The 1,153,433-nt window shown below is 34.5% G+C and overlaps 31 protein-coding genes, 1 long non-coding RNA gene and 1 pseudogene across 61 annotated transcripts; 15 read left to right on the forward strand and 18 right to left on the reverse strand.

The window, feature by feature from the left end:
- Positions 1-26,760: 26,760 nt before the first annotated feature.
- Positions 26,761-365,962, reverse strand: LOC118282010 (small conductance calcium-activated potassium channel protein). Of its 13 annotated transcripts, none has more exons than XM_050707802.1 (19): positions 365,833-365,962; positions 225,418-225,463; positions 163,913-164,656; positions 162,747-162,848; positions 134,832-134,864; positions 43,327-43,532; positions 38,562-38,691; positions 38,383-38,478; positions 37,782-37,955; positions 37,354-37,377; positions 36,585-36,727; positions 36,157-36,261; positions 34,055-34,190; positions 32,395-32,505; positions 31,892-32,019; positions 31,638-31,707; positions 30,961-31,080; positions 30,669-30,811; positions 26,761-30,519 (listed from the first exon to the last, which is right to left on the reverse strand). In XM_050707802.1, the coding sequence occupies exons 3-19, from the start codon at positions 164,648-164,650 to the stop codon at positions 30,354-30,356; spliced, it is 2,625 nt and encodes an 874-aa protein (XP_050563759.1). In that variant the 5' UTR covers positions 164,651-164,656; positions 225,418-225,463; positions 365,833-365,962; the 3' UTR covers positions 26,761-30,353. The 13 variants fall into 13 exon arrangements, with proteins under 13 accessions (XP_050563759.1, XP_050563757.1, XP_050563762.1 ...); XM_050707800.1 differs by lacking the exon at positions 365,833-365,962 and adding an exon at positions 271,225-271,822; XM_050707805.1 differs by lacking the exons at positions 32,395-32,505; positions 365,833-365,962 and adding exons at positions 32,560-32,670; positions 271,225-271,822 and having other exon boundaries at positions 30,961-31,062.
- On the forward strand, positions 284,563-289,491 carry LOC126912923 (uncharacterized). The gene has a single exon (XM_050707433.1). It carries the CDS (start codon positions 284,563-284,565, stop codon positions 289,489-289,491), a length of 4,929 nt encoding a protein of 1,642 aa, XP_050563390.1.
- A 1,861-nt stretch (positions 365,963-367,823) lies between the features above and the next one.
- LOC118273901 (uncharacterized) lies at positions 367,824-588,232 on the reverse strand. 2 transcript variants are annotated; one of them, XM_050707832.1, is made up of 8 exons: positions 587,405-588,232; positions 583,177-583,312; positions 410,901-410,996; positions 376,696-377,128; positions 371,577-373,640; positions 370,942-371,086; positions 370,730-370,849; positions 367,824-370,573 (listed from the first exon to the last, which is right to left on the reverse strand). In XM_050707832.1, exons 1-8 carry the CDS (start codon positions 587,806-587,808, stop codon positions 370,387-370,389), a joined length of 3,585 nt encoding a protein of 1,194 aa, XP_050563789.1. In that variant the 5' UTR covers positions 587,809-588,232; the 3' UTR covers positions 367,824-370,386. The 2 variants fall into 2 exon arrangements, with proteins under 2 accessions (XP_050563789.1, XP_035446988.1); XM_035591095.2 differs by lacking the exons at positions 410,901-410,996; positions 583,177-583,312; positions 587,405-588,232 and adding an exon at positions 381,903-382,284.
- Positions 556,039-563,281, forward strand: LOC118274215 (adhesive plaque matrix protein). The gene is made up of 4 exons (XM_035591648.2): positions 556,039-556,195; positions 557,025-557,374; positions 559,244-559,441; positions 562,469-563,281. The coding sequence occupies exons 1-4, from the start codon at positions 556,187-556,189 to the stop codon at positions 562,740-562,742; spliced, it is 831 nt and encodes a 276-aa protein (XP_035447541.2). The 5' UTR covers positions 556,039-556,186; the 3' UTR covers positions 562,743-563,281.
- On the forward strand, positions 564,146-567,755 carry LOC118274290 (uncharacterized). Its single transcript, XM_035591752.2, has 4 exons — positions 564,146-564,546; positions 564,646-565,337; positions 565,410-565,622; positions 565,733-567,755. Exons 1-4 carry the CDS (start codon positions 564,538-564,540, stop codon positions 567,630-567,632), a joined length of 2,814 nt encoding a protein of 937 aa, XP_035447645.2. The 5' UTR covers positions 564,146-564,537; the 3' UTR covers positions 567,633-567,755.
- A 1,938-nt stretch (positions 588,233-590,170) lies between the features above and the next one.
- On the forward strand, positions 590,171-591,650 carry LOC126913065 (transcription factor Adf-1-like). Its single transcript, XM_050707790.1, has 2 exons — positions 590,171-590,478; positions 590,856-591,650. Exons 1-2 carry the CDS (start codon positions 590,337-590,339, stop codon positions 591,428-591,430), a joined length of 717 nt encoding a protein of 238 aa, XP_050563747.1. The 5' UTR covers positions 590,171-590,336; the 3' UTR covers positions 591,431-591,650.
- Positions 591,651-591,671: 21 nt separating this feature from the next.
- Positions 591,672-593,852, reverse strand: LOC126913064 (tyrosine--tRNA ligase, cytoplasmic). Its single transcript, XM_050707789.1, has 2 exons — positions 593,512-593,852; positions 591,672-593,403 (listed from the first exon to the last, which is right to left on the reverse strand). The coding sequence occupies exon 2, from the start codon at positions 593,381-593,383 to the stop codon at positions 591,812-591,814; it is 1,572 nt and encodes a 523-aa protein (XP_050563746.1). The 5' UTR covers positions 593,384-593,403; positions 593,512-593,852; the 3' UTR covers positions 591,672-591,811.
- An 88-nt stretch (positions 593,853-593,940) lies between these two features.
- On the forward strand, positions 593,941-641,408 carry LOC118274248 (RNA polymerase II elongation factor ELL). 2 transcript variants are annotated; one of them, XM_035591684.2, is made up of 14 exons: positions 593,943-594,294; positions 606,220-606,267; positions 623,259-623,357; positions 626,211-626,362; positions 626,864-627,307; positions 628,628-628,698; positions 628,782-628,938; positions 629,667-629,968; positions 630,769-630,897; positions 631,413-631,503; positions 631,740-631,757; positions 632,324-632,495; positions 633,697-633,834; positions 635,246-641,408. In XM_035591684.2, exons 1-14 carry the CDS (start codon positions 594,160-594,162, stop codon positions 635,297-635,299), a joined length of 2,010 nt encoding a protein of 669 aa, XP_035447577.2. In that variant the 5' UTR covers positions 593,943-594,159; the 3' UTR covers positions 635,300-641,408. The 2 variants fall into 2 exon arrangements, with proteins under 2 accessions (XP_035447578.2, XP_035447577.2); XM_035591685.2 differs by lacking the exon at positions 631,740-631,757 and having other exon boundaries at positions 593,941-594,294.
- A 1,188-nt stretch (positions 641,409-642,596) lies between these two features.
- LOC118274237 (arginine-glutamic acid dipeptide repeats protein) lies at positions 642,597-658,157 on the forward strand. Its single transcript, XM_035591667.2, has 13 exons — positions 642,597-642,899; positions 645,056-645,319; positions 645,399-646,453; positions 647,468-647,585; positions 647,837-648,025; positions 648,643-648,827; positions 649,332-649,498; positions 649,998-650,104; positions 651,451-651,561; positions 652,026-652,114; positions 653,678-653,762; positions 654,833-654,962; positions 656,672-658,157. The coding sequence occupies exons 1-13, from the start codon at positions 642,736-642,738 to the stop codon at positions 656,696-656,698; spliced, it is 2,691 nt and encodes an 896-aa protein (XP_035447560.2). The 5' UTR covers positions 642,597-642,735; the 3' UTR covers positions 656,699-658,157.
- An 878-nt stretch (positions 658,158-659,035) lies between these two features.
- LOC118274238 (GRAM domain-containing protein 2A) lies at positions 659,036-732,178 on the forward strand. 4 transcript variants are annotated; one of them, XM_035591668.2, is made up of 12 exons: positions 659,036-659,212; positions 663,591-663,715; positions 665,064-665,163; positions 672,793-672,903; positions 709,413-709,526; positions 723,366-723,532; positions 727,392-727,495; positions 728,737-728,934; positions 729,298-729,433; positions 729,871-730,037; positions 730,556-730,696; positions 731,129-732,178. In XM_035591668.2, exons 1-12 carry the CDS (start codon positions 659,046-659,048, stop codon positions 731,246-731,248), a joined length of 1,650 nt encoding a protein of 549 aa, XP_035447561.2. In that variant the 5' UTR covers positions 659,036-659,045; the 3' UTR covers positions 731,249-732,178. The 4 variants fall into 4 exon arrangements, with proteins under 4 accessions (XP_035447561.2, XP_035447562.2, XP_035447564.2 ...); XM_035591669.2 differs by having other exon boundaries at positions 730,556-730,684; XM_035591671.2 differs by lacking the exons at positions 659,036-659,212; positions 663,591-663,715; positions 665,064-665,163; positions 672,793-672,903 and adding an exon at positions 674,730-674,963.
- On the reverse strand, positions 704,336-705,397 carry LOC118274239 (uncharacterized). Of its 2 annotated transcripts, none has more exons than XM_035591673.2 (5): positions 705,290-705,397; positions 704,978-705,175; positions 704,811-704,892; positions 704,611-704,728; positions 704,336-704,503 (listed from the first exon to the last, which is right to left on the reverse strand). In XM_035591673.2, the coding sequence occupies exons 1-5, from the start codon at positions 705,302-705,304 to the stop codon at positions 704,464-704,466; spliced, it is 453 nt and encodes a 150-aa protein (XP_035447566.1). In that variant the 5' UTR covers positions 705,305-705,397; the 3' UTR covers positions 704,336-704,463. The 2 variants fall into 2 exon arrangements, with proteins under 2 accessions (XP_035447566.1, XP_035447565.1); XM_035591672.2 differs by having other exon boundaries at positions 705,248-705,388.
- Positions 732,179-736,331: 4,153 nt separating the features above from the next.
- On the reverse strand, positions 736,332-860,293 carry LOC118273875 (elongation factor-like GTPase 1). The gene is made up of 11 exons (XM_050706054.1): positions 859,775-860,293; positions 858,895-859,134; positions 858,171-858,357; positions 857,088-857,934; positions 856,562-856,635; positions 855,661-855,816; positions 855,105-855,222; positions 854,117-854,841; positions 853,452-853,565; positions 738,906-739,090; positions 736,332-738,390 (listed from the first exon to the last, which is right to left on the reverse strand). Exons 1-11 carry the CDS (start codon positions 860,120-860,122, stop codon positions 738,202-738,204), a joined length of 3,183 nt encoding a protein of 1,060 aa, XP_050562011.1. The 5' UTR covers positions 860,123-860,293; the 3' UTR covers positions 736,332-738,201.
- LOC118273891 (protein giant-lens) lies at positions 760,255-773,961 on the forward strand. The gene is made up of 4 exons (XM_035591067.2): positions 760,255-760,659; positions 770,680-770,804; positions 772,101-772,368; positions 772,603-773,961. The coding sequence occupies exons 1-4, from the start codon at positions 760,468-760,470 to the stop codon at positions 772,849-772,851; spliced, it is 834 nt and encodes a 277-aa protein (XP_035446960.1). The 5' UTR covers positions 760,255-760,467; the 3' UTR covers positions 772,852-773,961.
- On the forward strand, positions 792,816-853,166 carry LOC118273878 (mucin-3A). Its single transcript, XM_035591052.2, has 6 exons — positions 792,816-793,691; positions 849,379-849,489; positions 850,013-850,153; positions 850,530-850,692; positions 851,688-851,786; positions 851,867-853,166. The coding sequence occupies exons 1-6, from the start codon at positions 792,879-792,881 to the stop codon at positions 852,115-852,117; spliced, it is 1,578 nt and encodes a 525-aa protein (XP_035446945.1). The 5' UTR covers positions 792,816-792,878; the 3' UTR covers positions 852,118-853,166.
- A 249-nt stretch (positions 860,294-860,542) lies between the features above and the next one.
- LOC118273889 (39S ribosomal protein L2, mitochondrial) lies at positions 860,543-862,438 on the forward strand. Its single transcript, XM_035591064.2, has 6 exons — positions 860,543-860,837; positions 860,932-861,044; positions 861,136-861,271; positions 861,352-861,432; positions 861,735-861,866; positions 862,191-862,438. The coding sequence occupies exons 1-6, from the start codon at positions 860,618-860,620 to the stop codon at positions 862,394-862,396; spliced, it is 888 nt and encodes a 295-aa protein (XP_035446957.1). The 5' UTR covers positions 860,543-860,617; the 3' UTR covers positions 862,397-862,438.
- LOC118273876 (ubiquitin-like modifier-activating enzyme ATG7) lies at positions 862,422-867,727 on the reverse strand. Its single transcript, XM_050706060.1, has 11 exons — positions 867,399-867,727; positions 866,821-867,016; positions 865,919-866,371; positions 865,735-865,841; positions 865,359-865,503; positions 864,884-865,042; positions 864,455-864,643; positions 863,929-864,087; positions 863,518-863,633; positions 862,915-863,206; positions 862,422-862,698 (listed from the first exon to the last, which is right to left on the reverse strand). Exons 1-11 carry the CDS (start codon positions 867,599-867,601, stop codon positions 862,666-862,668), a joined length of 2,052 nt encoding a protein of 683 aa, XP_050562017.1. The 5' UTR covers positions 867,602-867,727; the 3' UTR covers positions 862,422-862,665.
- A 360-nt stretch (positions 867,728-868,087) lies between these two features.
- LOC118273873 (uncharacterized) lies at positions 868,088-873,994 on the forward strand. Of its 3 annotated transcripts, XM_035591046.2 has the most exons (8): positions 868,089-868,273; positions 868,559-869,437; positions 869,513-870,078; positions 870,249-871,193; positions 871,267-872,669; positions 872,757-872,957; positions 873,457-873,540; positions 873,700-873,994. In XM_035591046.2, the coding sequence occupies exons 2-8, from the start codon at positions 868,608-868,610 to the stop codon at positions 873,847-873,849; spliced, it is 4,179 nt and encodes a 1,392-aa protein (XP_035446939.2). In that variant the 5' UTR covers positions 868,089-868,273; positions 868,559-868,607; the 3' UTR covers positions 873,850-873,994. The 3 variants fall into 3 exon arrangements, with proteins under 3 accessions (XP_050562010.1, XP_035446939.2, XP_050562008.1); XM_050706051.1 differs by lacking the exon at positions 873,457-873,540; XM_050706053.1 differs by lacking the exons at positions 873,457-873,540; positions 873,700-873,994 and having other exon boundaries at positions 868,088-868,273; positions 871,267-872,673; positions 872,757-872,921.
- Positions 873,995-874,533: 539 nt separating this feature from the next.
- LOC118263108 (uncharacterized) lies at positions 874,534-877,161 on the forward strand. The gene is made up of 2 exons (XR_007707348.1): positions 874,534-875,042; positions 876,339-877,161. It is a non-coding gene; the product is annotated as an uncharacterized LOC118263108 (long non-coding RNA).
- On the reverse strand, positions 874,767-876,339 carry LOC126912699 (uncharacterized). Its single transcript, XM_050706079.1, has one exon. The coding sequence runs from the start codon at positions 876,187-876,189 to the stop codon at positions 875,818-875,820; it is 372 nt and encodes a 123-aa protein (XP_050562036.1). The 5' UTR covers positions 876,190-876,339; the 3' UTR covers positions 874,767-875,817.
- Positions 877,162-880,830: 3,669 nt separating the features above from the next.
- On the reverse strand, positions 880,831-883,980 carry LOC118273894 (40S ribosomal protein S6). Its single transcript, XM_035591080.2, has 6 exons — positions 883,840-883,980; positions 883,310-883,514; positions 882,886-883,031; positions 882,143-882,313; positions 881,305-881,451; positions 880,831-880,952 (listed from the first exon to the last, which is right to left on the reverse strand). The coding sequence occupies exons 1-6, from the start codon at positions 883,843-883,845 to the stop codon at positions 880,866-880,868; spliced, it is 762 nt and encodes a 253-aa protein (XP_035446973.1). The 5' UTR covers positions 883,846-883,980; the 3' UTR covers positions 880,831-880,865.
- Positions 883,981-887,295: 3,315 nt separating this feature from the next.
- Positions 887,296-902,481, forward strand: LOC118273880 (geranylgeranyl transferase type-1 subunit beta). The gene is made up of 5 exons (XM_035591053.2): positions 887,296-887,643; positions 889,522-889,649; positions 895,085-895,258; positions 896,688-896,851; positions 897,780-902,481. The coding sequence occupies exons 1-5, from the start codon at positions 887,537-887,539 to the stop codon at positions 898,272-898,274; spliced, it is 1,068 nt and encodes a 355-aa protein (XP_035446946.2). The 5' UTR covers positions 887,296-887,536; the 3' UTR covers positions 898,275-902,481.
- Positions 902,482-1,028,245: 125,764 nt separating this feature from the next.
- On the forward strand, positions 1,028,246-1,029,956 carry LOC118273892 (uncharacterized). Of its 5 annotated transcripts, none has more exons than XM_035591069.2 (3): positions 1,028,246-1,028,394; positions 1,028,498-1,028,702; positions 1,028,926-1,029,956. In XM_035591069.2, exons 2-3 carry the CDS (start codon positions 1,028,642-1,028,644, stop codon positions 1,029,669-1,029,671), a joined length of 807 nt encoding a protein of 268 aa, XP_035446962.2. In that variant the 5' UTR covers positions 1,028,246-1,028,394; positions 1,028,498-1,028,641; the 3' UTR covers positions 1,029,672-1,029,956. The 5 variants fall into 5 exon arrangements, with proteins under 5 accessions (XP_035446962.2, XP_035446966.2, XP_035446968.2 ...); XM_035591073.2 differs by having other exon boundaries at positions 1,028,261-1,028,390; XM_035591075.2 differs by having other exon boundaries at positions 1,028,271-1,028,394; positions 1,028,501-1,028,702.
- An 18,455-nt stretch (positions 1,029,957-1,048,411) lies between these two features.
- On the forward strand, positions 1,048,412-1,052,630 carry LOC118273886 (pancreatic lipase-related protein 2-like). Its single transcript, XM_035591062.2, has 6 exons — positions 1,048,412-1,048,586; positions 1,049,418-1,049,601; positions 1,050,596-1,050,744; positions 1,051,511-1,051,756; positions 1,052,065-1,052,407; positions 1,052,537-1,052,630. Exons 1-6 carry the CDS (start codon positions 1,048,550-1,048,552, stop codon positions 1,052,580-1,052,582), a joined length of 1,005 nt encoding a protein of 334 aa, XP_035446955.2. The 5' UTR covers positions 1,048,412-1,048,549; the 3' UTR covers positions 1,052,583-1,052,630.
- A 965-nt stretch (positions 1,052,631-1,053,595) lies between these two features.
- LOC118273883 (pancreatic triacylglycerol lipase-like) lies at positions 1,053,596-1,055,624 on the reverse strand. Of its 2 annotated transcripts, XM_050706152.1 has the most exons (6): positions 1,055,457-1,055,624; positions 1,055,124-1,055,310; positions 1,054,719-1,054,867; positions 1,054,385-1,054,630; positions 1,053,923-1,054,265; positions 1,053,596-1,053,695 (listed from the first exon to the last, which is right to left on the reverse strand). In XM_050706152.1, exons 1-6 carry the CDS (start codon positions 1,055,491-1,055,493, stop codon positions 1,053,650-1,053,652), a joined length of 1,008 nt encoding a protein of 335 aa, XP_050562109.1. In that variant the 5' UTR covers positions 1,055,494-1,055,624; the 3' UTR covers positions 1,053,596-1,053,649. The 2 variants fall into 2 exon arrangements, with proteins under 2 accessions (XP_050562109.1, XP_050562107.1); XM_050706150.1 differs by lacking the exon at positions 1,055,457-1,055,624 and having other exon boundaries at positions 1,055,124-1,055,368.
- A 2,176-nt stretch (positions 1,055,625-1,057,800) lies between these two features.
- On the reverse strand, positions 1,057,801-1,060,024 carry LOC118274200 (pancreatic triacylglycerol lipase-like). Its single transcript, XM_035591633.2, has 6 exons — positions 1,059,912-1,060,024; positions 1,059,388-1,059,574; positions 1,059,022-1,059,170; positions 1,058,680-1,058,925; positions 1,058,258-1,058,600; positions 1,057,801-1,057,955 (listed from the first exon to the last, which is right to left on the reverse strand). The coding sequence occupies exons 1-6, from the start codon at positions 1,059,946-1,059,948 to the stop codon at positions 1,057,910-1,057,912; spliced, it is 1,008 nt and encodes a 335-aa protein (XP_035447526.2). The 5' UTR covers positions 1,059,949-1,060,024; the 3' UTR covers positions 1,057,801-1,057,909.
- A 1,463-nt stretch (positions 1,060,025-1,061,487) lies between these two features.
- LOC118273890 (pancreatic lipase-related protein 2-like) lies at positions 1,061,488-1,066,501 on the reverse strand. 2 transcript variants are annotated; one of them, XM_035591066.2, is made up of 6 exons: positions 1,066,368-1,066,501; positions 1,065,871-1,066,045; positions 1,062,947-1,063,095; positions 1,062,265-1,062,510; positions 1,061,717-1,061,995; positions 1,061,488-1,061,627 (listed from the first exon to the last, which is right to left on the reverse strand). In XM_035591066.2, exons 1-5 carry the CDS (start codon positions 1,066,402-1,066,404, stop codon positions 1,061,745-1,061,747), a joined length of 858 nt encoding a protein of 285 aa, XP_035446959.2. In that variant the 5' UTR covers positions 1,066,405-1,066,501; the 3' UTR covers positions 1,061,488-1,061,627; positions 1,061,717-1,061,744. The 2 variants fall into 2 exon arrangements, with proteins under 2 accessions (XP_035446959.2, XP_035446958.2); XM_035591065.2 differs by having other exon boundaries at positions 1,061,703-1,061,995.
- Positions 1,066,502-1,068,711: 2,210 nt separating this feature from the next.
- On the reverse strand, positions 1,068,712-1,071,463 carry LOC118274199 (pancreatic triacylglycerol lipase-like). Its single transcript, XM_035591632.2, has 6 exons — positions 1,071,303-1,071,463; positions 1,070,761-1,070,947; positions 1,070,534-1,070,682; positions 1,069,942-1,070,187; positions 1,069,170-1,069,512; positions 1,068,712-1,068,852 (listed from the first exon to the last, which is right to left on the reverse strand). Exons 1-6 carry the CDS (start codon positions 1,071,337-1,071,339, stop codon positions 1,068,807-1,068,809), a joined length of 1,008 nt encoding a protein of 335 aa, XP_035447525.2. The 5' UTR covers positions 1,071,340-1,071,463; the 3' UTR covers positions 1,068,712-1,068,806.
- Positions 1,071,464-1,073,745: 2,282 nt separating this feature from the next.
- Positions 1,073,746-1,076,764, reverse strand: LOC118274292 (pancreatic triacylglycerol lipase). The gene is made up of 6 exons (XM_035591755.2): positions 1,076,612-1,076,764; positions 1,076,096-1,076,282; positions 1,075,508-1,075,656; positions 1,074,516-1,074,761; positions 1,074,092-1,074,434; positions 1,073,746-1,073,892 (listed from the first exon to the last, which is right to left on the reverse strand). Exons 1-6 carry the CDS (start codon positions 1,076,643-1,076,645, stop codon positions 1,073,847-1,073,849), a joined length of 1,005 nt encoding a protein of 334 aa, XP_035447648.1. The 5' UTR covers positions 1,076,646-1,076,764; the 3' UTR covers positions 1,073,746-1,073,846.
- Positions 1,076,765-1,088,070: 11,306 nt separating this feature from the next.
- LOC118274193 (odorant receptor 67c-like) lies at positions 1,088,071-1,093,562 on the reverse strand. The gene is made up of 7 exons (XM_050706134.1): positions 1,092,977-1,093,562; positions 1,092,548-1,092,713; positions 1,090,751-1,090,847; positions 1,090,228-1,090,329; positions 1,090,065-1,090,153; positions 1,089,460-1,089,526; positions 1,088,071-1,088,337 (listed from the first exon to the last, which is right to left on the reverse strand). The coding sequence occupies exons 1-7, from the start codon at positions 1,093,539-1,093,541 to the stop codon at positions 1,088,260-1,088,262; spliced, it is 1,164 nt and encodes a 387-aa protein (XP_050562091.1). The 5' UTR covers positions 1,093,542-1,093,562; the 3' UTR covers positions 1,088,071-1,088,259.
- A 5,923-nt stretch (positions 1,093,563-1,099,485) lies between these two features.
- On the reverse strand, positions 1,099,486-1,107,132 carry LOC118274190 (uncharacterized; annotated as a pseudogene). The gene is made up of 5 exons (XR_007707517.1): positions 1,106,994-1,107,132; positions 1,105,410-1,106,818; positions 1,102,768-1,102,867; positions 1,101,771-1,101,840; positions 1,099,486-1,101,248 (listed from the first exon to the last, which is right to left on the reverse strand). The product of XR_007707517.1 is annotated as an uncharacterized LOC118274190 (transcript).
- On the reverse strand, positions 1,105,226-1,111,940 carry LOC126912701 (chondroitin proteoglycan 2-like). Of its 3 annotated transcripts, none has more exons than XR_007707356.1 (3): positions 1,111,801-1,111,848; positions 1,110,227-1,111,535; positions 1,105,226-1,105,494 (listed from the first exon to the last, which is right to left on the reverse strand). XR_007707356.1 is itself a non-coding variant. In XM_050706114.1 (2 exons), exons 1-2 carry the CDS (start codon positions 1,111,805-1,111,807, stop codon positions 1,110,301-1,110,303), a joined length of 1,242 nt encoding a protein of 413 aa, XP_050562071.1. In that variant the 5' UTR covers positions 1,111,808-1,111,940; the 3' UTR covers positions 1,109,919-1,110,300. The 3 variants fall into 3 exon arrangements, 1 of the variants encoding a protein (XP_050562071.1); XR_007707355.1 differs by having other exon boundaries at positions 1,105,226-1,105,289; positions 1,110,022-1,111,535; XM_050706114.1 differs by lacking the exon at positions 1,105,226-1,105,494 and having other exon boundaries at positions 1,109,919-1,111,535; positions 1,111,801-1,111,940.
- A 4,537-nt stretch (positions 1,111,941-1,116,477) lies between these two features.
- On the reverse strand, positions 1,116,478-1,126,169 carry LOC118274192 (chondroitin proteoglycan 2-like). The gene is made up of 4 exons (XM_050707447.1): positions 1,126,039-1,126,169; positions 1,124,109-1,125,350; positions 1,120,340-1,120,825; positions 1,116,478-1,117,080 (listed from the first exon to the last, which is right to left on the reverse strand). Exons 1-4 carry the CDS (start codon positions 1,126,043-1,126,045, stop codon positions 1,116,605-1,116,607), a joined length of 2,211 nt encoding a protein of 736 aa, XP_050563404.1. The 5' UTR covers positions 1,126,046-1,126,169; the 3' UTR covers positions 1,116,478-1,116,604.
- A 1,134-nt stretch (positions 1,126,170-1,127,303) lies between these two features.
- LOC118274069 (chondroitin proteoglycan 2) lies at positions 1,127,304-1,130,318 on the reverse strand. Its single transcript, XM_035591425.2, has 2 exons — positions 1,129,884-1,130,318; positions 1,127,304-1,129,478 (listed from the first exon to the last, which is right to left on the reverse strand). The coding sequence occupies exons 1-2, from the start codon at positions 1,129,936-1,129,938 to the stop codon at positions 1,127,665-1,127,667; spliced, it is 1,869 nt and encodes a 622-aa protein (XP_035447318.2). The 5' UTR covers positions 1,129,939-1,130,318; the 3' UTR covers positions 1,127,304-1,127,664.
- Between the last annotated feature and the right edge of the window lie 23,115 nt (positions 1,130,319-1,153,433).

Genomic DNA, 1,153,433 nt, shown 5'->3' on the forward strand with positions numbered 1-1,153,433 from the left:
TGCCACCTCGTACAACCGCCGCTCGCGCCGCCATATTGAAAAAATGGCGCCCAAAAACTGTTTTTTATTAATATCTCCGTTCCGACGCATTTTACGAAAAAATATTTATCTACAAAATTAAACTAGAAAAAATTTCCTACAATTTATGTATTGATAACTTTTTCATAAAATCAATAGTTTTTGGCGTACGAGTGCCGCAAAGTATTATTAGTCCAGTCAAATTAGGATTTTACCTCGGAATTTGAGATACCCAGCTGTAATTTTGTATATACTTGTATATTGACTGCCTGAAACTTGTCTCAAAACCTACATATGGTAGGGTGTAAGCAACTATTAAATTTTAAGGTCCAAAGGTCCCAAAAAACGATTTTTTGTGCTTTTTGGAAATACCTCATTTCCTATGGGTTTTCGGTATTTGCATTTAATATCAATATTGTAGAATACAAAATTCTCTACAACTTTTGTATAAAGCTTTTTTTTATACGGTGCACCGTTTCCGAGATAAAGGGGGGAGAGCGCGCGGTCACTGCACCTCTTCAAAAAATTTTTTTTCGTCTAACCTATCCGTGATGGTTGTCTATGGATAGGCCATTAAAAATACGTCATGGTTCCTAAAACCATTTTTCGTCAAAATCAATTGTTTGAAAGATAGACACTTCCAAAGTGGAAAAATGAGGTCTATCGAATGTGTCCTGCCCTCTAACTTTTAAAATAAGTGAATAAGAAAACTAAAAAAAATATATGCTGTAGATTTTAATGGAAACTTTCAAAGAAAATGGGTTTGAACGAGATATCATAATTAGGTTTTAAGAATTGATACATTTAAAAAAAACACATTGTTTGTACACGTGGTGGTGCAGATGAATAATACTTTGCGGCGCTCGTACGCCAAAAACTATTGATTTTATGAAAAAGTTATCAATACATAAATTGTAGGAAATTTTTTCTAGTTTAATTTTGTAAATAAATATTTTTTTCGTAAAATGCGTCGGAAAGGAGATATTAATAAAAAACCGTTTACAAACAATGTGTGTTGTACAAACAGGGGAGTTTCGGTAGGTTCCTGTTTCTGATGTTATATGTGTTATGTTATATGTTCCACCTTGTCCTCCGAGCGGTCTTCGCAGTGATGACACCCGGGCGTTTCCTCCCTCCCAATCAAAAACAGGATCCTACCGAAACTCCTGTGTCCGGTAAGCACCTGCGTCAGGCGGTAGGTGAGGACGCCATGGCGCCTCTCTAGCCACTCCTCAAACAGGGGACTTACTTCTGCAATGACAGCGAGCCCAGCCCTCGGTTGCGAAAGTCGTTGCTGCACAACACACATTGTTTGTACACGTGGTGGTGCAGATGAATAATACTTTGCGGCGCTCGTACGCCAAAAACTACTGATTTTAAAAAGTTATCAATACATAAATTGTAGGAATTTTTTTCTAGTTTAATTTCGTAAATAAATATTTTTTCGTAAAATGCGTCGGAACGGAGATATTAACGTTGTACGAGGTGGCAAAGTTGAAATTCGAAAAGAGCATACCCAAATATATAAATTCACCAATTTTCAAAACTCCCGGAAAACTTTCCAGGTAAAACTACCAAATGACTGGACTATAAGTTCGAAGATGCAATTAATGATAACCTTTTTAGTGAACTATTTATGTAGTGGACAATGGTTTTAATTGTGCCTTAATAGATGTTGCACAGTGGGAGTTCTAAAGTTATTTAAAGAACTTGGTGTACCCGGTGATCCCATTATAACCACTAACGGTGACCACAGAGTAGTTTTAGTAAAGTACCTAATTATCTTGCACTCTCTAAGTTTTATACTCAAGAGCTACGTGATTGATATAGGCTTAAATCCATTAACAAAACAAAAAAAGGTTGAAGCTTTAAAATAGTGAATGCAAGATCTTCAATTCGATCATGCAAAGATTGGAAGGATTAGATTGGGAGAAAACTGAAAAGGGTACCAAGAAAAAGTAATACTATGTCAGTAGTAAACATAGTTTAGTACATTTATTAGAGAAGTAGTATATCATAAAAACTTTCAGATGCTCCTACTAATCACAAGTTATAATGACCTTGTACGATAAACTTTGTTTGGAACGACATCAGATATTGTTTACGGAAAATAGTTCATAACAGAACTGAGATAAAATCAGAATGTGCTATAACTCTATGAATAAAATGATGAATCAGCATTTTTGTTCCACTTAACTTAAATTACTTAAGATAATATGGATGTAAACCTAAAAAATATTTATCGTCTTGTATATTCTTTTTACTAATAAGATGTTATTAGATATTAAAGATAAACATTTGATTGATTGGTTATTTTTGCACTGTATAGACACTTTATGTTGGTCATCTTTGAAACGTTTTCTTTTTAGGGAGTATAAATTACTTTTTACCCAAATATTTTACTTTAATATACGTAACGGTCATTGAGCTCTTAATAGGAGTTAAATAACACGTAGGACAGTGTATTTAGTTTCAATAAACATTGGCATTATTTTAAAAATATATTCCTAAGTTTTTATTTAATAACATAATTATGTATATTTGTAAAAGGATATTGTATGTATTTTTTTGGACAACACCTGTGAACATGCGTGTCATTGTGTTATTTTGGGTTAGTAAAACATTGCGCTGCAAATACTTATATACAAAAAAAAAACGATAAATGGTGCATTTTTTAGGTCTGTAGAATACTCTATGAGTGTGATAATCAATACACACACAATACGTAACCAATGTGTAAACAAAAACAAATAATTCCATAGAAAATATAAGTACAATACACTATATAATTACAAATCCAGGGAAAGCAATTGATTCGACAGCTATACACTTTACGAGTCCATTGATCAAAGAATCTTGAAATAAATAGAACAATTATAATCATTGTGACAATATAATTGTATCCACGCATTCAATGTTAATGTGTATTAGTAACAATGTTGGATTACAACGTGTTGAGTAAGAAACTTAGAGGAAAAAGTAAAAATAGATCAAAGTGTTTGTGATGTTGACACGTGATGGGAATTGTGGTGGTATTGTGTTATTAGGTTGTATTGAGAATTGAATTGTTTTTAACTAAACTGTGGTACGAGTATACAGCAAAACAATACATGTTTAGAAATTGATAGAAATCTTTGAAGAACAATCCTCTGCTAGTATCGATAACCATTGACCACGTGAAGGATTAGGTAACTAAAAGCTTAGGTATATTAGAGTAGTGTGGCGAAATGACGCCCATTTAAAAAAATTAAAAGTTTTGTTTCAATCATCAGAACTGTCAGTACATTCAATATAGTTTTGATTTTTTTATAGAAACATTTAAAATATTTCAGCATTTTTTTAATCCTGCGATATGGCAATCTGTTACTTGGTGACAATGATTCAAAATGATGGCTGACGACGAATTATGATGTGATTATATTTTTATGTTTAATGCTTGGAGTTTATTTTTGTAATGTGTGACTGCTCCAATGTATGTACCTGCCCATGGATATAACGTGATATAAAAAAATATTTCGGTCAAACTTTTGTTTATCTCGCCTTTATAAGAATGTCGAAAATTTTATGAAACCACGGGCCTAAGCCACGTGAGTTCCATACAGTGAGTTTTTTATGTCACTTTAAATCATAACTTTATTTGTAGGTACCAACTAAAATAACTAAAGAAACCATTTAGGATTTGAGTTACAATAAATTGAATCACCCACGTTACTATTATAACAATAAAATACAAAATAGGTCATATAATAAATCCTAATTTGAGTTCTAAATTGAAGAATTGTAATTTTGACAGACAATTTTGATTTGAAATACCTACCTACATTGAAATGTGGGTGAGGTAATCAAGTCTAGAATGTATTTTGTACCGAATTTATTTGTTATATTTTTATAACATCCTGAATGACAGTCATATGAGTATATTACTTTACACCCACTCAACCTATTTCCAAATATTTAAATTCAAAGAGAAGGATCACAATCCATACAAAATGACATAACAACGTGATATAACTATCTAAAAAAACTTAAATTCTTTACACCTTCATATGAAAAAACTGTTATGAAATTAAAATAGTTCAGGCGCTTTTTTGAAAAAATTGTCTCTATGAGTATTTATGGACCGATTATTATAAATTTGTTTTAACTACTGGACTTAAGCCTTTCCGAAAGTAGACTGCCATAAGCCTACAATTAGTTAAACAAGTATATTAACAAAAAAAATAAACTATTTTTGATAGAATAATAATATCATTGACATAGTATCTGCTCAAAAAATTGCCGATTTAGATAAATTAATCATCTAATCAATGTTGATCTCACTTAAGATATAAATAAGCAGCAGAATTAGAAAACAATCGTTCATTCGAAAAACCTACGCGATATTTAAAGTTCAATCTTTAATGAAAACGAACGACATCATTAACATAATGTCAAATGAATTGATATTAATGTTTTGATTGATATGTCTCAATCACAAGGGTCATTAACCCACACCTACTTGATTCACGATACCAGACAATAAATTGGATATATTTATTTAGTTTGAATCTAATGTTACATATTTTTTCTCACCGTTTTCTGATTCATAGAATAAGGTATAGGTATATTTTTTAGTAATTAACTTCACACTTTTTGTGATGGTTTTCTTAGTATTTTGAAACTAAATTAATGTTGTTATACACAGGTGTTAGTTTTATATGCTGATGCTTTTGATAAACCACTGAACTGGTTTTGAGATAGGCCTTGAATCCGGTTAATAGGATACTATGTTTATACTTCATTTTAGTTTTCGTGTGATAGCTCTAGGACTATAAGATAAGGAACAAGAAAAGCTTACAACAATGAAATAAACATAATTGACGTGTATTGGTCTAGAATAATAATAAACGTCGGAACTTTGAAGGTGATTTCTCAGACAACACAAATTTAATTTAATCCTTTCAATTTTGGAATCATTAATTTCATAAATAGAACCGTGATCAATGTTTCGCAATAAGGTTTCATTTGATTACAATGAGAATTTGAAACAAGCGCCTTTTAATGGGAGGGGGGGGGATTATCCAATGACTTCCCTCGCCCTGGGCGAGGCGAGAGGGAGCGTCAGACTCTTACTCACTAAAACCACCCCGTTCCTACTCCTGTTTTTCGAGTAAACCCGCTAAGTAGTCCGCAGCTCCAGGAAACAATCGCCTTACAACCTTTATGACAATACCAGATCTAATGACAAACAAAACAATTCAACATCAGTTTGCTCCAACGCCAATCATTCAAACCACAATGTCTGTGATTGATAGCAACCATGAGACAAAGTAATTCGATACCATTCATATCACTTACTACTATGTATTAGTAACACGTAACTTTGGTAACAAAAGAATTACTTAGACTCGCCCAAGGGACTTGCGAATTGATACGAACTAACTTTCTAACAGAATGGGATTGTTTGAATAAGTTTCAAAGTAGAAGTCTAGTTTTTGTTTTGAAAAATGAAAGTTTATAAGTTTTGTTGGACATCAAATAGACACTAAAGTGTGATATTTTAAATGATTTAATTTTGTTAATTTAGTAATTGTTGGTAATTCATACGTTCCGGGAATTTCAAATATAAAGTTTATCTTAGAGTTTTTACTTAATTCGTTGATTGCATGTTTGTAATCACTTGCCGTATTTTTTTATAATAACCGAAAACCGAATATTAACACAAAGTCGCTATAAAAATATGGTACAAAACTGCTGCATTTTTTTGCCTAGAAATACTTGCGGTGTTGCGTATAAAATTGATATTTAATTCTCTTGTAGAATCAGATTATTGTATCGGACAGAATAGGCGGAATATTTTACTGTAACACAGGTAGCACCTGACTCATAAAATGTAAATTTTATTATCATTTTTACAGAAAAAATGCTCTTCCTTCTAACATTTTATATTTCGTATCTATGACATTTACACCATGGGGGGGAAATTCATCCAATGACTTCTCCCACCTTGGGCAAACCAAGAGGGAGTGTTAGACTCTTACTGATTAAAAATCACCCCAGTTCCTACTTCTGCTTTTCGAGCCAGAGCCTCGGTTACTCGCTAGGCAGTCCGCAGCTTCGGGGATATTTACACCTAGTGCTTACATTTTATATCATAGACTATTTAAGTATGTTTTTAGACTCGTTATATTCACGTGGTCGTGTTATTTATTTATCCATACTCGTCCCACTGCAAGAACGTTTGTTTTATGATTTGTATAAAAAATAAATAATGGGATAGACCAATTAAAATAGAAAAATATATTTCTTGTTGACGTACTAACGTAAATGTCTATATAATGATTGAAATTTTTACCCTTACAGTACTTAGGTCCATTGCAAAAAATGTTCGTACACACCCGTGCGTGAACATAATTCAAAGGGTCAGTCCCTTTTGACGTGTCTACGCATTTTTGTTCCTGTTCATCCTCATTTTTCAGAAACGATCAATTTTCACAAGTTACTGTTTTAAAATCTACCTTGCATCATCGAGAGGAATCTTCTCTTATTATTATACTTCTGAACTCTGAACAAAACGACACCAGCAATTTATACTACGCTAACTCGAAATTTGGAAAAAACTTTTTTTATGCCAAGTTGCTTAAAATGTGTGTTTACATACGTCATAAAAAAATTGAGAAGAAATATGCAAAAATAAGAAAGTTACAAATCTTATAAAACGCTAAGTAAAGGTACTTTTTGAAATCACTCGATTTATATTACGCCAACTATTATTAGCGGAGTGTGCGCGCGGATCACTTTGGTCAAAGTCCGTGCAACACTGCACTAACTCATAGTTAGCGTAGTTTAGTGCGTTCGTGTGTATAATTGTTTGTTTGTAAAATGAACGACTTAGCGACTTTTACATAAATACTTATGTGTTAACGTATTAATTAGTTTATTAATGGTACATTGACTATATTCTTTTTGTAAGTAAGTACATGTTCTTTATAAAATATTGAAATATGCATCAGATGATTGATCATGCACTACGACCTCCCATACTACACTACGCTAACGTTAGTTAGACGTGTATAAGATGTAACATTTTTTTATGAATTACGTTTATATACGGCTAACTTGCGCTAAATCAAAAAATAGAAATAATTAAGGAAATATAAATATGAGATATTACAATAAATAAATTAAATATTAAGCATACCAAATTTCAAAAAAGTATCTTAATTAATGTAAAAGTTATCACGTTTTTCCCTTTAAACGCCTCTACTGTAAAGTACGCTTTTTGAGTTAGCGCAGTATAAATTGCTGGTGTCGAAAAGTCTTTATACTCACTTATACTTGACAAATCGCAAAACTTAAAACTCAACAACATTTAATCTGATGGAGATTAAGGCTCAATCATTACTAAAGGTAAAGGTAAAGCAAAAGCATTCATTGGACCAAATTAAATGTTGCCATTAAAGAAGTAAGACGGCATAAAATCACAATATTTTAATGCAAGTACTAGGCGTATGTATGTAAATGCGAAAATAATGTGAGAATGGACAGAGATACATTATAGTCTGAAATAACAGAAGAGAACACAAGAGTAGGTCGCGGGTGAAGCTGCTGGCATAAGCTAGTGTTATAATAAAGATGCATATATTTACAAGTTACAAACGATCGCTATATTATCACTTCGTTGAGCACAAGATCAAACATTTACAGGAACGGTACATTACACTGTATCATTTTTTAAATGAACATGAGCTTGAAACGTGTGCATGTTCGAATGATATTATGTCATATGGAAATGTTTATTTTTATCACCAGTTCTACATTATGTATGTGTTTATTTTCCTTGAAGGGGTTGGCAGTGGTGCATAATTCTTTCATTTTTTATTAGTTACCCTTTTGACCTATTTCGGTAGTGTTTGTCTGCTCGACATAAAATGAATCGTTACGCTATTGTTGAGTGTTGCACTTACGTAATATAACATAGCAATGATATATGTTGCATATTTTCCTGCAACAGTGTTTTGTCTTTAGTAATGAAGTACCCACTAAGTACTTTACTTTTCTGTTTTTTACTGGTAGGCGCTTGCGATGATGCGGCATATGATGGAGCTCCTATTCACTAGAGGTTTGAAAATACCCAGGTTGAAAACACCTTTCAGGAAACACATAACAGGATCAGAGTCTGTGTTTTTGCTTTTCGCTTTTATGTGTTTTTGCTCCTTTGCTGTTCATACAAAAATACACTTGAAGCGAAACGCTTTGTTCGGGCGGCTGGAACTTCTACCATACAACGGTGACGTTTTTCTGTTTTGTCTGTTAGTGCGATGAATGACTTGCCTATCATTACTCATTGTTTTTATTTTGTTCTTAAACTAAGATTAATTACGTTAGTTGATTGATTTATTGATCATTGAACTATCAAGATAATCATTATTACAAACTTGATAGAACAAAACGCTTCAGAGACAATAATAAAATATCCAGATTTGGCGTCTGTAGGCACTAAAATACCTCTGCTAACATTGAATTCCTAAAACTGAGGCCAATATTCCAGAATAGTATTCAGATATCTGGTATTCTAAATTTATAGAAAATCAAATTTGATATCTGTATAAATTTAAAGTTATTTCAAAGGTTTGGCTCAATGTTTGCCAGAAAACGGGTATATTATATTACTTCGTACTAAAGTTACATTCCTTTCATGTTAATAAAACCTGACCTTTAGATTGGAATTGATAATTTCATTAAGATAAAGATAACACATGCTTAATCGTATTTATTTGGATGAAGTTGTTAATACAAGTACGGTCTCGTGCCGAAATAATTGACTCGTCTGAAGATCGCATTCGCACATAAGTGTGAGACAAAACAGTAGGATTGTATTAAACCAAAAAGAGCCCAACAACCGTTACTTTTAACGCCTCTGGTATGTCGGGAGTCCAATGGCGGCGGTGATTGCCAACCATCAGGTGATCTGCTTGCTCGTTTATCGGCTTATACGATAAAAAGAGCTTGATGGTTACTTTCTTCTTCCCCTGACTATGGAACTCTATAGAAATTTTCAAGGCGAACTTGGTAATAAACAGTTCAACAGTTATGACCCAAGTTTTGTTTTGATGATATGATGGTCAACTAATTTTCAAATTCCGAAAATCATAATACCTAATAACAGTTTTGTTTGCATTGAGAATGAAATGGCTGAAACAACAAACAACTATAAATTGGCAAACAATATTAAAATTTAATATAAAACCTAACTATTACGTCCTTAAAGTCGTAAATTCGTTGCCAAAAGATGTTGACCTCCACAGATATTGATACGAATCTGTCTACTATATTTAATTCGATAATTTGCGATAGTTATTGCTTTGGTATTTTATAAGTGAGTGTTGATTACTACTCTCAATCAAGTTGACTGTTTCCTGTACAATTATTCCATTGTTGTTCAAAGGTTTTTTTAATGTGGTGTAATATTTTCTTATTGGTCGTTATTGCTAAATATGTAACTATAGTCTCTAATTTAATTCTATTGTTATTTTTTACGTTTGCACACTGTACAGTTGTACACCTATGCGTATTAAATTATTAAAGATGGGTTTTAAAGAGCCGAGATAGACACAAAATTGTGTTTGTGAAATAAAAAAAGAAAAATACTTACAACGGCTCCTCATTAAATAGAACGACTAGATAATTGTGACAAAATTAATGAAACCTCAATTATCAATTGCCAAGACAAACGTATTAACGGTCAGACGAATCTCGAACAAAAAGAAGGCTGATTATGCACTCGACATGCCTTTTATATTGATCTAAATCTTCTTCTTAGACTCCAACAGTAGTAAAGATATAATTATTACCCTTAACAGATCAATGATATACTGAAAAAATATACATATATAATCACGCTTGCTTAATTATCGGAATAACATACACAGCTAGTATAATGAAATTGAACATATTCCAGTGCCCTCACAATATTCGATACTCGTAATATGAATAGGTACCTAGATAAAAAAATAAGTACTAAGTCAGTATAAATCATATTACACTCCTACATAGCTAGTCGTTCCCAGAGCTACGATAGGAGATGATTACAAAATGTAGGTAACATTCCTTTTAAGAACATAATAAACCTGAGCGAGAAACTTGTGGAATTTTTCCATATTAATATTGTAATATAATTTTTTACTCATATACTGTGTTAGATATTAAATAGGTAGAGTTCTAGAAAAAATATAAGTGACTATATATTTTTCTAATATGCTATAAATATTAATAAATAGATATTTGTATTTGTTGGTTTTTTCTAATACCTATGTTACCTCATTTTTTGTATTTTCATTATATAAAAAAATATCTATTTTACATTTATATAACATTTTAATAAATTTCTTGCGACCTCATTTTAGTCGTGTCTCACTATTATTGAATGGGTATTTTAATAATAAAATATAATAATTATTAGACAATAACAATAAAATTCTATCAAATAAACTGCACTTCATAATTGCAGTTTTTAGTAACCTTCGAGTTTTCAATTAACAAAACAGGTTCGTTCCTATTTACAAAAAAACATAAAATCGTTTAACATTCAAATGACCCTGTCCAAAATTATATTCGCTATAATCTATTTATGAACAAAAAAAGTTATATATCAATTCTATTATATATAGTAAATATGCTGAATGCATGGTTAGCGCAGTGGTTCGGTAACCAGCTGCTGTACAACGTGTCGTGGGTTGATTCTCGCGCCGTCCACAAAGTGATAGCGGCAATTTCTAAGTAAAATGACCATTTATTAGCCCGGAGTCAGGAAATTTGGCGGTGTTTCACGCTCGTGCGTCGGAAAGCACGTAAAGCCTGCGTCTGTGTGACCGACACGGTCGTAGGGAGGTCCCTACGACCATGTCGGTATGCCTTCACATCGGGTTTAGACTTTAGAGAGTGAGGAAAGAGAGAGTGCACCTGTGTTTGCGCACACACTTGTGTACTATAATATCTCCTGAGTAGTGGACTAGTCTAGTTAGATATACTGATTGCCATTTTTGAAATCAATCAGATTAACTAAACATGTATTCATAAAATTTAAATAAAACGAAATATTTTAAATAATGTAAGAATGCGATGTAAATATAACAAAAACGGCAGTAGCTATGAGTACAACGTAAATTTCAATTTGAATACATTTTCATACAACGGTATATATTACAATACATACTTTACTTTAAAAATAACAACGATGCTATGAAACAATAAGAGGCACAGAAATATAAGTACAAGGTAACACTTCAATGACTTTTGTCTTAAAAACACCTGTTACCGAACCTCTCTTCAGCATTGAACAAAATTAAGAAATAAAGGAAACGACTGTACTTATTAACATAATATAACATGTAAATATCATAATATCACGCTTACTATTCTCAAAATGGGTTAGCAGAATTTTTAGATAGTTAGTTTCTTCCCATCCGACTGCACAGTTGACGCTATGACTGGGTAACTAGCTGTCGCGCAACGTGTAGCTAGTTCGATTCTCGTACAAAGCAACTCTTTATGTAATCCAAAAATTATTGTTTCGGATGTGGGAGTTTTTACCCCGAGCAGAACGGACCCATTAATGCCTTCGTTATACTTGTAAGCGCAAACTGCATTGTCATGGCCATCCGTATAATCCGTGGATATCGCACGATCTCCGGGGAGGCGGCGAACCTCCTTGCCGGATTATCGCCGTGGGATTTGGAGGCGAAAGAGTCGAGGTATTAACAAAAAAGGTACCGTCATCACCACGTGACTTAAAAATATACCTACTACACTTTAAAAATAAACTCACACTAAATATAATTAATTTATGACACTCGTTGAAAGAACGAACAATTGAAAACGTTTAGGAAGTCAAAAGGGCAATGTGCTGGTGATTTCTAAACAATGTGTTATTAATATGAACCTAAAGTACTTCATTACTAGGCTCACGTTGCCTTGGAAGTATTTTTGTCTTTTCGTTAATGTGCTTGACTTACTTATGTCTGCTTAAAATATTTCTTTTGTGAAGATAATGTCATTATACCTAGTAAATTTGTACGGAAAAATGTCACCTGTATTATCTATACTAATTATATTATAAAGCTGATGTTTAATTTTGTTTACCGGTCCCATTTAAATCTTTATTTTTGTGTTGGATAGTACATTTATTGAGGAATATATAAGGTTATTTAACAACACGTTACGACTAATAGGAGACGAGCGGTGGGTGAAATATTAGGTAAATACGAAAGTAACTCACGTCTCTATCTCTTTTTTACGCTTAAATCACTGTAGCGCTTTGAATATTTATTTTTGTGTTAGATAGTCCATTTGTTGAGGAAGATTGTAGGTTATATAATATTACTCTACGATCAGAAGAAGTGAAGCAAAGTAGGTGAAATCGCGTGGAAGTAACTAGTGTCAGTAATACACCTAAAAATGCTGAAGTGTTCTACACTCCAATATAAATCCTTATTCTTTTTGCATTACTCAAGTCAAGGAAGATGCATTTTCCACACAGGTACGAGTATAATTAATTAAAAAGAGAAAACAGTGTATTAATTGTTATTACATCAACAATTATCTCTTTTGAAATCAATTGAAATTATCTTGCTTGTTTTATCATATAGAGTAAAGCTAAACTTATCATACCATCGTATCCTATACCCAAAAATAAGCTCTCATACAAGTATCATAAAGACTGTAACAAATAAGTCAAGGACATTTTGTTTATCAAAACATGAAAGCGAGTACTCCATATAGGTATATACAGATACCTATTAGTCGTATTCCTTTGAATTCCTCAGTTAAGACATGCCTTGCTTGCTGCCTTTGATCGTTTCAATAAGACCTATAAAGCATGTAGACTGAATGAAAGCATATCTGTTTGCTCGTTACGATTGATACCCAAAATAGCCAGATTAGGCAGTCTGAGACCTTCTGAAAGAGGTCAATGCAAATGATGACTTAAAATAACTACAATAAGCGTGTGTTTCAATTAACATGACGTATGTTCTAATACAGTCTTTGAGGTACAAAGAACTGATTTGCAAAGAACGGTCACGATCACGTATCCCCGAATTTTATACGGTTTTATGCGAGGCAAAATTAATTCAATAGCTATAGCACTTAAGTCTGTTTTGCCGAAATTCATTCAAAAATCTGGTTTTACTTGTTATTTATTAGGTTGTACAAGTTTTCGAATTATGCTTAGTGTTGAATGAAGTAGTGTAATAGGCTTAAAATTATGCAAATCAAAGAATAATAATGACTAGGAAATTATCATACATTATAAACTGCTATATTATAGATAGCAAAGGTCTATAAACTGTATGCATATTCTTAATATTGGCTTTAAAAAATCAATGTCACTTAAATCTTTGTAAATATTTGCCAATCCTATTAACACAATTTACTTACTAGACAAACTCTTGTAATGTAATGTTATTAAAAACCAAATTAGTCTCAGTGACGAATGGACATGAATACAAACTTTCGACTTTATTCATTTTCCGTATTGCCAAATATTTTTACTACCCTAACTACTTCAAGGAATACAAGTTGATATTAATGTGACTAGACTGCCTAATAGCGTGGAAAATTAGGTGTAGAATCATGTCTAGTGCTTGTTTATAGTCCATTACTAAATTGAAACCAAACAACTAGAGCAATTAGGGGTTTATAGTATAAAGGAAATTACCGGTTAATGACCTGATGGGACAAATAAGTAAACGACATTTTATTTATATTTATTTTTTTGGCAAAAACCGAATAAGAAAGACGGTAGACCAATATTTGTCTCATATAAACATCCACCCAATAGTACTGAAATATAAGGAACTCATAAAAAATATTAAACATCTGCCGATGTCCCGTTTCAATGATATTGACATTTTATTTAAAAGTAAATACTTTATGTAGATAAACTGAAAAGCGAACGAATGATTTCGCCAAATGATCAAAATAAATAAAATAATAATGAAAAGAAACTTTACCTTATTTATTTTATTCCACAAACCATGTAAAAATCACAGTGTCTTGTTTTTCTCTCAATAAATATCACTCATACATCACTATAATTTGACAGAACTGGATTTTTTTTTGTTAAAATAAACAAACACACGTACTAGTCAATTATAACACAATTACAACACATTATTAATTGTTTATTTATTACGGTAATAAATTAATTTAATACGGTTCCTGACCACACTTGTGTAACCTTAGAATAACAAAACTACACTGAATCACCGTGTCTATAGAGCTGTGATTGGAGAATAAAAAACAGTGCATCGTAATGTATGTGAATTCCAATATTACTATTTTTTCTGTATAAACAAAACACTTATGTTTTTGTTGAGGTAATACTTACGCTTAATGAGTAGGAGAACAAATTGTTTTGTAAATATATTAAGAAAAAATGGCTTACAGCGGTATTTAGAGTAATTTAATGGTCACTTAACCCAATCCTCAGCAATTGTTTTCGATACAAAATAAGGAATAGTTTAAGTAATCAGTACATATCTCTAAGTGCGGCAGTTCTATGGTTAAACTTATAAAAAAAAAAACAGTAATCGGATAAATAAATAAAAGGTCAATGTATATAATTGACTCTAACATTTGACAAATTACGCGAAAACTAATTGTTTTCTATTCTCTCGTTTAACAAGCGTGAAAATGTCATGTAATTTGGTATATTTATTCTAATAATATATCGTAACATAGTATGTACCAAAATGAATATAATACTATCATTAGAACTTAAGACGGAATATTTACTATGTTTATTTATGTAGATATAGGAGTTTCTGATGTTTCGGCACTGTTGCAAGCGCCATGATCACTAATAAACTATCCCGTCTTAAGTTCTAATCATAGTGTTAGTGAATTTATGTCAGTTTAAAAACTTATATGGATATAATAATAAAAAGTGTTCAATATAACAACCTTCGTTAAGACCTTTCATAATTTCTTGTACTTACGTGTCAAGTGACGTAGACATTATAATATTATGTATTAGCCACCACAACGTAAACTGTCATATTAAATTTCCTGCAAACCTTCATCTGAATAAATTCACGTGTGCCAGAAATTTCGGTTTACTTTTAAATATTTAATAACAATTGCATTTTTCGATGTTTTCTATTATTTCATAGTAGGTAATAGTACCGGCCTATCTAGTAATTATCAGGGAAGGCCTATGTTCCGCAGTAGACGTCTTATGGCTGATATGATGATGATGAAGATGAATAGTACCTACAGGACTCTAGGGCAATGACCTATTACCATATACAATAGGTCTTATTATATGGGACTCATGTTGTCTATAAATATATAGATATATATTATATTTTCTATAGTAATCTATGATACATACAAAAAAGACAGAGAATGATATCTGTACATATTTTGTAAGAATATTATTATTATTTGCAACCCATTTTTCGAATAGCAACGACGCAATCCGTCAGATTTTTGGGTCGTTTGATCTCGACCCGGAATAGAGATTACAATATTATATGTCTGCATACCGGGAGTATAAAAATGTGATCATAAATATTTGATCATCAATTAACATAGCATTACACTTCTTATCTGATCTGTAATCAGATGTGGATGTGAATCAAGGACGATGAGCACGTGATTAATCTACTGTTTTTCCATATAAAATGACATTTTTTATGCTGATATCGAATATCGAGGAATAAATTTTGTATGGGATAAGCAACAAACAAAACAATCAGCGAAGCGCTACCACTTCATGGTAGATGTCCCACTCGCACGAAGCGCTTCGCTTGAAGCTTTCTTGTGCAAACTACTAAGGAGTGGAATTTTTTGCCGGAGTCTGTGCTTCATGATGGATATAACCTGGGTGTCTTCAAGGCCCGAGTGAATAGGTTGCTCATGGCCAGACGTGCTCCATCACTAACCACCAGGTGAGATAGCGACCAAACATCGACCCATCGTATATTAAAAAAAAACGAATACACAGATCACCTGATGGAATGTGCTGCTCGTGGACACATGCTACATTAAAGAAATTGCAACTGCGAAACAAATTGACGTCACAAACTCAACATGAGTGTTTAAAATCCAGATCGAACTCGAGACCTACTTAACAACTGGACTCAAGACAAGATTAATGAGGTAGTCCTCCGAATGTGTGTGAGAATGTATGAAAATAGATTATATAACCAATATTTATTACATAAGCAATTGATGTCTTTTGACACCAGAGGAATTACAACTGCGAAACAAATTGACGTCACAAACTCAACATGAGTGTTTAAAATCCAGATCGATCTCGAGACCTACTCTATAATTACATTCACGACAAGATTAACGATATAGTCCTCTGAATGTATGTGAGAATGTATGAAAAAAGATTACATACCCAATATTTATTACATAAGCAATTGATGTCTATTGTATGTACCTGTCCATTATGTGTAATTAAAACTTTGGAACAATAATGACTCGTTTGAATTGAATTAGTTTTTTTTTTGGTCATAATCATTAAATTTTAGATGGGTACTGTGACTAGTGGCTATAAACTTTATACGAAAAAAGAAACAAAAAATAAATGACACTTTTTCTTGCGATACCTTAAAATAGCGTGTTAACGATAATGTTAGAGTTACTCACTGATGATAAAATACGACTCTTTAAAGGCCTAGAGAAGAACACGTGCAAATCGTGACGCAGGTTCAGTCTCCGCTTAGAACTATATATTTTGTAAGTTGTTCCAAGTCTAGAGGTTATATGCTTCGGAGCTGCGGACTACCTAGCGGGCTTACCAGGGCTCTGACTCGAGAATTAAAACTAAGAACGAGGTCGTTTTTAGTCACTAAGAGTCTGTCAAAGGACAATTTTTCCCCTCGAAAAATGGGCTTATATGCATGTGAAATTACTTATGCTGTGCTTGTAAACGAAGATAAATGATATTTTTAAGATAAAATTCAAATCACACTATGTTTGATTTCGATAATGAAATCATGATTCCTTCTCGTTCTCTTCGTTCTCCACAATCTAATATCACATTTGATGTCATGTGCAAACGTTAATTTTACTAAGGTAATGTATGCAGATATAATAATCAAACATTAGCAAAACACCTGAATGACTTTTACACATTCTCTTGTAGAGGTCATCTATTAAACCTAAATGTAAATACTAAAGCCTAACATTATTAGTAACAACGAGCAATTATTCCTACACTTAAGTGTATTGTGCTAGGTGGGGTCAATGACCGTAATAAAGGTAGGTAGGTAGTAACTACTGTAATTAATTCTTATTACTTGCTGTTTTTTGTACGAAACACGTGTTCAAATAATGTAATAGAACGTATGCTAAGAACTTTCTTCGCTAACTCTCTTTGTTTCACCTTTAACAATATGTATTCAATTCGTCATAACGTATTTTGTTGTTTTCTATTCAAAGTCAAAGTCAAAAGCATTTATTTCAATTAAACCATAAATGGTACTTTTGAAACGTCATTGTATTACATTTGACTGTTGATAAGTACTTGATAAGATAAGATAAAAATTGGGGTAGATTTCTATCAACACAATTATTTTTCTTTTCGATGGAAAATTTTTAATTACGTCAAAAGGAGAAGTTGTTAAAGTCACTAAGACAGCAAAAGTTTCCACGACTGTGTTGAATATCCACTGAACAATATGTCCGATTTATTTACCAAGTCTAACTCTTCATTTTAATTGAAACCATTCCCAATAAGTCAATGGAAAGTATTAGGAGTATTCTAGGAAAATCGTTCAAGGATTTTCGTATTGACAAACATTAAATTGCGCATTGTAGAAGTGGAATTTCCATTCACACGACTTCAGTTCACGGATGTTTGTTTCATATCTGATTGTTTGCATGTGAACTCGAATGTGAAGGGCCAACTTACATACGTATAAAACTCTATATATAGAAGATCGATTTGATTGGACACAAGTAAAATTGGATGAGAATCTTTATTTTTGTGGTTTCTTTTAGTTCTGAATTTGAAACAGTTTTTTTTTTACATTTAATAGGTCGACGTTTGGCCGCTATCTCACCTGATGGTAAGTGATGATGCGGCCTACGGTGGAGCACGTCTGCCCATAAGCAACCTATTCACTCGGGCCTTGAAGACACCCAGGTTATACCCATCAGGAAACACAGACTCTGGCAAGGAGTTCCACTCCCTAGCAGTAAATAACTTGTGTATTCAGATCTATAATGGAATTAAATAATTATACAAAGTAAAAATATCGTTAGAATAAAAGAAGAAAAAAAAAACAAAACCTAGATTTTCAGGGTCTTACGTTTCATAGGTCATTTACTTTTATTGCCTCAATTAATTTAGTAAAACCAAAAAAAGGTTGTAAGATAGTGTAGGTTGAAAGTAGTAAAGTGTAAAGATCTGTAAAAATTCACCATTAAAAAAGCCAGGTATTACTATTTATTATCCGAATTAAAATAAGTACGGTATGTAGTCGTCTCTCTATTTTATTCTTTGTATTTAAAAATACAGAAAACTAAATTTGATCTGCGATAACGCAACCCAAACATTTGTTTGCTAACAGAATTCTTCACAAATGGCTAAAGAGACTCAAAATTACTTTTTCATCTAACCTTGTTAAAAACGAAGGCACGGGTAAACCAGAGTCAAAGTAAAAGTAAATGAGAAAACGTTATATTGTTTTAGAAAACAACATAATAGAAAAGTTTGGTAAGAGAGCTTGTATTGAAAATTCCAGATTTTCAATAGAAGAATGTAATCAATATTGGAGGTGTAACAATGGATCCACCGTCCTTTATAATAATAGCAAACTGTTTGAATTGGTATCTAATTGTAATGAAAAGTAAGTTTTACTTGCCTATTACTTCTACTTATTGACTACGTCTAAAAATACCCCATTGTTTTAGACTTAGTTGCCCAATATTTGCCAATGCCCAATGCCTAATTTTTTTACACAATATTAAAGCGGCCCAGAACTGTTTAAAGATCGACTTTGATTCATCTACAACCCGTGACAGTCCACTGCTTATCTATGAGCCTCCTCAACATTAGGGAATTTGCCATTATCTCCACATTAAACAGGCTTAGGGAACAAAGAGTAATGTTCCCTAAGAGGAGGAGGATCCTCCGACCATGGGACATTATCTTGCAGGCTTTCTAACAATTATTCGTTGGGATTTTCTATCTATGTTTATTCGCATGTTAACTTCACATATGCGATGAAGGATTTATGACGTTTTCCGTTTGGTCAATCGTCTATGTGTGATTTCTGTCTCTTTTCACACGCTGTAAAATGACTCCCAAAAATAAATTATTTTTCCATTTTAATACACGTGCCAAAATAAAACGAGGAATATAATCCTTTATCAAATCCAGCAAACAAAAGCTTGTTTTGACAAACAATTTCTGATCATGTCAATGAATAAGTGATATCGTTGAGCACCACATCCGACCGGAGCTATCATGAAATATGGATGCGACAGTACTTCTTTCCTTTATCAAACACATTAGCATTCAAACTGGAACGACTATTAATGCCAGATCGAGACAAACCACAGTGAAACACTGCAAGTTTCCTCTGGATATGCAATTTATGGTAATTCGTAATACCATTGCATAACTAGGTGTATTTTAATTGCCTTTGTAAAAGAAAAAACAGGGCTTTAAGCATTCGCTTTGAATTATGTACCTTGGAACTAAAAAATAAAGAAATTACATGGTAAAGTTGCAATTAAATGGAGTATAAATCTTAATACTTTTATCCTCAGCTTAATTAGGTAGGCTGGGTATTAAAATAAACTTTTTTTGAAGGAAGAAAATCATTCAATGACTTCTCTCGCCATTGGCAAGACGAGAGAGAGAGTGTCAGATTCTTATTGACTAATAATCGCCGGAGCCGAAGCCCGGTAAACCCGCTAGGTAATCCGCAGCTCCGGATCTTATTAAAATAAACTGGACTGCTTCGAGTAAAACCACTGAAACATACAGAATCTTTGCCAAATCTTCACCGGTTAATAATTTGAGTTCATTGATCTTAAAATTCTGTTGTACAATTTACAATAAATAATAATGGTGAACACAATTGATGAAAACGTATCTTTATGATTTTTGAGATTGTATATCAAAGGCAGAACGATCTAAGGATGGTGCTAAAATGATTAATACACATCATTATTTTGAGCGTCCAATTAGATTCTTAAAGTAAAAGTTCCAATTATTACTTCAATTTTGGATTGAGCATATTAACAACTGCATTGAAGAATATTTTTTTAAGCTGACCTTTAATTCTTATATATACGAAATACGACTATTGTTTTTACTTAAAGTTCGATTTAGAAAATTACACTATTCTCAAGAGAATTCGACCTTTATCAAAAAGTTTAAAGCACTATTTCGAAATGTATCTTTTTGCAAAAAGTTTGCAGACAATTGTCGCTCCATTGAAGAAGTTTTTGTGTCAAACCCACACGATACTCAACTAAATCTAAAAACAACATAATATAATGAACGTGTGGGCGTCAAATTGTTTTCTGTATCTTTTATCTTACATTTTGTATGTTTTAATTATGTTAAAACAAGCAGCACATAATAAAATACATATTATCCCCGAAGAATATACTAATAATGTACTAAAATCAGTTTTTAGGAGCTTTAATAGATATGTTTTTAGTAGGAAAAATAATCCAATGCCTTTTTCCGCCTAGGGTGAGTCGAGATGGAGTGTCAGACTTTTACTGACTTAAAACCATACCGTTACTTCTCCTGTTTTAACCGGTAACCCGCTAGGCTGTCTTCAGCTTCGGGTTTATTAAACCCTTGGCAGACATGTAAATAAAATAAAATAAGCCTTTATTACTGAGTTACAATTCATTCTCTATTATTATGTATTATGCATCGGTACTTTTATCCCTAGCTTGTCCTTCTACGTAGATCTCCTCTAACTAGACAGACGCCTGTCTGTCCTATAATACTAACCCAAATACAAATGTTTTATGTAACAACTACTGCTAGACATTGGTACTAATTTGATGGAAAAAATATACAGCTTAACTCAAGTAAACTACTAAAAAAAACACGGGCCGCAACGGGACTCATTATGAAGTGTATGAGCAGTGGAGTTCGGTGCGTAATTATGTTTGGAATAATTTTCATGTTACTGTCTTATGATGATTGTATTATCATAGTTTTACCCCCAGAGGGCAGTGCTTTTAAAGTAAATTCGAGAAGTATTTTCTTTTTTGCTGAGGTGCACATTACGGTACTTATGCCGCTGTACAATGTACGCCCACTTTTCACCATTTGTGTTATAAGTCCCATGTAATAGGGGGTGAGCCTATTGCCATATACCGGGCACAGTTCCAGACTCCTTGCTACCACTGAGAAATTTTTGAAATACCGAAAAAAGCCCAGTAATATTTTGCCCGACCCGGGAATCGAACCCGAGACACCCTGTCCGCCAGTCGTAATTGCGATCACTCGACCGACGAGGCAGTCTTTTCTTATTATTTTCTTTTTTTATAAAACTACACGTTGCAGTGCTCTTTTTGTTCCTTACCTCTATCTACTAAACTAATATAACAAAAACGCTTGTTTAACAACGATTCTGATTTACAAGAAGAAGCAATATTCTTTTTGCCCTTTTAAACGGAATGAGAAAAAAAAAGTTGAATCAAGAACACGATTAATTCATAATCAAGTTTAGACAAGATTCACCGCCCTAATTTTTAATTTTATCTCAAACTTGTTTTTTGACGACCTTTGTAGATTTATTAATAGCTACCAGTCTTAACACAATTACACCACTTGTCTTAATTACTTTAGGGAATTGGTTGATCAAGTATAAAATACGCTTCATTTATTTATAGTAAAGAACTTCGTAAATTCTCATCTAAACAAACTTAATTATTATCTAAAATATCGACATTTTATATTTTAAGACCAAGGTAGGTCTTGTGTAAACCAATATTGTTTCAATAAATATTGAGCTGGATTTACATTGAGAGCGCGTAGTTTATTAATTACGAAATATAAATAAACACGTCTATTTTTGTTCAATTTACCTTTTTGTTCAAGTGATCACAAGTTTGACTGTCGAGCAACGAGCGACTGTTTCAAAAATAATTGAAGATTTTTCGAAAGATTTTCAGTAATAGTACTTGTATTATAATTGTGTTCAGTGTATTTATTTTAAATAAAACATGTATAAATGAAAATTGTTTATCAAACAATATGCTGCTTTGTAAAAATCGATGCTTCTAAATAGAAGCATCGATTTTTGAAGAGATAAGTCCCTACTGTAAATTCGTACTTATCTCTTCACACGATCATTTATCGTACAAGTGATTAAAAACAACTTACATAGAAATCTCAAATATAAAGTTTTATTGACATATTAATAATTTAGGTACCAAATTGGCGACAACATGCAATAGTCTGGTCTTTAACCTTTCGTTACAAAAAAAGGTAAATGTAGACAATGCACATTTAGCTAGTGGTTTGCTAAATTAGCTGTTTCACAAAATTGCTCGGTTTAGTGGAATTACAAAGCGAAATCTATACATATAATAAAATCGTAGAAAAGTGCTGTCTGTACATTGAAAATAAAAATAAAAAAAATAGCAGGGGTTATTGTTATGTCGATGTCGAACCCAAAAATGTAATTAACTTTTTTTTTGTCTGTTTGTCTGTTTGTCTGTTCGTCTGTGCGCGCTAATCTCAGAAACGGCTGATCCGAGTTGGATGCGGTTTTCACGAATATATTGTGGGATGCTTAAATTTACATTTAGTGTTTGTTTCATGTCAATCGGTTCATAAATAAAAAAGTTATGTCAAATTATAGAATCACGTCGAACATTCTATGCTTATACCATTAATCTCCGCAACTATTTGACGGATTTGGTTGAAATTTGGTACAGATATAGTTTAGAACCTTAGAAAGGACATAGATATATTTTTATTTCAAAAATCAAAAAATAAAAATAAGAAATAAATTATTTATAAATATTTCTATGTCGATCGTTACACGACTTCGGTTCATGTTATTGTTTTAATTTATCGAAAAAAGTAAATAAATAGTAAAAAGGTATGAAAAAAATAATATCAATATAATAAAACATTTAGTACAAAGAAAATGCTCTAACGGAGTATAGATAATTCTATGTCGATCGTTACACGACTTCGGTTCATGTTATTGTTTTAATTCATCGAAAAAAGTAAATAAATAGTAAAAAGGTATGAAAAAAATAATATCAATATAATTAAACTTTTAGTACAAAGAAAATGCCCGAACGGAGTATAAATAAATAATCCAAGTTGTCTTTATCCTCGATAGATGGCGTTGGGATCGAAATAGATCGCGCTATGGTTTCGTTACATTCATTTGGTTGGGTATCGGCCGAGCGCTTCGGTACTATCGTAGAAAAAGTGTATTATCAGTCGTATGATTATTTGTCTGTAGTGGTCCTGCTGTTTCGTATATTCTAAATTGGTTTCGTTGTATTTGTCAATTAATAAGTTTATTTGTTGGGTTTTCCTGGTTTTTTGGTTAAACTATTTAACGTAGGTTTAGTTTGATATCGATTATTAGTAGTTACTGTAGTTAGTTTTTTTAATAAAATTGTAAGTCTAATTTATAAATTAATTAGATTAGATTTAAGTCGTTTCTTTTAAATTATTTAGTTTAAGCTTGGTTATTATAGCATAGAGGATAGGTTGTAATATAGTTTCTTTTTTAATTGTTATAAATTCGTAATTCGTAGCTTTCTTTAGTTTTAAGTTAGTTTAAGTCCGTTTTTAAACTATTTTTTCAATGCCCTAAGTGAGTATACATCTATTAAATTCAAACGCAAAGCTCATTATGTTGATTTTTGAAGAGTTCCCTGGAATATCTTCCACATCTCATTTTTGAAGAGATCCCGCGAGATCGGGAACTATGTGGTTAAAACCAAAAATTTGCCGGAAGTCACTATTCCACGCGAACGAAGTCGCGGGCAAAAGCTAGTACTATAATAAAACTAAAGAAGTGTTAATTCTGTACATTGAAATGATATAAAAAAAAAACAGTATTACTAGGTATCTACCCTAAAAAAAAAATTGGGTTTGACAGATGCCAAAAACTGAATAAAAATGCCCGGAAAAGGTACACACAATACACACTAAATACAAAATTAATTGTACGGTTCGATCCCACAAGCAAAAGCTTGTATAGAATTAAAAAAAAATATCTCCATCCACTCTCGAACAATACCATGTGCCTCCTGCAATCACTTCCAGATCAGCCAGTTTGAAGCAACCGGTATGTGATTTACTTTACCTTATCTAAAAATATTGCCTGGACAAGCATCATCTAAAATTATGTTCACCTCCAGTAAAACCAACTATTTAAAATTGGAATCTATTTCTACGAACAACTAATTCTAAAGAGTCTGTCTACAACCTCATTAAAAGATATCTTCGAATATGAAGAAAAAAATATTAATAAATAATCGAAAGAAAATTTTGTGAAAACTTCAGAAAGTAATTGGCAATTTGATACAGATTGTAGGCACTGAAACGGTGTGAGACGTCCTTTCAGTAGATATTAAGGAACTTGTAATATTGGCTACTAAAAATGCCATTTTGTAAAGCACTTGAGAGGTTTTAACTAGTGTCATTATCGTGTTCAAATTGTTGGCCTTGAAGGAAATAAGATGTCAATGTAAAATATTATTATCAAAAATGAAAAATGTCCGAATGGCCTCGAAGTGTCAAGTTAAGATGAATTAAAATTTAACTTGTGTTAGGTAAGACATGACTGTGTAGTACTTAGGACTTAAGCGAGGTCGTCTAAAATTTTGATTTATCTACTTTCCAATATATATATATATTCTACCTATATATAGCGGTATAGCTTCTTAGGCATATTTGTTTTATATGCCTTTGTATGATCTTTTAATAACAATTCAAACTCTTAGATTTTTTTATATCGAGATATTAATAATAAAGTAGGTTGAAACTTGTTTTAGTAAATTAATAATAATAATTTCTTTTAAAATTGATATCCAGTAAAGACAAACTATTCCTTAATATCGAAAACAATTGCTAAAGACTGGGTTAAGTAACCATTAAATGACTCTGCGTATGGCGGTAAAAGTCTTAACTTAAACTAAAACTATTAAAAATTAAATGTCAGTTAGACGATTTACATTTAAAATTAATTACGTACTCATTGGAGTAAGTACTTAAGTACCTATTAAGTTAAGTAGACAACTTGAACCTAACCTACATTTGTAATATCTTTACTTAAGACTCTGGAAATATTATTCTTTTAAAGAAATCTTCGGTGTAGGAACTTTTTAACAATTAATTAACTTGTGATACTTTCGAGCAGGCACTTACAGTAGTTATGGGTATTAACTTATTAAAAAGCTTGTAAGTTGAGTAAAGTTGATTCGCTTAACTGTAGCATGTATGGACTCATAGAAGATGCCTATCACATATCATATGAATCTAGTCGGTCTTTGCCAAAAAGACGGTCATCTTTTGGGGACAAAATTGTTGATGTTCGTTTTTATAATAGTGTTCTGTCTTGTCCATTACTTGATGATTTTAAGAAGATGCTTATCTAATTATTAAAGGCTTTAGGTTGAAGATAGGCTAGATTTATAAGGATGACATATTCGCTATTGAAAAAAACTCCCCATATTAAAGATGTCATAACGAAAACAAATAAATAACAGAGAAGGAAAAATAAACTTCAAATATTACGTCACGAACTAAAGAAATATACGAGGTTACCCTTTGAAAAATGAAAGTAGAACTTTATCAGAAACATCAAAATCGAATTTGTTCTCTAAGTCTCAACATGAGTAATACTCCTCATCCTTCATAGTGGGTGCTACATTAGTTAAGTGCACGTACTTAGGTCCTTACTGAAGTTATTTATGTCCCAAACGTGGAAATGAACTCAGTTGGGAACGTGCGCTTCGTCCACGCCCACGTTTCGTGGACAGATAATAGAATACTGCAAATTGCATTGAGGGGAAACTAGCTAAGTCGCGAAAATGCTTGTGTGAAAATTCTTGTCCAGTTTCGTATTTTCTTTGCTGTTAATAATAGAATTTTTAAAACTTTATCTCTAAAAGAATTTTTGTTTTTAAAATGTAGCGAACTTGCATCAGAAAAAGGGATTGAAAGAGTTTTGGTGATAGTACCTAAATAAAACTGTTGTCTATTAAGAATAAGATGACTTTTCTTTAAAATTGAGATGTTTTGTAATTTAATTCAAGTTATCTGTAAAATCCAAACATTCCAGTAGGTACGTGCTCCAAATGATTTAGATATCACTTCGTAGGTGACATGAAATTTTATCGACCCTTACCTATTTTGTATTGAATTATTTGAAATTATTAAAATCTAATTAAAATTTTCTAATTTCGAAGTAAGATACAGCACTCATTTTATTTTAATCAACATCCACACTTTGAAATGAGTAGTTCTTCCACTAATTATGATATTCGTAAACATAGTTCAGCGACATCTCGCTTCCATTCAAGATATTTTTTAAGAAAGAGTTATGTATAATAGTTGCTCAGACGTCTGATAGATGGCGCTGTAAGAAAGATATTTAAAATATCTGGCTAGCAACATGTCTGAGTATTTTTGGTTTTATTTTGTTTATGTTATTCATAGGATTTATCTATACAAGGGACTTAGTTCTCTATTGACATGTTGCGTTGGAAATAATTTCGTACACCAGATTATTTTATCGAGTTTATTTTCAACTTCAGGCATAGGGTGTAAATAAAAATCAATTTAAAAAATACTACAGCTCATATAATCGAAGTTACACTTTCATTTCATCAACAATGATCACAAAAGTTTCATATCTTTTGTTTACGCACCGCATAGAACATTCCGTTGGCATACAACTTAAAATTTCATTATACAATTGAACGTATTATTTAAAAATAATTTTACTGGAACCGTATTTTTATTATTTTTTACTTTATTTACATTAAAATTCGCAAATACAACTGGTATTTACATTATTAATTTATACATAATGTCTTACTGATTTTTCGCTTATTATTTACAAATTCTACGTTTCTTAAACAACATTTTGGTCAATTCTTATTTATAAATAAATAGTTTTTTTATTTTTATTTTGAAATTTAGCTAAAATTGGGACTCACTCGCAAAAGTGTTCGTTAGGTATAATTATATTTTTAAATATTTTGGAAAGGTACAAATTATACACTAGGATAAGTCGGTAGGAATAGACGAGAATTGATAAAATATAATAATTTATTTAGTGCAAACACTTTTGTGAACAACTGTCCTAGACAAAACAGACTATAAAGCAATTATACTTAGTGACTAGATTTTTAAAATTCTTCATAATGGGGACAATTCGTTAGGCTACTGTTAAGTAAAGACCGATAATGTAAATACCTAGTTTCACTAAAATGCCACTTTTATTAATTATTGTGCGTTTTGAATTTAGAACTTTGCTAGGAAAAGAAAACGAGAAAATAATAGGACAAGAGAAATAAATGATTTTAGGAACGATTATATTTAATTATTTAATAATGATATAGTTGGAAGGTAAGAGAAAATAAATGTATAATTAAAAGCAAGATTATATATATTAAGTGGCAGTAACTAGAAAACAGTAGGTAATTATGTATGACGTGTAAAAAGGTCGAGGTAGTTAACACTAGGGAATATAGAAAGTATTTTTTTAAAACACTGTTTATGAAAAATTTTAGGAAAAGTTTTAATAAGATGGGTAAGATTATTATTTTAATAATAAATATAATAATGCAGGAAATATTTTTTTTTAATAATTTCTACACTAATCTGTCGTATATCTAAGTATACTAGTTGGTGTTTTTTTGTATAATTATTACGAACAATTATTTTTATAGGATTATTTATTACCCTAGCTACTTACAGATTTTAAGTTAAAAAAAAGAATAAAAATATGGTTCGGTATGAAATTCTCTCGACGCATAGGCAACCAAACAGTGTATTTAATTTAATTATTTGTTTTGGAAATTTCATGTTATCCAAATATCAACCTTATTGCTTGTCTGAAAGCCGAAATAGCAAAGAAAATATAAAAACACAACTAAGAATCAAACTTAATGAATATTTCTTATGTAAAATTCTCTCAAACCATTTTTACAATTATTCGGTTGATATTTTATTTCTGTTGTGTATTAAAATAAAACTTTAATTTCCTTTTTTTTAAGTATGGATTCCTGCATTACCAAGATGTTTTTTGACAAGTTGTACCTTCAATTGGGCCTTTATTTTTTATTTGCAATCGTTGAATATACTCATAGTAATGTAAATATTTTTAAATCTATTTGGATTCAATCTATTTCTATATTAATTACAGAAATTGGTCTATTCTATTTAAGTGTTACTCGTACATGCGTGCCAATATAACTGCTATTTTACAATCGGGACTTGAAAAATCAGTGCAGACTTATTTGAGCAAAATCCTCATCGGTTTTGATACTTATGTTAATGCGATATCCGATTTTCCATTAGTCTTTCAAGTAAGTGTAACAAACCAAACATGAAGAAGGAAAAATTTTAAAACTAAAATGTACAAACAAATTGATCCCATCATACAACACGTACAGCTACAAAATTCAGATATTTACTAAATATTACGCTCTCAAATTTTAGAATACCTATTTACATTCATAAGTTATTAAGATAATAAAACTGAATTATCGAAATTTCGTAGTGTTTTAGGCACTATTTAGACAGCCATCAATCTTATGTCTTATACAAAGCTTTACTTAATCTAACTCTTAGAAAAAATTGTTTACAATCTACATGTCAATAGGCAGGTAGTAACAATTCAATTTACCTAATTATATATCTAAAAGTGTGTATACAGGTTTCAGAATATGTGCAAGTGTCACATTTCGATAGTTTTCGAACAACACAAATGGAAACACACTTAGCTTACGTCAAGCCACGTCATACGTAGCCATAATCTGATCTCAAAATTTATTACTTAATTTTTTTCCGATTTCTCTGTAAAACATAGTTCACTTACGGATTACCTCAATAAAACTTTGTTTTAGAGAGTTTTATGTATTTAAAATATATTGCAAATAATGTGATCAGATTATTGTTCTATATTATTATTTATGTATAAAATATATTTCAATTTTTGTTCGAATACTATCGAAGGTGACATTTACAATTCTAAAGTAGATGGAGTAACGTATAGTTTTTATTTCATAGCTAAGTCTGGCATTGTGATATAATTATTCCAAATCGTGTTACTTTCCATACGTTAAATACTTATACAATGAACCGAAACCAATGTATAGTGACTACGATGTGTACTTTACAGTAATGCCTATACAGTCAGTTTATTTATTGACTGCAAAATATAAATGCAAATCTATGTGTTATATAACTATTTCATTAGTCACTATATTAATTTTTACTGCTATGTGTCTGTACATTAAGAAATCTATGAAAGTGACTACTCTTAAATTCGTTTCCAAAGACTTCTCAATGTCATAATATCGGTGGCGTTCACAAAAACCTTAGTAAAAACACACTCAGCTTATAAAACAGTGTTATTGGTTCCTCGAACATCAGATAAAACGTGAACAGACGTGTTGGTAATAACTATCTATACTAATTCCGATAATGTATTCAAAATATCGTCTAACGTAATTAGCTAAAGCGTCTATCGATAAAGCATTTGTATAATCACAACAGCAAGTCCGTACCGCCTCATTTCTTTTCACTATCTAAACAATATCACTAGAAAACAGTCTGGCACATCCGAAACTTTGGGGAACAGCGAAGAAAACTACGGCTGACCTTGTCTCGCACCGCGGCGTGGTCCTTCGGTATGCCGAGAAAATCGTTTCACTTTTTCCGTTCGTCACCCAACGTAAGATAAAGATGTCGAAAATAGTTTCAATAAACGGATTTGTTTCATGACGGTATAAAAATACAAATCTTCACATAGTAAATGTTCGTTTTGATTTGCAGTTTTATGGAGGAAACATGAGATAAAATGGCAATATGAAAAGTCAGTAGATTCTTATTCAAATCGCGTGCTATTAGTGAGATTAATATTGTAAATCAATAGCAAATTCTGCGTAATGTTTGATTGATATCGGGAAAGAACTTAATAGTTTTCGTGCAAAGCGTTCATTGAACTAGTATCTTCAAATCTCTGTCTTCCATTGTAAAACAACTTCCCCGACAACCTCTTTCGGGCGTAGTCATGAAGGGGGGGTCAGAGGACGGGCGCCGAGTTTCGTCGAGTTCAGCACAGGAGTTCGGAGTTGGAAGGCGGTACTCAGCTGGGTAGAGGAGGCCGAGACGCATGTGGAGCGGGGCTAGAAGGCTGCGGCTGCGCTGGTGAAGGCGTATGCGTTGTTGTGCTCTCTGGAGCTGAATGCGTTCGCCCCGCCGGCTGCAGCACCGGGCTTGGTGGCCAGGGATGTGACGCTGTCGCCAGCGTCCTGGAAACATTAAAAGAAAGTTTCAGAATAAAGGATAGTGTTCATTCCAAGGTGATATTTGAAACATAAGTCAATCATGTTGGTTAACTGTATGTATACTTAATAATTGAAGATATTTTGCATTACCATATAAATAATAGCATTTATACCTGGTGTAAGGCGTAATAGTAGATGAGGGCGGAGTAGGCACAGCAGCAGTGTCGGGATGCAGGAAATTTCTTCTCTGCTCCGCCCGTTCCCAACACTGCTGTAGACACCGAGCCATTACATCTGGTAAATTATTTACTTGTTCCTGAAACATACGGAAAATGTTTATGAGAGATAAAGTCAGCATATATGACGTTAAGTAAATTACCTTTTTTTTAAGAATGGATGTTAAAAAATTTTTCATGTTTAAGCCAGAAAAGAGAAAAGTCCAAATATTTGTTTTATGACCATTACCTGTAATGAAGTAAGTTTTTCTTCTAAACTAGTCAGCCTCTCTTCAATGGTGTCTTGTCTCGTACTCATGTCCGAAACAATCTCGTAGACTGTATTCTGGGTCTGTAAGAGAAAGGGGTCCTAATATCAATCGCTTTGCAGTTCATTATTTACTGCAGTTGCTAATAACTAGTTTGTGTTAGTGTATTAGATTTGTGTTACTGTATGATTGTCTGTCTCGTGTGTGTGATGATGTGTTGATCGAATGTCAATAGATATATTGTGCATGTTATCAAAATATATTTTAGAAAAGATTGTGATTTCTAAATCTAAAACATGCACATTCTTGGCGAGGGTTTGTTTGATATAAAAATTTGAGCAAAATAATTTTGGTCTAATCGATGCATGCGCTAAGCAAAATGGCCAAATGGGTTTTGAACAGATTTTTAGCATGCCATGATTTAAATTTTAATGCGAGTTGGGATTAAAATCAAGTAAAGTTAGTTTAAAAGTCTAGCGACTAAAGGATATTTAGATTGTTTCCGTAAGGGCACTACGTATCACAAAAGAGTTTCATATAGATCTTCTACCTCTAAATCTATTTCTTGCATTCCTAAAGTGCTTACTAGGGTACTACCTCTAAATGAGTGTATGAGTGTAGCAATAGCGGTAAATATATTTTTTAGAAATCAACGTACCTTTGCCATATCTGTTATAGTATTGGCGTTGTCCATCAGCTTTCTCTGATCCATCTTTACTTTTCGTAACCTATGAATTGGATTGTAATTTTAATCAAAATTTAGCAGTACAGAGTACAAAATACATTTTATATAAATGTAGACTGATTATATCGTCTATATCAAATGGTTAAGACCTATTTTCCAATACCATGACTTTCAGTAAATTACCTTAGATGATGTTATACCAATAAAATAGAAACACACATACTCACGCATAAATAGCTAATAAAAATTTTCTTTGATGCGTTCTCACTCTTCCAGGATGGACTCGTTTGACAAGCCTCGTGTGTTTGTATATTAACCACGTCTCCCGAAGCACGTTGGCAGCGGCATTTTTCAGCTGTAAGTATCCATGAATTCAATCAGATAATTAGTATGTCTTTTATCCACCTTTAACACATGACATCACATGGTGTCCAATGTTTCTTAAGCTTATTGTGAACGAAGCTATTTACCTTAAAACTGTTTTGAACATTATTATTAATTTTATCATGTTTCTTTTATTTAGTTTCTAGCAAAGTGTCATCACTATTGTGTATTCTGGCAATTCCATTAACTTCATCTAGTGTGTGTTACTCATTGTGTCAAGCATTAATTTTAAGCAGATTTTTATTATTATCATTTAAATTATCTTAATCATCATTAGCATAACCTAGCTTATAAGTCTTACCTTCATCGTGTCCTTCGACTGTTAGTCGAGTAACAGTCACCTTACCTTTTTTGTTAGCTGGGTTTCCATCATGAAGTTATGGACATGTTTCTCCGCTCTAGTTAACTCTAATTTTCTCGAAGCAACGGTCACTAATAATGCTGTACATCCCGCCCCCTGTTAATTAGATTAACAATAATTGTGATGAACTTATATCACAGCAATACTTACTCTTTTAGTAAGCTGTGTGTCCATCATGAAGTTATGAACGTGCTTCTCGGCTCTAGTTAATTCTAATTTTCTTGAAACAACCGCGACTAATAACGCTGTGCATCCAGCTCCCTGTTAAGTGAATACCTTAATGTAAAATGCAAGCGAACGTGTAGAAGCATTCAAGAATTTGTCATTCCAATAACGCAAGTTTGAAGGCTAAAAATCAAAAATAAAACTATAAATTTTTCAGCTATGTGCTATCTTTTTGATTAGTTAATATTATTATTATAAAATAAAATTTAGTAAGGACAACAGATACAATACTAATAAATGACTTTTTAGAGCGATCTGAGAATCATATCGCCCAGTATTGTATGAATTATCCCCTTTGATAGCATGGATAATTTAAAAATTACTATTTAAATCTGGGTTGATATTATTTAATTCACTTATAATTATTAAAACCTTTTGTGCTAAAATGCAGAACACTATGCAAATAGAATAAAAGAAGGAAATGTCTTACCTACGAAATGGTTTACACGAAAATGTAATGAAAGCACTGGTTTCCTTCTTTTATTGAAAGTTTCATGTTGTTAGAACGATAGACAGTTTCTCATCAAACACGACAGTTATTGTTAGTGCATATCCATCTAATAAGTGCACAAAACTGATTCAGTTCAACGTTTACTTCCATTTTAACATTAAGAACATCTAATATCTCATTTAACTTTATCAACATTTACACAAACACTATTTTAGGTGCAATAAGATTTATTGTACACTTCTGTATTAAAATAATTTTAGGAAAAGTGAGCCATTTTAAAAACAAACGTATTGTGCAATCCAGTGAAATATTTAAGTGAAGAGAGAGCTAGAAATAGTTAGGAGAAATGAAGCATTCCATACTACAAATTATATAATTTCTAATAGCTGGCTTTAACAGGGAAATGGACGTAAGTTTATTCAAAAAATATTTAAACCGTACTTATATTATTTATATAGGTATTCCAAAATATGCTGTTGCCTGCAAGAACTACGAATAAAATATTACGATAGTAACCCTATATTCAAAATATATTGTGTATTGATTGTGAGTTACAGAAGTGGTGACATAATACAGGTGTGTAAACATAGATATAATACTGCATTCACAATTTTAACATATACATTTCGTGTTACAGATATCTGTGAACATCAATATACTTTATAAATATTTATAACATCGAATACACCGACAAATAGTTGTGATTCAGCGTAAGTTCTCGAGAGTGAAGCATTTAGTGTGGTGTGTGAATTGTTTGGTACATTGAAACATTAGTGTTGACTGACTTCCACATCAAACGAATTGAAAGCGTTGGTATAAGAGCGAAAGCATTCCAACATTGCTGTTGGCGTGATTTTGCACACATCGACATTCATATATAATTATTATGAGACTTTTCTTTGGAAGGAAATTGGTTAAATTGTGTCAGTCAACACATACAGTCATAAAGTTTGTTTGTAAGGAACTTACCATAATGCCGGTGCTAACAGCAATACCTCTGCCGCAATATGTGTTTGGCACTATGTCACCAAAACCGACGGAGAGAAAGGTAATCGCAATAAGCCACATCGCATTCAGTAGGTTAGCGTGTTCTTCATCGTGAAACCTGAATGGTTAATAAATTTCAACTATTTACTAATGGACCTGTCTACCCTAAACTCGAAACGACCGATAAAGAAGTGTTCATTCACAAACCCTATCCTGTGACTCGTCATACGCAAGGCGATACCTACAGGCGTAGTGGATTAGATGTAAAAAAGGAATGAAACGAAAGAAGAAAGAGAGGGAATCCGTGTGGAATTGAAGAGTTTGACTTTGATTAAAAATTGAACTGTGAAATTGCTTCAAACATCGTGACGTTATTAACAACACATAAAATGGCTCACCTTTACCGACCTATTATAGTATCACCTAGACAAAGCAAGCTTTTTTATTTAACCAGTTTTAAAAGAGTCGCAAATCTTGCGATGCCTAGTACGATTCACTCCTAGCCACACAAAACGTATGAAAGATGTATAAATTTTCAAACCAACCCAAAGTATCCTACTATGATTTTATACATACCACCATACCGCAGGTGAGGGTAATGCCACGGCCGCAGTAAGTGTTGGGGACTATATCACCGTAGCCAACACAGAGGAACGTTATAGCTGTCAGCCACATTGAGTTTAGCAAATTGGCATGGTCTTCATCGTGGAACCTGAGAGCCAAAATGCCCGACAAGAACCACAGATAACCGGTTGTTTCTACTAAAGTCAACATAAGTTCAACTTTAAGGTGGGTATAAAAAATTTAGATTTTCAACAGGGACTTTTAAGCAAAGTTTTGTGGCAAAATCGTTGGAAAAGACATGTCAGTTTAAATTTAAGGAATCAATTTTAAAATTTGATAAACATTCATGTGATACAGTACTCCTAAACACAAAAGAAAATTTTGTCATGCCTATGGAAAAACAAAACTTTCTTACTACACAGACATTGTACGTTCTAATATCGAATATAAAGATTCTTAAATACAACGTGCATTCTAAACATATATCTGGGTTGAATACCAAATTATACTTGTAGCCATGCGTGATATAATTTTAAACCTTAGGTGAAGGTTATGATAACACAGATAAACATTTAGTAGATAGATTGGCGAGAAGAGAGAAGGTAAAACACGTAAAAGTGACAGAGTTACAAGCAACTTGCTTCGAACGGGAAGAAGAGGTAACTTGTTTGATGCATGATCATGAAGGGTGCAATGGTTCTGTGCATGTTGATGGTAAGTCAGAAGCTTCATCTAACATTTAGTGTGTTGTTACCTAGAGCCATTTTGTGCGTGACTTAACTTTTATTATTCGTTAAATGTATCTTTGTGAATACTTGCAACATCATTTATTGTGGTAAGCCGTGCTGTGATTACTTTTGCTCCTTTATCTTAGATTTGATATAGTTCCACGGTACCTATATCAATATTTTTATTGTGCAGTTACAGTGCCAACACATTTGTTTCAATATTTAGTTCTACTATCACAACAAGCATCCTCTTTCTTTACAACGGTTTTATCCGCTACATCTAACACATAAACTAATAATTACAGCTCTTGTGTTCTCAATACATCTTACAAAAGCTACATTTCAAGAAAATAGTCAAAGTCAAACTCTTGTATCATTTGTGATGATTATGAACCTAGCTTCACTACATTATCTCCGTAAATTTTAAACGTAGACATTGATAAATAAAAAAAAATCACAGTGGGTTTAAAAAGCAAAAACAAACATATTTACAACGCCACAGTACAAAAGCAATAGCATGCCCACATAGGCAAAACACCGGTGATCTTCAAAACTTAATAATTTGAGTGTCAAACATAGAATGTGGACATCGAACTAAACGATGGAAGCGAAGATACTGACAGATAATTAGGAACGACTTTTAATGAGAAAGTAAAATATCTGAACAAATCGAATGAGCAAATCAACTTCCCAAATACTGATACAGGTTTGGAATACCCCACCCAAGATTTTGAACACAATTATTACGCAAATTAAGATATATCACCAACAACACATAACAACGATACCAACCTTTCACACTGCCGAAGAGTCCAGCTCGCGATTATCCAAAGAGATACCATAAAAACTAGTAACACGGTGCCGGGGCAAATTGTCATAAGTGTCTTCAAGACAAATCTGTGAACAGTTAATAAGCAATTATTAATACTAAACAAGGAAAATGTCAATAAATTTTCTATTACTTTGATAAATTAATATAATTACACTGTTGGCAAGAGAGGAGCAAACAATCTAAATTCAAATTCAATTATGAATTATGGAGTCAACAACACGCGTTCTCTTTATAGGGAAGTCATGCACAACGCGTATGATATTACATTTTGAAGGGAAGTTACTCAAGATAAAGTATAAAAATAAATATCATCGATTAATAAACAGAAAAAAATGTTTCGGGAACAATGGTAATTACATCTAAAATATTAATTAAAATAATACATTACCTAGTGTTAAAATTAATTCTGTTTAAAGCTCCTATACTTCTGGACGAAGCATCTGTGAATAATTTACTGTGAAGTAACATGACCCTGCATATTAAATAGAGTCGAAAGAACATCGGCAGAGACAGCGTGACATCATAAGGAACCTGGAATGTGAAAAGCAATCACTTAGTCTTAATACATTTTGTAGAAGGTGTACGAATATTATCTCGAAAAGGCAACCTTAAGGCACGCGACATTAGAACGAAAATTTACGACAATATTATATTTTCAAGTGATGTCAGTTATACATTTAGTGAAGCAAAAACTAAATGTGCTTTGTGCTACAGTGATTTTTTAATTAAATCCTTCTGCCATTGAAATAGAACACATTATTATTATTTCAGTTATTCTGTATGAAATCTTTACTCAAAAATCATTTAATTTGTCATTTTAAGATATGTTTAGAAGCTAATGTTACATTTACACTCTTTAAAATTGTATAATAACTACAAGTATCGTGTAGTTCTTGGTTAAATACAAAATCACCCAAAATTATCGACTAAACTTATCATCTAACGTTTCCTACATGCATACAATTAAAACAAGACCGAACAGGTATTAACGCTACACGAAAAAAAAAATCAGTGACATACATTATGTCTATATCACATTATCAAATTCACATACACAAAACAAGAGCTTTTTTCGTACATAAATTGGACACATGCTCAAGACGAGGACTCTAACATCACTTAAAACTCGGAAACACTTCAACTCAATGAATACAGACCTGAATTTGCTTATACATCGTGCCCTAAGGAGAGAATTGAAAAAAAATGAACGTCAGTTAGCAAATAAAGTACAAAATGAAAGTAAACAATAGAAAATTAATATTATCGGACGCTAAAATGTTAACTACTAAATAGACAGTACTGAAGTCTGTAGGTACTTGTCTTGTAAAGAAGTGAAATCACAAAATAAAATACAAAGAAAACTTCATTAAACTACAGACGACATTTAGAAAATTGACATCAAGAATTTCAAAAACTATAACATCGTTTATAAGTAAGCAACGTCAATCTTGACATGGTTCTTCTAGTAACAAACTTTTATCAAGTATCTGTTGCCAGACGACATAAAGAGGCCCAAAATGCTTTGTATGACAATGATAACTACATACTTAAAACTATTAATATGAAGTTTATTACTGGTACTTACTACTTCAACGCCTATAACTCCGCCTTTGTTTGCAAGTTTTGTGGTCCAGGTAAAGGTATATTGACCGGGAATAGGATGAACGGCACAGATAGCAAGCTCGAGGCCAATTTGAGCTATCCGCTGCCACGTCATTGCTATCCGCCAGTCGTCAGCGCAGTTGTCTATCATAAATAACTGGAACGTGATGAATCAGAGTTTTAGTCACACAGACAAGTTGAATTGCAAATGTTTGATAGAAAGAAATATGTAGTAAATAATATAGCCATAGATAGAGAAATAGTGAATAGAGTCCGATAAAAAGTATTTGAAAAATAATATAAATGAGAACAGAATACAAAATTAATGCCCATGGAATATACTACAACATTCTGCTATACTTAATGATGTGGTTGCAAAAGTTAGGCAATATTAAAAAAATCTGGTTAAACAAAATTTTATGGACGCATATGTTCAAACTTCGAAACTTTCTTAATAAAAATCAAAGTCTCGTTTACAAGGAGCGCCAGGGTAATTGCTTTATTGATGCGCTGCATTAAAGAGACGGAAATTAATTAAGAAAGTTTCCCGACTAACAATCTTTAAGAAGAAAAGTTGTCTGTACCTGGACTTCTAAAGCGTGGTACGCGACGATTAGGCCAAGTAAAATCACAGTCGACATTGATATAAGCGTCTTCAACGCCTGCGAATATATTGACGCCTGAAATGTGAAAAAAAAACAGGTTATTGTAATTTGAACTCTAAAAGCACGTATGTACAATCTAGATAAACATGATACTTTACCTTAGTATATACACCAGCACTTGAAAGTTCATTTTCTATAACCATAATTATAATACCAAACATTCCCATTACTAAAGCGTAGTCACTTATTCGTTTCCTTTTTTCGAATAACGCCTTTCTTCTACCTAACCTGGAAAAATGGACGGAGAATTTATTAGTAAGTTCCATTTATTAATAAGGCACTTTATTTCTCTACGGCATTTCATGTCAAATTTCAGAGGGACTTCGAAATTTACGAGGGAGCCTAAACTAGGTCTCGATCGGCTCAGATCAAAGTTTTCGTGCCGACGTCCAGTATCGCGGGATTACTCTTTATTGATGAGGGCCCGTCGTCATTGATTGGTAGTTCGCAATCTTAGTGAGTAATTTATCAGTAAATTGGTATTTAAAAGGATTCATTTTGGAACAAAATTCGACGTAGAACAAATGTATAGTTTTTCATTACTGCTTTACTAATCCTTGTTTAAAGTCATGTATACACATTTTTACACCAAGCAAAATTGTACCATATCAACTTGAATTAAAGTAGTATTTAGTATTTGTGAACCCAGTGACCTTCAAACGCGGTACGATATTGGAATACGTGATTCCAACAATGGAAATGCTTCTCACGTTACCGTTTGGCGTTTTGATTACTTCATAATGGGAAATGTCGTAAAGAAATCCTTATATTTTTTGTTTAGACGTCGTACTTATTTCTTATTATACATTAAATTTGACATAGTAATAACAGCACTATCAAGCCTTGAATGTTTCTTAGAAGTAACATGGGTTGACGTCAACTGTCCCGTTTAATAAAATATGGGAAAATTAATAGTGATAACTTCTATACTGCACTTAAATAATTCCGAAGACAAACAAAATCGATGCGACCCTGATGCAAGTTATTTCCGTTCATTCAAGGCTGATAGGCATTATTAAAACGCTTCTAGCTTGTATTCGCTTTATTAAGCGTGTTTTCGTGTGATTTATTGATTACCGAATTTCAACCAAATCCGTCAAATAGTTGCGGAGATTAATGGTATAAGCATAGAATGTTCGACGTGATTCTTTAATTTGACATAACTTTTTTATTTATGAACCGATTGACATGAAACAAACACTAAATGTAAATTTAAGCATCCCACAATATATTCGTGAAAACCGCATCTAACTCGGATCAGCCGTTTCTGAGATTAGCGCGCACAGACGAACAGACAAACAGACAAACAGACAAACAGACAAACAGACAAATTTTCAACTAACCAATTAGATTGATTTTTTTGGGATTTTACTCTATTGTTACTGTTTTGCTGTTTGAAAGGTTGAAGCTTCTCTATATAAATATTAGAAAAGGGTCGTTTTCTATTATGATTGTGGTGGTATTTAATAGACATTTTTTCAAAATACAAAATCCTTACAACCAATAGATCGTTCGTCCAATGTTAAAACATAATTCGGTGCTGCTATTGTAATTTTAATGTCACATTCATAGAAAAATTCCCTCGAACAAATATGTATGTACAAACTGGACCATGTCTCCAGAATTCCGTAAAACATTTTGCTATGACTTTTTATGGTTCAAAAAACATGGTACAACACATTTTGGCTCGAAGACGGAGAAATTCGTTAAGATCATTTACAATCTCAAGGTGAAATCGGTCGTGTGAAAAGCACTTTAAATATTATATTCCCTTGTATTTTCCAGAGGTCCTAAAAACGTGGGCGGGCTGATACAAAGCTGATAGGAGCACGCTCCAAATCCATAAACTACTCATATAATGTGCTAGGAAGCATTTTAGAAGTGTTTCTTCTATATTTTATAGTAGAAATGTCGTATTTTTTTATGTAAAACACTTTTTTTAATATAACACTATTTGTTGTATTGACTTTCCTGTGTTTCTTGATTACTTACTTGGTTCGGAAACCATTAATTTTAGCTTAACCAAAAATGAGACAGGTAATTAAAATTTTGATAGTAAAATACAGATTTATGGCGATTGAAAAGTTTTACTTTTATTCAAATCAAAGCCCTTTACACAATACAAGCAAAATAAATATTAAAATTTATATTCTATTTTTCAAATTGGTTAGAAAATAGAAAAAAAAAATAAGGGTTCGTCTTTCTCAGCTTTCTTTCAGTAATCTTTATTATTTGTGTAGTGTATGTAATTTGCCGCAAAAAATTATTTTCTTTCTTCTTCTTTTTACTTTCAAAATGACAACAATCAGCCAGCATTTTTACACCACGTTACCATAGTCCACCTCAGGTAGCACTCCATATATCCATATTGACCGGTAAAGGGATATACACGTTATTCATAGAACAGTGCATTCGCTCACCTACTAAACTCTCAAGAGAATAAACTCGTCGGTTTTCGGCCAACAATTGACCCCAGTTTTATTACACTGCTTATTGGTTTTATATAGCCCAAGAGACTTAATGAAAATAGTACGAACCGGTATCGGAAAAACAATGAACTACGCTATAATAATGATATGTTGTATTAACCACGGTTTTATTGGTCACATTTTACGAATGGCACAAGGATTCCCTTTATATGTATCGTAAAAGTTTTTTTGACAGGTTATGTGTACTGAAGAATTTATACTGATGTACTTATTCTTGTTCTTGCATTGCGCAAGCGTGGTGATTAATGCTCACACCTTCTTCACATGAGAAGAGGCCTTTGGCCAGCAGTGGCCACTTATAGGCTGATAATGTGATGTGACCTGTAGGTACTTGTAGTGTTATTATGAAATAATGATACGTCTATTTCGATTTTGCTCACGGGAATTTGCCTAAAGCCAAATAAAGAGATGCTGCATTAAATACTTTGGTCCATAGGTAAATTATGTGCCAGTACAGGTGCACTCTCTGTACCTTAAGGCTCATAATCCGATAGAAAGGTAATGTGTATAGTACGCACGAAAATAGAATAAGTATTATAATGCCTTCTATAGATGATGATCTTCATAGATGATATTCTTAAATAATACAATACAGGCTTGTTAGAACCACAGAGCCTGTAGAAAATGTTTGGATCAAATTTAAATTGGTGACTGTCTAAACCATTACCTGCTATCTGATATTCATAATAATGCATTAAATCCCAGTGAATATACGTTCTCTGTTCAATGGAAATTTGTATTGGAATCGGATCAAAATTGTGGACAAATAAATTTTAGCCAGGATTTGTGGTTTGAAATCGTGGTGGATCAGATAGTGCATGACGGTGAACTATTTGCATAGTAAAATCAAACTCTAAAACATAGGAGCAAAAAATAATATGTACTACAACTCTCTTAGAGTTAAAAAATATTTGTGCCTTTTTTGTTTGTAAACGTTGCCCCATACTAACTGTTTTATCTCGTGTAGTTTCAAGTTTATAATAGAGTTGATTGCTTTAGCGATTATAAGCATCTACAAAAATTCAATATGGTTTTGATAAACAATGTTAGTATTTACTTCAAAATGAAGCTACTTGATAAAAACTATACTTTTGACAATAATAGATTATCAAGCATCGGCCATCAGCATAAGATTTAAAACTCAATGCTGTTATTTAGAAACAGAAACAAAAGAAAAAAACGTATCGCAATAAAAGTAAACAAATTCAAATAAAGAACCATTAAAATCTTTCCTCGGTTACCGAAGCTATCATGTAACATACTGGCACATTCAAAACAAATGAGCTGTGAATGTCTTCCTTTTTCGAATTCGATAAAAAAAGAAACAAAAAGAGAATGCGAAACGTGCGGTTGTGAACAGCTCGCGACAAAGCAAAATTGGATTTTTAAATTATGACCGTTGCTTTATGTTTTACAGTGTATTGGAAAAACTAAACGGTGTTAATTTGTATTTTAAATTAATTTGACTTGAAGTGTTTATCTGCCTTGTCGATTAAGGATAAGTTAGATATAAAATTGAGTTGGATTCTCGAATCGGGCTTTGTATTATTGGGGTATTATTGTACTCCTTTTCAGTTAACAGCAGCAGGTATAGTTTCCAGTATATGAAAATAGCAATTAATTTCTGATTACTTTCTGATAACATAATTTCATCATTAGGTGGTTTGGTTATAATGTATTTTGTTATCTTGCTTTTTATAGAATGCTATGGTAGATAAGTATGATTATTGTAATATAAAAATTAAATATTTAAGGGTCCTTCTTAGAACTCGTAATAAGTGAAACATCTTTTTGTTAGCTCCCAAAGTAAACATGGATTCACATGATAGAATGAAAGTCTCAGCATTGTGTGATCTCACAAAGACGCTCTCCAATTATGCTGAAGTGCTAACTTTGTCGTCTTCATTATCATTTCATTGATCGACTTTCGAAAAAGTCTCACTGGCTTCAAAACTTCTCGATTTAAAAACCTTTCTTTAAATTATTTCGAGTTTAAGATTTATTAGTTGGGACATCTTGTTGAATATTTTATTTGTAAGATAAACTTTTAAGTTGTATTCTTTAATGATGTTAAACATTTATTTTGAACTCGCCATCTAAAGTCAGCGACCTTTTAATGAGCACTTAGTTGTGCTTGTAAATTTGTTTACATAATTATATCTCAAATAAAGCCTTTATGATAATTTCATACTTCTAAAATTCCAAACGTACATGATACATAAAGGAATTCAAAATAATCTTCAAAAGGATAACACAATAAAATCCCTTAAATGCCTCCGTACCGACTGAACATTTGATCTCAGGTACAATTTAACTCAATATAAAAACATCACGCACATCCACTCCAATTACAGGCAGAACATTGGACACTAACCTATATCCTATATTGGGTTTGTGCTTAGCTGTCCCCCCGCCCTTGTACGTGCCGCCGCCAAGCGCTCGTTCTTCGCCGAAGCGCGGGTACTCGCTGTGCACGCCGACTAGAGCGACGCCTGCTTCCTCGCCTCCCGCGTCCCTCCCGCCACCCGAGTACGCCTTCATCGCGCCCGGGATCGAGAGCGTCGACACCGGCTTCCGCAGCTGAAATACACCGAAATACACTGTCAGCGAATTGTTACAAATACGAAAATTGAGATTTCAATCCGAAATGAATACTGTCACATGTTACATTGAAATCGTACTGATGCGTTCCGAGTCTGTCACTAAAATCAGTTCCACGATATTACTGTTTTGATTCAGCTCTATATTTAACGAAGTTATTTCAATCCTCGGTGTCTCATCTTATATTAATAAATGTGAAGTTCATTCAAATTCAGATAAAAATATTATGCTGTGAAAATTTTCGCACGAGACTGTAGTATAAAATCCTTAAAGTCATAACCGTTTACCCTTCTTAACATAACAATGTCCGTTATCCTCCGAAATGTACGGCTACCCTCGAGGAAATACCATCGTATCCTTGACCCTAGATTAATAAAATGGCGCTTTATGGAAATAGCGAAAAACCGTCAATGAACAAGATGCTCCACAAAAAACATTCGCATTCTAACTTACAGAAGATGCATTTGGCAGACCAAGGACTAATGCGTAACATATTTCAGCTGCGCAATTATTTCGTGGCTAATGAGAAATACTTACTAAACTTCTAGAGCTCCAATTAAGTGGAGCACAAAAACATTTTCGAGATATTAAGCAAATAAAATTACGTGCCCAACTCAACTCTTAGTTGGTAAGACATGTTTGTGCGTAATTAAAATTTTCTGGATACTTGAGTGTGCCCAAGGCAACGGTGGGCGAAGCAAGGACGGAACTGTGACGTGCTACAATTTGCTAAATAGCCCTTTTGACCAAAACGTTTCTGCCGCGAGCTAATTAGATTTATATCTACGCGTATGCATCGTGTTACTCGCTGCGAGGCTATAATAATGTTTTGCTGTTCTCCATTAACTTAATCTAGTTGGGGTTTTGTTATCTATAGAAGTGTATCTCATAAAGCTGTTATTTTGTTTATCTTATGTTTATTTGTCATCAACATTTGATCTTTAGAGTACAGTATAGTTTATGTTACAGTTGATACACAACTTGTACCATTTGTAAAGCTTCTATTAAGTTATTTAAGAGCATTTCTGCATTAAAGGGATGGTGACAGTATCCTCAAATTAGCCAATCGTTCATGCGTCTAGACGACCAAATCGACCAAGCGTGACGTCGATGTGCAGTGGCCTTAAATTAATCTTGTTGTAACACGATAAACCTGGATCATTGCGTGTAAACCATTGCTTAATTAAACTTTATGAACTTGTATGCTGTATTCAAAATACGTCTAACAACGTCTGGTATGAATATTTTAATTAAAACGCTGTCCCGTGAACTGTAGCTTTATACAACATGCAACATCGGCCGGTTACTGTGCTTAAGTGAAAACCCTGAAAGCGAAATTTATAGTGAATTAGCTTTGAGCTCTAACCTAAGAGTTTTAATTTTAAACGTTCTTTTTTGTTTACTTTGCGAGAATATTCACGTCAGTACCTGACACTGTAATTTTTTTTAATTATAACTTTTTTAATATGAGAACCACTTTTTTGTTTGCCAATTTCATACAGCTATTGTTATGTATTTAAAGATTTGAAAATCTTAAAGGAGGTTATCTGAAGTTATAGTAAGGCTAAGAATAATAATATTAATCCCCTTGTACTCGTATCCCATCAAGACCATTTTCCTATTAATACGTTTAAATTATTTAGTGGTCTTCGATTACGCATGTACATTACGTGTATCGAGCAATTAGCGTCCTGGAAAATATAGGGCAAGCAATTATATGCTTAATGACTTATTTACACACAGCAGTTAATTGCTTACGTAAGAATATTCACTTCCCAGTACCAGTACTTGTCGGAAAATGAATACTTATAAGTAATTCTTGGAAATACGTTCGTTGGGCCAACGCTAATACCGAATAGATTTGCGGTATCACGTCGCCAATTCGGTTAAAGTTGGGTGATCCGAACGTAATAGTACCATTCGTATAAACTGTCCTCACTGAAACTACCCGTTTACTCTTCCCTTGTTGAAATATTGAGGTAAATGAAGATGAGAAACTAGGTAAAAATGTTATCTCGCTTTTTATTACCACCGCGTTAAACAAAGTACTGTACATTATTATTTGATTTTGGTGTCATTTACAAGGCAATACCGATTTATATTGTGCCACAAAGTCGAACCTACGTAGATACACCAATAAACAGAACAATTTTGTTCTTAACTATACTCGTTTGGTAAAACGATTTTACTCAAACTAGCGGCCAACTCTAAATGAATTTTCGCAAACAAACAAAACAAAATTAGGGACGTACGAGCATAAACTGACCGCGAAAATTTTTGTCTTTATTTTTAGAGTAAGCACATTCATTCACTCGCTAGCTCATTCAACATTCATAACACATAACAAAACTTTTTCGTTTCCCGTCAAAAGTTTCGAGTCAGAAACTTTATTTTTTTTGTGCACATAAAATATTTTACATTAACGCTGGCGCCCGCATTGTGGAGACAATAATTTTGCATTGTCCACGCGTTAAATGTGAATAATGTTATTATAATGATTTAGTGGTTAAAAATGTGTTCGAATTAAATTTTATTTTATTTTGACACCAGAATTTATGAAACTGAGAACTATAATAATTTTGCTTTGTGGAAAAAAATTAAATTGAACATCACAATAATATGTTACCATCTTTTTTTTAAAAAAAATATCATGACGATGACTAACATAATATTTATTTATTGCCATCGAACCTTAACAATAAACACTAATTAGCTAACTTACGACATCTATACTGAAAGCTGAAATAAATTGCTTCTGAAAGATATACCCAGAAATGTATTTCACTTGCGTCCAAGTAAGGTAAAGTTACTCACCCTAGTCAAGTGACGACATATTGGGGATTGGAGTAAGATTGGAATACAAATGGGTGAGATAGGAAATGCTGACATCTACGATAGGTGTTGGTAAACACTGATGAGTTTCGATCCTTAAGTGATAAGCGTGAATTTACGACAGTTTCGCTGTTTCTGTGTTTGTGCATTTACGGGATTTTGTGATAGTAAATTGGCTTTAATCAAACGTTGACGATAAAGACAGTCCAGTCCAGTTTTGGTTTAAATTTTTGAGTGAACAAGAAACTACTCGTTTTACTGTGGATATATAAAAAAAATATTGTAGTATGAACATTTTTATTTACTTACATATTATTTTAATGAATAACATTTTCAATACTAATTTACTCTCCATTCAATACGTCGAAAGAAAAAAGTGTTTTCTTTCTTTTGCTGTCCTGAGTTTTCACTCAGGACAATTTTATATCTTGATACTTCTTGTGATGGTTCACTTGCTACATTTAAGTATTAAGATCATATTAATATCAGAACAACCCAATACACTCCTCATCCATTCTTGTACTCAAAACAAGAATCCATTTAATTTATTTCTTTATACTTTTATCTGGAAAGGTATCAGCCGTACCTCAAGCTATGAGCAAATGTTGTGGAAAATTATGACAGTTATAAAAAAGACAATTTCAACTCTCACCGTTAGACCGAGGGTTCAAAATGATTATTGTCAATGCTTTTCACTGTCGAAACGGTCACAGGCAGTATTTGTACAGCAAATTGAACTTGTAATTGCATGGAAAACAGACTGTGATTAATTACTGTCATAATTTCGGGATGTAATTAATGCTGTAATGGTTTTAGTGCATAAATTCTAGCTGGAAAGGAAAATAGACAAATGCGTTTGTGTAACAGCATGGGGGCGATTCGGGATGATTTATTGTATGTTCGATTTTAGCAAAGACTAGAAGTGTAGGGGTATGGGTAATATTCACGAGGTAAGGATTAAAATGGTGGCCATTGTCACTTTCTCTTTTGCTTAAATTGTTTGATTGTGATTATAGACTTATTCCATTGTATATTAAGTCACAATTCATTTCATGTAGTTTAGTTTAGTGACTCTTAAAAATATTTTGCCCACATTTCCATGGTATAAAAATCCTATCACCCAAGGTAAGTCATATCCTATCTGTATATCAAATTTCAGCAAAACCCGTTCAAAAACTTCAGCGTGGAAAAACATCCAAACAAACAAACATAAAAATATATAATATAAATGTGTTGGTTACTTTTTTATTAATCGAAAGAATAGTCCAGTCATTTGGTAAATAAAAAGGGGGTTACTTTCTCCTGGAATGTTTTCCGGGAGTTTTGAAAATTGGTGAATTTATAGATTTGGGTATGCTCTTTTCGAATTTCAACTTTGCCACCTCGTAAAACCGCCGCTAGCGCCGCCATATTGCAAAAATAGCGCCTAAAAACGGTTTTTTATTAATATCTCCGTTTCGACGCATTTTACGAAAAAATATTTATCTACAAAATTAAACTAGAGAAAATTTCCTACAATTTATGTATTGATAACTTTTTCGTAAAATCAATAGTTTGTGGCGTACGAGCGCCGCAAAGTATTATTCATGCACCACCACGTGTACAAACAATGTGTGTTGTGCAGCAACGACTGTCGCAACCGAGGGCTGGGCTCGCTGTCATTGCAGAGGTAAGTCCCCTGTTTGAGGAGTGGCTAGAGAGGCGCCATGGCGTCCTCACCTACCGCCTGACGCAGGTGCTTACCGGACACAGGAGTTTCGGTAGGATCCTGTTCTTGATTGGGCGGGAGGAAACGCCCGGGTGTCCTCACTGCGAAGACCGCCCGGAGGACACGGTGGAACATATAACATAACACATATAACATCAGAAACAGGAACCTAACGAACCAACACACATTGTTTGTACACGTGGTGGCGCAGATGAATAATACTTTGCGGCGCTCGTACGCCAAAAACTATTATACATAAATTGTAGGAAATTTTTTTTTTTTCGTAAAATGCGTCGGAACGGAGATATTATAAAAAACCGTTTACAAACAATGTGTGTTGTACAAACATTGTTTGTACGTAAGTTTCGGTAGGTTCCTGTTTCTGATGTTATATGTGTTATGTTATATGTTCCGCCGTGTCCTCCGGGCGGTCTTCGCAGTGAGGACACCCGGGCGTTTCCTCCCGCCCAATCAAGAACAGGATCCTACCGAAACTCCTGTGTCCGGTAAGCACCTGCGTCAGGCGGTAGGTGAAGACGCCATGGCGCCTCTCTAGCCACTCCTCAAACAGGGGACTTGCAATGACAGCGAGCCCAGCCCTCGGTTGCGACAGTCGTTGCTCACAACACACATTGTTTGTACACGTGGTGGTGCAGATGAATAATACTTTGCGGCGCTCGTACGCCACAAACTATTGATTTTACGAAAAAGTTATCAATACATAAATTGTAGGAAATTTTCTCTAGTTTAATTTTGTAGATAAATATTTTTTCGTAAAATGCGTCGAAACGGAGATATTAATAAAAAACCATTTTTAGGCGCCATTTTTTCAATATGGCGGCGCGAGCGGCGGTTGTACGAGGTGGCAAAGTTGAAATTCGAAAAGAGCATACCCAAATCTATAAATTCACCAATTTTCAACACTCCCGGAAAACTTTCCAGGTAAAACTACCAAATGACTGGACTAGAAATGCAGTACGATTACGATGTGTCACGATTAATTCATGAAGAAACTTCACTTGTCGCTATAAATGTCTCATAAACGACGGAAACCATTTAACAAAACATTGGCCTTGTCTGCTAATAAAAAATCCTTGAAGTACAGTCGAGGATAAGTCTTGTTCATGTAGTGTTTAAACTGCAATAAAGATTTCTGACGACAGGTAGTTGGCTCAACGCCCAGCAGCAGTGATAAGTCTGATTTTAAAAGCATTTAAAGCTGTTTAAATCAAGTATACTCCAAATAAATATGCCATTTTGGTTGATAAAGAAGATATATTGGACTAAATTGCTACTTTGTGCTAGATAATGTACGACAGCTAAAAACTAAGTGCCTAGGGTTATACTAAACAATGAGTAAATAATAGGAAATGTTGTTCTACTCGTTACATTTTAGATAACTTTTATTAGCTACATTCTACGTTATACATATAAGTATGTATATTATATACGTATATTATAATGTTAGAAATATTTTAATGGCTAAATTGTCTATACATAGCTATTTAGTCAAGGAGCTATTGATTTTTATAAGATTGTATCATCCCATCAGACACTAAATTTTCAAACTAACAGTGTAAAAACTACAGCTAAAATGTACTAATTACCGTAATTATAAAACAATTTTATATATTAAGGTGTCAATAACAAATATAAGTACATAATACGCAACACAGTTTTAATATCCCATTACAATGATTGAAGGAGTCCATGTTTATGTTTTTCAAAGCCCTACTTCATGGTTGGCGATAAAAATAAATACATGTAAAGCATTCTAAAGTTAGATTTATCAGGTTCAATCCAATGGAGGTTGCGTGAATATGTTACTACGCTGTTGTTGACTGTTTCAAGGCATTTACAGTTACAAACGATATTAATATCCTAGGGTTTGTAGAGAATTAAGTTACATTGGCTTTTCTTGGAAAATAGGTACTTAGTGGAAACCTTTTGTTATATCTGGCTCTCAATATTTAAGTACTGCTGGACTTATGTGCCTTTTATATATCAACAAATATAACTAAATAAAGGCACTGAGTAGTTTCAATATTACTATACTCAAAGCACATACATTTTAAATTCTTCTCAATTTTTTTTATCAAATTATCTTTCAAAATGGAAGTTTAATTTTTAATATAATAAAAGTTCTTAGTTTGACCTTGAAATTGGTCCCGAGATTTATTATAATAAACCATGGAAAACCTCGGGAAAAAATAAACATAACATACATAAAAAAGAGAAATATATATACGGAAATGTTTACGCACCGCACACTCGACATGGGTCGCTGCGCATCAATCATTTATCAATCAAGAGAAGATTTATTTATGGAAATTGCATATTTAATTCCATTCTCTCCTCAAACCTCAAATCTATTATTAGAACGTTGAATCTCAACGTTCGTTTCGAGGTTTTGAAATGTTTTTTTATCTGTGATTGCCTCATTGTTCGAGTGGTCACAAGTGCGATTGCCGGACAAAAAGTCTCTCTCTTTTTTCGGTTTTTCAAAAAAAATGTCAGTAGCACGAAGTCTGGAATTGTACCAAGGCAATAGGCTTACCCCCTATTACATGGGACTTTATAACACAAATGGTGAAAAGTGGGTCTACATTGTACAGTGGCATTAAGTGCCGTAATGTGCAAGTGCTCCTCTGCCTACCCCTTCGGGGATAAAAGGCGTGACGTTACTTACTTTCATTAACTCTGTGATATCAAGATTATACTAACGACTTTTTTATATTAAAAACATTATCTTAGTGTTTGTACTATCTCCTAGTACCTATTAATGTTACACTTACATAATTTAGCTTATCTAGGTTTTAAAACAGAACAGCTCCACATTATTCTAAAATATTACAAGCTTATTTTGCATGTAAAATAATAATATGTCACTTTACACAATATGGTAAAGTTAATAACTATGCCACTAATTTAGACGCTGCATTGTTCGTTCATATTAAACGCTTTGTTTCATTAAAATTGGTTTCATATTTCTAAAGCTATGTCCGCAACAACGTAGCACATTACATTTTTATGTACGGAGTACATGTTTACGTTTTTATACAACCTTCAACTGCTACATTGTATTTAAAATTTAAAGATGTTAGAATGGACTGAAAAGAAATAATAGGAATCCATTTTGGTTTACCTGCCACATTCAGAGATATTTAATGATTACCTAAACTATTTTTTAGTGAAGATTTTGTACTGAATACAATTGCTAAGCTTTGATTTGAGTAACCATTAAATCACAGATATGCGGTATAAGTCCCAGTGTTTCAAATACAGAAATAATACTTTTTTTTTACGTTTTTATGAACAATATAATTTTTTTTTTTTCATATTAGAACCAATACTACAATACTAGTCTAGAAATGAAACTAAACAGAGCTGTCTTGAAGAAGTATTTATCCAGGGAATCGAAAATAAATGATGTACGATAAAACATAACATATTACATCAACAAGAAATTTTCTTCAATAAATCAAATATAAAATAAAAATGTGTCTTAAACGTAGGTAAGAAGTAAAAGTTCAAATTAAAATGCGCGATACGTAACATCGCTCTATCCTATTTCTACTGTAATACATCACACCTTAGATTAGGATCACAAGTAGTGGGTAGGCTATCTATGTTAATACGTGTTCTGTGTATAAATGGTCAAATGATTTACGTTTTCAATTATCATTTAAATGGGTATCAATGAGAAACGGTCTTACCTAAGAATGAGTTTGTCTTGTTCAAATTGAGATTGAGTTAAAGGTTGATAATCGTATCTAGTTTTGTTGTATTTAGGCAGTCTCTTACTTTACCCATTTTTGGGATTTTTGTGGGGGGAAAATCATCCACTTCTCCCGGCTTGGGCAAGGCCAGAGAGTGTCAGATTTTTACTGATTAAAAACCACCCTGTTTCTATTTCTGTTTTTTGAGCCGGACCCCGGTAAACCCGTTAGGTAGTTCACAGCTCTGGGTCAATCAATAATAATAATAAGATTGAGAATTTTATTATGAAAAATAATAAGAATTATAACAATTTTTGAGTGTATTCCCCCATCCTTATTTCATGAGAATTAAAATATAACTGACTAAAATTAGGCTTAGAAGATTTATATGTCCTACAAATTATTTAAAATATTTTTATTACTATTGTTTATACAACTGCACTTTACTTTACAAGTTACAAACTACCTTATTCAATGTTCATTATAAGTGTGTAAATACAAGTTCTAGAAGAGAATTGTGGAGTAACTTGGCCAGAAATTACTACTTCCGACTACCGTAGCTAATTCGGCTGGCAAGCGAAGTCGCTGTGTTCCAATTTTCTCATTCCCCTTAAGGGTGCCGTTTTAATTAGAGACATAAGCATTCAGCTATTTTGACTTTCTCTCTGAAAATGAACGATGTTTTCCAAAGTAGTATAAGGATTTGCCCATGAAAAATGAAGTTATTAATGTTCATTATTAACTACCAACTACAACGTATTTGTGAAAAAATCTAATGAATGACCAAAAATATTTGTAGAAACGTCAAAGTTTCGGTAGTTCAAGTAATATTACACAATAATAATAGGTACAAAGAAACAATCAACGAACAACAACAGCAAAAGCCACCAAACCAACAAAAGAACACGAGGCTCGATTACAATACATGGCAGCGAACGCCTAATTGATGGTACCTACCATTACAATAAATAAATACGTTTATAACACAAATGCCAAAGGAAACGGGTAATTACGTATTACTTTTTTATGAAGCTCGCTTCGAGTTCGATGTGATCGATACTCATGAAAATAGGCTGATTTAATAATACTGAAAATTGGACTGCAAATGTCACGTGGTTGCCTATTAGTTCATTATTGCAGGTGGCATAACACGTGAACCTCGCCAAATGCATTCCTATCCGTAATTCAGTTCTATTTCAGCTATGAATGCCCAGGTATGTAAGTACATATGTGGGTGGGCTCTGAAATTATTAGTGTAGGTAGGGTATGTGGTTAGATTATACGGGAGTCGGGTATATGAGACATGCTCGGATACAAACATATTTAGACACAATTGTGGGTGGACTTACATTGGCAGTGTATTAGCGATTCAGGGATCGGCATTAATATGTATACTGACGAAACTCGGGCTTGAATTTAATGGTATTTGAGTACCTAATTAGACCAAACCTAATCTAAAATTAACACTGAGTATGATCGGAAAACTAGGTAGGTTTCTCTGTTTTATTTTAAATCAAAGAAATGTCATGTTCCTTAACTTTGACTGCTTCGGTTTGGGTCGTAAACGCGACTGTAGAACAAGTGGTCGTGAAAAGTTTTATTTGTTTTTGAGATTTTCAAATCTTCAGTGCACAGTTCAACATTCTATATAAGTAGTCTGATATCAATCTTCTATTATAAAATTTTAGATAACATGAACAAAGTTTTTCATATAAACCGACCATAATATTGTCTTGTTTTATTTCTCTATTCCTAAAGTACGATTGTTTATCAGAATATATTCTCATAAATACCTTTCGATTTCATATGAATGATCAGGACAAATGGAATGCAGTTTCAAAGGATTAATACGGACAATTTGTATCGGAAAATTTCCTCATCGAAATTTCGGTGCAACGTGGAATATGAATTGGATGGAGCCTATAACCATAAGAGCTTGCGCGACTAACGTTCTGTGTTCGACATTCTCTCAAAATGGAACTCGATCGCATAATTGCTTACACACACGCGTGTGGTACGAGTATTTTCGTTTCAAATGAAGTTGAACGCTCACTTCGCTTTGTTTTTTTTTTGTAATCTGATTTTTCTGTAGTTTTTATTAGTTGTTTTACTTCTTATAACCAAGTAATATACAAAATGTATTGTGAAATAATAGCAGTATCAAAATTAATTCACATCAAAATATTAGTATTGAAATGGAAACAACATTTTCAACCCATTTTTTAAGCCCACAAAACTTTCCGCGTTTAAATAAATTATGAATCCATCTATTACTTCAATTCTTGAACAGACCAATTATTTTCTGAAAGAAATATGACCAATACCCCGTTCATTTATAATTGGCGTTGGGTAATTGAGTACGCGAAGTTTCAAGGTCGTCGATGTTACTAGGTTGTATATAAATATTTTACGTATATAATGTAGTTATATATACCAGTTTTTGATACAAAAAGTTATAAGGAAAAGAGGTTGTTTACGAAACCTTAATTATGGTTGATGCCATCCATCCTTGTCTGATTTTAGTCAACATTGATCATAGTAGCACTCTGAGTCCCAAGTGTATGATGGATGGGTAAATTTCGTACTATAGTAAGTCTAGTACGCAAAAGGTTGTGGACTTTTGAAGTATCTGAAGAAAGATGGTTTCTGGAGAATCTATTCATATTATGATTCAGTGAGTGAGTGAAGGAACTGTCTGGATCTACACAATGCCATTTTTATAAATGGATTTATTTTTGTTGCGTTCTTTGTAAGTTGAAAAGTAAAGGCAAGATTTTTAGTTTAACAATTTTTTTATAAATTTTAATATATCTAAATATACTTTTAAGTTGCATTTGAAATAAAAAAGGTGGAGCAAAAACAAAGAAATGAACATAGCTTATTATGACGGGTAACGCATTTTCTATTAATAAAGCGAAAGAGGTATGTGAGATTTGGCTTTCCATTGTCTCAGCCGACCCCCATGGAAGACTGGCGTGGGGCTATGTATGTATGCATTTTCCTAATACAAAAAATGACTTTTTATCCACAAGTAAGGACATTATAAATTAAACTGGAAGAGAGTATTTAGGGATCGAAGCAAAGACATTAAAAATGTACGTCCGTGTTCACATCACCCTCGTGTTTGTGGTTGTTTAAAAATAAATGGCATATTTAAATGCAATCGATACACCGCATATTACAAAAGTACATAATATTATTAGTTCTTTTTTTATAAAATGAGATCTTAAAATGAAGACATTATTTATTTCGATCGAAAACAGTTCTTAATTTTAATTTAATCAGCACATTTTAAACACAGTGAATACAAAGAATTGCATTAAAACACTTCTTATAAAACTGTGCCAAGTAGGAACTAAAGAGTTTAACTAGGAATTAAAAATGTAAGCCCTTTCGCATTAGGTACTTTAATTTTAAAATAGTAAAATTTTTATGCAAGTTTCTTACCTAAATAAATATATTGCAGTAAATGACAATGCCAGAATCTCTATAGAGCTTTGCCCCACCAAAAAATATATTGTACAGGCATGCCAAATGTAACATTATATTGCTGCTCTATTAGTGATAACTAAAACCACGATTAAAAGCCTTTAGACCTTGCGGTTTCTTTATAAATCTAAGAACAAAATATTACATTTAGGTTAGGTACCAGTTTAGATTAATTGCAGTTATAATGGTAGAAATATTTAAATTAAGTGCTTTATATTATTAATGCTATTATAGGGTGTTTAGCTATGAAAGGCAGGAATGTCATCACCAATATCACCTTTAGTAATCCTACTTTTAATTCTTAGTCATAACGAAACAACAATGTAAACAGAACAGACAGAGCGAATGTCAAATAATGACTTTTTGGACATAACTGACACACGCACGCCAATGACGTTTCGTTACAAGTAAACACTAACGTTCAAACACGAAATAATAATTAGAATATGCATTCATTATAATATATATTATAAAAAAAAACTAACAGTATGTATCTATACCAAATTCATATTAAAATCCGTACACATTACATGAATAAATCTTTTTTTATCGTATGACTCGTTTTGTTCCTTGTGCAAGCGTACTAAGAAACGCAGATGGTCGTGATAAATACAGGAAATAGGCCTTGGGTTTTTAAAATTCTTTTTATTTCCTAATTTTTATCCGCAACTTTATCAGAATAATAATTAAGTATCCAAGGGTCTTATTTTCATTGCATAATTTTGATTAATTTACATTTCTTGTACATTGATGAAATTAAGTGGGGCAGGATCTGGCATTGTCATTTGCTAGAATGATAGATCAGTGTTGACAAAATAAATGAACGGAAAACAACAAATTTGTCAGTCGACAGTTTTATTGTTCTGTTTACAGTATGTTAAATTGTTTGAAGTGCTAAAGTATTTTATTGATTTATTTTAACTTCTTTCTCTTACTTAATTCCTAATGAACCCTAACCCATATTAAACTTAAATACAAAAGCAAGAATGATTACTACCTTTAAAGAATTATTTGAGTAGTTAAAACGTAAAGACGTTTTATCCATTTAAACGTAAATACGTTTTAGCCATTTCACCACGAAGACAGCCGCAGGTAAAAGCTAGTATAGCTACATATTTTATTGCTAACCACGACGACCAAAACTTAACCCTACAAAACATAATTAAATAAACACTCGAAGCTGGACTTAAGCCTACCCCATGACCACAATGACCAACCTTCCGGTGCCCGCATCCTCGCGGATTGGTACGACCTTCAGCTAATCCTCGGTTCACCTAAAGGGAACCTATCGATGACTGAGTAAATAATGAATTAAGGAGGGCATTAGGGATCGCCCGCTTTTTGGATTATGTTGTGCTTACCGCGACCGATTTAAGAGAGACCAGTGGAAAAGTCTTTTGTGTTTTGAATCTGATCTAAAACTAGACATTTTTTTCCAAGAATGTTCTATGTAAATAAGTCTAATTCAAATAATTTATTTGGGTAAAATATATATAGATATTTAGTTTTGCCAGTGAGTGATTATCGATACAGTAAAAAACAACCAGCTTTGCGTATCTTAAAATTAAATCATGAAAGTAGATAACAAAAAAGTAATCTCGATTGTTTAAATCTCATTAATGCTTCAAGAAAAATATCCTTCTTAAATAGACAGGAAAAAACTAGAAGAAAGATTGTTACATTGGCTCAATGTAATCAATGAATAAAAATATATTTTTTTAGCCCGTCTACGTCTTTAAGGACCATTCATCCGTCAACGTCACGCCTACGATTGGAACTAAACTAATGAATGGTAATGAGATTTTTATTCGATCTTGTATCTAATAATTACGTAAATTTATTGTTTTGTTATTTAATGATACGATGCCATCTGTTTATCTATGAATATGTTAAAGAAAATGTATTTAATAGCCATTTTACTAAATAGTGTTAAAAATTGTTAAGATTTTCTTAGTCAATAATTATAAGAAGAATATAATATAGAAAAAGGCATAAATTTAAGTTTTAATTTTCTAAATGCCTGATTTATTAGTTCCGCTTATTTTTTCCATAGTTTGTGTCACAATTATAGTTAAGAATCCTGAGCTACGGACAACCTAGATGTTTTACCGGTACCAGTAGTAGGAACGTACCGGTTTTAGTCAGTAAGAGTCAGACACTCCCTCTCGCCTCACTCAAGGTGGGAAAAGGTAAGAAGCAACACTATTTCAGAAATATACACACATACCGCCAAACTAAACTGCTCAGTAGATATAAATCAAAATGAACATCGTATCTACCCACTCAAGTCAATGTTACAACTGTCAGTAATCCACATACCTCTTATTACCAAATTGACACCAAAAAGCATTTTGAATCTCCAAATACGAGGCAGTAAAACACCTCGATCCCAACCCTATTATTTATCAACAAAGGTCCGTTGTATATTTAGGTGTATCAATACGGGCCACAGGAGCAAATATCATAAATCACTACAAATAATGTCCGATAGCGTCCAGCCGAGTAACACCCAGATAACTCGTAAACTAGGATACAGTCACAAAATATGTCGGAATGGACCATTTACAGTTGTACCGTTTTTACCCCCGAAATACAGAAAGAGGATATCATGACATAAATTTTATTTTTACTCCACCTGGGAGTCGTGGTCTGATATCAAATAAAGGATTGATAATTGGGGTTTTAGGCCGGTAGATAAGGGTGAAGGGAATGAGAAAATAGATCTGGAAATGATAAGACGAAAGTAGGTCAGACAAATGATAAGGTTAGGTAAGATAGGAAAGTAAAGGTTTTTAGCAATTCGTTTCCAACACAACGAATTCAAAGATGACTTGTTTTATAATATTTATTTGATTACAAAGATTTTTTCTCTATATAGTCACATTACAAAGAAATTTTCCTCAATATTTGATTCACAAGAAGATGGATGCATTTATCATCGATTTCCCAAATTTTTCACACCATTTCCAACATTCTACGGATGAATCAGGTCCTTGCTGTATGAAAACTGAATATTTGGCAGTAAACAAAGTTATAAATCACATCAACGACGCCAGGGATCTGTGCAACACAGCAAAAAATGGAAAGCTAGTGAGCCGGTAGATTACATACTACCTTTCTTGTTAGCAATGATAGTCCATGGAAGATAAATGGTGAGGACAATCGTTGGTAATAGATTGGAAGTCCTGGAAAGAAGTAGCTGGCAATAAAGTCTCCGTTTCTGAATAAGAAAAACATTCTATAGAGATTTGTTTTAAGCATTTTTTTTCTAATTTATATTAAAAATTTGATTGAAATGGTATTTATTGTCACTCATAGCATTGCGAATCTGAGGACCACAAAAATTATGTTCAGTAGTAATAAAACAGCAATTAATTAACTGAAATATTCTGGACAATTGCCAGTTTTATAAAACTGTCCCATAAGACGAAATAATAAAAAAGTTAAAATTCAATTTTCTGCTCCAGTTATGATGCACTACAGAGAGAATTCTTAAAAAATTTAACTACTTCATAAAGTCTATCACTAAAGATTTGAATTAAGCATTTTCTGTATTTAATTATTTATTATTCGTTTATGTGTAAAACAAAAATAAAATACAGAAAACGAATTAAAGACGAATTGTTTTTTTACACTACACGAGTAAAAGTTAACGGTGAATAGTGTCTTAGTTAATCAAGGGTAATATTTTAATAGTTATATTTTATTTCATCAAATCAATTTTGTTTTATTTGCCAATCAATTGTGTGACCATGAACCGTGTTGTTATTGATATTAGTTACATGTTATTTATATATTTGATTTTTTAATATTAATTTTACAACTTTTCTAAACATAATACTGTTATTACGCCTTTGCATCGATACAGTGTCTACTTCATTTTTGATTTATATGTTCGTGGAAAGTTCTTCTACATATATCTTATCTGATTGGTACCTTCCTATGTTTAATTTCAAGTTTGCCACCAACGCCAGCTTAAAATTTCGAAAAGCAATCAAACTTTCTTGGCTCGGAATAAATTATTGCGAAAGTTTTTTTTTTCTTGTACCAATTTATAATAAATAATATTTCATTTTTATGTAGTTTGCTAGGACTCATTCATTTAGGTAAAAAGTTTTTACCTTTATTTGAATATCCTGTCACTACTAAAACAAAGCTAAATTGCTCATATAGAATTTTTACTTAAGTAATTCGACGATTAATTAATTTAAAAGTAAATAAATTAAAATATACTTAACCAAGCTGTAAGCATTAATTATTTTCATTGACACTATCAACTTACTCGGATTACATAAATCATTCGAAAAAACAATTTAGGTTTTAAATTATTACTGTTGCTTTTGAGTATTACAAAATTTTAACGCGTAGTTTGGTTCTTAACTCACGAATCCGTAGACCTATTTTAAATAGGTAACGCGAATCAACAGTTACGAATAAATTCCAAAACTGATAGTACCTTATAAATAGAAATCTTCGTTGGTAACGTTGTTAGATCGAATAAACCAAACCCTTTAGACCAAACACTCGTTTTGAAAAGCACTTAAAAAGTTACTTTTCGTTGCTTATGAAACTAATACCGTGTTATGCAGCTGTAAGTTGTAAAAATAACTCATGAAGGGCAAATTTTTGTTATAAATTGTGATAATTATTTAAAAGGCAATTTTAGAGGCAGCTTGGACTTTTAATCTTAACGTTAACATAATGCAATCCCCTTGGCATGTCTCGTATTTCAAAGCAAACTCGTAATAAAACAGCACACAGAAAGGAGATTCTCCAAAACAAACAAAAATCTTTCTCGGTCCAATTTTTCACAAAAGCTTTGGAATGTTAGCATTTAATCAAACTGCATTAAAAGCGTTGAGCACTAAGTTTTTCTGCCAACACTGTTTGTCTGGTTTAACGAGGGCTGACTGTGGCCATAACAATGTAAGGCTTTCTGTCTTCCAAGGCATTATCTTTCCTTTTTGCTTTTCAAGTCTTATTATTAAAGTGCTATGCTACTTTTTATTTTACTCAGATGGCTTACGAGTTAGTTTTACCTATACAATATTACATCAGTATATTTTTTATTTTGCTACAAGAAGGAAAAGACTTTGCCCAAAATAGGGGAACCGTATCTGAATTACCACTTGGTTGAGCTACAACCGTGCGAATGAACGGTAACGTCGCTGTGCCGCGCCAAGGTTCGGTAACACGCGTTGTAAATTACCTATAAACTGGTACATTATTTTCTACTACTCGCTGAAAACCTTTTGAAAATCCTTCAACAAATTCCTGTGTAAAACGTGTCTTTGAACCAGGAAATGGGTCTATTGAATTTTATACGATGACCGATATATTTCAAATGAGAATGTCATTCTTAATGTTACTTGGCTACTTGTGTCCGAAAGTACCCAACTTCCAATAAGTCGTTGGTCCGTTTTGTACCAGGTGCGTTTTATGCCGGTTTTAGTTCTTCTTAGTCCTACAGTTGGTAAGTTTTCGCCCCTATTGACGTGACTTTTTAGAGATTATTTTGGGGTTAATGAAACTTTTGTCAGACTTAGCCTTGGTTTTGATGCCTAGAGCTGAAGCCAAAAGATAAGGTAAAGAAGAAAAACAAGACAATATTTACCCAAAATCTATCAAAAACTGAAATATATTTCACAAATTTTTAGGTTACCTTGGCCACAACAAAGCTGTTTAATTTTATGTTGAACGCTTTTCATTCGTCATGGAAAATAAATTGTCAGCAATGAGTTCATTCTCATCTCAGCGTATTTAATATACAGAACTTTCATAATTGATTGTTGACTTAATTATGCCCAGTTTGTACTTCGATTGTTAAGTTTACCAGCGCACGAACTATGCAAGTATCAAGTTTGGAACGTAAACTTAGCATTTATATATAAATTGACTCTCCAAACTCATGTTTGTGTTTACTCAAATTTAGCTTTTCTCTGCAAAGAAAATACGAGCATTGCTAAATGTACCTAATGATATCAAAATTTTGCTTTTGTCTTGTTAACTGAAATAGAAATTTTGTTAGATCACTGGTTTCACGATTTCGTTTGATTAATAACAAAAATAACTTTATATCAAACACAAATCCTGACTTGCGAAGAAATACATACATAGTTAGATACGACTATCAAAATAACAATAATCATTATTATGTTATTCACAAACTATTCAATTTAGAACACTAAGCTGGAACACTATAATTGCAAGCAATACAAAGTTTGCAGACTAGCCAAACTTGCTACTTATACTGTTGGTGAATTCTCTTACTCAAACACAAGTTAAATGATTTGCGATTTGCTTTACTGTTGCAAGTATATCATTTTATGGCCCATACTTTGGTCAAAGCATTTATCACAACTACCTATTGGCCATAAAGTAGGTGAATTTATATGCATACTTATAATAATATTTCACAAACTTTAACTTCCTAGTTGGTTCACAATAAATTGCTATCATAAATCTATGAAAGTGTGAGAACTGCATTTTTTTTTCATAGCGAGTGTCAGGGAGGGATTATGTATCATCGAAAAGTAAAGGTGAATTCAGCTCTTATATGGCTTCAATTCGGAAGCTATCAATGTCCTGTCACAGTTTTGAAAACTTCCGATCACACCGTTTTTCAACAAACACGTTTTTGGTGCGGTCGAAGCACGCTAACATTTAAATCGAACGTCAGTTCGGATCCTAAATCCAATACGTTACTACTGCATGTCATCGAGCGGTTTCTATTTTTGGTAACTCGCCAAGCCTGTATCTTTTTTTGGCTAGTGTTCGTTTTCCTTGCTACGAAAAATATACTAGCTATATTTTCCTATCTGTTACCTAATACAGAAACGGTATGGAAACGAGAAGTATGAAACCTAGAGCCATAAGTTATGGACTTAATTCAATCTCTTATATTAAGCGTAAAAAATATCGTTTGTTATTTTCTTTGAAGATAAATAGAGGTGTATTTATAGTAAGAGAAAGAGAGAGATTCGAATCTATATATTTTTCGAAAACAGGTCTGTTAGTAGTATAATGTCGAAATTACAAAATGGCGTGTATGACCTTGAAGACTGCTAACGTTTACACTCTCTCTTAAGTAATGAAGTAGGTATTCCAGTTACAATTAAGATTTGCCTTATGAATAGAATAATGAAATCCGGCATAATAATTGAGATTAAGCAACTTCAGCAATGTTCATAAATCCATATTCATCTAAATATTACAAGCTTAATTTTATACTGAACATTTGACAATGAATATGTTAATTATGGCCTGCATAAGAGCCGTTTTGACCTAATTTCGTTTATGGCATTTTCTACCTGGCGGATTTGGGTTTTCGGGGCAGGAATCAAATCGTCGCCAATTAACAAATTTGTTTGGTTTATTTTTTTGGAAATTTGGTCACCTTGCCGTACTTTTACAGAAATTTTAAGCAGAAATTTTATTTAAGTATTATTTTGTAGGTACTTAATAAAATGATTTCATTAAAAACGTTGCATATTATGCCCATCTTTAAATTGAAGTTTGAATCACTGATCAGATCGTTTTAAAGACTATAAATAGGTACAGACTTCAGAAAAATACGAAAATGGACCTATGCTAGGCACCAATCCCATCCGAGACATAACAACTTTTTAATAAAGTTACGCCTAACAATCTATGAGAATTAGATTAAAATCCAATTTACTGTTTTATTTCAAACGCTATCCTTTCTCATCTCTGCAGTAGACGTATTACTTTGTGTCTGCATTTCAATGATTAAAAAATAACCTTCTCTATAAAATGAACTTTACAGTTTTTAATTAAATTCTGTTGACCTTACTGGCTGGAACCTCGGTAATGGAATTCGGAAAACGTATACATACGTTTGTAGATACAAATGTTCATATATTCATGTCTACTGTGCCCGATCCTTATCATTATAATATGAAATACGTTTTAGTAGATTTTGGGTGTAGGAAGTTTATGTTTGTGGACACTTTTATTTCATGTTGGTTTTTGTGTTATGCATTTATGCGTGATTTACTTTTTAGAATTGTAAGCTTAGCATTGTTCTATTTGTTATAAATGTTAGTGTTCAATACATTTATGTTCATAACGTTATCAGATTTTTCAAAATTGATATTGTCAATATCGGTATAGTTTGAAATAACATCTCTTTTGATTGCAACATGACATTATCCAATGACTTCTCCCGCCTTGGGCGAGACAAGAGGGAGTGTCAGGCTCTTACTGACTAAAAACCACCCCGTTACTATTTCTACCCTTCGAGCCGGATCCCCGGTAAACCCGCTAGGTAGTCCGCAATTCCGATTGCAACATGACTTACATCATAAATAAATAACCCTACCATTCCACGTGTAGCTACAATTACTACCTTTGCTCACCCCTACAGAATGATAGACGTAATGTTTAAAATTCTAGTACCAACCAAGGTTTTTTAAAAATAAAACACGTGTAACAGAGCATGCTACATATACTGTAACTTGGCTTTAATGTCGGTACTACATTTTTAAGCATCATTGATTTTCTTTTCTAGGATAGCTAGATAATTTCAGTCACGCGACGATTTCGTGTTTTGGATCTAAAGTTCGGACAGTACTTTTTTACATCCAAAACCAAATATATAGTCTATTTTCCAGACGTATTTTTTTAAAAACTGAGAACATTAAACAATTTTATTAGTTTAGTAAACATAATTATTTACGTTTATACGAAAACTTTACCCGTTATTTAGAACAAATTTTTTTTAATTTATGAAACTTTTATGTAAAGGGTGTTCGACATAGATACCTATTAATGAAATTACAACTGCCTTAAATCACAATTTATTTTGGCCTGTTATCTTCGTTCGTAATTACTGCAGCGAGGTCATTGGCTTAGAAACATGCCTGTACAAAAATAGCTTTTATTTAGCTAGAGATATGGTTTAATTTTGTTTTTATGTTTTATGTTGTGCGTGACTAGAAAACGCCCATGTCATTTTTGTCATGGGTGCGGACCACTCTAACGATGAGACCTGAATACAATGGAGATTGTGAATTTTAACAGTGGAAATGGACGTAAATATTATATTATTATATAGGATTTATAAACCTCTTGATTACCCTTATACAGACACATAAAGGATAGTCATCTAAAAAAGGACTATTATGTTGTATGTAGTGTATTTGAAAAAATAATTAAGATTAAGTACTCGCTCAAAACACTCATTTAAATTTTGAGTAAATAAAGAAATGCTTTTAAAAGAAATTTTGGTTTTTCTCAGTTCTTCAAAGTTTCTTAGAACGTTTTATAATTGTACTTTTTCAATGGTCCAAAATGTTGTTCTAAGAAATTAATGTAGGTTCAATTTTAAAAGAGGTTTTTAGTACTTTATCGTTCACTTGTAAAAATAATTTCTGCTAGCGGCTCCACTCGCGTTTTCGTAGGATAAAAAGTCAGCCTTGTCTGTATACCGAATTGAGCAGTTTTAGCGTGATTGACGGACAAACATTCAAACAAACACATTTAAAATATTAGTGTGATAAAGTGACTATCGTTTAAATTTCGAATAAAAAAAAGTTTTGGAAAGCTTCACCTAATATTTTAATGGTCTTAGATTAATATAATGCAAATATGTGTTTGTATATGTCTTTCCTTTACGTGCCTACAGAAATATTTTATGTTGTGATTTGTGTATTTGGAGTTATTTAAAAGGTTAGATATAGAGTCCTTTTTTCTTTGAACACGCGAACTAAGCCGTGGGCGAATAGCTAATATCATTATATAGTTAAGCTTTGTCTTATAACATACAAAAATGAAACTAAAACCTTTCTTATCCTTCCATAGTCTCACTGACCTACTATTATTATCTCGCGTTCAATCCCCAACTGATTTCTAACTCTCGATGAATGCAATTCCTTAGTCGCATCATACGACTCTCAAGGGAAATCGCAGAGAATCCTGTTACTTACTCATTCATAGGCATATAAGACTAAAATTACACGGTAAGAAAGGGGAACAATGATGGTAATGTCATTGTATGAGAATTGAATATCCAATGTTCAAAGTTACTTTTGGACGTTAGGAGTAACAAGGGGAATGGAATGATTGGTTCCAATTTTGCTTTGTTATCAGAAATGTGTTAAATATTTCTTTGAAGAAATTTTAGTGCTGAAAGGCCTAGTATCGTAAAGTTTTAGATACACTAGAATATGTCATCTCTCTGGGACCTGTCGGACTTCAGTGATCCGGTATTTTTTATGGTTAAATCTACTGTAGATCCTGATTTACAGAAGTTGTAGCAGTTTTGGTAGGTTATGGCACGCTTGTTCCATTAAAAACAATACACTAGAATACGAATTCTTATACAGAAATATTACAATTATTTCGGCCTATCGATCAACACAAAATGGACTCCAGTTAATATAATCAATTTAAAATTAAAACACAAAACATACATAAAAAACAACGAACAGTAACACATTCTGACCTACATTAATCTGTCTAAAACACTACTCATTGGCAGTCACATGCATATTTAATAAGTAAGCGCCTTTTGAAATATGTATCTGTGCATGAAATAACTACGAACAAATCAATACTTCCTTTAGGATTGTCGCCTATTCAACGTCACGACATGTGACATGATAGTGACGTCACACTGTTGACTTATTAATGGCAAAGACTATGAATAGTAAGTTTTCATGTTATGACAGTTGTTTGATAAGGAAAAGCTTTGGAATGAATTTGTTTGTAGTTGGGATTTATTTGTTAGCGTTGTATGGTACGTATGATTTACTTTTCACGCTTAATTTCATTGTCTTTAATATTAAAGTAATTATTTTTAATCACTATATTGTCAGTCATATAACGTCATTAAAAGTAGGTAAGGTAAGTCATGAGTTAAAAATGATGTGAAATGTGATATCTAATGCTGGCTGTAGTAGTAGAATATGCATATTTTAAGTCTTAATAATCTTACAAAATTACTTTGATAAAGAATAGCAAGATTTGATTTCGCAATTTTAATAGCATTTTTCATACCTGAACACCAAAATTTAAAAACAAGCACTAAGTTTTGTAAATTAAATTTTGCACACATCCCCTTTTCCTTTCTCAGATTTTAAAGGCAAAATGACACCGCAAAAATTTGGTTAACCTGAAGCTTGTGGAATTTGGGCTACACAAAACGTGGGACCAAAATATGACAGGTTTAAAAGAGGTAGGCTAAGCTTACGTGGTTCTTTGAGGCGAGTTAGTATTTGATATTAAAATAGGTGATGTAGGAATTTTAAAGTATGTGAACCTTTAGCCGATGATTATTAATTTAAAAAGAGCTAAGAATTATAATGTAATAATTAAGAAAAAGGAACCAGATGACGAATTAGATCACCTATGTGCTGGACTGATCAAGTCAAATCTGCTACGGAAAATCGTGTTTAGAAAAGGTAGAGAAGAGAATCTCTTCTCTTGTATGTAATAATTGCTGGGTTGATTTCATTTCCAATGATAACTTTTCATTATTAAATTTTATTTAAACCTAGCATTAAAATGTACTGTGAAAAGCATCGAGATAAAATATTTTATAGCATTAAAGATCAAATCTTCCAATATTATTTTAATAAACAAAAACAATATCAGTATACAGATACAATACTGCTAAATATTCAAAGTTAACTTGTCAAGAAATTGGGTCAAAGACTCTCAACTTATTATGTAAGGACTTGACTTCGGGGGTATTGCCGGTCACAGTTATAACATTCTCATTGTGTCATCAAAGAAGTTTTAATTATTTCGAATGTTTTATATGAAATTTTAACTGAATATTCTTACTATGTTTCGAGACTAAATGAGGCTTAGGTATGCTTAAATATTCTGGGAGAGATATGTCACTTGTCGAGTAAAAAATAAAGGTACACCTCCCACAAAATTACAACTATTTATCATTTTCTAGAACTTTCATGACAAATTACACATGTAGTATATTGAATGTATTACTCATAATTTAAAGGCAATAGAAATTGTTCCCTAGTTTTTACCATCTTATGTTACTTATTCAGATGAGCAAACCGATTCATCCTGACCCGACTACATAATTATAGTATGACATTTACGCTTGTCCATCATGCACGATATTTTTTCACCAAATGCTAGTCAAAATTCACCATCTGTTAATATAATAAGATAGTAAATTTCAGTTCAAGTTCAGTAAAACTAAATTGACACTATTGCCATATATTATTCTTGTTACGACTCGACAGCTGACGCGACGATTGGTTCGAACAGAAGCCTGACAAATCCCTTACCTATATTGAAACTAAAGTATTGAACATTACGAGAAAAACTGATATTATTTACTACATGAGATTTATAACCTGTCTGATCTTCTATGATCCTTAGATTAGGTATCATTTGTATGTATTTGTGTGTTTTGAGTTTGTGTAATTCATAATTTGATTTGTATTGACATAAATAATATTTGTTTCTTGCTTTCTATACCATGGGAACAGATACAGACAGTTTATGGCAAACAATAATTACACAAAAGTTTCTTCAAACTATTCTAACCAAATAATCTCCCAATCAACCAATAGAACCAATTCAAAACAAACAAACAGATTTACGACGAAGGATTGGCAAGAGAACTCAAAATTAATTACACTTTAAACGATACAAAACATCCATCTCGTGAAATAAATGACCTCATTGTATAGTTCCCTAATTGCACAAACATTTTACACTACGCATAAATCTTTACAAAAGCCTTCTTCCCCGTTTTTGCTGCCGAACTAAAATGGGACAGGCTACGGTCACCCTAATTAGTATCAAATTATAACATTGAATTGAGGACTGCTAAATGCGGTTTGTGCGACGAAGAGAGTTAAATTATTTCATATTAATGTAGGATTGTAAACAATTATTGTAGTAGTTAACATGCAAAAAGTGAGGTTAGAACTCGAGGTTTCTAGCTAATTTGGTTTTTTTTTACTTGTGGTTGCAAATATTAGTTGTATAGGTAAGATATTATATTACTAAGCAGATACATAATGAAGTGTTAGTTTCGGTATCATTGATTGTATTTTGGCTTGAATACTAAAAAATAATACTTACAAAGGATAATTGCAATTAGTTTCATGAAAACTAATAATATAAAGTTATGTAATAAATTTTCAACGAAATAAATAAAATACATTTTGCAATAAAGTAAAATAAATTTGTACAAAACGAAATACCGTTCCGTTTCGAATGCGAAATATTTGTTGAAATTAAAATATTTCCAACATAATTTTCTGGGAACCATTTAATTTATTCATCAAATATTTCGCTAGGACAGTTCCATTGCGAATCCGAAACCAATTCCCATTTATTCGTGAGCATAGTCACAAGATTTTTGAAATATTACTAAAGGTATTAAATGCCATCAATCACTGGCTTCTCTTCCAGACAAAATTAATTCCATGGAGTGGTAAATTCATTGCGACAAGCTCATTTGGGTTGGCGTGAGTGAAAATGTACCGGTGGAAAATTATCTTCCATTATATTGCTGTTGTTCAACAATTTAATATGTATATTGACTGCGAGGTAAATAATGGCATGGCCTGATGACTGTATTTTCAATTTTCATTGTTGTTCAATCAACAGCTTTATGAAGTCTTGCAACTTAAATATTTGTACGTTCAATTCTTCAATATCCAATAATTAAGGTAATTTATTTTATTACATTTTTGTAAATATTTATTTAAAGAAATGGTGCAGTCAAGAGTGTAGTATAATATTTTTGTACACATTCCAATGTCTTTTTCAATAATGCAATATTGCGATAGAAAACGAAAATTGAATGTCTAAAATATTAAAGTTCTTAGAATTTAATGCCAGAAAAAAGACCAAATTGTTTTGAGTAAACATAGTTTACACAATATTATTCCTTTCAATGATCATTTAATTTCGAATTGTAATTTCTGTACTGACCAATATTTTACCACTCACGGTTTCCGGATGCTGAAAATGAAAGAACAAAATTGAACGACAAAATTAATGCACTTAACATTGCCGGTCCATTAAAACTGAGAAGTCAGGACTAGTATTTTCACTTTGAAATACTGAATGTTAATTCGAAATCGGACTAATCCCTCGTTTAATTTAAACTCTGAAGCGTAGTCCAGTTTACACCAAAAGCGGGACTGCAAACAGATTTTCACTTTTTCACTTAAGATCAAGTTGATAACGGGCCGTTTAATAAAACCGCCTCGGTGGCTCTCCACACTGAAAAGTTTTGACTAGACAAAGTAGGTTGCTGAAGTAGAGCTCGCCGAGAATGCTAAGTGGGAATTCACCCACTGATCCTCACTCACTTGTTCACTTAGTAAAACACTGTTCTATTTTCTCCGTGTTATGTAAAAATTCATCTTATCTCCAAACAGATTTGTCATTCCTTTCAATTTTTTACCAACATTTACAGAGATAAGATTCTGCTGACGTGGCATAATGGAATTAATTCTCTTGTCAGATTTAAAAAAGGTATTTGCATGGATTAAGGTTTTGTTTTAAGAAGTGACATTGAAAAAGGTTCGTTGGATCGAGGTTAAGTCTGAGCTGTCGTCGAACTCTTGTACGGCCTATAAATGATAATGTTGCCTTCACTGCTCGATCCTTCGATATCAATGGAATAACTTGGAAACTATTGAGTTAGTAACAGTCCAGTTTGGAGAGCGCAGTTTGATCAAGTTATTTAAGCATAAGTCCAGGTTAATTTAATCGTCTATTGAATACGGAGGTGAGCATTGAGCAATTTGTAGGTGTTCTAAAAGTTTATTAAACTGTCGGGTTCAGCTGCTGTTCTCCAAAGGGTTACTGATCGATAAAATGGAGCAAAGGTCTCTAGGTGGCGTTTTAACCCTTGCCCAGGTAGACACAATTTAGTTTAGACGTTAAAAGCTTTGAGATTTTTGGAACTAAAATTGTTCCTTGCCGACCGTTTGTATTGTTACGTTTATATTAAATTTTCATTTCGTTTTTGTCACGTAGTATTTTTAGTTCACTTAAATAAGTACATTTAGATATTGGTGTGAATTGATTTTAATGTGTATGCATATTATAGGGATTGAATTAGATCCTCATTGCTTTTGACGTACACCTTTCATACTTTACAAATTAAGTAAAACTACTAGTTATAAGCACTCAGATATTCTTTCGAAGCTATTTTCTTAAAGTAAACGAACACCCGCTTTGTTCTTTACTCCCTTTCACGTGTAAGTTATTCGAGACTTCATTATTCGTGCTTATATTCCTGCTATATTAGAACAAAGGAGATACTGCTTTTATCTTGTTCGTAACACCATGAATTACAAAATATTTTACTCTTATTTAAGATAACCTGCTCATTCGTAACAAATACTTCAATGAGTTACAATTTTGCTATCTAGAATTCAACAAAGGGGTAGTTTATTTTGTAAATAGAATTTATTTGATAGAATCAACAATAGTATCAAATAGATCTTCAATAGAAAATTGCTGTAGTGTATTGTAGCATAACAGATAAATGTTCGTCTTGTACAATTTACTACAAGAAAAAGGCGACGTAGAACAAATTCACAGTACATTGAACTGTAACGCCAATATTACGTCACGCGGTCAGTAATAAAGAAAATGAACTATCGTGTAATAAATTAAATTTTCTCTTAGTTGGTACAGAAAGCAATAACAATAAATACGTTGTAACGTCCATAGGCCATGTTTACAAAGAAATAGTGAGTAAGGAAATAAAAGACAAAAGTTGGTAAGACATTCGATCCCATTCTATCTACTGCCATCAGAATAACTCCCACAAGAATGACATATCGCATCAGAGAGGAAAGTTGTTCGGTAGATAAACATATAGATAGTATCAAAACAGTTTAATAAAGCAGAGGTCTTACTTTAGCAAAGTTTCCAACTGTGTTGAAGTTTCATGCCGCGGTTTCGATCAACGATGCATTGCTAAGCCAAAGAACGTGATAGTGAAACCTCATTACGCTTCATATAATCTAACTAGAGTTGTGGATCTTTGAGAACAATTTTAACATATGAATGGTTAATTTTGTACGAAATTCTTTTTACTATTCTTATACGAAGCAATGAGCATCATAAGCTCTATTTTTTTTCACGATAAAAAATATGGTTACGTTCAACATTCAGTGTTGTAAATAGTAAGTATTTCTTGGCTCCATATTCTTATCTTACTAGCAAACGTAGTCTTGGCGTGTGAAGCAAAAATGCACATTCATGGCAAACATATTTGAAGAAATGCCAGCCTTATATTTTTTAAACTAACTGAGTATAAAAGTCCAAGTTATGACAGGCCTAGTTTTCTTGAAACACGATCGCGTTTCTTTGCTCAATAGCCAAAGACTACAAGTATACATGGTGTATTTAATTTCAGAACATTAACATAACTAAAAACCTTTTAGGTATTTCATTATAACTCTATCGTAAAACAAAACATTTTATGTTCTTACAACCTCCTACGTAAGTAACGGTAACTATGCTATTTAATAAACATTGTAATTATTCGGTATTGTGGGCTATTTGTTATTCATTCTATGTACATTTCAACGATACATCGCCAATCGAAATCATAACCCAAAAAACTTTGAAAGAAACTCCAAACACCGACAAAGTTCGTTACAAAAAATAATATTATCTTAGGTAAAAAACAACTCTAAGTCGAAATGGAGATAGTTGAAAATCGCTTCCACTTCCATTTCAAGTTATAAAAGTGCTATTTTACTCCCTATCTGAGTCGCTATTTCTCTTTCTGTACAATGACAGAAGACAAAGGATTTGATTTTATCTACTGCACCGAGCAAAAGTGGTTAAGATCTTGCGGAATTAGAGCGTCAACCTGAATTCATCTTCCGTATTGGATTTGAACTGTTCTCGAGTAAGGGGCATTTTCCTTTGAAGTACATTTTAGATTTATGTATATAGTGGTTGTACAAAGGTGAGTCTTGAATGTCCTCGAGATATGCACAGGACATTTTGGAATGGTATTCAATTAAAATTTGAAATCTTTAGCAATAAACTAAACTGTATCAAAACATGACGGTATGACGGCCTCTTAAGTTCTTTCTATAGTAAACAGTGCAAAATTCTTATAGTCTTTATTCACTGAATCATTTTATGCCTAATTAAATTTTGATACGCTTTACATAATTGTTTGTTCAATAGAATTATCACAACGTATACATGTAAAGCGTATACACACACGAACCTTAATTTGGTACACCCTTCCTATACCAAAATAACCCATGCACCTATCTATAGGTAAGGTATACCGTCGGTTGTAAGCACAACAATTTTCATAGTCGATTGAATAATCATATGAAATCGATGTAATCGGCGATTCGAACAAAAGGTAGTGTAGCATAAAAAGATACCTCTAATTATATAATGTCTATCGAAGGGGTGGATCGAACTATGAATGAATGGGTAGGTATTGGAAAAAATGCATTTATTACTGCAATAATTAGATGGGCGTCGATCTTCGAAGAACCGATTAATTAATTGTATACATAATGAAACTATAATGGCAATAAATACATACCTAACTTGAGGTAAAATATTAACAAATCAATAAATTTTGATCAAAAGATTTGCTAATTTTTTACTAGGTAAAAGTATCTATTCATTGTTTTATGTCTCTTAGTTAATTGCATTATTTAATACTGATCTGTACTGGGTCCTATAAGTTATATTATTTGCGTTTATAAAACAACAATATTAAAGTCAAGGCTTTTTCTTATTCGTTTAAACAATTCGGATTTGCAAAAGTAAGTGAATAAAACAGTGTGCCGTTTTATAATAGCCAGCAAATCTGCTAGATAGGAAAAAATGCAAGGCAAGCCGCTCTGAAATGACCGTAATTTAATTTAATGTCTTTGCAAGCTCCAGGCTATTATTTTGCAAGAGTTTTAAAACTATAAGGAGATAATCCAATTATTTGGCTTACTTTAAGTAACACGTTCTTTAAAATAGAATTTCAAATTGTTTAAGTGATTCTCAGTTATAAATAACTTCTTTAAAATATCTAAATATAGGTAAAAGCTTATAAAATTTAACTTTTGTCGACATGCCCTGGTTTTGAAATGGAATAATTTACACGTTCGTAAAATAAAATTTAATGAACATTCTTTTACGATGTTTTTACACCTACGTGTTTGAGACCGCGAAAGGTGTTGACCTATTTTTACTCGATCTTAAAATTTACATGTGAAAGTATGTGATAAGAATATTACCTTATTGTCATTTTGATTTTCATTGAGTTTTAACAGGCAATATTAACAAAGCCAGAATATTTTTTTTAAAAAAGGTATGCTGTACTATCAGTTAATTACATGTTTTTATTATAAGAAAACTTATTGTGGTTAACGTAGGAAACTCTACAGAAAAATTATAATACTTTGTCCATGTCCATATACAACAAGTTTTAGCACATCAGAGGTACGAAGAATCAACACGAACTAGAGAATCATAGCTATGAGATCTAAGTAAAAAGCCTTAAGCACTATTTTCGGACATCTCAAAGTGCCCATCACACTGAGAACGACCATAAAGTTGTAAACAAGTACGTAGTACGTCCAGTTCATCTGATGCGGGTAAATGGTGAAGAAAGTCGCCTTTCATCCTTGGGAAACGTGCCTCGGGTAACAAGCTGCATGTAGTATATGATTTTCCATTACTTTGCCCCGAAAGCCGACGCCATCCAACTTTGTCTTTTGTAGCGGCCAACTTCCATTGTGCCGGCAAACGAGCTTAATGACCTATTTTGATTCGTGTATTGTCAATTAAATGATCGATTGTTAGGTTTGTAACAGAAAATATTTTATAGTGATGACTGCACGATTGGCGCTGTGGCTCTTGTACAATGCGAAGCGGGTTCCATCCTCGCACAGAGCAACACTTTGTGTGATCCACATATTGTTGTTTCAGGTCTGGGTGTCATGGGTTATGTAAAATTATATGTTTGTCAACGCAACGCAAAAAATAAAAAAAATAAAAGATACGTAATTAGTATGAATTGAATTGAATTATAAGATAAAAAATATAATATCAAGTCGTGTTACCCATTCTTTCTTTTCAAAATAGGCTAGGCAACCATACATTAAAGGCTTCAAAGCAATTTCTAAACTGAAGAGAATTTCCAATATATTTTATTGTTACTAAATTCTTGTTTATGGCTTTGTTCAAGTTATAAAACTTCTTTGAAAAGGCACTTGCAGTTACGGTTTGATGTTACTGCCACTATTTTTAGAATCACTTTGCTCCGCGTTATAAAAGAAAATGTATGGGTTCTCAACACAACAAAATGAGAATTGGTAAAGGCAACCTAGAGGTATTGATTGCGTCTTAAAAGGCTTTGAAACCAGGTAGCACTTTAGAGCTATTTAATAGGTACTCTACAGAGAATTTATTGAAAGGAAGTATTACAAAAGACATCAATTGCAATTGAATCATTCATATACCTCATTCACGTACCTTCTCATCAAATTTCAACCGTTTTGTTCGAACACGGCAAACAATCAAGCTTTATAATTGCTTCAGTTGATTGGAATGCCAAGAAATGTAAATAAGGCCTCGTCAATTCCATACAATAGCTTCAAAGGTCTTAGTCACATTGCATGTGGAAACATCACAAAGATTTCTTGATTAGGGCTTAAGTGAACACCAATTTTCCATAGAACCATGCAACAAAGGACGTGAGTTATCAATCGTTGAATTTAACTGCGATTATGTCGGAACACGCAAGTCTAATGACGATCAATCGTATCGTCTGGTCAGCCAATTTTGTGCATTATTTATTCTCACAATGTTCTTGGAATTAATTGCACTTTATTGAAGTAGAATAACTATATTTTTCTTTCTTTGATGTAGTTAGTTGTTTGTTTTACTGTACTATTAACATGTGAGTTCTTATTTATGTATTCAAGCCTTGCCAAACCAAATTTCTTGATACCGAAAGTGTAATGAAGTACAAAATCCATAATTATTTCGATTATATTCAGTTGATATTCAACCGTAATATCAATGCTAATATGAAATTGACAACAAAGCACAAAATACCGTGAAAAGCAAGGAAAGAAAATGTTTTCAAACACACGAATTGTTCTCAACTGTACAGTCTAACAAAGATCCTGTTTCTATGAACAGTTCATGTACTATTTACTCTATCAGTACATGACGTACAATGGCTTCACTAACAATGGTCAATGCAAGTTGGTTCGAAGTAAGAATTAATGAATTTATAACCAGTTCTGTGAAGGAAGTCTTATGTGTTTGGCAGTATGAAAAGATTGTTATGAAATACAAAGAAACCAACAGAAACTTTTCTAGTTGCTTTTCATACTTTCTTTATAGTTTTCACGACGAAAAGCTGATTTGAGAATCACACTAATATTATAAATGTGAAAGTTTGTTTGTTTGCATGTTTGGATGTTATTGTCAATCACGCTGAAATTACTGAACGAACGAGCTGACTTAGGTGATAGGATACTGTTTATCCCACGGGAACACAAAACCGCTAGCAGAAGCTAGTACATAATATTTTTCATTCAAAGATTTGCACGTGTATTTTTATCCTTTATTAACCGCCATAAAGAAATTTTACTCAAACATTCACTTCCCAATCCATAGTCGTGTCTACGTACCATTACATTATACAAACATTATTTTGCTAAACTAATAACCCGAAGTCGTTTGCTTCATAAAACCATCAACCTATTTACTTAACGGTCAGATAAAGTCATAGCACGATTAGGCCCAAGTTGTGCCTATGCAAATTTGATTAAGTTACTTAAACTAGGCTAAAGATACCTACAACCTTCCTGTCTGTGCTTGGACAATATTCGGGCAGGTTGCCAGGTCAGTTTTTAGACTACTGAATGTCAATGGGACCAGGTTTCCTTTATTCCTTATGTTTCTTTAAAGTTTCGTGTGTAAACATACTCTAAGGCTATGTTTCTTGGCAAGAAGTATTTTGGAGTTATTTTCAAGTAAAGGACTTTAGATGGTGTATTGTATTTTATCTTTATTTATTTCATAAATCTAACATTTAATATTAATTTGTGAAAATATGTTGATTACTAAACATTTTAATCTAAAATATAAATTATGTGAGGTTAATAGCTTCTCATGTATGCACGCGAAAGCAGCAGTTAAAAGTAATTTAAACACTTATTGCAATTTCATAAGTGCAAAGTACAATTAGAACTAGCAAACGGTTAAGTGCAAATGAAAATTACAAATAGGAAATTATTGCCACCATTCCATTCTTAGAAACTAACAAAACACCCGTACTCACTTCGTTTCACGTCAAAAACTTTTTAAACTTCCACAAAACATTTCGTGCAGAATTGCATTCTTAGTACGAGCGAACCATTTCACAGTAAAACAGGGCAGAGCTCATTAAAAACTTAAACTTCGATAAACACAAACGTACGCGTTAAAGTTTACTCATAAATAAAATTGTAAGTGTCTACGGCCATTAACGCATTAGCAAGAGCTTAGTTTGAAGGTGTGTGAACCCTGACACATGAGACCTTTATTCCGATAGATGTTTGTGTAAGTTAGCTTGAGTTGTGTTTCTAGTTTTGACAGCCCTGTCGATTGGTTGAGTTGAGAACAGTAACTGACAAAGAGAATATTCCATTCTGAATCAGCCTATCACGGCAGGCAGACATTGCAATCGGATTACTCATTCACATCCGTCTTCTGGAGGTGTGAACTTTTGTTGACGTTGTGCTTCCTCATTATTTATTTTGATTGTTTCGTTTCTTGCTTTTGATTTAGTCATTTTTTTAATTAATTGCATATTGAAGTTTGTCTAATTATATTTTTATAACTAGGTTTGCGTTCACCAATGGTCTTTACCAATGGTATTTTGGTCCTTATGGTGACGACGATGAAATGAAATATCTTTGGGTGAAACATTAGTTTTCTGACTAATAAATATTTACACGCTCTGAAATAGTCTAGCTTAGTTCAAAATTTGCTTGAACTACAAACTAAGACGTACAAATCGATAAAGTCTACACAAAACTCGTACAACATGTCTAAGGCTTCTTCAATTTGTATTTCTAACTGGGACACTTACTTACACAGCTCGGTAAAGTATGCAGCTGATTTACGCTCCACTACTCGTAGTCGACAGTGGACACTTTAGGAACTGCTAAGTCCTGCTTGCAATGCAAGTGACGTGAACTAATTTTGCTTTGTACAGTTCAAAATTACTGTCGGTGCTACTGTTTCGTTAAGTTTCACAAAATTAGAAAGGAGTGAGTTTTTGTTTGGTGTTAAAATTGAGTACCAGTTTATTTGTTTGAAAATATGAAAACGTTACACTTTAATACCATATAGATACGCAACCAATAATTTTATTTCAAATTCTCAGAATAGTAGTTATTAATTTTTTATGGTACTAATTTTAACTATACGTATTATTTAATATAAAATACTATCAAAAATTACGTATCTTTTTTTAAATACTTTATTCCCGAATTTTGTCTGACTTTCTCTGAAGCAATTAACTTTTTGTATGTACCTACATTTTCACTGATCAACAGAATGAGTTGTGCAAAAAGTTCGACAAACAAAACGACGTAAGTTTTCTTTCCTCAGTATCACGATGACTGGTCAAACATTTCAAAGAATAACCAAAGAGTCATTTATGGTCTACTGAATATTTAGACGCCAATATGTTGGTAAAAAACATATATTTGTTCATTTATAAAACTACAATATGACATAACCCTGAAAATCTATCCCATTGATTAAGCTATTTCATCTTCCAAAGGTTTACTCTAAACATCAATCACCATTTGAGTTCAACCCCAAAACTTTCAACAGCATTGATTGCATTCAATCAGTTAAAACAATCCGGTCTTAAACATTCCCCCGATAACTGTTATTCCTGGCCTACAAAGAGACCAATACTTAGCAATAAGACGTTTACAACCGAATATAAAACCTCTCACTCCCTTTATAGATCTCCAAGAAAGTATAAAAGTTTTATTCTAAAAAGATGCTAAAGCAATCATCTTGTCCGAAAAAGTTTTGACGCAACAACACCCAAAGGACTCAACGGCCCAATCTACCCAACTTTAATTACCAATTTAAAATAGCAGAGAACTAAACGTTATAAAAAAACAATGGAGGGATAATAAATGAATCCGTCTGTCTGTATGTGGAACGAGAAAAAATAGAACTGGTCACGGCAGAATTGTCTTTGTTCTGTTGATTGAATGGAAACCTTTGAGTTGGGGAAAAAAGGCTCTGCTTTAAATGAGAGTAACAGTAGTACTGTCATAACATATTTGTCTATGTTTGACCAAGTATTGTGGCCAAATGTTTGTATAGCTTCATTTGTTTGCTAAAAGGCGTCAAGGGTTGCTGAAGAGTTTGATAAGGTCCCAAAACATGCTTGTATTTGTTTTGTATAAACACGTATGGAGGGTAAAATTGTGTATTGTGTATTTTGTTAGTATTTCTTCGTACAATTTATTTCTGAATACTTAAATACTATGATGCCTCTTCCAATTTTAAGGCACAGTTAACATTACGAGCATCTCTCTTACTTTAAAGTGTATTACATAAAGATAAATGAACGTTTTAAAGCGAATGGCGTTTGTGTTTCGAGTTAATGTATATTGTGAATTGAAGGTCATTATTTTAAATTTAGCTGTTAAATAATACTGAAGATTTTAAACAAAATTTTAACCTGAACCGGTAAAGGAGCTGGTTGCTATAAATATTTCATTATTTTTTTTATAAGGGTAAAGTCTATTATCATGCGTCAACCTTTTACTAGATCTTGGCATTTTTTCTTTAGTCTTCTTTTATCTGAAATAGAGCAGCTGCCATCTGAATTCTTCATCATTTTAAGGGTAATAAATCTGATATCAGACTTTATGAATGGTAAAACAATGATAAATAATAATTGAACCCAGAATACCCTGCAGTGGACTCAAGAGGACTATTTATAAATATTGCGCTTTCCTCAATTTACTGCTTGCTTAGTACAGCAAAAAATAATTGCAACCTGAATTTTACATGGCACAGGACAAAAACTCAATATGATGTAACGTTAAAATAAGTACAAAAGTAGTTTCACAAAAGCCTCTTTTGTTTTCTTTCTGTCCGCTACTCTATCGACTAAATGCCTAAGAGACTTTGCCCCCAATAAAAAAATACTAAAATCCTCATTACCCACTGAGCGTAACTCCAATCAATCTAGGTTATACCCAAAATTCCTATTTCACTTAAACGTTATTATTGCCTGACTAAAAGAAAAGAAAAATCTACTTCAAAAGGAAATCAACTTCATTACTTCTAACGTATGCCTTAAAAGTGGTTGACACCCAAAATCTATAGATGCTAATTCCGAACATGAATGGCCAAAGTAAGTAAGATGAAAAAGGTCCCATCGATTTTTTCCCAGGCTCAAACGTTGCACAGGGAAATTAAAATTGACGTCTTAATACGGCAAGCGACGATTGTGAGTCGAATAATTCATCGTTTGGCGTAGATTTGGGTCACGCTATAAAGTATTGACGAAACGAAGACGGGTGTCTTGACACCTCGCCAACACCCTGTTTGAATTTCGACCTTATTCAATTTTAGTTTAGAGTTTTTTTTTTGGTTAGAATAATTCATTATTTATTTTTTAATTTTTAAAATTAAATGTACATGATTGATGGTCTACTAACACTCGTACTATGTTATACACATTGCAATATTTCTAAATTAAAAACTAAAAATAAAAATGTCACCCGTATCACAGTAAACAAAATAGATGAAACCGCAAAAAACATATTTTTGAAAAGGCGAAATGCACTGTCAACCATATAAATCCCTTTTCACGCTTATCCGAACATCCCACATGTCATGTTATGAAACAACAAAAACATTCCCATAAGACCAGTTCCGAAACAGATGTGAAACATAGTATATGACGTTTTATAGTCGTTATGTTTCCATCGTTATGAGAGATGATCGTAATATGAACCCTTTTGACTGACAGTTTATAACGTTGTTATTTTACAGGGTCAGCTACTTCTTAAGTTTAAAATAACTATATTATCGTCCATTTTAAACATACCAATTCTCCATGATATAGGAACATCCTAATAATGTAACTTATTATTCTAAGATAACACAATCTACCCAGTACCCTTAGTATGAGTTTGCATTACGTTGAACGAAATCTAACGAGACCGCGTTCGGCGCTCTGATTGGTTGGTTCATTCGCATCGGCCAATCACAGCGCCGAACGCGCTCTCGTTTCGTTATCGTTCAACATAAAGCAAACTCTTACTAAAGATACTGAACTTAAATCATCCTTATTAGCCACATATGACATTATGTCCATTTTCCAGATCGGCCGATTGAAAGCAACCCACACAGAACTTAAATTACCAAAATACCAAACGAACAAAATGACAGCTAATTTTGCAAAGTAAATATGTATGTGTATCTACATTATATAGGCATGTATTATCTTCCAGCACATTGCATTGGAACCGCTGATGAAGGGATTATAATATCAAGGAGGATTTCCTTGTCAATTGACGGTAGCAGCCATGTGTTTAATAAGATTATGCTGTAATTATTATGCCTGCCAAGCGTGCTGATTGCACCAGTGGTTTGAATATTGTTATTACGTAGATACTGCAGTGGTAAAGCCTGTCTAATTTGTGGATTTATAAGATTAGGACAATATTAGTACAAAGGTATTGGTGATACATTGAAATATTTGATTTAAGTGAAACAAGAAAATGATACATTTTGGATTTTTTGCTTTTGTTTTGTTATGTTCTATGCTAAATGCTCATTGTCGACTTAGACAAAATGTTAATATGTCCAGTATAATAAGTATAATTTATCAGATTGTAATCTAAATTATACCATTTACAATATTTACTGCCAAATAGAAACAATTTTACAATGTACAAAAATAATAGAGCTGTCATTCGTATGATTCACTTAATCTTTAAAAATAATGTCTACCTTGACTTTCAATTTTTCAAGTCAAACGAGGAAACTTTAAACACAATTATCCTTAATCATACACTTCTAATACCAAAACCTATAAATGGATCGTAATAACTAGTAATAAGTGTTAAATTAACCTAATTATAGACGAGGTTTCAATACCAACGTAATTTATTTTCAAACTGTTCGAAAAAGTTCCCTCCAGTCGGTTTCAGTATAATCAATATTTTAGAGAATAATTAGAAATAGATAGCTTTATAGAGAAGTGACCTGATTTTCATCGGCACAAACCAAAATACTAAAGCAATAAAGACCAAAATTGGATAGCAGATTAAATATTAATTTGAAATATTCGTATAATGGCGGTCTCTATAATGTTAAATACATTTGCGACCTATATGAAGTTGGCCATTTATTAAACTTTCTAGCACTAACGCTATTTTGAACGGTGCTAACGTAATTACTGTTGGTATCACTCGAAGTTACACTGTACTCAGGGGATTTCCTGCAGCTGTGAACAAAGATAATACTTCAAATTTTGATAGATTAGAAGCACATTGTCTTTATACGTTTTAGATATTTTTGTATGTGAAAATATGACGTAAGATATTAAGAAAAATGTTAATAATATTTATTTTTGAAAATAAAATTAATATTCAACAATGAATTTCAAATACGTTTTACTGTCAATAATAATAAAAAAAAAAAAACACAAATCCTAAAATCTCTGAATCACAAAAAATAACTAAAGATAGAATTTGGCTGTCGCATTTGCATCCAAAATGCATTAAACACTCAATGTTAATTATAGCATAAAGTTTTCCAATACACTTCGTGGAAACTTCTTTATGCAAATCGGAAGACAGTTTCCTAGTTAATAAAATAAGTGGTTCCCAGTAACGTTGGCCATAAAACATTGGTAGTATGGATATATGGATTTTATGAGTTAACGACATGTTGTGGTAACGATTTGTGTTAAAGTACACATTAATTTCTAAACAACAAGAAACTCAATTACTAGGTATTAAGGTCTACAGTTTAAGTGTACGAAGAAATTTGACAATGTTTCGTAGAAATTATTGGCCTTACGATGAAACCAACTGAGCACAATAATAGCTACAAAAACGGATCGTATTCTAGAAATCCGTATTTTTACCTAGTAACAGCCTTGTGCTCACTGTGTAGAACAAAACATAAATATCAAAATGTGACACTAGATCTCGTCCCACGCTTATTATGTCTCTTGACTTTTTCAGTGTTATTGTGGTACCTACTAAGGGTACATTGACCTCGAAAAATCAATAAAAATTATAGTCAGTCTACAACATAGAGATAGAGGTGATTATATTGTACGAAATCTTTTCATACTGGATCTTTTGAAGAAATCTGCGAAAAACATAATAAGCGTGGGATCAAATCACGGATGGCGTTTCACCCCTAACAAATTATGATTGATAGGTTAAAATAATGGGTATTGTATTTTCTTAGTACTAATTTTAACTTGATCTAAGAGGTCAATAGCCTGGCTTAAAGCAAATAAATACAATCTTAGAGAATCTATCCTTATATCTGATCAATACGAAACTCCTTCTTCGACATTTTTGGCTTCTTGCCAGGATATGCTTTGATAAAAGAAACGATTTGTGAGCTCATTAGCAGCCATAGTACTAGTTACTTCATTTTTATTGAAGAGACTTTTTGTTTTTGTGGAGAACATTTCTCTTGACCTCGAGAGCTGGGACTTACTCTATCTTTAATTGCCTTTATATCAGTAATGAAATAGTATAATTATCTTCTTATTGGAAGACTAATGACTGGTCTGATAATTTTAATAGATGCTGGTCATGATTATACTTCTGGTATTGTGATAAGTTTTCAAATAGAACATAATATAGGCACTGCAAAAAATTATGAACAGTTTTATTGTTATTAGGTGTCAATGCCATTTTTCTATCCAAGTCACTGTGTCAAAATCTTTAACAATGCACCTAATAATATCTGTGTCAAAATCTTTTCGCTCGCATGAATATTTTACTCCATACTTCCACGATTAGATATTCAGAGGTTAAACTTATTTGAAGGACAAAAAGATGTCAACAGCTCCACCCGCAAAAAGGGTGAATCAGAAATGAGATAAATCCCACCGGACTAGGCGACACAAAATATTTTGTTAGAGAAAAAAATACGTGGCATTAGTGCGGTGACATTTTGAAAGCTTAATCTTCCGAGATTATATTTACAAATTAATCTGGCTATCGACCCTGAGGTCGAAAAATAAATAAAATTCAACAAAGACAAAGGACTTCGTCATTCCTTTTTCGCCTTTCTTGGTATTTTTAAAGGTAACAATTCTTCGGTGTGAATATTTTGAAGTATCATTAAATGTAGAGCGGGAAAATAAAACGTTGAGAGTGGTTCGGTCTTTGTTTGAGGACCCTTGCCTTTACAATTCGGCTGATATAGTTATTGTAAAATAAAACGTTTGTAACAAAATATTATTTGTGCTGTGTCACTACACTAGCGCCTTACATAACCGTCAACTCTATACCCAAACAGGATAAAGTAAAATCTTTCTTTTTTCTCTTTTCATCCGACAATTTTCGATTCGTACAGTACGAAGACTTTTGAATTTCTTACATTTTCTGCACAAGTAATGCAAGGAATCTACTGAAAGTGGTTACAAAAAGTCGAGGATTACCTCCTGGATACATTTTATCTTTGCAAATTTTAGAGGTGTATGCTAAAGTCAGATACTTTAGAAGCGTCTGGGGTAATATCGATTTCACACACAAACCTATAGGGAGATCGGTGACTAATCAGACGTGACCTGTTTCAAGTAATCTGTTGGTTTGTGTAAATTACTTATGTGTTGTTTCGTCCCATCGGAGTAATTGGTAAGAGATATTGGAGAGAATTTCATTATCTCGGCAAAGGAATGTTTATTTATGAGTCAGGGAAAATCTTTAGTAATTATGTAACTGGGAAATTTATTCGGAGCTGTGCCTCGATATTTTTTATTAAGTATTTTTGTGTAAATATCCTTAAAATGAATGTTAAAAATGTGATTGATATTGTTAATCGAGCAAAAAATTAACATTCTCAGCATTGATTAATAATATTACCGTAAGTATCCAATTCGAATTAACGTAATACAGAATCACAATACAATCCTCCAAACAACTTCTCTTAACAGCCTTGCTTTAATCATTAGACAAAATTAAACCACCATCAATCAACATTTGACTCAAGCAGCCATTTTGACGCTAATAATTACAGGGCAATAACAAAGGCCATTAGATAATCTGACATCAACGTCTTCTTAACAGAGGACATCAATCACGAAACTGCATCTGTTACATGTCAATACCACGTTTGCCATCAAATTCTATTAACTAGTAATGTAGACGTCTTATCTTAGTCATCAGTCATCATTGGTTGAATCGATAATATTAATAGGTTTGTCTTATGCAAATGTGTTCATTTGTATCAATCTCATGCTAGTTATTCCTCTTAGGCCTTCTTTTTAAGGGGGGAAATTCATCCAAATCCTTCTCTTGCCTTGGGCGAGGGGAGAGGGAATGTCAGACTGTTACTGACTAAAAACATCCCGTTCCTATACCGGAGCCCCAGTATGCCCGCTAGATAGTCCGCAACTGTGGTGGTCTGATGGCTCTTTGATTTCAACGTGCCGTAGAACGCGACGCGCCGTACCTCTTAGGCTTTAGGAGAATATACTTAATAGCAATTTTTCCACAAGAACAAAATGACTGAATTTAGAAGCCCTATGCATTTTAAATGTAAATGGAAATTGAACGTATCAATAAAGAAATACATATTTGTATTAATCCACTGTAATAAATCAACCAAAGGATAAATATCTAGTAAATTGGACACGTCTTGCACATACGAACAAAAGTTATAGAGTAACAAAATTGCTGTGCACTAAATTGCTACAACTGTATTACAGGGCACACAAAATGATGTAGTAGATGCTCGTGTTAGCAGAACTTTCCAGTAAAGTATGAGATCGTATATCTCAGTGTATTAATTAAATTTTTGTCTCTTTCTTTATCTCTTGGTCTTTTCTTCTATTTGGATTGGGGTAAGCTTTACTACATAATATTAAACAAAGTCGCTTTCTCTGTCCCTATATCCCTTTGTACACTTAAATGCTTAAAACTACTCAATTGATTTTGATGCGGTTTTTTTTTCAATAGATAGAGTAATGTAAGAGACAATATTTATTTGTGTAATAATGTAAACAATGTTTTTCAAAACTAATAATAATTTATTTTCAATAAATTTCCTCTGAAGAATAGAGCAATCTTAAGCTGTGTAGAATTCTCATTCAATATCTCGATTGCGGCTTATATCTATGCGTGATTTAATCGTGTTAGCGGTTACAACTTATCTGTATTCGATAAATTCATAGTTTAATTAAAGTTAACGCCACACGATATAGTTATCGCAAGCTGTCGGGAACTATCGGACAGGGTGTGAAGTATATGAAACAGATTCGTTATGATATCCAGTGCCAAGTTTCCACGAGAGGCTATAAAATTCAACATAAAATATTTTATGAAATTTGAATCTTAATGTCATATTCCTATATTCAGTCTTATGTTTATGAAGTTTTGGGAAAACTCGTTTGAGAATCCGACATTTATACATTTGAGATTATTAGTCCATAGATTTAAGTAAAATTTTTAATCTAGCACTATTTCAAATTATTTGATCAACTTTTTTTATGACACCATTAACTTGACATAATATGTAGGTATGTATGTGGACTGCCATTGGCATTTCACGTCCCTCAAATGGACTATACAAATATGTTATGTCCAGTCGACTAAACATTTAAGGTAGTGAATCAAGTTGTAGTACCTTTTGAAACTGACATATAACTCAACCCAAGAGCCATTATTGCTCATAAAATGTGACTAAACAATGACACTTTTGAATCAGAAAAGGACACAAAAATATACCCGGATTTACATAGAATTTGAACAAAAGGACTAAAGGTTAGACTTTTAATGTTCTGTATAGTGTAGCTGTAAATCAAATTGAAGTGCCTTTTAAAATCATATAACTCAATTCAAGAAGTATTTTTTTAAGCCATTAAGTACCAACTCTACGTCAGTACTCTCAGCACGACGAGAGCGAGCGAAACAAGAGCGTTTTCGGCGCTTTGATTGGTCGGCTCGAATTAACCAACCAATCAGAGCGCCGAACGCGCTGTCGTTTTGATATCTTTAAACGTAAAGCAAAATAATAATAGTATTATTTTGGGTACAATTAACATACGTATGGATATTTTTGTTATTTAAGGTTAAAATTGTTTTTTTTTTGCAAAGAAATTCAATCAAATATTTTTCTTAGGTAATAAGCAATTCGAGATTTTTATAGCAAAGACTTATCTTCATCGATAAAATTATAGTTCTGTATTATTGTGAAACAAACCAACAACGAATATCAAACTTTCCATACAAACAATTCGAATAAAAATCAATAGTGAATTTGATTGCACCAGTACCAATTTGCAATAATAATAATGTTGACACTATAAACAAGAAAAGCAGATAGGTACTAAACATTTATTAAGATCACACTTCCACTGAAGCACAAGATTCAGGTAATAACATGCCTACCTTACTATTATTATAAATGCGACATTTTATGTGTATGTTTATTACTTTTACGTCAAAACAACTGAAACGATCGAGATGAAATTCAAAACAGAATCCAGAATAACACATAGGTTTTTTATTCCACGAACAAACCCGCTGGCATAAGCTAGTGACAAATATTCTTTTTTTAAACTTTACACCATACTAGTGCTTTTTCCTGTGTCATGGATGCGTTTACTAACATACAAGTTCACATACACATCAACAAAGATGTTACTCCATGCGTGAATTAAACCCGCTACACGTTACACGGCAGCCAGTTGCCCAGCAATCGCACTAACCCTCCAGTCAAAATTCGGTATATTCCACCTTCGATACAATTACATTGTCCTACCAAAGCCCTTTCAAAGATGACTAAGATAAATATACGTCGTTGCGAAGCGAGCCAATATTTGCCTACTTACATTCCCTTCCGATTGTGGGTAGTCATTTCCCGTCGTAAGTGAGCTCTTGGGAGGGACAGACGTAAAAGGTGAAAGTTTCCCATGACTTAATGTAAGTGTAATTGCGAGTCAGGGAGAGAGTGGAAGGCATCTAGTTCTGTGGTGGGTTTCAATGTGATGAAAGTGTCTTTGTAATGAAATGCTTTGGCTTTTATTTTGAGTGGATAGTTTCGTTTTTGGCGACCATGTTTGATAGATTATATTATAATTATTGATTCAAGTCATATAGGTATACTAAAAATATTTTGTGTGAACACAATTTTAAATTCGACATCTTTACGAAACAATCTTTGAGCTGTATTTAGTACTATGAAATATTTATATAATTTCCTTATCAATCTCTCTTATATTTCTGTTACCTATTAGAGCGAACACGAACTTTTCATCCATGATAATAGCATTAGTAGCACGTAATACCTCTAGACAACAAACGTTGAAACAAATGCTTTTTAAAAGCCCATCCTACGCAGACCTACGTGCAGACAATTAACCTTTACCACATACGTACAACCTTAAAAACCAATATAACTAAGTATATGTCTATATGATATCACATGCGAGAATAATATAATTCATAACCTACCTCTCTCCTTACCACTCACTACCTTACACACTCACTAAGCATTTCTAGATCATTTAAAAAATCCATCCAAAGGTTGTCTGGAAAAAATCGCCGTGGTGATAAAATTATTATTATAATGAAAACGTATTAGTAAGATTAAAAGAGATAGCCTCTTTGTATCTGGCAGTCAATCATGCAGGCAGAGGCTATCAAATAAACCTCCACAATCGTTCCACATTCAAAAATCAAAAAAATAAAAACAAGAACACAAAACCCGTAGAAAGAGTGCAAACATTTTTCGTACATCGACGCGATAGGTACTCAAACGCTACCGGTAGGCACGCATGTTAAGCTTTTGCCTTGTAACAGAACAAAAAAAAAAACAAACCTCTGTATTAATTTGGTAGTATTGAGTTTCTCGTTTCACAGGCGGCTTCGTTAGTTCCATGAACCTTTAGACTGGACAAACATAAATGTTTGCATGCAAATGGATCGTACACAAAATAGACCACATTCCGATCCCTATTAAAAGTTAATTTATAGTTCTGAACTCGGAATCACGGGATCCTCATTAAAAGTTCGAGAGTAAAAGCATAGGGATTACTCGTGTAAGTAACATTAATAAAATGCTTCTCTATTATTTTGGTATCGTGTAAAACATTTATATGGATTACGTAGAAATGTCAAATTGTTTTCTCATTTGTTAGTGTTACTTACGAGGCTTCTGCTTGTGTTCACACAGATAGAGAGTAATATTGTTTGGATTCAGGTTAGCTACTTCGTAATTTATAATTAGAAAGTGGACAAGGGTACACAACCCTTGTAGATTAGACTGATATCAATTTGAAAAAACCGCACCGATCTAGATAATTGTAATTTACTCATTGTAATCTCAAATTGTAGTAACCCAGGTTAACCTAGGGTAACCTAGGTTATTACAAATTGAGATGAAGATTATCTTCCATTATCTGCCTCTTTGGTCCAGTGGTCACAAAGGTTCGGGTTCGATTCCCGGGTCGGTCAAAGAATTACTGGGCTTTTTTCGGTTTTTCAAGAATTTCTCAGTAGTAGCACGGAGTCTGAAATTGTGCCGAGTATATGACAATAGGCTCTCCCCCTATTACATGGGACTTATATATAACACAAATGGTGAAAAGAGGGTGTACATTATACTGTGACATTACGTGCCGTAATGTGCACCTCTATCTACTCCTTCGAGGATAAAATAGCGTTGTCGTATTATATTCCATGATATTTTTTTGCAATGTCTTTTTTATTTCAGTTGATTATCAGGATTAAAACCATAGAATAAGTTTTTTCAAAGAGCTTATTGATATTTAATACTATTGAGTTTGTTCGCCCCAACTTAGGTCAATGAACTCAAGGATTAGAAATAAGAAAACAACTGCTTATTTCCACAAATGTATACTTACAACTTTAATATTCTCTCAGTGTGACCCAGATAGACTGATATTAACATTCGATATCCATTAGTGTTGCCCCCAAAATAATCTTCTTGGGTTTGAGAAACTTGGACGACTACAAGTACTTCAGTATACTAACTAAACTAATACAATTTTCATCAAATGGGCAAGAGTTGGGCAAACTCGGTACATCACTGCTCAGCAATGTATGGGTCTGCAATGCACCACATCTCAAAAATACACCAGAAAATTTTGAAGCTACGGCTCTCGTAAAAATGTTCCTAAATAGAATTTACCTACAAAAAGTTGACGGTAATATTTTGAAGAGTAACATTTGAAGTAAAAAAATCTTTCCTACGCGAGTTTGCCGAGATACTAAACCAAATTCGAGTTGGAAGCATTTGCATACAATTTTCATACGAGCGAAGATATTATCATAAAACTATACACGGCGCAGAGATTTCGAGCAACGTCTTTCCAGACTTATTTATTGTTTTATTTTTCGTCTTTCAGTTTTATGTTTTCTGGAATCAATGTTCTGCATCAAAAGGCTTAGGTATATCTCACTCGTTTTAGCTTATAGCTTATGCAATGCTCTAAGGATTTTGTGTATATTTTATACCCACGCAGATGCACCAAGCAAGGTAACATGTTGAACGTGTTACAGTAAATATCACGTTTGGGAATAAACCGTTACTTGTACACTACCTGTTATATTATTCACTGGATGCGGTGGGCACGAATAACAAAAAGTAGGTACTGTACGTTTGTTTTTGTGGGAACGAGAAACACGTAATGAAGGCTGTCTGTCACACCAGAATTTGTCACTAGTGTGGCACTAGAGTGTAGTTAAAGTCGCACATTCACTACTTTCATTTGTAGGTTGTTTATTTACCTGACTTCAAAAAAAGGAAGTACTTTAAAAAGTACGCATGTTTGTATGTATGTGCGCGATTATCTCGCGTTTGCGATTGCGACTTTGATGCGGTTTTTATCATACATTTTCAGACTTAGAAGATTTTAGGGATATTACTTGACTTTAAAAAAAGGAGGCGGTAAAAAGAACTTTAGTATTATTTCGTTATTTAACTTTTTCACGGTTCAGTCTGTAGCTTAATTCATTAGAGACTCGCTAGTTATAATTATAGAGAGCTCAAAAACATTTCAGAGTATTTGAGCTCTTATTTAATTGTTTTTTATCATCATCAGTAAAAGTATCACAATTCGCTGTGAGATTTAATAAAACTGTCATCCCTTACGTAAACCCAAGAAGTCAATCAACGTGAATGAAATGCAAATTATATACTGATTATATTGGCTGAACTTATTAGCTTCATTAGCCGTGCCCAATAAAATGAAGAAAGGTCAGGAGCAAGAACACAACAACATAATAACAACATGAACGCTGTTTTTCTTGTAAGGCGTATTGAGTCATTATTCAACGCGTAAAAAGCAGTAATTTCACACATAACTTGACATCAATACATTTTGTATAGCAGTTGCTCAAGAACTAACAAGACACATAATAACTTTTATCAAACAGCAAAGCAGAAAACATTTCCAGCTCATTTTCACACTCACACAAAATCCACAGAAGATATAAAAGGAACAAGCAAATGTGACATCTTTCTTCATACAATATTACATAGAAAACTGAAGGCGAGGCGTGGCGAAGCACCCATAACACTTTGATAGATGCACGATATATTGTAACCTTTGCAAAAATGACTACCATTATTCATCTTTTTTCATATCACACAAGCCATTACTTCGATTTGAATTGAAACCGTCGTGATAAAGATCAGCCTATCTATACTGACAAATATGTTGTGTCATAGTAGAAATCGATAGAAATTTTCCATGTTAATGTAAAGGTAGGATAATCGGATTTCATTCATACAAAAATTAACCCTTCGTGTGCTGGAACCCATACGAGACACAATGTGTTTTCTATTGCTGTCTTATATACGGCATACGAGAGGTTAAACAGCCTGGTGAGATTATAGAAACATTTTAAGAATTTTAAAATGTTTAAATAGATGGCTACATGTATAAACGTTCTAGAATACAAAGAACGGAAATATGAAAGCAAAATATTCAAGTATGCAATATAAACTCATTTTTAATCAAATTCCAATAAAGGATATTGAATTCACTAAACAATATCTGCGGCTCACATCTTGCTTCTTATAGAAAAATCGATATTTTAATAAACTCCCACACAGAAGGTTCTCCACTTTGTTCCTCATAAAATTACGAAACTTCAGATGCAGTTTTAATTTTGTATACTTCGCGTAAATGTGGGGAGTGCACTTAAGTATGCATCGCTTCCATATTTTGCGTAGAGCTGCTCTTGGCAGCTTGAGGCTTCGTATGGTAAAGACGGTGAAGTTTTTCAAGTTTTTGGATATAAACCAGTAGTTAATTCACCTTGCTTTATTCTTTTCTGAGAGATTGAATGAGAAAAGGCATTTGAATTTTAATGCTAATTAACGGACGGTAAGTTAACTATGATACGTTTATCTTAAATATATAACTCAAAGGTGACTGACAGACATAGTGATCTATTAATGCATAACCCAAACCACTGGATGGAGCGGGCCGAAATTTGGCATGCAGGTAGATGTTGCGACGTAGGCATCCGCTAAAAAAGGATTTTGATCAATTCTGCCAATAAAAAGATAAAATAGGGGATGAAAGTTTGTAAGGAACCTGATCAAATTTTAAATCGATCGTGCTGAGACTTTCCATACATAAAGCTACTATGTACATACTAAATTCCGTTAATATTAATACTTCTAAACGCAAGGAAGCCACGGGCAAAAGTGGTGTCTTGTAAAAGTGCGATACAATAGTCTGTAAAGTCTCGTGTGAGTAAGTGTATTTTCATTACGCTTGTTCCACCCCACGTATATTATTAATTTAACATTTTACTATACAGACAATCATTAAAAATTTCATTTTTATAAGTGGCCAAAATTCACTCCCCATTTTATTTTAAATGTCGCCAGCACTTGCGAGTCCACGAGGTGGAGGCACGTGGAACAACAGGTTGCTTCCCAATGAATTACTAATATTTAGTACGGCTACGTAAGTGTTAAGGCCGTGCAATATAAATAAGGTAATCCTCCTGACTCATCACTCAGGGACGGTTTGATAAATTATTTACAATAGGAGAAATCAATGTACGCCTTTTTTTGGTGATCGATGACTAGGTAAATTTTGCACGTATATGTATAGGGTACTATGTTGATCTACCAAGGAAAAGAGAAGAGACTTCAAATTAGTTACAGCTCTTATTTTTATATAATGTACTTGTAAAATGCTTATTGAAATGATAACTATAATACAAGAAGAAACTAGTATATAGAAGAGAAAGAAAGAAGAATTAGCCTCTAAGTTATGGAATATTAATAATGTTTGCCTAGCATTAGGCTAGGCCTAAGTTAGTTATTACATTATTAGTGTACTGATGCGAGAGTCTATATCGGGGTATTAACACATCATGGTGGATACATCTAATGGATAGCGGCTAATAATGCACTGGAATCAATATATAATAATGTTTCATATTCATGAGCTTAGCAGATTATAAGGTTTGATTGGATATTTCGCGAATAGCTGCTAGTTAGTGGTAGTAACTGTAAGTCATTACTTTTGTCAAATAGCTACATAAAATTAACCAATCCTATATATAAATTCTTTAAACAACGTGATCTTACAATTTTCTGGTTTGACAAAGTCTTTTTGAATAGAAAGTCAACTAAAGATGGTCTTGAATGTATCCAAGGTCGTTTGTATAATATCACCTTTGTATTAAAATTTTACAAGTATTGACTTGAGGATCCATTTCCGAACAGATTGTAAAGGTGGCACACACGGTGATTGTAAAGGCACACATTTACAGAATGACTTTATTCAATCGCACAGAATTTGCTATACGGCTATTGTTATTTGAGAATATCTCTCTGAAACAGCCTGCTTCAATGACACTAAGACAGTATTGAACCAAACTGTATCTGTAGTAAATCCGATTCCGAGAAGCACCTGGTAGACAATGGCATAGAAACCAATATTCATTTCACCTCTTGGCTTGAAGTGAAGATAGTAACAGCTATTCTAAGAAATAAACCTATTGCTAGTGAATAGCCCGGTAGCTAGAAAATAACATTCAAAGAAAACGCCTGTATGGTTTTCAATATTGATTGTTGTGGTTTGCAGACCGTTAGATTTCTAGTTTGCGCAATTATTGTCAAGGGATTCTTGTTTATTTTTTTACTTTACACGTATTTTTTGTTATTATTTTTATTCGTTATAGGTATAACAATGATAGGAATCTAGGTACTTATTGTCGAACACGTATTATTACTTTTGCTACTTTCTAGTTTAATAATGGAATTCCATAAAAATCAGCAATGCTTTGTGTGGTCTAAGTCTGGTCAGATTTAGGATTTTGACAAATACTGAATCTAAATAGGAAATGATACTATTATATGGATCAAAGGGAACCCTTTTCTATTTGCAAAAAAAAATATGTGATAGCGGTCACAAAGTTGCGAGCAATTATAAAATCGATTTTCCGAAACGAATTTTATCTTTTGTGAAAACTTAGGCTGTAATTTATTTGATAGAAATTCGGTCCCGAACGAACGAACAGTTTAACGGTATTAGTTGGACAAATTCTTTTTCAAAAAGACTTATCAGATTATTTGTTAAATCTATGGATTACAAATCGATCTAGAATTTTGTGAAATGATGGTTTTAAGAAATGACAGTACAGGTGATGCCTATTATACCGGCCGCGCTAACATTTCTCGGGAAAACGTCATCCGAAGCCGAAACAGACTTGTGTCAGAAATCGAGACTTCTTTGCAGAGAATCTCAGATTGGGGTGAACTTAATCTGGTCCAGTTTAACCCTACTAAGACACAGGTCTGCGTGTTTACCGCTAAGAAACTACCGTTGGTCGTCTCACCTCAGTTTCAAAGTACCCCTCTGACTGCCTCAGCCGGTATTGGAATACTTGGCATCAACATTTCGAGCGACGTCCAGTTCCGTGGTCATCTGGAGGATAAGGCTAAATTAGCCTCGAAAAAGCTTGGTGTGCTCAACAGATCGAGGCAGTATTTCACTCCAGCCCATCGCCTGCTTCTATATAAGGCGCAAGTTCGGCCCCATATGGAATACTGCTCTCATCTTTGGGCGGGGGCACCCCAGTACCAGCTTCATCCTCTGGACCGCGTTCAGCGGCGTGCGGTTCGGATTGTTGAGTGTCAGGAAGTTTCAAACCGACTTGACACTTTGGCAATGCGTAGAGATGTAGCTTCATTGTGCATTTTCTATCGCTTATACCACGGGGAGTGCTCTGAGGAATTGTTTGGTCTTATTCCTGCCGCTTCTTTTCGCCATCGACCCACACGACAGCATTTCCATCCCCACCATATAGATGGTTGGCAGGCCACAACTGTGCGCTTCTCGCGCAACTTTCTGCCTCGCACAGCAAAACTGTGGAATGAGCTGTCGTCGGCGGTATTTCCGAACCGATACGACCTTCAAACCTTCAAGAAAAGAGCATACTCCTTTTTAAAAAACAAAGGCCGGCAACGCACCTGTGACTCCTCTGGTGTTGCGGATGTCCATGGGCGGCGCTGATCGCTTACCATCAGGTGACTCGTTTGCTCGTTTGCCTCCTATTCCAGACTTAACAGAAGGGGTGAACTCAATATGGTTCCAATGGGAGAGAAACAAGTATTACAAAATTAGGATATACCCTTCCCTCTGAAGGTATTATGCTTATTTATAAATGCGCCCACTTCACGTTTTGGTTTGGCATTTCGTAGGCGGTTCTATAAAAACATCAATATATTCCAAGCTGATAAACAGACGTTTTCTGTTAAAAAGAAACGAACACAAATATGGACTTTATTAAAGCACCAGAAATCATATTTTCCTAAATAACCAAGTCATTTCCATTACTCAAGTGAATAAATTGCAATAAAAACAGACACAAAAAGTAATTCCGTTATAAAACTAGTGCAAAACCGGAAAGCAAAGACATTTGTAAAACACGTTACTCGGTTCACGCTCGGGATTCAGCTAACAAACAAAGCAAATACAATTTTGCCAAAAAGCGATGCAATATGTGGTCTCCACATTGTACAATGTACATAGAACAATCTTGTTTTTATTAAAGTAAAAAAGTAAACTTTTGCTAGTTCACACAATTGGGACAAAAACGACGGGCTTACTACCTGCATTTATTATTTTACTTTGCATAACATACACACACCGTGTGCCATTTTTATTTTTTAAACAGCTGCACAGTTTTGGAAATATTGTTTCAATATTTGGTTTTTGTTTTATAAGATATTTGTTATTAAGTTGCATTTTACTATAAATCGTATTTTTTGCCGTTGCGCGGGTATACGAATCACTTCTTGATTTCTAATAGGAGACATACTCGTACCTTTTTTTAAGGGGGGAAAATCATCCAATTCATCCCCGCCTTAGGCGAGGCGAGAGGAAATGTCAGATTCTAACTGACTAAAAACCACAATCATACTTCTGCCCTTCAGGAACCCCGGTAAACCTGCTAGGTAGTCCGCAGCTCCGAATCAGGCATCAGCCCTACTGGGCCCATCTGTGTCTGGGTCTGGTGGCTCTTTAAGGTGCGCGCACAACGAGACGCGCCGCACGCAACGTATTGTTGTTTTACATTAATGCTATGATGATCAAAAGAAAAAACCTATTTGAAAGAAAGTACAAAGTTTCTAGGTATCAAATTTTTCATTAGTTTGACGACACGACATTATGAATAAATAACAATTTGTTTTAAAACATTCAATGTATGACAGTGTAATTACCTTGCTATACAAATTCAACAGTTTAATTTAACTTCAATAGCACCACATGTTGCCTCAATGTTCATTCACAAATTAATAGCTGATAATCCAAACTTTGTTGCCATTTGGTCGTTTATTCCCTTGGCTATAACGAACTGATCCCGCAACGTTTCATTATTTAATTTATTCATTATATCTCGCAAGCACTGAGTTAACAAATTAAATCGTTTTAATGGCCATACTTTAGTAATGCTGTTATGCCGCAAAAACGATGGTTCGCTCGCAAAGATTCGCTCATGCTGATTTATTTAGAAGCTCCCTAATAACTTAGCTTGTTTAATATAAACGAAATGTGTGGGCGATGCTTATTATGTGCTGTGCTTCGGAGTGGTATAATGCAAATTTTGTGTAACTTTAGTACAATATAACTTAGAATCGTGCCATTTTTTTCGTTAAGGTGTGTCAAATACAATGTTAACTAATTATTATTTTAGTTTTAGAAACTGTAAATTGTGTATGACGTTATTTTGTGGAACTGTAAATCTTTGGAAATGAAAATAACGCAAGTGAATAACAGCAAATGACCCGAAAGCGACGTCTCCCATTTATTCCCACCAGTTTAGCACTACGTGTGACACTCCCAAATTGCTCTGCGGAGTTCAGAAAAAGTTTGTTCACTCAGCACACGAGGATTTTGGCCAAAAGCCGGGCAAGAATCAGTTGAACCTTAACAAATGGCCAACCATAAAAATAAATAAAACTTTGAGCGTAGCTCGATTTTTATCAGGCCCTTTTGAAGGCGGCAAAGGGGAAATTCAGGGGTCAAATAGCCCAGAACCTCTTCTAGTTACATTTTCACCCGATAATAGATCTTGCGTGAAATAAGGATCGTGCCGAATTAGGATATTAAGTACCTTATTTTCGCTTTAAGACTAAGCTTAGACAGTGTTGGTTTCCGGCTCAATAGATAGATAAGAATGTCATGTTATTTTTCGATTCATTGGTCGGTGTATTCAAGGAGAGAATTATAATTAAGCTGGTTCACTACGCCTGCCCTTTTTCGTATAAGTTTTGTTTCATAGTTGAGGTATTAAGAATTGAGTTCAAGCAGAATAAGTAAAAAGGGAAAATGCCCAAACTATTTGAAGTGAGAAAATGTTAAGCAATTTACGAAAATAATAATTTACAATTTACAAACTAATACACAATTTTCTTAAACGAACAGTTCGAACTTGTTAATAATTGGCTTTAGGCTTAATAATTCTTCAGACTCACAATAAAGAAACTCATAATTAATAAGCAAACTTCAATACACAATTATTAATAATTTCTTTAATTAATTCCTAAAAGCGTTCCGTTCAAACACATTTTTTTAATTAGCAAAATTACAGTTTCGCTAAGTCACAACACACTTGAATTTATTTCTCTTTTAAGAACAACTTTATGTAAAATTGAAGCAGGTTTTGCAGACAATTATGACACTAAATAAACAGTGCTAAGTTAAGGCGTGTATATTTGAATATTCAGGAGAAGGCTTCGAGCCATTTACAAGAAGAATGAATTTGAATTCGACAGTGAAGTCTTGTTGGAATTGCCTTCAATTAATCTGAACGGGAGTACCTTCTAATTTTCCCACTGAGTTAGAGAAATGGTAGTCTCGAGGAACCTCTTTTAATGGTACTGGAAAAGACAAACGAAATCAATTTCGAAAGTGAATTATACGATTACATGCTTGGGTAAGTTCAAGACAAATAATGAGACATTGGCTAACCTGGTACGTATAAATACATATTTAGGTTCTCTAAGATAGGAAAAGAAAAAACGTTTAAAAACTGTTCATTTAAATACAAATTACCTTTACAATCAACATCGAAAGACGAATAAGGAAAAGAATAAGCCGTAATTATTTTCTTCTCACAAAAAAAAGGAAAAAACAAAATAAATAAAAACAAGAACCGTAAAAAGGAAATTTCGTTTGATTGAAAACCAATACAAATACTCGTACATTGTTTAATAGAACGTAAATAACAGAAACAATATCTGCGAAATTTCTAAGGATTGTTGATTACAATAAAAAGAAAAGAAGAAAGGGAACAATAAAGTCACCTAATTTAGGCTTAACGATCGCAAATAACGTGGTTTGTTCCTAGTGGTTGAATCAATCAACGGTTTACAGGAAAACGAAGACAAAACTGATTAGCTCAACCTTTCAAGGGGATTTAGTCTTATATAGTTGATGGCAGTTTTGTATATATTGTTTGTCTTATAAATTAGATTTACCACATTGATCAGATAGTAACGTAAACGTAAAGAAACATACAAGAATTTCAAATACAAAACAACATACCACAGAAATCTCAAACATTACTACATACACAATAAAATAAACCTCCTTTAAATAGCTAGCCATTACTTTAACTTACTTCAAAACTCAGTCTACTTATGCTCATAATATATCTTGGAAAATACACGCATCATTCTGTATTATACGCAATTCTCTCGTACAATTTGTTCCTTGCCAAAATATTACGTCAAAAGCAACTTATTTAATCTCGTGATACACAAAATAAAACTTTATTATTGAAATACTTAGGTTTAAACTTCATGCAGAGGGAACCCAATGGCCTCGGGAACTATTTGCTTCCGTTCAACTATTTTAATACACATTTTTTTTCGCATTCTATCGTAATAATAAAATTTCCGCATTGCTACAACAACTATGTTTTAGGTAATGATTGTTTTGAAAACTAAAGTAATAAATCATAAAAAGTATATTTTATCCTTCTCACATAAGTGAGAATAGAGCTTAGGTATTACCTGTGTTGGCCATTGAAACGTTTTTCGTCACAATTTTTACTTAAAAAGTGATAACTGGAAGATTTGCTATCCAAAATTATTTATTGCAAGGATTACCCATTTCTTATAAAGATAAATGTAAGTTGAAAAGTTTCCTGTTTATACGCAAATAAGCGTTGAAGTTTTGCTTAAAAAGTGTCGTAAAGATTTAGCTTGTAGGCTGTAAGAGTTCAAAATAAGTTAAGACGTAACCTTGTCTCAGGTTAAGTGGTAGCTAGATTCAAGAAGATTTTTGGGTTAGCTGTAAAAAAGTATTTTGCATTAAGAAATTATTAATGAAAGCAGAGGTTGGGCTGTGGAGTTTCCTTGCTTGTGTAAAAACAAAAATGTACTTTATCAATACAAATAGTAACATAATCCATTAGATAATTTAACTAGCATCAGTTTTTAGTAATAACATTGTAGATTCAATATAAATAACAAGATAAAATATTAAACAATCTGTCACAATTACAACCCACTGAGAGAAGCCACAGTGAATACGTAATCTTCCTGTAAACCTCAAAGGTACGATTTCAGATATCTCTTACTAAGCGAATGGACACTTTAGCAAAGTGAAGGAGGCAGTTAATTTCGACAGTAGAACCTTAATATTGACTGGCGGCATACAGACGAAAACAAAGCAATAATTTCATAGCAAAGACATATTTGGGGAGAAAGTCCTGTTATTTATACAAAATAAGATAGCGTAGTGACGAAAATAAGGTCCGGGATATCCATCTAGAGGAAATTTGCTCGAGCCCTGATATGTAGATATGGCCTATCTGGCCTATATCGCCGTGCCTTGAGAAAGGGTAGATATTGTTGACTTTGTTGGACCCATTTTGACAAGTTGTGATATAGGTTAATGTATGAAAGTTCAGTGTCGCCGAAAAAAGTGGGATTATAGAGAAATATTGGTTTATAGTTAGGTGCTTGAGTGTTATGTCGTTAGAATCTGCGATCTTCGTAAGTATGCGTAGTGAAAAAAGTACTCTAATATTTGTACGGGTATTTCTTGTCTTTTTAGTTTCTAAACAAGATTGGGAAGCCTCGCTTTTGTTATTTATTGAGTTCCTTCCTCTCTCTAACATTGTTAGTATACAGTACATAGCTTAAAGTTTCTAAAGCTAGCCATTGTCACTAACACCTCACTGTTCGTGTCCTTTGACAAACTCTGGCGTTGTTGTTCCCTGTTATCTTATTTCCTCCCAGTGAAAGTATTAGTCCGTGTTTATTTTCTCTCCCACCCTCGCCAGTAGGGATATATTTCTCTTTGTTCAAAATTGCTTCAACCGATTCATTTCTTACGTCTTTTGTTTCATTTTTTGTACAATATTTTTGAAGGCTATCGCTGTCAGAAAAGTTTAGTGACTCCTTTTTACGGTTAGATATTTGATGGCCTACTAAAAATTTTAACTCAATTACGACTCTGACAATATTGACTGGCCTTGACAAAACGTTGAATGATTAGACGGCACAAGTTTTATTACGTTATAAATTTTCACCGACTCATTGTCTCAAAACTCCTTTTAATTTCATCCGATAGGATCTTAATTTATATCATATGCGATGTTAATTGCAATGGCGACTCTTCATCATTTTTATTGCAGATGAAACTTCAATTTAGTGTCTTGATGCATGCTTTAGCCTGATATATTGGAATGGGAAGATAAAAATGTTGGCTCGTAGAGTCGTTACGATACGTGGTTGGCGAACCGATTACTAAAAACTAACGGGAGCTCAGACTATGATAAAATACTCTAGTAAATAACGCGTTTTTGGCGTTCTATCTCTGAAACATATTCTCTCTGATTCTGACGTTTGAAGATAGACAAAGCCGCTTTAAATAGATGGATGGTAGTTTTTGCTCTCATACAAAAAATGCCATATTTTTTTCTATGTTACGGTTATGTTACCAGTTACATAAAAAAGACGTTTCCTTTATAAACGTTTAAAATATGTTGCATAGGTAAACACATTGCCGCAAAGGAATAACAACATACGTTACATTCTACGAATCAACTTCAAAACATGGACATATTAATTACAGAATAATAAAAGAACACCATCAACTATTCGTATTATTCCATTTTGAACCGTGATATTAGTGACATTAGTGCGCAAGTCCATTTGACCGACTTTTGTTATTTAGTTAATAATTCCACCTTCCAACTAAATGAATACATCACGTGTCAGGTTTATTTACGTAACCGTAACACGCAGGCAACACACCGGATATTCCCTTTTCACCCTTTCACTTGGTTCTAGAGGGAAATATTTTAGTTTGTTTTCCCTACATTTACCTTATGCAGGCAAACGTGCATTTATTACGACGGCTAAACATAAGTAGGGGTTTAACGTAGCAACTTTCAAGGTGCTATGTGCTGTATACTTGTGTGGATGTGTAGTGTAGTAATTTAGGCAGTTTAGTTCCTACTAATACCTAATATGGTTATAGAAGTAATTTCATTTCGGTTGCAAGATGTTTGCGATATAAGCTTGTTCACTGTCAGGCAGTCCTTTTGCAATGTGTACTTTGTGCGAAACCATTGGTGGTTTTCCTCCAATCTGGCTGTCACCGGTGACTGTTCTCGCGCACCTTTATTGTAGACTTTATTATGTACTGTAAAGTTCTAACTTTTACTATAAACGGGTTATTGAATCAAATGGGAAATTGTAATCAAACTATAAAATTTCGAGTATCGTAAAAATTATGTTTTTCTTTAGGTACAAATATAAATATCGTAAAGAAAAATATTGTGTAGGTATATATTTATTGTTAGATAGACGAAACGAGAATTTTTAAATCCATACCATAGAGTCAAAAGTCTCAAAAAAGCATATTAAGTATATTCTATTTTTCAACATGGCTCTTTAACACAGCTTTGTATGTTTCCAAACAAATATTTTAGAAAGAATTTATGACTCTCTAGAAATAATGACAACTTCTTTGAAATCGTAACCTAAAAGAACTCAGGTTTGCGTGCAAACATCACATTATAATAACACGATAACTCTTTCGACTCCCAATATAACCACTCAGAACTAATGCGTATTGAAGATAGCCTAATTTATTACTTAGCTCTTAAACTAGAAGTTTGATAGCTTAGCTTTTAACAATTTGAAGTTTGTAAACCAATCTTAAGTTGTAACGATATTTAGATTTACTAATTAACTTGTAATTGACTGGTTAAAATTGTACCTAAATTTAAAACTGTAGTTATCTCTATGAAATAATCTTTCGATTTAAGATTAAAAATGTGTAGTTGTATTTTTTTTGCCTTTTTATGCCTTCTATACTGTCTGAGTAGGTTACATTTAATTCAACATTTGAACTACGATTCACATTTTTTTAAGTCGCGTAATAAACTTAAAACCTTCTCCTAAGTCTGAAAATACTATACTGAAAACCGCATCAAAATCGGTTCCGCCACGAGATAATTGCGTACAAGCATACACACATACATACATACGAGTCAAACAGAGAACCTCCTCGTATTTGAAGTCGGTTAAAAATACAGACTATAGATTTCCTAAACATAAATATTTATTTATAGAACCACTGACATTGACATCTTTATCAAAATAAATGGCAGTACAGAGCCTGCTCGTAAACGGCGAGTAATAAACTTTACAGCATGACTGTCCTTTTAATATGAATCTGGTTTAAGCGCTTTAGTTTAACGCCTTCATTCTAAGCAATTTCATTGGGCTTAGGTATTGAATGGATCCTAAGTTATTTTTTCCAAATCACTTACTTTCCAGTTTATGCTCACTGTAATTTGAGAGATTGATACCAGCACCAGAATAATAAATTTAAAGAATAGAATCAGGCGTTACTTTACGGAAATCAATGCTACACTAACCATACATTAGATTTTTAGTTTTAATTCCGCTTATAGATGTATTTTTGACATGCGGTGTGCAGCATCACCCTCCTGCCCGCAATTAAAAGCTCATGCAGCAGACGTGCCACATAAAAACATTAATCATTTCCCAGCGTATTTACTTTAATAATTTTAATAAATTTAAGCCAAGTTTGTTATAGTTCAAAATTGTTATTCGTACCATAATTTATTTAAAAGTAAAACCCTTGCAAATGCCTCAGCTTCGTAATAATAGCGGAACAACTTAACAGCTCCCAAAAAAATATCCTTAAGACATTTCAACACAAGTACACAACGCAACGGCTCAGAAGATAAATTAAAAACAAAACTACGGATAAAAGGAAGGAACATAACGAATTGTTCTCTTTGTCTCTAGTGGATTCGTGGATGAACACTAAGAATTGAATTGCTGCCTTCGTACAAATTGCATGGGATATTACAAGCAGACAATCAGCAAATGGTACAATAACATTAGCATTTATCGAGCAACAGTTAAGTATAGCGTTTAGGTGATTATTTGTTTTGTTAAATGAGTTTTGTTTGAAAAAAGAGTTGTTTAGTTTAGTAGTACTTTTTTGTCGATAATTTTTTGCTAATATTATAAATGTGTAATTTTGTGATTAGTCATCGCACACACAGTATACACCACATAACAGAGTAATTTCGTGATATCTTTTTGGTGTGATGATAGTTTAAAGTGATACCAGCAATATTTTTTCTCCTGACTACAGGGGAAATCCGTAGATAACACCAGTCTTTTGATTAATACATGTTTATAGATGCTTGATAAACTAAATCAATGACTATGCAAAAACAATGCACTTCAAAAATAAAACGAAGGTATATAGTATTTACTACTAAATAAACAAGCACCAACATCAATTTAATTAACGTTTACCTTCAAAATAATACCTTAAACTAATTACAGTAAGGTCTAGAAGACATTGAAAACTTAGACAATACTCTTTAATTGTTTATTAATAAACAACACGGGAGTCACGAACGATACTTGAAGCTCTTACAGCTTACCCCTCGAGAGCCTAGGAAAGACGGTTACCGCTTTTTCAAGAGTACACTTGCTTTAATGAAGCAGGTAATGAGTCTCCAAGAGTCAACAGCAAACAAGTTGAGTGTTACGACTAAATGGGACCTCTTAAAAAGCATCAAAGTTTTTTTTTTCGTCATGTGTAATAATTGTAATAGTAGCAAAATATTTAGGCAAAAAGTGGAGGCTTGTAAGTTTTATTGGTTAAGTACATATTATGTTATTTATTAAAACATTGTAATGGAACATACATTTTTATGAAATAACGAGACTCTAAATTGGATAATACATATAAAAATTTATTATATTATAACTAATTAATGGATATCCATTTATGATTTCTTAACGTAAGTTGATAATAAACTCAAATCAATAAATTCCTTTGAGATTAATCTTCAGTATAATAACATTCTTCTATCTTATTAAATATCTAGTCTAATGGAACTATTTTTACAAAAGCTTGCATTTTTCCGTACTGTTTTAATAACGTTCAACAATTTATCTCCAACATAAGTTATTTAAGAGAAGCGTAGCAATCCGCGCTATCATTTAGATAAAATTTAAATTGTACTAGGATACTTGGAAACAAATTAGTGCTGGAAATTCCGTCCAAGCGGAAAATAAGTCGTTTTGCACTCATTTTTAATAAATTAGTCTCAGCGAAATGAACTAGAAAAATGATGTCACCGCGGAGTGTAGCAACGCAATTTTGAGCTCTCCTCCTTTCGGACGCGACGGCAATTTATCATTTCTTAACAAAATGAGTGACGTATTGCTTGTGATGCCTTTCACTAAAGTATCTCAGGCGCCACCGGAATTTCGGGTCCAAGCAAAACCTAAATGAAGATCGCATATTTCATCTCAGAGTAAACAGTTAATAAATTCTTTGACTTTTTAAATGAAGTCATCCTACAGAAAACGTTTATTGAGCGCAAAATGTTTCCTTTCAGTTATTACGGTGGCATTAATGACGTCATTACAAGAATATTTTAATATTTTAAACTCTCCACATTCACGCACGCGATACAGCTGTTTGTCACTGGCCTTTACACGGGGTAACAGGGGATTCGTCCTCAAAAACAAACTGCGGAACGGGTGTCCTCGGAACTTCCTGCTTAATTAAATGCCTGTTTGTTCAGGCAGACAGACGTTTTCTATGTTGCGAGGAGTTATTATGCAAAAATGGTTTAATTTCACATGGTTTTCCTTTCCAAGATGCGAGTATTAACAGAGACACGTGTTTCTGTTTGCTTCAAAACCTTAATCGAATCATAATATATTTACACAAATATGCAAATTACTGTTATATACGAACAAAAGCTTCATTTCCATGGCTCAGTACTATGCTTGCTTGTTAAGTCACTCGTAAAGTTTTTATGTAGTAATTTACTCAAATCTTCTTGAAGAAAAATACGTATTAAGTCTAGGACCGTTTAAGTGAGGCCAAGTTAAAGCAAAACCCAGATCGTTAGGTTGTTTCCGAGGAGTCGTGAATCCCTTTTCATGATTTTCTCGAGTTTTCCTTTTGAGGCGCTTTAAAAGCGATGAAGCGTGAAGCTCAAACCAAGATGGAACAAAATATCTGGAAAATTTCAAGGAACCTATAGCTTTATTCCAAGCTGATAGAATTGAATGAAAAACGGTGAGTGGATCAAATGTCATTTTGTTTCCTTTTACTTCTAAAATAAACCTTTTTTACCCGTTTCGCTAGTATTGTTTAAAAAGAAGCAAAGTTATACTATACCGTGTACCTACCCAACGTGACAATTTACCCATAACAGTGGTAAAAACTTGTCATGGTTTGTGTCTGAACATAATGTTTGTCTTCAAATATTCAAGATGGGGTAGCTACACGCATGTTGACCAGTAATTTAGAAATGGTTTGGACATGAACAACACGCGATGATGCCCAAATAAAAATGTTCCTTATTTTTTACAACTTGTGTTGTTAACATCAAATATTTACTCCGTATTGCAGTGGGCAGCTGAAGGTCAAAAACATCGATGTTGGTTTTCTTTTGTTGTAGGTATTTTTGAATGTGAAATATTTAACATGAAAAACATACAACGCCTGTAGGGTTTTTGTTTATAACGGAGTAGGGAACACGTTTTGTTTTACGCCGTCTATTGATACGTGTTTATTATATTTCATGGAGTATTGTATATGTACAGTTAGACCCAAACGTTTGAGTTTCCGGTAATATTGTACCGTTTCTAACATAAATTCTATACACAACGCAAACTGGAACTAAATCATTCCAAACCCAGAAACCTTTCACATAAATCCTTACGCAAACGACCGAAAAATATTGTTAATAAAACAAATGAATATTTTTATACAAAGTGTCACTTCGACAAATTGGAAAATTGAAATATGAATAATGAAATGTTTTTCCCGATAGCAATCTCACGACAAGCTCGTATTAATATTATAGACAAAGGAATATTAATGTTGTACTGCGGCGTTGAGATATTTCTTTTAGAAATGTTTGAGACTTGCCTAGATAGGTATGATCATAGATCTAATAAATGGTTCACCTTGAACAAACATCCATTCATCATGTTGTCACGGCAGTACGGGGATATATTCTTTGGGTGAGAAATGTGCCGCAGAATCAAGTCTATTACCGTAAAGAACCCACTTTAAATATCATTCTTACTTTTCCTTTTACGTACTTTTGAGATAAACATACCATTTTTCAAGTTTGGCTACATCACATATATTTGGTTGTTTATAGGGAGACTGGTTTTAATAATGTAATATTATGCTAATACTTTACTTTTGGAAGATTAGAAATTATAATATTTGTTGATATATAACTGAATAGTATTAATTCAATTCACTTGGTTATAGAAACAAATTCAGAGCATAATCCAAGGTATCCCCAATATACAGATTTTATGTCACCTTAGTCAATCTGAAAACCGTATACCACATGACCGCTCACATCGTGTGTAACGAAGAACTCCCACGAACCGATACGTATAATTTAGAAATGTGAAATTTACGACCAAATGTTTCATATTTGAATATTTTATTTGTAAATCATCGCTGATTCTGCGGCGAAACGTAATAAAAACATGATACCCTTCATCGTTAGTCAACGAATATTTGACCTTGAATTCTTGAGCATTAATATGGGTCGACTGTTCCAGGAAGAAGGCTCGTTTACGATGCTGATATCTGAATATTTATGTAGCTATTGGGATAGCTAAAGAAAGGTATCGGGACTACAATAGCCGATCCGGGCAAGGTTGTACTTTCTATATGGATATTTTCATATATTTGGGTCATTTACTGACTGTAATTACGGTATATGAAGAGCTCAGATGCCCTAATTAAAGTCGGTTTTGTATAGACAATATTGTTAGGTTTTATCATATTTCCGAGAATTCAAGGTCAAACATATTCATCTCATTATCAGAGTGAATCTGTTCTCAAGCTGTATTTCACTCCTACACGGAGAGACCTAAATTTTTATGTCCATAAATTCAAACGGCAAGAAACTTTCCCCTTTGAGAAGTTGCGTAAGAAAGGGCATATAAATTACGACGCAAATACTTTGCCTCTCGGGGTTTCCCTTACTAATGAAAAACAACATCGTCACAATTCGGAAAGTACTAAAACGAAAAAGTTTTGACGGTTCGAGTAATAAACACATAGGTAATGAAAGAGCGTCGACTTAAAGGAATTTAATTTGTATTTATCAGCTTCAACATTTTGCGCTTGAGTGTACCCTTTGACGAAAAATTAATTTTGGATTTCTCGCTTTTGATCCAGATTTTAGGAGTGGATACGAGTATTCGCGGTATTTTTATTAGAAAGAAAATGAAAATAGATTTTTACCCAATTCAAAGGCATTTTAATTTATCACTTTTGACAGGAATTTTAGGACGACATTTTCACAAAAGTTATGAAATCGCAAGTAAATAAATCAAATTTTAACATTTTAAGAGTAAGATTTTCTTTTTAAATTTGGTAAAGACGTTGCTAAATCAGCATTTTTAAGTAACACCAGAAATGCTTACCTCCTTTTACTGTTATCTTTTGAACAAAACTCAGGCGGCTGAGGTGAAACGACCGGCCTATTATTTTGATGATGGGACAAAGCTTTGAATATGACTTGACTCTTTTACAAGACTTTTGGTGTTATGCCGTATCATCATTTGCCTATTGTTACAATTGTTCCTGTTATATTTTCATTTGTCAGGTCGAAGTCACTTTTAGCATCATTGTATTGGGAAGTCGCATTTTTCCTGAAGCCGGTAATAGGAGTTTTTAGTCTCTATCCCGTGTTTTTGTTGAAGTCATCAATTTTTGTTTCGCTTCCGAAAAAGATTACCAATAAAAAAGTTTAGTTTACGGTGTTCCCAACATTTTTAAATAGAACATACTTAGCTACTGCTACAAAACTACCCTTACAACTACGGAATACAAATAACTAAAACATACCTGAAACGACGAGAGTTCAGCGACAAAGCAGACTATCATCGACAGAGATATATCGCTGCATCAGCTAGATGTATAAATAAGTCGGCGATGGCGTCGACAGGGCATGTTCCGGTTGTGTCGAGAATGTTGCATTGATCTTGGACCCCTTCACCTCGCTTCCTTCATTATTCTCGATTATCGATAAACTTATCGTCAGCTTTCGATTGTACATAGTCTACGTGCACTTCACTATTGAGCACTAGATTTAGGTCACTGTTTTGTTAGGCTTTGTGGTTTTTAACTCATGATTCCATTTTTTATCTGTTGTTTTACGAATTATTTAACTAAACTGTATGTATAAACGATCTGTCAAAATGCGGCAAAGAAAAATATTATAACATCAATTAATATTAAGTTGGCTCTAAGTCCACCCTTTTATAAGGGTTCAAAATATACAACGTTGCTAAGTTAAAGTATAATTTTTATTTTTAATTGTAATATAAGCACAAACGTAAAACATTATATGCCTTCATTACTGTAAATAACTTTCCTAAAAGGCTCTGTAGGCCAGATGTTAGCTATAAAAATCTTGTTTTTATTATAAGCCTAGAACATATTCAGGCGTTGTCCGAACATTCAGTTAGTTAACAGGCTCCATTGAGCCAGGCCACTGTCGACAGCTGGTAGCTGTACAAAGAGCATCGATCAAGTTGGTGGCTACAGGCTACGAGACTACGAGACTACGACAAAATGTATTATGTCTAAGGGCTGTGCTACGACGTAGCAGCTGACCGATTTTGGAATATAGATATTGCTGTATTGCGTTCCATTGGACCGTTTTGTTATTTTTAGACTACAAATGAAAGCTGCACGAATATCAAGATTTAATTGAAATATTTGGTTAAAGCATTTTTTTAACTCATTTGTATAATATTATGACGTAAGTTCAGACGTCACATGGTCACTACTATATTTTTTTCTGCTCAACCTACAAAATTACTCGTTTCGGTCTGGTGACGAATGTGGAAAACGACTAGTATAAAAATAGAAAATAATCTTACATACCTAATGAAAATGTACTACCGTACTATAATATTCATTCTAACCTATAAGGGAGAAATTGCCTACAATAGAAAACCCAAATACCCCAATTCTGACATATCTCTTTAGCTACATATTATTTACAATTTTTCCTCGTTAATCTCCATACACATTCGTCAATTTATGACTGTTGCTAATACGTAACAGTGCTCAGAATCGACGTCTTACATTTTTAACTTAATTGGATCCCTAGGCCAATAGGCCTACCCTGATTTGGATCAAGGGCACTCATAAAACTTCTTCGGTATTGAAGAAATGTGTATACATATACCAAGTAGATTTTGTATAGGCCTTCTGTTAAACTAGGTTAGTAACAGGCCAATTTGGAAATGTGTTTTGACAGTCAGGTTGGCTTAGAGATGATCTCGTAAGTGATATTCTCTTGGGTTTGTTTGTTTCTTAGGTTGATTCAGAGTATTCAGCTGTATGTGGTGGAACTTTGAACCATTTCTTTTTATGTCTCATTTAAGTTAGTGTGTGTTTGAGCTCTGGTCGTTGTTGTCTGGTCTAGTAGTGTTTGGTTCAAGTTGATTATTTGTATATCAAAAATGATTAGTAATATCATAATGCCTTGCACTTTTAAAGTGAAGGCACATTCAAATGTGTACAAATACATTACAACGATCATTTTTCACCATATGCGGTTTGATCAAAAATAAAATTCGAATAATCTAATTTCTTTTTCACGTCATTGGCATTCTGTATTCACCAAATTTTCTTACAATTTTTGAATTGTTAAGTAACAATACTGATTTTATTATTCATCAAACAGTATACAATAGTAACTGAGATGAATTCTAAAGACCTCGTTTAACATTTTATCTCAAGTCCCAATTTCCATTGATCTATCTACCTTAATTTTCATTACCATTAATTTACTCTACGCTCGGCTACAGGGGAATCGATTGTCTTGGTGGAATTTGTCTAATCAAGCTTATATTTTAGTCTTTAATCTTTACTCACTAATTATGTTTCAAAAATTAAGTATTATTATAAAACGTTCTTTTATTTCTGTAAGAGTTTATTTGTCGATTTTAGAACAGGTTGTTTTAATTTTAATGGAATGGGTTTTATCCATTACTTTAAGTAACATAATATTTCTGTTTAGGCAGTGTCCAAATAGGATTTCATACTGAATTTTGGATTCATATCAGGAAGTAAACCAAATATGATTTATTAGACATTGCTATTGTATTCCGTGCCAGCTAGTTCGGGAAAGCCTTTTGGACTGAAATTTATTACGTACACTACAATTAAAGGCTAATAGCCGGAAATGTAAGTATCAACTAAATAGCCACTGTTTTCTCAAAATTTAGGTACAAATTCAGTATTATATTTTTGTTAAGGTTTATTTTCAATTTTCATCATAAGAGTAATTAAAGTATCTTCTAGTAAAACACCTTTCGAACTTAACTGTATTAATAGTGCACCTAATTGCAAATTTAACACAATGGAAGTGCAGTTTCTACCCATAAAAGTGCTATGAAAATTTTATAGCACTCTCATTATCCAAGTCGATAAATGTCCGCGCGCGCATTTGAAACACCCTGATATTTTTATCGTACCCTTTTAATTAAGAACGAATGAACAGCGAAATAAACCCGTTAATTTTGATTACTTACAAAACTCTGTTCATAAACTGAGCAAGTTTAATTTGGCCTTCAAAAGGCCTAGAATTTTGAATGTTGATTCTGTTGGCAAGAAGTTTGCCGTCAAGTGTTACTCGTTAGATTTCGACAAAGGTTTCAAGCAACTTACTGTAGTCGATTGTTTCAGCATTGTTGCTGTATCGTACCTGAGTGCTATAGAAGTAATAGAATTTGTTTACTCATATGAAATTTGTATCTCGAAGACATAGGAATTTGGGAATGAGACCTATTTGTGAGTTTTGAGACGATACGTTGTAATAGTTAAATAATGGAATTTTATTATAAATTTATAGCACAATATAAATTTCATACAGAGAGACATTGCCAAACATAAATAATGATTTATAATACGACACTTGCGGCAAACATTTTATGTTACTAATCTCATAAAAATGGATAATAACAGTTAAACTAAGACGTTTTGGAGTTCACTAGCCTTTAACAAGAAAAGAGAAGAAAAATCGATATTATTGTCTACCCGAATATACACAATAGAAAACTTTACCAAGGGAGGAGGGAGGTGGAAACATCAAATAAAAACTTTGGGAGATTTTTATTCATTAGACTTGTTATTATGACGTTCGTGAACAAGTCTTCGCTGTGTTACGTACCAAGCCCTTAAAAGCAAAGTGTGATTTAATTTAAGTTTTGGACCCAATCCGGATCTTAGCGCTCAATCTGGACATCTTCAGCGTAAAGTTAGAAGAAGTTGGGATTGTTTGGATGTAAACAGATAACGCTACGGTTCCTAACAATGCGGTTTTCCTAATGAAAACACGTTTCTGAAAATATACTGAGAATCGTCGCGGAGGCAAATTTTCTCCTTGAATGTTTATAGCAGTAAGTAACAACTCTGAATTTGTTTTTGGGTCTCGGAGTCTTTTAGTTCACTTACATAGATCTTTGTTTACTTGTAGCAGAAATAAAACGAAATTGCTTCAAGTACCATAAATTGTGACTCAACAACACTCCTAAAAATATCGTATATCTTGAAAACAAATATACGTTCAAGTAAGTAGGGCTGCTTGTAGCCTTCCACATATGCGTGCTACAAAAGTGCTGAAGAATTGAGAAAGCAAAACAGTAGACGCCACAGAAACTGAGATTTATAATCGCATAAAGGGGAAGTTGGAGGCAAAAGTTAATACATTTTGTAGCCACGTCATTGGTGCCGGAGAAGACATTTGCAGCAGGATATGAAGTGGAAATAAAATTGTGATGACAATCGTATAAATCCCCAGCACTTTAGGCCTATGAACTTTTTACGTTTGTTGAGGAAAAATACAAAAGTAAAACGCGATACAGCTGTCATACCAAGCCAATTTAATGTCAGTACGGAACGTGTTAGCACGTAGTCGTTACCAAACAAATTTATCTGTGCCCTCACTCGATTTGCTTACTCGTACTTCGATGGCGCCAACCTTTTATTATCCTCATAGAATAAACACACGCAGACAGTTGTTCGAATCAAATTACCCAAACAAATGTAACGGCAATTTGGAATGAACTTTTTTCGATTTAATGTTTATTCATTGTAAAAACATTGATAAATTTAAAAAGTTTGGCTTATTAATGTAAAAGTGTTTACGCAATTCAAATATACTCGTATTAACTATTACAAGACTAAATCCAGCCATTTCAAAAAAGAGTTCTTAAAAAAATGTTTCACTTCAATACTTCAACTATGGAATTGTAAATTTTTAAATTTTCAAAATACCCTTGCAGGTAATCCAATGTCTAAAATACTAATCTTCTCCAACCTTTAACACCATTTTTTCATCTGATGGACATAAAAATGAATTGCATGTCTGTTAGTTCGTAATTTATGTATTTACTGTAGCCATCCAAGATTGCGGGAGACTCGACGGCGTCGGTCGGCGGTCGATGCACGCGTCACAATAAAACCTTTAGCGACGTTCGCCACATTTCCTCGACCCCAATGCCTTCGAGATATTATTCTAGAGAATAATTAAGGAACTTGTGATATATTTTTTTCGGTTCTCCGTTTGTAATTAAATTAGTTTTTTCTGTTTTAATGCACTACTTCTTTTTTAAATTTAATTGTTTGTTTTTTTGTTTCATTTGTAGTGTGTACGTTATAGATATTAGGTAGTTGCGGTACGGTTCCCTATTTAACACTTACTATGATTTTATCGTTTATATTTTTAAAAGTATGTATATGAGATAGAGATAAAAACAGAGAAAGAAAGGAGACAATGAGTGAGAAAGAGACGGAAGAAGATATAGATAAAGATGGAAAGAATACAGAGAGAGAGAGAGAGAGAGAGAGAGATACAGAAAGAATATTTATTAAACATATATTACTTTTATAGCTTTAAAAACAATATTAATTGTAATAATTATATCGATGGAAGTAGTTAATTTTATACCATCTATTTTATACTATATTTAATGTAAGGCGATTTTATTTTGTACTCCAATCACCTCATGTTAAAAACATTTCATATAAAGTATGCATAGTTCTCAAATCGACACAGAAAATGAACTATTAACCGCGTATTCAATAGAACGGAATATTGTTATTATAGACAACGCTATACCGAATAAAATCATCTTTATTTTGAACATGATTAAGTTCATTTTAGTCCTAGAATGAATTTAGTAAAACAAATTGATTGATTTTGATATTTTGTTGAAATAACTTGCGTATAAATATATTTTATCATACAATCTATCAAAATGTAAATTAGAAACAGTGACTGGCCATTTTAAAATTAATTTTCTAGTATTGATATTCAAAATATACGATACTGAGTATTGTAAGGGTTGTAAGCATCATTATTGGAGAAAAACAATTTATCATATTTCTGTTATAACGAATGATTGATTCTCTCCTTTCACAATATCCATTGTATAATAAAATATAGGTCAACGATTTCCATCTTAGAGCCAAGTTTTAGAATTTCTACGAACATTTACTACCTATCAGATAAAATATTTCCGAAGAATTTAACTATCGTACCGATACCCTTATCATTGAGGCAATAAGTCTTAAAGATATATTTTCTCTAAATTTTTAGGAAAAGGTCATTTTTGTGTGTTATAAACGGGCAATTTTCTTGGTAAAAAAATGACCATTATTATTTATGAGTTCACTAGTTCAATGTTTGTAATCATTATATCATTTATGAAGGTTGTATCTACTTCTATGGTTATAAGCGTTCGAATGGGCCGCCCTGTCTGACCTTTATACTTGTCAGTATTGTGTAAACTTATAAATAATAACAGATTTATAACCTTAGTCTGATAGTATCTTAATGTGTTCTGAAATATTGAATTAAAACTTCAGGTAATTTATTTTAAAAACTTTAAACGATTTTTCTTCTTACTTCACATTAGTATAATTTTTAAATACGAAGTGGCTTAAAATTCTTATTGCTGTGATTAATATCTCAATCTGAGAAGCTGTACACAGATTTATTCATTATAAGAACTATTTATCATCATAGTATTATGTATTCATTAATATATTAAAATTACAAATGTATACAACAAATGTAAATAACTTAAGACAACTATTTATTAGTTTTCGTAAACATTTTAATAAAACATGAACACCTTGTGTTGAAATAAAATATAAGATGTCATTTGCAGTAGCACTCAGACGTTTGAATTACCTATGTCTGGCCCACTTTGAAATATTTTTTTACTTTCATTTATAAAATACGTTAAGAAATCCATTTCAACGAGAAATAGACAAATTATGTGTATGGATATTCCAATTCAACCAAAGAATAGGACAAAATATAAAGTTAAAATAATTGTGTTAAAAATACAACCCGTGAAAAATACGACGAATGTAACATAATTTTGAACCTAAAATAAGGGTACGTCAATAAATTCAGAAGCCTCCCTTGATACCTAATTATATCTCTTGCAGTATTTTTAAAGAGTATTTCCAGTATACTTTATTATATTTTTAAATACGTACTAAATATATTGTTTCTACTTTCGGTATACAAACATGACACAATTTCGAAAATATGCGTACTTAATAAGGTAGCGGATAAAATAATTTGAGCACCCTTGAATTGTTTGTATTGTTTCGAAATACATTCTGAGCCCATAGTTTCCAAAACATTTTTTCCATCCCTTTCGAAACATTTGCGCATTTTTTTTTTGCTCCTGGCATCCTTCTGTATATTTATTTTATGTCTCATTCCATTGTACAACAATTTTACGAGAAAAACTTCAGGTATTCTACGGGTCGTGTTGAGCTTGAAATATTTTTTACCTTTTTAGATTAGTCATAGCAGTACTGTTTCGCTGTTTCTACCTGATTTCTCTTTTCATTTCTACGTTTGGAAAGATTGGTAGGAAATTGGAACATCAGATATAATCTTGGTTGTGTAAGATACGAACATTTTCATTGTTGACAATACAATCAAATAGGATTTTTTTTCCTTTACACGTAATATAATTGTTTTCATAGTCACTAAATATTCTGAGTATATTTTCAATCATTTTATTTAAAGGAATTTAAAATTACGACTCCTTGATTTTTTTATTAATACAATGTGAGAATGCTCGGAAATAATAAACGTATTTTAAGTAAAAAGATATAACTCTGTGCCCTTGTGTTTTCTAATTTCAAACGTTTCATAGGTTTGCTTAAAAAATGAACGAAGCAAACAATTACGTTGCTTTACAAATGAATATCCAATTCACTTGTAATTCCTTTAAAATGTAGGTTAAATTCATATATACGTAGAACACAATACATGGCGAGTCAACTTTTATGATCAGTTAAGAGAACGAAACTAATTGGAGACTGATGGACTATAAAATAACGTGACGTCGAATTAAACAGTTTCTAGCAACACGAGTGTAAAGCATAGAAAATGTCACTTAAACTCAACGTTCACGAATTCTAGCTCCGTATAATATATTCAATAATTTAATAATTACACAGCTGAATAAACAACTACCTATTAAACGTTCCACTCACGGCAGGTGTACCTATATTATACACAAAGCAAATTTAATTAACAATTTAATTATATAAATGGAACTGTTTGCAGTAAAATTTGCTCGAAATAGTGGCCTTATTTAGAAAATAATATACAGTATGTGCGTTATAATCAAAACGTCACAGTAAAATGGGTGTGAATTTTAGTATAAAGTTCAAAATTGCTTGGTCTTAGTTGGTGGGTAAATATAAAATCGTGTATATTTAAATTGGTATTGAAAAATATTTTAAATCTTAAAGCACTTGTAGGAACAAAACACAAAACAAAGAAAAGCCGATTTTGCCAATCGTGTCTACAAAAAGCCTTAGAAGCAAAAAAGAAAATGTTTTTTCTGTAAATTTTTATACCCAGCGACGAAGGTTTATATCACAGCCATTACAGATGCACTTCGGCATTAGGTATATCCATATATTGTTTTTGTTGTCAACCGATCACTTTTAAAGAACCTAATTTTAATTTTTACTTCAACTTTTTTAGAACGAACAACAAAACAACACCTTTAAATTTAAACAAAAAATAACACTAACAAATCAGTCTAATTTATTATTTTACTCTCGTTTTTTTATTTAAACAACAACGTGTAGACGACCGAACGACACGTATTTGATTTCAATGATTCTGACAGCCGGCGTCCGAAACGTTAAACCGAGAATATTATATTTTAAATGTTTTTTTAAATACAAATAACACTGACATTCTAAACAACTGTCTCCCTGGATGGATTGAGAGGTGTCATCTCGGAAGGTTTTGATCAGTGATTATGTATCGACAGGGGCACGAGCGCGATACTACCCCTTATGCGGCGAGTTTCCAACTGAATCACCCCCGATTCGATGCCTCCGCCCAACATAGAGCGCTTGCTCGCCGCGCCGCCGGATCAATTTTGAACCTCCAAATACTCAGTACAAGGTCCAAATTAGCTCGTTATACCGTTTGTGGTGAAGAAGATTCGTGCTTCGGTTCGTATAAGCGGCCAATACGCATGTCCACGACAATGTATATAAATTCATATAGAGGGCATAGTTTCCTTATACATTTGGAATTTCTCGAGTTCAAGGACTTTGCGTTATCTGTTTGAGTTTTTAGACGTCGAATCTCTATTATCATGTTACATTGGATATTGATATGACAATTTCTGATTTCAATTTTCAGTGTAAACAATCTTGTTTATTTTTGTACAATGAAACTCTAGATTAATGTGCATGACCTCTGGACGAGAATAAATGTATATTACAGTTTATTTTTCTTTGTACCTGTACGTTCTAATTTTAAAGGTTTTAATTTATATTCAGTATAATGGTTAACAGTGATGTTAAATTAATTATTTATTGAGTACCAACAAGCTTCAAGACGAAATAATTTACGAACAGGGGCATCAAGCGCCCCGACTTCAATGGAAACGCTAATTACATTAATTTAACAAAAACACTCGTAGTCGTAAAACGTGTAAAATATTAATTAACATTTGCTTCCGCGGGTGAAAATAAAGGAAAATGTTTTGAAGAGAAAAAAATATATTGTTCAAGGTCAACTCCAAGGGTTTCTACATCTGCGAACTGAACAAGGCCACAGCGTGATTCACTTGATCAATATTAATGCATAGCACCCCTGAATAAGCATTATAATGGTAAGAACCTTTCACTGTAATGAATATTTCCCAGCTATGTGGGAAAGTTACTTAGTTCTTTTATTTTTATTCGCTCAGTCTACTGCGTTCGCATGTATTGTATGAGTGAAATACGGCCTGGATTTTCTAAGCCACGGCCTGAAGTCTTAAGAAGATGTGCCTGTCACGTTGATAGAGAAAGGAAATCATTATTACGTAAACCCCGGTCGTGCGGCATAATTTTGTTTTTTTTTATTTTAATGAATACGGGTTTGGATTTATTGGGGCGAATATTTGTCGCTGCTGCGCAATAAATTGAGCTGTTATTGTTATGTTCTGTTTATGTATTGTAATGATAATTACGGTAGTATTGTCATTTATATGCTGGTCAATTAAACAGCGAGGAAACTCTTAAACATCATTTTACTATACTATTATAATACAATACAAATATTGTGTTGTATTGTGAACTTTATATAGATTTCAAAATATACTTTAAGTAATTCTTAACATACCGTATAAAGAATGTAACAACATGAATTTAAACTAACTATCCACTTGCTAGTTCTAGCCAAAACTATTGTACAACTATACAACCAAACAAAATACATCCACATTAAATCACCGTTGAATAAATTGAATGAGATTTTGTTTTCGGCAAAACTAATGAAGCGTATTACCGTATTACTTTCGAACTATGTTAAAGTTAGTAAAAAGCTGGCAAAAGCAAAAGGCATCAATTTTCCTGAACCCCGTTATTTTGTACCCCGCCTAATATGATGATTGGGATAATATGATGTGGTCACACCCTTTCCCCCATTTGCTACCCTTTTGTTTCGCTTTACAACTTGCATATTTTACGCGAAATTATGTTTTTCGTGTGTTGTGAGTGAATTTTGACGGTGACTACGAGTGTAAACAAATTACTGAGACGTAAATTAATTTCGATGTGGTTTTGTTTTGTGACATTACTTGTGAATTTCTGGTAAAGGTATTTTTGTTTAACAAGGATTCATGAAAATCATTTGTGTGTGATGATAATATGAAATGATAGGTAGAATAAACTTCACGTACCTTCCTACACAGGAGAGATATTTTTAGTGTTGGAGAGGACCTGGTTTTGAATTATTGCGGATTGATATACGGAACATTTTTGACGCATGACATATAGAACAATAAACAACGACAAAAATAATCCTATAGCTAACTTTTAATCGTCAACAGATATTTTAGTAAAGAAATTGCCTACTTTATCTTAATTTTAACCATCATATCTGGGGTATCACGCTTCACGCTTCTGTTTATACAATAATAGTTCCTCTCACGATTTTATCTAAGATTAATTTTATTTCCTAATCTGTTTACTGTGCTAGCTTATACAAAAATCAATTTATTTGATACAGACGATTAATATCGAAGCATCTCAGGGGAAATGAAACCAATTTACGCTTTTTTCTGCAAAGCATGATCCATCAATATCCATTGCGTCTTGATTTTATTATCTCCTAGTACACTTTATTATACTTTGCAGCATTTATTTTCGTTACAAGTAATTGCTTTATACGTGAAAATAGCTTCTAAAAGCAGTTTCGCCTTCGTTCCCGCGGGTTAAAAATTAGTCTATATGCTTCTTTAATCTACGCCTGTTCCAAATTTCATCATGAATTCCTTGAGCCGTTTTAATGAAAGTAATAAATATAAACACATTTGTGTGTATGTCACAGAAACTCACAAACTTTCGCATTTATAATGTTACTACGCAACGTTACGCATTTTATTCCCAAATGGGCGGAGGTGAACTTGCACATTAAGGCACTTAATGCCACTGTACAATGTACACCCACTTTTCACCATATATATTATAAGTCCCATGTAGTGGGAGGTGAGCCTATTGCCACATACTAAGCACAATTCCAGACTCTGTGCTATTACTGAAAATTTTTGAAAAACCGAATTAGGCCCAGGACTACTTTGTCCGACAACATCGAACTCAAGACACCTTATCCAGCAATTGCACTTGTGACCACTCTACCGAGGCATAATGTTAGTAAGATAAATTTATAATGCTTTAAGATATTATATGATATATTCGAGTGACGGGTTTAATTCCCTTAAGCACGCATGTCTGCTAGACAGTTTCCTATTTGTGCAATTTACAGACGAAGGAATAGTACTTTGGAAAGCTTTTGTAGGAATTTAAATTTAAATGCACATTTACTGTGTCATTTTAATGTGGGTTTTAGTTTCTTGTTTATTTAATATTTATTAATGTAGAATTCAAGATTTGTAGAATTCAAGAGAATTCACACATAGAAATAAGTAAAGAAAGAAAATTTATACTAACATAGACATTAAATTATATGAACTAACAATTAAATAGATCATAAGAATTGTAAACTTTAAGTACGGTACTGGAAATTAAAGGTTTTTTTATTTTATTTTATTTAACGTAGAATTCCGTTACCTATCTTTTGTTTAAGAAATATACATGAAACAAAATTAAACTTGCAAGAAACAATAAATTGATTTTTCTATATTTTCTTCGGAAAACTAATAAAGTAAACGAAATAGCACTATTTCTTACTCTGTCCTTTTCTCTATGTAAATCTTGAAACCGAAGCGAAAGCGTAAATGCAAAGAGCGGTTACACTATTATCCGTTATTTCCCAGAGCGGGATGAAAATTAATACAAATAAACAAATGGTACAAGAGGGACATGTAAGAAATAAAATAGCAATCTTATCTCAGTGCAGCAACAGTCATTTTTACAAAAGATAATGCAAAAAGAACACAGGCAACACATCAAGTTAAGAATAACCAGTTTATCGTGACCTCGTGGTGTATGATCTTTTCTCACATTCAAAGTCCAGTTTATATTGGTTGTTCATAACGTGATGTAAAGCTATGTACACAATAGCTGAAGTTACTGCATCTGATACCATTGAAACCATCTCATTACTCTACACCTGATTGCGAAGCACCGCATGCATTATGCACCAACCTTTTGTTACTAAGGTCCATTTTCTAGCTTTATGACATGAAATTCTTTAACCAACAACGATGAAAGACGGTTATTTATTGTGTCATAAAATTTTATTGCAAACACTCAAGTAGAAATTTTCATTCACATTCTGTTAAAGTTTCTTATTGCTTTTTATCATTATGTGATTGTACTTTGCTGAATGTATGTGATTGATTTCAGTACTTATTATTCAGTTTACGATACAATGTACTTTATTTATGAAATAAATGTTGATAGTACGAGTATTGCGTGGGTACTTTTTTCACCTTTGTAAATGTTTAATTAATTTACATAAATTACGATAAAAGTCTATTGGACTAACCATTTTAGTAATTAGCTAGGCATACTCGTTTACTTTAATTATTACTTAATGGCCAATATAATGTATTAAAATTAAACCTAATTTAAAATAATAACACTTAAAATTGTGTACTGATAAATTGATCCCCGAATTGAATACAAAAAGCTATAAATCATGTTTTAATTTTTGCATTTGACAAAATATTTTTCTAGACAATTACTCTTCAAAAACCAGACTAGCAGCGTCAGACATCAGTACAAAAAGTTTCAATTAAAATGACCGTAACGCATTTTGTTAGCCCATTTAATATTTTTGAAAGCTCCAAACCTCTATTTAATTTTTTGCGTCTAATACTGGCCGTATAAAACGAAAAAGGTCGTTAATCTCACAGAGTGTATTTGCGTAGTGGGAAAAAAATTAAAATACGAAATTGTCAGTACCCGTTGTGGTATGCCAACTGGCTTTGGCGCAAAAAACTCGCTTAAAGTCGGGAACATCCTGATTCCGAAGCCAGGCTTGCGGTGGCTCTGGCAGGACTCGAGCGGCCTAGATTTCAATCCGAGAAACTAATTTCCATTTTATGCCATCCCTTATATGGTTTCTCAGTGAAAAATGTTTGGTTTAGAACCGGTTCAAGTGATTAGTTGGTTTTAGATTTCTGATTGCGCAGACTTTTAGTTTGAGAATGTCAATTTCTAGGTTGTTTACAGGGTACAGCTAATGAGATGTAATTTATGACTATATTTTTTTGTATTGTAGTTGTATGTATATCTCACGATAGTCATTATAAAAATATATTTTGTCGCTAAAAAATCGCTTAATCAGTTGTAGTTTTTGATCGCCGAAATTAAAATTAATACTTTTACCGTATTTTGTAACGTAACACCCAATATTTTCTCAAAGCCTTTAACTATAAAAGTAAAGCGAGCTGGTAAAGTGAAACTCTACCCTAAAACATTAGCCTAATACTATCGAAACTTGGGCACATTATGCACGTTCGCCCACATAAACAAATACAAGAAACAAAGCTAAAACTTTAACAAAGTACGTGCCCCTTTTTATACAGTGGAACTTTGATCGAATCCCCTATCCATCTCCCTGTATGCCCTTGTATTTATACGTTCATCCCTTCACATCCGCAACTCTGTCAATAACATTTTATTTAAGCCTTCTCTATCGGATATGTATAGGAAATACACGAAATTTATGACGAAATTCCTTCCGTGTTTTGTGATTTTCTGATTGCCTCCATATTTGTGTGTGATGAAAAGCATATTACCCCATCTTTTAGCATGGTATAATGTATTATTGTATTCAAAAAGTTACCATGGTGGTTTACCCGATAACCTACTAGGGAATCTTCGGGTTGAAACGAGTAAGAAAGCTTTAATTTACGTTGTTGATATTCAAAGATAATGTAGAGGAGTTTGCTCCTTTAAAACACTACTTGAAAGATATCAAATCTCAACCATATTTGCACGGCTATAGGTTTCAATTTTATTCGTTAGCCACAGTGCAATAATGCTTTGATAAATCAAGTATCAATAAAGTGAATATTCAGGTTTCTATGAATGACATATGCGACGTAAAGTCAACAAATCCAATCCAGAGTTTTTTAGATCCGAAATGGAAGCGCGTTCGTTACTGTTTGTCTTTTTTTATTAGAATTTTGTTTAACTGGGATTTTTGACATACTATCTGTATGTGAGCAAACAAAAATTGCAGTAGCTGAAGTGAAATTTTATTAAAACGTTTTATTTATTGTGTAAATATTTAAAAAGATCTGACTTTACTGGTATTCATGTTTCTGAAATATTTACTAATATTTTTTTTTTAAATCGTCACGCCTTTTATTCCAGATGGGGTATGCAGATGAGCATATAATTGCACGGCCGATGTACAATCATATTAAATACTAGCTACTTCCGCGCGGTTTCACCCGCACTGCTCGGTTCCTATTGATCGTGGCGTGATGATTTATAGCCTATAACCTTCCTTGATAAATGCGCTATCTAACACAAAAAGAATTATTCAAATCAGACCAGTAGTTCCTGAGATTAGCGCGTTCAAACAAACAAACTCTTCAGCTTTATAATATTATATAGTATAGATTTTTTCCATAAAAGTACGTATAATACTGTGATAAACACAGTATATTTCCAGGTAATATATCAGTATTAAAATAAATAACGAAAATCGTATATTTCAGTATAAAAATACAAGTTTCTTCCACGAAAATTTTGCACTGTGGCATACATTTGAAATCTGAATAAAACAGTTTGAAACATCGGTCTATCCGAACATTCGTAGACAGGTAAAATGGGCTTATCTTCTATTCTGGTAAAGCTTTTAGACTCGAATATTTATAGGTATTCCCTCATGACCCAGAAAATAGAAATTATCGATACTGTTTCCTTATTAGGAGATAGTGATGAATTTGATTATGAGAATTAGGTTAGATCATTAAGATATCTGGGGGACCAAAATTAATTTGTGTATTTGTTTGCTTCTGAACTGTGAGGTACACAGAGATGCTTCTTTTGCCAGGCAATATGATTGCAATATAGAAATGGAACTCAATAAGTCGGTTATGGAAATTACACAATTGATCTTCCACCTGATTTGTAAAACACTATGCAAAATAAACTCCCATATTGTAACACATAAACATTAAGTTGTGTTTACAATAACTACATTAAACCAAACGTATGGGAAGCTAACGAAAATGCCCAAAAATATTCATCAAGGTACCGCCAAATATTCATAGTACGCATAGCTATCGACGTCCAGATACAGGAAAGCATTCGTTTTATTACACAAAAGCCCCACCCAAGTGAAACATTCACCCACTATCCGATATAACAAAAAAATACGACTGACTTCATTCTTAATCAAAACACTCTCCTAACACTGAACATTAGAGTTCGTTTTAGATTGAACTCAAATTGTAGTTAAGACTTTTAGTGAGGCGATAGAGCTATTCAGTAACAAAATGTAAATAAAATGGCATGCATTAATTGCTAGGTTTTCACAGTTCGTTTATCGGCAAGGAAATTTCTTTTTTTGTGTGGTTCATAAATTCGTCGTCGTTATAATGGAATTAGTTTGGAATCAGAAACATCTCGATAGGTTTTATTGGAATAATTATGTCGATTGGACGTGTTTATCTGTTAATAAAGTTACTTTTTGTTTGAATTTACTTTTATTGGATTGCAGTTTATGAACGTATTTCAGTCCTTTTGAAAGTTCACGATAAATGTGTTGGTATTAAAATTTCAAACTATTTTTTTTTCTCTTTTAAATACGTCTACAGATGCATTGAGTTAGAAGAGTAGACAAATACAATCAAACAAATATTTGCATACAAACAAAATGTATTCCAAAAACAAAACATGTTCATTTACGCATTTATGCACAATTTGACATGCTGTTTGTATTCCTTGCAAAAAATTGAATTGATCATTGTTTGTATGAAGCATTTTTCCATTATAAAAAATATAAAGAAGTGTAGAGATGTATATAACCGCATTTCATCTCGTCAGTATTGTACAAAAGGGATAATAACCCGGACTGAAATTTTAAAAGCTTGTCTACATCGTTTATTTCTAACAGACTCGGTTCGATCGGATTTCAGTTCTGATTTCTTTCGAACACTTTAATGCAATATTCATTGGGTTAGAGTAAAGCGATTGCAATATGTATTAAATGTTTTTATTTATAGGTATTGTTGGTTTTGATCATCTTTGATGTATAGAAAAAGAAAAAAGTAGTTTATAATCAAGTCTACAAAACGACTAGTTAAAAACAATTTATAAGGTACTGAATCTATTTTTGCAAGTCATGTTAAGTAAATATGAGCAATTCATACTTATTATCGTATTTTAAACGTTTTGTCCACTTTGTCCAAGTCATTCATAACAAGATATCTACCATGATAATTTTCCTACTTAATAAAACAACTGAATTCTAACAAAAATAATGACTATTAGAGAATACTACTTAGCCATTTAGTCCGTTATCCTATGTTATAAAGAGTGTAAACGGAACGCTCCTAAAAACCGCAAACAGGAGATGGTAAAAACATTATTTTTTAATAGAAGAATTCAATATTTATTTTATGTAATAATAGTTGTAATCAACTACTTAAAGCTGAAATTGCATAAATAATAAGTAAAAACAAAATAAAAATTGTAGTGTTTTTCCGGAGCGTTACGTTTACGCACGAAAAACAAAAGATAGAAATGTAATTACATAAAAAAGAAGAAAAAATACATACGATAATGCTTAGCAATGGGATTATGAAAGGATAAAAGAACAAGTACTAAATAATGTTTCTAAGATCCCCAAAGTAAAGATACGGAAACTTGAAAGTTATCCTTAGAAGCCAAGTATATGAGACCCGACAGGAATTTAAATTTCAGGAATATGAGATTCTCCATATATGCTGCACGGAAACACTTTATTTTATATCACAAAACCCACTAGGGTTTAAGAATTATAATTGCGATTGTACGCTTAAAATAAACTGTTTTAGTATGATTTTGGGACAATTTGGAGTTCTCATGGGAGAAGTTTTATAAAAACAAGTAGTGCATTGCAACTAGGAATAAGAAAATACAATTAAATCCTTTAAAAATTTTAAGCTTCTCAGTTATAATTACTGAAAAATAATACCAAAAAAACATTTTCTTTGATAATATAAAAAAAAACTTTGTTTTCGGTTTTGTTTGGTTTGAAAAAAAAAAAACTGTTGTAACAGCGAGCCTAGAAATGTGCTCAGTTGTGAAAAGTGGGTGTACATTGTACAAAGATAAAATGCGTGACGATTTTTTTTTCCTCTGTTTTAAGAAACGATTGAATGTAAAAAAAATACGAAAACATTTTAACCTGCATCATTATTTCCGTCCATATAATATTAATTTGTAACTTATACTCTAGTTTTCTTCAACCCGAAATAAACCCACTATTTTTCCCTCCTTCCGACATTACCATAGAAATTGGACTTATACGTATAATATACATGTAAATTGCTTTCATTTCTAGTGCAAACCCTTCGACGCGAGTTAGGTGTAAGTGTACGATGGAACAAGTAATTTCATAATACGTAGTTTTATAACCAACCATCCCTCTTTATGGTCCCAACGTTACGTTTGTTTTATGTTTCAATTATTAGCCACTAGAGCATTTTTAGTCTCGTCGTCAGTTTTCTCTTCAATACACGTTACAATGTTGTCAAAAGATTATAACTGTTTTCTAATGGTAACATAACGTGGTATTATATTTTGTCTTACATCATCATCAGCTTATAAGTGGCAACTGCACATGGAGAAGGTATAAGTCATAAACAAAATATTTTAATTTTCAAGTATCAGTTATCAAATTCAAAAGCAAAACTGAATATTTGTAAAAGAAACGCTAAGCAGAAGATTAAAATCTTATGGCACGTCATTAATACAATCTGATGGCTCTTCATCAAACATTTTCGCAAATTACAAAATAATTTTAAACTTTAAAAATCAGAAACAAAACATTGAAGATATTCCCATAACATACAAACTCATCCAATAGCTTTAAGTGCATAGAATGGTCGGTTGTCTTTCTGTCTACTCTTCTACAGCATCAGAAAACGGATATATTCAATGGTGTAATCCCCGAATACCATCAGACATTCAATTCATTTCGTTGAATGCGATTTTCTCATTGGATGCGAGAATCCCAAGATTCTTGCTGAGTCTTTGTCTCAACCCGTTGAGTTACATAACTTTAAATTCTGAATTGGATTTATCGTTCTTTAATTGGACTGCACCAATTCTTTTGAATAATTGTTTCGAGAGTTCATTTGTTTCTTTGGAAAGTACTTTTGAATGAGGAACATTCAAATGTGAAAACTTTATGTACCTGTTTCAAGTGACAGTAAATTTTATCATTTATACTGCTTGTGGTTGAACCAAATAATGGTACATATTTAATATTAAATTTCATTAATACAAAATGTCTCGAATATTACAAATTACGCTACAAATATTTACCCAATTCATATTAGTATCGAATAGCATAGTAAATAACTTAAAGTGGGGATAATATCGCATTACTTTCAATTTATATCACACAAAAACAAATGAGCTAATTATCCCAAAGTGACCCTTGGCCATGCAATTTCGAAAGTTAACTCCTTCCGTGACATAATCACGTACTAAGAAGGAATTTCTCGCACCGCTAACTGGCCAAAAAGGTAAATTTGTTTGTACGAAACCTACATAACGGTGTACTTATGAATAAATAAACTTGAGCAATTATGCAAAGAAACGCCCCATTTGCTCTAATTAAAATTGTTAACGAGCTAAAAAGAGCGAGAATCTAAAATATGTATTTGGAGACCTTTTCAGGCATTGCAAATATACCTGGCTTGTATATTGTTTGCATTGCACAATATTGTAGCAATTATGTGTTTAATTTCTTCAACGACCTTTATTTATTTTGTTTTGAAAGCTCTACGAATAGAAGAGGGGTAGGGAGGCCTTTGCCCTACAGTGGGACGACCATGACTGTAAATAAATAAATAATAACGACCTTTATATGGATTTATGTTATTTTGATTTACAATACTAATCAAAAAATATGTTTCATCTCTTTTATCCGCTACATCAAATAAAAGCGTAAGGAAAGAAGAAACAGCAAAACATTCTAATATCTAAAACTGTACTGAAAAATTCAACCTCAATTTTGCTATTACATTCAGGTAGCAAAACTCAGAAACCAGACGCTGCAAACCTAAGTAGATTGTAATCCTATCATCTACAGTGCAGAAACATATAAATAAATATACATTTCTTTAAAAGGCTCTCGTGTATATTGTATTACAACAAAAGAAAATAAGATTTGTTGGACTTTCTACAACGCTCGGCCACAGGTCGAAAGTTAGTAGTAAGCATTCTTCTACTGTGTGAAATAAATAAATACTACGTACTAAGTTTATTGGGTAGTAAAAAAATGTTTTGTAAATATTTTTTTTTCAACGTTAGATTTTTTTTAAACATTGCTCTACATTAGGATTGTCTCCTGTGTCGTGGGTGCGTTTATAAATATACAAGTTCACATGCCGAGGACGGCCACGCTTCCTTTTCCCCTGGGGATTCCACTCTAATGCTTGTTTAGATGTGGTCGGGGCCCTTCGGAGAATGGCCAATCCATCCCCACTTGCGGCGTTTTATTTGCGATCGATAGGACTTTCGTGGCATTTCTCCAACAGGTCTAAGTTGGAGATGGTCTCGGGCCAGTAAATACCGAGAATGCGACGCAAACATCGGTTAACGTGACCTGGAACGGGAGATGTCCTTCGTTACCTTCCACGTCTCGCACCCGTATAGCAGCACCGATTTGACGTTGGACCCGAAGATCTTAAGCTTGATCCTTCGGGTCAGTTTTCGGGACTGCCAGACCGGTCTCAACTGCGCGAAAGTTGCTCGAGCTTTGGCGATCCGTGAGGCGATGTCCTCCTACTTCCTCCAGAATCCGACACGAATCCCGAGGTATGTGAATACGCGCTCCACTGCCTCTGTGCCAATCAGCAACGGTGAATTATTCTTCACGCCAGATCTTATTTCTTTGGTCTTCCGGGTATTAATTTTGAGCCCTGTTTTTGTGCCTCATGTCGCAAATCGTCCAACTTAGCTTGCATGTCGGCATGGGTGTGACTCAGCAGGCAAAGATTCGGCATAGTCCAGGTCTATCTAATGTGTTGGACAGTCCCCATTCTATCCCGCGGCGCCGTTTATCTGTGATGCGAAGCATAATTCCGTCCAGGACGACCAGAAAAAGCAGAGGTGACAGAAGGCAGCCTTGGCGGACACCCGCGTGCACCGCTATGTCTTCCGAAATGAGACCGTTGTGAGTTACTCTACAGGAGTACTTTCTGTAGATACTTTCCAACAGGCGGACAATCTTCGGTGGCACTCCAATTTCTAGTAGACGAGACCAGATGCTTGGCCACTTCAACGTATCAAAGGCTTTTTCGAAGTCAACAAATGTGAGGTAAATCTCTCTCTGCCATTCTGATGCCTGTTCCAATATGATACGAAGAGTGTTGATCTGGTCCGTACACGAGCGGCTCGATCGGAAGCCAGCCTGTTCCCTGCGGAGGAGAGGGTCCACGGCCGTTGCCAGTCTGTCCAGGATGATCTTGCAGAAAACCTTAGCAGGAATCGAGAGCAATGTGATGCCTCTCCAGTTGTCACACATACTAAGGTCTCCTTTCTTAGGTACAGTGATAACAAGGCCTTTGTTCCAGTCATCCGGTAGCTCCTCCGAAGTCCAAATTTTCTCGATTAGAGGCGTCAGAACATCGACAGCGGAAGGTAAGTCTGCTTGTAGCATCTCCGCAGTGATGAGGTCGAGTCCTGGTGCTTTGCCTGTCTTCAGAGAATGGATTGCATTAGCTACTTCCAAGGCTGAAGGTGGGTCCACATTAATATCGAGCAGCTGTGGTGGTGGGGAATTAAACTGAAGTTCGCCAGGTGTTGATGTCGTAGGTAACCGGAAGACCTCTACAAAGTGTTGATGCCAGCGTGCCAGCTGCCCCTCTGGTGTCACAATGAGTTGTCCATCTTTAGCTTTCAGCGGCTTTTTTCTCCTGGACTTACTGCCACCCGCCAAGGATTGTGTAGCTTTATATAGCTCCTTTAAGTTGCCTGTGTTTGCAGCGTGTTGAGCACGATCTGCAATACCGTCAGCCCACTGCCTTCTATCCTTGCGGGTACTGCGATAGATTTCTTTGCGCTTTTGACGGTATTGCACGTTAAGTTCGGCTCGAACAGCGTCATCATGGGCTTCGAGGCGTCTCAGGTGAAGTCTCCGTCTGTCTTCTATCAGGTCCCATGTACGTTGTGACATCCAGTCCTCCTTTGAGTGAGTGCTCCTACGCCCTAAAACGATGGAGCTGGTCTCTGTATAGGCCACTTTGATCCGATAACAGCCGGCTATACTAGTATTTATACTTTTCCGTGTATTGCTCTCTACTTCTTATATTCGTCTTCTTCTTCTAAATAGAATAATAAATAGTTAACAAACTACACCCAAGAATAATAAATGATTATAAAGAATACCTACATTCAACAATGAAGTTTAAAACTCTACACTAAAGTTTATTATACTTTGAAATGATAATTCTTTCAAGCATGTAGTGTGATCATGTGCATAAAATAACACCAATATTAGCTAACAACATTGCGTTTATCAATTAAGTCGTTGCTTTGGAGGCCGGGATTATAGTATCGTGTCAACACTCCTTTAGTATGACGTAACCGTACCCTATCAGACAGTCGCAAGCATGTCACAATGCTTTCGAAATATACATGGACAGGTCCTGTACTTTACCATTAATATGTTATTTATATTCGCATTTCTAATGAATTTCCTTTAATAAAATGATTACATGACTTACTTTACTAAAATTATCTTTAATTCCTCAATAATTTTCAAAACTAAAGTGTAATGTTTTACCATGTATTATTTTATATTTATAAGCCAAACAAAATATGATAATTATTTTCAAATTTATCAAGACTGACGTATGTACGTAATTTTATGTAGAGAGAGCCAACACGTAGTCAAAAATTGTGGCGGTTTTGAACAACGTCCTCGCTAACTATACTGTACAAACATGAGACTAATGATTGTAACAGCTGGCTTTTCATGTCAGTTTTGTCTTAATTTTCAACAAAAGTAGACAGTGTTGTTGAAAATTGTTCGAATATTTTTTTTCTTGCAAAAGTTATAATATGTAGTAAATGAAGTCATATTTGTAGGTGTGTAATTCCTCATGGCGGAATGGCAGCAACGACTGTCGCAACCGAGGGCTGGGCTCGCTGTCATCGCAGCGGTAAGTCCCCTCTTTGAGGAGTGGCTAGAGAGGCGCCACGGCGTCCTCACCTACCGCCTGACGCAGGTGCTTACCGGACATGGGAGTTTCGGTAGGTTCCTGTTCCTTATTGGGCGGGAGGAAACGCCCGGGTGTCATCACTGTGAGGACCGCCCGGAGGACACGGTAGAACATACGGTGGCGGTGTGCCCTGCGTGGGCTGAGCACCGCCAAGTCCTCAGGGATGTGGTCGGCGACGGCGACCTCTCGCGCCCAGCACTGGTTCAGGCCATGGTGCGGAGCGAGAGGGACTGGGATGCCGTCTCCTCCTTCTGCGAAGCAGTCATGCTAGCTAAGGAGGAGGCGGGGCGCGTGAGAGAACAAACCTCCTCACGCCCCAGCCGTCGCGAGAGACACTCCGGGCGTCGGGGATCGCGAGACGATCTCCGGCCACCGTAAGTGCGGGCCTGCGGACGGCGAGCAAGGGTAGCTCACCGCTCGAACAGAACCAGACCCGTGCGTGCGGCGCGTAGCGTTCCGCGCGCGCCTCAAAGAGCCATCAGACCACCACAGATGGGGCCCAGCAGGGCTGATGCCTGATCCGGAGCTGCGGACTACCTAGCGGGTTTACCGGGGCTCCGGCTCAAAAAGCAGGAGAAGGAACGGGGTGGTTTTTAGTCAGTAAGAGTCTGACACTCCTTCTCGCCTCGCCCAAGGCGGGAAAAGTCATTGGATGATTTTCCCCCCTCAAAAAAAAAAAAAAAAAAGGTGTGTAATTCATTAATTATTTTATTTAGTAAATGAAGTTTTTTTATTGTTTTAAATGTTGAGAATTTGTAGTATGGGCACACTATCGGCAATCGATGTCGCCAGCGTGCCTTGGTCTGAACGATAGTCGACGCTTCGATAGCAAACGAATAATTAATCGGTCAACCGACGTTCACGCTCCATTTTCTGTTAAATGGGGCTGCGTTTTATTTCTTTCGTATTGTTAGTTCAAAGATGAATTATTAGCGAGAGGTTTCCCACAAAAAGGTACTGTTTTTTAAAAAAGAACTTGAGAATAATTTATGCTAAGCCCGTGTGCTTTATTGATGAGGGTGCAGGTGTACTGGTTCGTTAATTTTTAAAAGTGAATATGGCTGCTCTAGGTTTTTAAAAAGAAATTAGATCGATAAAATTTTGTGGAACAAAAATGTGTACTTTTCGCCTATGAATATTGCAGATCAACGACGTTTAACAATTCACGTTACTTGGTTGACTTTTAAAACTTGCACATCTTCTAGTAAAAAACTTTTGTTTTTTAAAATAAAGAAGGAAGATAGGGTATAAACATTGTTAATTTATATTATACTGTACCAATAAGTTACATTCTACTTTCTTGCAAAATGTTGGTGTTAAATACTAAATTGTTATAGCGGTCAAATATGTCCTGCTATTTACTGGATGACTCATATAAGTGCTACATTATTTTTTCCATAGTTCAATTTTCAGTTGAATTATTTTTTTCATACGCATACAGCACGCTTCTTTTTAAATATACAAAATATCCTTCTATAAGAAGACAGTCTCATAACAAAGAACTTAAGATTCCTTCACGCAATTTGGCCTAACATTTTCACGCTTACCTTTTACGAGAAGTTAACAAAAAAGGACAACTGGTTTTTTAATTTTTCAATACTGCAAAATAGATATTGTGTCCTATTGTTAAAGTTTAATTTTGATAAACCCAGAGCCTTTTAATTTTTTAATTAAAGAAAGTCGTATCAACGACAGTAACTGTCTTAAAATCAACTCCGTGAGAATGAAATAACAGCTTATGATTCTTTAAAAGTTCTCTATTTGAAACTGTAAAACTATTTCGATAAATTGTTGTTTGTTCGAAAATCCTAGCGAAGTATTTCGTTACTGGATGTATTGTCGTTGCTGCCAACACCAATTGAGGCTGCTGTACCAGCGTTTTAGGTTTCTGTTTGTTCTATTTCTGTTTGGGTGAGATTTTGGCGCCGATCTCGGGATAATCATCAAGTTGTGTCTTTAACATTTTAGTGCATTTCTACAAAAATGTTAGCCTAGTATGTTTTAGATTTTTTCTTTAAATTCTATGTTTTATAAATTGTGACTTGAGTGGCTCTATTCTGATGATTATTTGCGAATGTTTTGTAAATATAATTTAATTGATTTTTTTACATGTGTGCACGTGTGATTATTCAAATTAATATTCAATATTTATTAAATTCTATGTCTTTTATGACTAGGAATTGCTATGAAGAAACCATTAGAAATGAGTATTATTTCGAAAATCTGATAATTTAATTATGTTCGATACAATTTTTATATCTAAACTACCAACTATATCACTACAAATCACTGAGTTATAAACCAACAAGATATTATTACCAAATACAAATTCTTTAATTATACATGACTGATAGCCCAATAATTACCGTAACTGGAAAACATTCCACAAACTATCATTACATGGCAATCCAAATCGTTCACGAGAAGTACCTAAATGGCAATCATCTAGATTGCCCTTATTTGCAAACAAGATAATAAGTTTGTTTTACCTTCGAAAAGACAGTTTGCATGAATAAAGAAATTTCTAGAACTCGTCAAAACGTTTTATATAAAGCGAATTGTCAAGCTATTCTAAGAATGTCTGGTCTATTCGAAAATAGCTCTTAGTTTGGCCCGAGAGTGAACCTATTTATTATGTAGTCCGAATCTAGGTAGTGTATATTGGACCACTTCGAACTTTCTACAGCCCGTCTGAAATGAGAATTGTTCTAGAACAGTACATTCTACACGTGTATGCATGAGAATTTTACGACCTAATATTTTGTGTTGAGATAGTACTATGTAAAACTTTTTGCATTTTATTTTCACGAAAAATTTGTAATTTTGAACTGTGTTGGTACTTGATCATGGCATAATAAAATGTAGCATTAGTGTATTTAAATGTAGCATTTTTTTATACTTATTTATTCACACGTAGTGTTTTATTAAAATCGGTGCAGTCATTTAGGAGTAGTGACACCACAGACGTACATTGAAATGAAACACATAAAGATGGTATTATAAACACTGAATGAATACTTACGTGATATAAAACATCTTTAAGACAATAAAATATAAAACACTTATAAAAATACACATGCTGTCTATAAAAATAATTCTCATTTATCCCGATTATATATAATTAAGCTAAACTAATCCGCTTACTAGCTTATTAGGAGCACTGTCACATGCGAAGCCCAACAAATATAAGAACAAGATGACGTTAACGTAATACTGTCTATTCGTTTCCGTTCAATCGACCTACATTTGTATACACGCTCCACTGCCTATCCTAGACACAGCCTTCAAGATATCCAATAGAATAAATATTTGTTTACTGATGCAAGGGTTGCCATGCTGGCCTTCAGTATTAACACAGTGAATCAAAACAGGGTTTCTCTAAAATTCAATTCAAAATAGTGCAGGGGTTCACAAGCGAACAATAAACCTTATTACCTGCGCATTCGGTTCCTTTTAGCACGAAAGAAAACGTTTCACACATCCATCAAAATAGAAAGAAAAATAAATTCTTTTCACACACAATTTTAAATTTCAAATTCTACTCACAATTTCATTCAAAGCGATATCAAAAAGCGATATTTAGCACTAAATGCTTTTTCAAAAGCCTCAGACTAAAATAAATAAGCCCATGTTACGTAACCTCGTTTTAGGCTTAATCGTTACTCTGAAGTTTCAACCATCAAATGGTTTGACTCCAGTTTTGAGTAACGCTTGAGTTTTGAGTGAGGTTGAGGTAATAAGGGCCTTAGTATCTCATCTAGTTACCTGTGTCATCTGATCCCGAGGTCCTGTACAGGCCTAAAACAGAATTTAATGATACTTTGTATAATGTTATAGCGATCGATATTTAATTTGGTTTCCGCTCGGAGCAAACATTTTTAGAACGAGCCTTAGAATAAACCTGAATATTGAAAAAGGTAAAGTACACATCATAGTAAAGAGTGTTTTCGTATTGAATTCACAAACAACTATTTTCCCATTGATTAACAATTTGTAGGAAAATTAACGCCATTGTGCGTTTCTGTCGGACTAAAATCTGAATTCAATTATGATGCTTAAATCATTGACCATTTATCAAATGCAAATTTTTCATGCAATTGAAGGGGAATTCCAAAACTATTTTTAGGTATGGTATAACTAGTATATTTATATAAATATTAAACTTTGTATATCATAACATGTAACAAAATATGAAACACTGTATAGAAGTGCTGATTATTTCCAAAACGTAACGTCGAGTACTCAAGACCGAAAATATTTACAAAGTTCAGTATACATAAGTATAGGAAAAATTCTAAAAAAGCAAGAAGCAAGATGAATAAATGAAACAGACACATGAGATGAGACAAATAGGAGACTAAGAAAGGAAAGAATAAAACAAAGAAACAAAATAAAAGAGTTAGTAAAACAAGTTTTATAAAAAGCTTTTGGATTCGCTATAGTTTATTCAGTTATTCAGAAAATCGAGTCACCGCAGTTTTGGTACAGATAGTCGGATGCCAAGCAATAAAATTTTATTGCTTTGGAAAACCAAAAGTGTAAATAGTCCGAATAACTCCGAAATGCACTATTCTACTCATGTTCATACTAAAAACAGAGCACTGGTTTTGGTTTATTGTCCTTTTTCGTTTCGCAGCTATCGTGTGAATTATTTTTGGTTCCATTTTCTTTTTTATAGATAAATATTGCGTCGTTATTTTAAGCTTGAGTTAGATTCCTAAGTCGAGTAGTTGGTTTATTCATAGTTCATACAACGATATTTTGAAAAATATTTTGTGTCTATTAATTCTACTGCATCCATTTTAAATAAAAAGTAGTCAGTTCAGACTTATTTAAATGAAATAAAACGTGGACATAACTTCACACCTTATAAAGTGGTGTCAAGAACCAGGAGTTTCAAAGAAGTTTAGTCGTATAATTGTCATCCACCGCACTAGAAAATGGACGAACTTCTATATGAACTAAATTCCCCGTATATTATGAACCAAGTTCTTCTTCTCTCATTTCAATGTCTATGAAAAAGGCATAATGATTTCTTTTAAAGTAAATTTATTGTTTCGATCTTGAAACTGTGCCTAAGTTTATGAATGTTTAAAAATGTTATGAACTTGTTGCTAAATTAAACGACTTTTTATATTGTTTCAGAAACACGGAGCAATTGACGACCACTCTTCAATCACGCTGATACTCAGTAAATATAGTTATATGTACAACCCAGGATCCAGAATTTTCAAGATAGACAATACCGGAGAAGATACACAGTAATCTACTTTACCGAAGCAGTCTTACATTTCCTTTTAATCCTTTTGTTATTTGAAACTACAAGACACACTACAGGATAATTGGTTTTGAAAAGTTCATAGTCGCGAACAATTCAGTGGCTAGAACAATATGAAAAGTTGAACTTTTAACGTTTGACGCTAAGTGTTTCTGCTCTAATGCACCTTTTGGCTCATCGCCAGGTTTGTTCACAATGGGCGCAGATTTCTGCTATGTCCTAGCTGTTGTAGCTTCTAGGGGATTTATTGCATATATTGGTTAGCTTGGCCAGTCTCTTTTGTGTACCTACGTGTATGTGTTGACCGTCGATCAAATACTCTACACCTGTGTACGATGCAGTTACGTACGAGTAACCTATAGGTTACTCTGATTGTTATCCGATTTGATTGTTGTTAAAGTGAATGATAAATGGTTTGGACGTGGGAAGTCACTGTTGCAACTATTGTGTATAGGAGACTATAGTCTTTTCATGAAGGAATTTGACGCGAGTTATTGTACTATATGCTTAGCTTTTCGGAGCGCTTTGTAAGACTTTATTGTTCTAATAGGTGGTATTTTTATGTACTTTCTTTACACTTTCAAATCTTAAACTGTTTTCATTTCCTTTCAGAATCTGTTATTCGACTTACATTCAACTGACAAAAACTTTCACATCAAACTGCCTATTGTATTTGAACATATTAAAAGTATGAGACCATTTCTATGACCATATACCTGTCTCATAACTTTATGAACGTATTGTTGTAATAAAATTATTTATTGTCCTTTGTCTCTCAATACCTCTTTCAGTTTTATTGTACGTACTTTTATGTTCTGTAAATTATATACGAATCACTTGCGAAGATCCAATAAAAATTGTTTGATCCAACGTGTTACATTTAATTTTGGACTGAAAATGAGTGATTTTCAATAGTGACATATTAATATTTTTATTGTTTCAAACAGCTGTATCAAATCTCATCAATCAACTTTGATCGATTTAATCAGCAAATAATAAAATTATTACTTTCAAATACAATATATATGGCTGACTAGTATAAGGTAAGTCAAACTGAATTAAGTTTGAACCTAATTGTAGAAGTTAAAGTATCACAGTCAATTGTTCCAAGGATAAACGTACATCTCAGTTAATAGGTAGACAATGAACACAGGGGACCGCGAAGCAACAAATTAAAACTGTTCGACACAAAAACGAAGTTACATAACAAGGGGGGAAATTGTTTAATTGTTTCACAATCACTGTCTCGTGCGAATGACAACCGCAACGGTCCGACAGGACAACTTAATGAAATTAATCATCACTTTGTAAACCTCTACAAAAGTAAAATAAAGCGCTTCAAGCGCGTTCGTCGCTTAATGGTTACGTTTGTGAAGCTAAATTCTGGTTTACGGATTATTTTGTTCTACCGCAGAAACCACACGTTATATAAATGTATGGATAAACAAAAATATTAATACTCGGTAATCCTTTTGTATTTATACATAAACACGGGCTCAATTGTGCTTAAAACTGCGGTACAATAATTATTTTCGATGTTAGTATTACAATTAATAGCCGAAATTAATGAACCACTACTAATAGAATTTACTCATTCAAAATAATATAGACACGTGTGGCGTGTTAGTATTTTATAAATCCGTTAAACATGAATTTAGGTATTTTAAATTGTTTAAAAATGCATGCAATAAATAAAGATAAGATATTTTAAAAAGTTAATAATACCTTGTCACATTCAGGAATCCGAATCCTAAACCATCAGAAACTTAGTCGCTTTCTTAACAACCGACTAATCGGCTAGTTCACTGAATCTTTACTTACATTTCTAATTCTTTAATCTTTACAACTTTACTGGAATTTCGATCTTATGCTTTTGGAGATAACATCACTAATCCAATAAAGTTAGAATACGCATTGCTTGCATAGTTTTGATCCTTAGAATTTGCTGCGGTAATGGGAACAATTATAATTTCTACTATTTAACTTTAAATGCAAGTGCTGTTTCGCTGAATCTCCAACGAGAAAACATTTATGCAATTCACGTAATATGCAACTACTATTTTGGTTCCATGTAATTGCCTTTTTGTTCTAACTCTCATTTTTATGTTTCAGGAAATTTTACTCATCGCACTTTTGTGGAAGGAAATGGAAAATTGTAAATATGAAAAGTACAAACGTGTTCTGAATGAACCATGTTTTGTATATTTTTTTGGTAAATATAAAAACATTTTTAATTGTATCTAAATATTTAGATGTTCAAGTATAATCTTAAGCAAAGAACATTTATCACGATTGAACATGTTCAACAGTTCATGAACTGTGCAGAAAAATTATGTACATGAGCTTATGTGAACAAAAACGTATCTACTAGGTACAAAATATCGCCAATCGTTTTTAGTTATTTTCTAAAAGTGGCAAAAGTGACCAGCCGTGCCCAGTTTGTAACGATAAAACAAGTATGATCACCTTTATGACTGACAGCCGATTAATCTAGTATCGAATCGAGTACTTCTATATCGATTAGGCCAGATGCAAAATTTAAAAATAATACGATACGTTGCATATGGACTAAGTATCCGTTATAGGAACTATAGAATATTATAGAAAATAATATTTATGGCTAAATAATTTGTTTTATTTAATTAATAATACAAATTATTCAGCAATCATAAATATTGCAATTCTAAACAATATTGTAGGTTCTATAAATAGATAGACAATGGTCAAATACTATTCTCTATTTCCTGAAAGCAAGACAAAGGTTTGCTGAACCTTCTTTTGTTTAAGATGAAATTCAATAGGAAGTGAATCCTATTGCTATTGTTATTAAGTCAATAACAAACGTTTTGTTTTGACAGAATATTAATACTATGAAATTGACCAACTCCAGCGAATTTACAGTCAAGGTCAAGGCATCTGTTATGTTAAATTCGGTGAGTAGAATTTGTAGTTTGATAATTCTAAAACAAATATAATTAAACAGTAATATTTTGTATTAACCAAAAACAACAGGTTTTACGATTTCATGCTAAATCATTAGTCTGTTATCATCATCTTCGTACCTAGTGACTATAATCCTGTTTCTATCTTCCACTGAACATAAGTATCACATCTCTTGAGAACTTGAAATAACTAAGATTCTGTAGTGTTTCATTACTGTCATGTAATTTCCAAGACAAACTCATATAAAAACTCGGGCACACTAATAAACAAGTAGTAAGTAGAAGTAAATGTGTTTTCTAGCTCTATTCTAGGCAGGTCAGCAATATGAGTGCTTTCCTCAGCTCGAGGCTTTAATATATTGAAGTTCCTGCTACACTCACAAGTACTTTCTGTTGGCAATATTAGGTTTGAAATCAAGTTGGTATGTCGGACTATACTATTAAAGGATTTACTTTGTTTTTGTATTAAATGAAAAAAGTTTTTTTGACATTGCATTTTTAACGTGTTCTGTTTACTAGCAGTAGTAGCAGATATACATATGTAGGTACTCATTAAACGCTATGGCGGACAACATTATACCTTCTATATTTTTATTTCGATTTAATAATACGCTACGTTACTCTAAGATTTTCCTTCAATATATTTTAGTTTCAAAAAAGCTTAATGTTGCTTTGTTAAGTATTAGGGATTCATGAGTTTTAAATTGATCTTACTCTTGAATCCAATCTCGATCGTTCAATATTGATATTGTGAAATTTCATACTCTTGAGTTGCAACACTAGCGCCCATTGCATCTTTTGGAATTGGCTTTATATTCCGTACTCTGAATGTTATTTTAACAGCTACCATTGGGGTTGTATAGTTTTGACATTGAATAACTATTGTGATTTTATTTGATTTAAATTGCATTGACATTAAAATTGGTTTCAAGAGTAAACGCTATGGACAAAGTACTAAAACATATATGTAATTGTAAAGTCACTTATAATATATTGATTTAGAGAAAGCACTATTGTTTAATATCTTTCCATAGTAAATGTCATAGTATACGAATATTATATCTACCTACAACTTTCATCCTCTTAAATAAGAAAGAAAATTTTATTTTCTGCTGACATCGTAAAAAGGACGAACTTCTGAAAAGTTGTAAGACTGAATCAAATACTTTAACACCTTCTTGAAGTTCAAAAGAACTGGTTACTTGTCCCCGTAAGTATGAACTCCTTTGATCATGAATGCTTAATTAGTTAGGAAACTCTTACAAATTGTGATTCTCATCGCTTGGGTTAGATAGCTTGCAGCAGTCGAACTTATTTATGCAGTGAGTAAGTCTTCGTTGCAAATCAGTCAAAGGATTTATGAAAAAAACTTTGTTAGTATAGAAAACTACAATATATTTCAAAAACTCAACCTATTAAATTGGATAATTCAATTGAAAATGAAATTGATCAGGATAAATGTCCAATATTTATACTACAATAGCAATTTATCGTCCACATATTTCATTGAAGTTTCTCTGATACAGTTATCTTCTATTAGAAAACGACATAAGCCAACTGTAACATAAATCTTCTTTGAAAACGTTTCACAGTTCGATAGATAAGAGATAAACTTAAACGCATTCAACATTTCTAAAAGCGAATATATATACAAGACCAAAAAAAAACCTTCAAACAATTCGAATCGAATGAAAATCAATCGTATTAAACACACATTAGTAACGAAACACACTTGCCACACTCGACACGGCTACTAACTCATTGGACGAGGAGTGGAATCGGATCAAAGTGGCCTATACCGAGACCAGCTCCATCGTTTTAGGGCGTAAGAGCACTCACTCAAAGGAGGACTGGATGTCGCAACGTACATGGGACCTGATAGAAGACAGACGGAGACTTCACCTGAGACGCCTCGAAGCCCATGATGACGCTGTTCGAGCCGAACTTAACGTGCAATACCGTCAAAAGCGCAAAGAAATCTATCGTAGTACCCGCAAGGATAGAAGGCAGTGGGCTGACGGTATTGCAGATCGTGCTCAACACGCTGCAAACATGGGCAACTTAAAGGAGCTATATAAAGCTACAAAGTCCTTGGCAGGTGGCAGTAAGTCCAGGAGAAAAAAGCCGCTGAAAGCTAAAGATGGGCAACTCATTGTGACACCAGAGGGGCAGCTGGCACGCTGGCATCAGCACTTTGTAGAGGTCTTCCGGTTACCTACGACTACGACATCAACACCTGGCGAACTTCATTTTAATTCCCCACCACCACAGCTGCTCGATATTAATGTAGACCCACCTTCAGCCTTGGAAGTAGCTAAAGCCATCCATTCTCTGAAGACAGGCAAAGCACCAGGACTCGACCTTATCACTGCGGAGATGCTACAAGCAGACTTACCTTCCGCTGTCGATGTTCTGACGCCTCTAATCGAGAAAATTTGGACTTCGGAGGAGCTACCGGATGACTGGAACAAAGGCCTTGTTATCACTGTACCTAAGAAAGGAGACCTTAGTATGTGTGACAACTGGAGAGGCATCACATTGCTCTCGATTCCTGCTAAGGTTTTCTACAAGATCATCCTGGACAGACTGGCAAGGGCCGTGGACCCTCTCCTCCGCAGGGAACAGGCTGGTTTCCGATCGAGCCGCTCGTGTACGGACCAGATCAACACTCTTCGTATCATATTGGAACAGGCATCAGAATGGCAGAGAGAGATTTACCTCACATTTGTTGACTTCGAAAAAGCCTTTGATACGTTGAAGTGGTCAAGCATCTGGTCTCGTCTACTAGAAATTGGAGTGCCACCGAAGATTGTCCGCCTGTTGGAGAGTATCTACAGAAAGTACTCCTGTAGAGTAACTCACAACGGTCTCATTTCGGAAGACATAGCGGTGCACGCAGGTGTCCGCCAAGGCTGCCTTCTGTCACCTCTGCTTTTTCTGGTCGTCCTAGACGGAATTATGCTTCGCATCACAGGTGAACGGCGCCGCGGGATAGAATGGGGACTGTCCAACACATTAGAAGACCTGGACTATGCCGACGATCTTTGCCTGCTGAGTCACACCCATGCCGACATGCAAGCTAAGTTAGACGATTTGCGACAGGAGGCAGCAAAAAACAGGGCTCAAAATTAATACCCGGAAGACCAAAGAAATAAGATCTGGCGTGAAGAATAATTCACCGTTGCTGATTGGCACAGAGGCAGTGGAGCGCGTCCACAAATTTACATACCTCGGGAGCGTCGTGTCGGAAACTGGAGGAAGTGAGGAGGACATCGCCTCACGGATCGCCAAAGCTCGAGCAACTTTCGCGCAGTTGAGACCGGTCTGGCAGTCCCGAAAACTGACCCGAAGGATCAAGCTTAAGATCTTCGGGTCCAACGTCAAATCGGTACTGCTATACGGGTGCGAGACGTGGAAGGTGACAAAAGACATCTCCCGCCAAATCCAGGTCTTCGTTAACCGATGTTTGCGTCGCATTCTCGGTATTTACTGGCCCGAGACCATCTCCAACTTAGACCTGTTGGAGAAATGCCACGAAAGTCCTATCGATCGCCAAATAAAACGCCGCAAGTGGGGATGGATTGGCCATACTCTCCGAAGAGGCCCCGACCACATTCCTAAACAAGCATTAGAGTGGAATCCCCAGAGAAAAGCGTGGCCGTCCTCGGCAAACCTGGCGACGTACTGTAGTGGCGGAAGCGGCGGGCATCGGCATGACGTGGAGCGAAGTGAAGCGGGAAGCTCAAGACCGATCGAAATGGAGGACCTCTGTCGACGCCCTCTGCCCCATCTAGGGGTCATAGGACCTTAAGTCAAGTAAGTCAAGTAACGAAAATCGATTATCACTTACACTGTTCATACATAATATATGACTCGACCATGTCACCTAGTTCTCAGGGCATATAAACTCAAGCCTTAAAACTAGAACAACGTCATCTCTTGGAAACTATTAATCATGTATTATATCGACGTCAATATCCAAGTCTTCATTACGTAAGGTACTGCTTCCACTCAGTTACCGATTAATAGCTACCTCGTTAACGACAAGCACTCCACAGCGCTTTATGCAGCGCTGAAAGGCTCTCGAATCGAGAGAATATTTTGTTTACGAATGCCGCTGTTTTATTTTTGATGTGGGGTTTTAATTCGTTTGCTTTGATTTTCTTCTCTTCGAATTTCAGATTTGTATTGGAAAAAAATGTTTGGAAAAATCATTTGTTGAGTTACTATCCGAGTTGCTGCATAGTAAACATTGTTATTTAACTAGAAACTTTTTCTACTAAATAGTGTAAAGTATAAAAAAATATATTAGTATAAATTTTTTTATGCAACAAGTGCTTAATAGTATCTTTTATCTCTGAATGTAATATAAACGCACGTTTTTAATAAACGTGCTTAATAAAATAAAAATTATGCTTTTTAATTTATTTTATATTATTTATTGTTTATAAAAATAAACAACAAGCCATTCTTATATTCCACAAAGAACTAGTAAAAAGAATGGATTGGAAATAATATTCTCCTAATTATTTGTGCATTTGAGTATGATGCTAATCATTAAATAATTACAATTATCTTAAATATAAATAGAATATAAAATGACGTAATAAATTGTATAAAATTACGTACATCAAATAATGCCTGGTTAAAATGTAAGCCGATTTTGGGGCTTGGCTTTTACTGGCTTTGTTTTAAATCAGCTTACTGTGGCAATACATCGTTTTTTACTTTACTGCATCAATATTGTATAAAAAGTGAATACTGAAATAAAACTACGTAAAATCAAATGGACGTGAAATATTATATTTATTTGCAATTTTATGTAGAGTTTAAAACATATAGTAGTAAAATATACATTATTAAAATATAACGTTGTAAAATATTTCTTACAATAAATGTTTCGATTTAGTCCCGAAAAAAACTTGTTTGAACCAGAAACACATTCTAAATACAATTAATTCATTATCATAGTTATGTTCAAGAAGTGTTATAGTGTAAAGTATAAAAAAAAAATAGTATGTAGATAAACCCGTGTATCACGGTACTTAGTAATTTAATATCAAAACTAATTCTTAATAGATATTTTTTGTGATTTCTTACTAAAAACTTAACACAATTTAATCACGTTTTATAGTATTATCTTGGCATCTCACTCTCGATGTTAAGGATCGTTATAACACAGAACATTAGTCCACTTAGCCATAAGCCGTCACAAGTTGTTAGCTCGACATCTTACTAACTGCTACTAAAAATGGTTTTTGAAATGAAAAGGATCTCATATATTTAACTATACACATAATATTACCTTATTTAGGTATATAGTTAAGTTTTCAGTAGAGAAAAATCGGTCAGTTATGTTTTTGTCGTATAATACGGTATAATATTGTTTTGTTAATCGTAAGAAGCGTGAATATATTGTTTCTCTTGAAATAAAAATAGTAGTATTTTTCAATTGATACACAATGTATTGCTTTGAATTACTAAAAGAATAACATCATTACGTTGTGGTTAGTATAGTCATATTTTACTCGGTAAAGACCTTCGTCAACATTGTTTGGATTAAATGGATGTTATTTTGGAATACGTAATCGGAAAAGATAAAATAGACTCAAGATTTATTCCATTTGTAGTTATTGAAGGCTGTATTGGAAAAACAATTTGTCTTTGAATATAAACATGTGGATAAACACTTAAACGATGAATTGTATAAAAGCAAATTCAATTCAATGTGTGTTGTTGAACTACGTAGCGTAGACGCTACGAATTTCGTAGCTGTAGGCGTAGCCGTAGCACATGCTACGCTGCATAGCAGGTTTTGCTACAGCTTACAGCTACGAATAATTGAGTGAATCTTGTACAAGGACTGGCTTAGTTATTTATTATAGCTTTTGCCCGCGACTTCGTTCGCGTGGAATAGTGACTTCCGGCAAATTTTTGGTTTTAACCACATAGTTCCCGATCTCGCGGGATCTCTTCAAAAATGAGATGTGGAAGATATTCCAGGGAACTCTTCAAAAATCAACATAATGAGCTCTGCGTTTGAATTTAATAGATGTATACTCACTTAGGGCATTGAAAAAATAGTTTAAAAACGGACTTAAACTAACTTAAAACTGAAAACTACGAATTACGAATTTATAACAATTAAAAAAGAAACTATATTACAACCTATCCTCTATGCTATAATAACCAAGCTTAAACTAAATAATTTAAAAGAAACGACTTAAATCTAATCTAATTAATTTATAAATTAGACTTACAATTTTATTAAAAAAACTAACTACAGTAACTACTAATAATCGATATCAAACTAAACCTACGGTTTAACCAGAAAACCAGGAAAACCCAACAAATAAACTTATTAATTGACAAATACAACGAAACCAATTTAGAATATACGAAACAGCAGGACCACTACAGACAAATAATCATACGACTGATAATACACTTTTTCTACGATAGTGGCCGATACCATCTATCGAGGATAAAGACAACTTGGATTATTTATTTATACTCCGTTCGGGCATTTTCTTTGTACTAAAAGTTTAATTATATTGATATTATTTTTTCATACCTTTTTACTATTTATTTACTTTTTTCGATGAATTAAAACAATAACATGAACCGAAGTCGTGTAACGATCGACATAGAATTATCTATACTCCGTTAGAGCATTTTCTTTGTACTAAATGTTTTATTATATTGATATAATTTTTTTCATACCTTTTTACTATTTATTTACTTTTTTTCGATGAATTAAAACAATAACATGAACCGAAGTCGTGTAACGAAGACATAGAATTATTTATAAATAATTTATTTCTTATTTGTATTTTTATTGATTTTTGAAATAAAAATATATCATCCTTTCTAAGGTTCTAAACTATATCTGTACCAAATTTCAACCAAATCCGTTAGTTGCGGAGATTAATGGTATAAGCATAGAATGTTCGACGTGATTCTTTAATTTGACATAACTTTTTTATTTATGAACCGATTGACATGAAACAAACACTAAATGTAAATTTAAGCATCCCACAATATATTCGTGAAAACCGCATCCAACTCGGATCAGCCGTTTCTGAGATTAGCGCGCACAGACAAACAGACAAACAGACAAAAAAAAAGTTAATTACATTTTTGGGTTCGACATCGACATAACAATAACCCCTGCTATTTTTTTTATTTTTATTTTCAATGTACAGACAGCACTTTTCTACGATTTTATTATATGTATAGATGTTACTGTAGATGTATTTTACTTTAACATTTGTTAATGAGACTATAGTCATTCAAGCATCTTCATTTTGAACTCATCATAGAAATGAGACTCATTTACTTTATAAAGTATATCGTCCTTATTTTTACGAATTGGCACTGGCACATCTGAGTCATCGTCAGAATATTATCATAAATATTCACTGTGGCATACCAACTAACAATCGAACGCTTCCGATGATATTCGTCACGTGTAGCATTAGAATTGCTAATAGACGTCCAGCGTGGAATTAATTACGACATTAGAAGCTTTATTTTAATTTATTTCTATGTATGTATGTTGTACATTTGTAGAAAATTCCTGGCAGTTATTGATGAATAGATCTAGTAATGAATAAAGACTGAGAGTCATTGCTGTGATTTCTTACTTCATTTAATTTACTATTTATAAATAGGTCCACATTCGTAAGCTATGTAAGTAACTGTTTCAGAAATTGTAGTTGGTACTAGTACTCAGTATTTTCAGCTCTAGATTATCTTTAAAAAATCTACACTTGGGAGCAAATAAACGGAGCCACTAGCGTTTATTCTTTTTCATTTCTTGACAAATATTTTCTGATACATGTATTGTCGAAATTGGTTGCTTATGTTGTTCGAAAGGCAATTTAATTACCTTTAAAATGAGAATATTTTGCTGTAAAACGAAAAAATATTTTAAAAGCTAAACAGAGTTCTTCAAAATGAAAAAAACGCTAGAGGCTCCATGTCTTTTCTCCCAAGTGTAGTTTACCTATTTTGCTTACATAAAAAGTTGTTTACACTTATCAACACCCATAAATCTATCAATTATGTTTCCCGTAGATAAAGTGAGAATATTTTACAAGGATATGTAAAAGTAATCTTTAACGTCTTTACGAATAAGGCTGTTTTTTTAGATAAGAAGATCCGACAGCACGTGTAAGATCTTCCGTGTTCCGCACTGAACAAATAAAGTGATCTTAACATCATCTCAATCATGTAGCTGTTCATGGTCATGGGACTTACTCACAATAAGAGCCAGAGACATTAAAATATTCAGGAAATATTTATAGACAACTTGGAGTTTAATAAAGCTATTAGCCATTGGAAGACCAATGTTATTGTCTCTGTACTCTTATTACGAATTTGCTTAAAGTTTATCGAAATCAAAATAAGAGCGCGTTCGGTACGGTACTCTCATTGTCCGGTCCGAATGAACCAACCAATCAGAGCGCTGAACACGTTCTCGTTTTGATCTCGTAAAACATAAAACAAACTCGTACTAAGCTTTCTCTCTGTGTACTGAAATAACCTTTATTTTTTCCCGCATATAAAGTTACAGAGCTAACTCTACATTCAATTTTATATTCATCATTCTTTTCTCAAACCAAAACTAAAACAGGATTATAATTTTAAGGTTCTTGTTAGTCTTCCTATTACTTTATCTCTCATACTTTTACAACATCTTATATTAGAGAACGTCAAAAATGGTAAAACATTTTTCCTGTACGGAATGTAAGATAAAAATTTATGTGGAAACAGAAAATGAGATGAATGCACGCATACCTGATATTTGCGCAAGATGTAAAATGAGGAGAATTAGGAGCTTCGAACTTTAAGCAAACATTTATTTTATATGTTTATTTGTTCTATGACGTTCTTGTATTACAATGTTATGTGAATTATTATGTTATTTAGGACGTGGTTCTTTTTCTTTATCTTCTGCAGTACAATTTTTTGTCTAAAAGATTATCTAGCTCTTTTCTTGAATGATTAAGAACGCGATGCCTTACAATTAGAAACATACACCTCTAAAACAAAAAAAAGAAATCGTGTTTTTAAGATAACTTGCTACTTAGTTTTACATTAACCGAAATGTTAAACTTGTTTGAATAATGTTACTGTTTACCGTACAAAGGACCTTCTTGTGTGTGGAAAATTCGTTTATTATAATTACTTAATTTAAAAAAAAGTTAAAAGTATTTCTCTCAAAACTTGTATTCGCGAAAAACACAAGAAACCTTCTATCGAAACATAATAAGAAAATTAAACCTTTAAATAAATTTTTAGGTTCGACCCAATTGGGAACAAACGAAAATTAATAATTAAGCCCTTAATATCTGGAATGGAAACCACTCACAAATGTACCAATAGCACCATTTTTGTCGATTGAATTTTTTTATTTACCAAAATGTACTGAGGGAGTTCAATATTTTCTAAGAACGTTTTCAAAGTAACTTTCTTAAGTGGCTTGATTTTCACTTTGAAATAGCAGCTCATGTTACTTTGAAGTGAATTGGAAAGAAATTACTTTGAGATTACTTATTTTGGTCGAAATCTAAGTAACCTTAAATTACACTCGACATGAAGTTAGTGTTACCTGGATTTTCATTCGTGCCGGCTTACCTGAAAGATTTATGTTCCGAACGCATATCGTAACACACATTTTGGCCTACCATTCTAATTTATCACAGTAAGTGAAACAACACTAGATAAACTTCTGAATTACGCAGTGCTTTCAGGCCTGAAAATGGAAAAGTCTTATCTGACAAACATTCGTGGCCACAGGATCAACAAGACAGTAATTTCATGATGTAGGTCTAACAGTGAATGGGCATATAGTCAGTGGATTTAATAATGTCTTTTTGTTGGCCTTTTACCAAAGAGATTGGGGTCGGCTCTGAGTTACAACCAGATTTGGCTACACGTCAATATTTACACAAGTGGAGCGCCTGCCATCTGCTCTCCAAAACCCAGTATGGGTATAACATACGTGGTTAGACGATGTTAACAATGGTCATAGACGTTTGTAGGAAAACCAAAACTAACGATAGATTCGCATGCCAGTGTTTAAGAGGCGCAAAAGTGTGTGGAGGTGTCAAAAAAGTAATTATTAGTAATTTAATTGATAATGAATTTCCACTTTTTATGGAATAAGAAACATCGCACACAACAGACTGATCACCAGAGGGTAACCGATTAGCGGCGCCCATAGACAGAAACATCGCAATACCAGATAAGTCACAAGAGTGTTGCAGGCCTTTGACCGGCGATCCTAGACAAATTACAGTAATAAGTCAACCATAATAGTGATTGTTCTACAATATACTTTTTATATTTATGTATTAAAATATTTACTATTCTCACATTACCTGCCAGCCTCCGTATATTCACACTTACCTTCAAACAAATATCGGTCATTAAGGAACATAAAAATAAATTGACGTTCAAAATTCCCAGCATTGTATGCGTTAAAAAAATGTTACTTTGTTTCCGAACAAACATTGAACTCTGTGAAATATTAATATTTTTGTAGAATAAATCGAAACCACATCAATTTCATACTGTAACGAGAAAATATGCATATCAAACTAGTTGTTCAGCTGAAATAGTTTTTATTTAAAACATTTTCAGTAACTCAATATCTATATATTAATACGTGAAGCAAAAACTTTGTAATTCTTTTTACGAAAATTGCGCGGACGTAGGAGCATAAAATTTGGTACACTTATAGTTTATGTGTAGGAGAAGTGCATAGCGCTAATATTTTTCAAAAATAATGCTTATAAAGTACATTAAATCAATAAATAAAACATTACACACACATGCATAGTATCTGATCGTATTTGACAAAACGTCAAAATCGATAGATATTGCGATGATATTCTCACGTCTCATATGAAAAGAGTTTTATAAAAGAGTTTGAGTTAAATAAAAATTATCCTTCAACGTACGTTAAGTGGTATTGTAAATTAAATCATATATGGTCGAATTTCGGCCACTAGGCGACCACTAGTTATAGTACAATACATCAAAGTTTTTGGACTAAAACTAGACAGAGAGGTGAAATCGCTTACATTTTATCAATATTGTGGTTTTGTGAAATTCAAACGATTATCAATAGAAAAATTTAAACCGATAGTTGGAAATGAAAATGTATATTTCAATGCTAGAAAGTGGCTTGTAACTGACAAATAGGTTTGTAAAAATGTAACATACTAATTTTAATAATTACATGACGACTGTTTGTAGTAACCCCTTATTTGACTCGTGAGTGTAATAAGAACCGATTAGCAGACTTTTGACAGAGACAGCGCTCTGTGATAAACATGAAACTTGTAAAATAAAACTGCAATTTTCAAACCTACAAGGCTACAAATGGTGCTGCTGATTAAAAGCCTCTTCTCGCACGGAGAAGGTTTGAACATTACACGCCTGCTGGTTTTGCGTTTTCAAACTTATAATTAGAAATTGTAGGCCCAGGTTTCCTCACGATGTTTTCCTTCATCGTTCGTCTTTGGTGTCTAAATATCAATTATCTTAGAAACTCAAAAAAGTCATATTGGCACTTGCCGTTGATAGGTTTCAATCTAGTGCTCTTGAATATGAATTCTTTTTTGACAATCTCTCTCTTTGTACCCAACAAAGTGAAAATTTCCTTGACTAGAGTACATATCAAGTTTAAATCTTCTTTATGTTTTAAAGTACGATCACTGTCCTCATATATTCTGATCGTACACGCCACGTACTGCAGAGTTTGTTACCGAACTACCAAGAAAATTTGGCAAGCGGTTCTGAAATCAATCCTTGGGCTTAGCAAACAACGTTATAAAGTTTTAGAAGTGAGCTGTCAATTGTTTAAAGTAGAATCGGTAGCAATTTGGCAGATGAAATTCGAAAATTTGGCTTTCTCTACGTTAATGAAGAAAAATATCTTAATATAAGATAATTAAATTAAAGTAGTTCCTTAACATGTTTGGCACAAACCAAATATTTTGAATAATTTGACGAAACACAAGGGAAACTAAAAATCAAGGTTTACTCAGGTACATTAATGGAGAAAAGTTCTACTAGTTTAGGACTGAGTAGGCTACGCGACGCCGCCGCGTCTGCGGACGCTGCTCATAATGAAGAGTCTCTCTGTCACTCGAAACTAGTAGAGCTTTTCTCCATTAATGTAGGTAAGTATACCGTGACTTTTAGGTTATTATAAAGATCTACTAAATTTTAAAGAGAAACATACTGATATCCAATTCTAGCATAGAATAAATAAAACATGTAATATAGTAGTTGGTGTACCAGCAAAATGTTACCGTGATAAATAAAACGTTGTCAAAGATAATACCCCTTAAGGAATTTAATAGGTCAGCCTTAGCTGTAACTCCACAAACTCTTATTGCACTACAATCATCAAAGTTAATACAGGGTGTACAAATAAAGCCTTTAGCTTCCAGCGTCCGTTTGATATTTGTTTTGAACGTCGAGAGCTGCAACTCTATACGCGATTTACGTGCTGCCATGTTTATTAACTTTCTTTATGGCATTTTAATGAGTTTTATTTTGTATGTATTTTGGTTTTGGAAATTAATCAGGTTTCCACCTAGGTAACTAAGGAGGTTCTGTGTAATATAATGAAAATATGTTTGCAGAAAATAATTTATTTAAAGCTTAAACCTTATTATATAAACAATACAATACAAAGATTACAAGACTACCTTGTTAGTCAAATGCAATGTAAGAGACTGGGTCTTCGGTTCAATTTCCGAGTCGAGCAAATTAGATGTTTCGTATTTCTTAAAGTTCTCATAGTAGCTTACAATGTCTTAAATTTTACTTAGTACATTTCAAAAGGCTCATAACATAGCAGGTGAAGACATATAGTAAATTACAGACTTCATTTTCAACGGAAATAATCCTTTTTGCGAAGAATAAGATTTTATGCAGATTGCACTAGCAATTAAACTTACATTGATGTGCCTAGGAACTGTGTTTAAGTACGTACTTTAAGACACAAGTCTGGGTTATAGGGTAATGGTAATGGATTAAATGGGGGTTTGCTAGAATAGTTTTAAGTAGGCAGTAGCTTTTAATCTCCAATTAGTACTCTAGTTGTCTTTACTAACCCTTTCTTAGTAATTGATTAGAACTTCGGTGAGTACTAGAATAATTGTTCTTACGCTAATGGAAAAGTTAAAATGTATGTCTGTTCATAATTAGGTAGAATTAATTACTTGTCTAACACAGACTTATTTATGGATTATCAAAATAGTAATTAGGTAAATCTTGTTAACGAAGTCTTAATTTGTAATAGCTAACTTGTACTTTTTCACACAAGTACTTAGGTGCTTGTAGTTAAATGCGCTCTAGACAATTGTGAAAACTGTTTAAGAAAAAGTACCAAAATATCGGTAGAGTACAAAAGATATAAAACAACTTTAACTGCGCAAAGCAAGGAAACATCTAACATAAATCAAATTAATTTGTCTCTAAGTGAAATTTTATGTTTTAATTTTATTTTAATCTTGAAGTGGTAGAAAATAAAACCACGATTCTACCTAACGAGAAGTTTAATGGTATCTAACTGAAACTAATGTAGGCCATTAGAACTGTACGTGCTCAAGACTACAGTTTGTGGACGTAGATAAAATAAAAATATGTTCACTCCAGTGAATATTATGGCGAACTAGTGTTTGTTTTATGTGGTGTATATGATGAATGTTTGCAACTAACTTCGTTGTAGTTGAGTCTTACTATTACTCTCTGCTATATGTGTACCTAAAGAATACGTAAGATGTTTTTAATATATATTGTTTTATGATATAAGCCGGTAAACGAGCCGACGGATCACCTGAAAGGTCGATTTTCTTTGAGACCGTGGTATCACTCCAGTCAAGCCAGCTCATTCGTGCCGAAGCATGGCCCTTCTACACTTAGACTACGTATAAAACACGCATTGTAACAGAACTATACTATTATTATTCTGATTTGGGCTCTTGGATATCCTGATACGCTCAAACGCTCATCCTTATTAAAGATTAAGTTTGATGTTAACTCTTAAACTATTTCGAAACCTTTTGATTATTAAACTTTCAATAAAAACTTGCGAGTTCAGAAACTGAGCTCGATAAAACCCTATTAAGGCAGGCATTTTTCTGCGCCCTACAAAGTGGGACAAAAATTGTGTTAACTTACAAAAGTTCACCTCTACCTACCCCCTCGGGAACAAAAAGCATTTTCCACACACAACACTATTGTGTACACAAAAACTAATTTACAATGTTTTATGTGTAAAAAGTGACGCAGCGTAAAATACCATTCATCCACACCCTCACCCATTCAAATCCATTTCAGAAAGTATGCTATCACCGTGAAATATATTCAAAGGGCACCATAAATAACTTGGAGTTGCAGGCACCGGCGCTATCGAACGTTGGCGTCCAAATACCGCCCTATCTCATTGACAAAATGGCCTAACAGCCTTGGTTTATATTACGCACAAACTTACGTTGCTTGGCCTTGGGCTTACAACTTTGGCCTTGACTTACTTACCTACACTGTATTTGACTTTGTTGACTTTTCACACTGAATTAAGCTTTTAGAGTTTAAATTTGGGCGGTGCATGGGAGTGTTAACGTTGCTGGATATTGCCGGTGTATTTTCGTAGAACATTTTAGTTAGGTTAAATTGTAGAGGTAGAACGGGTGAAGTTATTACTCCAGTATAATTTTGTGAGGAAAATACATGGTTTGTTAAGGTAATTTTATACAACATGGTGTTTGAAAAACGAACAAAAGAATCATAAATGTTTATTTGCCAATATTACAGCGTTATTAGCTCCATGCCATAAATTAAATATAAAATAATAATCATAATATTATCAATTCGGGGTGCCCCTGAATGTCGTGGTGGCCCGGAGTTTTCTAAGAGTTTGAGAGTGAGGAAACCTGAGCTTATAATATCTAATTATAAGTTCGAAAACGACAACCCGCGTTAATCAAGCGTAGCGATTAATGCTCAAACCTTCTCCGTGTGAGAATAGGTCTTCGGCCAACAGTGACCGCTTATAGGTTGATGATGTGAAAAATGTAATATGTACCGGGTAAATACTACCCGGTAATATGAAATAAAGAAAATCAAATCACAAGATTAGTACGATCTTGCAAAAATAGAGTTCATTTACGTCAAGAACAAATCTGCCAAAGAGAAAACGTAACAATGGGTAAACTGAAAAAGCATATCCATCCATATGTTCCCAAAATTGCCCTAAATGGAACTCAAACCAAATTAGTCCCATATTGAGATCAATGAACTAATTGAGGCAATAGCCCTGCAGTGATCTCGTTATAAATGTGATAACAAACGCCAATCACTTAGGTCGTTAGTGACCGCAACGGCCCTACGATGCTGCCTTGTGACATTCCTACACCAAGCATATTGAACCGTGAAACAAGAAACATTGGGTTCAATTTTCCAAATCAACGACTACTCGTTATTGCTTCACTGTGGATTCATTTCAATTCTCCCATCAGATGTGATAAATTGTTAGCAGAGTTGAAATCTGTGTATTTAGTATGATTTAAATGACGTAGCTGTTTGAATTTCAAACAAAATGCATAATGGAATAATAACAACTTCAGTACTGATCTAAAATAGAATGGAAAGGTGGTTCTTTAGTAGTCTGTGCTAGTATCTAATACATAAACATTATCTTTTAATTAAAATTCTGTTCAGTTAACAACACTAGAATTGTTTCTATTTTCCTATCCCAAAAATAGCTAAGTCATCATATACTGTAACGGCACCGCTTCAACTCAGCTATTCACAGCTATCTTGTCATTTGAATTTGAATATTAAATCTTATGTCATATGATGTAGGTACCCATTTCATAACGTCAATCAGTATGCTTATAGCCTTTTTATATTGTTTCCAAAGCAAAAAACACCGTGCCGGAGCCGTGCCGTTAAAGTGTAATATGACCTTAAGTTTATAGGTATTCCACGGAGAAAAAAGACAAAACGATAATTTGCGTAATCCTAAAAACACTAAAGAGCAGAAACTTAGCTACACAGATGGCTTAGCAAGAAAAAATAATATTGTATAATGTAGGATTCTCAGTAACGATGCTTTGAACATAGGTAAGCATTTTGCACAAACCACCAAAAAAGAGCTCGCATATTGTACTAAACCTGTTAACCATTTTGCATACCAAATGTACAACGACTTTATGGATACATTTTTGCATATTACACATGATATTACGTTTACACTTTATGAGAAACAATAACCTTAATGCGAAGAAAAATATCTTAAGATTTTTCTCAGATTCAGGCTTAAAAAATACATTTCGGTCTATGTTGTAAAAACTGTTAAATATCACGCTGTATAAGCCTAATAAAAATAAATGGACTCCATTACCTGGCTGTCTTATAGTTATAGTTAGCTATGTGTTAAAATGAGTGTTCCATTACAAAAAATAAATAAAATGTAACTGATCTCACTCAGTGGTTATAAAAACAAAAATTAGCGTACATATAAAAAAGGAATCAATTTAAATGAGAAAGAACATAAATTTGATGATAGATAAGAGCCAAATGGAGTCCAAGACACAAATAAGACGTTAGGAGACGCAATGATAACAGCAATAAACGTTGAAAAAGATTTATTCGATCAAATGTCGCCATGTACATTCCAAATCAGAATGGGATAGCAACAAGATGTAATTGTGGGGAGGAACTTGATATAATAATCAATAAAACCCTTACGTAACCAGTTATTGTATCATAAATCAATAGCTTAGTTACACTGTAAACAAACACAAGGGTATCGCGTGTTATGCTTCATCATCACTTCATAATACATCACTGTTATTATTTTTGAAGAGCATTTTTAGTAATTGTATGTCCATTGTAAATAAATGTTGTTCGGTAGTCTGGAATTTTAAACATAATTATTGTCATATACTACATTCATCTGTCTTTTGGAAAGAATAATGTTAGTAGAAAAAAAAATACAAATGAATAATTTCTTAACAATTAAATATGAGTAGTATACAGTATTTATACTAATTTTATAGGAACTTAGTTGTATTATTACCTCCTGATAGGAATACGTCGAGGTACACGTCACTCTGTATTATAACATCAATATAAATTATTTTCATATAAATATTATATGCTATAAAATATCAATTGATATTTAAATGCTTACATTTGCTTACATTACTTAAATGCTTACATTTAAATATCAATTAAAATAATTTCCCAATTCCATTAAACTCCGTACATACACAGAAACGATTAACGCAATAAATTTCAATTTCGAACAGGAATTCTAAAGCCAATCCCAAAGCGGTGTTTGACAAAACAAAACATACAACCGAACTGTTATGTTAACAGATTTGAAATGTTTATGTGTTTGTTTGTTAAAACACTTCTCACCCGTTAAATCGATCATATCACGACCCGATCAGAGCACATTAGTTCAATGTAATGGAACGTATTGTGTGACCGCATCCAGAGCATAATTTATACGGCAAGCCCCTATATGGGGGCCTATTGTGGCGATTTGGAACTATGCCATAGTCATCTCGGATGACCACCGATATTTGGATGCTGAAATAGCATCTGGTACAGACAGCACAGAATGTTAAATAAGCATTTAAATTCATGGTTAATTCTAACAATTCTTGTTCATATTCAAATGAGTTTGCCTAAAAACAGAAAAGGATTCGGTCTAATAGAATAGGAGACTGTATATTAAGTTTTATTGCACCCTAAGGTACGATAATCGACGAGTAGTGTTCCCGACCATTCTGCTACATTAATCTCAACGAGACATTACAGCGACCGCGGTAGTGTCTAAGACAGTGGCTTGCATAATGATCTTTGTATTAATGATCTTTGGATAAGATTCAAGCTCAGTGCCAAATGCTGTTTGTGCTATTATCATAAAGATGTCTGTTCATTTTAATACCATTTGCTCAGAAACAATTGCATCGTGAGAGTAGAATTCTTATTTATGAGTCTCCTTTCTTTTGTTTTCTTTTCACATGTTTTGCTCACACATTCTGATCAAGCATTCAGTGGAGAGTAACATCAATTTATTAGGAGCCGGAAATGCGAAAGGGCCTTTAGTTTTCGATAACAACTACTTTGGCTCAAAATATTCGATCGTAACATATTTTCTTTGGAATGGGAATTACAGTCTTTTCCTTTTTGCCACATGTCTCGTGTATAATACGTTGTAGTCCAAGTGTCATAAGGGAAAAAGAAGCTTGAGATTGGACTCATAAGAGAGCGACTCCTTTAATTTTTTTCTAGGCCAATTAGATAGATCGAACTCCTAAATGCGTAAGATGTATGTATGTTTATTTCTCATTGGTAGCCTAAACAAGGAACTGTTCATTTAATTCAATAGTGTTTACATTTTACCCGTACATCCATAGTCCACTCTACATTGTTACATACTGTAAACAACAGAGCTTAAATACAACACGAGGAGAAAGATAACCCTTTTTTTACAAAAATTACCTTAATACTGCAAAAGAACAAACAAAATATCATGGTCAGCCTAAAATAATATAATTTCGAGAATCCTACACTAAATCCCTTATCTAATTACCTGCTTGAACCAGCCTAAATAAGCACGAAACGTGAAATTTCACGTGTCAAATAAAACCACTTTAGTTCTCAGTGGAGTTTAATATGAACATCGCTGTTCTGTGGCATGGTGTAATTATCTTCATATTGACCACGACACCGCACCGAATGGAGCCAAATTTAATCAGCATACAATCGGTTGCATGCAAAACACATTTGGAGCAATAAACGATGGTCGAATGGTTTTAATACGATTTTCCAGACTATCGCCGTTTTGGTGTAACTAAAATGCATGGGAATATGATTCTAGTTTTTCAATAAAAAAATAATCATATTCTATTTTCTAACGTTTAGTATTCTTATAACAAGTAACGTATCCAATTAATCACAAATTAACTCAAGTCGATTTTATTCCTAGCTCTAATAAAAAACTTTATAAAAAAATACCCTAAAGACTCAGTTGCGTGACACATTTTGAAAATTACGTCATGAATTAAAAACTGGCGAGGAAACGTAATACGACTTTAAACTGCTTTGGAAACCAACTCATAAAAAAGTCCAAACAAAACTCCGTGAGGTCCTTTACCTACACAAGTACAATGAGTACATCAATTGTGCAGAACCGGAAAGTGGCATTAAGGTGGAGGATAATGCAGGGCAGAAGAAAAATTGGTTTATAATTCAAACGTAATGGTAGTACGGATGGTCTTAGAATTTAAAGGTTATATTATTTTTATACGTTATCTCAAATTACTGTCCGTGAATGGGAATTGTGTTGCGGATACATTTTTGTGAGGTGCTCTTATCAAATTATAGTACGTATCTTTGGTTTTTGAGTCTTTATTAATAAAGACTACGAACTCAAAATATCAATCAATTCAGATTGAAAAGATCAATTCCTATCTTTAACTAGATGTTGTGGGTACAGGTGTTTTTCTTTGTAACCGACTTCAAAAAGGAGGTTCTTAATTTGACCTATATGTATGTTTGTACGCGACTATCTTGAGTTTAACTGAATAGATTTTGATGCGGTTTACAGCATAGTATATTTCAGACTGAGGAGAACGTTCAGTTATATTACCCGACAGAAAAAATGGAGGTTCGTACTTAAACATTTAATTAAAAAATTTTGAATTACAACTTGCGAATCATTTATTATGATCAGAGGATAATAGTTATCGTATATGATTGTAATTTTCTGATATAAATTTTCAAGCCTAAAATTTTTATGTCTAAATTTTTACTGACCACGAAAGCAAACTAAAGCTGGTGCATGACATATGAAACCGTTTAAAAAGTTGGACCATAAAATCCCCTAAAGCTAGATAGGGATAGTGCAGAATATATTGCTCTGTTGGGGCTTACAGACAGAACTCGGATCCCAGACGGCCGATTCGATGGAGTCGGGCAGAATTCCAAGAGCTGATTAGGTATAAAACATATTTTATTTTGGATGCATTCCACAAATAAAACATAAACAGTGGAATGACTGTCTTCTTGCATTCAGTGAACTGCTTGCATGGTGAGAGTTAGTGCTCTTACCTAAGACATGAAGATAAACATCGCTTTGACCGATATGTACAGTTTGTTTAGATTACTCGACCTACAACGAATTTTGCAATAAATTACGCAGATCTTACAAAGATAGGATGAGTTCGTAATAATTATAATAGAACATCATGTCTCGTCGATAGACGATAGATAGAGATAGAGATAGAAATAATTGAGAACATAAATTTATTTTCGCGTGAAGTGTCAATCTTCATCGGTAACCTTATATAATTTATTTTATTGCCATGTAGGCTGTGATCCTGTTCATACAGTCAATGACCGAAGTCGACCTCTTCATGTATATGTAAAAAAACAATGAAAATACGCTTCCAAAATTTGTCCTGGAGACAATAAATCATTTTAACTATACTCAGTTTGGCAAGAGATTTTAGCAGTGGTGCCAATTACTGGATCTTGGCTGATATGAAAGGATTGTGTAACTATAAAATAAATGTTCCATTATTTCGACAAACACATTTGAATATATGAGAATGGAACCAGTGTTAGTTTTTTTTCTATTTGGAACATAAAAATCACACTATGTTTTACTTAAAGATGCGTTTTATTAGACGAGGGGTTAATGCAAACGGCTGTATTTTCCAAAAACGAAAGGCATTCATTCACACCAACTGCATTTAGAGCACACAGTGGAAGCACTAAAATTAATTTTACAATGCTCCGACACTTAGATAATAGAGTACTAACAATAGGCACCTCTAACAATGACAATGAAATCCGAGCTTTAAACGCCTAAATGCGCAATAAACCACTATTTTCCACTCGATAATCTTCAAACAAAAATGGAAGAATAAATCGAATGGACAATGAATTTGGTTCTCGATAAGTTATTCTTAGTCTATTTTTCTTTTTGTAGTTTGAGTAATTAATATCAAGAATTTATGTCCCTATCAAGAAACTTTCAAACTTTTTTTCGTCTGTCTCTATGCAAATGCAACAGTAATAACAATGTTTAAGATACTTTATAAACACATTAATTCCTGAACTACTAATTATTTAGAAAATAAACCAGTGTTACAGTACTAAACGCGTTTACTGTCGCAAGCGTGGGTCGGGAGCTTATAAAAGGGCACATAATGATTGCTGAAAAATAAAAGAGTCATAACCTAAGTTATCTTTTATATCGTTACGAGTTATATGCCTACGCACAGTAGGAATTGTAATTGAAGCTTGAACCAATCCACTTGTTAGTCGCTACTTCCACGATAATAGCATCCATTAAGGAAAATGTTAGCATTTTCGTATTTCTACCAAAAAAACCGAGTAACTTGTTGAAAGCATTTCGGTTGTGATAGTTAATCTAGCGCAAAACTTTTAGGTTTCAGTTAATGGTCACAATTTGCATAGGACTTACTTATTTTAGTATTAATAGAGATTTTGCTAAAAATATTTTAATACATAAATCCCAGCCCATATTATTAAATAAGTGCATGATTTCCTAGATCATAAAACATTTTCTAAAAGTTATAAAATTACTAAAACAAAACAACACTTGATACAAGTTTTTGTTGTGAACACAACACATAAAGCAGTGCCCCATTATCTAATACAACTAGTAACAGACAGAGCATTCAGATTTAAGGAAATTATCTAATTACAGAGTCAGGGTACGAGTCTACCTTAGCAGGCAACACATTTTCTGTCCAATTTGCCTCACTTAAGTAATTATATTCACTTAGGCAAAACGTCTGGTCTCCTGCCAAATTGTATCGCAACTGTCCATTATTAAGCACATTAAGGAATATTCAAGTTAATCCATTTACTAAATCTAGTAAAGAGTGTCACGAACCTTGAACTTTGTTGATGATGTCATAAAATTTCTAAAAATATTATGCATGAAACGGCCGGGTGAAAACGAATTTTCCCGCAAGCGTCAGGTGGGAAGGCTTTATGATCCGACAATAAAATTGATGGCGTCTTGATGCAAAATAATCCCCAATATCACGGTGCTTTACTTGCACGTACGAACGACTTTTATTACTTCGGTGTTCGATATCAGTGAATGAACTGGATACCAAACTGTACTACACGAATTAATGAGGATCAAAATTTAACATTGATCCTTTGCGTGTTTTGGTATTTATACTGTTTATTTTAATTTAAGATCACTCTTTAAGTTTATTAAAAAAAAGTTAATATTGTAAATGCTTATTCATATCATGTAGCTTGATTGATAAATAATTGTTTTACCTACCGGCTGAAAAATAAAGTTCAAATTGGATTTTTTTACGCACACGTGAAAAAATACCTAAACTAAACATATTTGATTGTTTAATTTTCTCTAGCTCCTTTGTTTAAAACCTAAAATCGTTAAAATAAATCCACGTATCATAATAAAAATTAAACATCTGAAATAATTATAAACCTTGTCAAAATAATAACGATATAATCTGGAACTGAATGTAAACTACCACTCAGTAGCAACATAAAAGAAAACGTTATCTAAAAATGTTTTGAAAAGCGACATTTCTGTGCAATCTAATCATCGATCTAAAGTGCATAGCGCTACCTATATCCATCAAAACAATGCGAATGAATGGATAGCTAATGATTGTGTAGGTGCTGTGTAGTTTGCCTGAGTAATGGGTTCCCAAAGCGATGACAAAACGTTTTCGTTGACTTCGGAATTCCAAAATGAATACCCAAAACTGCAAATCATGATCGAGGTGTAAAATATAATGATTTTGTAAAGGTATCACCCTTTGTGCCAAGACACTCGATGGTCTAAGTCAATTTGTCGAGTCTCGAATAAAAGTGCTCGATGATATTTTTGCTTGAACAAAGTGATGAACAGAAAACGATTTGTTCGTGACAAGCAATTTTGGTGCCAGGGTAAGATGTCAGGGGCGTGGGGGGAATGGCTAACGGTGGTCATTAGACGAAGCTATAGGGACGACACATTCGCCAACTAACAAATTACTTTGGTGATAAATCCACAGATACCTGCTTTTCGACTGTACAACCTGACGTGGGTCGTGACTAGTGTGGTGTAGGTAATTCTAAAACTAATTCAGTTTAAATGTTTCAGTTTCTTATTTGTGTCGTGGCTTAATTACTAACATGCTATGCCGCTAATTTCAAGTTGCAATCTATTTTAAAATCTAACTGCATAGTGCTTTGCTTTGCTTTGAAAGTTTGTGTCGGCTGTGTAGGTTGTTCTTTGAACGCTAAATTACTGTTATTATCTGAAACAGGTTACTAGAAATTCAATAGGAGGGAAATTGTACAGTCGATAGCGGTATTCGACGGTGCATAATCCAATAGGTTGAAGCCCACCGTTTTAACGTAGTTAACAGTATCCCCCGTGGCTTCAGTGAATGCACGTCTCAGCCGGGCTCGGCGCGTCTGCGACAGGGTTTGTGGACAGAGGAGCAGCCCCTGTAGGTTAAAAACAGAAATCAAATCAAAGGACTAATTTGATTTGATTTAGTTAGATGGGAGAACCCGTCTCAAGACCCGTACACAGCACTTACACGCCATCTGCATCGCGGTTTACTAAGAGCCAGGATAAGACTGTCCAGGAATATATCGCTTTATGGAAATGATTTGGTATGATCCATCAAAATACTGATATTCACACTAAATGATACACCTAGAACACACAATTAGTATTACTACAACACCGATTAACACAGTGTACCATCATACAGTATGATTTGTATTCATCTTGCGAGGCTTTTTGCTAGTTCTAATCTCGAAATTGCCTTGAGAGCTCGAAAGAGTGTTACAACATTGCCAAGTGTCGTAGGAGCGAGTTAAATGGCCGTGAGTTGTAAAGGCAGACATTAAGAAAAGGCTCATCTCGTTGAAATTTCTGCCAAAGAGGCCTTCACAACGGTAGAACTTTCTGTCAATGTCTGATTGCTTGACAAAGTAACGGCTCCTACGTTTTACCTTTTCTTTTTGCATTTCTTTAGGCGCCGAGCGTTACAGCTTTACATAATACTGCGATACAAATATTTTAAAAAGCATTTCTACGACTTTCTAGCTAAGTATGTACAAATTATATAACAATGTCTTTTTTTGTTTAAAGGCAACAATTTTTTTGGTAGATTTAATATTTTAAAGATTGTATTCTGTTATGGAATATTTTTTTATATAAAATTACTTTAATTTAATGTTTATTTTGATTTTTATTTATTTTAATTTGAGCTTATTTATAAAAACAACATCTAAATGTTTGTATAATTCGAAGCAACGGCTGTTTCAATTTGTTCAGTAAACAATGGAAATTTCTTGTTTACCGACTATCCTGTCCCTAATAATTACCGCCGTCGTATGATAACTATGCTAAATCTCTACGCTAACTTGTTAAAAGTCAATTTAAAAGCGCCTACAATTGCATAAACACACTTATATGCTTACGCTAAAAACGAAAAAAATCTACAATGTATGATTCGTTGAATAAAACAGTGGCGCCACCTAACAAAAGGGAAACGTACCTGTTTGAAAGGGCGCATACCCCCGTTGATTCGCAGAGAGTCCGCGGCGATGCCAGCGATGCCGTCTCCTGGTTCTCGCAATTGCCGCAGAGAGGCGCTGGGGTGGTGGTGAGGGTGATGAGGGCAGTGCGCCGCGCATGCGCTAGATTCAGGTTGCGAACTCTGGCGGATTATTCTTGTACTAGTTGTTGGCAACAGTAGCGCCGGGGGTTGTATGACGGGGCACGTACTGACGGCATGGAGCGAACTACAGCCGCAAGGGTAGTGCACGGCCGAGCGAACGCTCTCTCGCGACACAGAGCGCGCTAGTTGTAGCGCTGAAATTGGCGCGGTGGACTGTCGCCGCTCGCAGACGCGACATCTCGAGTATGTTTGCGGAACTAACTGGCAGGCGGTCACTGACCCTCTGTGTGAGCACGTCGCTACGGGAGACACGAGTGTCTGAGGTCGGTCTGCCGGTTCCCGACATTGGAGCTCGATGTCAGGGACACTTCTTGCGGTGCCTTCTTCCATTCTGATAGATGTTGCACTTTCCTCACTGCCAGGCCCGCCTGATAATTGAGGTCGTAGATGAGTGGTACAGTCTTGTCTTTGCAGAACTGGTTTAACTGTTCTGTTTTCTGATGGAACAATGACGGTAACTGAGGGTCCAGTGACGAGTAAGCTCGCAGTCTCATCACTGCTGCCGTAGCCAGAGTTAGTGATGGCTTCTGTGCTGTCAGTTGTTGGAGCCGACATGTTTATCTGAAACAATGAAAATATTCATTAATAACATAATAATTTAACTTGACTCATAATCTCAGTTTATGAATATCCCGCTGTGAAAGGACCATTAATTGCCGAAAATAATAAGTGACAGGCGTCGTTCTGAACTATTATTTATGAACAATATCAGACGGTCTAAATATAATATGAGAGGATTACGTCGTGACGGTCGGCACACCAATAACTCTACTAGTCGTAAAGAATTTATCGTTCCCATATTAACCTAAATGGAGTTAATAAATATTGTAACTATAAATGTTACCGTAATTACATCACTAAAGGGTTTCAATCTTTGATCATAATACCATTACTATTTTTCTATTTTGCTTTATCAAATAATATCTAAGTAATAATTCCTTTTAAACGAATATAAACCGATATATATTAAAAATACCCCTTTACATTGATCTGTTTTAAAAGACATTTTAGAAGTACATCCTTAAAGAATCTATATCGGGAATCGTGTGGGTGAACATTCGATTTCCTTACTCCTTCTCGAGTTTCCACCGAAATCAGATTTACAAATGTCAATCTTGTATTATACCTTGTGTATAACAACATAAGACATACATCATATACATGTATACTTCCCGAAGGCGACTTGTCACTTAGCGGTTCATTTAAGGGCCCTTGGAACCGAAACTTTTCTTTGACTTTCATAAAGAAACTTTCTACTAAGGATACTCAAGTCGTGTGTTATTCGTGTCACTATTTTATAGGTAAGTATCATAGATGGATGTTGTATTGACTTTTATGAGTATTTATGACGCTGAAATATTAAGATAGAAAAAGGATGTCAGATCGAAAGTTATCATCAATATCTACGACTTATCGAACAATTAGTAGTTTAGTATAAATTAACTCAATCATGAGATCTCAAACTTTTGAAGCAACTACTGTTAGGTTTCGGATTTTAAGACTTAAAACCGATGCATAAAATACTAATCAACATTTTATCACTTATACCTACTGAGTAAAATATTTTAACATAGCAATCCTTCGACCTCGTCCCTTAGGCGCCGTAAGATGCATCCACCTACAATGTGCACTTAGGGAACACGAGACGCGATTTACTTCGCCTGCCTCGTAACTACTAACGTTGGACGCCCCGCTAATATACTTAGGATATTTTATTTTTTAAGTAAAATGGTGGAAGGTTACCTAATCAGTATTTAGCAGTGAAGCTATATAAAAAAGTATCTGTAAATAGTATTCTTTCAGTATTCAAATTAGCTCTTTGCTTCTGAAATGGTATTTTTTCATGGTATTTTGATTTGAAATTCTAGCATTTGGATTAATATTATTGAATATCTATAAAATAATATGCATTTTAGATACAAGAGATAAAAATATGAGCTATTTTCAGCTTTAAAATATACTTCCAGATTTATTGAAGCTACGAGAACGTTGAATATCAAGCATTCACGCATCATTTCATACATCGACCTATTTTGAAAGAGGATTTAAATAAAATACGAACGAGATGAATTCTTGATAATCATTTATTTCTCACAAAGGTATTGAATAAAATCTGCATTCAAATGCAGGTTGCCTATGTTCTTTAGAATTTTTAAAATATCCAATGAAGAAATTTAGAAAATCACTTTTCAATAGCTCAATATTTTTTTGTTTCAATACATTAATGTAACTTTACTTTTGAACTATTAAACAGTTCAATTGGCAATGTGTTTGCACGATTTTTGATTTTTTTTTTTATTTTCTTAAATAAATTACGTATGCACATTACACATTTACACCAAAAAATAAATGCAAATTTAATAAGGAGCGTCGTATAAGTGCTCAGGAGAAAGAAGTGTAGCGACCCTAATTCATTTTACATGAAGCGGCAAAGTAATATTATGTCACTAGAGACCTATTTCCGACATCACAGAATAATATCTTTGTACCTTTTAGGGATCACAAGTGTGACGTTTGCCCCTTAAGTCTATAAAACATTAGTATAAAAGGCGCTACTTTATGAGAAAAGAATAAATTGGTGATGACTTAAGTGATTGTAAGTACGGCGTTTTAACTCTTCGTCATAGGTGGTGGGTGACACTTAACAACATTTCAGTTTAAGTAATAGTACAGGTAAGGGGCCAGTTGAGAAGCTCCTTCACGTTAAATAACTTTTAATTAAGATATAGTTTAAGAATATGTAGTTTTTCATAATCACGCTACGATTTATAAAAATAGTATTTTAGAAATAAATTGCAATTATTATTAAATAATAAGACTTCCCAGCGCTGACGGAAAAATTACATGTTAAACATGCATAAATATAAATATATACCATACAACAATTAAGTAGTAAAATGGTTTTTCTCGGAAAATTAATCTCTCTTCGATCTGTGTACAGTTATAATATTTGGATACCTATTGTTTTGTAGGAAAAGCCTTGTTTGTAATAATAAAATAGAGTACCCACAAGATGATATTTTCCCGTTTCTAATACTGGATATTAAATAACAACAATAACTGACAAAGACAAATAAATTTTGGCTCGTGTAAGAATGTTCCCGGTTCAAATATTTTCCTTGTGGAAATAAACTGTAATAATATACGGAATCGTGCTAATTTAATTATAATTTTATAGCAGGTCAATGTCTGCTATGAGAACATTATACAAAATAAAAAACGTTGAATATGTTTTGATAGAAATATATTATCTAAATCGTAAACCGTAAAACCGTATAAAGCAGGTGTTAATAAACCAACAACACGAGGGACCACAAAATGGAACATAAAAACAATTCATGATTCATTTTATGTTACACATTTTCCGAGGCCTCCGTCGGAAGTCCTCGAGAGGATTATGATACCTTTTGGTGTAACCCACAAGGATTTGCCAAGTTGGATAGGATCCCGGATCGAAGTGCTTGTAAAAATAAATTTATTAGACTCACACAAGTCCAGTGGGCTTACAACTGCGGTAATACGGTTTTAACAACGTTATTTGAATGAGAAAATTGTGTGGGAAAAAGATCAGTACAAATAAATAGTACTACTCATGGATCTGGCTTAATAGAAAAAGATATATGTAGGCTTGTAAAGCTTCTGAAGTTTCGGGTGTCCATGGTCGGGGGCAATTGCTTGCCATCAGGTGAACCGTCTGCTTGTTTACCGGCTTATACCATAAAAAAGATGAATTATGATTTTCCGTTAAGAAGTATCTTAGTTAGTGCTACACGTTAGGTTCGATGAAGAAAACACAGCAATATTTGAGAAAATCTACAACAATTACAGTCCATAATAGGATCACTAGCAATTATCGTTTTGTGTAAGAAACTTGGATGAAACTGCAGAAGCTATCCAATTTAAATATTGTGACCAGCTAACCAGTATCACGTATATATTATTTGATTCCAATAACGAAGTTATCGATTGTAACCAAGACAAGAGACAATTTATTTTTATATTGCAGAAAAATAAATTGGCTAGATAATCCCTGAAGGCACGGTCTTGAATATTGGCGGGATGTCTTAAGGGATTATGTTCTAGACATCGTATTTCATTTTCCTATCGGTAAAGCTCACATGTTTATAGGTAATACTAAAAAGAAGATTCAGGGTCATTATTAAAAAAAGTCCAAGAGTAACTACCAGTCTGAAATAAATCTAAGTAATTTTTATAATAACTGTCGTGAGACATGCTTAATTAAATAAAAATCACGGTTTATTCACGTAATTTAATGAAGAAAAGCTTTACAAGTTTAACCTACGTCAAAGCTCATGCTGCATACGCATGCATAAGATCAGCTCATGATGAAGAGTCCCTCTGTGACTCGAAACTAGTAGAGCTTTTCTCCATTAATTTACGTGAGTAAACAGTGTTTTTTTGTTAATTAAAATCCAAGCAATTTTTTTTCTTAAGAAAAGTTAGAACAAAGAAAAAGTTCAATGTAATCATTCAATTTAAAAATCCAAGTCTGCACTGAACAGCTCAGCAAAAGTCCTTACGACAAGTTCCTAAGAATTTGCGACTAACTTTTAAAGTTTTAACACGACAGTAAAATGTAGTGGCAGCATTAACCTTTTAGTACTATCGAAAGGAAACTGCATTTTTATTCAGAGCATGTGGTACTTTAGAAGTCTGGGTGTTAACAAAATTCATGGAGTGGAGAAGAAAGATGTGTAGATCGGATTTACAACATAGTAGTTCGGTGTAAACTAGTGTATTAGAGCTAAAGATGTATCGTGATTGACTTTCGTGAAGGTTTTATATAATTTTAGTCTTTGATTACAAATGCTTTTTTATCGATTTTAGAGGTCTCTTATTATTTACATAACATCATACGTTAATAGCATATGAATGTTAAGAGCCCAATTGAGCCTAAGAGTTTGAAAATTAATCACTGCGTTTATAGTCCAGTCATTTGGTAGTTTTACCTGGAAAATTTACCGGGAGTTTTGAAAATTGGTGAATTTATAGATTTGGGTATGCTCTTTTCGAATTTCAACTTTGCCACCTCGTACAACCGCCGCTCGCGCCGCCATATTGAAAAAATGGCGCCTAAAAACGGTTTTTTATTAATATCTCCGTTCCGGATCATTTTACGAAAAAATATTTATTTACAAAATTAAACTAGAAAAAAATTTCGACAATTTATGTATTGATAACTTTTTCATAAAATCAATAGTTTTGGCGTACGAGCGCCGCAAAGTATTATTCATCTGCACCACCACGTGTACAAACAATGTGTTTTTTTTAAATGTATCAATTCTTAAAAACTAATTATGATATCTCGTTCAAACCAATTTTCTTTGAAAGTTTCCATTAAAATCTACAGCATATATTTTATTTTTAGTTTTCTTACTCACTTATTTTAAAAGTTAGAGGGCAGGACACATTCGATAGACCTCATTTTTCCACTTTGGAAGTGTCTATCTTTCAAACAATTGATTTTGACGAAAAATGGTTTTAGGAACCATGACGTATTTTTAATGGCCTATCCATCGACAACCATCACGGATAGGTTAGACGAAAAAAAATTTTTTTGTAGAGGTGCAGTGACCGCGCGCTCTCCGCCCTCTATCTCGGAAACGGCGCACCGTATAAAAAAAAAGTTTAGACATAAGTTGTAGAGAATTTTGTATTCTACAATATTGGTATTAAATGCAAATACCAAAAACCCACAGGAAATGAGATATTTCCAAAAAAGCGCAAAAAAAACGTTTTTGGGACCTTTGGACCTTAAAATTTAATAGTTACCTTACCATATGTAGGTTTTGAGACAAGTTTCAGGCAGTCAATATACAAGTATATACAAAATTACAGCTGGGTATCTCAAATTCCGAGGTGAAATCCTAATTTGACTGGACTAATAATACTTTGCGGCACTCGTACGCCAAAAACTATTGATTTTATGAAAAAGTTATCAATACATAAATTGTAGGAAATTTTTTCTAGTTTAATTTTGTAAATAAATATTTTTTCGTAAAATGCTTCGGAATGGAGATATTAATAACAAACCGTTTTTAGGCGCCATTTTTTCAATATGGCGGCGCGAGCGGCGGGTGTACGAGGTGGCAAAGTTGAAATTCGAAAAGAGCATACCCAAATCTATAAATTCACCAATTTTCAAAACTCCCGGAAAACTTTTCAGGTAACCCCCTTTTTATCTACCAAATGACTGGACTATTATTCAAGGCTTGGTATTGTGTACATCACATCTTATAAGTATAAACGGTTACCAAAGGCTTCTTCTCACACGGTTTAAGCATTAATCACCACGCTTGCTCAATGCGGGTTGGCGATTTCAGACTTATAATTAGAATTTATAAGCTCAGGATTCCTTAAGATGTTTTCCTTCCCGTGTGTCAGTGGTGTCTAAATAATCTGGTAGGTTTCTGAACTCCGGACCACAATGACCTTATCGTGTACAGTATCTATTAAAATGTGCTTTGAATGTTTGGGCACATTTCTCTAGGAAAAGAATACGATACGATACATATTGGTATCATATTTTTACTATAAAACTGTCCACTATAGCGTTATTTATTCTAGCTGACCTACTAAAGGGACGTTTCGTTTATGTTGTAAACTAGGAAGAATAAGGGTGCTTTTCTACAAGAGATATGCTTTGCTATGTTGCTATGGATGCGTTTGGCTTCCCCCAACCATATTCATTGGTAGTGGAAACGGACTCAGCTAAGCTGTTTTTTGTATGGAAAGATGCGTGCTATGAATGACTTCCGTACTGTCGATTTTTCGAGCTGTCGAGCTGCACATTTTCTCTATAGCACAGCTACATAGCTGATTATCGGTGAAAACGGTCACATAGTTTCACAGTTCACCTACATATTACATCTTCGTAACCTAGCTACATAGCACATCTTTCTTGGAAAAGCACCCTAAGGCCTCAGTATTTATACTACAACAACATCCTTTTTGTCCATAGGGATGTTTTGATATCCATTATTTATTTTCTTTTTCTTCTTAGCTACTATGTTAAGGCTTTTTATAACAAAATTTGTAAAGATGGATAAATGGTCTGCTTTAGTGAAAGAATTTTGTATGATGAAGTTGACAAATTATTAGCAAGTTGATATAAAAAAATAAGACTGACAATAATAAATTAACCTAATAATTGTTATATAAAAATCATTAAAATCGTCAACGAAATGGACATGGATCAACAATGGACCCACCTTTGTTATAAAGGACCACCTTTAAAAAGAGGATGGCAGATAATCACCGCTATTAGTGGATAGCTTTAGAATCGTAGTTGCATCACCAAAATAGATTCAAATTAATTTAAATGTCGAGTCTATTGCCATTAATTAAGTAACCGAGATCGAATCAATCTGCATAGAACTGAAATAAAATTATGATGTCTATAAGTATAAATAAATTAAGGTATTTGTTCCAAAGAAATTTAATTATAGGTTCTTCAGTCAAAATTGGAAACCAATCAAAGAATTGTTAGAGAAAATTGGTTCTCTGAAGTCGGGTTCAGTGATTAATGGCGTTTTAAGGGGCGATTAAAGAACGTCTTCATTTAAGCAAAAGATGTAAAAACTGCGAGAGAAAAATCGCTTAATCGTATATTTTTGGTGATTTATATTTTAAGGAAAAAGGTAAAAAAGCTGATCGATCATTACGTTTTTAACAGACTTCCCAAAAAGGGGAAGGTTCTCTTCAGTTCTGAAATTGCAAAATAGCTTTACTTTCTCATTAATTCTGAAATTGAAAAATATGTAGTTTTACTTAAAGACTAATGCGATATAATAATTTTATATCATCTATCATCTAGGATTTCATATTACCATAACATAGGTGTGTTTATGAAAAACATAAATATGAACGATTTTATTGGCAATAACAAAAACATAAAAATATACCAGAAACCATTTATAAGCTTGCTGCGAACGAATAATATGCATTTTACGAGTAATACGAGTCTACGTTGAAATTCTGGTAATTTTCTAAATATTTTGGTTCTAAACTAGTTATGAAGGAAATGCTATGTATACGTTCTTTTCGCTATAAAAGTTTATATTTTACGTTCAACAAACGAGTTATGGTTATAAGCTTTTGCGAGTTGAATTTAAGTTCTTGAAATAATATTATAATATTTATTTTAAACTGCTGTAGATAACTGAACCTATAACTTTATAAATGTATTATTTTACTTATAAAACTTAATACATAAACATTGTTTTTACCTTAAAAGGTATTTACCAAGAAAGCTAGTTAAAGATCGCTTAAGTCTTTGATTGCCCATAGAAAACTGTTGAAGGCAAATCCTCCGCTAACGTCGGTCAAAGGTGACCACCACGGCGTTTAATGTGTTAAGTAATCGAAGATATCAAATCTTTCTGCAGTGGCTAGTCGCAGTTTAAATACACCATATTATTTAGTATTTCACCTATTGTAATTGGCAAAATCTCCTAATCTACTCGAACAAAATTGGCAAAAAAAATTCACTGAATTAAAAGTTCAAAGAAGATATCTTAATTGTATAAAAGAAAAGTGTCCTACCTAATTATTTAGACAATTAATGCGTACCTACTTAATTAAAATGAGGATTTTAAACTTTGATTGTTCTTAAACTTAATCTCTCTGTTACATAAATACTGAGATAACATAAAATGGAATCAAACGTAATCTTCTAATTTAACTAAGGATTAATGTAATTACGCGTTCAATTTAACCTTTGATGTTGATTGATTTGCTTTAACGTGTGCACATCTTATATTATATTTTAAATTGCTACTCGTTTCCTTAGTCAGTTAGTCAGATGTTTTATCTGTTGCTTAAAATAAAAAACTTTAAAATACACCCAAACGCTTCTTACTTACGAAATATCAATAATATTTAATTCAAGTATTCATATTATTTTATTGAAGCCGTTGACATAATGTATTTTATTTGTGTGACCCGTTTGTTGCAAGAGCAACTGCTTAACATAAGCTCTCGTAATTTGTTTTTGGATGTCCCTATTTAAACAGGCTTATCCTTTCTTATCTATACTTACCTATTGAAAATCCTATGTGAGTTTGTGTTTGAAAACAAAACATGGGTGATAATGATTATGTTTACAAGATAATCTCTCAGAGGATAAATAATACATTCTAGGGTGCTGTTTCAGCAGAGATGTGCTTTGTAGCTATGCTACAAAGATATAATAGCTAAACTGTAAAACTATGTGCCCTTTTTCACTGATACAAAGCATTGTAGCTATGCGAGGAATATGTGATGTATCGATAGTAGGGATCCATCGTAGCAGCCAGCATCGTAGTAGCCATCCATAGCATGCATCCATAGTACACATCTTTCCATATTAAAAACATAGCTTCGCTGAGTCCGTTCTCATTAGTGTTAAACTATGTGTACCAATGAATATGATTGGTGGAAGCCAAACACATTCACAGCAACATAACATAGCACATCTCTGGTAGAAAAGCACCCCAAATTTCCTTTAAAAACGAAGCGTGTCATTATCAAAGATATATCGTTTTAATTCACGAAACCGTCTTCATTTTATTTTTCCCCGATAAACACTTTATTCGACAAGATTCCATTGTCCTTTAATTTTTGCGGAACGAGCGAAATCCCAAGGGGTGGGTGAGTACTCGATTAATATACAATGAGGTATTATGCAAGGTTGATGTTCTATCCCGCGAACGTCATAATAAACACCTTATCTTGGTGGATATAATCCGTCGGTTAGTTTAACGAGCAGTTATACCATGGTATATTCAAACCTTAGTTATGATTTATTCACAAATTAATTTCATTGATGGTATTGAATGGATAATTGAATAAGGCTTTTGAAAATAAAATACATATACTAGTTTAAAGACAATAATAAAAGTAAAAAATTTCATAAAGTAGGTTCAAACTGCTTTATCAAAATTTCGTGGTGATAAAACCTACTACTTTCACCGTGTGGGTATATCATAATGACATTTCATTATATACTATATTCTATTACTATTCTATTCATTAATAACGATAATTAGAAGACAAGATTAATTAAAAATTGTATAAAAACATCTTAATACAAGTATTGTTTGTCAAAGAAACAGGAATTATTATTTAATTGACGATCAGAATGTTGCCGCAAACTTTTTACCGGTAACTAGGTCAATTTTCCTCACTTTGTTCCACCGGCTTTTAGTTTGTAGTCGGAAACTGGAAAATAATTAAATTACAGAGAAAATGTAACTAGTCATGTAACATATTTTCATTTTATTTTTTGCCTTGTAACTTTGAACCTTGGTAATGTGAGGATTTATGTCATAAAATCCTTAAGATATCGACAAAAATGTGCCTTAACTTTAAAATGTGAAAAACGTCTTTACTAAAGTCGGTCAATTTTATTCTTTATTGCAGTAGGCAGATCACAAAAGTCTTATTCAAAAGCTCTATAAGCACTTGAGTATTCTGAGTATCTATTGAAAAATGAACTGTACTTTAAATATGAAAATGGAATGGAAATATTGATACAGCTAATGAATGGAGCTGTGAACATTTCAATGCAGTATAATTATCTCATTTATATGAGAGAGCCCGTTCAATAAAACTTAACTTCTTCATAAGATTTAATTTGGTAAAAATAGAGGATATTTTTTCTTGCATTATTAAATAACATTGGAAATTATGTGACTAGCACTGCGCATGGACACAAACACACACACATACAAAGAAAAGAGATACATGTATACATATTGCTGACCTGTAAAAAAATACCTTCATGTTTTTCTTAAATATCTAAAGTTAAAGTTAAAGTCTTATTAATATGGAAATAGTTGTATTGTTTACAAATAATATGAATACCAAGTCTATTCTGAACAGAACTATTGACAAAGATACTATGAGAACTGGAAACGTCTTTATCTCCTCGTTCCAGACAGATTACTTGAATACTACCCGTAGTACCCGTTCCAGTAACAACGTAGTTTTCACTAACAACGGCAACGACAATGCACAGAGTTGGCCCTTCCTGTTTATCGCACTGTCAACACTAATGCACTTCTAGATTACAGGCTAGGGTTGCTTGGCAAGAAAATATATTGAATAACATATTTTTGTACTATTGTTTAATTAGTGACAGACAAAACTGCCACGTGTTATGGTTTTAGTTTAAACACGGCACAATTCATTGTTTGATCCACCAAATTTTGTTCTAGTCATGTGTATTTTTAAACGCAGCTATCCATTCATTAGCCATGAAAGTTTCTTAACTTAAACCCAACAAAATTTATATGCAATTTTATCCTATCGTCACAAACAATATTATTGTTGTGCTTCTCAAACAGTTAGCTTCTTTTTTTAACAACAGAAAATTGTACAAAACAGGTAAAATTCAGCGGCTATTGAATTATGTAAATTGGCATCAACTTTTAGGACATAATTTTTTACAATGAAAGTCATATTTTCCGAGGAAAGTATAAAATAAAATAGTAACTTCTCAATTTCATTCCATTATCGTTATCATAATGGACATAAATAACTTAACAGGACAGTATAATATGATCGTTGAGTAAGACAGCTTTACTAGATATAGTTTCTAGTTCTGGGTCAGGCAAATACTATTGCAATTCTGATAACGCAAGGCTATAATATTATTTACTAACTATTTACTTTTCTTTAAAATAAGAAAAACCGCAATCCGACTATAGTATTGTCTTGAGAGTCTCTGCCGTATTCCATTTAATGACATCATTAACTTGTTGTATATACTTTGATCAAATAAAAGTACCATACGCTACTACGCTATAAAACCCGATAATTATATGCGAATGCTAAAAGATATCTCGATTTTGCTAACCCTAGGCGGTAGGGAGGGGGGGTGAAAAGAGGGAGGTGTCGTGTTGCCAGGCTATTATCTCATACACCTTACAACGTTGTTAAAGTGAAGTCACATAATGGGAAGTCCTGTTCCAATTTAAACGACTCATTTTTGTTTCACCATTACAAAACGTTGCTTGTTATAAACGTCGTTTTTCGTGCATTTGAAATAAGGTTCATTTTAGGTGTGAAAAGTTGAATCTGTTTTAAAGTCATTAGTAGTAAAATAAAATGTTGTGTTTTAATCGTAATGTTGTCTGGTATTGTGTTAATTACGTATACAAGTATTTTGTAATCGAGTTTTACCTAAACTCGACTATTATGTACGAATAGAACACAAATTCTGACATAAATGTCAGACATTAATGTCTGTGCTTTTCTTTGTTTAAGTGGGATTAACATCCATTGATTTCTCTTGCCTTGGACAAGGCGAGAGGCAGTATCAGACTCTTACTGACATAAAACCACCCCGTGCATACTTCTGCTCTTTGAGACCATGCTTCGGCACACCCGCTATGTAGTCCGCGGTAAACCAGCTAGGTAGGTAGTGTCTGTACTGGACAAACTTACTTCACTTATACGGATGAAAAGACGGTGATGATGCGACACTAATATAATTATCGTGTCACAATACATTTTCCAGTTACAGGACACTCATGTGTACACAGAGACATTCAATTTTTACACTAAATGTATAGTGTATTCTATATTTAGTACCGTAATCTATTCATACCTTAACTAATAAACATATAAAAAAGCTTATTCATAAAACATTTCGTTTTCAACGATGTTCTAAATCTAGACTTTCCAAAATTTTTAAAACACTCGACGCTATGTAAAATATTTGTGCATTCATAGTTCACAACTCGAAACAAACCTTTGAGAGTCGAGCTATTCAAGGCAGAAAGTAGTAAACAAGTCGCATTTAATCACAGGAAATGAGTTCCATTTTGCGTGATTAAATGCAAATGTATGAAGCGCACTTCAAACGTAGCACTCAAAACGTTCTCTTATCTCGCCTAATTTATAAAACCAGTGCTATTTAGAGAAAACTTTGTGCATGCATTTTCATCTTCATAACAGTTGTGATGTAAAATAATATTTTCGCTCAACTGATGATACTGAAGTAATAAGTTCTTTGAAATAATAAGCTAGATTTTTGGCATAATTATCTCAAACCGAATTTGAAAATTTTAAAAAAGATATTTTTTTTTCTAATTACACTGCTTGATTCGCAAATTTAATCTGCGACCCTTGCTGCAATCACATAATATTTAATTTTAACATTTAATTCTTCTGTAAAACTTATAGGTGATACATATAGAATGCAATTGTGCATTATATTGGCTTCGCCTGCGTTCCCGTTGGATAAAGTCAAAGTCAAATGTGTTATTTCAGACCAAAATGTACCCCTGTTTCAAATTACATCTCGATCCCTTCATCTGTTTTGACGTGAAGGAGTAACAAACAAACATACCAAATATCACATCACATATGTTTGTCCGTCAATCACGCTGAAACTACTAAACGGAATTTGATGAAAATTGGTATACTGACCGGGGTATCACCTGACTTGGGTGATAGGATACTTTTTGTCCCATGGAATCGCAGGCAAAGCTGCTGGCAGAAGCTAGTTAGTAATATTAGTAGGATTAGAAGTAACTCCATTATCGTAGTAATTATTTACCCATTTTAATCATGATTAACCCGGCGTCATGGGGGTTGGGTCTAAAGCGACCCACCAAATTTTGCTTGTAGTTCGGTTACTATCGACGTTGCTGCTCTTCTCAATAGCTGGAGCTGTTGAGTTGTCCGAAGTCAAAAGCTACATGTTAAGTCGTGCCACGGCCACAGTGGGAGATAATTCACAAAGTTTATAAAGGTATGTGAGAACAGTCGGGTAATAATTTCGCGCCATTATGCAACAATTGTTACTTAATCTGAGTTTTTATATTATCTTTGATTTTTTATTGTTATTTACAATTGTAGCTGGTTATATATAGTTCAATGTATTTTATTTGTATTTTTTGTAGGTACTTAGTAAAAAATGGACCGTGAAGAGGCTGAACGACTGCGTATTCTGGCAATTTTACAAGAGTCTGACTCTGATACTGAGTTGTCAGACCAGGATGTGTGTGACAAAGAAGATCACTAGAGTGAGCGTAGTATTTCAATTGACACAGAACAGGATATCTCAGAGTCTGATAATGATGATATTCCACTGTCTATTCGATTGCATAGAAATCGTTCGCGAGAAGAGCAATTTACATCCGAATCGTCTAGTTCTTCAAACGTAAACCGTGAGAATTCTTCGGACTTTTATCATGGCAAAGACGGAACAAAGTGGAATAAGAGGCCTTTTGGACAAAATGTCAGAACCAGAACATTTAAGTAGAAGAGAAAATGTTTGTTGATAATTTTAGTTCTTTTTAAAAAAATATATTATATATAATTAAAACATAATATAACATAATATTTGTGTTTTATTTAATCACAAAATACCCAAAAATATAAACACGCATAAAAATAGTCTATGTTATTTATAAATTTATTGAAATAATTTCGACATTATGAAAGGGTCGGTGAGACCCACCCCAACGTCCGTGTAACACTTTTCCACCCCCATGACGCCGGGTTAACATTTCTAAAGGCAAAACGCGGTAATCAGTAAAAGTATTAAGCTGGGTCTACTGCGAAGTCAAAAGACAAGCTTAAGACTTAGCCTTAATTAATTTTATAAAGAGGGAACAGGTATAAGACAGGAACAACGCTACTAAAGAGGTTATTATTTTGTATAGGAAGATAGTATTTACTAAACATCACAAGACTTAGTTTCATTCTTAATGTTAATAGAAACATTATTATGACATTAAGAGCTTGTTTCACCATTCTTGATTACCTAAATATGCAGATAATTTCATGTTATTTCCGTGCTAACACTATGCTAACACTATATTAATAATTAGATATTGTGAATCATTACTATCCTAAATTAATTGTATTATCTTTTGTATATTCTGTCATTAATTATTGTCAAGTATATTTTATAGAATTACCTACAGCTAACCTAGAGCAAACGATCAAAAGGCTAGGATAATGAAATAGACCTTACCAAAATATGCCTAAAGGACTTGTCTCATGACCGTATCAATATATTACATTTTATGTTGGTAAACGCACCAACGACACAGGACAAGATCCTAATGTGGTGTGGAAAAAATTATTACAAAATGGTTATTCCCTACGAATTAGTACAAGAAAAATTTCATTTTGTTCCATAACATCAAGATCGACCTAGTTCTGGATTGACCAATGTATTTTCTCACGTAGCAACTCTTTGTGTGATTTACAAATTTTTGATACGTATCATATGAAATGAAAAATGCAGCTTTCAAATAATATTGAAAGCTGCATTTTTACACTAAGTCAATATTACATTCTAGTGAATGAGAATGTATTTTCCCTCGGACTAATGTTCATAATTTATCATTAAACAATGAATATACTCATTCCCACATAATACAAGTATCTACTTATATAAAGAAACCCATTTAGTAGTTCAGGAATTCTAAGAGCCTTTCACACAAATCTCCAATACCGGAAAGCTTTTCAATTGAAGAAATCCAATTTACCGAACTCGACCATTTTATAGCTACTTATTATTTTAATAAGTTGAAGTACTTAATGATTGGGATTAGGATTCATTTTATTTAAACTTTTTCTTAAGATTATTTCCTATCAAGAAAAGAAAATTTCATTAGCTGGTTAAAGGAAAATTGAGGGCGGCTCTTTAAAATACAATGAAATCCTTTTTCACGGCTCTGCCTCCAATAGAAATAATCTGGTGACTAAATGAATCTGGTAATTTTGGTGGTTAAGCATCGCATCATTAAAGACTTTCTGCCGCACTCAGAGACATTTAATGGTTTCTCAAACTATTGCTTAGTATTGATTTTGTTCCGAAAACAATTACTAAAGACTGTGTTAAGTAATCATTAAATGACTCTGAGTACGGCGGAAAAATATTTTAATGATGTTTCAAATTAATCACTATACAAATGCATCTAATAAATACAGCCGGTAAACATAATGTCTTCCTTAGAGGCCGTTGAAAATTCGTCTCTAAGACCAAATAAATTATTACTAGAGCGCCCAACAAAATTTCTCGGAGCTCGTTGCCAGTTTCTACAGGAATTTCACTCAAGGCGAGATTAATTGTGTGCTAGTGCCGTGCGGGATCCATATAAAGGCAACTCACCACGGAACCAGGCCGTCAAACTGACGAATGTGTCCAATAAAGCTGCTTGGCGGTCATTTTTCATTAAATACTCTACAGCTGGGTTCAGGTTTCATTTGTCAAATATATCATGTTTTGCTTGTGACAGAGTATTAGAGTAGGTAAAGTCATTGTGGAAGGAAAATCCTTTAAATCAATGGATGCGTTAAAATATTTTGAGTATCATAAATACATGACCAAAATTAATTATTAATCAGGTGATAGATCCTTAATACCTAACTTTAATAATACGTTCTGTAAGAGGTCGCGGGCTTGAAACCTACCACCGGCAAGCACCAATGTGCCTCTTATCGAGACATACTTACTTTCTAAGATTAACAAAACTGACAAACGGTGAAGGAAAACATGGTGACACCTGGGCTTAAAGTTTGAAATCACCAACCTGGTTTGAGCAAAGCATGGTAAATGCTCATACCTTCTCCGTGCGAGAATAAGCGTTTGGTCAGCAGTGGCAACTTATAGGCTGTCGAAAAAACTATAATTGTAATTTTTGACACAACAGCACTTAGGAACGCAAAGTATGAATTGATGAATATTGTAACTTGTAACTCCCAATTGTGTAAGAAAAATAAAACAGCTGGTGAAAAACGATTGCCCTACACATGATTATACTAAAACATTTGACTAACCTGACTAACCCTTTGAGACCTCTCTATCTGCACTACGCGTATTTTCTTACAACATATTCAATTTATTTAACAATAAGACCCTTCCACGAAGTCTGCCATCGCTACAAGTAAATTAGAAAAAGCTAATCCCGTCTTATCTTCCTGTTCGTTCGAAAAAAATATGCCAACCAACGACAAAGCCATTACGGTCGACATTTTTATAACTTTGCAAAATAAAAACAATTTTCCCTTGTAGATTCGAGATAATAATTTGGGAACACGCGACGTAACAATAAACACCTCCATTTTTTCTGTAAGTAATCCAAACTTTGAATAGTTCTTTTGATTGAACCAACCTAGTTATTTTAGACCCAAAGGATATTGAAGCAAGGTAGAAAATCCTTTAAAATTCAAATAGGTTCTTTAAAATTGAGGAAGTTACATCTGTTTACTATGTTTTGTTAAAACTTTTAAACAACGTAGGGCTTCGTAAAAGGAAACTTCGGTGGGATTGCGATTGTACGTCAGAAAACATTTGGTAGTAAATGTATTGTGAAATTGATTCGCATTCATTCAAAACAAATGAGAAAAGTTTTTGGTGCGAACCGGAATGACATACGGAAACCATTTTTGTTTATTATTGTTTCGTTCGTGAAAATACGGCTTTATAAAACGAGGAATATAATGCCAATTCATATTTAATTTTGTATTGAAAAGGTTTCGTAAGTTGAGGAAAATAATCCGGGGGATCAAATAACAATAAAAATATTATAGATGGTTTTTATTGTTTGTACATTACCAGTACAATGAGGATATACCAAACTGAGAGTAAACTCATTTTTTTATATAAAAAAATATATATCGCAAACAAACTGGTCGACTCAATTGGTAAATGCTCGACAGATATAAATATGCTACGTTAATCTCTTATATCAATGTTTTTCTATCATTTAGTTTACATCAAAATTTGTATAAACCTAGATATGAGAGAAGCTAGACATAAACAAACATTTTTAGCTAAACTGTTGAATAACATCAAACATGTTATTATAAAACATTACTTAAATATTTATTTTTATCAAGAAACATTATTATTATAACATTTATCTCTAGAAAATTATTCTACACTAGCTTCTGCCCGCGACTCCGTCCGCGCGGATGTCGGTCTTCGCGTGGAAGTTTTATTTCTCCATTTTGAGTAACTGTGAAAATTACATCTTATAAATATCTATTGGACCCAAATACGGCAAGGCCCATAATAATTAAGGAGATCCCTCTATTGAGCTACTGCTGTTGAGCAGAATAAAACTGAAAAATAAAGATTTTTTCTACGTATTTTTCCAGGATAAAAAGTAACCTATTTTATGTCCAGGATAATAAGTTAATTATACCAAGTTTCATCGAAATCAAACCGTTAGTTTTCACGTGATGCCTGAACATATATAGACAGACAGACAAAAAAATTATAATCACATATTTGGGTTTGGTATCGATCCAGTAACACCCTGCTATTTATTTTTTCTATATTTTCAATGAACAGAATTGACCCTTCTACAGGGGCCTAAGTCTGCTATTACAATTGTGTCAGAATGGTCGATCACTGAGCAGTGCGAGAGGGACGGAGCTATGTAGGTTGTATAGCTCCGTCCCTCTCGCACTGCTCAGTGATCGACCATTCTGACACAATTGTAATAGCAGACTAAGGCCCCTGATTTATTATAGCCCGCGACTTCGTTCGTGTGGAATAGTGACTTCCGGCAATTTTTTGGTTTTAACCACATAGTTCCCGATTTCGCGGGATCTCTTCAAAAATGAGATGTGGAAGATATTCTAGGGAACTCCTCAAAAATCAACATAATGAGCTCTGCGTTTGAATTTAATAGATGTATACTCACTTAGGGCATTGAAAAAATAGTTTAAAAACGGACTTAAACTAAAGAAATATTATAATCTTTCCGAACTTAAGATGAAAACTAACTTAAAACTAAAGAATTCAAGAAAGCTACGAATTACGAATTTATAACAATTAAAAAAGAAATTATATTGCAACCTATCCTCAATGCTATAATACCAAGCCAAACCAAGCTTAAACTAAATAATTTAAAAGAAACGACTTAAATCTAATTAACTTATAAATTATAGACTTACAATTTTATTAAACAAACTAACTACAGTAACTACTAATAATCGATATCAAACTAAACCTACGTTAAATAATTTAACCAGGAAAACCCAACAAATAAACTTTTTAATAGACAAATACAACGAAACCAATTTAGAATATACGAAACAGCAGGACCACTGCAGACAAATAATCATACGACTTATAGTACACTATTTCCACAACAGTACCGAAGCGCTCGGCCGATACCCAACAAATACTAATAATAAAAACGATAGAAAACAAAAAAAACTATCTTATGTCCTTTCTAAGGTTCTAAACTATATCTGTACCAAATTTCAACCAAATCCGTCAAATAGTTGCGGAGATTAATGGTATAAGCATAGAATGTTCGACGTGATTCTTTAATTTGACATAACTTTTTTATTTATGAACCGATTGACATGAAACAAACACTAAATGTAAATTTAAGCATCCCACAATATATTCGTGAAAACCGCATCCAACTCGGATCAGCCGTTTCTGAGATTAGCGCGCACAGACGAACAGACAAACAGACAAACAGACAAACAGACAAACAGACAAACAGACAAAAAAAAAGTTAATTACATTTTTGGGTTCGACATCGACATAACAATAACCCCTGCTATTTTTTTTATTTTTATTTTCAATGTACAGACAGCACTTTTCTACGATTTTATTATATGTATAGATTATTTACTAATATGTGTTTGCTATTTCTATTTTTATCACCCAATACTAATGTGATAACAAAAAAGAACAAATAAAGTAATCGCCGGAACCGTGTGTTTATTCACCTCTTAATAAAACGTAATCCGATAAACAATGTCTATTTACGGAAAAATCTTACCTTTTCTTATTTTCTTTCCGCAATCAACACGTGTTCTTCCTTTACAAAAAGTCTATTTAACCAACCTGAAGGAGGGTGGAGTTTCAAGTAACTATTGGTTAGTGACAGTAATTGGCTTATTATTCAAAAAATTAAATACAATTATTTAGATTTAGTCATAAAATTAAATAAAACACCCACACAATTAAATAAATACACCGGTCGCTAGCCAAAACGCAGATCCATGCAAGACAAAATGTATTTTCTATTGTTGTCTTATATACGACATACGAATGGTTCAAATAATCACGAATAAAGTCAACATTTTATCAAGTTCACAGTGGTTCAGATATCCAGTACTGAAAATGTTATTTTTTTTTACTATTGTTCAAGTTTAGCGATTAGATTTTTTATTTTTATCTAGATCTCGGGCTATAAATAACTGTTACTTATAGTTAAAACCTACCACAGTATATACATCAACCCCGAGATGAACAATAAGTCTATATATAACATTTAAGAGTACATAGAAATCATTATAAAGTATCAAAAATTCTACTTTTCGTGTGAAACTCGAGTTGATTTCGTTATTTTATTACAGTACACACTCGAGTGAGTTTCGAATTTCCTGAAACGAAAATGGGTTTCACACGGAAAGTTATCATTACTCGTGTTTAACTCCAAAGTTATATTATGTTTGGAATTATTAACAGCCTTCCAACCGTTCTGTGAGTGCCCCAAAAATAATTAATGTTGAATTAGGTGAAATTACTGGTAACGTAACTGCTCAATTTTGATCTCTAAATGTTTGCGATAACTCCCCTTTAGTACATTAACATTAGTTTTATAGACTGAAAATAGTATTAAATTAACATGTTAACCGCTACGTCGGACACTGGTGACCGACGCTTAGCGGAGGATTTGCCTTTAACAGTTTTATTTCGTCAGTTAATGGTTTAATTTAAATTGTATTGGTCAAAATGTAGAGACATTATTTATTTTTATGTGGGCGACTAAACTCTATTCCAACACTTTAATTTATTAGCCATTAACTCACTTTATATTCCTGTTGTTTTTGGGATTTAATCAATACCTACAACATTTACTTACACCAGTAATTAATGTTAAAATAATAATATTAATTTACTTGACTAGGGTTATTGCAAAATAGACTCACAAAACAAAATACCTAAAAGTCTAAATTGTTATAAAATATTGTTCCAATAAATTAGACAGCATGTAAAAGCACGTTTCGTCTGCCACGACCCATAGATAAATCTCGTGACTTGCCAATAAATCCGTGGATTATCCTTCTTTTTCGGTTATTTCATCGTTTTACACATAATTACATACGAGATGGGGACAATAAGCCTGTCGTGTGTTAAATATTTTTTCTTTTATACTACTAGAGGTGGCAACAAAGCTTTATTCTGATGGTAAACTTGCTTTTTACTTATTTTATTTTTATCAAAAAACGCCAGTTTCTTGTTAAACATTTCCCACCTTTTGTGATACATACTTTTTATACGTAATGTCACATAATAAATGTAAATCCCAGTTTTGGATCAAAAAACATGCAAGGAAGATTTTTTTCTGTTCAACGATCACCATTCAACTTTTTTTCCTTGATTCAGCACTACTATTTTATCACTTTCATATTTGTAAAGTGTCAGACTCCAATAAAGACAATCGTAAACCGAATCCGACACCAGCAGACAATCACCTCACCAGCTCTCTACAGCTGTAAAACATTGTTCTCTTAACGAATGTTATTACACAAACAAACGAGACGATAGCTGTACTCCATTAAATTCTCCCCAGGGACATTATGCTAACTACTCAAAGGAGTCTGCAGAATGTGAGACAATAGTCGACAAACACGTCATTTCCACATGGAAAGATAAACACATTGCGACAATATCTTCAGTGTGGAGCAATCTGTTGTAAGATTAGAACAGACTTGACATCTTTATTCAATAACGTGGACGTTTTGACTTTATTCCTATTTTGTCTGTTACCTATTATTAGAACTAAACTTACCCTTTAAACAATGTTAAGATCATCTTCATGTCAAATATCTTGGATGATTTTATTGTCACTTTCGTGAGACATACAAAATTAATTATTTTGTTATCGGCTTACTCACGTAATCTTGGATGATTATTGAAGATTTTGTCGTCTTCCTAATCCCATATTCATGCAATTGAAACTGTGAATCTTTGACAATCATTAGGACTCGTTGAGCATTGCTAGTGGTTATTGCTATTAACAGTTTTTGCTATTAATAGTTTTTGATATTAACAGTTTATTCCACTTCTTAAACGTGTTTTAAAAAACAACAAATTGCTGAATCATTGTCACCATCGTCACCAGTGTGGACTTTTATTCCCGTATTTTGATCTGCAATAACCCTTATTAAATAATCGTTAATTTTTTTAGGAATCTGGAAGAGTCAAAATCATTCAGAATAATTTTAGCTTAGAACTGAGTTGAACAGACATTATTTGACATTGACATTCAAGCTTTCCGAACAGATTCGAACTTGCAATCGCGGAATAACTTTTCTAACTACTGAAAGATTGAGAGTTAGTTTAAAAGCAATTAAAACAAAGTTTCTTTTTAGTTTTCTACCACTCTATTTAAAATTAAATATAAAAATAAATTGCTTTAATAATAACACCTTGAACAAGCAAACCAAAATGTTGAAGTCTCCAACTTATGGTAACGCAACGTAATTAAATTTGGCTTCCCAACTTATAATTATGATGCGCTTAACCCAACTCCAAACAAGTGATAAAGTGATAACGCAAATGCTTTGCAACCAAAACTAAGAGAAATTGAATAAGCAACTAGTTTGAACTTCATGTACCTAGCTTTAGTTAGGATGACTCCATACGACTTAGTATTAACATATAAAGCGCTGTAGCAAACACTACCACGCTTTATTTAGCGGCTTTAAACAAGATCGTTTGTATTCGCATAGTTTAGTCTTGTATTGTAAACTGTTTCGAATTATTTGTTTTGAGAACTTAGGGTTAAGGGTTGTTATTTGTCGATGTTAATAGTTTTGTTCTCGTTGTGATCATTGTGACAAATTGCTAAACGGAAAAATTTTCCCTTTAACCTTTTTTCATCATCCAAAAACTTCTCCCGCCTTGGGCGAGGCGAGAGGGAGTGTCAGACTCTTACTGACGAAAAACCACCGCGTTCCTTCTCCTGAAATTTTTTCCCTAAGATCATTATTTAGTTTTAATTGTACGTACAAAAATCTAATAGTCTGCTTAATTCTCTCCAGAAAATACTTGATTATTTACTGGTCTACAATGTCGCTACTATGTATACGTAAATAACATAATAATAAACTCCAAAAATATTGCAAAGTTAAGTAAATTTTCTAAAGCTTTTCTTTACAAAACCTTTTTTTCTTCTTAAGAATTTACGAAACTATACTATCAGTATGAAAGCACGTAAAGGCATTCTGTATATTTACACATTTTATAAAAATAGAAATGTTTTAGGGTTAGATAAAGTTTCAAAAACATTTTTAACAAAATCTAGATTTCTTGCAAAAAATATTTTTGTCACTATATCAGTATAGAACCTTTTATACTTAGTGGTGACATCGGGTTCATGGAACGGTTAATCCGCTGATGGGTCAACAAAACCACTCCAACTGCAAAATGGATTCCCATACACGAACGAGTATCTCCCAAACGAAGTAATCGTGCATTGAGCTGCTCGTAGTTTCACAATAGTTAGTTATTGTGATTGGGACTTATATTTTTTCTGGTTTTTATCACACAGCAATTGACGTTTTTTTTTCAAAGTCAAAGGATTTATTTGCTAATGAATACAGTTATATAAAAGGTGTTACAAAATGTGGTGTTACAAAATGATGATTGTTTTTACAATGAGAAAATTCCACATTAGTTGGTTTTTACAACCATATAAATTGGTTATTTTAGCAGTATCAGTTGAATTTCATGATGCGGTTAGACTGTTAGAATCACTGGTGATTCGTTACAATAGAGATAAAAATTAAAAATATAATTAGCCCGTCAATTGGATGATGAAAAAATAAAAGACACGTATTTTTTTATATATAAAATAACAATACTTAGATAAAACTAATCTAGTACTAGATTTCTAGTGTTTGCATTCTACAAGAATCTTTTAACTTTAATTGATATGCAGTGGACGAACTTCCAACAAATTGTCTGTCACTCAGAACAAACATTGTGAACAGTCAAGTTTGGTTGTGTGCAAACATTTGGATATGGAAATCTTGTTTGAACACAAGCAAGCTAGAATTTCGTATGTCTTTGTACTTTTGTGTTTAAACAAAAGGAATATTTATTGAACTTTTTTTGAAAAGTAGTGCAGTCAGTTCATTTGTAATCAATATTTTATCTACATACACGCGCATTTCATAAAAAAATAATATATTACAAAAGAAGTTGATAATAATATGGTTTTAAAGCTGATTAAAAAAGTGAAAGAAAAACAATTGTATTATTTGTTTTAAAATTTTAAAAAGTGATTTTAAACAATAGATAAATCATAATTAAGTTTGACCCAACAAAAGTAACCCAACTCCAAAACAACCAACCTTTTTACAGAACGATTTATCTTAACACGCTCCAGTGAAACCCAGAACACAATAACCATTTAAGGTAGCGACAGCAACAGTCTATTTTTGAAAACAGCTTTATTTTGACGGACCTCAAACAGTCGTGTTTGCCTTCAATTTTCCTGGTAAACCAATATTCTCTAGAGCTGTAGCTCTAGCTGCGTCGCTTATATAATCCGCTTAGTTGAACAAAACCGCTGCAACACTATAGCTGAACCTTACACTCTCGGGGCAATCACGTACGCTCTGCAATGAAACTATGCATAATATTATTGTGAGGTCGATTTAAGCTAGACTAGATAAGTGCTTGCATAACTTAATTGTGTAACGCTGGTGTTATCTTGTAAAATAGTAAGAAATTTTCTATGATATTATTATAATTATTTTTCAAAAATCATTGTCCTATCCTAGATTTCCGTGGTATGAGTGCGTTTCAGTATCTAGTATACCTAATTCTATTTTAATATTAAGATGAAAGAAAACATTTTAACAAGGCATATAGATAATTGTAAAAATTCATCAACACTTTTAAGTTTATTTTAATACAAACTTAGTTAGGTACTGTCTCTATCTATTACCAACTTCCAAGTGATAAAAAAAGGGAGACAAAATAAAGCAGTCTCCTCTTAATTCCTTAAGAAATAAATTTGGACTGCAAACTTCAAAGAAAGGTCAGAGTATTCTTACGTAATGAAGAAAATCTGTCATTATCAAGAAGAACAAAGAAATATAAAAATATCTTTGATTTTAATATAATTTTTGCGATTTGCTTTTAAATTATCTTGATGTCACAAAATCTGATTACGTAAATCTCTTCTACTAAAAATACATTCCTCACATACCAACATAATGTCGTACTTTCTAATCGCTCAAAAAGTACATAGAAAATATATAAGAGGCAATGCAACACCCGCTTTTCACTAGTATTAACTATGTACTTAAAAATATAATTATAATATATTTACAAAAAATCTTAATTTTGCTTAAGAATCCAAACACGGAAATATAAAAGTCAAAGTCAAAGTCAAAGCATTTATTTCAATTAATACTTAGTAAGGCACTTTTGAAACGTCAAAAATTAAGAGTTTTTGATTAACATAAAATATAAAAGGAAGAAATCAAAACATCCCTTTCAATAATATTTCAGTATGTGTACGAACCAAATTATGTATTCGAATGTCAGCTAAAGAAATTGTAAGCGACATTTTAATACGAGAATGCCATACGAGGAGTTCTACTCATGTATTGTAAATGACGCAAATTTTATTTCTGGGAACAAGAACGAACAGGAATAACAACTTGAATGCTCCGTCAATCTAATGTTTGCAAGTGTACTTGACTTGACTTCTTAGAAATGATCCTCGAGTCTTGATACATTAGCATTAATAACTCAACTGACGAAGTGAATAAGCGTATTACAAATTCATCGTCCTTCTTAGCAGGCAGCATAATGTCAACCGATCAAAATCACCTTTATAACCCTTGCTTAGTTCATACTAAGATTTATACTACTAATCTAAACTAAAGAAAAGAATACTATAACAACTAAAGAAGAAAAAACAAAAGAAAAATCATTCAATGACTTTTCCCCCTTGGGAGCGGGAAGGAGTGTCAGACTCTTGATGACTAAAAGTCACCCCGTTCCTATTCCTGTTTTTCAATTTGGAGCCCCGGTAACCCATTAGGCAATCCGCGTAAATCAAATCTACAAACATAATAGAACTCTAAAAATCCTTTGACACATTAACACGAATAAAAATGGTTTAAGTAACTAACGAGCTAGTTTGAAATATAATGAAATATGTATAGAAACGTAAAAATATGAATAAACTAATACTTAAATCAATAAACCACTCGTCAATGTATCAAAATGTTAGTTCTGAAGCTCGTACAATGTAAACTGTGCCGAGGACACACGCGAGGCAGCTATTAATTTGACATAAACTATCATAATGATAACACAAACATTTCTATGTACATATTTGCGGTTTACGCCTTTACAATATCAAAGCTCTTGATGTTTATTGAAAAAATGAATTAACGTACATCGATAAGAAAAAGGTATGAAATAATCGTAGTAATGTGGAACGACAGTTTCTGTCTACCCCCATGGTATATATAGACGTAAAGTTATGTACGTATAACATAAGGTCTTCTACAAAAGAAAGAAATGTTTACAGTTTTTACCAATTCTACTACTCACTTTCAATAAGTGATACATTAGATAATGTTAAACGCTGAGTTTAGATCCAAACATGAATTCAGACCGGCTTGCATCAATTGCGAGCACTCACTAAAGAGGTAATCAAAACCAGTTATTGCACTGTTGTTAAACTATTGCGAAAAACCTCTTCATACATTCACATAAAGAACTCTCTTTATGTGAATGTATGAAGAGGTATTTTAATCATACTCATGATTAAAATACAAACCCGCATCCTACTCAAAACATCAAAACTAATCCCAGTTGCATTAGTTTTCTAATCAACAGAGCCTCTTTGTGTAAAACCCAGTTTCGCCATGCTTTTGAAATAGACGAAACTCGTATATTAAACAGATGTGCGACCCCATTTTTATGCACTTAGATTTGGTATGCAAAAGAAACTATAAAATTAAAATAGAAGTCAAATAATTTCGTTGGAGGAATTTGTCAAAAATGCTGACACAAAGCTCATAACTTATTATTATGAACCAGTTGACGCCAGCACTTTCTTTTCGAAAAAATACTTCTTAGTACATCAGCTCTCAGGCAATAAAAGTTTCATAAAAATCGTTACAGATAAGCCGGAACAAACAGACAGACCGACAGTATTATAACTATGTGTATTTTTATGCATGTAACAAGCGGTTATATAACAATTTTACAGACAGACACTCCGATTTTATATAGTAGTTTAGTAGAAATTAGTTTTAATAGTTTAGGGTTTTGAGAAACTAAAAAAGTTTGAAATAACTGATTGAACTATGGAAACTTTAAATACCCCTGTACTGATCACAAATTAATAATAACTTGTTAATAAAATTGATAGCCATACCACCACAATATTACGAATTCATAGGAAATAATTGTTTCATATTTGTACAACAAATGTGACCACAATTATTAAAATTTTACAAACACTGAAACAAACCGCACATTGAATTAATGACAACCTCAATCAATTTTATTGTTAGATTGTTTGAAATTGCTTTCACATTTAACTTTTAACGGGTTATTTAGTTTGTTGTATGTGTCAATTTCTTATTAATTGTTTAAATATTTTCAAAATTGTAGGTATATGTTTTAGGTATCTGACGGGACGGGCCTGACTGACTGTCTCGATTTCAGTTTTTTGAAAATGTTTCAGTTGTAGCACGGAGTATGGAATTGTGCCCAGTATATGGCAATAGGCTCGGCTCGCCCTCTATTACTTGGGATTTATAAGACAAAAAATGGAGGAAAGTGGGTATACATTGTACCGGGGCATTACGTGCCGTAATGTTTATCTCTGCCTACCTCTTCGGAGATAAAAGGCGTGACAATACGAACAAACGAACGTACGGAACGAAATGTCGATTCAATCAGTACAAAACGTTGAAGTATAATTATAGAGGAAAACCATAATTTTCCTTTATATACTATTTATTTTACGTGTAACAACGAAAATTTCTGTCATGCAGCACGTGTAAAAAGTAACATAGTTCAAAAAACAAAAAAAGGGAAAATACAACAATCTTTTTCAAATCATACAAACGACCATAAATTTCCTTTATATAACTCTTATTGCAATAATAAAAACAACAGATAAGTACTTAGTATACGCGTCTTAATACATTACCCGTTACATTGTGCTATAAAAACCAAGTGTACAGTCGTAAACTGCACTCAGTTTACGAGATCCCGGCAAAATAATAGTATCAATCGTAAAACGTGTCCAGATAGAAAATTTGTTCCGAGAATTTTATGTTCTGGTCGCGAGTGTACAACAACTGCTTTGAAATGCTTTCCATGTTATTAATCTCAATGTACGAAAGATTACGGAGTAAGTAGAGGAATTATTTCCCGTACATATGTTTTGATATATGACTGGCTATTGTTGTGTTGACATAATTCACCACAGAAAAAGAGCCACTATTGTTACCCCCACCTGCTTTGTGTGATAACAACGCAAGATAATATTTTTTCTAATTCAAAACTCGACTTCCTACTTTTTTATCGTGAAAATCGACATGGCATACAAAATCTCTTATCTTTATTCCCATTGACCCTTCATGTATTGTGCATGAATCCACTCGTTAATGTCTATATAATGGGTTTCGTTACCGCGTATGGAATAAGCAAACAGGCCTTTTCAGTACTCAAACAAAAAAATATTCGGTGTTTACATTCGAGTATATAGACAACAAAGGAAGACAGTAATGTAGGATTATTTGAAGGACTTTATTTGGGGAACAAATATGACGAAATGTTAGAAAACGGGTTGACTTTCATTTGCGTTGGTAGGCTGGTCGCAGTAATTTGCTTGCACACAAACAAGCCTGCTGAAATTTGAAATTTGTATACTCGTGGCATACGAAATGTTAGCGTCGTACTGGCATGTTCGTTGATGTCTGTATTATTGAATCATTACTGCGGCTAACAGTAATGCAACAATGGCCTAAAATAGAAAAAAATGTTAAGTAAAATAGACAAGAGATCTTTGTCACGCTTTAAAACAGAATGTGTAGTTTTGTTACTTTTGTTTACAAGTTACATCTTTTATGACAGTATTCCTCAGAACCGGTTAGTAAATAGAAAAGTTTGAGAAAGGTCCTATCAAAATGTTAATGCACAAAGGTTAAATGTTTTACTGTTTCCCGGAAAGAAAAGGTTATTTTTACTAGAAAAACCAAAGTAGTTCACAAAATCCTGGAAATTTTAAACGTTTAAGAAATATAGGCTTTGACAAATCAAAACCTATATTCTCTTAACGTTTTTTATTTTTACTTTGGAGTTATTTATACTAACATTCCTAGACAATTTGTGCTGAACAGTCGCACGGAGTGATCAACGAAGCAATTTTTTTTTTGTATTTTTACTAAAAACAACGGCTTTTGATTGCTTCATTAGTCAAGTAGCCTCAAAGGTTCTAACAATGATTCGGTCTTAAAGCATTTCTGAGACATTTTTATTTTCTAAATTCGCAAAAATAAAACTTCTACTACTTTCTACAGAGTAATGAAACGGCAGTATTTTATTATCACACGTCGCGTCGCCACCGCTCTACTTCATAGTAACTTGACTACTTGACTGGTGCAATGTTTATATGCACCTGTCAAGTAACTGCTAAACAGTCCTTTAACTGTGAGTATAGGAAAAGGAAAGCACGCATGCTTATTAAGATTATAGTTAGGTTTGATTCAATATGTTTTTTAGTTGCACTTGCCAGTTTAATAATACCAAAAAAAAAAAAAACATCTGAAGACCAAAAAGATAAAAAGTACAACAACATAGGCGGATAAAAAATAAAGAATCGAGTCCCCTTCGCTTTAGCCAAACAATATCGGATATATTAGATTGTGAACTCAAGTGGACTCCTTGTGCAGTGCGCTAGGAATTTCCTCTGATCGTATCCGATGTACAGGAAGTACATACTTGTAGTTCATTGAAAAGGCTACGTAGAAATTGCTAACATTTTTAAATTCAACAGTATAGACATTTCACAAATTGGGGAATTTCTGATAATGAATCGACTGCACGGTTGGTGCGGTGGCTAGGCTGCCGCGCAACGTGTAGCGGGTTCGATTCTCGCACGGAGCAACTCATTGTGTGATCTACAAATTGTTGTTTTGGGTCTGAGTGTGATGTGCATGTGAACTTGTATGTTTGTAAAAGCACCGCGACCGCAACGCGACACAGAAGAAAAAAAAGTTGCCCCAACGTATTTTTTTTTCATAACTGATGACAACTTATAATGCTACAAATTTATAAAAAATAGATTTTTCTGTTACATTCAGGCTATTTTAAACTTTTCACCACTAAAAGCATGTCGTTTAAACCACTACGCAAAAAAAAAACATTTTTATGTAAAAACGCTGAATAACTAAAACAAACGAATGCAGCAACCATATTTAAATGAAAAACCAACTATAATATTCCAATTTCTATTCAGTTTTAATCCCGAACTCATTATAATTGTGTACTAAACCTAACAAAGTGACCCAAACAATCTGCACTGCACTTGATTACGCTCCGCGCATTAGATTTGCATTTGAAATGGTCGCTCGATGGCAATGAGTGGGTAATGTTGTCATAAACGCAATCACGTGATAAATTAAATCACTTAAACCAGTCGTTGAGAACGTTTTGAATATCTTGAAACTTGTAACAGTTGTAACTTATATTCAGAAGCTTAAGAAATTTTCTTGTAAAGTACTCTTATCAGTCTGTGTAATAAAGTAAACGGCCTTTATATATTCATATTACTGATCTAATCGAATTACCAATCAATGCATTTTTAAGGGGAGAAGTCATCCAATGCCTTCTCCCGCCTTGCGCGAGGCAAAGGAAGTGTCATATTCTTACTGACTAAAACCACCTCGTTCCTACTCCTGTTTTTCTAGCTGGATCCCTATTGAACCCGCTAAGTAGTCCGCAGCTCCGCACAAGCCTTACGGCCCTATCTGTGGGGTTCTGTAACATTTATGTTCGACCAAATTATTAAGTCCTTTTTTAAAGTGAAGTTTTCTAACTAATAATCCTCTATTTAGTTGTTCAACTGCAAAAAGAAGATAAGTTTACAATATTTTTAAGTGATATATCACTGTCCAACTTAACTTTAAATCAACTAACAGTGTTGATGGATGTTTGTTTAACAAAGAACATTTTAAACTGCATTTTACACTACCCTTATTCTTTCCATCCATCACGAATAAACTATTAGCACAGCACGCTCATGGTTTCACTGGAATGAATTTACTGTCATAATAAACGATGGTAAAATTCCATTACAATCATCTACTAAGTTAAATTTCACTTCAGTTCAATGCTAAGAATTCTAAGTTTTATCTATGCACTATTGAACAAGCCTAACTATAAGGTTCATTCGAAAAGTTTAGCAACAAACTGTAAACTGTACATTATCTGAATATCTAACAATTTCCTCATACAGATTTATCATAAACATAAACGTTGAACATGTTGACAGCAAGTCCGCCATTGTATGTTACTCGTATATACAGAAGTGTAAATAAATAAATGAATAAACATCACTACCATACATTACAAGCTTTGCAAATATAGTGGCATTGTATTACCGAAATCTATACATATAATAAAATCGTAGAAAAGTGCTGTCTGTACATTATCTGAATAAAAAAAATAGCAGGGGTTAACAAAAATGTAATTAACTTTTTTTTTGTCTGTTTGTCTGTTTGTCTGTTTGTCTGTTCGTCTGTGCGCGCTAATACAGAAACGGCTTATCACAAAGCTAAACTTTGAATATGTTGACAGCAAGTCAGCCCTTGTATGTTACTCGTATATACAGAAGTGTAAATAAATAAATGAATAAACAACATCACTACCATACATTACAAGCTTTGCAAATATAGTGACAATATTGTATTACCGAAATGTACAAATAAATTCATGGAATGTAAAAGATGGATAACGTTGTAAACATGACAATAACATAAATGAATTCGATTCGGAGAAATGTGATATCAATTTATTACGTTTTACATATTACACGCGTTACTACATAAATCCTTTCGTTCAAGATTTCCTAGAAAGTCATGGCTTAGGCTTTTATGTTTGCTATTTATTATGTGAAAGGATCGAAACACTATCCATTGTCGATTATTATGTATGGCTTGAGTAATCCATTCTTTGGCATTGACTTTAAAGAAAAATGTCTGAATAATTATGTTACACGCTAGGCCAATGAACTTGCCACTTCTTGTCATCCAAAGCGAAATTAACTACACATAGTTTACACTACTAATGTATGCTTTCATTGGCAACAAGCTCTTACTGCTGTACTCAGAGACATTTAATGATCACTTAAACTATTTCTTAGTAACGATTTTGACGCGAAAACAATTGCTTAGTACTGGGTTAAGTAACCATTAAATACCACTGAGTACGGTGGTTAGTTTTAGAAATAGTTTGAAATCTGCTAATATTTAAGGGTAATACTGACATATAACTTGAAAGTTACTTTAACTTAGCAACTTTCGAACCCGCACCTTCATGCATGAGAAGCGGGGTCTAAAACCTCCGAGCCACCACAACCTTAGAAGTGCTACTTTAAATACCGCAAGATATTGTTAAGGGCGATAAAGGTTTTCCAAAAGACGTTTTAGTAAGAACCGCCTCAAGATAATTTAGTACGTTCATCGATATTCTACGCAGATAATGAAGTGATAGATAAGAGGTCTATAGTCTAGACCAAAGCTTGCATTAAAAGAAAATTTATTTTCAGTCGACTAGATAGTAGATGCTAAATATATTAAGTCACTTATCTTATACAAAATTCCAATGAACCTAGATCGTACCACGATGTAATTTCAAATTTGAAATTGCTTAACATTTTTACTGTTTATCCAATTTTAATGCTGGTAAACTTAGCAGACTTTGCCTTTTAAAAGACCTTAGCTAGCAATTTGCAAATGTAATTTCACTTACAGTTTACGTTCTACACAATTTACATAGCATTACCTACAATACGGACATTTTTTATTTGAGGTATGTACTCGTATAATTAAGTCTGCCTATAGACGATTGGTATTCAGATATTCGAATTACAGATACAATTACATAAAAAATTACTTTCTTAAATTATTCTAATGTAATTACAAGTAAAAGGCCGCGCTAACCAAAGGTTAAAATCAGACATAACACCGAACTTTATCTTCTTATAATAATTTGATATGCCTCCGATTAGGCTTCTCCCAATGACTTAAAAACAGGCTGGTTAGCGACCTGCATCCAGAAACAAAGAATACATATTATAATAAATTATAATGAATGTATTAATTATTATGTTATCGGCTTACTCACGTAACGTTTTGACGAGGAACTCGACTAGTTTCAAGCCATGCTAGAGGCTCATATTCGTCGAGTCGAGTTCCTCGTCAAAACGTTACGTGAGTAAGCCGATAACATAATAATTAATTTAGTATGTCTCACGAAAGTTACAATAAAATTATAATGAATGTATTCTTTAATTTAATCAATCAGTGTAGTAGTGACACTAATTTCTACATTACTATAATATTTCAAACTCAAGTGGCTAATTATAATTGTCCATCAACACTCCCATTCATACATCAGAGTCAATCATAATATTTCAGTTTGGTATAATATGGCATCGAGCCAAAAGATCATTTTACTACTGCTTTGCCCTCGACTACATTCAAGAAAATTCTTGTTCCCGTACAAACTTTCTGAATTACATTCTCAATTCTACAATCTTGACAAAAACTGACAGTAACGCTCTCTGATAATACTGAACTTTTTAAACTGCGTTCTGCCAACGAGCATAAAATGAAAAAATACTCTCTTATGTAGAGGATAAAGTGTATTATTATCTAGCAATAGAATATCATGGACTGTTAATGATGATATCAGACCAATACCAAACTAAGACTATAATAACTACAAGTTTTAATTTCCGTCCAATCATCTCATCCTTTGGTGAACAAGAAAAATATTAGTCTCAAAAATAATATCTGAAATCATTCACTTATCCATAAAATTTATACGAAAATTACATTCGTAATATTATATTAACTTCACTACTAGGCATAGAAAGAACAAACCGACTGATTTAGTTTCATATTACTCGTACATTATTTTAAGGATTAGTTTTCTCTTTAATACCTAACATCTGTACCTAAAGCCATTTATTTTGGGGAATTATTGTACTAATGTTAATTTACGATGTAATGAATTTGTTATCATTTGTATATGTTTTGGTTTTAGATGACATTTTTATAAAAATAAAGATAATTAAATAGTTGCCTTTGTATCGTTCTTTTATTACTCCCAATTGTGTTAAGATGTAAATAATTTAGATACCAAAATTAACGAAGAACATTCAATAAAAGTTAAAGTTTAAACTAATGAATAATCTTACTTTAAAGCTATCTTTACTAGAAGTAAGTAAAATATAACAGACTAAAGCACTGAATAATATTAAAATCGGTTAAAAGAAGCGTAAAATTTCCTTCCACGAAATCTCGTTTAAAATCAGTCATCAACTAGTATAGTCGAGATAAAATATTTCAATTTGCATAAAACTCGAATCTGATTTATTTTCATCGCTACAGTATTTCCACAGCGTAAAAGAAACAGAAGTATCATTAATTATTATTTTGTTTTTTTAAAGATGTGCTTTGATAATTACATAACGTTTAATAAATCTATGCCGGTTTCCGATAATGTTAGGCTGAAACTATGAAACTACAATGCTCTTTTTAGTGTTATCATAACAGAGCTTTCATACTTTTGGAAACCCTGTCCTTATCATGTATAGGTGTGGTCATATCTGTATCCTTAAAATGAGCGCGCGTTTGGTGCTCTGATTGGTTGGTTCATTCGAGCCGGTCAATCAGAGTGCTGAACGCGCTCTAGTTTCGTATACTTTAAACGTAAAGCAAACTCGTACTAAGGGTACTAGGTACGGATAAGGGCCAGACCAGGATCAGGCGTGCTTGTAAATATTGAGAATTATTTATTTAGAAATGTAGACATTTACATCAAATCACATACATTTAGCTGAACTGGTTGCTAACAGTGACTGCTAAGAATAGACCAACTAAATTGAAATGTTTGCACCGAACGGTATTTCTAATTTACCATGCTCTGTGACCGCAGTGTCAATCTCCTGTTTATTTCTGTCTAGCGACACTTTAGAACGGGAACCTATTTCCAATGCAAGTGCGATGCACTTTAAATAAAGGCACGAAACGTCTGACGGACGATGTTAAAAATACATTCATGTAATGAAACCGCGGAAGTTGGTTCTATTTCGGAATTAGTTAGTCAGTGATATACTTGGTTGCTGTGGAATTTAATTACCGGCTGATTCGGAATGATATAAAGTTTTTTTTTTATTATTTCTAGCTGTGCTAACAAAATAGTTTTAGAGTTAGATGTTGTTATTTCTTAGTTTTATGTTAGTTAGAATTCGTGATTAAGATATTTCGACGTTAGGTAAACGGTGACATTTCCATTATTTTCTAAAACCCAGAATAGTGAATACACAGAGTGTCTGTCTTGTCTGATTTTCATATATCTTCACATAGTAAGAGTCACTTGAGTCATCATCATCATCACCATTAGCGACAACACGGACACTGCTAAGGCCTTTTGGTGACTTGGAGATCCGCCAACACCACCTGACAATTAGACAAAAACAATATCCTTTACCACATCTCCATACAGCCCTTGCATTTATTTAACATCTGATAATACACTTATACAATTTAATAGACTGTAAAACGTAAAATAGACGAGATGTTTCATATTTCACCAGTCATTCCGTTGCGACAGCTGTCATCATTTGGAAGAGTATTAAAATTAATTTTGGCTGAAACTGTTTACATGTCGTAACTTTATTTATGAAGGTCGAAAAACCTTGGACCGGGTTTTCTATCCTGTTTAAATTATTTTATGAGTTCAGTCGACAGATGAGTATGAATGAGTTTCATAAATTAAATCTGTTAAGTATGGAAAATTAAAGGGTTGAACGATTATTTGGAAAGTTTCAAAGTTATATTTTGTCGTACAAAACAAGAGAAGTTACGACTTCCATAAATTCGACTTCTCAGTTTGATGAGCAGATATTTTCAAAATAAATTAAATCGGCGTGCTATTCTTGACAATCGAGTAAATTGCGCTCTAAATACTCAACCGACAAACTTTAAGATGCCATTAAAACTATTTCTGTGACCACAATACTCTTAAAAGAGAAGATGACAAACATGAGATGTAGTTTCGATTAAAAATTTTAGTGTTCAAACACACCAAGTACTAGTACTTTTAGTACTTTCAGTGGCAAGAATTTTTAACGTTTCTAAACCGAAAACGATAGCACATTTGGAACTCTCATAAAAGGTGATAGAAAACCAAATTAACTGCATGGTTGGCGCGGTGGCTGGGCAACCAGCTGCCGCATAACGTGTAACGGGTTCGATTCCTGCACGGAGAAAATCTTTGTGAGATCCATAGTGTTGTTTCGGGTCTGGGTGTCATATATGTATGTGAACTTGTACGCACCCACGACACAGGAGAAAATCCTAGTGAGGCTAAGTTTAAAAAAAAAATATTAGGTATACTCGTTTTTGCAACCCTCGATACCACAGAAAAGATAAATCGATACTATTCATGAACAAATGAACATTCAATACATTTTATATATGAAACTGCAGCATTGTTCCACTGCAATATAATAATAACAATCACAATCCATATGCAATGAGGTAATTACGCAGTACAGTTAGCATAGTAAGCTACTACATTCCTAACTATTGCATTACATACTGAATGTGCTATGCAAACACTAGGAAATAGCCGCTTTGAATAATGAACGTGAACTATAGCTGATTGAAAGGTCATACGGTCAAAGTGAACGTTGAACTAGTAGTGTGCTAGAATGGATTGCTTTAGTAATTAGTTTGATAATGTATGTACAGTTTTAAGTTGCTAATTGCCTCTGTTTTAGGAAAAAGTAAAAGATGTCTACAACGTTCAAGTAGAATTGAGTTATAAAAATATATGACCTTCAAACATTCAAGGAAAAGGTCGGCGACATATCTGTGTCACCTCTGTTGTTGCGGGCGTCCATGGGCAACGCTGACCGCTTACTGTCAGATGAACCGTCTGCTGGTTGGCCCCTATTCCATTTTACCAGTTTTCAGGAGATGACTAAGAAGTAAAAAAGAAACATATACTTATATTTTAAAGTTTACTGCACGGTTGGCTCGGTGACTGACAATCAGCTGCCACGCAATGTATAACGGGATCAATTCTCGGACAGAGCAACTACTTGTGTGATCCGCAAATTGTTATTTCGGGTTTGAATGTCATGAGTATATATGGTCTTGTTATGTTTGTAAACGCACCCACGACACAAGAAAAGATCATAGTATGAGGTAACGTTATTTTTACAGAAAATAAGAAGTCTTCCCAATTGTTACACACATTACATAAAAAAAACAAAGATCATATTATTATTAGACCTATTCCTGCCAAGCTCATATAATTGAGAGGTTAATAAGCAGCTGCCAAGCTTTGTGTTACTTTCAGTCCCGTTCAACCGTATAATAAGGTTACACGTAGAAATAAGTAACATTTGCTAATTAGTATGTGCATTCATTACTTACTTATTTCCATTAAACCGCAAAGGTTCGGTTCAGAGTAAAAGTAAGTGAAGGGAATATATTTCTGCTTCGAAAAACATTAATTGATGTTAATTATAAGCTATTCAGCGGTTTGCTATTTATAAACGCAAGATACTTAATTTAGTATTGTTATAATTTTAGCTATAGCTATACAGGCGTGACTTATACAGGAAAGCATAGCCTACGGTGGGTTTATACAGGCATGGCCATCGCCTTTAAACTTGAAAGAAGAATTGCTACTGAAAGTAAGCCAACTTTGAATAGTCTTCTATACAAAATTTCAAACTCTATACTACTAACAAAAATGTCAAACGAATAGAAAAAAAATGTCAAAAGGTGTGATCAACAGTCTCATTTATAACTAGTTACAATGAGCGACAAAATTATACGTTATACGTAGACAATAAAACTCAATTTGCATTAATATGAGTGATCGAATTAAATGAACGAAACCACGCAACTCGATTAACACTAGAACTCACTTTGACATCACCTTTATAAATAATTTTGCATTAAGTGAAGTAACCTTTGTATTATATTTGTACAAGTTTATTGATGACCTCTAACAATAGACGTGAAATATCACAAAGTAAAGACAAACGTAGGTCATTTCTATTGTGACTTACGTTTTGTATTTGTTCTTTTGTCTAAGCACCTTTCAGTTGAAGCCTCAATTACATAACAACTCACGTTTCAATAGTCTCTTAAAGTCGAATTCAAGATGGAAGTTTTGTTGGGATAAACATGTACTATCCTACTTATTCTAGTAACATTATAAATTTAATGCGAAAGTTTGTATGTTAATTTGGTACTCCTTCACGTCAAAACAGCTGAAGGGATAGAGATAAAATTTGGAACAGGTGTACATTATGGGTGAGAATAACATACAGGTCACTTTTCATCCCACGGGAGTGAACGTGGATGTGGTCAGAGGTAGATTTTAGTTTGGAATTAGACATGGGAATTTTTATCCCGCATGAGCGATTGGGCTAGAAGCCATTAAGCTAAAACTTTTTTTAAAAGTTGGAATCTTGATTTATCTAACGATAAGATTTTCATAAATGTTTCGGTGGACTAAAGTATGTCAGTAAGTTAAAAACCTAAAAACCCAACGACATAAAGTATTCGATACTTCGTGCCACATTGACATCAAAAAATACTAAAGGAAAGGTCAAAATACTGCGTAGCTTTACAACTTGGAAACATACCTACAATATGCAGCAAACTTTCGTTTTACGATATTCGGAGAAACAAGAAATTGCTTGGCCTTGAGCGAATCTTTTGTACTTTGGGAATGACCAGCATTTTCTCTTCGTGGGCTATCATCCTTCCGAATTCAAGGGTTTGATTAGATGAAAAAAGGTCAACCCTTCTACAGCACGATTTTATGTTTATTATAGGTTTCAAAGTCAAATAAAATGTTACAATCGGAATTAGTTGTTTAATTTTGGTAGAAACTATGGGCAATGAAATGATTTTCTAAAAAGTGATTCATTAGGTCATTTCATTGCTCAGAAACAAATTAAAGTAGTGACTAGCTTAATAAACCTAGAAAATAAAATAAGTTATTTATTAGACGTTCGGAAAAGTAATGTATTCGAAATCTTAATTCAAATAAAATCTATTTCATTTTTTGATATAATCGAATCGAGTCTTAAATCGATTCATCGACAAGCTACGTACTACTTATCTCTGAAAAACAAATACCTACTACTCTATAAAAACATCTACGTAGTAATAATAATGAGCGAAACATACCTACTAATGATCGTTCATCAGTGAAATAAAATACACACTCAACTATGTAATCAGAATACAATTGATATTTTTTGCTACCATACGTACGGCATGAAATACTCATCAAAAAATCTAACATAAAATTATTATTAGCATTTCATATTGATAAAGGTTTGCTTACAAATGAATAATGTTGTTTAAATTTGCATTCGATTGTTTCTATTATTACCCTCCGGAAACCGGAAAAATCTGGTACCGAAAATAATGCCTCCCATTCCAAGTTCCAATGAGACGGTTGTCTCACCTTTATCAACTTAATACTTAAACTTTACGACTCATTGTCAGCCTCAGTGTGTCAACAACAAAACTTCTTAATAGAAGAACTTTGTTACACATACTCAGAGTATTATTGTTACCAAGTAATTTCGTGGTTTCGAAATGTTTTGTTGGCTGTATCAGTATGGTATGTATGGTGCTATTTATAAGTACATACTTAAGATAAACTCTTTAGATTTTTGTTCTAATTACTAAAAGAAATTGTAACTACTAGAAGAAATTATAACAAATCTATTTTAATTCTGAGAGTTTATCTCAGAATAACATACATTACATACAAAGGTCTAAAGTTTTATTTTAAGTACATATTTAAATTAAAAGTATGTATTTATAAAATAGTTCCATACATACCATACAGGCAAACTAACATTTCTAAATTACAATGTCGAATAACGACTTCAACAAAAAAATACCGCTAACAAGTTAAATACAGAATATTCATTTGATAACAAAATGCTACAAAACTAGTTATCTATCCTTTCATAACAAACAAAACACAACCGTAATTGATAAAACTGACACGTAAAAAAAGTTCAACATAAACCCAATTGGCAATAAAATATTTTAAACAAATATTATTTGCTGTGTAGCTAAAATTACTTGCAATAGCTGTGTTTGCATTAAAACACAGTGTTTGCAAAATCAGTATTCATCAGTTGTTCGTGAATAACAAGGATACAATTTGACACAATAGCTGTTTCTACAAATTGTTATACTTTAATTGACATTTGAGACAAGGCTGTTGATAAGCAGAATTTGAGTAATGTGTTTGTAGATGAGGTTAGATTTCAATAAGATGTTGTTTTAGATACATTACACACTGAGTTCAATAAATAGAATTATACCAGTAGTTGTTAATAAGACTAAAGTCAAAGTCAAAGCATTGATTTCAATGAATCCTTAATTAGGCACTTTTACTTTTTAAACATCAAATTGCATTGTCCGTCAGTGTGTCAGTCAGTGAAGCTAGATGCTTGTTCCAAAGTATAGCTTAACGCTTACTTATATCGTATTATTAACGTTGTAAACGATTTAATACGTAGAGATAATAGTTCATTTAAATTGACCAGAAGAACACAATAAGAAATCTAAAAGCAAAAAAATCTAAAGATACTCTCCCATCCATTGATTAATATTCCAATCATTCATCTACTCCATATCAATTACACAAATATTATGGAGTACCTACACCAGAACACAATCCAACGTTAAAATCACACTTTTTTGTGCCATTTTATATTCACAGCACGAATGCTGAGCAAACTGTTCACTTTGCCCACCGCTTCGATTGATGGCGACGTCCATTTAAAACCAGGATTTGTCCAGAATTCGAATTCGTACATCTCTCTCTACATTTTCCCTGTAACTTCGAAATTTAATTAACAAAGTTCCCGTGCAAAAGGTATTATTCTTTTATTTCGTCGAAATATTTTGTTTTCCATTGTTATTTGGTTATGCTCTTGTGGATTGAAAAGTTTTTCTTTTGTTTTGATTGTTTTTCAACGATTGCATTTCTAAGGAAATTTAAATTGACCGGCGATAATATCTATTTATTTGTCGTTTTTATGTTGTGTTTTTATATATTTCAACGTTTAGTGAATACTAATCATTTATCAAACTTCAATATTTTTGGTATGTTCATTCTCCCAACAACATAAACATATTAGAATTCAGTAAACTCTAGTTTTAAAGCTACAAACTGTTAAAGAGATTCTTTATACTGAAAATACAGTATGTAGATTTACTAACTTCATTTTGGAATTGAATTATTTTCCTAAGTAACAACAATAATACCTAGATTTAAAGTTGTCTAAAAATCAACACTTTTAAGATATAAAAAGTGTGCATTTTAAAACTGAGTAAGAAAAGCATTTGTTTTGTTCTTGAAATACTAACAGTTTCTACAGTATTTCTGAGTAACAGCTGAAGTATTGAAAAACAAAACACAGTTTCCATACAAACGTATAAACGAAGAGAAATATCCAACGTTTGAAAGAAAACAAACAAATGAAGGAAATTAAATTAAAAACTTTTGAAAAACATGCTTTATAGTCAAATAAGTTAAACGTGTATACAAAATTTCAGTTCAATTGGTCAAAGTGAACTGCTTTAAAATTGAGTTACAAGATTTCACTTCACATACACACACACAAACACAAACATACATTGCTACTTAAATAACAACTTGTAAAAAGGAATGAACCTTATATTCTTCATTTGCAAACATTTCAACGTTTTAAGTGGTTTTAAGTACTAAGTTTTTAGCCTCTAAAAGCAATTTAATTGCAACAAGTGGGTTTGCTCCTGACATTTACTTAGTGCGCTCGTACGGGGGAACTACCTCTATGATTTAAACTCTTCACACAGAGCAAAGCTTTTGCTAAGTCAACAGAATTAGAGTGCAGTGTTTTATAAAGATTCTTTACTGTAAACTTTACTGTAAAGAAAAACACATGAATTAATTTTAATTTGTCTCAAATCTCTTTTATGTGCTTTGAGCATATTTTTTTGTTTATCGGAAATTCATACAATGACTTCTCCAGGCGAGAGGGAATGTCAGACTCTTACTGATTAAAAACCACCCCGTTCCTACTCTTGCTTTTTGAGCTGGAGGACCGATAACCCACTTGGCAGTTCGCAGGTCCGGGATGTACTTTGAGGTTTATACCTCAATGTATATACAATGTTTATACATTAAATAATCTTACTTGATTGAATGATGAAAATTTAAAATCTACGATAAAGAATTAATGCCTTACAATAAGAACTTGCAACTTTATCCAGCTATGTGTTTTTTATTTTATGTTTTATAGTTTAAGCCAGTAAACGAGCACACGAATCATTTAATGGTAAGCAATAGCTGCCGCCCGAAACACCAGAGGCGTTAAAAGTGCGTTGCCGGCCTTTTGGGGGGTTAGAAATATTTAAGAAGAAGATTGGGTAGGGTTGTAATTAGGGTTTCGGTAATACAACGAAACACAATGCAAGCGTTGTTTCACGTCGGTTTTCTATGAGGCTGGGGTATCACTACAGTCGAGCCGGCCCATTCGAATCGAATTGTGCATGGCTCTCCCAAAATTATACCAAATAGAAATAGCACTTACAATAAATTAATAAACACAAGTAATTTAACCAAGACAATCTATTTTAGAACAAGTTTGTAATATTCACTTGGCTACCAGAAATTAATGGAACTGCCATTGTAATTATAGCCCTAACATAACGTGGGTATCATTCAATTATTTTAGTTTCGACTTGTTAAGTGTATCCCTGAATACATTAGGATAAGTTTGAAGCTCTGTAATCAATACATACCTACATGCGTCTGTATAACGCAAGAGAAATAGCTGCGTATATACAACCTGCAATTATACGAGTATGTATAAGGGAAATAGTATTCGAAGATAATTAGATATTGTAAAGTTACTTACTCTCAAAAAGCTGGTTCGACAGTAGTACGATATTATTCAATTCAGAACTTTTCAGTAGTTGTAATTACAACAGCAATTGTAACTACAACTGATGAACAACATGATTAATAAGTTTGAAACATAATTCACAGTACCTATTCGAAAATTAAGTAATTGATTAGGTGAGAAGATAATTTTAGTCATCAGTATAGAAGTACCATTTACACAATGGTTTCATTTTCATTGATTTCAATTTTCCTAACTAGAGATAAGATATCTTCGGGAATACGCCATCACAGGACAATAGCCTATCCCTTAAATCTTCATGGATACGTGATTGGGCATTCTGGAGTTTTAAATTGGTTACTTTTATCTCACTGCTTTCATTAACTGACATTAATTAGATTAGTGATTCCTTTTTGGTCATCGTCTTTTCATATTTCGATAGATTGTTTTTGGTAATTTATTAATAATATTTGTCTTTAGAAAGATGAACTATAATATTAACTTCTATACATACAATCGTTTTGATTTTTTTTTCGAAAGAAGATTTGAAAATATTTGAAGTTCCTTAATAAGTGTTGTTAATTTACAACCAACAATGTTAATTTATTAGAATACCTCTAGTACCCAACTACACAAGTGATACAATGATGTATATTAAAACATAACACAATGACAACATTGTTTCACATTATTGACAATCGTAAAAGCCTTTACTATAACACCTAATACCATTAAAATCGCCCGCTTACTACCAAAATATTAAAGTTACTACATAGTAGGTAAGTGGGATAGTCAAAACAAAAGGTGAATTCGTGCCAAGAAGCATTTGCATACTACAGTTTGCTCAAATATTGGGGGTTTTTGTTATTTTTGTTGCAGAAACACTTCGTCGTGCATTGTGCCTCGACGGGCATCGTCTATGTAAAATAAGCAATGAAATGCAAATAACTTCGGTACAATTTTATTTTGATGTGCGATGTGGTGTAATATGCTTTGGGTGTAATAACATTTACTTGGCAAATATTTAGATAAGTATAGTGAAATGAATAATATATTGTGGCTTCATGTGTTATTGTTATTACCGTACTAATTAAAAAGGCTATGTCTTAAAATTGTTGAAAAAATATAGTTGGTCTTTGGAATATTATAGCAAAAAATAAGCTAATGCTCTATCTATTTTAGATTACTTCTGAGACATTTTGTTGAGGTTATTGGATGATGTTTTCCACTCAAAAAAAAATAAAGAAAATTCAAACAATAAAAGGCAACTTAACAAAATATAAAGTTAATTCAATCTCATTGTTCAATACATTAAAGTAACACTAAAACTTTTCAATCTGCATAACATTCAACAATAGTACTCGTGTAAACATAGCATAATGATTTCCAAAAATATGTTAAAATTTTCTGCAGAATTCAGCGCTGCGCCGTGAACTGAATTTCGTTATAGAAAATAACTATGCCGTATAATTTGATAATCTTCCCGCACCACATGCATAGGAAAAGGGTTTTATATTTACATAGCGTACATGGTATTTTATGTAGTTTTATTTTACAAGTTTCCTTATTTTTTGAGACGATTCCTAATCCTATTTCGTTCACTATACATCATTAGGACACAATAATTATTTAGAAAATAAGAAGCTTGAAACTAAATTGGCTTTGAATATTTTAGTGTGGTTTCTGAGCAATAGATCAACTCAAAGTTTGGGTAATTAAGAGTAGTAGGTAAATAAGGTGTTTAGGGTTTTGCTGTGTATGTTAAAATAACTTAACCTTGTATTAAGTAAGCCCAATAAAAACTACTCTAACTGCCGTACTTAGATACATTTAAGGGTTACTTAGAGTAATTATTAGTAAAGATTTTGTTAAGGACTAGGTTAAATAGCCATTAATTGTGTACGGCAGTAAAGTTTATACATTCTAATATTAGCCCTTTTCTAAATAAAGACGGACAATCAATTTCTAACTCAATTTTAAATACTTCAGAGTTTAAAATAACCAGACAGCGTTTCAATAGTCAAGCTTAAGACTGTTATTAGTTAACTCAATTACAGAGAAAATGGCTAGAATAAAATAACTTCAATCACACCAAATGAAGTTTACTTATTAAATTAGCCAGTTTCACTCAGTGCACGGCGGGTGGTTAATAGAACTAAATCAATTTGTTACTGAGATATTTATAGCCACAATAAAATATAGAGAAATAAAATAGAATACTTTTACTAATGGATGCATGCATAGTGATTTATGGTAAAATATAAGTACAACCATATACTTATAATAGTATCTTTCTTAACCTTAAAATGTTGTAGTGGACCGGAGGTTAAAGACTCCTCATGCAGTGGTTTCGAAACCTATCAACGGCAAGTACCAATGTGACTTTTTCCGAGTTATATTTATTTCCTAAGGCGAGAGAAGTAATTGAATGATTTTCACCCCTCAAAAAAAAAAAAGATTATTTAGACACCACTGAAAAATGGTGAAGGGAAACCTCTTGAGGAAAGCTGGGCCTATAATTTCTAATTAAAAGTTTTGAATCGCGTCAAACCTCTATGTGAGAAGAGGTTTTAGTCAGCAGAGGTCACTAATAGGTTGTTGATGAACGTTAAACTTAGAAAGTACAACGCAAATAAATCGAAAGTAATTGATAAAAATACCAGTTATCACCAGATCCATTCATGACAAGATTCACCAAAGAAAATCCCTTTAAACATTATAAATAAACAAAAAAGCTACTAGCTAGAGGTTTGTAAACCAATTTCCACCAACAATAAACGTCGGTATCTACATAGTGGCCCACATCAAAAGCCACCTTTCAACTATCCCTTTCTTCTTTGATCGCCTCCCCTGAATATGTAAATGAAACATTTCCCGACTCGAATATTTCAAGATTCGATCCATAAAGTCCATTGTGGTCGCAAATGTATGTAAATGGACGCCTGTCAAGCTTGAACCTGTTAAATCAGTTAATGGCATTCGAATCAAAATTACGTTTATGAACAAGGTGAAGAAAAATAAATGTGTTATGAATGATGTTTAATGGTTCTGGTTAAATACTGCATTTGATCATGTTTAATTATTTTAAATAATGAAATACGAAATAGTGTAGCGTATTTTTCGTAGAATCCTAAATTAATGGAATAATTAATTCTATGATGTATAATATTGTAACTATAAAAATAATAGCAAAATTCAAAGTATTAAAGCACAACACCAAAGGAATATATATTTTGGAACACTTAAAGTTAGGTAATTTAATAAAATGCAAAGACATTATCCATCAAAAATAATTAAGAAACACGTAAAAATAATTTCAAAAGAACTACTTATTATATATTGCAAACAACACCTCAAAGACCAGACGACAACAAATAAATCCACTTACAAGAGACTAATGCTTCTGTCACTTAATTCAGACATTACAAATTGAATTCGTAAACAAGACTAGAGAAAAACTAATCTAAACTAAACAACATTTTTAATAAAAAGTGTAAAAAATACAGAAAAAATGTGTGAACTTGTATTTAACCTTCCTATACTCGCGTGATTTTTTGTTACAGCTATACTCGCGCGCGGTCTCACAGACCGATAGTTTGAACTGCTGTCATTTATTTTTTTCTATGAAAACCTATAAAGATTATATTTTGTTTTCAAAATAGAAGATATAATGAAACAATCATATCATGTTATAACTTGTTAATTATATCTTTAACTTGACTATCAGTCTCATACAAAACAGCCTTCAAAATTGACATATTTTTCTTATGTACTAAGTAAACAGAACTAAAACATATTTCTTCAAAAAAAAAAACTCAAATAAACTTTATTATTTTAAAAAACAATAGCTATAAGATATGTAAATCACAGATTCACTTGGTTATCAGCTTCACAGTAACAATCTTATACTACTTTTATACTTACGATAAAAGTTACGCCTATACTCGCGTCGGTCTGACGGACCGATTGGCGCCAAACACACCAACATGTGCGTTTCGCACAAACGCACTGCGTGCACTAAAATGAAGTTGGCAACGAATCCGGCAGCTACTAAAAAAATGGAGTCGCTGGGGTTATATAAAACCGCAAAAAAAAAAATTGAAAAAATGTTTCGTCGGTCTCACAGACCAATGCGCGAGTATAGGAAGGTTAACCATAAAAAATATTCTTCGTTAGGCTTCGTTTGTCAACTAATATATTTAGATAAATATACGTATTTATTGTTTAAGAATACCCTTCTGAAATATTTAACACGTATTTTTATTTTCTTACGAAAACAAATACTTTTGACGATATATCGATTATTGATATATTTCGTATGTCGTTAGGTACGTTTTAAATATAGTAGTGACATAGCAATACGTAGTTTTGGTTTATGTAAGTAGTGTTTTTTTATACAAAATAAAAAATACATATGTGTTGAATATTTTTTTATTATCTAACTGACGGACTATGTGTATAGGTACTTAAATATTAAATTTTCATACCCCGTCATCATTCCTATTGATGTTTTATTTCGAAAGTTAAAAATGTATAACACATTACAGCTTTCAATAAATGTAGAGAATGAAAATGACAGTTTCCATTATATTATTGAAACCAGTTCAACCGTTGCGGTCTGAACGCTTTTATAGACGATACTTCAAATCGTTCACATACCTACACAGTTCCAATTTCTTGATACAAGGAGAAAAAGAAAAATTATTGAACGCGATATTTGCCACATCTCAATGAAAAGGTAAAGAAATTGAAATACCTTAAGAAATAACTTAAATAAGTCCACTATGTTTTAATCGTGAGGGTTTTGATTTGGGTGTAGTCTATGTTCAGCAGTAAAGGTTTTGTGATTGATGGTGATTTGCTTGCTACATTAAGTCTTACAATATTAGATGACAATACGGTTCTCTAATGGCGCTCCGATCAATACTCTAACAATTTAGAGCAATTTCTTCACAGACACAACGAAATCGAAAATCTTTACAAATTCTACATAAAAAGTTAATAACACTGAACACTTATATTTATTACCAAAATAAACATACTGCAAAGAAACACAATGAATGTTAAGTACCACATTACTATTTAAATCAAATGCAGTGACGATGTTGTTCCCTTGAGCCATATTGTTGCAATAAAATTTATTCAAATGTTCAATAGCTAACACCTGGGAGATATTCTAAGATTACATTGTAAGCAGCGTTGCACTTAGTTGCTTTGCGTCGCTCGTCTGCTTCGGTAAACAGTTTTGCTTTATATGAATATAGAAAAGATTTTTCGCGATAGTTGTTTGCAATTTTCGCTTTCAAAACATTGACTTGAAATCGGATTTACACTCGCTATTATGCTATGAAACATTCCCACGCCCAGTTTACAATACCTATATAAAACATTGGTTGCAAATTTTTCGATAACCCAATCATTGGCAAAACTGTTTTCGATTAATGCAAAAACTATTTTTATCGTGTTTTTTGTGTGACGCTTTGTTAAAAATAGTTGTTGCAAATATTGGGAAGTGCTATTAGTAAATAAATTGCGTGGAGTATTTTATTCATTTTTTGGTTGAATCCCATTCAATCTGCATTTGGTCATGTACAACATAAATACACATATAAAATTCTAACGTGATATCTACTATCCAGTAGCCTATCATACTAGCCAGAGAAAAAATTATGTGTTTTGTATTTTCTCAATGTTTCGATTAAATGCATGTTTTTTTTTTGTTTTGTGTACAGAATAACAAACATATAAGGCCATCCCTTGATATTATGAATTGTGTATTTTCTTTTGATATTTCAATATTCATTTGTCCCTCCTTAAATTCTCTTTTATGTCCGTATTTGATGTACAGAGTAATCGTTTGTCTATATATGACTGTTCTAATCTTTTCATTGTTTACGTTTTCTTTTGAAACGATCACTGTTCAAGCAAAAATAAATCAAATGCAGAGACTGTTGTTAGAATATTGTGTTTTCATCATGTTGACGTCTTGTTCAATAACAAAGCAGTTAGTTTTATATTTCCTTAATATTTTCTTGCTCGATCAGATTTCACGCGGATCAACCTCGACAAGCTAGACAGAAAAGCCTCCAAAACAGCAACCTTTACAAATTTAATATTATCATTCTACATTGGCACGTGTTACATAAATCCGCTACGCAATTCACAGATTCTTCAAACATCACGCGTCCTTTGAGTGAGATAAGTCTGTGTCCTGTCCAATTTTCCGTTTCGCTGGACTGAAAACAGGGTTACACGTAGGTACTCCTTCATTTTACGATAGTATCGACCGCCCCCAGCGGTTTATACAGATTTCTTTATCGCCCTCTCTTCGTTAGAAACGCTGTGGCGCGATATAATTGTATCGCGGTTGATTAAAGTGAAATAAAATTTAAAGTGTACTAGAATAGTTTTAAACTGGATCTAGATGTCCTTTAGATTCATTTGCTCACTAAGGTAAATTTAATGAAATTGTTTCGCATAAAATAGTATTTCGAAAAATAGATTGTCGTTCTTAACAATATATTTACATTACCATCTTATCTTATTGACGAGGTTCGTCTTATTTCTTAATAGTAGGTACTACATAAATAGGTACTTACGAGAAATTATATGGTCCCGTTATTATTTTGTGTACTTAAAATATTGGTTGCGTCTACTATTAACATACAAAACACAGTAACATACTAAAATACTTTATAAATCTATAAAGAAATAGATTTATCCAAATACACCCGTGTCATTGAACTTAAATGCTTCAATTTCTCTAAATAAAGAATCGCTTCCACCGTGTTCATAAAAATAGTCTCATACATAATCGTAATAAGTCACATTAGAGGAAATAAGGACACAAGAGCGCTGTGAACCAATAATTATGAAGACGCGAAAATAATTGGATCACGGAATATTCCCGTCTTATATGCGAACGGTGGAGTACAAAAATAGAAATTGTATGAATCAAAATAAATCGTACGTGGTATTCAATTGTAGCGTTCAATTCCGTTTATATGCACCTATTTTTACTCCAGTTCATAATATCGTAGCCTTTGCTTATTAGTCAAATCATATTTATATAGGTTTATTATAGATGCACTACTCAAGTATGACTTAGCCACTAGTACGAACGTTAACAGTGGACAAAACTCCAAAACTCGGTTTTACTAAAAAAAGCCATAAAATATTTTAACAACTTTTTTTTAAGTGTTAAAACGTGAGTAATCTACGTTTCATCTACGTACATTTCAATAATTATATACTGCAGTGTAAATAAGTTTCATTAAATAATGGATTTTGCCTACGGCTGTCTGAAATTGAGGAAAAAATGATTTCAATTTTGATTTGAAAAATGTTACGATCAAGAGTTTGCAAACAAAAATGAGGATGGAAGATAATTATGATAATAATAGATTGTACAAATACTTGAATTATCCTTATTTGAACATTTTGTTTATCAAATGATGAGGCGATGCTCAATCGAAGTCAGCAAAATTTCTTTCTTATTTTTTATTTCATCATTTATCTTATAAAAGTGTACAATATTGTAGCCTTAATTCTGAACTTGCCAAACTATTATATTTTGTGTTTATATTTGGTATACAAGACTCTTACAGACTCGATACAACCGATGCAGTTACGAGTATAAAATTAACGCCAAAGCAGAAGCTATACATATGTTCTAACATAGAGAAACCTGAAGATATTAAAAATAATATAATAAAACCTACTTAAGACATTAACAAATTAAATAGTTTCCTCTAAAAAGAAATTGATAGTCATACCCGTGTAACTTAACCACTAAAGTCCTTACACAAAACCAACCATCGTAAAACATTTCTATCAAAAATTTAGAAACATGACATGCAAAACTAAAAGAGAATATCTAAAAATGGATATTTACGGCTCATACAACTATGTATATGAAACAGTAAGATGCAGGCGTTTCCAGCGTGAAATACATTTATTATTTAAAATAGGGACGCTCAACCCCTTTTTAGTCCGCTTTACCAATGCTTAGTAAAGAGACCCAATATTTCTTGAAGCTAAGGGAATTCTATCTCGTAATTTAGTGGAGTTTTCACTAAAGTAGAAAGTGAAATCAGTTCGTTTAAGGATAGGTAATGATAAATGATAAATGATAAATGATAAATGATATTTATTTCTGTAAATAGATTATAAAATAACACTTTTACACGTCAATATTTCAAATAGCTAGATGAGGCCGGCGAATGGAATTATCTTGAATGATCGAGTATCGTGAATCGACTTGGATTTTCAGTGCTTTTGACTGAATGGCCTGGTGGGAGTTTGAATGATTAATTAAGATTGGTAATAAAGATTTAGGTATTTGTGAAGTAAAATTAACTTGTATTTTAAGATTGTGTGCTTTATTTTTGGTACTTTTCTGTTTACTAAAGTTTTCTTTTAGATAGGGAAAAGTGTCTCAATTCAAACATAATTCATAGCAAGGAAAGAGATCAAATAGATTATCTCAATTATTTGAAAGCTAAATTGGGATACACTTTTTTATGGAATAGGTGGCAAACGAGCAATCTTGTCACCTGATGGTAAGCGATCAGCGCCGTCAATGGACACCCACACCACCAAAGGAGTCATAGGTGCGTTGTCAGCCATTTGAAAAGGAGTATACTCTTTTCTCGAAGGTGAAGGTCGTATCGGTTCGAAAATACTTACATACATTTCTGTGACAGACTTGCCAGATTTCTAGAAAATCTGTTCCTTTTTTATGGGTGTAGGTATTTTGTTTAAATAAAAAAAGAAAGCCCTTTTACTTCCCGTTCCTCTGAGAAATGCGGGTCGTAATCCATCACGTAGGCCCAGTGCGGATTGATAGATGTCACATGCTTTCGAGATTTTTTTTTCTAAAATATTCTGATTTGCTTTAGATAGGTGTTATTTATTTGACTGTTTGGTAGTAGAATCTTTGAATTATATCATATAATAGCATATCGATGGCGAAGTACCAATACCTTCTAACTGTATTTTTTTCGAAATTAATCGAAATAGTAACTAATATATGAAAACCCAGGAAATGAAACCTTTTTTCAATTGGTGTAACATTTGGACTTTTATCAGTTAGGAGGTATTGGTACTTCGCCTTCGATGTAAGTAATATAACAGTGGACCGAGGAAATAGAAAAATCAATGTCAGTGTCCATTCCACACATTGGGTTTTCTATTCTCTCGGACAACTAGCGCTGCAAAGCCACTTGGCTTTTAACACCGACCAGGTGGTTAACAAAATCAACATTATCATACATATTTTAAAAGAAAATAATAAAATAAACTAAAAAACCCACACATTTAAATTAATTAAATAACACAATAATTTACGACAAACGTCTTAAATCAAAGAGAACAAATGGTACGTCTCGATGTTTTGTTTGAAACAGGATTTCAGTAACAATAAAGTTTTAATACGTAAACAAACTACTTGGCATTATGTTTATAGCCAACAATGATGTAAATTAGGAAGGAGTTAGCACCGCCGTTGATTCTTACTTTGATTCCAATGTTTCGTTTCATGGAATAAGACGTTTGGACGTTGATTAAGAATTAGAAAATGGTTTGTTTTAGATGGATGACAGACAGTTAAATTTTTCAATGCTGTTATGGTCTATGTTATGGGAAATACTATTTTGAACTGAAAAATAGATTAATAGAATAGAAATCGATGCATGGTATCGTGGTTTAGATTTGTGGTTCATATAACTTATTGAAATAACAAATAACGACCAATTTTCTAACTTTAGATACTATGATGTTAACTACACAAAATTCCGACAAATCCTTTAGTGTTTTCATTTACCCCTTCCTCCAAAATCGGCAACATACATCAACTTTCATTGGTGCTGCTAACATACGCATATAGCTGATCACTTACCATCAGGTGCCACGTTAGCTTTTTGACCCGTATCCCATAAAAAAACATATTCGGTAGTTATATTTGGGACATTCCCTCCAATTACTAAGTGAATACGGCATAAAATTCGATACATAATATAATGTGCCTATATGTACATAGATATAGATTATAGTTACTATAATAGGGTAAAGTCATAATGAATATTGCTATTCGTGGGATTTTTAAGGTGACACTATAACATAATGCAAAGGTAAAGTCAGGTTAGGTTAGATAATTTATTATTAAGGTTTTTGACTCATTGTCTATATTTTTCGGTAATTCCATGAATATACATAATATACATAATATAATATATGTGTGTTGAATAGAATATTCAATTAATTACTTATTTCGTTAAAATAGTTGTTTATTGTATCGAGTATTACTGTTTATATTTATCTTGACGATAATTCATAATATTAAGTTTATTCTAGAAACTAGTTAATTAAATTCTAATCTACTTAGACTTATTGGATAACGATACCTTTATTTGTTAGAAATCTAATCAAAACACAATTTGTAAACTAATTACTGCGTAACATAATATTACTTACTCACGTAACGTAACTAATTAATTTTAGATATTTAATACCAAAGTATTTAATGATTATTTGATTTACTGACTAACTTTATTTTCATCTCTGATTAATTTCAAAGTTGTCTTCTACTTTATTGTATACTTGTAAGTACTTTTTAGATAGAAATAATAATCATGAACTGATGTGCCCACTAAAACCTCCTCAAACTGCTGCTTCTATAAGCCAGGATTAGATAGGAGATACAACCATGAAAATCAAAGGAGCAAAGAAGTCCGGAGCACCCCTTATAAGCATTTGCATATAATATTTAAAATATTTTCTTAAAGCCAGCGAATAGATAAGTTTAAGAGCAAACCCACCATGAAATTTTATAGAAGTTATTAAAACTTTGACCTTTTCTATAATATATATATATATATATAAATATATTTTAATATAATAATGATATGAAATCTCTCTCACCTTCCGTAATTAGAACATTTGAGTTGAATCTATTTTTACATTTTGCCCTTAACTTTCTTATTGATCTACTCCACTCAGTTGAGTGTTCTAGAAAGTTCTATAATAAGTGAACTTTTCAACTGAATTAGTTAGCGAATTAATGATTCATTGAACACTCGAGTGAGTTTATTTTGAAGTGGATTTCAATATTCTTTAATGTCATGCTCATTCATTCCGTAAATGGATAAGTAGGATTTATTCGTAGATTTTATATGTATTTTCCTTTAAAAACTTCATAGGTTTTTCATATAAGCTATTGCGCTGAAATCAATTTCAACCCGAACAACAACTAGACTAGACCGATATTTTACGATCGAGTTATTGTATTAATGACTTCTATTTTGACAACTTGAAATATAAGTAATTGACATATTACAGGCACAACGCCAATATCCCTTGTTATTAAAAGAGTTGTTAAGAAAAGCCACAGAGTTTGAGTCACAGAGGGACTCTTTAGTAACCTACTGCTGTGGGGCATCGCCGCGTCTGCGCACTCTGCTCATAATGAAGAGTCCCTCTGAGACACGAAACTAGTAGAGCTTCTCCCAATATATTTACGTGAATAAACTGTTATTTTTAGTTAATTTAGTATGTGTCACGATAATTGCTATACAAATATATTCACTGTTATTTATATTCCAAAATACGTGAACAGAGATTATAAGTGCTTTTAAATAATAAATGAGGGTCTAAAAGAAGCCAAATATTCCTAATCGTGACTACTAAAATAATTTCAATAAAATCCTAAGTTAATTCCGAACTTAGAATGAAACTCGTAATTCCATTGTCAAGTTCTTAGAATTTAAGAGAATTAAGTTAAAGTTTTAGTTCCATTTGTTGGCTTTTATAATTCAGTATTTTCTTTACGTTTTATGTTTTCTAAGAGAAAGGTTCGTACTAAATGTTTATTCACGTCACATTACTTTATTTTTTTTCTTTTATCAACCTTGATCGTTTCGCTGCACGACAAAGGGATTCTCCTTTGTCTATTAAGATTTCACCTCTTTGTTATAGCAGTATTAACATAAATAGTACAACTAATATTTTAAAATGTCAAGTGCATTAAAAAATTGGTTACTTTGTAAAAAGATAAAAGTTAACAATATCAATAAATAACCTTAAAATTAAATTATTAAAATTATTTGTCCATCACCTACTTTTTACCACCCTGTTCCTACTCCTGCTTTTAGAGCCGGAGTACCGCCATTCCGTTAGGTCTTTTGCAGCTCCGTATTAGGCATCAGACGTTCGACTGAAAAGTTCATCATCATCAGTCTTTCTTCGTCTATTGCTATCAATTAACTCTACAAACAAATGTAATATCCATAATATACTGTTTCAAATTGAAATCTTTGAAGTTGGACAATAGAACAGATGTGTACCAAATAGTATTTTTCTTTATGCAACACTAACACGTCAGGAGCTATTGAATCCACTGACGTCGCATAATATACAGAAATACATTTCTATTCAAGGCAGGAGATTACCCTGTCACAACCTTGCAGGAAAGACTTCCTATTTCTTAGTCCATCCGTGGAGAGCAGAATTGCATCCGTGTGGGTAATAATAACATACAATATGGAACAACATTATGTTTTTTTTATCTCTTTAAGTTTTGTTTATCTACTTATCGTTAACTCATTTTTGTTTACGTTTGATTGTAAATAAAAACGAGTTAGTTGTTACCGGTTTATTTCAGCTAAACGGACAAAGTGACACTTAGCAACAATCTTTTTAAGAAGAATGCTAAAAGGACGCCTTGGTAACAACTTGCTGACTTCAAATATTTTAGCTTCAACATAAGTAATTCTTACTTTGAGCCATTATGACATAATGGTAGCATGACAAATTTTTTTGTCAAAAGGCGGTATTCGTGTGATACCTATTTATTTTTTACGTGAAAATATTTGGGAGTTAGATTTCCTTTTTGGTGTAGAGGCCAAAAGTAATGACTTCTGTACACAAAACATTTTAATACTTCCTGGTTTATCGCATTGACAGTAGCAAATGCACCAAAACGTTAGACTAATCGGATAGTGGTGAAGTGTACGTGCTACCGCGAACTGCTAAGCTTAAAACTAAATTTAATCTAATTCTGACAATATAAATGTTACATTATATTAAAATTTAGTCGGGTAGGAAAAAATACAAGAGAAAAATCCACTTAGCACTAAAATTTGATTTACCTAGTCGTGTCTCTGTCTAATGCTTCCGTGCAATAGGTAGCATAAATACCAATACATTCATTTATTTTTCCTATGTGATCAATCTCTTTAGCCCATTAATACTCTTTTTTGTGTACCATTAGTACCTTTTACTTATTTTTTGTTCTGCTTCATCTTACTCTTATTGCTGGATTACTTTTCCTATAACAAGTTTTTCTATAAAAATATTATATACAATATCTGCATATACATAACAATTTACCTTAATTTAGTTGTACTGGCCTTTGAGTTTAGACATAAAGAAATAAATAACAATAGCAATTAATATAGTTTTCGGCTTATTATCAAACAATCCTAGAAACAATGGTTCAAGGCAAAAGGCCTTGACTTTACCTGAAGAGGCCCTTGTTAGGTAGCTAGGTCAAGGGTTTGGTACTGAAAGTACTTGGACACGACCCGTTGAGAGGTTCTCATCGCAACCCTGACTGCTGGTAACTTGGACTAATTAACTAACTTTACATTTATTAGGTGCTCACTTGAAAACAGTAAGGAGTTTTTGTTGCTTTGGTTCGTTTATGATGGATTTAATTCCAAATCTATATAAATAAGTAGAATTTTCATTTTTGTGCGTTGTGTGTTATTGAACTCTCGTTATCCTTTGGTATATAAGACAACAATAGAAAGTGCATTGTGTCTCGCGAGGATCTGCGTTCCGGCACACAATGGGTTAATAGCAGAAACTGATTAAGTCATTAATTATTATTAACCAATGATATTGCTAACAATACATTTCGGAAACGTCAATCACTATCGTCTTGTGGCTGCGTAATTGCTTACTCAAAATGTTTAAATGTCACTCAAGTTTTCTCACGAACAAAGCGGAGTTATTTTTATCTGGATTTTATATTAAAATGCCCCTTTTATTCTTTATACAATTGAGTAGTTAATTACCGTATTCAATGGTCAACACAATTTAAGCTTAATTTTGAAAAAAATATATATTAAACTGATTCCAAAAACAAACATCGTTTGTTGTGTAAAAAACAAATGTGTTTATGACGCAAATTCTCTTGTATGGCACCCATAAAAAGACTAGGGGCACGAAGAAAAAATATAAGACAATAAATCTTCACAATGAGCTGTAGGTGCTCAAGAAACAGTAAATAAAACAAGTGCTGTAGTATTTCACCCTAAAACACAGAACCAGAAGGAATTGGTATTTTTATACATACATTTTTGATGATGGCACGTTTTGAAGAAAAGAGTGTTTTAAAGCATTTATTTCAATATTTAACATTAAGTTAATTCTTGTCCTTAGTTTAGTATTTATTAAAACTACTATTATGATTTATATGAAGTAAATGAGAGTTGTATGTATATCTTTTCCCCTACTCGTTTCACGGGTGTTATAAGAACTAACTTAGGGACTTAATACCTAAACATTTGACAGAGTCTATGACTTTAAATATTTTAAACTGTGATGTCCTGCCTACCAAGCTTGGCAATTATGGCAATCATGAGATTGTTTCACGTTCATTACAATCACATTTTTGTAATCCAATGCCAGAGATGAGCCTCTTCCATTGGTCTTAAATATTACGTAAATTAAAAATAGGGTCAATGTGGAAAACGATTATCTAAAAATATTTTGTACCATCCCCATCTAGAATAAAAGAAATACTTTCGTAAATGTAACTGGCTAAGTGATCCGTGTAGACATTTCTCGATGCTATTAGATCTAGATTTTATCTTTTGTGATAGTAGTAAAAGAAAACACAACGTGTAACTTAAATAATCAAAGTTCTAAAGAAAAACCACGACTTTCTGACTAAAATCTTCGAAAATATTACTCTTTGTCACTGTATTTATTTTGAAACATATAAAATGGGTCATATCATTTTTGCAGTCATGAATTTTTCACTATGAATCAAACAGATATGTAAGATAGCAGTAGTACGTAAGTAGTACATTTGGGCGGAGGAGAAATCCGATTAAACAAAAGCAATCTCTCTTGAGTTATAAATGGTGTTACCAGCCCAATTCAATACAATAATAATCTGATTATCCGTCTGATTAAATGGACCTGTACCTAAAATATACTCAATAAAAACTATAACAAGGTTCATTTTGCTTTACGTTATTTCATCTTTAGTAAAATTAACAACCATTGATGTAGTTGCCACTACTAATTTAGTAATTTATCACTAATAATGTCACAGAATAACCCAACGATTTCCAATTAGACAAATCTATTCAAAGCAAAACAACAGTGAATTCAATTAGCGAACAAACTAATGTTTCAAATTATGTGTTGTGCTGTGCAATGCTAAATTAAATGTAGTTTGGTATTGCAATGAAAGGTTATTAACTTGTGGCTATTGTACTTGCTTTAGTATCTAATGATTTTAAGCACTTTTTGTATAGATGTAAGAAAAGCTCAAATACATTATTTATACCTAAATTAAATTCGAAGATAAAATGAAATGTTTTTTTTCTCACACTTATAAACAACAACGTAACAAATACAAAATCTTTCTTAGTTGCTGTTTCAGAGTCTGACATGGTCCTGCAATGATGTTTTTAGTTTAAAAGCTACCCAACAACATTGTGTAAAAGTAATAAAATAAAGTATCAAGTAAGTAGTAAGGAGTGTGAAAAGATTTTAGTTTTCATTTTCCTTACAATTTGTTGTAGTACAGGTTATTCTATTATGAAGAAGTAATAGGACTAGTTCTTTTTTCTAACTTACTGGAGCATAATTTAGTTAATGACCTTCCTCAAAAATCGGTTATAACAAAACAGACTCCCAACCTATATTTGTAAATTAAAGTCAACAAAATCTACGTCTTCTTCTTATAACATTGACATAATTATGTTATCAGAAGCGACTAAAGGAACAATTTTACTAATGATGGCGTATCATATCAGTCCAGTAACAGAATCTAAGGGATTATGAAAGTTAAAGTTCGAAATACGAGACTCCTTTGGCTAATATATTATGATCCCTTCAACCTTAAGGAAACTATCGGAAACCCTCTATAAATTCATCCCATGTCCGTCACAGTCAGTTAACTCTAAACATTTATCCTGAGGAGATTCAATTGTTTTGATCCCATGATTACTATACTCGTAGCATTGTAACATCAAACTTGTTTTGTATAGAAATTATAAATTAATATTACATATATAATATGTGAAGATGGTGTTTCTTTACTAAGGTTTTTCCACTCTTAGAGTGTTTGTAGATATAAAGATTGTAAAATGCCACTGGATGCTACATCACTTTCAACAATGATATACGTATCTTTAGATTTTTAACTGTGAATGTTTCAACAAAGTATCATACATATTAGTATATGAAATAGTATATTTTTTATGTTAAACAATTTTAATGTTTAGGTATGGTCATCAAGAATAATAGTTTGTACCAAACATCATTACAATCTATCGTCAGGAAGAGAGAGAAATTCAAATTACCAAATTTGACCCAAACAAACAAGCAGGTCAAGCTAAATAAAACCGTTTAAGAAATTATAAACTTAGTTGTTATATTAATAGCATTTTAGGAAAATGAGTTTAAGTTATTCGCCATAAAGTATATTTTTAAGCCTCTTTTCGCTTTGAAGCGTATTGAAATATAAAGGTTAAGTAACATTTTCAATGAAATAATTTATCAACGTCACAGCTCGACATTATAACATAATTTATACGTCTTAATAACTACATTTCACACATGGTACCTTAAATTACAGGCACCGTTAGCAGCTAATTAGTTTCAAAGCAAAATTATTCTTGAAGCCTTACTTTGTAAACTACCTTTCGATGAAGAGTTAATTTTATATGAAACGTCACACCTGTTCGCGTGGTACTAAGTTTGCTAACATTTTGCAAAATATTTCCGTATGAAAATTTCGAATAATGTAACATAAGTAACTCGTTAAATATATATACGTAGCTGCTAAATTAAATTTGAAGCAAACAATGCAAATGTGTTAATTGACTGAGCAAACATTCTCTGGAACTGAAATTAGGAACGTTGAGTTATTTCAAAATTCAACGAAAGTTTATAGTACATGTGTGGGAAACTGGTTAAAGGTTTGTTTTTGAAACAGTTCATGTTCTGCTCGCTAGATTAGCAGTCAATAAACACGTGAACTCTAAGAAAATGTAAATAATAAATCATATCAATTTGATTGTTTCACATCAACAGCCTATAGGTGGCCACTGCGGACCATAGGCCTCTTCTCACATGTAGAAAGTTTGAGCATTAATCACCACGATTCCACAATGCGATTTGATTGCATAGATCTTTCGGATATGATGCGATTGGGATGAATTTGTCGTTAAACTTATCGCATTTTATTTTATTTTATCGCATTTTACATTTTTATTTATTTAAAACCTATTTACAACAAATAAAATCCGTTTTTCATTCAGACTTAAATCCAAAAGCCAAAGCCGAAATGCGTGTATACTGCTTATACTAAACCACCAATAGGACCGCACAGAAACGTATTTACAACAGCTTTGCGGTTGACTGGCACTGTGAAACCGCTCACAAAGCTCTAACTAACCCCTTTAATGCAGAACTAGGCTTAGAACTTACCTAACGATAGGGGATCAATAACTTTACTGAGTTCATAGATTAACATTATCCGTTTAGATTTATAGTGACCTGGTTTAACTTTGTGTTTTGGAAAAAAAAGGTGTAAACTAAACATTATTTTTGTTATAATTTTACACGCCTCCTTCCTCACGTCGCGTGTCAAGCAAATCAAACGTCGATCCTTTGATTCAAAGTTGTCAATCTACCCCATGATTCCGCTTCTTTACAGAAATCAATGCGTTGAGGCCGTTTCTACGTCACACAATAACTTAACTTAAAATAACTACCACAACATAAATGGTAGTCATGAAATTAAATTACAGAAAAAAATACATTTCTGTAGAAGCTCACCGTATTTACTCAACAGCTGCTCACGTCTATCAATTGACTCGCGTTTCTGGAACAAAGAAAAAATATATCAATAAAAAGTGATGGATATCCTAGGATATAATCAAAATGAGTACGGTACGGTACTAGAACTATTACTAAAGAACACAGGCTTTCACTGAAATTGATATAGATATGAAATAAAATAATACAGTAGGTTACTTAGGTTATTGTTCATTTTTGATTCCATTGGTCTATATTATGACAACGTATAGTCTATATTTGTAGATAATCAAAACATAAGCCACCTCTGGACTATGAATCACATCTATATAAGGAGAATTGCCATAATCTCCAGATCCAACAAGTATTGGGTTTAATACCCAGTGTACTGAAAAATACCTAGTTCCCACTAAAATAATTTATAATCATATTTATTTGTGTACAAAACTCTAGTTCTTTCTCTTTTTCTTTAAATTAAACCATATGCATCTCCTTTCAGCTCCTTGTATATTTGTCGACATTAAATGATTTCGCTCAGACTCATACTAGAATACGATAAAACATTCTAAGAATGTTAGCCAACACGACATGTGTGTGAAGACACGTTCCACTAACATTACTTATGTACTACGTATTAAATAATTTATTGCTTTGTCTGGCGATACTGTTCTAGACACGGTCAGTGTCTGTATGAATACCAGCTGACCGAAGTGAAGATCAATATTTTATCAAAAGGATTGTTATGTTTCTTTTTACTAAAACATTGATAGTCAATTCTGACCCTTATTGTTATGTATGTAGGTTATAACTTAGAATAGTTAAAAGTAGGATATTCTTATAAACAGTTTATACAGTACAATAAGTGATCATGGTAATCCAAAATAATTTCTTTATGTGCGCCATAATTCAAAGAATTTGCAATTAACACAGGCAATTATGAAGGAATATTGGAAAAGGAACGCAGTGAGAACAAACGAAAAAGCTTTTCTTTTTAAAACCCAGGACGTTTGTAACGAGATTTTATTCTATACGAGAGCAAAGATTGCAAATTATCGAGTTTCCATTACACTATTTCCACGTTTTATGAAATACGATTTTACATTTTTAATGAATAGCTTTCTTTGTTTTCTGAATTGGCTACGGTAATTAAATTTCAGACACATTTCATTTATAAGCGAATTGCACAGTTTTCTATATCACCAAGTTAATAAATGAATTGTATGTATACTTTTCTATACCACGAAATCATGTTTAACACAAATCTACATTTCATTTACCTCATCACAGATTTTTCCATAGGAAAAATGTTAAACATACATACATATAAATTGATTTACTTTCGGTACATTTTTAGCTCCACCACCTACGTGTATTCCAGTAATAAATTAATGTAACAGACAGCTATATTTAGTCGAATATGTTATACAAATGACTGCTCATAGTCAAGTCACAGAAGTAACGAATCGCTTTTTCCTGGAACTTTCCCGGTTTCCACTTCATCTACTAATTAGACGCATCATACGGTGCTTTGTGGTTCATATGAGTGGAGGAAAGTGGGCGAGGAGTGATTAACCTCTTATGTAATTTAAACCTTGCTTTTGCTTTTTCTGTAATTCCGTTTGATGTGTGTGACTAGGTGCCTTGTGCAGTTTTTTTGTTAACAAAACTGAAGTAGAACCTGAACTTAGGTATTTAGTTCAGATCAATTATGTTATATTTTACATATCTAGTATTAATTTTGATACTCCGTTTTTTCATACTTGTATTCATCGAAACAGTTTATAATAAATATCGTTGATAAATACTTGTCTTCAGTCACATAATAATTACTTGTCGATCGAAGGATATTACAATCCACATTATTTTTTTCTGTTATACGTTTTTAATATTATGGTCTATAAAAATAAGAGTGAGCACAAAAATCTGATCGATATGAAGTCAAGAAGGAGGAAAAAATTCTATGACAAAATTTGACCGAAACAAATAAACAGATGAAGCTAAATAAAACCATTTAACAATACCTACTATAAGGATCTTTTGATTTTTTCACAAGATGATGATGATGAAAATTCCACTACTGCCATCTACGTAATAATCCCAAAACTAACCAATAGAAACTACTTCCAAAGTCAAATATCACTCAAACTTAAACACTGACCTTGAAACTACTTGACAACTGATAACATTATTGTTACATTGTTCTAGTTTTACTTAACATTTGTATTACAACGGAGATCTCATCTTGTTCAAGTCTGTGGTGAGAAGACCTTACTTTGTCAAGACAGCAAGATTATGATCACGCTTAAATTTGCTTGTTTGCAACTTTAGTTTTACTGATACACAATCTTCAACAATGTATTGTTCATCACGAATCACGGTTGTGCAATGGTAGAAAATCACAATAATATTTGTTTTGTTTATATTATAACTTTCGCGGGACATATTAAATTAATTATTTGCCACTGTAGAAACGCAACAGTCGCCGCGTCGTGTGTCGCGGAATGCTGCTTTTAAACATGAGATGAGTTGAGTTCCTCGGCAAATAGTTACGCGATTAAGACGGAAAACATAATAATTAACATCTGTTCTCGGACCGGCAAACATAACATAGTGTTTTAGTTTAAAGTTGGTGTGTTTATAGAAGTTGAGAGACAGGCATAAGGTTATGTGTGTATGTTAGTGTAAGTGCATGTTATGCTAACATCGTATATCAAAATATTTCATACTTTTTGTGCACCTTATCCAAATGTGTTTCTCACATTCATTTGTACACTTAGAACAATACAGTTCTCAGAACTAAAAGTACTGGCTGACCTGGTTGTGAAAATACAAGAACAAAAAGGAAAAAAATGTGAGGAGAAACAAAAAATACAAACGTTCTTACTTGAAGTCCTTATAAAAAAATAAGAGGTCCTTAAGGGTCTTGTTGACGAAAAGGTTAAGAGTGTGCTTTTGCTAAAATGTGAATACACAAGTGAACATTTCGATCAAGATACTTTTGTTTTTGGGAACAAAAATAAATGCTCTTTGATACCGTCTTAATAACCTGGCTTAGGAAGTTTATTGAAGAGAATGTTCTGGTCATCTTCAAAAGTTATAAATTAATATACTTTAGTATTTTTGAATATAAGATTTTCTCTCGATTTTACGATAGGACTTAACGCGTCTTCAAAAATATTCCACAAATCGGCATATTTTTCTAATTTTATTTATTTAATTCAAAAGTTACAACGATATACTATTAGAATAAAACAACTTGGAAATCAACTTGAACGAACTGAAGAACATTTATTAAACCACAGATAAAATATACATGTTACATACTTAGTACTAGATGGAGCTAGGTGTATTCTTATTTTTATATAAACTAACACCCCCACTATATAAAAATAACACAAGTAACTCATTTTTCTACCAAACCAACTGCATTCACAAAGGCTTTATGCTTAATTGAATTTAAACTTTTAGTAAGCAAATCAGCTGGCATATCAGCTGTACATAGGTACTGAACATTTACCAAATTTTGAGCAATAATCTCTTTACAAAAATGAAACCTTATATCTATATGCTTAGACCTATTATGAAAAACAGGATTCAACAGTAATTTTTGTGCACTTTGGTTATCATTGTACAGAATAATAGTATATGAACTGGCAGTTATTTCACATTGTAAGTTTCGCAAATAAATAGCTTCTTTACAGCATTCAGAGATACCTATATACTCTGCCTCTGTACTAGAGAGTGCAACAACCTTTTGTTTCCTGCTTTCCCAAGATATTGCAGCACCTGATAATTGAAACACAAAACCTGTATATGACCTTCTACTAATGACATCACTGCCCCAATCGGCATCAACATAACCAATAATTTCAGAATTAAGTTTTGAGTCATATTTTAAAGCATAATGTTTTGTTTTCTTTAAATATTTCAAAATTCTTTTTGCATGACACCAATGTTCTTTAGTAAAACAATTGTTAAATTGACTCATGTAACTAACTGAGAATGAAATGTCTGGACGAGTTAAGACAGACAAATACATTAAACTACCTATCAGGCGCTGGTATGGTATGCTAACATCACATTTGTTGCCTGTACTAAGGTTCAATTTACATTCCATTGGTGTATTTGAAATATGACAATCCAACATATTAAATTTACCCAACAACTGGTCTATATAACTCTCTTGGTCTAATGTTACAGAATTTTTATTGCACACAACTCGCATACCCAAACATTGTCTTATAGGTCCTAGGTCTTTAATCTTGAAATTGTCTCCTAACGACCTTTTTAACTTTATTACTTCATTACAATCATTGCTAAATATGAAAAAATCATCGACATACAGAGCAATTACAGTTATATATGTCTTGGTTCTCTTAATAAACAAACAAGGTTCATATTTTGATTTTATATAACCAATGTTACATAAACAGTCTTCAACCTTTCTATACCACATTCTTGAAGATTGCTTAAGCCCATAAATGGCCTTTTTTAACTTTAAGACTTTACCATCATTTAAATCATCAAAACAATCTGGCTTTTGCATAAAAATATCTTCCTCAAGATATCCGTTTAAAAAGGCTGTTTTTACATCTAAGTGTGTTGTTTTAAAATCTAATTTTACAGTCAAAGCAAACAATAATCTTAACGTAGAATATCTAACCACAGGAGAGAATGTTTCATTGTAGTCCACACCGTGTCTCTGAGTGAAACCTTTTGCCACTAGACGCGCACGATACAAAACTTTACCATCCACATCACACTTTTTCTTTAAAACCCATTTACATTGAACCACACAATCACTATTATTTGGAGCTTCAACTAACTCCCAAGCTTGATTCTCCTCAAAACATTGAAGTTCTTCTTTTACTGCTTTTTGCCAATATTCTTTCTCATGTCCAGTCAGAGCCTCCTGCAGGGTTAAAACTCCAGCTTCTTGAAGACAGACATTTTGTTGGCTACTGAAACCATATCTATCAGGTTGTTTTCTGTTTCTAGCTTCCTTTGTGGTAGTTACAGTTTCCTCTAAACTTTCTTCATACTCACTGGGTATATACTCAGAATCAGAATCATTTGTAGACTCTTCTTGGGATGTTAGAGTATCAGACAAGCTTTCTTTCATATCCCCCACTGAAGATGCCTGGTCTGTACCTTTAATAGTTTCATTTACACTCTTCTGTTCTACTACTGCTATAGTAGTGTTTTCTTTCTCGACAACTATTACATCACGGCTGGTTATTATCATATTCTTAACTGGATCATACACTCTGTAACCTTTACTCGCATCAGCATAGCCAACTAGAATACCTTTTTGGGCCTTTTTATCCCACTTTTGTCTCTTTTCTTTAGCTATGTGTGTCATTACCGTGCTGCCAAAAACTCTCAGATGACTTATATCTGGCTTCACACCATGCCACAGCTCATAAGGTGTTTTTCCTTGTAACACTGACAAACCTGTGCGATTTTGTAAATATACAGCCGTGTTTGTAGCTTCAGCCCAGAACTTCTTGCTTAACTGTGCATCAAAAAGCATGCACCTTGCTTTCTCGACTAAAGTTCTGTTCATTCGTTCACTTAGTCCATTTTGTTCAGGAGTATATGGACATGTCGTTTGATGAACAATTCCAGTTTTCTTTAAATAATAATTAAACTCAGCATTACAGAATTCTCTTCCATTGTCACTTCTTATAATTTTTATCTTCTTATTTGTTTGATTTTCAACTAACGTTTTGTATTCTATGAAGCTTTTTAAGGCTTCGTTCTTATTTTTCAGAAAATAGATAGCTGTCATTTTACTAAAATCATCCACAAATAGAATGAAGTACTTATAACCTCCAATAGAATTGCACTCCATAGGACCACAGATATCTGTATGAATAATATTCAACACCTCTGTACTTCTCTCACTTACATGAGTAAAAGGTAATCTAGTCTGTTTACCTTCACAGCAAACGGCACAGTTAGATTTTGTGATATCAACTTTTTCTTTCAAGGTTAATCCATCCACTGTATTCTGCATTTTATTTAGACATTCACTGTTTACGTGTCCCAACCTGCGATGCCAGAGCTCACCCGATATAACCGCTGCTGCAAACATGTTTTCTTGAAGTTGCAGCTTATAAACTCCACTTATTAACAATGCGTAAGCCACCAGTGTACCTTTTCGATTATATATTTCACAGGCGTTTGTAGTAAACACAACTTTATTCCCTTTGTGAATTAATTGACTAACTGATAGTAAGTTAGTTGTTAATTTCGGTACACAAAACACATCCTTTATGTCCACATCAAAATTGCAGTCATTAACCTTGGTAGAAATTCTTATATCACCCGAACACTCAATCGGCACTTGTGTTTTGTCAGCAATTGTAATGGTCTGACCTTTCTTTTCATTTAAAATATTCGTGAGCCATTGTTTATTTGCCGTTAAATGCACACTGGCTCCAGAATCAACATACCAATCTTGGTTGTTGAAATTTCCGCTTAGAAAGACGGCACTGAACACATTTGTTTGTTTACGTTCGTTGCCTTTATTATTCGATACTTCAGCCGTGCATTGTGATTTATAATGACCTATTTGTTTGCATCGATAACATTTAATTTCTTTCTTCGTCTTTGTTGACACTGCGCCGCCATTTTGGCCTCCATGATTTTTACTAACCATAGACTTTCTGGCCGTCGATGAGTGTTGCCCACCTTTATAACCGCTAACCAAAGCGCTATTTGATTCATCATTCGTTCCGTTCATTCCGTTTTCCGATTCCATGTCAAGTAACTTACTTTTAATTGCGTCTGTTGTTATTTGAATTCCCGAATGTTCTATGGCCATTATCATGGGGGCATATTTTTCAGGTAGCCCTGCCAATAATAATGAACCAATCCACTCGTCATTTAACTGAAATCCTGTGTTGCACAACTTTTGCCCTGTTTCTATAATTTGTGTCACATAAGCAATCATGGATACACAATTTTCAAGTCTTATAGAAATCAGATTTCGTAGTAAGGTTATTCTTCTTGCAAATCCGGAATCATCAAATAAGGCCTTTAGCTTCTCCCATAAATCCTTTGTAGTAGAAACATTTCTAATGTGCACATATAATGACGAATCAATCGTGAGAATTAGCTTCGCTTTTGTTTTTGCATCATCCTCGGCAAACAATCTTGCATCTTCCTCAGGTTTAATGCATTTCATCATCCCTTCTAGGATCAAGAAGTTTTCCGCTGCAAATTGCCATTCGCTGTAATTTTCTCTTCCTCGTAATTTAGGCACATTGACAATGTAATTTGCCGCCATAATTTTTGCTTCTTGAAAACGAAATGATTTCCTACGCTAGCTACACTAAATATCCTACTGCGAATTATTATCACACTAATTACTGGATAACTTTTAACTTTCGCGATATTTTAGCTAATAAAACTAAGAGCCATATATTTAATTTTCTGGGCCCATAACCTATTAGAATAAAACAACGTGTCTAGGAAATCAACTTGAACGAACTGAAGAACATTTACCACAGATAAAATATACATGTTACATACTTAGTACTAGATGGAGCTAGGTGTATTCTTATTTTTATATAAACTAACATATACAACCAATTAAAGTAACTTACAATAACTTATAATTCAAACAGTTTGCACTTGAGTTACAAATGGCGATAAAAACTTAACTATGTTCACTAGAAAGAATAAAAATGCGTAAGCATATACCTGTTCAAAGAAATCCCTCTCACATTTCATAAGTTTTGATATATTCTAGTTTCAAGTAACAAATAGATTCAATAACATACTAAATGGAAGCATAAACTACACATGCCGACGATTCAGTGGCGAATGTACGGAAATCTCCGTGAAAGGGGTTCTTATGGATTTCCGAATACCGTCACGAACCTCTATCGGGTTCCGAAGAAAATTATTAACAAAGGGTTGAATGGTTTTCTCTCTTCCAACTTTTTTTTTTTTTGTTGGAAGAAAGGTAATATGGATGTTATTAAAAACAAACGCAGTGTAGTGTGTGATATGGTATTTGTGTTCTGATGTTTGTAGTTTTTTGGAGGTAGTAAAGTTGTTTTGTTTGGTAAGTCATAAATAATGGATTTAAATGACACAGGTTCCTACCATTTTGTATTTTACTTAATAGTATTTTAATTGAATTTAAATTAGTAATTTCGTATTTTAACTAATTTCAAAGATAAATTATGAACCAGTATTAACTGGTTTATAATTTATTTTAGAATTTACTTAACAAAATGTAATTGTTATGAAAGTTAGTGATGCATGCCTATAATTAACTAAAAAAATCATGGTTTAGGTACGGAGAAAAGTTTTCGAGTCACAGAGGGACTTTTCATCATATATGTATACGTGAATAAACCATGTTTTTTTTTATTTAAAATAGACAATAGACTACTACGCTTAGATTGTAAAGTAAGTCTCACGATAGTTATTACAAGTCTACAATTATTTCAAACATTTTGATATCAAAGTCATTGAAATCGAATACGTGCTTCAATCTTCGTTTAAATAAACTTATTTACTATTAAGTATCAAAGTACACGTAAATACATTACATTCCCGAAGAATGTTAACATACAAACTTTAATTGGTATTTTCCACACAACTTCAATTCACGCTTGACAGCTTGAGGTAGGTCAGACTCAAAAAGGTCGATTGAGGTAAACGACACTCAGTTTGTCAACCGTCTAGCTTCATTATTATACACATCGAATTTTAATATACATAAACTTTTAAATTCTGTTAGTGTTACACACAAGTTAAATATTCATAAACTAACAAGAGTGCTTATAAATAAAAAATGTTTTAAGTGAATTTATTTTTTAGTCGTCTAAATTTTGGTGTATTCTTTTTGTTATATAATTATTTCTCTTTCATATCTTGTTCAAGGTCACAGGTAAAGGCGATATACATAGATCTTTTTCTATTATACTAGCATACTATAATATGATTTTGTGAATTACTTAACCGCATACTGAATCTAAACATTATAAAATCATTAAATTTCCTAGAAGACTGCCACGTTGGTCGAATGGTCGCAAATGCGACTGCCAGATAAGGGGTCTCGGGTTCAATTCCCGGGTCGGGCAAAGTATTACTGGGCTTTTTTCGGTTTTTCGAAACTTTCTCAGTGATAGCATAAAGTCTGGCATTGTGCCCAGTATATGGCAATAAACTCACCACCAAAGTGGATGTATATTGCGGCATTGCATGCCATAATGTGCACCTCTGCCTACCCATTCGGGGCTAAAAAGGCGTGACGTTGTATGTGTGTATGTAAATTTTCTAGAAGTTACCTCTCTCCTTATCCTCACATCCTAATTCCAGAGCATCACACTCAAAATATCAACTCTTTAGTCCTTTCCAAGAGACTTATAAAATTTTCACAAACACAGGACCTCCCGAAAGGTTACAAAGTCCCAACACGAATGAATAACTAGATCCATTCCTTTAATAGAATGATAATTTACTTCGCAGAACATAAAGTTACACGTAACATGGATCTCTAGAACATTCCCTATGGGATTCTCGTTGTGGTCCCATCCTGCTAATTAGCCACAGAGAAATGAGGACCGGTCTTGTTTGTGTATTTATATGATTGTGTAGCGAACCTTTGGGAGATTCATATAAAGGATTAATGGGAATTTTTCATGATATCCACAAATAGGAAAAGTGTAAATAATAAACACGTTTTTGTAGTCTGACTCCAGTGTCTGTTGAACACGACATTTTCGAATCCTGGGTCGACAAACTGTTTTTTTTTTTTGTCTAGTGATGAATAATCTGTTTCACGCGCAGACTTTAAAAAAGTAATTGATGTTTAGTGTTACTACATTTTACTCACTGCTACCAAAAATCGGAGACTATACATGTAATATAAAAATTACTTAAGTTCCAAAACAAACATTTCAATTTTTATTTGACAACACGCTTAATACTGCTTCCGCACAACATGTAGTGTGTTAGATTCCTGCACGAAGCAACTCTTTATGTGATCCACAAATTGTGGTTTCGGGCCTGGGTGTCATGTGTTTGTAAACTTGTATGATTGTAACCGCACCCACGACACTAGAGAAAATCTTAGTGTAGAGCAACGTTTTAAGAAAAGAAAATCGCAAAAAGTGACTTCTGTAAGCATTTTTATGTGTATCCTAAAATATAGCAAGCGTGCCGCTAGATACGTATTCGGTTGTGCCAAGAAATGTGCTTGAAGCTACAAACATTTTTGTTTTCATTTCAATACTTGTGTATAGTCGGTACACAAAATCTTTTGGTTGCAAAAAGAAAAACATCCACTAGCATTTTAAGTGTAGAACCGTGTAACATAATTTTCTATTTCTATCCCTATGCGAGTTGATGTGATCGCTAGCTACGTAAGTATGTAAAACCAGTGTACTGTAAAAAGCATTTCTATTTTTAAATCAGTGTTAACATTTTATTTTCCTTTCAATGTGGGTTGTAATGAGATAAGCGTTAGCGAGGTCACGCTTCTATTTATGTTCTTGCAGCCATAGTAGTGTTGAAAGACACCTTTTTGTAAAGAAAGTACTATAGAACACCTACGTCTATTCAGTGCCAAGGAACTGTGGTTCGTTTTTTAATGGTATTAGGTTTAATTACTGGCGTTTTTTGTGTGAAAAAGATTTTTTATTCGTACACAAAAGCTATTGTCTTTATTTCAAAATAATGCGTAATATAATTGTTAAATCCAGTATTTAAAGTATATTTGGTCTGTTTTCGTTTTTTTTTCTTATTTCTCAGTATAGTTCGAAGGAGTGGTGATCGGTATACCACAATTTACTCTCCTATATTACTAACATAACATATTGTATGTCTACCTCAAAGATTAAAAAGTTTTATGTTATGTTCACTTCAACTGCAAGGTTGACGCGGTAGCTAGGCAACTGGCTGCCGTGCAACGTATTGCGGGTTGGACTCCCGCACGGAACAGTTCTGTGTGATCCACAAATTATTGTTCCTGGTCTGGGTGTCATGTGTATGTGAAGTTGTATGTTTCTAAACGCACCCACGACACAAGATAAGATACTAGTGTGGGGCAATGGTTTTCAAAAAAATAAAATAAACAATTTAATCTTTCAGAGAAAAATAAAGGTGCCAATTATCACAGAATGACTGACGTTGTATTATTATAGAAATGGAAATTGCTTTGTGATTTAGAACTTCTCAAAATCCACAGCTTCGCTCTTTTTCTCGATAACACTTTGTGATATCGCCTTCCGGAGTCAAGTGTAGGAAGATCAATCACTCTTTAGGGTCCACCAATAGACGCCAATGTTCGTGATAATTTGAAATCTTCTGTGCAGAGAATAAGGATGGAAATTGTGTGATCGTGGATTAATTCAAGGATTTGAAGCCGATGGTAGGGATGTATGGAAGAATTAGATTTAATAGATAACTGACTTTGGTTCAATTATTGGAACAAGAAGTTATGGATACAATACTTCACGTCTGTCTCTCATGGGGGTAGGCAGAGATAATGGAACGCGAATGATCAGTATGGTATTTTAAAACTTTTTATTTATTATTTATACAGTTTTAGGTACACTGTCGGAATATACTGTTTTGAAATTCTTAGCGATGAGTAACACAAAGGCCGAACATAGCTGACGATCCCAAATGCAAATTGACAATCTATAAACGTGCTGTCAATTCTGTTTTTGTACCTTTGTGTTTATTTTTGTAAGAAATAGTATGTTTTATAGATTTTCTATAACACATAGACGTTGCCATCGCGTCGGTATGTAATTTGAGTCATCGCCAATCTTTCATAGAATTTTATAAACATCCATACAATGATTGCATATCGATTGTAAAACAAACGATGAATTCATCGATTGTTCGGAAACCACTCGATTTCTAAATATACCGATACCCGTGTTCGTTTTGTGTTTCATGTGAAATTAATTTAGGCGGTTGTTCTAAATGTGGAATGTAATGACGCTGAAATAACTTTATGTGTTTCAACGAAATGTAACAAACTTTGCTTTCCACATTCAAATGTCACCTGTAATGGTGCCCTATTAAATTATTAATTAGTGACACATTATTCTGTTTTACATACAGTGAACAAAAACAAAATCCTATTTTTAGCCGACTTCCAAAAAGGAAGTTCTCAGTTTGACCTGTATGTATATGTTTGTGCGCGATTATCACGTGTTTGGCTAAACCGATTGATACGGTTTTCAGCATAGCATTTTTCAGACATAGTATGCATAAAAATGTATACTAAGAATTAACAAAAAATGGAGGTTTGTACTGTAACACATGTTTAAACACGTGTATTGAAGTTGGCTTTTTTAAACGTAGTTTCATCTCAGATTATCAGTACTCGTTCTTATCACCACTATGCCAACATTGAGGCTGTATCATTTCAAGCTCCAATTTAGAAACGATGATCTCTTTTTATCTCTCACACTAACTTTCATTAAAACATTTTCAAATTAGCTTCCACCAGGTTTGAAAGTTTGCGATTTCTTCGTTATTCTGGTATACTCAGCGGTAGTTTGAACTACATATACATATAGTTACAATAAACCAATCTAATATTGTAAACATTCATACAATGTCATACTAAAACGACTTTTTTATTACAACATAAGTCATTATAGTTTTCATCAGTGAATTGATCCACACTATGTTATTATTTTCCCCTGCACGGTACTCTTTCTATTAATAATGAAACTTCATTAACCCAAATAATAAAATGCTTTCGAACTATCCCTTTAAACAAAAGTGTGAACAGTAGTACTTCAATATTGTTGAGTGTATTTGAAACTTAGAAATTAAGTGCCATTGTTTAATTGGATAAGGTTCTTTTAGGTATATCACGACTAAGAAATTATTCATAAATCAACGATATAACGTTTTTCCATCTATACGAATTTTGATAACATTTACCAAATAGTCAGCTTTTTTATGCGGTGCCGTTTGGGTAGAGTATTGTTAACAATATACAGCGTGTAACAAAATACCCATATACATGAAGAAGCACTAAAGAATACTGGTTGAATAGAATCTCTACACAAAGTTTCAGCTCAAAATACGTTTAAAAAAATTTGGTACCAAATACTTGGTGTCGCATGGATCTTGATTTTAAATCATACAATCACAACACTACGGGGGTCACTCACTAATATTACGAAACATTTCTTATGTAAATCTGATCGCTTAGTACCAGTATCTACCTAATTATGATGTTCAGTTTCTGGAATTTTATGTATTGGAAAAATTCATAACTTATCGTTCCATGAAAACATGAGTTTAAAAAACCCTTCCCATATCGTTTGTTATGTTATCTAGAAACCGTGCACTTGATATTTATACCCACTTTTTGTTACACCGTGTATAGCCCGATGGCTGTATTTTATTAGTAAAAGCAGAACTTCTAAGTTAAAACTGGTAGGTAATAACTGCATTCTTTCATTCTTCAAGAAAAAATAAACAAGAAAATATCTCTGCTGTTCTTATTTACAAAATTAAATAAAAACGTTATAAACATCTGGCATGTGCCACTCTGCTTCAATAAATCATTGTTTTTCTTCTGAAGTAGAATATTCTAGAAAGTAACTAGGTATAACTTTTGTTTGAGTTACGAGTTTTATTTGTACATACACTCTTTGGGCTTTTTGTATTATTTTTCTTACATTCTTACCGCTGTATCCACTACATATTTTGTATATTTATTAGTCAAACATTCGTTTAATATTTTTTTTAATTACAGTTATCTATATGTTTTTCAAAGGCTACAATAATGTTCAAGAATAAATCTGTGGGAACATATTTGAAAAAATACCTACATACTTAAAACTTGACAATACTTATAAAAGTGTCGTCGTGACGCGTAGGTTTAAGACGATACACGATACCTACCAACAACCAATATGATGTTTTCCGAAATATACATAATATGTAGGCACTTACTAAGCATATTTAGACACCACTGACAAATGACGAAGGAAAACATCGTTAGGAAACCTGATCTTATAATTAATAATTATAAGCTTCAAATCGCGGATCCACATTGAGCAAACGTGTTGATTAATGCTTAAACCTTCTCCGTGCCCGTAGCTACCTATAAGCTGTTGATGTGTATGTGATGTAAGATTTTAGAAAAAGAGATTTTAAAATATAAGTGCAGATATTAGTACTAAAAAAACAAACAACTAGCATGATCTGAACGCGTGCAATATTCACTATCACAAACGTCTGTTTCGAAAATCTTTGCATCGATTAATAACATACTTACTCTATTTCCGAATCAAACTGACGACAATACGGTAAACACTTATCCTCCCTAAAATTAATCACGAATGTTTTTCAACATTGAAACAAAAATGTTATGCACTCAAGGTTATTAAGCCAAACAGTTGGTCTATAAATTGGTTTTATTACGCCGTCTGGTTCGCCTCCACTTTAGAACAATAACCAGTAAAAGCTAATTATAGTTTATTTGTTTAGAGTAGCTACTTTCTAGGACACTTTTCAAGGCTATTGACTTATATAACAATGAATGGTATTTTGATCGGAAGAAATCTCTTTGTTTTCAAATGTAGATTGTGAGTTTTTGCTTACTTCTTGGCTCCACTATTGACTTTTCTCGGTATTACCCAAAGGTTACCTTTATTGATGGTGTCAAATTATATTGCAATAAATATTAGACATGAAGAAGAAAATATTCTGATTTGAGAGCTTTTTAGGATCTCGAAATATAAAGCAAAAATAAATAAAAAATACACAAAAATCCATTCACATTTTAATAAATCCTTGCCATTTCATATTAAATTATTTTAATAAATAAAAAAGTATTTGAATACATTACCAAAATTCAATAAACGAAAAGAGTAAATACATTTATTGAAATCCCCTTTCAAAGTTTATAGACCGATTGTGAAACTGATAAAATACTCATATGTGGTTAGAACTAACATAACTCTAGCATTTGAATTTAAGGGTCCAAACTGAATTCTAATGAGGGTTAAGCGATAAATAAAGTTACAATATAGTAGAGAGTGTCAAATGTAGAAAGTGTGTATTTTAAGTTTGGAATTCTATGCTTCGGCACGAATGGGCCGGGTCGACCGGAGTGCCACGGCTTTGCAGAAAACCGACGTGAAACAACGCTTGCGTTGTGTTTCGTTTAGTGAGTGAAGTTACCAGAGGTCCTATTACGCCCCTTCCCAATCTTCTCAATCCCATTCCCCAACAACCCTTAAATTACCTATTTGTAACAATTCTGGTGTTTCGGGTGTCCGTGGTCATTAGGTAGTTTCGGCAGGTATTGATTACAGTTATCACTCTCAGCAGGTTTGCTTTAAAATGTTTTATGTTAAAATCTTTACTCCGGGGCTAACCAATCATTTAACAACTGCTAGATTTTTAAATTCCATACCAATTCGAAACAATGAATCTTGTTTGAACTTCAGAAGTTAGGTTCACCAACGCTACCAAAATGGCAGCCAACAAAATTCTAGCTATAAATCCAACTTGTCAGCATACACTGCAATCAGTCTTTGACCTAGGAATCAAGTTTCAAAGTGTACCAAACCCTAAAACCGTTCTAATTGAAAAGGTGGAACGCATAACGTGACTGTACGTCGTGCAAACAATATTGATCAAACGACGTGTATCGATTGATTCGACCCTTACAGGCACTTTTAGCCGAATTATGTTGTTCTGTCTGCCTTTGTGAATGCCATATGTGGATTGTTATTGGTAGGAATCACGAAGATTTTTGGTTATGAAAATAGAATATTCAAATTATGTAAGGATACTATGTTCTACTTTTTGTTATGCTCAAGTATCTCCTTGATTCTTACATGGTTGATGAAGAATATGCACTCAACAAATAATTTGTTGAATACATACCAGTTGCTATCAGTCTTTTGTTGTTTATGGAAATACATTTCAATAATGCTGTTTGTATAAAAACTCTAAATTATATACTTAAACGGTTCGCGCCAGCAAGTCAAATTCACATTATTTTGAAGATTAACATTAATTGTGTTATTTCAGGAACGTGGTCAGAAGACAGAATTAGTAGATACTATTAGAAAAAAAATGTTACTTGATTGTTCTTTATCCAAGTCAATATAATAGAAAGCGAGAATAGTAAAATGCCAACTCATAATTCCAAAAACTTCACAGTTACCTCGAACTCAACAAAAAATTGCTAACCCCGGAAATCTCGATAGCAAATAATCGAATATTATTTTCAACGTCGAATCGAATAAAACCGATGGAACTTCACGATTCCAAGACAATATCAAGTGGCAAATGAACGATCCAATTCCTGTTTACGTCCTTATTACGTTCGTAACTTTGCGGGATAAAATTAATTAAAGAAAAGGTCCTGTGGAAATGAATTCTTGAAATTTATTTTCTTCCATTAGTTTCGGACCTTATTTTAGTTGGTAGGCCTATCTGATAAATTGATTCCTTATTTAGTAATGGATTATACATTAGTACATATTTAGCGATGGACCTTTTTCGCTATTCGAGATAAAATGTTTTAGGAGAATTCCTGTTTGGAATTAAGAAGACAATGGTCATCGTAGTATGCTCTAGTTTAGGACTTTTATTTTAAAAGTATTCATAGTAATTTTCAATCACTTTATGTCGCAAATTACCGCACTGTACCGCGTTAATAGTTCATTATTAATTAATCGCATAAAACATTTATTTGACTCATTAATATAAAATGTAACGTTAATGAAGCTAGCCTGAATTGACCTTTAAAGTTGGACGTAGGTATTGGTTCTTAGAATGTCATAGGTCGTCATTAAATATGGCTTTTTTCGATGACTCGTAAAAATGTTTTAGAAAAAAATCTCCTTTGTTTCGGGTAGACCACGCTCGGAGGCTTTCAGATACTATTAAAGCATTATTTCTCAAAAAAATGTCAGTCTTTATGTACGTGTGTTACTTCTTAGGTGTTTTAGAATAAGTAAATCTCTTTTGTTATCAACAAACGCAATTCTCTTTTACTCGCGTTACGTTTTCAAAATAAAAGAGGAAAAGTCCATTCAATACCCGCGCTAACGAGGCAATGGAAATATAAAACCTCCATGCACAATACCTCATGGAAAAGTGGATAAATAAAATGCAGGTTGAAAAATTGATGGTGGAAATCGGATCAACAGATTTATATTGGATTGGAAATGAATTATAAAAAGGTAGTGCTTTTGAGTGGTGTATCTTGATATGAAATATGAAATCATAGTACTTTAATTCTAATGAAGAAACTGTTTTTTCATCTCGTACTTTTCTGGCATCGATTAAGGTCAGTCATAAATATACTGTTTAATATTTTTGTGGCCAAGTTAGTGTTTAATGAATCAATCATTTTTACATTTAGATACTTATTCACAGATCGCATATTCATATCAACAAGGTAGTACGTTTAGTTTTAAGTGAAAAACAAAAAACATCGAATAAAAATTTTCATAACAAACTTTTCAGTATATCCAAAACTAATACCCAAAAGCTACTTCAAAATTATACTGAAATCCTCAACTTGTTGATTTCTCTATAGCCTTGAAAACGAGCCAAATAATAATAATATCAAGTTAAGAAGCCAAAATGCTTCGCATTATAAGCTCATGGCCTCAACAAACCAAGGCCAAATATTAAATACCATTTGAGTGTTGATTTGAAACATAAAATTATGTTTATGATACAATCTTTTGGGGCGGTGCGTTGTTTTGATTTTTTCATTACACTGACCCACTTTTTGGTTGAGCGTTTAGACTTGGGGAAATTGTAAGTATAGACTACTTATTTTGTTGACAAAAAAATCTATTTAAGTATACTTAAGATAATTTTAATAATATTTTCACAACAGTATCCTTAGTACGAGTTTGCTTTACGTTGAACGAAAACGAAATTAGAGCGCGTTCGGTGCTCTGGTTCGTTGTGTCGAATAAACCAACCAATCACAGTGCCGAAATCGGACTCGTTTCGATTAATTTAAACGTAAAACAAATTCATACTAAAGGCACTGTTGTAAAAAGTACTTACTTTCAAACCCGTGTGAGTAAAATTGCAAATGCTGCGATTGCGAGATTTAAACTAACCAAAACCAAAGTTCACCTTCTTCATCTACTTCAATCATTCAGTGGATAATCGAGTAGAAACTACACAAAATACAATTTCATTATTTCCCCAAAAATAACGGTACAATTATGACCCTCAATTTTATTTGTCTTCCTCACATCACAATGTGGCTAGCCAAACTGTCAGTTTAACCATAAATTTTGATTTAAGAAGCGAAGGTGAAGATTACCGGACTATCGATCATAATGACGCGTCAGTCTTGACCGCAAAAACACGCCCCACACTACCCTACCCTTATAACCGGGTTAAATCAAAATAAAACGAAGAAAACAGCTGAACCGTTTAAGAGTGCTTATTTCCACCAGAGAAGTGATAGGCTAGGTATTGGTGGAAACGAATTCAACTAAGCTATGTTTTTTTTTATGGAAAGATGTAGGTATGCTATGGATGCGTGTTATGGATGTGTGCTATGGGTGGCTGCCCTACTATTGATACAACGCATACTTGAGCTACGCATCTTCCTCGCACAGCTACATAGCTTAGTGCAAACGGTCACATAGTTTCACAGCTTATCTATTACATCTTCGTAGCTTAGCTATATAACATATCTCTGGTGGAAAAGCACCCTTATCCTAGCTGCAAGGCAAACGCTTCATTTTATTAAAACTGCTGTTATGAGGAATTAAGTATTGTGGCTTATCCACACAACTCCTGTTTATTTTGTATTAAAAAATAAACAAGGATACAATTTCAATTAAAATGTTCAAACATTCCTTGTTTTCTAAGAATATTTAAAATGCTAAACCAACAAGATTGTAAAAGGTTCCGGCACAGAATCAGCTCAAAATGAATTGATTTGTCTCGTTTATTATGTGTTTTTTTATCTATTGCATCAGATTTATAATGCAATTGTCGAAAAACATTTGTCACAATTTACCATGGGCACCTTTACCTACCAAACTAAAATTAAAACCATGAGATATCTCTCTATACAGATATAATCACAACAGTAAATACCGCGGTTTCAATTATTCAAAGTTCACAATACACAAAGCAATTACTTATTCCCAATTCGATGCGGATAAAATCAAATACGTCATCATACATAGTTCGGTGTTTATATAGAACAGATTTATTAGTCAGTATAATAGAGAATTATTATTTCGAGAATGTAAATAGATAGAATCTGGTTGATAGCCAGCTCAGATAGATTGGTGCAAATAGATATCGATATTGTGCATAAATAAGGATTATTAATGTAGGTTAGGCTTTAAATTCTTTACTGAGAACTCATATGCAGCTAAAGTTAGAAGTCAAATATATTTTGATTTCTACCAAAAAAAAGTTTAGTAAATATTGTATTTGTTCCTGTACAGCAGAATGGCCAACATTTTAAGTACAAGTTCCTTGCTACTAACTTGTATTATCGCGTACACGATTAAGAGTCCCGGTATGGCTCGAAACCAGTCGAGCCTTTTTGAATGGTAACATAAGTAAAAAGTATAGTTTAATCAATTATTATAAGTGATAGTAAGACACATTAATCCAAATTATAATAAAGTTTGTCGTACCATGATATAATGGTAAACTCTGGTATTCAGCGTAACAACAAACATTCTAACTAAACGTCCTTATAAAAGCACAAAAGTAAATAGCAATTTTACTAAACCATTGTTTATTTAAATTTTGTTTGTAGTGACGTCACAGAGGTGTTCATAACTCAACAATGCGGTCAAGTGTCTGAACGACCCTTGTTATAATTCCGGCAGACACTGAAATATCTCAAGTATGCCCAAGAGTTACGAGAGATCCTATGTTCCGGGCGTTTTTATCTTTAAACATATTGTCGGATTACCTCGTAATTTTGTCGGGTAAATGAGTTTTGTTTGGTTTATTAGGAGATTTTTTACGTCGTTTCACATTTGTGACCTCTTTATATTATACACTAGCGATCCGCCCCAGTTTCACATGTGTGCAATGTTGATAATATATTATGCATGGATTATACATATTATAAAACTTTTTCTTGAATCACTCCACACCCATTAAAAAACCGCATCAAAATCCGTTGCGTAGTTTTAAAGATTTAAGCACACAAAGAGACATAGCGTCAGAGAAAGCGACTTTGTTTTATACTATGTAGTGATATAAAGTTTGAAATTAAATACAGTGGCATTCATAATAATTTGTTTCACTACTTAGGTAGCATGTTATATTTCGATATGTAAGCTTCATCTTCAAAGGAAAAGGCAAGTTAAAATATATTGTTCAACTCTATTTGTAAGATATATTTGAACTCACGAGGCTGAGGCCTCATGTCGGTCACAACTCCAGAGTCAGTTCTACTTCTAAGAATTTAATAACTGTAAATAATTATACAATCTTGAATTCCTTTTAACCAAACGACCTAGCAACGTCTAGACCAACAAAACTAAGTATTACTGAAGAAAACTATAAAGTAAATACTAAGAATGTTTATCTTTGAAACTCTATTCATTAGCATTTAATTACTACGGGATTGATCTTTGGACAAGAATATTACAAGATATGACATCATTTTGACGCAAATCTCTATTAGAGTGACGTCATGATCGTCTGTGATAACAATATGAGACGACACTAGTATTACATACCTAGGCTTTCGGAAAATAGTCTCTAATTTTCTCGTGTTCCTTGACTGATTAAAACAGAACCAAAATTGTAACGCTGTAATTCTGAATTAGGAGACAAAATGCAGAAAACAAGAAATGTTCCCTGAAGTTCTTTAGTACTAGGCCGAAATATACAAACTCCATAGACCAACCTTCCCTTCATTACGTAGTTCTCCATTTCTGAGATCTTGAAAGTAATATCATTGCATATTTCACAGTTGTTTACACTTGAGAAACTTTACACTACGCAAGGAAAATAAATTTCAATATTTTCAACCAGCTGCAATTTTTCGACGAAATTTTTAACAATGTCGTTGTCGTTTACGGGCGACACCGACGTGCCATCACAAAAATATTTTACCGTAAAATACAAAGTAATTTACAAGAAAAATAATTAAATTGCATACTCCATTCTTCCTCGGGGAAATGTCCACGTCCAGTAGTGACTAAAATGTCCATAGAGTTTCCTTGACGTAAAATTTTTCCGAGCAAACTTTGAACACCCGCTGTTGTTCCATCGAGACTTGAATTATAAAGTACCCAGTCGACTTTACCGGTTGCATTAATAGTGAGAGAAGATTTTACTTTATGAAGAATTACTTTAGTTCGTGGTTTATTGCAAATGTTTTAGATTTATGTGATACTGAAATAATTTCCTTGAAATATTGAAAATACTGAGGTATGTATGTAAGTATTTGACTAAACTATATAAGTATTGTTAAATACATAAAATCGAATAGAAAAAAAATGTATTTCGACGTGAAAGCTTACAGACGCTTATTAAAATCATATTTCAAAGAATCTATGGTTTCATTAATCTTCACAAAAGATTAAGTCATTACTTCAAGAATCCAAATATATTGTAATTAATTATAGCAAGAGTCTTCAAATAGTTTTCTTTTATCATACAAAGCCGGATATCACATTATGTGCGGGACAGCTATTTCCTATGAGGAAGAAAATATTTTTTATTTCATTTGCCTCATTTTTCTATACTTAATTGACTTATCGTAGTAATTTAATTAAGTATAATTTCTATATAAATCCCTAATTAGAATTTAATTAATTTCAATTTTACTTAAGGAAAGATTTGATAAAAGGTTATTTTTAGTTTTCTTACGTGTAGCTATGTAGCTATGTAATTTTTGTCATCTTACCTTTGTAATTTTTGTTTTGTAGGCTACAACTACTTCACGAATTCAAATAGATACAGAGTGATAAAAAGGTATACATAAATTAAAATGAGTCAACCAATTTTATTTTAATTGAGATTATAAGGTGTTATACATTATAATCTCAATTAAAAATAAAGTTGGTACATGTATAAATTCCGAAACAAATACCATAATTTTTGGTCCCCTATGCAACTCCACTCCTTGTTCTTCCTGAGTCACCTTTGTACACAAACAAAATGTACGTATTTAAGTATAAATTACAACATTCAATTTTAATACAACCTACTTATATTTTCTTCCATTTTATTTTTGGGTTAACGTGAGGCCACAGCTGCGAATCCTGGATTACAGGTATTAGAGTACTGCTGGAAGCGGTAAGCTAACTCCCTTTATTGTCTTGTTATGGCATCCCTTAGCAGAGGCTCTAGATAAGATGGTACTCCAGAAAATGACCTACTAAAATATTTACCTCTGATACCAACATACCAGAATAACTTGACCTGTGAAATTTGTTACTTTGTATGTAACGGTACCTTCTTTGTATGTTTGATGTGGATCAATATGTCTAGTGCAAGTGTCGATAACACGCAGTTGTAAATAACTGGTATCAAGTCCACTCTATAGGGATTTGAATAGATTTGTGACGTCTTTGTATTTTATAACTCTTTCAAGTGATGTGATAGAGACATTGTTTGTTTTGCGACCACTCGTGCATTATTATTTCCGAGAATGCAAGGAAATAATGATAGTTTCCTTTGTGACATAAAAATCGAACGAGTCTCGTTATTGTAGTAAAGTGGGTTAGCATAGGTACTGAGTACAAGAATATATACTGACAGTATTACAATGTGTATAAAAATGCACTTTCTTAAAGTTTGTTGTTGTCCTAAATAGCTAATAACCGCACAATTTCCAACAAACAGTTGCATAATCGCAACTATTTGTTGTGGAAATATTTAAAAATAAATTTTGTCATAAATGATCCAAAGGTAACGAATTGTAATTCGGCTTTTCAATTTACAATTGAATTTGTTCGTAGCATTTCAATATTATATGTCTCAATTCCGTAGCATTTTAGGCACCAAAACCATGAGTCATCAGTCAAACATTGTAAGCAAAAATGCTCCATGGAAATTTCCTATCACACTATACCATGACGTCACGCGTTAATTGAATTTTGTACCGCCTAGCAAAATCAATCAGTCCACCAATCAACCGGCGATGTCCCTATTCTTATCTAGAAACACTTTCAATGACAACAAATATTTTCGGAATAGGTTTTCCTGCCTCTTGAGATTGTCTATAATAAAAACTTAGTCTATCACTCAGAACTTTATCGTTCTGAGGTTTCCCTGATCAATAAGTAAATATTGACTGAAGATTGTTTTGTTTGGTCTTTTTTTGGCTATTTCTGTAACTTCTTAAGGTTGGTTACTGTACTTTCTTAATTATAGAATATATTTAAGGATGCAAAGAAGGAATTAAAGAAATGTCGTAGATTTGAGTTCTCTATAAGTGAAAATAGACGCTATCTTAAATTAATTGAAATTAACGGATTATTCTGAAACTGAACAAGAGTCCCGATTCAAGGTCTATAAAATTTCGTTTTTTTTTTATTTTAATAGAACTCGACAAGTTGACAATGCTAAGCATCCAAAATAACCATCGGAATTTAAATTCACCATTTAATTATGAATGTTTTAAGGACATTATCAAAAAAATTATATAAATAAATCCAGTAAAGTTCTCGTGCCCACCATTAATTTTCATTTTCTAAACAAAACAAACGTGCTTTGTATTCTCTACGTCTCATGTTCTAACGACGATACTCACCTAGTTCCAACGTTTGAAGCATTATGATATTTCATTCATTAACTCGTTTGAGGCGAGCTTCTTTGATCTTTCATCAGATTTTCAGTTTCCATGTACCTCAAAATGAGATTTTGTATCATATTATGAAGTAATGATAACGCGTTCACATAATAATTTTGATAAACTTCCAAGACAGGTATACCTAAGATATAATTAAATACGGTATTTGCGGAATAAACAACTAAACAAGCAGCGATAAGTGTATGAGAAAATACTTTTCTGCATTGTTGGTGACTGGACCACCGACTGCCGCGCAATGTGTAGCGGGTTTGATTCCCGCACGGAACAACTTTTTGTGTAATTCAAAAATTGTTGTTTCGGGTCTGGGCGTCACGTGTATGTAAATTTGTATGTTTGTAAACGCACCCACGACACAAGAATAAATCCTAGTGAAGGGCAACGTTTTTTTAATGAAATTTAGTTTTGATTAGATCATGACGTTATGAGTAATTAAACAACAAAATTTTAGCGTAATATCATCAAATAAACGATTCCTTTTAGCAATTATTCCAAGATTTCAGAACCTCTTATTAATTATCATTGGTTCATGTACCGACAAGAAAACCAGCGAAGCGTAACTCGTTGAATACAATTAGTTATTTCTGATATCAATTTATTAGTCCCTCAATTCTAATTACTGCTACTGACATCGATCATGCGAGAATAAATGGTTTCTGAGTCAAGGCTATTCAATGGCTTCCATTAGCTGTAATTTCGGTTTGATCCCATAGAATAAATGCCTCAAATCCGGTCATTAGTGTTGGGAAGCCAGCGACGTGATCACTTGGCTTACCTCCAGACCATCCGATAAACCACAGACCTCACTTACCGCACTTGAACTTCTGCTCGTAGATAACTAGGTTCGTCTAAGTAGATATGTCAATAGTTCATTAGTGGATTTCGAAATTGTTGAATGTACGAAGCTATGAATTAGATACAATTACTGACTTATACTATTTCAATATTAATTGCAGATACTCTTATTTTTATTTGCGGTATTTTTATAATAACTATCGTGAGAAATACTAAATTAACTAAAAGCTTTTCTCAGTATATTTACATGAGTAAACCGTTAATTTTACTCAATCTTATCTGTGGTCTTTTTTTCTTATGAAACGGCAAGAGAAGCCTATATCTTTATTTGTACTTCCAAGTAGATATAATTAAGATTATGTAAAACAGCAACAACACAAATTGTATAAATAAAGCGTAAATTGGTAACATACAAACTTATGTAGATTCACATATTTTATAATGTTAGTCGTCATGGAAGAGATATAATGTAACCTTTTTGAATGTTGAAATAAAGTGCTTATATCAGGTTGTAGACCTCTTAAAGAGTTCTCAGTATTGTTTTGTGTAGAGCGTTGAGATTCTTGTATGATATAAAGTTTCAGATTTGTATTTACCAAGTGATTTGCTCGCGGCTACGACGGAGTTGTTGGTATACATTAATTTTCTTTTTCAGGAACTTTAACGAAGTAGAATTAGGTATTTTTGTTAGTTTTCACATCACTGAATATTAATAAACAATTTGAAATCGATTTGGAAATCTTAACATTATTATATTATATTTGTTGTCTAGACGGTGACTTTTCGGTTCAATAGACATGACATGAATAAGTATTCAATAAAAATCTGATGCAGACACATAAAAACGTGACATTCATTATAAATTGATTCTCCATAAGTGAAATCCTTTTATTTAGAAGAACCAACAAAAGAATTTACAGTTTCGTACAACCTTCACGAAATCTTCGCGTCTAACTTTCGATTCGCTGATCGTTTCTTTGATTCATTGTGTCTTTGAACTGTTGGTTGAGTAAAGTTGAACGGATTCCCTTTAAAAAGCTTTTAGTCACGCTATCCAACATTCCTCAGTAACTACAATTTGTCTTAAACTTTGTTTCTTAAATGCGAAATCGAAAACTTTTCAAAATGTTGTTTAAAACGCTTGGAACATGGAATATTTGAAGTGTCGTAACAGTTCTATAAAACTGTTTCTACTGCATTTTGATTATAATTATAGTATGATTTAGTAAAAGCATGTAACCTTTCTCGAAAACATCATAAGAATGTCTGCACGATTGGCGCGGTGACTGGGCAACCAACTGCCCCGGAACGTGTAGCGGTTTCGATTCCCGCACGGAACAACCCTTTGTTTGATCCACAAATTATTGTTTCTAGTCTGTGTATCATATTATAAATGTGAAATTGTATATTTGTAAACACACCTATGACACATAAGAAAATCTTAGTTTAGAAAAAAAAAAGTTTCGTAAAAATCTTCCAGGAAAACTCTTAATAACCATAACTCACAATACCGTAGACATCTACACCGATATTGTCATACATTTTATTCTCATAATGTTTAAAAACGCAAAACCATATTCGTATCCAACTTTGCAGTTGTTATCCACGTACCCAGGCATGCAAAGCACAAGCTACCGTGCAATGCCGCAAAAAGTTTTAATTCCCACAAAAATACTGGCGTCACTCAAAGAGAGGAGAGCACAACAGAGTGTTGCTAAAACCCGGTATGCCGAAAAAAAAACAATCGAACGCCATTAAAATGCAGCATTTATAGCCGTATAGAAAGCCGATAAAATGCTGCATTGTGATATTTCGCAGACTTTTATTATAAACAGAAAGTAATTTATAGATGCGCTGATACATTTAGAAGTGCGACTTTAAACATAAAATGAGACGTGCCGACGAATTTAGTGCAGATTTATACAACGTGAACTGGATCGCAGAATGCTATGAAAAGTATGCAACGCAAAGAATGCGGCCATTTTTAATTTATCGTTATTAAAGTGTAATTTGTTTTCATATTTTAAAGTCCAAACAATGTGGCTGTTAACGTAATATTTACACTCTTATGTGAGAATTGACTTTGTTTGTATTTATAAAAGTTTAATTGCAGCATTTTAATAAAAATAAATACAGTTTTAAATATTTAATGTTCCTTTCAAACAATACGTCAACATTTTGCTTATTATTGTCAGAAGAATAATATGTTAAGGTGTTTTTATATTACATGCTGTTTAGTATGTTGTAGAAAGTGCTCAACAAACACTTGGTTTAATTTTAGACTCCAATTTTAGTTACTGAATCAAATCTGTAAAAGAATAAGGACTCAATTAAATTGGGGCGATACATGACGATTGACATATGCCAGAAGTCGCACATAGACGATCAACGAACAAATCAACGGATGACGTCATCAATCCTACATCACACATATGAACTTTACATGCGAATAAACATGGTTAGAAAACCCAACGAACAACAGTTGGGCAGAAAGTCCGCCAGGCATGAACACTTTGCCTGGTCGAAGGATCCCTTTTTTCTTAGGGGACTCTCTGTTTCCTACAAAATATTAGGTCTAAGGCGTTACGCTTGATGGTCGGATTTGGAGCAACTATATAAACCAACTCTTTTCCAGGGTAAAAATATACCTTCAATTCGAGGTGCTAAGAATGGTATCAATTCACCAACGTATTTGAACTTGCATAGCTAACAACCACGGAGGTCTTACAGAGATTACGGAGGGCTTGCCTTCAACATCAGTCAAAGATTTCACCTATCCACCTAAGATCGATCTGACTAGATTAGATATTTATATCTAAGGTACAAGCTCTTTCAATTGTGTTTATCATGTAATCCACAATTAATGTATTAAACCAATACCTTAAGTCTCAATGGATCCTTGTAATAGATTCCTATTTTAGGAAACCACATAGACTTAGCCAGTCTAGCTAATTTAGGCTTCATCTAATATTTAGCTTTGTTTAGTTAAATATAGACTTAGATACAACAGATAGTTTACTGACGTCATAAGCCTCGTAAAGTGGGAATGAGACGGTTACGATTTGATTTCTTGTTCTAAGTATAATTCTGTTGCTACGAGGTTTGTTAGCGTTGATCAAATACTTATAATTATCTTCGGCTGTGGTGTGGATTGGTAGAAATATTTTGTTTTTACTGTTGGATATTTCAAGATTACTTAATTTGAAATATTAATTAGATGGTGGTGTGTCGTTTATAATAACTATAACAACGTATCATCAGGCTATATTTGTATCGTGTTCCTTTCTGCTATCAATCATAAATTATTATAATCTCACATTTTAGCAGCGCAAGCAAAATTGTGCACTGTAAACTAAAAATGCACTTTACGCCAGAGTTTTTCTGCTTTTTTTAGTTCGATGATGGTCGACTTATTGTTTCGGGACCATAAAGTTCTGCAAGCTAATTCAAACCTGATCGTCAATAACATTTTATTCGGGATCACAACTGCATATTCAAAGCACAAAAACTAATAACTCCATCCATTAAACAAGGTAAGATTAGATTGTATCCATAAAGACAAATATCCCCTAAAAATACCAAGAAATAAAATAGCTTCAAGCAAATTCAAACCTAATTAAATAACAGTAATAGCGTCCATAATTCTTAACTCCTTGTTAACACAAATATAATTTGAAGAAACAATAATAATAAATACCTAGAAATACAACAGCTCCATCCAAATTCAAACCTAATTAAATAACAGTAATAGCGTCCATAATTCCTTAACTCCTTGTTAACACAAATATAATTTGGAGAAACAATACGGGCATATATGATTACAAACGATGTTGTTAGCGGACAGGTGTGCCCACGGCTGTGTGTAATCACTTAGTTGATTCTTACGACGCCCTTGGGTAAAGTGCGTGGCTCATTGTTACATTTGTTACGTGCTATAGGAACTATTATTGTTTTATTTAGAAATATGTGCCTATGTGTATTTATTGTATGGTTTGTACTTACTTTATAGTGATTATAAATTAAGCCATTAACTGCCATTATAAAACTGTTGAAAGCAAATCCTCCACTAACGTAGGTCACCGGTAACCTGCTTGGCAGTTAACGCGTTAACTAGCTTCTGCCTGTGACTTCGCCAGCGTCCCCGCGAGATTAAAAGATATCCTATCACCTAAATTTAGGTATGCTCTGTCTGTATACCAAAGTTCATCAAAATCCGTTCAATAGTTTCTACGTGATTGACGGACAAACATCCAAATCTACAAACTTTCACATTTATGATATTAGTGTGATAGTGTAACAATACACATATATTGTAACAATGAAGTAATTGTTTAGTCTAGACCATCTTTGATTCCACAGTAAATGTGATTACTACTTTCTCAGATACGAATGTTAAATATGCGGTGGCTATAAAATGTATTATTTCAAATTTTCAGTATTAGTTCTGGCGTATTTGTGTCATTCATAACGTCATCACACTATATATGTGAAAGTTTGTTGTGATGTTTTTCCGTCAATCACGCTGAAACTACTGAACGGATTTTGATCAAGATATGAGCTGATTTGGGTGAAGAGATACTTATTATTCCACGGAAACGCGGGCGAAGCTGCTGCAAAAGCTAGTTAATTTAATAAAATCGAACTGTGTTTAAATTTGAGAAATAATAAAATTAAGTAGTCTATTTTATACACTACATTGAAATAACCCTTTTCTAATGTTCGTCTCAAAAGACAGTAATTTGGCCTAGAAATCGTATATTTTTGGGATGATACCCGTATTCTTTGATTTGTTACTCTCTCGACCACTATGGGGATAATACAGCCAATCAGAGTAATCAATGTGTGGGAAGATCCTTTCAATTATGTTCTATGATGTTGATAGCATATACAGGCTGTCTCAAAAATCAACGTAAGTTTGGCAATGCTCAATAGACGTATATCAATGGCAGTGGCCTACTCGTATTAATAGACCAATTATCTAAAACTGTTGTAAATACTGTATCCAAAAAATATACTGGGGTTAAAATTAATTTAAAGTGAAAGTATTATTCATATTTTTATTTAACTACCTATACTTCTTATGTAGCCCTTTGTCCTTCTTTTCTAATATCCACGACCATTCGTTGTTCACGTTGATTTTTAGTACAGCCTGTATATTATGTGTGTATTTATATTATGTGGATAGATATATTATGCCGGGGAAGACTGACCTAATTTGCTCTATTATCTGTCTCATATATCATGAATAGAATCTCTGCTTGTACATACAATAGTAGGTATACCTATCTATATATAGACATTAAGCTGGGTACTCACTTAGCCGTGTAGCACGTAACGTATCAGATACAGTATTTAGAGAGTACGTGGGCATGAGCCCGCTTTTTTCAATGAACTTCTTGGCGGAAGGAGCGCAGGCGAGACTCTTAGTGACTCGCAGACTGGTGGTATTACTGACTAAAACACACACACACGTTCCTTACTCCTGCTTTATCCCCGAAGCCGGAGGCAGAGGTGCACGACACGTAAACCCGCTAGGTACAATGTACACGCAGCTTTTTCACGGATTTCAGGCATCAGTCCTATGTAATAGGGGGTGAGCCTATTGCCATATCCTGGACACAATTCCAGACTCCGTACTACTACTGAGAAATTTTCGAAAATCCGAAAAAAGCCCAGCAATACTTTGCCCGACCCGGGTATGGAACCCGAGACCTCTTGTTCGGCGGTCGCACTTGCGACCACTCGACCAACGGGGCAGTGGTGGTACCACTGCGAACACAAATGCGGTTCGTAGCTAGGTACGCTGTCCGGAGCTGCGGACAACGTAAAAGGTTACCGAGGCTCAAGCTCAAAGCAGGAGAAGGAACGGGGTGGTTTTTAGTCAGTAAGAGTCTGACACTCACTACATATCGTATCACTGCGAACACAAATGCGGTTCGTAGCTAGGTACGCTGTGGACTAGCCGTACCCACTTGCAGGTTGATGCTGTATCTGATACGTTACGTGTTACACCGCTAAATGAGTACCCAGCTTTAGATACGTACGTAATATATCCTATATTACAATGTATCAGAAGATAACAATATCTATATTTTTCTATATAGAACCAATTTTGGCTATTGATAGACAAAATTATATTTTAATCACGTAATCCGATCTGAATTTGAAACTAAGTTCGTTTTAATGGAAAAATATTTTTATTTATAAAAACTCTCTTGAACATTATGTAAACACGCTTCTTGTTATTATAATAAAACCTAAAAACCAACCTTGTAATTGGGATCTTATGGATTACTTTCCTTTAAGTATATTTCTGATGTTTAATAAGTTTTCGCAATTAGTTTTAAATATTCGTAAAACTTCGGTCATTATCATTTTACGGTTCATTCGGTTGGTGAAGTAGGGTTGACCTCTTTGGTAGTTAATGTAACTGAATACAGAATCGACTAAAGTATTATCAAATTTCTAAGTAATGGAAATTGGAGAAGAATAAAATAAATGTCGTGAGTCATACAAAAATAATTATTATGTTGTCGGCTTACTCACGACGGCCTCATCTAGTTATTTAAGAGATTGACGTGTAAAAGAGTTACATTGTAACCTATTTGCAAAATAAATATCATTTATCATTTATCACGTATCTGTTAGATGAGGAACTCAACCAGTTTCAAGCCATGCTAGTGGCTCATATTCGTGAGCAGCATTCCGTGACACACGACTCGGCCGCAGCTACTGACAGACAATCGCCGCCACATCAAAATTACTAATTAGTTCTAACAAAGTTTAAAGCAATATTTATTTTAATGCATATCTTAACTTGATATCGTTTTCTTTAAAAAACATCAAAATCTGATCAAATATGTGGGTTGTGTGTGCCACAATTCTTCGCTAAAGTAGTGAAATTTCCACGAGTTTATCGATTCAATGATTTGTGTTGCTCAGTTTTGAAGTAAAAATAGAATTTCAATGTTCTTTTACATGATCATCGTGACGTGTATGTTTTTCGATCGTAGATTTTAAAATGTTCTTGTAGTTGCAATTTGAATTTCGTGTATTCAAATATGAGTTTAAATCCATTAAAATCACTTATATGAAAAATATTGCCCATTCTGAATTGCAGTCAATATATATATTCTTTTTTAATTTGTTACTTTAACACGTTTTATTTTTATCACGTACTAACACTCATTAATTACATAAATCATTGCTGAGTATCTGTGAAGATAAAAAGAGCTGTAAGACTACTACGGTCTTCCTCGGGGACTTTTGCGCCGAAAGAAAACATATAAGAAATTAGAGAAGAAAAACATTCAGCACTGACACACTTATTATTTGATTTCTCAATTAAAGAAAATAAAGTCTGCAAATTCTAAATTAAAACTACGGTACCGTATCTATGAAAATGATCATAATTATAACACACAGTAAACTCCCGTACATTCATTTCTTCACTGCAGTATCTATTTTTGTATCTACATACGAGACCTTGTCGATACCATATGCTTTCAATATTAATAATAGTATGATGTACGACGCTTTTATGTTTCCCACGTTGCATACCGTTAACTAGAAACCGTGCTCAAAGTAATGCATGTTTTCTCAAACTTCGATGCAAAAATATCATCGTCTTCTGGCAATTATGAGTATTTCCAACTAATTTTCCACCCGCGACAGCGTCACGCGCACTTTTTTAAAGAGTTGGGAGCACCAACTTTAGGCATAAAAAAAATTGCAGAATGTTCCACACAAACTTTCACTTTTCTAAAAAGGGTTAGAAAAAGACAAAAATAAAAAAGGTAATTTAAAAAACTAAAAAACCCGACTGCGTTTCTTTATAATATTAAAAGCCAGCCGTATGTGCCCTCACAAAGTCTTTATATTAAGAATGGGTCCCGACTGCTTAAATTTTACGATGACTTTCTTGTTTTAGGGTTTTTTCATTTTAATATTATAAAGAAACGCAGTCGGGTTTTTTAGTTTTTTAAATTACCTTTTTTATTTTATTTTTTTTAGTTTTATGTTTTTTTTTATTTTGATATATCCAGTGTCACTCTCACAGTAAATACGAATCCAACGACACCTCTCAAGTCAAAATCCATCAAGCCGTTTAGGCTAGAGAGTGAGAGATATTCGAATTTGGCGCCAAAAATCCGCCATTTTGTTTTTTTATTATTTTTATATATCTAGTGTCACTCTCACAGTAAATACGAATCCAACGACACCTCTCAAGTCAAAATCCATCAAGCCGTTTAGGCTAGAGAGTGAGAAATATTCGAATTTGGCGCCAAAAATCCGCCATTTTGTTTTTTTATTATTTTGATATATCCAGTGTCACTCTCACAGTAAATACGAATCTAACGACACCTCTCAAGTCAAAATCCATCAAGCCGTTTAGGCTACAGACATACACTCGAAAAACATAACCTCCTTCTGGCGCAGCCCTACACTCTACAGTGCAGGGCTAATTTTTTGTTGGGAGGCTGGAGAGCCTCCCAACTAAAAATGGCTCTCATGGCAAGTAGGGACGGGGTGGCTTTTATTCATTAAGAGTTTGACACTCCCTCTCACCTCGCTCAAAGTGGGAGAAGTCATTGGATGATTTTTCCCCCCTTAAAAAAGCTTCCCAACTAATTTTAACCCAAAAAACATGTCATAAACTCGCTCCGTTGCGATACGTGAAAAAGGACAAACAACTACATTCCCTTGTATAACATTAAGTATAGATTCAAATTCATCTTGTGTTAACACTACTAGTTAATAAGTACAGACATTTATTTGTGTTGTAGATAGACTGAGATTTATTACGGGCATTCGTTGCGTATTTGAGGGGAACCAGTCGGTCTGTTTGAGTATAAAACGCCCACTCTATAGTTTGTTTAACTATTTGTTTTGTATTTATAAACTTAGAAATATAAATAGCCTCCCTATTTACTATACTGGAAAATATTTCGGTTTAAGATTGAATGTCTGATTTTTTTGTTTGCTAGTACACACTATTATTCATCATGAAATAACTTTGCCCCCTAGAACAAAGAATTTTCCAAAGTACATCTTACTCTCATGTCACGGGCTCGCAACCTTTCACAGCCACGCATAATTATAATCTACTATGATTAAATAATGTAATAGGGATGATGCCGGTGTATGAACATTAAAAATCTAATTAGTTCGTCAGTGAGGTAGCCAAAAAATATTAGACACGTATTTTTTATTTTGTTGTACAAGATAAAAATACTTAGATAAAACGAATCAAAGTTTAGGAGTACGAGCTGAAACGTCATTTCTACGTATAAAATGTACCTAGAAGTGACATCACGCAATATTTCAAATCGATAGGTATCTTTTAAAAGTATTTGTTTCTGTAAGAAAATAAAAAATACGTGTCTAATGTTTTAAAATAATCTACGAGAGGGACATTGAAATAAAAAATCTACCATTATTGGCAGTAGAAACAAAGTCCCGATTATCGCGTCAAAGACCTTTATCTATAGACTTGTCTGTAATAGCAAATACTTTAACGACTACATTAAAATAACTTGAAACTTCAAAGTGCAAACTTGCAGAAAATAGGGAAGTTCTAACACTAATAGAATGAGAATATTCGATAGTTCCAACAACATTCTGTAACGATGTAAAATTAGTTTGCTAAAGTACCCCGGTAGCAACTAATTCGATGATGATGCAGTTTCCTCCTAATTAATATTAGAAAATAGCCATTACCCGCCGTTTCATTAACATCCTGGGGCTATTTCGAGAATCGAGTTTAAATGTTACGAAGCTATTTAATTTAAAATCGAATAATATCCCCCTTATAATATGAGCGTCAAAGTATAAATGATTATACTAAAAAATATATTTATCCAATTGAATATACAAACATAGAATCTTCTAATTCAATAAAGCGATGCCCTAATGGCTAACTTATATCTCTTACGACCAGACAGGAAACTTCTTGTTACATTTAGCTAACTTCTACAACCGAAGACTAAAGAATTTGTAGTAGGTATAATTTACAACGAGAAGACAAATAGGGCAGTCAGTCAATTGCCAAAAAAAGGAAATTTTCACTTCCTCGTGAAAGCGACTAATTCATTATTAGGTATTATCGTAAACGCTTAATCTTATGAACGTGAAACGTTTTATAATATAAACACTGACGCTTTTTGTTTAGCATAGAAGTCAAGGTTAACCTTTTTAGCGCTGAAGTTACTTCGCCTATGGGCCTTAAATTATGTCGGTCAACAATGTGCCTACTAGAAGTGACGTATTTTTACTACCCTATTTCTAGGTTATAGTGTTTAATGAAGGTTATCCTTGAATTAGACACGTGTTTGTATATAGATCGAAATAAATATAATGATGTATGTATGGGTTATTATTGAAAAGGTTATGGGCTATGAAGCCCCGCTGCTTAAAACAGGGTTCTCCATAATCAAGATCACGCATGGCAAGAGAAAACTTAGTGTCCAAGCTTATCAGAGTGTGCTGCTGCCTGTTTTCTGTTAAATCTCTGTTAAAACCATGATCATAGCTTGACACAGATGATACATGTTTAGCTTATTTTGAAAATGAAAAACGTATAAATAAATGGTACTCGTATATGTCAGATACCGGATTACGTATTGATATATTACAAATTTTAAATTTATGGACACTTCGTTAGAAAATATCTGCTGATAACCTAATGTGAAGACCTGACCTTTTTTGAGGGGGGAAAGTCATCCCATGCATTGTCTTTTCCCACCTACAGTGTGGCGAGAGAGAGTGTCAGACTTTTACTAACTAAAAACCACCCCGTTCCTACTCCTGCTTTTAAGCCGGAGCCCCGGTAATCCGCTAAGTATACTGAAGCTTGTGTACTATCCATATTTCTATGTCCTCTATCATAAATTTTGGATGCTCAGTGATACGACATCACAGACGTGAATGATTACACCACTCACCTCCTTTATGAGTAGCAATTACAGACTCGGAAAGTTTGCTATATCAATAGGAAACGTGTTCATAAGTACACATTACTTATTTATTTATGTAAAACGTAGTACTCTTCACGACATGTATCTATTTAAAATAACATATTCAGCACCTATGACAGTTAGAAAGAATCATGCTGTTGGACAAAAATCGACTTTAGTTTCTAGTTCATTCTAAAACTATGACATTACCGAAAAATACCTACCAGACAAAAAAAGTAAAAAGTATGACTAAATAAAATAACACATTTCGTCTGTCTCCATTTACTTACTAGGTACTTAACTATCAAATATTTTAAGGGGTATATACCTAACTAAAATCGATCGACAAGCCGCGACCTTCTAACATCGCCTGTCCACATCAAGGTACGAAAAACCAGTATAAACTGACCTTTGGATATGTAGAAAAGTCATACAAAGTGAGACCAAGATAAACTGGTTTGTGGAGCTTTACGTGACTCTGTGTCTACTGTCATTTATTTGTCGGCAGTTAAAGTTCAGTGGAACACTAACTGGTTCAATACTCGTTGTATGTTAACGACTTCTTCGACCCAAGGGCGAACCTTGTCAATGTAAATAGACGGTACTTGAACTATAATTCATAGTATCGTAAAATAAAGAAATGGAATATTTTCTTTATTTGATTTTTATTGATCAAACTGTTACACAAAATTCTAGCAAATATGTACCTAGTAGGTAAATAATGACATCGACTGTTAGTCATATCTACGAATGTCTTTAGTATACAGTCAAATATATTCTTGCATTAATTGAAAGTACGACTGCGACTGTATTGTATAACTCAAGGAACAAGATTCAAACATAACAAACTTTATATATTTCCTATTCAATCTTCCATAATTATTGTAACTGGTGCATTGTATCACAATCGCCCTTCTTTGCAGCCCCTGAAATGCCAATTTGGTGAAAAGAATATATATCACACGCACTCCTCCGTTTACCCCTTCAGAAGAATAAAAGGTGTGATGTAACGATGTAAGAGCGAGAATGAATAGAAACGATAGCAAAGGAAATCCTAAACAAACATGCGTCGACATCGACCTTATTAACACTGTCCTGCCCTGTCCAAAAGGACAAATTAAAAGGACCCACGATTGAGATGCAAGACATGTAGATAAATGTGTAAGTATGGGAGCATATAAATAGATAACTATAGGTATATAAATAACGTAATATTACTTCTTGAAAGGAATGCAGAGATATACACAAACACGCGGGTGATTTTCACGGCTGCGCAAAAAAAAAGTTAACGGCGTCATTATCCTCAACCAAAAGTTAACAATTCTGCCGATTGAAACAAAAAATTGGGTTTCAATAAATTAAGCTGTGACACTGTTATCAACCAATCCAATAAAAATTATGATCATAATAAGCTACCACGATGCTTAATAACATGGGAGAATAATGATTTCTTCAATAAAAGTTAAAGGTTTTTGAAAAATCACCCACGCTCTCTTTGAATGATAAATGATCGCCGTAAGCTTCGACAAAACTTTACCAACCAAAATATCATACACATCAACAGCCTATAAGTGATCACTGCTGACCAAAGAACTGTTCTCATACAGAGAAGGTTTGAGCATTAATCACTACGCTTGCTCAATGCAGGTTGGCGATGTCAAACTTATAATTAGAAATTATAAGCCCAGGTTTCCTCACGATGTTTTCATTTACCGTTTGTCAACGGTGTTTGACTAATCTTAGAAAGTACATATAAGTTGGAAATCCCGAGTTAATACTCTTGGTATTAACCTGAGATTCTACACTAGATAAGTTAACCAACAGTTTTCTAGCATATGACTTTGTGACCTGACCATTATTAGATACGCTTACGTAAACAATTACTAAGTTAAAAACAACCGTTAATTACATACTTTAGTCACATTTAAATTATCATATTGGGAAGGTTGTTAATCAACATGGTCCCTACGGAATTAAAGGCCATTATTTTAAAAGGACATTTGCAAATTTTGTTACGTAAAAATGTTGCGTGATGCTCCAAATTGTGTGTCTCTCTATTAATTGATATTATACAACATCATGCCTTAATTTCCTAATGACTATAGTGTACTCATAATACACACAGTTTTTCCATAATACACACAGTTTTACACACAGATTTTAATGGCATTATCATAGACACGTCCATTGCCTAGTATTTAAACAGATTATTTTGTTAAATAAAAATATTTTTTTATGGAGTAAAAGTCAAATGAGAAGACGAATCACCTGATGGTAAGGCCTCATTAATACTTCTATATCTTAAAAATAAATAATTAACTCTCTAATTAATAAAATTACGTTGTATAAATAAACTTCACATTAAAGTCACAGGAAATATCTAGCAGTCAAACGCATGGCAGTCTGCCATAGTTGCAGCGTTAACTGACAAATCGGTGATCAAAGTATGATGTCAACGTGCGACGTATTGCTTATTAACTAACGTTCCTGTACCCACCAGATTACCACAGGCCAGATGCCAAGTCCTTTAATACTAAGCTCTTTGACTAAGATTGAATGATCATCGTTACTTGAAAAAAATTGTCAAAGTTGCCGTATAAGAGTGAGTCGGATCATAAAATAAAAAGTTTTGAACGGATAGCGTCAAAAGTTCTGGATTAAAAGAAATCTGGCTTGATACGCATTCGAACTTATGTATAGGTATCTGGACGTCTTTATTGTCGGTGATTAACACCTAATAAATCTAGTCATTTAAAAGTAAACTTCTTAGTACTTTAGTGCCCAAAAACTATGAGGGTTTATTGTCTACCAAATAATACTAAAATCCGAAGGCCTGAACAACAATTATTTGTTTAGTTTTTCGTTTTACACAGACACACAGATGACTAGTGATTAAATAAATTACTTGTCGTTTGTGATAATTTTGTAGGTAAAGTTTTTCAGAACACTAACAAAATAACTAAAAGTATTTTACATGAAGGCCATTATCACCATTTGAGGGCAAGAAATGTGTGACCTTGAACTGGGAAAACGTGGAAAAGTTAATGGATAGAGTATTTAGTTACATGACATTTAAAGGAAAAACATTTTTTGGTAGGTGCGTATTAAAAGTTCTTGTAAAGTAATGTAAATAAGACCATAAAATCACATCAGACATGTGTTATGTCTGATGGCTGATGATGTGTCTTCAGCCTATAACTGGCCACTACTGACCAAAAGCCTCTTCTTACACGAAGAAGGTTTGAACATTAACAACCACGATTGCTCAATGCGGGTTGGCAATCAAAAATCAGAACAGTTAAAGGTAAATTGGTTTTCCGTAACTATAAATACATTTATTTTATTCAAGTCTCTATTCAATGAATTCCGGGAAGTTGGAAATAAATTTTCATCGTTCTTGGAAAATTATAGATTCATTATGGTCAAAAGAAACGTGGGAAGACCTATCGCAAGGTTGATCGGTAAGAAAATTAAACTTAATTGGAGAAATGCTGGCTAACTTTAGAACAATGGTAGTAGTTAAAAATAACACAGAAAGGAGGAAGACTTATTTGTCTAAAGTATTACGGAACAAAATTATTAATAAGAATTTATGAAATCTTCAAATTGTTTACGGAGTTTAATTTTAGTATCTTAATATTTTGATATATTTTGTAGAAGTTATACGAATTCTAGATTAACGTAACGAATTTAGAATTTAATAAGATAAGATAAGTAAATTAACCTAATCAGGTTAAGTATACATTTGGATTTTCATAATAAAATTTACAAAAACATGTTTATTGAATCGAATCAGTTAAAACTGACTAGACACTAGAAATGTATTTACTATTCTCTAGCAATCATTAGACACAATAAAATGCCGAAGCTTAAACCTCCATACCATACTTTTAAATGTAACAAAAACTGCAAACAAAATCAAATCAAAAGTTCGAAATTTGTAATCAGTTCTCAAGCTAATAAACATACCTACATATAATATATACAAACACATATCACATGGATTCTCCAAAATCCACACGTCTTGTGTCTCATTGAAGGCACTTCTCTCACGTACGTGTCATAAGAGGCGATTGAAGGATTAATCCCGATGTGTACCTTGTATAGACGTTTACCTGTAGATATTATACAGAACTTTGCTAAATTAATCAGGCTCGGTAAAATTGAGACGCGATTGATGAAGGAAAAATGTTTTAAATTAGAGGCGAGATTGTTAGAGAGGACTTGAAAAATTATGGGCGCGTGATTTTGTGTTTGAGCTTTGAGTGTTTGAAAGTTGATTTTATTTAATCATCTACTTTTTTCATACTTTACGTAAATAGTAGTCTGTTAGCATATTTAAGTAGTGTGTTAATGTTATGTTCGCCTTTACAGTCACATGTATCAGGTCATTATTTAGTATTTTTTATGTATTTAAATGTTACATGTTTGTGATGTGTACCTTTTAGAATAAATAATAGATAAATAAATAAGTAGCGTAACTGTGAAAAAGTTTAATATTTAAATAATGTCAATACATTCATTTTAAAGCTATGTATAATATTTAAAATTATTAAAACTAGATATTAAAACCAGGCCAATATTGATAAGTATACTACACCAATGTGGTAAACTTTACTCCGATATTGAGTTAGACATATTGGTTCTACCTTTGTCATTAACTTCACCCTCTGCCCTTGTCTTTTGCAGAGATTCTATCTACATGTTCGTGGCTTGTCAAGTTGAAATCAATTTAAATTCTTCAAGTCGGATTGCGAACGATAAGCTGAGGTGACATAGGTAAATTGCGTATCTATTTTTTTGTAATAGCTTTGGTGAGACATAGTAAATAACTAAATATCATAGTTTAATCACGTATATTACTGGAGAAAAGTACTGCTAGTTTCGAGTCACAAAGGGACTCTTCATCATGAGCAGCATGCGATGTACCGCACCGCACTGCATCTTACTCACGTTAATGTAATGTTAATATAAGTGACTAAACCGTATTTTTTAGGTAACTACGTACCTCTTGATTCAATTTTTATTAAGTAGGTAATTATTGTGGATGGGGTAAAATCTATGAATAATCACAGTTCATTATATTAGTTATCTGAATATGACTTTATCATCTCCTGGAAATTTTGGATTTATATTAACGATCACGATAAATTTCCTTAAATCCATTCAACAATTAATCCAGAGGGATTATAACTGAAAAATAGACTAAAAAGAAACATGCAAGCAACAATTACATATTTTTATATCATCTACTTACAGCAATCTAAAGCAGGGCAATTAAATTAAGAGATCAGGTACAAATGAAATATGGAAAAAATATACAAGTAAGTAGGTCCATATTGCGCCGACCCTAAATAATTGGGGACAGGGCGAAATTAGGGAAAATAAGGCCTCGGGAAAGATGAATATCGTTTCTTTTTCATTCATATTATATGGTGATCCTTTGGGAGCTGTTGTATGCATGCAGCTGTAGATATATAGAGTTTTACGCTAAGAGGATAGAAAGATAATTAAACGTTGAGTTTTATTTTAAGAAAATGATTTAATATTTCTGAGACTTTGTGATTGTTGCGATTTGAAATTCGTTTAACCTATTTTATAGGAACTGAATTTAAACTTATGAATAGCTTTGAAATTATCAACAAGATATACTACGGTTGGTGCGGTGTCTACGTGTATTGGGTTCGTTTCACCCACGGAGCAACTCTTTGTGAGATCCACAAACTGTTGTTTCAGTTCTAGGTGTCATGTGTATGTGAAATTGTAAGTTTATAAACTTACTCACAATACAAAAAAAATCCTAGTGTGCAAATCAGCATGTCTCCAATTTTCGACAATCTATACTTATAATAAATCTGTAGAGAGGTCAATTCTGTACATGAAATATATTTCCAAAATAACTATCAGCGGGTGATTAGTGATCGATACTGACGCCAAAAATGCAATCAGAAAAATTTTTGTCTGTCTGTCTGTCTGTCTGTCTGTCTGTCTGTCTGTCTGTCTGTCTGTCTGTCTGTCTGTCTGTCTGTCTGTCTGTCTGTCTGTCTGTCTGTCTGTCTGTCTGTATGTTCTTTATAGAAACAAAAACCACTCAACCGATTTCAACGAAACTTGGTACAATTGTTCTTCATACTCCTGGGCAGGTTATAGTATACTTTTCATCACGCTAAGATCAATAGGAGCAGAGCAGTGAAGGGAAATGTTGGGAAAACAGGAGAACTTACTCCATTTTTTAAGCTTCCGTCGCGTGTGCAGCCTTAATGGTTAAAGCTACACAGAAATAATGTATGACGGAAATGTTCTCCTTAAAATTATTAAAAATATATTCCACCACAGCAAATGTCTATCTCTTATGGTTGACTCACAATAACACGTATAACTCCCGATAGCTTAGCAGTTCGGAGCTTTCTGATTATACTAGCGGACCCGACAGACGTCCTGTCTACACGTCTTTACTTTGAAAATTTGTCGGATCCAATGTAAAACATTCCAAAATCAACAACTACTAATAAATTAAAAATTAATTAAAAAAACATTGTACAGCAGACAAAATTGTGAATCTAAACCATTCTTAGATCCTCTTGAACACACACAAAAAAATTCATGAAAATCGGTCCAGTCGTTTAAGAGAAGTTCAGTGACATACACACTTACAGAAGAATTATATATATAAAGATTTGTCTACTCTTACGTTAATAACACTCTCATTCATTCATTCATATTATAATTAATCTGTAGAAGGGTCAATTTTGTACATTGAAAATATTGAAAGAATAAATAGCAGGGGGTGTTACAGGATCGATACCAAGACCCAAATATGTGATTAAATTTTTTTTTGTCTGTCTGTCTATATACATATGTTCAGGCATCACGTGAAAACTAACGGTTCGATTTCGATGAAACTTGGTATAATTATACCTTATTATCCTGGGCATAAAATAGGATACTTTTTATTCTGGAAAACTACGTAGAAAAAAAAACTTTATTTTTCAGTTTTATTCTACAGAACGCGAGCTCAACAACAGTAGCTCAATAGAGGGATCTCCTTAATTATTATGGGCCTCGCCGTATTTGGGTCCAATAGATATTTATAAGATGTCATTGTCAGAGTTACTCAAAATGGAGAAATAAAACATCCACGCGAAGATCGACATCCGCGCGAACGGAGTTGCGGCCGGAAGCTAATTTAATATAAAATAGGTTAATACAGGCATTAATATTTTAAGCCAAACCTAACTTATAATATACGGTACAAACCACACAATACAACCCAATCAAGCTAAAACAATCCCATTTCTAGAACCAATATTTTATCGCTGCACCAATATTATATGGAGCAAAACAGAATCGAAGAGCTTTGCTTAGCAGCGAATGCTGGTTTGAATTAGGTTAGGAGGATATTTGTGCATTTGATTCATGCATCACGTACTGTACTGGCTTTGGTGTGAATGTGTTATCGAACTTACTGACTGAAACGGGTGGAAAATGTTCTAGATATCTTGTGAATTGTGATAGCTTGCGGGTATATGTAACATACATACTGGGAATTTCCCGTAAAACATAAGAAATATGTTATGATTATAAACAAATTGGAACATGCCATTGGTGTTGATTCATATTAGTTTTAATGTTCACCTTCATACTAGTTGTGGATTAAAAATACCATTTGTTATGTTTGAAACAGTAATGCATATACAAATTTTATTAAAACTCGATGTACCATACCACAAAAACGGTTTAATTTTCATAACTTTTGGAAATGTGAATAACCAACCCTTATTAGGGTTTATCTTATCATTGGTCATAGTATTCACAACCAAAAGAAACATCACACATGACTCAAATCTTGGGTTCTAAATCTTCCCCCACTATACCACATGTGTGTTTCGGGTTGTAACAAATGAAGCGGAATAATTCACCGAAATTGTAGACCCACTACTTTTGCACTCGATTTATCTTCATCTCACTGAAACGATTTGGATCTAAAGGATAGCCAACTATTAGTTTTAGACCTTTGTTTTGTTTCATTTTAGAAGTCGTTAGAAAACTACTTATGTTGTGATTAAGCCTACAAGCCAGAAAAACGAAGAAAATGTTGTACAACAATTAAAAAAGTATATCAGTATTTTTTGGAACGAGCACCTAGCTTAGCTAATGGACAGACTGACAGACAATTTATTTCTTTATTTGTCGACATTTATGGTTTAATTTGAATAAATGATTTTGACTTTAATTCTTATTACCAAATAAAATAAAGCAAACTTTCTTCTAATATATTTATTATAGCGATAACAAATAATAAACACAAAAACTAAAAGAAAACATTGAATAACAAAACTTCTGAACAAAATACCGAAATAATATTTCTCTAGTAACATAATACGTTTGGCGGTGTAGCGATAAAAACGTATCAAACTAATACCACCTTCTTAACAACGTAAGTAATGAACAAAACATAATTCGACGAAACACTTCACCTATCACGCGAACATTAATATAAACTCTGTAATAAAGAGGAAACATGTCAAGTGAAACACAGTTTTTTGTTATACATTTTGTTTTTTATTTAATGAACTCTTTTTTTAGTAAAAGGACTTATCTTTCAGATCAATCCTTTTTTTAGAAATGTGTTAAGAGATATTACAGAAAATAAAGAGGGAACCGACTTCAATTTTCTTTACCACCTCGATTATTTAAGCCATATAATATAATTTTAAAGCCTTAAAACCTTCTTCTAAGTCTGAAAAATACTAAGCTGAAATTCGCATCAAAATCGGTTCAAGCAAACGCGAGACAATTGCGCACAAACATACATATGTACGTATATACAAGTCAAACTGAGTACCGTCTTTTTTTGAAGACGATTAAAAAGGAGTGTCGTGTGGTTGGAATATATGATATAGAAGAATAAAAGACGCGTTAATCCGGCTCCAAGTCATATGCGATAAAGACAGGAAAAGAAATATTAATCACAAATACTTTAAACACGCGAACAATCTTTTTTATATACGGCTCTTACTTTACAATAAATATAATCATTAATTTACACGAATACGATAAAAACTTACTACAAACAAAATCATTCAATCAAACCAAAGAACGTGAAGCGTGCAACTGACACGTTACAGCACAGATGTTTCGAGAAAGTTCTTCAAAGCCGTATACATAACCAGCCTAAATTTGTACCAGAAAAGGTTAGGCAAATGCTAACACCGAGCAGAAGCATTTGGCATTTTAGCATAACATCACTAACCTTCATGGTATTTTGAAACGGTCCCTTAGAATGGACGCGAAAATATGGCGCATTTTGTATAATGGATATGGGAATTCAAGGTCGCGTATTAGGTATAACAATTTAGTTTGAAACGTCTATTTTTGCTTATAACCGATCTGGGGTATTCTTTGTAAACATGGGTTTTTACGCTATGTCTTAGAATACAGTCATTAGTATTAATGCATTATGCTTTTTGCTTGTATTTACCTAAAACCCGACGTATGCGTTTTTTATTTCTGACTTCTAATAAAGTCTCTACTTTTATTATAAAACATGTTCTTGACAAAAGAGTAATCCAATCTTATTACATTGAAAGTTAATATTGATCGATATAATTCTATTACAATCTATGTAATATCCCGTATCAAATGCCATACAAGAGGGATTCCTATTCAAAAGACTTGTATTGTTCACCATCTGTATGGAATAAGGATTATTATTCTTATACCTCTAATACGATGTAATATTACATATTCACCTACATGTATAATCCAAGATAATCTAGATAAGCGATTTTGTGCTCTATTGCAAGATCAACGGCCGCGAATAACCTTTGCTTGATTAGAGAACACGGAGACTACAATTGTATTCACCCAAAAATTTCGTACCTATACATGCAAAAAAAGTTATCGACAAAACCCAATTGTCCCTATACATTCTTAACATTCTTAATTCGTCAAGATTTTTTTACTTGTTAATGGATACCCAACGATAGTTAAAATAATACTTAAAAAGAAAATGATATATGTTAAGGGAGGCAAAGTTATGCCTCTTGGAAAGTTCAAACAACATTTTAACAAGAACTATGAATAATGTATAATTTGGCCCAAACTGTCAATTTTCATTAGCTGTAATTTGAAACTTATCCCAAGGAACATACTCGTGGGAGTAATGGTTCACAGAAAAGCCCAACTAAATTTAACATCATATATTTTGTATATTCTATGTAAACAGAGGAACATGTTGTACATTCAATATACATACACATAAATAGTTCTTACCTTGTGTTGGTATGTGAAAAATCAATATCAATTAGTCTTCGTTGTCGTTAACTTCGACAGGAGTACGGACTCACTGCATATGGATATGTTCGCGTTACATATATTTACACAAAGCACTACACTTAATCCTTTAAGTATAATATCCAGAACTTTGGTCCTCGAACCAGATACACAATACTCTTAGAAAATATTTACAATTACAAGATATGAAGGATTGATATCAGCAGTTGCTAATAAGTCACTTTTTTGGACCGAAGGGTAGAGTCTAAAGCGGGAAACTAAGCTATTACTATAATATTTGGCTATGTTTGGAATTAATGCACATACACACGGTTCGGGCGACGAAAATAAACTTTGTACAACGAACAAATCACAAACGCATTCACTTACGATCGAGCGATCGGAATCTAAGTTTAATTTTACCGAACAAAAGTTGGATACTGTTTCTAGAAAAAACGGGGTAACTTTTTAATACACACTCGCAACTTTAATTCAGCAAGCAAAATAAAACGTCCGTACGAAATGCGGTTCAGATATCGCGGCAAGTTGTGGGGCGGCGTGGCTTCACGTCCGCGCGCCCTGCCGCTCAAACGCGGACTGAAAGCTTTCCTGACGTTCCTGAAGCCGGTGCACGATTGAAAAAGCTCACCATATTTTCAATATTCCCATATGTGTGAAAGAGATGATGCTATATTTCTCTGTGTGTTGTCAAACGCCATGCTCGAATAGCGTCTATCAAAAGGAAATATGAAGGTGTTCGTATCAAAATAAACATGCAACGGCTGTCTGGTTTTGGTAGGTCAGACGCGTAGGAAATGTTTGAAGACAATACTTGTGGTGCTAATTTCATAACATTGTGTAATAGTTATACAAATAAACTGATAAGTAACTTGGAAATATTATGAACATTTTGAGTTAGTTGCTACAATTGAGATACCTTGTTTTACATTGAATAATAGCTTTCTGATTTATAACCCAAGTACTAAAGGAATTTTAGGTTCATTGACGATAAATTTTGGTCCTAAAATTTGACAAACTTCGCAAAAAAAGTTCACAATGAAACTAGGGGCAACTACCCAATTGCTAGCACTGCACCAAATTATCAGCACTCTGAATAAATCGACCAATTCTAAGGTTTTCACTTACTAATTTGGGTTTCCACACCTATAAATAAATAAATGTATGTTTTTGGAATCCTGCTATTGGGAAAATCATACTTTGAGACCTCAAATTGATGGAAATTATGTAAACAAACATTTGTGTCTTGCAGTTTCTTCTGTTTTTGCCTTTTTCTTGTGATCGCCGTTAAGGTCACGTGTTTACATTTTATGATATATCGTATCTTTTACAAATTTAATATTGAAACTAATGATTTCTCTGATATTTGAGATAATTTTTGATGATAATCTGAAGAGTAGAATTTGAGGTTTTGGTGATTAATTGGTAAAATAGGTAGTGCTGATAAATGGATCGAATATTTTGTAAATTCTAAATTATCAGCACTGGTGATGATAAATGGAAAAAAGTACATAAATACTAATTTCATATTTTTTAATGTAAATTATGTTTATTTTATGCAAAGAATTGATTTTGCTTTGTAAAACTAGTTTATACCATCAAAATCCAAATGTTAGCATGGTGCTGATAATTGGATCAGAAGCATGCTGATAAATTGGTTTCCCTAGAATATCATCATCTCTTCTTATTTCTTTCTATTTATTTTTTCTCTTCTTATTTTTTGTTTTATTACCAGTATTATTAGCAGAGATTTTGTAGATGGTATGCAAGCTACGACAACTTTAGAGATTATTTTAGTAGTGCGCAATTGGTATGTCTTGATAATCAACAATATTTACTAACACCAGTCAGATTACAGGACATTTTAATTACTGAAAAACCATCTGAACGGAAAGGTGTTAAAAAAAAGAGATTTACTTGGCCATCGTACGTAGGTAATCGTGCAATAGACCATCGTAATTCATTGTCATGAAATAGACTAAACAATTTAATACGAGAAATGTCAACAAAAGTAGGTATACTTGTGTTTTCATGCGATGGCCAAGTCAATCTATTTTATTTAAAACGTAAAATTAATGTAATATTGATATGATAACAATTTACATTATAACTTAAGACAGAAGGTCTCTTAAGTAGGGACTAAATAAAATAACCGACTTGGTATTACTTACATGGATCTCACATTTTTTTACGGTACATAAACTGATGAGGTGCGCGACTTGGATTTTTTTACAGAATGTTTTTGATGGTATCTCACTTCTTTTTGTAGATTCAATTATTTCATTAAACAATAAAATGTAACTGCATCAATAACTTTGTAATCTCATACATTTATATGGGTTTACAAAGTTATTGGTGTGATGAAATTGTAACTGTATCAATAACTTTGTAACCCCATAAATTTTTATAGGATTACAAAGTTATTGATGCAGTTGATGTATCTAAAAAACTGGACTGAATTTACAAAGTATTTGATTTTTCCCCTGATTTAGGTACTAAATACTAATTTTATGCAAACATTTTAAGCTTCTATGTCTGTTAAAAGTGCTTTATACTTTTGATGATCTGTCAGTCAGTGACAAAATTTCGAAACTTTAACATGTTATAATTCTTAAAGTAATGGTTAAAATTTAATAAAAATTCAAATATACCATGTTTGTATAATGCCTGCTTAGTATTTGAAAATTCAGGCTTCTTGTTTTATCCACAATGAAGTTATAGGCGGTCGAAATTGGCCTGAATGGCTTCGAGAAAAGGATGGTACGGCCGAGACGCTTTATTTTGCTCGACTTATACAGATAAAAGTATTATTAGTTTATAAGTAATTATTTTGTTACCTACTTACTAACTATGTAAAAAATAAATTAAAACAGGTTTTAATAATGTAACTAAATTTTTTTAATGCAATTCCTAACAGTGATAGTGAGGTGCTGATAATTGGGTTGCTCTATGCTAGTAATTGGTGGAGATGGTGCCAGTAAATGGTGACAGACCCATTTTTTATTCTTACTTGTCTAAATAATCTTGGATAGAGGTCAATCATGTTTTTCTTTTATTATTGTCTTCCTTATTAAATATTATAACTATAAAATTTACCTTAACGGGTGAAAGCCTTTTTTTCACAATAATAAATTGACTTAAATTAGGACTAACTCTTAAAGTGCTGATAATTGGGTAGTTTACTAATACCAAATAAAATTTGAGGTCAAACCAACAAAGAGACCTAGGTTAATTGGACATGTAACGAAATTGTTATCATTTCAAAGGAATACACGGAAATAATGAAGACAACTAACAGTATTAGTAGATTAATCTTGGCTATCGCATTAAAGAACACGCTAGCCTCAATTTCAAGCGAGTAAACCAATTATAATAAGTAGGCCGTTGCTTACATGTAAACCTACACTATAAATGGATTAAAACGCTTTTGAACATAAATTTTGGGCATTCCTTTAAATTTCCGGAAAGTGGTATATAATAACGCCTCGTTGGTCGAGTCTCCCAAGTTCTAGTGCCAGGCAAGGGGTCTCGGATTCAATTCCCGTTTCGGGAACTTCAATTACTGGACGTTTTCCGTTTTTCGAAAATTTCTGAGTGGCAATACTTATTTTTGCTGTTTGACGGACTTTTAAATAATTACTTAATTATTTACATGTAAACATTGTATTTTTCTTAAATTAATTCGGGTGCATAACTATTACTTAGGGTTGAGTTATTCACCTCTTAGGATTAAATAGAAAAAAATAAGAGAAAAAACCAACAATTCTATTAAAAACATCATCCCTCAAATTTAATAACAAACACAAAATTAATAGCATTATTTTTCAAAAAAGCAACTTCAAATTGAATTATTATTTTGCTGACAATCTATTAAAATTCAACAAAGTTTTTCAATTATTTTCTACCCACAAATCCAACACACGTCACCGTCGTGGAAACCTTTTCATATGAGATTGCGTGATTTCAAAGTTTGTGCTTAAATAATAATGAACTATCACACTTGTCTCGTGAAAGTTTAATTGTTTGGATGTTTGTCCGTCAATGCCGCTGAAGCAACTGAACGAATTTTGATGTTATTTAGTATACAGACCAACCAAGTCTGCTTTGTACCCCATAAGCGGGCGATGTCGCTGGCAGAAGCTAGTGTTTAATAATAAATAATAATGCTTCTTGATTAAGAGATTTTAGAGTGGAAATTGTTTGACTCACTAGTGAACGCGATGAGAACTTTAATCGTACATATATTAAATTTTTACTTTAAGGTTTTGATTTAGACTCAGATTTTTATAAATTTGACTTGAAATAAAATCGGCCTAGATATTAAATGAAAATAAAAATAAATAAATTAAAAGTATTGATGAAATTAAAGAACAATTTTTACTTGTCTATTTAGTTTTTATAATTTAATGCCGCATTTAATGATTACTTAAACTATTCCTTAGTAACAATGAGGAAAGTTGCTAAGGACTCTGTTAAGTAATCATTAAATTACTCTGAGTACGACAGATAGTGTTTAGTTTTTACAGTATCTATTTAAAAACAAAAACGTGTTGAGAGTAAACTCCAGACTCCGCTAGAGAATCACGTGCCGGCTCTACAGGGATTCTGACTAATCATCCTAATGTAAATTCAGATTAAAAGCTTTTAAAACAGGTCTATCTAGATTCTACCCTAGGGATTTAATTCTATCTGAATTTACTGGTTATCAGGTCTTAATTAAAGTTTTAATTACTTTAATTTGTTAAGTTTATTATTAAAACCACAGGTGCGGTTTTCTTTCGTTTAATTTTACAAGATTTTATTGAAACAATTTCTCTTTTAATGCATGTCTATTTTTAAATAAGATTAATCTTCGTACTCAAAAGTAATTATTGTTTGCAGCAAAACATGAAAAGACCGTAATCCTTTTTAAAAGGCTGGCAACGCACCTGTGACTCCTCTCGTGTTGCGGGTGTCAATGGGTGGCGCTGAGCGCTTACCATCAGGTGACCGGTCAGCTCGTTTGCCCTCTATGCCAAAAAAAATTGTTTCCACAAACCTTTGAATCCGAAAATCAAAATCCCGATAGAATTATCACACCTTCATAATAGCTGTACTGAAGTGGAAAACCAATTCAGAATTTTCTTTAATAACAAGACCTGAACTTTTTAGTTGCCAGATTTTTATAACACGCTCAATATTTTTTTATGTGATTACTTCAAGGCTAAAACTGAGGCCAGTCAAAATACATCATTTTAAAACTTCCCGACATCACAGACGGTAACAATAAAAGTCAAAAACTTGCCGTAACAAGCAAAGAGTCTTGCACGTGGTCCGAACTTTTTTCATTTACGTAATAACAACCGTTTAAGACGAGTTTAAGTAATTTGAGTTTTATGATGATACGTATAAAGTTTCGTTTGACTAATTAATTTGCTTTGTCAAACGTTGTGTAATGTAGATAACCCTGGGCAGAGGAAGGTTGACTTTGTCACATTTTACTCCGGTGAGGACAGAACAGATTGACATGACAAAATGGGCCCTTTTTCGGGCCCTTCATTAATAATTAGGTAGTCGGCTAATTTTATCAAGTTGTTTTGTTACGACAATATTAAAACATAAAAAAGTGATTTTAACAGCCGAGAAAATTTACTGGCTTTTCACTTTTCTAGGGGAAAAGTTTGGAGTAATATTTTGATAAGTTCGGAGTTTATTTAACGTTTGAACTTTTTGGGGCAATCCAGTGAAGGTCGAGGGCACTGAATTGAATATCAAATACTTTTATGTTTTGTATTGATTTAGTGGAACAAAATGGACGGTGATTTACTTTTCTACTACTTGGTTTATTTATGAAGATTGTTACGTATTGTTACCTTGCCTTGCCTTAAACGCAAGTAATGTTTGGATGTACTGACCAACTTTAAAATCACGTAAGAGTAACACACCTCTCTTCATTCTGTCACATTCCATAAAAAAATCTGAACCATTTAAAAATATAAACCACCCTATAAACAAAACAATGACTAAGCATTAAGTCGAACATTATACAGCAATAACCGAACAACAAAACAGCTCCAATTTTGTCGCAGTACAAAAATCTTCACACCCATAAAATTCCAGCTAATCTCAGACTACATTTCATTGCGATAAGATCACCACCAGTTGCACCACCAAATAAAGTGCAGACAATTTAAAACTTGGTTTCACCTAACATGCTGTTGGCTGCAAAACGTTTTGGCTCCACTGCCAACATTAAAATGTCACCTTCAGTATAAAGAATTTACAAGTATGACCCTGTAATATGGGGCTTGTTGCAGTCAATTTGAGAATGTCCTTCAGTTTTATAGTCGGTCATAAAGGCTACTTAATTGATACCGCAATTTAGTTTGTTGCTTAACTATGTATTTTTAACCGACTGTTTACATAAGTACTGGCTTTTTGTTTTTTTAGTTAAGATTACCAGTGGTGGTTTTTTAGTTAAGATTACATATATTATGTTTATTACATAAAATCACACGGTATGTAATCTTACAAAATTTCAGAAGAGTAGGTATTTGTTTTGTTCTTTTAGTCCTGCATACTATATACCTAAGATTTCTGAAGACAACAAAACTCCACTAAGTTAGTTACCACAGAAACTGTGAATAAAACCTCGTCTATCTATAATTGTTTAAACCAGCAAAACTTGAATATAATCGACAAACAATAACATTGCTATACCGTTAGCTAACATTCCTTCTTCAATAAATCAACATATTTCATTTAAACAAACGAAATACCTAAATTATAATATCAAATTGAATTCCTGAAAACAACTAATTTGTAATAACAAAGCTATAGAATTAAAATATTAAAGGTGCCAGTTTGAAACTGAGATCAATCAAAATTTTCGTTGAATAAATCTCATCTAAATTCCCAATTTGGAAGATATTAAAAAGTTATCTTTGGATATTGTATTAATATTAGGGTGAGAATTATTTTAATTTGTTTATAGGCCATCAGATTTTAATAATTGAAATATTGTTTTGTACGGCTTGTTTAATCTACATCTACATTATATGTCTATACATCTATTTCTATACATATGTATAAATAAAGCGAAGTGTCAATTTGTGTCTACATATTGTGTGTGAACAACTACGAAAGTCTACATGCATATGAATATACATACATTTTTTTTTCAATTTTTGTCTATCTGTCTTTTTGTTCTGGCTAAATGCAATGGCTAAATCTTATGATTCTTTAAAAACATGTCCAGTTGGATAATAGACATAATGAGTTATCAATGTGAAGTTTTAATGTTAACATACATTGAACATTTGGCTACAGACTGCCTAGAGATAGTGCTTGTAAGACGGTATTTACATCCAACTTCTGTCTTTATTTGCCAAAGTTAACAATACAAAGATTACTGAAAGTTATCGTTAATCACATAATATTAAATCTAAAGGCTAAAAGTATCGAAAGTTTTCACAAGTATACGAATAAAACTATTAAGAGAAACCTCTATATTTTCCAAGTAAATCACAGAGTAACTGTAATCCCCACAACGTATTAATTTACGTAACATTTACTCCAGAATTTAATTTGCGTGTAAATGTTGCATATTTTAATACCGATATACTCGTATTTTTAGAATTTTGTGGCGTAAGGTATATTTTTAAACCGTTCTAATTAAACGGACTTTTAAAATAGCTTACGGGTCTAATTTTATTCTTCTTTCAATTTTAGTCATAGGCAGTTAAAATAATTTTGTGGTTGACTTTAAGTTTTAATTTTAATGAAGTGAACTAGGTTTTTGAACCATACGAGTACTTGATTAAATTTGTTAGCGTTGTTGATAACATGCTTACAATCAATGCGATGCCTACTATAGATTTTTAATCAAATGGATATATTTTTGGATAGCAATACATTGAAAGTTATTTAAAGTAAAAAATTCTTCAAAATTACATAATTATTAACTTCAAATTACTTTTAAATAACGTCCTACCCTATAAATTATAAAATCCAATTTCCTAAAGCACCTTCAGAGACCGTTGACATGAAATTAATAAACTAATTACCAAATTGATGACGTCACAACATGGTGTAATTAAAACTAAATAATTTCGGACACATCCGAGCGTGTTCGTCACGCGATGTTTGGAGCTACGATGTAGGATTAATAAAATCATAAACCCAAGTAGACAGGCCGTTAAATTCATGATGACGTAACGATTAATAAAATGAAGACTAAAATTTGAAGCTGAATTTTCTAAGCGAGATTAAATTTTTAAATAAAATTTTGTTTATAACCTTAAGTGTCAGACCTATGTCAAGTCGTGATCGTTTTTACGAAAAAAATATTATCACGTATTCTATACACTAATAGTTGCAATTAATAGCATATTTTTCCCAACAACCCTTAAAATCCTAACCCCTATTAGGTCGGCAACGCACTTATAATGCCTCTGGTGTTTCAGGTGGCCATCAGCAGCGGCGATTGCTTACCATAATCTCTTATGATGATAGTTTAAAATAACAAATAGGCTAAAATATACAATATACCCAGTTCTTATGCAAAGCTAGTTCTTAAGTACATTTACTACTTTAATAAAACTCATAATATTATCACATTTACTCTTACCTGTCGTCACTTATCGAATGTGATGCTGCAATAAACTACACACGGCGCGGTGGTAAAGTTTCACAGGCTCTTAGACTACTTCTGAAATATTATATTAGGAAGTTGTAGAGGTAATGGCATGAAGTGTCTGGCTCTTAGACTTCGTAAGTAATTGTGACCCTATACGAAGAAGATCGCGGTTATGACAAACTTTGGTATTAGTAATGTAACGTGATTATAATTAAACAATTTGATTTAAACAGAAACACAGTAAAGGTATAAAATTTATTAAATAAACTCATAATTTAGGAGAATTGACGTCATTGTGAACTAGAATAAGTTTAATATTTGTTGCATAAAACGTAATCTCAAAACATACTATCTTACTCTAATGATTTATAACCATTAAAACTAAACATCAGTCACAGGTATATTTTACAGCAACGTGAATGTCAAATACCTGTCTACAATTAGGAAATTTTAAATTAAAACCGAGGACAACAACATACCTCACGCTTTCACTATGTAATTAACCTTTGACCTTGACGATGGTGGTTTAACTTTGACCGGGCGAGAAGATGGTAATATGTATCTTATGGCTATAAACATAACACGCCTATTACACCAGTTTTAGTACGGACAGGTGGACATACCTATACCGTACTATAATGTAACATTAGAAGTAATTGGATGATTTCCCCCCTCAAAAAAAAAACAAAAAAAAATCATATACGTATCCTTTATATCCAAGAAAGCAATGCTAGTTTCATGATATCGATCACTGTAATTTTTTTGAATAATGGACGAGCTCATTGCTGTTGATCCACAAAGCATTCTCCTGCTGAGAATGTCCAAAAAAATAAGAAATACTTGTATACCTGTGCCAGGAATTTACATTTCTTGCTTAACATCACATATGCAAGCAACCACTCCATAAAACAGTCAAATACTACGGAATGACTATAACAAATATTCTCGTGATGCATGTTCTTACATATCTTCGAAAATATTATCAAGGAATACCTGGATGACGTACTAAAATTTTAACTCCACTGTGTTGGTACTTATCCGTAAAAGTTTTGACGTGTACACCTTTCGTTAGCAAGTTTCGAGTTTCGTTCGTAAAGTTTACAACTTTCACAGCCTGCATTTTAAGTAGAAAGACATACATAGGTACTTTTATTGGTATAACATAATGCGTGTAATAATTTTGTCTGACCTAATAAATAAGGCTAGGATGACAGATACCTCTGCGCCTAATGTACCGTGGTCAATGGGGCCCCAACTACTATTGTTTTCCTTTAGAGGTTTTCAAAGCTTTATCTGATTGTGAAAAAAAAAAGTTGTATGAAATTTTTAAACTTCATTGAGATAATAAGCATGTGACATAACCGAAACTAAGAATTACTTGGGTAAAACTAAATCTTAATATAATTCTTTTTATGCGGTTTTTCTAGCTTTTCCCTATAAACATAGGAAAATGATACTTAATACTAATAATAACCAGACACAAAATAATTACTGTCATAAATGTTCATTATAATCCGTGCTCCGACCTTTCCGAGTTCCTCGTGTTCTCCGGGATATTTCAATAGGTCAAGGTCATTTTATTCCATTATATAACCATATAGATTTTTACTTACGTGACACCATGCTTTGAGCATCTATTTAATTTTCAATTAAACAAAAGCAAATATCTGTTATGTCTATCAGTAACCGCTAACAGCTAGCAGCATCGCCTTAGATTTTAGTGTTGTAATGGTTAAAGTTTTGGTTTTAAGACGCCCGCTCTTCATGCGTGAGGGTGCGGGCTCGAAATCTACCAGCAGCAAGTACCAATGTGAATTTTTCCGAGTTATATGTACTTTCTAAGATTATTGAGATACTACTGACAAACGGTGGAGAAAAACGTCGTGAGGAAGCCTGGGTCGAAAGGGCTTATAAGTCTGATATATCTAGCTCACTTTGAGCAAGCATGGTGATTAATGTTCAAACCTTCTCCGTGTGAGAAGAGACCTTTGGTGAACAGTGGTTATGTACAGGCTGAAGATGATGATGAAGCCCCAAGTCACCTGGTAAGTTACTAGTTAGAGGGAAATTATTATTTAGCATCAATTCTTACATCATAAAAATAAGATATGAATTTAGAAGTCAAACTTTTAAACTAATTATATAGCTTTGGTTGGTTGGGCATAAAAATAAACTATTTTAGATAGCAAAAAATTCCAAACCCTCTATAAAATGAAAATAAAATGTTAAAATCATTTCCACCGTCGAACTAACCAGTTTAGTAACAGGAAATGTTGTCTAGATAATATCGTTAGACGCTAAAGCATTTACGGTTGTAAACATCCTGATGATATTGGCAAAAATAACAGTATAGAATTTTGTCGGGAATATGGGTAGTTACGTTATTATTTTGCTGTGCAATGATTTTTACTGAATTTTTGTTTAAACTGGTACAAAAATGTGATTGCAAACCACTAGATACTATTTTAAATTATATTTTTTATATGAAGAACGCAATAAATAAAGCTTATTTAGTCTCAAAATATAATTATTGTTTTACGAGTATATTAGAATTTACTTGGCTTGTAATAAATAAGAATTAAACGTAATTTTGTGGGTGAATACATAATAATAAACATAATTGCGCACCTACACATTACCTACTTTTAATTTAGTGAGATTTATTGGAATAGATTATAAAAATATTTTTTTCCAAATCTTTGAAATATTGTATAAAATAAAATATTTATGACAGAATCTAATAAAGAAATAAAACAACTTAGTCTAAAAATCATTTATCTCATCTAGGTCTCATTATAACAAAGTAAATTCCAGAATATTTTGCTAAGAACCATTCTTTATTTCGAAGCGAAACCTAAGTGAGTGGCAGGTCATTAGTTACTAATATAAGATGCCAGATGAAGTAGGAGACTCGCTTCTTACTGTTTCAAAGCAATTTTCCTTTGGAAATTGCTAACTCAATTGTTGGACAAAAACCACACTGTCTAGTACGGTCTAGTTTTAAAGCTATATAGATTCTTATAGCAGGAATATTTAGAAATCATATTAGCTTTTCTATGAAATGGTACTTACTAAACATAAAGTGGTAAACATAGAGTGGTACTTGTGAGTTTTGTTTTCTTTTTTTACTTTTGAAATTTTCCTTTTGTTAGTGAAGTCTGTTTAGTTTTGGATTATATTATAACACTATTTAAGTTTATTTATGTGATTTTTAAAGTTTATGTGACTTTTAATTTGCAAGTTCTCATTGGAATAAAAAATCAGAGTAATGATTTAATTTATAAATGTTTAATTCATCACATTGCAGTACGATTTTGAAATTACTATTAACTTCACCATCATCGTCATCTTCCAGATCTTACTCCAATTTAGACCAAAAATAGGATTAGTAAAATATCACTTCTATTTTTTCAATTGTTATTTAACAATGATACCCACGCATGAAAAAAAATGTTCTGTTACTAGTTATTTTCAGTTACTGCCAAATAAATCGTATTTTTCTTATCTATATTAAACCTTTTTCATGGAAACAAACGAAACCAGTGATCTCTGAAAAAAAAAAATCCTTTAAACCAAATATAACATTTTGTATTTTATTTATGCAAAACAACATCCCAAGGGGAAAATTACGGTGAGCCAGCCATTACGAGGCAGGCTATGGGTTCCGTAAAACCTCAAAACCAGAGATAGTCGTACAAATCTTGGTCTGTGGGGGTAAAGTTGGGTTTTAACCCTACCATTAGAAAATGTATTACTTAGGCCTTCTGTGTTTATTTTGTTATTTAAAGAAAGAACTGTTACGTTTTTATCTGCTTACTCACTTTATATTTAGAACAGTATCTACCAAATAGGTACATACAGAATGTACCAAATGTATTCTGTACTGTATTCTGTCCTAAATATAAAGAAGCTAGAGCAATATAAGAATAATTTGCCCAAATCTCAATATAAAACCAAAGTACAATGACGCCAGAATTAGACCTCATTGTAACAACACAGTAGGTACTTAAAAACTTTTAAGGTTTTATGAACAAACGAATTAATACTTCACCGAACAAATGTCTTAAAATAAAATGTTCCTACTTGTGTAAGACTCGAGGACTAAATTAAGCCCAATTGTTCTCGTTTCTTGGCACTCAAACAAAATGCCTCACTTACTTGGAATTTTAGAGGGCATCAACTGTAGGTACTTAGCTTTTGTCATAACTTTAGGTACATTGACTTATTTAAAACAATTCTTATACATATAAAAGTTATTTTTAGCTCTAGTACATGGAGACATACGTTAAATAAAATGAGATAAATCTTCTATTAATCTGTAGAAAACATATTTTTTTAATATTTAGTGTACGAGCAAGCTCGACACTTTTGCTGACATCGCAGTCTTTGCGCGATGTCGTTTTATAACATGTATTTTTATTTAGTTTAATAAACACAGCCAACGTGAACGGTTTGTTTTATTGCTCAACCAACAAATCAACAATTGCAAGTGTAGAAGCGACATTGCCCCTACATTTTATGGTCCTTCGAGCCGTTGTGTGATTAGTGATTTTGCTGCAGTAGCGAATCGGTTCAGCTGGTCTCCCACAAGCGGGTCGCCCCAGCTGGATTGAGAAGGCGCATATATTGCAGTGAGACTACGGTCACACAGAACAAACAGCAAACAAACAACATTTTCGGCTGCTGCTCAGAACAGTTTCAACATGGAGGCTCTGCTGCAGCGTCAACACATCATCGCTGAATCAATTCGGAAGATAATTGTGAATTTCAAGAAGGATTCAACAAGCCGTAAAACAGCGGATTATGTCAACAAACGCTTAGAAACCCTCCAGGAACTTTGGAGTGAATTCGAAGCGAATCACAATCTTCTGAAATCTCAAGACAGATCGGATAAGTATTTCACTTCCGATACCTACAACATCGTGAAACAAGAGTATGAATCAATTATGATTGCACTGCGCTCCTTGAACCCATCGACATCTGAAGAGCGGGGTGTGCCATCGAAAACAGATGAACTCATCAGCCAACAGAATACCAATTTTAGAGCGTTCTCTAGGTTGGTTGGAAACATGAACATTGATCAAATGACGGAAAAGTGGGAAATCGAAGACAAGTTGAACATGCTACAAAATCGTTGGAAAACTATTGACGAAATTCATTGGGAAATAGACAACCTCCTTGTGGGATCTAATGTGGATTATGAGCTAGAGTATTCGAAACATGAATCGATCTTTGAATCTACCAAACGACAACTCAATACACAGCTCAATTCTGCGGTCCATCAATATCGATCAGTCCCGAAAATTGAAATCCCTATCTTTTCCGGCAACTACATACAATGGCCTACATTTATGGATTTATACTCAGAAGCAATTCACAAGAATACTCTGCTAACAAAGGGTCAAAAAATGCAGCACCTAAAAGGAAAACTTCGAGGTGAAGCAGAACGACTCGTTCAACATTTAACAGTGTCGGCTGAAAACTATGATACCTGTTGGGATATACTTACCAATCGCTATAATAACATGCAACAGTTATTCACTAAACAAATACAGGTATTTATGAATCAGCCTGCTATGCATTCGCAAAATGCGTATGAACTCAAGAGACTCCATGACATTAGTTTAGAGTCAATACGTGCGATTCATAACTTAGGCGTGAACACATCAACGTGGGATCCCATACTGGTACATATTCTAACCGGGAAGATGGATACCGAAACCTATTCCAACTACATGCAAGTCAGGAAATCCCCAAGGGAACTACCCAACCTTGACGAGCTAATGGAATTCCTGGAAAACAAATTTACTGCTTTGGAACCTGTAAATACAAAAAAACAGAATAACAGACCACAAAGCAGCAACATTCCTGCCAAAGATATATCAGCGAAGCCGCAACCACAGTCTAGTGGGAAATCACAACAATATTTTCATAAAACCTACAATACCAATTTTGGGAGGAGTTGTCCCATCTGTAAAAACAATCATCTTCTTATTCATTGCAAGACGTTTGAAAACATGACTCCTGAAACAAAACTCAAGATTTTAGAACAAAAAAATGTGTGCAAGAATTGTCTATTTTCCCACGATGGCAAACAATGTTATTCCCACAAAACATGCAAGACTTGCAACAAACCGCATCACACCATATTGCATGACGTGATACATGAAACCGGGTGTGCGCAAACAATTGGTCAAACGAAACCGACCAACATGACACCGTCAAATGCAACCTCATCATATCACCATAAAGCAAATCACGCCGTGAGAAACAACGAAGTTTTACTGGCTACTGTACTTCTGAGAATAAGAGCTTCTGATGGGACTTATGTATTACTAAGATGTCTACTTGATCAGGGCTCCCAAATCAATCTTATAACTGAAGCTGCAGCTCAGCGACTTGGACTGCAGAGACGTAAACAAAACGCAACAGTATCTGGGGTCGGGGTATCTGTCAATCAGAGCCACGGCACAGTGCACCTTGTCTGCGAGTCAATTTATGGCGATTACGCATTTTCAACAGAAGCATTGGTTATGACCAAAATACTGGGGAACCTTCCTAACTACACCTTCGAAAAAGAACACTGGCCACATCTGCAAAATATAAATTTAGCTGACCCCGACTATAACATCTCAAGAGAGGTCGATGTCCTTCTTGATGCAGGAACATATGCCGAAATAGTTTTGGACGGCATCTTACGCGGGCCTGCTCAAGCCCCGATTGCCCAACAAACTAAGCTAGGATGGGTATTGCTAGGCAGTTTTAAAACATTTAATTGCTACGCGATACTCAACAACCTGGACGAAATTTCTCAATATTGGGAAATGGAAGAAATAACAAATAACAAACAAGGACTTCTTTCGTCTGAAGAAGAATACTGCGAAAACCTATACAACAACACAACTACAAGACGATCTGATGGACGATATGAAGTTAAAATTCCTATGAAGCCGAATTTTGAGCAAAACCTAGGTACATCCAAACAACAAGCGGTCGCCCAGTTTAAGCAACTCGAAAAACGTCTAAACAAACAACAAGAACTTTCTGAAAGTTACAAAACATTTATTGACGAGTATTTGAACCTTGGACATATGAAGATGTGTACCGTACCGCAAGAACCTAGCTGTTTTCTGCCTCACCATGGTGTTTACAAGCCGGAATCAACAACAACAAAACTGCGAGTAGTCTTCAACGCCTCCGCCAAGACAACAACAGGCTATACTTTGAACCAACTCATGGAATCTGGAGCAAATCTCCAACAAGACCTCCAAACATTGCTGCTGGGATGGAGATCATATCAGTATGTCTATACTGCTGACATCGAAAAATTTTATAGACAGATTTATATCCAGGAAGCTGATCAACATCTTCAAAAAATCGTATGGCGGAAGTCGGACGCAGCTCCCATAAAGGAATACCAGCTGTGCACAGTAACATACGGCACAAAAGCCGCTCCCTTCTTAGCCATGCGAACTATCAAGCAATTGGTCAAGGACGATGGTCAAAACTACCCCCTAGCAGCTGACCTTCTGAACAATCGTATGTACATGGATGACCTTTTGGGAGGAAATAACTCCGTCACTGAAGCACAGCAAGCTCAGCAACAGCTGATCACCCTCCTAGAAGGAGGTGGTTTCAACCTTCGTAAGTGGACGAGTAATTCACCGGAAATACTCGAAAACCTAAGCGAAGATTTAATAAGTCTAAATATGATAGACTTCAAACACGCGGAGTCGAACAAAACCCTCGGAATTTCTTGGAACCCAAGAACAGACCAATTTACATTTCATATAGCAAAAACAGATGACTTACGAACAGTTGTCACTAAGCGGTTATTATTATCAGAGTTATCAAAACTATATGATCCGCTAGGCTGGTTATCTCCTGTAACAACAAAGGGAAAACTCATATTTCAACAAGCATGGATGTCTTCTACCAACTGGGACGACGGCCTTCCTGAAAATATACAAAAGAATTGGGAACGTTTTGAACAAGATAAACAAAAAATTCAAAACATAACAATACCCCGCTGGATGGGAGACACAACGCAGTCCGTAGAATTACATGGATTCTGCGATGCATCCGAAAAGGCGTATGGTTGCGTTATCTATTGTAGATCAAGCAATCAAAAAGGCGAAACCACCATACAACTAGTGGCTGGCAAAACAAAACTTGCGCCACTTAAAAAACCTACATCTCTGCCTAGACTCGAACTTTGTGGTGCCTTGTTGTTATCGCGACTTATGAAAAAGGTTATAGAATCTACAAGGGTACAGACTGTCAAGGTATTTGCATGGACCGACTCAATGGTTGTATTGGGTTGGCTCCAGGGTGATCAAAGTCGATGGAAAACATTTGTAGCTAACAGAATAGCCCAAATAAAGGAAAACATGAAAACAACATGCTGGAAATACGTTAAATCCGAAGAAAATCCTGCGGACTGTGCCAGCAGAGGAATATTCGCTTCACAGCTGCTAACACACACACTTTGGTGGAAAGGCCCACTGTGGCTGAAAGATAACAAGCTACCAGAACAACCAAAACCGCCGGAAACAAAGGAAGACTTGAAAACAGAAAAGGTTGTATGTTTCACGCAGGAAGCGTATGTCCTTGTGGAGGAACTTCTAAACAAACATAGCTCTATGTCTCGAGTAACGCGAGTACTGGCTTGGATACTGCGATTTATAAACAATACAAGGAATAAAACAGATGCCAAACAACTTTCGCACTTAACAACAAGGGACATAGAAAGTGCTCACAACATTATTATTAAATCTACACAACTTCGCGACTTTACTCAAGAAATTGTACTCCTGCAGAAACATAAACCCGTGCATTCAACAAGTAAAGTCTTAACCTTGAACCCCATCTTGGATAAGGATGGTATATTAAAAGTTGGCGGAAGATTAGAACATGCAGCTTTAAGCAGACCGCAAAAACATCCGATTATTCTGTTGAACAACAACCGATTGTGTGAACTGTTAATCAAACAAGCACATGAAACTACACTACATGGTGGCGCTAGATTGACTCTTACACACCTACGAAACAGATATTGGATCCTGGGTGGTATGAACACCGTCAAAAAGCAGCTCATCAAGTGCGTGAGATGCCACCGCTTTAAAACATCAAGAAACAATCAGCTGATGGCCGACTTGCCGAAACCTCGAGTAACCCCGTCACGTCCGTTCACGCACACAGGTGTAGATTTCACCGGCCAGGTAGAAGTGAAAGCTAATAAGGGCCGGGGTATCAAGATAACAAAGGGGTACATCGCCATATTTATATGTTTGGCGACCAAGGCCATACATCTGGAGTTGGTCTCGGATTTAAGTACACCCGCTTTCCTTGCCGCCTTGAAACGATTGTGTGCTCGCCGAGGCACGCCCAAACATTTATATAGTGACAATGGCACCAATTTTATTGGTGCGGCGAAAATATTAACAAAAGAACGCAAGGAAGCTTTACAATACTATGTAAACTGTGAGTTCCTGGACAACATTGCTGAATCTGGCATAGAGTGGCATTTTAACGCTCCTTGCTGGCCAACTGCGGGCGGACTATGGGAGGCCGCAGTTAAAAGTATGAAGCACCATCTGAAACGCGTACTGGGTGAACAAAAGTTAACGTAAGAAGAATTTACTACACTCCTCGTACAAATCGAGGCATGCCTAAATTCGAGGCCGTTAGTGGCATTGACAAGTGATATAGAGGATCTCGAGTGTCTGACGCCAGGACATTTTTTAGTGGGAGGACCTTTATTGTCGCCTCCTTTAGCCGCTGACCTTGACAACAGAAGCGTTACAACAAGATGGAAGCTAACAGAGAAGATGCACCGTGATTTTTGGAAACAGTGGTCAAGGGATTATTTACAAACATTACAAGGACGCGGGAAGTGGAAGTATACAACAAACAACCTTGAAATCGGCGATATTGTACTTGTGAAGGAAGACAACATACCACCTGCAAGGTGGCTTCTTGGGAAGGTCATTGATACTCACCCAGGCACTGATGGTCGAGTACGAGTAGTCACACTAAAAACCAAAAATAACAAGAACTTGAAACGGCCAGTGACTAAACTATCAAAGTTACCTATTGAGTCGGAAACACCAAAAGCGGACTCCAGTGACGTTAAGCAAGACGGCACAAACAACCCAACTAGAAGAGTTAGAAAGGGAAGATCAAAACGAACATTGAACAATTATTTATGCATTATGCTGACGTTTCTAGTTATGGGCATATCGCCATCGACACAACAAATACGAAACATAACTAGTCTGGATTCTGCAAAACTGATTTACTTCGACAAAATAGCTGATTTGCAAATAATTCAAGACCAATGGAAAATGGTGGTTTTTTACAACATGTCCACTTATTGGCAAAGTTTGGCAAACATTGAAAAATATGTCAATTATCTAACAAGCCTCTGTAAAACCGAAGTGTCTCTTTTAACAATTGCATCTCAATTTCAACACGATCTGAACGAGCTAAAACACTACAATGACGTATTACGGTCAGAACATGGAAGACGCATGAAGAGAGGAATTATAGATGGTGTTGGATACGTGGCAAATTATTTGTTTGGTGTCCTTGATGAAAGATTCGCTGAACAATACGACAAGGACATCAAAGCTATTCAGGAAAATGAGAATCATTTACTAACTTTGTACAAACAACACACGTCAATCATAGAAGGTGAATATAACCTTTTAAAACGGAACGAAGAAGTAATGAACAAGCAATTTTTACTTATCAACAATCATTTGAAAGAAACCGAAGCTCGGATAAAACAGAACCATGAAAATATTATGTATATTACTTCCACAGCAATAGCGGCTAATATGGTAATCTCCAATTTGCGTAGAGTACAACAATTACTACTGGACTTAGTCACAGACATAAGAAGTGGTCGAGTTGACACTCATCTGTTGAAGCCAGACGAATTTGAGCGTCAACTGAACATCATATCGGGGCAGATTCCTAAAGGACTATCATTACCATGTGTGAACAGTTACATGTGCATTAGAGAGATGTACAAGTTATCTCGAGTACATGTAAGATTGACGGAGAGTTTTCTTATTTTCGAAGTGAAGATACCACTGATCAACGATGAACAATACGAATTATCCCGAGTGATCCCTATTCGCAAGATAAGCGGGAAAAGCATGATAAACATCATCCCAACATCTGAATACCTCGCAACGAATCTGAAAAAGGACACATTAATGTATCTCCAATCAGAAGATGTGTCATCCTGTATTACTATGAACGAACATCAATTACTTTGTGGCATTAACAAACCGATTCATTACATAAAGGCCGCCGCATCGACGTGTGAGGGACAAATTATAAACAATAGAAACATATCAAGCTGCCGAACGGCGAGGTCCCATTGCTCTGAGGAGTGGATCGGGTTACACAGTCAAGGCGCGTGGCTGTACACCTGTTGTGATAGGTGCACCGTGCGCACATTCTGCGCGACGGAGATAACAACTTACTCATTGCAAGGCACTGGAATTATTTCACTTTCCGAAGGATGTATGTTGAAAGGTGAACAGCTGACCATTCTGTCGCATAGCAAGTTACAGAGTGATTTACTACTAAATGAAGAAGAAACATACATACCAGAGTCTGGTGTAAACAGCATAATAAACAGCAGCGATTTGCTACATTTGCAAATAGAGAGCCACGACGAACAATTTAAGAGTCTGCATAACAAAATTGAGCACGTGAAAGACCAGCAAGCTACATTTCGTCTTCAAGCTAACCACACCGTTGCCCATAATTATGTGATGTATGGATTTATCACTATCTGTGGATTGGCTGTCTGTATCTGGAGTACCATCAAAATATGGCGGCGCCGTCGACGACAAGAACAAAAGGTCCAAATTGTACAGCGGAACCCGAGTCGTCGCAATGAAGACGTCTCTAGTGTTTGTAGTGAGATTAGGGGTGAAATTTGTAAGCCCGTACAAGCTGCACGTTATAGTAAAGTTGATACGGCGACATCGCCCATGGACCATCGCTTAGATGTAACAGTTTAATTTTGTAATAATTTTTCCTTTCTTTTTTATTTTAATTCGGCAGCATGTACGAGCAAGCTCGACACTTTTGCTGACATCGCAGTCTTTGCGCGATGTCGTTTTATAACATGTATTTTTATTTAGTTTAATAAACACAGCCAACGTGAACGGTTTGTTTTATTGCTCAACCAACAAATCAACAATTGCAAGTGTAGAAGCGACATTGCCCCTACATTTAGGTATATTTTTACCTAAACAAGAACCGTAACTGAATACCAACGTCTTATCCTACGTGATTCTTTGTAACAATGGACATAATTATCTTTATCTGTATGGTATAATTAATACAGTTATGCATACACTTTTAATTAACAAAGTCTTTAACAAGTACCATTGTTTTTATTATTTAACCAAATAATAAACAAAGAAATCGGTAAATAAAACTAAAGAAATATAAGGCATACAAATTACTACTGAACCTACCAATATTAAACGTAAACGAATTATTCACGAGAGCTGCAGGCCATGAAACTCATATCGGTAACAAAAGATTTTTAAAACTCAATGGGAGCAAACAGGAAAATTCAATTTCTATAGTGAATAGTGATTGGCGTTCGAAAAAAGTGAACAAGAACTTTCAATGGATACGAAAAAGCCGATCGTGAATTCGTGATACGTTTTTTTTTTTAGTTTCTTGCACAACCAAAAGCAAATACTCGAAGCTTTCCTGACCAAGAGTTACTGTTACACTTCATATATAATATTGTGTATTTTGTTCTCTAAAAGAGTGAAGTGCACATTTAAGATACAAATTGGAAGCGTGTCATGAGAGATGTGTCGCAGCGACACTACTGGTTTTGTCGTATTTCTATGAAATTACCTTCGTAGTTAGCGACGCGTCATCGAGCCGTAGACGACAACGTCACCCGACTATTATAGGTCGAAATCATGACAGGTCGTAACGACGTGTCGTAGCGACATGAAGCGACAACACAAGGAAGCAGTAGCTGCCCCATGTCGCCCGCTTGCAACTTGTACCTTTATAATCACTTATTACCAGCCGTTTCTTAAAATAAAATGGAATGGAATGGAAAATAAATTTTCAATAATATTTAAGTTATTTGGAAATCGATAGGAGTCTAGTTAATTGGTTTACATTAACAATTTGAACTACGTAGTATTAAAGTGGCTTAATTTCGAAATATTCCGTTTCCGTATTTAATCCAAATATAAACTACATTTCATGATTATTTTATATTTATATCTGGTCCTATTTTAGAACGAAATACACGTGCATGATACATATTACATATTCAATTTAATCAACTAAGTTCCATGTCCATCCATTTTGTTTCGGACGCTACTGACCACAACACGTTTCAGTCATCTCGAAATGTTATTAGAAATACCAAAATATTTTAGCAAATTAACGAAATCATCAATATTAAACTTCATATTAATTAGCCAAATTTTCCTAGGAAATTATTATGAAATCAGTGACATTACTAGTATTTGTAACATTATCAAAATTTACTGCTTTGGTTTTACCATCCTAATGATGTTTTTGTGCCAGTACTACATTAGTTTCATCTCTATGTTTTTATTTCTCAGTTTGGAATACTTCCTTAATAGTGTTTTCTTTTTAATAACAGGTCAGAGATACATCCATAAGTATTATGATGCTATTCAAATTAGTGATACTGTCATGGGTATTAAAAATGTTCCCTTAGTTCCTTTTGTTAGTTTTTTGTACTTGCTAATAATTTTTGTATTACGATGCACTGCCATTTATTGCCGAAGTGGGTATATTTCAATTTTTCCTCCTATAGTACTAAAGTTAGTGACGTCAGATTGCAATCATTTTATGGGAAGTATCTTATTTTCCTCTCTATTAGTTCGAATGAAGTTGCTTAGGCAATGTTTTAAAAATATATCTGTCCCCATCAATATTGTTGGACGGGATGAAGTGGATAAAAATGTAAAAATTATAAGAAATTGTTTGAATTATTACAAAAATTTGATGGATTCTTTGCTTCATATTAACAACGAAATACAACTGTTGGTAAGAATATTTTTATTGTTATGGCATGATAGTAATAGTTTGTGTATATTTTTATTTTATCTTCATTGAAGTTACAATTAAATCTGGCGTTTCGACCAACGAGGTCGATAACAGTCATTTTATGTTTACGCAATATATTCTAAAATCAAGAAAATACTAAAATTATGAAAATGTGTGTTCCAGCTATGTATAATGCTAGTTTGCAATGTACCAAGATGGATAATGGCGAGCTACCAGGTCATATATTTTCATTTCATAGAGGTAAGCAATTACATCTCCAAAAAAAAATGTAACTATAATATTATGCTTCTTTTTATTCCTACTAACGTTCGCTAAACTTAGTTTTACAGAAATATTCATGTTTCAAATAATAGTACGAATGTAACCACTAACAATACAATAGATTTTTAGTTTTAATTCCTATTAGGTTTACATGCATTTTTTAACATGCGGTGTTAGTGTAGCATGGATTTCCGCAAAGTAACGCCTGATTCTATTCAATATACGAATGTAACCAATTAGATTTTATAAAACGATGTAATTTCAGGGTTCTTCAAGCAAATTACAATACATTGCTAATTTGTCGGTAATCATCGAAACATTTGTAGCTTCTTGTTCACCGACCATTGTTACGGAATTAATTAAAGTTGAAGTTAATGGTATGAAGTCAATCCTTGCCAGCCATATTGCACGATGTACAGGTAATTATATAAAAAAAAATATTTAGTACCCAGCAATTGCCTGATTTATTGCGTAGTCAAATGGGTGATGAGTTTAAGGGGCTCCAGCTCGAAGCAGGAGTAGGAACGGGGTAGAGTTTAGTCAGCGCAAGTCTGATACTCTCTTCCACCTCACGCAAAACATGAGCAATCATTGGATGATTTTCTTCCCTCAAAAAAAAGTCCTACAAGCCTAATCATTTTTTTACAAAACTGTGTCCCTAACTGCACTGACTGCTGACTGACTGCCTCGTGGGTCAAGTGGTCGCAAGTGCGACTGCCGGACAGGGAGTCTCGGGTAAAAGGGGTCCAAATAAAACCGTTGCGTATCATTTATATAAATGTAAAAATATCATATTTTGTCTAACATATTTCGACAATGTCTGCAATATTAATGTTTTTTCAGATTCTTCAATTCAGCATGAGTTGCAAAGAGCTCTGCGGTATATAACTACGCGCCCCTTCAGACTCTCAGTCACTCAAATTATCGAGTTAGACCTCAAGTTAACACTCTCAATCAGTTGTCTGTGTGTCACTTACATTATAGTTGCCTTTCAATTCACTCATTTCACTGAAACGGTAGCTTAAAGTTTTACTGTTAACTACAAATTAAGGTATAATTTTGTAAAATAAAATTTTAATTATTCAATGACTGATTTATTCTATTTAACCCATTTCTGAGGTACCTTACTTATTGGTGTTCCATGAAATTAGGAATTGAAGAAACTTAGTCAATTTACCGATACATTGCTCGTGAAAAAAGTAAAACAAGTCTTAATTAGTTTATTAAGAAAGCAGACACTAAAATCTTAGACTCTTAAACACTGAAAATTACAAATGAAAACATCGAAAACAACTATTTCGAAAAAAATAAAAATGCACAATATCAGTTTAAGTATGTTCATAAAACTGCAGAAATGGTGGTGTTATTGCTCGAAGTAATTACTTTCCAACCACCATTCGGTGGAAACCGATTGGAAGTATGGCATTTTAAATGTTCGTACTAGCAATAAAAGAAATAAAAAGAACGGAGATTGGATTTTTTAGAACAGCACTCTGAAGTTTTAAGCGTCTATTTGAATGTTACAGGTTCATTATTCTCGTGATAGCTTACACCGTCCTTATCTAAAAGAAAATTGTTATCATCTGCAACAGTCCGTGACAAATTGACAATCTATCGTTGGTTTCCTTTATATAGCTGGTCAAAGTCAAATCATTTATTCCAATTAAACCATAAATAGGTACTTTTAAAATGTCAACAAGACGAATGATGAAACTAGGTGCTCGTTCCTAAGTGTGGCTTCAAATGGAGAAGAACGAGAAAGAAACTCCATTCGTTAGTCTTTTAAAAAATTACATGTTTACAATTTCTCCGATATATTTTGTCGATCAATATGGAACATATATTTGAGAACAATGCAGATACATTGCAACAGGATGGAAATAACCTCCGCGCTTAACAGATGGATCGGAGATCGCAATTTAAAAGATGCAGGTTTATCAAAGAGCGCGGCTGTTCGGTCAAAAAATATTTGACTGTACAGCGATACATGGAAAACAATTTCTTATTTTGGAAACAATTAAATAATTATTTTTTTACTTTATTTATTATTTACAAAAGAATAATACAATCAATAACAAATAGCAACCAAAAAACCACTAAGGTTTGGAACCGTGCTATGGAATCTGCCTTAAATGTTGCAATATGGAGGTATGTACAATAATTATATGAGCCATTGGCAAAAATCATTCTATATCCACCAATTTTCAGAATAGAGTTCAATGTTCTATAAAGGATGGTTTCAGCCAACTTTATTTCCCCTCCCCATCGATAAGCGTATGTTGATCCATATTCTACTCCTTTGCAATATCAATTATAAGTTTGTAGGAACTTCCTACGCCCTTATACTTTTAAAGTTCAGTGTCGTCTTGTCAATTTGAATGTCGAAGTATTAAGTGGGAGTTTTGTTGTGTGGGCGATTTTCTAATACACTGCCACGTTTTATTGTATAGTCATATGTCATGACATTTAATAGTTTCATGTCAATAACTGAACAAATGTGTAATTTTGTGAACATGTTTATTGTATTACGGTTCTATTATTACTCGAAAAAGTTTTTAAAGGTTATAAAAGTTGGTTCTGTGACAGAATATCTCTTTTTCAGGTTCCAGTAGAACCTGCTACCGAAATAAAAGTTATAATGTCGAATCCACTCATCCATAAATATATTTTATAATTTAATTTTAAATTTTTTAATTTTATATTAATCTTTATGAGTATTCGTAAGTTTAAGTAATTAAAGTTTATCTCGCTATTGATATTTAAAAAAATGCGTCTTTTTGTTTTGTTGAGTTTATTCATGTATTTAAAATAGAAAATAACACATTTAAGTAAATAAAACGATTAAGTATAAAATCTAATTTAAATACTGAATATGCCAAGTCTAGCACTTTTTTACATTTTCATACATAAAGCCCCTTATGAATGGGTCCACAAGTTTGCGCCAAGTCGCTCCGGAGGATTCGCGCCAATTTCTTATAATTTATTGCCCACAACGTGCTCCTTTTAATTTATTACGTAATAACCTTACGAAATATTGGGCAAGTTATTTTGTATATTAATAGACGTGTGTAAAAATAAAAAATATGTACGTATAAACACGTTTCTTCTGCTTTGGTTTATTAGTCACAAGTGCAATTTCTGTGTATGGTGTTTTCAAGATACTTTCATTCAGAATTATATTTATTTTTCTTTTCTTCTAATAAAACGTTGCCCCACATTAGGATTTTCTCCTGTGTCGTGAGTGCGTTTACAAACATACAATTTCACATGCACATGACACCCAGACCCGAAACAACAATTTTGTGGATCACACAAAGAGTTGCTCCGTAATAAAATCGAACCCGCAACACGTTTGCACGGCAGCTAGTTACCCAGCCACCGCACCAACCGTGCAGTCAGATATACTAGTATACGTTAGTATTGTTCTTATTATCGTCATAATCATCAATATCTGAAACACGTCCACGGCTGGACAAAGTCCTCGCTCTTAGTCCTGCAAATCGAACGACAGCTCGCCACCGGCACCCATTGGCTGATATTACATCATCAGCCTATAAGTGGCCACACAAATTACAAGCCCAGGTTTTCGGTCACTGTTTGTCAATGGTGTCTAAATAATCTTAGGCAGTACATATAACTCGGGAAAAGTCACATTTGTGGACACATTTGCGGTCGTTAGGTTTCGAATCAGCACTCTCATGCATAGGAAGTGGGCCTTTTGAATCTCTTTGGCAGTATAATTCTTAGTTAATTAATTCTAATTTAACTATTAAAATTGCACTTCTTACCTTGCAATTGACCATTGATGTAACACAAATAATGAAACTCATTTTAGATACTTCCTTACCAAAATCAAGATCTGAAACAAATGTGCCTTAAAATGAAATATCAGAAGAAATGCGTCGAGCAACGACGAACGAATCTTCCTCGAGATTTATAATTTCAGATAATTTTAATGTGAAAATGTATGTCTTCATGATTTCGTGATTCAGTCGCTAAATTTAGAAACGTTATTTTGATTTGAAAGTGATTCAGGTATTAAGTTTCGTAATGCCTCATTGTTGAGAATCATAATGTCAAGATGTCTCTACTAGAAGGTAAATACTTATAGGATTTATTTGTGTTAGATAAAGGTATTCAATTTCAAAAATTTTTAAAAGTCAGAAAAATTAACTGTAGTTATGTTTGACAATTTGACCTTGCCTAGAGCAAATAAATGGTGATTTTAGGTCATTACACACTTAACAAGCACGGCGCCGGTTCGGCTCCGGCATGGTGTTGCTTCAAATTGTGGCTACCGCTAGAACGGGCACCTCAGTTATATCTCAAGAGGACCACGCGCTGTCCACCCGCTGTCGCCTGTTTTGTATTGACGTTAAGAAATATATCATGCAACATACGATTTAAAGTTCGAATTTAAATGCTAAGTTAATTAAAAATTGTGTGTGTGTGTCATGCATTTTACGCTTAAGCCTTCTCCATAGTCAGCAGAGGCCTCTTATAAGCTGTTGAAATAATGTTTGACAATAAGCTAAACCTTCTAATAAATATTTATGGGTTTGCTACGATAAAACACAACGTAATTACAGCTAGACTGCTTTATTAAAACCTGTGGGTTCAATTCCCACGTAAAAAATATTATTTTATTAAGAGCAATGTTTATTTTGTATTTGGTCTCCCCAGATTTTGGATTCAATTCCCATATTAATTCATTACTATGAGCGACTTTTGTGGAATATTATTTCGATCTATGTATGTATAGGGTGTGGGTTCAATGAATTACAAATAACGTAACTGGAAAAAATACCTATTCAAGGAAATTTTACCTTTACTTACTCTTCCGTGAAACAAGAGAAATACCAGACTTTTACTGAACAAACGTGAAATATTTTTCTTATTTATAAACTAAGGAATGTTTGGCGTAATACATATTTGGTAGAAAAATATTCTGAGAAATGCTAACTCGATAAAGAACATATACCTAAGTAATGACTTAAAAATAAACTGTTTACATTTGTTTTATTTTTAGAATTCTAATTTGAATGTTTCTCACATAGTCGCTATGTACATACATGTATGTAACCAAAATGTATAACAAAAAACATTTTATTTATACGTATATTACTTGGTTCTATTATTATGTAATGAATATGTCTGTATTGTCTATAAATACTCTTCTGTAAATAAATCGCTCTTGAAGCACGTGTAAATTACTACTTATGACTCATTGATCTTAAAATTAATATTTTTTCTTTCGTATTTCATTCAATTACTGACGTATACAAAGTACTGCAAATAGGAGTAGTATTTACCTGATTTAAATTATTAAACATAGATAATGAGGTTGGTATTACAAAATATACCCCTAACTGCATTATCACTAACATCCTACTTATAAATACTTAATAACGTTGCCTCACAAACCTCAACAATTATGCCAACACAACAAATGTTCCAGCATTTTATTATTTCATTCAAATCCTAAAGAATTCATACACACAAACTGGTCTTTGGGCATGAGTAAAATACGAGGTCTGAAGCATAAAATTTACACGTGAAACTGGGGCAATACCGTAGGTATGTGCCATTAGCTTAAATAATTACGTGGACCCGGGTAGACAGGTCCACGGGGAAATTACAGACGGACTACAGAGTTGCAGTCTTTACCCTTTACTGACTCAATTGATTCAGTTATAATGATACCACAGCTGTAGTAATTTAAAGCTGATGATACCTTATCACGTTGGAATAAAGTTCTGTTTGCTTAATTCTCGTATGAAAATGTTTGTGCCTGTGCAGTGAAGTGGTTATAATGTGGTGAATATTTGAACATGTAATCTCGTGTTGTAAATTGACGGGGACAAATTTGGATTAGAATAAAATAAGTTCGTGACACGTGTTTAGTTACACAAGTCATTTTGTTTGTAACTAGTTTTTCGTTAGGATTTTGTTCGTGTAGTCCATTTTTAAATAGGTATTACTCAACGAAAAGTAAAGATAAAGGTATACACAATTTAATTTAACATGTGAATCATTCTCCAGTCTGGTCTAGTCACAATCAAGTTGTCCATAGAAAAAACGCAATCAAAATATTTTAACAAAATGAATTCTTCGAAATCCAATATTTTTTATAGCTTTTTTGTAATAAAACTTTAGGGTTGTTTTCACAGCGTAATAAAAAGCTAACTACACTAGTCCATTACCGAATGCTTAGCGACAAGTTAATGGTTCGTTCCAGGTTCTTGACAACGAAAAGTAATTTGCAAACCATTTTTTACTTTATGTTACTTCAAAATAGAGATGAAAATTGATTGAGATTGTGTGCGGTGTACGAATTTCCTAGTTTATGTGTACGGGTAATGCCCAGCCGGGAATTCACAGTCGGATTAGCATGGCATTTTTTTCCAAATTCTTTGAGCGAAACTATCCGTAGTTTGTCGAGTGAAAATTCAACCGAGCTTAAATTTTTATTTTATGCTACTCTCTTGTCGACAACGCTTTGAATGCTGTAGATTTTTTATGCTCGGATCTTGTTTGTGGTCACTATTTGTTCACCGTAAATCCACGTGTTTACTTGCCACTGTATTTTTTTCAAATGCTTTAAGACTATGTGCAAAGGAAAACATTTGCAGACAGGCTTAAAGAATTTGTATATATTGTAACTTTCGTGAGACATACTATAATAGTAGGAGAACGGCAGTCACGTTATGTGTTGCGGAATGCTCTTCATGAATATGAGCCTCTAGCATAGCTTGAAACTAGTCGAGTTCCTTCTCAAACAGTTAAATGAGTAAGCTGAAAAACATAATAATTTATTTGTTTATATTTGAATTAGATTCGAAGTTTACGTAAAAATGTAAACTATAGTTACCGCCACACATTCCATGACTAAAAAGTTATTTCGTAACAGTAAATTTTGCGATACATTATCCAACGACAGCAAGAGTTAACTATACGAGTAATAGGTACTATTGTCAAGAAGTATTCTTCTAACACAGGTTAAGCGCTAGATCATATGCTTCACTGTTACGCTTGCAGTCACACATTACTAAATTCAATATAATATAATACACTGTCATCTACAACTATATTACAACGAAATTATGTTATACAAATACAGATAGGTAAGAACAAAGAATGATCAAAATTCAAAGTGCAGAATCGTGACGAATATCAAATTTTATTGGATTAACGAAGCTTTTAACTTGTCACAGTGACTTTGATATGGATCCAACGGGATTTGGATTAAGCTGTATTAACTATTGAGTTTATAGACCGAAGTTTCGGTTACCGATGCGACTTGGGAGTTGTTCGGTTCTATTCCCGTGTGTACCATTCGTTTCCAAGATTGGAAGATTATTTGAAAGATTGATGAGGTCGTTGTAGATTTGATTAAGTAACTTATTTATAGAATTTCAAGAATTTTGTTAAAGTAATAAAATGGTAAGTTTTTTTATCATAGAATGGGGCCCAGTAGGACTGATGCCTAATCCGGAACTGCGGACTACCTAGCGGATTTACCGCGGCTTCGGCTCGAAAAGCAGGAGTGGTAACAGGGTGGTTTTTGGGCAGTAAAAATCTGACACTTCCTCTCACCTCGCCCAAGACAGGTGAAATCATTCGATGATGATGATGATGATGAAAGTTTTATCATAGAAAACAAGGTAATGAAATGACAATCTAAAATGTCCTAAGTATAACTTTGAATAAAACTCTTTTCACATTGATATCAGTAGATATTTTAGATCTTGAGCTTTACGAAGAAAAGAGTTGCCATCGTTTTATTGTCATTGTGATTAAATTGTAATCAGTCAATTTGCAATCTAACGATGTTAAGTTAGTTAACGATCCGTTTATAATAAATGGCTTTCTAGTTTATTCTACGAGCTTGACTGCGTTCGCAAAACAAATGAATTTTGACAAACAATTATTTGTCACCGTCGTTACCATAGCAACGGGATCAACAATATCACACTCGACTTGCGTTTCGCAATTAGTGATGGTTCACTGAACGTTAATTAAACGTAATGGCTTGATATTTAATCTGCGGAGGCTAAATTGCTCGCTTTATCAAAGATAAACACAGTTTCGGCTGTCAAGGGCGATCGATTCGGCGGCAATACATACTTGAATCCTCATTACATTTTTATACCGACGTTCTTTTATCAGCCATGTTTTTCCAATTCAAAATTCGAATGGTTTTGAACGGTGAAGCCAATTTTGTTTCTTTGATGTTTATTTTTATAGATTCGTTTATAGCAAAAGGAGTTAGTTATTTTTATTCAGTTACGCATACATTTTCGTTGATTAATATGGAATGACATTAAGTATTGGGTATTAGAAATCCAATTTTTCTTTTCATTTCTTTAGGCAACTACATATTGATCAAAAATATCGCTTATACCGCAAATCAAACAAATAGACGTATCAACAACATAAACACAGCCTGACATTAGCTGGGGCTGTGTCGAGAATGTTCTCAATATCGGCATTTGAGGTTCAGTCCGCTGCCAAAGCACGATCGGCGAATGTTGGCATAACCAAAGTAGGCTACACAATACACGACATATTCTGCCATAGGTATTTTGTAGTTAATACTCGAAATTATAAGTATATGCATATGCTTTACCATTAATTAAATTTCTTCGACGCCTAACGAAAGTTTTTATTTTATATATTTATTCTATTATTTTAGTTTTAAGTTAGTTGTTATTCCTTTTTAGGTAGGTATTTTTAAGTTGTAAATAATGTGTAATCATAATAATTTACTTCGCATAAACTTAAAAATTGATAAATAAAAATTACGATTGTATTACTTTCATGTGATCCCGGTTTATTTGTTTCGTAAGAATAAGCTTACTTTGTCAAATGAATAACCGTCATACCCAAAGTCATTTAATGGTTACTTAACCAAGTCCTTAGCAATTGTTTTCGATACAAAATCGTTACTAAAGAATAGTTTAAGTAATCATTAAACGTTTCTGAGAACGGCAGTAAGTATATTTTGATTAAGTCAATTAACCGGTGTCAAATATCTCGTTTCAATTAACAAGCGACAGTAAACAAACCATCTGGTATCAGGTATCGAAGAATGAGTCCGCAGGGACACACTGATTCTAACTCGATCGGACTTCAAGCAACTGCTAACGATGCATTTTATTCCCTAAAGGCATCTTAGAAGAAGTTCTCATTTTCCATCACTATTACTTACGTGTCATATAATAATAATGTGTACGGCAAGATACGTGTCATATTATCATAGTGTAGCACTATAAATTGCCAGGTTACCGGGGCTCCGGCTTGAAAAGCAGGAGTAGGAACGGGGTGGTTTTTAGTCAGTAAGAGTCTGACACTCCCTCTTGCCTCGCCTAAGACGGAAGAAGTCAACGGATTATTTTCCCTCCTCCAGCAAAAAGTACGTCAGCCATATCTAACCTCTTGTCTGTCGGTATATGAGACACAATAGTAAACCCATTTAATACTTAATAGGATGGCGTTTGGCCACCATCTCGCCTGGTGGTAAGCCAAATATAGGTATTGTAGTAAAATACTGAATGCCTTATTACATGCGTAACTTTCAAATTTGGTTTCTAGTCACATTTCTAATATATTGTCTACATACAGGTAAAGTACCTACCGTCGACTATTTTTGGGGGTTTTCAGAAAATTCTCAAGTGGCTTAACGCTAATACATGGGGTGTCAACATTCGTATCTGGAACAAAGTAGGTGTTGCATATTTTACCGTTTGCCCCTCTTACCCTTCTACGTTCGGACGGTGTATTATTTTTGCTATACAAGGAGCTTTCAAAGTATCTGCCACGGGTTTAAAGGGAGGTAGTGTTGTATTTGAAGATAACACTACTGAATACTAATTACTGATTATGAGTATTACTTTTTCATACAAAAAAAAAACTACATATGAGTTTGTTATGAAAAAGCTATCCCTATGTCTCTGTTGACGCACAGTGTCCACAAAGTGGAATCTGAAATACGCATTTCAGATTCCACTTTATACTATATATTCCACTTTATACAGAATAGAGTCATTGTTTATTTAATTTCTTTGTGTTCTCAAATTGATTAACTGGTCCGACGTACGAAATTTCTTTATTATTGTAATCTTCAAACACAACACTATCTCCCATTAAAGCCGTGGCAGATAATTAAAGAACACCTTATATAGTATGTTAACTAACAGAGGGCGTTCCTGTTAACCCGCAATAGTATAGCATCCATACATGCTAAAAAATATATTACCATTTAAAAACAAAACAATTTTATTTTTTTAAATATTAAAATATTCACCAAAAATTTTAAATCGATACGTGAAAGAAATAGTCTGTGCACGCGTAGTTGAAAGAAGGCAACGTTACAATTTATTGCTTATTTTTCTATGCTATGTTTTTATTTTAATCTATTAATGATATAGATTAACTAGTTTAAAGGAACGCCCTCTGTTAGTTAACGTACTGTATAATGTTATTTCGTAGGTAAATATACTAAAATAACTTACAGTCCCAGAAAATACGATCGTTCGCAGTTTAATATAGCCTTTTCCATTAAGTAAGTAATGTCGTACGTTTTTTGCCTGACGCCGATGGATTGATCACTGTAATGATAACTAATGGTAAAACGGTGTAAAATACAAATGTTTTTTAAGCAAATTTATTTACTGTAGTGTACAATTATACTAAGTAGTTGCTTACTTAGCATTTAGCATGCATTTACGAAGAATTATGAAGGTGTTTTAGTTTTAGAAGAAATTTGAGATAGTTTAAAATAGTGACAACTATATTTATTACTAACTTCTGCCAACGGCTTTGCCCACGTTCCAGTGGGATAAAAAGTCTATAAATAAAAATCATTTATATTCTATAACCTAAGTCAGCTCATTCCCTGTCTGTATACCAAATTTCATCAAAATCCGTTCTGTAGTTTCAGCGTGATATACAGACAAACATTCAAACAAACTAACTTTTACATTTATAATGTTGGAATATTTGTTTGCATTACTAGATAATAGATTTAGCTTGTCTATTATGCTTTTATTGAATTTCAGGCAAAATCCGAAATTATTCGTTATATTGTGTTCATATTTTCATCAATCATGTTTCCAATTTTTTCCAAAACAATAACCAACTTAATTTGCAAACATTTCATTATTTCACTTTTCAGACATGTAAACAACAATGAAATTTATAAAAATAATAGACGTTTTCGACGAAAATAACGAAATTAAATTTCGACGCAGACACGCGAGAATGTATTTTAAAGTAAACGAAAATGGAAATTGACAATAAAAATTCAATAAAGATTTATTGTACAAAGTAATTCATTTACATTTTTATTGAAATACTGATAAAAATGTAATCGAATTAGTTACAAGCTAACCTAACCTTCCCTTTCGTCTAAAATGTATTGATTGAATTCAAAAATTACAACGGTAGACAACCAAATAAAGCAACTTACATAGCTAAAACATAATTAAACAGGAATTAACAGCATTCATAAGTTCGCCTCGCAGTACTACTGGCATTCCTACAAAATCAATCATCCACGAACAGATTATTTGTTGGATTAGAATGCGAGGAATGCCACACCGAATAAAATCAAAATACATTAATATATCAAATGCCTTTAAAACGTACCTATCAAAAGTCTTAACATATCATGTCCAGATTTCGAAGCAGCAGCGCGTAAAGTCAACAGCTCAACTCATCATAGTCTGTTATCAAATAATTTTATATTCAGAGCATAAATAAAGAGGTCACACGAGTTCCGTGTCACATCATCTATATTACCGGTTTTTCGGTTTCCAATACTTACGCCCGGTTTCATGAATTATTCACATACGACCCGGGTGTCGGTTATCGATGTTGTCGGCTCGCATGTAGAGTGATTTATGTGAATGCAGGTTCGTCATCGTGTTTCAGGGAAGATGTAAATTGAGGAGATTCTCGTGTCGTCGTCAATATGTTTTAGGTGAAAACACTTTGATGTTGAACTTAACACTTTGAACCTTAAATAACTGGCACTGACTATAAAATTTTGGGTTGTTTACTGTGAAGTTATTAAATGATCAGTGCCCTTTACGAGTTTGTTTTATGTTGAACGAAAACCAAATGAGACCAAGTCTGAGATCAAGTTCTAATAGGTTGGCGCAAATGAACCAACCAATCAAAACACCAAACGTGTTCTCGTTTCGTTTTTGTTCAACGTAAAGTAAACTTGTACTAGGGATACAGTATTCCTCTGGGTATTATTATATTGCATGAAAAATAAAACAGTTGATGATAGGGATTGGTTTAATAAATAAAAGCGCAATCTATAAGTAAGTATTAAAAAACTAAACTGAATAAGCTTTCGGTATTTTTAGTCTAAACACAATATTTCTTATTTGTGTATGGTCAAAAACATGCTTTAGAATAGCTTTCATTACTACAAATCTAAAACAAGTAAAACAACCACAACACAATACCTAAGCACAAATAGTTGATGGGAATGCATCGCGTGTTTCCGTAGCAATACGGTCCAGATTTGCGGGAAACTATTTCAGGAAATATCTCGTGATCTAGACTCGTTGGTGTTGGTTAGGTTAGGCTTTACTCGGTTTTCATTCGAAAATGAGACGCCATTACCGTCGCGTGTTATTTGAAACTTAATGCAGGTTTCCGTAATAAGTTTTAATGCTACAAAATATTATGAGATTTTGTTAAGTAGTTTTATTTATATTATAGGAAGTAGAATTTTGTTGGTGTTCTACATAATGTAATAAGTTAAACACATTCATGTCGTTTTGAATTGAATTTATTATTTATAAATGTTTTAACTTTTTTTACAGCTTTTTTTTTAATTTAACTTCAACAAGATTATTAACTACCCATCACATACACTGACTAGAAGAATAAAACAACATTTTATCTGTAGTTGATAAATCTATAACATCAATCATATTTATTGAAATTATTGTATCAAATACCACACAGATATTTTTTTAGATAAACAAATCCAAGCCTCTCTATTTTGTAATAAATTACCACTTATTATCACTGGAACGAAAACTAACATTCATTTTAGTATACTACAGTTGAAATATAAAACTAAAAATACGAAACGACATTTTACAAGAAGGAAAATCTCTGTAATTTCATAAAGCAACCTTTTCCCTAAGGATATAAAATGCAAGTTCCACAGCTTTCATAATACTATTCCAGCTTGTAGAAACTTTAAAATTCATGCATTAAGAAATCAGTTCAGTTTATAACTGTTTTAACTTTGGATTAAGACTACTGAATATTTCAAGATCTACACTAGTGCAATAAGTTTGTTAATTTACTCTTACGTAAGGAAATGTTTATTTTATTAACAGGTAAGACTGGAAAAGTACTAAAATAAGATGCGGCTACTACTATAGTACTGTACTGTATTGTAGGTACTACTGTAGTTGGCTGCGCGACGTTGCGACGGCTGCGCACGCTGCTAATGATGAAGAGTCCCTCTGTAACTCCAAACTAGTTGAGCTTTTCTCCGTGAGTAAACTGTGATATTTAGTTAATCTTGTAGTATGACTTTCTATTGGTATTTTATTAAAAACAAAATTGAATACCAAGTTGAAAATAATTTAAAGTTTACTATTTTTAGTAGACATTAAATTCTCTATTTTATAAAAAGAGTGAAGTGACATAATTTTACTAGCTATAGCTATGAATGAATGAATAAAATAAATTAAAGTAATGGACGTTTGAAATTCTTCGAATGCCTATAACTGGAACAAAGAGCTGCATTATGTCTCTGGTTTCATAATTATCAATGTGACTTTATTACCAAAGAAAGTATTATAAAATGGGAATGTCAAAGAAAGCACCAATCACGGCTCGCCCTTGAATGGGTAACTCGATTAGTCACTTCAGAATAATTAATTTTCACAATTTTATGTAGGCGTTTTAAATGTGTCAACTAGATTTTTAGATGTCAAGTTAACTTTTAGATATCATTGTTTTTGTATTCTAATGAGATTTTTAGTAAATTATACTGTCCTGCTTACTATAGTCAATTTTATTTTCCACTTATTTCGTGTAATTTGGTTGTGAGTTAGATTGGATTGTAATATTAACAATGGCAGTAAAATAGAAATGAAAACATAACACAACTAAATAAGATCTCTATGTATAAAAAACAATTGCTGTTCGTTAGTCTCGCTAAAACTTGAGAACGGTTGGACCGATTTGGGAATTTTTTGCCTTAAATTATTTGTCCAGGGAAGGTTTAAAAGGTGAGAAAATAATGTTTAAGGCGGTACGAAGTTTGCCGGGCCAGCTAGTGTTAATATAAATCTTATGTTCATCTTACATTAATTTATTCCTTTCTTTCAAATGACAATACTCCTTAATGACTAAAACTCAGGTACCATTTTTGAATAAACCTGTTTCTATCTTGGTATGAACATAAGAGACAGCTTGTCAATACATTTCAACACCCAGTGGAGAAAAGCAAAAATTTCCGTGTTCCCAAAAATAAAACGTGAACCTGTGAAAGGCCTCGAAAGTCAATAGAAAACACAATATACGTGACACGAATGTCAAATAGTTCAGTGATCGTAAACACTGGAGTGACGTCGGTCAATCTAATCCAATCGATGCTGACATTGCTTTGGAAGTACCCAAGGCTTCAAATCATACCATGAATAACCAATATAAACTGACCGTTGAATGAACAGAAAGGTCGGACAAAGCGAGACCATGATAAACTAGTTGTGTAAAGCTTGATGTGTAGCCGTACAGTACATACAAAGGTTCCCATATGTAGTGTTTGTATGTACTAAAGTGACGTACGTGTCTGTACACGAACCTGATTAATTTTCTCTAGTTCTTGTTACTTATGATTGCCTGGTACTTTTTTTGGTGATTCTTTTATCATGTTATATACTATTAAATAGGTTGATAAAATAACCTGCATTCATTATCATATTATTACGTCCTATGACGCAAGATACAAACTAATTTCCTCTAGTTCTTGTTACTTATGATTGCCTGGTACTTTTTTGGTGATTCTTTTATTATGTTATCTACTATTAAATAGGTTGATAAAATAACCTGCATTAATTATCATAATATTATGTTCTATGACGCATGATACAAACCAATGCTACCATCGAATCAATTATTTTGGTACGTTATGTTAATACCACGTCACTCATACATTGACTTTACCCTCCCTCAATCGACATATTATACGTCTTCCTCATAACGTCACACGTTAATATTAAAACCAAATCGTTTTTTCAACTTACCCTTTGAATATAAAATATTTATTACAGCTCCTACGTTAAACTCACTTAGGAACTATATACTTAAGTGTTTAACATTAAATCTATTCTTACATACGCTTTTATTTTTATGATATCATGAAAACGTTTAATACCGACAATATCAATTACGTCCTACGCACTAAGTCGTATGTACTAAGTATGGAATAAGTCATGATCTCACTTTTATATAACACAAAATGGGCACACAAGGAGGCGGAGAACGCCACAAATGAACATACGCTACAGTAAAGAAAATACTAGTGCGTAGCCTTATTAAATCAATACCTGTATGTACATGAAAAAATGTACACATTTTCTGTACATAACCATGATTTTAATTTATACTGTCATGCTATTTTTTTTTCAATTAACTAATTCTGACAAAATCATGTATATGAAACCGTTATATGAAAATATCTTGGACGATATAGGATTATTTAAAGATACATTACTATTTTACACGAACCGAACCACGATCATAAGAAATAGTTGGTGCATGCAATTTTGATCAAATGGCTTTCCAGTGTAAAACTCCAAAAATCTAATGCATTTATTCGATTTTATAGCTTTCTATCAGTAAATTCGATTACAATTGAAAAGATTGAACAGTATTTTGGTTCGTAAGCTTTTTATATGCGGTTGTCGACTTATAATAATTGAAGTCTTGTTTAAGTCATAAAATATAGGTTCAATTCAATGTCTAAAAATATTAAAACAGTGTTTGATGTGATTCAATTTTGTTAATAAAAACTTCAGCATGTCAATCTTGAAATTTCAATGTGGTTCGTTTATAGTAGATGAAACTAATATTTAAAACAAAAGAAATATTGCCAGTTTATTTAAAATCGTCGAATGGGTTGGGGTAGGCAAAGACGAACATTATGACCCGTAATGCCGTAATCTTTTTTTAAAGTTGTAGTAAAATCACAAAAAATATCTGAAATGATTTTTTAAAACTGTAACTTAAAAATACAAAACCAATTTTTTCCTTCGTTATTTTTATACTCGGATTTTTCCAATATCAATATTAGTTTAGCCACTTTGAGCTGCGTCAATCCTTAAACTAAAAATATATTCCGAGCTCTAGAGCGAAATTTTCGATAAAAATTCTGTAGTTTTTGAAGCCATACTTTATGAGTCCATTTTAAAATCGTTGATAAATTATTAATAGAACCATTTTGGATGATAAACCCGTAGAAAAAACGCCTTTCATGCTAGTAAAGCGACTTAGGACTCGATTCTTTTTTTTTGAAGCGTCAACTAGCTATTAATTTGCATGATGGTATATATACCTATAGAGAATATAGAAATAGCGAAATAGAACAGCGAAACGGAATCTTGAATTATGATGGTAATCAAATTGTATGATTACTTCAGAATCCGCCCCAAAGGTCTAATATAAAGCAAGATTAGTTACTGTTCATATTTATTTGGTCGACCGTAAACACAAGCGTATCACTCTTGTCTTAGTGATTCCTAAATATACTAAGAGTGACATAAAAATATATTATTTTGACATAATAACGGTTAATATGATATCGTAATAAGTATTTTGTTATTAATCATTGTTACCACACATGTAGAGGATTTATTCTGTCCCATTAACTAACGTCTAGACGATTTCGTTCTAGTATTTATGAGTGCCGTGTTTGTGTCCTGAATTTTTACGAGTGAATAACATTAATCTTTACTGGTTTGTAGTTGTTCTTGTATATAGTTAGGGCTTTGTTTTAACTTTTGTCAAAACTATTGAAAACACGTAACAGAAAATGTGAAAGAAATGTAAAAAAAAATTAGCTTTCGTCTCTAAATCGCTCACGTAAATACAAAAGATTAAGATAAATTGTCGTTATTTAGAGCATGACTCGACTAAACGACTGCAATTTTTATCTTCGCGTGCAAGGGTGAAATGAAACATCGCCGAAGTGTGTTAACTAATGTTTGTTGTGAATAGCCTTTACAAGATAGGAGAAAATACCAGTAAATAATGCTGAAAGTCAAAAGTTTACCTCAAGTTAAAAATTACTCGAATAACCAAACCATAACTGTTTTGTGAATTAAAAAATAAATAAACGTTTATTAAAAAAAATCAAATACCAATACATTAAATCCTCGAAGGCTTGGACATGTGTGCATTTACAGGTTACAATTTTTACCAAGAGATAAATTTTCTCTTTACCACCATCAATGCCAGTGCCCCACTTAATTTGATCAAACACTAGAAATTAAATTTCAAAATTATGCAATGAAAATAAGAACACTGGTAACTTAAATTATTCTAATAAGGTTGCGGATAAAAAAGAAATAAAAAGAATCTAAAAAATCCAAGGCCTATATTATTGCGACTATCTGCGTCTCTAAATACGCTTGCACAAGGAACAAAACGAGTCATTCAATAAAAAAGATTTATTAATGTAATGTGTACGGATTTTAATATGAATTTGGTATAAATACATACTGTTAGCGACTATATTATAACGACTGCTTATTCTTATTCTTATTTCGTGCAACGGTGATCAAATAACGAAACATCATTGGCGTGCTTGTGTCAGTTATTAAAATCATTATTTGACATTCGCTCTGAATCTGTTCTGTTTACAGATATGGCGATGAAATACCAGTAGGATAACGATGAAAGGTCAAAATTTGATGACATTCCTTCCTTTCATAGTTAAAATTCATTCGATAATTGTAACCAATATAAAGCACTTAATTTAATTATTTCTACCATTATAACTGCAATTAATCTAAACTGGTACCTAACCTAAATGTAATATTTTGTTCTTAGATTTATATAGAAACCGCAAGCTCTAAAGGCTTTTAATCCTGTATTTAGTTATCACTAATAGAGCAGCAATAGAATGCTACATTTGGCATGTCTGTACAATATATTTTTTGGTGGGGCAAAGCTCTATAGAGATTCTGGCATTGTCATTTCTTAATTCAATTAACAATTTATTATTTCTTAGGAAATAAAGTCGAAAATCCAATAAAAAAGTACATATTCGTAGGTGAACCTGCTGGCCACCGTACGGTTTTAACGAGTTCAGAAATATCTTAGTCAAACTAGGCTTGCTATTAGTAGGCTTAGCGTTGGATGTCGGCCATTCACCCTCTTCTATAATTATTAAAATCGATTCAGTCTGCAGTTGCGGTGGCTGCATTTAGATCATAGATACATAATATAATCTCTTGATTTAATTATTTCTTTCACTGGAATACTTAGTAACAACTTAAATGAAGAGTAGGTCTAAAGTCCAGCTGTGTGCTCTTACGCGTTCATATTCACTTATTAACAATTTATTCAAAAGCCACTGTTTAAAAATTACGTTACTTTTATTCAATCCTTAGTGACAAGCACAAAAAGTATGAAATTTTGTCAAGTTAGTTTAGAAAGTTGTAAAATGTGAGTGTAACATATGAAACTTTTTTATGATTTCTTTTTTAGGTTAGTTGTAGGTTATTTTAGTCATATGATTAAAGTTTATAATACCAATTTTAAGTTAATTAATAAATTCCAACTGTATAATGCCTTCCATTTTAAAAATATGTCAACCAAAGCATAACTACCAGAATATTTCAATGTGAATGAAATTTTAATGGCGACAACAAATACACAAACTGTAAAACATTGCAAAAAACCGAAAATAGTGGTGTATTCTAACGTCTATGACCCATTTTTCACTTGACCTAAATTACGGCTCTTAGTAGGCATCACCCAAATTTCCCCTAAAACACATTGACGGATGATTAATAAGGCCATTAGAATAATGTATAAGTAATGGGTTTGAATTTAAGCATTTAACAATAAATTTTATTCATTAAGTAATAGAACATTGTTTTCTCTAATATTTTTGAGAATGTTTTCACTTAAGTTTTGTCTTTAATGGTTTAATTGAATTTTGAAGTCACTCATTTTTGTAGTGTGATGAATCATGAACTTTTGAATATAAGATGATGATGATATTTTGATACGAGATAGCTTCCTAACTGCCGCTATATGACCGCCTACAGAAAATATCTGCATACTGTTTGGTTAGATCTACGTTTCGTTGACTTGTAATTTTTTCTTATCTGTTCTATAAAACTGTTTTTATATTGCGTATGCTGTATGTATTTTTAGAGTTGTTAGACACATAATCGCCTATTCGTGCCTTCTATAAATATTTGAATGTCATGCAAATAGTAAAATTTCACTTCTTGGCTTAACAAAAAGAAGTTCTGTTGTGGAGATCGTCCACGACACTTGTCCCCGTTGTCGGACGACCCACTTCAAGTTTGAAGTAGTAGCAGAACTCGATGTTAAAAATAAAGAGAGAAAAATAATATTTGGAGAAGATATTTTCTTATTTATTTTTGTGATTACAATATTTGTCTGGTAATTTTAATGATGAGATTTTTGATATCTGTCAAGTCATTTGTCAAGTTAAGAAACTATATAGCTGTTGCCTGTTAGATATTTAAATAATTTGTAAAATAATGCCATTATTGTATGTACTTACCAATGACAAGTTCACTAAACGAATTGATTTTTAGTTAAATTCAAGTAAATTGATATTTTAATCGAATAGAATCAGGTGTTATTTTGCGGAAATCCATGACATGATGATAATGATATAAGAAATTAATACTAAAAAATGTATGTTTTATATTATTAAGCTTTATTGGTAGCTTCAATTCCAAAAGCCATTTATTCCACAAGAAAAAGCATATACCTTTCAAAATCGACACATGTTTATAAACTCTTAATACGTCGAAATTATGATGTTTGCTAGGCACGTTTGTTTTGCGAGGCCTTTGTGTCAACAGCGATGATTCATTATGTACGCACACGTTCATTACTGGGTGATGTTTCAAACGATGTTAACGTTTCATAGTCAGTCGAACCGATAATCATGATTGATTTTAGTCAGCCACCCACCACAAAATAGTAATATATTGAAGATTTTTAGTGACAAAATTTAAAATGCTGAAAGACAAAATTGTTGCAAAGAAAATAATTATAATTTGTTAGACGTAATGTTTTATAGTTATTTCTTTGTATAATTACTATAGTTTAATACATTCACGTAAAATATTGAGAAAAGCTTGAGGAAGCACGTCCCGTCCCCACCCGCTGCTCATAATTTTACGTGAGGGAACCGATATTTTTTATTAATTTACTAATCTTTCTGATTATGTTTAGGTATTATGTTAGGAGCCAAGCATATCATGTAAACATTTACATTTATTGTGAAACAACAATGTTTTGTTTGATGATATTGTGAATTAAACGTTGATATTCCAACGTGTTTGCATGTTTCTGCATTATTTACATCAGTCCGTGGACTGTTTTAATAAATTATCAGCTTATGGTGAATAATAAATTAGGCAAATTTTAATAAGCTCGTTCATGTTGAAAAGTATATCATTAATTTCCAATTCATCTTTCAATTAAAACTGTCAAAAGCTTATACTAGCTATCACCAGTTTTCAATAATGAATTTATTATAACAAACAATTTGTTCCTAGCACGATCAAATTATTTTCTGGAATTTGTATCCGAGTACATCCATGAATGAGCATTAAAATGTCCTAAAGATTTATAAACGAGCTCAGACAAAATTATTTGTCGTAAAAGTTTTACGAGATCGTCAAACTCCTATGCCAATAACTTGAAAAAGACCGATCCAGTGAAATGAGATTGATTTGAAAGATTGTGTTGATTTAGATGAATACGGATGAAGATCAAATACATCACTCATCTAGGAAAATGTTCTCATTCGATTGACATGTTAATCGAGTCCCAAATGTGGTTGTTGAATCTGAATCGATTACTACTTGGTTTTCAGAATTTCAGTATTTTTGCTCTAGTGAAAATGTCGTTTGATTTAGGTACCATTGACATAAATGGAAGACGAGGTGGTAACAGTATTTTTTTAGAATAGTTACAGTAACAGTTTCTAAAACTGTTTGAAAATGACTTGAAACTAGTCGAGTTCCTCGTCAAACAGTTACGTGAGTAAGCCGATAACATAATAATCAGTTTTATTTGTCCAAACTCTAATAATCTGTAGAAACCATATTATGAATCAAAGTACCTTTATGATATAATAGGATAACTGTTGCGCCAAGACCTTTACAAATCACCTCAAAATCAATCATCGGCTCTGTGTATTACGTGAATAAATTATAACCGGTCTTATGTTAAGTCAATAAGACATCTAATCGTTAAATTCTGAAATAGGAAATAACATTGGCGGTTGGCACGTGTTCTGTACGATAAAAATCTTCGTTCTTATATTTCCTATCGTATGTGGTTCCTATCGTTCTTTTATAATGAGGTTGTGTGGAAGATATTTCTACTGTGAAGACACGTTCATAGTTTTGTTTAAATATATTCTTTGGCATAAAACTGCAATTCTAGTTTCTTCTAACATTGATCAATTTGTAAGAATTGTGATAATAATTCGTGCTATATATTTGAATAAATCAATAAAACATCGATTTAGGCTGACATCTTTTGACTACAGTGTCTAAATTGTTTCGTATTAAAACCCTTTATCTAAAGATATACCTGATTATTTTTAACATAATTATGCTAATAAATTAAATCGAAACAATGTAACGTAGAATTTTTATTTTTGTGAATCTGAAACAGTAAGCCATGGAGTTTCTTGCTCGTTTTTCTCCATAGGAATCTATACTTTGGAACTAGAGGACTGACCGACAGACAGACATTTTTAATAATATTATATTAGATTTGATGTTCAAAAGTGCCTTCCTGGTCTATTTGAAATAAATAATTCTGACTTTGACTTTGAATACGTTTGTTACAAACACATTTTTAATTTTTTTTTATACAAGCACATTATAAGGCTACATGGAAAATTACTTAACAAAGCTGTGATCATACCCTGCCATGACATACAGTATGACATAATTATGTCTATATGAAATATTCTATTCATTGAAACGCGTTAACCAAGTATATGAATTAAATCTATTACCACGCCAACTGACTACTCAGGTCGTTAATTAATTAAATTACTTCCAGTTCTGAATAATTATTATAAGTGGTGTGTGTTTTAGCTCTTTCATTCAACTTAATTGGAATTTAGTGGGTGTGATCATATTCAGTACGTGGTATACAACCACGTAATTTTATTTATGGGTTATAATTTTTAAACAAAATGAGGGAGTAAGTAACAAATAAGACTTAAACTGTGTGAAGCTACTTAAAAAAATATTTTTTTCACGTCAATCAAATAGATATTGGAGTACAATAAGTAACCGCTATGCACCAGTACATACTGAATTTTCCTTTATTTATAGTCATTGTTAAATTGCATCTGCAAAAACGACCACTAAAAAAAAATCAATTTCAAAGATTTCAATCTCTGCTCAGAAACGCCGCATCAAAATAAATAATTTCATTCATCCATGTGCCGCTCACAACGATGGCTGACGACCGTCAATTTTTAATTGGAGACATTTCCTTTCATTCGGTTTTTAGGTCACGTGCTCGTATCATGGAGGCCCCTAAAATATGTATCGGGGAACTTTTGCTCGACCTCCCATATTGTAAAAGACGTTACTATTGGATACTGTTTTGAAAACTTCTCTTTGTACACTTGCGAGCAAAAGTAGTTGACTTACTTTCGTTTGAACATTAGTTATAATATATTTGAAATATTTTTTTATTATTTCTTTTCTCAAACATGTACAGATAAAAATGTTCATCAATCATGGTGAAATTCTTTCAAAATTATGGATTACTATGAAGAAGAATAAACTCAAATGCAGTTTTATAAAGATAAAAAATCCATTATCGTATTTCTTAAAGACGTATATTCAGTTAGATAAGGAAATATTTACAAACCTCATTAATTACTTTCTAACTATGTATGTTTGTGGAAACAGGAAAATCAAACATTAAACATTTCTATTTACTTAAGTAAACCTACTGATGATGTTTAAGTGAAAACCACAATTTAAATTACATCAGCGTTTTACGCGAAAATTGTCGTTTAAGAAGGGATGTAATTATATTAAAAGGTAACTTAGTTTTAAGCTATATCGTCATTAAATTGGTATGATTTTGACTTAATATGTTTTTAAAATAATAATTAAACTAAAACACGAACTGTTTTACTTTAATTGCTTTAAATTAATATACTAAAAACTTTTTTTTCATTTTATAATCTTTATATATCTTTTAAACCGATTATAACTGTATAAAACTATATATCACACTAATATTATGAAGTTCCTTTGTTTGGATATTTGTCCATCAGTCACACTGCAACTACAAAACGAAAATTGATGAAATTTGGCATGAACTAACTTGAGTGATAGGAAATTTCTATCCTCCACTTTTTATCCTAGACTTTTTATCCATGGGACTGCGGGCGAAGCAGCAGGCAGAAACTGAAATAAGAACGTCCGAAATAAAAACATGGACTTATTGAAGTTGTATTACTTCAACAGCTGCACACATATTTTTGCTCGCAACTGTACGCTTCTAAGTTCAAGGTTTCCTTTGAACAATTGTTTTCTTTTCGTTTGTAGATCTATTGTGGCTTTTATTACGAAATCTGAAGTGTACTTTATGTAGAACTTTGTTAGTGTGTGTTTAGATGAGCATTCGGAGGGTGTAGACTTCTTGAAGTGGATATTTCCAAGTTCTAAGTATTCTGATTCTACACAGAAAGAATTTCGACTTCAAACTTTTGAAGTATGTAATATAATTTCTTATGAATTAGTTTCTTTTTTTTTATTAAACGTTGCCCCACACTTGAAATTACTCTTATGCTCTGTGCGCGTTTACAAACATACAAGTTTACTTAGACATGATACCCAAACCCGAAACAACAATTTGTGGATCACACAAAGAGTTGCTCCGTGGGGGAATTGAACCCTACACTTTACGTGACAGCCGTTTATGTGGCCCAGCCGCCCTGCCAACCGTGCAAAGTCTAGTCGTGCACAAATATTATAATAATAAATCTGAATACACGAAACTATGCTTAAAATAGTTGGTACTTATTTTAGCTACTGCATCGATAATTTATTTTAAATTAAAATGGTAAAATAAAATGACAAACTACAAGCACCGACATTACAGACTACTTTTTGTCTTTTTACTACTAAGAGAAAAACGAAATTAAATATGAATACCACAGCAAGAATTGGGTCAGCTGTACGTTGAAATGCAAATATATTTTATTTGTTGAATAATTTCATATTCCTGAGACACGCTATGTATTTGAAGGTATTTTGTTTCTACATTTACTAAGGGTAGCAGGAGTAAGAAATAAATTATTCCATTTAGACATGAATTTGTAAGGTCAACACGTGAACTTGTGCTCCTTTGTATATAAAGATGAATTTGTAACTGTTGACTTCAACAGACAGTGTAGGGATACATTTTAACATGAAAGTACAAAAACTACCAAAAATATTTCACTAAAAACATAAACACGACAAAGGCCTTACAAAAATCGACTTGAAACAACGCTTGCGTTTTGTTTCTTTGTGTGAGTGAGGTTACTGGAGGCCCAATTAACCTCATTCCTAATCTTTTCAAATCCTGATTCCCCAACACATTCCAAACACCCAAAAGGCCAGTAATGTTCTTGTAACGCCTCTAGTGTTTCGGGTGTCCAAGGGTGACGGTAATTGTTTACCACTAGGTGCCACACTCTTCGATTGTCCGTTAATCTATTTGTCAGTTGAAATTATTTTAATTTTGTGTGGTTTAATAAAACTCATTTACATTTAATTATCTACCATATTCCGCATAAAAACAGGACAAAACCATAAAAACATTAAAGTCAATTAAAATGAATATAAGAACATGTTAGCACGAACATAAACAAGGGTTTAACGCGTCTTTCTTGAGACCTATAAAGCCTTTTATCCCAAAACTTAATATTCAAAAAGGGTCAAACATAAAAATAAAACCTAGGGTCAAGTGTTTAAGTGTTAAAATATAAGGGTTAAGTTATACGTTGTTTTTACTACGGTCTTAAACCATTTTATAAAATGCTTTTTAGTATTAAAAATAATTCATGTTATTATTTTAAGTGAAATAATAAAAAAAGCCTAGAAATATAAAATCAAAAAATATTCCGATATTTTAACATCAACTAAAAATATGTTAAAACATACATTAAAAAAAAATATTAACATAAATAGTTTGGTTAAAATTTTAATATCTATTGAATACACGTCATTGTATTCATAATAAAAAAATGTTGGCTGTATTTAAATACCTAACAAAAACGTTGTATACCTAAGCAAATAACATAAAAAAATGAGTTATCCTTTTCAATTTATACGCATATACATGTTGTATATATATACAAAATGCGTAGATATATTCCCATCCCATACATTAGGAACACCGGTAGTGTTACCATTAATCTTTGTAACACGATGTGAATATCGTCTCATATCCTATTACATTATAATACACCATGATTCTGTGTTATTTGAGAATCTGGTACTCAGTTGTTAAAGTGGTCACAAGTATGAATAAGACTGCACAGTTGGTGCGGTGGCTGGGCAACCAGCTGCCTCTCAACGTGTAGCGGGTTTAATTCCCGCACGGAACAACTCTTTGTGTGATCCACAAATTATTATTCCGGGGCTGGGTGTCATGTGTATGTGAAATTGTAAGTTTGTAAACATACCTGTATGCATAAGTATTCTTGTACCTATTTAACTCATTTGCATGCCAATAATGGTAAATGTGCTGGTCAAATTATATTGTGTGTAACACCTATATTATGTACTACATTTAAGCAAATAAATAAATTTGAATTTGAATACCCAAGTTTAAAAAAATCTTTGGTATACGACTATTACAATAAAACTAGTAAGAAATGCAAGAACATTATGATCACAAATAAACCTCAAACTCTATTCATTCATTTACATTATAACTCTTACAAGAAACCTAGAGTAACAGTCTAATATTTCAGCAATATAAACGTAGAACGTAAGTTACAATAGCAAGATAACAAGCCATAATATAAGATTTATATACCATTGCATAGTAACTCGTATAAATTATACATACAATGCGCAGTAACTATACAATAGTAAAGTACAGTCGAGAACTAACTCCGCAGTGTAATACACTCGAATATTCTACGCCGTCGACTTGTGGGTACAATTCATTATTGCAACTACTGGTCTTATATTTTATTCCTCGAATAGGAATTTGTAGAATTCAACGTTTACATTTCGCCAATTGCTTTGAGATTAACCTAACTTTTGCAGTCTGAATATGGTGGGTTTTGCTTAGTATGTTTTGTAAAATGTATAGTACAAGTGTAACCTTTTTGCAATTTTAGCTACTATGTGATATACAATTTTAATAAAATTACTCCATGATAAGGTACCAATACGTCTTATTGGTATTTTTTTATATACAAAAGCGTTGTATTAATGTTTAGCTGAAAATATATGGTATCTTAAAAGTCACTTAAGTAAAATCTTTGAACGTTCTTATATACGCTAAATAAACGTTATATCTTATTTACCTACGCACTGCAGTCCTCATACAATTTGCAAAAACACTTACCTAAAACAAACGAAAAAGGTTGCAAGATTTTACAACCTTCACACTAAAACTTACTCATTTAACTCTAAAACAATAAATAACAAACCACTTTCATTAAATAAACATAAGTATCATGAATCTAGTAACATCACAAGCGTTTACACAAAGAATTTAAACAAGCAAATAAATGTGTTGTGCGTGTCGTAGCACTTTCGTAGCGCTACGCCGTAGCAAATGATAACATTCACAAACATAAATCGTAGCACTTATAAACACGCACTGAAATCACTTGGCATGAGTTATGGGGACACCTTAGTGTCAGGGTTAATTTTGAATTATAGTTTTATACTTTACTGCAGTTTATTTAAAGTATAATTTTATTTTAAAGTTTTTAACCGATTTCTAAAAAGGAGGTCCTCGGTTTGACCTGTGTATATAATATTATGTATGTTTATGTGTGCGCTATTATCTCGCGTTTGGCTGAACCGATGATGCTTGTCTTGTGATGGTTTTCAGCATAGTACTTTTCAGACTTAGGAGAAGGTTTTAAATTAAAAAGGCGGTTAAAATGTAACAGGTCTGTACTTTTAGTTTTTTGCTTGAACTGTTGATTATTGATGTGTTTATGAACCTAATTGCGAGAAGCAAAAAATCTTATTCAATAAAGTGAGTCCTGTATAACTTTTTATTAAAATATTATTCAAATACCAAAAATAATATTCTATTTAAACAAACCTTACAATGTACAATTAATTAATATTAAATTACAATTCAAATAAAATATCCTGCGGCTGTGTGTGGTTTCGAATGATGTTACCGCACAATATTGACACTTCAAGCTCAGGCTTTGTAAACAGCATATCGAAATATACAAAACCAGTGTATCATGACCCCACTTTATAGAACATTTCCGTGCATTCAACGATCCGATTATACTGGTTTGTGTAGCTTGATAAGTAGCCGTATGTACAAACGACCGCATTTCAAATTATACCTTCCAGTATATAGTGACCTCTCAATACACAAATGTTATATTTGTTGGAAGGCCAGATTATGTTGGTACTACACAGTCGGTTATGCTGACGTTCTGCAAAGTAATTACTACCAGTATTTACTTGGTTCTTGTTTTAATCGAACTAAGGTATAAGGTTATATATCTTAAATAATGCTTTTAGTAAATTGTAGGTTGTATTAAATAAATATTTGGAAATTGATTTAGCGCGAAAAATGTCATAATGTACCTAATTTATAATCCTAGTTTTAGGAATTTGTAGATATACTTATACCTCGTTTTAATCTGAAACATTCATTAGTATATACTACGAAACAGTGATTTATGTACATACATACTCTATTAATAAATAAATAAATAAAATAAGGCATTAATAATATGTTCCTATATAAATATTTTATTTTAACTTTAACTACACATAAAATAATAAGATCCGACAGGCAAACTATATATGTATAGTTTTGTTGGACATTACTCCATTTTATAAGTTATACCATGTACCTTTTACTAAATAATTAAAATAATTCTTCAAAAGTCTACTCGAATTCCACGAATTAAAACTCAGCTACCTAAATCTGGCGCAATTAACACACTCGGCAAATCCTTGACGAATTCAAGTTTTCTCGCATCTCGCCATTTACATACTGCTTAAATGTAAATGAAGGAACAAGAGACATTACATTCGCAAATAAGATTATTAAAATTACTAACTTCACCATCTTCTTGAAGTAACGTTGCTTAAAATTTCATCACAAAATATATGTCAACGGTTTACTCATCCATCCATCTTTTCTCCGCTTAGTAAATCGTAACAATATTATTTAATCTGTATCGTGAAAGGGGCAAAAAGGACTGATATTATTAATAGATGTATGAGTATTTCGGTATTTTTTAGAATGTCAACATTAGGCTACTGAGATTTAAAATTGGTTGTTTAATAAAAAAACTACATACCAAAAATAACAATTATTCATTGTACTGCCTGTATCTACCCACTGATAGTTTAGAAGTCAGTGCCACAAGTACTAAACAAAATTATATTAAATGTTTTTGGGAAGTCATTTTTTTATGGAATAGGAGGTAAACGAGCATACGAGTCACCTGATGGTAAGCGATCAGCGCCGCCCATGGACACCCGCAACACCAGAGGAATCACAGGTGCGTTGCCAGCCTTTTTAAGGAGTATGCTCTTTTCTTGAAGGTTTGAAGGTCGTATCGGTCAAGTCAGGTGACAGTACATTACTGGACTATAGGACATGAGTCTTCTCTACATAAGATGGTTTGCCATAATTTACGCGCTCGTTAAACACTCTTAGCAACCAAATCCCTTCTTTGCATATTTTCTTCTTACTGCGCATGAATGCCCCAAAATATAGCAATGCTTCTAGTGCTGTTAGAACAACAATTAACCTCTAGAGTTCTGACAATATGAAGCGAAATTCCATTGCCAGACTGGCAACACCGCTTGTCTGAGAAAATAATGTACTTACTGCAAGTTTCACACTTCTGTAGTACATTTTACAGTACGGGCCAGTATTCACCAACTTTACAATCTAGCCTCAGACACAAGACCGAGATTTCAGTTCCTTCGTTCCTTAGACTTAACCTAATTCACCAAGATATCATTGAAAATTTATAAAAATTTTCCGACTACTCGTACTAGTCGCCTAATGTGCACCAGCACTTAGCGTTACGTCAGGCTCTATTCTTGCGCGTTCCATTTTGTACACAATACTATTTTCGTACGTGAAAAGCTCGCCTGGACCCAAGTTTCTTTTTATCCAGTTACATCTAGTTTGATCAAGATCTTTTGTGACCGTGCTCTTATTTACGTTTTGAACTTTGTTCGAAAAAGCAAGTTAGTATGAAAGACTTTAATTTAAAAAAGTTTTCACTGAAGATAGTCTTCAGGTACGAACTTTAATCCTGTACTGAATAGAATAATAAATTAAGTAATTAGTTAAACGAAGACGAGATTTTCTTAACTGGAAATATTACGAAACTGCGTTAAAATTTAGAAATAAGTCTTTAGTTTTATTAAATTTTACCTTTTCCTAACTAACTCTACAATAAGATATTGTTATATCAGAATTTATATAAAACTAACTATACTTAGCATACAGAGTGCAAACGCATGCAGTTTTAATTAGAAAGCGAGGAAGAAAATGTGCAGAATCATTTTATTAAATTGACATGAGGCTGGAAACTCATATAATTGATAAATGCAGTACAACACAAAAGGAGACTGGCGTGCAGGCAGTCATATAGAATTAAAAGACAGAAAGAGCATTGGATCGTGAACATCAGTATGTGAGCATTATTTCAATAAGTCGAGCAAATATAGATGAAAAACGTAGTTTAATGAAGACGCTACGTTATTACCAAAAAAATTATAATTGAAATTAAATTAAAGTAAAATAAAACTAACCCTGTACGTAGTAATTAATAAGCTTGAGTTTTTACAATCAACGAACTCAATAATGATGTTCTCATAAAACTTCTCATTTGATAAACATCTAAAATAAGTATTAAAGATTAAATTAATGTCTTCAATCTACAGTTTAGTTGAAAATAATTGGTCATGAGATCAATTAAGTATGCTTACCACCAGGCGAGATAGTCACCGAACGACGACCTATCAAATACCTATATAAAAAAAAAGTTGGTGAACCGAACTAAATTGAATGATGGTTGCACACACAGACGACTGATCTTAGTAACTGATTTCGTCAGTGATATATAGTAAATTACATACCACAATGCACATGGACCATTAGAAGAATTTCTTCGAAATCGAGTACTTAATGGCTTCGAACAATCCACTTTGACATAAGCAAAGTCTTTGACTTTCAAAGACGTTTTAGTTATGCGAATAGGTTAATTTAGAAGTTTGGATTCAATTTTAATATAACCAAACTTCTAACTATTATTATTATAATTTCATTTATGAGCAGCATTACGTAGTTTCAATTTGATTTGTTGTGAGCCTCGTTTTGTAACCAGTATATATATGGAAAATGGTTTAAAGAAGTATATTTAGTTAACAAACCAAAATACAGAGATACTTTGTTAAGTAGCTTGATGTCTCACTTAACAAGGTTTCACTGATATGGTGCATCACTAATCGGTTTCGTGTAGATATTTAAATGACATGGTTTATATAGAAAATTTTACCATTTTCTCAATTAAAAAAAATAACCTAAAAACACATAACACTAAATCGCAGCAGTACCGCATTAAATTTCTTTATCAACAACAATTATTACAAGCCGTAAACCGATACTTCGACTAAGTTATACTAAACAAGCAGAGAATAAATTACCCGTAATTTAAAACAAACGTTTCTAAGAAAATCTTTTAAAAGAATACCGATATTATGGAGTGGAATATCGCCATTCACTTGGAGGATATTTAAGAAGAAATTCGCTGACTTGTTATTGGTTCGAAAGATCAATTTTACTGAAATGCGTGATACATCAAAGGTTGAGACAGACTTAAGTCAAGTGTCATTCTTAAGCTACAAAGTCAGTAGGCACTTGTCATTCATGCTGATTCATCGAATTCCGCGGATTGAAAATGTTATACTAATAAACTTGAAAGCATTTTTCATTGATGTTTGGTTTATTTATTAGGTTTTTTTTATGGTGAGCAGACGGGTCACCTGATGGTAAGCAATCGCTGCCGCCGATAGACACCCGAAACACAAGAGCAATTACAATTGCGTTGTCGGCCTTTTGGAGATTAAGAATTTAAGGGTTATTGGGGAATCGGGTATTGGAAAGGGGGTAATTGGGCTTCCAGTAACCTCACTCACACAACAAAACACAACGGAAGCGTTGTTTCACGTCGGTTTTCTGTGAGGCCGTGGTATCACTCCGGTCGCATGGCTCTCCCACACTTATCATTAATTTGAATTAATTTGTAAAGAACACCCTACAATTCTCATCATAGTATAAGCAACAGAACTTCCACTAAAAGAAAACTGAACTGAACTGAAATAGTTACAATAAATTAGGTAATAATAAGATTGCAATCGCTACAATTTATAATCATAACCATCATTTCGTTTAGCATATTTTGCGAAAACATGTAATTACATTACGTTTAAAAATGAAAAAAAAAAGATTAATTATGTAATAGTAATTACATAAATCATCTAAAATAACATTCTAGTAATTTCTTTAAAACTTTTATTAAGCTACTAATTAATCTAGTAACATTTTTAATCATTACTCTTCGAATAACACCACACAATCATTCCTTACTTAATTCATTCGACGATTAATGTACCAGTCTTGTAATGGTCCCAAAAATGCTTAATTTGCGCCGGTAATAAATGAATCTTCTTTATTGTCTAATTAAAAGGATCTTTAATCATGTTTTATGGAGTAAAACATTCCATTAAAGGAGTAAGTATCTTCATTAAAATGTACCACAATCTATTATGTGAAATAAACTCGAGGATGGTGCTCGATTCCCGTCATTATAATCATAATAACTATTAACTAAGAAAACTAAAAGGTTCATTTAATTTAATTCCGTTTATAATGAGGGTAAAATACACCCATCTATTTTTGTCTTCGCTTTTCATAACAAAAGGAAACATTAGAATAAAATAATGAACTTAAATGTAATATTATAACTTTATTTTATTTTAAATGCTACGTGTTTGTTATCTAAGTGTAAATCTGTGACGTAAGCAATATAATAGTGCATTTTATTTACGCTTGCAAATATAATTAAATGTAGGCATGAATTGTGCGTATAATGTAGTTCAACCCATTTACATAGGCTTGGTCTGAAACAAAAATTAAGAAATAAATAGTTTGATATAATTAAATAATGAGCACAGTTTGAGTTTTTGTTCCATAGCACACATCCATAGCACGCATCTTTCCATATAAAAAAACATAACTTAGTTGAGTCCGTTTTCACAGTGCTAAGCTAAGTCAAGCAACGCATCCACAGCAACGTAGCATAGCACATCTCTGGTGGATAAGCACGCTAACTTTGAATCTAAAAAATGTCCTTGACATTCACCTCCTGCTATTTTATAACGAAGCTAGTAAAACGATACAAAATATACAACGTATAATATTTATATTTCAGTAAAGCAATGACAGTGGCCATTAATATTAGCAAGTTCATTGACACAAAGGACAAAAGATACAATAACAAAGCCTACTTTTTAAAAATAAAACAATTGTAGTAAGAAAACAAGGTGGTGTTGTCGAGACTGTAAATTAGTCGGCTAGACACCACTATCTGGCGGATATCCGTTGTCTATAAATTAAGGAACGCTTGTGTAAAGTCGGTAAGGAAGTAGGAATTTTTGTGTGCTCTGTTTATGAAGTTGTTGTGGAGAGTTTCGTAGAATTTTTACATTGAAATTGAAAGGTGTAAGGCGTAAAATACAGAAATGTTGTCTGATAATTAGTTTTAGTTTTAATTAGAGTTCATCTTATATACATACGTCTTGTGTGAACAGCCAAAACAAAATGTTAACCTGAAACTTATTTTTTTTTAAAGAACGCTTTGGCATATAAGTTTTAATGTGTTCGTTTATAAAGCATTCTAACAGAAATAGTTAGAAAACTACTTAATTTGCTACCCCATATCATTTTGAGTTTCCAAAAAAAAAATGTTATGTAATGTTTTTTTATCTTTTTTATTTAGAGACTTTTGTTGAATGAAATTACAAGTACTTCTATTATTTTTATAGCTTACTAGCTACTTCAATAAAAAAGAAATTATAAACGTCTTGTGAATACAGATAAATATACCGTAAAAATCGAGAGCAAAAGGTAGAAATGATGTATTACGTGAGGCATGAGGCATGAACGTTTCAACTCCTTCGAATTTGGCACAAAAGCCGATCATTGACCGATTCCCAGTACTTTTGGTATTGTCAAGTATATGTAGGTGACACACGTCGAATTATGATGAAGGATAAAGTATTATTATTGAGCTCAACCAGATGTGGATATTCGATATTTTGTTAGGAGTCGCATTTCTTAGTACAAGTGAAATAAATATTTAAAAGTATATTTACTTGATTTGTACCTTATCCACTTTAATTTACAGACACAAATGAATTGGCTTCAGCTCAATTCTCTAAAGTACGACTGCTAAAAATGTTCTTAATTTCTACTGGATAATATATAATTAAAAATTTGACTAAAATTAAGCCATGGATCTTTCTAAACGCTTAATATAATACTTATGAAAAAAATAGACCCACTTTTATTATAAAATTAACAATTTAATTATAACTTTAGTGAGATATACTAAATTAATTATTATGTTATCAGCTAATAAAATAATAATTAAAATTAATAACTTACTAACCTTGTTGTCTATAACTTTAGTATTTACACATAATTCGTCCTATTCAATAATAGTAATAAATAGTTTCTAGTACTAGGTAACTTCATTATGAATTCAAGTCCCTTCGGCCGACACTAAGTCACTACTAGGTATTGTTTACTGAATTCAAGACACGTACGAGAAGGGATCGTAACTCGAATCCGCAGAAATAGTTTGGTCATAGTTAATCAGCGTTCATTAGGCTCATGGCCCTCTAGATACATAGAAGAATAATGTAGAACAAATATAAATATTGCATGTAACTACTTATAATTTTGCTACAGAATAATTGACCTTAAAGTCGATAGTATTTCGGTTGAAATTTAATTTTAGTTTGAAAATAAATATGTGCTAGTATTGTTTTACGCCTAAGAGCTGGTCCTTTACTAGTCATTTAAATACACGTAATATAATATAAGGTTGCTGACAGACGTTATTTTTATCTTCTATAAAAATCCTTCTGATGACTCATTCAAAACACTTGAGTGTATTTCAGAGATTTATGTCTGAAAAGATTTTACGTCAAATTAGGGACATTCTTCGTTAATTATTTGCATTTAAAAAATAAGCAAAACTTCCGCCTTGTCATTCAGCTCAACTACAAATTTTACTTTCCACATTTCGACGTCCTCCAAAAACAGACATTGCAAATATTCCACGAAAATATAACGCTCAACTTGTTATTATTAGTCATTCAAATATCTAAAATCAATTTTAACACCCAAAGCCAAAGGTTGAATTTGTATCTGGCATAAAATACTTCATTGTACGCATGGATGGACGAAATCGACAACCTTTCAAGTGTATAACGCCTCAATGGAACCATAACGTCTAGTTCACGAGGTGTGGATTTGAACCCAAGGAAGCATTCATGAGGATAAACGTCATTCTATGAACATTTATTAACTCTACTGCGATCGGTAATCTTATTGATGACAATATGGTAGATATCTATTTTTTATTTTAATATCCGTCTTGTACATTATTTTAAAATATTAAATATGAAGTATTTTTTATTTTATTACGGAAATAAATAGTTTCTAAGATAAATTGATTTGAAATGTCGTGTGACGTCACATTTTACACGTAGATATGACATATTCGGTCCTTTAACTTCCTTAAACTTTGATTCGTTTTATCTAAGTATTGTATCTTATATATGACAAAGAAACAAATACGTGTCTTATATTTCTGCATTACATAACAGACGTACTAAAAAAAATGTAATTTTCATACCTCGTCATCATCCCTATTGCTATACCTAGTCATAAGCAAAACAAAATAAAACACATTAATTAATTAGCAAAATTCATTATTAAAAATAAGTAGGTAATAACTTCAATTGTAATTAAGTAAAGAGTTTTAAACACGTTCTAAACACATTTTCGGACGTGATGAATTAAAAATATTACTAATTAATTTCGCAATAAAAGAACGTATAATAAGAAAAATGCCCTCTCCAGCCCACATACTTCACACCTCCGGGTCTATGCAGTCTGAGTCGCAATACAGTCGATCACGCAAGAGTTCCTTCACCTTTGACCCGACAAACAAATTCAATCTAAGTCATTATACCTACCCCCATTTTAGTAGGCTGTGGTTGAATGCACTTTGCACCATTACAGGCTTGCATGCCATTCTGTTACTTAAGTTTCGTTTATGCATTATTTTTAATAGAAGAGAGTTTTTGTGGTTTTATGTTTGGTTGATTACATGGCTAGGAAATGGTTTGAGGTGATTTATAGTTTTGTTTTTCATAATAATGTACTTATTTTTGTAAAAATATATAGAGTTTAGAAAGTCTTCATTTAGAGACCAGATTGTCACGCGCCAATTTAAAAGTGCCCTTAACCGACTAGCGTGCATGAAAAGACTGATGACTGTTGATGAAGTAAAAGAGGTATGAGTTATAAGTTATGTATGTAAGTTTTATAAAAAATCTGAGCTTTTACTACTAAAATACTAAAATTATAATGTTGATGTTTCGTCTTGATTTAAGCAATACCTACATAATAAGGAAGACGAATTTCATAACCGTATTTCATAAATACATTAAATAGCGACAAAAGTTATTTTTGGACTACCACTGAATATACGACGACGTCCACTGACGTCGTACCACTGAATATAATATATATTACGAGTCAATATACATTTGTTGACCCCTTTTTATATTGGGAAGGAAGGAATATATTAAAAGGAAATTTAGGAAAATTACCCGAAAAAATATATGAGAAAGAACTTTCGGTCTTTCGGTCAGCTAGCCAGTGGTATATGAATATTCAATTTTGCGTCATCGATGAACAAGAAGATATCCAATGATGGATGATAAGTACCTACGACTGTTGAACATGTACATGCGTAGGCTTCATGCATTCTATATTATTCTATATTCAATTCCAGTGTCAAGAAAGGTGCCTATTACAAGGGATACGTAACAGTTGAAACGTGAGAAGACCTTTGCGGATCACTCCAAGGTACACGGTTAATAATATATCTAACCCTTCCCTGTGGTTTCATCAACCCACATGTACATATTTTTAGGCTCAGTTTCTTGACAGATGAAACAGTGCTGTTTCTAAGCGTAATACTATTTATGTTGTTGAATATCTTATAATGATAAGTAGTGATAAATATTTTTAGAATTGATTTTATAATTCGTATTTATTAGAGAAATCAAAACATCGTTTATTTTCTAATGAAATAAATAACTTAATTTGAATAATACCGTATCCGCTATGATCCAAATTTAAATTATTAATGATCATCAATAATAACGATATTATAACTTTCGTGAGACTAAATTATTATGTTTTTCGGCTTACTCGCGTAATTATTTGACGAGAAACTTGACTACTGAGTAGCAGTGCGACAGTCACCGGCTCTAGCATGGCTTGAAGGTTCCTCATAAAAGAAAAACATAATAATCACTAACATTATTTTCTCCAGAAAAACTTTAAACACAAAACCAAATCCTTAGAACAAACGAACCACATAAAACCGTTAATTCCATACATTACTAAGCACAATAAACTACCCAACGATTAGGTAACACGACACATCGGTGCCTTTCTAATTAACAGCTCTCCGACTATAATGACGTCACAGTTATTAACATGATTAAATCTAACAAGTCGGGTGCTACCCACTAACGTGACCATTTTGAAACGGTTTACCTACATTTTAAGCTGTGAGCAGACGTGTCTAATGGAAAAGTTTGGAATAGAAAAAGCGTTAAAATGAAAATTTTGACTTACTTTACTTGAGTGATCAACTGATCAGATACATAATTATGTTTCATATAAAAGAGATGAAACTTATTTACAATAAAAATAACGATCATAAACATTTCTCCCAATTGAATTGTTGAGTTAATATGTTACGGACAGCGTGGAAGCAAACATTTACTAGTTTTTTGTTCCTGTTACATACTTCTGGCATGCATACACGTAGCCAATCCCCGAAAATAGAAAAAAGGTAAAAACCAAAATAGCAAAAAGGTAGAAAAGTAACACTTTCCAAAAATATGAAAGAATTCCTTCACATCGAACACATTTTTGAGTGACAACCTTTTTGCTCAAATAAGAAAAAAGAGGACATCCTCTGCTAAAAATATAATACATTTGAGCTAACTTAGAATATCTACCTCTTCTGTATCTAGCCTAAAACCGAACCGATAGTTTGTGGACCAATTTGCTTTCGTTTGTGGTGTGAAGTTTCACCTTTGAAGTTTAGAACACTGTTCTCTAGTTCCAAGGACCTATATTGTTCAGGGTATGTACTAAAGGCCACATCATACTATACAAAACCAATATAAGCTGACCGGTGAATGCGTGCACAAATTATACAAAGCAAGATCATAATAAACTGGAACTGTATTGCTTGATGTATAGCTGTTTACTAGTTTCGATATCCCCGACAAAATAATGATAGATTTGACTAGAAAATGGGTTTGGGTGTGAAACTTCGGTCGTTGTTTTGTGATAAATATGTTCACCTTGAGGGCACTCAAAATTAGCCATTAATGCACGATTTATAGTGTCTAGTTTTGCTCTATTGAGAATACGTTTGCCACGTGATTTCACACTTAATGGCTTAAATCTGGTGTAAAAGTTACAAGCGGAAACAACATAAAGTCAACATTTTAATATTTCCTTTTTTTGCATAAGTCAACATTCTAACTGGATCTATGTTCCTTGAACCAAGATTCTTCGAAAGATCATTTGTAGTACCTTCTAAGAAACCTAACTGTTATATTTTTCACCTTTCTTCTTTAAGATACTGAACAATTACCTGTGTGTTCAATAGCATAACTTTTTGCTAGATAGATTTAAAATACTTAATATACTAAAGAAAAAACACCTTAATTTCCAATTACCCAAACAACAAAAATTACCAAACTAATCACTAAAACCGATACCAAACGACGCGATTGTTTCTCCATTGACCTATATCCAAAGTAATAAGCTCCACTGTCCAAGAGAAACTAGGAAACTTATGAACAACCGTTCATTGCTTTGTTTAATAATCCTGGTCGGGACATGTCTTTGTGAACTTGTTCAATTGCCTCGCTTAACTTTTGAGTTTCGTCTATTGTGTTTAAGATTGAAACTTGTGTCTGATTATCCTTTATCTTAATGCAGTATAAGTTTAATTTGATTAAATCGATGGAGTTGTTTGGGATTGTTAAACATCTGTTTTAACTGGGTAGTGGAAAGTTTGGTTGCGAAGATTATTGTAGACAGTCTTTAATGTTTTGTATGTTTTATGTGATTGTGCATTTGTTTTATTGTCGCTTATAGTTTTTCCCTCACATTTTTTCTTCGAGAGTGTCATTGCTTTGAGTTTCCCTTGTAAGAAAGCCAATATTTTATGCAAAAGCGTCAAGTTACTTTCTATTTTTGTGAGAGACTAGTGTCTATTTCTATTCGTCCTTCACCTTTATTTCGAAGTAACAATTCAGAAGTACTTCAAAAGTTAAAGTTAAAAATATCTCTGTGACATTAATTATTATTTTACTCTCATTAAGTTCGGATATAAAGAAGTTTCTTTTTAAGTAATGAAACAAAGTCAACAAAAGTTATGCTAATCTCAAAAACTAACAAAACTCTTCGAAGATTTGCTCAAGAAGTTTACTGTTCAAATTATCTCACTCCTAATTTATTAAAGTTCCAAGGGTATCCAATCAAGCTGTGGTTTAGTTACACATTAACTTTCGTACAGTTGCGTAACTTATTTGGCTTACGGTACATCCTGCAAGAAGAAGCCTTTACTTGTTTAGTATATTTGTACAGAGGCACATCAACATACCCAAAACTAACAATATCCTTCGACTGACTTTCGACTTTATTACAAAGTTTTATAGTTCAAAATGTGTTGTACAATTTAGACTAGGTGGACTATCTAGCCATGTGACTTTGCACGTGGATTGCCTATTTACATTCTGGGCTGTTCTGAGAAACTTTCCTTGAAACTTTACAGCTTCACACTTCACTAAATTGATGACTGTGTGTTAACCTAACATGTAAATGTACCTATATTATTATATTAATGTCTTTAAAGCAAAAGATACTACATTGTTAAATTAATATAATTTTAGAGACAATACATTCCCATACAATCTAATTCCATACTACATTTAATAAAATCTCTAAAATGTCAGAACATGACACTTGACTTAAATATTTTATATTCAAATGACAAAGAATAACACCTAATAAATATCTACCCACATGCAAAACCTACGCTTTGCCCAACAATATCAAATTAAGTTCAACATAATTCTTCGTTTCACAGAGAAAATTTCGGGATATCAGATTAAATATTTCCAGTAAGTCGAAATGTAATATACTTGTAAAAATCAAATGAACAATCTCATCACACCCACAACTGAACAAAAGGACTGATTACTTACTGATTTAGGCCTCAAACACACTTGTAACTTTTTTATAACGATTTATAATTTAACATTTTGAACGAGTAGGTACCCACCTCACTTCGACATCTTTAATTGATTTTGTCTGGACTTTAAAAGAGACTATGACCTCTGAGTTTGTTTCGGCATTTCTTCTCAAAGTAGTCCGATAGGAAATGCCGGCCTCATCTAGTTATTTAAGAGATTGACGAGTAAAAGAGTTACATTGTAACCTATTTGCAAAAATTAATATCATTTATCATTTACCGTTATTTCGGTATCTTTTTGTAATATCTTGTGTTTATGAATTATTTGTTTGTAATGAGCATTGATAATGTACTAAATAATACTTATAAAATGAATCACATGTACACACGTCCAGTCCGGACTCGAACAAAAGCAATCTAACCTACGAGCAGTTTCGCTACAGCCAAAAGTCTTGCAGCTAATGGATAATCAAAGTTTTAATCCTGATACTGACCACGGCTGTACTGCACAGAAAAACACAAAAAAGCCTTAGTCTTAAAAATTTAACAGTCGACTAAAAATTAGCAAGCGAATGTAAACCCTAAAATACTTCTAATTGAATTCATAGTGAAACAATAGCAGGATACAGTAACACGATTTACCTGCGTTATATAAACCAACAGATTATAATATCATTCCTTCCTTTGTAGGTATTAATTAAATTAATCTCGCATGGGATGAACATTTAAGGCCTTCGCATTACATTTATTGCTTTCGTAATAATTCCCACCGTACCGTTCGGGATTTGTGATACAATCAGCTTTATTAGTATTGTAATCTCTTGATGTTATGAAGACATAAGGATTATTGCAAATGGATTAATTATCGTTACAGTATGGCCACTAGTGCAACTACCAAACATGGGGACTCAAAGTCAGTTAATGAATTGAGTAAATATTATTGATATTTTCAATTTTAGATAATGGCGAGAAGGTGACGGGGTATGAAAATTCAAAATCTATTTAGTCCGTCAGTTAGCTAATGAAACAATATTAGACACGTATTTTTTATATGAATAATAAAAAAAAATCATATTTTTTTTATTACAATACTTAGATAAAACGAATAAAAATTTAGGAGTGGGAGAGATATTAAAAAAAAACGTGTTTAATATTTTAAAGTAATCTACAAGACGGACATTAAAATAAAAAAATAGTCATCGAGAATAGGGTTATTCTTCGTAAAGTCATGAAAAGTAGAATAGATATAAAAAATTGGTGTTAATGTAATTATTCCTTCAGGGAATAAAGGCGAGATATTGTATCTATTTCATGTAACTTTTTCTCGCAGAATAAACTAGATCACTAGTGGTCGGAAAATAGACCATTCGTTATTTTTTACATGGCGTAATTACATTTTTACGACCTGTTTAGGCATTTTTATTGTCTACAAAGTTGGCGGACACCACTAACGACATTGCGTTTTGTAATTAGTAGTTTTATAGTTTTAAAAACTACTATAAACCATGCTAAACAATTATAATAATGAAAGATATTAAAATAATTATTGTACTTCTGTAAATCTGTACATTTTATCGTAGATACTATTATACGTACTGTCTATACTATTTTAACTTACAAAAAGCCAAATACTATGACCACGTTTCCGATTCAATATTTTATAGCTCAAATGTGTGCATTGGTCAAATATCTTGACCCGTCTAAACTACGCAACAAGCATATCGTTCTCTCTTTCACACTCTATCTTCTACATATACTTGCATTTCATTCACAAAATAAAGCACCTAACTTCAGAGAGCTCAATATACATTGGACGTTCCAATGACTCGACTCAACAACGGATCTACATGAATAATAATGCTTCGTCAAAAGCTATTAAGTTGTGTATTTAGGTCTACAACTATTTGATATTTCGACACCCGCTAAGTATAAGTATGTATCTGCCAGATACACGAAATGGTTTTTATTGCATTTTTAGCTTCAACGAACCTGTATCTATCCAATAAAAACATATCAAAAAAATTGTAACAGCCGAACATGGTTTTTTTCAGACGCATAAGTATTTATCTGAATTAGCTAGGAAATAAATACAACGTACAAATATGGAAGTTCCAGTTAAATAGTAGTACGCGGGGGGATCGAGACGCGGGGTGCGGGCATCTGCCGCTCGCTCAGTTCTTCGCGGTAACAGCGAGCGGCACGCGCGAGCGGTGCGTTATATTTTATTAATATAGTGAACGCTATAAATTCTTAGTATCGTTAAAGCAAAATGCAATTAAAAGGCGACAGAATCTCACCATGTCACCACCAAATGAGATTTATTCGTCACCTAGACAAGGTAAGTCCTAATGATAATTATTATGGAATTTTAGCCATTCCCGGTGCATAAGTGTGTATCTACGTAGTTACACATTTATACACTGGATTCAATTTTAATTGTAAAATGTATCTAGGCACTTAACTACTTATTCCATGGGTATCGCGTAAAATATTCGATAAATATTCCATTGAAAAAGTGTGGATGTGGCAGTTAGAGTATTTTGATACATTCTAAGACCGGAGTAAAATTATCTATGTGTTATAAAACAAAACCATAAACCTTTACAAACAAAATTTCCTTGTAAACATAAACTGTACTTAATTTTAAACTCAGTTACCAAATTTCAAACCTTAAATCCTTAAAATGACAAAGATATGACAATTTATAATTTTTGCAATCTTAAATTCGCTCTCCTGTAAAATTTAACTTTTTCAGTTACTTACTTATACTTAGGACGTGTCGATTTAATTTAGGTAGATACGGCTACTGTAGTGTTGAGTTTTATAGAGCTACACTTGGGAGCGAAGTAACGGATCCACTAGCGATTTTTCTCATTTGAAAAAAAAATAGTTTTACTACAAAAAATAAATAAAGGTAATTAAATTGCCTTTCATACGGCATACATTACCAATTAATAAAATACTTGTATCAGAAAATATTTATCAAGAAATGAATAAGAAAAAACCCTAGAGGCTCCGTTTCTTTGCTCCCAAGTGTAATTTTCCATGATCCAGCTTTATATGATCATTCCGAACATTCAACGGCCAACTTATACTGGTTTTGCATACCTTGATGTGTGTATAAGGGTGTTACCACACCTATCGATCGATAGTCCATCGATGTCATCAATCGACATTGATCGATTGGTATGGTAGCTTTAATTGATCGACGGATACCGGTCGACTTACCAATCGATCGACTGCCGGTCGATGGCAGCAGTCGGTAGATTTATTATATTCCGGCTGGAATCTATCGATCGACATCGACCAATCCATTCCACCATCGATCGATGGTATCTATCGGCTATCGATCGATTGGTGTAGTAGAAACTATCGATTGACATCGACTAATCCATTCTATCATCAATCGATGCCATCGATCGACGATCGCTCGATTAGTGTGGTAACACCCTAACATAGTTTTGTTGATACTCAGGTATCTCTCGTCGACATAAGTTTAAACTGTTTACATTGTACGTCTGTTTATGCTAATTTCTAAACTAATGATCAGTTTGTGTAGTCATGAACTTTATCTGCGAGAACACGTGTCTGACAGTCTGTTTACAAGAATATTATTTACTTTAAACTTGTCAATCAGCAGATGTTAATTGGTATTTACAAAACGTAGGTTCGAAGTTAGTATTTACATTTGAAGATTAGGATTATAGATATAGCTAAGGGTTACTGATATAATGTTTTACAGTATTATTGTAGCAGACATTCTTTCATTTTAAGTGTGAGAGAGCCATGCTTCGGCACAGGTGATACCACGGTCTCACAGAAAACCGACGTGAAACAACAATTTTTCGTTGTGTAAGTGATGTTACCGGAGGCCCAAATATCTCCCTTCCCAATCCCCAATCCAAAATCATTCTTAAATTCCTAAACACCAAAAGGCCGGCAACGCACTTGTAACGCCTCTGGTGTTTCGGGTGTCAATGTGCGGCGGCGGTTGCTTATCATCAGGTGATCTGTCTGCTCGTTTACTCGCTTAAACCATAAAAAATATTCTTAACTACCTAACAACCAAAAAGGGTTTAAATCTTTTAAAAAATAACATGTTAATTCTCAGGCAAAAAGCATAACAATCCAGCGTAACATATCCACATCTGAAACTTTAATTCGACCTTTATTCCGTATTATCCTTAAAAACATGCAAACTTTTATTTTTCGTGCAAACTTAACAGTCTGAACGAAGCAAAAATCCCAGCTAGATTACCGTTTCACGCTCCAATCTTCATAATACGAAAATCTCATGACCGTGTGTATGTTCACCATGTTTTCATAAAACAATAATGCTTGCTATCACACTTGTGCTCGGGTCGGCAATAAATCCCGCAAGCGCTTTGTTTCACGTCAAATATTTAGAACAATACGTTACTAATCCTCAGCTTTCCGGTAAAAATCTGCCGGTTATATTATTCATGTTGCTTTTTACCGTTTTTTTTTTTTTTTTGTTTTGTGTATAATTCATTCGGAGATTTGGAAGGATGTGGTGAACACGTGTTAATGATATCATTTTGTTGTGCGCATATTTTATTTTTGGAACAAAATATTACGATAGTTTTAAATGTACTCTTTGATCAACTGTTATTATAGTTGATCAAAGTATTTTTTATCTAAAACTAGACAGGCATTTGACCACGATCTCACCTGATGGTAGAAATATGTGTATTGGTAAATTTATTTTATTGAATTATTTAATGCATACAAGTTATTAGCAGTATAAAAATCCTATGATTAGTAATGATGGCACTTCACTGTAAAAATAAACTATGGTAAAGAAAACAATCTTAATAGTTAGTTGAATAATTTAAGTACGGTAATCAGTAGTTAGTACGGAAAACTCTTTTGAAAACGAAATCCTTCCCATTTAAAAGATCACAGTATACAGTTCTAGTATAAAGAGTAACCAAGGCCATCTTCATCATATCATGCACTCTAAAAATTCTTTCATTAAGTGTAATGGCTTAGCTGCACTCGTACTGAAAGCGTCTAGCTCTGAAAATATAATAATATTTCAACTTTATTTTTCTTTTTACTATTTCCTAACAGTTTTACGTCTTTGCTGCTTATGAACTGTAATAACAAAAAAGGAAAAGATTTAAAAAAATATTTTTTCATTTCCATTTCTTGAAATAAATTATTGTGACATCTGTTTTTATCCTAACGTATGTATAATATGATTTTGATTTGAACTTGTCTTAAATTTCATGATAACAGAAATTATAAAAAATCACCGTTTACTAACGTACATTACTGGAGAAAAGCTCTACTATTTCTCAGTAGGCTGCGTAACGTCACCACGTTTGCGCACGCTACTCATGATGAAGAGTCCCTCTATAACTCGAAACTAGTAGAGCTATTCTCCAATAATAGTAAGCGAAAGTAAACCGTTTTTTTTTTAAATAGTGTATATCTAACGATAGTTATTCATAAGAATTTTACTTAATTTTCAATTCAACACCATTTTATTATTATTTTGTACTAAAACTAATAACATGATTTTAAATTCTATCATAACAAAAAAAATATACATTCCCGACTTTGTGAGACTGGTATTAAAAGGTCACTCAGCCATTTCAGGATATAAAACAAAATATTACAGTACTTAGGTAATCCGACAAAATGGATCCTAAATCCCTCTTTACCGTTCCCGGGTTATTACTTGATGGTTATCAAAATAATAACAACTTATTTTTTTTTTATAATACTTGTCAAGTTATACGGGTAATGAGATGTCACATTATACAAAATATTTGTTTTTATTTTGGCATATTTTTTGCATACATTTTTTACAAGTTTTAACCTGAACATAGATAGACGTGTTTGTATTTTTTTGTCAGAATATTAATATTTTAAATGACCTGTAAACAGTCTATTGCTACATCCAATCCATATCCTTTTCTATGACTTCACGGTTGGCGCAGTGGCTGGGCAACTGGCTGCCATGCAACGTGTAGTTTCAGTTCCCGCACGGAGCAATTATTTGTGTGATCCACAAAATTGTTGTTCCCGATCTCATTGTTAAGTGCATGTGACATTTTATGTTTATAAACGCACCTACGACACAAGAAAAACCGTAGTGTGGGTGTGTCTTGTTTAAAAAAATCATAAAGCAATAATATTATTTTCTTTTATTTCACTTACCTACTAATCAAATATCTTAACAAGTCAGATAACTTTTTACATGTCCACAACTAGACTATTTATTTCATCCAACCCATACATACATAAAATGTCTTCTGTCATCAGTTCTACAACATTGTACAAAATGTAAGTATGCAGTAAATAATTCCAACGTTTTTAGTCCTCGTAAATAGAAGAACATTTCTTGCTTACATTTCATGGAACGTTGCGTTTTTCAAGAACTACCTGCCAAGGTGATAACGTATGTGCTACGGTTGAAATTCCGCTTGTCAACGATACAACAGTTAACGAAAATACGAGTAGCTTTACATGGGAATTTATTTTAAACTGGATAAGGTGAACTGAAATGGGAATGGTTTATTGCATTTTAAATAGTAGTGTTTTTTCTTTGATTAATGATCAGTAGTGATGATGCTATTGGTTAGCTGAAGATAGCGATTTTAGTTAATAAGTTGATTAAATACTAATTGTGATAATAGCTGGACTATTTACAAAATAAGAGATTCTAAGTTGAACCCTCTTAGACAAATGACATAAACGCTAAATAATTAACTAAAAACAATAGTTTACTTAATTAAATACGTATACTAGTAAATCGATTAGTTTCGAGTCACAGAGTGACTTTTCATTTATAAACAGCTTGCGCAGACGCGTGTCGTCTCGGCTTTGCTTTTTTCAATATATTTACGTGAGTAAACCATTGCTATTAGTTTATTTTAGAGAGTCATATCACGATAGTTATTATAAAAATATAGTATAAATGCTAGTCAATTCAGATGATTAGGCCAATAGTGTTAATTAGGTTATACAGTATATAGAATAGGCTTTGTTTAATATTTAGTCATTAAGAATTTTTAGTTATTCTACGTCTGACCACTATTATAGAATTTAATTGGCAAAAAGTACATCTCTATTCACCGTCCTCGCGTTGAGTAAAAAACAACAAGCATCATTGTCGGCCTTATCTTTGAACAAAATTATTCATTTGCTTTTTTTAAGTAGGTTATAAAAACGAAACGTGCCCGGGTGCAAACTTAGAGGTAATCCTTCGTTGACACATTACGATTACTGAAGGATAATCCGCTTTGTATTTTTCTGTAATATGAAGAGTAAGTGCTGTGATAAAATATATTTCTTTAAAGATAATTTTAGTGCAGTGACGAGAGTGGATAAAATTATTTTGATTTGTGTGTGAGGTTTTTGTCTGATGTAATGGAATTATTGAATTTCAATTAGATAATTATTTACCTACATTGCTGATTTATCTTTGTTATACTTTGACAAACGTGTATTAAGGCACTATTTTACCTATATATATATTTCTACTCAGCGGTCACAAGGTGTTATGTTAAATAAACTGCTGTTTGTTGCCCTTAATAAAATAAGATGCATAGTAATTTTACAAAGGTTTTTTCAACAGTTTTGTCACTATTCTTCTTTAAACGACGAATGTTTTAACAAAACCCCTCGATGTAAATACTACAATTTCAGGAACACAAGTGGCAAAGAGCTGCCATTCATCCTTGTTTAAGAGAAAAACAAAAATAAATGTCAGAATAGGTCACTTAAATCTGGCAAAGGCAAGGAAGCTTTAAGATAACGAACTTCACGGAGATCTAAAGAAACGCCTCCGGCTACCGGTGTCGCAACTTGAAGGTTTGAATTTATGTGTCTAACACGAAACGCCGGCTTGACAAGGGAATAGGAAGTTAAGATTTTAGGTCATGATCTAATTATTGTGAGACTGTATTCATTTTTGCGTGTCGTGACGATAGACTTCATTTTTTATTTATTTATTTCATTGTAGAGGCTTTTAACTAATATGTTACGTTAGCTAAAGAGATTTATGATCTGTGAGTTTGTTTCGGCATTTTTTCTCAGAATAGTCCGATAAGAAACTGCAATGTACAAACAATCTGCTAAACGTGAAGATTATGTAGGGTGGAAATGGCTCCCTCTTATTATCCCTCTTATGCAGCGGAGACTCTTATCCAGCAGAGAAGCAACCAGCACAGGCTGATGAAGTTGATATTGTGATTGCAAAACATCTCATCAAAAATTCGACACCATCGCTCTCTGTTAAAGCTGCAAGCTGAACTGCGATGTTCAAACATCATGTTGACTAAGCGTGAACAATTATCACAGCAGTTTAAAAAGAATAAAGTTCGCGAGATATGCACCACTTTAAACCTGAATTGTTTGAAGTTTTTTTCTAATTAGGATACTTGTCCAGTTAATGATGCGCAGAGCACGACAGTGTAAGTGGTGTGTCATTGGAGAAGCTTTTGTTTGTAAGATAGTAAAAGTTTTGATAATGGCGATAAATAAATCTTAAAACTATTTAGAAGGCGACCTATTTTAAAGTAAAAAGGTCTGGCCACAATTTTCCTTGGTGGCAATCGATACGACATAATACCTGCCCATTCAATTTTCTAATTTCTAGTGCATACATGAAATTAACCTAGTTTTATTTCAAACATCAACAAAGACTGTAGAGTGTAGTAGCACATGAACAAAAGCTCACAGGCATTGTCTGAAAATGAATGAAGTTCGCGAGATATGCACCACTTTAAACCTGATGTTTTTGATTGTTAAGTTACTTGTGTTTTTTTTTTCTAATTAGGTCAATACTTGTCCTGTTAATGATGCGAAGAGCTAAAGATAGACGACAGTGTGATTCGTGTGTTATTGGAGAAGCGCGTTTTGTTTGTCACCTCGAGTCCCAATAATTGCCGGATAATGATGCATCAAACTACCCATCATTCTTACCAGAATATACTATTGTAGAATGGCGACTGAGAAAGATTAGTATGCATATTTCGCAGATTTTTTCATTTTTCGAGTTCACTGGTATTAGCCACATTTTGGCCTGGTTTCAAACGATAATACGGCTTAACCACACTGCACGTCTGCCCATTAAGAATTTCACAAATTGGACTATAACTGCCAGAGATATGCATTTGTCAAACACAAACAGATTAGGTACCTACATATACATATAAATCAGACAGCACATCAAGCTACCCATCATTCTATACCAGATATGCTACCATCTGTCCTGAATTTTATGGTTACTCAGAAAGATAAGCTAATATACATCACTTAAACTCAAACGCAGAGCACATTCTGTTCATTTTTAAGGAGTTCCCTGGATTATCTTCTATATTTATGGTCAGACTTTAAAAAAAATATATGGGACCACACTGACATCGTACTCTTTCAAACACAAAAAGAATTTCTCAAATCGGTCTATAACTGCCGGAGATATCGATTAACATACATAAAAAAAAAGTTTTTGTTAATTATCTCAAAAAGTGCTGAACCAATTTCGATAAAATTTTAATGGAACAACGTCTGATGTAAGACCTACGAAATACAACAATTATCATCCAAATCAGTTCATAAACGACACAGTTATTCGCGAACAGAAATAGTAAATGTTTGTATTGATATTTGTTTTTGTTAATTATCTCAAAAAGTGCTGAACCAATTTTGATAAAATTTTAATGGGACCACCTCTGGTATAAGACCTACGAAATACAAAAAGAATCATCAAAATCGGTTCATAAACGACAAAGTTATCCGCGAACAAACATAAAAAAAAAGCATATATACGGCCGAATTGAGAACCTCCTCCTTTTTTTGAAGTCGGTTAAAAAGCACAAACGTTTTTCTACATTTGACTTACCAGAAATAGAGACTGTTTTATTGCTAGTTTAAAAAATTACAGATCTAAAGCCATAAAATAAAATAACATAACAATGTGCTTATTTTATCAATGAAACAAAATGGTTTGCGGCAGTGGTGCATTTATGTGTTTATTTTTCATAAAAAAATGTGCGAAATAGAAAGTGTACCTTTTCCTTTTTCTTCTTGAATGGCAACCGGGTCTCCAATAAGGTGAACATCCATGCCATGCCATCCTATAATTAATTAATACTTAGCAAGATTTTAGAATGGAATTCTACGTAATTATGATATTCAGCAATTAAGCGATTAAAATGAACATAATCGTTCTACCAATCAGACAATAACAATATAGGTACGGTACATAAGTAGCTATATATTAATTTATGGATCTATTTACTGTAAGACGTAAATATAAACTCAGTTTAATTAGTAACTGTTTTGTTTATGTTGCTGATTATCGAAGCGGGCGTTTGCGGTCATGAGCAAACTGCGGGTTGATTAGGTAGGGATTATCTTAAGCTTGGGCTAAGCTAAATATATCGATCGCCGTGTCTTATGTAATGTTTAACATTTAGTAGAACGTAATACGTAAGTATTATCACTATGAACCGGTAACGGTTTTTATTTCAACAAAGAGACAATGATTATATTAGGAGACTATAAAAAGAAGACTAAAGATGTAAATCTATTTCTTTGCACGAAAGTTATTAGTTAAATATGAATAACAAGCGAAAAACTTAGTTAACATTAAGGAATTACAATAAAAAGGGAATTGTTTTTTTCGAAACAGTAATAATTTTGGAAATCCTTTTTTACATATTACACATGGACGCTGTAAGCGTGCGGGCTACGTGCTTACTACTCGCCGACAGCAAACCGGCGGCTGTAACCCGCCGCACCCCCCGAAACAACGTCGCATCACTCGCTGTCGGTGCGCCGACAGCAAGCTTGCACCTCGCGGGCAACGCACCGTAAGCACGCTGGCAGCTAGCGGTAGTCACAAGCCGTGCCGAAGCCGTGCTTGTAGAATGTGATTCGACCTCCATGCTTCTCGAGATACTAGTGTACTTTACTATTTGAGGAATTACAATCAGGCGACCCATAATCTTTATTCCTATCTGTTAATAGCATGATAAAATACCTTATGAAAACAATTAATTTCCTTACACGTGTTCCTCTGAATAATTGAAAAATAACTAGTTTAAAAGTGAGAAAATTAAAAGTTTCCACAATTACACCCAGACGAGTTAGCGATAAAAACTTACTTAAGTTCAGTGGAGAATGAAATTAACACTAACTCTGGAAATTGTTAAGATTTTCTGAAGAAAGACAGACTTATGTGTTTTATGTAGTAATTTTTATGTTTTGTTTCTTTCATTTAGGTTTTTTTGTCTTTTATAAGCGATGATCTTTTCAACTTATTAGATTAAAACAAAAATAATATCATTCTTGAATTGGTCCTGATAGTGAGTGTGGTATTGGTCGGCATGATTTTAATTTAAAGCGTTTAAAATTGTCTAGGCCTTTGCCCTGCAGTGGGCCGATCATGGCTGAAAATAAAATAATTAAATAAAAATTGTTCTAAAGCTTGATGTGTGCCATAAACATTATTATTTAGTCAGACGAAAAGTACGCCTTTTCAGAGTGTCTGTCCAAAAAGCGAGTGACTTAATATTTCGTATTCACATATTTCGTGTATAATTCACAGAAATACAGTCTGGTCCTCAATTTGTTCTAAAACATTACTCTAAAGAGGAACGGTCTTGAAATATTCATGACGTACAATATTCATCAAGCAACTATCATTTTATAAATCTAAGCCACTCTTGTACGTAAAGGCTTAATTTCCGTACCGTCTGGTGACTCCGGTCTTGTCTTCATTAAGGTCTGCCAGCGTCTCGGGTTGCGGCCCATTGTGGTTGCCTAGATTTAATATTTAGGTTACACTGCTATACGCTCCAGGTATACGTGGTTTTACCAAAATAGTCTACCTAGATTGTTATGACTGGATTTTGTAACTTTAGAACTTAATGTTTGAAATCCTATGTATTGAAATAATGGTTTAGATTTCTACCGCATGTAATATATTCATATTTATTATTGGTATGTATTTTTTATCCTTTTAGAGTCACTGTTCATGGTTATGGATCCCTGATAGTAGACCTCAGTTACGCGAAAAGGTCTAAACTAAGTAAATATGTCACGTGATAATTATTATAAAAAAATACATTGTTTCATTTCCATCTTTAAAACTGAGGCCGTAACTTTCATTTTCAATCTAATTTAAGAAATATTTTCTTAACTCTGTTCAGAAGCAGTTGAGTCTATGATACTTTGATGTAATAATGGACTATGTAGGAATACCTGAGGTCCTCTACCCGAAACAACAGTACGTGTACCGTGTACCTATACCATTCTATTTCCATTCTCGGTGTGCACTCTCGGAGTTTCGCATTCGCTGTTGTTCGCAAATTGGACTCTAATTAACGTAATTGAGATCTCCACGACGAGTGTCTAACCTCAGCGAGGAAAACTGTGGTGGATGAGCGAAAATGAATAAAGGAAAATAGAAGATAACTGAAATGTAACTAACTATTGTTTTGCATTGATATTCTTTTGTAAAATTAATAATGATTTAGATTAAAATGAATAAAATGAAAACGAAAGAATGTTTCCATGTTAATTCCTAAAATTATTTCTAGTAAAATATTCTATCAATTAGATAAGTTTTTTTTTATTAATAGTTACGAATCTATAATTGACATCTGGATATACTCCGATCCGGAGTAAGTATTGGTACTTAAAGATGGTGAAAAATGCTGCTAGAAAATTCAGAAAGAATTGTCCGAAATAGAAATAAAGAATACGTAAGCCAGACAGGACCTAAAACTTTGCATGCGGGGTAAAGTTTTTTGAAAAGGGATAAACCGAAAAGTTAGTACATTATACTTCTCATAAACAGCTAAGTATTCAGTGAAAGGGTTTCTAGAAGAAAATCAGACTCGTGTGATAGGTTAGTTACAAAGTCCAAGTACAACTTTGAACTACTTACGATTTTCTGGCTATAAATCTGTCTGACTAAATCCTACTTGATCCCGGGATGTGACAGTTCTTTTTGTCATTCTTTGATGCAAGGTTGGCGCCGTGTCTAGGCAACTGGCTGCCGCGCAACGTGTAGCGGGTTCGATGCGGGAATCGGTTCAACTCTTTGTGTTATCCGCAAATTGTTTTTTCGGGTCTGGGTGTCATGTGTATGTGAAATTGTATGTTTGTAAACGCACCTACAACACAGGAGAAAATCCTAGTGGGGGGCAACGTTTTTTAAAGAAAAAAAAATCTTCTTAAAACTTTCCCAACGTGTAACTATGAACTGTCACCTTAAATATGACGACGGACTCATCCATTATGTAAAATATGAATTTTATTATCTTGAATTTACTATAATTCGCGTACAACTGTTCAAGTGTCTACCAAATCACCAATTATACGGTACTCTCAATTTATACACGTCAGTTACAAAGTACCAAATACTATCGAATAATTTGAAAATGAATAGAAAAGAGTATTATTTTAACTTTGAGACACAAATGTGACCCTAGATTATAAGGTCCTTAGTACCCATGTGCTAAATTAACATGTCACACATTACATCTAGAGGAAATTATACTAGGCGTAAATTACCACATTGTTCAGACATTCAAATGTCCTGTGGTGTTCAAACCATTAAGCATGTACAACTGGACCGTTTAGTAACAAAATAAAGGCTACAAAGAGTCCAAATGGGTGTTAAATGTTTGTTAATCGACTTCGTGTAATTTTGTTTATATACTCGTAAATTTCTTAAAATATTATTGCTGTAATAAAAAAAAATAACATTATCCAAATATTATTTTTAAATATTGATAGTCATTTTGTACCACACATAGGATGATGTCGACCCGGAGCTGCAGACTGCCTAGTGGGATAACTAGTTAACGGGGCTCCAGTTCGAAAAGCAGGAGGAGGAACGGGGTAGTTTTTAGGCAATAAGAGTCTGACTTTCCTCGCCCCAGGTGGAAGAAGTCATTTGGGTGATTTTCGCCCCAAAAATAACGAAAAGAAAAAAAAAACTAACTGGAATAACCTGCCAAATACTTTTGCAAACTAAAACCACAGTTACCTGGTAAAATAACATTTTCTTTTACCATCCTTCTTCTAAAATTTCCTCGGTTGAACAAATCAATTTAGAAAAAAGACTTATGAATATTCATTTCAATTTTAACTTTATAAAAATAGTGGGTTGTTCCACTAAACCTCTTTGATATGAACGGAGGAGATTGTGTTTTATAATGACTTGGTGACCGAATTTTGATCACGTCGACCAATCTTGTCGAAACTGCTTCTATACGTACTATCATAGTCTTTTAACTTTCTATATCTCGGATACTAGAGATGAGTTGGAGTTCTGGGCAGAATTCCAATGTGATCTTGAACAGAGATCATGTTCCAGTTAGCTGACAAAATAGTTTTAGCCACAAAGGACATGGCTAAACCAAAGTATGGACGTCGTAACCCGTACAAATAAATATTGAATAAATATGGTACCTAGCAATAAATAAAGTCGCATAATTAAAAATTGATATTTTGTAATTAAGAAAGTCCAGAAACTTGGCATATCTGCGCAATCCTGAAAATAAAGTAGCGTTCCTACGTCAAACAACGTTACAAAAACTTGAAACTACAACACATTGCTGTGAACTTTTACTAAGGCGTTTTGATGTACCTGAGCCGCAAAGTTATTTATATATGAGGTAGATAGGTAAACAATTCTGCTTATACTAGATAATGAACACAAAGTAACAGACACAAAATATATAGTAAGATTGTGCAATCTTATACAAATATATTTTGTGTCGATCAAAACATTTACAATTATTTGGTTTCAGAAAAAAGTCATTATATTACCGTTATTAAAAATTGAAGTTCGTTTAATTATTTCGATTTGATTTTCGGGGAAACTAATGTCTTAATAATAGCTTGCAGTACCTACTTCCGTGTTGTCATGTCAAACCACAACAGAAAAAAATCAATTATGAAACTTATTTTTTGTTAATTTTTGTTCACCAAGTTATAAGAATTAGTTAAACACAAAATAATTCATAAGTGAATATTTAAATGATACGGGTTAGCGTGAAATTCATATTCTTGTTATTATGCCTGGGTCAGTCATTTAGCCATCTCCTTTATTGCTATATATATTATAAAGTACAACATTTATTGAAGTTATTTAGCAATAGCGTATGATACTCGAAATCTTCCATGAACTATGTCCAATTATATTATTTTTACGACTCATATACATTGTATGTTATGGAAATAAGCACATTTAGGTTGCTTTTCCATCAGATATGTGCTATGTAGCTATGCGAGGAAGATGCGTAGCTTAACTATGCGATGTATCAATAGTAGACACACATCCATAGCTCGCATCTTTCCATATAAAATCATAGTTTAGCTAAATCTGTTTCTACCAGTGCTATGAATATGATTGGTGAAAGCCAAACGTATTCACAGCAACGTAGCATAGCACATATCTTTTGGAAAAGCACACTTATAGCACTGAATAAAAATATCATGAAATATCTAGAAAGCAATTATCTAAATACTAATACTAACAAAACAAGTCTAGACCATGAATATTACATCTAAAATCACGATTGTACCCACATCAAGATATGATCGTAAACACAGATGTTTGAAAACAATTAGTAATTCTCCAACACAATACGTTGAGCCTACAATAGAGCCAACACAATGGTAATTGGGAAATGGTTAGCATTCCCAATGGGCTGCTTGTAACTGCTAGATTTAAATAGTATATGAATTTATTTGTGGGATTATAAATTTAAATGTACTTAATATGTCAAAGAATGTATAGTTATTTTAATTTCATTGGTAACTCCACAATTTTGTTACGATACGTTTGTTTACATTGGGTGAATTTCTGTTGCAGCTTTTATTTTTTTTGAGATAATCTTAAGGGTGCGTAGATAATGTAATTAGGGTTTGCACAATTTATGAAAAATTGGTATTTTTTTTATAAGATGCGATAATCCCAGACTGAAACTTAGGATATATTTTCTACTGAATAAATAGTGATTTCCATGTCAAAGAGTACATCTTGAAAAAAAATGTTAACTTGTAAAAAGAACCTTTTAACGTTCTATTAAGAATAAATACAGTTCATATTTATAAAGTAGCTCATAACACAAATTGGAAGATTGCTCGAACATCGAATTTTTCGATAGGAATCCCGACTCCTTCAATATTGGCTCATTGGAATTCAAATCTCGCGTTCTCGGGAATCGCATGTCAGGTAATTTATGAAGTTTGGTAAAATATGGAGTTTTGGGTTTTTATTAAGAGCAAAGGAGTTTGTTTGAGAAAAGTATTTATTTATTACACTTGTTTGATCACAAAATTGTCTGAGTAAAGGTAACAAGTTGTATTTTGATATTGAATATCACATAAACAGCCTATAAGTAGCCACTGCTGACCAAAGGCCTCTTCTCACATAGAGAAGGTTTGAGCATTGATCACCACGCTTGCTCAATGCAGGTTGGCATTACGCAGATTGAATATGCTTTGAGCAAATCTTAGATCTATTCTGAGACCTTAAACTCAGGAGACGTAATCATGACATCTCAAGAAACATGGCAGTGTAAAATAAACTAAGCAAAAACAAACAAATTAAAATGTGAAGGTCCATTTTCTTTAAGGAATTTTCCCATAAAAATAACCCTCAGTAATTGGCTAAATCCTTGAAATTCACAGCATAGCGTCACATTCAGGTTTCTATCAAAAACATTTCCTTCACAAATATTTTACTTTATTTTGACCGAAGCGGAAATTATAGTATTGTATAATAATTTATACTAATTATATACACCGTGGCTTAAAATATATAATGATCTAAGAAACATTAAATTATAAGTTACAGTACTATATACTTAAAATCCTTTCTGTCCTCTTCAAATTAATTATACAAAACGATTTAATTTCCGGAGGTCGAATTTCGTAAATGTTACTCTGTCAATGTTTCAAACTATGAATAATTAAACATCTGGTATTTGATTTAGTGGAAGGGGATGTTTTGAAGGGAAATTTCCGTTTGGTGGATAGTGAAATTATGAAAGCCTCATTACACCAATTTTATATCTATAAACTTGTTAATGGATTCAATGTACCCTTAAAATACCAAAAAATACTCCTACACATACATAAAAGTCATCTAACAATAAGAGTAACTCTTTTAAATTATTTTAAAATATTAGACACGTATTTTGCATTTTCTTACGTTAACAAATACTTTCTTAGATATATCGATGTTTATATCGCGTGACGTCACTTCTACATTTTAAGATGACGTATTTGACTCCTTTAACTTTAATTAGTTGTATGTATAGGTTTGTATGTATGTATTGTTATCTTATACGACAAAATAAAAAATAAAATATGTATCTAATATTTTTTCATTACCTTACTGATGGACTAAATAGATTTTTAATTTTCATACCCCGTCATCATCCCTATTGCTAACGAGTCAAAACAAGACATTTACGATGATTTTTTTTAAATGTACACAAACTAAGGATTTCCTTCCACGACTAGACAAACGATGGACACACAAAACATAAACGTCCAGTTGACGTATAAAAAAGGACGTTCCCAAAATAGACACATTTAACCTGACCCACTTACTTACATCTGATCGATATTCAAGTATTTCGGTCAAACAATTTCCTATTATTTATTAAAACACCCTGTTCCATTTACTCTATAGTAAACAACACGTATGGTTTAAAAAATAATTATAGGTGCTCCTATGTTGAATAAATTCCGTGACATGAAAGTTAAAAGTGGTCTGATTTGTTTTATTGAAAATCGTATTAGGGAATTGGTAGTTTGGGATACGGTATGTTTATTTCTTAATAGACCTAATAGGATAAAATTATAATAATTAATATAAAAATACTAGCACATTATTATAAAAACTATTTTTACCAAATTCCTTTTTTATGGTAGACAGATAATCTGATAGTGAGTGATCAATGCTACTCATGAACACTCGCAACATCACTTTGGGATTTAGTTGGGTCTCCAATAACGTCACTCGAGCATTATATATCACACATGAATTCAGTAAGACTGTGATATGACTCCGTGGGAACGTCTCCATTCATCTTATATTTCGATATTTAAATATCTGTTTTACTTATACAGCATTTGTTTTTATTTCCATTCTCTGCTATACAATAATAATATTTTCTGGCTAACACTCAGTCTATCGTTTTATCACACGAGTGCGTGCAAAGCCTGCTATTGAAATGGATGGCAGTCCGAATTCACACCAGCATAAAACGAAAATGTATTGTGAGTTTTGAATGGAGCGGGCGGCAACGTTTTGTGATTTAAGAGAAAGCGTTTTACCATATCCATGTCCACCAAAGAATTAATAGTATAGAAGGCTAATTTTTTTAGAGACCGATTTTAAATGGTTATATGCAAATAATTCATATTATATATTCTTACTAAAGAAACACTATCTTTTTTTTATTGGGACAAACCCGCCACAGCCTCCCATACCGCTGCAACTGCTGTAAGCCAGGATCTACAGTAGATACAACCATGAAAACACCGGAACACTGAAGTCCGACGCGTCTCAGGGACATGAACGACTGTCTTGGTACCCGCAACGAAATAATTCAGAAGATATAAAGAGGAGAAGAAAAAAAACGATAGTTTGTGAATTTAAAGCAGGAAACAGAATGACTTAAGCCTAGAGACAATGTATTATAATTAGTTCTGGCACAAAATATATAATATTCTGTCAATGAAAATTAAACCTAAAAAGGACTCTAAAAATAACAATTTCCTTTGCCGATTGAAGTCACGTTATCGCTCTTTATCTAAACTTGGAAGCAATACTGTTTCTTTTGTTACCTAAGCTAGTAAATATCATCTAATTTGCGAAAACAACTTCTATTGTCCTTTGTCACCTTTTTACGAGACCTCAAAGGAGGTCTTTGTATCTTTAAGTACTTGAGTTTTGAGACTAACCCTTAGAACTTAAAGATGGACTATAAAAAGTTCATTGTGCTACAGGAAAAATCTATTACAATGTAAAATTTTAAGAGGAAATTTACGATAAAAATCTCCTACCCATTATAAAGGTCATCTTGTTTAAATAAAAAATCAAAGAGGTACTAAATTGAACTATAGAAAGTCATGGAGGCCAAATTATGTTGACCTATTGTATAAAGTGTGTTTGTCTATTTTTCTATGACACATCTTGAATATAATACGTAGGTAACTGATTTTGATAAGTACTTGATTCATTCCAAGAATACTGTTCGAGTACTTTAACATGTTTTTATCATACATGAAATGAACTTAGAACCTTCCTACATCCATAAACTATTTTTATTTATGAAAAAGTTTATTTATTTAGATAACTGAGAGAGAATAATAAGGAAACGAACGTACATAGAGCTGAGAACCACCTACTACGTTTTTCACTCAAGAACCTCTTGTTCTTTAATTCTATACTCTAAAAATAAACAAATTGTTTTTATCGATCCTTCCGAGTACATACAAAATGATTTCAGAATATTAAACTAACAAATGCGTAACGGTAAGCGGTGCTTTGTTCAATTATGTATGACTTTGATACTGTACAGACGGACCACTTTTTAATCGCATTGATGACAACATTGAAATCGTAACAGTAATTTACGTAATGTAGTTTTAATGTGAAATCACTCATTAGTACTTTGGGAATGAATAGTGAGAGTATCCTAAGATACTTTTTAAATATATCTTATGGTCTTGCTTTATTTTGAGATAAAACCAAAAGTACATGTTAAGTACAATGCATGATACAAGCTGATCTATTCAAAAAACTAAAGAACACAAAAGTGGGGATCTGCGTAATTTAGTTAACTTTAAAAAAAACACTAACCTGCATCAGTATTTTCTCCTGTATCATATGTGCGTTAACAAAAATATAAATTCACATACACATCACACCCAGACCCGTAACAACAATTTGTAGTCCACATCACAATTGCTCCGTGCGGGAATCGAACCCGATACACGTTGCGCGGCAGCCGGTTGCCCAGCAATCGCACCAACAAGTTTATAACCTTTTTCTGCAAAAGTTTCACTCTCAATAATCACAAATTAATTATTGTTGCTAACAAGCTAACTTTTTGTAGCGTGAAAGTTGCTAACAAGTTGCTCGTTTGAAAAAGTTCTATACAAACGAAAATTGGGTCACGCATAGAGTGTAACATTAAAACAGTCTTAGAATTTAATTACGAAAATAACATCGGTCAGTTTGGGGGAACTGGATTGATGATCCTTATTAACATTTGCTTAGGACTTAGAAATGGGTACTTATTTATTAGACTTTAATCAGCACTGACTGTTTTTTTTTTTGTTTGATTCAAAGTTTCATCGGATTCTTTCTTTATTGAAATTGTTAGACTACCTAGCAACTGTTTGAAACAATTTCATGTTTCAATTTTTATAATGTAAATGTTTGAAACTTCTTCGCCTTTTTTAAACTTTGTTAAGTTTTTCTTAGTTCGTATGAAATATTCACATCGAATATAACGTCACAGTTATTGAATTATTAGTTCAAATATAACTCCTAATATTGTTATATTGAAAAAATAATTTACAATACTATTTTTCTAAGTTTGAAGAATCTCAAGAGTGTTAAAGTGAATACACGGAGACAAAACTGGTCTCGAAAGATTTAAAACTTTTCTAGAAATAAATTCTAAGTTTAGAATGACTCCCGGGAATCTAGATGTCCTATACTTAGATATAATATGATATCGAAGTTTGATATCAATATATTTGCTCGCGGGACACTCCGATAAATATTTTTCTGTAAAATATGAGAGTATACGCTGTTGGTTTGCAGTCGTTCCATAAATCTGTACCTATTCATGTTGAGGCGTGGTGGAGTTTTCCCGCTATCGGATTTTAATATTTATTTACCGATTGAAATGCTAATTTTATACTCGTTTTCACGATAAGTACTTAAATAAATTAAAATTGATAAATGTATAATTAAAGCTACAATCATTTTTAGGAGCCGAGGATCAGAGAGCTACACCTAAACGTTTAGTACTCATTTTATAAGTACACGACTCTAAATTAAAGTTGGCATATCTACAATACCAAAGTGAAGATGATGAAAAAATGCGAAAGTTTGTATATTTGTTTGCTTGCTGAAAGATCGAGATGAAATTTAGAACCACTGTTCTAAAGTGAATGGCCGAAGTGATTTTTATTAAATTCGAATTAAAAAATCCCACAAAAAAGCAGGCAAAGCCGCAGATCGAATCTAGTAACTAATATATAAGAATGGGACGATTCCTAAAGCACTTACCGGATTTTATTCTACCACTAAAACATTCAATATTAGCTTTAATAACAAGTAAGTATATTCGCATATGTTTGATATAAAACTTCCGTTAGCTCTGGCTGTTTGAAAGTCATAAGGAAATTCAAATGTGAAAATTTTTAAAAGTTTCATAATATTCCAGCTTGAACTTGTGCAGTCTGAAGTCAAATAATGATCTTATGTGCGACTTTAAAACGCAGTTATATTTGAAAAAAAAAAAAAATTTTTTAGCATTAGGTATATCTTTGTTTATATTATAACTTTCGTGAGACATACTAAATTATATATTATGTTTTTCGGTTTGCTCACGAAATCATTTGAGGAGGAACACGACCAGTTTCAAGCCATGCTAGAGGCTCATATTCATGAGCAGCATTCCGCGACACACGACGCGGCAACTGTCGCGTTGCTACTATATGAGTAGCCTCTAGAGCGGCTTGAAACTAGTCGAGTTCCTCGTAATATTTACATAAAACTAATCAAAGTTTAGGGAGTCCCACTCCCTAATCTTTGATTATTAGCATTAAGCTATTTCTACGTATAAAACGTACCTAGAAGTGATGTTACGCGATATTTTAAATCAATATATCTCCGACGGTCTACAAGGCGGACATTAAAATAAAAATTAGTCATTTACCCTGTGTGTAATTATGACAAACTTTGAAATGAAAAACTCAAAATATTATTAAATGTGTCATATTCTTAAGTTTTAAGTAAAAAAACCGCGATAAACCATTTATTATTCGTACGGTACAGTCTAAACAAAGTACCACATTTCAGACTGGATTCCGATTTACTTTTATGGCAGTAGTTTTATATTTACGAGTTTCACTCAGAGTATAGTGCTTGCTTCTACGAATAAAATGTTTTGATAAATGGTCGAGCGACGGTACGATAGGTTTCACCCATGGGTGCGACTGTCGCTGTATTTTAGCTGCAAAGCTCTTTGTGTTATAAAATGCAGGTCAAACATGAATAAAGCATGGCGTTGTTAAAATGCAATTGGTTGCAGGAAATGATAATAAGAGTGTAAAGTTGGTTGGGTATAATATTTTTCTTTTATGTTTTGTCGTTTTCTAAGTTAGTGGCACTGAATTTTTGAATCAGATATGGTACGATTTTAGTATAGTTAAGTAAAGGTATGGCTTTATTTGATGATATGGGTATGAGAACCTTTTTTATACAATGGAAGGCAAATTATAAGACAGATCACCTGATGGCAAGTGATCAGCGCTGCCCTGTGACACCCGCAACACCAGAGTAGTCACAGGTGCGTTGCCGGCATTTTAAAAAGGAATACGCTGTTTACTTGAAGGTTTGAAGGTCCACTTGACACCTACCATTCAATACATTATTTTCACGTATATAGGGTTTATCTAATATGTAGTGCTCATAACCATTTCTTTGGAATGAAAACTGAGACCATAAAATGTTTAAAAAGATAACAACTATGCAAAGGATATAAGCAAACATTGATCACGCTAAAAACTTAATAAGCATTATATAAATATCCTAATACCATTGGCACAAACGTGTATAGTCTAGGGGAATCAATAAAACGCCATCTGTCGGCTGTAGGCTGGCCACTAACGAGACAGGTAACACGCAAAGCTTATATCTGCCAAATTAGACTCGACCGAAATTAGGTTAGGGGGCTGAGTGTTCGTTGTTGCTTTAGAACGGTAGTTTAATAGTATAATTGACAGGAGAACAATCAGTTTATGGAGATTTGGGTCATGAGGTGAAGAATACTTCAGATAACTAGACTTGGCGGTCAAGGTTGCTAGATTTTGTAAGTGGGTTGAATTTCTAATCATAAAATATTTGCTGATGTATTGATTTTACTGTACTAATTTTACCATCAAATTATCAGCCATCATCCCTTCGTTTTGGTTCACTGCTAGACACAAACTTCTTCAATAACTTACCTCTAAGTTCTTCTATCCCACCATTCTTCTTCCCACGTCTACTTTAACGAAGATCGAACTTTGACAAATGTGATAAGCCGATTGCTGTTTCAACTGCCTATGTTGATTTTGTTTGACCCTAGGGTTAAATTTCTTATTGGTTATAGGATTTGGATCAAAGTTACCCAAGCGGGTTAAAATAACCGGAACTTGTCCGGTATAGGAATAAATTAACATATTCCACTTATTAAGTATTCCGGAAGGATTTTTCTTCGACTGTTAAGACGTAAACGTTTTCCAGCCTCACTTCAAGACTACTTCGAGTACATGGAGACAGATAATAAATGGTGACAAGTGGACTATCACTGCCACTATATTCATTAATAACTCAAAAGGACAGGATGTAAATAAAATCTTATTGATAGTAAGAAGGCAATAACCGTCATCAATGATTGTATCATTGAAAATTTATGAAGGTACTGAAGGAAAATGAGCCTTCCTATACATATGTTAGAATTTCAGTGAAGCCAATTCCAGTGGACCTTTCTAAAAGATTGATGGCGAGTATCCATCTTATTTTATATCCGTGACATTACTTTGAGGCAAATGTCAAGCGGTCAGCGACCGTAACATTCGTCTTGTATCAATTTGTATCTTGTATTATCATGTCGAAAATGACAGTTATGTGTAAATTGATATATTTACCTGTCCTCTAATATGGAAAAAGTTTCTTTTTTCTTTCTTTGTTATTTTCTACATAATTTGGTAAAGATCTCTTTACCATAGTATATAGGGCACAGTAACAATACTTATAGTTGTTCTTTACACATTTGTATATGGTTTACACATTGTGTATGGTGGTAAAATAAAAACTACTTATTGAGTTTTTAAGTTCGATTTTACGACTTATAACAAAACGACCGAAAAGCGAGTTCTATGAATAGAACTTGTTATATTTTTCTTTCAGAGTATAAAGCTTCAATAGTTTATAGATCTTTTTAAGGAGGGGGGGATCAGACTCCTATGACTTGCGACGCACCGCACGCACTTCTCCTGCTTTTCGAGCCGGAGCTACCCTTGGTCGCCACCCGCTAGGTAGTCCGCAGCTTCCGGATGGCAGGCATCAGTCGCGCGATCCTCGTCGCCCGGAGTGTCTCTCGCGACGGCTGAGGTGTGAGGTTCGTTCGCTAGTTTCTAGTTTATAGGCTCGTTTCTAGTTTATAGGTCTGTTATACATATTTCGAGCATGATTTTTATAACCATTTAATTTAAAAAAAATGCGTGTCCTAGTTAATTTTTTAAAACTAGCGCCTGCAAAGCCTGTTTTGTGAGCAAATGTTTAATTAGCAAACTTTAATATTTCAAGGAAACTTCAAAGAGGGAAGTGAAACTAATTACCTACCTCTTAATAGGCGTAATGATTACGTTCATTACTAAAGGTCGTATGTGTGATTCTCTCATATATGTTTATAGCCCTTCTTATGTTTACTTTAAGGGTTATTACCGTGTAACACTAAAATGAGGTACTATGATTAAAATCAAAGTAATTTTGGAACCGAATTAAACTTAATGGTTTATAATAAGTTGAATGTTCACTGTAAACGAATGTTTGTCACATACGTATTTGGTTACGTCCTTCATAGAAGAAATAATTATGAAACATTTTACTAACTTAATTTTAGGTTTATATTTTATGTTTGTAAACAAAATATCATTATGCTACAAGTCCAAATTTGGAAAATGCGCCACTTGTGCGCCTATTGAATCAAAATATACCAACTCTACCTCTCCAGCGACTGTTTCAAAGACGAGTCTTACCGATGGAATTAATAGCTAACCAATGATTAAGTTATGATTAAAATATATAAAACAACTTTATATGTAACACCAAAATATTTAAGTGCGTCGTCATATCTTTTATAAAGGTATAAACGACTTCAATATCTTTTATAAAGGTTGCATATTACAGCGCATATTGCTACTATACAATTTACACTTACTTTTCACCATTTGTGTTAAAAATCCCATGTTATAGGAGGTGAGTATATAGCAAAATATTTACAATACAAATACAAATTCTACTAATAAATTTAATATTACGAGCGTATAACAAATTCACAATTACACTCCAATTATGATAAACACACAAACGCAAGAACTTAATATTATGGTTTAAAACATTCACGAATTGAGAATATTATACAATTTCTTCTTGTTACGTTTAAAACGTTTCCTGGATCTTGTAATAACAAAATTGTAGGCTCATTTTAGCAATGAAAATGTTCCCGTGAGATTTTTCCAAGAATCGTAAATGAATATTTGATACACAAAAGCTATGGTAGGGGCCAAAGATGAGTTCGATCATAATAATGTAGGTAGTATTCAGAAGAGGTTCCATATTAGAGTAAGGATCCTTATTGTATGCCATTCTATGTATAAAAATGTGTTATTTGAACTTCAGTTACGGTGCTTTTCCACCAGAGATCTACGTTGCTGTGGATGCGTTTGACTGCCACCAATCATATTTATTGGTACACATAGCTTAGCATTGGTGGAAACGGACTCAGCTAATCTATGTTTTTTATATGGAAAGATGCGTGCTATGGATGTGTGCTATGCGATAAATCGCATATTCGAGCTGCGCATCTTCCTCGCATAGATACATAGCTTAGTATCAATGGAAACATATGTGTGTGTGTGAACTTGTACGTTTGTAAGACAAATAGCATACATATCTCTCAAAAAATGGCTGTATATTTACATGTTTACACAGAAAACAACATGAAGTTATATTGTGTGTTTCGAACCAACATTTCTAGAGGAACTGAATAAACAGAACACAGATCTCTGTATTCTCCATTGAAGAGCCTCAGGGTTGAAATATCACTGGAGTTACTCAACACTTTTCAAAGGAATCTGTTTACCAACGTGCTTGCAAAGCTCTCGTGGTGAGCGTTACTTGTGTGAAGAAATTTGAACCTTAAGAAAATCTTCAGAAAGGTCTGATTGGGGTGTCTAGTGCTTGTATCGTTGAAAGACGTTGCCTTTTTTGTGTTTGTTTGTAAAATTTTGATGGTTTTTGTGTCATAATTCTATGCTTTTAAACACACATAGAAACAATAAACTTAATGAAGTGTAATTCAACTGCTTCTATATTTTACAATTTATTTTTAACTATCATATATACATAACTTCACTCGCCTGTCTCCCTTGTAATAGACAAACTATGAAACGCCAATTGCTATAAATCTTACATACGTCTTTCGTTTCATCAACAGTCTTCAGTCGTAAATGCATGCTCGTTGGTTGAGGATACTTTTAATGTTGTCCTTCTTTAATATACTCGAGCTCGATCAGGAAGTAATGTTGTGAAGTTATTCTAATACTTTGATGGTTAAAGTAAAAATGTGGTACACACTTTTCGTTAGGTGACTCCTATGATATTTAACAATTAAATATTTTACTAATGTCATAAATGAGAAAAACGTTTGTGCTCTTTCATATCACCGAAGCGGAGAGTAGAAGACCCTGTAAAGTAGCGTTAGACTGTACAGTTGAAACAGTTTCACTTATAATGTCCATAGTTCTGCTTTTTATAACCCGAGCGATGAAGAAGATATGTTAAATCATGTATCTGTCTACTAATAGGAAATGTTTTTAGTCCCAGGTGTGATTTTTAAAAGTAGATCAAATTAAAAAATAACTCCGATTTGTTGCAACCGTCCCCATACCAGGGGCGGTTGAAACAGTGAATGGGGTCAGTTGAAACACATGCGAATAATACAAAATATAATATTACAACACGTTTTAGTAATTGTTTATTTTAAATCTAAGAATAATTAAGTAACTCTGTACATTAGTAATCAGTTTCAATATTTATATACTTGAAACGATATTTTTAATCAGCCTTTGTGTTTTAAAGCACACTATTCTAAAATATATATAATCAATCATCAAAAAACTAAGTAACTACAAATTACTTAACATTGATTAAAATTCACGTAAATTACTCAAAATCAACTGTTTGTTTTTTAAACATAGCAAACTAAACAATAATATTTAAAAAAAGTGAAAGAAAACAATTTTTGGCTTTCATTAGTCCAATAAGGATAAGCCAAATTTAAAGACAATTGCACTCTTCACACGTTCACATTAAAAAATTTATATGGTGTAAAAACAAGAAAAAAATAATAAGTACACTATTTCAACCGTACCCAAAAAAAATGTTTCAACCGTCCCCAACTCCTACTTTAGGTAAAATTCAGTTATTAGTCATTGTAACAATAATGGAACGCCAATTCGCCATTCGCCAACGCATTCTGCGCGCGCCCCGCAGGATTGATGCCGACTCGGAACTACGGACTGACTAGCGGGTTATCGGATCGTAAAGCAGGATTAGGAACGGGGTAATGTTTAGTCAATAAGAGTCTGACATTACATCCCGCCTCGCCCAAGGCGGGAGAAGTCAATGGATGATTATCCCCCCTTTTCGTCATCATGTTTTTTATATATTTTTCTGAAGCAGTCACAGCAACATTTAAAGGTAAATATGTAACATATTGTATAAAATGCCCAACAAAATATATATGTATTGTAGAAGCCCTTTTATCACATTAAAAGGTCAATTTATTGATATCTAAGAGAGCGGAACTAAGAAGGATTTGCTTGGCTGACCATATCGGGTTGATCCTATTTTATACGGCTTCAGAAAGACTTATTTATAGTCTAAGACCTAGACTTAAGATTTACGTACCGACATATTTAAAATCTAAGTAGATATATTCTTTATCTATACTGTCCATGTTCAGTTAAGTTACCATTCATCAACAGCCTATAAGTGGCCACTGCTGACCAAAGGCCTCTTCTCACATGGAAAAGAGTTGAGCATTTGTCGCCACGCTTGCTCAATGCAGGTTAACTTCAGAAGTTATCATTGAAATCATGATAATATTTTATAAATAAGTTACAAAATAGCACTTTTATACGTCAATACTTTACAATTACGCTAATATTTAAAAAGAAATAGAAAATTAAATAGATACATTTTAGTCTCTTTTAAGGTCCAGACAAAGTAAAAAATAATTTTGCGACATCGTATGAGTGCTTTTCCACCAAAGATTGAATCTAAAATGATCGTTCTATGAAGATGTAAAAGTTAAGCTGTGAAACTATGTGATGGTTTCCACTGGATATGATTTTTGGAATTCAAACGCATCCACAACAATTTAGCATAGCATCTCTAGTACAAAATCACCCTACCGATGTCATGCAATTTTACTAAAAAAAAATCACATAAAAAGGATTTCAACTATTTCATGATTTTAGAAAATCCACAAAATCTAACGCTTTAACCTTGTTCTACTAACCACCTCATTAGAAACTCAATTTATTTTCACTAGCTAGGTACTAATGAAATCCTGTCATTTTGAAATGGTAAGACTTAGTGGTCTATCTGAGCTGGTACAGACTGATACCAGGGTTTTAATTAGCGCGTGACTTTAGTAATTAAAATACTTTTGGGACTCGAATAGAGCACGCCATCTACTAAATACATCGGAGTAATGACGTCATTTTTGTCCAGCCGCTATAGACAAACGGCTATATTATAGTCAGTGGAGTAGCGTGGTTTGGCTCGTATGAAAAATTGTTTGAGGCTCCTTTTTAGGGTGTGAAAATCGTACAATGTCTGCTCTCGTCCTTGGGTGAGGCGAGATAGAATACAAATAAAAAATATTTTTTTTCTATGATTATAATGCAAGTCGAACGAGTGAATAGAGAGATGCTTAACACATGAGCTTGATGTAATTTTACAATTTTTTTATGATCAAGGGCGGGTTAAACCTATACTATAAATAGTTTAAGAAACGTTTGAAAAAAAGTACTAAACTAATTTCAATATTTTAAATTTAATGAAAACCCCTCGTAACTAGATTATAAACTAGCTCAGCTTTTGGCTTATTTCAAAGTAAATACCAACAGCAAACATTAAGCAAACTAACTCATAAATAACATCTGATCTTCAATGCCCGAAATAAATGACCATAAACAAAATCCATTTACAGATATTTGGAAAGGGTGATTCCTAAGAGTATTGGAAAGTATGAAATTACTTACAACGCATAAACTTTGACATTTTGGCTACGAAACTTTAGTTCCAGTCGTTCGGCAAACCTGAGGGTCTAGTGCGAGTATTTTTGAAGTTATCACGATGAAAATGTTAACGCGTTTAGCCCTCTGATTGGTTGGCCAATTAGAGCTGGCCAATCAGAGCTCTAAACGTTATAAGCGTGTCAATTGCGTTATCGTAAAACAAGTTCGCACTAGGCCTTCAGGTGAACTTAGTAAAACTTTCGTTTTAAGAAACTCTAGTGGACTTTCCTAATCTCTGATTAGTTAAGGATTGCTATTAGGGGAAAATGATTTAGTTCCAAAGTTTGTTTGAAGTTTGATCCCGATATGAATCGTAGTGGCATTTGGATTAACTGTTAATACTTGTAATAGTTTCATGGACAGCCATTTTCACTAGGCCGATATTATAGCCTATCATTAAGCTGATAGCCAGTCATTTCATCAATCTCATGAATTTTTTTCGTATGTAAAAACAATTTTTAGCGAATTTTCAAACGACTAGCTATAATATCGTATGCATATGTTCAGCACAGTAATTACCAAAGATAGCCAAAACATTCACAATTTTTAGGATAATGCGAAATAAACTACAAACTTATCCCTTTTCTAAAAATATCAGCATCATCCAGATTGGACAATACAGAAACTAATAATGTTTAAATAGATACGATAATAGGAAGGAAAATATTTTGTAAAAGGACCCTTATAAACACAAAAGGCTTTGCTGGCATTCCATGACAATGCGATGTTTGTCTATGCATGCAAATTTATATAAATAAGGGCTTAGTAAAGCCCAGCTTCCAACGAAAACGATATTTTCCGGTATTAGATACAAATCGACAATCCAGCTTAACTGGCGATTGCAGCAATAGAGATATTGGATTTTCAAAGCGGGCTAAAAATATACTTTATTTATTTATTTTATATTAGGAGAACCAACAGTTAATATAAAACTGACACAACAATAAGTATAGCTACATGAAACCAAAAGCTCTCACTGATAGACACAGAAGAAGTGATAGAAAACCAAGGAACAAGGAACCTAACCTAACCACCGCACTCAGAGACAATGAATGATTACTTAAACTATTCCTTAGTGACGATTTCTAAGGACTGGGCTAAGTAATCATTAAATGACTCTGAGTACGGCGGTAATAAACATTAGCAAGCACTTACTATAATTATGATAAATTAATAAGAACTGGATCTACTGTATCTGCTATGTAGCTAAGTTGTAAAAATATGTGACTGTTTCCATCGATACTAAGCTATGTAGCTGTGCGAGTAAGATGCGTAGCTCGTGTACGAGATTTATCGTTAGTAGGAAAGCCATCCATAGCACGCATCCACAGCAACGTAGCATAGCACATCTGTGGTGGCAAAAGCACCCTTAATTTAAATAGGCCTATGCATTTTCATGATGATCGATCGTTAACATGTGACAGTATAATTAAGGAATATGTAACAATATTTAATACATCACCATTGTTCATTAATTTAAATAAATGACAACGGAGCATTCACACTGTATGCCAGTGTAATTAATTTGTAGTAAGCACAGATTTATGGACGCTGTGCTATAATTAAAATGTGGTATTTTTTTAAATAAATACTTAATTATAACTGACATGATGTATAATATTAATTTGCGAGATATTGTCATTGCTACTGTTATAAATATACGCCTACATATCAAGTGACGATAATAAGAAACAATATTTTTTTTAATTATAAAAGTAAGCCTTTTATAAAGGGAATCATCATCCAATAATTTAATCCGCCTCGGGCGAGAGGGAGTGTCAGATTCTACCATCCCGTTCCTAAACCTGCTTTTTCAGCCAGAGTCCCAATAAGTCCCGCTAGGCAGTCCGCAGCAAGAAACTAACCCTACTGTAACTTCCTCTAAAAGGCGGGAGAAGTCATTGTATAATTTTCCCCACTCAAAAATTCAACAATCAAAAGTGTAACAATATTTACAGAAGCAGGCAACGTTTTAGTTTTTAAGTACATCCAAGGACACACACAATAAATTCTTGATAATCTCCTGCATTGCAACAATGCGTTTAAAGTAAAATAAACAAAAGTATATGTTTACCAAAACTTAACACCATTCTGGTCCAGTCAGCAACACAAATCACATTCTTACACTTACACTCCACTAAAAACACGACACTTTTCACTAAAAAAAGCAATAAGTACTTTATGCAAAATCTACAACTTTAAAAACTTAAGAAAACTAACAATCACTTTGAACTGCTATGTACCTACTACGGAAACTAATACTGTTATCAATATACATATAACACATAACTAAACGCAACTTCCTTCAAAGATAAATTATTATTTGTCCCTATTTTAATAACGATGTGATTATTTTTTAGTAATAGGTAGAAAGACACTGATAAAATATATAAAATCTCATAAAAAAGTAGTCAACTATTAATATACCTAAATAGAAGTATTTTGCGCATTTCGAGTTCTACTGTGTCCGTAATATTCCAATGACTGGAGTATAAAATATACCTATATTTACATCTACCGCACATTTTTATTGATTACTGATCGATATTTTATAGTACCTATTTCCATGTGACGATAATATCAAAATGTGATACGGCATTTGGAACTCTAATGTGTTGAATAAAAGATGAAACTTGAACAAAAAACGTGAAACAAGTAAAAACTTGGTCATAATTACTTGAAACTTAAATGAGAATTGCAAAAGCGTAACTAAACACTGCCCTTAAATAAAGCCACAAAGCCACGCTACCAGAGACTTTTTAAACCATAATAATATATCTAAATCAGTACTCAACCCGGAAAAGAAAACCCAAGGATTTTCTATGACAATGGTGTTCTAATTTGCAATCAATTTCCATAAAAATGAGTGATGGCCGAATAAAAGAACCATACCTATCATGTAGATATGTACGTAGATACGTTTCCTTTTATAGAAACACTTAGAAAGGCTTAATGGCTTTAGGGTGAAAAACTGACGGAAGCCACCCGAAAGGGTCAAAGGGATGTTTCATTAATTCTGCCCGTTAACACAATGTGTATAGACAGTCTTTCTTTTAAAGAGTATTCTTTCGTTAAAGATTAATCGGTTGCAAATTTGCAATAAAGATACGAAAAAAAAAAACAATCCTTTACATTGACCCAATTTTAGGTATGTATGTATTTACGTACGTTTTTGGGTTTTCATACGTATTTTTTATATTATAATTTACAATATAAAATGTACGTAACAATAAAAATGAATGCATAATTAATATGCCATAATTATCAGATTTACTTTTAATAATGTGCCGTTATTATTTCTTTTTAAGAGCGACATCTATGTATTTTATTAGGGACCTTTTGAGGAACGTTGTAGACACGTTGTACCTCCGTAACAAGTAATATTTACAACAAAACATAGATGGCGCTAGTAATAATTGTAACATCCAGGTTTGTACAGTTTCGTAAGATGATACATAGATGGCGCTAGTAATAATTGTAACATCCAGGTTTGTACAGTTTCGTAAGATGATACATAGATGGCGCTAAATAAAATATTTTCAAACTCAGAACTAGCAGAATGACACTTTACCATTTGTCTACAGAGAAAATAAAAAAGTTAATGTATGGGGATGACACTGATAAGTGTCCCAAACGTCAATCCCATAGAATTTAATTTTCTATCTACAAAGTAGACAAGTGGTAATTAGCTATAGCAGCAGGTGAGATAAAAAATCTGAAGCCACTGTGTGTAATAAAGTGGTAGATTTTATATGATTAATTTAGATTTTTATTATTTTGGAAACCAAATTATTGTAGAAGCAAGAAAAGTTAGGCACCGATTTAACCACTTCCTGATTGTTCTTCTTCTCCTTGATAAGGTCATTATTGCATAATTATCAATACATCATTATCAATACATTGTAAAATAGTGATTATGAAATCATAATAAAATTAAGTACATCAGTTAGGTACTTTTTTTAAAAAGATTAAATTTTTGCACTGTAGTGCCAAATATTAATAGATAAAAATGTTCACTACATTTCGTTTTGGGATTAAGGGAAGATAGGAATAAAAGATATAAAATATTTTTATGGAATTTATTTCATCGTCAATTTTCAAACTACACCTTCAAAATTACACTTGATTATAACTACTATAAGCTATAATTTTTACCTAATTCCGTTTCGGGACCTACATCGCTCATGAAAAAAATTTTGACACGTTTTCAAAACTTCCAAATATAAGAATTTCATCCGTTATCTTTAGCCTACCTTCCATTACGCGTTTACTACATAATCATACATTGTACATAATACATAAGATGGGTGAATAAGAAATTAATTTTTATTCTACAAAATGTAGATGTTAAAAATCGTCAGCGACGATGATTCTGGACCCAAAATGATTTCCCTTCTCATGTAATAAGTACCACTGCTTAATAATAAAACGGTATATTAATTTCTATAATTAAAATTAGTTGCACGCTTGCAAAAGCTGCTCCGCGGTGGTTAAGTAATAACATACAATTATAAATGTCACATACATCCGAAAAATTCGTTCATTCCCATACATTTCTACTTTAATATTATTCTAATGATCACTAAATTAATTAACAAAATAAATCTGTTAAAAACGTAATTAAATTTTAAGTCTCAAACAACGTTTCTCAAAAAATCAGGTACAAATCAATCAAAATTAACACTAGGGTAACTGAATCATCCAAAGGAAGTATTCCATGAGATCTTGTTGTACATTATTAGACATTAATGTGAACATACTTAAGCATGAATATGCGTTACATAATAAATACGATGAACTTAATTTTATAATACACAACATTTTTTTGGCTTTTCTTGTATTAAACACAAAATCACAGAAGAATCTATTAAATATAATAGCTGCTACGCCTTTCATCGAGTACATCACTGGTTGTCAGTATATCGTTGTAAAAGTACCAAGTGACATAAAACTATGAAGGGGGAACTAAATCTATTCATTATTGAGGGCCCCATATCCATCCCGTTATTCTACTTAAATTCTATTATAACAAAAAATATAAATAAGTTATCATGTGAAAGTTACATAACATGTGCAATCTTCATCTATGATCTTAAATTATTCTGTTATGTGCCATTATTCATGATTAGCTTAAAACTTCTATAGAGTATGAAAGCTATATCAAAATTTATTACTATTTAATGTCGTTTCATGTTGGCCAATTCTTGAGCCTCAAGTGTATGTGTTAATTTTATTTACGGAATATTTCAACTGCTTGACGACAATTCATGAACTGCACTGGTGGCAAAAAGTTCCTTTCATTCTTCAAAGTATTTTTCAAATTAACACAGACACTTGAGGTTTAGTTATAAATAAGTAATCTACCGTTTGACATAGTGTATAAAAGTACCAACTGACAACAGGTCTACTCAGTACAATTTTGTACTAAATCGATATTATTTTCGTGTCTATTCGACCCACGTGCTTATGACTCATTTCATTACATGTTCTACTAAACTCAACCTTGTATCTATAGCATCAAGGTTCTATTCAAACATATATACTCGTCAATGTGACAACTTTGCCCACCTATTTCATGTTTGCTACATAAATATTCCACGGTTTGCAATCTGATTTGTTTTTAACCTTGCTGAATACATTTTATAGTTTGCGTAAGCAGTTTACGCGCTTTTAATATAAAGTTGAATGTTTTTATAGTGAGTCACTTATTGTTAAAACGAATTTATATTCAGACTTGATTCTTCACACCTGTATCTACGTGGTCTGTGAATCATGGCAATATAGGTCTAAATACTGACTGCATTGGAGCGCTTTTCTAATACAATAATAAAATTAAGTATCATCATGAGACAGTCATTGTTTTAAATGTAAAGGAATAATCCTCTATTTTCAAACTTACGTAAATAGGTATACGGTTCAAGACGAGAATAATATTATTTCAAAGACTACCGTAAGCTGTGACGTCTATCCACGACAAGACCATTAGCAAATAGGTAATTAGGTTTACTAGTCTATTGCTTAGGCCAAGTTATTGCAAATGTATGTAGAGGTCAGATTAATGCTTAAATGACTCATCGCAAATTGTTTGCAAAACGAATTATCACACAATATAACTACTTAATATCATCGTTTGCGTCAATATCAAACAAACGTACAACATACATATAGTTAACACTGATTAATAAAAGATATACGGTATCAATGCATAAGATAAACGATGAATGAGTAATACGAAGCAATACAACATAAGTACCTATTTCGTTACACATAGTATACAATACATTTAAATGTGAAAATGATTATATGCGAATAAATAATGTATTTTATATGTGGCTGCGATATTCTGGACTAGCATAATTACACTGCTACCTGAGCGTATACAAATAAATGTAAGCCAGTTCGTCAGCAATTGAATTCTAACTCTTTGGTATTATTCACTGGATTCCTAAAGCTATACAAATACGTTAAATAACTCCTTCACTTGTGCTTTCTTCAGCAATCTAAACAAAAAATAATCACACCTTGGATTTCCGATCGCTGTTTATGTACACCTTTCCGAACTTCGAACCGACCGGTCGTCCGATCGAGGTTCACTCAAATTAAAAACCCATCTGTCCGGATGGGATGTTCATAGTAGGACGGCTGGCAGAGGTGTGGACAGTGCCATGTGTTCCGCACCCCGGACTGGAAGCCTCTGGGCAGTGACGTAGTGACGCATCAAAGCCGGCACCGTGGGGAAGGCAGTCGCCGCACCACCCAAAGTGTAGCCGTCAGTACTACGGCATATACGCATGTGCATAAAACCACGTGTTGACCTGCAAAGGAAGGAAAAACACGAAATTAGAACAGCTGTGAAAATATTCCAAAGACGTAGCTCGTTAATGTTGATAGTAAACAAGATGACTCAGTTTAATGATATAATGCAGAAAAAGTATGTGGAAGTTTTGCAGACAGTGTAAGTAGATACTCACTTCAGACTTAGCGAATAGTCGTGTTTTGCTGATTCGCTGTTTCGAACCAAGAAAGCGCCCTCATCCGCATCCCTTAGCAGACTCTCAGCTTCAACGCGCGATAAGGTCCCGTGGTACCACCTATAAAACAATAAAAAATATATATTAGTACTATTCACTCCATTTATAGAAACTTTGAAACATTTTAGAAAAGTTATAAAATAATAACTTACCCTTGTCGGTCAAGTGGAAGAGAAGCATCAACCAAATCTCGAGGCGGAGCTATGGGTCCCAAGTTTAAGTGCAATCCCTTAGAACTGCCAGAACCACCGCTGCCGCTGTCAAAATTCAACTTCAAATTCGGTTTGTGTTTGTTTCCTGAAAGAAAAAGTAAACAAGATTGAGTAAAATTATTCGAGACGATCAACTTTTGGTCTTAGCATTGATTGAATCTAAGATGCCACCACTTATTACGTCAAACCACACGCAATCCTCCGCGATACGAACTCCTAACTCAACTGAACGGTTACAAATTGCTCCCAACATGTACAGGAAAAAGTTCCCTCAAAAAGCACTCAAGCAAATTAAATATTAGATGGGCGTTGGACCAGAGAATTTCGTGTGGAGCAATCCGGAGTCATACGTCTTAATCGGCATAATGTGATGGCGTTCAGTTCGAGTTAGAAAGAACGAACAATTTGAGTCGACAGACCCTTCGAGTATACTTCTTTCTCACAAGATTGACTGGTAAACTATTGTGACATCTTAAAATTTTGAGTGATTGATCAAAAATCTGTTTTGTTTTCTTTTCAATTTGTATTGCAATATCTATGTTAAATATATGTTTACATAAATAAAAAATACTAACCTTGATTTAAGTCTTGCACGCTTTGGCTAGAAGAGGCATTCGAGATGGCCCCTCCAAAGTCGTTATTTAGCTGTAGTGACTGCCCGCGTAATTTGCGACGCAGTTTGGGCATGTCAAATGGCAAGGATCGCAAGTCGGCTTCGGCTTCAGCCCGTCGTCTCCTCAACTTGGGCATGTCGAATGGAAGATCAGACAGATCTACATCTTCATCTTTACGTTCCTCTTCAGTATTACTATTTTTGAAATTGATGAAGGCATTTCGTGAGTCCACGCCTTCTCTAGAGTGAATCGAAATTCCACTGTCGGAGCCTTGAATTTCAGAATCACCAGTTGTTGAGTGTCTAAATGTAAGGTTTAATAGATTCCTGTTTTGTAACGCACGTCGTTTAGGTTTGGCAACAATTTCAACAGTCGTTTGCATCGTCGTATTATTAGCTTCACAGTCTTCAGGTGATACCTTCTGGGAATTATTATTCTTATTGTTATCAGATGTTTCTGAGGCCGGTTCTTGTGATGATTTATCAGAAATAGGGCTAAGTATATGCAACTTAGCTGGATGGTGCCCAAACCCCGATAACTGCATGTGGTGTGATTTTGTGAATGGCACATTTCCCGAATCAGAGCTGTGTGAACTTAGCGAAGATGAATGACGACTTTCTGAACTACTACTACTCCTATCCCCCTCACTATTACTACTTCGGAGTGACTCCATGCTGCCTCCACTACTGCTTGTCGCCATACTTTCCGTGCTAGAATATTTACGACGCGGACGAATTACTCCAGGCCTTCCCTTAAACTCCATTATAGGGCCGACCCCCTTTGGCCCCGTGTACCGATTCAATTCAGGTGTGTCAGAATCGGAAGTGGGCCGGCCCTTAATCTCTAAAAAAATACCGTCTTTTGATTGCCCTCCTTCATCATCACCATCGCGAGATTCGCGACTTGAATCTCTTAGACGTTGTCCAAGATCCAATTCAGTAGATACTGAACCTTTTACGTCAGCCATGCTAGCATCGCTACTTGTAGGAGTATCACGAGCGCGTAATGACTTTACAGGCAACCTTAAGTCTTTGAGACGAGGGTGTGCCGGCTGTGATTGAGGCAAGTTAGGAGCACTTTTGATACTATTCATGGCAGATCCGTCTTTTTGTTGGAATTTTGTTGGCAAAGGGGCTGTTGACGGCGGTGAAGGCGTGTAACCGCGTAGTGGAAGTTGAGACGCTGATGCCGTTCGGCCGTCTTCTTCAATATGAACTTTTTCCAATTCCTCAGACAAGGCACATGCGTTGTTCTCATTCTCCCTCTTTTGGCGGATGGTTGGGATTTTGGAACGGCGAACACTGTCCGTCTTCATAGTCACCTTGCGGCGACCTTTGTAATCGGGTTCGCTGCGTTCAACAGCTTCAAAAGCAGACGACGCGGAAGAAATAACTTTTCGGTCTTCAGCTTGCAGAAGGGCTGGGTGGTTGCTGACTCTGTCAAAGTCATCCAAGTCATCATCCGATCGGGCAATTTTGCAGTCGAAGGCTGTTTCGTAAATCTGTCTGGTGGTCATCTCTTGCGGCCAGCGGGGCAGAGGCGCCGGCACGTAAAAGACGCTGCGAGAAGGACGATGCTCCTCTACATCTTCGGGCGCGGCGCACGCGCAGCCGGCCGCGTCGCGCCCGCGACGCCTCGGCGGCATCCACGCGCTCTCACCAGACGAAGATGATGAGCGCTCTAGCTCACGGAAACCATCTTCAGCAACTGAGAATCTTTTAGGCAGATTGGGTCTGGGAGCAACGTGAGGTGCGTCTAGGCTAGCTGATTTCCTGTAGCGTGGACCACGAGAAGATGAAGTAGTTGAAATAGTTGGGGCAGATGGTGCTGGCGCTTGTTGAGGCGTCTTGAACAAATCGCCGTAGTAATAAGGACTTGGGTTCCTACGTGGCGCGTTAGCGTATCGTGGGTCTGAGCGACCACTGTCTGGGGAATGTAGAGAAGGTGCTGTGGCGAATGGATCAAATTCACCAAATTCGTCTTCCTCTCCTTCTGATGATGTTGAGCGATCCTCTGATGATGATTCTAAAACAAAACAAAAACAATTGTAATTTTTTTAAGAAGCTATATTGGAAGAATAAATGCGCATTCAAGTGAACAAGACTAGCTTTAGTAGATAAACTAAGCTCGGTAACGAGCCAGACGCGGATTTTCAATTTTGCTTCCATTTCTGATATAACTCAGCTTGTCTCAAGTGACGTCGTTTAGACCCCAACGTCCGGATTGTGAATCTACAGCCCCTTAAGAATGCAACCAATTGTTAAGAATTGAAAAGCATTTTTTCAAGAAAGTGGAAGTTTATGAATTATTTTTTATTTGAATGTTCATAAATTCTGGTATTGTGGTAGTAAATAATGCTGTTGTCAAGTAGCAATGGTTATAAATTAGACATCGTTCCCAGTAGTTCTCATTTACTCAAGAAGGGGTGAACACAAAGGGTGATTTGATAAACGGTCTTTGCGCAACGCATTTAAAATATTTAAATTGTCTTTATTTAGAGACAACGCCCAACGCAATCGCTGAGAAATTCAGTCCTTTATCTGCTATTTTGTTGATTGTTTAAACTATCTTGGTATCAAAGTCTTATTACATTACATATCATTGTAATTAATACATTATTAGACATATTTGGTAAGAGTAGGTAATTTATAATTAGCTACACGATACCCACAATCAATGTGCTTGGATTGATTTTTATCTCGAAGTTGAAACAAAGCGTATTATATACACCTCATTTTAAAACTTATTCATTTCCATTTCAATCGAATCTGGAGTACTATTACCTCAGTTAATGAATACGTTTAACCCTCATACACGTGCCTACACGCGAAGCTAATGTTATTTCAAAGGCACGACGAAATACCCTAACGAGTTTTCCTTGCTTCGTATAACAAAGGACTCCTTCTGAATGCATCATGAACATAAAAGTCTGAATTTAAAAAGCCACGACGATAGGAAAGAACTAACGAATCGTAGGCAGTCGTAGTATGCCATTTTATAATAAACTTTTTTTTAAATGCGCTCCCTAGGACAAGGTCTGTGCTTCTTTTGTTTTAATACTGTATTTTCCGTTGCCTCATTTAGATTACTCTTTGGAGCATTTATTCTTTGTAGTTTGCGAAACTTTGTTGTGATTCTCCGTATTTTATTTTTATGCATTGCAATTTACTTGTCATTTAAGAATAAAATATAACTTGAAATCATCCATATTATTCGCTTTATATTGAAACACATTGTAACAAACACAATTGCAAGCGAAATTGCCGCCATCAAATATAAGAGATGTCCCAATACGTTCAACACGTTGCGTCGATTGAACAAAACGACGTCAAAAACTGTGCAAATTGTCTATTAGCGACGTGGAGAGTGTAGATGGGAGGGTAAGTGACGTCATTAGGTGACGTAATTACTTTTCCGCGTGGATGACCAGGCGCCGCGACTCGAAATTTGTTAAATTGCCGCGATTAACGTGTTAAATGTCTTTCTGAAACGTGTTGGCAGTGAAAGGTTAAAGGTAATCGACTCGTACGTATCGCACTTAAATTATTTTCATTCGATTCTAAACTCTATTCACGTTACACAATTTTAAGCCCTCAGAAATGTCTCAATTTAACTTTTCTATTAAAAACATTAATTAGTGATACTATGATAAAAATTTACACCAACCATCTCAAACGTAGTACCTAGTCGCAATAGTAAAAAACCTCCGTTATTATAAAACCCGGACGTTTTTTCAGCCGTGTCTAGACGGACGGACAAACGACAAAAGGGCTGATTAAAACTTGCTATTGTTGCTTCAATACTAGCTGGTATTAGCGAATGAAAGTCCCAGGATGATAAAAAAAGAACTGCAATCGTGTAATTAATGCTTGGTACTTGCATTTACCGATAACATGGACTTACTTTGATGCAAAGGCTTAGTTGCACGCAAACGTTTATAAAGATAAAAAGCAAGAAATAAAAATAGAACAGAATGAATTGATACTACTTTGAGATATAGCAGAATGGTAGGTCTGAGTTAATTACAGACCATTTATACATTAATCATCATTAACCGAAATATTTTCTACCTATTATTTCAATGACGATTACCGCAGTAATTTGCTTATAAATTCTGGAAAGTATCCAACCTGTCAGTTATTTATTATACCTACGTTAGAATCACGTACCAATGTTTGTACCAGATTAAACTGACCTAATTACCAGCATTGTGGAACAAAGATGCCATCTTTAAAATCCGAGGATGTGGTTTTCTCTTTTTTAATAAAGGCATGACTACTATGTATATGCATGTAACCACAGAGAAAACAATGGCCTAACTAGACTCCAGCACAATTGTTGCACTGGAAGAATGGACCCTTTGTCCCATCCTAGACGAGGATGTTCTTAAAAAAGTAAGAGCTTGCACGTAACCGAGAAAATGAAGCGCAAAATTTTGTTGTTTTTAGGAAGCCATCCAGCTACTTAGCGCCGTTTTTGAATACCTAGTGTTTTTACGGTAAGTTTATTTTCAGTCTCACAAATGAAACTCTGCTTTATTGCAGCAAAAGAAAATATCAGAAATGAACCGAGAATCTCGCCTTGAATTCTAAATTTTGTTCTCTAAAGTATGTGGAAGTGAGTTCTTGAGATTACCTACAATTTAAAAAATGTTGTAAGCTAAACATTATGACTTGTACGTATGTTGTTACAAATTGTGTTTTGTTATTTCAAGGATGTTTTCAAATGTTCCAAATTCTTTACTGACATAAGCCCCTATATGATGCAAAAAAGATATTATTCATGTAAACAATTTTTCATAAAAACAGTTCCATTTCGAATTGATTGATATCAATTAATGAACTCATTTCAAAGAATCTTCTTAATCTTATCTCTATTCAATTCATAGGTGTTCAATGCAAAAACATGTATGAACTTATCAGAATGAATTAAAATGATACCTTCTATGAAGAAAGTATTATTGTGTTTGTTATGATTATTCCTTATCGCTTTTTAATATCGGTGTTCATTCTTTTGTTTTAATCGTGAACAATTTATAATACTTTATAGCTATGCTAAACGTATTGGTATATAAACTAACCTGATTCGTAGTATGGTTGAGATCTGTGTCGGGCTTGTCTCTCGTGCCTCAACGGTGCAGATGGTGCTGGTTCTGGTGGAGATTCCACTGAACCCTCAGGGGCACTTTCAGGACTACGCCTTGACACACTGGGTGCCGACAAGTCAAAGTCGGTCCTCCTCGCGGACTCGTAATCCGCTCGTCGTCTTGCTGAGCCCGCGTCAAACTCTGCTCGCCTTCCCGAATCCTCGTCAAAGTCTCTACCGTAGTTATATCTTCGACTCTCGTAGTCGTACGGCCTTCGACAGGAGTCAAAGTCGTAATTTGTTCGGCGGGAGTCGTAACGCCATCTGGTGGCTTCGGGGGAGCGGCGCTGTTCTCTGGAGCGACGGCTGCGTTGTGGGGAGCGGCGGGCTGTGTCGCGAGGTGTGCAGTATGCTTCTATGAATTCAACCTGAAACAATAAAAAGCAGTACGTTAATATCAAGAATATATTTTTGGTTAATAGATAGTTTAACCCGTAAACCCTGGAGTAGGTAGGTATCTTTAAATTGCCCCATAAATTCATACGGAAATTTATTGAACAATTAACGTTATAAAAGCTGGGATCGAGCATATAGGACAATGGGCATCGCATACCGACCGACTATTAGTCGGAAAGAAGCCCTTCATCATGAAGGTCGATTATGTGGCAGAGTAAAGTGGTAATAAAATGCAGCGGTCACATATTCAGCGACCGTAACGGCCGGTTAGACGTCCTCTCTCCCCTCAACGGGGCGTCATTACCACGACCCGTTTCTGTTTATGGGGACGGATATAAAGAATATTATGAGATATTGTGTGCATCGACGATACTATGAGGTGATAACATTTCAGGGGACGCTGCCAAATTTAGTTCGTGTGAAGACAAATTTTTATAGCGCGTTACTGGGATGTTTGTTGCTTTTATTTCATCCGGCCATGTCCGAAAGGGCAACAAAAAATAGCATGTTGCATGCCATGTACAAAACAAATACCACAAACAACACTGATATATGAGATAGGTTCTCCTGCCATCAAAGATAAACAAATCTACGTATAGAACATTCCGCGCCTCATAAAAAGAAACACGCAATTAAAATTCACGTACCATCAAAATAATGGGAGGACAATTCTGAAGGGCTTGCAAATTTTTATTTTTTGAATCTGTTTATAAGTTGATATCTGTTTAAGCCAGGGGTGGTTTCAGGCCATTAGAGACAGTGATGAGTTCCCGCTTCCGCGCCTGCGGACTCGAAAGACCTCTCGTACCAAGTTCTCATTAAGGGTTAAATTAGTAACAGCCCAGATGGATTCCGATTCAAGAGTTGTTTACGTAAACAGTTCACCGTACGCGTCTTACCTTGCGTAATCGGTGTTTACGCAACAGTTTTATGGCAAAATTTGTAATGCCTCATACCATGTAAATGTATAATGCAATACAATACTAATGTGCGCATTTATTAAATGGATCCTTGTCCGAAACTTGGACGACAGTACATCAAAAAGAACAAAAGGGTGATCCGTTTTTGCCCGAGGGGCAGTTCTCTTTTAAACTTTGCCTATAGAAGGGTAGGCTCGGTTCATCTGGCGCATTGTTTAACGATTCCTTGCTATGCATGAAAATTTATTTACATAATTAAACGTCGACCGTGCCACCCTCCAGTTTTGATTTGCGATGTCTACAAAGATTTCTGCGCTTTATTTGAATATTTTGACGATCAATTATAATTTACCATAAATATTATAGCACAAACATATTTTTAAAAGAACAATAGATATTATTTATTCTAGATTCTTGATCTTTGTTTAAAAAAAATGTTATCACTAAAATGTTCTATCTAATCTGCATAACATTTCCGTAGATAAACAATGATGAATAAGATCCAAAAGTATAGTATTGCGAAATGCAATGATTGTTATTATAACCTAGAATAAAAATTTGATATTTTACAAGGCTAGCATCACCCCTCCCTATTTTATTTACTGATTCAAATCAATACCGCCATTCAAGCGAAAGGGTTAGCTCTGAAAGGGATCAAATTGAATTCTGCTCAAGCACACATGTTCGCGTCTGGCCATTCATCAATTGTATCGTATAATGGGGGTAGAGTAGTCAACAGCTCACTTCCTGCTCTCCTACTTCATATAGGTACATGTATACAACGGTAGCATTGACTGTACAATTGTAATTACCTTCCTGCTACATTGTACGACAGATTGTATAACAAAGTAACAAAAATATTTGTACCACAGATTCTATACATTGAAGAAGAAAAAGTAGTCATAACAAAACATGGAAGTAGCAGTACTCCTCGTTCAACTAGATAATAAAACAAATCAAATATTTTATTTAAATAAATCCGGCAACAAGTTTCGCCAATTCCAACTCAAACAGAATGTAAATTAGGGTACAGTAAAGTCTATTTCTCAAAGCTAATAGTAATGTAAGGAAGGAAGTCGAAATAAGATAAACAATTCTAGCCTTGATTGTGATCAAGCTGCGACTCGGACAAAGAGCAAACAAGGAAATAGGTACATGATCTATGCATGATACTTAACAGCATCCATCAAACAAAGATTAACAATTTTATGGGCATAAATGAATTAATTTCTTGGAAACATTGGGTGATGCTTTTGGAATTCAGGATCTAAAATAAATACCTATACAATTCCAAAGCACGTGTGAGTTGACGTCCTTAGTTATGACTCACTGCAACCTTAAAAAATGTTTTGCTGTGAGAATAAAATCTCCTACAGACTTTTTTATATCTGACCGAGATATTGCAGAATGTGTTGGCAGAGGCGGGGATTCCTATTTGTTTGAATTTGCCCACGGTGTTGTATAATTTGTCTTGGACAATCGCGTTAATAATAAACAAGCTCTAGATACCGGCGAAGTCGTCCATATAAACGATTCCGGGTTCACCCAGTATGAGTAATACAAACAGTATGAAGGATGTGGGACAAGACGGAGCTTTCAGACGGCAAGATGACTCACCAGCCCGGCCCGATGTATTAATACCGGAGACACGCCTCCTGGGATCCCGAACTAAAATAGCGCGGTGTCGCGTGACTTCAATATGGTAATGCGCGATTATAGCTATACATTTTTTTTGTGAATTTTTCCGCACCCAAAAATATTTTTAGGTTGTGAATCAATCGCGTCTCAAATATGGATTGAAGTTTTAGTAAACATCTGCCTACAGAGTAATAAAATCGGCTATTTCATATTGTTTAATAGGTAGATACAAATTCACACGAAATCTTGTGTTTACTAAGCCTTCTCAAAAATGAAGTAATTAAGACAATAGCAAATGAACTTTTCTCACATCCTTGCAGTCAAGGATTGCGAATATAGTGACTAATTACCGAAGCTCTTAGCATCTGCGTCTGAAGACAAACGTGAGTCACCATCACAATTACCAGTTTTGTTTACAATAACAAATGATGACGACAAACAACTTACTATCAACGTACAATCTCAGACTCACATAACAATTTTAATAAATTATCTCCTTGTGATGGAACGTGCTGATACGAAATTGAAAACTTAACTAAGAATTTGTGGTATTTGCCCCATGCTTTGCACAGATGTGCAAACAGAACAGATTGCATTGCAATATAAAACAGAACAACATAAGACTTCGTTAGGTGGAATTGCATTTGCCGGCCGGCAATTGGCACGGTCATGCCTAGGCCGCCGCCAGCTACTGTCTGGTCACGTTCAGCAAACCAGAGACCGCAAACAGGTCCCATCTGGTCACGTTCAGCAAACCAGAGACCGCAAACAGGTCCCATACAACTGAATTAAACAGATTGTCTTTTACTCTTTTCACTTTCCTGAGCTTTGACGACGCATTTCAATTTAATATTGGCGCAAAGCCCTGCGTCTGTGACATGTCTAGTCAACGAGTCATAGTATTAATGTTTACTTTGGCACCAATAAAAATTGAGAGATATAAAGTAGTCTCCAAATTGAATTCTAAAATAAGTCGTTTGAATCTGTGTTGTTTTTCTATGCCATTTCTGAGTATGCAATTGTAGTAAGGATTCAAGGAGCGTGTTTGGCTAGACTAAGCATACAATGTTGAAAACGACAAAACAAACGAAGGAAATAAGCTTAATTACTATGTTGCGAGTCCGAGTCACCCAAAGGGCCGGGTGCGAGGGTTTCTTTAAGTAGACCCTTACAAATGTTTCAATGAAGGGAGCAATTATGGAAGAAATTTTCAGCACCACTTCTTAAAGGTCATTGTACCATAAGTTTCTGAAAATCAGTTGCATGAATAAGGAATTCAAGTTGCTTAATGAGATCTGATTAGACTGTTGAATGAATGCCTTAGTTTTCATTTGTCACTCCTTCAATTGCTCTGCTTGCATAAACACAATGAAGATGACAAGTTTTTGTTGAGCCAAAAAAATGGTTGAATAGTCCTTTTATGACCGTCATTGTGAACACAAAAAAGGGACGCAGATCAGATTTAGTTCTTTTGTAAGTGGTGTTCATCTGTCACTGCGTAAGCTTTTGTAAGGCGACAAAATTTTAATATAGCTCATAACGAAGTTCCTGCAAACCGGATACGGAGTGGCGATTTGGTGATAAATCTTTTGTAATTGACAATGGTACCTCGTTAAGAACAATATGGCTCGACCAAACATAGTCGTGATAAATGAGTTTGGATGCTATTTACTTAAGTGCTAGATTTGGTACTTGTCAACAATGGAGAACGCTTTATCCTTTGTGTATTGTCTATTCGTTTTAATCTCGTCCTACCCCAATGTTTCCGCGTTCATACAAGTTTTATAGTATTTTATTAGGATTTTATTTTCGTATTTCAAAAGAGGAAAGATTTTGCCTCTCGTATCGAAGGGCAAACTTTGCTCTTCGAACTTGTAACTGAGTTAAGTCAACCCTCGAGATCACCCGGAGCCTCCTAATCAATATTTACTTACTACTGTCTCGATTTTAGTTTATTCCAAGGCTCTTGAACACTTGAGTAAATTATCTCTCCATAAACAAAACTCAACATTCCATAGTCTAATTGATTTACGCCATCTATTTTATGTTATAGCTTCTACGTTGCTACTTGCTTCCCTTCTAAATCTTGCTATTGTAACAATATGAACGGAATGGCATCTAGTTCATCTTACTCCAAACATTAGATAACATGATGTACCAAAATGAATGAATGGAACGGGGAACTTACCACATGCACAACTAAGATCCACTGTGCGATCTGACGCATTTTTGAAATCAACTTCTTGTTCGACGGCATTTTTAAAACATAAATCCAAGTTATCACAAACAAATCCAATAGTATGTAAGGAATCCACAAATAGCACAGAACGATCACCAACTTTATCGACCGTTTCACTACCGACACGCACACACACAGGTTACAAAACTAGACCTACACTTTCACACAAACTTGTTCTTGTTCTACGTTCACGAAATGTTTGTTACAACAGTAGCTTATCTCGCCAATTATGTTTTAAGTCTAGGCGCTTGGCAGTAAACCCTGCGATATAACGCCTAGGACGGTTCGGTTACTTGACGAGTCCAACTGTAGACTGACAACACTACTCAAACGCTATACGCGAATGTGTAAAACGGTGACTCATCGCCCCGCATACTGTTTACCGAGGCTTGAGTCATCGCAGGCCAAAACGTAACAGCAGCGATGAAGCGCTGTAGTAAAAGAACGATAGCGTGCACGCTAGTAAACCGGCCGGAATTGTACAGCGCTAGAATGCTTTGTTGTAGATAACCAACTCCATTAATACCTCCATTCCGCACGTGTCCCTGATTATAGAAAACGATTATGAACTTTATAGCTTACTACATAAAGCCGAAAATATTTTGAAGATGGTTGGGTAACGAAACGTAAACTTTCGCGTTTAGATTTCGATCCGACTTGAGTTATGTTAGATTACGCTCGACTAGGTCGAATGCCGTTTTGAGGTCGTTTACGCGATAGACATGTTGAACTACCTAAGCAACAGTGACAATAGAGAACTGTACACAGATCAATGTTGTCTTTGGAATGTGGGTTCTGGTACTCGGTACGTAATTAAAATAGATACGAACTAGATTAGAAATAGTTGCAAGCGCTTTCGAAACTAGCGTTGGTACTGTGATACTTCTAATACAAACAGCGATGCCAACAATAAATCAAGTTTAGTGACCAATGGCTCTTTACGTCTGACCGTTAAACGACAGTGTAGCAGTTAGCGAGCAAGTGATAATAAAACTTGTGGAAAAATAGATATAGTTTGAGACGATCTCTGGCTAAGTTTGGCCGTTTGGCATTTATGTGGCGACCTTTTATGGTCATCGGGTTTTTGCGTAAGTTGATGTTAAACGTTAATTATAAACAAATATGGATAGCTGAGCTGTGGATTTTGAGTAAAAAATACAATGAGTTGGTAAGTTTGGTAACAGGTAGCTACAATATAGTTAATTAGGCATGGTTGTTCAAAACAGTGAAACAATGGGTATCTATGTATCTGTTGACTCTCAAATGGTGTTTCTTATGCCAAGGATACACCATTGTTTGCGGTTTACGCCTTTCACAAAAATTCTTTATCTCAGTCATTCGACCTTAGGGCCTTTGTGTTGCCAATAACAATATGGGCTAGTGTTTCCTTTATGCTAAACCAGAATTTCCTGTTTATATGAGTGGGCAAGTCACAATGAACATTGAACACTCACTATTAATACAAGAAATGAACTACATATTATAACAGCATTTTTTTTAAACGTGTGTTATGTATTCATGTCATATTTGGGACAATATTTTCTTAAGTCTTTCTTTTTATTAGTTGCATATCTATAGCTTATTATTTTGTAACGTCTACTAGTACTTTTTGATTCAATAATAAAGTAAGCGTTTCTATCCAATGTTAAAAGGTAACTTCATTGAGAACATTTTTCGTTCCAAATTAAAATCACATCGATTTCTTCATTCATATTTCGTTGGCTATTAAGTAGGTGTAAACATTCCAAATCCAGCCAAACCAAATAAAGAAAAACACTAAATATACATGAGGAAAATATAAGCCAAAATAATACTAAAATATAATCTTATGCAATCTTTTAAAGAATAGGTTATCGTAACAAATCATTTATGTTCTAAAGTAGGTAACAAATTTACGTAGTCGTAAAGGGAAAAATGTGTTATTTTCCCTAAAAACTGTATCTTTTATCTTACATTTAGTTAGATATGGTTGTTCATTGTTTTTCTACATTGATTACTTTAAATTATAAATATGTTTATTAAGAACTAAATTAGCTTCTTAGAGTCTTTTAGTTTTTTTTCTGATCTATTATCTTTTTTATGGTATGTGCCGGTAAACGAGCCGACGGATCACATGATGGCAAGCAATCGGCACCGCTCATAGACACCCGAAACACTATGAGCGTTGCTGGGCTTTTGAAGGTTTGGAATTCAAGGGTTGCTGAGGGAATCGGAAATTGGGGAGGGGGATAATTTGTCCACCAGTAACGCACAACACAAGCGTTGTTTCTCGTCGGATTTCTGTGAGACCGTGGCATGGCTCTCCCACAGTTAAATCTTCATCGCTTTTGTCGTACGTAACAACAGGCGCATCTTTGATAATATTTCATCTATGTATTTTACTATATTTTTCATAACCTTCATCTGAATTATGTAAATCAAAATAAAGCCTTGTGCTCAATGAATACGAATTAATTTATGTTAACACGTCAACACCACAAAAACTCACGAGTTTGGTATCACTATTAACATCACAACATTCAGATTTGTTTACATTGGCCCACACAATCTAAAAACTACTAAACATAATGTGATAATGATGATATTATCCAATGGAGTTTCAAAGCACCATCGTGATGTCATGTTCAATGAAATTTATCGAACCGTTAGGGATGAGCAACAGTGTTAGGAGCGTGGGCGTCGGAAATAAATGTTGAAACAATTTATATCAAAGTTCCTACTATTATTTTATGTGGGAATATAATTAGTTTACTATAGTCCGAAACGTTATTTATGTTGTGTGAGTGTCTAAAGTCACATAATGATTCACTACTCGTTACAGTCGACAACCAGTCTAGCCATGTGCGTCTGAATGTCTGTTTTCACCATCCGTTTATGATGTGTTTTTTGTTGTATTCTAAAATGCTAATATACCTACGGTATTGTTATTGGATTTAGAAATGAGACTTTGTTTTTTGCAAATTATGCAAGTAATACTTCGTATGAATAGATATCGTATGTGGTCATACCTTTTTTTTTAACAATCTTCAAGATTTTCTATCAACAACAAAATTCATTTGTAACGTTTTGATGTACCTACTAATCGTGACATGGCGATATTAGTTAGTAGATGACTAGACAATATCGAATTGTTTCTTGTGTTATATAAATGTAGGTGTGTACACTATAAATTATGTACTTTAATCCTTCTGTTTTGTCTTCAATGAAATACTGGACAGCCCTAATTTTTAAGAGTCCACCTACTCACATTCATCGCGCTAAGTGTGAACTAAAATAAAATAGCGAATACCAGAATGTGACTAATACTTGTTACATATATGAGAATAGAAAAGCTTTGTCTTGTGTTAAAATAGAACGGTTTATTTTATAAAGAAGAATATAATTTATTGGAAACAGCTGAGCAAATAACACACAACGTTGCAACTGTATTTAACTGGTGTGACCTTATCCTAATGTTATAGGTTACCTTGTATCCTTTGTCTGTTGTTCCAAATCCCTGCAATGAACTAGTTGTATCTATGGATACCATTATTTATTACCAAAACTTTGAATATTTTTGTGTAATCAACAGAGTAAATAGCCTCAAATATTAAACACAGATGATTACATGTCACATAGGCATGCTGTAACTGATGTCTGTAGAAGATTTACTTTCAGACTCTTAAGACAATACAAAATGTTTTTCTGAAGAAGTTTACCAGTTCGTAACGCTTGTTACATTATAGGAATAGTTGCAAGAACTAGAACTGTTGCGTCTAGTTCTCGAAACACTTGTCTTGTCCTACCGCAACATTTGTTACGTTCAAGTGAAGAAATAGCTCTGTCTGTTGCTACCGTAATGCTAACTTCAGTTAGTAGTTTTCTTTTAAGATCTTCAGGTTGGGTTATTTGGTATTGCTCAAAGTTTTTGACCAATAGCTGTATTTTTTACAAATTACTTACTAGTTGACGAAAATACTACTAGACTATTAGATTAGACCTGGTTTATGACAAAAGATTTATACCACTTCAGCAATTATACTGATTGTGGTTACACCTGGCCACAGTGTAGTGTATTTTTACAATTGCCATTTATTGCATTTTTACAATCTAATTAACAAAATAAAATTCAATAAAAAGTCTTGAAAAATGCAGTAGCAATCCAAGTCTGGAATCAACAGCTAGCGAGCGGCGATGATCTAAGCCTAAGGTGAATGCACTCGTTCACTCGATGTCGAGCGACCTCTTGCCTCTTATCGATGATATCACCCGCTACTGAATGACAGTTGTTAAGTAACAAAACGTATTTTGTTCATATTTTCATGGTAATTCAAGCTTATATGGAGTTTAAACCGCCGTTTGTCATGTATATGCTATCGTTTAAAGAAGGTCTGGTAAGATTAGGACGGCTTATGTAAATAGTAAGCAATTTGCTTCATGATGGTGAATTGCAACCACTAAGTCTTGAGCCCTGGGTTAGTGTAAAGGTGGTTGCAGCTAATACATTGACGTAGGTACATTTAAAGTGCGCTAAAAATAAATGTATGCCAAAGGAAAATGACATTTATCGTCCTCTAGTAAGAAACTACTCCAAGCATTTGTTACGCATACCATTCTTTGTCAATCGCCAAGAAGGATAGTACTAAGTCGAAGACATTTGTATGCTGATAAAATGAGTCATAGAGTAATCTGTGTCGTGGATGCCAATGCATGCACGAAACACATGAATAAATAATCTTAGTACTATGTAGTATGTAGTATCTTGACGCCATACGAATGTTTTTTCCCCTTACAGAAGTCCCTCTGGTGACCCTGAGTTCAGCTGTACGTATTGATGTGTCATTCAGGTCACCAGTGCCAAGCAGATAATAATTCTGATTACAATTGTCTTTATAAACAATACTTATTAACTGGAACTTACAAAATACGTACAAACTGTTTTGTCCCAACTTGAGACGTAAGCTGGACACTGTAAATGTTTGTTGGTTTGAGTTGTGATGTGACCATCTGACATATGAACTACGTAAGTTAAGCCGTTGCATCATAGTCATGCTGACTGCTGAAAGTTAAGATTATCAGATCATTACTTTGAATACATAATTTTGTAAAATTAGTCTTGTAATTAAAATAACATCATGTCTTTTAATCTCTGATGTACACTCTCCTTTCAATAATTATAGTCATAATTCCCATGTAAGAGATGTTGAGCCTTACACTGGGAACAATTCAAGAATCCATTTTTTTCCAAAACATCCCAAATGATTTTACCCGATCTGACAACCTTACCGCAGTCATACATACGACCACTCGAGTCAATACACAAGCGAGTGAAAACGGTCTTATCGTCATAGAAACAAAAGACTTTAAAATACGTAAGTAGACAAGACGTTTCTTGATTACCTATTTAGGTAATCTCATTGTACATACCAGTGTTAGTCATGCATTACATTTGACTGTATTTGTCGTTATCAGTGAGTCACAGTGGTGGTTCCCAACCTTTCGCCGGGTCACATATGGCACAGTAACCACTCACGTGAATATAATGACTCATTTTGACGCAGGTGTTCTGTTTGACGCTGTCACTGTCACACACAATGAGCGACAAGCGTGTTCCTTATGTTGTAGATTTTTTGGCATTTTTATTCCTTTGTGAATTCGTTATTACTGATTTGGTAAGGTTTAGGTATGAAGTGTCTGATATAAAAATATTATAGGTTGTTCATGAGTTAATGAAATATTCAGTGTTCCTTTTTTCAAACAGTTGCTTAGCGTTTACTTTTCATTTAGGTTTTAGTTAGTTGTTATGTTGTTATTGTTTATGTTAAAAAAATACAAAAAAAATACGTAAAAATCATTTTTTAAAACCTAAACAACAACAACCTACAGCTGTGTGTTTTCAAAATAAATGTTTTTTTTTTCATTTGCTACCAATCCCTATTTACAAACCTTCTTTTGTTTTGATACTAAAATTGTTTTTCTTGAAACAGCTGGCGCACTTTATTCAATTGGAGTCGAAAATAATGAAATTGTATATATTTTAGTATCTTTTAAAATATTTTTTTTTTAAACCATTGCTGCTTTCAAAAGGGAACAGCTTTATTGTGTTTCTGTTCCCACAACTTGGGCCACGGCTCAAACGTCATCTGCTAGGGGTAGCGTTGCATATCGCCCAAAATGTGAACACATTTTAATTCTTATTCAATCGAGATCACTAAGAAAATTGTACACAATAAACGTACAAATAAGGTCTATTTTTGACTATTTCTATTTGCTCACACCTTGATTGCTGTTTAATTTTGTTGCTGTTTACTTTCATTCTGTCTTTAAACAAGGGATTAATTTCAACAATGTAAATATGTACCTATGTACTTCTAAAATTGTGTTTTAAAGTACCTAGGTTGAGTATTTAAGCATTGGCTACTCAAGATAAGGTATGACTAACGAACGATTAACTCCTCAATAAATAATCAAAGAAAATCAATTGTCGATGTAGGTTAAGACACACTTATCAATAAAATGGTGGACAATATAAAGAATTATTATTAGTCAACGAAAGTAAATAAGCTTGTTTGGATAGAGATGCAACATAATGTTATCTGTATGTATCTACTCAGATTATGTTTATGTACACAGTTTTCGCTTTTTATTGCGTGTTTTTCGAGAATATTCTGAAATTATAATCTTATATATTAGGTATGATATGACTAAGTGAAGAAAGTACTAACAAAATTTATATAAAATACCTACATACCTAATATATCTACGTCAATGTAAATGACTAAAAGTCATTATACCTAAACGAAGTACCGACGTAATGATTAAATGAATTCGTTTAATTTACAAATCGTTGAACAATTTTAGGGAATTATTAAAATGACACATCAGTTATTCTCTTTTGGTATAACAAGGTGAAATTTTAACGTAGTTTAAAAAGGTATCCTAAAAGTGATTTTTAATCCATTTGTTACTAGGTCTAAACTGATTGTTTGGAATGTTATGCCCGAATACCGAAATGCTACTATTTTTTAAGTTTTACGTAAATATCGTGCTATCTCTGTCATTTACAAAGATTTTTAGACAGAGAACTAAGTTTGAGGGCGTCTTAAAATTGAGTGACGTGTAAGTATTTGACTAATAGACTACTATTAAGTAAACGCCTCACACTATTAGGTCCGACGGTGTGACTTCGCCCTTAAATTACTGGAATAGTGCTTTCTGTGAAATTATTGCGTCAATCGGCACAGATGGGCGGTATGTCAATGAGTAATAAAAGGACTATTGGATCATTACGAAGTGGCGAGATGAGTCAAAATAATAATGATGAGTTGTCAACTTACTCATAATAATTATTCAACTTAGTCAGTAAAGCGGTTCGAGCTTTTGATGTGTGATTTTGTTTGTTAAGTACCTATAAGGGTGAGTAACTTTGTGATGTACACATAGGGACGCGATAAGATAGTAAGCCCCTGTCCCATCAGTAGTGGTGGTTTAGTTTTGATGTAAGTATCTTGGAAACCCATTAAAAAGGGAAGAAAAATAATACAATACAATATATAACTAGTTTATATGTATTGTAGTATATTGTACCCAATGGTCTGTTGCAACATTTATGAACATACAATGAACATCATGTTATATCCACACTTCTTTAAGTGTTATGAACTTTCTCAGACCATGCACAACTTTAATATGAGCTGGATTAATGACGATGACGATGATCATAATTATGATTAAAACATTCTACTCTCATTACACCAACAATAGTCACTCATCCACTGACAAATCACTTGGTTCTTGTGGCTGCAATTGACCAATGAACGCCTTACAAAGAGTCCCATTCCCAAAAAAGGTACGAACATTATTCATCGTGACAGCTCACTGGTGCACTAGGTATTGACTAAGTATTATGACATAATGTCCTTACATTCATTGCGTGGTCAAAAATAGATATAATTATGAACACTCACTTTTATTAATTTTCATTTGGTACCTATTTACTGTACCTACGAAAAAGCTATATAAAGCAACAAAATACAATGTAAGTGTTGTTTTACGTCAGTTTTCTGTGAGGTCGTGGTGTCACTCCAGTTGAGCCAGCTCGTTCGTGTTGTAGCATGGCTCTTTCAAATTCAAAACCATTTGTTGTCTATCGACTGTCAAAAAGTCAACGAAATAGCAATACAATTAATTTATTTTCTCTTTTTTCCAATTGGGTATATTATTTATGTAATAAGGACTAAGTACTTTTTAGGAAATCTACGAATACATATTTTCTTTACTACGAAGTAACCAACTAGTTTATGGACCGATAGGTAAACTGCCCGGAAACATACAGTGATATGGTACCAATATCTACTGCGTAAACAGTAGTTATCTAAGATAAGGATGTTTAAACAGAATCATTTGACCAAATTACTGGTGAATCATTCATTCATTTATTTGCCTAATTGATAAATTATAACCGTACTAGAAAGAACTGAATAGAATCCAATTTGGAATATCCCAAGTCGCAAAAAGTGTACATAACGCTATATATTATCGCAATTTTTTTTTTTTTTTTCATTCATTATTTACTTAAAAATTAAGGCCTAAAACTTGATAAATTAGGCGTCGAAGTACTCGTCCGCATCGCTACTGGGGAACGTTCCCAGAAACTGGCCGCATTGCCACGTTGTATGCAATGCTTATCTTTTGACCGAAGAAATAGCCAGCCTTCTGGTCACGCGTAGAGTCGAATAGCTTATGTGCAATTTCTTTATATAGAGAATGTGCACCAGGACCCCATGGCCCAAGTGTTTCGACCCCAAACGGCTCAAAACAATAATTGCCAACTAAGTTAGAATATTTGCGCCGCTTGAGGTCCTCTGCCGCGGAAGCAGCCGCACCAGCGCATGCAGCAGTACTTAGAAGGTGAGATGGCGCAAGGGTGTACGTATAACGCTATATGGTTCATCGCTAATATTGTGAAGCACGCTAATTTAGTGCCTGACTTCTAGAATCATGGTGTAGACTCATTTCTCCACAGTAAATAGACGTAAGCACAATTGTAAAAGAAGAAAATTATTTACGTTTATTGATGTGTTCAGATAATCTCAATAGCCAGTAGTATTTCCCCTTTATTTTATCATAAATATTCCAGGTTAACAATATAATATTCTAGAAAAATCCTTGTTTACTTAACATTGATTGACTCAAAACACATTCTTAGAGTCAACACACCTAAAACTTCCCTCTATCCCTATGAAATAACACTTACTAATACAAACCAAATATGTAAACTGAATCAATCATAACAATTACTCATAAATTAACAACTACAGAAAAACAAAGTTCATTAACTCATGTTCAAAGTATTCAGTTTATAGAAAACCCTGTTACTCACGTCAGTTGTATGTGACGTCCCAGCCCAGGCTTACATTGAAGAATACACTGACGTCGGAACACGTCATTCGGAGGTCAGCCGCATCGGGGAAGCTCTAATGATAAATGTATCCGCTCCGTATATGGTTAAATGTACAATACTCTTGAATGTGAAACACAATTCTTAAGGATAATTATGTACATTTACACACAAATTAAATATTATAATTGAATTATGTAGTTTTGTTAACTAAACTGCGTAATTTAATTTAGTGTCTACTGAATTACTAGAATTATACCTAATAATAGTGTCTACTAATAATAATTGGAAATTTCAACTTTTAGAAGCTTCGTAGTTGTATGAAATGGAGGAAGATTTTGTATCGGAAGTCTATTGAAGCATTATAATTATTTAAACTCAAATTATTAAAAAATAAGTGGTTGTTCAACCGTTTAAAAATAAGGAGGAGGTTCTTAATCGGTCCTAATATTATGTTATTTAAACTTGGTGTCGATTTAAATTGAGAATATTTTGATCAAGGAAGGAAGACCACTTCGCTATTTCGATTTTGGAAAACAGACATTTCGTTTTACTTCTTGGAATGGACCTAAATAAACAAAACATGGATATTATTGAAAAAAATAAATATAAATGACGTCTTTTGAGTTAACAATTAAAATGAATAAGGAAAACTGTATATCAACAAACCCACATGCGAACTTCATACCTAAATATTATTAAACCTTGCGTAACAGGATATTATTGTGGCATTTAATTCTATATATTATGTATCTATGTAATATTCTTAGAAATCCGGCTATTCCCTAGTTCCGATGATACGGGTGCAGTTGCAACAGCAATTGTTGTTTCTGCGTAATGAAAAATTCCATTGGATATAAGCGCTATATTTATAATACAAAGTAGATGTATTGGTTTATTTAATAGAAACATGTTATTATATTTTAAGTTAACAAAGCTACATACAACACAAGCAACAAAATTGAACGAGTTTGATAGTAAAATTGCAAATCATTTCATTTAATAAGGTTCATTTGCTACATTCAGCATTAATTTAGATACTATTTAAAAAAGCAGCTGTATATAGTGAACTCAATTCGGCTTATTCCAATTACTTTGGCTTCCACCAATCATATTAACATGTTATTTAAACTTCAGTTACGGTGCTTTTCCACCAGAGATCTACCTTGCTGTGGATGCGTTTGACTGCCACCAATCATATTTATTGGTACACATAGTTTAGCACTGGTGGAAACGGACTCAGCTATGCTATGTTTTTTATAGAGAAATTCGTGCTATAGATGCGTACTATGGACGTGTGCTATGATTGGCTTCCCTACTATCGATAAATCGCATACTCCATTTTTCTTATTTCACCAATGCCACATGATCATGCAGTACGAATTATAAGGCTTACAGTATACCTAGTATATCTATGTATATTATATACTATATGAATATAGACTTTGCACCTTACTGCGTAGACATATAGGTATACAAGAAGTCAATGTATTAATCTTTAATGTAAATAAAAGATGATGCACGGAGCTTAAAATATCCACATCAAACGAACGATACAAAAAATATAGAATATTGAAACGAAACGCGTCACGTCAGGATTTCGAACTAAAGTGATGAGAGATGATCTCATCCTTAGTTTTAAATGGAAATAACCTTACTTCAGGCTATAGGAATAACCACTATCATCATGTAATTAGACGAAATAAAATAATATTAAAACTAAAATGTTATTATGTTTTTTTTTATTGCCTAGCGGTCTAAGAGCCTACAGTTACTATAGTTTGCGAAGTATAATGTCTGAGCCTCTAAGGTATGGGCGCCTAGTGTTGGCGCCCGCCTTAACAAAGCATTTTAGCCTTTCCGAGTCCAAAATTCTGAGCATAGGGGCTCGCTTTGTTATTCATTAAGACAATAAGCTCAACCCTTATTATATCACAATATCCCTTTCGAGAAATAACAGATATGGCACCACCGTACGTCTGGAAAGGTAATGTTCTGCGAATTTTGAGTGAATCAGATAGTTAAGTTAATCTAATTGCTTGACCACCACGATGGGTTTCGCCGTTCCCAGGTGGTAAAAACAAAAGAATAGAAATGTATACATATAAGTAATCCACGTAAACTAGCAACAGGTTGGGACATAAGTGGTGCAACACAAGACAAATCCCCAAATTCCTTGTACGTAACTCTTCTAAAGTCGCGTGTGTCGACGACGATCGTTTACTATCAGGTGATCTGTCTATTCCTTTGGCGCCCTGTAATATAAAAGTCATACCCAATGACTGTAAATAATTAAATATTTGGTCATATCATGAGTTAATTTCAAAACCTAATAGAAGATATTTTACTACCATTCCGAAATAAATCGGAATACGGGATTTTACATAACCCAGTTTCTTAATAGTTACTTAGTAACCAATTAAGCTATCGTATTCGCTAATTAATCTGTACCGGCAAACTAATTTTCGATCAAATTGAGCGTCAATTAATCTGATAGTTCGATTAAGTTGAATCTTCGAGTTGGTATTTATTTTGGTATCGGACTATTACGTAAAACTTAGGAGTTGTTCGTGAGGTTTTGAGATGAAATGATATCCTTTTACGAACGTATGTAATGATAAATTGAATTATGTCTGACAAGTGGAGGACTGTCTCGTTGGTCGAATCGTAAGTGCGGTCTAGCAAAATACTGCTGGGCTTTTATCGGTTTTTCGAAAATCTCTCAGTAGTAACACTGAGTATAGAAATGTGTCCGGTATATACATACAATAGGCTTAACCTCTATTACATGGGACTTACGACAACATACATTGAGGAAACTGATGATGATGATCATGAGATGAAAAGATTTCCCAATGATCAAAAATGTCACTAATTTCCCTGTACCTAAGTCAGATTTCGTTGAATTCTCTGCTACCAGAAAACTTAATATTTATTTTGATTGCCAATTTCCTTCAAGTCATCATAGCATACTGCATAATATAATCATTCCTATTTAAAATTTTCCGCAAATGAATACACAGATTACGTCGGACATCGCTTCATTATATTATTAGTGTCATACTGTATTATATGAAGAGGCATACGATAATATTATTACACAAGTCATAAAACTAAGCAATCATAACTAGTTATACACATAAAAAAATAGTAATCATGCAAAAACTTTTAGCTTATAATGCAAATTCTACGTTGTTTATAAATTATGCCAGATTGACTAAAAACGATCACTAGTTCTGGGTCAAAATAATAATAACAAAAACTAGAGCAAAATTGACAAGTCTAATGACACCGAAAGGACGGATACGCCTCTTGGGGGCGCGACTCAAAATGGAAGTATTCCAAGAAATGAGACATCGCATACGTGTCGATGTCCATTCCCATATGTAGTACATATAGGTAAGCGACTCACTACGCCGTAACAATTACAAGCCACTTAGTCATACGCCAACCAGACGTGTTTAGAAATCGATGATTGTTATGAAATATAAGTATTAATTAGTATAAGTATTCTGATATAACAATAGGTAGTAGTCAAAACAATGACACACCCCCGGTATAAATGGTTACACATCGACCAAGTGAGTAGGGATGGGATAATTGACTCATTTATTGTTCTCTACATTATACAGGGGAATGCCGAAGTACAATTTTTTTCACGTCTAGAATATTCTTTGACTGCACGGTTGGCGCGGTGACGGATCAACGGGCTCCCACGTAACGTGTAGTAACGGCTTCGATTCTCGCACGAAGCAATTCTTTGTGTGATCCAAAAAAATTGTTTCGAGTCTGGGTGTCATTTGTATGTTAACTTGCATGTTTGTAGACGCATCTACGAAACAGGAGAAATTCTTAGTGTGGGGCAACGTTTTAAAAAGATACAAATTCATATACAGATATTTACACTAGCACCGGTTATCCAACCTTTACACCAACCGTAAAGTCAAATTGTTTTAAATAGGTACCTATTAATGCAGGTAGAATGCTACTTCGTTTTAATACCAGGGCGGGTCAATAAGTCCGTGACTTTTTTTATTTCTTGTTATTTAATTAAAAGGGCAACACTGCTCCTGTCGACAGGCATCTATCAGTTGACTTCTGGCAAAATTTGAAGAAGCTGCGGCTTTAGGTTTGTCTTTGAGAGTCATTGATTGAGCAGACTACCGCGTAATTTAAAGAAAATGGAAAGAAGTGATTTTCGTGTGCTCATGAAGCATTATTTTTTGAGAAAAAATCCACCACGCAAACCAAGGCTAAGCTTGATAAATATTGTGGGGACTCTGGACCATCAATTTCAATGGCAAAAAGTGGTTCACAGTATTTCGTTGTGGTCTAAGGAGCACGGAAGATGCTGAACATTCTGGACGCCCAATTGACGTCTCTACACCCGAAATCATTGAAAAAATCCACAATATGGTGTTGGCCGATCGGAGATTGAAAGTGAGAGAGATTGTGGAAGCCATAGGCATCTCATATGGCTCAGTGGTTACAATTTTAAATGATCACTTGGCTATGAGAAAGCATTCCGCAAGATGGGTGCCGCGATTGCTCACAATTGACCACAAACACAAACGTGTGACAACTTCACAAGCGTGTTTGGCGTTGTTCAACCGTAATATGGACGAGTTTTTGCGCCGTTTCATAACCGTGGACAAAACATGGATCCACCACAACACACCACCACCCAAAACAGTGGGTTTCTCGGGGTGAATCGGCCCCGAAGAAGACCAAGGTGGGTTTGTCAGCCAATAAAGTCATGGCGACCGTTTTTTGGGATGCACGCGGCATTATCCACGTGGACTACCTTTAAAAGGGTAAAACAATAAATGGTGAATATATTTCCAACTTATTGGGTCAATTTAATGTGAAAAAAAACGATAACGATAAAAAAACGCCCGCATTTGACCAAGAAGAAAGTTCTTTTTCACAGGACAATGCAAGGGTGCACACTTGTGCAGTTTCCATGTCGAAAATTCAAGAATTGGGCTACGAATTGCTACCTCGCCCACCCTATTCTCTGGATTTAGTCCTAAGTGACCATTTCCTGTTCCCAAACTTAAAGAAGTGGCTTGGTGGAAAGAGAGAGAGAGCTCGTAATTATGATGGAGATATTATGACTAATAAAACAACCTTAGCTGCTGTGTATAATTTTTATATGCAAGTTTTCCTTTAGCTACTTATGTATGGAAATCATACTTATGTTCTTCAAACAATAGCTACAGTTCCAAACTAAGCTCTAATGTGGATTTCACTATGGGAAACCCTACCTAAGTATTTCTGTGTAAGTCAGAAAGCAACCAATACTAATTGACTATTCGCGATAATGTACGGGGAAGTCAGCGACATATGGCAAAAGGTATCATATCAAATATACTGCAACGCTGCTGAATACGAAATATGCATCAGTTTTGATGTTTATAAATACCACTTTAGTCTATATTTTAAGTCAAATTAAAATACCAATTTTTTATGGTTTGATATTTGGCGATATGCGGCCTATGCCAATACCAATGGATTGCGGCTGCCCACAAGCAATAAAGCATATTTTGACTTTGACTAGTCTAAGTGGGTATTATACCTAATGCGCTCTAAGAAGGTGCGGCTGACAGATGCCAGTATGACGTTGACGTCTCTCTTTAGGGATGGACATTAGAAAAATCTTTTTTTATCGCTATCGATACTCGCAGCATACATTTAATTCTCTTGAATTTTTTTATTAAATGTGTGTGTTATTTAGTTGTGCAGTCTAACTACGTGTATATACTTGTCAAAATAAATATTTTATGACCGAGCCCTGAGGTGTTTCAGAGTTACAGTTTTACAGAACCGTGAAGAAAACAAGGATATATTAGTTTGTATATGTTAGATTAAGTACCACCACGCATTATCAATGGCGCCGGAAATGTCTAGAAAAATGCCTAACTACATATTTCTGCTTAGATAATGTCACTGTGGTTTGGGCAGAGAGAGCCGCGTCTACAGTGGATTTACCCACATAATTAAAGGTTTTTTAAGAATGATAATTGAACGACGCACGATTTTCGTTTTTTATTCTAAAAAAACATCGACTACCTATCCATCGTAGCCGTACATCCCATCACTAAACACGACTATGGCTTTACGTTATACGCATAACACTTTACTTTATTTTTCATTTCATTAGATTTTAATTGAATACTAGAACATTCCGGTTGGTTTTAATTTAATTAACTACGCATCCGAATGATTTAACATAATACGAATGTGATACAGCTAAAATATTAAGGCATAATTTTTAAATCGCAGCAACTTTCAAGAGTGATACGAAACGTTACTGAATCTGTCAGCCGCACCTTGTTAGAGCGCATTAGGTATAGCTAACTAAATTATTCCCACTTTAATCTCATTATATCATCCAAGAAAACTGATACGTCTTCTAAATAAGCAATAATTAAGTACAGATGTACTGGAAACGTTTCGCAATGTGATTAGCTTCATAACCTTGAAAGGTCCGGAGTATTTGAACGCATATTAATAAGTAGTTAGTTAGTTAACATGGTGACCTCCACTTGATTGGATTTTAATTAGATGATCGAGAATGGAATGTAATCAAGAACTAACTTAACTCGTTCCTTGTTGGAGTAAAAAATGTATCTTTATAATATCGAGTTTATTGAAAATTATCTTTACGTAGTATGTATTTAATAATTAGGAAGGAACTGTATCTCAATATTTTGACAGTGTTTCAATAAAATAATTATTTCTATTAAGACCAACGATTTGATGAAAGGAGGAGCAGGGAATCACTGGACGCAGATTGTATGGAAGTAGCTCAGCTGTTGAGATGTCTTGAGTCTCGAAGCAAGTATAAAGAGGAGATGCCATTATGGTTGTGCAGTGTGACACAAAATTATAAGTAAAAAGGTTTAAATAAGTTATTAGAACTGAGAAGGCGGTACATTAAAATGTGAATCGATAAATGGAAAATAAAGAGGAGCGAGGATTGTAACGTACCCCGCTCCCTGTAAAATGTATGCATTATTTTAAAAGTAATTACAATTATGACATCTTATCTTGGTATTTATTTCATGGTGATGATATAACTATTAAAGTTTGAAATCATCCAGTCGCTTCCACATATTCAAGTAAGTTTAGATGATCCTTGCTTTTAAAATAAATGCTACAGTTTCACGTAACCAAAAATACCGTCGTACGACACAGAAGTGATAACACCGTTTTGAATTTTGCTCCGTTAAAATATTTAGAAAAGTGGTAAAAAGTTTACAAATCTGGTGGTGCTATATACCAAAGTGAAGCTGAGTTTGCGCACTATCCAATGGTGTTTACATCTCAACAGGACTCCTATCCGTTCGTGAGTAATAAGCAAATTACTTTCAAAAAGTTTTATAACGGCTGCGCCGTCGCTGCGTCCCTGACCTAGGGCAACCCGCAGATCGCTCGCTTCTACGCACACACGCACAGCGCTTACATGCACGCTCGTTTGCCGCTTTGCGCTTCAACGACTTCAAGCTTTATGTTACATACTAATAACGCTTATTTTTGCTTGAAATTATAAACTTGAGTGAAATTTAATATTAGCAAAAAACGGAACAAAATCGTGTTGCTTGCGCTGGGTGTCGGAATAAAATAAAAAACTCGGAATTTCTCGATTGTTGCGAGTGTAAATCGAGAGTTGATATTTTATGTGTAAACATACCAAAAAACAACTTTTATCTCATGGACCAGGATTCTAAGTCCACCTGGATATGCCCTGAATGTTGCTGTAAACAGTTAAAAACTGACAACACTGATACACCTGTCCGCCCGGCTAAAAATACTGTAAACATCAGTCGATCACCAAATAGGAATCCAACATCGAGCCATAAATCTATTCCTAAAATTCGCGATACTTCAAACACTCCACCTGATGCGATGAATGTGACTCTAAGGAAGAAAAGCAGTCAACCCATGTCTACTCCCAGCAATCAAGAAACATTCTTGAATGAAAATAAGCTAAGAGATATTATAAAGGAAGAATTGGCCGCGGCTCTTAAATCGTCTTTCAAAGAGTTACTTACCGAACAACTGAGAAACATAAAAGGAGAATTATCGGAGTTCAAAAATTCGTTCGGATTTTTCAATGAGCAATTTGAAGAATTCAAAAAACGTTTTGACGAAAAAGACGCTATAATCAATCAACTGCGCAACGATAATGCAAACCTCCAACAAAGTGTCAACTACCTTACTACGCGTTTATCTAACGTAGAACAATACACACGTGAAAGCAACGTGGAAATCAGCGGTTTGCCTGAAGACAAGTCTGAAGACCTAGTGAAGACGATACAAACAATCGCGAAAGTAACTAGCTGTGATGTTAACGACAGTGACATTTTACAAGTTACAAGAGTTGCTAAGCTGAATAAGGAGAGCAACCGTCCACGTGCTGTGATTGCTAGACTCAGCAGCCCCCGCCAGCGTGACAACCTTCTGGCTGCTGTTGGATTCTTTAACAAAAAACAACCCTCTGACAAATTGAACTCACGACACTTGGGTATTGCTGGTAACCGAGTACCTATCTTTGTCAGCGAGCACTTATGCCCCACTGGCAAACAACTGCACGCGGCTACACGGAAACTGGCCAAGGAGATGTCGTATAACTTTGTATGGATACGCAACGGTCGAATTTTTGTACGAAAGGATATTCATTCGAAGTCTATCTATATTCGCAATCATGATAGCTTAAAGTTAATAAAAACAAGTGACGTCACAATGTAGGTTTAAGTAGATTATGTTTGTATTGGTTTTTTATATGAATGTTCTTGGCGTTGATTGTATTCGTAATGCTTGATATTTACTATCAAAATGTACGTGGAATGAGGACTAAACTGATGTTTATAAAAATATTTTGCTAACAAACTATGATATCATTCACTGAATCTTGGTTAAACACTAATGTAATTAATGGAGAGTTTATTGACCCGCGGTACATGATACATCGTAGAGACAGATTAAGTTCTAAAATATCCAAAAAAGATGGGGGTGGAGTTATGATTGCAGTCAATAATAAAATTAAATCTACTAGAATGAAAAACTGGGAAAGTGATTTGGAAGATTTATGGTTGTCTGTTGAGTTAAATGTTAACAATTATAATAAAAAATTGCTCTTTGCGTTGTATACATGCCGCCGCCTGTCAGACTGGATTCTCTTCAATGCTTCTTAAATAATGTAAATAATGTGCTAAACATTGTCGATGACGTTGTGATTCTTGGGGATTTTAACCTGGGTTTTATTGACTGGAACAGGAGAGACGATGACCAACATCTCTCACCCTTGAATTATGAAAATTCACTGGGTTACTCGCTCGTGGACTTTTTGTCAATTAATGGACTCCACCAGTTCAATTCCTTTTATAATACCGACCGTAAGATTTTAGACCTTGTAGTAAGTAACATATCAGAATTAACAGTTACTAAGCCTGATGACCTGTTAAGTAAGTTAGACGCCCACCACCCAAACTTGCTTGTATCTGTTCCGATTCCAAACGCGAAACAATTGGTTACAAATTATCGATCCGGTTACAACTTTTTTAGGGCTGACTATGAACAAATTAAAACTCATCTTAAAAATATAAACTGGTATGATACCTTCCATGAGTGTGTCAATGCTAATGAGAGACTTAATGCCTTCTACGTTGTGCTGCAGAGCGTTATAGATAATTTTGTACCCAAATACACAAAGAAAAGGTCTAAGTATCCTGCTTGGTATTCTGATTCACTTATCAGAGCTCTGTCAGAAAAAGAGAAATTTAGACAGAGATACCGCAAGTATAAAAATCCACGTGACAAACTCACCTTCGAGTTGCTCCGTAGTCGCTGCCATACTTTAATAAATAACTGTTATAACGCCTATAAATGTAAGATAGAAAATGATATTCCCAAAAACCCCAAAGCTTTCTGGAGGTACATAAAAGATAAACGCCGCGGAGAATCTTGCATACCAGCTGACATGTATATGAACGATAGGGTAGTTAGCAGTGGTCCAGATATTGCTAACCTTTTTGCTGATCAATTCGTCTCTGTTTTCAGTCAAAACCCAACTACTACTTATAATAATACTTTTAATCGATTCCCTGGTACTGATTCAGTCATAAGCACTATTAAATTTACAGAAAATCAAATTCTTAACAAACTTAAACTAATAGATGCATCAAAGGGTGCTGGGCCAGATTCTATACCACCATTATTTGTAAAACGCTGTTACCGTGAGCTTACCTTACCGTTGCAAATTATCTATAATTCTTCCCTTGCCGAAGGAATATTCCCTGACGCATGGAAATGCGCAAGAATTGTCCCGGTTTTTAAAAAAGGAGATCCTGCAAATGTAAAGAACTACCGCCCTATTTCTATATTACCATGTTTTTCAAAGATCTTTGAGTCTCTTGTTTGTCCAATCATTACTCGTCACATAGATAAAATTATCTCACCAAGTCAACATGGCTTTAAAGCTGGTCGTAGCGTAGAGACAAACCTTGTCGAGTTTGTCTCTGATGTGACGTTAGCTCTTGACAATTGATTGGAAGTGGATGCCGTTTATGCAGACTTTAGCAGCGCATTTGACAAGGTTGACCATTCGTTACTCTCTAAGTTAGAATACAATGGTGTGACTGGTCGATTATTGGTCTGGTTTTCGTCTTATTTATCGCGTAGATCATACATTCTTGTTGATAATGGTTATGAATTCTACCCGTACTACGCTGACTCAGGAGTTCCCCAGGGTTCTCATCTTGCTCCAGTCTTGATTTTACTGTTCATTAATGATATTACTGATCAAATCCATCACTGTAAAAACCTGCTGATTGCTGACGATCTCAAAATCTATTGAACCATTACTTCGCATACTGACGCCACCTTAATTCAGGAGGATTTGGATAGAATTGAGCAGTAGTTTAACCTGAATCACATGAAACTCGACGTACAAAAATGTAGTCATATACGATTTACAAGGAAAAAACAATCTAATAGTATTTCATATAATATAAGGGGACTTTTATTGGAAACTGTAGATGAGGTTCGTGATCTTGGCGTCATCATGGACACTAAAGTTAACTTCAGAAGCCATATCGATAGCATTGTTACAAAGTCGGCACGGCTTCTGGGTTTTCTTAAGAGGAGCACCAGAGGGTTTAGGCTGGTGAGAACAAAGATTGTTTTATATAACGCTTTAGTTCGTAGCCACCTAGAGTTTGCCAGTGTAGTATGGAACCCGCACTACGCAGTACATTCACAAAGAATAGAAAGCGTCCAAAGAGCCTTCACAAAGCATTTAGCATGGACCTTCGGTGATATATCTCCCCGGTGTCCATATGAACAACGTCTTCAATGTTATGGTATGGATACTCTGCGCAACCGTCGACTGACGCAAGATCTTATGTTCTTTTATAAATTGGTAAATAACAAATTGGACTGTGGCAAACTAATTGAACAAATAGGTCTAAGGGTGCCTCATAAGTTGCCCAGATATCCCATAACACATCTGTTCCATAGTCGAGTATCTAATACGAACTTAGGTGTAAATTCACCTCTCAATAGGCTCGTTCGTGAGATTAACTCCTTGACAAAATCCGCCCCAGATGTAGACGTATATCATGACTCTATGAAAGTTTTTAAGGCCCAGGTCCTTGAATCCCGGAGGTCGCAGCTCACAACTTAGTTCACAATAAAATTTTACTGTATTAGTAATTACGCTAAATTAAACTTGTTAATGTTAGGTGATTGATCTCATTTCATTTTTTTCTCTTTATTGTATTAAGTTTATTTTTTTTAATTTTGTTATTGTGATTTAAAGTAGTTTATTTCTAAAAATAATTCATATTCTCTTAGTTTTAAGTTATCACTTAATATTAAATGTTGGTTAACCTATAATTGGCGACTGTATAAGACCAAAACTGATATGTATTTATTACTGTACTTAATATTATGTATACAGAAGCTGTTGGTAAACCTATATTAATAAATAAATAAAATAAAATAAATAAAAATCAAAATTAATCCTTTAGATCTACAAAAACTGCGTCTACTTTTCCTACTGCGTTACTCAGATAGTGGCTATCTTAGGGATGTTAATTACTGACTCACGTTACTCCTGACTCATCAAGGAATCGACAGCCCGCAAATCGATTACATGTTTTATTAATTGGTCATCTGAATCACTTGGCTACCATTTGTAATTTATGAATGAGTGAATGCCTGATAGGAATTTATTATTGGTGTGATTCAAAGACTTAATACATATTGATGGAGGACATTAAAATATCATATTGTGGAGGTAATTAATTGTTCTGTGTACTTGTTTGCTAATTAGTTCATTGTTTTAAGTATAAGTTATGGGATGATTATGAGTAATTAGGTGGAATAATAGGAGTTATTTTAGTCTTAACATAATATCTTGCATTTTTTCTTGTATTAAAGTAGGTATAATTATGAAATGGCAAACTGTTGTTTATTTCTGTGTCATCGAAGATGTGGTTGTTGTCAATTGCTAACGACCGTACCGTGCAGGTAGACAAACGTAGGTAAAACATCAGAAGTATCATTAAATTGAAATACCCAAAACCCAACCCAGAATTGACGCCAATTTGGTACTTATACAGTTAGTAAAAAATACAGCTTACACTTAATTATTATTAAAGTAAAGAAACCGCACCTAGGAACAGCATATTTTTTTAATACAACGATTTAAAAAACCAGATTTAAAAAACTCATACGCACCTAATCAAAGATGGCTGAATAAGCGACAATTTATTCAAATTTCGAAGCAATTACGGTCACTTGTCACATACCTACCTCATTACTTGAATAAACATTCCGTGATCACAACTTAAACTGTTGACTCATCAACTTAAAAAGGATAACTACGTTCGAGTCGAGTGAGCAAGTAGACTGACCGACTAACACTTTAAGTCACTATCCCAAAAACTTGGCACGTTAAGTTTCGGTTACACGGTTTGCAGTACATTGCGTGTTTTCTTCGTCTTATTAGATTTGAGTATCAAAATTGTCTTAGAAATAAGGCAATGGATTGTAAAGAAGAAAACGTTTCGTATCGTAAGTTCGTAGTAGAGTCGCGATGAGAGTTGAATGACTGAATGAGTCATTCTTTCACAACGCTACGTTCTTGAAAAGGTCATCGCGAAGTTTGTTCATTGATTTTTTATTTCTCACGATTGTGTGGGTGTCCGTATCTGTGTGCACTTGTGGGTGAAATTTATTTAAAGCTTGTGACTAAGACGTTACTTTCGTTTGGTATGATATTACTTTTTACCTGTAGGTTGTGACTTATGCTGCTAAATCAATAAAGACAGACCACCACAGATGGGGCCCAGTAGGGCTGATGCCTGATCCGGAGCTGCGGACTACCTAGCGGGCTTACCGGGGTCCGGCTCAAAGCAGGAGAAGGAACGGGGTGGTTTTTAGTCAGTAAGAGTCTAACACTCCCTCCCGCCTCACCCAAGACGGGAGAAGTCATTGAATGATTTTCCCCCCCGCAAAAAAAAAGGTTGTGACTTATGCTGCTAACTGCCGTATTCAGAGTCATTTAATGATTACCTAAACTATTCCTTAGTAAAGAATTAATATGGAAAACCTTTGCTAAGGACTAGGTTAAGTAACCATTAAATGACTCTGAGTATGGCAGTAAGTCAATAAAGAGTCTGTTGCCCAGTGTGTGACCTTTTTCTAAGTAATCTCGTAACTATGTAATGGACGCTATACCTTTGTATATTCTCTACCTAAGTTTTAGTACTTGGTAAGTCTCTGGATTTCATTATGCCTACAAGGATAACCATTTTTGCTTGTCCTACAAGACACTATTAAAAGTAAAACAGGGCTTTGTGACCCAATTTCTTTACATAATTTAATTCAACGTAACACCTGTAATAATAAGAAGTAGCAGCATTAACATTAAATGCTTTTCGCCACTTATTAAATTACATAATATTGAAAATGTATGACATTTCCGACCTCCATATTAATCTGGTTCTTGTACTAGAAATGCTCTAGAAAATAGACCATTTCAAATTAAGTGAAAATTCCCAGTACGTATTTACGTTACCTAACCAAGGTCATATTTGAGATCTATCAGTCCTGCGCTTGGCAATGTTGTTGTAACTATCATCAACCAAAAGGGTCAGTCTTCTTTCCCAAGTTATTCAATTTCCTAAGGTCAGCTGCAGCTGTCTTCCTACCGAGATTGTGGGCGAGGCTAGTCTTGTATCACGGACCTGCCACGGTGCAGGCGTTGGAAAGGGGATGAGTCTTTCGATGATTGTCTATCTATACAAAAAGCTAGTCACTTTTCTTGTAATCAACATTTATTGTATAAGTTTTTTTTTTCAAACATGTATCAAGGATTATTTAGGCACATAAATGTTTTGCTAACTCATAACATCCAACTCATAACCATTTATCAAAACATGCGGTTGGGTTTAGATTAAATTGAATATGTTTTTTGTTTAATAATACAACATCGGTACAATGACCTATATGATGACATAAACACACTGTCATATCCACCTACAGACTTTGAGAAAAGACAAAACAATTTTTGAATACTTATAAAATATGAAAATGGTCTTTACTGCAACGAAACAAAGTCGATCTTTGTTGTGGTCCTAAAAATGACTATTGAGGAAGAGATGAAAGAGATCCAAATCTCAGCTCGGGTCGAGAAAAGATGAAAGAATATTCCCAAAGGTTTCATCAAATATGTAAAGAGTTAGAGCCAATTACCTCCCTTTCCAATCCCCTATTCCCCAACAACCCATAAGTACCTAACCCCAAAAGGCCGGCAACGCGGCGGCGGCGGCGATTGCCTAACATCAGGTGATCCGTCGGCTCGTTTACCGGCTTATACCATAAAGAAAAGAGGTTCATGAAATAGGATGAGTCTATTACCATATACCAGGTGCAATTTTAGATTTACTTACTATAGTTGCTGTTTACTTGTTACCTAAAAAACTTACAATATAAATATAGTACTTAACGTAAATGTACCTAAATACTTAGGCTTATCCGATAAATCAGCGACAGATATATCAAACAACAGGTGTTAGTTGTAGGCAATATTAGTCATATTGATTTACTCATATATTTGCAATACAATACAATATAAGTGTAGGTAAGTATTGCACTATATTATGGACTTGTTGTTTTTCATAAAAATATTTATCTGATCGAAATATCGGATTATAGCTAAAACTATGTAGGTAATGGTAACTGCGTATTTTGTTTTGGAAATCATGTACCTACATAACTGCTTTAGAAACAATATCTTCCAGACTATGGACCTCCTTTACATAATGAGGGTTAACCATCATCTACACGCGAGGTAAGCAGGTTGAAAAAAGAAAGAAAAGACATTTAGTTAGCAGAGAGCAGTTTATAAGGTTAGGCTTTATCAGGGAGTGCAACTTCCCAGTCTCTGTCAATTATACTTTTCTTATATCACGCACGGGAAGAGAATATAATGGAATAGAAAAACTCTTTATTGTACACCATATAAAACACAACAGACGAGAGCGATCTCTTACAGGCCTTTGGATGGATAAGCAGTAAGGTAGAACATGGAGAGCCCGTAGTATCTATATTTCTGCTTGAAATAAATAAAAAATGCAGTATAAATACATAAGATTAGTAGTATATAATTCTCATCTACCATATTCACACGGCACGCTATCGTTTATAAACAAACACGCTACTACTAATAAAAGAACAAAAATGTCTATATTGCTTCTTACTATTTCTATTACCACTGATTCATCAGACTGAAATTAACACAGGGGTATTTCAAGGCCAGCTCTATTCCTCGCACCAAAACACTGAAATAAAAAGGTGACTCCACAAGTTCAATGTCAAAAGGAAACAACACGAACACTTATTTCAGTCGGGTAATATAAATAGCAGAGAAAGTATGAGTCTTTATAAGAATTTTATATTCGCCATTAACATTTTATTGCTCCTTCATCCGATGAGATCACTTCAACAAGTGAGGTTGGATTTTGTTGCATACTTGGATACCTTTTACTGCGTAATAAATTACTAGACTACATTGCTGCCTCGTTGACCAAGTCGTTGCAGGTGCAACTGCTGCGGTTCTGGGTTGGGTAAACTGCTATTGAAGTTTTTCATTTCGAAATTATCATTAACTGTGAATCTGAAGTGATTATTACCAATGCTCTCTTACAATAAAAATTACACACTGAACCTTCAAAGAATATCTGCCATGATGATCACCGATTGGACAAATAAGAATTATGTAACAAATATTTAAGGTTCGTTAAACAAAGCTTCTTGAATTTTCATTACAAAAGGTAATCTTACAAAATGATTAAAGTGTAATCCGAAACAGGATAGTAAAATGTTAAAGGGTTCTTTTATCTTTCAAAAAGTAATAAAACTGGATTGTAGAAATTATTTGCCTTTAAAGGCCGTGTTGAAATTAATCTGGGAATAAATTCAATGTAGTTTTGAAACTGTAAAATTTTGTATAACTAACTAAATTCTGTAAACGTCTACGAATAGTTAGTTATGTAGTTCCGTTATCCACGTATGTTTTATGGTATAGACCGGTAAACGAGCTGATGGATGATGGTAAGCAATCGCCACTGTCCATGAACACCCAAAACACCAGAGGCGTTACACGTCACACAAGTCCGTTGCCTTTTGGGAGTTAGGAATTTAAGGTTTGTTGCGGAATCGGAGATTTGAAGAGGGGTAAATGGGTCACTCACATAACAAAACACAACGCAAGCGTTGTTTCACGTCGGTTTTCTGTGAGGCCGTGGTATCACTCCGGTCGAGCCGGCCTATTCGTGCCGAAGCATGGCTCTCCCACACTCAAACGTCCTATTAGAGATGCCTCTATCCATCAGTGAACCGTAAATACTAGAGATAAGAGAGATTGTCTATAAGACAATAACAAACATTGTTGTCTGTTTCTTTACAAACAGAGATTTTATCAACAGGATTATTACTATTTGATCTTAAAGACGGAGGTGCAAAGATCGTTAGATAATCTATCGATCAAACGGCACATACCAAATTAATCCCTTTAACAAAATATCTAATATCATGTGACTACAAAAAGTAATAATAATAAAATATGATAATAACATTATGTAGACCACTGCAGAACTTTTAAAGTACTTTATCGGTTTGATAAAATACTAACTATGATTCAAGTGTGATAAAGTCCCGCATTGGATGCGTCATGCTCTGTCATGATACAACATAAAATTGCCAATAACATATATAGACAGATAGGGTTCCTTCGTGTCATCGAACCCTTCCTATTTTCTAACGCCCTAGTACTTTGTGCTCTTTTAGGGACACCCTTACATGAAAAGAATTAATTAAACTGTGTCGAATTTGTATTTTGGAATGTTATTCTTTAGTATTGTTGTAAAGTGGGAATGAATAAACAGTAATTTCTAATTGGAACTGTAATTTCGTTTGGTTATAATTACAGAAAACACGTTACAAAGTCTAGAAAAAAAATCAGGCTTAGACAATTTGAAACAGGACGTAGTAAGAGATTACAAACTCAAAAGCAAATGTGTTAACAACTTGCCTAAAAGTGCTAAGGAACCATACATTAGATAAGGACTCACACTTACCTACCTTTTTTCTGATTAGTGAATGGAAGGTATCAACCACTTTCAGATTAGATACGATAGCTCAGTGCAAATGCACTCAAAGAGCCTCTACCAAAAATAATAATGATCTTTTTGTTTGCACAGAGTTATCCACCGATCAATGGGAACATAGCATTATCTTTATCTACATTTGATATCCGTGTTTGTTTAAGCTCACATCATGGGTACGTATTAAGTGGATGAATTGCAGTTTCTATGTAGCTTTTATGAAATGATTTTACCTATACAGTTGTGTACAAAAAAGTTGTAACAAAAAATGTACCTAGTGCTAGTTTGTTTAAGATTAATAATAGAATAGAATAATAATAAGGAAGACCAATAATATTACTGGAGCAAAAAATATTGGAGGATTTGAGGTGTGTCATAAGCATAAGAAGTAAATGCACTGTTCTTTTTTTCCTTTTGTAAAACATATGAAATCTAACAACCCTAATTTACACAGAATCGATTCTGAAATCGATTATCCACTTTGAGAATTAAAAGCTTAGCTTCTTGCATTGAAACAGACAGACAATGTGGACACTGATTGTGAAATATCATAAGAATGAATACTAAAAAAATATATATTGGTGAATCACTATAATAATATCGCTTAACCGTGTTAGATAACAATATAGATCATCTGCAATTTACGCAGACACACGAATTTATCAAACATTTCTTGTAATTTTTGAAGATTACGAATTATATCATAAGCCGAACGCGGAGGTAATCTTTTGATATACTTTGGTGATGAAATTTTCAAGATAATGCAGCCATATTTCATAAACATGTGTGCAGGTCGTCGTCTATCAAATTGTCTCAAAACATTTTCAACTCTGTTACAAAGATAATAAAGTTGATACACTGAGAAATTGAGGACGCTTGATAAGTGGCATCATCGTGGTTATTAAATCATCGATCATTGACAATGCATTATCAATGAATCTAGTCATAAAACATTATTATAATTTCTAAGAAATCATAACGAACAATGTCACCACCTGGTTATCTTTAGAGTGCTAGATTATGTTTATATGTCTGAAATAAAAAAAAAAAGTCTGGTATTCGAAAATTAGGCGCAGTCGCGGCTTAATTTTCATCATTTCTAAAGGAAATCAATGACGAGTGCGGAAACTATATGAGGCTCTGTTTGTAGATGAAAACTTAAACAAATGTAACCAGAACTTTATTTCTGAGCCTTTAAGAGATAATCTGAGATAAAATTATCAAATAAATCTGGTATTGAAGGGTCCCTAATACTATCGTATATCGTACGCTTAGGAAAATTGTTCTCTCAAAAAATTATAACGATTCTAATAATAAAAAAGGCCCCTAGTTTTAGTTATACAATGATTATAAGTCCTCAGAGAAGTCTAGCTGTACCTATCTTTTAATCCGTTTTAAGTCATTTTATTGATACAATCTTTAGTCATCAGTCATTTGAAGTGATAAGTTGAAGAAGTACTTACTTGAGCTAATGTTTATTAAGTCAATTCACACTTAGGAACTGAGATTTAATGGTACGTTCATTACTCATCAATGGTACTTGATGATTTATGTCAATTATTGCATCAACAAAAAGGATCTTATGATTCTTATTGTGTAGTTTTCTATTACATTTTTTTTTTGAAAATAAGTCGTTTCTCCATTCTTTGATTTTCTCCTGTGTCGTTGGGTGGGTGCAACAATTTGTGGATCACACAAAGAGGTGCTCCGTGCGGGAATCGAACCCACTACACGATGCACGGCAGCCAATTGCGCAGCCACCGTGCCAACATTGCAGTAAATTTGATTGCTTATTTGTACTATTTGATCGCGCTATCTATGTGTTTATCTTCAATCTTGCTGAACTGGTGCTTAGAAAGATCGTAAAGCAATGTTCAATTTCAAACTTACTTTGGGTGCTGAGATCTCGTGGAAGGAACTGGGACGAGGCGCTGGTCCTGCTGCTACACAATCCACTGGTACGCTATAATCAGCGCAGAGAGCAGCCTGAAACAAAGAAAATTGAAATTTAAGTAAATGTAATAGAGTCTGTTTTTGTTGTATCAAATTTCAAAAGGAAGGCTGGTTATACTTTTAAAACAGAAACTTTATATTCTAAAGAAAATTTTGGCTGGTTCAGAAAATATAATTTGTTACACCGCTATTTAAAATATACTTTATTAAAATTAAAATGAAGTTTTTACGGTATCATAATATAATAGAGCATAACTATTATTAGTTTAGTTTGTGTGTTTTTGTTAATTAATATTTTTTATTTCTTGTTTGTACTGTAACAATTATTAATTTTGTTTGTATGTATTTTTGGTGCATCGTGCTCGGTGCCGAATAAATTATTTTTCTTTCTTTCTTCTTAACTTTGATACTTGTTTTTTGGGATAAAAATGTTTCACCTATAAAATCTACAGTCTGAGCCTTTACCTAAATGCCACTTTGTCTACAAATAGAGTAGAAAACTAAATTGTATGGCATTGACATAAATTTTGACAGTGTCATTTTCTATTCTCTCGGTAGACAAACGCTAAAGCGGTTTTGGCTACAGGCTCTGGATACATTTCATTTTATTCCATCTTTCTGTGGTATCAAAACTCAAACAGACGAAGTATGAACTTAAAGATTTAGTAGAAGTTACGACTTAAAAATATATGATCAAAACACTACATTATGCCTATAGATCTCAACATTATCTATCACATTTATCGAAACGGAATCCGTTAAACAAAACCCATGATAAAAAGCTTATAAGATGATATGGCCATATAGCAACAAATAATCGTTTTCCATCAATTTAAAAAAAAACCTAACCTTATCAAGATAGATACACAGCTAAATATATGATATTGCTGTTTTCGTACAAAATATGCTATTCATTGTTATATTTTTTATGAGATCATTATTTTCTTATCCATGCTATTAAGACTCTGTGGAGTTATAAATTATAATCTGGTGCCTAGTGACTGATATACAAATATACTTAGTGATAGGTAGTTAGTTACCTACTGAGGTATTTAATATTCGAACTTGAGTTGGTATTTAAGAATCACGACGAGTTGGCTGATGGCCGATTCGGAGCTACGGAGGACCTAAAGGGTTACTGAGGCTCAGGCTCAAAACAGAAGTATTAACGGGATGTTTTTAGTCAGTAAGAGTCTGATACTCTCTCTCTCGCCTCATCCACTCCAGAGCAGAAGAAGTCATTGGGATTCACGATGTTTTCTGCAATGCCGCCATGGTATCTCTCGATCCATTTAAATAGTTCCATCCATCCAATAGTAGTGGTTCTCTCACGTGCAACAAGACTAATTTCAATTCGGACCTGCTTTTAAAAATACACTAAAAGTCGGCCTTAAAATCATGACATTACACAATTTATATAAAATTACATATTAGTTGCATCTCATGTTATGTTACTTATACTCATATTATAGTTGTTATGTGTATTTAATCAAGCAAAGTTTGAATAACAACATTCACGAGATCTTTACACAAGACATTGTATGATATCCGAGTTAGATAAATATTTTAACAAAAACATACGATGTTGACATCCACGATTATTACTACATATATACAGACAGTACATTTGGGATAAGAGAAGAGACACAAACACGACTAATATGTTTGTGGAATATCAGAATCCCAGAGATACTGGTTTATTTTTAACGCAAATTGATACTAATATCTTAAATTGGTTTAATAATATCTTCTATTTAACTGAAAAAAGATTATCTATGGGTTTATTTGATGACGGGGGAAATCTTCAAATCGCGCTAAGCTTTTGTGGAATTTTTACCTCACTAAAACCACCTCGGTGGCCACCGAGGGGCAACGATTCCTCTAAATAGACCTGCTCTGGAGCCCCCACGGTGCAATGCCTGTTATGGCACATCCTTGGGATACAGAATACATCTCCCGTGAGACTCGCTGTGCAAGTTGCACGGCAGCACGTGAGCACGGTCCTATTTCTATCTTATTTTCTGAGTATGAGAACTAACATCAACAGCCAATGGCAATTTTACTGCTGAACTATCCTTCTCTCTATATAAAAGGGTTTGGCGGCAGACTAGAGATCACAATTTAAAAGATTCGTGTTCAACAGACAGCACTGTTGCTCTGTAAAACGTGTAGCCCTTCTCCTCTTACGACACCAGCACAATAATTAGGTGTGGCGACAAATGTAGGTAATCTACTAATATTAAATTGACGTCAAAGATTTGTCACGTTCATGTACAGAGATATACCGCGGCATGAACACGAGACATGTTGTCTTTGCGTCAAACCGACCTCTTGCCAACAAAATTAATTGTGAAATAGATAAGTTATCATTGTCAAAATAATTGCTTATCTCCCTCCAATGTGATCATAAAAACAAAATGTTTTAGAGCGATTTTATCTTTGCATTAGGAATTACTTCTGTCCGTTGTACCTATGTTGCGAGGTTATGTAATACCTATATGAAAAAAAGTTTATAGTTTTATCTGTATGTTAAAGCTATTACTGCAACTAGGTAGATTTCAAATGCTGATTATAGGCGGGGCAATCAAATGCGCAACTTAATCTCATGTAATATTGCTGGTATTTAGGAAAAGATCAAGGAAATTTCATGATTTATTTTCATAGCCAAACGGAATAATACCTAAGTAATAAAAATATTTCCGACCAGATCCAACACAATACCTACAATTCCACACGAACCCTACGAACATTAATTGGTTCCTAAACACAATAGGTACATACCAGAGAACAAAAGAATTCCTCACACATGTACGTAAACGTATAATAGGATCCTTAAATTTGTTAAAACGTCCATTTAGATCCATTGTAACGGGCGGCCAGAGACCGTCCGCTAAAGAAAATTCATTATGTACAGACTGAAAACGTAAAACAAACAAATCGGCCAAACTAAATATCGCTCGGAACCAATAAAAGCGTAGAGGGGACATAAAAGGACCTCACCCTCATTTGCAAGGAGTCGAAATTAATTGGGCGCAATTATCTTTTTGTTTTGCCCCGAAATGAAACCGTCTGTAGCGATTAATTATAACGTTGCGAAACGCCAACTTTAGCAGTTAACAGTATTTCTTCATAATACATTCGTATTCTCTCTCAAAGTTTTATTAAAGAACGATTTAAACACGTTTCAGAATTTCTTCTTATAGTTCGAAATATGGATGTCGGTTTGTTATTAAATGAACCGCAACGAACGAAATTGAATTTAATACAAGAATAATAGAACTGACTTTTCGCTAATTTACTTTACCTTTACTTCGTAGAAAGTAATACTCACTTAAAATTCGCTTCGCTCTACTACAGATTTCAAGTAAATATTTGCTGAGTACTTAATGGAATCGAATATTGTAGATTCAAGAACATTTACAAAGTATTTTTAATCTAAAAATTGTTTTTGAAATATTCGTAAGATAATGATATTTTGTTAAGGTGTGTGCACATTCTTACGTGCTCGTTCGTGAACTGTTCGTTCATTTCTGTAGTCGATCGTTGTTTTCATGAATGTGTACACCCCCTTATGGCTCGTCGACATTATGGTGAAGCGCATAGTTATGTTATTGAGTTATGCAGACTGGATGACAGAGATATTGAACGTCTGGCTATGCCGCCTGATATGTCGATACTTTACCAATAACGTTGCATCACCTTTTAGAAAATTTTAATCGAGAAAATCCAACCTAATGTGAAAAATATTCTCCTTTGCTTTTTTGAGATATCGTTCACAAACATGTAATCATCCTAAATTACGAAAGAAACATGTAATCAATTTGACTAAATACTATTATTACTTTATCTAACATACTTATCTCACTAAAAACCAGTTGGTACAATCTTAATCAATTTACATAATACATTAGATACACACACATACAATTTACATATTACAGTAAGACTATGAGTAATCAAAGTAACTCCCTAAAACTGTGGGGTAGCGATGAAAGTTTGGAGGTAAAAATCAGTGGTAAGGGTCCCCTCAAATCAGATTATTATGAGTCACGACTCAGTAGAGCGAATAGATAAAATTATCAGCGACAAAGGGAGACATTGCCCCGGCTAATAGCTAATTATTTTATCAACTGTCCACAGCGCCGTGACGCGTTCAATTGAAAGGGAAGTTACTTTTAAGGAGAGTGGAAATTTTAATGAGTCGCTGCTAGTACGGTGAGGAGAAAGTATGAATCATGCTTTGCTGAAGGTCTTAAACTGGTTGGGTACTATTGAATACAGGTACAGGTACTTTACTCGTGAATTTGCTAAGAAAAATCTGAAGACGTAGCTCAAATGGAAAGTTTAGATGTATTTGTTTTATAATTTTAAAGTTTTGGCAACAGGAGTCAATAATACTGTGATTAAAACTAATATTAGAACTTTTGCCTTTTAGCAATGACATACCTGAATCACACTAATCCGCTATCATGATAGCCATTAACCTCTTGTATATAAGACACAACAGAAAATACATTGTGTCTCGCGTGGATCCACGTTTCAGCACACGATGGGTTAGTAATATTTTGTCAACAAACCAATATCTGCTTATAGGAACCCATGATTCAATATAATTCCACCCGTCTATCCGTAGACACATAATAATTGGCCATTGCCAGATTATACCAGGTGGGTGGTCAACGCCATCTATGCACATTTATACACGTATGAACTAATACGTTCACTAAGCTATGTGCCTCGTAGTGCGAAACTGATAATTTGGTGTTATTGAAAATGAGAACCAGTCATGCGGCTTAACTACACGACCGAACTGTTGAACCAAAGGATTTTTGGCAGTATGCCATGTTAAAACCGAAAAAGTAAGAATTTTTATCCTTTCTCTTACAAATAGTAATAGTAGTATTTTGACTAAGTATTTGATATGTAAACAAAAAAGAACAAGGAATAAACTGTGAATATAATAATGTATACTATTGATAAAACCAATACTTAATTTCATGTAAAATTCCGAATTCCTATACGTACATAATGATCAAATTTGTTTAACAAACAATTTAAAAAGGTTTTCGATTTATTATCATCCAAAAAATAATGAAAACAACATTTTATTTCGTAATGAAAGCACAAAAAATGTTATAGATATGTTGAAATTTTCTTTTAATCCCAAAATGTCAGGGACGGCCGGTCGTTGGCGGTTCCAAAACCTGCGGTTAGGGGTGTCTGAGTGCAACGAGATTTCTAACCGCGATCTGTTTTTGAAACTCGTGCCGTTCATTATTCGAATGTTATGGGATCAAGGAAAGTTAGATGTTTATGTAGTAAAAGGTACATACATGCAAGATACTTATCGAAGTATTTCAAATATTGTACTGAGTATACGAAGTACGATCTCAAAATTTATTTATTAAAACTGCAACGTGTTTGTACCTACAGACTTATATTGTTATTACCTTTTTTTATACCTGTATAATATACAGATCAACGACGTACAAAAAAAAAATATCCTGCAGATTTATCAGCAGATTTATTATACCTATAATATCTATCGACTGTCTAAGTTTTGAGTCAAAAATTAGCTTCTTCTTTCTTTACTTTTGGCCCTGATTTCCTTAATCACAAAAGAACAATGATAGTCAATGTGTAATGTCATAGGAATGTAAGAACCGTGGTTTCTTCCAATAAAATATTGGTCAGCGTTGAAGGCTGTTTAAAATGGCGGTGAAAGTCCTCAAAACCTGTTATTTCAACCTGTAATCATGGGTTGAACATGTCGACAGAATGTTTGAGCCAAATCGGTAGTTGAGTAAACATGTTTATTTATACAGTACTGGTTACGTGTTATGGACAGAGGTACTCGTAATGGGTGTATTACACCTGCTTTCTTTATTGACATGTAATTCGTACTTGAGCGTTAAGTAAATAGAAAGTATAGTAATATTTCCTTTTTTTGAACAAATGTGGAGGACTAAATCACTTTTATAATGTATCTTTTTTAATTTAGTTTCATTTGCTTGATTGGTGGCACATGCCATTTAACTTCTGCCAGTGTCTTTGCCCGCATTCCCGTTTGATAAAAAGTCCTGTCACCTGTCTGTATGCCAAATTTCATCAAAATTCGTTCAAAAATTTAACACTTATACTATTAGTGTGATGTGTTTTGAAACGCTCCCTCTATCTTTTAACTTCATTAACACAATAAGGCAACACATAGCTAAGCAACAATTAAAAAGTCATTTTATACAAAAGTCATCGCTCTTCCTCGCTTCTTTATTTATGTTAGCCGAACAATTTTTACCTTTAATAGCTACACTTGAATCAACAACATTATTATAGAAATACAATACACGTGTAGATACTAACAATAGACCGTCTACTCCTTTAACCATTTAACAGCAAGTAAATACAAAAATGAACCTTATTGCAAAACAATAAAGCACAATACAAACATTCACATGCAATTCACAGTCCCATCATAAGCACCCTGATTTATTAACCTCTGAATTCGTAGGTTTAATGGTGCGAAATGAACGATAAAGATTAGCCCTCATGAATATTAACTACGTCAAGTTTGTGATCCAAAACGAATCTACATTGATAATGGAGGGTCATTGGTATAAACTTGAAACCGTTGGGCGATTTCGCGATGAATTTCAATGATAAAGGCTTGAAGACTATTGAGAGAGGACTGTTGAGCTGTTATTGGTCGGAACTGTATAGGAATAGTAATTTAGGTGGACGAGTTACACACATTAAGTTCTTTTGAACCGGAGCTGCGGACTGCCTAGCGGTTTACCGAGGCTCCGGCTCGAAAAGCAGGAGTAGGGACGGGGTGGTTTTTAGTCAGTAAGAGTCTGCACTCTGTCGCGTCTCGCCCAAGGCGGGAGAAGTCATTGGATAATTTTCCACCGTTAATTAAGTGTAAGATTTTTTTCAGTTGAAGCAAAGTTACTTTTCCGTAGCATATTATCCAAAAAGTACACAATGAAAGTTAACAGTTTTTACCGCCACGTCGGTCTCTGATGACAAACGCTTTTTTTTCGGCAGTTAATGCTTCAATATACCCTTATTGAAATGTTCGACTTTTTTACATTAATACACTGTTACAATATTTGATCTGTTAAACTATAGATTTGAAACTTTAAACAAAATTCTCATATCAAATTCAAAACACCACTAAATCGCAAATATTTTTACACACCTACTAGGCTCACATAAATACAGAACAATGCATATATCACGCATAAACTGCCCCTCTATAATATAATCCGAGATACACCGTAAGTCATGCTCACGGAACCCGTTACAAAGGATTTGTCTCCATTGCCCAGAACGCCACCTGAGTTACGCACAAACACCAGCACATCAAGCTACCCGAAACTATCGAATTCCTCCAATAGAAATTCAACTTTAACACGAAATAATAGAGTTGAAATTCCATCAAATAAATGCACGATATTGATCTGCTCATAGACCGTAACATGATACAGAGAATCTATCTGTTCTATTGTATTAATTAAGATGCTTGATAGCACTGTGATCCGATTATGATGGTTTATGCATAAGCCGTAGTAGTTACCTATACCTGTATACCTAGTTACATTAAAAAACCTCTGAGTCACTATGAGTAAAAAATAAGGATGTTTAACGACCTTCAATAAATTATTATGTAGATACTACTTGAATAATGCTATAATATTATATTATAATGCAATAATATTACTGAATTTTCTCATTACAATTTAATCCATAATTTTTAATACAAATACCTAAAGATATATGTATAAATAAAGATAAATGTTTAAAAAAACACGATTACTCACGCACACCTGGACGAAATATTAATTTATTTGATAAAATATTCGTAAATCGGAAACGAGCAGCATTATAGTGTGTATTATAATTATTCGATAACAACTAAATTATGGATTATTATGTCTGATATTACACCTATCAACACTTGCATAAAGGTTTTTAAAATAATAAATACAGTTTTAAATACCAACGGTTTTCTTTAAATTATTGATCTCAAATGCACTACTGATTAAATAATTATGTGTTCTAACTATAGCTGGAAGCAGGTATTTTAATTCCCATGAACATAGCTGGAAGCTTCGTTATATTTAAGTGCTATCTAATGTTAGTATCTAACCTAAAGCTGTGCCTAAGACTGTTTTATCGACTATTGCTTTCTACGATATTTACTGTTTGAGAGTGGTGTCTAAATGTATAGTCGTATTTAAAGTTTTTACAAAATTATACTTTATAAGATTGTCACTTAATATCTAAAGCTTAGAAAAAGTCATAATATTACTTGTAAAGTTGCATAAACTTTTTAATAAACATCACAAAATAATCTCCATTTAATATCAAAACAAACAGACAACTTATAGCACATAAACACACATAAGCATGTATCTATACATTACACACATGTCTCATACGCCCTCGGACATTGCTGAAATACTAGACGGTCTGAAATTTAATTAACCTCCCCCAGCGAAACGGTTTACTGCGATCTGCGATGGTTTAGGTAACCGCCTAACAACAGATATGGATTTGCAACCACATAACAATGATCGCTATGCCATCGAACGATGCGAAACTTGTCAATGTGGAGATATTGAATATTCATAGTGTACTTATCTGACGTACAGAATCGATAAGAAAGATTAATTTTGTTGATTGATAAAATTTCTCGTTTGGAAAAAACGACTCAACCCGGAACAGCATAGTGGTTATTTTGAGATGGATTTTCCCAAGACAATGTGGTTTTATTGTAATTATATAAAGTGTTTTAAAATTATCTGCCGTGGCTTTAATGGGAGGTAGTGTAGTGTATGAAGATCGAGTAAATATAAATTATTGATTACGAGTATTTTTTTTTCATCCAAAAAATCTACGTATTTGTTTGTTATGAAAGAGCCATCTCTTTCACTGTCTATGTCGACAATGAAAACAATTGATAGCAATTGTTTTCATGCCATCGTGCGTATTTGTGAACCACTTTATGTAGACTAAAGTCAATGTTTATTTAAGTTCTTTTTATTCACAAATTGAATTAACTGGTCCGAGTACGAAAATTCACTATTGTAATCTTCAAACAAAACACTACCTCCCATTAAAGCCTTGGCAGATAATTTTAGAACACCTTATTTATATATTTTTTCTAGTCCCAGTTGTTTATTTACATTAAATAGTCTCCAAGGCTATCTAGATCTATTTGAAAGTAATGAGAGGCTAACAAAGATCTCTTTTTATTCGAGTAGGACTAATACCTTCCCGAACAAAAGATCTATAAATATTTTACCCAAGCAAAACCGCAGGCATAAAGTTAATACAAGACGGAGTTAATAATATTTATTACAGTAGCTATTTCTAACTGCATTGCTAGTGGAATCGAATGTCAGATTGCAAGACTTAAGATGTCAGGTTCAATCTGAGAGTCAGATAGACTATTATTGGGTTTTGGATCTTGAAATTGTCGGTAGATAATAACATGAAGTCTGTAACCAATGGTTGTAAAAACTTTTATACAACACACTTTTGACCTTTTATCATTAGAATAAACCTATAAATAGTAGGCTCAAATCATTACGCTTACTTTCCTTTTTATGACATTTTTACCGACTTCAAAAAAAGTGGAGGAGGTTATGGTACCGACTACTATCCTATCAGTGGGTGGGTAACCTATCAGTTCTAATTACAGTTACTTTTTGCTTTTTACCTTTTGTTTGTTTTTAGTTTTTGATTTATTGAAGTTTTTTGAAACACAGTTTTATTACTTCTAGTAATAAATAATTGATTGATAAAAACTAAAACCTCCGCTGAATTTAATCCACTAAAAACCTACCCCAATAAATAAACAACAATATTTAACGTATCCATTCTTGGACCACACATTGGACAGCCTATCTAGCATATGAAAGTTTAACTAGAGGCAGAGGACGTCGATTAACTACCTATATGTACATATATCTATGTATAATACATATTGGAAGCTCTGAATCGATTAATACCACATGTTACCGTAGTCTCTAGTTAGTAGGAACTCCGAAAGGGTGGTACCGCTGGAGTTATATTAGCTCTCAAGGTTTAGACGTCAACTTCATTTGTAGAGAATTGTTCGTTCTAGTTGCTTTGTTTGTGGTCTAATTTGCATTTGGATTTTGTCTGTAGAAGTAGATTAGTTTAATTCTGAGGTGAATACATTTTCATTTTGTAAAATATCTTCTCTTGTTGATAAGATTACAATTTACCAATGCAAGATAAATGGCCGAAACTTACTTTTGAAGAAGACTAAATTGACTAAAAATAACGGTTTGCTCACCGCGTCTGCGCACGCTGATGAAGAGTCCTTCTTTGACTCGAAACTAGTAGAGCTTTTCTCCATTAATTTACGTGAGTAAACCGTGATTTTTAGTTAATATAGTATGTCTCACGATAGTTATTATAAAAATTGAAGAAAACTGTATCTGCTTTCTGATTACACATCAAAACAGTCTTACAATTATGCCGTCATATACAAAGTCTATCACATCAATGGCTGTATCTGAAAAGAATATCAACAACCATAAATATTGCAATGTTTATGATAATCCACCACTTAACTGTATACCTAATAATTTGCAAGATAAATACTTTATTACAGTGACCTTTTCTTTTAAGTATGCACTATGTGTCATAGGCAGGTGTATAAAGTTGCACCTTTAATATCTTGGCTATCATAGCTTATTATCTACTACACATAATTAATTCCATCCTGATCATCTTTCCAGCTGCCATTTAAACATGTGTTATGGGACAACAAAGGGAAATAAATTGATAACTTGGTGTTATGCTACTTATAAAACCAGGCATCCAATAAAATTATTTTTAGACAGCAACAAGATAAAACATTTAGTACTAAATTAATTAAAAACTAATAGGTTGCGTGACGTCGCCGCGTCTGCGCACGCTGCTCATGATGAAGAGTCCTTGCTTCATTTGAAACTAGAAGAGCTTTTCTCAGAATATTTACGTGAATAAATCGTTTCACAATAATTGGTACAAACCAATATTGTACCAATTCTAAAATGCTACTGCTTAAAAAAAAACCAGTTACTGGTATAAACTAATGACACTAGAAAGTTCGTCAGTGACAAAATTATCTCTAGATAACAAAGCTATTAAAAGTATAGGCTCACCGCAAATTACACAATTTCACTACTTTTAAAAAAAAGTATATGGTGTAAGCTGTTATCTAATATCTGTACCAATATTGATTTAAAATCCAGGATTTTTATCTAAAGCACTTTTGACAGCTGACATGTCGCGCGAGTTGCACGTACTCTTTTTATCGCCATTTTCATTTCAGTCTGGAAATTACTCTACTGATAGCTAGCTTTTTTAACATCTAAAATGTCAAAAATACCATATAATATTTTTGATTTATGTAAAAAAAAATGTGGACTCAGTCTGACGAAGTTATCATACTAAAACTAAAGAAATCTAACAGGAACTAACCAATTTGAGGTTGCCTTTAATTAATACGCAACGTCAGGCCTTTTATCCCCGAAGGGGTAGGCAGAGGTGCTCATTACGACACGCAATGTTAATACGCTTTACATAAATTAATTTAAATCCGAAGGATTTACACTATATTCAAATAAACTTTCTACTAGAAAATATTTTTATCCAATTTTAGATCTCCTAAACACACTAATTTCATCCTAAAGATACATTGTTGGTTTTAGAATTTAGTAACGCCATGTCCAAACTAATTCAACCAAACAATACAAGTTGCAAACTATTGTGAATTAGTGAACCGATAAGATAAAGCTGACACATGCACTATCGGCCCGGGGGTCACCCGTCAGATTATTGATTAGGTAGTTATCTCTAGATACTGATATACAGATAGATAAATAGATAGTAAAACAATACATTATTGATTGCTGTCAATTTAGTTTGCTAATGAGCTAAAAATGTGGGTGTGTATACCCGGTAATCCTTTAAAGACCCACAGATATGGAGATAAAAGAAAATAAACCGATTAAAAATTATCTCAAATAATAAATTTTAAAATATTTAGTCTTGTGCCATAGTGCGGTTTTGGTGAGGTAAAAATCCCACACGCAATAGTTTTGCTCCCCAAAAACCTAGGCACCTTTTGGAAGGTTTCCATCGCCACTAAAAAAACAACAAAGGTAATAAGTAAAAACCCCTTTAGGTCTATCAGAAAAAGCATAAGACATTAAGGTAAACGCAAAACTTTTTAATCAAAACGCCACAACAAATTAAAATAAATATTCTAGAAAACTTAGTACTGTCCCCTCATTACCAAACTACATACAAAACAATAGAAACAAGCACTAAACACGATTATTACAACCAGACAATTGCTCTCATAAAAACCATTAGCCCCGCCCCCAACCCCTGCACCCTAGACACAAGCATGACCACAGGCTGGGCCTACATTATCTCCGGTGCACTATCAGAAACCGCAAAACAAGGATAGCCCATTTAATTACATGTTTTGGTCTACAAATATCGTCACAATCATGATTTAATAATGGGACAAATGGATTAATCCTGTACCATGGACCATGGTATTAATAATGAAATTGTAGCATCGATTTGAGGGCCTAGTGCGTGTTTTTTAAAACGATACCGTGTTTAGACCTCTGATTGGTTGGTTTACTTGGAGCGGCCAATCAGAGGGCTAAGCGCGGTAACGTTTTGATAGCGTTACGGTAAAAATGTACTCGAACTAGGCCCTTTAGTTTGTGTATGGTGTGTAAATACTCGTTTGGAAAATTAACATGGCGGCGTAGTTCATACTGATTTGTGCCGTGTATTGGATTGTCCATAGTCTATTGGTTTTGATACGTGAAATGTATTTATTTGGACAGAGTTCGTACTCGTAATTTGTTGAAAAATATGTAGGTACAAGGTTTTTGTTTTAGCCGTTACAGTCCCGGATTGAAATGAAAATACCTATGTACAATTGTGTAATCATCAATCATGTTTACGAAAACGTGTTTACGTTTCAGCATTTTATAGTTTTTAAATACACTTTTAGTAATATTACAAAATTCGTATTTATTAATGACACACACTTAATAAACACAAATATAAATTCATGGCCTTATGTTTGATATCCTGTTCAGATATCAAAAACGATTATCTTATTCCTTAATTACAATTAAGCAATCAGAATCATTCGTGAAGTATGAATGATTGTCGAATATTCTCTGAATAGTAATTATAAATAGACCGGAGGTAATTATATTATAATTAGATTACTATATTAAGCCTAAATGTTCGCGAACACATCCTGTCTATATCTAAAGAAAAGTGGGCTTATTTTCATGAAACTTCTAGCTAACACAGTATAAGTACATAGTTATCATTATCAGAACATGTTACAAAGAAATAATAAATATAAAGAAATATAATTCAACTCTTCAGTTGTCATGTGTGATTATTATTCTATCGGCTTATTGACGTGCCGAGGAACCTAATAGTTTAAAGCCATGCTGGATGAATGCCATGTGTATGCTGCTCATGAATGTGAGCCTCTAGCATGTTTTAAAACTAGTCGAGTTGCTCGTCAAATAATTACGTTAGTAAAGCGATAACATAATAATTAATTTAGTATGTCTCACGAAAGTTATAACAAAATTGTCATGTGATTACAGATTAATCTCATAGTAAACCTAAGTATGCAAAAAAAAAATAAGCAAGAGAATTGAAACAAAACTATTTCATATTTTAAAACTGCGACCAGCTATCGACAGATTAGCAAAAGAGTCATAAAAATAAAGAAAAACAGCCCGAAAATAACATGATATTTATATTTTCAATCCGGAAATCAAGTTCCCAACATGTAATCAATAATCACGTTAGTAACTAAACTAAGAATGATGCATACGATTGTAAATTATATCATAATCACTCGCTTGTGCCGGCTCGATTTTATAGTTGATAAGAGTTGACGCAATTAAAAATCGCACCATACGTGATAAAATATGAGATAATCTACATGAAACAGGTACTTTAAATATTCTTTTTATACCCACACCGGAGCTGCGGACGACCTAGCGGGTTTACCGGGGCTCCGGCTCCAAAAGCAGGAGTAGGAATGGGGTGGTTTTCAGTCAGTAAGAGGCTGACACTCTCTCTCACCTCGCCCAAGGCGGGAGAAGTCATTAGATGATATTCTCTAATAAAAAAAAAATAAAAACGTATTATTTTTAGACACCTTACAGTATACCTACGTTTGATAACGAAACAAGAAACAATTCACAATTATATATGCATTAAAATAGGTTAGAAAATCAAGCTATTATCAACTATTATAAATTGACCGTTGAATGTGTGAAAAGATCATACAAAGCGAGGTCGTGATAAACTGGAATATATTGCTTGGTGTGTTGCTGTATAGGTACATAGGCACTATTAATTCATAACGGGGAAAAAGTTAGATGAATTCGTGGAATTGCGTGCAGGCGATTCGATTTTGTTTTTCTTTTTTATTGTTTTCTATTGGAATAACAACTCACAGTTGGTTTAGTTTTAAAATAGAATTGTTTGCCTATTTACAACACAATGCAATTTATTTTATGACGAGTGGAGAAAATGTAACCTTAATTTGAATTGGTATGTATCTTTATATATATAATTCTTCTGTAAGTGTGTATGTCACTGAACTTCTTTTAAACGACTGGACCGATTATGATGAAATTTTTTGTGTGTGTTCAAGGGGATCTGAGAATGGTTTAGATTCACAATATTGTCCGCTGGACAATGTTTTTTTAAATAATTTTTAATTTATTAGTAGTTGTTGATTTTGGAATGTTTTACATTGGATCGGACAGACGGCGCTACCATCGCAGTGTCAAATATTAATGACGTTAGATATTGTCATAACATTTGAATAATAATTTTCATCAAAATGGTCCAGAATGTTTTAGCTTACGAGTATTAAAAAAAGTTGAAAATTTTCAAATTAAAGACGTGTAGACAGGACAACGTCTGTCGGGTCCGCTAGTACTGTATATAATACCTATAATTGTGGAAGAATCCTGCGGAGAAAAATATACTCCATGAATCACAAAATACTTTTTAGCCAAAAAAGCAAATAACCTAAAACCAAAAAATAAACTTCCCAATAACTTTAAAAATCAGCTATCCCGAAATTATAAAAAAACAAACTGAGATACACATTAATCAGACACTAAAAAGCTCAATTTCCGCAAAAAAAAAACTCGTGCAAAAATCTTCGCCATTTAAAAAAAAAACATTTAACTCACGACTCTAGGATATACTCAATACAGATAAATATAGGTAGCAAAAGAGTCATGTCCAAAAGGGTAACAAGTTGAAACAACTTTAATTTCCGGTAAATTAACATTTCGACAATGTTCACAGTCGGAAACGAGACGTGCCCTTTGAATTAATGCGACCCCTTACCATTGGAATGCTAAAACCTTTTTTGGTTCTTACTTAACGTATGTTATGTTATTACTGTCTCTTTGATCATATACTTAAGGTTCTGTTTCGTATATTCTTTTGAGTTTGATTAAGCTTTTTTTTAAGCGGGAAAGTTGTCCAATGGGAATCGTCGTTCTCTCACTTTGGCGAGGCGAGAAGGAGTGTCAGACTCTTACTGACTAAAAACCACCCCGTTCCTTCTCCTGCTTTGAGCCAGAGCCCCGGTAACCCGTTAAGTTGTCCGCGGCATCGGATCGGGCATCAGCCCTACAGCTCCTTGAGGCGCGCGCGGAATGCGACACGATGTACCTACGAATAGATTTAGATTTCAGCCATGATCGTCCCACTGCAGGGCAAAGGCCTCCCTACCCTCCTTCTACTCCTCTCTGTACCTACGCACGAGAAATAAAACGACACCTAACATCAGCAACCGTCAAAGTACAAACACTTCGGTACGTATAAGTAAAAACTATTTTTACCAAGGTTTTCCCTATAGGCTTAATAGTCGCCTCCGAAATCCCAGCTCACCGTATCTACCTATATGATTGGTTCATTGATAAAACGTCCTTATCAATTAACTGAACAAAATCCTTGGAATATTCAGGAAAATATTGCTAAAATTATTTTATCATTCTGAGAAATTACAACGGAATAAGTCAATCTGTTATCTGTAACACTGTAATCCAATTCATAGTGTAAGTGAATGAATCTGATAATGAGTGATTCATTCTTCATATTTTTTGCTTCCTTCTCATGCGGAAAACTTCATTCCTTCATATTATTAAATAACACGTGAAGAAAGTGCAAGTAGTAAATGATATTTATTTATTTAAAGATACACCAAAGTCTTATTCACTAGATTTAACACGTTACAATTATATACAATGCATAACGTTGAACTAAGCGTTAATCGCAAAGTCAACGTCACGCCTTTTATCCCGAAGGGTGCACTTCTGTCTGCACATTACGGCACGTTATGTCGATATACAAGGTACAATCGTGCTTTAAATTATGAGAAAATAATCTCTTTAGTCTTACAAGTAACTTCTATCAAATCTAGGAAATAATCTTAAGACTCGAACAACTATTTCAATCTGTTTCAAGCTATAGGTTTAATATTGTAGATTGCAAATTAAAAAACAAAGAAAAAGTCTAAACGCAACAAATAATTCCCTTCCAATCACGAAAACAATAGCAAACCGCTCAACTGTCAGACTAAAACAAAAGAAAGGATTCAACGAACTATCAATCTCCGTCAGCCTTTTCATTTGCAGGATACAAACAGAATTGTAGTTAATCGTAGCGAGAGACTCTCAACTGTAGTAAATGTCCGGCCCCCCATCCCGCATTGACCACATTCAATCGCCACCGCCCTTTCTCTGACCTCAGACATCGAGAACCCTTCAGGGAATTCCGAGTATCCAAGGATGGTTTTTTAATTCCGCCTCTGTATTGCAGATGCACAATGTACTGAGGAGATAAGAATGAACTCTTTGTTGCATTCCCTTGCCAGTTGATGGATCTCTCCTTATGTAGTGCGCGCGGTGCAGAGGGATCTGTTTCCTACGTGATAGTGTTTTGTAAATTCTTTTCTGGTATATTGGAAGAGGAATTTGTTTGAGCTTGATGTATTGTAGATATTTGTTAAGTTTTTGGTCATTTATTGGTGTATTATTTGGTATCATTGATGAGAATATGGAATTTGAATCCAACGTTTTGAAAGGATACGAATACGGCATCGGTTTCTTCAAGTCGGAGATCGTGTATCATATTTTAGGTCTACATATTTTCAACAGTAGACACGACCTGTGCTTAAATTCTCCGAGATACTTAATATTAAAACCAAATAAAGATAACTTCAACAAAATAAATCAAACTGAAATAAACTTAGTTAAGGCAGCCGATATTTTCTGTCTCGAAGTCGAAATATGATTCGATTGATAGAGGTTCGGATAAAATTTCCAACAAAATAAACCTTCGATCATTGTTCACAAGTCTAGACCGAACTTTTGGAGCTAGACTTCGAGAAATTCAAGTTAATTCCGGATGGAAATCTTGGACCTTGCCGGACTTCGAATACTTGAGATTCCCTAAAGAATCGCAGTGAGATTGGCCTGAACATTGGAATGAATAACGAATATTCTCGATAACATTTCTGTATTTTTATAAATAGACAATTTACTTTTACAGACTATAATCTTATTTGAAAACGTTTTATATTAAAATTGTGAATAGATTATTTGAAAAGAATTTCAACAATGTTTGCGCCGGAAAATCCATTTTTTATCGTCTCCTTAGTCAATAATCTACTTAGGAATTCCAATTATTTCCTTAATTAGCGGTGAAATAAAGACTGACTTTTGATATAAATACAATTTGATTTGAATAAAAAGAATGACTCAAAAATCGGTTCCATTCAATCGAATAATCGGTAACAATGTAATCGATTCGCATTGAATTTAAAATATGTATTACATTTAAAACCTGGTGACAGTCGGAAGGGCACTTCCACCAGACTGTAGCTTTTCTCATTACCATTTAAATGTAGCGATTGAATGTAAATAATAAGTGCGGATTCAACCGTGAACCTGCTTTTATTCGAATGGAGAATACGATTGATTTTTTATTGTGGCCAGTGTATTTTATTGGTTCGTTTTTGTCGAATACATTAAGTTAGATTTAGTGTATGGAAAAATTGAAATAACGAGTCGTCGAATGTTTTAGGTCTGTGAGTAAGTCCTTTATATTATTTTAAACTAAAGTTTCTTTCGATGATTACCTACATATGTATGTCTCACGAGTTGACAAGTCTGGAGACTAGTACAAAAACTGCTTGAGATTAATTCAATCCAAAATAAATTTCATTTACTTTCCAGGTGTATTAAAAACATACAAGTGGAACGTCTTATCGGAGCTCTTTTATAATACTAGACTTACTATCTATTACATTGGATGATACCATCAATATATTAAACAGGTGTGTTATTATATAATGTAGGTATTTTGCAATGAATATTCAAATATTTTTGATAAAGTGATGAAATAGCAATTCAAGTAATACAATTTTATACAGGCTGTAAAAGAAGGTCCTGTTTAAGATACCTTCGTCAAGACTCAAGGGCTCCAAACTAGTATATATCTAGTAGCACATCAATGTATGTATGAGTGAACTTAATGACAACAAAATGATGATCATTATCAACAGCCTATAACTGCTGCTCAAAGGCCTTTTCTCACACAGAGAAGGTTTTAGCATTAATCACCACGCTTACTCTTGCCGTTAGTAGATTTCGAACCTGCACTTTCACGCATGAGAAGCAGGCGTATTAAACCTCGGGCCACGACATATGACACGACAAACGACAACAAGATGATACCTACATAGTTTCGAAAACTGATTCGATTTTATTCTAGAAAATAATATTACAGTAACAACAAAATGTGTCACCTCCATATAAAGAATTTTAGTAGGTACATATCGTATTTCTTACTCGATTGGGCTGAACGTTGAGCTATGATTTATCAGATATCGGCAAAATAATCTGACTCGACTCGTTTAACCTTGCGATACAGACATTTTGACGACATAATATCTCAAGTACCTATATCAATTTAAATATGACTCTTATTACAAGAAAGAGTATATTGAGGTAGTTCTGTCCCTATCATTTAACTTAAGATCTCTTTCGCACATATTCTCTCTTGTAAAAGTATGCCTATTAAAATATTTTTATTTATTTACACTTCTGTATATTATGATATACGATGGCGGACTTGATGCCGGGCATTCTCTAACAGTAAAATAATTGGTTTTTTCAATAATTTACTTCGTCAAGTATTCATATTTGAACAACAAAACTCTTCAAGTTCATGAAAAACCACCAAGACGCACACTTTTGTTATAAACTGTTAAAATGTAAAAGATCGTTTATGTTGATGATCTTTACGGAAACATATAGCAGATACTTTACCTAATGTTCCAACGGATACATAGCCATAGAAATAAAGTATGATAAATAGATGTATAAGTAGCATCTAGAGATAATATATCACCGCCACTTACTCCCATTTACCCCAACACTTAGTCGAAGGAAAAAACCTTATGATAAAACTGTGATAAATTATCTCTATGATAGCATCGACTTAAAGTATGGTGGCTTTATACTTCCCATAAACATCGCTTTCCGAGGGTTCACTATTGCAATGAATAGTGTGCTTTTTACCTTGAATTTTGTGAGGAAATCTAAAGAGTGAATAGAATAATCGAGATGAGTAATTTATAAATTTTGTCATTTGTGATCTTTTCATATAAGTATGTGATTATGATTCATTATGATTAAACCTAGTTTCAACGTAAACTATTTTATTATCTGTATAACTTTTGAATAACAACAATAACTTGTGATCTAACATTTTTATGCATGTAAAAGTGAATGTCATTTAAGCATCTAAAAAAAAAACGCAAAACGGTGACATTTCTAAAAGTCATTTATGCATCAACATTTAAAAAAATAAAGCCTTAAAAAGTAGACCTAATAAAATCCCATTATTGTAAAATGAGACCTACTTTATAAGAAAATAAGTTAAAAAATCCACCGATAAGTCTTAGTTCGTCCTAGATTTTTATTGGCTTTCCGCCAGACACTGGATAACGTAATTGATTGCGCGTTAATTAGTTAATGCAGCATCAGCTGGTTGTGGCCACAATGTTGCAGAGTTCTGATTTTATACATTTTATATAAAAAGACCGCCAATTATATGTACATATTAATAAAAGTCATACATATTCACGACGATAATAAGTTTAAGTTAATTCAACGCAATTGTTTTTGGTATCATAATAATTAGTAAATGCTACTCAACAAAATTGTTATTGAGATTTTAACATGATTTTTATGTTTTGCTAAGATTTTATAACATAATACCTTTTTAATTTAGGAATAAACGAGAAACTGCAAAGAACTGTGACAAGTAGTGGTAATTTCGTTTGCTAAGCTCTAGATCCACACTTAAAAAATTCTTAGGCGACTTTTAGGTAACTTTTCTGAGCAATAAAATTATTTTGTTTGCTTGCTATTACCTTATCAAGTATCTCATATTTCCGTAAAATCCATAGCAACCCTACTACGAAAGTGATCATGGCGTGCATTCATCAACAAGGGAGCTATCGGCACATTTATCTGAACGTCGGAAAACTGAGGCCCTTCTGTAGTTGCTATCCATCGACGTGAAAAATGAAGTTTTATTTTGTACAGTGATGAAACTGATGAGTGGAATCAATCATAAACATTACATAATATAACTTCACGTCTTTTAAGCTCTGAAAGGTTATGCGAAGGGACATGTTCAATATAATGCCAACTTTTCCAGTTTTGATTTAAAAACTATTCGTGTATTTTTTTATAATAATTATCGGTATACCGATTAATAGTAATATATAATAAATACTGACGTAAGTTAATGGAAAAACGCTCTACTAGTTTCGAGTCATAGAGGGACATTTCACCGTGTCTAATGATGAAGAGTCTCTCCGTGACTCGAAACTAGTAGAACTATTCGTGCAGTCCAAGAATAAAATCTAAGCAATATTAAGGCTAAATGTCTTTTAATACATACATACTTCTTCATAAATTTCTTATAGAATTGTCACAAACATTAAAACCATATTATATTAGTTTCGGTGATTCATTCAATTTGGTAATTCATTCAGTCGTTTTTTAAAGAATGAAACTGCTCACTTCATTCGGTACATTTTGATGAATGATATGATACATATTTATGTTCATAACTGACAAAAGATTATATAAGTACAGATAAGGAAAGGAAGATTACGATTACATTGGCACGTGTACTGATAAACCTGATATTGATAATTGTATTTTAAATAAATACACTTAATAAATGATAGATATCACTAATTGTCGTAACATCTTATGAATACACTGGCACTTTATAAAACGAAATACTATCTATTTGCATTATCATTTAATGATAAATTTTCTTTTAAATGATAACTGTAATTATCTAGAGTATTTCGAATACAGAATTTGCAAAGACAATCTGCTAGTTACTGGTATTTAAATTGTCACGGGTACTAAGACCACCTTACTTGACAGGCGCAACTAATAAATTCAGAGTTCTGTTTCTATTTAGCGACGTTATTTACTGGAAAGACTAAGATACAATAATATTAAACTGTTCAGAAAACAACATTTAAAACAGTGGAAATTTAACTTCTATTAGCCTTGTCAACTAGCTCGACATTTGCAAAAGTAAAAAAAAAACAACACTATACTGGAAATAACGAAAAATACCGTTTATTTTAAAACTAAAAAGTCACCCTTTAATTCCACACATACGAAAGTACGAGAGTGGGTCTCTAAAACCAAACCCACGTTCTGTACTAAACAAAACGAGATTCAATAAAAAAAATATACTTGACACGCATGCTTTTATTCAATACATATTACGAGTAAGCAAGAAAAAGAAAATAAAACTTCCCTTTCGCTTTAGAAAACATCACCTGCGTTCGCTTGCGTACTTTTTTTTATTAACCCTGCATATGATGTACCTTTTGCGAACACCCTCTGTTACGCAGCAGACTGTTAACCCTTCGCTGTTTGTCAGCAAATGTGTGTGTAGCGTCGGTGCTTAAAATTAGGGATGTTCAAGAGTTTTATTGTAAACATAACCTAAACATGTTTTCATTGAAGACCGATTTCGTATAGGTATAAAATGTAAAGGATGTTGGTTTGTTTATTGATTTCGGAAGGAGAAATATTTATGGTAATGAGGACCATTTTGGGGATCGGAATGGCTGCGTGAATATTTTGGGTGCCAAATATACACCACAATTGATTTTCATTCAGTGTAAATCTGATATAAATGAAATCACAGTCCTAGGGACTCAATTGTACCGACATCGATAGATAACTTTGTAAAGCACTGTGACTGTGTAACTAAAACTTGTTTCTTTTTTGAGGTTTCCAGACCATAGTAAAAAGAAAAATTCACTTTATCTCTTTCACACGTTTGTGACAGTTCTGTTGTTACTTCGCAGTTGAATAGCAGGGATGATGACGGGGTATACACTATTTAATCCGTCAGTTACGTATTTTTTTTAATTAGTAGTAAAGGAATAAATAAGTGACTTCTCGTGATTTTCGTCATAAAATTATATTCGAAAACATATTGTATCCGTAAAAAAATAAAAAAATACGTGACTAATGTTTTAAAATAATTTATAAGACGGACATTAAAATAAGAATTAGTCATCTACCTTATTCTTAGCCTCTATTCTCTCTGTGAGTACAAAGACCAAAGTAAATATGAAATCTGGTATAGTTACAATACCACAAAGCTTTCTATTTATAATTCATAATAATAAGTACGTAACCAAATTAATCCCTGTCAAACACGGCAGCTCCTAACTAAATGTTCAATGCCCCAAGGCCATTATACAGGTACAATTAATTCGCATGATTTACGATCTACGTGCTTGAATTTGCTCCATTTGTTTTGTGCCAAAATAATGTCACAGTTTTTTTAGTAAAGAAATATGTATAGCCGTGTCATATGAGTAACCGTAAGTCATCGGCTATAGGTGTGATTCTTAAAATAAACATTTACATTATTCCAAAATAAAATTCTGTGTAACAACACTAATCCAGATTCAGATTCCTCTTCGCGTTTGACCACAGAGTCCACAGAATTATGCAGTATACAAAAACCTTGTATATAAACATGGAAATTCAAATTTAAAAGCTCTTACCAAGTTATTTAAATGATTAAACAATCAAAGAACAAACACATAAACAACAGTAAGTCAACAATCAGAGCGGAGTATATTGTGCCAAGTTTGTAGAGCCGTAGATTATTGCGAAGCGCGAAAACAACGTGTCGGCTAACAAAGAAGCGGGGTGTTTGAGCACACTTTGACAAACGCTACGTCATCAAGAACAGTCACATCTGTGGTGCTTACTCTTTGACAACGTTTTTTGATGAATGTTCCTCGAGTATTTTGTGTCATATCCACAGATACCGAATTCCGTACTCCGAAAACTCATTTCGGTAACTTCACGAGTCTCTAAGTAGCTCGAACTTTTGAATTGTTTGAATTTACGTTTTCTATGCCAACAATGCTCCTTGTTCCAAGTTATTCCATTCAAAATCACTTTGGTACTTAAACGTCTAAATGAAATTCTTTTTTCATTGCACGTTAAATATTTTTTGTCGATCGGAGGATGAAGTTAAATCACCAAAAAGTATTTTAAAACTTTTGGCAAGATCATGAATGTTCTTTAAATGTGTTTCAAAACGTTAAAAATAATTCGATCAACATGATTGTGTAGATAGACTACTGATGTTTATTTTGTGATCGAATATATTTGCTTATAACATTAAAAACACCTGTTAAATTATTAAATGTTTGAAGATCGAACGCAGATGATACATGTTTTTAATTTAAATAAAGTATATTAAAAAAATATTACATAACAACTTGTAGAATACCTACCACAACATGCCACTAAAAGTTAAAAAATTGATCATAAACGTACAGAGCTCATGATTTAGGGCTCCAATTTTGCTTGAAACAAATCGGGCATACTCGAAGCGATACCTTCAAATGACCAAACCTTATAAACATTATTTAATTAGGTATATCTTAACACACAAAAACGTCTTACAATAACAAACCCACAACACCTCCCTAAAATAACAGTTATTTTCGGAAACTCTATTTCCTAACCTCTTTACCTGGATTAAGTTTACTTATACCAACGGTTGCCTCTCCTGACTGCATTACATAATAGCCTAGTAACTAATTGAGTCTGTCTAGACGCTACTCAACTGGTAATCGTATTACATCTGCCAGTCAGTTCCATAGTGGGCCTTGATTAACATCATTATCATGAGTTTACATCCTTGATTTTGGATTACCAACTTTGTACTTTAAACTTTAGAGTATATATTTTATTATAGTTTTATTAAGTGAATTTATACCTATAGAGTTTTATAGTATTTTAATATATTTGAATTTTGAACTTTATTAGTAATCTATACCGATAGACTTTATTTAGAAGTTTAAAGTATACGTATTAGTTACTAATTTATACTTTTTGGGTAACTTTATCTCTGAGTAATGATTTGGAACGGAATTGCGTTATCGGTGTGGTTAATGAGTAGTCGTGTGAAGGCCGCGTGGCCTTAGGAAGGATGTTAGTGATTTTGATTAGTAAAGTAATCTATTTGATTTTATTATAAGTGAAAAAGATTATATGGACTTTGATTCACTGACTCATAGATATAGTGTTGACTTTGATATTGAGTCATATTTCCTCATAAGCGACGTTAATCCGATTGATTACCTAAAACCAATCAATTTTAACTGTTTGCTATCAACAGATAGCAAGAAAGAAGGCCGTCTTGTGGTCACCGGTCGTCGTTCAGAATCCTACAACCTTATACAATATCAGAGACGCAATAAAACTAATATTTGTACATATATAGACACATATAAATAGTTCTCAACTCGCCAACCCGCATTGAACAAGCGAGATGATTAATGCTCAAATCTTTTCTATGTGAGATGAGGCCTTTGGTCAACAGTAAAAATACCTTATATGCTGCTGATGTGTGTGAGTTTCTCAATTGACGGACTGCCAATATAAACCTAGCAACAAACCCTTTTCATTGGCGCAAAGAAAAAAAAACATCTTGCTTTTTTTATCACTTTCCAAACAATGGCGTGTCAAAAAACAGCCTATAAATAATAAATCTACCATAAATACATCAATCCCGCTTAGTCATCAAGTGAGCCTATCCCATCCCCCATACATGGCAGGGTCAATGGTTACTCAACAATGTCCATTACAGAATATGAGACACCCTACACGAGGGGCGCTACGTACACCACACTTGAATGGTGCATTGGGAATGGTACTTACTAGTAAACATTATTAATTTGAATGAAATGGGAATGTAGTAATGGATTATCTGAACCCTACGTTTTATAGTATAGAGACATCTTGTTTATGTATTAAAAATAGGACTGATGACAGTCGTACTTCATCCGGCTAACTTTTAAACATGACATTGTGATGTGAAACATGATCAAGATGTAAGATTAATGACTTTTAAAATTTAGTTCGTCTTTAACTTTTTCTCCGAACATAAGGGAATAATTTACCCTATCCAAAGATAGACACTACTTACTTAACATGTTAAACGTCATGAAGAGCACCAGTGACCAGCGTTAGTAATGGATTTGTCTTTAACAGCTTTCAGTCGACAGTCAGACAAACGTTTTCATCGAACATAGAAAAGAACTTTAAAATCACTGGCTTTTCACCCGACTGCAGGAAGCGTATAATTTACTTGATCATCCAATTTCTATGAAACATAATATTGATCATAACAAAAACAATGTTATGTAAATGATTACTACTAATTCTAAGTACACCTCTATAGATACCGAGAAAGTTGTTGTTAACTTCTGTTAAAGCTCGCAGAAATACGGCGAACTCATCTCCGAATTATTCGATTGAATGATTTTGTTAGTAGCAATAAAACGGGCGGACTCGAGTACTTAAGTACTTTCGGGTTTCAAGTACGAGGATGTAGTCTCGTTGAAACACATACAGTACAGTAGAGTTTGCTTTACGTTAAACGAAAACGAAACGAGACCGCGTTCGGCTCTTTCATTGGTTGATTCTTTTGCGCCGGCCAATCAGAGCGCCGAACGCGGTCTCGTTTCATTTTCGTTCAAAGTAAAGCAAACTCGTACTAAGGGTACAGATTAATATTTTTATTAATATTTTCGACCACTTTCGTTCGTTACAGGTTAGCGTTAGATTCTAAAATTATAATCAAATACAATTTCTATTTCATGTTAACCATTTCCTAGGAAACTTTTTATTTTAATAATGTTTATCCCTGGTACTTTTGACACATGTATTTTATAGATGTGTAGTAATTAATTAAGCATCATGTTTGTAACTTTTCAATAAACGCATTCAGTGCATATGATCTTCAATTGTTTTGATTGGTTTCAAATGATCCGATTCAAACGGTTTGCAAAACAATCACAAAATAATTACTAAATGTCGGGGAAGTTTCATTAAAAAGATAGGTAGGTACTATTAAGTTTCTCCTTAACGAAATTTCAGAGGAAATTAATCAATAGAATTCAATTACTACACCTAACACTATGTATTAAGATCTACCGATTAAACGGGCAGAGTCGGATTAGGTGGGAAAAATTCCGTTTTCAATTAACGTTCGCTTGTTACGAAGGGCCAACATAGAAAAGGGAATTGGTGAAATTGCCCAGCACGGCGAGTCGACGACACGGTTGCTAAATTGCTCGAAACTGTTTGCTGAAAAATATATTTTTATTTTCGTGTTGTAATCCAGCCCCGTCGTGTTAACTAGTGCAGACTGCGCCTTTTTGGAAAATGCCGTCGCGTTCCGTCGCCTTAATTCCAGGCTTTTTCGCAATTGATTGTTTGGTTTTTGAGGCTGCTGCTGTTTGGGACTATCTGCAACGTCATGTATATATATACGTGTTGTAAAACTTCGTTCTTGTAAAGAAATGGAGCATATTAAACAACACTTGAAGTTTCACATACAACGCCGCCCCAGATTCCAAAGTTTCGCTCACGAAACGGAGGAAAGCTGAAGTTTACAAACTCATAATTACTTTTCATTGCTGTTAGGCATAGTTTAGTTTCCACAACATAATAACGTAGTTGAAATTAAAATAGCTAACCTAACCTTTACTGCTATAAAAATAAAAATGCACTTATTTTCACTCACAACTTCGAACCCAAAAATAATCACTCAACTTCGCAGTGTAAAAAAGGACATAGAAAGAGCATTATCTCCATACTTGCTAAGTAAAAAGCTCGTATCGAAATCGTCCGGGAACCGTCACGTGGAGAATTGGCACTATGAGTATGTTTCCCTCGCTTCCGACTGAGCTAGGGTTGATAAAAAAAAAGTTTTGAAATGTCAACGACATTCGGCACCAAGAGTTTAACGCTGTCAATTTACGCGGCAAAAGACTTTTTTACGCTTCAAATAAGTTTATTGAATCGTCATAAAGATTGTAAATAGGTAGATATAAAACTTTAAACCAATGCGAATCGATGGGAAATTTATTTTGCCAAAACCACACGTCATAAAATACCAGTTTGGTCATTTAAATGACATCATATTTTAGTTATTTAGTGTCTGTCATGGACTTCTGCGAATTTGCATGGTGCTAACCAAATGAGTGTCTAAATTATGCCGGATATGTGTGAAGTGAATTCTAGGAACCGAAAGCAACAAACTAAAGCTTTACGTTTATTTAATACGTCATATGTTAGTTGTTAATTTTGATTGAATGGAGTGTTTTTTTGTGAAAGAAATCGACACCCTAATAATACCTAGAGTAAATGAGGTTAAAATAGAGGAGTTGTTCTATACTTTTACGGCTTCGTTTCTATAATTACACTTAATGAGTGCTTGGGTGGAATATTATTTTGAAATACAAAACCTAAGAGCCGTATTGAACAACCCTATAGGAAGGTAGTGTAATCGTTTTCCTGCATACCTCTTTTGTACACGGTACTTTTAAATATGGCTGCAGCAGACGCAAAAAGTTTCAATTGCTTTAACGGCCACTTGCATATAATTGTTGCCGGGACGACACTATGCAGAAGTGAAACATAAATCAATTGAAGGTATTGGGTTTCGTATGTTTTTAATGATACGTTGTTTTCTTTTTTGTTGTCGTGTATAAAAACGAACTTTTAAAAGGTTTTTGTTCTTAAGAATATGAGATTTATTTTAAATTTCTATTTCACATCACCTCACGTCTATCTCCCATGGGGTTAGACAGAGACAATGGAACGCCAATTTCACGGAAAATTAATTGCAATAACGCCTTAAAAATATACTTAATGAATGTGGAAAAACGTCTAGAGTTTAGATATACACAGTAAGAATATTTACCAAATACAATTGCAATCGTATTCAAAAACATTATTCTCACAATATTTTACTCCAACCAAAAACGTTACGTCCATTTTAATGATATTTCTGCATTCCCCGAACCCCAAACTTAATGACAATTTCAGTAGTAGCGCTACGTTGCTAGTAAAATTAAAAGTAAATGACGATAATTTGAACCGCTTTAGCAAAGTTTTTGTTCAACAAGTATCCTTATGACACACATTATAGATCGTAAAACGCATTGCTGTAATATGAGTATGGGTTTTTCAAGTTTATGATTCAAAATAGAGGCTTAAGTTTTAAAACAAGGCAATTATTATTTGAGCGATGAGATATTTTGTTTTGAGGTTTTGTTTATTTGGAATATTTTATTTTAGACGAGCATTTTTTATATCTTTGACTTCGTATAAAATACTAACTTAGATAAACAATGTAACGTTATACCTTTTTACTCCCGAAGGGGTAGGCAGTCTGCATGCCACTGTACAATGTACACTCACTTTTCACCATTTACGTTATAAGTCCCATATAATAGGGGGTGAGCCTATTGCCATATTGGGCACAATTTCAGATCCGTGTTACAACAGAGAAATTTTCCAAAATGCCTAGCAGTACTTTGCTTGAGCCGGGAATCGAATCCGATACCGCTTGCCCGGCAGTCACACTTGCGACCACTCGACGGATGAGGCAGTAGATAAACCAAATCTAAGAAAACACTGAATAAACATATTTCACAAATCATACCATCGACCGACAATTTATTTGTGATCTTTCAAACCATTTAATCGACACCATGGTCTGGTATTGGTACCACATGTCGGTCAAACGAATTGTTCCAGTACAAATTGTTTGAGTACAAAAGGCCAATGTTATAGAGTTTATTGGTACATCACATGTGCAACTGCATACAAACACGTGATAGGTGGCAATTTAAATTGTAAAGGTCGATCAATCAATTTACTAACACACAGGAGACACGTGTACTTGTATTTAAAACAATGATTACTTTGTGTGTAGCAACTTATTTAAAGTTTGATTTGATTTAAATAAAATACTACTTTAAGTAAAGTAAATTAGTGTCTCAATTTGACTGAATTATGGTCAAAGGTTGCTAATTAGTTTGCTACTTTTAATTGTCAGAAAGTACCTTTAATGTAAATGGTGAGTACAAAGTTCCTCAGTACTTAAATTACACAACAACGTCACGCCTTTTATCCCCGAAGGGATAGACAGACTTGCATATTACGGCACGTAATGCCGCTATACAATGTTTGTACACCCACTTTCATTTTGAATAGGGCGTGAGCTTATTGCCATATTTGTACTAGGTACAATTCCAGACTCCGTGCTACCACTGAAAAATTTTCGAAAGTCAGAAAAAATCCCAGCATTACTTTGCCCGACACGGAAATCGCTCGACCAACGAGGCAGTCGTACTTAAATTATATAGAACAAAATCCTTCTATGGATCAAACGTTTGATGCGTACATATTTTAACAAAACCTCGATCAAATAATACGCCATTAAATTATACGGAACGCAACCAACATTTATTATGGCCCATCAAAATAATAATCGCCACAAAAGTCTTCGTTAAAATGCGGCATCACGAAAACGAAGCAAAACGCTCACCTAACTCTTGTTTACAGAACAAACATGAAAAACTGTAACAAGGATCCTTCCAACGATCCGTCCCCAATCAAGGACAACTTGTTTATTTGATAAACAAAAAACCTTTTTGGGACAAATAATAATAAAGCAAGTAAGGGAGGTAGGGGAGGGATGGGCACTTTTTCACAATTTTATGCATAAAAAGTCAGATTTTGTAGATAATCAACATTTATTGCCACTTCCTATTGCTCCATACTTTTGGCTAGATATCTTATAAAGAACTTTCTTATAATAATAATCAGTCTCCTAATTAGGAGGTAATTGAAAAATTAAGTCAAAAGTGCCCAAGGCTCCCTATGGTAGGGAGCATTGGGCACACCCTGTGGGAGGCTTGGGCATGGCCTGTAAAACACTTAACATCTATAATAGACTCCAAAAATAAACGTAATAACAACAAAAAAAACATCTTAAATATATCACGACTTATCTTAAACTAGTTATAACCTAAAAAGGCTTATATTTATATTTATCAGATGTTATTTTTGATCCTTTTATACCTCTTCTATGGCTCGTAATATCAAATCTTTGGGAATTTCTCGTCGTAAACCTTTCTTTTTGATTCTTTCTGTAATTAAAAATATTTCAAATAGTTTAATTAAAGCAGATAATTATAATTTTCAAAAGACCTCCTTTACGCAATATAAAGAAGAGAGCATTGGACATGCCCAAACCTCCCTCACATCCGAATGCCCATTGCTCCCTCTGTACACATTTTCAACACAATTTACCGGCATTTTTTTTTTGTTTAGGTATTGAAACGTGAATTTTAGTTTAATTTATTAGTTAGTAAATATACAATAGATATATGATAAAAAATACACATACCTTTCGTTACTTTTCTCTGTATTACGATCCGAATCCACAACAAAATACTTACTTTTACGAGCGCATAATCTTCAAATGTGTTTGTGTTTGATAACTGACGGAAATAACAGATAGTCTATGGATGAACAGTTTTGCCAGACGGTAAAGTAAACTACCAAATTAAGAAAAAAGAAAAAACTATGACAGGATCAGAATAAAAGGGGGGTGCCCATGTCTCCCGACTGCCCATCCCTCCCCTACCTCCCCTACACATGCGAGGTTTTTAGGTGTGGGTTCCAAAAGTATACGAATTACAAATATATGCGAGGTTTTCAGGTGTAGGTCCTTATTCTAATTTGACTAAAATAATAAGTGGTAACCCTGACATAATACTACTCAGCTGTTCATACTGTCCTTATCCCAATTACTTTAGTACAACACCTGTCTTCTTTTTGCGTTCTTCTTTATTTAACGTCATCAAATTATTTTTCGAACAAATCATTCCTCGCACCGTCTATTTAAATCCAACGCACAAAATAAATATTAACAATGATCTCGAGATGGCGAAGTCGAAAGTCTCTTTCTTAACAGTCTCGCTTGTATGCCCTCTACACATGACAAGAATTTTACTCATTAACATACAACAGTTCGAAACCAACCTTACCGTTGGTTATGTAGGTACTGAAAGTGTTACGTCACATACGGATGATCGTAAAATACAACAATACATTATGTATACTAATAAGTCTAAAGCATACAGCCACTTACTTTTACGTTTTTGTTTGTTTAGGCACACACCCACACCAAAACATAACATGTATACTCAAAGACCTTGAGATTACAAAATAAATTTTGTCTAAAGAAGAAAACATTTTTTTAGCAGACAACGAAATTTTTCCTAATAAATATTCTATGATGAAAGTTAAATGAATATTGATCTTAAATTCAGTCGAAATAAGAGTTATAATAGCGTAATTTACTCCTTTCCCATCGACATAATCCGTTGAATAAACAAGTAAGCTTAAGATACGCCTATGTTTACAAGACGCTTGCCAAAACTGTTTACTTAGCAAATTGGTTTATGTGCGTTCTATCTACAGAGGAGAATCCAATCAATATGAACAAAGTCATAACTGGAGATAGTACATACATATCTACAAATCTATATTATCTTTATAGTAATATGACTGTCGTAAACTATGAGGTATGTTGGTACCTTAGCTAAGCAGTTATGTATGAGAAAATAGACATAAGCCACACGTACAAACAATTTGTTATAATGAGTCATCTTGTGGCAATTTAAGTACATATTTTCTTAGAATAAGGGACTTTATTGTGAAGTTTAATGTTATTTCTGCGTTGGTTAATGTCTTTATAGCATCATACCTGTTGTTCACTAGAGTACCACACAGTGTAAAGTATGAACAAAAAGTTTAATTGTAAACAAATTCGGTAATGGAAATTAAAGATTCACAAACACTTGCTTATTCATAAAACTTTATTCCGAGAGTTGATTTAGCGAGGCATTAATAGAGCGTTCGTTAAAACATACAACCTCAGACAAAAATAAAAATGTACCTCATTTTAGCGTCTCCTCTGCGAGCCTCATATTCTTTTAATTTACCTCCTCAAAGTGAAGAAATAAAACAGTTTTATTCTAAAAGAATGTAAAGGCTCACATCCACGGTTAAGTGTTTTCCACCATCCAGACGCACTCGGTAGAAAATTGATATAAACTTGTTGTGGGGCCCCGCTACGTTTGCTCAGGTGACGACGGTGACTTATTTGTTTTATCGTTACCAAACGAATATCATCCTTAACCGTCAAACATTAAAGTCTATATTGCATTGTGTCGTTGAATAATAGAAGCCAGAAAAATGCACCCTGCACACGGCTCGCATAAGTCTTGAGTATAAATGTTGTTCGCGAGAAAACAAGTAGTGTGAAATAGCCCGCTCGCGATGGAGACGGCGTACTCGTTTTAAATATTTGAGTATGTTATGCTTTAGGAATATTTATTCACTGTGACGTCACAATAATCGCACCCTCTTGCCTTGTAAAATGGATTTACTTTCGTTGACCGATAGACATAACACTAAATTAAAGAAGGACGAAGTATTTTATTTAATAATATCTATGCTACGATGTCACGGGTTATCCTTTGTACATTTTTCAAAGATACAATTTTACAGTGATGGGCGAAGAGGTAGCAGATACAAGACGTAAAAAAAAATCATATCTAACATAATAGATCTACATACCTTACAAATATGCCTTATAAAAGAAACATTTTTTTATAAATGTGACTCAACACGCAACAAGTGTGAAAAGTGACAATTTCCTCATACATTTTCTTCGAGCGGCTATAAACGCCCAATTTCCGTCAGTCGCCTTAGAAGAGACAGAAAACTAGTGACAGTGATTTACTCGATATTCCTCAGTAAATTAACAAAGGATGTAAAACAACGGCGAAGGTAGGATAAATGACTGCCATTCAATTACCGAATGAAACCGCAGTGTCCATTAAATTGAATACGGGGATCAAAATTCTGTACGCGCCAACAGATATGTCGAAATAACGAAGACAAATCAAAGTTTCGCTGACCTGACGGCGATCGGACACCCTTCTAAGACACAGGACAGAAAGCCATTAAGTCGAGATAGTGGTATTTATCTTTACTGTCCCCTTCCGAAGTGTCGGATCACTTCGATTAAAGCACTGTAAATAAATTTTACGGCGAAAATTCTTCTGAATAGAGTTCACAATGAGTGAAATTGAAAGTGGTTGGCTGTGCAAAAAGAACGACACTGTTTTGTACTGGGGCGGACGTCAAAAAGGATTGTATGTTTACAACAGTTGAGTAAATACAGTCTGCGTTGATTTTCGCTTCGTTCTTTGTACATATTTGTACCTTTTTTCTCTTTTACAAACGGTGTGAAAATTAAAAGCCGAACAATTTTAAGAATTTAATTTTGCCTTCCTGTGCAGGAACTCACTGCGCTTTAGTATTTACTATAGGACATTTGAAAAAGTTAATAGTGGATTTTAACTCTTTATAACATTAACAGTTGTAATTAAACTTTGGATTGTAATTGTCACTAAAATTATTTTATGAGTAGTCTTTATTAATTTTTGAGTAGTCTTAACGGTTCAGTTTAATTTAATTAACAAGAACACAGATGATGTATACAAACAAAAATCTTAAAAATACTATAGCTAAAAATATTGAAAGTCATCGTAACATGCGTTATTCTAGTATGCATAAATTAAACTTTGCTTTCTTGCGCTTTTAAACATGGCGAATTTTGTATTTTCTATGTGAAAGTTAAAAGTATGTCTATTGCTGTAGGAATCTCATTTGCATGTAAATTATTCCGAGTCTAAGCACGCAATGTAAAAATGTACAAACCTTTCCTGTTTTAAAGAAATTTTATTACGTAGGACTTTTTTGCCTTGGACGCAACTTTAAAAGTAAAAGAAATATTTTCTAACAATATCACTGAGTTTACATGTCCCAATCATCAAGATCAGTTAAACATAGTCGTAGATGGTTTAAAGGAAAGTAAGTAGGTACTATGCATACATGTATGTATATGCGTGATGTTACGTAATTAAGTTAAGTAATAATTACTACAAATAGGCTACTTTTTACTCGAATACCACGAGCGAAGTCACTAGCAGAAGCTAGTTTTCTATAAATTATTAACATGACTATCCTCTATTCGCATTACTTACCAACATTTCATTATTCTAAGTAAGTACATCATATTACCCACTTTCTGATTAAAGCTCATGAAACCGATTGCGTCATCTAATCGTTTCACTGAGTACTACTTGACTAAATGCCTACAGCTAAACGTAATTTATTTCAGGCATGCGTGTTTCAGTTGCGTGCCTGAAGTACCAAGACTCCTAATATATGTAAATAGCCTAGGCAGTTTATTGAAGTACCTAAACGTATGTTTTTATATACAGAAATGGAGAATTGCAGTAGGTAATGTTTATTATATAAATATGTTAATTCCATTAGGCATTGTCGGTTAATTACTATTGTTAAATTAATTTTGCATGTTTAGATTTAATCTCGGTCAAGCTCAGGTTTGCATTTTATTATTATTTTTTTTGTTTTAATTTAAATGAATTATGATGCTTTTGATTTAATTTGCACCTTTGTGGTTATAATGCTGATTTTATGAATTAGTTTTAATTTTTTTGATTCGAAGTACATTTTTCGATTACGTGAATAGATAGTACCTATTTGTTGTGTATGTGTAAGGGATGAAAGAAAGGTTTCTTGAGATATGACGTTATCACATTTATAGACCAAATTCAAGATGGTAGTTTTATGACTTTTCATTGATAATAACATAAAGAACCTGATCGCTACTAAGATACCAAATCTTAAACCTTATTTTAGAAGTCATAAAAATATTTATCGTCATAAAAATAGTTTACACCTACAAACGGAACGTTTTTGCACCGATTTTTATTTAACCGTAAGCTATATAAATCAAGTGGAACCCCATAAATTTGGGCCATATAATTTTTATATCCAGAATACGGAAGTACAGGCTATATCTACATACATTCACATACGAGTATTTATTTTCAAATATATCGATCACCTGTACGAGGTCACAATGGAATATGACCTATATTTCTGTTGTTTTAAATATTAATTTCGGATGTCCATTGTTCTATTATAATAGGGGAGAGCAATGTTTTTAAAAACCTCAATGTTTGTTCGTATAATGAATGGTTTTATAATTCGGATGAAAATATTAATTAATTGTACACAATGCAATTTGAATCTTATGAGGAGAAATTTTAGATTCATATTTTGTTGTTTTTTAGTCTTGCTTAAACGCAATGACTCATTACGACTCGATTACCTACAAATAGTCTGAGTGAGAAGCAATTTAAATGAATTCTGATGAATCTGTATCGATGAATCAATGAAGCCTATAAAACTAAAGATATAACTGACAACAAGGTCCTTAGTCACAATGCTAATGACGACAATATAAAACTATTTCCTGGCGTGACAAATACAATCTGTTAGAACAAATCACATTTAGGTAATTCAACGAAGGAAGTTGGCAAAGGTACATAAACAAATTAGATGAAAAACCCAATTTTCGTTATATTCAAACCTGTTGCTGTGTCATGTCATAAGATCCTATTTTCACACAAGAGACATACCTTATTATATCCTGAATTGTTTTTTAAAACTTAAATAGGGCTCATTATGCTTTGCCGAAACAGTTTAGAGAATGACAAATTTCTTTGTACTTAATCGCGCGCTACAGAGGCGATAAGGTAGGTCTGCCAGTCCTACCTCAACTAAATCACGCAATTCGCGTAAAAATACATTTCCAACTATAACTACTACAATCTAAAAAGTTATCTATGACTCATAGCATAGAGTTCAGGGTCAAACAATAGGTGGGAAAGTTCAACATAATTAAGTGTAATACCATCAAGGACGGCTAACATAGGTGTAGCTTAGTCGGTTGTGGTAATACGCATATTGGTAGACTCTGCCTCTAATTTGAACTTAATGTTCTATTCATAAGGCACAAAATGTGATGTCATAGGGCTAATGATATGCAGTTATTATCGAACTTTTATAATAAGTATTTATTTATACTTAATTCGATTGATAGCTTCATTGAGATAAGAGTTACAAAGAAAATAAAATAGGTACGATTGCAGTGTTGAAATTGATATTCTAGAAGTTTTGAAGGCCAAACAAAACACCTAAACAAACAGCCGTCAAAACATGATCAATCATGATTACGAAGTAGGTAATTGCGATTACAAATCTATTCGATTACAGCAAATTATCATCAAAAGCTTTAGAAATAAGCGTCAACCGATAATTTATTACTCATGTCAATTAGAACTCGATTATCCTTGACATCCTGCGTTACATAGAGCCATTAACCTACCCCAACTGACTCACTGATAAAAATACAAATTTAAATAAAAATAACCGTTACAATCTAAAACCTGTGTATGACTCACATAGTTCAAGGTTCATACAAAAACTAGGTACAACAATAACTGTTATATTAGTATATTTTCTAATATTAGTCACGAACCATTACCCCACCTTGGTACGAATATATCGGTACGTGAGCCATAGAATGAAATGCCCCAATTCCAGGGTGAGTCACCACACAACGGCCTTCGCTGTTACAAACGATGCCTTGTATTTTGCATAATATCGATCGTTCCAGGAAAACGTTATTAATAAGTGTTATTATTATACTGATATCTTTGATTTTTTTTCCTTAGAAGTTCTGTCTGACGTAATGTGGCGCCGCCTCTTTTGTAAACAGTTTAGGAATAATAAATCGACACCAGCAATTTATACTACGCTAACTCGAAATTTGGTTGCCAAGTTGCTTAAAATGTGTGTTTACATACGTCATAAAAAAATTGAGAAGAAATATGCAAAAATAAGAAAGTTACAAATCTTATAAAACGCTAAGTAAAGGTTTTTGAAATCACTCGATTTATATTACGCCAACTATTATTAGCGGAGTGTGCGCGCGGGTCTCTTTGGTCAAAGTCCGTGCAACACTGCACTAACTCATAGTTAGCGTAGTTTAGTGCGTTCGTGTGTATACATGTTCGTTTGTAAAATGAACGACTTAGCGACTTTTACATAGTAAATACTTATGTGTTAACGTATTAATTAGTTTATTAATGGTACGTTGACTATTCTTTTTGTGAGTAAGTACATGTTCTTTATAAAATATTGAAATATGCATCAGATGATTGATCATGCACTACGACGTCCCGTACTACACTACGCTAACATAAGTTAGACGTGTATAAGATGTAATTTTTTTGATGAATTACGTTTATATACGGCTAACGCGCTAAATCAAAAAATAGAAATAATTAATAAAATATAAATATGAGATATTACAATGAATAAATTAAATATTAAGCATACCAAATTTCAAAAAAGTATCTTAATTAATGTAAAAGTTATCACGTTTTTCCCTTTAAACGCCTCTACTGTAAAGTACGCTTTTTGAGTTAGCGCAGTATAAATTGCTGGTGTCGAAATAAAGTGTACGTTCGGCTAATTCCTATTGCGTAAGCTAACAGTAAGCAGTACTGTTTATAATAACATGTTTATACACTTAAACAGCTATATATCCTATTATAATCTATGGTGTTAGGTATACCTTCTTAGTATATTAGGTACCTATAAGTCGTCAAAAATTCGGAGCGGCGGACTACCTCAGAGTTGCGGACTACCTAGCGGGTTTCCGAGGAGTAGGACCGAAGTTGTTTTTAGTCAGTAAGAGTCTGACACTACCTCTCACCTCACTCTAGGCGGGAGAAGTCATTGGATGATTTTCCACCTTCAAAAAAGAACCTCGCACCATAAACTCCTTATACAAAAGTATTCAGTGTACGATTTTTATGAGGGAAATCTATATAAGTACCTACTGTAATAGCAATAAGGTAGGCAAGTAGGTATACGTTTATACAACAGTGGGTTTTCATTATGGTCAATAAAAGAAATTACATCTGGGTTTCTACCTTCCTGTATTCAAGGTATTTGTTAGTCATTCATTGCATTCCATAAGCATATGTCATGGAAATCATTAAACGGCATTAACACACCCTGTGTCCGCAAACTCATCAAAATTACTAGAATTAAATATCATTATATTGTAATTCGGAAACCAGTAACATAAAATGTCGTTTAATCTACACGTGTGATCTGATGGGATCACATCACAGTCACATCACATACTACGTTTGGGTTTGTGGTTGCTTCCGTGACTAGCAAGGGTTGTGCAAAAACCGACCTTAATAAAGAAGAGAATAAATTAACATTTATAACTGACACTGATAAAAAAGTTATAAGTTTGTTAATAACTTAAAACTTTTCAGAACTTTCTTCTCATTTATTTAAAAAAAATGGAGTTTACAAAAATTGGGACCAACATTTAATAACTCTAAAATTACTACTACTTTTACAATGATCTAGTATAATTTTCGGAAACATGTAAAGATTTCTAAAATAAAAATATTACTTAAACGAACCAAAAGAACTCGTCAAAACATAATATCCTGCGCAGGTTTCCACCCAAACTTCTAACAAAAGAACCAAAATACACAGCGACTCATATTTCTGGAACTCACAAGTACCACCGTGCTTTACCAGAAAACTTATAAATAGTTAAACATCAGCGATTCTTCCAACTAATTTAACTCATAAAATTTTCTTCTTAGCAAACTTCGTAGAAGCCCTTTGATTTTTCAAGACTACAAAGTGTAGTAGAGTTAGCAACAAAATTTCGTTTTGTTTTTTATTTGCGTCCATTCCATACAATTTCCATACATTAACATGATTATGTTAATGGCGCGATAATACATTATGTTTGTATGTTAAAACTAGTTTTTTGCACGATAAGGTCGTAAGCGTTGACTTTTGTTGTCATTTACTTGAATGTTTAGAAGATACATTGTTGTTTCCGAGATTTCACATATGTGTGATAATAATAATCAAAGTTTACACTTCCATCATCGATTTGACCTTTTAAGTAGATGCGAAGGTGATTTGGTTAGAAGTTAAAAAAAATATTGCCCATGAGAGTACACATGAATAACTTAACAAATAGTATTATTCAAATTCGAAAATCTCGTACCAGAACTGATAACAAAAACAACTTTTAAGTTCCTAACCCCTAAAGGGCCGGGTGCAAGCGGCAGCGATTGCTTACAATCAGGTGATCCGCCTGATCGTTTACAGGCTTGTGCCATAAAAAAAATTTAACCTTTCTAAAACTACCTGGCACAAAACCTTAAAAAAAAAAACAAACCGTTACTTTAGTTACATCATAATTTTTCTGCTAACCATACATACATCATACAATCCCATACAAAAATTCCCACGTCTAATAGGCTATGATTCAAAAATATACATATAACGAGATTCATTGAAGAAAAATCTGCGTTCGTCCGTTTTCTATGCGTCATACTCAATGTTCCTGGTATGATACATGGTACTTTGAAATGGTCTTTGGACACGTGACATGACTATGTATCTCTCAAGTTAGAGTAATGATTACTGACCATTCTTATTTCTTTAATGGTTGAACCATCCTCGTATTAAAGGTAGACGGTTCTTTCACAAACCACTTTTACTTTGAAGAGCATTTTGGTTGGTTTGTAGGAAGTCTAGTATTTATATAAAGGCCCTGTTACATAATTAGTAAACATTATTTCTGAAAATCTTCTATTTATTACCTCTTGTTACACACTCACGTCTGGCCATTCATATTACCAATTTAGGCCTAGAATTAATTAATTAGTTAAGCATACAAACTACCTAACTCTGGCGGCAATGCAAAGCTCAATGCTTAATACTTAACAACAAAAAAATTTTTTTAAATCCCAGAGATCTTATGAAGATACACCTCAACAATCGGACACTTCCTAATCTAACAGTATAGGCAAAATAATAATAACAATAGGATCACTTTCTCTAGGTTAGCAGTGTACATTAATCAGATATAGGTATCGCAATAACAAAAGTATAGAGAACAAGCCGAAACAACACTGATTAGTCATAACACAATGTCATTCTAGTGCGATTTGCGTCATACTTTCGGTACTTACATCAAATTTATCGGTCATTCAAAATCAATATCAATACATACTAGTTACTAATCTTATCATGACTATTCGTTCCTATGGTTTTATTTTCCATCGCGTGATACAATTTTATTATTTTGATAAAAAAACGCAAGATACAATAGTAGGTATTTTAGAATAGAATATTGTGAAATTTATTTTGTCCTTGATATATTTTACACACCACGTGATTTTAAATAATCATTTCGTAAGCAGTTCCTATATTGCCAACATAAACATTTATTTTCATCAAAGATTCAAAAATCCCCGAAGTTCATACACAGCCTACAATATAAAAAATACGCAAAACAATTCATATAGATTGCCACAATACAAATAATAGAAAAAATATTCTCTACAGCGATACGCATAATTCTCTGCGCTGCGTACTGCGTAGTCTCTAGGGCAGAAATAAATTTTGTAAAAAATACGCATTCATCATCCATGTTGTACCGAGCTGATCTCTAGCAAGGATCAGTGAGATTTATGACGCAAAATGACGTTCTTGATCGCAGGGCGCATATTTGCGTCCCCTTTTGTCTAGGCATTTTTTCCCTATTAGAGTGGATGCCTTGCAGATAAAGGATTATGAATATGAAAATGTAAAATGCTTTTTTTTCCACACTGTTGAGTATATCATACGCTTACCATGCAATATTTGTTTTACAAAGTTTTTACTCAATAAAACCAGTCATACTTTTATGGACACCCGAAACACAAGAGGCGTTACAAGTGCGTTGCCGGCTTTTTGGAGCTTAGGAATTTTGTTGTTGGGGAATCGGAGATTGAGAAGATTAGGAAGGGAGTAATTGGGCTTTTCGTTCACACAAATTTTAAATAACACAACTTTAAGTAACAACGTTATAGATTTTTAAATTAACAAAAGCTTGTTACAACATTGAACAAAATAACAACAATCTCATTTACGAGTCCTTGACTAATTTATTCATACGATAAATAAATTTGTATTACCAACATGCAGCAATTTCAACGCGTATCTTCCTTTAAGAGAAAAAATGAATCATGTCGCAGTGGTAATCCCCAACAGATGACATATAGATATAATCCAATACATACTTCAACTTTACAAGATCAAAGTTTAAAAATACCCGGTGGCAGTCACGAGTTAACTCTGACCCTCATTCATATCAACAATGGATTTACTAACGCCTTTATTACGTTGTAGTAAGGTAGCTTTTCCTACCTCAATGTTTACTACTGAAATGTGTTAGTCAGCAATCTTGTTCCACACAAGTAAGGCTTCGAATGCATGTTCCTCTACTGTTTTGCACGTGACTTTAAGAACCTTGTATGCAAAGATTATCTGTTGACATGATATATGTATGCAAACTTCTTCCAAAATACAAATGGGAATATTTTGGCTATCGATTTGATAAAGAGTTAGATATTAGATTTAGATTTCAGCCATGATCGTCCCACTGCAGGGCAAAGGCCTTACCGACCAAGTTAGAAGTTGGCACTTATAAATATAAAATCAGTATCTACATCTAGTTTTAAAATGTGCTTTAAATAAGTTCTTCTACAGTATCTTTCTTGCTCTTATTGCTTTCGTATTTCGAAGAAGCTATTCCATTTCTTATTTCCGTCGCCCAAAATTCCAAGAGCAATATTAATTTTAATGATTTTGAACAAACATAAAAACAATTTTATTAGAGGACTGGCGTCAAAGAAATTTCCCAAAAGTATTAACTGTGTACTTGGTTCTGCTAAATATAATATGCAAATCACGAACATAAAGTTAGTCAAGTGTTTCTTTTTAGGTCATAGAACCCAGGAGGATAGGAAACTTTATCTTCTGAGATGTTCAAACAAGCGACAAGGCTCACTGGACATCTAGGTAGGACATTATTTCAATCTGGATAGCCTTTGCATAACGTTACTAACTGAACTAGAAAAATCTTTGATGATTCTGATAAAACGAATAGAGAATATTCGTAACATAATAAGTACGATATTAGATAACCGAATCCAAATATATACCAGAAAATATTTTGTAATTTCAGAGTAATTTCACCTACAGGAAAACCTCATGTGTCATTTACACAACAGTACCTACCACCCAAATCAACGGAATGCTGCTGTCAAAGTTTGACAGAACAGAAATACACTTTTTGTAGAATGAATATTCAGAATTTTATTGTAAAGCCAGATGCATAAAAAACATGAAATTCAACTGTTATTCTGAGACCGAAACTTATTTTATGGTATAGGCCAGATAACGAACAGACGGATCATATCCAGGACACCCGAAACAGCAGAGGCGTTACAAATACGTGCTGGCCGGGATAAGGGATGTTGGGGAATCGGAGATTGAATTGGGATTAACCTCACTTATACAATGCAAGCGCTTTTTCACGTCGGTTTTCTGTGAGGCTGTGGTATCACTCCGGTCGAGCCGGCCCATTCGTGCCGAAGATAGGCTCTCCCACACTAAAGCATCTGACACTTAGGCATTGTAAACTAACGGTCAACCGATTTGTTACTATTACTTAATCTTCATTAAATTCCACCTTGAAGTCACATGGGCCTTTCTAATTTAAAGCCACATGATCTCTGCGGTTAGAATCAAATTATTTTTAGACGCAAACCGCAAGTGATTTCTTGTTATTGGACGCGGATTTAAATAGTATGATATTATGAATAGCAAATATTATTCGACAATGTTTGTTATCATTTATTAGGTGCAAACTAGTGATACCATGCGTCGAAAGATTTCTCCATTTTGTGGGTGCGTTTCAAATACCAATCTCTTTGACCTACATAAACAACCGGAACCGGAACAACCATCTATGGGTTGTACAAATATTTGTTCCACGCGAGGCTCGAAACCTTCCAAATACGACCAGGTTTTGCATTATTTTCCTCAAACGATTAGGGAATATGTTTTTGCCATTTTCCTTTTTACTTCTTGTTACTTTTAATTTTACCTTATAGCATGTTTTAAATAATGGACACACTGTAAACAATATTCACATAAAACATTCTACATTTTATTAATATAGATGATATGTTTTCTACTTATATTCTAAAAGAGCTTCTAAAACTCCAAACGTAAAGAGAAACCAACACTCTAACCCGCAACCATTTTAAAAATACAAGCCATTAAACAAACCTAACTACTATTTTTCACGGAGCGGCCCCATGTAGCTCCCTGAGGGAGCCTTTCACCTTAATGACCAAGCCGGATCAATCTGCTCCCATCTGGAACACGAGAGCTTGCGTGTTTCGACACGCAACTCATCCAAGAAGTTAGTCCATCTGAATAATGGCTTCGGAGACAAGCACGCGACCCTTAGAGTGGATACGGTTAAGTGAAACTGATTTTGATTAAAGTGTATACGTATCAAAGGCTAGAGACAAATCAGAAAATATTTTTAACGTTTATTCTGTAAGTTATCAACCATTGTATAAGAAAAGCGAAAAATATCAATTTAAAATATTCTGTTTCTGTCTACATTTTTCTAGCGTAAATGGTTTTCTTTTTCATTTACGTTCAGTTCCACGTATTTTCTCGTTTGTTTTTAGTCTACTTGCATTTAATTTTTGAAATGCGTCCCATGTTCGGATGTTGCATACAAATAGCGCATCGGTTCAGTAATCTCAATTAAAAAAGCGACCAAGATGAAATTTGTACGTGGTACATTGCCATCAGGAGGGTTTTAAGTACGGAATTGAAACCGTTTATGGGTGGAAAAATTAAAATGAGATTTGAATTTCGTATTCTGTGTTCGCCAGCCTGAGTCATAAATGGTAATGCTTTTGGCTTGCAGGATAGTCGTAAAGTATTAAAATATTTAAAGCAGACTGATAAATTCATATGAAGAGGTAACAAAAGGTGTATTTAAGTGAAATCATAAAACTCCACGCTGCAGTATTTGAATGTTTTAGCCAAGTTTAATGGTCTATGTGTTATTTATGAGCATCTAAAAAAATGGTTCCCCTGTTATTGGAAACAATACTAGACTCATTTCAATTGAACTGCCAATGGTAACCGGAAAACATTCACAAGTCATCCAGTCATAACGAACGTTTTCAATTAAAATCTAACCCTCTATACTCTACCAAAAAAGTAATTTCAATACACACGGCCTAGAAAAAACGTCAAGAGGTTTTTTGCGCTCCATTACGGCCGGTTCGGATTACGTCCGACGACGTGGAAAATCTCTATAACGTTAATTGAAAACGAACCGTTTGTGGACAACACATGAAGGAAAAAAATGCAGAAACCTAATTATAAGTCTGTTCTCGATGGATATTTTTGACCGTGTAAATATTAACATATTGATGTAATGGTAGTCTATTAAAATTTGTTTAGACTGTCATGTTAGTTCTTGAAAGACATTTTCGTTATTTACGAAGGTAAATAAGCATTTGATATACACATAGACTCAATAAATAATCGGGAATGACTCCCAAAAACCGCAGACAAAGAATGCGAAAACATTTTTTTAGCATCAGATAATTGAGTCATCGCAAATATTTGGATTGTCTGAATTCCAATATTTATTTCGGCTGGCGCTCAAATTAGCACGGAAAAATCTCACGCCTACTTAATTTTGGAAACGTGTGCTACCACTATTTATAACATATTTTTTTAATAATATATGTATTTAAATGTTTACTTTAAGTACATAGAAACAAATTATACATATAACCGATTATTCATTACTTTCTTTGACGTCAATGTCATATTACACATCGCATTTCGTATAATTTAATGAGTTTAATGTACTCATAGCTTTACATACATGTATATTTATACCACAATAGTCAACTAATTCGAATAATGCATATAGATTCCTTTTTTAGCGTATTACTAAGAACATTGCGGTTTTGTACGTGATTCTTGGTGAAACTACTCACATTCGTTACCTACATAGTAATGCAGCTACTGCTTTTTCCTGGTGGGCATAGTCATAGGTGTTGTGTAAGTCCAGTAGTAAGTTTAACTCATATGACCATTGAGGCCAACTTTTCTGCTTGTAAATATTATAAGCAGGAAAATCGGCTTCAATGGGCTCAGTGGACTCATTGAGGTACAGACTAAAAGACTAACCGCCATACTCTTTAATGGTTACTTGACCCATTCCTTAGCGATTGTTTTCGAAACAAAATCGTTATTTTAAGTAATCATTAAATGTCTCAGAGTGTGGCAATAACGTGGCTTAAAATATGGAAGGTAAAGTGCAGATACAGCTGCATTTGGTTCAAATTTTCAGATCAACAGGTGCAATAATAATACTAGAGGAACAAACAAGCCAATCACTATACATCAAATACGCCCCAAACAACACATCACTATTAGAATCACAAAAAATCTATCACACCAACTCCTAACCACTTAATTCTTCTTCTAAATTACGATCGCGTGTGAAACAAGCATTCGTTCCGTACAATATCCTGCACTTGCACTGTAAGGGGCCGGTCAGAACTGCAAGTTAATCGCCATATATTACGGCGATACATCATTAGGACGACCCCTAAGTAAGTTGTAAGAGGAAATAAATAAAGTAGTCTGTCGGTAAATTAGGCGCCATATTGCTTAGGAATCTGTCCGACGTTAATCATTTTTGACAGTAATAAAATACTTGGTCTTTCATGTTTGGGTTATTACTTTATTACGAGTCTTCTTATACGGTACCTTCGTGCACTTTCAAGGGTCATTAAGATTCGTTAATCCAAATCTAATAGGTTATTTCAATCGAAAAACTACTCAACATTTCACGGAAGCAATAGTAGCAAAAAGTTTGAAAAGATATGTTTGGCACGTGTAGAAATACAAAAGCAATATTCTGTGCATAAATTTAGAAGAAGAACACACATTTTTTCTATGTATATATAAACCGAATACGTTCACATTTAGAATTTTTCCCAAGAAAAAATCTATTGTTATACAAAACAGCAGTCTGACAAGATTTTCATCGAAATACAGTAAATGTAGGAATATTTCTCGTTCGTCATGTAATTCCATCTACATACAATGGTGTCTGAAGCTGGCTACGGCATTTACATAATTAATATTGCGCATAATCACGAATTCTATGTCAATAGTGTTCGCACGATGCGCGCATGCTTACGTCATGAGTTCGTCACGTGACCGCCTGAAGAGTTTTCCAAGCGACGGGTGAGTCATACTAGCCATTGGCTGTGGTACAAGTTATAAGCTATCGCATTTTAATAAGTGTCTAGGCTTAATTCTGGTCCATAGTCATAGTCATGGTATCTAATCATCTTTTGCAGCAATTTAAGTAGGGTACTTACACTTATTTGCGGGGACCGCATTAAAAAAGTAGTTGTTTAATAAAAAGACAATAGCTTTTTAGATGTATGTATGATGACATGACAAGGATACAAGCTCTTTTCAAGGATTCAAACATTGATGAACGCAACTTTCCCTAATAATGACACTCGTCCAATCGTAATACCTAAATGCTTTCTACATAAAAATATAAAAGTGGTAATTCGATACTGAATATTCTGGACCCGTATGTCCTTAAACCGCTATTTCAAATCGCTACCGCTCATACCTCAAACATAGTTTCAGCCTTGAACTCTTTGTATGGAAATTTTATACGTCGTTCGTACTCCGTCGCACCCAGAGGCATTGTAGTCTAGAATAGCCACGACACAACACTAGTCGTTTGACAAATATATGTGCTTGTCTACGTGCTACTCTATTTTTTCGCTTCGTATATTTTTATCCTATTTTGCATAGCTAGTTTGTCTAATAACCGTGATTATTTAGTATGAAGAGAGAATCTTATATCTTTTATTCGTTGTAGGTAGAAGTGTTCTAAGAATAAAGCAGATTTTCGCCAATAACGTTACAAGTCAAAGAAAATTATCTGGGAACTTATTGCTAAGCAATTAACCTAAATCCAAACTCATGATTAACTCATTAGTTTGATTTTCCTAGAAGGCAAACTCTGAACATATGTACCTACATATGTTCGACTATGTACATATACATGCGCGACTGCCTACCTAGGCGCATTTTCGAAGAGTCGTTTAAGGAGTTATATGCTAAGAGAAGACTAGGAGAAGCATCACTCTTCTGAATGCAGTTTTTTAAGAATTCTCTCAAAAGAAGGAACAACAAGACATCATAATAATCCTCTTATCCTAAGTAGGAAGTAATTTACAAGGCGTTAGGCCAAAGAACTACTAATTCTAATTGTCAGGAAGTGACTCATTTACGACTTGGCAACACAAGTAACAATTAGTTTTACATCTTAATTAGAGCGGTAATAATTTCATTATGTCATAAAGCTGATATTATGTCGTATGTGATACATAAAATGTAATTATAGACATGTCATTGAAATAATTTGATTGTGATAATTAATTAAACGTATTAATGAACTGTCTCGCTCGTCTAATGCAGACATTAGCTAGTATTGATGAACATAAATATACCGTTAATACCGTACCGTACCGAATAATACCGTTGAAGTAGAACTACTTCGTCGGTATTCTTTTATAAAATGATCAGGTGAAAAGTCCAAAAATATTCAACTAGATCATGAAATAGAACACTGGTTCAAGGTAAGAAAAAACTAACATTTATCGGACATAATAATAAATTAGACATTTATTTGGAACCTCTGTAGTCAAAATTAAATCACATAAGTTACTGATTGAGGAGTCCTCACACCTTATACTTATAATCCGAGGTTATACAACAAATACCAACATAAACATTATTGTAAGTAACTAAACACCTTCAACAACCCCTTCGGAGTTGAAAGCCGATAATGAATGCTAACACCACACAAGCATTATCTAATAACGATAATTAACAACAATGTTCTTAATATTCGAATGACGTCATTTTCGCATTGTTCTACCGAGGTGGGACATAATTCATTGCCACGACAAGGACACGACACCACAAAAGGATCCACGATCCGACGAACATTTTAATCTATCCGTAGCTCGTAATGTCTATATGTACTTAACTAAATTACTTGCATAAATCATATTTAAACGTGACGAACGCCGGCGCCTACAAAACCCCTCCTACAAAACACCCACAATTATAAACCCAAACACACCGAGATTAGTTTCAAATTCGGTTGAGCTGGCGAAAATCTGCCGGAAAATTCTCGGCGATATTAAAAATGTTATTTATGATGTACAATATAGAGATCAGTTTCGTGTTTTCGGTTAAGATGGTAAGGAAAGCGTTATCTAACAGAGAATTTTTTTGCGAAAATCATTTCGTTTGCAACCGCGTGTCCGTTCAGGGTGAAAGCAATTTTTTACAGCTGTTAGTTTTTCAACTGTAGGATTATACTGATACGTAGTATATTACTTTAACGCTTAGGAATTTATAATATAACGTTCAAAGGTCGTTTGAAATGTTTGCTAGAACAATATTTACATTTTTGTAGACTTTGCTCGCGAGTGGGTAGTAGAGATACATTCTTGGGATTTGGAATTTAGGAAAAATGTTTATCGTGTATTCGATGATAATATCCAGCTTATTCTATCTTCAAGAGAGGGATTGTTTATTATCTTCTGGTGCAAAATAAATATATGCCACGCATGTGTCAGATTATTTTTGGTTTTATACAAACGTGTTGTAATCGGGAATGAGTCAAATAAAAGTTTGTGTGAAATCTTAAGTATATATATTTTTTGTACAAGCATATTACACAATGATTATAGCTATAAATCGTCGTTAATAACTCAAATAAATTATGTTTATTATCGAGCTGTGATCTTAAAACAAAAATATCATAAATTTAATTCAAATTATAACATCTTTAAAGCACTTACAAGTAGTCAAACATTTAACGAAATCGGAAACAATTTGAGAAGTTTCTCGAAATCGTCCATTAATTCTAATTCCCCATTTAAACTGAAACATTTATGACACCTCAAACATTTAGTCCCCATGAAATCGCGATAAAACAGTTTTATTCTTACGAGACTCGCTTGTACAATCTGTTTCTTCCCAGAGGGAAGTTGGTAAAACATTCACTCGATGATTTATTCCATCCCTTATCTAAGGTACAAACCACTTCAAGTTATACAAAACCAGTATAAACTGACCGTTGAATGTGTGAAAAGATTTTACAAAGACGGGTCTCGATAAATTGGTTTTGTACAGCTCTATGTGTAGCCATGGGTACATGTACGTACTCCATTAAGATTAGGTATTCATGTTGCACACCTGATACTTTGAAAGCGTTTGACAACGTGGTAATGTGAGGTCTGTGTATGTGTGTGTTTGAGATAGAAGGTAGAATTTCGATGTTTTGTTTTGCCTATGTGAGTGTTCTTTCAAATACTGACAAAAGGAACAACGGAGTTGTATAACAATGTTGAAATGGTTAGTGCTAATGTACGAGTTGGTTTTGATAAGTAAGTAACTGTAATACCGACCTAGTAACTTCTACGGTCTATCATTTTACTTGAAAAGGCAGGCCCTGTAGTAAAAAAAATCAATACAAATGATGCTTAATATAATTTGTTAAAAACAAAACGCAAATCTTCATTTTAAACTAACCTAAATTCAGTAAACCCCACTGTCTCATTTAAAAATATACAAATAGACAGATCTAAAAACAAACGGTAACAACAGTCCTAATAGCCAAGTTTAACTCAACGACGAACAAATCTTCAATGCAACTCACGTCTCCCAACGAATTCGATACTACGGAATAATTAACAGAGATTCGTAGCAAATTCTGCTTCTCCATACAAAAGGGGAATGCAAGACGTATCGATAGATACTTTCGAAGTGATTATCGAATGCAGTACAAAGTTTGGATTATTTGTCGATATCGATTCTAATTAATTGCTTGTTTTATGATTTGGGATTTAATATTATAACACCTGTATGTCAAGTGAAGACTGTTGAAGATAAATAATTTACCAACGTATGTTGTCAGCAGTAAATAACGCAGTGGTCAAGGTTTTAAAACTTGTGTCTCAACTTGTACAACTCAACTCAACTCTAAACTATTCCTTAGTAACGATTTTGTTCCGAAAACAATTACTAAAGACTGGGTTAAGTAACTATTAAATGACTCTGAGTGCGGCGGTAAGAAAATTATTCTTTAATAATGTTATTTATATTATAAAAATGTGTAGATTAATATTCCCATAGTTAAGTTATAAGAATATATATAGTTATGTAATTAATTAAATAAGACAATATACTTTCCGCTCTATTAACACTACATTGTATGGAGCATGATTTTAATACCGGCTTCCACCAAAATCCTTGGATTGCGTCCAAAAGCTTATTAATTTGTCTGTGGCCTTAACAAAATTAATTAATTTATTAATATATACCTCATTTTGTTAATAAGATATGGTCTAGTACTCTTGGTGATGTTATTGTTTCAAAACAATTAGTTCAACTTAATTAAAAAAATAGCTTGACTTACGGGTTATGTTTGAAAAAGCTAAACAATACTTACTGTATTAGATATTTTTATAATAAAGCTAAAAAAAAACAAACTTATATTCAAACTTAAATAAGTGGTCACTGCTGACCGAAGGTATCCTCACACGGAGAAGATTTGCTTGAATTACCACGCTTGTTTAAACATATAAGTGAGGAAACCTGTAGAAAAAATACAAATTTCCTCACGATGTTTTCTCACCGTTTGTCAGTCTAAGTAATCTTAGAAAAGTACATATAACTTAGAAAAAGTCACATTGATACTTGCCATTAGTAAGTTTTAATACGCATCTTCATGCATGAGAAGCATCATTCTTAAACAAAAATTTTCACCTAAGATACTTTTTTAAATAATAACAAATTTTTGTATTATACTCATCACAAACACTAAATACCATTTCAAAATCTATTTACAAATAGAAACAAATAGAAAGATCACAGTACCATTATCGTTCCTATAAAATTAATAGGGAGGCTTGTCACTAAGTAAGTACAGAGTTTCTTTCCCTCGATTCAATAGTGAACTTGTAAAACTTTGGAAACCTATCCGTTTCCAAAGTTACTCCCTAAATAAGGGTCCAGACCCCTCACGTGACGTCTGTAAAAGGGTTTTCAATGTCGACAGAGTTGAACAGCTCTTAGAATAAATAACTAGGCGTAGGAAGAAACTGCCTAATGTATTATGGTAGATACTGGTTTTATCTGAGTGTCTGTAATTTTGTTGTATGGAGTTTTAGGTGTGTTATGATTGTGATCAGCTGTGAGATTTAATGGTAAAACATAGTTAGCGAGTTAATAAGCTAATTTTTTTATATAATTTTTTTTTTTTGGAGGACAAGTCCGCCACTATCTCCCAAAGGCCCTGCAACTCATGTAAGCTAGGATCTACAGTAGATACACCATGAAAACAGGAACACTAAAGTCCGGCACGTCGCAGGGACAGGAATGAATGTCTTGGATCCGGCAACAAAATAAATCAGAAGATATTATTAGAAGAAAAATAAAATAAAAGTGTTTACTAAACTTGTCATGATTTATTGTTTCTTTTAATAAAGTGATTAAGCAAATCACGAAGCATTGATAGCTACCGACCTGTGGCATACTACAAACTGTATCACTATGACAATAGCACTGATACTTTTTAGAGATAAATAACTGTTACATTATCAAATCGCATAATAAGGCCCTGTTACCACGATAATAAAAACGATAATCCAAAGATAACAAAAACTTTCAATAACAAAATTATCGCTATGAAACATTATGATACTACGGTACTACGGGACTACGGTGCTACGCTACGGCTACAGATTTATGAAGTACGTAGCGACTACGTGCTACGAGCGCTACAGCGGTCGACGTGCTCTGCGGTGTGACGTCACGCGCTGATTTACAGCCTACGATGCTTCGAGTTTATCGACCTCGCGTTTATATGAAATATGCTTTTAGATTTTTAAAATAACACGTAGTACTCATATTTTAACGGTTTCTTAAAGTTAGTATGATCATGGAATGTTTACGTGTGTTTTATTTATTCATAACTAAAGAAATTCAACTTAGATTTGCACTGAGAATGCTCATTACTTAGTAGTAATAACAACTTCATTTAAAAAAAAAACATTTCGATTGACTGAATTTACTATCGGAATTAAAACTTTATACGCTTAGCAATAAAGTGCTTAATAAATTACTCTGTATGCACCCGTCATCCCCATGACTTTACTCGCTAGTCGCTACTATACCTATACCTCTGCTTATACAAAAACAAACAAACAATGCCTGAGGCCTGTCATTAACACGTCGTGACATGTTCAAACAATCGTGAACAGCATACTGATAGATTGTTGTAAAATTGGTACCTACCCAACAACTCAAATCTGATTACAGTAAACAGAAAATACTTGTCTGGAAAATTTTTGATGCTCTGTTTAATTGACGCGTGGATTTCTTTTCAATATCTGTATTTTTTCGTTGTAACATAGTGACTTCAGTGTCATACTTCAAATAACCCTGAACATTTATTTTAACTTCAACTCACTTGCCAAGCGTGCAGATTATGGCAAAATCTTTTATGTAGAAGACGCCTATAGGTAGTAGACTTACTAAGGCTGTTGATGTTGATTACAATCTTGATATAGAATGACACATAATAAAAAATCATTTACGTATTTAATACATCTTATCATTATTAACAACATTAGCTTCTGCCAGCGGCTTTCATCCCAATCCCTGCAGTCGTTTTGACGTGTTTGAGTAACGAACATATACACAAACACATATAAGTACTCACAAACTTTCACATTTATAATTTTTAAGTAAGTAAGTAATGTAAGATTAACAAGCATCACGAATGACTAATTTGTAAATCAATTGCAATTTACAACACTTGAGACATATAAATCATTAGAGATAGTTGATAAAATATTTAAGTCATTAGTCTCCAAAGTTAATCACACGCCACGTAATGCAAGAACCTATGAAATCACTTAGTACTTAGTGACAAGCCTCCCGTCCTCATAAAATATCATATCTCACTTTTCCACGCACCTGGCTAATGCGAACATTATGCACACAGGCGCGCTCTCATGTCTACATTTTTTTTAATATTCCTGATAAACGAGATGCCGCAGAATTTTTATGAGTGTACAAATTGCCCAGTAAAATATCCCGAAACGATAAATGAATGCAGTTCAAAAATTCACATAAAAATGTTTAAAACTTTATAATTATTTATTGGAGTTATAAATACTCGTATATAGGCTGTTACCTGTACGTTATTAATCTAATATTTTAAACCAAACAAAAGGATGTTAGGGCAAGCGTTCACTATGGACAAACTCGCCACAGTTGACCCCATATGTCCCCAACCAATAAATATATTGTCGCAGTTTGAGCCCAGCCTAACAAAAAATTACTGAACATTTTTTGTGTTGAACGAACCGTAAAAGTTTTGCAATCAAGGCTGCAAAAACAAGCGTTATACGTGTTGATGTCGATTTTTTATTTTATTCGAACTTTCGAATTGTTTCGGTTTTATTTTTGTGTTCGATACGGGTTTACTTTTGTACTCAATGGGGTAAATTAAATGTAGGATGGGGTAAGTACAGAAATCTGTCGCATAATCAATGGTCAGTAGAGTTAACTGAATAAATCCCAATTATCATATACGAGTAGGTACCACATTGCCTTCTGGCTGTACATCAACTGCCTCAAAAGAACGTTGTACAATCCTTTTTGTAAAGGTATTTTTAATCTATCACAAATAATATCTATCGAGAGCTCTTCTGCAAGTGTAATTAAAACCAGCAAGTAAAACAAATAAAATACACAATAGACACTCTTGCACAGACACCATTTCAATAATAAAAATAAAATCAAAAAATATATCGATACCGAACAAAAACTCTCATCAGCCCTAGGCTTAAAAGCACAGGTTGGTAAAAAAGAAAAATCTGAACCTCATTGACAAAGGCCGTCTATCTTAAGACGACATTAAACAAAGAGTAGGGGGACCATAATGTGATTTAGGCCCGAGGACAGTCGCGCCACGTTAATCTTTACGTCCACTCCCTAGGGTGTCATTTCTGGAGCCACGACAGGACGTGAAGTCACGTCTTAAAATATTGGCGAATTGATTTCTTGATAGTTCTTGTGGACGTCAAATTGGGTTTATTTCTTTCGTCTTAGAAGTCGTGAAATTGATGTCTGAAGTTCTCAACACAATTTTTGTACGAAACATTTTTAAAAAAGCAACTGTGGTGATTTTTCCTCAATCTTCTTCAAAGTTATTCTTTTTGAACGAATCACTATTTAGAAAAAGAAGACTTATCAGAAAATCTGTTTCGGTAAGGACAGAATGTAATCACAAATTAGCTAAAGCTCCTGATAGTTTCTTCCGAGCAAACAGTCGTCAGAGAGCGTCACCCATCAAAACTGACCAATACCCTTATTCCCGTCTTTACAACCAACTGTGAATATTGGATAACGAACGTAAAACCCCAATCCATTTCCATAAACCTTATAACCTCACACTCATTATTAAAGAACTGAAATAGGATCTGTGCCTAACGACGGGGACCCGAATCTCTAATATATCTCATATATAATTTAAACCCGTCCCTTACCAAATTAATTACTGCGACAAGAGTCATCGATGCCCATCCATCTCTTTCAGCCTTTCATATTAAAATGTATGTTTAATAAATCATACTCGATTGAGGTCACAGGTTATGAAAGGCAAGGCTATTAGACTAAGCACATTTGTGTCTAAAGATCACACTTTATCACATAACCCATAGTACGCCACTTTTTGATCCACGAAAGATTAAAAAATGAAGCACATACACATACAATGTTACATATACTTTTCACTAGTTATGCTATTAGCCCCATGTAATAGGGAGACTACGGAGCAGACGTGGACAACTATACCACACTCCATCATTCTAGACTCGTGCCATTAGTAAGAATTTATTGTAAAACCTAAAAGACCCCTTACTCAAATAGTCCTACTTGCAATCACTGGATCAACGAAGCGATCCTTTTATATCTAAAGTAAACACTGCGTCGTATAAGGTCTAAAAAAATAAAACCGTAGTCGTGACAGTGTTATAACTGGAAAACCCGAAAACGTCTACGGCATACTAAATAATTTATAACCTCTTCTAAAATTTCGCTCGCTTTGTTCGATACGAGAGGTTTATGATTAAATGGCGGTCGTGAAACCGGTTGTAAGCGGATACCTGTCATCTGTGTACGCTGGGTGATGGGCAGTGGTCATCTGATACTATTATTAATTCCGTGGTTAATCACCATTGGTCTATGTAAGGATAGATAGTGATACACGAGGATTGGTCTCAGTGACAAATAATTAGAGTATCACCATGTTGTTGAATGCAGTTATACGCCATATATTCTTGGCTAATCAGTTAAGTTATTTAGTAAACAGGTAAGAAAAAAACATTGATTCAGTACAGAGATAATAGCAATAATTAATGCTAATAACAATGAATGTATTTATCTAAAAATGTTGCACTGTTTAAAAGGCCGTCAAGTCTTAAGCACTATAATAATCCTGTGACCATAATGTGTACACTTAGTTGCAATAAACGGTTTGACATTGACTACTTTTTCTAACGGAGCTATATTTCATTATTCACACTGGTTGAATTAGTGACTTAAAGGCATTCCGTCTATTTTTTTGGTCTTTTAAGAATATTTAAGACCTAAATTTATTCAAAACCACATTGATGTTGCTCTTATTCACCTCCATTACCATCCTTACCACGTACGTTACTCCCTAAAACTTTAAACTGTATTAAAACTACTTTAAAAACGAAACAGTCCACGCGAAAACTGATTCAATTAACCAATGCAGTTTTAAATTTAAATAAAAATCAAATGAACTGCAAGTATAACTTCTGCCTTAACGAAGTTTCACCTGGGTGACGCTGAAGCTGTAGCTGAAAAAAGGAATAATTACTCACCGCAGAGCCAATTGAAAACACCCACCTGAAAAGAACAGACATCTTCATGAATATTCTGAAAAGCTCTTAGTAGAAGTTTATTGAAAAGAAACGAGGGAGACGTTAAGATATTGTTAAGGTTGTGTTACATTGTAGGTTGTCTTCGAAACATTTGTGTGATTTTCGAATTTAATTTATTTTTTTATAGTTTTAAAATAAATTTCGATTTTAGTTTTATTTTTGAATTCAAACTACAATTAACAATGTCGTATATTGCTTTAGAAACTTATTAAAAGTATACTAACAATTTACTTTAACTAGTAACAATAGCAGTAATAACAATTTGTAATCAGAAGTAGTTCTTATGGTAAGAAAAAAATACATATTTCTACTTCATACTTTGGTTCCTAGATAAAACAGAACTAAAACGGATATTACTAAACATTATGATCAAAATAAAATACTTTTATTTCATACTTTGGTTCCTAGATAAAACAGAACTAAAACGGATATTACTAAACGTTACGGTACAAAATAACACCTTATCAATTGAACATAGTATAACACAGTATTTATTCTGAGTCTTTGGTTCAAACAGTGTAAACCACCCCTAACACAAATGAAAGTCTTGCGCTATCGGATTCGTTCGCTCGGCAAAGAACGTCCCTATTAAATAAATATCGACTAAAGTACACGCAAATGTCGGGGAAGTAATTTAAAAGTATTTTCGATGAGCACCTGCATTGTTTTTTCAACAAAGTAGGACTGAAAACCACTTTAATGTATTGTTTTTTGAATTTCGACTTTCGTTCATTAGCATTAAGGTACTTTAGAAAGAATATGCATGAATTCATTTCATTAACATGCAATTAGTTTCGTTTGATTTCTTTAAAAAACGCTTTTGCATATTAAAATCTATGTATGTCGGTTTTTTATGGTATAAGCAATAAATGAGCAGACGAATCACTTGATGGTAAACAATCGCTGCCGCTCATGGACACCCGAAGGACCAAAACGTTACAAGTTCGTTGCCGGCCTTTCGGGGTTTAGGAATTTAAGGGTTGTTGGGAAATTGGGAATTGGAAAGATTGGGAAGAATAATTTGGCATCCGCTAACCTCACTCACATAACGAAACAAAACGCAACCGTTGTGTCACGTCGGTCAAAATAGTCCAGCAGAAGATTATGTGAAGATTTATCTACCATAGTAACAGTCACTATCACAACATGTCGGTGTAATTGACCATATAGAAAGAAAACCTACCAGAAATAAAAAATATAAGCACATTCCCAATTACATTGATATCATTTCATAATAATCGTATTTTCTAAACCAAATACATTGGATATTCTTTATTAATTATGTCTACAAGACACAAGATACTACATTAGTAACGAAATACGCTTATTTCTGTATTTAACCAAAACAAAATCAAGCGGATTACGTTGCTATAATAACCTACATAGTGCTTATCTTTCCACTTCGCTGCGTAATTGTAGCTGTTCCAATATTTGGGGATCTAATGACGTCATAATAGACATTGGCGATTAATATTTTCATTATCTTTGGAGACAGGATGACTGGCAGAATAAAGGCGGTAAGATTGGCACGTCGAACAATCTTGTAGGATGAAATATTATCATGGTTTTAGTAAATTCAACTTAATTTTGACCTGTCTGAAGTTAGATATTCTATTAACAGAAAGTCTCAGTCATCTGTCTGTTAGTTTGGAGAAGTTTTGATATAAACTTGACACAAAAAGTGTTAAAATTTCGTCTTTTGTAGCTCATCTACCTTTGATCATTCTGTCTTTGGATAAAATACCGACAAATACTTAGACATTTATTGAGACTTACCATGAGGGAAAGAGATGCAAACGATAACAAACAGTAACAAATGAGAAGGATGGCAATAGTATGAAACATTTTAGGGACGTCATGCTATGTTAAACACAATGTACCGTACCTGAGAAGTCACATACTTTGGTCTGCAAGGGTTCAAAGTAAGAATTTCAAAAGTTTCGGGACATTTTGAGTTATTTTGGGTTTGTGTTTTGTTGTTTAAATTAACTTTAGTACTTGTAGTGGTGTAATAAATGTAACTAGGTAAATAAAACAGTGTTCGAGATTTTGTATACTCAAACGCAGGATATATTTATTTGGCAGTGAAAAATGAAAAATAAAATATTACAATCGCTACAAATAGCGTGGCTTTTGAATTACTGCTACATAGTGGTTATGTTCATTTTTGTTTATTATTTTGGAAAATAAAAAGAAAACTTCAATTTAAATTGGATTTGCTTTAAGTTTCCCCTTTCGGTGTAGATTACGTATTTGAAAACGAGAGCTAAATTATATAAATTCTACATTTTGCGGTTCAAATAAAAACAAAATTGGCATATTGAGGAAATAGCACAAACCACTGTTGACACAATATAATTCAAAGCAAAACAAATTTATGGCTACCACCATCACCATCTTTGACCAACACAATCATACCCTTTTTCGCAACAAGCGAAAATATCTTTACTAACATAAATTGCTTGAAAGCGAAAATCTTTGACCCAAAACGCGAACTTTTTGCTATCATACAATTCCCATACAAAATATCGAAAAGGAAAAACTTGGTTCACTATAAGGGATCATTCACATCTGTTGCTAAGGGTCTGTTCATACAAATGTTCGTTGAATCCCAAAGCGTGTTCTGATGTATGAAGCAAGTTATTGATACGTGTAAAGATTAAAATATCTGACAGTCATGCTTAGTTGTAGTGGTATTTACGTAGTTGGTATTGTAAGATTGATGGCGTCTCTGGTAATATTAGGTTGTAAGTACTTTGTTGTTTTGAGGCTGGAATTTGTAGAGAGTTTTAGCCAAAGCTAGTTCGCAGATAAAGTAATAAGTTTTATATTAATTCATAGCTTTTGCCCGCGACTTCGTTCGCGTGGAATAGTGACTTCCGGCAAATTTTTGGTTTTAACCACATAGTACCCGATCTCGCGGAATCTCTTCAAAAATGAGATGTAGAAGATATTCCAGGGAACTCTTCAAAAATCAACATAACGAGCTCTGCGTTTGAATTTAATAGATGTATACTCACTTAGGGCATTGAAAAAAATAGTTTAAAAACGGACTTAAACTAAAGAAATATTATAATCTTTCCGAACTTAAGATGAAAACTAACTTAAAACTAAAGAAAGCTACGAATTACGAATTTATAACAATTAAAAAATAAATTATATTACAACCTATCCTCTATGCTATAATAACCAAGCTTAAACTAAATAATTTAAAAGAAACGACTTAAATCTAATCTATCTAATTAATTAATAAATTAGACTTACAATTTTATTAAAAAAACTAACTACAGTAACTACTAATAATCGATATCAAACTAAACCTACGTTAAATAATTTAACCAAAAAACCAGGAAAACCCAACAAATAAACTTATTAATTGACAAATACAACGAAACCAATTTATTTAGAATAGGTATACGAAACAGCAGGACCACTACGGACAAATATACATACGACTGGTAATACACTTCTTTTACGATAGTACCGAAGCGCTCGGCCGATACCCAACCAAATGAATGTAACTATCCTATGTGCTTTCTAAGGTTCTAAACTATATCTGTACCAAATTTCAACCAAATCCGTCAAATAGTTGCGGAGATTAATGGTATAAGCATAGAATAGTGTTCGACATGATTCTTTAATTTGACATAACTTTTTTATTTATGAACCGATTGACATGAAACAAACACTAAATGTAAATTTAAGCATCCCACAATATATTCGTGAAAACCGCATCCAACTCGGATCAGCCGTTTCTGAGATTAGCGCGCACAGACGAACAGACAAACAGACAAACAGACAAACAGACAAACAGACAAACAGACAAACAGACAAACAGACAAAAAAAAAGTTAATTACATTTTCGGGTTCGACATCGACATAACAATAACCCCTGCTATTTTTTTTATTTTTATTTTCAATGTACAGACAGCACTTTTCTACGATTTTATTATATGTATAGATAAACGTTTTTAACACTTTATACGCCACGGGGATCACCGGTGACCGAAGTTAACGGAGGATTTGCTTTCAACAGTTTTCTATTGGCAGTCAAAGACTTAAAAAACTAGAGATTACTCGTAAAAGCAATTTCGTTTTACATAATATGTATAAGCTTAATTACAAGAAGTCTTTAATTATATTATTGTACCTAATGCATATTATTTCTAAGGTCCTATTAATTATGTAAATAAAAAAAGTAATTACAAATAAACAATCTATCAAAAGTGACATCATCCGAACGCATCAAAAAGCGTCCAATATTTTCCCGCGCATGAATGACTAATGTCAAGCCTAACGAGCAACGCCATCTGTCCGCAATTACGGTGTACGTGCTTTGAGAAAAAAATATGGCGTCTAATTGTTTTTATGGCATTATAGCCAGGCCAATACAGGGCTAGGGTAACATGAAGGATATGGTGTTACATGCCAGTAATGATAATTTAATGGGCATTTTCACACCACATGGTACAACCGAATTGCCGCAATACGGACCTTTTTGGTTGTTTAATGTAAATTACATGTGTCTTTTTTTCTCAAAATAAAATGGGGTTTCGTTTTATTTTTACGTATGTAGAAATTGGAGGAAGGGGTTCGTGAATTTTAATATAATTATGTAGAAAAGTAACGTACGATACTTAGGACTTGTTTCACAATGTCTGGATAGCCGCTAGGTATCAGATAACTTTTAAATTAAGAATGTAATTTGAATGCACTAGCTGTCACTTAAGTTTATCGGGTACTTATATGAAGGTGGTGAAACAGGCGCTAAATAAAATTGTTTTTAGATTTAAACGAATTTTATGAACGCAAAAAGAAATACAATTTACTCTCAAATTAAATTCCTTTATACTATTTCAAAACATTCACTAGTCCCATACTACATTAACACCAAAAGGAGCATAATCCAGCAGAATCCGGGTATTTTATATATCTTTATGAAACCACACAAAGGATGACGTCATTGACAACAAAGAGCCAGATTTACCCAAAACTGTCCTTTTTCTCCTTCGTATAATATGCGCATTATTATAAGGACAGCTAGTGCTGTGCTGTCACTATTGGCGGTAAAAAGTGAAGAAGGGGAAAGGGTAAAATTACGAGCATTTTATGTTAAAAATATGTATTTTAGAAGGTATCCAATATCGTAGAGACGTAGGTAAGTTTATATATGTATCTTTATATATATAATTCTTCTGTAAGTGTGTATGTCACTGAACTTCTCTTAAACGACTGGACCGATTTTGATGAAATTTTTTGTGTGTGTTCAAGGGGATCTGAGAATGGTTTAGATTCACAATTTTGTCAGCTGGACAATGATTTTTTGATTAATTTTTAATTTATCAGTAGTTGTTGATTTTGGAATGTTTTACATTGGATCCGACAGACGGCGCTACCAACGCAGTGTCAAATATTAATGACGTTAGATATTGTCATAACATTTCAAAAATAATTTTCATCAAAATGGTCCAGAACGTTTTAGCTTTTTAAAAGAACTTTAAAATTTTCAAATTAAAGATGTGTAGACAGGACAACGTCTGTCGGGTCCGCTAGTATTTAGATAAAAATCTATTACTGTTTGTTAGTGTCGCAAAAACTCGAGAACGTCTGGACCGATTTGGCAAATTTTAGTCTTGAATTATTTCTGGAAGTCCAAGGAAGGTTTAAAACGTGAGAAAAAGGAGACGGTAAGAAGTTTGCCGGCTCAGCTAGTTATTGGATAAATGCAATAATTACAATTATGATTACTTCATAGGTAAAGAAGCAATCAAGAAAAAAAAATATATCGATTTATCATAGCCTAAAACCATAAACCAATGAAAAATCTTCTAACAAACAGACATTACACTTTAAATACAATAAAGACCGTTATACAGGCCAAAATCTAATATCCAACTTTCGTCCTAAAACCTATAACTATAAAACCTACATTTCTAGACTAATAATACCCGAAGTAATATCAGAATTTCGTACCAATAAAACGCAGAAACCTCATTTCTCATTCACTACCCTACTTTATCCGACCGCCGACGAAAACGGTTTTTTTTCTAAATCCGGATTACGTTCTCATCTTGAGCAAAATGTATTCTATTCTATATGTATCGTTGCTGACCGCACGTTTTTGACAATGACCGGTAGATACTTTATTCAACGAAGGATATTGTATTAAATGTTTTTATTTAATATTGTTTTTAATATAAAATTCAGGTTATTGACTGTGACGAGCGTAGGACGTTCACCCGCAAGGTGGACATACGACCTGATTAAAGTCGTAGGGAGCCGCTGGATGCAGGTCGCTTCCAACCGGCCTATCTGGAAGTCATTGACGCGCCGGGGGAGGCCTATGTTTAGCATTGGACGTATTGTGGCTGATATGATGATGATGATGTTGACTGTGATGAGGCTGCTTCATTGATGGACGAATAAAAATCCAGTAGTCTAGTTGAAAATTCCTGATAAATCCCTGTGTCGAAATAAATAAATCTAGAGTTGGACGTAACAAGTTCACCTCTGTATGATGTTAAGCTCCTTATGAAATGTAATTTTTCAGATGGATGGCCGAGATTACTTGAATTCAAATTTGCATTATACTTCTTCAAGTAGAGGTCGGGTAAGTTAATTGGTTGGATGCAGGGGTCACTTTTGCTTACTTGTATTTTTTTTCTTATTATAAGAGCGACTGGAATAAATTAGAATAAATGTGCAGGCTACTGAATAAAATGTATTTACAAATTACAACTACAAAATTAATAATTAACAGAAAACTTAAAAAAAAGGGAACCGAGCTAAATTTTCTTTACCGTGTCAATTTTTTTAATCAAGTAATATCCCTAAAACTAATGCCTAAGTCTGAAAATACTATGCTGAAAACCGTATCAAAATACATATTATGTACTTATAAACAGGTAAATGAAAACCTCCTTTTTAAAGTCTTAGTTCAAAATCAATCTTATTCCAAGCTAAGTTTTCTAAAGCACGTCCAAAGACGTAATGTACTGATTGGTTACACACATACACACATACCTTGGGCCTTAAACAAACAATGGAAACGTGTGACCCCACTACTCACTCACTACTTTATTCCTTACAAAAACATCAAACAAACTTGACAAGTAAGCAAAGCTGAATCTAATATGAACAAACAAAATAACGTTTGATTACAAATTAAATAAACAATGGGAGCAAACGAATCGTACGCCACCGGAAACGCACAGCGCCACCGGAAACGGTGGCCGTCGCGCTATCAGGTGTCGTTCACGCGGCTTTATATTTCCGGTGGGACGTCGCAGGCCATCGACAACGGAGTAATGAATCGATAGTTTTCACTTGAGTAGGGAATTTAGGGGTATTCAGATTTTAGTTACAAAATACGGTTGAATATGACGATTCTGTAAATTAACGTCTTAGTTTTAATACTGAAAAGTTACTTATGTAGAAATAAATTAAGTTCACTGTTACCTTTAAATTCAAGCCCGAATATAATATGAGGTTTTCTCATTCGTATTTTATTTTATACAAGGTGATTTTTACCAAGGTATAATCTTATAAAGAGTAAAACTATATGATTTGACTTGGGAATCTCCTTAACTTAATAAACTACTATTTTAATTAACACATTAAACTCCACCTTCAACAGTTTTCTATTGATAAACACAGACTTACGAGTTAGCTCATATTATTACACAACATAGTGAAACGCATGTCGCATATCTTCAAATCGATATATCTTCAAAAGTAAAACCTTCACGTAAGAAACTAAACCTAAGTCACAACACTACTTATAAAAGAGAATTCTCAAAATAGTTTTCAAGTACTTACAGCACGTAAATTACTAAGATATACAACCAAGTAAGACTAGTACAGAAGCATTAGAGACAACAGCTACCGCTACCAGCGGGGAATATAATAAATAAAAAATAATAAGAAAACTTTCCCCATCAAAGCCGGTAGAACTCATGTTGAGAGAAGGCAATTCACCAATTTCATGCAATCTTCAATCATATTGCAATATCAACCTTCATCTTTCTAGCGTAGAGCGTATTTTCGAATGTAGGGGTGACGGTAATTTTGTCGCCCCATAGGTAAATCATTGAATGCATTAGTGATGCTACTACACATGCCCGAACGATCTTGGTGCTTTATAGTTTACATGGTTTTTGCTTTTTGCCTATATTATTTGCGTCTGTTTTATTCCATAGTTCTTTAAGTCGTAAAGATATTCTATAGTTTCATAAGGTTTTTTTCTTTACTTGGTGTAGTTAAAAAATGCAAATGAGATATGATAATGCAAATGTATATGACGATGCAGTGCAAACAACACAGATCAGATGAGATGTAGGAAATAAATCTGTAACTTTATTACTAATTACCAGTTTTTCATCATCGATTGTAACAGACAAAAACTTCCATAGTTCGTTCTTTCTGTTCTTTCATCGCTGCCTTGTATCTTGTTATGTACTTATACTACTTCTCTTCAGCACTAACGAGCATCAATAAAAAAGCATCAACCACAAAACAAAAGAAAGACGTCCCAGACTGTATAATGCGACTATCACCACAAACTCCCGTCACCATCTTAGCCACCGTTAACATTCACTTCCAGAGAACATTGCCGCAAGAGTTTAGAAAAGGCAATCACTCAATGCGTAATCTCTCAGGATTTGCACCACACGACACCCTTGCACTAGTGTGAGCCTGTCTGTGCCCTTTTTGTTTTTTAAAAAGTCTGCATCTTAAAGATAAGAGGTGTCTCCCCCCTTTCTGACGTCTCCGCATTAAAATCTATCAATGGTGACGCCGTATCTCCAACAAACGGTGGTTCGAAGACTATTTCAATGGATTTGATTGATGTATTTGACGTTTGAAAGCTTGGAAAATCTGTGGATTGAATTTGACTGACAATATCTATCGAAGTTAGTTTTAGTGTCGAAACTTTTCAGACGTTTTGTACACGACGTATATAAATATTTAAAATGAAAGCAATATATGTTATTATCAAACCAAGTGGTTCTAATGAGTATTTTATTAAAACGCTATAAAATATACATATAACATATGCGTGAATAAAATACAATGTAAGTTAAAATTAGAACAGCTTACAATTAAAAGTCCTCTACCAAGCGTATAACTTTAATCACGTTATCATTAATGTTGCTAATACGCATCAGATATCTACGAGACGGTTATAACTATAATCAAATTATAACGATATACACGTACATTGAGGAACCTGAATCACTTATTACTTTAAAACACGAAAATTACTAGGTATCTCTACTTAAACAAATCCCATATCGAACAAGCTTGTCAAAACAATAGACAGCTGTCAATGCTAGAAAAGCATATCAATTTCAATGTTCACAGACAACATCAGGTTTCAAAATGCATTCTACATTCCTACTCCCTTGATGCAAGAACGAAGCGAGTATACTTCACTCTTATTTCAAACATAAAAACAAAAACTGCATTCGCAAAAGGAAAAAAATACAAACGAGCATCACAGTAAAAACTACCACAAACGAATGAGATGTTACGTTTTGTTTGTGAACAAAATTAATTCCGATTACTTGACAGGGGAAAACTAAAATGTAGCAAAACAAAAAGAAAAGCGAAGAACAAAGAAAATTATAGTCTTCAACGGGTAGTATCGACGGCGCGTCAAAGCCATAATATTCACCACTTTTGACGAGTAAAAAACCTTCCCCCTAGTGGTGTTGGCATTTTGTTTTTGACACTTCACTTTAATCACTGTGTGAAAATATAAACAGTGGTTTTCATTTCGAAAAGAGCAGAGTTCCCCACGCGACCGAAGTGCGTGCAGAATATGAGAATATGCAACCCTTTGTGTGTATGAACGGGGAAAATTGCTTTTCTTGCTTTTGAACGTCTTATCGCGTTGCAGAAAAACAATACCGTTTCCAATGTAAAACATTACTGTTGTTTATAGAACTGACTTCTGTTGGAGACTTTGTGCAACTATTCTTGTGTCTAATGCATTTGCAAGAACTTTAAATATTCAGTATCTACTTTTCGGTAGTGTTTCTCGCTTGAACTTCGAGGATAAAAATAAAGTTGTGTCCTGCAGGTCTGTGAAAGCACTCATACCTATAAGTCAACGTTTCACACATTAGGTATTTATGCATATTTAACAAAAGTTGGATATTCATGTACAATATGTTCACATTATACTGTAAGTAAACAAAAAGCATGGACACACTATAACTAAAATGCAATGAAGATTTAACACTGGTTCGCAGTATGGGTATTGTAACTGTCCAGTATTTTTAACACACACGCGGTCGGTACGGCTGCTCACGCAGGTCAGATGGCCCGATAAATAAACTTTCAACTAACCGGATACCATATTTTACATAGTTGACAGAAACAAATGGAAACGATACCGATGCCACATTCAGTTGACACTAGACACCTATTCGATTACATTTCACAAAACAATTGCACCCATTCACATGCATAGACAAAATAAATCATGAGATACGACAACACAGAACCGATTTATTAGCGATTTCCGAATATTAAGAGCGAACATTAAAACGGATGCATTCGATTATCAGTTTTCGAATGGAATAATCGATGTCGTGATTCAATAACGCAAATGAGCGAAATGAATACGTTCGGTGAGCCTTTGTTGTGCTCACGTACACTGTGATTGTGTTGTTTTACGATTTCCGCGCGTCAAGAGCGCTGATTGGCGCTTTAACGAGGCGCATATATTTAACGGTTAACTGCGTCAAATTTGCAGCATTTGTAATGGGGGAGTTATTTAACGAGCCCCCTGACATCCCTAAACAAGAACTGCTTTATTAGTTTAATACTTCAACAGTTTCTATTCAGAAAAGCTTAAGATGTTACGTGAAGGTAACGTCTACCATCAATCCATATTCCTTTCTACCCTCGTCAGGTTAACGGGAGCGCGAACAAAAAGTTGACGGTAACAAATAACTGTAAAAAGTATTGAGTTGCGAGCTTATCGGTGAAATCGACTTACAACCAATCTAAGTTGCCTTTAAGTCCTAAAAAGACTTCAATCTTTTCAATTACAACACAATAGGCGATATTTTTATTCGTTCTTAGAGGACGGTAATATCTCTATACATAAGACCTTATACATAGGCCAGCCAGAGATCTCTATGGATAAACTACAATTTTGATTATATTGCTAAAAATTTAGAATATATGGTAGTTTTGTTACTGTAAACGCCATCTAGTTTTCCTTGAAGAAACTTATTACCACAACCGGTTTCAATCACTGATTTGATTTACTATTCTTGAACCAGAAGCCAAATTGAATTTAAAATCAACCATTCTTATGAATGATATAGGTACATACTCCAGCAACATTATTGCTTCTAAAAATAGCTCACAGCAAATACTTTCTGACACTCAAATATTTATGAAGGGCCACAGGTTTGAACAACGGTCTCAGCCCACTAGCCAACACTTAAAGCGCCTTTACGACCTCGCTCGACTTGCGTAAAGTGAAGTCATCTTAAAACGTTCAAATTAATAATTCCAACACATCCTTCAGTGGGGCTCTTGCACGGGGGATCTTTACAAGATAAAGAGCCATTAGTTAATCCAGGGGTGGTCCCGCAGTAACTCAGCCGGGCAATATTGCTTATAGACCAACCGCTTTAATGAAATAAAATTTGCATATTATCAAGATTTATGTTAGCCCTACCAGGAGGCCATCGGAAAACAATGATGCTTCGGATAATTTTGAATGAGTTTGCTTCTTCCAAGGATAAATTATTAGCTGCCAGACACGCTTACACTGAGTGCAAACTTTTTTCATTACTTTGAGTAACTTAAGAAGAATGCAGGTGCGAATGGACGGTACTCGGGAAAATGATATCGTTACCTTATGCGTTTTATACTCAGTCCTTATTTAGAAGATACACAAAGTCTGAGATGGAAATTTCATCCTATTAATTTAGCAATAAGATTTAGTTTTCATTGCATTTTCTGAATGCTGAATGTACTTGATTATTCTTTGACAAAAACGTTTAAGCAGCAGTCACAATTCCTCTATAAAAAGTTGACAAAGAAATACCCAACAAAGAGCTCCAGGACGTTCTACTTAAACAAGCTTTAGTTCACAATAAAATGAAGTAATTTTTTATCGCAGTAAGCAAAAGAGATTGGGTATTTAAATCTTGAAAGCAGACTTTCTCAACAAATGGACAGGATGGTATTTCTCAACGTTATTCATTGCGCGTCGTACTCATTAGTGAAGACTACCACTAATAAGTCTGAGACTTCAAAGCTACTGTGACTTATGTTCTTGACATACATTTACATACTATATTTCGTTTATTTTTCATGTACCTAGGGCCTAATTGCAAACCTTCTTTATAGGAATATAGGAACAGTCCTCTAAAAACGGATCAAACACTTATCTAATATTACCTGAAAATAAAACTTGCATTAGATTCAACAAGTTCTATAAAGTAAATGAATCAGAATGACGCAATTTAAAATAGTAGAGTCATGACTAGAGCGGAAATTTATCTCTGCGATAGTGATCTATATAAAGTGGCACAAACTTTCTTTTTATCATTTTCATTTCATGCCAGCGGATTCAAATTGTAAAAACTATTTGAAAGCTCGTTTTAAATATTTTTTTGTTAATAAGAATAGTTTTTAGATACTTCAGGACTGTGTGAGAACAATCTTGAAATACCATTCAATACGAAAACTGAAACACTATATTACGGATTGGCTACTGGTGTATAAGAAACAAACTCTCAATTGCACTTGTTTGCTATAAGATCAACGAATCAAATAAAATCCTTCCTTCCCAACTTTTCCAAAATTCACTTACAATATTCACAGAATCAAAAGTCCTGCATTCCTTGGCATCGTTATTTCATGGACGTTGCTTTCAAACAAAGCACGTGGATCTAGATTCTAGATAAATTTGCATTCTATCCGACTTGTAAGTCTATTACTGTCGATCTCATTTGCTCGGTCTAGTGTTCTCGAAATGGAATTGAGCCAATCTTAATCTTAGAGTTAGCTTCTCAGCGCAAGGGAACGAACCGGGCTTAAAATTTGAAGGGCGCCAACGGCATGTGAATGATAGGGGCCCACTGGAATTAATTTTAAGGTATTTCAAGCGTAAAATTATGTGAACATTTCTATAATAATGCGTGGAGGTTTTTAAGCAATTTTGTTTCTAAATGACGACTATTTAGAAACCATTTTCATAAATACATAAAATTGGCTTTATAAAAAAAATCTTTAAAACTTTGCTTTTAACGATCTCCTTACCCTTTAAACATTATAAGACGAAAACTCAAATCTTTTCAACACAAACTTTCAAACCATTACCTTATTTCAATAAAGTTCATACTAAAGGCTTTTTTATTTAAAACCTTTATACACTTTGTAATCTGTAGAGGAATATTAATTTCTTTGAGGTTAAGGGCCTTCATAACTCATTAACCTAAATGCTTTGAACCTGGGTAAATGGGTCTAATGTCTAATCGCGTTTAAGTGCGTAGCACGTTCAAATTCAAATATGTACTAAGGCAGGATAAGTTTGCACGATTTATTACACAACTTGGTCTTTGTTTATTATTGTTCGTTCTTGTACAAGGTTTTAGGATTAACTACTTTTTGTTTGGTGATATTTTTGTCCGAAAAATTACCTTTCTCTAAGCTAGTATCTTCAATAACGTATTTTAAGGATAATTTAAACTCTATAGATTCCAAGGCACTTGGGTAAAGGACAAATCTCTTATCATTCTCTGATGATATAACATTTTAACCACATGCTTAAGGGTAAAAAATACTTAAAATTGACAATACTCACTAATGCGTTAAAGTATCTAAATAGCCATACATTAATTCTTATGTTATCGGCTTACTCTGTACTACGTAACTGTTTCACGAGGAATTCGGCTAGTTTAACATCTAGTTTAAGATTATAATAAATTTAGTATGTCTCAAGAAAGTTTATAATAAAATTATAGTAAAACATTAACATAAAATCTGACGATCAGCTCCTAAAATCCATGCCTTCAGAAACATTCAATACAGTCAGCAATTATAAACCCCAGTAACAGCGCCAATGCGTCTAAAAGGTGCCGATCTAGTGCAATTGTGTGGAAAATCGGAAATTATGAGCGATTCGGTACAGAGAGTGTCCGAAACAGAACTCCGATTTATTGCAGGCTCCCTGAATATGAATATGAATGACAGTTAGACGATTAATTCATCGAATTGGACGCAATTTGTATGAATTTGTACAGTTGACGTTTTAGAGCAAAAAATGTAGATTTGATTTTGTTTTGAATGTGACTTTAACGTAAGGTTTAGATATAAATAATGTTGTTAGAAACATTTATCGAGCGAAATATAAAATATTTGAAAAACATTTGAACACAGAAAGTGACTGAATTTTGATCTGATTCCCCAAAAAGGAGGATTTTTAATTCAGCAGTTATGTTTTTTTTTTTCTATACAACGATTATGTCGAGGTGTATGGACCGATTTGCGTAATACTTTTTTGTTCGACGTGGATTAGCTGATCCCATAAAAAATATTTTAGAAACTAAGAACATTATATCTAAATTTAAACAGGTAAACAGCATTTGCAATAGTAACTGCAACCTTAATTACCAGAATTAAGGCAAACCTAACAATATACGAAAACACAAAGACAACAATTTAACGCGACGAAAATTTTAAGCTCCACATTCCCAGCTCAGACGCTTTGAACTCATACAAACACTTAATTGGGCGATTACACTATTGTTCTACCCCCTTGTCTTCAAGGGGATATGATTCATAGAAGATCCCCCTTTATCTCACGGCGAGATCGGCTTTCATTGAGAATTTAATTTCATTTTCACCCTCTCCTCACCGGTCTTTAAGAAAAGAATGACCGACTGACGTGAGCCTTAAAGGGGACGATACAAGAGGGTGATGCTGTCTCTTTCTACCATTTTTGTAGTCTTTTCTCGCGAATCACGATAATTTGGGATGAAAGAGATTCATTTTAATGAGTATTCTTTATTTAAAAATGAAGTTCGATATCTTTTAAAACAATCAAAAAGTGAGTTTTTTCTAAAAAAAGTATTTTCAAATTACATTTGAGGCCCTTTCTTATTTACGCAACGATATAAATCTACTTAAAGTAGTGATTCTGTGCAACCTCCATGAAATGTAAAATGCAACAAACATAGCACCTATACTTAATTCAACAAAGTACAATATTCTTCAACAAAACACATTAGCTTACTATGAAAATAGAGTCTGTATTTTATTCCCCATAAACAGACGATTCCTATAACACTTTCGCCACCATACCTCGTACATTTTAGTATTTATCTAGTTTTAGTGAGAGTGCGCTTGACAGCACATCGTTTAGCGATTTTATACCTTTTGCAAACTTCGTCTGTGCGGGGCAGAGGGAGCAAGTTTCGTGGCGATATTGCTATGTTATTGTTTACTTAGTATTAGTTGTATTTAGATATATCTAAACAGTTGAGTCAATGAACTGACTTGAAACTTTCCGTATAATGTATGAAAAATAACACCGGTTTTACCCAAATATATATGTGAATGTATCGAAGTACATCTCGCTTTACCTTTTTTATTATAAGTGTACGCCAAATAGTACAATGTTATTAGGGTAGTATTACCGACTCGAATAACAAGATTGTTGTTTTAATCTTTACAAAAGAAAATTATTCTGGCGATTTTTATTTACAAAATTATTCCAAAATTACACCTCAGTAATAATACTTTAAAAAACTACTACGAACCTCTTGCAAACCTTACCTAAACCAACCTAATTACGAATTAGAGTGAGTAATTAAAACTGTTCTCTAAAAGCGTCTATCCTCTGTTTAAGTACCCAAGAATATTAAATTTAAAGAGGCAGACAGTCTGACTTTCACGGTCTCATGCTTTATGTATGAAAACGTCGGTGGGGTAAATTGAACTCACTTCATGCTAAATTCATCTGGAATTCATACCTTTCGGGAGCATAATACCATTACTACGGTAGAATGTTTTATTCTAAATGACATTGCATTGTTTGGCCTCTTTACCAGCCTGCGAGGATGCTGTTGTTCATCTTGGCGTCATTTGGTAAAGTTGTTTGGTACGGTCCAGTGCACGTTTATATTTAAACGTATTCATAAAGTGTAAGTTGGATAAGAGCTCTTGTGAGTAGGGAATGCTTGAGGGATGTCTTGTCTTGCGTATAAATGTATGTGGCTCCTTTTTGTGCATATCAAAATATGCAAAAATTGTGAATATGTCGCATATCTATACGGGCTTCTCATTTACGGTACCTTTCGTATGTCATATGTAAGACAACGACAGAAAATATAGTATGTTTCGCTTGGATCTGCGTTCCAGCACACGACGGGTTAAAGGACCCTATACTGACTACATATTACTACCTATTGTCGAATTACGAATAGAAAATGCAGCTTAAAACAAAATATCGGACAGAAAACTACAAATAAAGTCACACAAACTCGTACCGTTAAAATAAAGACACTTGTTGATACAGTCAAAGTTCAGACGAGACTTTGTTCAGTGCTTATTTAGATATACGAGGCACGCCACAAATAAAGAATCAGCGCAAGCCCATAACTCCTAAAGAACTGCGCTTCGTACATTCATACTCCCCTTAAAAGACCTCAAGTTTAAAATATTCTTCAATCCCACCAAAGATTTGAACTTTAAAAGAAGAAAATGACCTTTTATTTAAATTTTATCGTCGAATCTTACATTTTAGCGGTTGAAATGAAAAGGGAAGACAATAGTAATGGTCCCGCGGAACGAGTGTGGGCCTTTTATTAAACGTCTTGTGCTTACTTCAGGATATTTTCGAACGTAAAAATATAAATGCGCCTATTTTATTTTCTTTAATTTTCATCACAATTGCCTTCCTTTATTAAGTAAGACCAAAATAAAGGAGTATTCAACTTTAGACCTTTTTGAAACGGAATAAGCTTTCTGGCTTTTTATTTATGACAAGGGTCAGCACTTCAGCAGTTTCGTTCTATTTCAGGCGTTCTGTATTTGCATTTAGGTATTTGGATTTCTGTTGTACTCGCCACTCAGGTTTTCGGTTGGAAAAATCTAGAACTTTTTATCCAATCAACCTTTTTCGATCGACCCTTTTCTCATCTCAGTTTTATTCGAACCTTTTTCGATGGAAAAGCTAAAAATGTAAAGAGTTTTTGTAAGTAAAAGCTAAAAATATGACCTGTTTGTTTAGCCTAAACCTTTATCGGGATCATTGCGCTTATATTTTTGCTTCATTCATTTTCTTTTGGGTCTTTTGACTTATAAGAACCAATATAAGAAAGGTCTAAATCCATTTTCGCAATTTTCGTGTTCACCTTACTAGTTAAGAATTTGTGATACAAAACTTCAGTGGAATATTTTTAAGGTAAATAAAATAAATACAAGAAATAAAATAGATACATTTGTCGAATTTAAAGCGCCCACAATGGTAAGGACAAGTTTGGTACACCTAATCTAAAGTATCAACCCTGAAAGTCAATTACCTAGTCGCAGTTCTAGGCAAATTCAGTAAGTGCGTGACTTGCATCCCTATGTTTATCCTTATTAGATTTCAGATCACCCTTGCAATTGCAATGTTCTCCGGGATACGAATACGTAGAGTTTTAAATTACGAAATAAAAAGTATAGGTAATTTTCGGCTTCAAAGACCTTTTAATGTACAAAAAATATTTTTTATTTATTTATTTTATTTATTTATTTATTTCACACCTTACATCTACCATTACAGGATATTTACATTTTAGACTCTCGTACTCGTACTCGTTATTTCCATAGATAACTTTTTTTGCAAAATATAATATTATATAGGTATTTATACGCTTTGTTTAAAAGCACCGATGAAAACTGTTGGTGACAAGCTTCATGTAAAAAGTAATTGAAGTAGGTACGCAATTGTTCATGACCTAAAAATTTTGGTGCTCACAAATTAAATGTATAGAACATTTTGTACGTCTGAAGTACGTGACTAAGATTGAATGTATCCGCCCATAGATTGTAAATTGCGGCAATTTTATATACTTAAGTTACGGTACAAAGAGATCAAGCAAGAGTTTTCCAAAAGAATAAAGACCGATAACTTTCTTTTAGAATAACGCTAGCAAAACCATTGATTGATTCAAACACGTTATTAAAGCAATTGATTCTGAACATAGATCAACAGGGACACTCCGCACTGTATCGTTGATTACTTTCAGTCCCAATACCCGACTGAGCTTCACCAATCTTCGCGATACTAATCCGATCGAACGAACAATGAGATGGTATTGCTGGGAGCGAACATCGCACGTTATTGCCTCTAAATCTTTCAGTCACCGGGATACATAGGGCACAGGGATCTACTAGTGTTGGTGTTGATACGTATTTGGTTTCGGCTAAACGCGAAACCGCTGTCAAGGCCGAATAGTAAACTATTAACTAAAATTATGTGCCAAAATACTAGTTTTGTTATAAAATTGAGAGCTAATAATAGTATGCCGGTATGAAATTAGCTAATAATGTAAGCCTATAATTTACTGTTACTTACTTATACTAAATTTGCTGTGTCCAAATAAGCTCTAAAACTCATATTGAAAGTCAATTGAAAAATTAATCAAAACAAAACAACTAAGACATAAGATTACAAACATTATCACATAAATCAATAAAAATATCCATCTACAACACACTTTTAACATACGATCATTTCATCTAACACGATAAATGTCGAACCCAGTTTCGGCGAAATAAATTTAGTTTCGGCCTCCGTTCGCCGAAACCATCCCTCGTCTTGATCTCTATTCAAGGTGTTTGTAAACCCCCTATAGCTCGCGGCTATTGCACTAGGCCTTTAGTGTTACTTTAGCAATCGATGGGGTTACCTTTTCTGCTAGTTCGGTTCGCTTGTTTCAGTCAATATTGACCGAATCCGAGCTTTAGCGGATACTTTTATTGCGTGTTAACAAACAGAAAGTTGTTTGTTTTATATCTACGTGCTTTAATGTATTGATACTCGGCTTCGGGTTTTTTCATTATGAGTCTCGTATAAAAAAGGTTTGATTATGTTGGTGTAAACAGGCGGATTGTGCTTAGTAGTTATGAACGGATGATTGTGAATGTGGTGCATGTCTATAATTGGCATAAGCACAGGATCTAGTGTCTTCATCTTGTTTTTTATTAATGTTGGTGCTTAATCTGTTGAGGTGACTTAATAGTAATAAATAAATAATTTGTAAAAAAAATATCGCTACAACTACTTTCACGATTAAAAATATAGTTTTAAATTAATTTCACATTTTACAATTTAATATACCTTTAAGATACCTGTCATACATTTTCAGCACCTAATGGCTTATTCTGGCAAATAATATCCCCTATTTTAAAATATAAATACTATATAAAATGCAAGTCACTTCCATAGGGGCTCGTAAAAGTACATTCATATTGACGTACGGTGTACACATTTGGGACTCGAAGCTCAGAGCTCATGCACACGCAATTTATATTTTTGTATTCATACAATTGGCGGCTCGTGTCCGGTTTTAAAACGCGAAGTGCAGTCACTGGCAATTTTTTTTAATTTTCTTTTTTTGTCAATGAAAATACATGCGGTGCGTGAGTTACGTTTTTGTTTATTGTTCTGTATATTTTGATTTTATGGAACATCAGGATTAGAATGGATTTCCAATCACTCGTTTTTCATCACTATTTTAGTTGTAAATATCCTATTTTATATAAAATATAGAAGGTGAGTATTCAAACTTATTAAATATGGTATATGATTCTTTACTCTTATAGAAAATCTCGCAATCGCAGCTCTGTATAAATCTACATTTCCATACAAAAAAAACTAAAAGAAAACAAACTTTGTTTTTACTTATCCTACATAAGCGCTAGAAATATTTTCAGCCAGTTAGTATTGCTTTCACGTGCTACAGAAATTTATTTACGTATTCGGAATGCTACGCTACTTTATCGTCTGTATTCAACAGCAAAAAAAGTTTTTTACAAAGAAAATAGGTCACTCTGAGGATACACTCATTATTTTAATATTTACTACATATCTCTGACAGAGACTGTAAAAAAGTTTTACGTTAAAAATTACGCTACATATTTGAGTTAGCAAAGAAGTTTTTTTATCTTTGTTCAGCAGACGTTAATTTGAGAGTTTTAGAGCTCATATAGGTAAGTCAACTATCGCTACTTTACCTAATTCAAGTATAGGACACAAATGTAAACCCTTTTTTAAGGGGGTAAAATCATCCAATGCCTTCTCCTACCTTTAACGAGGCGAGAGGTTGAAACTCTTACTGACTGAGCCCCATGCCATGCCTACTCCTGGTTATCAAGCCGGAGCCCCGGTAAACCCGCTAGGTATTCCGCAGCTCAAAACGTAAACCTTAGTTTTAGCAGTAACACATATTTATTCATTTGATCCATAAACCATGATAATTTAACCCAGGATTATGTTTTATCAATTATATTCGAATTCGCCCCAAAAACTATTTATAATTAAAACTTCATAATAAGGTATTACTTAAACTATTGTCTCGACGGCAAAGACAATATAACATTTATCATATTAATTTGAAATTCTGGCCAATGAAAACTTAACAAGCCGGTAGAACAGACACTTTTGACCTACTTGTTAACTCTGTGACCCATTCTAGTGGACCAGATGTAACATTATTGAATTATTTCTGTTAATCAAGTCGCCTTCACTCCAGTTACCCCCTTTATGTAAAGCATTATACTGTTAATTATAATTTTGGAGTCTACCTATTGTTTGTTATATCTCTTGCTCGGTTAATTTTCGTATCAACCAACGGAGTTTACTTTGAAGTATTCATAATATTTAGTATTTTGAAGGGTAAAAATATTTGCCTAATGTGTGACTGTGCTCGTTTTAATCCTCATATTTACTGTATATGCAAAAATGTAGAATGTATTTCTTTGATTGTATGGTACCGTCTCCCTTGTGTCTCTTTAAACCTTCTTTAATGTGAAATAATAATTCAAAAATGTTTACGTAAATAAATTAAATTGAATCCTCTATATGTATAAGCTGTTTCTTAACAATTTGGTGCCACTTTTCTAAATGAAAAATGACAAATATTTCCCCACAATTTATGCCCATAAAGAAATTTATACGGCGACGTCTCAATTATTGAAAATCATACGTTATTACATCCTCCTTGCGACCGAGTTCCACCCCTCCTTGATTCCATTCTAATAATATATTCTCGATTTTTATAATTCTCATCAGAAAGTCATCGGTTCGTCCAACCGTAGTAACGACCCAGGTGTCCCGGGATCCGTCAGTGCGGTCCAAAAATAAAATTCTCTACCCGCACTCATTCCAATCACGTACTTCCGAATTTGTCATATTGGATTTTCGAAGCGGACTCCCGTCATACGTCTCCCCTTGCTGTCACAACGCGAAAATGAAAACATGTATCATTTTTTTCTATATTTTCAACAAATCCAACCTTAACTTTGTACGAATAAAGATCAAATTAGAGCAGTAACGTAAATAGGAATAGAGGATTGTAAAAATTTTCTTTAAAAAAAAAATGTCTTGTAATGAAATTTGTTTTTCGTAATATGAATCACAAACTTTGTAGACACTTTTCTGGTTTTGTGTATCGAATAAAATGATTTGGGATTAGGAAACAGACAGATTTGTCTCGTTACGTATGAATTGGAATGCTGAGTGTTACATTCCGAGAAAAAATCCGTTTTTGTCGAAGGGTGACGCACATAAGAGTAAGAATCCTTGCCACAACAGTATTAAAAGAAATGAAAGGAATAAACAAGCTCTCAGCGCTTTTTTTTTCAAATATATTTTCTTCGCTTGATTTACTTTCAGTAGCCATAGGCTGTATGTTTTAGCTAAACACAGTAAACTATTATCGAGATCTCCTAAACACTTACTTTACTAACAACTTTAATATTTTACGAATAAAATTAAAAATATATCACAGTACCTATCTACGTGAAATAAATTGACAATTCAAAATCCCTTTAACACTGACTTGACATAATCCAAATCCGACCGCAGCTTGAATGGGATTTATTTATACTCCCTGATCAATCGGTGTAACCTCCTACCTATTTATATCGCAAGACGTGTAGATGCCAAATTAAGGACGTGGCACAACCCTAAAGCTGACGTAAGCAACATACCACAAAGGCTTGGGCGACGATGACACCTACGATTCCACCCTAAATAAAACACCCTATTTCTCCTTTTTTATAAGTATTCGACCTTCAAAGTGCTGTAAAGAGACTTTTGTGTCCTTTAAAAGGTTGTGTGAATGTAAGTTTTGTTGCGTCTTTTTGCAATAGCAGTACCAATAATTTAGGTATAACTTCTAAACAAGTATGCAAGGTTTAGTTTTTCTCTCATATACTGAGTATAACTCCAGCATTCATGATAATAAAGCGTATTTTTCAATGAAATAAAACGTATCATTACAATAACAAACTCATACAACAATTCAAACGAAACTGATCTCATTCTAACATTCTCACATCACAATCCAAATAAAATACGTATTCACACAGAAAAACAAAAACTAATTAGAAAAGGATAATAAACTCTTCTTTTTATTAGGTACTCCTACATAACACAAACATAACATTAACATAAGTACCTACACACGTAATATGAAAACAAAAAACGTACATACAGTATGTATCTATTCCAAGCTAAAATCCCTTCAAAGGACCTTTCTGAAGTACGGAAACCAACGTAAGCTGCGTGACGTCACACACAATTTGTTATTCCTACACTGTCATCGACAAAACGCTGAAATCGCTTCAGTAAAAACGCAATGGTCTGTATAATAAATAAAAGTCCGGATTTTTTATACTTTTTTACTCTAAACCACGATTTTATACGACACTTTTGTATTGCCTTTTGTTTGACGCAATGTGGTATAAAAGGTATCGCTGACGCTTTGTGAAAGTTCTATTGTGGATATTAAAACTGGTATTATGTGGTGGGCTTAAAAGTGTTTATGAGTCGGTTAGATAGATCTAATGGGCTATAAAGACCATTTTAGTGTAGCTTAATTTTCGCTTCGTAATTTATTCATGTATTTTTTCCGGTACTAGGACACACGTTGTGTTATTTCTCTCTAGGTACTCGTACACATAAGGTGTTAGTATCAAAATATTCTTAAGTTTGGCTAGTTGTGTTGTTGAAAGAATCTTCCAAAAAAATTGTGCATATAATTATTTAGATATTTGCACATGTGAATTAAAAATACCTTTAACCGAAGAGCATGCATAAAAAGACTGATGACTGTTGATGAAGCGAAAGAGGTGTGTAAGAATCGTAGCAATTGACGTTCCATTGTCTGCCTACCTCCATGGGAGACAGGCGTGAGGTTATGTATGTATGTATGTAATTATTTAGATAAAAAACTAACTACATAGTCAAAAAACTCTTCTCACAAAATTATCTATCATGCATAAAATTCTACAATATTCCACCCATTCTAGGCACAAGCCGTAATAATGCAGTAACAAGCCTGCATATAGCTCTAAATAACTTATTCTCTCCAGACTTATAGGCAACAAGATAAGATTATGTAACAAAAATATGTTTTTCCTTGCAAAGTAGGTCGGGATGAAAATGAAACTTTTCATGTAATTTCAAGTGTTTCGTAACAAAATATGATGTTAGGCATCGCTAACAAGACTGTTGAGGAGCATAGTAGGTACTAAATTTCTTCAGTTAGGTACTACCAGCTACATTTTATTTTGTCTTCCTTTTCATACTTTTGTTGGCTTCTCGGCATCATGTTTGGGTTTAATTTGATGAACAAATATTTGTCTCACATAGTTATCAAATAAGGAGTAATAATAATTTTTAAAATAAAATGGTATACTAGCTTCTGCCAGCAGCTTCACTGGCATTCCCGTGATATTAAAGTGTTCAATTTCATCAAAGTCCGTTCATTAATTTTAGCGTGACGTGACGTGACGGAGAAGCATCCAAACAAACTTTCACATAAATAATATTAGTGTGATGTAAAGACATCTTCACAAATCAGAATTATATTTTAAATATATCATATCCTAAATACATAGACGTACCAAGCATTAAGCTTAAAATTCCCATTATTGCTACTGTTCCCCATAATAAGCATAACAAAGAACCTAAAGCCTAAAACAACAAATCGAATAGTACCACTATCCCTAATAAACGTAACAGAATTGATACTTACCTTCATGAATATAGTTTCGCGCATTGAAAGGGTCCGAGTGATCCAAGCATTTTGTTGTGGGCTTTATCAAAATAGCGGGAGGGCATTTTAAACCCAATCAACGGAAAATCAAAACGCGGAAAATGGGAGGGGACTCTAACGGAGGGTTAAATTCGCGTTATCGATTTGTTTTTATGACTTTTGCTGACATTCCGATTCTATAATCGAGAAGCTGAAGATCCGATTGAACATGTTTGGAATCGATTTGCTCGTATGTAGGTGAAAATGGCATTATGGGGCTTATCTGTATCCAACAATTTTGTACGTGTTTTCTGTAAAAGTAATACCAAAACGCTAACTGTGTATTCTCTTCTTGAGTATAGTACTTATACTCGTATTTTGAACTAAAATGGGTTTCTTGAATAATAATAAATAAATATAATAAAAACGCGACAATTCTCTGAATACAAGAAAACGTTGTATAATTTCGCAAACAAAAAGAAATCTACTTTTCTCAGGATTACGTTCGCGACGCTATTCATATTCTCGTGATAAATGGGCTTCATATTTAGGACAGGCTGTGAATATAAAATTATAATACTTAGGCTATAATGCTCTAAACTTTTGTAATTAAAATTAAACTCTAATTTCATCGTACTAGAGTGCTATGTAATAAGGGAGAAGTAAGGCCCAGTAAGCCGGTAAGGGTAAGTAGTGCTGCCAATCATGGAAACAACTCAAGAAGTCCCCAATACTCATTATTACGGTATTTTTTCGCATGCCCTCCCCAGATAAATTCCTGTCGCAAGGGGAGATATGCGAGATAACAGGAACATTATCGAAATACCAATGTCCTCGTATTAAAGCGGGAAAACTGAGAGTTAAATAGCGATTTATTATCCTAAGGGTAAGAGTAAAGAAGAATGTTTGGAATATTTTCAATAAACACAGGCCTTAGGTGCCTATATTGAAAGCCATGTGTGTTGTAAGATATATGTGGACATTGCCAGAAGGTCGATAACCTTCATGACAATGTGAAAAATAATTTAAAGCTATCAGTGTAATATTTTTATTATAAGGTTCTGTAGGCTGAGTGAAGTCGCCGCGTCTACGCACGGTACTCATAATGAAGAGTCCCTCTGTGACTCAAAACCAGTAGAGCTTTTCTCCGTTAATGTACGTGAGTAAAACGTGATTTTTAGTTACTTAAATCAGTGCAAATCAAATAATATTCTTTTTTTTTTAAAATAATTATAAATTCTTTACGGAATGCATTATCATTCTTCGTATACGTCAACATCCTATTTTCCTAAACAACTTGAACTCGCTCCTTTCAAGCGGCTCAAGTTAAGAATGTGGACTCTCCTTACAAAAGTATCTAAACAAGTAACATCTTGTATAAGTACCCAAGTTTATGTGTCACTCGTCCTTTACTCAGACCGTCAAACTGGGACACACTAATGACATTTGAAGCTGCACATAACGCTACCTCGATGTCGTTGTTACGCAAAAAGCATTCGACGAAGATTAAAGTAGAAATGAGTTCCTAATATTGTTGTAGTGCTCTTGTTTTGCAAATCCTTATTTGAAGAAACACGTTAGTTTACAAGAACATACACTTACTCTTAACAACGCAATAAGTATTTAGGTAAGTTTTAAAATGCTTAAAGTTTACTTATTTAGGAATGTTCAAAACACCAAATTTTTGCACCTGAATCTATTGTGAAACTAACAAACAGAGTGACCTGACCGCAATCTCTAAGTCAGTTACCAACCGTAGCGATTGTGAGAAACTCGATTTTCAAAGAGTCCTTGAAGTCAGCAATTGATTCAAACTCAAATCATTTATTGCATTCATGTGTACATTAAGATGATACATAATTAGTGATTGATGTATTATAATGTGATACGATGATAATATTGCATTGTCTGATTAAGTCCATCAATCAATAGACAAGACTTTAATAGACGACATCATTCATTCAAGGTTTGTTATGCGAATGGGAATGTTAAAGATAGTATCTTTAAAGCTCCAATTCGCATAACAAAACTATTTGATTACCCATCACATACTCATCAACAATAGCTATAAAGTCGTTCTCCCATAATTATTGCTAAACAATGTCCCTCATCAGCAAATCATAAAGAATCTGCTAATTACCCTAAAACTCGAAGTAACATCAATACAAGTACTGATAGTCCATCACGATGTTCATAACATTTTTACACTTCATTTTGCAATGATAACTTTTTAATAGGTCTTGTTACGAACTATTTCATCACGAGAGTGCGTCATTACCACATAATCATGATCAGGAATCTTATGACGGTCTCCAATTCGTATTTTACGTTGTTGTCGTAAAAAATCTAGTACTTTGTTACTACATTTTGATGAAGTTATTATATAATGCTGTTTTTCAAGAAGTATTTTGTCTTCAATAATGAGTAGAACAAAGTATACTGAGTTTGGAATTTCTCTTGATGGATAATATAAGTTCACATCTGACGGAACATGCGGAACAGAACAGACAAATGTATAGAAAAACAATTGATTGTTCACAATCAAAAGATGATACGTCAGTACAACCGATGATACGCTCGACGTATTTTACGTCAGATATGAACCGATCCTTAGAGACAGTCTCATAATGTCTGGATAGCTGTTATGTGCCAGATTTTGAATTAAGAACGTAATTTGTATGAACTATCTGTCATATAAGTTTATCGGGTACTTATATGAAGATGGTGAAACAGGGGCTTAATATCTTATATGTATAAGATATTATTTTTAACTATTACTTTTTAAATTACGTAGCTGACGATTTCTTGCGATGTTTAGTCTCGTACGGCTACCATTACAACTGTACAGCCGACCCTCCCAGCGATATTTCTTCCAATTCCTTTATTGAAATTCTGCACGGTCGAAGGACGAAGTTCCGATCAAATAATAGCAAGAGTTACAAGAACAATATTTTAAACCAATTCCAACTTTATTTGCGTCAGCAAAAGATTCATTATGCCTTGACTTGATAACATTTTTTGTATGTCTTTTGTTTTATTTTATAGGCTGTAAAATTGAACGAAAATATTGTAAAATATAAATACCTAGTAAGTAATTACTGAATAAATATTACGTAATTAATATCCATAGTATTAATTATTTAAGCTCTCACACCAGGTATTGTAAGCATTTAATGAACCAATTTAAAAGGTAAACATAAACATTGAATGAAATCCGATTGGACAGTAAACACCAAAATCATTTTTGCACAAGGAACACGGATCATTAGTTAAGCCGAACTAGAAGTGACAACCACGACAAAAGATCTATCTATAAGAGAACATAATAATCAGCCTTATGTCACATACAACAAAGGTTTGACAAATAACGTAGTACAACAATTTCGAGGTGGTCCCGAGAGGTCGTATCAAACAGCCTCACCCTTTATGGGCCGATATTGAAATTCTGTGGCAAGATGTGACTTACCTACATTGTCACTAAGACGTAAAGTAAAAGGGGGGCAACCCTACTATTATTAAAAATGAGAAAGTTTATTGTTGAAGATAGAATACAGATAGTTTGGCGTATCCAGTAACGTTGGCATAGTTCTTTGATAAAAATAAATAATGTTCGATATTCGAATTCAATTAATGGCCAGTATTTTTATGGTTTGTTTGTAAAAAAAAACAATAAACCTTTTTTCACTACACTCATTCGAAGTTTACCTGTATTTTTTGTTTTTGTTCTTAATTCAATTGCATGAATGTAACAAACAAACGTAAAAAAAAAAACATAGGCACTTGTAATAAGAAAAACTTAATGCATTAAATTGTCATTTTCGTAATATCATTTCAATGCGTCATCTAACAAGAATCTCGAGTTATCATTTCTTTAGACAAAAACTTTATTCCCATTTTCCATCAAAACGTTATTGCAACCGTTCTTTGAGTAAATCTTGGGTTGAATATTGAAAAGTCGATATGTCACAAAGTAGGTTGACGCAAGATGGAATGGATAAAAGAATTTCATTGGAAAACTTGGAGGAAATGCGAGCCGAAGTCATTTGTGACAAAGTAAGTCAAGCGAAAATTTACCTTATGATTTAGTGCCACCAAGATCTGCCGAGGATTAACCGCTTTTTCGCCTAGTTTTATCTGCAGGCCGTATATTACAAATTCGTATCTATCTTGAAGAAAACTTTTTTCCAAGTAACCACATAGTTATATCTCTGCAAACGTCTGAATGAACAGTTATTCTTCTTTTCATTTAAATTATTGTGCAACATAACTTTAAATGCAATGTCACGCCCTTTATCCCCGAATGGGTAGGCATGCAATGTACACCCACTTTTCACCATTTGTGTTATAAGTCGCTTGTAATAGGGGGTGAGCCTATTGCCATATACTGGGCACAATTCCAGACTATGTGTTACTACTGAGAAATTTTGCAAAAATCGAAAAAAGCCAGTAATACTTTGCCCGACCCGGTAATCGAACCCGAGACCCCTTGTCCGGTAGTCGCACTTGCGACCACTCGACCATTAACCTTAAATTAAGAGTTATATTCTGGTTAAGAAAAATCACCACTAACCTATCACACTCATATCTTTAACTAGCCTACATATTATTATATTAACCACCCCACAACAAATTAACAAAGCGCATTCAACAATGCAATGAACAATTTTACCAGTTCAAAGCGCAAAGTTCGTTGACCTATCGAGAACAGCTTTAAGGTGAGTACGAGGCTAGGCGTTGAAGGACGTGCCTAGACGCAGGTACTAGGGACAAGGGTGCTCGACCATGCCCTGTCATGGTGAAACTATCGACGGCATCATTATTATGTTAATACTAGAGTTTTATAGAAGGAATTTTAGAAAAATGGTAGAATATGATATTTTTAGATAGTAATAGTTTATGAATCATATATTTAGTTTCTCAAAATCTATCTAATAGAGGGTTTTGTACTAACAATACATTTATTTCGCTCTAGTGGCATAGAAACAAAAGTTATTGTAATTAACATAAAGTTACAGCTAAATGCGACTACATGCATTTGATTGGAAATAACAAGATCAAGAAACAATAATTTGTGTGTAATTATGTGCCTATATGTTTATCTCTGCCTACCCCAATGGCGTAAAGTTCCGTAAAAAAATATAGCGTTTCTGACCCATGACTTGTTGATAACACCTTATACTCATAATTCAATTACCAAATCCAGAAAAATAGGCAATTTGTATTTTATCTACTTGTACATATACAACGTGTAACAAAATACCCATATACATCAAGAAGGGCTGATGAATACAGGTTGAATAGACTCTCTACACGAAGTTTCAGCTTAAAATACGATTAAAAAAAATTGTACCAAATACTTGGTATCGCATGGTACTTGATTTTAAATCATACAAACGTGTCACAACACTACAGGGGTCACTCGCTAATATTACGAAATATTTCTTCTGTCAATCTGATCGCCTAGTACCTGTCTACCTAATTTTGAATCACGCGGCGGCGCGATTTGAAAAATTCATAACTTGGTACCATGAAAAAATGAGTTTAAAAAACCCTTACCATATCGTTTGTTATGTTATCTAGAAGCCGTGCAATTGATATGTATACCCCCTTTTTGTTACACGTTGTATGTATTAACCCCGTCTGTACATCTTACATTTACACTATTTGTATTTGCCAACACTCAAAGAGGTATAAAAGTACCACTCGTGGCGTCCCATGGGACCCGACACACATTATACACCCATTCGGTACCATACGTTTTCCCCATAGTAAGTGACAATTTTAGATCTGTCACCCTCTATTTTGACTCTATCGTGTTTTCAATACAATTTTCTTAGCTTACCCGTGATCGAAAATATTCGTAAAGAAAAAAGAAAAACAAGAACTTTAAGAAAGAAATCCTTTTTCTACATTTTAACTAACACTGTCAAAAAAATAATTAAACTAAAATAAACCTTATTATCAATCAACAAAAATCATTTTACATCGTCAATTAAAAATATCTTAAAATAATTAATATCGCAAAGCTTTTACCAACCCATTATCACAGAACTTAATAAATGGCGAGAACATGAAATATTAAAGTGGGTAGTTTCAATAAAAGACCAACTCTATTGGCGCCCAGCGTGGGACGCAAAGAGATGAAAAATTCATTTTCATATAAAAATATTCAGTTTGTTACAGTGACATATATTTTGATAGTGTAAACTTCGAAACCGATAAACACTATTGTTACAAATAATACAATATTGTTCAAACAGCTTCAGTTTAGACAATTTATTATTATACGAGTATAACTAAACAAAATGCACATGTTTTTATAATATATACATAATATAATATGTCCTTCAATAAACCAAATTGAACTCATCTCTCATCGTGCTATGACGTATTTTCCACGCACATCCACATCCAGTTAATTTTATTAACTACAGGGCCGGTTTAATGAAACTCTAACGAAGCCTTTCATATTCCAAACTTTGGTGATAAATATAACTTTTATGAGTAATAACGTTAAGTAATAAGTTGACGAATATTCTAAAGATGGATTTTATGTTAATAAAGTTTTATAAGATTAAGGTCTTTATTTTATGTCGCCTTGGTAACCTTATTCTTTATGTGGTACCAGTAGATGTAGGTCTGAAGACACTGTAACTATGCTTAATTAAGCATTGATTGAGTATTTCTAATATATGATTTTATGTAGAATAGAATCAGGTGTTATTTTGCGGAAATCCATGCTACACTAACAATATGAAATTTTTAGTTTTTATTCCGCTGTAGATGTATTTTCAGCATGCAGTATGCAGCACCACACTCCCGTCCGCAAATAAATGCTTACGCAGTAGCGGTGCAACACAAAAACACACACACGATTCGCTACAAAACACTCGACTTATTGTTTCGCACCTCCACGGAGCATCTTCAAGAGTTGTTGACTCGACGACCGTTTCGAGATGCAGGCAATGTCGATGCAGCCGAATCGACAACTCCTGATATGATTTTGTTGACCAGAAAAACATACCTAAGTGACGAAAAATGAATTCGCCAATGAGAACGTTCTATTTAACAACTTTATATAAGATAAAAAAGAAAAAACGAACCGATTAATAACTTCTAACAACAATAACAAGAAACAAAGCCTTTCAAATTAACCAATTGAACTACAAAACCCTATTTACCTACATACATATATGTTTAAGTAGTAAAGAAAGGTTATGTGTTAACATACAATTGTTTAAGGCATAAAAATTATGTGATCGTAAAAGTACGTACGACGGTAAAATGAATGAACCTAGTGAGGATTCTTCAATGCCTTTTACCGTATTAGTACGACACTCCGTAAAACCCCGATTATATTGTTGTAAAAGTCATTTTTCGTATACACATAAAAGTATTTGTTACGATTACACGTTTACTTGGGCTTTAATAATGTGTCATTTTGTTCTCTATAATACTCTTTTTGTTAACCTCAAACTACTTTTATTGATTATTTCTTAAGAAGATACATACATGATAATGTATCGACATCTCTATTAAGTATGTATTATCGTATATAAGTACCGTGAATTAAGTTTTGATCATGAATTCACAATTTCGTGCCGTCCGCCGTCGCATCATGTCCCTGACACATCATCTCAGCAACCATGCTAACACAATGGGCTCAACTACATCCCCTTCAGTGACCGAACTAAGCTATTGACTTGAAGATATTATGACGTTGTCATCATTACTTACGACTGCAGCCAATCCAATAGATGTCAGTGTACCTATCGTACTTAAGAACAATAGCAATTCTCCACATGTGCATATATCAGTAAATATCTAAAATAGCAGTCAATAGTAAATTCAACAGATTCTTTCTCCCTTATCTACAGAAACTAATTACAAAGGACAAACTAAACAAATGATATTTAATTTCTGTAACACAATACTAGCAAAAAACAAAATATCCCAACTTCAACAGTATCAAACTACTAAATACTAGGTTCCAATTAAAAACTAAAAATTCATTAACAAGCCGTCCCAATTTCGTGGTGAAATTTTAAATTAAATCTAACGGTTCCCGAAAACGTGCCCGAAGGGAATGTGTCACGAATAGAACACGGGTTTTAATTTTGAATATCGAATTCGATTAAAATCTCCATAATTTGCATTTATTTTAGCGTTCCGTTATGATGTAGATATTAAAATATTTTTCGTGAAATATTTTTTTTTTGTAAGTTTTATGACAAAATGTTTCAATGACACCCAAACACCAGAGGTGTTACAAGTGCGGTGCCGGCCTTTTGATGGTTAGGAATTTAATTTGTTGGGGTGAGGAATTAGGCATTGGGAAGGGGGGTAATTAAATTATAACAAATGTGTAATGCCTGAGTCGGCTCTTAAAGAGAAAAGTAGTGACAAACTATTTTACTCTGCATACAGCCATCGTTTGTCATCTTAATAGGACACACGGCTTAATGGAATCAATTTACTACTTTTAGTTTAATATGAACGTTACACAGTGAGCATCTACAGTAACTTAGACTAGTTTACATACGAGTATTACATAAGTACAGCCCATGTATAAAATATCGACTTTGGAGACTACTCACAAACATTCGTTGCGCTTAGTCAACGAAATTGTGGAACGTTTTAATTAAACTGCTGAATGCAGTTTCAAATTAAATGTGTTTACATGAATTATTTAGATTCCGCCCAAATGTTTAGCTATTGCTCTATAATTACTGCGAAACTAATTGCGTTTACAAATATCTAAATAGATAAGAGTAGGTAGAAACCATTTTTGTGAAAGTAATTAAAACTTTAATAACAGCCAACTTTTGTTTCACATAAACAAGAAATACCTTTCTAATCTAATAAAGATTTTATTAGCTTTGTTATAAGACATATTTTACGATAAAACAAAAGTTATTTTATGAACCGATGAACCTTTTACAGAAACCTTACCTTTTGATTTTTTCTAAATTCTAAATTCAAAATCAGAAAAAAACATTCCCATTAATAAAAACTCTTTACTTCCAAACAAAACAAAGGCGACTCGACGACAGCTACAAACTTTTTGATCTCGTAAAACTGTTCCAAAAAATTCATTAGATATCACTGTCAAGTTAAGTAATTAAAGGGCATTGGAATTCTTTAATCCCCTTCAATTCCAATTCGATTATAAGAGCAAAGTTATTAATCCAAGTTTTATCAAATCGCCGTCGCTTAATAAACGGGTCAATGAATTTTTCAGTTCAGCGAGCTAAACCCGGCACATTAATTTGTAAGCATAAATATTATAGCTCGTCTCTTTCTGGGGTTCTGTTGGATATCTTTTTATTTATTTCGTTGTGTTTTTAAATGATAGTATATCTGGATAGCTTTACTGGGTGTTATTGATATAGGAGCGCTCTAATAAACGAAAGCATGCATCGTAAGCGCAACTGCTAGTCTATTAAACTATTCTTCACTAGTTTTGATGCACTCCGCACAGTCCCAGACTTTGTACAATGTATTTATTTATTTATTAAATCTTTAATGTACACAATACAATAAAATAGTATTACATAGTGGTAATCTATTACTACTAACATTATTATAATTTTGCAAAACAAAAACCTTTTCTGTAGCTTCAAGATCAAACGTTAACCTTGCCCCTGAACAATTTATTACACTTAAGTACACCTATAACCTGAACAGAGAGACTAATAAACCGACATATTATCACCTCAATCAATATACCTAACATGACCCTATAACAATTATTTGTCACTCAGACAGTAAACTGTATCATACACGAACTTCAAAGGCTCGCAAGGTACACATGAGCTAGTAATGAAACCCAATATCCTGTGTTTACAAACAGCCAACTGACTATTGATTTATCTTCACATACAAGTATACTATGTCTCGTATATGTATATGTTCATAGGAGATGTATCAATGTAGCTTTTAGCCATTTGTATTGGACAGGAGGTCGGCTTTGTGTTACCGTGTATCATTTTGTCAAATCATCAACTTATGTATGAGTGTGCGTGGTATGGGATCTGTTACATCTATGGGACACGCGTTTCCTCTCCATTGAACTTTCAATTCTTTGCTCTATTGAATTGATTGATTTTTTGTCAATTTGTTTTTCTTTTAGGTGGTGAAATCATTTAGTGACTTCTCCCGCCTGTGAAATTGAGTGTCAGACGAGGTGAAATTGAGTGTCAGACTCTTACTGACTAAAAACCACCCCGTTCTTATTCCTGTATTTCGAACCTACATTAGAGAAACCTTTGAAAGTCTTAACAAAAAAGTTCAAACACCTTTATAAAACCTTTAACCTTTTCAAACAAAACATCTTAAGAAGCTAAAGTTTCATCCAAAGATTAAACTAAGATACAATCACAAGACTTGCCCCACAGCCTACATAATAGAGGGCTAACTACTGCCAGTGGCCGGTCATGCCCACGACTCTAACAAACTTTGGGATCTTCTAAAATTTCCATCGCGACTCGTGCAACTTTCCCGTTCAGAGCACAACGAACCTTCACGGGGTGATAATGAATAGAGTACAGGCAAGTACAGCTGTAGTTATTGTTGGATAAGGTTTGGAAGCCATTAATGTTGTTAGGAATTTGGGTATTATTCACGTATTATTAATGGTGATTGCTTTCTATTTTAAGCTTTCATTGTTTCTATTTATAATGAAGGCGTTTTGTTTTGTTATGTGTTTTGAACAGAACGCTTGATCGGCTAAGAACTCGTAAGGCATTCTACATTATAACACTATGGCACATATATTATGTTTATGACAAAGGCCGGTAAACCACCACACAAAAACACCCGCAACTCACATTCTATTTATTACATACTTAATAATAAACAATTAAGGATTATGCAAACTGTCGACTAAATATCATCGAAAACTTATAACATTTTTAAACTCAGTCTAGATCGTCTTTAAAAAATCCTGTAGTACCATTAACTCAACTGCAATTCCGAACCACAGTAGTATAAATACTTTATAAATACTGGCAAACGACCACGACGTGTTTGTCCATAACTTAAGTTATAATTAGTTCGCAAACCGTTTAAGTTCAGTCTGTTTATGTAAAATGGACGCTTTAAGTTAGCACCGAGATGGAACTTACGTAAACTACTTGGAAGGTATAGAAAACAGATGTTGTTTGTCAACAATAACTGTTTCGTTTACGTTTTCGTTGTTTCAATACAATATCGATTTAATGCTTATAATAATAGACGGAACAATAAAAGTTACTAGATAAATACTTTTACAAAAATATAAACTTTATTATAAAATGCAACATCAAAATTGTTTAACCGGCGGTAGTTCAAAAATCGTATAAATTGTCCGTGTTTCGAAAACTAACTCTTAACAATGTAGGAGAAACTTCTCACAATGAAAATTCCTTTTCGTGTTGACCAAAAGTGATATAATAAAAGCGTGTTCAGCGGTTTTCTACTAAGGAACCAAAGCATTCAGTAAACTTTTGTATGCAAACCGCATAAACGAACCAAAAGTCCTCGCGCTATTGAAGTTTATTCCCTACAAAGTTACACAGCCCGTCCCTAGGAATAAAATGCAAAACCACATGTTTTCAGCTTGGCTTACCAAAAATGTTGGTAGTTATTTCCATGTTTTTACCTGAAACAGAAAAGAATTTTAGGTCACAACATGTTACAAAGGAAATATGAATTTAATGGGAGAATTTCGGACACAGATTTTTAAACACGTTCAGAGTAGTTTAACTAAAATGTACCTAAAGAGATTCGAAATACAGTCTAAAAATAAACGTCGTATTAAATGGAACAATGGTGGAAACACTCAAAAGGGAAACATAAGCAAGTAAACATCAAAGCCACAATTCATTGCGTTACTAAGATTTCACGGTCAAAACAATTAAAAACAATAGCCTCAAAAACAAATAGGAAGACGACCGTCGGAGGAAATTAGAGCTGCTATTCATGGAAACCCTTAAAACGCGATCCCGGATTGTTCCCGGGGGAAATTATGGACTTAGCACCTGACAAGGCTCAAATTTTAATGTTAGCGCCGTAGCCCCTTCTAGCCACGAATAAATTAACGAGTTTTTGTTGATTTGCTCAGGATTTTTGACAGGCGCTTTTAGTATTAATTTTATCATAAGGTACGTAATAATATGGTTTCTTCCACAGTGTTTGGTTACTTTTGTGAGAGTATAAACAACTTATTTTTATTTGTTACTATTTTACTTTACAATTACAGACAACTCAAGTAAATGAGAAAACTTAGGTAGTTATCTTAGGCTCTTAAGTGATTAAAATCTTACCCGAATCAAGCAAAATTCACTTAAGTACGGCCCTGCTAGAGAATTAAAGTAATTCCAAATTTCCAACCCAGGCAGGTAGTCCTAAGTCCTAAACTGAAATAGTTTAATTTAGGCAAACCTTCTCTTAATTGAACTGAGAATTTCAAGTTCCTCAGCAACCCACACACGTAACAATTCCCAACGTATACGCAGTTTTAGTGAAGGAAAAGTGGGATTAGGTGTAGGAAAGCCTAAAATCTGCCTACTCGAATATATAAACAGACATGTTGAAGTTGGAAATGGTCTTTATACACATCAAGCTACGCAAAACCAGTATAAACTGACCTTTGAATGTAGAGAAGTATCATATAAAGCGAGACCGCGATAAACTGGTCCGGTATACCTTGATGTGCCGTTTGTACGTCCCGACTTAACCTCAGCGGTTTCTTAAGGACTGAATGTGGCAATATTAAAGTTTAACCGCAAACGGACCCTTATCTCGTCCGCCGGCGCCTAACGTTGTTACAAATTACGTTTGGACGTGTTGCCAAGACTATCTGGATAAGTGGTTGTTGAGCTTGTTAATATTACGTTTAAGTAGTCTGTGTTGTTTCAATGAGATTTAGTGAGTGCTGGATAGGCAATAAAACTTTTTTAAAATGCCTCTCTCAAGAAGCCTGCTTCGAATCATTTGTAACCAACGAGATAGCGGCCAAACGTCGACCCATCGAATGTAAAAAAAAACTTTTAATCCAATTTGTCTATTTATACAACTACTTAAAAAGAACATGACAAATAATAATTATGATTAAGTAATAATGTCTATAGGTACATGTGTACAGTTACATTTCTCCAAAACAAAACAATCCTGTAGACAACTGAGATCTACAGTTCTCGTTCAATTTTAGAACCAAAACAACGTGAGCATAAAATAACACAAGATGCTTAAAACCAGAATCTCGCTTTAAGAAATAATGCAGAAAACGTGAACAACAACAATAATAATTGTTTTATGACGCGGTCTTGCTTGACATCGTAAAACGTACGGAACGCCTGCACACTTATGTGCGGCAATAAATGCTCATATCTCGTAACGTCCTACTTTTTTCAACAGGCGCCTTAAGGTTCATTATATGCTGATAGATTGAATGACATCATATACAGAAATAATTGGAATGCGAAGATGATTTGGTATACATTACACTCTTAATTAAAAAGTCTAATGTATCTACCAATCGAGGATTATTCTAGAATACTGCATTTTGCTAACAATCTAACATACTATACATTAAACTATTAAACTTACACTATTTATTTTTATTTATTTATTTTGTGGCCGAAAAATCACTCTATGACTTTTCTCGTCTTGGCCGAGGTGAGATCAGTGCAGACTCTTACTGACTAAAAACCAACCCCGTTCTTTCTCCTAGATTTCGAACCATGCCCGCTAGAAACATACACTATAGACTCTCAACTTACCTATTTCATCAACTATATTTATATATATAATAGCTATATATCTACTTAAACTCCCATACTCTTCTACATCATTAACAAATCTAACCGTAGAACTTGTCTTATAGACGAAACGTTCGTACAAATGACGTCACGTTCTCAGATACAAGTCAACATAACTATAAACAAATGTATATCTATATAGAGTAGTTGGTAGGTATGATATATGTATGCGCTCGTTAGGCAAGCTTGTTGCATGAAAATTGTGAGTAACTTCGTTTATACTGTCTCTTCAAAGTTTTCCGTAAACCTAATGCGTTTCTCTTTGCTAAATTGTGATTTTGCTAGCTTTTGTATGATATTGTAGTTGGTTTAATTTATACTACTATTTTTATCAAATCGTGTACCTATAATTCCTATATCTATTACTATAGACTGCGTTTTGCCTAATACAATAAATAGATTGATAGTTCTCTGAATTTTGACACACTTCTCAACCACAGATTTTATAAATAAAACAAAAAGTATTTTATTCAACCATTGTGATGTCTATATCATGAAGATCTCAAGAGTCATGTTTACTCAAAAAGTATAGAAATAAAAATTTAATGTTCTAATGAGTATATCATTAACTAACAGCCGCACTCTGTCTGTGAAATGTGAAATTTCTTCTTACTAAATATTTACCTTTGAATTTCTCGTCTGTTTTTAAAGGACTTTGTCAGAGTTTCTTTTTATTCTTTTTGATAAAACCCTATGAGTTTAATAATCATTAAATGTCTCTGAGTGTGGTAATAAATTACACATAAAAATATTTTTTAACAGAAATAGCTGTACATTATTCTAATGTTTTGATATACAAGTCTGTCATATAGAATTTATATCACCACAATGTTATTTATGAACAAAAGATTGAAAGCTTTCCAATGTAAATTAGTTTATTATGGGTGTAGACATTTTTATAGGATTTTTGGTAAAATTGATGAAGTTATTTCGCTTTTATATGAAAAATGGTTTTGTATAGTATAAACTACGTGTTTGAATATAGATTGGAATAAACATTTAAATAGAAAAACTACATTATCCTCCGAAAATGAATCAGAATTTTTATAAAAACTAAACAAAAACGCTTTATATATTTGTACAAATATTTTATTACAGTGTATAATGTATTTTACTGTCCTATTATCGCTTTAAAAACGAAATGCAATTTTACTCGATACAACATTTTAAATTATTAAAACAAGAATGTATATTTCATATTCACATTTTTATTTTCTTAATTAGACTAGAATAGAACTAGACTAGAATATAGAAATGGAGATATATCTACGGCATCTTAAAAACGGTATCCTGTCGATATTTATTGATTAAGACAAGTCGTAGGTGGGCAATATATTCAGGTTGCGTTGACAGAATTTACATAAGTAGTCGCCATTACGGTCTCGCTACGATACACAGTAATTTATCAAGGAAACGGCATTTTGGTAACAATTTTATGGTATCTGAGCAGACGAAACATAATATGATGGTAAGCAAACGACACTTGCAACACTAGAAAATGTTAGGTAAATTATCAAGCAATCCGCCATGGTCATCTCTATTTCAGGCTCTATTTCAAATAAATAACTTTGATTTTTAACTATTTTAACACCCCCAACACCAGAGAAGTTACAAGTATATTGTCGGCCTTACAAAATCCTCCCCCGAATTATGTAATTAATCAAGCAAACGGCAATTTGGTAACTTGGAGAGCAGTTTGGAATTCTAAAGTCTTGAATAATGTTCTTGATCTTGTGTTATCATTCCATGGAAGGGTCCGTCCTCACAGTTACTCGTAGTTGCTTCAGTTGGACATGACTTACGAAATTGTTAACAGTTTGAGATGTATTTATAAAGTTAGCCTTAGAGCCTCTTAGACACGATTATGTGCTTACATTCAATTTGATATTAGAAATTGGATAACGTATTTACTGGAGGATTATCTGTTTTATAGTCCCTCATAACATTATATTTTTAATAAAGAGTTAAATAGAAGTGACTTCAAGGTGCTCTTTTTTTTTTTGAGGGGGAGGTAAAATCATTCGATAGCTTTTTTCGTCTTGGGCGAGGAGAGAGGGAGTGTCAGAGTGTAGTGTAAGAATAAAAACTGAAATATCTTTATAATTCTTGACCCGACTCATTGTGGTCTCTCATAAAATCCATAACTCAAAGTTACATGTGTATTGTGCGAACATAGACAGTCAAGTCTCCCCTTCGTCGTCGTAGTCTCCGCGTAGCAACCGCGTAGGCACTGCGTAGCGCTACGTACGTAGTAATTACGTAGGCCCTACGAAGGGAATTAATCTATGAAGACTTTAGAATCAGTCATCATAATGTTGGTAAAGGAATAAAATATGATAATTCTACATTGATATATAACCTAGATATATTCACCGAAGTCGTTATAACGGAACATCGTGTATTTTACCAAATAACACGAAAATACTAACCGTGTGCCATTTAAATGAATTTATTTTTAGTGATTAATGTTTTCCTTTTACTTTTTAATAAGCATCTCTAAAATAAATACCAAGATTTTTTGTAAATTATAATCGTTTTATTAATTAGATCGGTATTTAAATCTTTCGACAGCTTCTGATATATTAACATGCATACTTAATTGTAATTAAATTCTACAAAATTTTGTTCAACAAATAACGACCATAATTCTATATCCAACCCATTTAAAGTATCTCATAAAGTACATAATATAATTAAAATATAAAATTAAAAAGGCTCATCGCCTTGTATTTCTAGGGTAAATACTTAACACTAATTTCAATTTACAACTAAAACAATAGTATCAGTTTCAGAGAATACACTACAGGAAGACACAAACAAAAGCCAGTATCTACCACAAAACAAAGAAAGTAAAACAATACTCTCTAACCAAAAAGCAAATCAAGCTTAAAATACAATTTCTACCCATGAATTGTATTTAACAACGTACCAGTAAACCTGAAATGGTATAACTAAACATTTCTCTAGATAATTAAGTAAAGTAGGACACTTTAATATAGTACTATTTCTGCTCTAAAATGGTACAAAATAAGCCACTGGTTAAACCTTACTAATTTAATACTGCTACTATTTATATTTGTAGCCTTTTTAGTGACTAACGAACTTAGTGCCTTTAAAATTAAGTTAGTTTTTGTTTGCACAACGGCGGTTTACTGCAGGCTGGCTATGCTTTACATACTAACAGTCTTTAGCGGCTCAGAGCTTCTAGCCAAATGCCACTTTAGCGCTTGTCTACCGAGAGAGTAGAAAACTCAATGTATATTGGATGGGATGATACTCACAAGTGTCAAAATTTACGTTGATCCCATACAATTTAGTCGTATACTCTATAGGTAAATGTTATGTATGACTGCACGGTTGGCGTGGTGGCTGTGAAACTGACTGCCGTGCAACGTGTAGCGGGTTCGATTCCCGCACGGAGCAATTCTTTGTGTGATCCACGAATTGTTGTTTCTGGTCTGGGTGTCATGTGCATGTGAAATTGTATGTTTGTAAACGCACCTATGACACAAGAAAAAATACAAGAGTGGGGCAATATTTAAAAAAAAAACGAAAAAAAAAACGATATGTACGCTAAATGGCATTAAGCTACAGGCTTAGATGACAATACATTATTGGAGTCAATTTTCATACTACCTTTGATAATTATGACAAATAATCGTGACTCATAAATTCTGGAGAATGACAACTGTTCATATTGAAACATTGGTAATTTTTACCTTGAGAATGGAGATAGAGAAACAAACACAAGTCGAATCAAAGACAAAACAAGAGCAATTAATATTTTTCTAAACTAAATTTAAAACATTTAATTGAAACGTATTTCCTACCCTTTCTTCCCCAGTAAACAGTAAAGGATAGCTATACCTCTCACTTGATTTTACTCGTGTAAAAAAGTCCCTACTCCAGTTCTACCAGTCGCTTCTTTATGATGCCATGACGTCATGAACTGTGAGTTTAAAAGTCGTTTGGTTTCCCTTTAATTGTACGGCCGGTCATAAACTTCACTAGTGTATGAGGACTTCAAGTAGTCCTGAGTAGCACTAAACTTAAATGATGGTCGTTACTTAAATACCTAGATACTATGTTAGTGTTAGACTATCACGTTTGAACATCTATCTATTTATCTTTAGTCAGCGAAAACTGATTAGTTTTCTGTTTCTAACAGTGGTTACTCCTAAATTTTGATTCGTTTTATCTAAGTATTGTTATTGATATATGACAAAATACTAGACTAAATAGATTTTTAATTTTCATACCATGTCATCATCCTATTACACTTTTTTCAATTTCTGTTTTGCACTCAATAATTCCTATATAATAATATACTCTACAAAAAGCTGCCTACAAACCGAACAATAATTCGATTGACAAAGATTAATTGATTGCTCCTAAAACAAAGCGGTAATAACCTAATAACCAATTAGTGAGTAAAAACTCACAACTTGTACTGCACCAAAATTTTTGGTAATAAAAAAAATAGTAAAACATCTAATATATAAAACTCTAACAACAATACAAACGTCACCCAATCACACCCCTTCCCATCACACCTCACACAGACACACACACATACAAAATCATCGAGCGTTGCACAAAACGCAATCTGCAATGTCCCTGTATGCATGAATAAAATATATTGACACGTGTTCCAACACCAGATTTGTATTATACAAGCCAGAGGCTCTTGCCAAGAAACAGAATGAATTTTCATAACATGATGTTACTGAAGTGTGATGTATGAGTGGTGCAAGGATAGAGATGGAAATTCGATTTAAATAAATATTGCGTTTTTAAAAGGGGATGGAAGGTACTGATGTGATTTGGTTATGATGGGTTTTTACGGATTTGTTTTATGTTCTAAGTCAGAGATGATACGAAAATTACAAACCCTAAAAGACGCAACGTCACGGATTTTATCGTCAAAGGCAGAGGTGCACATGATGGCAAATACCGAAAAAAGTCCAGTAATACTTTGCTCGGGAATCGAACCCGAGACCCGTTGCCCGGCAATCGCACTTGCGACCACTGGACCAACGAGGCAGTCCTAAAAGCCCTAAAAGTCCTAGTATATTTTTTTCTGTCTCAAGCACTAATTCTTCTAGATCGACTCAACAAAAGATAGTCTACACCAAATAAGTAAAAAGCGATAAAAATACTAAAAGCACCAAGAAAATATATTCGTAAAACAGAGAAGCCTATTTTAATTATAGAAACAAAAGCACTACGGGCAACTAATCAACTCTGGACCACACAATACACCGAAATCTCACCGCGCGCTGTTCATAGATTAACTGGCGTTGATTGCGAAACGAATATTGAATACAGTCATATGATGACGAAGCTAGACGGCATCAGCAGGCAGATTACAGAAGCCTTGCCGGTGCAACCGAATTTAATCCATGGATACCATTTCGGGAATATTTCGGACAATTTCTGACCATATTCATGACATAACAACAATGAAAAGATAGAACAAAGAGGATTGATTTTGATTGTTTCGTGATTTGGACATGAAAATAAATGTTATATTTTAAGAACAAATTTTTTATATTGATTTTACTTGTTTTGTATTCTTCACGGTTAATCTTCAAAGGGAATGGCTATTTAAATCGGGCACACGTCAACTTTACGATGAACCCACAAAAAACAGTGAATAAATGCCTCAGTTTTCAAAACAAATCCTGATCTAACACATTCAAAGCAAACAATAGTCGTAAATTGCACCCTCAGACCATAACAGAAAAGTACTAACGACCCATCCATCCCTCACTCGTTTCACAGCTTAAACGGTCATAAAAACTAAAGCATTGTCCAATGCCGAGAGTAATCCACTTAAACCGACTACCTATTGTAGATAGAAAGCTATGTATGATGTACAGTGCAACGACACTCCAAACAAACAATGTACGATGGCTGGATGGAGGATCCGACGGAAAATGCGGACAAGGACCGTTTCATACTGAATAATGATGAGATGACATCGTGTAGATGGCAGCACTCGCGAATTGTGCTTTGAAGTATTCATTTAGCTAACAGATGCTAATGACTGGGATGAGTCTTGTAGTGATCCTACAATCACTAACCAACATAATGATGAGTGGCTTGTCAAGAGGCATTCAGATGAACTGGAGTGGATTAGTAGATTAGGTTCCATTACAGCTTTCGCAGGCTGTCAAAAAGGCCTCGTTTCTGCTCGAGCAATTTCAAGTATGACGATGTAGAGAGGCTATATCTTTGTTACGTTTCATTACGCTTTGGTTACTTGAGATAACTACTTAAATAAATCTGACAAAACATTAATTCACAACAGAGCTCAAACGGTTACTCTAAACGTCTAACAGACGTGATTTCCCGAGGCCTAATTCAACTCACGCATCCGCCAAAACTTGATTATCCACAACAAATAATTATTCAAATTAAACCAAAGCAGTAACACGGTTACCTTTAACAAAATTCACTCTTGTATTTACTTTTAAATCTCTCGAAAGTGTCAATCAATAAATTTAATTAATCTCGGGCAGAAGAGATTCCCCACTAATGCTAGTGATGTATTTAGCTCGGTGGAACCCCTAGTGTTGTACCGTAGGGGTGCGACTGCATTCCTATTAATATTGCATGCGGATACGTGTACTGTTTAAACTAGAGGACCAACATAGGGTCTGCCGTGAAACCCCACTCTTGGATAAGTCGAGAATGTAAAATAATTTTGCTTTGCGAGTGAAATATTCGAGTTTAGTTTGAGTTTAGTCGTGTGCGTTTTGTTTGTTTGTTTCGCGTATGAAGTGGACAGTTTATGATGTAGGAATGTTTATTTGACAAACACATTAAAGCGCTTTTCCATATAAAACATACATATTGAAAATAACTTTTAAAATTTTGATAAATTCATAGGTAGTAATCTAACGCAAAAAATTGCGAGTGATTTGTTTCGTATAACATTTTCAACCGATCAAGTCCTTGAACCAAAAATAAAACCTAAAAGCGCTCAGAAACAAGTATAAACACAAGCAACACAATGTCTACACTTCTTAACACAAATGCGACCTCCTCATTAGAATGTCTGAGAGGTTACCGTCCAAACTCCCAAAACGTTTCTTTGACTACCCTCTTTGAGTTTGTGTTAATGCATAAATATATAAAATGTGTGTTTTGCTTGTACGTACGGCAACAGACTCAAGGGAGACTGTGTGTGTAGTCTGTAAGGAACACAGATAATGTGGTGGTATCTTCTGCTCGTGAATAATCTTCAAAGAAATTTGTTGTAATATAGATCATGTTTATTTTTGTTCAATTGAGGCTATTGAATATGACGCGGTATGAATTTTACATTGAAAGATTTTATTTTAACGTCACAAAATTGATGCACCAGGTATTTTAAGAAACGTAGTTTTAACATCTGTTTGGGTATTCTGGACAAATTTCTTTTAAATTGTAATCAATTGTGAATTATGTTTAAATTGTAATCAGTTCCTCCTAAAAGACTAACGTTTAATCAATGTTATTCTCTGAAAATACCAACAAAAGACATCGTCCATTGTGGTCTAAATTCGACCGGCCAAGATGAAAAACTACAATAATCCGTTAGTATTTGATAAGCATTTTTATAATGGCACCAAAATTGCAGAACCAATAACTTCGGTTTTATTCAAAGCCATTTATTTGTTCAACGAGAATCCAGAAACACAGAATACAATTACAATAATGAAACAGACCGAGACAAACATATAACCGAATAAATTACAGGATACACACAGAACCATAAGCCTGGAAATCCCAAAGTCAATTATGCAGAGTGGTAGATATTTTTAGGCTCTCTACATAAGGCCAGGTGAAAGGGTGCTACGTCCAATAAAAGCAAATCCGTCACGGTATCAGTGTAGACTGGACCTACCCCAGGCCAGCTTTAATCGGATTTTATCCCCCTTTATTACTAACAAATGTGATGAATCAAAGTCTGAGTACGTTTGATATGTTTTGATGCTTGTGTTCTGAGGTGTTGAAATTAGCTTGCTACTGAGTGAAGTTGGGTTATAAGACTAAAAGCTTGTCTACGTTGCATGTTAAAATCATGAATACATCAATTGACGCGATCATTTGTAGGTCGCCCATTGTTTGTGCAGAGTACATGTATTCGTCAAATGACGCAACGTGGACAGTTACCCTAAGTAAACATAATCATAACCGGGGAAAGCTGGATTTTTTTTAACCATTCTGTCAATCAATTCCTAATTTTATTGATGAAGACCTAAAGAGACGAGTTTTGAAATCCTATGTATTGGTCCTTTTATGAACGGTTTATAAGGTCTAAACATGTTTTTTCTAAGGTCTCTCCACTACATGTCCCATTTCCAAGTCCTTTTGACTGCAGTAGATTAGTCTTAGTGTATTCAAAGGTGGATCTTATAATTACAGACTTAAGAGCAGGTTTATGTCTACATTAGGTAGACGGTGACTAAATGCTACTTAGTAGACTTGTTTCTAAGTGGTAGAAGTAGTTAGAAGATGAATGTTAAGAATAATATGGATAATGGTTTTGATATGTGAAAAAGTAATATTCTAAGTAATATTTTTGTGAATATAAGTAAAAATGTGTGCTTATAATATTTTGGAGCAACATTTTAGAAAATAAGCCCGTGCCTATATTTTATGAGGTCATTACACTCGAGTAATTTTGCTATGAAGCCAACTACGACAAAAATCAGCCGCTCCCTAAAAATGAATAGAGGTCTCCATTCTATACAAAAGCCAGCTTATTTGATTTTCACGCTTTTATGGGTCCTAAGTGAAAATTGTATACGCGTAAAAATCTATAGGTAACTATTGTAATGTGAGCTTATGTTATAGTTAGGTTTATACATTAGACTATGGTTTAATTTAGTCTATTGTTTGTTGTTTGTTTAAACATGTATTTCTTTATTAGCGAATACAAAATTATTAACTAAAAACAACAAATATTCTGAGAAAAGCCCTACTAGTTTCAAGTCACAGAGGGTCTCTACAAAATCATTGCCGTTTGTATTTTCTCAGAATTTTTAACGAGTTCGAAAATTTTCCTTTAGAAATATTTTTCACTAGCTTTTGCCCGCGACTTCGTTCGCGTGGAATAGTGACTTCCGGCATATTTTTGGTTTTAACCACATAGTTCCCGATCTCGCGGAATCTCTTCAAAAATGAGATGTAGAAGATATTCCAGGGAACTCTTCAAAAATCAACATAATGAGCTCTGCGTTTGAATTTAATAGATGTATACTCACTTAGGGCATTGAAAAAAATAGTTTAAAAACGGACTTAAACTAAAGAAATATTATAATCTTTCCGAACTTAAGATGAAAACTAACTTAAAACTAAAGAAAGCTACGAATTACGAATTTATAACAATTAAAAAAGAAATTATATTACAACCTATCCTCTATGCTATAATAACCAAGCTTAAACTAAATAATTTAAAAGAAACGACTTAAATCTAATCTATCTAATTAATTAATAAATTAGACTTACAATTTTATTAAAAAAACTAACTAGTAACTACTAATAATCGATATCAAACTAAACCTACGTTAAATAATTTAACCAGAAAACCAGGAAAACCCAACAAATAAACTTATTAATTGACAAATACAACGAAACCAATTTATTTAGAATAGGTATACGAAACAGCAGGACCACTACAGACAATTAATAATCATACGACTGATAATACACTTCTTTTACGATAGTACCGAAGCGCTCGGCCGATACCCAACCAAATGAATGTAACTATCCTATGTCCTTTCTAAGGTTCTAAACTATATCTGTACCAAATTTCAACCAAATCCGTCAAATAGTTGCGGAGATTAATGGTATAAGCATAGAATAGTGTTCGACGTGATTCTTTAATTTGACATAACTTTTTTATTTATGAACCGATTGACATAAAACAAACACTAAATGTAAATTGAAGCATACCACAATATATTCGTGAAACCGCATCCAACTCGGATCAGCCGTTTCTGAGATTAGCGCGCATAGACACACAGACAAACAGACAAAAAAAAAGTTAATTACATTTTTGGGTTCGACATCGACATAACAATAACCCCTGCTATTTTTTTATTTTTATTTTCAATGTACAGACAGCACTTTTCTACGATTTTATTATATGTATAGATTAAATGAAACTCCCTAACATTAAGGTACACACATAGTACTAGAGTAAATCAAAGCCACCTACGTGTTATACAATCTTAATTACACGTAAAGACAATTAATTCGCCACTGCCTCGCCTACGAAATTCGAAAATAATTATCACTAACATCTGCGATGGGTGTCAATCTCGCATTACCCCGCCCCACGTACATCAATGTACCCCATGTTACCCTGGGGCGTACCCATACCCGCCGTTACCCTGTATCGCTTCAGAGCCACTACCAAAATTACGTAAGCTCTGAACGCTACAATTTTTCAATCGCCTATCGCTCGGAGCTAAACCGTTTCGCTCAGAAAATTGAGGATGTTTAGTCATAATTTCAGAGGTGATCGGTCGATGACGTACCTTGTTTGTGGGTAAAGTGACGAAGGACTTAAGATGCGTAAAACACGTGATAAGGAGTAGGAATACTTTCTAATGACTTCGCCTGGTACCTGACAAGGGTAGTGTATCACAGAAAATAGATGGCAACTAGTTTGGATAGGAATTAAGTTACCCAATAAAATAAATAAGCTCAAGATTTTTCTGCCATGAATAGATTTTTCAAAGAAAAAAGGACTCGATTTCATAAAATATAACTAGAGTGAAGCCCTACAATTTTGAGTGAAAGATAACGTTGTTCAAACAAAGACGACATGTAGTTAACTTCACACCAAAATTCATTCCCAAGTGTAAAACCAAACAAATTACTACAGCTAGGCAACCAAATGACAGTTATTACATTACATTTAATTACGCAAAGTGAACGCATTTCCCACCAAAAATTCATTATATAAATGCACCTTTTTATTTATAAACAAATAATAATTTGCATAATGGTCAGCCATTTTTCTTTGTCTTAATTTCCCCGCCCTAACGTCACGTCTTGAGACAAAAGATTGATATATTCTCTCTTTTCATTAACTTAAAACTGATTTATATTTCAACATCCCCCCATTTTTTAACGTTAACGCTAACGTTTGCGTTTAAGTTCGGTTTGGGCAAACTTTTGAATTAGAAGTTCGTTAAGTGTCGCCCTGAGATTTTCGTCAAGGCGTCAATACTTCCGAAGTGGAGTGAAGTTAATTTGATTTGAATTAAGAGGAAAGTTTTTATCACTGCGTCACTTTTAGAACTCATCTCTGCTGAGTAAATAAAGTGAGCGGTTTCATGAGGGATTTTTCTTGTGGCTGTATCTATTTGACTGTCTGCGTATTACATTATTTTATTTTTTGTACCTGTGCCTGGGGACAACTACTACTATTTACCTAACATTAGGATAAAATAATACTATTCTTGCAAATTAAGGTCACTTACTAACGTATTTATGTATATCACATAGAATCAAAACTTGTCATATGTATAATGAGAAAAAAGAACGTGCCTTATTAGTGTATATATGAGCCTAAACAAACTGTTATTCATACCCTATCATTTTTTTTAAACCAACACAATCTCACCCCTATAAAAAGATATCATTGAACATGGATAACTACAGACTGATTACATACAATTAGTAATTGCTACAATCACTAAAGTGACAGGTAACATTTACTCGTGGGACACGAGTGTTCCCCGTCCCCTATGTAAATCACAAATTATGGTTTGTATGGGGACTAGGGGCCATCTGATATTAACTTTACGGTGTAGACATTTACCTGTAGTGTTTGATAGGATTATTGGTGGCAAAGGTGTAGTGAGACCGGTACTTGTATGGTGTTTGATTTTGATGTAGGAAGCTTAAATAGGTTTTGTAAGATAGACGGGGCTAATGTGGGAAAGGATGAGTTTCATATTGTGTTTTTAGGTGTTAAAATTAAGTTTTAGTTCAAATAAAAACACATATAACCTTAATGATGATCAAAATTACTCTTTTATGTTAATACTTTTTTAAGTAAAATGGGTTTTATTTAAAAGAAACGCCAAATAATGTCAATTGAATAATGTGATTTAGCGATCTATCAATAATTATTCGATTAGGGAAAAATATAAAAGATTTCCTGTATATGAATGCAAAATATAACCTAGTTACCTATGTACAATAGTTGAACAAATTCTCACTCTCATTGCTCTACTAAGATAACAATACATGCAAAAGTGGGCCTTCATTCAAAACTGCGACATATCACACTAAACAGTAATTAAACGAAATTATTAGAACAACGCTAATACCATGACGCATCATCCCCTATTTCGGCTAAATAACACGTATGTAATTATAACATCTATGCCATAATAGTCATAGATGTTATATTTGCGTGTTATAATTTCACCGCAGTGTAGTGTTTGCTTGCAATAATTGAAATGTAGTAAGTAAGTGTGTGTTTTCATTATGAATCGATTAATTGAACATACGGTTGTTGAAAGTACATACAAATGAATTAATACTCGTAAAATGTTAATATTTATTTTCGATTTGTTATTATAACGGTTTAAAATATCATTTAACTTAATTATCATATTTCATTTAAAGTACCTAGGTACCTGTATTTACAAGACTGAATAATATTTGTATCGTCTAGAAAAGCATCACATTGTAACTTCTGAAGCTTTACTAGAGACTCTCTCATGTAATATTTACTCATTAACTCCATACGTATAGGTACTAACTCCGTTAAGTGTAAAAAACAATGCTGAGTAAACAATCAGGCTTATAAATAATCAACCTATCCACCACAAACAAAAATGTCTACCGATTACGAAAATCGGTAATTAAGCAAATCACGTAGAAAGGAAACGATATTGTCTCCCCTTTTAGTTAACACGAAAAACCACTTCGCATGTTAGTTTAGTGATGTACCGGTGCCTAATGAGATAATAGTCAACTCGACTGCTCGTGAAGAATCCAAATAATCGAGTAAAAATATCGAACTGGTTTATCTGTGGCATTATTTTGTACGTTTGTTTTGGGTTATTTTGAGATTAAACCGTTTTTTTATAACATGTCACCGTATTACGCATCCTAAAAGTACTTTGGAAATCATCAAAATAGTTTTACTGTGTACTTCATCTATTTAAAATAGATTTTAGAGTTATGAAATATTTAGAGTAAGAATTAAGAGTAAATAAATTAAAAGAAATTCTGGGAAGACACCTTTTCTTAGCAACGAGAATACGTATAATATCTGTAGCAGAAGTATAATTAATCTTGAACTGAGTTATTTATGAATGTATACCAAAACACTTTAAAAATCCAACCTTGCCCAATAACTGTACTGTGTATTATGATAGGTACCTACGGGCAACGGTAAACTATCAACAGTTTAAACGGTTGAGTTAAATAATAATAGTACGGATGTGACTGTGACAAATATTTACCAATTCCGTTACAACCGAGTATTTTAACGTTAAATTAAATTACTCATATTAATTGCTTAACAAGAACGTTAATGTATTAACCGTTATAGAGCTCAGAGAAGGGCCATTTCACCCAAAAAAAAACGCAAAGCAAAACACAATTTAACATAAGTACGCAGTTAATATAAGCTTCAACTCAATACATAAAGTATGTTACGACCTAATAACGTGCCGTCCCTTCAACCGCGTACATTTCCATTCCCAAAGGAATACGTCCTTCACGATCCGACGAAATGATTCCAAGAGCCCGTATTAAGTTCACAACTTCTAAGAACAGGTAGGGACTACCACAACAACGAACGCAGTCGCAAATAGGCCAATCAATACACTAAATTTCCTTTGATAGACCGTAAAACCCTACAAAGTTGGCGAGTAATAGAGTTTTCACGTCGTTGCCAGCTGCCGAGTGCCAATCAAATTAGGAGCGATTATCGAGCGATGCCGATCAGGACTCACTTTGAACGATCGCCACTGAAGCTAATCTATGGATTAAATTCTTTTACTGAATCGCAACAGGGATTTTCTATAATCTCGTCTCATAATTTGAAGAAAAATGCCATTGAATTATTATCAGGAAATTGATTTTGCAACAGAGCTTTTTTCGTTCTTTGAGCGATAAAATTTAGGTCATTCTGTGTAATGGGAATTTGGATTGTGGATAATTTGTCATTTATTTTCGATTGATTCAGTAAATCCCTGTTTTCTTGAAGTCTTTCCAATTAACTCTAACACTTTTATTTTCATCTAGAAAATTAACTTTATTACATATTCTATTAATCTACGAAAATAAAACAAAATTACAACTACCTAGTTATAATTCCACCATTTTACAAAATAAGTCATCTAAATACGTAACAACAACCCCTTTGAAACACAAAATACAAGCCAAACCAGCAATAAATTAAAAGTATTTTCGTAAATAAAGACTATTTTCCCCAGGTTCCATGCTATGGGTGTTTTTACACCATAATCTAATAGCGTTTCCGTATCGTATCGGTGATTAGTTCCAATTATTGGCATTCAACGCACATGCGGCCACCCATTTCAGTAATTGCCTTTATTTCTTCAGCGGATACGAGTACTGGTCTCGCCACCCGTTCTACCCAATTGTTTTATTTTTTGAAAGGATTACAAAAAGAACTTGAGCTGCAAATACAATTTTAGTTTAATAGCATTTATTTATTTGTTGCTTAGCTAGTTTTTATATCATTGTGTGTTTATTTTTAACTTAACAAATCTTGATCAGGATCTTAATTTGTAATAATAAATGATAAGAATAAAAATTACTCCGCTGCTCATGAATATGAGCCTCTAGCATGGCTTGAAACTAGTCGAGTTTCTCGTCAAACAGTTACGTGAGTAAGCCGATAACATAATAATTAATTTAGTATGTCTCAATGAAAGCTATAATAAAACAAAAATACTCTCTCAACGCTCCAAAGCTACCAAAAAAGCCAGTCTCAATAAAACAAACGAACGAACTCAAACAGAAAACTAACTTCTCGTAATAAAAAGCGCTAGCAAACTTGTGACGATTCCATTTCACCTCTCATCTCAGAGAGATCTGGAAGACTTGTAAAATCTTCCGACTAACATATTACTTAGATGAACCCTGGCATCTCCTATGTCGTAAAACGTACGCGGCAACGACGGACAACATCATATTCGAGTTTATATTAAGTCTTCTAAGTTCGGTTTTCATATAAAACGTGTTACTGAAAGTAAGAGTGTTTGGAGACTGTTTATTTAGGAAGTTCTTCGTTCTTCTTAACTTAGTTGTAGAAGAAAAAAAACAGCATTTTGATGTCAAGTTAATTTGTAATATCTCAGCTTGATGGAAAACTTTTATGCTAAAAATCTTTTTACTATTAATTTCACCTTTCAAATTCATCTTTATTGCCACGAACAACTTAGATAAATCTAAATAAGAAACGTTTAAATACACAAAATGTTCGATCTTCCTAACTTTATACTTTTAGCACCCAAAATAAAAACTCATGTCACATTACCCAATGACTAAGCGTATATTGTTACCGTTACCCTTTGATATAAATCATGTTTATCTAGTTTCTAGACCGTAAATCAAGCTGAGATATTCTAGTGCGAATACACAAATCAAATAATGAATTACAGCGACGTAACACCAGTGCCAACTAGTAAAAAAAAAACTTTATACGTAGGTCATGGTCGAAGATTCGAGATCCTTCAAAAATCAGGTCAAGAAATTTTTATCGTTGATTGTCATTAGTAGATTGGAGTGGAAGATTTTAAGGGCATTTTGATTGCTCAGCTCAGGGAAAAGTGGGACCTAAAATTTTGTACAATTTAATAAAATAGCTGAGACAGTGAAATGTGAATCTTTATTAAGTAAGTTAGAATATTTTCATTTTCAATACCAATTATCATGGTACATTAGTTTTCTGATTTTTTTTTTTTTTAATACTTTAATATAAAATACAAAGTAATTTCTGTTTAAACAAACAAGAATATTTTCCATCTATTTTCCTGTTGATAACTTTACCAAGCACAGAAAAACTTAAAAGAATTGGTATTAGTAATAAAACTCGAAATGTGAAGTGTAGCACCACATAACAAATTAACTTAGGCGAGGATCATCCCTCCGGACTCAGGGGTTATTTAAATGACTTTCCCGTTGGAACCAAACTCCATGTCTGTAGCAAAAAAAAACAATTTCGCGACGCAAACTTTACACCGCCAGTTTTGTTCCTTGTAAATATTCAAATAGGATATGAAAGCCCGTAATGGTTGGTTAGATCGGAGATGTATCCGCTGTCGGGAACATTAATTTATGTAAAGTATTAGATTACTTGGTACCACTGCCTACTCAATATCTAAAACGTGATCCCACTGTTGATTTAAATTGACAAAGACTTTGTTGTATGTAACTTGAGTAAATAGGCGGCTTGTAACTCATTATTAAAGGAAAATAAACATTGTTTTAACGTAAATAAAGACAATATTCGGATTTCCTTGGCTATTGTCTGTAAGTTAACAATACATTGTTTTTATTTATTGAATCAAGAATGTATGAGATACATTTTCTAGTTATGCTAACAAACTGTCTTAGTACAACAACAGTCTTAGACATCTTAGTACGATCAAATTGAGAGTAAATCTTAAAACGCTACGCAGCCTCGCACGCACAACAAATAAATACTGAACGATTATTTAGCACCCGATAAATAGTTGTATTTAGAAGGATCGTGATATTTTAAATTCTACAAATCAAAAGCCTATAAAAAAGAACGTACTCATTATTATTCACGCTGCCAAATTAATATGATTGGTAATTTAGCAGTTCCACTCTTAAATATAGTTCCGTGGTCATCCCAAACGACTAAAACCTCATAAAAACTTGTACCCTGTCCAATTTGTTTCATAAACTATACACAACAACACAGAACGTACCTCCTAACACATAACATACACTTGAGAAGAAAACTTTGTACGAAACGATCTTTTATCTCGACGCAAATAGTTTCCTTGTCTTTTCTTATTACTGTCCCACTTGAAACTTTAACGATAACCACATTTATATGTGAGGGAACTCAAAATGTTTTGTGACATAAACAAATAGCCGGCTCGCATGATTTATAGTTTGCGAACCATCACAAACTCATCAGCCGTAAAAATCCACCGGCAAGCGTGTTTAAAATTGTTGCGTTTTCAACAGTTTTCTCCCACATCCACAAAATATGATAAAACACGTCTCACAGACTCATGCATGAGCTAGCATCATTGAGAACACTGACACGGCCAGAAACTGTAAACAACATGAGATAACGTTACCTTTTTCAATGGAGATTCTGCTTCTACGAACAATCTGCGACTAGACACGAGCTAACACTGTTACCAATAACACTATAAACACAATTTATTGTACGATATCACTGTCTCTAACAGATTGTTAATTCAACGATTGTTTTTGTATCACCACTTGGGACACGAGGTGCCCCTACAACCGCTCGGGGGTGACTGTTAGTGTCACTCGGGCCCACGGGTTCACCCCGATGACGTCATCTTAGACCAATAGGGTGAGATTTCGCACGCATGCGCGCCACTCTAGCCGCCGCGGCGCCTCTACTGCTTCCGAAAACGGTCCTGTCGCACAGTCGGTGCACATTGTATACATTGCTGGTTCAGTTGTTTGCGTTAGTGCGGTCCGGGGAACGTGAGCGCCAGTGGATGTTCGGTCGCGCGTTTCTGCCGATTTGGATGTTTACGATCGTAGTGAAGTGTGCTTCTGGGGGTGACAGCTTTGAGAGCACCCCCCGATGGGCTTTTCAAAGGACCAGCGCCACCATTCTTTTTGTAACTGCCTGTGGCATATACCGCGCGTTTGGTATAATTGAGACGCTCGGTATATGATTTAATTTGCCCTTTCGCGGGGCCAAATGTTTAACCGTAAGGGGAGAAAAATATTTTTTATACTTATAAGTAACAAATGGATGGCAGAAGGGGTAAGTCCCTCTGCGGACTAAACGGTAAATATTAATTAATATCTACATTAATTTTAATGAATATTGGTTGACTTAAGTCAAAAAAGTAAGAACGTGACTAAAATTTACCTACTTGAATATTAATTTTCTACAGTAAAATTAAAAATAATAGGTTTAACTTGAAATTTGAGTTTGTAATGTTTGTTTTCCATTAAACTTTCAAACAGTCACAAAATTTACTACTGACTTTATTTACTTATTTACATTACATCACCCATATAAGTACTTCCAATACATAGCTACAAACACTCAAAATAACAAACAAAATCAATCTAAAAACATTTTCTATCACCCACCCCAAAACAAATTACAAATAAGCACAACATCGCACCTAATTTCCAAATCTAAATCGTATCGTCATATGTTATTCGATAAAGCAATCGAATCGCCATCTGAACCGATTTTTCATACTCGATCACTCGCCGGCCGGTGTTTAAATCACCATCCGTCTTGTACTACAGCGAACAGATTTCCCTTCGAGCCTATTTGATCCTAATCTCATTGTAATTGGCTCGAGTGAAACGTTTTCTTGCATTGCATTTATTTATTTATTTTCGTTCTATTTTCACCGTTAGAAGTTTTGGAGTTTCGATGAAAGAATGTTTTTTTTTTGTAATGGGAGAAAATAAGCTGACAGGTAAGCGATAAGCGTTGCCTATGTAACACTATTCTGTCTAGAAGTATTAGATGAAGATAACAATTCTTGTCGCTACTTATGAGAATACTCGTAGTAAAAGAGGCGACCGATCCATCAAATAAGCCTAATTCAGCGTTTAAAAAAAGTTGCGTAAAACAAAGTCATACTAAGGGTACTGATATCGACAACTAGACATTGTGCTCGACAATCGTATGATCACTAAATTAATGAAGAACGCTAAAAGAAATCTCAATATCACAAAAAAAACTCACATTAATTTCAACATACAACTTCATTGATCAAACTCAATACAAACTTTAACATGTAAAATGAAAACTCACATAAAATATTGAAACATTTCGTCCGCACATCACACAGACAAGCCTTCAACAACAAACGAACAGAAATTTACACGACCAACTTTTTAGAACTAACTTCTAGTTCGTTACAAAAGCAAATCCTAGTACTAACTTTCGAGCTAAAACTACGAACACGAATTAGGACTTAGGTTACGAATAACCGTGCGTGCGGCGCGTCGCGTTCGGCTCGTGCCTCAAAGAGCCATCAGACCACCACAGATGGGGCCCAGTAGGGCTGTTGCCTGATCCGGAGCTGCGGACTACCTAGCGGGTTTACCGGGGCTTCGGGTCGAAAAGCAGGAGAAGGAACGGGGTGGTTTTTAGTCAGTAAGAGTCTGACACTCCCTTTCGCCTTGCCCAAGGCGGGAGAAGTCATTGGATGATTTTCCCCCTAAAAAAAAAAAAAAAAAAAAGGTTACGAATAAGGTTTGCAGTGGATTCTCAAAAACGTTTCATTCTTGATACTAAATTGGATTTTCGGCATCGTGTTTAGGACTTGATAACAAGAAGGCGACACCTTTTCTGAGAATAATTGTGTAGGATGCTTATTTTTCTCTATATACTTTCATTAGAACAAAGTTAGACAGATCACAGATGCCTAAAAAAAATCATTATAGGAATGGAATTAAAATCGATATCTCGGAGCAATGCCGCTGATGGTCCGCCAATTTATCCACCACGACTTTTTTTCACTCACCACCTGAAGGTAAGCAATCGCCGCCGCCCATGGACACCCGAAACACACTTACTCACACAACGTAAGCTTTGTTTCACGACGCTTTTCTGTGAGGTCGTGGTATCACTCCGGTCGAGCCGGCCCATTCGTGCCGAAGCATGGCTTTCTCAGATCTAAAGTAAAGTTAGCTAAAAGTGACTATAAAAGTAAAGTTCATTGGAATATTTATGCTATTAGTATTTGTATACTTTACCGACCTCAAAATAGACCAGCAATTTGTTAAATAAGCTAAATTAAGGCTCTATTTATTAGTATATTTTCCTAACTACGGCTGGAAATCTCAAGGAACGTTTTTGTCCACTCCGCATTTAGGCCAAGGTAAAATCAGGGAAGGTCACTCGTATTGAACAATCTCTGGCCAAAAATTGAAGGACGACGCGATTTATGGAATTCGATATTTGAAATGTATTTCATTTTATAGGTATAGAAACATCAAAGAACAACTTAAAATATATTTACACACAAAATAAGAAAAAATGTTAATGTAAGTCCAAGTTTATTATAGACGTTATATTATTATTTAAAGTGTATTAAGAAGAAATGGTCACTTAAACGTTTGTTATCATTGAAAGTAATAAATAGATACTAGAATTACTACGTTTAGGTAATTAGCCACTATCCGACCAGAACAGAAAAATACACAAAATTACTGATACATGAAATAATTATATTATTCATAGAAACTATGAATAGTTTCATATCTTAGGTACTTAATATTATAAATGCGAATGTTTGTGACTTTGTATGTTTGTGTGCATGTTTGTTACTCAATCAAGTCAAAATGGCTGAAGAGATCGGGATGATGAACACAAAGGCCACCTTTTTATCCCACGGGACCGCGGGCGAAACCACTGACAGAAGCTAGTTTAACATAAACCATTGTAACAAACAAGACCACATAAACTTTGGAGACTGAACTTCTCCAAAGTAAATCTTACTACATACATCCTACTCATAACAAGTAGGAGAAAATGAGATACGAACTGCTAAGAAATAAAGAGACGCACGTGTCAAGCTGAACGAGTAATAATGGAAACATATTACATCACATAAAACAATAACACCCCAAGAATATTCTAGATTAAGAAAATCTTTTTCGCGAACAAAAGGCTTCAACCATGTTAGTACTCATATTATTTTTCTGGAGCGTACATGGCAGCCTTCAACTCCAAACGTAAGAAGCTCGTTACCGGTAATGTTGCTCAAGATTGCTCGAAAGTGCCCGAAGAAGCTCTAGCTTGATTTATCGTGAAGATAGCTGACGTTGACGTCATAACTCACACGGCTCGAGCTCTCGAGCACTTGGCAAAAACTCGACGAGACGCTCCGATAAGTAAGACGTAATTGTTGTGACTTTAATATCATCATGTTACTTCGTGTTAACGTCCAAGGAATTAGATTTTTAAAAGAAAAATGTTTTGGTTAACGGTTTGAGCTATTTGCTTGAAAAATTAAGTTAATTTGTTTTGATGCACACAAAGCGACTTTCATTATAAACCACCAATTTTAGACATGAGCTTCAAATCTCTTAATGTTTCCAAAATTATATTTGAAGGTTTTAAAACGTTACATTTCCAAAACGAAATCTATAACTCACACAAACATTGGACACGACACGATAATTATGTCCAATACAGACATTAGTACGCTAGAACAGCCTTCAAACACGAACAATGATCGATTAAGCCATTACGAGATACAGCAGACAATACTCCACCTGTTAGCCACCTACGTCCTATTGTTAAAATACGAATTAATCAACAATCAAATGCAAATAAAATGCTACAAACGACACTCTAGGGGTGTCGATTGAGTCTCGTGGAGGGTGCTAATCCCGGCCCGACAGGTAAGCTACGCTAATTTATCATCCCTAAACAATAGGGTCTAGTACATAGCTCCCTATGTAACGGAATAGAGGGTCCAATAAACAAAGAGTGAATTATTACTCTATTACACAAACGTTACTGTGAATCCTTTATAGTGTTGGTGTGAAAATTGATAACGTAATATCAGACTTGTTGGAAGATATACTATACATAGGTATAGGTAATTTTGTGCTGACGTTTTTGATCGTTACATTATTAATAGCGTGTGTCAATCACACGAATATGAAATAATAAATATGGATAATACAGTTAGTGTTTCGTAACAAAAAAATATGATAACGAAACCTGAACAACACTTTACCTAAGTTGGGAAACGAAAACAATCTTATCTGGTAACTTTATTAACTCAAAAAGACAATTCAGTATTTATATGTAAATAAAATAAAATACAATGTGCGCAGTCAACCGTTCAAATAAAATTACAATATTTTGCTCCGCAGAAAATTTGAGGGTGACCTAAAAGTACCCTTGCTTGTTGACAAGATCGACTGAAAGAAAACAACACCTTCAAAGTTTATGTGAAAACATCAACAAATGTGTTTACAATGTTGACCAGAAGTTATTGGAAAAGCTCTCAAGATTTATTACAGGTAAAGTAAAGAACATTAAAGGGAAGTTTTTCAAAGAAATTTTACACTGAAGAGATTAGAGCAAGCGCCATTTTTCTAGGAAAAAGTGTACGGAATATTATGGACTTAGAAGAAATTGTGGGATGATAATGTTTATAAATGGTTTTAGAACATTTTGTTTGAAATTGAATCTTTGAATTTCGTAGGTTGTTTGTTTTATATTGTACCTGATACCATTGTTATATTTATCTGGCAGCGCTTTACTGAATAACACGAAATTAATGTGTCTTATCCAGGGGGCGAACGAAGGGATCCATGAACGAGACTTCTTGTGTCTGTTCAACTGAACTATGTAAAGAATAACTAATTAATTATAAGGCACCAAAAATAAATCCGTCTTACAGAGTCCATCTCTTTGCGGGCTTCCCCTAGTATATAGTCTATGAAACTCAGTTTAAAACGTTACTAGGGAAAGTTCGAGTAGTTGAATCAGAACCTATATTAAAGCCTAGCTTTAATTAGTAAATTGTAGCCTGTAACATACTAGACGACAATGGGCTTCCTTCTGTCTCTCTCATATATTCTCCCTTCTATTTCTGACATAACTACCATTTATGAAATAGAATGTTTCAATAACAAATTCCCATTCGTTACGTTGTTTCGTTTCTACAACGCGTCCAAATAATTAAAAAGATAATCCTATCTAATACCTGATTGGTTTAATTAAACTATCTGATTAGTTCAACTAATAGAAACACCAAACATGTTAGTAATAATATTTTCTAACAATAACGAAACAGAATAAATAGATGGCTCTTCAATCGATGACAAAAATCGACATGCCTCGCGTATGAACACGATGTACGTTCATTTTTCATTTATTACCGTGCTCGCACACGAATAAAGGTAGCGTAATACGAACACATCGAGTCGGTGTTTCAATTAGTAGATTCACATATGCCGAGTAATCTCCCTATTCATACAGGATTTCAGCTTACCCGAGCATCGAACAACAAAGAGGTTTTTTATCGTTTTTCAATATCTCTATAGATATTGAGCCATTGATTATGAATTTATGGCATAATTATAAGCTGAATGGCAACGTCGCGTCGGTTTTAATTAATTTTTAATTTTATTATGGATAGTGCATTATCCGATTTTTTGTAGTTTGTTTTATGGATTCTGGTGATTGCTGATGTGCTGCTTCGAGTCTAGCGGTGCTAAGTATTGTAAACGAGGTCTTGATATTAGTCATTGTTTTTAGGTATCGAAGTTAAATAGTTTTTACTCTTTGTTGGTTGCATGATCCATCATGTCGACGCTGAATACCTAATGCCAATGACTTAAGAAAAAAAACTGGAAATATATACAAAATTAATGTATTAACAATCTTGTATTTCACGTAATTAATACAGGATAATGAAGGTATCTAATTAAATTATAAAGATAACATTCAATTATGTACCTAAAACAATTATAATTCAATTAAAAGAAGAACCTATACCTTGTTAGAAGGAATCCTACATAATTTATCATCAGTAACAAAGATAAATTAATATTCATCACACGAACCGCATTTTATCTTTATTTTAATAACCACAAAACATGTAACTTGACCCTGCATCGCATACAAAATTATTACATAACAGTAACCAATAATTTATATCTTAAATTGAAAAATATCCCGACATACCTGCCTTTACAATCTCGATACGATTCTTTTGCGTACACCTGTATAAGAGAAATAATAGGACGAAATTCTAAAAATGATATCCATTGCTGCATTGACTTATGAACGGTGTATAAAAGTCTAAAGGCATACGGCAATGGATGTAATTCTTTAGTTTAAATCGATTCATAAAACCGGGATGGTGGTAGCCCTCTCCCAAAATATTTCAAACCGGTTCGAACATTCTGGAACGGGCACGGCCATTTTGCGGTTTTATTAAAAGTAATAAAAGTCGTACGATAAAGTTGAAAAATAATACGTAATGCGTCCTCTGGACGTGCTGAATGCGTTTTGGAATGTAAATCTGCTTGAATATGATAAGTCTTTTCATATAAGATTGTTCTTGTCTCAAAATCATAATATTACTTCATTTATATATTTGAAGAGGAAAAACATAGGTGTAAAAAATTACTCACATTGTGTAATACACAAAACTAATGCGACACGCTATTTCGTATATGTAGATACCATGCTAGCTATATTAATGAGAATATGAATACCTAACTGAAAATATTGCCAGACCTAAAAATCTGATCCAAAGCTTTAAGTTCCTGACCACGTGTTCGAAAACTGTTGACAATATAAGCGCAAAACCATTAATTGCGTTAATAAATTAATTCAAAATCAATCCAGCTCAACGTCTTAAGCTCATATAAGTCAACAGCCTCTCACTCAACAGCTACTGAAAAACAAAACTACTTTATCTCCAAATCATTTTTCCTCATCATTGACGTTAAAAGGGTTCATAAAACGTCACACTTCATTGACAACCAACACAAAAAAATAACCGGATACGATTATCGATACTAAGTTAATCGATTGCAGAATCGTTTGCCACATCACTGTTCAGGTGAATCGAATCGCAAAGGGATTTACTCTCGTCTCAGTAACAAAGGAACCAATCGAATACCAAAAGAAAATAATAAATGATGGCTGAAAGCATTCCTTATTGTTGCAAGGTCACTGATCAATAATAATAATAGTCGCAGTCAGTATTATGAAGATCGACATTTTCTATACTTTCTAGTTTTCCTTGTACGTTTATTGAGTTTGTTTGTAACTTTTGTCTTATAAGGTTATGTTTGTGGATGGTTTTATTTTTATTAATATTATCTTATAACTTCAAAAATTTATTGGAAGCCAAAAATAATAATTCAATTAAGACATCAATATCAATAGGAGTATCTGCTGTATGATTAAACAATTCAGTCCGGTTTTAATCAAGACGATTTTAATCAAAATTAATTTTATTGTCTCATCTTAGTATTTATAATTACTCATTATTTATGATTGATTAAGATTAAAAGATATAAACTCTTATTCAGGTCACAAAGTTGAAGCCTGACAAATGAGTCAAATCTTTTACTATAATACGAAGATTTAGTGCCAGATTTTACTCAAAACAGCTACTTTTAAATAAACATAGCTCTTTCTCGAAATATTATGACATCCATTTGTCTTCGTTAACTACATTACCCACATTGTTACTTATTTATTTTATTTTAAAATACATTGTGTAATTTCATATTTACAAATGTTATTTTAATGTTTAATTATATTATACAAATTTCCATTTATCATATAATTTTCAACTGTTTTTACCTGTCAATAATCAATAATAACCTTAATTTTTATACTAACTAAATATAAATCTGAATATAAATCTATCAATTCATTATTTTATTAACAACAATATTATATAACATTCAATCCAAGACTCCACAAAACTTCACTCCCTATTATATTATCCTTATTCTATTTTAAAAAAACATTTCAAACATAAAAAGACGTTAAAAAATCCCGTCTGCATTGCACAAATCGATGCACAAAACCTTGTTGGCTACACAATTAGTATCCATTACTCTGTACTCACGATATCCATCTCATTAACTATGTCTCTTCGCTGCGAACGTTTCCGTCTTCAACGGAAATAATTAGGGACAAGAAATATGAAAAGATTTACGGTGTATAAAGGCTTTATGTTGTGTCATACGAGCATTTAAATTGTGGTTGGTTGTTGTAAAATGGTTTGGGGAATAGTTAGGTTTTTATACGTATTTGTGAATGTTCGACTTCTACAAATAATTTATTCCAGATATTATCACCCCTTATTACATGGGACTTTTAAGTGTGCTTTAGCACAAATGGTGAAAAATAGGTACATTGTATAATAGTTACGTGCCGTCATATGCACCTCTGCCTAATCAAATCGGAGATAAGAGCGTTAATTTAATAATATTTAATATCAATTTGCAACTCGCTCGCAACAGCAATGTACAACCCTTTATTATAATCAGATAAAAATCAACAACACATCCGATTTTTTACAAACTCCACTAACACTTAATTCGAAGGTCATCTTATCAATCCTAAATCTAGAACAAGTAATTAGTCATCTTTATAAAAACCGTGACGTTCTCAACTAATTAAATTATGATACTTTTGCTAATTGCCGGATTTCCTACACTGACTACAACTTGAACAAAAAACCAGTTTTGTATAAATCAATGTATAAGTTCAACTACAGTCGGTAATGTACAGCCAATAAGCATTTCAACCTGCCAATGACAGGCTCTCGGTCTACATAGGCTAAGAGCCGTCATTGTCATACATTTTCATATTTAATGCCAGACGCTTTAGTTGGCTTTGCACATGTCTGCGAACGGGAATACGAATGTTTTTCAAATCTCAGGATATGTGACGTCAATGTGATCGGTATTCTTCAATAGGTTTTGAAAATATTAGTACGTATGTAGGTATATCACGAAGCCGCGATGGAGACGGTACTGGACTTTTATGGACGCCCTCTACCTCAACTAGGGGAGAAATAGAAAATAAAAAACATGTAAAATTATTACGACAATATAAAAGTCTCTAACACCTAGGTTCACGAGGGACAGACTGACAGACTATTATTTATTTCTTTATTTGTTGACGTTTCAAAAGTACCTAAGTATAATGGTTTAATTGGAATAAATGATTTGACTTTGACTTTCTCCGAATGAAGTGATAATGGATCTTGTGATTCATACAATAATTATTTTAGTAAGACAAGTGCATATAACTAGATAACCATACGAAGTACCTTAAAGTAGCCTAATGGCTACCAATGAATTCTGACTCCAAAACAAGTTAATCATTCATTCCTTATTGCCAGCAGAATTACAATTAGTTAAATGAAGAACCATCTCATTATTTTTAAAAATCAGTACCAATTATGGACTTTCTTAATAGAGCTCTTCGAAGAACGGTTGGATAACGGGAACATTGCCTTATTGGATTTTAAATTGATGAATTCGGTAGCAGAGTCCAACTCCTTTTATATTCACTAAAATGCAATAATCGTTTAAACATTAATCAATGATACAGTGTTTATCGGCATCTACTTAATTGGTTCTTACATATCTTTTATCTAAATTATCTGTTGCTATACTCATTCAGAACACAAATTTTATTAGAAAATAAATTACGCAAATCAACTTTTTTATGAACTTGTAATGATATCTTCTCTCTCACTAAATGAATGAAATCTAATAATAACTCACTAATTTGACACACCTATCACCTATCTTCAAGAAATCATACTAATATTATAGAACTGACAGTTCGTTTGTTTGGAGTTTGTCCGTCAATCACACGGAATCTACTGAACGGATTTTGATGAAACTTGGTATACAGACATTTATCACTGGATCGCGAGCGAAGCTACTGAATATAATAGCTTTAATATCTCATGACTTATTTAATAGAAAAAGCTGTAGAAAACGTAACATCTGCTTGTTATTCCGCACAAGTTATGAATGTCAAATAGGGAAATAAAATCCCAGTACAAGCTGAACATAGCTATGAATCTCGCAGACGTGGTTGAGGACAAAAATATCCTAGTGTATCATAGAACATGTCTATCATATCAAATAGATCTCTCTGACTCACAAAGTTCTAGAGCCAATCAATCTGTATTTCCTTCATTAGTAATGATTTATAAATTATTATTATTTCCCGTAAACGTTCATAAAGAGGATACAACGTATTAGTTATAGATTCTGATATTTCAAACCTGACTCCTGATGTCTTTTCGCAAACCTGGCTGAACGTAAAATATCTACGGGACTGCCCGTGTTACTATACATACATTCTTAAAGAAGAATATCATAACATATGTATCATCATTTTAAAGGGACAATTTTTTTTGTCATGATCGTCGTACTGCATCCACTACTATCCGAGTAAAGCTTTCTGCAGCCTATCCATGTCATAGGTGTCAAGTACTCGACTAGACAATGAGTAAAGATATTAAATTACGACACACAATCAGACATGGTATTAAACATGTGAGTGATGACACAGAAATACAACTATGTGTAACTAAAAATAAAACGTAATACAATTACCGTTACTCATTAATTTAAGAACCGTGTTGACTAGTCATAGAGTTCAAATTACTAAATCAAATAACATGTGTAACTTAATACTCTCGAGGTGAGACAGTAGATTTTAATCAACCATGTAAATTTTAACACTTCCATGATATATTACATATCAAATTACATGCCTATACCTCCAAACAAACAAATCCTGTTAATGCACGCCTCAATAGGTGCCGTTAATTATATTTTATTGCGTACATTTCTAAATTTTGCTAGACTTGCCATATCGTTTTACTAATGAATGACTTTATTGACTTATTTTACAGTTGATAGAACAGCCATAACTGTCAACAGTATAAGGAAATTGTTATCAAGATTGAATCCAAATAATTTGTGAGTTGAAATACATTTTACATGTTAACACGTGTTTAAAGAAGCCCCTACATTAGTTAGTCACGTTCGAACCTCTAGAAATACGGCCAGCACTTCACCGATACTTTAAATCAAATTCAGTAGTTTCTGTGAATAAATTACGGCATTTCGCTAAAAGCTCTCGTGTTCAGAATTTGTTAGAACGGTATCAAAGAGGAAATATCTATAAGAGTCAAGTATCTAAGTTCAATACATTACCTCTAAAAGTATTACAAGTCTAGAACTATTACCTACTACTGCAAAAATCTTAAAAGAAGACCTAAACAAACCGGACAATAAATATTCCAATATATTTAGATGTCTTAGATATTAATCAAATCACCATTATCTTTGACAGGGGCAGAGAAGAAATAATACGCACGCGTAAGCTCGAACAAGTGAATGATAACGATCGATAAAATCTACAACGTCATACAAATATGAGTAAAAAAATATTTTGCTGTTCGAAAAGGCTAGAAGTGACAAGACGCTGACTAAACACAACATTTTCTTTAGAAATGTACTTGAAGGACGCCATACTGGCAATGAATCAAATAATAAAGAAGAAGATAATACTAAAGTTACAGATATACCTTCTTAATATACTGTCTGGTCCATATTATGTGATTTTTTGTCTAATAAAATAAGTTTCAAGGTCAAGGAGACACAAGGACACGCGGTTGATAGAAAAACACGGCCAAACAAAAACAATATCCCGATTCTGATATTAAGTTTCTCTTCAATATTATTTGTAACTTGGCCAAAATCTTTATGATGTCATCTGATTTTATTATGTGTATTCAATAGAAAAATAAGTAAGTCTTGAAGGTTAAGAATGGTAAAAATATTCTCCGTCAAAAAGTGTAAAGAGAACAATTACTTGTGTATTACATAAGAACCTTTCTCTTCAAGTAAATATGTATTACAATTAAAATCAAACCAGTTACAAAAAAAATCATTGTCCAGAACATTCTCACCATAGAACATAATAATATTGAACAGCAATTCTGTTTATATAACAACAAGATAGTACTTTCAAAACCACTGCCATTCTTAACACTTCGGTAAAGTTTTAAAATGGAGACAAAAAAAAATCTTTCTTTCAAACCTTTACCCGCTTTAAGGGTGATTAATTTAATTTTTAGAAGAATTCCTAACTTTTTCGTTCAATAAAGTGTCAAGTACAGTGCTTCTTAACTCTAGGACAGATATCGATGATCAGATCACGGTTCGTTGACAATAGCACCGCCATCATTACGCGGCATTGTGTTCATACAAGGTCAAACCTCTCAGACATCCTGAACTTGGATCTTATGGGAATGAAGAATGTACAAAAACGATCAAACAAACTCGAAACTTATGCTATCATCAATAAAATTCCAATTGCAGTGTCCATTGAAATATTGTAACATTGAACTGTAAGGAATTTTCGGATAAAGGGCCTTATGCAATAAGAAACATTAAAGGCTTATTTTGCATCGTCACTCTTCATTAAAAAACTAACAGTAAGTCAACAAATGCTAACACAAAAGGACCTTGAACACGGTTCAGATATGCATGACTGTTCAAAATTTAATTCAGCGATAAAATTTGGTGCAGATGTTATACCGTCACACTTTGTATGAGCTTATAAAAACTGTATAACATGGAGACAAGTGTCAGGAGGGGCATAACTCGGCATTATGCTGTGTCAACACCCACGTTAGCGTTCAACGTACCTTGAAGTTTTGCCAATTCGCAAATTTTCAAATTGTTACTTTCGGGAGGGACATATTTGCTAGCCATAATTTGGACACGTGTAGAAATGTTCATATATCTTTTTGTTGACTCGTTCTCATATCAAACTTAAAGACAAATATATTTCCATGACAAATAACTCCCTTTTACAACAACGACAGCAAATAAATGATGTTATCATAAAAAGTAAAATCAAGTGTACAGATTCTTTCACTTACAGTTTGGATAAGATCTAGATGCCGTTGATGAATACACAAGAGTAATATGAAGAACATGCAGTAGATAAAGTTAGCCTTGTTTGAACACAACAAACTGCTACTGCAATAAATTTACGAAATCACACATTCTCTACATGGGCACATAATAAAGATACACACACTATAGGAGCGTCTCCAATCCTCAAGGGCATCTATTATCCTGTAAATGCCCACGCAAAGGTTTTTGTCGTTCAAGCACATAACGATGATAATCTAGAATACTTACGTGTCTAGAAATATTAAGAAAGTGAGATAGGTACAATGGTAGTGGATGGTAATCTTGTCACGTCACTATGGAACATTTTAATCTGGTATTTCATTCCTGGGACAAAAGTAAATTGCTGTTGGGTCGATAATTACTATGGAGATTATAGCCATGTCATCGACGAAAGCATTTGCATAATCGATACGCAAGTAGAATTTTAAGGATACACAACAATCTTTCTTTCACCCACATGGTTACTTACTTTAATTTTTTGTACTAAAACTTGGATGACGAATTAATAAAACTTTATTTTGTGTTTTCTAATAAAGTAAACAAGAGTAATTTTATCTATAACCACATTTGTCACTTATGGAGATACTTAGCGTCAACAAAACGAATAGTTTTCTGGAACTAAACATAATTTTCTTTTGCGAGAAAACTTTTCATTATTCCTTCCAGGGACGTCAGTCTAAGTTAGCGTCCACCTTTCTTCCAAAAGTTGAATGAAACCTCTTTCATTTTCTCGTATAACGTCGTGGTTGTCTATTGTGTGGAAGTAGGGATTCATTCAGTTCTCATTCTTTAGAATTGGTATGGTTTTCAATTCTTATACCTTGCCTTTTAATATGTCTCGCTCGATTGAAAACTTTGTTCAGATCTTCTTCTTCAACATTTTTGCATTTGAATTTGTCTAGCCTGTATGATAGTTTGAATTTTGTTATTATTTTTAAGAGTGATATTTTATTTAGTAATGACGCCACTAAGAATCATCTAGGATCACATTTATCAAATAGTCGCAATAAGTTATAAACTAAGAACTTTTCAACTTTTAGCTTAGTAGATCACGATGACTTTAATTGTATCTATCCAACAGGATAGGTATCAAGAACACTTGATACCTATTGACGAGTTCTAAGCTTGTCCTTATTCTACTAATAAATTGGTGTACAATGTTGATCCAAATGTCATGTCATGCTATATGAATATTGTTATCAAGTAACCTACTAGTACAAATACTAGCAGATTCATGGTTGACGGAATACGTGACGTTGGCCTACATTTTGTCTATGCAAATGAACAGGAAACCGTCAGGGCTGGAAGCGGTAAAGTAAACTGTTACAAAGTAAACTATGTTTTTACAGAACTAACAATACACTGGACATGGGACGATAACTTGGAGGCCTACGTGACATTATCGTTTGACAAAAAGTTTGCACTCATCGCTAGCAGATATCAGCTTTATTATTTTGTAATAAGGTGGAAAATCTATTTGAAGCTATGGTTTCTGGTAACTTAACATGCTGACATGGACAGTACTGATAAATATAACGTTCCGAAAATTTTGGGTCGCATCGTACACGCCATAATATCTAGGTAGACAGTATAGTAAAACATTTCGTTAATTTTATTATAGTTATTGTGTGAAATATTAAAGCCACCCCAAAAAAGAAAATAAACCCTAATATTTTAAAAGACACGCAGTATCCAAGATAGACGTAGGTAGCTGGGAAAGCAAAAAATTCAACAATTCTGGTCGATCTGATCCGGTATTGAAGATCATGGCCTTGTACTTATGAGTCACGCTTGGAACTACCACCAAAGAGTAGTCAATCAATTAAATCTTCCGACGCACCCAAACAACCTATTGACCAAATTACCGATTTTACATAACTTGTATGGAATCTAGACAGAAACAATTATCGAAAATAATTTTAAATGAAATCGTAAAAATTCCCAATTTGTAACAGCGACAAAAACTGAAAAATCCTTGAAAACTAAAATTATATCGGTGTGGACAAAAAAATATTTGCATATAGTGAATGATTTAATCGATATAAAAATGCGGATTGATTAGTTATACGCCATATTAAGTCGGTCGTTAAATCGACACTGCATTTAAAAGGCCATTCATAGCGTCGGCAGACTAAACTTAAATTGATTGTTTAAAACACTACCTACGATATAGTCAAATCAAGAGTTTTAAACTGCTTAATTGAGTGTAACAGATAATTTATTACTCATTACCGGCCTTATGGATCTAATAATAGTTTTGAGCACCAATTATAAGGCCTGACCAGAGTGTTAAAAGTGATTTGTTACTCTTGTGAGTCAATTAATAAATTGTATAATTGCTAACACACCTTTTTCTTACACAGCCAAGGAAAAAATCTACTGATCCTTCCGGTATATAGTCCCTTGAAATGGAAACCATGAGAAATTAGCGCCTGTGAAGGAGACCACAGATTGTGATAATAATACGACGAGACACGTTAAGTAACGAGCAAAAAGACTACCTAAAAGCTACTAAAAACATGAATGGAGGATGTTGAAGAAGTCCTACTCCAAAATAGTAAAGAAAAGTCAATGAAGAAAAAGAAGGATTAATATAGAAAGATGGCAGATTACAGTAATTAAATCCGAATAATATACACAGCTATGTAGACATTAATATGTCTCTTCTACTCAAAGGCACCGGTCTAAAAATTCCGCCTTTACGCATTGAGCTATGAATTTTGTGCCACAATATTAGTATCAATTAAAACACGTTTAGCAATGATTAATTAACTCTTTTAACCCAGATGTTATGGTGTTCTAACAAAAACGAATGGCGCAAAAGTAACGGATCTATTAATAAAATTCAGTCCTACTGATGAAAAAGATTTATTAGACAAAACTGTGATTTCATTACTAATGTAGTTCCTTAATAATTTTTGTGGTGACACAAGTGACAGATGATTAAAGTCCCACATAGACGATCGATGAGCAAATCAATGGATGACATAATAAATCTTTTTTTTTTTTTTGAGGAGTGAAAATCATACAAAATGACTTCTCCCGCCTTAGGTGAGGCGAGAGGGAGTGTCAGACTCTTACTGACTAAAAACCACCCCGTTCCTTCTCCTACTTTGAGCCGGAGCCTCGGTAACCTTGTACGTTGTCCGCAGCTCCGGAGATATCATAAATCTTACATCGCATATATTAAGTGTACATGCGACTAAACATGGATAAAAAATCCCAACAAACAAAAGTTGCGCAGAAAGCCCGCCAGCTACAATCGTCTCGCCTGGAGAGGATCCTTCTTGTTTTTAGGAAACTTACTATTTCCTAAACTTTAAGAGGTAAACATTTCGATTTATTGGGTTTTAATTACAAAATATAGGGCATTCACATGATATAACAATTACATATCGTTTAACTTTACTTATCTAACTGAACTCCGAACCTCGTAAACGTTACTAAAACTTGCGGTAACTACATCATTGAAGACGGCAAAAGCTTTATCTTCTTATTTAATAACATCAACTTAATTAACGTCATATGTCACATCTCCTTCATTTAATAACATCAACTTAATTAACGTCATATGTCACATCTTCTAGATTATGGAATTGGACTTTAAATGTACGCGACACAAAAGTTCATTGACCCCACACGACCTTGGTTTGCGGAATCTTTCGAAAGGCCCATTTGGACTTCCTTGCTTTCCGTTTTTTTTTTATCGCATTTCTACATACTTTTCCTTTCTTGTTTTTTCTTTTTTATTATTTGAGACGATTCCTTTTAATTTTGGCGTTTTTTTTTCGTTAAATGTCTTGAGTCTCTTTCGTGAGCGTAATTAATGGCCCTAATTTTTCGTTTCTTACCTTTTATCTCAAACGAACGGGGCGCCAGTTAGAATTCTTTTGAAAGCTAGTTTTATCAACTGTTTCATTAATAAAACTTACATTGAAGGTATTTTATCTATGTAATCAGCCTTACCTGTAACAAACAAATAAGTTTTTAAATACAATATACAATTTAAGCAAGCAATATGAAGATAAGTCAACAACAATACCTATAAAAATTTAAGTAAGTAAACGTATAAAAGTTTTTAATGCAAATCGTATATAAGAAAGCAGTTAGTTTCGCATAATGACATTGCCCCCAAACGGGTCCAAGTCCCATAAATCCCTTGGAGTTAAACAAAAAAATTCAAAAATGACGTCAGCATGACCGCTCGTAACCCAAGACATTGCAAACTTCCTTTTACGAAGCAACCATTACAACTTTTGGTGACCAAAAAAGCTAGCAGATAAGGTAAAAAGTTCGATGTTTGTAAAACATTTCATTAACATCTTTAAAGAAAATGGACAAGTTCAATCACCTCTCAGTTACGTGTACACCTGATTAACAGTAACACGTCATAACAAATGAAATTAGGTGTTATCTAAAACAAATTAATCAAAGGTAATCACATCTGAACCCTGGATTCGTGGAGGTAAAGTAAACAGTCACAGTGAATCACCGCCAGAGGTCACTAACACGGAAACCTGTTACAAAAATGCCATAATTTTAAAACGTGAGGATGTTTTTCGGTTGTTAGTCAAAAATATGGCACTATTCCTGGAAACACCCGCGGGCAGGTTTTAAAATTACTTCTAAACGCAAAAAATAGGACACCGACTCAACGCTTGAAAGGAGATATCACTCACGCTGTCAGCCCTATGTAACCTTTGCAATATAACGTATCTAAAGCAAACGAGAATGTCCAAAATTATCCCAAGCTTAAGCCTAACCGTTGAGTTTGAATACGTGAATATTAAACGACCTAAATAATATTATTCAAGAAAGGGGTTATGATTTTGAAGTACGTTTTGACAGCTGTTAGCCCACATTTTGTTCAAGTTTTGATTCACGAGTTTCCTTGACGGTTCATTCAGTAGTGAGTCGGCAGTTCTGAATTAAACAATTTCTGAACATAATTGCTGCTGACTAACGTTGGCCGAGTAATCGCAGGTGCGACTGCCGGGCAAGGCATCTCGGGTTCGATCGGGTTCAAAGTAATAATGGTTTTTTTTCGCTTTTTCAAAAATTTCTCAATAGTAGCACGGAGTCTGGAATTGTGCCCAGTACCTATAAGCTCACCCTCTATTACATAGAACTTATAACACAAACGGTGAAAAGTGGGTGTACATTATCCAGTGGCATTACATGTCATAATGTGTACCTCTGCCTACCCGTTTAGGGATAAAAGGCGTGACAATACGACGACTGAACATAATAATGAAGGCGGTGGCCACGTAAGGTTGGTCACAAACCGCAAACCGCACCGAGCAAGCCACAATTAAAAGAAATTATCGGTGACGGGTCATATAAATCACGATGCGATTCGGTCCCCAATATTTTTGTTATCGCCGTAGGTTTGGAACGTATTGCTTGTTCGTTTCGGAAACTTAATTACGAAATGATCCTCAGGGATTTACGAGGTGCCAGTTCTTGGTACGCCTTAATAATGTAACGTGCAATTGTAGATATTGGATTTATTGGGAGTTTCGAACTAGTGTTGGAAATACTCTTGTGGTTTTTGGGGAATATTTTCCGCTTTTACCAACAGGTTTAATGTTTTGTATGTTTCAGTGAAATAATAAAACCATTCTTAAAGTTTTTGTCAAGTTAAGTTAGATCTCAAGGAGGCACTACTAAACGCTCGTATGTAAACACTATACATACGTCTATAGACCACTACAAATAGCGGCAAAAAAACAGACAAACAAACTCAAAGCTATCTCGATACCACAGCCTATTTGAATAATATTCTCATCGACACGGGAACTGCAAAAAAATCGACTGATAACACTATACTATGACCAGGTCAAGACGTAACGGTAAATAAATTAGGAGAGGTCTTTACACAAACTTTGTTTGAAACTGTAGTTAATTGAGTAAGCAAGCGTATGCATGGAAGTCTGATACTTGAACCTGGAAAGGTAGGTACTAGAAATCAGAGCCTGTAGCCAAATACCACCTTAGCGCTTGTCTACCGAGAGAGTAGAAAACTCAATATATGCGTATGACACTGACAAGTGTCAAAATTTATATCGTAAGTTTTCTACTCTCTTTATAGACCCAGTTTAGTTTTCAATTTCTTTTTTGGAGACAAATGTTAAATGGCATTTGGCTAAAGGCTATATGGGTTTTTATCCCAGAATTTATGAATTATGCGCTGTAATGCCTATATAATCTCACCCTCTGTTACATAGCATTCATAACACAACTGGCGAAAAGTAGGTACAATATATCTCTTTAGGGATCAAAAGGTACAATGTTTACAACAAACAGTGAGAATAAATTTAAATAAAACATTCTTCACAGCGATATTCCTAATTGAATTTTGATTGTACCAGTGACAGGTCCAGAAGATGCAAAATTTACGAACTGTTACTCATTTATCTAAGTGAATTCATCACTCACTTTGAGCGATATGCCTAATGAACGTTTTATAAATCATTCCAATGAATCTAAAAAAATATTTCTCGACAAAATGATATAATGATGTTTAGACATAAATTAATTTAAACTATTGTACAAGAAATGATTTATCAACAGCATAAAATTATCGAATGTCTGTTTCTTTGAATTTACAGAAACAGTTGTCAGAATTGTACAGTTTTTATTCTCAGATATTTTAGAAATAACCTCAACATTATGTTAATATTTGGATAAAGATATTCAATAAAGACACCTTTGTGGGTTAATCGCACCTACTGAGCTTTCGAGAAACGATATCGATGTTTGGAATTCGACATGCTCAGTTTTAAACAAGAGCTTAGATTTATTTGTTTTCGAAAGGCTTTGAAAGAACTGTTCTGTAATATATCAAAAGTTTGGCTGACACTCGAGTTAAAATTATCTTCTTCGCAGACCGCAGACGTGGGCGCACTTTATTACATATCTCTAAAGGAAAGGGATTGATTATTTATTGATTTAAAGAAAAATTTACACTTTGCATCCACTGAGGAGGTTGACGTCATTGCTAAGGAATTGAAATTAGCATGAGAGTCTTTCGAGTTAGCGACAAACTTTTATTTTTATTAACGTGGAATGTTCGGGATACATCGAAAGGCTTAAGGAAATTAAAAAGAAAGTTATGGAGGAGAGTGAACTGAAGGAGTCAAATAATGAATGTGCATATGAAACTTTTTGTATAAACCTTTCTCGGGGGACATTTAAAGTAGCTTTAATAACGAATTACTTTTTTATAACCGTTACTACATCACATCACATCAACAGCCTATAAGTGACCACTACTGACCAAATGTCTCTTCTCACATGACGAAACTTTAAGCATTAATTACCACGCTTCCTCAATGCGGGTTGAGATTTCAAACTAATAATTAAAAATTATAATCCCAGGTTTCCTAACGATTTCTTCCTTCGCCGTTAGTCAGTGGCTTCTAAATAATCTTAGAAAGTATACAAAACTCTGAATAAGTCACATTGATTTTGGCTATTGTTGGATTCGAACCCACAAGCATGAGAAACCTTAAACCTCCGAGCCACTACAACGTCACTGTTCCTACATAAGTAAGTACGTAATTAATCACTTACGTCTATCATCGTATACCAAAACATTTTGTAACTTTTGTATTAATAGGTTTTAAGAATCTTAGAAGTTTCTAACTGATAACTCTACTCTTCAATACATTTTAAACAAACCCAAACAACTAGAACAATCTCAAAAATGGAAAAGACACTCTCTAAAATTAACTATAAGATCATATCAATAACTTTTCACATAATAAATAACAACTTAGTCCATACTTGAAATTGTTACGAAGGAATAACGGTAACAGCAGATCGTATATCGATATTTACACATAAACGTCACTCCGCAAGTCTGTTTGTCATGGGTTCGGTAATACCGACTCCCGTTTTTGGCAAACAAATCCTTACTGCAACGTTTTTCTTTGTTTTTACAGTACCGTAATCTTGGTTAAAGGTCAGACAGTTAATGTTTTAACTGCTGATCTTACTAACTTACGTTTTATTGTTACTTTTGCTTTTAGGAGTACCAGGCCCAGGTGGGGTTAATGTGGCGGTGAAAAGGAATTAGGCTTCGAATCGGGTAAGGTCACACGAATTAAGCTAGGCTTGTTAGAAGTTATTGGGGTATCTCTTTAAATTACGGTCACTGCTTGTGTCTGTTCTAACAGACCTACTAGAGTAAGTAGTGCTTTGTTTAAAGCGGTATTGATTTGTTTTACAAGAAAATTCAAAGATTTGAGTACTTGTATTTGAAAATTCTGATGACTGTTGATGAAGCGAAAGGGGTGTGTAAGATTCATAGCAATTGGCGTTCCATTGTCTCTGCCTACCCCCATGGGTGACAGGCGTAAGGTAATGTGAGTATATTGCATATTTAACGCATATTTATTAAAATTAAATACAATTGTACTCGTATATCCTAACAACCGTAACAGCCTTTTTAAAGGTACCAAGAAAAGGCACAAATAAGTAATACATCAAACACATTACTCTGGTATTTCCAGGGACATTTTAGCCAAATTCAAAAAGGATAAAATACAAATAAAAACAGACAGAACACATTATTCTGACGTTGAGATAATAACAAGGCGGTTACAATCCTCGCCGCAATCTGAGCGGAGATTTATAAAACTCAATCATAATCTTGGGACCACACGTCGTTTCCTAAAGACCCATATGCTTTATCATATTTGTGTTTGATAATACAAATTTTGCTTTATATTTTTTCATTGCGTAGTAGGTAGGAAGCTCAAGATGGAGCTCAGTGGTTATAATATGTATTGGAAAGGCCTATATTCAGTCATGAAAAAAAAAAGCTGATGATGATGGTAAATCCCAACTAATATTATAAATGCGAAAGTAACTCTGTCTGTCTGTCTGTCTGTTACGCTTTCCCGCTTAAACCTCGCAACCGATTTTGATGAAATTTGGTACAGACAATCTTTAGACCCTGAGACAGAACATAGGCTACTTTTTATTTCGAAAAAAGGGATGAAGGGGTTGAAATAGAGGTTGAAAGTTTGTATGGGATTTCTTAATTTTAAAAGATAAAACCATGAAACTTAATATTTAAGCACTTTATAAGAAATCATTAAACATTTGTTCTAGCATTTTTGAAATTTCGACCAGCTAAGGGGTGAAATAAGGGTTGAAAGTTAGTATGCAAGTTCGTCAAATATCACGTCATAAGAAACAAAAAATCGTTTGTTCTAGCATTTTGAAATTTTTACCAGTTTGGGGGTGAAATAGGGGTTGAATTGAAGATAAGACCATGAATCTTGGTACGTAGGTCTCAAAGGATGTGCAGAATTTTTCTACAAACGGAATTCCCGAAATTCGAACGGAACGGATTCGGAACTGGAACTACAAAGCCAAACTTTTTGTATACGAAATCTTAATCACTGAACCTAGGAACATGTAATTTAGAAGTTTTGGGTGTATCAAGTTACAAAAAAGTTCGTTTTTGAAGTTTAAATTCCTTTTAACGAATAGTCTGCATCGCCGCCGCTGCCGTCGGTCGTCGTCGCGCACATTCGCCGAAGTGTGGCGGCATCTGCGGCAGGCAACGGTGCGGCGCTGTCGTGTGGTGGGGGAGCGCACGAATCTAACTATGCCTACCCGAACGGGCAGACACGTGAGGGCAGACGTCGTTGTCGGACGCATGCGATTAGAGAAATTTGCGCTATAGAGAATTAAATTTTTCGATCCAGTAAAATTATTTTTTTTGTTTCGTATAACTTTTTAAGTGTTTTTTATTAATTAGGTCCTGTAAATTAATTTTGTACATACTTGATATTTCTTTTAGTTCATAGTTAAAAGTAGGTAAGATAGTTTCCGTTACTTTAAAAAAATCCGATTTGCTTTTATTTCCTTTTTTTAATTAATCTAAGAGGTCGTAGTAGGTGTAAAACTAACCTAAGCTACTAACCTCCTACTTTTTTATGCATTGGTTGTAAATAAATATTGATAATTTAATTTCTTAGTTACTTTTTTCCATTTAAACGTGACGGACGATGTGTTTAATTGACATCGCCGTGGGATGAGCGCATCATTTTTACCGAGTAGGTGCTTATTAAAGGTTTTTTTTAATATAATAAATCTTAATCTGTACATCTGTTTTGTTCGATTCATTTCATTTTTGTTTTTCTACGATGCCTCGCAAACGAAAGTCCAATTTAGCTAATAGCTCTAGCAGAGCTCGGGCTGCTAAACTTGCTAGATCACTGGAATCAGAAGAGGATTCACAGATCCGTCGGACTTTAGATGCCGAGCGTCACGCAGCTCAAAGGGCTGCTGAAACTTTTGAGCACACGCAGACCCGTCATAATTTAGACGCTGATCGTCATGCTGCACAAAGGGCTGCAGAGACCCCTCAGCAGACCCAAGCTCGCCAAGTCATTGATGCCGAGCGTCACGCGGCTCAAAGGGCTGCAGAGACCCCTCAGCAGACCCAAGCTCGCCAAGTCATTGATGCCGAGCGTCACGCGGCTCAAAGGGCTGCAGAGACCCCTCAGCAGACCCAAGCTCGCCAGGTCATTGATGCCGAGCGTCACGCGGCTCAAAGAGCTGCTGAGACCCCTCAGCAGACCCAAGCTCGCCAGGTCATTGATGCCGAGCGTCACGCGGCTCAAAGAGCTGCTGAGACCCCTCAGCAGACCCAAGCTCGCCAGGTCATTGATGCCGAGCGTCACGCGGCTCAAAGAGCTGCTGAGACCCTCAGCAGACCCAAGCTCGCCAAGTCATTGATGCCGAGCGTCACGCGGCTCAAAGAGCTGCTGAGACCTCTCAGCAGACCCAAGCTCGCCAGGTCATTGATGCTGAGCGTCAAGCTTCGTACATAGCCGCAGAGACCTCCGAAGAAACACGTAGACGACGTTTAATTAATTCCGAGCGGCAAGCACCGACCAATGAAATCGTGGGAAAGATCAATGAAAGAATGATGTCACATGTGCAAGGCGATGTTGTCGAATATTTGTCAGTAGATATTGTCATGGACAGTGAACAGGTGACGTCTTATCCTACCGAGTTTCTAAACTCTTTAGAGCTGTCAGGAGTGCCGTCTCATAAGCTGAGACTGAAAGTTGGGGTTCCAGTTTTATTAATGAGAAATCTCGAAGCGCCGAGACTATGCAACGGGACTCGATTGCAAATTACGCAGCTAGGACGCAATATTATTGGAGCAATTATAATGACAGGTATAGCTAAAGATGAAGAAGTTTTGATTCCACGCATACCCATGATCCCTACAGATTTACCGTTTCAGTTTAAAAGAATCCAGTTTCCCCTCAAACCAGCCTTCGCAATGACCATTAACAAAGCGCAAGGGCAAACACTTAAAGTAGCAGGTGTCCATTTAGAGAAAAACTGTTTTTCGCATGGCCAACTGTACGTGGCCTGCTCGCGAGTGTCGAGTCCAAACAATCTCCACATTTTAACAAATGATAACAAAACAGCAAACGTTGTGTACAAAAATGTTTTAAATTAGGTCATTTAAAAATATTTTTGTACACAACGTGAGGCTGGCCCCTGTAAGAGTCTCTTAGACATAAAGGACCAGGATTGACAAAAACTAATTTCACGCGGGCGAAGCCGCGGGCGGAAGCTAGTATATTATAAAGCTGACGAGGTTGTTTGTTTGTTTGATTGATTATTTGAACTCGCTAATCTCCGGAACCGCTGGTCCGATTCGAATAATTATTTTTGTGTTTTATTAATGAGGCTTGGGTTATAGGCTATAAATCATCACACTATGATCAGTAGGAGCCGAGCAGAACGGGTGAAACCGCGGAGTCGCCAGTTTTTTATAATTACTATACTTCGTTCGTCATGTCGTCGAATGTGTAATCTATACCGATATGACAACCTGATTTCTAAATTATCAAAACAGCATATAGCACGGTAATGGACCCAGTGTATGACAATCAACTCGGTTTCCATTCAAAGGACTTGGTGCATCTCTATCTGAATTATAATCGTGAAGTTCATTTATTTTGTGAACGTATGTCATATACATATTCGTTCTAGTGAAACACACGAAAAATTAAGATTTTGATCAGCACCTTGGAAGGAGGATTCAGGATGCGAAAGCGTTGTTGTAGATAAAGTGCAAATGTATGACATTGTTCCATCTTAATGGAAGTAGGGCCATCTTATAACCTTTGAAGGTTTACAAACAAGGTTCGAGTGTTTCGTCCGAGTATTTTTTTAAATAAATGTTTCTACATGTGTAAGTATACCACAGAACAATTTGTATTGCTATTATCAATGTAGTTTAGGAGAAACACTTCTTTAAAGATTTGGATTTAGGCTTTGGACACAATTTTTAAATTACTCAAAAAATAGGGTTATGTAAGCATTGAACCACAAATGATTAGGTAGTAGTCAGTTGTCCAGCTAACTGTGCTACCTACAAACCATTCAGTTAAACAGTAGCATTACTAGTCATATAACAAAAAAAGTTGTTATTTGTCTAACCACCAACCAGAATTTTGGATAATTAAATTCTTGAGTCACGAACGACAGTAGTTACCTCATTCGTGTAAATGTAGGACGTCAATGACGCATGGGACTTTATGACAAAATGGGTTCAATTCAAAATGGGCCATAAAAACAACATTTTATTGCCAAAGGTTTAAAGCAACGAACAAAGTGAGCAAAATGATGTGTCAGACCTTGAGCTTTGAATCATCGTATCAGGACCTCAAGTAGAGCATTTCATAAGAAGTGTAAAACCCGGTTAAAGTTCTTAAGTATCCACGTAATCGTTGCAATATGACTTATTCGTAATTACCTTCGAATGATCAAGCTGAAACTGGCCGAGTCATTTCCGTCGGAGAAAATGATTTTTGGAGCAGATGTTGTCTGTATGTTGGAATAATGGAGATTACGTCTTTTTTTGAGGGGGAAAATCATCCAATGACTTCTCTCGCCTTAGGCGAGGCGAGAGGGAGTGTCAGACTCTTACTGACTAAAAACCACCCCGTTCCTACTCCTGCTTTTCGAGCCGGAGCCCCGGTAAACCCGCTAGGTAGTCCGCAGCTCCGGAGGAGATTACGTCTAGGAAAACATAGTGTAGAGCATCGTCCAGCTAGGTGAACAGTGATCCGGAGCTGCGGACTACCTGGTGAGTTTACTAGGACTCCGGCTCGAAAAGCAGGAGTAGGAACAGGGTGGTTTTAGTCAGTAAGATTCTAACTACCTCTCGCCACACCCAAGGCGGGAGTAGACATTGGATGATTTTTCTAGGTAAGTAGTAACGAATCGCAAAAAAAGTGGCTGGCACTGCTAGCAGTGGTTGGATGTGAGAAGATGTTGAAGATTGAGTTCTGTACTATGCTATTAAAAGAGACTTATCCAATGTTCAGTAGTAGACAAACACGAGCGAATGTTGCAGCAACGCTGACTTGTCGCTACATTTCCTGATATGGGCATCTGCCTGCGTCTTCAGGAAAAAATGCTATGTCAAATTAAGTATTTATAACCCATTAGGTAAACATGTATCAAAACAACAGCATCTTTTTCAAGAAGTAGGTAAATCATTTTATTTTCCTCAATTATAAATCGTATTAAGTTTCGTGTAAATTATAGTCGTGCTTAAATAGCATGTATAGGCGACCGGTTATTTCTGCTAGACTAAAACCGCAACCTAAAATGCTGAAACAGGATAAGTAGACAAATTACTATGACTATGAGAACAAGGTAAACTTTACTAACAAATCCCAATTAACATATTAATCGATTCATTGATAAAAATCGGAATAATTCAAACCAAACACCAATTAGGTAAATGACAATTAAGTATCAAACATATAATTGCTCAAAAACCGGAGAAGGAAATGAGATGCCAATATCTGATGCACTACAAAGGTTAAATGGCCAAATAATGAGACTACAATACGTAAAAATAAATAAATAATATAATCAATCACGTCTATGTAATAGGAAGTGACACACACATAAACAGCCTATAGCTGACCAAGCGCTTCTTCTCACATGGAGAAGGTTTGAGCATTAATAACCACACTTGAGATTTCAAACTTATAATTAAAAATTATAAGCCCAGGTCTCCTTACAATATCCGGAACTGCGGACAACGTAAAAGATTACCAGGGCTCCGGCTCAAAGCAGGAGTAGGAACGGGATGGTTTTTAGTCAGTAAGAGTCTGACACTCCCTCCCGCCTCACCCAAGGCGGGCGAAGTCATTGGATGATATCCCCCCTCAAAAAAAAAGTTTTCCTTACAATATGTTCCTTCGCCGTTTGTGTGATCTAATCCTAGAAAGTACTTATAACTCGGGAAAAAGTCACATTGGGACTTGTCGTTGGCAAACTAATGCATGAGAAGCGGGCGTCTTAAACCTCCGGACCACCACGACGTTCCATGCATAATTTTCATTATAAACAAACAGTGGAAAGTTTCTTTGAATGTTTATTTTTAAGAAGCAACCCATGACAAAAGAAAATTAATGTTTTAAGGCTACCCACTGGTTGAAGAAGTTTTAAGTTTAAATCATCGTAGTAATCATTCATTCAAAACATCAATAAATCAGTCATAATTTATGTTCGCAAAAATATTGCAATAATATGTCTGACTCACTAAAGTTAACAAAGTGTCTAACATCTTTACATGACAGGGGAAGTTCAATAATCTAATAAATTAAGTTTATTATTTCTGATATTGATCTGTGTAATAGATGGCCTATGTTAAGCTGTTAATGTCTTGTTCATCGAAATATTACTAGAACAATTAATAAAGTGGTACTTAATTATATGTAGTTGAAATAAGACCTAAGGCATTTGTTACCTCCTTCAAGATCAGTGCGTTTTTTATTTTGCGAACTATTTAAAGAAGTTCTTTCAATATATCCCTCATATTATATCATCTGGTTTTATTTAAATCCTTTGCTTTGACAAGTACACTTGGACGCTAAGGATCGGAGCCACTGGCGTTTTTTCTCTGTCTTTTCTTGATACAAATATTTTATTAATTGGTAATGGATATGTCATATGACAGGCAATTTAAAACGAGACTATTTTCTAGTAAAACATTTTTTTAAGTTATAGAGGAATCTTTAAAATTATAAAAATTGCTAGTCGTCCCGTTTTTGGCTCATAAGTGTATATTATGCTAAATACATATATTACACTTACATAGGAGTATAACAGTTTATTTTTTGTTTAAGAAAACACAGACAAAGATCTATCTATACCTTTCATCAGTTATTAGGCCACTGGAATATAGGGTGAGCCTGTTGCAAGTCAGGCTCAGCCCAATCGAACCCGATACTCCCTAATTGGCTGTCACGATTGCGAGCACTCTACTAACGAAGCAGTCCATTTCCGAATCAAAATACACAAGCCCTTTTGGTTTATAGTTAGTTGGCATGCCATCCCAAAATCGAGAAGAAAAGCATTAAAATTGATATATTCATTGGTGATACGGCCCTTGCTTTATTGTTGAGATATAAATCCACTTAAAGGGAAGATAAAGACAAAATCAAATTATATGCTTCATTACGAAGCATTAGCTGCATGTCATTTCGTGTGACTGACGATTTATTTACATTTTGAGTTAGAAAACTCTTCGTAAAATATTATAATGGAAATGATATTTATTATAATGTAGCTTAAGAGCTAATTTAAAATGTATGAAAATCTTTTTGATCCTCCTTGTTTTGCTGATTGTAAGTGTGTTCAGTGAGGTTCATGGGAGACGCACATCTCCTTAGGGATGTACTGGGACCAGACGTTGCACCGTAGGGGGTCCGGAGTAGGTCTATCTAAGAGGACTTGGTTCCCCTTACAAATGTTGAGGATGGCCACCGGTGAGGTAAAAATAAGAGTCCGACAAAATCGAATCCGTAGGGTGTACCTAGTCTAATATTTCCCCAAAAGCTAAGCGCCGTTTAAAGATCTCGAGTATCTACTGGCTACAAACCCACCTTTCATCAGTTATAATAGTAACTGATGAAAGGTGTACTGTATTCAGTTCAGTTCCTTTTTGCTGGTTGTAAGTGTGTTACGATGTTCCGAATGTTTAACAAGGAGACCTAAAATTTTCTGAAGATGCATGATATATGTATTACAGTTATAATGTGATATATTACAGGTGCACTATGTATCTTAAATAAAAAACACTAAATTAAGGAAGTAAATTAATATAAGGAAAATCACTTAATTAAGGTGTGTGCACAAATCTAGCAATTGTTGACCAGTTTTGTAAAGTCCAAACAAAATTGCTTTTAATTGTTGGGGAGCTTAATATGACCTTTAAATTTTTGTCAAGGTCAAACGTTTTTGGTCAATATAATTTCATCCTACGCATTACACCATATTTTGAAAAACTAAATAAAGGACTTTATCCTTATAGCAATAGGTATGAAATATCTGAATAAAATTCAGTTGTTTTTAAATGAAATAATGACTCTACAGACATCAAACAAACTTTAGCATTTATAATGTTAATAGGATAGAATCAAATCATTATTACGAGTACCTACATGAAATATTTATTCAGTTTGCCCTTCAGATTTTTAATTGCAACCGCTGCACTCCGAAATTTCCGAAATTTTTATTACAACTTTTATTGCCCAAAAAACTCATTTCAAAAAGATAACACTAACCATAAAACCAAAATTACTTGAATACATATTTGATCAAATTTTAATGTTTTCAAAAGAATTTAGCTTACTTTAGCATTTAGCAAATATAAATAAAACCCTACTGTTTTCACACCTCCGACACCTCCGGAGCTGTGGACTACCTAGCGAGTTTACCGGGGCTCCGGCTCGAAAGGCAGGAGTAGGAACGGGGTGGTTTTTAGTCAGTAAGAGTCTGACACTCCCGTTCGTCTCTCCCAGGAAAAGTCATTGGATGATTTGCCTTAAAAAACGGTTTTAACACCAAAAAAATTACTTTAAGTCTAGTATTTCTGGGTGCTTCTCACATCATTTTATAGGACTTTTGTGAAGACTTATATTATAAAACACTGATACGGGCTACGTTCTTTTTAAAAAGAGAAAAAAAGTAAATTAAAACACACAAACTCTTTTATCTTCTTACCGTAATAAGTAATATTTGTTTCACCGTTATATACATTATAAAGGTTTTATGAATCACATTTTTTTGGTATCTCCAATGCCCCATGTAAGGTATGGCAAAATTCTTTTATAATATGTGAACCTTAAATTTGCCTACAGCATTCATGCGTACAAGATTTTGGTTAGATCATTTTCAAGATCAAAGCTTTATAGTGTCTTTTTATATAATTTATAAGAATATCGGGGATTATCTAATGAAATGAGACACTAATTACATACGAATAAAACACATTATAGCGTGACAAAGGGTTTTATTTAGAACATGGTCATCTGAGCCTTTTTGAGAATTATAAAGTTAGTCTTTGTTTCTATGTCTGAATTTATTAAGGTGGTATATAACAAAATTAAAAAAGAAGGGAATAAGTTTGTGTCTAATGTTATATGTAATAGGTAAAATCTCGCATGAAAACTTAGTTATGATCTCTGATTAACGTGAAATTCCCACTCAATATTAAACTTTACCTATTTCTTAATCATAATACCTATGATATATCCTATGTCCACTTTCCTCATCCATTTTACCTTGTATTTCATTTAAAAGAATATGATAACTGTTAAAAAATTCGTTTTTGGGAATTCCCTAGTGAGATCCGTATTTTTTTCATGTAGTCCGTCGTTCGCTGAATGAATGTGGATCAAGATAAGCTTTGTTTATGTATTAAAATTCTTTGAAAAAACGCTTTAGATTTTTTTTCTAATATTAAGGACAAACCTACAAATAATGTAATGCTATATGCTGATAAATACTTTTACCTATACATACGTACAGAAAAGTTCAAGAGAGTCGCAATAAAAATCAGTAGGTTGCTACTTAGTTCCACGTTAAACAATTTCAAATTAAAATAAAACTATTTAAGAACACAAGCAAAACTAAGACAAATACTACGAGTAATGATTCCAGAATTGTCCCCATTCATACATCACATAAAAAGCAACACTGACTCATTATAACGTATGCTAATAACAGATTAACAAACCAAATCCGTATGACATAGGGAATTAAATGGATACAAAACGTCCCTTTTCGGGATTTTCACCGATTCATGACAATTTTAAGTAATAAACATACGATTATGTATGACATGTGTATGGGATGGGCATCTTTATACGCTATACACGTACATTTTGCTCTGCATCAAGTCAAAAATACATAAATATGATGTAGATAAAGTACTAAGGACATTAGTCGGTGACTTTTGTGAATTTTCCTTTAAATTAAATAAAATACATAGTTACGTGTATAACCTTACGTTTAAAGACAAAGGGTGCGCCCACGCTTTGATAAAGTTAATTAGACTTGTTGTAAAATACATGTACGAATACTAAGGCAGGTACAATTGTTTCTGTAGTAATCAAAATTTTGGTCTGCTAATTAGATAAGTAGATATTACATATTTATTTCAGGTTTAAGAGATGGAACAAATTAAATTTTAATTTCGTTCTTTTGACCTACGTCTTTTACCTATTGTTTATTTGGGTTTTTGTTGAAATTGTCCAAGCGTAATTAATAATTATGGTTGCTCGTAGGTTATAGACACCCGCTTCTCATGCATCTGACTTTTCCGAGGTATATGTACTTTATAAGATTATTTAGACACCACTGACAAATGGTGAAGGAAAACAATGGATTATAATTTCTAATAATAAGTTTGAAATCGCTAACCAGTATTGTGATTAATCCGGAGCTGCGGACAACGTAACAGGTTACCGGGGCTCCGGCTCAAATCAGGAAAAGGAACGGGGTGGTTTTTAGTCAGTAAGAGTCTGACACTCCCTCTCGCCTCACCTAAGGCGGGAGAAGTCATTGGATGATTTTCCCCCGCCAAAAAAAATCATTGTGATTAATGGTGATTAATGTTCAAACCTTCTTTCTCCGTTTAAAAAGAGACCTTTGGTCAGCAGTGGCCACTTATAAGCTGTTCATGTGTGATGTATCCAAGCAGTTCATGCCAGTTATGTAGTTTCATGATCCTCGAGTCTAAGAAATTATTAGTTCGTTTTACTTGTTTGATGAAAGATTATAAAACGTCTATAAGTAAAACTCAGTTTAGAAACTATATTCGGAAATATGTTTCAAGATACAACTATTTCAACTTCAAAAATGTTCTAAACATTACAACATCTCGTTCAACAAATACTTATATTTAACAATATAATCAGTTCGACCTTGGGTCCTACACATAGCCTAAAGCAAATACCATGAATCATAGAGATGCAAGCCTTAAAACCAATTAGAACTATTCACGTTACCCTATTTCGGTCAAACGCTAAGTAAATAAGTAAATAGAAGTACTACGCCCACAACTCGTTTGTGAATGAAGCACTTGCTAGTCCATTCATAACTTAAGTAATAGTAAAGTCTGTTAAGTTTTCTTGCAACTCCAACTTAAATAAATTTGAACGATAGTAGTTAGGAGTTGGCTTTAAGAAAAAGTTTACAATAGAAAAATAAATATCTCCGGAATTTCCTCTTTCACATCGTTGGAATGCAATAAAAACAATAAATTTGTCAATAAATCTCATTTTTTAACCGAAAATCGCATTTATTAATCATATGATCTAAGAGCGAGGTCATTGTGCGCAGGCGCGGAGATGTGCGAACGCATGAGGACGCAGGATATTTTGCTATAAAAATGTGGGGCGACCCCTTGTGACCACAGTATCGAACGGGGATCGGAAGGACACAGACATGAAGCTGGTGAGTCCTTGGAAATATAAGTTTAGTGCCAGTGTTTGTGAAAAAATAATATATTTTTAATTTAAAAAAAAAATATCAGTGAAAAAAAATTTAAGTTGGATTTTTTGTGTTTGGTAACGTAAAAACGTTAATGTAATGTGTATAAATTTTGAATACTTTTAAATAAATGTTTTTCCTTAAATTTTCAAACAGTGTAAAAATAAGAATATTTTACAAATTTTAAAGTTCACAATTCATACAGAATCACGGAATAATTTAACTTCCAAAATTATTCAAGATAAATTATTAAAAACTTCTAGACATAAATAACTCGAACAATTAAGAACGAAGAAGCTTTTAATTGAGTGCCATTTCGCGCTAATCATGAATTGGAAAATTAATTTTCTCTCAAACCAAAATCTTGTTTCAAATTAATCTTCGTTTCGAATTCCAACTTAATATTAAAGACTCAAATTAAGAACTAAATATATAATAATATGAAGCTTGAAATAAACGTACAATTTGGTAAAGTTGAAACCACAAAATTGGTCTGTTTACAGTTACATATACCGAATGAAATAAACCATATAAACCATATACATAAAATTTCACGAATTAAAATCAGTTAAAATTTTTTTATTTATAAATATTTTTATTAGAGTTATCACGGTTTTAACTCTGACAAGAGTAAATAAAACTCATATTGAATTTACCAATACGAGTACCTGACAAACTGAAATGTCCTTAATAAAACAATTGATTTATATGTTTTCTAAAAATCTATAAATTCATCATTTACAGAAACTAAATCAATTTTGATTAAAACTAATCGCAATAATATCTTCCACAGCTACTAATCTTCGCCGCCATCTTGGCTTTCTCGCTGGCAGAGGAGAAGAAAAAGGTAGAAGTCGTTAATGACTCAGAAGCCGAAGCATCAGCGACTATCGAGCTCATGAAAGAAGGAGTAGACCTGAACACAGCTGCTAGCTCATACAACTCCTATGTTCCTCCAAGCCAGCGACCTCCTCATTGGAACGTGAAACCTATTCAACCAATCCAGACATCTGTACCAGCCAACGTACAGAATGACTATTATCAATGGAGCACCCCGGTCTACCATCCTCCTACAACCACTACTCCAGTGTCGGTGATCAAGAACGAGCAGTACTATGGTGAAAATGGCCACTACAAATACGAGTAAGTTCTTTTTTTTTTTGGTGAAAGATCAGTACCCTTAGTACGAATTTGCTTTACGAAACGAGAATGCGTTCGGCGCTCTGATTGGTCGGCGTGAATGAACTAACCAATCAGAGTGCCGAATGCGCTCTCATTACGTTTTCGTTCAATGTAAAGCAAACTCATACTAAGGGTACAGAATATTTAAGCTCGTTGTCTTTATTTGGCGGTTAAAGTAAAAAGTCTTCGTCATAACCACTTTTGGTCGACTCTAGGGACATCTTAAATGACTAATCTCTTGGTATAAGTATACCGCGTCACCGTCAGATAACGATGATATAGAAAAGGAGTCACCTTCAGGAAGTTTACCTATCTAATCTATTTCCCAAACATGTCCTTGTAAAGTTCTAAACCACGCCGAAGATTAAAGACATTATTCACTTTAATTCTAGTCTCAAGAGCACAATCTACAAATACAATGCTTCAGTGTAATCTTGACAAAACCGAAGTAATCTGTAACAAGTTGTAAAGCTCCGTAAAGTAATATCGTGGGCCTACATACGCGTAATGGCAATTACTTAAGGCTGTGTTCACAAGATCATTAAACGCCTACATGATGATAAATCTGTCCTAAAATGTTGGAAATCTCCTTATAGATTCTCCTTAATCTTTGTAACCTAATATTAGGTATGTTATTCCCTTAAAGGATAGGTAGATTATGTACCTGAACCTGAAAAACCTTCAAAATTTTTGGTACTAAAGTATGCGTACATATAAATATTTTGTATAAAAGGTCGATCGCGAGGAACATTTAGAAAAAAAGTCGATCGCTAGTACATATACATAAGTTGGCCACCCCTTGTCTATACTGAATGAGCCTTCATTAGATTTTCTATGATTTCGGAATCGCATCTAAGATGCCTCATAGACCGTTGTCTAGCGACTACTCGACTAAAGAGTTAGATTTCGGTCCAGTTATAATCACATTTCCATAATTTAAAACACACAAACCGCAAATATTGAGACCATTGTCCTTGACAATCATAACTGGGGTTCGAAAAGCAAATATTATGTAAAAATCTGTGTTATGATGACACAGTCCCTAACGGTCGGGCGGACCGCTCATACAGGTTTCACAAAATCCCAGGTCATCTTGACCATAACTGTTTCTTGAATGTCATCAGACCTCCAAAAAGGTCCTAATTTTGTGTAGGTTACCCCAATAATAACTGTACCGTCATCGTCAACAGCGTGTAAATATCTTGAGATCTTTTTAAAAATGTACCGTTGTCACATCGATTCGAATTTATTGATCCATAATTTTTATGATGTCTCGTAGTTTTTTTATATTTACTTAAATTCTTTTTCGTAGACATGTAGACTAAATAAGGAATATATTAACGGATCAACCTATTGAACTACTAATATTAACGATGTTTTGGTTCCTCTATTGTCTTGTAGGTAAACTCCTTTTGTGGTCATTTAGGTATAGTCTCAAGCGGATGATATAAGTAGGGTGGATAAAAAACTGCTAAGCACATCCCGCGGTGATAAAAATCTTTATAGTGTGGCAGGCCTTGATAAAAAGTAGCACGCGAACATAAAGGAACATTATCATAGATCATTTTCGTACCTACGACGCGATATAGCTTCCGAATCAAAGTTTCATATGGGAAATATCAACGGTTTGTCATCGGTTAAATCATTGCTAGGATTCGCTTTTGTACCTGTGTTTGTTATAAACAAAATATGCTCTGCTTGCGAAAATTTTATAAACTGACTGTCTTTATGTTTACTCTATGTAATTCCTGACATTTCCATACTCATTAAAGGCGAAAAAAATATGATACAAGGTCCAAATGATTTTAAACCTTAACCCATTCTCCTTAGATACCAGATCGCTGATGGCACTCACGTCGGAGAAGAAGGTTACTTCACTGACCCCAAGCAAACTGAAGAGAGTCTTGTAAAGAAGGGATGGTACTCCTACGTTGGTGCTGATGGCAAGAAGTACACCGTCACCTACTGGGCTGACCATACTGGCTTCCATGCGTATGGTGACCATCTGCCCACCCCTCCTCCTCCATAGTAAGTATATCTTTACTATAAGAAACGTTTCGTAAAGGTTTTGGTAAGTTTTGAAGGAAAACATTATGAGACAACCTGGGCTTAAAATTTCTAATTATTTGTTTGAATTTTCCAACCGACATTGAGCAAGCGTGGTGATTGATGCTCAAACCTTCTCCGTATGAGAAGAGACCTTTGGTCAGCAGTGTCCATTTATATCTGATAAAGGGTTCAAGAACAATTTTCTTGGGAAGTTCGGTTTCATTCAGTGTTTAGTCATATTTTCGTAAAATGTTTCCAATGTCATACTAACAAGCCTTCATTTTAAAACTTAAATCTCTACCAGTTTTGAAGTAGAATAAAATAAAGCAACAGAAACCAGCACTTCGTCCCCAAACCTTAAATCAATATATAATTAGTAAACAAAGTTTAATATTAATAAAATCTCAAAACCAAACGAATAACAACAAAATACTAATCAAACCACGTTAGCGAAACACAATTATTTTTCTCCAAATCGGTTTCCTAGTATTACAATGTAAGACGTGGCCCTTTTCCTGAACAGGAGGGCGGGAGTGCTCTTGAGTGAGTTATAGCCTCAACTTGTTTGTCATAGCCGAAATAAATGGCCACAAATAAAAATAAGGAACAAAATAAAATAAGTTTGTATCGAAAAGAAAGTGTTTACTGACGTTAACAGTATTGTTTATTATATTACATACAAATCGTGACTGCTGTGCAATGAGTTCCAGGTTCGATTTCCGGATGGTTTAAAGTATTGTTACGTACCTAACAGTAATGGCAAAGTCTGTAATTATGTCCAGTGTCTGACTTTTATGAACATAACACAAAAAGATTCACTACAAAAAATTGTGAATTGTGGCACCTCATTAAAACTTGTAAAAGATTAAAAGTGTGATTTTTATGATATGCAGTAGAGTGTGACTCATTTTCTAATGTTTTGGTGTTAGGTATTTACAGTTTGCTACCGTAACCAGTTTCCTATAAAAATATTCGCGAATCTAGTCCATAGGAATATTTTAACTAATAATATATTTGTCGTACCGTTACGAATTCCATTTTTGATGTTTACTAACAAATGGAAAAACTTAATCCGTATAAACCGTTTTATGAAATCCAAATAAGAAAACATATTTTTTTAAGGAGCTGCATTATAAACTAACTAACCGCCGAATGTGGGTTTTCCAATTCTTTTTCTTTCATTCAAGCTTTGTCCAATGACAATAACAACAACATTATCTAATATAGTGTAGTTGTTCGGAAGTAATGACCGAATAAACAATTCAGTGATTCATTTCCATTGAAGATTATATCAAGGTTCCCAAAGCAATAAACTTATTATTAAGCAGAAACAGATTCAACAAAGATTACGAACACATTCTTAAAAAGCCAATTAACACTACGGTTAAATAAAACTAAACAAGCATCTATTATCTCAATTACATATCGAGAAGACAGCGGTCATGTTTAAAAATGGCGGATTTACCGTTATAAAATAACAAATGAGGTACAAGTAAAAGAAGTTCGTAATTTGAACATGGAAACGGCATAAACTGTCCGCCCGCTTGTCACATCAAACTTGTATTTGCATAGAACATAATAGATGGTGGGTCAGCGATGTTAAATAGACATTTAAATGTAGTATAAATCAACTTTAAAGTGTGTAAATACGGTTCTAAATTGGCTAAACATTTAAGAGTATAGATTAGTCTTATTTATTACTACTAGTGGTCGCCTAGTGGTTGAAATTCAACCATATACGATTTAATTTACAATACCACTTAACATACGTTCAAGGATAATTTTTATTTAACTCAAACTCAAACAAACTCTTTTATAAAACTCTATTCATATGAGACGTCAATATCATCGCAATGTCTATCGATTTTGACGTTTTGTCAAATACGATCAGATACTATGCATGTGTGTGTAATGTTTTATTTATTGATTTAATGTACTTTATAAGCATTATTTTTGAAAAATATTAGCGTTCTGAACTTCTCCTACACATAAACTATAAGTGTACCAAATTTTATGCTCCTACGTCCGCGTAATTTTCGTAAAAAGCGGTCCAAAGTTTTTGCATCACGTATTAATATATAGATTCACTTCCAAAAACGCTTTTGTAAAAGTGTGTATAGGTAAATTGTACTTACTGAAATTTCAACCTTAAACATATCATCAGTATGACACTAAAATGGAAAGCAATTATGATAGCTCCCTTTTACACGATATACATAACACAACTGGTATTAAATCGGTGTTTACAAGTAAGACGTGCACTTCTGTTTACTTCGTTAGAGAAGAATGGATATGTAAAGTTTACAAATAATACACGGATGAAATGAATAATTGGCATAATTGTACACAATCCAATATAATCTATTGTTTCCTTACAAAACACAACGACTTCTGAAGATTACATTTCAGTATTTGCTATTGTAAACTCTTTATTGATATAGCGGAACTTATTATTTCATTGAATTTCCTGTTGCAATATTGTTTGTAATTAATATTTTTTTAAATACCGATAAAATTCTTTCCAATGTTTACATACTGTGAAAATTGTTCCGTAACGTAGGAATTAAATCTTCAGATTCTTACTGAAGAAATACTTAATTAGATGCGATAGGAATTTTAACTGCCTAATGTTTAAAAGCGTTTAACAGATAACAGTGTCGAATAATAATAAGAAACAAAACTGTCATCTTATTATGGGACATTCAACATGTATGGCAATTATAAAAGAATAACTATATGAGGTAAATAGATACCATACAGTTTTTTGTTTAAAAAATGTATGGTTATCTCGACCATAAAACGAATGCGTCGTCACTTGATACATTTAAAACAGTTCCTATGACATAATCGTTCAACCTCAAGATGACCGATTTGGGATTTCCTGTGCAAACCTTTAGTTGAATTAAAGACCAGAAAACCTTGTTAGACCTTCACAAAACTAAAATATTTCGTGATTATTTTCTTTAAGGTCATTTTGTAAAACGTTTGTGTCTCTTATTGTTACAGCAAGCCCGTAGTTGAGAACAAGCCTCTTTACGACTACCCAACTCAGACTCAGGCACCAGCAGTCTTCTACCCAACTCAACCAGCTCCAGTGCCCGTGAAACCAATCTACGTGCCACCTCAACCAACCCTACCGCCTGTACAACAGCCAACCTATGCCCCTCAACCTAGCTACCCCCCACAGAACTACATCCCTCCCCAACAGACGTACTACCCTCCTCAACAAACGTACTATCCTCCCCAACAAAATTACTACCCCCAACAAAACCACGTTTAAATCATAAATAGGTAGCGGTATATTTATAATGAAAACAACGACCATAGAGATTATTTTTGTATTAAAAATGAGAACTGTTGTATCCTCTGTACTTTAAACTGCATCGTTTATAAATATTTGATCATCATCGGTTGAAAGTATCGCGATAAAAGTTTTAACTTTCTTGAGCTCTCATAATCGTATTAAGATAATACCATCATGAGACCAAGTTTCGCTTAACGCAGGAACGGTAAAAAGTAATGCGGACCAAAGTATTTCACTCGCTTTACTTTCATATCGATATTTCGTATTTTTCTAATCGAATCGATGAATTTTAATGTACAGATACTTTTAGCTCTATAGGTATACGAATAACATTACCTCTGAACGATTATAGCGATGTAAATCGATGCGATCGATTGAAGTCAGTGATCTTAGTCACGATTATGAATTGTGAATTCGATCACTGATCGAGGTATGACAGGTTTTGTGATAGTATTGTATGTTCAAAGCCTAATATGTGATGTATTGGTAATCAAATAAATAAGTTTTGTATATAATTTGTTGTATCATTCTAAATGTAATCCCTAAACCCTTACATTTTGACGAGATGACAATAAAGAGAAATAGTAATAAGATGAGAAAGATAATATTGATATCGTATTAACGGTCAGTCTCTCACTGTTTTTTCGCATTGGTTTTTACAAAGACGTCAATTTGAAAACTTATTACATAAAATATTTTGCAGAACTCGTAACAATGATATACCTAATTATTATAATAGACATACCTACGAAGTTTCTTTTTCAAGAAACCCATTACGTCATCGTTGAGTCCAATTAGGGTTTGAATATACACAAATAAGCATAAAGCTGCCTTTCAAAGAAATAAATGAGGCGTTGAAATTGCATAAAAAGAAAATAAATACACATATTTGGAAAAAAACACAGTTTGAAACAAGAGTCCCACAATTTTTAACGAGGTAAAAAAATAACCCATTTTAAACCTACTGAGCTGGTAATTTAACCGCGGTAGGTTTTAACCAAAATTCTTGAGAACCGGTTTATAGGCCATTGACTCGACTTTGACCATTACAGAACTTGCATCACTTTACGACACGCGAATTTGGGATGACCGCATAAAACCTTCAATTTATCTTGCAATTTATCGAACGCAGTCTTTTCGCATCCGCCTCAGGGGTTTTTGATCTCTTTAATTAATTAAAATCCATGAATCACTCGTTCTCTCTGTCCTTTTCCTTTTACAAATACATTGTATTACAATCGACTTAGAATGAAAGACAATGCATTCACTATTCCATTGTTTAATATGTTGTTAATCGAATTCCTAAAGCCTAGGCCTATATATTAGTTGGTTTGTCAATAACATCACATTCATCTTGTAAAAATCAAACAAGTTACAAATCAATTCTCATTCTTCAGCTTTAGTAGCGACAGTCATATTTCTGAGGTAATTGTCTTGAACGCTACAGGTATAAAAACGCTGAAGGCAACTAGTATCAACACCCCAATATTAACTAATACTCGAACATCATCCATGGCTGCTTTACTCTGAGGATAATAAGTGTGGCTTGAACTAATGCTGTATTGGACACGGGATAAAAACAACAACGGGGCAAAAAGTGTGCATCAAAGAAGAGAAACGTTAGCCAAACGATCTCTTTCACGAATGCCTGGACACACATCGCGTGTATATAAATATATGCGGAATTCATTTTCATTACCAGTCTATTTTCCACGAGTGCTATAGTGTGACGTGAAAATTGTTATCAGAAACATTGACAGCTTCAAGAAAAATGAAGCTGGTAAGTGAAAAGTGTTTGTGTTTAAGTGAAATCGGATTTTATTTGGATGGTTTGAAACCGTAAGTTAGCCCTTGATTAACACGTAACATTATTTTTCAGATACCACTATTCATTTTGACGATAAGTCTAGCTGTGGACAATATAGCTCACGAACATTTCACTTTTCCACCACAATTTCAATCTAATATGTTTACTTCTGAAAAAAATCCTTACTTACCCCCAGAGGCTCATACGCCACATCCATATTTTCAAATGAATAACATGAACAAATTACAATTCCCATACCTTCCCCCGACCGCAACAAAGGCTCCGATGGGATACCCTTCACCATTCCCTATAATGATGTCTTCAACAATAAGACCTATCAGAATCGAAGACGATGACGATGAAGAAGATAGTAAAGCAACAACGCCGCGGTCGATTTCCATAAGAAGCATATATAATAACACTGGAAAAATGCCTAACCAGATGGCGGAAAGAAGAGAAATGAGACCTGTACCAAAGAATTTTCTACATCCCATTGATAGAATAGATACGAAAATGCCTTTTCAATTTAACACCAACCCCGAATCCTCAACGCAAAATGCACCAACGCAAACGATGACACCACGCAGTGTAAACATAATGGATTTTCATCGAGATCACTCTGCGGATCAGATGAAAGCAGCTAGTTTTCAAGGCCCACAATACGTGCCTCAGCCTGGAGTATTCATTTCTTCTACAACAGAAACTGCGATACCTATTCTACGTTTATCAAACGAAATGGATTTAGATGGGAGCTTTAGTTACGAGTAAGTGTGATTTCTGAGTACTTTTTCATAGATCTAGATTTTGTACAGAACTAATTTCAAATAATATTTTAGGGCTTTAGGAGCAGATCAGACCCATTACGTGCAACACAGTCGCATGGAAAACGCGGGTACTGGCAAAGACGAGCAAATTGTTGAGGGATCATACTCGTATGTGGGAGATAATGGAAAGACATACACGGTTCACTATATTGCGGATGCGAATGGTTTTAGAGCAAGCGGCGATCACTTGCCCGTTGCACCGCCGATTCCTGAAATTATTCAGAGGTTTGTAGTAACTTTAAACGATACTCTTTTCTATAGATTTATTGACATAAAAATATAATTTATTATAACTTAAAAAAAGTTATATTTCAAAACGAATATTATATTTTCAGAGCAATTCAGTACAACTTAGTCGAAGAAGCTAAGAAACCACCGCATTTGAAATCATGGAATGGGGAACAACAAGAAAACGAATTAAGCGAAAGTGAAAAACGACATCAGTTCGCTGTCTCACCGCCGCGCCTTAGCAGTCTATTTACAGGAAAAACTCCCGAATCATTCTCGCATAGTTTTTCACAACAGTCAAGCCCACAAAATAATTTAGTAGCCGCAGCTAGTTCACAGGCTCCGGTTCAAGCGACCATTAACTTTGCCGATCAAATGCAAACTAAACAAAACAGTGGAACAATTTCCCCACAAATAACTTTTCTGGCTTCGCAGGGTGCTCACGTTCCGTCTGTGAACGCACCTGAACCCATAAATAGAATGTTCACAACTGAGAAATCAACAATGCCTCAGTTAGTAAATTACGAAGCGAACATGAAAGACTCCGATCAAGAAAGTAACAAAGCTTTGTGGAGGTGGCAGTACGGTATTAATGCAAATGGTAACCAAAATAATAATATGGAGAAAAATTCCATATCGAGATCATTCGGTACAGATGACATTGTTATCAACTTCAATGACATGACTCACGACCAGTATACCACAATGATAAAGCAACAACTAGAACCAGAAAAAGAAAATATGAAAATGACGCAGAATCCAGATTCAAAAGAAAATAATTATTATTCTGATAACAAAAAACATTCAGAACCCGATTTCAATAATTACTCTAACGAAAATCCAATGGCTGCAAACGCTGTAAATAGTGATGAAAATCAATACTCAACTGAAATAATTTCACCTTCGGTCAATCCAAATAGCTGGCATCAAGAACAAACTGAGACAAGTAAAAGCTATCTCCCAAATTCTGATGATCAAGTTAATCAGTCACATGATGAAGACACCCAAACATCTAGGCCAACAATTATAACGCAACAAAAATTTATTCCTCAAAGTCAAACAATAACGCAAAACTACAATTATATGGACGACAATTTCGAATCTAGGAGAACCAGAATATTAAACACTGGTTCACCCAATCTTCATGAAAATAAATTGACTGTTTTACCTTTAGATTACTATCCAAATTCAGAACGTAAACACAATGTAAAGCATGAAATTAAAAAGGAATCGGAAGCTACTGTCACTCATGAACCACCCACGACTACTGTTAAAATGTTTGACCATTCAACAAAAGGCGGTAACATAAAATTCACTGACTTCATTGTACCTCAAAATGAGAATGATTTCAAACCAGTATTTTCATTTACCGAACCTATAACTGAGCCTCCTACTACTACAACGACTACAGAAATAAACATTGAACATGCGATTGAAGAGAACCTTTTCTTAAAGAATTTATTTAGAAATAATAAAAATGACGCTGATGTTAATAACAAGATAAGAGATGAACATAATAATAAACTAAATCTTCAAGTTAAGCCGATTGAGATGAGAGTCGAGCATCAGCCGAAATATCTATATCAATCTAAGCCCCTCAACGAGGTTAAACCTTTAAAGAAGAAGCCGATGGACTTATCCGATTTATTAAATTACATTGCCAAAAACCAGTTTGAACCTGGTAAATTAAAACCAGCAGCAAAACAACTGCCTAATAACTTGAAACAAAAATCTGAAATGCTTTACTATACACAAGATCATGAGATTGAAGAAGAAATATTAAATCGGCACCAACGTATACTCCCACCGCAAGAAGAGTTACGCGGTGTAATAAGAAATTATAAAGTCCTAAATCGAAACAATAACTACGCTAACGTAGAACGAAATGATGACGATGCTGGGTTAAAAAGGAACTTAAGTCCACCGCCTTTAAGATCTGTAAATCTACCTCCTTTAGGCCGCGCTGGCCCATCAATGAAAACTTACTTGCCTCCGATTTACATATAAATAAGAAAATTCTGTGATTAGTTTAATTGGTTTCGTAATTTTAAGTGGAGTTTGTTTTGTAAATATGCCTTTCATGCATTTATTAGGGTAAGTATGTTGAATAAACATTACGTAAAACGGTTACTGCTTTTTGTTTTATTTCAGAATATAAAAACACTTCATGCTCAAACTACAAAGGAGACATTTTATAGCCTCACTATATTAGAAATTAACACATACATGAATATGTATTTAAACAGCATGGCTCTGAAAGGATAAGTAAAGTAAGTGAACATTGCGTGCGCATCTCAGATGCATCATCTCGCCATCTGTACTGAAAGCGTAACGAGAATAAACTTTCTAACAATTACTCCGTACATTATCTGCTAATCGATGCTTAGAATGCGGATAAATCTTTCTTCATCCCCATTATAGTTGACATATTTATGTATGTGTCAATATGTTAAGTATTAGAGCAAAGACTTTCTTGTGCATTTTCATAATGGTTTTTCTGTGCATTCATTAAGATTGATGCTGTTTTTAGAGGAGAATCACTAGGTTAGACTTCGTCAACTAGAAGCCAAATACTATCCACTGCTGACCAACTACGTCACGCCTTTTATCCCCGAAAAGGTAGGCAGAGATACACATTAAGGCTCGTAATGTCGCTATAAAATATACACCCACTTTTCACCATTTGTATTATAAATCTCATGTTGATGATCCAATAGAAGCCGAGATTTTAGTTAATTTTAGGGAATAATTTTGAATTACTATATATTGATATTATTTCAACTTAGTATCAAATAAAATTAGCACAGAGAAGAACTTAATAGAGGACGTACACTTTTTTATGATATAACCCAGTAAACGAGCAGACCGATCACCTGATGGTAAGTCATCACCGCTGCCCATGGACACCCGAAACACCAGAAGCGTTACAAATGCGTTGCCGGCCTTTTGGGGATTAGAAATTTGAGGGTTATTAAGGAATTGGGAAGATTGGAAAGGGTGGTAATTGGGCCACCGGACATTTACCCGGGCACACTGTTACAATTTGTTTATAAATATTGTTTACAATAAAATTTAGTTCAATAACATTGAAGCTACAATCAGACTGGAACGGAAAGAAGTCGCATCAGCTAAAACACAATAAAAAACCAATAACATTACATTTCGACTATGCGAATATCCCATTACGAAATGCGAAGAAAAAAGCGATGAAATATCTAAATACGATTACGATTCGCTTCGCAGATATTTTTATGGGACGTTATTGAGGAAAATATATCAAAAAGTTTTTTTTTTCATTCAACATCGAGCGATGACTGTCCGTGTATTTGAAGATTATACATTAAAAAGTAAATTATTTGGTGATCTCAACTGTCAACAACAATCTTTATCCTTATATTCCTTTGCTCGATCTTTTCCAAAGATTTTGTCTCTTTAGATGATAGCTAATTCACTTTCATACACAGCAAACAGTCGGGGAAAACCATTCAATGGCCTCGTCGCCTTGGCTGAGGCGAGAAGTAGGTCAGAATCTTACTGACTAAAAACCATCCCGTTCCTATTCCTGCTCTACGAGCCGGAGCCTCCGTAAAGCCTCTGGTAGTCTGTAGCTCCGGAAACAGACTCCTTGAAAATAAGTTTTAATAACATTAATTCTTTAAGTCAAAGTCAAATCATTTATTCCAATTAAACCATATAGATACTTTTAAAACGTCAACAAAGAAATAAATAAACAATAGTCTGTCAGTCTGTCCGTCAGTGAAACTAGGTGCTCGTTCCAAGGTACATAATACGATACCATATAACCTTAGCTTAATAATAATATGTACACTGTAATATACATTTCTAACAGAAACCAACAGCTTAATATATTAACTAATTCATGTATAAGATATATTCGTACGAAAATATATGAGATAAAGTATTTTAATAAATTGTACCAACCATACAATTGCTTAACCTTACAAGAGAAATTCAGTGGAAAAAAGTAGTCTATTATTGTGTGGCAGAAACCTATTAAAAACCCTATTAAGTTGTCTTTCAAAGCATTGTGTTTCATTGTTGCTGAAAGCTTTGAGGGAACAAAATGTACTGAAAGCAATTCAATTCGTATGTCTACCTTAGTTTGTGGAGCGTTATTAATTCATTTCGGTAACTTTGATATTGGATATCATTTGGGAAAATATTAAAATGCTTCATTGGATTAAATTTCATAAAGACCTTTAAAAATATCTGCCATGGCTTTAATGGGAGGTAGTATTACGTTTGAAGATTACAATAGTAATATAAGTTATTGATTACGAATAACTTTTCTTGGTTAATGAAACCAATTTTAATCAATTATAAGGCTGTATCAGATAATTTTATAACACCTTATATAGTTTGAAATTATGGAATTTACCACTTATTTTACTATACTTCAATTAATTAGGTAGTTAGTATAGTTTAGTTTAGTTTCTCACGATATTTATTATAAAAACATATAGCTTCTTGTTATTTGAATTTGATTCTTATTGAAAAAACGGATCTCAATTTCATTTTGTCATCTAACAATAGATTTTGGTATAACAGTATGTAGAATTTGACAACAGAAAACTTCACCTAAAATGTTCAATTTCTTAATTAGCGAGCAAAATTAATCGTAAAACAAATGTTTGAGGTTGAATAAAGAAACAAAAGACAGTTGCTAATTCACCGAGCCCACAGTCTTCAAGCCCGCGAACGACCGAAACTTCTTTATTGTGATTCAAATTATTCGCCTTTGCTTTTATTTCAAAGTTAATTAAACAAAAATCTGCCTCCTCATTAAACATTCGGCTATGTGTAAACCTTCATTTCTCTTTATTTTATTCCATAACTCCAGTTCTATTCAAAAACCTACTTTATTTTCTGATTCATAAACGTGTATTTTGAAGTCCAGAATTTTCGGGAACATCGTTGTTTTTCATTGCAATGCGAGCCCAGAGGCTTGGAACATTTGCATCACCTTTTGAGTTACTTACTTCAAGTTATTCTCATAAGTTACAAATGAATTTTAATGAGGGAATTGTTATAAAAAGTGTTAATTATTTGTTTTTGATCTAAATTTGATGAATCAACCAAGATCATGAAATCAAAAACTCCTTCAAAGGTCAATATAAAGCTATGTTATCTTCTGTAATATCTTTCAAAACAATTATTAGACTACGTAGGTAAAATAATACAATACTGCGTCCAATATAGAACCTAAAAAGGTAACATATAAAGTACAATTTACTTAGAAACATAACAAAGCACTTAGCACTCCCAAAGGCTATCCTAAGACATACAGACAGACTTTAATAAACTCCCTGATATGGAACCTAATATTCTGCACAGGCAACCCTCTTTATTAATATCAACGACCCACCGCTTACGTTCGAATGCACCCGTCAGATGGCGTTATTCTAAACACTGTGCTTCCAACGTTTCAATTAGCAAAACGGCAAACCTTTTAGGATTATTAAGTCATCACTCCATACCTATAAACTCTAAATGTTTAATCTTATTTGGCTTATACGATGACACATTGGTATGAGATGCGTCAATGTGAGTTCCTAAGCTGACAAGTAATATACTGATAATAGTGTTTAATTTAAAAATATATCTCGTTCACTAATTCCCCAATCTATTCTAGTAAGTTTTTCTTTTCGCCCAAAATCGAGACACGATTTCAGGAAAACTCTGACACTACTATCATCTTTGCCTTATCCTCTGACCTATAATTAAAGGGAGAAAAGTAACTAGTTATTTGCTTTGTTGGGGGAAAATCATCCAATGACTTCTCTCGCCTTAGGAGAGGGAGTCAGACTCTTACTGACTAAAAACCACCCCGTTCCTACTCCTGCTTTTCGAGCCGGAGCCCCGGTAAACCCGCTAGGTATTCCGAACTAATTATTTGCTTAGGTACTATTCTTAGGAAAAATAATAAACTAACTAACAGTCACGATAAGTAGGTAGAAACATCACCACGTATAGACTAGCGGCTAGTCTATTAAAACCCGTACATCTAGAAATGAAACTCATTAACAACACAATAGCTATTCTCATATAAACAAACACAGACATCTGAGAATATATCCATAAAGTAAATAATATAAATAAAGGCTGGAAAACACACAACCGGCGCACAATACACGCGTCTGATTGCGTCGCGACTGCAGACTACGCAAATTACGTCGTATACTGTAGCAAACCTCGTTTGTATGAAACCGTCTCCTCATCAAGGATTGTGTGTAAAAGTTTCTTAGGTTATTGGATTTGTTTCTGTATTGAACTGGAGGTAAGATAGGTTTTATTTCTTGAAATGATAGGTGTAAGGAATTGTAAGTATCGGCAGCTATGTTGAGTTCTGTGGAGATAATAGGAGGTATTTTGCACGATTTTAGTGGCTGTGCTAAGGAGTAGTAAAGTATTTGAATGAGACTGGGCAAAATCTGTGTCGAATGTTCGACTATTTGATTAGAAAATAACAAAAAATTTCGAATTATTCATAATTCATAACAAAACGATTTTATTTTTGTCACATCCTCTAAGGCGGGACAGCTAGTAAAATATTGTATTAACATAATTAGGTATTATTTTTGAAATATAACCTTACCTTTTAAACCTTCCCTGGACACAAATAATTCTTGATCAACATTTCCCAAATCAAGCCAACCGTTCTCGAGTTTTAGCGAGACGAACAGCAATAGATTTTTATATATAAAGTTTTTGTAAATATAACTTTAGCAACTAGGTAGGTACCTATATTCAATTGAATTGAGAACCCACATAGGTACTACATCGTAAGATAAGCTAGACGCTCTATTGTATACACATATAGTATCATCCTACAATGCACAACTTGAGAGCGAAATACACAACACAACACAGCAAAACAAAGGCTCTCGTACATAAAACAGAAGTGTACCAATGTATCTCTCAAAACTACATATAGTATCGAATCCCACAAACAACATTTTATCAAACCCGCATCGATTCACGCTGAATAGCTGAATACGCTTCGCAATAGAAAGGACATCAAAGTGCTTACAAATAGACTGAAGAAGTTAAGGCAAAATATGTAAATTTTAATGCCACGAAGTACGTTAGATCAAAGGGAAGGACAGGATCCGACTGATTTTCGCTCCACGTCGATATATTCCGTATTGCTTCGTATTTTCTTTTCCCTTTTTACTTTGGATTGTGATAGCCTTCTCATTTTCACTGCTTTTAAAGCTGTATGTACCACACAAATACAGATCTAGGTATGTGAGGCGTTGTTTTGATGAAAAATTGGTGAGTGTAAGGCACATAATGTTTCAGCCGGAGTTCCCGTATAGCATTGTACTAAAAGCAAAATTTTTGTCTCGTTAATGATTATCGTCAAATACTTCTGCCGATGGCAGAGTATGATGATTAGATTAAACGTTACACCCAGTAAACAGTTGATAAATTAATGGTGATCTAAATATTACAAAGATTATAACACTGTATTCTATAAATTCTTCAATAAAAAAAGATAATTGGAACAAAGCAGTTTATAGATTACATAGCACTTACTCGTAACCCAAGATGTTTAAAGCTAGAAGATATTTTGTTTGAAAAATAAATTGTGCGTACCTATTTCAATTTTGTTCACGTGTTGCATGTTCACGGTCTGATGAAAATTTTCATTGGGGTTTCGTAGCTACAAATAATAAGGTTTTTATAATAGAACCAAACAAAATATCGATTTATTTTTGTTTAAATCACAGTAATGTAGTAAACGTCATAGGAAATGAAATTGTTTGTCTACAGTCATCTCTTTACCAGTTATGTTATGAGTTACAATATAATAGGGGATACACCTATAGCCAAACCTGTTAACATTCATAGGGACCAATCCGCAAATATTTATAGTTATATCATAACAGTTAAAAATAATAGCCAAAATAACACCTTCTGTAAATGCACTTTAAAGTTACCAACAGCCACAAAACTTGCTCAAATAAATACACCAAACCGCAATAACGAGTGTAAACAAAACCCAAAAACACGAACGGACATTCAAAACGCATACCCAATAACACTTATCCCAACTAAATCCCCATTAACCCTTATCTCAACAGATATAAGACTCATAATACATAGTTAGAAGACCATTACATCTATAATAATAAGCATGTACTACCGTTTATTGACTGTTAATCATTAAACCCATTAAGGGTTCCGTGGGAGCAACGATCAAAGTTCGCCAATAATGGCTACTGCGTACAAAGGTTCCGTAATGTGGTTTTGTCGTGTCGACGGATATTTTGAGAAGTTAACGCCATAATTTTAGCACCCTTTTCAACACTTTTGGTCGAGTTTCGTGTAAACAAGCCTTTGGTATTTTCAGTTATAGAGGACTAGAGAGAAACTCTTTAGTTAGAGTCTTGAGATTAATTTTAGGCACTTCTATTAGTAATTGGTATAGTGCTAAAGTTTTAAAGATTAACGATAGATCGATGAGATGGGAAAGTTTTAACTATGTAATTTCTGATTGATGTTCTCTTGGAACTAATAATATAATCAGCTTGTCTTTGGTTATGAGAATAATCTCGACCAATGATGGGCGGGAATGTGTTCGAACTCACTTCAAATGTTTAGAATGTTTCTAAAACATAAGCCAATTCCTTAAGCTATAGAGAACATTTTTCTCAACTCTTTAGTTCTAGTTATGGTTTCTTTTGTATCGATGTAGCAGTATAACCTCATTTTATCATTATATTAGTTTAAAGCATTAACTGCCGAATGAAAGCAAATCCTCAGCTAAGCGTCGGTCACCAGTGCCCGACATAGCGGGCCATCCCAGGCGTTTGAATATAAGCACAAAATAACTTAATCACAATACCACACACGAACCTACGTCATGATACCCTTATTATCGAATTATCGACATCTGAAGAAGGTAACAAAATTCAAATAAATAAATCACTTCAAATAAGATTAAAGATGACAAATCATTATCATTCAGTTGCATTTGATGGGCGTCTAAATGATACAGAGTCGATAAAGACAGATGCTTTGTAAAGACCCTTGTAGGATCAGCTTTTATTGATGCATCATCTTCGTGTGTGACCCCTTCATGTAGTGGAACTGACAGTCATCCTAAGCTTGAAAGGAGATACTTCTATTGAAGCAAACTCCAAATGATGTTGGTAACTTTGATAGTTCTGAGAGCTTGGTACGAGTTTGCTTTCAGTTTAAGGAGATCGAAATGAGACCCCGTTTGGTGCTCTGATTGGCCGGCTCCAATTAATCAACCAATCAGACCGCCGAACGCGGTGTCGTTCCGATCTCATGTATTAAGGCTTCTGTGTTTTCTGACCATTACTTGTCTCACAAAACTTATTATGATTTGATAAAAAAAAACCTAAAGAAATAAATAATTTATTTCCTTATTCCTCTGAACATACTCGAAAATTATCGGACTGTATAATTTGAATAATCGAGAGATCATCTTGATTAAACTCATTTTCTTTTTAGACATAACTACTAAACGAAAAGTTTTGAAGTTTTTAGATTAGAACGATCAAACTCCTATAGTTACGAGAACGATCTAAACCTCCACTTAAAAATATGATCTTTTATTTAGATCACATTCTAAACTTCCAAAGTTTCCTCCCTCAATCCCATTAGCTGACAAACAGCAAAGCATTGACAAATACCCGGGACATGAGCCCATGTCGTGACATTTCCCCTTTACCCCGGGACCGTCCCGGGATTTACTGACACAAACTTTACCAATATCGAAGGAATCAATTTACACGCGTTGTTTAAACAAATACGAAACAATTGTGTTGATGCTGCGTAAATCCCGGGATTTGTTACTTTTCAAAACGTTTTATTGAATACTGTAATGGTGTATTGTATTTTGGTGCTTTTGTATATAATAAATGGAATATTGTGCTATTATCGTGGAACTTATTGATTTTCTGGAATTAAAAACTGTGTTTTACAATTCTAGAAAGGATACCTAAAATATTAAATTCTTGAATTAAACTTCCTCAAAGATGTTAATGATGCTATGAATAACCGATACCGACAGTTAATGAATCAGTTATGTGACATACATTTATTTAGTCAGAATATCACATGACATACATATTACTCAGAAAGTGGCGATGGCTGGGCAACTGGCTGCCGTGCAACGGATAGCGAGTTCGTTTCCCGCACAGAGCAACTCTTTGTATGATCCATAAATTTGTTACTTCGGGCCTGGGTGTCATGTGTATGTAAACTTGTATGTTGGTAAACGCACCCAAACCACAATACAGAAGAAAATCCAAGTGTGGGGCAATGTTTTTAAAAAAGCTGGAAGTACACATTTTGGAAACCATGTAGTAGCTGTATGAATATTAACCTTAAAATCACACCATGGGTTTAGTGACGCCTATATTAAAAGCCTTACTGCGCTCTATAAGTAAATATCTCACGGCAATCGCTTCACACTGTACCTACCTACCTACCGTCTAAACAGACACTTAAACTGCCAAACCTCATTACCATAATTAGATAACAAAGTTCGTGACAAATATTACATAAGACATTGACAAAAAATATTCCATTATTTAATATAGCTCCCGAATGTGTTGTTAGTATTATTAAAACCATTGTTATAAAATATCTGATTGGTCTTTCAATGTTTTTATGATCTATTTTTGCGGCTGAGAATCATAAATCACATTTGTTTTGTGTCAATGCTTACTATGAATTACGACTTATTACTATTCAAATAGGACCTCTAGCAGGTAAGTAAGTAGTACCCACGTACCTACTTTTCTATAACTATTTAATTCAACCAGTCTTCATTAAATTAAAGGACCTTTTATGCTCTAAAATGTTAGAGCCAATTGAGCCATTTCTAACCAAGAGAAGAGTATATTACCTGCTCCTAAATGTCCAAAGGGCTCAGTAAAAGAATTTCAGCAATCAAAATGAACATGATTCTTATATGATACTAGCTTCGGCCCGCGACTTCGTATTCTAAAATCGTTCAAACTGTTTCGGAGGAGTATGGCAACGAAAACTGTGACACGATAATTTTATATATTAGAAGTAATCTGAAACACATGATAAGATACTCCTAAAGTTGAACTAGCTTAATTCAAATAAGCAAGAAATTGCCCGAGTGTAGGATGCACTACAAACTTGAGTGATTGATATCCACATTACAAGTGACGGACCGTACCTAAACAACTCTAAATAGTACTGACAATACTACACAGTATCTTTCTGTACGTCTGTCTGTTTGACTTTTTGCGAACATCATAAATCACTTGGAACTAAAACCAACATATACATATAGTTACCTATATCGTATATCTTAGTGACTTAGTGAGTTAGTACTTGATGTCCAAAAAAACTGGTCCAACCGCAAAAACCTTAGCGAGATCGTATCTCCATAGTCAACGCCGACAGCGACAATGTAAATCAGAATAAGTGCCTAAAACATTCACGAACTTGAACCCTAAGCGGGTTTCGTGTGAAAATCACATATATTTGCACGGTTAAGTGGTTTTTTTACATACCATGTCTAACACGCGTGTTATTTCCCAAAGGGTTTGGCAGAAGTGAGATCATTTTATTTTAAATTTTCGGCTCTGATGTATACTTTTCTTGCGTATTGTAAATTCGTAAGTGTGTTTTATTGTTTACAAACATATTTTTTACATGGGTGCATACTGTATGACGAGACCAAGAACAAGAATAATTGGACCCAAGACGCCAGGCTGAGCAACATGCTACGATAGTGCACTTTTTTTACGGAATAACGGGCAAACGAGCAGTCTGGCCACCTGATAGTAAGATATCAGCGCCGCCTATAGACACACCAGAGGGGTTGCCGGCCTTTTAAAAAGGAGTACGCTCTTTTCTTAAAGGTTTGAAAGTAGTATCGGTTCGTAAATACTGCAGACATCAGCTCAAGCATGCAGCCAAAGCCAACAGGAATCAATGCAGAGGGTTTGTACTTGACAATTAGATACACTACCATGCATTGTACAATCGAGGATTTTACTCTACATTTGATACCAATATACCATTGCTCAGACTTTCAAAGCATTTAAGTATAGGTGCTTACTTAGCTTGATAAGCTTAATATATATAATCTTGTGGCGAGTTGTCACACTAAACGAATGAGATAATCATCATACAACACAGCAACACCAGTATATTATTATATCTAGATACAAATATATTAAAGTTATAGACATACTTACATAAAGGGACAGAGTTGAAAACCCCGAAGGGTAAGAAAAAGGTAGTCGCCAACCCAAAGTTTTATAAGGATGTTTGGTCCCATGTGATCCAACAAGTATATTGCTATGTGATTGGCATTTATCGGGAATATTTTCTACATTATATTTATAGATATTTCAAATACAGTCTCGCATTTTTGGATAATGAAATTTTTAGTTAATATAGGTAAATGCGTATATTATGTCATTTCTTTTTGGGTAAAGTATTTGGTAAAATGATAAAGCCTATCAACAGTGGACATCTTGTTGATGTAAATTAACACTTCATAATATGAGACTCAACTGTAATCACAAGAAATAGATGCTTCAAGACGGTTGCAACTTTTCCGCATTAAACTCTACATAGATATTCCTGAAACACCTGACTAACCAACTTCCGATATATCGCTTATATGGCACCTCCAAATTGCTGATGCGACTTAGCGAGAGGTACATAGGCCACAATACGTGGTGCCTAGGGACAGGGGATGGATGCAATGTCATCACGGCGATTAATTAGTGGAAAATGAACATCGCACGACTCGACATTTTCAATTACAGCCCGTATCCGAAACTGAAGTTGATTACAGTAGCCGAAGGGAATAGTCGAGTGGTTTTAATACGCATTTGTAATCGAGTTAAAAACTACCGAGTCGAATGATTAACGGATTTTAGAGAGGCGCTTAAACAGGATTTTTTGACGGTTCGGATGAAGCTGTATTGTCGGGTTTTTATTATATTTCGTTTAATTTAAATTCCTGGGTTTCGGGGGAATGTGTTTTATTTTGGAAACATGCTGTACCAGCGACTTTTATCACGAAATTGAAAGCACTTATTTAGATTGGGGACATTGATGAATAACCAACTACAGAATTATCAGAATTAACCAGAATGAGTAGATAAGTAATATAATTAAAATATTATTAGAAACAACATTTGATGAGACAAAACATCACATCAACAGCCAATTAGTGGCCACTGCTGACCAAAGCCTCTTGTCACATGGAGAAGGTTTGAGCATTAATCACCACGCTTGCTTAATGCAGGTTAGCTAAACAAAAAATAAATACCACAAAATAAAGAAAACAATCACAAACATAAAATTATAAAGACCAATGACGATTATTTTACGAACTTTACAAATAGGTAATAGTTTCAAAATAAAATGTACGAAAGTTACACCTGAAACTGAGTATATAGGTAGAAGTGAGCGAGCTGAGTTCCTACCTATACATACAGGTTCTTGTTAAGCGACTCGTGGTACAGAATGTTCCAAGTTTTCTCATAACGAAAGTGGAGAGCTAGCTTAAGCTCTCCCTGAGTGTTCCTACAGTTTTTGTAGACTTTTCCTTTCGACTGTACAGGACTAACGTATGTAAATAGGCTAGCTGTCTGCTATGGTTTGCAGTTTTTACTAAGACAGACATTTCAAGTAACTGAGTATTTCATTTTAGTTGAGCTATGCAAAAATGGTCCGAAAAGCTACCACGATTTGAAAGATAAAAGCAATTTTAATCACGCTATTACAGACACTTTTAATGCAAAATTATCAGTCTATGTTTTATATCGTTAAGTTGAAAAGTAAGAAAGAAAAATAAGTTGAAGGAGATTTACGTAAGCTAAGGTACCTAGAAAACTGAATGAAATACACTTCATTGAAAAGGATAAGCTAGGTTATACCGTAAAACACTAGAACGACACAGCACTTTAGCCCGATATAAAATATATCTAAGGCTTAAGGTTCGTTGAAGTGAAGTGAAAATTTTATAGGCTCTTTTATAAATCCCGTAAAGTATAGCAGTTGGAAAGCTAAAGAGGAAAATAGCAAAATGAACCTAAAAGACTTATCCCACCTGCGAAAAAGATTTATAAAGAGCTCAACATTTTAAAATGTTTTCCAACAAATTTTTCTTTTGAAATGATATGAAGCAAACGACACGAACGTAAACCGTAAACCACAAGCGAGGAGGTAACACGAGGAAATCTATTTTCCAACATTTTCGAAGTCTAGCAGACTTTTATAAGTCTGCAGGGCACATCTGGCGTCCGCATTAGTATGTTGATGAGGCAATCGCGATCACGGCGGGGATAACGTGATTTATATCGCGGATAGGGTTGGCTGCTGAACATAATAATTTTAGAGGCACTCAGTGTTATTGAGTATTGGACATTTTAAACAGCACGTACTTTATTGGAAAATCTTGAGCTGTCCATTGGAGTGGTTAGTTTTATTTGTTTGTGTTTTAAAAATAAATCAATTTTTATTTTTTGTTTTTGCAAGTTAAGTTGTATTGGAGATAATGATAATTTAAATTAAGTGATGGTGATGGGATTTTTATTATGTAACAAGAATATCTAACAGTTAATTAACTATTTAAACAGTTATTCTCGAAAATAAATGTTTTCAGACCATGATCACACAATACACTAATTTTAACTATCTATCAATACCATAAGTCTTTTCTTACAAGTAAACACTGAAATAAATCCATCACGGAACACTATAAACAAAGAGGCACCCCTAAAACCATATTCCAAGGATAAATTAGGGTCGTGTGTCAAATTTTTCACGTATTTTCCTTCGATAGGCTGTCGGCGCGTCGGTGACCGCGCCGGTGTAATTGATAGGACAGATGATATTAATGTCCCTCCCCAACACAACGTGTGCACACAATTTATGTTGCAATACCACACAAACTACAACGCACCCCTTGTACACGAATATTCAGCAACTGTTTTCACGCTAAAACTGAGTTACGCAACACTTTGGGGCGTATTTGTTTAATATTCATACGTAAATTAAATAAAAACAATGTGGAAATGAAGAATATGTCCCTATATCTGTTATTTTCATTTAATTTTGCTTATTTATTATTTAAGGACATCATTTATTTGTGGAATTTATTTTTATTGACTTAATTTAATTAGTGGACCTACAATAGTACCCTGTGAGACACCAATACCGAACCAAACTAATAAACATTTTTGTTGTTTTATTTATTTCCCAAATGTATGAATTCGAGGTAAAATAATTATTTAAATAGGCGTTTAAGCGTAGCACTTTAATGATAAAGCAAAATAATTTTAATTTTAGACTACCACTCTAGTCAAATGCTTGAGGCAGTTCACAAAATATATTTATCTAAGCATCTATTTATTTACCTATTCAAGTCAGTAAAGTAACAGACGTGTAGTTAAATATTTACCACGATTAGATTACTTTTGTTGTATCTAAACAAAACTTACATAGGTAAAAGGTTTATTTATTACACAATGTTATTAGTGGAAATTATTTCAGCGATTGAATCCTGACTCGCAGTTTCTTGATGTGAATCAATGTTTATTTTTATTATTGTAAGCATATCAATCTGGTTTACAATCTTGACCACTTAATCGACGCGACGCTATCTCAATGAAGTAGATAAGAATCTTGTTGGTAAAACTAAGCATGATTGAGCATTTAATATCGGCTTCGATACACGTATCATATGGAAAAATTAATTCTGTAATAACAACAGCAATATTAATGCAGGATATGGGAGTTTTAACAGTACATTCATGATAACCAGAAAAGCGACTAGCGGCATCTATGTCCATCACGTTAAACTTACTGAACCTCCTCTCAGCGCCACCTAACGATGTAAATGAGAACTACTTGGTACGAAGCTTGTCTCAATTTCTCAAATTTTTGGACATGCGCTACTAGATGGCGCTGACTGTCCAAAGTTAAAGCAAAAGTAGTGATATCTTGTGTTTTCAAAACATTATTAGTCATCTTTAATGTTTCATCATCACCGTTTTTAGCCACAGCCTGAACAATTACTAAATGTGTAAATATCTTTGTTTTTAAATTTGCATGAATATGTATTTTATAAATACTTGATTTAGCAGCTCTAGTGTAGGTGTACTATACTTTTATAGGTCTTATAATCAAATAGGAAACCTTGTATTCTATTATTACACAGTAAAAACATACTGCTACTAGTTCTATTTTTATTTCACTGTACTAGGTTCTTTACCTTTTACAGCAAACAATTCTGCCCTTCCAATTTGAAACACCAATTAGGAAAACCAAATTACGTGCTGATAGTTCAGTAATTTGGAACAAAGCAATAAGATTTGTATTTTAAATAAGTAAGTACCTACTATACTACGATAAGGCTTTAAGCGATTCTGTGAAAATCCAATTTTTTATTTAACACATAAGGAAAATCCGACATTGTAAAGTTCATGCGATTTTCTACTAAGATTAAACCAAGAACGAGCGCTAATACAATTTCTGAGAAACACGACATATTGATAGTACTGAAGTTCAATAGGGTTCTTTTGCGGAAATCCTTTCTGGTAGACTGTAAAGTGGATCCTTTGTGGAGGAGATGGCTCATCTAGATAAGTGGGTACGCTTTCATGGTAAGAACGGCGGCGATATCATGCGAGCCCTGACGTGCTTTGACACTCCAGACGGCTTTCTAAGGAACTCGATTTTACAATGATAGGAAAGGGTTGCCACGAAAATTAATTTTGACACCGCTGTGGATTTAAAAAAACGACACCAACACCGACGTGGCGCTACCGTTGTTTTAAGTACCTTGAAGTGAGTTTACATTTTGTTTGTAATAAATACGAATTAGCATTTTGTAACAATAACAATGGACACTAAATTGACACACACATGCAGAATAAACAGTTATATCAAGAAGTGTTTTGACTCGTAACTGGTTTTTCAGATTGTAGGTATCTGCTTCAAAGTTCATTGCACTTCCGTGTAGCATTAAACTAACTAGTTATTTAGTGTTTTTCGTTCATAGAGCCCCTATATAACTAACCACCTACATTGAAACCTAGGTATATGTAAAATGCGGTGAGCCGAGCACAGTTCAATAGAAGTCTTCATCTTTTATGTACAATAGATAGCAAATACGCCTACGCTTTGACGTCAGATGACGCTAAGGGTCCATTGTTTGGACCGACGAGAGAAATGATACTGTTATCGCCTATAATTAATCTTTTCTTTGGACTGTATTCTGTAGCTACTTGATTCTCATATTACTTAGGCAGTTTCCTTGAGACTTACACGTGGCGAAATATATGACTGACGACTGAATTGACGTTGTAGTCTCAATGAGTCTTAATAGTGAGTGCTGTATGATTGTTTGACTTGTACAATATACTATCTTCTGTACATTAGACTAATCTGATTTGCGTCATTGATCATCCTGTTCCATATCGACCAGTGGTCAGTCTTGTATAGTCTTTAACATATTTATATTCGCTGTTGAGATGCCACTTACCTGTGAGCCTGAAGCAAATTCATCAGCCGGCGGTTCCCTGGTGAACCTCTCGAACTTGAAGCTGTTGGACCTGTAGAGCTCGTTGTCCTCTCGCGAACGTCTTCCACGGCAGAATCGACGGGTTATCGAGGTGTGCCTGAAAGTTAGAGAGTAGTGGTGGTTATGTAAGAGAACAAGATGCAATGAGAATGATTTTACATAACTTAGCACGCTTTTTGTTTCTAGTAGAGATGGGTAGAAGTAGATAAATTCAATATTTTTAAACTGGCGTGGTCACAAACACTAACATTAGAACTTAAAACGTGATATTTACCATGTTTATTATGTGATGATCAGTGATCACTGTTATTCAGTTCATCCGTGATAATGGCGCTTGTAACAGTGTCAAAATATCAGAAACTCATAGATATTAATAAACATGGTAAATATCTTAAGTTCTAATGTTATAAAATATTTGAAATGTACTGCCCATCTTTTAGGAGATAAACATACATATATCCCATGTAATAATAAGGGTCCCTAATTTAACACGTTAACCACCACGTCGGTCAGTGGTGACCGACGCTTAGCGGAGGATTTGCCTTCAACGGTTTTCTTTCGGCAGTTAATGCTTTAATAGTCTTACTGAAAATAATAACACGTGGGAGTTTTTAAGATAAACTGATTTCGTAGTTTCTTTCACACTAGCCACGTTTTATCATTGCGCCCATGTGTGTGATATCAACCACATTGAGACCACATATGACATAACATCCACCACCGCACCAAATTACATTTTCGGAATACACTGAAGTTATTTTGTCACCCTATTCAAGACATGTTTGAATTTTAACTAACGTCTATCAGGGACTTTATAAATAGGTGATTCCGGTTTTTCCTGTTCTCGTCGAAATTTAGGGAAATCCTTTATTAGTGCTCCCCTACATTCCTTAAAGAACATTGGTACATGCCAAGTTTCAACTTCCTAGGTCCAGTGATTTTAGCTCTGCGTTGTCTGTCAGTCAGTCAGTGAGTCAGTAACAGAAGAGTTTTATAGATATAGGTACACAAATTACAAATATTATATGTAGACGTACCAACATAGGTACATACAACATATCGCAACATGTAGATGTTGCTACATAAGAAATTGAATAAGAATCAAATATTCACAAATCAATTTCCCAATATGAAATCTGACCCAATCGTCCAGAATATCGGACAGTGGGCCTTTTTAAACATTTCTATCGATTCAACCCTCGGAGACTCAGGGAATTCCAAAAGCCAATAAATGTTGCCAGCGTATAACACCTTCTTGCATGAAATTCCTAGACCAAAGCCCCTGGGACTAATGTATTGCCATATTGCACAGATTAAAACCATAAAATGTTTCCAAGTAAAGATAAACTGGCTACATTATTATAATCTGTTTAGCAATTAATTTAATTAATTGTGTTTACTTAATCTGGAAATACGTGCTCGCATTGATAATGGAACTCTGATAAGAGATGATAGCAACAATATTGGGATTGGAACTAAAGTTTTACATTGATATTGTTGACTCAGGTTTTGTAAAAGGTAACTTTAACTTTTTAACAGAATCTTTTCCCTCATTTAGATTGTGAATTTGTGACACAATTACTTTTGATAGAAGAGAATAAAATAACTAGATTTCTTTCGCCGTTCTACCTAGAACTTGGAATATAATTATAATACCAATGAAATCAAGGAAAATACCTCTTCCTCACCATTTCATTTAAAAATAGAAATGCCTAAATAGATATGTCGTGCCTTAGTAAAGAAGAAGCTAATATTATTTATTTTGAGCCATGGTCGTCCTACTGCAGGCCGAAGGCCATCCTTGAAGAAAACTAAAGTATGGGTTTTTTTCTATCACAATTTGGTATTCTGTGACACCTGGATACACCACCTACAAGACGTAAAGCTAATATCAGTTAGTACAGAGAATTATCTAATTGCAGCACAAAAAACAACAAGATTTACACTATAATTAACAACTGAAACATTTGTTTGCCAAGAGCAATTTGTCAATCCATCATCATCTTTTGATAAATAGAATCCATACAAAATATTACTTAGGTAATCATCGCTACATAACATAATGAAGTGCTAAGAAAAATAAATACTGCTATGATTCGAGGTATCGAAAAAGAAACAAATATCTCATTATACCTATTTGAAATTACAAGCCGAAAAATACATGACGAAAATAGAACTTTATCATATAGATTAGAAGCAGCTAACGTAGAACAATATCGTTTCAATTTCGTATCAATATCATAAATATTATGAAAGGTAAAGAACAAACAACATCACGCCTTTTTTGTCGCGTACTGGGCAGATGTTATCTGTATGGTGGTAGCCGAAAGTGTAAAAGGAGTATAGGAAAATTAATGAGAAAATGTGTCGTCGATATTGTTAAGATATGGAAGAACATGTACAAGAACCTCAACATTATCATCATCAGTAACAGCAGCAGCGAGAATACATCCTCTATAGTGAAGAAATCAAATCTCCTATCTGTGTCCTAATAAAGAAAGGGGATTGGCCATAATTTCCACACTGGCAGGCTTTAAAGAGGAAATCATCCAATGACTTCTCCTATCTTGGAAAAGGCGAAAGAGAGTGTCAGACTCTTACTGACTAAAAACCACCCCGTTCCTACTCCTGCTTTTCGAGCAAACCCCCTAGGTAGTCCGCAACTCTCGACATTTGGCAGGTTTGATGTTAGTTAAATCACTGACAATTTAATGTAGAATACTGCTGTCCGTCCCTTAGTAAGTGGTTACAGTTTTAGGAGATACCGGCCACAAGAATTGACCATAGATACCTACGTACATAAAGCCAGGCCCTAAACAGATACTAAACATAAAAATTGTGTAAAAGTGGGAAGGTAAAACTGTTGATTGATAAGAACAATACGATGAGTCAGGCATTTAGCCCTTATCGTGTTTAAGTCTTCGTCAACGCTAAATTAGTACCTAAGTATATTATGGTACTAGTCCTAACGAATTATTACCAGATAGGTCCAGTCAGAGATAGAGATAGATGACGTACCTATTAGATACGCTATCAGCAAACCTTTTACTCGTAAAAAGGGTACCTAAGCAAGAAAGAGCACCTAGCTTCACTGACAGACAGACTGACAGACAATTCAATTTGACGTTTCAAAAGTGCCTAATTTAGGATTAATTGAAATAAATGCTTTGACTTTGAAGAGTGCACCTTCAATAGTGCACCCACGTTACACCATGTCATTTTTGTTGCCTTGTTGTTTACCACATTGACCATTTTTGACTCCCTTCTACTTACTTACTAGTAGAAGTGATTGTTTCGCATATCGCACCCAATAAACACCACGCGACACGAGAATCCAACTCCAAGTCACGTAGGTAGACACGTGGGATATCTCCAGGTATCAAATAAGTATATATTTCTACTATATCATCCTTTATCTATCATCAGGGGTCCTATGTCTAGGTACGTTTAGCAGTAGACGTCTTATAGCTTATTAATTATGATAGTGATAATGATTAGATAATAGCTTATTAGCGAATAGAAAGTCTCAAACATTAATTCACTGTTTTAAGAGACACTTTTATATCCTGTTATTTTAAATGTTTCTTATTTTAAATTAATACTTGATGGAATAACTGTAAGTTATTGAAATCCGGTCAGTGGGTAGCCTTAGGGGCGGATTTGACAAAACGCTACGAGATCTGAAATCATATCTATCACTATTTGAACGATAGCTTCTATCCCATTGAGCCATCTCTGCAAAATCCCTTAGTCATACGTTTCGCTAAGAGCAATCAATTCTATGACTCACATCCTATTACGAAGTCAGGGAGCAGAATCAAAAGCAGTAATCGTGCTCCTAAAAGCGACGTTAGTTTCTCATCCCATTATTAAAGTTAGATTATTCCGCAGCTTGCATGTAATCCAATCTCCTCGTATGTAAGAAACTAAGTTGCGCACCGTTGGAGAATTTAATTTATATTTAATCATTCATCATTAACCATCGTTAATTTTTTATGCGTAAACAACATATTATTTTGCGTCGGCCGCTTGTTGCATTGTTGCGTCTATACGAAGCTAACTGCAAGTTTACATAAGACGAACTGTAATCATGTCGTGCAATCTACCGTATTGCAGTATAATGAACCTGGTTGATAAACTAACCGACTAATTAATATTATAGTTAGGTAGATAATTAATAGTTAGGTACCTAGAGTCGCTGGAATGCAACGGCCATTGTATGCCGAATATCTTCAACCTGGCCGGGGGACGCCTCTTCTGCTCGGTTCGAGTGTTCTCTTCAACGGGTGGAGTGTGATGTCTACTGCCTGATGAAGCCCGAGTGCCACTTCTACGACGCCTACGACGCCTTCTCTCAACCAAAATAAAGTTGTCCCCGTTCCTGATAATGTATGATGAGCGGAGTGTTGACTTCTCCTCGCCCTGCCTTTGTCTTATCAAGTCAGCTGTTCTCAGTGTGTGTATGTTCTGATACTCGGCCTCCTGTGGTTGCGGAGCAGGAGCTGGCGTCGCGTCCTTGCTAGTGCTAGTCCCGCTTCCATCCCTCTTCTTTCGGGAGGAATGGAGACCAACTCGACGCCAAACCTTTTCCATCTGTCTTTAATGTCATCCCATTATTATTCCCACTAATCGTCGCAATTTCAGCGCGACCAATCACTTGTCACTGTAGGTACGCACAATCACAATATTTACTGAAGCATTTATTCCAGAAAGATCATGGAATTGTTCACAGAATATCACCGAAAGATGTCCGAGATTCCCACATAAATATTAACACAAATGAATCACTGTCCAATCAGCCGTTCCCTGTCATTGTTCAGGTTGATAAATATTTCAAGAGTCCTCAACAAATCCTCGGCTCTCGGCCGGAGATTACGTGTCAATGTTCAAATCACAGAAATCAGGGCGTATATCATTAATTTCTCTTATTAAGACGTACTAGGTTAGTAGAATTAGGGGAGAGAATAACGTGTTTTTTGACATCGCACTTGCAGAAGTCCCGGCCCTAACAGGGTGCGGGTGCAAGCTTTGCGCATGCGTGCTCCCCCTTCACCCGTAGCCCCGTCTGACCGAAGCTCCAAAATGGCGGACCTCCGACCCCTTCCCGTTATTGAATATCTAATTTTATCGCCGTGCATTTATTGTATTCGACTGCAATGCATTCACGGCCTACTTTTATTATTATCCAGTTGCCTAGCCCGGTCAATAACTTGCGTATAAAATTAGAAAAATTTAAGCAACTTTAGCGCGATGACACGCTGAGCTTTTTACATGCTTAAATATCTACATCGTCAATTTTTCCTATACATCTAAATACACATTTATTTATATCGCAATATTCTACGATCAGAGTAAATCTATACAACTCTTTAATAAACAAATTACTTTACAGCCCCAGTAATACCGCCCGCCCCCCTACTTAACTTCCCCCTGGGGCCTAGAGCGTTGCTTTGATAACTCTTCCAAAGTATGAACATTAAGTTGGTACATGATATACTTCAACTTCTACACAAAGTTCCTATTGCTTTACTAAAGTTAGGTAGGCAGAGGAAACAACTACTTATAATAGCTATCAATAACGATATTATAAGTAAGTTGTAGGGAGATTTTATAAAGATAAATTTACAAATTTCACTCTTTTCACTAAAGGAACATTAAACTTGCGTTGTGTGAGTGAGGTTACCGGAGGCCGAATTCCGAATCTTCCCAATCAACATTAACAATCATCAACAACCAACGCAAGTGCGTTACAATTTTAACACTTCTGGTGTTTCAAGTGTCCATGGGCGACGGCGATTGCTTACCATCAGGTGATACGTCTGCTAGTTTACCCGCGTGTTCCATAAAAAAACGGGTGGACATTACGGCATACACATAACATAATAACAAATTCGTAGCATGGGTATAAGTAGTAGGTCTAGGTAGGTATATACCTACCTAAAACATGGCGTGAGAATGGGTGACATTAAAATTTCAGCATAATAAGGAAAGTTACTTTATTCAGTACAAAAAACAAACAATTAAAAAGGTCAATGCTCTTATCGTTATTTTTTATAACATAATCTACTTATTTAACCAGTAAATTACTCTATTCTTAAACAACTAAGTGGGTTACGCTAAAGTCGAATAGCTTCAAACACGGCTGCTGAGTCAGAGGTTTCGGTTCGATTTCCAGATCGTCTGAATCGTTATGATTTTCAATCTCAGTTTTTAAAATATTCGCGTAAGCATATAGTTCTGAATTGTGCCCAGATTCCAAACGCTAACATAGGAATAGACATACTTAGGTTTGTCTATTTGGCTCTATTACCTACCTACGTAATGCGAAAAGTAAGAACATAGGTACTAGGTAACATCCGACAGACTAACTTTGCTTTATAGCATCTCATAAATGTGCATGATTAGAAAATTTATCATTTTTTTTTTTATACTGAACCTGTAGGCACAGGTTCTGGGATTAACGCGTGAAGATATGCTAAATGCTCAAGTAGAAGGTTCTACAGTAAAACGCCACTAGATGGCGTTGCCTGTCACTTTGACGCTGCAATAAGTATACAATTTGAAAGATATTAGAATAAATTATAATTGACATAATATGCATATATTCATGCTTGTATTAATAGATAAATTATCTTAAAATATGATAACATTATAGCTTCCCCTACAAGTGTAGAATTTGTAGAAATAAGAAACTGAGCGGTAATTTCGAATACTTTCGAATGTACCACAAAGGCTCCTGAATATGTGTATGTATCCCATGTAGGTACCTACCAACCCAAAAGAACGATTATATTTAGGTAGTTATAACTTACATCTAACTAAAGGAAAGTATTACGTTAAATAGGTACCTATGTACCAAGTATACAAACAAATCACAACAAATAGAATTTGATATATCATCGAATATGCAAGTCGGGCGCGATGGCGCACGCGACACGTTAAGTGAATGTATATCAAAATCAAACATAAGACAGCGACCAATAGGAACACAAAGCCGCTGTTACGTCATCGCGACAACGACGCAACACGAACTCCGCCATGTCGCGTAGCCGACATGACGCGATAGCCAGTCAAACTCGAGCTCGAGTAACAACAAGGTGACGAGCGACATTCTCACAAATATGTCTGATAACAAAACCGTACAATTAGTGAAAGCAATCGAAAAGTTTCCATGCCTATACAACTACAATATGCCAGAATACTTAAAAAAGGATTTCAGTGATAGAGCATGGCAAGAAGTTGCTAGTCAAACTCAACTCGCGGGTAAGACGTTTTAATTGTTCAAAACAACTAGCTATGTAGTAGCTACGTATGTACAATGACATGTAGGTACGTTTTAGCTAGGATTACATATATTTTATGCGTTCACACATTGATAGGTGGGTAGGTACAGGGAACAGTCGTTGTTTATAGTTTAACTTGACATTGAATGAGTAGGTAAACAAACGCATTTTTGCTACAAATAATAATATAAATAACGATCTCTAGGTAACTTTTTACTGAGATTAGAACAGTTAAATAAGTACTTGAACTAAATATTACGTAGTATAGTAGGTACTAGGTAGTTTAAATACATTTCTGACTGGCGCCATGATTTATTATTATGGTATAACGTTAAACTACGTTAATTGTTTTTTCAGTTGGTGAATGCAAAGAGAAATGGAAAAATCTAAGGTACGGGTTGCTGCGAAGTTTAAAACTAAACCCAGATGGATCAGAAAAAAAGAAATATTATTTGCACGATGACATGGAATTCGTGCTACCATTTATCAGAACTTACAGAGCTGACCCTGTTGTTTTTCAACAAATAGATGCTGAAACAGATGAAGAAATGAATGGTTATAACGATCAAGATAACGAAAGTGCCCCACTGCAAATTCAATATCAAGAAATAGAAGTACCTGAGCCACCAAAAAAGAGGTCTAAAACAAACGACAATTTTATCAAATATTTGCAACAAAAGCAAAGTAATAATTCGAACAACAATGAAGTGAGCGACGATTCAAGAAAAATGTTCTTATTAAGTTTGTTGCCTGAAGTTAACGCATTAACCGAATGCCAAATGAGAATGTTCCGAAGAAAAATTTTTACGCTGTTAGACGAAATTGTAGATAGTCCAAGTCAATATGAGAACTGTTTATTTCAATGGCAAAAAGAATCTATGAATCAGGAATCGCACAAAAGTTCGGACACAATTAAACAGGAACCGCTATGATGTATGATAAAAGGATAAATTTGTTGTTAATATTAATTTGATTGTATATAATTTTATTGGAGTTGGGCTGGAATACTATGTATTACTGTCGTAAATTTTTATTTCATCAGCGCCATCTAATATCAAAAATACACATCGACTCTCCTCCAAGAGATGGCGTCCTGTTACCTGAGAGCAAACAGCACCACATTGCTCAATTTTGATGTCTAGAGAGATATGTTTAATAAAGAAAAACAAGTAATATAACAAAAAATATTTATTATTCGTGAAATCATGTACTTAGAATAAAAATAAATATGCTCTGCTAAAAGAATATTTATGATTTATTACAAATTATTGTACAAATGCAAAATAAATGGCCTGTTTAAGTTGACAAGTAAACTATTTAATAGGAGCATTCTTCATTGATTTAGTAGTAACTGGATTTCCATTGACTTTGCTAATCAATTTATTGTCTTGCCATACTGCTAGAAGAGCATCATTCGTTTTTAGATCAACTTGCAGTTTTTCCCATACCTTTTTCTTAGGATTCAAAACATCATCAGGTTCTCCTGTTTCATACCCTTCTATAACCACTCTATCACCTGGCTTGCTGCCCTCTGGGGCCAACAAGGGTTCAACCTGTTTAGGCTCATCAACAGAAGCACATAGCACCATACCTTTAGATTCAATACCACGCATTTTGGCTGGTTTTAAATTACACAGAACTACTACATCTCGGTTCTGCATTTCTTCTATAGGCACAAAGTTTACCAATCCTGATACAACAGTTCTAGGTTCTTCCTCTCCTAAATCTATTTTTTCAACATAGAGAGCATCTGCATCCGGGTGCCTTGAAACTTCAACTATACGTCCGACTCTAATATCAAGTTTCGAAGGTGTTATTTCATCAGCCGCCTGTGCATTTCCTTTAGATTTAGCTGGAGGTGGGTATGCCTTCTTGGCTAACTCTTGGAGATGAGGTTGTTTGAATATTTCTTGAATAGGACCTAAGAGTTTGTTGATGGCTAACTCAACACTGGCCTTAAGGTCCCCTGGATGAATTTCCTGTTTAGCATAAGCAGATTCCAGATCTTCAAACTTAGTAAACTCGACATTACCACCATGCTCTGGTGCTCTAGTTATTTTGAAAGTCTCATCACCCTTCATCAAAGGAAATACAACATATTTAGTGAAAGACAAAACACCATTGTCAGTAATATTGCCAGGTTCACAGAAAGCCTTTTTCAACTTCTTCTTTACATTTGCTGGGTTGTCTAATAAATCAATTTTACTGTCCTCTTCAGATGCAGACATTTTGCCACCTGTTAGACCAGGAACCATAGGATTCATTAAATGTACCCTTTTGGCATACCCTAATTGAGGCAAATATTTTTCAGCCATAGTAAATATTTTCCTCTGATCTACTCCACCAAATTGTGCATCAACTTTCAAATATTCTTCATCTAATGCTTGAAGGCCAGGGTACAATAGACCACTGAGTAATGGGTGATCAACCTGTTTCACTACCTCAGCACCAGCCTTTCTAGCATCATGGTCTGTGACTACAGATGACATGCGATATACATCAAGGGTGTACTCTTTGCTAAGCTGATAATCAGTACCCTTAACAAACTTCAACTTATCCAGTGGTACCCCAATGGACTGAAGCATGGCTTTGATAGCAGCTTCATAGTATTGTACACGGAGATTCAACAGATCCCATGGTGCTTTCATATTATCTAAGTAAGCATGTAAATCCGCAAATAAAATAGTCACCTCACAGCCAGCCACTAAGAAGTCTGCTATCTTCGACATCGGAACAAAATAAGCGACGTGGGGTCTCCCAGTTGTAGCTGTGCCCCAGTATATTTTAAGATCCCTTTGCTTCAAGATTTCTGTAAGCCTGTCATCTCCCAAAACTTCTTGTAAATTACGAGTTATAAGGGTTTTCTTTTCCTCCATAGTAGCCATGGTTAAAAATCACCAAAGTTCTGCAAAAAAGAAACAAATCTAGGTTAAGACACGAATAATTTGGAAAGGTTTTCATTCATTTACTATAGTATTTATCACAAATAAGTTGAATGTAAAATGAAAGTTACCTGCCGTATGTAATAGAATTTCAAATGTGCGGTCAATAAATAGACTTAAAACCAATAACTATCAATATGTTTTAACTACACTTATTGTAGGACAAATACCATACGAGAAATAATAACACGTAAGTGAAGTGTCTTACGAAACTAGATGAAACATAACCTCTAACGTTGAGATCAGTAAAAGTGTTAAAAAGTAACAAAAATTCACAAATTTTAAGTTAAAACGATAAAGTAAACACTTTTATTGTGTTTTAAATTATCACATTATAGATTCTCATTTGTTAAATAAGAAAAAAATAAAAAAATATTGGAATTTTGACAGGTCTGAAGTTAGCTACAGTTCAAAATACTTGTTACCAACTGCTAATTGGCGCTGCTGTCGCAGTGAATGCTCGCGTTTCCTGTCAAAAGCGCCATTGCGCATGACAGTCAGTGCGGCCTTGCAGACTGAGAGCGCTGCCAACAAAGGCCGAGTCGATGGGGTTACAAAAAGATTGTTAATTTGGACTTCTAAAACCCTTTTGTTGTTGTAATTATAATTTTATATAGGTTGTGAATTTGTGATTACGGTTAAGAAAATGTGTGAATGATATGAATCGTGACGACTAGCAAAGGAGTCAGCTGGTCCACAGTGCGAATAGTGAATAAGAAATGGCGGCCTTGCCAGCAGGTGTTCAGTATGGGTTATCATCGGAGTCTAGTTATAAAGAAAACAAGGAACTAGTGTTTGTGAAATTAACGGATTCAGCGCTTAAAGCTATTGAAGACTTTCTTAGAAATAATAGGGTAAGTACAATCGCCATATTGTTATACCAAAATAAAGATAAGCCAACAATGTCAGGCGCCATACTTATATTACAGTAATTGAAATGAAACTGCAAATTTAGAAGGTTTATTCGAACAAATCTGTTTTCTAATCATGTTAATTGGCTTCAAAACAAGTTTAGGTAGGTAGCATTGCGATATAAACTCCTCTCCAATGTCACGCCACGTCAACATGTAGAAAATTTGCTCTGTTATTTTCACAGATTTACATTTCATACGGCTATAATTAGAGAATTCGGACTTATTGTTGCGGAATTCGACGTTTACCGTGGAGTTGTGTTACAAATCGTGGTTTTTTACTCGCTACCGTTTCACGTAAAGAGAGATTGTGCCCCTGTAAGAGATATCAAATGAATTCAGAATAAAAACATTCAAGACGAATACTTATCTAGTTTACGTTCTGGAAAAACACCACGCAGTATTTGTCGATGTTGTTGATTTTAGTATGTAAACCAAATTAGTGTGTTAATTAGGGTACTACAATTCTCAGTAAAAAGATTTGCATTATCATTACCACTAATACTCAATATATCAACAACTTGTTTTCAAAAGGACTGCAGCTGATGTTGGAACTTTGTTCCAGAATAAATTATAGTAGACTTTATCATGATGGGTCAATACTACTTAAATGTTCAAGCATTACTATCACAAACATCAAATTACAAGTAACTTTATGAATACACAGAAATTACTTAACTACAATACTATTTTGAAAACATTCACTAAATGATACATACAGTAAAGATATTTAAAAATTTACACATGTATTTAGTTTGTCTTCTGAAACATAGTTACTTGTGTAATGACTGTCTAAATATTGCAACTTTTCATAGGTTCTGGTGAAATGAAATCATAGCTGAAATTACATTTGCAATGTCAAGAATCATGCAACATTTTATAATATTGCTGGATTATGATTTACTTGAATAAAGCAGAACTAAAAATACAGTTCTAAATCTACATCACAGATTTCATCATGCTTTAGCTCTACCTGCAATATTATTGTTTATCTTACTACATAAATTGAAGTATTTCAGGATACTGTTCCTTATTTAGCATAAAATAAGAAACAACTAATGTTTAGTGAAGATTACATTTCAAGGCAACATTTTTTCTTTGCGCTAATCAATGATTCTTTACTTAGTACAACATTATGACACAAGATGGCGCTGTGTGTTTGCTAATGATAATGTTACACACAAGTAATTATCTATTATATTCATGAAGTATGGTTTCAATTTGCTAATAAACAGTATCATTATTTTGTACCATATATAATAAATAGGTATAATATTGAATAAATTAAAGGTTTAATGATTAAAATTAAATTATTGTACAATGAATATTAACATCCTGTTAGCCATAGATGGTTCTACAAATGCTACACATACTTTAATTAGAAGATAAATACTCATTGGCCTTTTACGGTGTACATTTTATACACTTTTAAAGTAAGACATACTTTTTATTGGAATGTAATATCGTAACGAATAAAAAAGAATGCCTTTACCTGATTACTTATTCTAAAATGTTAATACATAAGTAATATTAAAATTGATTTGATTTTCTTAGAACTATTAGGGGAATTACTGTTACACAGTAGTAGATAATATTGTAACCAGTCTTGCAACTTAGAAGTACAATTAAATCATACTTTCTAGCATCTACCTTTTAAGTAATCAAGTTTCGGACATAACACACTCTTAAATAATGATTAAGATAAAAATCTAAACTAAAAACTTCCTCCTTAAGCTGTGAAATATTAAAAATAACTGCTAACCTACTTGCATACTAAAAAGTTTCTAATCTAGGTCATCAAGTTACAAGTTGATTACCACCTTACAGTCTAGTCAACTAGAAGTATTGATTGGTACCAGGTGAATAACTATCTACTATCCTGCTCTAAAGCATTCAATTACAAACAGAAGCGGGTTGAATACTTCTTTCACAATGGATATCCTCAATGGTGATCAATGTACCTATCTAAAATTTATTTTAGTTGCTATTATACCTCCTCATACACATTTCAAATTATAGACAAAGTTGTTTTGCAAAGTTTAATGAACGGGTTACTGATGGTTGCAACAACATTGTTGAGAAATTATTGATAACTTCACAACACTATAAAGCTACCTGACACATGTTAATATGAATAAAAAGATATGAGTTTGTTAATTTTACATTGATAAACAGTTGCTCTAACTTGAATGAAATATAAAAATGAATCAATAAATAGTAAATTGACATGTCAACATAATTCCTTCAGTTCACATAAATGGAATTGACAATTTTGTAAGGCATTCTATGTATTTGACAATGCTTTACACACAATGATGCATTACTTAGAAGTGTGGGAAAGAAAACAAGGTTCATTTAACTAAAGCCATACACACTAGGAAGTAGAAATATTGAGAAGAAAAAAACAACCAGCCTACTTAGATGCTGGTGAAAGTTATTTACTCAAAAGTTAAAAGAGTAAATAAAACTCTTCTTATAAATGGCATTCTTAATCATCTTTTTTATACACAAAACACGAAAATAGGTACACTCATAAGTTTTATGTAATACTTCTTGCTCCGAGTTATGAAAATGAAATTCGTTATTGTTGCAATTATATTTAAAGAGAACAAGGTTGCTGCACTTGTTGCATGTCCAAACTGTAGAGAGTGGCCTATTATGTTACTAAATTACATTTGTCTAACAATTCATTTTGGATAATACGGACTTCATTCACATACCTACTTTGAATATTATTTAAACTAGAATTAAAAAAGTCTTGTAATATCCCATTGAAAGGTTTTATCTTATTTAGGGTAAACACTTAGTAACTGATACAGCTTCATACAAGCAATACCCAGGTTTTAGTGGGTAATTAGGCATTTAATTAAATAATAAATACCTATAGATTAGTTGTGTAAACGTCTAAGCATAATAAAAGTTTCTGCAATTAAGATTAACCAACAAATGAAGGATCTAGGTTGTTACTTAATTTTCGGAGCAGTAAACTGCCTATTGCAGTAAATTCATTATTCCGTTATGTAATTGGCTGCCTAATTGTCTGTAATAATAATTAAATAATAAATACTGCCGCAGCAGTGGTCAAGTCACCTTTCTAAACAAAATAGTTACCACAAAGAAAGTAAACTGGTTTTCAGCCTGAAACCACATAGAAACAATAGTTTCTCTATCAAGTCAATGCCCATACCAAAAGTGATGTTGGTAACTTGAATAACAAAATATAAAAACCAGTTTTGTGTAAGCTTTTTTCAAACTGTGTTTCCTTGTGTTACATGGAGCAAAAAATATCATCCTGCACCTTTGCATAAACAAAACACTTGAGCCTGCAGTGTATTTTTGTATTGAACGGCGAATATTTTTTGCTGGGGAATCAAATAAAAGACACCTTTGGGTAAAGCTGATATTAAAACTTGTTTCCTGGTGATATTATTCGTAAGTAAATACGTATTAAAGTATTTACCATTTCCAGTGCTACATCAGATTGCTCCTATTTCTAAATCGCAGGCATTCGGCGCGTGTCTAGCCGTTTGGGCCCAGTTTCGCAAACTCCGTATATTAGGTAAGCGAATCGGGCGCATAGCCGCAATGACAATGTTCGGGCGGCGCCCGCGCAGGTGAAAGTACCAACAGCTGCCGGATTACTTTATAGTGCAAAAAAGATTTCCTCTGAATTCTAAACCCCAGTCACTTGCTCACAAACTGCTCATCATAGTTATTCAAATTAATTGCGAAATTAAAACCGGTGTCATAATGAAGCTGCAATTAAATTATCGCGCGCAGATGTGTTTATTTGAATTAGACAATTTTCATAGTCCTGATGTTTCTCAACTATTAGATGTCTTGTTGACAGTTGTAAAGATAATCTAGTTTTCCCTACATGTAGTGTGACCTCGTTTAATGTGATTTACGACACCTCATTAACGTGCATCTGTTTCATTACCATTGATAGAGCGTCATTATCAAAATCACTGCGATTAGTTAGTGGAATGAGGACACCGATTGGTTTTTTTTTATTATTATTATTTTATGAAAAGGTCGCGTTCACTTCCACTTCACGTTATGTTTGGTATCTTTGAGTAATGACGCGCATGTAACAGGCAGTGTAATTAGTTTTGCTTTAGCCATTTTCAACTTTAATGACTAGGTATTTGTTATTGGTAACTAATTTATATTTGTGCGTATATTCTATAAAAAGGCATGTTATGCGCAGTATTGAAATGCATGGTGTTATTATCTGAACTAATTAACGTAGGTAACTTTATGACTCATTTAGTGTTTCTAATAATTATATTATGAAACGTGATAGTTTGTTGGTATGCTTTCCACTAACGTAGATAATAAATATAATGATATATTATACGAATATTAATTATACGATCGCCTAGTCTTCCATCGTTACAAATCATTGAAAATTATGATTAATTATGTCTGTTATATCCATCGTCGCGTTCGAAGTTCATCATTATTTCTAATGATGACATTTACTGATATCTTGCATAATAATGTTTACATAGGTACATTGATTTTAGTACTCGTAAACATAAATTAAACTGCTACATTGGTACTTTGTGACGATATTATAAAAAAAAATACGACGTAAACATGTTTATTTATAAGCCGGTGGTTTTTTGTTTACAATGGCTGATATTGGCCCCTCGACAAGACACCTACGTACATTGTAGAATTAAATACCTAGAATAGTGCTATCAAATCACGCAGCTGATAGCTAAGTGAGCTGCTTTATTCTTCCAAGTCGTCAAATCAGAATAGCTGTAGCTTAAAGGACATGTTTTCTGTTCATATTTAACAGTAATCGTAAATTGGGCCCAATTATTGATATAGAGATCCCTTTATCTCTGTAATTCCTAAATTAATACAAATTGTGGTCATGTAATCAATAAAATTATGTAATTAATTGTAAACAACATTAAGTACCAGCTGTCAAATATTTTAGTACTTTATTTTAAGTAATTGCAGTATAATGACTCGAGTCTATTATTATTAATCACTGTATTATCACGAATATCTATGTTTCTAAATTTCATTTAAATGTAATAAACATTTAAATAAAAACAAGAACAGTAATTAAATTACTTCCTATTTTATCAGTTCTTGTTACACATTAAATTGGTATTTGATTGTTAATATTATTAAAGGCATTCCTAATATTTCTATCACAGATGCTGATTGAACTTCTAATAATACACATCAAGGGATATTTAATTCATATCAATTGATCCAAAACGTTTTTTGTAATCGTGCACAAATACGATCATAAACTAGTTATTTCGTAGAATAGTTAGTTCGGGACTTAAGTCTATTTATTTGCATAATCTTAAGATTACGGCCTATTATAAAAATATAAATTAGTCAATGATGAGGCGAATAAGTACTTTAGTTCTGTTATGTGTTACATTTATAAAAATGTAGGCAATCATTTTAATGTTCTTTAATTAAACAGGCAACACAAAACGGACAGTCATTCTTCCTTGCATTACATAAAAAGTTGCAGAAGCAACAGATTTCAAAGCAATCATGGATATCGACCAGTTGCAAGCGTTGCTTGCCAATATAAACAATTCTGTAACGCCATCCGAAACTGGTCGCCCACCTGATTACGATTCCCCAATCCGTGCACGTGTTCCACAACGATACATTTATTTTGTGCCGGCCGAAAGATCATGGGCACCTAACTATTATTCAACTCTGCTAAACGATTGTCAACTTTCTCTTTGTACCCCCAAAATACAAATTCCTGCGCGCTCTCCTGTAATCTGCGGCAGGTTTGGTGGCCGTTTTTTTTTTGTTGCATCTTTTGTAAGCGTGCCACCTGGTCTTTTTTCTTGGCCATAGAATCCATTGAAAGCCATGAATCACTTTTGTAACGCAGTCGAATCACTGTCCAGCGTATCGCATAGAGGTCCTCTGACTTCAATGAATGAATCAGCCATTTTAAAAGAAATACTTAGTACACACTTATTTGTTAGTACATTTTGCAATATTGCTGAGATCAAATTTCAGTTTTATTAGAATTGATTGAAAGAAGCAACGCGACGCATGACTCTTTGAGCCGGTACTTTGTCACGTGCGTTTTAAAGTGGGTATCGGTACCGGATATCCACTTAGTACCTAAGTATGCCATATTTACATTAGCGATACCGGAATATCACAAATAAATAGTTATCAGTTATTTATAACTAATCATGAATAGAAGAAGCTATAGAAGTTAAATCGAGCCGTTTACTTTTATTGCTAAAGTATTTATTGAGATAAAGATCATTAAAACTCATAGTAAATTGCGCTATTAATAACGTTTCAATATAAAAACTCATTTTATTTGCAGCGTACCTATTGGCAACACACAATGTAGATAATTTTATCATCTCACTTTGACATCAGGGTCATCCGAGTAGTAAAATAAAAATGCCGACGGCTGCTACGAAGTAACTGCTAGAGAAATCTAGATATCAAATTAATTCAAACCTACTAGGTATCTTTAAGATTTTAACATCGCACGAATGAATTAAGAGTAAATGTAGATTTTCTCGCAAATGTTAGGAGCTCTTAAGAAATTCTAAATTGATCTTTAAATTGCCTTATGGAGAGTCAATATTTGTGTGTGATAGATGTAGTGACGTCTGCGTGACGATGAACACGAACGATAGGGCCCGAGGTCGTCGCACCCTCGGTCCCCCGAGCCTTGGCACCTGGTTGTCCCTTGCTAAGCAGTTACTTGCGAACAGATGTTAGAACTGAGAAATCCTCCGCCCGCCCCTTACTTCTATTTTTATCCTTACATTTTAAAGTATTGTTTGAGTTCGTATTTTTTTTCTTTCTAAGCTTGTAGACTCAATTCAAAAGGCAGCTTACAATGTTTTCCCGAAAAGGGCGCTTGTGATAATGCAGGTAGTTTAGTCATTGTTTTTGGCGTGGTTTTTAAGGCTGCCTATTGTCTTATGCTTTAACAATAAATACCTGTTCTATTTTCTCTTGTTCTAAAAACCATACTAATCCTAAATCCCATAATAAAGTAATAAAAATATTTTAAATGAATAGTTACCGTGATTTATGAATCTGCAATAGAAACATTTTAACTACACCGTTATCCTCGAGGCTTTAATTGAATATTGTTTACTTCAATGACTCTACATCATTGTAATATTGCTCTTTACATTTTGTTGACTAACGTGTAGTTAGAACAAACCAGTTTGCGAAATGTCAGCCAATCCGTAAAGCAAGTGCCGCAGAACCTTACATGATGCAACCTGATGAAGGGGTAATGTTTAATTGTTTGGAGAAGCATAAACCGTTGATGGACCACGGTACCCATAAAGAGACGTAAAACGGTAGTAAAATTTAGAAATAGGTATATCTACGAATCACGTGGTTCTTTTTATGAAGGTAGCCATCATTTACGACGGGGTATACAACCCCGTGAAAGGCGTCGTGCTTTAGAAAAGGACGGAAGATTAGAAATAGGGCGGTTAGGGACGCCAACCTTATGACAGAGTCAACGTACAATGGCCGTGTGTGGAGTTCGTTAATATTGAAATAGAGTAGCTAGCATGCGAGGTCAAAATGACTGGATACACTTTATGGAACGGTAATCATTTGTCATACCTGTGTTGCAAGAGTAACTATTATAAGTTATAGGTAATTACTTATTGTCATGCTGTGTTCGTTTCTTGTTTACTTGCATGTGTACCAATTATCGTAGAACATGATTATTTTTTCACAGTTCTTATAAGTAGGTATCAAACATACTTATTAAATTATTATTTTATGAATGTGTTTTACCAGTATTAAACACTTGATTAATAAAACAACCGTTATGTTTTATTCGTGCTAAACTAAAGACTATTAACTGAACAATATATTGTTCAATAACTACCTACCTAAGATATTTTAGAATTCAATATAAACCAATAAGTAAATACGGCCTTTAATTATTCATCATCCATTTTCAATTTGATACAAAAAGAACACGTGCATTTACTCTGTACCTGATAACGATAATAATTCGTGGAATCGATGGGAGTTAGCAGATAATATTTTATAGATCGCCTGACATTCACATTTGCAAAAACTATCATGCAAAAGACAAATGTAATGGCTTATCGAAATGATGTAATACTATGTGATGAGACACTAATGTTAAATTCGCAAATCAAGATATTATGTAAGAAAAACTTGAAAGCCAATTTGTTTACCGTCATAGCCAGATTAAGTAGCAACTATCTAAACTTAGATCGATCCATTATTATCATAATAGTCATGACATTGAACAAGGCCTTCCTCTGAACTGCCTACACAATGTAGCTTATTTTATAACATTCACTGTTTCCCTTAAAAACTACTGAATAAATCAGATCCAATAATATCCATCGACAATATAAAAAAATCATTCAAATTCATGTATTCATTAAGGCGTAACTTTAACTCAAGTAAGCACCTTATATTTATTACTTTCTGCTATGTATATTTTACTACACTGGTACCAATTAAGCTTGCAATTGTAATATGCGAAGAGAAATTTAGTAATAATTAACGCATTCTATAAAACTCTCGATCACCAGAACTAACCACTCTACCTATTTCCAATTTAAATTAACGTGTACTAATTAAAATGTAAGCAAACCTTGGGCAAGTTCATTTCCGCAGGGACCCTACAAGTGCTAACGTGGAACGAAATTATGTAACTCTCAGACTCAGTGCACAGATAGATGTTAATTATTAACCGAAAATTATGTTCGGAAACTTTACAGCGAGGTTTTCCAACAAAACGTTAACATTGTAACTACACACTACAAACAGGTAAATCAGTTTCAAAGAAATACTCAAACACCAAGAAAGGAAAACAGTAATTACAAGGTCTGGTAATCAAAACTTATAAAAGAAAGCCTTGGTCTCTTACAAAGCAACCGGATTAGTTTTTAGATTTCAACGTTAGATGCGAAAATGAACTGTCCAATTATTTCTTTAGTAACTTCTTTACAAAGGATGCTCAAACATCTATTCAAACGCCACTCAACTTTTAAATGTTCTTAAAACATATTCCTTATTGTGACAGAAACATGAAACCAACTACAAAATTGTATGCAGTTACATAACACCACAACTAATGAAAATCAAATATAGTAATAAACTAATGGGTCTTACGATTATTCATATTAATTAATGAAATTTCAGGAAAATGTTTTATGTATGAATATTGTAGTATGAGACGACGTAACAAATACAAAACTAGACATAACAACTTTCATTTTATAGCTGTCGGATTCCGTGGCTCAGGTAGATGGAGGTGCCCAGATGCTTATGAAAGATCCTTTCACAGAGCTTAATGATTTTATTGCACTTCTTTTTCATTGTATTGTTTCTATTTCTAACGAAACTGAGTGCTTTAATAAAAAGCAACGATGTTTACTTTAGAGCTATGAATCAAAAGAAATAAATCCCCAAATGGCCTCTAATAAGTATAGGAAATGTGTTGTTATTCAAATAATGTGTGTCGCTAAGCGGAGTCTTGATCAGAACATTTCGTACAACGGTTCGCACCGCCCCGCTTTACTTCTGTCTTGACGCATTCTTATCTTTTCTATACTGGATTGACCTCTGTTTATATTTAAAACTAGTTACTTACTACGTTACCAGTATTATTTTTCGCAACAGCCCCATTTAATTTGTCATTTTACACATTATTTTAAGATATAAAACAACTTTTGAAAATGCAACTATGAAATAAAACTGAATAATGTGTGGTAGCGTTTATAAAACCGTTTGATGATCGCAGGATTTGTATGCTAATGATATCTATAAAATGGTTTCTGTTTTCACTAATCTAAAAATGTATAGCTTGTAAAAGTTTTTTACTCAGCTAAAGGTCACCAGCATATTCCGCTAAGGTCACTTTGTGCAGGTATTTTATTGCCTCACTCCGTACAACGTAGCAATTCAACGCAAGGCCAAAATTGCTTTTGTATTTTTTATCCAACAAAATTATACTTATTTACAACATGTAGTTTAGGTATACTTATCTCTTTATCAACTACAAATTGTCTATTCGGTCTATTTTATAAAATGTAACGCCAAAGGTTAGTGTTTATGCGCGGTACTATGTTGATAAATATTGTTATTTGCTTATCACTACTAGTTATTTCCCAACTAATCATTCAGATTTAAATGTGTAATCTAATGATAGTGATTATCTTTAAGTAAATGATTTCCAAGGTACTCTTGGCATAAATGGAATAAAAATGTTTTATTAGACTGAACAGCCTCTGTTTCAATGAATAAGAATAAATGTACATTACTACTTTTAAGTCGTATTAGCATGTTTTAAGTTTGAATAGGAAAATTAATACAAACGTATGACCTTGCTAGTAAAACTGGTTTGACATTCGCGACTGATTTCAATCTTAATCAAAGTAGACGATTCTCTTATCGCACATTGGTAGCATTCACTTGTTGAAATTTTCCAAATAAAACTGTTTATGACCGTATAAAATATATAATGCAAAAATTGTTCTGATATTGACATAGTAATTGGTTGACCCTCGAGAGATCGAGAGTCACGGCCATGGATGCTAACCACGGCAAGTTCCGGGTCATCCCTTCCCGCTAAGAGTCTAGACGGCATCGCGGCAGTGCAGTGCAACTAAGTAGTTGAATTTCACATTGAGTTTAGTGGTTAAGTAAGTAAGTAAAGCAATTTTTAAGTTTACATCATCAGCACTGCCGCCCAGCCTAGTTATGTTTCTCGCGTTCGACCATCGCCGGTTGTGCAACGCCACGACTCGACTTGCCGACACTTGCTTATTGTGGCCAACCCGACTCGTTGCCTAACTAGTTTGGCTTCTTGTCGTCTAATTACATCGTTTCATTAGGTTATGCTTCATAATGTAGAAATATTGATCTCTCAACTATCTACTAATGCAATGTTATTAGCAGTCTTTGACGGTACATTATTGTAGGACATCATAACATATGTTAGGTTCTGCTGAATCGTTAGCAACAACACATTAATATCACTTTTCATTCTCTTATCTGCCTTCTACATCCGAAAAAAACCAACCATAGGATTAAGAGCTTATCTACCAGATAAAATGATAGGAATGAAGATGAGCGTTGTCTTTAAGATTTATGTAATTAAGTAAAAACTTCGAATGACATGCCGGTTATGACCATAGTTTTCCACGGTTACTTTTTGTTCCAAAAAGCAAATAATAGGTGGAACACAATAAGTACACAAACACAAAGTCATTCTGATTCATAGTTCGACGGTCTTAAATGCACGAAGAATATAGACACTGCTGATATTTCCAATATTACTGTAACACAGTTTTACCTTGTATGTACCTACTCCCAACAATAATATGCGTCACTAGTCACATCGTATTTTCCTGTCTACGTAAATTAGTGTTGAAAAATTTTTGCACGTCAATGTATTAAACATATGTCTAATATTTTACTGTACACAAACAATTCAAATAGCTACCATAATCTGTCTCTATTTCAAAACTCGTAGAGTCAGGTATTTACTTAAGTATTTTATTTGCAACTCTCACACTTGTAGCATTGTATGGCATTTAAGCATTGTCTAAGGCTTGGGTTCAGGTTTTACTTATGTGCATTAAAATGGAAACTTCAATTATTTATCATTATCTAACAAAGTGAGTCTCAACAGAATTACGTAGACTTGTGGGAGTCAGTATTTGGTAAATAACAACAGTCCTATTAATGCAATCAAAATACAAAATCGTTTTATATTGTATAACTATGTTGACTAATATGTACAAAGCATTTAGGTGACCCAATCAATTATTAATATATGTATAATGCAACACTAACCATTGTTTCCTCTTTTTCCAGGACAGATTGGCAAAACCTAAAATACAGTTCCTACCCGGAAATGAAGGGGTGAGTTGAAGGTTTATTTACTTCTTTATGCTAATAAAATGAAAGTGAACAAACACATTTTTATTCTACTTAATAAAATTACTCAATATAAGCTTAACATTCCACGTAAAACATTATTTTAAGATGGGGTACCACAGGGCGCTATCCTTGGACCATTTTTATTTAACTGCATTGTATTAATACGTTGTCCTAATTACTTGCCCCAAAAACCGTTTACTAATGTCCCTTATCATTAGTAAAATACCTTATGCACTTAATTTTATAAACAACATGATGTGCATATTTATTGAAATTTTGACTTATAAAAATGTAGGCTTTCCATATTAATAAATCATGCAGAGAACCGGTAAATGTAAAATTTACGTAGATACACACCGTACCATAAGTCCGTTTCATTAGCTAATGTATTTAACGGCAGTTTAGAAGCCATAAATAAAACTGTACCTACAAGTTAATTAGCATACCCTAGTATTCTTATTTGATATCAATTGTTGAAACATTAGAGATATCATGTGTAAACCGCGGTCGAAACAATGACATGAACAAGTTTTACGTTTATTTTGCGAAGACGCCAAAATTGTTTCTTTGTTCCTTAAATATTTTGTCCTCTTTATGAAATCGCTTTTAGAAAGTCAAGTTCAGTATAAGGTTTCAAATTACCTTCTTCAGAATACATACATAACCTATAACATTTTGGTTTTTGCAAAGAACGGTACTTGACGTTAGTCACGTGCGTTGTATTGATGCAATAATTAACAACATTTATTACTTATTGCAATATGTCTTCAGTATCATGCACATTGGAATCTTTAGCTTTCCTAATAATTTGTGATATAACAATTGTCTGCTTTGCACGTACTTCTCTGTACATTTTACATAATTCGATGACCTTATCAGTAATGACGTTTCGAATGAACATTAAGAAATATTTTATTAATAACAACGTGCGTACATCAAGTTATAGTTGTCATGAGTAAACATACAATTGACGTATTTCGAAAACTACTTAGATTTCATTAAACACAAGTGCAACACCAAAACTATTATGCAAGTTCAAGCTATAAAAGCAAATGTTTGCTTTAGTTTAAATATGGAGGTGTATTAGTAAGTTTAACTCTTGTCCATGGTTAATAAGGATTGAAGATGCATAGTTGCATATAGTATTGGAGTACAGCATCGTCAGGATCTGGGCCTCATCGTCGCACGGGCCTTGACTTGCCTCAGGCGTACCAGTTAACGCTTGCGGCACTCGATACGCTTGCGAAATTATATGATGACCCACTTAGCCGATTTCGATTTGTTGCTTGTCGCTGCGGTCGGTGGTCTATTAAACTTTTTACCCTAAATTATTTCGAAAAACAAATTGTACACGGATCACACGCCGTCACGTAAACAAAGCGACCTCGTCATTTAGCCCAACCGATCATGACTTCTATTAAACGAACAGCCAGTATCTGCTGTATTTACATTCATACATGGTTGACATTATTATTATACATTCAAGAATTTTCCTTTCCCAACAGTAGCATTTTGTTTACTTCTAAACTTTCCGAGTCTACAATTACGTCACATATAAACCAAATACCAAGAAACTGGGATAACAAATGTGAAAAGTTGTGTAAAATAAAAGTATCGAGTGTTGTAAACATATTTGGCTCGGTTAGATGCAACAAGTATTACATCTAACTATACAATTACCACTCGCTCATTGCAAAAAACGTGGCTAATGCAATTTTGTTTACAAGGTGTTAATCCCCCGGTCGATCCCCGCGCCCGACGCCCGGCGCCTTCGACCGGTTTACTTGTTGCCACCGCTCGACGCGCCTGCCGGTTTGACGTGATCTCTTCTCTTGTTGCTCGTCGAGAGTCACTTACTTGTATGTAAACGACCCCGACCATCTTATTCAAAACCTAAAACGTCACCGTTCAATATTTTCCTGTATTGACTAAATTAAATGATACCAACTAAACAATTGGACGTGTTCTACATTACAAATATCATAGACATTTTATGTAAAACAAAAACAACATTATGTAAATTGTAACACTATTGAACCCAATAGCGGGTCAACCTTGGCTTTGTGTTATTTTTTACAATCCCCAGAAAATTATCGGGATAAGCACTGTTCTCTGAAAACGCTTCGCCATCATTCCTCGAATATCTCTGTATCTGTGTGTTAGGTTCGAGACTCGCTGGCACATATCCAACTTGCACATAATAACCACAATTCAATGAGTCGCAGACCAGAATAGTAAATAAGATAGAGTGGAGTGTGTAAAAATAGCAACAGTTCCAGTCGCTAGTGGGCACATGTGGATTGCACCTCACAGGTGCGACGGCCGTTGTCCCCTTTTGCGATAATGTTTTGCCACACGTCAGGACCCTTATTTTTTCTGAGCTCTCGACTAATGTGTAGAAAAATCTTTCATCGCACCAAATTAATGTTAAACAAAATGCAATAGTCAGTCATTCTGATAGGATGCGCATTAATTTTCTGAACACAATATATCGCCGTCTCTAGTATCGATGTTATCTCTGCATCTAATGAATCATCCTCCTATGTACATTGAACCCAATGTTCTGCATTGTAAAATTGAATGTTCCTCACAATGTAACTTGGAATACGTCTTGAGTCGGTCAGGTCGTTGTCCTCCCAACACTTTACTACCTTCACCAACGGTTTACGGAACATTATCGCAGTCCTTGAAAACAGGATTCGATTTTGTATTAAACGAAAATGTTATGTTTTGATATAAAGATAAATTTCACTCCGCGTATGTAACGCTTTACGAAATGTACACAATAATCTTCGAATTGAACTTGTTAGGGATCGAAAAAATATACCGTTGTCCAACAGTTGTATGTATTTATCAGTCGAACCAGACTCAGGCCACTTACCTCTAGTTGTATTTGTATGATATTTATATTTGTGTAGTTTGGACAATGTATGCTTAAGCAGGAACATGGCAACGACTAAGTAGCTCTATATTCTAGGCTCCATTTGCTGCCTCCATTTACCTATTAACCTTCGTCTCAGATTTGCTTCCCAGCCACATTTTACTCATCTTGTAATGCCTGATTGATTACTGAAGGTTAGCTACCGATTGGCGATTTCTCCGTATTGCTCATTATAGATTTTGTTCATAACCTTCCCTAGAACCTTGTTTGACTTGAAACGTGACACTGACTTGATTTATTTACATATTCTTGGCGTTAATTTTATCGACTCAATAAAAAAATGGATTTTGTTTTTAATAACTATTGAACCCTTTTGTATAATTTAAATTGGAAGCTGCAAATTCAATGAAATAGGCATTTCTATGACAGACATTGTTACTGGCTGGTACTGTAGGTACAGAACAAAGGTGTGTTAGCGTGAACCCCTTTATCAGATCATAATGGGTGCAGCCACGTGATCAAACAATAGTGTTTACACTCGCCACAAGGACGACCTGTTGTACCTAAGTCCAGTTCATAAAGATCTCGAACACGGGCCTATTGTTTTTACGTCTTATGTCTCGCATTAAACTTGGCCCACTCTATAAAGGCCTTGTCCGATAAAAAATTGCTAAATCAAAAGTCATTATAATTGTAACTTGCAAAACAAGCAATTTTACCATCACTGATATTACCTACTTCATTCATTCATTGAAGAACAGTGAAAAATCATTATAAGAATTCACTGAAATATTTTAGTTTCTATATATTTCAATTAAGTTACTCAATCACCATCTATTTGTATGATTGTTATAAGGTTAGGCAACACTTTTTGCGTTTATTCCAATGCTTTATTTCGTTAACACTGTTTATATTTTACTTATGTATTGATATTGACGTCATTTGCCTGTCCACGCATTCATCGCTTTATTGTTTTTACTCAAAATTGTTTGACTATCGGAAATTACACGCGTAAATTTAATCTTGCGCTGCTTTCCATTTTCTTTGAGACATTCACACGCAATACTTCAATACAAAGTTGCCATCGAATAGACTAGACAGTGGTCAATGTTTTTAACTACGTCTCTAATCGTTACGTAACCCAAATCCACGATCTATTGCGAACCGGAACCAAATAAATGTAGAAGAGCCTTAGAATCCAATGGCTTTTAAGGCCGGTTGGTTGCATGTGCTTGATTCAACCTCGGGGTCAGGGTTGGAAATACATTCATTTGATATCCCGTGAAGATAAAATAGAATATTGTTTAGGTCAACTAGTTTGAGCGTAGACCCGTATGCACAAACGTACGCAGTGCACAAAATAAAATCTTGTAATGAATTAAGTATTTGCTAGGAAACATCTAATACTGTATTTGATAGTTTAACTTTTGTAAATACTTTAAAAGGGAAATGATTCAGCATTTACTATACGTTGTGCAATACATTGCTATCATTACTTTACCCATACAGGAGTAATGTTAACTCGACTATGGTAGTGAAAAGATGTTTATAAATCTGTGTTTACATGGCTTATTCGGCTTCTTTAGTTAGGTCTCTGGGAGCTACTTGGCGGAACGGTGCTGATTTCCTCGTGGTAATTGCTGAAGTATGCGGACGGCGGTGTCGTCTTATTGGGGCTGCGGGCCGACCGTACGTGCGCGTTATTCACTTTCACTTCGCAGCGCGTGCTTTTGCTATTGGACCCGAGCGTACATCGATGTGGATTTGGGTGTTTCTCAGGTTCCTAACTGGGCCCGACTCAACATAGATACGTAATGTTCATACTGCAAAAATGACAAATGGCAAATGACACATTTTCCTTCCCCTGGAAAATCCTTTATGTTATGTACCTACGTCATTTAACCAATGAAATATGTAGTAACGTCAACGTAAGACCTAGATTTCTACAGAAATCATCGCAAAAATGCTGTAGAGTCTATACAAACTTTACAAGCGTAATCATCGCTTTACAGTATATTTTGATACCTTATCGATTACTGGAAACCAGCTGGAGGCTTAGTCTAGTCCAATGAATTAATGCACAAGATAAAGACGAGGTCGTAGAATAATTTCATAACATTACTTCCTCTTATTTGACTTCTTTCTAGTACGCGAAAATATCAAATTGCTTGGCCGTGTCATTAAAATTAATGAATTAACAAGACTCACTACATTATTCCGGCTGTTAGCAGTTTCACGGTGGTCTATATGGCTATTGATAAAACTTTTTGCATCGATAATTTATCGAACATAATTCCCAAACTTTCACATTTTAGCTTGAATGTTACTCAATAGTCTTTATTGTTGTTTACCATCAGCCATTGCTACTCATTTAAGATTTAAAGATGCATTTTTAATAAATTGCTCTGAGATAAATGTGATAGCAGTTACTGCCCTCGCACAATAGAAACTGAATCAATCTTTATGTTAAACAGGAATCTCCTTAACTTGCTATCAATATTTTACTAGCTGACATCATTGATCGATATCCGGCGTTCCGCGTGTTATCTCAAGCACATCTTTACTTTAAATTCGATTCGTAGAACCGACCGCCATGACAAAATTGCCGTGCATCGCGCTATAGTAATTATGTAAATAAATACAAAAAATCATGATAAATCGTAGCACGTCAATAAGTTTTGTTGTGACGAATGAGTTGTATTCAAACTTGAATGACTATTTTGGTCTGAATATCTAAAAGATGCGTGTGACGTAATTTATAAAGCTTTCTTGGAAATTAGACTATTCCTTCCAACACCTTAGGTAGTTTGGAAGGAATAATATTAAACATTGTCAACACCTTGACTAAGTAGAGCTTGGTGGTCAAGCCGGTATCCCACGCGTTGCACTTGTGCCTTTCAAGTTTGTTCCTTGTGTCTCTCGTTTTAATGCCGTTTTTCCATTAAAGAAGGGAAAGTTGTCGTGTGCGTCGACGCCGCGTGTCCATCATACATAGCTAATACCGCTTTCGATGCCCAACGAGGAAGTGGACGTAAAATGTGGTTTGTGTGTCTTTGCATGCTCAAGTCAATAAAAGCATAAAATCATACAAATAAATAAAAACACTATTTGAAGTTACTACCATCTACTGATATTTATATTTGATTTTGCAATCGCAACCTGTATCATTTTAGTTTAATACCCCACTTAAGAAGATCGTTTCTTCTCATAAAACTGTTCAGTTTATTTTTAATACTAGTGTCGTTATAGTCGCACATCTTTGTGCTAAATATCGCGACCGAAGTTAATATAGCAGTCGTAAACATTTGACACTGAGAACATCCACATGTCACCGCGTTTATGGCCAGTAATAGGTGGCGCCTCTGTCGCCTTTCATACACCACTTGTAATACTCGCTGTGAATTTCTCCTCAGAAATGCCGGTTTCCTCAACATCTTTTCCGACGGCTCATGATGAATATGTTTGTGTACTTTGTAGTAACTTTTAAAAAACCTATTTAGTCTTCAATGTTGATTATAAAATTGCTAACAAATAAATGCAACAGTTTTATGACGCTTGATTTGATCTCCGTAATACCTATTATGAAAAATATCACAAAGGTGTTAATATAATAATACCTATAAATCTTAAATAATATATTAGGATCTGCCTACTTTGAAATATTGAACTAATAAGAATAATAAATACATGGACACTCCTTTTTGGCACGACTTACGTCTCTTAAACGACTAACAGTGACATACATCATTAATCTATTTTTTAATATTACCTTGATAATTTGAGACTAGAAAACGTATTTTATTATCAAAAAATGATTTACAGCATTTACCCAAATTGGCTGAGAATGAGATCACTGTGTGCAATGATGCGTGCAATGTGACATTGCAGCTAACTTACCGCCGGTCTCTAGTGATTTTCCGTTTTCAACCTTATTTCTTTGGAATAAGATTGGAAGGCAACAAATCACTTTACGAGCCATTTGTACTTATAACCCACTGATAATGGCTGCAGTGTTATTGTTGAATAACAAATAGGTAATTACGCACATGTATGATCATTGTCTTCATGAGAACTACAGATTTAGTATTCGGTACTTCTATGCGCTTGATTTGTTGAAAAATGCCTAATGGTTATACAAATTCGGTTGATATTATATTGATCAACATTATCAACACTTCTTTCATGATCTATTGACTTTTTCTAGTTTTTGTCCAGTGTTTTATTCGTAGAATATTTAATGTACATTATATATTTATTTACTTTCCAATTGTTGAGTTGAGAGGTCAAAAGATCAGGCATACGCTTGCGCGTCTTCGGCCCGCGCCCGTCACATTTTACTAACTTTACATTAACATTCATTTATTTCATTCTATTGACTATTCTATATTGTATTGTATTAACTTGGAGCGTTGTGTTTTATTTTTGGAGTTTCCTTTTTACCAATACAGAACTGTCAAATCGTATCATTCTACAATTGATTTTAATTGGAACAAAAAGCACTGTAATCGACCAAAAAATGTTGCAAAAAGAGCTTGTAACTTTCACTGGAGCTCATTCATCAAGGTATTATTTCTTATCGTTTAACTATTAACTGCTAGAGATTTTAATTTATAACCATTATCAAATGTACGTTGAATTCGAAACCAATTGAGCCGCCTTACGTCCGTTTAAGATAATTAATTTACAAGGATATCTATTTGGCGGCTGCTGCTAGCGCGTGCCGTCTAGGCTAACCAAGACCCAAAACATCCGGGTGTCTATGAAAAGAGGACAAGTAGACGTAAAGTGCATAAGCAGTGCTGGCTTATATTACGAAAGCTCGCAATGGAGCCGATAATAAATTGTGCCTGGCAGTCTTACGTAACCAGGTAAAAGTTACCGCTCGTTCGCAGCACTATTCTGAACTTCACCTGAGTAGGCGGCAATCACTGGACAATTGATTTTTTATAATACGTTACCGTCACGCCCATTATTAGCCACAAAAGAAAACCGATATATTGCCATGATGCACTCAACTACCGTTTCGCTGATGACGCTATCAGACCCCAATGTGCAGAAAGTCGCTTTCGCTGTATTTTTATACGGCACTGAACTGCAAATATTTTCTTTATTACCTAAACAATTTCAGTCTTAAGATTTATAAATGCTCTACTAACTCATAATCTCACTAATGAATCCACAAAAACTAGTGATCAAGCAATGTAGAACTAAAACGTGTAAAAACCCATAATTGTCCTGTAACTGTTATATGGTCCAAAAAAAACAATGTTAGCAAGAGCCGTTTGACCTTCACCTCAATACCTATTTAATGATGACTGTTATGCCACGGCACAACAAATGTGACTAAACGTCGTTGCCCAAGTCTTCATTAATGATAGCACCTACAATCGAAATCAATACATTTGTCGTTTATACACGTGCCATATCTCAGTAAATGAAACATTGGCACATGTTTCTTTTTTATTTAAATGTATTTAAAGGTTCTCCTATCAACATTTATACTTGAATGTTAATACATTGAAATTCAAAAGTATTTTTAGTACAGCGAAGGCGAAATAGTATACTTGTTCAAAATTTTCAATTCACATAATGTTATCCCAAAAGACTATAGAATATCATAGGCATCAGTCGTCATTCGCTCATACAATCGATTTGAATGTAAAATATGGGGTATTGAACCGATATCGACATTTACAATTCGCTATGACGTTAGGAACAAACAGCTGGGACATTTCTACTTCAGAAACGTTATCAGAATCGTTTAACATAGAAAATAGTCATTGTCTGTAGAGACCAACTTTTCTATTACAGTGCCTTTATCAGATTTTCATTTAATTTCAGTTCTTTTCTTCTATTTCCTTTTTCTCCTGTTTCAGAAATGCAATGATGTCTCATTTGTTTTCAAAGATTAGTTTTTATTCACCTTTGTACAACTGACATCAAGAATATCTAAAATCTGACCCAAACACCATACGGCATTAGCAAGAAAACCGGTCTTGTCCACAATTGTTTTCGCCCTGTTGCCCGCTCGAGTCGTAATGCCCGTTATACAACAAATCTTATTAGCTAAACTAGAGGCCAACAGTTAGATATACGTCGTGAACAATTTTCTATTGATCATTCATGCACAGACACAATGTCTGTCTACTATTTTCATTCCTTCCCTTCCACGACGAAATTGCTCTGAGTGTGTCGTCCATATGGATTTCGATGACTACAAATTAAATAACACTAATTCATTCACAAGTTTTCTGACTTCTATCGTGACTATAATATTTGTCAGTACCAAAGTGAACGGTTATGTTTGCTGAGACTGAGAGTGAAAATTTTACAACTCAACGCAAATTAGGCGTATGACCAACATACAATTCTATGGTTCCTAAAAATATATTTGACCACAAAATCACATTTGTAGATGGATGAGGTTTTGCTTTTTTATCTGATTATTTTATCAATTGTATGAAGTAGCAAATTTATTAGTCTGTCTTAAATCAGAAGTTGAATAGTAGGCTTCATTCGTCTCTTCAACATTAAAATTCTAAGTGAAAAGCGAACCATTGATTCCTCGCTAGCAGGCTTAGCAGCAATTCTTGGTATTTGATTTACAATATCGCTTACTTCCAACTTTGACCAAAGTCGTCTGAAGATCATGAACTTAATTTCAATTTATGGGTCAACGTGTAACATTCAACTCTCATTCCCAAATCTTGGATAAGACGAAGTACCTATAATTTGGTCGGGAGAATATCCGCCTGGAAACAATAAGGCCACACCTACTCGGCTACAGCATATTGAATTCAGCCACCGCGCGTGGTTTCGCAGTCAATTTGTCTGCTTTATTGTGTGTGTTGTGCGCCGTCGCTGTTTGCCTTTAGTCTCCCCAACTATCATTGACACTTATGGATGGCTGATTTATTACCAGCCTACTGACTTCTTTGCTTTTAAAACTGACGAGGTACTTTGATAAATAGTGCTCAAATATTTAAAATGTTAATGCGAAAGAAAGACATTATTCCTTAAAAAGGACTACAGAATCTACACAAGTATGACTTGTAGCACTCCACAGTTCAAACTATATTCCAACAAAGATGATTAATTGCTCATTGCACCTTTGTTTTAGTTATACTTTGCCAATTCTCATAATACGCTTACTAGGCGATTACCATTTAGCTCAAACCTATTGTTAGATTCGACATCGACCATAATTTCAGTGAGCGTAATATAATAATGCAGATATAGGTACTCCTAGAGCTACAAATTCCTCATGATCTCAAATGTAATCTAAATGTCAGTGGGGCTTGTATAGATTTTGTGTTCCTTCTACATCAATAATTGCGTCGGTAGCAGACGTAATATAAACCCGTAGCGTCGGAGGCGTGGCCGGCGTCACGTCGCGTCGGCGCCGCGTCTGTGCCACTGGATTGTTCTGGATCCGACGTTCACACACAACTCATTCTCCGGCGATTTGCACTTTAAAAAATATTGTTTCCTTCTAATAGTTTCCGATTGATGATGTCTCTATTTTCTGCTTCGGGAATTTTACTCAAGTGATTTCTCGAAATCACGAGTAGTTTCGCTGATAGTAATTATTCATACCATAACATGTTATTGTTGTTGCTATCAGCTGTTAACATGTCTTATCTGTAAACACCACACCAAATTTTGATAAGGTGTCTTTAAAAGTACCACGTCTTGATTTTATTTCTAACTCGTCTAAGTTTTTAATTAATTATTAGAATGTTACATTACGAATTTCCCTTTTGAAAGTGTTTCATATTGTTTTGTGTTTTAGTATTCAACGTATTCGTGTATGGATTTCTTGTATTATACATTAATTTCTACTGTTGTATATTCCGCTTTGGTTTCATTATGAATTTATGCGCTTCAACATGAGCGCGAGCGTGATCTTCAACAAAAATTCCTCGGATCCGATCTCGACTCTCGAACGCGTGTTTCGCACCTTGATCTAAATACTTGCGACATTATCTGGTCTCGTCGTTATATTGTGCGTCAGATACTGCATCGACAGTTTCGACTGCCTTGAAGTACTGTTAACTACATTAAAATTGAATTAAAAATATGTTATTGGTGTCATGTTAAACTACTCTAAAATAATGACCAAAATGAAGGCTATTCGTGAAAAGTCCTAACTATAACCTCACTATGTTACTATCTTATTTTTCCGGTTAACCTCTTTCTTAGCCTTGAGTCCTGAGGGAAATAACCTCGGTCAATCCCCTTTCGCATCAGTATGCTACATTTTGAAGCGTTGAATCTCATAAATTCGTTGTTTTGCTTCATATTTTGATTATAATACATACTAAACTTATCCTTGAATTAAGATTTTTCGTTTTGTTTGTTTAATTAGTATTAAGTATTAACTTAATTATTTTTTTTTATACCTTTACCTACTTCATGAGTGCATCAAGTAGATTAAACATAATTATCATTTAATATTGCACTCTCTTTTTATTAGATTTTTTTTTGTATATACTTACTAAATCATTATTGAGTATTAACACATTGATAGTTAATGGGCAAAACTACGCAGTTGCTCAAATTGTACACGGTTTTCAATTGTTATTTTTTTGCGTAGGCCCATCAACAAAGTATACATGTGTGTTGGTCTATTACATTATTAGTTCGTAACTACACGGCCTAAATGCGTAGGCAAATGTTGGTTAATGTGTTTGTGGAAAATTAAACAATAAGTTGTTATTCTGCTTGATGATAGTCAGTAAAAGTAACTCTGTTTTGTACAATGGCTCAGACTTGCAGTGAGAACGTCAACATCTATTCGCCTTTTACTTACCATTGTTTTTGATGGAGCGATCTCTAGAATCATGTTTTCATACTTATTACTTCGTCATAATAATTATCATCGACTTAAATTGTTCACAACCAGGTCTGGGATGTTTTTTCTGACAAGTAGATACGTAGTAAGATCTCAGTTGATGTTATTTTGTTTTCGCAACTGAAGCAATGGTTTCGCTATTATTATGTGTCTCAATAATGAAAGATTTCTATGTATTTCACGTTGTATCAAAAGGTGTGCCGGCAATAATTCGTTACGCAAGTTATCACGTGATCTGCTGGTGGTTTATACGGCAAAGCAAGTATGTAGGTATGTATCGACGGAACTATCGGGCGTTGAGTAACCGCGGCTGGAAAGAGCTTCGTTACGTAGAGGTTTCGATACAGCCTCGCGACGTAAGGCCGTGGTTGCAGTCACGTCGGTGAGAGGTGCCCCTCCTCTGGCGGAAGGTCGCGAGCGGCCGCCACGAAGGAGAACGGCACCAGAATGAATCCTTGCAAAGACCCACCCGTCAACCGCAGCGCTCGTGATATTTACAATGCAACGCACATAATTTAAACTTCAATGTTTCTATCCAGCGTAACATTGAGCAAAAACATATTATATTTTGTCACGCCCAAAGAATAATCTCCAAGTTTGACGTAATCAACGGTATCTATAGTATAGGAAGCAACGATAACAAAATACACGTTCAAGTGGCCTGGGTGCACTAATCTAATCATTTACCACGCGCAAATAATTAACATAGTTCATTCACCGCAATAGAATTAACTTTACGTAAAATAGAATTTACCTATTTGTCGACAAGACAAAGTTTGATTAGGTTTTACGACCGCAACATTTTCGCAACCGTATCAGTGCCAGCCGGGCCAGGTGTTTGCTAAGAAGTAGAAAATTGCAAAGTTGAAATTATTCGATTCGGTGGTGTTGGTAGATTCGTGGTAAGGTTGCTTGACTTAAATCTTAATCGATCGAATATACGTAAAGACAAGGCATTCTGGTTTTTGAACACGACTTTTAATAAGTCGTGTTGTGGCCAATGAGCGTGCGCCAAGCGAGCGAAAAAACCCAAGCTAGACTGGCACACACAACAGTGTTCACTGTTCAATGGCAACAATGCGCGAGACTCGAATACTGTTTTTTCAACATAAGTATATAATTAAATGAATCAGTGTTACCTCACCGCTGCCGACGATTGCGACAAGAGCGGCCGCATCGTCCATTAGAAAGTCGGCGAATATGCAAATAGTATCGTAGAAACCTCACGAATAACTGGCCACTCACTTCGCCTTTAAATGTGTCTGCTGCGATGAAAGTGACTATTACCGTTAGTAAATTGTGTTAGAACAATTTCTTCCGCGGACGCATTGCCAAATTCTCTGCTCTCGTAACGTGTGGATTCAAAATTTTCCTTTCCTAAAAGACACTGTTCTTGTTGTATCATTTAAAAGGAAAACATCTTGATTAAACAGAACATTGTTTATCAACATGTCAACTACTTGAACGTTTACATTCGTTTGTTTATTTATAAATAGCCCTAGTATTTCTCACGATTCCTTATTTTGTACATAGGTAGGTTTAAGATGACTAGTTTTTCATTAATGCCGACTTATAACACTTTTGGTCGTCTTTATAGGGCACGCGGTCATTTTATATTGAGATCAATTTGTTCATAGCTGTTTGTTGTTCGATTGATCATTCAATTATTTATCTTCTCTTTTACTAAGTACGCGATATTGTAAGTATTTGCCAAGCGATAATTTTAAGTCAATTTGATAAGTTATTGAAATACAAGATACACAAAAGATATTAATTGCAACTATATAATATGGATTAATTAATGTGGTTTGATATGTTATCTAAAAAGTAGAATTTCCACAGGTTGTTAAAAGTAATAATATGCTTCCTTCTGCCACTGTTTTTAAAGGCCAAGCTAATTTATACAAAGTGGAAGACGGTCATTTTAGTTCTGTTAATATTTCTTTGTTATTTTTTTGAAACCATTCCAGCGTAGCGCTTTATAGGTTGAAGGTTGAACTACAAACAAGTGAACTGTAAACAACTTTGCAATAATTATTATGAGTACATATTATCATATATCATAAAGTAAAGAAAATAACAAGTCGACAAGCAATTAACATGGTGGCGATCACAAGCCAGTCGCGTGGATTTCCCGCTACGATTCGTGTTGAAGTGAACCATTTATTATCGTACACTACTGACGTATGCCAATATCAGTAGAACGAATATTGTACCAAAGGCAAGCTGTATTTAAAGTTCAATTTGCATCGCACGCACGGTGCCACCTCCGCGATGTTACGTCAATAAGATACAACACGTTAACTCGAGGCTGGGGCACACGACCGCTGGCTTTGCGTCCGGGTTTGTCCCGTGGAATTGTAAAACACATTATTTATGTACTTTATACCTACATGACAATATTTTCTGAAAGACAGTCTACAAATGGCTGCTCCGTATTATTTCTTTGCAAGAATGTATATGAGACATATAAGCAAATCTACATCCAAGAACACTATCTGCGACGTAGTTGTGTATCTCTCGGTCGAGCGAGCCGAACGGACCGGTTGTGACGGCCTCTCACTTTGCAAGCCTGTGTACCGCTCGCCGCTTGCTGTGAAATTAGGTAACCAACAAAAGCCACAGTCGTTGCGCACGACGGGCAATACACAATAAAGAAAACTCCTACCACGACCGAAAAGTTAAAAGAATCCAGTTGTTTACGCATTCAGAATGACGTAATCAAAAAGATTTACTGGCACAGGTGGCATGTAGAGTTTGATAAGACAACTAACAAATTACTCGACTAGGAGGCATCTCAATAATGCCTTGAAAAACGGACAACGGATTTCCTCGTGAACACCCATTTTCCGGTCCAAACGAGGCGCAGTGGCCGACCTTCGTCATAAGACACAATGAAACTAACGACCTTGACATGATACTATTTGCAGATGTTAGACTATTTACCTATAAATAACTATCTAATCGTGTATGTTATTGTATTAGTGACAATCACAAAAATCGGTCAATAAAAGCAGCAAGCCAAAACAATACAGGGATCCGTGGAAGGAACAGCGGGCGATGCGGGCGAGACGGCTGTTCACCGAATGCCGAAGTGTTCCATCGCGAGGCGCTCTTTATATCGGTCGGCTGTACCGCAGAGAAAGCCGCGCCCCGCACTCCCCCGCAGTGTCTGTGCTGCCCGCAACGCTCGTAGCGGGTTTTTTCCTCATTAGCTCCATAATTCCATATTATGCTCTATGCCTTTACCTTGTGTTTATCAGACTTGAATCGCGTGTTGGACGACGCTGCTTTGTGCATTATTGACTTAGTTTTTATAGAATACTTGTAAAGATTCTCCATCACGCTATAGTGTCTACTATTTCTTGTAAAATGCTGTTATTATAAAGTAGTCAGCTTTCGTCATAAAATAGGAAAACTACCGTGTTTTTCCATTTTAATAATGTTTCCACCTAATTAAGACATACATATTTTGGGACCGGGGATAAACATTACGTCGATGTTATGTACAAAGAAGGGTGAAATGAGCAATCTGGGTATCGGTTAACACGTAAGCGGCGGGACTTGTCGGGTTATTGCTCCATCGGTGTCCGCTTCGCGGCGCACTCTTTAATAGGTTAATTGCCTGGCATTGTGGTGCTGGCACACATCGCCAGCCGCGACCTTACAGCGACTCGCGGCCACGCATGTAGGTGCGCGTCACCAAATGAGGCACGCCTGGACACTACTAGTTTTGCTGTTGTACACTATTTTATAATAGAGTACGCTGCTGGCAAACACGACGCCTTTGCGTCTAAAAGGGTCATCTTGTATGTCATGTTTCATCAGTCACTAAAAAGAAACTCATTTCTGCAGTACCTGTGAAAGGGAAGTGGAAAATCTGGACAAAATAAATCGAGTTCACTTGTTTTTCTGGCACTGCGTACCGAACCATGAAGAACTCGTAGCGACCTCAATAAACAGATTCCGAAAGTTGAGAGTTGTTTTAGCGATATCCAATTTCTGATACTTTTAGCTGTTAACATTGTTATTGTTACAAATACCATAAACAAAATAGTAATCTTCGAAATTTGATTTATTTACAAACACTGTCTTTAATGGTGAAACTGTATGATACGCTCATCGGCTGTGAAGTCGCGACGTTGCCATACCAGACGATGAAAGTCATTACTCACTTGTTGATGTGGTGTACGCCTCGGGACGCATATTATGTATCTACTACACAGTTGCGCCTACGATAAGCCTACTGGCCCAGGTCAGCCGTACTTGGAAATGTAACAAGAAACGTCGTAGATTTCTCATGGATTACTTTGCTCTTTTATCAACTGTGCGCAATCGCATAGCAGGTGGATAGAGTGCATGTAATACAATAAAACTCTTGTGACTAGTCTCTCATTATGTATGATTCTTGGTTTCGTCAAACAGCCCCCATAGTAATTTAGAGTTTTATTTGCGTGATTCACACAGTGATCTCGTGCCAGATTTCCCACGTTGAATCTCCTAACATCCAAGACACGCGATAAAAAAGATTCTTTTAAAATTATTCACGTGCTGCTGTGAACGAAACTCTTTCCTTCGATTAGAGCAACGTTATCTATACTGAAGGCTCGCCGAAATATATTTGTTTATCATTTTCTTACGTCAGCCAGTCATCGTGTTACGACTTAACTATTATTCACACGGGACCACGTATGTCCTATTTTTGTTCTATAAAACTTGAAATAAATATTTATTACTACAACGTTCCTCAGATAGCGCTCGACGGCAATTTTATTGTAAAAAATACTTGATTATACAGGTATACTGAGATGGACTAAGGAATAATTACATGTGTTACAAATCCAAGGACCGTTTTTGTTGATTCAGTTGTTAATACTAGCTATAGAAGAATTTAAAGTATGCTAACTGATATTTTAATGTCTTCATAAAGATGTCACGTGCATAAACTGAATAACACTGTTTATATTTGTTCTGATGATAAGGGCTAACACCACTTGTGAGCTCACGTTATACATAAAGAATACTTCAATACTGTAGTATTTATTGTTTCATAACCTTGGCTTTAAACTTTTACTGTGTCTAATTAGTCAATTGAACTAAACTAAACGGCTTTATCAAAGAAAACTGATTAAATAGTTGTATACGGTAACAAATCGATTTTTAAACTACTATGTCCATATAGTAATCGGTGAAACTACTTAGTTCTTTGTGAATAATATTATATTTTCTTTATTTCAGAAAATCTCCATTCCGGCGCCAGCCAGTGGCAATGGCCAAGCAGGCGAGGCTACATTTCACTTCAGCATTAATAGTAATGCGGAGATGGAGGGTCCACAGGTAAAAACATACAACATAACATTAATCAAGAAGAATTTAAATTAATTCAGTTAAGACCTTATTGATCAATTTTCTTTTCCAATGTGATCAGTAACAAGTTAAGATTAGTATCAGGCGTATTGGCAGTAGCATCCACTTGTAAACTGATAACATCAACGATCTTTAAGCTTCGTGCCGAGCATGATAACTATGACATGATTCCACCAAGAACGTTCGTTCTTGTGTATGCAAGATGCTTAAGTTAATAGCTAGTTAAGTCTATGGGCAGCAGTGTCTTTTGACATTTACATAGTGCCTGATGATGCCCTCAAAAGTAGAATTTCCACTGATATTCCTATCAAAGCAAATTGGTTATTTTCTGCTATTATCGCAAGTTTCTTGGTCTCAACTAAATACGTTTGCTTCCACTCTCCATTCTAAGCATCATAGCCTCATTTCCTCCTTTTGCATGTTATGATTTCCAAATATATTTGGTCAGAGGACAAACAAGCCTTTTTGTTGAAAAATATTGTAGTGAATCGTAGACTATTTGAGCATATCCCAGATCAGATCACCTTGATAATAAACAGGTTGTAACGTCATGCATGCGGGTGTTATCAAACAAGCCTAGCCAATAGTCTCCATTTTACTTGGCCTTTTATCTTTTCCACATAACATCCATTTTTTGCATGTGTTTACCGTGTATTTGGTTCCAAACCAACCTTTTCTTTCTACGTAATTTCAACCCGAAATGAATGACTGTCAACTTTAAATGTACGTACTGTAATGCCAAATTAGCATATTTCCTTCACGTGTAAACGAGTTTTTCTTTATTATAAACAAAGTATAGGTAGGTACCTACTTCAATCATCTCAACTAATATCAAGGTTAAGTATCCGACGACAAATTTATTGAAAAACCTGATCGTAAATTGCATTGGACATTTTTATAAGGCCTCTATGTATGATAATGAACAGAATTTGCTAGAAATACTCAAGTCAAAGAAGAACTTTGTTATAAATAAGCACTTGTTTCAATATTGATGGTTACTTGGTAAACATTTTTCTTTCAACTTTGATGTTAGTGTTTGCTTTTATCATTTGAGCAGCTATCTTGATGTTTTGCCGTTGACTGCTCAGTAACAATGTGCCCTAATTTGATTTAAAATATTGTACAGTAAAATACGACAATGTTCGTAGTTATTCTATTCTTTGCAGAAATTATATCATGATTACCGACTGTTATAACTTCCATTCAATATAAACTTGAATTATTATAAATATATTGCGCCGTTTTATCGGACATCTTGACACACATAAATCGTATGTTAGGTTAACAACACAAAGCCCTTGGCAACCGAGTAGTAGGTACTTTGGCACATATGTGTTGTGCTATCAAGCTTTCGTCTTTCACACATCTCGGTCAATTTTACGACCTAACCGAGATAAGCAACTTGACGATTGTACACACACTCAATACACTGATCCAAATTGAAGCATATAATTTTGCTATGTGCTAATCAGCTGTTTCAAGATGGTGGTCGATTATTATTCTTCGTGCTTCTGCCATGCTGTGACGCGTTCGTGGGTTTGTGGGTCGCGGAACGGTTGCAACCGATAATAAATTGCGTGACCGACAAATTCGTAAGAGTAAACTTACGTGTGGCGCCTCTACTATGCCCCAAATATTTTCGTGGGACCAAGTCAAAATAAATTTATTTTTAGTCGGACAGTCCAAAAGTAGCATTGCAGTTTAAAATGGTTTCGATAATAAATACATCATAGTGTAATAATAAATAATATTTTCGTAGTTGCACAGTTATTTATTTCAACACCTACGATATCTTAAAGCTAATATTAGTCGTGAATTCGTGATTCCTCTTTAGACAAGAACTGGCACGCTCGCTAGTGCGGTATGACGCGGCATCTTTAGACTACAGTAAACTTCCGTACCACAATAGGATTATAAAGAAGTCTAGTTCTTCAGTCGTGATTCGCAAAAAATGAAAATTTCACGTGTACTTGGAATGCGGTGGTACGGGCCGTACTTAGAACGTTACCCAATAGCCGTTAGAAAGCGCGAATTCAGTCGCAGAACGCACACGTTGCATCATGAAGTAGCTTCATTTTAAATTATAATACTAAAATATCTGGACAATTCATACTTCTCCTGGTGGATTAGTCCAAAAATCTTTATGAATGGTAATCACAGTAAAAGCACTAATATTATATAACTAATACAAAATAAGAAAGTATCAAATGTTCAGACATAAACCCCTAAGGTGCGGTATAGAGTATTTTCACAGATACACGTAGCTGAAACGATTCATCGCTTCTATAAACGTTTTAGCGTGGGTGTAGTAATTTCACCCTCCCACGAACTGCGTTCAATAAAGCTTCGGAAAAGCTTTTTATAGTATGGCAATTCGCCTTTATTTTTTGGGTGAACGATCAAATTCCAGTTACACATAATCATATTTCAGTAAATGGTATGGAAATAATAGTTTTAGTTATAAACATACGTTATGAAATCATGGCATGTTATATTTGCGAGGTTTCTTTTAAATAAAGCAGCTTTGTGACTTTAATGGGATTAGAAAAATTCCTTATTCGACCTATTTCATTATATTTACTTACCTGAAACTAACATTGGTTTCAATTTTTTAAGGCCAGTAGGTACTCGTTAGATTGGTTTACTTGGTTTGTTTTTGAGTGTTACACATAAAAGTTGGCAAACCTTGTGTAGAGGAGGTACTTAGTTGAGCATTAGATTGTCTGTGAATATCGATGGTGAATGCACCAAATCATCAATTTGCTAAAGTTACCTGCCAACATTTATTGACCATCGTTCTAAAGTGTTTCTCCTGTGTTCCAGGGTTCGTTCGAGTGTGTTCGAAGTGGTGGAGCACGGCGCTTGGAGTCGTGCGGGCCATTATCTCGCAGAATGCGTGTACAGGCCAACGACGACTCGTACGAGGCCACCAAGGACCGTATGGCGAGAACAGTCGCCGCGGAGCAGAGTAAATGGTCAGTACATACATTTACATCTATTACCAACCCTTTCTCGAACTCTGCACATGTAGTCAATTGGCCCCTGTAACTTCTCTCTCGCTTTTGTTGGATACAGAACACCGAAAATTTTTGCTGTACTGTGTACTTAATTACTATTTTAATAATGAAGTTATTAGAAGCGTAATAGAGCTATAAAGTCTGCTTACCTGCTCGTTTCTAAATATTATTAAACTCGCTTTTCTTGTATAATTAATTTAGCTTTTTATATTATCTTTTCTTAGTTAAATAAAAACGTATATACAGGAAAATTGATAAAACCATTTCAATGTAAAGGATTAGGATTAAGTGTTATAGATGTCATGGAAATCCAACTTATCTCTGATTAATTTCAATTGTTACATAACTTGTTACAATTCTGAACACTGTTAATTTCCTCTCATTTGGTTAAAATCGTTACGTTATACAACTTGCTATTTAGTCCGCTTTGTTGAATTCACCCAATTACTCCTATTCCAGCACCCGCGTAATCAAACCTAACCAGACGGACATCGGACGTCGCGTTAAATTGCGCTCGACGCATCCTTACTCGGGTGTGGGAGCGACCCAGTTAGCCGATCGAGCTGAAAGGCCCGAGAGGCCTGAGAGGCCCGACAGGCCCGATAGGCCGGAAAGGCCTGAACGGCCTGAGCGAGCCGAAAGGCCCGAGCGACCTGAGCGAGCCGAGCGGCCCGAGAGGCCGGATCGGCCAGATCGGCCCGATAGGCCAGAGCGGCCTGAGCGTGTGGAAAGGCCAGACAGGCCGGATAGGCCCGTCCCGCCTGCGCCTCGGCCGCAGCCGGCGCCGGGCGTACCTCCGCACCAGTCTCACCCCCAACATCAGCAGCACCCACAACACCCGCCCACCCAGCACCAGCCACAGCGGCCACCCCCTAATCCGGATCTCACTAGGCGGTCCATCAAGTAAGTTAGCCTCACTCGTATTACTAGATAACGTCACAGTATACGCGCAAGCAAATCCTTGTCTTGCCAGTAAATGAAGTTTAGTCATACCACGTATTTATATATGAATACTCAGTTTAAAAATTCGAGCACACAAATCTGTGTAGGTGTAAGTGAGACTTAAAATTTCTCATTTGCACACTAAGTACCATCATAATTTGTACTGCAACCATGCAAATGCAGACGTAATATTACGTATGATACATTACCTGGAATCTGTGTGGGTAAAACCGATCGCGATGACATCATGTTTTAGCTGTACATTGGAATTTTCACAATCTTTCACAAATATTATTGAATATTTCCCCTTTATTTCTCTATGTTGTTTAGGATTTATCTCTTTGTTTCCATTTTAAAACTGTTTACTTACGTAAGGGTCATGTTCTATTTCATGTTAATGATTATACTCGTACGCGAAATAGTGACGTTTCCGCGGGACGGTCTTATGATAATTTTTTCATATCGTTATCACAGTAAAACCGAAGTGATAATTTGCGGCTGATATACAAAGGAACAGCGGTTTGTGTTACAATATCATGTACAAAAGTAATTTATACAATATTTTTAACACAAAAACTAGCTTTACCTTTAATAATATTCGTGTCTATGAAACTGTATGATTGCGACCTTGTTTTATTATAACTTTACTTTTAGCTATCCATCGTATTTATACAAAAACCTTACATGTTGCGTTATAAAGTATTGCGTTCCATACTAAATGTAATATTTTTTAAGAATTTTGTTGACAGACTTATTGCGAAGTGAGTTAATTTTTGTGTTCAAACAAATGATGGACATATTGACGTTTGCATTCATATTGTTTCCTTATAGCTGAACAGAGCAGAATTCAATATAATTACAGAATGACTCAGAGTCAAGGACAGCGTAAATTGTTTCTATTGTAGTATGGAAATAGCTCATGAGCCTCACGTTTAACATCAAAATGAGAAATATTATCTCAATATTTCTAATGTTTTCTTAAGTATCACTTAACTTTTAAGTACTCTCTATGATGTTTAATAGATAAATCTTCAAACTCATTTGTCAGGAAAACGAAGTTTTATTTCACAATGTACTGAAGAAACTACTGATATAGGTACTGTAAATAAGTAGTGAAGGCAAACCCCATATAATTATTGGACATAACAATTAGGAAATACCCGATCCAAATCCATCGAAAGGCGAAATTATCTCAAAGATAACTTAATCATTTTCCTTGGCCGCGTCAAAACAATACTTGTATGAATAACATTATAATAATATCCATTTTTCTATTTTCAGAGAAAGACTTATACAATTATTAGCATTGAAACCTTTCAAGAAGCCCGAATTGTACGCGAGGCTTACTACCGGTAAGTGTAGATTTCAAGAACTCTTGTGCCATGTACTGCTAACTCCACTTCATTAATACATGGCAAACAATTCAATATTACAGAGGGAATCAAAGAAAAGGATCGCAGTTTAATGAACAAGATTTTGAGTCAAATCAGTTTACTCAAGGATAATACTTACCAATTACGTAGAAGCATGTGGAATGACGTCAACGAGGATTGGCCGTTCTACACTGAGGAGGAGAAACGTATGCTCAAGAGGTATGTTATCATTTTTATTATAATAATCTACAAGTTTTTATAACTGTACCGCTATGACGCAGTTACTGATGCAGACGGATCAATCGGTTCCAGGTAAAAAACAGCTTTACGTAAAAGTTTATCCCTTAGTTATGTAAAACACAAGACAAGATGATTAAACTCAGAATAGTTTGAGATGTAAATCTTATTAAGAATCTTTAAAGTTCTTTGTGATTGCAAAGTAAATAATGTTATTAATTGATGTTTTCTTGTCTGCATAATTAAATTTTGCAAAGCTGATTAAAAAATCTGTTAGGACATACAAAAATCTATACTTAAGTATCTTTCTTCAAATAGCCTGTTAGAAATTCTATCATCAAGACTTTGATTGAAAACAGAACAATGATTTTCCTTCGAGAACATTCTATACAAACAGACGGAAGCTAAAGCGTTTGTAGTGCATTCATTTGCATTACAGTTGTTTTGTTAGTTGTGAAACTAGTCGCCAATGAATGATCAAAAATAAGAATATCGACTTGTGTTTAATTTTGACACAATATTTTATTGTTCCTAATGTTTGAGAACGAGAACTCATGTTCGTACTCAGTAGCATGCTATAGGACAATAGACGGATTACAGGCTGATGCTGACGATGGGACTTGTAACTCTAGTTATGCTTTCAGTTCGTTTTGCTGTTTCGTCGCAGTTGTGTTTAAAATAATACTTATATTATTCTTAATATTTCACAGGCGGAAACCTCAAAATCTAACGCCACCGCTAAGTAGCGATTCGGCGAACTCGTTATCCCCACGAGCGTCGCCATCTGGCAACAAGAGAGCGAGTAGTGCGAGTAGTGCGGGTAGCGTGGCTAGTGCGGCGGGGGGCGCGGTGCCCGGGGCCGCGCTGCCGGCGCTGGGCGCTGACGAGGCGCCGGCCGCCAAGAAGCAGCGCATCTCCCACTACCGCCGCCCCTCGCCGCCCTCCTCGGGCTATGCCACCACCTCCTCGGGCGAGCGACAGGCCTCCGACAACGAGGATGACCGAACCACCGGTGAGAACATACCGTCACTTTATACTTTAGTCTCATAAGATCAGGAAAATTAACACATTTTTGCCTCTTCAGTCTCATCAGATTAGGAAAATACGCCGTTTTTGGTTCTGATTATTCCATTTTCACTCTTATTGGTTTACTTAATACTTCTGAACTTGTTGCCTACTTTTGTGTTCACTTTACCCCACGTAGACAATCTTATGAAGTAAGGCAATGTCTTGATTACATATCATGAACAAGTCTTACTTCATCTAGAAGATAAATTAGTAGACATGTTTCCATAACATCATAAAACAAATGTCATTGACCCTCAGCCAATCTCGAGTTCATGCCCTTAAAAACAAGGTCTTCATAAGGTGACTGAGGGAAATGACGATTGTATGAAGACGTGTAAAACATCACTTTTAAAATCAGTATTATGAATCATAGCAACCAACGCGTAAACAAATAATCATAAACATTTCCTTTTTACATGTTTAAGATTACTTATACTGCTCAAATAGCATGTAATTAGTCTAATACGAGCAATTTAATCTCGTAATAATGAAGGATAGGAAACGCCAAAAGCACCTTTGTAATTCAGGAAATTAAACTAGCCGTAATACCCACTTTCGTAGCGGTAGTACCGTTTGATAGCGAAAAATTTATTGTTTACTAACCTACGATGACTCATTAAAATACGATTAATTGGAATTTGGAACGAACGTAAACCTAGAACCACTGATTAGTATAAAAAAAGTTAGTGCCTTTCACTTTAGATTATAATGGCTAAGTCTAATGTGCTTTTTTATCTGTTTCAGTTAAAAAGGACGGTTATAGTAACGGTTATACCCTTAACTATAATACTGTAAAGGATCTCTGTCCCAGTCCTGTGAAGACGAATGGTTTTAGAAGTAGTCCCCCAGTAGAACCCCAAACGAATATCACAGGTATGTATAAGTTACAAAAATCCACTTCTTTATATGCTTTAGTCTACGAATGTAGAAACAGTGTCGATAGGATGACTTGCATTCGAATGTACTGAGCGAATTGTGAAACGATTTCTGTAAAGCATGTTGTAATTATTACAAACTACAAATTCTCTCGTCAATGTAGACTCAGACAGAATATTGCCAATAATTTAAATGTCCATCTCATTCTCAAAAACCTGGTTAAAAGATTTCACTAATGAACTTATTTGAAACACTACCCTTGTTTACAAACAGTTATATGTATTGCATACGAATAATAAGATAGTGTATACGTTTACAAATATAACATTTTTAATACAACTATTTCAATACGCAAACATTTGGCTATATCGTATGTCAATTGCAGGTGACTGACACCTGATTAAATATCTGTTTTCACGAAAATATGCGTCATTACTAATATTTTACACATATAGAATTAAAATTAAAACTCTTGTGTACATGAAGCTAATTTACCCCGTTCTTATTTACAGAAAAAGACATCACAAATAATGAACCCTTAGAAAATACAGAATTAGCGCCTGTCCCTGATGAGAATATGACTGACTTGGAAGAAATTGAAAGGTAAGGAATCACATACTATGTATATCCCACACTAATAAACCCTGGCGTTGTGTTCACTGTAGAATATCAAACACGCTGTTTAACATAGGTGTACCGTCTACACAATCACACTAGTTTGCAAACCCATCGCCATCTGAACCTCAATAATTAAGTAAAATTAATTCGTCTTAGACGTAGATCGTAATCGTAATAGATAGTACACATTTGATACATTCTTTGTTTTTCTTTATCCCCAGATCATCATGGATATCAAGGTAAACAAACATTTTGATCTAAATTTATACTTTGGTATCTTTCACACGAATGGATCGCGTATAGAGAATTTTAATAAGTTCCGAGATTGATTCTAAACGAGATCGCTACTTGAGCGTCGTGTAAACGCCGCATGAAAATTAAATTGAGATGGCAACTGCAATTTGCGTGGGAAATGCAAACGTGTGATGTCTCAATAACAGTATTGCCTTGCATACTTGTGACCGTTTTCTCGCGAGATTAGCATTTTGTCAGAACCTGGTCAGGTGTGGTCTCTCGATAAATTCAATGCTATACAGCTGACATTTTGATCTTCTAATTTAATGTCAGAGTTTACTCCAGTACATTGACATTGTAGGAGTGGTTCACTTGTAAATTGTAATCATTTGTAAATAGTCATGTTTGGGATCGTTTTTGGTCTGTCATATGCATTAATTTGAGGATATCTATTGTTTCTGCGACTCGGACGTAGCAAGGACTTCTCATAAGTCTAGATAATGTAGAAGCAGAACAGACACGTACAGACTAAAGAATGTCTTTAATAACAATTGTTTTCTCTTCTTTTCAGGCAATATCCGCCTATCACTAGTTCTAACATTCGACGGGCGTATAAGAACGAGTTTGCGGAACTTTATACGGAGTACCGGTCGCTGTACAACCGTGTGGCGCAGGTGGCCGCGATGTTTACTCGCTTAGAACAGGAGTTAAAACGCGCGCAACCCCTTTCACCGCACCATCAGGTATGTCCATACTAATATCATCCAAAATAGTAGCTGTTTTAATATTGTTATTGTCAAAAACTGCCCTGTAAAAGTATATTAAAACAAATTCAAAGACTGAGGCGTGAAAGTATACTTTGTTTTAATATTGTACTTAATGGACTTGACTTTTAATATTGTAAGTAATAATGTCCAATGTTCAAAACTAGTCTAATGTAGTTAAGTGGCAGTTGTTTATATTTGTCAAGCATTTGACCCTTTGACTCCATCACGTCACTAGACAATTTCGATAACAAAAATACATAAGATTTGCTTACGTTTCCTTATCAAAATTAAGGTGGTCTGTGTTATTACATCACCTTTATGGGTCATTGGCTTGTTTCAGCCAAAACACAATGCACTGAAATTCTATTCTTCTGCGTAATATTTTGAAACAATTGTTTTACACCTAATTAAACATTGGACTTGCATATTGCTGTATGTTCCTCAAGACAGATCAAGTTCAAAGTAATAAGTAAAGAGAAATTAGGAAAACTAGTTGCCTAGACTGTCAAATGTATTTAAAAATACAATTATTATAATTGTGTGACTCATCAAGAGTTTGATAAGTAAATAATCATAATTATCTACTGTATTTCTATGAATTATCGATACAGAATGAGATACGCATGACGCGATCTTGTGTGGTTGTGTAACAATCATTTGAAATAATTGTTGTACGCTCAACTAAGTGGCTGATCACGTGCCGAAACTACCGATAACATTGTGGTGACGAAAAAGATAAATAAATGATTGCAATAATCTCGAAATTTCCATAAGTAAAGGTGTCGAAAGTTCGAGAATGTTCTAGAAACTTTGGAACGAATGTTGATGAAAACTATAGTTTTTGGTCTCCTGGTGAAGAAATATAAAAAATGACAAAATTATTCATTTGAAATACACTAGGAATACACTTTTGAACGTTAAAGCAAATGGAATAATATTAAAAATGTCTGTCTGTCAGTCAATCCTCTAGTGAAGCGATTTGCTTGTTCCAAAGTTTAGATTCCTATGGAGAAAAACGAGCTATAAACTCCATAGGTCTTACTCTTTTACTTGAATATTTTTAGATTTTTGATTATTTATGTTATTTTTTATTAACCTTTACCCATTTTGATGTACCTGCCTATTAATCCATCGACTCTACCACCAAATTTCTAACAGAAATATGGTTATCCCACAGAGTATAGAACAACGCATCGTGGATGAATACCGACGCGTTAACAACGACCCAGCGTATAAGCAGGAGAGGCGGCGTGTCAACTACCTGCATCGCAAACTTACTCACATCAAGCGTATGGTTTATGATTATGATCAGTTGGTGAGTATTTGAACTTTCTTAGTAACTTGTTTATAAGAGAAACTAAATATTTATCATCATATCAGCGACAAGATGTCTACTTCTCAACATAGTTCTCACAAAATGACTGATAAAAATTGGGGTACTGACTAAAATGGTCTATTTTGGCTACAGTTGCCAATAAGAGAGAATCTGTTTCATAGACTTTAGTAAAGACTTTTCACTTCTTGCTTTTTTGTATTCATAGGTTCTAAAGTGAATTTGCGTGGCTCTTTTTTATTCCATTTCACCATATTGCTTGCATTTAGATTTCAACAAAGAGCCTGAACAACGAGTTTTATTGTACCTAATCTGTATATTGTAAAAGAGAACAATGGATTAACTTTTTATCACGACAGCCTTAGAATGAAGGTTTGTTAGAGGTTATTTCAAAGATAAAATGAACTGGTCCGTTCAGTATTATTGTTACAAATCGGATGAATGACTTAACATATAGATACCTACGTCATTTCGATGGTTGTATTGAGAATTAAATGAGTATTGGGTCGAGAGATTCAAATTGACGATTCTTTCAATCGATTTTGTCTGAAGTTTTTTAGGAATATCATTGACCCCAGCAGTGATTATCAGTTTTTGTTGATAGATATTTCTATGTAAAATATTTCTATCCTTTATTTCTCTTTAGATGTCATTAGACACTGATGAAAATTGATGTCGTGACTCATATCTACTTCAGACTCAAAATAAGATCTCGCATGAAACGTTTTGTAGATCACAGCGTTGTTCTATGAATGTATAGAGCGGCCCCCTCAATTTGATTTGTTTATTTCAAGTCTGTAACGCATTTAAAGGACTACGGGAACATACCAGTAAGTCATTGTAATGTCACCGTAGATCGATACGTTGTATGTTTAGGAAAATGTGTTGTTCTGTAGATAAAGTGTATTATTTATAGTTCGATATCTGTGTCTCGTTACTTGACTGATATCCAATATCAATAACAATATAATCGATTTGATCTTAACGAAGTTTTTAAAAGTATTCCGTTCTATATATCAGATTGAGCAGTTAACTTGCTTCCATGTACAGTAAAGCCACTTGAAATTGCAGTAAATTTATCACAGGACAATCTATTGTTATCGATATCGGTTTCACAGTTCGAATGTACGTATTTTAGCATAGTGAATTTGAGATAAGAAGTGTGAAATTATATGCAAATATTATGTATGTACTTTGAAACTACTGCATGCGTGTTGTTTTACTATTACAACTTAGAAAACGAGTTGTTATTTTACGTAGTAATTTTGAATGTTGCATTGGAATTATGATTAGAAATTTCTGATAGTGTTGAGGAATGTTTTGATAAATGTAGGCAGATAGTTTAATAGTTTTATTACAATTGTAATATTAATGTAATGTATTTTGTTTACAGCGAAACTTGAAGCCAGATCGTGTTTCGACCGCGAGCACAACGCAAGCGTACTGACACTCGAGTTTCCCGCCGCCCGCCGCTCGCTGCCTTTAGTACTGATATATAATTAACACGCCTACCCAGAGCATCTCAACAGGTCATAGACATTTGTATTATAAGATCTATAGTTTTTATACGAGTCAGTGTCTCCCGTTTAGTGACAGAGTTAAGCTTTTTATATATATAACGATAGGCCTTCGGTGTACTCTTAACGGTCCAGGTAATGCTGCGCTGACTGCAAAACGTTTTATCACAAGGAAATTGTACGGTGAACCTGTCTTATGACGTTGGCTGGAGACGGTAATCCCTGGTCGAAATGTGGTGCCTTGAAGTTTCAGTGAAATGCAGTGGTTTTGTAAATATCATCAGTTTATTGTAGTGTAAGGAACGATCCGTTCCAACTGCATTGGTTCCACATTTTGGCCATACAGTTCCTTTTATAAGGATTTGATTATCGTCTCCGAATGACTTCTACGACAATCGCTAATTTGTATGTGGTTCTTCTAGTGGCAGGTTTTCTAATGTGACTATGTTATTAATTTTGACTATTTCTGTTTTTATTAGTGGTTTGTACGAAGATTTAATTTGAAACCCAGTTTCTTATTGAAATAACTGGATTTTAACGTTTGTGATGACGATCTTCGTGTAAATCCCCTAAAGCGTTTTTTTCAATGAAATTTAATACGAAACGTGAACACCATTTTCGTTCTAATATACAAGGAAAAGACCTTAATAAATATGCATGAATCATGCCAATCAACTAGTTATTGTCATTGGAATTATATACGTACTAACGAATGACCTTTACTCGGGACGAAAATGAAAGTTTGCTGTTCGTTCTATAATTGAATAAACGCCTGTTATTGAAGTTATGAAATTACGTTATTTGGAAATATACATCTCTGATGTTGTGCTAGCCTGCCAACTTGGCAAGATGAACACTAGTTGTGACTACACATGGTTAAGGAATTATTGTTCTGTTTTTAGTCATTCTCATTGTAGTTAATAATAAAAAAATATTAAGTTACATAATAGTATATTAAGTTTCATTGTTCTTCCATTAATTTTAACAGAGCGATACCTTGACCATCTGATTAAACGGAGCGATACTCGCTGAAACCGATGTGAGTTCCCATACTGATACACTTTTATTCAATACTTTGTAATACAACATGGTATATGTACATATTTATCTTCCTTTCGGACCTAACACTTGTTTCTCGCTTTTCTAACGAAGTTTATTCAGATTTTTACTTAGTTTTAACTGAGCAGAAACAAAATGGTCTGCCAAACTGTCCTTGTTTGTTATTGTCAATGAAACTTGACAATTGCAATATTACTCCGTCGTCAGTCGTGTGGCGACTCTAATCGCCATAACGAAGACTTGAACTGGTTGATTTTTATATTGTAAATAGCATATTATGTATATTAAAAAATAAATTATCAAGTATATAATAGTCCAATTAGATATATGTTCGTCCACATTTTATTCCAGTCGAAAATGATTGCCGTCTAATGTTATTGTTGTCCAAATGAAGTTTGCTTATACTGTTTCTTAATTATTTTACTATTTCACTTGTACCGAGGTCAATGTGTAAATAATTTGATGTCGCACACGTATGACAAGTGCTGAGAACTTGGACAATTCTTACGAGTCAATTTGATCGACTATTGGCCTTCGATAACAATTATATTGCCCTTTTTATCTACACTAATATTTAACCCAATGTCGTCCCTTCGCTTCTAAACAATCCATCCATATTTTAATGTTGGACGTTCATTTTATTTTGTCTTGCCCGGCTTGCATGTTGTACATAGTAGTATCTATAAAAGAATTTTATTCACGTTCTTGTTAAATTTTGTTATATTCTAGTGTAATAACTCAGGTTTATTTTCATTATTATATTATCATATTTATTAAAGTTTGGCTGTGTCGTGTTATTGCCGTATAAAGATCTTGTATATAGTGTATGGCTAAAGTAACTCATCGTATGTCACAAAGTACTCGTGCAAAAGTGACGGCTAATGTTGTAGTTTTAAAAGGGTATCGGGCATCACACGACAGAGTTCAAATATATAATTATGAGGTTATATAGTGTTTGCCAAATCGGAGTATTCGTTTATTTTCTATTGCCAAACATAACGTCTCGAAGATAGCAACAACCGGCCAGCGTTGAACATCCACTAGAAATAAGGAATTTATCTGGTCCTTTTCGGTAATACCCTCCAGATCACAATAAAATTCTTAGTAATTTTAGTATACATTCGGGCCAACGTTGAGTACTTATATGATCAAAGTTACGAGATACAGCTAAGCTAACAGCTTCACTGAGTCCCTGGTCCAATGTATGGAAGCCGTCTTGCATATTATGTCCTGAAAGTAACGTCCATATTTGAAATGATTTAGCGTTAAGTGATTCTGATTTTTATCTTCGAAAGCAAAGTCAGTTATGCAAGTCCATTACATAATTTCAAATGCAATTTAAAAACGGCATAAAGCGTCCTTAAATTGAATGATGTCATTGTAAAGTTAATTTTCACCTAATGTATACTTATTTGTTGTTATATGCGTATTATATAGTATAACGCGAACATTTGCGTAGGTTTACGAAACCTTGTTAAAGGATAAAGTTACTTCTGTTAGTTTTTTGTCAATTAAAGTGTCAAAACGGTATTAGGATTTCATTTTTCATTATAAACGTCAATTGTTTTTTATGTATATACAGGAACAGTAGATTTTCATTAGTGATGTGAAGTTTTTGGTCAATTCAAAAATAAGTGCCCTTTTGTTGCTCACGATACGATAATAGTTTGTGGTTTAATTATCGCTTTTTTTACTCATTATAATGCTCAATATTGTGGTCATGATATTAGATGATTAAATTTCGCTTTGGTTTTTAATTTATTTCTGTTGTTTATTTATTCAAAAATCACTCATTATCTTTTGTCGTCACAGTCACTCTTTAACAGTTGCTTTTGTTACGAAACGTTATTACAATGAAATGGCCTTGAGTGTAGTATTTATAAGGATTTGCAATCATAATATACATATAGTTATCAAATTAAACATTTACCATGTGTCGAATTGTTAATAGGAACCTGAAATAGTGAACAAAACTTTTATTCTTTTTACTTTATTGTTGTAATAATAGTTTTAAACAACAAAAACTGTTTGTGACTGTTGAAGATTTTTGGCAAGATATTGTTTGTGCGGGTGTTAACTTATCTCTTGTTTATAATGAGTGACCTTTATAACTCACTTGACAACCTGTAATCGATAACACACACAGACTAAACACACGTCAAACTGATTACCCAGAAACTCGTGTAAGTTAATTCCCGCAACGAGTAACACCTTAATCTTCTATTTTGCTTGCCTTTACTTGCATCGTTCGGTGTTAAATGTCATTTATTACAAGTATAATAATAAAAAAACGAACTCAATTGAAATCGATAGGAAGAAACAGTTAAAATGTTATTGTTACCACTAGTTTAAGAACTATCGATTGTTTTATTATAATAATTCGTATAACTATTGAATATAACGTGCATTATATTAACTGAAACATTTGTTTATTGATAGTAGATTTCTTCTGTTAATATTTTTCGGGGAGGTTGTTGATTATTGAAAGTGGATATTGTGAAAAATGCATTCCATTTGTCAAAACCGTTGACTTAGCACTGTTCATCGGCGCACCTAGTACATGGATAGCGATAAAAGAATGTGAATACTATATTTTTACAGGCAATAATGCATAGGAGATACGCGGTCGTAATTCCGTTCTAGATTCAATATGACACCACTAACTAGAAACCCTATCACGTGTCATATTGATATCTGCATAACGTAGATTAGACCAATATTTACAAATCCCAGACCATTTAAAATAAGATACCCCTTTCTAACGTAATAAATTATAATATTATCTAATTATACTGTCACAAAGGGAGTAATAAAATGTCAAATGTTGCTCGATTGTTACCGGTTAAGTTATTGTAAAGTTGGACAGAAATATTTGTATTTTGTCATGTTTATACAAAGGAAAAAAATATCTCAATAAAATATCATAGTCCATTGTACAGAGTAGAAGATATTTAGTATCTAGTGACGTCATCTTCTTAAATCCTAGTTAGTGATAAATTAGGAGTACTAATTCCCAAATATGTATGATTTGTTGTCGCATGACAAATCCGCCACACTGTATTTGTCTACTACGTTACTTTGGTTGTATTCGATCGCATCTACCTATGGAACTTCAAATTAGGTTGTGTTAACCCCATACTTCAACCATAACAATGAATGTGGCCTATTTTATTTAATTTAATATTGTTATATATGTTATCTAGTGGCATTTTTGTCATGTGCAAACTTAATATGTTATATTACTTAACATAGCTGATATTATAGCGGCTTAAGGCGGGCGTTACATACACGATGATCCTTACCTTACTTTAATTTTTAGATATAGATCTTTGAGTTTGCGTATTCTGATCAAATGTTATTGTAAATTTGCTGTACAGTAATCAGAGGTCGGCCGCCGCCGCGAGCCCGGGCTCGACATCGATTTCGCAAGACTGTCGATTCACCGAACAATTTGAATATTATGTATTATGTCAAATGTAAATAGAGTACGAATTAGACATTTAGACATGTTAAGGGATGTAATCTTAGTGTTTTATTTTTATTAATTGCTATAAAATGTATATGACGGGGAAATTATATGAATATAGATTGATGGTTATGGTTGGTGCGAACCGACCGCGCGGCGGCGGCCTTAGCGCTCAGCGCGCAATGAAACAATGCTGCGATATTCCTTGTGCCCCTCGAAATATCAGTGCATTATATATGAGTCAAGATGTATAGACGATGCGGTAGTGTTAATGTGTATAGATACGTTTATACAAGCTCGAGTCGGGCGGACGAGAGAAACAGACTTGCCAGCCGGTTCGAGCGAACGACGACTAGCTATGAATCCTGACATCGGCTCACGTTAATTAGCTTATAAATAAATATTTCATCAAAATATAAAATACACAAAAAAATGGATATAAATTTCTCGACCAAGTACTGGTTGTTTTTAAATTATTAAAATGTAAAAAAAAATTAGAGTATAAACAAAGTATAGGTACAATTTATGAATTATACTTTTCTTTTCGGCATTTCATGTAACAGTGGAAGAGACCTAGCTTATTTGCTACACCGAAATATTTTGTGTAAGTTCGCAACCCATGTTCACGTAGAACATCAAGCACACTTGTTGAAGCAACCTTACACAATGTCGAATGTTTCTATATATTTTGTGATTTCTTTTGCTCATTGTCCTCTTCCATTGCTTTTTTTTGTTTGTCAACTGTCTAAGTGTATAATATGATTTTGTTAAGGCAGGGTAATGCAGAAATGTGAAGAGGTACTTTTTTAATTTGAATTGATTGAGGATTTGTTTGAATGTTTTAAATTGAGTTACTTTTATCCATTCAATGGAATTTGTATTGTTATGAAAGGAGCCAGAGTTTGTTGTTTTTTTTTTAATTAAGTCAATTTGAATTTCGATTTAATGAGGCAGCAGATTAGTTTATTATAACTGTCAAGTTACCACAGAAACAATAGTCAGTTGTAGGCTCTCTTTGGCGTTGTCCTTATAGTTTTGAAAACTTTGGCTGAGCGCGGACGCCAGCCGTCCGCCGGCCTTATGGAAGTATATTAGGTAGTCAGTATTAGATCATGCAATACATGAGCTGAAGAGAGGTTGTGAAGAGTATCGTTGTAAAAGGTACCTATTCAAAATCTGGACAAACAGACTAACTTATCTTGTACGACAGATAGTGTTGCTGCAATGTGCATTTATGCCATCTTCTCTTTAATTTGAATAATGGGATCAGTGCCAAACTTTCTCCTTCTTATTTAGCTCAAAACGATGCAATTGTTAGCATGCTTGATGAAACAGCTAAGTAATTGTTTAGTTAGTCTGCCATTTTGTGAATATTTTGTTTTGATAGTAATATGTAAATCTTTTATAATATATTTGTTTACAATAAATAAATGACAACATTATAAATAAATGAAATTGTATTTTCCATTTAAACTGATGAAAAAAAAAATATAAAAAGAATAATATTGCAATGATATCTGATGTTTCATTTTAGGCCTTGGCCTAGTACGACTTGTTTCCTAATAGGTACAAGTATGCACTTACCGCATAGTTAGTATCGCATGGAAATATCATATAATCAGACAATCACATCTACGAGATGGTGCGACAGTAAAAATATCTTCAGCCAGTCGTTGCCAATTCCTGCAACTCCTGTAGATCAATTTGAAAAACATCGAAACTGTGAAACCTGATTGTCAAGGCTGTGAACATACATTCGTCTTCGATGCCGCAACTGCAATAAGCAAGATCTACATAAATGGGGGATCTAGAATGTTGGCTGTAGTGTATAGTAGGTATCTACAGAAATATATTTTGATGATTTGCAACGAAACCTTATAATATTTAAATATTATCATCGTAAAGTGGTGTAAATTACCTACGTATTACTCAAGAGAACAAAGTAATCTATCTACAAATAAAAAACCAATTTAAAAGTTTTGCGAGTGCGCAAATTATATACTTGGCCCTTTTTCATAAGATCACGCCTTTTGATCCCCTAGGGGGATGGGGGAAGAGGGAAGGGGTGATATACAAATACCTACTTTAAGCAATGTACCTAATATCAACATTTCACCAGTTATGTTACGAGACTTATGTAATGTGTGAGCCTGTATTCAGCTGGGCAATGTGTCTCAGGTTCGATTCCTGAACAGAGTCATGACGATGAGACGCCACAGAGGCGTTAATTTAATCCTGTGAGGCAACGAACGTTAAAAAAAACACCGCTAGTTTTAATACTGAGAATTTTTGAAAGCACCAAAAATTCTTATCCTGGCCCCGACCCGAGAATTGAATCCAAAATCTCTCAAGTTACAAGGAAGATGTTATTGATGTTATAATACTGCAGTAGTAACATACGCACATTGGTTTCCGTGGATGGGTTTAGAACCCTATCGAACCACCACGATATTCCTGCTAAAATGAAGCTCAAAAGCCCAGAGTCTAAAATATTAAAAAATGTTTATTTATATTTTTAATCCATATTTTCACTAGTATAATAACTGTAATTAGATATAATGGAATCATTAAATAGTTAATTTGTTAATCTATATCGTTAACAAAATAGGTAAGTAGATAGTAAGTACATACATAAATAGTCACTTTTGCCAAGGCACAACACTATCAAAAATGACTATTTCAGAATTTTTATTTAATCTGTGCTTGCTGTGCTGGTGACTGGTATGAAGTTCGTGCAAGTGCTAAAGCGAGCGAACCGCGACGACTAGCCAAAGTTGGTGTATTGTATTTTAGTATCAATACGTTTTCCCTTTTTCTGTTTAACAAAATCAAGCAAATACAATGATTCACTTTAAAGATAATAAAAACAAATCAGCTCTTAGCACAAGATGGGCTCAAATGTCGAAACAAGAGCAGATTATAGAGAGGAAGAAAATGGAGATACAGGCCAAATTGGAGGCCCAAAAGCAGGCTGCGGCGCTTGCCGCTCAAGCAAAACTATCAAAGTAAGTCTTATTTAGTCAATCCAATTATATGTTCGTACATCGTAACATTTTCATGAACTTGTTTTCATTCGCGTTGGTATAATGAATAGTAGTTAAAATCAATAAGACCACGGAAATCGCCACACTTCATAGTCTATTGTGATTAGGGATTGCAATCCGGTATCATTTTCAATCCGGCCGGATTTCACCGGATTGATGCTAATCCGGCCGGATCCGTCCGGATCCGGCCGGATTTTAAAGTTACTTAGGGCCTAGTATTTAGTGGTTTTTAGTTTTGATAATAATGTATAAAAGAAAATAAAATACGTATTTATGGAAAATAAAATCACTTTTAATTATTTTTTCGGTATTAATTGTAATTTTTGGTACTATTTGTACTAAATCAAATTATAAAACTATTTTTAATAATAAATTAATCAGTCTGACTCTCACTTATTGATGTACCCATTTATGTAAGTATCTGAAAGTACTTAAGTAATAATAATACTATTAAACTCTTATTAATAATCTACACAGTTATATAACAAAACAGTCTTTTAAATTTGTACTTATAAAATCAACAACTTCAGTTCATAATCCTAAGAAACAAAACAAGAAGCATTTATTTTTTGCAATGCAAAATTCAAATGAAAATTATTTTGTGCCTGAAAAAACGATCTAAGAAAACAAATAGTGTTTATTGTACTCTCTCCTAGTCTGCTTCTGATGGCACTACAAATATAACCTGCGGCAGAAAAGGCCCTTTCTGCCTCAACACTGGTTGGCCAAATCGCCATCAAGTAACTGTAGATCAGCGAAATGTGTTTTCCTTTTACTCCTACTTCATACGCAGTAATTTCTTTTTTAAGTATTTTCTCATAATCTGTTTCTTTTTCGATCGCGTTCGCGTATTTTTTGCTTTACCGGATCCGCCACCGGATCCGGCGCCGACTCGCCGGATCCGGTAGGTCCAAAAACACGCCGGATCCGCCGGATTACCGGATCCGCCGGACCGGATTGCAATCCCTAATTGTGATCATCACACAAATAATCACAATACACCTAAGGTTATTGGAATTACATTGCTTTAATTATTATTTAGTTTTTTCAACATAATGATGGATCTTGGCTTTATTATATACCTACTCAACCTTGTAAAATTTCTACAAACTATGCTATTTAATAAAATACCATGCCTCTAAACCTTGAAGTCATCAAACTAGTATTAAATTGTATGTGTTTTAATTGGAATGCAGTTAAATAATAGCATTCAACATCAGTTTTATCTATTATAACCTTACCTTCAGTAAAATTTTTACTGTGGTAAGCGGGCGGAGACAGATTTATTATTTATTTTTATTGCCCATAACAAACTCTTTAGGTGAAAGATTTGAATTTAATGACTGTTTGAGTTACTAGATAGCTATCAACCTTCGTGTTCCTCTTGGCAAAAGCTTTCTTCAGTATTCACTATTCTTAGTTTTGGCCATCTCTCCTCCATTTACATCCAGTAGTAAGTTTTAGGTGAGGAATGATTACAATAGCTAATCATTGACTACCAATTATTATGAATCCTTAACATTATGAGGTCCAAGTTTTAAAGATATATATTTGAAAAGAATTTTCCAGTCAGTACCCAATAATAAAATTATATTAAGAATATTGAATGTAAAATACTCTTTAAAACCTACATTATTCATGGACGGAACTAATAAAAAATTCAATTCTTATATAATATTTAGTACCAATTTCATTATCAGCGTGAAATATGCAAGTGCACAGGTACTCGAAACTAATCAGCCAACTCTTATGCATATTGATTATAGCTAAATACAAATATTATGTATGTGCATTGGTTATCTATTGTGTTGCTAACCATTGACTCCAGCGAGTCAGCCAACAATGCAATGTTGCTTATTCAATGTATGAAGTCAGTGATGTAGAACCAACAAGTTAAAAAACAGCTAATCAACTATTGAAAGTAAAACATTCTCTCGATCTACTTGCCGGAACGGGCATGTTATTTGTACAGGTTTCTTTCTGTATGAAAATATTATATAAAACCACACAAGCTAGTTTTCTCTGAATATTTTTATAGGAATTTGATCCTAAATCAAGCTACTAAACAACCAAAATTCATAGACTTTTCTATAAAACAACTTGTGATATACTTCCAGTCCCACCCAAAAAGATGATAAGGGCTCGGTCAACATATTCTCCAATGATGGCAGCTTCATGAACCAGTTCAAGGCCTTGCTTGAAAAGCAAAAGCAAGACAAGCAGGAGAAAGAAGAACAGGATAAACATCAAAGTGATGATGAATCGAAGCCATCAGTTAAGCATGAGAGTAAAGACCAATCCTCTGCTGATGATTCATATGACAGAGAACATTATGGGCAAGGCATTGATGAGAGACGCAAGTCTGGAGATAGAGGACAAAGGTAAATGTGGTTAAGTTTTATTATATTATCATATTGTTTCCAAAGAAAAAGTTTGTAATTTCTCATTTTAAATTTCCAGGCCGAAACATCATAGATGGAATGACAGGGGTCGTCCTCGCCCCCACAGTCCTATTACACCAGTTGTGGAAGACAGAAAGAAGCTTGTGGACAACAAAAATCCTCATAACATCCCACCCCTTATGCAAATCCCTGTTATGCCACCTAATAGTCAATCTTTAGATTCTGACCGTAACCAATGGCTTCTAGGATCTAAGTCTGATGAAGATCCTGATTCTAGTAATGAAATGGGTCCTAATATGGGACCTGGACCAATGGGACCAGGGCCAATGCCACCTGGCATTATGGGTCCTAGCCTAATGGGCCCTGGACCTGGCCCTGGGATGGGGCCTGGGCCAAACATGGGCCCCGGCCCTAATATGGGACCTGGCCCTAATATGGGCCCTGGGCCTGGCATGGGTCCTGGCCCCAATATGGGCCCTGGAGGTAATGGACCAGGACCTAATATGGGGCATGGTCCAAATATGGGTCCAGGGCCTAACATGGGTCCCCGACCAGGTATGGGGCCAGGGCCGATGATGGGGCCTAGGGGCCCTATGCCTCCAATGCCCCCTGGTGGCCCTATGCCTCCATTTATGGGTGGTCCTCCTAACTTTCCTATGCCGCCTAATTTCATGGGTCCAAATGGCCCAGGGCCCTGTGGTCCAATGCCGCCTAACATGTGTGGTCCCAACATGGGTCCTGGTGGCCCAGGGCCAAATGGTCCTATGCCTCCATTCTTTGGTCCACCTTTCCCTAATATGATGGGTCCAAATGGTCCGCCTAATTCAATGATGCCTCCTAATTCTATGAATAACAATATGCCCTTCATGGGCGGCCGTCCACCTTTCGGGCCGAATGGTCCTCCAAACTTTGGTAATGGAAATGGTCCTCCAATGCCTCCATTTATGCCTCCTAATTCGATGCCTCCAAACATGCACCACCCTGATTCAAAATCCATGGATGGTCCACCGATGAAACCAGATGGAATGTCGCTACCTCCGCCTATGCCACTTGGACTTTTGGGAAATCCTAAAGATATGGACAACTCTGGACCTCCATTTAAACCATCGCAAGGTAAAAACCTACCATTATTTCTGTGTATTAAATGCCTTTGTACTATAAACTTATTGGTACAACATGTATTGGAAAAACTGGTCTTATAACTTCTATATGAAGAATTTGAAACTTTAATAATTATTATCTTTGAAATTTAATAGGCAGCTTTCATTAATATTGATTTATTTTCATACCTTTACTTACGTAAAGTAAGACCATCTTTCTGTAATATGTTGTACAAATGCAAAGGCCACGCAATAAATATTTAACTTAAATTGTTTTCTGATATTTAGTATTCTATGTTAATCGATAAAGTATCGTAGTTTTGCATGTTTCCATATCGTGAGGACAAAAAACCGATTTTTCAACTATATTTCGCTATTATTATAAACAAAGCCTGATTAGTTCTGAATTTTGCATAGAATGATCGTATTTTAAGCGATTTAATGTAGGTACATATTTCATATCTAAATATCAGAATTTGCATGCAATGTTGCCATTTGGCAACCTTTGCAAAGAGTAAGCGACAATTTATTTAATGATAGGAAACACGGTAAATGTTGGGTGAACGTTCACAATGCCTAAATGACTATATTTTAAAAGTAAGATTTTTTTTTTGTTTATTTACTAGATATTTTCGTTGCTATGCCGTCTTTAATAATTTGCTCCCAAAAATGCGTAAAGGTGCATCTGGATCGGACGAAGGCGCTGATCACGAGTTAGAAGCGAAATTCCTCTGATCTGGATGCACTTTAAGCTTAGTCATTGGCTGATTACTTGCTTATGAGGCATTATAATGATTGATACTACATTTAAGTTGCAATTATAAAACGATTTACTTAGTGGGATGTACCTAATGAGTAGAAGCTAATCTATACAACGTATTAGTAGGTTCAACGATAATGACATGAGTTCGCTTAGGTATCGTGACGTCACCCAACCTTTACCTAAAGCCGCGGTAGTAAGATAAATAGTCGCCCCGGTTCTTCGTCGTCGTGATCTCCAGACAATATGTTGACTCGTGGTGTGCAGTTCTCTCTGCAGATTCGTTGCCGCCGTCAGTCCTGCGAGCCGCCAGCGAAGTCGCCTGCAACGGCGACCACTGGGAAAATGTCCTGAAAGCAATTCACTCACAAGACCAAAATTTGTGGTAATGCCACTGTAGCCACTTTGATCCCCAGCAGGAGGATACGTGCTGTATTCTTTTTTTATTTACATACATTATTGTCGCAACGACTGTGATGGAACACCAGCTTTTATTGATCGTAACACGATAAAACACTTACTTGAGCAAGTTGTTCCATAACAGTATTTTCAGGTTGAATAAAACCTAACACAAACGCATCCTTTGTTGTTCTTTACCCTTTACATAAGATGATTGTACTATGCGAATCATTGCAGGTTCCTTCACAACACTAATTCGAACGAGTATAAGGCGTTTAGAGATCTAGTTACTAAGATCAGGAGTGAAAGAGGTGACAAGAAACCTGAAGTGAAGCCTGAGGACAAATATGAACCAGAGTTCAGTTTGGAAGATGATGACAGTAATGATGATTACAGATTTAACAATAAAGATGATAGCCGGGATAGGTAAGTGATGAATATTCTAACTCTATATATATTTATTGTAATCTGTGATAAATATTTTTATTAAATCATGTATAAAGCGAAACTGCTTCATGTCGTAACTGACCTTCAGCTATAATAGGTCAACATGTAGCCAAACAGGTTGGAATATTTATATATTATGCATCACACATAAAAACATAGTCCTTGGTTTTTATATCCTTGTAGTTAATCGCACATTACCTTGCTTTGCATTACTTGTATTGCCTTAATGGGGTCTAACGTTAGTAACGTGCTAACCAGCAGCAGATGGCGTTAATGTAGCGCAATGGCTTCTTTGTCCAATAGAGAATATCCTAATGTCAGAAAGGATTGGACAATAATTTTTTGACAACAATAGTGATTGGACAAATAAGACCATATGCTACATAAGCGTTATCTGTACTGTACCTTAGTACGAGTTAGGATTACGTCTAAAGCAATAGTTTGGTTGCCGCCGGCGAATCACAGCGCCTAACGTGCTCTCGTTTCGATTACTTTAAACGTAAAGCAAACTTATGGTAGGGTACTGGGCATGAAAACGTTAGTTCCCATTACAACCATGTTAAACACAATTTAATGTTTTAAAGTAATGTTTACAGTACTAAAGAAGGTTTTGGCTTCGGTCAATCCTATAAACGGGAACAAGCCAGTTCTCAGAGTGATGAGGAATCTGATAGCAAGAGGGAAAGAAAGAAGAAGAAGAAATCCAGATGGAGTGATGATCCTCCCGCAGCCGATATTAAACCACCAGGAGTTGTGGCCCCGCTACCACCTATGGTGCCAGGTAAATTAACGATTGTTATTTTAAAGGAAGAGTTAGAAAACTGCCCTTTAGCTTAAAGTTTTTGTAATCTGAGCCTGTAGCCAAATGCCACTTTAGCACATGTTTACCGAGAGTGTAGAAAACTCAATGTATGCAGAATGATGTTTTGTAGACAAACACTAACTGGCATTTGGCTTGAGGCTCTGGTGACTATGGTACATTAGCTATCAATTTTGTTATTTACTGTATACTTTATCATATTGAACAATCAGAAAAACTTAAAAAAAAATATATTTATGTACAAAAATATCTATTATTAGAATAACTGAACTGAAAACAGCTATAAAAGCTTTCTTCATAAAACTAAATTTTTATTCATCATCTGACTTCTGATGACATCTGACATCTAACTTGTGATCATCATCCGACTGATACTTCATTATCTAGTTTTTCATACCATATTTCTTTTTTCTTCTTAGAATTCCTTTTATCATCTTATAATAACGAATATTTACTGTTTTATAGGAGCAAAATTAGCTAAAATAGATGAGGAAGGCATAAAACTGAGTACAGTGAACCGCAACAACCAGGCTCTGATGCAGTATGCTTTGACAAATTATGGTACTACCAATCTCAGTGCTGAGGACTGGAAGAAGTGTGAGGATAACTTCAAACTTAACCTTTTATATCAGGTAATGTTTGTTAAATTGACTTAATATATAGAGCTCAAGAGTTTGAATGCGCTGAGCTGCTGGTGCAAATTGAATAATTTTTTTTGTGTTGGAGTCTATTTTTACACAATCAAAAAGTTGAAAAATCGCGGTTTGGTCTCACGTATATTAATGGAGAAACGGATTATATTAATGGACGTCGCGGTGTTTGCGCACCCTGCTTATGATGAAGAGTCCCTTTGTGACTCGAAACTAGTAGAGCTTTTCTCCATATATGCGAGTAAACCGTGATTTTTCAACTTTCTGATTATGTAAAAATAGACTTTTGAACACAAAAAAAAAACCATTTGTACCAGTAATTACGGAGATTAGCGCTTAACACGTTCAAACAAACTCATCAGCTTTATATATTAAGTATAGATATACACCCCATCCCTACTCCACAAAGAGCGCAATTACTTGGTGATCTTCCAGCCTATGATCTACAAAAATAGTATCTTAATTGCATCTATTTCAACAGGACATGTTAAAGAAACGGCAAGAGGTGGAACGTCTGGCCGCTGCGGGCAAGTATAAGTATGAATATGACAGCGATGAGGACACAGCCGAAGGTACCTGGGAACATAAGTAAGTGTTATACAATTATAAATAAAATATTGTATTATTTGCAAATACTTTCATCGCCTATGTAGAAGAAAGGTAATATTAACATACAACTATCGAACAAATACAATGAGGAGACGTCATAACTGAATTTCCCATTAAGATAATGCGTGACGTTTGAACGTTACAAACCACGCCTCTCTCTATTTTCCATCTAGCAGTTCCATATTACGAAAAACGTTTTTCACCACTTTCTCACCACTTGTAACCTATCTACACCTTTTAACTTATATTGTCAATGGGCAGGGCTGATTTTTGTGTCACAGTGCACAACCATTTAATGGCATATCCTCTTTGTACTTGCTTTATGCATATAACTTACTCGCATAATTGTTTAGGAAATCGCTCCAATGGTGTGTGGTGATGTATTTTAAAATATTTAATTAATTGACAAGTCGGAGCAATTAATTTTTGACCGAGTAAACATATCAATTGTTCAAACAAATAACTACATTAATATAAAGTGCATTTTTGGCACGGGTAATAGCGTCTCAGTTATACTGAAATGCAACAGGTGGCGCCACGTGCATCGTGTTTTGAACATACCTCTTTCAATTAATACATATCCAAAGGAATGCAGTCACGATGTTGTTAATGTTTTAAATCTGTAATTAAAATTAATAAGTTTACTTTACTTACACAATATAAATAATGATTTAAAATCATCATCATTATTTAAAAAAACAAAAACAAAATTATCATTATTTAACCAAATCATTATGTCTGTTGTGTAAGTAAAGCTCTGTGAATATCAATGGCAAATTAACTAAAATATCGTATGGTTTACTTCTTTGAGTTAATCAAATGATTCGTTTAAGATATTTCCATATGGCTACATAAGCGTTATACTCTCGTAAAATTAAAAGAACATATCTTTTAATCGTGGAGAAACAAAGAGATGCAGTGACAGTTCTCTTTCATCTGGGGCATCTGGTGAAAAATAAATAAATAACGTTCAAAAAAGCTCATAAAGAATACCCTTTTGTTCTCCACATCTTTGTTTTAATCCCGATCCAACTTTGATCATTAAAATGTGAATATTACATTCACATTATATATTTTTTAAATTATATTGTTGTCTAAAGATATACAACCCTGTATCTCCTATGCAACTTATACCATAACAGGTTATAAGTTCTTTGTTCATCTTTTCGGAAAATAAAGATGTTAGTTGTAGTATCTAGAAAGAGAAGTATGTATTAAATTGTATCTGTAAAATGGCGATTCATACATTACAATCAATAACATAACTGACAAAACACATTAACAATGAATAACCTTGTTCTAAATGCTTCAATCTTGTTTAATAGGTTAAGAGCAAAAGAAATGAATGCAACAGAGAAGTGGGCGGATGAACTAACAAAACAGGCAGCTGGAAAACATCACATTGGCGATTTCTTACCGCCAGAGGAACTAAGAAAGTAAGTTATTGTTTATAAACACAATTTACGCGTTTCTTGTTCACTGTTAAAATATATTAATGCTGTTTAATTCTGTTTTTATGTTTAGTCTGCTTTGTTTGTTGCTTTAAGCAAGTATTTTTTGAACATGAATGTTCTAGAAATGTAGAATTTTTGACGATTCATTCGGTATTTTCAAGACCATGTTCATTGCTTCACCATGCAAATAACCCGTTTTCGGTGTAGTAATTTGTAAATATTGCATTAAATACAATAATTAATGTTTGGCTATTGAATTACTTTGTGATTTTATGCCAATTTCTCCTACGATCCCACTTGGGTGCCACTAGTTATACTTAGGCCAAAATCGATGTGAAATATTTGTAAATAAACAACAAACGCAAGACTACATAGCACTTTTCAAATTAATGTGTACATTAAGAGTATTCTGCCGTACATTGTTATTAATAAAGGCTATCTTGCAGGTTCATGGAAAAATATTCAGCATTCAAAAGTGGCAAGGAGCCAGATTTGAGTGACTACAAAGAATTCAAGTTGAAGGAAGACAATGTCGGTGAGTGCGCCTAAATATTACAGTACGTTTTCCTCGACAGAAATAGCCGCAGAAGGCTAAAGCGTAGTGTAAAATTAATGAGTTTGAGTCAATCAAATTCGATTTTAACCCAGTGATTCAACAGCGTCCTTTATACTAACAACTTTGACCTGACTTTGGTCTAAAAAAAATATAATTTTTCCAAAACGTTGAGCTCTAGAACGCTCACTTATCACATTTATCAGCTTCATTTGAATAAATACGAGTTTACTTTTACTGCAAACACTGCAAAAATAAGAAATTGCCAATAATACTTAACTCTAACGTAGAGTCGAAGAATCCCATAATGTGTAATCACTTGTCTTAGAGACAGAATAGTACCTAATGCTTTGGTCCTTTTGCATTTTCCTATGTCGTAACTTGTACTACGAACATATTTTCACTATGTGTAAGATGTCGAATATTTTGGCATCTCCTATTGTCTATACTATTTATAGACATTGCAATGTCAAGTTATGTCGCAGTTACAATGTTTAATGGGTTTTGGTCCTCATTCCGGAGATTGTAGCAATTGCCAATGAATTTACTTGCACATGTAATTATATGTAATAAATGAAACGTAATATTGGCTAATGATTTTGTTATTGATGAAAATGTACTACGACTTTGGAGTATATTGTAATTCGGAACTTTATGTGTTTATTAGATAAAGAAAACTGTAGATTCTTAATACTTTATGTTCTACATTTATATCTTAATCAGACTGGAGACGTTTAATTACGACTAAGGAATATTCTTACTAAGATTAATGAATGTAAATGAGACGAAAGAGATAAGAATTGACATTTCGTTGTTTTTGCCAATCCTAGTTGAATTTAAGCGTGACAGTGTTTGTTTTTGATGGTATTTACTACGCAGCTTATACGGAATTATTTACCTTTAAAAGCATCCATTTTAATTTCAAAAGGACCTATTTATGGATTTATTGGAATAAATGATTTTACTTTGACTTTATTAAAATATCCTATAATCTCATGTTTACTATAAAACTAACCTGTACCAAAATCCGATATAATTCCCTATATTTAAGGTCATTTCCTCTTCCGAATTTAACATGAAAATAATCGGTCGAGTATTCGGAAAGCATCATCGTTCTACGAATTTGTTTCATTGCTTGCATGTTGGATGTCGTCCAGTAATTGAACGAGGTTTACATACTGATGACACAGACTGATAATATCCTAAATATGTTACAAATTTGTAGGAAAATCTTTAATACTGTCGTTTATATCTTGAAATGATTAGATGAGCAATGATAGAATAAAGGATTGAGCTGATGAGATGAGATCTGATAAATAAGATAGTATATTTTGTTTTGTTTAGATAGATATCTTATACGGAAATAGTTATTTCGTAGATATTATATGACGCATTTGTTTACATTTGAACTGCGTAAAATATTAGGATTCCCAACAGTTTTGTGTTTCAACCAGATTTGACTAATTAATACTGATGTATATCATGTATGATTTTCAGAAATGGAATCAATGTTGTTGATTAAAAATAATCCTTATTTGTCCATAGGTTTCAAAATGCTACAAAAACTAGGTTGGACTGAAGGACAGGGTCTCGGCGCTGAAGGCTCTGGTATCGTTGAACCTATTAACAAGTGAGTACCATTTTGAACCTTATAGTGAAGGATATTGAGGTTACATAAGTCCCGTACCTATGTTCGTTCTTTAGTATGCGTTAGTTCAGGCTACGCGTATTTCATTTAAATATGTTTAATAGATTCTCATTTACACTATCATTAGAACTTGAGACGGGATATTTACCATGTTTATTTATGTCTATGAGTGTATGCCGGAATATCGGAAACTCATATACATAAATAAACACGGTAAATATCTCGTATCAAGTTCTAAAGATAGTGTTAGTGACCATGTCAGTTTAAAAACTTATATCCTCATAATATAATTTAGTAGAATTCAACTATGAATATACTTTTAGAAACTATGTGTATATTGAAATCGAAAACATGATAATTATTTTGTTCTTATTAAACAAATGCGTATGTACTTCTCTTAAAAGAACCTGTTGATCCAGTCAATTAGTTTTTACCTCCACATTTTTTGTTTGGAATTCCAAGAATGTATGTTCTAAATTGTAAGATGATTGACGTCACATATCATGTTATAAAACTTGAAATGTAGGTGTTTTTGTCGAATGCTTGGTATGGATTGTGAATAAATTAATATTAAGTATCTGATGACATGTAAGCTAATTTACTTATTAGTAGTTCTGAGAATTAAATCTCTCTTTAACTATCTACAGAATTATCTGGCTCTAAATTGTGTTTAGGTCATGTTGTTTTTAGTTTTCGAAGCACGTAGGTAGCTAGATAAGTTTCAGCGTAGTTCATTTGAAAATAATAATAAGATATCACTTAAAATTAAAAATAGATTCTTTATTATCATTTTCTCTTTACTCACTTTTTCGCTTTCAATTATTTTTATATTAAACTAGCTTCTGTCAGCGGTTTCGCCCGCGTTCTCGTGGATAAAAAGTATCCAAAACCTAAATTCATCAAAATTCATACAGTAGTTTTAGCGTGATTGACGGGCAAAACATCCAAACAAACTTACATTTATAAAATTGGAGTGAAGTGTGATGAAAATTCTGAATAGTTTAATATTAGAGATTCTCTATGTACATTGATTATATCCATTTGTTATTCAGAGCCAATCAGCCCGTAGCCAACCTCGGTCTGGGAGCGTCAACATCAGACGTGGTATCAGCGGAAGACGATGAATTTGACGCCTATCGGAAACGAATGATGCTCGCCTATAGGTTTAGACCTAATCCATTGGTAAGTCTTCATTATTGACACATAATGTAACTTCTTCTAAATGTGGGAAAGCCATGCTTCGCCACGAATGGGCCAGCTCCACCGGAGCGATACCACCGCCTCACAGAAAACCGACGTGAAACAACGATTGCGTTGTGTTTCGTTGTGCGAGTGAGGTTACCGGAGGACCAATTATCTCCCTCTCCAATCATCCGAATCCCTGATTCCCCAACAACCCCCAAAAGGCCGGCAACACAATTGTAACGCCTCTGGTGCTTCGAGTGTCCATTGGCGGCGGCGATTACTTACCACCAGGTGATCCATCTGCTCGTTTACCGGCTTATACCATCAAAAATTCCCGATGGGGTAGGTAGAGGCGCCTATAAGTACTGAAACATTAACTCTTACCACTTACATTATGATTCCCGTGTAATTGGAACTGACTACACACCGGGTATAGCATAACTATTGAAATTATTGAAGTTTTTTAAGTTCAATGAACTTCAAGGAGTAGAAAATTCTACAAAATGTTTGTAATGTATTCACATTGAAAATTTATGTAAAGTTACTGAATAGTATTTGAATACTTTGTTAGTCTTTAGTTTTTGTGTCTTTTCTTTTAAGTATTTTGTTTTTATCAAACGCGATAATTGACTGCGCAGTTCCATTATTCAGTATTAATTGGTGTTTATATTTATAACTTGCGACCTTTTCTTAAACTTGCGTAGTTATTATAAAAAAAAACTCCGAAGAGGCCGGTAGAGGTTCATATATTAAATGTAACACTAACATTTTACCCGTTATGCTATTAGTTCTAAATAACCGGCTATAAATCCAGTCCCTTGCTTTTACCATGACTTAATTTACCCCATCCGGGAACCTCAAAGACCCTTTGCTAGGCTAATAAACGAGATAGTCTACCATGACACGGAAATTAAATGCCTAAAAGTACCTACTGTTACATCAAACTAATCCATATACGACAATAGCCCTTACTATAAACCGTGTATAAAAATAATCATTTAATTAATAAGTATGTTGTTATGGGCATTCACGTGCTTTAATCCCGATTTGTTTCCTTCCTCCCACGCAAAAACGTGAGTTCACAATGCAAAACAAACTGACAGTGTATCAAGGATGTTTGCCAAAATGTCCGCTGCACATATTTTCCCTTATTACTGATATGCGACATCTAACCTGTTTGCCAAATGTGGAGATTATAAGCAAACCCTTTTATGAAGAGAGGGCCAGAATGTAGGCAGTGGACTGTCACAGATTATTGATGTTGTGATGTTGGCCAAAATTTATTCTTATGGTAAATTAGCTGACGGATCACGTGATGGTAAGCAATCGCCGCCGACCATAGACACCCGAAACACCAGAGGCAATGCACTTGTAGTGCTTTGCCGGCCTTTTGGGGATAGGAATTTAAGGGATTTTGGGGAATCGAAGATTGGGAAGCGGGGTTCGTTTGATTCACTCACACAACGAAACACAACACAACCGTTGTTTTACGTTGGTTTTCTGTAAGACCGTGGTATCAGCCGGTCGAGCCACACCATACACACTATAAAATTATTGTGTTTGATCACTTACTACCGATTTTAAAAAATGTTTTTATCTAAAATCTTTCAGTTGAGATTGATCCTGATATTTAGGATTAAAATCGGCAGTTAACGATCCTTGTCATAGCTTAATGAATAGTGTTTAAAATTGTATTTTTGTTTCAGAATAACCCAAGAAGACCGTACTATTAAGAAGAATTTATTATTAATGTAATAATGAAGAAGATATTCCCGTAGTTAGTCAACAAGTTATTTTCTATAAAGTGTCAAATTTGTTTTTGTGGAGTTTATTGACGTTATTATTATTCCTTTTACAAACGGTTGCTAATATTAATTGTGCTGCCAAAGTACTTTTTGTACATGAAAATGTTCCATTTGCAATATTATTAGGTTGATCTGGGTAGCGAAAACTAAGAAAATAAATATAATATAAAATATTGTCGGTATGAATACGGTCTGTAATTTGTCTTATGCCTCTGGTATCAATGTATAAATTGTATGAAACCTACATACTATAAAAATATATTATCATGCGCATTTTAATCCAATTATGTTTGCTTAGTATTTTTCGCTACTTAAATCAGTAAAAACTTATACACATTTATAAGCTCTAAGTTAGTACTTAAGTTCCTCATTATCAAAATTCATTAAAAGGTGATTTTTACTTAGTTAATATTTATTCGTGTACATTACATTTACCTTGGTTGTTTATTTATTTATTTAATATTATATCTCTGTTTATCGGTTTTAACGATAGTTTTCAATATGGCAATTAAAATATTCAGCAAATTACAGATTTGCTGTAAATGGTCATACTTCACAAAAGTATTGACAACAAAATGTTGTGTTCACCAAACAGTTAAAAGAAATTATATAAACTTAAATACATAACAGCTGTTTTTATATTTGTCTAATACATGATAAATGAATTGAGTTTTATTGCTTCCTCGCGTAACGGTTTATCGATGATACTCGACTAGTTTCAAACCACGCTTAGGGCTCATAGTCATTAGCAACGTTGCTCGATAAACGACGCGGTAAGCGTAACATATTAAGCCGTAAACATAATAAATGAAAGCAGTTATTGAATATTATGTATTAAAATTTTATTTATTTATTATATAAACTTCAATATTATTTTATGTATAAGGGATCTTTAGGTACTTGGAATAGTCATATCTGTATGGCTAAATGCCAGTACCAGTTGTTATTGATCAAATGTAATGTCACATAACGTTTATTTATAGTATTTTGGTCAACTACATTAATTTTAGTATCAAATACTAAGCAGTCATCTTATTTTCTTTTTATAAATTAGGTGGCTTCCGTGTTTGTGGGCCTTATTATTTTATAGCTGAAACGGCTGCATAATAAATTGATTACAACTTTTCAAACAGATTCTCCTTTTATTTTTCTACTACAGTATATACAATCTTGGCGGCAATTGTGTTTATATAAATATAATAAAGTAATAAGTGTTCATAGTTGTATAAATACTCCAGAAAAATTAAATTGTCCTGTTAAAATACAGCTATTGTTACAAGACTACAAAATGTTCTTTAGCTATAGCTATACCTATAAATTATGTGTTTGTTCTAACTTTAAGTTGGTTCTAGCTAGATGTTAATAAAGAATATTTTAACGGTTAAGACATTTTTTGTTTTATTCTTTAAATTAACGGCAGTTCTTAATAAATGGTCATTGGTCATCTGTAATAGGGAACTAATATTTGAAAAGAGTTTCGAGATATTACTAGACTTAGATTTTACAAAGTAGTATTAATTTACGGATGAACCTTACGGTCAGCATTAGCGCAATAATAACATGAAATATTTATTTTCACATCAGATAATATCGTATTCTAAAAAAGAAAATGTGTTGAACAAACTACGAACCCATGATCATGAAAACGAATCAGTGACCCTGAGCACATGTGTCGGACATTGCAGTAACGCCAATTGGGTCATTGGGAAAATTAATATGTAACGATAATAATCTTAGATATGTAAATAACAGATCAATCAATCGACTGACCGGCGAACAATTTAGCAAGACAAGACAGTAAAATAACAAGTATGGGAGTGAAACCATTTATTCAGTTTAAAACAAAAGAATATTAATATTTCATCTGACCCTGAGATCAATGTGGGTAGGTATCTATAGATAAGCATTCTGCTAGAGAATAGATACCTAAATCTTATTCAACGTCAAGATTTCACTATACGTCTGTACAGGCTTACGTAAAATGTTTATGAATTCCAGTAATGTGCGGCAGTAAAGATGAATTGGGCGTTTTTCGACTGATCTAATTGTATGATGAGTCAAGTCAGTTTGCAATACTGAACGCCGCCGCGTGCGTCGAGCCAATCTGTACATCTCAGTTTTAAATTTAGACGCGAGTGACAAAATTTTCATGTGCGACTGTTATCCATTGATACAGTCAACAAATTCTTAGTTTTAAAACTGATTTCAAAGTGTGCGGATAGTGCTTTACATTACTGGATGTTGAGTGCAAAAACAGTTTTTATTTCATAGTGTTATGGTGCATAGTGCAATGGCGGGGTCCAAAAAGCCTGGGCCATTGAGGAAGAGTGCGAGCTGTCAAGTTTACGCTGTTACACATGTAAACCACTTGAACTCGAGTAGGAGTGATACATCGACTTCAACCAGTTCCTCATCAGAGAACTATGATACGCCACTCAGGAGGTAAGGACCTGTAATTGAATCGTGATCTCTAATTAAAGACAAGTGCTTATGAATAATGTATTAGGTACCTAGTCACCAAGCTATTGGTGCATGTACTCTTACCATGATCCGATTAGACAGTTCAAGTGGGCGAGAAGTAGATTTTATACTAATATGAACATTATTATGCTTACCACGTTTTTGATGTAGGTGTAATAAGTAGGTAGAACTCGTATTATACTGCTAACACATGGTAGTTAGATAAGATACCTAATGTCATAGAGTTAGTGACCTATGGCAGTAGGTAGGTTTAGTTTAGTGTTGCTAACTGTTGAAAGTGACGAAAGAAATACAGTTGAAGACAGATCTGCTTGATCATTTTAAAAATGGTGTTGTATGGACTTAGCAAACACGTTAAGCCATATAAACGATCATAAAAAAATGCTCCGTGTTGACGTGAAAAAAAAACAAACACACGTGTGCAGTTATACGAAGATTTAATTATTACTAATATTATTATGTCCTCAAAATCCTTTATAAATTACACATAATAGAAATGCAACAGTTAGGTATATTAATAGAAATGACATTACAAACATAAAAATCCGGTAAAGTTGGCAACAAAATAGTTTAAGCACTTACCTAACACTGGACATTGGACTTTCCTATCTACAGTACCTACCTATGTATTAAGTAGGAAAACACGAGTAAATTAAAAATATACATATATTTGTAGACATGAGCAAATTTTAGGAACACCTGGACAGACATCAGATACTCGTTAACTCGCAACGCAACGTCACGCCTTTTATCCCCAAAGGGGTAGGCAGAGAACTGAACTTCGTGCTTGATAGTCACGATAAATCGTCTATGTGACAAGGGATAGGGAGAAGGTTTATAGAGTAAACTTAACTATTTTTTTTAGAAGAATAGAGTTATCGAATGCCCGTTTTTCATAAGCAAGGATGAATATTTTCGTAGTAAAAGTAATGATTTGTTACTAGTTATTATTTATTACCTACTTCTAATACTTACATTATAAAAAGCTATAACAATTCAGCCATAAATACCAGCAACATAAATATTAAAAATATTACTTATAGTCACAACACTATCCACTTTTAAATGCTAGCTTTATTTTTATTGCAAACCATTTTGTTATTTTATACTTACTGTAACTCGTCAGTAGCTACTCGGAAACTATAGTTTTATGTGTATAGATTTATAGTTATGGAGGAGCAAGCTATAAATCTAAATACACGGACCTTGGCCCAATCGCAATGGTAATTGATCTAAGTGCCGGAATCCAATAGTTGGTTGTAAAACTTCTGAAAGTCTTATTTATAGCCTTTGGAAGTTGTTGTTTGGTTCCCTTTTACCATATAAAAGCAATTCATTAATGAATTTAAATGGTATAACATCAATCATTCCAATCCGCAATAAGCAAGCGTGGTGATCAATGCTCAAACCTTCTTCGTGGAGAAGAGGCCTTTGGTTAGCAGTGGCCGCTTATAGGTTGTGGATGATGATGAACATCAATCAGAAAACAGTATGTCATTATCTATTAGAGATTATATCTATCAACATCAAAAGTCCGTAGCCCGAGAGTATTTATCCGTTGTTGGACTAAGAACGAGACGTCATTGCATGAGGAGTTTGCCGTTAGTAATATCAACTAATCTTCGCATTTGCTAGCCTACCAGCTACCACGTCGGTAGAAGATATCAGTTTCAAAGATCCAGAGATCATACCAATATAGATAGCTAATACATAACTTCAACCCACACTTCTTCAGAACCTTTCTATTGACCAAAAATCAGTAGAAGTACCCAGTGATAAATTTCGTTCGACTACCTAATTGCGCATTTAAGCTCAATAGACAATCCCGTCCGTTTAATGATTACCTACTTTGTGAGGTCCCTAGGTAGTTACAACGTGACATGTGGTTTACTGTAACGGTAAGACGTGCTGGGGTTAACTTACCTAATTAGGTTAATCAAATAGAAACGACCTTTTAAGGAAAGGATAGAGGAACCGCAGACTAAGAGAACGGTTGGGTAGGTCAGGGATTGATAGACAGTTGAACGACACACCTAATATACTAATAATGCTACTTGGGTTCAATTTTCAAATAATTTCTTTGTAAGACGTACGACAAATTTTAATACCTAAAGGGTTAGAGTAGGAGTTAGAGAGAGGGGTATAGTTGTTCAAATCCAGATAATTATGTAATTAGGTACAATTTACAATGTAACTCTGACTGTTTAGCATGCGATCCGGGTACCTATTAGAAGATAAGATGAGGGCATTGCCTTTATTCGTAACTTAGGTAGGTACTGCCGCACTCAGAGACATTTAATGATTACTTAAACTATTCCTTAGTTACGATTTTGTATTGAAAACAATTACTAAGTACTGAGTTTAGTAATCATTAAAATATGTCTTTGTAAGTACCGTTACTGAGAATTTTCGAAAAAACCAAAAGAAGTCCCTAATTTCAATTCAACTCAAGCTGAAAATCGAGATCGAAAGATATATCTAGGACTATAGTCAGTATAAACTAGTTAACCTACTTATTGAATAACACTAGTTTCTAGCAAGTAGTAAATGTGTTAACGATTGTACTCATACGTACGTAAGAATGACGTGGCTGCGATCCGTGGAGTAAGGTCGTGGCCATAACACAAGGCGAGTGTGAAGGCGAGAAATTATGAGTAAGATTATGAGAAATTATAGAGAGGCGACTGTTTTGTGAGGCTGAAACTTTACACCGGCTGTGGAGCGCGAGTTGTGTTTGATAGGGGAAAATAACTGTTGAACTGAACTAAATGTATAATATTTAACGACATTTTACCAGCGGCTTTGCCTGCGTTCCTATGGAATAAAATGTAGCTTTTTTAAGGGGGGAAAATCATGTAATAAGTTCTCTCGTTTTGGAGGAGGCAAAAGGGAGTGTCAGACTCTTACTGACTAAACATCACCCCGTTCCTACTCCTGTTTTTCGAGCCGGAGCCCGGTAAACCCGCTAGGTACTCCGCAGCTCCAGATCAGATAAAAAGTAGCCTATATGTTATTCCAGGTCATAATCTATCCCTATTCCAAATTTCATCCCGATTCATTCAGTAGTTTTTTCGTAAGAGTAACAAACATATACTTTCGAATTTATAATATTAATAGGTAGGTTTTTAATGGTATTAGATTAAAATTGTAACCTAATAGGCAATCTAAATATATAGCATAAATCTATATATATAGCATCTATCTACATGCTTCTTTCATAAAGAGCAAGCCTAGCAAACAACTTGTGCCTTCAAATCAAAACACCAAGAAACGGCCAGCCATCTTAATCCCATTTCAAATTACGATCAGGTACCTAGTAGATATTAATACTAAATTACTAAGCTTATCAAACTAAAAATTATTACGTTATTAATATCGCGTCTTTGTGAAACGTCGTGTAAAAAGAATGGGTACATAGGTACATAGCGGCATCCTGCTCAGTTAGATCGTAAATTACCAATTCGCTTTGAGCAACCGTGGTGATTAACACTCGTTTTTTCCCTGTCTGAGAATAGGTCAATGCCTTACACATACCTAGATATGTACATATATGTATGTACATCGCAAATACAATGCAATTACCTATCAGTGTTAGTTGTAATAGTACATTACCTACTCTTTTGTAAATAACTTATTAATAAATTCTTACTGCATCTTACTTTTTACCTAAGATTTTCTTGTTGCGTTAGGAATCAGAACAAGTCTAAATTACCAGGAGGCCTACTCTAATTCAACGAAAAACGAAGTTTCGGACGAAACTTCGCAGATTTCGTACTACAATTCCATTTATTGCGAACTTTCGTTAAATAAAGATAAATAAACAGGTTTTGATTTGAAATTAAAAAAAAAACGTTATTTTAAGTAATTTTATTAGTAAATCAATAAAACCTACTAAAGCTTGCGGTTGAAGATTAAACGAAACTTCGCATTCGAGAACCGGAGTAGACCTAAAGGTTAGGCTGAAACTTAATACATGAGAGACTAATATAGCCCCTAGAATAAGAGATTCATACACGGCCACAATTTTTGCTCCTAGCACTCTTGAAGCTCTGCGAATGCAAGTGCAACTTGAATAAGTTAAGAGCCACAAAGAGTGACTGCTCCGTTCGACTATATCTTATGCTCTACCTCATTTGTCTGACAAAGTCTTCAATTTATAGTCATATAAATCATTAAATTTATCACAAGCACCTGGTTAGGTAGATATTATCAATTTTATTCTAGGTGAATGATAGGAGCTATCGTGATGTGTTTGTAAAAAGTCTTCAGAAGTGCACGTGTTAACTTCAGCAATGTTATTGTTAAAGTGTTTATTGTTGATCAAGGATTATTTGCGCAGGTTCAATCGTATTTTGCGATCGTCTGTGGCAAGACATTGGACCTTCTTTAAGAGGGCTCGGCCGGATTTGCGGTCAAGAGGACGCTCTGTGTCCGATACTGGACTTTGCGAGATCGTTGATGGTGGTGAGTACGCAACTTTTCTTTTTTTATGATGGCAAATGGAGTCTGTGTTTTGGGGAAGAAGATTAGGGAGTATGGAATATTTACTACTTTTTACTTCACTAAAACCACACCCCGTGGTCACCATTATCACTTATAGCGGAGTACATATCATCTCCTCTAAATAGATCAGCTTCAAAACCTTCATTGTTACGGCTTACGGCATCAACATACCCTTAGAAAATACCTATAAAAAATACAAACCCTTAGGTTTGTATGTGTTTATCTATAGATTGATGAATACATCTAATACAAAGTCATCACAAACAGCAAAAACGTTCACCAATTTAGGTTAATTTAATTAAGTTTAGGTAATAGGTCAATGTTATTTCGATAAATCGTCGTTTTTGATCTTCAAGATTGTCTTGTTTTTCTCTTCTTTATACGTGCACCGAGGATTGATACTGAGATGACAATGGACGTGCCTTATATTGCTCAATACTAAATATTGAAAAAATGCTATACCTAATAGGTAGATATAGGTACCTATCCAAGTATCCATTAAGGAAATACCAAATGAGATTATTTTTGTTTACATTCCTTTATTTAGGTAATCATACATTGTTACTACGTCCTATGTACTACGTACTTACTAACTTTAGTTAAAAATCTGATAAAATATAAATTGATGATGTTTTGTTATCAGCCATTATCTCCGGAAGTGATTTACATTCAGTATTTATCACCGTTCATTAGACACCTGCGGGTGACGTCACCTTATATCTCAGTTCAGCACTTAATGCTTATCTCTTCGTGTGTAACAATATGCAATCAATAATTGGCTAAAGTTTAATATCCGTTGCTGTAATTTTCAAAAAAAGGTGTAGATTTTGGCTGAACTGTAGATTCTTATGGCAAAAACTTTTTCAATTCTATTGTAGGTTAAAGAAAAACCACATTAGAAGAAGAGAACCACACCAGGGAACTCTAGACTGTAGGTAGTCTAGTCTAAGAATTTAACCGTGCCGTCACGTATAAGTAACTTATTGAGAAACTCCGACATATTACTTTTGTCTATCAAGTCAAAATTTTTTGGGTCACCAAGAATTACATAAAACCGTCAAAGACCAGACGAAAGTCTTGTTTTATAGAGCCTTTCCAATCCATAAGGAATATAGTTAGGTACCCATAAGTTTCTAATTCTAACTCTACACATTGCCAAAAACTTTTTAGAAAAGCTCATTTCTCACTGTCAGTTTAAACAAACTCAATCAGAGAATGAAAGAAACTTCAACTTCACCAGACGCGTGCAATTTCCAGCCTCTTTAAACAAATGAATGGCCATTATCTTAACACTTTTCTACGCCCACAGGTCCAGACTTGGCGTACCTGGACATCCCTGGTATAACTCCGAGACGGTCGCTGCAGACATTTGGCAAAGGATCAAATGGCGCCCCCTCGCTCTTCATCACGTGAGTAGCATCCCAAGACTGTTATTGACTCTGTATTGCGTTGTGGGTTAGCGTTTGGTGTGTTTACTGTTGGTTTTGATAGGTTTACTAGTCTGATTTGGATTAGAGCTTTTTTTAAAGGGGGAAAATCATATGACTTCTCCCACATTGGGTGAGGCGAAGGCGAGGGAGACTGTTGTGTGTTTGTAGCTGTTTCTTGGGTAGGAATTTCTGTAATGCTTGAGAAATAGAAAAGACTTGGTATCCCTCATTGTTAACATATTGCTACCTATATTTGTATAAGTATCTACTCAATTACATCTTCGTTGTGTCTTATTAGTTGTTACGTTCAGTTGTTATTTTTTTAAGCTGTTTATGTAAGTTAAATCTTCTGCTAACGTGCGAAAATGCTGTAAGCGAAGTGTCAGCGCGTGGACTGCACGCTTACAGCTTTTTTGTATTGACGTTATAAAATAAATCATAAGACAAAAAATTTAATGTTCAAATTTTAATGACAAGTTTATTGCTAGATTAGAGCGGTGCCATTAAAGTGTCATATATTCTTTAATAAGCTAACCAATTTTAGCAAGAAAATGACAATCGTATGTGTCTATTTTCTTAGTTAGTATTTTACTAGTCGCTAGAGGAAACTCTAGACTGTACTCTAGCCAAACAATTAGCCGTGCAGTCACGTATAAGTAGCCTGTCACTCTGTTACGCAGAGCCTTGACCTTAGAACGTAGTGTTAATATCAAGCTATTTATATTTTTCTCTACACACAGTACGTAACAACATGTGCAATTTACATAATATTTATTATATTACGTCTACCATTAGTAGATGTAATTCTTCTGTGTTGGAAAGGAGAAAGAGTTCGTAGCAGTAGATAAGTACCGACCCGCAGTTGCAGACAATAGGTTACCGGGGCTTCGGCTAAAAGCAGAAGAAGAAACGGGGTGATTCTTAGTCAGTAAGAGTTTGACACTCTCTCGTCTTACCTAAGGCTGGAGAAGACATTGGATGGTTTTGCATCGTCAAAAAAAGGCCTGGTGCCTCTGGTTCAATTTCTGGATCGGACAAAGTAAATTATCATGGTAGAATGAGCATGGAATCTTGAATGGTGAACATAATTATAAAACATCTTTACTTAGGTACGTTTACTTAACACAATCCTACATGCAAATGACTGTAGATTCTCTGGCTTTAGATAACACATCGATAAAACGATTAAGCTATTGAGCTTATACGCACTAACTAGATAAGTTTCCAATTGTTTTGCACGTGTTTCTATACCTATACCTAAGTTCTACAACCATTGTTGTTTTCTTTTCGTAGGTACTTCATATAACCAATCATTTTTATTTTATTTATTTTTTTTAAGTGGGGAAAATCATTTAGACTTCTCAGACTCTTACTGACTAAAAACCACAGCATTCCTACTCCTGTGTTTCCTAGTCGGAGCCCTGGTAAACCCGCTAGGTAGTCCGCAGCTCCACATATAACCAAACTACAATTTAAAAACATTGTATCTTACCCGGTCAATTAATGCTTCTACAAAAGCTGACATAAGTCTACGTAGATTAAACACAGAACCGCATCGTAAACGGCCAAAAGTAATATCCTGTAAAATGTCAATAAAAACCAAAACGAAATCAAATTTTCCGCCATAGCTTCTATCATACATATGATTGCAATCAATATTGTGCGCAATGCACCACTGCGCATGTTTCCCTAGGACCTCCATGTGAAAGTGCTAACTTCAACTTACAATGTAGGGTGATAAAGTGGTTTTTTGTTTGGAGTAGGGGACACCCCAGATGACAGCCCGCGGTGTAGAGTGGATGGACAGTTTGCACTGCCTGTATTGTGTAGTCTGAACAAAATACGTAATATTAACATAATACTAGCGATATCTTCACCGTGTTATCACAGAAAACTGTGGTTTTACAAACAAATAACTTGTGTTTCAGTGATTCTGTGTTGTGACTTACGAAAATTGTATAATATCTTTAAAATCTTTTGTAATTCGACGCTTCCCGTTGTAAGAGTGTTGATTTAATCTGTTCGAGTGTTTAATATTCACTTAGATACTTAATTACGCATTAATCGATGGTATGGTTTTTTGTTTAAAACATTTCTGATGTTAAATTTTTTAGTGGATTTTTGTGAATAATTTTATCAAGTCACTTAAGGCCCTTATTCTATAATTAAACCAGTGAACTCGTGAAATGAAATAATCTGTTAGGGTGGGACAGATATAACGAATTAATTTCTTAGCTTTATACAGCCTAGCTCGTGTTCTAAGTTTAATTATGACCATAGACATGAGGAACGCCGTATAATAAAAAAAATAAAAAAACAAATAGCTAATATTATGGTTAATTTCCATTGTCGTTTATTCTCCTTATAAATAATTCCATAATAAATACGAGGTGAACTAAAGCCAATCAGAAATGTGACATCGCATTATTTATTCTTAATTTCCTCATAACTGCTTACAAATAATATTTCTTGTAATAATACCTAGTTAGAATGCCAAAAGATTCTTTACCTTTACATAAGTATGTAATGTTTTTACCGTAACAAATTCTTAAGCGAAGTAATCAACATTGTTTAGATTTCTATAGCCGTGTTTTATAATGGCTTCCGTATTCTCTTTATTACTACTTAACGAAAGTTATTGTTCTAATTTATATTTCTATTAGGCTTAGAGTCAATGCATTAATATTTATCTAAGTTTTATAGGTACAAAATATCAAAATTATTGTGTAAAAAAAAAAGCTAAAATATTTCGTATAGAATCCAAAATTAACAAAATTAAACAAATAAAAGAAAAACAAAATAGAAATTAAACTGCAATAAAACAATTTATTTTGAAAATAGAATGCCATTAACATATTGACCGATAAGAAAAAAAGAAAGCAAGCATAACTATAGTTCGAATTTCGAAAGCGTCGAAAAAATTTTTATAATTTTTTTTTTTTTGGCCAGTGTGAGATCCAGGCTTTCAATACTATGTTGTAGATTTATTAATGAAAATGAATAGTATATGTAGTATGTACGCATAGTGTCATTGTATGTAATCCAATGAACTTGTATGTCATCTTTATTCTCTAACGGTAACATTATATGCACGTCTTCCGTAATCTAGTTCAAAAATACCCATCGCATAGTACAATGTGACCTTTGAAACAAACTCATACTCACTGGAATTAGTTGCACTTATTCAAACGGAAAATTTATTTTATGAGAATTTCCGCAAAGTCCTGGTATTCATATTTATTGGTTTTAATTGTTCCTGTATAGTCATATGGCTCGTGTATTGGTTTACAGTAAATTAATTTTAATTGGGAGGGAAATTAAGTTGAAAATTGACGCACCAGTATTTTTTATTGAAAATAAAAAGGTATGAAAAGTCTTTTAAAAAAAGAATCGCTAAATTGCCTCTTGTTGAGTGATGTCTAATTATTACGAATGGGTTAATTCTCTTTTACTCTCAGATAGTCTGCCAAAAATAACATTGTGTATTGAATCTGGCACATTCATTGGTTTTTTTGTAACAGACACCGAAATAAAAACAGATGCGTCTGTGTGATAGTTATTTGATAACGTCGGGAATTTACAAGCATTAGAAATGTCAAAACATTATTTACAATGTCTAAATTGCGAAATTCTCAAGGTTTTATTCGTGTATTCATGGTCATTGTCAGTTTTATTGAAGTCAAAAGTTACTTATATCTAACAGAACAGGAGGTGTACTCTAAATCAACGAAAAACGAAGTTTCGTTCGAAACTTCGTAGATTTCGTACTACAATTCTATGTAACCTTGAATGAGTATCTAACCTATTCTTATTCCTAGAGATATTGTCACAGTAACCGCCGTATTTAGATCTATTTAATGATTACTTAACCCGTTCTTTATCAATTAACGGCATCAAAATCGGAACAAAATCGTTACTAAGGAATAGTTTAAGTAAACATTAACTGACTTTGATTGATTAATTTAGAGATCATTATAACATAGCAGTCCTTTTTTTGAATTCTTCAAATAACGGGCTTTAAGTCGTCTCTAACAATCCTTATCGACAATTTAACTACAACTGAAACTAGATAACTTAATAAGCTAGAGAACAATTTTACAAAAACCTATCAGGGCAACCTACACCAAACTCTCTTCTATAAATTTTTTACTTAAGTAGAAAATAACTACAATTTACAACAAGCACTAATTAATTTTCATTAACACACCCCAGGTATCTTGTAAAGCAAAATTAATCAGCATAATGGAATCGGCCATGTCCAAACTAGAAGTGATTTAAACTATGTCCAAATATATGAAAGTGAACAACTAACATAATACTGTGTGAGAAACGTGTATATAAAATACCAAGTCATTAGTCGGCTGAAGAGAATATTTCGGTAAGTTGTTCAAGAAAGTATCTTAATTAGGTAACGTTAAAGTACTTTTTAAGTTGTCTCGAGACCTTCCTTAATCGGGAAGGTTTCGCGGATTGATTTTTTGTAAAAGTAGGCGTTTAATTTGTTACTGTATGAGTATGATTGGTAAAAGTAAAGCATTATGTACCATGTTTAAGTACTTTTGTAAAGATCAAAGAGGGTAGTGATTTTCCTTAAAGGTATTTAAGTTAATGACAAATTCTTCGTCAATTCTTTAAATAAGTATCATAAATACCACCATATTATTAAAGGAAGGAAAATCGCTGTCCTTGGTACATAATTAAATGCAGTTATTTATTCATGAAGTATGTAGTCGTCAATTAACTGTAAAGAACACCATAGTAGGATTTAAATATGATGTTATTGTTTATTATTAAGTATTTGATAGAAGCTTTGGGTTGGCTGCAGACTTAACAGTAAATAATATCTTTGTTTATCTACATAAAACTCTTTATTCCCTTCTTTAAAAGCATTTTATCGAATAAACTGCAATATCGATAGTTCGTAAACACGAGGGCAATCAATCACTACCCCTCTATAGCCATAATATCATAAAATACTGGCTGACTATCGACGTTCCAAGGATAATGCTTTTAAAACTTATTTATGTAGCTACCATAAACAAGTACCGACATTATCTAAAATATAACATAAAAACAGATAGCGAACGATTTGTTCGTATTAATAATTCGATAAACGAATTAATATTGGTCATGAAATACAAAATATTATACTTAAAAGCAGTTTTCTATTTAATTTTTTATCGTTTTTAGTAAATGAAAATTTTCCCGCTAAAATTTGACATTAAAACTGTCATGTCTGCGGTCAGCCATATGCAATTCATGCCCTTATTATTTCTAGGTAATCGGCATGGAGTGTGACAAGTATATCCCTTACCATATAACCGAGACTTAGTGCCTGCTTGCGGCTTTTTGAGAGCTTATAATGCCAAGGTACTAAGTAAGCATGTGCATGATTTTTGTGACATAGAGTAGTTGCTGTATATCTGCTCTGAATTCTCTGTTTTGTTGCACTAACCTTTACCTATTACCTAAATTCCTTAAGTCATTTCTAGTATTTTTTCATCTACATATTGCTTTTGTTCATTTATTTTGTCGACGTTTATTCTAGTTATTTTATGAATGTTTGCAGTTTTAATTTTGTCTTTCATTTCATATAAAGGAGATTTTTCTGCTCGTAACTTTATCTCGTAAACTCTAACTAACTTTATCTCTGTTGCTTATTTCACTTCTTTGAAAATTATCTTTTCATGATAAAATATACAAATGAAGGTGTAAATGATCATTGGTGATTTAGGGACTAGTAATTATCAACGTTCCCTGTACATGTTTCCTTAAAATGTATACTTAAACAAAGAATGTCTATCTAATTAATTCGTGTAGGCTAGCACTGGCACAACCCTAATCAATGTTAAGAACAATTTTCTATCTTATGACAAATATAACGTTTTTTTTTCAACAAAGCTATATTCCATTATGATATAAGCATAGGTTTATCTTTATCTTTATCTTGTATCTAAACACATACATATATGATATGTATAGCTAGATATATCGTCCCAGTGTTTGTTGATGTTCACATCGTGTCTTTTGTGTTCCATCTCACAAGTAGAGCGGCCCACTTGTTCCTATACAAGTTGCGTCTTTTGCAATTTTGTTTGATGTGTGCTAGCTGGTAGCTGAACGTTTTCACTTGACTCTGGTCTTATAGTCTTGATGGTTGATACACCACGACACGTGTTAGAGAAAAAAGTGTACATTGTACATGATAGATCATACAACGGATATTCTTTATAGACTTTTTTTTTCTTTCATAACATAAACTACCTATAAGTATTGTTATGTAATTTGACTGCACGTAATTTAAAATTTAATTTATTTATAAATACTCAATACTTTTTGTTGGACAACAATTTTTTTTTTGGCTGCCGTGCAACGTGTAGCGGGTTTGATTCCCGCACGAAGTAACTCTGTGTGATCCACAAATTGTCGTTTCAGGTCTAGGTGTCATGTGTATGTGAACTTGTAAGTTTGTAAAATCACACACGACACAGGAGAAAATCCAAGTGGGGGCAACGAAAAAAATATGTGCCATAGACAATGCTATGTTAATAGACTTTAATGGACGCTATGTTAATAGCATTTTCTATGACTAACATTTTAGTATGCACTATTTAGATACTAATCATAACCCAAACCAACACACATTTTGTGTTTTAAATCCTTCGTCTTAGAATCTAGCCTTCTAGTACCTACCTGAAAAGCTAAGAAGGTTATTGTCAATCTATATGTGCACAATTTGTAACTACGTGCTCGTACCTAGTCTTCTATAGCAAAAAAGGTCTCCTCTAAAGAATTTGAAAAGGTTTCACTTAATTGAAGCTTAAAAGTTACCTTTTCAGGCATCTGTATTAAATTTATATTTTTATTTTATTACTCATTTTTATGGTTTTGTTCGCTTGTATTTTTATTTTATCATAAATACCATATTATCATCAATGTCAACCGATCAGTTCATTGTCGATCGATAGATATTTACTGTCTATTGGTTCTACCTGCACTTTTTATACCTGATTTTATCGGACACTTAAACAAATAATTGCCCTTGCGTTATATGCCAGGAAAAATATTATTTTACTTTTTCCGTTCAATGATTATTAAATGTGTGATACAATCTATGAGCAATTAAGTATTTATAAATTTTGTTCATTTTGTAGACTATTAAGCTTGACTGAATTTAATCCTTTTTCTAATTTTAAACAGTTATTTCCTTAGAGCTAAAAATTAATGGGAATTGACTATATCGAATTTAATTACGTCTTTCTTACTTGAATAATACTGCTATAGATGTTACATACATTAAAATACAAAAAAAAAAGATGTTACATAGATATATTACCTATCTGTGCTATTAAGCTAGCCACTTATAGGAGTGGAAACTATTTATGATCTTCTTTTGTTTATATGAAAATATATTCAGTGTGCTTCTGACTATTTGTTTTATTCACATTTCGGCTATATATATTTAAAAATATATAACACGATACACAAGAAAAAAATTACACTAATCCTTTTAGATTTGCAGATTATACCAAGCCTCTGTAATCAGCTAAGAATTTCTTCTATTTTTTACTGATTTTCCTTGATATCCTGATGTGATGTTCTGCGTAGGTCGGCGGGAGGGTCGAGCAGCGTCGGTGCAGAGGAAGCGAGTGACGGCAGCGACGCTGAGCGACCCCGGCGAGGACACCATCTCCGTGTCCCCACTCCCGCCCTTCCACAGTAAGTACTAAAGCATAATTATTAAAAAAAAAAAATTATACATTATAAGTGTCTTGTCTTTACGTGGAGGACTAAGGGGAGGCCTTGGAGGCCGTGGAGGCCTTTGTTCAGCAGTAGACGTCTCTCAGCTGATGATGATGATAAAGTGTTTTTAGTCCACCGGGTTTTACATGTGTCTAGATCCGTCTAGCTCGTGTCAATACTAGCCGTCTAGCTCGTGGAAGTCGGCAATATGGGAGGTATTGACCGTGTGTTGTCAGTCCTGTAAAATAATATCCCAAAAGGGTCAATGTTTCCAAATATTGGGTAGTTCTTACTTTCCAGGTACCCCAAAAAATAGTCAGTGTCAAATTTTCGGTAGATTTTTCCTTCGTCTTGTTTACGTTGGGTTTTATTCGTCACAGATTATTTGGTTTGGTTTACATGGATCTTGAAATTAGATGAAAAGTAATTTTTTAAGTGCTTAAAACTTGAAATGGGATATCGATTTTGTTTTTCAACTTGTGTAATTGTAACAATTTAGGAAACAGTAGAAATTGATTTATTTGAAATTGACCAATTAAAAAGTAGATACGGTATTTCGTAATGTCTATCTACGATTTATTGAACGGTCACGCGACATAGGAAAGGTATTTAATTATAGATAAATAAGAGTTACTGGAAAATAGACCTTAAGGGTGTCTTAACAAAGTTCTCCATTTACATAGATACATACATAGGTCGTCTTAAAACGATGACTAGAAAAGCATGTACTGATAGGAAAACGACTTTAGACATCACTAACACAACTTGCTCTGCAAAATTCAACCTTACAAATTCAAAAATAAAGACTTTAATTCACAAACGAAACTGTTTATTTTCCGAATATTCGGTACGTCAAGTGTTGCAAATGCGTTTCAAGATCTCCACGCAAACACCAAACGTGGCTATTTCTTTTGAAACTAATCGTGTGTAAAATCAATTTGAGACACCAAACACGACGCTGGGTTTCTATCACCAACCTTGGCAGAATAAAGAATAGAGAAAAGGAAGTATTGTTTATTTGTTGATATTGTCTATTTTTGCAAAGCATGTTTGTCCTCGTCACCATGGTCTTAGGCTTTATTTTTGATGGGGAAAATCATCCAATAACTTCCTACCTACCTACATACCTTGGTCCAGACGAGAGGGTGGCGAGCTACCCTTGCTCGCCGTCCTTAAAGCCGCTCTTATGGTGGCCGGAGATCGTCGTGCGATCCCCGACACCCGGAGTGTCGCTCGCGACGGCTGGGGCGTGAGGAGGTTCGTTTCCTTACGCGCCCCGCCTCCTTCTTAGCTAGCATGACTGCTTCGCAGAAGGGTCTTTGGCTACTATACTTAATTAAGGTATTGTGTCCTCTAGGTTGCAGAGGGCGTTCACTTAAGAGTCATAATTTATAGACAGAAAAATATAATTATTTCAATAGTTACAAAAAAATTGGGGTTCGTTGAATTATGTAAATATGAGGTTTTTTAATCATCGTCATTTTCTTGAAGGTCTTATTTTAAAGCAAAAAATAACATTAAGAAAAATATTACTGCAGTAAGCACTCACAGTCAAAAACGTTAGAACGTACGTATACCTAATAACTTCGCGTTAGTCAGTGTTCGACGATAAAAAATATTTCTACCTAACTGGCATCAGTCACAATAATAATTTAAACAAATACAGTACACACTGTATTTACACATTTTCCGCCATATCTCAAAACGTAAATACGAAATAGAAACCATAGAGATAAGGGCGCAGCATTCATTTGGTTACCAACCTCTTATCATATAAAGATCGTGTAATGCAATTGTACGTGTAATGTTGCTAATGTTGCTTACAATGACATTAAAAAATAAATGTTAAATCGTGAGTTTTTCAAGTTTATATGCAGTGTGTTTGTGCAAATGGAAAAGAATGTTGAGAAAAATAGTGTTGTGCGAACCGTACGTTGGTCGTTGCGTAGGGAGAGCTTGCCCCTAGCTCAGTTCAGGCAGGCCTTAATAAAAGGCAGTCGGAGTATTTCCCCAGACAATTTACTTTGGCGACGGCGGTAAGTTTGATCGAAATTTTCGTCAATCAATGTTTAGGTTAACAATTGAACGTTAGCTTGACATGAGATGTGGGCGTTTCGAACATGATTTGTTTTTTTTTTTTATTGATTCGATATTCAAATTCAATATTGCTTTTTATGCCTGCCAGTCTTCGAGTTTTGAATTTAAATAAATACTTTTTCGATTTACAATTATTATTCTTTGTCGTAATTTTTCCATGTTGCGTGGTTGTCTGTTGTTTCCATTTTTCTTACTTTAAACTTATCATTAATCATTTTGTATATCTAATTTGATTACTTTCCATTCATTTAAATGCATTGTTCCTTAACTACATCAATAATTACTTATAACGAATGGAAAAATATATAATAAGTACTAATCTAAGTATATAATTTTATGGTAATTAATACAATAATCGTGACTAATTTCTTATTATATAATTCATTCTTTATACTGGCAATACTCTCTACCTATTATATTTGTGTGTTGCCAAAATTAAGCTAACTATTTAGGTATTATGTCACGTAAACATTTGATTTGATCTCACTGCTACCTTGAATTCCTCTTATAATCACGAAAAGACATCGTGTGAACAAAACAATGTAAGTTACAATGTAAACAGTGATAACTGTTATCTATCAGAGAGGGTATCAGAGTCAGTATTTAGATTATCTATTTACAAACATCTATTATTTCATTTGACCCTAGCAATTATGTAATACGTATTAAGGTCTGGGGGTCGCGTGTTGCATTGATCTACAAATAATTTATATTCATGAGTATAATCTCATGCTCTTATATACTACGTATAGTATATCCATGTATTAATTAATATAATATATAAAACTGAAGAATTTTTTTGTATGTTAGAATGCGATAATTTTTGGAACTATTGGTTCGATTTGAACATTTATTTTTGTGTTAGATAGAACATTTATCGAAGAAGTCTATATAATATAAAACATCACGCTACTACCTGTAGGAGCCTAGCAGAGTAAAATCACGCGGGAGAAGCTAATCTACAATAACTTTAAAATACTAAAATATAGGTAGGGATTGGTACTTTACAAGCTAAAACCATAAACTAATAGTACACTACTATTAATGAGATAAAAGCTTATTTATTTACGCGTACAATTCCGAAACAGCTGATCAAATTAAGATTGATTTTTGCATAGAGATAGATAAATAAAAACGTCTGAAAGCGAGCAAAGTCACAGGCAATAATTACTAGGAATTAAACTTGACCCTCTAGGTTCATCGATGATGAAAGGGAAATGATTAATGATTGGTCAGCGACTTTGCTGAACACGAGGGTGACACGGATTTGTCATAATATGCTCTATTCTTGTAACATGATGACTTAGAATGTATCGTAGCTGTTAGTTTATAATCACTGTTTTTAGTCGTGACTTCTGTATTGCATTGTATTGTAGTTGATGCCTATTTGCTGTGGACTGCTTAGCGGGTTACCGAAGCTCCGGCTTGAAAAGCAGGAGTAGGAATGGGGTGGTTGTTGGATGATTTTTCCCCCCGCAAAAAAGGAGCCTTTAGGTAGGCACAAGGCAATCTCCTGAAAACTGTTATAAATCTTTTACTAATTGCTAATATGTATAAAGCTGAACTACAGGTCCGATTTAAAAATCTTTTTGCCTTGGATAGTGCATTTATCGAGGAGGGTATAAGCTACGATCAATAGGTGCCGAGCAGAGAGGGTGAAACTGTTAACCGTGCGGAATTACTAAGTATTAACTATTAATACCTAGTTAGTATATACTATACATATTTTCCTTAGAGTGAATGCGTATCTGCGTACCAAGAAATTTCTTGTATAAAATTTACGTTTTCCTGGTTGAAAGATTAAAATAAATATTTTCATTTCATATCAATTTAGTTATCTCTATGTATCTACGTTCTCGGAAAAAATATGTAAACAGTTTACATAATTTATATACTGAGAAGAGATTATAAATATGTGTGGTAATGAAAAAATACTACGCTGTTATATATATCGATGCCATAATGTCAAATCTTCGGTAGGGACTATTTTATTTTGTTTCATCTTATTATAACATACAGCTGAAGAGTATGTTTGTTGGAACGCGCTAATCTTCGGAACTACTGGTCCGATTTGAATCATTCTTCTTGTGTTCGATAGTGCATTTGAAATGAAAAAAAAAAAACACACTACGACCAATATGAGCCGGTCAGTGGGTGTAAAATTAATTGTCTTTTTTACGCCTCTGTAACAATTTGAATATTTCTTTTTATATTGGATAATCCATTTTTTGAGAAAGTTTGAGCCTATAAAACGTCACGATACGATCAAAAGGAACCTAGCAGAACAGGTAAAATCACACGGAAGTAGCTAGTAGCACATAAAAAAGGAGTATCTTCCGATAAGTCACAAAGTCACAAAGATCTTGTTGTGGTTGGAAAGAAATGTCATTAACTTTTTATATTTCACATGAAAACAGCAGCTGAAACCATTAAACGTATGGGCTGTGTAACCATGAACTACATCTGATTAATTTAATACATTTTATCATCATCACGCGTATAAAACATACAGAATTCTCAGAATCGGTAATGCAAGATGAAATATTTGAATCGTGACTAATCTTCAATCGGTACAAACACATTTATTTGTATATAAATATATCAATGTACGTTCCATTACCTACCAATCAATTCAAATTATGTACCAATGAGGTTACGCGTCTAAGTTTAGATGCATTCCACAAATTCTATTGCAATATTGCTGATTTCTGTTTGTTGGTTAAACCTCGAAATTCCTTTTAAAATAAAAAGTCTAGTTGCTTAATACATTGCGGGTATTGTTTGGACCAAGGCGAAGAAATGAAACAATAGTCTACCATACTGTGCGCTCTTTAGTATTAGGTGCGAGGTCTAGTGTCCAATTTTTACGTCTTTCCGTTTCATATAGTAAGTATAATATAAGATTATCTACGGAAATAATCTATTGAAGTTTTAGAAAACAAGTAACATTAGTTTGATTCATATTTTTCCAATAACAAACGATCGCACAATACGATAAATGGTAAACAAAACAAGAATAAATCCACAGCAACTTTAATTAAATCTCCCACAAAAAACATTGAAAACGAAATCAACAGAGTACTCATTATCATTAAGCACATTGTCATAATTATTGAAAAAACAGACGCTCCTTTAATTCACAATGCAGGCATTGTTCCCGCGTTCATTCTACCATAAAAGTCCATTCGTTGTTTTATTGGATAGCCTCGTCCCATTTCCAATAAGCACTCGCATTAAGGTATGCCTTATGATAAGCCGACCTAGTAGAAATGAGGTTAAATTTCCTGCAACCCGTAGAAAAGGATATGTACTATGTAAAAGATGTATATCTTTTAGATATATGTCTATGTTAAATATATATACATAGTATGAGGTAGGTATTAGGTATGAGTCTGAAAAAAAAAGGTGGTGTAAGGTCTCAAAAGATATTCTGTTTACCCAACGGAAGATTGCGTCCTTGGAGCATATTCAATATTTAAAAAGCTCGGACGCATGGAGTACAATATAAAATGAAGATAGTATAAGTAGAATATAGATGAGTACAATACGTGATACATACCGTCTCCCTGTATTATCTATAGTGTTAAGTCGGTTTAAATGCTTATTAAAGAAAGAAAATACTAAATCGCATTTGTATTTTAATTTGTTTTAAATTATTTCTGGAATTATTTAAAATGGAAAGTGGCCTATGTTCATCAGTAGACGTCTTATGACTGATATGATGATGAATTTAATATGATGATATGATGTGCCAACCTGCATTGAGCAAGCGTGGTGATTAATGCTCAAACCTTTTTTATGCGAGAAGAGAGTTTAGTGGCTACTAATAGGCTTTTGATATGATGTCCATTTAAAATCACGCGATCTGGGTTACATCTCATTAAAATACATGGGGGCGAATGTGACCGGCGCTAGAGGTGGATTTAAAATCACCCGATTTTTCTGACAGTGAAAGTCATTACGGAAGGCATTTTGTGGCTGAAATGATCATGATAATAATGAGCCTATGATATACATTTAATTTCTTCTCTAGTTAGATTGTCCTCCTTTCCTTTATAATCCATGTTACGAAGGCCTTTCATCTTTAATCCAAGGATTCTTGAAGGTCTGAATAGGGTAGCTAAGCCTGTCTGATGATAGATATTACATTATGTATGAGGCTCTTCCCTCTGACATAAGGTTTCCACATCGATGCATTTGAGAAGCCGTGAAGGTTATTAAAGAAGTTAGTTTGTTTTATGCATTTTTAAACGACGTTAAAGAAAGATTTTTCAAGGTTTTAATGTAACCTTTTAAATCTATCTATCCGCCTTTTCTAGGTCTTCTTTAATATCATCTACATAATAGTTGCTATTCATTAATTTGAATTCTGTAATGTAAGTAATCCCACGCATCACCTTCACTCACATTTACTTACTTAGTAATTGAACAAACCTGTCTACTAGTAGATGGCCACAATTTTCCATGAATAGCAATGTGCTGACGAAAATAACTTTCCAGGGTAAGGCTGTGCACACACTTGACCTAATTTTGCAGCAATGAGTGATAAGTTAACTTTGTAGAGAGGGTATTGAATTATATTATAAACAGTGTGACATTGCAGTTTGAACAAAAAATGCAAGTTTGAAACTCACGTTCTATCTATTTTTTGTGAATTATTTTAGAGTCACGACAGTGCTTAAATTATAAAACTAAGTACTTTTGAAACAATAATTATCATTTTTATATTAAAATTATTGATAGGTTAATACCACTTCCACTATTCATTGTGAAATATGAGCCTGAAATTACGTAATTTTCTAGATATACCTGAACACTAATTATATCTACTATAGGCATAGGCTACTTTACAATACCAGCATAAATAACAAATTAGCATAAAAATGGTTGAAAACAACGACCTCGCTACACTTATCTTGATAGGTGCAAATACCGCAATAATCGTTCCTTAGTTAAAGGCTATAATACCTATTACCTATATGCTAATACGAACGGCAAAATACATAAGAGTCGGTCATACGTGTTGTTGACCAATTGACACTGCAGTCTGACCTTTTCGGTCAATAAATTCAAGTCAATTTAGTGAAATATCACCTTTCGTATTCAATTTATACAAGCACTTAGTTTTAATAAGGTTTCATTAATGTGTGGGGTAACCGCCTTTGAAAAACGTGACTGAAAGTAGCTGAACATTAGTTATTTTCACTAGTTTTGTGAAGAGAAGCCCTTCACTGTAAGTCCTGGCTTAGAAATATGAGCATAGAATAAGGATGGTTGGAGATTCGGCGGATAATGTGTTCTGAAAACTAGACTAGTGAAAAAAAATAATACCTATTGATTAATCAAGGAAAATTATGACCAGTACTAACTTATGACTACCATATGTTTTCTACAATTGGTAACCGGCAATTATCTAACCGGTATTATAAACCAGTCCTTAGCAATTATTTTCGATACATAATCGTTACTATGGAATAGTTAAAGTCAATTCAATGTCTTTGAGTGAGGCAGTTATTCTCTGATACCAATTTTCCACTTTCCAGTACTATTTGAATACCTATTTCTATTAACCCTTGATATAAAACCTAAAGGTTGTGTAATACTTACGTAGGCCTACATAGGTAACCTACACATTCTAAGAATGGAAGTGGAGAACACTATTGAAACTTCATTGAAGTTACCTATTGACAAAAACTTTTGTTTGTACCGTTAAAGTTCAACCATTAAGTAAAGTTACCGAATTATTGTTAGCTTAGTGATATTTGGCAAACTTCCCACGACTGGAAACTAGTTAAGCGAAGTTACCAAATTTAGTTTCAAGTGGCCATATGTTACGTCCTAACTTGACCTTATACCTACACGGATGCAATCGAATCTAGATTGAATAACAAGAATCGATATAGTGAGCTAAAATTAACATTTTCATTTCTTTGGAAATTTGAGATACCTACCGCTTGATTTAGTACCTACATGGTCTCCTGTTTACTTAATTTGTGCGATTTTCCTCCTTATGTAACATCTAATATCTGCTAAATTCCCTTGCGGTTGATTCGTTACATTAAGTAAATAGGATCATCTCGATCTGTTTAGTGTCTAAACAGATTATACCTAGTTTCTATCTATTAGGAGCTATAAGCATTTAGGTAAACCACGCTTTCAACAACTAATGTTGAAACCCAGATAGAGAGGAAATAAAGAAGTTTTACTTAGTACACTTTTAATCAGAATTTAAGCCTACGAGAATATTCCGCTATCGGGGAGAATAATTTTGCTCTATTTCTCCTCGTAACTTCATTTGTAAGATAGGCTATTTAAATTCCAGGTAATCAAGTTTTAGTCACTCTGAAATACCGTTTGATATTTAACTAGACTTACGTAATTTTATTAGATTCGTACCTTCTTTGTCTTACTTAGAGATCATGTTACTAATTAGGTCTTGTCTTATCCTTATTGATTTTTCCATTTTCTTCTCGTCCCCTAATTTTCCCCTGAAGCATTTTTTATGGTATAAACCGGTAAACGAGCTGACGGATCACCTGCTGGTAAGTATTCGGTGCCGCCCATAGACACTCGAAGAAACACCTGAGGTGTTGTTGGGGAATCGGGGATTACGAAGATTGGGAAGGGGGTAATTGGACCTCCGGTAACCTCACTCATACAACGAAACATAACGCTAGCGTTGTTTCACGTTGGTTTTTCTGTGAGGCCGTCGAATTACTCCGAGTCTAGCAGGCCCATACTTGTAAACACAGCTAAAATAAACGTGCTAATCTAAAGATGGTTGTCAAAGAGTTTCATAATTGGCTGAATTTCCAAGTAGTGTAACCGTGTAGACTATTAACATACAAATAGCTATGCTTACTGCAGGTAAGGTAACTAGCGTTGCTTCACCACTAAATCACCATATACCACGCCAAGCGGAACCGATGCAGCCATCTCATTACCATTTTAAGTGTTGGTTTAGCCACCTAGAACGATTAATACAGTAAATAGACCACCTGCTTTTCTTCTAATAAAGCAACGTCACGCCTTTTATCCCCGAAGGGGTAGGCAGAGGTGCTCATTACGACACGTAATGCTGCTATACAATGTACACCCACTTTTCACCATTTGTGTTATAAGTCCCATGTAATAAGGGGTGAGCCTATTGCCATATACTGGACACAGTTCCAGACTCTGTGCTATTACTGAGAAATTTTCGAAAAACCGAAAACACCCCAGTAATACTTTGCCCGACCCGGGAATCGAACCCGAGACCCCTTGTTCAGCAGTCGCACTTGCGATCACTCGACCACCGAGGCAGTCACCTAGAACGATTAATACAGTAAATATACCACCTGCTTTTCTTCTAATCTGTTAAAAATATTTTGTAATAAAGCATTAACTGCCGAAACACAATTAAAGTCCAATCCTCCGCTAAGCGCCTCTCACTAGTATTCGACGTGGCAGTTTGGTCAATAAGCTTGTTCCCTATTACATGGAAACTATCGCATACCTGAGTGGCAGAAAGTGTAACATCTAAGGCACGTAAATTAATGGAGAAAGGCTCTACTAGTTTCGAGTCACAGAGGAACTCATGATTTTTAGTTAATTCTAAAGTGAACTTCTGTTTCACCGTCTGTAATACATTATTTACTAGGACTTTCAAGGTAAACATAATAATGCGTTTTATGTTTATCCGGCTAGAAAGAGATTTGTTTTGAAAGCCCAGCCTGCAGTGACGTAAGTAGACTGTCGCCGTTGTTTGTGCCAAGTGACGTGGCGACACTCCCTCACACGCGTGCCAAATATTCCTAACGTCATACACCTGCTGTGTCGGTATTAACCTATTGAACGCCGGAGTATGGACGAAAATACGTCTTGTTTAGCAATTCAATATCGATGGTGTAATTTAATTAGGAACTTATTTGTTTACTTACGTACATACATAAACTTAGGACTTTGTTTCGACAGATATTACAGCGCCACCTACTTAGATATTGTCGTACTTCCCTGCCTCTCTTAGTAATAGGTTAATTCATGCATCTGGTTTCATAATTATGCAATTTCATTAAATCCTTTATACTTAGGTGAACTGAGGCAGGCAGGAGGCTTATATTTTTAAAGTAGGTATATTTAAAAAATGTTATGGTATATTTTTATTTTCACGATATTTTGCGCAGGGCAAGATTCGTTTGTCATATTTAAATGACAGAGGCATTCCAAGGGTTATGTCTAGAATAGCGCGTGTTTTTAATCTTGTTACGATTATGTAGAATTTGCGTTATATCACGAGCGACTATTTTTCTTCAGACTGTAATTGCCTGACACTGTAATCCGGAGGCCGTCACGACACGTGACGTCTAGTAGTTATAAAAATACCTAGGTAAGGTATATAGACGCAATCCATTATAAGTTTTAATACTGTTCTAATAAAGTCGAAAGTCCATTGTTGGGAGTTTGGGGTAGTTTGATGAGCTGGTATCTATGAGTATTTATCTAGGTACATACATAATTATATTGTATTTACGCAGACGATTGATTAACTATTTTAAAAGTAAATAACACATTTGACCTAAATGGGCAATTAAATTGATTATCAAAACGGAAATAGTTGTGTGCGCAATAAAACTCAAGTACCAAGAAATCCATTACTTATAATGCCATCATTTATTTTTAAATATCTAGTTACTACTAAAATATAGTTTTAATTTTTTATCCTGAGGAAAACATTATAATGATATGCCAATAAACTAACTTAATTTATGGAAATCATAATATATTGGGTACGTTTGTCACGCTTTCATGCCTAAACCATTCAAGTAATTTGAAAGAATTTAGCAGAGTTCAGGGTGGGGATTCATTTGTCATAATATTGTTATTGGTACTTATGTATGAGACAATGGCGTTCAAGCGGTTAATTTTGGAACGGTGATGCATGTCATGTATTTTTATTTTGACCCAACTCACTTTAATGAATTTTTACCGTTTAGAGGTAACTGGCGTCTTGGATCATGGAGATGATGATATGATAATTAGAGTACTAAAAACCAGAATTTATTAACAAACATGTATGTAGGTACCTTTTTTGATGACGGGGGAAACCTTTAAAAGGCGCCTATCTTTTTGAGGAATATCTAGGGAGTGTGGGATTTTTACCTAACTAAAACCACCCCGGTGGTACCTTTAGCATCGACAAGGGGCACCGAGTCAAAGTCAAAGTCAAAGTCAAAATTATTTATTTCAATTAGACCAGGAAGGCACTTTTGAACGTCAAAGCAAATATAATAATATTAATAACGTCAGTCTATCGGTCAGTCCTCTAGTGAAGCTATTTGCTAGTTCCAAAGTGTAGATTCCTATGGAGAAGAACGAGCAAGAAACTCCATAGGTTACTCTTTTCCAATCAGATTCACAATACAATTCATGGTTACATTGTTTCGATTGCTTCAACTATGTGAGAACAATGTAAAACTAATATTTAGTCAAAGTGATAGAAAAAGAAAATAACCCTGAGGACAACAATCTTAATGCAGTCTGGAGCTGACCAGTCCCAGTTGACAGCGCCCGTTCACGAACATGACACGTACACCAGCACCGCCCAACTCAACCATGTCTTCTTATTAGACCTGCTATGGTGCAAAGCCTCGCTGTGCAAGTTGCAAGCCACCACGTGACCACTGTGCTACCGTCTTCCCTGAGGTCGCTGGATGGGTACCCAGAGGCCCCACTCTATGCACGTATTCACCAGCGGCCCTAAAGGTCCAAATGCAAACATGTAGGCACGTAAGATAATTTAAACTACAAAAGCATTATAACGAACTAGATTTCTTTAGTTAGTTAATAAGGTTTATGCTTATGGCCTGACCTGAATGCGTCAGTATATTTCCTAGTACTTGTCTAATATTAAATCATCTTGTATAGTTTTTTAACAGCCTAATGGCGGATGCTTCGTAGAAACATGCGTACGCAGATAATTGTTGTTAGTAGATAGATACATTATGAGAGGATGTAAGTAAGTAATACGTAAAAACAGTTTTTTTTATTCTGTTCGTGTTTTTAATTTTAGGTAATAAAAGTAGGTACTAAGTAGTTTAAAATAAAAGTAGGTACCTACCTAAATGAGTCATAATTTAAGGCCAAATCATAACAAACTAGGTATAATATTACTAACTGCGCAAAATAGGTACATTTTGTATTTCCCGTATGTATTTACACTAAGTATTCATAATGTACTTGATCGATATCGATTGTACCTACTTGGTGTGAGGTTTAACACTAACATATTAATATCGTAAACTATTTACTATTTATCAGTAAATAACACCTATATACCTAGTCTGCAGTTTAATAAACAGCCAGACGCGAAAAAAAGAGCTTTCGATCGTAATCGATTGTTTTGATCTCCTACGTTCGGAGTTCCGTAAACAACACCGTTTTAATCGATTTATGATCCCGGAATTTCTCGGTACTTGTTTTTCGCAAGCTATCATAACAAACCCGTGTTAATAAGAAGGTAGTCATCTAAGAAACTACTATATATTTAGAATTTACTGGAAATTTAAACTGAAAGAGACTAAGAGAGTACTTTGATGTTGTGATCCTGTTACGAATCGTCAGCGCTTCAGTAAATATTGTTCGCGAATATTCTCGTATTGTTTACACATTCTTAATGGATGAAATATTGATCATATTATACCTTACACGTGGTAGTAAAGAGGACCTCGCTTCTTGGAAATTGTATTCGTTTATGTTAAGGTAATTTATGGTCTACTCGTATGATAGATACATTATTCCATTCTCCGGAAACGATTATTCGTGTACATTTGTCATGTTTGTATTGTTTTCGGTTTTCCTCCTTCTTAGGTCAAGAAAAACTAATCACAAAAAAATGCGTAAACATAATCACGGGTACAAGTATAGCTTAAAGAGTTTTTGTTAAGGTTCATAGGTAGCTTTCGTAATTCTTGTAATTTCGTATAGCGTTTGGGATCGTTTGCTAACTAAAATGGAGAATTTTATGTATGCCTAGTTTCTTACTTTTATGAGAATCATGTTTGATCATAACATAACTAAGGTTCAAGTGGAACTTGAAACAAAATGTTTAGAGAAGCGGTTAATATCGAAGATCTTTTACCAATTTCTTCCTCATGTATTGGAAAATTAAAGCAGAAGAATACATTAAAAATTGAATTTAGTAATTGTTCTTTCTGAACTTCGTCGCGGTTACTGAGTACCTAGTGTACCTACCTATATTAACCATTGTATGTAATGTATGTATGTATACGCTGTATTCTACCAGCATGGTTCTAACTAAACGCAGATTAGCATTCACTAACTTGTTAGAATCCACGTTATAATAAGTTGCCGTTAATGTTGACTGGCTGTCTGAAACCACCAGTAATGACTCTAATAACTTTTCTATTACATAGGTACATTTCTCGCGGTTGTCGTAAAAGCCAACAATGGAACTACACGTTTGATAGAAACGGCTCTCTGATAAATGTGGGATTTTCTAACTACAATATGTAAGTTCTGCAACTCACCTGCTAAGCATAGAGAGTATGGAAAACCCTCTTATGTAAAAGAGGTCTATACCACAGGCTGTTGATGATGATACAATACAAGTGCTAAATTATACAATAAGGTCTAACATAGTAACAACCACTCACAGAAAACCGACGTGAAACAACGCTGACGTTGTGTTTAGTTGTGTTACCGGAAGCCCAATTACCTTCTTTCTTTATCTTCCCAATCCCCAATTCCCCACCAGTCCTTAAATTCCTAATCCCCAAAATGCCGGCAACGCACTTGTAGCGCCTCTGGTGTTTCGGGTGTCCATGGGCGGCGGCGATTGCTTACCATCAAGCGATCCGTCTGCTCATTTACCGGCTTATACCATAAAAAAAAAACAAATAATTCAATACATACACAAACTTCCTGTTACATCATACCATTTATAATTTTATCCTGTATAGATAAGCCCCAAAGTAGGTAACACAAGTTTGTGTTTTCCCGTATCCTAGGAGATTCCTGTAGGTACCGGATTATATCGATCGGTTCAAACCCTGTTTTCGTTCGCGTCGCACTTGTGACTTACGGAATAGACGTGCTATGATGGCGGATGTTTAGATATTTACAATATAAATGATTGGAAACGATTTACTTGAAATTAGGGAGGAAGGATAAATTCGTATCGAATTCTGCGATCAACATTTCAAAACAGCGTTGCATAAATTGGCTTGCTAAGGTAAACGACTGATTTTCCTCATAGGCTGATGAGATGAAGTGTTGTTGTTAAATTGTAAAATGGTCTTCGAATCCTTCTTTTTATTTATGTTAGTAATGCAATATGTACAATTATCAACTTATGCCAAAAAGGTACTTTCTGTCGATTACCCAGCTCCAAAAAGCGACGAAAATGGCAGTGCGCAATGCTTTGTTTTTTTACGAAGATTAACTTGGTCACTTATAAAATATGCCCTTCATAAAATAGAAGTAAAAGGTACCTACTACTAACTATCTAGATGATTATATGATAATGTTAACAATCACAAAAAGAGACTAGTTCTTAGTAAAATTCAAATTAAGGAAGAAAGACAAATAGAAATAAAATGTCTTTATAGCTCTCGGTAACTTTATTAAGACACCGAAAAATCAACAGCAATATATTTTATTATAGTCCAATAAAGAGCGAGCCGTTCTTCAAACAATTTTACTTAAGTTTCCTAATAAAAAAATAACGATTTTGTTTTTCTTTGATCAAGAACAATGCTTCCGTTTAATGATTACATTAAAAGAAATAATTAATCGATTGAAAATAGGACAAAGATGGAGTACTGAGGATAACTGTAAAGAGAACGAATGTTTTAATCTTAATGAGGTCATTCATTTTGGAAATGTAAGTCTTTAAGTATTTTTTCACTTCCTCCTTGACCGAGCATGAGGTCTTGTTTATTCGATGTTACTGATGGGCAGTTTGGCAGAAAGATATTTGTTTTGTTTTTTTTAATGGGGTAAAATCATCCAATGGCTTGTGCCGCCTAGAGAGGTGCGAGGTGAAAGGGATTGTCAGACTCTTAGTGATTAAAAACTACCTCGTTCCTACTCCTGCTTAGAACCGGAGCCCCGGTAAACTCGCTATTTAGTCTGCAGGTCCAGAAGAAAGATAGTTTAGTAACACCACTATCGATTATTATTTGAACCTTCATGGTAAAGTATCTCGCTTTCCTAACGTCCTGTAGAAAATTTAAATCTTCAGGAAAAAAATCTCTTTTCTAAACTGAATAGGATATTGCTCTGTTACCTAAGCAATCTTTGACTCCGGCTTTAATCAGAGATTGAAATGGGAAAGCGCGCATGTTACTCGACGAAAATTGTACACGCGACTTCTAAATTAACCAATTTGCCATTACTTACTTCAATCGTTACGTGGTTTTTACTTTCCCACGAGTGAATACGATTTCACGGATTTCACAGACTGCTCGCAGTGTATCTCGATTCGTGATCTTTAGCTATATTTCAAGGCCTCCATCAATCATGAATGTGACTGGTTGAATGGTATTACTACGACAGAATTTCAATAGCTTATCTAGGTACTTCGTTTTCTATGAAACTACCTTCATTGAAAGAGAATGATGGGCAGATAATGTACACGGTTTTGGAGCAAGTTGAATGTTTTTAATGGGACTTGCAAGTCCGTGTTTAGAACCGACCGATAGGCCCTCCAGACATTTACCTCCCCTTCCTGACGACATTTCTAGCATACAATATTATCAAATTTTCTCCATTATGGATATCCATTAAAAACCGTTTAACATAAAGCATTTTTTTATGTAAGTATTACTTGTTTGTGGGTTAGGTATTTATAATTCACTTTCTAATCCAAATTCCTTTCGCTATCCTGAAAGTGATATGACTTTAACATGTAAACTTCCAGCCCTACAATTTGAGTTTGGTTCCCGGTAACCTTGACGATCCCTCACTCTGCTTTGTTTTCCCAGTATCGATCCAAAATAGCCCGTCACGCAATGGGATACCTAATTTATTTTTCATTCCTTAAATTTTATGAAACAGGTTGAAAATGAGAGTCAACAAAAGTGGTTTCTTCTTATTCCAAAAAGTACTTGTGTGTTAGTATGAACTACTCTCCAATACTCTTAACGTGCTTTTTCAGCTTATAGATGTGTTAACACAAACTAGGAAATACATTTTCTTTATCCAATGCACTTATCAGAATCCTATTCTTATCACACTTTTCAATAGCCTAAGTAAGTAGCTAAGTAGGTAGTTAGGTACCATGGTCAATGATACTCATGATGTGCTCATGATGTATAAAAAATACCCTGTCTTATTCTAATTTATAGATACTATCTATTAGATCAACTAGGAAGACGAAGACAGAATGGTTTATTTGTACTGTAGCTCGACTCGAACTGGCTACTTTGGTATTAAGTAAACATGTAGATGGAAGAATACCTGCCCACACGTACTTTATTTATCGTAGTAAGTATGTTTTCTAATATACAAATACAGGAAATTCTTTGCGTGCTAATACTAATACCCACTTTACATGCACAAAATACTGTTTTATGCAGGTAGGTAAGGTATAAGTACTTATTTAATCATTGTTTTTAATTGGGTTTTCCCTTGCGGTCACACCAACAAGCTGCCATTATCATACGTAGTACCTACCTACTGTTTACTTTTATGGAGGTACATAGGTTAATAATTGCCAATTTATGTAGGTACCTAAGGTTGTACAATGTACAATCCTAAGCCCAGAAAAATTAAAATAAAATGCAGAAAGTTTTACTGATAATATTCAATGATATATAAGGATAAAATCTGTTTAACCTTGGTGTAAATGTATAATTTAAGATTAAAAAGTAATAATTAAACTTAGTCATTTCGATTTTAATAACACAACGTAATTCGTACGTGCCATAGAAAAAATTGGCACTTCTCGTGTACCATACAAAACGACGTCATATTCTCCATTCATTGCGACGCGGCGCACATTTTGTGAGTCGCCGCGTGGACGCTAGGCTGAGTGGGGGCGGCCAAACCGGTGTCAGACTCAGTTCGCAAACAGCCGAGGCCGTGCAAGATTGTGTTTCCGAACGCGACTTACGGGCGGTTACCGAACGTAAAAGAAATGTCAGTTCACCCCGATATTTTTCGGCGGCCTACATAAATCCTTCGATTTTTTGAACAATAGTGTTTTCGTGCTAATTATGGAACAATGAAACTGTGAATTTTAATTGATTATTACCGAATCCCGTCGCGGAGTTTATGTGAATTACCATTTTATTGCAAAGTTATCGATGTTGAATGTGTTTTATTAACCCAGTTGCGTACACCGTAACAAAATAAGTTTGTAATCGAAATTCTGTGAAGTCTGTACTGTTTTCTAGTTGGAAAATGTCCTGTGACTCGGTGTATTAGTAAATTAAAGTTGTTGTTAAACGGATCGTTGGCTGTTGTGACCTTATTCGAGTGGATTACGTTTATACAATTTAGTTATGACCTTCTAAATGAAGGAGTCTTATCCTGATGAAATTATGCTCTGTTTCGTCCAAGGGTTTGGTGAGAGTGCGCGTGGGTTTAACAAGAACCGTGAGATTGATGGCCATGTGTCAGAGGCTTCTTTAAAGTATAGGAAGCAGAGCAAAAGAGTATCACTTCAAGTCGAGAGTGGTGTGGTTGAGGAGTCTTTAGAGTTAGAACCTAAGAAGTCACAGGCGTTAGTGACTGGCAAGTCTTTGAGACTGTCATCTGGAGGTCGCTTTCCAGAGGTAAAAAGGAGCCTGAGCGACCGATTCTCAGTCATCACCGATGCTGGAGGGAAGAGGCCAGCCAAAGGGCTCTTGACCATTAGAAAGACTTGGTAATTATAATATTTATTTTTATTTTTGGACTTGCAATTCATTTTTTACTTTCATAGCCTAAGTAGTAAACATCTAAATATTGGAAAAATCTTTTAACTAGAAACCTTCAAAATTTTGAGCTACATGCAGAAACTTTTTATTAGTGAAGAAGTATACCTAATAGTTTATGTATCTAAGATTATATATCTTTGTTTTGCCTAAATTCTTCAGAATCTTTAATACTTAGGTGGTCCTGTTAATTCTGTTACTATAAACCTTTCAATATGGCACTTTGAGTTACCCATAAATAATAATTTTATCCTAATTAGGTAGGTAACTATACTCATAACAAACAATGATTCAAAATTCCAATTATTTCATTCACATTCTGAATTAGTTAATGAAAGTAATTACCTGTTATTAATTTTACATGTCAGTACCACCATGACCTTTATTTTCTGAGTCATAAAGACAGTTTTAGTTACTCTTTTCCTCAAAAATTCTATGTGTAGTTTCTGTGTAAATAGTTTGAGCAAAACTATTCCTATAGTCCGGTATTTACTTGCTGAAGAATTTTTACTCTAATGAACAATTAAGGTTCTAATGAAACTTTCTTTTTGATTAGTTATTTCATTCACATGTTTAGTATGTAGAGGTATTTGAATTCAAACTGGAATAGTTTTTGAAGAAAATTATTTTCCTATACACAAACACTTAGTACTTATTTAAACCTTGTTTTATTTACCAAATAGTACCTTATTAAATGTAACTGAAAAGGATAGTGCAGGTTATACACAGTTTTTTATACAGTTTGCAATACATTTCATTAACATACAATTCAATTACATTCTGGAACTTCAAGTGTTGCAGAATACTGAGGCTTACCATTAGACGGTTTTTAAGCTAGATAAATTGCATACACAAAAGTCGTTGTGGATATTGATGAGCTTTGCTGCATGATTTAAGCTTTTCATTTCTACTGTTGTTGTGTTAGTTATCTTTATCTTTGACTAGCCAACTTTCTCATTAAATGGACTATCCAACACAAAACTATTTTTTCAAATTGTACCAGTAGTTTTGTAGATTAGCATGTTCAAACAAACAATTTCTTCAGCTTCATATAATAGTAAGTATAAGAAATAGTTAGTATAAGATTTGAAGATTAGTTACATAAAATTTATTACAATAGTCCTTATTCATTTGTCTGTGTGAATTTCCATTGTGATATTATACAGTATGAGCTCAATTTTACCTTTAAAATTTATGATCTAGGTACCTATTTATTTGTTATGACTTAAATTGCAACACAACAAATAGGTAATTAGTTGTATATGCATAATTGCATATAAATGTACAGTAACTAGTAAACAGCATACTTTTTGATTGGGTGTATCAGCACAATAATATTAGTAGTATTTTGTGAAGTATAATTATAGTTACTTTATAAAAGCTTTATAAAAATAATCCATTACATTAAATGAGCTCCTATTGTTTGACTACCCTTGTAACAGTCAGGGTCAGATACTGAAGGCTTTATAAATCATCCATGACTTTGACTTTTCTTCTAGAATGCCACTCGTTACTAATTACTTAGGCATGAAGTACAGTCATGGCCAGTTATATATCTTCAGCTTAGATTTTAATTACTTTTTTTTTTATTTATATTTTATTTCAAATAGTGCATGCGGTGCTAGCCTATAAGAAATTGTAATACTTACTTTCGTAGATATGGCAATTTCACTTTTTAAATACTATTGTATTAGTTAAATAATAATAATAAAGCCCTTTCTACTGATTAAGAGTATTGAATTTTGAGTGTTCTGTTGTTACTTCTTTTGCTTGTTTACAAGATGTCTCTTAATTCAGTGTGCCTCTTGGCATAGGCCTCCTCTAACGACTTCCATTGAGATCGATCTTTTGCCACCCTTCTCCACTGGTGGCCAGCTGTCAGTTTTAGGTCATCCTCCCATCTCATTTGTTGGCGACCTCTGCTGCGTTTACCGTCTCTGGGGTACCAATCTGAGACGATTGAGCTCCATTTATTGCGTGTGTCCCGAATCATGTGCCCAGACCATCTCCACTTCTGCTTGTCTATGTGCGTGAGTATGTCCGTGACTTTGGTTTTTTCCCTTATCATGGTGCTCCTTACTTTCTCCTGTTTTTTTATTCCTGTTATGCTCCTTTCCATAGCTCTTTGGCATCGTTCCAACTTTTCTCTGTGCTGTTTAGTAAGTGACCAGGTCTCGCATCCGTAGGTAATGACTGGGAGTACACAGGTGTTAAAGACTTTTCTTTTTATAGACATACTGAATTCGTTGCATTTAAAAATTTCTTTTAAAGACCAGTACTTTTTCCATCCATTAACTATTCTTCTAGTAATTTCTTTTGTGGTTTGGTCCTCGTGTGAGATTGTCTGTCCCAGGTAGATGTATTCATTTACATACTCGAGAGGCTGACCATCTATTTGGATAGTTATTGGTGTGGAGTTTGTCAGCAATTTAGTTTTGTCTCTGTTCATGACTAGGCCAACTTTTTCACTTTCCACTCTAAGTGTTTCTATCATTTCCTCAAGGTATATGGGGTTTTCCTCTACTAAAATGATGTCGTCCGCGAATCTTAGATGGTTTAGCTTTACTCCGTCTATGTTGAGACCGAAGTCACTCCAGTTCAATTTGCGGAAGATACTTTCCAGAACAGCTGAGAATATTTTTGGGGATAGGGGATCGCCTTGTTTCAGTCCTCTCTGTATTTCAAACTTTTTTCCAATGGAGTCTAGTTGTACCCTTGCTTCGCTATTTGAGTAAATGTTCATGAGGATTCTGATGTAGATAAGGGGTATTCCTTGTTGCTCTAGGCTTTCCCAGATGGCTTCATGGCTAATAGAGTCGAAAGCTTTGTAGTAATCAATAAATGCCATATAGAACTTTTTGTTGTACTCATTGTATTTTTCCATTATTTGTTTCACTGTGTGGATGTGATCTATGGTAGAAAAGTTTTGTCTAAAGCCAGCTTGCTCACGAGGTTGATTCTCATCAAGTTTTTTGCTTAGTCTCCCTAGGATAACTTTTGAGAATACTTTGTAGATGTTTGATAGCAGGCTTATGGGTCTGTAGTTACCTAAATCTTCCTTTTTCCCCTTTTTGTGTATGAGGATAATGTGAGTTGTCATTATTTCATTGAATATCAATGTGAGTACTGGTAGAAGATCTTCAAGGGTACCTTTGAGAAGTTCGTTTACAATTTTATCTGGACCAGGTGCTTTCTCCGATTTTTGGCTCAGTACCGCTTTTTCTATTTCCCGCGGAAGTATTTCGGGTTCTGATTCTTCTGTCTGTCTTTCGGCTTTGATTGTGTAGTTGTGCTCTTCTTGGTCAAGGTTTTTGCTCGGGTTGGAGTATAGGTCTTGATAGAATTTGGTGGCTGCTTTGTTGATGTCTTTTCTGTTTGTGCAAGTGAATCCCGCTCTATCTAGTTTTGGGATCCATTCCTTGTTCACCTCTTTAAGATCCTTCAGTGCTTTCTTGACGCCTCCAGTTCTTATTATGTGCTTTTCTAATGTCTGCATCCTTCTAGATCTTCTGTCTTTTCTAATATTCTCTTTAATTTGTTTGCTTAGGTCAGTAATTAGTTTGGCGTTTCGTTTTTTGGAGCTCAATAGATTTTTTCTTTCTTCAATAAGCTGTTTGGTTGTATCACTAAGTGTGTATTTTTCTTTTTTATTCCCATTTTTAACTTCAGTTAGCTGTTTCTCTAGTTTGTTGTAATTGGCTATAACGTCGGCGTTTCCGGGTTTTATAGCTTTTGATGTGTCGATTAGTGACTTGGCAACTTTCTTTAATGTGTCATTGCTGTATTGTTCTGCTTTGTTCGGTGTTACAAAGTTTCTGGGGTTTCTTGGTTGATTTTGTTTTAGGGAGGATCTTACCATGCGGTGGTTGGTGTTGAAGTTAAATCTAGAGAGCACTGAAGTATCCGAAAACGCTTTTGGGTAATTTGTAGCGATGTAATCAATTTCGTTCTTGTAGTTTTCACCAGGGGATATCCAGGTCCATTTATTATTTTTGTTTTTCTTGAACATACTGTTCAAGATTGTCAAATTATGTTCCATTGCCAGCTCAATTAGGAGTTCACCATTGGGGCTTCTTTTACCGTGTCCATAATTTCCTGTTATATATTCGTTTCTGGATAGTTTTTCGCCTATTTGAGCATTAAAGTCGCCCATAAGTATGATGTGGTTGCGTGTATATTTCATTAGAGTTTGATTTAGTTGTGCATAGAATGGCCTTGTTTCATTATGTGGATCTTTCTCTGTTGGGGCATATACTTGTATGATTGTCCATGTTTTTCTATATTCTGGTAGAATAATGTTCAAAATAGCTAATCTGTCGGAGATTCCGATGAATTCTTGGATATGTTGTACTAACTTTTGTTTTATTAAAAATCCAACTCCTTTTTCTCCTGCTATTTCTCCTTTATGGCATAGGATATAATTGTGACGTTCCTCTATCTTTTCTCCGAGTCTCCTCATTTCACTTATGCCCAGGATATCCCATTTGATGTCATCTAAAGCATTTTCAAGTTCATGCAAGCTTTCGTCTGTTCTTAAAGTTCTTACGTTTAATGTTGCGATTTTTAGTGTCTTAATCCTTTTCGTTAGAGGGTGATGGTCTAGTTCTCCCTCGGGGACCAGCCGTTGTGGGAGACGTTTTGGTGGTTGTGGTTTTAAATGTTTTGTTTTTATTTGCAATTGATCGGTTCCTTGTGATAACTTGTTTTCATTTCGTTTTGAATGTTGTAATGAGTTCGTTTTAGTATTAATAGTTTGATTTGAGGGATCCAAGTATTTTTCTAGTTTTTTGGAAGTTCAGAGAGTGAGAGTGCGCGTCCTCTTTCTATGTAGTTCAGGATATTGGGTTTCACTATTTCCTTTACAACGGTTTTTGTTGAGGGGTTTGTAGGGCTCTTATTTTTAGAGAGTGTCTTTTTCTGGTTCACGGCATTAGGTGAGATTGACTCCTCCCTTTTCCTTTTGTCGCGAGTGGAATCCGTGTACTTCTTTATAATAAGTTTGTCATACTTGAAATATACCCAGTTTCCTTTTTTCCTTTCCTCTTCTAGTTGTGGTTGTAATTGTTTCCTTTTCTCTATGACTTCTTTTGGAAGATCCTCTTTGACATTAATACCTGGAGCTAGTCTAGCTTTATTTCTCATAATGATATGCTTTTTCCACACAGATCCTGAGAGTGACTATTACTGGTCGATTTTTGTTGCTAGAGCGTTGGCCTACTCTGTGAACTTTGGTAATTTCGTGGCTCTCCAGTTGAGTCCCAGTTTCGATTACAATATCTTTAATGTAATCTACTAGTTCCAGTTCAGACTTTTCCTGCTCTTGTACCCCGAAAAATACCAGGTTCTGCTTGCGTTTCTCTCTCTCATTGTTGGCGAGTTTTTGTTCCAAAGTAGAAATTTTTGTTTTAAGTAATGTGTTTTCCTCTGAGAGATTTTTCAACTTTTCGTCAATTGCTTCCATGATATTTTGTGTCACTGCTGTTGTTATCGTTGCGGTTTGTTCTTTGAGTCTAGCATCTAGTTTTGACCATAACATTTCAATGCTCTTTTCCATTTTATAATTGGGAGATTTTTTCTTGCGAAGTGGTAACACTGTTTTGTAGTAGGTAACCCAGATGGGTGTCGCTACTGTCGCTTTTTAAGTTGGTTTTCAAGTTGGTAGCACTGCACTCAAGTCTCCTCTATAAACTATGGTGTAGCTGTCAAGTGTCAAACACAATTTGTAGGTTATGTTTACAGGATTTTTTCGAACTCTTTCTCGATATAAGTACTTGCTGTTGTGATTGTTTTCTTAGGGTTTTATTAAGTCTTTTTTTATAGTTGTTGGGAGCGTATTTAACGTAAATTTGACACTTTTATCACTGAGTTCACAATATTTTCGCGGAGCACTTTGACGTACGTGTAGGCGTTACGATCACCGGAACCGGAACCATTGCATTAGTTAATACATATAATTGTTGGTTGGCTAGAAATAATAAATAAATAAAATAAATAGCTGTAAATGTGGGGCTTATCTGATTAGTCTTCAGCAAAGAGGATATTAAAATGCTACCATATTTATGAAAAGACTTTGGTATCCATATCACATCAATAGCCTTACCTTTGGTAACTAATGTTTCATTATACCAGTTATTCTTTGTTGTTTCTACATTTGGTCACATTCAAACACTACAATACTAAGGCACCTACTATATTTTTGTAATTGTAACTAGTTATCGATTTTTTTTTTGAGGGGGGAAAATGATCCAATATTTACTTTCTCTTGCTTTGGATGTGACTAGAGGCAGTGTCAGACTATTACTAAGTTGATATTATTCCTGATAATTATTCAGTTATTCTGTGGGTATAAGTTCAGATAAATTACTCAACACAGAAATCAAGTTCAAAACCATTATGTTACCATAAAAATAATTTTCTCTTAAACAAATAAATAAATAACTACCTATGAAGGCTTTTGCATCTGACTGTACTAATAAATTTCATTCTCTTCATTGTAATGAGGTTTAGCCTTGGAAGTAACACCTACATTATATTTATGTAATTGTAAATCAAGTTGTAAGTATATTTTGCTTTTAAATATTTATATAATATCACATATTGTTTTTCCTTAATGTGTGCTGCATGTCATGTAGGACCTTTGTTGTTATTATTTATACATATTTATTTCTCTTCAATATTTTTAGTTAGTTACTAGCTATTAAAATCTATTAGGAATATTTTTCTGTTCCTAGCTGTTGCCCATGACTACGGCCACATAGAATATAAATAAAGTAGCCTAAGTTACTCCTTAGTACATCAGCTACCTGCCAATAAAAGTTCAGTCAAAATCGGTCCAGCTATTTCAGAGATTAGCCGGAACAAACAGACAGACAGATAGATAGACAGAGAAAAATTTTAAAATAAAAATAATTTGGGTGTATGTGTTGTATGTATATTCATATGCATGTAGTAAAAGTCATGGTTATTTCAATATTACAAACTAACACTCTTTATATTTCTAGTTCAATGTTACTGACTATGTAATTCTATCCTCTTATAGACTGAGTAATTCTATCTCTTAGCTTGAGAGACAGATCAAAGTCATAGTAAGTGTGAAAGTAAAATACAAAAGCTTGGCTAACGTCTAGTGCTGACAGAATATCAAGTTTCCACTATGTATCATATAAAGCAAGATATAATATTTCAATGAACACTCCGTTTTTACTTTTGTTCTATCTGTGCGTAGTATAGGCAATATGGAATTTATCAAACCATAACACATATGTGTATCAAGATTATCGAAAACTGTCAATTATTGAACTAGATAAGATATCTAAAAGATATAAGAATACAACTCAATTTTCATGAACACCTGCAAGATATTATCAGATTATTTTTTTTCATAAATATGACAGTTACACAATATATATTATATACATACCTCTTGAATACAGGAAAAAACTGAAGTGACTCATTTTTTTATTCTTTCATTCATAGTAATTTAATATAACTGTCAATGGTTTAAAAAACAATTCTCTGTATTTCTCACATTAATTACCTACCTAGTTATATTTTTTTTTTTCATATTCACATAAAATTATTAGAATGTTCTAGCAATAAGACATCATATAAAACTAAGGTTTTATTCACAAGAATTTACAACTTTAATTCAGAAGGAAGTACAATAACATTTTTATTACTCGAAAGCGGAACGAGATCCCATAAAAGGTGTATTTTCGTGCACATCTAATTACGTGCAAACACCGGTGCAGTGTCGCAACTTTATGATAGATTCTTACCATGTGCTGTCGACCTACTTTGAACGGGCGATACCAAAATAACCGGTACGTTAAGGCCAAGACAAATTGTTTCATAAACGCCCGCTTAATGACGACACTCTCGATTCTGGATAACTTGACACATCAAAGTAAATACATTGGATCTGACAATATCCTTGCCCTAAATCTATTTTCGTTAACATACTGTTTAAACTGAAATAGTTTGAGGTTGACATAAATAATGGTTGCGCAAAGAGTCCAGTTAAACCATCTAGTTATTTTTACTCGCTCAGTTTAGTGTAGATTGTGAAGATTCTTTTCAGTTCGTAGTCTATTCACTTGGTATGTCTAATGACTCATTCAATTGCATAAGGTTCCTCGAAGTCTACTGCTATTCGCGATGGCCAGTAAACTTTCCCCACTTAGTTACTCGTAAATTACGTAGACTCCTAAGTTGGAGTTGAATTTTGTCTAGAAAATCTTTTGACAGATCTGTTTTATTTTAAACATCATTATACGACTTTTATAGAACATCAATTAGATCACCCGACAGTAATGATGCGAAAATACGATCTCCGTTAATGTTGGATACTGTCTAAAATATTTATTTCCGAATCAAAACATTCAGGAACATAAATCTTCGACATTTAGGGCGATTTTATTGTATTAACTTTCTCACTTGTCCATAATTTTGGCTCCCAAACCTCACATCGTGTGTCATAGTACCTTAGCCAGTAGTGTAGGATATTAATTCATGGACCCATATGAATGATGTCATCATTGCCGCTGCAGAATAAAAGGAAGTATCTAATTTGTCGCGCGTGGCCTCTTCGACTAGTAATAATGCCTTCCTGATACTTTATTGAGATATTAAGTTGATACTTCATGCCATTAAACGATAGTGGCTCCCTCTGCGAATAAAGTTCTGTATGACAGTGACAAATTGAAAGGAGATCTTGTGTTTCTTCTTTGATTAATGATTAATAAAATTATTTGGAGGTCTTCTTTTTCAAGATTGAATGCAGTAGTGATTAGAATTAATCAAAGATGTATAAGACTTGCCTTTAAGTAGCGTTAGATGCATTAAATGTAGCAGCTTGCAGTTCGGCCGACCCCGAAAGACGAGGATATTGCACTTTACGTATCTAATAGGAACATTATTTTAGCTTTTATGTGTATATAAAAATATCTATGTTGTTACTATCGTACTTAATAGTACCAAGAAACCTGATTTAATAGTTACCAGCAGGAAAATCCATTCGCACTTTTTATTCCGGAGCTTTAGGACCGACCCGTTTTATTTCATTACTCTTGGCAATCACCGGGATTTCAGGAATCAGTTTATCCAAACTTCGATAACGTGGTTTACTATCTGACCAGTTTGCAGTGATTTTGTAAAGGACATATTTTTTTATCAATATTCTGCTGGAAGATATAACTAGTTTATACTGGATAGTTTTAGCAGTTGTTACTTATTGTGACGTAGTGAAGTCAGAAGAAGCGTCTGTCACTCGTCAGCTATTGTTTGATCTTCATTTCTGACAGAGACAGCAATTGTGATCCTCCTATTCTTACTTTTGTCGCGTTAAACTTGAATAATCCGAATAAAAATTGAAATAACAGGGAATTGGATTAAAATTGTAGGGCTTCACCTTGTCTTGCGTATATGACGAATATTTTAAAGCGCCTCTTAAATTGGATTGTTTAGAATACTATAGGTACCTTAGTTAATTTGCCTAACCGGCTTCATCACTCAAGTTTTTGTTAAATCAAGTTATTCGTGAACGTTGACTTCTGCATGGAAGATGCGTGGTTTTTATTTGAATTTTTGTATAATACCTTATTGAAGCTGTACTTAGCGAGCGTTTTTCAATGCTGTAATAAATAAATGGTCAGCTACTTTAATTATTGTTTTTTCACAACATATAGGTACTAAGTAAAACAAAAATTCTTAGTATTTCCAACAGTATCTGACAGTGGTGGACTGCTTCCAGTCCCTCTTTAATTTAACACAGTTGTTAGATGGAGTCAAGCATGACATTTGTAGTGTGACAACCGCGCGACGTTAGTCATCGGTCGTCGCCATTCGCCATATTATGACGTAGCCTCACCAAATTTCATCATACGTGACCATTTTCTTAGAGAATATGGAGCCAGTGCCAAGGCCGACGTACAAAGACGTGACTAAACATCCTGCTGAATTAAGAATGAGTCTGTCGCGCCGTCGCTCTTTGATGTGACCGTTCTTCCGAAATTGGTCGGCTGTGACAATTTTCGTTATATATTGTTTCCTATTATAGAGTTTTATCTACGTCGTGTATGGAAGTTGGCACGTTTCCAACGGTTCTCCCTCGATTCGTGATATAAGCATCACACGTGCTTAGGAACTCGCCTATTTGCTTGTTTTATTTAGGTACTTTCTATAAATGAGGCGTCTTTAAACGTACTGAAGAGTTAAGACTGTTCAATGATCTGGTGACCAGGAGATTTTTAGAAACCTACAGCAGTTTCTTAAAAAAAGTTGTATGTTACAACAAATCTGTTTAGTGTAAAAGAATTTGTGTTGATCGTTGTCTGGACTTTAACTATGTAATTTTATGTGTTCGTTACCAACTAAAATACCGGACGTTAACCACGAGTGCGTAAAGCAAGAATTACGGTCACGTGCGGTTAACGCTGGAAAAAACCTTTTGCTTTTAGAAATTCGTTTGCAAAGGGATCATTCGTTTTGTGCAGAATTTATTTGATAGATCGTTCTGCAGCCTCATTTACTAAATGGAACGTGCTTACTTTGATGGTACTTTCGTCTTCTGCCCTTCAGGGATTCTAAAGAGAACTGAGTAAAGAAAGTGTTTGCCTCTGAATATTCAGTAGAAAGTTTCTCGGAGCAATGGACGATTTACATAAAACTTTAAAATTAAAGTAACTAGAAAAGAAATCCAACGTGATATTTTATTAATAAAGGAAATCTCTGTAGTTAATCTTTAGAGCACGTGCGTTGTTCAGAAATAAAATAATATGTCAAAGATTAGATTGGATCTGTTTTACATATCAATAGTATTCTCTTCTGAATTTGAAGATAATATTTAGAACCAACAAACTGATATTGAAAGTGACACATCTCATGCTACGCAGCAATTGCAAAGTTTCCTGATAAAGGTCTCGAGATATAAATAAAGACTTTTTAAGCCAATGAAATCGATTCCAAAATAAATGAACAAATGTACGAAGATACAGCACAGCCAATATAAAGTAAAAATACAGACGCTTTGACTCAAGAATTATTGTTTTCTATTTGAAGTGATAGTATTGAATGCACATTGTTTATTCAGCATAAACACAACTGAAGTCGATAGATACGAGCACTTGAATAACTAGTAGCGATACTCGTAAACTGTAAGCCATAGAATGGGAGATGAGTACGTTATCTTTTATGGCTGCCATTAGTACACCATTACCTTCGATGTGTATTGCCTCTTGGAATTATGATGGCGGTGGTATAGCATTTATTATGGTACCTACTATCTCCTCTTCAAGAGTTTCTGTAATGTTTGGAGCATACACAATTCCAATTGGTGAAGAAGCAAGAAAAAGACGGTAATCAAGAGACTGGCTTCCAGTTTTATCACATGGAAAGCCTAGAAAAGGCTATAGATGACACCATCAATCTGTGGAAGACTTTTATTAAGGTCCAAGTGTACTGCTTTTGGCATGAAAATATGTACAGCGTAAAAAATGGGAGCTATATTGCTTAAATTACAATAATTGCCTATGTAAGTTATTTCTAACTATATTGCGTTTTACGAAATTGAAATCGTGATTTTGCCAAAACTAGTTTCATTTGCGTTGGATTTGCGTCTATAAACTCACTTGATTTTAGTTATCTAGTGTTGCAAGGTTTACGATTTTATTGCTGCATATAGTTATTTCTAATATCTGGTGGTGTTACTGGTTAGATGTGAGTGAATGTAAGTTATACTGAAGGTTCAGCGTACATAAAACTAGTCTAGAAGGTTTATTAGCCTGTCGTACGAAAACTCGAGAAAATTCTCAGCCATGAACTACTTCGCTAGTACAGCCATATTATATGAATGCGATGCGCAGTAACATCAATCGTTGATAAAGAGTTAATGAAGAAAAACGTGTAACGGCTTGCAATTTATGATAGGGATTACTGTATAAGATGTTTGCTTAGGAGTATCTCTTGCAAGATGTACCAACTGTAAATAACCTGTTGACTTTATCGTCATTTGCAACATATGGCGAAGAATGATAAGATGATTTCTGATTGAGAGACAATCTTCTCTCGTTATCTTAAATACTGATAGTTGTAGTAGGCACAAAATACTTTTGAAATCATCAAGGGATCTGAAATTTTTGCGTAGGTAAAGGTAATAATGTATATCTTTAAATTGCCAGACACATGTTTTATAGGTATTATATTCTCACTGTTTAATGTGCTTAAGGTCTTTTACTCGATCCAATTGTGTAACAATTTGTTCATGGTAGATTTATCTTTATTGATTTTTGCACTAAGCCTCTCCCTTAAGACGTCATCGCAGGCCAGTTCACATATTTGCTTCTTTATCGTGCCTATTCTTAGCCACACCCTTCAGTGCCTGTACTACAAGTATGTGTTTCAGTATGAAAGGCGTTAAGGCGTGCAATGGCGTCATAGAACTCAATAACGCTTGTGTTATCTTTATTTTCACATGTTCTTGTAAACTCACGTTAAAAGAAATCTACGTTTATTGGAACAAATTCAACAAGAAAGTAGATTCATAAATTATGTTACACCTCTATAGGTGTTGGTAAATGAATGTGGAGCGCAAAACCACGAGAGCGAGGCGAGCATCGAGCAAGGCGGCAATAAACTTTAACCGAAGTATATTAATCTTTGAAAAGGAACCCTTGACTTTTGAACTTGTTCAAGTTCACATTAATAAATGAATATGAAAGTCAGTATGACTTCTGAATATTACGGAGTTTCTGACCTACGAAAAGCAAAACTGCTTAGTTAATTAATCTTCAGCTAATTATTCATTCTCATGAAGCCTTATTTGAGTAGAACGGTTAATGAATGTGATGGAAAAAAATTAAGAGGAGAAAGTAGGTACTTACAATTTACATATACAATGTACTTACATTTTGCTTGTTCCTGTAATATTCATAAAGAAAAAGGCATTTCTTTGAATTGCTTTCATCTTGTTCAATCTACCTATTATGTAGCATTAATTAACACATCAAAGGGAAAATTTGTTAATAAGTTACCAAATAAAAGCGACCGCGCTGTTTTGGTTGACGTCATTCGACCTCTTATACCACTTGTTCTCAATCGATGTCTATAGGTTCCAGAAGAGGTGGCCTAATTCAATCAAGTTATTGGACCGTTCTCGTAAATTGCCGCATCGGCGACTCTTGCTACTAAGAACATGGTAAACATCTTCATCATGTTTCTTACGGTATTATAATGATACTTTTTGTTATGTTTTCCCTACTTTGACAAGGTCGAACGATTTCTACACTAGTTCAGTTCTCACGTACCTATATTGTTTGCAGTATTCGTTGACGTTAGCATATGAGACACAACAGATGTTACACGTGTTCGATGAGTCGACAGAAAATGATTAAGGGGTATTTCACCAGACTAAACTTGATTATATTTCATTATAACATAAATTAATAAAGGAGTAAACTAAGCATTGATTACATTTATATTTTATGGCGGTCGTTGTATGGCTTTGGATATCCGGATGACATGTTTTTCACCAAGCATGGGGAATTGGTGGAACTTCTTTGTAGTATCTGCAAATTATATTGTCAAGTTATAATTCTTATTGTTCGAATATCTGAGTTACACACAACAAAGGAAGCAGTAATGCTTCACGTCAACTTAAAATGGATTAACGTACCTCACAAATCCGCCTAAAGGTGAAAAAGCCTTGTCGTTCAAAGGCACGAGGACAGGCGACGCTCGAAGACCTTGGGGCAACTTAATGAAGTATTTCACACTGCTCGGTATCAGCACACCTATGTCAGATGTAAAATTAAGTATGTACTAAAGTTTAAAAATAAAATATTTAAACATTAATAATATGCTAATTGTTCTAACCATTTGCGTCATATCTATATTTGCGTAACAGCGACTGCATATTTGGGTTCTGCATGTTGGATAAGACCACGACAGCACACGGCTGTAAATTGGACAATCACAGAAAATATTATTAAAAAAGTGCTTAGCTCACGTCTTAGATATGCTACGTGGATTTAGTTTCTTACCTTGCTGGTAGTATCAGTGCTTTGTGGTCTGTCATAGTCGAAATATTCTTCAGAATCACGTTCTTCGTATGGCTCCCGCAGTCCAATCACTTTTTCATGCGGGTTCTCTTCACTCTCAGGAGATTGAGGGCGCACCCGGACTGACGTAGGCTCATAAAGATTAGGATCGATGGTCACATAGTTGATCGGCAGCATTCTCTAAAATACACAAGCACACAAAAGTAGCTCTAGTTCAGAATTCTAGGAAACAATGTTTTGATAAAAACTCACACTTTCAGAACAAAGAATTTTCAAAAATACCACTACTATTACCCCGATATACTTCATGTTCGTTTCGATTCCTCGTTAGCAATGAAGTGACCGTGTGAGCCAATCTAACTTTTCTATAGTTTATAAACAGAAACTTGAGTATGATAGAATACGAGAAGTATTCTTCAAATAACACCTCATGTTTTGAAAGTATGTTTAAAAAATTACTAGAAATATTGTTAAAATGTAGGACGAGGGTTCTATTGTGCAACCAGTAACTAGTTGAAGAGCTTGCTATGGAACACAATATTAGAGTAAGACTTTACATATTTATGTTAAAGTACCTAGTAGTTAATGTGGTTGGGTTTATAATACAATTTCTAATGCGTAGAAGCTGAACATGTGTGCTGCTTCACATGTGAAGTTCACCACCAACTGCATGCCAACCCTTGAAGGACACGAACTTGTCGATATTTCTGAGAACTTGAATTTATGGGGTTGATTAGTTTCTGTGTTTTAAAATGTATTGATATTAATAGGTAAGTACTAAGCTACTAATCATATCAACATAATATTTTTGCAGTTACTTAAGGAAGATCATGTTCAATGCTTTTCGATTGAGAAAACGTTTGTCAAGTAACTATAAAACTATTTTTACTTTAAATTTTTTTTATTCTTTTCTTGTTTATAATAATCTTATTATTTATTAGTCTTTCCTAAGTTTAGCAGTTCATGAAGATATAACGTAAATGTTATTGGCACTTTGCCCTGCGGCGGAAGCGGTTAAAACTTATTTCTTATTCAGCTTCTTCGAAATATCAGTTAGTTTAAAGTGTTCTTTGTTTTTATTAACAAGACATTGAATATAACCAGTAGCTGGAATTGTTTTCTGGATTATTCTCGTGTCCAGAACACTGTTTAGGCTATTATAATTTAGTGGAGTGTAATTTAGTTGACTATTATTGGTGTTTTGTTGTCTTCTACGAAACTAACTTATGGTTTATAGTTGTTATATCTATGCAGATATTAGAATCCATTATCTTATAATGTTGCATTGATTGAAATGCTTCCATCTTTGTTTGAATGGATCATATTTTCGGTACTGTTGCCATCTATGATTGTTTCTATATGAACACGTGAAACAATATCGTCAGACTGTCGGGCGCCTGCTGCTCACAGTTTATTTTCGTTTCGATACCAATCTCGCCTGTCTTTATTGCTTTTCTTCTACTTGTATACTTATCCTTTACACATCTATTGCCTACGTACTTAGTAGGATATTTGAAGATAAGTATTCAAGACAGAAAATCTTATAGGATTACAGGAAATTAATATGAGAGATGAAATAAGGTGATTACATTTGTTTGTATCTTTATATTATACCTAGTTTTTTTCACGATTATGTTCACCAAAGCAAGGATCATTCATCTTTATTGGCTTGTCTTTTTCTTTCTTTTGCAATTGCCTTTAGTCACATCCGCACTAACGTGGCAACGTGAAAGAAAAGGCGTAATTCGTCAAGAGTCGGACGGACACGTCATCAACTGCCAATTTTAATAAACGATCTTAATCCAGAATCTTTGGATATCTTCATTTTATACAGAAACTCTATAGAACTAAAGTCAAAAATCGGATCGAGATCGGTCACTGAAATCGGCAGTAAATGAATTGTATTGTTCTCTTATTGTTGCAGATATAACAGTTGTAAGATAATTTATTGTACAAGTATATAGTTACTGCGATAACACGCGTTTCCTATCCTTGGATGTGTTAACGTAAAAGAATGTCGTCCTTGAGTATGAGAGAACATCTTGTTTGCGCCTAGTCCCTTTAGGCGCTCATAGACAATTAACATAACGGGGTCAAGGCAAGCATTAAAATGAGGAACATAGTGTCCTTATCTATTGTATTTTATGTATTTTTTATTGTCGTATTCTGTACTGTATTGTATGATGCTTTAGGATTAGAATATGGCCTATATGTAAGTAAAGTTTTCATTCATACAGTAGGCACTTTCTACTTTGTTTTATTTATTATTGATTTTGTAGATGCTTTTTTTAAGGGGCGAAAATCATACAGTGATTTCGCCCGCCTTGGGCGAGGCGAGAGAGTGTCAAACTCTTACTGATTAAAAACCACCCCGTTCCTACTCCTGCTTTTCTAGCCGAAGTCCCGTTAAACCCGCTAGGTAGTCCGCAGCTCCGGATATTTTGTAGATGCTAAGTTCTACATTTCTGTTGATTACGTATAACTATTGTTAGTGAATCATGACTTTAAATGTTATTGCACAAATCTAAAGTATCATTTTCTATATAATGATTACTAATCCGTTTTTTAGTTGTGTGTTTTTTACAATAATGCTGTACCTAATTGCAATCGGACTTTGTGACTCGTTATAATATACTCATAACGATTATGTATGTATAGAGCGTATGCGTATACCTACATGCTTTTTGCTGTCAGAATATGTATTGTCTACGAAATATGTTTGTTATATTCACAGAGTCGTTATTTGTACAAATGTTCGTAGTCTCGTTTTAGTTTATAGCGCAGTGGTCGTGTTACAGAGTCACCATAGCTTTAATGAAACCGCAATTTGTTATCGAAGTGAAAAATATAAAATAGAAAATATTTGTGTGCATTATTAGTAAGTAGGACGTGCGTTGTGGTTTGTCGTATGTTGATAAGTGATTGTTCCAAAGATGATAATGTTTGGACTTACTTTCATTGTTCTCAAATGGCAATAGGTTCATAAGGTGTAGTGCTTTTGAAGTTTCGTCAGTAGTGTTTGTATTGTTAACACTTGATGTAGTCTCGTTTGAATTGGATTGTGAATTTGGTGCACAATGGTTCGTAAAAAAGTCGGAAGGAAGATCAGAAGTCATCCTTCTTACTTAGTGCCTCCTCCGACAACTACATTAAGACGAAGGAGTTACACGTACACTAAGTATAAAAGGTATGAGGGTAATTTTAATAGCATCCGTTGTCGGTTTGAAATTTTGCTATCCAAGGTCATTTCAACGGTTTGTGGTTGGTGTATTGTGTTGTTATTTTAAGTACATACAAGTATAGAATATGTAGTTATTTCTTTTCAGTTACTTTAAATAGCTAATATTTTTTAGTTATTGTTGCATTTTATGGGGATCTACTGGCATTTGATTTGTTACCCTTAGTTTTTTTTGGGCGAGCACGCAGATACCATTTGTTCCCTATTTACAATAGGGTATTTTGCTATTGGTTTCGTGAGATACATTTCCAAACGATTTACTTGACATTATAACCAATAGCTGTAATCTAGAGGGCGTTGTGGTCCTTTTGTGCAGAAAATGTTTAATGTTCTTTCGTGTTTTTTTACGGTTAACCTATTTTTAACTTTTAGACCTAAACCTGGATTGTGTACCTTTTCCCCCATACAATAGTTATGAACTGTCGGAACATGGTTGTTGTGGAACTGATGTTTAAAAGGCTGTGGTGGTAACTCTACTAGCCTAAAAGAAGGTGTACCAAAAGACCAAAAGTTTTTAGGGCTATTTACTGCCAACAAGTATTACGACATATTCTGTTTAGGATCCTACTCATCACTAAAGGCTTGAAATAAATATGTGTAACTGTGTTATGATGTTGTGAGATTATTCATAGAAATGACAATGCTAATCGTAGCTCTGACGGCAAGGGTACTAAACTAGGAATTAAACAAAAGTCAGCGAACAATGTGAATAGTTTACGGTACTGAGTATTCATAGTAATTGTGATCTAATATTTATAGTCCGTTGTGAAGTCTTTATACTACACTTTTACTACTTATCGAAATTGATGAGTTGTTGCATATTTTCTGCATGCCGTAAGGCATTTAAGGCACTTTGATAGGTATGCAATACGTGTTGGTTTGCCTTGCGATTTTAAATGTTTTCTTTAAATTTTAAGGTTTACACATCATACACTACAAATTTTACTTAGTTATAGAAAGACTCTGTTCTTAGTCTTAGTTTGCATCTTAACCTGCAGGGCCTTGTAAACGCAAGATTGCGAAAATCCTAAACAGTCCTTATATGTACATACGGATGTAGTCTGTCAAATAAGAGGACAGACTGTTCAAATTAAGCAAAAAATAAATGGCACTTGTCCCATATACTATACGAGATGTCAATTCTTGAAGCTTGAATGTGTGTATGTTTGCTTGTTTCAGGTCAACCGGCAATTTCGCGGCTGGCGCGGCGGGTGGCGGGTGTGGGGCCCCGCGCTCCGCTCCCGCCACCCCGCTGCAGCTCGAACCACACCCTCGATCCACTAAGCATGATAAGTAAGTACTTACTCTTATTTCCTCATAGTATTGGATTTAAAGGATTTTTTGGTACTATACTGAACGGCACATTGATAGGAATCGTCATCCAAAAGACGTGCACTGGTGGAATATGGAGCTTAAAAGAGGTTTTTCAATTGATAAGATTAACTACAAATCTTTATGATAGTTTCGATATGGCTACAGCGGATTTATGAATACCTTGTTTGTAAAGCAGCGAGCTCTAAATGTTGCAAACGCGTCAGAGAGATCTCGGCTCAAATATTTTTGGGAATTTTGTCCATATATATCCGTATATGTCTGGAATAGTATTCAGGGTTTATTAATAGACTTGCATCTAATGTTGTTTGTTATTCCTCTATCAGTTAAACTTTTATAAGATAGAGATTAGAATAATCTTAGTCTATTCTTAGTTCACATGAACAACAAATCTAGTTACCGTATACAGATTGTCATGTTCATAACGAACTTGGTTGTTCAGAATGCACCACACGTACTTAGTTATCTTGCTCCGAGAGGGTTTCTATGTAAATTGCACGCTCCTGAGGAATGGAACTGTCTTCAATACTCAATCAAGGATGAAGTAATTTAATATGTCGACTAATGTTACCCAATACAGTCCTGCTGACCCAGTAGCCTATAGGGCAACTACTTTTGTATAGGCTAACTGGTCTGTGGACTATTGACCCAGTCCCTAAATACAAATTAGAACAAATCAAGTACTTATTTCAATTGTATTGAAATCTAAATAAAAATTTAATGGTACTTTAACACGAGCGCTGTCGAAAATGGGAAATACATTAGTCAGAACAAGCCTAGGTTGCCTAAGTGGAAACTGGAACACATGTTTCTGAAACTATTAAAAATGTACAGCTTTTATCCACGACTGCTCTTGCGGAAAAAAGCCGTCGCGAACGCGATACAAAATGTAACTGTCTTTGAAATCGCGGAAGTGGTTTTAAAACTGTCGTGATTGCGACACTTATGAGTGCGCTGCGGCATCAAAATACTGCTATTTTGAAACATTTCAAATGACTGGAATGTTGGAAAATTGAGAAAAATATAGCTGTGACGAAGAAATTAATTATATGAAAGTGATACTCATGGAGAAGAGATTCTCAAATCACTTTGGAAGTATTCTTGTCTCCCATATTTGCAGGAATGTAGTGTAGCAGATCTGAAAGATGGTATTCTGGACTTTCTGCTTTTCCTCTTGTAGTCTGATTTACAATGACATATTACAGGTAATTCTTCAAATCCTCGTCTTACTCGCAATTTTTTGCCCTTATCTGAGCCCACGCGTCATTGTACGCATGACCCAATCTTTATTAATGGTAACACGTTGAATGGCAAACGATTTTGTTTTTTTTTATCAATAACACATTATCTGCGATTAAAGGATGATTAATATCATTTCGTACAGGTCAGACCATTCCTTTAGATATGTTTACGTCGTCAAAGCAATCGTTTGTAGAACGTAATTTAGAAATTATTGATTTTGTATAGTATGAAATAGTATCAGGTGTTTTGTTTAGTTCTTTCGATCTAAAGTTGTAATGTGCTGATTTCTTTTGTGTTGTGTTTTTGGACAATATGGAGGCCGTAGCATTACAGGACAAAGAGGAAAGGTAACCTTTCAAATTGCATTATAAAGACAACTAAAGATATTTGGATACGGCTTATACAAATTATTTCGTAGCTAGCAAGCGAAACATCAAAAATGTTTAGCTTTTTTTTTTGCTTTGTTAGGGAATATAATCTGATTAATGGTCAACATTCCTATTCTTTGAGTTATCATATTAGGTTTATCGTACCCCAGAGGTAAACATGGTCCATTTTTAACTGCGGATGTTTACAAAATGTCGTTTTACGTCAAACCCGCAATCCTGAGATATTTGCTAATAATACTTATCATTTCCATATTCATATAATAGTTATGTAAAATAAATTGTGTAAAGAAACAAAATTAAAACAGTTACAACAGATTATTGGTGTTCTTATCATCAAGTTTTTTTTGGATATGTAGGTTTTTTGGCTGTCAGTTATTTATACTCAAAGTCATAGGTTAGGTTATCGCCTGTAAACTAAGTTCACCAAAACTAGGGTAATTTACCAATAAATAAGATTTGACCCTTTACTGCTGTAACGAAAGACCTGTTAAAAGTGGATGGGTAAACATTTTTACCCATTTTGACGAGTAACAATGTCCTAAAACTTTTAGACCAGTAAATCATTAGCAATCCTATTAGGATTCTAAACCAAAATTTATTATGACTCATATTATAATGTGTTTGTGATTTCATTGGTACCCAATTGTCTGCGACTCGAACTTATTACTTCGACCCACCAGTTTATTTTAAGGGATCTAATACGAGTCTCTATCTTTCCCTAATTGTGCAATAAAATATATCCAAAACTTTTTGGACTTTATTACTTCCAAGAAATGGAAGGCATCTACTCATCCTGAGCTACCATAACAAACATTTTGTCAGCAACTAGTGCACATGCGCACAAAGTTAAATAGCAGTTCTGAAATGCAAAACATTATTTTCCCTATTCAATTTCTTTGGATTACAAATTGATAATTATACACTATAATGTTATGAGGGACTCTTAAGAATTTTTCCCACCACAAAGCGTATTCTATTGTAAATATTCGTTCATGTGTAGAGTTTGCTGACGTCAAGCCATTATACTATCGAGGATATCTACAAATAACTTGTTCGCACCTATCTAATCTTACTAAGTTTCACCTAAATACGAGTAGTTATTCATATGAGGGCCACTAGATAATTTGGAATCATGTTTAGGCTTCTTTTTCATTATGCTGCTGAGCAGTATATTTTTGGAAATCTTCTTTTATGTGGCTATTGGTGATGCCACTATTTTTGGTTTGAAACTAATACTACTGAAGAGAGTCTTTCTCTAAACTGAGAATTTCAATATCAAAATGAATCAACCTCATCTTTACAAGACAGCCAAATATTATTAATGATGTAATAAATTTTACTGTCTCCAGTGTATAAAATGTCTATGATCATAAAAATCCTCATAAATTATACTTAGCTCTAATACTTCGTGACAAATTGATACTTGCAAACTTGTTACTTATCAGGTTGAAGACCTTTTACGAAACGCTATCATTAGCCACAAAGTTTTCTTACAAAATATTCACGTGAATATATTCTGTACCTCTACCATGAGTTAGAAGCAATTTTATTTGTCGATAGTCGCTAGTGGCGACGTAGTTTTTTTGTATGTCAAATTTTATAGCGCCTTTAACGGTCACCTGTGGAACTAAAATTTGCCATACAAAAAAATTACGCTTTCGCTATCGAATATCGACAAAACTATTGTAGTAGATTCCCATGCGACATTTTATTAATAACAGGATTACTTATTGAAGACTTTTTTTAGATAAAGTTAGTTGAAGTTGAGTCATAAGACAGCAAAATACTTGGAATTAACGAATAAGCAAATGAGAAATTCCCAAAATCAAAGTTGCGTAGCTCTTCCTGCGTATGTTGAACATCAAAGATAGGTTATACATTCATGACGTGTTTGATTTGCAACGTTACACATTGCACAATACAGATAGAAATGATGGCTTATTTCTGTTTTGTTGGTTTTGGCATAATAACACAAAGTTCCATTAGTACTGTTGATGTTGTATTCGAGGACGAGGCATTGATAGCATCAAAGGTAAAACCGGATGATTTCATTTACATTTTCTACTGTGCATTTTTAAGTAAATCTTTTGTAACAGTGGAGTGAGCGTATTGTGAAAGTCCAGTTCCATAAGCTAATTTCCAAAAAACTTCAATTAATAAATTACTCTACCTTCTATGTACACTCATTAAACGAAAATTAACCTTGCTGGATTAGGATTAAATATAGTATTGTTTGTACAAAGTACGTGTCGCTGTCACGTGTGAACAGCAATACAGTTGTTGAGCCCATTTGTCCAATCAACGCAGATAATATTGATGTTCCCGGCTTGCCCTCGTTTCGCGCGAACTCTTGTAACGATAGCACAACAGTTGGCTTATTGTATTTCCTTATCTGAGGGATTTATCCTCATATCGAGTTATAGTCATAGTAACAAATCGTGCGAATCCTTACTGTCATTGGATTATTTTGGTTTAACACAAAGATAGGAAAAGCCAGATGTATAGCTTTACCACTTTCAATAATTAATAAAGAGAAGCTGGAAATTCCAGCCCAAGATCCTTGTTCATTACAGTTTATTTTAGCCTTTCGAATTCAATAATTGTCGGCTGCACTGTTTGGGAATTCCCAACAGCTTCGAATACTTTTAAACATGTATATTTCCATATTAATCATAATCTGCTTGCATTCAATGTTGTTGCTTATAAAATTCATATCTTAACAAACATTCTACTATTGAATCATGTCTATGAGATGTCACATTTTAATACAAATTCTTAGGTTTTATAATCTATTGTATTCTGTCGGTACCATGCTTGTTTATAAACATTATCGCTTTACTTGCTTGCAAACATTATATTTCCAGTCAGTGTATTCTCGCGTTAGCATTCGCACTGTACCGTTCCGCTGTGGACCGAGTGAATGGGGGCTCAGGTGATTCGAGTCTTCCGATCGTACGATTCTTGTGTTACCTTTCTCTCCGAACTTCTCGATGTCAATAACACTCGTTTACACTGCAGGCCGGCACGTCGGCCGAGATATTGCGTTATTATATTTATATGTTCCGATTCACAAGGTCGTTGGACTTGAACGTGCAATTCACTTGAACTCTATACACCAGCATTACGATCCTTCAAAACCAAGTTGGATTTCTTTATTCATAAAATTGTTACGTGACCTACAAGGTCTAAAATTATTATGTTTTGCTTTACTCGAAGCTCTCTATCTTATCGTCGCGATAAATTAGTCCGTACTCGATACACAATCGATATTATAACTAGATACGTTTATGTATAACTGTTTTCAACAGTTATTCTCGCGAGCGCGGACAGACTACATCGGTGTCTTGTTACTCGATTTTTAATTCTTAATTATTAATTCAGCGTTCGTAAACTTGTGATTCGTCTATTTTAGTGTTGTAACTTAGTGGAAACGTAGAGTGTGGTGTGGTGTGTGTTAATATTCGAACCGGTTGGTTTTATATCAGTGATGTGTAGAGAAATATGTTAGCAATACCACGAGCTAGCGAATTCGTGATTCCACATGTTGTGCGGTCATGTTTTGTTATTGTCTTCGAACCGGATAGTATTCACGTTGAATGTAGTAAATCTGTCGCGTTACTTGCTTACTTGTAATGATTTTGCGACCGGTTTGCACGTCCTCTTTTGCTCAACTGAACAATTTCCACTGACCCCGCATTGCATGGCAGCGTGATCATTTATGTCATCGTTCTAAGTTACTGCTTTATTTTTATAGCGTTGTGGAGAGAGTTTGTTTAATTACATTTATTAAACATAGACTTTAACATTCAATATTTTATTAAAAGAATCTTTGAAGTCTTCAACTCAACAGATCAGTTTGCTTATCTAATCTCCTGAATGCTTCCAAAGTTAACAGACTGTCGGTTTTTGCCTCTTAACATAAGCCGTCACTAATTATCTTGTTGATGAATTTCTTACGAAAGATTTTTTGGCGGTTGGCTTTGAGATTGTGACGATATAATCCCACTTGTTGAAGTGTTTCAGGTGTTCAAATAGGTTTGGAATATTCTGATAATTCACACTATTTTTGTTTTATCAGTCCCTGGCGATTTATCAGCCTATACATTTAATCTGTTTATCTACCTATATTCCATACACCTGTTTATTTACCGGTGACTAATCCTGTCGTTGATTACAGATATAATTTTGTTTCGTGTTTCTAGTTGCTCAATTTTCTGTACACATTGCGTGATCGTTGCCTGCAGTGGCTCTGGTGAACAGTTTCATATAATTGGCTAGATATAACCGTGTCTACAATTGAGAACAGTATAAACAACTCGAGCTAAAATAAGTAGGCTTAGTGTTGATGGAAAGTAATTTGCAACTGATTTATGATTCAACCAAAATCTTTATACTGCTCGGTTCGAAGCATAATGTACACAAATATCCATCCCGTCAAAACATTGAGTCAGTGAAGGATGCAGATGAATTGCTGAGATTCGAATTTTACAAGGAAGCTTGAATGACTTCGCGAAATTCTCGAATTAATTCACTGACCTCGACAGTTCGATTTAATATCAGTAATACTAATAAGTCATTTGTATTTTCCTTATTCTCAGCGACCAGCTGCTTTATAGTACAGTCGGTTTTTGCAGTTGCTGTGGCAAACATGTTGTTAAATCTTTACACCTCACGTTCTAGACTTACTGTGTCAAAGTACTTAAAGTTGTGTAGTTAAAACACAATGAATTACCTATTAATTAAAATGCTATTAAACGAGTTTCCATATTATCCTTCTAAAACAATTGCAATTTCCTATGCAGCTGCATTAAACATTGCCTATTAGGTCGAAGTCATAGTTATTTTCATCTGTAATAGGTACCTTCATTTTATTGCCTTTTCAACTAGTTTCCTAATGTTCCGTCCTTTGATTTCTTGTTAAAGCACTTGGAACTTTATTGTGAAAATGTGAAGTTGTTAAGTGTGTGTATTGAAAATAGTGAAGAATGGTGGACAACGCTTCATTTGAGTACTCTGATGAATCGAGTGCCGAAAGCATCTATATCAACGATGTTAATGGAGGGTAAGATCCTGTTTGTTAAACGAATTATTGTACTTATTGTGTTTCTAATTAAATCTCATAATAACTGTGTAATGAGAAATGATTAAAAATAATCAGACTTACTTAATGACTTGTACTTGACCTGTGAATTTATTTATGTCATACAGTTTTAAGAATGCAGATTAATACAGATTACATTGAAAAAAATCTCAAGACTAAAGGTAGATAATAATGAAGTTTCCCACAAAATGTTGCCTTAAATGTTAATTTTATCACTCTTATTAGAGTTAACAAACCAAATTTTTTAACTTAAGTTGTTATCTAATTCATACTTCCATAGTTCCTCACATTCCTTGCTTGCATTGTTTAGACAGAACAGTCAATGAATTTGTAAAAATGAATATAAATTATTCCACTACAGTAATAAGACACGACATGAATATCCCAAATAATGTAAGTATATTGACAAAATATGACTGAAGTTGTGACAAATTCATCTGCATAATTTGATCTCTATTATTAAAACAACAAAAGTAATTGGCGAAACGTTTCCAATAAATCTCGTCTCTGTCAGCCGCTCATCCGCAGATTCGTTAACGAAATTATAAATTGATTGGAAATATAATTGAAATTCTAAATTGATGATTTCATCGTATACTTAATGGATATTATGAAAATATTTCACGATGTTTTTTTACCGTTATAAAAATTTACTTAATAGAAGCTACGTAATCCGTTTTATGGTGAATTTCATAACAAATATATTATATATTCCGTTATTGCAACTACTGACGATATCAAAATAACCTGATTTTATCGACATTAACATTTCATTGAAACCTGAATAACAAGCTGCATCGAACTATTCTCCAATCTCCATATGCCCTGAATGATAAACACGGTGCCGTACCGCTCCCTGTTATCCGTGACATATTAAAATTCAATAACTTGCGTAAACTCATGCGTCATATAATGTTTTATGTATTTAGTACAAGATCTATCAATCCTTATCTTTATAGGAATAAGGCAGATTTTATCATGTCCATAGGGATATGTTTTTGCTCTGGGATCCTAAATTTTGTATGGATGCATATAACCTGGGACAAATACGGTTGTTGGTCAGTTCTACGTGTTGTCGTTTTGAAGCCGGTGTTCTCCTGTGCTTGTTGGGAAAATGGGTGTGTTTTTCTTAAAGAGGTGAGATTTTCTGTCTTTTGGTCCTCCTGTAGCCTATTGAATCTCTCAGATCTTTTATTAGTTACAATTATATTTATTTGGAAGTTCAGGTCTATAGTGTTTTTAACACTTCGTCCATTTACTATTTTTATGTTTGACTCTGATCTTTATTTTCCCTTCTTTGTCTCCATTACAAGGATGTGGTCAGAAAATAAAAAAGGTTTACGGTAGATCTAACAGTTCTTTTCGAGAAAGAAAATCCTAATGGGATCGCGTTTCTCAATTGGAATTGCTTTTCTCATGCGGATAATGTTTCCGAAAGACTGAGTTCGTAGTATGAAGCTTTGTGTAGTAGAAAAACATTCTGGACCTTTCGCTCTGTACTTGTATCCTTTAGGGAATATTCCCGAGTCTATAAATAAAATGTAAGTCGGAAATCAATACATACCGAATTATTTAGGCCAGTACGATATCAATTAATGAGTTTTTGATAAGAATAAGGTTATTTAGAAGTTATGTCAATGTTATAATGTTTCAATTTGAAATATGAAACTGATAAATGGTGATTGTTGGAAGATTACATCATTCGATAATTTAATTTATGAGATTTTAGGTTTATTTTCTTGCTTTAAATGAAACGCTAAAATACTTTGGCAGCATCCATTTCTGCCAAGTGGGTTACTGGGGCTCCGTCTCGAAAAGCAGAAGTAGGAAGGGGTGGTTCTAAGTCAGTAAGGGTTTGAAAATCCTTCTTGCTTCGCGTAAGGCAGAAGAAGTCATTTAATGATTTTCCCCTCTTAAAAACAAACCTCTATTTTTCACAAAACTGAATTAAAATTAATATAATGTCATTATTGACACATACAATAGTAAAGCGATAACAGTTTCCGTTTTCAAAACAATGTTTTAAGTGAATCGATCATTGTGTCTGGATACTTCGGTCCCGTCACTAAGCGAGCGTGGTCAACTATAAACTATAGTCTTTGTTTCCCCCACAATCATAAATAATGGCAACGTTTGTTAAACTAAGATACATTGTCATTTACACGTACTTAGTACTTACCTACATAAGGTTCATGGAAATAAGATTAAAAAGAATCCTCTATAGACAGACATAACGACGACTTTGTTTATTCATCGGATGTGTCGGTTGAATTCCAATTATTAGATAAACGTCCCGCCTGTAGTGATGTAAGGGGGCGAGCTTAGTGACACACAAACCACAATTCCAGGCTCCATATTACAACTGAGTATTATATTTATCCAAAATTCTATTAACCCTAATACCCAATCCTCAAATCCTACTTACTTACTCTTATTTTCATACTCATCTTACTCCCAAAAGACTGGCAACGCACTTATAGCTTGTCATTGTTGGGGGTGTCCAAGGGCGTTTGTTTACCTTCAGGTGATCCGCTGCTCATTTGTCGCCCTTTCCCAAAATAATATTTTATCTCTACTGAGAGTTGGATCTGAGTTTTTCCCAATCACGATACAAATGGGCTTCCATTAATATTACATAAAGCCTCTAATATTTCTAGGTAATCCCACAATTAGGTGTCGGCATTGATCCATCCAAAATATCAGAATAGATAATAAATATATCGTAGGTATATCGTATGATATGATGGCTTCTATTTTATCACGTCTATCTACTAAAACACCTGCAGATGAAGCGATTGATATCAGATAGTAGAGTTATTTTCCAAAGTCCATAAGTGTTATTATTTCCGTAGTTTTGGTAGTTTTACCTTTATTAAACATAACATTAAAGCCATTAAACAAAATAATCAGTTGCAATTTCCAGACAATTGGTCATGTAATGCAAAAAGTGGGTGAAGGCCTAATATTTCCAACTTTATCAAAAATTGTGAAATCTGTATTTATGTACGTGTTTTATAAACGTATCATCAACAACTCCATCCACGAAATTTTAATCATAAGAGATCCCCAATCTCTTTGTATTTGCGCATTAATTCGCTTGAAACTTTCCAAATAAGGCCATTGCTCAGCTGACCAATCCGGCCATTCTTCAAATAACGTATTTATTTGCAGCGGGAAGTGGCATTCTATTCTTAACCAAGACCTTGGAAGTTTGGCATTAATGTTGCCAGTAACAGTCAGTAAGGTCTTTCAACTCAACACGTTTGTATACGGCTTCTGATTGTGATTACTCGATTTGTAGATCACACCAGACTAAAGCAAACGTGATCAATCACGTTTTCACGACGTGGATTACGTACTTTTAGTAGAGCGTTTCTAAAAAAATCCGCTTCAAAGAAAGTGATTTAGTTTCAATAAAATATTGTGTTGAAATTGTAGAGAATTACTCACAATATCGCGTCGTTTCCTGGCAATTGAATAACTTACGATAAGGTTGTTGACTCGGCGAGCAAACTTGGCAATCATTCTACTAATTATGCAAAGAAATGTTAGCGGTGTCTGTAAATGCTCACCGGTGAAGGTGTAAGATAAACACCATTACAAAGAATGTATTCTTTCGTCGTCGATGTCCATGTGACGTATAACAACATGCTTATTATGTGCCAGTCACGTGCATTAGCAGCGAATTGTGAGCCGCGCCGTGGGCCATCACGTGCTCCGTAATCATGGCATTATGGGAAACATTGCGGCTTCATGAACTTTGTTAGGAACCAAATTATCCTATTTGGTTCCAATGTAACTATAGTATACAAAGGTAGACATTCTTTCAGTATAAATTACTTAAATTATCAGCTACCAATTAATGTCATGAGCACCTCTTTATACAAGTGTTAATAAAACCGCCTGTTTTCACAAAGATAACGGATAAAAGAGAAAATTGAAGCCAGAACCACACAAAGTCAACTTTCTACCAAAAAATTGTTGCCATTACATGCACAATTAAGTGGCTTAATTACTCATAATTCAGTCTGAATTAATGTGTACAATGGCAATGATAAAACTGTAGATACCTACCTATAGTCTCACGAGAGTATGGATAGGTTTATATTCAACAAATGGAATGAGTTTTTTAAGGAAACCGACCCATACCTGACCTTAAAGAAACAACAAGGAACCAACATGGTTGTTACATTAAACATGAAGTTATCGTTACTGCGCATCGAATATTTAGTAGTTAAGGCAACTGCAGAAACTGGGTAGAGGAGTAGATTGATGAAATCGTCTTTCAAATGTAAAATGTGTTCTTGTGTATGTTTTTCAAATATTGTACTATGCAGACTAGATCTGATTATGCGACCCGGAGCTGCGGAGCTAAGCCCGGTAATAGGGGCTCCGGCCCGCGGAACAGGAGTAGGAACGGAGTGCTTTTTAGTCAGTAAGAGTCTGACACTCTCTCACGCCTCACCCTAGCCGGGAGAAGCAATTAGATGATATTCTCACTTGAAAAAAACAAGATCTGGTTATGATTAACCCATACTCAACAACCAACCCATTAGAAATACAACTTTTTGAAGTACTAAACGTTTATTTAGCTATGAAATACGTAGTTTCCATTTATCAGCTCTATAAGCCACAAGTGATTACCTATTTCGTCTAATGGCGATAAATATAACTTGTAACTCGTCAAACAACATTATCTGTTTTTATAGATACTTGTGTTATTTTAGTACAAATATTTGACTTTACCCTTGACATTAAACTAGTTTTTATTCCCTTCGTCATGATTTTTGTGGAATCCATCAACAAGTTTATAATTTCCGTGTAATAATGTGCCATAATGAACCACTTTATCTCAACTTCTTTTATAAAACTTTAGAGTATGCTAAAAGTGCTATCAACCAGAACATTGACCTTTTACTTTTAGGAAACTGTTATTCTTTTTACTCAAGTAAAATTTTACTTTGCCTTTTCGGGCGATTACGGCGCTTTTGGCTGTACGATATATTTAATAAAGTGTCCCTACTTTCCGGCATTTGCTTTTTAATTTTTTCATTCCTGAATATTGTTGCTTTGTTTTGGTTGTGAAGCTTTACATTTACATTTTTTGTAATTGGAGAACACGGGCTAATTTGTCTTTGTTTCTAGTAGGCCGTGAAATGTTTCTAAATTAAATTCCATTGATGTTCTTTTATCAAAATTATTTCTTGGTTGGAATTCAGTGTATGTCTCCGAAAATACAAGAAGACGTTTTTGTGCGATAAAATTATTCCCTTGAATGCAATCTGTATATTACGAGTAGATCATTGAGAACAGTCTCGCTATCAACTGCAGTCCCCAATAACATCCCCTGACCATTATTTGCAGCGAAGCGATTCACTTGTAGGTACCATTTTTCACATGAATGAAACGGGACTTCTTATGTGTCCAAAATGATTTCTACTTTAAAGGTAAAATAACGATATGATTGACTGAATTGGAGGAGGTGACGCTTTGGTCACGCAGTGAATGAATAGAAATAAATACGCTTTACTGACCCACTGACCTCATTTGTGGCATCCGTTCAAAGGTCCAGGTGAGAAGTACTCGCCTGCATGGCCGCTTTAAAAGATTTAGGGAGTGACGAGTGACCTAATAGGGCTTCGATTGGTTGGGTCACCGCCTAAAAAAACAAACAACAACCCAATCTATAATTGTAAAGGAATGGTTTACGTTACAGACTATTTTCATTTACCTACTGACTTTGTTTTACCGGTAATTTATAATAATAGGTTTAAAGGGTCGTTTCGTGTGTCGTAAAACATTTGTATCGTAACCGAATTACCATAATGTTACGCTATTTAGTAGTCGTAAAGCTCAAAGCTTCAGGAAATGGTACGGGTTTATTGGGCCAGCGTTGATTTAATTAGGATTGCATGTTTTTTTCCAAATAGTTTTATTTAGAGGTATAATTGTTATTCTTTTTCTTTGCAAAGGCGATTTATATAGCGTTTAAAACAAATAAAGCAGCCATTAAGGTTTTATGTTTCACGTGTAACGCTTCTTGTATATCAGATACTATTGGGGGTTTAAAACTTGGTCAAGGAATCTACCGGAGCTGCGGACAACGTAACAGAGGTGGTTCTGGCTTAAATGAGAAGGAACGGGGTGGTTTTTAGTCAGTAAGGTTCTGACACTCACGCCCCTCCCAAGGCGGGAGAAGGAGAAGCCTTGAAAGATTTTCCACTCTCAAAAAAAAAAATCAAGGATTCTAGATCTCAGCATAGAAGATATTAAGTAGGTATATCAGTATTATGATATAATTGACATCTGCGTCTATTGCATAGCAATAAACCAACTTGATAATTACTTTAGTTCCAGATTTGACGATCTCAATAACTGTTTTTATCTAGTCATGTCATCTGAATTAGACTGTTATACCTTATACACGAGGCGGTCATTAAATTGTTTATGGGTTACAAATATAGTACATAATATCCTATTATATGTCATGTGATTACCTATTAGCCTATAACGGCTATAATTTAAACGTTACTGTATAGCCTCATTGTAACATTTACCTTGTCAGTTTCCTCAGTTGAAGGTTTTCTTATTTATGTCAGTCACTTCTATCTTATTTTATTATCTTCAGACTTGAATATTGTTTCAACAAAATAGAAAGTCGTGTTTTCCTCTAGTGATTTTGTTATTGAACTTATATGGTAATGCTGAAAGCAGAAAGCAATGTCTTTTATTGATATGGAAATTTCTATTGGTATAGAAAAGGATATCTTATATTTTGATGTTTTTATTAACATTTGATATACATATATGTTTCTTTGTTAGGAATTGTTTGTTATTAATTATGACCAATAGCTTATCATAAGTATTTACTATGCGGCTGGAAAACATCAAATTCCTTAACGACGAATGTAGCTACATACGTAAGGTCCGCTTATAAGTAGGACTCCCTAGTCCTAAGGAGGGACAAACAACTATCAATAACAACGTATGCATAACTTTTAACTTCGACTAACGATTAACTAGCTCTAATCGATTATCGTATTAAATTCTCCGTCTTTTTCTTTCCAGACAAGCCATAAAGCCTTTGTCGGGTTCAGCGCCGTCCGTACGCGCTCCACCGCCTAGTGCGACGGGTACCGGTGATACGACAGACGGCAAGCAACCAAGCAAGTCACGACAGAAAAAGTTCCAAAGGCACTTTCCTCAAGTAGGGCCTGAAGAGAAGGTGCTCAATTGTAAGTATCTCAAATAAATATTATGTTTATAATCATTATTAAGGCCTGATCATAAACAGAAGTGCACATATGTACTTATTAGTTGTTACAACTGAATAAACTGCAACTTTTCAATAAAATAAAAAATCGGGAATGACGAACAAAACATAACTTAAACTTAACAAAAAGGAAAAAAGGGGTCGTTTTGGACTCTGTGTTATTGCTGAGAATTTTTGGAAAACTGAAAATCATAATCGTAATACGATTATCTGATCTTACTGACCTGATACCAACTAAGCAGTTAGACGAATAAAATTTTATTTCGTTAGTCTAGTAGAAGTTAGAATAGCTAGTATAAAGTTTTGATTGCGAAAGTTAGCGTTATCGCTATCCGATTCTGTGTTTATGTATACTGCCAAGTAATCGACTTGTCGAGAGTTCCACTCTACCATAATCTGCCAGTAATCGAAATGGAATTTGAAATCGTTTTAAAACTTCGAATTCTTTAATATTCGTTTCGGCTCTTTCATAACAAGTAATTTTATTATTATTTAGGAGCTATAACAGATTAGGAGGACTTAAAAGCTTTTATTGCGGCTTAAAAACGTTATCTTCTTTGCTTAAGATTAAAATACACAAGGTACATCACGTTCAGCTTTTTTTTTCTTAATCGCAGTTTTCTTAATTAATAACTGTAATGTTGATCACGCAGAAACTGGCAGTAGAAAATGTAGTTTCTATGGTCTTTTGCTAATATAAATTAAATCAACAAGACATTTATCGACAGTAACGCCATCTACGGATTGCAAAAAAATATAAAGGCACATTGTTTTATCCAGATCTGAAAATGTCAAGTGAAAGGCGTTACTCTCATCATTTTATCGCGGTTTTCACAAAGCTCTCGTTAGAAAGTTAGTGCTACCACAGACTAGACTTGTCTACGGCACGTCAAAAGATAATTATACTATTGCAAGTCTAAGTGCCAGCGATTTAGAATAATAGAAGTTTCATCACCTACCGTCTGGTAGCGATTTCGGTAATGATTTATGAAATAGCTGTCTAGGTAAAGACTTTGTAAAATAGACAGGTTTCAGTAACAGAAAATACTTTTTCTTTCATTTCGATTGATTTATCACTTCTGTTGATTTTTCTAGTGTTTGCTTTGATTGGATGATTTGGATGATGACAGGATATGAAAATTAAAAACCTATTTAGTCCGAGTGGGAGCAAATACGTCATTTCTACGTACAAAATGTACATAAAAATAACGTCATGCCATATTTCAAATCGATATATCTTTCAAAGTATTTGTTTCCGTAAGAAAATAAAAAATATGTGTCTAATATTTCAATGTTATATATCTACAAGACGGACATTAAAATAAAAATTAGTCATCTACCTTATTGTTCTTGAATTTTCTCTATGTAACGGATAGTGATTGTATACAATCAGCTGCGTTACGTGTGGATAGTAAAGCAATAATAAGTAATGAATTTCATTATGCATGTCTTTTTTTTCATTGACTAAAGAGTTGTTAGTACCTATTTAATCATAAAACTCACTTCTTTGATACCTAAAAATTTGAGTCACTATACAAATAACTCGATAAGTAAAACGTTAAATTCGGCCTTGGTGAATTCCACGTAAAAACTAGAGTTTTTCCAATACCAATCCTCCTGTAAAAACCAGATAAGGAATTATTTAGATTTTCCTGTTAGCTATTTAGGTACTAAAAAAGAGGTTACTGACGTAAGAAGTTAGCAGTATTTCAGAATACTATTTCAAAGTCAATGCCTTGTCCTAGATTTCGTGAAATATGAAATTCTGAGTATGACATCATTATAATGTGTTCGTAAAAGAGGGGGAGTCATTGAACCCTCTCGTCAATCTTGTGAACCCGACATTTGACCTCTTTACATGTTTTGGTCGTAGTTACGGGATCAGACCACGTCATAGGGGAAGAATAATAATATATCTAGTCTTTAATTAAATTTATGGAAATAGGTTAATGGGATTTGGAGATTATTCTCTCAATATTTTGGATTTATGCCTATATCTGATATCATCGTTTTCTTTTTCTTCTACTCTAATAATATCTTCTCATTTATTTCGTTACGGATTTAGCCAACTCAAATCTAGTATTTTATTAAAGAAATTGTTTCCTAAGATACTAACGTAGTCTTAGTCCTATAAGTAATTATAAAGAATACCTACAACTCAATACTTATGCAATAAAGTCAAGATTCGGTCGAGGTCAAATATTACTTGAGGCATAAAATAAAACTAACGAATAGTGTTAACAAATACATATTTTATTGAACATTAGCAATACTATTAAAATGATTTATATTCCATGTTTTCCAAATATGCATAATTAAAATAACTTTAAATCGGCTGCACGGTTGGGGCGGTGGCTGGACAACTGGCTGTCGTGCAATGTGTAGCGGGTTTGATTCCCGTAAGGAGCCACTTTTTGTGTAATCCACAAATTTTTATTTCGGGTCTGAAGTTGCATGTTTGTAAACACGCCCACGGCACAGGACAAAACCCTAGTGTGAGGATTAAAAAAAACGTACATAATAAATTATCGAAATGATTATCTTACAAGCATAAAGGTTACTATTACCTAATAATATATAATACTAATAAAAACTCGATATAAAACATACTTCATATAAACCACTTTAATAACTAGGTACTTACTTTTAAAATAAAATAAAATAATATCAAATGGAACATTCTAGGTACAATGATATTACGAAGAACATTCGGGCACAAAAGTAATTATTTCCAAACAGGTTCCTAAGCAAATAAGGTCACAATATAATATAACATATAATGTGGGTTATACAAAGTTTGAGGTCTAGTGTACCCTAATGTGACTTCGGTTTCGTGGAAAGTCTTCAAGTAGACTTGTGCAGGGTTAGATATGATAGGAGCTTCTTTGTTTAGATATGTTAGGAATGACCTTGTTTAGGGGTTAATAATTATTATTTTTGTTTCTTTTGCACGTGTGTGACGAAAAGGCATTTATAAGGAAGCTTGTCCGCCAGAGATGTGCTATGCTATGTTGCTTTCGATGCGTTTGGCTTACACCAATCGTATTCATTGGCTTAGCACTGGGGGAAACGGACTCGACTAAGCTTTGTTTTTAATACGGAAAGATGCTATGGATGGCTTCACTACTGGCGGTACACCGTAAACTCGAACTGCGTATCTTCCTCGCACATCTACATTGTTTAGTTTCAGTGGAATCGGTCACATAGTTTCACAGCTTAGCTATTACGTCATCGTATCATAGCTACATAGCACATCTCTTGTGGAAAATACCCTAGGATAAATGTAAACATATGTTATAGTTCAAAATGGCGTAACGAATCTCGATTTTCGATTTTTGATTCATAAAGGCTATTTTTAACCCCAGAACATTGTGAAACCCGTGGGAAAAAATTGTTTTCAGAGCTTTCACGTAACCGAAGCCAATGGCAGATAAACCTCTTATGTATCTTTTTACGAAAAATCTTATGTACAGAGTTCGTATTACTTACTTAAAATTTTCGATTACCTAATTTCGTGATTCTCATGGCATCCGGAACCACATTATAATAGTAAGAGTCACTGTTTTAGTTATAAATTAACAGTAAACCGATTACATAAACCACCGAAACCACTAAGAAATATTTTGAATATCAAAATTCCATACCAACGCGAGTCTTAAACAAAAAAGTACCTTAGTTGTAATTGCATAGAGTACTATCTTGATTAATTATTGTCTTAAAAATATCCATACCAATATTTCAAATCCCGATAAACGAAAAGATACTTTATCTGTCATAATATAAGATATATTTTTGTTTATTGTTTGTTCTTTTTATTCCAGATTATTCATGTGCCCTAGTCGGCGATCTGCTATTGCAAGGTCATCTGTACATCACCAAGAACTACTTCGCTTTCTACTCCAATGTGTTCGGATATGTGACCAAGGTGAGCAACTTTTATATACCTTTATGTTGCATAGAATTTTAGACCTTAAATTGATAGTAATTATCTTACTAATCGTGTGGCAAGCTGCCATTAATCAGACCTATGTCGTATGACACTGTTGCTTAGTCGTTATAGACTTTAAACCGATTTTAATTATGTTGCTAATCGTATGGCAAGATATATGCTTTCAATTAATGATATGGTTTCGTATAAATTAATATGTTTCTTAAATTAGTATACGTTGTAATATGTTAATATTTACTTAGTAACATAACATCGCCTGTTATAAATAGACTCAGATGATCTTAAGAAAAACTGTTGTAGTTATTTCCGCGCGGTTTCACCGTGATGTTCTATAGCCCATAACCTCTCTCAATAAACGGACTATCCAACACAAAAATAATTATTCAAATCGGACCAGTAGTTCCGGAGATAGCGTGTTCAAACAAACAAAGTCTACAGCCTTAAATATTAGTGTAGATTATAAATGCTGACGATTTTATAATTAGTTTTGAATAGAAGTATTTTTTGCTCAGCTGCACTAGATAAATGCCGAAGCCGCAGTCACTATTGTATTAGTTATAATAGTTTCGATATAATGTAAATATTATACTTATTGCAAGTAATGTTAAGAATTCTTATAATCTGACGAACCCAATATATTTTTAAAACACAGGTTTTATTAATGATCCGCATAACTTCGTTGCGGTATTTTATACTCATTTGATTTGCTAAAAATAACTAAATTAGTAACTTGATCTTTTGGTAGTTGTTATCGTTTAGAAGATTTGTAACTAATTTTATAAATGCGAAAGTTTGTGACATTGTGTTTGTGTGTATGTTTGTTACTCAATGACGTCAAAGCGGTAATGACCGGGATGAAATTTGGAACAGGGATAGATTGTGGTCTGGAATAACAAATAAACTATTTCAAATCTTGCCAATCATTAAAACAACTATAAAGTGTAAATAAAGTATCAGCGGTTACTGGGTCAACCTATATTACGAGAGAGTGGTTGAATAAAGAATTTGTTTTCAACTTCCTTTAAGACTAAAATTGTAAAATCCTTCCTTCTTTAAAACACTACACTAAGCATCCTCTTTTCCTTATTTTGGTAAATTAACCCCCATGTCAGTTGTCAGAGAGGAAAGAAAGAAATCTATTTTTAACAATACATACTACAATTTCGACTTATATTTTTTTATAGCACATAATAATGATAATAATTCTTTGTTTCCAGTTACTAATCCCGATAATATCAGTACTCCGGATAACGAAGGAGAAGGTGGCCCGTATAATCCCGAATGCAGTGGGTGTTTGCACGCGCGATGAGAGGCACGTGTTCGGGTCCCTGCTGTCGCGGGATTCCACCTACAAGCTGATGATGCACGTATGGAAAGCCGCTAGAGCACCTGAACAAGCTGTGCCTAAACCACAGGTATGGTAATTGCTTCAATAGACAAAAATATATCGTTGAATAGAACCGTCTCATTTCTGTAGACAGAATGCCCATTGCATTGAATTACAATGGTGGAAACTGATTCCAGGTGTAAAAGCGAATCTTAAATGTTCTGGAAAGTTTTTTTTTTAAGTTGTAGTTACATGATAATAAAGTTTTTAGTTTGCATCTTGGGTAGGGCTGAATGAGTATTATATGCAGTTATTTTTGCAATTTGGAATTGAATTTATGTGTGACCAAGTGAGCTTACTCCTTTACATCTCAATTCCGTTTGTCCATCTCTAGTTTTTCATTCTTAGTCTTTAGTCTCCAAAAATGTATTCTTTACATTTTCAATTCCAGGACCTCCGAGCATCGGAAGTAGAATTAGAAGTATCCGAGTATTCGCCTGAAGACGACAGTAGTTCTGCGGGCGGAGACCAACCTGATGCCGCCTCACCGCCTGTCAGACGGGAGTCAGAAGCTATTATAGCTGCAGGTAAACTTGGCACGCGAAAATCAACTTTCTTGACATTGCATTGAGTTTAGTTTGATTTGCTTTGATTTTTGAGGAAATGTTTAGTTAGTGTTAAGGACTCATAACAGTTAATAAGTGTTCAGTTATTAGAATTTCTTAATCAACTCATAGTTTAACATGGTTATTTACTTATTACCAGTTACCACGGCCTGCTTTAGGTGTTTTTAAATGCACTAAAGACTATCCTAGTGCTAGACAAACAACTATTTAACCTTTTGAGCGTCACAGTCGGCTATTAACAATCCCTAAACATAATATATTTAAAAGGGACGTTTTCTTGTCACCAATAGCTGACCGTGGTTCTCAAACGGTTACAGAAATTATAAAGTTTTATTTACTACTCACTTGTTTGTATAATAATTGTCAATATTTAACCTAAATATTTCCATTGCGTACAGCGGGTGGCGCGGCGGTGATCCAGCCGGCGCTGCTGACGGGCAGCGCGGGCACGACGCGGACGGCGGGCCGCTGGTGGCGCCCTCTGCTCGCCATACTCGCCCTCTTCCTCACGTTCACTGCATGCGTACTTGCTTACAAATTGTATCAAGCTTCTTACCATTCACAGGTATGTTAGAAGTGGTCTGTATTGGCAGGAAATTATAATAAGTTAGGTGGTAAAATCGATGTAGGTTTCCTGAACTTAAAATGATGGGTGAAAATTGTAATATCGTACAGGGATTCATTAAGCAGTATTCTATACAGGATGCTATGTAATGGTTTGATAACAATCATGATACTTTATTCTTACTTAAATGTGAATTACCAAAATGTAAACATCGAATTTATCTTTTAAATTTTGTATAGGTAGGAATCCTAGTTTGCTTTACGTCAAAAGTAATCAAATCGGCGCTCTGATTGGCCAGTTCGAATAAACCAACCAATCAGAGCACCGACCGCAGAGTGCGTTCGGTGCTCGAATTAGTTGATTTCGATTACTTGAAACGTAAAGCAAACTCGTCCTAAGGGTAAAAAGGCAACTAGTAAGTACAAAAAACATTTGGAATGCCTTCAGCATATATTTTTTCGTTATAGTGTACTTAGTTATTCTATTGTTACTTTATAATATGTATCTTTGTATTTCAGGAGGATATAGTAAAATTATCGGGCGAGGAGTTATATTCCGAGCTAGTGCGATGGCGAGCGCGGCTGCACGGACGGGCCGCGAACGAACTTCACTCATTCCTAACCACCAACCTTTTGTTACTTACTAAGGTAATTTATTCAGTACGTATTCCATACAACTGTATTCTATCTTTTATTTTCTTGATTGATGTCTGATTCATGTTTGTTGGGTTGTCGGGTGCTGACATTTTCATGTTAATGGTCTATTTCAATGTCCACTTTAAACGGGTATTTTGTATTTAAGTGTTCTATATTTTGTGTAAAAGTTAGGTACTACAATTTAATATTATAGTTACTACTACTTAGTACTTAATTCACATGATTTGTCATCTCCAGGCTTGGAGGTTTAATAGGTTCAGTTAGGTTTATACCATCTAGACCTATATCAAACTAGATAGAACAGTTATTTGACGTGATCCCTGTCAATTGTGTTGTTCCATAATCGACACTTGCCATACTTGTAGGAAGAGTAGGCAATGTATTTTACTTTGCTATCATCACGCGGCCAATAAAACAATTTATCTTTATTTCCAGGTCAGACAATCCCTAGAAGCGCTATCGGGCGTGATACTAACCGATATGGCTCAATCAGGCACCATGGACCTCAACATGGACCTTAATCTAGACGTGCCCAACGAGACCCTGTTCAGTTAGCGGGCGACCAATGGGACTGCACACCCAGGTGACCAGGTTATACAGCATTGTAATTAGGCATGCTTAGGGTTGTCGTACACATCGGAAAATAAGTATACAGATAGATGCATTTATAAAATTATCCGAGATATCCGCAAATTATTTATTTATCCGAGTATCGACAACCCTGAGTACACTTCATGCTATAGTAACGCGCTACTGTCAGCGCTAGGGTTATCACTGCGTGGATATCTCTCCGAGGAAATTATTGTATTTAGTTCGACAGCTGTGCTGCAATCCGACAAGGAAACGCTTTTCCATGTCTCAGTGAGACGGAAGTGATACTAGTTTTTATTTATTTATGCAATTATTCTGTTTTAAAGTAGTCGCGGATACATCCGCCATTTTTGGTCTCAAAGAACAATGAACCTCTGTGAAGCGACAAAGAAATATAATATGTATGTTGAATTTATTATATTGTGAGGGAACGTGTAATATAGGTGTCCAAATATTTAAGAACTAATTGTCTAAGTATATGACAGTACCCACAAAGTGTATAGGTATTATGTGGTTATCTAGTGACACAATTACCCCGTTCTATGCGCTTATAACAATTATTTATTAATATTGGACCCGAAGTTATAATTTTTATTATATAACTATGCATTTTATTCGAAAAGTAATTGAACGCTCGCTTCATTGTTGAATATGTTTTATAAACAGTGTAATCATGATATATACCAAATAATATTCGCGTCTTCACATGTCTATGTTTTAGATGTTTTTGTAAACGCATCGTTGTTTTAATGGAATCAAGTTCTTATTAAATTATGTTCTTGCTGAAATATTTTGCTTTTTGTTTAACTTTTACTATGTTGCTGATACTACCGACTATGATAATGTTCAATCAAAATGAATGACTAAATTGTTATATCTAAAGCGTACAAAAGACTGGATTGCTGGTGTCGATATACCAAATAATATTCGCGTCTTCACATGTCTATGTTTTAGATGTTTTTGTAAACGCATCGATGTTTTAATGGAATCAAGTTCTTATTAAATTATGTTCTTGCTGAAATATTTTGCTTTTTTTCAACTTTTACTATGCTGCTGATACTACCGACTATGATAATGTTCAATCAAAATGAATGACTAAATTGTTATATCTAAAGCGTACAAAAGACTGGATCGTACATTAGACATCAGTTATTATTAGAAATATATTCTTAAGGTTTCAAATCGTTACGACGCAAACCTATAAGTCCTGACACCTAAAAAACGATATCAGCAATATGGTAAAAGTTGAACAATAAAAAATTGTAACCTCTTCATATATTATCATGTATGTGATTTGTATATACAGCGGCAGTAAGCCGTGATGTCTATAAGGCATTGCTACGTCATATTAATTTGTGTCAAACACAAACGTACTAGAATTTAAGATGCGTGGTCGAGATGAATGGACGAATTCCTTGTAAACGTTTTATAAGTACATGTATGAGATATTGTTTATCATACAGAACGTTTCTACTCTGTACTTTGTTATGGCATTTATAACTATCTCGTTTCATAGTACCGCACAATTTTCTCTATAAATGTGCTCCAGCATTTTACTTGTAATAAAATAAAACAACGCTCTTCACGTTCCTTCGTCTCGGCTTATTGTTAGATATTTTCATAATCACAATTCTATATCTTTGCAAACTTCAATATATTCGTGTAACACATCTTCTATGTGCTTAGTCTTTGTGGGGAACGAGTATTGTAAGTCAATGTTGCTGTTTATTCCTGTATTGCCGCATATTTTAATGTAAGATGAACTTCTTGACGTCATCCTACGTCTGAAGGGATTTTACATTTTTATTTAAATTAAAAAGTACGTATGTATTTATGAAGTGAATCATGAAATATTGAATGTGACACAGTAAGTGTAGCGCGTCGGTGGAGAGTATACAATTGTGAATGTGATAGTGTCAGAAGGCAGGTGCTAGTATTAGATAAGAAGTTATTGTAAAGCAACATTCCTCGTTGGAGAAAGTATCCACAGTATGTGTCGAGAGTGGAGTGCGTCGCACGGGCCCAATGCTCGCTTCATACATTTATTGCCAAATAGTTTCGTAATATTTCTTGCCAATATAATGACACACTCAGTAGACGCCACATTATTGTGCACCTAATATTTCTGTATCGATTGCAAACACTATAAATTCCTTTACACGAAATTTTAATAAATATCGCAAACTGCTATTTCGACAATAAGTAATTAGAATAAACATACGTAATGAAATAATTGATACGGATTTTTTACATTTTTATCGATGCAAGAAGTATTAGGTTTGAGATTTAGTATGATTTTAGTGAAGCTAAAGTTTTAATGAAATAGAATCATGCAGGATGAAGGCGAGTTTTGGACATTTTAATTTTAAAATAGTGTCGTTATAGTAACTACTTGTAAAGTTTATGTAATTAATAATTTATTATTCTAGTCTTTGGTCAAGCTCAAGGATTTGTTATTCGGTTCTATTGGGGTTAGTATGTACTTAGGATGATTTTAAAACTAATGTAAATGTGGAATTATGTTACGGGCACTTGTAAAGTTCGTGCAATTAAGTGTTATATAAATATATAAATAAATATATGACACATTCTTATTTATTGTAGTTCCAATTACTTTATTTTGTACTGGAGTCAGTTTAGGGATGGTATATTATGATAATTTTTTAGCACATTTCTCCACAACATTAGATGATGCTAGCTAATTATTCCTCGAACAATCACTCGATGTATTTGTGTACAAATATGTTCGTTGTATCGCGTCACCTAGGTTAATTGGCTGTTGTTTATATGTTACGTGATAAGGGCCTAATGTCGTACTAGGTTACCATCTGTGCCAAAGTGTGCCACCACTGTTTATATTCCAAATGACAAATTAGGCCTTTATAGAGGGTAGAAGAGATGCTGTAACTTGAGTATACTTCTAGTACATGATTTTAACACAAAATTGTTTATTGTTTAACCAAATTGAATCGTTTAATGTTATTACTAGCTCAAAAGTCATAACGACTGGACCAATGCGGCAATTTATTTTTCAAATATTCATTGAAGTCTAATAGAGGGACTTCTGAAGAGGAAAATTCGAAAAATTGCCAGAAAATGGTCAGCTAGTAGCCATTAGGAATGATTTTTTTACGTAATTAATAGTTTCAATAAAGTATTCAAAGAATAAAAAATGAGTTTAATATCTTTTAGTCATGCAAAATTGAACTGTATTCCTTCATTTGTAAGTGTTTATTTTCATGTACTAAAATAAATACTTCAAGTTTAATACACAATGTCACTTCTACCCAATATATATCTTTATATATTATTAACCAACTTAGGCTTACCAAGTCTCTAAACAGTCGATAAAAGGATTTCATTGTTGCAACTAATTCGCTTCGAAATGTCCTAAAGTTGTATATGTACATTTGCTCCATATTTTCGTGTTATTTAAAGCTAAGGCTGTCCACGCTATATACGAGTCATTTATCAGAAATGAATATTGCCAAAGACAAAAACACTAGATTAAAACAAAATATCAAACGTAGATTAGTGAGGTTTGTACAATAGTTAGTCGTTAGGTAGGATCGTGCTGTTCATTTGAATTATATTCGTGTAAATATAATTATTGTTTTACGTAATTTTTTAACGTTTATCCGGTGCAATATCGAGTATCCAGTGAGATGTAGCTGATGTTTCATCAAATTGTTTTGACGAACAAGAGTATTTATTTTCGTTAGTGACAGCTCAGTAAAACATCATAATGCACTTTATATGAATTATAAGCTTATGGAAATAGAATTATACTAAACCGACGTTGATATAAAGCTAAATTTTTATGTATATTATATGAAAAGTCAGTTTGTAATAGCGTAATTGTATCAATGGGTGATAGAACTGATTTATTAGTGATGTTTAAGTTGTACCACATAGGAATTGTTATGGACGCGTATGTTGTATGATTTCAAAGTTTGTTTTGTATATTTTTGTTTGAAATTGTGATTTGTTTGTTGATTTTGTAAATAATAGATAGATGAGTTAATTGAACATGAATAGTGGTTTTATTTTTATCCTTTACCTATACCTAAGTAAGACTCCATAACATAATGCACGGTGGTTGAAGCTCGGTTACCGGTTGTGGTGTAATAAATGTGGGTTCGATTCTCACTCAGAAAACCTAAAAATAAATAATTCTAGGCATAGGTAGAAGTATACCGACTATGCACTCAATTTTTATCCCTTGCAAGCCCATTATTTATCAAACCCTAGAACAAGATCCGTTCTGAACTATTTCATCAAAATTCTTTTTACCTTGTAGACGTGAAAATACTTGCTTGCGTTGTGTTTTGCTCTGTGAATAAACTACTGGAGGCCCAATTACCCCCTTACCAATCCCGATTCTCCAAAAACCCTTAAATTCCTAATTCCCCAAAAAGGCCGGCAACGCATTTGTATCCACTGGCAACGGTGACTGCTTACCATCAGGTGATCCGCTGGTTCCTTTACCGGCTTATACTATAAAAAAAAATTGTTTGAGATACTATAACTGGTCCATCTCAGCCCAAAGTGACTTCCACTTCCACCCCGTCCTCTCCCGTTTTAGCTAGGACCTCTAGATTCCCAGACATTGCAAGATTAGGATTTAACCGCTATAGAATAAGATCAGTTTCAAACTATCTTGTCGTTGCAAATTTGTACTCACCAAGATACACACACACAACGTCACGCCTTTTATCCCCGAAAGGGTAAGCAGAAGTGCACATTACGGCACGTAATGCCACTGCACAATGTACACTCACTTTTCACGATTTGTAGGTATTATAAGGCCCATGTAATAGAGGGTGAACCTATTGCCATATACTAGGCACAATTCCAGACTCCGTGCTACTACTGACAAATTTTCGAAAAATTGACCCGGGAATCGAACCCGAGACCACCAGCAGTCGCACTTGCAACCACTTGACCAGCGAGGCAGTCACCTTATTTTTCACAGAGCTTATTTTATTAACTGGTGTGAAACAAAGATATCCAAGAAAGAGGTAAAACCATAATAAAACACAAAAAATATTTTTCTATCATTATATTAAAAATACGAGTATGAAAAGTACATTAAATACAATTTGTAAGACAACTATTCATAATAAATACTATGTATTTATAACTACAAAGTTCTACTTCAATATTTATACACAACTGATGTACCTAATCATTTTCTAACAAGTATAAAGTATACTAGAATAACTTAAAATTTATTAGGATAACAATTAAATAATAAAAGAGGTAATATTATTACAATATTATGAGGTTAATATCTGCCAAAGCAAAATTCAATGTAGGAAGAAATAAGCCGATACTAGGACATATTTTTTACATGTCGACGGTTGAAAGACTAACAAAATTATTGTAAGTATATTTTTTTGCAATATTCAGTTATATACATATTCGGAATCAGCGAATTTGTCTCCATCGAATAATGTATATAAAGCAATATCGCAAAAAAAATATCGCTTAGATCAATAAACCTTTCAACCGTCGATATGTACTATTCCTTACATTTACTATGAGTCATTCATAAACCAATATCTTACAAGTACTCCTTGTTATATTTTAGTTTTTTAGGAATTAGGTAATTGTAAACCTGATTTGATATAAATACAAAAATGTTTTGGCACTATGTAACTTTAAATATTTGATGTTTAATCCGTGATATAATATGTATATGGCGTGTAAGTACACAAACTAATTCAGTGCAGTGGTAAGACTTGCCTATTTTTACTCACTGTTTAATTTTAAATTACGAAAGAAGAATTACCTATTTCTATTTCAACGACTCCTACACTATTAAACAGTATTTATTTCAGAACACAATCGATGTATAACGAAAATAATTACAATAAATTCATTCGTAACAACTATGAACCACAAAAATAAACCAGCTAAGCCAGCTTTATTAATTTGCCATTAAGGTTGACATTACCGTGGCATACCACAATCAAACATTCAAAGTATTTCAAGTTAATAATAGATTTCCATTTGACGTCATCGTTTGTACGTCACGAGTTATTTTTAGTTCGCATGTAAAATTCTTTACCGTTACAAATTAGAACAATAATTTCTCATAATAAGAAATTCTTTTGCAGAAAAACTTTGTTATTTGTGACAAGCAACTAAGTACCGAAATATAGTTTAATATTGTTACGTAAGAATTAGCCTTCAAAGCACGCATTGTCTACATGCCTAGTGCTTACTGTACAGAAATAAAATCATAATTCGTTTAATATCATATTACTAACACAATTCATTATTTTATTTACTTATTCATCGTATAGTTGCCATGTAGACTTGTAGAGATATTTTTGCAGCTCATACATAATATCAAATGCGATTTGGCCATACATACATAATGCTGACATTTGTTAAGAAAATTAAACGTTAAGTTAATCACCATGCGATTGTGGATTTAGTGTTTAGATCGACAATTATGACAGGAATAGGTATGTTTGCTTACAGTAACCTTAGTATGAGTTTGATTTACGTTTAAAGTAATCGAAACGAGAGCGCGTTCGGCGATCTGATTGGTTGTTTTATTTGAGCCGGGCAATTAGAGCGCCGAACGTGCTCTCGTGTCGCAAACTCGTACTAAAGGTCCTGAATTTGACACTTGTAATTACCATTTGCATTGATCATGCTGCTTAAATATTAAGGCATCCATAGGTGACTATATGTATACAATATAAGTATATTTTTTATGGGATAGGGAAGCAAACGAGCAGACGGATCACCTGATGGTAAGCAGTTCGTGTCGCCTGCTCGCAACACTAGAGGGAATATACTTAAGTGTGTTGCCGGTCTTCTCTTCCGGTCTTCTTAGGGGGCTTAGGGGTCACTAGAGGAGAGGCCTTTTGGGATAAGGTAGGGGATTAGGCCTTATTCGTCTATTTGTTTTTGGACAGTGTTCTCTGCTTCTCAGCATGCTGTACAAGTTGTTTGTCCGTAGCCAGTCCCTTGCGAGCCCTCACTGAGTCCATGTAGGCCTTCGCTCTGTTCACTCCGTCCCACTTCTCCCCCCAATGCAAGTACTCCTCTTCAGTACGCGGCTTCCAGAACGGATCGATGTCAATTACCTGGAAATTACAATTTTATTGTTTAATTACCTTTTACGTTATATACTTAAATAAACTTGTTTTAATAGTATGGTAAATCGTTTTAACTGATGTCTACAACAATATTTTCAATCTGCCAGATTTTTTAATTTTGTACCAGATCAAAACAGTGCTGAACTTTGGCTGGCCAAGATTAATAGGTTTATGTTTTATAAATCTTTTATATTGAATTTTTTGATTTTTTGTTTTTGCTTTAACAGACAAGAAGACTAAGAATTATCATCACTCAGTCACGATTTACCTATTACCAACTAGGCTCGACACAAAATTTCTAAGCACAAAACTATTTTTTTTTCTTTTTGTTAAAAATATCTTTGCACCACACTAGGATTTTCTCCTGTGTCGTGGGTGCGTTTACACACAGATACATTACAAACAAATCCGAAACAACAATTTGTGGATCACACAAAGAGTTGCTCCATGCGGTTGCCCAGCCACCGCACCAACAGTATAGTTAGTATGATACTATTACTAACCTCCCAATGACTGAACAACATCTGAGGAGCAGCGAGTCCAGACGTATGAGTCCTCAACTCCAGTGCGAATTTGAAGCTCTCGGCGACGGGCAGCAGAGCCTGCACTCGGAACGAAGCGGAGCCGCTCTGCAGGTCACTGCCGACCACACGGCCACCGCGCCGACCGAGCGCTGCGTACAGCTTTCCTGGAAATAAGAAAATATATTTTTTTATTGGAATGTTCTCTAAGAATCAATTTTTATAGGTAACGCAAATATTTTTTACTCAATTTAACACAACGTGATTTAAAAGAACGAGCGAATATTGGCTGATTCTATCCGCCACTATTAGCAAAAACAAGGATGACGTTCCGTGTTCATTCAAGACTACAATGTAGGTACGGACTAAACAAGGCACAGCTTCGCCGAAAGCCGATAAAAAAGTATCCGCGAGTCACCGGGAAGCCTAAAAAGTTCCGTCGAAAAAAGTTCGCTTCGTGATATCGCCGGAGTTGTTTGACAAATATTCAGTGGTCAGCAGCCTAGAAAAATTCCTTGCTTCTTACAGATTCGACGCGGCCATTTTGAGATGAAAGGGGGACTTCCGGTCACGGCCGTGCATCCGGTCCAATTGGTCACGTCCGCAAGACATCTTGTGATGTTGCCCACTAGTCCCACTACGCTCGTATTTGTCAAGTAAATAAGGGAGCTTTTTGTAGACACAGAAACTCGACTCGGCCGTGCTAAGAATGTTAACGAAAAAAATAATATCATTTTGTAACGGGAAACACACATACTATAATTGTTGGTACGGAATTTGGTTGAGGTTGGAGATAAAAACAAACGATTTTTGTTAGTGTGCGCGTGATTGGAATGTAAGGCTGGTGCCACACTGTTCTCTAATTATTCAGGAGTCGTAGCGTGAGTCGAATGAAACAATGTTGTTATTAACGAAAATGTTTCGCCACAGTGACTCACTGGGAGGGATTGTAACACCATGGTCCGCCAACTTGCATATTTGTGGAATTTGCGCCATATGCACATCTCCATATTTACTAATTTCGCGACACCTACCCACCGTCTGTCTGTGGAAGGTCACAATCCCACAGGCGACACCAATACGTTGCAACAGATTTGTTTCTCAACTCTCGGATTTCTACATTAAGTTAAAGTTTCACAAAGGCGCGGGTCAGGGCAGTCAGCCCTTCATGTAAGGCGTCTGCGATGCAAACGAATAAAGACCAAAGTAAACACATTACTTAGTTGATATTCTCTGACATTTCTTTACTTAGATTGGGTTTCAAGACGTATTCGCATAGTTTCTCGAACAAATATTTTGATGAAGAGTAACGACAAAGGGACGCATTACTAACATTAGTCAACATTTAGAAAGATATTGATATAATATTTTTAGAACTAAAATAACAAGTTCTGTAGGTCTCGCCCTTACAAACCGCTGCGTACACGCATCTCAGCTACAATTCTTCAAAGCCTCGCGTAATAGCGATATTGACGTAACCGTAGGCTTGCAATTGGTCGCGGCCGAGAGGAGCCCATTTCCTGTGGTTTTCATTCAGTAAATAATAATTATACTTTATGAATGGTACGCCATGGCTATGAGAAAGTTACCTTTGTATGTAGTGAGTAAGTAAGTACGCTATGTCGCGATGCCGGTAAGTAATGAATTGAGATTGTGAAACTGAGAGTTGTGCAAAATTTTGACAAAGGGATTGAAATTAAACTGTAGTAAATAATCAAATGACCTATATTTTTAGAGCGTATTTTTTGATTTTGACTTCATACATCTCTAAAGTTAGATAGAACATTATAGCCTGTCTATCAGTCAGTAAAGCTTTGTAGATATAAATAGCTTGTACATGTAACTGGCTAAGTTCTTCGGCTAATCATAGAATTACTTCTTTTTCTTATTAGAATACTCGAATCCAACTATGATTTTTCTCATTTCACCCTATTTAAACAATAAGTCTTACTACAAATCTAACTTTTAATTTAAATGTAAATCTATCAATTACCTAGTTGATTCCTCCTATAAAACGGTTATGGTATAGCATTATAATAAGTGCGGAGCATGGACCGTTGTGGCCTAAATCCCTATCCGTTAGTAACGGGCTACGGAGGACATCCGTCAGTGGGATGCAACACTACATGTAAGGCTTGTCACGGAACTTTATCAAACGAGTATAAAAATAATGAGGTTTTAGTCCTAGGGAGTGTTTACGGGACTTGAATGGTGAATGGCGGTCTGTGTGGAAGGCTGATTGATATGAAAGCTTTGCAATTGGTTCCTATTGGAAAAGATGGTGAAGTACTTTATGACAAAACTGTATCTTAATTCAAAATTGATATGACAATGTGACACATCATTGATTTTTACCGACTTAAAATGGCAATGTGACTCAATTCGGATGTTTTGATTTCATTACCGTGACACACGACGCGGCCAATGTCGCGAAATGCTGCTCATGACTATGAGCCTCTAGCATGGCTTGAAACTAGTCGAGTTCCTTGTCAAACAGTTACGTGAGTAAGCCGATAACAATAATTAATTTAGTATGTCTCACGAAACTTATAATAATTTATCGCACCTAAATTGTAGAAAATATCAAAATCAAGAACATTTTAGATGTTATCGGCTTTAATTTTATGTATTCTAGAATACCAATGTGACAGTCTTGATGAATTTATAGTCCTAATAAAGTTTAGAGTCCACGTTTTAGTCTAGTTCGGTTGAGTTTAGTGACCCACGTACATTTTCTGCGCATCAAACAAATTTTATAGATCAGGAAATGAAGGCTAAAGAGTAAATTACGTAACATTAGATATCACATTCCAGCATTTTAATAACACAAAATAAAATAGAATGGGTGCTAAAATATTTCAAATACCAAGTCAGGTCGTATATTTGGCAGAATCTCATTTGTATTCAGATCAGCGTATTTTAATTCATTAATAATACGAATTTCAAGACCGGTAGCCGTGGTGTGACGCCCACACATGAGTAAAAGATATCACATCTCCCATTCAACTATGTAAACGAGTAATGTTAATGACAAGCTTAGCATGCGAGCAGTATTGTGACCGTCTATGTTTAAGCGTAGCAGGATAACTGATGAAATCGGACATAAGTGGAATTGACTAGATTTACCGGTTATTTTAAACTTGAATATTTATTTTATTTAACTCGTAGTGTGAAGTTTATTAACCAAAAACTTGTGTTGATTACCCGATTTTCTTATGATAATTATTATAACAGGAACGGATCATCCGATGTTAAGCAATCGGCGCTGTCTATGGACACTTGAAACATCAGAGGCATTACAAGTGCCTTGTCGGCCTTTTCGACGTTAGGAGTTTAAGGGTTGTTGGGAAATCGGGGAAGATTGGAATGAGGGGTAATTATTTTGGAAACCAAGACTCGGAAACTGGAGATTACACAATTCTTTGATCACTTTCCTTATAAAGTGCTGGTGATCTCCTTCTCTTTTAACAGACTGTAATGTCTCAAAAGAAGGTTGCCAAGCAGGACAGCTAGAGGACCGATTGATAGTAGAAGGTCTCTAAACCGCCTTGTCGCTTAAAACAATACCTAGTACAATCCCAAAGAACCCAAATCCCACATTCCCCCACAACGCATACGCACAGAGATCTCAGTCGTGTACCACGCGTCGTTTACAATTTTCCCACGGCGCGCGGATGTACCGCCAACAAAACAATTATCATACCCAATTTACTTAACTATGTGTATCGGTATGTACGGCGTTTTAATTGCTCAGTTAACTATCATAGTTAAATCTTACTGTAGATTTGTTTATCGCCGAGGTAACTTTTTAAACGGTTTTTGCGAAATACTTGGGATTTTTGATGTTTTTTTTATGGGTGTGTTATGTTGGCTGAATTAGGTTAAATGTTTCGTTTTTGTTTTGAAGGTAACGCAGTTAAATTGTTTCAGTAATGTATTACATTCTTATTTGTTGGAGTACGTTTAGGAAGTTGTAGAAATACGAATAGGTTTTCCTATGTAAAGAACCTCATGCCTATTTCATTCAGAAACGATTAAAGCTTTTGGCACTTGGTTGGTGGAAGGATATGACATTTTTTTAATGGGATAAGCCCACCACAGCCTCCCAAAACCAACTGCAACTCCTCTAAGCCAGGTTCTACAGTAGATACAACCATGAAAACACCGAAACACTAGACCGGCGTATCCCGGGGACATGAATAACTGTCTTGGATCCCGCAACGCACAAAAGAGACAGCACAACCGGGAGAAGGACAGTCGCCAACAAGGAAGAAGGACAGTGCGTTAAAAAATATTTAATCATCATCAACAACCCGTATGGGTCCACTAGTTACTAAATTGAGAGCCTCCTCTACAGAGGATTTCCCAAAAATAATGTAAATCACACTATCAAACCAATATTATAAATGTGAAAGTTAGTTTATTTGGATGTTTGGATGTTTTTTTTTTTTTTTACACTACATAGTTAAAACAAAGTCGCTTTTTCTGTCCCTTTGTATGCTTGAATCTTTAAAACTGCGCAACGGATTTTAATGCGGTTTTTTTTATAAATAGAGAAAATCAAGAGAAAGGTTTTATGTATAATACATGCATACTATATCCCCATTTTTTCTAGTGTAATATAAATTAGTTGCATGTTTGCCTAAATACTTGTAACGTTAGTCTGCCATCCGTACACCGTCCCACGTCCCCGCTGTAACATCACGCATAATGTGCATAATTATTAAATATTATTTCGTTAAACGTGACCGCAGTACCGAGAGGGTTAATTATAAACTCCACTCTAGACTTATATCCATTTTACTTGTCACAATTCTACCATCATAGTTAATTGTTTCTTGTTACTTTGCAACTTTGTAAGGTAAGGTTAAATTTCTGTTAAAAACTAGTGTTGGAATTTTAAGTGGATAACACTGCCATTACGTTTTTTACGTAGTGGGAATTTTTTGAACTATTGTGGTATGTCACTTTATAATATAACTTAAGATTCTGATAATCTGCCAAATCTGGTGAAGACTAAGAAGTGCGAATTGAATTGAAGCCTATAACTAATTGGGAAAATGCTAGAAGAAAAGATCTTATTATGAAAGAAAAGTTTACATTAAAATGTGGTAGTTATACTTTAATGTGGATATACTAGGTGGACCAACGACATCGTCAGAGTCGCGGGGAGCCAGTGGATGCAGGTGGCGGCTTGTCGTTCTACGTGGAGGACTAAGGGGAGGTCTTTGTTCAACAATGGATATCTTCCGGCTGATAATGATGATACTTTAATAAACAATTTTAAGCGAATACCGGTGGATATTCCAACCAATTAATATTTTATGAGACACCTACCACCGTTTAACGTTCATCATAGATATTTAACCAACAAACCAACTTATATTTTTCTATTACACACAAAACTTACTATAACAGCTTTATACGTGCCACCATCGTACCGTGAGTACATTAATTCGAAGGTAATACTAATAATTATATCGCATGTTAAAGTAAAATAAAACCAGCCAAGCGGCGGTAAGTTTACGATGTGACATGTATTTATTGAAAATAAACAAGTTGATACACTTCCGCAAACAATTTACGACATTCTTTAAGAAAACAACGTTTTTATACCGTTCGTTCTTGTTTCCAAGTTGACTTACTAGATGTGTCATGGACAGTGGGACCGAACATTGCATCTCTGGATGTATTGAAATATGTACGGTGTTAAAAAGGAATAAAGTTTTAAATTAAATAAACAATATGCTTTTTATTTTCTGAACTTTTCCATTGATATGGAGATGTAAAGGGGATTGACCAATTTGTATGGGACTTTGGCTATTTTTGAACAAGCACTTCAGCTAATAATATATGTTTGATTTAATAGTTCATATCAGTAAGAATGAAGATACAAACTTAGTTTTGTATCAAGATTTATATTTAGATACTTTTTTACATTTTATTGAAACTGGTTATGCATGAAATAAAACATTTTTTTTTCTATTAAAATGCATTATTAATCCGATTCATATGTAATTAAAATATGGTCAAGGAACTCGGCAGGTGGATTCATAATTTTCTGGTACCTTGCCCAGCATAAAAACCAAATAATAGTTATTGTATGTGCACATCAACCTACTGTTCTATGACCCACCATGCAGTTGCAGCAAAAATGTTTTATGGCTGTCCTGCCTTTAGTGTTATTTTCATATAATATATATACAAAATATGTTTTCCTACTAATGTGTCTACTTTGTATTTTCCTACGCAATAAATTGGAGTTTCAACACTCACAATGCAAAAGAACAAAGCGAATAATATCTGTCATTTTGACGAAAAACACAACAGATTGACAGCAGATTGGCAGCACTAAAGTCAAATTTAAAGCCAACTACTACAAATACTTGGTCTTATCATAACAAATACCAATAAAAATCGATTTTTTTAAAGTACAAATTGATACAAAGTTATTAGCGTCAGACATTTACTAAAATATAAATAAAATTATTGGTAAATTACATTTTTGTTGAGCAGCCTGTTCAAAAATAGCCAGATTTGGACAATCTCCTTTAATGGAACACCATTTATGTTTATACAATAAGGGCTACTTCTACGCACGAAGACCAAATTCTAAGGTCCAATATACATATAAAAGAAAAAATTAATCAACTACGACCAAATGAAATATTGTTCAAATTAAAGAATAGCACAACATATTATACAAGCCTAAATGGCAAGCAGACTACCTAAAAGGCAAGCAGATTAAAAATCCAATACCAAATATCTAAATCCAATAAGAAAACTCCGTCCAACAAGATAAGATAACAAAAAAGTCCAAGTCACGCCTAGCTAACCAGTACCAAGACCGCACTAACTAAGCAGTAAACACTATATACGTTTGTTAAGACACTTAGACTTAACAGGGATTAATTACTTGAAGCGAGATCACGGCTATGAAATAGCAACTAGATTAGTTCCCTTGAAGGTGATAATGATAACCGATACGGTTAGCCGTCCGTCCGGCAGTCCGGCTATGTAGTCGCACTAGCCGCCGACTGAGACTCGTACAAAAACCCATCGGGTGTAATCACCGGCCAGACGCAGTTCTAACGGCAGATTACTTCATTAACGAGTAAAAAATTAAGGGTGATTAGAAGGTTTAGGTGAAAGTTGAAATAAACAAAAAGAATTTGGGTACAATAATAGTTTTTTTTTTTTTTTAAGGAGGAAAAATCATCTAATGACTTTTCGCGCCTTAGGCGAGGCGAGAGGGAGTGTCAGATTCTTAATGACTAAAAACCCACCTCGTTCCTAAGTACTCCTGCTTTTTCAAGCCGGAGCCCCGGTAAATCCGCTAGGTAGTCCGCAGCTCCAGAAAATAATAGGCTTACTACAATGTTAATAGATATTGTAGTGCTGCAGAAAGTAATAAGCAAAGATTTTTAAGATTTCACTTAGCATCAAATGGAGATGAATACTTCTACTACAATGCAACTCAATATAATGATAACAAACCACCATATGAGTATATCTGAAGTTCCATTACCTTCTCTCTCAAAACCGCACCTACTCGTAAAAAGAAAATCTACAAAGGAACAGAAAACCTCAAAAACCGTCAAGAATTTTCCGGCGGCAGTAATTTCTAAATTGTCCACCATGGTTTTTGTGACACGTTACTCAACTCTTATTGTTTGGTCATGCAATTATTGTAGCACAAAAACTTGGCAACTCGGCTCGCGTTAAAAACACCGTAGATTCCATCAAATCGGAAACTCAGATCGCTGAAGCGTAATTTGTCACTGGCCACCCGGGTAGGGCTTGCACCTGGGATGAAATTGGAACGACAGAAAAATTGCTGCATGAAACATGAACCAACTATGAGCAGAAAACTTTTACATGTCTTCGACAGAAGACGGGAAATTAAAATCTCTAAGAATGTCCGTTTTCTTAGAAAGTCAACATCAAATAATATAGGTAAGTATCCCAAACAAACAAGTAGAAAAAGGCAGTATCCGTGTTAGTAATATCAATTACTTCCTAAACCATCTACCGGAGATTTCGTACGCACGAAACGAACCAACCCTACTGGAGCGAGGTAAAAAGCCGATCCATGTTGGCTTGCCATTACTCGGCCGACATAACATTTTTACTCGCTTCCTGTCGACAACTTCCCGTCACGATAACGCATAACATAAGAACAAATTAAATCCGATCGGATGTCGGAGGATATTCGATAATGACAAGAGTTGCCCTTTCCGTTGAAAAGTAAGAGTCGGCTAACTGTGCTGGCGTTAGACCAGAATATGGCTATTTACTTATAGGCAGAAAATTATACTAGGCTCGAGGAAATTCAAACTGATTACGAGCTAAGAAATATCTAAAATGGTGAGAATTACTGATGAAATCTGTTTAACCGTCAGTTTCTTAGTGGCAAATCGTCTTTTTAATACTCAAGCACACCGTTGTGCCGCACTTAAGATAAACTTGTCTCGCATTCCTTCATACACGTACTAAAAATAACCATCAACTTAAAACATTTAAAGGCCCAGTTCCGTTTATAGGTGCGAATGTTTTTTCTTGGGAAGGACACCTAGAGGTTTTTCTCAAGCTGTGGGAAGATGTGCGTGGCACAGATGTCGCTAAGAACTTATTTCCTCTAAGGCACCTGTCGTGCTCAAATCGTTAGGGCTGTTTTAATGGATTACTCGTTTTCCGTCGGATACTTATGAAGTTAGAATATTAAAGTGGAAGCTATTAGTCTTTTAATGCTTATTAGAAGATAAATGAAAACTTCTTGTTAGAATGCTCTGCAAAACCTTAATAGAAAAATGCGCTATTTTTTTTCTATCCGAATCACTAAACACTTGAATAGTTACCAGGAGAACATGAAGTATAAGACGCAATATAGCGTGACTGTCCACTCGTAATATAATAATCCTTGAGCGACAATTACCCAAGTTTACCGGTCACACCATACGCAGTAGGTACATTATACCATAAGTTCATGGCAGCTAATTAAGGTTCGCAAACGAGACTAATCCGATTTAGCAAGACTCGTTTGTTTACCAAGACAAATGTATGAAAATGTGAGCGCTCAGTGAATATGCATTAAATCGATTAAGATTTCTTGAATGGATTTCGGAAATCCTTAATTACAGTGACATTTCGTTGAAGTAATAAAACGCCTACTCGGATTCCTATTGCATCGGCTGTCTGGTAAAAAATGCAACTAGTCGAAGCTATGTGAAGGTTCTTAATGCGTTTAGAATATTAACAGAAAATCCTTAGAACCATTAAATTGTTTTTACTAGCTTTGATTCTGTTTAAAAATAACCCCAATGAATAACTTAATCAAGTTAGGGAATACTCATTTCAACCTTTGACTTCAAAAACAAATACACAATATTGGCAAAAAAGTAACAATATTATACCCTAAATGAACCAGTTTTAACTTCACATCAATATACACCAACAAGACTTCCTTCCAATAAATAGTGTCGATATTAGGAAGTAGATATTAATCAACAATTAGCTACCAATATCTGCAGGCGTATTAGTTTCCTAATATCGACAGCCGGCAATAAAAATGGTCAATTAGGTAGCAATTAAATTATAAGTTTAGTATCAACCAGCGGCTTAGCTCGCAATATAATTTTTGTTTTTTGGGATGGAAAATCATCCTATTACTTCTCCCGCCTTGGGCGAGGTGAAAGGGAGTGTCAGAGTCTCTGACTAAAAACCACCTCCTACTCCTGCTTTTCGAGGAAAAGTCCCGGTAAACCTGCTAGGTAGTCCGCAGCTCCGGAACATCCTAATCCTACAGTAATATCGGGATAAAAAGTAACTTATGTTATAACTGAAAAATATTGTTCAAATTGGTCAAATATTTGCAGTAGGTATATTCACTGCAAACAATCAAACAAACAATCAATCAATTTTGTTCTCTATTAGTATAACCATATATTTGGAAGTTATCGTAAAGCTGAGTCATTGGCTACTGTATAGTCAGCTATGTCGCTCATACGACGATATGTTTTAATCGTTCGCCTTATATGTGGACTCTAAATATAGTGAACTAGAGCAGTGTCGCCGGTGGGCGGCTGATGCATATGTGTACAGTCGGTTACGTTGTAGAAAAATTATGTATTTAAATTGTAAAATTGATACCGACGTCCATTAGTGGACCGAGACACCGTCAGAGTCGAGAAGCAACTTATCGTTTAGGGAAATGGGGTAAGGGAAGGCTTCTGTTCAGCAGTGAGCGTCTCCCGGCTGATAGTGCAGTCTTATAGTAGAGTACCTATCGAAGATAACATAATATTGGTAACCTCACATGGAGTAGAAATGTAACCGTGGAGATAGTACTATGTATTTCAGAAGTACAGATAGTTGACAAGACCTCTTTTTTATGGGATAGGGGCAAACGAGCAGATGATCTAGCGCTACCTGGGCCACTCCTGTAGATTGGACAGAGGATACACGCAACATTAGAGGAGTTATAAGTGCCAGTGCCGACATCTACACATTTCTTTGACAGATTTATTAAATTGACCCAAATACAAAAATGTGTGAAGAGTTTGTGCAAACGTATACCAAGGTAAGTACTACTTGAAGTATTTAAGATTCCATATACGTAAGCTGTAAAGGAAACAGTGGGCTTTGAAGTGGGCTGGATTGAGCCCACAGCCCACACGTGGGCAGGTGTAAACAAATTATATAACGCGATTACGAAAGGTAAGTTTATGTAGGTAACTCTATTGAAGTTGCAATATTCATACTCGTTATGTGATCATTTTTCTATGTGATATTATGGAATAATTTTCCTACATCTACCTACATAGGTATGCTGCTGCTGGGAAATTTAGCTTTTGTCAATTCCATTTTCCTTTCATAGATCAAAGTCGGATCACGGTACACGGACTGTTGCTGCACAACGCTAACATAAATTTCAATAGGACAAAGTCAAAGTCAAATCATTTATTCAATTAAACCATAAATAAGTACTTTTGAAATGTCAATAAATAATGATATATTAAATAATACTCTGTCAGTCTGTCCGTTTCTGAAGCTGGTTGCTCGCTTCGTGCTTAGGCACAAATTGTACAATTTTACGATACATCTGAAAGGCTATAATATTGATTTTATTGTAACTTTCGTGAGACATACTAAATTAATTATTATGTTATCGGCTTACTCACGTAATGTTTTGACGAGGAACTCGCCAGTCGAGTACATTGGCGCCAGTTGTACCCATTTGTTTCCAGTACCTGCTTGTAGCGCGGGCACGACTCACTTCCTCCGTTTCGACAAGGTCTCCGTACTAGCGAGGGAGAAATACTTCGTACCACGGTAAGTACGTGAGGCCATCGAAATAAGTCGTCGTCCCAACTTCAACAGAGACGGTGGCTGGGCATTACCTCCTGCCTGGAAGCCAAGTCTGCAATCTGCGTCAGCCTACAATGTTGCGGGTCTGGAGTGTGACACAGTGAGCGCGGTATGTAACACCGTTTTTGCGTCGACCCGAGAATCGAACCCAACACCTGCGCAGCCGCCGGCGAGCGAGTCTAACGAGCCAACATCGTCGCGCGCGCCGGATAGTACGCGCGATTCCAGGCAGAGGGCGCGATGGGCGCGTAGCTCGAATCGCCAGTAGCAGTGCGACAATCGCCGCGTCGTGTGTTGCGTAATGCTGCTCATGAATATGAGCCTCTAGCATGGCTTGAAACTAGTCGAGTTCCTCGTCAAAACGTTACGTGAGTAAGCCGATAACATAATAATTAATTTAGGCTATAATATTGTAAAGACTAACTACTAGCTATTGATAGTTCTGTAACTACATTGTCTTGAATAGCATCCACGCACGATGTAAACACAGCAATTATTATAAGACCTCTAACAAGATTAGTACTGGATGAATATTATTTGCTATCAATAAGGCTAAATTAATTAATAACTCACGACTCCTCATTACCATTACATTGCTATTCAGTTTAAATTGAGTTGTTTAAATCTAAATTACTTTAAAGCCTTCAATTTGTAGTTAGTTATTATTACTCAAAGAAGATTCGTTAGCTAAATTCAAATGATATCTAATTACTATTGATAGTGGTTGATACATATATAACCAAAATTAAGGTATATCAATGCTCATTACCAGATCAATCAAACATCTACAATGTAACTAAGAATTGTATTGTGAATCTGATTGAAAATGAGTAACCTATGGAGTTTCTTGATCCTTCTACTCCATAGGAATCTACACTTTGGTACGAGCAAATAACTAAAGGACTGACCGATAGAGACATTTTTAATATTATTATATTTGTTTTAACGGTCAAAAGCCCTCCTATTTGAAATAAATAATTTTGATTTTGAATTTGTTAACTCAAAAGTAGGTCTCTGTACAGGTGCACTTAAAAAACAAAATAATTATGTAGGATCGTAGTCGGTAGAGCAACTTGAGCCTACCTCTTTGAGACAAACACTTCATAACACCCTTACATCACAGTAATTTGATTCAAATTCATTTTTAAACCCAACACAAAGTAAACAGTAAGCCATAACATCACAAATCCAAGTACTGACGTCAAACAAAGTACTGAACAACACTGCAATCAATAAGAGTACTTATAACAACTTTGACGTCACATGCACTGTTAAAAACATCAAAATAACTTCATTAGCCTGATTGTGCCCTTATTACGAAGTTATTTGTGCTCGAAATGGCCATCGGAGTGCCATGAGAGATCGGTCGGAGGTCACACGTGGGTGATGTTGCACGTGTAAAGGATTTGAGGTCGTTATCGTGAATGTTACACGCTTACCTATCAAAGGATATTGAAAACAAGAGTTCGGATATAGATTCTCGTTACCAACTCATTATCGACCTACTCGCGTCCGAGTTTTAATGTACCGTGGGTTTATAAAGTTAATAAAATTACGTAGTTTCAAAGATTGCTTGTTTTAAGATGTAATGGTTTAGTTATTCTTAAATGTAAGATAGAAGAACAACTAAATCTGGTCTTTATAGTATTAGAAAAAGAAAACCGAGCTTTAAAGCGTTTTTTTTTTATTCTATTTGTTATGTAAAGTGGTCTATTATGTTATTGAAGTGTCCCTTTCTGTCTGTTGATTCTATTTATGAGAATAGAATAGAAAAGAGGTTTTCCGAAAAGTTCTTTAGATCTTTGTCGGACTATTTAAGGCTTATCCTATTATATGGGACTGATTCAATGACTGCAAAAAAAATATCTGTACTTACTGTTAACATTGATTTTTAAAGGCAACTGACTACTTATGCTAACCAAGACATTTTAATTTTGACTGGCTTTCAAAAGAGGAATATCCCTTACTCAGTGCATAATTATGCACGCGTGCACGCAAAACGATATAGTTTTAAAGATTATGTGAGAATTGACAAATACTGGATTGAGTAGTTCTTAAGGACACACTTGAAAACATAGCAAAAGTGCTTGCAAAACAAACAGAATGCTAAAAAATTTCCTCACATTTCCGTATAACAAACAAATAGTAGTTCAAACATAGTTCGTTGCCATTTTGTCGTATTCATCATCATAAGCCTTATCAATGTATTATTACAGTTCAAAGTTGAGCATCGCGTGTTTTCAACAGTTATAATTATTTAAAGTTTTAACGAGCTATTTGAGAGTTGCCTACCAACGAAGCAGTAAATGAGTTAAGTTTTGCTACGTAATTAAAGCCCACTATCATTTTCGTGTGGCTTTATATCGTGTTCCCTTCATCAAGATACGTATGACAGCTCCAAGTTAATATTTCGCTGCACGAATCACGCTGGATTCCGTGACTCGGTGGAAATAAAGAATAAAGTTATGGACGTTGTTCTAGTTGAAAAGTAGAGGTTCATCAAGAGATGTGCGTTTTTAGATTTCAAGGATATTCATGGTATTAAATAGCAACGGTTTTTGTACTAATTTTATGTTAAATATAAATTTTGTACCCGTACCTGTAGACTACCTAGTGGGTTACCGAGGCTCTGGCCAGAGCAGGAGTAGGAACGGGGTAGTTTTTAATTAGTAAGAGTCTGACATTCCCTCTTGCCTTACCCAAGGCGGGAGCATTCATTGGATGATTTCCCGCCTCAAAAAAAAAAAACTAATTTTCTTAATCGACCGCACTGAATATCATGAAACTTTTTGTATTAATTTGGCAAAATTCGTACATTACACTCGATTAGCGATAGATGGCGCTGAATTCAAAAAGTATCAGTCATGTTATTTCCCTTTTCTTAATTTTTTTGGAACTATTTGTTAAACCGTGTTACCTTATCACTGAAGTAATAAGATCATTGTACAAAGTCGCAGAGCACCTCAAAACGGAAACAAGACCAATTTTTATTGACTCTCAATGTTGTTTGATCATTATCTTCCTACCTTTTAGAAAAAAAAAGAATAAAAATAAATACAAAACCCAGTAATCCAGGGTTTTAACTAAACAGCACGTGGACCTATTGTTATCAGTTAAACATGTTAAATGTAGTCGGTTTTGAAAAAAAAAACACTCGAAAAATAACCGGATCTCTCACTTTTGAGGTGAAGAACAAAACCTATGTATTAAAAGAGAATATTTTGAGACAACAAAGACTGCGGTAGGGCTGTCTGTTTGTAAATAGAATGTACACAATTATTCCCAGGGACAATTCTATGAATGAAACCACTTTGAAAATCACCAGCTCCGTATAGTTCGTATTTTTTTAAAGTTCGAATCACGAAGTCAAAGTCAAAGCATTTATTTCAATTAATTCTTAATTAGGCACTTTTGAAAAGTCTAATTCAACTGTCCATATGTCTTTGGAATATTAAAAATCTGCAATATTTTTCAAAATAATATTAATCTTGACAAACAAAATCATTCTAAATCCAAATCAGAAAACTACATTCATATCAAAATAATTTTCAAAAAATTATAAACAGAATAGTCCGTGAGCCAAAATCAGTTCATTCGTTTAATCCTAATCTAATAAAAGAGATTGAAAATAAAACAAAAAATAACACAAAAGCCATGGACAACCCTATCCTTTAGTGCGCGTGCCACCACTTTATACCTGTCCCTCTCCCACTTAAGGCGAAGCACGAAGGTGCAAAAAACGCTGACCACTCGATAGTCAAGTGGGTGCTTAGACGTGCATTGTCTAGCATTACTACACAAAGCACTCGAGTGGCAACCCTCGTGACAACCCTAGTACGTGACTCTGAATAGTGGACACACCATTTTGTTTTATAGTGATTTCCATTGATTTTTTATGATAAAAGCCGGTAGGTTTGCAGACGGATCACCTGATGGGAAGCAATAGCCGCCGCCAATGAACACCCGAAACACCAGAGGCGTTACAAGTGCGTTGCCGGCCTTTTTTGGTTTAGGAATTTAAGGGTTGTTGGGGAATTTAAGGTGGAATCAGGGATTGGGAAGATTGGAGAGGGGAGTAATTAAGCCTCTGGTAACCTCATTCACACAACAATCAGGGCTCCGGCTCGAAAAGCAGGAGTAGGAACGGGATGGTTTTTGGTCAATAAGAGATTGACACTCCCTCTCGCCTCACCAAAGGTGGGAGAAGTCATTGGATGATTTTCCTCCTCAAAAAAAGTACTTTTGCCAATTGAGCTATCAAACAAAATATGTAACACTACATACACTACCGGCCAAAAGTTTGGAATCACTAGGGCAATTTTAATTAAAACGACTATAACATGTGTAAAGTGTACTTTATTACACTTAAATCTTAATCAAATCATAGATTAGCATTCAGTTAAATATACTTAGGACAATTAAGACCAAAAGTTAACACTCTTCGTTAAATTTAAGCTTCGTCATAATGGCCACCCTTATTCTTTATTACTTGTTCACAAATTTAACTCATTCTTTTGATTAATTTATTGAAGTATTCGGAGTCTAGTGACTTGCTTTCGCTCTGTGAATATTCCCACAACTGAGCTGAGCTCGATGGACACCGGTTCTTCACTTTTCTATCAAGTTCATCCCATACTAATTCAATCAGAGACAAATCTGGCGATTGTGAGGGCCACTTCATAATTTTCAAAAATTTTTTTACATCGTTTTTGCTTTGGTTCATTTGGATGAATGCTTTGGTTCATTATCTTGTTGAAAAACAAAATTACGACCGATCACAATAATTGCAGAGGCAATGGCTTTGTCTTCAAGTATTTTCAGATAGCCTTCTTGACTCAGTTTCCCGGTGATTTTGATCAGATAGCGGGCTTTATTATTGCCAAAGCATCCCCAAACCATCACACTACCACCGCCGTGCTTAACAGACTGCACAGTACACGTTTCTAAAGCCCGCTCCTCTTTTGATCGGCGAAAAAAAACTCGTCTTTTAGGTCCAAAAATTAGAAATTTACACTCATCTGTCCAAACGACTTTTTTCAGTGTTCTTCTGTCCAGTTTTTGTGTGTTTTAGCCCACTCCAGTCTTCTCCTTTTATGAACACTAGTCAATCTGGGTTTTTCGCTGCTACACATCCTCTTTGACCAGTAGATAGCAAACGTCTTTTTACAGTTGTTATTGAAACTGACTTTTCTCTGGTTCATTTAAAGTAGCGGCAATTTGAGGTGCAGTTAAACGTCAATTTCGTTTTGATAACGTCACAACGAAGTTATCTTCCCGCTTAGTTGTAGATTTGGGACGGCCAGATCTCTTCCGGTCTTGATTTCCTCTAGTAGCTTTCTTTCGTACAAGAGTATAATGTACACCTTTGTACGAAACACCGACCTTTTCTGCGATTTAGCGCAAAGAATAGCCTTCTTCGTTCAAAGTACAGATAGCATTCCGCTGTTCAAGCGAAATCTCTTTCCTTTTTGCCATTTTATGAGCTTGCAAACGTTTGTAACTATCACATGAACGTCACAAAACACATTGAACTATAAACTAATATTTTTTTAAATAAAACACACATATTACATAGATTATACGTCAGTTATTACTACAACAATGCTTAAAACCGCCTATTCTAACAAATATTCAATCGGCGGTGCCGCAACTTGAGTGTTCATAAAATACGTGTGTTGGTCTTTTTTGAAAACAATGGATAGTTAATAAGAAATTAGTGTTTTTGTTAAATATTGTTGTTAGTACGGTCGTAAAAATACTAATCCCCAATAACAATATGCTTTTTGATGGATTTATTGCGGTATAGTTTTTCTGTTGACGAAAATTGGGGTGATTCCAAACTTTTGAACGGTAGTGTATTTACGCACAAACGTTAATACTATGAACAATTTGAATAATTTTCGATTAAAATCTTAGGTGTAAGAACATTAAATTTCAGATAAAAAAAGTTAGCTAATATTTTTATTATTTTCGTGTTATTAATCACTTTGGTAAGGGCGATATAAAAGGTCAAAGGAATAATCTTAATAATTATTACAGCTATTAAAATTGTGACTAAGTCATAGTATAAACAAATTATAATCTTTATTGTACAACGGAAGGGGTACTTAGCTGAATAAATGTGTGTAATTAGTCTTCAAGATTAGTGTTTATCGTTTAAATCGCAAAGGTTTTAACCTAAACGGTTTTAATCTAACCAAAATTTTTACTTTATGTATAACTTTTCCCGTTTTGTACCTAAAGTATAAAACGTGACATTGTTGTTATACATCTATACTAATATTATAAAGCTGGAGAGTTTGTTTGTTTGTTTGAACGCGCTAATCTCAGGAACTACTGGTCCGAATTTAATAATTCTTTGTGTATTGGATTGTGCATTTATCGAGGAAGGTTATAGGCTATAAAACATCACGCTATGACCAATAGGAGCCGAGCAGAGCGGGTGAAACCGCGCGGAAGTAGCTAGTATTAAATAAAAGACGTAGCGATATTAGTACCAAACTCTTGTGATGCTCTGTCAATTTATTTTTTATGGAATACCACTCACCTGATGGTAAGCGATCAGCACCGCCCATGGACCCTATTTTCTATCATGACCAATAATTATTACATTAAAAATGAATTTGAAAATATTTCGCTAAAGAACAATTTCTTTTTACGCAAAAATAAAATTGAAAAATTCACCAGAGAATATATTATATAGCGCAGAAGCAAAACCTAAAAGTAATCAAGTTGTATTAAAAATAACTTAATTAGTGATATATTAAAACACTACCAAACAAATTCTGAACACACGCAAATAAAATACCACAGCAAATATAATTAACACACAATTAGAAAAATATTTCAGTATAGCAACATAGAAATAAATAAACGACTTACGCGATTTATTCTATGCGTGTCCTAAGTCTTTAAAAAGAAATAAAAGAAAATACTAAGGTATGACGTCATCAGTGAACATTCATTTGTCAAAGTGATTTGTGGCTAGACTGTGATGACGTCATAGGCTGCGATGTCGCGGGATAGTTTCCACGAAAGTCTGAGTGACGTGGTATAAATGTAACATGTGGTGTTTTGATTCCTTTGTCTTACTTCAATATATCAAGAGTTTTTATTTCTTTGTCCAAGACGAGAGAAAGAGGCTGATTTATAACATTTCCTGTTTTAAGGCACGCAGTTTTGTTTTTACCTTTAAAGGAATAGCGAATTATTAACGAATTTTAATTAATAGTATATTTTTTTACAGTCTGATGTCATTCTGGTGAGTTGGTGAAGCGTAACTACCGAATTTAATCATTTATTTATCTAAAATCTTTTGTCAAAAACCTAGATAATGTAATTTTATTTATTTTGGCCCTTAGATACATAAAAAATACCCAGTACAGTACCCTTAGTACGAGTTTGTTTAACATTTAAAGTAATCAAAACGAGAGCGCGTTCGGCGCTCTGATTGGCCGGCTCGAATAAACCAACCAATCAGAGCGCCGTAAAGCAAACTCATACTAAGGGTACAGGTTTCTTTAGCGTCGCTGTACGTACAATTTTCTTTGTCACAGCTAATACAGTTTAAACGTAAACAAATGATCACTTTCTGTTCCGGTTCATTAAACAATTCAAATGGGAAAATCTAATTCAAAGTTAGCTTAAGGTAACAACGTATTTAACGAGGTGATACCAGCGAAAGTGGAGCCAATCAAATTGTTACACAGTTTAGAAAATTCCATGGGGTTAGGTTAGGTTAAGTAAAAGTCACATGACTTGTGTCTGTCTTACTCAGAGACATTTAATGTATATTTAAACTATTTCTTAGCTACGATTTTGTTTCGAAAACAATTGTTTAAAGACTGGATTAAGTAACTATTAAATGACTTCTATTCTACGCCTCTATTCTACGTTCTATTCTATATATATTCAACGATTCGATGTAGATAAGGAGTTGTTAGCGATCATGCAACTAGATAAACAATAAATTCTGCACCGATTTCTCTACCGATTCTGTGTATGGATGTGAATTTACAAATATATTTTTTTAATAAGTACTTATCATGAAGACACGAAGGTTTGAAATAACTTACTCTGCAGTATAATAATACTGATTTTATAACGTAATATGATCAAGAACTTCTAATAAAATTTGCAACCGCTGAAGTTGCGTAGTTGCGTAGACGCTTCGTGGCGTAGGCGAGAATCCTCAATGTTAACGTAGCTATTTCGTAGTAGCCTAACTCATTTTGCAACTCAATTATTATTTGCAAAATTCGCCTTTATTTAAATGATGAGTTGGTGTATTTATATTTTATGAGTGTTAAGTAATTGGTTACTTAAATATAATTTATTATGCATTGCATTGTTTTAAATTAGGCGTAGACTTCGCGTTCCGGTGTAGTATGGACTGGTTAAAAAACTTATTTTAAAGCCACAAAGAAGAAATTTTCATTTAGTACTTAGATACTGAATTAATTCTCCAAATCTATCAACCGTATAGCAGCGTAAGAAACAAAATCCTCAAAGTTCCTTCAAAAAATATTCCCAACAGAACTTATTCAGAGTTAACGTTCGCCCGGTAAGCATTTATTACGTATATAGAATAAAAAGACGACTGACCACGTGCCATCATATACACACATACATATAGTATTTCCCGATACTCATATAACTTGATATAAACAACACATATATAGCGATCGGCAGGTAGGTACGTATAGTACTATAGCGACTGTGTCCATTCATAAGAAGCGGTTCATTCATGCGGCCGCGACGACGGTGAATGGGAGCGAGAGAGAGGAAAGATGTAAGGTCGCGTTACATTGACAATGGATTCTTTTTGAATTCACATGAATGAGTTGAAATCCTGTTCTACGAATACATGAATGACATTGTTTTGTTTTAAAACAATTGAATATGCACGATGGTAGCCAACGGCTTTTGTTGATCGAGTGGTTATTACGGGAAGCGAGAGGTTTCCCCCCCTGTTACGGTAATCACACGAATCATCTGTTGTTCTTATTGTTCACTTCAAGTAGTTGCATTGTGACAGGATTACTAAAAGGGATTCTTTGTCAACGAAACCGTAGTAAATTTGTAAAATTGTTTGTAAAGATAAAAGATTTGAATGAAAGCAAAACAGTTAGTTGTTTGTAAGAAAGCGGAATAATTATTATTATTTTTAACTCCTGGGATGAAAACGTGGGATGAAAACGGAAACACCCTTATTTTCTTTCTTTACAACAACTATTTGTAATGGAACAAAAATTTAAAAATATGAACACGTCCTTAATTTAATTAACAAAAAAAAGAAAATCATCATTCCATTCGCGTTCGGAAATTGACGATCGCATAAAAAATTAATAAAGATAAAAATCTTGTTCCGATTTTAATTTTTTTAAATCAGGTTGTATCTGTGAGCGCGCCCTTGCCAGAGAGCAACAAGATTGTGTAAAAAAACATCGTCGGTAGGAAGTCAAGTCGACGCAACCGAACGCTCTTGATACATGAGAGTATTTGAAAAATATATATTTTATTACGTCATTTTACGATAACGACTTGGAAATTTGACGCTTAGGGCCGTTTGCTTATTCGGGATTTATTAAGTGCCTATTTAAAAGCCGTATATTTCAATCGGGTATTTAATAGTTTAGTATTGATGCTTTGTTTTAACTATTCTGCCTTCTATATGCGACTTAAGGTTTTTTATAAGCTAAAATGTTTCAAAAAAATAATGCTTAGTGTTTTGTTCAAAAGAAAAACCATAATACACCGACTCATATCAACAAAAGATTATCAATATTATTCAAAAGTTAATAATAAATAATACATCTCCTTATAACATTAACGTATTCTTTTTTCTTTCTTCAAAGAAACAAAAAAAAACATGTAAAAAAAAACAACTTAAAAGAAATGTTCTCGCGCCAAATTCTCAGGAAAGCTTCAAGAATCAAGTCATACTGGTCGTAGTCGGAGGTGGTTATACCGGGCGCGTAGGCTAAGTCGTACCTGACTCGGCGCGCTTGCCGCCAGTCCGAGCTTGCCCGACCACAACGCGACACAGCGCACGCGACCCGAACACGCACGAACACCGAATATCGAACACCGTTCACAATTCGAACATTTTCAAACAATTGGAACGTTACTACTGACAGTTACTTTTTATTTGTGTGTATTTGTAAGTGAAACGAATATGCATGTGGTAATTCCTTTGCTGTTGGTGTGGGCACTCTGCGGAGTCCGTGGTGTGATAAGAACACCGTTGGAGGCGTTCAGGCCTTCAGGAGAAATACACTTGAGGAGGCCAGACAAAATACCGTTCCTGCCGCACAAGAGACTACCAGTACCATCAAAAAGCGATCTCAAGATATTATACCAAACTGGGGTGAGTTTTTGTTTTAAGTTACCCATTTTGCATTGCGAAGATAAAGTCGAAATTTTTTAGTATCCACATCTCAGTAAGATTTTATTGCATTTTAATTCAGACGAATAAAAAAGGGCCCTAAAATGAAACGACACCAATAATGTGAACACGTAAGTTTCTGAAAGTTCACAACAAGTTACCGTTTTGTGACTACGCTGGCATTGAATCTTTGGAAGTCAACCTTCAAAAAATCAAGATTGTCGTACAAATAAGTAGTAACACATTTAACACTGCAATTTAAACTTATGAAATAGCTTAATTAACGTTTTGTTCTCGAAATATGGAGTGGTTCATGAGGTTGGCGCCAAAACTTAGTGAATGAGGCAGGATGACGAATTCCAATGGAGGCATTAATACATGTTTACGATGCAAGATAAGTAGGTTTGAACAAAGTGAATGCCTTATTGGATCATTGTTGTATAGTTTAATATTTAAACGTCAAGAGTCGTGACGATTGTCACGAACAGTGAATTTCAAAGGAAACCATTACTTGTTTTTCGAAATTCCGAAGGTAATATTTAACGTTTGTCAATTTTTTTAACAATTAATAGGGCATGAATTTAAAGTGTAAAAATGTCGACATGTCTATTTGTTAAGTCAAAAAGTTACGATGCAACTTATTCAAGGAGTATTATCATTTAAAAGTATAAAAAATAAGATAATTGTAAATAGAAGCCAATAACATATTACGTAAGCCATTATTATATGGATAGTAAACAAGTAAACGATATATTTAATAGTAAGTTGTCAGTATCACATAATTATCGCAATAGATGACGCATTGCGGCTATATGAGCAGATAATTATGAGATTCCACGAAGGGTTCCACCCAACAATTAGACCAATTAAAACGGGCAAATAGCACAGTCAAGTATGTCGGCCAGATTAATTTTTATAAACACGGAGAGACCCCATGACTAAAGCACACTACCAAGAAATTGTAAATAAAAGTTATGCGGAAAAAACACATTTACATCAACGGATACATCGTCGATGATAAATCTTAAATTCTCCATGCGATATTAACATCAGAAACCAGTAAGTATCACAATAAAGCCAATAAAAATAAAAGCAGTTCCGGATGTCAAGTCTTGTCAGTTATATTTAAAAAACAACGATAATCATTATTATATCTAATTTTAAAAGTCGATTCAAGAAGATAATAGCTCTAACCTAGGTCCGTAATTACGTTTGCTCAATAATAGCTCTAAAATATTAATATCTTCACTTGAATATGAACTGTATCGATCAAGAAATAAAATTCAAATTGTGAGTAGTAGCGAGTGTTTTAAAAATGGTATTATAAAATGGGAGCGTTGCGCGGGTGCGTAGGCGCACGCGTAACACCGGTGGCGGCAGGTGTTCATTCACTCATTCTTATCTTGACAGCTTCGATGACTTACGGGCCGAGCCTCGCTCCCGGCCCGTGTGTGCTATTTGGTATAAAAAAATATGTTTTTTATGTCATTGCCTTTAAGCCCATTCGTAACGGTAACCGTCTTTTCGATCGTTCGTCTCTTTAAGCGACGGAATTTAAAGTTATCTTGTCGTTTATTCATATTTCGTTTTATGGGAGGGCTTAAATCTTGACAGATATACGAGTATTAAGCGGCGTGCCATTTTTTTAAGCTGCCTTAACAAAAAGTGCAGTCGGCCATTGTGCAGGTTTCAGATGCAGCAGTGTTCGAAGTAATCAACCGTTTAGTTTCACAGCGGGTATCAAAGTGCCGACTAGTAAATAATGGTTGAGTTTAGTGCTCCCAACATTTGAATAACAAAACTATGAGAGGGTGTCTGTGATCTGCCGACGCGACACACCTCTTGAATCCCGCGCGGGCCACTTTGAACATCTCATTGATAACATCTGAATGGATTCATTACATCATATAATGTGACATTAAGAAATGCAAACGCATTCATGGTTTGAGCCTTTAGATTTCGGTTTTGTTTGTGTCGACACGTGCTAAGAGAGATATAGGTGGATAGGTAGATGTGGATAAGAATTGCAATTGTTTAACGCGCGTTGAAAATATCTCAGTGGCAATCAGACCATACGGATATAAATCATCATCCTCACTTGCTGTTGACAGTGACGAGAGCCTGGTAGCAATTTATAAGTGCTAAAGGACGCCGCTCGAACCATCGGGGATAATTGAATTTCAGTCCAATTTCATCGCAATTCCGTCTGATATACAGAATAGAATAATGGCTGAGCAATTTGTCTCACCGAACGAATCACTTGTCGTTCCCGTATTTGATTTACCGATTTGCATTTTCTTGGAAGCCGGTTACAACATATTAAGTGCAGTATGAAATATTGCAATATCTTGAGACTTGCTTATGTAAATATGTAGTTAATTGAAGGAAATGAATAACCAAGAAGTACTGAGTATCTTGCAATTGCGACTGTTATGAATTTTATGTAGGAAGTTGTATAATTTTTGTGAAACATCGATTATTCCCTTTTGGTGTTGGAAAAAGTTGAATACAGTATTATTTGCAACGTTCTGAATGTATTTCTCAAAGTGTTTGTTATTCTTTGCGTGCTGTAATGGTTGTCGCGTAATTAGAAAATCGTCTCAAATTGAAGCTAAGTGAAGTCATTGTGGTTTGCATGTAAACATCTAATCAGGCGTCTTATGGCTGGTATCGTGTTTTATTGGCCTGAATTGTTCTAGCACGGAAACTATATTCTAAAGATAGTTCAACTATTTATTAAATAGACGCTCAATCTACATTATACCCTAAATGTTTGAACTTTAAGTCTGAATCACTTTAAAGAGACGGTAGAACTATTTTATGCCCTTAAATGTGAATCACTCATGGGACTTTGTTTTGTTTTCATATATTTGATTATGACACATCGTATCTATTTTTTATTACATTAGCTAAGGGGACGACAAATGACTCATATCTAACCCTAAACCCAATGAAATCATCGCTAGCAAACCATCAAAAATAAAAGTATATTAAAAACAAAACTTAGAAGAAATTCCAAGAATCATGACTATCTTTCGTACAAATATTATTCTTTTTGTTTAAGATACACGCGCTGTTGCGACAGGTATCAAAATTCGGACGTCATCAATGTTGCTAGGATATAAACCAGCTTGTATTATCATCAATCATTATTAAAACATTATTAGACGTCGACCTCGGGTGCCGCCCCGTTTTCTGCTACATCACAATTTTCCATTACACAATGAACGATTCCGTGTAGGTGTGAAATAGGGTCACGCGTTCTTGCAAAATATTATTTATATCTCTAATAATATAGTTGCAAATGGAGTAACTATTATGCAGCTGATAATGAGTTTGATATAAAAATAAATTGCATAAACAAGTGAAGATAGAATGATCGTATTCTTTAATAAACTGCACTTGATGGAGGCAATAAAAAGGCAGCTACATTATAAAAAGGCAGCTACATTAAATGAACAATGTGGCGAATACGGCGCCGTGAAGCAATTAGTGATAAGACAAGTCTATTATGAATAAAATACCTGACACATATTTAAAAAGTCGTAAAAACTTCGCATAAAAACTTCCAAATCAGCTAGCATATTGTTTATGACCAGTTTTTTCATTACGGCTTGAAATGTGTGGCGCCATTTGATTAGCTAATTGCTTTTGAATATTTTGATAATGCTAAATCCGTAGCGGATGCAGAGATACGAGACCATGATTTAATAATTAATCAATGTTTAATGTATTGTGATTTCTTTCTGTGGAATGTTGTACAATAATCAGAAACATTAATTAATTTTATTCCAAGAAGAAATTGATGGTCGTTTACATTATATTTTGTGTATTTTCTCCGAAGTGTTAAGTATACGTCAAATTTTATTTTTAACCAACGATATTAACTTTGGTTTAATTCGACCATATAAGATTATATAGATTCACAAACTTAATTCCACCTTATACCTTAACCTCGGTAGCCAATTTTTGACTATGATAAACCGTGTAAAACTAAATAGCTAAGTTCTCAGTTACAATTGTTAATTACCAGAACAAAAAACCAAATACAATCAAAGATAAAAAATAAATGCACAAAAAGATATAAAGTTAAATGAATACATTTATGTAAATGAAAACACATTGCTTTAGCATAATTAAACGATGAGTGTCAATGACGTCTCGCGCATAGCTGGCGACTTTGGTGTTAACTACGAGATCCTTAACGATCTTTTTAATACTCGTCTATAATCATTTTAACATTATGTTGTAGGAAAATAATAATAAATGAAGAAAATATTTAAAAATAAGGATAAAGTTACACAGACTTTAATACATTTCTGTTGTGGTCATGAGCTAGATTAGCTTATCGAAAAATTTGATAATATTGTTCTTTTAGGTTTCAAATACTCGGTAGTTCAATAAACAGCCGTGTAGCTACTTATTCCCGTAGCTACTTAATCATCGTCGCTGAGAGTCCAATACGGCCTAAAAAATTGTAACATTTCCAATAATAATCTCTTTTCCAAAATGTAATCAGAATAAGTCACGTGGCCATAAGACTATGGCCATTTTGAGAGTACTGCTGACTGCTGTTGTACAATGTAATTTCTCAAAGTATTATACGAGTGACAACTTTATATCAGTGTTGAATGAACATGTCATAAGAATATCACATACAAAATTACTAACAAATAAAACGTTTCTATTCGCAAGGTCTCTGTTTAATGCAAAGGACACAGGAAAGCATGCGACGAAGCGGACGTAACGGGAATAAAGCTCAATTTATACGCCAATAAAACTTATGCACGTACCCATATTTAAATAATATTGATGATGCAAAATGCAACACCATACGACAAAAAGGAATTTTGCATCATTTAGTATGGCTATGATAAAGGTGTGAGTTTTGCAGAATCTTAAGTTAAAGAAATAGGGAAAGAAGTAGTAACTTAACACAAATAGCATTAGATAAAAGTTACTTAATCCGTGCTGATTATAACCAATTTGGGAAAGGCCAGGGGAAAGACTATAGAAGTCAAATTGCATATAGAAGTTACATCAAAACGAAAATATAATATAAAGTCATCCTGCAGGTCGGATTTGAAGAAAAATAAAATCAATAGAAATAATGAGATAATTTACGCTTCGCTACGGCTGGGATGGACAAAAAGCGTGACAGTGGGACACGCGTCAACAAAGAAAAGCGATTGTAAAAAATGACCTCGCCGGGACTTTGGTAAAGCCGGGATACACTGTTGGGAAAGTTAGGGGAATAAGATAAAGATTAAGGATATAAACAAATCTTCATATTCGTGATATGTGCAAAGAATAAAACAACAACATGGTTGTGAATTATCCAAATTTTGCAGTTAGAGATATAATGAAGAATAAAGATCCAATAATACTGCTAGATACAATAAAAACGATTAGGTACTCCAATTTCAAAAACATTAATTAAATTAAAAATTACAACAAGAAATCAAAATCTGCCTTATACTCTACACTAAAGAATATTAATAAATAAAAAAAAACAATAAGCTTCCGAGAACCGAAGCACCTGCGTTACGCCACAAAAACACTAAACACCCTTACCGCGGCCCAAAAAATAAACATTAAACACAGATCGAATCTTGTCAGTTTTTGTTTAGATCCAACTTCTTTTTCGTTATAACTTCTTAGTTTATTTGGAACCATTCAAGTGAAGAAACTTGATAAATTAATGTGATTAGAGACTTGGTGCATTCAGGTTGAAAAACTTTGAACCGAGAAAACTGTTGTAAATGGAAAATGGGTTTAGCAAAATGAACAACATTTGAAAATAGAAAATAAAAAATGTCAACTGCCCAAAAATGTAAATATTGGTGCCCTAAAAACCGAAGGTCTTCAGACAATCGGTACTCAAGTCAAATACAAGACTCAAGTAGGCGACACTCGAGCGGGATTACCGTGGAAGACGAACTGGGCCCGGCTTCCGTCTCAAGGGGCGACCACGTGTGTCGTCAATGGACCGCTCCGGATGCCCTGGCCCACAATGGGGACGCCTGTATGCTTAGACATTATACCAACACCTCCGGACCAAAACGTCGCAACAGCACTCCTCATGTGGGCGGTTAAGACCTTAAGAAATGATGCAACCGTCGCGGATGTGTGATGTAGTTGTAATATGAGGAAGTTCGTTTGAGACTTGCTTTCAGTACTCTTTATAAGATGCTCCCCTTGAGCGAAATTGTCTGTACGTTTGGAGGGTAACCATTCACTGGAATATTAACTTTATGAATGGAGGGGAATCCTATTGAAAATTACGCCTATTGAAACGTCAAAAATACAGAGTTAAATGATAATACTGCCTTATTTTCATTCACAAAATGGTATCGTATTAATTTAAAAGTCGATGCGGATTTAGATTTAATAAAATATTATGAGGAAAACTATTTAAAAACATGCAGTAGTGGAGTCATAATCGATTCCAAGTCTATTTACCAGAACGTCGCCGTTTAAATTGTTTACATTCGCGTAGGCATAATAACGTTCGAACATTATACAAGTTGTTTCATAACTGCCGGTGTCATTGGACACATATTTATGACAATGTGTGTATACAAGCGCAGTGACGATTAGAGGCGCGTGCGTTCATTCATTGATACTAGGTACATGTGACGTATACGTTGGCCGTTGATGTCTTTTAAACGTGGGCTTGGGCCGCGCCTTTACGGCTACGAAAACTCACGGCCTATGAATAATTTTACTTTTAATTACGCGTCTACCTGATTTATGGGGTGTAGTAAAATTAAAAAGGTATAATATAAATATTTTGATTATACGTACGTGTCGGATAAATGCCTACGATTTATTGCTCAATAAAATGATTTTGGCAATTTGAATTACCTTTATAGGCTTTTTTATTTTATTACTTTATTTTTTATTGAAAAGTTTGTTTAATGGAATTGTTTTAACGTTTATTGAATCGTATCGGGACAATCTCTATAACTATGTTTTAAAATAAAGTTATAACACTTCAACAAGTATACTGGTAACTCTGTATACATTTTATTCGTCCGCTAATAGCGTTAGCTGCCGGCTATCCACTAATTACGAAAGTAATAAATAACGTGTGACCGTCGGCTGTGGGGTACTTACTCGGATTAGTAATTTCTTGGCTACCTGTGTTCCCGGAATGGTCCGGCCAACATCCGGCCCGGTAGCCGGCGGCTAACAAATCGTTATTTATAATTTATTGATTACACACTCGCGTTTCGGACGTGTAATTATGAGAAGACATTAATGTTACACTTACGGATTCTGGAGGGATTTTAACGGATATTTTAAATTATAGCTAATGGAAGTTGCTCTTGATTAGGGTTTTTTGGGATGGAGAAATTGTTTTTTCCGTTCAATCTGTATTTTTTGAGGATTAGCAGAAATGCTATGAGAAGATTTTTAAAGAAATGGAAGTTCTTTACAATTTTACATTAATCGTTAATAGCCTGTGGTCCTTCGAGACGCAATGTCAAAACAAAACTACATAACAGTGAAATAATATACAATTAAATAACCGAAGATAAACGTCATTAAATTTAAATAAGTCGATGAATAATTCAGCATTGGTCACCATTAGCCAGTTTATATAATTTCGTCCCTATGGCAAAGATTATGCGACCGTCTCCCTAAACATTGAATGAATTGAGAAAATTATCTCGATAGCATCACATCACTCAATCTGTTCGATAATGACTTTGATATTCATTCAACTATGGCTTTTATTACAATCCAAACTTTTTTGTCCTTACAAGAACTAAAGTGTTCGTCAAACTTCGCACTTTCCTTCAGCGCCCAGCATCTTAAACTGAAACAGTATAAGCAGGATAGAAATATGCTCAACACCTATGTTAGAAAGAGCTAGGCGTACTGAGAAGGTTGTGGAAGGTCGGCGGTGGTAACAAATTATTTTATTAGTGTGTGGCCACCTGTTCGATGGACCGGATGCCCCGCCCCCCTCGCCCCGCACACAACGCCCGCCAAGGGACTTAGGCAGTGGTTAGGTTACCGCCGAGCTAAAGTATCGTATTGTTAGGGCTAAACTCTTAAATTGTATCGGAACTCGATACAATAACCATTTTTTACTGTTGGCGTATGTGGAGGTTGCATTTCAAATGACCTTTATTGGATTCCCTCAAATAACTATATCGGATTTAAGTTTAAGAGACTAGAAAGAACGTTAAACCATAATATGTTAACAGTTTTAAAATTAAGGCCTACATTTAAAGTAAACTTTTCACAATTAGAACCTAAAGAACACTGTCAAGGCTTAAGAAAGGACCAAAGTTTCAAGTCTTTTTATAATAACGCCTTAAGCGTTGTCTCAGATAGATATAATTCCCAAAAAACACCAAAGAACATTGGACGGTTCCCGGGGCATCACAAATAGCTATTCTTTCGTATAATGTGCGAACGTTGATTGTGTGTTTCTGAATACATTAGCGACATGCAACCACTTAGCAATAATCGTGTAACTGTCTTCCAAAACATCCTTATTTCTTGAAACTACAACATTAATAAAACCTCAATACAACGTAGTACTATTGTCAATTTTTTGTCGACCCTATTAGGAATTCAATGAGGTGCGTCCGAAATGTAATTTTCTTACAACCTGCATTAGCATTCAGGCCGTCACCGAGACTCCGTTAAATAAAGGCAAACTCTTGACGAAGTAAGTCAACAACCCATACATTGTGTCTACGCGTTGTACTTTTTGTTTGTTACACAAAAGGGCTGTATCCGGTGTTTAGGAGATCCAACTGAGGCCGTTTCCGCGAAATCTATCGCAATACATAAGAAACAGGAAGCATATCCGGAACAACGAAAAAAATACATATACAAACTTTTTTCACACCTATCCGTGAACAGGGTTGTCGAAAATGTATTAGGAATTTGAATAGAAAAGGTTCTATTATGTTTTTGACTTCAAAAGTAATTTTTGGTTCATATAATAAAATATTTTAGCCGTTAGACAACTGGTTACATATGTAGCTATAATTAAAATTGTTCACTCGTTATGTTTAAATTACAACGATGAAGAATGAATTAGTAATACGCTTCCACAAGATATAATCTACAAAATAACTATGATTCAACACCTGATTAATAATTTAAAAATATGATAATAAAAACCAAGCATCTACGCCATTCGCATAAAATTAACAGAAACATCTTGGTTAATTGTTGTTTCGCATTAAACCGTAGTTAACAAAAAGCAAAGGAAATTAAAGCCATCCATCGGATGTCGACCGTTTCCAATTAAACATAGTAATTTATAAGAGGCAATAATAGCTTAATTACAGCTGTGAGCAGTAGCCCTGCAAGTCCTCGCAGAAAAAATGTTCCCACAGCTAACAGGTTGCCGAATGGCACGTCTTCCGGTCGGAAGTAGGACCGATGGTCCTTTTGGACGCAAAAAAAAAATAAAAGGACCAGAGCACATGTTCATATTGTGATTCCTTTACGGAACGTTATGATTAACATCGATTTGGCCTGGTTTGTAATATCTTTCATTATGTTCGTGGGGCAGGTGGCCTGAAACACCTTCCGTTTTTCCCACGCCGAGTCCTTTTGTGGCGATGATTGATTCCTTTAGAATTTTCGTACGTAATGTTCGACGTGTCGAATTGTTCGTACGTATCGATTGATTTAGTATGCGACGCAAGTTTAATGGTAAACATTGCAGGCGAATTTTGATGGGTTCCGTGCATACCGAACATTGGAACATTGTACGCGCGTAATAATGATTGGCTCATGTAATCATGTTTGTGTGTTATTGTGAGCTGTTATCCTTGCCTTCTGTATTATACGTTACTTTAAGGAAAAGGTTTATTGATCGACACGTCATCATTTAATCTATTCTGCAACTTTTTAAATATTTGTATCTACTGATTCAATCCATTTCCACTTAAAGTATTTATGTGTTACTCTTAAACAGACCTGAATATTAGACTTAATACTCATGATGTTCCTATTTTATTCCAGGGTTCCGAGGAAGATCTCCCAGACTGTCGGCCGCGACAGGTGTGCAGTAAAGTGGACCTCTATGATGCGACACAGCCCTGGATCGAGAGGAAGTGTCGCTGTTTGGGTCATAGGCCGTGCTCTAGGTCAGTATTGTGTACCTCTACTTTTGACATTCTGTTGATTTCTTGGGTTTTAAATTTTGGATGATATGTGTGTGTGACTGCCTCGTTCGTCCAGTGGTCACAAGTGGGAATGCCGGACCAGGAGTATCGGGTTCGATTCCCGGGTCGGAAAAAGTATTACTGGGCTTTTTCGGTTTTTCAAAAGTTTCGAATTGTATCCAATATAGGTTCACCCCCCCATTACATAGGACTTATAACACAAATGGTGAAAAGTGGGTGTACACTGTACATTGTATACACCACCGGGCATTACCTACGTGCCGTAATGTGCACAACTGCCCACCCCTTCAGGTATATTTTATCCCTGGACGTTGCATATGTGTGCCAATTTAGGTTGGTTATTTTCCTTTTCATTTAATCTTATTTTTTCTTCATTAGATTTGCTTACATTGGATTCAGTTATTATTTTTCCGTCTATACAACTGATCTGTTTTGACTAAATCTCGACCTTTAGCTACGAAATACTAAAGGTTATATGTATTATATTTTATAGTTTCTTGATAAAGGATATAAAAGTCAACTTAACGTTTATCCTCATACTAATTCTTCAGAAACAAATTAAATTCAAATGTGTCGGTTGTTCTTAATACAACCTTTGACAGTTTCCCTTATAAGATCAAATTATAGTGAATGGTTGTAGCTCGAGGCCATTATTTAAATGTCCTCAGTTTTTGAGAGCATTAGGCAGGTTATATAGCATTATTTGTCTGTATAATGATCTAAACATATTCTTAAGCTTGTTTGAGTTAGTATTGAGAGGACCCGGTGCCCCTTACAGGTGTTGAGGGTGGCCACCGGGGTGGTTTTAGTGAGGTAAAAATCCCACACTCCCTAGCCTTTTATCCCCAAAAAAGCTAGGCGCCTTTTGAAGGTTTCCCCCCGTCACCAAAAAAAAAAAAACTTTTTGTGAAATTATCTAAGCCTAGGTAAAAAAAACTTAGATGTATTAAGAATTTTGTTGTTTCATCGGATTAATCTTCATATTTTGTGATAAAAGTCTGCATTTATCTTATAGACGAATAACTTCGACTCGCCTACTTTCTAATCTCAGTTTAATATCAAATACACAGGGTGACGACTCTATAAAGGAATTCCAATTCACTCAGAATTAAATCTAGCGTAAAACATAATTATCCCTGAGTCATTGGTGGCCGTAGCGTGGTCTAATGGTACCTCCTAACGGGAACTGTGAAATGTGCAAGTTTTATACATTTTGTATGTTAAGAGTTGTCTAATTAGTGATTTTTCTCATTACAGTGACCTCACGGCCGATGACAATCACACGTTATCAGATAAAACAACGTTGTATAAGACGTGTGAGCCTGTGAAGCGGTTGCCTAAGTGCAAATACTTCAAGGATGCGGCTTGGATCATCTATTCGTTTCCCGACAGCAATGCAACTCAGCAGATCGTCAATTGTCACTGTCCCAAGTTCTCAGTCACGTATCTATTGAAAAAGCTGCCGTACACGACACCTAGCGGAGAACAGGGGAACCAATACCAGTTTGCGTGCTCGCCGCAAAGCGTGAGTAGCCTTTCGAATATGCTTTTCGTTCGTTTGAGTCAGTGACGCTAGATGGAGGCAGTAGTTTATCTTTAGTTTTTGTGTGAATGTTTTACTTTAGTGTTTTACATACAAATTAACTGAGAATAAAATGTACAAAAGTGATTTTCCTCTCTCTCTTACTTTCTTCATCAAAAACAGAATTAACGTTTTATTTTCAACTTAGACTAATTTCTTAATTTTCTTTAATTACAGAGGCTACGTTGTTCAAGAAAGGAGCCCTGCAAGTTGTTCAGCGCGAGGCGACGACACGAACAAATCGATGAAGTGAACGCGAACACAATATGCCAGTGTCCACGAGGCCATACCTGTCCCAGGCATCATACGGAGACGGGAGTGCTGGCAGGCATCACGTACGCGGCCGAGGACATCCGCACGTACCACGGCTACTGCATGCCCGAACCTCCTCCCGACGCATACAGGTTCGTCGGAGACAAAGATTGAATCAACAACCAACCCTCAAACGTGTGATTCAGCCGGAAATGTACTTAAAACTGTACATTGAACGCTCCACAGCTTCCAAGAGCACACAACGAAGTTTGCTTTGCTCATTACCTGTTTAGTACAAAAGTGTTAAGCATGTTTGGTTTTTAAAAAGAATGACTAATTTGTTAAATAATTTAAACGGCAGTGATGTCTATTTTGGTTTCGGATACCGATACCAAGCTTGTTCGTACGCTAGTCCATGTGACACGATCAAATTAACGAACAAATATTAAGCTTTTAATTATAATGTACAATAATACAATGGTCTCATGTAGGATGATTCGCTAAATATAATTATTAATGACCATATTTTAAATTTTAACCGTTAACTAAGAAGGTCTAGAATTGAATGAATAATATGATTAGCGAATTGTCATGCAAGCGGCCATTGGTGATACAGATGCTGTAAATATTTTATTTAAGTACTTTGTATTACGCACTGTTTCTGTTATAATCGTGTAAATAATATTAGATTAAGTCGAATCATTCCAAACGTTTAGTTTAAATTATTATTTTTCATATTTTAATTATTTACTTGCCATACTTACGTAGTTTGTTGCGTTTGTTCCGAGTCTTCCATTCCAGTCAAGAAGACAACGTTATGTTCATTGTTTTGTTTATGTTAACAAATTGTATGATAATATTTTTTGTTATACGAAAACGAGTTATTTGATAGCCATATCTTAAGGTTGTAAGTTTAAAATAACATGTTTAAGTATCTAGAATCGACTGATACCAGTTGCGTTGCGAATGCACATCACTATAAAGAGTGACGTTTGATAATTTTGGCTGAATCTGTGTATAGTTTTAATAAAGCATCTTTGGATATAAATACCAGTGTAAAATTGTTCTAACAATATTGGCGATAGTTTTCTCTAACTAGAGTTCTTGTGTAGGAAAGTTCTAGAAGTTTTAATAACGCTGTATCTATGTAAATATGATTGAATGTTGGTGTTTGTATATGATACCTGCGATGTGGTATGTCTTCCTTTATTTGTTTTATTATGTATAGGTATACAATAAGTTAAATTATTGAAAGAGAATGAATAAATGTTTCGATATCAATTTTATCATCGTTTTATTGTCACTCACGATACATTCAACTACCGCCAAGTAATATGTGGATATCGTTATTCCACCTAGATGAAGGGTGGCCTACACTACGTTTGGCTAGACGTAGTCTTCACTTCAGAACACATCAACCCAAACGGTCATCGGTTCTCCTACAAATGTGCCTAGACCACTGTCATTTCAGTTTGCTCATCCTTGGGGTTTCAACCTATCCCTTCTGTACCCTTAGTTCAAGTCAAACAAAACAGCCGTCAAACTGTCTTAACAGTTTGGTGGGTTTATGTACGTATAATTTTTTGTAAAACAAATAAACGATTTTATTAGTAAAAAAAAAGTGTGCTTTACGTTTATAATAAACGAAACAAGAGCGCGTTCGGTCTTCGATTGGCCAGTTCGAATAAACCATTCAATCAGAGTGCCGAACGAGGGATCGTTTTCATAGTTTTCATAGTGTAATGATAGTTTTCTATCAGAATATTTTCATAACTGGGTACCTATATGAAAATGTCTAGACATAGTACATATCTACTATTAAACAAAAAAATATAGAATTAAAAATAATTATCGTCCATTATAATTTTCCGTTGTTATACATACAATGTAAATGTACGAGATGAGAGTAAGATCTCGTGGACGCGGCATTACATTAGTTTCTAATACCATACTGCGGTTACTAATCAACTTGCTAAGCGTAAGTAATCATTACGGCAGTATCTCTCAACAGGCTACCGGAAAGGTATGCTGATGAGATTGTGGAACTGGATTCAACATTGCTAGGAAGAATAAGAATACATAGAAAATTGTTATTCTTGATTTGTCGCTGAAAATGACTGCATAAACTTGGAAATGGGTCAAAACTGCCAAAATTTTATTAACAAAAAGTAATAAAGGCCTTGAATTCGATTGCACTTGGTAGACATTTTCTGAAAATTAATACCTATGCTTGTATTTCTCATTACAAAGAATTGAGAAACTAACCAGTCAACAGTAGGGCAACTTTATAGCTACCTCTTTCTAATAAATAGCGGATTGAATAAATGACACGGACTAATCACGATTAACGAAGTTATTAAAAACTTTTATCGACGTATCTCCAACAATAGCTAATAATTCAATATACATTGCTATATCACGTACTGAAGCGTATCACACAAGCAGACGGCACTTCAAAGGAAATAAATCACAATCGATCGTAGTAGATATCAACTCGCGCGCAATGCAGGTGCTATAAAACATTCTGACGTGCAAAACATGTGCTGAAATACTCAATCAGTACTAATCTCTCAAAATCTAACAAAAGCCTTCTGAAGAACTATCGACCCATTTCGCTTCTAAGCCACGTCTATAAGCTGTTCTCAAGAGTGATCACGAACCGTCTTGCGCGAAGACTCGACGAATTCCAACCACCCGAACAGGCTGGATTTCGGAGCGGATACGGCACCATAGACCACATCCACACAGTGCGGCAGATTATACAGAAAACCGAAGAGTATAATCAGCCCCTGTGCCTAGCATTTGTGGACTATGAGAAGGCCTTTGACTCGATAGAAATCTGGTCTGTCCTGGAGTCCTTGCAGCGATGCCAGGTTGATTGGCGATACATCCAAGTGATGAGATGTCTTTACGAAGCCGCCACTATGTCCGTCCAAGTACAGAATCAGCAAACACGTCTCATACCATTGCATCGAGGAGTGAGACAAGGGGACGTCATATCCCCGAAACTGTTCACTAATGCAATGGAGGATATGTTCAAGACGCTGCACTGGAAAGGACGTGGCATCAATATCAATGGCGAACACATCTCTCACTTGCGATTCGCAGATGATATCGTCATAATGGCAGAAACGCTGCAGGACCTACAAGGGATGCTGAACGACCTGGCTGACTCCTCTGCACGCATCGGCCTACGGATGAACTTGGACAAAACCAAGGTCATGTTCAATGAACATGTTCTACCGGAACCGATTGCGATCCACGGAGCCGTCCTCGAAGTTGTTCAGAAATATGTCTACCTCGGGCAAACGTTGCAGTTAGGTAGAAACAACTTTGAGGATGAGGTGAATAGGAGAATTCAGTTGGGTTGGGCAGCTTTCGGAAAACTCCGTCGAGTCTTCTCATCGTCAATCCCACAGTGCCTAAAGACGAAAGTCTTTAACCAGTGCGTCCTACCCGTAATGACATACGGTGCCGAAACGTGGATACTTACGGCTAGACTGGTCCACAAACTCAAAGTCGCTCAGCGGGCTATGGAAAGGGCTATGCTCGGTGTCTCTCTCCGAAATCGCATTCGAAACGAAGTGATTCGGCAGAGAACCAAGGTGATCGACATAGCCCACCGGATCAGCAAGCTGAAGTGGCAGTGGGCCGGCCATATTAGCCGCAGGACCGACAGCCGTTGGGGTAAGCGAGTCCTGGAGTGGAGACCGCGTCTCGGTAAACGTAGTGTAGGACGCCCCCAGGCGAGGTGGAGTGACGATCTGCGCAGGATGGCTGGCAGGAGCTGGATGCGAGTCGCTAGTGATAGAGCAAAGTGGCGAACAATTGGGGAGGCCTATGTCCAGCAGTGGACTGCTATAGGCTGATGATGATGATGACTAATAAACTTTTTTCTACGAAGATTGTTCCGATATAAGATCATTGACTTGCAACATGCAACGTAGAGACTGCAACTGCGATTATTATTTTTATTATAACCTACTCATCAATTTGCGAACAATTACGGTCGCGCCGATGCGCGTACGATGATGCGGACGTGTAAGGGTGCACTATTGGTTTGTGATTGGTTAGAAAAGCAACTTTACTTCGAGTACATAAGTACTTGTATTTTGTTCTAGATTCTTATATAAAGATTTTGTCATCAGTTCAGGTTTAGTTATTTCATATTCCATTTTACGCTTAATGTTTTAAGATCTTAACATTAATTGCTTATAGCTTCGCATGGGTGCAATGGTGAATGCCTTCCTCTTGAATCACTCTATCAATAAAAAAAAACCACACCAAAATCCGTTGCGTAGTTTTAAAGATTTAAGCATATAAATGGACATAGGAACATAGAAAGCGGCTGTGTTTTATAATATGTAGTTATCAAACATAAAATAAAACTATTCCTGTACACTATTTTATCCCAAAACATTATACATTGATAAGAATCTCTTTAACCGTCAGTAATAAAACAAATTCCGTAGATTGTGAAATGCGCGAGTGCCGCATGGACAACGCAGAGCAATAAGTTAATGATCTGTGACATTATCGCGTGATACCAAGAGTTACGAGCATTAAGCCTATAAATAAACACATTAACAATCTATCCATAACTAAGCAACTAATCTACACTTATGTTATAAATGCGAAAGTTTACATGGATGTTGTTCTTATCAAAACAATTAGATGATGTAAGATAAATTAAAGAAGATTATAAAGCTTATAAAGATTTTGAAGCTACACTTTGGAACGAGCACCTAGCTTCTCTGACGGACAGACTGACAGACGACAGAGAACATTCATTATTTCTTTCTTTGTTAATGTCTCAAAAGTATCTACGTAAGTAAATGGTTTAATTGGAATAAATGATTTAACTATGACTTTGACTTGAAGTCGCAAATAATACATGGACGGCTATTTACCCTGGTCACGTGGGTGAAGCCACTGGGAGAAGTAAAAAGTAGTTGAAGTAAGTGAGTTATACTAACAATACAATGAATTTATATTTTTCATTCCGGTTGTAGTGTAATAAAAAGTGAAGAAAAAAGAAAGAACTAAAAATTCACTGTATTGTTAGTGTAGCATAGATTTCCGCAAAGTAACGCCTGACTCTATTCTAAAAGTGGATGTCATATTTGTTATACCTAAATGTTTTGGTTTAACACAATATTTACACTTTAAAAATCTATTTTTTAAAACAATATCATAACATTTCCTAGAGCAAACGGTATTTTATTTTACATTTTTCTCGACAAACGTTAGCTTGTTATCATTTCGCAATCAAAAACGTGACTGCGACAGATTAGTTACAATTTCATAAAAACGGCACTTCACACTCATATTTTCTTTGAATTACGTATTAATCGTCACAGAATCGACATACATTTCGCTAATAAAGATCCAATCATACTTTTTACGCCGTCAAAGTATCTGGTCACGATTTAGTTTATCTTAAGCGAATAAATAGCTAGAGAAATTGTGTACGTGTTGGGTAAATTTACTTGCTTATTCACCAAGTATAGCGAAGCTGCACTACTTAATTTTTACTTGTCTCAAACTGCCGTATTCAGACTTTGTTCTGAAAACAATTGCTAAGGAGTTGGTTAAGTAACCATTAAATTACTCGGAGTGTGGTGGTTAAATCGGTAGTGGAAGCTTATTAAAATGTGTCTTACAGCCGTTTTAACCAACCTCAAAATTTAAAGTAACCCCTAAGCTAAGGTAGGTGACATTTAACGAAACTTGGTTTTCACCAACTCATAAGTAAGACAGTGGGGGTTAGTTTAGGTGTAACGCCACACTAAATAACGTTTATTTACGAAACGGTTAAGGGGTGATTGGTGAAAACAGTAATTAACCTCTTTCCTGTCGGTATATGAGACACAATAGAAAACACATTGTGTCTCGTATAGATCGCCGTTCTGACATCCAACGGGTTAATCTTAAGTCTTTAGAAGAGCAGAGGTTGGTTTACAATATTTTGTCCACAAACAATTAAGCTTTTTGTTATGAAGTGAAATTCATTTAAAAATAAAATAAATCTGCTCCTGAACGGATAAAGATATAATACAATCTTATAAGTGAAATTATACCCCAATTGAATAGCAGAAATATAAAATCCAGAGGTTATGATTTCTGAATGTCAGTAGGTACCGCAAAAACTTGACTGGGTCACCAGAATGAACTGTAACACCGAGTCGTGTCAAACTGTTTTTCCTGTTTGAATTATATTAAAGAAACGGTCGGACATAGCCTAAAATAGCAAATTTAAAGGCTGCAGAAGTACTGTTAACCGACTAGGCTTGTAAAGACGAGATGGTTCAGCGAATAGGCCCGCACCATAGACTGTAACTAATTCAAGATTACGATATAATAACGTAACAAATGGCTCGGGAAAAAGCTCGCCTCATTCCACTAATTCGCACAACAAATGAGTTTTTTTAACGCGTAAAAACATACCACTTTGTCAGCATTACAATAATTATCTCGAACTAAACATCATAACAAGAGGCTATCATGTTTACGTGTATAAAATAATCGCACTTTTAGTAGGCAATTTGCGATGTCGTTTTTTGCGGATCATGCAACCTAAACTGTTTGCAAATTTGATTAAAATGCAAAGGCAATTTCGACAAAATGGGATCAATTCGAGACCATTCTGTTATCAATTAAATAAAGAACGTTGCAAATTGATCACGTCTGCCTTGTGTAATCGTTTTACACACATAAAAACCAATATAAAGCCGTGCGACCAATTGAAAATATATTTTTTCCTACCGACCAATAAACGACATGCAAATGACAAAATGGCAATTTAATACAATTAGATTTCTTTTGAAGAGTTTCTAAAATGACGTTGCATCGTTAAAGCGGTGACGAATGAGAGCCCTTTCTTCGAGTTGTTTCATAACACTTTGGAGAGATTTATTACTGTACTGCAGCTATTAATTGGTTAAGGAAAGTTAAGTTATTGTTTCTACTTATCTACGCAAATGAAACAGAATTTTACGGTAAGCCATTTAAAGAATCAGTAAAGAATTTGAATAGATAAAAATATCAACTGTACCATTTCGCAAACATACAATATTGTGGGACATAGGTAACTGTCATTACTTATTAAGCAGTCAGAAGTAGCGACAGGTCACGACACTTGCAATTTTCATCGCTCAGTCATCACATTATGGCTTATTATGGCACACAGTAATTGGATTCACTTAATTTGTTCTACGTGTTATGCTGACTAGCGGTGACACTTTGAGTCAATTCTATGTTAAAACTAGACATATTTACTGTTACATACAGTATTATTGCATTAATGGGAGTAAACCTATAGGTTAGTAGGTAAGTAAGGTACTTTGGGAACCTACTTAACTTAATCCACACTTAACTGAAAGTGCATTCAATGTAGACGTATAAAAGCCTAATTTCATCCAAGTTATTTCTCGAAGACAAATCGAATTTCTCGCTCACACGACAAATGTTAATACAGTCACGATTGCTTTTTGTTAAAAGTGAAAATGCGTAGACGCAAACGGTGGTCAGTTTAGTGTGTATTTTTGTATGTCTCCATCATTTCACCATGAATGTATTAATATCCCGATGTGCCGTGAAAGTCGCAACAAAGTTGTGGTTACTAAGTGCCTTACGTAAAACATTAAATTAAGCACTTATGGCTAATCTTTCCTTTTTCTTTTTCTACAATTTTTCCAGATTGCTTGTGGCTTCAGGAATAGCTCGTTGAGGCTCGAAGATTATGATATTTAGTTCGGATACGAGGTATTTTGTTACATTTTATGGTACGCCGACGTGTTAAAGGCTGGAGTAAAAAACTCGTACGTCTAGTAGACAAATTCACATGCTTCTATGAAATCTGCTCTTTTTTCTCGTGAGAACATTAGTGTATCCTGTACGTACATTACTGGTTAAGATAGATAACCCAACTAGTGGAATCTTGTTTAAAAATAAAATTAAAAGTGAATCTGTGAAGTCCTTATAAATATACATAGTTATAAATATCAAACAGATTCAAAGACGAAACTACAATTATAAATGAAAATAATCTCTTGGGAACGTCAATTCAGATGAGACCTAATTACTTTTAGACATCTTACTTGAACATTATTATCTTAGCACACGCCCTTAATTCCTACATCATATTCCTACCCATGTCTTATTGCAGAGAGTAATTGAATAGCGAATAGGCCCACTCGTAAGTCCTCGTGACCAAAGTAACGTCAGCTTCACAAATAAGACGACCAACTCGAATCGTGAAACTTTAGTGAACATAGAGAGACATAACATAAATAAGTAAACATGGTGAACATCGAATATTCACTCGTATAACTCTCCTGCCGATATTGTACCAGCTTTAACGGTCCTTGGGGTAATATAAGAAAACGACGACAAACCGTACGGCGGTTACCTTAAACGTTCAGTACTAGCTACAGACAAGGCTAGGTTCATAGCCATAATAAAAATAGTCTTAGAAAATGTTGTATGTTAGTTACTATAACTATGCAAAGTTTACCGTACTACAACTTCCTTGATATAATCACAGAGAGTTTTTATATTTAATAAAACATGCATCGTTTTTCAACAATTGCTACGCTCGGAAAACTATCAGTAATAGTAAAAGCCGGACGCAAATTATTTTCTGCCTAGGTACACATTGAGTCTATGTCTAACCGCAGACAAACATTTTGTCTGCGTTCCCCATCTTGCTACTTGCCTTAAAGGCTGAGAGAGTGGTAACGGTCAGCGCCTTGCACCTTTTATGGGCCAGGCTATTTCACGAGTTGGACTGCCATTACACAAATCAGGACATCTCAGGTTCAAGAGGTGATAGAACCAGGAACAAACTAACTGCGTTTAATTATGCAAGAGGATCAAGTAGCTTTAATACTAAGAAAATATTGGTGATTTAATCAACTCAAGACTATTTATGAGACACAAAATGTATACGAAATAGCTAAAACGTAACATTTAGTTCCATAAATCTTAGTAAATTGAATCGGATACTTTAGATTTATATCTTCCATTATTTAGGATTTACTAGGAACCTTCGTAAAATTGAAGTCTTAACCCGACACTTACTGCCGCCGGCTTTACCTAGGCGTGTCTGTTCCGTACAGCCCTTAATCTAGAGAGCTGACTGTACGCATCCTACTGGTCGGCAATCATTAGGGGCGACCACCCGTGAATCTATTTCGTTTCGTAGCGTCAGCCAGGAACAGCAGTTTTTCCATCTAAAAGGAATAGTTAGACGGCGCGTTTTAATGACGGCTCGCTGGAGCGATGATGTGAATGTGAATGGACTTGCGAGAATGTACGACTACTGTTTCTTATGAACAACTATATTGCAATTGTTAAAGAAACAAGGAAATTATGTACGTATCTCTAATAATCTTTCTGACAAATAGGTTAATTGTCACAATATTACGTTTTAATGGAAATGAGATTTGCCTTTTGAGTTTTATTTCATGTAGCCTTTATGTTATCAATGTCCAGTAACCAATCTTCAACAAGATCTACATCAGCCTTCACTTGACGGGTGTCTCCTACCGTCAATTACATAAACATGGTCACAATTTCACTAAAGACTTGATCTTACCCTATCATTAAGTTGGTAATTCAACATCACTCCGCTTGCAACGTTGTCACTCGTTCAATTTGTGTTAATGGGTCAAGAAGGTCCCACGGGTTGGTTGCCAGTCACACCGACCGCGTTCCACTGCTTAATTATACGGCGTACAATCAATTTCACTCTTATAACAGAGTCAGCATGCAAATTTGACGGTGTCAGTGTAGGTCTAGGCCTATTTGCTTTAGTATTTATAGACCGTGGAGCAAAATTGTCTACGTTAAAAATGCGATTACTGAAATGCAATGCGATTTTTATTGGTTTTCTCAACCACACTTTCCAACGAAAGTTTAATTTATTTAAGTCATGTCGATATAAACGCTTTTTAATGTAGTATTAAACATTTGAAGAAGACCTTTCCCCAAAGTATTTGAAGTCATATTAACGCGTCCTCTACGTAACCGTGTCCAATGATTATTTTATAGTTATGCAATTGGAAAGTTCCAAGTTTGTTTGTTTATTTTCACATGACTTGATAATGTTTTACGCAAACAATCTAACGTCAATCAAGATTTATTCCCCGTATGTTGTTGGTACTGAAAATAATCCATTAAACAGTAATTACGGCTAGCTCCTTGATAATGACTTGAGCTACAGACATGGATTTAGAAAGACGGCTTGAATGTTTAGAGCCTTGCAATCATTTTGTGCACATCGCTTGATGGTAATAAAATTGTTTGAGCAGAAAACTTTATTATAATATGAGAGTAATTGAAACGTTTAGTTTGTAATGTAACGTAATGTTTGGTCTTTTGAGACGGAGGTGGAGTCAAAATAAAACGTACATCTGATCAATAACGCGTGCATCATCTAAATTGAGTAACTGCCGCACTCAGATACATTTAATGATTACTACATTATTTTTTGATAACGATTTTGTATCGAAATCAATTGCTAAGGACTGGGTTAAGTAACCATTTAAATAACTCTGAGTATGGCAGTAAGAGAGCTTTTATATACTTCATTCATCGTCACTAATAAATATTATGTTTGTTTTCTTCTAAAACGAAGTCCGTACCTGACCAGGAATAAAATAAAAGTGTTTTCTATGTTCGCACCATTACGCTATGGCATCATTATGTTCAGTTAGAGCCATGGCCATTGATTATTGCGATGAGAATGGACCCGTGTGTGACTTTTGTGCAACTAACTAATGAAAAAATAGCGGGAAGTCTCCAGTTTCCACTGATCATCCGCGACTATAAAGCTAGGAGATTGTATTTTATATGATACAAAGTTTCAGAGTAATTAAAAGATGTTTGAGAAATCTAGCTCGTGGGTCGAGTGGTAATAAATGTCCCGATCTCTTGAGTCGTACAAAGTATTATTGGGTTTCTAATTTCAGTACTAGCACGGAGTCTTCCTTAATGCCTAGTACATGTGACTCACAATGTAACTGGTGAACATGAGCATTCCAGCCTACCTATTAGCATTAAGGAAATAAAAGGCGAGATGTTATGTTTTGGATGCACAGCTATAAAGTAGGGCATATAAAATACTGATATAGCGTACTTTGATTATTAGTATCTATTTAAATCGCTGCTAACACTGCAAAGGGTGAACCTCAAATAAATAATAGTTGGCGACGAATTGTAACCCCCATTTTCCTTCGTTATGCTGTATGTAATAAGGGCGCTAATCTATTGCTATACATCGATAATTTTCCAGGATTTAAGCGAAACCTCTTGGTCGCAGGTCGTGTTTGTTATCACAAGCTAGTTTGTATGATCTATTGAATGATCACTCAATCAACGAGATAGTTTTAAATATACGTAAAGATAAAGCCTAACTAGGTTATGGAGACTATTATTTTATTCGAAACCTGTAGGCTGGCGGTGAGCCTACTTAAATCTTTTACGTTCCATAGTAAGACGAGATATTTTCACAGGAGATTTGATAAGAGATTGCTGGAATTGAGTGTGAGAGCTCACCGCTACTGTAAACGGGAGCGGTCGAGATGTGTTTCAGATCAACTTAATTGATTTTGACGATTGTGCGTAACTGTTACTTATACTACATTTTGTACGCCTACAATTTACGTGGTTCTATACAGATTCTTGTAGATAAGTTTTAACATAGAGATTTTGGGCAGTCTATTAGTAAGCATATAGATCAAATTTAACTTTAAGTGGTGCTTTAATATTTTTTCGATTGATTGATTACGATTTCGACTCGTGCTGAATTATTGAATCTTGCATGTTAGTAAGTTTTGTATACTAACTTGGGATCCGCGTTTGTTTTATTTTGACTACGACATATTGGTATTTAGGCGACAGATATCAGTTCAAGGCTCAATATTGATGAGATTTGAACATCGCGTTCTTACAGGCGCTCATTTTCTTCCTTTTGACATATACTCGTATATCCCCTAAATAAATTCCACCAAAATTTAGTCCTTAACTTTCATATCATCAAAGTAACGGAGAGATTGACGACATCAATATTGAACACACATCATGACCGCTAAAAGACCTAAGTGAACGTGTAAGTCATTTAAACATCAGATAACAATAGTGCATATTTATTTAAACGTTACTAGTTGCTTAGTAACGTTACAATAACCTATTTTATAACGATATAATTAGCATTGAAGGTTTCTCTTACATTTGCGAATGGCATGCAAATGTGAGAGTGCTGGTTTCAAATATGGTGGGTCTGTGCAAGATTTGACACGTAGGTACATGTATTAGAAAAGGATAGTGTCACGTCGTCTTCATTGTTAAGAAATTGGCAATGTATTTTGTGTAGAGTCTGACACTCTTTTTCACCTCACCTACGGCAGGAGAAGTCGTTGGATGATATGCTCCTATCAAAAAAGTACATCCAGCTCGACTCGCAATTGAAATACATACTTTATTAGCAAATAAGAAAAAAAAAACAGTAATAAACGAAAAGTGTCACAATTAATATATCAGCAACATAATTAAGATTGACTTGATCTTCAAGACTGTCATTTAAAAAAATCTGCATCGTATATTAATTTTATTGGTACACTTGAACATCTTAGTAAAAACGGATGTTATAAGCTTTTTTATTAAAGGGAGAAAAATCATCCAATGACTTCTCCAGCTTTGCGCGAGGTGAGAGGGAGTGTCAGACTCTTGCTGACTAAAAACTACCCCATGGTTTTCCTACTTTTCGACCCGGAGCTCAGGTAGTCCGCAGCGAGCTGGAAGCCCTGGGTACGACTTATGGATTGGTCAAAATGTTATTTGTATCTTTCGTAAATTTCTCAGCGATAGTTGAAACTCTTAACAACATAAGTGAAAAGTGAATGTTACATTGTATACCTGTGTTTGTCCACTATGTAAATGACACGTTAATCTAGAACAAGAATAAATATGGTATGTGCGTGTATATAAGCCCTAACCTTAGTGAAATCTGTTATTTAAGGTCTCTGGTTCCTAATATATGCGATAGATAAGCTGTTTATATATTCTATTTTCTCTTTCTACGCCTTAGTAACACTTAGACTAGATTCCAGTGCATTCTAAAATATAGTTCGCCTTGGAGTGTTACGTATGTACTTGTAAATCGGCTTCGACCAGCTTAAACAACTATGTTAGATTTGATCCGATTTCAAAAAGGACTTTTGGAAAATTTACTATAAGTAGATTTGGTGATTCTTAAGAACATTTATTGTCATATTAGACTTTAGAAGAGGGTTTCTGTAGCACTGTGTTTCTGTAGTATCGGTTTCGATAAGTAAGAGTTTTTATATGGAAAGTCACATATTTGGAGGTTCATATTATATTTTTGTGATAGCACAGTAGCACCTAGCTTCACTGACAGATAGATTGACGGATTGACTATTCCATATTTATTTCTCGTTTCAAAGGTATCCTTCACCAGTCTTTTTTCTTCACCGCTTGGTAGTCCGCAGCTCCGGATCAGGCATCAGCCCTACTGGGCTCCATCTGTGGTGGTCTGATGGCTCTTTGAGGCGCGCGCGGAACGCGACGCGCATCCTTCACCAGTCGATATTAAATTGTCAGTTAGCCCTGCTTAACATATGTGTAAAACAACATAGTACTTATTAAACTGAACCTAATTTAGAAAGTCTAGTATGAGTGTTTTCCTGAATTGAAAACCGTGACTATCTTTAAATTAAACAATGAGTTTCATTGATAATAATATAACAATAAACATAGTAATTAGAAATAACATACTTTGAGTAATTGCATGTAAACTTTATGTACCATAACAATAAGTGTTATAATTGAATGAAATGCTTTAATAATAAAGTAATAAAGTTTTACTATATAAAAAACTTTAATTACTTATTCATATTTTCACTACCTTATGGTGTTAGTTTTATCTACTACTCGTTTTCCGCATGTGGTTTCGCCCCCATGGAGTTTTAGATTTCTCTCGAGTAGGTATACATAATAGAGAATACTGGGATAAAAAGATAACCCACTTTCGGGGATTGCAAAATTTCATACCTTTATTTTGTATTTAGCTCAATTTTCAATAGTATCCAATATTATAAGAATGGGTTAGACGTTGTTATTATTGAAAAGTAAGCTTTTCAAAGATGAAAGGTATTTTCAAATCAATCCAATATAGACAAACAAACAATCGAATTTTCTTTTACTTTAAATATTATATTTTATAGAAACTAAATGTGAGGGAAAATTTCTTTTAAAGACGAAAGGCGGAAGGGTTTTCAATTTCTTATAGCGTTCAGCTTTCTTTAAACATGTCAGGTAGGATACCATCGTTGTCGGAACAGGAGTGGTCCATTGCATACGGACGTCCGCACTGAGGGGACAGGTGCAGAGAGTCGGAGACCTGATGTGAACTTGATCTATGAATTCATTAGTGATTTTTTTTTACATTTTTTTAAACGTTGCCCTACACTAGGATTTTCTCCTGTGTCGTGGGTGCGTTTACAAACATACAAGTTCACATACACATCACACCCAAACCCGAAACAACAATTTGTGGATCACACAAAGAGTTGCTCCGAAAACGAACCCGCTACCCATTGTGCGGCAGCCAGTTGACCAGCCACTGCACCAAACGTGCAGTGATTGACACATTTTCATAAGAGGATTAGGTGTTAATGACAGCGTCTAATGTATTTATTTATGATCATGAAAAGTTGAAGGAAGGATTGCTGTAGGTTTCAAATATGGCATTAAGCAAAACTTGATTTTTGTTTTACCAATGGTTTTACTGCTTGTTTCATTGGTGTTTCTTAAGGTTCTCGAATTGATTCTTGTAATGAGTTTTAAGAGCTACTTTATTCCTATTTTACCTTTTACCCGAAAACACGAAATCACGTCCAATTGCAGTTTGAATTGAGGAAATACACTCAGGAAAACTGTTCATAGTCATTTCTTTTACCAAGCTAGTCTTAAAGAGCTAATTAGTGCTTAAATTGTCAGGTTAAAGATCATAAACCTAAATAAAAGTGTTACTAATATTTCTTTTAAGACATCAAGCTGTGACAGGCTGATTACCATCACTCACTTATCATTATTACATCAAGTAAATTAACACACTAACATCCAAAGACAATCCCAAGTAGTCCACTTAAAGACTGCCTCAAAAGCCACTATTAACTATCGTAATTTGCGGACCAGGTGAGAAACTTGTACATAGTACAATCTATTGTATTACTCTAGCCTGTAAACCATTACAGTTTTACCCACTGACACAAAAATGCATTTCTGAATAGCGATAATTGATTGAACAAATCACGACTAATGGTAGTCGCTGACCCAGTTTCCAATACGATTGTCTACGAAATCACTTCCTCATTTTCCAATTTAAGCATTAAACATGAAAATATAAAGCATTTTACAAGTAATAATATTTGTTTAACTTTCAATATTGGTAGAATATTACGCACTTAGAGTATGGAATGTTGGCGCCCCAGTAATCTTGAGCACTTTCTTACTACTGAAAGTGTGTGCTATCGAAAGACGTCTTTTTGCAAGTCGAATGGCCGATCAGATTTATATGACTGATATGCCAAATTAATCTTTATTGTTATCTACGTATGTTTAACTTTCTTTTATCTGAGTCATTGTCTTGACAAATTTGTTAAATATTTTTCCGATGAAAGTCATAGATAGAAAATAAAAAGCCAAAGTTCGAAAAGGACCCAGAATTTAGGTATACCAAATGTCGTCTTGATTCATAGCCTGTATTAATGCTAACACAAAAACCTCAATTTTAACAACATACGAATAAGGAACTCCGTGACGCATCCTATAACATTGATACGCAGCACACGTATGCAATACCGATGTCTATGCTTGATGCGAATATTAAACTTCCGATCCGAAACGCTTCAGTCTCATTAAGGAAAACGTGCACACGAGTATCGTTTAAATTCTCTAAGGAGCAAAGGTTGAATTGGCGTGAAAGAAAAACGTACTGTTCGGAAAGCATGTGCGAAACGGTAAGTTTACAAACAAATAAATAAGAAGGAGTCTTGTTTATACAAGATTTTCACGCGGATTTCGTTGCGTTTGTGTTCCGGATTCGGATGATAGTTATCGCCGGTGTCCGGTGAAAACGACAAATTCCGTTAACCGAGTTATCCGGCGCAAGTGGAGCGAGTGTCAGGTAAATAAGTCACAAGTTGGCAAGCTCGCGACATTAATTGTGCAATCCGTCAAAGTCAGATATACTATTATCAGCTTTTACGTAATTTTGATCACTAGCTTTCAATGTCATCTGGAATTTCTGTGAAGTTGTTTTTTTAGGAAGAAAGTTTTTGGTCCTAATATCCGCAAGTAGCCCAATGAGGTTGTTGTACCGCGTTATGCACTTCAGACATTGTATTTTATAAGAAAAAGTACGGTAATAACCTTGGTAAAATTAGGCTAAATGCATATTTTTAAGAAACCATAATATCCAAATAAAAGTAAACTACCTCTGTCAATCTTCATCAAACCTTCAAGAAGCGGAGGTATCTTAAATTTCACAAAACAATAATAAAAGTAAAGAACAAAACGTTTGACAAGATTAATTGGATCATCACTTAAACGTGGCTGAAGAAAACACTTAATACCTCTTTTTGTAGATATCTTACGAATACAGTAAGAACAAAAGTGGGCTAAAGTCTGACGCTAATGAGACAAAATTACGACCTCAGATTATACGATTGTAAAGATGTTTGTCAGATTAAAAAGTAAACGAAAGCTATCGTTTGAAAGAGACGTGACTGTACTAGGAGTTGAGATTTTCATTTAACATAAAAAATGTATGAACACTTATTCAAAGAAACTGTTTTGGATGAATCTTTCTTAGTGCAATAATTGAATCGAGATTTTAGAAGGAAAAATCGATGATCGCTTAGCTAATACTTTCAGACGATTCAAATGACCGTGTTTTATGAAGCATTTGATTGTTTTAGCATTTTAGATAGAAATTTTGAAATGCAAATATCAAACTATCGCTGAATATGAAAGCAGTGCGAAACTAGTTTCTAGAAATTAATATGAAGGGTAAGTGAGAAATGTAGCGCAATAGTAAGTGCAATCAGAAATATCTCAATACCCATACAGCCATGGGCATTAACATATCTATAAGTTATCATATAATGGTCAATGAGTGGGAATCTGCTACTGGATAAGTGTGGGAGAGCCATGCTTCACCAAGAATAGGCCGGCTCCACCAGAGTGATACCACGGCCTCACAGAAAACCGACATGAAACGCTTGCGTTGTGTTTCATTGTGTGAGTGAGGTTACTGCAAGCCCAATTACCCCTTTCCCAATCCCCGATTCCCTAACAACCCATAAATTCCTAACCCCCAAAAAGCCACCAACGCACTTGTAACGTCTCCGGTGTTCCGGTGTCCATGAGCGGCAGCGATTGTTTACCATCAGGTCACCCGTCAGCTCGTTTACCGGCTTATACCATAAAAAAAATAGATAATTTTTTAAAGCTTCAGCAAGAACTATTTGACCGATTCGAGTATGGTCCCAGTAGAAGACAAACGTAACGTGTCGATACAAATGTTAAATGAAGCAGAAGAGGATGGTCTTGAAAGAAAAATGACAACAAAATAAAAATATTAGTACGATTGCATTTATCAAAGGAAAAGCATTGGTCAATGACATCACGTACAAAGCGAGAGTTAATTAAGAAATGACTGTGAATTCGAAAAGTAAATAAATTAGCAAAGAATTTGCAATACTTTTGCTTTTTTATTGTACGCCAAATCAGATAGTTTATCCGCTTTTAATGACGTAAAAATTATTCCGTTCACAATTATTCTTGAATTAAGTCATCAAGTTAAGCTCAGAAGAGAGTTATTGCAAAAATGAAAGTACATATTTCAAATAAAAAGAGTTTTGAGTAATGTCATATTGATGTGGAAACATCATACGGTTAGATTGATACCAAACAGACGAGAGTATGGTTAATGCAGAGCCATTAGACTGTTCCACCAGCTAGTCTGCAAATTAATGTTCCATGTTTGTTAATAACATCTTAGCAAAGCATGTTGCCAATCAGATTCTACTTTTTCCATTCCTAAGGTACGCATTATATTCTAAGTTATCACACACTCAACACAGGTTCGCGCGCACTTTTTACCATTCGCGTGAATCAATCTGATCCGTGTTTCATCAAGATGTACTTCAATTAATGCCTCTGAACTAATGAAAGGTAGATCTGTCTAACACAAGAACATTTCCTATAGAAAATTACAAATCCCATTAAAACAATAGGCTTAATCAACAGTTATAGTGCACATATCCTTTGTTTATTCTTTTAATTATCTAGATGCTGACTTTGATGTACTATGGAGACTAGATTTTGTGCTAAAATGAGTCTATGAAAGTGTGCGAAAAGCGTATTTAAATATAGTGTTGCCAATAACGGTTCGTAGAACGTTAGCTGACGATCCATAGATAAAGATCATTAGAAGAACTTTATAGCTTTTCTCCGATTTACGAGGCATTTGCGTAAATTATCTCCATATTATTGTGGGGTTTAAACGTTTATTTTAAATTATTTTCTTTATAAATCAGCATACTTAAGGTGGCATTGGCACAGTCGTTAAATATTCTATAGCATTGTACTTGTGACTGGTAAATGCTTGCTGGGGTTCGTATGAATATGAGTTTCAGTCCAAACTATGAATAGTGAAATTAATTTCTATTAATATTGACGAATATTGAAATAAGTTTCATCGACTTCAGTAAAACTTTGACTTTTATTGGTATAGCACTTCAGACTAATGCCATGGACTTCATTTAATTTTTTTTTATTTATTATAAGGGACAAACGAGCACACGGGTCACTTAATGGTAAGCGACCAGCACCGCCCCTGGACGCCGAAAACACTAGTGGAGTCACAGGTGGGTTGCCGGCTTTTAAAAAGGAATACGCTTTTTTCTTTTTCAAACAACATACCTATATTTCTCGTCCAAAAACATTGTTATACAAAAAAGTTCATTACAGTAGCGAATAAAATATAATACTGTGTCAAAAGTTCGAATTTAATGACAGTTGTTGAATATCTAGGCAAATGAACAAGGCAACCGACTTAAGAAGACCCCATAAACATGGTTCCAATAACCCAGTGTGACTTCAATAATGACCGCTGACCTTAAAAATAGATTAGCTGGCTTGTCTGGAAGATGAAACAATATTGGATATTAAATGGAGCGTACAGAACGGCCTCAGCCGAGCATTACACGGTTTGCGGTGAAGCATTTTTGATACAAAATCAGAGGACAGACGTGCATCGCTGTACCCAAAGTGAATTTCAACGGCTCTGATTGGATAACGGTACTGGGTGCGATATTGATAAACCACAGGGAAAATATACGCGAAAAATCGATTGTACCTCAAAATTTAAACTCATTTGCTTGATTATAATACCGCATCATGCACTAATGTAACGGAACTGAATATTGGCTACCCAGTACACGTGGCATGAAGATTAATTAGTCTATTAGTTAGAATGTTCGTGCAATATCTTACTTGAGGAATTTATTAGGTTGCACATTAATTACCTTTGCTGAACAGTTTTCTGTAAATACCGTACCAACGTTTCAACGTTAGTAAGGCCTGACATTTATGAATGAATAAACATACAAAGTTATGTTTTGTAATTTATCTAAGAACTTTCTTTTCTTTTGATTACCTATGTGTAAAAACATGGTTTTACAACTAAAAGATATATTGTTGTTTCGGTAAACAAATGGTTTTTTTTTCTTCTGTCTATAACCAACCTTTTTATGTTAATCTGTATATTCTATGTAATGTAATAATCCGTATTTATATTAGCAAATCAAATTGACAGGTGCGTAAAGACGTTAATTAACGACCTCTGCAGCAACTATATTGTAAATTACCACCCTTACGTAATGTTATTCCATAATTGCACATTACGCAATCACCTATACATAACGCGAAGATGCGCAAAGCATAATAGAAAAAAAAGAAAAAGAAAATTGAACAGGAACTACAGCGGCTGCATCTGCTGCGTTGTCCGTAGGGCGGAATGAACTAGGTGAACGGTGGCGGGTTCTCTTCAGTGGAGGCGCGCGCGCAGTCCCGCTTGCATCGTCGTCGCGGCCGCACGCGCACGACGCGCCATGAATCGTTCGTTGATCGTAGTCTTCGCGCTCGCCGCCCTCGCCGTCGTCATCACCGCCGATGACCCACCGCGACCCCGGCTCATAGACTTTAACCCTTGGGCATGGCTACCCTCGAACCGAAACAGATCACCCTCAATTATGGATTATTTCTTCCCCCCATCCCGAACACCTAAACAATCGAACCTTGACCCTCCCGCTGACCGCACACCCCCTGAGACTACATCTCACACGGTCGAAAATACTCCAGCACCGACCACACTCGAAGAACGCTCCACCACGTACGCGAAAAAAATATCTACTAAAACAAAATCGACCGCACCCGTGACAAACCCGACCGCTACCACGCCGCCCAAAACGAAAAAATCCACCCGTAAGCCTATCACGGTCACAACGACCGAGATAAAAACTACGCAAACTAAAACCGAGGCTCCCGCGTCGACTACGAAAGATGCGACCGTGACTACGTACAAGCCGCCGACCAAACATTACACGATCCGCCCGGTTGTGCGAACCACGGAAACTCCTACAGTTCAAGATACGGAAACTACGCTGAACAGTGACAGCACGGAGACTGTTTCTGATTTTGAAACTGCTGGAACAACGGTCGACGGGCCGAAAGACACAGCTCCGACGCTGAGCACGGCTGAAGAGTCTCGGTCCACGGACGCTGGTACCGCGAGTACAGCCACCGTGGAGTCCACCACGCCGACGGACAGCACGGAGCCGGCCGACAGCCGCGAGGGATACCTTCCGCTCCGTGACAAACCTCAACAGACCCACGTAAAGATCAACGAGCAGACCAAGAAAGAGGTCAGTGATTTAATACTATTCTTTTTTTATATAAATTGTTCACAGTCTAATAGCTACAACTTTCCTAGTCTCTGTCGCCACCTTGTTTTCTCGAGAGATCGTAAATTTCTTTAAGCTACGTAAGGCGATACATAAATATTCGTAGCGCTGAGCACTCGATAGGTGTACAATGTGTGATACAAAAGCTCTTTCCGATACAGCTTGTGAGCTAGCCGCTGCCGGTGAGAGCACATAAATTCGTGCTAATGAGCCCTTAGAGAAAGGTTGGTGTGCATTCACCAGCTCTAAGCATGTTCTCACATTAGCCGTGCAAATTGCTATGAATTATTTATTTCCTAGAAACCCGATGAAGTGCATTACGATTGTAAAAAAGAGAACAAGAACACATTGTGTTACGCCCTGTGACTATATGTAAACTAAATTATTACACACTGATAGTCGTTAGATAGTTTCTATTGCACAGTAATGGTTAATAATGAACGTTTAAATCATTCCCACTAATCATCGCTTGAATTAAATGCTAAGTAATACTTTGAAATAAAAAGAAATAACATACACGTTGCAAGGAAAGTAGTTGCTTTTATTTGAAGAACATAAATTTTTAATTATAGTACCATAAAGAAGTTATATAGTTGATAATGAACTTAAAACGTTCAAGCAATGCGCTCTAACAATACACCGAGCACCGCCATAATTTACTGTTTGTACTTAAAATATGTAGAAATGGTTTCTTAAACATAACATAAACTACAAGTTGTTTACACACATTTTAAAAATAAATTGTTAAGGTTCTGTAAATATCATCATAAGAATTGCCAAAACTTAATTTGTTAATTTATACGCGACGAGAAAGACTAAAGTTTTCAAAAGCAGCATTATACGTCTAATCTGCATAATTGCACTTTTTGTATCACATGGATTATTTTCAATTACAGTAAAATTTATTCTGTTAGCTATTATATCTAAATATTCCACATTTGCAAAATACCCTAACACCTCAGATGCCGATAAAAATAATTTTGCATAAAATCCATCAACTTGTAATTGAACAAAAACTGAAACAATGGACTCCATTAAGTTAATACGAACATAGTAATTATTGAGTAAATTCAAGTAATTTCAATCATTTGCTACATGTAGAGATTCAACAAAAAAGTAAGCACTGGACAAGTGAAAAATTAAACTTCTGCATAAAAGAACTCGATGATAAATTATAGTCACATTCTTATTATTCGCTTACTTTTCTTTGGATAAAATACAAACATGCTGCGGCTTCGCATAATGGACATTTTTTGTAGTTACAGCATAGGAAATAATAAAGTTGAATAAATATTGACATCATTATGAGTGTGACCATACAGCGCAATAGAATTTCACATCGATTAACATTTTTTTGCCAATACATAGTCAAATAGAAAAAGTTAATAGAGAAAGCACTTAAGATTCGGAAAATCACAGACAATGCACAAAAAATTGTCCAAAATCATATTGTGGCGGCACTTTCCTATCATTAGCAAGTTTGTGGTCTTTTCTAACTGTGGTGGATGCCCGCAAAATTTTGGGTAGAAACAAATTTATTTTGGACAGAGATAGCTCACAATGTGAACTTTCACTGTTAGACACTGAACCATCATTGGCCAAGAAAGAACAGTTTCTAATGCCTTTTCCTTGATGAATTTGACTTAGCCGCTAATCGCTTTTCAGAACGAACCTGCAAGCAGATAATGCACCTTCATTTCTTGGACATTACATCTCTATGACCATTATACTCCGTCTAGAATTACAGTCCTCGCACAAAAGCTATTCAAAATAGAAATTGCATCGTATTACTTGCGTTAATTCAGTTTATATTTTTGTTATTCGAAAGTAAAATAATTTAATGTAGATAAGTACAAGTTTTGTATATCACGAACGTTGAGTAGTCATGCTTAGCATCTTATGTTTCTACAAATTGATGAGTACAGCATCGAATGGATAGAAAGGCAAAACAATTACCGTAAGTGAATTACGTTTATTATCGAAAGCTGGTGTTAGCATGTTTAATGAGGTTGCTTCTATGGTAAAAGCTGAAAGCACTGAGTTTAGGTTTCAAAGTTGCATTTATCTTCCTTTCATTCCTTTCTAAGATTTAAAATTAACAGTAGATATATTTAAGTCTGGTATACCACACGTTTACCCTAGCATGGAATTATTAAAAAAAACTAATAAAAATCTACCATAATTAACTATATAAAACTTCAAAGAAATATGACAAAGACGTTAAGTAACACGAAAGATCATAAAAAAGAATTCACCCCTATACATAAAGCTATTAAAGTTGCATTTTAAATTCACCGTTGTTAGGCGCCACCGGCAGATCTAACGGACTCGCGGATACGATGCGCCTGCGTCGATGGACGTTCAGCTATTTGCATTTTAGTATCGTTTATCCATAATAAACGCGACTATCTGCCGGCGCAACATCGTTAGCTTTTTAATACCTTCGTGTCGCATTTACAGGAAGATTTTAATTGTATAGAGGAATGTACTTCATTAACTGTTTATTGGATAACTTTGATGTTATATAAATACTGTCTCTATCTACCGATAGTTAATTAGAAATATAGTAGTTAAAATAGGAAATATTTTTTGTTTTTAATAAACCATTGCCCAACACTAGGATTTTCTCCTGTGTATCGTGAGTGCGTTTACATACATACAAGTTCACATACACATGACACTCAGACCCGAAGCAATAATTTGTGGATCTCACATAGAGTTGCTTCGTGCGGGAATCGAACCCGCTACACATTGCACGACAGCCAGTTGCCCAGCCACCGCGCCAAGTGTGCAGTCAAAGTCAAAATCAATATTAGTTACTTAAAGTGCTAGTTTTCTTTTTCTTTTGAAAACTTAGAAAATTAGAGCCTTCTGAGTCCACCACTTATTTATTTGTGATTCAAAGTCAAACACTTCTTTATAAGAACATCAACTTATGAATACTACAGTCAACTAAGTACGTGATCATAAGCTAATGACTGCGTACACAACACAAGCCTATTGTGACGCCGATACACACGATCAAAGAATTTAATGTTGGGAAAGGTCTTCATCAGCTCCATTAAGGCCGTTTACATTTCTATGTAACATAAGCTTTATTATATCTTATAACCATGTTTGTTCAACTATGAGAATTGAGATTATCCATGAAGATACAGTAGACTTCACAGAAAAAAGCATAACCTTGACATTTTATAACAAATACTGTTAGAACAACTAGCCGTGCTGAAACTTTGTATTGTGTAGTACAGATTTCTCTATTGAGAACTACACAATGGAAGGTAGACAACACATGGCTTTTGAACCCATGATATTTATATCACAAACGTAGCATAAATCATAATAGGCTGTGGTACAAGATACTATATTTAAATCAATGTGTTATGGAGATTGGATAGCGAAGTTATCCGTGCGATAGGTTAAACAAATAACAAAAGCAGCTCCCACACAAATTAACCTATCATTCGTGCAAATCAAAATAAATGCTGAAACATATTTCCATTGCAACGCCTTCAGAGGCTCAGATACGCACGACCAGCCAAAAATGAAATTTCAAAAAGCAAAACGTAACGAACTCATAATTGCCTATTTAATTCAGAGCAAATCGAAAGGAAACCAAACAAATCTCACTTTCGCGAATAAAATGAAATGAATCATCAAAAAGGTATCGATGTTACTAATCGTGTCTAATTAATCAGTACGCATTACTAGTAGAAAGTTTAGACGGATCTGAAGAGAAAGGGGCAGTACCTTAGGAACTGTGAACAGGGAACTAGGTTGGAATACTCGTAAACATGAATTGCGCTTAGCCGAGAGTGTTTCATGAGAGAAAACGTTTTTGTTGAATGCGTATCGTAATATAATATTTATGATATGATGATAAAACATCGTGCACAACACTCTTCAAGCGCTAAGCTCTGTTTAGCTTAGCACATCGCTCAGCTTGGGTGGTCCTAAATATTCATTCGTTTATGAATAGTATCCACATTATGCAAATATAGGTGGTTTGATTTCATACTATCGCCGAATCAGACGTTTAAAATCAATTGGATACATCGAATTCCTAAAAACTGAAAAGTTCGCATCATCACTTACCATCAGGTGAGATAGCGGTCAAACGTCGACCCATTAAATGTAAAAAAAAAAAAAAAAAAAAAAAAAGAGTGTATAACCAAAATAACCAAAATACAAACGACAAGCGAAATAAACAGTAAAATGAGGTTGATGTAGCATTGTCTACTATTTTATAGACTCCACCGTGTCCAATTTTATTTCTATCAGCATAGTCAAACTTTTCATCGTCAACTTATGTAAGCATGTAATCTTTACATAATACAATGCGTATCGAATCATTCTTTTCTTTTGCGACAGTTTTGGATCGTTTCGCTTATTAGAGATAGCATTAGACATTCATGCCCGACATTCTTACGATTAAATCATGTATTGCACAACCGACTGAATACTTAACAATTGCGAATGGTAATTCAATTCGTACAATAAAAATAAGAGAAACACATTCCTCTCTTTATTGGAAGTGAAATCCGAGAGAAGGAACATAATTACGGTACTGACAGTGGTTGGATCGTTAAACCATTAAATACTGTGTTATTTTAATTAAAAAACCATAAATAAAGTGTCGTATATTATTAAGAAAATTGCGTTAAATATATGAGTTGGTGCGATAGATACATTTGCATATTATTAGAGCGAGAGTAGCTACATATCGGAATATCGGATTATCGAGTGAGCTACATCGGTGCGATCCGATTACCGATATCATTACTGACCACATTATTGTATCGGCCGCTAGCTGCATCCGACTGGCTAATGATATCCTTTCCCAGTTTTTGCACATCATTATTTTCTCTGGCCATGATTGAAGCGTGTACATAAATATGCATGGGAGTGTACGGACGCGAAGTCACGACATCCGCAAGGGTAGTTTAGATATCCAACTTGGTGAAAGGTTAGCTTCTTAGCCGTCCATTGTGTTGTTCGGCGAAATGCACTGTAAATTCTTGGCGGCAAAATAAATTGCACATTAAGCCATTAAAGTCATTCTAGGGCGTAATAAAATAAAACGTTGAATCACCACTTTATAGCTGCACTAAGTGCTTTATACATATATAAAAATATTTTTACTCGTTATTGAGACGTTTACATAGCACTACGTCTAAATATGGGCTGCTGGAATAATACAGGTTGTACAAATAAATTAGAATAGTGCAGCTATAAAATATTGACACGTTATGACATGTAAAAACGCACTTTATGCTTATTTTTACACAGCTTAAATTACGACTGGCTATAAATTTAAAAGTAAAACACGTAGTAAAAAGGTCTATGAAGTAATGGGGATTGGCATTATTCTAATAGTAGAGATTTAAAAGGAAGCTTTCGCTAATGGCGAGTAAAATAGTAAATAAATACAGGTTTGTGTGGCGTGTCGTAATTCGTGCTGCGTTCGTATGTGACCGACATTGACTTCGATCATCGTTCAAGGCCATCTGTTATTGCATAAAAGTGTCTCGTAACTGTACGTTTGATAGATAATGTTGTATTACATCCGTTAAGTTGCCATCTTATTTATTATTCTTAGGTTATTAAGAGGCGTGAAACGTCGGAGACTAAGTGAAATATGGTGCTTGAACACGCATATCCATAAATAAATGAATATAAACAGACGTCTAAATCAAAATACGGTAATATTACAGGTATAGAGGATGATTTGCAGCTAGTTACGCTAAAGAGGAGAATTATAATATGTAAGTAGGTGTTGTAGATTTCACACAATATTATACTTACACTCATAATAATTTACAGTGATTGTCGACTTAAAAAATCGTTGACGAATTTTATTTAATGTCACGAAAACAACATTTATTAGAAAAAATCGTGGCCATAATTCATTGGTCGTGTAATAATCGCTAATAATAAAAATAGTATGAAATTCTGTATATAATTACCACGGTCCAACACAACGTTCGGTATGACATAACCAATTCGTTGGAGCCAATTACAGGTGGCATCTCGCGTCACGATTGAAGGCGTAAAATGCGTCTATCCGCTTCACTTATCACGCGAATTCCACACGCGAAATGCGCCTTAGATAAACCGTTTACGAATCGGACAGTTAAGTACGAAATCGCGTTAAATCCGTTGCACTAACCGTATACTCCATGCTTCGCTTGTAAACTGCTACTGATATACTGACAGCTCTGATAGTACTGAATCGAGAGGTTTCAGTTAAGCGAATTAATTGAAATGTTTGTATATGTCTTCATTAATAGTTAATGCTTACAGTTACAGGAAAGTTAGTTTGTTGAGCATTTTAGTGTTTCCATTAAATTAAATAAAGATTAGAGTCGACATACAAACAAGGATATTCGAGAAAACCAATAAAAATAATAACATTATCAGTAATACATCGATATTGTAAGATTGTGACTTTATTTATGTGATTGTGAGGTTTAAATCTAAAAGATACCATAAGTTCGGAAGAATGTTAATATGAATTAGAATCGATGCCTAAATGCTGACGGTCTACAACCATGAGACAAATAAAATATCCAGCAAAAAGTCTGCCACCGCGGTGGTAGGTGCATAACTGCCTCGATGTTACGTTTCACAAACTGGCCGCAATTACATACTATGCGTATTTTTCTACGCCTCACGTGCAAAAACCTGTATTTGTTTTAACTAACGTCTGTTCCTTTTCATTAGCATCACCTACCGGAACATCGCCGGCAGAAGTTATAAAATAAACAGTGGATACTAAGAAAGCGAAACTAACAACAAAATAATCGTAGAAAGTGTACAAAATTGTTTTCTTGTATGTACTAACTGTCGATAACAATTCGATTGCAAACAGACATATGCGGTAATCGTTTTAATGACCAGCTAGTATTAATTACGCCAAATGAACGTATGACATAAACTGATATGTTTGTTCAAGTTTCCTCAATTACGAGTGTTATGACAATTGTAAATTAGTTCCAGTTAATGCTATGAATTATTTATGACACGCGTTTTACGTCAAGTCAGTGTACGGTTTCATTATCAGAGAGCGCGTGTTCACAAGCTCTGCAGGCTACCTATTCATCGTTCACTTACTAACCATTACACTAAAATGTATCATAAAAACTACAAAGGAACGTATGATAACTATTTCACGGGTATCTGATCACAAAAACTCGAGTAATCATTTTGTATGTGATATTCAATATTCAGAAGCTTGTAATAAATCAATTGGGCTACATTTGAAGGTCATTACGGTTCATCAATTGGTTGACGGACCATTAATCGCAAAGTTTCTTAAGTGAAATTAATACAGCCCTCTTATTTACACAGGAATTAACGAAGCGATTCTGTAACAAAACTAATTCGGTGTCAATGGGATCAGCTGCGGAAATCGCTCGAGAAATTAATAACTTTGTTCTAATCAATTTCCTATCAGATCCGTAACAATTATAATACACTTTTGACATTAGAAAGCAGAAATAAGTGTGTTAAATGGATGGTCAGTGTTTGAAGAAATTATTTTCACTCTCGGTAAGCTGCGAATAATTACCTATGCATTCAGAGCGCCGAGCAATTGTCAACGTGCAGAGAACATGTGAAGTGTGAAGTGAGCGAGAAACTTAGTTCAACACCAGAACTTTATGTCACATTTTCTTTCTACTAATAGAATAGTAATGCCAAACACTTCAGTGAAAGCATTAGGTCAAATCAATTTTAATGGCGTTATGAATTAGCTTCGTATTTTGACCTCAGTGTCAATATTATCTTTATGTTCATGGGAAGTATTTGTCTTTTGTCTGATGGCAAATAGAACGATGTCTAGGTTCACAGACGGCTTATTAATAGTTGGAAGAATAGTGATTTGCAAGAACAGAGTGGTTTTTTGTTCCATACTGGGTACACTGTTACTAATGGCTGAGTAAATAGATGGAACTGAACTTTAAATCTGAGAAGCTCTTAAAGATTGTTCGGGTTTATTACAAGATGATATTCCACCTTTTTTGTTACTTACTTGTTCTTGCTTATATTGACATTGACTGAAGATATCCAGATCATCGCAAATTAAGTGTAATTACTTTTTTAAATTACTATACAAGTGATGACATCGTATGAGAAAAATTTCATTTCAAACAAAACATTTTGTTGGGCAAACGACACATAGTAGGCGGTCAAGAAGTGATCGTAAAACGAGCAACAATTTACTTTAATACTCCTATCAGCCTCTCAACTCATTCGAAGAAAAGCTTATCATTGAAAACATAAACGACGAAGTCGCTAAAAATCCTATAAAAAAAACATACCACACGAAAGTAAACAAACACCGAACTTTCCTTAACAACAATAGAAACTCACGGATCAATATTAATATCAACAACAAAAAAAAAAGAAAACGTACTTACAGACAGAAACACAGTGTGATACATACCTGTAACAAAAGAAGCCATCAATGAGAAATGTAACAAAACAAATGACGTAAGAACATGACGAATTCTTGTACACACATAATACACTGCTATTATATTAGAAGCCCCGGGCGAAAGTTTAGTAGCACTACTGACCTCTCCGTTCATTAAAAGATAATCGAAAGTGAAATTAAATCGAGACGAGATTAGTTCGGCAGCGATTCTAATCACACATGTTTGTGTAGCTGCAAGCACTGAATAGATTTTCTTGTCATTGCCTGTGGGAAAATCCCGTACAATTAAAAAAGGTTTTTGTTCCAGTAATTTGTTTTAGTGCATTTATGGATGGTTAATTATCTTTTTGAGTGTCTGTAAGATCTAAAGAAGCATCACTAATTTCGTCGGTAGCAATTTTGGTGTAATTGAAATGTTGATCTTCATCAACTTTGTTGAGAATTATTTTTCTAATTTCTCGGTCTCCGTTTACGATAAATTCAATGAGACCTACTTCTCGGACTCTTCCTTTTTTACTATTTCTTCGAAGATAATGAAAGCGTTTCGGTGTGCAACTTACACTCCATTAATTTTAAACTATGCCAATAAAAACATTAAGGCACTTAAGCCACTTACAGTAAAGCTACTTACCTTTAACAATTAACTTTACACGTTCCTACATTAAACAATCCGTTACTTGACATGAGAATCCTAGATTAACCTTAATAACATAAGAATATTATACGTAACATAATACTTATAAATTCTTAGATTTTTATGCCCATAACAAACATCTCAGTGTCAATTGCTAGGTTTTATTTTATTACAAATCATATAACTTAATACTTCCCATCCTTAATATTTAATGTATAGTTGTAAATAGCAATTATGGTTCATCGGTTTGTGAGCCCTAAAGTTATATCATAAAGTATGACTTGACATAAATTTGCATTTTAAAGGCACGCTATGATCGATCATCTTGATTAGGTCTTGATGGACGGATGGACATTCAGGTTACACCAGTATTTGATGTAAACTTGATTTACATGTGTCATGTAGTTTATGACAAGGATCGGATTATTATCAATTGAAGCGTTTGTATACAAAATTATGTCAAGAATAAGAAACACAAAGAAGCAAAATCATTAAAAGCCAAAAGGAGTTATTAAATAGACCTAATCATATCAAGGTAATTGATGCAGTGAATAGTTTCCGTCTTTGAAGAATACTGCTATAACAGACTGTGGTAGCGTCTGGACAAGTGACGATAACAACCAGCTCTTATCATCATATACCGTAATCCATCTAATGTATGTCTTACATAAATAAATGCGTGTTTTATTCGCAATCGCTTCCTTAGTCCGGTTATGTTGGCTCAGTATTACTGATGTTCTAAGCAAACTCGTTATTATACGGAAGCCTCATTGATGACGTGCAGTCATTCACTGATTCTGATTGATTTGAAACCGGTCTGCGGTATCAACTGACTATCATTTACTGGTCAGTGCAGACTGAATTTGCACTTAATTAAATTACTGCTGTATATATGCTATTGGAAGTGAGTGTGATTTATTTTTAGATGTTGGTAATAAGATAGATCATTATGCAATTCGTTGAATGAATCAGAATTCTCTTTTGCTTCTTATTTTCGTGTTCTATTACTTACAAAGACTGTCTGCTCAATAGAAAATTCGTTGCGGTGATCGGTTATGCTTGTTTAATATTTACGACAATAAAGTTCACTGCTTTAGTCAAACACAGTATATTGTCAGTACAATGTACAATCTTTGAACAGTTGTCACCATACAACCCACTCTAGAACTACAAACAAATAACTTTCGTCTCGTTATTACTAACTTTAAACAATGCTTTACTTAGTTCGCAAATACAATAAATGGCCGCTTTCAAAGACACGAGTTTCTACATGTTTCAGTACATTTTATGAGCTTTCCCGTACATGTATTTTGTATACAATAGTTTTCATATCAGGCATCACGACCCTCGGTCGAGTAATGGTCTCCTGCGGTGAAATACGTTGTACAATGCAAATGTTAGATTGCTTGGGTTGAGTGATATGTGTAAGGGCATATGCTACATGGAAACGGGAGCTTCCTGCTATCATTATGTAAAAATAAAATATTGTTTTCTAAAGACCAACTTGAAACTATCAATAAATTACATTGAAAAACAGAATAAAGGTCAACGTACAGAGTACTCAGTTCATATTTTTTTATTCATTTTTTTTATGATATCATGATTTAAAATCACATTGTCAACTATGAATTACGGTAATCACATCAATTCGTTTGTTTTAGTGAATTGTAGTAACGGGTACTTACAGTAACTACAGTTATTATTGTGTTAAACCGTGTGAATTGAACGTGACAGTTATAGTTTACAAAGTATTCATATTAATATCAATTAGCTTTTATGTGACAACCAACAAAACAGTTTTATCTAGAACATTTTTGGGTACTAATGTTTGTTTGTCGAGACTGCATCAATTAACACGTAAGTACTAAGCAGTGATCCTACTTTTGAAGTAATAAAAGCCTTTCAAATATTTGCACGTACCCGTTATCACAGGGTTACCGCAAAAGTTGTACTATCTGAGAGATAGATCGTTCATATAATGGGTAGGCACGGTACATAGTGGTTTATGTACTAATGTAGTTGAAGGCACATGACTCAATTATAGTGGCAACCTAGGGGTTACTGGGTTACTCATAATCGTAGGCTTTCTAAGAAAATTACATTTTCATGACGGAATTTGGACAGTTATATACTTTTTTATGGAAGATTCTTGTTTTTTCTAGGCATGCTAATGATAAAGATCGGCACTCATGTAGGCTGTAGTCATTTATTTTATGGCTATTTAGATTAGAATTTTATGTCAAAGAACTTAAGGTTTATATTTAATTGCATTTGCAATTGGTTTGTGATTGTTAATAGGAAGGCATAATTATTGGATTGCCTACAAGCATGAGACCTATCGTTAGTTCGTCCAATACACACGGATAATTACTGATCGCGAGGAGATAATAACTTAATAGATATTCTTTCTTCGCCTTCACTTAAATGCTTGGACGTGTGGCATCTTAGGATAAATGCTAAGACCACAATTACAGACACGCTTCATTGATTTACCAATAACGATAATTGGTCAACTAGACAGGAATATAACAGTTTTAATAGAAATCTACATTACTTAACATAATTGAGGAAATTCTATTTACATATAGAGTATGGGAATATTCTAAGCAAATTCTTATTGGCTTAAAATATTCCCATTCTCTGAGAGAATAGAAATAGAGCCGCCTGTAAGATGGTGGCATTTTAAGACCACAGGAGTAAATGCAAAGACTCTTGCAATATAGTTCTGAATAAAAAATTGTATGACCCTGATACTGAAAGTAAAAAACATATTTAGCAAATAATAAAAAATTAAAAAACTGTGTCACAAAATTAATAAACACAAAATAAGAGGTAAATTTGACGGTAAAAGCTTAATTGGGTAAACACGAAGCCTTTAGATTTTAATCAGCTTACTTCTCTGAAACGGTCAATTTGTATTTTTTTTTACGTTAAAAAACCGTCACGGCATATATTGATGTGTTACTTATATTTACGATATGAATATCGAATTATTTATTCAAATATGTATGTTTAGTACCCCGTAAAACGAATACATTTAAATATCATGAATTAATTAAAATACATTTGAATTTAGACCCCTATTATAGGAATTTAAGGTCGTGTTTTGTTTAAATTAATTCAACATAGGAAGGAGGAATTTCTAATGAAATTCTCAAGCTGTTAATTGGTCCTTTGAATTGTAGAATAAGTATTTAAATAATTACAAGTTTATATATATAAATTGTTTGAGAAAATGCATAATGCATTTTGTGTAAACGCTAGCAAATCAGGCTCTATCAAATGTAACAGATTTCCAATCTTATCAGTTTGCAATAAAGATGAAAATCTACATTTATAGTAGTTAGGTGGGGTATTAAAAATGTTTCATTTATCTTCGTTCCAATTTTTATTCAGTAGCAAAAGGTGTAATAGAATTTAATACCTTATGCGTTACATTATGCTAATATTATGCAAAATATTCCTATGTAGTTGTTGCGAATCTTTGATTCAATTGTTTGTTTGAATACAAATGAGTTTGTATTACGGATCACATTACCACAATCAGATGGAAATGTTTTATAACCGGAACTAATGTTCTTAGTGAGATGTATGACTATCAAAACTACAACACTTGAAAAAATATGCAGCAGTATTTTTCTCAATTGATGCAGGCCACTTTTAACCGGCTGATCAGTACCCTTAGTATGAGTTGGCTTTAAGTTTAAAGTAATCGAAACGAAAGCGCGTTCTTAGCTCTGATTGGTTGATGTATTTGAGCCAGCCAATCAGAATATTCTCGGAATTGGTCGGCTCGAATAAATCAACCAATCAGAGCGCCGAACACGTTTTCAAACTTGTACTAAGGGTGCAGGTCTATATTTATTGACATGATAGAAGATATTTATAAAAAGACTCGTTTATAAATAGGTGAGACATCGATCTTAACACGGTGGAAAAGGCTATTTGCATAAATAACGATTCGAATATGGAAACATATTTCGATTAAGATAACAGGATACGTCAAGTTTTACAGCGTTATGTTAACGGGATAAGATTGAAATTGGACATTTAGCAGGAAATAATCAACAGCTCATTTAACCTCCTACATGAAAATCTTTGATTACTGAAGAGGAAACAGTACGGTTATCGCCTGAATAAGTAAATACTATGTAAACTTTATATTGATTGAGGGCTAACGGATAATCTTACATCCTTAATTCGCATAGGAAGTGAAGATAGATAAATTCTACTATAAATGAGCAGAAATAGAAGTAATAAAAATCAAATCGAATTACTTAAGGAGACTTTTCATTGCAAAGATGATCGCAAATATTACTTTTACGACTATAAAACCAATGAGGAAATAGTAAATGTAAGTCATTATATCTGTAAATATACAACTTAGTAACACATTTAATGATCTCTTTATCAACATAGTAGTTTATTCAGCGATGTGCACCTACTAAAATACTAGCCTAAAATATCTTACTGTCAATAGAATGCTGTTAAAGCCTTATCCTCCGCTGACGTGACAGACGTTAGAAAACTACAACCAGTGATCTTTATGGCGCTTAATGTGTTAAATCTAGAAATAATTAGAACGATGCTACCACTAAAACTAGCATCTCTTTAAAATTCTTCTTACCTCATTAGTTTGCAACTTAGTTACCACAGTAAAATGGTGATGTAATGCCTATCTCTTCTGGGAAAATATCCGCAACCTTACGTTACTGGTTTTCCGTATAACGTTATCAAATCAGTTCAAGTTAAACCAGAAAATCACCTCCATGAATGAACGGTTCTACGCTTGAACGTAACCAGTCCTTTGCAATCAGAGAATACAAATTAAAGAACAAGATCAATAATGAATGCAAAACAACAAATTCAAACAATATCATTCGCATTGAAATGTTTTGTTCATGTAAATCTCATATACAGTTAAATCCAAAAGAATTTGACCTCTATATCCATTTTCATAAGAATCACTTCCCATAAAAGAAAAAGAAAGTACATTAACGTGTGTACGTATGTGCGAAAAGGTCCAAAGGGAAGTTTGTGTTAGTCGCCCATCGCCCACCATAGCAGTTAAATATGTAGGTTAAAAACATCGCCCTACAAACATCGTGACGAATCGAAAAGTAAAATGCATGTGAGTGAATCGGGAACTAAATTTTAGTATAACACGTTCGACAGTTTGTTCGTTAAAGTACGTTTTTAGGAGTCACGATCTTTACTAGGTCGATAATTTTGTCAAAGTGTAAAAGTCTCCAGATTTGTCTACCTACGTACAAAGCGAAGTAAACGGCACTTGCGGTATTGACGCAAACAATTTCAATGACTCCGTTTGAACTTTATTGAATTCAGTAGACATAGTCTGTCTATCTATCTATCTACTGTTTATTTTACCGTACAAATCTTAAAAGGCAGCTAAAGGAAATTACATGGCGACGTTTAGAATTTCCAGCCTTATTAAGATAGTCTATGCTTCAATGCGCACTCAGCGGTATACAGGCTTTAAACTAATAATATTCTAATGTATATAAAAACGTAATCATAAAATATTTATTTAATAGATATAATAAAAATATAGAAGCTAATATTTATATGAAAAAAAAAATACAGTCGAGCTAATAGTACTTGAATGTACAAGAAATAAATATGTAGACATGATAATGACGCAGATAAACAATGACACAAACAAACTGAACAAAAAACCGTTAAGCACAGACATTCCAAATTAAATCAAAATATGTTTTGTTAACCTAGACTTCTGCTTACACAGCACAGTGACACGTACAAACATAGGAACATGTTAAAACTATCAAACAAACACACGAGTGACAAACTGAACGACTTGACACTTGAACCGTGTCTAAACAAGTAGTGAACGCAAACATTTTATTCAGTGGATGCGCAAACGCAGCTCGAGTGGACAGACACTAGTGTTGAGTATGAAGTGCAATTTTCTTATATTAATATTGTATGTACTGTAATTTGTTATATGTGATGACTGATGATATAAGAACTCATTTAACAACATGATTAGATGAAGTTAATTTCAGTGTCAAGAGCTTTCAATTTGATGTATACTTATATTTTTTTTTGGACGAATCATTTCGTCATAGAACTGTTTACAAAATAAGATATAATAACACATTTTGTTTATTTTGAATATTCTCCATAATTGATCAGATACCGCTCTCATTCAAACTAGGGGGTGGATATAAGACGCATTGGTGCTTATTCCTAAACATGAATTAAAAATAACTGAACTTAAATAGCTAACCGAATAACGGAAAGCGATTGATGAATGTCTGATGTCCAATGTCAATGCATTCCTATAAGTGACGACTAATCGTCGCAAAAACGTTTCGATTCACACATAAATCGTAAAAGTGAAGGCTGTGGATCAGCTAAGATTAATTACAGTACACTAGTAGTAAGTAAGATTTATCTAAGAGTTCTAAGAGAATTCTAGGTGATGTAAAAACAAAGTGTGCTAGTACTCAGAACTCGAGCAAGCCGTAATAATAATCTAGAGGTTACAGTTTTAATAACTGATGACGCTAGATTCGTAATAGTTACTGCATCAGTAGATGATGTTGTGATTGGAAAAGTGCTACACTTCAACCTGCTTTGTGTTTTCAAAGATTTTGGTGGAATGTTGAACTTGTGGCACAATTTTGGAATGGACTAAACTTTGGAGATCTGGGAATCTTTGCAGATGCTTATATTCAGCAGTAGACGATTTATAGGCTGATATGATTGAGATGATGATGACTCAAGCGTGATTTTATGCAAACGAATGTTACGTTTTATACCTGGATCAGGCAAAATACTTTTGTACTTAATTTCAGCTTTCAAACAAAGCTATTATTTTAATTGATTGACCTATAGACGGTATCTTAAGATTTTTTGTCAGATAACTTTCAATTAGAAGACAATGGCTAGGCTACTGGACTAATCGAAAATAACTTGACAAGTGATATGAAGGCTTGGTACCTTATCTATAAGAATGGATGCAATTAATGTCTAATACAAGGCGATTTGTATTGAATTTTTCTTTTCGAACCATTTTGTGGAATTATTCTTCTTTTCATAAACCAGGTCTATAAAGTATTTACCATTAATTCATCGACGCTTCTCCATTAAGCAAATGACTGCAACATAGTATATTACTGCAAAAACGAAGCCGTTTGTCTACTTCCTTTATTCGCTATAATTTATTTCAAAGCTGTAAACACTTCCATACTTCTCGCAATGGAAGCGGCGCGACGCGGCGAGGCAAGATTATGTCAACTATTAGCATTAATCTGTCCCGTTCTCTCGACGCCATCTACATCTCGGTAAGGCCTACCGTTGCGTACCACTCAACGGAATTGTGTTCAATAAAGCACTGTGTCAGCTAGCGGTATGCACTTTTTTCTTTTCTCCGACCAATCCACCTTGGTTGGTCGAACAACAATGACGAACTGGACTTAATCTCAGATAATAGCCCAGTTTAATACCAATGACACCTGAAACTGTGGACACTACCGATACTCCGTTAATGCAAAAAGCGAAAACGTGTCATTAATGCACCTACACGTAAAGGAGAATGCTCACGAAGTATGGGAAAAAACCCAGGCCCGGCGCAAACGATTTTTATCTCAGTTTATCAGTATAAATGTGTAATAAAATCCCGTATAGGTACCATCGTCGAAAACGATGGCTAAATGTAGGAAATTGCTATTTGTTTTTTGTCAGGGACTATATTTAAATCGATCAGCAGTGGACGTATTTCGGCTGGTATGATGATGATATTTAAAGGATATTACGAGTAGAAAGTATTAAAACAAATGTATACATTATCAAAACATCATGTATCAGATTATTCAAAGTTCAATCATTTTAGTTCTACATCTTATATTACGTTTTGTAGTGAAAGTGCGGGATTTGCAAAACCATCTTGGTGCCTTGCCCACCCAAGGTAGTATATGATGGACATCACATGGGCACAACAACCGAGCGTCCTTTTCCCATGTATGCATGAACAATAATATTCGCCAATTGCATTTCTGCCACTACCTCTACTATATAAAACGTCTTATATCACGCTGTATTGATGAGGGGGTGATCTGTGATTGATGCTCACGGCGTATACGAAGCGTATTAACTCAATGAAATAAATAGATATTACTAGTTTCATAAATCAAAACAATTATAAAAATTAATCCATGCTAAAAAATTAATATCAATTTCCAACATTTAGCCATCGTTTTCGATTATGGTACCTATATAGCATTTCATTACTCATTTATACTGATAAACTGAGATACGTATAGTTTGCGCCGGGCCTGGGTTTTTTTTGAGCATTCTCCTTTAGAAAGTAAAACAACTCAAAATCAAACACAAAGGCGTTAAATAACAAGTTCACTTTTCGTTTCAAGTGTTTAATGATAGCATCGGCGATAAATGGCGAGATCTACAGTAGTAAAAAGCGGATAGGAGATACAATGTACTTAAATGGAAACCTCTCACTAACGTCTGTAACTGTAACTTGTAATCTAGTATGGCGATATCACTTCTGACGGAATGACTCGGAACTGTTATACGAACTGGCTGTATTATCATTCGCACATGCATTACTGCCAGCCGTGCATTTTGATTCGACCTACGGTTATTTATCAAAGCTTAAGAATTAATGAACGCAGTGTGAGCGATAGCCGATGCCGGAGAAAACAGAAAACGTCATTAACAGTATTTGGAGCATACAGAGTACAGACGTGGGAAGCGTCATTCGAGTAGTTATAATAACCGAGTTGAGTGCGAAATCGGAATAGATTAACAATTATACAATGAGTCGGTTTCTTCCGCCGCACATTGTTAATACAGATCGGTATAAATGATCCGGCGAGGCAGACATTGGTGGCGATCTCGGAAACGTGACCGCTGCTCTTGTTTGGATTGCGGTTGGAATGACTGTAAGCGGACGAAAGTTTCAACCTACATTTGGTCAGGCACGTATGTATCAGTGGACAGAATTTCCCTCCTTCGACACGGGTCAAACTTTAATCATGCCAGTGTGTTGCATTGCGGAACGAATGCAAAGGTTGTTCGCGAATAGCTTTGATTTGCCAATTGGGTATGCAGCCCACGTTTACAAGCGAAATCCTCGTTGGCTCGTGCCACCAAGTCGTTCGGACTATTAATGCGTTTGTTTACTTATAACTAGGTCAAGTTCACGATCATTCATGAGATTCACCTGCGTCCGAAAGTTTCTCAAATCAAGTATTCTGAATAATTTACTTCGTATTGCTTGTGGAATACAAATACCATAGATGTCTTCGCTTTCTTTAAGCGTTTAAGCATTTCGCCGACAATGTGACTTTATTCATTGTAAACAAGATAGAACCTGTATGGTGTTATCAGAAAGCAACTATCAGACAGCTGGGATAGACAAATCGGGAGACTATGGAAGGCCTTTCTCCGTATGCCGCTCACGCAGCGAGGAGTACGCCCCTTCGATTAATCTAATCCGATGTGATTTCTTATCTCAGCACTACAACGGGGGTCGAGTACAAGTTTCCTCGCAAACAGTCAACAGTCACCGTTCGTGATATGGAGATGCGTGTAGAAAATCGTTGTAGCGGAATAATTTGTAGCGTTTTGCATATGCCGATAGGATGCGTTCAATTGCTTCCTGTCTCAAACGTTTATGTTACGTGTAATACAACGCTCGCATTGCGAATACGTCAAGCGGGTCACTCTATAAAACAGGCTACTGCTAATAGATACTCTTCACTTTAATCACAGATGATTTGATACCTTTCAGTGAATACCACTTTTCGTACTCTTAGATCGATAACAAAGGTCTTATATGGACAATATGTCTGCCCTCAAGTCTCCGAACTAATGGGTCCCTTATAAGGTGCTATTCCTCCGAAATAAGGTCAACCGCCCACCGGTTCAACAGTAACGATCGTGAGATACAACCAGACAATGCTCAAAGAACAATAATGTAATAAATAAAAATTTGGCTTTTAATGAAGATATTCTTTTAATTGTGTCTATAGGTATATAGCTTTTATTGACCGTGGGTGAAATGGCGGTAAGTATCTATAACCGTGAGAGTAATATATCAAATTAATGCTAGAAACTTCAAAATATACATTGCAGAGAAACTGCATTAAGACCATTTATATCAGGCATCGCTTGAAGCACGTCGCTACCTATGTATGTTGATGTCAGTCCACAGACGAGACACCGCTTGTATTTATCGGCCGTTGCAAATTGTACAAAATGACACCATTCGCGACGACCAATTTAATACCAACTCATTTAACCAATAATGTTCAATTTCAACATTATGATACGCTGAAAGAACTATTAATCTGATTAACAAAGTAAGGCGTGCGGAAGTTGTTGAATTTTTCAATAGTTGATACTTTCGTGACTCGAAAGACGACTTTGTAAGATTTACGAGACAATAGTTAACATGCGAACGTGCATGCTTTCGCATTTTCTATTAAAAAATATCCGATAGCAGACGCAATTGGCATAGCTATGTAAATATATGTCTACCTACCCTTTCGTATAATTTTTTACCCGACAAAAAGCACTAGCGTGCAACCGCAACGATTCGTAATTAACCCTGGGTTCAACCTATCCCGTTCATAGTACAAACCCGAGCGTTATTAAAGCCTTACAAGGGGGAGAAAGTTCAACAACAACCAATTGACTCCCTTATTACGGATGAAAGATGGTTTTAAAAGCAATTAGTATGTGATTACATAATAACTTATCGACAGCTCGGAGACGTAAAGGCATACACAAAAGACCACGTAATGGGTGAAAGCAATAGAATTTGAAGGCCTCATCATTCGGTCTGATAACCTTAGACGCCATTGTACACAGGCAACCTCTAACCGAACAACAATAAGGGAGAGTTGAGCTCATTGAAACGGACTTTTCATTTTCCTAAATGAGTTGCTAGTTGTAAAGTTACAGATGGGTTATTAGGCGTCGTCGGTAGCATTGTGTAAGTCATCGATGTGGTTCGCCACAATAGTGGCTTTCTCGTAGCCTTTGTGCTCGCTTTGAGCTGTCAATAAAGATATTCTCCTAACATAGTAATGACTGTTCTGGCGAGACGTTAATTATCATTGACGATTCGAGTGATTATGAATTCGAGAGTGCAATCTGTTTGATTCTCACCGTGTAAAATATGTTGATTGCACTTATCGTTTGGTGTTACTAGGTGAGTGGGAGCATAACATACAGCACGGTAATGGACGTACTCGAATAAATCCATTGAACGCCACATTAATCAGTGCATGCGCATTATTTGCGTTTTATTGCATCATTATCAAATCAACCTAGATCTTCTGCGTCAGTCCGTCTATCATTACTATTAACTTGGGAACAATTTTCTTATCTGGGAATAGAACACCAGATATCGAGGTCCGACACTATGATTAAATTAGTTACCGTTCGACACATTTCAGGTCGTGAGCATAGTATCTTCGAACATGAGAAACTATTCGCAATTTATGTCAATCACGTACACAAACCGTCACCGTAACATGTTCTATGCTTACCGGAGAACAGTTACTAATGTTCCTTTTTAGAAAAGATATGCCGTAATAAAATACGACAGTTCGACCCATCTAGGGCTAGAAAGCCGCAACAGCCTAACTTCCTGGACACTTGACTTAACCTTTTGTGTCGATTTGAAATAATTCGTTATGGGTGGCTATTTTTAAGATCGAAGAGTGGGTTTCGGTACTTGAACGATAAGTTGATGGCATAGCGAAATGCACCTCACGCACATTTGTGCTACAGTCGAGTGCAAGATATCTCCCGTTAGATACAAATTCCACGGAGGCGGCACAATAGACCCGTTGAGAGACCATCGATGGGCAATTTGGGTCCATATTGTGTTAGAGGCGAAGGGCCCGAGGCAAGAAAAGGCGCAACAACACGAATGACCAACGAACCGGAAACACGTCTTCGATTTAATTGAAATTGTTGTAAAAAACTTAAGACAGATGGAATTAGCCGTGTCCCCACCGGTACGGTGAAACAAGATTGTGAAGTTACGCGACACGCCTAAAAAAGGAAGAACTTGATCTAATTCAATATCGAATTTACCGTTCATTACAGATTTACGTCTTTGTCTACCATTTTGGGCTGTCCGGTCGATGATGATGTCAAACTACAGAGCGGTTGACGGTAGCGAGCTACAAACTGCTGACGTCATTGTGAAAAGTGAGCTTTTGAACGACCTTCTGAATTCCATATATGAAACGAAAGAGAACGAAAGTCCAACTCATGCCAACAAGTCAAAATAATTTTAAATCAATCACGTTTGTAAGCAGCGAGACATTTGGACATTCTTTTTGCTGTCAATGACCAGTGACTTCGAGGGAAGTACGACCTTCAGTGTCGTTTACTTTAAAATATCATAGGTAATAGAGCCAACACATTTTTAACCTCAAACATACTGTTATTCGACCAAAATCGATCGTGTGGCTGTGCCCTAAAGAATCTATTGTGGTTCTTTCACGGAAACTTCACGGAACGTTACGACCTTCGTACAATACAGCTTTCTATAGAGATTGATCGGCTTTGTCCGTGGTCCGTCTCACCACAAGCAAATTTAAACCTCAATGATTCGTGGAAAATGGGTGATAATGTCCACCAGTCAGGGCTAGCTTCAAACATTATGACAGAAGCAAAGGCCAGACAACCATGGAATTTCATAGCAGCGTAAATATTCGTGCACTTAATCGTCTTAGTTGGCAGTTCTTAGACTATAAAAGCGTAATCCGAGTCCAATTTATTAACAAGCGGCTTAGCTATAGTAAACAAGGATTGTCCTGCATGCTTTGTTCTGACACTTGGTCATAAAGTTCATGGTATTCACGAGCAGGAACGGTAAGGGCAAGATCGCTATAAATAGAAGAATGCCTATAAATGGTGCGAGCAAATTATTTGCAGTTCATTACTCTGTTGTCGCCCTTAGCGCGGGATGATTTGAGTGAAAAACGATGAACATTTGGCAGGTCATTAGAGTCAGTAGGAAGTGTATTGTAAGCACAGTTACCGATGGTTGGCAGTAGGTTTTCAACCCAGAAAGGAGTCAACGGCGTGAGAAGCGCCGCGGGTCAGTGTTGCGTTAATGCGCCAGTCACGAACAGCGAGCGTATGAGTATCACTTGACTATAGTACGAATGCTTCGCAATTAAGAGTAAAGTTATTGAAGAGTGTCGTACAAATAGTGCAGTGAAAAATGCACCATTTCTACGGTAATGGCAAATAGAGGTGTGAACGGTGCTATAAATGGTAATGTAGACCTTTATTGCCATGAATGTACGAGTAGGTACTTATCTGGTGTATTCTAGTGGGTGCTGTACAACGTATATAACATTAAACACTTACAAGCTTTTTCCCATCACTACTTTGGATAACTAGACGTTTACAGCAAAGTGTGAAAAAAAAATCGCCACAAACCAAGATTGTGGCCAAACATCAACCCTATTAAATATAAAAAATTGTACACTACCTAAAATTTATTTAAGCACAAAATACTTTATTTTTTATTTATTTAATAATATTTATCGAAAATTAAATTAACACGGTACATTACTTATTAAATACTGAAATACGTCATGAAATTAAACGACGCCGTCCAATGTATTTAGCAATATGTATGTTTCGCGGTTAATTAACAGCTTGACTTAAATAATTTTATTATGATAAGATACCGTACACATTAATTACTTACTGCAACAAGTAATTGGATTATTATCATGACTGGTAGTTAAACAATGATTAATGCTTGAGTAATTGAGTATAAACCTAGATTTATGGTTTTACGAGATGAATTCAGCAAAATTCTAACACTTATCATCTTACCTATCTTACGTAGCTAGTAAAAGATACGGGGGTGGATTATCATGCAATGGTGTGTAAATAAAAAACAAATGATACGTCAGCTACGCCGAAAAGGATAAAAATATATTCTCATCTTTTTCTAAATTAAAATGTAGTTTTGATCATACTTTCCATAACCACATCAAACAATAAAAACAAAACACATATCAATGGATTCACGTCCGAAATGAAAAGGATAGAAACGTCATGTTTTTTTCGAAAATTGAAATATTCTTCGCTACGTGATTTACTAGAGAAATCTCATTGACATCAAAGATAGAAAATTTTTCAAAAAAAAATTAGGTATGCTTCAGAATGTTCTGAATAGCAGAATCTTAGTCCATTTAGCTTCGAACAAAATGTGGGACAGTGTCGCAGTAACAATAATAGTTTATCTGCTGAGAAACGTTTTAATCTAGGTAGACGCCACAAGCCTTTATAGTCACGAGGAACTTAGACATGATCACGAAACTGGAGAATTATTCTAAGAAAGGCTTTGTACAAACACGAAGAATCTGTGTTTACCATAATCATTTTATGTGATAGTTATGCAGTGTTGTTTTTAGCCATGAACTCCACTCTTAAGATGCGGTATGACGATAGTTTACTTAAATCTTCAGTAAATCTGATGATGAAATGCAAAACATCTTTTTCAAATTCAATTTGGAAGTCATTCTATGTTCCGCAAAGGACGTCTTGTGTCTGACATCAAAATGATACTTCGGATTCAAGAGAAAAATTAAGGACTTCATAATTATAATACACAGCAATGTTTTAGATAGATCTCCTAAGACTAGGTAATTAAGTAAAATAAACACCAGCATATTAGTATTAGCAGAAAACATATACATGCATGCCTTGTATAAGTACAACGCTTGCCTGTATGCGTATCATATATGTTATGGGTGAAGCAGGCGACAGACGATAGTATCTCATGAACAAGTAGCAATTTCCATCCGTATACTGATAAAATCTTATTGCGAAAACCTAGTTTCTCGAAGGTTGTGAAGGTCATGCAGTAGATGGTACTCGGAAAATACGAGTTCCACGTGTCCATTAAGAAACTAGTCATTCACACAGATTCTCCTAAATGTGATGACCAGCAGTCGAAAGACAGCATTGTAAAAGATTAAAAAAAAAGTATGAATATTTTGACTAAATAAAATGCAGATTAGTGAAGACCAAAACATGCACTTGTTTACTAGCACAGTATCCATAAAACAATATTCCATTTGCAAAACATCTGGATCACAGAGAAAGTCATCGTGATGCGAAGTCAGATAGGGTTAATATTATTATGTGAACGTGACTACAAAATAAAGTTCAACAATCATTTTCCAGTCAGTCAGGTCAAAGTCAGACCTTAAGGCTGGATGAGCTAGTCTAGAATCAATTTAACAAAGTATCCTATACAAGTATGTCAAGAGGTTACAGTAGAGTCCGTTAGACGCAGTTCACGCGGTACTATGAAATTATACAAACCAATCATCGGGCCTGGTGACTTTTCCCCGACCTTAGACGATAGGAAATCTTAGGAACGATATTATACTCAACGTATTTACCGGCAATAAAATGAAGACGTGAGCTGTGCATGCCATTTGTACATTCATCATGTTGAATAAGATATAAATGTTAAGAATATTTTTGCTGTTAACACTTTATTAATACTAATAAACTTGTCCTTTTTTATACATCAAGTAAATAGCATTTATGAACATGAATAATGGACTGTCCAAGTTAAAGATATCACATACGTATTTAAAACAAATAATGAAACTTCTAACATCACTTTAACCAAGCAATTCACAAACATTCTTCAATGCATAACATTTACAATGAGTTGTGGCGAATTTCCAATCAGTTGCATCATAAATCTACGTCAACAGTCAACTACATGGGCGGTTAAATCAACTCCATATAAATCTGGTCGTTATCCTAACAGGCGGTATGGGGAATATGTAAGAAACGAGGCCTAACTAGTTGCTTTCAAGTGCATCAAAGGTACTTTTATGGTATTTGTTTATAATTGGAGCTATTTATTTTTAAAGACTGCTTATTGACGTCACTTTGTCTAGTAGTCCATCTTCTTTATAAAGTTACTAGTGAATAAAATTATTATAGAGATATAAATACTTTTTATATCCAGTTCAAATGTTACAAAAGCAACCAAACACAGGGCATTTGAAATCAAATCTTATAAACAATGCAATGTAGGAACGTAAATCTATTTACGTAGCATGGCTAATTTTAATATCATAGCAAATCTGCATAGTAATTTTGTCTCATAACCTAAATTATAACAAATACCTACCTGTAAATTGAAGTTCTGAGTGGCACAGTAATCAGTAGTCTTGTCCATTATATCATAAACATTTCCCGGTTTTAATAATAAACCATTTTCTTTCATCCCGGCATAAATAACAAGGAGGTAAAGCTTCTATTAATAATCGTTAAAAATATTATTGGTTTCATTGCAATATAATAGAATAATAAGTTAATAAGATATTAAATTATTAATTGCATTTGCAGCAATAAACTGTTGATAATAACTCATTCTCACTCATTGCCTCTGTCGCTCATTCTCAGTATCAATTAAAAAGCAACGTAATCCACAGTTAAAATATCTATATAAGAACTGTTGTCGTTAAATAAACAAACTACTATTATTTTGGCAAACAACCGCGCTGAATATTTAGTGCTTAAACAACGATGTTTACTTAGAATTAAAATACAATGGGTATTTAAAGACTACTGAGCATCCTAATATGGTGAGCAAACACCAGTCTATAGCGAATGAGCTTTACGATAGTATGAAATTGTCGAGAGTAAACGCTTACGAGTATGCAAGTACTATTCTATATGGAAGTTATTTGTCAGTCGGAATATTGTACAATAATATTCGTGAAGATGTAACGGCATGCGACAGGTGAGGACATCAACCATCGCGGCGGAAACTCAAAGCTATTACGGAATGCGACTATAAAGACCGTCCTCCCCTCTACGATTTGCGGTTTCAGCCAGGAGGGAATACGGACACTAACTGCTGGCTCATTTCCACTTCGGATTTAAAGCAAACCACAACTACTGTCATGTCGTCTCCATCTCCACACACCGTGCAACCAACTTATAGAGAAATACAAAGTTATTTTCAAACTCTAAAAAAGACATAAAGCGCAACCAGTTCTTGCGATAATTATAATTTCGCTTGAAAAGTATTCAGTGTCGCGATTAGAATTTATCACATCGGCGATGAAAGATGAATATTAACAAGAATTTAATTAGCGTTACATACTGGTGCATATCGTGGTTAATCGCTACTGCAACACATATTTGCGTCAGAATAAGTGGGGCTTTCGTCGTCAACCATCACGGAAGGTGATGAAAAAAGGAACGTTTCCGAGTCGAGTATCGCACGGCATATCTGTCTCAATGGAGCAGTTCAGTTGTTTGTAACAATACAACTCGGTGAGATGCATGACAAAAAGTTTATAAACACAATAACTGAGCGGTTCCCGACCTTGCATTTCACTCAGAACTGGGCTGTGGTCGTGCCTGCAGATCCCACTTCGGTGAACGATTCAATTGCATCGCTAACTGTAATACCGTTTCGAGTACCGCTTAATCTAAAGACGTAACTATTGTTATGAAAGAAATTGAACTCGATAAAGTTGAATTTATTAATATTGGAACGTGGCGTCGTGCGCAGATTCTGTGCAAACCTAGAATCGTACTGAAATACTTTACAGATACTGACATAAAAAATGGTGATTTAGTTTCTCCTTATAAAAAGCTAGGCGTTTATTTGAGTACTGTCATCTTCAGCAGTATATTAGCAAGTAAGTTTAAGGAACAATTTATATAGATACAATCCCTAGAAAACAAGCAATAGCATTGCGGCATTAGATAACATTTATTACAACTATTTTTGTATCGTGGGTTCGTTCATCCAAGAACAAAACATTGTTTCGCCAAACGAAATGACATGTCTTCACATTACACACGCGAATTATTCGAAACGACTTAAAATACTCAAGAAACATTAAACATGTTATTTAAGAACACAATCTAGATAACAAACTAATTTGTAATGTTCATGGAAAAAAAGAAAGGTTGCCATCATTAAGTATTATGAACACAATTTGAATAATTATTGATGTAAGAAGATTACATTACATTTCATGATATCCATTCACAACTGAATCAACCGAGTAGCCAGCAGCTCGTGGGAACACAATAGAAAATTAGCAGGATACATTTATAAAATATAAAAAAGTGAACAAAAACCACCTGTGCTGTAATACCTAATTAGCTTTGTAATCGCTGTTAACGCTTTCACACATCTCTGGTTACACGCTAGTGGCTGATAAATTAGCAACATACAAAGATTAACACCAAGCTGCAAGTATAAGTAAAAGAAAGTGCGATGATTTGATACATATACATATTACAAACAAGAAATCGATAGCTTTCCCCATGGAAGAAGAAAACTTGAAGCCGAAACCAGGGGTTAGTCGACGGATGCTCAAGCGCATGTAGACCGTATCGGCAAGAGCAGCCGACAAAACGGTGCGTCACGCCCAACTAAGCCACGCAACATTACGAACATAAGAAGAAACGGCAAAATGATGTGCGAAATTTGTAACCACTACATTTTGTCCACGGTAACAATGAGAGAAATAAAAAGCATAATCTGCTCATGAATAAAGAAATACGTAACAGAAACACTTTCATTCATTAACATTATAATAAATTTACAAACAACAACGATGAATTACACATTACAACACTTAAAAATGAAATTAAAATGTGAAGAACACACAATTGTTCCAAATATTACATGACCGAGAATGACATTTTCGTTTCTCAGATAATTAAACATGAAGACGTTTGTGCTCACGAAGTAAGTGACGTCGCTCAAAGTTTGTTTGAATAGTGAAAACGAGGAACAAAAACTGACCCAGATGTGCTAACAGGTGCCACCGATGTGCAGCTCATGTCAATTGAACCATAACAGTTTTTACTAATAGTATTTGAACATTATTTGAGGAACATTCAAAAGCGAAATGTTATAAAAAGAGGTAAAATTACAGGCACGTTCGTAATACCTGACCTTTACCTAAATCATGATAAACAATAACATTACCGCTATAACACCGTAAGGGTCAACAAGGCAACATTTTTGAAGTGATTACCGACGATAAATATCTCGGAGATCAGATTAAAGTTGAACAAGAAGAAAGTAAATCGTTCAAGCGATCATTCGATAGCAAATTGGATTGGCTTGAATGTAATGATTCAAACTAACTAAATGAGAAAACAATACTCGCAGATGTTTATCTGGGACGTGTAAACGTAGCTAAATCGGTTCAATGAATTGCAAAGGCAATGGCAGATGAATGCAGCATTAAACGCTTTTGAACAAATCATCTTCTGATATAGGCGCGATATGGTTGGATAACGTTGTTTTAGGAAGACTGGTACTAACGTATAATGGGCAACAGTACCGATAATTACAAGCTTTCCTTTTATTGTTTCTTCGATTGGTCTAGAAATGTCTGGGAACGGAAGTGTACAATTGGATTCGGTTCAGATTTTTCTACTATTCGCATTGTTCAAAGTTTGTATCACCTGGGAGACTGTAGTCTTTTTAAGTAAATGTTTAGATCGTTTAAGATAAATTATTGTGTAGCAGTGTTAGAACAAGTTTCACAAAATATTGTTATCTAGATCAATTTTAATCAAAACGTACTGATTAAACTTGATGGTAAATCAGGAAATACTTTCGGAACAAATGAAATGAAAAAATAAATTTTCGTAAAAATATAGAAAGTAAAAGTTAATTGGTAAGATTTCAATGTTTCAAAAGTCTAATATGAAGTCAACAAGTAACACGAACCGACAAATGACAGGGTTAATAAATAATTCTCATCTGCATAAGACAACTGCAGGAAAGCGCAGCGCGTGCCGCGTCCCATTAACCTACAATGTGCTGCAACCTACATACTATGTTGGAAACAAGCAACCTACGATTAACCCGCGAATATGATGCATGGCACGTAGAAAATTGCTGGGTAACGACCATTGGATGAGAGCCGATGCTGATTTGATGACAGGATAGTTTTCGTACCTTACTTCTGCAGATAATAAGAAAATAGCCATAAATATGTATGTGAGAACCTCAGTCCACTGACATATGATCGAATAAAGACGGCACCAGATTGAATTGCGAATGAGGGACTTTCCTCTAATGTACGATTTCTACGTTTACATTGCCAATTACGCAGAATTTATTGTGAACTCCTCTGATAATTTGATATTGAATGGTACAGATTTAATGGTTGAAATGTTTACGAGTGTATTAGCATTTTACTGCAGTTTAAATCCATTGATTTACATTGGTTATTCAAAGTGTAAGTAATAAAGTTATGAAGATAATCTATGCATCTTTAAGTGGCAGCTCATTAAGCACGTTGTAAAGAGGTTGGGCGTCAAGAATTTTATATTGATAGGACAGCTTCGGCCCAATACTTTCGTGGTTTTCTTTTACGTTCTTGCGTAGAGTATAATCAGTAAAAAGAAACAAATTTGTCGATGCGACAATAACTAAATCGAGTAAGAAAGTTTGCAAAAACTTGTTTGTGGTAGCGGAGAAGCCGCATTGTTTAAAGCGGACAGTTTTGCGCGGCAAAAAATAAAATAATGCTAAGATTAGCTGCCTAGTCGACGGGAATTTGTAGGTCATTTATTTTTTTAGTATTTATTGTTTATATTTCATGGTTTTAATAAATTATCGCCATTAGCAAACTACTTTCTAGAGTTACCCAATTATGATGTGCTACTTAAAAATGTTCATGACTTACTAACCACGTTAAAGTTTTGCATACAGTTAAAAACACCAAAAGGTAAAAGTGAGTATCGACAATCGAAACCCGAGGAGGAACGGTAACCTAATGATAATTACCGATCGAGTAACCGAAGCTAATGCGCCGGTAAATTGGTAAGAGTACTGAATCTGTATGAACACCTTTTTTATCCGATACATAACAGAAGTTAATTTTATTGGTTGGTTGGCTATCGATCTTATTTATCAATACTATGAATCGGTATCTCATTACAAACGTTTGTATTGAACGACAAGAGCACTTAAGATCTGATCGTAACCACTTTTTCTAATAACAGTTGCTATACTTAGATGAAGATGAAAACATTAATATAATCTTGCAAAACTGGCCTGTTCTGATTTTTTTAACTTTAGTTGATTGCTTCTTTGGTCTAGTGTTCCTAAGGGCGCTAGCCTTGTACATATAATGCCACAGATTCTCATCTTACAAATTAGGATGGACTACTTAATATGGAGTTATCACACGCAGCTTCTCCCTATTTTTACCCCTATTCTATTTGTTGGGCGACTGATAAAAATGACGTCACGTCAGACCACCCATTAATACAATTAATTCTTCGGAAAGCAATGTTAATTTAGCAAAACGATGGATTAGCAACGCAACAATTATAACAACAGCCAAAATTACGTACCGTGGCATTCCTTAATTGCAAACAATACCTACTTCTCGAATCCGAATTAAAATTTTTAATCTGATATGTAGCGAAAATATATTTGGAATAACCACAGTTGATTATTTTAGATCTTAGTTGTCGATTATGGATGCGAAACAGTGGTCTTATTGTTGTGGCTTTTACTGTTAGGGTTAGGGGCAGCCATTGATACGTCTGAATGCCAAATAAAACTCCTGATCAATCGAAAGCGATCCTTATCTGTAGAGAAATATTCCTATTAATAAATTGCATACACATATCTTCGACACAAATGGTCTAATTCTAGTAAATGTATCTCAGATTGAAAATTACAGCCTTTCACTTAGATTGCGATCTACAATGGATTATGTATTGCTTCCGAAGGGTAGCAGAGGTGAAGCGAGATGTAAGGTCAACGATCATCAACTTCAATTGAACATAGATACAGATCTTGTAAATATGGAACAAGTTCAATATATCGTTCGCATTTATAATACAGAGTCAAAATACTTGTAAGTTGTTGCAAATAATGTCTCGTTACAGTCGTGGGATATAGAAAAAGGGCTATAGTATTGTATAGTAAAAGCACAGTTTAATAAGTACTTTTTATACTTTTACAAAAAAAACGACCGTAATATTACATTAACAACAAAAACAAGTTGTTAATAAAACAGCCTAGAGGCTAAAGCTGCAAGATGTAGTGCTGTAGTAAAATTAATATAGACAAAGAGCAGTCACACCACACAAGGCTTGCGAAGAAAAACGGGTGCAAGGGTTCAGTGGTCGGGGTGGCTCCTAACGAGTTCCCACAGCTCAACTGATGGTAATAACTCCACTCACAATGAGCAATCAGTTTCACTCAGTATTATATGAAGTCTATGAAGGCATTACAACAATTTCGCATTAGATGCTTTCTTAGTTCACTCGCTAGAGATCAAAGCGAATTAACTTCTACGAATTTTTACGTTATTAAATAAAGAACGCTTTGTTACATCACAGCAATTTGTTTAGGCATTCAAATTGACAATAGAAAATTTTAGTTTCAAAAGGAATTATTTGTTAATTGTACATCGCTTTCTAAACTACAGCGATACTTTTATCCGTTCGTGTCGTAATTGGCGAAATTGAATGACAAACACAATTACATTTAAACGTCTCTTGCAGAATGGGCAATTTGAATTCAGTTAACGTGTAATAAGTAATTGATATAGCCGATTCAATATATAATAATGAGTGTTATTATTTACGAACACATGTACGCTGATGTCTATAAAAATGAATGAGGAATGTTTAATTGAAACCCGGAAGCGTCAATTACTTTAAAGCGTTTATCCACACGCCATCTACAAAACTTTCCAACAAAGAGTTTTGGATTGGAATCCATTACCATTTGTCTTAATAGACCTCCCATCGCTGTACCAAGTTTAAATGTTAATGTTGAGAAGCAAATAAATTATTAACAGTGTCATAATCAACACTTTATCTTTGATCTTTAATTTGTATAATCGGTTTATCGCATGCTAGATCAGAGCTCGCTTAAAATTATCATATTAGTGGGTTAACACTCACTAATGATTCATTTCTCAATCACGGTTTTGTTAAAAAAAGGAGTTGAGATGAAACCGTACAAATCATCGTAAAGCGATCATCAATTAGCTATCATTATAAAGCAATTTGTCAGGTGCTGTCCGGTGCGGAAGAAAGTTCGTTTTACCGTCGCGTGCTCACTTCTGTTCAAAAACGAACACAACTATTATAGACAATCACCGCATTTGAGTAATGAATCGTGTATGAAATTGAAATGGTTCGTACGTTTTATACGAACTTAATCCCACACGTTCTTGTAAACATATCGAAGTTAGTATTTTAATGACTATTTATAGGCGAATAACTGCCTGTTAAAATTTTATAATGGATGTAAGAAATGTATTTGAAGAATTAATGGGCCATTACGTGTTTAAAAACATAACCGAACATGCCTAGGGAATTAAATTATAATACCTCAACGGCTTTTACTCTCATGTTTGTTTTACGGATGATCAAACTTGAAGTTCGTTAGCAATGCAAAATATTTAATCGCTTCTATTTTACGATCATTGGAAGTTCTTCTCTCAAATCTTTGTAATGGAACTATTCTTAATAAAATAAGTACGACAAAAATGGAATAAAAAGAATTTAATGTCAGCCTCGAATTGATTCAAGCCTATAATTTAGCCACAAAATTACAGGTAAAATCTTATGAATAATCAAATTCCATTTTGAATCTGTAACGTATTGTGGTAATGTAAAAAACGTATTCAACCTTTTTGATGGACCCTTTCTCCGTGGGCTTTCTACTTTTATATTTGTGGCTTCCTGCACGTCCGTAAGTATGTATTTATTAAATGTAACTGTAGCGATTATTTTTATTAATATAGTTAACGAGATTTTACACCAAAATAAAATTAAGAACTTCCGAAGATTATTAAACGGATGGAATTTATAGTGGAGAGTTTTTGTCGTACTACTTTATCGAGTGTTTACAGTAATGCATCAAGCAGCTTAAATTTTTTTGCCAAATTTTTGCAGAACTTAACTGTTTACAAGTTTTTTGTCATCCCAAAATCTCCTGACGCCGTCTTGTTGGCTATAGATCTCGTTTTTCTATTAAAAGAATCTTCATCCAATTTAATAAACAGTTGATTCTTATCACACATCGTGCTAATTAATACTTCCTCTTTTACCCACACGGGGAACTTGTTTTTTAAATTATTTTTCTTCATTAATAAATCGTGAAGATTTATCTTTCACACAGTCAACGCGTCTTTAAATCAAGTGCACGTAACTAATTTATTTACGTTTGAATCTTTATCTGTGCTCATGACAGATGTTGTTCTTGTCATAGCACAGTGTGGTCAGTAGTCTAAGGAGACATTCTTGGAATAAACAAGTTGTCAGAGACATATAGAGCTGCATAGTTACGCATCATTATCGCGAACGCACGTAAGCACTTGTGATGAATGGACGACTTTTCAAGGCGGCTTGTCATATAAAGCGTTATCATTGTACTTCATCACAAGAAAGCGTTAGACCTCTTTGACAAGTGCAATAACAGACGTTTGCGTGTTTTCTTCTGAACTGAATGTCGATTCTTACTTGTTTGTAGACTGTATCAGGTATTACTAGATACTCAGGTGCACGTATTTCCTATGAGGTCATTCAATTAAATGTTTTTTGAGTGTGCGACTACATAACTCAATTACGTAGCGTATCGGACGCGTGCGTGAGTAATTTCGTACGGTGTTACACTTCTGTCGTATTTATTCTTTTATGATTGTTGTGTTGAGCTCGGACGACGCACGCACGCGCACTTGCTGGCTCACTTTCAATTTCGGCGCTAACGTTTATTGTAACAGCCTTTGTTGTCACACCGCCAACCAAACAAAACTGTACTCAAACGAAACTAACCTTAATCATTTACCTGACGACGGTTTACAAACAAAAATTGAACGAAGCAGCCACTAGCCACGTCCAAGAATTTGTCCAGAAAAACTGGAAATGACAAAGTGAAATTCACTATCTATAGCTTTCGTTCTATTTTAACACTCATTAGCTGGGAATTAGAGCTAGAGTAGAATGAGTAATGATTCTGGAAAAGATACTGAATCTGCTTTGATACGGTACGTGATTCACACATTAGCGTATCGATCGTGATCGAACCATTTCTTGTATCGAAACATTGGTATCAAAGTGCACAATCATGGTACAGGGTCGATCGGAACTTGGCGCCTTTGATGGCAGGTTATGTTCGCGGTTAGTAGCGCTTTAGTGTGGCTTAAGTATAGACGGAATGCTGACTACATGCATGCTTCTAGCTACTTTGTACCGAGATACAACCATAAGTATGAACGCATTGAAAAAATGTTTTAGATCTAGAAATCAATCGCAAACCTGACTCCAAAAACGTAGACTGCCTAATTCATAACAATTTCGAACCAATTTTATAAAAATGTCTGGATATTGTTAACAAACTGAATAAATTTAAAATTAATTCAGTTCCTAACGTTCACCAAATTAAGAAGTCACGACGACGACCGTGTCACAAACGATTGCTTTTTTCTCATCGCATCGTTCGTCTTTCAAGACATGAACAGTTTTTCCAGAATTTCTTGTCAAAGGAGACAGTGAAGGCCGATTATTCAAATGTAGTACAAAATACCGATGCGTCATGAGAACGCTAGGCAAGTAGGTTAAACGGAGTCACCGAACACTTTTTAAAGGTAAAACTCGAAGAAGTACTGCGCTCTTACTACGTGCAACAACCGTCTCTTCGAAAGGGACAGAATGGAAAGCCACATTAAGGGAATGTTCATACACGCGACTTTCTATTTAACTATGCAAATTGTTTCAACTAAGCTGTAATTGATACATGCGAATTAATTAATTACAAGGGAAATTGGAATAAAAACTCGAGTCACATAAAGAAGTACTAAATAAAAGTCGTGGACGCGAATGTGGAACAAAATGTGGAACATTCATTATCAGGCCTCCGCACGTTGCGATCTAACAGCGTGCCGCGCAGACACGCAACTAACAAAAACATGACAACAATCTAGACAACATGCTGTTCCCAGAGAAATAGAATACGTAATAAGAACTACTGTACTAGTTGACTAACATTTTAAACAGGTGGCTGCTATAAATAGGTACGGGGCGAAAAACGATGGTGCCACAACAACTAATCGTTGAACATTGTTTAATGTAACGGCCGAGCTTGAAGATTGAGCACAACTAGGGTTCAGCGAAGGAATTAAAAAGCCGCTGGTCGCATGTCTCACTAATGACTACAGTAACTGCTGCTATCAATTTTCTCAAAATAAATATTTTCTTAGGTACGCGGAAGCCGCTGCTGTGTTATTTGAACAGGCGGCGCCGCATTAGCCAGCCGCAATGATTGCCGGCGAAAGGGCAATTTCCTAGACTCTGTTAACTCTAAGCACGAGCTGCCCAGAAATTGTAAGGAAAAGCTGCGCAACTCCATAGTCGTGGTCTACGGAAACGATGAAATAATAAATCACAATAATGACGGCAATATGATAGGATTTATTGTGCGTCGTTGTAGTCCCGATCATGTTTTACATGATGCAGTACATCCACGGGCTTGAACAACAAACCGTCCGACTGATCTATTACCGTCTTGCCTGCCACAACTTTCCTATTATCTCATCAGTATGAAGTGTAAATATTTCAAGCTCACGTTTTGAAATGCCGACCGAGGGCAACTTTGATTGATGAAATGAAATGTCTTTAGTATATCAACGTTCATTTGTTTTCCCAAAGCGGCCTCTGGTTGATACCGCTTTGTGAAATGAGGTCGTAATTCAAAAAGCATATTAAATGCTGAGCATACAACAATGCATCTTGTTCAAGATATGTTTAGAGGCGAAACAAAGAGAAATAACATAAATGTGTGTAATTTTAACGAACTCAACAGGTGTAAGTCTTTTTTATATGACAACGACATTTTTACTCTCGCGCAAACCTTTGAATGATTAGGATCAAAATAATAGCTGCTTCTCTTTCGTTCACGTACAAAGCACTGACCAAAAGCTTAATAACATAGGTATTGCATGAAACATGCAATTTTAATCAATATTCAACAAGTTTATGAGCAGCTTATTAATATGCACAACTAGCATAACTGCTTAAAGTGAGAAAACCACAAAACATCAATCGTTTACTATAATAACCGCATCGTACAGACAGCTAGAAGCAAATCAGGAACAGTTTTATAATACGTAATGATACAGTATAAAGACTGCTCATTGAAATACTCCAACACGTAGAACCACCTCGGGCAACGCAGTAATTTGAAAGGCCTGTAAACCTAGTCTCATTCTTAGCACTTTATGACGTCCATATTTACCCACAATACATTGTGTCCAACGCCGATTATGAGACATTAAACTGAACTGTTATTTCCACTAATTTTATTATTCAGATGTGAAATAATAGATTCGACATATTGTACAAGTATTATGACAGTAATAAAGAACATTTATTTATTATATAAACTTCAATCTTGTTCGACAAAGTCGTGTAAGTGTTCAATTTAATGGTTATTGACAGAGCTATTATTTTATGCTGCGTGTGTAATATTAATAATAACATGGAGGAAACCTGAACTTCCTAAGGGTAGTAAAGATCGGCACTTACTTTGAATAATACTAGTATCTTCTTCCAGTACTCTATCGATACTAATATAGCTTGTTATATCGATAAAGAACTGGACGTTCCTGTTCTTAAATCAAATCAGATTTGTGCGATTGATCGGAATAAACGTGTATTATCGGCAACTGCCATTCCTTTGACAGTCGCGAGAAGGAAGATGGAATGTCCTTTTCTTATCCCTACCGATAAAATACGAGAATCGCATAATATTATGAGAAGCAACCATGTTCATCTTAACTCATAATAAAATGTACTCAAAGGCTCACCATATTTCGTTCTAATTCTAGGAACATCATAGAAATTATTATTAATGTAATAACTTTCAATATATGTCTCAATATCGGAGCTTTTTATTTGATATACATCCATTGCTGGCATGGTACGCCACGCCTTATAAAGCCTACAGGGAAAAACTATGCTACAGTACAGTCACGATCGCTTACTCTATGGGAAACATAATCTAGACAAAATCAGCCGTAGCAAATCTGCTACTGGTTTTAATATCCCATTCAATGACTCCGGGGCAAGATAAGATACATTACCAGGAAACATTGCAGAAATCTGAACTGTGGCAGAGAATTATAATAAAACGTGATCGCTTGTGGGATCATACAAAAACATTTATGGCAACGATACATTCGCGATTGTTATTAGCAATTGTTTTAGAGGAGCGTTGTAACCGATCTAATCAATTAATAAGTGGAGAATAGCCCGGCCTGTCACGATAGAAATTAAAGTCGGTTTCTTATTGCATCGAGGGATTGGCCTGTGAGCGCCGGGTCTAATCGTGATCAGAACGCTTCGCCAATTTAATATATTGACAGTACTGAACTTTCTACAAATAACGTCGTGGAAAACAAAACGAACCATTAATTTTGTAACAAACATCAAAGCCATTAAAATTATCATGTCGTAATTGAAGTTCTATACATTAGCGTTATGAAATCGTTCATACAAGTAGCCCACGATCGTGCACGACAAGATATTTTATATAAAAACTGCAGCAGCTGTTATTTGAAAACACGGAGTAAATTTTTGTTCAAAGAATGCAACAATTTTATAATTGAGATATTCACAAAACGATTTTATCAGGCGTGAAACGATGGTATCTGTGTTTCACTGTGCAAGTCTTCGATAGTAATTTACGGCACATGTGCGTGCTGGGTCCCGATACGGCCGATCGGCCATTACAGATGTGCCAGAACAAGTTTCGCACCATAGTACTGCAGTTAGCGGAAGAATCAACTAATGACTGTTGTTCAAAACGACGTACGAACACACCTGACAACAGCTATTCAGACTTACACAAGAATATGTAATTTACTCTCAGAGACTTCAGCTCTAACAATTCCTCTTACATTGCAGAAGACTAAAGCTAGCCTTAGATTTCCTAAGAAAGTGAAAGCTCATAATTCTAACGCCGGCAATTCTTATTTATTACAACAGTTTTTGATATTAATACAGTTATGTATATTGGAAAGCCATAAATATCAGTTATGCAGAACATAAATAATGCAAGCATCGCTACAAGATTTGCTTAAAATACTTTCTAACAATACGTGAGGTGATATACGGCCATTATTGGGCTCGAATGCGAGAAACTTTCGTTCGTTAAAGCACAAGAAGACGCCATTATATGAAAACAAAACTAAATACTTCGGTGAACTGGCTGCTGCGATAAAAAACACAAGCGCACGAGCCATGACACCAGCAAAATACGAAAATAGCAACCGTAATTCACTACAGTATTTTCGAGCGTCAACCATTAGAGCTTGGCGCCGCTTAGCGAGTCGATGTTCAGAGTTCAAACGGTAACCATCACAAAAATCCAATTACAGCGATGATCGAACGCCAACAAAAAATGTTCTGACATTGTCACACGAAGAGTTGCATCACGCTCACCGTTAATATGACACACAAATGGTGGCATGTAAGAATTGATAAACAGGGAAGACAATGGATTCAAGAGAAAAAGAGATTAATTGAGCGGTGATCGCGAGAGACTGATGCCGACAGCGATTACCGCAAGAACTCTTAGAACGGGACCAGCTTTTGTGGGCATTTCCCGGGCCGTGCAACAGATACATGGCATGGACAGCTAGATTAGATGGACACAAAAAATAAGTTGGTCCGAAGTAGCCTTGTTTATGGATATAATGGATTTCTTGCTGAGGAGTATTGTACTTGGTTTTTGCAAAAGTGCAGAACACTGGAAGCAAAAAGTTATATCTTCAGACTCGGACGGCATTTCCGAGGTATCTAATAATCTTAAAGATATTTCTGAATGTGGAATCGTGAGCATTGTTTTGGCGGCAGTTATGGAATTCTTGCCGTCCGTCCACCGGTAGCGTGCAAGCGCATTTATCCGCATAGGCAAATAGGCCCGTTTACCGAGTTCTAGCAGGGTTGCACTAGCCAATTACGTGTCGGCAAAGTATTCATTACATAGGGAGATGCTGAGTAAAATGTATAGGCGCTAGGCGCTCCAACAGCGCCTGGATAAGCGTAATGTACGATCGGTACAGCCTTATCGGGATATCGGTTCCCTGTACACCGCGCGTGCCTTTGCATACATAGATGCGGCTGTGTCGATACTCGATATCGCATAGAATATTGTCGTGTCTCCGCGTTCGTCCTGGAAGCCGCTGGGAACCCGCACACAATGAAGACCACTGCCTCTCGTTGAGATGTAAATCTTTACCCACTCGTTTTCAATGGTTCGCATTGTTCTATTTAACGATACAATTCAAGCGAATTTCTCCAACTTTCGTGAGCTCTTTATAAGGAAAGTAAGCGTTTGTAACGTCAAAGTGACTAAATTTATAGCGTTAGTAAACTTTATTAGGAAATATATGGTTTTAGGCCCTAAAAGTTCACGTTATTGTACTGCGGTATAATGGTTGGGCTGCCAATGCGCTTGCGTCGGTAATATCGGCTCGCAATCTACGGAAAATCTATGTGCGTTTAGCGCAAGCCATATCTCAAGGGCATAATATGAGTGGACCACGCATGAACCATGCGGTAATAGTAGATTTAATACGCGATAAATTCAATTTATCTTATTAAAGGTAGGTTATCTCCGCGTGCGAGGCGTGGTGGTGTGTCGCGCCAGCGTGGGTAGGGTTCCTATCGTACAAGTCAAATCTTTCGCTTCGCCCAACCGTCGTTCTAGCACTTATCTCACGTCCTACGCGTTGAGTTGTGAACGTTTATTTAAATAAGGACAAGATATTAAGTTCTTAGGTACTAAACTGTTGTTTTACTAGCTTATTTGTATCACGTTTCTCCTTATTAATATTCCAGTAAGAGTTTCTCGATAACAGTAGCCTGGAATTGTATCTACGTTTGGATCTCACGAGCCAAGAATTTACTTTTCCATTTTCATTATAACGAGAACGATCCAGTACGTAAGTATCTAACGAGCCGTTTCGAAACCATTTGTCTCTTATAAATTATTTGCATTCGCGCCTCAACCTCTAGGAATACAAAGTGGCCACACATCCTTATCTACTTGACTGGGAGCGACGGCCATTAATTTACCCCATTCGAGGGGCACACCTCGAAAATGTTATTTATTTTAGTTTTCTCGCCTTGTTTGGTGCTTGTTAAGGTGATCCTGCTACTTGAGCGGGTCGTAACAAATTCCCTGGCAGACAGAACACGCCAATCTGTAACTCGATCTGGGGGACGTAGCTTAGGATCTCCGAACTGTTAATCTTGCTGGTTTCCTGAATGTCACGACATTGTAACTACGTTCGACGGCGACGTTCGACGTTCTGAGCCATCGATACATCACTCGCGTCGCCTTAGTTACGGCTGATCTTAAGCCAGTTAATGTCTTGTGATTGCGCGACGTTCTTAGTTATTTGTTTAGAAGATATAAAGGTATTTTGAGATGGTTTAAACGGCAATTTGCAATCAATGTAATACGAAACAGTAACTAGCAAAGCTTATTGCTTTACGAGAAGTATTTGTCATGGACCGATAAATTCTAACGTCAATTAGGGACACGTTGGACACTGTAATGATTTGTCATATTTGTCAGTGATTATTAATGATGTGTCTACTTACAACAATTAATTAAGTTAATAAAAAAAGCAAAAAGTATAAAAAAAACGTAATTGCACAGAGATCACAAGGTCATACCTAAATGGTACAATATGATCCGAATATCTCTCGAAACGAGTAAGCATATCGCATTTTTTCATATCGAGTATAATCGAATACTTCACGTCAATGAGGCGAATGATCGAAAACTGCCGACCATTTTCACGGTGGATTTTGGTGGTCAAACGCATACCTACCTAAAAGTAGACCACCGGCATAATTTGGCGCAAGCAATATTACTTACCTCCATCAATTTAACACTTACACGCTCAAATTTACTTATTCAAGTAGAAATCGCTTGGAAAATCCAGTATTACAGGGTACTCACTTTACAGTTACATTATAAAGACGATCGTTATTAATTAATTAAACTTTACCTAGAAGTTAACTGTGGTTGGTTAGAATTTATGATCACAATTTATATTCTACCGTTTAGCTATCAAACGCTTGACATGAAATCGTAATTTAAAGTATAAAGATTTGATTATTATTTAACAAGAGTATTTGTATTTTTATAAAAACCTGAGACATACCAAATAATTTTTAAAAAATCACGGTTTATTCATGTATATTAATAGTCTAACCAGTATGTAGCCTGCGCGACTTCGCCGCGTCTGCGCACGCTGCTCATGATGAAGAGTCCCTCTGTGACTCGAAAGTAGTAGAGCTTTTCTCCAGTAAGCCGTGATGTTTTAGTTAAGAGTGTATATTTGAGGGTAATGTTAATCGTTGTCTCTTAGAGTTACTTATTGCCGTATTCAGAGTCATTTAATAGTTAGGTATATAACCCAGTTCTTAGCAATTCTTTTCAGAACAAAATCGTTACTAAGGAATAGTTAAAGTAATCATTAAATGTTTCTTAGTACATTAGTAAGAGTGTAATCTATGGTGAGGCTAAAGGGCTCTTTATATTGTGAGATTTAGTGTGTCAGTGCATGCTGTTTAGATTGCAAGATTGTTGCTCCCTCTAATGCTGAACAAGTTTGCGTTGGCGCTGTATACTTTATCCCGGTGACACCTACGTATAATTTTGTTTAAGAAATATCTTTCTAGGTTAATTTAAATGTTTAATTACGAAATCGTGTTTTAAATTTTTAAGTTTAAGTTAAGTGTGGGAGAGTCATGCTTCGGCACGAATGGGCCGGTTCGACCGGAGTGATACCACGGCCTCACAAAAAACCGACAACACAGTTGTGTTTCGTTGTGTAAGTGAGGTTACCGGAGGCCCACTTACCCCCTTCCCAATCTCAGATTCCCCAACAACCTTCAAAAGGCCGACAACGGACTTGTAACGCTTCTGGTGTTTCGGGTGTCCACGGGCGTTTATTGCTCGTTTATCGGCTTATGATATAAGCAAAAAAATCAAGACTATTACGACACTTTTTAAATTCAACGAATTAAATTACTATGTGTAGCTAGTCAATCTTTCAATAATGCATTAGATTCCTACAAAGAACGAGAAAGAAGAACCATAATTGTTTACTCAGATGTGTTACTATTATTGACTTGAACTTTTACATACAATACCCATTTATCTACAACTGCTTTCACATGAAGCAATAAATCAGTTCGTGCGTATGAACCCATTACAGTACATACATAGAGTTGAATATAAAAACGTAATAACACCAATAACAATGTTTTCTCTCCGATTAAATTTTTATTAACCTTAATCTGTTTGTAACAGACCGATATTTAATACTCACACCTTTACAACTTGATCAATGTAAATTAAATCTAATTGCTCGGTACACAAAGAATAATATTCAATGTGTTTGACAAACGATATTGTATTGAAATAGCTTCACCTATTTGACCAGTTTCAATGTGAATTCTTTAGTACTTGCGTGGTTAAGCCTTATAGGGATAATTGAAACTTTAAGGGTCGTCAATAAGATATATTGTTGTCCCTTTTATGGGCTAGTATTTGTTTTCACTTTTGTTTGAAATAATGACACATGGTGAGATAGATATATACCAGTCAATACAGAGCCAAAGAAAAATATTACGTTGTCTAAGGTATTTTAGCGAAGTCAATTATCAAGAATTAATTTATCCTAAATAAGAGTAAATATATTTGTCACCAAGGCTTTTCTTCGTGCAGGGGCTTTAGTACAAGTTTTCTTTTTGTGATTGGTTGATTTATTGATGCCGGCCAATCACAGCGTCAAACGCAGTCTTATTTGGATCTCGTTAAACGTAAAGCCCTAAGATATCGTAATAATTGACTGAACTAGACTATACGGTAGGTACCAAAAAAGTTCTTGACACAGCATTATTGAGTAGCAAAGCTCTATAATAAACCTAAAACTTAGATACATAACATTTGTTAGCATAAAACAAGGAAGTAGTATGATCCTAGTTAACACAGAATAGCTTTATTAAAGGTCGAGATTCAACATGGTTTGGTTAGAAACTGGCATTTACCTACATTGTTGCAGAAAATAATCTTAAGGTTAAACCCGACTAGATATTGTGCCAGTAAAGTGGTTGTAAGGACCGGTCGTTTAAAATTATATGTCTAAAAATTCTCTCTAATATGCTTTAAAACATTTTTGTTTATTGAAAATTATCTTATCAGCCCCTTCCCTTCACCTTCATCCTCCATACAATAGCATTTTATAAACACTAGTGTAGAGCTTGGACTATTCGAAGCTCTGTTTGAGTGAATAGAAAACTCAATGAGTAAGAATAACTTTGACTCATTTTGTTAAATGTCACTGTCAAATCTGGCAACCATTTCTATTCTCTCGATTAGCCATCTATAATATTGGATCATATTAGTACAGTACATAAGTCGATTTTACCTAACCATAAATGTAATACCTAATTTAATTAAGTAGTTTGCTACTAGTCTTGAAACGAGTTAGACTCCTAGTTACCGGTAACCAAGACTTAGTAATCAGGTGTCTAGTTTCCGATGTCATGTCATTTTATTATGATTACACCTGATGAACATTCAGACGTACTTCTTATACACATATAGACATGCCAGCCGATAGTTTGTGTGCAAATCATGTACATTACACCGATATCTGCAAGTATATGACTAAATTATACACATGGCTTTTCGTTTTTACTGTAATGGATTAATTCTTCACGCATTATTTACCGACTTTGTGTGATTGTGATTTTGATAAGAATATTTCGAGTTTTCTTTCAGCTCGTGACAGCCAATTGCTTTTTTAACAGCCAACTGCTGACAGTCAAGTCAGACAAGTAGAAGAACGCAGTTTAGATTTATCAGAACCACTACCTGGTCTCTGTTGTGCCATCCCTTGGTTCGATCTTACCATACCTACGGGAAGAGCAGAGGTGGTGGAAATGTATTCTACGTTGCCACCACAACACACCTTTTCTTTATTTATGGGCAAATGAGCAAACGGATTACCTGATAGTAAACGATCAGCACTGATCATAGACACCCGCAACACAAAAGAGACACAGGTGGCCTTTTAAAAATAAATACGCTCTTTTCTTGAAGGTTTGAAGACCTTAGCTTCTAAGCAACATAAATATGAAAGAACAGTTACTCCTTTTCAAAAACGTGAATATTCCGCTAAAGTAAGATTTACTCATCACGTACTATCTGATAGATAAGACGGTCATATCGAACAGTTCGATAATATCTTACTGCGATTGAGTTACGGCACAAGTAACTTAATACAGGAAACTCCTGAAGGTTTATCTGATCTGAGATTAACATCAGAATCTATGCCATTGCTTAGTTAAAGGATTCCTTTAGTCTTTTGGGATGGGAAGCATAAATAATAGGCATATTCGTGTATTAAAAAGAAAATTCTTAATAGTTAATAAAGCAAAAGTCAAATATCAAGCATAAGCTTAGCATTTCAGTATTGAACTATTTATCTAGATTTTGAGTCGTATTAGTGTTTCTCTGATTGATTATTATTATCTTATGTGGTTAGCAATAAGTAGCTGCTGAGCAATGTGACGCAAGTTTAATGTGTAATATAATATGTGTGTCTTCTAAATACACCCACGTTCCAATAAAGCTACGTTTTTATTATTAAAACATAAAAATGTTACGTATTTTGTGCACATAAAAACGATCGTTATACCACTTCGCACAACACAAATGTGATAAATGTGTGACTTTAATTACAAATCTTATGCAATTTCTGTATAACATTTCATTAACAAAAAATTAAAGATCATTTCATAAACTAAACAAAAAGGCTCATAATTCACTAAACAATGTTAATTAATTAAAAGCTACTTAAAAACTACATCGTTCTTTATTTAAATTCAAACAATGCATCTTCGCCGCTCCAATTAGGTGTTACAGACGCCCACATAAATTCGTTCGTGGGAAGATTTAACACCATTATAAAATAACTTTTATACACGTTATGTCAAAGTATAAATTACAAAGACAGTTACAGAAGCTTGTAAACATTCATATTTAGTGTTCAGTTTAAATCCTACACAAAACACTTCAATTACGTTGGTGTCGGTTTCCAGTACAAAAGACATAAACGCGTTTTGAGAAAATTGGATGTAGAAAATGTTTTTGAGCAACTTTTAACGAGTTGTGTGTTTGTTAAATAAGGTCAAACGTTATGATAATGGATGATTTTAAATAACTTCATACAGAATTTATCGAAAATTAGCAGTTTTATTCATGAAAAAAATAACAGTTCGTATTTATTCAGTAGGCTTCACTTTTGGAGCTATTGTAACAGAAAAATAATAGTTGAAAATTACATTGTCTAAACGGTCGTGATCTCTCGGTCATAGCCAATGTACACAGAGCCATAGTTTGTGGTCGGCACACCTCAGGTGGTCTATGATGGTTGCAGTTATAAAAACTACACAATGACTTGTTTGAAATAAAACTGCACGTTTTCGTATTTGCTAAAATATAATAACATTGGAAAAGATTTTAGAATTGGTTCTTTTATAGCTGTAAATGTCAAATTATAATCCATTCTTTAACGTACATCAATAGATATGTATTTAAAGACGAATCATATAACATTTTGTAACTAACATAAAAACGTGAGGTTGGTACTTTCAATGTGGTACGTTTAAAGTATGTTTACAAGCGCAACTGTTAAGCATGAGGTCGATTCCCAGATCGAGAAAATCGTTTAAGGTTTTGCTTTTGGAGTTCTATCAGTTTTTTAAAGTCTCAAAAGTCTGTAAAGCTTAGGTGGTAAACTTAACTAGGACACAATGTGGACCAGTAAAAAACAGCGTTAAAAGGTCTGATAACACAACAAGCCAAATGTAGGTGCTACACTGAAAATTTTAATCTCGAAGTAGTAGAAACTCCTTCAGGGTTTAAAAAGCGTAACTTTGTATTACACATAAAATTTAATTGACAGTAAGAACAAAAATAGAGTTCTTATTAAAATTCAATTAGCGATAAATAATTCATTGTCAATAAGCGAGAAATGTCGTGTAATCTTCATCAAGATATCTGAAGCAGGAACGTGGATATTCCACTTGTCATAAGTCCAGTCTTCAGTTACATAAGCACTGTTATGTTGCATTATAATATTCTAGTAATAGTTGCATGTATGAATATAGAAATAGTATATATATCTTCAAGTCTGTCTTTCTGTCTCGTGTACTTATTTAATTCGTCGTTCCGTAATCTTTCAGAGTCTTAGGTCAACCATATTTGGTACAATAAATAGTATTCTTTTGTTAATAATATTATTTCTCTGGGAATAGGAGACAAAACATACACGGCACAAAAACTCTAGTTCTTTTATTAAAATTAGCAAAATATTCAAATGATTAGATTTAAATTGTTCACCAGTTACCTGTTAAAATTACCTCCGACTAATACTACTATAATAAGGACCTTTATAAGGCACAAATTATTCAGTGTTAGGAATTCGCATTAATCTTTGCTAAGAGGCTATAAAATATTATTTTCTATACAGTATCCCACGTAATGAGCGTTAAGTCATAGCAGGCCTTTGTACCTCTGTTAGCGATACCCCAAGATTTATGAGGCAGATGCGGAAATAAATCAGCGATTAAGGATGGCCTAAGATCATAAGGTCGTAAGTAGACCCTTGCCCCCAACCTACATAATGCCTTTTATATTTAGAGATAAGAAACACGTACAAGATAGGCATTACTTACGGAGAAAGTCGAAGTAATCTACGAATTACGAGCAAGCTGTTAGATGCATCGGCATATAATGATTAATAATGTCTTGAAAATAGTGAACGATTTCGTTGAGTGGTCACAATTGGTGCACATTGGTAGAGTATTATTGGTTTTTCGATTATGAATGATCAGAACGTACTGAATCGATCGTAGTGTTTGACAAGAGGCTCACTCTCTGATCTAATAATATCACTTAAACTGTTGAAATGAAAAGCAGCAGTAGACAAATAATAGGCTGTCCTTCATTATATGAAAAATAACAAAAGACCAAAAGAACCTAGGACCAATAAGTTGAACAGATCAGATTCGAAAAACCTTAAACCAAAACCAATGCCTTTTAATCGGTCAAAAAGAGAACTGTGGTGAAGACGGTAAACTGTTCTAAAGATGTTCCCACAATTAGGGACTCACGGCACTTAATAAATTGGATAGCAACGCAAAGAGGACGTAATACACGTATGAAAATAGAAGACATACATAAATTACATAAATTATGTTTAGGAGTAAAATTAAAACGGTTGTTTTTGTAAACGTTAACAGCTTCAGTGAATACGAACGTATTTTCTAGTCATGCAGTTAGTTTTATAGTTATATATCATCGATACCCGTCAACGATTAATTTTCCTATTTTAATATAATATGAATAGCAACCATCTCACAGAAATCTGCGAGACTAGAATAACGGGAGTTTTAGAGTAGATATTAATTTCCCACCGTAGTTGGTAAATGAAAATCTCGTTGAAACCAAATGAAAGCTATTTCTCAGTTACTGTGTATAGATTACTAAGTTTCAACATTAGATCAACAACAACAGACTATAAGCCACTGCTGACCAAAGTCCTCTTCTCGCACGGAGAAGGTTTGAGCGTTAATCACCACGCTTGCTCAATGCGGGTTGGCGATTTCAGACTTATAAGTTTTAAGCTCAGGTTTCCACACGATGTTTTCCTTCACCGTTTGTCAGTAGTGTCTAAATAATCTTAGGAAGTACATATAACTCGAAAAAAAAAATGTCACATTGGTACTTGCCGTTGGTAGGTTCCGAACCCGCACTCTTATGCATGAGAAGCGAGCTTCCTAAACCTCTGGGCCACCACGACATAATACATAAATCAAATTAATTAGTCTACGTTACATAGAAATCTCTAGCTTCCACACACAAATCTCAATCCTCAGTTCAGTTCCGACATTTAAGTTCACATATTTATAACGTCTTCTGTAATTCTCACAGCAAATAAGTTCCGCGATAAAATTCATACTTGTGTGTAACGGTTGCAAGAGAATTGTAGAATACTCTGCGGACTACCTAGGGTTTACCGGGGCTGCGGCTCGAAAAGCAGGAGTAGGAACAGGGTGGTTTTTAGTCAGTAAGAGTCTTACATTCCCTCTCGCCTCGTCCAAGGCGGGAGAAGTGATTAGATGATTTTTCGCCCCTCAAAAAAAATGATTATTAATTCTGTTACTTAATTATAATCATGTAGTAAATGATAAATGCACACATTTCCCTAATTATTATGTGAGCTATGTGTTTGTAAAGGTTTTATAACCGGTTGATTATAATACACCGATACTTCCAGCAACCTTAGCCTAAATATCTATAGACAGAAACTCAAGAAACAAACCAAAACCAAATTAAATTAATTAAACCAACATTCTAAGACAAACATTACATTGTAACGTTTCCTTCAGCATTGGAAACATTAATACTATCTAATTAAACAGTGTCCAGATAAACGACCACTAATTATATTGTCAACTTTACGTCCATTCAATTACAAGCTCTATTATAATAACCCGTAGGTCCTTTTACGGTCTCGTGATATAATTAGAAACGACTTATTTGGACCTTAGTGGTAGCAAATGAATGGTCCAAGTAACTAGTTCGTAGGCTTTACATAATTTGCAGTGGCTCATTATTTTAGCAGTTACAAGAGCTATTAATGTAATCCCGTTTCTTGTTTTAATTCCTTAGTTTGTAACTCTGTATTATTAGGTTATTTTGGTATTCAATTTAATGCCTTTTGTGCTTGCCGGCGTGGGAATAGAGTAATGATTTGTTTTACTGTGCTTTAATAGTTTTGCCACCAGTAAATTTAATATATAAGCTTCATACAGGAATACGGAACGCTCCCAAACGCCGCAAACTGAAAATACAGAATTTCGTGTTCATTTTATGTAATAGTAATTGTAATCAACTACTTAAAGGCTGATGTTGTATGGATAACACGAAAAGTAAAAAGATTAAAATTATAATAACAAAAAATACTGTAGCGTTTTTCGGGAACGTTCCATTTACGCCTTGTATGTAGCAATCACAGCAATAAATAAATAGTAAATACACCTGTGTTTCAAGAGTATCTTTTACCTATTCTTAACAGTCGATAAAACAAATAACTGTAGATATGTAAGGGCAGCTTTATCATTAAATTGTTCCTTTAAAGGTATATGAAGTGATTACTGTCCACTACTCCTCATATCACCGCGAAGGCCACTCGAATCAGTCCGTAACGAAGTATTGAATAACAGTACCGCTATTCAGGGAACATGCGTAAGAGTGGGCGCAACTGTACAGCGACCAGCAGGTCAAGCTACTGCAATCTGTCATTTATTTTCATTGGATTTTCGATTTTATATCAAAACAGTTAAGTTGAAAATCGTATAAAGATATTTGACAGAAAGGTATATGTTGACTTGCGTGTACTTCGATAACTTGAAGTTTATTATTGCTTTAAGAAAGTAGTGATAACGATGACTGGTTGTGAGTGTACTTTTATTTATACTTCCTTTCTTCATAAGTGATTATATGTTAACTTCTTTATTTAGTGTATTTCTTAGATGTGTTACATGGTGCCTCTTTGGGAAGGGACAAGAGTATTTGTGAGAGTCGGTTTTTGTGTAATTTGAGCACAGGTATCGGTATTGAGATAAGTGTTTGACTAAGTAGGCTACATACCTCTATGAACCGTAAACTGATTGAAAATCCTCCAGACTTGATGCTATGAGAATTAGAATATAAGTAAGAAAACTTAGAATTTAATCTACCGCACATAAAAAGCTTGTCAAATAATTACGTGCGTGCAACATAAAAACATAAATAGCTGTTCATTAGTAAAGTTCATTATTACGAATATTTACGATGTATTCAGACACAACATAGAACGATAATTATAATCTAAATCTAAGGTAAAATCTTTACACATTCCATTTTCCAATGAATAGAAGGAGAAGCGATCTAAAGATCTTATCTGATGGATGGGCCAAGAACGTCCATTGATCACATTTGATGCGAATACCTGGCTTCGTAGGCTGTAGGCGGGTAACTGACAATGGGCCCTAACACTTGCCACATCCATTTTATTATTGACAAAGAATATCAAACTTCTGATAGCTTCGCACCTTTGTTCACATGCTGTTCAGGTCTATTTCCGACATATTTAAGTGCCGATGTAGTCTATCTATATAAGACACAATAGAAAACACATTGTGCCTTGCGTAGATCTGCACTCCAACATACTATGGGTATAGCATAACAAAATGATGATATAATTTTACTTTGCCTGTCACAAGTCCACAGGAAGAAATTCCAATAGGAATGTGTGGTACCTATGTACCTCAATTGTATATTATGTGTTTTCCTTTGTGTTGTATTTGTGTATTCATATAATAAATAAATAATTAAATAAAATTAGCTATTTGGATTCATCCTCGTTATTGGCCAGGCGAAGAAATTGTTCGATAAAAATGATAATACATAACTAATAATGTATTAATGATATCCTATTTAACAGAGCTAACTAAAGGAGTTTTGATTAAAACTAAGTAAGCCTAAACAATATAACAAACGCATAATTCATTTTATAACAAGCACTAATGGCTGATTTACGATCGAGAGGGGATCGTTATAACCACTCAGAGAATCAAAAAACATGGCTAGATGGTAATAGGTGTATTCTCTGCACATAGCAACAATGTAAGACCATACCACATTTAACGAGAAGCCATGAGACTTACCGTGAGAGCAACAATACGGACGTACATATTATGTCAGACTAATGAAGTATTTCCTTCTTCCTACATTTTCCAACAAAGAAAGGTACATTAATTATGCATTTTCCTTTCGCACCATCGATATATACCTAATCGATATTTGCATAAACGATGGTATCGATTGAATTCTCATACATCGATTGTGTTATGCAAATAAAACAGGATAAACTCGGAAGTAATTACGCGATGGTTATGTAACTCAACCCTGAACCTGTATTGAGGTTGGTCGCGGCCAACGAACGCAGATTGCGTGCGACTAATGTGCGACCGGCCGCTCTTGATCGTTTTAGATAGGTGGAGCCTTAGTATAGTCATTTGAATCTTAATAATCTTTTTTGTCTCGTTAGATTTAGAATTTAATTAAGATTTCTAAAGTGATTAGAAAAAGTTGTGAGTGTTATTATCGGTTAAAATTTGCTAATAAATTGGCGAATTCTTTAGCATTAGATAAGTTACATGACTATAATACGTGAAAATCAAGAAAAACTTTTACGATAGGATTTTTTTCTAATAAAACTTACTATGTAGGGTATGTTTTATTTCTCGATGGTTTGGCTCGATATAAAATTTACACCTTTCAACATATTTGACAAGTAAAAATCTATGCCCGTAAATTATTTCTTAAAATTAATATTTGATTTATATGGAACTCACAAAATCTGCTAGTTATTACGCCATAACGTATAATCTACCTATCTTTTCCTATTTACATGACAAATCACGACTAAATTACATCTATAAACGTAATAACTTATTTTAAATAACACGTCCATCTTTATTTATTCGAAGAAAGAGAATAAATCTGTATATCACTCTCTCACTCTCTATAAACGGTTACTAAAGTCATGTTCAAATCAATGAGGTAAGAAGCCATTAAGACTATTTTCAAAAATAGAATAGAACTTTAATCAAATTTGAAATTGTGTTATTGGTCCACGTTAAAATATATTTAAAATTTTAACTGTAACACTTAAATAAAAAGAAGAATCCTTAATAGTATCAAGATGTAACGAGCGCTCTATAAAAATGCTTTGCACTGATCTCTCTGTCATTTCTAGAGTAAATTGATTAATTACAATATGAAAAGACTTCAGCTCTTTATGCTTCTCAATAGTACATTGATTAGAAATTCCACTTGAATTAATTGCTAGACTAGGAATGAATGAGTCTGAATGAAGGAGGTTGAAACGGAACATTTTGTACGACGCTCTGACAGTGAAGTCTTGTACACATTAGAATTAAATTATGAACACAAACTCCTGTATTAATGGGAGAAATTACATTAATATTACGGTATTCTGTTCTCGTGTAGTTGCAGTATAAAATTATTAATTAGTGTCTAGAATCCTGACTATGAAAGTTGTGTGAACAAGCTTCCTAGTTATTAATCTTAGTTTAATTAGGCCTGCCCAAGCCTGGCCGGTCGGGCAAGGTATTACTGGGATTTATTCGGGTTTTTAAAAAAAATCTCAGTATATTAGCTCTGGAATTGTGCCCAGTATATGGCAATAGGCTCACTCCCTATTACATGGGACTTATAACACAAATGATGAAAAGTGGGATTGTACAGTGGCTTTACGTGTAATGTGCACCTCTGCCTACCCCTTCGGGGATAAAAAGCGTGACGATACAGTTTAATTAGGAATATAGTGGAAACGATATCTTAATCAATTTACTCTTCATTTTACAAATCTTGAAACGCATTCATTTGCCTGTTCCTTTTCTTTGCGCACGCATACATCAAATGAAATGAACGATCTATTAAAATAACTACAAGCCTACCGCTTACGCCCGAGGCATTATAAGTTTACGTTAATTAAACTTCAAATAGGTTGTCAGTTTAACAGAACTTATATTAACTTGTCTGTTTATGTAATAAACTGTCATAGTAATAGAGAACTCAACGCTACAGAAACAGAAAAAAAAGCAACAGACAATAAAATTGATGTTGATACTAAAAACATTTTTTGTCCAAATTTTAGTTTGGCCGGTATAAAAATCACGACTCTCAATAAACAATAGGATTTCCAACTAAAAGTATGACCAAGAATTCAACAAAACGGTCAGATAGTTTAACAACCTTCAACTATCGCGATCAGTGACGTCACGATGCTGCTCTGATCATGTCAAGATCGCGAGCCAAAGATTCGCTCTTATGGTAAACATGTCGTGTGAAGAGAACTGCCCTACCATTGACCTCTTAGCCCTACGTAACGGAGTGTAATATTATTCAACCGTTTATTTGGACACTGACCTCTTATTTAATAAGAAGGTACAAAAGGTAAAAATAATTAATAACTCAATGATCTGTCAATTGTCAATGATGGAATTCAGAAAGACAATTCAGTAATAGTCAAACTAGAAACAGTTTAAGAACACAAGTAGCAAGGAAAGAGTTAGTATTAGTATTTAATAAAAGCCATGATTTAAAAAAAATATGAACAGAAGCATTCCAATAACAAGCTTAAGATAACAAATTAACACAGAAGACGCACAAGCACGTAAAAAACATAAAAAAGCAACGCATGACAGGTGAAGCCCATCCCAAAACCGTTGAGACAGTTTAGATCGTTCAACTTGAACGTGACGTCCGGTGCTATTTAGTAGAAAAAATGCTAGTTCAAGGATCTAGCCCGACTCGGTAACCCTCTCCTGAGTCATCTCAACCGCAGTACCCTGTTATCGAACACAAAATCAGTACGGTACTGACGGTCAAAAAGAGCAGTAACTTTACAAAACGATAACATCCGACAATGAGTCTGCGGCTCAATCGCGTTCTGCGGCAAGTGTTGTTCATCATGGTGAGGATCGAGATACAGAAATAATTAAAAGTGAAACAAAGTCAAATTATAAAGGACACGCGGATTCGAACGCAGATAAAGACACTTTTGTTCAATGAATCCGAAAAGCAAAAGTTAATCACAACGCTGACTAAGTTTACAGAAAGAAGTGAAAGTTACTTACGATTATAAAAGCAAAAATTTGCGAAGTTGTATCAGCAATAAAACATTTCCTTTTGTGAATACAAACGTGAAGGTCAATTGGGAGCAAGCCAGTGTATTATTTAATGTTGTTAATGCAATTATGAGTATTTTCGTAGGTGTCTATAAAAAAGAAAGTTTATTACACAATGATGCTTCGAAAATATTTGTTCCTTTTGTTATTTTGAATAGGATCAGTACGCGGAAACCAGATTAATATTGGAGTTCGTTATATCTCTATACCATAGTAATGTTCTTATTTCTTCAACTGTAAGCTTATGTACCAAAGTTGATACGGTCTCATTACAAATAATTATGGGGTCCGTAACAGTAACACGATTAATCAAACGTGGTAAAATAACCTTGAGAATTTTAATTGATGTTTTACTTTTAATTGGGCCTTTATTAGAAAACAAATCATTCATAGCAGTACCCAAAAACAATATACTTTAGATATTTCGATCAGAAAGAAAGTAAATATTGTTCGTTTGAATCGTGAGAAAACTTACGAAACTGAATTAAATTAAAGAGGCGTTGAAAATGGATAGGTAACCAATTCGACTGCAATTACATTTAATATTCCACGTCGAATAAGAAACTGCCTTGAACGCAATAAAATAAAAACTATTGATAACAGTTATCTACTTACTAAAATTGAACTGACTCCCATTATAGCATTATGTCTTTTGTGTAAGGTAAAAGGAGTATTATTGTAACAAACACGAGCACCAGTTGTGGACACAAAAACCTCTTTGTTGTGAGTTAGTCTGATGTCAATATATACGGGTTAGTGGGACAGATAAGTGAGTACGTTGATCAACTTATGATGATAGCAATCCAAATTGGATCTCTCAGCAGGTGAACAATGTAATTGTTCGGAGGATGATGCCATCACATGACCGCCTCCGATTACGATAACGATTGCTTTTACCTTATTTACCATTCTGCTTTCTTCAACACAAAACTTCCTCAATTATAACCAGAGAAACATCCAAAACTGATATTTTCAAATGCATAAGTTCCGTACCTAACAAGTTTATGTCCAAAATTAAATTAAAGGCGCAAAAAGTAAAACGAAATGGTCTTTTGTGAAAAAAGCTACAAAGGATAATCGTCATTTAACAGGTTTATTAACCTGATCCAGCAACAAACGTGACGAAGTAATCGGCAAATCGCAGGGTACATGACCGTGAAGCATTGTTATGAGTAAGAACCACCGCGCACGAATCACTCCTTTCGTATACCAACACTAAGCTTCAAAATCTCTCGACAGAATCCTTGCGTAGCTTAAGAAAGACCTCGCAAAACAAGACGCCTTCCGCAGATCACAAGAAGAATGAGAAACGAATAAGGTATATACGTAAGAGCGTTGACACAGAAACCCTCGACGAGACAAACGGGGATGAATGAGATTGTGGTTCGCGATCCGAGACCAACCTCGAGCGATTTCCCATCATTGTTGCGATAACTAATGACAAGTCGGTTAAATTGACGCACTTTCAACGGATACATAAATCGTTACACTGCATTCTTATATTACTTGCGAAAATAGCTTCATTGACAAATAGAAATGGCATTCCTTTGATCATTGTTCCGGTTCTTATAATGGTTGGAGGATTCATAAATCATTTATTCTTTGGTTTGTTTCAGACGGTGCCCCTACCCGCCGGGTCGACTTCAGTGTTGGCGAAGCCGACAAAGTACCACTACTATCCACACAATCAGCACATCTATTTATTGCCTGAATGCGCTATTCAACAGGTAATTGACATTTTTGTTCTTAACAAAGTACCGGAACTAAAATAAATGAAATGCTTACAAACACTATGACTAATCGATAGGTCTGACAAGTGCCACGTTCAGTAATTGAAGCTGCAAAGCTCTTTTAAAACCTGAGCGAAGATAATAAATACCAAAAGGTTTCTTAACATCTTCGTATTTTCCACGATCAACATCTCTAGACGCGGATCGAATGTGTTTTTGTTCTAAATATAGTGCAATGTCAGACACCGTTACTATTAACAAAATATTATATCAAATATTTACTGCCGGAACTAAGTTAACAATTCAAAGCGAAACCCTTTCCACGAAAGCTGGCTGGCGATTAGCTATTAATGATGCGATTCTGAATGGTCCATATTTGTAACGGGCAAGACAAGAACAGTCATGAGATGAATGAATATTATATCAATAGTCAAGAATGTAACCCACATGTGTGGAACGAGGAACGATTGCAATGTTCAGTATGTTGGTTCGTTAGCTTCATAAGGCGGTAACGTTACAGGTATGCAACGCTGTATACGTGCGTCTGAACTACACGCAGCCGCTGTGCGCGTGCCCTGCTCGGTACAGAGACCCGTGCTCTGCGAGTCTCAACGCCGACGACCTGCATACTACGCGCCTCACCACCGACTCGAAAAAAAAGGTAACGCTCCAACATAATTGGATTTATTATTCCCATAGTTACTTTTTGTTGTAAAGTTGCCATGTTTGTTGCAATGAAAATGGTTTTGTTTAATCCAATTCTTCTAGCAATGGTACTCGTAAATATGTAGCACGAGGCTTCTACAAATGTTTATATGACAGGATTGCGTGCAAGCTCTAATTTGAAAATACTATTTTAGTTTGCAAACACATGATTAAGTCCTGGTTCTGATTATTATCTTGTAGATTTATTATTTCAAGTAAGCAAAGATATTCGTAAATGCAGAAAAAGGAATGCAATGTAAGACTAATAAATCTGTAACCTGTCTCGTCGTTTTAGCGATAACGTACTAACATAAGCTCCAATTTGATTACAGTTCGCTAGTAAAGCTGTTACACTCGTTAAGACCTGCGAGGCGGTATCTGAGATGAGAGAGTGCCGAGCGCCTAGAGACTGGTCGCTACTGGCACTACAGAACATCAGAACCGGCAAATCACACTACTTGGTCATCTGTCGGTGTCCCGAAGACCACATATTAGGTAAGCAATGCATTTCTTACTATAATAATACAAATGTACTTAGAATGCGCAAAATTCCCAACGAGGTACAACTATTTATAGTAATTTCCTATTTTGATAACCTTACTAAGGCCTTTGATAGAGCTAACTTGCGACCAAGTTGGCGTTATGCAATGCAAGTTTATATTTTACTCGCTGTAATGTGTGGGTTGAATAGAAATTCCATATTTAAACGCATTTGCTAAAGAATTTTTAATCATTGTCACGTCAGATGTGTGTACCTTTGCATTTCCGCGTGGAGTGCCGCAAGGGACAATCTTGGGTTACATACCTAACTGAGAAGTGCATTGTCCATTATATTTGGTGAAGAATTCGTATTATCAGATACAGTTACTTACATGGTCGGGGCTACGTTATAAGGTATCTTGTATACCATGTTTGTTGACACTTTGTGTAACATTGTATGCAGTACATTATAGTATTGTACAGTGGCCACTATTTAACCAAATAAATATTATAGTGTCCTATGAAATAGAAGTGTGTTTAAAAGCATTTGTCATGGGTAACTTTACACGTGCCAGCCCTTTCCACGGATTAATCCTGTTTACAAGATTATACTTATACTAGCGGACCCGACAGACGTTGTCCTGTCTACACGTTAATTTGAAAATTTAAAACTTTTTCATCCTGGACCTTTTTGATGAAAATTATTATTCAAATGTTATGACAATATCTAACGTCATTAATATTTGACACTGCGATGGTAGCGCCGTCCGTCGGATCCGATGTAAAACATTCCAAAATCAACAACTACTAATAAATTAAAAATTAATTAAAAAATCTTTGTCCAGCGGACAAAATTGTGAATCTAAACCATTCTCAGATCCTCTTGAACACACACAAAAAGTTTCATCAAAATCGGTCTTGTCGTTTAAGAGGAGTTCAGTGACATACACACGTACAGAAGAATTATATATATAAAGATATAGTAATACTGGCAATGTTTTATATTACAGAAGGACCTATGTCACATGATCAGCCAACGTATGCGTCTGTACCAGGCATCAGAGTGTATGGAATGATGTGTGTGCGACCAACCACTGCTTACCATTCCGGTCAGTATTATTTAATTGAGTACCTAATAAATGTAAGGTTCCCGTATGACGAAATATTCATTATATTCTTCTCATTCCAGCATACCACAAGAACAGATACACCGGCTTAACCGTTCAAAGTACTACAAGCGCCTACAAAGTGGACTATTCCCAATCACATGGGTACCCCGACAAGCCAGTGTACAACAGATATCACACACACAGCTACACAGAACCCTACTACAACCGAAGATCTCGAGTCGCGAGGACCAGACGATCGCCATCAGATTACCCCCCATTCCCATGGTACAAAGTTATGGAACTAGCGAGGTCATTACATTGGATCAACTAGAAACTAACCCCCTTTAAATTTTAGAATGAAAAAAAAGTTTGTTGGCTTCATAGAGGCTTTATATTAATCGGTTCCGCCTCTTTGAATTCAACTTATACTTGAAACATATTTAATTTTCGAAACGCTTTTTCGCTTATTTATCCGAATTTAGTTAATACTTGCTTACTAACTTTCCCATTCTAAACGTGATGGTTTAGTGTGGTGAAATTTAATCTTGGACGCCTATGGAATACTCAGTACAACTGCATTTACTAGGATAATAAACAATAATATAATTTATTGAGTTAAAATAGTGAAGCTGTTTTGTAAAGGGTGAGAACATTGTTAGCCATTACACGCTGCTAGGTACTTCAAAATTTGTCTTTTTACACCATAAACTTCCATATAGCGCACTCAATTGCCATGTTTAATGTCAAAATCAATGTTTAAGTGAATGTATATACAAATTGTTCAGAGGAAAAGTGGTACGTTTGTGAAAAAAATACACAGCAAAGCAGCGCGCCGGTACATCTCAATGAATACCGTAAGCCCAATCACCGTTAATCAATACTGGCTAGATTAAAACGTCAGTAAAACCTAAATGCCACTAAAAACTTAAATTAGTTTTCGCAAAAACTTTTTAGAACAATTCCGTTTCAAAAGTAAATCGTTTGTATTTATTTATTTTATGTATTATTTTTCGGAGTAAATTTATATATATAACGTAATAAAATTGCCAGATATAGAAATAACCATGACTATTAGTTTTTAAGTATTGGATTATTATAATTTCAAAATAAAATAATTATTTTCTCCCCACCTGTAGACGGTGATTACATAATAAATAATATTTAAATGGTATTTTTTATTGTACACAAAAGATATGTGATAAGTTTTCAATGAATTTTTTTGTGTAACATTTCAGTGCATTTATAGTTAATGTTTAGTTGTAATTTTAATAAAATATTTATTTAAGAACCATATTTATACTTAGAGTAAAATGAATTGTAAATATTAGATGTAGAAATTACAATATTTGTAATTATGGAAAATAAATTTAACGGATTTTTCATACTGTTTCTCTCACCCAAACACGATTATACGACTTTTATTTAATATTATGTTATCGGCTTACTCACGTGACTGTTTGACGAGGAACTCGACTAGTTTCAAGAGAGGCTAGAGGCTCATATTCATGAGCAGCATTCCGCAAAATACGACGTGGCGTGAAACTAGTCGAGTTCCTCATCATCCAATTACGTGAGTAAGCCGATAACACAATAATTGGCGTTTATACGAATTAAAACTTTGGAGCCCTGTAATAAAGTCCAGATTATCATAACACAAGGACTTACCTAATACTTTCTGGTCGACGACGATGTCGCAGGTGTACATGGCTGCCATCAGACGCTGAGGTTGGGCTTGGAAGGCTTTCCTACATGCGTCCCTTACTGTTGACATGATTTGACCTACAGATAACATAAAAAAAATTGAATTATCCTGCATAATTGTATCAAAACTGCTTTGTTGGTCGAGTGGTGATGCAAGTGAAACTGTCGGACAAGGGGTCTCGAGTTCGATTACCGGGTGGGACAAAGTATTAATGGGTTTTTTCGGATTTTTCGAAAATCTCTCAGTATTGCATTGAGTCTGGACTTGTGTCCAGTATATGGCCCTATTGCCATGGTGGTGTTATTGTAATGTGTCCTATTATATGTAATGTGCAGTTGTGCACCTCTGCCTACGACGAATTGTAACAAAGCAAGTATTATACATTTTAAAATTATATAGATGTCACCTGTTGAGAATGGAGTCAGATATACATGGCGTACAATAAAAAACTCGGTGGCATTACTGAAAATGTTCGATAATATGCTTAGCATTAAGGCAGATTCGAGAAGTAAACCCATTGTTTTGTATTTGATCTTGCAAATACATAACAAAGCAAAAGACCAACAACAAAGTGAATAAAAAGTGCGTATTCGTGTGAAACAATATTGCATTATTAATTTATACATACCTGACAGTGGTCCAAAATGTGCCATATCATCTCCAGCAGATTTATCCAGGGACCATTCTTCGACACAGAACGCAACACCCATCATTGGCTCATCACACAATGGCCCCGCCAAAGAAGCCAACTGGAAACCATTCACAAAACTACTCTCATACTCAAACCTCGGATCCTCCTTAATCTCTTGCTCATGATGAAGATACTTCGTCCTATAATCTCCAGTCTGATTGAGAAGCAAATTTGGCCCACAATTCCTAGGTCCTACAGACCATATTTCTTTGACCACATCCTTCCATTCTGGACTTAATTTATCACATATAGTCTGCAGTTCCTCTTTGAAAGTATGAATTAGTTTCAACATACGATCGGACAGTTTATGCTTCGTTCCATTAACTTGTAAACCTTCAAATTTCGTTTCTAAAGTATCATTTTTGTGTAATCCTTGCAATGTTTTTATGTGTTGAGAAATTGCTTTGAGTAAATCAGTTGATCTGTCTAGTAGAGCCGTTATTTCGTTCGGTATTGGTTTTGCTCTAATCTTTATCCTACTTTGTTTGTTATTTGTGTACACCGTTATAACTGGGTCTACGTCTTTATCTTCGGACTTATCTATAACGTTTTGGGCGTCAATTTCTTCGTTCGCCATGTCTATCTTTGGCGGTTCTACTATTGTCTCTCTGAATGGAACTATTGGTTCTGATACTGTGATTGGTATTTTTGCGTATTGATTCCTAGAAGAGAATAAAAATATTAAGTAATTTAAGTTGTTTTACTTTTAACATTGTGATTACAATTGTCGAATATGTAGGTTATGCACAAAATAAATGTATTCATTTCAAAAATAAATACATTTATTTAATTAAAAGAGTTCTATGGAAAAACTTGCGTAAGTAGTAGATATTTTAACCCTTGGATAAAATACCATTTCACACTAAAACTATTAGAAATCTATGATCTAAAACTATTAGATAATATTAGAATGAATACTACTTACTTTAAATCTTCTAGACATCTTTCTAAGTGTATTTTACCGGCCGTGACCAGCACGTGTTCGCCCGTCTCCTGCAGTAGCACTTGCACACAAGAATCTGCTTGGTTAAGAAGTTTTAAACCTGAAACAAAGGACTACAATAGTAAATCATATTAAAACGAACTTAGATCACTTAGAGGTGAATTAATGTAATATCTAACAATCTGTTGGACTACACTGCAAGGTTCAATTTTAAATGATAATAATCATCTCAACACTATTTATTCTGTTTTTTACCACTGTTGTTTGTAATTCACTTAACATTAATGGAAAATCTGAGGAACTGTATAACTAAAATTATTTTGCCAGATCTAGTGATAGACTTGCTACTCTGTGCTTGATAGTCCCATTCTTGTCCAACAAGAGCAACAACTTTTTTACTGGAAAAAATACTTCGACGATATGCTGTCAACGATGTTTAGGCAAAATTCTATCAAACTATATTATCTAACTCCATGAACCTTATTCACTTACCTATATGTAGTGTTTAAATTCAAGATAACAAATAAAAATGTCATACCTTTAACCAATTGAGGTAGTTGTGATGGGTAGGTAGGTTCTAAAGCCACCCTCAATATCGGTACTACTGAGTATTGCATCTCACTAAATGCCGGACATGCTATTGTACTGGATAACGTTGCTGTTCTAAGTACGTGGTCCTCCAAACCGCCGATACCTGGAAATGGAAAATACATTTTTAATAACATGTAGGTAAGGACAAAATCATAAGTTAATAACTTATAAAAAGATGCAGATGTGATATAAATGGTACAAAAGTGTGGAAGAGCCATGCTTCGGCACGAATGGGCCGACTTGACCAGAGTGATGATAACATGGCTTCACAGAAAACCGACGTGAAACAACGCTTGCATTGTGTTTCATTATGTAAGGGAGGTTACCGAAGGCCCAATTACACACCTTCCCAATTTTGCCAATCCCCGATTCCCTACCCCCAAAAGGCCGGCAACGCACTTATAACGCCTCTGGTGTTTCGGTGGTTTGGGCGGCAGCGATTGCTTACCATCACGTGATTCGCCGCAAAACATATAATTTTTCTTACTTTTGACCACATGAAAAAAGCAGGTTTCTTTATGGTAAACATACAATCTAAATAATATATTCTTGACTGCACGAATAACTTTTGACTTTGTTACAAACTCAAATTACGCAACACCATCAAGTTATTTTGCAAGGTCGTGATACATTTACAGAATGCGTAAATAAGCGAAAGCCTTTTCGTAATCCAATGTGAAGCAATTTATTCTATTTCAATCTGACCAGTCAATAGATTTCTATACGTTTGTTTTGACAAGTCAATGAGATTATAGCACTGCAGCACAATTTAACATAGCGTCAAGGCGTTAAATCCCATAAGGAATAGGCAGAGGTACAAGTAATATACTTAGTATGAAATTACTCACCTATAATATTCCCTGCAATTGCTTCATCTATCATTTCTAGTTCTCGTCCCATTAGAATATACAGGGATTTGATTCTGAAATAAACAAAATACATTATTTTATATTATACCATTACAGCAAACATTGAGAGAAGCCTCAACTAACTGAAGATTACAATAATATGAAAGATAAATGAACTCAGTTAATAATTATGTTCTCGGCTTAATCACGTAGGTAACTGTTTGACGAGAAACTCAGCTAGTTTTAAGCCATGCTAGAGGGTGATATTCATGAGCAGCATTCCGCGACACCCATCGCGGGGATTGTCGCGGTGCTACTCAAGGCTCTAGCATGTCTTGAAACTAGTCGAGTTCCTCGTCAAGCAGTTGCGTGAGTAAGCCAATAACATAATAGCCCGCCATTAATTTAGTATGTCTCACGAAAGTTACAATAAAATAAATTAACACATTAAAATTAATGTAACAGTTACACAAATTAATGTATTCACAATATTGAAAAAATATCATAAACATAATACTCTACTCACTCAGTACAAGTAATATGCTCATCACTCAGCAAGTCTTTAAGTTTCTTATTAGGATCTACTTGGAAGTCTTTACTAAGTACTTTGGCGGGGTCATGTTTGGGGCCCAGAACATAAACCTTGTCCCCTTTCTTAACTTTCCCACTAAATATTCTAGCAAATGCGATGAATACTGGCTGCTCTTCTTCACTGGTCTTTTCAACGTCATCATCTTCTTTTTTCTCTTCTTCTAAAGGAGCAGCTTCTACTATATTGTTCTCTTTCTTTTCCCTCAGCTGTCTCGCTCTCTCCCTCCTCAAAGCCATCTCCTCAGCCGTCAGAACTTTAGGCTTATTCTCCGGCAATATACTCTTATCAACATTATACATTTTCGATATAAAAATAATTATTGGTCTATCTTCGCTACTATCACAGGCTAAAAAGTCTTCTTTTAATTTCTGTGTTTCAGGGAAAAACGAGTTAAAGTCACGTATTCTTGAGCACATTAGTTTTTCTACTTTTTCTGGGAGTATTTCTTTCGGTGATGGGAGTTTTTCGCAAACCATGTTAAGTACTGTGCTTGATAGAGGGAGCCACTGTACCATTAGGGACTGAAGTTGTACCCTAGAGTCTGTATGTCTTAAATCCCTTGTAGTTAGTTTTATGCCAAGTTTTTCACATATAACTGGGACTTTTTCCTTCTCATTTCTCATTGCTACTGTTTCGTAGACATTCCACAGATTATCTAATATGACTTGAACGAAAAGCGGTTTCTTTGCTTTTTCTTGAGCTCCCTTCATGAAGCGTTTCGTTTTGGAATTTAGGTAGAAATCTCCCCATAACACTTTTCTTAAGATTTCTTCTTTTACACCTGAAATGGAATAGTGTTTCAAAATATTATTTTATTTTATATGGCAATACACAATGTGAGTTATCAATTTATTTCATATGGCAACACTTAATTTGAGTACATTGTATATTAGAATCATTCATAAAATTATCATTTTCTATTTATTTTTAACAAAACTACTATTGGTATTCTGCGCAAGTACATGAATTATTAAGTACCTAGCTAGATATTTTTTTAATATTATGTATGTAACTCACCAAGTTTCTCAGAGAACAATTTAGCAAACGTATGTATAGTAAAACCCCAGCCATCAGCGGCACTAGCAAACACCACATTGCCATGCTCTGGAGCAAAGTAAAGATTGGAGTCATCAGCATCATCTAGAGCCGAGGTCCAATCATAGAAGTTATTGTCTTCCTTCTTCTCTACTTTTTCTTTTTGTTGCTGAAAAATATAAACAATTTGTACAGAACATAAAAAATGCCATGATATTATTCCTATTGATTCTATTAACCACCCAAACAAAAAAGGAGGCATAACTTTTTACAGAGGTGTCTAATTTCGATAATCTTTTTTTTAAATGAAATGTATTTGCCAGTTACATTTACATAATAATTAACACCTCAGAACATACTTATTTCATCCTCCTTACACAGTAAATGGAATAACAAATAAACAATTTCTTAAATTAATTTCTTATTATAATAACAAAAAAATCTGATTAATTTAAATTTGAATTACTCTTATAAGTTTTCTAGACTATATAGGATGTACATACACTAGTAATTAGTGAACGATTTTTAAACACATCAGTTTTCGCAAAGTTCAAAATTCGCGCGCGTGCTTCCCCATGATCAGCTGTTTGTAGCGCCCATACGCCCATGTATCGTTCACAATTACCAGTCACCCTATATGTGTATCTATAGGGAAATAGGTATAACTTTATTCTATTTATCATATGGCAAACAAACTGTATGGTACCTCCTTCTCCATAGTAGACTCCTCATTCTCAAAAACCTCTGTAGTGAACAGTTCTCCCATAACCGCATTCACTTGTTCTAAGACCTGCATCAAATGCACATATGCATCCAATGGTGTTAGCTGCATCTCTAGTATGAGCCTGTCGATCTTGTTCAGCACTAATACTGCTCTGATGTTCTCCGAGTATGCTTGTTTGAGTACCAGCCTCGTTTGTGGGCATACACCTTCTACCACATCCACCTGGAATATAGAGAATAGAAAGAATTGTAGATTAATGGCAGATCTTAATTCAAAATCTCTAGCAATATCAAAAATCAATCTATAGTCTTTGTATTAAGGTTCATTTTTAAATGTTTATACTAAAAATCAAGATTGATCCAGATTTGGATTAGAGTCATTTTCGATTTTGGCAGTAAATATATGTCATAATGTCATAAAAAAAACATAATGTCAAATATCAATTTCAATGCAAAATCTCTTTTAATTTCAGTCAATAGAGTGCATCAACAATTTGTCAATATAGTATGACCAGTTATCACAATCACTGTTATCAGTTGCATAATATTTTTTTTATAAAAAGTTTTTATAAATATTGTGAAACCCTTTATCAGCTGTTGAGTAAATAGAGAAATTCATATGATTCAATGAATAGATGAGATTTATTCTATTACTAAATTACCTAAGTATTTCTTACTACTAATTGGATTAAGTTGTTACTCAGACACTTTAAAATTAAAAATATTTTTAAATTATCTTTTACACAGACAATTTTCAATACAATTTCATAGATATAATGATTACTGTACTTGAAATTTACTTTCCTATTAGTAAATAAAAAAATTGTAATCAAATACTAACAAGAAAATAATTGTTTACTTACAACAACAATAGCTCCATCGCAGAGTCTGACCGCAGTGGACACTTCACTTGAGAAATCGATATGCCCTGGTGAATCTATCAGGTTTACCAAGTACTCCTGCTGGTCCACGCAGTGGTACAAGGCTATGCTGCTACTCTTCATGGTTATACCTCTCTCCTGCTCATCAGGCCTGCTGTCCATATACCGCAGCTTCCCAGACATCCGCTGCGATATTATCCCATTGCTGGCCACAAGAGAGTCTGCCAAAGTCGTTTTCCCGTGGTCCACGTGCGCCACGATACAAATATTTCGAATATTTGTAGGTTTGTTTTGAAGTTCTAAAAGTTTTGAAGAATCGACGAGCCTCATTGTGACAGAGATCACTTAACTTTTTCGACGTACTTGCAACACAATGTCCTTAGAGTATACTGACAATTTAGAAGGTGGACACCTCAGAAGATATTGCAAAAATTACAAGATAAATTGCACAACATGAGTTAAAAACTTGCACGACAATATTGAATTTGATAATGACACTGACATTTTAGTTCAGAAACAGGACTCTATTTAGATTTAGCTGATCTTGTTACTTTCATTTGTTTTTATGTTAATTTAATAAAATCGAAACTCACAAATATTGCTCAAATTTAGGTCTTGATAGAGATTTATTTAAAAAAATTGATAGAGCAAATATTAATGTGTTATCAAAAGTACTAACTACTTTAGTAATTTCTAAACGGATAAAGATAGATTTTGAACGACTGACATTTGTTCATTCTGACAGTGACAGTTAAGTGTAAGTGGAGATTTTGTTTGGAGGTTATATTGTGGTCTAATGGAAATAATTGAATAAAAATAAATGAAATGGCGTTAAATAGATTATTTGCTAGTTTGGCCATCACTCCTAATTTAATTTCAAGGAGGGCCATACATGTAGCTGCGGTAAACTTTGCCAGTCAACCAGATATTGACAAACCTAAACCTGGTTTGGGCAAGAGTTACAGGCGAATTGTGCATTTTCCTGAACAATACACTGTTAAACCACTTGAAGTTACAAACCTAGCTGGTAGAGACCCAGTATCTGGTGAGTTACAGCTAAATACTTTATGGGGATTAAGTAACAACTTTTTGAAAATTACTGTTGACTTAGCTCACTATAACTGATTTTACTTCTACAGGTCGGGTTATTGCAAAGGGTATTGGAGGTGGTATCAAACATAAGTATCACTGGATTGACTGGCTCAGAGATGGACCTAAAGAAGGACCTCCACAGGAAGAGAAAGTGGTTCAGGTCAGTTTACTGAGGTCTAAAAATAGAAAATAATAAAATTGTCTTTACACAATACATCTTTAACATTTCATTCTGTTTTTAAATTACACAGATAATGGAAGATGGTTGCAGAACAGCGCACATAGCTTTAGTAGCTGTTGGTGACAAACTCAAATATATTCTAGCCACAGAGAATATGAAGGCAGGTGATATTATCAAGACTTCTCGGGAACTGCCTAGAAATCCAGGTACAAAACAAATTGAACTTAAATATAAAGTGATAAGATACAAAATCAACATGAATCAAACTGGTTTATTTTGTTTTCAGTGAGAGCAAATGAAGGAGATGCCTATGTTTTAGGAGCATTGCCAAATGGAACTATTGTTCATAATATTGAAAAAGTACCTGGTAAGTAAAACAAGTGTAGTCAATGAAATGCTTGATGTTCATGATTAATGTCTAATATTAGTATTACTACCAAACTCATCAAGATATGTAATCATTACTTAGTAGTTACTGATTTTGTTTTGAAAACAATTGCTAAGGAGCAAGTTAAGTTAAGTTACTCTGATTACGAACTAGACGGTCTTGGACTATTTAACAGTTTTCCCACAGCAATAACATGAGACCTGAACATTATAGTTGCTAGTAACAGGAGTTCTTTACTTCCCCTTTTGTTAAAAGGTTGGTTTTGATTATTATACTTACAGGTGAAGGTGCCCTTTACATACATGCTGCCGGTACATTTGGCACCATTCTGAGGAGACAAGATGACCGCATCATTGTACAAATGCCTTCAAAGAGACTGTTCAGTTTTGACCCACATTGTATGGCAGTTGTTGGTGAGTAGCTGTTTATTGAACCTACAAGGTTCTTGGCTTATATTTTTATAGAGTGGTTCATACCTACAGAATGTTCATGATTCTACTTATTACACTCTTTTTGTTGAGGTATTGTCATCCAATGACTTCTCCTGCTTTGGGCGAGGTGTATAGACTCTTACTGATTAAAATTACCCTGTTCCTACTCCTGCTTTTCGAGCCGTAGCCACTGTCAACCTGCTAGGTAGTCCACAGCTCTGGACTTATTACACAGTTAAAGTAAACAAATCAACATAAACGTTTTCTCAAAAGAAGTGTTAATAGGGTCTCCTAATTCACTTCCAGGCCGTCTCTCAAACGTGGACCACGGAGACACACCTATCGGTTCTCCTCAACGCAACAGGTGGCTCGGTAACAGACCTCGCTCCGGTCTATGGCAGAGGAAAACTGGTCGCCACGGAAGAAAGATTAAACCTCCAAAGCCCGTCAAAGAAATCTGTGCCCCAGGGAAAAAGGCCTTACCAACTATCAACTTGTCTATGCACCCTTAAAATAATTTCATAGAAATAAATGTAATTTAGATGTTTACAAAACTGTTTTATTTAATAAATTCACCTAAAGATAAATATCACAACATACAAAGCTGCGCTTTTGTGCTATATTGAATGTATAGTTCATTTATAAATATCATCTAATTACAATTATAATTTTGACACATAAAAGCTTGCATAGAATCTTAATACTTCGAATAAATGCATGATTAATTCAGCATAAAAAGAGATTTCAAATACAAACATTTATAACTTTGAATTATATTATTTTAATCTTCATCTTCATCCGAAAATGTCAGTATCTGAAATATATAAAGAAGTTCTTATTTCATTATCATAAAGCATATTTTAGCAACTTCTTTGTGCACATTTTTTTATTCATCACTACTTATTTTTAGCAAAAGAAATCGCAAGCACATCTGTTGTAATTCATTTAATGAACACTGAAAACGATACTAATTAATTAAAGCTTAAGAAATAAAACCGTGTGATAAAACAAGGTCCTCCAAACAACTTACATCAGTCATCTCCGCAGTCAAATGCAGTTCATTTAATCCGGTAACTTCTTCCAAATAGTTACCACTATTGAATACATCGAGTAGGAATGTTATGCCTTCTTCTTTGTACTTATTTACCACGGTTTCAGAGCATGCTATGCACTGTTTGAACTTGGCACAGGTTGGTGCTACCGTTTGGTATGAGTGGAGGAAACCTCTGATGGAATGAGGTATTGGACCGAGGACTCCTTGCAGCTCTAGTGGTATGTCCTCCGTATCGCTGTTTAAGGTGTATAATGCTGGGGCGTTTATTCTGGAAAATAAGTTTAATAAGGGTGATCAGGTTTATTTTGACCCAAACTTTTATACCAAGAAAAAGTAATAAACAATTTGTTTTAGATTCCTATTGGTTATAGAATTTGGGTCAAGTGGACTATAGTAACCCAAACTTACCATACTGTGTATGGTAGAGTGATGGTTTCATTTCACACTTAAACATACAAATAGCTATAGCAGTAGCGCGAGGAGTGCATTCACCAGATGTGGACACACCATAGAGTTTATTGATCAATTCTTATTTTTAAAATCAAGTGGATCATTCTTGAGTTCAAATTCAGTATTTACCTCAGAGGATGTTGTAATAATCCGACTAGGATCTCTACAGCCAGAGCACCTGCTATCGCGGCCACGCCAGGCCGCGTCACCGTACATTGTTGATCTAATGTGCGATCTTTTAACGACTGGAAAATAAGAGAAGAAAATTCTGGTCATATTTCTACTTTCAACTTTATCACTTTAGCATAATGTCTAAAATCTATTGATGTGGACTAAACGAATAGAATAGGTTGATGTGCTGGGCTGTATGTATGTATTCATCTCTCAAATTATATTCACCCCGTTTTACGGTAGTGGTATATTACATTATTTGACCCTTAAATAGGTTGCATTATGAATACTGAGCACATGTTCAAAAAAAACAACAGCATATTCTCTAACAACACACATTTTTTGAACCAACCAAAAGAAGTCACTCACATTGCCAGGAGCTGTAACATCATTACAGAAGTAACACCCAAGACTGCCTCCTGGAATCCAAGCGGTGCCAACAGACGTTGATTCTTCTGGAGGTGAACCAGCTTTACCATGCCGCATTACTAGGTAGCTGTCGAAACCTAGAGCCGCGTTGATGACTATCTGTGAAGAGAATATGATGATAAATAAATAATAATGTATATAACTTAATTAAACGATGCCATATTCATTAGTTTTATACTTTTATTTTGATCACAATAACAAAACAACAATAATTCGCTCACACGTGCTTTCGCATAATCAGCTGTTAGCAGCAAGGCGCCCGCGACCGCGTTATCGGAAGACTAGTAGGTATTTTGGAACTTTACGCGCGCTTGCTAATGAAATTTTGTAGTTTTTTTTATTATGATAAAAATAAAACTAATGAGTATACAAAAAAGTTTCTTTGGCAAAGTTGTTTATAATCATGAATACAACTAAGTGTGTCACTAATTACCAGTCACCCTACATATTCATGTTAAAATCATACCTTTCCATAGTGAGCAGCTATAAGCGTAGGTAGCCACCGTGCCTCCCTTGTGTCCAAGAGAAGGAATATAACATCGTGTTCGGCTATAGCCTCCGTAATTATTTTGATATTATTTATAGTCTCATCCTTCAAAGACTCGCCTACTGGATGCCCAGGCATTGGAATGTGCGCTGCTATACCTTTGCTCACCTAGAAGTAATATAATCAATCAATATAGAGTGGAAAACACAATACAATTTATGTTAAAAAAAAAACAAAACCATCTATCTACCATGAAGGTAGTTAGGACACCTAACTAGCATAGAGCGCGCTTTTAGAAGTCTCTTAATCATAGCCCAACTAGTTTCAAGCGACAACGTGGGGCATAATAATTTTCATAAACCAACTCATAAATTAATTCCTAAGTATACTGTTACATGACATACTTACAGCAGTTGGCAGTATATTCTTCAGACCATCAGCAGCCGCTTCAGCTTTCTTTTTTCCACCATGGAGGCAATCTTGGAAACTGAACAATACCTGCCTCGTTGGGTTAGAATAAGATACCTTTCCATTGTCTATAAACGTTATGTGACGGAATCCCCACGCCTGAAAACAAAATATCAATATTTTCTTTATAGATGCACCAAGGAGGTTTGTGTGTGATAAGAATCCCATACTCTTTTCCCCCAAGGAAGTAGGTGAATTTTGAAGGTCCTCCTCAGTACCCTTAGTATGAGTTTACTTTTCGTTTAAAGTAATCGAAACGAGAGCGCGTTCGGCGTTCTGATTTGCCGGCTCAAATAAACCAACCAATCAGAGCGCCGAACGCGTTCTCGTTACATTTTCGTTCAACGTGAAGCAAACTTGTACTAAGGGTAGTGTCCTCTTGTCATGAAAAAGTAGTATAGGCTATATTACTTACCAATAAATCCCGAGCGACATGACAGCCGAGGGTGCCTGCACCCAGTAACAAACATTTTGTACTTTTCATTACATCAACATCTATATCTGGCACTAGACGCCATTTCATTAGTTTTATATTCAGATCCGAAGCTGTGTCAGCCAATCTGAAACCAAAAAAGACAAGTATATAACACAATTAATATACATTGTGTTTTTTAGCTCATACAATTTCTAAGAAGGAAAACCAAGTCAATAACTCTCTTTTACATCAGGAGCCTGATATGTTATCGGTTTGCTAAGAACCAAAAGCTTGATATTACTACAAAATTTCTAAAACAGCTCTCAGCCTATAAAAAATTACATTAAACTAGTAAAAATTGATAGAAGAAACTTACATTACAGGATCTAAAGAAGATGACATATTGGCAAGCTTAGGTCCAAAATTGCCTTTATCATTCCTTTCCCATCCCACCCAGCCGGCAGCATCTACAGCCTTAACATCCTAAAAAATAAACAAATATTTATTTTACCTTTTCTATTATCACAAGAATTTGTAATTAAAAATGTAAAAATACTGACCTTAGGCACCACAACAGTAAAGGAATGACTGTTTTCTACACCACCAGTTGCACTACACCTCAGACCTATAACTTTAATCTCGGACCCAACCAAACTCGGACAATGCTCCAACAGAGCTGCCAAGAACAGTCGTAATGGCCATCCGGGATTATCTCCACTACTCGGATCATTAAAAACAAAATAAGTACTAGATACATCAACATCTTTCTGTAATCCTTCCTTCGAATCTAACAGTTCTGACAAAGTTTTCACTTTTATAGTATCATTGTCCTTAACAATAGCAAAGAAGCATTTTTGGTCCAATTCTAGAGATTTGTAGCTCTGTGTAATTTCGGCTATTTGGTTGGTATCAAAGTGTGTTGTTAAGTTGGCACTCTTGTCCTTTACATACACGGTGGGCTGACTAGGAGCGGGGAATGCAAACCAGTAATAGTAGTGGAATTTTTTGAGATCCTGGAAAGTAAATAAAATCATGAAATAATGGAGACTTCAAGCTTTAACTTCACAAGCTGAAATAAATTCAGAAATTCGGTCATATATCATCGTCGTCAACAGGCTGTGTGACTTTGCCACATCTGCGGATGTTGCTCATGATGAAGTCTCACTGATGCCCGAATATTCAAATGCTACTCAATTTTAGGGCACTCTCAAATGTAGTTCGGTCACTATCAATTCTTTATATAATGACAGAGATAGCACAATATTTAAGTACAACTTAAAATTGAGTAGCATTTTAAAATTCGGACGTGACACTCATAACTAGTAGAGCATTTTTCCATTAATTTTCGTGAGTAAACCATAATTTTTAGTTAATTTAATATGTCTCACACTGGTTACTATAAAAATATATTAAATGACTGTTAAAAAAATATATGTAATTGCGTACACAGTAATAAACTTACAGCAAAAGACAATATGATGAACTTCAATAAACTGCTTGGTTTAGTAATCCATGATTTGTCTTTAAGACTAGCCCACAGCTCCTTTCCAACTGAGTTTAATAGAGCAGCCTTGTCAATAGATTTGAACTCTTCTATAGTATTCTTGTTCATTATTGTACCCTTAACATTTGTGTATAACTGTTCATTTTCCGGAACTCTGAAATAAATATTGTTTTTAGTTTTATATTGTTATTAATTTATTGATTTGGCTTTAAATACCGAATAAGGAAATCTACAATATTCTTAATAATAAATTGAGTACCTAACTATCAAGTTTGTATAGTCATAACAATAGCTTTTGTTTTGGATAGAAGAATTTAGTACATGAAACCACTACCTTTTAATTAAAAGAACATCAATAGTGTTTTCAGCATAGTTTATAGGAGAACAAGACAAAAATTATAACAGTTCTCCGAATAAGATTAAGTGTAGATTTTCTGCTAGTTTAAATAATAATTAAGAAGAAATGAAGGTATCTTATTTCACTAATGAAAAGAGCTAACTACTAAGTTGAAAGAATTATTACTATTGCCACTTACTTATTAAACGACGTGCCATCAACTTCAAATACGGCTCCTACAGTACTGCGGTAGGTAAATCGACCCCAAATCTGCTTCGTAGTCTCATTCAATTTATCAACATCGAGTTTCATCTCTGTAAGACTATGCCAAAAAGATGGGTGCACAAAAGACATGAACGGCACATATTGTATTATTCCTTCTTGATTTTCCGAAGCTGCCATTTTCTTTAATATTCTACGGAGACTGCAATACTTATTTGCTAATTAAAATTCACTTTTTATCGCTTGAACTTGAACATTACAATGCAAACAACAAGCAAAACACTTACGTTACGGAATGTCATGTCATATGTCAGTATGTCATAGTGTCATTAATGACAGTGACATTGGAGAATCAAAATCAGCTGTTACTAGGGATTGGATACCATTTTGTATTAACTTTTTTATTTCAGAATACAGTTGAATGATTATCTGGTTGAATCTCAACTTCGCAAATGGTACTCATATGGTATCACGCTTCGTATAGGAAAACTAAAAGAATTAATGGCAGTGCAGCGGAAATGTGTAATGTTGCACAGACGGTTTTGTTTCTTCAATCACACTCACATTTAAATTTCATTAAAAACTTACTAATGAGATTTTATTGTAAATTGAACACTTTGTAATACTGGCAGTAAACAGAATGTACACCAAAACCATATTCGTTTTTGTACATGATTTTTGCATTATTCGAAAATGCAAGATGTCAATTACATGATAATGTCAATGGCTTATTTTATATTTTCTTTGATTGGCTTTTAAAATTAATTTCTTAACTATAAGTGTAGTTCCATGTAGAGGGTGGTTTCATTTTGGTCTCTGCGGTCAGCAGTCGAAATTATTGTGAGAAAATCTGTAAGTAACAAAATATCTAACAACTCTGTATTTGGTCACTTTAGTACCTATATTTATTCGCCTATACTTTTATAATTAAACGCATTGAAATGTATAGGTAGGTACCTAGGTACATTTTGATTTTAACACCTTGATACAGTGGGTAGGTACTTAGATTAGTAGAATGTGTTATTGGGCTATTTGTAGACAATTTGAATACCTTATACTCAACTATTTCATTACTTACTTAGTACTTACCTATACTTGATATATGTATTGATTTATCTAATGTTTGATTTGTTTCAGATTAGTAGATTTTGTTTAACCGCCATCAGAATCAAACTCATAATTAAACATGGCTATAACTTCATTCGATATTTCGTGTAATATAAATAAAGTACCCATTGAATCGACTTGTTCAGCACTTAGTTCCAAAGGAGGCAATGCATGCCAATTATTAAAAATTAACATAGCGACGGACAGAAGCTTGTCAAGCAATGCCAGTAGGCGTACCAATAAATCTAAAAAGAACATCTCCCGGTCTCCGTATCTGGCAAACGACGGATTTCAGTTACTTTCAAGAGTTACAGAAAAACGAATGGTTCATAAAAAAACAACTGATATTGTTTCGTCTTTTCCGTTGGCAGTAAATATTTACAAAGCGAATTCTGATGAATTCAAATTACCAAAAAAAGTTAAAAAGGTTAAAAAATCAGTGCTAACTCTTCCAAATGATCCGGCTCCAATGCCACAAGTATGCACAGTAAGCGATATGAACGATTCGGAATATTGCGAAAAGATTAGCCAAGATCGCAAACAAAAAGTTATTAAAAAGCGTAATCCAATTCAAAATAATAGGAAGACTCGAATGCGACAAAAAGATCATGAATTTTACGATAGAGACGCACGATTTTGTTCACAACTAAATATAGCTATAGATTGTAGCTCGACAGACATGATGAAAAATTTTAATGGAGACGGTGGTAAAGTGTTTGCCAAGAAAAAATCAACATTTTGTAAACCTCAATCAGGTATGTCCGGCAACCTAAATGATGTTTGGACCGTGCTAAGAAATATAAACAAGTTTCAGTTTAGGCCATCACCTCCAGCGTCAGATGGAAGCAGTATACCAGTCCTAAAAAAAAGAAAATCATATAAAAGGAGACTGAACCGTAAAGACGCACGGTAAGTAGCTATTTAGTAAATTGTAAAACAAATCATAATATTTCAAGAGAAATTACATTTAACGTAATGTTTCAGAGTGATTGAGACTTGTCGTACCGAAAAGTTTGCATACATATCCAGTTACGAATTGGATGATAAATCTCCCCGTACTTTCTCACCATCCTCTAGTGCAGACCGAATCACGGTTATTGAAAAACAAAATGAGTTTGACAAAATATGCAAAGAGTTTGAAAAACAGCTTATTACTCACGATTTCCTTAAAGACAGTAATAATGTCGGTAATACAAAAATTAAAAGTGCGAAAGCTAAAAGGAGGTGTAGAAGCCCCCAAAGAAATATAAAAGCTGTACCTAATGTTGGACCAAAAGAACATAAACCTACTTTGAAAAAAAAGAAGAAAAAAACGAAGCGTCCTGTCGACCAGCGAAGTAAAACTCCACGAACTCAAAGCAGCGGAAATAGAGATTCTCTATTGGATGCTAAAACATTAAAATTTAATTATAATTCTGATGTATCGTCGCATAAACCTGACAGAAATGATAATACGAGTCCAACTAAAGGAAGTTTCGTTTACTCAGATTATTCGGGATCGAGCAAAGCTGAACAACCTCAAAAACATGATGAGCCAGAGAGTATCAGTGGTAAATTATCATAATGTACCTAATCCAGTTTAAAACTTGTCACTTCGTTTGCTCAGAATATACTTCTAGACGATGCCTTAACCAAAGTTCAATGTCCTGCCTACTTTAGGTAGACACAGTACGTAATAATATGTGTAGATTATATAACATTCCTCTAAATTTATTTTCAGAGAAATTAACAGTAAATTCTAGTTTGCCAGTAAATAACTCATCTCCAGTAGGTGTGACCAAAGAGCAATTGTTGCCTGCTAGTTCAATCTTACCTAAACAATTTGATCCTCCTAAAAGGAAACCACGTTTGGTTACTACAATGCCGAGTTCGTGTATAATGCCAAAATTAACACAGACTGAAATAAAAAGGAGACTGGCGAATATCAGGTTTCCAATCGTCGTCTTAGGAAAAGATCAAGTTAGTTCAAATATACAAGTAATGGATTACGATCCCCCACAATTCAGTGGCTTAGAAGACCACATATGGCCATTTATGAAGGATTGGTCTCCGAATACCACGAAAAATGCCACACATCACAATAACAATATAAACAAAAAAAGTGTTTCTTTTGTATCGGATACGAATTCAAGTAAGTCGCGCAAAACTATTACAGAAATAACCATAATCAAACAATCACCGATAATAAATATGAAGAAAACAGAAACTACGGAAACAGCTCCTACAAGTAAAAAGAACGTTAAACATCCACCTTCTACTGATATTGCTGACAAGTTATTGCAATGTTCTAAGAAGCAAAAATCGATTGTACAATTGAAGGACAAAATGTTGAATTTTTTATATAAAAAGACTTCGAATCGCAACCTTACTTCAAGCACTGATCAAACTGTTGAAAGCAAACCCAAATGTCCAGTCGTCACCGAAAATAAATTGGTTGCCACTGAAAATGAACAGAGGCCTACAAGTCCCACGGTACTTAATGAAGCGTCTAAGAGAAAACCTTATTCCAATTCGTTCCAAAAAAACAAGAAATCCCAAAATTATGCTTATCCTTGGGCCAAAGCGAAATGGGCGAGTGATTTCATAGAAAATGTTATAAGGAAAATACGAAACGGAGTTTATTACAACCAAGAACATAAAGATTTTGGTCAGATATTTCCAATTGGTAAGGTATTAATTGTACTTAACAAACTCAAATAATGTAAAAAAATGTATTAATATTATTTTCAAAATTTTAGATTTCAAAGAAGTCTCCGTACAAACTGGATCGTCGTGCGATTCTGTTGATTCTACAAAGACTTATAGAAGTGACTTATCAAGTTCAGATCTTACATATGATCTGATAGAACACCCTGATATACCAGGGTTTAATCATACACTACCCGCACTTGAAATAAAAACACTAAACACGAACCAAATTGCAGTGAAACACTGTGTGACGAACGTTATGGTACAGTTTGACGTAACAGTCCCAGCTAAGGATACCAAAAGTGTCACCAGTATCACTAAAGCTATATCTTTAATCCCATTAGAAGTGACTGATAGTCATACGAAGGTATACAAATGCAAAACAACAATTTTCAATGGTATGTTACCTGCGGAGATATGCAGCATTCTACCGAAAATGATGAACAATATCATTAATTCAACAAGTAAAACTATAAGCTCAGATAGCTCTTTCACAATATGTCCAACAAAAACAGAGTCCTGCTTATCCACAATATCGGAACAAGCTCGCTATGAGAATGCTGAATACTTGAATGCCAAAATATTGAAGACTCCCTCAATATCGAAATTGAGAAGGAGTTTTAAGGGAAGTTTTTCAAATAAAGTCCTGATTAAACCAGTACATAAGAAACACGTTTTTCAAATAGATTACGACAGTTGTTTTGCGACAGATTTATTACCTCAGGTTTCGTTGGATGATTTACTGCAGTATGAAGTGGGTCCATTAGCTGTTGAACTGGACGGTTTTAGATATGAGCAATTGCAACAAAATATGCAACCATCAAATGAACCAGTAACTGAAGTAGTACAACCTACTTGCACTACTTTGGCAATGTACACGAGTAGCACTAACAGAATGACTGCGGCTTTCTCATCTTGTGATCTTATGGCTTTGATGAAAAGTTTATGGTATAATTACAACTTACAAATACATTTCAATTTAAGCTCTTATTTCGAAATGCTTGAACTGCAATATGATGGTCAAAATATTAAATTAAATGTGTCGCTTACAAAAGATAATGCTGTACAACAAAATGTTGCAGTAACTGTAAGCAACGTGAAAATTGATTCGTTGTTCGAAGCATTGCCAAAAGGCAATGCCAACAAGAGAGTACGGGACAAAGCTCCTTTGAAATGTATAGAATACGTAAATGCAGCGCTAGCAAACAGAACAAAGAGCACAGAGGCAAGCCAAGTTACAATTACCAAGGTTAAAAGGAAAGGATTATATAAACTTTATAGAAAATGTAAATCAACCACTAATTTACCGATATTAGGAGACAAAAATCTTCACACACCATTAAGTAGAATCACAACTATGGATGAATTTTTTCAAGTTCTTGGATCCAAAAAATTGCTTTCTAGTGTCTTTGATGGGTATTCTTCTGAGAAAATTTTGTCCTCGATAATAGAGGTAGGTAATGTCATTTCCTTTATAAAAATTGTTGGTATAAAGTCATTTAAATCTAAATGCATTAACTTTGTTTATTTAAATATACAGATGAAGAATTGGATTACTGAAATAAATGCGAAGCAGGCTTTACTGATATTGTTACTGACAAATAAGAAAGATACGCAGAATTTAGTGCGATTCAGGCCAATAATTCTGCAGGGTATCGCAGTTAACAGGATCACACGAGCTACTGAGTTAGACATGGAGATTGAAGTCATTGAGAGAGAAAATTTAAATAAATTATCGCAGGTAATTTCAACAAAACAACACTTACAGAACTACCTAGCGGGCTTTGCCGTGGTTCCGGCTCGAAAAGCAGGAGTAAGAATAGGGTGGTTTTTAGTCAGTATGAGGCAAGAGAAATCATTGGATGATTATCTCCCTTTAAAAAAGGTAAAAATTGTCAAAGCAACTCGCCTTTTGTTGCGTATCGAGTCCGGGATTCGTAGAGTTCCTTCAAAAGGCGGGTAACCTTTTGGGGAGATAGACAAGAGAGTGTGAGAGGCAGAAAATGGGAATTTTCCCACGAATTTGTAATCGGGGGAAATTGGGAAGTAAATGTTTGATTCATTCAAAGTATATTTTGGTTTGGAGACGTCATGAAAATTTTAATTTTTCCCATTTGAGGCAACGCATGTCCTCAATAGACCACCTTGGAGACCCAAATAAACCGTTAAGTTATAAAGCCTCACACCGGTTACGATACATCCCTAATACTTTTTAATTTTTTTTACTATTTTTTTCGTAGTTCGAAGGAATATCATACTTGCCGGCTTCTGTCACGAATTACGACAATCTTTTAGAAGAGTTGTACTGGATAGCTAAGACTACTGTGAGATGTTTTTATTATGTTTTGTTTTCACGTAGATAATGAATTAAGTATTTTGCTTTTTTTACTAGAGGGCGCTGTGCTATTTTAATGCCTAAACACCGGTTTTTTGTTAATGCCTTCGTTTCTAAAGACGTTACAATAACTATATAAAATTTTCAGGCTTCAGATTATAAAAAACCTTTTGATGAATCATCAGAAAGGCTTCTAAAGTCTTTACTAGAGAAACGCAAGAAGTTAAATCCATCGTATCTCCGAGTAATGGCACGCTATGTGGGTCTCGGACTACTAAAACCGCAGGCAAAATGTTGAAAATTTTAATTAGTGATGTTTTTAAATTATTTAATTGACACAAATTATGGAAGTATGTTGCTAGTCAGAAATTGACGAGTGGTTTATAAAGAAATATTTATTTTATATATCTATTTATGGTAATAAATTATTTTATAAAGTTAAATGTCGTTTTTCTTTATTCATTACGGCTTTTGGGGTATTTCTATCCAGTTTCTTTCTAATGAGGGATATTATTTACTCATCAGATGTACCTATCACGCCGGTCGAGCCGGCCCATTCATGCTCTCACACACTAATGTCTGAATGGCCAATAATGATGATGACAAACAGGAATAGGCTAGTTTCCTACTAGTCAAATTCAACACTTTTTTCGAAACGTCTATGAACTTTATAAAATCTATTATCTTTTATGACGTCATCAGATTTTTACGTGAAATAGCACTTATTTCTAGAAATTGAGCTAGAAAAAATCGAAAATTAAGCAGTTCATCAAATTGATGAATGAGAGTGTGATTATTTTTGGATAATTATTTTATTGTATTGAAAAGTTGTAATAATTTATTTTTGATCTACATACTTCATGTTATGTTAGTTTAATAATATGAAGTTTTTTATATCCAACATCAGAAATCGATGAAATATCCTGTGACTGTAATGAACCTGTACTTCTTAATACACTAGAAATAAATCCGTTAGCGGGTCAATTTCAAACCGGCCGTAAAAAGTGGGTTTATGAAATAACTCCTATAATATTGTTGAAACACACGTCATATCTATTTAATGGGATGCATACGTAACATTTTAATATTGTACAGATGGAAATCTTGAACTATCATATTTAATAATCGAGATAATTAAAAGAAACTACCTATTTTTTCATTTGTGTCACCGGTTCTTTTCCTACTTTTTCAACAAAACTTTAAATATACAAAATATTACTCTGCGAAATTGTATATTTTTTTATTTTGGTTACACTTTATAACCATAACTTCATGTTACGCTAAATAGTTTTAAATTAATTTAAAATATAACACGATTTCTCTGTGTTTTATTTAACTATAATTTTTTTCAATCATTTGTGTCGACTAAACAAAAGTTCCCGTAATAAACAAAGGCTGTGCGTTACTGCCATCCCCACTCCTACGCCGCGTAAAGGGCCCCCAGTGGCACGCAAACGTTCGACAAGAGCAGATGCGCGCTTTATTATCCTGGTAAGAAATCACAATTTTACTCTGTTTCTGTGCTTAATACAAAAATGTAATCATTCGTGTTTATAATAGTGTGGTAGTAAGTGTTTGAATAATGAATTGTTTATCATGCACGTAGATTAGTAACAAATAAGCGGGACATTTTGTGGCCTTCTAATAGCGTCTAAAATATTCTATGACGCAATAAATTAGATTTTTTGTTGAAAATTTCATTCATGTCACTTCATTCGTGTACGTTTTTTGAGTAACACTAATGAAATTCCATTCGACACGAATGAAGCGGTTTATGGGCGGCCGTACACGGACGGCTTCAAGCAGTTATAACCGACTGCTTGAAGCCGGCACGATGAACTATAGCCATTCATTCGCTGCCGTACACACGACTGCTCGAGCAGTCGCGAACACTTCAAGCCGTCAACAGCTTCAAGCAGTCGACGCCGACCGCTCGAGCAGTCCGTGTACGGCCGCTCAATTACTTCACTCCGAAAAGGAGGGTTTTTTTTATGGTAGGTAAAAATCATCAAATGACGAATCCCGCTCTTGGGCAGAGCGGGAAACAGTGTCAGAATTTTACTGACTAAAGACTACCCCGTTCCTTCCATGCCATTCGTACTGGGCCCCAGCAGGCTTCGACCCTTCTTCAGGGTCACTACAGTTGCTGACAACTCCTTGAGGCGCGCGGGAACGGTGTGCGCCGTCGACGACTGAGCTTGGTCCGGATTGTTACCAGACAACCGGACGGTGAGCTACCCATTGCTCGCCGTCCGCAAGCCCGCGCCTACGGTGGCTGGAAATCTGGATCGGAATCGGAATCACAGCGGCGTCTGGGGCGTTGTCGCTCCAGACGTATTCTTATGCGGTCGGCCTCCTCCTTGGCTAGCATTACTGCGTCGCAGAAGGGGGCGAGCGCGTTCCACCCCTCCTCGCTCCGGACCATGGCCTCGACCAAGGCCCGGCGCGAGAGATCGCCGCCGCCGATCACCCCCACGAGGACACGGCGATGCTCGTCCCAAGCGGGGCACACCTCTACTGTGTGCTCCACCGTGTCCTCCGGGCGGGCCATACAGTGATGACACCCGGGCGTCTCTTCCGCACGAATCCGATGCAGGAACCACCCGAACTTTCCGTGTCCGGTGAGGACCTGCGTCATGCGAAATGTGAGAACGCCCTGAGGTCTCGCCAGCCACGCCTCAAAGAGGGGTCTTACTGTACACTCCTTTTCGGTGGGCACGCCACCGAAAAGGAGTGTTTTGTTAAGATTATTAAATGGTTTTTATAGTATACGGTAAATTGTTTTAGGTTTAAAATGGCGAAAGAAAAATCTAAGAAAAATGAAGAGGAATTAGAAAGGAGACGGATTGGAAGAAGGGAAAAATATAAACGAATAAAAAACGATCCCGAAAAATATACCATTGAAAGGGCCAAAAAAAAGGAAGCTTACTTAAAGAGGAAAAATCGATAAAGAAAGAAAATGTAAAAAGACTTGCAGATGTTAAATTTGACTGGACAAATCAGAAATTTATAAAAACCCAACAGAAGGTATCCGGTGGGCATGAAGAGGCTTTCCTCCGCTTTATTAATGAAGGGTCTTTTGAGAATATTACAGAAAAAGAATAGAAATGAAAAAAGAGAAGAAAAAGTGATTAAAACTTTAACCATGATCAAGACTGATTATTAAATTAAGTTATATAGCAAAATAATCCAAGAATTCATTAACAATAAGATTGAATAAGAAACCAAAAACTATAGCCCGACCGCTTGTCTGAGACCGTCCCTGAGGTAGCTGCGCAGTGCGGGACGTAACGTGAGAGCTCACTGATACGTCAACTTGTGACAACAGTCGGCCCTCCCGCACCGCGCAGCTGCCTCAGGAATGCTCTCAGTTAAGCGGTGGTACAGATTTAACATTAGGAGATAGCCTATCAAAAATGACTGATTTATTAAGGAAAAGTAGTTAGATAGAAACAATATACGAGAAATTTATTATTTTATATGAAAAAAAAGTTTGTTACTAATAATTCGTTGATCACAAAAAAAAATTGTTACATTAATCGTGTTTTACTTGATATTTGTTTTGTATTTTATATTGTCAAACTTTGATTAAATGCTTAATAAAAGTACATATTCTTGTTTTGTTTCTCACTTCACACCTAAAAATTTACTTACATAATCAATAATTATTATGTGGTTCGGTACCCAAAATCATTAGTGTCATGCAGACTTCATTCGTGTACTAAGAATTTCATTCGTCTTCCCAGGCAACTCATTCGTGTTACCTTGATCTTGATTTTTTGTCACTTATAAGTCGATGTACGCACCGTGATTTATATTTGCATACATATCTCCATTACAGTAAACGTTATAGACCGCCAGTTAGCAATAAAACGGCTGTTTGCAGATAGCGAAAAAAGTGTCAAATTAATTCGTCTCGTGAAATCGACCCTAGCGTCCGATCCAATCGATGTACCAAACTTAGGAGATTTTGAAGAATCCAGTGTTTCTAGCAGTAATTAGGCAGAAAATTATTTTTGAGCAACAAATAAAAACTAAATGACTGATTAGAAATTAAAAAAATAACTAAGCATAAAAAAAATAATTACCAAAAATTTATGTAAATATGTAGCTGATTGAAAATTTTTAAATAGACCAGAGGGGGCCTACTCCGGTTCTCGAATCCGAAATTTCGTTTAATCTTCGGCCGTAGGTTTTCTTGACTTACTAATAGAATTACTTGAAATAACGTTTTATTTTTAATTTCATATCAAAACCTATTTATTTATCTTCATTTCATTCGTTTATTTTGGTTCCCGAAAGTTCGCAATAAATAGAATAAAATTGTAGTACGAAATCTGCGAAGTTTTGGACAAAACTTCGTTTTCTTTGAATTAGAGTAGACCTACAGATTAGTTTTAAAGTGCACATTTATTTACTACTAGCTTTTGCCCGCGACTTCGTTCGCGTGGAATAGTGACTTCCGGCAAATTTTTGGTTTTAACCAAATAGTTCCCGATCTCGCGGGATCTCTTCAAAAATGAGATGTGGAAGATATTCCAGGGAACTCTTCAAAAATCAACATAATGAGCTCTGCGTTTGAATTTAATAGATGTATACTCACTTAGGGCATTGAAAAAATAGTTTAAAAACGGACTTAAACTAACTTAAAACTAAAGAAAGCTACGAATTACGAATTTATAACAATTAAAAAAGAAACTATATTACAACCTATCCTCTATGCTATAATAACCAAGCTTAAACTAAATAATTTAAAAGAAACGACTTAAATCTAATCTAATTAAAAAAAAAATAGACTTACAATTTTATTAAAAAAACTAACTACAGTAACTACTAATAATCGATATCAAACTAAACCTACGTTAAATAGTTTAACCAAAAAACCAGGAAAACCCAACAAATAAACTTATTAATTGACAAATACAACGAAACCAATTTAGAATATACGAAACAGCAGGACCACTACAGACAAATAATCATACGACTGATAATACACTTTTTCTACGATAGTACCGAAGCGCTCGGCCGATACCCAACCAAATGAATGTAACGAAACCATAGCGCGATCTATTTCGATCCCAACGCCATCTATCGAGGATAAAGACAACTTGGATTATTTATTTATACTCCGTTCGGGCATTTTCTTTGTACTAAAAGTTTAATTATATTGATATTATTTTTTTCATACCTTTTTACTATTTATTTACTTTTTTCGATGAATTAAAACAATAACATGAACCGAAGTCGTGTAACGATCGACATAGAATTATCTATACTCCGTTAGAGCATTTTCTTTGTACTAAATGTTTTATTATATTGATATTATTTTTTTCATACCTTTTTACTATTTATTTACTTTTTTTCGATAAATTAAAACAATAACATGAACCGAAGTCGTGTAACGATCGACATAGAATTATTTATAAATAATTTATTTCTTATTTTTATTTTTTGATTTTTGAAATAAAAATATATCTATGTCCTTTCTAAGGTTCTAAACTATATCTGTACCAAATTTCAACCAAATCCGTCAAATAGTTGCGGAGATTAATGGTATAAGCATAGAATGTTCGACGTGATTCTTTAATTTGACATAACTTTTTTATTTATGAACCGATTGACATGAAACAAACACTAAATGTAAATTTAAGCATCCCACAATATATTCGTGAAAACCGCATCCAACTCGGATCAGCCGTTTCTGAGATTAGCGCGCACAGACGAACAGACAAACAGACAAACAGACAAACAGACAAACAGACAAACAGACAAACAGACAAACAGACAAACAGACAAACAGACAAAAAAAAAGTTAATTACATTTTTGAGTTCGACATCGACATAACAATAACCCCTGCTATTTTTTTTATTTTTATTTTCAATGAACTTTTCTACGATTTTATTATATGTATAGACTAGCTACTTCCGCGCGGTTTCACCCGCTCTGCTTGGCTCCTATTGGTCATAGCGTGATGTTTTATAGTCTATAGCCTTCCTCAATAAATGCACTATTCAACACAAAAAGAATTATTCAAATCGGACCAGTAGTTCTGGAGATTAGCTCGTTCAAACAAACAAACAAACTCTTCATTCAGCTTTATAATATTAGTATAGATAAAGAAAGATGATTGGGCAGCACAGGGGGATGGGACGCCGTCTCCTCCTTTTGCGAAGCAGTCATGCTAGCTAAGGAGGAGACGGAGCGCGTGAGAGAACGATCGTCCTCACGCCTTAGCCGCCGCAGGAGACACTCCGGGCGTCGGGGATCGCATGACGATCTCCGGCCACCGTAAGTGCTGGTCTGCGGACGGCGAGCAAGGGTAGCTCGCCGCCCGACCAGAACCAGACCCGCGCGTGCGGCGCGTCGCGTTCCGCGCGCGCCTCAAAGAGCCAGACCACCGCAAAAGGGGCCCAACAGGGCTGATACCCGATGCGGAGCTGCGGACAACGTAAAAGGTTACCGGGGCTCCGGCTCAAAGCAGAAGAAGACACTCCCTCTCGCCTCACCTAGGGCGGGAGAAGTCATTGGATGATTTTCCCCCTCAAAAAGAAAAAAAAAAATAAAAGATAAAGAAAGATGATGAAAATTAAGTCTAATCTGACATTACTAAGCCTGAAAACCATGAAGGGAAGTTTCCAATCACTAAAATAACATTAACAGTATCATCCATAGTTGGCTATTAATGACTATTAACTGTTTTTAATCGATTTATTAGCCGAATTATATTAAGCGGAATAACCAACACTACCTCTGGAGGATGCGAGCCGAACATACGCGTGATAATGTCATTGCGAATTACGATTTCTTATTATTCAGAAAATCCGCGGATTTGATTTTCGAATCCGGATTGACAACTCGAGTAAAAATGTACGGATATCCGGATTTTTCGGATTACGGATAGTCCGGATTGGATTCCCTAGTCCTAACGTCTATTCACCCCGTTTTATCGTAACCATAATCATAAGCGTAGACAAGAGGATACTGTCCTGTCTTGTATGAGACAGACTCTGTCTACGACGATATGGCTCTTACGTCGCGACAGGACAGCCGCAGGACGGGTGGTGTACAAGTTTTCTGTTGTTCAGGATATTTATTTATATCGAAATAGGTTCCGACCCTAGAGTTGCGCAGTGTGCACAGCTGTAGCACGAGACTCGTGACGCGAGTACCATGACCAAGATACAATATGGACTTATACAATAGACAGTGTATTTTTGCTTAATCTCTGGAGTGATACATAATGATTGGGTCGCATGATAGTAAATAATAAGAGAAGTATTTAGATTTTACATTTTTTTATTGTGTAAAGTAAATCACTTTTGCGGCGCACTCTTGTCGGAGCTCTTGGAGTCGCGCATTGAAGCCGAACGCCTGCGTTTGAGCTCTTCTTGGCGTCTTACCTGTAATAAGAAGAACAAACAATTAGCCAAATTCATTTCAAATGTTTCAAATTAGTCTCTTGGACGAATAATATGTTAAAAAATGTTGCTGATTTAATACCTTGATCTGTATCAAAGACACGCCAAGGGGTAAGACACAGCCATTACTCTTACAGCCAAGTAATATTTCTACAAATATCTTTGTAGTCATTATACCCGCTGTGTTAAATGAAGTAGGCTCACTCAAATATTAAATTACTTCTTGACTGACAAAACTTGGATTTATTTTTAAGCTCTAATCAATGTTGGTAGGGGTTTCAGCTTCAGATAATTTAAAAAATATGAGTAAACAAGGACTAAAAATACTATTTACCTTAGATTCCTTCTTTCTCTGTGCGAGCAACTTAGCGTACTCGTTCTCAGACTGCTTGCGCTTAGCCAGACGCTTCTTCTTGAGAGCCAGACGGTGGCGTCTGCGCTGGAGCACTACGGGGGTGACTAGCCTCTGGATCTTAGGGGCCTGGAGAGAAACATTACTATATTAATCACTGTTCATAAAGATTTGATAACATGTTAAATTAAGAACATGAACATAATAAATGACAAGTTCTTATTTTGTGTCGATATTTCAGAGGTTTAAAAGAAAATGTTCAGCACACTGTAAAAGTAGACAGACACGAGTCTGAATCTTCTGCTCGGCGCCGATATGATATACCCTGATGCTGCTGTTTCCAAACTAAGGAAGTTTAGAACCAATATTTAAATCAGGGATGAATTTTGTATGATATTGTTCAAACAATGAATGATAGCTATTTTTGTAATAACTTAGCTGTGTATCTGGCAATTTCACTTTGTTTCCAATGTAATCAGGCAGACACAATTTTTCGTCTAAAATAGTGGGCAATTTGCATGTTCTCAATTGTGGAACCCTTACAACAGCAATACATTTACTTACGACCCCAAAAAAAAACTTAACTAATTAGAGAAAGAAAACAAATTATCTCATTAATTTAAACTCCACTGTATTACAATGGCTAGAACTAAGCAACCAGTTGCTATGCAATGTGTTGGGTTGCCTTATAGATGAAAATATTCTGGGTCTAGGTTTAAAGACTATGTGAAACTTGTATGTTTGTAATTGCACCCAGAACCTTAGTATGAGGCCATATTCTCAAATGTACCAATATTTAACAGCTAAGTATATTACTAACCTTATATCTGGGTTTGGCGTTCTCCTTGCCCTCCTTGGCGGGAAGCAGACGTTTTACGACGTAGCGACGAACATCATCTTCCTTGGAGAGGTTGAACAGCTTGCGGATCTTGGAGGCACGCTTGGGTCCAAGACGACGGGGGACATTGCCGTCGGTAAGTCCGGGAATTTCCTGAAGAAATAAAAATGGATAAGGTTAGTGAAAGGCTTAGGAAAATCTGAATATTTGAGAATTATTTTAATTACACTTACAAATAAACTTAAAAGGCAAGATAATGAGCAATCACAACAAAACAAACTTTTATTTGCACTCAACAATATTGACCACATGATAAAAACACATGGTGTAATGATGAATTTGCTCATTAAAGTATGGACAATATTGTTATAATGATGAAAACTGAAATGTATGGTATTTGATACAGGCCTCTGAACAAATAATCCACAGGCTATGCCAAGTACCAGTTGATATCCCCTGGCGCATATAATTACTAAGATTTGGTTACCTTAGAAACAGTAAGAACAGGGTTATTTATATTGCCATCAATAAGTTATCCCAAGCCCTAATAATTCTTTAATAAATCACAATACAGCATGGTGTTTTCATAACTTTGAAAGAATATGGGTGTTTATCGATTTTTAAGATAAATAATCAAGATTTATATGCCAATATCATTCTCGACTTGTAAATATAAACTAAAGGTAAAAATATAGTTTTTACTCAATTAAAATCATGGTATTTACCTGTTCACCCTTGCGTACGATGACAAGAGCCAAGACTGAGAGGTTAGCATCAACAATGCAACCACGGACAGACTTGCGTTTCCTCTCACCATCACGACGGGGTCTGTAGCAAGAGTGGCCCTTTGACATCAACAAACGAACACGGCCTGAAAAGTTTTTAAAGAATTAGTAAACAGGGTACTATAGTATGAATATAGTTTTTCCAAGTTTAGAGTAAGGAATGGTTCTCTAGAGTGGGTAGTCGATTCCTAAAACGACCCACTGAGCAAGAGAACAATAACGCACATGTTACATGATTGACAGCTTTTAGGAAGTAATGATAAACTCATGTTATTAGACGACAAAGGTTATGTTGACTAAACCTGGATATAACACTTCATAGCGACAAAGAATAAGTTTAATTACTAGAATATCATGTACTTACTGTTGGTGAGGACTCCCTGCTTCATGGGGAAGCCCTGCTTGTCGTTTCCTCCGGCGATGCGGAGTACGTAGCCCTTCCATTCATCTCCTAGCTGATCCGCCTCCACTTCAGCGCCCATGCGCTTCTCGTAGAAGATGCGGAGCTTGTGCTCATCAACTACCTCGAACAACTTTTGACATCCCGTAGCCGGGAAGGAGACGTTCAGCTACAAAAACAAATTGAGGTTAGGAAAACAATCACACTTATGCATTTCGTCTGTAATGAAACTACCGCCGTTAAACACCACATAGTTATGTACTTTGACTAAAAACTACTTTGGAACTTTAATTATAAAACCACAAGGCACTTATTTATCGGCATGTTAAATTCACTTTCCACAATACATCAAATCCGATCGACTTTTTCTCAAAGAATCATTATAAGGTTTTTGTAAATAACTATGTAAACGTTTACGTAAACTATTATAGTAACACATCTTTACAATATTTCATTTATATTTAATATAAATTATTTAAAAATATTAGGAGAACCTTCATGACTGCGGTTAGATTCCGTGAACGTCAGCCATGAAAAAGACCAAAAACAATAATAGTGCTGCTGACAAGAGATGCGTATGGAGTTTTGACAGTTTACCGTTAGTGCACCTTGTCTATGCCGACTCGACTATTCGACTAAATTTAACCGTATTTTTTTTAATTTAGATAATATATATTTTTTTAATTAAGCAAAACAATAACTTGTTTGATTAAAACAAAATTTAGTATCATTTATTTATCTATAATATATAAGTTGAGTTCATGACGTTTCGAATAAAGACTTAACCTCTAGTCCAAAGGCAACGTAGCCTCGGTCCCGTTACGTCAGGCTTCTTTTTCCGTTCACAATAGAAAATTATGTTTATTTTTTTTTAATTTCTTTTTAATCGATAAATACTGAGCAATTCATATCTGTTTATTCTTATGTATATCCGAAAATATTTGCCTATCTCTCGCCCACAGGATTTAAAATAACGTAGCTATTAACTAATCTCGGATACTAAGAATTTCGTAAAATTATTATAATATTTAATAATACATACTTTTTTGAGTTGTGAATCTAAGTCTATCTATTGCAACTCTTAACTTGCAAAGCAGTTGCACTTTAAGGCAAAAATACATTTTACTGAAGTAGCGTATTGCAGCCACGTTGCAGTGCGCTGCCTGTTAAAAGTTAATATCAGTCTCATAGATCATATATTTTTTTAAATAATATTACACGAGCAAACTTGCATAATTATGAGTGAAAACTGAACGTAAACGTGAACTGAGTATGGCTAGTGTCAGTGGCGTAGCGTGAGTGTCGGCCGCCCGGGGCGGAAGACAATTTTGCCGCCCCCTTATTTAGGTATTTTAATTTAATGTATACTACACATTACATACATTCATAATAGAGAACTTTTCGGCGAGAACAGTCATGAATCAGAGCACTCCCCGTGGTATAGGCGATAGAAAATGCACAACGAAGCTACATCTCTACGCATTGCCAAAGTGTCAAGTCGGTTCCGATTCGCAAGCCGCTGGACGCGGTCCAGATGATGAACCTGGTACTGGGGTGCCCCCGTGTCCCGTGCCCCGCCCACAGATGAGAGCAGTATTCCATATGGGGCCGAACCTGCGCCTTATATAGAAGCAGGTGATGGGCTGGAGTGAAATACTGCCTTGATCTGTTGAGTACACCAAGCTTTTTCGAGGCTAATTTAGCCTTATCCTCTAGATGGCTACGGAACTGGACGTCCCTCGAAATGTTGATGCCAATTATCCCAATTCTTATACCGGGCTAAACACGCCGACCTGTGTCTTAGTAGGGTTAAACTGGAACAAATTAAGTTCACCCCAATCTGAGATTCTCCGCAAAGAAGTCTCGATTTCAGACACAAGTCTGTTTCGGTTCTCGATGACGTTTTCCCGAGAAATGTTAGCGCGGCCGGTATAATAGGCATCACCTGTACTGTCATCCGCATAACAATGAATGCTGCTGATTTGCAACATATCATTGATATGGAGGAGAAACAAGGTAGGTGATAGCACGCAGCCTTGAGGGACACCTGCGTTTACAGACAGAGAGTCGGAGCATTCCCCGTCGACAACGACCTTAATGCTTCTGTCTGCAAGGAAGCAGTAGACCCATTCGCACAATTTCTCGGGAAGACCATAGGAAGAAAGCTTCGAAAGAAGCGCTTTATGCCAAACCCGGTCGAAGGCTTTCGCCACGTCCATACGAAAACCGTATTGCTGGTCACTGAGTAGCTGGTGATCCTCTAGGTACTGCAAGAGCGGGCAGTTAATAATGGATTCCATTATTTTCGAGAAGAGGGAAGTTATGGCTATCGGTCTGTAGTTAGACCACAGAGTTAGACGGATTTGTTCTATCGCCTTTTTAGGGTTTCGTAGCCAAATGGCAAAAAACGAAACCCTTATAGATTCGTCATGTCTGTCTGTCTGTCCGTCCGTCCGTCCGTCCGTCCGTATGTCACAGCCATTTATTTCCGAAACTGTTGGGCCTACATAGTTGAAACTTTGAAGGTTGATGTATTTCGGTAACCGCTATTCGAATTTTGAATAAAAAATAATAAATTTAAAAATTAAAAGGGGGCACTCCATACATGGAACTGAAAAAAAAATTCAGCTTACTTATCCATAATGGCTATAGATAGGTCTTTAAAAAAGACATTAAGGTTCTTAAAACCATTTTTCGTCAAAATTAACCGTTTGAAAGTTAGACGCTTCTAAAGTGGAAAAATGAGTGTCCCCCCCCCCTCTAACTTTTAAAATAAGAGAAGGAGAAAACAAAAATAAATATATGCTGTAGATTTCAATAGAAACTAACAACGAAAATTGGTTTGAACCAGATATCATTATTAGTTTTTAAGAAATAAAACATTTTCAAAAACCGCAAATATAACTTTGTCGTTCATACAAACACTATGTAAAACCAAGTTATTTTACAACTTTTATATTATGTCATCTACTTGCTGTTACGGAATCCTTCATGGACGAGTCCGACTCGCACTTGGCCGGTTTTTGTTTAGGGATTGGATGGACCAAGGCCGTCTTCCATGATTTCGGGACTACGCCTAAAGAGTAAGCTCATTTTATTCGGTCCAAATTTGTACAGTCGACTCTATCTAAAGGTTCCCTCTCGGGGCAGGACCACTCGTTAAAGGTTTCATCTCCACTATCACTACTTTCTCCGATCTCTAGTTGCGAAAAAAATATAAAATGGTTGAAATATTTACAAAATATTTTTATTATTTATTGTTTAAAATTTGCCGCCCCCTAAAAAAGTGCCGCCCGGGGCGGGCCGCCCCTGCCGCCCCCACTACGCTACGCCACTGGCTAGTGTGTTGCGTATAATACATTTGCAACCCATTATCCCTACTCTTCCCTTAGGACGGATATTGTACCTACATTGTCTCCTGTACCTGCCTCCGTGTACCTAAGAGACGACTAAACTCACTAATTGACTATCCAATATTGGCAATTTGATCATTTTCCATAATAAACCAAAAAATATTTTATAGTTGGGAATATTTTTACGCGCTGTGTTTTAATGACGATTTTATTTTGTGTCGATTAACTAAAATACTAGAGTGTATAGAGAATAATCGAATAGGAAATTTACTAAGTACCGCAGTTGGTTTATTATAATATATAATTCACATTTTTTAAGTTTCGTTAAAGTATCTTACAAGCTTGAGTCAGGGTAGGGAGTCAGGCTGCAAATAAAAGGCAACAGTGCTTTTCACTCTTTAAGTCTTTTAAACTATAATTTTCATTAGATTAGTATCTTTTTTGTAGATTAAATTATTTCAAACAACTAGTCTCAATATTTTTTCTTATATGTCTTGAAAAACGAATTTTCAAAATTATTTTGATTTATCGGTTTTTAAAGTTCGGTTTTCGTACAGACAAAGTAAAACGTCATTCCCTTAGATAAATTGTCATTGAAATTGTGTGTCTCTGTCAGTCTTGTGCTTGTGTCAGACAGAAGTCAAGTCTGAGTTTTCGTGTCGCTAAATTAATGAGTGGACAAAATAAAAAATGAAATAAATTCGTATATAAATGATAGTTTGGAGCAATTTCTAAACAAAAAGTGTGTTGGCTTTGTCCATTTAATTTTGATTTGAGTGTATAATTTCATTTATACAAATTGTTTTACGTTTGAATTTGAGTAAAGTTTATATCAAAAATGAATCACGAAGAGAATAAAATTATGGCTCACCGGCAGCATGTGAAATATTTTATGAGATTTCTTAACATTTTACCATCGTCGTTGTCATCTCATGATACTACCAGGTAATGAATATAATTGCTAAGTTATCGGTTTGATAAGTCTCCTTACATTAATTTATTACTTTCACAGTCAATGCAGCTCCTTGTCTAGCTCCAACTTGTTTACAGTACCTAGTTATCGAGGTCACTACCATGCATGAAGCAGTCACATAGTCTTTAAAAGCAACAATATTAGTAGCTGTGATAAAAATTGACATGAGAATCATATTAATTTAGCTATAAAAACGAGTGTGATTTGATGTACAAAAAGTTCAATTGATTACAGCATTAACATACCTCCTTATGTTGATTTTAAAAGTAAAAGTAATATAGTAACTGCCTAGACCCATGTGACAAAGTTCACGGTCTATGTTTCTGTATAGTTCACCTGTATAGTTGAGTTGTTATTGACAACTCAATACCATTTTAATAGCAGCATGCAGTCATGAAATGAACATTATTTATTATAGCAATTGAGTCTAAATTGGAGCACTTGTTATATTTGGGATAATTGTCCTAATTTAGAATTGTGGCAATATGGTTCGGCCAATACTCAGAAGTATTTAAATAAATTAATTCAGAGAAGGTAGGAATTATGAGTATAATATGAAATAAACATGAGCAAAAATTGATGTGTCTGACTGATAGAAGATTTTTTTAGGTGTATCAATACAACTACGTAACTTGTGTATTAATAATTTTCTTGGAAGTCAAGTTTCAAAAATCTTTATTTTTAATACCAGCTACTTCTCAGCACTCTGCTCAGCTCCTTTAGATAGTAGCTCAATGTTTTATAGTCTTTAACATTACTCGATAAATAGATTACCCAACACAAAAATATTTTTTCTAATTGGACTAGTAGTTCTGGAGATTAGGGCATTCAAACACAAACTATATATAGGTATATAAAAGTACCAGTACAGAATATTATTCTGTGCTTGTATCTATATTAGTTTCAAGAACCTATCCTATACTATTAGTATATCTTATCGTATAATATACTAATAGTATAAGATAGGTGCTTGAAGCTAATTGTGCTTACAGAAACAAGTATGATTGTGAAAACTAAAAGAACTTGCTACAAGTGATACTTATCTATTCATTTACATATTAATAGTTTAGTAACTGTGCATGCGGTGTAAGAACTTAATTAATTTGCCAAGCAAAAATGTTCTTTATTTATTGACATTAAATACTGAAAATGATAAGAAATATTTTACCTGTTTCATTTCCGACTAGTTTTGTTTATCTACATTTGCAAGAGTACATAATATTGTGTTATATTTTTATATGTTTTTTTATTACAACACAATAAAACTAAAAAACATTAAAGAAATTTACTGTTATATAAAAATAAAACCCATGTAATAGGTTACATGGGACTTATAACACAAATGGTGAAAAGTGGGTGTACATTGTATAGTGGCATTACATGCCGTAATGTGCACCTCTGCCTACCCCTTCAGGGATGAAAGGTGTGACGTTGTTTTGTTTTACAAAAATAATTACAATTAAATATGTCTCTACTTACAAAATATTACCTTTACATAGTAGGTATGACATAGATATTAGTGATTCTTAATTAAAAAGATGTTGTTGCAAATTATAAAAAATACTTTATGTTAAGGTTGTATGTACTGTTTACGTTAAGGCTGTATGTAAAAAACTTTGTTTATGTACTGTTGATATTTAATTATACAATTCAATGATTCTTGATGAGTTAAAAAAAGTACAATTTAAATTAGTTATTCACTAATTAATGTGTGCACAGAGGTTGAACGGTATAATTGAAACAAAAATAAATGTTTTATTTTACCTTCATTGAGCTTTTTGTACCTACATCTAAATTTACTTCCTGATATGTTACACATTCAATTTTAAATCTTATCTCTTTTATTTCAGAGTAACAATTGCATATTTTTCTGTTTCTGGATTGGATGTTCTTGGTGCAATATCGTCAGTTTCTTTGGACTTAAGGACAAGAATAATAGAATGGATTTATAGACTTCAAGTGCATCCCGATAAAAATAGTAAGTGCTTTTTGTTTATTTTTAACTGTAAATGATAGGTAACTAAGAGGTAAAAGAAAGGAAACGGCTCAAAGTAAGTGCTAATTAATGTAATAAAGAATCTCAATTAAACCAAACTCGTAGCAAACAGATAATCTGTCAAGCAGTGACAGAACAATAGAAAATTGACACTGTAAAAAAAGTAGAAACTAGAAAAATATCTTTGGCTCGATGGCCAGTTCACAATAAAAGTAATTACTACTAAGTAGACTTACCTTTTAAATAACTGTGTGACTATCATGATTTATGGGATGCAGCTAGGTCACAGAAACACAAAGAGATAGATGGACAACAGCCTTGCAATAGGGTACCAGTTCATTTTACCCATTGAGTACAGCTACACTATTCTTTATTAGTTATTGTCAATTCGAAACATTCGAAGTTTGTTCGATCGAATTCTCGTCCGTCATTGGTCGAAATTATTCTCACAACCAATGACATGGCGAATCCCGATCGAGCTCACTACAAATTTTTCGAATTGACAATTACAGAATAGCGTAGCTGAATCCTGAAGAAGCTTCTATAGTGTCAACTAGTAATTTGTTAGTTACTATATTTGATAGTTTCCGTATGTTTTCCATGGTACCTACATAAAGGCTATATTAATGTGTGTATGTAACGGATAGTGTAGTCGCTTCTTTCTTTCTGTTAAATTTCTTTGTTCGACTTTTATTAAATTTTGTTATAAAATCGAAAAACGCGTGAATGAAATGGACAGATTGTAGTAGGTTGATCTGTACATACCTTGATACGTTGTTAATGTAGTAGTAGTATAGTATTCTCCTTGCTTTTGCTCTGTCTGTGCATTTAAAAGCTTAATCTCAGTACCTATCGTAATAAAAGTGGTGTGATTGACATTTATGCCATAAATAAACTCTTTGACCTTAAATCTCTTGTCATACTTGTGGAATGCAAGTGCAATAATATTTATCTTTCATCAATTGCTAATATTGTTCTTTGTACAAAATACTTATACAGCTGTTTTCTTTATCAAATACGAAGACAATTAATCACATAATTTATTATATTGAATGACATTTTGTCATGCAACAGATGATTTTATATTATGCATTTATTTTTATCCTACGTTTTTTTCTAATGACGAAAAGTATGTGCCTCTTAATTAAATATGTACCTCTTTGCTTTGAAAGGGTCTACAACGAATAAAGGACTTTGTTTTTTTATACATAACCAAAAATTGTACCCTTACTATGAGTTTGCTTTACGTTTAAAGTAATCGAAACGAGCCCATTATGCAATCTGATTGGCCGGCTCAAATAAACCAACCAATCAGAGTGCCAAACGCGATTACTTGAAACGTAAAGTAAACTCGTACTAAGGGTACAGAAACCTCGTTAGCAGTCTGCATGACCAACAAATTATAGTTGATTAGTAGGTAATCATCTTCTCATTTACCATAATATCTTTGCACCTATGTTGAAGTCTGTTATAATACGATTCGATTATTATATTATCTGTCTACTTGTACCGCATTCCACGAGGTCAACAAGGTTTTTAAATTCAATGTCAAAAGCGGACACGGCTCCCCTCGTGTTAATAATATACGGAAAGGCAGCACGTCCAGATACACCCATAGTTAAATCATTTGATCGATTTTGAATCTTATGTCACTCTTGTAATAAAGTTGAAAATATATTAAGAAATGTGGGGACCATTAGTCAAAATTATTTTCAATCTTGTTTCTCTTGTAATAAAGTAGAAAATACGTTAGGAAATATAGGTAAGCTTGTGTTGCTGTTGTCTCTACTATCAGTAATTTCTAAATCCTTTATCGTACTAGAGTATGGGACAATTAGGTGACCCTTATGAATAATATGTGGGTGGATATGTACATACCTATGTTGAATAAGAAAGGAATAACGATTATTTCAGTAGGATTTAGTTTATCTAATGAGCCGTTATAACTTAGTGTTGTAGGCATAGTAATCATAATTTGTTCTTGCTACGATATCGGCTCAATTTTTTAATGTCGATTTTATAAAATTGGCTAGTAAAATAGCTGACTGGATAGGTACCTATGTAGTTAGTCTTCGAAGCGGGAAGTGCCGAAAACGTACCTACCTTTTTCCCAAATACACTAGAATATAAATAGCAATTGTTAAGTACTTATAATTATCATAAAAATCGTCATCATTTTGGATCAGCAGTTTAGGAGTTAATTGTCATACACATGTACAGGATGTAATAAAAGCAAATGAATTCTATTAATCAAGAATAGAGATCAAAATTGCGTTTTTGCGTGAGAAATGAACAGTTTCGTGGACATAATGAGTAGAACATTAGCTTAAGTATTCAATTGTGTACCTATAGTTAAATATGAGTCATCTGAAAGTATATTGTACAAGAACTCGCTTTGAGACCGGTATTCAGACATTTCTACTTTCAAAAGCACCAAAAAACCAAGTCAGTGTACCTATCTGTACCGTTACACCATGTATAAATAAAAACGAATCGCCAAAATGTTTGAAATGTACGCGCATAACTTCAAAACAGCTGCACTAAATTGGATGAGATTTTTTATGGTTACAATAATCAGGATGAAAGGAAGGAAAATTGCTAACTATGTTTACTGGGAGTATCGGGAATTATCACCCATAGGTAATTGAGTAGTTTCCTAGGTCAAAAATAAAATATTTTTGACATTTCGATAAAAGTATTGAATTTGACTAGTAGGAAACTGCTGTATTGCATTGGTAGTTTGAGATAAGATAAAAGTTTTTGTCAATAAATGCATAAAAAATGTCTGCCGATGTAACAAGGCCACAAAAATCGTCAGAGGTCACATCGTGTCGCTCAGTTAATGTTACCAACAGGTCTGACCGCTTTTGCCTTTAATTCGTTTATTCTCGTAATCGTGTTGTGCCATTTTGATTGCAAGTAAAACCTGCATAGTTAGTTAATCCAAGCGCAAAGATTTTTCTGATCCGGAGCTGCGGACTACCTAGCAGGTTTACCGGGGCTCCGGCTCAAAAAGCAGGAGAAGGAACGGGGTGGTTTTTAGTCAGTAAGAGTCTGACACTCCCTCTCGCCTCGCTCAAGGCGGAAGAAGTCTTGAATGATTTTCCCCACTCAAAAAAAAAAAAAAAGATTTTCCCTATAACTATGTTAATTTTATATGACATTTCATTTAAAAATTTCGCTGTTTACCAAATCAAAAAAATATCGAATGAATGTTCAGTGCTTAAGTATTATCCGCGTTTCAATGCGGGACAAATCGTGATCAGTTTTTCCTTTTGGAAATACTTGCAGTCACTACTTAGGTATGCATTTGGAATATTCGAATATCATCTTGTTTACCGGTTAGCAACGGCCTCACAGAAAGTTGTGATCCATTAATCTAGCTGGGGGAACGGCAGTGCCTCCGCCAAGACTGGTACCTAACTAATATTCTAAGTCTCCGATAATACTATATTGTGTCTTCGATTCAGCAGTGCAAGAGGGACGGAGCTATGTAGGTTGTATAGCTCCATTCCTCTTGCAGTAATCTAATACCATATTCTAAACTCCCGTTCACCTGATGTGGACTTAAAACTTAAACCCGCATGTCAAACAAACCTGTACCACGATATGATAGGAGCAACTGGTTTCCTTGTCTAAGTAACTCGTAATAATCACCTAAAAACAGCTCATGTACCTATGCAAAAACCTATTGTGAATTAGATAACATGCAGTTTCCTTAATAGTTTTTTTGTTTATTCGAAAATGTTAGTATTAGCACGGTGTTTAGAATTGTTCACAATATATGACAATAGGCTCACCCCCTATTTATTACATGGGACTTTTAACACAAATGGTGAAAAGTGAGGCTACATTGTATTTGGGCATTACGTGCCATAATGTGCACCTCTGCTTACTCCCTTCGGGAATTAAAGACGTGACGATACGATACGAGTTTTTAATCTATTTTAGCTAGATGCTTACTTTATCGTTGAAGCAAACACCTTGAGTTGACTCGGATAGATCTAACTTTCACAATCACAAAAAGAAAAAATAAAGAACAATGTTTGTCTGCGATTTTGGACCTTAGTAGCTGATTGTAACTAGTGTCAGTTTGGTCTACAATGTTCTAGCCGACTTTGTTATTCATTAGGTCACGACTTTTTTATGTTTAGGTAAGACATGACAAAATTTTCCAAAGTGGGTGCTAAAATTACTATTATGACTACAATCTGCACCATTTTATGTAAATTGGGGTCTCTTATCATTTTAAAACCTCCTTACTAGGTTTTTTATGGTATAAGCCGGTAAACGAGCAGACGGATCACCTGATGGTAAGCAATCGTCGCCACCTATGGACACCCGAAACACCAGAGGCGTTACAAGTGCGTTGCCGCCCTTTTCTTTATAAGGGTTATTGGGAAATTGGGCCACCGGTAACCTCACTCACACAACGCAACCGTTGTTTCACGTCGCGTCGGTTGTCTATGAGGTCGTGGTATCACTCCGGTCGAGCCGGTCATTCGTGACGAAGCATGACTCTCCCACACATTCAGTATAGGTACTCTAGCATAATGTATGATAAACGATCTGATCATGTAAAAGTTTTAGTTATTTGGTCTAAGGAAGTAAAGTGCTAAGTCCATGTAAGCACATCAGTAAATGTACATGTGTTTAAATAAAGTTTAATCTTAAAATGTAACTTTATAACCGTTAGATTATAACCAGGCATTTTATTTACGCATACTTAACACATTGCAATAAGTAGTAACGTTATCATATTTGTTTTATTTGAACATGTTTTTACTTAAGTAGCGGTTTTATTGCACGGTTATCGACATGTAAATACATTAAACAACCTTGTCTACGACTTATGAAGATGTTACATTTTATATTTACTTATATGTGTACGTGTCAACCTTGTTTTGATACGGGTTATTAAAAATCTTAACAGTGATTCCTCCGAATCCGATTCCATGCATACCTTACGTAAATAATACTTTAGTTAAAATACAGATTAATAAAATTAACTGCCTCGTTGGTTTTTAGAAAAAAATCTCTGTTGTAGCACGGAATGGATTTGTGCCTAGTATATGGCAATAGGCTCACCCCTATTACATGGGACTTATAACACAAATAGTGAAAAGTGGGTGTACATTGTACAACGGCATTACGTGCCGTAATGTGCACGTGTCGTTGTATTAGGTATAATAAAATTATAAACTTATTGACATTCCTATACCTACTGAATAGTAAGCTACAATTAGTTAAATACTGTCCAAATACTCTTATCCCGTTCCTCTTATTTATCCCACAATTAATTAAATTAAAAATAGAATATAAGTCGATTATGGCGTCAAAACGAAAATAGCTATTATGTAAAACGTGAAAACATCCAATTTACAATGTTACAAAAACAATTTGTTCTTCGATTACAGATGGTGATATGTCGATGTGCGGTTTCCAAGGGTCCTCAACAATAAATATAGATTTGGATCCCCCCAACAATCACTATCGTTGCGGGCATCTAGCAATGACGTATACCGGTCTTTGTATCCTGCTCGCAATGGGTGATGACCTCTCTAGAGTCAATAGGAAAGCTTTAGTCGCTGGTAAGTTAATATTATACTTATTTTACTACAGGAATTGTACAATTTTCGCCTTATAATTGCTATTACTTACCTTGCACCTATCTATTACATGTTCTTTTTGTATCCAAGTTAAGTGGTAGTTAATACCAAAGGCACTAAGTCCGCCAATGTACCTTTGTTGTGTACATAAAGATTTAATAACTAAATAAAATAAATAAATTAAAAAATACGCCTTTTCACGTTAATTAATTGAGAAAAGCTCTACTACTTTCAAATCACAGCGGGTCCCTTAATTATGAAAAAACATAGCTTATGCAACATTTATTTGCATTAATCATCCTCCGTTTAGCTATGTTATAAGAAACATAGAGATATGTTATATATCTTTCAAGTAAATCCAACATACACATTGAACGCAAAGAAGTCAAACAAACATTCGTAGCAATGGGAAAAATATCGGAATGGAGCGCATTCTTTTAGCCATTATAAATAGAAGTATCGTTCAAGAGTTGTGGGGAAAACGTTCATATGTACATAAACATATAGATGTGTTATGTATAGCTGTTTATGAATGACTCGTCCGGGAAGTAACTACGGCACTTATATCTGCGGCAAACAGTAGTATTGTTGTCCGAATTGGATGTTTGCTTTCCAAATTATTTCCGAGAATAGGGGCAACTTTTTTTGTTGTTGATTTTGAGGACGCCTAACTTCCTGGTTTTTCTTTGCGCCTATGTTGTTGTGAGAATATGATACGCAGTTGGTTCCATTAGCAGATTAGTGTGTATTATGTTGGTTCTTATGTATGAAATATTAATGAGAGAATAATATTGAGTCTTTAGATAATTTACTTTGGTAATTATAATAATGTTACTATTGTGTGTGTTTTATTATAAGTTCACAAGGGCATGTGAGTTTAACTAAGACACCGATGTATTACGATTGTGACGATGTTAGAATAGATGCGAGTGATTAATTACTTGGCCTTTTTTATGGTATAAGCCGGTAAACGCGCAGACGGATTATCTAATGGTAAGCAATTGCCGTCGCCCATGGACACCCGAAGAGTTTAGGGGTTGGTACGGTATCGGGGATTTAGAAGATTGGGAATTTGAATAGGAATTGAATTACGCCTTTGGTAACCTTACTCACACAACGAAATACAACGCAAGCGTTGTTTCACGTCGGTTTTCTATGAGGCCGTGGTATTAATCTGGTTGAGCCTACTCATTCGTGTCGAAGCATGGTTCTACTACACACTAAATACTAGCTAATGCTAGCGGCTTCGCCGATAAAAATATCCTATGTGTTATTCCAGACCATGATCTACCCCTATATCAAATTTTATTCTAATGTTCCCTTCACCAACACACGAACTCACAAACACTCGCATTTATAACATTAAGTAAGATGACGATCAAATAATTATTTATATTGTCTCATTTTCTAGGTGTGAAAGCTCTACAAACGGAGGAGGGTAACTTCGCAGCCACGCTGTCGGGCTGCGAGTCCGATATGCGCTTCGTGTATTGCGCAGCGTGTGTCAGCTACATACTTAACGACTGGTCCGGATTCAACATTGAGAAGGCTACGGATTATATCATTAAATCTATAGTAAGTATTGTTTTTATGGATTTTTTTTTAAGGGGGTAAATCATCCAATGACTTCTCCCGCCCTGGGCGAGGCGAGAAGGAGTGTCAGACTCTTAGTCCATAGATATACCACATGATGGTAAGCAATTGGCGCCACTTATTGGATAATCGTAAAGCTGAGGGATTAGGTTTATGATAATCTCACTCATATAGCGAAACACGAACGTAAGCGTTGTGTCACGCCGGTAATCGGAAAGCGACGATTGAATTCAACTCTTGTTCTTTAATGTAAACCATAATTAAATGTGCAATTATCTGGAAAGCTATAAAGCGTCTGGTTTAATTAACTGCTATCGCGTAAATTATGTTTGTGTTGTAATAGTTAGTGGAAAACATACCTACGTCCTAAAGCATTGTTAATGAATTGGCGAAATGTAGTTGACTCTTGATCTCTATTCGCGATTCTGGGCTGGCTCTCTGGTTCCGACTTGACAATATTTTGTTGATATTCTATTCCTGAATAGGTAGTATAAAATTATGCTACGAAGCTTAAATGTTGCTAGGGGTTTTATTTCTTACTAGCTACTTCCGCGCGGTTTCACCCGCTCTGCTCGGCTCCTTTTGGTCATAGCGTGATGTTTTATAGCCTTCCTCGATAAATGCACTATCCAACACAAAAAGAATTATTCAATTCGGACCAGTAGTTCCGGAGATTAGCGCGTTCAAACAAACAAACAAACAAACAATCAAACAAACAAACTCTTCAGCTTTATAATATTAGTATTAGTATAGTATTTATAATATTAGTATTAGTATAGTATTTATAATATTAGTATATATGTTTGTTTGCTCACTATTACATGGGACTTTAACACAAATAGTGAGAAGTGGGTGCACAATGCCACTGCACAATGTACTGATGTCTTAATTGAAATTATATTCTTCACAGGGTTACGACTACGGCATCGCTCAATGTCCTGAGTTAGAATCGCACGGCGGTACGACCTTCTGCGCCTTAGCCACACTGAGCCTCACGAACCAACTACACAAGCTATCAGAACAGCAAGTGGAAGGCCTCAAGCGGTGGCTCCTCTTCAGGCAAGTCGACGGCTTCCAAGGCAGGCCTAACAAGCCAGTCGACACCTGCTACAGTTTCTGGGTAGGAGCCTCCCTGAAAATACTAGACATGCTACAATACTCTAACTATGGAGCCAATAGGAGGTACGTCTATGAGACCCAAGACACGGTAGTAGGAGGATTCTCCAAATGGCCAGATACGTGCACAGACCCCATGCATACATATCTAGGCTTAGCTGGCCTCAGTTTAATAGGCGAAAGCGGACTACTGGAGATAGAACCAACTTTAAACATAACAAAAAGGGCGTATGAGCATCTCAAGTCTTTACACGCGAAGTGGGACAATGAAGATCTCCATGTTTTATGAATACCTCTCACATGGTCGTGTGAAACTGTTCGTAATTGTGAATGACTTTATTAATGTTTACTTTACTTGGCGTTGTTCGTGAGGTCGGGCTCCACTGCACAAATAAAGGACCAAGTTTAATTGTTAATTAGAACGAACAAATTTTTAATGTAACGCGTACAATTTGCGCTTGTAAATTCACAATTATAGCAGTTTCCTACCAACCTCGTTTGACCTAAGATTTCTATGAATTTTAAGTTACCTACCGAAATTGTCGTAATTTATATAGATAAGTTTATAAAAACGTTCTTTATGCTAAAGTATTATTACTGTTGCATAATTCTTTTGTATAATATTGAATTTTTTAGTACTTAAAGTAATGTTTATGAATAAATAGGTGCTAATACTTTATACCTAGGTATAGGGTACCTAACGGTGTCATTGGACAACGAGTAAATGTTTAGCAGTAAATAGTACAATATGAGAATTTCTCGCGACGTGCCATGAGCAGTTGAGTAGTTAGGCATTTATCAAATTATTGCACAAAATGTAATTTTAAGCTGTTTCTAATAATAGTCGATAGAGGGCGCAGTCATAGATGTTTTTACGAGATTCAAATAGACATAGACGTTTTAACACAGTCAATTTAAATACATGGAAATATCAAGTTAATAATAGTATATGGTTCGTTAACAGTAGGTAGCATGTTTAAAAGTTTATAGGGCTATACACAAAAATAACATGTCTCATCAAAGACATTAAAAATATCAACATTTTTAGGAAAAAAAGTATTATTAATATAGAGTCTTGATTTCTGAAAAACATTCAAATTAATTAGATTTGATGCTGACGTTCATATTCAAATTATTTTACTGATTAAATTGTGAAGGTACAGTTTTAAGCATTAGATAACCCAAAATTATAATTGTAATGCCATTAGAATGAATTACATAACGTACCAATGAAAGTGGAACTAATTATGTAAAATTAAAACGCTGACCATTGCTTTATACTGTTTATAGAGTCGTCAATTAATTCAATTCGGTTCTTACGTCATTCATTATTCAGTTACTGCATACAATATAATTATTATTATTTCAGACTGCCTCGTTGAGACAGTAGTTTCTTTTTATATTTAATACCGTTTGGGCACTATCTCGCCTGGTAAGCGATGATGTGGCTGAAGATGGAGCACGCCTACCTATGAGCAACCTGTTCACTCGGGACTTGAAGACACCCAAGTTGTATTTTTCAAGAAACACAGGTTTCGTCAAGTCAAGCTGTATTTTTCAAAAAACCTGTGTTACTCCGGCAAGGAGTTCCATTCCTTAGCGGTTCGCACAAGGAAACTCGAAGCAAAACGCTTCGTGCGAATTGGTGGAATATCAACCATATACGGGTGGCGCCTTGCCGTTTGTCTGGTAGTACGATGGTGAAACAGACTGGGGGAATTAGGTTGTGCAACTCCCATGTCTATTCTCATAGTTGGGTTTGTTTCTTAGTATATAATGACTCTATGTATAACAAAATTATTACATTTCACTTAGAACTTATTATTTATTCATAATTCGATTTATTTTTAACAGCTGACCAATTTTAGTTTCACTTTCAATCGGTATTTTGATTGCGCCGAAGCCTACAAAACTGAGTTTTTATTTATAGTACTTTTATTTTTATACGTTCAAATAGGAAATAATGGTTTAGAATATTAATATTCTACGGAGGTCGAATGTTTCACAGTTTCATGATTAGTTTCAATCGGAGAGCGCTGATCATGAAGCAAGTACAAAGAGGAGATGCCATAATGTGATTGTGCACTGTGACAAAAAAAACGGCACTGCACAATTTATATTTAAGTAAAAAGGTGATACGCGCTCAGAAAGTGGCACATTAAAATGTGGACAAGTGGCAACGTTTTTGTAGTATGAGACCGCTAAATGGAAAATAGAGAGGGGCGTGGTTTGTAACGTCACGCGCTCCCCGTAAAGTGTCACGTATTATGTTAAAGGAAATCCAGTTATGACATCTTCTCTTTGTATTTGCTTCATAGCCCTAATGCCCGGTCTCTATCAAATGTGTAGTCTCTTAGTCTGCTCTTAACATACCCGCAGGAAGAGTAGAGATGGTGATAAAGTCTGTCTTGATCCAGCAGCTTTATTTTTTCACCCATTTTTTTTTGGAGGATAATAAAGTTGAATTCGCTAGTGTGGTCTAAGCCTAGTTTTTAATGAAGGCGCAAGTACGAGATAGTATGCATCGAAATCTTTTGGAAGCTCGCAGTCACTCCGTTAGTTCATAAAAGTGCTAGAATAATAATAATATTATAATTTATTCAAACTGCAGATAGACAATTACCTATGACTTTTAAATATCTTGTGTTTGGTCCCAAAGCAAACTATTCATAAGGCCAATGAACCCAACTTTATGTCAAATAGATAGAGAATGTTTTGAATGTTAAATCTACTGCCATTCTTTGCATATTTATTCACTGATGTCTGAAGTCCATGCTAATATTTATCTTTAAGCATCAAAGTCACATTTAATTTCGTGGTGTAATTTCTAAAGCATTTATTTCATGCATTTTTATGTTTTGGAAAACTTTCACAATTCTATAAACGTTTGCATTTTTTGGTCAAGGATGTTCTGGACCCTTAGTATGAGTTTGCTTTACGCTTTACGAGAGAGAATTCGGCGCTCTGATTGGACGACTCGAATAAACCAACCAATCACAGCGCCGAACGCGCCTTGGTTTCGATTGCTATAAACGTAAAGCAAACTCGTACTAAGGGTACAGAGTGTTGAGACACAATTTATTATCAAAAGCATAATCCATAATTGTCCATTTTCTCTATGAATCATAATAAACTGAGTTCTAAGGTTTTTGTGTTACTAGAGACGTTAAGATTTTGAAATCAGTTAAACATTTACTAATATCATGTCAGTCAACTTTAGACTGTTCGATGGTTGAGACCTTACTGCCATACTCAGAGATATTTAATGATTACATAAATGATTTCTTAGTAACGATTTTGTAGGACTAGTTTAAGTCTGACTGCCAATAGAAAACTGTTGTTGGCGTTCAATGTGTTAAGTAACCATTAAATGACTCTGGGTACGGCGGTAAGGGACTTAAAGTCTCACTAGCGCCAAAAGGTGAGAACTAAATCTTAATATCATTGGTGTGCTTGTTTGACGTTTGGTCAACCCTATAACCTTAGTTTTTTTACAAGGCAAGCATGAGTTACTGATCAGTATAGAATACTGATCAACATTTTAAGAAGCGCTTACTGATTTTTTTATAATGAAATTATTTATATTTTTACATAATGAAATCTATCAGTTCCTGCGTTAGCAAAATGTGTCTTACTACGTTGTGTTATGGCTTGAATTGTTTTGTAATTTGTGTGTTGCTTTTTTATTGGCAAACCTTTACTAGTTATACAGGGTGCGGTAGAATGAAATATTAGATTAATACCTAGACGGATTGCTTTAATCGTTTCTTTGTTATTATCAAAATAAATAAATACATAAAGTTTTTATCTATTTCTCATTAAGTTTATACATTTGGATATTAAAATTATTCCTTAAAGTCAAACTTCTTGTTAGCATTGCGTTCCGCATATTAATTAAATGCATATAATTATCTTGTTAACGGTTAAGGGAAAGAGAAGTTATTGTGAATTGAAAAAGTTACTATAGTCTGCTCCAAAATACTACGAACCTGTTTTAGTATCCAATGAGGAAAATTCAAGCAATAAATTAATTAAGTAGGTATGTGTTTTTGTTATAAAAAATCTCAGTGATTGTGATCTTGTTCTTAAAGCAACGTATGCATAAATAGCTAAGGAAAAAATAATCTTATCGTGATTAGAATAAGTTTTATAATCGAATGTTTTACATAAACTACGTAATTATTTGAAATTCGAACAAATATTGCCAAGTTTGGCGCCAAGTAATGAGTTCACAAACATTTCGAGACCAACGCGAATTAAATATTTGTTATTTATTTTTTAATTTATTAGTAAAGGTTTGTCATATTAAATAAAAAAATAACGATGTTATTTTATGATTTGTGTTTAAAAAATTATGCGTAAATTATTATGTAAAGTTTTAGTATTAGTTTTATTAGAAAAAAGTAATTTGAACATGTAATTATGTCTATTTTGAGCATTTATTTCGATTTGTTTAAAAAATATTGAAATAATATAATGAAAGTTAAAATGAAAAATGTTTTTTATTTCGATTATGTTGACCTAATAAGCTACGAATTTGATAAAAGATTTTTGGTGTTTAAATTACTGGCTGTTTTGTGGTTCGTTGGCTGGTTCTACGTGGTCAAAGAAAAAAGTAGCCTACGTATATCACTTTTCAACCTCTTACCTGCCTTCAGACAAAAATCACAACATATAATTATCCAATACAGCGAGAGAGAAGAAAAATATTGGATTGCATTTGTATTGGATACATAAAAAAAAACTATTGATAAAATTATTTACTAAAAAAAAATCATTTTCTTGATGAGAGAATACATTACCGCTTTGTTTTCCTTTTCACTCTAGCTCACTCCAACAAGCAAACAAGACCTAGGAATCTAAAGCAAGCAAGCAATTGTTCAGCAATTAAGAATCCATTTATAACATTAGAACATTTACTTTCTCATCAAAGGCTGTGGCTAGCGAAGAAAACATTTGTTCTCTAAACAAGCGGACGATTAAGTGTTTGAGGGGCATTAAAGTGATTAACGTGACGTGACGTCAGTAATTAGAGGAAGTGACGCATAATTTCACGAAAGTCATCAAGTTGCGTGACTTGGGGACAGAGCCGTATTATTTCTAAGGCAAATTAGGAAAGTGCCTAGGACGCCAGGTTACAGAGGGGTCTGAAAGACGCGTATACGTAACACGACTTCTTGCGTGAGCGATCTAGAAGCGAACGCGAAGTGATGCTAAGCGAATTCAACTAAGCGGTGCGGTGCGATGCGTTGTGACGCGGCGGCTATGTCCTACGTGCATGAGAATCGTTTCGTTTTGTTTCTGTTTCCGACATTATAAATAAAAATGTGACGGTACCGTATCAAGTGAGGTTGGTCACGTAGACCTCGTCAATAGATTTTAACAGTCTGTTGTTTTCGCGCCGCGCCGCATCGCATCGCCTTCGTGTATTAATCGCTCACGCAGGACGTCGCGTAACTGCCGAGTAAAGTTAATGAGTAGAATAGGGGCACCAATAAGGTGGTCGCCTAATGCGCTCTCTAGGTTTATTTTGCCTCTTCTTGGAGAATTAACATGGAAGTAAGTTCTCTGATCTATCACACTTGAGCGTGAAATTACATGCATTCACGTCGGTGAATGGACAGACAGACAGACACAGACGTCATATTATTATATTATAGTGTGTAATGTCTGAGAAATTAGCTAGCCCCTAGTCTATTGATTGTTGTTGATTAAGTTTGTCGAGTGTGAAATGTGAAATGTCTAAACAACCGAGCTGTTTTGAACAAGTTTAACGTTTGTTATTGGTAGGCTTTCTAGCCTTCTAACGCTTCTTCTGGCTTTGTTTCAAATATTTGTATTGACAAAATTAAAATTAAAGCAAGTTTTCAGCATGCGTTTTTAGTCTAGCATATTCAAATACAAATACCTTACTACAGGTAAGATATAGATAAATCAATCATCTACATGTAGCTATATCTAATTCTTTATCTAAGCTAGCTATAAAAAATCAATTTTAAATTACAAGATCCCCTCTTCACCAATACAATTAGGGGTGTAGCTGCATTCCTCTACACTACACGATTTTACACTAACGCTTCATTCGGCGAGCCATTCCTAGACTGGTTCATTAGCCCACCAAGTGTGGACCACAGATACGTACGAAGCTTGGCTGGCAGCCGGTAAACTAGACTTAGTGAAGTATTAGTAAGCGCAGCTCTATCTCGTCGGCACACAGCGCCAAGGAACGCAGAATAGAGGTGCCGCATTAACAGCTAATGCTTCGGATTTCACAGTGTTGTGCGCAGCTGTAACTTCTACATGTTATATTCATACCGATGCAAGTGTTTTCATAGTATTTGAGAGGTGTTTTGAAATTGTATGGGTACGTTAAGGTTTATTTTTATCATTAGAAGTTTTTATTAATTTCTATAAGCATGGTAAATATCTAGTTTCATGTTTTAATGATATTGTTAGTAACCATGTCAGTTAAAAAAAGGTTTATTTTATTTTTATTTTACTGATAACTCATATACTCATAGTCATCAACGTGATTCGTGACTTATTGCATACGATACAAAGTATACTAAAGAAGCACCCTAAGTATTGGGTAAACATATACAAAGGTACCTACTACCTAAATATATGCACATCCATGTTGTATCTACTGATTTTGCCTAAGGTAGTCCATTCATTAACTCCCCAACCAATTTATTCATCAACATCCATGAATTATTAAAAGGACATTAGGAATATTTATTACCTACAACTCCGTCAATATTTACATTAGATGTTTACCTTAGTACAACGTTCAAAAACTAAATTGAAGCTCCATACAAAAACAAGTCTAAAAGCAATTATTTTGTAATTAATCACTCGGAGTCCGAAATAAAACCGCCAAAAAAGCCGGGGATCGCTAGATACCGGCCGCATTTTATCTGAGATTTTCTCCGGTCGCAGATACGTACCTACGTAGGTATCTCACACAAATAAGCAATTTACAATTCCGATCCACGGAGTGAGCCTACCTATTCATCATTTAGATTTATAGTCCTTTATCTAGCCGATCTGTTCTTGTTTAATTAATGGAAGTAAGAAAATTTCGTCGCACAAATTCCTAAACATGCCCTCAGATTCCGTTCTCTTGACGTTTTGGTGACAGTTCCACGACCCTCGTTGCTTTTCTGACCCAACTTACCTAAAATAAATTAGGAGAATTCATAACCCTGTTCCGTAAACTATGTCTTTTGTTGTAACGTTTTAAAGTGATCTTAGAATCCAATGAGGAATTTCATTTTGAATTTTCAACGAATAGGTAAGTCGTGATTAAAATGTTCTAAAGTTGAATTAGGAACTTATAGATTTATGGGTCGTTCATGGTTAAGCATCAATCGATATTTAAAATGCATACCTATAGATAGATTGTACATAAATAACTAATCTAAACTAGGTACCTATACATATACTCAATAAACTATTGTTACAAAAAACTGAATGTATTAAAAGTGAATAGCAGTTAAGGAATTAATAGGAACACAAGTAAAGGCGGCTGATTTAGATACAAGTTCTCACTCTTTTAAACCCTATTTTCTCGCTCCATTATCTAACGCTAAAACATAAAAATCGAATTATCCAAACACAATTTAGAGGACAAAATAGAAAAACAAAGTTTTTAAATATTTTTTGTCTCCGGAAAAGCTTTTATAAGTTAACTTTCGGCCCTTATTAAGTTCTTCACGTTAGTAAGTAAGAGTAACTGGCAGTTTGTCGGGTCGCCGTCGCAAACTGTTTGTTCCCTAAACAACCCATTAGAATGTAATCAGAACTTGTATTAATTTCGCTGCGCCCGTCAGGTGGACTCGCAGAAGCCAGTGTTGTTCCATAGTTCGAGCCGTATACATTTAGAATTTCCTGTAGGTTGGTATTCCAGAGGAAACGGCTGAACTAACTTTACCAATTACGGTTTTATTATTATTGGGTTGGTATTATAACTGAGCGTGTATAATCAGCTGTGTTCAACGTTTGCAGTTGCATTTGAATTTTACAAACTTGGATATTTTCCTTGGGATTATTATGTTTTGTATTATTGAAGTGTGTTTTCTAACTGTTTCTAGTACTTAAGTTCTCTTTCTGAAGTAGCTCGTTCAGGGATATTTGCTGAATGAGATTGTCGTGTGTGTTTAGGAAGATTTTAAACAGAGGTAGGTACTTGTGCATCTCACTCACAGTAATGAGGTAATTTCAAACTTAATTTTGAAAGGTACTTACGTGCACACGTTTCTTAAATGACTTCAGATTTAAAAATACAGAAAACGGGTAACATTCTGACGAATTACGAACCTCCGTCTTTTGTTTTTGATGTCGATAAACTGCATCAGCCGTCGTTAATGAACCTTAACAATATTTATTTCTAAAATAAAATAGGTAGGTATATTAACTCTGAACTAACGCAAACGCTTTAATTTTACTCAATAAAAGAGCATTAAAAGGGCAAGCTAAATTTTTCATTAAATAGGTATTCGTGAGAACCCTAATTTAACGTAAAAAAAGATAAATTGTCTAGAGATAAAGTATGAAGGTTATTTGGACCCAAACATTAAAAGTAGCTAAGTATATTTGGGCTTGAGGCTACTCATTGAAATTAATATCAAAAGTGTTTACAATAGAAATCCCCTGCGTGTTCTATCTTCTATAATAATTTTATGAAATTAGCCCTTACAATAGAGCTGACTATTGAAAAATTGGTCAGGTAGATAGGTAGCCTTATTTACGATAATACGAACAAAGGTTTCTGAGAAATTCTTAAACGATAGCCTAAAGTAATATTAGATTAATAATTACCTATACATTATTAATTCTTGTACATAAATAAAACAGATATTAATTTGAAAGACATCACCTTTTATCAAATTTGGGGCAGAAATACCAAGAAAAACAACAGTCTAGGTTCCCAGAAATAGTTTGGTTTAGGATGAACTGGATCTCTTCAGACTAATTAGGTATTATAAAAGGCTAGGAAGGGAAGTTCTAGGAAGGGGAGAAGTTAGGTATCCAACTGAAGATATAACATACTTAGATATCTGAGAAATAAAAAGGAACTTTAGGGTGCTATGTAGCTATGCTAGGAAGATGTAATAACTAAGCTTTGAAACTATGTGACCGTTTCCACTGATACTAAGCTATGTAGCTGTGCGAGGAAGATGCGCAGCTCGAGTATGCGATGTATCGATAGTAGAGAAGTCATCCATAGCATACATAACACGCATCTTTCCATATAAAAAATATAGCTTAGCTGAGTCCGTTTCCACTCCACTGAATATGACTATATGTAGCAATGTATATGATTGGTGGAAGCCAAACGTAGCATAGCACATCTCTGGTGGAATAGCAACCTTACCTCTACAAAAGTTATCAAAATTGAAAAACGTATGGACTTTTTTCTGTCCAAATAGTTACAACGCAATAGTGTATTTTCTGGAAAAAAAATTAAATAAAAAAATCAACTACACAATCATGTTCTAACATCGTATAGCTAAATTCTATAACAAATGTACGCCCCTCCTTGTCATGCAAATAGCATTAAATATCTACATTTCAACTATGTGTGTCAAGCTTCTAAGAGTTCTGGCTGAAAGCATCAGATGCAGCGACTGAGTGATATCATGTTCCATGCAAGTGACGTCTGGTGTCGCATCCTATGCAGATTTGAGCGGTACCAACCGTTCTTGCCATATTTATGGTTGAATATATGTAACTGCTATGTGTTTGACTGCCTTAACTTGCGTAAACTATGTCTGACAAGTTTAAGATTTTGAGTTTTATCACTTTCCTCGGATTTTCTAAGCTACAATTTAGATGACTTTTTTTTTAAAATTCGTTGTACATATATCTTCTCGTCTGCGACACAGGATTGTAATGTAGGCATCTAACTTTGTGAGGTCAATAATTTTACTTAAGATTTATTTTCGTATTTTGCTTATCTTTGAATCATGAATAAAGATTTTATTTTTTATTTATTTTGTACATAAAATTGATACCAGCCGAAATGAGAACCTCCTCCTTTTTGGGAAGTCGGTTAATAACAAAACCTAAGCAGAATTCGTCACGTGTCGTTAGTCCTTGGTTTGATAAACACTCCGAATTAAAAACAAGACCTTACTAAAACAATGTACATACATACGTACCTACATAATCTTATACAAATTTAATAACAAGAGGAATCTAAAAGCGTGTAAACACGTGGAAAACAATAGCAATTTGCTTGTATATTTGTTTCCCCAAAATATACATTATTTGTGTAAGTTGTAACTGAAATACGAGTGGGGTACACTGGTCCGGACGGGGAAAATACCCCACGGGAAACCGAAGAAGTATTAGGTAGTATACATGATGTATATTTAAAACCCTACAGGTTTTCTGTTGCTTGTATATTTTGGGGTCTTTAGTAGGCATTGTGTTTATTACTTCCATGATAATATAGACTTTATTTTTGAAGGTTTATTATATTTGTAACGCAAATAATTGTATGATGGAAATTGTATGTTTGTTTTTAAATGTTGGTAAATTCAACCATATATTAGTTTATCTTTTGTAATGTTTTTAGTTAAGGAATTTTATACTACACTTTTCGTCGGGCTTGATTAATTTGTATTGATTCAAGCTTTGCACATAATATGTCGATCTACTTTCTGTATTTCATGATTCCCGTAGTAATTTTGTCGAATGACACTTCCTCTAGTGTCCGTATTCCATGATACTACAAGGTAATGGCTTATTTAACTTTTTACACAAATATAAACTTTGTCAACAAAAGCACAGTGTCTACTATTGAATAAAAAATTCTAAAATGCACCTGAAATAAAAGTTTTTGTTGTTCAAAGGGGAAGGGGGTGTCGCCGAGTATTGTCCCTGAGCAGTAACACGTACGAATCCGTGCCGGCCGTGCCTAACTCACCAAGTTTGGACTAAAACTCTACAAAGCCCAGAAAGCACTTGAGTGTCATCACAGTCTCGCATTTCTTTGTCCATTTAGCAGTCCGTCCTGAGAAATGGACGTTTTAGCCAGTGATAAAAGGCAACTTTTATTTAAAAGGACTTGAATGTGCTCCGAGCCAACTTTGTTGAGTATTTTTGCCTCCAGAGTAGGCATTTCCTTTGAATGTTTCCTTTTTATTTACGTAAGCACGCAGAGGAAATGGGGAGTTTCATTACGTTTGCCCATAACTCTGAATTTCTTTTGTTCTTAGTGATCCTGATACGGGGGTAGTAAATAAAAATATATAAATTTATAAGTTCGTTGTGTATTGTTAACTGCGCGAGTACCGATTGGTAAATATGGGATGATTGATGGCCTGTGCGAATAAACTTGTTTGGTGTCGGCGCGACAATGGGTACGATGCTTTCGGTTCAATTGGAAAGTTATGTCATGCGTGACATTACATTTTATATGGTCTACTATGGGGCTGCTACACATGACTCACGAATATTTAACATCGACTTGCCCAAGATAGTCTATCTGATTGCCAACCTCCTAGCCTGTTGAATCTTAATCTTTTAGATCTGAGTAGAGCAGCGAAATCCTAAAGAAAGGCAAAAATAAAAATTGCAGCAATACATGAATACTTTGCTTAACCTTGGCTTGACTAAACAATCATACCCTTGCACACTGAACCAACAAGCAAAAGACAAACGAAAGCATCCAAAAATGCAACAAGCTTCCTAATATTTTAAACGTAAACGTGCTTGTGCAAAATAAGCGACGAAACATAAGAGTTGTATTGAGAAGCTACTACAGCGTGTTTCATAACAGAAACAATTTTGACGACATTTGAATTCAAGATACAGTCTGTTCTAAATGTAAATTCGAAGACATTAAGCGTTGCTTTTGGCAAAGCGATTGCGTTGAGTGCATTTTACTTAAACTATAAAATGTAGGATAGCTTTCAACTATTATATTGAGATATCTCATTATAATTGCTTCGCTTCCATTAACAGTAAAAGATTCAGACGAAAGATCTCAAAGAAGACGCTTCTAGGTATCTTTTATTCATCAGAAAATGCTCCGGTTCAGCGTTTTTGTCTTGGAGCGTGAAATTTAATTTTAAGTTGTAAAGAGGTAATGTCTGGGTTTGTTGACACTGTAAACATCGACTGATAAATTGGTTACTGTACTGAATTAATTAAATAATTAATTAATTGTATTGTAAAACTGTATTAATTTTGTAGCAACTTAGGTTAAAAACATATTTAACATATTTAAGTTAAAAACATATTTTTTTTATTAGTAATTTTTAGCTCCCTTGTGATAATTAATGATTAATGCTATCGGCTTACTCACGTACTGTTTGATGAGGTACTCAACTAGTTTTAAGCCATGCCAGCCAAAAACATAATGATTATTTTAGTATGTCTCACGAAAGTTACAATACAATTCTTGTGATAATATTTTTTTCATATTGTCTTTGTACCTTACTCTATATCACTCATATAGTATGTTATAAACAATAAAAATATTCTCAGAATAGCTAACTCCACTTCAAGAAACAGGTAGGAAGTAAAAATAAAATTACACTTAGACAGGTATATACGTTACTATTTCTATATGACGTACATACAGACTGTTTGAGTGTCCACCAGCCTAAAATCATCATCACTGACTGCCCTCTGACTGTCCAATAATGGACTTTGAGCCAACTACATAAGGTTCTACATTGGAGAAGCGTGTTGGAGATTGGAGTGTTAAAGGTTCAGGTTTATAAAATAGTGCTGCTGCTCGCTTTGTCAAATGTGTAGTTGGCTTTTACGACACCCACGCCACGGGAAGAGGATAGGGTGGTGTAAATGCGATTTATTCTTTTTTCTACGGTAGAAAATCATCTATTGACTTCTGCCCTGGACGAGGCGAGAGGGAGTGTCCGACTCTTACTGACTAAAAACTACCCTGTTCCTACTCCTGCTTTTCGAGCTGGAGCTCCGGTAAACCCGCTAGGTAGTCCGCGGCTCTGGATCAGGCAATAGCCCTACTGGGTTCCAGTCATCTATGATAGTTTGATGGCTCTTTGAGGCGCGTCGTGTTTCGCGCGACGGTCTGATTCTGGTCGGGCAGCGAGCTATCTTTGCTCGCCATCCGCAGACGTGCTCGCCGTCCGCAGACCATGCATTCTATTGTGCGATCACCAAACGACTATCTGTATTGCCGTCCGCAGACCATGTATTCTGTTCTGCGATCACTAAACGACTATCTGTATAACATGTATACATTATTCATTTTTATGTCCTACAAAATTTTCAATAACAACATTGCATATTTTGATTGCACCATTCATACTAGCGTGACGTCACAAATAGTTTATGTATGTCGCCCATTTTTCTACTCCATTGGATTAATAGACCTATATTTCACACTAATTTAATCAACTTTCAATATTTTGTTGGAAAAACATATTATTCATGTTCAAATAAGTTTTGACTGAAGATATTTTTAGATTTAGTTTACAAATGTCATTTACAAAAGAATGCATGCATTTATTCAGCTTATGAATCTCTTGTAGGTTTTTAAGACTTTTAGACACTTACTTGAATCAGTTATAAATTGTAATGCTATATTATAACAACGATATTATATTTCATAGAATTCCTCCGCATTCATAAATCTAGGTAACAAACAAACGCGCTGGTAAAGAGTCTGCAATCAATAATAACACTTACCCACTAGTCTAAAAGATCATTTTCAATTTTACTAAGTCAAGTTTTTAGTCGCTTGCCAACCGATCTATCTGTGTGTGAAGATGGTTTCCTAGGAAAGCCCGAGAGGCGAACGGGATGGCACTTTTTCAGGACACGAAAAATGCATTTGTGATTTCGTCATAAACGTTTCTCAGCCAGTTCCTAGAAAAAGTATATGAGACGTGATTGTAGCTCTGTGCTCTTCTTTTATACGTGTCTCAGTTTATAGTCTAATACAAGGTAATTGTTGGAAGATTTTTGTTGTGTAAAAACACGCACATTTACCAATAGTAAAATCTTTCTAAAAAAATCTTTTCAAATAAAAGTATCGTGAAGCATAAAGAATTACTCTTCAATTGATTTCAAACTCCGCTAGGGGCCTATAAATAAAAGCAGTTTGTTCGATATTCGATAAAAGTAAAATATTCGATATACTATAAATAGCTATGCACTTAATTCAGGGTCTGTACCACAGATCTGTACAATATCAGGAAAGTGTTTTTCAATAAGGAATCTCTCCCATAAGTTTGAAGATCAATTCAAATTCAATTACTACATTAATTCTATGCAAATACTATTCAAAAAGTTTCAAAGGTCAAAGGGATTGATTTCTGCACGGAATCAATATTTGAATTAATTAATATCTGAACGTGAAATCTGTGTTTGTAATTGAGATCACTCACCACAAAGCAATCTACGTAGGTATATGTCTTATATACCTTTTAACCTCTTGTATATGAGACACAATAGAAAACACAATGTGTCTCGCGTAGATCTGCGTTCTCGGCATTTTTGTTTGACGGGGTAATGTCATCCAATGTCTTCTCTCGCCTTGGGTGAGACGAGTGAGAGTGTCAGACTCTTACTGATTAAAAACAATCCTATTCTTAGTCCTGCATTTCGAGCCGGAGCCCTGGTAACCCGCTAGGCAGTCCGCAGCGTTATCGGCATACTACGGAATAATTCGCTATAAAAAGAAGAATATGTATCTACCACTATTAAAGCACATTATATAGGCTTCAAAACTCCCTCAAAAATGTTCACTTCATTCGTTAAAATAATTGGCCAATTTCCATTGTTTCTAAAGCTTTAAACTTGTTGAAGGATTTGAAAACTAGGCGAGTCTCTCCCTAGACGACCATCTATTCTTTAAGAACGGAGTTTATGTCTACAAAGACTTCGAACTTAGTAGGTTTTCTAGTACTATTTCTATTGAAAACTATGGTTGTATAGGATACACCATTTGTTTTAATGATTTCTAGGAAATTGTGTTTTGTAGGCTACTGATCTAAATTAATGGATCGGTTGTCTAGTGAACGTTAATGTTTATTAAGCATACCTATTGATCATATTTATTTCAAGTTTAAATTTGAAAAAGTTATGATAAACAATTTAGACTTATGTAGGTACTTTTTGTAACAGAAAACCAATTATTACAACAAATTCCGGTTTGTGAATTCTGATTGTATTGAGCGAGTAAAGATCATTGAAGTGGAGTAGGTACTCATGTTTATCTTTGAGCTGTTAATGCTTCGAGGGTCTAAAGGTTTAAGTTATTTGGGAACGGCTTAAGGCTTGAGGTCGAATTTCAGCCGGGTCTTTAAGGAGCCATCAGGTAATACGAAACTGAAGGTAACGGGCAGAAATGCCGGTAGCAGATTGAAATCCTTTGAAATCACAAAATAGGTATAGATTTTGTCGAATACTCCTCGTTATTTGAGTGCTCGTCCAATCTCACAGTATTGAGTTACATGGTTTCACGTTTTCGTATGGTACTATCGGAATTTTTATTACGCTAAGATTTCGGAGTAGCGGCACGCGAACTGAATCCGATATGTATTGAAGAACTTGTCTGACACTACTAATAACATCCATATTTATATTACCGCCTCTTGAGGTTTCTTGTAAGCAAACTTGTACGTTGTAGTTATAATTAATACACAGAACGTCTAGCCGCTAGTTTATACGAAGGAAAATCTTCACAACATCGGCAGAACCAAAACTTTTCCATCGAAAGCCGTGTTTGGCGTGACAACAGAAACTACGAAGAATATTTATCCAGCACATCTGCGCATCTTTATGAATGGCCCGAACTTATACGAAAGTCCTATAAAGTATTCTGGCTGTATATTTTGACCCCGATAAATTTCAAGCTACGACTTATTGGTATTAACAGCAGTACGGATTAGTTTTCGAGACGGCCGGTGACCCTGTATCTTAAAGGCTGGGTTAATGGGAGCAAACCGGAACAAACGATGGTCATTCGTCTTGGTAAGAGAGCTGCTATTAGGTATTTCACTAGTACTAAATGGTTTTTGCCCGAGTTTCCCCGCTTGTATGTTTTAGGGGAGTTTTTGTTATGGTCGTTTTATTTTGTGATTAGGAGCGGAATGAGTGGAATGCGGAGTGCGCTGTTCAGTTTATATGAGGTATAGTGACTACTTACTTGAAGCATGGTATCTATGTACTATAAAACGTACATTATTATATTTTTAGCACTTTAAATCTACAATGGATCTTATAAAAACGTTCTCATGGATAGAAAAAGACAGTACTTATTTGGGAAAGGTAGGATGTCTTTGATACACTACGTAAACTGATTATTCTTCATAAATAATAATAAAAATATCTTTCTAAAACATAAAGATAAAACTTAGGAGATCCACAATCAATTTAAAAATAATTGTTGGTAGAGCGTAATTTTCAACGATGCTGACTAACCGCTTTTATCCAGTTTAAACACCTTAAAGCTCCATCTTGTTTCTGGAGCACGCAAAGCCGTTGGTTCTATACATATGATTTATTTTTTATGAAAGAAATACAATCATCTGATAGATTTGTGAGGGAAAATGTTCTTTAAGATATTTGTAATATGATTCAATCTAGTCAAAGCTAAGCAAACAAGAAGAAAGGTCATGATGACTCAGTTTCAAATTGACATGACAAATTAATATTAGACTAGATTACATAGCTTAAATCAATACAAAACTAGTGCTTACATTGACAGACTAGTTTGTTAATAGTAATAATGTTACGTGAACATAAATCGCGTGACGTCACAGCGAGGATTATTAACAATATTAATTTGGAACATAACAAAGCTAATTATGTGATATTCATAGGATTTACACAGTACCGTGATTAGGTTCTGTCCACATTAGGTACTCGTTATTTATAGGGGTGACAGAAATTGAATGAAACGTGCTTGCCAATTTTAGTATATTTATATAACAACCCACGTGTTTCAGTGAAAATTAATACCTTAATGGAGCTCTTTGTGCTTTTATTTAATTAAACTGTTCCAATTTGTTTTGGAGAACGAATGTTAAACCGTTTTAGAACGTCAAGTATAATGTTTATAGTGTCTGCTAGTGTTTAATATACTTAATTTTATATTTTAAGTGTTATTGTATTCAGTTATAAATCTGTTAGTCCCATTTGGGCGCCATTTTTGTATTGGCGCCCAAGTGGGCCAATTATCTTAGTTTCACAGAAAATATTTGAAACGTGTACCAATAATTGTCATAATGTTAAAACCAGATAATAAACCTTAGTACAGTAAACATTAAAAGATATTTGAACAGTTCGCGATTGTTTTTCCCTCAAATAAAGCCCGTAATGTTGAAATGACGAGGTCGGATCTCATAAAGATTTACCACCAGCAATTTATCATACCTTTTTACAATCCAACTTTGTTATTTTTCACAGAATATTTCATTTCATTCGGGCTTAATTTAATATCGGAGAAAATTTCTTCAACTCACTGTATTGAATTGTTTTCATTAATTAAATTATCATCCAACATGACAACGGTTCTTCCAATTAAGAATTCCTCGGCGGGGACTATTTATTTATGGGTATCATTATTTTCATGCTCTATAAATACAACCAGTCTATTTTTAATACCCTTATCTAAGACTTCTATATCCAATTTGCCCATTTAAAAAGTGGTCCACAATTAATCCCAGAAGACCATGACCCAAATTAAATTAGCCCATTCTGTTCCACGACACAATCTCTTCTGAGAGTCAACAAAACCTTTGTACTCGACAAAAACTAAGCTAGAAATTTCCCTAGCTCATCAAACGTGTCCCTAGGCGGTGCCAGCCCTAATTAAATTCTGCAAGGCTGTAAATCACGGCTAAGATAACGTTCACACGGCATACGATAGCGCTGACGTACATAGGCTACGTGACAGTTTACACCTTTGTGGAGTAATCCCTGTTTACCACAGGGAGTCTTATCATTTAATTATGTTACACTTCTTAAGGCTAGACTTGTTTGGTCTGTGTGAAGGGGCACGTATTTGTGTTTTATGGATGCTTTGGTACCAGTGTTTGGTTTTCTTGATTGTATAGGCAACTGTGCGGTGACGATTATTTGACTACGCTTTTGTTTATAAGATTATGTGGATTTGTAACTAAATTCTTTCAATTGTATTGCTTGAGTTTCCTTATTATGTGTAAAAGTGTAAATAAAAAAGATTAGCACTAGGTAGGAAGGATTTGCAAAAAATCTGGTAACAGTTTGCCGGTTCGAATACGATTCTTGCAATATGGAAAACCATTTTCTATTTCCGCCCACAGTTCGCCGCGGGCTGAAGTCTACTATAAATCAGGCAAGAAATTCTATACGCGCAAAATATTCTAGTTTCGTAAGCGTTTGGTTGACACGAAACTTTGTAGTTAGCAATAACATCAGAAACTGTTTATTAGGTTCGTTAACAACTACATTGATTAACTTAGTTATAGTTGTCACAGGCTTTTCCTATTCAATAGGATTCATGTCAAACTAAACAACTAAGTACTTCAGTATTGAAAACTCAAAGGTAAATAACGACCAAACTGTGTTTTAGTTAAACACATTTTAGTTCCTCATCCATTTTACCTTTGCAACCCAAAAACAAAAGCATTTGAAAACAGATTGCATTTAAGTGGAGTGGCGAATAATAGTTTTAGCCGCCGTAAGCGGTTTACAAACTAGAATGTAAACATTCGTATTACATGTTTCGCAGAATTCATACCTATTCAGTAAAACAAAAGTGAATTTAGTAAAATTTACAAAGGCTATGTTGAAAGGGCGTGTTTAAAGTTGCAGGCGTAGTGTTGTTAGCTGGGCGATTGTGGGACCGCACGTAGGGACCACTAGTGACCGGCCGTACCGGCGCGCCTGTGGCTAATTGCTTAGCAAAACGCCTGTTGTAAACTGATAATTATCAAAATTATCTAGCTTGTACTGCGTGTAACTTGGGTAAAACATTTCATGTTTGTATATTTCTATCTTTTTTTTAATGATAAATGATATTTATTTTTGCAAATAGGTTACAATGTAACTCTTTACACGTCAATCTCTTAAATAACTAGATGAGGCCGGCTACGTTTCGTATAGGTAAGTTTTATTTTGTCTTAACCTTGATATAAATACTGAAAATCTATGGTTGAAAATACTTTATGAATCTATGGAAATATTAAAATTTTCCTATGTTCCACGAGATCATACTCCGAATAACGAACTAAAAACGATGAAAAAACTATAAAAAAATAAACCATTGCATCGTTTATACACCTTTGTTTAGGAAACTGGAATTTAGTCGCTACTTTATGCGAGTGAAAATTTTGTTTTTAGTATTTTTCCAGTTTAAAAATTGGTATAAATGGGATACCGGTTTTGAAAGTTATGCAAATAATATTTTAAAAGCGACTAGGTATTCATGGAACTTGATGAGAATGGATGGGTTAATTGAACACCCGGGCTCGCGGGAAATTCATTAGTTCTTTTTGTAGAGGCACATATTGTACCTACGTATGTATGTATATAGGTACTATATATGTACGTACATGCATACTGCACAGTATGCGAGTGTTTAGAAAATTGGTATCTATTTTTACTGAATTGTTTCATGTGACTTATTCGAGGGCTGTTGCTATTGTTTCGCTTACTAGTTAACTTTTACAAATTCAAAGTACCTACAATATAAAAAGTTGTCGTGTCGTCACGCCTTTCATTCCTGAAGGGTTAAGCAGAGGCGCACGTTATGGCACTTACTGCCACTGTTCAATGTTTGTGTTAAAAGTCCATGTAATAGGGGGTGAGCCTATTGCCATATACTAAGCACAATTCCAGACTCTGTGCTACTACTGTCAAATTTTCGGAAAACGAAAAGAGACCAGTAATACTTTGTATAAAGTAAAAACCATCTACTAACCTAAAGAGAGAGCGAGCGCGCGCCTCAAAGAGCCATTAGACCACCACAGATGGGGTCCAGTAAGGCTGATGCCTGATCCGGAGCCCTACCTAGCGGGTTTACCGGGGCTCCGGCTCGAAAAGCAGGAGTAGGAACGGGGTGGTTTTTAGTCAGTAAGAGTCTGACACTCCCTCTCGCCTCGCCCGAGGCGAAAGAAGTAATTGGATGATTTTCCCCCCTAAAAAAAAACCTTCTCATTTCTTCTATTTTCTTATTCTCATTATAAATCTGCGAATTTGACACTTTAACTTAGCAGTGGGGTTTATAGCCACTAGAAGAACGACGCACTTATTCTTTACATAAAATTATTAAAACGTATTTTAGCAACTTTTTCTTAGTTAGAAACGAAGCACATCATGCTCAATCCAAATTACGTCAAAGGATATTCGACTTTATTACAAAATAATAAAGTTGAAAATGCGTAAACTAAAGACAGTTTAGTGTATTTTGACGAGCTGGTGTCTACTTTTCACCGAAAACATGATTATGTTGAAACGCTCCAAGTTTTAGAGTACCCTAGGTACTATTCAGGTTAGCCAGCCAGCCTAGTACCTAATAATTTACATAACGAACTTTTTGCTGTGTTCAATAGAAATTTATACTCTGCTAAACAAATTGAATTATGCATGCTAGGCACTAGAACTTATTTCATGATTTTGTGTGGGCTTCTTGTCTAGCTTACTGGAAATTTAAAGATCAGTAATATTGTATATCGAACGATTCGCGTTATACATTTACGATTGAGGAGTCTGTTTCTTGATATGGAAGCATAATTATTTTTAGAACTTATCCTGAACGTATGAGAGAGCCATGCTTCGAAATGGGCCGGCTCAACCGAAGTGACACAACTCTTGCGTTGCGCAGAAAACCTACGTGAAACAACGCTTGTGTTGTGTTTCGTTGTGTGAGTTAGGTTACCAGAGGCCCAATTATCCCCCTTCAAAATCCCCGATTCCCCATCAATCCTTAAATTCCCAACCCCCAAAATGGCCGGCAACGCACTTGTAATGCCTCTGGTGTTTCGGCTGTCCATGGGCGGTAGCGATTGCTTAACATCAGGTGATCCGTCTGCTCGTTTACCGACTTATTCCATGAAAAAAGTACGTTTTAACTGGTATTTTAATCCAAGTATTACGAATGTTCAACAAAGAAAAATGGCTCAAACGGTAAATCTATCCACGTTTACCAGGAACAGATACCCACATACCAGTAAAACGAAATTCTATGCAAACATTTACCCACAGAGTATACGTTTCTAACCGGAATATTTCAACAATACGTTCGATGCTCCGCATATTTCTGCAAACTTCAAATAAGAAAAAACTTTTTCATTTTCATACTTTCCAAACGTGTCATCGAACCCGCAGCCAGCGTTTTCTTTACCTGACATCTTAACCATTAGGCGGAGGCGGTGAAGTGTCGGCAACAGTAATATTTTACGTCGAAAACCTTTTAAATCGTAAACATCAACGCCTTGTTGGGAGAAAAACCAACTTGTGGGAGAAGCGAGTAATGAAGTTTTAAGATTTATGTTTTTTACCAAGTGCTGCTTGGTAAATTGAGCCGTAGCCGCGGCGTACTCTAGATAAATGTATGCTTAACTTTCGAGGATGAATATTATAGAGCATTCGCGTTACTATAAACTTAATATTTTACGAGTAAACTCAAACTAAGATAATGAAGATTTAAAATTATTGAGTATCTCGCAGAGCTACGAGCAAAAGTAAGGGCGAATAACTTTGTATTTTCATTTATATTTTCTTTGAAGAAAGAAAATAAATGTTCTGTTTAGTTGTTGAAGACAAAGTAGCTTTACGTGCCGAATTAACGTCGCAGTAACACGGCCGCAGAAAAACTCGGCTACAATGTGAGCGAACAAACACATAACCGTAATTTTGTTAAATTTTCTAAAAGTAAGTTTATTTTATTAGTTATAATGTGTTTGGGAGTAAAATCTTACTTGTTTACACCGGTATAGCCGTAGCGTAACTTCATTAACGTGTAGATGTCGACGGCGGTCGAATCTTTCAATGAAATTATCTCGTCGCGTCGCACAGTGCTACAGTCTGTCTCTCTGCAGGACAAAATTATATAAAAGGTATTAGAATATACCTGGTATCCAGCAAAATTTAATTTAAATGTAGGTACGCTTAATTTTGAAATGTACAATGTTAGTCATAAAATAGTGGTTTATTTAGAGTAGTAAGTATTATTTCAACATTCTATAGACACTAATTTACTAAATCATTTGATTGCGGATTTTTGCATAATTACAAAGAAGAAGAAGAAAAATATAGAACTGTCTTTTGCAAAATTCTCAGTACTTAATACCATTAAATCAAATAACAATTATTTTAACACTACTTACATATCAGTTTCAAATTACCTAAACCCTTTCTCCCACACAATAAATTCCAACAATTTTTGTCTGCAATCAACTAGAGAGCACCACCGTGCGTCTGTGTGCAGTCTGCTTCGACAGCGCGTTAGGAACGTATGACCTGCCTAATCTATCTACCTGTCAGTTGTCTGGATAATTTGCTGCCTGGCTAGAATTCAATTTGGAGCTACTAATATTAGTGTACTTGGAATTATTTAACTCAAGCTCTTTCTTTGAGGCTCGATTACAATAGAATATTAGGTTCAGTTCAAAGGTTTTTAGAAAATGTGTAGACGATCTGGCGATGCATTATGAAAAGATTAGTATGTACTCGTAGAGGTGAATGAAACATAAGAGTTAATGCTTTTTTAATCAATTGAAGAATACCTACATTTATTCCAAAAATGAGTAGGAGTATTTATTTAAACCTTGTTAAGTTTAACCTGAGTTAAATACTTATTATTTGCAAGATTTTTATATCGATTAAAGGAATTGCAATGTAACGATTTAAAAAAAAAATCCATCATGGTATTTTCTTGTAAACACAGTTTTTTTTTAAGTTAGCAATAACAAAGGCATGCAATTAAAATATATACACGAAAAAACAGAGAATTGGGACGACGTCATCGCATCGAGTAAATTTTTTGATGCATATGAAGCAATAAAATTATTCAGGAGAGCAGGCGCATGGAGTAAGCGGGGCTTACGGGCGCAAACATTGTTACCTGCATCCAATTAGTTCGTCGGAGCTAAATTGTAAATCTGTATGACGTATAGCCATCGTACCATCATGTCGCATGAGTTTTATGCCTCGCGAGTAATATTTACCGAGTACGAACGCCAAGCCGACGCATGAGATGTGATCTTAATTAACTTACGTTGATTCTCGCAAATGAAACATCATTATTAATTAGTCACTTTATTAGGCGACAGCAAATATACTCCCTTTAGGTTAGTTCGCAATTTCGTTTCTTGACATCTCTTGTCTTGTGTACTTTTTGTTTCGAAATATTCGTGTGATTTTAAGGTTGGATGGAGTGCTACTATTAATTAAAAGGTCTATATTAACACTGAGATGTGTTTTTATATTATTTTTTGTGTGTTTACGATTCTAACTAAGGTTTTTTTATAAGTGTGGGAGAGTCATGCATGCACGAATGGGCCGGCTCGACCGGAGTGATACCACGGCCTCACAGAAAACCGACGTGATGTTTCACGTCGCATGCGTTGTATTTTGTTGTGTGAGTGAAGTTAACGGAGACCCAATTACGCCCCTTCCAAATCTTCCTAATACCCGATTCCCCAACAACCTTTAAATATTTAACCCCCAAAAGCTGGCAACGCACTTAAACACACGTGTTCATAGGCGGCGGCTATTGCTTACCATCAGGTGATACGTCATGCTTGTTTCCCGGTATGAAACCTTTTATCACGTTCCCATAAAAAAACCTTTTATTGTAAAAACGCTGGTTTCTTAACGAATTTGTCTTAATGTTGGATCTTATTAATATCATACGTATGTTCAAAATACATTTTCCGCTTTAAGACATTATGCAAAGCAGGTTATTGTAATATGTACAGCAAATATACTCTCAAAATTAATGCGAGAGTTAAGCAAATAATTATGTAAGTAACGTTTTTATGAATTGTGAATAAACTTATGCTTTTGAGTTACTACCGGGTACTGGAGAGATTTGATGTGGGTTTGGCTACACACTCATCTTTCAACCTTTCTCGTATTTTCATCGTAATTGTTACTTAAAATATCCTACGTTACGTTTCATACGTTAGGTTTCGCTGGCTGAAATGTTGGATTGTTTAACAAACAAAGAAGACAAAGTTTATGAAAACCTTTATGATTGAACATTAAATTAAGCATATTAATTAAACTGACTGTCTAGTGGTCGCAAGTGCGACTGCCGCGCAAGTAGTCTTGGGTTTGATTTCCGAGCCGGGCAAAGTACAACTGCAGGTGTTTTTTTGGTTTTCCAAAAAAATCTCAGTAGTAGCACGGATCACAGATCACAGATTGCCATATGGCAATACCCAATAGTGGCATTATGTGCACCTCTGCCGACGATCTTGACGATACGACGACATATTAATTAAAGTGATAGACTATAATCAACAACAGTGTTTACTATTGTTACCCTAAAACATACATGGACTTTGACGACTATGTACCTACACCTTATTATGTATCTACATTAAAATTAATGTAAAATAAACCGACCGATTACATAGGTCATTCAATTCTATACATAGGGAAAACGACTCCATATTGACGGAAAGACCTATTGTAATAGTAATACAATGTAAGACGTCTTCAGATCAACCTATCACCACTTTTATAATATTTTCAACTTTGAGCCTTTGTGATAAAGTTGAGAATCGATTAAAGGAATGTTACAGAGTTGTAGTAGGTTGATGTGCGTCAGTAGAGACTCCAGAGGTCAAGCTATTCCGCAATCGGCTTTAGTGACGGGTACATCGATTACGTCACACCGTATCTGTCCCACAGAGGACATTAGTGTTAGTATGTAGGACACAATGGAGGATAGTTCAGAAGGACAAAATAAACCAAAGATACATAGAAAAAAACATACCGGTCAAATTACGAACGACAGAAAGTATGAAAGGCTATTGTTTTCTCGTTATGTTCTATCTTTAACCCAAATATCCACAGCTGAAGAAAGTCTGACTCTTGAGAGGGAGGTTGCTGTAATCTTAAACCAATTAACAACCGTAGTTGGGTCACCAAAAATTCAAAAATGCATCTTTAGGTTGTAAGCCAGGATATACAGTAAATACAACCATGACAACAGCGGAACACTAAAGTCCGGCGGTCCCTTCCAGGGACATGAATAACTGTCTTGGATCCCGCCACGAAATAAATCAGAAGATATTATAAGAGGAGATGAAACAAAGAATTCCTTACTACCCAGCTAGGTATTAGGGAATAGGGTTTTGTTCAGTACTATGCTGAACACGTCCACACGTGTTCAGGCTGATCATGACTAAGTAAACCTTCGCCTATATAAGTTTTTAAACTGACATAGTCACTAGTAATATCATTAGAACTTAAAACGTGATATTTACCATGTTTATTAGTTTTTTTAAACCTTCTCCAATTCCATGCTTTGTGACACACAACCACTGTTCAATACGACTGTCATGGGACCTAAGTTCCGCTTTACAAGCACAAGACGACTTATTAATGTCCGATTACTTGCGAATCCAAGGAACTCCCTATATTCCTTTATTCGGACTATTGAGATGTGATTGGTTCTCTTAAGGTTTATTTTGATTGTTTTAGGTATGTTTTAGTAGTATTCTTTTTAGTGATTTACTGCCACACTCATATTCATTTAATGATTACTTAAATTATTCCTTAGTAACGGTTTTGTTCCGAAAACAATTGCTAAGGACTGGGTTAAGTAACCATTAAATGACTCTGAGTGTGGCAGGTAGTAATCAGTTAGCTAAGTGAGACATTCGTGAGACATACTAAATTAATTATTAAGTTATGGGCTTAGTCACGTAACTGTTTGACGTTTGACGAGGAACTCGACTAGTTTCAAGCCATGCTAGAGGCTCATATTCATGAGCAGACATTCCGCGACACACGACGCGACGATTGTCGCGCGTAGATAGGCAAAAAGATCACATAAACCTCTTATTCTTTTTTAAGATTTTAAAAAACATATTTTTCAATGATATAAATATGCTGAGTCATTCCACTCCAATTTTAACACAAATCCTTTTGAAACTTTATTCAAAATTATTTTTACATACGCTATTTACATACCTTATTCAATATTGTACATTAAATGCAGTTTGATCCATTTAAACCTTTAGTTTAGTTTACCTAAATGGCAACGAGTTCGGTTTTAGGTGTAGGATTTAATTGTTAGGTTGGGCAAACCACGGCTGTCTAATGTCGTTTAATTGAAACTATCTGAATTTTCCGACAATGCAGCCTCTACCGGCCTGAGGTTTTGTGGTTGGAAGTGCTCGTTTCTACTACAATAATATTTTAATTTACATTCATGCAAATTTATGAAGTGTTGAAACAGAATTGATGATCATATCATACAAAGTGAATCTATTGCCCTATGTCACCACCACTTGTATTTTATGCAAAGAGTATTTAAAAAAATAGTATTATAGAAAAATAATATTATATTTCCGTTCTTGTCATTTGTTTTTGAATTGGTAACGTGAGTCGTCGTATCACAGCTATATTAAAGAGGCACAGTTTTACTTAGAAGAAAAAGAAGTTTGCCGTAGCATTAGTTTAGTAGGCAGCTTTTCATTATAACAATACGCGTCAGCAGGATATTACCAAAATAATATAAAATTGTTGAGACTCTTCAAAAACCCAGAACAGTATTTGGTAAAAAAATGTTTACTCGAAATGTTACCAAGACCATATTGCTGTCAAGTTGAGCTTGATAAAGTGTCTTTTATGCGTAAAGTTTGTGTATAAAACATGGTGATTTACTAGCCTCTGTTATTTGGTCTCGACGTTCGTGGCTAAGCTGAGGTCAACGACCGATTAACTAATGTCATTTTGCGATATAAATAGATTGCAGTTGTATTGTGTATGTAAATTTGTGTGAAGATGTGTATTCTGAAGATATTATCTTCTTGCTGTAGCTTCAAGCAACGGTTCATAAAGTCAGTATTATTTGATTGAAACTCCTCAAATGTATCTATTTTAGTTTAAAATAACTTCTCTTTTAGTTAAGAAGAAATCGGCAGTAAATCATATTGCGAATGAACGTATGAAAATAAATATGTTACTTCATTTCTAAATGAGTCTGTGATATTGGTTTTATAATTATTGTGTATAAGCAAAAGTGAAACATGATAAAAGCTAAACGCAGATGTATAAAGAAGAAGGCAATGTTGATTTAGACATTTTATCAAATAACTGAACACATTAAATACAATAGCTTTCATCAAATGACAGAATTAATCCAAATGCAGACTATTACCAATGTACTTTGCTGCTTGCTTTTCCACCAGAGATGTTTTATGCTGCATTGCTGTGGATGCGTATGGCTTCCACCAATCATATTCATTGGTACACATAGCTTAGTACTGGTGAAAACGGACTCAGCTAAGCTACATATGTTTTATATGGAAAGATGCGTGCTATGGACGACTTCAATACTATCGATACATCGCATACTCGAACTGCGCATCTTTACACAGTTACATAGCTTAGTATCAGTGGAAACGGTCACATAGTTTCACAGCTTAGTTCTTACATCTTCGTAGCATAGTTACATAGCACATCTCTGGTGGAAAAGCACCCAAAATCTAAACATAATGTGTTAACTTAGTAACGTATGACATAGTCGTATATGTACAATACATACATAGATTACATTTAGATATCTAGAACAATATCATGCTAGCTAAATACATTCGGTCTTTGTGCTGTGAAGTGCTTGCTCATGGCGTCTAATTAATTGTATTATTACGGCGATGTAATATTCCATTGTGTTTACATTATTACATTATGCTGTCTGTTTGTGTGTTTTGTTGTTGTCTCGTTAAGCAATCATCATATTTTATTGGTATGGTAATTACTTTTTTCTTTTTTTACAACGTCACGCCTTTAACTCTAAAGGGGTAGGCAGAGATGCACATTACGGCACACAATGCTGCTATACAATGTACACCCACTTTTCACCATTTGTGGTATAAGTCCCATGTAATAGGGGTGAGCCTATTGCCATATACTGGGTACAATTCCAGACTCCGTGCTACTACTAAGAAAGCTTTCGAAAATCCGAAAAAAAAACCAGTAATACTTTGCCCGATCCAAGAATCGAACCCGGCTCGAATGTACTTTTTCTGTAGTTTTATTATATATTGTTAAATATAGATGAATTAATATACGACACGATGTATTTGTAATGGTTTTAAAGGTTTTACATTCCTCTACTACTGACCAAAGCCTCTTCTCGCATGGAGAAGGTTTCAGCAATAATCACCACGCTTGCTCAATGCGGGTTGGCGATTTCAAACTTATAGTTAGAAATTATCAAGTCCAGGTTTCCTTATGAAGTTTTCCTTCACTGTTTCAGTGGTGTCTAAATAATCTTAGAAAGTTGGTAGGTTTCAAACTCGCACTCTGAGAAGCGGGTGTCTTAAACCTCTGGACCACCACGATACGACCTCCACGAAGAATAAAAAGATTGATTATAAACAGTTTCTCACACAAAAGACAGATTTAACTACTAAATTAAATAACAAGTAACTAAGGCGATTGTAATTTGACCACAAATCTAGTTCCAAAGTGGTCCACAAGATGCAGCAGTGGCCTAACTTACACGGAAACGTTAACGAACCGTATCAGCATGGATGTAACAAGAATGGAATGCTAAGTGCCTGCTTTGTATTGGTCAAGTGGTTGCGATCCAGTCGATACTTCGGTCGGGGAAATAAATGAAATGACCCACGAACTGGATTTTCGATTTAACGTACTAGTATTAAGTGTGAAGTTTTAGTTGTGACTGGTTTTGTAGTGTCTTATATATTTTTTTATTATACAGAAAACTCGCGCTCTAGGATTTTCTTCATTGTCGTGGGTGCCTTTATAAACATACAAGATCACATACACCTGATATCCAGACCTGAAACACCACTTTATGGATCATATACAAAGAGTTGTTCAGTGCGGTAATCGAACCCGCTACACGTTATGCGGCAACGACCGTGCAATCAAACTTAATCATATTAAAGTTTGTGTGCTCTTTTAGTATTAGGTTTCGGCTGCTAATGGACTTAGATGACGTATTGTACGATTGATTTAATTTTGAATGAACTATACTTTTAGGGTTAATTATTACCTAAATACAGCGTTGTTTTAAAAATATTAAAGCAATGCCCATTTCTTCATCAACAGTTACATTAAGAAAAGCAACAGATATAATTTGTTACCACAACTATCATACAATACACATTAAGCATTTATGCATGTACATCCAATTACATTATCATCACATAACTCTCCATTTAGTTACTAATCCGTGCTCTATAAGCAGTTGTTACTCGTACTATGTGTTGCATATAACTAAGGATAATTTAATCAAGACGTGAAGATATGGCTAGTGTTTGTTACACATATACTATGTTGTATATGTTTCCACAATATTATGATTTGATGTATGTAAACTGCCCTAAGCAGTCACAGATGTGAGTATCTACTGAATTTAGGATTTCAAATTCGATGCGAGATCTGGTATTCGATCACGTTCGCGTGTATCATAAGTCTCATGTGTGATGAGTAAATCTGAGTGATACTCGTAAGTAAAGTGCATTAAAATTTACCGAGGCAAGTGGAAACTATCGTTTTCTTTTCTTCTCCTCTAATAATATCTCCTGATTTATTTCGTTGCGGGATCCAAGACAGTCATTAATGTCCCCGGGACGCGCCGGACTTCAATGTTCCGGTGTTTTCTTGATTGTAGGTATCTACTGGCTTACAGGAGTAGCAAAAAGTGTAGCGCACTAGTTTAGTTTATTCATCATCATCATCATCATCAGCCGTAAGACGTCCACTGCTGAACAAAGGCCTCCCCCTTAGTCCTCCACGTAGAACGATAAGTCACTGGCACCCCGCGACTGACGAGATCGTCGATCCACTTAGTGGAAGATCTGCCCATGTTACGTCTTCCGTTCCGCTGTCATCACTCAATTTCCTTTCTGGCTTGGCGGTCTGAAGGACTGATTCCTTGAGCGACGTGGCCTGCCCATTGCCACTTCAGCCCACATATTTTGAAAGCTATGTCTGTAACTCTTCTTCTTTAGCGTATTTCCATATTTTAGTATAATTTAGTTTAAACAGAACATAGTTTTAATAGTTAAACAGGTTTGATTGTTTTTGTTAAAATACACATTTTGTATGCTGTGATATAATATGACAAAAGGCCTGTTTACTCTGTAGTTTTACCACAACCACAAGTACTTGTCCGATAAACTGATGTGACAGGATAATTCATACAAATTACGTTCTTACGCATACATATGTACATAATGGCTATCCAGACATTGTGAAACAGGCCCTTTAAATACAAACTCATTGGATTGAGAGTCACGAATCTCAGACATTGAGTAGGTATAATTATCCGTAAACAGTAAACACTTCAATTTATAGCTGAAAGCTAAAAATACTTGACCTTAAATTCAGAAACTTTTAGCTATTTCTAAACATTTACATTGAAACTAATGCCATTCATGTTACAAAATAAAAATTACCTATCTATCTACTCAAAAAAAGAAATAATTACAAACATTAATGAAGACCATGGATGTTTGTATTCATTCATAGCAAAAACTACTGAACGTATTCAGATGAAACTTGACATAGAGATAGATTATAGCCTAGAATACGCTACTTTTATACCAATAAAGTGGGTAAAGCCTCTGACAAAATCCATTTAGCGATATAATTTCACTACTAAACTAACAGGCGATATTTTAACACGGCCCTCGCCCTATAAGTTGAATTTACAAATTAATAGCTATCACGAAGATTAAAAAGCTTTTAAGCCCTTATAATGCCACTTGCGTGCTTCAATGACCATCCAGCCGTCGGGATCCGATTGAAATTAATTAAATCAATTCTAAACCGGTTTATTTATTAATCAAAGCGAGGATAAATAGAGTGGTCAGCACGAACGATGCTTCTCAATTGGCTGTTTGAATAACTAGCGACTAGATTATCGTAATTGTTGTTTAGTTTTAGGTACAGTTTCATTTTTAAACTTCTTTTCTTATAACTATATATTTTTTTTAATTATTTAAACAATTTTAGAGACAGTACAAAGTTTTAAATTGTGTCCAGTGTATTAGAATAGGTTCACCCACTAATGCTTAGAATTAAAAGCATAATTTGTGCTCAGAGCGATACTAAGTGACCAAAACCGACGTGAAACAACGCTTGTGTTGTATGTCGTGGTATGAGTGAGGTTATTGGAGACGCAAAATTACCCACCTTCCAATCTTCTAATTAAAAAAAAAATTAACCAAAAAACCAGACCCCGATTCCCCATCAACACTTAAATTCCTAACCCCCAAAGGCTGGAAAAGCACTTGTAACGCTTCTGGTGTTTCGGGTGTCCATGGGCGGCGACGATTTGCTTATCATCAGGTGATCCGTCTGTTCGTTTGCCAGATTATAAAAAAGGTGCTAAATTAAAAATGTATACTTCGGCCTGTTCTTTTTCGGATCAGATGGCACATTATTTTCAGTAAAGTACTTTTAACTTAATAAAACAGTGTTCACCTCAGTCGTGATTATATTAAAAACAAATCTTCACCATACAATTTTAGCAGTTACCAGGTACATCCCTGGCCATAATACCGCTGGTTCCATCCAATTAGGGATAAAAGATCCCGCTACAAAGAAATTGAAACGTCTGCCTGCTACGTTAGTAGAGGTAACAAGGTTTTATTTGTGCTACCAACTGCACCTTACAAGATCAGGGTACTTGCTTAGCTTTCCTTATAACTTGACTGAATGCGGTGCAAAGTTGAGCTGAGATCTTGCTTGAAGATAAGTATAAATATCATCATTATCATCATCATCAGTCTATAAGTGGCCACTGCTGGCTAAAAGTCTCTTCTCAGAAGGAGAAGGCTTGAGATTGATCGTCACGCTGGCTTATTGCGGATCTGTAACTAATAATTAGAAATTATAAACCCAAGTTTCCTCACGATGTTTTCCTTCACCGTTTGTAAGTAGTGTCTAAATAATATAAGTATAAATATACGACAATCAAATACTTAAAAGTTAGTATCATTATTATATTTTAAAAAATGCTCTTTGAAAGTCTGTTAAATGAAAGCATTTGAGCATACTTTCAAAACAGCGAACGGTACTAGCTCCAAGCTAAAAATATCCTTTACGAATTTTAAACCTAATTAATTAAATTCCCAAGTAGAATTTCGAATTAATATCTTTACTTTGTAACGCCTACTTTCTGAATCCATTTATCTGTATAAGGCATCAACAATTGCGGGAACCATTACCTTTTATTTTTAGTTAAAAGTAATTTGGGTAATTAAATAACTTCATAGAATTCAGGCCTCAAAGGATATGTGTTACTTTGTACCGATCTGTTTTAAAATATATGTAAAAGGGAGTAAATAGCACGTATATAGGTACATATGAACCTTTGGTTATAAGTGTATGGATCATTTCGTGGAAGGGTGTGTGTGAAAATATGAGGCTTATAAAATCCTAAAATAAACTCAATTCTGCTTATACACGAACTTTTAAATGGATAAGACTAGGTTGACCAATGCGGGAAAATTTTAAGAAGTAAGAATTTCAAAAGCATTGACCCAGTAATCACCTAATGTTAATAAATATTAACCCTTTAACTATTTCTGTACCTAAATTGCTTAAAAAACACGGTTTACTTACGTACATTAATGGAGAAAAGCTCTACAAGTTTCGAGTTACAGAGGGACTCCTCATCATGAGCAGCGTGCGCAGATGCGGTGACGTCGCGCAGATACTAGCAGTAGGCTGTATTAGCAGTAAAGTTTAGAACTAGTAGAGCTTTTCTCTATTAATGTACGTGAGTAAACTGTGATTTTTAGTTAATTTGGTATGTCTCACGATACTTATTATAAAAATATTGCGAATATTAGTTGTACTTACCAATATTCTAAAGTATAAAGTGATATGACCTAATCACAAATCAACGATATTATACTTACAACAGCACCAAAATTCTCAGAATCTCCTTTATGAGCTGGACAAACAAAAACAACGCTTTAAAAATAGATTTTAATATACCAAAAGAATCCTTATCAGGTAGAAAGATGGAAGACAATGTTACACCTGGTATACGCTTGTTAATTAACTTGTGTTCTTGTTAGTGTTCATATCAGGTAGCCTAGATCAGAGGTTCCCAAACTTTTTGACCGAGGTACCCTTTTATTTTTGAAGGGAGAAAAACATTTTTTTCTTAATGTAATATGTAATGAGTGCCACTCGCCATCAAACGTAACAGTTTGGCGAGTTTAGATTTAAGGCCACACTATTGTTAATTTTATAAGATAAATAAATAAATAAAAATAATCAAATGACTTCTCTTACCTTGGGTGAGACGAGATACGGGAGTGTGAAACTCTTAGTGACTAAAAACCATCATATACCTACTCCTGATTCGAGCCAGAGCGACGGTAACCCGCAAATTTATCTGGGACCTTATCGTGTTAATAAATATTGGTGAAACAACTAACTCTTAAAGTAATCCATTAATAGGTACAGAATATTGATAGTTTCACAACAGTAAATGCAACTAACAATATACTACATACACGGTTTAATTATTATCTATTATCTACGTCGACGGTACCTCTGGCGTATGTTTGCGGCACCAATTTTGAGAATCCCTGGCCTAGACTTGTTCTAGGAATTTGGTGCTGTGTGGTTTAAACTTACGTTGATGCTAACTTTATGAAAGTTGCACAAAACATGAGAGTGAAACATAGATCTTGTTTGTATTAGAATATGGTTATTCTTGTTGGTTGATATGAGAAGTATTGAATAGCTAACTTCCAGTCAACTGTCAATTGTTATACTATGCCATGCTAAATTAGAAATAGTGTAAATGAAATTATCAAAATAAATCAATTCGGAAAATTTCATCTAGTGATTCGTAGCAGCGCTACGTAGAACGCGTAGCAGCGTCGTAGCGGTGTAGCTACGTGCTACGTTTCTGTTTAAGACAGGATTTCTGGAATACTCATTATATTAATAATGAGATAGGCAAAGAATTAGAAGAACATAATTATTCTTACTTCCTTGAAGAGATCAAAAGAGGTGTAAATCACAATTTGTTTGTTATCTTTAATACCTTTCACACTGTGGGAAACGCTGAAGGTGTGACAGTATGTACATTTGTGTGTATCTTTGTTTCAAGGATTTCTTTAACATTCTATTTTATAATAAATACCTATATAGACAGGTTTACGATGACACTCTTTACGTAGGTACGTGGTTAACACTCTAACTTACATACTTCTAAAAATAAAAGTTTATTTATAAATCTACGGTCGAACTAACCAAAATGAACCTTATCTATTCTTGTCATAAAATGTAACAATAGGGATTGTCAGGGACAAGAGCCCGCGGATATTAATATTGACAATATAAGTTCTATGTACAATTTTCGCTTCATTATTGAAGATGTACAATACGTTAATAGGGGTCATAAATTGTACATAGTCTAGATTACAAGAAGCTCACTATGAAAGTACTTAGACTATTCAAAATTAGCCTAAAGTAATGTTAGTTTATTATTAAGTAGCTAGGCAAAGTAATGGTGGATTTTTTATTGTGGTAAGCTACGTGTGGTTGGTGTAATCAGAATCTTGAAAAAAGGATTAAGAAATCTGTGACTATAATAAATCTTTAAGATTTGAAAATGACTCAGATTAATTAATCTAAACTTATTTTTAGATAAAATGTACTAACTTATCGGTAAATTCCAGATAAACCTAATACAAGTCAATCTGATCTGATAAAACCAGAGCGCGCGCTTGCCGATAATAGGCCGCGCCTTACCATTAGCGAGATGGCGTCCTATGTCCAGCATTCAGTGCGGGTAGTATTTCAGACCAGACGCTCCCATTAAATGAAGCCTCAAGTATCTTCGATGATCAGATCGGCTTTGGATAATATGGTAAAAGTAGCCCTAGCAGAACTTGTGCAATTGATGATGTTATTTAGCCTGGATAGTTAAAGATTTTCTCTGATTTCCGAGAACCAATGTATTTATAGAAGGTTCTAGGAAGGAAACTCTTTTGGGTGTATTTTTAGAAGAATTTCTTCATAGTGGGAAGGGGATAGGCAAAAGTACACATTACGGCATGTAATGCTACTGTACAATGTACACCCACTTTTCACGATTTATGTTATAAGTTCCACGTAATAGGGGGTGAGCATATTGTCATATACTGAGCTCATTTCCAAACTCCGTGCTACTACTGAGAAATTTTCGAACCTCAACAAATTATGCCTACCAATTCATATTATTCTCATTACTGAAATACTGCTGAGAATTTTGTAATGGAAACTTTTGGTAATGCTTAATATAAGGTCAAACGTCTTTGAATAGAATTCACGGCCGAATTCTGAAATCAATGATCATGCTAGAGAACGAGTAAGCAGCTTCATATGAAACTCTTTTTATCCTACATAAAATAAGTCTACATCTATTAGTTATGGCAATAGGCTCACCACCTATTACATGGGACTTACAACATAAATTGTAAAAAGTGGGTGTACATTGTACAGTGGCATTACATGCCATAATGTGCACCTCTGCCTACCCCTTCGGGGATTAAAGGCGTGACGATATGTATTTATTTGTTGGAAAAAAACGAAAATCTATACTTCGAAACCAAACCGGGCTAAAAACAACGACTTTGATTATTGAAGGCAAATAAAATTGTTGTGGGTTGTTTCAATCCTTTGCGAGACAAAGGTTGTACTCATAAGGAATGTTTGTTTCGGAGGGTACTTGACTGGAAACGAAAGCTTAAGGTGGTCTGTGGCTATTTCATACAAAACTGATACTTGTTATGAAAGGTGTTAAGTTGATTTTGGCTGTTTCAGATGCCGATTTTTTATTGTTTTTTTTTTGGAATTGGTGGGTGTAATATTGAATAGTTGGTATTCAAAACTCTGTGCTACTGCTAAGTGTTAAGATTGAAATTTAAATAACTATTATAACTATAAACATTAAGTCAAAAGCCGGTAAACAGGTCACGTGCACTTAGATAAAAAATAACACTATAAAAACGTAATGAATACTTCATTACTGTACCTGACCCCGAGATCAAACTTAACCTCGCTAGTTATTCTTGGTTCAATTGAGATATTCGGTCAACGAAACCAGACAAACATATATTACCTCTTATATTTACTTTAACAAAATACGAACTCTATTTTTGCACGAAATATAGATGACATGCGTCCCTTTTTAAAGTAAACAAGCAATATATTGAACTGATATTAATATTTCATGAAAGAGGTCACATTCTACACTTGTTTGTATCGAAAACCACGAAGTTTAGTTGTAAACGACTCTGTACTAGCGGCTAGTGTTGTTTATTTATAACATTTTTCACATACAATATTTCAGAGCTATGAGAGCAATTTCGAATTCAGGACATAAATAGACCGAGATCTATAGTTTTTCTTAAGGAGGGAAAAATTATCCCACGACTTTTCCTGTCTCTTACTGTCTAAAAACCATTCCGTTCCTGCTCCTGCTTTTCGAGACGGAGCCCCGGTAGACGCGCTAGGTAGTCCGCAGTGCCAGAGATCTACAGTATTAGCGTAATAATAACGAACTGCTAAATTACTTACGTGACAATAAAATGACTGCACTGTTGACGCCGTGCGTAGGCAACTGGCTACCGTGTAACGAATAGCTCGTTCGATTCTCGCACTCGTAAACGCACCCACGACAGGAGAAAATCTTAGTGTGGGGCAACGATTAAAAAATAAAATATTAAACAGCTCGATTTTAACACAGGGATTTTGTGTTTTGCTTCTTTGATAAATATTTTATTTCGTTTGAAAGACTGGTTTGGAATCGCGTAACAGATAGTTTATAAGCAAGGATAATATTTGAATTAAACTTTAAACGTTAAAATGAAAATAAGCAAAGATAAGTTTTCAATTGATCTTTAAACATTAAAATTAAAATTCTATTTGCTTAAACTTAGATAATACCCATATCGAGATTCCTAATATAGGCAAGGTTACTGAATTTGACAGCAATACAATAGTTACAATGCTTTTATTAATACGTTTGCGATTGAGAATCGAGATGTAACGTAGTTTACGATATGATATTGTATAGTACTAGTTATTCGCGTGGATTCCCTTACGTGACATACTATCGTTTTAAAGTTATAGGATTGTGTTTTCAAAAATGAGCTTAATGAAACAGTTTACCAAAAGGTTAGCAAAGTAATTATTATAACTTTATACTCAGGTAAAGGTGTTTACTGACCCCTAGGGGCCCATGTGTGGACTGTTTTAATACCTTTAGTGGGGATATATACAATCCTGTCAAAATATAATAAAACTATTTTTTTTAAAAAGGGAAACTTTTTCTTATGTCTGAGAAATATTATGCTGAAAACCGCATCAAAGTCGGCTCAGCCAAACGCGAGATAATAGCGCACAAACATACAGGTCAAACTGACCTCCTTTTTTTATGAGTTCGATTATAAAGCTATGTTACTTTTTAAAATGAACGCTTTACAATGGTGAAAGTTGTTTAAATCAGTCCAAGAGTTTTCCAGCCTATTCAATGCAAACAAACAAATAGACAATCAAATCTTTCCTCTTCACATATTATTATTGTGAATATTATACAGTGGAGAGCCTGTCTAGACAAGCCATATCAATCGTGTGTGTCTATCGATTACTTACAAATAGAATCAGTACGTCAAAATAGCTCATACATATTTATATGAAGCAAAGATATGTTCAATTATCGGGCTGACATAGTTTTCATACAATGGGATTCATTTGTCAATTTTGTGTCGATATAACTGATCTTATATCTTAGTTTTGTATTGATATATTGCAGATTTGCTCGATGTCGGATTTGTTTTCTGGAATTTTGGGTGATCATTCTGTCTTCTGGGTTGAATTGAAAATGTGAATTAAGTATTATGTATGACTGCTTCGTTGATGGAGTGATCGCTAGTGCGACTGCCGGACAATGGGTTTCAGGTTCGATTTCCGGGTAGGTCAAAGTATTAATGTGTTTTTTACTGGAATCGGACTCGGTACCAGTTGCGCGCCCAATTGCCCAGCCATCGCAACAACTGTGCAGCCAGATATTTGTTGTCTTTAACAATTCGTAATTTATTTGAGTACATTGAACAGATTTAATTATTTTAGTTTTGATAATCTCGAACACTGATTGAGATTAAATGCTTGGATAAGTATAATATTGTTGTCTCACCCTTTGTTACATAGGACTTATAACACAATTGGTGAAAAGTGAGTGTACATTGTATAACGGTATTACGTGCCGTGATGTGCACCTTTACCTACCTCGGGGGTAAAAGGTGTGACGTTGCAAAAAAGGTATTATGTATTTTTTACACATCTTTACCAATGTTATCTACAATTGGCATTGTATCTATACATATAATAAAATCGTAGAAAAGTGCTGTCTGTACATTGAAAATAAAAATAAAAAAAATAGCAGGGGTTATTGTTATGTCGATGTCGAACCCAAAAATGTAATTAACTTTTTTTTTGTCTGTTTGTCTGTTTGTCTATGCGCGCTAATCTCAGAAACGGCTGATCCGAGTTGGATGCGGTTTTCACGAATATATTGTGGTATGCTTCAATTTTCATTTAGTGTTTGTTTCATGTCAATCGGTTCATAAATAAAAAAGTTATGTCAAATTAAAGAATCACGTCGAACACTATTCTATGCTTATACCATTAATCTCCGCAACTATTTGACGGATTTGGTTGAAATTTGGTACAGATATAATTTAGAACCTAAGAAAGGACATAGGATAGTTTTTATTTCAAAAAGCTGTTCCTATACTCCGTAGATAGATGGCGTTGATCGCGCAATGGTGTCATTACAATTGTTCAGTTCATGTTATTGTTTTAATTCATTGGAAATTTGTTTTTACAAAATAGTAAAAAGCAATGAAAAATATAATATAATACAACTTTTAGTACAAAGAAAACGCTCTAACGGAGTATAGATAATTCTATGTCGATCGTTACACGACTTCGGTTCATGTTATTGTTTTAATTCATCGAAAAAAGTAAATAAATAGTAAAAAGTTATGGAAAAAATAATATCAATATAATAAAACATTTAGTACAAAGAAAATGCTCTAACGGAGTATAGATAATTCTATGTCGATCGTTACACGACTTCGGTTCATGTTATTGTTTTAATTCATCGAAAAAAAGTAAATAAATAGTAAAAAGGTATGAAAAAAATAATATCAATATAATTAAACTTTTAGTACAAAGCAAATTTGTGTAAGTATATTGTATTTCTTTTTTCCACTTGAGCTTTCTTGATTTGCTTGCTCCGTGCACCTACCACTGGTTTCTCATTGCATCACCTGAAGGTTTGGCTGGTAGAAAATGCCTAAGGCATTAAGCCCACCTAATGTACAAATGTAATTCATGTGCATAAAGAATAAATAAAATAAAAATAAAAATGCCCGAACGGAGTATAAATAAATAATCCAAGTTGTCTTTATCCTCGATAGATCGAAATAGATCGCGCTATGGTTTCGTTACATTCATTTGGTTGGGTATCGGTCGAGCGCTTCGGTACTATCGTAGAAAAAGTGTATTATCAGTCGTATGATTATTTGTCTGTAGTGGTCCTGCTGTTTCGTATATTCTAAATTGGTTTCGTTGTATTTGACAATTAATAAGTTTATTTGTTTGGTTTTCCTGGTTTTCTGGTTAAAATATTTAACGTAGGTTTAGTTTGATATCGATTATTAGTAGTTACTGTAGTTAGTTTTTTTAATAAAATTGTAAGTCTAATTTATAAATTAATTAGTTTAGATTTAAGTCGTTTCTTTTAAATTATTTAGTTTAAGCTTGGTTATTATAGCATAGAGGATAGGTTGTAATATAGTTTCTTTTTTAATTGTTATAAATTCGTAATTCGTAGCTTTCTTTAGTTTTAAGTTAGTTTTCATCTTAAGTTCGGAAAGATTAGGTATATTTCTTTAGATTAAGTCCGTTTTTAAACTATTTTTTCAATGCACTAAGTGAGTATACATCTATTAAATTCAAACGCAGAGCTCAATATGTTGAATTTTGAATAGTTCACTGGAATATCTTCCAAATCTCATTTTTGAAGAGAACCCGCGAAATCGAGAACTATGTGGTTAAAACCAAAAATTTGCCGGAAGTCACTATTCCACGCGAACGAAGTCGCGGGCAAAAGCTATTTTTAAATATAAGTATAATAAAATTCACGGCACTACATAAATTAATATTGCTCTTGAATATTTTCATTTAAAAATATAACATCAAAGTTTTCTAAGCAACCACATACCTCATACCATAACACCGCATAAACTAAGATTCAACACATCCAAAGCATTATTGTAACAAATTCATCGCAAAGCCGTACAATAAAGTTGAAAGTCCCATAAGCATAAACACAGCCCCAAAACCCCATACAATAGAAAAATATCAACATACATTTGTCCTACGATTTACTGCACACTATGTATAAGGTTACAGGTTAAAATAAAACATTCTACGGCTGGGGGTTAAAAAGCAAAACCCATTGACTTGTGAGTCAAGTATCAAGTAACGCCATTGGGGAGTTGGATACAGTTGGGCAAACAACTCACGAAGTATTATCGGCCCATTTGTTTATATGCAGGGCTGGGATGTTAGCAAATTTTTTTTTTTTTTTTGGAGGGACTCACTGCATTCTTTTTATAAATAAATCTATCTCATGGTAAAAGATTCTTCAAGTGTATTTGAAGTTCACAGGAACTACAGATTTTTTTTTTTTACATACATACATAATCTCCTACATAAACAGCGTGTCTTCCATGGTAGAGACAATGAAATGCTAATTGCAACGAATCATGCATACATCTTTCGCTTTACCAACAGTCATCAGTTTATTCATGCATGCTCGTAGGTTAAGGGAACTTTATATGTATTTTTTTTTTATTAAATTATTATTAATAGCCCGTAAAAGTCCATTACTGGACTCTTAATCCTAAATACCTTAAAAAACATTGCTAAGCTTATCATCACCATACACTAGAATCGACAGTACCCATCTAAACCATATTTCCAACTATACAGTAAGTACATTATAGCCACAAACTCATATACACTACATCTTACACTTTACTTCAGTTGAGAGAGAAGTTTCGTTTGAAATTTAAATTTTATGAGAGTCCCCGCTTCGAGTTTGTTGTGGAATTCTGGAAACTTGGAATTTTATTGGTGACGCGGCTAGTCAACCGTAATATTAATAACATACCGTGCGCTCGGATGAATCAGTTGATTGCTCTGCGCTATTATTTCAGAGGACAATAAGTTACTTTGGAAAACAAAAGGTGTTTTTGTCGGTAGACTAGTGTCATTTTCACTATTCGTTATGTAAGAGGTAAGATCATCGACTATTGTATAGTCTCCCATAAATACTATTGTATAGTCGATAATCTTACCGTCAAAAACAAGACACAATTCCAGAAATTGATAATAGATTTTTGCATGAGCAGTCATTAAATAATATGGATCCTTGTCTAAACTTGTAGTTTGTATTCCGAAAAAACCACCCTAAGTCTTAAACTACTTAGCGGGTTACCGGGGCTCCGGCTCGAAAAGCAGGAGTAGGATCGTGGTGGTTTTAAGTCAGTAAGAGTCTGACACTACCTCTCCCCTTGTCCAAGACAGGAGAAGTCATTTGATGATTAGCCCTCTCAAAAAAAAAAAGTCATCTCGTCAAAATTATATCCTTCTGTAACAAATTTTCTCTAATCAACATTATAGAAAACAATAAGATTACTTACATGCTTTCCCGACCTTTCCCTTCGCACTTAAATTGGCAACAATCATCCCACGCCTCACATAACCTACTATTGATTAGACAGTGATATGCTTAACCGATCACATTACACTCTCGTCGTGGGACAATCAACCCTTACTTGATCGAGGTTTGTTATGTAACTCAGTCGAAACGGATCGGTACAATTTGCCCAGATTGGATTCACAACGACCGGTACCAACGGACCAATGAAAACTGTTAATCTCTCGCGAATTGTGAGACTCCCATTCTGTGAGTCCCTTTGCTAGATTGGGGACTTTTGTTTTTAACTTTTTTGACGTGTTTAACGAATTTCGAATAGATTTGTTGGGTCCTTTGAATTTTAGAGACTCTGTGCTGTGTGTTTTGTAAAAGGATCATTTTGCAATTTATTTGCGGTTCTGTCTGTAGTCCAATTTGTTTGACTTGTAGTCATGCTTGGAAATAGAAAGTGGGGATTTTGTATATTTTATGTGAGATTTTAGCATTTATTGAAAAGATAGAAAGGACGAGATATTAAAGTATTAATTTCAGAATATAAACAACTGCTAGTGTTTACTAGTCATTTTGCAAGTCTATGCAGTGTGCATTTTTTTGTTTTAAGCTGTTTTTGTTTTTTGTAAGTTTGAAGTCAGGTGCTCGTTCCAAAGTGTAGTTTCGAATGGAGAAGAACAAAGAAGAAACTCAATCGTTACTCTTTTTAAAACCAACCATGACCAACAACATGATGACTTAAAGAGTTAGAAGACTGCTTTTATCAACTTAATATGTGATTATCATTACAAGCTGATTGCAAACTTAAATTCTAACTACAAATAAAATGATTGTAGTGAATTAACCAATAAAGAATTACTATCTGATTAGTTTTCGATTACATTTTGTATTGTAGAATACATTAAGAGTGTTTTGCATTTAAATACAAGTCTCTTACATTAATTACAAACAGCTCTGTTGAATATTGAGAAGGCTTGTGTACTGATCGCCTACTAATACTCTAAGTACTTAGGTTTTCGAAGTCAGTAGAAACATTAATGTTCTACAAATACTTCAATTATAATTTTGTAGAGTTTTTCGTGTCTAGTCTTTTCTTTTGTTTTTTTTTTCAAAGCATTTATTTCAATAATGTAAACCTTAATTAGGATCCTTTGAAACGTCAAATTGAATTGTCTGTCAGTCTATCTGTCAGTGAAGCTAGGTGCTCGTTCCAAAGTGTAGCTTCGAATGGAGAAGCAGAATTTTAGTAGGTAGACAATAACTCTGTGGTAAGGGAGAACGGTTTATTAGGTAAGAGTCTATGATGACTGGCGACATTTTCATAATATCAGTCTAGTCCGGTATGGTTGTTAATTCGAAAATGAGGCTCATTGGAAAACTTATGGGAATAGTATATTTTAGTAACAGACTAAAGATGTCTAAAAGAAAATAATAATAAAATCAAATAACGAAAGTTGTCGTTCATGCAACATGTCCAGTTCCTATCAACAAGTTTGGGATTCATTCTTCAAGAGCGTCTTTCTCAAACTACGTAAGGTTATTTCACTCTTTCTTTTTATACCAATTGGAATATAATTTTAAACCAACAATTTAATATAACATAATCAGTCAGGGCTCACTCCCATGTTTTTAGATCCATCATAGCAAAGTTGGAGTCGGTAATAAATTGACAAAGTTCGATAATACCAGCTTACGTTAATATCCGGACTGGTGACAGCAATCGCTATTAATTATATAAGTTTCGCTATGAGATGCTAATGTGGTTATGGGTCTACTTATACTGGATTTTTAAGAAGTGTGAATTAAAAAATGTTTTTTTTTAGATAGTATATAGTGCAATTTAGTTTATTGGTGTTAAGTCGAGAATTCTGTTTCTCTCGGCTAAGCTATTTAAATAAAGTGATAAAAAAATCTTTATGTATAGGAATATATATAATAAACTAGATTCGTACCTAACGATTTTTATAACATTTGTAGATTGCAACAACAACCTTATTCTAATAGTATGAGAATAAGGTTGGTAGTGGGAGTTCAATTATTAAGATACTATAAGTCAGAAAACTGTCACTTATTTATTAAACCGTGAGTTTGTAATATAATGTTTTCTAAATAAAAGTACTTTTATTAATGGTCATGCCATCACATTTTTATAATACCTTTAACATTTTCCAAATTAATAAAATAGAAAACACAAGCTACATTTCATAGCCAACTCATGATACTCTTAAGCACTATTCTTTTCTGAAAATAGTACATAAATCCTTTGTTCTATGAACTAAAGAATTATTTAGGTATACGCTTATATCCAGCATAATGCCTCTAATGAACGACGGGATAGGCAGGCAAATTAATTGGATAAGAACCCTCTGTTCATCAATGACGGCATTAGATCCTAATTTGCCAGAGAACCTTCTTAGTACATTACATGTAGGTTTAGGTAACATTGTGGAGCTGATTTGGGCCTGTATTTGTTGTTTTTTTAGGAATAAAGTACTTATTATTTAGGTTAGCTTTACTGCGATTGGGAAATGTTTTAATGTCTTTTACGTAATTTAACTGGCTTTCGATTTTTTTTGAGGGGAGTAAATCATTCAATGTCTTCTTCCGCCTTGGGCGTGGCGAGAGGGAGTGTCAGACTCTTACTGAATAAAAATTCACCATGTTCCTACTGCTGCTTTTTGAACCGGAGCCGCCTCGGATCAGGCATTAGCTCTACTGGGACCCATCTGTTGTGGTCTGATAGCGGAACGCAACGTGCCGGGTTTGGTTCTGGCCAGCGTCGAGCCACTCGCCGTCCGCAGACCCGTACTTACGTTAGTCGGAGATCACCACGCGATCCCGGTGCCTGGAATATCTCTTGCAATATCTGAGGAGGTCAGTTCCGTCTGTCTACTTACATAGTTCTCCCCAATAACGCCACTAAGCATGCCAGCAGCCACTTTGCGCATACACTCCACCTACTTTGTTACAAATAGTGTTTGTGTGTGAATAATGCATGACGTCAGAAGCTAAATCAATATAAAAAAATACGGCTTTTACTTCACGTCGCCTGGTGTTTAAACTGAGAAGATGGGGCGCAACAAACATTACAAAACATCTTTGTATTCCACTGTACATACCCACGCACTCGTTAAAACTTTGATTCTGTGAAAAAAGTATAAATTGGTATTTTCCGTAAATATACTCGGGGACCGGCTTGTTAATAAGGAGTTATGTTAGGGGTTTGGAGTGTTAGGAAAGTGCTTTAAACAAATAAACAATACATAATACGAGATTAACTAAAAACCACAGTTGAAATGATGAAGAGTCCCTCTGTGACTCGAATCTAGTAGAGTTTTTCTCTTTAAACTTACGTCAGTTAACCGTGATTTTTAGTTTATTTAGTATGTCTCACTATAGTTATTAGAAAGTTAAATACATAATGAGAGACATGATATCATTAGATAGTTTCTTGTTTGAATGAGCTTCTAGTTAAATAGAAATTCTTCTTGTAAGATATAAAAGAAATATAAATACTGTAAAACAAATACTTTAAATATCTAATACAGGTATCACATTACTCGATAAATCAATATTAGAACAGCAAATATCAATCCATACATTAACAACGTTTGACGTACTTTTCAATTCAATTTCCAACAATACTACAACGGATCCTAATTAAATGAAGGCGAAACAAAGCTGGGAGCGGAGACAAAAGGTGGAGATAATAAGTGTCGCGGTAAACAATCCCGACTAAGATTCCTCGGCTTGGAGACAATTCAGCCAGATGTCTCGGTTCTCAGGGAAACACTAGTCTTTTCTTTTATTTTATTTTATGTACGACTATGGAACATCTTTCATAGGCCTGTGTATTTTGCCCCGGGTTTCCGGGACAGATAAATTTATATTGTGTGTTTATTTTGATTGGTGGTGAGTGCTATTAGATGTTTTTAGGCTGGTGAAAATATGAGCGTGGCTTAGGGCTCTTGCATGTTTGTTTAGATTTTTTGTTGTAGTGTTTTTTGTATGCTGAACGGGTTTCGATGTTTTAACGTAACGTAAGAGAGCTGAGGGTATCACTTTCCAATATTGTACGCACTTAATAAAGTATATCGTTTGCTTATATTATAACTTTAAGATCGACATCTCTTCAAAGTTCGAACTGAACAAGATGCGAAGTTGTAAGCAGTTTGCGTAGTAACGTACCCTTCAACCATTAGTTTGGGGTAAATGTACATTAATGATCATTTCTTATGAAGTAAACTAGTCAAATACTACTTAAGAGCGAGCATTAGCTAACTTACTTGGAACATAGTTCAACTTCACCCCCTACTCCCGTCAAGTACCAAGAAGCTTGACCAACTCGAAAAGTTCCCTGATTAATTCATAGCAGTCGACAGCTAAGCTGAAGTTTGTCCCAGCTCTATCACGCCAGCTTTAAATTAGAAATTATTAACGCAACGTTCGTATGAGCTACCGCCAAACTAATTAGGTTGGGATAAGGGACATACATCACCCAGGAGCGGTGCCGGGGACCAAATTAGTCGTATCGTGTTAATTGAAATGGGACAACTTGCGCGGTGTGAGCGCGCCCATTTTGCGAGGGAAGCCGATGACATGCCTATATTATGTTACGTTATAACACAATTAATTTTCAGTGTGTACCGGCGGTTAATGAGCCGCGTGTTTTTAGAGGCTATTCGTTTGGAACGTTAAGCGTGTTCACACCGCCGCGCCGCACGCGGTGCGCTGACAACACGTGGTCGCCGTGTAAAGTATTGTGTACACTGCACATTACGCGGTGAACATTGTTCCAGTGTCGTAATGTGCGCGACGAGACGTGCGTCATTGCGTTTTGCAAGGATTTACAAATGTGGGATTTTACGTTCGTTTTTTATTGAACCGTTTCACCAATTTACAGCTGTTCAATCAAGTGTTTGTAATCGCGCAATTTTTGATGCTTTGATTTGATGCAAATATGAGGTTGTTAAATAAAATTCAATGTTTTAAATATCACTATTTATATACGTTTTTTTTAGTATCGTTTTATTACTGGTATAGTTCAGTTTTTACAAGCTACACAGAATATTGTTTTTTATTTCTATCAATACTAGTGGTCGCCTAGTGGCCGAAATTCGACCATATACGATTTAATTTACAATATCACTTAACATACGTTCAAGGATAATTTTTATTTAACTCAAACTTAAACAAACTCTTTTATAAAACTCTATTCATATAAGACGTGAGAATATCATCGCAATGTCTATTGATTTTGACGTTTTGTCAAATACGATCAGATACTATGCATGTGTGTGTAATGTTTTATTTATTGATTTAATGTATTTTATAAGCATTATTTTTAAAAAATATTGGCGTTCTGTACTTCTCCTACACATAAACTATAAGTGTACCAAATTTTATGCTCCTACGTCCGCGCAATTTTCGTAAAAAGTGGTACAAAGTTTTTGCATCACGTATTAATATATAGATGTATAACCTTTTAAAACAACTGGATCGGACAGTGACGAAGCATCAATAACGATCGAAACTATTTTTTGAAAAAATATATGTACGAGTATGTATGAAAATGAAAGCCTTTTTGATTTAGTGAAAAATATTTGTTGATTGCTTCGGGATGCGTTGTTCCGTAATATAAATATTCCGTCCCGATATATACTAGGAATCATGGTAGCCATTTTGACATCTAAACTGAACTGAGGTATAACATTGCATGTTATGGATTGGTAGGGCGTTAGGTTTTTTATTTTTAAGAGGTCCATGTGATATACATACGTATAGTGATAGTGGACTGAATGTAAAAAATTACTTAAAAACTTAACGGTTAAAAGAAAATAAAATGTTTTAGTGATTTAAGACTTTGCACATTTAGTCGCTTCCTATTGTCACGTATCATCATAATGAAGTACTCTGACGGAGAAGGCGACAAAATGCCTTCTTTTCTCCTTTGAAATAAATTTTCACTAATTTTGAATACTTAATTATTTTACTAATGTAATTCTAAAGCTTATAATAATGTTTTCTTAGTTGCATTATTACTTTTATCGACAACTTTTCACGGAAATAGAATATTTCTAAACGTATTTACGTAGAATGCGATTCCAAATATAAGATTTGCATTGAATACAGATTTACCTATATCTGCATGTAATAAAAGAAACGAGAATTTGATATTAAAAAGATTAGATTAGATTATTACAAAGCATTTTTCTTCCTCTGAAAACCACGTACGAAACGTAGGAAATATTCTCAAAGATATAAAGGATGGCGTACACTAGCGTAAAACTGGCGTAGGCTAGCGTACACTGGCGTACGTAGCTCGCGTACACTGGCGTACGTAGCTCGCGCTACGCCCTACTTGTGCATTACCCCTAAAATGCTGTTGGCGCGGCATTGTGGGTTTTATTTTATTTCCCCACCTCCGCTTGGGAAATTCTAGTTTCGCTGACAGATATTGAGTTACCAGTCGAGTTTTGTCAAATAAAACTATCGTGTTTTTCTGTAACGCCGCGGGAAACTCACCTAATGCTTACGTTTTACTTGTATGTGTGTTTGTATGTATGTATACTGTAAAGTCTCTTTGTAGCTTTAGTTGTGCACATCATAAGGATAAACTCGCTGTATAGGAAAATTATAAGAAACACGACATGGATATGTTTCCAAGTAAAATACATGTATTTAAAAGAGCCATTAATAGTTTGCCCAATTTTTTAAGTTTTTATCATATATTTTGTTCTTAATTTCTTTCAATTGCTTTGTACTTGAAGAACGGTTTAAAAATAATGTTGAGCCTACCTTTAATTTAAGAACATACACTAACTGTTGGTTCTCATATTTTTAAGATTGTCTGCATATATCTTATGTGGTAAGCCCTAATAAATAAATAAAAATTGCATAGCAATTTCATTAAAATAGAAGTCCATAAGTCTATGTGATAGATAAGCACATATAAACCACCAAGTAGTGTTTAACGTCTATGTTGTAACCTATGAACACTATTTGATATTAACAGAGGAACTTCAGAGTAACCAAGCAAGCCTACTGTTCTTTAATGACGTCATAAAAATGTAAAAGAAAATAATCTTTTATGAAGATTCAGTGTAGCACAAAATGGCGGGTACCATAGCGTGTAATATGTAGTTAATATGAATTTGAATTATTATTTGTGTTTGCTACGTGTTCTAGTTAGGATGTGATTTATGTGGCTGGAATGTTCAGTGGTAACATAATATGCATATCAAGCCGTTTTCTCTAAGGGATAGGTAAGAATTTAAATTATACCTACCTTTTTTAGTCAGTTTTGTAATACTTTTTGCTTATACTATTACATTATTAAAAAAAGAGCCTAGCTTAGCTTAGCTTCATCGTTCCCTGGTCCGGAGCTGCAAACTACCTAGCGAGTTTACTGTGGCTCTAATTCGAAAAGCAGGAGTAGGAACGGGGTGATTTTTAGTCAGTAAGAGTCTGACATTCCCTCTCGCCTCGTCCAAGGTGGGAGAAGTCCTTGGATGATTGTCCCCCTTAAAAAAACTTCATCTTTCGAAGCCATCTGAAAACGTAATTACTGTATAAATAACCTACCTATAATATATGAAACCAGTCCTTTAAGTAAATTAAATCATCTAGTAGCTACAGTATTGAACTTAATCCAATACACAATATGTTCAGACCAATTTAGTGTGATATGGTTCCTGTTTAGATATTTCACCAACAAAGTAATTTAGTTGTATACAAGCGTCATACATTGTGTAGTTTGATAAATATTTAATTGATAAATATTTCCTAGAAACTTTTATTTGCATGTCAGGCAAAATTCTATTTCAATTTTTCAAAAACGCTGTATAAAATTTGACGTCTAAACTGGTTCGTGAGTTTTCTGTTAAATTGAAAAATACAAGCGTAACCAGTAGTGGTTGTACGTAATATAACACGTTCATAGAAGAAATCAATACAGTAGCAGCAGTTACATGAGACAATGAGGTAACAAAAATGATAGGCGTCAAATTAATATTTTCCGACCCAGGAATTGTAAAAAGAAGTATCTATTAGCATTTCAAAACTGTAAAGCCTCGTCCCCACTAGGAACAATTGTCGAGCGACATGTGAGTGACATTGGGCGACGTCGGACGTAGTCGGGCGACGTCGGACGACATCGTCGCGACATTGTTGACTGTGTGACAAGGAACAGTTTCATTTGTAATCTTTGTTACAATATCTCAAATATTCACACAAATATAAATATAAAATTTACTTAGTTACTTTATTAATATTTTCTGTTGTAATTTTAAAAAGTCAATTAATTCAGTTATCATCTACGCAGCACAACATGATTATAGAACCCTAGCCCGGATTACGCGAACAAATTGAACAGTTACATCATCATCACGCCTTTTATCTCCGAAGCGGTAGGCAGAGGTGCACATTATGACAAGTAATACCACTGTGCAGTGGTAGTCAGTTACACACTTTTCACAATTTTTGTTGTAAGTCCCATGTAATAGGTGGTGATGTCGATCAACGTCGCCCGACATCGCCCGTTGTCTCTGGGTACACATTCCGCTCAACAAAATGTTCTTAGTGGAGACGAGGCTTAAACCAACACTCGATTCAATTGTTATAAGTAAATATAGATTCACAACGACCTACAGGTATTCGATAACCAAATATGAAACCATTTTCGTGGAAGCTCGGTCTTTAAGCTGGTGAAACGGCTTATAGTTTGCGACACAAAACAGATCCTAACCCGTTATCTACATAGCTACAGAGATACGTCGCACTTCTCTAAAATCCTGTTAAGTATTAGTTTAGGGGCCTCGGGTTCGATTCCTGGGTTGGGCGAAGAATTGCTGGCGTTTTTTCGGTTTTTCGAAAATTTTCTCAGTATAGGAGCACGGAGTCTGGAAATGTGCCATGTATGGACTTGGCTCAATTTACAACATTAATGGTAAAAAGTGGGCGTCATACATGTGCACCTTTGCCTACCCTTTCGGGCATAAGAGGCGTGACGTTACGTATTAATGTATTACCTCTAAAATAATCAACCGTTTTATTGATTGTTAGCACAATTTCATAGAGATTTTGTTTTTTTTATTTTTTTCATACATTTTCACACATGTTACAGCCACGGTACAACGTTCGCCAGTTTCCGAATAGTGACAAAAAAAAAAACAAATGACACATCAGTGACGTCGCACCCAAAATGGCAAAATGGCAAGGACAGAAATACATTGTGTTCTTTTTCTAAATTAAAATGTTACAATACAACGCCAAAACAAATGACATGCCAGTGACGTCACGTTTAAAATGAAAAAGACAGAAATACGTCGTGTTCTTTTCCCAATCGTGGTTTAAACAATAGAGATATCGAGTTTCAAGGCTTATTAGTTAGATTCGGAATAAGGAAAAGGCAAAGTCCGTTCTTTTTGGTTATTCTGACTCATGTCACATGGGTGATATGTTAAAAAGTAGTAAGAGGGCGTACACTTTTTACCAGTTAGATCAACAGTGTCTTTATCCTTTCAAATACTAGGTAGACGAGGTTAGGTTGAAGTAATAGATGTATTTACTATGTTCTTATTTATAAAAATGAATTTCTGTTCGTTAGTCTCGCTAAAACTCAAAAACGGCTGGATCGATTTGGTTTATTTTGGTCTTGAATTATTTGTGGGACACCAGGAGGGTTTAAAAGGTGAGAAAAATATTATTGAGACGGTACGAAGTTTGCCGGGTCAGCTAGTCTTAAATTGATCCCGAGCTGCGGACTACCTAGCGGGTTTACCGGGCAACAAGCAGGAGTAGGAACGAGGTGGCTTTTAGTCAGTAAAAGTCTGACACTCCCTCTTGCCTCGCCCAGGGCGGGAGAAGTCATTAGATGATTTGCCGCCCTTAAAAAAACCTAGTTCTAAATATTTATCACTATACAATAACAGTGTTTGTGTCAGTATTCAAACTAGTCACACCGATTTACTACATTGAATCGTCGCGTCAATTCCTAGTTCGTCGCTTCTATTCCATTTGAATGTTTGGTCCTATTCTGAATTTATTTAATCCATGTTTTTCCATCAATGTGCGGAAGCTTTCAGAAATTGAGAGGGGTCTATTTGCATCGTTTGTGTAATCAAACCGAGCGCTATATTTTGTTGGGTATTAATTTCCATAAATAAAGGTCCTATGTTGGTTTACATAATAACAATTGATGGTTTTCATTGGGTAAGGCTTTTTGATATGAGTTTTCGATGGTTTAGATGATACAAATAAAGCTATGTATGAAAATCAGTTATCAGGATGAGAAAAACATCATTGAATTTAGTGGATTTGTGTTTTGAGTGAGACAAATTGTGTTATTTTAATGATCAATAAGTTATATTTCACGACAACAAAATGAAATCAGCAACCATCCGTGCCAGTCCAAGACTAGACTACAGGTTTCAGCAGGTTTTTCTAAAATCTCCACGCTTGAAAAGCAGGTTGGAGATCGCAATTTTAAAGGTTTAGGTTCATCGACGCGCGGCTGTCAAAGTACATTAGGATGGCTCTGGCTCGAAAAGCACGAGTAGGAACGGGGTGATTTTTAGTCAGTAAGAGTCTGACAGTCCCTCTCGCCTCACCTAAGGCGAGAGAAGTGATTGAATGTTTTTCCTCGCTTAAAAAAAGGATGCTCAGATTCTTAAAATTACGTCTATGAACAGGCCAATAGTTACTACAATTTCACATAGAGATAACGGCTTGATTAAGATATATTAAGTGTAGGCCTTATATCTGTTAGTCTAGAAATATTTAGACTTAAGTACCTAACTAGATACTTGCTTCTAATATTATCCTCTGTTACTATACACTCGAACAATAGGTCTGGCCGTGACACGCTTACAGAATAACTAGATTTATAGCTTACCCAAACCCGCGTCATAACATTATGCCTTTTATTTCTTGGAGAAGGCAGATATAACATTAAGCACCTTGTTTAGTCACATTTGTAAACTTTGTTACAATAAAGATTTACATTTTTAAGGGACCTTAAATTAAAAAAAATATATCAGATTGTATTAGACAATCTGTTATAGTTATTTTAATTTAAGTAAGTGCTTGCTAATATTTTAGTCTATTTATCTAAGTTTTTATCAAAGTTTTCTGTTACTTTTTCTATTTCTATAAGTGGGAACCTGTAATTGGCTTCTTGTTGCTATGCTTGTTGTTATATAAATTTTTGTATTAGCTGTTGGTTGGCATAAAAATAAATAAATATAGGTAAATATAAAATGAACTAAGTTACTTTATCAATCTTTTCTGTTTCAATTTTTTAAATACTTAAAAGTCAATCAGCTCAGTTATCAACTACGCAGCACAACATGATTATAGAACCCTAGCGTGGTTTGAAACAGATTCAACAGTTACATACGTCGCATAATCTTATTACAAAACAAAACGTTGAAAATAACTCGATATACGAACTTTGTGTAGAGTGAATTGAATGCAGTGACCGCTATAACTCAAATACACACAATTTTCATGCACTAAATACAAATATAGACAACAATACATCATTCATAATCCAATATAACATGACCTGTCATTGTATGAAAATTGAATTGTAGCGAGGTCACCTTATATTGGTGTTAAGTACCTATAATTTGCTGTTGTTTAAACTATTAAGCGAGCAGAGTTGTGAGTCTCTGTTTGTGTCCGAACCCTGAGTAAGCACAGGAACAGACAATGTAAAAGGTTCCGTACATACAAATTAGCTGTTTGCTTAGTGACTCAAAATTCCATACTTGTTTAAGATAGTATTTCCACAGAGGAGTGAGGCGAGGCGAGACAAGGCGACATTACTTTATTGGAAAAAAAACAAATCTAAACCGTCAAGTCGAAGTCGAAGCAATTATCCCGTACTATCATGCTCCTCGGCTAGTCGTTGAACATTCTTTAAACATTAGTAGGTACAAGTCAACGGCCAAGTCACACAACCTCTTCTATATTAATACAGAAATCGCAGTAAGAAACCATCACCGGCAGCTCCATCGAGACTTAGCTAGTTTTTTGTGGAATTATTATTTACTTAGCGTATTCCATACATAACAGGGTTCTTCATAATCTCCGCATTTTAAGCACTTTTGTTTGCACAAAAAGTGCTACTGCTTGATTTCTTGCAAATGTATAGTCTTGGTTCACACAAGACTCGAGAATAGTGTAGTGTAGAGGTCGTCAGATTCGCATGAGTTATCGTACACTGCAGGCAATGTAGGTTGAAGGTTAGTTTTTATAGATTTCACATATAAACCGCATAGCTCTTGAATATTATAGCTATTGGTGGATAACAAGGCTATGATATTTTAGCTCTGTCGCTCTTTTATGTGGATTAGCTTTACATTTTGGTAACGGACGTTTTGTAGGCTAATGTTAATTCATATTTTACATAATTTTGACTATAATTGTATAAAGGAACTAGTACTTTAAGCTGGTGAAACTTTTCTGTACCCTTAGTACGAGTTTTTTTACGTTTAACGTGAGCGCATTTGGCGCTCTGATTGGTTGGTTCATTCGTATCGGAAAATCAGAGCGCCGAACGCGTTCCCGTTTCGTTTTCGTTCAACGTAAACGTTTGCTTCTCGTAAGCCAAATTCTCGGCAGTCGGGAAACATATACGACATAGTATAAAGGTACCAATTTCTACCTATACATAGTGTACACAGAGGGGTTTATAAATATCTTTGTAGCTAAGTAAATTGTGGATTTTGTACTTCGAAGTAACATAACATTTATCCAGCAATATTAAAGCGTTTTACCTATAATATTAATTAAGCTCGGATATCGCTCGTATGCTTATAAACAGTTTTCTCGGAAAAATCTATTGAAAGACATCAAAGATGAGAATTCTTGTTTGCGAAGTTTAAGGTACGTATTAAAAATTACAAGATTTTCCTTACAGTACAGTTTTACTCGAGTAATCTCTTGGAAGTAATTTAACATAGCGTGTGTTAGATACACGTATAGGAAACCTTTACAACGGATTCTTAGAAAAAGTATTAAGGCTTATGAGATTTTCTTATGAAAATTCCAAGATTAGTGGCTCAAGCAACAGCTTTTGTGCCATATTTGTGTACTTACGTATAAGCACTTATTAACCACTTTGTAATGACATGTCAAAACAGATAAAATGTCCGGTATTTTTTTACATTTAATCTTCTTCACACAAATAACAGTGAATGGCGGTCTTAATGCCTTAAGGCATTCTCTGACAGTCAACCATAGGGTAGTGCAGAGAAATGTACCGGTTGGTGCGAAGCCAGAACACAATCTCAAAAGAATAGATATATTAAAACAATATTTAAAACGTATACATAAAGATACTTTTAACTGTTCTCTCCGGCGAGTACAATGTATGGTTTTATTTAAAATATTTAAATAAAACGAGAGGTACATTTTAAGTGGCTTTATAATTTCTAACTTAGTCTACTGTCCCACTTGAAGACCAAAACATTTCCTAACAAAATGTATGTAATAATAAAAAAATCAAGAATAGTAACAAGTACTAATAATACTTAGTTATTCCTTACAAATACATGGGTTATTCCATAATTAATTACTAAGTAAGAATAGTGATGCGATAACTCTCTTTGTTAACCGAAGCCTACAAAACAAACGCCCTGTCATTTCGACTACGTTCGGCATTCGGCCAATGATTTGCCGAATACCGAACGTCTAATCTAATTAATGATTGTTTTGTCACCGTGGTCGAATTACGATCCCGCGTGTTGATCTACGACACCCAAACATAAGGAAATTAAACTTTACAAGGAGAAAATCAAGGTAGGTTTTCGTGTGGCTGGTTTTTTGTTAATGTGTGTGTGGCTAGGTAGGCTTGACGTGTACAAATGGTACGCAGATGGACACAGGGTTAGATCGCGAACGACATAATTGATGGGCCGATGTGGTCGAAGCGTTCCCAATATTGGCAGGGACACTGGCTGTATATACAAAGAGTGATGAATATTCATCAGCAAAAAGGAAATATGTTTATCGATATATTTTATTGTGTCGGTTTATGTACCAACAGGATTTTCGGAGAAAGTGCTTTGTTAAAAGTATTTGTATATTTTATCGATGACCTAGTTTAAGCAATGGGGCACTTACTATTTCCAAGACTTTAAGTTCAAATCTAGAACTAACAAAGAGTGTAAACACTTCTTTGGAACTTTTGTGGATATAAAATATTTTTAAGAGGTTTTTTAAAGGGTGGAACATCATCCAATGATTTCTCCCGTCTTGGGCGAGGCGAGAGGGAGTGTCAGACTATTATTGACTATAAACTACCCCGTTCATACTCCTGCTTTCAGGAAATTAGCTATCAGGCTTCAAAAATCACCAAAACACATTAAAAAACCTTTAGCAAACAATTCTAAGCTTACAGCTCGTACGTTCAAAATGCAAACACGTCAGACAGGATCGATCCAACGTCGACCCCTGGATATCCCGTATTATTCGCACCTCTATAAATCATAATTTACTTTATCTTGATCGCAATTCGGATCAAATGCTTCGAACAGGTATTATGTATGAAAGGGAGAGATTGTTAAAGAACGTGATGAGTATATATTACGTGTTGGGTATTATTTAGCTTTCTCTCTTGTTTGGTTTCTGTTTATTAGCTATTAGTTAGGATTAGAGATTGTTTCTTTTATTTTGGAGGCAACTCTTTAGAATTGAAGGTTTTTCTTGCTCATTCTTCTCCCTAGGAATTTACATTTTGGAACGAGAATTTAGTTTCACTAGAGGACAGACAAACGTTTTTAATATTATTATATTTGCTTTGACGTTCAAAAGTGCATTCCCGGTCTATTTAAAATAATTTTAATGTGTAGTCTAGAATAGTGCCGCAAATCTGCTTTTCCCGAAAGATTTAACCTGAATTTTTTCATGACCCGAGTGAATAGGTTACTTATGGACTGGCGTGCCCCATTATAGGCTGCACTAAAAGACGACATACCGGCAATTTCTTAAAAAACAATATACTCAGTATACACCATATTCAATAAACTGCTAAATCTGTTGTGTTATGGTCAATTCCTTGACTTGTCTCATTACAGATCAGATAGTTAAACATTTAAATATCATAATACCCAATTATGATCCAAAAATCAATCTACAAGACACGATTCCATACGCTTTGTGTCCGAAATTAATTACAAAAGCATTATTATCGTAAATTACTGTTGTAAATTGAAAATGTATGGAGTAAACATTGTGAACTGACATTTTATCAACATTATTGTTTTAAATCACTTCGTGTTTACGCGGCGGTCAGTTAAATGTTTCACAAAATTGTATGTATGTACTTTTCATAAAATGATTAACTTTATTTCCATTTCTGTGTGATTGTTTTATTATATTCGCTGATCGTTTTACCTTCATTATGATTGGTTTGACATGACACAGTATTGGCTATTATTTGATGTGTTTGGTAAATATAATGTCGTTAATGATTTGTCGTGTCTATCGTTTGTTATTTTTTGCCTTGGGGCAGCAGGATAACTTACCAATTATCATGAAATCCTTATTAATTAGGTATATAAACGATCTAAACAACATTTTGCAAAGAGTGTGTATAGTAAGTACAATTGTGAAGCATTATCTCACTCTGAAATTTTCGACACCTCGACTAGAAGTTCAATTCCTTTAACCAACTTTACTTGCCTGAACTGAAACCAACTTTACTTGACTTCTCTCCCCATGAGGTAATGTCAGTCACTTACTGACTAAAAACAACCCCGTTCCTACTCCTGGTTTTCTAACCGGATAAACCCGCTGTGTAGTCCACAGCTCCGGGTAACCTTAGATAATCTTAAAAAGAGGGTTTTAGTTACTTACCAAACCCATGAAAGTAACATGTCCCATTGTCCTACAAAGCTTTCTCAACCATTCTTGGTTGAAGGCTTGGAATTGGAATGGTTCTCCATTCAGTGTTCCAAATCGAATAACATGAATTAACTCATGTCGCTACATTTCCGATTTTTGAACCACAATCTTTATTCAGTCGGGTAAACTGTGTAAACAAGATATAAAGGTAGGTCATGCGTGACAGCGGGCGAGATTCCTACGTGCCTTTTGTGACGTCATCTCATGTTAGCAGGTCACCGATTCACAGTATTGGACTCACCTATTGGTGTCGACAATGGCTGGCGATTATTATAAAGGTTGTGGGCTATTATTAGGTTTTTAGTTTGTTTTCGTTATAAGGTATTATACTGACGGTATTAGTTCTACTTTATAGAGAGGCAGTAGTACCAATACGTTGATTTAACATCTACACTAACTAAATCCAGGTTTAGGAACGACAACGAACAGCACCTAGCTTCACTGACGGACAGATTGGCAGACAATTCAATTTGAAGTTTTAAAAGTGCCTCATTAAATGCTTTGACTTTGGAAACGACTACACCATTGCTCAATGTAAACGTGAAATAGAATAAAGTTTGCTTCATATCTAAACACTTCTCAATCCTGAGTAGGTATTAATAGCCAAAACCCAGTACATTGAAGTAAAGAATCACTCTATATACAAAATCCGTCCCTCTTACCACTACATAAGGACGGTGATGACGTCGATTTGTAACTAAACTTAAACTTACGCGTATTGTGTAAATTGTTTCCCTTGTACACTTGACCCTTTCAAGTCCGTAGTCACGGAAGGTAGTGACATCAACAACGGGTTAATGCGCATGAGTTATTGTGGAGATGTAATGATACACCTATTTGTGACGTCATGATCTTTTACGAGATGTCCCTATAACTTATTAGACACTGCCTTTTGCAGAGGGATGGGAAACTATGATTGATAGCGGTTTTGTGTGGTGTTTTAGTCACCATAAACATCTTTTACCTTGATGACATGTGGAAAACTGATCAATAGTGTCGTTGATTCTGATAAATACATTTTAAGCATTGCCTTGTTGGTCGAGTGGTCGTAAGTATGTCTGTCTGTGCTAGGGGTTTAGAGAGTCCCGGGTCGGTCAAAGAATTACAGGTATTTTTTTTGGTTTTTCGAAAATAATCTTAGTAGTAGCACGGAATCTGGAAATGTTCCCAGTAACACAAATGGTGAAAAGTGGATGTTCAGTGGCATTATGTGCTGTAATGTGCACCTCTGTAGGTAGAGGTGCATATTTTCGGGGATAAAGGCGTGTGGACGATTACATTTTAATCTGAACTGTTTATGAAATTTGATTGTATACATAATTAAACATCATAGACGTTTTTGTACACTTAATCCATAACTCCCATTGAATTCATAGGTCGTAAAATCGAACGAATCTTTGTAACAATAACACGAAACTTACTTTGTATGATTATCTTTCATTCACTGGCTGTAATTAAAAATAAATCCGGCCATGCATAAATACCTGAAAGACTGGACGCATACTGTCCAATGAATGGGAATTTTAATATCATTGTTCAAAGTAACTGTATAAAATTGACTCTTACTACAAGAAAATAAAATATCTCAGTGGGATAAAACAAAAAGTATTTATTATTTATACGTAGGTAATAAATTAGTAATTCAGTGAAGTTCAGTAATGTCCATTTACGGATTTTACTTTTAAACAAGCTGAAGTCGATGAAGAAAGAATTTTGTACAAAAGACGTTATTGATTGGGCGTTTAACATTTTTTTATGTATGGTTTTTCAACTAGTACTGTGATTGCCGATAAAGTGTTTTTTTGCAATTGGAGTAAGCTTCGAACTTCTTTGTAGTGTGAAATACTACTCTAATCAACTGTGTGTAAAATTGGGAATAACTTTATCATTCTAGCATTAACTTTTGGAGTTTAATTTAAAATACTGTGCGTACTTAATAAGTGGTTAATTAATATAATTGGGCCGTTACAAACATGCGAACTATCATTTTTTTTATCAGATCTCTCGCTCACACTTATGCAAATTGTGCGGGATAGTCACATTCTTTTGACGTGACAGTTTGCACGTTTGTAATGGCCCAACTATAACACAATTTTTAACCAAAACAAACCCACAAACATGTTATCCGTTGCCTAGCAACATACATAATCTAAAGTCATGGTGTCCCTTTATTAATTAACGCGTACAGGTACTTACGGTAGCGTTAATGCTCGGATTACCGTGAGTTTCAATTTACATGTTACAGCTAATTTAGTTTCGCTCCACTCCACTACAGGAATATTGTGCGTTAAAACCTTCTCCCTAGAGTGACGTTGTAAATTAAAAGTTACCTGGATTAAGTCATTATGTAGAATATTTAGTGCTGGTACCAGCTTTTTGTTGGTAGATTTTGTAGTACTATTATTATTCTCCTGGCATTTTTTCGCTTATTTATGTTGGTGCTCGTTAACACGTAGCTTATTATCGTCTCTTTTCTATTCGTATATTAGCATACACTGAAATTTGTTCAGTAGTTTAGTAGCTTTGAATTGATTGATACGATTTATTTTTATTTTGTTTTTTTTTGTACTAGTGTTTGACATTTTTGCGAGGTTTTTAGAAATAACTTTGCATTCTAAAACTACGTATCCAACAACCCCCAATATGGTTAAGAATACTGACATAATATACTACAAGCACAGCAGGGTAGATGACTCATTATTTTAATGTCAGTCTCGTACATTGTTTTAAAATATTAGACACGTATTTTTTATTTTCTTTTGGAAACATATTCTTTTGAAGATATATTGATTTTAAATAACACGTGACGTCACTTCTAGGTACGTTTTAGGTACCCTCCCCTGTCATTTACTTACTGCAACAAAAACGTCAAAACATCAACTCATACTGACACGTTTTCATAGCAGTCAGTCAGGTGATAGAACACAGCGAAACCAGTGGTCTCTCAGTCTCTCAAAGTCCCAGGCCTACCCCCGCTTGTCCTGTCAGTCCACTGCCGTGACATCAGTCGTCATCACTCAGGTATGATGTGGAACTAATTGGATCTGTGCATTCGAGTCAATCTTTTTTGGAAGTAAAAATAATAATAGTGGGTTGAAAATAGTGACTGCATCGTTGTGTTTAAACTTTGAGGTCTCAGTATTTAGAGAAATGGATTGGTTTTTTTTTCACAAATCTGCTAGTAGATAGATGAGATGCTAATAAGATTGTGGAATTGTACATATTTTTTCTCTGTTGCATTTCGTTTTTTAATGCATTGTAAACAGAAATCGTTTATGGACGTATTTAAAATTGTACACCAGACGATCCATATCAGACTTTTAATTTAGCTCCAAGTTCAGTTTTGTGCGATAAGACCGCTCATTGTATACTAAGCTTATTTATGTGGTCCTATGTGTTTATGTGGGGTTCAATAAAGTATTAATAAATAAAAATAATATATATTTTTCCTTCACTAGAACATTAATGACCAATAACCTAACTAGATAATTCACATTTATTGCACGTATGTTTTTGATGTCAAAACGAGCAGAGATAAATTAAATAATGAACAAACAACCACAAAACATCAGCCTAAAATAGGTTTTATTCAGCGTACTAGAAAATTATTAGGTGTTATGAATAAATTGAATTGAATTAATCATTCTGAATAATTCAATTCATTCAACCATTAATATCATACGTTATTTTAAATTAGATTTTAGCCGTAATATTATGTGGAATGCGATTAGTAAAATGGGACTAATTTGTGTCTGTTTATGAATTATACATATAAATATTATCATACTAATAATTGTAATTTATATTTATGTGTTGTACAGTGCAAGCACGCACAAATATGACATCATTGTGTCGGCACTTTACTAGCTACGCGCGCTCTATACTTTAGTACACAATTATCACTCAAATCGCGTGCACTCATTATCATTCAATTAAATTCTATTTTTACGTATTCTTTGCGTATTAATCAACCTATCATCAATAAAAGGTGTAAAGACCCTACATCTTTTTGGTCCTTCGAGCCTCCGTATAAGCGGGACTCTTTCGCGTACACAACAGTGTGAATAAGCTGTCGGCACGAAAGTACAGCTCCTGCGACTACGACTTGTGGACAGAGTAACATCCGTCTGCTGCAACAACCTTCTTTCCGTGACGACGAATCGCGGAGACGTCAATACAGCAAACCGTTCAAAGCGTAAGACAATCTATCATACAACAACAATCATGAGCGCCACCATGGAAAACATTTTGGCCAATCAAGATCAGATCATTCAAGCCATGGAGCAGCAACTGCGGAATTTCAAGAAGGATTCTGCGGATCGCAAAACTCCGGCCAACATCAAAAAACGTTTGCAAATCCTGGATTCATACTGGGGGAGTTTCAAGAGAATCATGCTAAATTGTATGAATTTGAAGATCGTGGTTATGCCTACTTTTCGGAAAACATGTACGATAAAGCAAGAATTCTCTATAATGAAGCTCAGGACATTATTCAAAATTACAAGCCACCTACTAGTGCGGAAAAAGGGAGTAAGTCGCCTAGCACTTCATCAATTCGTACAACTGATACTCGCAATCAAGAAGCTGCGGATGAGCGACAACAAACGAACATGTTATCAGTAGATTCAGATAAACCAAATATCAAGCCAATTGGAACCCCATCCACATCATTGTTCAAGAAGATTGTCTCTCGAGGTAATGCCAGTAAATTGGAAGAAATGCTACGCAAGCAGAAGAGTAATTTCAAGGCTTTATCACGAGCAATCAAAAACGTGGATATGGAGAGCCTCTCCGAAAAATGGGAATTCGAAGATGTGCTCAAAACCATTCAAGTAAAATGGTCAACTATAGATTCCCTACACTGGGAAATCGATTGTGAGATGTACTCGGAAGATGAGGAGTATGAACAGGAATATAGCAACCACGAACAACTGTATATTAACATCAAAAAGTTGGTCAATAGCAAGATGTATTCTGTTTCATATCGGGAAAGTTTTACACCGAAAATAGATATACCTACTTTCTCAGGGAACTATCAAAAATGGATATCATTCAAGGACTTATTCCAAGAAGCAGTCCACAACAACAAATCCATCCCAAACGCCCAGAAGATGCAGTTATTAAAAACTAAACTGAAAGGCGAAGCAGAAAGGATCATCCAGCACCTCAATATCAGTTCTGAAAATTACAAAGTTTGCTGGGACATATTAAATCATAGGTATAACAATGACAGATTAATTTTCACCTCTCACATGAACATACTGCTGTCAATACCTACAATGCAAAACCAAGTTGACACACAGATCAAGAACATGTTCGACACCATTAATGAATGCATGAACTCCTTAAAAAATCTTGGGATAGATGTAGTCGCCATTGGACCGATGGTGGTGCATTTACTCACACAGAAGCTGGATACTCAATCGCTTAGTGAATACACTCAATCATTAGACAATCCAAGAGCCTTGCCTGTTCTAACAGACTTTCTTAAATTTTTGGAAAACAAGTATACTGCTCTCGAGTCGACACGGCGAAAGCATTATTCATCCAAATCATCATCGGCGTCATCTCCGAGTAACAACAAAGATTCTGAACACCAAGTCAACAAAAAGAATCAATCAAAATCGAATAATTTCAATAAAATTGAGTCGAATAAACCATTTTTGCGTAGTTCGACTTTAAAAAGTTGTGCAACGAGGACACGGACTTTTCTACTGCAAGCCATTTTTAGAATTGGGGTCAACAGAAAAGAGAAACACAGTGCAAAGGTTCAACTTGTGTGAAAATTGCCTGGTTGATCACAAAAATAAATCATGCCGTTCTGAATCAAAATGCAGGGTGTGTCAAGGACCTCATAATACCGTATTGCACGATGCCTTACAGATAAACGCAGTGTCCAGCAAAATTGATAAGTCACCGTCTATGTCATGTGAAGACAATACACATAGTAATGCGACACACGTCAGCAAGGAACCTGTTGTTGAAATTCTGCTAGCAACGGCACTTGTCCGTATACAAGGGATTAATGGGGAATATCACACAATGAGGGCTCTCATAGATCAAGGCTCCCAAGCCTCCCTCATTACTGAGAACGCGGCACAAATCCTGAAACTGCCACGCCGAGCATGCAAAGGCGTCATAGTTGGAGTCAGTGCCAATCAAACCAATTGTAAGGGAGTTCTCAGTCTTGTGGCGTCCTCATTGTACTCCAATTACACATTCCAAACAGAAGTTGTTATTATGAAGAAATTAATTAACAATTTACCAAATCATAGTTTCTCAAAACCATCGTGGGAATATCTTCAAAACATTCAACTAGCAGATACAGATTTCAACGTTTGTCGTCCAATAGATTTATTGCTGGGAGCAGAAGTTTACGCGGAAATCATCATGCCTGGCATAATCAAGGAAAACTCATCTCTACCAATAGCTCAACAGACTCAACTTGGCTGGATTTTGAGTGGCAATGTCAAGTCCTATCAATGCAACGTTATCATGAACAATATAGAAGACATACAAAGGTTTTGGAGCATTGAAGATGTCACTGATCCCAATACTGACATGTCCTCTGAAGACCATCAATGCCTTCAACAATATCACTCAGAAACAGTACGACGAGAAGATGGTAGATACGTGGTCAGACTGCCACTGAAACCGAATATCAACGAAAAATTGGGAGAATCAAAACAAAGAGCCGTAGCACAATTTTATCAACTGGAAAGGAAATTTTCAAGAAATAAAAATATTTCCGAAGATTACAAAACATTCATAACCGAGTACATCAAACTGGGTCACATGCGCAAGTGCACACAAAAGAGACTGCCGGATTGCATTTTACCTCACCTGTGCGTTTTACGGCCGGACTCGACAACAACATCGCTGCGAGTTGTATTTAACGCGTCAGCAAAAACTTCGACTGGCTACAGTCTTAATGATTTAATGTATAGCGGTCCGAATCTACAACAGGATTTGTTTACACTGATTCTGAAATGGAGACAGTATAAATATGCATTCACAGCAGATATCGAGAAGATGTTTCGGCAGATCTTGTGTAATGAGAAGGACCTACAGTATCAAAAAATCGTCTGGCGTGACTCACCTTCCCAAGTGCTTAGAGAATATGAGTTGAGTACAGTCACCTATGGAACCAAAGCAGCTCCATTCCTGGCCATGATGACGTTGAAACGGTTAGCAGAAGACGAACGTTCAAGATACCCTACAGCATCAGCAGTCCTGGAACAGTGCTTCTACATGGATGATCTTCTGACAGGAAACCACAGCATAGAGGAAGCCAAGCAACTCAAGGCTGACCTAATAAATTTGCTGAAATCTGGTGGATTTAATTTGCGGAAATGGTCGTCAAATAACATGGACATACAAGAAGCAATAACAAACAAGGAACAAGCCTTCGAATTCAGGCATCAAGAATCAACCAAAACTTTGGGACTACGCTGGCACCCACAGAGCGATCAATTCAAGTTCCAGATGAAGATTGACACATCATCATTGACGCCATCCACTAAAAGATCATTATTATCTGACATTTCAAAGATATTTGATCCACTCGGCTGGCTGTCTCCAGTATCAACCAAATTGAAACTTTTATTCCAAAAAGTTTGGTCGTTGAATCTTCAATGGGATGAAGCAGTACCTACAAACATCAATGAAGAATGGCTTAAAATAAAAAAGGAGTTACCACATATCGAACATATTAACGTACCAAGATGGCTTCAAACGCCAAAAAATGCAATCATAGAGTTACACGGGTTCTGTGACTCATCAGAAAAGGCCTATGCATGTGTAATTTATGGCAGAATTATCAATCTGGAAGAGGTGGAGTGGCAATCTCCTGTGGTTATAGTAGCAGGAAAATCAAAGCTCGTGCCTGTCAACAAATCGGTATCTCTGCCTAGATTGGAGCTTTGCGCAGCACAATTGTTGTCAAAACTGATGAAAGTTGTTCAGAACTGTTTATCAAACCATACTATACGAATATACGGTTGGTGCGATTCGACCGCAGTACTAGGTTGGCTCCATGGTGAACCAAATCGCTGGAAACCATTCGTGGCTAACAGAGTAGCACAAATCACAGAGATAATACCAACGAATAGCGGGCGTTATGTGAAATCAGCCGAAAATCCAGCTGATTGCGCGAGCCGAGGTTTATTAGCGAATCAACTACAGCATCATCCACTTTGGTGGCACGGACCAACCTGGCTATCAACATTCAAAGTAGACAAAAATCAAAACCTACCAACTTACGTTACTTATGAGGAAATCAAAAAGTCAATAAAAAGTAATGTAATTCAACAAAATGAGGACATTGTTTTAAAATTATTGAACAAATTCAGCAATTTCGAACGAGCGGCGCGTGTTCTTGCTTGGACTTTGCGCGCCATATCTCGCAGTCAACACAAACCAAAGTATTTGACTGTCAGCGAAATAAAAATAGCTAAATATCGCTTAATAAAACGAGTACAGCTAACGGTATTTAAGGAAGAGATATTTAGTCTCCGAGATCAGAAGCAAATAGACGCGAAGAGCAAATTGCTGAAGCTTAACCCATTTTTGGATCAAGACGGCCTATTGAGAGTCGGTGGCAGACTGAACAACGCGAAGATGAGCCAAAACATGAAGCATCCCCTTATCATTCCGAACAACACCCACCTCAGTGACTTATTGATCAAACAAGGACATCAGATGACACTTCATGGGGGAGCGAGAGTTACTCAAGCATGGCTGCGTCATCAATACTGGATTCTGGGAGGAAACCGAGCAATCAAGAAGTGCCTTCGGAACTGCGTCAAGTGCCGAAAACACGATCCAATCAAACACGAACAACTCATGGGCGACCTTCCTTTAGCACGCAGCAATCCAACACGACCATTTTTCCATACAGGGGTCGATTTTACCGGGTTTGTCGACGTAAAAGCAAGCAAGGGCCGAGGTATTAAGACCACGAAAGGGTACATCGCTGTATTCGTTTGTATGGCCACCAAGGCTGTGCACATCGAGTTAGTATCGGACCTGACCTCATCGTCGTTCCTAGCGGCTTTACGAAGAATGGCAGCTCGGAGAGGCACCCCAGGCCATGTCTATAGTGATAATGGCACGAATTTTGTTGGAGCAAGCAGAATTCTTAACGAAGAGTTCGTCAATATTCAAAACACCTTAGATGACAGTTTTTTCGAGGCAATTGCCAGTATGGAGATTAACTGGCATTTTAATGCCCCTTCCTGGCCTAGCGCCGGAGGCCTCTGGGAAGCCGCCGTCAAGAGTTTGAAGTACCATCTCAAACGAGTCATAGGAAGTCAGAAGCTGACGTTTGAAGAATATTCAACTTTGCTCGCTCAAATAGAAGCATGTTTAAATAGCCGACCATTATGCGCACTCAGTGAAGACCCCGAAGACTTAGACTGTCTCACACCGTTTCATTTTTTGGCGAGTGGTCCAACACTAACTATCATCGAGACTGAGAGAGACTTGCGGACAAGGTGGCAACTCACACAAAAAATATTTGATGACCTGTGGAAGAGATGGCGAGCTGAATACCTGTGCCAACTATCAGCTCGCAGCAAGTGGCGCAAACCTCATCAGAATTTGAAGATCAATGACATCGTCATCATTCACGACGTTAATTTGCCCCCGGGAAAGTGGCCCATGGGCAGAGTTATTGAACTTCATCCAGGGAAAGACGGATACGTCAGAGTAGTGACCCTACGCACGAAAAATGGGACACTTAAGAGACCAATTACAAAATTGTCCGTTTTGCCGATCAACGACAATAATCAAAGCCACGATGCAGAAAAAGAAAACCAAGAAGGTCAAACAAATAACAATAAATATTCCAAGCCAGCCTCATCAAAATTGTGCAACTTCATAATAACGACACTCATACTTCTGATGTTTATTTGTTCAGGAACGTGCGAACACAAAATTTCCAAAGTTGCAGATAATAAAAACATATTTTTTGATAAAGTTGCAAACATGAAATGGGAACGTGATGAATGGAAACTCATCGTTTATTGCGACATGGCTCCGTATTGGCAAGGAATGAACCTTCTGAACAAGTTTATCACTCATCTAGACAACATATGTTTAAGGGATCAAATACCACAATGCAACGTCGTCCGATTACAACTTACTCACGGGTACAACGAACTTGAACACTACAACAACGTTTTACTTGGTCAGCAAGGTCAAGTTCGTCGACGTCGCGGGCTTATCAACGGCATTGGCTACGTCGCACATAGTTTGTTCGGAGTTTTAGACGAAACTTTTGCCGAACAATATCAGAAGGATATTGCCTTAATAAGAAGCGATCAAAAACATCTTAGCAATCTCTGGAGAAACCAAACGTCAATTGTGGAGGCTGAGCTAAATGTCATCAAAAGAATTGAAAATACCCTGGACAAGCAACACAAGATTCTCAATCAACACATTACCAACTACTACTCGGACATGAACAAACTGAAGGAAGAAATCCGACACACTGACAATAAAGCCGAATTCACATTATCAACGTTTATAACCAATAACATCATGACCAATCTAAAAGAAATCCAGGAGACGCTAGTTGATACAGTGGCCAACATTTATTATGAAAAGTTTAACTTTCACTTACTAACACCAGCTCAGTTGAAAAACGAACTGAATGTTATAACCGGACAAATCTCAAAGGACCTAGCCTTACCGATTAACAATATTCAGGCTGACTTAGCGAAGATATATCATCTATTGAAAGTGAAAGCAAGAGTTACCAGGGAGTTCCTGATTTTCGAAGTAAGAATTCCTCTTGTAAGCAGGGAAGACTATGAGCTTTACAACCTCATACCGATTCCACAACAAGCCAACACAAGCATGGTCATTATAGTACCTGTAGCAAAGTACCTGGCTATCAATACACATAAAGATGCTTATATTCCGGTGTCTACAAGCGACTTACAAAAATGCGTTCCTTACAGCGCCGACGAGTATATCTGCCCACTGGAAAGGCCTATCTTTCAAATGACGTCTGACAAAAACCTATGTCTGAAACATCAAGCCTCTAATCAATGTCAGACTGAGACAAGAGAATGTCAAGATTCCTGGACTGATTTGAATTTAATTAATTCATACCTATACTTTTGTTGTGGACAATGCAGTGTACGATTCATATGCGATAACAATGTTACGATCGAGCAACTCAGCAAATCAGGTGTCATTACTATTGGAGGCAGTTGCGTCATCAAAAACAGAATGTTTACGATTTATGCACACAGATCGTTATCAAATACAATAAAAACAAAGATAGATGTAATGAACGTAGAAATTCCACCCATAAATAATTTGATCAATCTGTCTATACCTCTCATCACTCCACTGAATGAGACAGACGATATCACCAACCAACAGGAAGACATAAAGGCAATTGAAAAGTCACTCAAAGAAATGAAATCCAATCAGGAACTGGCAGATCAAATGACATCCCATGACATTCACCATTATGTCGCCATCTACACCTTGGTTGGGGCCATCGTGGTTTGCATCATCCTGTACGCATGGCAACGCATGCGAGCGTGCCAGTCGCGTCCTGCGCTCGCACCTCCGGCAGCTGAGCAAGTAGAGACAACCACGGAGCAGGCAGAAGCTAGCGTGAGCTATGTAGCTCCCGTTGCCACCGCTGCGGGTCGCCCTACCATCGCCACAGCCAGCAGAGGGTCTTCGCCATCCGTCAGGACTCAATTCAATGAAATATCTTAAGCTTAGTTTATTTAAGTTTGTAAGCAAAATTGTTAACTATCATCTTGTAAATCATTATCCTTCATCTTATTCACATCCTCTGGGGCCCGGAGCATGTACAGTGCAAGCACGCACAAATATGACATCATTGTGTCGGCACTTTACTAGCTACGCGCGCTCTATACTTTAGTACACAATTATCACTCAAATCGCGTGCACTCATTATCATTCAATTAAATTCTATTTTTACGTATTCTTTGCGTATTAATCAACCTATCATCAATAAAAGGTGTAGAGACCCTACATGTGTATTTCAGATAGTACTTTAGTTTTGTTATTTTTGAGCGTTAGGTAATTACGAAAAAATATATGATTGAAATTAACATGACAAATATATTAAGTTTGCTATTTTTAAAAAAGTAATAAAGAGAGTGATGAGTCTTTTATTAATTAAGTTAGTATTTAAGGTGATAAATATTTAGCACAAATTACAAATTAGGACATTAATATTGTCAGGGGGAAAGACTTCAGAATTGTTTAGTACACCTGCTGTCGAAATAGAAAGTGTATTGTTCTATACAAACCCCCTATTTGTATTCCCGGAATCGAGTTCCAAACTCCGACATATCAATCTTTGTAACTCGCTAAGTGTCTGTCAGAAGCACATCTCAATAGTTTAAAACGCATTAGAATCTGTCTATCATTGTCTACGTGATGGATCCTTGCATAATATCCCTTTCAAAGTGACATTCATTATAGCTCGCGAGCGTCGGGACTCGACCGAGTGGATACGACATTTGTCTACGGTGGGTATCTAGTAAACTCAAAGTAATCTACCATTTGTATCCGTCGGGTAGCTTCCTTCTGTGCTTCAAGACAAATTGTTCGACCGCCGGTGGCTGGTTGACCTCAGACTTGTACCAATCCTACATGGGCTACGTGTTGTAGAAATAGGTACTTATATGCTACCGACTGTATACTTCTGGAGCAACATCGTTACACATATAAATATAAAGTAGGATTCACGATTTAAGATGAATGTACGACATACTTGCTGCGTTTTTTTTTCACCGATACGTAAAGGTAATTGGATTTACATATTTAACGAAGGACTCCCATTTAAGCGTAGCTTTTATATTGAAATGCTTTGAAGGTTTGTTGTTTTTCGTCTAAAAATTTTATGGAAAAGGTTGTTTTTGATTTGTTTGTAAATAATAATACGAGTATGAAGGTTCTTAACCGTGACAAAGGTTTCCTTTGCTTTGATGTGGAGTTCATTTGTATGGAGTAATGATCAACTTTCAGCTATTTACAAACCAATTTATTTAAAACAAGATTTATTTATGGTGAACAATAGGCAACTTAGGTATTATTTTCGTTTTATATCACCTGTTTTAATTGGATGAAACTTGGTTCTCTTACTAATTACAAAAATCTTGGTTTTAGAAAATGGTAATAGCTATATAAACTACTAGGTATGAATCTACTCCAGACATTAATTTCAAGTCTACTAGTTAGATGGTTTTAAGTCTAACTCTGTATTTTACTAAGGAGTTACCCTTTAGCGTTTGGGCGCTGTCCCTTACTTTATAGGTATTATAAGGGTAACCTAAAAGTGCTATGTTTATTAGTATATTTATTAGAGTCAATGACTTTACACAATATATTAGAAGACTTCAACTATCCATCTACTATGTACGTGTATGGATATTTGCCTTATTTAAAAGATAGTTTAGTACTACTTATTTCAATTTATTAGTAGTTAAAATTATTAAGGAAGTAAATTGGAGTACAATTTATTATTTCCACAGCTTTTATGAAATGAATAGCGGCTTAGCGTGACACGATAGTATACTGGTTTAATTCGTTTACCCTTTATTTTTATAGTTTCATCCGGCTCTGGGTAATACAAAATCCCAAAGCGTATCAGAAAAAGCTTATAGGATTTCGCACATATTCGAACAACGGATTAAATTTTACAAATTGGATAAAAATTGAAAACTTTTGTCCAACTATTGTGTCAAATGAAATCCTGATATTACAAACGATTTATTTTTTAATAAAAAGTAAAATAACTTTTTACATACGGTTACAGTGAACCGAAATTGGTTTTGATGAAATCCTCATGGTTTTGAATTTGAATGTAAACGAGTTTCAGTAGAATAAACTAATAAATTTTTCCGCTTTGGATTTGGGATTGTGTTGCGAGCTCAAATATTTTGACCGGTTGCAAATTACTTTATGTAAACATGATTGGCAAATAGGAAACAAAAAATGTTCTACGCTACTGACTAAACTAAACAATGCTAAAATATAAGTTATTGATATTTTAACAAATACAAAGTTCAGTTTAATACGTACACGTGTGTAGTGTGAGAGAGATGCACGACACACGCTAGGTGGGAAATAGAAAAGTACCAAGATTATTTGTGCTTGTTTCTATCTCACATTCTTGGACAAGTGAAATACTGGTAACCGCTACTTGACATAACTTTTGAGGTAATTTGTCAAATGTCAGTGTTAAACCCATACACTCCTAAGCGCCTGTTTCACCACCTTCGTATAAGTACCCAATAAACTTATGACAGATAGTTCATACAAATTACGTTCTTAATTCTAATTTATCTGGGACGTACCGGCTATTCAGACGTTGTGAATCAGGCCCTTGGTCTAATCGCACGTTCGATTAAGTTTTAATACCAGGCAGGCGGGGGCAGGAGTAAAAAACATGTTTAGGTTTAAATTAAGTTCTATGGCAAGCGATAAATTCAGATGTTTCATTTCGAATTTGTCTTTAGAAAAAGCAAGAACGTACTTTATACGAGCGTTGCTTTTACACAAAAGTTGGTACAAAAACATTACTGCAACATGTTTGCTACCAATATTTGTTACGAACATTTTATTGGTTTCGAACAACGGTCGCAAAGTACATATGTTACACCGCAACTGTTTTTGCCAACTTTTTGTGGTAAGCGGGACTTACTACAACGTAATAATTAAAAATACTGACTACACCCACGACCCACGTGTAGGTTAAAGTTTTGGGGATTTTCGATTCCAAAATCCTCTGGAATTGTGGTGGCATTTTTCTGGTTATGTGGCTTCGTATTACTAAACGGATAAAACTTGTAAAAAGTGAATATACATTAAGGTTTTTTTTAGATTCTCTTTATATTAGTTCTCCACATACTCTTGGTCCGTGCTCTTGTGATACATTTTATTACAGTAAGTATAATGAATATTTATAGTACCTAACCTATGTTACATACTATAATTAACTACAAGTACCTATAATAATTATTACTACAAAAATACTAACACGTTAATATATTTTTATTACCCAATTAAATTTAAATTTACCGACGGCTCTGCCAAGTCAGCCCACATACGTGCTGGGAGACTCAACTTGCCCTAGCAGAAGGCACCTGGTTCATGAGTATGACGTGTGTGTCAGCAAATGGTCCGATCAACGATTTTCAAACACAACAAGGTTTACTCTTACCTACCTTTTCAAGAGATAGCAGACCTCAAGGTTTATAAAAAAAAACTAAATAAAACATAAATAGTGTGTGCTTTAATTATTACACAATAAAATTTCTGAATAGGTACTCTTGAAATACATGGGCACTAAAATTGTCCAAGAGAATTCTCAGCTTACACTTTAACCATTTTTAGTGCAAGTCGTCTTAAGAGGCGTTCTATTCAAGTTTCTGTAACATTTATTTCTAGAAATTTCTCCTACAAACCTTTTAGTGTCGTACGCGTTGAGCTCCGAAGATTATCTTAACGGAGTGACGTTTTATTGTTGCTAATAAAAACCAGTGGAATGGAAACTACAGGAACGCAGTAAAACTAATGTTCACAATTAATCTACGAATGCTTTCACGCGTCTCCATCAAGTTTCGTGCTATCTCTTTTTAAAAACAGATTACTAAGCTATACCCGAATAAGTACACATATAAAATGTACTCTCGTACTTATATAGAGATTGTTGCAGATGTATATAAAATTGTATCTGTTTTTATGGTTCATGGTCAGATTCATGCAATATTGGGCTAACTTATTGTCATCAACTGGGCATTAGTCCAAAAATCACGATAAATCGAAAAATAAGTCTCCTGAGGTAAATGCTATACTTAGGTGTATTTTCCGATGTTCCCATTAATTATGCAGAATTTTTCTTTTATACAAATCTTGTCCTAATAATAACGAACACGGAATACAGAAATAATGAACAGAACACGACAAAAAATGGAGTTCAATAAACGTATCCTCCTCAACTACAATAAAAATGTTAAACAATTTTATTGAGCAAAGAATAAAAGCTAATGTACTATGTATACTACCCATCCACTTAGAATATTCTCTTAAAGTGGACGGAAACAATATCGTTGGACGAAATGCGGTGCAGATTATGTCAATGTGCCGTGACCGACGCCATTTTGCGCAACAGCTATAGTGCATAAAATAGTAATACTTCGCAAACTCTTTTGTACACCAGTATCCGATTTTCTTAAATCGTTTCAAGCGATTTCCATGAAAGGATGAGCTGCTGACAATCTTATATTTTTATTATATTTCTTTATGGCCTTTCGAATATATTACTTTAATGGGATAACAAGCTAGTTTGGCAGTTTTATTCGTCTCTGATATAATGGTTTTAAGTATTCTCGTAGGCAGTTGAGACATTGGATTTGAGAATAAAACAGTAGGTTTGTTTTATAAAATTTGATGATTTTATGATAACAATTTTAATAAGATATTTACAATTATATCACAGATTGTACCTAGAGAGAAATAATCCGGAGCTGACGACTGCCTAGCGGCCAATCAGGGCTCTAGCTAAGACATGCCCTTTCGCCTCGCCCAAGGCGGGAGAAGTCATTGCATGATTTTCCTTGCTCAAAAAAGAAGGTAAAAAGCATTTTTTTTATTTCTCGTAATAACGACATCTGATATCGATCATAAAACTAAATATGTCTTTAGATTTCATACTACGAAATATTAAGAATTTCAATACCTAAATGACTGTTACTTTATTCGAAAAGTCTCAAAATTGAAAACATTTAAGTACGTTACCTAGTCAGACGAATGGCACATTAAATTCTCTTTTCTAAAACATTTTGCTAACGTATCGTGGTTAATAGTTTCTATTATAGCGCTAAACACGCGGACTGCACGTACTAGTACGTGAGTAGATTTTCAATAAGATTGTTTACTTGATTTTAGATTCGATGTGAAGTCTCATATTTTTAAGACTCACACATGGGTAATTGAAACTAAATACGTCTGGTTATATAGTAACTTTAAAAAGATAACAGCTATGTGTGATGGTCAGAGACTAAATGGGTTGCCTATATATGATAGAGAGGCTTAGCAGGTGGGTGATTTACGGGAGTTGCAGCGGTAGGGGAAGTTGTGGTGTTGGTCCCTTACGAAAAAAAATAGAAAGTGGGTGGGAGATCCCAATTTAGCCTCTTGTCTATCGGCATATGACACGCAATAGAAAACACATTGTGTATTGCGTAGATCTGAGTTCGATATCACGGGTTAAATGGTGCTGGTTTATGTAAAGAGTGCTGCTGCCTGGTCTCTGTCAAAGTTTATGCTCTTTGTTGTAAGAGTGGGCATGAGTGGCGAGAAATATATTCTACACTGTCACCATTTTTTGGCATAAGACATGTATTGTATGAAGATATTATTTAACTAAACATATACATATAAATGTTTTAACATACCGTACGTTGTTAAATAATTTACCTATTTGATTACAAGTTTAGCTTGAGGCATTTGTTTTACAACCAAATATTAATTAAATAAATCTTCGTTTCATTTGAACCACAAAAACATTATTATTATATTTATGTGGTTTGAACTTAAGGGTCCAAAGTAAAACCTTTGTTTAGTATTGTACTTTCATCCCTTTTCTAGGAGAAGTATCTCTTTGGTCAAATGGTCGCGATCGCCTTAGGGGTGAGTAAAGTATAATCGTGGGTTTCAATATTCAAAAAGCTTAGTAACAGTACGAAGACTAGAATTGAGCACAATGTTTGACAATAGACTCGTTACTTATTAGGTGCGTGGGCTCATAAAGGATTATGAATGTATTTAAATGACAATGCCAGAATCTCTATAGAGCTTTGCCCCACCAAAAAATATATTGTACAGGCATGCCAAATGTAGCATTCTATTGCTGCTCTATTAGTGATAACTTAAAACATGATTAAAAGCCTTTAGACCTTGCGGTTTCTATATAAATCTAAGAACAAAATATTACATTTAGGTTAGGTACCAGTTTAGATTCATTGCAGTTATAATGGTAGAAATAATTAAATTAAGTGCTTTATATTATTACAATGCTATCATAGGGGGTTTAGCTATGAAAGGAAGGAATTTTATCACCAATATCACCTTTAGTAATCCTACTTTTCATTCATAGTCATAACGAAACAACAATGTAAACAGAACAGACAGAGCGAATGTCAAATAATGACTTTTTGGACGTAACTGACACACGCACGCCAATGACGTTTCGTTACATCTAATCACTAACGTTCAAACACGAAATAATAATTAGAATATGCATTCATTATAATATATATTATAAAAAAATAAATTAACTAACAGTATGTATTTATACCAAATTCATATTAAAATCCGTACACATTACATTAATAAATCCTTTTTTATAGAATGACTCTTTGTGTTCCTTTTGCAAGCGTACTAAGAAACGCAGATGGTCGCGATAAATACAGGAAGTAGGCCTTGGGTTTTTTAAATTCTTTTTATTTCCAATTTTTATCCGCAACTTTATCAGAATAATAATTAAGTAACCAAGGGTCTTATTTTCATTGCATAATATTGATTAATTTACATTTCTTGTACATTGATGAAATTAAGTGGGGCAGGATCTGGCATTGTCATTTAATATTCACATTAAAATATTGGTTATTTCTTTATATAAAATACAGATTTTTCACTTTCCTAAGTAAAATAACAAAATACGAGAAACAACCAATATTTTATGTGAATATTTAATTGAAATACATTCATATTCCCTTTTATATCTTTACATATAACGTACTCATACAAATACATAAGTACATACATAATAAGTTCCATCATCGTAATAATTAATTAATTATCAGAGCGTAAACAGTCGACATTATTGAACTGCGGCCTCCCCTTAACTGGCTAGTAATTAAATATCGATATTGAAAGCTAAACCACTCGTGCTTACCAATTTAACTATTACGCTTGATCTGTGCACAGGTAAAAACTGAAACGTGATTAAGCATTTTTATTTTAGGTAATGTTGTGAAAATAGATTCTATTTAGTAAGGATAGTAATACCCAGAGATAGGCCGCACCCAGCGGGTTACCGGGACTCTGTCGAAAAGCAGGAGTAGGAAAGGGGTGGTTTTTAGTCAGTAAGAGTCTGACACTCCCTCTCGTTTCACCTTAGGCGGGAGAAGTCTTTGGATGATTTTATCCCCTTAAAAAAAAGCATAGTAGTAATACATAACAAATGCCTTTCTATCTCATTAAATTCAATCCCACTCTAAGGCTGCCTAGGCTTATCAAAATCTCTTTTATCCCTAACCAAAGTAATAAACGTTGAAAGTCGATCCCAAAGTCAATTTTCTTTAAAAAAAGATCTAAAATAACCATTTCAGTCAAAGAGAACTATACCAGAGCATTTTCAATGTCCTTACAAAAAGGCAAACAGCGTGTGGTTTTTTGTAGAGCTGCTGTTCAATCCAATCTATGTCAACCACTTTAGTAAAGTAACTATTTTTATAGACCTCCATGAAAAGGCCAAGCACCCAAAACATTCAACGATTTGATGAAAAACGCGAGTAACTTTGTATTCACCGTATTCAGAATCACGATAAAATGCGGTGGAGAATTTTACGAAAAAGGATGGAGAGCTACAGAAAGCGCTTGTTGAAACAAAATCTTGTTTGATTTGTGGAAGTCTTTGCGTGCCGCGTCGCTGTTACATCTGTATCCATTCGATCTCTTTATGGTGAGCCATCTCGCTTTCATTCCAGTATAAACACATTTTTATTCTGATCCCATGCTAATAAAATGCAAATTGGGCCCTTTCGGCTTAGGGTTTAGCAATTCCCGACAAATGTTTCCTATTGAATTTTATTTGATTTCCTTAATTGGTGACCGTTGTTGGTTATCTGTAATACTTATTGGACCGTAGCCATTTTAATTTCGCTGTCCGACACATGTTTGCATCAATTGATCCAGTGAAAGACCAAATATGAATAAAATGTTACATTCATTAGTGACGTGCTTCACTAGGGACCGAGTGAAACAAGGTAACGAACGTTTCACGTGGAAATAGTGGGCGAATTATTTTGTACCAAAAGTTTCAATGTAGTCTAGATTGTAGTGTTCCTGTCGAAACACTTGTAAGTAGTACAAGGTTGGAATAAATTTCCTTCAATCTCAACGAACATTGTACAAATGTAAATCAATAGAAATGTTCGTAAGGGATCTGGAAACATGCCTAGAGTTCTAGATTTCGATTTGAATGGAATAGTTTGTGAAACAGCCATGTGTCAGTTTTATTTATATTCAAATGAAGTCTGGCCACATTTATCTATTGTTGTTGGGATCGAGATAGTCTAAATCTTCGTTCTTAGTTTGACATTGAATAAATTATGTTTTACTGTGGTACTCAGAGATGTTTAATGATTACTTAAACTATTCCTTAGTAACGATTTTGTTCCGAAAGCTAAGCACCAGACTAAGTTACCATTAAATGACTGAGTACGGCGGTTAGTCTAATTTAAAGTTAAGTATCTTTGAGATTACAATAAAGTGTACAAAACGTATATTCAAGTATCATAATAATAGGGTATCACCTTTCCCGAAATACTAAAACTATCGCCACGTTATACAGCAAAGATCATAAATATTTCCTATACAATGGCAAGAAAAGCAAATATATGGCTAGAGCAGCTGATCCATCAGGCAGTTGTCACAGTCAACTCGGGTAACAGATTACAGCTGTGGTCGAACACAATTGGCGGACAATTTGTTGTTACTCGACGCACGAGTATGTGTTATTGATGATCTTTGGTTACCTACGAAGTAAGTAATGTAATGCAAGTTTGTGTTCGAAGTGGTATATTCATAGAATCTAGTAATTATATGTTAATAGAATTTAGGATTCACTTAAAGAGGAAGAAGTTATATATGCTTACAGTTTTAGACTCTAAGCAACAAGATGAATTGAAATAAATATTTCAAAGAAACATAAAACGTAACCGTTGCACTTAAGGTAGAAAGTCCTATCAATAGACTCGAAGATTGCACACTTAAATATTTGTCCCATACCACTACAAATTGTAAGAAGAAATCAAAGAACTCTTCTTCAATCTAGGTTCCAATTTTCCAGCGTCCACGCTGTGGCATACAGTCGTAGAGCATAGCAGATAGCACAGAATTCACACCGCCCGTCGCTAACAAATTATACTCAAGACGTACGTTATCCGACATTTTCTGTTTCATAAATCTCCATTTGGAAGCACAGCTCCCCTGAATAGGCTCGTTAGTCATAAATAACCGAACTCTGGTCGTTATCTCTCATTCAACCGACCATAAGGTGTGCACGTTCGCTTCTCGTATTTTTTTTCTGAACAAACTTTAAATTTCTGTTTGCTTTTTCTTTTGCTATTTATTTTTTTAGGGCTTTTAGTTCTTTTTTGTTAGTGGCCTGTCTGTAATGTGTATTATAGTTACCAGACAGTTTTAGGTGTAGATGTTAGTAAATAAAATCTGGAAGAAAATTATAGTTCTTGACTATATGATACCCGAAGACTAAGCTGGCGTTAGAAGGGAATACTATAACTTTTCGCCAATAATGTTATTTGTTTCATATCATTAACTAGTAAAGCTTCGTTGATGATTAAAGGAAAATTTACCATGATTCTATAGTCTAATCTCTATACTTACTAACCAAAGAACACGAGCATAAAACACGCTCTATCAAACATTAGACCTAAGAGTTCGCATTATATCTAATTTAGGGATGTTAGAACTGTACATTAGGAACACAATTAGACACAAAGGCTTTGTTGGTAGAACATTAGTGATTTAGCGGGGAAACTGTTTATTTATAGGCGGTGTGGCCAGATGCTTTGTATGTATGAAATAAGTATATTGAGGCTTGACTCATGTTCATCATGATAGTCCACTGCCGACTATAATCTACAAGCTTGGCAGGCGAGTGGAAAATCACGTTAAATATCTTTATTTTAAAAGAGGGAAAATCATCCAACGGCTTCTCCCGCCTTGGGCGAGGCAAGAGGAGTCTCAGACTCTTACTGACTAAAAACCACCTCGTTCCCACTTCTGCCCTTCGAGCCGGAGTCCCGGTAAATCCGCAAGGTAGTCCGCAGCTCCGGATCAGAATTAAAATGGCATAGGTTTATTAGAGAAGACCCGGTTTTTATCAAATGTATAGTCCTTTATTAGGTTCTTCAAAGAGTGGGGGTAGTAAATAATATGGGTAAGTACTCAGCTTTCTACTATATTGGGATTTACGACTGGAGTACCTATCATTACACACCAACTACAACCTTCTTTACTTACTTATCCAGACGAAAAAGGCCTTGTATCTTACAAAGAATATACTTATAATTGACAGAATCCCTATACTAAGACTTCATAAAGCAAAATATAAATGTAATTTATTGCTTTCGTATAACGATGGAGATCTTCTAGTCAATGTTGAGAGGTAACGTAGAGGAAACATCGACATTAACGTTTTACACCTAAAAGCTTTTAGCGGGTAAATATTGTGTACAAACGTAACCTTCGTGACGACACTGTTATGTTTTTGTATGAATTATCCCGTTTTTATATTCCTCGCCTCCCTAAAGTCTGTTGTTTTTTTATGGCGGTTTGCCTTCTGATGGTAGTGTTTAGGCTGTGGTTACATACAGTATGGAGATCACTTATATGATTTAAATGAAACTACTAGTAGTACTCGTACACAGAAGTATAATAAAACTTAATATTTCAATGAAAATAGAAAATTAAAGAAATGAAAAATAACGTAATTAATAAAGTATTAAATTCTGTGGGATCAGCTTCATGTTTCTTGACCACAGAAGAGCTGTAATGTTGTAGGTTGTCTACATGGTATGGATCTAAATGTTACGGATATGCGACGCGGCTGTTATAATGCCGTATTTGAAAATTTTGAAAAGAGTGTTCAAATTAGCCGAACGAGAATAATGCACTCTACTCGGATATTGTCAGCCAAGTTGATAAAAAATATGTGGTTTAATTTAAGTCATCAATCAGTTTCCCCATACGGTAGACAATCTGGTAAAGGTATACAATCGAATCTGTTTTTATGATCCGTATTACTTTTTGCAGCATATAATGCATTAGCAAAAACTAGTTTATGGTCTACAATTTGCTTTATAGAGCAGTTAACAATGCTTAGATGATCCTGATAATACAACAATTCTTCTATGTAATTACATTTTCATCAACCTAATCATATTCTACAGAAAGCGACGATTTCATATAAAATCTCTTTAAAATTTTCGCTACATGTAATGTGGAGTTTAATCAGATAGAACGGTGCCAATGTGACCATTTTTGCACCGCGCGCGCTGTAGGTTAACGGTTAATGGTCATAGTCTTTTCTTAATTACTATTATAATGGCACTGGGTTTCATAAGTTAGAGATGTATCTGAGATCTGACAGAGAGATCATTTTTAGTAATAACGATTGGCATTTATTATGTATAAACGGTATGAAATGGGGCAGAGTGTAATTTAGCATTACATAGTATATTTTCCGATAGAGTTGTGTGAGTTTCATAAAGGAAGCCGTGAACCTATAAACGCATTCATGAGAACGATGACTGATAGTTTCGAAGATAAGAAGTCCTATGGTGTATGGTATAGTTGATCTGGAGATAAATAGACCTAGAGATCCTGGGTGTAGACACCCATTGGTCTGAATAAACTTAACAGCCCCATTGGGCCTGACATATCATTTCAGTAGAAAAAATTCTATCATCTGTGGCGTTAGTAAAATTTCTATCAATCGCAGCATGACTTGTAAAAAATATGACGAAAAAAACTACTTTAAAAAATTATGATCGCAAAATTGCCATTTCACTGCAGACATTTGAGAATCTTCGTTAACGGGATATATTTTAAAAGAGCACTTTATAAGATTCGCGTCATTCGCAGTTGAGTGGTAACGATGGAAGTAAATGAAGACTGTACGCGAACTCTTCATACGAGTGCCTCCCCTCATAGCTCCATACTTTCTCTGGAATTAAGCAATTTTAATTTGGAACACTCGTTTAAGTCGCGTTTACAATGAGTGGTTTCACTGTGAGGTTAAACACGATGTGTTTTGAGTGAATATAATTGAGTTGTGCAGGATGATAGGTAGGAGGAGTTGATATGAGTTGAAAGGTTTAAAAATTTACTGCCACACTCAGGTACTTTTATTGATTACTTAAACTATTTTTTAGTAATTGCTGAGGACTGGGTTAAGTAACCATTAAATGACTTTGAATATCCACGGCGGTAATAGTAAAAATCTGAACAATTAGATTAGTCAATACCTATATTATTAGAATAGTTTTAGGAATGTGTTATCAAATTCTTTCTAGAGTGTAGTGTTCTACTATAGTTTAGTGTAACTAGCATATGCAGTAGGCTTTTTTTTGTAAATGTTATCTTAAACATCAATTATCTTAAAATCAACTATAACATTATATTAAGTGTAGGTTATTTTTAAAGCAGTTTTTTTTTTATTAAAAAATACACATTTTCTGTCTAAACGCCCCTTAACAAGCTACTCCAGCTCACACGACGCTTAAAACTTACCCTGAAGTTTGATGTCCATAATTAGCTTTACGTAATACGGTAATTCACTCCCCTTTAATTAGACTCGCGCTGTCCAATTAATGGTGGAAATTTTTAATCGAATAAGCAATAAAACCATATGAGTTCGTATGGTCGATCCGTTACTTTATAACTGAATTTTCCAAATTGAACAATAAACAGATACAGAGTAGCTAGGTCGAATCAACGAGAATGTTTCAAATTTTATCGTGGCCATTGTGTGTTTTAGCTAAATAAACTGCGTGTGTTTTCATTGTATAAAGTTGTTTTTGAACATAAACACGTTGGGAAGTCATAGTTCGTGTTGTTGGTGACACGTTTGAATATTTCCACGTGTATATTTGTTGAAGGATTTATTCGTGTTTGTTTTTAGATTAACTTATATATTTTTGTTTGACTGCCTCGTTGGCCGAGTGTTGCTGGTGGTATTGCTGGGTATTATAAGTTTTTAAACTGACATGGTCACTAACACTAATATGAGTGTATGAACACAGTTCATCCGTAATCATGGTGCTTGCAACAGTGCCGAAATATCGGAAACTTATAAAAAATTGATAAACATGGTAAATATCCCGTCTCGAGTTCTAATATTAGTATCGCTGGGTATTTTTCGGCTTTTCGAAAACTTTTCCGTAGTCTGGAAACGTGCTCGGTATATGGCAATAGGCTCACCACCTATTACATAGGTAAACTATTATATTACATAGGAAAAGTGGGTGTACATTGTAGTGGCATTACGTGCCATAATGTGCACCTCTGCCTACCCCTTTGGAGATAAAAGGCGTGACGTTGTGTGTGATATATTTTTGTTTATTCATTGTAGTCCAGTCATTTGGTAGTTTTACCTGGAAAGTTTTCCGGGAGTTTTGAAAATTGGTGAATTTATATATTTGGGTATGCTCTTTTCGAATTTCAACTTTGCCACCTCGTACAACCGCCGCTCGCGCCGCCATATTGAAAAAATGGCGCCTAAAACGGTTTTTTATTAATATCTCCGTTCCGACGCATTGTACGAAAAAATATTTATCTACAAAATTAAACTAGAATAAATTTCCTACAATTTATGTATTGATAACTTTTTCATAAAATCAATAGTTTTTGGCGTACGAGCGCCGCAAAGTATTATTCATCTGCACCACCACGTGTACAAACAATGTGTGTTGTGCAGCAACGACTGTCGCAACCGAGGGCTGGGCTCGCTGTCATTGCAGAGATAAGTCCCCTGTTTGAGGAGTGGCTAGAGAGGCGCCATGGCGTCCTCACCTACCGCCTGACGCAGGTGCTTACCGGACACAGGAGTTTCGGTAGGATCCTGTTTTTGATTGGGCGGGAGGAAACGCCCGGGTGTCATCACTGCGAAGACCGCCCGGAGGACACAATGGAACATATAACATAACACATATAACATCAGAAACAGGAACCTACCGAAACTCCCCTGTTTATACAACACACATTGTTTGTAAACGGTTTTTTATTAATATCTCCGTTCCGACGCATTTTACGAAAAAATATTTATTTACAAAATTAAACTAGAAAAAATTTCCTACAATTTATGTATTGATAACTTTTTCATAAAATCAATAGTTTTTGGCGTACAAGCGCCGCAAAGTATTATTCATCTGCACCACCACGTGTACAAACAATGTATTTTTTTTAAATGTATCAATTCTTAAAAACTAATTATGATATCTCGTTCAAACCAATTTTCTTTGAAAGTTTCCATTAAAATCTACAGCATATATTTTTTTTAGTTTTCTTACTCACTTATTTTAAAAGTTAGAGGGCAGGACACATTTGATAGACCTCATTTTTCCACTTTGGAAGTGTCTATCTTTCAAACAATTGATTTTGACGAAAAATGGTTTTAGGAACCATGACGTATTTTTAATGGCCTATCCATAGACAACCATCACGGATAGGTTAGACGAAAAAAATTTTTTTGAAGAGGTGCAGTGACCGCGCGCTCTCCGCCCTCTATCTCGGAAACGGTGCACCGTATAAAAAAAAAGTTTAGACAAAAGTTGTAGAGAATTTTGTATTCTACAATATTGGTATTAAATGCAGAAACCAAAAACCCATAGGAAATGAGATATTTCCAAAAAAACGCAAAAAAACGATTTTTGGGACCTTTGGACCTTAAAATTTAATAGTTGCTTACACCCTACCATACGTAGGTTTTGAGACAAGTTTCAGGCAGTCAATATACAAGTATATACAAAATTACAGCTGGGTATCTCAAATTCCGAGGTGAAATCCTAATTTGACTGGACTAATAATACTTTGCGGCGCTCGTACGCCAAAAACTATTGATTTTATGAAAAAGTTATCAATACATAAATTGTAGGAAATTTATTCTAGTTTAATTTTGTAGATAAATATTTTTTCGTAAAATGCGTCGGAACGGAGATATTAATAAAAAACCGTTTTTAGGCGCCATTTTTTCAATATGGCGGCGTGAGCGGCGGTTGTACGAGGTGGCAAAGTTGAAATTCGAAAAGAGCATACCCAAATCTATAAAGTCACCAATTTTCAAAACTCCCAGAAAACTTTCCAGGTAACCCCTTTTTATCTACCAAATGACTGGACTATTGTCAGAGTTGGTTTGTTAGGAGTATATATGTATATTCTTAGTCCTGATCAATAATAAGAGACCTTTTTACTAGGAATCGGGCCCAAACCGAGATTTCCTTCTATTTCTTAGAATTTCAAATTCAAACATAGAAGGTTATATCCTTTCTGGTTAAATGACAAGTTCAAGCAGGCATATCTTTGATCCGTGACCTGTTTTAGAATACTTAACCACACGTCTGCTTCCCAGAAGCATTAAGAAGATGTGTATAATGTAAGTAGTAGGTAATCTAACAACGACTCTTCACTCCAGTTGTGCTATAAGTGGCGAGAACTGAAGTTAGTGACCTGATCACTATTGGGGTCATCTCTCCTCTGGTGAACATCATTTTGCATGTAAAATTCAAAATTCAGCATCAATACCAAGTTTTGAATCACACCACACTAATATTATAAATGTGAAAGTTTGGATGTTTATCCGCCAATCACACTAAAACCACTAAACGAATTTTGATGAAATTAGGTATACAGACAGAGTATGAGCTGACTTGGGTGATAAGTTACTTTTTATCTCATGGGATCAAGTTAGGGCTGGGCAGAAGCTAGTATTAAATATTCACGAAAAACGAAATGGTGTTTTGCGTCGCACCACATGTACATAAGTCTACTTTAAAATGCACCCATCGGAATGCTATACATCTAAATTCTTTCACCAATAAAGTAAGTAAAGATAGATAAGTAGGAAAATACCTATAAAGGCGGGAAAAGCGATACCCTCTTTGTGGCTACGTTGTAATGGGGTACAAACAGCTTCAAGTCATTAATTCTCATAAAGAAACTAATGGTTCAGAAAATGAACACATCCATGCCGCTTGCTTACCTTTTGTTTTCATCTAGTAAATCAGTAATTTAAACAATACTGGCGTTTATATATTGACTTTCAGAAATAATATTGGTGAATCTGATGTAGAAAGAAAACCTTCACGTGGAAGGGTTATGATTTAAATCAAATGGCTCAGCTCGACCGGAGTGATAACCGGCGTAGAAAAACGCTTGCGTTGTGTTTTAACTCCAGAGTGTGAGAAAGTAATTAAAATAGATGTTATTACATTCCTTATGAGAAGGTGAAGATCACCATCCACCAGATATGTAGGTAGTTAGGACTTTTCAACATTCATCAATAAAAAAATATAATAACACTAGGTTTTATCTCAATCATAACCAATATTAAACAAAGTAGCCTTTTAGTTCAAAACTACGTTCCGTACATACAAAATAGACAGCCACACCACAAAACGAGCAGCTAATTCAATGTGTCAGTCGGCTACAATGAGGCTAACTCAACTGTTAGGTTAGTTAGTGATAAGTAAACAATAATGGCGGATTGTATTAAACCGCGGCGGACGTGTGGTAGCTGGGTGTCATGAAAATCAACTCATTCGGCGAGCACTCGAAAACAAGGTCCACATCCAATTAGGCACCACGAATGGGAATGGAAATTCGAGGCGTGCTGTATTAACCTTATTTGTTTCCAACCCTGATCCGAGTGTGTCCAGTTGCGGTCAACTATTGTTCCATTGCGAACACCCACTAACTATATGCGGCGACAATCCAATTATAAACGGGGAAAAAATCACGTCCGTCTCGCTTGCTGTGTACACAAGTGCTTGCATGAGCTCGGATTGAAGTCTTGGTTTGGATAAGGTAATTTGCCTATTAAAATTTGCTTTGGTATTTTGGAATCGGGATGATACACATGTTACTGAATATTGTATTATTTTTGTCCAATTTCCTATCCTATTTATTATACATAATATATTTATAGTGAGGTTCAAGTTCTGAGCCTATTGAGCCGAGCTTATTGGAATCGATTTATTATCGACCGATGGAAACTTAAATGCTAATATAGATGAACTTGATGACAATCTAAAATGAAAAAGAAAATAGTACAGGAAAACACAGAAGAATCAAAGTAACAAATTGTCGCCCGAATGTAAATTTTGTTGCTCACAATTTAACGGCTCCAATAAATCTTCGTCCAGCAAAAGGTCTGTGGCTCGTAAATGTTCGTGTACCGGTAATATAAACAAACTTGAGATCCTAATTGAGCCTGACAGCTGTCATGTATGATAATCAGGGTAGCAGGGTCATGACTATGACCGTCAAGGAAGTCATCCAACCATACGATCTAATGGAAAGGTGAGTTGCAAATTTTGTTCGTAACAGTAGATAATATATTTAACTTTTGCTATAATATAAGTTTGATTTAGAAGCTGGACATAGCTTATCTTTGAGTTTTTTATTGAATAGGTGGCAAACGAGCAGATGCTTCACCTGATGGTAAGCGATCAGCGTCGCCCATGGACACTCGCAACACCAGAGGAGTCACAGGTGCGTTGCCGGCCTTTTAAATCGGAGTCTGCTCTATTCTTGAACTTGAGTTATTCTCTTAATGGATATTTGGGGATAAAATGTAGTGATGTTACATTCTCGTGTAGTGAATCAGGTACAACACACAATGATAAAACAATTTAAGACATAATCCTTCCTGTAATAGGGTAGATGATTAATTTTTATTTTTATGTCCGTCTTGTAGATTATTTTAAAATATTAGACACGTATTTTTTATTTTCTTACGGAAACAAATACTTTCGAAGATATACCCATTTGAAATATCATGTGACGTCACTTTAGAGTGTAGTAACGTGTTAAAGTGACGTAGTCAACTCCCATTCCTAAACTTTGATCCGTTTTATCTAAGTATTGTTATATTATATGACAAAATAAAAAATACGTTTCTAATATTTTTTCATTACCTAACTGACGGACTAATTAGATTTTTAATTTTCATACCCCGTCATCATCCCTATTGTACGGATTCTATCTCATACGAAAAAAGAAGAAGAAATAGTTAACAGCAAAGCTGAATTCAGTCGAGCTGTCCAAGAGTAATCCATAAACCTAAAGCATTACGGTTCAGATACCATGGCCATATATTTGAAAGACTGAAATGGCTGGCCGTTGTCGGTAGATTCCTGCGTCCAGACAAACATTTGTTTGGTCCACAGACGTTTGTTGTGGCTTTGAAATGTGTGCGCTTCTGATAGGGAATGCTAACGTGGTAAGCGTCTTTGGGTCGTTTTGATTAAGGATAACAGTGCAATGGTTTACCTTTACGTAGTGCGATATTGGTAGTAGCATGCATTTACAAATTTCACATACACAACACTCCTGGATATGGAAAAACATTTAGTAGATTATGCAACAAATGTTTCGTACCGGAATGGTACTGCAAAAACACTGTGTGATAGCTAATCTTACCATTGAATTTCCCAATAAAAGCAAACAAAGTTGAATCTCTGTTTCACAAAATGCAAAAATCCGAACTCTACTACAGAAATTGGAGACACATTTACGTTTTACGTCTCCTCTCTAACTTCTAACTAAACTTCAGATACTTTGTTCCGCAGTAGTGTAATTACCAACAACAACAGACTAGACTTTAGCCAAAACAAAAAGTCTTTGCCCTTTATTTTACACTACACAGCTGATCCCTTTCTTTTAACTTACAAACTCTTCTTTATTACATTACCTACTTAAAAACTTTTGTCCCTACGAAAATTTTCTCGCGATTTTTAGGGAACCACCCTTGGTTGCCCATCTTTCCTTAACTTTAGTAAATATTGGTTTGGTAACCCGTTATTTTGACAGACTATCTATCACTGTCCGATGCAGAAACTAAACAAAATTGTGGAGGGGATATTTTCGTTGCTTCGTATAAATATGTCAATAAACTTCAGGCGTTGGATGCACGCGAAGTATTGTTATTGACGTTTATAAGTTGGGAGTAGAATTATTTGAGAAGGAATGTTATTTCGTACATTGTTCTGCGCAAGATAACAGTTATATCGTTAAATAAGATGGACAATTATGCTAATAAGCGTCTAGGGACTGAACATACACTCTGAACTATTACTGAACATAAATTAGGACACCAAATAAAGAGAAGTTTAAGTTTCTCTATAATTCTTTTCATTTATTTAATAAGTCGTAAATCACACTATCATACTGTTTGGATGTGTCTGTCAATGATGCTGAAACTACTGAACGGATTTTGATAAAATTTGGTATACAGACAGGGTATGAGCTGACTTGGTCAAAGCCGCTGGTAGAAATTAGTGCCTACATAAATGTACTCAATTATGTGCAAATAATAAATACATAATTATTAATATCCAACTAATAGAGCAAACATTAGCGACAGTGAGGTAAAGACAACTAACATGTAACAGCAGTACCAAGTAATTGTGACATAGTAACGAGCTTGATCTAATTTTGCGTGTACATCTCCAAGAACTGACTGAGCTAATTACAGTTAGTCAATTTCACATAATTTTGTCTTAGTTCCCCAAGTATTAGTATATGTACAATCCGGGGTTGACATCTAGGTAGATAGGTTATGAAATATACACGATTGTGTTTCACGGTATTCCTTTTTTTTATTATTTTTAATAAAAATGTTGCCCTACACTAGGATTTTTTCCTGCGTTGAGGGTGCGTATTCAACATACAAGTTCACATACACATGACACTCAGACCCGGAAGAATAATGTGGCTCCGTGCAAGAATCGAACCTGCTACACGTTGCACGGCAGCCGGTTGTCAATGCAACCGCACCAACCGTGAAGTCATGAACAACAGTGTCAACATTATTTGATCAAATAAATTATGATTATGGATCGATTTAAGATCCAGCTATATTTGGAACCTGTTTATTTAATGACGTCACCGCGAAATTTGAATTAAAAAAGAAATGTAGGAGAATTGTTGAGATTTTTTGGAATCAAGAATTTCAGCTACCGTCACTTTAGGACCTCTGCCAATAAAAATACACACAGATTAAAAATATTAAACCGAACAATTTCCTTTGCATTTTATAGTCAAATGATATTTTATATTACAGATTAGATTTACATCACTCTAAAGATAGAAATACCTACGTAGGTGTAACTGCGGATTGGAATTAGTACGTCTATATATACCTACAGATAGTAATATGAATTCTCGATGTGAATGAACTTAATTTGGGAGTAATTAACAGGAGCTAGTTGTTAGGAGATATGCTTGAAGTAGAGGAATGCTGTCTCTATCTATATATCTAGTACTATGTACATAACTTTCTGTCTGACTTCGCCCACGTTAAATATAGAATGTATATCAATATGTACTAAATAGATGAGTAGTATCATGTCCTTAAGACAATGATACCTTGTAATTAAACTCAGATTTCATCCTATGACATATGAGTGGTTATTAGTCTCTAGTGCGACTATTGAGCATCTCAGGTTCATTATTATAAATAGCTGAAAGGTAATAATAAATATTATATTTATCGAACCGGCTTCCGCGTAACGTGTAGCGGGTTCGATTCCCGCACAATGTCACAATTTATGTTATAATTCACATGTAATAGGGGGTGAGCCTATTGCTATATATTGGGCACAATTCCAAATTCCGTGCTACTACTGAGCAATTTTTCGAAAAGCCGAAAATACCTCAGCAATACTTTGCCCGACCCGAAACTCCTTGCCCGGCAGTCATTTGCGACCACTCGACCAACGAGGCAGTCTCACTCTTAAAGTAAGATTTTACGCTAAAATAATGGAAAGCACAATCCCGTTCTTCACAAGCCACTCAAACATTTGCAACGATAAAAGACCCTCGCCGTTCATAAGAGTCTAAAGCGGAACAGTTTAATTTAATTTTATTGTCAAATGCACCGTTGAAACACCGCACTGCGTCGCTTTTGTTTCGAAGCTAATTGTGTTCCGAAGTTTGGACATGCATTAGCGTTTATTAGAATGGAATTTTGTTTTATGGTAATTAGATGTGAAGTGCTATGGAGGAAACTTGTGGCTTAGCAACAGCCGATATTTGGGTTAAGCTATACTTAATGCGATTGGAATTTGGATGAGAAAGTTATGCACTTATTCTGGAGCGTTTTGCGTGCACCAATGATTAATTTATAATTGATGCTGTCTTTGTTAGAAAGGTTGATTTTTGTCAAGATGCTTATGTACCTATGTAACTTTTTTTAAGGGGAAAATCATCCAATGACTTTAGACTCTGATACTCCCTCTCGCCTCGCCCAAGGTGAGAGTGAGTATCAGAATCTTACTGGCTAAAAACTACCCCGTTCCTACTCCTGTTTTTGAGCCAGAGCCTCGGTAAACCCACTAGGTTGTCCGCAGCTCCCGATCAGGTACCTATGTAACTTAACTTCATGTTTTTTATTTTTAAAATCGTCGTAGAAGGTGGTTTTTACCATACTGTCATAATATTAAAGTAGTAAGACAAAGAGAAATAGTTAAAACTAATCTTTTAAAGACAAACTATAATCAACTGCAACAAATAAAGACTGACTACGGACTAGTAGAAAATACAAAAAGAATTATGATATAAATAAGTACGATGAAAAATTATGAAGCGTTTCAAGCGAGCATTCTAGTCGTTCTGATCCGTCGGCAGCTAAATAGTAGGTATTTAAGTGTAAGCACTTACAAAGTTTTCCTTGTTATGTGCTCAAGATGTTACGTTTTAAGGGAATTACAGCGGTGAAGTCTAAGTACCACATTTATATAGGCATTTTCTCTAATTCTAGGCAATTTTGTGTCGGTACCTCGCCTAATAAGTGAGGTTTTGGAAATGGACCCAACCTGGAACCCTCAGAATACACAAATTGAATACGAATCTTATGTATTACCATTCTAGGTATATTATTAAATATCGCGTATAAGTCCAGAATCTGTGTTATAATGAAATGGAGCATTGAAAAGTCAATAAAATTGTCAAAACGTCACTCTATTCAATCCTAAATACCAGGTAGTTAGTTACTTATAAGCGAAAAGATGCTCACTCAATTTATATACTATACAACAACAACAACGTCTTGCCTTTTATCCCCGAAGAGGTAGGCAGAGGTGCACATTACAACGTACACCCACTTTTCACCATTTGTGTTACAAGTCCCAAGTAATAGGGGTGCTACGACTGAGAAATTTTCGAAAATCCGAAAAAAGCCCAGTAATACTTTGCTCGACCCGGGAATCGAACCTAAGACCTATTGTCTGGCAATCGCACTTGCGATCTCTCGACTAACGAGACAGTCACTCAATTTATAGGTACTATTACGTCAGATGAGATCACTCAATTTATAACTGACTCAAAATATAGCAAGGCAGGTAAGATTGAACGTGTCAAATCCTCGCTTAAAAACAAATTAGACGTTGAATTTTCCTGAGACTTGTGATTTAGCCTTAAACACACATACGAGTATGTATTTCAAGAATCATTGTGGACGCCAATAGTTGCCTAAGCTTTAAATTAATATTTTATACCTTACTGTCGTACCAAGAAATGTTTAATAATTACTTAAACTTTTCCTTTGAAACAGTTTTGTTCCAAAAACTATTGGCTAAGGACTAAGTGATAGAGATATTTATTTTTGTAATAGGTTACCATTTATAACACTTTTATACGTCAATCTCTTAAATAACTAGATGAACTCGACATTTCCTATCTGACTACTCTGAGAAGAAATGCCGAAACAAATTCAAAGGTCATAGTCTCTTTTAAAGTCCAGACAAATCAAATAAAGAATAATGAGAAGAAAGGAAGACTAGGTTAAAGGTAAGCGTCCACAGACCATCATCGCACGCATCGTACGCATTCCGTATGATGTCATCGGTACGCATCGTACGTAGGCATTGTCGATGATGCGTACCGTACGATGCGGATCAGTGAAGTTGTATGAGTTTCTATACAAGAAAAACTTACAATGCAGGCGGTTAGTTACAATTCATTCAATAATTTTACAACAAGTTTCGATAAGTATCGCAATTCACTGTATAATTTTATAACAGAATTTCTATAAGGAGCATAGTACGAGCATTTCAAATAATAGCCACTTCTTTCCATTCTATTTTTTCTTAGTAAAAGAAGCGAAGCCAATTAGTTTGCTTCCCCTGATCGGTATGAAAATAATAAACATGAGAAGTAATTAAAAAGGACAAAAGACTCTCTGAGGTAAAATAACGATTTAATTTTATAGAAATAAACGATTGTGAAGGAAAATATTCTTGGTAGTTCTTTTAATACCGTGTTGCTTGCGATTACTGCAATGCGGGAGATGTGTATGAACGATGTATGTATACAGGTGATAAAAGGAAGATGTATTTAGTTAGTTTATAGATTTAAAACTTAAAAGTGTGGCTTAAAAGAGTTAGGTACTATAATATTTTGAAAGCTGACTGCCTCGCGTTCTAATCCATGATTGGGCAAAATGACAGTATTCTAATGGGTATTTTTTTTATTAAGTGTAATATTATGTAGGTGTAAGAATAGGCTTACCCTGGCTTATATGGCGTTCGTATCATAATTGACAAAACCTGTGGTTCCCGACACATAATTTTCCCCATATATTTATGTATAATAAATAATAATAATTTATATCTAAGATCCAAAAAGCATACCTTACTCTAGGTTCGTAAAAAGATTTCTACGAAACTATTTTTGAGTGTGGAGTGCACTGGATGCAGTGTACCGATGTATTCCTGTGTCAAATGCAGTGAATACTTGAGTGCTCACCAGGATGGCAAGATGGCAGGTATTGTAAACAAGATTGCAGGAGTTGCTGTGGATTTTTGAGGACTCTGGAGATGGTAGAATTGTTGGTGCACTATGTGTGTGGTTGAGTGATTGAGGACGTGTTTTATTTTTTAAATGCGGTTGGTTAGGGCTGTGGTTGATTTTAAATGGAACGCATTGAGCAAGCGTGGCGATTAATGCTCAAACCTTCTCCGTGCGAGAAAATGCGTTTGGTCAGCAGTGGCCACTTATAATGTTGTTGATAATGGTTTTCAATTGACACATCTTTCTGACTTAATTTAAATAATTGTGTCAGTAACTTCAACCGTTTTCCCTTGGAATCAGTGTGCATTGATGAACTGATAATGATGATTTAATCATTAGAAGATCATGCTAATATAATTATACTCTGATCATACTTTTGGTCTCCAACAATTGTCAACAAACTAAATGCGAATCATATACACAGGCTCTTAAGGTAGGTGACTTAGTAAAATCTAAACTGAGTCTTAATCTCAAACTTCAAAACCGACTATAGAATTGAGAACGTTTAAAAACAGACCGCTTTTAAATTCATAGTTCCCAGTATAACGATATAATAACTCAATACACTTAGCCAATCTGTTTCAGTCACAAAACCAATTTGTCACCCCATTCTCAATACAAGTACTACGAAACTAAATTGAGAACTAACATCAATTTCTCTGAAATCTTTATAAAGTTTTCCAACTTTACGTCCGAGGTATCACGTAGCTCAAAACTGTACAATAGGTTCCTATATATTACGGGGCATACGTGCTGAACTATATTCTTGATTGGATTTCAGAAAAGTGGCTGTATTTCTATTAAGAGTTTGTGTTGGAGTCGAAATATTGAACGACGTTTGGAAAGTTTGTTTGTTTAATAGGTGATTGTTTGAAATACATTTAGGAGTTAGATTGACAAGCTTTTATTGTAATGCTTATAATATTTTGAATGAAAACAAACGAGTAATCGGATCATCTGTTGTTAAGTAATCAGAGCCATCTATGGACATCCGCAACACCAGAGGAGTCACAGGTGCGTTGCCGGCCTTTTAAAAATAAATACGCTCTTTTCTTGAAGGTTTGAAGGTGATATCGATTCGGAAATACCGCCGACGATAGCTCATTTCACAGTTTTGCTGTAACTGCCATGTATTTTTAAGTAAGTACTTAGTATACATATGCTACAAGCAAACCGATTATATTATCAAAACGTTGAGGAGTCATTCTGTTAATTCAAAGACTACGGTAAAATAGTAAAATTTCTTGGTAGTGAAACTTTGTTTAAAAACATTATCATCTTCCGAGTATCTTATAGTCGTCAGTTGGTGACTTAAACACTACTTAAAACTTTAGGGCTTAATAGCGTAACAGACTAAAAAATGGCGGCTCCCTTAATTCAAGTTCGGCGTTCCCGTCTAACGCATCATCTAGACAAGCTCTTAGTAACTCGATACTAAAACAAAAGGGTCTAGAAAATGGATCTAATATTGTTTGGATACCGTGACGGAATATAAAGGATATTCAATATATATTTTTTGTTCCAATAAGTAATTTTATCAATATCAGATCCTGCGAAGTTTAGTAAATATTCTCTGTCGATAAAGTCGATTTTGGCGTAGCAAATATTTGAAGATACATAAATTATTTTACACTCAACCTGTGTTGTTTTATCTGGGTTTGCAAATATTAATATACGTTAAAATGTAGGTGCGTATGTTCATTTTCCAGTGGCCATAATCAGTGTTCCATACAGTGGGTTAAATCACCACCCACAAAGATAAATGGTCAGCGTTGTCGAATGATAATGGGTCATTAACCTCAATCGACATCTTTATGGTTCGCGATCAACCACGTGATGTGTTCATGAGAAATAATTTGATTAAACATGAAAGTAACCCGGTAACTCCAATACAAGTAAATAAGACATTGTTCAATTTAACGAAAATGCTGAATCTGTTTCAAGAAACTTTGTTCATCAGGAGAAACTGAAGCAACGTTGATTTTTCTTTACTGAAAATATTATCTAGTTTCAATCTCAAGGGAGTCGTAAGTCTAAGAAGACCTAGACTAAAGGCAGAAATACCTTAGTATGTACCTAGATATTTAGTTTTAGTGTAATAGTTATGGATACTTTTTCTTTCATGTAAACAGTTAACGGTAAATTAATTATTATGTTATCGGCTTACTCACGTAACTGTTTGACGAGGAACTCGACTAGTTTCAGGCCATGCTAAAAGCTCATATTCAGCGGAGACTCGCGGAATACTGCTCATGAATATGTGTCTATAATTAATTTAGTATGTCTCACGAAAGTTATAATAAAAAGGTAACGGTAAGTTTTAGATTACAATTAGGTCATAGCATAAAAAGCCTATCTACAATTTTTCATATCAATCAAAAGAAAATCTTCAATTAAATACGAGAAAAATACTGGCATTATACGTACTTGAAATGCATCTACTGCAGAAAGCCCGATCTAAGATGTTCAACTGTGGGCTGTTACTGAGATGAGATTAAGGGGACTGGCTGAGATAGAGACGGATCGCTCCCATTCATTGCAAGCGACGCTCACACGAAGATTGGAAGAAGTGGGGAAACCGTTGTATTAATCATTGGTAAACATTTGTCGTGAAATATACTTTGGATTATACTCTGAGATTACTTTAGGGATAGTTGTGATTTATGAGTTACTAGCTACGTACACGCAGTTTCACCTACTCTGCTCAGCTCCGTTTGATCGTAGCGTGATGTTTTATAGCCTATAACTTTCCTCGATATCGAACCAGTAACTCCAGAGATAAGCGCGTTCAAACAAACAAACTCTTCAGCGTTATATAAAAAGTATGAATAAGTATATACAAGAATGCATGCCAATAATTTTTGAAGGTCTAACCATAAAGAAAGACATTGAAGAACAGACCCAGCGCATTAAATTTAATCTGGAGATTATTTTAAAAGAAAAGAGTATAAGATTGAGACGTGTAAAAATATTAGTTGGTATGATTGTATAAGAAATTACTATCCAGATTTTATTGTCAAAATAAAATGCTCATTGGCATTGAGATTAATGCATTTACTCGGTCAGAATTGACTCAGAACTTTGTGCTCAGCTGTCGCGTTTGCGACCAAGACCAATGATAATATTACGAGGCCATTGCCTCACTACAAATCATAGCCAAGCCACAAATGAATGCTCTAATTGGTTAATGATATTTCATTTCACAGCTGATTCCCACAAAATCTACTTGTGCGGTTAATTATTGAAATTCTTAATTAGGTAAGTTAATTTATGACATCCATTCAGCTAACAATGCCACATAAGCCGTGTCACAGAACGCCACAGGCAATGGAATTGTAAATATCAAATTAACGTCAATTTTGTTTGTGCGGTGACTTTGTGAATCGATTCGAAATAATTAAGTTATTGTTTTTATTGAATAAAATCAAATATTTGTTTATTCGATTATTCACAAATATTTTGTTAATTGGCAGTCAATATAGTTTTATTGGTGGTATAAAATGCTTCATTTTAAAATGGCTACGATCGGGGACGTTTACGTTTAAAATGTTTGTTCAAGCGTCGGTGTGGACATCGCATAAATAAAATCATCCGATATTCTTCGAAGATGCTTTCGAGGTATACATATTTATAAAAGACCTATATTCAGTTATGTACTTTATCCAGATTTATTTAAAGACTATGTGGGCATTTAAAATACTGGTATTTAAATTAAAAATAAAAAAAATCAAGTGTACCATTTATGAGCGCTTGCAAAGACAATATCAAAAGAAAAAAATTATCAATGAGTTTTAATTACAATAAAGACTTCGACATTGCTTTTACGAGTGGTGGCCAATTCAATTCATATCAAAATACCATACCACCCTAAAATCCTCACGGACGGCATGTCACATAGATCTAATACACGATAGCTCCAGACAGCGTGAGGTCCGTACGGACGTTACTGCACTAGACACTGTCTTACCTCACAACTTACGCGATCGATGCTACATTCTTTGTTCCATACATAGATTTTGTAGATTTAGATCATTGGAAAATCTGAAGTGCTTTTGATCTGGATATATGATACGTGGCTACTTTTTCAGTTCAAATATATTTTTAATAGTGTCAGACCTGACATGACATGTCTGCACAGTTGGCATGGTGGCTGGTAACGTGTAGTGGACGGCGCAACTCTTTGATTCCCGCACGAAGCAATTGTTTATGTGATCCACAAATTGTTGTTTTTGGTCTGGTTATGTGTATGTAAGCTTGTATGTTTGTAACCGCACCCACAACACAAAAACATCCTAGTGTAGGGAAGGTCAAGGTCTTTTATCAAAAAAAACCTTATTGGAGATAAGCTACGAACTGTTAAGTAATTTATCACTATCATGTCTGTCATTATAATTAGTCTGTTTCCATCTACTACACGACATAGGCGCTTCCATTAGCACGCTACTGAGCTCAATCTTCAGCTCTTCTCTACAACTACATCAAATATCAGGCTTTTACTACGATTTAATTGGATAATGATTTGCTATAACAAGTTCGAATATCATTTGGTTGCAGAAGCGATTGTTTTTGTTCAAAAGTCTCAGGTAGTATCTCCAGATTGAAAATTTCTTAGCAATCATGTTTCATTTCCAAAAAAGTAGTCTCGCTTTTTCATCAGTAGGTTCCCATTTTTATCAGTAACCAAAATGATTTGTATAACAATAAGCACACACTGAATACATACAAAGTACTTATGATGGTCAATGTTAAATAAAATAAAATTAATAACAACCACTCATGTGTGACCACCAGTGGTGGCATCACCATTCCCAATACGACCACTGCCGCACACAACCTTTTCAATTTGTAATCAATGGTGAAACTCCACGTAATGGCCATATTATGTCGACTCGTTCACTGAACATTCACGAAATATACCTTTGAGGTATATGAAATGAATGTTTTAATTATATTTGTGAAAAATGTGGTTAATAACAATTTTATATTTCGATGTAGTAAAAGTATTGCGACGCTCTGGAGGATGATAAAATCTTCAGAATGTGCTGAATGTTGTAGTTTAAGCGTTGCGTTGTTAAAATTATTGTAGATATATTTTAATATTTTTGTGGTTGAATCTGTAATAAAATGGATTTTTTATGGAAAACGAGCAGACAGATCACCTGATAGTAAGCAATCGCCGCCGCATACATGGACACCCGATATATCAAAGGCGTTACAAGTGCGTTGTCGTCATTTTGGTGGTGGTTAGGAATTTATAGTTTGTTGGGGAATCGGGGATTGGGAAGAGAAGTAATTGGGCTTCTGATAACCTCACACATACATTGAAACACAACGCAAGCGTTGTTTCACGTACGGTTTTCTATATCACTGTCAGCCAATTCTTGCCGAAATATGACTTGCCCTTACTAAATAAATAAGAAAAACACATGGACATTAAACTAATTACGTTACTAAGTATCTACTCACGCCTTATATTTATAATGCCATTTATACCTTTCTCGTTGTATTTATATCAAAACATAAGAAATTAACGTCTAAAATTAAGAGAAACATTCTATTTTCATAATATATTACACATAACTCGAATATGCAAAATGTAATCAGCCCTTTTGTCTCACTAATTGCGTGCGAAGTTAATATTTTCCTTCCAAACAAACATGCTTGACAGCACAATGCGTCTCAATTTATGCGGCGGGGTTGCCATCAACCAAAATTTCAAAGGCCTATTGTCATCTGTTAGGGTATGGCAACATTTACAAGTTAATTGGAAAACTACATCGACTTTAATCCGCGCGCCGAGTTAAACGGACACTGTTTGCTTTACATTTAAACAAACATCCACTAATTGCATCGGATTCATTGAATGGAAGGTAATTTAGATTCTCTGTTAATAGTGTTTTGAGTTTTCACTGTATACGAACCAGCGATGGATCTGGAATATCGATCGAATATGTGTTTCATTTAACATTCTTAGTTTTACGCGTTTCGTAACGAAGGATTGATCAGGGAAAATCTCTCGTGTTTTTTGTTAATGTGCACTTTATAAGGATGAAATAAAAGCTATATGTAGTGTACACGAGCCAAACAGACCAACACAATTCGAATTTAATTCTATAACCCACACACTTGGCATATGTCTATATTGTAGCAGACATTTTTAGTGGCACCGCTCAATAGGACGCTCAACGTAGCGCAAAACCAAAATTTGTCTGTAAAGTGACTATTCCGCACAAAATAATTGAGCAGTTATGCTAATGAGATACAAGCTGAACTGACGCCAAAACGTTGTCCGCGGAGCTTTATGCAAATCACCCAGGGCGTGCGATACGAACGCGCTCGCCACCGAGTATCGATAGCGCCGGAATACGGACGCGACACGTTACGTCATCCTGTGGTCCTCGGATTTAGAATTTGAAACCATTTGTTTTAGGGAAAATTATTCAAGTCTAATACAGTACGAATTGTTTCAAGCAATAATAAAATAATGTGATACGGTTGATTTAGAGTCTTATAAAGTAATGTATTGGGTAAGTTCAGGAATGAATTGGGAATACCACACCACAAGGTTTCTACTGAAAGAATAGAACTTCATAATGATTATTTAGAATCTTTATTTTTATAATAATTATCGTGTGACATACTAAATTAACTAAGTTAACGTCTGCGTCTCATGCTCATGATAAAGAGTCCCGCCGAGACTCGAAACTGGTAGAGCTTTTTCCAATAATAATACGTGACTAAAAAATAAAGGTTTACATCTTTATTTTTTAGTTAATTTAGAATATTATTGAAGTTACGTTGGTATTTTAAAATTGTTTTGGTTTCTGTTATCATAATCGCTAAAAAACTTCGATCAACTATTTGTAAGGACAATAGATGTGATGATAACCTACTTTTTTATACAAACCGTTCTTGTTGGTTACGTCTATCGCCTAGACGTGAAACACTGTTGACGTAACCACTAGACCGAAAAGGTCTTCAAACAAGATGGAAATGATATCTAAATAACTCCAAGTTTTACAATAAACAAATTGCCTTAGTTTTCTAAGAATCTGATTGTTAGTAGCAAATGGAATAGTATTTTATATTGTGTAATATAAAATAAGGTAGGGCTAGCTAGCAACAATAATATTCGTGTTAAATCTGCCAGTTTACATAAAGGGTCAGTTGAAGAAGGCTTAGGTTACAGTTGTTGAATCAGGACCCTTTTCAAAAAACTTTTCTTTTGTGATAAAAATTGCCTTTAGAAGATCGACATAATATTATTTTTTTATTGTAGGCAATGTAATAAAAACCATATTGCGATATTTTTAGAATAACTCAGGCCCTATGATTTTAGTATATTTTGAAAAAAGTAAAATTTTAAAGTTTGCTCTTTTTATATTTGATGAGTCGACGACGTTTGGCCGCTATTTCGCCTTCGGTAAGTGATGATGCGGCCTACGATGGAGCCCATAAGCAATACATAACATTAAGCATTAAGCATAATAAGCATGTTACATTTTGTCGGAGCAAAAACACCAGAAATGAATCTTTACAAATCCTCACGTCATTAAATTGACCTTTCACTACTACTACTACTACTACTTGTTTTTAGCCAATAAGAGTCTGACACTCCTTCACGCCTCACGAAAGGAAGCATTCGATGGTTCCCTAACTCATATAAAAAGGAACGCAAGTAAATAGATGTTCAACTTTTTATTTTTCTAACCGTCTTGTATGATATAAAAATGTGTATTGATGTGTATCGTGCTCATGAAATTAGATTGCCATGACAGAGAATAGAAAGATAAGTAATTTCCATGGAAAATGTTATGCTTTCCACCCTTTTATCTCTGTTACGGAAAATTACAAGTCTCAAAGGGAAAAATGATGTCAATATTTACCGGAAAATGCAGGGAAGTATTATATGGTATCTTGTATAAATAAGCATTTTCTTCTGTTGTGGTGGTATGAGCTTACTTGTGTTATGAAGAGCTAATGGTATGTTCTAGATGTTTGATTATCAGAAGATTGTTTTGTATTGTTAACCGAGGGATTAGTACGAGTGTGTTTTGCGTTTAATGAGATCGAAAAGAGAGCGTGTTCGGTACTGTGATTGGTTGGTTAATTCGCATTGGTCAATCAGAGCGCCGACCGCGCTCTCGTTTCATTTTCGTTCAACGTAAAACAAACTCGTACTAAGGGTACTGTTTGTACTGGGTGGATCATTATTTAGGGCAAGTGGTAACTTTTGTGTTATCAATTTATGTCGAACTTATCACGTATTTTTCAGATATTTTACCTTCAAAGGTAGACAGAGATTAAGCTGTATAAATAAATCCGTTTATAAGATTTACATTTCCAAATCGCCTGTTACTAACGAGGATTTCGAACTGTTATAAGTGTTTGTTAATATCAGTGATTGAGCCCAAAGAAATATTTAGGTAAATAGAAAAATGTACTGTAGTAGGATTACACATATACAATGAAAGAGAATGACAGTCAATTTAAAGACTTTTTAAATGTGGGAGAGCCATTCTTCGGCACGAATGGGCCGGCTCGACCAGAGTGATACCACGGCCTCGCCGAAATCCGTCTTGAAACAACGCTTGCGTGGTGTTTCGATGTGTGTGAGGTTACCGGAGGTTTAATTCCCCTCTTCCCGATATTCCCAATCCCCAATTACCCAATAACCCTTATATTCCTAACCCCCAAAAGGCCGGCAATGCACTTGTAACGCCTCTGGTGTTTCAAGTGTCCATGGGCGGCGGCGATTGCTTACCATCAGGTGATACTTCTGCTCGTTTTCCTGTGTTCCATAAAAAAAAGACTGCCTCATCTGTTCACCATTGAATCTGTGGTCGACGTAATAATTATTATTAAATGCAACGAACATTTTAATGCCGTGCTCACCAGCAATTTTTGTCACATTTGTATTTTGTATTCGCTTAAATGAGTCACGATTATGTCCGTTTTTATTGAGTATCAAGGAGAAATGGCTGGACATTTCGTTCTTTTGTTTTATTTTGTTCGTATTTGTAATATGGCGGTGTGGCTGTGGTTTGGAGGTCGAAGATTTAACCTCGTTTTTCGTTGGGATTTTATTTAACGTAGATTTTTTTTTCTCTTTTTGTGCGTATTGATATTGAACTTGACATTTAACTTACGTGAGATGGATATAATGTTATGGACGTATTTCTTGCTATGTAATGGCATCCGTGTCACACATAAAATTTTGTTTAACATCTTAGATCATAATTTTTATGGTCTAAGATGTTAATCTAACTAACCTATGACTACACTGGTGTTGGCGTCAACGCCGCCCATAGGCACCCCCATGGGCGGCGCTGATCACTTACCATCAGGTGACTCGTATGCTATTTTGTGTAAAATTTAGACATTTGTTATTTGGGGTATTGATACTTTGCCGGCGATATGTGGATTTTGTGTTACTATGTAACATTATACCATTCATAGTAAATCTCAGTGAAAACCAATGTATTTGTCCAATGTAGCGTGACGTTAGTCAGTTCGTTAGCAATATGGCTAATAATGTTACCTATATTACTTAGTTATCAATATGATTTCAATTTGAAATTCCATTTCCAATAATTGTAATGTAGATGATATGGCAGTAATATGTTGTATTAATTGCTTATCAGATCGTTATGATGAAGTGTGCTATATTATGTATGCTTACTATGCCTGATCTATCCGAGAGAGAGGAGATTAATTTGTATCATTGCAATCATGTTTGTGTGGTTAGTGTAAGGGTTGGACGGTGGGCAATATGTCGTGGCGGCCATTTTGTGGATAACGCCAGCAACGCACTTATAACGCGTCAAATGTTGCGGGTGTTTATTACCCAATTTCAGTTGATTCATTTGCGTCATTCATAGTTTTCGTTCAACGTAAAGCCTACTTGTACTAAGGGTACATAGGTGGTTTGATTGTTTACAATCAGATTCATTTGATTGTATGCCCTTCTAAAAGTGCATTTGTTTCCTTGGTTAGTAAGTTTTGTTTATTTACAACGCGAACGTTGTAGTTTTTTACGACGTAACCCAGTTTCATTTTCATTAAAACAAAACTAAATACTAAAAGCAAGATACCCGAGGCACATTCCGAGGCATTGCGAAAGACGTTTCTTCGTCTCCATTGTTCCACTAATGGCATCGAAATTCCTGCAATCTTTTTCCCTAACATTAATCATTTCGTTTGTTATCAAATACTCTCTTTTCCTTAATCTGAGCAGGATAAATACAGGCGTACCTTCCCACATTCAGGGTTAATATGACACTCACGACTCACGACTCTCGAGCTTCAGTTTGTAGCCCGAAAATGTGTACAAATAATAAGACTGCCACTCACCGTTGCTGCTCCTTGGGTTCGGGATAATCCCCGTCATTTTTACGCAAGTCAGAGAATATGTCAAGTTCACACCTGTGCGCTGTGTTGCGTTTGTTCGAACAAATCTCGCGTTGTTCTCGAGATTAGTGTGTCTTGAATGATGGTTGGGACTAAGGCTTTGAATTTTGTTACTAGACATGTTTTTTACCCAACATCAACTATTTATTTCATTCTATAAACAAAATTATATGTACCGCAAATGTACTGTCAATACATAGACATAAAAACTTGATTTTTAAGATTTAAAAAATATTACAATGCAGTACTCCAGAATGAGACAGACAATAAAAACTGAGATTTTATTTATTTATTAAATTAGTAGTATATCACTACCTATTAAAGTATCATTAAATAAATTATACGCTACATGATTGTGGTTTGTAGTGAATAATTTATTTTAATACTTGCTAACTTATTTATTTCTTGATACTTAAATATTCTACCAAGAATGATTTCAGATGTTTCCTTTCAACCAGCCGGTAATAGGACTTCTCTTCCATTATGATAGCTTTAAAATGTACTATAGAACAAATTACATTTAGGAGAGGAAATTAGGGATTCCGCATCGCATCGTCCGGTATCCGGGGGTGGGGGGAACCGCAAAATGCCTAATATTTAAGTAGATACCAAATCGAAAGTAACAAAGGCCTGCAAATGATATTTACTTGGGCTGCGGTATTATAGTTTTGGGCCCTTTGGGGTATAAACTTGAAACGCGGGGTTTGAATTTGTCGAAACTCTTTAATAAGGAACACTGGTCGATAGTTTACGTTGACCAATGGAAAATAGGTTTTGAATAAATAGTTTATTGCTGCGAGGAGTATTTTTGCACCAGTCGATATGAATAATTTACGTTAGGTATTATAAAATAAATATAATATGCAGATTCCACTGTCCATAAAATATAATGGCCGCCAAAACGTTTAATTGCACATTAAAGTTTTAACTGCTATTATGGAATAACACAAAAAAATCTCGGCTCTCACATTTCGCAGTTACATTATTGGGGTGTAAAAACTTGGATGGTTCACAACGCAGCGCCGGTAGGCCAATTTTATAACATCAAAAAATATAATCGTCCTTACGATTTATAGGACTAATGCGAAACTCACATTGTGGCGTTTTTATGTTTGCCGTAGTTACGTCGTAAAGACATTTTTATTTTAGCCCCCTGAGTGGGTCATTACTCACTCGGAAACTGTTTCAGCGTTTTTGGAAATATTGAATGTATTACCCTCCGAGGTAATTGGGGCTTACGATGTTATCGATGCCACACTTTTTATGCCATCGCTTTTATTAATGTATGAGGTGTAATGTGGTAATGTAAAATCATTTGGGACTTGTAATTAGTACGTAGTGTTTGATGAGAAAAAAATATATTTTGCTTTATTTAGTACAGTCAGCAATTTAACATTTTCTTTAGTTTGATATTGGGACATCAATCAATCCATCTCTGAATGTCTAAAAGGCACATAATTTTTAGAAGAAGTCAATAAAGTAAGGACTTGCCATCAGACCTATGTGTTACACCAAAAACTATACACAAACATCACGTATGTATGCGAATAGTTTCAATCAACTCTCAATACACAAACAACAGTGTAAATTGGTGCACGTGCGATGTACATACATTGATCGTTACTCGTATACTCGTACAAAGGTGTCAAAATCGTCATTTTTGTCCGTTTGCTCGCGAAATTTCGGTGCGGTGATATATGAAACGTCATTTGTGAACAGTTCGGTGTGACGTATTGTGTACAACGCGATGCACCTGCGATCCGTCACGTCACGGCGCACACGGGGAAAATGAAAACGTCAAAACGAGCACGGTGGGCATTTTATCTTCAGGAGGCCGGTGCGCAGCGCATAAAGTTACCTCGATTTATCAAATATTTAGGATACCTTGATGTACTTCAGTTGCTCGTGAGACCTCACAGTTCTGATGTGGCAATTGATCCTATTACAAAGAGGAGTTGGTCATATTGTCCACGTTTTGTAGAGAGTTAGAGATCGCAGTTTAAAATGATTATGTTTACTAGAGAGCACTGCAGTCTGGTTTCAGTTAAATGTGTAGTATCTCATTCAGGTCTTCTGACCCAACCGTTAGAAGGTACCTCGATGTACTGGAATTACAATGCCTTATTTTAAATACTGTTCTGATGTTGATCATTACGCTGAGGCATACTGTGTCCCCCAGCAGGTGACCCGTGTGCTCGTTTGCCTACTATTCCATAAACAATAAAATACCAACTATGAAAATAAATAACTTTCTATTCCATTCCGATGTTGAGAACTTTCTGGTCTCTGTATAACAACTCGGTATACTTGTATTTTGTTTTGACAGCAAAATGTTCGCCTGATTATATTGTTTACACCAAAACCATTACGGACCTGTGAATGGTTACCGACGAAATTATTTTTGGTAGATTTAATGTTAACAAGTAGAAATTAATAATCTTTTGTTTCAGTTTTATGTATTACAACAGATTAAAGACTGAACGGTTTGCGGTTGTTCAATGTAATTATTTTAAATTGAGTTTTTGGAGTAGGTAAACAAAATTATGTGCTTAAAAATAAACTGTTAATAAAAATGTTTTAATGAAGTCTCTAATTGAAATGTTTCAGGCTTAATATTTACTTTAGTTTTATTAGTTTTAAAAAGAGGTTTTTGATTTTGTAAGTCTGAAATTGCGCGCAATATTAAGATTGAACTATACAAACAAGCTAGTCTTAAATAACAAGCAAAAAAGAACCTTAACATTCCAAACAGAAACTCATAAAGATGTAAAAAAGTAGATATTTTTTCATTAGAACAACCACAAACGGTTGTGAGGAGAATGACTCAGTTTACGATGCAGGCCACACTCCACGTATAAATTACCTTAATGGCTTATTTGACATGATTTATAGCCAACACCTAGAGCTTGGTAACCGCGCCTATTTGATGTTTCATTTCGCTTCAGGGAATTAGTTGAAAATCTAGGTGTAATTATAGGTACATAAGTACCTATTTACTATGTACTGCTTTTGGCTAATGAATGTTGGTTGACCTGGTTTTAGGTCGTTGGTGAGAGTCATGTTTTTGGTACTTCATTTTGTATAAGGAAGGTAATTATTACTTTTAGGTTCCATGTAGAGTTAGGCAGTTGTCCCACCGGCAACGATGAACGAGTAACGAGTAGAGCTAGAACTAGAAACGAGTTAAGCGAGACGTGGCGAGCGAGTGTGTAGTTCTGATATTTGTGTAGCTCGGCTATAAGCGAGTGTGCGAGTGAGGCGGGCGATTACTCGCACTACGATACGCACTGTAGAGAAATGACCACTGGTTGCTCGCTCGGCGTTTGTTTTAATCGCTTGGCGAGTGTCGCCGAGCGAGTTCAATAATAACTATGAGCGTCACTTGGTTATTTCTAAACGAACGGAAAGTATTCTATTGTACATTGAGCGAGAAAATCGATAGTTTTTACTGACAACTGCCTGTTATATATTCATAGATTAGATTTATATTTAAAAGATTTAATGTTATGACCTCATAGATTACATTTGATTTAAAAGATTTAATGTTATGACCTTTTTTTGAGGGTTGTAATCATCCAACGACTTTTTCCGCCTTGGGTGAGGCGAGAGGGAGTGCCAGTCTCTTACTGACTAAAAACCTCTCCTACTCCTGCTTTTAGAGCCGGAGCCCCGGTAACCTCCTAGACAGTCCGCAGCTAACATAAAAGACACTAGATACCTAACTTTTCACCACATTTTTCGAATTCCATGAAGATGTCAAAGAAATTCACATTTCCATTACGTCTGATTAGGGAACTCTAATTTCGTAATCCGAGTCCGCTTGTCCGACACTCCGTTGACCCGTGATTACACCAGTATTCATTTCGTGACGATTTTGAGGAAAGGTCATTGCACAATTTACTCTTTGAAAGGAAATCGTGATTACGGGGGTTAATTTTTTATTTGCTTGCTTGGAAAGTGTGGCGGATGTTTTTTTTTTTATAATTTTGAAGAAGTAAATGTATGGAAAATGTTTGTATTATGTTGTTGTTTCGGTTGTATGTGTTCAAATAGATTTTTAAATTAGTTTAATCTTGTCAAAATCAGTACAATTTTGATACGAAGTCCAAGAAATTCCGATTTGTGTAATGTGTAAAAATCCTTGTGACGTATTTTTATAATACACAGACGCGGCGATGTAGGCTGTGCGACGTCCCTCTGTGACTCGAAACTAGTAGAGCTTTTCTCCATTAATATCACGTGACTGCAAACTGTGATTTTGAGGTAATTTGCTTATGAAATGTTTGTATCTACAGAAATAAATATAATTTCACAAACCAGTGTAAAATCTGTTAATCCCAAAGTTTATACCACTTCATCCTTATCCTTCAACGCACAAGCATTATGCACTCAAGTCTCAAGTGAAAGCATTAAAAGAAATTAAGTGCACTTTTAAAATTTACGAGTGAAACGTTGGAAAACTTAGGTGTTTGTCATGTTCATCTTGAGAGATGGTTTTAAAACTTAAAATTTATATGTTCAAAAAAGCGATGTAGTTTCTCAAAGGAATTAGAGACCATACATCACAAGTTTTAAGCTGGGTCGAGGCTCCTGTCAGATAGGGTACACAGTACCCACTACCGATGAGAAATTAATAGTTGTTTGTTGAAATTTCAACCTTAAGACCAGTAACGGGAGCTGAGTACAGTTTAAATTAAAACGCCGGCAGAATTTGTTGAGTATTTATAGAAAGAATTTGTTAGAACTCAGCTCCAATACAGTCGATAATGGATTTTTTTATTATCTTCGAATGGACTTTGTTACGGTATTCTTTATTAAGAAATCATATTGTGAGGAATATTCAAGATTTTATTAAATAGAGTTGTTGGGTATTTTAATAAAGAGGTTTTGAATTGTATTTTGTATTATAATGTAGGTTGGGGATTTCATGTTGAGAGTGGCGCCTTTGTACTTTTTATATCTATCATCTTTACTATCAAACTGTTTTGCGTAACATGGATATTATTATTATTTTACCTTATTTTAGGAGATATTTCTCGAACGTCAGTTAACTTTACTGGAAGAATAATTATCTGGCGTTAATGTCGGAAGAATAATTTTCAATTATAATTTCTAATTATAAGTTTGAAATCGTCCCAAGCATTGAGCAAGGATGGTGATTAAAGCTTCAAACCTTCTCCGTGCGAGAAGAGGCCTCTGGTCGGCAGTGGCCATTCATAGGTTGTTGATATGTGATGAATTTGAAATTTTTGACTACTCTTATACAAAAAGAGTCAGATGATGATTTTAATCCACGAATAAAAATTATCTGTTGATTGAAAAGTTGGGCTCTAATGGGATAGCTTTATATAAAATGCGTATGACAGCTGACTCAGACCTTTCACACAAATAACGCCACGATTTCCAATTTTACAACGAAAACCGTTATAAATAACATTTTAACAATTGACATCACATCAAAAATCACATTAAATTCGACATAAAACTCATAATTTAACGAAAGCAATCGAAATTATTGTGCAATTGATTTCGAAGCGAGTCGCAATTAATATTGTAAGGGTGCTTTTATTCCAACAGAGATGTGCTATGTAGCTATGCTATGAGATGTGATAGCTAAGCAGTAAATCTATGAGACCATTTTCACTGATAGTAAGCTATGAGGGAGTAAGACGTGCTATGAAGATGTTCCGCCGCAAAGTAGCTGTGCGAGGAAGATGCGCAGCTCGGATATGTGATGTATCGATAGTAGGGAAGCCATCCATAGCACACATCTATAGAACGCATCCATAGCACGCATCTTTCCAAATAAAAACATAGCTTAGCTGAGTCCGTTTCCACCAGTGCTAAACTATGTGTACCAATGAATATGATTAGTGGAAGCCAAACGCATCCACAGCAACGTAGCATAGCACAACTCTGTGGAGAAGCACCCTAAGGCAGTTGGCCAAACGAGTTTCATACATTTATGTTTAAAAACGTAATTATATTATGAAGTATGTACAATTGTTGATTGGTGCCGTGTCTGTTATTCAATTCAGGTTGTGCAAACTCTTCATTAAGTCAGAACTAAGTTAAACGTATTCAGTTACAAGTGAAATTTACGCTGGTGTTTTTGTTTCTTATTTTATTTTTTCAAAGGTTTAATTAAGATTTAAAATTGCATAAAGTGATAACATTCATATTATGTAGAGCATATTATACCTTAAATAATAGAAATTAAAGTCCAATAACCCACTTTTCATCAGTTATTTTAAAAAAATCGGGATTAATTATTATGTTTTTCGGTTTATTCACACAATGATTTGACGAGGAACTCGACTACCTTCAAGCCACGCCAGAGGCTAATATTCACGAGCAGCATTCCGCGACACACGACGGAAGTCAAAAAACGTAATAAGATAAGACGACGTGAGTAAGCCGAAAAACATAATAATTAATTTAGCATGTCTCACGAAAGTTAAAATGTAAACAAAAATCGAGATGCCTCGAAATACCAATTATTGAATTTAAACCACAAATTGTTCAAGGTATCGAAAATACAACAGGAAAACAAAAGCAAAAATATAATATTTTTATTGAAAGTAAAAGCTTTTTAATTTAATCATATAAAACAATGGTGAAGTATTTCACTCAGGTATGAAATAAAAAATAAAAACATACCTCGATACAAAATGTAACTATGGCTCGACAAGTTTATTATGAGAAACGATTAAATCGAACAAATGAAGAGCAATCTCGATAGGGGAGCATTTGAAGTGAGCATTTTAGAGAAAGAATTTTCTAGAAAATGTAGGTTGATTGGTCTTATTACGTAATAATATGAGATAACTTTATTATATAGTTATTATATCTGAGTAGAGATTGAATTTAATTGTGAAAGAGAGATTTTCTCTCAGTCTAGTAGGTATTATTATTTTTCTAAAAGGTCGAAGATTTATTATTATTTATTGATTTCATAAAAAGGTACAGGGTATGACTTATAATCTAGCGTGATGTCCAACAAAACTATACATATATAGTTTGACTGTTTGAATATCCAACAATCAACTTTAAAGTTAGTTCATATTAAAATAATTGAATGTTAGATGAAATAAACGGCAAGACAGAGGTGCACACTGCACATTTTACCTAAGCGATAACGGCATTACGTCCCATGCGACAGTCGTGCGATTTATTACACTGCGATGTCACTAAAAACTGTCTTGCAGAAAAATCGCATGGTATTTTTCACTACCGCATCGGAATTCCTATGGGGAAGTCCTCGTCCTTACTCTAAAGCACTGAGACCTAAGCAAAGAAAACGGAGTTACGAAACGTAAAAAGAAAATTGGACGGAATTTCCAGACAAACAGAAGTACCTAAGGGTAGGTAGAAATCGTTTCAGAAGTGAAATAGACTTATTGCTTATTATTATCTAAAAAGAAGTGAGAGGTCAATATCACACATCACTTATCAACAGCCTATAATTGGCCACTGCTGACTAAAAACCTCTTTTCATACGAAGAAGGTTTGAGCATAGGAACTACGCATGTTCAATGCGGGTTGGCGATTTCGAAACTATAATTACAAATAAAATTATAATCTTAGAAAATACATATGCCTCGGAAAAAGTCACATTGCTACTTGCCATTGTCAGGAAACCGTACTTTTGTACATGGGAAGTTGGCGTCTTAAACCAGAGGTGAATAATGAAATACATACGAATCTATTTAGTTATAGATACCAAAAAACGTAAGTAAACTATTTTAAAATCTAGACTCATCATGCACCAGCTACCATTTCAGATAACAAACATCGAAGTAAGATTATTAAAAAAAAAATGTTTAATAGTCAACTGCGGTTCTAGACCAAAGAAGAAGAATAAAACGTAGATGTTAATCCACAATTCGACAACCATTTTTATATTTGCAATGTAACAAGAACAAATAGCTGTTCGAATTTAGTGTGGCCAGTTTTCTGGGGTTGTGGTGCAGCGGTGGAAGGCAGTACATTTGACGTTTATTCGATTTAAGTCCAGCCACGGTCCGCAAGACCACTGAAGTGGCGTCGGCGTGTGAATAAAGTACAAGTTCTAAATTCACTTTACTGAGCTGAACGTTTCCACAATACTTTGCAGCAATCAAGGACCTCTCGGGATTAGATGCAAACTGTTCTGGCGACAATAGTGCGTTCAGTTCCATATTTTGGATGTTGAGATTCGGGTTTGTTCGTAAATATTTTATTGTGAAAGGAATTGAATGAATGGTATTCGGTTTTGGTATTGTGTAGGACTTGCTTGACTACCTGGTTGGTCCTAGGGGTTTCAACAAAATATTTGTCATGATTTTCTATCTTAGATACTAACGTTAAGAAGTAGATGTAAAGTACAACCTTGATTGACTGCCTCGTTGGTCGAGTAGTCGCAATTGCGACTGCCAGGCAAGGGGTCTCAGGTTCGATTCCCGGGTCGGGCAAAGTATCACTGGGCATTTTAGTAGTAGCACGGAGTCTGGAATTGTGCCCAGTATATGGTAATAGGCCACCCCTTAATAACACAAACGGTGAAAAGTGGGTGTACATTGTATAGTGGTATTACGTGCCGTAATGTGCACCTCTGCCTACCCCTTCGATGATAAAAGGCGTGAGTTACAACCTTGATATTTATGCAAAGCCAATATATAACCTTTTAAGGTTTTACAAATAAAAATCAATCAGTGTTCAAATTTGATCAGTATGATTGTACTGAAATGAAAGGAACAATAACGCTGAAATGAATTTCGATAAAAGCTTAGCAGGTGGCTTTTAATGCACCATTTCATCTACGTCAATGTAATCCGATGTGGCAGTGGTTAAATCCAGCGAGAGAGGCACAAAACAAAACAGTTTTAACATGCGATCGTTTTCATAAACGTGCAATACATTGCTGTGTTTGTAGGAACTCTCGTAAGAAGTTAACTACAAAAAGCAGCAATGGATGAGTAAATATTTTGTACCAAAAATTGTCGTAATCTCGTAGTGAAGTTTCAAAATATTATTTTTCCATCCACGAAACATTCGGTGATATTCATAATGCAAACGGTCGCCTTCATATCGCACTGAATTAACTTGTCTCGACTTTTTTCATTGAATTCGAAAAATCTGTGCCTTAACATTTTAAATTTCAATAAAATGCTAATATCAAATTGGTTTTACGAACTTCGTGGCTTCGCTTCAAAACCTCACACTTGTTCCTTTCAAAAGGTTGAATTTTCCATACTAGGCCTCAGCATGTAAAGCGGATTTAGAAAGAAATAGAATTTCTATTTTGGAATATTTTAAGCCTTGTCTCCAAATAGTAAGATTGAATTTTCTCTGGCTTCGTGTCTTATTTTTGATTCTTTGGTTCTCAATATTGGAATCATAAAGTCGGTATTATAAATTTAATTATTGGGCTGGCAACTATGATTGAACTTCATTAGGTGGTAATTTAAGTGACATCTCTGAGGTAAAACAAGAGCCGATGGATGTTATATTGAAAAGATTAATATTCTAATATTCTATTTAGGGACCGCTTTTAGTACATAATCTTGTTTCGCCATTATTTGATTTTTACTAGAAGAATATTGTGAGAATTTTCCACTTTTATCTTCCATTTATCAAGATTACATTATTATCTTGTATTAGGCACTTGGTAGTTTTCTTTTTCTTCTGAATTTAGATGAAATTGTCTATAGATAAGTATTATTGAAGTACTAATGGTTTTGGTATTACTTCAACTGTATATATGGAAGTATTTTGCTAGGTTTTTTATGGTATAAGCTGGTAAACGAGCAGACAGATCACTTGGTGGTAAGCAATTGTTGCCGCCCAGGGACACCCCAAACACCAGAGGCATTACAAGTGCGTTGCCGGCCTTTTGGGAGTTAAGAATTTAAGGTTTGTTGGGGAATCGGCGATTGGGAAGATTAGAATGAGGGTATTTGGGCATCTGGTAACCTCACTCACACAACGAAATACAACGTAAGCGTTATTTCATCGTCGTCAGTTTTCTGTGAGGCCGTGATGTTACTCCGGTCGAGCCGACCGATTGGTGCTGAAGCATGACTCTCCCACACTTTTATTTAAATTCATAATCACTAACTTCTTAGTAAAGGCCGTATTGACTATCACTTGTTGTGTGTCTTCATTCTTTTTATCTATTTTGAGCGACGTCGATGAATACTCATCTTTTTATTTTCCTTTAACCACAGTATTGAGTTTATTATAATAGTATTGCTAATATTCAGACGTTTCTGATTATATAATATACTTGTCAAAGTATGCACATAAAAGGACGACCGGCACTACCAGGGCAATAACCCCAGACGAAATGATCACGAATCATGCATTAACGAACTATTTACTACGTCATCAACACGTAAGTAAATGCGTACTATGCCGACGATAGTTCGTGACACATAAAACATTTCGTTAATTCCGTCACGTTCAACTATTAAGTCAAATGAATTCCTGGAATCGTGAACCCCGGAATACTTACGTTAAGCCAGCATTCGTAAAGTAATACAGAAATATATTACTTGGAGTATTGCCATGTGACAATAATCTCAATAATAGCCTCTTATCTTCGTAAAATATTACTGAGTTATTATATTTTCCTCTCGAATGAATTGTATCGATGACAATGTGGGGGGATCGTGTGTATGTCTGTATCTGTGTAGGGGGTAGCTAATATTGTATATCTTGTATGATTGAAACCATATTTTAGATGCTGTTTGTCATTTTATTATTTATTATTCATTAAAGTTCAATGCATCTCAGAGCTTAGATTAAGCTATAATATTTTATAACTAAACAAATTATGCAAAATAAAGAAATAGACTAACATTATTCTCCAAAATGTAACTAGAGTCGCCAAATCGCCCGCCATTTTCATACTAAACAGTACAATGACCGTCGAATCCCTGCATATGTAATAAAATTAGTATAAAAGGTCCGAACTTAGCATGTTCTGCGCATATAAAGTTAAACAACCCTACCAGCTACTGGCATATTTCTCGCATGTATTATGGGAAAGCGTAATCTAAATGTGGATAAATTACGCTGACAAGCTGACATGTAAGTTTTAAGCTTCGTATGCACTAGGTAACATCAGATTGCACGGTTGGTGTAGTGTCTGGGCAACCGGCTGCCATGCAACGTATAGCGGGATTGATTCCCACACGGAACAAGACTTTGTGTGATCCACAAATTGTTATTTCGGGTGTGGGTGTCATGTGTTTGTAAATCCACGACACATGAGAAAATCATTTGACAATGTTTACGTGATAGACTATATGCTCTTACAGTCACATCATCATCATCAACAGTCTAGAGACTATGGACCTCCTATAAAAAGAGTGGTCTGCCATAATCTCCCCTTTGGCAAGTGGGCTGGAGATAACAGGTACAAAAACAGGTATTAGAGAACACTGCAACCCATTAAATAAAATGTCTCTGTTAAAAATGACGTCGTCCTTTCCATCGACTCTTGCAATACGCGGAAGGAGAAGAGGTGGCAAAAATTCCACTATTTTTTTAAGAAGGAAATATCATTCAGTGGCATCTCCCATCTTAGATGACGTGAAAGGAGTGCCAGACTATTACTGACTAAGAATCACTCATTTCCTACTCCTGCTTTTCGAGCCAGAGAGGTAAACCCGCAAGGCAGTCCGCAGCTCCGGGATGTATTCTACTATAACGCCACTATAAGTTTTAACATCATGTTTGGCAACGTTGCACAACATCGCGCAACGTCTTGGTATTAGTATTCTATGGATAGGCAACAATGTGCAGCAACAAGTCGCGCGACAAAAGTTGCCAAGTGGAAACGAGACTTTATAGTTTCGTTGACGGTCAGTCTAGACGTTGAAATTACAACATTCATCACTAGATATGGCTAGCAGATGTAGCAGACAACAATAAATCATAAATTAATATTCATGATAGCTACGTGAGCCTCATATATTACTATTATGGAATAGAATATGAACTTAGGTGCTATTAATATTATAATAGGTGCTCTTTTATACAGACATAGTTATATTCTAGAGCTAAAAGAGAAGTGGAAGGCATATAATTTTTATATGTGGTCATAATAAAAAGATAAACTTTATAAATATATTTCATATATTTCTTTTCTTTTCGTGAGTGCCTCAAGCCATATCAACCTTAAAATACTTTTAGCAGCAAGCTCGAAAACAAGTCTAATATAGTTACTTCTATTTCTCGAATAAAAGAATTCAAGTCTATATCATAATAAACTTCACAATTATCAAAAACTTTAATATATTTTATAACATATCACAGGTAAAACAAAGGGTACAACCTACTATATACGCATGTTATGTATATAGAGGAATCTGACCTGGTTTTGTTAAAGTTAATATCCTGAAGCAGGGAGGTATGATGACATGGTGTGAAAACTGCAAGTAATGACAGTTCATCGACCATAACTGTCAGTACGCTATTCTTGCTTCCTTCAGGTAGGTACACAAGGGTTTAATAACTAAACTCGAGTAAAGTGAGATCGTACACCGTTACTTGAAGTTAAGTTTGAAAATTTTGCTCCTCATGTAGAGAAACGCTCTTATTGAAACTAGTAGAGCTTCTCTCAATTATTTCACATGAATAAGCCATTAATTTCAATTAATGTTGTGCTATATTACTGAGAAATTTTAGAAAGAAATGTATATCGTTATATATATAGCAGTTGCAATATGTGACTACTCGAGTAGCACGGCACTATTCACCAAGAATAGGTTGTTTATAGGTCATGTCCTTCTTACCGCCAGGTGAGATAGCGAAACTTAAAATAACCGAGCCATTGCATATAAAAAACTAGCTTCTGCCAGCAGGTTCGCCCGCAGAAAAGTATCCTATGTGTTATTTCAGACCATAATCTACCCCTGTTCCAAATTTCATCATGATCCCTTCAGCCATTTTAACGTGATTGAGTAACAAATATACACACAAACTCACAAATATCGCATTTCGACACCAGCAATTTATACTGCGCTAACTCAAAAAGCGTACTTTACAGTAAAACGTGATAACTTTTACATTAATTAAGATACTTTTTTGAAATTTGGTATGCTTAATATTTAATTTATTCATTGTAATATCTCATATTTATATTTCCTTAATTATTTCTATTTTTTGATTTAGCGCAAGTTAGCCGTATATAAACGTAATTCATAAAAAAAAAATTACATCTTATACACGTCTAACTTATGTTAGCGTAGTGTAGTACGGGACGTCGTAGTGCATGATCAATCATCTGATGTTTCAATATTTTATAAAGAACATGTACTTACTTACAAAAAGAATAGTCAGCGTACCATTAATAAACTAATTAATACGTTAACACATAAGTATTTACTATGTAAAAGTCGCAAAGTAGTTCATTTTACAAACGAACAAGTATACTCACGAACGCACTAAACTACGCTAACTATGAGTTAGTGCAGTGTTGCAAGGATTTTGTCCAAAGTGATCCCCGCGCACACTCCGCTAATAATAGTTGGCGTAATATAAATCGAGTGATTTCAAAAAGTATCTTTACTTAGCGTTTTATAGGATTTGTAACTTTCTTATTTTTGCATATTTCTTCTCAATATTTTTATGACACATGTAAACACACATTTTAAGCAACTTGGCATAAAAAAGTTTTTTCCAAATTTCGAGTTAGCGTAGTATAAATTGCTGGTGTCGATTTATAACATTAGTTAAACTAGAAACCCTAGTTCATCCTAGATAGAAAAAATGATCTCAGAGTTTATATTTAACCATTACCATAAGGAAACAAATCAATAACCACTATGAAATAGACTAAACACAGAGATAGTTATATTTTGACGGCTATCAAACACTGAGTAATACTGAACAATGGCAAAAGAAAACAGTAAATATTCTACGATTCCCACGCACTAAAGATGGGATGTTGAACCAAGAAAATACAAAACGACGAGCTATGTTTAGATAGTTACCACAGTGAAAGATGAATAGAATTTGTTCTTCAGTCTAGAATATCTAGAATTATTGTTAGAATACGTGTGATATTGTATAATTTCTCACGTTCTTTCTCTCGCTAAAAGTCAAAATGTCAAAATTATTTATTTCAAATAGACCAGGAAGGCACTTTTGAACGTCTCTCTCTCTCTCTTTTTTTTATGAAACAAGCCGGTAATAGAGCAGGCGTATTACCTGATGGTAAGCAATCGCCGCCGCCCATGGACACTTGAAGCACCAGAGGCGTTACAAGTGCGTTGCCGGCTTTTTGAGAGTTAGGAATTTAAGGGTTGTGTTCGGGAATCGGGGATGGGGAAGATTGGGAATGGGGGAATTGGGCCTTCGGTAACCTCACTCACACAACGAAACACAACGCAAGCGTTATTTCACGTCGGTTTTCTGTGAGGCCGTGGTATCACTCCGGTCGAGCCGGCCCATTCGTGCCGAAGCATGGCTCTCCCACACTTGAAAATGTATATCTATCTCTCTCTCTTTTTTCTTAAAAAAAAAACATTATTACACACTAACATTTTCACGTGAGTTTTTGGTGCATTTACAAACATATAAATTCTCATGTACATCAAATTTATGGAATTTAAAGATGATACAATGTTATCTGACACAATTTTTCCCGAATGAGAATATTCGTATTATGTTATTTTTTAATAACATAAAATATCTCGTTATAACAGTATCGCAGTATCAAAGAGGTACAAAATAATTAGAACATTTTCACATCATATTTTGGATGTATACGGAATATTATTTTTCACATTTCTGATCGTATTTCAATAATATCAAATAAAACCTTCCTTGAAAGTTAACAATTCATTTTGCTAAAAAGGTGATCATAATTATTTATATGCAATTTTAAACACCTAGTGGGAACAAGTCCCAGACCTAATAGTGCAGAGTATAGCACTGTGTAGAATATTCATCACTTGCTGGTGGAATATGTCAGGACGAGGGCTGGTAGAGGGTTTGAAACATGAGTTTAAAACCAATTTGTTTGATGTTGGATTTATACATAATATTTTCTGACAACGAGTATCTAAAGAAGCCATTTTTATTTATAAAATAGTAAATAAGATTACCTAGTATGTAATGTTATGTAAACGTAAGTTTTAAGTATGTTTAGGGTACTGGCATGATCTTTATGTGACCAAAAGACTCTAAATTATTAAAGTATGTAAAAAAAATCTAATACCAGACGAAACTGTTTGTTCCGTGCAATCATTCATCATATTTTATTTTTCTATCCTAAGTTCTCTAGCTAAAAATAATATTTTCTTAAATAACTTCAAAGTCACGGTGACTTTAATTTTAATATTTGCTTATATGGATTCTCGTTCAAGTGTAAGTAATTAATTTGATTAGCTCTAATATTTACTATTTGCGTTAAGGCAAAGATAATTTTAAATAATTGTTTGCAGATTTGGGATTGGTTTCAGAGAATTTGAGATGATTAAATATTGCCTAAGTTTCGATATTTTGCACAATAATGAATTCAATTATATTATTAAGACAATAATTTTAGAGAAGTCCTCGAAGTGTTTTATTTTGTGAAACGCCATTTTACAATTTTATATCACGTATTTGACTGTCATGTCGCGGTTCAAGTTTCTGTAGACACTTGCTACGGGCTACGAGCTACGCGCTACGACGTCTACGCTCCGTAGCACTTGTTTTGGCTTGCTACGTTTTGACAGCTGACGAGTTGCTATATTATGTTGTACGGTATATTTTTCTTCATATAAATTCCATTTATTTATAGGTACAATTTAATCGAAATGTATAGTTTTTATTACTTTCGGAATAAGTAGTGAAATTCAGTCAAATTAATGTTAAGGGAAGTGGCCAATTAAAGGCAAAGTAAGTAGTAATTTAAGCCATAATTACATCAATGTTTAACCCAGTTTATTTTAATCTTACTAAGTAAAATTATGTTAATACCATTAATTTTCACGATACTTGTCTTAATACACCATGAACTAGTGCTTGAGATTAATATTCATAAGTACTAAAATTGGTATGTTTGTCTTGCGCCAATAATGTCGAACATCAATCTAATGGAAACGGATTTATAACGAGAGAAGCGTTTAATTTTAAAAATGCATCGCTTCGGAGGCGTCGTTTACGACCGCTTGCCACAGGGTGGCTCGCATAGGCTGGTTGCAAGTGTAAATTATTGTATATTTTTATGAATTATATCATATTTTATTATGCGATAGAAATGTATAGACGATGTGGTTGTAAAGCAAAATTTAGTGTGTCTTAAATTAAAAATATTGAAGATAATCTAATGATAAATAAGTATCTATTCATTAAAGATAATTCTCATTCTAGTGCTATTTGTAAGATATTTTTGCTATAAGTTCTTCAAAAGTACAAAACTACGCATATACGCATCACACATTAGTATGAAAAAAAAGACAAGAACGAAATGAAACTATAAAAACAATAATCCAGCAAAACAATTCACGAATCCCGCAACAATAGAACAATGAACAAAGAAACGAAACTAACCTTAATTAAATTATTCTTTCCTAACATCGAGATTAGTCTAATAATCACTAGACGTTTTCTTGAACAAGAACTAAATGAAATTGAAGAAAATAAGGTAATTCAAAGATAATACGTTCGTGTGAGGCCAGACTAAGTGGCTCCGGTGCACGTTCACCAATAGAAGGCGAATAAATGACCTTTCGATAAAATGAGGAAAGAATTTATAGGTACGTAGGAAAATGCATGTTCACTAAGCTTCCTATCGAATAGAATGCTTGCATTCGCCGTTTGGGGCATTCTTGGGTTGTTAGAATTGTGTTTACGATGACGGTTATTTGAAGTAGCTTGGGGTTTAGAAATAAGTATTTTGGATTGAAAGTAACAAAATATTGTTTTGTTATTGTTGGAAAATAATTATAAAGAGATAAAAGTTTAACATGCAACGTCACGCCTTTTATCCGCGAAGGGTAGGCAGAGGTGCACATTACGGCACGTAATGTCACTGTACAATGTACACCTACTTTTGAACAATTGTTTTATAAGTCTCATGTAATAGGGGGTGAGTCTATTGCCATATAGTAAGTTAACAATAGTAAGTTTAATAATACGTTTATTAACCGGTAAAGCTTACAAAGAACAGATCATCGATAAACAAAAGAACATGTAATTGACAAAATGTGGCAATAGACAAAAACTTTACATTTAGACTCTACAAGTGTACAGTATTGATTTTATGTTCAATATTTCATGTTAACAGTGATGACAATTTCAGGTTCAGATTTTTCATGGCATAATAATATCGTGTACTAAAAGTCTTTAAGCCTTTATAGAAATATTCATATGTGTATGTACTAAAAATAAAAATGAAAACGTTGAAATTAAAAAAGATATATAAACATTTAAAACCAACAAATGTTTACTTTGCGAAATTATTATACATATATTTTCTCTTTTAAAGATAGCGATGCGAAAAAGTATAAAAAAATAGACGAAAAAAGTGAACCATACTCCATTTTGAAATAAAAGTAGCCGTAATATAATTCAGAAGTCACTCACGCAAAACAATATTTATTTACCAGAACATCAATGTACCGTGACTAGAAAAATAAATTAAGCGCATCATTATTCTGCATATTTTAACGTAATGTACCCACTTAAGACATTATTAGAAAAATAAACACAACTTTGACTTATGAAGCGTGTACAATGTACATGTCTGTGTATACTCTACACAAGTTACATCGAAATAAAGTCAAAGTCAAGGTCAAAGTCAAAATTATTTATTTCAAGGCACTTTGGAACGTCAAAGCGAATATTATAATATTATAAAATGTCTGTGTGTCCGGCAGTCCTCTAGTGAAGTTATTTGTAAGCTGTACGTATACAAACTCATACATTTATAAGCTATATACAAACCAGTTTATCATGGTCTTGCGTTGTATGATCTTTCTTCACATTCCACGGTCAATTTATACTGGTTTATCCTAACATGATGTGTAGCCGTGCTTACCATAAAATATTTATTTACTTGTAAAGAAATTTTCAACGTCGATATTCTAGTCAACTTGTTTTTCAATAAAGGTCTCTATTAGCAAGAAATTGACTTGGCAATAACTTAAAAGTTTAAAGAAAATAGCATTTAAGATATTCTAAGTTGATTAGAGGAGAGGTTTATACGAGTAAAAAATTGTAAGTGGAATTATTATTTATTGTGAAGATGTGTGATTGAATAGAGAGAAGGGATAACAATTTGGTATCATATTAATCACACTAATATTATAAATGTGAAAGTTTGTTTGTTTGGATTTTTGGATGTTTGTCCGTCAATCATGCTGAAACTACTGAATGGAATTTGATGAAATTTGGTATATAGACAGGGTATGACCTGACTTAGTTGATAGGATACTGTTTTCCCCGTGGGAATGCCGGCGTAGTTACTGGCAGGAGCCAATGAATGTCATAAAGTTACAAAGGCACAATTTAAAAATTAGCGAATTTAATTCAATTGGAAAGAACCAACAATTTTAGAAAGAGTTTTAGTTAAAAAAACAACAACAAAAGAGTGAAAATAGGCGATTCTGACTATGTAAATATATTAAGATAAGATTATATAATATATTTATGATACTAAAGACATTCTATCAATAAAGAAATAATAATTACGCTGAAACCATTACAATCACCAACTTTTACGAAATAAAACATTAATACAAGGCACAATAGCCAATCAATAACAAAAGCGATACAAACATACACAAATACCAAAGTTCATAGAATCTACAGCAAGTTTTGTGTACACAAAGGTTTAATAGAGAGATGGGCGGCATTCAATTGACAGATGCCCACATCGATCTGTCCCAGGCGTCTGACCCTTCAGTGAAATATCCCCGCTTTCCGATAGATTAACTACTGCCGACAACATTGTCGTGGTTTGGCACTCGACTTACCTTCATAGTTCTGATGTTTCGAACTCACAAGTTGACAGTTTACAGTCAAGATACAGGATTATCCTAGTTTGGGAGCTAATAATACCATTTGAATTTTAAAACTAAAATTTTGTAAGAACATATTTATTTTGTCTGTGAAGTTAGGTGTGGGTTTAAAGAAACGGTATTCCAAAAGTCACCAAGTGTACCACCAAGTCATATACCATTGAGATAAAAGAAAATTAGAAATAGTCTAGAATTATTATAGAAGTCACAAAAAGTAAAGACTTCGTACTATGACTTAATTCGAACGAAAATGTACGTACGTACTTACGATAAATAATTTCTTGCACCTCCCTGCTATAAAGTCTAATAATCTAAAATTCATATTTCACTAAAATAATGTGCAATAAATTATTCAAATATATATAAAAAAAACTTACATAGTTTTCAAATAACCGAGAGCAACGTCCAATAAAAATTGATTTAAACAAATTGGCGTATTTATCTACATTAAAACCCGATTTATGATTCAAACTTCTAAGATAATTTGGAAAGTTTCTAGATTTCTAAATAAGAGACGAAAGATTTATTAACTAAGCGAACTTAATTAGAAAATATAAAAGGTATTAATTTGGTAGAACACATTTATAACAAGGACCTTAGATTAGTTGCAAGGACGTGATTTGTTTGAGCACGTGACTCCTATTTAGCGCGGTCACTGTATTGGAAATCTATCTTTTTTTCTTATTTATGGGATCAAGGGTTGAGCGATCTTTGGCTTTTTGATATTGGGTGGATCTGAGGGTACCTTTATCAATGACTATGGAAAATGTGTTTACTTTTTTTGTTATTAATGTTACGTAAGGTTTCAATAGGCATGGCTTTAGAACCATAACCTTATATCTTATCTATGCTATAATATTATAAAGCTTGTTTGTTTGATCGCGCTGATCTCTGGAACTACTGATTCGATTTGAAAAATATTTTGTGTTGGATAGTCTATTTATCGAGGAAATTTTTAGGATATAAAACATCATGCTATGATCAATAAGAGCCGAGCAGAGCAAGTGAAAACGCGCGTTCTTTTTGTAATCTAGACACACGGCAGTGTGTCCGCCAAGTTCGAGCAAAAAAACCGACACACCGGCCGTGGGTTATATTACACGAACCATTTCGGGCCAAGTTCGACCCACCTATAACTCAAAATCTATTTTATCTACGCATATGAAATTTCTAGTATCTGTCGAGATCTACTTACTTATCTAAAATACAAAATTTCATTAATGTACCTATTGTAGGTCTTGAGATATTGACGTCAGAAAATCGCTATTTTTACTATACACTCACTGACTGACTCACTCATCAAAAACCTAGACCACTTCCAATGGTCGTATTGACTTGAAATTTGGCATGGAGGTAGGTCTTTAGGTCAAGGTAAAGGAAAAAATCTGAAAATGGCCAAGTGTGAGTCGGTTTTAAAAATAATGAAGGTGTAAATTCATACCCCTAAGGAACTAAAACAAAAAAATTATCTATATCTTCCAATGGTCGTACCGACCTAAAATTCGTTACGAAGGTTTGTATTTAGTCAATGTAAAGTAAAATAAGAAAAAAGGAAAATAAACCTTACAAAAATAAATGAAATCCCACCCAAAACATAAATGTGAAAGGCTGCCAAGTTCGATAATATTGGAATGCTTCGCCTATAAAAGAAGTGAGATCTAAATAAATACCAAGTTCCATACACAGACCTCAGTTAAAAATGATATAACTTGGCAAGTTTTAATAGAAAATTATATAATTGACTCATTGCGTTTAGTAGGTTTATAACAAAGTGTGTGAAAACTTGCCAACTTGTTATATCATTTTTAACTGAGGTCTGTGTATGGAACTTGGTATTTATTTAGATCTCACTTCTTTTATAGGCGAAGCATTCCAATATTATCGAACTTGGCAGCCTTTCACATTTATGTTTTGGGTGGGATTAATATTAATCTAATTCCTCATTTACAACATTGAACGTTATAATTTTATTAGAAGAAAAATAACTTATTCATTCTCGTTTTACATACTCAATAAGCCGTTCGGAGTGGCGATGGTTCAAGTATATTATTTTTCAATCCGCTACAAAAGAATATTTTATCGATCAATTATTTTAATTGGATCATCCGCTTTGAAACACGATTCCTATATATTTCTATTTGATTGGCCATGAGATTCAGTTAAATTTCCTCTATGGGCAATTGGATTAGCATCAACGACCACTTACATGAGAATCTAACTGCCCAACGATAAAATACGTTCAATTTCTGGGCAGAGATTAAAAAATGTATTTACATACTAATCTCGTTTATTTCATTGTTTTATGTGGTTGGTTTTAAATTATGTTCGAGGCTTTGTGCTTTCTCTATTTTTTCACACAAGGGTAAATTATACAACGTTATATGTATATACTAATTTCCTAGGTAAGAAGCGTTATTTTAATTTTTGGAGGGGAAAATTATCCTACCAATTTTCCCGGACGTTCCCCGTCTTACTGACTAAAAACTACACAGTTCCTACTCCTGTTCTTCAAGCCGAAGCTCCGAACCTCATCAGTTTTTCCGCAGCTCCGTATCAGGCATCATCACTACTGGGTCCATTTTGTGGTCTTATGGTGGTGGTTTCTTATGGCTGATTGGGGCACGCGCAAAACGCTACGTGTTTTATTGATATGTCTTCAAAAATACTCAGAGATTTAGAGATCGTAGCAAATCACATTATGTAGAGGAGAACTGTCACGGGTTTTGGATAAAGTTGATGTTCGAAAATGATATAATTACCCGGATTAATAATACTGTTCTATTAATCTTTCGAGCTAATGATGCAATATGCTCATCGTACAAATAGGTACTCCAATGAACCTTATTTATTTTATTTATTTATTTATTTAAACTTCATCACAAATACAGTGAATGGCGGACTTAATGCCTTAAGGCATTCTCTAACAGTCAACCATAGGGTAGTGCAGAGAAACGAAGCGGATTGATGCTAAGTCATAACACAAGCACAAAAGAATAAATATATGAATACAATATATCTTATACATACATAATATATATATGAAGATACATATTATATACTTATATACATATATACACATAAACATATACATATAATACAATATATATCCACTGTTAAACGACTACATATATAACATAAATAGTGAAAATAGTGATATGGAGAAATAAGTATCCTCAATTGTTTTGATTCTGCCAATCCTTCGTTATATGCTCGCGGACTTTAAATTTGAAGGAACTGCGACTCTTTGCCACTCTGATCTCCTTGGGGAGCGCATTCCACAGAAGAACAGCTTGAATGAAAAAAGAAGAGTGAAGGAAGTCAGTGCGATGAGAGACACACTGAAGGTGTCGATTTTGAGATGAACGAAGAAATTTAGTGTGGTTGGCGCAAGAATATTGGAAGTAAGAAGCAAGGTAATTAGGTGAAGAAGGAGAGTCAAGGTAAGAGAATAAAGTGGTTAATGCCCTCTGCTGCCTGCGCAAGCGTATAGGCAGCCACTTTAGTTGCACTCTATATGCAGAAACATGATCATATTTACGTAAGTTGAAAACGAATCGAATGCAGTTATTTAGAAGTCGGTCCAGTTTGTTGAGCAGATCTGCATTCAGGTCGTAGTAACAAACATCAGCGTAATCAATAATGGGGAAAATTAAGCTCTGCACCAGCTGTGCCCTTACGGAGGATGTTGTAATTGTATAGTTATTCACAAATAACTATACATTTATAGTATTGAATTCCAATCGATTGATTTACACGACTAATGAATTCCTATTTCAATCGTATTGCCATTAAATAAAAGCTGAAATTTCATTGTAAATTAGAAAATAATCAGTAACTATTCCATAAATATGAAATTCCTATTGTTCTGTTTGATGTATTGTTTTAGAAATTGAATGTGTACATACATACTGAAATACAGATTTCTAGAATGATCATAATTATTTTATTTATTTACTGTAACAAGATATATGCCTAGTGTTTGTTTACTAAATACCTTTCCCGATCCGAGAATTTAATCGGGTATTTAAATTTGATATTTAAACTTGAAAACTCTCAATCAACGAGGCATTAATTCAGTCATATTTCATAATGACCTTGATCGATTCAGAAATCTTATTTTTAGTTGTTATATTATATGTATTGAATTTGTGTATGTTTGTTTCTAAACCACGTCACAACGGCTAAAGGGTTCGGAATGAAATTTGGAATAGGGATAGATTATAATACATAGGCTATTTTTTATTCCACGGGAATTCGAGCAAAGCTGCGGACAGAAGCTAGTTAATAGATAAATGTAGTGAAATATAACACACGATAAACGGAATGAGTTCAACCCTCTGGGAGTGCCACATTTCAGGGGAATACATTTAATTTAGCACGCCAGTGAATTGTTGCAGTTCGTATGAACGAGGTGACAGCTAGACCAGTTTTCTCAACCTCTCTTTTATAGATAGATAGATAGAGAGATAGAATATTTGTTATTGTACCCCATTCATAATACATTACTATTAGATCATCATTCTTTGATCGTGAAAGAATGGTAGAAAGTATGAATAGGTGAGAGTCTTGATTCAGGCACAATATAGGTGATAGAATTTTTTGTTTTGGGAAAGAGAAACAAACGCATTGTGAGAAGGTTTCAGAATTCAGGCTTGAATGTGTGAAAAGATCAATTAATGAAGATGAAAAGGTAATTAGAAATACTCAAGGGATCTCCTATTGTTCAACTATGGAATGATAGTATAAGATAATTATTTAACTTAGGTACAATGTATGTTTATAAGTAGACATCAGATTAAATGCATTTGCATCTTTGCTTATATACGCAAATGCATAATATTTTGAAATGTTTATAGCATTATTGCATATTTTGTTATATTATCATTAACGATGGATATTTCAAATTCCAAGATCTGTCAGTGTCTGATAGTAACGTTAATTGAAGTGAAAAAGTAATTTTCTGCCACACAGCAGTTATATAACGTTATACAACAATGTGTAACAATATAACATTTGCAATAGCGTGTAACATACTCTACAATTACTGTTATAATTTGTTTAAACACAAATGTTAAATCAGTCTCTAACGTTATATAACTGCTGTGTGGGAGCACCTTTTAAATGGTCAAACGTCACAAGTTTGTTGTAGAAAACCTGGAAAAATATGTTATTGTTTACTGTCATAAAAATTATAACAAATATTTTGTTTTGTTGCAGTATTTATTTATATAAATAAATAAACGTAAATTCTAATTATAAATGGGACCTCATTGTGCATATTTCACGATTTTTAGTTCATATTTGCATGCATATTTTGGCATTTTAATATAATCCGATGTTTATTTACAAGTATGTGAGAATAAATAAAGAAACTTCAGAAATGGGATGGCACACAGACGAAGTTTCAATTTCAAAGAAAAGTTCTATTTCAAGAAATTGTTCCTTGAATCCTAAAAATAATGTAAACAACATTGGCGAAACAAAACAGCAATTTTCTTAAGTAACATTAATATTAGATTTTCTTGTTAAAAATATTACATTAAGCGGCTTATAAATCTTCATATGAATACTTGTTCAAAGTAAAATGATATGAAATAAAACGATTGTTCAAATATTTATAAATGTTTTTTAGACTTTTGCAAGATTTTAGGCTACTAGAGGTTTTGTTATAGAGATCAGATAAGATGAATCACATTTTAAGATTACTATAGAATAGATCGGTGATGTTATTTATGGATTTGGATTTACAATTGTATATTGTAACAGGTAGGTATTGTGCCAAAGTTGGCTATAAGCACATAATTACTATAGGCCCCGACGTGGCTTGAAACTAGTAGAGAAGCCTCGTCAAACAGTTGCATAGCGAAAACTACAAAGTATACCATACGATGTTCATAGAATGGGATGTAAAATTTCTGATATTGTGCGTATAACAGACATAAAATCAGAACACCTATTGCAGAACAAAAGATCAGCAATCCCAGTTTACGGTTACCTCCATTATTCTCAAGCACTCAAAGAGTCTTCAAAACAATCAGGCCCACCTATTTACGATCGCGTAAACCTCGATCCCGGAATAACATAAACAAATCGCGCGATAGAAATCTGTATCATAAAAAGCCTTATCTTAACATTTGCACGGAACATAGGAACAAATCTGGGGATATTTGTAGCATACAAATAACCTAAAAGTCCGTTTGCGTCATAAAAGTCACATCTTTGTGAATAACGAGATAAGTTACAAAAAAGTTGTTTGCCCCCGGTTTTATGCTTGGCTACACTTTACCATAATATTTTATGGTAATTTTATTTGAACCAAACTGAACATGAACGCTTGCCGTAAACGTTTCGAAATGTTTGCGCTTGATATTTTGTGTGTTACGGTTTTTAGTTGAGGACTTTTCTAATTCCGGATGGAAATTAAAGAAAAAATTGTTAACGACAAACGACGAAACTAAATGATAAAACATTAATTAGCATTATTTTTAACCTTTAATTTATTAATTACAGAATTACAAAAGGAAAAATAAAAATAGTATAAAACTGACAATAGTCCGAATGGCAAAGGAAACATTAAATTATACATTTTTTGTCATATCTAACCTAGTAAGTCTCGATTTGGTCACTATAAAGAATGACGTTATGATTATAGTACTCACGTACGTTCTTTAAATTCAACAATTAATGTAATAGAACCTGTGGGTAAATTAAAATTCTAATACGTGCTGATACCCAACACCCGCGAGTATGTCGTGCGAACATAAGATCTCTAGCGTGAGAGCACTCACTAGGAAAAATGTTGAATATCATTGTACCTAATAGAAATTTGAAAAATTTCCATTAATGAGAGAAATGGCATAGAATACTCACAAAGGTCAATGGAACATGTGAAGCAGGGATTGAATGTAATCAAGCACACGGATGCGACTATCCGGTTATTGAAGGAACATAAAACATATCGACTTGATCACAATGGCTTAGAATAGAGGCTACAGAGCAAACATTCAATTGTCGAATGTCGCCAGTTGTGCCGTGTGTAAACAAGGAGTAAACAATGGATCACGTAATCATATGTCACTCGCCTAGCTGGATATAAGAAAGAGTTTGCATTTCGCAACCGCACTATTATAGACGTTTACCGGAATCGAGACGTGTTTCTGTAGAAAAAAAAACACGTTTCAGGTTTTTCTTTTTAAATTCTCGAGGGTGACTCTAATTTGGTGAAAGTGTAAAATTATTTTTTGTGAAATAAATTGTTGGTAGGATTGCGTTGTTTATAGGTGAAGTGAAATTAGATAAACTAGTAATTTAAAAATAAGGTTTAATTATTATACAAACCATGTACACTTGAAAAAATTTTAGCAGGAGCACGGAGCAGCGTCGAGCGAGCGACTGTGAACAACACTGCGCGTTTTGTAAAACTCCGCGTAGTAACGAAGCTTGTTAGCGTACTTTAGTAAGAAGATTGTCTGCAGGAGCGAAGACACCTTCAGAACGAGAGAACAAATGGAACTAATGAGTTCCTTGTTGTTCTGCGCGCTAGTCGTACATTTCCCGCAAGCGTCAGGTGGGTTGGCACATTATGATTTTAAGAAATAATCAAAATATTAAATGATCTAAAATTTTTTTTTTATTAAATATTGAATAAAATCTGGCATATTCGGATTAATGACAAAGCATTTACACAAGACTATTCGTTATTCACATTGATTAACTTATTATAATTTACTAGCATTGTGAAATAATATTTTCCTCTATATTTTGAAATTATTTAATGTTTTTATTTACAGGGGATAAACGCGTAAGACGGCTAAGACTAGCAGATATAGATATAAAATATAACAACTCGATGATGATTAACCAAATGCCGATGCCAAAAAAGATACTTTTAAACATTAACGGACCACCCTTGGTAAATATACTCAGTGATCTACAAATGGTTTTTATGGATGTGAAATGTAGAAGATGTATCGATTGTATGGAACGAGCAATCAAAGCCTATAAGTCTCAATATCACGTTTTAAAATCTCGACCAAGATCGGACGAATTACATGAAGAAGTATTAAGAAATCGTTACGTATATAGTGTGCGTAACAAGAGAGAAATAGCGAAAGAAACGCCACACACAACTACTCCAAAAACTAAAAGAAGTAAATCAAAGAAGAAAGCTACAAAATCGGTGACGGTAACTAAATACGTTGACGGAGAGGTTTACGCGTTAAAAGTTAAAGAAACGAATACACAAGTGAACGCAGAACAAAATAACGTGACTCATTCGACAACTTGTCAAATTTATAGTGTCAAGAAATCGTACCCTTGTGACAGTCCCGAGTCTATCACATTTTTGGCCATCGCTAAAAGAAAGGTGAATAAGAAAATGAAGAAAGACAAGGAAAGACAGAGACTAAATTCATTAATAACAACTACGACTACTACAGAAAAGCCTAGTTTTTTAGCTCCAGCGTATAAGAAACGACATGTAGACAACTCTCAAGTTCCAGAAAATTTTATGCCTTCAATAGAAGAATTATATTAGTATAGCGCGTAGGTGATAGTATAAATTTATTTATAAGTTATTTATGTTAGTATTTTAGACAGTCATTAAATGCTTTTCTCATTGATTACACATTTTCTGTTCTAATACAGAAAAGTCTAGTCAAAATTGTTTCTTTTTTTTCCATTGTGCACCTATATTCTTTTCGTATCACAATATTTTATCATTCGTAGATAGTTTCCTATTAAATTTTGCATTGTATAATTTAGTACATTCATTTTTTTTATATGTTCATTGAAAAATAAAAACCATGGCTAGATCAAGAAATATGAGTATTATTTATTTATAATTAGTAAATTGTACCTAAAGATCAAATACATAAGGTATATTCTGTTTTTAGAGGTAAACATTGTTTACTGAATAAAATGTTTGCCATCCATATATCATATATCATTCTATTCAGGATTGAAGAATCCTATGTAGGTTTGTGTACCAGAAATCTATTTTCTATTTGTTTTACCGAAATTGGACAGCCCAAAGTAACTTGGTTGCTATACGAATTTTGTTTGAACAATTTCTTTTTTAAGAGTACTGATATTTTAGTTGGGATTGAGAGAGATAAGTAATGAAAAATCTTTACTTGTCGTAACAGAATAAAGGTATATTATGGTATAATTTTAGACCTATACATAGCTACAGGCCAGTACAGGCTAAGGAGTGAAAGGCTTCCTTTTTTCATTCAACCACGGCTAACAGCTGCTTATCTATTATGGCAAGTTTCAGTATTTACATTCAAGTAACAATATTACATCAAATGAGTCACAATACGGAGGAAGCCTTGGTAAAAGCAATTACTATTAGTTTGGCAAATTGATGGAGCGCACTGTTCGATTCACTGGTTTTAGTGCATAGGTATAGCAAATTGTACCTACATATACTTAATTGAAACTGATATAGAAATAAGGAGAATCCTACTATTTTGGTGGTTATGTTTTTTTCAATAACGACATTCTGAGTATTATGTACTGGCTTGATCGGAGTGATAGAAAGGCCTCGAATAAAACCGGTGCCGGTATGTTATGTTTAACATCAGGTCATCCGATTGCTCGTATAGATAAAAAAATAAGAGCGCTTAAAAATCATTTTTAAAAAAGTGAACCAACTCAAATTTTATTTACTACCTCCATTTTAAATCAAGTACCTAAAATGTTTTCCTTAGTCCAAAAATACCATGCTGAAAACCAAATCAAAATACCATGCTGAAAACCAAATCGCGTACATACATACATCCAGGTTAACCGAGAACCAAATTTTTTTGAAGTTAAAAAAAGTTGTCCAACAACACGTACACGTTATAGCAATACACATTTTCATCGTAGAAACAAAATACATATTTCACAACACTAAGATAATCCATATAATACGGAACACACACATGCACAGTGCACATCTGTCATGATATGAAGCGGTTGTTATTAGTGTGACACCGCAGATACCGGCTGTTCTAGTCTGTGGTTAAATTAATTATTACTGCGTCTGGCAATCATCCCTGATATAACTAATGCCACCTGCATATCTGAGTTGCAACCGCAACCACTTGGTATGTGCACTTGGTATGACAGTGAGTTCATATGAGGTTTGCGACAAATATTAAAACTAAATTACAACATTAATATTAGACAGTTTTTTACAAAAACATCTTAATGATGTTAACTTAATAATATCTCTAGAAGTGGCATGCTATTATATACCTAGTTAAAACTGTTTTAAGGTTTCTAACCTAAGTATTTTTTTATAATAATGTGCGGAATTTATAGTTGAAAAAGTGAGCACACCTAAAAACATGACTTACAGGAAAATATCCAAAGTCAGTCTCTTGACTACTAGAAGACTCAAAGATGAGGAACTCCGGATTTTACTCATCTCGCTCCTGAGAAAACCTTGCTATTATAGCATAAAATATACATGCATATCAATTAGAATGTTCAAAGAAAGAAACCCCGTCAGCAAAGCAGTCGCTTTTCATAAACAAAAATACTTAAACACGTTCACCTAAATATTTATATTATGAAAGTAAGAAATATTAAAATTGCATTTAACATAAAACGATCGAGAGCAAACAACTAGCTGGGAAGTTGAACAAAAAGCGTTGGAAAAAGGGGATAGAATATAATGAGACGCGTATTTATATTACGCTCCGCTTATACCCTGGAGCATTACGAGGTTACATCATGCAGATTAGATGTCATGAGATAACGGGTGCATACTTTTTATTACAACCATCCCGTACTTTTGCATTTTTAAAGGCACACCGTGAAAGTGGAAGTTAATTCCGTATATTTCAAACGTGTCCGGAAAAGTATCACTTATTTGAATGGTGTTAAAATCCATTTTTATGTGTTGGTAGATATGTGTGTTTTAATTAGCTTAGCTTTTTAATTAGCTGCCGTTTGCTGTAAGTCGTGTTAAAATTGTGTTTGTTTTAGACAAAAATCGGCTAAAAGGATATAATTTTTACAACGTAGAACGTAAATGTATGTTTAATCGAACACCAAAAAGTTCCAATAAATTACGCTCCCTCAATTAACCAAAGTAAAAACATTAGATACACAAAACCCACATATTGCGCAAACGGCTAAACGCCTAAAAATATACGGGCGTACCCAAAACTAATCCAATTGGTGAGCATCAAAGTCATTAGGAACCGTTAATCTAACGCCTGTGGCATCAGAAAAGCCTTTGGATAAATAAACCTTCTAACTTAACACTAACATTGAGCAAGTTCGAACTCGTTAGAGAGTCTTTATCGAAAATAAAGTTTTTGCCCAAAGAACAGAATGTGGGCAACCAAAGCGTTGATAACGCGAAACTTGTATGGAACGTGTATACGTGATCCTTTTGAAAAAACTTTCGTATTGTCGATGCGTGAAACGATTTCTATTAATTCTTTGAGACTGGACTTTGGAGTTTGGTGAACGTAGTCTATTGGATTCCATGATGTTAAAGAATTTATGTCGAGTAAGTAACAATTTTAAACTCTACATAACATGACATAAACATTGTAACTTAACGCGTAAAAAAACGTTTAAGTGCCAACGAGCTATGTTTCAATGCCCTTCCCAATCTTCTAAATTCCTAAAACAATCCTTTAATTCTCTTAAAGCCCTAAAAGACCGGCAACGCACTTGTAACGCCTCTGGTGTTTCAAGTTTCCATGGGCGGCGGTGATTGCTTACCATCAAGTGATCCATCTACTCGTTTACCGACTAATTCGATAAAAAAAAACTTCGACGATCGCACGAAATGCGTGCGCTGACGAACACGATAACTTGGCGCCATGTCATGATGCCCAAGAATGGCGGCTAATAAAAGCACGTGATTGGTCAATCCGTATCAATGGCTGCCATTACGCCTTGTAATTGATTCGTTTGTTTCGGGAGAGCGAACTTTTTGAATGCTATGTGCTGTTTCGAATTTCGAATATTTGATTTGATACTGGTATAAAAATAGATTGCAGATTCCAATGTAATTTGAATTTGGAACTACCTAATTTATTATTTCATCAGATGTTTTTTTGGATTTAGAACCAATTTAAGTAAAATAATTGTTTTATTTTAGATTTGATAGATGTTTCTTTAATAATAATGATTTATTATATTTGTGACGTAATGTCTTAGCAATAACCTAATATATTTTCAGTACGGTATCCTCTATTCAATTCGAAATCTCTCTTCCTAATGTTACGCGACTAAAACAAAATGTACCCTACATGCATTTTATCTAACCAATAACTTAGGACTATTACATCTGTCGACATTATTTTCGTTGAACGTAATTTATAGGGAAATTGAAATGCATTGGGAAGGTAGAATAAATTTTATTACATGGTAAATGGGGCTATTTTGGTACTTACAATCAAATATTTGAAATTCTTACATTATTACCCGTAATAATGTAATTTTTTCTTCTGGCCGTGTGGTGATTGAGAGTGGAATGTGGGTCTATTATTTAAGGAAGACCGAGAAGCAGCGCTCTTTGAATCAAGCCGACACATTTAAATTACCATCTTTAACAAAAAAAAAAGCCATAATCTCTGTAGCAAAACTATTTTATTTAGAGGAGCCCAGAGTCTGGCACTAGACTATTACAAGCTGATAATTATATTTTTTTTACTTTAAATCATTTCACAACAAAATCACAACCTATTAATGGCCAAAGGCCTATTCTCACATGGAGAAGGTTTGAGCATTAATCACCATGCTTGTCCAATCCAGTCTTCAGTCCAGGTTTCTTCACTATGTTTTCCTTCACCGTTTGTCAGTGGTGTCTAAATAATCTTAGAACGTACATATTACTCGGAAAAAGTCACATTGGTACTTGCTGCCGGTATGTTTTAAACCCGTACTCCCTCATAAATGAGAAGCAGGCGTCTTGAACCTCTGGACATTTTAACTGAAGAATAATTTACCTATTTCAAATGAAAACATTCTACAACATCACAAAAACAATGCCCTACTTAAAATAGTAACAGCCCCCGAATTAATCACTACCAAAAACTAAGTTAACAACACTAAAACTTCGGAACTAGGTAATTAAAACACTTTATAATTTGTTAGAGTACGCTCAAGGGTCGTCACACAGTTTGTATGACTAGATGACGAAACTTGCGTGGAACATCAATTTGTTTGTAGAACAATTAGCGTCGGTCATGTGGGAGCTTGCTCACACCTGCTACATGTTACATGTAAAGATGGCAGTAGTTCTACGGCGTTGTAAGGGCAATTATGTAGTTTACGAAATCATATTCAATGATTACTACTTTATACTATCATTAGCTTTTATCAGCGATTTCGTACGCACAAATGGACGATTTCTGTTATTTCTATTCCCTTGGGAATTAAGGGAAATCCTGTATACTCCATAAGGACATTTATGCCAAGTTCCAGTTTCTTAAGTTTATTAGAATTGGCTGTGCATTGTCTGTCATGGCGCGTTTACATTAGGTCGGTCGTAGGTCGGTCACCGAAGGCGGCGGCCGCATTCGGTTTAACAGAAACCGAATTAATACGGCCAAACGAATACCTGTTTATATTAGTTGGTGACCGAATACAGCCTGCAACCGAATACGGTCTAACCGACTAATGTAAATGCGCCATGAGTCATCCAGTAACGGAAGAGTTTTATATATAGATACTGTAAACAGGCCCTAATAGTCTAATGCTGGATTTTGAGTCTACCTTAGATAACAAGGTGATCGGAGTTTAAAAGAGTTTGTCAGAAAGCAGTGCTGCTTCAGTAAAATGTGAAGTTCCTTATTGGGGTACTCGACACACGTGGGAAAAGCCGGGATAGCGACAACTGTATTCTATTATTTCGTGATTTGGCAAGACGAGAAAAACAAAATTGTCTGAGTCAGGCAACGCTTGTACAGCACAGCTATAATATAAATTAAAACGTATGACTTACCGTTTATGCGTGAATAAATTGATGACTGTTGATGAAATATAAATTCCTATGCTTTGGAACTAGTACTTTTATATTCTCTCTCCAAAATATAACTGACTTATGCATTTACGTGAAGCTAGTATTACTTACCTACTTGCTGATCTATGTAATATGGAAATGGCTTCGACATAGATCAGCTGTCTCCGTCAAACGACGTCTATGAAAAAGGGTTGTGACATCGGAACAGTGAGTTGATAAAAATCGAGGCAATTTCACCAGTTGATAACTTCGTATTCGGAAGTAAGGCAGATCGATATGACTATGTGACGTTCATTTTGTGTCGTAAAAATATTGGTGATGATAGTCAGCTTTTTAGACTATATTTATGAATAAGTGAACTGTATTTTGGTAGTTTGGCCGCTAAATGTGTTGAGGTAAAGATATAATATAGGTGTTTTTACTTGTGGGTTTTAGTTTACTTGTGACCGCGTGCAGTTTTTTGCTATAAATTTAATTAATTAAGCCTGAAGACCTGAGCTTGGCAACCGTTTGAAAAATAATTTTATCTACTCATGCCAAATCAGTATACTTCAGTTTTCAACTCATTGACAGAACCTGTAATAATCATTATTGCACGACTTATAATGTTGCTTTATTTTTACCATGTTTAGATAAAAAATGTTAATGTACAACCTCCGACAAACTATTGGCCATATTCACATGAGTGTTTTCAAAAGATTTCTAAGCAGAGTCAACTATCCAATAACCCTAATGGAGTAGTCTTTTGAATTGTGAACATCTTCAAAAATTACATATGTAGTGAAATGTAATTTCAGCCAAAAGATTTCAGATTTTATTGCAAAGATAGTAAAATATTTTTATGGTTATTAAATTTTACTATTTTATAATTTTTCTTTTCTGTAAATAGATCTTTCAATTGTAATATCCACTTTTCATCAGAAAAGTAGATAGTTCTACTCAACTTGGATTATCATAATAAACAGTAAAGTTCTACGGATTAATGTTCAGAATTGCAAATTAACCCATAATAATAATAAGACAGTCAATTGCCTCGATGGTCGATTAGTCGACATATATTTCGTAAAATCGTGTCAATTTCAATGCATTAAATATATCAGACACTAAAACCTTTTAAGCAAAATAATCAAAGAACAAATTCTCCTTACACTTCTGTAGCTAATCTTCATTACGTGAACTGTCACATGGACAGACGACTTAAGTATCGTGACGTCACTACCTAAGACGTAATGTGCCGTATATCATCGGCGGTTTAATATTTGTGACGAAGGGAAGACTACGCAACGGAATACGTAATGTGCTTTGAAGGACACATTGGTAAAGTAACTTCTATCTGAGGGCCTAGTACGAAGTTGTTTTATGTTTAACGAGATCGAAACGTTACCACGTTCGGCGCTTTGATTGGCCTAGTCCAATAAAACTACCAATCGTAGTTGACGATGAAACAATCGTAATAATTTTATACCACAAACATTCTGAAGTAACCTATCGTATTTGTCTTGTGAATTTAACGAAGTAATGAGACTTACTGCTGCACTCAGAGACCTTTAATGATTACTTAAACTATTGCTTCGTAATGATTTTGTATCGAATATAATGGCTTAGGACTTGGTTCAGCAATAATTAAATGACTCTGAGTACGGCGGTCAGAAGGACCTGTTTAACCTGTATAAGTCTACGATATACTTATGTAACAAATAGTTCACATAGCATAGCAGCTATCCAGACATTGTGTTTTTAACTGACAAGATTCTTTAATTTTACTGAGAACTCTACTAAAATGTTAACAAAAGCCCGAATTAATTCTGTAGAAAGCAAAAAAGCACTTCAGTCTTTCCCAGTCCATACGCATTAGTCCCTGTTCATTCACGAATTACGAATAGTCCTCGCTTCGTTGAGAGGTAAAAGGTAGAACTTGGTGGTCGTTTTACAGAGAGCCAACCTTTCAAAATCGACTTTACTGCACTGGACAAAAAAAGGAATATCATTACGTACCAAAGAGTACTGCTCATCTCTCCTGATGGTAAATGATAGATAGATATTAATGATTAGAAGACGTCCTAAATTGTATCTGACATGACTTTTTGGGAACTCCATCAATGAAGTCAAGTGTCACTCAGTAGCAAAGTATTTATAGATATACAAAATAAAAAATACTTAACATTTATTATTCAGGGTTTTTATGGAATAAGGACCAACACCAGAGGCTTTTTAAAAAGTAGTATGCTCTTTTCTTGGAGGTTAGAAGGTATTTACTAAAACGTGTGTTGTATATAACGCAATAACTATACCTTGTACTTTAAAACTATTTTATTTTATTTCATTTATTTAAGCGTTTATTGTCTGGCAACTATGGCTTACAGACTAGAATACATAACTATTATATACAGTTGATATATGATTTTCCACAATAAATACAAGAAACCTATTATTCACATCAAAACAATCTTAATTTTATTTACATCGCGTTCGTTTCCGAGAAAGACAAAGCGGCGAGATAGCGCGCAGTCTCCATTCTATAAAATTTATAGCAGTACAACGTTATAGGTACATTTGTAACTGGGATATTTACGGGCAGAAACCTGATGGTTGATATTATCTGCGATCAACCTGATTTCCCTGGAGCACCTTAAGTTTTCCCAGCTCGTTATACTCCATTTAGAAGATGTACACTCACTCCCGTGATTGATATTATCGCCTTAGTACATTATAGGTTAGTGCCGGTGTAAATTACTTTTTGTTGCATGCGGTCCGTCTGATGGTATTGTTTGTACTGGTGAACTTGTTTTTATATTGTTATCATTGGCTAGAGTATAGTGTTTTGGTAGTGTGCTATTATGTTCCAGAAATTGAGTGTGAATCTTCTTATACCTAATGTGTAATCGTTGTTGAGTATAAATTCTACACAGATGGGGTCCAGTAGGGCTGAGCCTGATCCGGAACTGCGGACTACCTAGCGGGTTTACTGGGGTTCCATCTCGAAAAGTAGGAGTAGAGATGATCTCTTGTCAGTAAGAGTCTTACAATCCCTCTCACCTCGCCTAAGGCGGAAGAAGTAATTGGATCATTTTCGGTCCTCAAAAAATAAAAGGTATAAATTTTAGGTAAAAAGATTATTAATAGCGTTTGAAACAGAAAATCTACTACAGTTTTAGTTGAACTTATGCCAACAAATTATGACTTGTCCATATGCAGACAGATTATTTTCTAGATTAAATACACAGGTTCACATGAGACACGATCTCAACAACGCGACGGATAAAGCCAACCATTTGAAACAGTAAACCGTTTACACTTATCAACAACACCGAAAAACAGTAGGCACAGTTGCCACAGTTAAAAGACGTTTGTGAATACATCTCCCTTTCATTATAGTGTACAGGAACCACCTAAAGGCAATTACACAAAAAGGAATTACTTGCCAAAGAGTAGGATACTCGACCGGCAAAAGGGAGAGTAGAAAAAAGCTCGTTAACGAACAACTCGCTAATTTGTGGAACAATTGCGTTCCAAGTTGCCTCTACGATCTACGTGCAGTACAAATGTAGGTACACCGCAAAAAATCTCACTTGAATACTGCCATGCTAGCTTGCAATTTTTAGACATGAAAGGTATTTTTTGCATGAATTTTGAAATAACTATAAACCTCTCGTATGCTTTTAAACGATTGGATTGAACTTGCCTTTTTCCATAAAACGCCAAAATCGGTTTTGGATGTTTGGTGACTGAAATGTCGAAACAGTTTTACGATTTGGCGAAAAAAAAATATAGCATAGTCGATGTCAACGCAACATTTTTAGTTTTGATTTCTGCAATAATATTTATGATATAAAAATATTTACTTTTGAGTTGAGCGAATGAAAAGAGCATGTCTAATTGTACGTATTTTTAGGGTCAAAATATACATAAACAAGATTGTTAGAAAAATATTAAGAATTAACTACGTAATTTAAAATAAATGTGTATTTCAATGGCTTTTAATCTTATGGATAAAAATACTATCAAAACTGGTTATCAGACAGGAACGATAAATTCGTAAAAGACTTCGCACAACAAATGGTATCCAATCAAACTATGATTTATCTGGAAAAATCTATACGTACCAATATAAGCTAGATGATTGACGATAACAAATAGCAATTTCTTCAAGAGGTCATAAGACCATTCGGCGAAGTGACGGCGCGGGTGTTGGCGGGAGCGCGTCAGAATTACCGACGCTATACAATTTCTGTGTGACCTTTATTGATGACCAATTTTTATTTACGGTCTTCTTAAACCATGTTTTTGGGATTATAGTAACTATTAATGATTATTTTTTAGACACTGTGCATCGTTTAACTTCTTCTTAATTTTTTATGTAACTTGACTTTAATTTCAAGGAAAATTAACAGCTGGGTTATTTTTAAATTTTAATATTTACCATAAATTTAAAAGTATGGTACAAAAAACTTGATAGACTAAAAGACACGAAGCCTTGTGCAAGCTGTTAGAGGAAAAGTGAACGCATGTTAACTCCAATTTAAACCTTAAATACGTACTATAACCGATAGCTTCACACTATATCTTTGGTTCACAGCATCCGTACCGTTGGTTCGTACGATTGGCGAACGAGTTTTCGCGAAGATTGAACGTGGGGCCAACAGTTTAGATTAGAAAAGTTCGCTGCGCGGCGAGCAGACCCAGGACAAATTGCTTTACTAATACAACAGATTTCCGGGCTTGCGGCGAGACCAAAATCCGGCAAAAACTATACACATGCGAGTTCGGGTTGGAGCAAACGGGTGCGGGTAATTTCAGGAATAACTTCGCAGACACTTGTCCATTATAACAGTTTTTGTTACTATTCAATTGCAAAGTTTATTCGGTTGGTTTTTGTTGGTTATACCATTGGTTGATTAGAACTTTACGCCGTTATTTGGCGTTTGGTTTACGCAGCGGGGGTTTTCTAGTTATCGTCAAAGGGTTTTACTAGAGATGAGATATAAGGGTGCTTTTCTGCCAGAGATGTGCTATGCTACGTTGCTGTGGATGTGTTTGGGTAACACCAATCATATTCATTGGTACACGTAGCGTAGCACTAGTGGAAACAGAGTCAGCTAAACTATGTATTTTTATATGGGAAAAGTTGTGCTATGGATGTGTGCTATAGAAGGCTTCTCTACTTTCGATACGTATACCATAATACTCGACTATAGTTACCTACAATAATATGCGTATATAATCTTATCTTTTTCCAATGTCTTCTATTTCTTCAATTAATTGCAATGAACAACTAAACATTATTATTAACAACTACCTATAAATGTGTGTACTATAATCAAAAATCCATAACAACATGCATCACGTTGATCTCTAATGATCCATTATATTGTACGCACTCTCCATACGAAACATCAACGAATAATTTATTTATGACGAAGCGGTAATTATTTAATATTCAACGAACAACTAATAATGGTTTATCCGACGTTAACTTTGAATATTATAAAGCGGAATGAGGAAGGGATGCAGTCACGTCGTCGCCCCCTACTCTCAAGGGAACAGTTGCTCCTGAAGGGCACGTACTGTGAAACTTGATAAAAAACAACCTATTTTGCTTTACTTTGAAGGAAAATTGTGTTGTCTCATTTATGACATCGTAATTCACAGGTTTTTTTTGTACCGTATTTCTTTTGTTCAGTTCCGTTCGTATTTATGGCTTGCCTTATGTGCGTATATATCATATCATGATGCTGAACATCTTAATCTACTTATCGATATATACTTTTGGTATAAGTTGTATAATGACAGTCTTAGGATTAGAAAAGCTCTGAAACTTATCCAAATACTTCAAAGAAAAATGATACACAGTGGATCAGGAAAGATTGTTAACATAGAACCAAAATATCGAAAATGTTTAAGAGAGGTAGGTATTAAATATAAGATTAGCGCTGAAATATGTGTACGTACAAGCACATGTATTTTGCATATTTTTTTAAAAACTACATTCAGATAAATGTGCTCTATTTAACCTGCTATCAATTTATCTACAAAAATAAAATTAAATAATGAATTTAACTGCCAGGGTAAATTCAACCCTATTATTCTGGTCAATAAGGTAACAATTAACGTCATCCCCATTTGCTTATTTGTGTAAGAAAGGGTCGAACATTGGCACTTGGTTGTCAAATCAACCGTCGCTCGAATATTAGACCCTCGTTGAGTACGGGTGTAATCGACCGCTGATTGTTTCCTTATATTTTGATTGCACATTTTAGGGGTCGTATACACCCCGCTGTGATGTTATGAGTTGCGAGAGTTAAATTTTTTGGTGTTGAGTCTTGTAGGTGAAAGTTTTTGAGAAGTTTCAATTTGTTATTAATTTTCTTTAGTTTTTCTTTCTAGATTAGGAAATGTCAACAGAATTTATGCTTAAGACTTTTCTTTTATTTAGAAAACGTTGTCCCACCTTAGGATTTTCTCCTGTGTCGTGTATGCGTTTGCAAACATACAAATGGCACTCAGACACAAAACGACAATTTGTAGATCTCACAAAGAGTTGTACTTGATGATTCCTTTAAATCAATTCATCATATTAAAAGGTTCCAACTCAATGACAGTACTCTAAAGGCTAATCTCAATATAATCTCAAGCAACCAAATCTGCTGACAGGTAATTGAGACTGGCCACGAAGAAATTCCCTCGAGGATAACAAACTTTGAGTCTGGGCATTGTTATGGCAACAAGGAACCGTTGAGTCAAATCAAAATTACACCTTAAATAAACATAAAATTGTTAATTAATATTAATTTTGTTATAGGGGAGTGTAAACGGAATGTTAGAGAGCTAAGTATTCAATCATCGAGGTTGCTTTAAAAAATAAGTTAAAACTCAAGTTTGGTAGGTCTTTCTAAAACAATAACAACAACCTCACGCCTGTCTCCTATGGGGTAGGTAGAGACAATTGACCACCAATCGCTACGAATCTTAAATACCTCTTTCGCTTCATCAACAGTCATCAGTCTTTTCGTGCATGCTCGTCGGTTAAGTGTACTTTTAATTTAGCCCTTCAGTTTGTAGTTAGTTTTTATTTATACCATTCATTCTTATTTTCATAACATCTTTTAATACAATACCACAAATGAAAATAAAACAAAATGAAGTATAAAATCTAATTTTGAATTTTAAATTAACCACAGTCAAAATATGAAGGTACTTATGTCTGTCCACGCACTTTATAACCAACCTTTTAATAAAATAAACTAAATGCATCATATAACAATTTTAATTAAAATTTTCAGCACACAATGGTTTAATAATTGAACTTTCAGTGATATTGTTCTAAGCCTTAATTTAAATCTAAATAGGCTTTGAAATTTGAATGAGAAGCCTGAATTTATTATAATTAAAATAAATTATTATATTTTAATAATAACTAGTGTTTACTATTTTAATCAAAAGTATGTAATAAAACAAAACGTTTGTTTAAATGTTTCTGTCATGAAATTTGAAGTTTGTTTCCTATTTTGGTTTTTACTATGAAATAAAAAAAAAAACATAAACTCACCCATTATCATTTTTCTATTAATATGCGTATAATGTAGTGGGTTGCGGTATTGTTAACATGTTTCTTGTATTTTTTTTTTCTCATATTGTAACATTTACCTACCTATATTGCAGTTATATGTTATCCCTGAATATTTAAAATAAAAAAGGTAAGGTATAAATAAAACCAAATACAAAACAAAGAAAAACAAATTTAAACGGATAAAAGTTAAAAATTTGTAGCCTCCTGTAGGAGCCATGCATCGATAATGACGAAGCATCGACGGTGGGTCTCTCTAGAGCGCACTTTGCATTCAACCGTGTTCTTATGTGGTCGCATATAATACTGTACCCAAACTGCACCGCTTCCATTCATGAATATTTACTGCACACCGAACAGAATATGCTCTGCGAAGAAAAATCATATTTCCTATATTATACAGACTATTTCTGATTCTGTCTTTTTGCGTCTATTGTATAGCTATTGTTTACGGCCTTCGACAATAGAGGCACTCGGTGCTAGACAAAATATGAACAGATTTGTATAGAAAAAACTAAGCTTGTTACGGTTCGCAAATAGACGGTTATAGTACGTTTCGAAAATTCGCGTTTCGGAGATCGAGGTCAATTCTGGTTGTCATCACATTCTACATCATAGTAGTTCGCACAGACAGTTAGAAGTTGGAAAGTTTGATAACGGTTTTAACCCGGAATGTAGAAACTTGCGAACTGGTTTGTGAAACTTAGATGGTAGTTGCTCCTTTCACACACAAAAACAAGCAAAGAAAAAGAGGTGAAATAAACCCCCACTCATTTTGGTTCAGAATTCAAACTGTAGTTTTTGATTAAATGGAAAATGTGTGAATTTTGGTATAATATATGTAATATAAATATTGAAATACCCATATATGCTGTCACAGTCTTAGCTATAGTATTATATTGTCGTATAGCTGACTCTACATCATCATCGGGAAATTGTTACGAGCGAGCGGGGCCAGATAATGAAATGTGAATATTTTGAAATGTATTTGAGATAGTATTATTAGTTATTAACATTTAGCTAGGTCATATACAATAGCTAAGTCTCTGGCGGCCTTATCTGTATAATGTGACGGCAACATAAAAATGTAATTTATAAAAATTGCAGCGTCTGCAAAAATATAGGTACTCGTAGTCTGTCAACGTAACTGTAGTAATTCAAGCATAATTTATAGAAGCGTTCTTTGAAAAGAGTTCGCATGTCAGCCGAGTAGAAGTTATGAAACTTTCGCCGTAATAAGAGACTCGTCAAAATAAAGGACCACGATTCCACGAGATTATAAGTCTCGTACCCCGTTGTTCGCCGTTCCAAGCGACGTTTGAGTATTTTCATCAAATTTTGTCGAACGTCAAATGGGTGTCTCCGCACATGAAACGGAGCATCTCCTATTATTTCACAAATGTTATCAGAATATCAAACAGCGATTGGGGAAAGTGTTACTCTAGTGTATCTATGTGATACATGGGCGAAATTGTGCTTTATTCATGTTGGTTTAGGGGTTGTAATTGAGTGTGTATGTTTGCGTGTTCGATTCGTTTTGTAGCTGATGGCTTGCGGACTGAGGAGTTGTGAGGAGCGAGTGTTTTTCACGGTCTCATTATGTGACGATTCGTATTCGAGGCCAGAAGAGAGTTACCAGTGTTAGGGTAAGGTTGAAGGGTATCACCCACTTGCCGGCACGTACCACTAGACCCTGCTTACGAAGTTCGTAAATGTTATTGATTTTATCTCGGTCTCATCCGAGATACGTATTTCATTTGTTTATTTGGTTCACGTTGTACCACCACATTACAAAACTCGTTAGACTAGTGTTGTAACGCGAACGTGGACACTTGATGTGATTTGATTACTTAGCTTAGTGAGCGCTATCTCTACGTGTGGGATTAAATTGTGTTTGTTTTGTTTTGGACAATGCGTAATTATTTGGACAATGTTTAGTATATTCATCGGAAGATAGTATCTATCTGCTAAACAGAGATCTCAGCAAAACATATTGTATTTTGTGTGTCTTGTGAAAAAATAGTTTAGTTTATTTCAAGACAGTACAAAACATTCAATTCAAGATTTAAATCGTATCTCCAAAACACTCAATTGTACTAAAAAAAATTAATTAACCTTCATCAAAAACATTTTCAAAGTGCACTGGACGTGAAATATGACAGACGTTGGAAACATAATTTTAAGTTATCTTTACAAAAAACTTTGAACCGAGAACTAGTGGTCACTGAGCAGTCGTTGATTAAAGTAAAACTTTTTTCATTTTCTTGTTTTAGTGAGTTCTTCAATGATGGACGTGGTGGAACTAAGAGCTGAAGATTGTTTACTTCTAAGGATAATCAACACTTTTACTTTTGTTACAATCAACACTTTAAGGGAAAATGTTCTTTATTTACTTTGTTTTGAGTTACAATTTGAAGATTACTATTTATATTCCAAGTTTTTATTTTGGGATGAAAAATTGACAGTTTACTTACCTATATACATTATACAGGTCACTGCAATGTTTTTATGGTATGTAGGTACATATTTTTCTTTGGCGAAAGAGATGGTCATATCATCACACATTATTTAAATACATTCATCCAGTTTTTTTGGTGTGGATCATAAATACCAATAGGACAAGAATTAGTGTGCTTGAAATACCAGCCTAATTCTGGTCCCACTTAGGTAGAAATTTGTCTAATCCTGTTTACAGAATGTACTCAAAATACTACTTCAATCTCTTTGGTACAAAGTCCATTACTCAAGATATTGTCGATACGTGTCTAATTAGTGACACTAATTATAGTACTCTATTCGTAATCATAGAACTATTAATCATTATTTATTGCGAATTATATTTTCAATCCCTTAAGAAGATTAAAAAGAATCCGTTTTACTATTTTTAGACATTAATTTGATCTATAAGCTTCGATAATGTTGAAATTGTGTAGTAATTGCGTAGGTCTGTAGATAAGCAGGTCATTTATAAAATCTGAAAATATAATTGCCTTGATTGTTTATTTTTACCTCAATTCTGATTGATGAAACATAAAAGACTTTGTTATTTATACAATTTCTTTCATTGCATCAAAAATCACAGTCGTCGCGCGAGACACTCCGAGAGTAGGGGATCACGTGACCATCTCCGGCCACCGTATGTGTGGTTCTGCAGATGGCAAGCAAGGGTAGCTTGCCATCTGACCAGAACCAGACCAGAGATAGATTATGGTCTGGAATAACATATAGGCTACTTCTTATTCCACGGGAACGCGGCCGAAGCCGCTGACAGAAGATAGTATCTATTAAAATAATTCTATTTACAAATCAACTTAAAGTGGAAAAGCAATATTATTATGATGCAATGATGTTTTCTAATTAGGTTATAGTAACCATTTTTTTTTGTCAATTTCAGATCGGGAATGTATCGTGTGAGTACGGGAAGCACTTATCAGTACTAATTGTAATTAAATGTTTGATTTTATTGATTTGATTACAAATCGTTACCTTATTTCACTGCAATAAATATATTCGTAACAGTTACAATAATTATACAATTATATAGGCATTGCATTACGTTTAGTCACCAATCATTGTCAAGTACCCAAAAAAAACAATACGCTAATCTGCTGATATGATATAAGTACCTATACTATTACTTATAGGTCATATAAAATCACTGTTTTATTATCTGTAAAGCTAGAAAAGATAGTGAACTTGATATCTGCAAATTATTTATTAGGTATAGAAAACAGATTAGTATTTCAGGTGTGGTAGGTATTTCTAAGTATCTAAATAAGTTTGTTTTGACTGAATACACGTGCCATAGATTCCGTCACGTGTTATTTCGAACAAAAATGTTAACGGGTTATTTAAATTATCAATCAAGGGTATCATCTTTTTAGGGTTTTGTGGGAAATTGTCATAAAGATAATGCTGTATATCATATAAATAAATAAATTTAAATAAATAAATAATCTAATGACTTCTCCCGCGTTGGGTGAGGCGAGAGGAAATGTCAGACTCTTACTGAACAAAAACTACCCGTTCCTACTCCTGCTCTTCGATCTGGAGCTCTGGCTACCCATTAAGTCTTCCGCGACTCCGGGTATGAGAATGTGCGCGACGCATCGTATGCAAGGTCTGGCTATGGTAAAACATCTATACATATAATAAAATCGTAGAAAAGTGCTGTCTGTACATTGAAAATAAAAATAAAAAAAATAGCAGGGGTTATTGTTATGTCGATCGAACAAAAATTAATTAATTTTTTTTTGCTGTTTGTCTGTTTGTCTGTTTGTCTGTTTGTCCGTCTGTGCGCGCTAATCTCAGAAAGAATCCGAGTTTTGCGGTTTTCACGAATATATTGTGGGATCTATAAATTTACATTTAGTGTTTGTTTCATGTCAATCGGTTCATAAATAAAAAAGTTATGTCAAATTAAAGAATCACGTCGAACATTCTATGCTTATACCATTAATCTCCGCAACTATTTGACGGATTTGGTTGAAATTTGGTACAGATATAGTTTAGAACCTTAGAAAGGACATAGATATATTTTTATTTCAAAAATCAAAAAATAAAAATAAGAAATAAATTATTTATAAATAATTCTATGTCGATCGTTACACACTTCGGTTCATGTTATTGTTTTAATTTATCGAAAAAAAGTAAATAAATAGTAAAAAGGTATGAAAAAAATAATATCAATATAATAAAACATTTAGTACAAAGAAAATGCTCTAACGGAGTATAGATAATTCTATGTCGATCGTTACACGACTTCGGTTCATGTTATTGTTTTAATTCATCGAAAAAAGTAAATAAATAGTAAAAAGGTATGAAAAAATAATATCAATATAATTAAACTTTTAGTACAAAGAAAATGCGAACGGATATAAATAAATAATCCAAGTTGTCTTTATCCTCGAAGATGGCGTTGGGATCGAAATAGATCGCGCTATGGTTTCGTTACATTCATTTGGTTGGGTATCGGCCGAGCGCTTCGGTACTATCGTAGAAAAAGTGTATTATCAGTCGTATGATTATTTGTCTGTAGTGGTCCTGCTGTTTCGTATATTCTAAATTGGTTTCGTGTATTTGTCAATTAATAAGTTTATTTGTTGGGTTTACCTGGTTTTTTGGTTAAACTATTTAACGTAGGTTTAGTTTGTATCGATATCGATTATTAGTAGTTACTGTAGTTAATCTTTTAATAAAATTGTAAGTCTAATTTATAAATTAATTAGATTAGATTTAAGTCGTTTCTTTTAAATTATTTAGTTTAAGCTTGGTTATTATAGCATAGAGGATAGGTTGTAATATAGTTTCTTTTTTAATTGTTATAAATTCGTAGCTATCTTTAGTTTTAAGTTAGTTTAAGTCCGTATCTAAACTATTTTTTCAATGCCCTAACTGAGTATACATCTATTAGATTCAAACGCAGAGCTCAAATGTTGATTTTTGAAGAGTTCCCTGGAATATCTTCCACATCTCATTTTTGAAGAGATCCCGCGAGATCGGGAAATGTGACCAAAACCAAAAATTTGCCGGAAGTCACTATTCCACGCGAACGGAACTCGCGGGCAAAAGCTAGTTTAAAATATTTTTAAAGAAATACGTATAAATTGTACCAATTCCAATCATTTTATCATCTGCCAGTATCAACGATAAACAAATCCAGAAAGTTCTTGATTATGCATATAAACACATTATACATTTTTAATCCGATACGATCAATACAATACACATTTGCGAAGAAGATGCAATTTTCAAATATGAAGGAGATAAGATTATAGTGCTATCACTGTCATTTAAAGATAAAACCAACACCCAGGAAGATATTATAAATAAGCAAGTTAAGGCTAGTTTGTTATGTGTTTGTGTTCCAACAATGCAGAGGGTCTTGTTGTTTATTTTAATTGCGACCGGTAAGAATTTATTTTATTCCAATATATTAGATTAACCTTAGATAAACAAGAAGTCACTAATACTTAAATTAATCATAAATTCAATGCTGAGAACATCTAAACGGTACTCACGTAAAGTCAATGAAATAATCTTTGTTGTGTCGATCTAAACTGTATTGAGACTAGAATAAGAAATGAGATTACAAATATTATCAATGAAATCTCAAGATAAAGGCTCGGTGATATTGTAGATGTCAATGATGATAATATCTCCAGTTGTACCATTCAATTTTACTATAATATTGGTGTTTTTAATGTCGTTGAACCTCTGTGTGTAGTAAATATTACTCAGCTCACCATATCTGTACAATTAGTTTTACTTATTTATTTATCTTTTCACTACAGGGCTTAAGGACTCCCAACCCCATTAGTGTTAAGTTCGTAAAATAATAAATATGATGACTTAACTAAAAATCACGGTTTCCTTTCGCAAATTAATGGAAAAAAGCTCTACTAGTTTTGAGTTACAGAGGGCACGCTGCTCATGTGAAGAGTTCACATGAGCAGCGCAGATGCGGCGACGCCTCGCTTAACCTTCCTATACTCGCGTGATTTTTTGTTATAGCTATTCGCGCGCGGTCTCACAGACCGATAGTTTGAACTGCTGTCATTTATTTTTTTTCTATGAAAACCTATTAAGATTCTATTAAGATTATATTTTGTTTTCAAAATAGAGTCACACACACACACACACACACACGGTTTACTCACGTAAACCGTGTGTGTGTGTGATTTTTTTTAAAATGTATAATATAAGATTTAAAAAATAAGCCAAATTATAACATTTTTCAGCTTACACCGTTTTCGCGGTACCAGCGGCAGAATTAGAGAAAGAACATGAATACTCTAGATACATCCAAATGCCCGATGGGGAAGGAGTTATGCACACAGTCGACCTTGAAGCTGAACCTGATATGGAACTCCTCAATGAAATAAGCAGAGACCCAGCCGACAATTTGTATCTGCTTTACACTAGGTTTGTAGAAAAAGAGGCTTTTTGTAAAACCTCGAATGAAAATTTCGTAAAAAAGTTTCACGATTAATTGGACCAATTAATGAAGATTATTAAGTTATCTACAGTTTTTGATATCATGTATTTGAAACTCTTTAAATCAGAATCAAACATTTTTTTTATGGTATAAGCCGGTAAACCAGCAGACGGATCACCTGACGGTAAGCAATCACCACCACCCATGGGCACTTGAAACGTCAGAGGCGTTACAAGTGCGTTGCCGGCTTTTCGTGGGTTAGGAATTTAAGGGCTGTTGGGAATTAAAAAAAAAACATATCAAAAAATGTTCTCATCAATCGTACTTTTTTGGAAAGAAACATGGTAACCAGAATAAATAGTATCTACTTCATCATCAAGCGCTCACTAGGTAGTAGAATACTTATACTTATTCACTTTGACTGACACTAAAACTTTCACTTTTCAACAATTGTAAATATTTCGAAAAATAAAAAGCAACATTAATCTAAAAGACTGTCCGGAGGTCTGCAGTTTTTCCTTTATCAATGAACGCTTGACGCGAATGAAGTTGCTCTCTGGGGAGATGTAAAAGGAAAAGAAATCTAATGATAACCGTGCTTCTGGGATCTTTAACGCTTATTAACTACGTGTTTTTCATTAGTATATAATTGCATTGCTATCGGGGTAGCTTGTACTAAGCTATTTAAGTTACTCAATATTTATAAATATTATGAAAAAAAAAATATGAATTAATATTTATTTTTTTCAGAAAGACGGTCGCTTAACATCTCACATAGGTATCTCGTAAAACTACTGGCTCTGGTTAAATAATTGGAAATTCAGAATTGTAATTGAGAATTAATACTTTCTTGTTAAAAGTAATTCAAAATTTTATACGTTCCTCTATTATAATCACTTTTGAAAAGAAAGCCTTTGAAGAAAGATTCTACGCTATAAGCAAATAACATTTCAGTATGTAATAATTTGTTTTTTCCTGCAGGCGAAACCAGATTATCTCTCAAACCCTAGTGATGAATGATGCTAACTCTATCACGAGATCCAACTTCGATGCCAACCGACCGACTGTTATTATCGCTCACGGATGGCTCAGCAACCAATATACTTCTACCAACTATATCATCAGAAATGGTAATTTGAAATTGGAATACAAAAATGTAAAAATAGGCTCATTCCCCTATTACACGGGACTTATAACACAAATGGTGAAAAGTGGGTGTACATTGTATAGCGGTATTACGTGCTGTAATGTGCACCTCTGCCTAATCCTTCGGGGATAAAAGGCGTGATGTTGACGACGACTAAAATTAATCACAAAAAGTCATTATCATAATCATGCCTTGGCAGTGTACATCTGAGCTACCGGCGTCCTCTAAGTAAGAAGATTGCCCACAATATACACAGTAGCTTAACGGAATGAATATCGCAAAACAAAATGATGTTTGATCGTAAAATATCACCATACAAAATTCACAGTTGCTGAATAAAATAAACCTTTTGATATTAAACTCGTACGTAATCACGTTTCTGTTCATCTTATAAATCAACGACAAACAATATTGACTATATTTTCCAGTTGGTGGAACGGAATCATCAATTGTGAATTCAAATAAAGCGAATATAGTCTCTTTTATTGAAAAATTTCATAACTTTTCAGTAAGTCTGATTTTATTTGAATTTCTTTGAACGACAACAGTTTCTTCGAAAGGTTATAAATATTTTTGAGAAAACAAGACAATACTAAAGAAATTAAATAAATAGATTAGAAATCAATATTGCATTTATAACCCTTTTATTTGTTTCTTAGATTATACGAAGATGAAAGGTGATTGATAATAAGTAACATACATACAAGGGGATTGAAAGTTTACTCTACACTCCTGTTTTCTTATTACAGCCTACCTTCGAAAAAGCGACGTGAACGTCATTGTACTAGACTGGAGACGCCTTGCTGCTGCTGATTACGTCACAGCCACTAGAGGAGTACCAGCTGTAGGACGTGGTCTTGGCCAGTTCCTCAGTTTCCTCAATAGAGTCACTGGAGCTGCCTTCAATTCCATGCATATCGTTGGGTTCAGTTTGGGTGCACATCTGGTTGGTAACGCTGGAAGAGAACTCGGAGGCAGAGCTGCTCGTGTCACAGGTATAACTTTAGAAGCATAATGTTGTAGTACTGAATTGTTTAGCTGCTTACTACCTAGCGGGTTTACCGGGGCTCCGGTTCGAAAAGCAGGAGAAGAAACGGGGTGGTTTTTAGTCACCACCTATATTACAGACTCTGACACATCCCTCTCGCCTCGCCCAAGGCGGGAGAAGTCATTGGATGACCGTAATGTTTAGGGATTAGTTTTATTATAGACACTTATTTGGAAATACGTATTAGTGAGGATTTATTAGTGCTACTTACTTAGAAAAACAATGTTATTTGAGTCTTTCTATTTTGCATTTTAGCATTGGACCCAGCTGGTCCCCTATGGAACTACAACTCCAACCGCGTCAACCCTAACGATGGTGTCTACGTCGAGGCTATCCACACTGACGGTGGCTCAAGCACTGGTGCCCTAGGAATTGGCATGAACGTGGCTAATGCGGACTTCTATCCGAATGGAGGTGTCTCCCAACCTGGTTGTAACACCAACCTCTGCAACCACAACCGTGCTGTAGAATTCTTCGCCGCTTCTGTCACTTATAACCATCTTGTTGGACGACAATGTACCAATACATTTCAAATCTCTTCAAATACTTGTCGAGGAAACCAGCTTCATATGGGCAATGATGATTTAAGGAAAACTGGGTAAGTTGTTTTGAATTTTTCATAAGTATTAAAAAAGTGATTAGCTGGTCATTTCAGTGATCAGAAATCATTATCATAATAATTTAAGCTTATTAATAATATAGTAACAATTTCCTTTGTCCATTTCAGATCGGGAATGTATCGTGTCAATACGGGAAGCACTTATCCATACTAATTATAAGCAAATGTTTGATTTGACGTTGAATAAAATTTTTGTATACAATTTATTCATTTATTATTTTACTCTCTCTGAGAGAGATTCTGAGAGCATACGGTATTTTATTGTGTGGAAAAACTCCTTTCTTCCTCTTATTGCACCACAAAATATTATTTCTTGCTATGTTTAAAAAAGCTTTCAGACTACGACTTAGAACTTACTGATACATCATGAAAATTACAATTATCTCATCCGGTTAATTTATTACTGATGAAAACAAGCATATAGACACTATAATGAAAAGTTTAAAAGTCTGTCGTAAGAAAACAAAATTAAAAATAATTTCTATATCAATCATGACGTCTATTAATTATCGTTAAATCGCCAATTACTGCTACCTGTATATAGATTATGAGTCTGATTGTGCGGAAATCACTCATTCAATCAAAATCAAATTGCTAAGTACCTTGTGTAGGGTATTTACCAAATATGACTACGTGTAAGTGTTTTGATCCTTATCTCTTATCTTAAATCGATAATAATTCTATTCGATTTATTCTTAGAAAAAGGTAATTTAAATTATGATTTTTTCAATTGCCCTGTATTTATAAACTCAAAATGTATAGACTGGAACAGTGTTCCAGTGTGTGACAAGTTGTAAAATTATGCATGTTTTTTTTGCACTAAATAAATAAATAGACTCATATGAGATCGTATATTAGGGATCTGAATCAAATGACTGCAGGTAAAAAAAAACTTCTTTGCGGTCATTGAACCTGTTATTCGTTGCGTAGGAGCCAGTTTCATAATATTGTGAACTCTGTTACACAAGAATTTAAAACAAAGTCAACCAATGACCGTCACTTGGTCGAATAATTGATTACGATACTATGTAAAAAAATAAACAGAAAAGCTGATGAATTAATTTGTGTATTTATAACATCAGAAAACCATTTAAAAAGTTATATGAAAGGAATAATAGTTTTTTTTCATTTCCACATTGTTCTTCGTAAAGTAAATCAAACTCAATATAACTTAGTAACGTAAGCAGTCGGTTTTATTAAAATCTAAAGTAAATAAATAGATCAGTATGGATATCTCCTGGATGTGTTTGAACGGAATCTTCCAGAACTGTAAAAAAGAAAAGGAAAATATTAAATTATTATTGTTAATCTCTGACTGACGTAAACCATCGATTAAAAAATACGTGACTCATGCACACGCAATTCGGACTTTCGTAATGTTTTATTAAGGCAATGGTAGTTTACGACAATGTAAGCAAAAATAATTTATTAATGAATCAATGTCACAATTTGCATGCACGTAATCTTTATAACAATAAAAGCTGAAATTCTCACCCAAATTTCCTCAGATCGTTGTTTCCCATGTGAAGTTCCACACCTTTGCAGCTGTTCCAAGTAATTTGCCAGGAGCTGGAGCATTCCTTTCCGATGATATGGTTGTAGGTGATGGTAGCAGCGAAGTATCTCCAGGCATTGTTGTGGTTGCAAATGTTAGTGAGGCAGCCTGGTTGGGAGATACCACCGTTGACGTAGAAGTCAGCGTTTCCAACGTTGGAACCGATGCCAAGACCTCCGACAGTGTAACCGCCGTCAGTGTGGATACCCTCGACATAGACAGCGTCTTCAGGTTTAACGCGATCGGAGTTGTAGTTCCATAGAGGACCAGCGGGGTCCAAAGCTAGAGATTAAAAAAACATATTAATAATAACTGCAAATTGTAACAAATATTCTTAGTTTATATGCATATAAAATAGACTGCAACTGAAAATAAAAGTACTATATCAATATATTAATTACCTGTGACACGAGCGACTCTTCCATTAAGTTCACGACCAGCGTTACCGACAAGGTGAGCGCCCAAGCTGAAGCCGACCAGGTGCATAGAACTGAAAGGTGCTCCTGTTACGAAGTGCACGAAATTCAAAAATTGTCCGAGACCTCGGCCAACAGCTGGGACACCTCTGACGGCAGTATTGTAAAGGGAAGATGCAAGTCTTCTCCAGTCCAAAACGATCACATTACAATCTTCTCTATTAAGCGCAGCTGCAAAAAAGTAAAACAGATTTAGTCCAGGTTCTTGTTACAAAATACAAATATTTATTTTTATAGAAATCAAAATGTCAATTAATACCGTCTCTAATAATTTGGTTAATGTTGGTTTCTTGGTTGCTGAGCCAGCCGTGGGCGATCACGATGGTGGGCACATGGGGGTTGAAGTTAGAGTTGTAGATGGACGCAATGTCGTTCATCACTAATGTCTGTGGCGACTGGGGGTTGCGTCTGTAATAAAAATTTGTAAAAAATCACAATACTGTTAAACTGTAATAATAAATAAGACCAAGCCTGAAATCTCACAAAAGGTTTAGCTAGAAGTATGTATTATCTATTATACACAACAGGAAAAAATATTTGGTTTATTTTAAAGGCAGCAAATTGTCTTAAAACATTAAAATTATTTTCATACAAAAACTTGGAGAAATCTTTCATACTTTTCTCTATTTTAATTGTGTTCCCAAATGCTTTTTTTGCCACTTACCTGGTGAATAATAAATAAATGTTGTTAGCTGGGTTTCTAGAAATTTCGTCAAGAAGTTCATGGTCTAGCTCAGCTTCTAAGTCCACGGTGTGCATGACACCTTCGCCATCGGGAAATTCAATAAATCGTGGGTATTCACGATCCTCAGAGAACTCCGAATTTACCGGCACCGCAGATGCGGTATATGCTAGAAACGCAAACAATATTGTTAGAATTACAATCTTCTCCATTTGTATATTTTTCATCATCGATGTTCATTAAATGTATTTGTTAATTGAAATTTATTTTCTGGTTACACTTTACAACTATAAAAAAAAATACAGTTAAACTTACCCGCAGCGACAAAGAGGCATAGAAGGGCCGCCTTCATTTTTCGAATTTTGATGACAGTATGATATAATTTTCAGCAACACAGCACTATTTATTCAGAAGTTATCATTGTAACAATCACGATCATAATCTCAGGAATAGATTAATCAATTAGCCTACTACTTTACGATAACTGTTATTTTGTTAGGTAAAAACGAGATTAAAGATGTTAATAACATATACTCGTATGCGTGTCTAGTAGACTCTGTTTCCATGTCTTTGCTCTAAAGATAAAGATTTGCGCGACAAGGTAACAGATAAGGTAGCTGTAGCAAATGTATATCGTCTATTATATCTTGTGCCTAGTCCAGATTAGACTATCGGTCATATCGTAGAAAATGTTGTGGTTTAACAAAGATATTAGAAATAGATTGTTTTTAGACAACAAAGCTTAGTGTTTGGTTTAAATTATTTGAAATAGGTTCGGCATCTAAAACTTTCAATTAACGAAATGCCGCAATGTTACATTATTACTTCTCGCTAGCATCTTTTAAGGTGGTGGCACCTGTGTTCTCACAGTGTATTTAGCGAATAGGCTCTACCACCGTAAAACTGCCATATTGCACAATATTGTATATAAGGATAATTGCCGGCTGATGTCCCATTTCACTTAGATTAAACTTGTTCAATGGGCCTCAGCAAGTTGGCTTCGGCTCTTCGTACGCCTTCCAAAGGTCCGGTACACTTTAGTTCCGTGAAAGGAAAGAACATCTTAATAATAATTATTTAGTTCTATACCATCATCCAAAATACATCAAGCTCTATCTCCTGAACTAGGAAATGTCTGTATATCAGGAGGCAGTACCTTGCCATTACAGTCATACAAGTAATTTAGTCAAAATAATAATTAATTTTCATTTAAAAGTCGCAGTCGGTCATTGTTACATATATGTCAAAATACAAATCGTCCTTATGATGTCAATCCTAATTGCTGATTATCAAGAAAGATAATGTAGTAATTTACACAATTGTCCTTGTGCATTGAAATTGCACAAACGAAAATCATAATGTTGTAGACAATGACAATGACTTTAATGACCTTCAAATTGAAATTAAGTAGTGACGAATTATGAACAGGTGCATTGAATTATTTATTAAATAAACGATTTGTTCTTTCAATATTTTAACAATAACGTGTTATCATACGACGATATATGTATATCGTTCTGTGCTTTCAATATTTTAACAATAACGTGTTATCATACTAATATTATATACGTGAAAGTTTGTTAGTTTAGATGTTTGTCCTTCAATCCCGCTGAACCTACAGAACGGATTTTGATGAAATTTGGTATACAAACAGCGTATGAGTTGATTTGGGTGATAAGATACTTTTTAACTCACGGGAACGCAGGTGGAGCCGCTGGCAGAAGTTAGTGCTTTATTCTTTAACTATAAATTATTACGTGTGTAGTTAGTTCAAGTTTATCTTGATTCCGTCCCCTACCAAACCTATATGTATTCACTATTTTCAATAGCATGCCACTGATCTCAATTTTCAGGTCTTCGCAAACAACCACCACCAATCTCTCTGTGGATATAGCTACGCTTTACCATATTTAGAGGATACTTTACCCTGCGTTTGCCAAAGTACCACTACAATTTGCTTATTCTTTAGACTAAATAGACATGGTTCTTAATTGAACCTGTATCCAGATCATATCTTATGGTCACGCTCAGCTGACAGCGTGACCATTAGATGGTAGACCAGTCAAACTATAAATGTATGTGTCTCGGCTCTATATTATTATTTCAGTACTAATCAGCTCACTACTGAGTGGAGCCCAATGAACGTCATTAGACATCTCGGCAGGCCTAGAAGGAGATGGCAGGATGAACTTGATGCCAATGAAAAGTATTGGCCACAGAAAACTTTACGAAGAGACGAGTGGAAGGAGGGTAGGGAGGCCTTTGAAACGCAGTGGGAAGACCAACGGTATTAAAAAAATTGCGTAATCGTAGTTGAAAATATCGGACAGTAAATATTTAACAGGTATAGGAAGTGCACCAGTAGGAATTGGTCATACTAAATCAGCACCGCCTAGTCAGCACAAAACCATAAACCTTCATAAAGTGTTTAGACTTCCACGCATATTAATTCATTGCCATTTTACTAAACTAATCATATATGTCTTATCTTATCACCCACGTATTTTTTATCAGAAATTTCGTGTCAGATTTTATAAGGGATTTATTATAGAGTAGGTATAGGCATAGAAATCAATTAATTTGACCGTGATAATGATTTCTACACAATGTAAACATAGCATACCGACATTTAGAAAACAATAAAACTAATGAGCTATATTCTGTACAATTTTAATTAATACTAGATTAAACCTTTGTCATTTTTAAAACAAATGAAAATAAAAACGTTTTGTACTTTCTTCAAAAGATTCTCGTGCTCATCAGGTCAATTAAAATGGATATCTTCTACCGGTGTCCAGACGGTACATTCCAGAACTGAAAGGAAAGAAAACTAATTAATTAAAATTGACATAGGTAGATATTAATTATACCTATAATGCGCAATTTATCATATCTCGAAATCAATGAATTAGATAGACGTGTTACAAAAATACCTCGGTCACATACAACAAAAATTAAGTGTCATGACTATTGAAAATTAATTACGTCTTTCTAGCTTTAAGTACTAATGAATAAGAAAAACAACATATTTTTATTTTCCAGATTTTTTCCAATTTATCCGCAATCTTTCACAAGGTACTAAAAAGGAAAGGAGGTTCAGACAGTGTACTACTTACCCATATTTTGTTAAGATATCGTTGCCCATACGAAGTTCAGCACCGCGGCATGTGTTCAAGGTGATCTGGGTTGAGCTGGAGCACTGACGTCCAACCAAGTGGTTGTATGTGACAGTAGCAGCAAATAGTTCCCAGGAACGATTGTGGTTGCAAATGTTGGTGAGGCAGCCAGGCTGGGAGATACCACCGTTGGGGTAGAAGTCGGCGTTGGCAACATTGACACCGATACCCAGACCTCCGACGGTGTAACCACCATCAGTGTGGATAGCCTCAACGTAGATAGCATCATTGGGGTTGACGCACTTGGAGTTGTAGTTCCATAGAGGACCAGCAGGGTCCAAAGCTAGAAACAAAATACATATTTTTAGTAAAAATGTCTTCGTAGCTAGGTAAACAAAAAGGGAATAGTAATATATGTGTACCTGTGACACGAGCGGCTCTTCCTCCAAGTTCACGACCAGCGTTACCGACAAGGTGAGCGCCCAAGCTGAAGCCGACAAGGTGCATACGGTTGAAAGGCTGTCCGGTCACCCTGTTCAAGAAAGCGAGGAACTGTCCAAGGCCGCGACCGACATCAGGGACACCTCGTACTGCCGTAACGTAGTCGGCAAGAGCTAGTCGTCTCCAGTCCAAAACAATAACGTTTGTCTCGCTCTTTCTTAAGTAAACTGAGGAAAAACAAATAGGTGAGGTTGACGAACTAAAAGATGAATTTTGTACTTTAATCTCTTGAGGATAAAATGTAGATTGAGTAAACATCTTACCATCTCTAATAGAAGGATTGAGATCACTGTTCTGGTTGCTGAGCCAGCCGTGGGCAATGACTACCGTAGGGTGGTTAGCATTGAAGTTAGAGCTGGTGACAGAATTTGCGTCGTTGATCACCAACGTTTGAGAATTACTGGGGTTACGTCTGTAAAAGAAGAAGAATGTTTAGTTATAGTGTATCTTAATTTACTACACCAAAATTGTCAATGATATCCAGTTATGTATTTTATAAAACTAAGCTGATTATCCCGAAAAAAATGGTACAAAATGATTCGAAATATTGGTGTTTGCTTTTAAATATTTAAGAGTAGACAAACTGTTTTTATTGAGAGTTGGTATAGGTTTGATCTTTATGGCTGTACCTCGTGTACAGGAAGTACTTGTTGTTGGCAGGGTTCCTGGCGATCTCATCGAGGAGATCCATGTCAGGCTCAGCCTCCAGGTCTACTGTGTGCATGACGCCCTCTCCATCGGGGAACTCGATGAATCGAGGGTACACTCTGTCCTCAGAATAGTCTGAGTTAACGGGAACCGCTGAAGCGGCGTAAACTGTAAAAATAATATTTTGATTAATATTTGCATTGTAATATGGCAGTATCTGACAATTATTTATGTTTTGGAAAATGTGATTCATATCAATAGTAGATAGTAAGGTTATCTAGAGCCTTTGAAATTGGTTATAAATCTATTAGATATATCAGACACTTTGTTTATTCTCCATTAGATAATTTGGTCTCAAAAATATTAAACACTCACGAGCATTGATTTGCAAATCTCATTCAAAATTATAATCAGGCACTTGAATAAAATTAGAAATTACAATAATATTTAGAAAATCTAAATTTTGTAGAACATAAAGTAATAATATAATTAACACAATACATACCCGTAACAATGAGCAAGCACAACAGAGACTTATGCATTGTGACAACAATTTCCAGTAAGTCTTGAACGAAGAGCCCCTATAGGCTATTTATTCGGGAACTTATCAGCCAAAATGAAAAGATTGCATGATTACACAATTTTATCAATTCATTTAACGGATTTGCAAAGTTTTGGTTGATTTTGGAGGATTAATCTAGTCTTAGATAGGTACACAAAAGTGTAATTACATAATTTGTGTCAAATTAATTGGTTTCCTTTTTTGGATGATAAAGTATTTGTGTCACTTCATTTCTTCGCATTCGTCTTGTGAGATACACGTTTGATACATTTTGTGAAATTATTTTTACCTAGTTTATTGCTAGCACTAGAAAATTGTGAATCAACACCTAGGTGTTGACGATAGACTGTTTTGCGTAGTTTTGTAATTTTTTCAATTAAAAAATCATTTGATGACTTCTCCCACTTTGTGTGAGACGAGAGGGAGTGTCAAACTCTAACTGACTAAAAAACGCCCCGTTCCTACTCCTGTTTTTTGACCCGGAGCCCCGGTAAACCCCCATTCGTGCCGAAGCATGGCTCTCCCATACTAGAAACTTACTCATAATGTTTCTACCTATGAAATTATATTTTTTATATTAAAAATAAAAATAAAATGTTTCAAAAGTCTCATCGTGTGGACTGTTCAGATTCGGGGTATGAGTGTTTAGATAGATTCACATAAAAAAGATACATTTTGTATGTAAAAGTAAAAATATAATCACAACATTTTTCTAGAAACATTAATTTTCTGGTATGAAGGCATTTATCATGAATGACGTCAAATGTTTATCGTAAACCTCATTCATAAAAATGTATACTACGAAAGATCGCATGTCGTTGATAAAACTAAGGATGTAGGTATGGCGTAACTACAGGGTGGCAAAGTCAGCAAATTGCCGTTTAGAAATTCTCAGCTGGACTTCTCTCTATGAATATTTGCTAGGCCTCTACTTTGATGAATTTGTCAAGGGCCTCTTTTGGCCACTGGGTGTATGGAACCAGCTAAGCTGTGTAGGATAATACTTCTGATAAAAAAGTCGAGTTTTTTTTCTTTGTTCTGACCCTTATTGCATAACACCACATCATGCCTCTTAGTCTTCTAAGGGATTCGTAGATATATGTACGAAAATCCCTTGACTCGAGCCGGGAATCGAAGCCAGGTTCCAATGTTAGCTAGGCAATCAAGCTTGTTATTATTTAACTAACGAAGCTTTTTAGTATGTACATTTTAGATTTTTATCAATTAGAAATAGAGCATATAATGTTAAAAGTCGACAGCCATCGTAATCTCATTACGCATTGTAAGCTTCTCTAATCTTCTACTCATTCCTTCGATTTCTGCTACAGCTAACTTTTACATGTATTTTGTACTTCTATCATTACTTTGAAGTACTATTTGTCAATTGTAATTGATAAATTGGCGACCCAACAACGTAACTTTTTTAAATTAATTTTAGCTCCACAGGTGGTGTTTTACAAAAGCCACAGTTAAAGTGTAAGAGGTAGGGCAAAAGGTAAAAAGAAAAAAAAATTGCCACTATGCCAATATTGTATTTATTATTTCGAAATTTACACAATTTTGTATTTAAAGAATTTTTATAATATCATATTTTGTATTTTTATAATATCAAATTAATACGGGTACCTCCTACCAGTGTCTAATCGGTACATTCCGGATCTGAAACAGAAAAAACAGGTGGCCCTTACAAAAATATTCAACTGACTGACGAATAACTACTTACTTTATAATCACCATAAAATAATCACTTTGTTGGTTGGTGGGGTCATCTGTAAGTTATTTAAGCATGCGATTCGACATCAGAGTCTCAGCAAAGTAATGCCAGGCGCGATTGTGATTGCAGACGCTAGTAAAACAGCCTGGTTGTGTGTTACCACCATTGACGTAGATGTCAGAATCACCCACATTCTTTCCAATACCATAACCACCCAAACCAGAATCAGTGTGGATTCCTTCGACGAATACAGCATCATTAGAGTTGACTCGGTCTGGATTATCGTACCACAGAGGACCAGCAGGATTTAAAGCTAGAAAAAAATTATACAAATTAAAAATGTAATGATATGCCTTCATACCTTAAGTGAGTAAGTAGTAAATATAATTATTAAAACAATGATTTATTTTTCACAAATTGTCTCATAAGTTTCATGTGAGCGTGATAATGATAACCCTATTGCTATATTCACTGAACCCAATTACCTGTGTTCTAAAAATTATTTTCAGTCTCTACAAAAAATAAATTTGGTTGGTTGGTTGAATTACACAAAAATGAAAAAAAGAAGAACAAAATATTTACCAGATAAATGACCAACTTTTCCTTCAAGTTCTCTTCCAGCGAAACCAATAGTGTGAGCGCCTAATCCCAAACCAACTAGGTGCATCTGGGATATAGATGATCCCGTCAATTGGTTCAGAAAGGCCAAGAACTGTCCAAGACTACGTCCAATAGCTGATACACCATTAGTGGCGGTGATGTAGTTAGAGTTTGCCAAAAATCTCCAATCCATAACAATAACATTATAGCTACCGACTGTCAAGAAAACTGAAAGATTATTGCATTTTTTTAATCACTGTAATGAGTGAACGAAAAATTATGAGAATATAGTTTCAGATCAAAAAATACAAAGACCCAATAATTTTTTTTTTTTTTTTTAAAAACGTTGCCCCACATTAGGATTTTCTCCTGTGTCGTGGGTGCGTTTACAAACATACAAGTACACATGCACATGACACCCAGATCCGAAACAACAATTTGTGGATCACACAAAGAGTTGCTCAGTGCGGGAATCTAACCCGCTACCTGTTGTGCGGCAGCCAGTTGCCCAGCCACCGCACCAACCGTGCAGTCATAATAATTGACAAATAGTTTTATATGAACCCAGAATATAACTAAAATAGTATGACTCATGATAGTTCAGTCTGTTTGTTTTTGTGGCTGTCTCAAGTCATATTACTTGCTAAAAATCATAGGTACTTACTCTGTGTGAGATGTATATTCATCCTACTATCCTGCATCGGTAGCCAATCGTGAACAATGACCACAGTGGGATCAGCTGGCTTGAAGTTTGAATAAAATATATTAGTAGCATTGTTGGCAAGTAATGTTTGTCCATTTACGGGGTTGTCTCTGTAATAATTAATAAAAGAGTTTTAACTATTATGACCACCAGAACATATTTTGATACCCTAAGCTCTTTTATCAAAAACTAGCTACTTCCGCGCGGTTTCACGCTCTGCTCGGCTCCTATTGGTCATAGCGTTATATTTTATAGCCTATAGCCTTACTCGATAAATGCACTATCCAACACAAAAAGAATTATTCAATTCGGACCAGTAGTTCTGGAGATTAGCGCGTTCAAACAAACAAACTCTTCAGCTTTATAATATTATAGTATATTATAATATTATAAAGTTCCATATAGATATAATTATACAGGATGTCCCTGAAATCGGCGTCCAACATCATTGTTTGACAATGATAACAAATCGCGTGCAAAGTGTTGTCTAGTGCATATGAGGTTATAACGTATGATTTGAGTACACTAGAAGAAAATTTTAGTAAGTCTAAAGAAATTCATCGAAACGGAGTTTCGTTGAAAAATCTTTTTTTGTGCCTAATTTAAGAAATAAGTACCAAAGTTCCAAAGTCCATATAATCCTTATTATGCGCCAAAAGTTTGCCATTACTAGCGCCATACATAATTTTTTCAGTAAGTCACTTAAAGTAAGGTGAAAATTGTATTCCTCTAAAACTCACAATGTTTTCCAATCTAAAGCAGTTGGCTGAGAAGTTATGAGCACTCTTCAGGTTAATGTAAGGAAGTCTAAAGACGACAAAATAGATTTGTAGCAAAAAAAGTCAAAAGACTGGCACAGGGTTACTTTTTCGTGGATAACACATAAGTCACTGTAATTTAAAAACTGTAGGACCTAAAATTTTTTTTACATTTTTCTGATAACAGTTGGAACCTTGCCGATCGTCTGGTGCCTGTTGGACGTCAATTTCAGGGACAACCTGTATAGGTACTTAGAACCAACCACATTAGAAGAACATCACCAAATGTAGTAAATGATCACCTTCAATGGCAATCCGACATGGTAGGCGGATAGGTTAGAACAACTTGTATATGTAGCATTTTGTAATAATAAATAAATATTTCATATTTCATTTCATTTCAACTTCTGTCATGCCATTCGTTAGGTTCTTCCAAATCCCGTTCCATCACCTTGGTCTGGTTTGCCCTAGCAGTAATTACTAGCTTTTGCCCGCGACTTCGTTCGCGTGGAATAGTGACTTCCGGCAAATTTTTGGTTTTAACCACATAGTTCCCGATCTCGCGGGATCTCTTCAAAAATGAGAAGATATTCCAGGGAACTCTTCCAAAATCAACATAATGAGCTCTGCGTTTGAATTTAATAGATGTATACTCACTTAGGGCATTGAAAAAATAGTTTAAAAACGGGCTTAAACTAACTTAAAACTAAAGAAAGCTACGAATTACGAATTTATAACAATTAAAAAAGAAACTATATTACAACCTATCCTCTATGCTATAATAACCAAGCTTAAACTAAATAATTTAAAAGAAACGACTTAAATCTAATCTAATTAATTTATAAATTAGACTTACAATTTTATTAAAAAAACTAACTACAGTAACTACTAATAATCGATATCAAACTAAACCTACGTTAAATAGTTTAACCAAAAAACCAGGAAAACCCAACAAATAAACTTATTAATTGACAAATACAACGAAACCAATTTAGAATATACGAAACAGCAGGACCACTACAGACAAATAATCATACGACTGATAATACACTTTTTCTACGATAGTACCGAAGCGCTCGGCCGATACCCAACCAAATGAATGTAACGAAACCATAGCGCGATCTATTTCGATCCCAACGCCATCTATCGAGGATAAAGACAACTTGGATTATTTATTTATACTCCGTTCGGGCATTTTCTTTGTACTAAAAGTTTAATTATATTGATATTATTTTTTTCATACCTTTTTACTATTTATTTACTTTTTTCGATGAATTAAAACAATAACATGAACCGAAGTCGTGTAACGATCGACATAGAATTATCTATACTCCGTTAGAGCATTTTCTTTGTACTAAATGTTTTATTATATTGATATTATTTTTTTCATACCTTTTTACTATTTATTTACTTTTTTTCGATAAATTAAAACAATAACATGAACCGAAGTCGTGTAACGATCGACATAGAATTATTTATAAATAATTTATTTCTTATTTTTATTTTTTGATTTTTGAAATAAAAATATATCTATGTCCTTTCTAAGGTTTCTAAACTATATCTGTACCAAATTTCAACCAATCCGTCAAATAGTTGCGGAAATTAATGGTATAAGCATAGAATGTTCGACGTGATTCTTTAATTTGACATAACTTTTTTATTTATGAACCGATTCACATGAAACAAACACTAAATGTAAATTTAAGCATCCCACAATATATTCGTGAAAACCGCATCCAACTCGGATCAGCCGTTTCTGAGATTAGCGCGCACAGACGAACAGACAAACAGACAAACAGACAAACAGACAAAAAAAAAGTTAATTAAATTTTTGGGTTCGACATCGACATAACAATAACCCCTGCTATTTTTTTTATTTTTATTTTCAATGTACAGACAGCACTTTTCTACGATTTTATTATATGTATAGATTTCATATGAAACTGCGCTGCTGTTTGGTGGTCTTTACTATTTTTGTATCAACTTTGATTTCTTTGGAAATATTTACTTATTTACCTAGTGTACAACAGGTACCCCTAGATTCTAAAAAGGATAATAGTTATTGTACGAATGCCGTAGATAGTGACAATTACTTGTATGCCAACAAGATAAAAGTAAAAAATGTACCTGGTGTATAAAGTGTACTTGATGTTGGAGGGGTCTCTCTTGATTTTTGCAAGGAGTTCCATGTCGGGCTCAGCCTCGGGTATGTTTTCCTTACCATCGGGGAACTCGATGAATTGAGGCTTCGCTCTATCTTCAGAAATGTTTGAGTCGACGGGCACCGCGGATGCGGCGTACACTAAAATTGATGAAAGGAATGAGGTTGGAAAGACCTTGAATAATACCAACCAAGATTCCGGTCAAGTCAATTTTCTTTTTTTTTAAAGCGTTAATCCACCTTTTTTTTCTTGTGTGCGTTTACAAATATACAATTTCACATGCACATGACACCCAGATTCGAAACAACAATTTGTGATTAAGAGTTGGCCCGTGCGGGAATCGAATCCGCTACTCGTTACACGGCAACCAGGTTGCCCAGCCAGCGCGCTAACCGTGCAGTCATTGAATCGAATAACACCGCATTATAATTAAACAATGTTATAGAGTTATATTAAACTTACCCGTTACAATAAGCAGACACAAGCTTAAATTTTTCATCGCGACAATATGCAATGAGACAAGATATTACTTGGTTAGCGGCACCAGTATATATTGTAAATTTTTATCTACAAAAAGATGAAAATTTTGGATTATAGATATTTTATTACCAAAGAACATCGGGCATTTTTGTTGGGACACTTACCTACGGCGAACAAAAATAAAATTAGGTACGGTTAGGCAATTATCTAGTTCACAATGTTTAGTTCCCATATCTGTGGGTCGTGGCAATAAGGAGAAATTGGACATTTAAAAAATATTTATAAATGTTTTTGGGCAATAATTGAAGAGGAAAAAGGGAATCAAAAATAATTAAAACAACATATTTTTCTCTTAACTTTTGGCGAAGGTGCGATTGATGACGAAGGATGCCATGTAGTAAGATAAGCAGCTACCTGCGCGAGCGCAACATAATACCAGTTTTAAGAGTTGGGCGAGAGTGAGAACGAAACATGCACATCAACTTGACGGATTTAGTCTGATTGGGTTTACTACCACGGAGTGATATTTTAACTTACTGAGCGGTCGTTTAGTAATTAGGAAAAATAGTCAACTTAAAATATCATTTTCATTTTACTAATTATTTCCATTTTCCCATTATTGTGAATCAAAATAACTACACAATATTAAATATGATTGCAAACACTTTCATTTAAAAATGCTTCGCGACTTTTAAAAAATCTATGTCCTTTAATTGATATTTAATTATTTAATGTTTTTCCCCGTTAAAGAGGGTTTATATCCCATAGCTATCTTCTGCTTACCTTATTGTCCTAGCAGGCTGGAATATTGCTTTTTTAACTATGGATTAGGATTCTGTAATACATGCGACAATATAGGTGAACCCGCTGGCAGATATTTGCTCATAGTCCCTGTGGACTGAATTGCAATTAAATATAACAAAATTATATCCCTTGTAATTATCATCAATAACTATTGCCCTAAAGCGAAAAAATCCCCCTTTTCACATACCCTCCCTACACTTGATGAGTCGCTAGACAGCTCTGCTCCACCGGTTAGAAGGGGAGCCCACGATGCTAAATTTGGATTTACTCGAGCGTCGTAGGGACGTAGGTCCCTACGACGAATTTTAAATATATGGTCATAGAAAGAAAAAATGTTTTTTTCTTTTTATTGTTAAATGGGCCGACGTTTGGCCGCTATCTCGCCTGATGGTAAGTGATGATGCGGCCTACGGTGGAGCACGTCTGCCCATAAGCAAACTATTCACTCGGGCTTTGAAGACACCCAGGTTATACAGGTAAAGTGACATTTTCTTCCATCGGTGGAGAAAGGGGGAATCCACAGATCTTTAAAATTGTTACGTGTAACTTTTGTTCTAGAGGTGGAGCCTGTCAGATATTGATAATGTGTATGCTACATGTGTCTCTGATAATGAGAAACCCTTAATCTGCCAGTTTGCATGATGGGACTGAATGTTTCGGACGGTACTAACGAGAACGCTTCAAAACCCTCTCACTCTTAGAATCACGCTCAAGTGGGAAGATTTTTTTAAATGCGCATTCTTTTGTATGCTGTCGACTTCTCTTCTTCTAATCTGACGAAACTGACAGGAGTAAGTTAGATTTTTTTTTAAATTTTTAATGGGGGGCCATTTAATGAAAGTGCGAATGTGGTGGGTATCTTCAACATGACACTAGGTATTCCCCATTTACTAATCTGACGCGCTCGAGTAACTACCGAAATCCCTTCTGTGTCTCCCCTACTAGGTGTCAGTATCTAACACACAGTATCTAATACTTAATCTTATCCAGCTATTCCTCATCCGGAATGATAGCATCAATACACTACTTATCATAAAGTATTTCATTTGGCTTAAAAGTGATAATTGTTTGCATACAAACATTTGTACAATCTACTTTATGGCAAAGTATTATTAGACTTTTCGGTTCTGTTGGTTTTTCAAAATTCTCACCAATATCATGGATTTCTCTATATGGAATTAATAACATAGTAATAACTGTTGAAAAATTTATCTTAGTTTGTCTTATTATTGTCATCAGACTGTACTTGTCTCACTGGTGAGAGAAAGCCTTTTGCTCATGCTGAGAAGAAATAAATGATCATTGATCGTCATACTTGTTCGAGGCGGGTTGAAAATTATATTTACTTTTGTATACTTTACCTATATAGACTTTAACTTGACCTGGACAAAAGGTTTAGATACTATGTGTTTATTAAGAAAATAGAAATGATTCATTTTTAAATTTACCTTATCTAGCATTGATACTAAAATATAATTACATATCTTTTTGAATAAGGTATGATTACAAAATATGTTCAATATTAAATGTAGTAACAGATTTTAATAGCCAAATAAATAAATTATTTATTTCATTAAATTACTGTTTTTTTTTCTCTTCTGGTGTTTCACATTTTGACTAGTAAGGGTACCGTCTTGAGGTGTTCAATCGGAACATTCCAGATCTGAAAAAAGAACAAAATATTCAGATAATGAAGTAATCAAAAAATGTTTGACCACAACACAGTTATCAAGTTTTCCGATTAGTGGAATGAATATTTTCAAACTCGAGGAAACTATAATGTGAATTTTGGTTGCAACAAATGCGCCCAGATAACTATGGTTTTTAAATCTATAGAAAACGTAGATATCTATATAAAAGTTTACATGAGTATTCCAAACGCTCTCGATGTAAGATCTAATGGAAACATTTTTAACACTCAAAGTATTTGGAGAAGCTTATACAATAAAAGGAGTTATTTGAAATTTTCTAACTACTTACCCAGATTTTGTTAAGATATCGTTGCCCATACGAAGTTCAGCACCACGGCACGTGTTCAATGACAACTGAATATGGTTGCTGCACGCTCGACCGACCAAATGGTTGTAAGTCACGGTAGCAGCAAAGAATTCCCAAGCACGGTTGTGGTTGCAGAAGTTGGTGAGGCAACCAGGTTGAGAGACACCACCGTTGGGGTAGAAGTCAGCATCGGCGACATTGGTACCGATACCAAGACCGTCGACCGTGGAACCACCATCAGTGTGGATAGCCTCGACGTAGATACCATCACCAGGGCTGACGCGGTTTTTGTTCAAGTTCCATAGAGGTCCAGCTGGGTCCAAAGCTGAAATCAAAAGAAACAATTAGTTGGGCAGAAATTTCGAAACTGACAATGATAATTCGGATAATTTAGATATTTTTCATGATCCCTACAATAAATTTAAGCGCAAATTAATATAAAATTTAGATTTAAATCAGCGTTCTTATTTTTATTTATTCTGATTTTATTAATTTTGATTCTGATTTCCAAATTTAAGTTTTTTCTGTATCTTTATTTTGTCAATAATATTTTTTACTATTTACTTTTTATTGGTATTTGTTTAATTGAGTACATTTTTGTTTACGTCCATGTTGCTTTTCTTTGTTTATGTTTAAATGCATAATGAATATTGTGTACATCTGTTAGATATGCAAACAAGATCTCAGTCACGGTCATAAAAAAATGTATATTGTTGATAATTGATTGAAAAACTATAGAAGAATAATTATTTACCTGTCACACGAGCAACCTTGCCTCCAAGTTCACGACCAGCGTTACCAACAACGTGAGCGCCCAAGCTGAAGCCGATGAGGTGCATCCGAGTTAAAGGTTGTCCAGTAACCTGGCTCAAGAAAGCCAAGAACTGTCCAAGACCACGTCCAACAGCTGGTACTCCTCTGACTGCAGTGACGTAGTCACGTGACGCCAGTCTTCTCCAGTCCATTACAATCACATTTGTCTCAAGTTTTTTCAAGTAGACTAAAAGAAAGAGATAACAATATCTTTTAATGAGTTTGAAGTTGTCGTTGCACTTTGAATGTAAAACTTCTTTATAATTATAATTTTCGTGTTGGGTTCAGTATGTCCATCAGAAAATGTCGTCTATATTATATTACTAGCGACCCGCCTCAGCTTCGTATGGATGCATGTATTATAACATAAAAAACTTCCTCTTAAATTATTCTATCTATTAAAAAAAGCGCATCAAAATCCGTTGCGTAGTTTTAAAGATTTAAACATACAAAGGGACATAGAGACTAAGAAAGCGATTTTGTTTTATACTATGTAGTGAAATAGCACATACAAATTTAAAAAGATAACTTACCATCCCGAATAGTGGGATTAGGGTTGGTGTTCTGGTTACTGAGCCAGCCATGGACAACGACGACAGTGGGAGCATTGGGGTTGAAGTTAGAGTTGGTAATAGAAGCAGCATCGTTTATCACCAATGATTGAGGATTATTAGGATTACGCCTGTAAATTCAAACTGAACATATTAGTTTCGATTCTAAAAGCATAAACATACGTCATAAAATGGTTTGGCAAAAGTACCTGGTGAAGAGCAAGTACTGGTTGTCGGCAGGGTTCCTTTCGATATCGTTGAGGACTTTCACGTCAGGCTCAGCCTCAAGGTCTACCTTGTGCATGTTTCCTTCGCCATCGGGGAAATCAATGTATCGAGGATATGAATGTTCCTCGAAATACAATGAGCTAGTTGGTATGGCTGACGCGGCATAAACTGCAAATAAGATAATTAATTGATTGCTGTTTCCATGAGAAAAGATGCGAAGATATTTGTCACACTTATTTTTCTATTCAAACATGTTCATATATGAATCGCAGGCGGTTTCATAAAAGAACACGAGTATTTGTCTGTCTGTCTAAAAATTGCTTTGTGCCCTTGAAATCTAAGAAAATTATCAATTTAATTATTTTAAATGCAAAGATGCGCCATATGGCCATTCTGGTAGCGGTAATTTCCTTTAATACCAACAATTAGCACTTCATCTTTGGCACTTCACTTTTATTTTTTTTAATGAAAGGTTTCGCTGCTAATTATTATTTTAGATAAATCTTTAAATCACAAAACTTACCCGCTAAACAAAGCAAGCACAAGAAAGACTTTTCCATTTTGAATATACTAACAGTATAATAGTAATCTAACAGTTACTTAAGCTATTTATTGAATTTTTTTATCAGTAACGACAAGATTTTTACGATTAAATATAATTTTATCATACATGTTCAGGGAATATGATGCGTACAGATTTCAATGATAGACCAACATACGCAAATTAAATATCAGTTTGATTTTAATCTATTCGATATTGGAATCGTATGTTGAGGTTATTATACAAAAACTGTAATATCAGTAATGTAACACAATGAACGTTTACTATTAGTCGTCGTTAATTGGGCTCACTGTCATTGCAGTGGTAAGTCTCCTTTTTGAGGAGTGGCTTGAGAGGCGCCATGGCGTTGTCACGTATTGCCTTACGGTGCTTACCGGACATGGGAGCTTCAGTAGGTTCCTGTTTCTGATTGGGCGGGAGGAAACGCCTGGGTGTCATCACTGCGAAGACCACCCGAGAACACGGTGGAGCATACGGTGGCGTTGTGCCCTGCATGTGCTGAGCACCGTCGTGTCCTCAGGGATATGGTAGGCGACGACGACCTCTCGCGTTTGGCATTGGTTCAGGCCGTGGTCTGGAGGGAGGGGGAATGGGATGCCATCTCCTCCTGCGAAGCAGTTATACTAGCTAAGGAAGAGGCGGGGCGTGTGAACGCGCGTTAGGGAATGAAACTCCTTACGCCTCAGTAGTTGCAAGAGTCACTCCAGGTTTCGAGGATCGCGCGATGATCTCCGGCCATCGTAAGTGCGGGTCTGCGGACGGCGAGCAAGGATAGCTCGCTAACCAGAACCAGACCCATGTGTGATTCAAAGTGCCATCAGACCGTAGCTGCGGACGACCTACCGCGGCTCCGGCTCTAAATTATTGGATAATTTTCTATCCTTAAATTAAAGTGGTCGTTTATAACAAAAGAATGGGTTACACAGAATCTACTTATTAATCAAAGGTTCGATTGCTGGACTTTTATGCTTGTAGTTAAAAGGTAAAAATGTATGATTTCAGTTTTTCCTTTTAAGGCAAAGGAATAGAAGAATTAAAATTTTGACGTAGGAAAAGAGAAAGAGAACGAGAAAGAGAAAGAGAAAGAGAAAGAGAAAGAGAAAGAGAAAGAGAAAGAGAAAGAGAAAGAGAAAGAGAAAGAGAAAGAGAAAGAGAAAGAGAAAGAGAAAGAGAAAGAGAAAGAGAAAGAGAAAGAGAAAGAGAAAGAGAAAGAGAAAGAGAAAGAGAAAGAGCAAGAAGATAAGAAAAGACTTTTAAATTAAACTGAGATCGTAAGAACTCTATAGGAGGGGCACCCCAGTACCAGCTTCATCCTCTGGACCGCGTTTAGCGGCTTGCGGTTCGGATTGTTGAGAATCAGGAAGTTTCAAACCGACTTGACACTTTGACAAGAGTAGAGTTGCGAGAGTTGTGTAGAGTGTTGCGTAGAGATGTAGCTTCGTTGTACATTTTCTATCGCTTATACCACGGAGAGTGCTCTGAGGAATTGTTTGGTCTTATTCCTGCCGCTTCCTTTCGCCATCGACCTATACGAAAGCATTTCCATCCCCATCATATTATAGTAGCTTACGCGTAACTTTCTGCCTCGCACAGCAAAACTGGAATGAGCTGTCATCGGTGGTATTACAAAACCGATACGACCTTCAAACCTTCAAGAAAAGAGCATACTCCTTTTTAAAAGGCCGGCAATGCATGTGTGACTTCTCTGGTGCTGCGGGTGTCCATGGGCGGCGCTGATCGCTTACCATCAGGTGACCCGTTTGCTCGTCTGCCACCTATTCCATAAAAAAGAGCAGTATTGTTGATTCAGAAGAATGTAGAATGTAATATAAAGCGTTAAGATTTTATCTCTACATGTGTTGGTGGTACTTTTATCACATTATTGACTCACCTATTTTGTTAATATTTACCTAAATTCTATTGCTCATGTTTTTATTATTTTAATTGAAGCTATTATCGTAAAAATAATTATAGGATTAAGGGACACGATTATTAGTTTTATCTTATATCACTTTCGTATCAGATACTTGCAAAAATCGGCTGTTTTCATGGAAAATGCCATCATATAATTAATAAGTGACCAAAATATTATCTTTTCCGTCAACGTTATTACTATTGTTCATTAGATAGCGCCTATCGCACTATTAAAAGTATTCAAATAAAAGTAAAGTACATTTTTGTGTTACACATAATGTCAATACTTAATTGTGTACTTGAGTGAGAATTCAAGGTCAAATAATATCTTTGTGTCATCAAAACATTTTGCCAAGGATTTTGAACCGAATTTCATTCGAAATAATTTATTTTTCTAGGTTATATATTTTAACAAGCACTTTAATGAATCATACAAAATTACCTTATATAAAAATTCCAACTTAAAAGGTTTTCAATAATAAAACAAAAATTAAGAATACTCAGTAGGCCGAATTGTTTATTGTTTTAATATCTTTTTAATACTTAACAATAATTTAAACATAACGATCGTAAATGAATAGCTTCGTCAAATTAGTAAGGGTATCTTCTGCGAGTGTCCAAGCGGTACATTCCAGATCTGTAAATAAAATATAAAGAATTTTATGAACGAACTTATTATGCAAAATAATATAGTCAATAAAGTAAATGTACATTTTAATTTAGTAAATTTTAATGTAAATCTTATGGACATGAACATATTCTTAAAATTGTCCATAAGAATTTACACCTTTATCATAGCGTAACCTCCTTTAGCATTACCAATTTAAGTTGCTTACCCTGATTTCCTTAAGTCGTCGTTGCCCATACGTAGTTCAGTACCACGGCAGTTGTTCCAAGTCAGCTGAGTCTGGGTAGTGCACCGACGTCCAACCAAGTGGTTGTAGGTGACAGTAGCGGCAAAGAATTCCCAGGCACGGTTGTGGTTGCAGAGGTTGGTATAGCAACCAGGCTGGGAGATACCACCGTTGGGGTAGAAGTCAGCGTCGGCGACATTGGTACCGATTCCCAGACCTCCGACGGTGTAACCACCATCAGTGTGGATAGCCTCGACGTAGACACCATCATTGGGCTTGACGCGGTTGGAGTTGTAGTTCCATAGAGGACCAGCAGGGTCCAAAGCTTAATGAAAGGAAAAAAGTGGTGTTAACTATTCTGAATTGGAATTTTTTGAATCGATATTTAAGAAATAATATGACACACCTGTCACACGAGCGACTCTTCCTCCAAGTTCACGACCAGCGTTACCGACAAGGTGAGCGCCCAAGCTGAAGCCGACAAGGTGCATTTGAGAGTAAGCCTGACCAGTGACTCTGTTCAGGAAAGCCAAGAACTGCCCAAGACCACGACCGACTGCGGGTACACCTCTGGCTGCTGTGGCATAGTCAGCTAACGCCAACCTTCTCCAGTCCAAAACAATGACATTGACGTCACTCTTCTTCAAGTAAGCTGGAAAAATAATAAATATGCATCAAAAGCATATAAATGCCCACTGGCCACCACTGGCCACCAAAGGGGTCAGTATGGGTTGGCGATTTCAAACTTATAATTAGAAGTTATAACCCCAGGTTTCCTCACGATATTTTCCTTCATCGTTTATTTGTCAGTGGTGTCTAAAAAAAGCTGCTTACATAACCAAAATCAATTGTAGAAAACTTTTTGAGAAATAAATATTTTCTTGCCAACTTTTTTACGCCTAAATTTTGCTTTGGCTAAGAACCTTCGCAGTATTAACTGGCATTATGTATATAGAAAGTTGTAGGTGGCAGCAGTTCCGATATTACGTGACTACGTGCTGCTGACAAGTTGTGAACTTTGTTAACTGGGAGAGTTATGGAACACAATGGAATAATATTTTTCTATAAGGTGAATCTTCTGAGATCAGAATGTTTGGTATTACTTGAAAATCATTTATCCCGTTTTACGTGGGACTAAGTTTAACATTTTGGCTGCGTAGATTATACGTTAATACATACATAACTACATACATACTTAAGCCTGTCTTCCATAGGGTGAGGCAGAGACAATGGAGCGCTACGAATCTACGTAGATTATTTTGTTTTGAATAATAAACTGTGGTATTGCGAAAAATAAAATTTCTTTGTCTATTTATTTTAACATCAAAATAAACTACATAAATAATTTCCTTTCACTTAATACTATTGTGCAGTCAACAAAATACCAGGTGCACTTACCGTCCCTGATTGTGGGGTTGATGTCAGTGTATTGGTTGCTGAGCCAGCCGTGAGCGACAATCACTGTTGGGACTCGAGCGTTGAAGTTCGAGTTGGTAATAGAGTTGGCATTGTCCATCACCAAAGTTTGGGAAATTCTCTGGTTACGTCTGGAATAATATACCACCGTGTTATTGTAACCCAATTGAATCACGCCTGCTTATGAATAAAAATTTTGTGACTGTAACAATTCTTCTTTTTATTATTGAAGGTGCGATACAGCACTAAGAAGAAGCCAATCCTTGTTATAACACATGATACATGATTTTTAACTAAGATTGGCTGCAAAAAGCTTTAAACAGAGGACTGGAAGGAGAGCATGGAAGACCTTTAAAGGTCTAAGTCTAAAATCGCGTATGCAATGTTCTACGGTTATTACAGACTAATTTCTAAGTTTTTGATACTTATTTTTACAGGACATTATCACTCTAGATTCAAATTATTTTCTGGTTTTATTAATCATCCAGAAAAAGGATAATAGTGATTGTACAAATGACGTAGATAGTGACAATTGCTTGTATGGCAACAAGATAAAAGTTGGAAAAGTACCTGGTGTATAAAAGGTACTTGTTGTTGGCGGGGTTCCTCTCAATTTCTGCAAGGAGTTCCATGTCAGGCTCAGCCTCGAGATCCACGGTGTGCATGATACCCTCGCCATCGGGGAACTCGATGTATCGAGGGTATGTGCGGTCCTCAGAGTACTCCGAGGATATCGGAACCGCAACTGCGGTGTAAACTGCAAAAAAGAAGAACAATTTTTATAGCATGATCACACATTTAAAATGATTTTTTGTCTCTAATTGCAAATGGCTAAGTAAAGTTAAGGTTACATACATATATGAAGATTTTTTTAAATAAAATAAAACATTAAGCTTATGAAGGTAATACCATATTACATAACGTTCACAATAATAGATTTCAAGTATTTATTGCATCCATAATGTACACAGTGATTGATTTTTCAACGTATGTGTAAAATATCCAAATCCAATGTAAATAGTCAACTCAAAAATATACGTAAAATGGTAAAGGTTTGGAAAAATCGTAAATTAATAATAAACTTACCGATAATTAACAAACACAACAGGGACTTCTGCATTGTGACAATATATTAAAATTAATCCAACGTTCTACAAGTAACGCGAGTATTTATTTTATAATTTTATCTGTATCAGGCATCATTTTCATTGTTATCTATTTTCGAAGAAGATTAATGTTTAGTTGTTTACTGTCCTAATCGCTTATGAAATAGTAGGTTTACAGGATGTTTTAGATTCAAATGTTATTAAAATCTGATGATGATGGCGATTTAGTCTTACCTAAATCCTAAATCCGGAGCTGCGGACTACCTAGCGGGCTTACCGTGGCTCCGGCTCAAAAAGCAGGAGAAGGAACGGGGTGGTTTTTAGTCAGTAAGAGTCTGACACTCCCTCTCGCCTCGCCCAAGGCGGGAGAAGTCATTGGATGATTTTCCCTCAAAAAAAAACCTAAGGTTATATCGCCAACGCACATTAAGCAAGCGTAGTGATTAATAACGCTCACACCTTCTCCGTTCGAGAAGAGGCCTTTGGTCAGTAGTAGTCACTTATAGGCCTTAAGTTGTATTGCATAATGGTTAAGTATATTTTTATAATAACTATCGTGAGAGTAGGTGCATAGGGACTTTTCATCATGAGCAACGTGCGCAGACACAAAAAAACCGGCCAAGTGCGAGTCGGACTCGCTCATGAAGGGTTCCGTAACAGCGAGTAGATGACATAATATAAAAGTTGTAAAATAACTTGGTTTTACATAGTGTTTGTATGAACGACAAAGTTATATTTGCGGTTTTTGAAAATGTTTTATTTCTAAAACCAATAATGATATCTCGTTCCAACCAATTTTCGTTGTTAGTTTCTATTGAAATCTACAGCATATATTTTTTTCAGTTTTCTCACTCTCTTATTTTAAAAGTTAGAGGGGGGGGGGGGGGCACACATTTTTCCACTTTGGAAGCGTCTAACTTTCATACGATTGATTTTGACGAAAAGTGGTTTTAGGAACATAAACATCCATCACGGATATGTAAGCTGAAAAAAACTTTTAATTTGGTCCTTCTTTAATATATCACCAATCTGGTCATCTTTACACGACTTTCATAATATCAAGTGGTAAACCTTTTATGTAGGCTCAAAACCTATGGAACTAATTTAAACAGCCTATATATTATTATGAAAAGATTAATGATATCAGATGAGATACAGGGAGGGGGCACCGTATATTTGGTCATAATACTTTAATCAATTGCAATTAAATCTATTTATAAAACATAAAAAAGCCTTTGTTCGTCTTCTTAGTACAGGTGCGTGTGAGGTAACATAATTACATAATTATCAAAATCTATAAGTATGATGGATTTATTTTTTGTGAGTGGAGGTTCGGCGTCTGGCATTTTCTAATCTGGTGGTGAGCAATGATGACCAACAATAGAGCACTCTTACCCATTAACAACCGAATCTCATGGGATTTGAAAACACTAACATTCTTGATTTCTATTTGTGTTTAAATGCTGCTTATATTTCATTATTACGTAGATATTTATTAAATAGAGGTAACATTAAAAGGACAGTGATTTTTTTATGGAATTAGCCAGCAAAAGAGCAGACGAATCACCTAATGGTAAGCAATCCCCGCCGCCCATGGACACTTGAATCACCAAAAGCGACAACGCACTTGTAAGTGCGTAAGCGCGTGTCAGCCTTTTGGGAGTTAGGAATTTAAGGGATGTTGGGAAATCGGTGATTGGGAAGAGGGATAAATGGGCCTGTATGTGGAAAAAGTGTTAGTATCTTGTCGATAGTTGCATTATTACATGGGAATTTTCGAATAACAAAACTGGTGGAGAGTATATTATATGATATCTACAAATATATCCCTTTTTCTATATAGTTTATCATTTGGCATAAATATAGAAACGTTTAAATGAAGTATAAGCTGCACGCCGGAACCTGGTCTTAATTATAAAAGATACATATTTTTTTCTGTTTACGAACTTCAATATAAAACTTTTTTATTATATTGATTTCAATATGTCACAGAAGTCGGTGCGAGACAAATTTCTTTTCAAAATCAAATTTCCGAGCTTCGAATAGCGCATGAGTTGAACTTGTGCCAATATTTTATTTAAATCACCTAAAGTTTCTGCGCTCACCAAGGAAACATTGAACGGTTTTATTTAAAATGCCATTTTCTTTTTGTAAACGATTTCGGTAGCCTATTGATGCAGAGAGGAGTAAAATTTATGGGCATATCATAATTTTCATCGTAATGGTTTTTTTTAATGGGAGAAAATCATCCCATGACTTTCTCCCGCTTTGGGCGAAGCGAAAAAGAGTGTTAGACTCTTACTGACTAAAAAACACCCCGTTCCTACTCCTGTTTTTCGAGCTGGAGCCCCGATAAACCCGCGATCAGTTTGTCACGGTAGGCTTAGATTTAGAGCGATGACGTCAGAGTAACTGGCAATCGGTGGATCCAAGTAGCACGACGTGACGTGAGGGACTAAAATATCAACATCGACAACCTATGATAGAAAGCTGCTGAGCTTTGATGTATAAGCTCTATATGACCGGGATTTTTATAACCATAATGAAGGTATAAGTTGGAAACGGGCGATATGAGGCAACAGCATGTTGTCGCTTCATGTCTTCATGATTTTGAACTACAAGCGGCACTACCGATCCGCGGTCGGGTCACACTGGCAACTACTGCATGACGACGCGTCGCTAGCTTCGTGTCGCTAACTACGCAGGTAATTTCATAGAAATACATAGAAACCTGTAGTGTCGGCTAAGACACATCATTGCTGCGGCCTCACGTGCCCGCCCGTCTTTAAGTAGTCGACTTTTACATGTCTTAAGCGTTTATAAAATTGCTCTAAATTATTTTTTGTAATTATTTTGAAAGGCTATAACTGAGGTATCGGCAACATGTATTGTTTTCATTTAATCAATTCAGAACACCAAATATTGTTTAGAATAACAAATGTTTACACGCGGGAGGGCAAACAGCGGCGTAACTGACCGATATAGAGGACTACAAACGAACCTCTATTGTATATCTACCAATAAAGTATATATACATACATTGGTATGTACATATTATATAAACAGATTAATTGCTATTTCAAATAAAAAATAGGTGTATTTCAGACATACTCGTATGTGCGCTGTAATGTATTGTATTTATTTTGCACTTTATGTACATTATACAATGGTGGACTATTGCCAATTTGGCAGTCTCTAACAGTCAACCTTAGGATGATGCAGAATGACTATATTATAATGTATATATAGTCATCTAAATCAAACACAAACTTGATGGCAAGTTGTGTGATGATAAATATAAGTCTTGATCCTCGATTTAGTTCAAGTTAATTCTTCTTAGAAATCGGTGCTGCATCTTTTCGCAAATCCATTCCGCGGGTATTGTAAAAGCCAACTAAGGAACTAGAATTTTAACAACAACTGGACAGGAACCCGTCGGATACACTTGAGCCTTTTAAACAGCGATCTCCGTTCAGCGATATACCGTTTAAGTCGCGAATAATATGTAGGTAATATATTAGTAGATCACATAGAAAACAAATTAATTCAATATCGAACGTTGGCACCCATTTTATCATAGTGCCAATTATGGCTAATCAACTGACAAATAGTATTGAAATACTCCATTTTAGTTGAAGTAATTAAATTACATAATCGCACATTAATTAGTTTGGAAAATTCGCTAGAATATGGTTTACTAATATGGATTCTATGTAGTATAAGGTAATTCTATTTTAATGTAAGTTATTATTAAAAAGTTATTATTAAAAGTGTTATTCCAGACTATAGTCTAGCCCTGTTCCAAATTTAATTTCAATCCCTTCAACCGTTTTGACGTGCCATGTGGACATTCCACTGGAGATTGAAGGTTGTTATAAATAGTTCAGTCAAATGTAAACGTATTCTATTAGGCGACTTTTGGGACTCAAATATATTCTACTCTTTGGTCATCACATAGCCTTAATATACTTCGAATCTTTAAATATCATGGATAGTAACAGAACACCTGGGTACTTGATGACGATTGATTATGATGCACATTTTTATTGACCAATCCTTGTTTTAATCTTCATGATTTCGTTATGGAATATTCGAAAGGTGAAGTGTAATTCTTTGTTATGTTACACACATAATCAATTATTATTTTTCACTCATCAGAGATAAAGTTGACGTAAATACGATATAGGTAAGGTTATAATCCCTTTAAAGCCTTTATAATTTGTTATTATTACTGCTTATCTTGAGTAAGTGTTCTAGTCAGCTGCCATAAAATCTAATATAATAAACTTTGATTTGCGACTTATTTATTGATTAATAAAGATACAAATGGAATATTTGCCGTATCGTGATAGTAGGCTGGAACACATGTCACGGACGGACGGACGAACGAACTGACGACCCGACCCGATAAGGAGCTGTGGAGAACTTAACGGGTTGCCGAAGTTACGACTCGAAGAGCAGGAGTAGGAACGGGCAATAGCTACCTATTGCCTCCTTCCACCTCAAAAGCGAAAGACTCTGATAAACCTAAACGTTTTCAACTGTTATCTCCAACCCACTTGCTAAACAAGGACATTGTGGTATATCCTTGTATCAGAGGAGTTTCATCATCAGTCTAACGGGGTGGTTTATAGACAGTAAGAGTCTGACACTCCCTTTCGCCTCGCCCAAGGCAGAAGAGTCGAGAAAAGAGTGTACTGTCAAGGTCAATGCCAAAATTATCTTACAAAGGTACCTTATTTTAGATCGTAGTATAAAAAAATCAGATAACGGATCACATAATGAGTTTTATCTAAGGAATGATAATCAGTATTATGATAAGTCCAAAGTGCAATGATACAGGACATTCTTTTGTATGGTGACATAAAGAATTTTTGAATGTACAAAATAATACGTAATTATTGAGAATGTAAAATGACGAAGTGATTTGTTATCAGTCAAACTGCTGTTCATTGCAAAACTGGACATCTCTAATATATAAACTTTCGATGTCACAATGTTAGTTACCGTATTCCTCCGATATGGCTTTACCGATTTTTACCAAATTTTATTCGTATTCTGTAATCGGCTACTATCTATTTACTCAAAATAATTTATAAGACAAAACAACGTTTGCCGGGTCATTTAGTTTCCATATATATTTCAAAGTCAACATAGTAAACATTTCTCTAACAGTCGATCGAGTCGAGAAGATTTTTGTAGCAATCTTATAATATCCCAATTTATTAAATGTATCAGAAATAATATTGTACCTATATATCTTTTTACAAGCAAAATACTAATGAGCAAACAACAAAGCTATAAATAATAGTAAATAACCCTTATATACAGGCTTTACCATTATGTAGTAACTAATAAGGTTGTTACAACACAGCTTGGGGCGAAATGCATTAATAATACTGGTTTGTAATAAAATAATGGCTTTTTATACAAAATATTATTGGAACATGTACCTAAAGTAATGTATTACCGACGTAACTTGTTACAGTATATTCAATATCAGTTATGAATCACGAATAAAAGGTATTTTAGCTATATTAGTAGGTACTAAGTAACCTAGAATTGGATTTTCGTCATCAAGCAAGAGTATTAATTACGAATACGTACCGGTTTACTCACGTAAAATCTAGTTATTCTCTCCATAGAGAGAAGCTAGATTAGTTTCAAGTTAGAGTGGGGCTCTTCTCATGAGAAGCGTGCACGGATGCGGCGATGTCGTGTAATCTATGGGACAGTTTGACAGACTTCAGACTACTCGGCGTAATGTTGTCACTGCGAGTTTTTTAATTACTGTAGATTATGTCGCGATAGTTATTATACAAATAGGATTTTTGTTTTAAAACTACTTCAGGATGGCATCAGTCATAATACCAACTGAAGAAACCTCTTGATTTCAGGTTCCCTATTTAGTAAATGGTCAGTAATAACTTAGACTTGATGTACCTACTTCGTAAATCTTTGTTTAGCTACAGGATTAATGCCTTGATATCCCCCTTAAAATACAATATAAGAGTTAGAATAAAGGTAATAAAAATGGTGTACCTAAATATTTTGTTAAACTACAGACAAACAGAAGACAACTTAAACGAACCAATAAGTTAAACAATTAGAATTCCCAATAAGAACAGTGACTAGAACAAACTCAACAATTATTTAATTTGTCCTTGAATTGCACATTTTTCCAAGTTCTTCCAGAATACTCGTGCAATTGCAGTCACGTAGTCCACTTTAGTAAGTGGACTGTGGAACAAATGAAATTTAATTATTTCCTCTTATTACCTCGACTCGTTTTTGTGAGAATTGTGTCCTGTTGGGAATTCTTAGTACAAACGTTTTTGTACCGAGCGTATTAATGGAAGAAAGTGTAAATGAATTGTTCTTTATGATTTTTGAAACTGGCTGTTTATGACGTCTTACGTGTTACATGTTTGTTTTAAGTCCATTTTTTATTGAACCTTCCATTTTAAGTTTTTCTATCCAATTTTATTATTAGGTTTATAAGACGTATTTTCAATTGCCACCACGACCAATATAATATGAATACATTTTTTTCTACACCATGTGATATTAACATAAGTATGATCACAATAATAAGGTAAGTTGTTAGTCTGTGTTTCCGTCCGATGGGTATAACCTGGGTGTCTTCAGAGCCCGAGTGAATAGGTTGCTCATGGGCAGATGTGCTCCAGCATAGGCCGCATCATCACTTACCATCAGGCGACATAGCGGCCAAACGTCAATCCATTAAATATTTTTTTTTTTTTTTTTTTTTTATTTAATATTTCATCTGCAATCAGTCCCAGGACTATAAGCAAATAGGTTGAGTGGTCTAGAACATTGCGAGGGGTCTCCCCATTGGGAGGCACTCCTTTCCTTTTACCATCGGACATCTAGTCTCTGGATGTCGTAACGTTTGAGGCGTTTACTGTAGTTGATGTTCCTCAATTCGGCAGCTAGGTCATTCGGGTGGTTGTCGAGCCGGTTTCTATAGGTAATAGAAGTCTTTTGTATCTCTTCCTTTACTGTTTTGATATCCAGAGCTTCATGGATTTCTGAGTTAGTGAGGAACCATGGAGCATTTGACAAGGTACGCAGTATGCCATTTTGCAATCTGTGTATGATGGTTATACTGGAGTTACAAGCGCTACCCCATAGTTGTATTCCGTACATCCACACAGGTTTGAGGATCATTTTGTATATCAGGAGCTTGTTGTCCACTGAGAGTTTTGAGTTACGTGCCATCAGCCAGTACATGTTCCGGAACCGTATGTTTATTTCATCACGCTTGGTTTTAATGTGTTTTTTCCATGTCAATCTCCTGTCCAGGTGTATTCCGAGGTATTTGACTGAGTCACTTTGGGGAAGGGTGTTGTTTCCCAATTGCACGGGTGAACAGTTTCCTTTCTTGAGCGTGAAGGTTATGTGGATCGATTTAGATGCACTTGCTTTGATGCGCCATTTATTTAGCCAATCATCTACTTTATTTAGGCTGTCTTGCAGGATGTTTGAGGCAGTTTGTGGGTCCGTGCTACTTGCCAACAGTGCAGTGTCATCCGCAAATGTAGCATTCATTACTTGAGATGACTGGGGGAGGTCTGAAGTGTACAGGGTGTACAAAATTGGAGCGAGTACGGAGCCCTGGGGCACCCCGGCTAGGATCTTATTGATTTCTGATGTGTCTCCACTTTCTCGTACCTGGAACATGCGATCTGACAAGTAGGAAGACATCAAATTATAGTAAGTGTGTGGCAGCAAATTTTTTATTTTGGAGAGTAAGCCCTTATGCCATACCTTGTCGAACGCCTGCTGGATGTCAAGAAACACAGCAGAGCAGTATTCTTTAGCTTCGAGGGAATGCCGTATTTTGTCACAAACCCGATGGACTTGTTCGACGGTAGAGTGGTATTTCCGGAATCCAAATTGGTGTCTGGGAATGGCTTCATTTCCGTCTAGTAGCGGGAGTATCCTATTCAATAAAATTCTCTCGAATACTTTAGATAGGACAGGTAGAAGGCTTATCGGTCTGTATGACGTAACATGATCTGGAGGTTTTCCTGGCTTGTGTATCATGGAGATGATTGATACCTTCCATACACTTGGGAAATGTTGTACCCTGAGAATACCATTGAAGAGTGTAGTAATGAAAACTAAAGCCTTTCTAGGAAGTTGTACAAGAACTTCTTTTGTGATTAGGTCGAAACCAGGGGCTTTGTTGTTTTTCATGCTTTTGATGACCCATTCAAGCTCACGCACTGTTACTGGTCTAGGTGGAAGTGAGAGTTGGAGGTCTTGCTGTAGATGGTCGTCTACTTCTTTCTCAAATTCTTCACACTCACTGTCGTTAGGTTTAAATACGTTAGCCAGGTGTTTTGCGAATGTTTCTGCCTTTTCTTTACCAGTTCTAGCCCAGCCGCCGCCATCTGTTCTTATTGCAGACTTAAACTGTTGCGGTCTGTTGAAATTTTTTGTGAATTTCCAGAGCGAACCCATTAAATGTAAAAAAAATTGATTATAAAGGAGTAGGTAATTTAAGCAAGGTATATAATATCAAGAATGAAACCTGACAACATTTTAATAATCGGTTCAAAAACTTCCCAGATCATTATTTCAACGGGTTCTTTTCTTGGAAAACGGATCTTTTAAATCTCTGTTTAAAACGGATATCGATATTTTTTAATTAACATCTCATTAAATATATATTAAAGTATTCTCGAACACGGGTTGATAATGAATAAGCAAAGAAATATTATGTATGCCAAATTCAGACACCTACGAAATATTATGAAATAATCTTGTGATAATAAGTACAATACATAATTATCATCATACGCTGATCGGTATTTACTTATACCGATTGACGTATTATTTTTATAACAAAGGGATTATTGGTATTGCAGGGGATGATTACACGATTACAACAATCTTATCGTCATTCATTATTGCGGCGCATTTGTATTTACTATCGTTTTGATTCAATGGATATTGTCGTATTATTGTATTTTTTGTGTCTTCTTATTTATATGTTCCAAGACAGTTGTGAGACCTGATACTCATCTAACTTCATAATTTCGGAGTTTTTATGGTTTCTATTTACTTTTGCTCTTGGTTTACATATGTTGTAGCATATGTATTGTGTTTGTAAAGTCTTAGGCTTAAAGCTGAATAAACCTATGTTCATATAGCAAACGGTGGCTCTTATGACGCCACGGGAACAGTGAAGATCTCCTCTGGTGTTGTGGGTGTCCATGGGCGGCGCTAATCGCTTACCATCAGGTGACCCGTCCACTCGTTGCCCACTATTCCAAAAAACCAAAGATATATCTTACTGTGATGTCGAGAATGTTTTAATAAGTAGATTCTTGGTGTTCAACTATACCTATAATCGTAATTATCATAGTTGATAGAGGAAAATTTAATACTTAAATGAAAAAATGATCTTATCTTATGGTATGTAGGTAGGTACCTACAATGTATGAGTAATTTTAATAAATTGTAATAAACTACTCTTATATACCTAACCGATTCTTATGTACCTAAACAATCACATTCATTAGTCATGTGATTTACGACAAACAATGCTTTATCACATCATCATATTTGTCACAAGACGTCCGCTGTTGATGGTAAACATCCCCTAATGGTTTCGAGATTACATGGTTCATAGCAATCTGTATCCATCCACGAAGTTCCTACAAGCTTGAAACACTTAACGAGAGAAAGAGCAAACGAGAGTCCTGATGGTAAGTGATCAGCGCCACCCATGCAACACCACTATTATCTCCTGGAATTTTTTAAATGGCTCATAGCACACAGAAACTCTACCTTGCAAAGTAATGGCTTGCTATTAACTAAGAGACAATACAAAAGACAGAACTCAAGAAAAACTTAGCACAAAAACACAAAATTAACACTAAAAAAGAAAGTATAATTCATCCCTGTAAATAATTGTGTGGCCAGTTTTGAAAGTTGTTGTATCCCGCAAGTAATATTTCACATCAACCAAGGAACAGGTGGGCTTAATATCGGTTAATTGCCCTTTGTTTCAACAAAATAATGATTTTAAGCCAAAGTTTGGAACAACCGTAATAACTGTGCCTTATGACTCGCCCGCAAGTGTATGCTAATATCACAAATATTATAAAAGGTGTTTAAGATTTTGAGAATTTGCTATAATCTACTTTCACAATGACAAGACTGTTAATCACCATGTTGATGAAGTGCGTTTCCTTTTTTTGAGCTGGATAAATCATCTAATGACTTATCTCACCTAGAATGAGGCCAGAGGGAGTATCAGACTCTTATTGGCTAAAACCACCCCGTTCCTATTCCTGTCCTTCGAGCCGCAGACTCTGCAACCCGTCAGCTCTACCACGGCTTGATACCTCATCATTAAAGTTAAGGATAGTATGTCAAGATCATGAAGATGAAACAAAGTGAAGATATCATAACGAGGAACGCGGGACGTTACAAATCACGGTATTTTCCATTTTGTGGTCTCATACTACAAAAACGTTGCCAATTGTCCACATTTTTACTTATATAATATCATAAGGCAGAGCCGATTTTTTTGCCAATCACACATGTGGACTATTATGGCATCTTCTCTTGTACATTCTTCATGGTCAAGACTGACTTGAAGCTAGCACGTCGGTTTTCTGTGAGGCCGTGGTATTACTCCGGTTGAGCTGGCCCATTCGTGCCGAAGCAAGACTCTCGTACACTTAGTTTAGAAATAATACATCTATACTTGGGTATAAGAATTACAGTGAGTAGGTACTAATGTTACTTGTATTATTTTCTTTTAATCAGAGCCTATCTTATCCGTTATCACACGAATTACCACTTACACGCAAGCTCTATACAGGATTTAGCTGGTTATATCTGTATTATTATCTATATTCCGAAAAAAATAAAGTGAGATTTATTGCTACTACTTTATGGTGCACTTTCCTTTAGTATATATATAAGTTCTATTTTATATTTTAAGGGGTGAAAAGTTTACGATTGGTAAGTAATATGTACAATTGTACATATTCAGCCTTTGGAGTTTCACTCATACGGCGAAAGACAACGCAAGCGTTGTTTCACATTGCTTTTCTTTCAGGCCATGGCAACACTCCGGTTGGGCCGACCAATTCACAAAGAACACCACTTACCTTATATATTATGCAGCGTACCTAGTAACAAAAGTCTATGTTTTGATTTAATTATGTAAGTTTAATATCTCACTTAAACTTTTATCATAATAACACGGATACAGATATAATGTTCTCAATTGATTATACTATTAGGTAATGATAAAAAAATAAATATACATGGTTTTCTTAAGCATATATTTGAAAATTTGAATAATAATTCATAAAGCATTAACTAATACTTTCTAACCACATAATAATATGTCTGCTCTAGCTATCTTCTAAACTCATCTACACTACATTTTTCATATTATTAACATACAATCCGTTAGTAAATAGGTCATATTTACAAGTATTCATGAAATTTTGTATGATGATTAGCTTGATAAATCTCTAGTTATCTACTTTTTATACTAAAGTTTTCTGTTGCGTCTCTTCTTGAGAAAAGTTTTTAAACCTTGCTGTCTTACCGGCTTCAGTTACTCCTTTTCAATTACTCAGCACGATTAACTTCGGGTGGACTGTAGACAGTTCGTAATATTGTGAAATAGGACCACGATGTACTTATTATCTGTAAAAATAAATATAAGTTTTCCATATATTTATTTAAAACACTCTAAAATTATATTTTTAAACATTACTTATAAAAATAAAAAACAAAATAACATTTAAAAATATAAAAATAGGAGCCAACCAGTAGCGGGAGCATGGTCCAAGCTACCGGTGGTTAGTTCTCCATAAGACAGACAACCTCCTCAGTAAATACGTGCATATTTCGAGGATATACATGAAATTCTGCATCATGATTAGCCCTTGATCCATCACTAGGTATCTACTTTTTACACTAAGGTGGTCTGTCGAGTCTCTACTTGAGAAAAGTTATTAAACCGTTGCTGACACGACTATCGGCTGCAACGATAGCCGATTTTCACATTACTCAGCATGTCGATTAACCTCGGGTGAGCCAAGTCAAGATAGTTCGTTATATTGTTTATCTTTTTCAGGACTTTCACGATGTACTTATTATCTGTAAAAATAAATATAAGTTATTATAATATAATCTTTTTACACTAATATTATAAAAGTTAAAGTTCAACGACAATGATCCAAATAAACATTGGATGTTTGTCGGTCAATGACGCTAAAACACTGAATGGATTTTGATTAAATTCGGTATACAAACAGGGCATGATCTGAACTTTTTATCATATGGGAATGAAGCGAAATCGCTAGGAGAAGCTAGTTAATAAATAAAGAGATAATAAAACATAATTTTTACATAATCACACTTTTGTTTCCTGATAAAGTAAACAGAGCAACACATAATATTAAAAATCAGTGACGTTATGAGTCTCTCGTCTAATAGGTATCATATCTCACAAAAATCTTTTTTTTTTTAAACGTTGCCCCACACTAGGATTTTCTCCAAATCGGACGAGATACGTATTTGTTAGTTAGTCCTCGTGTAGAGCAAATATATTATTTTGTTTCTTTATGTAGTCAATGCATATATTTTAAACAGCTCCTACCAAAACTTTCATGTTGCCATTTTGCACAACAGCAAAAAAATTCAATAAAGAAATAATTTCGCGTAGTCAAATATTATGCGAAGTTAGAAAAACTTCTTCACAAGAAATAACTTGGAAAACTTCGTTCTTTACTGAATAACTTTAAACAACAAAAAATGCTTTACCTTTGTGAAACTCGCGTAACTTATGGTAGAAAATTTATAAGCGGTTAACTGCTGAGGCTTTTTAGACCTGAAAAACAGACATATCTAAACTTTTCAAGATTGTAAACGTAAAAAATTTAAAACGTAAAAACCTTGAACCATAAGATTATATCAAAATCTTCATCGTTGTACCATCTACAAGACATTCACTGTTGAAGATCTCACCCAACGGCAACAAATCATACATATAATATGTTTAAGTATAATAGTGATTAAACAAAAACGTAAAACGTTGCACGATGGAGGTAGAAAGGGGTTACAATATTTTGCTTTTATTATTTTTATACTTATGTACTGGTGTAATTGGCGTCACGTCTTTAATCCTGTAGGGATAGGCAGAGGTGCACACTACGGCACGCATGCCACTGTACAATGTACACCCACTTTTCACAATTTATTAGTCCCATGTAATAGGAGGTGAGCCTATTGCCATGTATCGGGTACATTTTCAGCCTTCGTTTCGACCGAGAAATACTTCGCCCGACGCTGGAATCAAACCCGACATCTCTTGTTCGGCACTCGTGCTTGCGACAATTCGGCCAACGAGACAGTCGTTTACCACTTACCTGATCATAATGGTCAAAATAGTCTTCTTAGATTTCTCATCCATCTTATACCATTTGCATAAAAATGCTGCGTCACCAATTTTTGTACTCTGAATTAAAAACATCAGATTATTGAACATTTGAAATTATTTTACTATCAATAGTAACTATGAATAGGATGTACCTCTCTTATCATATTTTCTCCGAATACACTCATCATGAGGATTTGCAAGAGGACAGAAAGAAGGAATAGTATGCAGCCTGGAATTTGTTCCCAGCTCCCAGTCTGTGGAAAAAAAAAGTTAACAGAGTAAATATTGTTCTATACATAGTATAGGAGACAAATCGTTTGTAGGTAAGTGATCATCTGTGGCGGCAGTATATAGGTACTGATCAGACACTTAAGAACCCCAACTTTTTGTATACTAATCTAATTTAAGCATATTTATAGATATACTCGACTAATAATGTAACAGGTACAACTTGTTTTGTTTTTGTAACATAAACAAGAATTCACATACAACATCCAATCACCTATATCGGGATACAAAATAGCATTTCCAAAATGTGTACACATCATGACAATATAATTAAAACCAATCAGTGTACATCACGAAAAACACGTACTCATATACGTCATACTTTTTACCCAACACAAACTGGTTTACACGCTTCCATTAAAGTGCCATCATTGTAATTAACTTTACCGTTAAATTAAATCCGAGAGCGCATATCTCCAAAGAGCCGACCAACACATTAAACAGATTGGGCGCAGTAAAAATATCCTCCAAGTCCTCACCGAGCCTGAAACCGTTTGAAGTGACAATTTAATTTGCTTTTATTTTAATTCAATTACTTCATTGTGCAGATTTGTTATTACTATTTAAATTAAGTTGTTTTGTACTACAACACACACACAACGTCACGCCTTCTATCCTCGGAAGGAGTAGATAGAGGTGCACATTACGGCACGTAATGCCGCTGTACAATGTTGTTTTGTAAGATAACTTTTGAAATATTTGAAACATAATCAGTCCTTAATGACTCTTATTCCTATTCAAATATTTAACATTTCGCTAACATCACAATATTTTTATCATAACTATCGTATGGCCATACTAAAACAACTAAAAATTAACGCTGCGCACGCTGCTCGTGATGAAGAGTCCCTCTGTGACTCGAAACTAGTAGAGCTTTTCCCCATTACTAATACGTAAGTAATCCGTGATTTTTAGTTATTCATAATATTTATTCCACAAATCTATAAAGTCTACTTTCACCACCATTTATGCATATTTTAAATCTCATGTAATGAATATCCCTTGCAACCAATGAACGGTAACATTCCCGGAATTGTAATCAATAATCGAGGTTTTAATTACCAGTGGCGTAGTTCTTTTTAAATTTCAATATGTTTGATTAAAAGTATTAATGACCACAAAATAAATCAATAGGAAAATATTATTCAAGAAAAATGTAGTTGTATGTTTGGTAAATTATTAATCTTTATCATGATAAGGTAAATTTTTGGCGATTTGTACTTTTTTACGGTATAAGCCGGTAAACGAGCAGACGGATCACTTGATGGTAAGCAATCACCGCCGCCCATGGACACCCGAAACACCAGAGGCGTTACAAGTGCGTTGCCGACCTTTTGGGGGGTTAAGAATTTAAGGGTTCTTTAGGGGGTTGGATTTAAGGGTTTAAGGGTTTCCGGTAACGTCACTCACAAACTCAACGAAACACTACGCAAGCGTTGTTTTTCGTCGTTTCACGTCGGTTTTCTGTGAGGCCGTTGTACCACTCCGTCAAACCGGTCTACCCGTACCGAAGCGTGGCTCTCGCATACTTAAAACATAGTTAATCTAAACAAAACACCAATAAATATTTACCAAAAATATAAGACATAAACACGAATGTAATATCACCAAATGACGAAGGCTACCCATCAAAACTTCGGTATCACAGCGAATCACCGACAAAACCGAATTAACGGTAAACTTCCACAGAATGTAACTGAATTCAATCCGAATATTGTGGAGTTATTCTGTGTTCATGTCATTTATCTTACCTACGATATGAGAACGAACTCAGCGGTACTATTTGACAGGCCAATTTCTGTTTTTTCGTGTTACATTATTATGATTGTAATAAGAAACAAAGAATGTAATTAGTATATGTAACTAATTCTATCTCATGTCACAAGATAATTTCGAAAGAAGATATATTTATGTGAATAGTGTCTTATTATGATGATTATCTAATCTTGTTTTGGTACCTTAATTAGTAATAGTCCGGATTGATATGAAATTACATTTATTGTAATGAAAATACGAGCAACATATACAATCTAACACATCATTGAATTTATATGGAATTATAATATTTTTCAGTTGGGATCATAAGTATAGAAATGAGACACTGCTGTTGGTTAATATAAAGGGAACTTCTCAATATTTTATTTCTTCTAAATCTACTATTCTAAAAATAAAATTTGCACTTACTTCAGAATATATTGATGGTCTTTGATTATGTCTGCCAAGCGATCTGCAGTGGTTTCATCTAACCGTTCAATCATATCACTGATCACGCTAAAATTGGCACAAACGTGGGAAGTCAGAACGAAATAAAGACCATCTATCGTTGTGTAGAATAACACACAGATGAAACCTGGAAACCAGAAATTATTAGTTAAAACTATAAAACTATTACTGGAATTCTTTAATGATACATAATTATTTTTATGATAATACGGTAATAAAGAGCTCCTTCATATTGCTTTTATTACATTAAACTGCTATGGGAAAAGAAAGTAATAAATTTGAAAAGTCTTGACGTCACTACCATAAAATCACTGCTGGATTTTTTACCGCAATATTCTATGATATTTATTAATAATGTATTAACTTTAACAAACTGACTATTCTACTCACCACACATAATAGAATGAATATAAACAATAGTCCAAGGCAGCCAGGAATCAGTAGAAAAAGGCACCAAAATTGCGTACGGTAGTATGTAGATCACTTCATGTTTTGCAAAATAGTGATACAAAATTATGAACGGAGTTGAAAAATTGTAGACAGAGATTAATACGAGATTTAGAATGAAATAATACTTCATGAGTAAGTTGACTAGTACCAAATCTTTTCTCACAAGTTTCACTTTTTGTTCATTATTGAGAATGTTAGCGTACAGCTTCCCAAGACATTCGGTCAGGTCGTAAATTTTCGCCCGCTTCTGAATCACAGCCATAGTTTTTAATGCTGTTAGTATACCGATTCCCATACAAGGAGCCAATTGGGTGAGCTCGAGAAAATTCTCAGCTGAAATTCTCGAGACAAAGAAAGATACTTCGAAGACGATCATCAATAAAAGTTGAACGAATATGACGTAGAATCTGAAGTAAACCTTTGGATCGCCATAAGGGATCCCTGCAAGCCATAAATTGATTTTTATCTGTTTATGGAAATTTTTGTATGCGGGAATATTTTCCATTTCTGTGTTTCAGTTTGACTGCTTAAAAGACTTTTAGTGTCTTAGATGGGGTAGTAAAGAATGAGGTTGCTTTATTTCAATACATTGGACAAAGTCAAGTTTATTTGGTTGACGTGTCAACGTTTAGGGTTGTCAAGCAACAGTTTTAAGATTATAGTCAAATAAAGTAGAGGTAATTTTGTTTCTTGGCTTATTTTATTAAAATGGTTTCTCTTAAATAGAGCAGAAAGAATACTTGATATTTTTTCTCATTATCTATACATTTATTTATTTAATTGAATACAACAGTATAAAAACCCAATTTCACTACTCAATTCATTATAAAAACATACAAAATTAAGACAATTAATATGACATACCTAAATTAGAGTTAGCAACAGATTCACACTTAGTAACACCAGATGTAATCGACAGAAAATGATCAAAAATATCGCAATAGGAAGCAAGATTGTTTGTTATTACGTATCGAATAATAACCTAACCTTAAATCTTTAGTCAACCAACCCTAGAAACTGGACATGTTATATTATTCCTTTTGGTGTCTGCCTGAAGTGATGAACTGACAGTTGAAATAAAATCAACACCTATTTTCAATAATTTCACTCATAGTAAATTCTGTTTGAATCGAGTTTGGTCTCCTTGTATCAATCACTTCAAAGAAATGTGTGACGGCTAAAATTTTGACTACTTAATAGCTTGATATTATTATTGTTTTGATTGAGGGTGCTTTTCCAGCTGAGGCGTGCTATGTAGGTATACTACGAGGATGTAATAGCTAAGCTGTGAAACTATGTGACCGTTTCCACTGATATTAAGTTATGTAGCGGTGCGAGTAAAATGTGCCGCTGCAAAGTAGCTGCGAGGTGAAAGTTGCGCAGCTCGAGTATGTATCAATAGTAGGAAAACCTTCCGTAGCACACGTCCATAGCACGCATCCATAGCATGCATCTTTCCATATAAAAAAACATGTCTTAGTTGAACCCGTTTCCACCAGTACCAATGAATATGATTGGTGGAAGCCAAACACACCCATAGCAACGTAGCATAGGACATCTCTGGTGGAAAAGCGCCGTAAGAATGCTGTTTTAGTTTTCATTAATTCTGCAGTTGTTCTGATTATTTTTTATTACTCATTATTATTGGTTTATGTAGGTATATAAAACTAGTAAAAATATGGCGTATCATTCACAGCGATTAGTACTGATACCAGATTTCATACACTGCTGTTTATCTTTTGTAGTAAAATAATGTTATTTATACGCAAAATTCAGTTTTGTGATGCATATTTTTACTCTAGCATAGGCAAATTCATTGGCATGACATGACATAAGAAAATAGAAAAGTTTGTAAAAATACAAAATGTTTTGGAACACAAGGGAAAGAGATGATTGATCGACGTGTTTTGTTTCAATGGACAGAAGTTTCACAAATTGTGTTTGGGCACACAGCTTTGGGGACAAACATCAATCAGGTATTAAAAATATTGGATAGGTACTAGTGGGGTAACATGTGTTTTGTATAAAATCTCATCTAACTGATATTATAAATGATAATATTTGAGAGCTTGTTTGTTACTCTTGCATGTCAAAATAGCTGAAGGGATCGAGATGAAATTTGGAACAGGGCTAGTTTATGATAGAACCACGGGCGAAGCCCTGGCAAAAGTTAGTTTATTATATAGGTTTAATTTATACACTTAAAATTGTATTGTACAAAGGTGCTTTTAATACCACATGTATATTGATTAGAGTACCTTTAGTTTGTGAACAAATATTTTATATAATATTATTGCAATATATAAAAACTATTCGGGAAAAGAATGTAGTTTCCCTTATTCAAAACACGAATAGTTAAACTGAAAAATATAATCTAGTAAATTACGTTTCACAATAAAAGTTAACTTATAAATTCCTTAAAAAATAACTAACATTTAACGAAAGTTAATGAGAATTATTCTTTGGTATAAGATAAACATTTTTTTCATTCATTTATTAAACCCACTCATATCGTATCGTGAAAATGGCAGTCCAATCACGATTTCTTTCATACTGACAAGCGCAAATTACCTCATATATATTTTTCCTACAATAAATATTTTCCTGAAATGTGTGATTTATTTTTTTGGATCTCTATTATTCTGGTAACAGTACAATGCTTTTATAATAAAACTCTTGGTTTTGTTATCTTATATTGTAATGAAAATAGTTGTTAAATGTCGTCGTTTGGTAAAATCTTGATTAAAGTTTTGAAATTCGTATCTATACTAATATTATAAAGCTGAAGAGTTTGTATGTGATACAGTTGTTATATTAAGTGGTAATTATAAAACTGGTAAATATTAAGGTTTTATATGTCTTTAAGTTTTGTTAATAAAGATGGTATAAACTATGAAAACATTTGAAAATATTTTTATCTGTTGTCGTCGTCGTATCGTCACGCCTTTTATCCCTGAATGGGTAGGCACATTATGGCACGTAATGCCATTGTACAATGTACAAAGACTTTTCAGCGTTGGTGTTATATGTTCTAAGTAATATAGAGTGAGTCTATAGCCATATATTGGGCAAAATTCCAATATTCGTGCTACTACTGAGAAATTTTAGAAAAACCATTTGCACGACCCGAAAATCCAACCCGAAACCCCTTGCTCGGCAGTCACGATTGCGACTACTCGGCCAACGAGGCAGTCTGTTATCGATATCCTAATCAGTTCCATTATCATATCAATCTCAGAGCAAGTACCTATAATAGCACTTGTAACTTATTTTCGTAAGAATGTAAGAATGCAAAATACTGCATTGCAGAAAAGATTGCTTGGCTGCTTGGCTCAGGTGGCAAACCTTCAAGTCTGAATAATGGCACCTATAAAGAACCAACCTATCGATTTCTCATTGCCCTTCTAGATTCTTTCGTTTTACATGTAAATTGAGATTTTCTATTCCGAAGTTTTTAGTAGTAAATACCGAATGTGGATTGGAATTGACTGCAGTTTAGATTCAGGTTTATTATCTTTTAAAATAAGAATAAAATTACCTAGATATACATTTGGGAGCAAATAAATGGAGCCACTAGCTCTTCTTTATATTTCTTGTCTCTTTAATATTATCATTATTTTAAATAATAATAAACTACTTATAATAATAAAATACTAAAAATAAACTTTTAAATAATACCTAACTAACTCGGATATAAATTAGACAATGTGTTTTATATCGGGATTTCAAGGAAAGGTGAGATTATTTTAACTAAATAAAGCCATTCCACTTCGATTTATCGGTCTGTGGTTTCCATTCGAGAAGTTTTTGTTCTTTTGAGAAATTTTCTAAGCAAATACTTAAAAAAAATTAAGTAACGTACAATTCAGAGATGATGACTGTTGCGACGATAACTCAGCAGGTGGAGTAAATAATAAGAGTGGACTGTATAATATGCAGTATAATGAATTTAGGAACACTGATTACAATTAATTCGAAAATATAAAAAAAGGCAAGACACGATGTGTGCGCGGTCGGTGCGTAGGAGCAAAATTGACCTCTGGACTCGGCGCATACTGTCGAGCCGTTGCGCTACTACGTCACTGTTGCCCCCACTTCTCGTGGACGCGGTTGAGCGAGGACGATGCTTTAACAATGACGCTATAACTATCGTTAAAATTGAATCGATAGTAAGTTCTATGTAAATGTCAGATTCTTACCTAAATATTTTAATAGCAATGAACAACAAAAACAGAATTGATTACGAATAATTTCAGGCGCCAAGAATGTCCGTCATTTAGTGTCGAAGAAAACATACATAACCCCACGCCTGCCTCCCATGGGCGTAGGCAGAGACAATGGAACGCCAATTGCTACGAATCTTACATACCTCTTTCGCGTCATCAACAGTCATCAGTCTTTTCATACATGCTCGTCGTTTAAGGGTACTTTTAATTTGGCCCTTCTGAAAACACTACTAATAAATCTTTTAGAATAGGTAAATTATAGAGTTGCATATCCTCATTTTTTTGTTTTAAAAAACAATGTGACTGACTTACTTTTACGAACATATGAATTTGCATACACACCACAATATCTAGACCTGAAACAACAATTTGTGGATCACACAAAGAATTGATCCGTGCGGGAATCCGTGAAGCACAGCGATGCAGTTACTAAGCTTTAAAAAAACCTAAGTTTTTTGTATTTCAGTTGCAAGTTTAGATTGAATCTATAGGCAATTTGCTCACTGTCCATCGATGTCCTTATTACTTTTTTTATATAGGGTCATGCAAATTGAATTAGAACTATTGAATATTGAATTAGAAACTATTTGTTTGTTACGTGTTTTATTTTGTATGAATATGTAGATATCTAATTTTCATTTCAATTCCCTTAAGGTTTCATACAATAAACTTGGATATGACTCCAAATATGTAGTTTTTTATTCATGCTGAGCTTGGCAGCCTCTAAACTTATTTGTGTTGTTTGTCGTTCTCTGAAATCATGTTGCTACTTGTAGAGCAGATAATCATGTTCTTTGTTTTACGCGTACAACAATTTAAGGGAAGTTGTCACTCCTTCGCGGCAGTGTGATACCTATCAGGTACAACGTAGTTCTTATCTTCAAAAATGCCGTCGTAATCAATCAAGCATTGATATAATAATCACATACTATCAGTGGTGTGATCATAATAAATGCATAATCCTGCTACTGCACCGATTTATTTGTCAAACATTATCATTTATCAATTAATCTAGAAAAAATACGGTCAATCATCGGCGATCGTTCATTTGATTATGACATATCTGCATTCTTTCCGATGACTAAGTTGCATTTTGCAATGTATGACCAATATCCTTTTATGCTTTGTAAATAACCTAATTAGGTTACTTAAAATGGGTACTAATACACTGTAACCTGGCTGTAACAGTAGACATTTCCTAATCGCGACAAATCTCTCTATAATAAGTATGTTTTATCCTGTCTGTATTATTTATGTAAGCTGGATTATTTTGAAGCAAATGTACATTTGTATTAATTGTAGATTCTAGACAAAACAAATTCTAGCATCATAACGGATGGCAGACCAATACTAAGAAAGTAGAGATTCGTAGTCAAGCTTCGGAACCAATTTGCCCAATCGACCGGAGTTATACCACGGCCTCACGTAAAGACGACGTTACTAGAGGCCTAATTATCCCCCTCTCTGATCTCTCAAAACCTGCAACAATCTTCAAATTCCTAACCCCCTAAAAGACCAGCAACGCACTTATAACGCCTCTGGTGTTTTTGATATCTATGCACGGCGTCGATTACTTACCATTAGGTGATCCGACTGCTTGTTTACTGGCTTAGCTCGTAAAAATCATCGTATTAAAGAAAGTTTGTGTATTTAGAACAATTTGCTTTAAGAATTGAAGGCCTATCCACAATTGTCTTTACAAACAACTTTATTGTAACATTTCTGGAACTACAAGTACTTTTTAATCAGGTAAGGATTTTCTGAATAATAATGGTTGGAATTAAATATAAGCTTATTTATTTTTAATCATCGAGGAGTGTAATATCACTTATGCTTTTTTAAATACGGGACTAATTTCTTATTTAGGTACCTTAGTAACGACATATTTGGAATTTTCTCTAAACGCCCTTTGCCCTACACTACGATTTGGATTTATGTCGTGGTTGCATTTTCACTAAGACATGACATTCGGACCCGAAAAAACAAATTGTGGATCACACAAAGAGTTGTTTCGTATGGGAATCGAACGCGCTACACGTTGCGCAACAGTCGATTGCCCAGCCACCACGTCAACCGTGCAGTCAAATGATTTATTGTAATAATTTTATAGCTCTCTGTTTTCCTGATCATATTGCGCTGTGTTTGTTTAATGTTAGGTGAGTATTCAATACTTTAGAAGTATACTATAGTATCAACGTTTCAGGTTATTTTAACAAATAATAATTTAAAAGCTTAATGAGCTCATTTAATTAAAATAAATGTATTACAAAAATCATATTTCCAAAATAATTTGACCAAAAACAAAAAAATAAATAAAATGTCCAAATTTAAAAATAAAATTTTTCATTGTGGTTTTCTCCAACGAAATTATCTATTATGATTCTGTCTCCATAGATTACCCCAACAGCAAATCTTCAGTCTCGCTATATAGAAGTTTAAGTAAACACTGCATGGTAACCGGTCGCCTATGATTGCTTATATTTTCTTCTCAGCTATAACTATTTCACTAGGGATAACTCTGTTGCCACAGTCAACATTCCAAGGCCAGTCACAATATTCCTTTTCTGGATTGTAGAGTAGGTTTTGCGGACAATCCAATGCTACAGGTTGCCCATCAAAGCATTTATAGAATTGATTGCAATTTTCATGAGCGACCAGAACGCCGTCTGAATCCTCAGCGGCGCAGATGGCAGGAGCTTGGCTAGGATCGCTGTTTCCTCCAGATATTTGTTCGGGGCCTTTATCATCACTGGGGTTTCCACTGCTTATGTCATCTGGCTTAATGCGGTTCCCACAGTTGACATTCCATTCCCAGTCACAATATTCCTTTTCTGGATTGTAGAGTAGGTTTTGCGGACAATCCAATGCTACAGGTTGCCCATCAAAGCATTTGTAGAATTGATTGCAATTTTCATGAGCAACCAAAACGCCGTCTGAATCTTCAGCGGCACAGATGGCAGGAGCTTGGCTAGGATCGCTGTTTCCTCCAGATACTTGCTCGGAGACTTTATCATCGTCGTTAGGGTTACCACTGCTTATACCATCTGGTTTAATTCGGTTGTTACAGTTGACATTTTCAGGCCAATCACAAATATGCCTTTCTAGATCGTAGAATAGATTTGCCGGACAAGACAATTCTAAAGGTTTTCCAAAAAAGCATTGATAATATTGATTGCAATTCTCATGTGCGAATATAATATTCAAAGTACCTGGCTGGTTGCAGAAGATCTCAGCTGGGGTTAAATCGTCGTTTCCTCCATCACCACTTATGTCATCTGGTATAATTCGGTCTTGACAGTTGACACGCACAGGCCAATCACAAAATCCTCTTTCTAGGTTGAAGACAAGAGGTGACGGACAAGACATTAGTATAGGTTTTCCAGAAATGCATTGATAATATTGATTGCAATTCTCATGTGCGAATATAACATTCCAAGTACCTGGCTGGTTGCAGAAGATCTCAGCTGGGGTTAAATTGTCGTTTACTCCATCATCGGGTTCTTGATCGAAGCCCTCTGGTCTAATTCTGTCACCACAGTCTACTTGATCGGCCCAGTAACAAAACTGATTAAATTGATTACTTAACCACAGAAGATTAGGTGGGCAAGGCATGGTGACGGGTTTACCATTATTACACTTGTAGTATTTGTCGCAATATTCATGGTCGAGAAGTAGATCTTCAGAACCCTCTTCCGCACAAATTTCAGCGGGAGATCGATTATCCGTTTTTGTATTTTTCTCTGCGATTAATTTTCTAGGGGGAATAATTCGGTCACCGCAGTCTACATTGAAAGGCCAGTCACATACTTGAAGTTCAGGATTAAATAGGAGACCGTCTCCGCAGTATTGTTCCGTTGCACTGCCAAAGAAACACGTATAAAAATGGTCGCACTTTGGATGAGGTAACATAACACCAACCATTTCTTGAGTGCAAATCGGGCTCGCTTGAGCTGCAGCCGCTGCGCAGAGAAGCAACAGCGCTATGCCTGAAACAAACATATTATAATGATTATCGAATGAATCAACCTTTTTTTTAATTATTTTACACAGTTAACACACAACTCCTTTTGTCGCTGTAGTAAATAAATAAATAAAAATTTCATATTTTTAGTGTCATTTGCTTTAATAAAATTAAACATTTAATTGAAAATGGTCTTACCTTTCATATTGACACGTGTTTCTTACACAATTTTTAAGAAGGCACTGCTGATTGTGTATGTGCAACGATTGATTTTAATTTATACTTCGCTCACTTAATATGTGAACTCCATGAAGACAATCAGTAGATAAGAACACTGATTTTGAAACGATTAACACGAATTTGTAATTAAGCACCGATAATATATTCAACAAACTGCATACGCGGCTTCATCTACTTTAAACGGCAATATGTAAAAAAAATATTCGAGTTGAGGTATTTAGACAAACATTTTAGCTCATAACGACAGTTTAAAAATGGTCAACATAGCCTAAGTGTAACGACACATCTATTTTAGTGCGTTACAAACCATCTAAGAAACTATTTGACTGAGCTGCTGAGAGGAACACCTCGAAAATAATGACGTAATAGAACTTACACTAATAAATGACGAACAGATAACTTAGAATTATTACAGGTTAAATCTTCTCCCATAGAATCCGCTAACTTTATAAATAACTACTTTGCAAGTATAGGCAGTGGTCTGGCCCAAAATATATCATCTGGCACTAACCTACGTTATAAATGTCCAAGTAAAACCTCATTAAACATAAGCTCAATGGTACTTCTGGATACTGATCAATCCGAAGTTTGTACTACGCTTATGAATCTACGATCTGATAGTGCCCCCGGATGGGACAATATACCCACTGCCTTTTTGAAACATGCTAAAAATGAAGTTGTACCAGTTATCACATATCTGGCCAATCTATGTTTTCAAAAAGGTATTTTTCCAGCCTCGTTAAAGAAATCTATCATTACACCTGTGTACAAGGGTGGTATAATATAATAATAGAGACGATGTTAATAATTATCGACCTATCTCCGTTCTAACAGCAATTTCAAAAGTTATAGAAAAGTTAATAAACACTCGCCTCTTGCAGTACGTAAATAAATTTAATATTCTGTCACCTTCTCAATTTGGTTTTAGGCAAAAAAAGTCAACTGAAGACGCTGTGATAGCACTAAGTTCTTTAGTAACTGAACAGCTCGATAAAGGAAACAAATGTATGGCAACCTTCTTATATTTAAAAAAAGCTTTTGACACCGTCTCTATGCCCATTCTTTTACACAAACTTGAGGCTATTGAAATTCGTGGAATACCGTTGGCACTTTTTAGAGATTATCTTTCTGGTAGAACACAAAAAAATGAAACTTGACCTAGCTGTTAGTGAAGACGCAGATATTATATCATACGGCGTGCCACTAGGAAGTGTACTAGGACCTACGCTTTTCTTAATCTATATTAATGACCTATGTAACATGAGAATTAATAATGCTAAAATATTCTCGTACGCCGATGATACAGCTGTCGTCTTCTCAGGGAAAACATGGGCTGATGTTAAAAATAGTGCAGAAGAAGGACTAGCTCTTATTGCAACTTGGTTAGCGAACAATCTTCTCACCCTGAACGCAAGTAAAACTAATTTTATTTGTTTTAATATTTATAATCAGTCTCAACCAGATAGAGAACTAAATTTAAGAATCCACATATGCGACGATTATACAGCTGGGACTTCCTGCAATTGCCCTACTATCCAACAAGTTACCAACATAACATATCTGGGAGTGATTATTGACCAGCGTCTTTCCTGGTCAACTGGAAAATATCATGAGTAGGGTACGAAAATTGATATGGATTTTCAAAGAGCTGAGATATGTTGTGCCAAGGAGAACAAACGTAGACAAAGATAAAAATAATGAGAAACATAGAAATTTACTAAATGAAATATAAGTATCTTTGGTCCAATCTGTTTTAATATACTGCATACCTGTATGGGGGGAGCAACTAAATCTAGTTTTCTGGAGTTGGAACGCGCTCAAAGAGCGATACTGAAGGTAATGTACTTCAAAAAAAGGATCTTCTCTACAGAAAACCTCTACAAATTATGTAATCTGCTGTCAGTGAGACAATTGTACATCCTTCTTATCATTCTCAAAATGCACAAAGAGACACCTTAAAATCCTAAAATACTGAAAAGAGAAAAAAAATTGCATAGCAAACGTTCCCAGGACTAAAACAGAATTTGCCAGCAGACAATATACGAAGCGATCAGCGTTTTTATATAATAAAATTAATAAATATATTTACATCCATGACAAAAAAAAATGAATGCAAAAAAATATTAACGTCATGGCTACACAATTTAAACTATAATGATACAGAATAACTCTTGCAACGTATGACTTAATAAAAATCATACAATGTAAAATTCAAAACTTCTTTCTCACACACATACACAACACTCAACACACTCATACTCAACACACAGACACCCCCAACACATTAACGCACATAATATGTACAATTTATCGTATTTTCTATTTTACCTTTTTTGTTTTATTTTTTGTATTGTTATTACAATGTAAGGGCGGAGTCTTCAAACACTTATGTCTAACTGGAGACTCCTCGACATGCAATGTATGACAAAATGATATGAAATAAACTATTTTTTTTTTTATTCAAAGTCTAATAAACCCTTTACTTACGTTGTAAACTATAGACCAACTTAATCAAAACTTTTATTCTAACCTAAACACAATTTATATCATTTTTTGTTCTTACGAGTATCTCGAATCTGCTACAAATCTCGGTTTTGTTTTCCAAGTTAGGTAAACCATATAATAAGGTAGGTGTGGGTTAAGAATTTTCCGAAATTCTTGATTCATAGGCCTTTTCTTTTGAGGGGAAAAATCATCTATTGAAATATCCCGCCTAGGGTGAGGCGAGAGGTTCTTTCTCTTGCTCTATGCTCTGGTAACCCGCTAGGTAGTCTGCAGCTCCAGATTGGGCATCAGCCCTGCTGGGCCCTATCTGTGATGGTCTGATGGGTCTGGTTTTGGTCGGGTTTCGAGCTACCCTTCCGAGTCTGCGGACGGTGAGTCCGCAGACTCGCGTCTCTCTCTCGAGAGAGAGATCGTCGCGTGACTAGAGTAGCGTGTGGTGTGTAGTAATTAACCTGAAGCGAAAGAGGTATGTAAAATTCGTAGCAATTGGCGTTCCATTGTCTCTGCCTGCCCTGCGCACGCTGCTCATGATAAAGAGTCCTTCGGTGACTCGAAACTTGTATGGCTTTTTTCCATTAATGTACCTGAGTAAACTGTGATTTTTTAGTTAATGTAGTATGTCCTACGACAGTTAATATAAAAATAATAGTGTTGACAACATATACTTTAAAAAAAATATTTCTGTGTTATTAAAATAATAAAAAGCCTTCTTAATATTCAAATAAGAACTTTTTGTATTATTTTATTCTAATTACTAGCTATTTATTGTTGTCATGCAATAATAATACATTAATTAATTTAAATTAAATTAGTCCAATTTTCGGTTGTAAAGTTTAATGTGGTAACTTTTTCTTTCGTTAATACTTACACATATTGTAACGCTTATACTGTTGGTAGGCAGATGTCTCTAATCCGGAGCTGCGGCCTACCTTGCGGGTTTACCGAGGCTCCGGCTCGAAAAGCAGGAGAAGGAACGGGGTGGTTTTTAGTCAGAAACAGTCTGACACTCCCTCTCGCCTCGCCCAAGGCGGGAGAAGGCATTGGATGATTTTCACCCCTCAAAAAAAGGCAAATGTCTCTACGTCATTCTATAAAGATATACCATGCCTAACGACACTAAACGGCATATCATTGAATAAATTATATTCTGTTTAGACTAACTTAACAGAGGTTTATAACTTCTCAACCAAGGTTTTAGGTTTTAATTTCAAGAAAAACAAAGTTTTTTTTAATATTTATTAATCAAATATTATACAAAAAACAAATATGCAATTAACTGAAAACATCAAAAAACTATGAAATAAAATGTAATATCAAATACCTATGCTATTAAAATTCTAAATTAAAAAAACTATTACATTTTAGATTTTTTTGTGATTTCCACCAACATAATTATCTGCTATAATTCTATTTCCACAGTTTACAAAAGCAGCAACTTTACAAAACAGGTGGGCTTTGCATCGTAACAGGTTGGCCATGATTGCAAATGTAGAATTGGTCGCAATATTCTTGAGAAAAAATCAAACCTACAGAATTTTCAGCCGCAAAATTTCACTACAAGATTAGGACCGAACGTATTGGCTGATTCTCTTCTCACCTACTATTCACTAGGAATAACTCTGTTGCCACAGTCAACATTCCAAGGCCAGTCACAATATTCCTTTTCTGGATTGTAAAGAAGATTTTGCGGACAATCCAATGCTGCAGGCTTTCCTTCGGAGCATTTGTAGAATTGATTGCAATTTTCATGAGCGACCAAAATGCCATCTGAATTTTCAGCGGCGCAGATGGCAGGGGCTTGGCTAGGATCGCTGTTTCCTCCAGATCCTTGGTCGGGGTCTTCGTTAGAGTTTCCATTGCTTACGTCATCTGGTTTAATACGGTTGCCACAGTCGACGTTCCATTCCCAGTCACAATATTCCTTTTCTGGATTGTAGAGAAGATTTTGCGGACAATCCAATGCTACAGGCTTTCCTTCGGAGCATTTATAGAATTGATTGCAATTTTCATGAGCAACCAAAACGCCGTCTGAATCTTCAGCGGCACAGATGGCAGGAGCTTGGCTAGGATCGCTGTTTCCTCCAGATACTTGCTCGGAGACTTTATCATCGTCGTTAGGGTTACCACTGCTTATGTCATTTGGTATAATTCGGTTGTCACAGTTGACATTTTCAGGCCAATCACAATATCCCTTTTCTAGATCGTAGAATAGATTTGCCGGACAAGACAATTCTACAGGGTATCCATGAAGGCATTGGTAAAATTGGTTGCAATTCTCATGTGCAAATACAATATACCAAGTACCTGGCTGGTTGCAGAAGATCTCAGCTGGGGTTAAATTGTCGTTTACTCCATCATCGGGTTCTTGATCGAAGCCCTCTGGTCTAATTCTGTCACCACAGTCTACTTGATCGGCCCAGTAACAAAACTGATTAAATTGATTACTTAACCACAGAAGATTAGGTGGGCAAGGCATGGTGACGGGTTTACCATTATTACACTTGTAGTATTTGTCGCAATATTCATGGTCGAGAAGTAGATCTTCAGAACCATCTTCCGCACAAATTTCAGCGGGAGATCGATTATCCGTTTTTGTATTTTTCTCTGCGATTAATTTTCTAGGGGGAATAATTCGGTCACCGCAGTCTACATTGAAAGGCCAGTCACATACTTGAAGTTCAGGATTAAATAGGAGACCGTCTCCGCAGTATTGTTCCGCTGCACTGCCAAAGAAACACGTATAAAAATGGTCGCACTTTGGATGAGGTAACATAACACCAACCATTTCTTGAGTGCAAATCGGGCTCGCTTGAGCTGCAGCCGCTGCGCAGAGAAGCAACAGCGCTATGCCTGAAACAAACATATTATAATGATTATCGAATGAATCAACTTTTTTTTTTTAATATAGTTAACACACAACTCCTTTTGTCGATGTAGTAAATAAAAAAAAAATAAAAATTTCATATTTTTAGTGTCATTTAATTTGCTTTAATAAAATTAAACATTCAATTGACAATGGTCTTACCTTTCATATTAACACGTGTTTCTTACACAATTTTTAAGAAGGCACTGCTGATTGTGTATTTGCAACGATTGATTTTAATTTATACTTCGCTCACTTAATATCTGAACTCCATGAAGACAATCAGTAGATAAGAACACTGATTTTGAAACGATTAACACGAATTTGTAATTTAGTACCGATAACATATTCAACAAACTGTATACGCGGCTTCACTTATGTAAAAAAAAATGAGTTGAGGTATTTAGACAAACATTTTAGCACATAACGACAGGCGTGCTCCACCGTAGGCCGCATCATCACTTACCATCAGGTGAGATAGCGGCCAAACGTCGACCCATTAAATGTAAAAAAATAAAAAAACATAACGACAGTTTAAATGGTTAACATAGCCTAAGTGTAACGACACATCTATTTTAGTGCGTTACAAACCATCTAAGAAACTATTTGACTGAGCTGCTGAGAGGAACACCTCGAAAATAATGACGTAACTATGTAGTGAGTACGGATTCCGGATCTCTCACTTAGAAGGTGAAACGCAGTAGTAGTATGCGCGTCGCCCTTTCACACTGGTATTCCTAAAAAGGGATATTTTAAATGATTCAACCAGCTCATTCAAAGTCTAATAAAGTACTTACTTACATACGTTGTAAACTATAGACCAACTTAATCAAAACTTTTATTCTAACCTAAACACAATTTATATAATTTTTTGTTCTTACGAGTATCTCGAATCTGCTACAAATCTCGGTTTTGTTTTCCAAGTTAGGTAAACCATATAATAAGGTAGGTGTGGGTTAAGAATTTTCCGAAATTCTTGATTCATAGGCCTTTTCTTTTGAGGGGAAAAATCATCTATTGAATTATCCCGCCTAGGGTGAGGCGAGAGGTTCTTTCTCTTGCTCTTTGCTCTGGTAACCCGCTAGGTAGTCTGCAGCTCCAGATTGGGCATCAGCCCTACTGGGCCCTATCTATGATAGTCTGATGGGTCTGGTTCTGGTCGGGTTTCGAGCTACCCTTCCGAGTCTACGGACGGACAGTCCGCAGACTCGAGAGAGAGAGAGAGAGAGAGAGAGAGAGAGAGAGAGAGAGAGAGAGAGAGAGAGAGAGAGAGAGAGAGAGAGAGAGAGAGAGAGAGAGAGAGAGAGAGAGAGATCGTCGCGTGACTAGAGTAGCGTGTGGTGTGTAGTAATTAACCTGAAGCGAAAGAGGTATGTAAAATTCGTAGCAATTGGCGTTCCATTGTCTCTGCCTGCCCTGCGCACGCTGCTCATGATAAAGAGTCCTTCGGTGACTCGAAACTTGTATGGCTTTTTTTCATTAATGTACCTGAGTAAACTGTGATTTTTTAGTTAATGTAGTATGTCCTACGATAGTTAATCTTCTATCTATACTTATAATAAATCTGTAGAGAGGTCAATTCTGTACATGAAATATATTTCCAAAATAACTATCAGCGGGTGATTAGTGATCGATACTGACGCCAAAAATGTAATCAGAAATGTTTTTGTCTGTCTGTCTGTATGTTCTTTATAGAAATAAAAACCACTTGACAGATTTCAACGAAACTTCCGTCGCGTGTGCAGCCTTAGTGGTTAAAGCTACACAGAAATCATGTATCACGGAAATGTTCTCCTTAAAATTGCTTAAAAAATATTCTATGACAACAAATGTCTATCTCTTATGGTTGACTCACAATAACACGTATAACTCCTGATAGAGTCGCGGGCGGAAGCTAGTATAAAAATAATAGTGTTGACAACATATACTTTAAAAAAAAATATTTCTGTATTATTAAAATAATAAAAAGCCTTCTTATTATTCAAATAAGAACTTTTTGTATTATTTTATTGTAGTCGTGCAGTGATAGTACATTAATTAATTTAAACTAGTGGTCGCCTAGTGGTCGAAATTCGACCATATACGATTTAATTTACAATACCACTTAACATACGTTCAAGGATAATTTGTATTTAACGAATTGCTATTAGTTTTGTAAAATTCAAATTAATATATTCCGGCGCATCATGAATAACCAAACCTCCTTCAATTAGAAACCTCTTTTCATATGAGACGTGAGAATACCATCGCAATGTCTATCGATTTTGACGTTTTGTCAAATACGATCAGATACTATGCATGTGTGTGTAATGTTTTATAGATTGATTTAATGTACTTTATAAGCATTATTTTTGAAAAATATTAACGTTCCGCAATTCTCCTACACATAAACTATAAGTGTACCAAATTTTATGCTCCAACGTCCGCGCAATTTTCGTAAAAACTGTTACAAAGTTTTTGCTTCACGTATTAATATATAGATTTAATTTACTCCAATTTTCGGTTGTAAAGTTTAATGTGGTAACTTTTTCTTTCGTTAATACTTACACACATTGTAACGCTTATACTGTTGGTAGGCAGATGTCTCTGATCCGGAGCTTCGGCCTACCTAGCGGGTTTACCGAGGCTCCGGCTCGAAAAGCAGGAGAAGGAACGGGGTGAATCACCCTGTCTACATAGAACCTGCTAGCTATAAACTAAGCTGATTTTTACATTGTGTGAGCTACTGGGCTATATTGCAATTTCCCTGCTTTTATTTTAATTTACGGATGATTTGAGTCGGAGTGGCGTGTTGCCAAACGGGTTACCGGGGTTCCGGCTGGAAAAGCAGGAGTAGGAACGTGGTGATTTTTAGTCAGTAAGAGTCTGATACTCCCTCTCGCCTCGCCCAAGGCCGGAGAAGGCATTGGATGATTTTCGCCCCTCAAAAAAAGGCAGATGTCTCTACGTCATTCTATAAAAATATACCATGCCTAACGACACTAAAGGGTATATCATTGAAGAAATTATATTCTGTTTAGACTAACTTAACAGAGGTTTATAACTTCTCAACCAAGGTTTTAGGTTTTAATTTCAAGAAAAACTAAGTTTTATTTAAAAAAATATTTATTAATCAAATATTATACAAAAACATATATACAATTAACTGAAAACATCAAAAAACGATGAAATTAAAAGTAATATCAATTACCTATGCTATTAAAATTCTAAATTAAAAAAAGTATTACATTTTATATTTTTTTGTGATTTCCACCAACATAATTATCTGCTATAATTCTATTTCCACAGTTTACAAAAGCAGCAACTTTACAAAACAGGTGGCCTTTGCATGGTAACGGGTTGGCCATGATTGCAAATGTAGAATTGGTCGCAATATTCCTGAGAAAAAATCAAACCTACAGAATTTTCAGCCGCAAAATTTCACTATAAGATTAGGACCGAACGTATTGGCTGATTCTCTTCTCATCTACTATTCACTAGGAATAACTCTGTTGCCACAGTCAACATTCCAAGGCCAATCACAATATTCCTTTTCTGGATTGTAAAGAAGATTTTGCGGACAATCCAATGCTGCAGGCTTTCCTTCGGAGCATTTATAGAATTGATTGCAATTTTCATGAGCGACCAAAATGCCATCTGAATTTTCAGCGGCGCAGATGGCAGGGGCTTGGCTAGGATCGCTGTTTCCTCCAGATCCTTGGTCGGGGTCTTCGTTAGAGTTTCCATTGCTTACGTCATCTGGTTTAATACGGTTGCCACAGTCGACGTTCCATTCCCAGTCACAATATTCCTTTTCTGGATTGTAGAGAAGATTTTGCGGACAATCCAATGCTGCAGGCTTTCCTTCGGAGCATTTGTAGAATTGATTGCAATTTTCATGAGCAACCAAAATGCCGTCTGAATCTTCAGCGGCACAGATGGCAGGAGCTTGGCTAGGATCGCTGTTTCCTCCAGATACTTGCTCGGAGACTTTATCATCGTCGTTAGGGTTACCACTGCTTATACCATCTGGTTTAATTCGGTTATCACAGTTGACATTTTCAGGCCAATCACAAATATGCTTTTCTAGGTCGTAGAATAGATTTGCCGGACAAGACAATACTATAGGTTTTCCAAAAATGCATTGATAATATTGATTGCAATTTTCATGTGCGAATATAACATTCCAAGTACCTAGCTGGTTGCAGAAGATCTCAGCTGGGGTTAAATTGTCGTTTACTCCATCATCGGGTTCTTGATCGAAGCCCTCTGGTCTAATTCTGTCACCACAGTCTACTCGATCGGCCCAGTAACAAAACACATGAGACCACAGAAGATTAGGTGGGCAAGGCATGGTAACGGGTTTACCATTATTACACTTGTAGTATTTGTCGCAATATTCATGGTCGAGAATTAGACCTTCAGAACCCTCTTCCGCACAAATTTCAGCAGGAGATCGATTGTCTATTTTTGTCGTTTTCTCAGCGATTAATTTTGTAGGGGGAACAATTCGATCACCGCAGTCTACATTGAAAGGCCAGTCACATACTTGAAGTTCAGGATTAAATAGGAGACCGTCTCCGCAGTATTGTTCCGCTGTACTGCCAAAGAAACACGTATAAAAATGGTCGCACTTTGGATGAGGTAACATAACACCAACCATATCTATAGTGCAAATCGGGCTCGCTTGAGCTGCAGCTATGCAGAGGAGCAACAGCGCTATGCCTAAAACAAAAAAAAAACAGAATAATTTCTCAAAATTATATGAAACCTTTTCAGTAATATTTGTTTTTTTTTTTATTTAATTTACTTCAGTTTAAACTTGTATTTTAATTTACAGTTACTACAGATTATTTTAATTTGAAAAAACATTTATTGACTTTTTGAAGATTTAATTAATTTTATTTGAAATTTTATTGCGAAAGAGTTAAATACATTCTTAAAGTTGTTATTGAGATAAACATAGGCGTAATTTGCCTTGATGTCTTACCTTTCATACTGACGCGTGTTTTAAACAATTTTTAAGAAGGCACTACTGGTTGTGTTTGTGCAGCGACTGACTTTTATTTATAGTTTGTTCATTTCATATTTGAATTGCACGATGATAATCAATCAGATAATATTTAAAAGATTAACCCGAATTTGTAATTTAGGACTGATAAAATATGCACACAGAAATAAATATTTACAAATTCACGTTGAACATTTTGAACGTACGTACCTTTTTTTTTTGAGGGGGGAAAATCATCCAATGGCTTCTCCCGCCTTGAGCGAGGCAAGAGGGAGTGTCAGACTCTTACTGACTAAAAATCACCACGTTCCTACTCCTGCTTTTCGAGCCGGAACCCCGGTAAACCCGCTAGGTAGTCCGCAGCTCCGGATCAGGCATCAGGCCTACTGGGCCCTATCTGAGGTTTGTTCCCTCACGCGCCCCGCCTCCTCCTTAGCTAGCATGACTGCTTCGCAGAAGGAGGAGACGGCATCCCAGTCCCTCTCGCTCCGCACCATGGCTTGAACCAGTGCCGGGCGCGAGAGGTCGCCGTCGCCGACCACATCCCTGAGGACTTGGCGGTGCCCAGCCCACGCAGGGCACACCGCTGTCTGTACCAAATCCCAAGATAATCCGTTCAGTAGTTTCAGCGTGATTGACGAACAAACATCAAAACACACATACATTTGTAATATTAGTAAAGGACTTGGGAAGGGATGATAACTTACTCATCATCATCATCATACTCAACCGCTGAACTACGAACCTCCTATAAAAAAGGGGGGTTCACCTATAAAATCTGCGTTGAATGAAGCCAGGTGCTATCGCTGTATTACAACAACAAGTTCGAAGTCCAAAGATGACTAAGATAATGCCATTTGTATTGTTTTTACAAGTATTTCGGTTTCGGTCAAAACCAGAACCAAACCCGTACTCACCTCCAAGAGCCAGTCCACCACAAATGGGGCCCAGTAATGTTGATGCCCGGTCCCGAGCTGCGGACTGATCCGGAGCTGCGGACTACCTAGCGGGTTTACCGGGGCTCCGGCTCGAAAAGCAGGAAAAGGAACGGGCCGGTTTCAGTAAGAGTCTGACACTCCCTCTCGCCTCGCCCAAGTCGGGAGAAGTAATTAAGTGATTTTCCCCCTTCAAAAAAAAAAAGAGCTGCGGACTACGTAACAGGTTATCGGGGCTCCGACTTAAAGCACGAGAAAGAACGGGGTGGTTTTGAGACAGTAAGAGTCTGACTCCCTCTCTCCTCAACCAGGGTGTGGATTGGATGATTCCCTCCCCCCAAAAAGGGTGTAACGTAACCTAAGGAATGACATAACGGTCGATATTTTCCGTGCCGGGTTGTGTGCAAGTCAGTATACTTGTTAGATATTATGTAGGTATTTGGTGGACACTTTGTTTGGTTCAAAGGTAAATAGAGGCGCAATCAAAAAAAAAATCCCCTAAATTAATCCTAAATTAAATACGTAGGTACTTTCTACTACTACAAATTATCGCTTGCGATAATCAATACATTTGTCATGAATTAATCAACAAGAAAATTGATTGGTTTTTTATCATCACCACCGCTACTGTAATCAACGATGTTGCAGTTTGATAAAACTTTTGATTTTTGTGTCATTGCATTTTAGTTCTAATACCTAACTACTTATGCAAGAGAATCCAGGATGACTTGAAACAAATAACAGGGAATATGGATTAGTTTTCTATTATTATAAGTAGCACGGGTTCTTGCACATGACTTTCCCTGTCAATATTCCTTTTTGTAATATAATTGTTGTCCTAACAACCACAAACATAAAAATAAAATACGATTTCGTGAAATTGTTGAAAGTGCATAACTTTGATTTGACTGTGATTAATTATTACGAAGTATATATGCCCGTAACTTCATCAGCGTGGCATAGTGTTTGGATAATTTTCCCCCGGTCACAGCTCCTCGCCTGTAGTGCAATAATATGTAGCTTATATGTTGACCCAATCTGTTAGATTGCAATAGTGAAGTAAATCGATGCTGTACTTTATAAGTTTCATCTTGAAAATTTTCCTGCATTTTTATTTGTTCCTTGCTATAAACCTTGAAAAGTGGTTCATGCGTTTTTTTAAGGTGGGAAAAAAAATCATCAATCGTTTGTGCGTTCTGGGGTTATAGCGTCAAGTAGGAAAACACGAATTATTTTTATATTATAGATAATTGTGGCCACATTTGACATGATAAGACACACAAGTCCCGTGTCTAATCGTCATCATTCTGGGAATGGAAATACATGATCGTTACCTATACTCGTACATTATCTTGGATTTTTCCAAAGAACAAAAATAAACGTTTTCATCAATGTCATAATTATCACACTTGATATACTGCGTCACATCTGATATAGTCTGATGATCATGATACGTTTATTAATCAACAGTAAACAGTAGTTATAAATAAAATGCCGTCATAGGTATTTGATTTAGTGATAGTACGTATTTTATTAATGTATTTATATGTATGTATTTATATGGCAAAGAACATTGTGGAAATGATCAAACGGATCACTGGTTAGTCATTGGCGCCGCCCATATACAAGCGAATACTAAAGTTGTTACAAATACATATTTGTAACAACTTTAGTATTCGCTTGCCTTAACATCATAACACGTGGCCATTGCTGACCAAAGCCTCATTTGGAAAAGGTTGGAGCATTAATGCTATGCAAGCACCACGCTTGCTCAATGGGCGTTGGTGGTTTCAAACTTACAATTAGAAATTATAAGCAAAGGTTTCCTCACGATGTTTTCCTTCACCAAGTTAAGGTATAAATTTTATACCCTACCCGTTTAATATTTTTTGTGAAAAATTTACGATAAGTTAGATAATAGTGCCAATTTAGTATGATAATTATGATTAGGAAAAAAAGGTAATTTAAAAAACTAAAAAACCCGACTGCGTTTCTTTATAATATTAAAATGAAAAAAACCCTAAAACAAGAAAGTCATCGTAAAATTTAAGCAGTCGGGACCCATTCTAAATATGAAGACTTTGTGATACGGCTTGCTTTCTTTAATTATTTTTTTTTAGTTTTATTTTTTTTTGTATTTTGATATATTTAGTGTCACTCTCATAGTAAATACGAATCAAACGACCCGTATCAAGCGGAAATCCATAGTCTAGTCGTTCAGGCTAGAGAGTGAGCAATATTCGAATTTGGCGCCAAAAATCCGCCATTTTGTTTTTTTATTATTTTGATATATCCAGTGTCACTCTCACAGTAAATACGAATCTAACGACACCTCTCAAGTCAAAATCCATCAAGCCGTTTAGGCTGCAGAGCGTGCCAAACAATTATACATACATACACTCGAAAAACATAACCCTCCTTCTGGCGCAGTCGGGTAATAACCAGCTGTAGATAGTTATTAATCATAATGATAGATTTCAAGATGAATAACTGCAATTACCATAACCTCAACTTTACTCGTATTTTTTTTTGCCTTTGACTGCCTCTCTGGTCAATTGACTACGACCATAAAAAAAGTACAAAAAGGATGATCCCATAATGTGATTACGCATTGTTACACAGAAAAAAACGGCCCTGTCTAATGATATTATAAGTAATAAGGTGTAGATATATTGTAAGCGCTCCGAAAGTGGCAAATTAAAATGTGGACAATTGCCAACGTTTTTGCAATATGGGTGTGGTTTTTACGTCTAAGACTCAATGTTAAGTGTCACGCATTATATTAAAGGAATATCCAGTTATGACATATCCTCTTTGTATTTGCTTCATGGTCTATTTCTGGCTAATCACTGGTTCTGTTTGGATATTTTGAACTATTGGTATAGAATGGAGCAGGCTCCAGGGCATATGAAAATAAAATCATCCTTAATGACATGTGACTTACAATACTACTGATCGAAATGGTGTGGAATTTATGCATTTAGTTTTTACTTTTGTCCATTACAACTTTTATTTATAACAACAGTACAGAAGCAGAATTATTTTATTTATGTAATGCGTAATACATACGTGTATACACACAATTATATTTATAGGCTATTTATTGTATGACCGATTTTGTTTTCTATCTGATTACCATCAAACTATATTCGTACCTTGATTTTTTTCAAGGCCCACCTATCATCAGTATCTTTTCACATATCTAATATACTACATATAAGTGATAAGTTAATAGTCTAATGATTAATATTATTATCAAAAATAAAAACCTTTTAAAAATATCATGTCGTTAAATTTTTTATGTTTGCCTTGTCTATTGTGATCTGAATTTTCATTTCTTCAGTGCGATCCCTAAAGTCGGCCTAAAGTTTAATATACATAAAAGATCTTAACACATCGAAGGCTTTGATATCTGTATACATAGAAAATAAAGTAATATATGCAGTAGTCCAATAATTTCTCCAAGAACTGATTGAAAATGGATATAACCATGGAGTCTATTGCACGTTAAAAATCTTCTTTTACTGTCTTAGGGGTACAATTCCAGAAAATTTAATATTTCCTTGTCAGATATAGATATCTGACTTTAGACGATCTAGAGATCGTCTAAAGTCATTCAAAACAAAGTCTGCGTGTATGTATACCTAGATCAAGACTTACCGCCGCTTTCAACTAAAACACGATGTTCTTGGAGTTGGAAAAAGACCAAGTAAAAGTGAGGTTTTTCTTTATAATAATTTATTTAAACACACAATGGAAAACCGTCGGTAATATTAGTAAAAATATCGATGAACGGTAGTAAACATAAAACAACACAAAACCATTCCTTTACGTCGTTGTAAATCATTCTATCGAACGCGGTCACCGCAGTCTACGTTCGCTGGCCAGTCACAGAACTCTTTTTCTGGGTTGTACAGAAGGTTCTCAGGGCACTCCAAGGCAATGGGTTGACCTGCACCACATTTGTAGAATTGGTTGCAGTTTTCGTGGGCGATCAAAATTCCATCTGAATTATCAGCGGCGCAGATAGCAGGAGCCTCGCTGGGGTCATCGAAGTTGTTTCCTCCTGGTTGGGTTGGGTGATCGTTTCCATCACCAACTTCATCAGGTATAAGTCTGTCACCGCAGTCAACGTTCTCATGCCAGTCACATGTTTCCAGTTCAGTGTTGTACATAAGGCCGTCTGGGCAGAACAGTTGAATCTTCACACCACTCATGCACACGTAGAATTGGTTGCAATTTTCATGAGGTAAGAACTGATCGTCATCGGCGCAAGAGGAATCTGCGTGAGCAAGAGCTACGCAGAGAAGAACTAAAGCAAGACCTGAAATGAAAAGTACAAAGTTTTAGTAGGTTCTTAAATTTTTGGGATACTACAGACGTAAAACACAATTTTAAATTCAGCACATTTATGTTTATTTTCATCAATTAGAAATCTAATGTAGTAGTTCTAGTTTCAGTAGGTTCTTGTTTCTGATTGGGCGGGAGGAAACACCTGGGTGTCATCACTGCGAAGACCGCCTGGAGGACACAGTGGAACATACGCTTGCGGTCTGCCCTGCGTAGGCTGAGCACCACCGTGTCCTCAGGGATGTGGTCGGCGACGTCGCCCTCTCGCGTCCGGCACTGATACAAGCCATGGTGCGGAAAGAGGGGGACTGGGATCCCGTCTCCTCTTTCTGCGAAGCAGTAATGCTAGCTAAGGAGCAGGCGGGACGCGTGAAGAAACGAACCTCACGCCCCAGCCGTCGCGAGAGACATTTCGGGCGTCGGGGATCGCGCGACGATCTTCGGCCACCGTAAGTGCGGGTCTGCGGACGGCGAGTAGGGGCTGCTCGCCGCCCGACCAGATCCAGACCCATGCGTACGGCGCGTCGCGTTCCGCGCGCGCCTCAAAGAGCCATCATTCCACAACAGATGGGGCCCAGTAGGGCTGATGCCTGATCCGGAGCTGCGGACTACCTAACGGGTTTACCGGGGCTCTGGTTCGAAAGACAAGAGTAGGAACGGGGTGGTTTTTAGTCAGTAAGAGTCTGACACTTCCTCTCGCCTCGCCCAGAGCGAGAGAAGTCATTAGATGATTTTCCCCTCTCAAAAAAAAAAAACAAAATGTAGTTCTAATACACCATCAACTCCAATCCATAAAATGATGGCAAATACATGCAGTGCATGTAGTGCAGTCAAATACATGCACTGTTAAATATTATTCTAAATTATGTAAAGTAATCATTAAATGTCTCCAAGTGCGGCAGTTAGTGAAATAATTAAAAAAGAAAAGACTTACCTTTCATGATGTAAGTAATTGTTAATTATTTAACAGTTCTTCACTTTATGCGGACGGATCACAATTGAATTTAATTTTTACCGCTCTTGTTTAATATTTATATTCAAATGCGTATGATGTAATCGATTAGATTGTCTTATTAAGATTATTTTATTTGAAAAACCGATAGATAGCGATAAATTATAAAGGCGATATAAAATATTGACATTTAAAAAATAATCAAGATTTTGAAGAAAACTACATGATTACTATCTACATCCGCAGTTTTACTTACGTAAACAAACGGCAATTATTTGGAGTATTTAGTATAATAATTTTGCAGAGTAAAAACATTTTTGACCAGAAAGTTAAATATTATTATTTTGATGCCATAGGTACGAGTGATCATACTCGTGAACAACACCAGTTTAAGTGCTCCTATTTAGATCGATCAATATGAGATTAAGATTCGTTGTGATGTATTTAATACATGTCAACAGCTGAACATAGGCTTTCCTTAATGACTTCCAGGTAGATCAGTTGGAAGCTTCATCATCGTGAACGGCCGATGACGGCTGGTGTATGTTCGTCTTAGGTACAATGGTGGTCAAATGCGCTTGACCATCACTAATGCGATCCGTTCTCTAGCTCCGCCTCGTGACCTTGAATGAAGCAAGGCTGTGCCATCATCGGCGTAGGTAGCTGAATAACATCAAAGATACCATTGACTAAAGAATTACACGTGTTGCGTCGCTGCGACGTTATCGCTTTTCTATTTGATGAGACATGTAATAGTATAGCTTAATGTTTTTTCTGGGTGCAAGCAACAAAATTTGAAATCGATGATAATCATCCAATGACTTCTCCCGCCTTGGGTGAGGCGAGAGGAAGTGTTAGACTCTTAGTGACCAAAAACCACCCCGTTCCGTTCCTACTTTAAACCACAACACCGCACCGGTAACCTGTTACGTTGTCTGCAGCTCCGGATTGAAAAGTATACGATAAGTTAGATAATAAATAGTAAAGATAGTAGTACTATTAGTAGTAAATTAATATGATATTTGTAATTAAGACAACCACCTGTAGATAGTAATTAATCATAATGATAGATTTGTAGATGACTTAGTTTCCAGACTCGATGACTTAGTTTCTAGACTTAATTTCCAGGCAGTCGCCTGGAAATTAAGTCTCAATTTCTGGCTAAGCATTACTAGTTTTGTTTGGATTGTTTAACCTATTAAAAATGTTGCTGGATTTTTGAAACGTTGTCCCACGCTAGGATTTCCTCCAGTGTCTTGGGTGCGTTTACAAACATTCATGTTCACATATACATGGCATCCAGACCTGAAACAACTATTTATGAATCACACACTTTGGAACGAGCACCTAGTTTCACTGACGGATAGACTCATAGACTATTATTTATTTTTCTTTATTAGTTGACGTTTTAAAAGTACACTTGGGTACTTTTGAAACGTCAACTAATAAATTTATGGTTAAATTAGAATAAATGTTTGAATCTGACTTTTTTTTCCACAAAGAGCTGCTCTGTGCGGAAATTGAACCCGCTACAAGTTAAATGGCAGCCGGTTGCCCAGACACTGCATCAGTGTGCAATCATTATTGTGTCTGGCACAATGTAAATAAATTCACTCTTTATTACATGGTACTTAAAATACCAGTAATAGGTTAAAATGGGTGTTATTTAAAGAAGGAAAATCATTCAATGACTTCTCCCACCTTGGGCGAGGCCAGAAAGATTGTCAGATTTTTACTGACTAAAAACCACCTCGTTCGTACTCCTGCTTTTTGAGCCGGAGCCCTGGTAAACTCGCTAGGTTGTCCGCAGCTCCGGATCAGGCATCAGCTCCACTGGGCCCGCTCTGCTGCTTGTTCTTGAGAACGCTACATACTCTTCTAGTAAACGCTCCATAGGAATCTACACTTTGGAAATAGTACAACAAGTAGCTTCCATAGATAACTGACTGACAGACTGACACTTTTATTGTTTGTTTGACGTCCAAAAGTCCCTTGTATTAATAGAAATAATTTATTCTCGTCAGTCACTTTTTATTTATTTATTTATTTAAACTTCATCACAAAATAGTGAATGGCGGACTTTTTATTGTACCTTTCAATAAACTAATAATGTTTATTTGGATCGGGAAGAGTTTGGTCGTTGGAAAAAGATCAAGTAAAAGTAAGGTTTTTCTTTTCACAATTTATTTAAACACACAATATAAAACGAATCGTAATGTTAGTAAAATGATGAACGGTAATAAACATAAAACAATTCCTTAAGGTCGATGTAAATCATTCTATTGAACGCGGTTACCGCAGTCTACGTTCGCTGCCCAGTCACAGAACTCTTTTTCTGGGTTGTACAGAAGGCCCTCAGGGCACACCAAGGCAATGGGACGACCTGCACCACATTTGTAGAATTGGTTGCAGTTTTCGTGGGCGATCAAAATTCCATCTGAATTATCAGCGGCGCAGATAGCAACAACTTCGATGACCTCAGCGAGGCGGTCATCGAAGTTGTTTCCTCCTGGTTGGGTTGGGTGATCGTTTCCATCACCAACTTCATCAGGTATAAGTCTGTCACCGCAGTCAACGTTCTCATGCCAGTCACATGTTTCAAGTTCAGTGTTGTACATAAGGCCATTTGGGCAGAACAGTTGAATTTTCTCACCACTCATGCACACGTAGAATTGGTTGCAGTTTTCATGAGGTAAGAACTGATCGTCATCGGAACAAGAGGAATCTGCGTGAGCAAGAGCTACGCAGAGAAGAACTAAAGCAAGACCTGAAATTAAAAGTACAAAGTTTTAGTAGGTTCTTAAATTTTTGGGATACTACAAACGTAGAACACAATTTTAAATTCAGCACATTTATGTTTATTTTCATCAATTAGAAATCTAATGTAGTAGTTCTATTACACTATCAACTCCAATCCATAAATATGATGGAAAATACATGCACTGTTAAATATTATTCTAAATCATATAAAGTAATCATTAAATGTCTCCAAGTGCGGCAGTTAGTGAAATAATTAAAAAAGAAAAGACTTACCTTTCATGATGTAATTGTTAATTACTTAACAGTTCTTCACTTAATGCAGGTGTGTCACAATTGACTTTAATTTATACCTCTCTCGTTTCATATTTATATTGAAAAACGTATGATGTAATCGATTAGATTGACTTATTAAGATTATTTTTTTTTTGAAAAACCAAAAGATAGCGATATATTATAAAGACGACTAAAAATATTGACAATTTAAATATTAATCAAGATTTTGAGGAAAACTGCATGATTACTATCTACATGCATGCGCGGTTTTACTTACGAAAACAAACGGGAATTATTTTGAATATTTACCATAATAATTTTGCAGCGCAAAAGCATTTTTGAACAGAAAGTTAATGTTATTATTTTGGTATGCCATAGGTACGAATAGATGCACTTGACATTAAGTTATCAGCGATCATACTCATGACCGGATGGTCATAAGACTATCTAATTTAGATCTTATTTAGTGTACATGCAACAACAGTTCAAGTACACTAAATTAGATGATTAAAAAAACGGGCTTCACTGAGGAAAACAATATCTTTACTTCTGAGATCAAACCTAATAGATTGAGCTTCGTTGTATGTATTTTATCTTCCAACAAAATAGTCCCCCACAATACATGTCAACTTTCAGCAGTTGTTTATAGGCTTTCCTAGGTGACTTCCAGGTAAACCAATTGGATGTTTCATCATCGTGGACGGCCGATGACGGCTGGAGTATGAGCCAATGTTTGTGTTAGGTACAATGGTTGTCACATGCGCTTGACCATCACTAACTTAATGTTTCCTTGCACCTAACGAGATAGGCTCTCTAGCCCCGCCCCATGACCTTGAATTGACGAATGAAGCGGGACTGTGCCATCGCCCGGTGCAGGTAACTGAACAATATCAAACGCACCACTGACTAAGGGATTACACGTGTTGCATCGCTGCGACGTTATCGCTTTTCTATTTGATGAGACATTTGTGGGTTACGGCTTAATGTTTTTGCTGGGTTCAAGCAATAAAACTTTAAAATGATCAGGCGGATCCGTCTTCCACTGTACATATTTATAAAGACATAGAATAGGATATGAGAATATTTTATTTTGCAGGACAGACAATAAAATTTATTCAAAATATATACAGACCCCCATGACTATAAAAAGTGTTAAGAGAGATATCGACAAATTGCTTCCTTTTGATAAAACATAACGAGTACTTATCTGTGAAAGATACTAAAACTGCACAAAAATATCAGAGTAATTAATCGATTTTATCTTTTCTTCTAATACGACTGGTTACGTGTGCCAAAAAAACTGAGTATGATAGAGCTTTACTGTATCCTATTTGATGGTCATTTGTGTAGATCGCACGCGATGAGTGACACGGTTAGATTTTAATGCATAAAAACATTTAGTTAACAATTTCTCTGTCGTTCTCTTTATTACTGAATTCTAGTTTGGTGCATGCATCATTTGATGTACAACCCTTCTCCAAGCGCCCCTGTTCTCTGCGGTCTTTTATAGCTTGTGGAACTGTCAAGCCGGTGAGGTTTTTAAAGCATCTAGCCAACGGGTTCCCGTTAACTTGACCAACAACCACCGGCTTCTCCAGATTGTGGGGGTTTCTACGCGCAATGTGGTAAATATAGGTGCATATAGGTACACTTTTTTTGGACAAATGCTCCGCCTGTTGTAACACAAGGCTTTCCTAGTATAGGCAACTAAGTTAATACGGTCTTTTTTGATTATTAAGAAATATTTGGCATTATTTAAGATTATTATTATTAAAGTTGCGTAAAAAGGCTTATTAATCTATTTATCATTTACGCTCACCTAGCCATTAAAGTTATTGAGATGCAATTTCAGGAAAAGTGACTTCAGTTTTTTTTTAAATTCTGAGTGTTAGTATGTACAATTAGGTCCATCTGTTATTGTATGGATCACAATCATTGTAACTATGAAGGTAGGTGCCTAATATAAAATTTTATTCACATTGTGCAAAGAAGTGACTAGGTATATGTTTAATTGATTATACATTTATTTCTAAATTTATAATTAAAAGTTATAAGCCCTGGTTTCATCACGTTGTTTTGATTCACCGCTTGTCAGTGGTGTCTGAATAATCTTAAAAGTACAAATAACTCGGAAAATGTCACATTAGTAGTTGGCGTTGTTGAAGTGGGCGTCTTAAGCTACTATGATTTAACGAACTTATTCTTCCAAGTAAATAATGCCTATTCTGTTGTTGTGTTTGGTGAATAAAATAAAAACAATAACAATTGATATGGACTGCAAAATTGTTTATATTTTTGAAGAGTCCGTTGTTGTTTTTGGAGATTTCTAGCATATTTTATTTTGTCAACGTATTCAACTAATATACCTATGTTTCGTCACACCTTTTACCCCTGAAAGGGTAGGCAAAAGTACACATTGCGACATGCCACTATGCAATGTACACCACTTTTCACCATCTGTGTTATAAGGCCCATGTAATAGGAGGTGAGCCTGTTAAATACCGGGCACAATTCCAGACTTTGTGTTATTACTGAGATATTTTCAAAAAGCCTAGCAATATTTTGCCCGACTCGGGAATTGAACCCGACACGCCGTGCTAACAAGGCAGTACTCAACTTATACTGGAATATTTGATTTAATTAATAAATAGTGTTATTAAATAGCTTTGTATTAATAGGTTGTTAGTCCAAAGTAGAAATAATTATGGTCCAATAACACTTCCTTGAGGTACACTGTTTTTTCTAATCCACAGTTATACAAAATAATTAAATCTTTATTTGTTTTAGTCGTAATACTTGTATTTAACGTAATTTAACGTAATGTAACGTAATCTATTTAATTTCAAAATAAAATACAAATAGTCCGCAATTTGTTCTTTATTTAAAAAAATACAAAATTAACAACTTATCATAATACACATTTTAGAAAAAGAAAACATAAAAATTGTTTCAAAATAATCATTAGAAATCTTTTATTATATACATTTGGGTTAATCTGGTTAACACTGGTCATTTTCACTTATTGCGCTGTCCACAGTCAACATTGAAAGGCCAATCACAGACATTAAGTATGGTGTTAAAGTGTAAACCCGGTGGGCAGTACATAGGTTGTTTATGGTTGTGAACACATTTATAGAACTGATTGCAGTTCTCATGAGGTAACATAATATCGTCGTTTCTGCCTGAGCACACCTGGTTAGCGAAATTATTTCCAATGCTATCATTATTTTCTTCAGGAATCACTTTATTATTGCACTTAACATTATACTGCCAGTCACAGTAACCCTGTTCAGGGTTGTAAAATAGATTGTCTGGGCAGTTCAGAGCAAGTGGTTTACCACCTAAACATTTGTAGAATTGGTCGCAATTTTCATGAGCAACTAAAATCCCGTCCGAGTTCTCTTCTGCACAAATTTTAGGTGCTTCACTTGGGTCAGCATTATTGCCAACGTTTCCACTACCGACCTGATTGTTGTCGCCATTATTGTCAACAACATCGTTGTCCTCAAAAATTTCTCTTTGTCCGCAGTTGACGTTCCACGGCCAGTCACAATATTCCAGTTCTGGATTGTAGAGAAGTTTATTAGGACAATTTAAGGCTACTGGGTGTCCGTCAAAGCATTTGTAGAATCGATTGCACTCTTCATGTGCAACCAAAACTCCATCCGAATTTTCAGAAGCGCAGATAACAGGAGCTTGGCTGGGATCATGTTTATCACCTCCAACTACTACGCTATCATCATTTTTGTCATTGTTATTTTCACTACCAGTGTCATCAGCCATTAATCTGTTATCGCAGTCTACCTTTTCAGGCCAATCACACATTTGATTGATTTCATTGAAAAGAAGATTTGTAGGACAACTGAACTCAACTGGGCGGCCTGCTGAGCATTTATAAAATTGGTTACATTTTTCATGAGGGATCAAAATTCCTTCAGAATTTTTGCTGGCACACAGTGCTGATGGATTTTCGTTTTTACGTTTAAGTATTTCTTCTACTTTAAACTTTAAATGGCGTTTAAGTTTATTCATATTGCATTTCACATTTTGGGGCAAGTCACACAGTTCGAGTTCTGCGTTAAAATGCAGCCCAGATGGGCATTCTCTAACAATTTTTGTTTCTCCAAAACATATATAGAACCGGCCGCAATCCTGGTGGGGCAGAAGTTGGCTGGAATCTTTAGGACATCCATTTCCAAAATACCGAGCAGGATTAGCGTGGGCAAGAGCTGCTGTTGATATGAGCAACAGCGTTATACCTGTAACAAAAGTGAATTTTAGTTGTAATTTTTTTAAAACTGAATATTTTACCTTTATTATTCTCCAATTTTTTGTTAAAAACTTCAAAATAATACATAAATGGTGTGTTGTCTTATAACATTATTGTTATGTTTTTTTATTCTTACTGTGACACTTAATTTGACGAATTCATTGATCATGACTGCATTGTTTGGATAAAAAAAATATATCTGTAAAATCGCTTCAGTAGTATTATTTTTAACGGCTTCGATCATCGATTGCCTTAGCGAAGTGGAAAAAGTGCATTGTATAGAATACAATACAATACTTATATTATATTATAAGTATTTCGATAATTTATATTTTTTTTAATGGGCCTATCTCGCCTGTTGGTGAGTGTTGATGCGACCTACGATGGAGCACGTCTGCCCATGAGCAACCTATTCACTCGGGCCTTGAAGACACCCAGGTTATACCCATCAAGAAACAAAGACTTCAGTAAAGAATTCCACTCCTTAGCAGTTCGCACAAGGAAGCTTGAAGCGAAGCGCTTTGTGCGAGTGGGTGGGATATCTACCATGAAGCGGTGGCGCTTTGCCGATTGTCTTGTGGTTCGATAATGGAAAGGACTAGGAAAATTCGGAACTTGTGTGTCCCCCGTTTCACATAATTAGAAAGCGATGAATTAATAAAATAAAAACACCTCACCTTTCATGGTACTTGTATTTCTTCACAGTTTTTTCCAAAAAATACTTCACTAAATGAAGACATATACATCGATTGATTTGTAATTTATACTTGACATGGTTAAGGTTTGAACTGCATAATGATAAATTATGAAGATAAGGATACTGATCTTAAAATGATTACTAGTTATTGCAATTAAGAAACTGATGATAACTGTGATAAAAATGTTGAATCAGACAATAAAGAGAAATGTCACAGTTTTGTAAAAAAATATGGCTTTAAATAATATTTACTTTAGGTAAAATATTGCCTTATTTCAGTAATTATATTAATCAAGTAAATAACCACAAATTATTCTGTAACTACAAAATTAATTGTTTAAACAATCTAGACTATTTGTAAGTGTTTATAGATACTTGATGATATTTTCTGTTCCATTCAACAAATTAAAATTATGCATATTTTTTCATATAGTTCATATGAAAATCTGTTAATATTCACAGAAATTTAAATTTTCATAGTAAGTACTTTGTTAGCTGATATTTATTTACACAAAGATATCTATAGTAGTATCCTTCCTAAATGTGGTGTCATGTCACAGCTTCATTATGTATCTCTTTGTTTTTTGAATCAGTGTTTTTATGGGACAAGCCCACCACAACCTTCCAAACCGCTGCAACTCCTGTAAGCCAGGATCTACAGTCGATACAACCATGAAAGCACCGGAACACTGAAGTACGGCGCGTCCTAGGGACATAGATAACTGTCATGGATCCCGCAACGTAATAAACCAGACAAACTAGATACTGACTGACTGCCCCGTTGGTCGAGTGGTCGCAAGTGCCGCACAAGGACTCTTGGGTTCGATTCCCAGGTCGGGCATAGAATTACTGGACTTTTATCGATTTTTCGAAAATTTCTCAGTAACAACACGGAGTCTGGATTTGTGCCCAGTATTTGGCAATAGGCTCACCCTCCATTTACATGTGACTTATAAGTCGGATGACGCATTACATGCCGTAATGTGCCCAAACGCACGGAAATTTGTTCTAGATTCTACAAGGTCCGTATAATAAACTACACCTGATGAGACAATTAAATTATTTAGCAAAGTGTTACAATGTGTTACAGTGTTACACCACTCCCCATTGAATCAGCTTGTTCAATATTTGAAACAATCTAACAGTTCGATTAAGAAAATGAAAACTTTGTTATTTTGACAGTTTCAAAGTCATTAGTCCTCCAATTTACAGCATCAAGGCAGTAAGAAAAGAAACAAAATAATATACTCTAAAAATTATATTTGGCAGTTATTCATTCTTAATTAATAAATTACATTAAAGAACTTAAACAGTAAAATGTAATAAACATTTTACAAGAAAACACTGTGTCGATGTTGTTAAAAAAAATACATCATTGTTAATAAATTTACATAATAACAAGAAATTAGCAAACTCAAAAGCTGGAAAAGACAATGAACCACAGGAGAAATCATGTTGTCTAAATGGCATTAGCGGCTTTAAAAGTTTAAATGCTATTTGTGTTTTATCACATCTCATCAACAGCGCCTCACAGACTACTGAACTATATGCCTCCTCTCCATAAGAGAGGATATTCATAATCTGCACGATAAATTAAGACTAGAAATTAACTCAGTACTACGACACCATGTGCTCTTCGTATTATACCATGTGTGTTTCGAGCTTGTGATTCTGTTAAACGTTCTCCACAATCAACGTTCATTGGCCAATCACAAACCTTAAGCATAGAGTTAAAATACAAGCCTGGTGGACAATCCATAGGAAATAGTTGACCATTCATACATTTATAAAACTGACTACAGTTTTCATGTGGTAATATTTTGCCTTCGTTGAAACCCGCACATAATTCACTAAAGTTATTCTCATCGTCGCTAAGAGAATTTTCTCCAGGAATTGCTCTATTGCCACAGTTAACATTGTGTTGCCAGTCACAGAAACCTTTCTTAGGGTTGTAGAAAAGATTCAATTGGCAGAATAAAGCCGTTGGTTTACCTTCGTAGCACTTATAAAATTGGTTACAATTTTCGTGTGCAACTAATATGCCATCTGAATTTTCTGCAGCACATATAGCAGGTGCATCAGTAGGATCACTAGGATCGTTATTTTTAAGAGCATTATCAACAGGGCTATTAGCAAAACCCATGTGGTCATTTTGACTGTAAGGAACAATTCTATCACCACAATCGACGAAACTTGACCAATCACAAAATTCCTTTGATGGATTGTAGTAAAGATTACCTGGACATGTCAACGTTATTGGTTGTCCATCACGGCATTTGTAGAATTGATTACAATATTCATGTGCAATCAGAGTATCATCTGATCCTTCAGCGGAACAGACAGCACGTACACTTACAGGTTCACTTTGATGTTGCCCAAATTCTGCTCGAGGAGTATAACCTTCCCCGTCGTTGTCATTTTCATATGTAATTCTTTCACCACAATCAACGTTTTCTGGCCAGTCACAAATTTTCTTGTTTGCATTGAAATACAAACGATCTGGGCAATTAAAATCAACAGGAGTATGGCGTTTACATTTATAATAATGACTACACTTCTCATGAGAAACTACAACCCCTTCAGAATTATCATTTGCGCAAACCCCTACTGCATTTTCTTCATCACTAGCAGGAATCTCGTTATCATCAATTTCCTCGCTTTTTGAATTACTATCATCATTTTCATTGAGCATTCTATCTGTGCAATCTACATTTCGTGGCCAGTCACAGTGTTGTATGACAGTATTATACATAAGATGACTAGGGCAACTCATGGCAATTGCTTTACCTCCAGTACACTTATAGAATTTGTTACAAAATGTATGAACAATAAGCACGCCATCAGGACTATTTGCACAAATTTCAGTTGCAGATGTGGTTATTTTGGGTTTTGTTCTTGACGTGACATATTTTTCCTTAATAGGCACAATTCTGTCATTACAATCAACATTTTGAAACAATTCACATTTTTCATTTGAAGGATTATACAATAGATCCGGAGCACATTTAAGGCCTACTGGTTTACCATAAGAACATTTATAAAATTCGTTGCAGTTTTCATGAGCTACCAACACACCATTGGAGTCAGGGCTAGAGCAAATTAATCCTGCATGGTTAGGGTTACTGCTGTCTAGTTCTTCGCTAGAGTCCGGTAGTTTGCTTTCGTCATTCCTAGTCTTTTTACTTTTGCATTTTAGATTGCCGCGCCAATCACATCGTTCTCGCTTTATGTTAAAATGAAGCCCAGATGGACAGTATCTAGTGATCAGTGCTCCGTGGAAACATTGATAATACTGATTACAGTTTTCATGTGGTAAAAGTTTATTAATGCTGGTATCCTTTGGACAGCCATTATTGTAGATACCTCCTACGTTAGCCAATACAACAGTTGTTGAACAGACCAACAGCAGAGGAATAATATCTGTAACAAATTAAAATGTATATTTTAATAGTTGTGAATTTGTACATAACATGTCTAATGAAGAATGGAATATATTATAATTATGTTTCTGCGATATACATGTATACATCGTACATACATCCACAGTTCATTAATGGCCACTGCTGACCAACACCTTTTTTCACATTTGAGCATTAATCACCACTCTAACACTAAAAAAGTTACATTGGTACTAGCCATTGGTAGGTTTCGACCCTCATGCATGAACATGAACATTTTTACCACTATAAGATACACATATTTAATCATATTATAAAGGTATAAAAATAATATTGTTTATTGATTAATATTTATATGTAAATCGATACAGGTAAAAAATTAAATAAAATATCGTCTTTATACAAATAAAAAGAGAGCAAATCTTACCTTTCATATTGAATCCTTTTCTTTCACAATTATGAGACACTTCCTTATATAGCATATGGTTATTACCAATAACAGCACATAATTTATATGGCACTGAGTTAATATTTTAACGGTATGAGTATAAAAAACTAATTTTTATTTTTAATTTTAGGTAATTACTTGAAACCGACAGCCTTGACACGCATCACGAAAGAAATTAAAGAATCTGTCGATTCGAATGTGTTAGAAATTTGGTAGACAATAGTGTTATTGTATTAATATCACAATGGAATTTTAGCCTTTGTGTGTTTATGATTTAGAGATTCAATGAAACTGACCCGTGAATCCCTTTGTGTTACAACGTTTACAGAATTTTTCGACAGTGACGATATAGCGTGACAATACCATCTGCATTGAACTATTTGCTACTACATACGACGTACGTCAACCAAAACATTTTCATTTACTAAAAAAACAGTACAGATTTATGTTATTTTAATTAAAGAGATGTAGCATTTTGTGTATAAATCATATAATATTTATTTTTTAATGAATACACAAAGTATAAAAAAATTACGTGCCGTAATCTCCACCTCTACCTACCCATTCGGGGATAAAATGCGTGACGTTGCATTGTATACAAAGTATAAAAAAAAGTTTGTGTGAACTGCATAGTACCAAACCTGTTTGATTAACATAATGTGATGACAATCTACGTAATTATGACTATATTGAAACATTGCTAAAAAAATATCAGATCAATTATTTAATCCTTAAGAAGTTGATTTTAACATAGTGTTCAGTGTTCCCATACATAATAACTATGGAGGCAGAGCCTATAGCTAAATGTCATTTAGCGCCTGTCTTACAAAAGTAAATTATTGACGTAAATTTTGACTCTTGTCAGTGTCATCCGTATACATTGAATTTTCTACTCTCTCGGTAGACAAGTGCTAAAGTGGCATTTGGCTAGAGGCTCAGGTTTCATGAACAAATGTTACAAGAAAATTGTATCATTTATCGATATTTTATATGTTGAAGTGTGTTTTAAGTATATCACAAGAAAGAAAAACTGTTAACTCTGTATGAATTAAAGTTACTTCTCTTTTCCTCAATTCGCTTAATTTGTTTCTGTAAAAGCAATTAAAAAATTGAAATGATAAAAAAGTAATCGATTTGAAACATTTGATGTCATTCGATATGATTCGAGATCGTATCGCTACTATTACTCGGAATCCTTTCAGATAAAGATCAACAAAGTGTTATGATAGTCTATCAATAACATTAATCGATATTTATCGTTTACCGTACAGAAGTAATTTGCACATAATGTGTTAATTATATGACACAATGTAATACACAAGTGCACAGTCAATGATACACTGCTGGGAGTGATAACTGTAATCAAAACCTGCCGAAACTACCTAATAACAAATCTTGATCTAAAATTTTATGGAATAAGCCGGTAACCGTGCAAACGGATCTTTTAATGGACACCCGAAACACCAGAGTTGTTACTAGTGTGTTGCCTGCCTTTTTTGGATTAGAAATTTGAAGATTTTTGGGAATTTGGGGACAGACAGATTGTAGGATGTAAGGGTGTAATTGGGTCTGGCCAAAGCAAGCGTTGTTTCACGTTGGTTTTCTGTGAAGGCGTGGTATAACTCCGGTTGAACCAGCCTATTCGTGCCGAGGCATGGCTCTCTCACACTTAGATGGATTTTCGGATGGAAACAGATTTTTGACATACGTTCTATTGAATTTCTGTCACGAATCTTAGATCTTGGACAAAAATTGGTTATTAATTTCAACAGTAAAACAACATAATGTAATATGTTCCACGATAGAGTTACAGATAAGTAAGTGTTTTTTAATAAGTTTCGCATTATACTATTGCAATATTTTTAAAAGTATAATATTGTGTCCTTTAGTAACTGACAGAGGCCAGATGTACAATAAGTGAATCATGAAGAGATAAATGACTCAGAACTATTTCACAAAAGATCCAATGCATTGTGACGTCATACGCTATGCTATTATTTTTGTAATAACTATCGTGAGATATACAAAATAATTCAAAATCACGGTTTACTGACGTACGGTACGTTAATGGATTGTAGTAGGCTATGCGACGTCGCGTATGCGACTTTTGATGAATCCCTCTGTGATTCGAAACTATTTCTAGCTTTTCTCCATTAACGTACGTGAGTAAACCGTGACTTTTAGTTAAGCTATGCTATTACATTCATAAACAATAACTTGTTCTATAATGAAAAGCATTTCATCCAACTTTATCACACGAAGAAACACTTCAACTGTTTTTAAAAATGCGAACACGAGCATTGTAAATAATACGATGACATTTCACTTAAACATATTCTATTATAGGAGCAAAGTATTTTGCTGTACAATTTTCTACTTTACGTTGAAATAACGAGTGTATAAAGAAACTTTTCAAATTTCCACTCGGTGTAACTTTAGCGTCGCGGCATATTCGCTGAAGAATTACAGCTCGTGTATTATAATGTAGGTAACAAAAGACGGGGATCCGCATTCATATGTTTGTTCGGTCGATTAAATTCACGCCATTATTTCGTTTTAAAGTTTGCTTGCAGTGTTTTAGTAGAATGTTTTATATTCAACTTGTAGTAGGTATTTATTGTGAAGAACGTAACTAACTTGTTTTTTTAGATATTGTAAGGTAAGTTTTGTTGTTATTAGTGAGCTATTTATTGATTTTTTTAGATTTTCTTTGTATAAATATCCATTACTTTAGACTCATTGCCAAAATTGAGACTCAAAAACCCTTGTGACCTTTTTTTTGAGGAGCGAAAATCTTCCAATGACTTCTCCCGTCTTGGGCGAGACGAGAGGAAGTGTCAGACTCTTACTGACTAAAAACCACCCCGTTCTTATTTCTGTTTTTCGAGCCAGAGTTCTGGTAACCCACTAGGCAGACCGCAGCTTTGGGTATCCCCGTAACCTAAGATTTAGATTACGATTGTATATTATTCAACTTACAATTATGACTTCTAGTCTATACTTGTAAGTTGCATAATATACATCTACATAGAAAACTAAAAAAATATTGACATTTACCTCTGTTGGAGATATGAATATCTGAAATAACCAATACTAAAACAATAGGCCAATTTTTCACTGAGATGCGTTTCAATCACTTTCTAAAACAAACAATCATCTATTCACTATTCAACTTTTGAGAGAGTCTGTATCTACTGTGACATGTAGACAAAGGTAATTTGGACATCGCAATGGTTGAGATCAGCATTTCAGATCAAACTTAAGAATATGAAGTATGAAATTCTAGAATTCAATCGTTCGGTCGAGATACATTTGTCAGTAGGTATACTTAATAGTTTTTTGTAGTGCCTATTGTGTTACAAAAGGAACATGTTTTAATCTCCAGACTCTCAGTGACCAACGGCAAGACATAGAAATTAATAAACAAAAGTATACGTTGAAAACTCTTCGTCGTGGCGTGAAATGAAGATAAATTAAAGTTTTGCAGGAATGGGCCAGCTCGACCGGAGTGATACCACGGCCTCACAGAAAATCAACGTGAAACAACGCTTGCCTTGTGTTTCGTTGTGTGAGTGAGGTTACTGGAGGCCGAATTACCCCCCTTCCCAATCCCCGATTCCCCAACAACCCTAAAATTTCTAACCCCCAAAAGGTCAGTACCGCAATTATAACGCCTATGGTTTTCGGGTGTCCATAGTCGGCGGCGACTGCTTACCATCAGGTAAACCGCCTGTTCGTTTATCGGTTCATAACATAAAAAAAAAACATACGTTGAAGACCTCTTCGTTGTGGCGTGAAATAAAGATAAATATAAAATTTCGGCATAATGATAACGCAAAAGAATTTTTGTGTTAATCCTTGCCGAGTAATATTATTGTAACCTTAATAATTAATTATACGGATTAGCTTTAATCCACAAGTATTATAATTATTAATATCAGTCGGAATTAAGCCTCACATACTGGGTTACTGGATCAGATTTTGAGTGCAGAGTGAGTAATCTACAACATACTCAAAACGAAACGAAATTTCACGCTTATTTGTTCAGCAGTTTAAGTGAATAGACCACTCTACATCTATTTTATCCAACTTAACCTAATCCTAATTAATATTCATCCTACTAACGTAGAAACTTTCGCATTATAATTGTTTGGCGTCAAAACGGCTATGTAAAGGAATCGGTATGAAATTAAAAATTGGGGTAGATTATGGTCTAGAATAATACGTAGCTCACTTTGTATCCCCTAAGAACACGGGCGAAACCATTAGCAGAAGCTAGTATAGAATATGAATAATCCAGTTGCTTTTTTTGATGAAAATTATGAGCAGGAAAGATATCTATTGTAGCTGAGCTCATCAAATCCTAAACCCAACTATATCACTATAACACTGTATAACAAAACTAATTTAATTCGAAGCCAAAACGTACTGGCCATAATAATATCCACTAGAAGAGATTATTTCGCCGCACCGGGCCTCGGTGGAATCTCATTGAGTGTTGCAAAGACGTCGGCTTATACTACGATAATCTGTGGCGCAATATCAAAAGCGTTTGCAGCCGTGTTCGGTATTATGTAAATTTCCTCCGATAAGGGAGCCGTTGCTAGCTCTGGCTATGTATAAAATTAAAATATATAACAGTGTGATGCGTTTACCTGGCTTGACATCTATGCAGTTTGTGGTAACGATGCAATCACGGCTAAGGAAATAATAATGTTATGTTCTGGCTTCTCGTTTCGCGGGAAATTTTATTTTGTTGTATGCATAAATTATTTGTTAGGAACCTCGTTGTGTGAATAAATTATGCCGCGAATTTAGTTCAGCCGCGTCGGTGCGATCAAAATCGTAAACTGTGCCGCTGAGGTAGACTAGATTTTGTGTTATGGGTTTGTTGTTCTAAATTTTTTATATAGATTCTCACGAAGTAAGAACATATATTATAATTACCTTTGAATATCTAGTTTATGGTGCATTTTTGCTTAAACAACCACGCTTTCATATTCATTGGTTTCTCAATAAACAGTTATGGTTTTGAAATAGCATATTTAAGATGAAGGAGTGTCACGCCTTTTGTTCCCCAAGGGTACGCAGAGGTGCATTTGCAGATCCAGTTTTTCTTCGCCCGACCCAGGAATCTAACCCGAAGCCCCTTGCCTGGCAGTGGCACTTGCGACCACTCGACCAACAAGGCAATCATGATGAAGAAGGTTGTTTAACATTAATAGTCCAGTAACCGCAAGAATTATTGATGGCTTTTCAGTTTTTCGAAAATCGCATTGTAAGAACTTGAAGTCTAGAACATTTTATCAGGTGATATGGTAACTGACTCACCACTTTTAAAGAGAATTAATAACAAAACTGGTGGCAGTGCCGTATCTATCTATATCACATACATTAATTGTTTAATGTAATACACATTTACTGTATAAGATGGTGATGAAAGATAATGCAACGATTTCATCAGTTTATAAATAATTGTTAAAACACGAAGGACAAGTGTTCATTTCAAAGTTATCGAACGAATTGACGTCATGTAGGTTGGTATTACATGTATGATTTAATTTAGTTGGTATTACAGTGAGAAGTATAAAAATACACTTTCTTTGTTAGGTTACATAAGATTTTTTTTTAAAAACGTTGCCCCACATTAGGATTTTCTCCTGTGTCGTGGGTGCGTTTACAAACATACAAGTTCACATGCACATGACACCCAGACCTGAAACAACAATTTGTGGATCACACAAAGAGTTGCTCCGTGTAGGAATCGAACCCGCTACACGTTGCGCGGCAGCCAGTTGCCCAGCCACCGCACCAACCGTGCAGTCTTTATTAGGTTACATAAAAAGTTTAAAAAAGACATCTTTATCTATCTCAACGTCCATAGACAAACAAACAAGCAAATGAATTTTTAATGACACAACGGAACACCACCACTTATAGAAAACCAACGTGAAACAACGCCTGCGTTGTAACACTGGTTGCTCACCATCAGGTAATTAGTCTGCTCATTTACCGTATACCGGCGTATACCATAAAAATAAATCTCGTACTAAAGCTTCTAATAAGTATCTTTTATATATAAAAATGCATTATTTGAATCACATACAAACAACCTGTAAAACATGTTTTTCAACATTGTGCTTAATAATAATTAGTCCTAATCTTCTATCTTCACTAATAGATACGAGACAGTAGACTTCAAAATGTGTCCGACCGATATATCTAACACGATAGAATCTACACTATCGACTATCGCCAAGGAAATCAGATATTTAATATCAGACAGACAGTTATTGGACAAGTGAGTGCACTAGTGTTGTGGATAATTCGATACAGAGCACTTACAAGTTCCTGGTTATTGTGAAGTACGGGCTCGCACATCGAACTACCCCAGTCTGTTAGAATTGTTCCTGAGATATTCAACCTTAATCTGTAGTGATAGGGCTGGAAATCTATTAAAGATTCTCTTCTATCTTTACTTCCACGTCAGAAACTATCATTGTACCTGATATGCACCTTTGAAGTAGATTATGGTTCGCTTTATTGTAGGTGTTGTAAGTACCTACCTAATAGTATGAAATATTATGATGTTTGATAGGATTTTGTAGATATCAATCTTGGTGATTCACAACAAAATAAATAAGTCATAACAAAACATTTCATTATTTTACGCAATTATGTGAAATCTCATAAACAAAACAGTATTTGATATTGGTGATAAACAACACAAATAATGGTCACATTTTCAAATTCCTTGCTTATTGTAAAAATGGTAAATTTTATGATTTAGATGTAATAATGCATCTTTGGCAACGAAAAAATAGTTTCAACCTTACATCACTGTAATAAGACCCATTATAAAATGCCAATTTGAAAATAAGTCTTACATTCACAACTTTTTCACAAAAACGAAATAATAAAAACTAAATTCTACACGAAAGCAATAAAGCACATTTTTCATAAGCCGGAAAAGTATTTGATTCGTCAGAATAGGATACAAGTTAAGGCTACATGCTTGAAGTTAGTGGGTACAGTGTATAGGTGTACCGGCTGCGGGGAATGGGACAGTTTAGGGATCGTTTGTGTGCCACCCAACCGTGCTGCGGTCACTATTGCTTCTATTTGAAAGCCGCTTACAAAAGGACCACCTTGTCACAAGTAGGTTTTAAGCCGTTTCAGTGATTACGGTGATGAAATTGGTAGTAAATTAGTGATGTATTTGAAAATATTATTATAATTATGATGACTATTACTTATTATTACGTTGTGTTTGAGGCAAGATAAAGGCCTATATTATTGCACCGGTCATTCTCTGTTTATGTACCACGCAAACTACGGAATAGAATACACTAGTTTACTTCTGTATGTTATGTATGTTGTGTAAATAGATTATTGAAATAAACAACATATTAACAGATTTACTTCAAACACTAACTCTGAAGACGTTGACTTTAAAAAATCAACAAGAACTTCATATTACTCCCGAGAATTCACACTTTGAAATAAAGTAAATAAATAATTGGAGAGCCTTCGAAATCCAAACAGAAGATGCCACAATAAGTCCTCAGAGTCCCATCACTTGTGACGAACTCAAGATCACATCAAAGAACGCTCTCTGGAGCACTTAAGGATCTCAAATTAGACATACAAATACAATGGGTTTGAGATCTCGGATACACACAATACGGTTCTAATTACACAACATGTAAGAGGTGTTACTTTTGTAAACGTAATAACAAAAATACGTACTTAAGATTAGAAATGGTAAAGATATAGTTTCTACGGTTTTTTTATTTGGACATTAATTTTATAGGAGCTATTAAATTCGAACTCAGACTTGGAATAGAGACTGCATGGCAGTGACACTTGCAATCTTGACCTGTCAACCAATGAGGCTCTCAATGAACTGTAATTAGAATATCAGACAAAAATAATACCTATGTATATGTATAAATACAACTGGTCGTATATTAACTAAAAATCACGGTTTTCTTCGCACATAAAGTCGTTACATTAAATCATTATATTAAGTCACTCAGTCCACTAGTAGAGTACTAACTAGTAGACTGCGCGACATCGCCGCGTCTCCGCACGCTGCTTATGATGAAGAGTCCCTTTGAGACTCGAAACTCTACTAGTTAGCTTTTCTCCATTAATGCACGTGAGTAAACCGTGATTTTTAGTTAATTTACTGAAATATCGGAAACTCATAGACACAAATAAACATGGTAAATATCCCGTTTCAAGTTCTAATATTAATTTAGTATGTCTCATGATAATTATTGTAAAAATAAAGTCATATAATCTAAATCGACCTACACTAACATACTTTATGTATCCCATTAGTGTTTAGACCCAACTTTGGACGCGTTGAACACATTTAATCTAACTTCACCGAAAACTGTAGCTTCGAGGTCGAACTTGTATCAATTTTGCGTTTATATTTCACCAAGTTGTTATAATCGATACTCTATCAATATTTAGGGTAAATGTAATAGTTTGATAGTGTAAGAGTAATCATTATAATTTGAATGAATGATTTGTTCGGAATTCTCTGTAGTTTGCGGGTATAAAAATTATTTTTAGTTCGATTTTTGAAATGAAAATGGTTAGGTTAGATAAAGTAATGAAAATAGAAGCATATTTTTATTATTTCTTTTTCCCCTAGTTTATTCTTCTGGGTCGTGTGTGCGTGTACATGACATCCAGTCCCGAAACAACAATTTGCGAATCAACAGTTGCTCCGTACGGAAATCGAACCCGCTATATGTTGCACGGCAGTCAGTTGCCCAGCCACCGTGCCAACCGTGCAGTCATAAGTAAGTATATACCCTCAAAAACTAATAGAAGAATCCTTTTCTGGACCGAGACCTACTCGAGAGGAAATTTCACAATTCAAAACGAATGAAGTCACAATCATACAAAACTAATTTGTTCTATCGTTGATAGTTCTATATAATACCTAGGTATATTTGCAGGAGCAATTAAGACCAAAAAGTAGATTTAAACTATCAAAGTTTTAAATGAGATTTATGAATTGAAACGTTAATGACTTTTCAGATATCGGAAATAGCAAGAATAGTTTAGACGATGGGCAGCCAATAGGGATGATGACAGGGTATAAAAATTGAAAATCTATTTAGTCCCTCAGTTAGGTAATGAAAAAATATTAGACACGATAAAACGATTAAAAGTTTAGGATAGGGAGCTATTATGTCATTTTTACGTTTACAACGTAAGCAGAAGTGACGTGATGCAATATTTCAAATGAATATTCATATGTATTTCTTTCCGTAAGAAAAATCGATATATACCATTGAGCAAGCGTGGTGATTAATGCTTTGGCCAGCAGTGGCCACTTATAGGCTGATGATGTGATGTGATGTCCAGAGACGTTCCTGTTGATTTTCTAGTCCCTTAGTCGACTCTTATGATACCTACGGAAAGAGTTAAGCTGGTGATTATTTATATCTATAGGTAATTTGACTTAGGGTTTCTAAGTCTGTAATTATAATAAAATGTATTAACTTTAGTCGTTAATAAAGAGTAATTTGGTCTAAATTATGGATACAATTTTATCTTAATTATCTAAAACAAAGTTTTACATTATTTGTTACACCGTAATGACATATTGTTTAATTTATTAATTTAACTTAAAACATTAAGCAATTATGTATATGAACTAAAACTAAAAGTTTCTTCGCGCTTATAATAAAACTAAGTTGTGTCTATATATTATTAAGTTTTATCTGGTAAACCACTCAAGTAATTAGTCACAAGTACAGCTACTAAATTAACGAAGAAGTCTGGAATAAATTTTCATAAACTATATTTTTTGTATAAATAATAAAGGTGCTTTTACGGGTATTATTTTAAGTGGTTGCACTAGTGATAGGTAATAAGGTCCTAGCCTATATACCTATAAATCGCTAATTTTTTTGAGGGGGGAAAATTATTCAATGATTTCTTCTGCCTTGGGTGAGGAACCACCGGTAACCTGTTACATTGTCTGCGAATCCGAAACCATAAATCGCACCTAAAACCTTTTTAACGTGAGATAACCTTTGTAGTCTTCCTTTATCAGCGCCATACTCACCATAACGTTGTAAGGTAAGTATTTCGGACTCGAACCGGCTAAAACCAGAGTGCTTTCTTATAGTCGCCTTCGGCGCACCAGGTACTGAAACAGGGATGTGCTGCAACTAGCGTTGTATCATAGGGGCTCCGGAGTAGGACTTGGTGCCCCTTAACGGTGCTAAAGGTTGCCACCGGGGTGGTTTTAATGAGGTACAAATCCCACACTACCTAGTCTTGCTGCCCAAGAAGCTAGCTAAAAGCCTTTTGAAGGTTTCCTCAGTGATAAAAAAGATAAATGCTGTAAGTAGTAAGAATTTCACTGGTAGCCCTTCAAGTCTAAACCTGCATTATGACTAATCACGATACAGCTGAAGAAACTCTTTTCCAACAAAACAAAGTATACGAAGAAATATAAAACAAAATCAGTGTAAACCCATAAAAGGATCGTTATCTCAATATTAATGCTGCCATACTAAAACAATTAAATTATCTAAATAGCTCTTTGATTTCGATAAGCTACCGCAAAACGTGATGATAAAAATATTTTATTTCCTTAAGTTTTTAAAATGGAAGGCGTATTTTAGTTATTTTATAGACCAAGAGATGGTTGCTGGTGGTGATGACAGGGTTCTGTCGGTGACAACTGCAATGGTTTTAATGAAGTAAGAATCACCCCATAGTTTTTTCTCAAAAGCCAGCTGCATTTTGAATCTTTCCTCATCATAAAAAGAGACAAGCCTAATGATGGTAAAGAATGAAGGGTTGAAGACCTCCTTTGACACAAATGAAACAAAAGGCGATCGATAAAAGGAACCTTCTTATAGATAAAGATAAAAAACGGCGACTGATTGTTGATAAGCGCTAAAAACGTAGTTACCGGAAAAATGCAGCTGAATATTGATATTGTTTTAATGTATGTACTTTACACTATCTTATTATCAGATAGTAGAAGTACATAATATGTAGGCAGGTTGACATGTAAAAGTGTTACTTTGTTACGCATTTGCAAAAATAAATTCGTATGTCATTTTATTTCATCATTTTAATAAATATTGTAATATATTTTATCCCTTAGCTTATGAGGTGTCTCAGTATAGTTAAGCATGTATGTATATCTATGTACGAGCTTCGATGGGGCTAACATTGTTATTTAATAAACATAAACTTCTAAATAAATAAAGATATGTATAAAAAATAAACCATCCATTAGAGGGTAAAATAGAGGATGATTCTAAGTGTGAAAGGCCTAAATGCTTAAATAAAAAGATATCTTTAAATATAAGTTCCAGAAATTATAAAATTTTAATAAGTCACAAAGTCCGTATTCCAGGCGAATGAAACCGCGGGTATTAGCTAGTAGACTATATAGTCTTTTTTTTTCGCTTTTCACCAGTTATCTCAATAGGGGATAAATCTATTACCATTCACCGGGCTTAATTCCAAACTCCATCCTACTAAAACTGAAAAAACTAACACTGACAAATTTTATTTGAATGAACCTTTTCGTTGTATATCTAACCATTAAGTTTGTTTAGACTGGTTTGGACCGAACTACACCACTTCAGAGCACTCTATGTACTTTTAGTCTTAATCAAAACGTCTAGACTTTCATGCGAGTAATTTAGAATTTCCACTCGACCTGACTGAAATAGCCTGACAGTGATATGAGCACTTGTGTAGCCTTAGACGAGTTTAATTTCCGAGTCAATCAACTGCAGTTATATTATCTCATTTTGTGTAAGTTAAAGCATTTAATATAAGAATGAATTCAGGAGTAGCTCAATACTCGCCGCGTCATGTGTTGCGGAATGCTGCTCATGAATTTGAGCCTCTAGCATGGCTTAATACTAGTCTAGTTCCTCGTCAAATAGTTATTCACATAAAAATTAAGAATGAATTCATTTGATACGTCTTAGATATTCACCCCTTATAAAGTCAACATAACAATGACATCACATTTTCTAATTAGCGAATTAAATGCAATACCCACGTTTACCAGTTATTATAAGTCCCCTCTCAGTCCAGTAATAGGGAGTCAGCCTATTATTATTGTTACCCAGGCAGCATAGGGTAAAATTCTAGACTGCCTAGAATTTTGTTTCAGCATACTCATGAACTCTGTGCTAAATATAGAACTGCATATAGAATTTACTATAATAACAAGACCACTGTCTGAAAATAGATGAAATATGAGTTATTTAAAGAAGGGAAGAAGATGAAATACGAATGAAGAGGTATACGGCTAAATTAAGGGTTAAAATTAAAATAAACAGCAATCCACTCTGTGTAATTTACTTGATTGTACAAGTGTACACTCGTTATATCGCCCTACGTATACTCCAAATGAATTATCAAAGAGGCACACAAATATGGCAGATTCAGTCATACCACATTTCATGACACACAATTTTCGAAACCGAGAGAAGGAATAAAACATAATATGTACTTTTGACAGTAACACTTATAATCAGTCACTCAAGAAGTCAACCATTATTCGAATTATAGTAAAAGAAAACTAATTTATGAATGCAATTTTCTATAATTGTCACCGCTATAATAAGAAACCTGACAGTTTGCATAAATTCCATCATAAACGAAGACCCACAGTATTAAATGAAAGTACCAATAAAGTTTCAAATTTAACAACCACCTAATCGTCGCTTAATAGATTTTTAAAGAGTTCATAATGAAAAACGAAGATCAAAAGTTTATTAAATGGCTGCTGTAAAACTGAGTGCTACTCTTGAAGAATATTCTAGATTGCTTGCTTAGCGTTTCTGCAGTATATGATAGGTTATTATCTTCTAACAGTTGCATCTTTGAATATACACATGAGAAAATAGTTCTCTATTCACTTAATAATTTATTTGTAAAACGTACATAAAAAAATATTAATAAAATATAATTAAACTAAAATGATTATAAAAATAAACTAAATAATAATAATAACAACGACTAAAATATAAAAATAAAATATTTGCAACTAAAATTTTAAGTTTAGATACAAAACTAGGTGAAGATCATTTTATTGCCTGATCGGAACTTTAGAAGATTAAAATAAGTGACGAATGATTTATAGTCCGTAAGAGTCTGACTGGCAGAAGTCGTTGGATGATTTTCCCCCCTTAAAAAAAGTTTATCTAGTTACATAACATTCTAGAAACTTGCCAGGCATTCCCTAAGTAGACACATACAAAGTGTAAGTGTGAACTATACGTAAGTTTGTCAGTTAATTAGCGACTGGATTTTGCTCATGTCTTCCAACAGCTTTGAAGATTCTGCAAATTACTGCGGAATTTTCGGTGTTCTCTTTTTATTATCTACTGGTAATAACGTTCTTGTTAAGCTGTTTTATTTTATTTTCTTACCGATATTTTTGGGTAGGTTATTCGTCTCTGAAGTAAACGTACATAGTACTTAGTTTTTGTCATTAAAATATTTTGGAAGATCTTATTTCGGCATATTTTCAAGTAATGTAGAAAAAAGAAAGCACGTGTATAAGAGTTAGGTATTTATCCTACTAATATTATAAATGCGAAATTTTGTATGTTTAAACTTTGTTTGCTTGTTTATTTCTCCTTCACGTTTAAACAGATGAAGGGATCGAGATGAAATTCGGAAAAGAGGTCCAGAATAATACATAGGCCAAAGTTTATTCCACAGAAACGCAAGCGAAGTTGCTGGCAGAAGCTAGTATTACAAATGAGAAACCTTTTATTTAATTGTTACTCATTAACCTCAAAACGGCTGAAGGTATCAAGGGTATTGGAACAGGGTTGGATTAAGGTCTGCAATAACACATAGGTCACTTTTTATGCCACAAAAACGCCAAGGAAACCGCTGACAGAAGCTAGTTTTGCATAATTATGCATTTCCAAAAAATAATCTACATATTGTTACAAGCTTTGAAACAATGCAAATCTTTTGAAAATTCCAGTCTCACAGTCCCCTCAATTTAGCAGGACCCTAAACTACGATGTACCTCGTATCATTACTTATATACCGCAGTACCTTCATACATAACTATAGCGTTATTATGATGTATGCTAGAACCCAGGTGTTGTTCGAATACTGTGCAAGTTATAGACGACATAAACTGAAATTCTGGTCGGGCCATCCCACTCGATGTTACAACACTTCGATATTGATTTACTAAGAATCTTGTTAGGGAAACCATCGTTGTTTACGTATTTTGTTTCGAGTGAATTGTATTCGACAGTTTGTTTGGTTGCTGTTGTTACTAGATGGCGGTAGTGATGATAATGAGTGTGTATGGTAAGTATAGTTAGTTAATTCTGCATTTTCTTTTTCTAAAACGTATCCCGCTTTTGAGATTTAACCTGAGTCGTCTATTCTATTCTATCCAGATTATAAATGCAGCGTCAATGAAAGGCGAGGGTTAGCAGCTAACTAATTTATTCGATAAATATTACCGTCTACCCGCCACCATACAAATATCCAAATAACAACTAAATGAACGGTACATCTCTCCCCCTTAAGCTAAGCCTTACGTATAGATACATGTACAATATTACAAATTAAGTCGAGCCCGATTATAAGCTCGCATAGCACGAGCAGACGCTCCTGGCGGTGGTGGTGAGGTTACCGGCCCTGAAGCCGCTTCCGTACCGGTGGTTTGTGACTTCTCACCAACGCCGTCAGACGCGTCCACAAATGTGTCCTCAGACTCCTCACAGACCGGAGGAACCTCCCGCTCGGGTGACATATCTTTATTCGCGGAAACAATGCTTGTTCGAGATAACGAGTGGCGGTTCTTATTATGTATAGGTACAATTTGATCAACATGTCTCCGCCAGCTTTCTCCGCGTCCAACGTCCACCTTGTACGAGACCGGTCCCGTCTGTTCGACTATGGTGCCTGGTAACCACTTACCTCCCCTCGCGCTATAATCTCTGGCCAGTACCGTGTCGGTAGGCGCCAGCGCACGCGGCATGCCGCCTGCAGCGGCCACTTGCCGCTCTTGTGCACTGCGCACTACGGCCGAAACATCTGGTCGCAAAGCGTCGAGCCGTCCGCGCAGCCTACGTCCTTGTAAAGCCACCGCAGGTGACACGCCCGTCGTTGCATGTTGGCAATTACGATATTTAAATAAAAATTTATTTAGGGCCGTGGTAACATCCTCGCCCTCGTACAAGGCACGTTTGATCGCTTTTTTTACTGTCTTAACTGCGTTTTCTGCTGCCCCATTTCCCTGCGGTCTATAAGGAGCCGTAGTCACATGTTTCATACAGTTTTTATTACAAAACATTTTAAATTCCTGCGAGAAGAATGGTGGTCCGTTATCAGTGACAAGTAACGACGGTAACCCAAAACGAGCAAAAACACCCCTCATGGCTGAGATGGTCGCCTGCGCGTCTGTTTTTTGCATAGCAATAGCTTCTATCCATTTAGAATAGGCATCAACCATGATTAAGTATCTCGTGCCCCCGCAATCAGCAAAGTCAGCATGTATGCGCTGCCAAGGATGTAGTGGAAATTCCCACGGGTGCAGCGGCGCATGCGGCGGCGCGTCGCGTACCGCGCAGCACGCTGTGCACCCACGGCATACCTCCTCTATGTCCTTATCTAAACTCGGCCAATACACATAATTTCGCGATAAATTTTTCATTTTATTGATTCCTAAATGCCCCTCATGAATTTCCGCTAATACGTGTTTTTGTAGTGAGTTCGGTATAACAACCCTATATTTATAAATGAGACACCCTAATTCTACAGATAAATCCTGTTTCCTTGCGACATACGGTTTCTCAGCATCCGTCACTGAAAACGGCCAACCAAAAGTAACATAACCTTTTATTTTACATAACAATGAATCTTTTTCAGTCTCCCTAGCAATATCTTTAAAACTTATAGGAAAAGATTCCTCTATCAAATTGATATAATTAACTGAATCAACCAATCGGGCCTCCTGGGGTAACGGTAACCTCGATAAAGCATCGGCCGGCCCATTTTCAGCCGAGCGCACGAATTCAATCGTAAATACGTATGCGGCCAGGCGCGCCGCCCAACGTTGTAGCCGGCTGGCCGCAGTCTGTGGAATGCCAGTCTTAGCACCAAATATGTGCGTCAACGGCTGATGATCTGTACGTAATATAAAACTTCTACCGAACAAGTATTGATGGTGCTTTGTTACACCAAACAAAATTGCGAGTGCCTCCTTATCCAGTTGGCTATAATTCCGCTCAGCCGCGTTTAGCGTGCGAGACACACAGCTGATCGGGCGCTCACTGCCGTCCGAGTAGCGGTGTGCTAGCACAGCGCCTAAACCGTACGCACTACTGTCCACTGATAGTACGAGTGGCCGCCCCTCCTCGTAATGTGCTAATACGCGGTCGCCCAGGAGAACTCGTTTGGCTTCAATAAACGCCTGCTCACAACAATGATCCCATTTCCAGCGCACCTCCTTTTTTAATAAATTGTGTAATGGGTATAATAAAGTGCTCAAATTACTTATAAATTTTCCATAATAATTTAACATGCCTAAGAAACTCTTTAGCTGGGTTATGTTTTCCGGTCTGGGTGCGTTGGAAATAGCCTCTAATTTGTTAGTGTCGGGTCGTAACCCCTTTTTATCAATGATGTAGCCTAAGTATTTAACACTTTCTTGTAAAAAACTACACTTACTTAATTTAACAGTTAGTCCAGTTTTGCGCAACCTTTCGAGTACAGCTCGTAAATTACTAAGGTGATCCTTATCATTAGTACCTGTAATACAAATATCATCAAGAAAAACCACACAACCCGGAATGCCCCGTAGTGTTTCTTCCATTAGTTTCTGAAACTTTTCGGGAATACAAGCTAAACCGTATGGCGTCCGACGGTAGGCATATGTTCCGAGGTGAGTAGTTATGGCGGTATAAGGTTGGGACTCTTTTGTTAGCATACACTGTTCGTAAGCGTGAGTGAGATCGACTTTTGTGAATTTTTCTCCGCCACTTAATTTAGCAAACAGCTCATCAATTCGAGGCAAGGGATAATAATCCCGTTTGAGTTTAGGATTGATCGTAATCTTATAATCCCCACATATCCGTATATCCCCATTTTTTTTAACAACTGGCACGATGGGTGTACCATAGTCGGAATAATCGACGCGGTATTTAGTGCCGTCAGACTCCAGCCGTGCCAACTCGCGCGAACGTACACAGGCTCCTCATTGATGAGCTGAAGCTGAATGGCTCGCTTACAAGTTCCTAACTTATCGGTAAACACTTCCGGATATTCCGCGCATAATCGGTTCACGAATCCATCGTCGGTTATCTTATAAAGGTTAATTTGTGAGACATTCAGTGCACGCAACCAATCTCTTCCCAGTAACGGGCACGCTCCATTTTTAATAATGTAAAGAGGCAAGGACTTAACTTCTACATCCCGTAATCGAACCGAGACGTCAATATAACCGAGTGATTCGATGCGTGAACCGGCATAACTGCGCAACATTAAATTATCCGGTTTAATAATTTTATGAGAAAATTGGCGGGTATATGTTTCTTCGTCAATAGCCGAAATACGGCTACCGGTATCGATTTCACACTTGATTTCAAAGTTATCTATGCTTACATTGATATAATACGGTTTATTGTCCTTACCTCCCATCATCACGATTTTAAATATCTCGTCCGAATCGTCCTCACTCAGATAGTTTTGCCGACTGTCGGCCCGATTTCCACTATTTTTCACTGACCTACACATCACTCTCAAATGACCTTTTTGTTTACACTCATCACAACTATAATTCACATAACGGCACCTGTCTGCGCGATGCGCCCTCCCGCACCGCCAGCATGCGCCGGCTCGCGCCGCTGAGCCGCTGTTCGACGAACACGCCGCGCGGTCCGTGCTCCCTCCACGGGCCGCGCTCGCCGCGCCAGCCGAGCTGGCCGCGCCCCGTATGCCGCGAGCGCGCCCTCGCCCGCTACGTGTGTAGTGCAGGTCTTCACCTGCCCCGCCGCCTGCACTTGAGGTCGTAGTCGGCACCGTGCTGCCGCTCACCTCCGCGTGCTTCTCTGCAGCCTCCAGAGCTAGTGCTAACTCCACCGCCTCCTTGTACTCAATTTTCCTTTCGGCAAAAATTCTGGAACGCATTGCGTCATTTGCGAGGCCCGAAACAAACTGGTCTCTCAGGTTTTCCTCTAGTGTAGAACACTTGCTACATTTGCCAAAATTGCAAGTTGTTGCCAGATGTTTCAATGCTTGCAGATATTCTGTCAGAGGTTCCCCATCACGTTGCCGCCGCAGCCTGAACACGTGGCGCTCGGCGATCTCCGATCGCTGCGGTTCTAAATGATCGCCCACTAACTTCACTAACTCTTCGTAGTTTTTGTTCTCCGGGAAGTCAGGGGAACAAAGGTCGCACATTAGTGAATATGTAGCTTCGCCCACGACCGTTATGAGCATTGGCACCTTCAAGTTGTCCTTGACGTCATTAAGCAATATATATTGATTAACTCGGCGTATATAGGCAGGCCATTGTTTGGAACCTAAACTGAACGGTTCTAACTTTCCGATTGGCATATTGAGATCACAATTAACGAAAACACACGCGTACTTCCAAACTAATTAGGTACGTAATAACTATCCTCGTCGCCAATGCAGCGTCAATGAAAGGCGAGGGTTAGCAGCTAACTAATTTATTCGATAAATATTACCGTCTACCCGCCACCATACAAATATCCAAATAACAACTAAATGAACGGTACAATAAATAATAATATTTTTTTACGTTACGCCACATTAGGATTTCCTCCTGTGTCGTGGGTGCGTTTACAAACATACAAGTTCACATATACATCACACCTAGACCCGAAACAACAATTTGTGGATCACATAAAGAGTTGCTCCGTGCGGGAATCGAACCCACTACATGTTGCGCGGCAGCCGATTTACCAGCCAACGTGTCAACCGTGCATTCAAGTTTCGTTTTCATGTTCATAGCAATATGTTGCAAACTTATTGAAGTATATACCTAACTGCTTTGCTTATACTTTTATACACAATTTTCAACGTCTTTTGACAAAAACTGTTTCAATTTCGCTCAAAAGGACCAATTTAGGAATTCTCAGTAATGTTGTCGGTAAAATAAAAATGACTCTTTCACAGAATCTGGCAAAGAACAATTAGTAACAAACGTATTTCTTTATTAACTGTTTATATTGAGTAAATAATAATTAAGGCAAAAGTAGACAAAACAAAGATAAAGGAAAATAACAAAACGTGTTTTTGTTGTGTTCGGATTGTTTAAGAAAATTATAGAATTGTTTGTTTGGAAACCTCTCAGAAACCTGTTATTGACAATCTGTTGCGAGTTTATTCAACTTTACAAGTAATATTCCTGTGTTTATACTGAGTATTTTATATAATTACGAATGTTTTTTTTTTCTAGTTCAAGCATGTTATGTTTTGTAATTTGAGTGTGACGGAGCCATGCTTCTGCACGAACGGGCCGGCTCGACCAGAGTGATAGCACGGTCTTACAGAAAACTATCGAGAAGCTTCAGTTGTGTTTCGTTATGTGAGTGAGGTGACCCGGTTACCCAACAACCCTTTAATTCCTAACCCGCAAAAGGCACGCACTTGTAACGCCTCCGGTGTTTCGGGTGTCCATAGCTTACCATCAGGTGTCTCTACCATAAAAGATAAAGTTATTTGCTGTAATTAGCTGTTTATCGTAACATTATGACGAGATTCTAAATAGAGCATATTTTATTATATAACTACTACGCAAGGCTTGCGTAACGCAACATTTAATAAAAAATAATATTAGTGCTATATATAAAAATAAATATATCTGTATCAATGGATCAGTGTACACCGTTTACTTTTCGAGCACTAGATTCGTCGCCTACGAACCGAAAACTAAACGACCTATTTTGAGCCGGCAATATAAAAGACCAATACCCGCAATATTTATATAGCAAATTGAATAAGCCACCTTATCGCAAAAAAACATTGTCACACTAAAGCTAGCAAATATTGAATTATTCCTTATTTTTTGGTTCAGTGATTCCGACGGAGGGAGCGACCGAACACTCCTGACAGACCGATATGAAGACATGACTCAAGGAACTCCCTAATAAGGATTGAACGTAAAAATATATTACCCATCAAGCGAAAATTTTCTTAAGTTTACGACTCATTTTCATGAGAGTCGACGTTTGGCGAGGATCCAATTACTGGATTTGCGGTGTGGAGTGATTTTTTATTTGCACCCGTCTACCACGTGTTTTCATTTTAAAAAGACAATAAAGATGAAATACTAGCTGTTTGTACTCGAAACATGAACTTGGTTTAATCACTGGAATATCTTTTTTTTACTAACCATAAAAACAGCACTCCTTTTAACAGGGGGGGGGGAGGTAAAAATTATGAGTACATTTAAATGTTTTGTACCCCTCATAAAAAAAAACCATTAGTTTTTCAAAATTCTTCTAAAAATGTGGACTTACATGTAGTCAAAATATAATTAAACCATCTACATAATAATGTCTTCAGCTTCAAATTTTAAACTTATTTCATTGTCCTTGTATCAAAATATTGTCGTCAGTCGAAATTACGTTACAACGCCATGAATAAACCGACAATGATTTAAATCGAATTGGATGTGCTTATTACCGTCAACGTAGCGTCACTCGGCAGTGGTTTGACAAATGGCTGCCAAGTATGGAGTCATAAGCTCAAATCCTGCACAGAATAGTATTGCAGACTATATTCAGATAGCATTGCAGACAATTATATACTCTGAGGGTTTTAAAGTTGAAATCCTGCCATAGCGTGAATTTCAATTAATTTGTGATCAGAGAGCCTTCGGCAGGTTTGTCAAAATTCATGATACCAGAATTTTGGCCGAAAGGTGTCTGACACGACGCCGATGCTGCACAATAGTCATGTTAATATGAGTCTTCGTGGCCTGATAGTAGCTAAATTAATAAATAAAAAAAAACAATTATGTGTTTCGCTAATCATTTTACAAATGTGATGCGTGTACATATGTATCGTCAATGCACCTTAACCTAGCGCAGTGATTAATGTTTATTCTCTATTTTATATGCATTATCTTAGCAATGGGGCAGTTGCAAGTTGATGATGGAGTTCTCAACCTATCCACAACACAGGAGAAACCTCTATTATTAGGAAAAGTTTGGCTAGTCACATCTAGTTTTTAAGTATCATGGTACAAACAGGACACAATCGAAATCATCCCAAAGCAGGAATTTTATCTTAAGTTGCAACGAAAATAGCTTGAAAGGCGACAGTTTGTTTAATAGCACAGCTTATGTAACAGCTTGTGGTACACTGAGGAAATAGTCGCTAACGTTCGTACCGCAGATTGCAAATCGACTTACTTAATGTTTGCTTGAATAAAAGATGGCTACTCTTTTTTTGTTTTACTTAATTTTGTTGATTACTTGTTGTGTCTTCGTATGGAAACTGTTGAAATATTAAAGATACAATCAATACTGTAGATTATGAATTGAACCAAGTTTTTGTCTATTGCAACTTTCTGACTATTTTATGTTCTTTTGTTTATCTATGATCTGCTTTCCTATAACCTTTACCGGTTAATAAACGTATTGTTAAATTTATATCTCATTATAACATTTACCGAATCTACGCCTTCACATATAAAACGTGAATATTTTTATCGATTTAGTAAGTTTTGAATACCTACTCACATATACGTATACCGTGAAAGCGATTAAACGCATCACGTTTATGTCGTCGGAAAAAACAACTTTATCTTGTAGGTACATACATGTGTAAAAATAGATGTACATAAAGGTACCTTTATTATAATACGACTAATAATTACAAGTAGTACATATTATTTAGTTACCACAGTATTAGCTACTATGGTTAAAATTGTTTTATAAATTCCTAACTTCTGGTCGCAACTTCGTCCGCGTGAAATAATGACTTCCGGCATAATTTCTGGTAACGTTTCAAATGAACTATCTATCTCAAAACCTAAATGCAATAAATATCAGAAGAGCTTGAATTCATAATTATTATACTAGAAATAATTCAAGGAACATAGTAACTAAAGTCATTAAATTAAAATAATTGAAATAATAAAGTCATTGAAATAATTTCACAAAATATTTCAGTTTCCATGTATAATTATAAATACTTAACCTACATACGATGGCGACGTGTGGTGGTACGTTGGTTCAGGAAATTACTTTACGTCGATCAATAAAATAAAAATAAATTAATATCTCATTTCATAATTATACTCATTGTAGGAATACATGGTTAAATATCTCGTCCAGACATCAATAAGCTCCCGGGGCGCGACTGCCTAGTGGGCTACCGGGGCTCCGGCTCCAAAAGCAGGAGTAGGAACTGGGTGGTTTTTAATCAATAAGTAAGTCTAACACTCCCTTTCGCCTCACCCAAAGCGGGAGAAATCATTGGATGATTTCCCCCCCTTAAAAACAAAACATAAATAAATAAACTATAAATTGTTTATATTAATAATATCACGTACGTCGTTTTTTTCCTTAGAGAAATTTGCTGGATTTTATAACGACATATTTTTAATGACAAAGTTCTCAGAGTCGTCTAATGCCATTTCCTCAAACTGATATACAGATAGAGATACACTTATCTTTTTCTTTGCGCTTTAATAAACATTATTGGGGTTGGTACTTGGTTGGTAGGTTTCGAACCCGCACCCTCATGTATGACGAGCAGAGCTATTTGCAAAAATAAATATCATTTATACATTATTAAAAAAAAGTCTGTACTATTTCGGACTCACACAATAACCCTTTCTGTAAACGTAAAAAGCTGAAATCCTCTACAATTTTTACACCCATTTTCTGTAAAAAAAACTTCTGTGAAAGGGTTCATAAATATAGCCTTGAAATATTCTTAACGCTCGGTGTCACCCAGCGAACTTCGTAGAATATTCTCGAAAATTCTCCAAGAAACTTTAATAATGTTAAAACTCACTTCGCTAACTATTTATCATAGAAATAGTACTGTCAATCATTTTATCTTGAAGTAGAATAGTTTGTATTATCTCGTAAATTACTGCATGAGTTTTGAGAGAAAATTTACATGTTAAAACTTGGTGAGTTATATTTTTTAGGTGGAATATTCATGAGAATTTGTCAATGCTCCTAAGCAATCATAGAATTAATGAAGCAAGCTGAGTCACTGAGTGAGTTGAATATTAAATTATTACTGCAATTGACATAAATAAGTTATTGAATTCAGACAAGACATTTCTTTAGTAGGTATGCATTTATGCAGTATCTTTGAAAAGAAGTGCATTCCGTTTTAGATATATGAAAATGACAATGATAGCTTGACTCTAATAATATCAAGCTAACGCCCGAATACTGAAATGCTACTTAACTTTAAGTTGTACTTAAATATCGTGCTATCTCTGTTATTTTATAAAGAATTGATAGGGACAGAACTAGTTTT

Source organism: Spodoptera frugiperda, chromosome 3 (genome assembly GCF_023101765.2).
Source record: "Spodoptera frugiperda isolate SF20-4 chromosome 3, AGI-APGP_CSIRO_Sfru_2.0, whole genome shotgun sequence".
NCBI lineage: Eukaryota > Metazoa > Arthropoda > Insecta > Lepidoptera > Noctuidae > Spodoptera > Spodoptera frugiperda.

Excerpts from the sequence above, each read along its gene's own strand:
- LOC118274237 (XM_035591667.2), top strand. The coding sequence starts at position 642,736 with ATGATTCACTTTAAAGATAATAAAAACAAATCAGCTCTTAGCACAAGA. Across the intron at positions 647,586-647,836 it reads TCACAAGACCAAAATTTGTG|GTTCCTTCACAACACTAATT; the intron begins GTAATGCCACTG and ends GAATCATTGCAG. Across the intron at positions 650,105-651,450 it reads GAAGGTACCTGGGAACATAA|GTTAAGAGCAAAAGAAATGA; the intron begins GTAAGTGTTATA and ends CTTGTTTAATAG.
- LOC118274193 (XM_050706134.1), bottom strand. The coding sequence starts at position 1,093,541 with ATGGAAAATATTCCCGCATACAAAAATTTCCATAAACAGATAAAAATC. Across the intron at positions 1,090,330-1,090,750 it reads CTCTCGGATTTAATTTAACG|ACTGGGAGCTGGGAACAAAT; the intron begins GTAAAGTTAATT and ends TTTTTTCCACAG. Across the intron at positions 1,088,338-1,089,459 it reads GTTACGCGAGTTTCACAAAG|ATAATAAGTACATCGTGGTC; the intron begins GTAAAGCATTTT and ends TTATTTTTACAG.
- LOC118274069 (XM_035591425.2), bottom strand. The coding sequence starts at position 1,129,938 with ATGCTATATAAGGAAGTGTCTCATAATTGTGAAAGAAAAGGATTCAAT. Across the intron at positions 1,129,479-1,129,883 it reads AAAAGGATTCAATATGAAAG|ATATTATTCCTCTGCTGTTG; the intron begins GTAAGATTTGCT and ends AATTTGTTACAG.
- LOC126913064 (XM_050707789.1), bottom strand. The coding sequence starts at position 593,383 with ATGGCTACTATGGAGGAAAAGAAAACCCTTATAACTCGTAATTTACAA.
- LOC118273878 (XM_035591052.2), top strand. The coding sequence starts at position 792,879 with ATGAATCGTTCGTTGATCGTAGTCTTCGCGCTCGCCGCCCTCGCCGTC. Across the intron at positions 793,692-849,378 it reads ACGAGCAGACCAAGAAAGAG|ACGGTGCCCCTACCCGCCGG; the intron begins GTCAGTGATTTA and ends GGTTTGTTTCAG. Across the intron at positions 851,787-851,866 it reads AACCACTGCTTACCATTCCG|CATACCACAAGAACAGATAC; the intron begins GTCAGTATTATT and ends TTCTCATTCCAG.
- LOC118274290 (XM_035591752.2), top strand. Across the intron at positions 565,338-565,409 it reads GATGGGAGCTTTAGTTACGA|GGCTTTAGGAGCAGATCAGA; the intron begins GTAAGTGTGATT and ends ATAATATTTTAG. Across the intron at positions 565,623-565,732 it reads ATTCCTGAAATTATTCAGAG|AGCAATTCAGTACAACTTAG; the intron begins GTTTGTAGTAAC and ends TTATATTTTCAG.
- LOC126913065 (XM_050707790.1), top strand. The coding sequence starts at position 590,337 with ATGTCTGATAACAAAACCGTACAATTAGTGAAAGCAATCGAAAAGTTT. Across the intron at positions 590,479-590,855 it reads TAGTCAAACTCAACTCGCGG|TTGGTGAATGCAAAGAGAAA; the intron begins GTAAGACGTTTT and ends TTGTTTTTTCAG.
- LOC126912699 (XM_050706079.1), bottom strand. The coding sequence starts at position 876,189 with ATGACGCAGGTCCTCACCGGACACGGAAAGTTCGGGTGGTTCCTGCAT.
- LOC118274239 (XM_035591672.2), bottom strand. The coding sequence starts at position 705,304 with ATGAAGTATATCGGGGTAATAGTAGTGGTATTTTTGAAAATTCTTTGT. Across the intron at positions 705,176-705,247 it reads AAATTCTTTGTTCTGAAAGT|AGAATGCTGCCGATCAACTA; the intron begins GTGAGTTTTTAT and ends TGTGTATTTTAG. Across the intron at positions 704,893-704,977 it reads GCACTGATACTACCAGCAAG|CCGTGTGCTGTCGTGGTCTT; the intron begins GTAAGAAACTAA and ends TCCAATTTACAG.
- LOC118273883 (XM_050706150.1), bottom strand. The coding sequence starts at position 1,055,368 with ATGAAAAATATACAAATGGAGAAGATTGTAATTCTAACAATATTGTTT. Across the intron at positions 1,054,631-1,054,718 it reads TAACCAAATTATTAGAGACG|CTGCGCTTAATAGAGAAGAT; the intron begins GTATTAATTGAC and ends ACTTTTTTGCAG. Across the intron at positions 1,053,696-1,053,922 it reads AACGATCTGAGGAAATTTGG|TTCTGGAAGATTCCGTTCAA; the intron begins GTGAGAATTTCA and ends TCTTTTTTACAG.
- LOC118273890 (XM_035591066.2), bottom strand. The coding sequence starts at position 1,066,404 with ATGAAAAATTTAAGCTTGTGTCTGCTTATTGTAACGG. Across the intron at positions 1,066,046-1,066,367 it reads GTGTCTGCTTATTGTAACGG|TGTACGCCGCATCCGCGGTG; the intron begins GTAAGTTTAATA and ends CATCAATTTTAG. Across the intron at positions 1,062,511-1,062,946 it reads GAATATACATCTCACACAGA|TTTTCTTGACAGTCGGTAGC; the intron begins GTAAGTACCTAT and ends ATAATCTTTCAG.
- LOC118273876 (XM_050706060.1), bottom strand. The coding sequence starts at position 867,601 with ATGGCAGCTTCGGAAAATCAAGAAGGAATAATACAATATGTGCCGTTC. Across the intron at positions 866,372-866,820 it reads TCATCATATTGTCTTTTGCT|GATCTCAAAAAATTCCACTA; the intron begins GTAAGTTTATTA and ends TTTACTTTCCAG. Across the intron at positions 865,504-865,734 it reads TCTTCTTTAGATCCTGTAAT|ATTGGCTGACACAGCTTCGG; the intron begins GTAAGTTTCTTC and ends TTTTGGTTTCAG.
- LOC118274199 (XM_035591632.2), bottom strand. The coding sequence starts at position 1,071,339 with ATGGAAAAGTCTTTCTTGTGCTTGCTTTGTTTAGCGG. Across the intron at positions 1,070,948-1,071,302 it reads GTGCTTGCTTTGTTTAGCGG|TTTATGCCGCGTCAGCCATA; the intron begins GTAAGTTTTGTG and ends TCTTATTTGCAG. Across the intron at positions 1,069,513-1,069,941 it reads CAAGGTTGCTCGTGTGACAG|CTTTGGACCCAGCTGGACCT; the intron begins GTAAATAATTAT and ends TTTTGATTTCAG.
- LOC118273889 (XM_035591064.2), top strand. The coding sequence starts at position 860,618 with ATGGCGTTAAATAGATTATTTGCTAGTTTGGCCATCACTCCTAATTTA. Across the intron at positions 861,045-861,135 it reads AGGAAGAGAAAGTGGTTCAG|ATAATGGAAGATGGTTGCAG; the intron begins GTCAGTTTACTG and ends TAAATTACACAG. Across the intron at positions 861,867-862,190 it reads ACATTGTATGGCAGTTGTTG|GCCGTCTCTCAAACGTGGAC; the intron begins GTGAGTAGCTGT and ends ATTCACTTCCAG.
- LOC118274200 (XM_035591633.2), bottom strand. The coding sequence starts at position 1,059,948 with ATGCATAAGTCTCTGTTGTGCTTGCTCATTGTTACGG. Across the intron at positions 1,059,575-1,059,911 it reads GTGCTTGCTCATTGTTACGG|TTTACGCCGCTTCAGCGGTT; the intron begins GTATGTATTGTG and ends TTATTTTTACAG. Across the intron at positions 1,058,601-1,058,679 it reads AAGAGCCGCTCGTGTCACAG|CTTTGGACCCTGCTGGTCCT; the intron begins GTACACATATAT and ends TTTTGTTTCTAG.
- LOC118274238 (XM_035591668.2), top strand. The coding sequence starts at position 659,046 with ATGGTGCATAGTGCAATGGCGGGGTCCAAAAAGCCTGGGCCATTGAGG. Across the intron at positions 729,434-729,870 it reads AGAAGCTATTATAGCTGCAG|CGGGTGGCGCGGCGGTGATC; the intron begins GTAAACTTGGCA and ends CATTGCGTACAG. Across the intron at positions 730,697-731,128 it reads TTACTAAGGTAATTTATTCA|GTCAGACAATCCCTAGAAGC; the intron begins GTACGTATTCCA and ends CTTTATTTCCAG.
- LOC118273892 (XM_035591069.2), top strand. The coding sequence starts at position 1,028,642 with ATGGAACTAATGAGTTCCTTGTTGTTCTGCGCGCTAGTCGTACATTTC. Across the intron at positions 1,028,703-1,028,925 it reads ACATTTCCCGCAAGCGTCAG|GGGATAAACGCGTAAGACGG; the intron begins GTGGGTTGGCAC and ends TTTTATTTACAG.
- LOC126912923 (XM_050707433.1), top strand. The coding sequence starts at position 284,563 with ATGGAGGCTCTGCTGCAGCGTCAACACATCATCGCTGAATCAATTCGG.
- LOC118273886 (XM_035591062.2), top strand. The coding sequence starts at position 1,048,550 with ATGCAGAGGGTCTTGTTGTTTATTTTAATTGCGACCG. Across the intron at positions 1,048,587-1,049,417 it reads GTTTATTTTAATTGCGACCG|CTTACACCGTTTTCGCGGTA; the intron begins GTAAGAATTTAT and ends AACATTTTTCAG. Across the intron at positions 1,050,745-1,051,510 it reads CAACTATATCATCAGAAATG|CCTACCTTCGAAAAAGCGAC; the intron begins GTAATTTGAAAT and ends TTCTTATTACAG.
- LOC118273880 (XM_035591053.2), top strand. The coding sequence starts at position 887,537 with ATGAATCACGAAGAGAATAAAATTATGGCTCACCGGCAGCATGTGAAA. Across the intron at positions 887,644-889,521 it reads TCATCTCATGATACTACCAG|AGTAACAATTGCATATTTTT; the intron begins GTAATGAATATA and ends CTTTTATTTCAG. Across the intron at positions 895,259-896,687 it reads TAGGAAAGCTTTAGTCGCTG|GTGTGAAAGCTCTACAAACG; the intron begins GTAAGTTAATAT and ends CTCATTTTCTAG.
- LOC118273891 (XM_035591067.2), top strand. The coding sequence starts at position 760,468 with ATGCATGTGGTAATTCCTTTGCTGTTGGTGTGGGCACTCTGCGGAGTC. Across the intron at positions 760,660-770,679 it reads AGATATTATACCAAACTGGG|GGTTCCGAGGAAGATCTCCC; the intron begins GTGAGTTTTTGT and ends ATTTTATTCCAG. Across the intron at positions 770,805-772,100 it reads GGTCATAGGCCGTGCTCTAG|TGACCTCACGGCCGATGACA; the intron begins GTCAGTATTGTG and ends TTCTCATTACAG.
- LOC118273875 (XM_050706054.1), bottom strand. The coding sequence starts at position 860,122 with ATGAGGCTCGTCGATTCTTCAAAACTTTTAGAACTTCAAAACAAACCT. Across the intron at positions 856,636-857,087 it reads GAGCATATTACTTGTACTGA|AATCAAATCCCTGTATATTC; the intron begins GTGAGTAGAGTA and ends TGTTTATTTCAG. Across the intron at positions 853,566-854,116 it reads ACATTTTGGACCACTGTCAG|GTCAAATCATGTCAACAGTA; the intron begins GTATGTATAAAT and ends TGTTATCTGTAG.
- LOC118273901 (XM_050707832.1), bottom strand. The coding sequence starts at position 587,808 with ATGGAAAAGGTTTGGCGTCGAGTTGGTCTCCATTCCTCCCGAAAGAAG. Across the intron at positions 583,313-587,404 it reads TTGCATTCCAGCGACTCTAG|GCACACCTCGATAACCCGTC; the intron begins GTACCTAACTAT and ends TCTAACTTTCAG. Across the intron at positions 373,641-376,695 it reads TCAACCATACTACGAATCAG|AATCATCATCAGAGGATCGC; the intron begins GTTAGTTTATAT and ends GTTTTGTTTTAG.
- LOC118274215 (XM_035591648.2), top strand. Across the intron at positions 557,375-559,243 it reads AATGGCCACTACAAATACGA|ATACCAGATCGCTGATGGCA; the intron begins GTAAGTTCTTTT and ends CATTCTCCTTAG. Across the intron at positions 559,442-562,468 it reads CCCACCCCTCCTCCTCCATA|CAAGCCCGTAGTTGAGAACA; the intron begins GTAAGTATATCT and ends TTATTGTTACAG.
- LOC118274292 (XM_035591755.2), bottom strand. The coding sequence starts at position 1,076,645 with ATGCAGAAGTCCCTGTTGTGTTTGTTAATTATCG. Across the intron at positions 1,076,283-1,076,611 it reads GTTGTGTTTGTTAATTATCG|TTTACACCGCAGTTGCGGTT; the intron begins GTAAGTTTATTA and ends TCTTTTTTGCAG. Across the intron at positions 1,074,435-1,074,515 it reads AAGAGTCGCTCGTGTGACAG|CTTTGGACCCTGCTGGTCCT; the intron begins GTGTGTCATATT and ends CCTTTCATTAAG.
- LOC118273873 (XM_035591046.2), top strand. The coding sequence starts at position 868,608 with ATGGCTATAACTTCATTCGATATTTCGTGTAATATAAATAAAGTACCC. Across the intron at positions 871,194-871,266 it reads TGGTCAGATATTTCCAATTG|ATTTCAAAGAAGTCTCCGTA; the intron begins GTAAGGTATTAA and ends TCAAAATTTTAG. Across the intron at positions 872,958-873,456 it reads ATTTAAATAAATTATCGCAG|TTCGAAGGAATATCATACTT; the intron begins GTAATTTCAACA and ends TTTTTTTCGTAG.
- LOC118274248 (XM_035591684.2), top strand. The coding sequence starts at position 594,160 with ATGGCGGCCTTGCCAGCAGGTGTTCAGTATGGGTTATCATCGGAGTCT. Across the intron at positions 626,363-626,863 it reads GCCGCGGAGCAGAGTAAATG|CACCCGCGTAATCAAACCTA; the intron begins GTCAGTACATAC and ends CTCCTATTCCAG. Across the intron at positions 627,308-628,627 it reads CTCACTAGGCGGTCCATCAA|AGAAAGACTTATACAATTAT; the intron begins GTAAGTTAGCCT and ends TTCTATTTTCAG.
- LOC118273894 (XM_035591080.2), bottom strand. Across the intron at positions 883,032-883,309 it reads GCAGGGAGTCCTCACCAACA|GCCGTGTTCGTTTGTTGATG; the intron begins GTAAGTACATGA and ends AAAACTTTTCAG. Across the intron at positions 880,953-881,304 it reads AGAGAAAGAAGGAATCTAAG|GTAAGACGCCAAGAAGAGCT; the intron begins GTAAATAGTATT and ends TTCTTATTACAG.
- LOC118274192 (XM_050707447.1), bottom strand. Across the intron at positions 1,120,826-1,124,108 it reads CTGTGGACAGCGCAATAAGT|GTCTTGCTTTAGTTCTTCTC; the intron begins GAAAATGACCAG and ends TTTTAATTTCAG. Across the intron at positions 1,117,081-1,120,339 it reads CTGCGGTAACCGCGTTCAAT|GTCTTGCTTTAGTTCTTCTC; the intron begins AGAATGATTTAC and ends TTTTCATTTCAG.
- LOC118282010 (XM_050707802.1), bottom strand. The coding sequence starts at position 164,650 with ATGTCGGCTCCAACAACTGACAGCACAGAAGCCATCACTAACTCTGGC. Across the intron at positions 43,533-134,831 it reads CTCGGGATCAGATGACACAG|CTGCGGAAGCCGGTGTCGAC; the intron begins GTAACTAGATGA and ends GGTGTATTTCAG. Across the intron at positions 34,191-36,156 it reads ACTCTTCGGCAGTGTGAAAG|GTTTCACGATGAAGAACACG; the intron begins GTTGGTATCGTT and ends TTAACCATTCAG.